The sequence below is a fragment of the Lutra lutra genome, chromosome 17 (genome assembly GCF_902655055.1).
Source record: "Lutra lutra chromosome 17, mLutLut1.2, whole genome shotgun sequence".
In the NCBI taxonomy this organism is placed as follows: domain Eukaryota; kingdom Metazoa; phylum Chordata; class Mammalia; order Carnivora; family Mustelidae; genus Lutra; species Lutra lutra.
In genome coordinates, this window is record NC_062294.1 from 17,318,634 (window position 1) to 18,237,303 (window position 918,670).

Consider the following 918,670-nt stretch of genomic DNA (forward strand, 5'->3'; position numbering starts at 1 on the left):
CTCACACAGGAGAATTTCTAGTCTGGCGTGTAGATCTAGAAGTGGAATTGCTGGGCCATGATATGTGCTTAGCTTCACTCTAACTGCATATCGCCAAATTACTCCTCAAAATGATTATACCAATTTATCCTCTCACCAGCAGTGTACCCAAGTTCTCATTTCCCCCCTGCCAGACCGACTTCTAAATTTTTGCCACCCTAATGGGTAGGAAATAGCACCTTATTGCCTTCATTGGCAAAATTCTGGTTTCAGGGTCGAGCACCTTTTCATTTATAAGCCAGTCTTCTTTGTCCAACAGATCTCTACTCCGTCACTCACTTAGCGAGATCACCTTAAGTACCTACCATGTGACTGGCATTGTGATAAGCACGGGAACAAAGAAATTATCAAGAGACAGAGACCCTGCTTTCCTGGAAATCACGATCTGGTTTCAGGTGAGAGTGGGGACAAAACCAAATAATCACAAATACAGACCGTGGTAACCTAAAGCACATTAACAGTAAACTATGAGAAATTCAAAGAGGGTGAGCAATTCGGTGAAGGGAGGGCAGCAGAACCTGACGGGACATTTTCATTTCAACAGCTGAGTAAGAAAAACAACCAGGCCCACTGTCAGGCATACATTTTCCTGTCTTCCCAGGTCACAGAGGTAAAGTATTTCTTATTTCCCATTAGAAAATGAGGAGATGTGTATTAGGTTTCTCTAATATATACAACAGAAATCTAATATAAACAACAGAAATAATCAAAAAGGAGTCAACTGGACCACAGTGGGGAGTCCGCTGAACCCCAGGAAGAGTTTCAGAAATTGAGCCAGGTCCAAGGACCTCAGGATTAGCAATGAGAACACCAACGTGTTGGTTGCATCTCCTCCTCCAACGCACCTTTCCTCTCTGGTAAGGAACTGGACTCTAGGCAATTTTAGGCCTTCACCTTTCCAGTCTAGCAACACAGAATTAAAGTGTCCCTGCCAAATCTATTTTGAACATTTTCTGGCAAAGGACTCTGGCTCAGTTAGGTCACATGCTTGCCCCTAGAACTATCATTAAGCCCCAGGGATGTTGACTTATGTTCCTGGGGTCAGTACAGCAGACATGATACAAGAAAAAGAGGGAGAAAAAAGCTGGGCAGAGACAAGAGCCACCATAAGACCTAGAACAAGGAGTTGTAAGGATTAAATGAAATGACGGCTATGAAATATTTCAGATGATTTCTTTCTAGTAGTAAGCATGAATAAGTGGTAGCTATTATTAACTCACCTGACCGTGATGAGTTTAGCAGTTAATCCCTCCTCCTGGATGCACCATACTTTAATCTTAGCCAAGTTCTGAAAACTGAAAGAGACAAACTGACATCCGTTCAACTTAGAAGGCTATTTATTGAAATAATACAATGATGTTACAAGGATCCATTTCATGTTGCTTAGGAAGCTGGGTGTTCCTAAGTGCATGGTGCCTGGTTGCTGGAACTAGAAAATCCTCTGTTCAATCAACCACACATACCACGGACACTCTGGGCTCCTTCTCTGTCAATGCCGATGTGCGGAGATTCAGAGACTGGTTGGATCTAGGCCAAGTTCCACACAAAAACCAGTGGTTTTCTTTGAGTCTTCTGGACCTAAGTCTTTACAAACTTCCAAAGAAGTAGGATAGCACTCAACTGGTTACAATTTGTGTCATTCTTGCAAATAGTCCACTAGGGGGATCCCCAAATACTCAGCAGCAAATTATTCTTGATAAGCATGATAGCCATGGGGTGGGGGTGGGGGGACGGCGGGAGTCTGTATAGAATTACCCATTGTCAAACAATGTATCAGACAACACATGGTCTTGGCACTGTGTGTGTGAGGATGTGTGTGTGTTAAGCATGGAACATCACAAACAAGGTATTTTTGAATGGTTTAAGTCTTGGAAGGGCAGATTCCCATCTTGTTCCACTTGTGATGGACTCATTGGGCTAGACATCACACATTTCAGCCCCCATGCACATTTTTCCTGCAAAGAATTATGAAGAATATTTGGGAGCTACCTCCTGTTGTCCAGGATGAGACAAGGATAATGGATCCTGCTACTTGGCATGCAAAGAAGGCAATAGGAAACGTTTACCATCAACATCACCCATATCATTCCTCTCCAGGATTCATCAGGGTGGGAAAATTTACTTGGGAAAGGCTGTTGTGTCAAAGGGGTCAAGGTCCACAGTTGCTTCCAAACTTATCTCCACTGTTGGCACCTTTAGGATAATTCATGGGAGGCATGAGAGAACATTGGGATTGGGTTGGGCTACTGATGCTGATCTCATGCCTTACTGATGGAAGAGCAGCATAGAACTAAAGAAGTTGAATTTTTCTTTTTTTCTTTTTTTTTTTTTTAAAGATTTTATTTATTTATTTGACAGAGAGAGATCACAAGTAGGCAGAGAGGCAGGCAGAGAGAGAGAGGGGGAAGCAGGCTCCCTGCTGAGCAGAAAGCCTGACATGGGGCTCGATCCCAGGACCCTGGGATCATGACCTAAGCCGAAAGCAGAGGCTTTAACCCACTGAGCCACCCAGGCGCCCCAGAAGTTGAATTTTTCATAATGAACTATTTCCTTGGCACACAAAATGGGTCATCACATTGGTTCTCAAAACTGATTTAAAGACAAGATTTTATGACAATGGGTAATTATATTTATACTTCTCCACAGTAAAATTAACTTGGGGAAATTTTTTCCTCTTTAGTTTTGTGCTGTTTTCCCATTGGTTTAATAATAGGAAGCTTGGGCAGCGCTTTCTCATGGGAGTGTGATTAAAAAAAAAACAACAGTAAGAGGACTTAACAGGTCTATGAAACTGACATATGATAGTTGAGAGTATAAATATTACACTTGGGCAAAGGAAAAAAAGTCACCAGCAGTTGAACTATTCACAGTTTTTGTTAACATTTTGGTATGTAAGCTTCCAACAAGCTGTTCTGAATATGTCTGTGACAAATCTGCCCCTGTATTTTGCTGCCTCTTATGCTTTTATGAATTCCTAGAGTATTTGAGTGCTCATTAGTTTGTGCATCTGATTTATTTTAAAATTTACACTAAAGCCCTCTGAATTCCCAAATACCTTTTCAGTGGCTAGACCACAGGGCCACAGATCCAGGAGACCTGCTTTCTCCACCCAGCTCTGCCATTATAAGCTGTATCACACTGTGCAAACCACTTCACATCTTTGGCTTTTGGTTTCTTCATCTGTACAATGAAGTGGTTGGACCAGCTGATCTCATTCTTTGAATGCTGGATTCCGGGAGGTGGAATTGGTTTCCATGGCGAATTTAATGTAAGAGCTGCAGTTGAATGCAGTTGTCAAGCAATTTTAAAAGTAAGTTTTGGTCATTACTGCAGGAGCTTTATTAAAAAAGATTGTAAACACAGAGTTACAAGTCAAACTGTTCAAAGCTGATGATCTCCTGCATACATATATTCAAAAGCTTTATAAAGTCCCATACATAGGCATATCCTTTCCAATTGGTTATATATGATGTTTGTAGTTGTTTTTACAAAAGTCTATAATCAGATTTGAGAATGTGGTTTCTATTTATTTAAAAAAAAACATTGTCACTAGCACAGAGCTCTCTTCGCGCGCACACACACACACACACACACACAGTGGTTTCTATTTATTAAAAACATTGTCACTAGCACAGAGCTCTCTTCACAGACGTGCACGTGCGCGCGCGCGCGCACACACACACACACACACACACACACAGAGCCATTACATTCTCAAGCTTCCTCTCTAGTAAGAATCCTCAGATACTAAATAAGAACAATATTTTAGCTAAAATTTTCTGCACATTCCTTAATTTCAGGGCTTCTACAGTTTATTTCGTGCATGAATTCTCTGGTGTTTAGTTAGTGCTGAACTTCTACTGAAGTTTTTCCCACATTCCTTACAAGCATAGGGTTTTTCTCCGGTATGAATTCTCTGATGATCGTGAAGATTGGTTTTCTTTCGAAAGGCTCGCCCACATTCATGACATTCATAGGGTTTTTCTCCAGTATGAGTTCTCTCATGCTGAATGAGGGATGAACTTTGACTGAAGGCTTTCCCACAGTCAATACATTCATAGGGTTTCTCTCCAGTGTGGGTTCTCTCATGCTGAGTAAGCGACGAGCGCCGACTAAAGGCTTCTCCACATTCGTTACATTCGTAGGGTTTTTCTCCAGTATGAATTCTGTGATGTTCTATGAAGCTTGTACTCCTTTTGAAAGCTTTTCCACATACATTACACTGATAGGGTTTCTCTCCGGGATGAGAAATAGGTTGTTGACTAAAGTTCTGCTCACATTCATAGGGGTTCTGTCCGGAATGGATCCTCTGATGATCAGTAAAGTCAGTAATGAGACTGAAGTCTTCCCCACAGTCATTACAATGATAGGATTTCATTTCAGTGACGGTGCTTTCATCTTGAGTAAGAGATGAGCTGTGCTTGAAATCTATGCTATAGTTATTGCTTTGGTAAGGTTTGCCTCTCTTATGAATCCTCATATGTTTATAAAGGGATGGACTCTGACCAAAAGCCCTCCCACATATGCTACATTCAAAAGGTTTCTCTCCCGTATGAGTCCTTTCATGCTGGACGAGGGAAGAACATCGACTAAAGGCTTTCCCACATTCCTTACACTGGAAGGGTTTCTCTCCACTGTGTGTGACCTCATGCTGAGTGAGGGACGTGCCATGCCTAAAAGATCTCCCACATAAATTGCATCGATAGGGTTTCTCTCCAGTGTGAATTCTCTGGTGTTGAACAAGGGAGGAGCTGCGCTGGAAGGCTTTCCCACAGAGACTGCACTGGTAAGGCTTCTCTCCCGTGTGAGCATTCTCATGCTGACCAAGGGATGAGCTATGCCTGAAGGCCTTCCCACACACATTACATTCAAAGGGCTTCTCCCCAGTGTGAATTCTCTGATGCTCAGTAAGTTGTGTCTTCCAGAGGAAGGTTTTCCCACAGTCAGTACATTCATGGTGTTTCTTTCCAGGATAAATACCCTGATCTGTACCATTGGGGAAAGCTCCCTCTCCTTTATGAGTTTTCTCATGTTTAGTAAGCGATGATCTATGAATAAAGGCTTTTCTACATTTGTCACATTTATAAGGTTTCTTTTTCGCAAGGATGTTATTCTGATTAATTATATCTGAAGTATGTCCCAAACTGCTTCCGAGTGTATCACATTCATTAGGCCTTGAAGGACCATTCAGTTGTGTAACCAGGACTGTGTTCAATCTAGAGTTTTCACCAAATTTATTTTGCTGGAAGTTTTCTTCTGGCGTGATTATTTTCTTCTGGTTGGATGCATCTGGCCCCAAGTACCTTTTCCAGTTTTCCTGGTGCCTCTCAAACTGGCTACCAACACCCCAAGTGCTTTGGAAGGTGGCATGCGAAAGGCCATCTGTGCTACGGGATCCTGCAGAGACGCTCTCTTGCAGATGTGATGATTTGGCTTCGGGCCTGGTCTTCCAGTCTGAAAAAAAATCCGAAGTGCAAAAGTCCTCTATTCCCTCCTGCTGAAACAAACTGCTACAGCAGGGATGGAGAAATGAAAGAAATATAAACTATACATGATTCTGTTTTGCAATTAGTCCTATAGTTTGGAGAGAAGACCCACAATGAAGGAAAGGAAGAGTACGGAGAAGTGACAGCGCAGACCGCCGAGCCAGAGGGTATGGTAAGTCTAGAATGAGGAAGCCCCTCTAGGAGGACTGGTTAGGAAGTAAGGGAATAAGTGAGCATGAGAATGTTAAGCACAGACACAAATGGAATAAAACCATGGTCTGTCTTGCAAGATCCTGTATGTTTTTCATGCTTCCTGCCCATTTTACAAATCATCCCCAAATCTGTCTTCCTAATATAGCCAATTCACAATTTCTTTAAAGTCTCCTCTGAGGCTCCAAATCTTCAAATCCTATAGAGAAAATCCACAGCAATTGATGTAATGGAAATCATCCTTTGACTTACTTGGAGACCAACTGCTATACTTTTAAAAGCTGAGATAAAGTCATATTTTAGGAGGCAAATTATCATTGCTTTTATAATTAGGGCTAAGGTTTTAGCCTATTGGAGTTCTGGTTCTACACTAATCATCTCTCTTGAGCAAAAAGGATTTTACTTAGTCTAATAAATTGATCTCTAAACCCCTGTTTCAGGGTGCCCGGTGGCTCAGTTATTAAGCATCTGCCTTTGACTCAGGTCATGATCCCAGGGTCCTGGGATCAAGTCCCACATCGGGCTCCTTGCTCAGTGGGGAGTCTGCTTTTTCCTCTACCTCTGCCCCTCCCCCTGCTTATGCTCGCTGGTGCTGTCAAATAAATAAACAAAATCTCAAAACAAAACAAAACAAAACCCCTGTTTAACCTCAAAATATTAATACCAGACAATTAGTTTCTAGGTTTCTTATTTTTTTTTTTAAGATTTTATTTATTTGACAGAGAGAGACACAGCGAGAGAGGGAACACAATTAGAGGTAGTGGGAGAGGGAGAAGCAGACTTCCTATCGATCAGGGAGCCTGATGTGGGGCTTGATCCCAGGACCCTGGGATCATGATCTGAGCCGAAGGCAGCCGCCTAACGACTGAGCCACCCAGGAGCCTCTAAAAACGGTAATTTTTAAAAAACTAAGGAGAAGGAGGGCTCTGAGGTGATGGACATGTTCTATATTGAAATGAATTTGGATTAGGTGGGTAAGTGCATTTGTCAAAATCAACTGGATGGTACTTAGAAGAGCTGTATATCTTACTGTATGCATGTCTTTCTTGAAAAAAAAAAACCATAAATATTGAACTCTGGTTAATGATACACAGGAATATAGGAGTGAAATGTACTTGTGTTGGCAACTTAGTTGGAAATGCATCAAAAAGTATGACAGATTTTTAAAAAAGATTGATAGAAGGGATAGATGAATATGTGATAAAGGAAATGTAATATTTTAACAACTATAGCATCTTGGTGGTAGATATATGGTGTTCACTGTATAATTTTTTCAACTTCCTATACATTTGAAAATATTCATAAAATGTCAGGAGGGAAAAAAACAACAATCAAGGGACCCTAAGCCTCAAAATTCCTTACCCTGGAACAAGACTCAATTCTAATTTTCCAAATGACAGAAAATGCTTTGTATTTCTTCTAGAATACTTCTCAGAGGGATATTCAAGAAATGTTGACATGAATGAATGAGAAAGTTCTCTCCCCAATCACATGAAAAAACAATCAAGTAATTCCTGACTGCTTTCTATGTGCTCTGTAATACCGAATACATAGATATACAATAGACTCTTTCTCCAAGAGCCTGAAGTCTTAGAAATAAGAATCAATCTTTTGATAAAAATGGAAAACCATCAGATGGTATATTTTTAAAATCTGAGCTTGGGCAGTAAAGATGATATAAATGGTATTTGTGATCAGGGAAGGAAGAAATAAATACATAAATACATAGTAAGTTCATGGATCGAATAGACACCTTGAACTTAAGGAATAGACAGCTTTGGATAGGTAGAGAGTATCACCTGACTAGGGAAACTGCACACTACTTACAGAAAACATTAGAAAGTTCAACCCAAGTGGAGCTTGTTTTAGTGGGAACAGAAAGAGAATACTGGAAGATATGATAGGGGACCTGTAAGTCGAGGGGGAATTTTTATTTCCTATAACGGGGTATAGGGAGTAACAGCAAGGTTTTGTCAGAGGTTAAGTGGTTTATGAAGATAGAGCATTAAAATCCAATATGGTCCACCAAGTGATGAGTAGATAAACAAAAGGTGGTTTGTCCATACAATGGAATATTACTCAGCAATACAAAATATGAAGGTACTAATACATGCTACAACATGAATGAACCCTGAAAATATTATGCTAAGTGAAAGAAGCCAGTCACAAAAGGCTACATATTATATGACTCCATTTACATAAAATATCCAGAAATGGTAATCCATTGATAGATAAAGATTAATGGGTGCAGGAGTTGGGGGGAATGGAGAGTGATGCTAATGGGTATGGGGTTTCTTTTTGGGTGTTGAAATGTTCTGCAGTTAGATAATGGTGATGGTTGCACAACTCAGTAAAGATCTTAAACACCACAAAACTGTACACTTTAAAAAGGTGAATTTTATGGCATTTAAATCATATCTCAAAAAAGCTATGATTTTAAAAATCCAATATTGCTTATAAAAGAAAAGACTGATCAATTTCAACTGGGAATTGTAGTAATCTCCAAGTGGGGCCTAGTTTGAGAGGAAACTAAACTGAACTGCAAGAAAAGTCTAAACTGAGTGGGCTGTTTGTACTGAGGGATTAGAGATTCAGTGGTTTCTAATGGGCAAAGGGAGAAACGAGTAATGGGCAAGGTAGCAAAATGTGCTGGCTGGGGATGAAAGATGATTAATTTAGATTTTAGGTATTTAATTGCATGGGACTTCCACAAGGAATGGTCTTATGGGAAGGGAAAAAAATGACCAGGGTACAAGTAAGGATTATTTCTAGGTCCAAAGTATAGAATAAAGCTCTGTAACTACCACCCTTGTTTGGTGCTAATACAGAAAGAAAAGGGGAGGAGGAGCATCTCCCTCTCGCTTAGGGAGAATACGAAGCAAAGTCAAAGACCTAAAGCTACAAAGTACTTAGTAAGCCCAGAGACCAGGAAAGGATGATGCTGCAGGAACCATGGAGGCAATGAAGCAAACTGGCATGAAAACAGGATGGAAGGAAGATGGCACTCCTCCCCAGAGAGGTGTTGTCAGAGTGTGGTGAGGAGAAGTCTGAAGGCAAGTTATGAAAAGATGGAGAATCAAAGCCATGGGTACTGCCTATAAGTCTGGGGCCACCGACTGTAAAAGCAGAAAGACAAAACAAGAGGACATGAGAGTTCAATTAATGTCTCAATGAATAAGAAAATGGATTGCTAATCATGATGGGAGACAGAGGACACCAGAGGCGAAAATCCAGCAATCGGGTCACAGTATAGGGAGAAATGGTATTCTGTGTAGGACAAAGGGGTACATTTTCCTCTGAGACCTGCCAGCAGCAGGAACACCCTATTGGAGAAGGGAGACAGAGGTGTCATCCGGGAGATGGCTCCATCTCCTCTGCAGGTCTAGGAGTTCCCAAGGCGCCAACATGAAGGTGCCCCCTCCTCTGCGCCGCCCCAGCTGTGCCACTGTGTGCGCGGATTCCAGCATGCCTCACTCCCCTCATTTACCTGGACAGAAAGGTCTTTGGATTTCTCCCTCTGATATCCATGGCTCTTCTCCTTGTTCCAATTTGAAGATCACCTCTGGCTTGGAAACTTGATACCCTGCTCATGGGTAAATACACAAGATTTGGTTGTTTGTGCAAGTGGACAAAGACCCCTCCTACAAGTCAGTACTAGTCCTTGATCTTCAGGAACTCTGAAGGGAAAAAAAAGGTGCAACTTGAGGAGTCATGCAATCAAATGACCTACTTCCGGTTCTGCAAAAGAAAGAACTTTACCTAAAGAGCAGGCTCAGGGAACTATAGAGCTGAGTCCAAAAGAGAAGAAGAAGCTCTAATTGTGAGGCAACCCTGCTCACGGCCACCTGATCTACGAGCCCCACAATCTTAGCACCTGAGAAAGAAAAAACCTGCCAGTAGGCAAGATACTGACTCAGTCCTTACCAAGAGAAACCAGGTGGCTATAGTTCTCCAGCATCACATCCCTGTACAAGCGCCTCTGAGCAGGGTCCACGTGGTGCCATTCTTCCTGGGTGAAGTCCACAGCCACATCTTTGAATGTCACTGATTCCTGTAGGATCACATTCCTGTTCAACTAGGGATCCACACCACAAATGTTCCCATGGCAACATTGGGAACATACTTCAGGGCTATCAGAAACAGTGATCACACATTTGATATCCTGAGGGGGCAATGTTGGATTAAATACACTAGCTGCTCACATAATTTTGTAAAGAATCCAGTATGGCAGGCAGGAATGTCATGAGGGGCAACATGTTCTGCAATCCCATATCCTTACTTAGCTATCATGTTTTCTTGGAAAGCTAAGCCTTGTCACACAATCATCAATTCCTCACTGCCCATGCACTTCCTTTGTTACCAAATCCAAATATAATGGGGGGGGGAACAATGGCCCCCCTTCACCCCTTTCACCAATTTCACTGTGCTCCCTAGAAATAAGCACTGTGAACAGTTTGGTACATCCATTCAAGAGTCCCTACTCCGTGTTTCATTCACACATACAGAGAGTCTTTTTTTGTGAAATACCTTACATATGGCTCTACAACTTGCTTTTTGCATTTAACTATGTATCTTAGAGATCCTCCCATAGGGGTACAAATAATTTCACCTTATCCCTTTGAACTGCCTCATAGTACTCCACAGACAACAGTACCATAACATAATCATTGCCTAAAACCAAGAGCACCCCATTGTCCTACGGAGGAGATCCAGACATGCCCACCACTTACTGGACTCTGGCCAGGCTGCCCTTGCTGATCCCTGAATACATCCAGCTTGTTCCTACCCTGGGGCTTTTATACTTGTCACGCCCTCTTCCCTAGGATCTCCACATGGTGGAAAACTAGTTTCTAGTTACTCAGTTCTCATCTTGAGCACACCCCTCAGGAAAGTTGGCTTAGCACGTCCCTCCAATTTACTTCCCATCGCACTACCATGTTAATATTCCTCCAAACACAGGATTCTGCCCGAATCCCTGCCACTTGAACTCAGGAACCAAACACATTCAGGTAAAAAGGACACCTGTACTTTCAACAATAATCTGAGATTAACTTGTTAACCTCTCTGCCCCCCCATTCCCAGCCACCATGAGCTCCACAAGAAGAGGGACTTTATCTATCTTAATCATTTATATGTCAGCACAGAGTGGATGTTTAAGAAATACTTGGTGAGGGGGCTGCGCTGAGCCTAGCTGGTTCAGTCGGTTTAGTGTCTGCCTTCAGCTCATGTCATGATCCTGGGGTCGTGGGATCCAGCCTGATGTCAGGCTCCCTGATCAGCGGGGAGTCTGCTTCTCCCTCTCTAACCCACTCATGCTCTATCACTCTCTCTCTCTTAAATAATAAAATCTTAAAAAAAAAAAATAGTTGGTGAGTGAATAAACCAGTCCCTGTTAGTGGACAATTAGTAAGTATTTTGCTCCTACAAACATTACTATAATAACTCCTTTTTGTAGATATAGCTAGTTAGAATTGGAATTGCTAGGTCAAGGTCTTTTCCCGATTCTTACCCCCTGCAATCACTTCTTCCTCACTACCCACTGAACCTAGGCTGGCTAAGATCCCCATGCCTCTCCATCAGTTCCAATACTTAAGGACTGAGTTTTGTCTTGTCTTACTAGGCCTTGTTAAGGCTATGAGATACCTGTAACAGGCCCTACCTGAAATATTTCCTTTGGTCCTGGTTGGATTTCGATCTCAAAATGTATACAGTAGGGGCGCCTGGGTGGCTCAGTGGATTAAGCCGCTGCCTTCGGCTCAGGTCATGATCTCAGGGTCCTGGGATCGAGTCCCGCATCAGGCTCTCTGCTCAGCAGGGTGCCTGCTTCCCTCTCTCTCTCTCTGCCTGCCTCTCCATCTACTTGTGATCTCTCTCTGTCAAATAAATAAATAAAATCTTAAAAAAAAATGTATACAGTAAAATATGGTAAAGATAATTAGTGTGAAAAGGCACTGAGAGCAGAGCTGGGTTAACTGGAGCAGTAAGGGAAGGTTACATGGAAGTTTCAGCCTTATTTTGTGTCCCTCTCTCTGTGGGCTCCGCTATAGCTCATGTGGAGCCACTTCAATTTCCTGCGGGTGTCATTCTCTCCCCACCTTCCCAGTTTCTTTCCTGTGCTAATTCCATTTCATACTTCAGGTCTTGGTTAACAGATCCTCAGTGAAGTCTTCGGATCCCCCACTGGAGGGTCAATCCCTGTATTGTGTGTTTTGGGTTTGTTTGTTTTTTGTTGTTGTTGTTTTGTTTGTTTGGTATTATGTGTTTTAAGCCATTTTGTACACCTATGACTATTCGAATAAACCTAATAATCTATTTAATACTTGTTTTCCTAGTTAGATGCTGAGCATTTTATGAGGGCAGAGACTGTACCTTTTTTTCTTTAACTTGAAAACACAGTGTCCAGTAAGTATCTGATTCACACTGAACTCTGGTTTCCTGACAGAGATGTGAATTCTAGAGAGACAGGAGAGGGCCCTCCTCCTGTTGAGAGAGGATCATGACCACATCATGACCACATCCACACCCAACACTGGCTCCTCCATACCGTATTCTTGCTCAGCACTGTGGCTGTGTCCCTGCAGGAACAAGGAAGTGCTGGAATGTGGGAGATTTTTCTGACAGAAATCAGGGATCTGGACTGTGCCAGGGAAGATGGCAGGAGACATTCACTAGGTGCCTGGCTTTACCAGATGCACTGTGGCAGAAAGAAATACAAACTGAAAAACACTGCAGTCCTTGAGTAGGTTCCAGTCTATTTTAAGATGTTTTATTCATTACAGCACAGTATGAGACAATTCATAGTAAAGCGAGGTGCCACAGGCCTGCAGAGGACAGAAAATGAGGGAAGAGAGAGATTAAGGCTGGCTATGCGCTAGGCCTGAAGATGTAAGTACCATTTGAATCGGAGAAGAAAGTGGGAATCCAATCTGGATTTTCAATCTAAGCTTGAAAAGAGAGGCTGGGCTTGGGATGGGCATGGCCAGCAGGGTAAAAGGGGTTGGATCAAGGTAGGCATTTTAAATCAGGTTGTAAGAAATAACACTTTCTCCCCATTGCCTACTCTGTCCTGTAAACATACAGCCCCTCTGGGTGTCAGCTAACCTGGATTCCTTTGCCTAACTGGTCCCTCCTATCAATTTATTATTATTATTTAAAAATGTTTATTTATTTAAATAATCTCTACACCCAATGTAGGGCTTGAACTCACAACTCTGAGATCAAGAGTCACATGTTCCTCCAACAGAGCCAGCCAGGCACCTCTATTATTTTTAATTAATTATCTCTACATCTAATGTGGGGCTCGAACTCATAACCCCGAGATCGAGTCCTATTCTCTTCTCAGTGAGCCAGCAGAGGTGCCCCCAGTTTCCCCATATTTAATACATGGGCTCCTGATTTTCTTCTGCCTCCCCAAACAGACTGCACTCATGGCAGGGAATGCTAACCAGTAAACAAATGTCTAGTTCAACAAATGTCATTTCTTGCCTCAACAGGGCAACTACTGGCTTCTGTTCTACTCTTAATCCCACAACTCTCTTTCCTACCCACTATGGGAGTCAGTTTTCTAAAATGCAAACCTTTGATCATGTTACAAACCAGGCCACCATCACCTCTTACCCAGACTACTGCTACAACCTCCTAACTTCTCTCCTTTTCCACTTATGCCCTGCTCCGAGGTCTGTCTTCCATACATCAAACAGATTGATCGTGTTAAAATCTGTCAGATCAATTCACTCCTTTGCTTAAAAATTGCCAACAGGATCTCAGTTCACTCCAAGTAAAAGCCAAAGTCTTCACAGTGGCCTACACATCCCCCTGCCACTCTGTCCCCTACTATCTCCCTGACTTCATCTTGAACCTCATCCCTGACCCACTGCTCTTCCTCCTTCAGATTCCTGGAACACACCAAGCATGTTTCTGCTCTGGAGCCTTTGTTTGACCATTCCCTTGATCTGGAAGCTTCTTCCTGAAGATTTGCACGTGGCTCCCTACTCATTTGCTCCAGCTCTTTGTTCAAATATCACCTCATCAGAGCAAACCTCTCTGACCACCCTGCATAAAACAGCATTGCACCCTGCATTGTCACTCTGGTTTCCTCTCCTTTTCATAGTCCTTCCCACCTGACAAATATTTTCATTTGCTTATAGTATGTATTGCAGAGCACAATGTAAACTCCGGGAGAGCCTGACTATCACCTATTTTCTTCATGTCTGACTCTTCAGTGCCTAGAACAGACCTTGTGCATAGTAGGTGTTCCAGAAATATTTAATAAATGCTTTTCTTTTTTTTTTTTTTTTTAAGATTTTCTATTTATCTATTTTTGCATGTGTGCACGACAGAGAAAGCATGTGTGCGAAAGCAAGCATGAGAAGCAGAGGGAGATGCAAACCTTACTCTAAGCAGGGAGCCCGATTCAGGACTCGATCCCAGGACCGTGGGATCATGACCTGATCTGAATACAGATGCTTAACCGACTGAGCTACCCAAGCACTCAAAAAATGTTTCTCTTTAGATTAAAAATTAGATTCCTTCATGTGACCTTCAGAGTCCTTCATAACCTGGTCCACACCTTACTTCCACAGCCTCACCTCTGGCTTTTCCTAACCGTGGACACCATAATTCAGCCTGCAGAAGAGTTACAAATTGAAACTAAACACACTCTTTTGCCTCTGTAAAAATGCTTGGCCTACCCTCTTCTGCCTAGGTAACATTAATTCTCTCAGCAAGACTCTGTAAAGTTTTCTCCTCTGGGGTTCCTCTCCTACCCCCATGTCTGGGCCAAGTGCCTCACACCTTCCACAACCCTCCTCCCAGGGCACCCTCCAGCACGCTCATAAGACACTACGTTATATTGTCTGTTACCTATTATTCATTGTGCTTCCAAAGGGTCAAGACCTTGTCTCAGGCACCTTTCAATCTCCAGAGGTCAGAATCAGTTTGGTACATAAAAGACAATCAAGAGCTTGTAATATTAAACAGGTAAAATGTACTGAGACCTCGGGTGTGAGCGAGCCACTCTGAGAGCTCAACTCAACAGCATTCACCCTCCTTCCAGATATAAATGGACCTCATTATCAGCCCCTTTTAAAAATTAAGAAGGTTATCACAAAGTATCAAGTATTTTGCCTTTGTCATGTTAACATAAAAGGTCCAAAGAACTAGAAACAGCATATACAACGTTGAGAAGACTCGATTTCCTGGGCCCATAAAAAGTGGCCCACTGATAACGTGCAGTCCCTTGGGTGAATCACGGACCTCCTGGTCCAATCTTCTCATCTGTAACATCTCTAGCTGGGTTCCCAGAACTGGAAACCTAAGAGTTAAGAGCAGAAGGGTGAAAGGACACTTCGAGCTCTGCAGAACAACACTTGCAGATATAGAGATACCACCTCCCACTCCAACATGTGCCAACTGCGGAGCAGACATCTGCTCAAATTCTAACTCAGGAAACTTTGTAACTTAGAAACTTCCCAAAGCTGAAAACCAGAGAACGGTAGCTAGTAAGTAAAAACAATCACATTTATACAAACCACTCCAAGACCAAAGTTAGTTTCCCCAATTAGAACGCATTACACTTGCTAAGACACAGTGTGGGGTTTTCACTCAAGTACTCCGTGCTTTCTGATACCAGACCAGTAACAGCCTGGCAAACTGGGCTAAGGGCATATCTAACTGTTGAGCATTGAGCATGGACAGAAACCACTATTACTCCTTTACATGCACACACACACACACACACACACACACACACACACACACACACATGCCCCACTTAGGCTAAGGGCATGATCGTCCAGAGCATCTCACCTGGAAACCTGTCTCATTTTTCCTTTATGCCCTGGAATCACCAAGAGCCTCAAAAAACATCTCCTACATATAGACCCTCCCTTTCATGTCTCAAATCCTGCTCAAAAACCTCCCCTGCCAATGATACCATTAAGCCAGGCAGTAACTTTCTAGATGCATGCTGATGTGGTAGCCACCAGAAACATGTCACAACTGAGCACCTGTGATGTGGCTAATTCAAACCTGGCTGTGTGGCAAGTATGTTACACACTGGGTTTCAAAATAGCACCAAAGTAAAGAAATAAATAAACTATCTTGTTAGTAACTTTAAAATACTGATTCATTTAGAAATATTTCAGTTATATTGGGTTAAATAATATGTATTACCAAAATTAATTTCACCCATCTCTTTCTACATTGTACTACTAGAAAATTTAAAATTATGTATGTAGTTTCCATTGTTTTGGACCATCCTAGATGTCCACCTCACCCTGTGGATATACTTAGCACCCGCCTCAGTGCAAGGAACCCAGGAAATGACTTAAAGGCTGGCCGAACAGACTCTCCACAGAGAAGTGTAGAGAAGAGGCCACAACGAAGAGAGTAGGAAGGGTGAAGCCTGGTGAGGAGCCAAACTGATCTGTGGGACTGTTTGCAGGAGGGCGGAACAATGTGGGCACAGAGAAAGAAAAGAAGCAGATCCCCACCCCAGGCACCCCAGGCACATGGGACTGCACTGGCAAGATGAATCCCTATAACATTCAGCTTTGAAAATCAGAGGGGCCTAACTTTGAACATTCTTATAATAAGTGGGGCTTAAGACATGGGAATTTAATAAAGTTTTTTTTTATGATTTTATTTATTTCAGAGAAAGAGCACGTGAGTAGAGCAAAAGACAGCACGAGCTGGGGGAGGGGCGGGGGAGATGGAGAAACAGACTCCCTGCTGAGCAGGGAGCCAGCGGCTCAGCTCAATCTCAGGACCCTGAGACCATCACCTAATCAGGAGGCAGACACCCAACTGACTGAGCCACCTGGTACCCCATGCAACTTAAAAAAAAAAAAAATCACTGGGTTCAGCTCTCCAAGAGCCAGACAGGGTGATAGGAAACTGAGTCCCGGCCTTTAAAGAAACAGCACAAGGTGCCTGGGTGGTTCAGTGGGTTAAGCCTCTGCCTTCAACTCACGTCATGATCTCAGGGTCCTGGGATCGAGTCCCGCATCGCATCGGGCTCTCTGCTTGGCAGGGAGTCTGCTTCCTCCTCTCTCCCCCTGCCTGCCTCTCTGCCTACTTGTGATCTCTGTCAAATAAATAGATAAAATCTTAAAAAAAAAGAGCACAACAAACAGCCCCAGAAAAATAATACCACAGAAGGTGCGATTTAAAAAATGCCTGGGGTATAGCAGTAAGAGATTTATTTACTAATCTCAGACCATATGCTGGAGGGGCAGGAATCTTTGGGAGACTTCTCTAAGAACAAAAGAGCTGGCAGGTGCCATTTCCCTCCCCCACTCCCCACCCTGAATACATGGGCACCTTTGGGAACCCCTGCAGTGTGAACACTCTCCACCCAGCTTGCTGACAGTACACCGAGCCCCAGTGCTCTTCTGTGGACTCACCCTACATCCCAACCTAAGCAGGAGATTTCCCAGGAGGCTGCAGGCCCTGCCCCACACCAGACCATTAAGGGCCTTACAGGCACCGTGTGCCCCAACCCTCGAGTTCTCTTGCAGACCTTCCCCCTCCAATATACCCTTGACCAGAGTTCATCCAAAGCAGTGCCATAAGCCTGGCAGTGTGCAAAAAAAAAAAAAAATTAGTATATGTACAAAAAAAAAAAACCAGTCAAGGCAGTCACAAAATGAAAGGATATAAACTGTGACACCATATACCTAAAATGTTGGGGGGGAGAAGAGTAAAGAATGGGTTCAAACTCTGGAGACCATCAACTTAATATGGACTGCTATATGCGTAAGATTCTATATACAAACCTAACGGTAACCACAAACCAAAAACCAGTAACAGACATGCCAAAAAAAAAAAAAAAAGAAGAAGAAGAAAAGAGAGAGAAAGAGTGGAATCCAAGTATATCACGAAAGAAAGCCAGGAGAGAGAGAAAAGAGCAAAAGGAGGAAAAGAACTACAAAAGCAACCATAAAACAAGTAACAAAATGGCAGTAAGTACATACCTATCAATAATTACTTTGAACATAAATGGACAAAACACTCCAATCAAAAGACACAGGGTGACAGAATGGAGGAAAAAAATAAGACCCATCTATATCTTGCCTAAGAGAGACTCATGCCAGACCTAAAGACATGCAGATTTAAAGTGGAAAGATAGGCAAGCATTTATTATGCAAATGGAAGTGAAAAGAAAGCTGGAGTAGCATTACTTATATTGAACAAAATAGACTTTAAAACAAAGACTTTAGGGATGCTTGGGTGGCTCAGTCGGTTGAGAGTCTGCCTTTGGCTCAAGTCATGATCCTGGGCTCTTGGAATGGAGTCTGGCATCTGGTTCCCTGCTCAGCCGGGAGTCTGCTTTTCCCTCTCCCTCTGTCATTCCCCTTGCTTGTGCTCACTTTCTCTCTGTCAAATAAGTAAATAAAAATCTTTTAAAAACATGAAAAACAGGAGCGCCTGGGTGGCTCAGTGGGTTAAAGCTCTGCCTTCGGCTCAGTTCATGGTCTCAAGGTCCTGGGATCAAGCCCGGCTATCGGGCTCTCTGCTCAGTGGGGAGCCTGCTTCCCCCTTTCTCTCTGCCTGCCTCTCTGCCTACTTGTGATCTCTCTCTCTGTGTCAAATAAATAAATAAAATCTGAAAAAAAAAATAAAAAAAACATGAAAAACAAAACAAAAGCTGTAACAAGATCAAAGAAGGGCACTATATAATCATAAAGGAGATAATGCAACAAGATATAACAATCGTAAATATTCATGCACCCAACATGGGAGCCACGAAAATACAAAAAGCAGCTCATAAAAAACATAAAGGAAGTCTTCAAGAGTAATACAGTAATAGCAGAGGACTTTAACACTCCATTTAAATCAATGGATAGATCGTCCAAACAGAAAATTGAGTAGGAAACAGTGGCTTCAAATGACACATTGGACCAGATGGAGCCAACAGATACATTCAGAACATTCCACCCTAAAACAGCAGAATACAATTTCTTTTCAAGTGCACATGGAACATTCTCCAGAACAGTTCATATGATAGGCCACAAAACAAGTCTGAAGAAATTCAAAAAGACTGAAGGCATACCATGCATCTTTTTCAACCACAATGCTATGAAACCACAAGAAAAAATCTGGAAGAAACACAAACATGTGGAGGTTAAATAACATGCTACTAAACGGTGAATGGGTCAACCAAGAAATCAAAGAGGAAATAAAAAAATACATGAAGACAAATGAAAACACAGCAGTCCAAAATCTTTGGGATACAGCAAAAGTGGTTCTAAAGGGACTTTATAGTGATACAGCCTTAGAGCTTTCTCTCCAATTTTGCCCCTTTTCTCACCAATTTTGGACTCCTTGCCCTTACTACAGCATTCTCTTTTGAGGCTCTTTGTCTTTGCAAATCTTATCTGACCACCATGTACTTTCTTCTCTCAGCATTATAGGAAAAATTCCTACTCCCCTTTCTAGAACCAGTCCAATGGTCTCTTCCCTTCTGAAGCTTTTCCAGATCCCTTATCTCCCTGCCTCCCCCTTCACCATTTGGTCCATATCTCCATTTCAGAATAGTACGTCCATATCTCCACTTCAGAATAGTAGCTGTTCGGTGTTTTTTTTGTTTGTTTTTTAAGTATATATGCTTTTTTTTTTTAAGATTTTATTTATTTTTTTTTTTTAAGTAATCTTTATCCCTAACTTGGGCTTGAACTCACAACCCTAAAATCATGACATGAATGTTCTACCGACTGAGCCAGCCAGGTGCCCCTAGAACTGTAGCTTTTTGGTCATGTTTTTCTCCTTCAACATTTTCTCAAACTCTTTTTCCAAAAATCAAGCACGGTGGAACTGTCCAGAATCAGCAGAGCAACTTAGAAAACTTGCCATGCATGGAGGGCCCTGACAAACAACTTTTAAAAACTCCTCAGGTGATTCATTATAAAAGAGCAACAGGTAACTTCAGTGAACACTCACCACAGGCCAGGCGAGCTCAGTCATTTATGTACACCCTCTCACTAAATTTCCTCAATGAAGCCCTACTGATGTCACAAAGGAAGCAGGCACCTTCGCCCGACTACTTATGAAATGTGACCCTAGTTAAGAACCACTGCCTGGCATAGGGAAGGTATTCCAAAAATGTCTGCTGAATGAATGAATGAATATAGAGTCTGGATCACTCTTTTTGTTTTTTTAAGATTTTTTTTTCTCTTTATTTATTTTATTTTTTTTTTACTTATTTTTTTAAATTTTTTTTTTTCAGCATAACAGTATTCCTTGTTTTTGCACCACACCCAGTGCTCCATGCAATCCGTGCCCTCACCAATACCCACCACCTGGTTCCCCCAACCTCCCACCCCCGCCCCTTCAAAACCCTCAGATTGTTTTTCAGAGTCCATAGTCTCTCATGGTTCATCTCCCCTTCCAATTTCCCCCAACTCCCTTCTCCTCTCTAACTCCCCTTGTCCTCCATGCTATTTGTTTGACAGAGGCAAAGAGCACAAGCAGGGGGAATGGCAGGCAGAGGGAGAGGGAGAAGCAGGCTCCCCAAAGAGAGGGGAGCCCAATGAGGGCTCCATCCCAGGACTCTAGGATCCTGACCTGAGCCAAAGGCAGATGCCCAACCAACTGAGCCACCTAGGCGCCCATTCTGGGTCATTCCTACTGAAGGAAAATGAGGAATCGTTTTCAGAATCATAAACAATAAATAAATAATATTTTTGTTAAATAAAAAGCAGGGGCAAACACAAAAATGATGATGTTGAGAGCCAAATTCAAAAGCTGGTTCCTCTTAAGTACCAGATAAACAGAAAAACCTCTGGCGTATCTAGTATATAAAAGAAACAACTGGGGGCTCCTGGGTGGCTCAGTGGATTAAGCCTCTGTCTTCCAATCCGGTCATGATCTCAGGGGCCTGGGATTGAGACCTGCATCAGGCTCTCTGCTAGGCGGGGAGCCTGCTTCACCCTCCCGCCCCCGCCTGCCTCTCTGCCTAGTTGTGGTCTTTGTCAAATAAATAAATAAAACCTTAGAAAGAAAGAAAGAAAGAAAGAACGAACGAACGAACGAAAGAAAGGAAAAGAAAAGAAAAGAAAAGAAAAGAAAAGAAAAGAAAAGAAAAGAAATAACTCAGGTCCCTGGCTGGCCCAGTGAGTGTAGTGTGTGGCTCTTGATCTCGGGGTTCTGAGTTGGAGCCCCACAATGGGTGTAGAGATTACTTAAAAATAAAAATCTTAAAAAAAAAAAGAAACAATAAAACAAATCACTTTAAAGGGAATAAACCAGTAAAATACACACCAGATGTTAAGAAATGTGAAAAATCTTAAAGAAATGAGTAATTTTAAAATCTTAAATCACTAATGTTGATGCAAAAAAGTAAAAACCTTCATAACTGAGAATGAAATCAACTGTTCCCAAATCATCCCAGCACAGCAGGGAATCTGCTTCTCCTTCTCCCTCTGCTACACAACCCCCTTCATGCTCTGTCTCAAACGAATGAATAAAATCTGAAAAACAAAAGTGTTTAAAAAAAAAAAAACAGAAGTTGGGGCTCAGTCAGTTAAGTGTCTGCCTTCAGCTCAGGTCATGATCCCAGGGTCTTGGGATAGAGCCCCACATTGGGCTCTCTGCTCAGCAGGAAGCCTGCTTCTCCCTCTTCCTCTCCCCCTGCTTGTGTTCCCTCTCTTGCTCTCTCTCTCTCTCTCTCTGTCAAATAAATAAATAAATAATCTTAAAAAAAAAAGAAGAAAACTCCACATAAAAATTATATGAAATTTAAAATGTTAAGGGAAAAACATGTACAGAGAGAAATGAAGGAAATTCATCACAACAAATAAAGAGGTACTAAACAAAGATCACAAATGACTTTTTTATACTAAAAAAATCTGTATTATATATATGCTGACATACTTTGATTAGATAGATAGATAAATATTTAAAGATTTTATTCATTTGTTTGAGAGAGAGCAGAGGGAGGGGCAGCGGGGGAGAGAGAGAGAATCTTGACTGGACTCTAAGCTCCATGGAGCCCAACACATGAGGCTCGATCTCATGACCCCGAGATCATGACCTGAGTCAAAATCAAGAGTCAGATGCTTAAACAACTGAGCCACCAAGGTGCCCCTAATAAGATATACAAGACATAGAAAAGAGAGGGAAAAAAAAATATTTTTTGAAATAGGTCTTAGAAGATCAGGTTTTGACATCCTAACATTGTCTTAACCACAAAATTTCTTGGGGAGCCTTGGTGGCTCAACTGGTTAAGTGTCTGACTGTTGATTTCAACTCAGGCCCCAATCTCAGGGTTATGAGAGTCAGCCCTACGTCAGGCTCTATGCTCAGCGTGGAGTCTGCTTGAGATTCTCTCTCTCTCTCTGCCCCTCTCCTGCTCGCAATCTTTTTCTAAATAAATAAAATCTTAAAAAAAAAAAAAAAAAGGACAGAGAGTGGCTGCATGGCTCAGTCAGTTAAGCATCTGTCTTTGGCTCAAGTCATGATCTCAGGATGCTGGTATCAAGTCCCCACGTGGGGCTCCCTGTTCAGTAGTAGGCCTGTTTCTCCCGCTCCCTCAGCTGTCCCCCTTGCTTGTGCTCTCTCACTCTCTCTTGCTCTCTCAAATAAAATCTTTTAAAAAACTAAAAATAAAAATTTTAAAAAGGACCAAATTCCTTAAAAGGGTTCAGTGAAAGTTATACTGTTTCACACAATTATCTTATCAGAAAATTAGGGACACTGTTACCGGAAAAACATAGTTTTTGCTAGTTTAGTAGAAAATACACAAAGTACAGAATTACTGCTGGGGTTAAGTGGTTAGGAATGTTTGCTACTTTGACACCCGCTTACAGAGCGTGTACTTTGGAGAAAGAGATGAAAGCAGACAAACGGCCCTGCCCTAAAGGAGCTAGCTGAAAGCTTAGTACAGACACGGATGGGTAAACACACAACTCCTTAGGACATAAAAACAGCACTATGACTGCTGTGCACAAGTGTTGTGTGAACTCACAAAAGGGGAAAGTGTGTCTGGGCTGAGGCCGGAAGCCCGGCTCCAGGCAGCTCAGGAGGAGGCTAAGAAAGGGGGCCTCTGGCCACAGGGAGCTTGAACATTCCCTGACCTGGTTCAGCAAGTGGCTTGGCGGCCCCTGGGGGTCCAGGAGCATCCTGTCTGAGTCTGGGTGACCTGAGACAGCTTTGGCTGAGCCTGTTCATCCTGATGAGCCTAACCATGGAGCTCTTGGGATCTGGAGTCCATGGAGACCAGGTCCTGGTCCCTCTCTACTTCCTCCCCTTCAAGGTAAACCTGAAATCCATATGCAACTTTTTTCTTCTAAAACTTTCCCCATTTCTTACTGTTCTGGTGGTTTCACTTTTTATTCCTAACTAAAAACATAGTGCATATAATGAAGAGAAAGATACCTAATGTTTACACACAGCTACTAATGATCCTATATAGATCCTAAGGATTTTCGGGATATCCCCCACTCTGCTGCTGTTCCCCTCCATCTTGGAGTCCCTTCAGATGTTTGCTCGCCAAATGCCAGAGGAAGGTCCCACCCCTCAAACACCTCTTCGTGAGAGCTCTGACTTTGAAATTCTTGCTCCTATATTTCGTCATTCACGGCAATCTTTAAAACGAAGAAAAAGTCATCTTAGTTTCCTGCTCAACAACAGTGACTCAAGCTACACCAAGCACCCGCAGCTCCCTGAACACATGACGCACAAATCCTGCTTCTTGGGACACTCTTCGCCAGCCCTGTGCCCTACAGACTCCCTTGCCTCCTGCCAGTCCACCCAGAGGCCCCCATCTCAGTAAGAATAAGGCTTACCTTTACCTCGTTATTTAAGCTGTACCCTTATCACAAGCCACCCTCCCCCCATCTCCCTTACTTTTCTCTACCTTCTTCTCCCCTCTGGTACTGTCAGCTTCTAGGATATTATAAAAGTTACTTACTGCATTTTTCTGTCTCCTCCCTCTAGGACGTAAGCCCCACAAAAGCAGAGATTATAAACGTTGTTCACTAATATATCCCAACCACTTAGAAAAGTGTCTTAGCACATCACAGGGGTTCAATGGCTATCAGCCGAATGAGTAGATAAACGAATGAATGAATGGGTTATCCCAGCCGCAAAGAAAAACGTCCAAACTCCCTTCTATTCTCGTCTCCCCACTGCCTGTGGCCCATACCCACTGTCACACATGACAGTTTCACGATCATGCCCTTCATCTTCTTGCCTCCCAACGTCCCTGACGCACCAACTCCATCAGCTCTATCTCCACCCCCTTCACTTTCACTTGCTGGACTCTGCTTCTATGCAGAAATGGCATCTCCGCTGACTGTTTCCCACAGGCAGAATTTCCACTCTCCTCTCTGTACGCACAGCAGCCTCTGGACCTCAGAAACATCACCTGTCCTGTGCTATATACTTCTGCAGGAAGCTACCCCCCTCTCAGCTTACCTCCAGGAGAAGCAGTCACATGACTCGATTACTCATCTCTTGCATTCCCTGGAGGGCCAAGCTCAGAGAAAAAGAACCTCGACAAAGGGAAATTTCTGACCAAAAAACCCCCTTTGTGGATTCAGTTGTTGTCTTTCCACCAGGGTCATTACCTGCAGCCTGGATTAGGTAATCCAAGGGAACTGTCAGGCCATCCCAAGAGAATATAACTGAACTAGAGTACTTGGGCAACAAAGTTTTGAAAGTGTAGTTAAAGCTGTCCCTAACAGTCACTGCTCAGAACACAAATCTACTTACACCATTAAAAAGGCAACCCTGGGGTGCCTGGGTGGCTCAGTCATTAAGCGTCTGCCCTCAGCACAGGTCATGATCCCAGGGTCCTGGGATGGAGACCCGCATCCAGCTCCCTGCTCAGCGGGAAGCCTGCTTCTCTCTCACCCACTCCCCTTGCTTGTGTTCCCTCTCTATGTCTGTCAAATAAATAAATGAAATCTTAAAAAAAAAAAAAAAAAAAAAGGCAACCCCTGGGGCACCTGAGTGGCTCAGTCAGTTAAGCATCTGCCTGCAGCTCACAGCTTGATCCCAGGGTCCTCAGATGGAGCTCCGCCCAAAATCAGGCTCCCTGCTCAGCCACTCCCTCTACTTGTACGCATTCTATCAAATAAATAAAATCTTAAAAAAAAAATAAAAGAAGAAGAAAAACAAAGGCAACCCTTAATGAAAGGATCAACACGCCCATGAGATGTTAAGTGTGTTAAGCAGTCCTAATTCTCACAGCCTGCTGAGGAAGCACTTTATATGGAACTGCACTGATGACCAGTGATTTATTTGCTCTGGCTCATGTCAAACCAAACAACTATCTTGTTCTAGTATTGTTACTTGTTTTACTCCTTAAGGCTCACCTTTATAAAACAAAAACACACAACAAGAAGTAAAACATATAAAGGCATTATATGTTTAATTTACTATAAACTTTTATTTTTTTTTAAAGATTTATTTATTTTAGAGAAAGAGCGCACATGCATGCGAACAGGAAGGGGGCAGAGAGAAAGGAAAAGACAGAATCTCAGTCTTTCCGCTGATCATAGAATCTGACCTCATGACGCTGACTGAGATCATGACCTGAGCTGAAATCAAAAGTCCCATGCTTAAACACCTAAGCCACCCAGTTGCTGCTAATTTACCATAAACTGCTTTTTATATGATATTACTAATCAGTATTTTTATCTGGATTAAGTAATCTCTATACCGAACATGGGGCTCAAACTCACAATCCGGAGTTCAAGAGTCACATTCTCAATCAACTGTGCCAGGCAGGCGCCCCTGGATTGATTCTGATAGTCTCACACACTTAGCAACTGGAGTTTGTGATTTTTCCTTAATTCTAAAGAGTGTGTGGATTAAAATACCATCTGAACCTTGTTATATCTTCACACATACTCTAGGTAAATCAGTGCATAACCTCAGAGTTGTGATGCTTCTAGAAAATGCCTCCTCTCTCACAATACATGAGTTAAAAAAAAACAGCTTCATATTAACGAAGCTGCAGGCTGGACATGTGGGGGTATACACTATTATATCTTTGTTAAGGTAAAAAACAAGAAAAGCTATGGGACAGGTCCTTCCAGTTCCGTGTGTTTTCTTTTTCCCTCCTGGCCCGTCTCCAGCCTCTTTCAAGGCAAATCCTGGCCAAGCTTCTTCGGCTCCTACCGTCTTTTTATGGCCCCTGGGTCAGAGGCTGGGGCTGCTCTCTCCTTCCCTAACAGTTAACTTCCTCCTCTATAGTTTTCTATCCTGTCACCCTACCCTCTCCATTCCCTGACATAGTTCAAGGAATTGGACTGGCACTCAGGCCTCTCAACAGTGACACATTCACTCTTAACTCTTCCCGCAGAACCGCACCGCCCGGGTTGCCCCTCCCCAGAGTGCGGCCCCTGTTTCGGGACGCCCACTCTCCTCAGCTCTGGATATCCTGGGTTTCGCAGGGCTGGGAGGCTCTGCGGGAATGACCAAGCTAGGAAAGGCTGTCTCACAGGCGGAAAACAATGACTGCTCTAAACACGCCCCGGGGGGCCTGGCTGGTAGGGACGCCCTGGGGAAGTGAGGAACGCGCTGCTCACCTGGGGCGCGGCCGTCGGAGGCCTCGGGGCCATTCCTGCCTCGCTGGGGCCGGCTCCCAGACTGGGGCTGGGAAGAGAGGACAGGGCCCACTCACCCGGCTGCAACCGCCGACCCCTCCCCGCCGCGCCGGGCCCGCCTCCGTCCCTCAGCCACTTCTCCCGGAGAGGCTTGGGAAGCTACGCGGACTGCGCCTAGGCCTGTCGTTTCCCGGATACCAAATTAAAGGCTCTCCGCATCCTGGACACCGTCCTCTGGCCACGCCCAGTCCCACCCGCAGGATGGTGGGCGCGGCCGGGCGGATACAAGCCAAACCCGTGGGAGGTGCCGCCTTGACCCGCGCACTCGGAATTACCGCCTCCTGCGGACTCCGGATTTCGCGACGTCGGGCCCACCCGGGGCTGGGGCCAGCTCCTCCCGCACGCGCTGCAGGTTCAGTCCTCTCCAATTCTGATGTGCGGAGGGACGGCCCAAAGCGGCCTTAGCCACACTGGGGCCGGACAATGGCCGCAGCGGCGGGGCAGAGCCGGAAGTGCGCCTGCGCACGCGGAGCCTCGGTCCCGCAACTCCCGGGCCGTGGCGAACTACACTTCCCAGAGGACCGCGCGCGTGGGTCCCGCTTGGGAGGTCGCTGCGCCACACCGGGGGAGCTGCGGTGGAGTGCGCGGTGTGGCTTGGAGACTCGTACGTTCATTTATTCCAGTTTAACAGTCACTGAACACCTCTTCTGTGCTACGGGCATGTTGCTAGGGGCCGGATTCAGCGGCAGATGGGAAAGTAAAGACCCTACTTTCGGGGAGCTAGTGTGCACTGCTTTGGACGAGGCCAGCAATAAAAACGTAAACCTATCAGTAAGATATGTTTCACGTACTGACTTCAGCTATAGGAATAGGACAGTGAAGGGTGATGAAGTGATCATCACAAGATGCTATTTCCGTTGCCTCTCCTATGCCATGTTCACCCGTGGGTCACTACTGAGTGTTTGGACACTGATTCCCCAGACCACGCCTACTACGACTAAGAAACTCGAGTCACTTATTACTCCAAGGGAATAAGAGAATCTTTTCCTGCTGTCCCAGAATTGGTAATCGGGACTCAGCTGAGGATTTAGATCTTTCACATTCTAAAGAAAGACAAAGCATTTGGGGCTAGACACTCTCAGGTATTACAAAATGCGAGCCGAGCGCTGAATTTGCCCTGTTGCTACTAACCATTGCCCCGACACCACCCCTCTTTCGCAGGCTCTATAAGGAAACTAGAATGGTAAATGAAAAGATTACCTCAGAATGGCAAGTCCTCCACCTGGGGGGGAGTTGCAGGGTTCTACCCCCACTCCCAAAGATGAATGTGAGAAAGAAAACTCTCAAACACTGAGAACACTCAGGGAAAATGGGGGGGGGGGGCGATTACATAATTATCCCCAATGCCTTCCAGAGAAAGGGAAAGGGAATTAGAGAACAGGCTGTGTGTAAGGAGAGCAACCTGAATTCTCATTGTGTAGTAAGTGGAAACGCAGGAAAACAGCTGCGCTTTAGCTCCCGGTGGGTGAAGGGTGCAGCTCACATTATGAGACTGTGGAACTAACGGGGTGTGAGAATGAACTGAGAAAGTTGGAAGAGGTTGAAGCGAAGCCTTATCTCCCAAGTCAGGTATCAGTGGGTTTCCTCTAAGGAACTCACAAATGCACTTACGTTTCTGCTGGTGCGGCTAAGCAACTTTAATGCCCGATGGAATAGTTTTTAAAACCTTTTAAAATACACTGATGCACTGGAAAATTGGTAAGGAATATACAGAGGGCAAAAACGAGGCAAAAATGACAACCTAAGAGTGGTATGTGGAGCCCGGAAAGCCACCTCTCACCTGGAAGACTTTTGCCAAATGAGGCAAAGTTGAGTTTTGTTTTTCATGGCCCCCTTCTTTCCGTTTAGGGAACGTATTCTGGCCCCCCCGAGGGCACCCGCAGAGGGTCGGCAGTCTCCCCTCCGGAGAAGTAGTGCCCTACCTGGCTGTCTCTGCTGCTGAAGGTCAGGTATCCTGGTCGGCCAATGTCGTCTGGCCACAGGGTGAAGACAGGTGAGAGGCCAGTCCACATCTGGGGGTTGATGGCTACGCCGCGGGCGTGGGGTAACCAGCCTCGCAGCCAATCAAGAGCCACATTCTTCTCCGTGACCTCCTGTCTCCATATCAAGTACCTCCGCCTCTGCTCTGGACTTGGGAATACTGCTGCTGAAAAGACCATCTCACACGTCCAGTTGAGGTCCTGGCCCAGGAGGATCGGCGGGGACCATCAGGTGCTCCAAAGCCTCTTCACACCCTGCCGCACTCTGAGAAGCGCCTCTGCTGAGAAACGGATAATGCACTATTTAGCGGGATTTTGTCCTAGCTAGGGCAGAGGCGAAAAGACCTGTCGTTAATGCCAAATGCCTTCCATTTATCTGCTCGATCTTTTTTTAAAAAAAAGATTTTATTTATTTGAGAGAGAGAATGAGAGAAAGAGGGAGGAAAAGAGGGGTGAGGGTCAGAGGGAGAAGCAGACTCCCTGCTAAGCAGGGAGCCTGATATGGAACTCGATCCTAAGACTCCAGGATCATGACACGAGCTGAAGGCAGTCGCTTAACCAACTGAGCCACCCAGGTGCCCTATCTGCTCGATCTTTAATATCCACCTGGATTTGACCAATTCCTCACTTGCCCTGCCATTGGTCCAAGCCTTCTGGCTAGGGCCTTCCCCAACAGCACAGGAATATCCAAGTTCCAGTCCCTTAAAAACGTTCATAAAAATGTTCAATCCCCTGGTTCCCACGAGAACCAGTGAGAAAAAGTGGGACCTGATGCAGGTAGCTCTGACTCTGTTCAGCCAGAGAACCAGCGATTACTGGACCAACAGGGAACTCAGGTCCCCGTCTTCCATGCACTCTCAGGCGGGGAGGATAGGACAGAGGCGCTGAGTGGAGGCTGCGTAGCTTCAGTCATCTATTGCTACATCTGAGGCTGAGCTTTGAGTGGGACAGGAAGGAAAGCGAGATCTCAGCGCCTGGGCCCTCTCCCTCACATCAGACCAACACCTGCTACAGTTTCAAATTCCAGGCGTTAATCTGCGCAGCGCTGGGCTCTAGTGCCACCTGCTGGCCACTAGGACCCCCTACTCCTGCAAAGTCATCTGCATAACAATAACGCGAACATTAATTTGGCAGTTTCTGGACCATTACTAACCTTGCCAACTACCCTCAAGTCAAGTTTGAAGCCTCTACAAGCCCCAGAAAATGTTTTTCAGTTCAACAAAATTTCACCTAACACCTATGTTTTCTGAGCCCACGTTTTCTGAGCTTGCGCTGCCCTGGATTTCCTCACAAATCCTCCCTAGTGCTATTCTGCTCCTCTGGGCTGAGCTGAAGGGACCCACAGACTCTTGCTCCAACCTAGCTGTGGCGACTCAGGCTGGCCCCAAGTGGTGTCACCTCAAGGGCAATGTAGTCCCTGCAAGGGTCTCAAGGGCCAGGCATTGGAAGACCTCACTTCGGCTTCTGGCTCAGCCACCTTGCTCAGCCAGTCACTTGCCCCCTTGTTTTTCAAGTCTCCTCATTTGTCAGTGGAGCCCCAGATGCATCCTAGCATTCCATCTTTGTCCTGGTGGCCTGGCCCCACTCTCTCCTCATGGGCTTGGACTTATGAAAAATGTCTATTCAAGGAAGGTTTTCCCCAGATACCTCTGTTATCTGAGACAAGGGTGTTCAGTGACTGGTATGTGATTAACTATGTGGGAAGATTGACCCTACCAGGCACTTCAAGGCGCTAATGGCATCTGAGGGCTTTTCCAGCCAAACCCAGGGGACTCTGCTTAGAAACCAGGAAGTGGACAAAATGAGCCAAAGGTAGGATATAGAAGGAGGGCAAGAAACGATGAGGGACTAGAAACTAAAATAAGATTATTCTCACATCATAATTTTTTATTAACTGTGTCTCTGAGTTTGTTTGTTTAAGAGGTGAGGGGGGGTAGGGGGAGGAACAGAAAGAGAGGGAGAGAGAGAATCTTAAGCAGGCCCCATGCCTAGCATGGAGCCGGTTGCTGGGCTCAGTCTCACGACCCTGAGATCATGACCTGAGCTGAAATCAAGAGTCGACATTTAACCAACTGAGCCACCCAAGCGTCCCTCTGTGTGTGTTTTTTTTTAAGATTTTATTCATTTATTTGACAGTGAGAGATCACAATAGGCAGAGAGGCAGGCAGAGAGAGAGGAAGGGAAGCAGGCTCCCTGCCGAGCAGAGAGCCGGACGTGGGGCTCGATTGAGGACCCCGGGATCACGACCCGAGCCAAAGACAGAGGCTCTAACCCACTGAGCCACCCAGGCATCCCTGAGTTTTTGTTTTTAAAATTAACTTGCAAAGTTATTTAATTTGCAGTTATTCTCAACAAGGTAATTTTTGTTCATGGCTAATGTTCTCCAGCATTACAACCAGATACGTGAATCCAAGGGACCTAGGCTAGGCTGCCCTTAGACTGAGCCTGCCAGGGGTCCAGTTAAAGAGACATCTGACTGCAGTCAGTTGTCTGACCTGGACTGTAGCCCCAAGAGGATCTTTTTTTTTTTTTTTAAGATTTTATTTATTTATTTGACAGACGGAGATCACAAGTAGGCAGAGAGGCAGGCAGAGAGAGGAGGAAGCAGGCTCCCCGCTGAGCAGAGAACCCGATGCAGGGCTCGATCCCAGGACCCTGGGATCATGACCTGAGCCAAAGGCAGAGGCTTTAACCCACTGAGCCACCCAGGCGCCCCAACCCCAAGAGGATCTTACCCACTTGTATGCCCAGTAAATATGTACCCAGTCAACCTGGCTGAGTTTATGAAATGAAGGTTTTACTTTATCATAAAGAGTAATAATGGGCTTTGAGATCAGCTAGGCCAGCTCCTTCCTTTTAAGGATGAAATAGAAACCCAGGGAGGGAAAGATGCTAGTTTGGAGTAGAAAGAAAATGGTACAGGAAGAAAAAGGTGCATATGATCAGCTGAAGGAGATTCGTAAGTTCCATGTGGCATTGTGGTGTTTTTTAACTCATGAGGTGAATGCTGGGGTTTAAAACAATTTAAATTTTAAAATGATAAGTTAAACAACAGAATACATTCTAGATGAGGTCTTTGGTCATTTGCATCATTTTCTTCTTCTCCATTTTCTCTTCAGCTTTATTTATAGGACTGCAGTTGTGCGGTCTCCAGTAAGTGTCTTTCCCTCTGCGGGTTCTATTTCATCTGTAAAATGAAAGATCTGGCTTGGCGGATCCAAAGCCCCATTTTATTTTTCTCCTACAACTGTTATGCCTGGCTCAAACTGCGCAGGTGTGACCTGAGGGGAGGTGAGAAAACATGGAAGCGAAAGTGAGCTGGGTCTTTCATCCCAGCCTGCGCCTTTGCCTGGAGCTGACTGCCACCCATCCACTACCTTTCAGGGTGCCACACCTTGGGCCTTACTTGCACAACCCACCCCCACACGGGGGTCTGGGCATAACAGTGCTTTGGGCTCTGCGGTTACCATGGCGACCCTCTGGCTGGCATAGCCTCCGTTGCCGCCTAGCAACCAGGACATCCAGGGCACCTACAGCTCTGTCATTTCCCTCTGGCAAGGAACTGGGGGCAGCTCTGTTTAGGGAGGTGGCTTGTTATGGGTCCCTCTACTGCTAGGCCCTCACCTGACCTCTTCAGCCATTCCAGCTTCTCTGCCCTGGAGCCAGGCTTCTATGACTTTGTCTCCTAGACCCAGGAGTCCTAACCACCCACCCTTTCCAGCTACGGTCCTGGGGGCTTAAAGAGGGTTCTTACCCCCGACACTCCATAGTCTCTAGAAGAGCAGAAAAGTCCAACGTGATATAAATTGAAACACCCGTCTTAGCCACACCTCCCAGGACCCCTCAGCTCCTGGGGCCAATTCTCTGGACGGGCAATCCTTGGGAAGGGATGGATGGGACAGCCTGGCTAGAAGCTAGGGAGGCACCAGTGTTGGGAAGAGCATCACCAGTACTGGGCATCACAGCCTCTGTTGGGAGATGGGCAGGCATGCAGACAAGCTAACCCAATATGGGGGTGGGATCGGCAGTGACAGGCCTGGTGGCACAGAGTGTACTGGGAAAGAAGAGAGGAAGGGAAGCAGGCTCTCCGCCGAGCAGAGAGCCCGACGCAGGGCTCGATTGAGGACCCCGGGATCACGATCTGAGCCAAAGGCAGAGGCTCTAACCCACTGAGCCACCCAGGCACCCCTGAGTTTTTGTTTTTAAAATAAACTTGCAAGTTATTTAATTTGCAATTATTCTCAACAAGGTAATTTTTGTTCATGGCTAATGTACTCTAACATTACAACCAGATACATGAATCCAAGGGACCTAGGCTAGGCTGCCCTTAGACTGAGCCTGCCAGGGGCCCATGGGGAAGGGGTACTCACCCCAACCTGAATTGGAAAGAAATGTTTCTTGGGGGACATAATGCTTGGGTTGAGGCTTGAAGAGTGAATAGGCATCCAGGCTGGAGTAGAGATTTCGGTGAGGGTAGGCTTTAGGTCTTCAGAGCCTGCCTTTCTGAGAGTGTTATTCCCCATCCGAAATCCAGTGATTCTCTGTCTCCTCCTTGTCCTTTTCCTCTTCTTATCCTGTCCACTTTCCCTGGGCAGTCTCCTCCAGCTGCATGATCGTAAGCCGCACTCCTTTGCTACATGTGGTCCCTTCCTCCTGGGCTGCTCACAACTTACTTGTCTACCTGATGAACTCACTCATTCTTCAAGACCCAGCTTGATGTTTACTCCTTTCTGGTGCCTTCCCAGAACCACCCTTTTAAGCATGCATTCAATTCACAAACTTTTTTTTTTTTTTTTTTTTAAGATTTTATTCATTTAGGGTCACCTGGATGGCTCAGTCGGTTAAGTGGCTGCCTTAGGCTCAGGTCATGATCCCAAGGTCCTGGAATCGAGCACCGCTTCGGGTGCCCTGCTCAGTGGAGAGCCTGCTTCTCCCTTTCCCTCTGCCTGCCACTTTGCCTACTTGTGCTCTATCTCTCTGTCAAATAAATAAATAAAATCGTTTTTAAAAAGGTTTTATTCATTTATTTGAGAGTGACAGAAAGCATGAGCAGGGAGGGCAGGGAGAAACAGGTTCCTTGCTAAGCAGGGAGCCCAGACCCTGGGATCATGACCTGAGCTGAAGACAGACACCCAACCTTACTGAGCCACCCAGGTGCCCCCTCAATTCACAAACTTCTAATGAACACTGGGTGTTAGACCCACAATGTGGTCCTATACTATAACTCTCTGTTCACTTGTCTGTTTCCTCAAATGACCAGGATATCCTGGAGGTGGGAGCTGGCAAGGCTGTCTTTTGTTTTCCTAAGCCCCAGGTTTTAACATAGACTCTCTGAATGGATGGGTGGATGGAGGGATAGGAAGATAGATGCATACACACAGAGCTCCTTGTGAAACAACAAACATAAACACCCCAGGTAACTCTCTAACTCCCGTTTCTATCCTCTGACACTGCCACAAAGGAATTTGGCCATATGTTATTAAATTAAAGTGAATTAAAATTTGCTTGAAATAACCACAGACTCCCCCACTCCCCTGAGCCTGCAGTGACCAGATTACATCTCCTCCAGGCACAGAAGTTTGACATTTCATTGCGAAGTCATTTTCTTCTCATTTCCTTATGTTGCTAAAATATTCTATTTCTCTTCACTTCCCCTTTGTGTCCCCATTACTCATGTTTAGTTAAATTTATCTGCTGCCATTTTTAATCATCTGAGATAGGCTTGCTGGGGTGGATGTTCCTGGGGCCCTGCCTGGCCTTCCAGACCATCTGTCTCCTCCTGGGCCACTCTGAGAACAGAGCATGGACCCCTCTGTCAGGGCTTCTGGGCTGATCCTCAAACCCAAGGTTTCTCCCCAAGGCATCTCTGACTTCAGGGTCCTCCCTTTCTCCCCATCCTCATTATCTTCTTCTCTCCAGCCTCCTCCTCTTCTATTTCCTGGGGCATGGTTTTCATCTTGCCTCCAGGCCTGGTATTTCCTGAGGTGCCTTTGGTCACACTGAGCAAGGGGCTTTGCGATTCTCTCATGAGTTCCCTGAATTAGGTCCTTAATGCGACAAAATATCCAGCAGCCGATGTGGGGGTTGTTTGGTGCTTGCTTGGGACACTGCCATACCCATCACATTTCTGTGACTGGCTGGACACCTTCGTCTTTCTCACCTGCCCATCCACCCTCATACTGTAGGCATGGAGAGATTGTTCTCTCTGGAGGCAGTTGGCAAAGACTAGAAAGGAATATTTTGGCTTAGAGTGGAATCCCAGTTTGACCTCTCAATAACTGTCACTTAAGGACTGGGATTTGGGGTGCCTGGGTGGCTAAGCGTCTGCCTTCGGCTCAGGTCATGATCCCGGGCTCCTGGGATGAAGCCCCCCATCGGGCTCCCTGCTCAGCGGGAAGCCTGCTTCTCCCTCTCCCTCTGCTGCTCCCCTGCTTGTGTCCCCTCTCTTGCTGTGTCTCTGTCAAATAAATAAAATTTTAAAAAAAAAAAAAGAAAGAAAAAGACTGGGATTGCCCTTGGGACTTACGGTTTAGAACTGCTCAGGAAAGGGCAGTCAAGTCCAGGTGGTCACTGAGAGGCAGGGGCGTGGGAGGCAGGATCAGAAGGCTGGAAAGGCCATCACTATCTGAGCATTTGCAGTGTGCTGGGCTCTGTGGACATATTTGGGGAGTTGGGGCTGTGAATCCAGGGTGACAGTGAAGGATGCTTGTTCCTCAGCTCAAGCTTTGGGAAAGGGGTTTCTGTGGGATCACCCGGAAGGCTCAATGAATGACCTTTGGAGCTTCAGGGATACGGGGAGCTACGGCAATTTATGTCAGAGAAATCTTAATGGCAGGAGACAGGCTGGCCAGATGTTTTCACAGGGCAGCTAGGAGAGTGGTCACATTGGGGTCTGCCTGCAAGCCCAGCGATCATGAGGGAAAAAAAGGTAAGTGAATGTTTCTAGCAGATCAGAGGTGGCTGCTGACATGAGTGAACCAGCACGGGGTCATTTTAGAGCTTGATCAAGAAAGCCTCTGGGAGAAAGAAAGAGACAAAAATTACTGGCAGGCCAGGGGTGAGAAAAGGGGTCATACAGGGATTTAGCTTAAATTTCATCCCAGGGAAAGACAAACTATTTTATAGTTATGTTTTATGAGTCATGTGTATAGGGCTAAACATAAATTACTTTAATTTTTTTCAATGAAATTTCACTCGTGTCAATTCAAAACATGTTCTTCTTCCTAGACTAAGATCATATCTTCAGTCTACACTCATCTACATTTTCTATATTGCATCCAGTTTTTCCAGTTGCATCTAGGGTGAAACGATCTATTATCTTTATTATTTCCCAAATAGTTTATGCTTCTGAACTCTTATCTCATTTAATTTTCACATCAATCCTGGAAGGAAAGTGCTCTTGTTATCCCTGTTCCACTTTCAAGCATCAGAAATTAAGAAAGGGGCTCCAGGTTACACGAGGGTGAATGGCAGACTCAAGGGTTAACTAGGTAAGTCAGGCCCAGGGTTGCGGTGGGGGTTCAGGCAGTGGTGGTGACAATGTGAGGGATTAGGAGCTTCAGTAGCCCCAGAAGCTCCATCTTTGCCCCCATTCTTAACTACGGGCAGCTGCTGTTTAGGTAAGTTTCAAGAGGGGTCTCCTGACAAACACCTGTACAGCGCAGTGGCCCTACAGCTGCCCAGGGCTTTGACAAGAGTGCATGGGGCACTCTGGTCCTGGAGACACCCCCCTCAACACACACAGGGGCCAGAAGGGGGTTTTCTTGGTAGATAGTGGCTCTCCAAGTACTGGGTCAAGTGTCATGACCAGATGAACCCAGAGCCATGCTCAAGTTTTGAGGGGAGGGAGCAGGAACCAATAGCTCATCTGCAGAGAGGGGTGCCCAGAGCCAGGAGATGGGTGAGGAGCCCAGGTCTGCACCGGGAAGATGCTGCCTGTGGTTATGCAGTTCCCAGGAGGCCTGGAGGGCTCTCACGTTTGGCTCCATCCCAGAGTTCCCAGGTCTCCGCAGGTACATGCTTCCCCTTGTAACCTTGGCTGCTGATGGTTCTGCTTTCACATCAACACATCCTGGACTAAGATAGAAACTCTAAAAAACTGTATTTCATGAAAATTTACAATTCCCCGGAAGCCTAGGTGGCTCAGTGGGTTAAGCATCTGCCTTCAGCTCAGGTCATGACCCCAAGCAGAGAGCCTCCTTTTCCCTCTCCTTCTGCTGCTCCCCTTGCTTGTGCTCACTCTCTCTGTCAAATAAATAAATAAAGTATTAAGAAAATAATTAGAAAATAAATAAAATAGGGGCACCTGGGTGGCTCAGTGGGTTAAAGCCTCTGCCTTTGGCAGAGCCCGCATCAGGCTCTCTGCTCAGTGGGGAGCCTGCTTCCTTCTCTCTCCCTCTCTCTCTCTCTGCCTGCTTCTCTGCCTATTTGTGATCTCTCTCTCCGTGTCAAACAAATAAATAAAATCTTTAAAAATAAATAAATAAAATTAAAAAAAATAAAGAAAATAAATAAAAATTACAATTCCCTGCATGTACTGGCCCACACAAGATTCTTCCTCTCTTAATGCCACTTATTTATGAGTACTGTAGCTCTAGGAATGCAAGATGCCCACAAGAATGCCACGCATCCTGCTTTGTCCCCCCGGCCTCCTTCTTACCACTTTGTCTCCTTGGAATCAATGGAGAAAAGTGAGCAACATAAGCAGAGGGGCCTAAAAGCAAGCCCTTCATACAGACACACGGCTGTGGCTTGCAGTACAGACAGAATGAAGTCCCACGGGTTTTCCTCAGCCCAGCTCTGTCTGCCCAGTGGCCAGGGGAGGCATCTGCCAGGGGCTCAGACACACTGACATTTAGAATAGTTCTGAAGGAGAAATCTTGCACTTTGCCCTTCGCTGGGACTTCACAGGTGATTTAACACGGCTCTGGAAGAAGCCATATTTGGCATGTCCCACTGGTGTTGTTTGAAATCAGAAGCTCCTCTTTGATTTTTTTTCCAGTGAAGGGGTTTCGGCAGGTGTTGAAAAGTCTGAGGCAGCAGAGGGGGAGCCACAACAGGCAGCCTGTGTCTGGCATCTAATTTGATTAGGCTTGTCGTCTAAGCCATGGGAACTTGGAGCCAGGAACAAAGAGCACAGGCTGCAGAGGTGACAGCTCCGGGCCTCACATCCTGGGCTCTCTCAGCTGGAGGCTTCACTCTACAGCCACAAAGCCATGCAAAGGGAGCCTGGCCAAGGACTCATGTCAGGCACACACAGCGCCGGGGATTGTTGATGATTATTCTTGAAAAGCCCCAGAAAAATCTCACAATTTGCACACAAATTTCACCCCAAATTTCACACGTTCAGGCAAGGGAGTGATTTATTAAGCATGAAGCGGACTAGCCCAGCTCTCCTGGTCAGCTAAAATTGGCCTGGAAAATAAAGTAATTTGTGGTTGTCAGATCCTAAATTAAATGATTCAAATACTACTGCGGCTGATTAAAGGACTTTATTCAATTTCCTCTTGACCACATGCTCTACTGTGAGGACAAGAGATACTGTTTCTAGAAGAAATGGGGTATTTAGAGACCGTCGATCTAATCTAATGGAGGGTATTTATTAAACATGGCCTCCCCTCCCTTTTTGGATGAAAGGTGAGACTAAAGTGGGAGGAAGAAGGGACTTCCTGTTTAACTATGAATGACCCTCCCCCTGCCAGGCTGCTGTGTGTCTGGGTAGGAGCCTCTGCAGTGAAGCAGGCTGGGTGCCTGAGGAATTTTTAAGGACCCTTAAAAGACCTCTAGACAACAATAACAAAGGTCAAAATTGAAACACAAGCATGGGTAAGCAGAATAAAAAAGTCAATGTGGGACCAGAGCAGACAGTCTCATAGCGGTGCCTGCATCAGCGCGGATACTGGCAGAAGGGACAGCCTCGTGCTGGCTACCTTGACGCCCTCCCTTTTTGGCCCCAGTGATTGAAGCCAGACGGGACTGTCCAGAGATAGATCATGTGCCTTGGCATAAAACAGGTGAACTGGCTTGGGAACATGAATGAAGAACTCCAGGCTGGAGGTGGTTGGTAGCTGGTGCAGACGCAGAGAGGAGGAGACAGAGAGGTCAGGAGATGTTCAGTCCAGTGCCATGTTCAGATATAAGAAAGCAGAGACTCAGCAAGCAAATTAGGAGACGGGGAAAGGAAACTCAGAGTGAAGGTGGGGGACAGAGGTGCTGCTGGTTGAGCAGAGAGGAGAGCAAGCTCAGAGACTACGAGACCCTGGGAGAGAGATGGAGATACCAGCTGGTCCCCACAGCAGCCCTTCCTCCCAGTCGTTTGTGTTCCAGGTTCTGCCCCAGTTTGTGCTCATTTTCAAAACCAGCTCACACCTTCTTCAGGTCGTCCAAGCAGGACTCAAAAGAGCCCAGGGGGACATAAGAATCAACAGAAGTTTTTCAACACTGAGCCACAGGGCAGTTCACCATATAAAACATATAATCATATAAAACAATTTTTATAATTTTTAAAAAAGATTTATTTATTTTTAGAAACAGAGAGTGTGTGTGCATGCAGCAGGCAGTGCAGAGGGAAAGGGAAAGAGAGACTCTCAAGCAGACTCTGTGCTAAGCACAAAGTCTAGCGCCGGGCTGGATCTCCCAACCCTGAGTTCATGACCTGAGCTGAAGTCAAGAGTCAGGTGCTTGACCTACTGTGCCACCTGGGCACCCCTATAAGGAATTTTTAAAGAGTGACTCATCTAATCTCAAACGGGTGAAATCAGACCAAACAAGTAGGGAAAATCATGAACTTTTGGCCACAGCAAGGAGGAGGTGGCAGGCACTGGGCTTCTGTCTCTGGAGGAAAGGAGGCCATGCAGACTAGAGTCAAGGCTTGGACTCCTACCCTGGCCAATAGACCGGCAGCTCACTGAAGGGACATTCACTGAAAATTCCAGGTGCCTCCAAGATCTCGTCAGGAAGAAAGACCACAGAGACCTGGGAAGGGAACACAGAAGCAAGAGCATCTGGATCCTGCTGGGGCCACTGGAAGGTGCAGATGTACTCACCCAGATTCCCTCCGGCTTCTGTGCAAGCTGCCCTCTCAGAGTCTGGGGTAAGGGTTAGATGTCCCCCTCAGTAATGAAACCTCTCCACACACGTTTATTTATTTATTAATATTTTTAAAGATTTTATTTATTTATTTATTTATTTGAGAGACAGAGAGAGAGAGAAAGAGAGAGAGCCCAAGCAGGCAGAGCAGTAGGCAGAGGGAGAGGGAGGAGCAGGCTCCCCCCTGAGCAGAGAGCCCAACTTGGGGTTTGATCCCAGGACCCTGAGATCGTGACCTGAGCTAAAGGCAGAAGCTTAACCCACTGAACTCTCTCAACATATTTAAAGGGCTAAATTTTGATGCTGTCCCAGACTAGAGACCTAGAATCTGGGTCAGTTATCCCCACCCAAATATTAATGGGAGCTTTCCCTTCCACTTCTCCAGATCATCCTACCTTCTGCTGAGACTCATGAGGGACAACTGTCACATGGGGCCAGTTGCAGGGAGGGGAGTGAATGCCCAGAGCAAAGATGAGCATCATCCCCACTGAACAGTTAGGAAGCAAGGCTTTTCCCAAATGCCTAGCATGGCCTGGGCACAGGCATTGGCCCACAGTAGTTAGACAGGCGCCCGCCACCTCCTGCTGACTATGCAGACAGTGCCTTCAGCACTGACCTGAGGGACCTCCCTCGCCCTGGAATGCTCTCCCCCAGATAACCACAGGCTCTCGTACACTTTCTGTAGGTCTCTCCTCAAGTGTCACCTTTTCAAAAAGAAGGATCTGATCATCTGATTTAAATAGCCCTCCCCTTCCTCCTTACCCTGCTATTTTTCCCCAAGTACTTACCCTACTTGCCATAGACTACAGTTTCATGTTTATTTATTGTCTGTCTCCCCACTGAAATGTGAGTTTAATGTTTTGTATGTCTTGGTGTCCATTCCCCTGCACCCAGTATTGGGCCTGGCTCACTGTAGTCATCCAGTAAATACTTGTAGAATAAATTTATTGAATGAATAGTTTTAATTTACACTTTGTTTTTTAGCCAGAGTGTATATTTTTCATATGTTGAGAGTCAGTCTAATGTAGTGAGTAAGGCCACAGACTCAGGTGTCAGGCTGCTGGGTCAGATCCTAGCCCTGTCACTTTATGTGTGGGCCTGAGCAAGCCCTTGCCTCAGTTTACTCATTCACAGAATGGGAGTACTGTCTCTCTCTAGCAGAGTTGCTGAGAGGTTTAAAGGAGTGGAAGCATGGGGCGCCTGGGTGGCTCAGTGGGTTAAAGCCTCTGCCTTCTGCTGGGGTCATGATCCCAGGGTCCTGGGGCTGCACATCGGGCTCTCTGCTCAGCAGGGAGCCTGCTTCCTCCTCTCTCTCTGCCTGCTTCTCTGCCTACTTGTGATCTCTGCCTACTTGTGATCTCTGTCAAATAAATAAATTCTTAAAAAAAAAAACCACTTAAAAAAAAGGAGTGGAAGCATGTAATGGCTTGCAACAGATTCTGCCTATGTAAACGTCAGATTAACGTTTTACTGGGCATTTGTATTTCATTTCAAATGTTTCTTTTCCTGTCCTTTGCCCAGTTTTATGCCGTTATTTTTCTAGTTGACGGGCAGGAAGTTCTTCGTGGGCGCAACCCTCCCGGGTCTGGGCGGAGCGCACAGCCTCCAGGGGGCGCTCGGGGCCCGCGCTGCCGGACCAGGCAGCCCGCCAGTGTGTGGGCAGAGAACTCTGGCCGGAGCCGCGAGCTGGGTCCACCTGGATTTGCCCCCCGCGTCCCGAATCCTCTTCTCGCTCCCTCATCTAAGGAGGGTGAACTGGAAAGGGGCCCGACGTGGGGAGCTGGAGCGTCGTCAGGGGAGCGCAGCCTCCGGGATCGGTCCCGCTTAATCCAATCCCACCTTTGTGTGAGGACCTCGAGCTTTCAAACCGATATTGGGCTGTTTCTCCTCCCGCCGTGCCCACCACGCTCCTGGGGAGCAAGCGGGGATGCTGCCCTAGTGTCTCGGAAGACGCTCCCTGTCGGCCGGCCGCATCTACGGGGGGCAGGGGGATGGGGGAGGAGAGTCCTGGTTATTTAATTCTAGAGCACTTTTAACAACACGTCCTTAGGGGCGTTTCCCGTGACCTTAGGAACTGAGGACGGAAGCCAGGTAGGGTAGGGGCAAGGGAGGTCGCGGGGTCAGGATTCTCTCCCGGGCTGCTTAAGGGGTCTTAGATGTCAGCACCAGGGCTGAGGGATGGAGATGATGGGGTTCAGGGGCCTGAGAGGGAGGCAGAGGGATAGCGACAGGGTCCCAGCCAGAAATCCTCAGGGCTGGATCAGAGGCCTCTGCAGGAGCGGAGAGTGAGAAAGTCAGAGGGTGTTCCGTGTGGCCGAGGTGTCACCTAGTGGCCAAGACTTTCAAGTCTGGAAGTGGAAGGGCATCAGGAAAGTTTGTGACCTGGCCCCTGTGATGGGCCATTCACACCCTTTAAATTTACCCAAGAAGGAGGCATTCTTTGATGTGAGAAAGGATGGGCCAGGGCCTCGAGCAAGGGCTGAGAAGAGAGGGGACAGCATGTAGGAGCCTCAAAGGCTGGGGTGGGGGGGATGCTCAAGGGCACAGGAGCCATGGTCTCCTGGAATACTGGGGGTCTGGAGAATGAGTGGCAAACCCCAGGGCCTTTGGGGAAGCTGTGGCAGGAGGGGATAGGTTCAAAGAAGTTGGAAGGACAGGTTGTGCATGTGTCTATGGGAGATGGCCCGTTTTCCAGGGTGGGAGGAACACAGAGAGTAGGTGAGGAGATATGAGACTTCAGGGGATGGACGGACAGGATAGGGTGATCAAGGGTATGAGGGTAGGAGGCTGGACAGGTCCCAAGGCTTCCGGGGACCACTCCACAGATCCAGGGCAGCGGAGACCTTGCTGGTGCCCCAGACCTCAGCTGCTGCTTCAAAGGATTTTCTTCTATTCAGAACCCCCTGCACCACGACATGTCCTTAAAGGGAGCCAGGCATGGACTCTCAGTGCACACCAAGGAGCCCCACAGGTGTGAACACTTCCAGAAACATTAAGTGCTTTAAAAGGCCCTCTGCTTGGCGTGTCAGCCCCATTAGAGGGAACATTTTATCACAATGGAGTCACAAGTAGGTTGTTTGATGGTAATTGCTTTCCTAACCCATAGAGAAAATGCATCACAAACCCACCACAATTAAGTAAAGTGGTCACATTCCTCTTTTTTGATTTAGAGCTATTCAGAAATATTAGCAACTGACTTTGCTTCTAGGGTTTTTTTTTTCTTTTTTTCTCAACTGAAACTTTTTTTCTCTTGAATCCCATAAAATATTCTAAGTGCTCCAGGAGGGAGGAATGAAAGGATGTTTGCATTTTCAGCTCCACAGCCAGCCATTGCTCAAATAATACCCTCAATGTGTAACCTGGGAGTTTAATATCCTCAAATATTTATAATTACACAGAAATAGCCCTAAGAAATGTTCAGCTTACTCACAGCTGGATAATTATTGGCATCCAACGTTCACAGACTCAGAGCTGCTTCTCAAAGTTTGGTGGTGTCCCTCTGCTGCTCAAAGCATGCAGGGTACATGGAATCCGAGGGCAGACCCCTGAGGGGGCAAAAAGATGGCATATAGAGCTCCTAGCTCTCCCGGGTATACTACTGCTTCCTCTCTTGTTAGGCACAAGTTCCCTTCTCCTTCTCCAGGGCATGAAAAGTCCAGGTGTGAAACGCAAATGGCACCCCGCCCCACTGGTCACGAGGAAGAGTCAGTGTGTTGTACAAACATACACACACACAAAAGGAGGACTCAGTCCTTCCCAACAAATCCTTTAGTCACTCGTGGATGAAGTGCCGTATGTGGCGGTTTCCCATGTAGTCTCAGATGCTCCCCAGAGAAGGGTGCTGTGGTCAGATGAGCAGGCGGCGTGCGGCGCGCTCCATCCTATGCCCCTTTGGAGGGCACAGTGCACATTCTCTACGAATACATTTTCCCTTTGCTGTCATCTCTCCTACTGCTCCCTGCGTTCCATGTACATTTCCAGAAGAATATCAAGAAAACTATTTTCCCTGCATAATTATCCGCCTCCTCCCCACCCACCTACACACATCTTTCCTGCTTTGAAGTGGCAGCTGCTCTGATTTTTTTAAGTGGACTGCACTCTGCATTTACTAGTCAGGTGGAGTTAAATTAAGGGAGCTGCCAGCCAAGGCTGGGGCAAGGGACCCCACCCCACCTGCCTAGGCTCCTCAGTCCATATTCAGGTCTCCTTCCTACTTCTTCTGAGCTGGGGGTGCAAGGCTGTTGGTCTTTGAATGGGTCATTTACCAGTGCCTGGCCCTCTTTCCCCTAAACTCAGACTGCCTCAGTCTTGACCTTGCAAACCAGATTTGAAATTCCTCTTTAATAAGATCAGCTAGTATGCTCTCAGCCGCAGGACAGAGAAAACCCAAACCAAACTAATGCAAACAATAAAGAGAGTGGGTTGGCTCACACAACCTCAGAGTCCAGAGGTGGCTGGGGCTCCAGCTGAGGTTCCAGCTAGTCTGACTTCACTGTTCTGGATTCTCTCAGGCCTGACTGCCTCTGGCCATGGGCTTCATCCCCAGACTAGCCACACCTAATGCCATAAAGAGGTCAAAGCTGTCCCAAACCCATGTCTACACTGACCATCCAGAAGAGTCAGTGGATCTTTCTCCATATGATCAAGAAAACATCTTCCCAGGGACCCCTAAAAGTCCCTCTGGTCTGGGTGATCCAGATCGGGTCTGGTGTCCAACCATTAGCCAATTGCTAGAGCCAGGTGGGTGGGACTGCTTCGCTCTATCTAGGCCTGCTTGTGCAGCTGGGGAGGGTAGGAAGTGCAGGGGCTGTATAGAGGAAGGATGGACATTCAAATAAAATGTGGAGCGTATCACCAAAGGGAAGAGGAAATGGATACCAGAATCCCCACAAAGGTGAACATCCACTCCTCTGGGCAATTTGTAATAAAATCCTCTCAGCTTAACTCTTTGAGAAGCAAAGATCAACCTCTTTCTCTGTGCATATCCACAAAGAGGTTTCCAAGCAAGGTCCTTGCCTGTCTAGTATCCCCAGCACCTAGAACACTGAATGGTCAACCCTGTGCTCCACCACTACGAGTGGAAGGAAGGGGTCAAAGAGATGAAGAAACAGGAAAGCCAACTTCCCATTTGCTTGGTGCAGGTGACTCTGGGGCTCTGGGTGAGTCCATGTACTGAACAGCCTTGGAGTCAATGGTGTTGGCTGGTTGGGGCCCAGGGCCCAGAGTGACACATGCTCTCCTCCACAGACCTCACTTCTGAGAAGGCCAGGAGAAGGAAGAGCTTTTGCCAACAGAACTAGGTGGCCTGTCATGTAAGTATCTTCTACCCAAGCTGCAGGGATAATTCAATGAAATTCTGGAAGCATTTATGGAACATCTACTTATGCCAAGTCCAGGAATGAGCACTGCAGAGCTCACAAGTGGACAAGTCACAGCTTCTCTGTATCCTGTGGGTGTCCAGCCTGGTGGATATGGGTCATGACCAAGCCAGGACAAAAACAGTGGGAACTCCATCACTAGCGGTCAGAGGAGCCCCCTCACTGCCCCCTTTGCATCACCTCAGACCTCTCTCTCTCAACAACCGGAATGAGCCCCTAGGTGCCTTCACATAGCTGCTGGGTATTCTAGACACTCCTCTTATAGATTTGTGATGCATCAATCCAAATCTGCATGTTTCCACCTTAGTTGCTAAGACTTAGAGGAAAGAGTGCCTCCTCAATTTTCCTTATGAAGAAGTTGGTACCTGGGACATAATGTTGTTTCCCTGAAAAATCTTCTTAGTAAGAGGAATAATTTTTTTTCTTTGACAAAATAATCTGTTCCTCTAAGTTTTTAAAAACTATTTTAATCTCTACACTCAATTCCAGAGTAGATGTGTTTTCAATGTCAAGAGCCAGCAGATGCCCCAGGTCAGGTGTCTAGGCAGCAAGAAGGGAAAGGATCCTGTGGCTTCCTAAAGCCAGTTCCCACTTCCCGGAAACAGGGGTGCTTGGCTGGCTCAGTCAAGTATGCAACTCTTGACCTTAGTGTCATGAGTTTGAGCCTGATATTGGGTTAAGATTACTACAAAAATAAATAAACTTCAATGAATAAAAGTCACATGGCACCATGTAAAATATGAGACACAATGGGGACTTTTAATAATTTTCTCATGTTGTATAGTGTGTCATTGCTGAGACATTTTTAAATGTGTTCAAAGTTTTGGTTAAACGACTTGGCAGTCCTTCACCAGCTTACTCATATAGTGAGACCCCCTTAAGCCCTTGGGTCTGAAGAAGGGCATTCTTGGGGTTGGGACCCAGGGTTTTCAATGAGAGTCCATGTTAGTCATGCCTGTAGGGCATTTCTGCTCCTTTTAGGAGCTATTCCCCTTCAATCACTGGACTGAAAGTATTCATTCACTTTGCAAATTTTGTTTGGGCAGCTACCATGTTTTAAGTTCTGTTCTAGGTGCTGGTCTAAAACTCTGGGCAGCCTACTTCTCAGGAAAGTTACACTGAGAAGGGTCTCCATGTTCTCTCCCACTTTTCTCAGCCCTGTGAGATGTGCTGTGAAGACAAATGTGAGAAGTACGACATGGCCGAGCTCTGACTCCCAACTCGTCCCCATGTTAGCTTCACATTGCCACTGTAACAAATGGACACAAACTTCACAGTGAAAACAAATATATTCTCTTATGGGTCTGGAGGTCATAAGTCCAGTATCAGTTTCGCTGGGTTCAAGCCAAGGTGTGAGCAGGGCTAGTTACTTCTAGAGGCCCTGAGAAAAGAATCGTTGCCTTCTCAGCTTCCAGTGGCCACCTCTATTCCTTGGCTTGTGGCCCCTTCCTCAGCTTCAAAGCACATCACCCCACCTCCACTTCTGTCATCGCATCACCTTTCTAGCTCCCTTCTGGGACCTTCCCTCCCTCTTCTAATGACACTGGTGATTACTTTAAGGGCCCACCCAGATAACCCAGGATAATCTCCCCATCTCAAGATTCTTAACTTAATCACATTTTCAGAATCCCCTTTGCCATCCATATGAGCTAACATTCTCAGGTTCTGGGGATTAAGATGGGGATGTCTTTGGGGAGAAGGGGGAAAGCCATTATTCAGCCTACTGTAGCAGCCCAGAACAAAGTTAGGGTGAACCAGCTCTCATGCCTCATGTCAGAGCATGAGCTCCTGCCAGCATGTGGCTGGGTTTAGCATCCTATCCGAGTGAACCCCCCTGAAAACCTGAGATTTTCCTGAGGACATACTTGTGCTCCAGACACACGGGCCAGCTTTTTGGCTATGAGGCTGCCTCTTGCCAGTGACCCTGAAATGGCCACTGCTGGCCTCCCTGGCCACCCTAAGTCTCCACTCAGGCTTTTGGAGCCAAAAGATCAGTCCTGACAAGCCTCTTTGCCAGATGTCAGGTCTCCTAAAAGTCATTTGCCTCAGAAACAGCTTATCTTTGGCCACTGCTATGGCCTCCACTGTGATCACCTGTTAGTCGTCCACCGACCCCTCCCAGCCAACAAGTAGTTGACCGGTAGGGCCTCTACTCTGCTCCCTCGCTCTTTCCTGCCTCAACGTGGGCACTTGGTCCTCATGCTGAAACCACCCAGGCATCTCTGTGTAGGGTGACCAACTGTCCCACTTGACCTGGGAAACCAAGGAGTTTCCTGGGATGCAGGACTTCCCGTGTTAAAACTTGGGACAGTCCCAGACAAACCAGGATGTTAACCCCCCATCTCTGTATCTCAGAATCTGGAGGCATCTCAAGCAGCCCCAGAGAAAAAATAAGTCTCTCCCTCCTCCAGTACTAAGACTAGCTACATTTCTGGCCTCAGAATTAATCATTTCCAGGAGAGTTAACCAAGTCAATTATTCTCTTCAGGGGCAGCTGCCTCTCATCCCCCAGGACCCAACTAGACAATCATCAAATCATCTGAGAGGGGTATACATCCCGAAGTCTGGGGAGCTCTGTCCAACCTAGGCATCATCCTCCTCATGAGAGCTAAAATAAAACAGCCCTTCCTAACAACTGAGCATGCTGCAGGCAGTTCGGCAGGATGTGTGCGGAGGCCCCAAACAGTGAGGGGCCTGGGAATGACAAAGTACTGCAGATTAGTGAGTGTCTTCTGTGACTCCAGTACTATACTAGGTCACACAGGGGAGGCTGATAACCCAGGACTCACAAACCCCAGATCTTGGTGGGCCCCAGTTATTTCCTACTAGGACATTTGGCTTGACTTGAAATCTGGATATTGGGGTGGGTCTCACAAAGAGGGGTTAAAACCTAGATTCCACCTGCTCCAGGAGAAGAAGCCACCTTTTGCATGCCCTCAAGGTAAAAGGCTTTCCTGGGGAAAATCTCCATTTCTTGATGGTACACTCATTCCTGGGGCTGACTGCTAACCTCGTGAAAGTACAAGAACATCAATTATCTTGTCATTTCCCCCCAACACGTAGGTCAAGATTTCCAAGAGCCAAATCAGCCCTAGCTGTAGGCAAAACGTCACCATCAAGGTGCAAATGAAACTTCCAATTCAGACTTCTCCTGAGGCAGACTGTGTTGCTAGAACGTGCGTGGGCTTTGCTCAATGACATGTCAAGCAAACGAATGCAGTACCTGGTACCATCTGTATTCAAGGCTGCCTTACCAGGCATTGGGAGGGCGTCTCTGAATAAATCTCATAGGCCTTAGTGGGAAGAATCCCCAGCGACTCTCAAGTTCATCTCCTTTATTGAATGGGTGAATAAACTGAGGCCCCAGGGAGGGTGGAGGAGTGCCCAGGATGCCTTTAGAGCAGGAAAGGGAAAAAACAGTGAACAGAATCCTGGACTCCGGGTCCCCCAGGCAACATTCTTATCAGATCCATTAATTAGGGAAAAGGCCAATAGTATCAGCTGACAGGAACCTGGATGAACCGCTTACACTGAACTAATTGCTTGCGGGGCATTATGTCATTTCCTGGGGTGCCCAATTGTCTTATTTTGTCAACCACTGAGGGGTTTCCCTGGAAGCAGCACTTCGGTGTGAAAATGGGAGAGTTCCAAACAGGGACCAGTTGGTTACCCTACATTTAATCCTCTTAAAACCTTATGAAAGAGCCACCATTGCTGCTTCCATTTTAAAGGTAAGAAAACTGAGGTTTAGAGACTCTATGTAACTTAAGGCCTCACAGTCAGTAAGTAGTAGCAGCAGCACTGAGACAGGAAATTCAACTCCAGAAGCACCAGCTTAACCACTGAATTATAACAGGGATCTTTCCTTTTTTTTTTTTTTCTTAGATTTTATTTATTTGAGAGAGAGAGAGAGAGAGAGTGCGCGCACAATCAGGGTGAAGGGCAGAGGGAGAAGCAGACTCCCCTGCTGACCTGCTGAGCAGGGAGCCCCGATGTGAACTGGATCCCAGGACCCCAGGATCATGACCTGAGCAGAAGGCAAACGCTTAACCGACTGAGCTACCCAGGCGCCAACAGGGATCTTTCCTAGCAGATGAGGAATCTGGCACATTCTGGCTTTTTTATTTGGGAGTCATTTTCTCTGGAAAGAGAGTCTAAGGCACTCCTCAGGACTCCGTACAGGCTGAAGAGAAGGTGTAGGGCGGTGCAACAAAAGGTCCCACACTGAGTTGACTTCTCTCTTACTCTGAAGATTAAAAAGTGCTCAACCATGAGATCAGGACTCCGGCACAACCCCAGGAAAAGAGGGTGGGAGCTCAGCAGCACTGGACCAGGTCCTGAGGAGTTGTGAAATCACACTCCCTGAAAGTGTTTACAAAGGTGAGGGTCCTTGTTCAGTTGCCCTGACTCAAGCCTGACCTCCACGAGGCTCTGGGGATTTGACCCCTTGAGGACCGCAATTTGAGGAGGCAGAAAGCAGCTCCAAGCTTTACCAGCTCAGCAAGGCCACTTCCTCTGCTGCCTGCTTTGGTCAGCAACTAGCAGGGGGGTTGGGACTCCACCAGCAAGGGCTTTCCACATGCACACCATATAAGCTCACACTCACTGGGTGCTTACAATTTGAAGTATTGTGCTAAGTGCTTTATGTGAGAGAACACATCCATTTCTCACCATAGCCCTGTGAGGTAAATGCTTTATTATAACTGAGGTCACCCAGGTGACAAGAATTGGCCCTGGGTTTTGACCCCAAGCAGACTGAGCCAGTCACCCCTCTATTGAACAGTTGGCTGCTTGCCATGACAGTCCCTGTGGCCTGGGTGACTACTGCTTCTCTCCTGTGGGATTCCAAGGGGCACTCTGGATGTTCCTGTTCCCGCTCGGTGCGGCGCACCCTGTCTTTGGAGCCCATCTGGGGGCACTACAACCATCAGCGTGGTATCAGAGGTGAACATACCTGCATTAAGGATGGAAAGTGAGAGGAAAGAGAGAATGGAGCCTCCTCATGCCCCACCTTTGTGTCCCTCTTCAGGATGACCCTGGAGAAGGCAAAACTGAGGGGCTCACAGTTACTCAGCCCTGTAGGGAAGCAGGGGGTTTTCATCTGCAGGAAGTGAAGGAAAATTATTGCCCTGGAAAGGAAGGGCTCTTAGCCTGCCTGGCCACATCCCTGGTCCTTCCTCCCTACTTGGCCACTAACCCACACAGCATCCAAATAAGCATTCTACAAGCTAATGGCTCTTCCTCAGTCCTAGATACCTCCCTGTGTTTCCAGACTATACAACCAGGCAGAGTTGTATCATTTGTTTGGGGCACGAGGGTGCATGGCCAAGGGGACTCACTGGTCCCCTGAGCCTGCTCCACCCCCAACTTCCTCCTCTCAATGACTGGCGCCTCTGTTTACCCAGTTACTCGATCCAAAAACATCATACTCTTCTTTCACTGCTCCTCACATCCAAACCGGCAGCCAGTCCATCAGCTCTGCCACCATTCCAGCCAGCTCTCCCGGCTTCTGCAGCTCCCATCCCCAGGAAAACACCATAGTCTTCTGCCTGGATTGTCACAGTAGACACCAATCATGTCACTCCCCTGCTTCACAATCCCTCTGGGGGATCCTCCACATTTTTAGAATGTTAACATCCAGACTTCTCATAGCAGCTTAACAGATGCCTGGGATCCACACTTACCCCGTAACCACCAGCAGCCTGGACCTGGCCTGGGGTCATCATAAAGGATTCCTGCCCAAGTGAAGAGGCAGTGAAAGAGGGTTGGGTGGGCCATTAATAGCCACTTGGGGGTGGGGGGAGGAACCCCATGCCAAAGAACTGTGTTTGGGGCTTGCTAGTGGGAAGGGGGAGAAAGATCTCTGAGGATCCCATGAAAGTGCCCAGTTGGGAAAGATCCAAAAGTTATCTACATGCCACAGGGAAAACCAGAATGTTAGATTCTAGATCCGGTTTTTCCAATAGAGAGAGTTGAAGGAGAGGGGATTTACAGAAGCCAAATCCAGCTCATTCCATAAATTGCCGACATGAAAGTTGGAGATGTAAAGTGCAAGGCATGTCCAGGGGACAAGTCACTCCATGCAACTTGTGGAATATGAAATATGCTGGGGAGAGTTTCAGGAGTAGTGATGAGTAGCTGGCAGGGACAGATCACATTCGTCTCATGGGTCTGGTCAAGTAACCTGAACCTTACCCTGACAGCAGTGGAAAGCCATAGATGGTTGTAGACAGGGAGTACCACAATCTGATTCATGTGTTCTAAAGTTCATTCTGAGTGTGGAGAATGGACTGAGAGGTCAGAACAGAGGCCTGAAGAGGCCTGAACAAGGACAAAGGTCGTGGGGCTGGCAGATGGGAGGGAGACTGGTGAGAAACGAAGGAAATGAAACTGGCAGAGCAAGCTCTATTGGTCCTAGGGTCTCCTGCTTCCCCAGTGAGTCACTGAGGTCTGTGGGAGTTGCTGAGCAGCTCCTGAATGCAGGTCCCAGGCTGGGTGTTTCCATTTGTTCTCTCACCCAATCCTCAAATGACCCCTGAGGTAGAAATCATCATCCCTCCATGGTCAGTGAGAAAACCGGCTCAGAGAAGCCCAGTCAGTTGTTGGAGGCCACACATCCGGCTAGTGCAGCAGCCCGGACTGGAATCCAAGTCTGTTCTGGGGGAGGGGCACTAGGCCATGCAGTCCCGAGTCTGTGGACAGACACACCTGCCGACACCTGGGGTAGTCGCTCACACGAGGGACCCTGGGTGTGTTAACATGGGCAGCCAGGTGTTCCCTCACTGGGACCATTGAGAGGAAAAGCCAAAGTGCCAGAGAGTCACTGAGGGTCCTGACTGACATGGCAGGGAACCAGACGGGGTACACACTGACAAAAACAACAAGGACAAGAGGTGTGGAGGAAAGCTGAGGTGGCCAAGGTCCCCAGCAGAATGTGGGCTGAGAAGTTACAGGGAGAGCCTGCCCTGACCTCACTGGCAGCCCAAAGGCCAGGGTCCTTCCTTTCCTGCCCATTATGAGAGAGGAGGGTCACAGGTGAGTGACTTTCTGGTCATCTACTCACAAGGGGACAGAGCAGGGCCAGGGCAGGGCTAGGCGCATAGGACTGCCGAAGTCCCAGACCTATTTCTAAGTGATTTACACTGAACTCATTTAACCCTCTCAGTGGCCCTTGGTGAAAGTTACTGTCATTATCCCTATTTTCTAAAAGGAACAAAGAGGTTCAGTAACTTCCCAAGGTCATATGTAACTGGCCGAGCTGGGGCTTCAACCCAGGTGGTCTGGCTCAAGTACCATAGCTGTGTGCTACACTCACCCCTCCCCTCCTCCAACCTGTAGTCCTCCGGCTGCCTGCTCCCTGTCCCAGCTTTCCCACCTCACAAATGGCCCTATTCCCTCCTCCTAAAGACCTTTACAGGCTGTGGCTGAGTGACCTTCATCCAGCCACGGCCTCTGGACACAACCTTGGCTATCCAGCCAACCCCTAAAATCTGCCCTGACCTGCTCAGGTGCCTCAGGCAGGAGCCTACAGATGGACCGTCCCCATCCACTCAGCCTGAGGGGAGTCAAGCTGGGCTTTTGGGGTGGAGAATGGGCATCCCTGCAGGCAGACTAGGCCACAGTAGGTCAGATGAGGGCTGAGAGCTGGGCCTCCTGGTGTCCCTCCCACCACAGCCTTGCCATGTGCACAGACCACAAACCACAGAGACACCGAGCCCTTTGTTCCACCCGGTTTAAAATAAGTCAGGCCTTGCTCCACAGTAAGAAGTGCCAGGCCACCCTCCTAAAATGGACTCATGTGCCAGGGAGATCTGTGAATGCAACCTGGTGACCCGCTATGACCATATTAACTCCTGCCTCTCCATGACGGGCTGCAGAACAGTCCTTAATCCAGACAGGACTGCTCTTCTCATCCTGTCCTGGTCACTCCGGGCTCCCCTGCCTCCCAAGGAAACAGTCACAGCAGAAAACTGGGAAGCAGTAGCAGTTTTGTGGGTCCCAAAAGGCATGGGGGCAGGGGTGTTGGGCACGTAGGGCAGGCCAGAATCGGGCCTCAGCCTTTCCTGCTCTTTCTGCTAAGCTGCTTTTTGTCATCTCCAATGTCATCTCTGTATTCCAGCCAACCAGGAAGTTGAGCCAGCCTATTAGCCCATTTTAAAGGTAAGGCAGGTGAGGCCTGGAGAGGTAAGACCTACCCAAGGGCAGCCAGCGAGCAAATGGCAAAGCCAGGATTCAAACTCCAGTCTTTTCCTATAGCCAAGGGCACCCTGCCTCATGGCCGCCCTATCAACACACCCAGGAAAAGTCGTGTCTTGTTCTGACGCCCCAGGACACCCTAGACATGCCACCAAGGCTGTGAACATAAAGCCTGCCATCCCCCCTGGCAGTTTTTCCTAACCACAAACCTGTGATTTTCCCTTTCATTTATTTTTCCACTCACCCACATGAAGAAGGCATAAAGAAAACATAATAAGAGAGCTCCCAAACTAGAGATGCACCATAATGGCAGAGAAGTTTAACTATAAATAGAAGAAAACTGGCCTCTCCAAGCTGTCCGGGATGGTCTGATTAGGCAGAGGTCTGCACCCTCTCATTAAGCAGCCTCACTGTCCTACCTTGGACCCTCAGAGGCAGTTGCATGGGGTGTGAGGTGGTCAGCGGGGCTGGGGGGACACTCACTGGGCGTGCTGCACAGATAAGCTTTTGGGGAGAGAGCTTGTGTCTCCATCTACTACCACCTCTCTGGCCAGAGTATGAACCATCCCAGTGGTTATAAATTAGTTCACAGAGTCCAAGGGCAACAAAGCTCTGCCAGATGCAGATGGTTCGCATGGCATCAACATGTCTAGCATAAATAGGGGTCCCTGCGTCTGGTGTGAGGTGCTCTTGAGTGGGTAGCCTAAAGGATGATGTGGTCTAAGGATCTATCCTGGAGGACAGTGCCAGAACAAAGGAGGAAAAAGACTGTGCCCCAGAGTCCTGCTGGGGGAGGGGGTTTGAGGGGACAGGGAGGAGCCTTCAGGCAGAAAAGACCCAAGCTAAGGCAAAAAGGGATGGTGACATGCCCCAGACTGCTGTGGGTAGAGGGTAGAGCTCGTCCTCCCCTCAGGGACCCACAGAGCCTGGTAATGCTCAATCTTAGCAGGCACCTCAAATACAGAAAGGATGGCCGCCTGGGAAGCTGTCAGGCACTCTTAGAGGAGTCCTGAGATTTGTAGAAAAGGAAATGTTCTACCTTGGGCCTGGAGTGAAAATCACTGAGACTGCTGTGGTTTCCCTCCTCAAACCTCCAAGTAGAGGTCTTTGTCCATTAGAAGCCTGGCCACAGTGCTCGGGACAGGGTTGGGGGGTGTGTGTGTGCCCTGAAGCCCCAGACTGCTTCAGACCACTCGGACTCCAGGAGTGGCCTAGAAAGCAGGACAAGGGGGCCAGGAGAGACAGCTTCAGCTTGGCCTGGACACTCCAGGCCCGGCCTTTCCAGGAGCTAAGTCAGTGATACAAAGGCTGGCTTCTTTCTCTTGAGTAATGTGCTGGTACTAATAAGGCCACTGCCGCACAGATTTATAGAACCTCTGATTTCACAATCACTGAGGGCCTCACAAGTATTAATTAAGGCTCAAAACCCCTGGAGTCTGGAGCGGATTCTCATTAACCTCATTCTACAGAGGCTATGACTCTGTTTCCTTCTTAGAACTCTGTGGATGTGGCAGTGGCTCCAGCCCTGGGAACCAGGCTGACAGGGTTCCCTCCCTATGTCACAGGGGGTGAGGGAGGCTTGGAGGCTCACGATGACACCAAGAAGCTCATGACAGAGCCAGGTTCAGACCAGACAGTCCTCAGCTTCTACTAGAGTAGCCGACACAGAAAGGATTTCCCTTCTTTTGGCTTTTTTTTTTTTTTTAAAGACGTATGTATGTATGTATGTATGTATGTATGTATTTAGTGGGGGGGAGAGAAAGAGAGAGAGAGTACACAGTGGGGAGAGGGAGAGAGAATCCTAAGCAAACTCCCTGCTGAGCACAGAATGTGACGCAGGGCTTGATCCCACAGCCCTGAGATCATGACCTGAGCTGAAATCAAGAGTCAGACACTCACTGAGCCACCTAGGTGTCCCTTGCCTTTTTTTTCCTTTTAAAGCAGAGAGTTGAGGTACCAGCCCCTGGTAACCACTATTGTACTTTCTCTCTGTGAATTTCTAGTCTAGACACCTCATGTAAGTGCAACCATACAATATATGTTCTTTTGTGTCTGACTTATTTCACTTAGTGTAATGTTTTCAAGGTTCATCCTGACTTGTTTTTAAATTATGAAACATTTCAACTGAAAGTACAGAAAACAATATGCAACATGTCTCCTTGGCTTGAGCCATACATCCCGGATTTATTAAATCTGTTAGCCATTTGCCATCTTTTTTTTTTTGGTAATGTCTTCTCCAGAGCTAATCCACTTCTGAAGTTAATATGCTCTTTCTTGTTCATGTTTTTTACATTTTAAAGTTTATAATCATAATAATATATGGTACTATTTTGTGTCTTTAAAACATATTTAACCTACATGATGACTTAGTTAACACGGGCACATTGTATATTTGAAAGTTTCTTTTTTTTTTAAGATTTTTTAATATATTTGACAGACAGAGATGACAAGTAGGCAGAGAGGCAGGCAGAGAGAGAGGAGGAAGCAGGCTCCCTGCTGAGCGGAGAGCCCGAAGCAGGGCTTGATCCCAGGACCCTGGGATCATGACCTGAGCTAAAGACAGAGGCTTTAACCCACTGAGCCACCCAGGCACCCCTATTTGGAAGTTTCTAAGAGAGTTGGTCATAAAAGTTCTCATCACAAGGAAACCCCCCGTTTTTTTATTATCTATATGAGATGATGGTTGTTAAATAAACCACTGTTGTAATCATTTCACAATATATATGTCATGTCATTATGCTCTACACTTTAAACTTACATAGTGCTGTATGTCAATTATCTCAATAAAACTGAAAAAAATTTAAAAACATTTTTAAATGTAATTTGATCTCTTTGAAGAATCTACATATATAAATACAAGGTGTTCAGCTCTTAAGCAATTTTTAAATGGTGTCATATATTGTCTACCTTGTCATTTGTTCTCCAGACCACACTACGTTTTTGAGATTAATCCTTCCTGATATATGCAACTCTGGTTTGTTCATTTTTACTGCTGTACAGTGTTCCTGTGACTGTGTACCTCACATGCTGGGTTTATCCAAGGGGGTTCCCACATCTGGATTCTTACTGGAGAAGCCAGGATTACTCTTATCTGAGCTGGGCAGACACAGACAGCTCCTAACCAGAGAACCAGCCACCCCGCAGAAAAAACTGTGTACCTAAATGGGCCTGGAGCCCCAGTGCTCCAACCCACTTCGGGCTCCGTGTTCAGAGTTGTGAGGGGCCTGGCCTGGCCAGCTGGTGCAAGACCAGCACCTCAGAGAGGGAGTTAACCCTTCTCAGGTCCTTATGATTCCCTCCCCACCTTAGTCTCTCTTTCTGAGTTGCAGAATCCCTTGAGAGGGTGACAAAGCTTGGAATTCCTCTCCCCATGGAATTTTACACACAGAGTCTTCAAGCTCACCTGTATGGCCCCAGGGTTGGGGTCTGGCCACATCTTCCTGCCAGTTTCTCTATACAACTTAGGGAGCTCTGTGGCTTGAAGGTATTAGGGAGGAGTAACTAGCATCATGGACCTGGTGGAGGCAACAATAAATGCTTGCTGAGTGAGTGAGCAAATGCGTGGATGGATGAGAAAACACTCAGCCCCTGGCACTGCGCCTAGTAGGTGCTCAGAAAGAGTGGCTGGGATTAATGTGTGCATGTATGTTTTAAGTCAGGTTGAATGTAGTAAAATCCACCCTTTGTAGTATACAGTTCTGTGAGTTTTGATAAATGCACAGCTGTGAATCATCACCACAATGATGGAAACATATAAAATATTTCCATCACTCAAAAGTTTCCCTTGTGCTCCTTTGTAGTCGATCCCCTCCACCTTCACCCGCAGCCCAGATCCTGGCAACCCCTGATCTCTCTTCTGACCCAAAAGGTTTGCTTTTCCCAAAATGTAACTGGAACAACATCATGGAGCCTTTTGAGTCTGGCTTCTTTCACTTAGCATAACACATTTTGGGATTGATCCCTATTTTTGCTCATATCATGCCATAAGTTTGATTTCCTTTTCATTGCCAAGGAATATTCCACTGTCTGAATGGATCACAGTTTGTTTATCCATTTGCCAGCTGAAGGACATTTGGGTTATCTCCAGTTTGGGGCAATTATGGATAAGGCCACTATAAGTGGTTTCATACAGGTTTTTGTATAAAGGTAAGTTCATTTCTCTTGGGTAAATATGTACGATTGGGATTTCTGGGTCATATGGTGAGTGAATGCTTAACTTTACAAGAAGATGCCAAAGTGTTTTCCAAAGTGGGTGCACCAGTTGCATCCCCTCCAACCATGTCTAAGAGCTCCAGTTGCTTTTCATCCTGACCAGGACTTGATACTCTTTCCTTTTGACCATTCTAATAGGTGTGTGGTGGTATCTCCCTGTGGCCTTAGTCTGCAATTCCCTTATGATTTCTTTTTATTTTTTATTTTATTTATTTATTTATTTATTTATTTATTTATTTTTAAAGATTTTATTTTATTTGAGATAGAGAGAGAGCACGAAAAGAGAGAGGTCAGTGGGAGAAGCAGATTCCTTGCTGAGCAGGGAGCCCAATGTGGGACTCGATCCCGGGACTCCAGGATCATGACCTGAGCTGAAGGCAGTTGTCCAACCAACTGAGCCACCCAGGCACCCCTATTTTTTTATTTTTTAAAAAAGATTTTATTTATTTATTTGAGAGAGAGAGAGAGAGAGAGAAAACGAGTGAGGGGAGGGGCAGAGGGAGAAGCAGACTCCCTGTGGAGCAGGGAGCCAGATGCAGGGCTTGATCCTGGGACCCTGGGATCACGACCTGAGCTGAAGGCAGATGTTTAACCAACTGAGCCAGTCTGGCAATCCCCTTATGATTTTAAATTGACGTATTTTATTGCTAGTCAATCCTATGACATGTGGTCTGTGGCTGGCCAGGGCTTCAGGTCCAGACACTGCTCCCCTGAAGTGCTAGGAGAACCCAGGATACCATGAGGCCTTTTTGGGGGCAGAAAGCAGGCTCAGAACTGTGCTGGGAACCCCCATTTTGCTCAAAATGAGTGGGTGCCTTCTGTCCCACCATGCCGAGTTCCTCATCTGGGATGGACTGGTTGCTGGGTAATGACACGGGCCAGGCTACGACAACTGGTGCTGAGAATACCTCCAGCCACCCACAGTGGCCCTTCTCAGGCATAGATGCACTTGTGGTACCAGGAGTGGGAGTAAAGGATAGGGAGGACCTGCCTATGCTCAAGGCCCTGTGGTGGCTTCCAGTGAGCACCACTCCAAAACTACCAGAAAGATGTAATGCCCCATTTAATAAGTAAAGCTCTACAGAGTGGGGTGGGGTGGGGTGGAGTGTCTGCTTCTGCACCCAAAATGGGCTCTTCAGTGACTCATGACCAGATCTTGTCACCCTGCCTACTGCCTGGCTCCTGCTACGAAGAGTCCCAAGGGAGGCTGCATGGGGTAGGGCCTCAGCCTTTGCTTCGCCATCCAGAGAGGCCCAGACCCAGGTCCCTGGCCTTTCCTCTATTTTGTTATCTCTTCCAATGATCACAGCCCAACTAGTACCCCCAGTGAAACACTGCCTGGCCCTCTGACCAGGGCTCCCATTGTTTGTCTGTCCCCGTTCCCAGTCCCTGCTGGTATAGATTCCAGAGAGATGACTGCCTCCTCAGGCCTTCTTTCTTGGGGGTTCTCTACTCCAAAGCCCCTGCTCAGTTGTAGATAAGTGGACTGGGTCTTGCTCCCTTCTACCTTCCTTCTCTGGATCCTCCTACATCAGCTCCCTGCCCTCCCGAGACTGGTATGGGAAGGGGAACAGATAAAGGCAGGATGTATGCAAGGCCTGGTACAGCAGGGAAGGCTTTTGGCAGGAGGCAGAGGACTAAGCTGGGCCAGGGAGCAGGGAAGGTTTGGAAGAGGGAGGGAAAGAAGGTCAAAGAGCCAGGTGTAAGAGCACTGCTGGGGATATGAGGGTATGAGGGGAGAGGGAGGGGATAGTGTCTGCCCACATCTGAAGGATCTGAGGTTTAACTCTGGAAGGGCTCAGTGACCATTAGGAAGCCAGAGTCAGAGGTTCATCCAGCCTGCTCATTTCCCCCACCATCCCCAACCCAGACAAGCAAGAGCTCCAGGTCACCCTCTTTCTCTTCCTTGTGGGTGGAAGGCCTGGGAGCTCAGGGTCCCGCTGTGTGGGCACTGGCTCCTGCCTTTCCATCACTCATGCAGCAAGGAGCCAGGGGCATCTCTTCTCCCTTGAGAAGGCAGGTATGGGAGATATAGAGAAAATCCCAGAAGCTTTATGCAGGTGACTCACACCACTCTGGACTGTATGCCCCACATCTGCAGCTTGCAGGTGGCATAGGAGGCCTGGGGGAGGGTTTGCTGCCCCAATACAGCACAAAGATCACAGCCTCCCTCCTCAGGCCATGCCCTACCCAGCTCTTCCGCATTCTTCCTCACTCACCTGAGGCCATCACCCCAGGCAGGACTCCTGGCAGAGCTGTGGAGATCTAAAGGGTGTCCTCTGCTCTAAAGTTACTGAGTCATTGGCAGGAATTCATGCCCTGGGTCTAGGGATGCCCAGCCTGTACCATCTGGCCGGGGGCCAAATACCTCATTGCCGGGCCTCCTTCCTGGGATTTCTCAGGCTGGCACCACCATTGGGGCCTGGCTCTGGCTTTTATCATCAAATCTAGGTGAGTGCCCTGGACCCAGAATAATAACAACCAGGCTATCTCTTCTGTGTGCCACGCACCACCCAGCTCATCACACAGCTTATCTTCTAGCACCGGCCCTCTGCCGGACTCTCCCTACCCTTGGGCTCCTCACCTCCACTGTCTATGCCCGAACCACTTTCCCCACTCCTGCTGCCACTGTTATTGTGATAGCCTGGTGGGCAGGAAGGCCATTCATCAACTAGGCATGACCAGGCAGGCTCTCTTCTCTAAAAGGTTCAATGGACAAGGGCAGGAGGGCCCTGCTGGTGGCGCCACAAGGCAGGGAACAGGGCCAAGTCTGTTCCAAGTCAGTGACCACTGGGTGCCTCCTGTACAGCAGCCTAGAACACCAAGCACTCCCCCAGGAGCCCTCAGAGCCCATGTACACGAGCTTGGTCATTTCTGGCCAGGGCCCCAGCTGCTCCTCTGCCCTCTCTGGGCCTCTGGTTCGTCTCACATCAAACAAAGGCTTGAGAGGAAGTCACTCAGTGCTCTTCTAGCTCTTAAACACTAACACTGAAACTCTAGGTGATTCAAAAGACTTGTGAGCAGCCCCAGGCCAGAAGCAGATGACCATGCACAATCATGTTCCTCATGACCAAATCAAACTTCTGTAATTGTCAAATTCTGGGAAATTTGGGCTGGGAGCTAAGGACTGGGCCCCAGATTTAGAACTTTAGCTCCTCACTCACTTCCAACACTAGGCATCAACTGCCAACAAGTCGTAGCCTGAACTGTTCGAAGTGAACATCTTTGATCTATCTTTTCAAACCCAGTTCAGAGGTTCTGTGCCCAGGGCTTTGACCCTCCTGGGGGCCCAGACTGAAAACGAGGGAACACATAGGTGCTGACGCGCAGCCTGTGTGAGCAGAGTCCACATCAGCTCGGACAGGTGAAGGGAGTCTCTCTTGAGGTCACCAGGGGAGGTGGCACAGGGGACTGGAACCCAGGACTTTAGGCTTTTCCCACATGTCACCAGCACACTTTCCTCCACATCGCACAAATCCAGTAGCCCCTGCCCAGAACCCCTCCATCCCTCCTCCTCTGTCCCTCCGCACTATGTTGAGGGTGAACCCTGGTTATGGTGAGCACCATTCTGAGGTCTCTTGTGGATGGAGCTTTGAGCAGGTCAGTAAAAACCACAGAAACGTACCTGAACAGTGCTAAACTCACCATGCTTAACCAGACAAAGGTCACATGATATCAACACTCAGTGATCACAACTGGAACCCAAATCCTTAACAGGCATCAAACTGAGAACTTTGACCTCCCTGCCAGGCTCTGGCTTCTCTTCCCCTCCCTTCCTGCCCTGAGGAGGAGGTCCTCATGAGAAATTGAGGACTTTCCTTCCTAAAGGCTTAAAGTTTTGGGAGTCTTTCACTGCTTTAGGAATCTGGGGCCAGAAGGGACCACAGTGCCCTTGTTTCCCAGGTGACTGACTGAGCCTCCCCGAGTCAGTCCATGCTCGGAGCTGTCAGACATGAGTCAGTCATGTCAGTGACATCCTGTTGAACCAGGAGGACACCTGCAGTCCCCATCTTCACCTCAGTGAAGGATGCCTGCTCAGGCAGGTGATGGAAGCATGGGTGGAGCCACAAAGCCAACCTTCTATCCCTCCAAACAGCCCTCCCTGTATTTGCTATTTATGTAATCAGTGGTTGGTGGGAACTGGGAGACAGCAATGTCACTAAAGCCATGAGAGAAGAGAGCTAGCAGCTGTGAGGCAGTGCTGACTCTTCTCTTCGTTAACCATACATCTGTCCCAAGTCCCTCGTCCTCCCACTGCTGCTGCCTGCTCAGATCTTCCCTCGCCTCCTCCTAATGACTTCCCTGCCCACGGACTATCCACACTCGAGTCTATCCTCCACACTGGCTACCAGGGTCCCTTTATCAAGCATGAGCCTGATCTAATCACCATTTTGTGCTGCTTCCGTAAAATCCATCCAAAAACCTGGCAGAGACTGGGGGGTTTCATAACCTGACCCGAATCTGCCTGAGTCGCCTCTGGTTCCAAAGAGGCACTAATGAATGTGAATGAATGAACAGCACACTCAAAACTCTGGTGGGCTCACACCCTATAGATAGTAGCATCCAGAAAGGACACGCCCCCGCAGTGGGCAGAAGGACATGGATTTTGGTCTTGCCCTCTAGTCCTGGATGCTTCTCCGGAGCTCCCACCTTGGGGAATGTATCTAGATTAGCAACCTTCACCTGGTGGCGGTGAGGGGGGAGGGTGTCCCCGGTGCTCTGGAGACCTCCGTTCTACAGCTCCTCCTGACCATCTGGTTGGGATGCCACTTCTCTGGAACAGGGCTATGAATCAGAGATCACAGTCATTCCTACAAATGGCTGGGGCCCCCACATAAGCTGAAATAATTTATTTACACAAAAATTCATTTCTGTGGAATTTGAGCTTTAATCTGTGACCTGTGGCCTCATTAGGTCCAAAGGGATTTTCTCAAGTTCTGAGCTAGAAGTGCTCTTAGTTCATTATCCTTCAGTGCTACTCAATTCTCCCAGCTTCTGAGGCAGTATCGATGACAAACAAGCCTCTCGAAATGATGCCAAGTCTCTGACATCATCTTTGGGAAAGAATTCCTGGATACCCTCCTTCCCTTTCCTGGTCCCAAGGAGTACATGTCTCAGGGCTTCAGTTGTAGTCATTAGCTGGGCAAACCCATGGAGACTCTGTTCTGAAAGTTCATCCTGCAGGCTGTAGCCAGTCAGAAGAAGGCATGTCTGGGATAGGACTGCAAAATGAAACAGCCACTTTGGAAACAGTATGGCAACCTCTTTAAAAATTAAACATACCTCTGTCATATGACATGACCATTTCATTCCAGATACTTAGCAGAGAGAAACAAAAGCACATATCCACACAGACACCCCCACACAAATATCCACCAGCTTAGTGTGTAGTAGGCTGAAACGGGAAACAACAGAAATGTCCACCAGTAGCTAAAGATGGACAAATTGTCTATCCATACGGCAGAATCATACTTAGCAATGAAAAGGATTTACCTGTTAATATATACAACAACATGGACGACTCTCAAAAGAAATTATCCCGAGTGATAAGAACAAACAAAAATATTACATACTGAATGAGTTCATTTATGTAAAATTCCAACAGCAAAGTAATCTGTAGTGACAGAGCAGATGGGTGGTTGCCTAGAGATAGTGGGGACGGAAGAGAGAGAGATGAAAAAGGGACACGAGGAAACTTTTGGGATTGATGGATATATTCATTATCTGGATTGTGGTGATGGTATCACAGGTGTTTACATATGTTAAAACTCACCACATTGTAGGCTTTAAGCACATTCAGTTTATATATATAGTATATAGAACTTAAGAAATATCATACAACGTAGGAAGTTTATATATATTAATTGTAACTTAATAAAGCTATTCTTAAAAAAAGAAGAAGAAAGGGCAGAGTCTCCTTGCACCCTCACTGCATCCTCCTGTTGACCTCAGGATACAATGAGCACCCAGCTCAGTCTGCAAGCCTTTCTAGCAGGCTGTTCACCCTCTCTAGCCTCATTTCTTGTATGTTTCTTGTGTGGCAACCCATCAGTTGTGGCTTCCTGAATGTGCCACGCTTTTTACACTTGTGCATGCCATCCCCTCAACCAACAGGGCTGTCTCCTGCCTCAACTACCCGGAGAACTCCTACTCCATTGTCAAGGCCATGCGTATTAATTCCTCTCCACAGCAGCCTTTCCAACCCTAGCAGGTCCCTGTAAACAGCTCCTTCCTCTGTGCTCCACAGCCAAGTGCCCAGTTTGCTGTTAGCATCTATTTGTCCCAGCAGACTGTGGGCTCCTTGAGGCTAGGAACAGTGTCACATCCAACCCCATCTTGTCTGTGTCAGGCCCATGGGCATCCATGAAGCTTTCATCAGTGAACTAAATATGCCCAAGAGGGTGGACTGGGTCAGCATGTGGTGGGGTATGAGAGGTTCAGAAGAACAGGAGATAAGAGGTGGGAAGAGCCGGGAAGGCAGAAGGCATAACCTTCAATGAGAGGCAGGCTGCTTCCCTGAGAAGGGAAGAGACTGCACTTACCAGAATTCAGCTACATCCTCAGGTGGGTGGGGTTTGGTAAGCTGGAACCCCTGCTTCGCCACATAAGGAGCTTTGGCATAGGGGTCCTGAGGTCTCTCCTCCAACACTCATCAGGAAATCCCATCTAGTTGTTTGTCTGCATTCAACATGTCTGGTGAAAAATGGCCTCAGAAACTATACCTGCAGTTAGCAGCTCAGTTAGATGGAATGGATAGCAGACCCGGTCATGATTCCTGGACACAGTGAGAGAGAACCACTGCAAAGGGAACCCCATGAGGTCCTAAAGCCTTGGGTAACTGCCCAGCAGTCCTGGTCTCTTTCTCCTCCATGGATTCAGGGGTCCTAAGCAGGCCCCTGGCTGGATGACTGTGTAGGGGTGGCATTTTCTCCACCTAGACCTAAGTCTTGGCATTGCCATTCAGCTGTAGCCCAAGATGAACTGGTGTTTATGTAGGGGGGTGGGCCACGCAGGCAGAAGAGAGCCCCCACTCTGCCTGATCAATCAGGGAACAGTGCCAAGGTCAAGAACAGGACACCCAGGGGAAATCATTCTTCAAGGATCAAATCTGGAGGATAAATAACCAGAAATTATGCCCCACAAGCTTCTAGGGTGGTAACTAAAGACACATGTGTGTGCCAGGGGCTGAAAATCCCTGCACTATGGAGCATACTGGCAAGGAAGGACAGCCAAGAGCCAGATGCAATGCGCAGGGATAACAAGCCTAAGTCCAGTGAAGAAATGCACCATTTGTTCAATGACCATCAAACTATTTTCTTACGTCACAGGCAGATGATCATAAATGAAACAATTCTTGCTAGCCACAAGTGACACCACAGTGGCTGATCACATTATTTACTCTGGGGCAGAACCAGCTATGAGCCGGTTACTCTCAGGTCCCCTCCAAGCTGGTTTAATAACTGATTTTCCACCAAAGGACTTGTTTAAGGTTAGCGTCTCCTAGAAGGTATCTCCTGGCACCTCTCTTGGAGATAGGCCTTCTAATGTCATATCGCTCAAAAATTTATCAAGCTGGCATCCCAAAGTGAGATCCTACAAACTCATTCTTAGGCCCCCACATTCTAGGGGTGGCACCAAGTTCAGGCCTGCAGCTCAGGGTCGCTTGGCACCTGGGCACGGTATAGCCTGGCAGTGCCCGTGGGAGGATCCCTGGTTGTGCTTTGTCTGGTGGGGCTGACTGGGCCACTGGAGGCCCGAGGGAGGTGGAACTGGGTGCGGACCAGAGTGTGTGGGCAGTTCTTGAAATTGTGAATCCTGTTTATAGCCCTGGTTTTTCTGGGGTTTCCTATGCAAATGCCAAAGGAAGTGCTTATCCAACTGGTTTCCCCATAGGCTATGCAGCTGCAGCTCCCAAATAGCTATACTTCCAGCACACCTTACGAGTGTCCTGTTCCCCCACCAGTGGGGCAGTGCCACCGTACTCTTCCTCCCCTGACCCTTACCAGACTGCTGTGGACCCCAAGCAAAGTGCCTACCCCCAGCAAAGCCCCAACGCACAGTAAGGCATGTGCTATACACAGCGCCCATGTGTCCCACCTGCTCGTGTCATGCACCACACCAAGGGGCTGCAGCCCAAGTGCACGCAGGGGACAGTGTACGCTGCTCCCATCCCTCCACCTAGAAGCATGGGCATGGTGGCTGGGGCCACTATGGCTGTGTCGACAGGTACCCTGCTGACCACCCACTCCCCAATTTCTGCTACCCCCCATGCAGTCACTGTGCCCATGTACTGGGGCCTGGGGAAACGCCCATTTACACTGGTACACTGTCCATGGTGATCACCCTGCCAGTGTTGGAGGATGGAGATGTGCAGTCACATCATGGAGGCTCCACAGCTGGTCCTGCACGCCTCACACCTCCAGCCCTGACTTTATCTTAATGCTCTCAACACCTAGCCAAACACTGCTGTGGTCCAGCCCAGCAGGTCGTGGCACCATTAGCCTCCAGCTAACTCTATGTGTTGGTCCTAGAGCAAATCTTGTTTTGTGGGCTGTCTGGCAATTTTTTAGCTAACTGTAATGATAAAAAGGGTATTAATCTTAAAACAAAACAAAACGAAAACAAGCAATCCCACACACTCTAGCTTTAAAAAGTTGCTAAGACTCTTGGCACCTCAGTATCTCCCATTGCAAAGGGTCTGTAATTCACTTCCTTTCATTCATTTCACAAATATTTTTAGGGTACCTGCTGCATGTGGGGCCCTGTACTAGATATCTCAAGGAAGAGAGATGAATACCGAACCAGACTGAGGCTTGCAGCCAGCTCTCAGACACTCACTGACCCTCACAGCCTGAGAGCCAGGTCCAGTGAGGGTACTTGGGGATGTGGAAAGTGAGGGTGAGGGTAAAGGTCTCACAGCACAGATACCCTGAAACACAATTCAGAGTGCTCTATGAACTGATCAAAGAATGTTCCAGAACAGGTGTACTGGGAGCAAAGTGGGAATAGCACCTGGCTAATGTCATTCTCAATCATATCTCACTCTCCAGCAGAATTAGATGAGCTGGTCTTTCTACTGGGAGTGTCAAGGGTCAGGGAAGTCTTTGTGGGGAGGGGCTGCTTGAAGAGTCTCTCAGTAATAAAGAGGTTTGCCAGGCAGATAAAGGGAGAAAGGGCAGCTCAGGCCAAGAAAACAACACGAGCAAATCTCAGAGAAATACTTTATGATTTAAGAAGTGCCTTAAAAGAAGTACAAACTTTGCTATTCAAAGAATTCCAGAGAAATTCTCAGATTAAAAAAACAAAACAAAACAAAACAAAAATGATGCAGTGATATTTGCCTCTTGATACAAGAATGTGTGCCTGAGTTTGGCACTGGCCTAATTCTCCTCCCTCTGCCTCTGCAGGGAATTTCTTGGAGATAGCTCATGCTAAAAGCCCTTAGTAATGTTTTCCTCCAAAGACACACCAATCCCCCACTGGATAATTAGGATGTAACCAAACCTTTGGAGAATGGTTGTTTTCTCTAAAGGTATAAACTGTGGTAGCCCAGGGACTGACTAGGGCTCCTTAATTGATACATGTTACCTGCATTTGAATCTCCTTTTCCATTTTGTAAGAGCATGCACCTTTTTTTTTTTTCCCACCTGTTTGAGCTTATTTAAAAGAACTATCTATTGCATACAAGTATGTGGGCAAAATGGCAAAAAGTGCTACCTTTGATAAGAAAGTGGCTGCATCCTAATGTAGTCTGTAATGATTTAGCATCATAGAACTTTTCCTTCTTCCAGACCAGGACTGCTCCAGAGCCAGTGCAATGATTCCCACCTTGTTGCCCACCCCACCTGACTGAAATGTAGAAAGGTCTCTCTGGACAGGAACCATGTAATGCGTACTGTCAGACTGGACATGTCCAGCGTACCGGGCCAGACCTCACCTTCCAGGGAATTGCTATAAGGGCCATAAGGATAGGAATGACTGAGGTTAAGCTCAGGAAAGAACAGGAGGCCCCCTAACCAACACCAAAAGGGCTGAGGGGACAGGATACTGCAGTATCATTTGAGTTTTGGAAGTTCTTATTAGGGAGAAAATGTAATCCACAGAAAACAGTATCTATGACCTTGGAAACACATTCAAACCCTCTGGTGTCTGGGCTGGCAGGGGTGGCCAAGTCGGGGGACTTGAAATGGAGCCGGGAAGAAAGGTCAGAATTGACTTCAGGAAGAGCCTGCATAGCCCCCAGGGGAATCCCTTATTCCAGCTTCCCAGGATAGAGACGGATACTCCTGGCCTCCTGGTCCCAGGAAGCCATTTCCTCTGGGAATGGACACTCACCAGTGGCCTTCTAGACCCAAGGGAAATGTTTATCTCAGAGGTTCGGCTTGTAAGCCAAGTCAGCCCAAACAATCTGCTGTCTAACACTCTCATAGGCCTGATGGTGGCACTTCAGAGAAACTAGTGAGGACATAGTCCAGACTCCCCACAATGCCCTTCATGCTCCCCAGCACTGGAGCTGGCTGGTGGTCAGGCGCCTCTCCTGAGAAGGGAAATGACCCATTCAAGGTCAAAATAGCATGAGAAGATCTGCCAACTTCTGTTTTAGGGAATACAGTTGTTGAAAACAACCAAAAATGTTGTATAAGACAAGAAAAATGCCTTCTTGAGAACATTGAAGAACTGAGAAGGGAGAAGGGAATCAAGTCAAAAGGGAAGGAGAGGCAAAAACTTAGAAAAGTAAAGAATGCTGAAGTCCTTCTGGTTCTCTAAGTGTTTGCTAATGCAGGCACATCTGAATCTCAGTTTCAATGGCCTTGAGGGGCAATGTGGACAAATGTCACATCTCAGGGCCTGTTCCCAGTCAGGAATCTACCAGAAGACCCTCCCAAATTAAGCTTTCACCCTAAAAGGTCTCATAGCCAGAGAATGCAAAAGAAGGGAAGGAGGGGCTCTCCCTGAGAAGTCAGGCCACAAGCTGGCCTTCACACAGAGTATCAGCCCAAATTCACATCATTGGGGTGGTTCAACTAAGTCATGAACTTAGTTCAAAGTACTTCTGTACTGCTTACACTCTGAGGCACTGCTGCCACTGTGAGGGTGTATAAATCCTCTCTGGGGGAAGGCATCTTCATGCCAGGCCTCAACGAATACCCACTAATAAATTTTCCAGTATACTGAGTGGTACACAACCCAGAAATAACCAACCACACGAGGAAATAACGAACAAGAGCCAGAAAAGACAAAAAACAGCAGGCACAAAACTATACCTTCAGATAATGGGATTGCCGAGCACAGATTATAAAACAACTATACTTAATATAAACATATTAAATATGAAATAGAAGACAAGCTTGGAAATATCTGCAAAAAAATAGGAAACTATAAAGAATGACCCAACAGATCTGAGAAAGATGCAAACAGAACTCCCAGAAATGAAAAATACCATAACTAGAATTTTAAAACACAGTGGAAGATTAAACTTAGCTAAAGGGACCATTTGTGAACTGGCAGATGGATTAAAAGAAAGCAAAAGGGAAAAAAAAAGGCAAAAGGAATAAGCAGAGAGAGATCAGAAGATGGAAAATATGGAAGCCACATACTACAAAATTCATTCTTTTAAAGTGTACAATTTAGTGTGTTTTTAGTGTATTAACAGAGTTGTGCAACAATCACCACTACCTAATTTTAGAACATTTTCATTACCTCAAAAAGAAACTCCGTATCTATTAGTAGTCACTCCCCATTCTCTCCTACCCCCAGATCCCAGCAACCACTGATCTACTTTCTCTGTGGATTTGCCCATTCTGGATGTTTCACATAAATGGAGCCATGTAATCTGGGGTCTTTTGTGTCTGGTTTCTTTCACTTGGCATAAAAGTTTTCAGAGTTGATCCATGTTGGAACATGTGTCAGTTCTTCACTCCCCCAATGGCTAGGTAATGTTGCATGGTGCAGATATGCTACTTTTATTTGTCCATTTGCCTGTTGATGGACATCGGGATTGTTTCCAGTTTTCGGACTATTAGGAAACATGCTGCAGGGGTGCCCGGGTGGCTCAGTCTGTTAAGCTTCTGCCTTTGGCTCAGGTCATGATCTCAGGGTCCCGGGATCAAGCTCCATGTCCCGTTCCCCACTGAGCAGCAAATCTGCTTCTGTCTCTCCCTCTGTCCCTCCCCCTACTTGTGCACGTGCATGTGTGGTTTCTCTCTCTCTCTCTCAAATACATAAATAAAACTAAAAAAAAAGAAAGATGCTGCTATAAACATTTGTATTTTTAAAAAGATAGAAAATATGGAGTAAGGGTTCAGAGATATAGAAAAGAGTGACTTATGATTAGAAGGAGTTCTGGGAAGAAAAGAGAGAGAATGGAGAGAGGGAATTCTTGAAGAGATACTGGCTGGGAATTTTCTAGAATTGATAAGAGATGCCATTCACAGATGTTAAGAATACCAAGGAATTTCAAGGAGGATTTTTAAAAGGAAGAGGAAAATAAAGAAACACACATTTAAACACATAGAGTAAATGGCAGAACACACATGTAAGAAGAGACAGGGACAGAGACATGGAGAGAGAGAGAGGAAAAAGCAAAGAAAAGTAGCATACCTTACTCTAACAGCTGATTTATTAATGGCAACAGTAGAAGCAGGGGGTGAAAGGGACCTGACAACTCAGAATTCTTCATCCAGTGAAAACATCTTCCATGAATGAGCACAAAGCAAACACATTTTCAGACAAACAAAAACTGAGAGAATGTGTAACCAGGGAATTCTCATTAAAGGATATTGTAAAGAATATATGTTGGGCAGAAAGAAAATGATCCCAGATGGAAGATCTGAGATATAAGAACATATGAAGAACAAAAAAAAAAAAAAAAAAAGTGGTAAATAAGTGCCTTAAAGCTAAAAAAAAATGTTGGCTTAACTATAATAGTGATTACAAGGTCTTGTGAGGTTATAGCAAAACAAGACAGAATTAAAGTACAAAACAATAATGAGGGGGGAAACAGTTAAGATGTTTCAAGATTCTGCACTAGGAAAGACAAAAGTAAAGCAGCTAAATTTAGACCTTGATAACTATGCATATGGTAATTTCTAGGTAACCACTAAAGGGAAAAAGAAAAAGGAACACAGCATATAACTTCTAATTAGTGGAGGAGAAAAAAAGACAATAGTTAAAAAAAAAAAATAGGGGCGCCTGGGTGGCTCAGTGGGTTAAGCCGCTGCCTTCGGCTCAGGTCATGATCCCAGGTCCTGGGTTCGAGCCCCACATCGGGCTTTCTGCTCAGCAGGGAGCCTGCTTCCTCCTCTCTCTCTGCCTGCCTCTCTGCTTACTTGTGATTTCTCTCTGTCAAATAAATAAATAAAATCTTTAAAAAAATAAATAAATAAATAAATAAATAAATAAAAAATAGTCCAAAAGAGAAACATGAAGAAGATGAGAAGAGAAAGCACAAAATAGGATTCAGCATCATATTGGGCACACACGTGCAAGCGCACGTGCGTGTGTGTGTGTGTGTGTGTGTGTGATGGAGCTGGGTCTTGTTCGCTCCACATGTCTATGGAAAGTCACCATCCATCCCTCCCAACACAGCCCCCATATTACTTTTCCACTTTAGATGTCTGGACACTAGCAGGCCTCACTGCCTGTCCCTTCCAGAGGCCTCCCCTGCAACCACAGCCTACAGTGCTGGGCTTCCTGAGGCAAGAGACTCAGATACTGTATTAACAACTACATGGCACAGTGAGTGATACCTCCAGCTACTCCACAAGCTGGTCTTAACGTCATCCCAGTTTTACTGACGAGGAAACAGGCTTTGACAAATGAACTAACTTGCCTAAGATTGCTCAACTATAAAGCAACAAACCTAGGTTTGCTTGTCTGACTCAGAGGTCCCATGCCCTTAAGCATTAAACTGGCTTTCAAGGTTTTGTTTTATTTTGTTTCAATTGTGGTAAAATACACATAACATAAAATTTACCATTGTAGCCATTTTTTCTAAGACTTTTTTTTTTTTTTTTTAATTTGACAGAGAAAGACAGAAACCACAAGCAGGCGGAGCAGCAGGCAGAGGGAGAGGGAGAAGCAGGCTCCCGGCAGAGCAGGGAGCCCAATGCAGCCTCAATCCCAGGACGCTTAGATCATGATGTGAGCTGAAGGCAGACGCGTAACCGACTGAGCCACGCAAGCAGCCCTGTCTTAGCCATTTTTAAGTGTCCTCTTACATGGCATTAAAGTACATTCCCAATGTTGTGTAACTGTCACCACCATTCATCTCCAAAATCCTTTTCATCTTACAAAGCTGAAATTCTGTACTCATGAAATGACAACTGCTACTCCCCCAAGTCCCCTGCAACCACCATTCTACTTTCTGTTTCTTGGTTTTCAAGGATTTATACAGTCTGGTTCCAAGCTCCCATCTCAAGCTCTACTCGGGCAGTGCTCACTACTCTGGCCTCGACCACGCTCTGCATGACCCTAGCTCAGCTTTTGCTTACTCCAACCCCTCGTCCTGAAATTTCCTGCTCCAACCCTAGCCTTTGGAAATTTCATCCTAAATGTCTCCTTCTCAGGAAAGAACTTTAGAGACTGACAGGGACTTGCGTCATGCTCAGTGTGTTCTGTGTCACCTGCCTGCTAGGCAGTGAGGTTACTGGGAGCCAGGACATGCCTATCCATCCCCAGAAGTACGGCGCATGACATGCATGTTTTCTGAATTTTTAAAATTCAGCTCAAGTATGGGGCACCTGGGCGGCTCAGTTGGTTGAGCCGCTGCCTTTGGCTCAGGTCATGATCCCAGGGTCCTGGAATCAAGCCCCGCATCGGGCTCCCTGCTCACCGGAGAGCCTGTTTCTCCCTCTCCCTCTGCCTGCCACTCTGCCTGCTTGTGCTCTCTCTTTCCGTCAAATAAATTAATTAAATCTTAAATAAATAAATTCAGCTCAAGTGGACAGGTAGAAGTTGCACACAAGCAGATCCTTTCCCAAGCAGCAGCACTTGGAGGATAGGACACATTCTCCTGGAGCTTGTCATGTACAGCATTCATACCTGTGCTATGTAATTATCCCTGCCACGTGCCTTCTCTGTGTGGGAAGCACACAGAAGTTTCTGTGGGCAGGGGCACTCCTGGGTGGTGTAAGGGCTGGTTCTGAGTTTAGGACTGCCCTTCTGTGGACCCTCTCATTCCTCTCACCTTTGGAGGTGAGTACCAGCTTCTATTAAGCCCAAGCCTCCGGCCTTGACAGTGATCTGCATCTCTGTGCCACCATTCCTTTTCAGAATTCACAAGAAAACTATAAACTGCAGCTGACACACCTCCCACCTTCCTGCCAAGACTCAGACCCAGGAAAATCAAATTAAAGCAATGCGTATAGATTTGGTGCCGGTGGATGATGCCAGTGCAGAGGAGATACAATGGAATGAGGAAGGTTCAGACCTGCCTGTCCATGTCCAGAAGGAGCTTACAACCTAGGCAGAGAGATAAATCACATAGGAAAGCTATGCAGAGGGAAGTGGGATGAGGCCTAATCACCAATTTCAGGCCATAGGGGAAGAGGTTCTGCAAGACTGAGCTCCGGAGACAGGCTTAGTACATGGTGTCAGGGCAAGAGCAGGCCCATCCAGCTGACAGGAACTGAAATGCAAGCTGGTTCTTGGGGGAACAAGTGCGGGGGTATTTGTGTACACAAAACTGAGGGACAAGGAGAAGAGTGTATACCAGATAAAGGGTGTGGATGTCCCTGAGGCCACCAGCTTGGCTGAGTGGACAGAGGCCAGATGAAAGGAGCAGGTAAAAGAAGCCGAGGTTGGAAGTGGGCCAGGCTGAGGACACCAGGCTGAGAAACTTGAGGCTTGATGAGGCTGCTCTGCAGAGGGCCCGCCCCGCGCAGGACTGATGGGAATGTACATCAGGCAGCACCTCCCTTCTTTCCTCCACAGTCTCAGTGCTGTGAACTGAGCCCTGAACCCCAAAGGAGCACTTCCTTTCTGGACCCAACAAAAGGCAGAAAAAAAATAAAGCCCAGATCCATTTGACAAAGGGGAAACCGCTTCTCCCACACCTAGTTCTTTGACTTGTACCCAAGACCTTAAATATGCCCTTTGAAACCTTTCATTCATTGAAGTTGCTTTTCTTTGAAACCATAAAAGAACACAGGGCTGCGGTTTGTCTTCCTGGCAGGAAAATTCCACATGCAACTCGCAGCATTTTATAGAGTGGAAACTGCTGGCCTGAGAGTTTGGGTCCTTTCTGGACCCAGGAGTTAAGGCACTCTGCGGTGAGCCAGCTGGGTGACCTTGGCCAGGTCACTGAATCTTAGGAGACCTCCCTTTGCTCACTCGTGGTACGAAGCTAACAGCCACAGCTGACTCGACTCAGGAAGGCGGCCTCCCTTCCACACACAAGGGCTGCTGCAAGTGCCAACAAGGACATCAGGCTAGTTGAGATTCCACTTGGTTTCTAGATTCCTAAGAGTGTTTGGCTCTCCCACTGGAGAGTTCCAGACCCTTGGGCTGTCATTGCAGAGAGCGATGTCAAGGAAGGCAAACTGTCACCAGAATTAAACAATCATCAAGAGTGGAATGGCCTCGAAAGGATGCTGTCTGGACTTTGCCTCCATGATCAATGCCAGATGGAAACTGCAGGGCATCCAGAGCACTGTCCGCACCAAATGCTTGCGCGTACAGCAGGAAGTCAGAGGCTGATTAGCTTAAGAGACATCAGAGACCAGAATAGGATGGTGACTTCGTGAAGACATGGAGATGGAGGTGTGGTGGGGAGAAGACAGAATACTGGCCCAGAGCACCAGGAATCTTGAAAGAAAATGAACCTAGACTATTACCTTACATCAGATACAAAAATTAAAATGGAACACTGACTTACAAGAAAGAACTAAAACTACAAAATGACTAGAAGAGGGGCACCTGGGTGGCTCAGTTGGTTAAGCGTCTGCCTTCAGCTCAGGTCATGATCCTGGAGTCCGGGACTGAGCCCTGAATCAAGCTCCCTGCTCAGTGGAGAGCCTGCTTCTTCCTCTCCCTCTGTCTGCCTACTTGTGCTCTCTCCCTATCTCTCTGTCAAATAAATAAATAAAATCCTTAAAAAAAAATGACTAGAAGAAAATATAAGAGAAATCCTTTGTGGCCTCAGATTCAGCAAACACTTCCTACATTAGTACACAAAAGCATAGGCTCTAAAGGATAAAAATCAATACAGTGTAAAAATCTTCATCAAGATTTTAAACTTTTGTACTTTAAAATATACTGCTACAAAAATGAAAAGGTAAGCCACACACTAGAAGAAAATATTTGCAAACTATATATCCACCAATAAGCAAACTTTATAAACTTTAGCCTCTCTTGATATTTCAGCATAGCTATTATCCTCTGCCAATTCATCACCGAACTTGTCAATAAATTCCAAGGGAGAATATAACATATTTGAATATATATTTGAAATATAAGCCTATTGGTGGATAGTTTATAAGTATTTATATATAACATATAATTTTTATATTATATGTAATGTATTATAATATATAACATATACTATTTCAATGTGTCATAACATGAATTACAACTCTTTTATATATTACATTAGTATGAACAACCCAACTTTAGATGTGGGCAAAACATTTGAAGAAACATTTTACCCGGGGCACCTGGGTGGCTCAGTGGGTTAAGCCTTTGCCTTCAGCTCAGGTTATGGTCTCAGGGTCTTGGGATCGAGCCCCACATCGGGCTCTCTGCTCGATGGGGAGCCTGCTTCCCCCTCTCTCTGCCTACTTCTCTGCCTACTTGTGATCTCTCTTCTAACAAATAAATAAATAAAATCTTAAAAAAAAAAAAGGAACACTTAACCCAAGAAAATATATAAATGACAAGTAAACACATGGAAAGATACTCAACATCATTAGTTACTAGGAATATGTAAATTAATACCATAATGAGATACTACTACACACACTAGAATGGTTAAAATTAGAAAGAATGAGGGGCACCTCGGTGGCTCAATGGGTTAAGCCTCTGCCTTCAGCTCAGGTCATGGTCCCGGGGTCCTAGGATCGAGCCCCGTCTCAGGCTCCCTGCTCAATGGGGAGCCTGCTTTCCCCTCTCTCTGCCTGCCTCTCTGCCTACTTATGATCTTTCTGTCAAATAAATAAATAAAATATTAAAAAAAAAAAAGAAAGAATGATCATACCAAATGTTGTCAAGGATGTGGAGCAACTAACTCTTAGAAAGTTCTGATAGGAATGTAAAATGATTCAACCTCTTTGGAAAATAATTTAGCAATTCTCTCAAGTTAAAACCTACATCTACCATATGAGCCAGCAATTCCACTCCTAGGTAATTACCCAAGAGAAATAAAAAACATATATTCATTCAAATACTTGTATATGAATATTCATAGAAGCTGTATGTATAGCAGCCCCAAGCTAGAAACAGCTCAATTGTCCATCAACAGATGAATGGATATGGATAAACAAACTGTGGTATATCCATACAATGGAATACTACCCAGCAATAAATAGGAACAAACTATTTATACATGCAATGACATGGATGAACCCTAAAATGATGAGGTTATGAAAGAGGGCAGACAAAAAAAGTGCACGTTTGGTATAATTCCACATATATACAATTCTAGAAGATGTAAACTGATCTACAGCAGCTGATGGCAGATCAGTAGTTGGTTAAGTGGGGCAGGAAGGGCGGGGAGGAAGGATTCCAAAGAGGCACAGGGAAATGAGTGATAAATACATTCCTTGTCTTGGCTGTGGTGATGGTTTCGCATATGTCAAACTCATCAAATTGTATGTTTTCAACATATACAGTTTACGTCAGTTATATGGGAGAAGGTGTCAGCCCTTGGTCCCTTGGCAGAGACCAGTCACTCCTCCACTCTCCTGGTGGGGTGTGGGTGTGGAGTTTGTCTATGAAATCTGTGTCTCCTCCACCATCCAGGTCCCTCACTTGTTCTAGGTTTCTCAGGGGACAGAGCTGCATCTTCTGTGTCAAGTCTCCTACTGAGGAAGAGGATGACAATGATGGAGCAGCCTCCTTAGGCAGCAGCAGATGGCCAGTGGCGATCACACTGGGCTCCTGGAGGAATCCACCCAACCATGGAGCATGTGGGCCGCTGTCATTCCTACCTCGTTTGTGGAACGTGCCACAACTCACTCCAGGAATACTCCCCACATTGCTGCAGAACTGGATAAGGCAGAGATGAGATGCTGAGCCCCACGTGGCTCTTGAAGGAAGTGAACTCTTAGGGCTCACCGTTCAGGTCAGAGCTGTCAGACAAGATGGTCATTACATAACCTACAGTGACTCGTGAAATTCTGGAGCCAGGAAGCCAACACTACATGCAAGGTGCTCCTCCATCAATTGGCTAACCCCAGATTCCAATCTTTACCATGCTAGCCTGATGGAAGTCTCTTGAGGTCCTGACTCAAGGAGTTAAGTTCTGTGGCATTCGGCTAGGCTAAGAATGCAATCCTCCACCCTGCTCTCAGACCTGCCAACATGTGTGATCTGCCCTCACCCCCTGTGGGTTTTCCTTGATAGCATTAGCCTCACTAAAGGAAAGCTGGGTTCAAAAAAATCCAGCCATAAAACGGACATATGTGTTGGGGTTACTATTCATATGACTAAAGGAAAAACTTCCCTGTACTCACAACACTTCTGACACCAAAGTGTGGGCTCTCCCTTCACATTAGGCAATTCCAACACTAACTACCCAGAGTTAGTGCAGATACCAGAGGTTAAGGGCTCAGGCCCATGACAGTGTCCCCACTTCAGACACCAACTGAAAGTAGTGGGTGCCCAGATAACCCACACTTCTGTCCAACTTGGCTCCAAATCGAGGTTTCCCATGAGCCCCTTTTCAGGTTCAGTAATTTGCTATATGGCTCTCAGAACTCAGGGAAACACTTTATACTGTTTCCAGTATATTACGAAGGTTACAGTTTGGGAATAACCAAATGGAAGAGATACACAGAGCAAGACATGGGGAAGGGGTGCGGAGCTCTGGTGCCCTCTTTGGGTGCGCCACTCTCCTAGTGCCTCAGTGTGCTCACCAACCCAGTAGCTCTCTGAATCCTTCCATTTACAGATTTTATGGGGGCTCCTTTACACAGGCACAATTGATTAAATCATTGGTCATTGGTGTTTAAGTCAATCCCCAACGCCTTTCCCCTCCCAAGAGGTTGGGGGTGACTGAAAGTTCCAAGGCTCTAATCACATGCCAGTTCCTCTGGAAACCAACCTCCATCCCCCCTACCCCAAGCCACCTCATCAGCATAAATTCAGATTTGGTTGCAAGGGGCTTAAATGAATAACAAAAAATACCCCTCTCAGTTCTATCACTCAGGAAACTACAAGGATTTCAGGAGCTCTGTGCCAGAAACCAGTGACAAAGACCAAATATGTACTTTTTTTCTTTCGTTCTTTTCTTTCTTTCTTTCTCCCCCCGCCCCGCTTTTTTTTTTTTTTTTTGCATTTATTAAACCACAGCATTACAATGATAAAGGAATTACATACCTGATGGACAGGTATTCCAGGTGTTCCTCTAAGTCACACAGTCTCTCACAGGCATCCAAAAAATGATATGGTTTGCAGAAAATGTCTGCAGATGGATTTTCAGGCATGTCTGAGAAGCAGGGCGACTCTTTTACTAGAGTCATCCTCTCCTCTCGGTTCTTCTGGGGCTCCATTTCCTCAAGAAGTTCACCTTAATTCTGAGAAGGGCAAGGCTGCAGGGCCAAGGGACTGTGCACGGCAGGCAGTCTGAGCTTTCTTTCTAGGTCACTATCAATGCCCCACTGACCTTCATGGATGCCACAGGCCTTGCTCTGTTCTCCGGCTCTGGCCCAAATCCACGTTCTCACCTCAGCCCAGCATCTCTACAGGCTCAGAACTGCGGGGGGGGGGGGGGACTCCTCATCCTCCCAGACATTCCTGACTGACTCAGCTGCCCAAATGTTAGGAAAAGCTTGCTTTCTAGATCTCTCACCAGATAACAACTCGCCACTGGGCCAGGTAACCAAGCAAATTCTCCTGATGAATTTAAGTTGAAATCAAGGGCCCAGAATAGCTACCCCAGTAGGCAAGGCAAGGCCACACCTGGAAGACCCCTTCTCTTACCAAGCACTTGCACAGGGCTCACACTGGCACAGCACGTTTCCCACTTGAGTTATAACAGAATATGGTCTCCCCAGGAGAACTTTTGTCCCTACTGGTTATAGGAAAATAAGGGTGTGAATGAGAAGGCACTAAAGCCAACTGCAGAGTCCTGTGGAGAAGGACACGGGGTTTTGCTACTGAGTTCCCTAATACCTGGTGTTAACATGTAGCACACACAGATGTACGCCTATGTAGCACAGAGTGGAGGGGGCATCCAGGCCTTGACCCTGAGGCCACCTACTTTCCTATTAGGAACTCAGTTCCCTGTTTAAATATTTATTGGGCACTTACTATATGTTGGCCCTGTGCATTCAGCCTCATTCAGATGGATGAGGCCCCTGCCCTCAAGGTTCTCACAGCGTCAGCCCTGTGGCATTAGCCCTGAGAGGCCATGAAGCAAGAACAGAGCTGACCAGGTTGGATGCCAGAAGCAACTCAGGTAGAACTCCAGAACTCCATCCCTGAGTGAAGGGAGAAAGAACTCAGGACAGGATAGGGTAGGGCCAGAAACAGGAAGAAGCCAACACCTCAGCCCAAAGCAAACATATATATATAGTGGAGGTATACGTGTGTGTGATTATGTGGTGTGTGTGTGTGTGTGTTTGTGTGAATCCTGGCCAGGTTCAGTGAGTGGCCAAGGCTGGCTGAGTGCCAAGAAGGTCTAAAGAAAGTCATGGGCCCCACCAGGGCCTCTCCTGAAGGCTTCATGCACTGCTCCTGGTCTTAGCAGGAAAGGTCCTGCACCAGTCTTAGGCCTGAGGTCCAGCAGCATGGCTGGAAGCAAAGGCTAGGCTTTCAGGGAAATAGTGAGGAGTACACGAGCAAGCAGAGACATTCAGAAGGTGAGCCTATGGAGCGCCTGGGTGGCTCAGTCATTGAGCATCTGCCTTCAGCTCGGGTCAAGATCCCAGGGTCCTGGAATCGAGCCCTGCATCAGGCTCCCTCTCTCTCTCCCCCTACTTGTGTTCTCTTTTTCCCTATCTCTCTCTCTGTCAAATAAATAAATAAGGGGCGCCTGGGTGGCTCAGTGGGTTAAGCCGCTGCCTTCGGCTCAGGTCATGATCCCAGGTCCTGGGTTCAAGCCCCACATCGGGCTTTCCGCTCGGCGTGGAGCCTGCTTCCTCCTCTCTCTCTGCTTGCCTCTCTGCCTACTTGTGATTTCTCTCTGTCAAATAAATAAATAAAATCTTAAAAATAAATAAATAAATAAATAAATAAATAAATAAATAAATAAAATCTTAAAAAAAAAAAAAAAGAAGGAGGTGACCTCTCTGGGCTCAGACCTAGTTTGCAGTGATATGGCTAAATGCACCAAGACGCTTGGAAACGTGGGTAAATATGGGACTCATTATAGTGCCTCCCTCAGGAAAATGGTGAAGAAGATTGAAATAAGCCAGCATGCCAAGTACACTGCTCCTTCTGTGGCAAAACTAAGATGAAAAGATGAGCTGTGGGGATCTGGCATTGTGGCTCCTGCACAGAAACCGCCGCTGGTAGGGCCTGGGCCTACAACATCACTTCTGCCATCACAGTAAAGTCCGGCATCAGAAACTGAAGGACTTGAAAGACCAGGAGAAGCTCCACCATCTGAAACATTGCTAGCCTATAATAAATGGGTTAATTTATGTAACAAAATTAAAAAGAAGAAGAAGAAGGTGAACCTAAGAGGTGGAAGGAGAAGAGCAGCTCAAGTTAGCAGAGTGACAGTAGGGACACCTCCATGGCTCAGTCCGTTAAAGGCTGGCTTCGGCTCAGGTCATGATCTCCAGATTCTGGGACTGAGTCCACATCAGGCTCACACTGCATCAACAATGCCGGCAGCAAACTCTCCCCAGGAATGTAGACCGTGGCTGCAGCTCCCACGCGTTTTCAGCTGAGATGCATGTGAGCCTGAAACCCTTAGTTCTTGCAGTTGGCCTCCAGGCTCTGCTTCTCACTCACCACTTGTCCCCTAGCCACCTTCCCTAGGCTTTGGCCTTCTTGGCTGTGTCGCCTGTGTCCATTTTGAGCTTGCCTTGTGAACTCTGCATCTGACTTGGACTTCCCTGACTCCTGGGTAGCCCCACATTCAGATGTCCTCCTCATCCTCCGGCTCTCATGGTTCCTATCTAATGCTACTCTGACCCCCACCCCACACCCACTTGCCAAATGATCAGATTAGCTGGTCGTACCCCACAGGATTGTCCCTGACCTAACTGATGGAGGCTGGTCCAGAGAGATCAAGGAGGGTGTGGCTCTAGGGAAGAGAGCAAAGTACAGGGATTTTGGTAAGAAATTAGGGTTACTAAGGAGCTGGATGGGGAGGGGACCAAGGACACTTGGCCAGGCGTGAGCTGGAGGCAGGCCCAGCTCAACATTCAAGAGACGAGATTGAGGGGGTAGTCATGACTGAATCTGGGAAGTCTCCTGGAGACCCCAGGAAGTGATCTGAGAGGCATCCAGAGTCACGAAGAGAAGCTTAAGGACAGATATCTGAGATATTGCCAAGAACTCAGCTGTGGACAACTATCAAATTAGGCATCTTTCTCATCTGTGCTTACTGTGCTCTCATCCCAAGGCATCTCAGAGATACTGATGGGTCAGGCAAAGCAAGAAACATAGATGAGACAGGCCAGCAGAAAGAAGAGCCACAGTGACCAAGATAGCTCCACGCTTGGAGTAAAGCAGCTTGCTGGGTGCTTTGAAGAGAGTGCTAGCTCGCTCACCTTGCAGCCCGAGCTAAATTCTCCCCAGGGCACGCCATGCCAAGCGTATAGCACTTCAGAGGGTTTTCCTACTTTCTGCAGACCATAAAGGTACAGTTAGTCAATCTTGCCCTGGGGAATTTCAGCTTAACCGCTCCCATCTGTCCATCATCCAAATCTGGAGCAGAGTTGGGATAAGACATGAGACACATATATCAGTTCTGGATCCCAGGATCTCAAACATCGAAGAATTAATTCGGTTTCAGAAACATGTCATCAACTCCCAAGAAGAATGTGGCTCCAAGGCTCCTAATGAATGAGAATGGCGCCACAGTGCCAATGCCCGCCAGTCCCACAAGTGCCGTGTCCGGCCATCTGCAGCTGCATGGCACACGCTAACCAGGGCGAAGGCAGTGGGCGGCCGGGCACTGAGCCAGCTTCTGCCAGTCTGCTGCAGGATCCTAGGCAGACCACTGCTCTCCTGGCCTCAGTTCTGGATCTGTAAAACCCTTCTGCCCTGTGTCAGGCTAGCTGGGGGAGACCTGCCCACGGAGCATTGCTCTTTCTGCATGGGCTGAGCTCTGGACCATTCATCTTCCCCCATCAGAGAAAATGAACTTCCTCTAACCTCTGTGGCTCGTGGAAGACTCAGTCAACACAGAGTACTCAGAGGCCTTCCTCTGAAAGCAGCCAGTTCTATCCATGTGGCCCTGAGCGACCAAGGACAGCTAGCTGAGAGGAAAACAGAGAAAGGAGAACCAGACCAGAGGCATGTGTGCCCTCAGAGGATCCTCAGTTTCTTCTCCCAGACCACAGGGCTCAGCACCACCAGACTCCCTGCATGTCCTGGAGAGGGAGAGAGGAGTTCGAGCTGGACAGCCTCTCCACTCTGTGGCCTTGGCCAAGTGACTGCACTGCTCTGTGCCTCAGTTTCCCCACATGCAAGTGGCTCTGTTGTGAGGATTAAATAAGAATATGTGTCGAACAAGCGTTACATAACAAACACCCCAGAAATGTAACTTGCTTTCCTTGTAACCACACTGTCACCTTCCCTAGGGAGGGCAAGCAAGCTGCTCTGTTGCTCTTTATCATAAGACACATTCAGAATCAGCCCTCCAGGCTCTGGAGGAATCAGTTAACCAGTGACTGCAAAAATGTGTAGCTACATTATGATAAACAAAAATGTGGGTGTTCCCTGTTGCTTCCTTTACTTTTTTTTTTTAAGCAAACTTTACTAGCAGATGTACAGATCCCAGTATTTTAGAAAATTTCAGTGGATAAGAACAGCAAAAAACTATGTTACCCCAAATAACTTTTAAAAAGAAGAACAGGGGCTCCTGTGTGGTTCAGTCAGTTAAGTGTCAGACTCTTGATTTTGGCTCAGATTGTGATCTCAGGGTCTTGAAATCAAGCCCTGCACTGGGCTGCTCTGTGCTCAACAGAGGCTGCTTGAGACTCTCTCTCCCTCTCTTACTCCCCTCCCCCTGTTCATGTGTTGCATGCCCACACTCTCTCTCGCTCTCAAATAAATAAATAAATAAAATTTAAAAGAGGAAGAGGAGGAGGAGGGAGGGAGAAGAGGAGGAGGAGAGAAAGGAGGAGAAGAAAAAGAAGAAACAAAACTGACACCAAATTTATTTTTAGAAATGCCTCTTTTGGGGGCCAATATTTTAAAACAGCAAAAATAGTCTCTCTCTCTCTCTCTCTCTCTCTCTCACACACACACACACACACAGGATCTTTCCTACAAAGTGTTTAGCTACGTAATTTCAGGAAATCCTAGAACTCTTCAAATTTTCCATTCTGACCCAAATCCAATTTTAGTTCACTTTGAGAATGCCTTCTACTCATACTGAACAGAATATGAGATTTTCTATTCTCAATATTTGTTGAGAAAATAGTCTTATAATTTTAAAATCAAATTTGTTCAGAAATATTTCAAAACTAGCTTTTACACTATTTCTTATCACACCTTATTGTTTTTGGTTGTTTTTTTTTTTTTTTTTTTGGCTGGAGTATAGTTCTGTTAGTTCTGTAAGTCAAAATTGCCTTACTTTCACTGGTGATTATCACGGTGATTTTGCATCTCACAAGATTAAACAAACAGCCACACTCTGGATTAACCAAGTACAGCTGTAGCTGGCTTAGTCTCTAGAGGGAGTTTCCATCCTTTTCCATCGAATAGTTTTAAATAATATTTTGGTATCTGGAGGTTTAACCGTAGTGAACAAAAATACCCTTACGTTATTAAAAAAAAAAAAGAGAACCAAGAGAAAAATTGGGTTACGTGGCTGAAGCCACTGGAGACAAAAGAAAGAATGCAAGCTCCAAACAGGCACAAACTTAACAATTTGGGGATCTCTTTGCAAAAACATGACACCTGTGTCAGTAAAACTCAACACACTCACAGTGGGTTCTCTCCAGAGAATCCAGAATATGGCAAGCAAGGGGATCTTGGCACCTGGCTGGAGGGGTGTGGCCTGTGCGGCTGGCTTCGTGGACAAGCAACCAGTGCCGCTGTACTGGGCCCTGAACTCAGGATTTAATGCTCTATCGTGGCCACCTCAAAGTCCTGAATGATTTTATCTTTGCGTTGATGTTTTGTAAATGAAGTCTGATGGGACTACAGAGCATGCACCAAGGGCTGGGTACCTCAATTCCCTGGGGCAGGTTCTCTGCTATCTGCCCACCACAGTTATGCAGTGGCCCCACCAGCCCTGAACAGAGGCTCCGGGTTGGGTGTGTGTGGCGTGAACCGCACCGCAGGGCCCCAGGCACTGTGAAGGTCTGCACGAGGAACTGTGAGCAACCCTTGTGCCTGAGGACATACAACACTAAAAAACGGATTAAAAAAAAAACACAAATACAGGGCAAGAGAGAGAAACTGCAGAAGAAAAAAAAAAAGCTTTTTCCTGCTTTTTGAACAAGGGGCCTCACTTCCCACAAATTATGTAACTAGCTCTGGCAACAGGCACTTATAGGAAAAAGTTCCAATTCTGGAAAAGGTGGAAATAGCTTCAGTGTAGAGCATGGGGACTTATCCCAGCAGGGCTTAAGCAAGAAGACTGCCAAACAGCACCGAGGGCCCAGGCAAGGCTAGAAAGCACATACTGGGGTAAGGTACAGCATCTGCATAGCCATGTGGGGTGTTTCAGCAGCAAGTAGCTTCCTGGGAGCAAAAAAAAAAAAAAAAGAATGGCTAGATTGGGGCAGGTGGGGCTTTCATCTTTACCTTTGGTTTAAAATGTTGGGAACTATTACACAAGCCAGTGGGAGCGCACATTGGTAGAACTTTTGGGAAGCAGCTTCGCATCCACTAGTAAAGTCCAAGACGCACACACTCTTTAGAGAAATTCCGTACGCGTGCACAGGGACTAGTATGAGAGTATTACACAGCACTGCGGGAAATATGAAGAAAAAAACTAGGAATAAGCTTAATGTCAATCAGGAGAATAGATATGGTAGTGTATCCACATGGTGGAATACTATGGAGCAATGAAGACAAATGAATTAGAGCTACATGTGTCAACATGGAAGACTCTGGACTATAACATGAAGCAGCCCTGTGGGCCTGAAGCCTTCATGTGTGTCAGCTCTATTTCCCTATGGTGGCTAAATCCTGGAACAGGGAAGTGAATGGCCTCCCATGGTTGCATATCAGTTAACCTCTAAGACTTAGCTCATCCAGTCGACCAAGGGTCCAACGGAGAATTTCCATTATTAGAAATTTACTCCTTGGTGTCAAGGCTATGTGCTGTGTTAGAGATCAAAGAGGCCTGATGGTTTCCGGCTCTACAGAACTCTGCTGGGCAGCTACTGGCCACAGCCCAAATCTGTTGTCACCAAAAAGCTCATGGGAGGAAGCCGAGGTAGAAAGGCTGAGAAGCTGGGTCAAGGACAGAATTTCAGGGCACACCAGTGTTAAAGGATTGATTAGATGAAGAGAAGGTCAGAGGGAGTAGGCAGAAAGCATCAGGGGCAAGAAATACTAAAGAAACAAGAGTTTTAAGGGGGAGTTACAGATATTGATCACATATCACAGAGGTAGGTCAGTTCTAGTGAAAAGATATCATTTAATAATTCAACAATTAAGAAGCTGCTAGTGACCTTAGTGAGGGCAATTTTGGTAAAATTATGGGCATAGAACCGACTTGGTGGGTAATGAAAGAAGCTGAGGAAATGGAGGCACAAAAAAAAATTGTTTATAAAGGGCAAGGTGGAAACTGCCAGGGAAGAGAAAGCAAAGGTAAGGGCCCGTGTCTAGAATGGGAGAGAATTCTGCTTGCAGGGTGAAGGAGAGGAAGCCGACACAGAGCAAGCAAGGATTAGAGAATCAGAGAAAGAGGGTAATTCATTGTACTGGATCCTGGAAGAGGCAAGAGAGGGTGGGAGGGGGGCACCTGGGAGGATTGCCTTGGAAATGTTATGTGGATCCTTTTAGAACCAAGGAAGAGTGGAACTGAGAACCTGAGCAGCTACACTGTCCTGGAGCAGTAGAAGCTAAGGCCATGGGTGATAAAGACAGTGGTGGGGTGGACAATCTGAGGAGAGCTGGACAAGCAGGAAACAGCCACCATGGGGAACAGGATTAGTGTCTGGCCAGGTGTGAATAAAAGGAGTGGCAAAGAGCTAGCTAAGTTGGAAACCACATCTCTTGGTGGTGCTAATTTTCTTTTGTTCCAGTAGAGCTTAACAGCTCTGAAGTCCTGCAGACAAAATGGGAGACGTGATTATTCCAGGCTGGAGTAGGCAGAGAGGGTACAGCTGAACATGGGGCTCAAGGACACGGAGAGTGCTAAGCAGATGACAGCCGCTCTGGGAACAGCTGGGGTTGCAGACAAAAGAGATTTTTCCAGGTTTTTTTTTTTCCTTTCTTTTCTTTTTTTAAGACTTTTATTCTTTTTTCTTTTCTTTCTTTCTTTCTTTTTTTTTTTTTTTAAGATCTTATTCTTAAGTAGTGTCTATGCCTAATGTGGGCCTTGAACTCACATCCCAAAGATCAAGAGTTGCATGCTTTACTGACTGAGCCAGCCAGGCAGTCCTTCAATTTTCCTTTATAGAGGAAGAGGAAATAGTCTGTTGTAACTTAAAAGATAGTAAATAGAAAAGCCATTCAAACGACTGGAGCTGATGTTTTCAACATTGAAGTAGCAACCCACACCTCACCTTGCTTCTTTGCCAGCGACCAGAGTCAAATGCCTCTATGAGCACATGACCTTGCCAGCCCACATCTTTTGGCCTTACGACCACCCCAGAAAATCAGAGGTCAGGATGAGATTCTTATCTTTACTTCCCACCCCTGTGCAGGTGACTGGTGTCGAAGGTGCTTAGAAAGATAAGTTTACAAGTTTCTAAAATGCAGTAATTTGGTCAACTTGATAAACTGTTATTGCATAAGTGGGATGGATACTATTAGGTATAGTCATTGCTTTTTGAAAAGAAGTCATGCTGCTGAACACAGCAGCAGTTTTATCACCCTGGAACACCTTTAAGCAATTTTATCCATTTTTCAGAATTGAGAGATAGGGTCTATATTTTATGCTTTATAAATCTGAACTCATTTTCAGCTTGTTATTCCTGCTCTGCACTGTTTATACTAATAAAAAGTCAGAATTACTTAAATATCCAACAATAGGATTTGTTTCTAGTTCCTTTTCTCCTTATAAGAAAAACCATGTGAGGGGTGCCTGAGTGGTTCATTGGGTTAAGCCTCTGTCTTCGGCTCAGGTCATGATCTCAGGGTCCTGGGATTGAGCCCCGAATCGGGCTCTCTGCTCGGCGGGGAGCCTGCTTCTCTCTCTGCCTACTATAAATAAATAAAAAGATTTTATTTATTTATTTGACAGACAGAGATCACAAGTAGGCAGAGAGACAGGCAGAGAGAGAAGCAGGCTCCCTGCCGAGCAGAGAGCCCGATTCGGGGCTCGATCCCAGGACCCTGAGCCGAAGGCAGAGGCTTAACCCACTGAGCCACTCAGGCGCCCCTAAATAAATAAAATCTTCAAAAAAAGAAAAAAACAATGTGCATTCATGCCAGGAAAATTTAAAACTACAGATAGTTAAAAGGAGACCCTGAGGCTAGTTAATATGCAAGAGCTTGTCTTCCAGCTCCTTCTCTAATCTGCATACAGTGGGTTCACACTATATTTACTTTCTTTCAACCACCTATAATTGTCTTAAGGAATCCAGCTCTCAGGGCTCGAGTGCCCCAACCACCTGACACATACCTGCCTGCCCTGTGCCTTAGGGAAGGAGTTTTGGGAGAAAGAGTAGAAGTTGCCATGAACTTAACCTAAGGAGAAGAAAGACACTATGGGCTCTCCCTGGAAGGTGAAATGGCCACATCTGCTTCTGGGACCACAATGCCCTCACTGAATAATCATGTTAACAACCACCCCTGGACATCTGTGAATAATCTGGAACCTTGTAATTTGTGCTTTTGGAGAGTTCCACAAAGCCATGGTGGGTCCCTCAAACAGGGATACTCAACTCATGGCTGAGTGAAGACAGGGAAACTTGAACCTGAGCCATAACAAAGTAGGAACAAAGTTCAAAAGATTAAATGAGCTAAAAATGCCAACACCACCCTGAATCGTTGTTATCCTGAAATAACAGAGCAACTGAACCCTTCTTCTCATGGGGCATCGCAGTATCCCCACAGGGAATGCGGAGATGTGCTTCAGACTCCCAGAGGTGCTGCTGCCTTCTGCCCACAGTCAAGTCCTGTAACCCCTGCTCTTTCAGCCTTCAGTACAGGAAGACAGAACATGGGGAGTTTCTTCCATGTCCCCAGGACAGAGCAGTGGGCCACATTCCCCACAAAATCTCTAAGAGATTGATGGGTAAACTGGCTCAGAGGGTTGCATGGTGTATGGAGAGAGCAGAGGCCCAGATACTTCAAGATTTTCATCTTGGTTCTGCCCCATTCCAGGCCTTGTGAAAGTTATCTAATTTCTCTGATTCTTCAATTACTTGACTATAATATAGGAATTCTTGTAAGGTCATGAGGATTAAACTGAGACGATGTAGGTAAAACACCTGGCACTTTACCTGGCATATAGGTGGTGCCCAGTAGAGTATTAATTTCTTTATCTCTCAGCCTAGTAGTCCCATCTTGCCTTTTCAGACTTGCCACAACCTGAGCAAGAGCATTCTGGATATCAGGTGAACAACAGTCATTCATTCAACCAACATTTACACAAAGTGTCTGTATACCTAACACGCTGGAACATCAACTTCATTTAAAGATTTTTAAAATATTATTTTAATACTGAGACAAATATTATGGAAGATAATGCAAAATTTCTATATAAAATTTTTAAAGAAAAACCTAAGTCATCAGACCTATGCCCCAGAACTTCCAGGGATCCCAAGGACAGCTTGAAGATGTTAAGATGCCCAAGGACATGACCTCAGGTCTGATTCACACACATCTCCACTTTCTCCTGCTGTGAGTCATAAACCAGAAGGGACATGGCCCCTTCCTAGGAAATCAGTGTAGAAGAAAACTGGTCCAGAAGACAAACCAGAAAATTACACAGTGAGTCCTCATGTTCACCACCCTCACTGTCCCCAGAGCCTTGCTTGCACAGTCTGTGTTTCTCACTTTCAAGTCATCCCAGGGCAGACTCTCACAAGGTTATCTTCAACTCTCAGGAAAAGACACTCCTGTTTTTAGGAAAATTTTGTGAAATTTGTCACATCTGGGATGTTCAGCTGGGTCAAAGATTTTTCCTTACTCCCTCCTATTCTAGCCTTCTGCTACTTCTCGGGTCACATTCTAAGGTCAGATTGTAGGATGTGAATTGGGAGTGACCCCCTCCATTTGTTAACTCTGTCTTGCTGGTTTCACATCTGTTGCTGCTCTTAGCACAGGTTAACCAGGGCTAAGAAGCAGATCTCCTGTACAGAAAAATGTAGCTCCTCCCCTGAACCAATAACCATGTTAACTAATTTCAGTATTTGATATAAACAGAGAAATGGTAACGGTGATCACCTCTGAGTGATAGAACTATAAGTGCTTTCTACATTCATCATTTTGCTTACCCATATGTTTTATTTTTAACAATAAGCATGTATTATCTGTAGGTGAACAATGAGGAACAATATAAGGACTGACAATCCTCATGTTTAGCCCTTTCCTAATGATTTCTCATTCTGAATTTAAGCTCAGCATTCAAGACAGAAAGCCACTGGATGTTTTTCCAAAAGACAGAGGAGACTAGAAATCCAATAACTCCTGCATATTACCCTTTACCAAGCTGAACCAATTTCCAGTTTATACTTAGGTTTACAAGAACAAATGAAATTGTTTTTTGAAGCAGGATTATTTTTCCAATGTACTTTACATATGGCTAAAGTTATCTTCTTATGAATCAAAATCACAACACCACTAGAAAATTTGCTGGTGATGTAATGGAAAAAGAAATTCAAATCCATGGGCTTAGGAGAGCACATTATTCTCCAAAACAACTTAGTAACTTGAGGAAGTGACACCAAAGGTAGAACTGTACTAGTAATTCATTTAACAAATATTTGAATATTTGCTATGCTCCAGGCACAGTTCTAGGCTCTGGGGATACTACAGGAAACAAAACTAGCAAAAACTCTTACCCTCGTGAAACCTGCCTTCCAGTCAGGGGGACAGAAGACTCCCATGCAGCAATACAATCCTTGGCATAGTACGGATAGTTTCTACTGTTTTAATGGTTTTCCTGCCATTTTTCTTAGAGAAGAACTTTCTACCAAGTCCTTTCTAAGGCTTGTGGCTAGGTTCATTATTCCTTGCCACAACCTTGCCAGGAGTGGGAAAGACTGCAAGCCAGTATCTTTGGAGTCAAAGTAACCAGAAAATTGGAAAGCTTCCCAGCCATAACCTTCCTACAGTGACTGTCTTAAGGAGTTAGCTGATACAAAATGGTTCAGATGTTCCCTGAAGAAGAAGCTGAAGTGCCCTCAGGAATGACTAGAGTAGAGATCTGAGCTAAAAGATTGGAAGACCAGGGGCTGCCATGGTGGGCTACTGGCATGAGCAGAAACAGAAATGGTACTAGCTTAGGGAGAAGCAGATTTTTAGTTCCATCTGAGGGAAAACATTTCAATAGCCAGAGATGTTCCACAGTGGAATCAACTGAGGGAAGGGCAGTTCACAGGTTCTGACAGTAGATAGCCAGCCCAGCTCTCCCACTCCCTGGCTGTGCGACCTTGGGCTAGTCCTATAACTATGGGTCTTAGTTTCCTTGTTTGTAAAATAGGAATTAAAATGGTACCCAGCTCATTGGGATTGTGGTGAAGATTGGTAAGAGAAAGCATGGAAAGTGCCTGGGTACTACCTGACACAGAGTAATCCAGGGACTGAAAGCCTATCTAGATCAGATGATAAGTTTAAGAACTTATATTCTAGGGGCACCTGGGTGGCTCAGCCATTAAGCATCTGCCTTCGGCTCAGGTCATGATCCCAGGGTTCTGAGATCGAGCCCCACGTCGGGCTCTGTGCTCAGCTTCTCAGGAAGCCTGCTTCTCCCTCTCCCACTCCCCTGCTTGTGTTCCCTCTCTTGCTCTGTCTCTCTGTCAAATAAATAAATAAAATCTAAAAAAAAAAAAAAAGAACTTATATTCTATTCTGTATTATAGTGGATTTTATTTTATTTGTTTTGATACCAAAACAATATATATAGTCATATTTGGTAAGAAGATTAAAATTGCTAACATCACAAAATCATTAGCTATAGCAGGGACAGAACCCACTGCTCCCTATGAAGATTCCTCTGAACAATGTTCAGTGCTACCACATTTTGGATATGACCATATCCGGGGCCCAATACACGACCCCTGACTGATTTTAACGCATCATGATCTTAATCCTCCCTGGAGGCACATCAGAGTACTGGGCAAAGGCAGAGATCAGGCCAGCACCAGTACTCACTGTACACTCGGATCTGGGAATGCCCTAAGGTAGGAGCACCACTCCCCATGCGTGCACCCAACAGGGCTGATTTGGGGGTCATCTAGAACTCCGGAGAGAAAGTCCCCAGGGTGCCTAATCTCAATGTCACAAAGCCCCAAGGGTCTGTTACTGACCACAGCAGCTGTACCAGCTTCAGCCCCACTCTGGGACAACAGGACTGATAAACTCAGATGGCAGCATGCAGGGCAGGACTCTGGGGGCACAGCCGGGCTGGGTTGGAAAGCCAAGCTATACTCAGTGGGCTGAAGGGCAGCCGAAAGGTAGCACGGGATGGAATACCAACCCACTCGAATCCCTCTTGTGATTCCAGGGATGGGGAGCATATCCAGACAGGTTTCTTCTCCCACCCCAATGAGGACACCCCAAGGGCAGCTGCACAACCCCAAGAGACCTGCTCTACAGCCTAGCCCCACCTCTTGGCCCTGGCTGTTGGTAACTGTCCAAGGAGAAGAGAGAGCAAGAAGTCCATCTACTTGTGTGTGTCCAGCAGGCAGGCCCTCTGGCAGCTTCCATCCCCATAACAACTGCCTTAAGGTCAGGGTCAGCCTTTAACTGTGGAGCCAGGGTCTAGCCCACAAGTTCCTGCCATCAAATCCTCCCACTGGCCAAATTTCTAGGCATGCCTAGACCTGTTTGAACTCTCAGCAGGTACAGAGTTCAGGCCTACCTCCCCCACTCCCCTCACACCCACTACTTATGAATTAGAATCCCAAATAATAATATCTTCTATGTGTGAGGTGCTTAGCACTCCCCAACACACTTTTCATATCCTGAATGTATTGGTTAGGATTTTTAGTTATAAGCAAAAGTTACTAATTTTAACTGATGTGCACAGTAAAGAACATAAATTAAAAGATAGTGAGTAGTTCACAAAATCTCCAAGACAGTAGAACATCAGGCTTAGAAGCACACAGTCAGAAACAATGCCCTAAACCCCAATTCAGCAGTAGTCTTAGAAGACATCATTGTGACCCCTGAGTCTGGAATCCACCCCTGCCACCTACACCACAGATATCCACAACCTGCGAGTTGCGGAAAACTGCTGTCACTGGAAACTCAGATTGTACCCATCAAATTGCTGGAAAGTTTGCAGAGCAGACCCTACTCCTTTGCCATCACTGGCTTCCAATTCAAAATCAGTGAGGTGTGGCATAAAGAGGGGGCCTGTCTGACAGGAGAAGCCTGAGCCTCAAGCAGATGTCCATGCCTTAGCTGTAAAGGAAGATGCCTCCACCTTATGAGGCATAAGATTCCTCAAGCATAGGGAGGAGGCTCAGATGTCAGGCAGCCAAAGTGAGTGACAAATGTCCAACTTTGCATTATACTCAATCATCACACCGACACATGAAGTTGTCAGAATGACTCTTATTATCCCAATTTTAGACAGCAGGAGTGTGACCCAGGCAGCTTCCCTACCAATACACAGATATAAAACAGGGAGAAAATTATCAAAGCCTTGTTTTCAGGTTTAAAAGATCAACTGCAGAAGTGGGAGGTAAGGAACTAGGTTGGGCTACAGGTCACTTAAAGAAGGTCTTACAATCTCAGCCAATTTTAAACTTCATATGAACCAGCTGCTGAGGCTGATGACATACCACTGTAGACACTTATGGGTGGGACAGTGCCTTGGCCTCTGGGCCTGCCAGACTTACCTGGGATTGAACATTCTAGTCTGGCCACATATTTGCAGAGATGGGCAGCCAAGGAAGAGAGTTTCTGTACCATCTGGTGGGTGGGCTCTGCTGCTTCACGAACAGAACTGGGGTCATGTGGGAGACATTGGGACCCATTGCCACCTCAACACCTGTAGAGCCTGGCAAAAACAAGACAGATGTCCCCATGAGACTGTAAAGTCACCATTGCCAGGGATATGCAAACAGGCTGGAGAGTTGAGCGAGATGATGACTGAAATCTCTTGCAACTCTAAGATGTTATAAGCCTCCAATGTGTGCTTAATATCAGGCATGATCCCCAAGATAGGACAATGGCCCTCCAAGAACCTCCTAGGGACCTAGCAAATTAGCCAATGATAGAAGGAAGGAAGGAAGGAAGGAAGGAAGGAAGGAAGGAAGGAAGGAAGGGAGGGAGGGAGGGAAGAAGGGAGGAGGGAAAGAAGGGAGAAAGGGAGGCAGGGAAGAAGAGACAAAGAAAGAAAAAATGGGCACTTTTACTAATATCAATTACATGCAAAAATAAAAAGAATCATTTTATACATTAGGCAAAACAGAAATGTCTAATGGGGAGAGCCTGTGATAAAGCTGGAACATTCATACTGGTGACGGGGTAAAATAGGTACCACTTTTTTGGAAATCAATGTGGCAAAGAGTATCAAAACACCAAAATTAGTTTTAACCCTTCAATTCAGTAACTGTTCACTTAGGAATTTACCTTAAGGAACAATTTGAAGGTAACTGCTATAAACTTGGAAATACTCATTATATCATTTTAATAATAAACAGTAAGCTTTAAACAGGGAGGAGATTAAGTACAGTATGGTTTTGAGGGACTATTAGGCAATCATTACAGATGGTGTTTATAAAGAATCTGCTCCTTGAGGGCAAGTCCTGCATCCTGTTTACCACTATAGATCCAGCTCTGTCTGGAACACAAAAACAGCTCATTAGATATTTGTTGAAAGAATAAATGAATGAACAATTGAAAAATGAGTTCAATCTTAACAAGAGAAAATGCTTATTATATTTTATGTTAAAAAAAGATCTCAAACATCTAAAACTATGATTTCCAGAATATGAAAGATATGCAAGGCTATATATATACACGTGTCCTACATGTAGACTGTAATGTGGAAAAACAAAAAGATGTTAGGATTATACTATATACTAGGGATGATGTGTTATTCTTTTATTTTTTTAATGATTTATTTATTTATTTACTTACTTACTTACTTATTTATCAGAGAGAGAAAGAGCGAGAGCGCAAACAGGGGGAGCAGCAGGCGGAGGGAGAAGCAGGTTCCCTGCCAAGCAAGGAGCCCAGTGTAGGCCTCGATCCCAGGATCCTGAGATCATGACCTGAGTGAAAGGCAGACACTTAACCAACTAATCCACCCAGATGTCCCAACATTGTTTTTTTTTTTTTAAGACAAAGATTGCTCAATGCAATTAACTGATTTTGTCATTTTTTTTCTTCAAAAGTCATGAAGATCGTTTTTCTCAATTAACATTAGGCACATTTCATATTCTATATTATCTCCCATAATTGTAAACTGAGCTGCTGTTTGGAAAATCTTAAAGCTGGCTGCTTATTTGACTTGTCTTACATAGCTCACATACAACACTCCTAAAGCATCACTCACAACCCAACAATACTGACAGGAGACCCTTGTGGAAAGTCTGCGTGTGCTGGCAAGATTATCCGAAAAACTAATAAAATCTTTGTAATCCTTTTCAAGGATGCAGAAAGGAAAATGGCTGCATTTCAAATTCATGGCATTTCAAAGGCATGAATTAAGCTCTAAGCTCTACATTTGAAAAAAAAAATCAACACAAGTTCTCTAATTTATGTTCTAAACTGAGAAAACAAATCGTTGCTAAGAAATGAAATTTGCAAAATTCTTAAACACATTTTCTAGTTGGTATGCACATACTCAAATCTACACACTATACCAAAATGTAAATTGCAGGAACTTGGTTGTTACAACTTCACCATGAAATCTAGAACTGTTTTATGATTTCGTTTATTCCTAGACATTCTGAGTTTTACGTATGTATAAAACTGATCACGTGTAGATGATGTTGAGATATTTCCATGAATATGTATAAGAAAGCTCATGACTCTTATGAGGGTAAGAGGGTTTTTTCTTGGCTCCACAACATCTTGATTTCTGTGACACTCATGTCAGAGGTCTCTGCACCCTCTCCCTCTTCCTTACCTGTTACCTTCCCACTCACTATACAGTTTGACACAGGGCTACTGGGGTTCCTCTCTCCTTCAAAGCATCCATCTTTCTGGGAGACCTGCTGATGACCTACAAAATTGCCTTTCAATGCTTTCCCCTGACAATTCTTTGTCCATTCCAACCACCCTGCTGGTGCCCTTGACCAGAGTTCCTTTCCTTCTACTCAGCACTGCCTGCCCTCCCTGCTCATCCTTCCCACCCATCACATCTATCTTCTCACTACACTGAGAACCCCACCCCTCTCATCTGCCCACTCTATCCTTGCTTAACCCCCTTCCTCTTGGCAGACCAGCACTTCTACCTCTCTTGTCAATATCTCCAACTTTCTTGCTTTTTGGCTTTCCAGCAAAGCCAAGACCTGGGTCAGCCTCACCAATAGCCTTCTCCATACCTATCTCAGGGCTGAGAGGAAGCTGAAGAAAGCCTACAACCCTACAAATTAGTTACCTACCACAAACCCATTGTCTTCAACCTCAGCAGGCCCTCACCACTGCTCTGTGGGGCCTGAGGGTTGCTATTGCTTTCCCTTCTGTTTTCCACAGCAGCTATATTGAACATTTTCACTCTTTTTTCCAAGCTTTCCATTCCATCCCATTTCGTTATGCTGAGCAGATATCCTTGTCTCTGACATCACATGAGAAATAATGGCCACTGGGCATGAAATGCCTCCCTTTCCTGAACCCACCTCCCAACTATCTACCTAGTGACCTACAACCTACCTGCATCTCCAACTCCCCTTCCCATATTAAAGGAAAAGTGGCCTGAGACTGCCTGAGACTGCCTCTGAACCCCACCACCTCCCACCCCCTTGCTGACCTCACTCTATCCTTCAACCCTTCCCTTCCTTTATCCTCAACTGCCCCTCTACTGGCTTTTCCCCCATCAGCATTTTTGAATGTCCTTAATCTCTCCCAATTTAAAACAAAATTGTCTCTCGACTCGACATCCTTTCTGGTTTTCTCCCTCCTCCCCTTCAAAACCATTCCCAAGGGGCACCTGGGTGGCTCAGTCATTAAGTGTTTGCCTTCAGCTCAGCTCATGATCCCAGGGTCCTAGGATCAAGCCCCATATCGGGCTCCCTCCTCAGTGGGAAGCCTGCTTCTCCCTCTCCCACATCCTCTGCTTGTGTTCCCTTTGTCTTCCCTCTCGCTGTGTCTCTCTCTGTCAAATAAATAAATAAAATCTTTTTTTTTTTTTTATTCCCCAAGAGTTAGCTACACTGGTATTTCCCAAGGGATTCTGGTTTTCTCACTGACCCTCTCTAGTGAAGAATTTCATCCATTCCCATGACTTCAATTATGATGTATATGCTCATAAGTTGATAACTTAAGATTCTTTTTCTGGATCACATCTCTCAAGGATGACAGGCTCTCAGGATCTTTTTGGTCTTAGTAATAGTCCTTCTGGTTATCTCTTCTCTGGCCATGAATTTCCAAATATTAAGGCATTCTCCCAAGCCAAGCTCCAAATCACCTACTGGACATCTCACCTGGATGTCTCCTGCTCACCTGAAACCCACCCGCTCTTTAACTATTCTTCACCTCAGGGGAAAATACCACCATCCATCCACCCAGTTTCCCAAGACAGACATCTGGGAATCATCCTTGACTCACCACTCTCCTCTGTGCCCTCAGCTTATCACTCACAAAGTTCTCTGACTATTTACCTCCTTAATACATCTCAGATCTGCCCTCTCTTTTCTACCTTCATAGATTCTGTGCTGGGTCACCACAGCAGCTTCTAAACTACATCCTAGCCTCATCTTCTGTCCATTCTCCACATGGGCCCTAGACCTTTTCAAAATGCATCTCTCCTTAAAAACTTTCATTATTTTTAGAATAAAGCTATAGGATACTAGCCTAGTATACTACAACAATACTAGGCTCTTCAACACTCAGCCCTGGCTAATCACTCAAACCCCACATCTGAGATTCAACATTCCAGTTAATCCCCTCATTACTTAATTAAAAGACTTATGGAACTTCACTTTCTTTCCCCCTTTAACAAGGTAGGAGACTAACTTAATGTTCCCCTGGAATCCTGTATAACTCTAACTTCCAAGCAGCTAGAATTCCATTCTCTTAGAATTCCATTCTTCTCTCTGCTCTAAAGCCACCCTTCAAAAAACGATGAAACAAATATATTGAGCATATGCCTGACCAAAATGATACAACGAATATGAGAATGGAAATTTGAACCCAGATTACCCAGGACATTACCTCATGCTTGTTTATTCACAGTAAAACCAATTTCTTTTTTTTTTTTAAGATTTTATTTATTTATTTGACGAGAGAGATCACAAGTAGGCAGAGAAGCAGGCAGAGAGAGAGGAGGAAGCAAGCTCCCTGCTGAGCAGAGAGCCCGATGCGGGGCTCGATCCCAGGACCCTGGGATCATGACCCGAGCCGAAAGCAGAGGCCCCAACCCACTGAGCCACCCAGGCACCCCAGTAAAACCAATTTCTGATAATCCAAGATGAAGCACATTTGTTAAAATGCCTAATTTTGTGAAGTGCTTTACATAAGGCATTTCACTTACCTATTACAACATAGTCAAATAAAGCAAATTACACATCTGAAAATGTAGTTTGTGCAAGGTCACATAGCTAGTAAATGGGTTTGGATTCCCCCACCTCTATCTTATTAGCGGCTCCCTAACACCAATAAGTAGCATTTTACAACTGAAGAATCAGGTCCAGCCCAGGGTCACACATCTAATCATAGCCAAAGTCAGAATTAGAACCCAGCTTTCCTTACTCTTTCCTTACTCTACTTGGCTGGACCAATGTTACTTTAGTTCCTGCTTTCTGGAAGAATCATGGTACCCTGGCTTTCTCACTATTTGCAACAGTAAGTGCTAAGGTGACCTTCAGAGTTTCAAGTGTAGCTCCAGGCAGTCTTCTCAGCTAGCCTTCGGTTGATACTCTGCCGAAGTTCTGTTGATGCCCACCCTGTGGTCTAGTCTTCTCCCACCTGTTTTCCAACAACCTCTACTCTCACTGCATCCACAGAATTATACACTCTTTGTCAGCACAAATTCCATTTCCCCCTGCCTCCTTATAGTTTTCTCATCTTCAGTAATGAGGCCTCATCTGTTTACCCAGCTTTGGTGGCCTTCCCTCATGGTTTAGCCTGGATCAAAGCCTCTTTGCCATGCCTCTTAGACTTTCTGTTAGTTCTTCCCCAAATATAATCCCTTTGACTCATTCCCCCATCCTAGTCTTCCCTCTGTGGATGTCATCAACTCAAGGATGACAGGGTTTATTTTCTTCAGGATCTGTCTCTTTGGTTTGAATCAGGTTCTGGGTAAGAGTCGCCCTGGTCATTTCTTTGGCCATGAATTAATTATACCCATATATTAAGGAATTCTCCCAAGAATGCTTTAGCTGAAATCCACCCAAAAGTCTGGATGGGGTGACATATGAAGCATGTGTGGGATTAATTGGACCATCTGGCCAACACCAGAGCCCTGAGTGGGAAAAGATCCAGAAAAATAACAATAACAACAAAACAACAACAAAACATTAACTAGCAAGGGGGGACATCACCACCAGGGCCCTATGATGCTGAGCAGAGAACTGAAAGAAGGGCAGGGATCTCAGACTGTCATTACTACATAACTGACAGGGGCAGAAGATCCTTCTCAGAAAGGGAGTGGGAGGTAGGGAATTTAGGCACAGAAAGGAGAAGGGCAAACAGCTAGAAATAGAGGAACATGAAGAACTGATGACATTTAGGGAGAATTGACAAGACTTCCAAGTAATGATTGGCACGAATCTATCAATCCCTAGCGTCACAGGATTGTTAAGGGCTCCCAAAGCATTCAAGCAAAATTCCAATCCACTGTATGAATGGCATAAACATTTCCTCACTGGGGTGTCATCCCTCCAGTTGGACGCTTTCAGCAATGGGAAATGTGCAACCTTAGGAGTAAAATTCAATTACCGTTCAATTGACCTCTGTCCTGCAGATCTTACAATCTAATGTGGAAGATGGATACATAAACACGCAAGTAGAATAGAGGAAGTAGAGGACGCGGCTCACACAAAAGATGGGGTACCTAATATGGAGTGGGCATCTAGGAAGGCTTCAGGGACAAGGCAACGTTTAAGCTGGGGCTTGAAAAGTGTGAAGGGTGAGTCGAGTACAAGGATGGAAGGAACTACCACAGCTAGAGAAAATGGGTGGTTAAAGCCTCTCAGCTACCAAAGAAGTTCAGAATGTTGCAAGAACAAGGGGGTCACCAGATTTAGAAGGGCTTTTAGAGCAATGTTGAGAGGCGTGTGGGCTCAGTTCCACAGGCAATGGGAAGCCTGAGTAGCGCCCTCTGGCTACCATGCGGGAAATGCTGCCGTATCAGGGCTGGTGTACTGAGGCGAAGAATCCGGGAGGGGAAGACTGGGTAAGAAGGCCTCCTTGACGGCTCAAGGGATATGACCTAAAGTAAAGCGCTCCTCTATGATAAATCGAGACAAATATAAAGCGATAAAGTCCGAAGGTCACACTCTGAAGCCACAGGTCTCCTCCGTCCTCTCTCACCTTTGCTGGGCAAACCAAAGCGGCTCGACCTCGGTTTGCCCCATCACTGCGGACTGTGGGCAGGGGTACGGATCCACGCCCTTCTTCTCAGATAGGAAAACTGAGGCCCAGAGTCCTGTGGTGGGTATCGAGGAGAAAAAAAAAATCGAAACGCCCTCCCAAGAGGTTGTCCGAAGTCACGCACAATCCGAGGGTACCGCGGCCTGCCCCATTTCTCTGTCAGCCATCCCCAACCAGCCGCCTTTGCTATGGAAACAGTTCTCCCGCCCTCCTCAGCGCCTCGGTTTCTTCATGCATCCTGGGAAATGCAGTCCACCTTCGGTTACCCACCGCGGTAAGCCCCCTCCGCGTTCTTAAAGGACTACGAGTTCCAGAGGGCTGTGGGAAAACTCCGGCAGTCTCAGCGGGACGCGGTCACGACCAAGAGTCGGAGAACCCAGCTGGCTGGGGGGAAGAGAGAGGAGAAGGCACCCCCACCCTAGTGGGCGGCCTCCTGGGCGGGGCTAGTATCGCCATTGGCTACGGCGGGGCAGGGGAGGCGGAGTCAGCGGAATGAGGCGCGGAGCTGTTCGCCGCTCCAGGTGCTGAGTCCGAGGGAGCCTCCGGACACGAGAGCCGCGGTCTCTGTTGCCGCCGCTGCCGCCGCCGCCAGCACCGCGAGAGCCACCGCGGGAGCCACCGCGGGAAAGCCGGGGCAGTGAGGAGCCCGGAGGAGCTGGTTGCGCTACCGAGCGCTGACAGCCCTCCCTCCTCTTTGAGGTCGGTGCTGCTGGGTTCGCTTTTGTTTTATGGAGGAGGGGAGTGAATTGAGATATGAGGGGGCCTGGGGAGTTAATGGGACCTCTCCTCACCACCTACAAGACCATCTGTCCCGCAGAGCTGCTGACTCTTCGAGGGCCTCCCTGTAGCCCAGCGCCTGAAGTCAAAGCAGCTTGGGTTAGTTTTTGTTTTATGGTGGAGAGGCAGTGCGAGAGAGTGTGTGAGGGGCAAAGGCTGGGGGGAACCCCCCCCTCCCCGCTACTGAGAGAGCGTTGAGGAGCCAGGAGCCTTCCCCCACCCCCGTGCCTGAAAACGAGGCTGCTTGGATTATTGAGAATGGGAGGGAGTGTTACGGGATGAAAGGTTCAGAGGCAGGGAGACCCTTCCCCATAACACCTGTACTGCTTGAGGTTACAAAGGGAGTCTGGGTGTGATGGATGAGACCGGGGGACTCCTCCTCCTCTGCCCAGACCTCCTGAGCTTATTGAGGAGGGGCTGTTTGGGATGTCAGAAAGATCCTTTCCGTGCCCACCCCTTTCCTGAAACCTAGGTTTTTGTGAAGAGGAGAAACGGGATGGTGATGGAGACAGGGGACTCTTCCCCCTCCCACTTGGACCCGCCTAGGTTATTGGGGGGAGGGGTTGGGATGTGAGGAGCTAAAAACGGGAGACCCCTCCCCACCGTGCTTGAAGTCGCCGGCACAGGACGGTACTGACGGATTCTTGGGGCTTCTCCATGCTCAGGGCCCCTCGCCTGCGGTCCGAGTGGCTTGGGTGTGGATGTGCGGTGGGGGAAAGTAAGAGGGGTGGAGGGAATCCTCCCGACCTCTCCCTACCTGAGCCTTACCTCCTAGGCCCTCTCTACCTGGATCCAGGCCAGGGGCCAAAAGTGGAGACGACCCTCCCTGCCCCGCCCCGTCCCGCCCCGCCCGGCGACCCGGCTCCTGCACCGCGGCCGCCAGACGCGGATGGGCATGTGCGGGCGGGACGGGGTGGGTCCCTTCTCTAGCAGTCCGAAGCTCGGGGCAGATGCCCCATGAGCCTCTAGACCTTTGGGGCTGCTAGGTCTCACGCTGGGAGCGCCCCAGATCTGGCTACCGAAACCTGCTTCCAGGGCGCGCGGCGGCCGCTTAGGGAACCGTGCTTTTGCGCTCTGCCCAAGCATCCTCCGTAGGACAAAGCGGCGGTCGCAGCACTGGCGGGCCTGCGCCACCCGCTGGGCGGGGGGCGCGGCCAGGGAAGGGGGGGCTCCGGGCGCGGCGCGGAGAGCTTCCGCGGAAACATGCCAGGAGCCGGGAGGGAGACAAAGCGCGCTCGCTCGCTCCTCTCGGGCCTGCGCGAGCCGGGATGGAAAATCCCGAGGGAGGAGGCGGCTGCGCCCTGGCTGGGTACTATGCCCCGCACCCTTCTTTCCGGCACACCACCCCCTACGCCGGCCCGGCACCCCAGGATGCCGGGTGTGCGGTGGTAATCAGGGTCCCTTCTGAGGGACATTCAAGACCTGTGACCACGAGGACACGGACAGGCCGGGGGCTCCACCTGGAGGGGAGGGTCCCAGGATTCAGGAGACCTAAGTGGACACGGTCTGGAGGGGCATCCTGACTGGATGATGCCCCCACGCCCCATCAACCATGTTAGGTCAAGTTTGATTCCGAGGTTTGAGTGTGTTTGTGTCACCATGTGTTTGCATGGGTGATGATGTGGGTCAGAGTGTGTGAATGTGTATGACTGGGTGAATGTGCCCGTGTGTGCTCCAGTGTTCATGTGTGTGTCATGGTGAGCTTGTGAATCTAGATGTGTGTGCCTGTGAGAAGAGGAACCACTTACTGCTGACCTTAGATGTTGGGGGTGGGGCAGGGTGGTAGCCCCTTCCACTCTAAAGCCACAGTAATAGTCTAGGGCCCCAGTGGGTGCCCTAGGGATGAGGGTAGCTTCAGGCTGCCTTGGGCCTAGCCTGCATACTTGGGTGTGGCCTAGAAGATAGGACCTCACAAGTATGTGGAGCCCTCCTCAGCCTTTCTGGGGTCTCAGGTCTGACCCTAACATCTAGTACCACTGCCCGGCCCTTCCCATCCCTCAGAAACCTTAACCTGCTGTAATGGGCTGCCCTGGGGCCCAGAATTCCACCCCACCCCTCCACATGGGCTTCTAGGTGGGGCTTGGGGTGCTCATCATCACAGTCCCTTATGATGTGGGTGACAGATTTTGTGGCAAGGCAAATTTTGTCAATTTGGCCTTCATGTCTGGAAGGGACATATACCTGGGGCTGCTGGTCAGTGGCAAGTGACCTCTCAGTAATACAAGGTATACTCACAGAACACAGGTGAGACACAGAGATACCACTATGAGGCAACACCCCTAGAGGATAAGGACAGCCCTCCCAGACAAACCCATTCCCAGCAAGTGACCTCAATTTCATACTACTTTTATAGCAAAGGTGTTGTGTGGCTTTGAGACAATCCCCACCAGAGAACCCCTTCCCATAGGATGAGGGGCTAGACCATTGTCAGTGGAACCATAGGAAGAGCAGTTACCAGACTGTAGAGCCACCATCCAGCCCAGCCCTGCCTGGTCCAGTCTCTGCAAGTATCCACTGCCAGTACCCACAGCGACCTCTACTGGGAAAAGTAGTAATTTTACAACTAACGCTCCTCCATAGTGTGGAGGTTCAGGGTGGGTATGGGCAATGTCAGGTAAAAACCACAAACCCTTTTATTTTGGGGCTCCTTGTCTGCCCTTGGAATCCTAGGTTGATGTTCTTGATGGCAGTTCCTTCAAACTAGTTCAAGCAGTAGAACTCCACTGCCCTTGCCCATATAGAAATATTTAAGGGGATACCTGGGTGTCTCAGTGCATTAAGCATCTGCTTTTGGCTCAGGTCACCATCCCAGGGTCCTGGAATTGAACCCCACGCAGGGAGCCTGCTTCTCCCTCTCCCTCTCCCCTTGCTTGTGCTCTCTCATTTTCATGTTTGCTCTCTCTCTGTCAAATAAATCAATAAAATATATTTTTTTTAAGAAGGGGAAAGAAGTATTTAAAGAAAGCCAAAATGTCTTTGTCCAAGTTTCTGTCCAGGGGTGGACCTCAAATCTGTTTATGAGGAAAATGTGTAGAAAATACTTACCAAGCTCAGGGTGTTTTAGGCATCTCTCATCTCTTCCTCTCTCACTATGATTCCCACCCCCTTTTCTTATTGTAGTTTATCCTCCTCTCTTCCTCATTATCAGTCAATAACATATTTTCAAAGATAAGCCTTCTTTTACTGGTTGACAGTATGGCCCAGAAAATGCAGAACTCAGGAGGCTATTACTAAGTGCACAGGACTGGCAAACACTGGCTCTTCTAGACCTAGCGACGGGAGTAGGAAAGATGGATGAAACATGCTCTGTCTTAAATCCTCATCTGGTGATGTGTGTCTCTTCTCCCAGAATTGCTCTGAAGGGATTTCACACAGCCGCAAAATCTTTAGAGCTCCTCAAAGGAAAGGCGGTATTTAAATACCTGGTATTGTTCCTACTTTGGCATCCATGTGATATGCATTGAACTATGTGACTCAGTATCATAAAGTAAAAATAGGACTTAATCTCTTCCTTGCCTGTTCAGAAGGTGACTGCATATATGTGTTGTGTTCTGCATTAGAGAGTGAAAAGCTAAATTATCTCATAAATTGAACCACCTGCTTATTCTGATTAGAGAATGGTGCTTAACATCACCTACAGGCAATAACATTATTTTATGTTTCTTTTAATTCATACCTGAATCTCTTTGTCTTGTAAAACCTTTCTTCATGCTCATACATTATTACTTTCACTTGAAGTTAATCAAGACTGTTTAATCCTTGTACAGAAGCCAAACAAATTAAATATCAGCAGATACAGGAAGATGTGGGTGGTGTTTCTGTTCTTGGGCTCAAAAAAATCCTTGGAGTTCACAGGAGAGACGGAAAGGGGGTGAAGATTTAGTAAATCTTATGGGTGTAGTTAACAGGTTTCTGAGGAGATGCTCCTCAGAATTTCTCCAGGAGAGCTGGTTGTGTTGAAGAATCTGAGGATGCAAGAAAATAGCATGCATGCTGGGAGTGAGAATGAAGCCCTTGGGATTCCTAAATCCAAGCACTAATGCAGTCTTTCTGAGGAAATCCCCCAAATCCCTGCCATTGCTTTAAGCTGCCTGCAGGCACAAAGGAGAGGAGCTGTCCAAGGTTCTGGAGCACTAGTCAACCCCTCCACTGGGAAGGCAGGATTTAGGGCATGGAGTAGAAGAAAGCTCAGAGGACCATGGCCTCTGTGAGGATTTCCCCAAAGCTCATCCCAGAAAGAAAGAGGAAGAAACAGAGCTGTAGAGGCCTTTATTGCATCGCTTCAAATGAACCCACCAGCAAACCCTATTTAAAGAATTACAAGCTAATAATAAGAGGAAACATTTCTGAGTCAGGCTTTTCACATGTGAGAATGGATTTAATCCTCACAGTCCTATGAGGTAGGTGGTGGTGGTGTTTCCACTTTCAAGATGAGGAAATAAAGCTTGGAGAGGAAAAAGGCTTGCCCATGCTTACAGAGATCAGAAGGAACAGAGTTTAGATTCCAACCCGGATCTCTGAAACTCCAGAGCCTCCTCTTACCACTATTTTTTCCTATTGCTATTGTTGAAGCCAAGTTGAAGTTTTAAACTGTCCTATATGAGATTCTAACGAAGTTTTAGAGGAATGGATTGGGGACCAACAAAGATTCAGAATAAGCCATAAAGAGTCCTTTCGAATGCATCAAGGATATTATCACAATACTTTACGTATTATCCTGACACAAGGATACCTGCACTTGATCACCAAGGAGGAGAAAGGGGAGTATAATGACCCTCATGGCCAGCATCCCAGGGTTTTCTTTCCAGAGTGGAAGAATTTCACAAGAAGCCAATCAAGGATGGCAGCAAAATGTATTTTTAATAATCTGCAAGAATGGGGGAACAGTGAGGAGGCTGATACTATTTCACAGAGTACATGTAGAGCCAAAGAAATAGGGCTTATCTTTATTTGCTACAGTCCTGTTCCAGTGCTGAGGGACACTTGGATATAAAAGACTCCTTCTCCCTATTGCCAGTCTCACGTTTTTAACAGCAAAGTCTCTAACACCAGAAGAAAAGTTTGCATTGTTGTGAGCTGCAGCTAATCTCAGGGATTCATCACATTCCTGCCCTCATGTCATCATAACCATTGTTCTGCCTTCATATGTTGCTTCAGGACTCCTGCAGGTAGGCAGGTTTGAGGCTTGGTATGCTTTAGGCCACATGTCCTATGGTCCTGCCAGGGTGGTAATGCCAACTTTCCCAGTCTTGCCACACACACAAGAGTCCTGTGCCTGAGAACTCCCCATTTAGTAGCTCTTGTTTAGGTGTCTAAAGAGATGAGAGGAGGAATAGACTTGCTTTTTCTCTTCTCTCGATCTCAGTCTGCACAATGCACAGGTAGGGGGCCTCACCTTTTAAGAAAATGCCTCGTATCAGGCTGGGCCTCCAATCCATTTTGAGTAATTCCTTCCCCCTTCTAGGTTGGGGCTTTGCAAGACATCAGATGCATGGAACAAGGCTGCTATTGCTTTTCCTGAGGGCACTTGGAGGCCAAGGACCTGGGTCCCCATCTGGGTCTGCTCTGACTCATATGACTGCAGACAGATTTGATTGTTTTCTTATTTAGAGTCATTAATTAACTCTCTTCAACATCAGAACAGCATGTATTAAGAGGAAAGCTATTTGCAGGGGTCTCTAGGAAGCCATGCCTACAGCTGAGCACCATCTCCTTTGCTAACAGGATCAGGAAGTGGCTTTAATTCTGGCTTTGGCCCTTCAGAAAACTTTGATCATCAAGACTTTATGCCAATATGAGAAAGGAAATAAAAGTGTAATTAATTATTAAGGCTGCTATAGGCATTCTGGCAAAAACTGGGAAACTCACAGCTCCCTCAAAGAACAGGATTTTTATTCATTCAACAAACATTCCTGTGTCTGCAATGTGCCAGGCACAGAGCTGGGCATAGCGAATGTAGTCCCCAACTTGGGATAAGCTCTTTCATACATGAATCTTGAATGGAAAGTGGAAACAGATGCAGAACCCCTGACAAGCAGAAAGACTTTTTAGAAATGGGAAGAACCTTAATAATCATAAACCATCATCTCTTCTTTAACGTGAGGAAAGAGGCTGAAGGAAATTGAGGTTTGCCACTGGTCCCACACAGCCCAGTAGTGGCAAAGATGAGGATTAGAACCCAGGTTTTAGTAATTTAAATTTAGTAATCCCAGGTTTGGTAATTTAGTAATTCCTAAATTCTCTCCACTGTACTCAACTGATGCTCTGCCCACCAAATTATCCAAAGGGTATGTTTTCATTAACATAGGCTTCTTGGGTCTTTTTTTTTTTAAGATTTTATTTATTTATTTGACAGAGATCACAAGTAGACAGGCAGGCAGAGAGAGAGGAAGGGAAGCAGGCTCCCTGCTGAGCAGAGAGCCTGATGCAGGGCTCCATCCCAGGACCCTGGGATCATGACCTGAGCCGAAAGCAGAGGCTTTAACCCACTGAGCCACCCAGGCCCCCCTTGGGTCTAATCTTAATGCAAAACTTAAAGTGGAAACAGAAACAAATCATAGATGAAATATGGAAAGAAGAATGCCCATTTATATCCATGTTATTCAAGCCACAAGTAGCTATTGAGCACTTGAAATGTGGCTAATCTAAACTGAAATGAACTGTAAGTATAAAATATACACCCAATTTTGAAAAATTAGTATGAAAAAGAATATAAAATAGCCCATTAATAATGAGAACATTATAAGTTGAAATAATATTTTGGATATATTGGGTTAAATAAAATATATTAAAATTAGTTTCACTTGTTTTTACCTTTTTAATGTGTCTACTAGAAAATATAATTATATATGTGGCTTGCCTTTATAGCTTATATTTCTACTGAATGACACTGTTCTAGAGTGCTTCCACTTCTGAGGAAATATTCTTTACAAACTAAGTCATTTAGCAAAGTAGGTTCTATATCAGTCAGCCTGAGATAAATACTAGCTCTTCCCCTTGGGCTGTGTGACCTTGGACAAATTGATCAGTCTTTCTGTGCTTCCATTTCCTCACCAGTAAAATGAGGATGGTAACAGAGCCTACCTCCTTGATTGAGTAAAATCACTTAGAACAGTGGCTGATACGTAGTGAGTGCTCAGTTAATATTAGCTATTGTTACTATCAGAAGGGGCGTATAGAATCTTATAAGACAGGGACAACAGGAAGGAGAACAAGCAAACAATTTTCAGATAAATGAAGGAAAAGATTTACTACTAGTTAAAACATGATTGAAAATACTTGCACAAAAAAAAGAAAAGAAAATACTTGCTCAGGATAAGCTCATGAATTATCTTGATGTGGCCCCAATTTTCTGGCAGATGATGAAACTGAGGAAAGATTTCAAGCCATTTAAATAAGCATACAATGGATAAACAAATAAGCTAACTGCATTATGCACAGGTCTTGACCCCTGCTAAATGAGCTGAGGAAGAAGATGATCAAAGTACACTTATAACAGATGACCCAAGAGCTCTAATTCTCTTTGACTCCAAGATTCCTCAGGGAAATATAAGCCTTAAGCTCTACGAGAAAGAGCCTGGATGGTAATCAGGCGTATGTGAGGTCAAAGCCACTCTGCTATCCATTGGCCGTGATCAAGACGCTGTCGTGGCACCTTGTTGGCTCAGCTGGTGGAGTGTGCAGCTCTTGATCTCAGGGTTGTGATTTCAAGCCTCACTTTGGGTGTTAAAAATAAAATCTTAAAAAAATAATAAAAGACTGTCAGTTGTCTGCTCTATAAAATGGAGCTAACACCACCTCTCTTGCAGGTTGTGGTGAGGACCAAATCAGATAATGCAAATGAAATACCTCATACATAGTAGATACTCAAAAAATGGTAGCTTTCATGAAATGGAATTCAGATGTTCTTTAATAGGAAACTTTTGGTTAATTAGATAATTTTCTGTAGAGAATCTCCATGGTCTTTTCTACATTTTCACTACCCCATTCCCCATCTTTGCTTGGTCCCTGAGGAGGGTGAAAGGACAGTTTCATCTGATTGCGTCTACACCAAAATGTAGGTTCTCCATAACTTTGGGCATCCTACACAATCTTTCATATTCTTCTCTCTGTTCCATTAACACATGTGAGGTTTCTTTCCTGGGATGGTAAAGCAAGCAGCAAAATGGCCATTGTTCTCTACCATATTTATCCTGAAGTTCTGACATTCTGACCTTAGTATTTAGAGCAGTTTACATGCAGCTTTGCTTTGAAAATAAATGGGACAGGGGCGCGTGGGTGGCTCAGTGGGTTAAAGCCTCTGCCTTCGGCTCAGGTCATGATCCTAGGGTCTTGGGATCGAGCCCCACATCCGGCTCTCTACTCAGCAGGGAGCCTGCTTCCCTTCCTCTCTCTCTGTCTGCCTCTCTGCCTACTTGTGATCTCTGTCAAATAAATAAATAAAATCTTTTTAAAAAAGTAAAAATAAATGGGACATAAATCTAGAAACCATAGTCCCAGGAGAACCATGTTCTCCTGGCTCGGAGAGCAGGCTCTGGGTCCACTTGCTGTACAGTTCTGAGGGAGAACATTGTTGCTGTCCTTGAATACCTATTACTCTTCCAAAAATTTGCTTTCTGGACCAAAGAAATGTATGTTAAGCTCAGTGAAGATTTACGTCAACAGAGCATGTCAGACTCTAGAGAAAACACTCAGACTAGTTACATAGCAAACGTGGGGATCCCTAGAAGTATTTTGGGAGGAGAGCAACATAATCAGATGTCCAGGGTCAAAGTGGTGGGGTACTGAGGTGGGGAAGATCCTGGAGACAGGCTCACTCATGGTTCTGTTGAGAGACCCATGATTTTCAGGGACCTAAGTCCCCCTACTATGTTCTCTTGGGATAAGTTCTGATCTTAAAATGCATTTTCCCCATCCATTCCCTCTCGTTCACTCAACAAACACAGAATGATGCATTTCGATAAACCTTGCTCTGCAAGAGCCCAGGGTCTGGCTGAGGAGAAGAAAGAGGCCAATGTGCAGAGGAAACCAAGGAAGAAGGGCTGAAGTAAGCACAAGAGGTCTGATTAAGACACGTTGGCTATGGCAGTTGGCTAAAGCTATGGATCCCAGCCAGAAGGACCTGAATCCGAATTTCAGCTTCACCACCAGTGTGTAGCCTCAGGGAAGTGCTTTAACCTTTCTGAGCCTCATTTTTTTTTTTTTTCATCTGGGGCAATAAAACCTACTTTCCCTGGGCTGTTATGGCCATTACATGACAACTTATATGAAAGTTCTTTGAGTAATACTAACCTTCCTTTATTGAATGCTTACAGTACATCAGGCATTGTGCTCAGCACTTTATATGCACAAGAGGGATACCATTATTATCCCTATTTTATAGCTGAGGAAAGCAATGCTCAGGTACTTTAACTTGCCCAAGGTCATACAAGCAGTAAGAAGTGGGACCAGGACCCCAACCCAGGGGTTTTGACTGCAAAACTTTCTCTTAACACTGTGATCACTGCCTCCCTGGTTCAAGGTTGGCAGGAACCCAGTGACTATTATTTTGAAAGAGGGCAAGTTGATTCATTGATTAAATTGTGTAGAGGTCTTTTGCTTGGTCTTCCAGAGTGGATACAATATGGAGAGGCTCTGAGGGGTGAGTATAGTGAAGAAGGAAGGCAAGGAAAACTATGAGGCAATGAACAGGGCTGGGAATGCCCATGATGTGTTCTGGGGGCCCTGAAATGGAGAAGAGGTTTTCAGTAGGAAATAGATGTTTAGAAAGAAGGGTCTGGAAAGCCTTGGGTATCAGGCTAACAAGTGTTAGAAAACCAAAAAAGTTCATAGGCAAAAGAGGGGATGTGAAATCTGAAAGCACCGATTTGAAGCAGCTCACGGAATGTGGGCATACGGTTGCACTGTGGAGCGGGGGACCAAGCACGCCCAAAGCCAGTTTGTGGAGAGAGTGGCTGGACAGCACCACAGTCTGCACACCTAGCGTTGCTCTCTGCTTTCCAACAATGTGCACAGCCTCTTCTTTCATTTGGTCTTCACGAAAGCCCTAGGCAATAGAAGGGTGGGAGGTCTGCTACCAGCATCGCTGCCGGTGTCAAGTGGCAGACAGCATGGGCTCCCAGCAACACGGACACCAAGCACGGCTGCAGTGCTCAAACTCAGACACAAAGCTTAAGAGGACTTTTTCTGTGTGGGGGGAGGCAGAAGCCTTGCCCACTGGACTGAGTCCTTTTCTCTGTGCTCTGGGAAGCAGGCAGTGTTATCCTTTGGGCCATGGTTTCTCAGGGACACCCCTGCCTGGGTAGCTGCCTCCCAGGGTGACTGCTCTGAGGGCCTGAGTCAGGGTCATGGCAAATCCTGCAGTCCTTTTCAGATGCAGCACCTGCCAACCAGTGGCCCCCTCCCTAGCAGAGAGCTCATTTCACAAAAGGAAATTTTTCTGAATTTGCCATCGTGAATTCATGGTGCTTGTTTCTCTGTGAACTGCAGGGACTAGAAACCAGACCCCATTCTCCCGGGGGGCGGGAGTGTTAGAAGAAAAAGCTATCTTTTCTAATAGCTGCAGTCGCTGATGATCACCAGATTTCTCTCCCTGGCTACGCTTCTGAGAACAATGGAAAACAAAGGCAGGAAGGGAGAGGCCCCTGCAGTTCTGTGAAGGGTGTGAGACAATGGGGAGGGAACTACGGAGAGAGCCCCTCAGATGAGTAAAGGAGTTTTGATGTGCAAGATGATAGAAAATGAAAGAGACCATGATGCCACACTATGTTTTCTCTAGGAAGTCATGCTAGGGTTCCAGATGCCCTCCACAGTTCTGAGAGGATAAATAAAGAGGTCGGCAAGGCCACAGAGATTTTGACAAGTTATCCAGGAACAAGTGCCTAGGGATTTTAAACATATCATTAATGAGAAATGACAAACACTTGGTAATAGAATGTTAAAGGCTCCTGTGACCACCGACCCCAGTTAGGATTAATGTGTGTCAAACACCGAACACAACAGGGTAGAATGGTGACTTCTGAAGGAGAAAATCAAATTGGGAAATCAAAATGACAATAACAAAGGTATGGATGATTCCAGTGGTTGGGCATCAGAAAGTACACCTTTACCAGCCAGGTCCCTTTTATCTGATCATTCTGACCCCAGGGGTCAATTTTTAGATGTTCCTGTGATCAGCCCCCAGCTCGGGGCCTAGCACACAATAGGTGCTCAGCAAGGGTTCACAGCTTGCTCACTCCCACATTTAACACTACTGTGTGCTAAGCCTTGTGCCAGACACTGGAGAAATGGAAGTGAATGACACATGGTGCCTATCCTTAGCGGGTTAGTCAATTCTAAAACAGAACAGGTTGTGCACTGTAGGAAATGTGGAAATGAACGTGATCACCTCATGATGTTCCCTTCTAGGTGCTCCCTCAAACCTCTGGAATAAGGTACCCCAGTAGGTGTGAGCCAAACTGAGATCCTATATTGCCAACCTTATCTCCCATCAAGTCTGAGCAGGTCCCCCTGTAGCATCTGAGGTGGCAGCATGAAGGTGAAGGAGGCAGGGGCTGGTATATTCCAGAAATGTGTTGAATATACACAAAGTGAAAATATTTCTCCTTTATACGCTTCATTTGCAAGACCCACTCTTGAGACCTTTGCCTGCAATTAGAGCATGTGGCCACAAGGAGCGTCCATGAAGCTGTGTGGGCCAAGCAGCCAGGCTCCCCATGGGCATGGAATGCTGAACAAAATAGTTTTTCAGTTGCTAACCTTCAGAAGAACATAATTTTACATTAGTGGCTCATAAAAGGATTGCACATTTAATTGGACCAAACCACTGTAACCTATGTATAGTGAGTGGAATTAGGAATTCATCTGTATTCATTTAACAAAATTCATGTGTTTCCACTGTATACAAAGAGCAGCATGAAGTTTCCCGCCCTTCTGTACTGCCTCCTGCAAGGAGGACAAACACAGACAGGTAACTGCAGTGCAGCGAAGGAAGTGGTATAATGAGGGGATGAACAGAGAGTGCTAGCGGCACAGAGGAAGAGGGACTAACTGACAGGGAAGGGGGGGTGGTAACACACACTGACATGCATGCACACACGCACATGTCTGACCCAGATGTTAACACCTGAGCCAGAGTGTTTACACCAACACACATGGAAGTGTGGATATTTTGGGACACTGAAGAGAATTGGGATTGGCCTGTAGAGTGACCTTGGATATGTCATCTACACCGCTGGAGCTCAGTTTACCCATCTGGTCCTCCAAGGGCTTGGTAGTGGCCATTCTGACCAAGTAGGCCTGGAGTGGTGTAGAGATTACAGGGATGACCTTAATCTCAGTGGCCAAGGCCTGGACTTGTCCTAGCCCCAAGGCCTCCTGGGAACCTCCTTGTCTGACCCTCTTGATTCTGGCTGAAATACTCCAAGGGATTCCAGAGGATCAGCTGAGATGCTGGAACTTGCCATTAGTGATGGGTCAGCCTTTAGTGTCGGGCAGAAATGGTCTAGCTCTCCTAAGTCACAATTTGGCTTCTCCTCCATCCCCAGGAGCCAGGCGGGTCCCCTCACTCTACCCCTGTATGCGCTGCCCTGCCCCCTTCTCACCAGCAGGTGTGAGGCCACTGTTGGGAAAGCTTTGGCCTGGTTACACGCAGGATGGGAGCTGGCTGGCCAGCACGACCCGCCATCTCCAGGCCCTTCAAAAGATAAAGCCCTGCAGTAATTGTTTCACAATATACTCCCATGTCAAATCACCACGCTGTACACCTTATACTTGCATGTTATTTGTCAGTAATATCTAAATCAAGCTGGAAAAAAGAAAGAAAGAAAAGAAAAGCTTTGCTTGGCCTGTGTCTCCTCCCTCTGGAGACCTTCTTCAGCCCCGGCCCAGCCAGGGGCAGGCCGTTCTCCCCAGCCAGCCCCGCCCTGCCCTTCCCAGGCCCCACCCCTCCCCTGTCGGGGAATGTGGCTGTGAAAATGTCCTCCCCAGAACTGGCCCCTCTGTGTTGGGGATACAAAGGAGCAACTATCTTGCATAAATGAAAAAAAAGCCAGAGTGTTTAATTTAAGCAAGTTGTTAAAAGATTTTAATTGCCCCATAGAGAGAGTTTTAATATCAATACATTAAAGCAATACCTGGTTAAGAGAGTAGACAACACTGAAAAATCCCTCACTGAAATCCCTTTTACAAGTCTTTTTTTTTTTTTTTAAGATTTTATTTATTTGACACAGAGAGAGATCAGAAGTAGGCAGAGAGGCAGGCAGAGAGAGAGGAGGAAGCAGGCTCCCCTCCGAGCAGAGAGCCCGATGCGGGGCTCGATCCCAGGACCCTGGGATCATGACCTGAGCCAAAGGCAGAGGCTTTAACCCACTGAGCCACCCAGGCACCCCCCCTTTTACAAGTCTTAAAAAGCCTATTTTCAAATACTTCATGTGCCCAGGAAATCTCATGCTTAAGACTGGTAGGCTCTGAACCACCCCTGTAGGGCAGAGGCAAGACCCAGCCAGCTCCGGTCCCCCATCCACTCTCACTCCGGTCCTTCAGCCCTGGGACCCTCTCTCTGCAGAGAGCTCATCCCTGCCAGCTGGGACATCTGCTCAGGCTGCTTTGCTCAACTAAAGGCCAGCAGGCACCTCTTCCTGGGGCTCCTGCAGGCGGCAATGAGGACAGTCCTGGCCTTGCCCCCTCACCATCCCCAAACACACCTGCCCCCTGGCTGGGGCCTGGATGGTCCCTTCATCTTGCAGGATGGTCTCCCAGGCAGGACTGGGCACCCAGGCAGGACCCCCTTTCTGGAGTGAGCAAAAAAGGAAAAAACTACAGAGGGCCTTTAAAACCATTCTGCGGCGGATGTCGCCTCCACCGGAGGAGAGAAGGGTCCAGGCTGAGATAAGCAGAGCTGCTTAGAAACAGAACACAGAGACAAATGAGAACATTCATTGGAGGCAATAGAATGCAGATCAGTGGAGTGAGAAACAAGATGTCTCCCGTCCAAATCACCGCAGAAGAGAAAAGAAATTCTCTGCCATGACGCAAAAGTCAGAAAAGAAAAGAAATGCAGAAAACATAAAATGAGATGACAGGAGGTACCCAAAACGGTTCTGATAATAAATATAAGTATTTAACATTCCCTTGTTATGAGACAAAACCTCCCAGATTAAATAAATACAAGAGACTCGTGTCAAATAAAACAGCGCCAGGGTAGGCAAAGCTATACCAGGTAAATGCAAACAAAAGCAAAAGTGTGAGTGGCTGTATCAGACAAAGCACAATTCTAAGGCAGCAAGTAGCGTCAACCAGGATAAAAAGGGCAATTTTATATTCAAAGGAGCAATTGTGGAAGCATAACTGTTCTGAACATTTGTACACTTGGGATTTTAGCATCAGGACACTTGAGGCAAAACCCACTGCTGTTAGAGATATGAGATGAAGACACTGGGGGCATAAATTTACGTACTACTCTCAGTACCTGACATCTAGTAGCCGGAACACGTATAACAGCAGATCGGAGTAATATTCTGAAGAAGACAGAAGGCAAGTGCTGAACTTTGTACCAGGGTGAATGAGGTTTGCTGTGTTTTAAAAGACCATCATAGACTGATACTTGGGATATAAATGTAAATTGAGCACAGATTTATATATACAGTATAATTACAATCACAACTTTAAAAACCCTAAGCCACTGAAAAGCCACTGAAAGAAAATATACCGAAAGGTTGACATTTGGTGTGTTTAGAAAGGTTCGAATTTAGGTATTTAAAATTTCTTTCCACTTTTTCTTCCAGATGTTCTTTAATGATCATATAATAGTTTAAGAGTTTAAAGAAAGTCAGCTGGGAAAAACAGTTTTAGACTCATTCCCATCACTCAGGATTTATGATTGTTAAGATTTGGATAAAATCAACAAGAGCAGCAGACAGGAATCCCGGCAGGCCCCACACTGCCTGGGGCTCTTGGCCTCTCTACACCCACCCAGTCACTCCCTCCTCAAAACCCTGGGGCACCTTTGTTTTCCCAATTCTGCTCCCATCTCTTCTACTGTGCCTTTATGACCCTTCCAACTTCCACTGACAGCTCGACTGTGATTTTCCCCCAGACTGACCCTGGTCTCCTTTCTTTTCCCCTCCACCCATACCCCTGCTGACCTCATCTACTCTGGGAGAGGGATGCAGCTCCCCTCTGTACGCCAAAGACTCATGGATGCATCTCTAGCCCCAAATTCAGCACAGAGTCTCAAGGGTGTACGTCAGCCTGCAGACTGGATGTCAACCCAGATGCAGGGCAGGCGTGGTGAACATGCCTCTAGAGGAAATGGTCAGTGAAATCCCTCTGAGCACAGGGCACAGGGATTGAATGGAAGGAAGCATTCCCCAAGGGGAAGTCAGTGATGAGAGCATGGAGGGCATCCACACTCAGAGGGAAAAGATGGTTTCCATGAAAGAAGGTAAATCAGCACCTTGAACATAGTTCTCCATATACCATTAGAAAGCAGAGCCCACAGCTCTGATGTATGGGACAATGAATTAGGATCGTGGCAGTAATCGAGAAAAACAACAAAGTGAAATTTAAAAATCAGGCCCAGACTGCCTTGGCCCTGGGAACATTCATGCAGGATCCCTTGAATTCTCTTCTGCCCACAGTACACATCCAGCTACTGGCTCGGCGGATAGACCCGGCCCCGCCACTGAAATTCGCTGGGCAGTAGCTTCTGGTCTGGCCTCCTGACTTTTCAGGGCAGAACAGAGAGTCTGTAAATACCCTAAAGTCTTTAATCTACTAGCAGAAAGAGTGAGGATGAGATCAGTTTCTTAGCCCACTGATGTGGTATGTTAATTTTAAGGTACAATTTCTTTTGAAAATGACCAAAATAAACTTAACTACTAACCGTAAACGTATATTCTTATCAATCTCAGCTCTAAGTACATACTCTCGATGGGAAGTAAATTACTTTAAGAGAGCTTTCTAAAATTAGTACATATAATTTCTCTTGCATTCCTAGGTCTGGGTTACTCTCCAGTTACCATTTTGTTTTGCAGGGCAAACACCCAAGAGACCACTCTTTGGAGACAGGGTTCCATGAGCTACTATGCAGCCACCTGGCTCTAGAAAGAGGTAGGGCTAAGTCGCCTCTAGCAGGTCACTTAACTTCTAATTTGCAAACTCCATAAATAAAGTGAAGAGAATCATTCCTACCTTAAAATACTGTTGTAAAGAAAATCACGCTTTCTGGGGCACCTGGGTGGCTCAGTCGATAAAAGTCTGCCTTTGGCTCAGGTCATGATCCCAGGGTCCTGGGATAGGAGCCTGCTTCTCCCTCTCCCACTTTCCCTGCTTCTCTTCCCTCTCTCGCTGTGTCTCTCTGTGTCAAATAAATAAATAAATAAAACCTTTAAAAAAAGAAAGAAAGAAAGAGAAAGAAAGAAAGAAAGAAAAAGAAAATCACGCTTCCCTACGCAAAGTGCCTAATCCAGTGTGTCTTGCAGCAGGAGCTCAGTAAACCTATCAGTTATTCTAGTAACAAGTAGTGGTTTTCAGCCTCTGTGAACCGCTGTTGTGCCTGATGGACACAAGTCGTTTGGGGAAAACTCCTGCGTTTCCCACGGTTCCCAGCCATACAGCTCCACTTGTGTATCCTTTCTCCTCCCACTCAAGAATCATCTCAAGGCACATGGCTAAAATTAAAGTGATAATAGGAAAAGCCCCTAGAATCTTTGCTTATTTGTTTAAGGTAAATTACTCCTGAGCTTGACTACTTTATCATCAGTGACAAATAAATGGGAATGTACCAATGTCTAAAAGACAAGTCCCAATCATTTGAGAACCCAGTTTCTCAGAACCAGACATATTTTAACTTTCCTGGGACTCACAAACCCTAACATCCCCCTTCAACCTGTGAGATGTGGAGGCCCATCTCCTAGCCCCAGTCAGATTCTCAAGCAGTTGGGTATCATAAGGGCCACATTTTCTTACTTCCCCCACCAAACCTCACCCTCTCTCTGGTACAGTTCCTTGTCTTAAGCGGACAGTGAATAAATGTTTCATGAATAAATTTGCCTGAATTCTGGCCCTACTTTTGTGCCTCCCTGCAGTGGGACTAGCAAATGTGCATGATGAGCCAAAATCAGGTCAGGTGACCTGGCTTCCAGCAATAATGTGCCAGAAGGCAAATGATTAAATAATGCATGTCTATCCACTTGACACATTTTGCAGCCACTGTAAATGATGCGCTCAAAGACTCAAAGGCCACACAGAGACACAGCTAACATTAACTGAATAAATAGACCATAAAGCAAGTGTCCTTGTCCAGCCCTCACACACATGGACCCAGATCGAAGGGGAAGGCTGAAGAGAATTTACTGCTAAGAGAGGCGGGATTCTGCCTGATGGGTTTCTAAATTCTCTTCTGTGTGGCTTGGTATTTACAACGAACAGCAGGAGATGGCGGGGAAAGGCCCCCACGATTGGAAATCAGTCCAGGACTTCCTTACAGGCACATGGCCAAACTCAGTGCACTGAACTCAAAATGAAGGCTGACTAGCTGAACTGGGGAAAGGATGCAGAAGCCAGAGTCCATTCAGGAATAAAATGTGGACTTGACCCAAAATAGCTGTCGTGCTCAGCCTCCAAGCCTGAATTAATCCTCTTCTTAGTTTACTGACATCTATGAAATTGATTCTCACTACAGAATCACAACCCGTGACCCTGGCATTGCAGTTGATAAAAAGCATGACTGGGAGTCAGTAGAAAGCATCTGTACCAAATATTCACAGAGGGCCCCGTGGTGGACTCTGTTGAGACTTAGGTGTTCTCTCTGGAAAACGTTCTCAGGCATCTCTGGGAAGAATGAGGAAGGGGAAAGGGAGAGGGGCAAGTGGGAGAGGAGGAGCTCGGCACCTTCTGCTGCTCTCAAGTCAAAGTTGACCTCGAGGGTCCCCTCCTCTACACTCAAACTAGAAGCATGGCCCCACTTTAGCTTCCTTTCCTCATTGCAGACCAGGACATCACTCCCCTCTCCTAAGACAGGGCCCACTGCTTGGTCGAGAGAACAGTTTCCCTATGTTGGTCCTCAAGTCCTTCATTTGGAAAAGAACAGGGGACAGCATATTCCAGAAGGCTCAAAGAGACTCACTGCCAAGAAGAGTAACAAGGCCAGGCCAGTATCAGTCCTGGGCTCCTCCCCAAATGGGCTAACCTGATTGTGCTATACTGCAGGCCAGGGAAGAAGGGCCTGTGGTGCCCATCACATGTACCCCCCAGCTCCTTTTTCCTGCCCCAAGCTCTTGTGGAGAGCGGAAACCTCTGTTCTAGAATCAATGTAGTAGCCTTGAGGCCCAGTGTCCTGCAACCTACCCAGGTCCTTCTCAGGAAATCCAGCCCTACACCAACGTTGCCAGAGCAGTCAAAGATCCCTGGTCACCACCATAGAGGCCTCCTTGTTTTCAGAGCAACACTGCTTGAGCACAGAGCACTAACCAGCCCTCACACAGCTCTGACTGGCGTTGGAAGCCCTGGTTACACTGAGCCTTACTTTGAGTACAGGAGCTGGCAGGCAGATTGTGTGGGCTGAGCCCACTGTGTCTGGCAGGAAAGCAGACAGGCCTTGACTTTGTCCACATCTGAATCTAGGTCATCAGTAATCCAGCCTCAGGGTTTCCAGGCACCCTACCTCAGAGTACCTGGTAGGCCAGGACCTCCCAGATTCATGACACAGCAGTGACCTAGACCTTCACCCATGTCTGCCTCACCTAATGTGCAGCTTTCAGAGAGGGGTCATCTCCCACAGGGCAGCCAGGTTTGGTTGGACCCCTGAGACTCCTCCCTAGCTCAGCCAGGTTGGCCTGCTCCAGCCCCAGCCACCGTTGTGTGCTGGCACTTGTTATAGACAATAGTTCCCAGAATCAAGAACCGGATGGATCGTGGCCTCTTCTGGGCTCTCTGCACATACCACGTCATGGGCATCCGTGGCCATATATGCCTTTCTCTTCCAGGCTGGGAAAAAGTCTGACCCCTTCTTTCCCCAAGTCCAGGCTCAGGTGCAGAGGGAGGGCTCTGTGATGTGGGGACCACAGGAACAGCCTCTTGCAAATCTCCCAAGCTTATGCTTTCTCCTCCTTCCATAATCAGAATGGAAAAGAAGGGATTAGATACCCCACTTCGCAGCATGACTTCCTGGGAAGACCCTTTTCTCCCTGTGACCAGTTCTGTTATCCTCCTCCTGCCCTTAGAAGTCTAGACTCAAGACAGTAGGAGGACAAGAGGGTAAAACCACCATCTCCTTTGAAAGCCCAAGGCAAGAAGGCTCCTCTGGACCAAGTTGTCAGGTCCTTCTGCTGCTGCATCTGCTCCCCAAATCTGCAGGCCGGGGCAGGAATGGGCTGAAGCCTGCTCACAATTTGCAAACAGAGGGAGAGTAGCTGTTTGAGGTGCATCTGTGGCTGTCCTATTCGAACTATGGCCTCCAATGCCCCCGTCAGGGACCTGTCCTAGTCTTTCTTTCTTTCTTTTTTTTTTTTTTTAAAGATTTTATTTATTTATTTGAGGGAGAATGAGTGAGAGAGAGCATGAGAGAGGAGAAGGTCAGAGGGAGAAGCAGGCTCCCCAAGGAGCTGGGAGCCCGATGCGGGACTCGATCCTGGAAGTCCGGGATCATGACCTGAGCCAAAGGCAGTTGGTCAACCAACTGAGCCACCCAGGCACCCTATCCTAGTCTTTCTGATCATAGTTTATCACCTTCAGCTTCCGAATGTCTTTTTCCATGGCCAGATCTTCTCAGGAAATGCTCACAGAAGCAAAAGGGCCTTCAGGCTGGAAAATCATGGGCCATTTGCCACTGTAAGTGGAGTCAAGTGATTTTGTCTCCACGGTGATGTTTGTTTCCCTGCTCCCAGGATGAGGCATAGGCTGCTTGGATGCTCCAAGGCAAACAAGAAGTTAGAAGCAGACGAAAGCAGTCACAAGGTCACAAAAAGTCAAGGACATCCAACAGAGGGACAGGAAGGTGCTTCCCTTTGGGGCAGACCCATTAACTGGCATTGAAGTCTTTCTCTGAAGTCCTCTTTCCTTTGCATTTCTGGGGCTGTAGCACAGGGAACTAGGGATGGGTCCTCAGGTGAACCCCTCCTATACCTGCCCCAACTCTCCAAGCTCTATCTCTCCCCTCTGCCCTACCGACTTCTTCTCTCCTTCCTTTGTCTGATTTTATGTCTCATCTTCCACATTTAGAGGGGGCTGCAGAGAGTTCATGCCCTGAGGCCTAAGTGCACAGTGTGTCAGGGTCCCCCAGTAATCTTGGGCTCCTTGGCCTGTTCCTATGACTCAAAGCAAGAGTTGCACATATCCTGACCCAGAGTCATCTTGTTGGTTTCTACCCATAGCACTAGGTCTGATATGGCCCAGTATAGTAGCCACTAGCCACATGTGGCTAAGTAATTTAAGTTCAATAAAATTCAAAATCTAGTTTCTCAGTCATAGTAGCCACATTTCAAGTTCTCTATAGGCTTGTGTGGCAGTGGCTACCATATTGGACAACAGATACAGAACATGTCCATCACTGTAGAGACTTCTAGGGAACAGTGCTGCCCAGGGCCTCAAGGTACTTCAGGGTCCTGATTCCTTCACTGAATGCATTTACTGTTTTTCCAGGCTCTTCTCTGTCACCTACAAGTTGGATGACCACAGAGAAGTAGGAAGACCATCTTTGTTTAGATCCAACAGACCCGAGCTTAAATATCTGAAAACATAGGAGCTGAGTGTCCCTAGGATGCTTCGGCTTCCTCATCTGTGAAATGGGAATAATCCGAGCAACCTATGTAAATGGAAGGCAGGATTCAGTGGGCAAATGGGAAGTGTCTGGCAGAGCAGCAGCCCATAAATGTAGTTATTGGTCTTGTTATTGATAAACTGTCAAACAGCACAGGCTTGAGGCCTGGGTCTGTGTGAGAGATTAAATGCACACACATGGTCAGGATTGGAAAATGAGTACAGTGACAGAAATAGCAATGAGGAGTGGAGATCGGCCCCTTGGCCTCTTGGGGATATTTCTATTTTTGGTGCTAGGGCCTTGCCAAATGGATTTTAAATCAATTGTTAAGGGCTTTTCATTGCTTCACAGTTTTATGAAACATGTCTTTCTCTCAGATATTTAGTAGCTACCACTGGAAACCCCTGTCCATGAGTCACTTCTATAAGAACCAAACACAGTAGTGGGGAGCTGCTAGGCCAGCTGGGTTCAACTTCAGGTCATCATCAGGAGACCCAGAGGAAGTGCTTTGTATGGTCACGAACTGGTTATTAGCATGACCTTGGCCAGCCGGCTTACCACCCTTTGTTTCCTCTTCTTCCAGAGCCCCATCCCCATAATGATGTAATGAATGGGGTTGTCAAAGATCAAATGAGGTTATTGAATCAACATTCATTTCCTTGTGGGTGCACCTGTGTCTGGCACTCTGGGGCCTGGTTCTGCATGAAACCTTAGTAGACGCTCAGCAAACATGTTGACTGGATGGCTGATCATATAAAGATCCTATTGAGAACTATGCTACACAGTTTGCAAAACTGGGGCAGGATTATTAATAGTGCAAGCGATAAGACCGTCTAGAATAGAACCTCTACTCTATTTTCACCTTTGTTCTACTCTCTGATGTTTATTTTTCTTGAGGAAAACCTGCCCCACGGTCAAGACCAGGGAGGAGTCCCTGTTCTCTTTTTGGTACAACTCACTCACTCAGCACCCCTCTGAGCACCCTTTACCTGACAGGCCCTGTGCTAAGCATATGCCATCGTCCTCAGGGAGACGTGTGTGGCTGGCTTCCATGTCTCCCTCCTGGGCGGTGTAGAGCTCCCTCTCTCAGCGTGGTTGCTTGTTCTGCAGATCCCTATGGCTCAGCATGAGCCTGGGCTGGGCCTTGGCCAGACACTGAGTATCCATCAGCCTCCCAGTCTCTAGGTTCACCCATCCTTGCGGCTAGGTTCGCTCTTCTTGCGGCTCTAAGAACAATCCGAGGGCTTAGAATTGGATGCTTCCCATGGGGCCTCCACCTTTCTGCCTCTGTCCTCCTTTCTTCCCATCCCAGATCTGTTCCAGCGGCCAGCAGAGCCACTCTGGATCCTCCTTGAGGGCCTCCTGTTCCCCATGGCATCTGGTGGAGTTTGCCCCTGATTCATGCCATATACTTCAGGTGCCAAAGTCACTCTTGGAGATGAGAAAGCTGAGGCCCCTTCCCTTTCCCCTGGGATAAACTCAGCCACTGACTCTTCATACGGAATCTTCTAACCTTCTGGCTGGAGGAGACCTCCTTGACATACAGGGCTCTACCTCTACCCCCAAGCAACCTGCTTCTTTGAATAGGAGAGGTCCTCTCTCATCAGTTCCAGCCTTGGTCCTCAGTCACCTTGACCTCTGACTGGCTCATTTTGGGCCATGTCCATCCTCAGCATGGGCTTCCCACTCCCTACAGAGGCTTCTAGATGCTCCCTCTCCCAATACAGCTCTGCTGGATGGCATTACCCCAGTGGCTCCCACAGCACCCCCAGAGGCACTGCTGGGCCCCAGAGCCACCCACATCAGCCCCCATGATGTGCTCTTCCTAGGTCATCCATTCTTGAGTACTCAGAGCTGCCCACAGAGCCTGGAAGTGCACCAAGCTTAGGAAATACTAGCTAGTGGGAGAACAATGGGGTGGGCCAAGGCCCCATGTCCAGGCCTGAAGAAGTCTGGGGTCCAGGAAAAAGACCCCTGAAAAGAAAGACCCAACTGAGTTTGCTGGTGGACTCCCTGTGATAGGCCAGGAAAAGCCCTCGGCCTCACAGAGCAAGGTCACAGAACAGGAGTGAAAGGGTAATCTTTGAGCTCCCTTCTGGGTTGTAACGAAGGCCAGGAGGAGGCAGGAGTAGCTGGGTCAAATCCCGACTAACAACTAACTCGACATATCATTTCTCTGAGCCTCAGTTTCCTCAAATGCAAAATGGGGTGCTACCGGTATCCATCTGAGGTTGTTGTAAAGATCTATGAATCAGGGTGAAAATGACCCTGAAGCCCCCTGAGGACTGTGTGACTGTTAACAATCTTAACTAAAATCCTATAAACCAGGGCAGGACTGTGTATATGGACAATGGTTAAAGAAATGTTTCCTTTTCAAGGATAATTCGACATTTTAACCTAAAAATGGTCTCCTGAGGGGCCCATACAGCCCTGCCCCTCTTGGCTTCCCTCCCCCCTTTCTAGGGCAGATCTGCCCAGAGGTGGCAGACCTTCCCCTCTCTGTTCCCTGGAGGTTAAACTGAGACCACACAGGAGTAATTTGCAGTCACCTCAGCTCTGTGGCTAAGGAGAAAGTTCCCTCTCCTATCTCCCAGCAACAGCTAAACTACAACGGAAACCCTCAGTAGGAGGTGGAAAGCCTCGCCTCTTGTTGGCCCCTCACCACAGACCCCAGTAGCCAGGGCTCACACTTGAGTGACAACAGCAAAATGCTGCTTTTCCTCCTCAGAGCACTTGCCTGTCCTCTGCCTCCCTTCCAGCCCCTTTCAGGGGAGCTCTCCCTCGGTCTGACCCAAGCAACTAACCCTGGGCACAGCTCTGACGACCACCAGGCCCAGAGTCTATGGCTTCCCCAGTCTGGGGCAAGGAAAGAGATTGATGCTGAAACCCTGAGGGTCTTTGTAGAATCAAAATAAACATTTACTTCTGCCCAGAGTAAACTATACCTCCTACTGAGGATTTCTGTTGTAGTTGTAAGATGCCTCGGATTATCTTACAGTTACTCATCTCTAGTACCTTACAGTTTTGGATGTCAGAAATCCAAGATCAAATTCACTTAGCTAAAATCGAAGTGTCGCCAGGTTGGTGTTCCTCTAGAAGCTCCAGGGGAGAATCCGTTCCCTTGCTTTTTCTAACTTCCAAGGGTTGCCTGAATTCCTTGGCTTGTGGGGCCTTCCTCCATCTTCAGAGTGTATGACTTCTGCTTTTACTGCTATCCCCTTCATCCACCCTTGGCATTCTTGCCTCCCTCTTATAAGGACTGCAGGGATTACACAGGGCCCACCTGCATAACCCAAGATAATCTCCCAGTTCAGAACCCTTAACTTAATCACATCTGCAGAGTTCCTTTTCCCCCCAGGTTAAAGGGATTAGGGTTCAGACCTTTGGTCAGGGGCCACTATTCAGCCTTTCACCGGCAGGTCACTTAACCCCAACGCCTTGGTGTCATCAGCCAAGCGGGGAATAAATGCCCACCGCCCCCCCCCCCCAGACTCTTGTGTGGGTCAAACCCAGTGACACCTTGGAATGTCCATGGCCCAGGAATGGAGGCTGAGCTCTGAGTGTGAGGCTTCACTGCCTGGCCAAGCTCTAAAGGATGGTGCCTGGGAAATGATAGTGAGGGAGGTAGTGTTGGGGCTCAGCTGTTCTACCTGACGTGGTGTCTCTGGGGCAGCTGGCTTGCACTAACATTGCCAAGTAGGTCACAAGTTTACTAAGCCCAGTGCCAGACACAGAGGGCACAAATGCCCCGTGGAGTGGATCTGATGGCCAGGAGCTTCATCTAGGTCTCCTCCTTCTCCCTCACCTTTACCTCCAGATTGTCACCCAGCCCTGTCAATCTCCTTTCTAAATGCTCCTCAAGCCCTTTCTCTCCACCCCACTGCCTTGGCCAGGTGGAGCTCCATCCATACTTCCCTGGCTCATTGCCAGAGTCAATGGCCCTATAGCCTCCTGCCTCCCCATCCCTCACCTCACTTACATATCTCCCTGAATTTTCATCACAGAACACAAATCTAACCATGTCTTTCCTTGTGTGGCTTGCTCTCATCCCTGGTAGGGGGGAAGGCCAAGCTCTTTACCCCCAGTTAGGAGGCCTCTTCCTAACTCTGGATGAGCTGCAGACCGTTGGAACTGTAGGAAGGGGGGCGGGCAGGTGTGTGTGCAGGCGGAGCTGGGATGGGAGGGAAGCAAAGTGATAGGGGCCGGGGGGTACTGTGCAGATGGGATGGGAGTAACAGGCCTGATCCCAAAGGCCCCGTGTACAGTGCAGTAGGCTCCGATATGCTGATGGGTGCAGGCCTGAGCTGCATTAGCTTCTAGCTAGCTTGGCCACTGGGCAGAGCCCACCCACAGAGCTGTTGTCCTGGGCCTACCTTGAATGGGAAATGGCTTCTGAGGGCCGGTTATTATTTTAAGGTCTGGAAAGACAAGTGAGGAAATCTTTCCTCTGCAAATGATTTTGGCCAAACTCTCAGGATGAGGAATGCCCACGGGGGCCTGGCAGAGCCAGGGGCCACAGCTTGCTGGGGGAGTGATCTGGTCTCTGTCTGCATCAGCTAAAGACATGGAAAATGGATTCAGGCCCCCCTCACCCACCTGAGCCACCACCACGAAGCTTCATTAATGCTTGCAAAGTGCTCTGAGGCCTCAGCTGAGAGGCCTCACAAGCATGCAGACTACCCCGATTCATCAAGGCCACCTCGCCAAGTGGGGTGGCCTGTGGGCAGCTGCCTCCACGCATAGAACAATGGACGCAGCCGAGCAGTTAAATTGTGATTTTGAAGAGCGGTCCTGATCGGCTGGTTCCAAAGCAGCTCAGCTGGAGGAGGCAGGTCTTTGCAGGGGCCACTTAACCCGCCTGGCTGTTATCTCCGTGCATTAAGGAGAGGCAGTGAAACTCCCACACCGCCAAGCAGGGCGAATGGGAGAACTGTCAGGTAATGCGGCAGGGTGTTTTTGAATCCTGGGCACCTAGGCTGATCGGCCTGGCCAGGGTGAGCCGGGGGAGGAGCGAACAGGCTCTCTATCACGCAGAGTGTCTTTGGGCAAGTCCCTCAACTCTCTGAGCCTCAGTTTCCCCATCTGCACAGCAGGATAATCATCATCCCACCCTCTGCCTGACAGGATTGTCAGATTCAAATAACTCTGTAGCCCGTGAAAAGGCCTTGTGCTACGGTAATGAGATCAAGAGGAAGAACGGTAATAATAGTAGCAGTAGCTGTAAGGACACTACCACGTGGCGGCATTCTCCTAATTAGCTACTCGGAGCCCCATATTGTAGACAAGGGAGAAGAAGCAGCACAGACGAGTCCAGTGACCTCCAGTTTCCCAAGCTAGTGAAAAATGGAGCCAGGATGTAGGCCTAAGGCAGTCTGGCTCCAAAGTCTGTTCTGTCCTCCCCTCTCAGATGCTGTCTTTATCAGGATAGCCATTATGCTCATTCTAGGAACAAGACTCTGTGCTTCATTATGATCTCCATCATCATTATTGGGGTACATGGACCAGCCTGTGCTTGGAAACTGAGCCCTGAGGCTTCTGGGCTCTGTTGGGCAAGGGGTGTGCGAGTCTCTGGTGTTCTTTGATCCTCTGTCTTCCATAGGAAGTGAAGAAAATGTTATGGAGATAGAGATGCAGTACGTGGGTTTTCTCACTCAAAAAAAAACCTCTGGGGCGCCTGGGTGGCTCAGTGGGTTAAAGCCTCTGCCTTCGGCTCAGGTCGTGATCTCAGGGTCCTGGGATCGAGCCCCGCATCGGGCTCTCTGCTCTGCCGGGAGCCTGCTTCCCTCTCTTTCTCTGCCTGCCTCTCTGCCTACTTGTGATCTCTCTCTCTCTCTCTCTCTCTGTCAATGAATAAAATCTTTAAAAAAAAAAAAAAAAAAAACTCTGGAGATGCAAGGAAGTATGTAGGCCATAGGTTTGTAGGGAGAATGGTCAATAGATGCTGAGGAAGAGTGAAAAAGGCAGGCTCGCACCCACTGCCTTAGGTTATGCACTGAGGGAGCCATTGTCCCCACATGTGACAGACAGTGGGGTGCCTGTGGGTGAAAGAGCAGGTGGTCTCTGGTCCCCCAGGCACTGACTGTTCCTCTTACACTGGCTGATTCCCCCAGAGGAAGGCTCTTGAGACTGACTAATGGGCTCAGGAAATCCCTGCCAGGGGCGTGAGAACCACCACCTGTGAGCCTCTCCCTGTCTCGCTGGTGGCCGCAGCAGCTCTGAGGGAGCTCCTCCCCAGGGGTGCAGCCCAAGGTCCCTCAGCCCTCCAGGACGGGACAGCCCAGCCAGACACTTGCTGTGGCCCCAAACCTCCCTTCACTTCTTTGCTTCTCTCCCCCTTTGCTGAGGCCCACCCCTACCGACCCTTACCAGGGCCTGCTCTGTGCCCAGCTTTGCCCTCATGCCACCCTCCCTCCATCCTGCCTCCATGCCACCCCACAACCGCCCCCCCCCCCAAGAAAGGATGCACTCTGGAGGCCAGTTCTAGAGTGGACCAGGGACGGCTCCCTGCTCCAGACTCTTCATCCCCAAGGAAGACAAGGAATTGCAGTTGTACACCCATCTTTGGATGAGCTCAAACCTGAAGTTCAAACCCAGGTGGCATTTATGACAGGACAGAGCCAGGGGTAGGTTGACTATAGAAACGGACAAACGGAACGCTTTTCTAAACCACCTGTCCTTTGAAATGCGCTTTTCTGTCCCAATATGGGTTCTAAACTGGTTTGCAAGGTAGTGGGTGGTAGATGAGGCCATAGTGTACACTGAAACGCCCGGAAACCTCCTCAGCTGTCTGGGGTGGGGGTGCTGAGAAGCTAACAGGGATGCTAGTCCACGCCTTCCCCGCCTGCCTATGGGGGACGTGGCCCCATCGGGAAAGTGAGTCTCTCACCCTAGGCTAGATCTCAGCTTTTAAAAATTTAGTGCAACTCTTTTTATATCAGATGGTTATATTTAACGTAGCCAAAGGCCTAGATTTACATCGTCTTGGTTAAATTACTCATCACTGATCTCTCGTCTACAACCATTTTTTCATTTTCAGAAGGCTCGGTTTGCATAAAGAGCTTGAGTTTTCGTTTTCCTCCAGCCAAGTATGTGCTCAGTTATGTCACGGGCATCTTAATTGTGTCTCCACCTGCCTGGGTGAACCACCCACAAGCATCTCCACTGGCCCCTCCGGGTGGCTGCGAGGTGCAGGGGCCCAGGGTGGGACCCTTTCTCCCATAAGAAAGTAAAACCCGACAGGCCAGAAATGCACATCGGCTGCCGGCCAGTACGTGCCAGGAAGGACTAAGTTCCGCCCCACCTCATGGTAGGGCAGATTCATGAGAGCGACGGGGTTTTATAAAAACACTGTGATTAACGTCTACCATTTATTGAGCACCTGCTATGCCCCAGCCACGTGCTTACTGTGTGTATCTTCAAAATAACTCTGTGACGCAGGCATCAGGCCCACTCCCTGGCTGAAAAAACTACGGTTTAGAGAAGTTGTGACTTGGCAAATGTCCCAGAGCTGGTAACTGGCAGCCGGGTCTCTCTGACAACACACCCCTACGGCTGGCTGCCTGTGTTTACTCATTTGTAGCCCACCTCAGCCCAAACACTGAGGCAGCTCAGAGGGAGCTGCGTGAAGCAACACAAATCACAATGGTGAGAAAGGTACTCTAAGGGGACTCAGAAGGCAACAGGGTGTCATGTAACACATGAACCTTACACCAGGCTCTGAGCTTCCTAGCAGCCAAAGCAAAGAAGGGCCACTCTCTTCCCAAGTTACCGGTGTTGGTAGCACAAACACAAAACAAACACAACTTTTCCTAAGTTCACATCCAAAAACAAACAAATGCCTCCCAAGTGACCTCTTAGGGAGGTTTGAGTGTACCAAAGGAGTGTGACAATAGAACAAACAAGTCCTCTCAACAGCCCAGGTGCCCAGGGTGGCGCTGGCGGCATGGGGAGGGGAGTTAGGAGGGAGGGGTCATGGGCCAGCCCAGCCTCTCTCTCTGCTAGGTCATGGCAGCGGTCTTAGACTAAGGAACCCAAGTTCTGTGCAGGTTTGATAGTTCAAATGAAAGGAAGAGGGAAGAATCGAGCAGAGAGATAAAGTGAGCCAGACTGTGAGTGTATGGGGCCTTCATATTTCTGCAAGGAACTCAGGAGCTGAGATGCCTCCTTAAGGATGTCCCAGATGGAGGCCCAGGGGCCCAGCCTCAGTGCCTCCTCTCCATCAACCAATCACTGACCACAGGCCAGCCTCCAGGAGGGACCTTAAACCTGAGTGCGGCAGAGGGCGATTCCCAGGGAGGGACAAATCTGTGAGAGAATGTGGGGGATGGACACATCAGTCCTGAAGGTGGGGTCTAGTCAGAAACCACAGCAGCCACTACAAAAAGCCTTGGGTGCAATGTTTGTGACCAAGAGCCCTAGCAGTCCGTGGGGAGCCTTCCAGCCACAGAGCTTTTTTATTTTTCTTTTCTTTTCTTTTTTTTTTTTTTTGGAGAGTGAAAAAGTGTGTACGCACACAAGCAAGTGGGAGAAGGACAGAAGGAGAGAATCTCAGGCACACTCCCCACTGGGCATGGAGCCCAACCCTGGGCTCGATCTCACAACCCATGAGATCGTGACCTGAGCCAAAAACCTTGAGTCAGACGCTCAAGTAACTGAGCCACACAGGTGCCCCTCCAGCCCTGAGCTCTTGTGGGGGCTGAGGCCTCCTCCAAGGATACAGGCCTCTCACCTGGGTTTGGACAAGGCAAGCACTAAGACCTGCCAAGATGGCCTTGGAATAGAGCGTTGGCTGTGACACAGGCTGGAGCCTTGGAGGCTGCCGTAACTTAGCATGGGCAGCAGTAACCTGGGCCTGGAAACTTCAACAACCGTCTAAGGCGCACCTACCTACACACACACACACACACACACACACACACACACACACAGCTTCAGAAACACGAGGTCCATCAGGCGCCTGGCCTTAGCAGTACTATTGCTTCCTGGTGAACCTGCCAAGGTAAACTGTTTGCTAAGCATACAAGGAGGAGGCAGAATGAGGGGACAAGTTGGGTGGCGCCTTGTAAGAGGAAACCTGCCAGGGTTATAGGAGAAAATGGCCGTGGCCTTAGACCCAGACTTTGTGGTTTGCCAGCGACATGCTACAGGAGAGGGCTGCGGGGGGACCAGGAGCACACCAGGGAAGGCTGCAAGGCCTCATGGAAGGAAGCGTGGGACCGGGAGTGTAGGCCCGGGACAGCTGGGGCTCTGAGGCCCAGAAAGCCTCAGAGATGGGGAGCGTGGCCCCATCGGGAGATGGGGAGATGGAGAGAGGCTGGCAGGGGACGGCAGGGAGAATCGGGAAGGATGCAGCAGCCCCATGAGAATTTTCATTCCCTGACTTGGGCCCAGCAGGAAGCAGCTGGCAGGGGCCTGCTGACCAGGCACGGTGGTGACAGCAACCTGTCACTATTCTTAATGGAGACCTGGTCTCGGAGCCTCATGGAAGGCAGGAACCCCGGGCTCCATTCAGACTCCGTTTGATTCTGCCTGGCCTTGCCCAGCGCCCTGGCGGTGCAGACATTGTCGGTTTGAATCTGATGGAACGGACTCTTTAAAAAGCTACCCTAATGGATAATCAATTATTTCGAGCTTTCTTACTAAATCAGGCCATTGGACACATTTGGGGGCACACCTGCTGTATCTGAGCCAAAAACTGCGCATTCTCTTTCACTTTGCAAAGCAGAACATGTCACGTTAAATCCCTAATGGTCTAAGACAGGTCTCTTGTGACCTAAAAAAGAAAAAAGCTGAAGAGGGAGGCTCTCCAAGATTTGTATAGGTAATTTGTAGTTATCTTCCAAGGAGGCTCTTCATTTGAAGGGTATAAAGGACCATAAAATAGAACCTCTTCTGGCCCTTTAAAACAAGTGTCAGCTATAAATATTTCTTCAAGTCAGGACTGAAATAATAGATACACAGTAGCCGTGGTCACACTTTTCAGACTACCTGGTTAAAAGGTCCTAGCAGGGAGAAAAATTAAGATGTGGGATGAAGTTTCCACTGACGGATCTCTTGGAAACCCCCAGGAAGCCCGCTCTGAACCTTCCATCCAGGAAAACAAACCATCTGCAAGCCTGCCGAGCTGGCGGGAATCCCAGCCGAACCTCGGCGTTGCCCATCAGGCTGGCTCACTCTCTGGCCTGCTCAGGTTAACACGACCGTGAGCCCAGGCTCGAAAGCAACCCTCCCTGCCGTCCCCCAACCCCCAACTATAGACTCCAGGGAGGGGTCCCCCTGAGTCCATTCTCCCACACACACCTCTCTGACCACTCCCAACGCTTCTCCATGGAGTCTCTTTCCTTGGACTCAAATGCCAGTGATTCCTAGAACTTCTCTTCCTGGCCCTCTTTGGGTCTCACCCTGTGTTTGCCCCATGGGATCTCATCCACTCTTCGGCTTCAGCTACCAGAGTGCTGGTCTCATCTCTGGCTCCCAACCTGCACTTTTGTGTCCCATGCTCCAGTGGACAGGGCCAGCTGGACATCCCTCCATCAGCCTAGTGACTACCTGGCCAACTCCGACTCCTCACAGATGCCCAAATCCATGCCACCCCCGCCCCATCTCTCTTCCTGAGGCATCACCGTCCACCCAAGTACCCAGGCCACACCCTGGAAAGACCTCCTCCCAGGATCCCCTCTCCCCCAGCCCTCGGTGGCACAGCAGTCCATCCTCCAGATACAGCATGTCCTATATCCCACCACCATGTCCCTGGGCGGCCAAGGCCACCCACCCCCTGCCCGGCCGTGCTGCCTCGGAGCCCTTCTGCGCCCACAGCCGGGGTGACCTTTGTAGAACAGAAATGAGACTGGTCACTCACTGGACCTGATGTCTGCGGGATCCAGCCGCTGCCAGCCTCCTTCCCCTCCTGCCACACCCCTGCCGGCCAGACCCAAGAGCGGGTGCCTCCCCCCGCAGGTCTTTGCCTGTGCCGTGCCTTCTGTTCTACTTGGACACAAATCAAGAAACAAAAGCCAGCTCCCATTTGTGAGGCTTGGAGTCCTCCCGGGCCCAGGGACTGCCACCAGGAAACCTGACTCCATCTTCCAAATCCTATCCGCTCTCCGGTGGGTGGGCTGCTGTGGGAGAGACGAGGCTGGGCCTACCCCCCAGGCAAGGCTGCACACCATTAAGCGTAGATGGAGTCGATGGAGTGGAGTAGACGGAGCGTGGTTTTGATAAAGAGGAGACACAGCTGCTCCTTATCTTCCCAGAGGCACTCGTCTCAAAGTTCTGAATTAGCAAAGAGGAAAGTGAGGATTTTACTGTCCACGTTGTGTTTTCAACTACCATTCTCGATCATTCTCTGTTGTTTGCTTAGCTTCACAAAAGCAGTTGAATTACCAAGCACTCCTTTAAAAATGTCTTCATGTTGGGGATCTCGCAGATACTTGTTTACCTTTCAGCTGTAAAGACTTCCTTGGTCACCCAAGTCCATATGCCACAGAGCCCCATCAGAGTCTGGGGACCGTCCAGTGGCCAGGGGAGTGGAAAGGAGGCCAGCTCAGGGGTTCTGGCCCCAGGCCATGGTCCAGCAGCACCTTCTTCAAGGTCCCCATTGCCAGCAGGCCACACCAGGCCTCATCTGTCCGCTCAGGTGAAAGTCATGGACAGGTGGCAGAAGGTTCTCAATGTCCACCATCCTGGGCCTTCCCAGGCAGCACACTAGACTTCTAGGGGAGCGTGGAAATGGGGGATCTTCCCAGTTTTACAGGTGAGGGAACAGAGGTCCAGCTTTCACACTTGCCACATAGCAGACCCCATTGTGCACTGTCCACGTTCTACCCATTAAAAGTCACTTACTTCACATCCTTGAATATGAAAATGGGAATTTAACACACATAGGGAAGAGTCAGGGGAGATTATTATGAGCTGTTTCCAAAGGAGGATTAAATCCTTTTCTGGATCCATTTTAATACACTGCCATGTTTTCATGACTAGCCTGGATTTCTCTGAGTCCACTTATCTTTTTATAGTTTGACCTTTACACAGGAAAAACCTCAATGATTTTCCACTGTTTTGAATAAACTGAAATGGATGTGTTTTTCTGAATGATTACAGAATGAAAAACAGGGCCTGTCACCATCTAAGTCCTTCAGGAGTCATTTCCCCTGGAGGACAGGGCTCATAAAACTACCTCCTCCTGTTTATCTTCCAACTGCAAGGACCTCACCACTCATGGTCTATGCTCAAGGAGAGGGGGGCTTTGTTCTGGATTCAGGGACAGGAGAAGGGCTGGGTCCCCATCTGCGGCCCCGAGAGTAGCCAGAAGTATGGAGGCCTGTGCAGGAACACTGGGCCCCAAGCTGGGCTAACCAGACAGAGAGCATCACCAGCTCCCCAGAGGGCTTTGCCTGAGCTCAGGCCCAATAGGCCACCTACTGCCAGAGAGCAGGGGGTCCCCACAGACATTCTGCCCGAGCTTGTGGAAAGTAGACGGTGGTGAGAAAAGCATTCAAAGGGACGCCTGGGTGGCTCAGCCCGTTAAGTGGCTGCCTTCATCTCAGGTCATGATCCTAGGGTCCTGAGATCGAGTCCCACATTGGGCTCCCTGCTCAGAGGGGAGCTTGCTAATCCTTCTGCCTGCCGCCTCCTTCTCCATCTGCCTGCCACTCTCTCTGATTTAAAAAAAATAATAATAAGGCGCCTGGGTGGCTCAGTCATTAAGTGTCTGCCTTCGGCTCAAGTCATGATCCCAGCGTCCTGGGTTGGAGCCCTGCATGAGGCTCCCTGCTCAGCGGGAATCCTGCTTCTCCCTCTCCCACTCCCCCTGCTTGTGTTCCCTCTCTCTCTGCTCCTCTGTCAAGTAAATTTTTAAATATCTAATAAATAAATAAATAAATAACTTAAAAAGAAAAACATTCACAGCATGAGCTGGGACAAATCGCTTCAGCCTTCTAAGTCTACTTTCTTTTCCATAGAATGGTAAAAATTATAGTTACTTGTGGGATTGTAGGATTGTTAGGACGTTAACAGAGTTAAGCCTGTGAGTACACAGTAGATGCTCAATAAATGTGGCCGCCCTGCCTTCTCAAGCAATGGAGATGGAACGTGATTTCACAGTGTCTTCATAACTTGGGGATCCTCTTCACAAAAATAGGAGAATCACAGAATATCAGCTGTGAGTGGGAACTGGGAGCCCCTCCAGGCTGATTCCTCACGGTGATGTCTCACACAGTTGAGATTTTCTGAGACACTTACGTTGTACCTTTTCTCTTGATTTTGATTTTTCTCTTCTCCAGTTGAAACCAGGTAACAGTGTTTATCAGAACTGTGTGTCAAATAAAAGCAGGTTGGCTCTGAGGGAGGGCTTCAGGGTGTCTCCTACAAAGCAGAACTCATTGGTTATCGGAGGCGCTGTGGTGGCTGTTTTGACTGCGCAGAAATGTTTTCTGTTTCCTTCTGGATTCACAGCTATGTTTTGGGAGGTAGATGTAGCTGGAAGTCTGCTGAATTTCTTCATCTTGACCTTATATATACATATGGTGTTAAGTGGTTTGATCTCTTGTGGGACAAGGGGGCTGTCATGCTAGCTGTGGGCTCCCCTCTCTCACCCCTGCTCTGGCTCTCTGTGTGGCCGCCTATCTTGGCACCGGGCATTGGGCCAGCAGGTGCTCATGGTTCTTAGCAGGCTGCTGGGAGATAACCTGACAGTCAGTAAAACCTGCCACATCCTCACCGTCCACTAATTGCTCATAATCTGTACTTTGTATCCTCCCTTCCTACTGCTTTCCCAGGAAGGTGTGCAGCTCTCCCCAGAGTCTCGCTTTGGGGCACAGCTCTGCCCAGTGGCAAATGCCTCTGCCTCCTGAGCCTCCACGCACTGCGTTTCCCCAGCATCTTCCTACCTCCTTTCTGCCTTCTTGTCTCCTTGCTGGTTGTAGGGGCCAGCCCTCCCCCAAGCCTATCTTTGGCTTATCTTCTCAGCAAATGCCCCTTGGCTGCTCACAAACTTCTTGTGCCCTTACCCACCTTTTGCTTCTGTGGCTCCCCCTGATCCAGGTCCCCATTCCCAGCTGCCTGTCACCTTCTCAAACTCATCATGTTCCCAAAGATCCTCATTTCCATGCAAGGCACCCTGGTCCCACAGCCACCCATCTCCAAACCTGAATTTCCATTCCCTGCCCCCAGCTCCCACCCTCAGCACTTCCTGATGCTGCCCCACAGCCTGGGATCCCAGGGGCTCACAGCCAGTTCCCCTGGGAGGGCGTTAGAAATTCCATTTCTTGGGGGCACGTGGGTGGCTCAGTAGGTTAAGCGGCTGCCTTCGGCTCAGGTCATGATCTCAGGGTCCTGGGATCGAGCCCCACATCGGGCTCCCTGCTCAGCAGAGAGCCTGCGTCTTCCTCTCCCTCTGCCTGCTGCTCTGCCTACTTGTGCTCTCTCTCTAATAAATAAATAAAACCTCAAAAAAAAAAAAAAAAGAAATTCCATTTCACAGATTCAAAAACCGCGATAAAGCATGGGGCTTGCTTTAGTGGCCCAGTTTTCAGAAGATGTGGCACGTGTTTGCTGTGTGTTCCTCCATTGCTGGGCATGGGCCCCATTTTCTTTATTCATTACACATCGTCATTTCCGCCTGCCCAACCTCAGTTCTGGGGGCAGCCCAGCCTCGGTGCAGCCCCCATCCCTTCTCTACTCCCCATTCCCCCCATTTCCACCCCTTATTCCTCACCCTTCTGCTCATGCCTGCTGGCGAGTGAGGAGGGACCCCAAGCAGAAAATCAAGACAAGTGTTGGTCTGGGCCCCACAAACCCAGGCTTCCAGCCTGAGCTATAGTGGTCAGTTTGGCAGGGGATGGTGGAGGGTGTCAGCCCCAGCTCAGAGGCCCTGTCTGGCCAGGCAGTGTGATCCCCATAACTGGAGATCCCCACTCCAACCCTGCAGCAGGGCCAGAATACCAGGTACCCAAGGACTTTGTACCTGTCCCTGATCACTGGACTGAAGTGGTGCTGGCAGGAGGACAGTCCTGGGCCCGGGAATAGGGGGACCAGACTGACCTTCTCTGTGGGTCTGACACCCAAGGAACCACACGCAGGCCCACTCTGTCTGGATGCTGCCCTCCTCCATGGCCACAGAGGCCTTCTGGCCTCTAAGTGGTTCAGCCACATGGCCCAGTCCTGCTGGCTTCTCAAACATCACACCTTTGGGCCCAAAAGCAGCCCCCTCCCATTCTGTCATAGGGGCAGTCAGGGATGGCAGCTGATGTCCCACTGAGACAGAGCGGGCTGGCCTTTGCTGCAGAGCCCCAAGCAGCTCCTGACATGACATTTTGGGAGCCGCGATCCTGCCCTCAGCAGTCTTCCCTTTGCCTCGATTCTGCAGAGACAACAGGGCCAGGCCCATCATGCTGCCGCACCCCTGTGGCTCTGTGTTACCTACCCTGCTTGTCACAGGACTGTTGCTGCCTTCCCCTGACTTACATTGTAAGTCCGTCTCCATGCCTGCCAAACTTCTGAATTAAAAAACAAAAAACAGGGGCGCCTTGGTGGCTCAGTGGGTTAAAGCCTCTGCCTTCGGCCCAGGTCATGATCCCAGGGTCCTGGGATCAAGCCCCGCATCGGGCTGTCTGCTCCGCGGGGAGCCTGCTTCATCTTCTCTCTCTCTCTCTGCCTGCCTCTTTGCCTACTTGTGATCTCTGTCAAGTAAATAAATAAAATCTTTAAAAAAACAAAACAAAACAAAACAAAACAAAAAAAACAAAAAACAAAAAACAGGGACGCCTGGGTGGCTCTGTTGGTTAAGTGGCTGCCTTCGGCTCAGGTCATGATCCCAGCGTCCTGAGATCGAGTCCCACATCGGGCTCCTTGCTCGGCGGGGAACCTGCTTCTCCCTCTGCCTCTGCCTGCCTCTTGGCCTACTTGTGATCTCTCTCTCTCTCTGACAAATAAATAAACAAAATCTTAAAAAAAAAAAAAAAAAAAGCAAAAAACCCTAGCATCTACTCCAGTATAGCCATAGAGGGTGGCAGAGAAACCGGTAAAATGACTCTGTGGAACACTGCGGCGAGGTGAGGCTCTGTCACAGGGAATGCTCGGGCCCTCACAGCTTTCTGTGTCTCAGGTGTCCAAGGCCAGCCTGATTCACATCCAGGAGCTTCTCCGCTGTTTACTCTTAACCCCTTCACTTAGAGTGCCAGATCTAGTATATAAAAATATGGGACAATCTTACCCCTGAGGCTGGGGGTGGCAGGGGGGAGGCGGGGAGGGGAATTCTCGAGTCCTTTGTGCCGGAACCTCAGAGTGGCATCTGGAGTGACAACACCAACCATGTTCAGGTTGGTGGGGTGGTCCCAGATCTACCAATAACAGGGCCCACCCCCCAGCTCTCCCCGTCCCCCTCTCACCTGAGCCCTTGCTTTCAGCGGTTTGTAAGACCCCCACCAGCACTCCCAGACATCTGCGTGTGCCAGGCACCGAGCTGGAGATCTTCCAACTGCGGTCGGTTGTCAGTCCTCATGAGCGGGAGGTGGGGGGCGAGGGGCTGCCTCTCCAGGGTCTTCACGGTGCTTGATTCCCACGTGCTCAGGGAACAGGCAGGACTCATCCAGATGCCCCACTGTGCACACAGGGTCAGGAAGGCCATGAGGCGAGCCTGAGTAGGGACTGAGCTCAGCCCCCTCTCCCGTGGGTGTAAAACCTATGTCAAGGACATGAGACTTGGGGGAGAGAGTTGGTAGGTCCTTTGGGGGCCAGGACAGGATAAGCAGCACAGAACCACAGCCACCACCAGCACAGGCTCTGCCCCAGACCTGGTGACAGCACTCTGTTGCATTTTATCAGGACACCTTGATCTGGTGTGACTGACAGACTATTCAAATCCCCACTTCAGAGAGGAAGAAAAGCAAGGCCCAGAGGAGAAAGCTGCCTTCCCCGCAGCCTCCCAGGCGGGAGACTGCTGCTGTGCCTGGAGGCGGCACTGCTGCTCAGAGCTCCGCACTTCAGATGCTCGGGCCCCAGCACAGACCCAGCGTGGGTGGGACAGGAGGGACCAAAACACCCTGCCTTTGCCACGAGCCTGTCTTGCTTGCAGACGCATTCCTCCTCCTGAGGCCTTGACGTGCAGGCCAGGGCCTCAGCACTCCCTGCACTGCGCCCTTCCCATCTGCCCGCATCTCAGACCTCAGGAGTCTCCAGAGACCCTGCCTGCCTGAGCCCGGACTTCATTTCTCAGGAAAGGCATTCCCTGCTGGGACCAGAATGAGCCCTCCAGGGATTTTTTCAAACAAATTGATGAAACGCAAAGGATCTTTAGAGCAGCACAGGAATCGGTACTGAGTAATTGCGGATGAAAGGTGACTGCAAACCCACTGGAAAATGTAGGGCCTGCTGGAATCCCACCCTAAAGCCTGCCGGGAGGAGGAACAGGAGGAGGACCACTGGAGACGGTCAGCATTGTTACTGCGGCCCTCCACACCCCCCAGGCCCTGTCCCACCACCAACCTACTATAGGGGGAGCCTTGTGAGACCCCACAAGTCTGCCAAGGCAGAGCCCTTTGGTGAGCACCCCTTCCCAGGGGCCACAGCAGATCCTTCTAAAATGAAGTCCAGTAACACAACTGTACCAACTCCTCTGGTGCTTCATAACTGGCCCCTGCCTCTGGGCGGGCCCAGTGGAAGTTCTCCACTGCAAAGGCAGAAAACAGAAAGATTCGATTGTTGTCCCTGAGAGTGGCAAAAATGCTCCCACTAGGTTCCAAAAGGTGTTTGTCATTTTACGAATATGTTTCCCATTTTTAGTTTGTGAGCTGTTACCATCCAACGCTGAGTGGCCTACTAGTAGCCGGCAGATACCCAGGGGGCTGCTGGCAATGGGTCCTTGCTCGCCCGGCGTTCTCAACCCAGGGGAGACGAAGCCACGTTCGAGCTCTTTATGTACAAAATGTCCCAGGCGCTGTCTAGGCAGATGGGAGAAATCAAACATAGCCTCTTCCTGAGGACAGGCCAGACATGCTAAATGCCTGCGTCCTGGTCCGAAGTGATTTGTTCAGCAACGAACTGAATGAATCATAGCTTATTCCAGGTTCACCCAGACCTTAGTGGGCATGTCTGTCATTATTGCCAAGCTTTGCCTCACAAGAAAAATGTCAAAATCCATCTTTCCCCTTGTAAATATCTTAAAAATATCCCCCATTTCCCCCAAAGTTTCCCCTGTTTCTCTGGCTTTTTTATAAATTCACGAGCAATCAGTCAAAAATTGACAGTCGGGGGGCGCCTGGGTGGCTCAGTGGGTTAAAGCCTCTGCCTTCTGCTCGAGTCATGATCCCAGGGTCCTGGAATCAAGCCCCTGCACGGCACGGCACGGGCTGTCTGCTCAGCGGGGAGCCTGCTTCCCCTCCTCTCTCTCTGCCTGCCTCTCTGCCTACTTGTGATCTCTGTCTGTCAAATAAATAAATAAACATCTTAAAAAAAAAAAAGAATTGACAGTCGGTCCATTTCAGTAGTTGAACTTATGTCATTGATTATGTTGCCCTTCTCACCTTGGATTCCAGGAAGCTCAGAGCTAAATGTAGACCTTGCTCACAAGTAAGGTTAGCCACTACAGTTAGAAAACTTGTATTCTCTTTTCTGACTGGGTTCTGATTACCCATTTCAATTTTAATAACCCCACTGCCGTATCTTTTGTGATATACCTCTACAAATCCTTTTTTGATAAGAGAAAAGAATAAATGAAGTCAATTTTTAAAAAGGAATACTCTCAAAGTATTCCTGCAGGAGAGGTTATTGATCATTTAAATTATCCTTTCCCAAGGAAGAGAGCCTTAATTTGCACCTATAAGCAAGGTTCTCCACACTTCCATGATGCTCAGACATGAATTTGGTAAATTGATGGGGGCAATTCTCATTGCCTATGATCTGTTTTCCCTTAAATGCCCTTAGCAACCTATGTGCAAATCAATGTATCTTGCCAAGATACGTTTACGGTTAAGCAATAATTACCATGTGCCTGGACCAGCGCCTCAAACCTTTCCCCTCAAACAGGATATGTGTCCCTTTTGATCTCCTGTCGGAGCTTCTGCCCCAGGTCAGGGGGGCCCCCACACTCCAATTTCGCTGCGAAGTCATTTGAAGACCACATTCATGAGCAAACAGCCTGGAACACCCGTCTGATTTTAGAAGATTCCCTCAGGCGAGCTTTAAACCCCAGTCTCCCCACCCCACCCCACCCCCGCCCCAACATGCTGCTGCGAGAGACTTTCATTCCCACCAGCTGATTGTGTTCAGCAAATGTTTGTAAATTTCAGTGGCCGCGTCTCCTCTCCGCTAGGGTGAGCTTGCACCCCCTCCGAAACTGTGTTTTCTGAGTCTTTTGTGTCTCCTAATGGTGCCTGGAACATTTTGCACATGATAAGGAACTCAAATAAAATGAACAATAAGCGTCCCCATCCAGCTAGAGCTTTTTATGAGGCTCTCAATGAAAACACTGAACCGCATCGACGTCTGATCACGGCAAACATCTGGAGATACCAGTGGCAGATGCCCAATTATGCTGAGGCTGATGAATGGGCACGGAGTTATTTGGGGCTCGGCAGCCTCACTCAGCTGGGCCTGCTGCTGCTTAGGCGACAGGCTTCCCCTCCCTGCACACCACACCAGTCTGGAGGGGGCTGGGAGTGCTTTGTGCAGCCATCAGCGGCAGCACGCAGCCCCGCCCACCACCTCGGGTTTGTTGCCCTGTCCCCAAGAAAGATGAGGGCCAGGCTAAATGCACTTTCTCATTCACTTTTCCATTTCGCAGAAAATATCTTATTTTCTGTACAAAAGTATTAATTATACCATAGTTACCATCAAATAGCATTAAGTGATAACTAGATGTTTAGGGGATCAACATGTGTATGTTAAGTAGCTCCGAGATTTATTATCCAATTTAGGTAAACGGCAAATAGTGCTATCATAATAGCCCCCTTTTCTTCTGGGTTCCACCTCATTGTCTCTGGGTATAGAATAAGAAATGAATCATCAAACAAGCGCCATGGGAAGAATGACAGGGTAGCTAAGAGCATTGGTTCTCGTGACACAACCTTGGGGCTGCAGATCCCAGCCTTGCCACTAGCAAACTGAAGGCAAAAAAGCTGTGACCTCTGAGGGCTTCTCAGACTCGACTGGGTTGAGGATTGAGTGACATAAGCCTCGTGACACTGCCCCAAGCTGTTGTACCCCAAGGTGCCATTTCATCTGAATGTAGCTGGGCTCATAATGGGAACAGACCATACAACCTCCCAGACAGAATGATCCTGTGCGTCTCCTTTAATGAAGACTGGCCAGGCAGCCCGTGCCAGCCAGGCCCGCAGGACAGAAGACGCAGGGCAGCTGTGAGTCCTGAGGCTGTAACCCTAAGTCCCCATCAAAGCATCTGTCTTGGGGAAAGAAACCCTGCTATCTGCACCCAAAAGCTAGAGATTAAACAAATGATAAATCCCCAAAGTTAAAAATCAAATCAGCAGAAGAGGAAAATCCCTTTTTCTGAAAGTTACCAAATATTGGCTAAAAGCCAGCTTCTACCCCAGCGTGACACTGGGCCCAGCAAGTCTGCACAGGTGTGACTGGGGTTACAGAGAAGAAGCTCACAGCTTCCCCGCTTCCAGTGTTGCCAAGAACAGGGTCTCCCACAACGCTCCGGGTACAAGAGTGGTCCCATCAAGTATCAGTGCCTTTTTGTTTCTAGATTGGGTGGACAGCTTTCTTTTCTACCTTATCTTCTTGGAAACATTGTTTCTTGCTGCCATGATACCCCCAGATTCTGTACTGGGCTGAGCTGCGAACACACCAGCTCCCAGGACCTTGGACCTCAGTGGTAGGTGGGCCAGGGACACAGGGGGCGCCCCTCCTCCTCCTCCTTGAGGGACCCCAACTCGACCCTGCAGTCCTATTATCAAAAGTCCTTTGCCAGACCCTCCTCATGCACCACTCCCTGCATACCTGTCCTTGTAGTTCCCAAGCTGTGGTCAGGAGGATTCCAAGAGAAAACAGAGAAACCAGGGGAGGGCTTGGAGCACTGCCAGCCATCCCCGTCAGGCTGCAGACCCACCAGCCAGGACTGGTGCTCCCTACAAAATCAAGGGCATGGGCTTTCCAAAAGCTCTGCTCCTCAAAGGCCATGGCCCCTCTGACTCCCCATGCAACTCTTCTAGTCTAAGGACAGAAGTCTCCTCTCCTCCCTTACAGGAAGAGCCAGGGGAATGTTCTTCATGGCGGGATGCCCAGTCCCTGCTTTGAAATGAGCTGGGGTGAATGATCGCACAAGTGATCAGACATCAGCAAATCCATTCTAATTCACTCCATTTAAAACTCTTGTTTTCCATTCAGGATTAGGTTAGAAAAGAACTTAATCACCCCAAATCCACTTCCAAAATGGTTACAGATCCTAAGATCAAGCGTAATGATCAGAAGAAAAGACTGGACCCCTGGTGTTGAGAACTCATGTTTGGTACTTAACTGATCAAACCAGCCTTCCTGACCCCAAGAAGCAGCCTTCCTCCAGGCTGGGGTTGCTGTCTTCGGTGTTCTCAAGCACGAATGAAGACAGAGGTAGGGGTGAGATCAGGACACTTCTCTTGTTGCAGCAAATTTGCATGAGCCACGTGCCATTCCGGGTGTTGCAGATCTACTAGTGAACAAAACAGACCTGAGGCACTGCCTTCAAGGAGCTTTACCTGCTAGTGGAGGAAGAAAGACAACATGGAAATGCATCATGGGTTAGGTGGTGATATTTTGGAAAAAAACGTGGACCAGGGTAGGGCCATAGAGGGTGATGGAAGGGGACATTAGTTCACACGGGTGGCATGGGCTCTTCCGAGAGGGTGGCATCTGAGCAGGGACCTGAAGTCAGGGAAGAAGGGGGACATCTGCAGGCAGAGTATGACAGTGGGAGCCCTGACCTGGGGCCAGAGGTAAGCAGGCACTGTGTGTGCAGTGCCCAGACCCAGCCTCCACACATCTACTCTCCAGCCCATCGGCGTTGCGGGAGCCAGCCTCCACATGAGCAAGTCAGCAGAGCGCATCTCTGCCCCAGGAGCCATTCTCGCCCTTCTCAGCAGCTTCTTGGAAGCCTCCTAACTCAGCACTCACTGGCTTCCCAGGAGAATGATGTTCCAAATTAGGCTTGCATTCCCGACTGAGACACCAGCATCCAATCAGGAAAGGCTCTAACTAGCAGTCATTGCCTTAACCCCTCCATCGCGGCACCAATCTTCTGCCATGAGCAGGAACCCGTCCACTGACCTCACAAGCGCCCTGCTCTGCAGGGCTGCTACAGCTGGTGCCAAGCTGAAAAGCCCAACTAGGTCAGGATTCTGACCTAAAGCTTATCCGCAGATTATGACCTGTGTACGAGCCAGAGTCAATCCTGAGCTCAGGCCTAGCATCTGGATTCAGCCCCCTTCCTGGAACTGGTATGTCTCACACCGTCTCCATTTTCCAGAAGAGAGAAATGAGGTCTACCTGAAGAGGTGGGGTGCCTTATCACTCAGGGTTCCATCAGGGAGGCAGAATCATTGTAAGTGTGATGGAATAAGGAACTTATTATAAGAGTTCTTAACGGTTGTGAGATGAGCTAGGGGACCAAGAGCCCAAGAGGAGATGTGGTGGCTCAGAGGAAGGTCACTAGCCAGCCCCAGCGTGGGTGAAGGGGTTTGGAGGCTTCCACAGAGGTCTGGAAGGCAGGCCCATATAGCTAAGGGAGGCTGGGGGAGCAGTCAATGGAACGTCGTTGGCTCTTAGTGACCATTGCCTCTGTAAATTTGCGAAGGGTCTGGTGTGGGCCCGGAATTGCTGTCAGTCAATTTGGCCGGCATTTGGGAAGGAGGCGGGGACGGAACATTCCATCGAATGCAAAAGTAACAGATGCCATCACAATCACCCAGAAATCTGACTATTATTTTAGCCTATGTAACTCCCAAACCACCAGTCAGAAGAGAGATTCTATCCCACTCAGAGCTGGCCAGAAGCTGGCCATGTACTTGAGCTCTGTAGCTGAGCATTTTCTGATTCTCAGGCACAGAATGGGCAGGAATGGCCAGCCCCGCCCTCTGGCTCATCACCCAGGCTCAGTTTTGGACAGGAAGGTGTTCTAGGTGTCTAGGCACTTTTGTCAGAACTTGAAGGATGAAGTGTGGCCAGGTGAGGCTGAGGTGTGCACGTCTGGAAGATGCCCTCGTGTGTGTCTAGAACATGTGAGTGTATGTGCCTAATAATGGACCATGCTGGAAAAGTTTGTCTCTCCCACTTAATCTTTTTAAAACTATCAGCAAATGGGTTCCTCTTGTCTGAGTCTAATCCAACCACCACTGTTGTCTTACTCACTGGACCTGCTTCTGTACTTGATAAATGTTACTTTAGAGCCACCATATTGAATTAGGCGCTGATTATATCTGATTTACCCTGTAACAGGGTTATGTCCATTTCCTAGCATGTAGCAGAAGGGCCTGATGGTCACCAAGCTGATCCATAATTACCTCTTAAAATTGTAGTCCAAATGGGTCATGTCAACAAGTTCCCCCAACTAAGGGGGCACCCCAGCCGAGCGGGGCAGGATCTGACAAGCAGCACCACAGCAGAGCTCACGACACTCTCCCCCCGGGCCAAGTCGCATGTATTTGTATTTGAGGATGCCCCTTCCAGAGGCCACTTGCCAGAGGCTGGAAGTGGGACCAGGAGGTTCGTTCTGTGGCAGGATGGACTGAGAAGAGCTGTGGTTTCAGAGTCAGATGGAGCTGGGTTCAAATCCTACCCCCTCCACGGTGATCTTGGGAAGCAAGCTTCACCCCTCTGAGCCTTGGTCACCTTATCTGTAAAATAGTGACAACAGTAGCTACTCTGCTAAGCTGTAGTGTGGGGAAGGTGATGGCATCAGGAACCTGGCCTCAGCCCCACAGAGTCAGGAGCTCTGGGGTATCATGGGCACTGATGACATATCCCATTTGTAATGAGGTGCTTTTCTCTAGACAAGGTTCTTACAGAAACCATGTCAATGCCTGGCTGCCAGCCAAGTCCTCAGCCCGTGGGGACAGGCGATGAAAAGCTGGTAGTACAGGCAAGAAGCAGCTGACTGGGCACCAAGTCCTCCAGGAAAATAGGGATCACCCCCCATACCCACATCGTAGTCAGTTGCCTCTGGGGGAGCCTGGGCCTGCAAGGTCCTTCTGTGTGGGTGTCCCCAGGATGGGACAGGTGGCACATGGTTCTTCTGGACCCATAGGACTAAAAGTGATCCCCTCCAGTCCTACTCGCCTCCATCCCAGGTAGCAGACATGTCAGGGACAGGGTAACCAGATGTGCAGTGGGGTCTCAGGCCAGAGGGTGGTGGGAGTAGGATGGCAGCCCCTCCTGCCTAAGCCTGCACCCCAACCTTGAAGCCTGAGTAGGAGCAGCAGAGGCCCAAAGTCCCTGTCTGGGGAAAGCAAGGCCTCCCCCTGCAGCCCAGCCAGGCCTGAGTTTGAATCCTGAAGTGACCTCCCCCCTGCCCCCCTGCCCCCCCACCCACCCATCGGGGCAGTTTTCTTCCTTCAGTGTTTGAAAGAGAGTCCCAGCACTTCGAGGTGCAGGGAGAGGCTCTGTGGCCTGAGGAGGCCTGGAGAGTCTGCTCGCTACAGCCGCCCTGTTTAAAAACAAGTGAATCAACAGAGGGACTATTCATCAATATTTTAAAAAAGAACTGTAATTAGAGGTTGGTGAACCCCCCACAGCTCCTGGCCACGATGTCAAAGGCTTCCTTGACCTGGAACCGGGAACAGAATGAAAAGCAACCGCAGACACGGTCGGCCCTGGCATGTTCTGCCACAGATCCCACAGGCCAGGCGCTCCCCACTGAGGCTCATAAAAGATTCTGTGGCTAGTAGAAGTAGCATTTCACATGCGTCCACATTCTTTCATTCCTAGGTGGTTTTTCTTTCTAAACTTGGGAATAGGGGCATTCTATTTTAAGAATATTAATTACCGTCCAACTTTCATGTACTAATGTGAACAACACCACCAACCAAAAACCCAACTCTGAACTGAAGAGAGAAAACAAAAGTAATTTATGGGATAATTTTGTGTCCACATCCCTCAAGGTAGCCTGAGAACATTTATCTAATGCATTTATTTCTGGTCAAGAAAAGTGAATGGCTAGCTTTTTGGTGGTTTCTGAAGAACGAAGGGAGGGCTGGCCACCTCGGCCTCGGAGGTGCCGACTCGGGCCACCTCAGGCCAGGAGTCCTGCTCAGGGCTCAAAGAGGTAGTGTCAGGAAGGTAAAAATAGAGTGAGGGACCCGGCACAAGCTTTGACACATGGTTTTCTCATCCAGGGACTGCCACATAGGGCCCTCCTTTTCCAGCTATTCTAAGTGAAAAAGAAAAAAAGTAAGATTATCTGAGAACTAAATAAAAAAACAGTGCTATATTTTAGCTACCTTTTCTGCGTTCTTCCGCCTTCTCCCAAGTGTTCATTTTGGCTCCTCTTTCCTCACTAAGCCAAAAATGGGATGAGTCCCGTGGTTCTGTCCTTGACCCCCTTTTGTCCTCCACCTGCCCTCATCCACAGCTGGGGCTTCGGCATGGTGCCCACGTGGCCAAAGCTCAGGCACGTGCCAAGCAACTGCCTGCCTCTTAGATGGTCCCCGTCCTCCTATAAGGCCCCCAACGTCCCAGAACCAGATCTGACATCTCCCTCTGTAGGGGCACATTTGGGGCATATTCCCCCCCCCTCCCAGTTGTCATTCCCCATAATCTTGTCTGTATGCTGGTAGCCAGGACTGTCTGACACGTGACCCTGGTCCCAGCCCCTTCAGAGGCAGGAAGGGGAGCAATGGGCGCTCCCTATGGGATTCCCTAATAGTAAACGTGAAGGGAGACTGGGAAGGCTTCCCTTAGGCCTGACAGGGAGGAACAGCCGGCCAGGCAAGCGGGCAAGGGGGTTCCAGGGTGAGGGTACAGAGCGAGGAAAGGCCAGCTTTGAAAGAGACCAGGAACTGTAGACGGAGCAAGGAGAGCTCTGGAGGCGCGAGCAGGGAGAGACACTGGAGAGGATGGTGGACTCAGGGCACGGGTTTTATCCTGGGGGTGTTTTCAGCTGGGAGGGTGCTTGGGTTTGTGTATAGAAAGAGGACCCTGGTTTCTGTGTGGAGAATGGTGGAGGAAGGTCCGAAGGACACAATGAGAGATGAGGGGGCTTGGTCAGGGTGTCCCCCTGACACCCGGTGACCCCCAATAATAGCTCTGCCTGGCTCCTGCTGGCTTATCCCTTCCCAGCACCCCCAGCTCTCTGCCCAGACAGACATCCAAGAGAACAGCCCACACACTGATTCACACTTGGGTGTTAAGGACAAATAGTGGCACCATCCACCTCAAATCCCTCTGGGACACAGGAGGGTGGCAGCAGGGGGGAGGGCGGTGGCTGCCAGCCTTCCCAGACCTCTGGGGGGATTCCTCCCCTGCCTGTGGGTCCTTCTGAGCATTAGGGAGCCCTGTGAGGTCAAAACTCAAGCTAGGATGGGGCCATGGATGAGTCTTACTCCAAGCCTAGGCTCTGCCACTCTAGCTACGTATTCCCAAATCTCCCTTTATACAAGGCAGCCTAACTGATGCACTAGCTCAAACGACCAGGAAGTTTTCTCAGAGCTCCTGCTGTACCACTTGGTATGTACAGAGGGAATTGAACATTTTGGTGACTGACATTCTGGCCTGGTTAGAAGCCACTATATAATCCAATCTGGGTTCCCTTAGTGCCTTTCAGGGACTGGACTCTATGCTCAATGCTCAGGGGGCTCTAGGCTACAGTCTGATACTCGGTGGGTGTGAGATTGAAGGATGGGAGCTGGCAGCTGCAGAGTTGAGCCACAGAGGATGGGTGCCAGGTGGACCAACGGGGGGTATCTCGGACACTGGGGACAGCATGTACAAAGGCACGCAGGCGTGAAAGAGCACGCAGTGTTCCAGGAAAGATAAAAGCTAGAGCCGGGGCCATCAGAACCAATCAGTAGGAGGGAAGGAGAGGCAGAATGAGGCAGAGGAAGGCTGCGCCCCATCACCAAAGGTCCCCAGACCAGGCTGGGTAGATGGATTTGTTCTTTGTACAGAGGGAGATCTGGAGGAGCTGGACAGAGGACGGGGCAGCATGAACTCAGAGGGGCTTGGGCTGGGAACCTGGGCTGGGACTTGAGCATGGTGGATGGCCCACAGCAGGCAAAAAGTGAGGAGGACCAAGAAGGGAGAGAAGAGAAGGAGCAGGGACCGGAAATGGACTGCGGAGCTGGAAGTGACTGGCCTTGACTCTGAATGGGACGAGTTGAGGGTGGAGGGAAGGGCCAAGAACAGAGCCTCTGCTCACTGGCCTACTGATGGGGGCTGCGCCCACTGAGGCTTCTGGGGGACTTAACTCCACCCTCTGGCTTCCCTCCACTGCTTTCAGTCCCCTCTATCTTTCTCTCTTCTTTAACTGCCACCAATAGAAAACCAAATACTTTTTAAAGATTTTATATCCTTGGTTTTCATTTCTAAAAAATGAGTAAGTGGACTGTTTCCTATTGCTTTCTCAAATAGAAAAGCAAAGTTACCTGTACGTGGTCTCTCATGTGTATGAATGTCTAGATTCTCATTATTTCCCTTGGTATATTAAAAAAGAGAGAGAGAGAGTGAGCCATTTCAGGCATCAGGATGAGATTTGGCAACACCCTTTTGGTGCCCAGCTGCGCCTCATGCCCTCAACCCCCACAACCCCTGCCCCCTGAGAGAGCCTCCGGCTGGGCCACACATCCCAAGCTCATCACCTGAGGAGGGCTCGAGGAAGACCCAAACATGGTAGCGGGGTCCTGTGGGGTCTGCGGATCGTCTCTCCAAGCCAGGGGCACAACCCCAGGACGATGACATTTTGATAAAGTTTTAAAAAACGATTTCACTTTGCAAGACAAATAGCTAATAAAATAGATTTTTTTTGGTAACCACCCATACACCAATCAATCTGTCACTCGGAAAACTGTTTCCTGAGAGGTGTGAAATGAGGCCACTCTGGAGTTCTGTGGGAACAGAGAGACCCCGAGAAGCTTTCCACTCCCAGATTACACTTGCTACCCCAAAACAGGGAAGCTCTCTGATTCAGAGCACAGGAAATACACAGCTAATTAGTTGCTCAATCAATACCAACTTTTTGAAAGACGAACAGGAGGAGTCTGTCCCACTGTTTACATGCAGCCCGCCCACACCGTCACGTGTGCCTCTTGCCTCTGTCTCTTTCCAATTCCATCCCTATTGGGAAAAAAATTTTAAGTAAGTGTTCCCCATCTAGGGCACTTGCAGAGTGGGTCACACCAAGGGCGCCTCTTCTGCGCTACAGACTTTCAAGTAACAAATTGAAACAAAAGGTCATGTCAACACCACCAGCAGAAATAAAAAGGAGAAGCCTTAGTCATAAGACACAACCCCTCTGTGCCCACTGAGGCCACTAACAGAATATAGAGACCCTCACCCCCTGCACACTCTCTTGGTAGCTCTGCATGGCTGCTACTTGCTTTTCCTACCTTTATTTTCCCTTAACTCTAATTCCCTCACTGCTTTAAAAAAATCTATTCTATTGTACGTAGAACACAGTGTAAGTCTTTTTTGGAACAAGATGGAATAAATCTGAGTTAACCAGAACCTCCCTCAAACCAGCTCTAGCTGCAGAATTCTGCTGTACCAAACCTACAGCAGCAGCGGCCTCCGACAAGCGCTAAGTACAGAACAGCGGTTGCACACAGTGGGCCCTCAATTATGTGTCAGTTCATTTGTCTTTTAAATGATGGAATCTGAAATGCCTGAGGAACAAATAAGATGAACGGGGTAATAACTACTGTGAGAAAAATGTGACAAAAAACAATACTAACAAGAACAGATCAGAACTCCCCGACCCAGCCCCCTCCCCCCAAAAAAGCTGTAATTGCATGGTGGAAACGATAGAATAACTGAAACACGTCCGAAAGTAGAAGTTGAGATGACTGGAACAATAGAGCAAAGAAAGCAGGGATGTTGAGGCTAAAGTAAGACACCAAACCAAAAATGCAAACAAAGAAGACAATCAGAGAGGTACAAACAACCCACTTGGAAATGAGAGATGGTGTCACAGCCCTACAGCAGGTGAGAGAAAGAGAAACAGGGCGAGACACACGATGAGGGAAACAGATAAGAAACAATACAAGAAAAGTTCCGAGGGAGATGAAAAAAAAACAGCTCTGCCTAGAAATAAAGAACGCACACTGTGCCTTTCAACTTTAACTCCAAGAGAAAGAAATCGGCATTTGCTAGTTGCAGTATGGAATGATCTGGCAAGCTGAAGGGAGATACGTTCTTTTGAACTTGGATAAGAATGACAAGAGGACTGACATCACAAATAGTGAAGACAAGATGAATCTCAGATAGAAATGTGTCATTCGAACCACATAGGAGTGTCCTAACCACATGGCAATTATGCTCCTAAGACTTGCTATGTGTAAGTAGAAGAAAACAGACTCATTAAAAAGTGGGGGGTAGAGGAGGCGGAATTTGTGCACAATTATACTTAAAAAGAGAGAGGGAGTTTCTGGCTTTTTACAAAAATATGAAAGACAAAATCTGATATAATAAGACACTGGGATTAAAATGGACCAGTTGAAAAAGAAAGAGGAAGTGATTTGATGAAATTCAGCCTCCTAAGATTTAACGTACACTAATAATTCCCAAATCCTGCTCTAGCCAAGACTTCTCTGTGGAGTTGTGGGTCTGAATATTCTACTGCCACCTGGACAGATCCGTGCAAAAGTCCCCCAACACCACAACCCTCCCTTGACTCACTGCACCCCTGGCCAATGAGCGACTTCATCCTCCATTCAGCTGTGTAAACTGGAAGTCCTTTTCCATGCTCCCCAGGCTCAATCCTAGCCACTTGTGTTAGTCTGCTGGGCCTGCTAGAACCAAAGATCAGACAGGGTGGCTTAAACAACAGAAATGTATTTTCTCCCAATTCTGGAGGCTAAAAGCCCAAGATCAAGATTCTGGCTGATCAGGTCTCTGGTGAGAGCTCTCTTCCTGGCTTTGCAGTCCTCACATGGCCTTTCCTCCATACAGGTATAAGGCGTGGGAGGCTCAGATGTCTTTTTTTCTCTTTTTCTTTTTTATAAGATGAAGTAGTTTTCTGTGTTGCATTTTGTTTTATTTATTTTTTTAAGACTTTATTTATTTATTTGACAGAGAGAGATAGCAAGAGCTGGAACACAAGCAGGTGGAGTGGGAGAGGGAGAAGCAGGGCTCCCACGGAGCAGGGAGCCCAATGCGGGGCTTGATCCCAGGACCCTGGGATCATTACCTGAGCCAAAGGCAAATGCTTAACAACTGAGCTACCCAGGTGCACCTCAGATGTTTTTTTTTTTTCCTTTGGTTTTTTGGTTTTTTTTTAAAGATTTTTATTTATTTATTTGACAGAGAGAGAGAGAGACAGCGAGAAAGGGAACACAAGCAGGGGAAGTAGGAGAGGGAGAAGCAGGCTTTCCACTGAGCAGGGAGCCTGATGTGGGGCTCGATCCCAGGACCATGGGATCATGACCTCAGATTTTTTTTTTATAAGGACACTGATCTGATTGGGTCTCACCCTTATGACATCATTTAACCTTAATTACTTCCCTAGAGGCCCCATCTCAAAGGCAGCCACATTGGGGGTTAGGGCTGTAATATATGCATTTGGTGGGGGGAAGGTCCTCTCACCAGCCTCGGCTAGCAATAAATCTAGGGTACTTCTGCACGCCACCAATAAGGTCTCAACCAAATGCACAGACCGGCCTCTGAGTATGCCTGTCCAGCCATGCCTCTCCTCTTGCCTTGGTATTGGACGTTTAAGGGTAAACCCCTTCACCAGAACTCAGTCAACACCTTTCCTCAAGGCCAGCAACTGCTTCTCACCCTCACCCCAAGGGGCTTCCAGCAACCCAACCTAGTCTCAGGTCTGCAAGACGTCTGACCCTGACACTCATCTAGAGGGCTTGAACCTTACATCTCTGGGCTTGAACCTTAATGAAGGTACCTGGCCCCAGCATTAACATGTGGGTAAATAAATCAACCTCCTAGGTGCCAGGCCCTGTGCACACATTATTTCTGGACCTATGAAATTAGAAAGAAAGTAGAAACTGTAGAAAGGAAGTAGAAACTAAGGCTTGGAGAGATGCCCTGCTTGAGGCCACTACTTACTGTTCTAGTGAGCAGATCCATCCAGCTCCACTGCTGATTCTGCTGACTGGGCTATGTCTCAGAGGATGTAGAGGCATCCAGGAACCTGGCCCAAGCATCCAGGGACATGGGCTCACTTGGAGCTGCACGTCCATCAGAGGTCACCCCAGGTGCTGGTCTGCGGTCTTGGGGCCTGCGGGCTTGAGGCTCCTGGTGGACAAGCAGGCGCGTGCTCAGGACCACTGCTGGATCCGTAGACACTGCCTTGCTGTGCTGGATCAACAGCCCACTTTCCATGCCCGCCCCCCAGGCCCGCCCTCCCCTACTGCCTATTTAAGCAAGGGGCCCTGACTCCGCTCGGCCCAGGCACTGCGGCTTCCGGAGCTAGGAGAGCAGCCCTGCAGTCCTCACTCACTCGGGGATGAAAGGTCCTTCTGTTTCACCATTTCCTACTGGTGCGTTTTGAATGATGATGCTGGGCTGGGTTGTAGCGGGAGCCGATACTGTTGGCCTAGGAGTGAACTGAGATGTGTAGCAGGCCTGAGGGCAGCTCTGATTGAATTTTTCCCATTTCTAATCCCTAATTTGATGTGCTCTTATTTTCAAAGAGGGAGAAAGCCTGTAGTTTATGAAAGGACAGAGGGGAGCATATTTCCAAATAGGGTCTGACTGAGAATATCAATGATTGGATGAGTTTTTCTTTTGAGGAAAAAAAAAGAAGTCCTGTAATTTCAAGGTTGTCATGATCCCATTTCCTCTCGGGAAACCCCTCCCTAAATAGTTCCTGTCATTTAATTCTATTTTGAAAAAATGTGCAGAGAATTTTTTTTAAAAGAGTTTGGTGGGGGAGAGAGGTTGTGCAGCTGGAGGGGGACAGTTTGGGGAAGGTCTGAGGACAAAGGGCTTCCTTGAGAAACTTCTTGTTGAGAGACGTGGAGTGAGCTCCTCCCCACTCCAGAGTGGTGGGGCCTGAGAGTCATGTGGGCTGGGATGGCTCAGTAGAGGCTTGCCTCCTTCATATGCACTTCTAATTTTTTTTTTTTTTAATTTTGACAGAGAGAGATCACAAGTAGACGGAGAGGCAGGCAGAGAGAGAGAGAGAGGGAAGCAGGCTCCCTGCTGAGCAGAGAGCCCGATGCGGGACTCGATCCCAGGACCCTGAGATCATGACCTGAGCCGAAGGCAGCGGCTTAACCCACTGAGCCACCCAGGCGCCCATCCACTTCTAGATGCTTGCCAGCCTTTGGCCTAGGGTCAGGTCAGCCCATGAAGAGGGTGAAGGACAGAGGTGCATGCAAGTCATCAGCCTGTGGAGGGTAGAGGCAGGCATCCCAGGTACAGGGGACAGGACCTCCCCTGGAGGCCAGAAGAGCAGGCCCCCTCTGACCTCCTGGCTATGGGTTGGAGGTTGGACTCCCCAGACTATGGGTGGGGAGGGATGCCTCCAGGTGGTTAACTCAGGGGAAACAAGTTAGGGTGTCCACATGGGAAAAAGGGTTCCTGGGGGAACACAGGTCCTAGGGGCCATGGCTTCCCTCTTCCCACCCTAATGTGGCAACATCAAGTACCCATGCTCATTTGGTCCTGGTCGCGGCTGCCCAAGACACTGGAGTGACCCCTTCTCTGACTGGGAAGGGGGCACCTAAGGCTCAGATGGAGAGCTGACCCAGGCCTGGAACCCGGGTCTCCCTGGAGCTTCTCCATGGGGATTCCTAAGCAAGAGAGAGCCAGTTGTTTTCCGAGAAAAGAAACACTCCTGCCAGCCCTCTGCAACACCTTCTGCTTGTGGGGCAAGGGACCGGGACTTAAATTCCGGATTTCTCGGAAACACAGTTTGAGTGATTTGCAAAATAAGTGTCTATAAATGACGGGAGCTGGTCCAGAGGAGAGCGTTGGGGAGTAATGGTTGCTGGATGTGACGGTAGTGAAGAGGGTCCTGGCAGCAGGCCTGGCCTGAAAAGGTGGAGGGCCGACCAGTGCCGCACGGAGCCCGGCGGGGTGGGAGTTGAACTTCCCAGGGCCTCAAGTCAAGGGTAAGGCTGGAAAGCTGACAGCGGGACTTGGGACTAGGGGCGGGACTAAAGAGCCGGAGCGCCTGAAACCAGGGAACTTGGTCAGAAGAGAGGCGCGGGCCCCGGGCCAGGGGGCGGAGCCAGAGTGTCCCGGGAGAGGTCAATACCCGAGGCCAGGGGCGAGGTTAGAAGGGGAGGGCGGAGCCACAGAGAGAGACCCAGCCCACCAATCCCACTGGGGGACGTGTCTGGAGCTGCTGCTGAGGGGACTAAGCCAGCAAGGGATGCGGAGAGCCGGTGACATCGTGAACAAGGCCTCCGCTCACAGAGTGTCCTCCCTACCGTCCCCTAAGTAGACCCCACTGAGGTCCTGAAGTGTCTCTGCTGAGCGTCCCCTAGACAAACTATCTTTACCCTTATCTGCTGTGAAAGCGCCCTATTTCTTTCTCTCCGTGCGGCTTCCTCCTCCCTGCCCCACCCCTGGTCCGGGTGGCCCCCGTCCGTCTTTTACCTCCTGGGTTCAGTTCTCTCCCATCCCCACGTATCTTGCCGAGGCTGAGATTACACAAAGGTCCTGGGGGAAAGCTCCCATTGTTCTAGCTTCGTCTATCAGATCTAACCCAGGCCCCGAGGCTGGAGCTCTGAATTCGCCTCTCTCCGCCCCCCACCTCACACATCCGCAGCCTGGCCCGGGTCCAGCTGTTCCTGTAGAGCTCTCATCCCTCCCACCCGTCAGGCAGAGCCCTCTCCACCTGTCAGCCCTCCTACCTCCCCCACGCCTGTGCCGGTTTGTGGCACAAACCTCCGTACCCCTCCACCCCTTCCGGCTGCACTTCGTCCGCGTCCGCGGGGACAGCCGGGTCCACACCCTCTCCTTGGCGGTGTGGAGGGTGTGGCGCTGCCTCTGGCGCAGGTGGGGCCCCTTGGTCTTTGTACCTGGCTCACCTGTTCTGGGTTGCTGGGTGGCTGTAGGTTGAGTCCCCGAAACCCCTGTGAACCGCTCATCTCCTTTCAGGTCCCGACTGCGGTGGCGTCCCCTCTTCAGACGATCAAGAGGGTCCCAGCGGCCCCTCCTCAGGTAAGACAGGAGCGTCTGGAGCGGGAGTGACGCTCCGGGTCTCCCCACATAGTCGAATTATTCATGTTTTATATAAAGAGGTGCTGTGTGAAATTAAGAAAAGGTTCTGTTGTTTGGTTAAAAAGTTTAGAAACAGAGCTCTGGGTAAGCCATCAGGGGGCTGGCACTCTGGGCCTACCCCTCTCCCTCCCTCTGAGGCGAGTAAGGCCAGGAGAAGGGGTGTGTCTCACCCACCCAAATCTTTGGAGAAAATACAAACTGCTTTAATACACAGGGAAGACTTGAGGCATTCCTTCACAAAAGTGGAGGAATAGAATATAATTTAAATGTCGGGAAATGTAACCAGATAGCATTACCCACTAAACTATTAAAAAAATTTTTTTCTTTTAATTGCTTAAACCCCAGAGCTGGTAAGGATGCTATGAAACAAGCACTGTCAAACAACTGGTGGAAAGCAACTTGGGCCGGGGAGGGGTGAGAGGGGAATTGCTGAGGCTTGTTGATCATCAGGACTCCTATTATCCGCCTGCTATGCGCCGGACACAACTGGAGTCAGGTGATAAAACCGAAGTGCTTGCAGAGAGACACAGGCCTAGGAGTTAGAACACAAAACCTGCATTCCTGGGACTAGAGGCGGGGACGGCGAGCGGCGGGGGGCTGTTGAACAGCTCAGAGGCTGCTGGTGTCAACCACAAGAGCACAGTCCCTGATCTGCAGAGACAATCCATAAGGCCACCTATGACACTTTCTCACTTCCTCCCTTTGCTCTGAGAAATGGAATTTGTCACCATTGCTCAGCTTCCTCTCTCGGTTCTGCTTCTAGCTTAGTAAGTCTGAAGATGTGGGGGGGCTGGTCCCCCTTCTGCAAAGTCCCCCTTTGCAGACTGCAAATATGGGCAATAAATGCACAGAAACCACCAGCCAGGTTAAAGGTCCTCTCGTTATCTCTGGGGCCAGAGAGCAGAGAACTGGCTGGGGATTGGAGAAGAGACTGAGAGACTGTCACTGTGACTTCTGAACCCTGAGCCCCCTACTGAAGCCTCATCCCAGCCCACAGATGAGGCCTGTGAGGGAATGGCCCCAGCAAAGGCAGGGAGGCCTAGAAGTGTGTGGTAGGGAACCACACAGGGGCCTTTGGACTTCACATGTAGGAGGGGATGCAGAGCGATCCTGGAGACCAGAATGCTGAGCCTAGTGTGACCTTCCCTGCCAGGTGCTTGGGCATCTTCCTGGGGTCAGCAGGGGTCACTGAAGAGTTTAAAAGGGGAGCAGTGTGGTCTACTGTATAGTTTAAAAAGATCCCTGTTGGGCGCCTGGGTGGCTCAGTGGGTTAAGCCTCTGCCTTCGGCTCAGGTCATGATCCCAAAGTTCTGGGATGGAGTCCCGCATCGGGCTCTCTGCTCAGCGGGGAGCCTGCTTCCTCCTCTCTCTCTCTCTCTCTCTCTCACTCTGTCTACTTGTGATCTCTCTCTCTGTCAAATAAATAAATAAAATCTTAAAAAAAAAAATTAAAAAAAAAAAAAAAGATCCCTGTAGCTGCCATGTGGTCCAGAGGAAGGGAGGCCAGCTGCGGGGAGACAGGTAGTAGCTGGGCAATGTCTAGCTGGGACAGAGCGGGGCCTGAGCTGGCTGTGACCCTGGGAGTTGACAAGAGGCATTAGGGAGGCAGAACAGAAGCTGGTGGGAAGAAGCAGGGTACGGAGGATGTCCAGAGCCTCAGGGACTATTCAGGAGACAGAACTGGGCGGGGGGGGGGGGGGGGGGGGGGGGGGCGGGGGGAAGTGGGGGAATGCAGTGGACAAAGAAGTCAGCTATCCCGAGAGACACCTGGAAACAGGTGATACTGAACGTTCAATGAAGGGAGGGGAGAAGAGGCAGAAAAAGGTCTAGCTCTTCAGGGTGGGCAGGGGAAGAGGGAACAACCAAGGGCTCAGAGAAGCCACAGCCCCAGGGGCAGAAAGGGCATGAGAAGGATGGTGGCCCCAGGACCCAGGGCAGAGGGCCGCAGGATAGATGAGGATCACGCAGCTGAAGTCTCATGTTGGGCCTATTTTTAAAAGCAAAATCAGGTTGAAACTGTATAGACCGTTTTCTTTTCGGTGCTGACCTCTGTTCTGGCAATTTTCTCTCCAAAACTTTACCAAAGCCTGGCGGAACCCCCCTGTCTACCTTCTGTCTAGTGGTGGGGGGGGTGCAGGAAGCCTCAAGCTGGGGGTGCTGCTTGGACCCTTAGCCAGCCAGAGGGTCACTCAGCCATCCCAGCGGGCAGGACACGGGCCGGGCCAGTGAGACTCGGCTCGCCCTGCTCGGAGCCGAACTGGAGGCTAGGCTGATCGTGTGGTGTAGGTGGGAAGCTACTCACTCAGACATTCTAAGCATTTAAGTTAAACAAGCCCAGCTTAAGACAAACTGTCAGTGAATGTGTTGGATCCTCCTTTCAGGCCCATTTTCCACAGCTGCTCCTCCCTGCCGGCCACCTGGGACCGGGTGGGTCATTGTGGTCAGAGCGTGGCCTGCCGGGCAGGACTTCCAGAGCGCCTCTGCTTCCCACATGCCTGCTCTTGGCTCTCCCAGACTCTCCTCTATCTCCCTCCCTTGCTCACTGCTCGTTCCACCCACCACGTACCCCCTTCCTGTCTCCATGCCCTCCAGGAGGACACCCCACACTAAAATACACACACCTAGAAAGCAGGCTCTGCCCCCAGAAATTCCTGGGGCCTTGCTGCAGAATACCCCGCAGTCACAGTGCTGCGTCTGACGCAGAAGAGCTGGATGCCAGGTGCCCCCCACCTCCCAGCCCTCCCCCTCGCCAGCCCGGACTCGCACCCCTCGGCCAGCACAACCCGGCAGCGTCGGACCCCAACCCTTAAGCACAGGCTGTTGCATCATCTTGATCTGCGCCACCCCAGTGTACTCTCCACACTCCTGCCTGGTCCCCTGTGGGCCTGGCTGGGTCCCTGGAACCCGTGTGCGTGGATTTACTTTAATACTTCTATCGCTAGCAGTGGCCCCTTCTCTGAGCAGGAGTGATTTCCACTAAAAATGAAGATTCACGCTCAGCTCTCCGGATGCCTCGTGGTCCTGAGCAGGGAATCAACTGTTCAGTACATACACGGGGGGATGGAAAGCACTGAGCCCCCGATCTGGTCTGGGTTTAGGGCAGAGGAACATCACTATTGCCATTAAAATCTTTCTTACAGAGAGTTGGGTGTGGGGCGTCGATCTGGCTATATACTGGGGAAACTGAGGGCTGTTGATCAGTTAGTCTTGTTTTTGGTAAATGGATTAAAGAAATCAGAAGCCTGGGGTCCTTGGGTGACAGAGTCGGTTAAGCATCCTACTCTTGGTCTGGATCTCATGGTGAGATGAGCCCTGCTTCGGGCTCTGTGCTCAGCTTGGAGTAGGCTGGGGATTCCCTCTCCCTCTGCCCCTCCCACTCGTGCTCTCTCTCTCAAATAAATACATAGAAAGAAAGAAAGAAAGAAAGGAAGGAAAGGAAAGAAAGAGGGAGGGAGGAGAAGCCTTCCTCTATTGGTCAGGCTGGGAGGGGTTATGCTGTGGCTTATAATCAGTTTTCTGTCTTTGCTCTTATGACATGTGGGGAGCAGGGTTAGCTGGGGCCCTGCTCCATGCTTCCACACCCTGGGACCCAGGCTGATGGGAGCAGCCACCATCAAGAACACTACAGGTAGGGGTGCCTGGGTGGCTCAGTGGGTTAAGCCTCTGCCTTCAGCTCAGGTCATGATCCCAGGGTCCTGGGATCGAGACCCGCATCGGGCTCTCTGCTCAGCGGGGAGCCTGCTTCCCCCTCTCTCTGCCTGTCTCTCTGCCTACTTGTGATCTTTGTCTGTCACGTAAATAAATAAAAAATCTTAAAAAAAAAAAAAAACACTACAGGTAGATGTGGCAAAGGAAGAGAACTCTGGAAGGTCTCACACCTATGCTAAGTACTCTAGCCCAGCAGTGACACAGACCACTTGCACTCACAGCTAGTGGGTAGAGCTGGTCACATGATTCCACCCAACCACAAGAGGACCTGGAAGTGCAGTCCTGCCTCATGCCTGGGGAGCAGGCTCCAGCCGCTGGCGGGGGCAGGGGAGGGCAGAGGAAGTGAGGCAAGAGTCCTATCCTAGGCTTGGAGGCAGAGGTAGAGACAAAAAGAAAAACGTCTATCCAGATGTTCACAAAGATAAAGCGTGCTTATCTTTTAAGTAGTTATTCCTGGATGGAGACATGTTCCTGTCTGCACCAGCACGTCTATACCAGCAATCTGGGGACACACAGCCTCCATGACCCAGCGCCAGTGGTTCTTGTTTCCCTTTTCAGAAGTGCAGGATTCAAGAGCCAAGAACACATAGAGACAGCTACCACTACCAGAAGGGCAGGGGTGAGTGGGAACCCAGAGCTGCAGGAGACTCTTGGAAGGCAAGTTTGGTGGCAGCAATGAGAGGGAACTTGGGGAACTACAGATCCCCGTGATCTCTTCCCCACTGGCCTTTGCTGTGGACAAATGACTAATTCACAGTTTTATGCAAATGAGGTTTGACGTCTCACTCCCATAGGAAGCCCTCCAGCAGACCCCAGTCCCCTCCCAGTTATACACTCTGGAGCAGGCTCTGAAATCCCACAGGCAGGTCAGAGACCTTCGGGAGCAAGCAGCCCCAGGTTTAGCCCAAGTGGGGTTTCCTCTCTCGGGGAGGGAGTTCATGCTGGTTCTCTTAGTGCCCAGGGCTCCTGTGATACTGTGTGCAAGGAGGACCCGAGGACAGCCTCTGAGAAGGCCCCGGACAAGGGGCTGAGCGCTCCTGGTGAATGAGACCTTGCCCACGTCCAGAAAGCCCCGGCCTCGGGTCCAGCTGCGGAGGGCTGCCGGGAGGCTTAGGGAGATGTTGATGCCTGATCTTATTTACTCATTCACACCGATTTGCTTTTTAATCTCTGCATAAATTCTCCTCTAGGACTCGGTTTGTTAAATGTTCTTTGCACAGAAAACTTTAGGCTGAATGTGAAATGATTCCCTTTAGAAGAATTTTAGCAAGTCTGTTCCGTTTTAGGAAGGTTTGTTGTCTTCATCTGTGTTCTCTGGTGCCTTGAAATGCCTACACACCGCTCAGCCGGCCAATCCATTCCAGGAGGAAATGCTGTACTTGAAATGCAGCTGAACACTGGGCCTGCAGAAATCCTGCCATTTGTGTGGACTTGTATTTAAAGTTCTACTCCCACAGAAAGTATGTTGTCATTTCTTCTTAAGCAAAGGATGTTCCAAGCCTTGTTCAGCTCATGAACCATTAACATCAGCAGGGAAGTAGGGACTTTGCAGGGACAGCAGCCTCTGTACCAGAGCCCGAGAAAAGTGAGATTCATCCTGGTCTCCATGCCTGGGGAGGGCCTCTCCTTCCGAGGGAGGGAGGGCAGACCAGCTGGAAGCATGTCACATGCTGGCCCTCAGCCAGGCATGCAGCAGACACTATAGAGTCGCCTAAAGCAGGGGACGTGACCTGCAGGGGAGTGCCAGGACCCCCTGCTCACGCACATGTGTGAGCACTAGCTCGGGCAGAGAACTCAGGATGTGGGCAGGCTCAGACCACTTGGGGAGGGAGGTCCGTGCCAGTCTAGGTGCTCAGTGGTGTGCCCGTAGTAGCCTCCTGATCTGGACCTGGCTTAATTAAGGACGTCGAAGGCTCCTCTTTGGTAGTTACGACTGCCTCCAGTCCTGCCTTGGAGATGCCCTGTCAGTGCCCAAAAGGAGGAGAATCGGGAATAGAGTGATCTCAGACCCGATTTGCATCATGGAGGAAGCTCCCCAACCTCCCTCCTCACCACCCAAATCCTGGGCTCAGCCTCTGTGAGGGCACAGGATGGGGAGGAGCCCTGCAGGCTTCAGCTTCCAGGCTGCTGGCGGGTTCTTGAATGTAATACAGAGGGTATGTGGGAATGAGACACGATGCCGCTCGGGATGGCTTAGGTGGGGATGTGGGTGCCAGCCACCATCCAGCCTTCTCCTCAGTGGCCCCCTTTCTGGTCACCGGTGGAATGGCAGACGGGAGAGGGGAGGGTGGCCAGATCTTCGAATTCAGCCCCATCCTGTGATGGAACCCACGGTCTCAGGGCGACCGCCCCATGTCGCCATAGCACAAGGTCTTACACCCAGGAGGACTGTCGTTTTAACTATTCAATCGATTCGCGCCCTCCTGGCACATGCACCTCCAAGGTGGCTTGAGATTTGCTTTCCAGTCAGGCAGGAATCCGCTGCAGCTGGGCTTTCTGAGTTCTGGCCCGGAAGTGCCGGGGCTGGCGGGCTGAAGGAGTGCCACAGGGCCGCCTGCAGCCTGTTCCTATTCTCAGAAACCACATGACACATTAATAGCTCCCCTGGAAAGTGTCTTTTTGAAAATTTTATGGCCCCTTTGCCTGCATCTGGTTCTGCAGAAGCCTGTGACTTGGGCTCGCATGAGCAGCCCCCAGCACCAGTCCTGCCCGGAGACAGAGGCCCCAGCCTCGGCCCCCGTCTGGGAGAGCAGGGCACCTTCCCTGTCAAGCAACCAGCCGCACGAGGAGGAAACTCTGTGGGCTCCAGCTGTATCCTGAGGGTCCTCTGCAGCAATGGAATGAACAGTCATAATAGTAACGAAGGTATTACTAGAGACGTGGCAGGCGCTGCGCTAAGTGTGGTGCATACGCTGAGACTGTGTGTGTGTGAGACGAGGTATGTTTGCCTGACAGATGAGCAGACGACACGCAGGGCATCAGTGAAGCCACTTATCCAATATCTAGCACGAGGACCTAGACCGAGCACGTGTGACACCGAGCCTGCGCTTATAACATCTGCACGGCCTTCCCCTGAGGGATGCTCAAATCACATGGGCACAGTTCCCACCACCACCGGCTCTCACAGGGCCTTCAGGGACTCAGGAGAAAGGCCCCCTTTGCCCCCTGGGCAGCCGAGGGGCGGAAGTTCACCCAGGAGACAAACTGTGAAGAATGATGTTTTAGAAAGCTCGGTCAAGGATACATATTAGATAGGATCCCTTTGGTGGGAAGTGACAGAAATACAACTTAGACTAGAGCAAAGGAAAGGTAATTTGCTAACTCACGAATTACAAAGTCTGGGGGTTGTGTTGTCTTCAGGCACAGAGGAAGTGGAGCTCAAAGTGCCACGAGGACTTGCTCCTTCCAGCCCTGAGGTCTGTTTTCCTCTGAATTAGATTCATTCTTGAGGAAGGCTCCAGAAGCTTCAGACTCTTAACGCTTCCAGCTCAGGGAAAATGCAGGCCTCTTTCCTGAGGGGTCTGGTAAGGGCACCAGTGAGAGAGAGCTAGCTTGGGTCTTAGGACCATTCACCTTGGGGTCAGGGAGCTGTGGTGTCAACTGACCTAGTGTGTCTTGCTGCCCTCCTCTTGGATTGGGGTGGGGCAGACAAAAGTGGGTCTGCCACAGCCAGAGGACAGCAGCAGGCTGGGACCTGGGCCTGGGCTGGTGCCAGAGACTCCCTCAGGTGCTCCCAGGCTGCTGATGTACAGATAGACAGACGCCTGATTAGAGGGACAGCTGGGGGGCGTGCAGGGCAGGGAGGATACGGGCAGGATAGGGAAGTTGGGGAGGGTTTCAAGAGAAGGGGGCAGGTGCTTTGGATCTGGAAGGGTCAGTGGGCATTTACCTGGCACGCCTAGGTCACTGGGAGCTGCTACTGCAGCACACATGTTCATGCCAGCCCCCAACCCCCATTTCTGTGGCTTTCAGGGATTAGCCTGGGTTTGTCTGACCCGCATCTCTTAGAAAGGCATCCTCTTCAGTCTTTCTTTCTGTCCTCCTGGTGATGAGCTGACTCCAAGTTTCAGCAGCTCCCGTTGCTATGCCAACCCCTGGGGCGGCAGGCATCCAGGCAGAAATGGGCCGGCCCAATCTCGGCACCGCCAGCGGATGCGAGCACATTCCAGTAATTGGATTGGAGTGATCCTCTCAGTCTTTCCTGCAGAAACCTGGGGCTTGGACCAGTGCCTGTTTAGACATGAGCCTGTGGACGCAAAAAGGATGGGAGGAGGTCCCTCCCCTCCAGGATTCCCAGCCCCGCTGCTGCTGCTGCTGGGAAGAGAGGGCTCAGCAGGCATGAGAACCAGAGGGAAGACTAGGAAGGAGGGACAGGTCCCATCCTGCCCCCAACCTGGGGCAACTCCCAACCCTCCTCAACTTCCCCTAAGTTCTCCAAAGCTCGGAGATCCCTCCAGATGGTTCAGGCTTCTTAGAGGGGCCAGCACTTGCCTTGGCCAGCAGAACTGGGCTGGCCTGCTCACTCTCACACTGGAGGAGAAATTCACATGCAAAGTCAGCACTCACCCAGAACCCTTTCTTTGATCCTCTGTGTAGCAGGTCTCATGTACCAGCGTGTCTGCCAGGTCCATTTCGCAGGGAGGTGGGACATGGGATGGACGTCCTGGGGCCAGTATCACTTGGTATACAGTAGCAGAGGGCCTGTCCATTGCAGCTTACCCAAGGAGGCTGTCGGGGACCTCCCTACCATTTTCAACACCAAATAGGACAGCCCTGGCCAGGCCCTACTCCTGCGATTCCCTCCCCAACGGATAGAAGATCTGCTGGTCCCCCAGCCCTCAGAGAGGTGTTTATTGGGAGGAGTACTGGCTTAGCTCAGGCCTCTGAGCAGTCCAAGTCTCCCCTTCCGGTGCCGTGGTGGCTACAGGTCAGGTCCCCACAGATACCAGGAACTCACAGGAACAACTATGGTGTGAAGTTTCTGTCAGTGCCCCACACCCACCCAGGCATCACCATCCTGTGATCTCTCTGGCCAGTCTGTGACCACCTCTTCCTCTCCCATCTGGATTTACGGTTGTCTGGCCCCCAGACCTTGCCAGGCGATTTTCCCTCCCAGCTGGATCAGCCTGTGAACTGATCTGCTCCCTCTGTCATGGCTCTGCAGCCCAGGCTCCTTGTCCCAGTTGGGCCCAGTCCAGTCCTAGCTGTAGGGGAAGGAACATGTTAGTGAAGGCTGGCAGCTCCAGCCTGAATGGCGTGGATGGGTCTCTGAGGATCTGAAGGTACGGCAGAGCAGTCAGGAGCCTAGAGGCTTGTGGAGTGGGCTCCAGGTGCACCCAGCACAGTGCACAGAACCAGCTTGTCCCCTCTCCACAACGCATGGAGTCCACAGAAGCCAACCTCAGCTGAGGCATGGTCAGGGAGGTCCTACGAGGAATAGAGGGGAGCTAGGGAAGGATAAAGCCTCACGATGAGCCCAGGTATTGCTACCCTCATGTCAGAGAGTGCAAGATCCGAACCCAAACTGAGCAGTGAGCAGTGCCGTTGGGAGTGAGGAGCAAGCCTGAGGTTGACTCCCAGGAGCCCTCCCTTGGGGTACTAGGTAGCCCCCCCATACTGATCCTAGGGCTCAGGAGTGACCATGAGGACCTGAGGGTGTCTGGGACCCAAGCTCAGCTCTGGAGACCATGGCATTGGGGCAGGGAGGAGGCTCGGACATTCTGAGCAACCAGGAAGCCCCACGCCAGGATTTATAATGGGGAGAAACCCAGGAGTAATTACTACTTTAAAAAGAGGAAACTGAAAGCACAATCCAGCATATGGGCTTGAGTGGCTACCGCTCGGCACATGTGGCCTTTGTCGGACCTGTCACCCTCATCAGAGATGCCGGTGGTGGACTTTGCTTGGTAAAGATGGCGGCTCTGGGACAGGGAGCGAAGAGCTGGGGTATGGGGGGCGGGGGCAGGCAGTCCTCCCCTGGAGGCCGAGCCTGGGCCAGGCCACCCACCATGTTCTGCCCTGCTAAGGGGGTGCAGGCGAGACAAAGGCCCAGGGGTGCAGACCACCCCCCCAGCCCTGGGACTCTAAGGCTTAGTGAGAAGTTCCTAGCCTCTGGTGTTTAGCTCCCACTCCTCTCTTTACTGGGGAAAGTGTAGATCAGACTAATTAATGTGTTGTTGTTTGTTTATCCTCCTTTCATCTCACTGAGACAAAATAATTAACCACAGAGCTTTAGAAACTGCCTCCATTGGTAGCAATCCCTTTTGTGTCAACTGCATCAGCAGCCCCCGGGCACAGATGCAGGGCTTGTGTGCTGAGCAGGGCGGGGCAGGTGGCGCCCGCCCGGAGGCTCGTTCTGTCCAGGGTGCTGAGAGCTGGGGGGCAGGGGGCAGGCTGGAGCAGGGACCCAGGTAGCCATGAAGAGATGGGCGGCTCAGATCTGCCACATGGAGAACAGAATGCTTGTGGTGGCCCCCTGGGCTGCCAGCCACCTCAAACCCACTGATGCCTGAATGGAGACCAAACGCATTCCTGTGACCAGCCCAGGAGAGGCACAAAGAACAGGCCTGGCGGCTCACTGCTGCTGCAGGCAGGGCTGGGGGGGATCTTGCCCAGAAGGGTTTCTGGGGCCACAACAGAATTGAGGTCAACACAGGGCAGCTCAGGACGGGGCCAGGCCTCACTAAGAGCATGGTCCCAGCTGGCGGCAGGTCTCCACCCTGCCCGGTCAGTAGCCAGCATTAGGGATGAGCCACAGGGGGGAACAGAGGGTTTGAGAATTTCTCTCAGGAGCCCCTGGATGAAGCAAGGCTGCTAGGGGGCCCTTCGGGGTGGGGCTGGGGAAGGAAAGAGGGGCAGAACCACCGAGGGCCCTTAGACAGAGACCGGGAGAATGGACTTTCTCCTCCAAGACCATGGGACCTCCAGAGGGAGGATGTAATCAGATTGTTCAGGGAGCTTTTCTGACTTCTGTGCACATTGTGGCTGGAGCCTGAGACAGAAGACAGGGGTGGGCACTCAGAAGATGAGAGGTGGGCACTCAGAAGACAGAAGATGGTGTGGGCTGGGCTGGGTGGGTCACCTCCAGCCACAGAGAACAGGAGGAAAGAGCTAAGAAGACCTGGGAGTGGGCCCCCTCCATGCACTTGGGGGTGGCATCTGGGTGTCCCCAGAAGTCTGGCCTAGACCCCCACCCCTAGCACCTTGGTGCCCACTGCAGTGGCTGCTGGAGGCTTGGGAGACGCCATCCCACCCTCCGTACCTGCAGGGACAGGACCTGCCGCCTCCTCCAGGTTCAGTTGGTGGAGGTGGACCTGCTCCCTCTCCCCCGGCTCTCAGCCTGGCCAGTCTCAAGCTGCCCGCTCTGAACACAAACATGGTGCGTGCAAGCTGGGCCGACGGTAGCCAAACCCACCAGCTCCAAGGGAGCTAGCGGGCTGCTGCCCCAGCTTCGCGTTACACTCAAATGACATGGCTGAGATTTTAAAGAAAGAATAAGTAAGTCTGTTAGGTGGCAGGCACGGGAGAGCTCTGGACAGCCACAGCCCCTCTAAGTACTGAGCCACGAGCTCTGGGCCACAGAGTTGCTACAACTCTCCTGGGGGGTTAGAAGTCATGCGCATAGAGGGTCAGCAGGCCTAGAACAAACCCTCCAGTGTCAGCCACTGTCATCATAACATTAGTCTCAGGGCCTCAGTTCACAGGACCTCTGAATCGGCAGACCCCACAGTAAAGGCCGTCAAGGTTAGGGCACCCGCCTCCCCTCATGGAGCCTGGCCTTTGAAGATCAGGACTCGGGCCCAGTTTGGAGAGGGTGGTGAAGGCCACTGTCTGGTCTGGGACTCCAGGGCAGGATGTCAGGGGTTTCCTCCCAACCTCTGAAAGAGCTTCCCTAACCCCTGCCCCAGGGGGACGGGGAGAGGGATGGAGGGCTGGCCCTCTGGCCTCACCACCATCCTTGAACGTGAGCCTCATTGCCCACACCTGAATGAGAGGCCTTGTGACTACAGCACCAGACGAACGTGGTCCCACTGCCCACAGGCGGACGACACGCTTTTCCCAGATTCAACCGAGGCGCAGCATGAGCTCTCTACAAAGCAACAGTTTCCCATGGCTCCTGGCCAGAGAGCTGTGGTCTGACTAGACACACCTGCTTCCCCAAACTAAACTTACAGGGTTTCCTTCAAAGCAATTTCCCCTAAAGAAAGTAAAATTCTTGTGAAATGTATTCTCTAGAATCAGACACAGACACCAGCTAAAGTTCATCTTTAGATGTTAAGCTCTGGTCTGGAACAAGTACCTTGTCCCCACTAAATCAGCCCTGGAGATGTGGCCATGGGAGCGCACTGAAGTGACAGGTGCATCCCGGTGACCCCACCCCACCCCACCCCCTCCTTGCACCTCAGGCCTGGAGGCAGTGCAGATTGACCTCCAGTCACCCACCCACTTCCTGAGCTCCTGCTGATGCGGCCCCAGGACCCGCCAGGCCCCTCAATGCAGCCCCTTCTTCCAGGAAGCTCCCAGTCTGCTGGGGAGGTGGCTGTGACCCATGAGCTTTATGACCTGGAACTGCAGAGACCAGGCCATGCACAATGCAGACAGGAGCCCCCCAGGGAGCTACCTAAGCCAGCTGGCAAGGAGAGGCAAAGGGGGCAAAAGGGTCTCTCTGAGGAGGTGATTTCTGAGCTGAGTCTAGAAGAAAAGGGGTGAGCTAAGTGAGGGGCAGGGCAGGGACAGGAAACCACATTCCACCAAGTGGGATCCGGGCACAAGGGAGACATGGCAGGCCTGGTTAGGACACAAGACAGCCAAAAAGGCCCACAGAGGGTTCTGCAGGTTTGGGGTATCTGAGGGATGGTCAGACTAGACAGAATCCCCCCAGCCACTGTGTGGAACTTGGCCTGAGAGAGACGCAGCCAAGATAGTATTTGAAGCGGTCCATCATGCACTCATGGACCCTCTCCAGGAGAGGGACAGATGCCATGTGGGGACTGGGGGGGGGGGGGCACAAAACCCAAATGCACCCAGGTCCTAGCTGCAGTGCCCAGGGAGGCAGGAGGAAGACAAGCGGTGGGCTAGGATGGATGGAACGTGGGCACAGACCCCCACCCTCCATGGCACCAGGGCAGAGGCTGGACTGGGTCGGGGAGACAGTGAATAGGAAGTGAACCCCCCAACAGACTGGGTAATGAAGACTCAAGATGTTGGTTATACCAGCTTCACCACACAATGATCTCCCATGGGTCCCTGGAGGCTGGGCCAACACTCCAGACTCTTGGCCTTTCTTAATTCTACATTCAGCACAGTAATCTGCTGGCAGCCTCTGCTAGGCAGGGCCCTAAGGCCTGGTCTGAGGCTCATGCCCTGGCTGGGACAGGAACCCAGGGTGGACTCATTCCTCCAGCCACTGGCCTCAGCTGGGCCCCAGGCTGCATCTCAGGCTTAGGGGAGAAGCTTGGGCCAGATCCTCACAGCTCCAGGATGCTTCTCCAAAAGTCAGAGGGACCATCATTCTGGACGTGGGTTAAGGCCCAGGCAGTGCCAGGATCCTGGCTGGTCAGAGATTTCCGGTGGGGGTCAGCAGGGGCGGGAGGGCACGAGTGGGCTGATGCTGCAGGATGGGCACTGTGAGAGCCCGGTTGTGGGTGGAGCCCTCCTCTCAGGGGTCCTCCTGCCAGCGACCCTGCCCTGCACCCCAGGACTCTCTGACCCCATGTCTCTGCTGTTTGCTCCCCCTCTGTTCTGACCTGAAGGACACTCAGTGACAAGCAGGTGTATTTGAGGCTCCTCTGAATCAGGGTCACCCCTTACCCATTCACCAGCTCCTGGTGGGCTTCTGGCTGCTCCAGGCCAGCGTCAGGCCCAGCCACTCTCCAGGATCCCCAGGCTGCCTCCCAAATGCCCACAAAGCTAGGCCCCTCCAAAATCTGGGGTCCATTTCTGAGCAGTTAGGCTACAAGATCAAGACGGATGCGGTCATGTCACGTCACCAAGCTGTTTAAGGAAACCAAACACACACAGGCAAACAGAAGACTCCTGCTTCTGATGGAGGAAGCGGGAACAGGGTGAGGGAGTGAGTGACCCCAGCATCTGACCTGCTCCCCTAAGGATGAGTAAAGCCCCTTATTTTCTGTCTTACAGGCTCCCCGGCGGGCCTTGGTGGCCCAGTATGGCGCACTGAGGTGAATCATGCCTGGCTGGCCAACACTCACCACTGACCACCCAGAGACGCATCTCACCAGGAGGTGACCCCTCCTCCACCTGCTCCCCCACCCCACCCCTCGCAAGAAAGTGCCCGCGCTGCCACGGACACCATGTAGTAGGGCTGGCCGCGGCGCCCAGTGAGCTGCGATGGTTTTGTACACGGCCCCCTTTCCCAATAGCTGTCTGTCCGCCCTGCATGCCGTGTCCTGGGCGCTCATCTTCCCATGCTACTGGCTGGCAGACCGGCTCGTGGCCTCCTTCATCCCCACCACCTACGAGAAGCGCCAGCGGGCGGACGACCCGTGCTACCTCCAGCTGCTCTGCACTGTGCTCTTCACGCCCATCTACCTGGCCCTCCTGGTTGCCTCGCTGCCCTTCGCCTTCGTCGGGTTCCTCCTCTGGTCCCCACTGCAGTCCGCCCGCCGACCCTACATCTACTCCCGGCTAGAGGACAAGGGCCTGGCTGGTGGGGCGGCCCTGCTCAGTGAATGGAAGGGTACAGGTCCCGGCAAAAGCTTCTGCTTTGCCACTGCCAACCTCTGCCTCCTCCCTGACTCGCTGGCCAGGCTCAACAATGTTTTTAACACCCAAGCGCGGGCCAAAGAGATCGGGCAGAGAATCCGCAACGGGGCCAGTCGGCCCCAGATCAAAATCTACATCGATTCGCCCACCAACACCTCCATCAGTGCGGCCAGCTTCAGCAGCCTGGTGTCACCGCAGGGCAGCGATGGTGTGGCCAAGGCCGTCCCCGGAAGCATTAAGAGGACGGCCTCTGTGGAATACAAGGGTAACGGCAGCGGGCGTCATCCCAGTGACGAGGCTGCCAATGGCCCGGCCTCCGGGGAGCCTGCAGAGGGTAGCCTGGAGGACGCCTGCATCGTGCGCATCGGAGGCGAGGAGGGGGGCCGGCCCCCTGAAGCCGACAACAGCGCTGCTGGGGGCCAAGCCAGGAATGGGGCTGGTGGGGCCCCCCAGAGCCAGACACCCAACCACAGTCAGCAGGACGGGGACTCGGGGAGCCTGGGCAGCCCATCGGCCTCCAGGGAGTCCCTGGTGAAGGTGCGGGCCACGGCGGACGGCGGCGGCAGTGGGGAGCCGGGCGCCACCAACAGCAAGCTCCCCTACAAGGCCTCCGGGGTGAAGAAGGCAGCTGCGCGCAAGAGGCGGCACCCGGACGAGGCCTTTGACCACGAGGTGTCCGCTTTCTTCCCTGCCAACCTGGACTTCCTGTGTCTGCAGGAGGTGTTTGACAAGCGGGCAGCCGCCAAGTTGAAAGACCAGCTGCACGGCTACTTCGAGTACATTCTGTACGACGTCGGGGTCTATGGCTGCCAAGGCTGCTGCAGCTTCAAGTGTCTCAACAGCGGCCTCTTCTTTGCCAGCCGCTACCCTATCATGGACGTGGCCTATCACTGTTACCCCAACGGGCGGCGCTCCGATGGCCTGGCCTCGAAAGGGGCGCTGTTTCTCAAGGTAGGAGGCTGTGGCCATGCCCCGGGGAACACAATAGCCTGTAGCAGAGCCTTGGTCGGCGGCGGGGGTGGGGTGGGGGAAACAGTGGGCTGCAGTCAGGGGGGTCCTTCCACTCTGGGAGGGCTGGGGGCAGGCCAGGCTTCTCCTGGAGCTGAGCCAGTGGGCGCCCAGCTTGGTGACAAGGGCCGAGGGTTCAGGCTAAGAGAGGCCTGGGCAGGTGCTCTTGGGCAAGTTCCTCAGGTCTCTGAGCCATTATCTCCTCATTTGTAAGAAACCTAGTGCCAATCCATGGGGCAGGGAGTGAGCTTGAGGCCTGGGAGGTCCTTGTGGTGCCAGCAGTGAAGATGGCAGTGATCAAGGGAGGAGGTGGCGGAAGGGGGCCCCTATCCACAAAGGGGCAAACGCCCGCTCACTTAGGCCCGCAGCCTCACTGGATGGGTGCCCCCTCCCTCCCAGCTCTCGCGCAGCTGCCATGCCAGGCCCTCTGCCCACCAGCCCAAGGCTTCGCTTCCATAGTCACTAATTAAAGTGAATCATAATTATTTCTGCTAATTTGGATGCAATTGCAGGAGTTTTTAGACCATGGTAATTTGGTCATTACCCGTTATCTTCTACTGAGCCTGACACGCTCCAAGTGTTGACTTTTTGTTCCCTACACAAAAGCCATTCTCGGCGTTTCCAGAGTTTTGGGAAGCAACATTTGGCCAGATGCTACAGGACCCAGACCCCACACCGGAGTACTCAGTGGTTCTTATGCGGCTCTGTAGGCCCACAGTTCGGGGTCCTTGACTCTTCTCTCACAGCCTGAGATGCTGAAATTGAATGAACTCCTCTTACCTCCCCATTTTGGCATATGGTTCATCAATGTTCTGTTCCTCGGATATATTTTTGTCTCAGCAGCTGGAGTGACTTTCTGGGGGAAGGAGGGGACATGTTGTCAAGCTCAAGAGAAGAGTGTACCCTCTTCCTCCCACCTGCTCTGCCACAGATGGTTCAGAAGCTGGGGACCCCCTTGGCCCTGCCCCCAGCCCACACCCACCTCTCCCTCCTTAGTCTGGCTCCCCCGACCACCATGCCCACCAGGGTCATGACAGTCTTCTTGGGATGGCCTCTCTGCTGCTGACATTCTTCTCACCTCTCTGGCCATTCCTTCTAGGCTCCTGGTCCTCTGCCCCGCCTTGAACTGCTGATGCTTCCTCTGCTCCTTCGCTTAAAACTGGTCTGCAGCTATGTTTGATTTGGTCCACAGCATTAACAAGTTTCCTTTGTTGGCCAACATTTAAAAATCAAGATATTCCACCTAAAATCTAGTTTGCAATTTCTGTCCCACCTCGCAGATCTGACAGCACCTGGCAGGCCTCCTCCCACCTGTCCAGCTCTCAGCCTGAGCTGAGGGTTGGCAGCCCCCACAGCAGGGCGACCCGACCTCACTTGGTTAGGCCTCTTCATTTCCAAGTGGTCACCATGCCAGCACCCCCCGCACCTGCCTGGGGAAGTCACTCCACAGACTCCATTTCCACACCTGCTTGAGGGCTCTTGCGTTTGTCCCAGCCCACACCTCTCCCCTGAGCCCCCAACCCTGTGTCCAGCTGCCTCCTGGACACCGTCCTCTTTCACTTATTATCTGCCCATCTCCATCAGCCAGGTTCCACCATGCCCACTTTGACTCCTCCCTGTGCCCTAAAGCCCCTCTCCTCCATCCAGGCTCCTAATTTCACTTTTCAAATACGTCTAGGTCCACCCCTCACCCCCGGCTGCACTGTCATGGCCCAGGCCACCATTCCTCTGCATCTGCCTTTGTTTGGGGCTGTCCTTCCCCTCCCAACTCCATTCTCCTCCAATGCTGTCCTGGGTCTGACTCCTGCTGCCCACTTCCTGCTGTGTCAGGGAGAAGCCCAGCCTTCAGTGCTGGGAGGGCTCTGCTCCTGCATCCCACTCCCCGAGGGGCCTCTGTGCCTGGCTCCCTGTGGCCCGGTCCCACCCTGGCTTGGCCACGCCACCTCTGTGAAGCTGTCCACAGCACGGCCAGCAAGAGCCAGCTTTCCCTCTGTGGGACCCTCAGTCCTCCTCCCCAACCCTCCTGCTGCCTGCTTCTCCATCAGACAGAAAGGAGAATGTGCCATTTGAGCCCTGTACACAGCAGACCCAGCCCATCTGCTGGGGAAAGCGTGCCTGTTTCTCCTGCCTGGAGGAGTGAAATAAATGAGAATTCAGGAGATAGGCAGGGGCTGGGGGCTGGAAGGCTGCAGGTGGAGACTTGTGCTCCCTTCATCTGCATCCCTTCTCCCCCCCGCCCACCCACTCTGCGGAAGGTCTGTGCCTGAGGACAACGTGCTTTCCTAATACTGTCGCACCCTGAGAAGGGACTGGAACCCCTGGCTGTTCCTCACGTGTAGGAAAGCCTCATTCTGGGCCCCTTCTCTGTTGATGTCTTTGCCCACCACGACTAAAAGGCACAGCCTCTCAGTGTGATTGTTTTTCCAAGAGAAACACAAACCTCTGCAATTCCCAAGGACTCGAGCCAGAGCAGAATCAATCAGTTCAAGCACGTAGGGAAGTAGGTCCTGGCAGCTCACAGGGCTAATGGGGATGACGGAGAGCAGGGAAGTCACCAGAGGGTCTGAGACATGGGCTGGATGCGGCTGGGTAGCTGGGTCCTTGTGGCTGTGTCTTCCCTCCCTCCCGCTGTACTCTTGAAGGCGGTGTGTGTGTGTGTGGGGGGGTGTTGAGTGGTGCACCTCACCTATCCTTGTGCAGGTCTCAGCACAGGCAGGTGACACCAAGTGCTGAGTGAGTGAGGGGCTGACGCACTAAGACCCTAGAATGGGTGAAAAGCCTGCCAAGTCACCAAGAGTTGAAGCAGCAGAGAGTAGGGTGGGGAGCTGGGCTGAGGGCAGCAAACATCTGATGGGAACCGGCCTCAGCCAAAAGAGCCTCGTAACCCCGAGCCAATTCTAGTATAACTGTAGCATAACCCTCCGACCTGTTGTAAGGCTCTAGCAAGGCAGGGTCCATGAAGCTCCATGCCCTAGTGCTCACAGCATATTATTTCGGGGGAACAGATGCATTGCCCCCAGGAATACAAGGGGCAAGAGCGCCATCGTGTGGCCATTGGGGGCACAGTGTTTTTTTGTTTGTTTGTTTGTTTGTTTTTAAAAGACCGTGTTGTGTTTTTGCAACAGTGCGCATGAATGGTATGTGATTTCCCAAGAAATTGCGGGGCTGGGGGTGGTGGTGGTACTGAAAGGCCGAGGTTTGGGTCTAGACTGTGGGCCAGAAGTGAATGGTAAACATTGGACTTTATAAACAGCCCCCAATTCAGGCTGTACTGCCCATTTTCAAGTAACCAGATGTTCATCCTGCTGGGTGTTGGGGAAGGAGAGATGTGCATCCATCCAGGCTGGGAAAGGAGCTGAAGAGCTAAAGAAGGCTAAGAATGCCTAATGATGTGAAAACCCATATGGAGGAGAATAATGCCTACCTGACTTTGGCAGCAAAAACAAAGATGGAAGCCTCCCCAGGCTCTCAGATTGGAGGGCCCGTGATGTGGCAGGGTTGGCAAGTCCAGACCACTTTTAGCTGGGGGATGAGCAGAGTCATGTTCAGCAGATAGATATCCCTTAGCTACGAACTGGCCTCTACAGTCACCTTCCCTGGACAGTTCCCAGGGTCCAGGATCTCATTATCATAGAAAACCCATTCTGGAATGGATTAAAGAAGTTTGGGGAAGACTGCTGAGGTTCAGAGGGGAGGAAAGCCCAGAGAGAGAGAGAGAGAGAGACCTCTGGGGAATGGCAGCCACAGGATCTAAGGGACACCGCTGGTGGGAAGCAGGGTGGGAATCTCCTATCACAGCTTCCAGCAGCTGTGCCGGGATCAGAGACCTGGAGAGCAGCCGCATCACCTAACTCCACAACCACAGCCGCATTGGCTCAGGCTTGAAGTGGGGTCACCACTGGGGGGTGTTTTGGGTGGTCTGTGATGTCGTTACACCAGCCTGTGGAGACACCCCACCAGGATCATCAGCACTTGGGCACAGAGTCTCAGAGGACCCCCCCCACACACACACACTGCCCACCCATGAGGTCACCACATGACAGGTGCCAAGGAGATGGAGGCCATAGCTGTCATCTCAGATCAGGAAACCAACAGGAACCACTGCCCAGAAGCAGATGAAGTGGCTTCTCGTGGAGCCACAGGGGCAGAGGCTGGGGAGAGAGCGAAGGGCAGGGCCCTCTCAGTGTCAGGAAGGGTGTCAGGCTCTGTAGCTGGGCTGCTCCCAAAGGGGAGTCTGACTTAGACTTTGGAGGAATGGGCTCCAGGGTGGGATGAGGTCTAGGCTGTGGCTAAGGGAAGGGAGAACAGCCATCAGACAGGAGTGGGCAAGGAACTGAGGGGCTGGCATGTGAGGGTCATCCACATGGACACTCTGGTCACCAGCAGACGGCCAGGTTATAAGGAGGAAATCAGCGGGGATTTCTGCATTTTTCCTCCTATAATGCTTGCATGATTTACTAGTGGTACTTACCATGCCAGAAGCTAATATTTCTTGATACATCTGCCTTCCACACGAGACCAGAAGCTCCTGGATGCATGACCTTGCCGTTCCTACCTGGGCCCAAGCGTAGCCAGGAGCGGACAGAAATGGGCTTGTACTTAGGATAATGTCGATTTCATCATCAACACCTCCCTCCCTCCCCAACAGGTGCAGGTGGGAAGCACACCTCAGGACCAAAGAATTGTCGGGTACATTTCCTGCACACACCTGCACGCCCTGCCAGGTAGGATCTGGCGGCCCGGGCTTTCCAGGGGGGAGGGCCATCAGCCCCCCACAGGCTGGGGTCGGCACCCCGGCCTGGCGGGGGTCTCACTGCAGCTCCGCCATCTCATCTCTCCGGTTCTGCCCCACAGAGGACAGTGCCATCCGGTGTGAGCAGCTGGACCTGCTTCAGGACTGGCTGGCTGATTTCCGAAAATCTACCTCCTCGTCCAGCACAGCCAACCCCGAGGAGCTGGTGGCGTTTGATGTCATCTGTGGAGATTTTAATTTTGACAACTGCTCCTCAGGTGAGGTGGTGGTCCTCCCCAGTCGGGTCAGCTCCTGGGGAGGGGATGGGCTCCAGGCACAGTGGGAAAGGCTTGGGTTTTGCAGCTTGAAGAACTTCCTGCTCCTCGGGAGCATGTGGGTGAGATATTAGCAAGACTGTGATTTCTCTGCCCCCTAGAAATCCTAAAATGAGAAGAGCCCACGCTCTGCCTAGAAAGCGCAGAGGCCTCCTTACAGGAGACAAAGAGATGCCCTAAAAATGAACTCTGACAAAGAAGCCTTGGGGCCTCTGAAATTCAGACTATGGGCGAGTCAGCTAACACTAACCACCAGGTCCTCAGTCATCTCTTGCTTTGCACCAGGCACTATTCTAACCTCTAACGGCTGTTTCATTTAAATCTCAGAACTACCCTGACGGTGAGCACGGTGTTGATCTACAAGGGTGGGAGAGGAAGCAGAGACCCAGACAGGCCCAGTAACTAGTCCAAGGTCACAGATCCAGGAAGTGGTTGAACTGGGATTTGAACCCTGGTCATTATGCCTTTAACCATTAGGTTAAAAAACTAAAAACTAATCATGGGCAATCTTTTAAATAATTGACTTAAATAACTAATCTGGCGATCACGTGGATCTCAGGGGCCTCCTGGGAGTTTGTGCAGCTCTGAGCTTCTCCCTGCCAGAGGAGCTGATGGGAGCAACACCAACTCCCACCCCACCCCCCACCCACCCACTGGCTCCTGCGCGCCTTCCACACCAGCCCCAGCCCAGGAGAAACTACAGAGTTTCACCCCATGAGTGACATGGGGTCTGTGAGCTCAGGCTTAGCCCTCAGGGAAGGCAGGAGACCTGAAGGTCCCACCTGGAGCACAGTGCGGTGCCCTTACCTGGTGGCCGCTGTTTCTGTTGGTTCATGACCCAGAAATCGACCTCTGACAATGGTGAGTAGGGAGAACAGTTTTCTGCCACGGAAGGCACAGCCTCCGATCCTAGCCCAACGGTTCCCTCTAAGTCAAATGCCTGGGACCAGCTTTAAAAGCCGGTGCTCCTGGGATCTTCCTGCGTCAGGGAGGGAACGCAGCATACAAAGGAAGAGGCTGCCAGAAGGTTCCACCTGCTCGGGCCCCACCTGGTACTTGTCTTTCCTCCCAGGCACTTTCTGGCTCCATGAGTTGGCCGGACAAACTGGAATCCAGGGCAGGTCACCTATCTCTCTCTCAGCCTCGTATGGTCACTCCTCACTCAACCTGGGCACCCAGGTCCATGAGGGCAGGACCGCCGGCCAGGGCAGCATCTGCTGGCCCCCTACAGGGTTTGCTGCCACATTTGGGCACCACCAGGAGGGAGCCCAGGAGGAACAGCGACCACTGTTCTCAGAAGATAGCTCAACCCAGCGCTGGGGGTGGGGGGTGGAGGGGCATTGTCAAGGACCCAGAAAACCAGTGACAAACGGACCACAGAGCGCACCCAGTGGCAGTTAGCCAAGGGACTCAGTGCTAATCTGGTCAGGGTGACTAGAAGCAGAGACAGGCAGCCCTCGAGGACAGACACCCTGTGCCCCACAGCACTGCCTCCCTCCCTCCCTGCACAGATGACAAGCTGGAGCAGCAGCACTCCCTGTTTACACACTACAAGGACCCCTGCCGCCTGGGGCCGGGAGAGGAGAAGTCCTGGGCCATCGGTGAGCTGGGGCTGGCCCAGAAGGTTGAGGGTGGGGGCACCAAGGGAGGACAGGGGAAGGGTACTGCCAAGGCCCGACTCTACACCAAGATTGCGCTCTCCACAGGCTTCCCAGGAGGACTTCAGGCTCTGCCCCCAAGACCCCACTGCAAGGGGCAGGGCCAGTCAACTGCCCAGGCCCAAAGCCTTCACTCAGGCCTCCTGCCCCAGGGAGGCAGCCCTCCTAGAGGCTGGCTGGGCCCTGCCCGCAGTGACCACTCTTGCCTCCTTGTTCCCAGGTACCATGCTGGACACAGACAACCTCTACGACGAGGAAGTCTGCACCCCTGACAATCTGCAGAAGTAAGAAGCAGTGGCAGCCTTACTGCCACGGTCATGGAGGGGAGGGTGGTTCCTGGGGCCGGGAAAAGCACTGAGCCCCAACTCTGGTGTGGGGACCCACGTTGTGCCGGGCAGAGCGGAGCACACAGTTCCGTGGGAAGGAAGCCTGTGAGGGCCTCAGGGACTGAAGGTGGGGTAGGTGGAGACTTGCGCCCTGGGGTGGGGGGGGGAGCTTGTGTGCCCACAAAGAAGCCTCCCACCAGGATGAGGGTCTCGAGGTGGCATTTCCTACATCAGCACCAGAGTCCAGGCTCACTTTGGAAGAGCTCAGCCTGCCATCCTGTTGAGGCCCTTCCGGGAAGGGATCTCCCCAGGCAAGGGCAAGGAATGCCGAGACCCTTGTGGAAGGCCTAGGGAGATGGCCTGTGTTGCAGGATCCTGGCAGCTGGTAGCCACCAATTAGGCAAATTAAAATATGAGGGGAGCTAACACAAACCGGTGTTCTCAAAGTAGAGACAGTTCCATCCCAGCTGAACTTCATACTTGAACCTGATGAGGCTTCCATAAAGGGACATTTGAGAGGCCAGCGGCAGAACCAATTTATAACTCACAGCCTCAGACTGCACAGTCAGGGCGGTGGCTCCTCACAGCTAATTTGAGCCAATTAATTAGATTATAGACTAAATTTGAAACATCATCCTATGCTGAGAAAATTATCTTTTTATGAGTTGATTAAAAAAATGACTATCAGTAACTCTTAAATCACTGATGCTAGAATTAATTATCAAAGGCAAAGGACAGTAATAGATTATATTTCTGAGATGTAGTGATGTTCTGCATGTCATTAGTGTATTTATCTCAGGGCTGATAAAAACCTTGTAGAAACCCATGTTTGCTGGCTGTGCACGTCCAGGCGACCCTTCCATGTGTCCAGGCATCAGCCGGCCCAGCAGGCCTGTGCAGTGTCCGTCGGCGCCTGCCCTCTGCCAGTGTCCCGTGAAGGCTCTCCACAGCAGGGGCTCAGGCTCCAGAGAAAACCTGGCCGGAAGGGAACAGTAGACAGGAAGTCAGAAGGCCTGGATTCAGGGTGTTTACACCCTACCCGAGCACTTTATACACCCTGTAGAACCTTGACCCCCACTTACGCACCAGCATCAGTTTCTTTCCTCCAAGAAATGGGATGGCAGACACACCTCATGTTGTTGTTTTTTTCCCTAGTTTTATTGATCTAAGTCATCTCTACACCCTATGTGGGGCCCAAACTCACAATCTTAGTATCAAGAGTCACAAGCTCTTCTATAGATGCCCCCCTACACAGTTCCTTTCTCAGCATGCCTGGTCCCCAAAATATCCTGGGGCCCACAGTGATCATCCCTGTGTCGGAGGAGAGCTCATGTGGCACAGCCGCTCAGAGATAGACTGACCCAGGAGTCCAGTCCCAGAATAGGGCCTCGGTGATCTCCTGGCTCCCCCAGCCCCCTGCTGATCTGAAACAACCGTCCCAGGAGGTCTGGGGACTTCCAGGAGAGAAGAGTCCCTGAGGTTCCCTGCAAAGACTCTGCCGAAACAGGCCCCCCCACTGGCTCCAAGCAAAGCCCTGTTCTGCTCCTGTTTCCGTCTTAGCCCCAGGTTCTGGGTATGCTGTGTCCAAACTTTAGCCACAGCCATGCCCAAAGTGGACATAGGACATTCCCGGACGGACTCTGGAGCAGCATGGCTCAGCCAGGAATTCATAGGCTCACACGGAGTATCCCTCCACCCAGGAGGGATACTCACATGAAGATAGATCTTAAACATAGGGTTTGGTCTGACCTGCTTCTCTCTCACTTGGGGATGAGAACGTGGCTCTATACTCAGGATCTGGGGCCTGGGGAAGCGGGCAAAGGGGCTCACCTCACGTCCTGTGCCTTCCTGTGTGTTGAGCAGGGTCTTGGAGAGCGAGGAAGGCCGCAGGGAATACCTGGCCTTCCCCACCAGCAAGAGCCCCGGGGCAGGCCAGAAGGGACGCAAGGACCTGCTGAAGGGCAATGGCAGGCGCATCGACTACATGCTGTATGCGGAAGAGGGGCTGTGCCCGGACTGGAAGGCCGTGAGTCTGGGGCAGCTGGGCAGCCAGGCCACGCCTGTAGATAGGGGACCCTTGCCCTGCACCCCTCAACAGCACAGACCTCTCCTCTGAAAACCAGACTGGTCAGTCCCAAAGACCCTGAGGCTCCATGTAAGGCTCCCACCCCTCAGTCTCCAGGAAGATCCTGGCCAGTTCCAGCCCTTACCCCACAGCCCCACTCCTGCCCTCTGGGCCCCTCCTTTGTAGAATATCCTCTGGATCTAAAAGGAATGCTTTTCCCCAACAGGAGGTGGAAGAATTCAGTTTTATCACCCAGCTGTCCGGCCTGACTGACCACCTTCCAGTGGCCATGCGGCTGATGGTGTCTGCAGGGGAGGAGGAAGCATAGACCAGCCACGTCATTCCGAGCAGCCGGGCCTCTGCCAGCCCTTTGAGCCGCAGCACCTCTCTGGCCGTGTCCCCTCCAGCCAGCACCCCTGGTGCTGGGGGAGGAGGGCAGGGACCCGGGGGTAGCCTCAGTCTGTCCCAGGTGAGCTGGAACCAGCGCCGCCCTGCACCTCTGGGCACTGACTGTGGACAGAGTCAGGCCGGCCTTGGGAGCCGCAGCTGCCCAACAGTGCCATTCTTTCAAAACGTGATTTTCTACAAATCTACAGCACAACCTAGTTTGTAACCCGGGGGTTAGTATGAGAACCGGGTTTCTGTACTCTTTGTATCTCTTCTCAAGCTTCGTCCAGGGTTCATTATTTTTGTCCGCTGCCATATCGTCTCGCATGCCTGCACCCTCGCATGCACACTGCCCGCATGTCACGTGCCACACCGTAGCCACACAGACCCCTAACTCGGGCCTCACCCAAGGCCGAACTCCAAACACAATCAGAACCAGCCAAAGAAGCATTCCTGGGCACAGGGCCGCCAGCGCCCACCTCCAGCCTGGACGGCCAGCAAGCCGGGACCATGAGGATGTGTCCAGTTACCAGCAAGCCCCAGCTCTTCCCAGGGTCTTGCATTCAAGGGCGATTACATTTTAAAAAGAAAAATAGAAAAAGTTAAGAAAACCACCCTTCACTTTAGAGGGTCTGCAAACCATGAGGGAGAACCCTGCTTGGGCTCCCCCTCCCAGCCAGCCAGGGCCCCAGAGGCTCCCCCAAGAGACTTCAAAGTGGGCAAAGGGAATCTGAGACAGTATCACTTTTTCACAGGGAGAAGGGGAACTCATGCTATAAAAGGGTGGGTGGGGCTTCAGGTATTCCAAATGATCAATTTATGGCTTCTCTTCTGTCAAAACCAATACAACCTTTTTCTTCCTGATCCCATTTCCCTTCTGGACACCTCTCTGGTTTGGGACCAAGCTTTCCCTGGCTGAGCTCAGGAACTGTCTGCCTGCCTCTGGGGTGAGGCTGCAGCTCTGTCCTTCCAGGCCCAGCCTGAAAGGTAACCCAGGGGCCCTGGAAGAAGAGGCAGAAAGCCCAGGTGCAGACTGGACTGTCCCCTCCCCCTCACCAGTGTGGAGGCTGGGGGTGAAGGCCAAGAGCCACTGGTACTGGTTGGCATCTAGGCCCACAGATGCTCCCTCTGCCACCACGGGACCAGGGCCAGCCCTGGGTACCCGGGCAGGACATGGCAGAGCACGCAGGGGAGGTCCGCAGCTCCCCACTCCACAGCAGCCCTGCCTCTGCCCACCTGCCTTTTAAAACACACCCGGGATTGTTCCCCACAGTCAAGCAAGGGAGGGAGGAGTCTGATTCCCAGTGCAAGGACCCTCCAACTCGGAAGACTGTTCTTGTCAACCCCCACTGGTCTCCCCTCCTTGAAGCGCCCTGACCTTGTGCCCACTTGGCTCAGAGCCAGATCTGCCCAGCGAGGCTGGGGAGTGCACCAGGACCCTTCAAATACTAGAAGCCTCCTGGTGCCAGTGTGCGGACGCTGTGCCTTGTCACCCACTTGAGCTGCAAGAGGGACCCAGATGGGGGTTGGGGGGTGTGGTGAGCAGACCACCACCCAGAGGCAGGCCCTGTGCTGGAGGAAGACACTCCAGAGAACCACACACATGGGGGCACTGGTTTGTCCCGGGCAGTGTCTGGGCTGAGGGCCTCGCTGCAAGGAGCGTTCATTCCCTAAGCCCCCAGCCCCACCCCGAGTGCACAGCCAGGAGGGCCTGCTCACCGCTGAGCGCAGTCCCACCAGGGTTCTCTCCCTCCGAGAGCCTGGCCACCAAGGTCCTGGGCGAGGCTCCGTGGGGTCAGAGGGGACCCCACTCCCAGAAGCAGCCAAGAAGCTCTGCTCACAAAGGCAGGGCCCAACTGAACACGCTCAACGCCTGGCTGGCTGGGACTGAGCCATGGCCTCCAGGCCTCGAGTCAGCTATGTCCAGGAGAACAGGAGAGACAGAGGCCAGGATTCCTGCAGCAGAGAAATGCCAGCCCCGCCTCCAACCCTCCGAGGAGCCACCTCCCACCCAGGGCAGCTCTACGAGAGCCGCGGCACAGGGGCACCTGCTTCTCTTCCTCCTCACAGGGCGGCCTTAGGCAAGTCATACCTCCCTGTGCCTCAGTCATTTCCTATCCTAATGAGGTCGCCTCTGCCCACCCTGGCCCTGGCATCTGGAGCCAGGCCAGCCTGCATCCCATGCCCCCTCGCGCTTCCCTCTGGCACAGCCTCATTGCTGAGGCCACCACTGCCGACCACACGTTTCATCACGGCTGTGGGATCCTAGGACCATGCACAAGCCAGACTTTTCCAGTGTGATTTAAAAAAAAAAAAAAGAAAGAAAGAAAACACTATCAGGATCTCAGATTCTGTGGCATCTAGGCCTAGGAGGGGTGGACACAGGGGTCATCCAAATCCCCACCCCCGGCCCCACGCCTGCCCCAGGCCCGGCCTCCTCCACAGAAGCCAGGAGGCAGGGGTCAGCTTCGAAAGGAAACGGTCATTTCCATTTGTCCAAACCACCTTGAGTTTTAAGTATGAATATTAACCTTGATGCTTTTTAACTATTGTACTAACTTGCTGAGATTTAGAAATACTGTTTTAAAAAAAGAAAAAAAAAACAATTTTTTAATTTCTGTATTTTTTTCTGTATTGTATCCTCATGGGACATTAGGGGTTTTATATGGTAAGCACACCTAAGGTTTTGGTAAAAATATTATCAAATATATATCCAGACGATTCTTCCCTAGAAGAAAAACAATCTTTACACCTGATAAAATATTTTGAAAAGAGAGGTGTTTTTTCCCTTTATTGGTGCTGAACGGAAGGATAGATAATAAGAAAATAAAACTGTGAGGCTCAAGGCTGGTGTTCTCTTATTTGAGCGACAAGCTGGGGCCAGGCTCTGGGCGGCCCACCTTTCCTGCCTTCGCCCCCTCCCCCAGCAGCACGGGAACAGGCTAAGTCTGCCCCGAACTACCAGAAAACCAGGCCACCTGGGTTCCTACTATCTCCTGTTCCATCTGGAGTGGGAATAAAGAACGAAAGGCACCTCGAGTTGGGGAGAAGCAAGGCTGGAACTGCCTCAGGACACTCTGGTCTTCCGCTGCAAAGCAAGGGGGCCAGGCTGGGGTGGGGTGGCTACACGGTACCTATCAGCCCAGGCCTCGTAGTTGGCAGGAGGTCCTTCTGCCAGAATGGGGGCACACAGGAAAAGGCTTTACCTCCTGGCTCTTCCTCCTGATGGCTGGTTTCCCAGGTCTGCATCTCAGGAAATGCTTTGAGACCACCTCTTCCCTATCCTCTGAGCAGCAGTCGCATGTCCAGGTGTCAAGTCCCAGTCACCTGCTGATGCTGTGTATTGAGGCCAGACGCTTACGGGTGTATCCAGGTAACGTCACCCAACACACAAGGACGGCCCTGCCATGGTCTTTCAGGCCCAGGGCCCAGCCACAAGTCAGCAGCTCTGCCTCTAGGAGCCACTCCCAGCTGGAGCCAGGCGGGAGGGACCAGAGTTCCTGAGTATAGGCAAGGCCTCTCCCACAGGGGCAGCCCAACCACCCACGCTCTTCACAGCTGAGAGCACACAGGCCACCCAGCCCACTCCCAGCACAGCACAGGGACACTGCCACATGAGAGCTTCTGGAGTGCTTCAGACCCACAGCAGGGAAGGCTCCCTGGCCCCTCCTCAGCTCCAAATTCAGTCAGCAGATGTGCTGCCTGTCACACCCAAAGCAAGGAACCAGAGGTGCAAAAATGCAAAAAGGGAAGAGGGCTCCTCAGAGCCCAGAGATTTAACTGGGCCCTGAAAAGAGAGGGGCCTTCACACCATTCAGAGCCCAGAGCCCTCGGGCCACTTTATTTCTCAACAAGTGAGGGTCAGCACCCGTCCTCCAGGGTGTCTGAGAGTGTGAAATCCATGCTGATGTCTCCAGTGTGGGGGTGGAACTCCACGGTGTAGCTGACGGTCCACGGGCCGCCCCGCGGGACCCCGTAGTCCGGGCTGGTGAAGAAGTACACAGCCTGCTTGCAGTGCGGGTTCCAGCAACAGTCCCCCTGTAGAAGCAACCAGAAGATAGTGAGGGCTCCTGGCACCGGAACCCCCTCCTGGTCAGCCTCCAGCCCGGGGCCACTTGCCACGAGAGGCTGCTGCTCGGGCCCAGGTGACCTGGGCCACGGAGGAGTCGCGATCTGGCTGCCTATGCCAGGGATACCCAGAGGAGTGCCAGCTCGCGGGCTTGGCCTGCTCTGGGACTCAGGTACACAGCACTACCTTGTCGTCTGGAGGCTTCAGGAGGCCGGTGCTGACAGTGCTGTCCGGGGTCAGGTGGTATTCCATCCACAGGACGGCCCCGTGGCTCCTCCCAGGCCTGGGGGTGGGGGGATGTTGGGCCACAGAGAAACAGCCATGCAAAAGACGGGCAAGCATAGCTACAGCTTCCCTCTGCCTTCCAGAAACCACTGGTCTTTCCTTCCTGCCCAATCAGGAGGCTAATACCACCTGGCTAAAGGCTACTTGGTGAAATACTGAGCAAAAAGAACCACAACCAAAGCCCCACTTGCTCCCTGTACCCTGGCCAAGCACTTAGAGGAACCATGGGGCCAGAGGGTTTCCTCAGGGAAGCAGCAGCTCCTCCCTGTGAAGGGCGCTGGAGCTGGATGGCCCAACCGTGCCTCACAATGAGCAGCCCTTACCAATTCCTAAGCCGCTTTAGTTCCCAGCAGAGTTCCAGAAAAATGGCCCAATGAGTAACCATAGCAACCAAAAAAATCACATTTCTCTACAGCTCTGATTCTCATGCCGCTGAGCTCAACAGGCACTGCTGATGTGGGGGGGGGGGTGTGCAAAGCCCACTCTGGCTCTCCCTCTCCACCTGCACACACCCAGGGGCTGTGGGGACCCGCCACAGACCCAGGCCCACTTCGGACCAGGAAGGGCAAGGCCCAGATAAGGAAGCCAACCCACCCACATGAAAGCCATGGAAGTAAATGCTTAGCCACCAGAGCAGTAACTAGACTGAAAGCAGGCCCCACCCTCTCTTCCCCACCTGCTGCACCCTGGAACCTGTTCTCACCTCCTCAGCTCGATGGAGCCCTCAGCACGGACCGGGTGTGGGGGGACTGGGTGCCGAAAATCAAAGGTCAGGATCTGCTGGGGCTCGGACAAGCAGCGGCATGGGTACTCCCACAGCGGATGGGGCTCGGCCTCCTTGCTCTCCCTGAAGTCCAGGGCACGCTGAGAAGGTAAAGGGGAGGTGAGGGTGTGCAGAAACAAAGACAGAGCCGACAGCCTAGGGATGAGGGGCTCATGTCCAGTCTCCAAGGTCTAGGTCCGTGGTCCTTCACCCCCTTGGCCCAGGTCCCTCAGAATAACTGCCGCAGTCGCCTGGGACAGTGGGTCCTCACAGAAAGACCACAGGCAACTGGAGCAGACCAGCTGCCTTCTCCCTCCCCACGACGGCACTCGAGTGTCTCTGCAGCGAGCCGCTTCGCCTAAGCCTCATCATCTCCCTTTTAAGATGGGATGACTCGGCCAGTCTCCTTAGCTACTCTGAGAGCTAAATGTCTGCAGTGGTCAAAACAAAACAACATCTGGCACTTGGACGCGTGCCCATTCGGTGACCCTTCCTGAGCACTACAGCTGCCAGGCCATCCCTACATGAGGCTCCCAGTGCAGAGGCTCGAGACAGGAGTCATAGCGCCCGGGGACACTAGCCTTCAGCTGAGAATGGGGCCAGGCAGGAACGCTGCCCGCAGGTGATCTCTGGGCTGCCACCTGAAGGTCACATACGAGCTGGTAGCAAGGAGAGTGTGTAAAGCTGAGCAGGGTGCAGCCCAAGGGGCAGGGGTAATGGGTGGGATATGAAACGGGGCCAGACTCAGGATCCACAGGCCCACTTGCACTGTGTAAAGGAAGGCCAAGTGCAAAGGACAGGATGCCGTGCCCACATGGAGCGGGTGGATAGAACACTGCAGGGAGGAAGTGGGGCCCCACCGACCTTAATCATATCATCCATGATGTGCACATCAAAGCCTTCACAGTTACCACAGGGACTCCGGATCCGCCACAGGTCCTGTAAGGAAGGCACAGCCCTTGTTGACACTCAGCTGGAGATGGACATCACAGGTTCCGTAGGACAGCACACCAGCTCCCACACCCACCCACAGGCATGCAAACGTAATGACAAGAGCAGGAAGTGTCAGTGAAGGGCTGGGGGTGGCCTGGCCCCAACCCTGAGGCACACCATGTTCCTCCACACTTGGAAGAGAGCCCCAGGTTGACAGGGATGAGAGATGATCAAGGATCCAGGATGGTCGCTCAAATCTGCCAAGTCTCATGTGACCCCCAAGTCCTCTCCCAAAGGTGGACAATCGGTCAGAGCCACTGGGATGGGGTTTCTTTGGGTAGAAGTCTGTAAACTAGTTCCTGAGACTTTGCACCTATCAGGGCACAAGGACAATGGGAGGGAGGGGACCAGAAGTGTACAAAGGCCCACCAATTCTTCGTCCCATTCCCATATTCCCTCCTAGGCCTTAAAAGCCAGAACTCCCATGGAAATCTCAACAGGTAAATAAACAACACGGAAGAAAAGCCCAGAAAATAAGCCACAGAGCCACTGAGCTGCCAATGGATGAAGCTGCTCTTATGAAAGAAATATCAAAGGAGGTTCACTCTACTTCTAAGGTTGAAAGCATTTCAAAATCCTTTTAAGAAGAAATGCCTTTCCCAAAACGACTTTGTGACTGGTTCTGCTTTGATGAGAAAATTAAAATGAAGCTTTTCAATTTTTTCTTGCATAAAGAAGCTGACTTTACATCTCAAAATGCTTTTAACAACTGGAGCGTCAGCTCTTAGTAAGAGCAGAGCCAGCCGAACAGCATGTCTTCTGAAACTCTTCACTTATGCTTTTTAATTATTCTGATAAGGGATAATTGTAAAATGACAACACACAGCCATTTCCATTTCATATGCCAAATTACTGCATTTGTACAAAGGCAAGCCTTTCCCATACAACCCTGCAGTGTGCTGGCACAGAAAAGCAGAGCCTCCTATCATTAGGATTCACACTGTTCCATCTGCACCCAAGGTCTCTGCAAGAAAACCAGTACCCCCACCTCCCACCCCTTCTGCAACAACTTCTGGGTGGCCTACCCTGAACTCCACAACCACAGCGTGCAGCGAGGCGGCCTGGGGCAGCACCACAGCACCAGGTCCCAGATGCTGGTCCACGGCGGTCCGCACATACCAGAAATAGAGGTTGTGCCACGGCAGCAGGCTGGTGGTGAAGAACGGCTCCCCCACGAGGACAGAGACCTGGCAACCAGAGCAAGAAGCAGGACCGAGGCGTCAGAATGATCTAGCTAAAGAGTGAAGGCAGGTTACAAGTGTCATGGGAAACATGGAAATAAAAAGGCACTCATTCACTCACTCGGGCAACCAGTGAGCACGCTGGGTCTGTGCCTGCCCTGAAGGACACACAGATGAGAAGCACACCTGAGCCCCGCCCTCGGGAGCACAGAGGGGTAAAGGGAACAGACAGAGCTGGGGCCATCCTTTTACAGCGTGGTAAGCTGTTGACAGTCAGAGGCGAGGAAGGGACATGTGGAGGGACCCCAGAAGGAACAGCATCAGAAGGGCTGAATGGCATCCTGTTAGTAGGTCCCCACTCACAGCTCATCATGACAGACGGTTATCAGTGCTCCTCTATCAGGCTTCCTTGCTAGGTTCTGAGCAGGGGACATCAGCAGCACAGTACCCCAGCACCCTACAAAGTACCTGGCCCTGAGCAAATGGTCAGTAAATGTTTGCCAAGTTAATGAACAAACATATGACTAGGAGTCAGAAAAGCACAAGACCGGGGACGCTAGCAGAAGGATGCAGGGGCAAGGCCCTTCAGGAGCTTGTTACTCAAGCAAACACAGTAGGATCAGCAAAGGGTGAGGCCAGAGAAATGGAGAGGAGCCCGGTAGCCCAAAGGCAGCTGATGACAGGTCAAGGGCACTGGACTCTTTCCTGGAGATAAGAGATCTCTAAATGCCTTCCTCAGGGGTTCAAAATGAGAAGAGATGTATTTTATTCTAAGATTTTATTTATTTGAAAGAGTGAGTGAAATAGAGAGCATGGGACAGGGATGGGTCAGAGGGAGAAGCAGACTCCCCATCGAGTTGCTCAACCAACTGAGCCACCCAGGTGCCCAAGAGGAAATGTGTTTTAGAAAGAGCCCTCTGGGGGCACCTGTGTGGCTCGGTGGGTTAAAGCCTCTGCCTTCAGCTCGGGTCATGGTCCCAGGGTCCTGGGATCGAGCCCCACATCGGGCTCTCTGCTCAGCGGGGAGCCTGCTTCCCTCTCTCTGCCTGCCTCTCTGCCTACTTGTGATCTCTCTCTGTCAAACAAATAAATAAAATCTTTAAAAAAAAAAAAAGTTCACAGCAGCATTATTTTAAAGGCCAAAAGTCGTTTTTGAAACAATCCAAACACCCACCAAGAAGTGAGCGGAGAAACAACATGCGCACGGCATACTATTCAGCACTGAGAAGGAACAAAATGCCAGCATGTTCTACAAATGGACGAACCTCAAAGGCATGACCAGTGAAAGAAGCCCAACACTAAAGTTCACACATTGTTTTATTCCACTTATATGAAATGCCCAGAAAACACTAATTTATAGACAGAAATCAGATCAGTGCTTTCCTGGGTCTAGGGGCTAGGTGACAGAAATGCTCTAAAACTGAAATATGTTAAAGTTGTATAATTATACAAATTTACAAAAAATCACTGAATTGCACACTTGAAATGGGTTAATTTTATGGCATGTCAATTCTCAGCAAAGCTGTCAAAAAAAAAAAAGAAGTTGGCAAAGAAAGATGATTGATTCCAGCTTGAAGGGCCTGTGGATTTGTAAGGAAAGCTATCCAGTTGGTGCTTGGACATAAGAGATCTGCAGTCCCAGCTTTGGCGGCCAAAGATTCCCTTATGGGAAAGGACATGATCACCCAGAGAAGAGACACAGAGGGACAGAAAAGACAAGGAGAAACTACCAAGAAACACTGCTACAGGAAGGATCGAGTAAAGGAACAGAAACCCATGAGAAGCTGAGAAAGAGCAGCTAGAAAGCTACAAACCTGGAAAAAGCAGTCTCTCTCTCCTTCTTTAAAGATTTTATTTATTTGAGAGAGAGAAAGATAGAGCTCATGCAAGCAGGGGGAGGGGCAGAGGGAGAGAAAGAACCTTAAGGACTCTCCACGAGGGCCACTCGACCCCAGGACCCTGAGATCATGACCTGAGCCAAAATCAACAGTCAGATGCTCAACCGACTGAGCCACCCAGGTGCCCCTAAAAAAAGCAGTCTCTTATGGACCTAAAAAGAAATGTGTTAAGAAGGCCTCTGGGTCATGAGGGTCCAGGAGGCTGGTGAGAGGAAATGTGCGGGAAGACTGTGTTTGATTTCTCAGGTCACTAAGGGGTGGGAGTAGTTTCAGAGGCACACTGCGTGGAGTGGGGTGGTCATAAGACCAACTACCATGGGGGACAGACGATCAGAAGATCAACCACAGCTGTGGCAGGAAGTAGGCAGAAAGGCGAACCAAAACATGGGAGCAAGTGGAGCTGGAGCGCTGGGAAGGGGGATGGCAGAGAGGCCACAACACGCAGCTGTTCATCCCAAGACAGCCACTGTGCCCTCCCTCAGAAGCAGCAGAGATCAGCTAGAGTTGAGAGCAGCCAAGTCAGGGGTTGGAGCCCCCCTGCAGCCGCGAGAAGGGGGCGCTCAGAGACCGGCGCAGGGCTGTGCCCTCCATGCAAAGACAGAGCCATCGCCACTCACCTTTTCACCCTCCAAGTCTGCAGACGTTAACAACTCAGGCCGTTTCTCTATTATATGAACTTTATCTTCCACATGGTTAGCCTTGAAAATCTTAACAAGAAAAAAAATGAAAGTACTCTTTTTGTCCAGGAAAAACCGACCCCTCAGAGTTGCCTTGTCTGTTCGCAGTTTTCTGGCCAAACAGTTCTAGAGGACCACTTCCATCTGCTTTGTGGAAATTCTCTCCTCCAGGGGCATCCAATGCCCCAAGGATGAGATCACTAGCAAAATGTTTTAATAGCAAAACAAATTTCTCTTGCAGGCATGTAAGCAAGACTCAGCAACAGGTTTATGGTTCTGGGAGTTTCCTTCAGAGAAGAAGAAATCAAAGCCAATCACCTGGGGGAGAAATAACGGTCACAGGACCAACTAGTCAGGTCAACTTGTGAGCAGTGATTCTCTGGGCACCAGGTGGCAAAATGAATCATAAGCTCAGCTGTATCACTGCAAAGATTTTAGTTTTGTTAGTTTTATGTGAAGTGAGGAGAAAAACACAAAGCAGAGTCAGAGGTTTGCTACTATCCAGCGATAGCCCAGATTTCTGAGCCAGCTCTCAAGATGGAGGGGGTTCTCACTAGCTCCCTTAGTGCCAACACAGCATCAAAGCCATCAATCCCAGACATAGGAAGGCAGGCCCCCACCCGGTCCCCTCATTATTTCAGCAGCGACCATTATCACTTACTTTTTTCATCAGTCTGTGTGAAGCTGCTGAGCTCTCTACTGTAAATACCTAAAGAGAATACCATGCCCTTAGTTGTAGGAGATTCACTTGAGAGAAAAAGAAATTAAAGATCAAACATCAACAAGATCATTCCAAGGCAGAAGGTGCCACCTGACAAAGTCTACCTGTGCTCATTACCCATGGGGACAGCATCCCCTTTTCTCCCTACAAAGACTTCATTTGAGAGAGAGAGAGAGTGTGTGTGTGCGAGAGCAGGGGAGGGGGGCGAGACAGAGGGAGAGGGAGAAGCAGACACCCCACTGAGCAGGGAGGCTTGATCCCAGGACCCTGGGATCATGACCTGAGCGGAAGGCAGACACTTCACGGACTGAGCCACCCAGCCGCCCCTGCACCACTCCCGCTTGCCGCACTGACCCTTACAAGGTGCAGACTCTGACACAGGAACTGCAGCTCTACGGGAACAGCTACAGCCTCACTCCTGCCTGCACACCGAGGCGATCAACCCCAAAGTCCCCGCGTCCACGGCAGCTGTGCTCTGCAAAGAGCCTGAGTCACAGAACTATGTACCCAGACCACGTGACATTCAAATTCAAGAGCCGCCTTCGGAAAGCCGGCAGAACGGCGCCTGTCCGGTACCTGCTCTGCCCCAAGGTGATGGGCCAGCAAGGACAGCAGACTGCCATCACTGACACAAAGGCACACGCTGTCCGGCTTCAGCACCTGCGGGAGAAGAACCACCTCAACACGGGTTCTCTTATGGTAGGTCAAGAAATTCTTGTTGAATTTCTCAACACCCAGCTGGATCTTCTTGGGTCCCCACAGTCAGGCTTGCCAAGCAGTAGCAGCCCCCGCCTTCCAATGTACTCACCTCACCTACCTCTCCCCACCCAGACCTGTTAGGAAAGACTCTCCTCAAGCTGTCCTACAAGGCCCAGCTGAAGACCTGCTCCACTTGCTGGGGGCCACCTCCCAGTCTCTTCCCTTTCTGGTCACAGCACAGACAGCTGTGGGTCCCTCAAGTGACTCGCCAAAGGCAGTGATTCCTTTACAGTATTCCTTTACAAGGGTCACAGAACCCTTGGAGAGAAACTTAAGACAGTCTGGATCCCCCTCCTGCAAAAATGCATCCATTTGCATATGTGCACACATATTTTTGCATACAACTCCAAGAGGCCCAAGAGACTCCCCTCCAAAGCCTGTGTGTAGTCCTGGCCTAAGAGACCACAGCTACAGGCAGCAGGGAACAAATGTTTTTAGGCAGGAGAGTTATATAACCAGATTCATTCATTCATTCATTCATATATATATGCGTATATATGAATATACGTTCATATATATATACACACACATATGTGTGTGTGTGTGTGTGTGTGTGTGTATATATATATATATATATATATATATATATATTTAAAGATTGTATTTATTTGAGAGAGAGAGGATGAGTGGAAGAATGAGAGAGCGAGCCAGGGAGGGGGAGCCCTCAGAGGGAGAAGTAGACTCCCTGCTCTGCAGGGAGCCCAATGCGGGATTCAGTCCTGGGACTCCAGGAACATGACCTGAGCTGAAGGTAGTCGCTTAACCCACTGAGCCACCCAGGCGCCCCTAACCAGATATATATGTCAGAAAATTTTATTGTGATCTCTCTCTGTCAAATAAATAAATAAAATCTTTAAAAAAAATTTTATTTTTATTTTTTAAAGATTTTATTTATTTGACAGAGATCACAAGTAGGCAGAGAGGCAGGCAGAGAGAGAGGAGGAAGCAGGCTCCCTGCTGAGCAGAGAGCCCGATGTGGGGCTTGATCCCAGGACCCTGGGATCATGACCTGAGCCGAAGGCAGAGGCTTTAACCCACTGAGCCACCCAGGCGCCCTTATTTTTATTTTTTATTATTATTATTTTCTGAAGATTTTATTTATTTATTTGACAGAGAGAGAGAGTAAAAGAGGGAACACAAGCAGGGGAGAGGGAGAAACAGGCTTCCCATAGAACAGGGAGCCCAACGTGGGGCTTGATTCCAGGACCCCGAGATCATGACCTGAACCAAAGGCAGACGCTTAATAACTGAGCCACCCAGATGTCCCTAGAAAATTTTAGAAAGGAGGCAGATGAAAGGAAGGATGGGGTTGCTGAATCCACTGGGATCACCTGCAGCAACTGCTAGTGACCACAAAGGCAACATGTTTAGAGGGACAAAGGCAGAGACTGGGTAAGGGTCCCAGGCAGAGGCTCTCACAGGAGAGTAGAGAACAAGCCTGGTAACATGCTCCCTGACTCACCACCTGAGGGCCCACCCAGAAGCCACCGGAAGACCAGGAAGCACAGAAATCAAAACCAACCAACTATAAGTAAACAATGAGCTGGGCCTATGGGACCAGCTCCCTCTTGCCTATAACCACCCAAGGGGCTGCACACTGACCGTTCTCAGGGCCTGGACATATCGTTCAGTTCTGTCCTGATCATTGATCTCTCCAAACCGAGGCCGGGTCCAGAGCAGATGAGCTTGGCAGTCGCACACGGGGCGTGGTGGGGAGACTCTCCCGTTTTTTTCGGGGCTAAGCCAGGAAATTAACAGACAGACACACATGATGAACATGACCTGCTAGGCACTGGCAGGCATAAAGGCATGGCTCAGGGATCTGCCCAGTAAAGGTGGTGGGCACACCCCCAACCTCTAGAGGGCATGAGTCTAGGAACGGGCTTGCAAAGGGGCATTAGCGGTTAGAGGACCCTCCAATTCAAGTCTTCTCATCTAGGTCTCTTCCAAATGGGGCCCTGCAACCGGGGCAGCCTCTTCTAAGTACATGACAATAGGCACTAACAGAGCCAGTCACAAAACTTTCACTCTTATTTCTTACTCTCACTCTGTTCAGACACAAACTTGCCCACTCATGCCTCTACAGGGTTTCTAAGGCGAACTTCCAGAAGTGCACAGTCGCTGGCCCAGAGCACACACCCCCGCCCCGCCCACAAGACACAGGGCATACCTGGTCTTCTGGAGGCTGTACCATACACAGTAGTCGTCGTGGTGGGCTAGCAGGAAGAGGCCTGAGCCTTGGACAACGGGCTCTTCTTGTGGCAGGAAGTACACACACTGCATCCAGTGGTCCCGCCACTGAAACAGGGAATGGAGAATCAACCGTCCCCAAGCTGCAGAAAGGGCGATGTTTCTAATCCAGGAGTCAAAATCCAAGCCCAAATCCGCTTGCAAGGAGACCATGCTGTGGACTACAGATGCCTACTCTTGCCAAAGAGATTGAGAGGAAAATTCTCAAGTGAGTGGCTCATGGCCAGAAAGCTTGCTAGAGTGCTGCTGGCTTTAGAAGGAAGCAAGAGGGGTTCAGGACAGGGGACTCCAGCCTCCACCCCATGTGTGTGCCTGTGTACATATGCATGCCTCCACCTTGTGTGTGTGTGTGTGTGTGTGTGTGTAGGCAATGAAGAAGGGAAGCAGAGAGGGAAGATGGGGAAGAGAGAAACAAACGTATCAAATGTGAACTGGGAAATTTAAGTAAAGGGCGTATCAGTATTTATTTTCATTTATTCTGTCGATTTAGAATTTTTCCAAATAAAAAGTTGGGAAAATAGTACAGAAAGGTCTTGTTCTGTTTATTTTTTTGAATTAAAATTTTTAGGGGAGCCTGGGTGGCTCACTTGGTAAGACTCCAACTCGCGATCTCAGGGTCATGAGTTCAAGCCCTGTGTTGAGCTCCACACCTAGTACAGTGCATTTATTTAATAAATAAATAAATAAATAAAAATAAAATAATATGAAATAGTTTTTAAAGACCTGGAATACTCTAAATTTAGTATTACTCTAAATTACTTTAAAGTCTAAACATTGTTTACGATGATCCAGAGTCAACTTTTATTTTATTTTATTTTATTTTTTTTAAGATTTTATTTATTTATTTGACAGAGAGAGATCACAAGCAGGCAGAGAGGCAGGCAGAGAGAGAGGAGGAAGCAGGCTCCCCGCCGAGCAGAGTGCCCGATGTGGGGCTCAATCCCAGGACACCGAGATCATGACCTGAGCCGAAGGCAGCGGCCCAACCCACTGAGCCACCCAGGCGCCCCCAGAGTCAACTTTTAATAAGCTGCGTTCATCCTTTTTGACACTACAAACCCTGTATACAGAATTCTTTGATAAGAAAAACCAAAGGAGACTGGAGGAGATTATGCTGAGTGCAGTAAGTCAAGCAGAGAGTCAACAGCCATGTGGTTTCACTTACTTGTGAAGCATAAGGAGTAACACAGAGGACATTGGGTGAAGGAAAGGAGAAGGGAGCTGGGGGAAATCGGAGGGAGAGACAAACCACGAGAGACTGTGGACTCTGAGAAACTGAGGGTTCTGGGGGTGGAGGTGGTTGGGAGGGCCTGGTGGTAGGTATTAAGGAGGACATGTATTACATGGAGCACTGGGTGTGGTGCATAAACAATCAATCTTGGAACACTGAAAAAGAAAAGTTTAAAAAAAAAGGTAAAGAAAAACTAAAGGAAAAAAGCTATATTCACATGAACGCTCTTATTACAGATCCAGACTAGCAAAAACTGGCACCGACCCAAAGGTACAGCGGCTCAGAAATGGATCTACAAGTCCTTATACAGAATATGAGAAGGCACTGAAGATGGTAACTGCAGACTCCGTGTAGCATGAAAACAGAAACTAGCACCACAATCTCATGCATGTGGAAAGAGATCAAAAGGGAGTTCTCTGCAGTGACAGGACCCCGAGTGATTTTGGTCTCCTTTTTATTTTACACAAGGAGGGTTATTACTCTCATAATCTTTAAGCCTCTTTTTATTTTTTTTAAAGACTCTTTTTAAAAAACAAAGAACCATCCTAAAAAGTGGATGCCTGGCTCAATATTGATGAGACGAGTGTGTGTTCATTCTCTGTTATCAGCCGGAACTAAGAAAAACTTGGTCCCTGGGAGATTCCCAAAGCACTGTGGGCAGATGCAAAGAGAGCTGACACCAGCCCTACTTTTCAGGAACTTGCATTCTGCCTACCCAGATCTGAATTTAACCAAAAGGCAGGTGAATGACATTTCTAGGTGTCTAAAATGTCTATTTGAACATAACAGTTAAAAAATGACAATGTAACTAGACACGATATAGAATAAGTAAATGCTAACAAGGAAAAAAAATTGATTCTCTAAAACCTGTTCTTTTCCTTACTATGCAAACTGACCCAAAGACAAGAGAAGCCTTCCCCAACTCCTCCTGGATTATGGTTCCCTGAGTTCCCTGACCATCCCGTCCTCACACGCCAGCCTCCCAGGTCCTAACGCTAAACTGAGGGCTGCTAACTGAACCCACTGGCCCTTGGCGTAGAATATATTTCAGACCAAGAACAGCTCAGTGAAGTTATGAGGGAGATCCACTGCGGCTCTTCAAATTTCTAACAGTCCATTAAATTACTGCTGGTAAAGCAAGGATGCAAACCCCAGTCAGGAGACAAGCACCAACCACTGTGGCCTAGACCCGAGGCCCTGCTCCAAAGGCTGAGTCATGCCTCGGTCTCAGTTTGGGCACTCTGTGGTCGCCCAGCACGTCTCGTATGAGGACTGAAGGAATAAGAAGATACACAGTAGTGATGAGGGAGAAGGCCAACTGGAGACAAAACATAAGCTCAGCCCGCAGCTGCCAGGAGTCTCCCTACTGTCCTAGCCCTAACACTTTGCTAGAGAGAACACCACTTTGCTAAAAGGGGAAACCTTAACATGGCGACCACAGAGCCTCTGGTATCTCGTAGGTGGGTCCTTTTTAGCATGTTAAAGTTCTTTTGAACCTCCTTTTCCTTAACTTCCCCCAACTCCCAAGTACTTCATCACCGCTCCTCAAGACCCTGAGGCAGCAGCTCTTTCTTCCCACCCATCTTGTCACCTTGCCTTAATAAAACTACCTTTTTGCACCAAAGACGTCTCAAGAATTATTTCTTGGTCAGGGGTTCTGGACCTCACCCCACTGAATCTCACCCTGTATTCCAAAACCACACAGGCAGCACTGTGAAAATATGCAAATGAAAGTATTAGCATTTAACATTTTTTTTTTTTTAAGATTTTATTTAGTTATTTGACAGACAGAGATCACAAGTAGGCAGAGAGGCAGGCAGAGAGAGAGAGGAAGGGAAGCAGGCTTTCTGCTGAGCAGAGAGCCCAATGCGGGGCTCGATCCCAGGACCCTGAGACCATGAGGCTTAACCCACTGAGCCACCCAGGCGCCCCAGCATTTAACATTCTTATGCTAATTTTACATCCATCACATTCCTGGAGAGGAAGCCAGCAGCCCAGTGTCTATCTCAATTCCGTGGGTGAGTTCTAACCAGCCCCCTCCCGCCTCCAAACTCACGCTCAGCCTACAAACCAGGCTGTGCACAGAGAAGTTCATGTGCACTGCTTGGAGGCATGCCCACCCAGGGCCAGGCAGCTGAAGGGTAGAGGGGAGATGGGGGACCTCACAGGCCCAGGGGTGGGGGTGGGGGGTCATCTGCAATCCTGCAGCAGTCATGACCCTTTGGCCTAAGCGCTAGCTCTGGGAGCAGGGGAGCAGCACAGGCCGTCCCCCAGTGTCACCCTATGTACACCCAGAACAGGCCAGCAATCGAGATAAACCCAGTGCCCAGCAAACGATAACAACAGAACACAGAACGGTGCGCAGAGCCTACGAGGTAGAGAAGGGATGGTTTTCAAGGAAATGCTGGTGAAGTTGTAGGGTATGGAGCCAACGGCCAAGAAAGAATTCTTGAGCCGTCTTTGGTGCAAAATGGTGTTTTTATGAAAGCAAGCCGAAAGAAGCCATGGGCAGAAAGAGCGGCACCAGGATGGTGAGGGGTAGCTGATTATATACCTGGGAGTTGGGGGAGGTAAGGAAAAGGGAAGTTTCAAAAGGATTTTCATATCCTAAGAGGACCCTCCAAGATACTGGAGACATCGGCATTGTCAAGTTAAGGTTGTTGTTCCTCTAGTAAAGCATTAAGACAGCTGGGAGTCTCCTGCTGGAATTCAGGTTATTGATAAGAATGCTTTATTGATAAGAATGCTTTTTTCTTGTAAATCACTAAGACATTTTGTAAACCGAGGGAGACTCAGGTCCTCGATCTCTATCAGTTAATCATTTATTTTTCCTTCCGTTGGCTTTAGGACAGCAGGAGTGCCTGAAGAATGGCACACAGAGCCCACCTGGGGGTGGGAGTGGGGGTTGTGTGGAGTCAGCTTGTGCCTCATCCTGAGTTTGGCTTCCGCCCCCTCAAGGAAGGTTTGGCTTCTCAGCACTGAAGTGGCTTTCCCACTTTTCCCCCCACTTTGAGTGTGTGTATAGAGGGTAGATAATACATGCACGTCAGAGAAAATTCAAAATATATAAAACTGTCATGGAGTGAAAAGTTAAGTTTCCTTTCCACCCCTAACCTCCAGCCCCCTTCCCAGAAGCAACCACTTTTACCAACTTCTATAAATGCTTCCAAATATACTCTTGTACACACCCACCACACACGTAGTCATAAACACATATATTCTCATCTTAAATAACACGAATGCTGGCACGCCACACACTGTTCTGTACCTCTATTTGTGTTTATTTAATGACTGTCCTGGAGACTGTTCTCCAGCAGTGCTCAGGGACCTGCCTCACACTCTAAATGGATATAGGACAACAAACTTAGCCAGTCCCTACTGCTGGCTTCTAGGGTGTTCTGGTCCTTTTTCATTAAGTCAGGGCTGTGTGTGAGTATCCTGGCACACACGTCATTATACGCCTATGCAACTTTACCCAGAGCCTAAACGTCTAGAAGTGGTGTCCCTTCCCACAGGGACAGACAGGGTCTCCCCACACTCCACAGAAGCTCTGACGTTCATGGGCCTGCCTTTCCCCACAGCACCTACCCAGAGCACGTCACCAACCTTTCTGAACTTTAACACTAACAGGTGGAAAATAAAGGTCTAACTGCAGTTTACATCTGCACTGCTCTTACAAGTGAGGCTTAAGAGCTTTTCATTTCATGTTAAAACCATGCACTTCCTTTTCTGTAGTTTACATCCTCTGCCCACTTTCTATTAAGCTACACAAGATTTTGAGGGCACAGAAAACGAGGGTGCAGACAGACCACAGTCCTCCATTCCGAGCTGAGCTGAGGCCCTGGGGTTCCATGGGGGCTGGGGGTGGGGGCTCTGAGCCAGCACCCCACTGCAGCCCCGTGTCTGCTGGTGCCACCAATGAACTCAGCAGACTCAGAGGTCTGTTTTCTAGCTTACCACGGGTTCCCTTGCCTTTTTGCTGCTGTTGTTGTTTAACTCTTCTCTGACTGGTACCTGGGTGGCTCAGTCAAGGGGCCAACTCTCGGCTTCGGCTCAGGCCATGATCTCAGGGCCATGGTGGGGGCAGGTGTGTGTGCGTGTGTGTGTCTGTCTGTCTGTCTCTCTCCCTCTCTCCACCCTCAGCGGGGAGCCTACCTCTCCCACTCCCTCTGCCTGCCACAGGGCTGGGGAGGTGGCGGCGGGGTGTGTATGTGTGTGTGTCCCCACACTCAGCAGGGAGCCTGCTTCTCCCCCTCCGTCTGCCTGCCACTCACCTGCTCGTGCTCTCATGTGCACGCGTGCGCACACACACTCTCGCGCGCTCTCTCTCTCGTTCTGTCATATAAATAAATAAAATCTTTAAAAAAAAATCCTGACACACTCCTCCTGTCTCTAAATTCCTGTGAATCTAAGGTTCAACATGCTACTTTCCCACAACCAAAAGCGGACAAGTTTCCTAATTTACATGAAAACGTGCTCAACTCCTGCCTCTTCTTACCTGGAGCTCCTCTGGGTCTGAGTGTGCCCAGAAGGGGGCCATGGTGCACTTGATCTTCCCCTCAGGGTCCATTTCAATGTCCCACCAGGAGAGAACCACCTGAGCTCGGCCCGATGCCAGAGGTTCAAACTGTCGGCTGTGGCAGGCCGCTGAGCTACTGACTTGCTTGCTAAAGTCCACACTGTGGAAGAATATGCAGGAACTTAAGCATATTTAAAGCTCACATCCTCCATTTTTAAGCTTTTACAGTGACATTGCCAGCAATGAGACTTGCTTGCAACGGACTCCTGCCTTCAGATGGTGACCTCAGCTAGATTTCCTTCTCATTCATGAAGAACTTCTAAAGCCCCCAATTCCACCAAATTATCTCAAAGCACCACTGGCTGGGCCGGCTCCTTGGTACCTGAACATGGGCATCACATCACTGAGGGCAGTGAAGTCAGTGGGCGACACCTGGTTCAGCTGAATGTCATAGACAGACGGGGCACCGGGGCACCTCTCCAGTTCCAAGGGGGGAACAATGACCCGCTCTCCGTGGCCGGTCTGAACGCGGACAGGAAAGAGCTTATTCCACGACCACATCCTCCTGGACTCCACCAGCTGTGCATAGACAGTCGCCCTGTGAGGCACGGCTTCACAGTTTTCCTAAGTGTATGTTAAAAAAACAAAAGAAGAGAACAATAAACCGGTAGATGTATTATAAAACAAACCCACAGCAATTCTCACTGATCAAGAGGCTTGTTCCTTAATATCAGGTCGACTGAGTAGCATCCAACGCCTTCCCGCTCACTATGAGGACGGTGAACTGTTCTTAGCCTAATGTCCTTGGGGAAGCAAAAAAAAGGAACCAGATTTCGAAAAGAATACACATTATGCCTAAAATGATTTATGTCAGGTAAGTTCCCAACTACATGACACTCTCAAATACTTCAAAAATAATCCTTAATTGTCATCATGCTCATTAACTCCCACACCAACTCTGCACAAAGAGTCCAAGTCTGCTAAGCAGTGATGCTGGCACTGAGCTCCGAGTTCTCTTCAGCACAGCTCTCACCCAGACCCAGAACCTTTTTACCTCACAGCACAATGGGTAAGTGTCCACCCTCGGATGACCTGACCTCCTGGCCTCACCAAGCACCGCCAACCACTCCCCTCGTTTGGTTTTGGCTGCAGTTGCTCACCTGGTTTCCCTCCTACCTCTATGCTTCACCTGATAGCCTCTATGCACTAGGCGGCAGGGGCCCAGCCATGAAGAGGACACTCACAGCGGCCACTGCAGGGAAATGACAGGCACGGGGTTTCCCTGACTCCATACTAGAGTCCTCTTAGGTCAGATGACCCTTTGCTGTGGGGCTGTTCCGTGCATCATATGGTGTTCATGAACATCCCTGGCCTCTAGCCACAAGATGCCAACAACATCCCCCTCTCAGTTGTGACACCAGAAACGTCTCCATGCATGGCTCTGGAGAAACACTGTTCTCCCCCTCTGGCTGCTTCACAAGGCTGCGCTTCCCCTACCCATCCTCCAAAGAGAGAGAACTCCCCACAGACCTGGTCTGGCCCATCTCTCTCGCTCCACACACTCTCCTGTGAGGGATGTCAGCCAGCCTGTTTTCATTTACCAAATACCGCACAGCCAAAAGCCTCTTGGTCCTCTCTTATTTGTCTGACCCTCAGGTAGCTCAAACTCTGCCTAAACCAAACAAATCACGTTCACCTCTTCCCCTCCTGCCCGAGCCCGGTCCTCGTCCCATCTTCCCATTCAATAAGGAGCACCGCCATCCAATCCAGTCTCCCAAGCCCCAAACCCTGGCATCATCCTCAATGCCTCCACATCTAAGTAATTACCAAGTCCTTGACCACCTCCCTCCTCCCCAAGGCTACCTGTCCAGGCCCATTTCTCTGGTTTCAGCCGAGGCCCACCTCAGCCCCAGAGCCTGAATGACTCCAACCACCTTCTAACCAGTCTTCCCACCCCTGATCTAGCATCCCAAATGCTCTCCATGTGCCCGCCTGCCTGCCTGAACCTGGTATCAACCCCTGCTTACAACCCTCCTGTGGCACCACACTGCACAGTGGCCCATCTCAGTCTAGTCCTGCCCAGCCCTCCATCCTCAGCTCTAAGCCCACCTCCCACACTACCCATAACGCCAACAACTCCCACCGCACCAGCTCACCTTCCCATCTTTGCGCATGCTGACCTCCTCCACTGAGAACGCTCCCGTATGACCCACCAACACTTGATTACTCTTCAAGACTGACTCTGCTGGAGCTTTATTTTCCTTGATGCTCCCCATCTTCCCCTACCACAGAGGGCAGGATCTCACCCCACTGACCACCATTGGAGCGTACCCTCCAACTGTACTGTGACAGCCTGCTCACCAACCAACCTGCCTGCCTGGGAGCACACCTTCATATCCCTGGCTGGCAAAATGAAGGCACCCAATAAATTTACCTCCTAGATCCATCACTGGGTCACTCACCACCGCATGGACTGTCAGACATACAGCATCCTGGCTGCATGACCTCCAACAGGGCAGGAAAAGAGACAGGCAATGGAAGCCTTTGTGAAAATCTATAACTCTTTCCAGCTCAGACACAAGGTGGGCAGATGAGGACAGTGATTAGAACAGACAAGGGACACCTGGCTATGCAGACCAGCTGAGAAAGGAAACTGCAGACAGCTGCCTGCACACCTTCTTAATTATTAGATGAATTTGAGAAAGGCCAATTGGGCAACACTAGTGTAATTTTAAATATCCTTGTGTTCTCTGTTCTAGGGATTCATCTAGTTCATGGCTTTAAGGTGGAGAAATAGAAATAATTACTACCAAAGTTACGGGAAAAACATCTTCCATCTTGGAGAAAAGGAGACATCTCACAGTGTGATCACCATCACACACTGACTGGGTAAATAATGTGGCCCGTGGCCCCAACTGCCCTGGAAGGAGCCACATTCTTCACTCTGGCCACACCAAGAACCCCCACACAGGGCCCCAGACTGAGGCAGCTGCAGGCTCGCCCAGATGGTGCCCACAATACAGGTGGCAGCACAAGTGGCCAACACTCACACCTTCCCAGCTGGCCTTTGCCTCTGGAGACATTTAGGTCCATAAAAAAGGAAGATCAATGTCTCCGATAACATGTCAGCAAGCCTCTCCCTTCTCCAAAAAACTGCCAAAGACTATCACTATCTAAATTCTTCTGCCTGGAATGGTGAGAGGGCTTGGCATTCAAGGCCTTCCACCCTCTCTCTGACTTTCCACCATCAGCTCATAAGCCTGCCTGAGAGGTCTTCCCACTGATGCAGAGAACAGGTCTACTACCTGGGATACCTCTCCCTCTCCTCAGGGCCTTTCCATGTTTCACCCTCTCTCTATATACCCGTATCTCCTCATCCTGGCCCTCATCTGCCAGTCTTAGAACAAATGTTACTGGTGCTTCTGTCGGCCTTTCCATCCGGCCCATCCAGTCTGCACCATCCCTGACCAGTGTGGGTCTTAGAAACAGGAAGAATGTCTTGTTTTTCTCCCAGGATGCTAGAATGCTTTATACACAGTTAAAGACAGTTAAAGAACCTTGGCTGAATTGAAGTCGAAGACAGTTTCTTGCCTTTCAGCTCTAGCCTACAAAGACTTGGTAAGAGACCCAAAAGTCCTAATTAAGGAGAAGTAGAGTCTCCTAGGAATCAAGGGTATCCTAGGGGGTACAGTGAAGTACAGAGGGCTCAGGCTGTGCAGAGCGTGGGGCATCAAGGAGACCTGTGCGAGCCAGCTGAGAGCACAGCAATGTACCCGAGGGAGGCCCCCGGTCCCTACCTGCACAAGATGTCTGTGCGCATGCTCATAGGAGGGCAGCGCTCCTTCTCCGATCAATTCTGTGTCAAACAGCTCTGTGATCAGGATATTGGCACGGCATGGCATGTCACCATCTGAGAAACACAAGGAATCAGAGCCGGAAGCAAATGATCAATGAGAAAAAATGCTGACGCAAATACATGAAAGATAAAAGGTGAACAGATCATTACACTGAAAGCACATCCATACATTCAAGTTATCTAGAAGTGTCATGAAACTTTCTAATGGCTCACCAAAAAACCCATTTTGGTAGACATACACACATCAAAATACTACCACTGGTAAACACACATCAAAATACTACCAATTGGTAAATCTTGGTTAAGAGAATGCAGTGTTTGCTATACCACTCTTTTAATTTTTCTGTATGTTTAATATTGTATGGGACTCCCAGAAGTAGTAAGAAAACTATAAACACCCAAAAAGAAAACCAGGCAAAAATACAAGTAGACAATTCATCACAGAAAAACTAATCAATCAAATATGTGGAAAATATTTCATTATTATTAGCAACTGGAGAGATACAAATTAACAATTAAACTATTAATATATTAGCAAAAATGATTTGAAAAGCAAAACTGAACATTGGTCCTTCAAATATTTCTAGGCTTCATGGAGGGAGAGGAAACCAAAGCTTAGAGAGGCTGCGTAATTCCAGTGATACTTCAAGATCCAGGATTCCCCAGTTCCTTACACCAAAGCCCCCTAAATTAAGTTTCTTGCTACCAAACGATGAGCCCCTAAGTAATAGTTGTTTAGGATAGTAGGAGTAGGGGAGATCTTTTGGCTGACTCTATTTCCTGAACCTCTGTAATGTAATGCAATGTTACTTCTACAATTTTATTTTTTTTTTTTAAGATTTTATTTATTTATTTGACATGGAGACAGAGATCACAAGTAGGCAGAGAGGCAGGCAGAGAGAGAGAGAGGAAGGGAAGCAGGCTCCCTGCTGAGCAGAGAGCCCCATGTGCGGGGCTCGATCCCAGGACCCTGAGACTATGACCTGAGCCGAAGGCAGAGGCTTAACCACTGAGCCACCCAGGCGCCCCTACAATTTTAATTTTTAATGAGCCAAGAGACAAAATTAACTTTGAAAGGGGCTATTCATCACAGAGAATTAGCTGTGAACACTCCTAAGGCTGCACGAATTCTAACCTGACAAAGCCCACTCATCTTCCCTACAGAGAAGATGAGTTTCAAGGACAACTTAAGGAAAGAGAAGCATTAAGGAGGCTCAAAGGAGCGTGCGGTACAGAGAGCCTGAACCTTTAGTCATGGAGACCCGAGCCTGGATCCCACCTTCTGGCCCGGAACCCTCAGTGCTGTCAGTCACCTCATCTGTACAACAAGGGTAATGAGACCTGCTCCAAGTGGTGGTGGTTAGGACAGCAAAGGTAAGAGCTGACTGTTGGGTCCCCCAAAAATTGGGTACCCCAATAATGGGTCCGTGATTAAAGGAGCGAGACTGATACAAAGCAAAGGTCAAGCAAAGCTTTATTTCGTGCCAAGCATCAGGAATCAGACCGACAAACTGACCGGACGGGGCCACCCCTACAGAGAGGACGACCCCTTCCTGCTTTCCAGACTCACTTTTATAGAGCAAAGACCATGTGGTTGGGCCTGGCCACACACAGGTGGCCAATGAGACTGTAACACACACAGGAAACTCCACAGTGATGCTAGGCGACCAACTGAATTACAATTTACCCTAGTAGACATTTGATTTAGCCTATCATACCTTGGTTAGGATTGGTGCCAAAAGGCTCCCAAAGGGCGGGGGCCCATACTCCTTGGTAGCTAGGAGACAGTATGCGCCCCCACTGATTGAATACCTCCACCTGGCCTGACCCACCCTTGTATTTGCACTTTGTTACATGGGACTGGTTTCCCTGACTTGCTTTTAAATAAGTTCCCCTGGGGGGGCAAGGTCAATTTAAGTTTTACAACAAAATAGCAGTTCAACCGGGGTGAGGCCGCTCTGGCTGAATAGGCCCTTACACTGCCCACTTTCTACAAAGCAGCCCTGTGCTCCATGTCATGAAAGGAAGCTGACAAGAAACATCTGTCTCCTGGCACAGAGACCACCCTCTCTGCTATCATGCCAAACTCAAACATAAATACACTGTCCCAAACTGCACCCCACACCCATATGTCTGCTTCTCCCTCTCATGCCTCTGCCTCAGTGGACAGCACCACCAGTCACAGGGTCCTGAAACCTGGCCATCATTCACCAGCTCCGGGAGAGCAGCAGCCCTGTCTGCCCTGCTGGGCATTTTACCCCATCCAATGCCTAGAACTACACCCAGCAACCCAGAACAGGCAGCAAACCTTAGCTGAATCCGTGATTCTTCCCTGTCACCCTACGTCCAATCAGTCATCAAGCCCTGCCACTTCTACCTCCTGAATAATTTTTAAGCCAATTAAGTAACTTAAAATGATGTATTGTCCAATTTGCTTCAAATAAACAATGTTTTACGGTCCACTGAATCTTCACAAACACTCTTGAAGAGCCTGGTAGCTAGCATGCTGAGTGCTAATGCAGGAGCTACGGGGGGGAGCCTGAGGAGGGCAGGGAGCCCCAGGAGGATGGGGAGCCCGAGAAGGGTGGGTCTAGGTCTCTGCCACATGACCAGATGGCACAAATGCTTAAGCCTCTGCCTTCGGCTCAGGTCATGATCTCAGGGTCCTGGGATCGAGCCCCTCGGCAGGGAGTCTGCTCCCTGCCCGCCCTCCCACTCCCCTGCCTACTTGTGATCTCTGTCAAACAAATAAATAAAAACCTTTAAAAAAAAAAGGGGGGGGCGCCTGAGTGGCTCAGAGGGTTAAAGCCTCTGCCTTCGGCTCAGGTCATGATCTCAGGGTCCTGGGATGGAGCCCTGCATTGGGCTCTCTGCGCAGCGGGGAGCCTGCTTCCTCCTCTCTCTCTGCCTGCCTCTTTGCCTACCTGTGATCTCTGTCTGTCAAATAAATAAATAAAATCTTTAAAAATAAAAAAAAATAAAAGAGGAAACAGTTTGTTCCGCAAGAAGACAAACAAAGTGACCCCTACCACTGCTCTGGCTTTCTGCCAGTAGGTGCTCTCCAGACTGCTATGGGAAGCAGGAAGTCTAGCAGAATGTGGCAGTCTTGCTGAGGTAAGGAGACAGCAAGTGGAGTTAAGGGCACAGGTGACTGGGACTCACAGGGGAGGGAACCAGAGAGGATGTTACATAGAAAAGGGGCTTCAGGGGGCGCCTGGGCGTTAAATGTCTGCCTTCGGCTCAGGTCATGATCCCAGGGCCCTGGGATCGAGCCCTGCGTCAGGCTCTCTGCTCTATAAGGAGCCTGCTTCTCCCTCTTCCACTCCCTCACTTGTGTTCCCTCTCTCGCTGTTTCTGTCAAATACATAAATAAAATCTAAAAAAAGGAAAGAAAAGGAGCTTCAGGAATCTGACCAGGGCTCCCCTGAAGCCTCTTGCTGAATATACTCACACACACAGAAGACTAGACTGTAGAAAGCCAGGCAAACGTTGACCATACCATCTAGGTAGAAACTGAACAATTTCCAGAGCTCACAGAGGGCTGGGAACCATTCTAGTTCCTATCAGCCAGCAACCCAGAGAGACTCTATGAAAGCCATGTTGGTACTAGTAAGACCAACACCGTCTTGGGACAGTGGTTTTCAATGGAGGGTGATTTTGCCCCCACCCCCAGGCCATTACAACAAAATAGCAGTCTGGAGACCTTTTTGGTTGGCTCAAACTACCGACCGGGGCCTGGCTGGAGGGGAGGGAAGGTGTGGTGAAGGGTACTCAGTGCTACTGGCTTCTACTGGTAAGAAGCCAGGGATAAACATCCTGTAGTACGCAGATAGCTCCTCCCAGCAAGGAATTATCAGGCCCAAAATGTCAAGAATGTCACCGTTGAGAAACACTGACAGGGGCACATGGCTCACAGTATGCAGAGCCTGCGACTTTTTTTTTTTTTTTTTTTAAGATTTTATTCATTTGACAGAGATCACAAGCAGGCAGAGAGGCAGGCGGAGAGAGAGGAGGAAGCAGGCTCCCCGCTGCGCAGAGAGCCCAATGCAGGGCTCCATCCCAGGACCCTGGGATCATGACCTGAGCCGAAGGCAGAGGCTTTAACCCACTGAGCCACCCAGGCGCCCCCAAAATTCTTTTTTTTTTAAAAGATTTTATTTATTTATTTGACAGAGATGACAAGTAGGCAGAGAGGCAGGCAGAGAGAGGCAGAAGCAGGCTCCCCGCTGAGCAGAGAGCCCGAAGCGGGGCTTGATCCCAGGACCCGGGGATCATGACCCGAGCTGAAGGCAGAGGCTTAACTCACTGAGCCACCCAGGCGCCCAGAGCCTGCGACTCTTGATCCTGGGGTTGTCAGTTCGAGCCCCATGTTGGCTGTAGAGAATAAAATAAAAATCTTTAAGAATAAAATATTTTTTAAAAAGAAAAGAAACCCTGACTTTTTTTTTTTTTTTTGGAGAGTGGGGACAGGGGGTAGTGGAAAAGAGGGAGAGCAAGAGCATCTGTAGCGGGCTCCACACCCAGGATAGAGCCGGACTCAGGCTACCTCAACTTAAAGCTATTCTAACTCCGCTTTAACAAAGCTTAGAAACAAGCCCTGAAAGGGACACCTGGGTGGCTCAGTCGGTTAACCCGCCTGATTTCGGCTCAGGTCATGAGATCAAGCCCCATGTTAGGATCCATGCTGGGTATGAAGCCTGCTTGTGATTTTCTTTCTCTTCCTCTGCTTCATCTCCCTCTCACTCGTAAAACAAATTAAAACAAACAAAAAAACCACGAGCCCTGAAATGATCAAACTTATCTGTCAGTACCCCAACTGCAAGGCAGACAAAGCTTTTAAAGGAAGACAATAAACTGATACTCGGCAATGCAAAACTGCCAACATACACAGCATCCGAATACAAATCACTAGACATGTGAAAAAGAAAAATGTCATCCAGAACCAGGATAAGAATTAGTCATAAGAACAAACCCAGAAAAGACAGAAGAGTGGAAGCAAAAGATAAAAAATATTGAAGGGGCGCCTGGGTGGCTCAGTGGGTTAAAGCCTCTGCCTTCGGCTCAGGTCATGATCTCAGGGTCCTGGGATCAAGCCCTGCATCGCGCCCTCTGCTCAGCGGGGAGCCTGCTTCCTCCTCTCTCTCTCTGCCTGCCTCTCTGCCTACTTGTGATCTCTCTCTCTGTCAAATAAATAAATAAAACCTTAAAAAAATATATATTGAAGCAGCTAATACAGATAACGGTAACTATTTAAAATAACACACAGGGCGCCTGGGTGGTTTAGTGGGTTAAGTGTCTGCCGTTGGCTCAGGTCATGATCCTGGGGTTCTGGGATAAAGCCCCACATTGGACTCCCTGCTCAGTGAGGAGACTGCTTCTCCCTATCCCTCTGCTGCTGCTTCCCTGCTGCTTGTGCTCTCACTCTCTCTCAAATTAATAAATAAAATCTTAAAAAACCCACAAAAACATGTAAGAATAATGGGAATTATAAAAAAGAATCAAAGGAAACATTCAGAGATGAGAAATACAGTATCAGAAATAAAAAGTTCACTAGACGTATGTACCTTGCAGAGTAGACACCACAAAAGAGAAGATCAGTAAATCTAAAGACCTAACCAGGAAACTACCCCTGTATATCAGGTGAACGAAGGCGTCCACACGAGTGCTACTCAGCAACGAAAAGAATGAACTCTTGATCCACAGAATGTGAATGAAAGCCAAAGGCATCATGCTACAGAAAAGAAAGCAGGAACAAAAGAGTACACATGGATAATTTCACTTACTCAAAATTCTAGAAAAGGGAGCTCTAACCTGTATTGAAGAAAGCATATCAGTGGGCACCTAGGGTCAGTAATATGGAAGCGACTGGCTGCAAAGCGTCACAAGGACTCTCTATGGGCATGATAAAGACATTCTACTGTCCTGATTGCAAAAGAGATTACAAATGTGTTTACATGTGTCCAAACTCATCACACTATATACTTAAGACGGATGCACTCACTTTATGAAAATTTGCCTCAATAATAAGGATTAAAAAAAGAGGATAACATGTATGTTTCAAAAATAAAGGGGCTGGGGTGCCTGGGTCGCTCAGTGCGTTGGGCCTCTGCCTTCAGCTCAGGTCATGATCTCAGGGTCCTGGGATCGAGCCCTGCATCGGGCTCTCTGCTCAGTGGGGAGTCTGCTTCCCTCTCTCTCTGCCTACTTATGATCTATCAAATAAATGAATAAAATCTTTAATAAAAAAAAAATAAATGGGCTACTAATCCATTCTTTTGTGCATGTTTCAGGGTCTCTGTTAAAACCTTTTTTTAATTAAATGGAACAGATATGTTGACCTTATATAGAGGCTTCCTTCTCAATTACTGTGTTTTAAAAAACTGCAGGGATATCCAGACCCTCACCCAAGAAGCTTCTTTTTCAAAGCTCTCCACCGTGCTCCCCAGGAATCAGTAGCACGTGAAATTTGAAAATTCTGATTCAAATGCCTAGCCTATAAAAATGACTCTGAGAGCCTGGGGAGACTGTGCTACCCAGGCACATTGCACACCTCAGACACTGAAGCAGGACTTCCGCACAAAGCAAACCTCTCTGCCATCTACTTAGTTTCACTAAGTAGAAACTACTTAGTTTTTGAGAAAACTCAAAATGCAGAGGGCTGAGTCACATAAGAATTCCAACTTGCTTAAAGCAAAAGGAAGTTTCATTTATATCACCACAGTTGCATGTGATGAGCTCTGGTTTACTCACTGCTGATTTAACTAGCAGAAAAGCAAAGTACTTACCTTCAGACCACATGGAGAGACCCCATTTCTCCTGTGATTACCTGAATACACTTATTCCAGGTAACCAGAATAAACCTTTTCTCTCCTTCGAGTAAAACTTTCAAAACATTATGCATTAATCTTACCTGGCCCTATGGTCACCTCAGTGGAATGCTTGTTGATAATCTTAATTTTATCACTAAAGCCATTTTTCTCTACAATCTTCACAGCAGCATCAGCCATAGGCTTGAAAACCTAGAAATGAGAACCAAAACCCAACAAGAAATGAGCAATAAATTGAGCAGTAACATCCTAAGATCCAAGATCAGTAAGACATGCCATGATGCAGGTTCTAAGATTTGAAGAGGTCTCCCTCACAGTATTTCCTCTTGAATATATAATATGTACTTCTGTTATCGTATGATAGAGGCAAATATTCCTTTGCCCTGATTTAATCTAAATAAAAGAGACCTCATCTTTGGAACTTAAATACTTTATTCTCCAAATGTGTGTCATGAAATTGAATACAAAGGGAACACATTCGGCTGGGTTTAACTTGCACGAGTTAAACCTTACCGGCCAAGCACACGGCGGAGGCAGGGCTTCCTAAGGAAGTTGCACTACCTAGCAGAGACGGCAGGTGTCAGTGCTGAGCTAGGGGGAAGGCAGATGGGAGACTTGGCCTCACAAAACCAGGACCTGGAGCCGGAGGCAGGACACGTGCTGTCCTCTCCAGAGAAAAGTGAGACTGTTACGTCTTAGTCATTAAGTGTGAACAGGCACCAGTTCAAAACTGTACCAAAGCTCCAGTGGGGCAGAACACAGCCTATATTTTACAGTATTCAAGGCCCTCTGTAATATGAACCACCTTACTTCCCTGATCCTTATTCTCCTCCCACTCTACCCTACCCATGTCTGATACTCCAGCCACACGGATCTCATTGTGTACTATGTACCAGGCAAGCCTGAGCCTTCTCGGCCCTACACCCACCTGCCAAAGCAAACCCAACTTTCCAGAGCAGCACATACCTCCTCTTTTCCAGGAGTCTTCCTTAACCTTTCACATGTCCCTAAACATAAGCCCCTCCAACTCTTACTTTCTAGCCTGCCCAATTTCGACTGTAAAGATCCAACCACAATAATGCATAAAACATACAGACGTGTGGGGCGCCTGGGTGGCTCAGTGAGTTAAAGCCTCTGCCCTCGGCTCAGGTCATGATCTCAGGGTCCTGGGATCGAGCCCCATATCGGGCTCTCTGCTCAGTGGGGAGCCTGCTTCCCCCCACTCTCTCTCTCTGCCTGCCTCTCTGCCTACTTGTGACCTCTGTCTGTAAATAAACAAATAAAATCTTTAAAAAAAAAAATCATACAGGGGCGCCTGGGTGGCTCAGTGGGTTAAAGCCTCTGCCTTCGGCTCAGGTCATGATCCCAGGGTCCTGGGATCAAGCCCCGCATCAGGCTCTCTGTTCAGCAGGGAGCCTGCTTCCTCCTCTCTCTCTCTGCCTGCCTCTCTGTCTACTTGTGATCTCTGTCTGCCAAATAAATAAATAAAATCTTTAAAAAAAAAAATCATACAGATGTGCACGTGGCCACACCCACCAGAGGTAGAAATAGAAAATGATAAAGTAACTGGTCACAATGACAAGGTTTCCATTTTTTCTAAGTCCTTTTCTATATTTTCTACCATGAACACATGATTCTTTTATTATAATCAAGCAGGAAATGCTATATCCTTCCACAAAGAATACATATGTGCTTAGCCAGGAAAAGAAATCTTCACAATCTGTTCCAAATTATTTCTAGGATCTGGCTTGATGTTTTTAGATGTAGTCTGAGGGCCTCATGCCCTCAGTTCTCACTCATCACTTTGCCCCCACCCCAAAGTACCACAAGTTCACCCCTCACCCCTCCTGCCTCTTGATGTTATCATTCATCTCCTCCGCTGACCCTTCCGGCTCTGACATTCATAATCTCCTCCTGAGCCATCAAGAACTCAAGATCTCACCCAGAACAATTCTTTCTGGAATGGCCCCTGAAGTCTTCCCAACATCATCTGGCCCTTCATTCAGTTTGGGGGACCGACCTTCTTCCCAGCAGTGCACATGTCTGGTCTATGGGTAAGCAAATCTCTCAGGCCAGGTCAATGAGGTAAGTTAAATTGGATTTAACTTTATTCTGGCCAATGATACCCAAGGAGAGGTATTGCTAGAGATTCCAGGGAAAGCTCTTCTTACTCTTAAAAAAAAGAAGTGAGGAAAGCAGGACTAGGCTTCATTTTCAAAGACTTTGCCACAGAAATCACTGTAACTAATACACCTTCCCAAAATATGCCTCACTTTTCAAATGTATTAAAAGAGAAATTTATAGTCATTGCCTATGATTTCTTGTATTCCATCCACTCCTCAACTCTACTCCCCTGAAAATACCACCTAAAGGAGGTCACTTCTTAGCTACACTCAACAGCCTCTCTCAGTCGTCATCCTGCTTAACTTCTATACCTGTGCTGTCTAATACAGGGACCACATGCATTTAAATATAAGTTGGTTAAAACTGCATGAAATTTAAAAATTCAGTTCCCTAGTCATACAAGTCACACTGCAAGTGCTGAGCAGCCCTATGTGGCTAGGCACCACTATCCTGGTCAGCACAGCGATGGAAGATATTCGGCCTCTCAGAAAGTTCTTCCGGGCAATGGTGCTCTTTAACATCTGCACCGGCTGACCAGTCCTTCTTTCCCATGATTCTCATGCACTCTGCCCCCTCTTGGCTTCCACCTCTGCCCTCTAGGGTCTTTTTGTGTCTATTGGAGCTTGACTTTACTGGTCACTCTTCTTCCCTCACAGGCAGGTTTGCTCTTTTCCTTCTACTCTCTCTTCCTGGACAATCCTACACCACCAGCTTCACCTGTCACATCTTTAGCAAATGAGCTGCAAATCCATTTGTACCAGCCACTCTCTAAAGGGTCAGATGGGGAAGCCTCGGTGGTTCAGTCGTTAAGCATCTGCCTTAACCTCAAGTCATAATCCCCGGGTCCTAGGATCAAGCCCTGCATCAGGCTGCCCGCTCAGCAGGAAGCCTGCTTCTCCCTCTCCCACTCCCCTGCCTGTTTTACCTCTCTCGCTCTGTCTCTTCCAATAAATAAATAAAATCTTTAAAGAAAAACAAAAGGGGGTCAAACGTCCAGCTCTAGGGACTAGCGGGTTCTCAGTCACTGTTCTGGACCTGTCTTTCCTGCTGGCATGCAGCTCAAGTTGAGCTGAAAACCACAGGGTAGGCCAGACAGAATGACCACAGGTTCAAAAGTGGTCACTAAAGTAAGAGCTGGGAGGCCACTGTAAGATGTCAAGAGCCAAACAGAAGAGATCTGAGAGTCACAAATCAGAGAAGCATGAGAGAAATTAAGAAATCCAGGTAACTGAGACGGGAATATATGAAAAACTCATAAGCACAGTCCTCCCAATTCTGTCAAAAAAACATGTTCTCACCCTCTATCTTTTTAATTAGCAATTGACACATATACTGGCTCCTGACCTGGGACTTGCCCCTCTCCTACTTAGTATATCCAACATGAAATGCATTATCTTTCCCACAAAGCAAGTTATCTTCCTCTGAACTCTTCTTACCAATCAGTGGCATCACTGCACCCCCAGATACCGATGCTAGAAATCTCACACACTCTCCCATTATAGCTACCACTGTGGAGTGAGCACCATAAGTAGGAACCAAAAAATCAAGTCTCCAGGTCTAGCTCTCCTATTTATTAAGTGTGACATTAAGTCTTTAATCTCTCTGGGTCTTAGGGTCTTCATGTGTAAAGGGTAATAAAATCTAGTTAAGGGTAACTAAGGCAACCATCCTAAAACACAGATTTCTTTTTATTTAATTCAAAAATTTTGATGATATTCAAAAAGGCCAGAAGTGACTCTTACTGTTTTTACGAAGTCCTCAAACAAGCGCACAGAGTCATATACACACATCGCTCTCAGGACTTCCATTAAACCTGAAGCCCATGATTCATACTTCGGTTAAGAACTAACTCAGGGGGCGCCTGGGTGGCTCAGTGGGTTGGAGCCTCTCCCTTCAGCTCAGGTCATGATCCCAGGGTCCTGGGATTGAGCCCCGCATCGGGCTCTCTGCTCAGCGGGGAGCCTGCTTCCCTTCCTCTCTCTGCCTGCCTCTCTGACTACTTGTGATCTCTCTCTGTCAAATAAATAAATAAAATCTTTAAAAAAAAAAAAAAAAGAACTAACTCAGGATATGGGAGTTTAAAGTCTTTCCTGCAGCACTCAGGTCCTCCACAGTCTGGCTGCAATCTACTACCTTTCTCGATTTCTACCATGACACTGTTTGCCATGACTCTAAATGACACAACATGGTATTCCCTCAGCCTAAGATGCCGCCTTTCTAGACCTTAAGCATGAGAGCCATCCTGAAGGGATCGTGGGTGGGGAGCTGGGAAGAGTCTCAGTAGAATACCCCAGGGTGCTACCTTCAGACTTTAAACGAAAATATGAAACACTTCTCGTTTTTCTTGTTTTTCATTTTCTTTTTAAGATTTTATTTATTTAGGGATGCCTGGGTGGCTCAGATGGTTATTAAGCGTCTGCCTTAGGCTCAGGTCATGATCCCACGGTCCTGGGACTGGGCCCCGCATGGGGCTCCCTGTCTGCTTGGGAAGCCTGCTTCTCCCTCTCCTTCTACTGCTTCCCCTGCTGTGCTCTTTCACTCTGTCAAATAAATTAATAAAATCTTAAAAAAAAAAAAAAAAAGACTCTATTTGACAGAGAGAGAGTACAAGCAGGGGAAGCAGGAGAGGGAGAAGCAGGCTCTCCATTGAGCAAAGAACCAGGTGTGGGACTTGATCCCAGGACCCAGGGATCATGACCTCAGCCAAAGGCAGACAATTAACCAACTGAGCCACCCTGGTGCCCGTTCTCTCTTGTTTAAGTCACTGTTATTTTAGGACTTTGTTATTTGCAATTCATTCCATTATCACAGAAATTTCATAGAAAGAAGTGTTTATTTATTTATTTATTTTTAAAGATTTTATTTATTTATTTGACAGAGAGAGAGATCACAAGTAGGCAGAGAGGCAGGCAGAGAGAGAGGAGGAAGCAGGCTCCCTGCCGAGCAAAGATTCCCGATGTGGGGCTCGATCCCAGGACCCTGAGATCATGACCTGAGCCCAAGGCAGAGGCTTAACCCAGTGAGCCACCCAGGTGCCCCAGAGGAAGTGTTTAAATACATGTCACCCCTTACCAAAAGCTGGGAAGAAAATATACCAAAATTTTAACAATGGTTAACTGTGAGCTAACATGCTATTTTTACTCTACATTTACCATATTTCTTATAATGGAATGCATTACTGACATTATCAGAAAAACAATACGTGTTTAACTGTATATTAAACACCCAATTCTTTTTTTTTTTTTTTTTTTTGAAAATTTTATTTATTTGAGAGCGAGCAAGTGAGCAAGCACACACAAGCAGGAGGTGTAATGCCAGAGAGAGGGAGAAGCAGACTCCCTGCTGGCCAGGGAGCCCAACGCAGTGTTCGATCCCAGGACCCGGAGTTCATGACCCAAGCCAAAGGCACACACGTAACTGACTAAGCCATCCAGATGTCCCTAAACACCCAATTCTTGACAAACATGATCAGATAGCTCGCTCTGTGGGGACACTTAAGCTAGCAGGTCTCAACCTTGGGGCAGAGTCAAAACTCCCAATGCCCAGGCCCCATCCAGAATTAAATTAAAACTGGAGGGAAGGAGGCAGTTAAGAGTCAGTATTTTTTGAAACTATTCAGTGATTCAGACATGCAGCCAAGGCTAAGAACAGCTATTTCCAAGGAGAAAATGAGCCCCTGGAGAAAGGAATTATGTCTGATTCATCTCCATATCCTCAGAACCTGGCCCTATGCTTGGCACAGAGTGAACACTCCGTGAATGTGTGTGAACAAACGGACAAGCACGGTGCATGAGGGACTTCCCACACAAGACACAGGACACACACCTGAAGAGCGTGACTCACCTCAATGGCATAGCAGAAGTCAGCCCCTGCCGTGACGGCCATCATTGACAAGAGTCCTGTGCCAGTGCCAATGTCAAGAACCAAGGCCTTCTGTCCTCTGTCCTTCACCCTGCTCACAGCAGCCCGGATACCTTGGTAATATTTTATATTCTAAGAGAAAGGGAGAAAACAGCTGTCACTTCGTACCAGTTACTATAAATAAATGGAAAGGTACTATGTGAAGTCTGGGACTCACGGCTGGTAGAAACAGTGGAAGTCATGATCCCACGGCTTTCTGGCCTCTCAAGGAACAGCACTAGCTAGCTGGGTCGGGCAGACCTTGCAAGACTCCAAGAGCATGGGCTCAGCTCTTGCCATTTATTTGGCGACTGTCCCTCCTCTCCACCCCCACCTCTTCTCTATACTCTGCTTCGAGGGGCTGGGGTTCTGCCAATCACATTTTCCTTTGCCAGCTACTCTGTATGGACTACAGGGAAACTAGAGGGCGACCAGAAGGGGGAGAAAACTTATTCCTTCTCAAATGGCTGCTGCTTTCATCAGCATCCTCGGAGGAGTGGCATCTGGCTCCAGGGGCAGCTCCTCTCCGTCCTCTCATCACCAGCTGCCTCTGCCCCTCAGGCGGCAGCAACACTCCAGCAGGGGTTCCTCTCAGAGAGCTGAGCACCAGTTCCATAGGGGCTCGCCTTCACGTTTCTGGGCTAAAGAATCCCACTTTTCTCTGCGTTTCAACCCCAGGCAATGGAGCTGCTTCCTGCAATTACTACCACTAGGGAACCTCCGTGCTCCCATTTGCTTCCCAGGGCTCCCACATCTGTGTTACCCCGTCCCTGTGCTGACAGAGTAACCTGGCTTTGGACTTCCTCACTGGACTCTAATTCACACAGGCTCCTGGCCTACAAAGTAACCACCCCCCGCCAAGGAAATCATCTCTTTTTGGTCAGGTATTTGGTAGCTTAAACAGATATATGTTCTACCTATCACAGTTTGGCTCAATAGGTAGCCTGACCCTTCTGTTGAAAATAACTAATAATGATGAGGAAAATACTTGCAAATCTTTTTTTTTTTTTAATTTTTTAAAAAGATTTATTCATTTGACAGACAGAGATCACAAGTAGGCAGAGAGGCAGGCAGAGAGAGAGGGGGAAGCAGGCTCCCCGAGGAGCAGAGAGCCCAATGCGGGGCTCAATCACAGGACCCGGAGACCATGACCTGAGCCGAAAGCAGAGGCTTAACCCACTGAGCCACCCAGATGCCCCACTTGCAAGTCTTTTTAAATGCACTAATGAGCTGGCAAGTTAGTACGAAACATTAAGAGGCCAAACACCTAGAAGTGGATTCCTCCCAACTGAGACTTAAGATGACTGCCCGCCCAGGGGACACCTTGATCACAGCCTGCCAGGGACCCAGAGCCAGGGGTCACAGCAAAGCTGAGCCCAGATTCCAAACCCACAGAAATAGTGAGATAATAACTCTCTTCAGCCACTACATTTTGGGATAATTTGTTGTGCGACAGTACACAACTAACAGAAGACTAGTATCAAAAGGACAGTATTCTCTGACCTAAGTGCAATCAAATTAGAAATCTCAGTAACAAAAATATAACTAAAGAAAAAGAGATTTTTGAACACTGAGAAATTCTAAAATCACAGGTAAAACACTAAATCTAAAGAGAATTAGAAAATATCTAGAACTGAATTTTTAAAAATTACATATCAAAACTCACGCGATAGCTAAAAGCAGTATTTGGAGAGAAGTGTATTAGAAAAGACAAATGGTGGGGCGCCTGGGTGGCTCAGTGGGTTAAAGCCTCTGCCTTCGGCTCAGGTCATGATCTCAGGGTCCTGGGATCGAGCCCCGCATCGGGCTCTCTGCTCAGCCAGGAGCCTGCTTCCCTCTCTCTCTCTGCCTGCCTCTCTGCCTACTTGTGATCTCTCTCTCTCTCTCTGTCAAATAAATAAAATCTTAAAAAAAAAAAAGAAAAGACAAACGGTAAGGTAAGCACCTCAAAAAATTAGAACAAGGACTGCAACATAATTGCCAAATAAGCAGATGAATAAAAATAATAAAACACAAAAATTAATGAACTAGGGAAACAGACATTTTATAGGATTTTTAATAAAAGTTATTTCAAAAATCTACTAAAACTGATGAACCTCTGGTAAGTCCAAAAAAAGGGGGAGGGGGAAGTAACCAAAAGCTGGGAATAAGGCAGGGAGTGGCAAGGTAGAATATGGTATAGGTATAGATGTTGCAGATATTAGAGAAACTAAAGATTATGAACAACGTTTAAAAATGAATTTTTAGGGGCACCTGGGTGGCTCAGTGGGTTAAAACCTCTGCCTTCAGCTCAGGTCATGATCCCAGGGTCCTGGGATCAAGCCCCACATCAGGCTCTCTCCTGATGTGGCTCTCATCCTCAGCGGGGAGCCTGCTTCCCCCAACCCCTCTCTGCCTGCCTCTCTGCCTACTTGTGATCTCTGTCTGTCAAATAAATAAATAAATCTTTAAAAAAAAATGAATTTTTAGGGGCACCTGGGTGGCTCAGTGGTTGGGTCTCTGCCTTCGGCTCAGGTCATGATCTCAGGGTCCTGGGATCGAGCCCTACATCGGGCTCTCTGCTCGGCAGGGAGCCTGCTTCCCCCTCTTTCTCTGCCTGCCTCTCTGCCTACTTGTGATCTCTCTCTCTCTGTCAAATAAATAAATAAATAAATAAAAATAAATAAAAATAAAAATGAATTTTTAGGGGCACCTGGGTGGCTCAGTGAGTTAAAGCCTCTGCGTTTGGCTCAGGTCATGATCCCAGGATCCTGAGATTAAGCCCCGAGTCAGGCTCTCTGCTCTGCGGGGAGCCTGCTTCTGCCTCTCTCTGCCTGCCTCTCTGCCTACTTGTCATCTCTGTCAAATAAATAAATAAAATATTTTTTAAAAAAAGAATTTTGGGGGCGCCTGTGTGGCTCAGTGGGTTAAAGCCTCTGCCTTTGGCTCAGGTCATGATCCCAGGGTCCTGGGATTGAGCCCCGCATCGGGCTCTCTGCTCAGCAGGGAGCCTGTTTCCTCCCTTCTCTCTCTCTGCCTGCCTCTCTGCCTACTTGTGATCTCTGTCTGTCAAATGAATAAATAAAATCTTTTTAAAAAAATAAAAAATAAATTAAAAAAATAAAAAAATTTTAAAAAAGAATTTTTAAAAAATCAGACAAAGTGGACTTTATACTAGAAATTTGATACACACAAGAGCAAGAGAAAAATGAAATAAGGTCTAGAAAGAAAATTGTTATTCACACATGAATGCCTGTGGAAAGCCAAATTACCTACAGATAATTACTATGAGGAACATTAAAGAATTTCAAATCAATAAATAAAATTCAACTGAGGGCCGCCTGGGTGGCTTAGTCGATAAGCATCTGCCTTCAGCTCAGGTCATGATCCCAGAGTCCTGAGATCGAGCCCCACATTGGACTCGCTGCTTGGCGGGGAGCCTGCTTCTCCCTCTCCCACTCCCCCTGCTTGTGTTCCCTCTCTTGCTGTGTGTCTCTCTCTCTGTCAAATAAATAAATAAAATCTTTTAAAAAATAAATAAATAAAAATAAAAATCAACTGAAATTTTATATATCAGCAACAGCCTTTAAAACCTTGGAAAAGGGAAGGATTTCTTAAACAAGAAACCAAAAGTACCAGCCAATAAAGGACATATAAAATAAATTTGACATTAAATTTAAGTACTCCCACTTACCAGATGAAAAAACCACCCCACAAAGACACCTACTACACATGTAACGGACAAGTGATTAGCACCCAAAATATACAAAGAACTCCTATAAATTACCAAGTCACGAAAGAGGAAACATGAAAAGCCAAATGAACAAATAAAAAAACCTCAAACTCAGTAGTAACCAGAGGAATGCAAATTAAAATTACACTGACAGACTAGTTCATACCTACCAGAGTGACAAGAATATAAAAACTGGTTAATACCAAATACTGGCAAGATTGTGAAACAACAAGAAATATCATTCATGGGTATGAGAATGTAGAGTGGCATAACCGCTCTGGGAGAGAATCGGACACCACCTACTCAAGCTGAACAAACTCAACAGGCAGCAGCTCCAGTCCTAGGTGTACACAATCTAGAGAACAGTGTGCATATACACTAGAGTACAGGTCCTGGAATGGTCTAGCAGCACTACTTACAACAGCAAAAAGCTAGAAACAACCCCAAAGTCTACCAACAGAACAGTAAGTAATGATATCTTTATACAACAGAATCTACAGCAGTGAAAATGAATGAACTATAGCTACATGCAAAATGGATGAATCTCAAAAATAATGATGAGCAGGGGCATCTGGGTGGCTCAGATGGCTAAGCGTCTATCTTTGGCTCAGGTTAATGATCCTAGGGTCCTAGGATGGAGCCCCGCATTGGGTTCCCTGCTTGACAGGGAGCCTGCTTCTTCCTCTCCCTTTACTGCTCCCCCTGCTTGTGCTCTCTCGCTCTCTCTGTCAAATAAATAAATAAAATATTTAAAAAGAATTTTTAAAAAAATCTTTTTAAATGGTAAGCGAGGCACCTGGGTGGCTCAGTGGATTAAGCCCCTGCCTTCAGCTCAGGTCATGATCTCAGGGTCCTGGGATTGAGTCCCTCCTGGGCTCTCTGCTCAGCAGGGAGCCTGCTTTCCCTTCTCTCTCTGCCTGCCTCTCTGTCTACTTGTGATCTCTCTCTCTGTCAAATAAATAAATAAAAAATCTTTAAAAAAAAAATCTATAAAAAAAGTCTATAAAAATGGTGAGCAAAGGGATGCCTGGGTGGGCCTCTGCCTTTGGCTAAGGCCATGATCCTGGGATCCTGGGACTGAGCCCTGCATCAGGCTCTCTGCTCAGTGGAGAGTCTACTTTTCCCTCTCTCCCTGCCCCTCCCCCTGGCTTGTGCACTGACACACATGCTCTCTCTCAAATAAATAAAATCTAAAAAAAAAAAAGGAAAAGAAACATACCTGTGTTCACAACCCTAGACTACACCAAAGAAGATATTCTGATGACAAGTAACCACATAAAAAGATGTTTGACATCATTAATTATTAGAAAAAATGGAAATTAAAACCCATTTAACATATTTAACATATGGGACCCAGCAATTCCACATACACATATATAGCCCAAAGAAAAGACAATGTGTCCACACAAAGACCTGCATGTGAATGTTTACAAATAGGACTACTACTATTAGCCAAAACTGAAAACAATCCAAATATTCATCAACTGGTAAATGATAAACAAGATAGGGTAAATCTATATAATGGAGTATCACTTAGCAATAAAAAGGAATGAATACTAATATATAGTCAACATGAATGAACCTCAAAAACATGATGAAGGAAAATAGACACGTAAGACTATCATATCATTTCATTTATATGAAATTTCTAGGAAAGGCAAAGGCAAAACTGCAGTGACAGAAAGCAGATCAGTGGTTGCCTAGGGCTGAGAGAGGGACCAGGAGAGAGTGCAAACAGGCAAGAGATAATTTTATGGGATAATGGAAGTGTTCTAAAATAATAACAAAATGTAAGGCACCAAGCAAAAGTACAGAAAAATTAGTTTACCTTGGCTCTGCCACTACCCAGAAAATTCTGACTCTATTTCCTGATTAGGAGAAGTTGGGGGGAGGGCCAGGTAGCAGAAGTTAAAGGGGTAAGTAATAGTCAGGAACATTCCTCCAAGGGGTTTGGATTTTACCTTGACAGCAATGAGAGGCCACTAGGGATGGTGCTAAACAGGGCTCTCAGGGTTTCAAGCAGAGGAGTAAAATAGATTGGCATTTCAGGAAGACCCCTCGGGCTGCTAGGTAGAGAAAGAAAAAAAAAAATCTTTCCAGCCTGCCTGACTGAATGGATGGTAATGCCATTTGTCCAAATCCCCTGGAAGTTGAGGCAAAAAAGGTCCACTGCGCAGATGACATAAAATCAGGCTCACAGACCCAAGAATCCATTAAGAAACCAAGACCATGGGGCACCTGAGTGGCTCAGTGGGTTAAGCCTCTGCTTTCAGCTCAGGTCATGATCTCAGGGTCCTGGGATCGAGCCCCGCATCAGGCTTTCTGCTCGGCGGGGAGCCTGCTTCCTCCTCTCTCTCTGCCTGCTTCTCTGCCTACTCATAATCTCTGTCTGTCAAATAAATAAAATCTTTAAAAAAAAAAAAAAAAAAAAAAAGAAACCAAGACCATGAAGCTAGAGCAAATTAGTCAAAACCAGGAACGATGTTTGCTCCACATTCTGTAATTCCGCAATAGCTCAGCAAAGGCATGCAGATATTTGATGAAGATCAGGGAAGCACCTAGCCCTCTCTGGTGTAGCCTACAAACTTAATGATGCTTACGGAGATTGCGCTGTCATGATGTTGCCAGAATTCCTCGAGCTGAGCAACTAACCAGGGCTGGATGAAGCACACACCACCACCAACACAGCCTCACGACCAGGTTGCCATGGGCCCTGAACCCTCGCCTGCACTGCACTGCTCAGTCCCTAAGCATGGCCCTGCACCCTTTGCCTTCAAGGTTCCCCATTTCTTTTTTTTTTTTAATTAATTTATTTATTTGACAGAAATTACAAGCAGACAGAGAGGCAGGCAGAGAGAGAGGAAGGGAAGCAGGCTCCCTGCTGAGCAGAGAGCCTGATGCGGGGCTCGATCCCAGGACCCTGGAATCATGACCTGAGCCTAAGGCAGAGGCTTTAACCCACTGAGCCACCCAGGCACCCCAAGGCTCCCCATTTCTGAGCCATCCAGATGAGAATGACTTGTCCAGCCCTCTTTCCTACAGACCAGAAAAGCCTGTGTTGCTAGCCATCCTAAGTCCAGAACTATAACATAATTCAAACAAGAAAACTCAGATAAAACAAAAATGAAAAAAGAAAAAAAAAAGCTGAAATGTCACCAAGCAATGGAAGCCAAATGTGCTCTACAAAACAGTCTGCAGTGGCCTCTAGAGATGTGATTTTAAAATTACAGACTATCCAAGGTAAACCTGTGTAATTAGAGAATTTTTAGCTAGAAAAGATCAGCTAGTATATCCCACTCCTTTTAAATCCTAATAAGATATCAGAGGTCTCATGTCTTCTCCAAGGTCCCACGCCAGTAAACAGTAGAGCTGGAAGCAGACCCAGTCTCCGGACTGATCTCCTGACAACTGCGCCCTAACACCTCTCTACATTATTCTACCATTAGGCCCCTGAAGGGAATTTGGCGGGCGGGCGGGCGGGCGGGCGTGTGTGCGTGCGTGCGTGTGTGTGTGTGTGTGTGTGTGTGTGTAGGATTTTAACCTCGTGACACCACAGCAAGATAACGGTTCCCTTTTATACTTACTCTGTCTTTGTCATGCAGCATATCAGCATAGGATGATCTAAAAAACAAACAAAACAAGTCAGAAACCTCTCTACCAATAATGATATCCAGCAACCTATGAGAGCATTCACATACATAACACATTCCTAAATCAGACGGATTTTATTTTTATTACTGAACAATAAGTGACACCCAATGTTACACCAATTTCAGGTATACAACAGAGGGATTTGACAATTCTACATTCCATGCTCACTAGAGTAAGTGTAGTCGCCATGTAACATTAGTACAATATTATTAACTATTTTACTTTACTTTACTGTACTTTACATCCCTAATCCAGGCCCATTTTAAACTATTTTATGTTTTTAAGATAGGGAGTGAGTGAGAGAGAGCATGAGCACAGGGGAGGGAAGAGGCAGACTCCCCAGCTGAGCAGGGAGCCCAACATGGGACCCTGGGATCCTGACCTGAGCTGAAGCCAGACACTTAACCGGCTGAGCCATCCAGGTGCCCCTCAAACTATTTTAATAGCGTTACAAACTATCATTCTCCAGTGCGGCAGGAAAAAAAAATCTTAGAGAAAGATGTTTATTTTCACCAAAGAACCCCAGACCTACAAATGCTCTGGTAGTCAGCCCCGTCACAGTAACAGCATAGCCACCAGCACACGGATCATGTTATGCAGCACACATCTGTCTTCCTCCTGAACTCAGACTCGATCTAATACTTCAGTTAATCTTGCATACATCTGCACACTGGGATAATCACAGATGCAACACTGCAGAGAGGAGACAGAAGTATACACCTGCCATGGAAGTGAGGGGTATCATGCCCAGCACTCTCCCTCACATCATCAGGGAGAACGAAGAGTGCACCAAACTATAGGCTGTTAAAGGGAGGAGAGTTGCTCTTCCGTATTCTGCCACAATAATTCACAAACTTGGAAAATCTCTGGCAGGATCAGGATAAACCTCCAGAACTCAGCAGTCCCAGCCCCAAAATGCCTTCTGAGTTCCAGGTAAGAGCTCAGGTGCTCACTGAACAGAGGACCTCCCACTTCAGGTCAACATCAGGATCACTGGAGCATTTTTTGGTTTTGTTTTTGTTTTAAAGTAGGTTCCATGCCCAACCAACATGGGGCTTGAACTCATGACCCTGAGATCAAGAGTCACATGTCCTACTGACTGAGCCAATCAAGCAATCTGGAGAGCTTATTTTAAATGCAGGTTCACAGGATACATGCAAATAGATCCTGATCCAGAAACTGGGCTGGAGTTTGGAAACATGCACTTTAACTGGTGCCCCAGGCATGGTGTGACAGAGGCAGTTCATACTCTACACTTTGAAGAGCACTGTACTGAAAAAATAGTGTTGGTTTTGTTTTTTAAGGGCACACCAAGACTTTTACACATGAACCCACTCACAAATGCATAGCTGAAATCTGATTCTGCCTTTCTCTGCCTTTCAAGAGGCATTTTTGGTCCTCATCTTCCCAGCCTCACCACCCACTCTCCCCACCACTCCCCAGACATCACTCTTCCAAAGCACTATCAGCCCATTCCACCGCGAACATCCAGGATTTCTCTCTCCAGCTGGACACTCCCTCTTGCTCTTGCTCTTTCCCACTTTCTGTCCATTCCCTCCTCATTCTTCTGCTTCCTCTATTCCAGGATTCCTTCTTCAGCCCTCTACCTTTCTCACTCCATACCCCCTCTGAAAGCCTGCGATTTTTTCCAGTTTCGATTCTAACGGCAAACTCTCCCCAGACCCATGTTTATCCACCCACTGGCATCTCTACCTGAATGTCCAAACCCAGATACCTAATCTCCCTCACCTTCCTCTTCCCAGCAACACCCATTACTCCTGTGTTCTCTCTCGGAACAACAGCTCCACCCACCCAGAAATCTCGAATGCTTCTTGAATTTTCTCTCTCATTCCTTCACTGCATCCAATGAGTTACCAAACCCAAGTTCCCTCAAAGCTGTCTCCTCCTCTCCCACCTCTACTGCCTCACCTGTGGGGTTTGTGATGGCACCCAAATCGTTTTCCGCTCCCTCCAACCCAATTTCCACACTGCTCTCAGTTAATAATCTGTTTGCTCCCTGTTTAACATCTCAATTACTCAGGAAATAATGTTCTTTATCTTAGAAAGAAGGTAATGATTTTGATCCCCTATTCTGCACCACATACTGTATTTCATTCATCCATCAAACCCTAAAATAAAGATATTATATGAGGACATGTACATTATAACATACATTGAGCCATATATTACCATACTGAGGCTCAAGGAAGTTAAGCAGCTTGACCAAAGTCAGATCTGAGATGCAGCAGGGCGCAGACTTACTCTCATTCTCCTCTTTCTGCATTTTGCCACCACCCTTCACAACACGACCCTGCCTACCTTCTTCAGTACCCTCTCTCACCATAGCCCTGCTTTTGTACCCCATTCCAGCCCCTTTGAACTGCTTCCAAACCTCCTAAACCAGTTCATCTGGAAAGTTACACATAATCCCTGCTGCTCAGAAAGCAATTTCTCTCCTATATTCGGGAAATCACCCAAATATCGCTCCCAGCCCAGCTGTTCTTGCTGCTTCCAGGCACTCTTGTGCCTGTATCCACTAGTCTTTCTCTCACTGTCATATTTTTTTTCTATGCCTGTCTCTTGCACAAATTGCATGTCCCCTGAGGATGGGAACCCTATCTTTTTCATTTTGGTATTCACAGTCCTAGCATGGTGCTAGCATGCTGTATGCCCTTCATAACTGCTAAAGAACAGTAACTCACTTACATAGTTTTAAAGATCCCATCTAAGAAAAAAAAAAAAAAAAACACACATTTTCCTGCTTTTTCCATTCAAGAGGATTTAACCATATTAACATATGTTAACATGTATCACCATTTCGGTAGCACAAGTAAATGATTACATTTCATGAACTCTTCAACTACTACTACTCCTTCCACAACTGAACCTTGGGTCCTCTTTGCTCCACCAGAGAGACCCCCTCTGAGACGCTAGTAAGGCTGTTACATGATATCTCACTCTCCAAACAGAAAGGACTTTGCCTAACCCCCACACAAAGCTTCTGGCTAAGCAAACCTGCTCGTGACCAACATCTGCCCTGATCAGAAGCACTGAGTAATGCCTAGTCCACATGCAGACTGCATTCCAGAGCTCCCACTTGGCGATCAAGTGCCCCAACAAGCCGCGAACAATCGTGAACACAACCTTGTTACCTTGCAATCTCCTGGTGGTAATCGTAGTGCTCATCCTCCTCCAGCCACTCCACAGATCCTGTGGTTGGATTGGCCCGCCCGCAGAAGACTTTCATGGTGCCAATCAGCTCCTCAGTTTTAGCACAGAAAAGCAGTCTTACTTGTGGGCACTTCTTGTGGACAGGTCTAATCGTCAGAATTCTATTCACATCATAATGCCCAAAATGTAGAGAAAAAAATTTTAAAGTCAAATAAAAAGGGAAAAATTCAAGAAATACACAAAAGTGTCAAAGCCACTGAAAATATTTGTTATTCAGCATGTGACATCAAAAACTACAACACATAAATTCATAAAGCTATCTGGAAAACTTTAGCAGTCCTCAATGATTCCAATAGGGGTCAGATGAGCCTAACAGGTGCATCTGGGTGCAGCCTCAAAATAAAGGCAGGTGAGAAGAGAAATAAAGCAGGGGGAACAGGAAGCTAACAGGAAAGGACGAACAAAGGGACTGGGGTGGTGGTAAAAGAGTGCCCCCAATCCTGCCTCAGTATATCAAACACTTAGTTTAAGGAAAAATATAAGGAGCAATTCAAACAAACTAGGAAAACCTTCATCTAACCAAATAAATCATAGCAAGCAAGCATAGATAATCCCAGCAATACGCTAAGTCAAAAAATAAGCAAATCATGGGGCGCCTGGGTGGCTCAGTGGGTTAAGCCACTGCCTTCGGCTCAGGTCATGATCTCAGGGTCCTGGGATCGAGTCCCACATCGGGCTCTCTGCTCACCAAGAAGCCTGCTTCCCTCTCTCTCTCTCTCTGCCTTCCTCTCCATCTACTTGTGATCTCTCTCTGTCAAATAAATAAATAAAATCTTTAAAAAAAAAAATAAGCAAATCACAGAAGACATACTGTGTGATTACATTTATGTAATTTTATAATTATGCAAAACAAGAACAATATATTCTTCAGGGATAGCACTAAAAAGAATAGCAAGGAACGAGGACACTGATTATCCTTAAAAGGGAAGGGAAGGGAAGGGATGCCTGGGTGGCTCAGTAGGTTAAACCTCTGCCTTCGGCTTAGGTCATGATCTCAGGGTCCTGGGATCAAGCCCCGCATGGGCTCTCTGCTCAGCGGGAAGCCTGCTCCCCCCCCCCACCGCCTACTTTTGCTCTCTGCCAAATAAATAAATAATCTTGGGGCGCCTGGGTAGCTCAGCAGGTTAAAGCCTCTGCCTTCGGCTCGGGTCATGATCCCAGGGTCCTGGGATCGAGCCCCACGTCGGGCTCTCTGCTCGGCAGGGAGCCTGCTTCCCCCTCTCTCTCTCTCTGCCTGTCTCTCTGCCTACTTGTGATCTCTGTCAAATAAATAAATAAAATCTTTAAAAAAATTTTTAAATAGGGACGCCTGGGTGGCTCAGTTGGTTAAGCAGCTGCCTTCGGCTCAGGTCATGATCCCAGCGTACTGGGATCGAGTCCCACATCGGGCTCCTCGCTCATCAGGGAACCTGCTTCTCCCTCTGCCTCTGCCTGCCATTCTGTCTGCCTGTGCTCGCTCTCTCTCCCTCGCTCTCTCTGACAAATAAATAAATAAAATCTTTAAAAAAAAATTTTTTTTTTAAATTTTTTAAATAAATAAATAAATAAATAATCTTTAAAATAAATAAATAAATAAGTAAATAATAAAAAGGAAGGGAAAAGGCTGGGATCGAGGAGGGCCACACAGAGGAGTTCAAAATAGCATTGTTTCTTCTATAAATGGGTGGTAGGATTAAAGAGGTTCATGATACTGTCATTCTTTATGCCTTACCGTTTTTTAATAATGATTACTTCTTAACTACTCAATATTTAATTTGAAAAGCAATTTAAAAAAATTCTTCATCTGGGGTGCCTGCCTGGCTGTCTTTACACTGTGCAACTCTGGATCTCAGGGTCTTGAGCTGAAGCTCCACGATGGGTATAGAGATTAAAGAAATTTTTTTAAAAATTTAAGATTTTATTTATTTATTAGAGAGAGATAGACAAACAAGCAGAAAGGCAGAAGGAGAAGGAAAAACAAACTCCCTACTGAGCTGGGAGTTTGATGCGGGGCTTGATGCCAGGATCCTGGGATCATGCCCTGAGCTGAAGATAGCTGCTTAACCAACTGAGCCACCCAGGTGTCCCTAAAGAAATAAAAATTAAAAAAAATTTTTTCATCTAAAAAATATCCTTCAAATAAATGTTGGCAGATTCACGTCTTAAACCCTTTTTCCGCAGAGATCTATTTCTGACAGAGAAACACCACCACTCAAAGTCTGAAGGCACCTCTCAGTCAGTATGGGCTCTTCCAGCACCCTGCCTCTTACCTTCAGAAACATCAAGTGTTCCACACTTCCCTCCATTTCCCGTTAAACACTGATCTATCTTTAGGAAACCTTAGAAAGAATGACTACTTTGTAGATCACTAAAATGTCCCTAAGGTGCTTTACTGCCAGAATTATGGCATTTCTTTTGATGTTATCTAGACTAACTTAACACTGAATTCTTTTTATTATTATTATTTTTATTTATTTATTTGACAGAGACACAGCGAGAGAATCAACACAAGCAGGGGATATGGGGGAGGGAGAAGCAGGCTTCCTACTGAGCAGGGAGCCCAATGTGGGGCCCGATCACAGCACCCTGGGATCATGACCTGAGCAGAAGGCAGATGCCCAACAACTGAGCCACCCAGGTGCCCCTCTTTTTTTTTTCTTTTTAAATATATTATTTACTTAGAAAGAGAGCCCTGCACTGGGGGACGGGTAAGGGGAGAGGGAGAGAGAATCTCAAACAGACCCAACACTGAGCTCGGAGTCTGACACAGGGGTTCAATCTCACGAGCCTGAGATCATGACCCGAGCTGAAATCAAGAGTCTGACACTTAAATCAACTGAGCCACTCAGACACCCGAAACACTGAATTCTTAACAAAAGAGGATGAGGAAAAATCTTTTCTGAAAAGACTCAGGCAGTCAGCGGTCTGATTCAAGTAGTCAATTTATCCTTTGGTGAAACCCTACTTCTAAAATCTCAGGATATCCATCCTCTCATCTAGTGGCTCTCAAACTTTGTGGCAAGCTCAGTAAGAAATGGCTTACATCAAGATACAATACACACACATAAACATAAGCTTTCAATAAACAGTATTTAGTCTTCGTGTCAGCAAGGCCCTCTGATATATTCTACTCTACTTCATTTTTCTTTTAAACATTTTCTTTTTTTTTAATAAGTTTTTTTTTAAGATTTTATTTATTTATTTATTTGACAGACAGAAATCACAAATAGGTAGAGAGGCAGGCAGAGAGAGAGGAGGAAGCAAGCTCCCTGCTGAGCAGAGAGCCTGATGCAGGACTCGATCCCAGGACCCTGACTGAGATCATGACCTGAGCCAAAGGCAGAGGCTTTAACTCACTGAGCCACCCAGGCACCCCTAAACATTTTCTTTTTTAAAACTGATCATGATCTGGGGTGCCTGGGTCACTTGGTTAAGTGTCAACCTTCAGGTCAGGTCACGATCCCAGGGTCCTGGGATCAAGCCCCGTATCAGGCTCCCTGCTCAACAGAGAGCCTGTTTCTCCCTCCGCCCTGCTTGTGCTCTGTTGCTATCTCTGTTGCCAGTTCTGTCTTTCACTCAAATAAATAAATAAATAAAACCTTTAGGGGTGCCTGGGTGGCTCCATGGGTTAAGTCTCTGCCTTCGGCTCAGGTCATGATCTCAGGGTCATGGGATCGAGAGCCCCACATCGGGCTTGCTGCTCAGCAAGGAGCCTGCCTCCCCAACCCCATCTCTGCCTGCTGCTCCGCCTACTTATGATCTCTCTCTCTCTGTTAAATAAATAAAATCTTTTTAAAAATAAATAAATAAATAAAACCTTTTTAAAAAATTGAACATGATCCACTAAACTGATTTCGTAATTGGTGGGTTGCAACCTATAGGTTAAAAAGCTTTGCTGGGGCACCTGGGTGGCTCAATCAATTGAGCGGCTGCCTTCAGCTCAGGTCATGATCCCAGGATTCTGAGATGGGGCCCTGTGTCGGGCTCCCTGCTCAGCAGAGAGCCTGGATCTCACTGTCCCTCTGCCTGCTGCTCTGCCTACTTGTGCTCTCTATCTCTCTGTTGAATGGATGAATAAAATCTTTTCAAAAAATTTTAAAAAAATAAATAAAAAGCTTTGCTAGAATCAGCTATGAATATCTTCTATGCTAATTAAAAAAAAAAAAGAATACAACTATCAGAATCCATAATGTGCTTTAGAAACTGTCCAAAAAATGCTGCAGTAGAGAGAAATGGTCACATCTGGCTGAATGCTCAGGGAAGACTGAAAAGATGGCTAGGATTTAGGCAGGCATGGGAGGGAGAGGGCACTTAATAGATTAGAAAGACTCAGACAGTCAGGCACAGTGAATAAACCAGTTTAGCTGAAATAAAACTGAACAAGGAGTCAAACATGTCAGTGGGGTACGTGCTGTAGAGAGTCCTGAAACCCTTATCCTGTGGGCCACATGGGATCAATTCTGAAGCCATTTAAAGGTTAACAGTGTAGTATTCCTTGGAATACTGTAAAGCCTGAAGGACTACAGTTTTTTTTCAATACCATAGAGAAGTTACTGGTTTTATATAAATGTAAATAAATGCTTGCAGATGGGAAGCATGTCCTGTAACCTCTCTGGATGAGAACCACACATCTTCTACAGAGAAATCCCCTCATTTATTATCACAACTGTCTTTCTCCCAAAAGGAGCCACACTCCAGATTCAAGAGATATTTTGACAGAGCCCCCGCCTTCTCCAAAACCTGTGAACTCATATGATGGTTTATAAGGAGGGAATGAAAACCACCCTGCCAAGCCCTGAGTGAGTTACCAGTCAGATTTCAGAACAGGTATTTGGTTCATTCATTCAAATTTTAGTAAAATTTACATAATGCCAAACACCGCATTAGGGACTGGAGGACTCCCATAACCAAAAAAACGAGACCTTTGTCCTCCAAGAGATTCAATTTTAATGAGGGAGAGACAGTATAAACAACCACAGACTGTGTGGGTGCAAGAAAGGAAATCTGAAGGATGCTATTAAAAGAGAATAACAAGGCTATGGAAAGACTGAGGAAGGTGACATTTAAGTTGAGACATGCAAGATAAGTTAACAGTGATGGAAGAGTTGTGCTTCTGCCTCTGGAAACTTTACCCCTACTTCTCCCCTAACGCTATTTCCCTATGGGAATAAAGAACTAAGAACATAAGCAAAAACTGACAAAAGCTTGGGTGACTGAAACACTTTGAGCTTAAGTAAAATAGAGTACCTGTGGGCTTCTGCAAATCACACTGGGCCAACTGGCTTCGGAAAGGTGTCTGGATTTTGTTCGACATGCACCACGCGCCACTCCAAAGTTTTAAGCACAAAAATATCCACGTCAGATGTACGTTTTTACAGGGCCGCTCTGGCCAGCATGTGGTGAATGGACCGGTAAATGGACAACTCGATAAAGTGACAGAGAAAATTGAGCCCATTAGCAGCTCCCTGAATGAGAGAAACGTGGCCCAGCTACGGGTGCGACAGCTGGAGGTCCGTATGATTGTGGTTCGAGTCTCTGTCGCTGAGAGGTGGCACCAAGAACTATAATCTAGGTCTCCGTGGAAGTCACCTGACAAAACCGTATCCCCGTTCTCTCGCCCGGGCTCCAAGCCGTCCCATACGTACTATAGAAAGGTCCTCGAGAATTCGGAAGACACATACTCTGGCGGCCCAATACGCCCACGCCAGGACCGTCAGCCCGAACCTTCGGGCTGACAACAGATGACGGCTGCACCCAGGACTCTATTGCTACCCCACCTTCCCAACCCGCCCAGGGCCTCACCCGCCGCGGGAACCTTTTCGTCCACTTCTTCCGCCACCTCCACCTACCCGCGGCTGGCGGAAGAGGGCGGGACCTCCCAGTGCCCGCTGGGCGTGCCGGGAGCGAGGCCCGGAAGCGGAACTTGAAGGCTCTCCCATCTCACCCCACGCGTTCCCACAGTGCTCCGCGACAGCCGCTATGGAGGCCGGCAGGGCTGCAGTACTTCGCGTGAAGCGGAAGCGCAGCGCAGAGCCTGCTGAAGCCCTAGTCCTCTCTTGTAAACGTCTCCGGAGCGGCGCCGTTGAGTCGGAGACCCAAAAGACACCCCCGGGGGATCTGGAGAGAGAGCCCGAGAATAATGTCTTCCAATTGGTAGCCACCGTGCGCTCCCAGGTATTGGGCGGGATGGAGCCGGTGTTTGAAGGGGATTGTAGGGCGCTGCTGGGACGAAATTGTATCCCTGACTCCTTGACGAACCTCCTGCTTACGCCGGCTTCCCTCCCCTACCACCTTCCAGGAGGAGCCAGTCCAGGCGCTCGTTCGAGCCGCACTGCGCCCTTCCCGGGGCAGCCAGCAGCGTATCCGCCGCGACCTCCGCGCTTCGGCTCAGGAGGTGCGGCAGGAGGGCCGCTACAGGGTGATCTCTAGCCGCCGATCCTCCGGGATTCCCTCGGGTGGCCTAGAGTCCGAAGACGCACCGGAAAACGCAGAAGCCTCGGACGACGCAGGTTTCCAGCTGGTCGACCTGGTCCACGAGGAAGGAGACCCCGAGGCGGTCGCAACCTCAGGCTCTCCCAAAGTGAGTACCCCCGCCCAGAGGACAACGCTGGGCTTCTCCGGACAGATAGTGCCAAGAGTCTGGGTGTTAAGTCAGCCCACAGTTAAGAGGAGGCAGACGGCTTCGCCTTGTTGGATGATATGTCAGCCGTGGTAACCTCGTTTTGCAGGTTAGGTTATTCGTTCATCAAATATTTACTGAATAGCCACTATGTTCCAGGCATTGTTCTTAGGTTCTGTGGATATAGCTTTGAGGACTTAACATTCAGGTAGAGGAGACGGTAAAAAAGTTAAATTCAATGTCAGATGGTGATATGGGCTTTACAGAGGTGGGGAGTGGCAGGGAAAGAGTGGTTCCATTTCAGAGAGGGTCTCAGAAAATGACATTAGAGTGAGAACTTGGAGGAGGCGAATGGCAAAGCACTGTGGATATCTGAAAGAAAGGCAGTTTGGTGTTTTCAAGATCACTGTGCCTGGAGCCCAGTGAACCAAAAGAATAATAAGGAATTTGGGAGACGATTCCTGTTAGACCTTGAAAGTACTTTTAAGGACATACTGCCTTACACCCTGAGTTGGGGGAATTACTGGAGGTTTTTGAGGAAGGTACAGATAGAACAGATGGAAAAATTCATCAAAGGGAGGTTAAAGGACTAGTCTTGGGTAGCGAATCGAGTTTGAGGCTGATTGAAGTATAGAATGCAAGTCTTCTCATATTTAATCCAGTGTTCTTTCCATTTTACACTTACCAAATTTGTTTTGTACCTCAGTTCCAAGAAACAAACTCTAGTACATGTATTAGGACTGTAGAGATAGAAAATTCTCAACCTAAGGTTTGCCTCCTCTTGGTAAGCATAAAAAAAAAGAAAAAAAAAGCACTTCACTCTTCTTTCCTTTTAATAGTTTTTGAAGTTTAAGAACTGAAATTTTAATTCAAAATTTATCAAGCAAAAAATATTTAATCATGGTGATAGTATACATGGATAACAATTTGGGCATGATGACTATAGCCACATCTTTTACCAAAACTAACTGAAGACTGCTTCATGAGTTACAAGTCAAATACTTTTTAAAAGTAACCAGTGTTGGGCGCCTAGGTAGCTCAGTTGGTTAACCGACTGCCTTCAGCTCAGGCCAAGATCCTGGAGTCCCAGGATCAAGTGCCACATCAGGCCCCCAGCTCCACAGAGTGTCTGCTTCTCCCTCTAACCTTCTCCCCTCTCATGCGCTCTCTCACTCTCTCTCTCACAAATGGATAAATAAAATCTTAAAAATTAATTAATTAATTAATTAAAAATTTTTTTAAAAGTATGGGCACCTGGGTGGCTCAGTGGGTTAAGCCTCTGCCTTCGGCTCAGGTCATGATCTCAGGGTCCTGGGATCAAGGCCCGCATTGGGCTCTCTGCTCAGTGGGGAGCCTGCTTCCGCCTCTCTCTCTCTCTCTGCCTGCCTCTCTGCCTACTTCTGATCTCTGTCAAATAAATAAATAAAGTCTTTAAAAAAAAAAATTTTTTTTTTTTTAAAGTAAACCAGTGTTGAGTGGAATCGAATCAAATAGCTCTTTCAGTTTTATAACAAAAACTAATATATAAACTGATGAAGGATGTGAACACAGATTTTTCTCAACAATGCAGTACAGGGGCACCAGGGTGGCTCAGTCGTTATGCGTCTGCCTTAGGCTCAGATCATGATCCCAGGGTCCTGGGATCAAACCCCACTTCCGGCTCCAGGCTCACCGGGGAGCCTGCTTCTCCCTCTCCCTTTGCCCCTTGTCCCTGCTTGTCCTCTTTCTCTTTCAAATAAATAAAATCTTTAAAAAGAAAAAAAAAGTGTTTGCACTTCAAAGAGTGGGACATCTGGCTTACCACCAGTCACCTTCATTTTTCATGCAATGGAAGGGCAATTTAAAAATGGGCAGTGGGGGCGCCTGGGTGTCTCAGTGGGTTAAAGTCTCTGCTTTTGGCTTGGGTCATGATCTCAGGGTCCTGGGATCGAGCCCCGCATTGGGCTCTCTGCTCAGCAGGGAGCCTGCTTCCTCCTCTCTCTCTGCCTGCCTCTCTGCCTCCTTGTGATTTCTGTCTGTCAAATAAATAAATCTTTAAAAAAAAATGGGCAGTGTTGGGGCACCTGGGTGGTTCAGTGGGTTAAAGCCTCTGCCTTTGGCTCGGGTCATGATCCCAGGGTCCTGAGATAGAGCCCTGCATCAGGCTCTCTGCTCGGCGGGGAGCCTGCTTACCCCTCTCTCTCTCTGCCTGTGTCTTTGCCTACTTGTGATCTTTGTCTGTCAAATAAATAAAATCTTTTTTTAAAAAAATTAAAAATTAAAAATGGGCAGTGTTGAAAAGGGCAAGATTTTTGTTCAGAAGTGTGCCCAGTGCCATACTGCCAAAAAGGGGCACAAGGCAAAAATAAGAGTAGGCCAAATCTCCATGGTCTATTTGAGCGAAAGGCAGGTCAGGTCCCTGGATTTTCTTACAATTATGCTAACAAGAACAGAGGTATCAGGGCACCTGGGTGGCTCAATCAGTTGAGTGTCTGACTTTGGCTCAGGTCATGATATTGGGGTCAGGGGATCCAGCTCTGTGAGCTCAGCAGGGAATCTGCTTGTCCCTCTCTCTCTGCACGCCCTCTTTGTGAGAGAGCTCTCTCCCTCTCAGATAAGTAAAATAATAAATAAATAGAACAAAGGCATCACCTGGGGAGAGGGGACACTGATGGGAGTATTTGTATAATCCCAAGAATTACATCCCTGTGACAAAATTTATCTTCGTGCGGTCAAGACAGGAGAAAGGGTAGACTTACCTCAAAAAGCTACTAAGGAGTAATGATTGGCCACCACTTTATTATGAAATAAAAATGTCTCATGTCTTTTTATGTGTACTATATTTAAGTTGATATCATATACCAGAATGCAGATTATGAATGGCTGATAGAATATTTCTTTTGGACAGTCTTGATTTAAATAAGATTAGGTTGTGGTTAAATGAATAGGATCAGCTTTTTGAACTTTGATAGTAATACTTGTTCAGCAAGTGCTGTCACTATTTTCCCCTTCCAGAGATTTGAGTACAATTGATTAGTAATGTTCAGCTTTTTTTTTAAGATTTTATTTTTACGTAATCTATACACCGAACATGGGGCTCAATCCCACAACCCAGAGATCAAGAGTCCTATGTTCCACTAACTGAGCCAGCCAAGTGTCCCAGTAATGTTCAGCTTTGCAGAGTTGGTAAATGCCATTTCTGAACCTGTAGATCAGTTTTATATTTAGACTTATGTAACTGAAAATATTAATACATATATAAATACTGGGGAAATCCCTTCACCATCTCATAGAACAGCAAGACTCAGCTGTTTCAAGTTGTGTTTGTTGACTGTTAAAAGTCATGGGTTGAAGATAAACTGGCAGTGTCCACTTTATATTTTTGGTCTTAACAATGCCAATTTAGTTAAAATTCCCTGCATCTCAAATGTTGTCTTGGGACTTTCGGGTGTCTCAGTCAGTTAAGCGATTGCCTTCAGCTCAGGTCATGACCTCAGGATCCCGGGATCGAGCCCCGCATTGGGCTCTCTGCTTAGCGGAGAGACTGCTTCCCCCACCTCTGCCTACCTCTCTGCCTACTTGTGATCTCTCTCTCTTTCTCTGTCAAAATAAATCTTTAAAATAAAATAAAATGTTGCCTTTTGCCTAATGAAAGGTATTTTAGTGTGGTTTATGTATAATATTAAATAAAGAATACTTAACACTTCTTACATTGTATAGATGATCTATAAGGTCAGATGCTTTTAAAATTCAGTGTGATAGGACATAGTAGCCAACTTTGCTTGTGAATTCTTTATGAAGCCAGACTAAGTTCTTGTCTTTTTTTTTTTTTTCAGGATTGTCTTTTAAACAGCTATTCAGAAATACAACTGTAGACTTAATTGCAGATTTTTAAAAAAATGTTTGCTCTCAATAATTATTTTTTAAAAATGGATTTAAGCTGAAAGCAAATTTGGGGTTTTATGCCTACTAGACTATCAAGGGAAAGGTTGTTGATAGCACTCTGGCAAGGCCATGATTAAAATGGTAACACAACTATAGTGCTTAAAATTGATGTGAGGCTTCTGGAAAACATGAAGCATGGCTTTACATATCAGAAATCCTAAAAATAGCTTGGGGCCTATCTTAAAACTACTTAAATTTATTTTTATTGTTTGGATTCCAAAGGCATCCAAACATCTAAAGAAATTTTAAAATAGTGACAGCATTTTTAAGATTTTACCCATTTATTTGACAGAGACACAGCGGGCTAGAGGGAACACAAGCAGGGGAGTGGGAGAGGGAGAAGCAGATTCCCTGCTGAGCAGGGAACCTGATGCAGGGCTCAATCCCAGGACCCTGGGATCATGACCTGAGCCACAGGCAGACGCCCAATGACTGAGTCACCCAGGCGCCCCAGTGACAGCATTTATTTACCATGTTATAGTTCTCGTTAATTTTTTTTAAAGATTTTATTTATTTGACAGAGAGAGAGAGCACGCATAAGCAGTGGAAACCACAGACAGAGAGGGGGAAGCGGGCTCCCCACTGAGCAGGAAGCCCAATGCGGGATTCAATCCCAGGACCCCTGGGATCATGACCTGAGCCAAAAGCAGATGCTTAACCGACTGAGCCACCCAGGTGCCCCAGTGACAGCATTTATTTACCACGTTACAGCTCTCGTTAATTTTTTTTATTTTTTAAATTTAAATTTAATTAACATAGAATGTTTGTTTCAGGGATACAAGTCTGTGATTCATCAGTCTTATATAATAACCAGCGCTCATTACAACACATACCCTCCCCAATGTCCATGACCTAGTACATTTCTCATTAATTTGATGCCATTTAAATTTTAAGCAAATAAAGTACTATTTTATTTTTTTTAAAAAGTGAAAAAAGTTCATTTTACTTTATCTAGTCATCTTTCCCCCAGGTATAGACATCATCGTGGGCAACCCAGGTGGTAGTGTCATCAGAGCTCAGGAATCGCCTTTAGGACCCCTATGGGAGGTCACACAAAATGCAGAGGCATTTGCAGAACAACCATAGAGGTGCTCCTGTGGGCCTGCACATCCGTTAGGGGAAATCGTCTCAGCCCAGTCTTTCTGTGTGCTCTCTTATGTGTGTCAAGCACAAAAGAGCAGAAAACTATCTTTTAAGTCTCCCAAAGAAAAACTAAACAATTATTTTAGAAATAGCTAATTTTTAAATTTCATAGCTAATAGACTAATAGGACATAGGGATAAGAGTCTTGAATCTAACATAGACAACTGTAGAGAGACTTCCTTCACTTAAATCTTAGATTCCTCCTTTTGGAACATCCATGTTTTAGATCATCTATGTATCATATCTTGATTTCTTTACAGACGTCTGACCCAGATGTGATCCTCTGCAATTCTGTACAGTTGATCCGTGAACGGTTGACTCTGTCTGAGGATGGACCAAGAATCGGGCACCAGGAGGAACAGAAAGATGACTATGTGTATGATATTTACTACTTGGAGACGGCCACTCCAGGATGGATTGAGAACATCCTCTCTGTGCAGCCCTATTGCCAGGAGTGGGAGCTGGTAAGAGGGCCCATATCAGGATGAGGGGCATGAAGTAGCCTAAGCAGTTCTCTGGTCTGGGTGCTTTGCTTGTGTTCCACATTACCTGTATTCCTGTGTTCCACGTTGTCTCTTAACTCTTGTCCTTGTTTAAATGGAAAAATTTATTCTGAATGCCTTTAGGAACCTGGGTTTAGTGCCGGGAATTTTGAGAATGACAGTCTACACTGATAATTTTTGCTCTTAGTAGATCTTTTACAAGGTTTGCAACATCACTTTTATCATTTATAACATCCACTTCAGGGGAAAATATATTTCCCATATAGGGGCTTATAATAAAGACAAAATAAACCAGAAATTCTTAACATGAATGGGAATAAAAACTTTTTTTTTTTTTTAAACTGGATCTTAAAAGGGAAGAAACCTTGGATTAAGAAAACTAACATCCTGACCTTTTTTTTTTTTTTTTTTTTTTTTTTTAAGCAATCTCTATACCCAATATGGGACTTGAACTCACAACCCTGAGATCAAGAGTTGCAGCTTTATTGACTGAGCCAGCCAAGCACCCCTTGACATCATTATTAAAACAAATTCTAGGGGCACCTGGGTGGCTCAGTGGATTAAGCCGCCGCCTTCGGCTCAGGTCATGATCTCAGTGTCCTGGGATCGAGCCCTGCATCGGGCTCTCTGCTCAGCAGGGAGTCTGCTTCCCCTTCTCTCTCTGCCTGACTCTCTGCCTACCTGTGATCTCTGTCTCTGTCAAATAAATAAATAAAATCTTTAAAAAAAAATTAAATTGAAAAAAAAAAAAGTAAATTCTAAAATGAGGCAAGGCACCTTATCCCATACCTGCATTGCAACCATAGCCTCTCAGTTAGGCACCCACCTTGGACCATTGCATAGCCTCTCTTCCTGCACACCTCACACTTGAGTTTTGGTTCTGATTTTGGGCATCACCCATAATCCATATGATATCTCTCCCACCTGACTGTCCACTTAAAGATCACTGCCAACACCTACTCAGAGCTGTCTCTCCTCCCCACCATGGTGTGTACGCCTCTGGATGTCATCCTATCCTGCTAGGAGTGTGATGGCTGGAGCTAGACTCTGAGGGGGGAGTAGGCCTGCCATCTCTACCTTGTAGCCCAAGGTTACTACAGCCTCTTGTATAGCAGACTCAGACCAGCTCCTAGGCTGCCTCTTTCCCAGATGGTGCTCTTAAGTGATTTTTCCAAGTTGGTCTGCTAATAGCTTCCCCCACAGCACAACCTTAGAAGTTTTGACTTATACTCAGGTTTGTGTTGAGATGTGCAGGTGAATGATGACCAGGAACCAGAAGATATTTATGAAGATGACGATGATGAGAACAGTGAGAATAACTGGCGCAATGAGTATCCAGAGGAGGAGAACACGGACGGAGATGAGTCCAGAGGTACGGGGGTGGCAGCCTTGGATGGGAAGGGACTGGTGGGATCCAAGACTGAGGTGTGAGCATGGTTACCATCTTAACTGTACAACTTACCCGGCTTTCCTTCTCTGTTGTTGAACTCCCAACAGCTCAACCACAAGCTGTTGGAGCTATAATAGGAGCCCCAAGAACTGGTGTTTCCAAAGGACCTGCTGGGGTTTTAATGTCAGTCAGGCCCAGGTTCAAATCCTTAGTCTGTCATTGCATGTCTGTACATCTTGGGGAAGTTACTTCACCTCATCCTCTCTCAGGAAAACAAGAGTATTGCACTAACTTCAGTGATTGGGATTAAGGGAAACAGCTCAGTGTCTCTACTCCTGCTTCAGTCAGGAAGGTATTGGAGAGGTTTGCCAGTCAGATTGGGCTAGGATTTTAACAAATCAGTTATCTAACTTCTCAAGAAGTTGCTGTGTTTACGTTTTGAGAAAGATGCCACAGAGATACGGTACCTGGGGGAAAGAGGAAGGAAAGATATTCTGATGATACAGTTCCTTCAGGGATTATGTTCTTTGTGCCAACAAGAAGATTCTTTGGTGTCTGTTAATGGAGGGACAATTAATTAAACTATGAATATTCTACTGGGGAAGTACCTGTGATATATTAAAAAGATAGGGACAAACATGAAATTATGTTTACAATATGACTACAACTATAATAACAAAAAGAAATCCTATACCTAGGGGAGAAATGAAAAACTACTCCAGTGTTAAGGGATTTGGTTTAGGTGGTAGAAACAGGATTGCCTTTTTTTACCGCCCTAAATTCTCTTTACTGAGCAAGTATTTTAGAAGGAAGAACAACAACAAAATATGACCCAAAAAACAGACCTTCTTGAGATGGGAAAGAGTTACAGTGGTCACCTAGAAACTCAAACAGAGGCCATTCCTTTTACCATTCTAGGCTCAGATGATTATGACAGCCTCAGTGAAGAGGAAAGAGGCAACAGCAGACCACAGATGTGGAGCAAATACCCTTTGGATGTGCAGAAGGAGTTTGGCTATGACAGCCCCCATGACCTGGATTCAGACTGATGTTCCTGTGATACATGTGAAGTTCAGTCATGTGCCCTGAGGTCTCTGCCTGCAGCTTCAGCCACCCTGGTAACATCCCTGGGTTTTTTAGCTTAACACAAAAGGAAAAAGCATGTCCAGCAGCGCCATCCTGTCAGTGGAAACTTGAGCTAAAGGAATTTGTCTTTTTTAATAACAGTAGGGCTCCTTTACCTCAATCAAAAATGACTCTACAGTCTAGGGGGAATAAATGCCATAAAAGTGAAGCTTCCTGGCCTGAGGATTTTCCCGTTCTCCTCCTATGCTAAAGCCAATAAGTGGAAGAGAAACTCCTGTTTCCTCAGCACTAAGCTTTAGCTTTCCCATACCACCAGGCCACTGCCTCTACTAAAAGCCGGTTCTTTTGATAGAATCTAGAAGGGCTACTTTGGGTCCCTAATAGCAGCACCAACAGGATAGTGGTGGCTGTTAGAGAGGGAAGTAGACTCTGCCTGAGCTCTGAGAAGTTTTAAGTTATTAGCTGTCTCCACCGCCCTGCTTCCTGACTCAGATAATGGTTGTAGAGACTGCTATCTTCCTTTGGCAATGGTGCCAGGGAGAACAGGATGTATGAATATGATACTCTGTGTTTAGTAAAAATTAAAGGGAGCAAGAAAATTCCTTGAAAACCTTTTTTTTTCCTTTTTTAAAGATTTATTTATCTGAGAGAGAACACAAGCTGGAGGAAGGGGCAGAGGGAGAGATGGATCCTCAAGAGACCCCCCGCCAAAGCACAGAGCCCAACCTCGGGGGCGGGGAGAGGGAGGATGCAGGGGAGTGATTCCGGGACCTCGAAACTATGACCTGAGCGGAAATCAAGAGTTGGCCACCTACCCCACTGAGCCACCCAGGTGCCCCTACTTAAAAACCCTTTAAATCTGAGTCTTTTTTAAAATTAACATATAGTGTATTATTTGCCCCAGGGTTTTGTTTTGTTTTTTAAGATTTTATTTATTTGAGAGAGAGCATGGGGGGTGGGGTGGAGCAGAGGGAGAGGGAGAAGCTGGCTTTCCCCTGAGCAGGGAGCCTGACGCAGGGCTCGATCCCAGGACCCTAAGCCGAAAGCAGACACTTAACTGACTGAGCCACCCAGGTGCCCCAGATCTCAATGTTTTTACATGTTTTCCCACTGTACTCACTCTCTCCCATCCCCACCCTCCACCAAAAATGGGGTGGGGGGGGTTAGTGAGACAGGTTTCAGGATTGACCTTACACACTTAGGACTTCAGGCAAGTGAGGAAAAGGTAAACATATCCTAACCTTAGCTTTCCAATGAGAAAGGTCAGCTATTCACAGCACTCACCAAAAACAGTGACCAATTCTGTTACCAAAACTTAGGTTCCCTATAAGGAAAACCTGACCCTACTTCTTTGCATACCACAAACCTCTTAACTCTGAGTTGGCATTTATTCTTCTAATGTAACATTGTCCCATAGAACCTTGCGCAAAGATGGATATGTTCTAGATCTATGCTGTGTAGTAGTAGCCACTAGCCACATGTGGCTCAGCTCTTGAGAAGTTCACCTGAGGAATCAGATTTTTTATTTAAACTAGCTACATGTGGCTAGTAGTTACTATACTGGACAGCACAGGTCTGGGAAAACAATACACAGAACCTTTGATTCAAAATGTGCTTTCTTGCCACGTGCCACAGACTCACTATCATGTACACGGGGGTATGTCTTCTTCCCACACCTTTTAAGATTTCATATTCTTCCATCCTGCCTCCACCCATTCTTCACTATGTATTCATTTTGAGGGTCTTCACCTACATTAGTTCCTATTCACGTTAAACCATTTTAAGGGGTTAAATTCTGTGTGTTCACATATTCAGGCTCTACTCTTGTGGCTAGAAAACCAACAAACTATTGATTTACCATCCTAACTCTCCACAAAGGTACAATTCAGTGTTGCAAGCAACAGGCAGCAAGTTATATGTATAACACTAGTCATCTCAGTCTCCTGTAGGCATAGAAACAAAGGATTAAAAACCACTCCGTGCCATTATAATGTGCTCACTGCTGTTTATGTACTCATTAAGGTTTGCCAACATCAAATGGCTGACAATCTCATACTGTACCTACTGCAAAAGAGATTAGCACACCAGGAGAAGGATTGAAGGAGACGAACAACAAAGACCTTGCAGAAATTTAATTCCACCATGAAGCTTGACTGCTGTAGGGAGTCTCTGGCTTCCCTCCCACAGAAGGGTTCCTGGGTGAAGTCTGTATCCAGCACAGAGGGGAAGAATGCAGTTGCCATCCAGTAATGAGAGGGGGATGACATGGCTCACTAAGCTTGTGCTGGGGCACTTAGGGTGTGAGGCCCATGCTTCCCCCAGGAGCCACTGGAGGCAGCAAGTTCCTGGGATTAGCTGGTCATTTACTTCAGGGGAGAAAGCTAAAACCTGGGTCAGGGATCCTTAAGCACACTCAGCTTAAAGGATTAGCTCCAGAGGATCCCTGGGATGGGTGCCATCTTGGCTCAGACAGGAGTCATGTTTACGTACTCTAGGCAAGTCAGCCTTTGCATAAGACTCCCTGTTGCCAGAAAGGAATTTGCTGTGCAAATCCCCAACCCATGACAGTAGGAATGTCCCCTCATTTTCTCATCCATGCATGCCCTAAACCGAAGGCAGCTGTGCCCATGGCTCCCCTAAATTGTCTTTATTAAACAAGTATGGCCAGGGTTACTCCCCTGGCTGCAACTGAGGCCACTTGATAGAAAAGAATGGTCAGAAAGAGAGATTGCCTCATAGTTCTTGTCTTTACCAGTGACCAGTTCTAAAATGAAAGGATAAGATGTCCAGGCATGGAGTTAGCCAAGTCAGCAGGTTCCTCTGGACCCAGGATGACAGTGTCTGGAAGCATCACAGGACAGCTGTACAGTCCACTGCAACCATGGCTGCCCATGAGGGAACATCCATGAGGCCAAGCCTACTCTGGCCTGACCTGGATGCTAAAAGCACACCCTGAGCACCAGAATTAGTTGCTTCCAATCATGCAGTCTGCTGAGGAGCCAGATTGAGGTTGAAGCAGCTTTGTCCCCCAAAGTCTTCTCTGATCTCCACAAGGAGAAAATAGAAGTCCACACAAGTACCAAGCTCTTCCTGAGACTGCAGGCCCACCAGACCTCCAGCAAGGGGAGGCAGACAGGACAGGAATGCACTATCCTGATGATCCACACCAAGACAGTTCGGAGTGTAAACAAAGCTCAGTGCCGGGGACAGAAGAGGACGATGCAGTCTGGTGTGAGGTTTTCGGAAAAGGGCAATGACCACTTCTAGCACCAAGGTGGGCTTGCGTGGGTCTGCACAGCAGTCCCTCACACCAGCCCTTATAGACAGAAACAAGCTATTTGGTGGCTTGAGTCCATGAGATGTTCTCTAAGCCATTGATGGCTGAGAGAATTCAGGTAATCCCCTTGTATTCTAAAACAGTTTATGTCCTCCTAAAGGTCATACCAAGAACCGGAGGTTTACCTTCTATCACCTAGAATAAAGACCTGAGGTCTCAAGTAAAATAAGGGATTATCCTTCAAAATAGCAGTATTTCAGACTTCTGACTCATGAATTTTTTCATTTGTCCTTGCTGATTTGAGCCAGGTGCTTATATAATCTGTGACCTACTGACTAAAATGTAACCAATACACGAGTAAAAAAAAAAATCTTTAAAGTTCATTTTTGCAGCTAAGACTCAACAGAAGACTGTGCTAAAACCAAGCAAAAAAATCTGTGGTCAGAGGCTGACCCACACCAGCACACAGAGACACCTCTAAGGGCAGAGGGACTCGGTTGGGAGTATTGTGAGCTTTAGACACAGTCAGCATATTGCATCCTGAAGATGAATGAACACCAGTGCTCTGTCAGAACTGCTGTCCTGGGCGAAATAATGTCAATAAATAAGGAAATACAGCTGTCTTCCTAGGGAAAGATCTTGAGTCAGAGGAAGAAATGTAGCATTTTAGGCCTCTAGAGCCAGGCATTTGGACCTGATCAGAGGAAACCTTCCCATAAAGCAGCCCCTTTGTAGAGGCTCCTGATTCAAACCTCAAATAACAAATTCCGAACTACCAGCCACATCTATTAACCTAGCACTCCCTCTTCCCTCAGTGCAGTTGCCCAAGTGTTTGGTAAGCTATACCGACTCAACCAGGAATAAAACTGAACTATTCCCCTGACCAAGCCCTCCCCACCACCACCCTCTATGTAAAGTTCCCACCTTCAGGCTGGCCTTGGACCCTGAGTCTCCTCCCACAGCTTACCAATGAGAGTGACCGCCAGAGCAGGCCATCAGCCCTGAGTCCCCCTTATATAATGTGGGCCACCAGACTCCTTTAGGACAAGAGGGTTAGGCCTGCAGTCTTGTCATCTGGACTTTGGTGGCTGGCCTTCCAGGCCTCAAGGGACATCACATCTGGCCTCTAGTCCGTTTTCCTTTCAACCTTTTTCTCTTCTGCTACATCAAGCTCAGTCAGGACACAAAAGCAAAGCTGCTGGGTGACTCTGGTGACAGCAGCTAAATGAAAATAGAGAACAGAATTCAGCAAGCTGACAACTACAACTTCAATATGAACACCCCAAAGTTGATTAAAGCATATCTGTGGTTCCCTCCCACCTGTCGCCTGGGTATACTGCACCAGGCTTTGCCTGTTACCACCAGCAAGCATCACTGTCCTTCATTCCGTGCCCAACCAGAAAGTGATGCACAACTCCTCATCTTCCCACATGGATTGCACTTTAAAAAGGGAGTGTTCTAAGCCAAAAATAGGACTCTAAGGTTAGAACTAAAGTGCTCATGTCAAGATCAAAAGGGAAGAAGTCATGTGGTGCAACCAGGTCTCATGGTCTCCAGCATATCACTAGTATAAGGGAAGCTGTTAGCCACCAATCCCACCTCTGCATGCATCTGTGGGCACGCATGTACACACACACACACACGCCCTGAGTAATGGGCAAAGACGCTCACCCAGGACATTCCGAATAAGGACTGGCCTCTGGGACTCGGGCAAGTAAACACCCACGAAGTAGACAGGAATCCCAGAGAGGGCAATCCCGATGCCAATGAGGGAATTGATGGTGTCACTGTACAGCGGCACAATCACCAGAAACAAGGAGCATATGCAGAACACGATGGGAAAAAACAGGCTCAGCTGAAATGGAGGGAGGTGAGATATTAGGTAAAGTGCTATGGGGAACAGGGTACAGAGAAGTCACTTTGGGGAGATGGCCCACCCCCCCAGCCTGTCCAGAGTCACTGACCTTGAGAGGCCGGGGTCGCTCGGGCTCCTTCCAACGAAGATAGAGCTGTCCAGCAACAGACAGGCCCACAAAGAACCAATAGCTAAAGCTGAAGTAGTTGATGAGCAGGAAAACATCTTCCACGGTGAGGTAGATGAGTGTCATGGTACACTGGAGGGGGAGGGGATGGAAGGAGGAGTGGGCATTGTCACCACCAGGCCATCCCAGGATACTCCAACCACCCAGCAATCAGTACCAGGTCTGCTGCTCACTGCTGATTTCGCTTACCAGGTTACCTCCAGTTATTTTCAGTGACCCCTTGGCATCAGATAGGTCTAACTTCTGTATTAACCTTCAAAGTGGCATCTCTCCCTCTCCTATTGAGGGCTCTTCCTATACACAATGCCTCCCTTCTTTTTGCAAGCACTTTTTTTTTTTTTAAGATTTTATTTATTTATTTGTCAGAGAGAGAGAGGGAGAGAGAGCAAGCACAGGCAGACAGAATGGCAGGCAGAGGCAGAGGGAGAAGCAGGCTCCCTGATGAGCAAGGAGCCTGATGTGGGACTCGATCCCAGGACGCTGGGATCATGACCTGAGCCGAAGGCAGCTGCTTAACCAACTGAGCCACCCAGGCGTCCCTGCAAGCACTTTAATAAGCCAGACTCCTAATCCCCTTCTGATGGCAGAGTGAGGTCCTCCTCACTTTGATGCACCAACCTCAATATGAACCACATTGCCATCTGGATACCATTACTCCCGAGCCTAAACTACCTGGCATACAAACAGAATAAATGCCCCCAGAACCATCTCACTGTCCTGGGGTCTTTGAAATGCAGATTGACAAAATGGATCTATACCCCTGATAAGAGAGGTATGACAGAATTTGCCCTCTGGAACAAGAGTCCTAGAAGACAGAAATCGGGGACTGCAGTCCTGTGACATGGTCAGATTTACTTAATCTTCAAGAATATGGAGTTCTCCCCACCTAGCCTTTTCACCCAGATTGCCAACAAAGGATTTAAAACAAAAAGGACCCATTCTGGGGAAAGAAGAGGGACTGTATTGGAAAAACAGGGGCAGAAGACGATTAAAAGACAAGATGTCAGATCTCCCCTAAATTTATAAATTCAATGTGATTCCAATCAATATACTGAGGGGATTTTTGTTCTTTTGACAAAATAACAAAGTTCATAAGGACAAACACAAACATGGGATAATTGCCAGGAAAATTCCAGGGGCAAGAAGAAACTAATGAAGTATCATCAGTCCCTCTTTAAATTTCAGAAATTCAGTACAAAGCTAAATAATGAAACTTGACACTGATAGGAAGGGTTGAGCTGATGATAACTATGTAAGGGGTATATAATTATACTTGGCATATATGAAGCACTATCTACTATATATAAATCTATGATATGTAGGGGCACCTGGCTGTCTCCTCAGTGGAGCATGTGACTCTTGATCTCAGGGTTGTGAGTTCAAGCCCCATTTTGTGTGTAGAGATTACTTAAAAATAAAATCTTTTTATTTATTTTTTTTTAATATTTTATTTATTTATTTGAGAGAGAGGCAGTGAGAGAGAGCATGAACGAGGAGAAGGTCAGAGGGAGAAGCAGACTCCCCGTGGAGCTGGGAGCCCGATGCGGGACTCGATCCCGTGACTCCGGGATCATGACCCGAGCCGAAAGCAGTCGTCCAACCAACTGAGCCACCCAGGCGTCCCAAAAATAAAATCTTTTTAAAAAGAAATCTATATAAAGTCTATTAATATGAAAAGAAGTCCCTGGGTAGTTGGTATACAACTGGCTTGGCTTTTTAAAAATGATTTAATTAAAGGGGCACCTGGGTGGCTCAGTGGGTTAAACCTCTGCCTTTGACTCAGGTCATGATCTCAGGGATGCTGGGATCGAGCCCTGCGTCAGGCTCTCTGCTAGCAGGGAGCCTGCTTCCCCCCTCTCTGCCTGCCTCTCTGCCTACTTGGATCTCTCTCTCTGTCAAATAAAATCTCTCCCTCTGTTAAGTAAAATCTTTAATTTAATAAAAATGATTTAATTAAAATTAACAAAAAAAAAAAAAAAGAGGGACACCTAGCTGGCTCAGTCAGGGGAACACAGGACTCTTAATATCAGGGTCATGAGTTCAAGCCCCATGTAGGGCATGGAGCCTAGTTAAGAAAAATTCAGGGATGCCTGGTGGCTCCATCAGTTAAGCATTCAACTCTTGATTTGGGCTCAGTCATGATCTTAGGGACGAGATCAAGCTCTATATCGGGCTCTGTACTCAGTATAGGGTCTGCTTGGGATTCTCTCTCTCACTGCCCCTCCCCCTGTTCACACTCTCTAAATAAACAAATAGGGGCGCCTGGGTGGCTCAGTGGGTTGAGCTGCTGCCTTCGGTTCAGGTCATGATCCCAGGTCCTGGGTTCGAGCCCCGCATCGGGCTTTCTGCTCAGCGGGAAGCCTGCTTCCTCCTCTCTCTCTGCCTGCCTCTCTGCCTACTTGTGATTTCTCTCTGTCAAATAAATAAATAAAATCTTTAAAAAAAAAAAAATAAATAAATAAATAAACAAATAAAATCTTTCAAAAATAAAAAAATTTTAAATTTTACAAATTTATTTTTATATTCTTTTGTACCGTTTGCCTTCTCTCATATGTTTTATATTTTTAGAAACACCGAGTGTCTTGGGAAATACCTTAAGAAGCTAGTATACCTGCTACTCACAGTCATCTCATAAAGTTAGCAAGAGTACCACAGTTCTCCACACTCCCCCAGCAGAGCTTACATTGAACAGTAAAGCAGGGATGGGTGTAAAACGCTCAATGTGGATCATGGACAGAACATCTGGGAGGTGGCCCTCACGGGAGCCCACGAAGAACAACCTAGAAGGATAAGAAGTGTGTCAGGATGATCCTTTCACTAAGCCATGTAGCCACACTCCTCACTTGACAAACTAGGCTCAGAACTCCACAAAAACACAGGAGGCAGTCCTCTCAGAGGAGTATCCCATGTACTGTATGCATGCCCAACCCCCACCCTCACCCCTCAACTTTTACCCATAGATGTCTCCAACCTCCCACCATGGGTACTTCCAGTGTTAACTAAGAATGTCCTACCTCTCTCTTGGCCATGGACACCCCTGAGCCCCTCAGCCATGAAACCCACCATCACCAGTGGATGCCTCACCTTGCCATCACTCACTGCTACCCCAATACATTCCATCAGGGGTACCCACACTCTACCACCTCACAGATTTCATACTTTACACAATGGCTTTTTAAAGAAGGGCAGCAAGCCTTCTGTGCTCTCTGTATATCTTCCCTGAGCTCCTGATACAGGATAGGCCAGGACAAGCCTGGGCCTCAGAGACAACCCAGGCTTCCTCTCTGTCCCCAAAGAGCCCTACTGTTTGAGAAATAGAGCAAGAGAGAAAGGAACTACCATCCAGTGTAGACAGCATCATCATGGAGCATAAAGCACTCACCAGCCTGGGGGTGAGCTGGGGGAACAAAAAACTTCACAAGAGATGACCACATCTGGGCTGGGAAGAACTGGAGTTTGCCAGAAGGTGAGAAGATGGGTGGAAAACAGCATAGGCAAGAGCAAAAGAGGCATGAAGGAGTGAAAGAGGGTGACCTCCTTGAGGTTGGTACTAGAATGCCTGCAGTCCCAGGTTAAGGTGTGTGAGGAAACAGCTGAGAAGACCCTGCAGCTGAGGCCACGCTGTGGAGTCTGAACAAACAATGAGAGTCTGCTATGGCTCTGAAGTAAAGGCTTGACAGCATTTGGCAGAGACTCTGGTGGCATCATGGAGGCCAACTAAAGCAGGGAGAGACTAGCGGACAGGGAGGAGGCCAGATAAGAAAGTAATCTGTGGGGTGCCTGGGTGGCATAGTCATTTAAGCCTCCCAACTCCTGATCTGGGCTCAGGTCATGATCTCAGGGTCAGGGGCTCCAGCCCCGTGTCATACTTCGTGCTCAGCACAGAGTCTCCTTGGGACTCTAGCCTTCTGCCCCTCCCCCTACCTCTCAAATAAATAAATCTAAAAAAAAAGTTTATCTGTGATAACTGTCCCATAAGAGAGGAGGCCTGAATGAGGGTAGACACCCTGGCTAAAGAGAAAACAAGACAGATGTGACCACCTCAATCAAATCTGGTGATCCTCTGCGTGTACATGTGTATATATGTTTGTGTGGGCATGCATGTATATGTTGGAGCTGGAAGAGGGTGAACACCAAGGGAAAAATAAAGAGGCCAAGCAAGGAGAACTGATAGCACACAGCATCACAGCTAAAGACAAAGCACAAGTGGAGGGCACTGAGATACTTGTGAGCCACCCAGATGGAGCCACAGGAGTTGATGAGACCATCTGGAAAGGTCACAGGGCAAGATAGTAGGAGTTGGCCCACACAGGTTAATAACCTGTACTGGGCAGAGAAGAAATACGGTAGAGGGGATGCTGGAAGGGGACTGTGTGCGGGCGCAGCAAAAGTGTCTAGTATAAAGCCAGAGATAACTACATAGGTAATAAAAAGTGAGAAGTTAACAAACGATTGTGCATTACCTCTACATCACCGTAGTCCCCTTACTTGCTGGTCCAGACTCTTACTCTCAGAATCCCCTATTCCCACTGCCACCCTGTCAATGCCACAATAGAGCTGAGTGAGGTTAAAAAGCACCTATAGTGCAAGTATTTTAAAAAGACTGACAGAGCCAGCCGGAATGTCTTGGGAATCAATAGGGTCAGTCTATGGGAAACACCATCTTTGTGTGCAGTAACTTATGAAGAGTCACATCCGGGGCACCTGGGTGGCTCAGTGGGTTGAGCCTCTGCCTTCTGCTCGGGTCATGATCTCAGGGTCCTGGGATCGAGCCCCACATCAGGCTCTCTGTTCAACGGGGAGCCGGCTTCCCTATCTCTATCTCTGCCTGCCTCTCTGCCTACTTGTGGTCTCTCTCCCTGTCAAGTAAGTAAATACAATCTTTAAAAAAAAAAAAAAGAGTCACATCAAGTGCAACCTTAGCCATACCAGGTTGAAGTAAGGGAAGATGACACCACACTGTGTTCCAAGACTTTGATCTATTACTCTGGTTACCCTAGGGAGGCCCCAAGTACATGAACTGTGGTGTCAAAACCAGTAAGAAGAATAAATAGGACAAAAATTATTTCTTTTATTAATTCATCCTCTTACCTGTTCATGTAGAAAATATTTATTGAATGCCTACTATGTCCCAGCCCTAGGGACAGCAACATTTATACGGTGAGTGAAAGAGAAATCAGGAAAGAAGCCTTCCTCTCAAATATCAGAGTGTCACAAAGTCACAGGAATAGTTTCAGAAGTAGAGTGCCATAAGCATCACTTGCTTCAGGGATCCAATAGGATAAGAACTAAAAGCAGGCTAAGAAGGAGGTCATAGGTCCACTTAATATTATTTTTTAGGTAGTAGAAGTCAAAGTATAATGGCTAGAAAAATGAGTGACAGTCAAAATGCAGACCATTCCCTCCAGACGTGTGTCCAATAAGGAAGGAGATGAGAAAAGCTGTTTTGTGACTTCACTAAGCAGAGATGAGAGAAGCTTGTGCAGAGCGGGCTCCTACTGAACATCTGCCAAAGAGAAGAGCCAAGTGATGAAGCAAAGTGCTAAGAGGGGGTAGTGCTGGGGCCCCGAAACCAGGTAGCACAGTCAGCCTGGAAAAGCAGAACTGTTCCTTTCTCTGAAACAACAGGAAGGACAAATGCTCTTATAGATAAGTCTCTACACAGAGAGGAGAACAGAGCCTACCTGTCAGCTTCAGTGACTTCTGTGAAGTGAGGGGCAGAGTCACCCTGTAGCAATACCTGGCCCACAACAAGTGATCACTAATATTCTTATCTACACCAAGCTATAACCTTGCTCCCCTCTACCTCTAACCAATCTGTCATCACCTCAGATGGAACTGTGAGCTTCAAGCATACAGATGTCTGCACAAAGGCCAGCATATGCGCGCACACAAGTGTACACACACACACACACACACACACCCTATACATCCAAGAGAAAGAAGGGAAAGAAGGGCTCTTACGGGCTCACCTAGAGCCTCAGAAGATTAACTACTGCAGTCTGTTATTGGTAAAGCAGGAACACATTACCTTGATGAAGCAAAGATAGATGCATTGAGGCCCCCAAAGCAGGATAGGGCAACAGCAATGGGAATGGTCCAGCTGAACAAGCCAAATGTCTGGTCAGCAAATGTCTGGGGACAGAGCACAGAAGTCACTCAGCACAGGACAGGGTTTCATAAGCCTCCTGTACCTATGTTATGTCAGGACAAACACCGTCACTGCCGAGCAGCCCACCCTCTGTCCTAGATCCATCATCTCACCCTGCAGAGCTGGAGGGGCTTCAGAAAGAGATTGAACCATTCAGTATCATAAGATGACAAGCAAATGGAGACTCACCACAGCCACAGCATCACTGTCAAGGACATCTGAAATGCTCAGCACTGTGTAATAGGCCACGTTGGTTAGGATATAGATGAGCGTCACAATTGGCATAGAAATCCCAATGGCCAGGGGCAAATTTCTGTCAGGAGAAGTGAGATAGGACTACCTAGAATCAACTCTCCTTGGAGTCAAGGTTCACCCAGGGATTTTTAATAGTTCCCTGGCTCTAAGTCTTTGAGGCAGGCTCCTCTTTCCCACATGGTCAGGGTGGGTATGAATCCCATGCTCCTTTCTGCTGAGAAACAGAGAGAGAGAGAGAGAGACCAACCCTTCTCTGTGAAGATAGCTGGGGCTCAATATTTGATCCTTGCCACAACAGGACCAATTGGTCCCACGGAAAGAGGAGCAGTGTCCTCCAGGGACTGGAGGCCAGGCTGGGAGGCTGACGGCCCAGAATAAGCTTCCAGCTCCCCAGGCTTCAGTGTCAGCACCAGAGTATGAGGTTCTAACACCTTAGCCCCAGCTGGGTGAGCTACTGCCCACTGGAGGATCTCTCCTGGAGCAAAACCTTGTGGATCCTCCAGTGTAAACCCAAGGGTGAAGAGGCTTTCCCACCTTCTCTCATCCTCAACCTAGCCCCTAATCTCTCTGAGCTAGAGAAGGAGGAGTAGGGAGAAGAAGGGATGAGAGAAAGAGAAAGGGGAGGGAAGAGAGCAAGTGTGCCCACTCTATCGGCAGGAGTTCCAGCCAAGTTGGGGAGTGAGAGTGTGATCCCACCGTTACCTTTCTGGGTTTTTGATTTCTTCGGTTACAAAATTAAGGGTGTCCCAACCTGAGTAAGAGAAGAGGGCAGAGTAGAGGGCGAGAGAGAGGTCTCCCATGCCCCAGGAGGAACCCTCAAAGGCGTCCTGAAAGTGCTCAGAGTGTCCTGTGGGGGCAAAGGCAGGGGAAGGGGTTCAGTGGGAAGGAAGAGGAAGAAGGAGAGGAGAGTTAGAACGTATGAGCAGAAGAGAAAGAACGGGGAGAAGCAGTAAGAAAGAGGAAGCGAAGATGGGGAAAAAGAGAAAAGGGTCAAGAAAAGAAGGGAAAAGCAAGCAGGCAGAGGGAAGAAAAAAAAAACATAATTTAATATTCAAAGAACAACCACCAGCTCTCCCTATACTTTATCACCCCACCCATTCCCTTAAGAAACTGCATATTCCTCTAGCACAACTACGCAATCTCAGAAAAACAAAGACATTCCTGGCTGCCTTCTGAAATGATAACGCCTTTTCCAGAAAAGCTCTAATGTAGTTCCAAGTGACCTCACAGTAGGCCAGAGCTCTTCTTCCTATTTTTAGAAAGAACCCTGTTTCACATAAAGAAGGCACTTTTAATTAATAATTAGGCCTTCCTGTGGAATTGTCTGTTGTGGCCAAAACCACTACACAATTTGGTCACATAGTTTTCTTGTTCTCAGAAGAGAACTCTGTTGCTCTACTTGTTGCCTGTGGCAGGAAATCACAGGCTATGTAAGAACTGGGGTCCTCACTATGCTTGGGGTAGGCCTGAGCCACTTCCACTCTTGGAGAGCCAGCCTAGGCACCTGTCATTCTCCTTAGAGGCCTCTGGAGACCACACATTTGAAAGCCAAGGGAGTAGCAGGCAGGTGCTACCTTCTGGACACCCTGGAGGTTTTTAACAAGATCCAGACTTATAAGGAAGCCTGCCATTACCCCCTGCAAAAAGTAGAACTGTTCCTTCAATGTGTCCAAAAGGGCTGGGTAGGCAGCAGGAGAAGGGAAAATAGAGGTTTTCGTGCCCCAGGTGTGCCAGTCATCATACACAGCAATGGTTTTCTAAGGCACAGATCTTGATAGGAGGATAACTCAGCTACCCTCTTTGACCCCAAGATGATCTTGAGACTCAAGAACACTGAGGTGGCTGGCTGTACTAACTTGGCACATGTGCACAAAGGTACTGGACCAGCTGTCAAGGCACTTAAAAACAAAGCTTTCTGAACTCCAAAACCATTGTGTGTTTAATCCAATGGATCTGAGTTGGGGGGTGGGCGGTGAGGTGTCTCAGCTCTCCCTGGTAAATGTAAACAAAGTTGAGTTTAGAGACAATCTAGAGAGCAACTGAGATCTGCCTGGCCAAAGATACCTCAAGACTTCCCTAAGAGCTCAGGAGACTTGTCTACCCTCACTGTCAGTCTACTCTGATTCAGGAATGAAAAGCTTTCTAAAGCCAACATGCAGGAAAGCCAGTGCCAACTTCATACTATTTTAATATTTTGCTGAGAGCTGACTTTAAGACTGAATGTTAAATAAAAGCAAATCCAGATGAAGAGTAAAGGCTACAAAATAACCACTCATTCCTATACTCCATCTAACCTCCCCACACACACCTTCCCACTCCTCTCAAGGACGGCCAGGTCTTTCTACTCACTGCCTGGCAGTCACAATCCAAAAACAGGGCCAAGCAGGGCTCACTCTATCCCCATCAGTTACATTTATGACCCAATTACACAAGATCCAGGTTTCAAAAACTCCTGGGCTCCCAGCTGCCTTCTTGCAATGTTCCTAGCCTCCACAAAGGGAAAGCAGCCCTGAGGGAGAGACTGACTCATGTTCAGTTGGCCAAGCCAGCCTGGCCTAGAAGCCCAGGAACAGATGTCTTGCTCTCCCTGACAGTCTACTATATACACAGAAAGAGCCAAGATTCCCCATGTCCTCCTTACGAAATCTAGGCAAACTCCCAGAGTCATCCACCCTCCTTCCCAGCCCAGGCCCATCTTACCCTGGCACATTTTAACGAGGCCCATGATAATGATGGCAATGAGTGCTAGGACCTTGGCATAAGTGAACGTGTCCTGAACACGTGTGCCCCACTTGACATAAGCACAGTTCACAAATGTCAGCAGGCCTAGAAGAAAAAAATCTAACATCACTGGCAGGCTGGAGCTGAGGCCACAGTGATCCAATCTCTTCTTATAGAGAGCATGGCTTCTGTCCCTGCCTAAAGCAAAGGGGCCAATGGATCAATCAGAACCAGAAGAACAGGCAATGGAGAGGCAGCCACGATCTGCCCATCACTGGTGACAAAATACAAAAGCATGTATTAACACATACACATAAATTCTGACATCCAGAATCATTTTTGGGGAAAAGCCCCCAGGCCCAGGAACGATGGACTTCACCCATTTTTTTCCCACTCAAACTCCCAAGGTTCCAAACCATCCAAGGCACAAAATATTTCCATGGCCACAAGAGAGGCCTATCAATTAAATGCAGGTGGCAAGTCACCTAGGAATTACAGAGATAATGTTTTGTATATAAATACATGATGGTTTCACATACATCCTCTCAATTAATTCCCATAATCCAAAAATACAGACATTCTTACTCTTGTTTTATAGATGAGGAAACTGTGGCTGAGGGAGGCCAACCATCATTCCTTAGCTTATAAGGTCCTCCCCCAAATCCCCCTCCATTTCTATCCAAACCTCCCAATTCTCAGTGAGGTCCATGGAGAAGCGAGCTTACTTGAGCATTCCCCAGACTCCTGCCTATACTACTGGCTTTACTTCCAGTTCCTTGTGGACCACAGTGATATCTGGGCCCTGTGCTGAGGGTCCCAGCGCCTTACCCCTGCTAAACAGGGACCGCTTTGACCCGCTAGGAGGACACAAGAACAGAATACAAGGGCCTCCACAATGACACTGCCAAGTACTGCCCTAAGCCTCCAAAAAAACAGAACTTTTTTTTTTTAAGATTGATTTATTTATTTATTTATTTATTTATTTGACAGACAGAGATCACAAGTAGGCAGAGAGGTAGGCAGAGAGAGAGGGGAAGGGAAGCAGGCTCCCCGCCAAGCAGAGATCCCAACGTGGGACTCGATCTCAGGACCCTGAGATCATGACCCGAGCCGAAGGCAGAGGCTTTAACCCACTGAGCCACCCAGGCGCCCCAAAACAGAACTTTTATAAGAACCTCAAACATTATTACAAAATCTTTTGGGCTCATCCTTCAAGCCACCTCTGTCTACTCCTACCCATTTTGCACTCTCTTCAGCCAGAGACTCTCTCCTTACTGATGCCATATATACACTTAAAAGAAATGTCCTTTACTCCTCATGCTGCCACAGCCAACAGTGACTCCCACTTTCAAGGTCTGGTTCAGTCACTACTTCCCCTGTAAAACCTTCCCCAAATATACCAGCCAGCCCCTCACTGAGCTCTCTCCCCGTGAACCCTACAGACTCCCACTTCACAGCACAGGTTAGTATCTATGCTATACTTATGTGGACACCTATCTCAAGAAGGTCCTCCCTTGGGCATTTGTGTGGTGCTTCCCTAAGAAGACCACAGTTATGGAGCGGAGGGAGACAGACAAAAGCATATTGTCTTACTAAGCTTACTGCCAAGCAAAGAGGCGAAATGATGAATCCTGGTTGGAATCAAGAGTGTGATGACTTTCACTTAACCACCAATTCCGTAAAGCAGGGCAACTGTCAGAAAGTTGACATTCCTCCACTCAAATGGGAGGAGAGCCTAGAGCCTGTGGAAATAAACACGGTGCCTGAACAGGCTCCATGGTACTTTAAGAGCTTTCACTCACTGGAAAGCCTAGGTGGCTCACTTGGTTAAGCTTCTGCCTTCGGCTCAGGTCATGATCCCAGAGTCCTGGGATCGAGCCCCGAGTCAGGCTTCTTGCTCCAGTGGGGAGCCTGCTTCTCCCTGTGCCTGCTGCTCCCCCTGCTTGTGTTCCCTCTCTCTCTCTTTCTCTCTCTCTCTCTCTCTGTCAAATAAATAAATAAAAGTTTGAAAAGAAGAGATTTCACTCAGTAGTACTCTGGCAAATGACACAGGTGCTCACTAGTCAGTCAGGAGTGGGAGCACAGTCAAATGGGAGGGAAGGCCAAAGGAATGCACGCTGCTGCCCTGCTAATCAGAGCTCACTGTGTGGAGCTAAGCCTACATCAGCTAGCATAAGGATTACCTAGTTAACAGCCACAGTAATCCACAGACTCCTGTGCAATACAGTAAGCATATTCTGAGGTAACCTCCAGGCCCCTGCTCCTGCTCACCTGTCATGGCTGATCACCCAAACTAAGCCCATTCAATTGCCTTTCCCAGGAACAAAGACTGGGGTCCAAGAGACTGAATCTATCAAACAGGAGGGAGATACAGCAAGTCAAAGTCACATTCAGGCCCTTATAATAGAGGAACAAAAACCACAAGAAAACAGAGGAAGGAAGCAGGACTATGAAAAGCAGCAGAAGTGAGAGGGCGTACAGCTTGTGAGAAAAAGACCAACAGAGAAAGACAGAGAAATTCATCGAAGACAGAGGTGGAGAGACAAGAGACAGAGATAAAGATAGAGAAGGGACAAAAAGAAAGGGAGACAAAAAGATGGACACACACATGAAGAGATTATTTCACAATGCCCTGGCTAGACTCACTGTGCTTCTGCCTTGTAGCAACAAGATGGGGGAGAGAAGCAGACATAATCCTCAGCTCCGATGGCGGCACTCCCTCTCACTTCTATTCTTTCTCCTTCCCTCCACCCTGCTACAGATTTCCCCCTGGCTTGCTCCTCTTGGCACAGGAGTAAATACTGCACACAGCAATTCCATGACTCTGCCAATAAGTAAAAGAAGGCAGCACCTCATGGAAGTCTCTGCAGAGGCCATTCTGAATGACAGTTGGAAAAATACAAAAGAGCCTGTCACAGTAGTTGCCTCTGGGGAAGAAGACCAAAGCTCTGGAGAGGGAGAGAGACTTCTTCCACTGTATACTATTTTATACTCTGAATTATTTACCATGCACATATGCTTCTTCCTCAGTAAAAATTAAACTGCTTAATCTAAAGCAATGCGCAGCCAGGGAGCAAGGCCAGGAGTAGGGTGAGGTGAGGAGGGCGCCTGGTGCACAAAATTTAAGGAAACACTCACTTTCAGGACCACTTGGAGAACCTGAGAGTGAGTGTATCCTTAAGTGCTGCCCCAGGAGTCTTGCTTGCTTCATTTACTCTCAGCTCTGCCAGAGAACAGAGCTCCAAAAACAGTCTACCAGCAGAAGCCAAGTCCCCTGAGTGTTTTCCTGATTCTAATCAAGAAACATTTCACCATCTGATCCCCACCCCTCCAAACCTCCTCAAATTCCATTGCCATCCAGGACCACAGATTCTATCAGAGCTCAAGCACAAGGCTGGGCCTGAAAGGCCACGTGCTCAGATAAAACTACCATAACTACAACATCCAAGCCTTCCCTCCCCCTTGATCTCATTTCCTTGCTGGGAAGTCTGCACCACTGAGTGGGGGATGGGGGGAGGGGGGTCCCCTGTGAGGGTCTTCAAGTTCTGGGGGCATGATGCTAGGAAAGGAGTACTCACATAGCAAATCCACACCCAATCCCAAAGCAGAAACAAATCTGCAAAGTCTCTCTGTGGCAAAAACTGCTAGTTATCTTTTAATATCTGTTCCTCCATTTTTCCTTAGTAATACAAATTTTAGCTAGAGTGTGGGGCTACCTAAATTAAAACTGACATTTACCAGCCTCTCTTGCAGGCAGGTACGACCAAGTGACTAAGTTCTTGCTCCAGGGAGGTAAGCAAAGTTTCATACAAATAAGACCTCAGGAAGTCTCTTTGAAGGGCAGAGCATGCCTTTCTTTGTCCTTCCTGTCAGCCACAGTGCAGACTTGACAGCTAGAGCTTGAGTAGCCACCTTGGACCACCAGCTAGAAGTCAAGTGCTGAGGATGGCAGAGCAGTAAGGCAAAAGGAAGAAACCAGGCTCCCTGAAAAATTATGAAGTCACCCTACCAGCCCCACACTGTCTACCTTTAATATGTGAAAGAAACAAACTTCAACATATTTGAGCCATGCTGCTTTCAGTTTTCAGGTGTTTGAAACCCAAATTAATCCTGGATAATATACGCACCCTAAGACCAAACTGTGCCTCTCATATTCTCTTTCTGATGAGGAGATCACTTGGCAATCCACAGCTATAGTGACAGTTATCCTGACAGTCAAGGCTCCCTTTTCCCACAGCAACAGGGAGGAAGAAACCCTTCCAATTCCTCCCACAAACAAGCTGGGTATTACTAAGGGGAACTTAAAGACAGAGGAATGCAACCCTTAACAACAACAGCAACAAGGTGGGAGAAGAAAAAAAGCTGGGGAGAGACCATCTACAAGTATATTCGGAGAAAAATTCTACAACCATCCAGGAGAGGTAAATCCTTCCGAATGGAAATCCTGGAATCTGGAGCTCCCTCTTGGGATACACATGAGTATGTCAGGTATATGCCTCTTTAAGAATCCTCCTTGTTTTTAATTACACAAATATACACATTTAGTCTTATTATCAAACCATCCGAGCTCTGTACAAGGGTAGACTCCAGGGTCTTTGAGATTATGGTGAAAAAGACCCAGTCCTTCTGAGTCATGTCACCTTCAGAACATGAGAGCTGTCTATCCAGAGCAACAACTGACCAAAGTAGGGAAGCATACCCTTCCTTCTCAGAAACCTGCCCAGGCCTGAGTCCAAGACAGCAAGAGACAACAGAAAGCTATTCAGGCATTACACAGTGTTTCTTCACTCCAGTCTCCCCTTTAGAAGTCTCCCTCCCCTGTCTCCTCCTGTTCCTGCTCCTCTCCACTGCCAGCCTTCCCAAACAAACCCTGGGGGTTGAGGGAAGTGGCATCTCAGCAGTGAGCAAGGCTCTGCTTTGATGCCAGTGTCAGTGCTGAGTGACTTCTATGTTGAAATCTTCATAGCAAATATTCTCGAATGATGTGTGTGAGCCTACACAACAGGCAGAGAACCCCACAAAGATAAACGGACTAAGAAAAATTGTCCTTCCACAATCAAATCAAGTGCTGTTGGGTACCTGAGTTACCAATAACACTGCTGGTCACCTGGTCAGAGAAGGGACCTATGGACCTCAAGAACTGCCATTTTCCCCTACCGCTCCGTAAGTAAGAACCTCTAAGCACACTCAGCCCAGTGGGCAGCCTGAGGACCCACCCACCACAGAAGATTCCAAGATCCCAGAACACATATGAATGGAACGCACTGTTAGGATAGAGTTTCTCAACTTCAGCACTGTTGACATTTGCGGAGAGTAAGTCTTAGTTGTGAGAGGCTGTCCTGTACTTTATAAGATGCTCAATAGTACCCCTGGCTTCTACCCACTAGATGCTAATAGCACCCCTTCCAAGGAGGTGTGACAACCAAAAATGTCTCCAGACCTTGCCAAATGTTTCTGGGGGAGGGGGGCAAACTCACCTCTGGTTGAAAACCACTGTTCTAGGATAATGAAGAGCTAAGATACCCTGAAATTCAAAAAAGTTGCTAAGATCTATCTGCCAGTATAACCTGGGAATAGGGTTGGGGGGGCTGCTGGAAAGCCAGGATGTGAGAGAGAGATGCCTTCAAGGGCCAAGAAGGTAATGCAACTGAGCAAAGGCAAGAATGTCTGGGTATAGGAGTGCCTGGGTGGCTCAGTCAGTTAAGCATCTGCCTTCAGCTCATGTCACTGGGGTCCTAGATCAAGGCCCGCACTGGGCTCCTTGCTCAACGGGGAACATGCTTCTCCCTCTGTCCGCCACTCCCCCTGCTTGTGTACTCTCTCTCTATGACAAATAAATAAATAAAATCTTAAAAAAAATAATGTCTGGGTATAAAACAAGAGGGAGTGGAGGGCTATAGTAGACTGAAGAGTGTGTGCTCCTTTGAAGGGACCAACCAGGAGCACCTGGGTAGCTCAGCTGGTTCAGCATCTGCCTTTGGCTCTGCTTGGGTCATGATCTTGGTGTTCTGGGATCAGGCCCAGTCAGGCTCCCTGCTTCTTCTTCTCCCTCTTCCCCTCCCCCTCACCATGCTCTCTTTCTCTGTCAAATAAATAAAATCTTTAAAACTTTAAAAAAAATAAATAAAGGGAGGAACCATGACACAAAGGCAGCTAATTTTGTCAGGAAGGAATCTGGGCCCAAGGTTGCCAGAACTTTTTTTTTTTTTTTTAAAGATTTTATTTATTTATTTGACAGAGAGAGATCACAAGTAGACAGAGAGGCAGGCAGAGAGAGAGAGAGGGAAGCAGGCTCCCCGCCGAGCAGAGAGCCCGATGCGGGACTCGATCCCAGGACCCTGAGATCATGACCTGAGCCGAAGGCAGTGGCTTAACCCACTGAGCCACCCAGGCGCCCCGGTTGCCAGAACTTTTGATTTTTCAGCAGAAAAGTCCTGGTTTTCAAACGTTGGCAAGTAATTCAAAATTGCTTACAACACTAGGACAAACAAATATATCTGTGGGTCAGGTTTGGCCCGTAGGCCATCAGCTTGCAGCTCTGACCTGCAGTTGTTATATGAAGAATGTCTGGGCCCTTCCTTCTAGAATTAAACTTTGATTATCTAGCTTGCATGGCTATAATTTCTGTAGACAGTCTTCCAAAAAAACAACCTGGACTCTTCTTAATTTCAAGACTAACTCAATTCTCCTATCTTACCTAAATTTCTCAGTGGATTCAGCACAGATTTTGTGGTTTTTACCCCTAATTATGACCTAATTGGTTTCTTCCAATTTTGTCTCTTAAGACCACTGCTATCGGGACGCCTGGGTGGCTCAGTTGGTTAAGCAGCTGCCTTCGGCTCGGGTCATGGTCCCAGCGTCCTGGGATCGAGTCCCACATCGGGCTCTCTGCTCGGCGGGGAGCCTGCTTCTCCCTCTGCCTCTGCCTGCCATTCTGTCTGCCTGTGCTTGCTCTCTCTCCCTCTCTCTCTCTGACAAATAAATAAATAAAATCTTAAAAAAAAAAAAAAAGACCACTGCTATCCCTGCCCAAAGAGACTCCCTTCAGCACATGATGCATCAGCCCAATTCTTCACCCTAACTTACAAGAAGAAAAACAAGCTGAACCCTAAAGTCTTGTCAGTTAGGACAAGACATGTTTTTTGTTGTTGCTGTTTTGCATTTAACGATTTTATTTGTTTCTTTGACAGAGAGATCACAAGTAGGCAGAGAGAGGTGGGGAAGCAGCCTCTCTGCTGAGCAGAGAGCTCGATGCGGGCCTCGATCCCAGGACCCTGAGATCAGGACCTGAGCCGAAGGCAGAGGCTTAACCCACTGAGCCACCCAGGTGCCCCAGGACAGGACATGGTTTTATGATTTAAGCCCATATCTGACAAGTTCCTACCTGCAGGCATGCATTATGGAAAAGCCTGGGCTTCTGGGATAGGGGCTTGAAGGAATTCTGATGGTGAGTAATCTGGGTAAAAGTACACTTGAATGAAAGAAGTTACAGATACACCATGACTGCACTTCTAAGAGGTGAGGTCTCCCCTCCAATCGAAAGAACAGTTCTGGGCGCCTGGGTGGCTCAGTGGGTTAAGCAGCTGCCTTCGGCTCGGGTCATGATCCCAGCGTCCTGGGATCGAGTCCCACATCGGGCTCCTTGTTCTGTGGGGAGCCTGCTTCTCCCTCTGCCTCTGCCTGCCACTCTGTCTGCCTGTGCTCGCTCTCTCTCTCTCTCTCTCTCTCTGACAAATAAATAAATAAAATCTTTAAAAAAAAAAAAAAGAAAGAAAGAAAGAACAGTTCTAGCCAAAAAAAAAAAAAAAGCAGTTCTTGGTATGGGAATGGGCTTTGTAAGGACAAAAGAACAAACGCAATAGAGAAAATCATAAAGGAAAAAAGATTTCCCAAATAAAAATCTTCTGTACATGAAAATTATATATAGAGATGTCCTTTGACTTCGTTATCTTTGGAATTCACCCTAAGGCCATCACGAGACCAACTGCACAGGCACTCTTAAGTGCTTAGGTAAAAGCACACCCTCACAAAACCTTCTAGAAGAAAACTGGGTAGCACATGAAGAATCTTAAAACAATTTACTTCTTCAGACACAGGTATTTCTCCTGTATGACTAATTCTATCCTACAGAAAAAAGGTACAGAAACTCTGAATCTTTATATACAAAGACTCCCACAGTAATATTGTTTATAATAATAATACAGAGCATTTATTCTATGCCAGACACAGAGAAGTACTGTATGTGTACTGATTCATTTATTCATGACAATCCTTTTAGTAAGTACAAGTGATATTCTCACTTTCAAGTGAGAAGACCAAGGCAACAGTTTAATTCCTTCAAGGTAAACAGCTGGAAAAACAGCTGGTAAAGCTAGAATCAGTCCTGGTCTGGCATGGGAGTCCATGATCTTAACCACTATACCACACTGCCAGGAAACTACTTCTGTGTCCCTAAACCATGTTTTCTAAGAATATTTGATGAAAGCGATTAAATATTAAAATTTTTAAAGTATTATACAAACCAGAGAGAGTATAATCTCAAGAGTACTTTTTTTAAAAAATGAGATAAGGGGCACTGGGTGGCTCAGTTGTTAAGCATTTGCCTTAGACTTGGGTCATGATCCTAGGGTCCTGGAATTGAGTTCTGCAGCTTAAAAAAAATGTATAAAACAAAAAAGCACAGAAAAAAAACATTAGAAGGTATTTCACACAAGTAGTAGCAATAGTTCTCTGGGAGTTAAAATTATGGGTGGAGATGCCTGGGTGGCTCAGTTGGTTAAGCATCTGCCTTCAGCTCAGGTCATGATCCCAGCATCTTGGGACTGAGTCCCACATGGGACTCCTTGCTCAGTGGGGAGCCTGCTTCTCCCTCTGCCTGCTGTTCCCGCTGCTTGTGCTCTCTCTCTGACAAATAAATAAATAAAAATCTTTTAAAAATAAAAAATAATGGGGCGCCTGGGTGGCTCAGTTGGTTGAGCAACTGCCTTCGGCTCAGGTCATGATCCCGGACTTCCAGGATCGAGTCCCGCATCGGGCTCCCAGCTCCTTGGGGAGTCTGCTTCTCCCTCTGACCTTCTCCTCTCTCATGCTCTCTCTCACTCATTCTCCCTCAAATAAATAAATAAAATCTTTTAAAAAAAAAATAAAAATAAAAAATAAAATAATAAAAAAATTAAGTATGGGTGATTTTTCTTTTCTCCATTTTTTTGCGCTTTCAAAGTGCCTATAATGTCTATGTATTACCTTTTTTTTTTTTTTAAAGATTTTATTTATTTATTTGACAGAGAGAAATCACAAGTAAGCAGAGAGGCAGGCAGAAAGAGAGGAGGAAGCAGGCTCCCCGCTGAGCAGAAAGCCCGATGTGGGGCTCGAACCCAGGACCTGGGATCATGACCTGAGCCGAAGGCAGCGGCTTAACCCACTGAGCCACCCAGGCGCCCCTAAGTATTACCTTTAAATAATAGTAATAATAATAAAAAGACACTACTTTAAAAAATGTTTCTTTGAAGAACATTCCAAAAAACATGATGTACTAAACTTAAAAAGCAGAATATAAAGTTATATGCAAAGTATGATGCCAGTTCTATAAAAGAATGAAATGAAGACATGATTTAATTATTAAGGGTGTTCATCTTTTGGTGGTACATTATGGGTGATTTGAGGATAAGTTCATCTCCCTAATGAACACATTTCATAATCAGAAAATTCTTTTTTTAGAAAACTCAGGCCAGAGTTCCCCTGGCCAGACCCTAACACACATACAGCTGAGTACCCACTTTCCCCCCTCCTGGGGCTACATGTTGAGGGGTTCCCTTTAACATTTGTCTTTAACAAATTCCTTAAAGTCAGGAACCACAGTGTACCGTACAATCCTTTTTTGCTAACTCCAAGGTATTCTCAGTCTATTTTTAACACTGTGGATAAACTACATATACTGCCAAAGCTTTTGCAAGCAGAGATATGGAAAGAACAGAGTATAATTAAGTGCTCCTGGCAGCACAGAGCTAAGGAACACAGGGAATTCTGCGCCACTTCTCAGCTAAAACACTGGCCCTACAAGACTGGGTAAATTCATAGCAATCTTCTCTTCTTTTCAGCGATTTCACACAGAATCCCTCCTGACCACTGCATGAGAGAAAAAAGAAAATAAAGAGGGATCAACTGGGATCTCCTGGGTTCTGACCTCAGAAACCCAAATATAGGGCACCTGGGTAGCTCAGCTGGTTAAGTGTCTGTCTTTGGTTCAGGTCACGATCCTGGGGTTACTGGATCGAGTCCCACATCAGGCTTCCTGCTCAGCGGAGAGTTGGTTTCTCTCTCTAGGCTTCCCCCTGTTCATGATCTCCCTCCTTCTCTCTCTCCCTGTTCTCTTGCACTCTCTTCCAAATAAATAAATAAAATCTTTTTAAAAAAAGAAAACTCAAACGTCAGTGAGAAAAAGCCATTTTGGTGTGGTGCCTGCTGCTTAGAATGGGCTGCAAAGAGTGGCAGTGGCAGGAAACAGTGGTCCTGTAGGCTGAGGGTAACACCTTGGGACCCCAAGAGTCTAGAGAAGTCTCTTTCCTCAGACTCTAAACTGGTTTAAACTGGGAAATAAAGTAACTTGTTTTTGAGAAGCAGGATAAAGTCCTCAGCACTGATAGATTTTTCTGGGTTAAGTTACAACTAGTGATGTTGACTCCAATCAAAACATCTGATAAGATAAAAGTAAGACATGCACCAACCTGTCGCATAGACTGGGGAACAGAACTCTGGAAGAGTCAAGATAGAAGGAATGTGAGGCACCAAGAGTCACAAAAAGACTCAAACTTCTCTCATCTCTAACCTTTACCCTTACTTATCTCTCAGGGTTAAATGACTTTGGTGAGATTACTTCTTCAAAAGGTAAAATGCAGGACACCTGGGTGGCTCAGTCAGTTAAGCATCTGGGTCAAGATCCCAGGGTCCTGGGATTGAGTCCCACATTGGCCCCCTGCTCAGCAGGGAATCTGCCTCTCCCTCTCCCTGTCCCTCTACCACCATGCTCCTGCCCAGTTTCTCTCACTTAAATAAATAAAATCTTTAAAAAGAAAAAAAGAGAGCAAAAGGTAAGATGCCTCTCTTCCCCCTCCTCCCAAAAGCAAAATACGATGTTCAAGTATCACGTACCACTACCATTATCAAAGGAACCCACACCCTCAAACATACTCCCCCACTAAACCCCAGACTTACATATGCAAGCAGCAGCAAGGAGACGACAGGCCAGGTACGGGGGATCACAGGTAGGGAACGAGGGCTGGATGATGTAGTTGGCGAAGGTGATGGCAATGATGGCCTGACTGGTGGGCTCAACAATTAGCAAGGAGGACCACAAGCGGATGAAGGCAATGAAGCCCCCAAAGGCCTCTAGAATATAAGCATAGCTGGCCCCAGACTTCGTGATGGTGGTCCCCAGCTCTGCATAGCAAAGGGCACCAACAACAGAGAAAAGCCCACCAATGGCCCATACGACCAATGACAACCCATAGGAGGCAGTGTATACCAGCACGCCCTTGGGTGAGACAAAGATTCCTGAGCCGATCATGTTGCCCACCACCAAGCTGACCCCATTCAACAGCGAGATCTCCTTCTTTAGCTGCATAGTCTCTGCAGTCTGTTGAGGCTTCATGCTGACATCTTCCCTGGGCTGGCTGGCCTCTGGAATAAGATGGTAGGCTGGTGGGGGGCTCTCCAGTTCCCTGGCTTCCATGGCAAATGTTTCCTTCACACTTGTGTTTACTGTGGCCTGGCAAAGAATATCAAAGAATATAAGTATGTTAGTTTAGGGCAGAAGCTGGTGAGTCTCTGGTTTAGACTGGCAAAGCCAACCTTTTATATACAAACAGCATGCCTTACACACAGACTTAAATATAATGAGGTTGTATCCGTTTCCAGCACAGGACACAGAGAAATAAATGGAGGTAGACAGATAACTAGTGCTCCCAAGAGATAACTGTGAGAGCTCAGCTGATGGCAACTTCCAACAACAGAGACTTGGAAGTTGGAAGTTGGCTTAACACAGAGGGTAGGCTGGCATTAGGTTTATCCATAGCATGGATTCTCCCTGAGGTGTACTGTTGGTCTGGCTGTCCCATTTTATTTATTTATAGATTTTATTTATTTATTTGACAGAGATCACAAGTAGGCAGAGAGACAGGTAGAGGCGGGGGCGGGGGGAAGCAGGCCCCCCGCCGAGCAGAGAGCCCGATGCGGCACTTGATCACAGGACCCTGAGATCATGACCTGAGCCAAAGGCAGAGGCTTAACCCTCTGAGCCACCCAGGCGGCCAATGGGCTTACCATTTTAAAACCTACAAACCAGGGCGCCTGGGTGGCTCAGTGGGTTAAGCCGCTGCCTTCGGCTCAGGTCATGATCCCAGGTCCTGGGTTCGAGCCCCACGTCGGGCTTTTTGCTCAGCAGGGAGCCTGCTTCCTCCTCTCTCTCTGCCTGCCTCTCTGCCTACTTGTGATTTCTCTCTGTCAAATAAATAAATAAAATCTTTAAAAAAAAATAAAATAAAAAATAAAACCTACAAACCTGTCCTGCAAAGACCAGACTCTCACTACCAGGTTTACAGCCCTAGTCAGCCTGATAGATCTCTCACTGCCCATACCCACTCACCTCCCCCAAACATAAACAGGAACTTCTGCAGTATCCAGCAACATGTGGACAAGTCTGTAACTACTCTCAGGCCGGCAAAGAACATGAGCAGGTGGCAAGAAAGGCTAGGAAGATGCGAAGACCAGAGCTGATGCAAAGACTAGAACAAACAAAGGACCTTCATGAAAATACACACCTGTGTGTTGCTGTGTCTACAACACCAATCATATTTCCTACATTGCTGCTTGTCCATTCAATACATCTCTTTTTCCAAAGTGCCCAGAAAAGAGAGAGAATATAATTAAGACCCGATGGAGAAAGAACATCCAGAGGGCAACCCTAACATGGGGCTTGACTGCTATAAGTTTATTTGTTTTCCTCCTTAGTATGCCCCTCACTACCATCTGGGGTTGCAAAGAGATTCTCCCAGAACAGGACCCAGAAACTGTGACACCCAGTCAGAGCTATGTGGCTTCTCTTATCCACAGAGAGATGGCACATACCCCTACTTTTGGTTTAGAGTTGAGCCAGTCCAGAAACCTCAAAGAAGTTAGATTCCACAACAACTTATATATGAAGAACCCAGAATCTGTCAGAGGAAGACACACACCTTCCTGAATCTGCACTCAGCATGAACTTCTCCTGCTCCCAATCCCTGTGCCCCAGTAATCAGGAAGTCAGATCACCTACTTACTCCCACCTCATCTTCTGGATAAAGGATTCCTGTAAGCCATACGATTCCCACCCAAGAATCAGTCTTTTAAGGTTACAGAGATAACTTCAGAGATAAGAATGAGATCAGTACATCATCTTCCCAGAAGCCTCTCATCTGCTCAATAAACATAGAAGTGCCAGAAACTTACTGCATGGAGCTCAGAGTGAGGGAATAGCCACTCAAGAGTAAGCAGTTCTCAGGGAAAAGTTCAGTCACCACAGCTCTATCCAAAATTCCTGCCTTACCTGTCCCGGTCCCCTGCCAGGGTCTGCACTGGAGATAAGTGAAAACACTCCTCTGGGGGCACTAGCAAGCCTTCCCTCACTCCCAGCCTACCTCTGCTTAGATAAGACCTGGCTTTAAGGCACACCACTCTTCCTTTCACTCTTGGCACCAAGCCATGCAGGTTTTCCTATGCAGGCACAGGCATGTGGGTACATACTTGTTTTCTCGTGTCCGTAAGGTGAGCCAAAGCAACCATGAAAACAAACTTGGAAATAGCAGAGGAGCCTATATTCTCACATGAGTCAGTTACAGACCTAGATTGCCTTTTTCCACCCAACTCAACAGAGAGGCGAGCAGAGAAACCTGGTCCCAGAGACTACTTCAGGTTCCCCTCTATTCAGTCAGACCCTAGCTAAATGGGGAGGGGAGGCTGGGGCTCCCACATATTCTTTTTGGATCTCTGATACCAGAGTATGGGTTTTCTACACATCAAACAATCTGGAAACACCAATTTAACTCAATCCTGATGATGAGGGAGCAGAAGGCAAGCAGAGGACAAAGCACAGGCTGAGGACAAAGCACAAGCTGACACCCCACAACCCCCACCCCTAAGATGGGATATATGTGACATTCCTCAGTACTCCTGACTGCCCTGAAGCTAAGGGAAGGAAAAACAAATGGTTAATTTATAGAGATATAGTTCTGTAGGACAGGAGTTTACAAATGTCTTAGTGATTTACAAGAAAAAAGCATTCTTATCAATAACCTAACTTCCAGAAGGAAATGTAGATAAAATTAAGTATCCTTATGACTTGAGGCAGGCAGAGTATAATGTTCACCCAGGGCAGCTCTTTCTGCCCAAGGACCCTGTCCCCATGCATTAATAAAACCAGCATTTTGCACCAAAGATGTCTCAAGAATTCTTTCTTGGCTGCTGGCTCCAGACCTCACCCCACCAAACCTCACCTATATTCCAAAACTGCATCACTGACACTGGACAAGTTACTCACCCAGCACCTCCACCTGTTCACCAACCTGAAAGCTCTCCAAACTCTGTCCTTTTTGGGTTTTTATGGATGCTTCATTACAAAGGCATGACTGATTAAAATCCTTGGCCATTAGTGATTGATTCAATTTCTAGCCCCTCTCTCCCTTCCCCAAAGGTCGGACTGCACTGAAAGTTCCAACCACTTAATCACACAGTTGGTTCCTCTAGCAACTAGCCCCCATCCTCAGAAGATCTGGATGCTTTCCAAAAATCACCTCATTAATAAAAACTGAGAGGCAGGTTGAAAGGGGCTTGTTATAGAAATAACAAAAGACATCCATTTCACTTTCATTGCCCTGGAGCTATTTCAGGAATTGAGAGCAAAAGCAAATATTATAACAGAAAATGCCCCTCTGGCTCTTATATAGGAAATTATAGGAACTGTGTCTAGAAACAGTGGATGAAGACCAAATACTTATTTATTCATAATATCACAGGGAAGGAGAGAAATTAATCTCACAGGAAAACAAAATTAGTATAAAATGGAATTGCCGTGGCTTCTAACTATCCATGTAGGATACAGAAAGCTGGGAAAAGCATCACTCCAACTCCAACGACAAGAAAAAAACAAATAATCTACAAAACCGTAACTTTTCTTGAAGCCATCAGAGAGCTGAGGTTACAGGACAACCTACTGGACTGAAATTTAAGGAAAAACAGGCACCTCCCTGTAGAGATGCAAGCTCTGGTTCACCTGTGGCACACGGAGAATGATGCGACCAACATGTAGGCAAGTAAGAAGACCTCAGGTACAATTTAATGAATTACTAAAGGTCTTGTGTGGGTTAGCAAGAGCATAGACAGTCAGAGGTTTTTCTCCACAGACCTCAGTGGATTGGATGTTCATAAAAAATACTAGGCAGTTCAGCTTCGGTCATGATCTCAGGGGTCCTGGGATCGAGCCCTGAATGGAGCTCTCTGATCTGCTTCTGCCTGCCTCTCTGCTTACTTGTGATCTCTCTCTCTGTGTCAAATAAATAAATAAAATCTTAAAAAAAAAATACTAGGTAGAAGACCAGAGACCACTTCTCAGTAGTGCTAGCCTAGAGAAGAAAAGCAATCAGTACTCTGGGAAAAATGCAAAGGTCTTTTCTAAAGAATAAAAATTTACACCCTTGGAGAAAGGGTGGCAAACTGTCCTTTCCAAGGCAGCTGGGGCAGAGTAAAAGAAAAATAAAACAACCCTTATGCCTGGAGGAAAGAGGAAATTCTGACCCGGACCATCAGAAGTGTTCTACCTCTGAGGTAAGAGGAAGATCACCAGAAAGATCTTCATCCCTCTTCCCCCCAGACCCAGAAAAACAGGGCCTGCCTAACACTGAGGCTGAACCAAGACAACAAGAGAATCCCTGCTCCCCACCACCAGGTAAGCAAGCACCCAGCAACAAAAGAAAGACCTAAAGTTGAGGGTAAAGCATAAACATTGAGGAAAAGCCCTCCCTCCAGCAAATCCATCCTAAACCTAGGAATCTGAAGCTCCCATGTGCACCTAAGATAACCATAACAACAAAACCCAAACCCAACTCATCTCCTAACCGACTGTAACTCCCACTCTAAGAGCCTACAAAAGAAGATATGTACCCAGAATAAAGACTTGCCTCACTCTCTACTGTTTTAAGTCCTATATCTAGCAATCAGTAACAAATTACAAGCAACACAACAAAAGGCAAGAGAAACAGCCTACTATCAAGAAGCAAAGTAATCAGGGGCACCTGGGTGGCTCAGTCGGTTAAGCATCCAACTCGTGATTTTGACTCAGGTCATGATCTCAGGGTTGTGAGATGAAGCCTGTGTCAGGCTCTGCACTCAGCAAGGAGTCTGAGTGGGATTCTCTCCCTCTGATCCCTCAGTCCCTCCTCCTGCCCACAGGCATCTTCATTCTTTCTCTCTCTCTCTCTCTACCAAATAAATAAATAAATAAATAAAATCCTAAAAAAAGAAAATTAAGGAAGCAAAGTAATCAACAGGACAAGACTTACAGATGACCCAGATACTGGAACCACAAGGAATTTAAAATAACTATGATTAGAGGCGCCTGGGTGGCTCAGTGGGTTAACCCGCTGCCTTCGGCTCAGGTCATGATCTCAGGGTCCTGAGGTCGAGTCCCGCATCGGGCTCTCTGCTGGGCAGGAAGCCTGCTTCCTCCTCTCTCTCTCTCGCTCTCTCTCTCTCTCTCTCTCTCTGCCTGCCTCTCTACTTGTGATCTCTCTCTGTCAAATAAATAAATAAAAAGAAAAAAATCTTTAAAAAAAATAAATAAAATAAAATAACTATGATTAATACATTAAACACTCTAATGTAAAAGTTAGACAGCATGCAGAAACAGATATGAAATTTCAGCAGAGAGATGAAAACCATAAGAGCCAAAGTGGAAAAAAATGAAAAAAAAAAAATAGAATGGCCCTCGAGAATTATAGGATGATGTCAAATGATCTGAGGTAAATATAAAAAAATACTTTTTGGAAAAAAAAAAAAACTTTGGGGGTGGCTATTTTTATTTGCTTTAGAATATAATCACCTGCCTCAGGTAAAAATAGTAGCAATGAATTGTGGATTTATAGCATATATAAAAGTAAAATATAGGTGGGGAGCCTGGGTGGCTCAGTTGGTTGAGTATCTGCCTTCTGTTTTGGGTTGGGGTCATCATCCCAGGGTTCTGGGATTGACCTGCATCTGGGTCCCTGCTCAGTGGGGAAGCTACTTCTCCCTCTTCCTCTGCTCCTCTGCCGCTCACACTCTCCTCTCTCTCTGTCTTGTTTCCTCTCTCAGATAAATAAATAAAATCACTTTTTAAAAATTACAGCATAGGGGCGCCTGGGTGGCTCAGTGGATTAAGCCGCTGCCTTCGGCTCAGGTCATGATCTCAGGGTCCTGGGATCGAGTCCCGCATCGGGCCCTCTGCTTGGCGGGGAGCCTGCTTCCCTCTCTCTCTCTCTGCCTGCCTCTCTGTCTACTTGTGATCTCTCTCTGTCAAATAAATAAATAAAATCTTAAAAAAAAATAAAAATAAAAAATAAAAATTACAGCATAGAAAATATAGTCAATAATATTGTAATAGCAGTGTATGGTGACAGATGGTAATTAGACTTCTCATGGTGAGCATGTATGGAATTGTGGAATCACTATGTTGTACATCTGAAACTAATATAACATTGTGCATCAAATATACTCAAATAAAAAAAAATTTTAACAAGTCAGAAAAAAAAACACAAGCAACAAATAGAAAACAGAAAACAACTAGCAAGATGGAAGTTGTTTTTTTTTTTAAGATTTTTATTTATTTGACAGACAGAGATCACAAGTAGGCAGAGATGTAGGCAGAGAGAGGGGAGGGGGAAGCAGGCTCCCCGCTGAGCAGAGAGCCCGATGCGGGGCTTGATCCCAGGACCCTGAGATCATGACCTGAGCCGAAGGCAGAGGTTCAACCCATTGAGCCACCCAGGCGCCCCAAGATGGAAGATTTTAATCCAACCATCCCAATAATAACATGAAATGGAAATGATCTAAACATTCCAATTAAGAGTCAGTCGCTGACAGATTACATTAAAATGCAAAACCCAACATGTAGTCTACGAGAAACCAGCTTTAAATATAAAGACATTGGAGGGCGGCTGGGTGGCTCAGTAGGTTATAGGTATAAAAAGATAGGTTAGGGGCGCCTGGGTGGCTCAGCGGGTTAAAGCCTCTGCCTTCGGCTCAGGTCATGATCCCAGGGTCCTGGGATCGAACCCTACATCGGGCTCTCTGCTCAGCAGGGAGCCTGCTTTCTCCCTCTCTCTCTCTCTCTCTCTCTCTCTCTGCCTGCCTCTCTGCCTACTTGTAATCTCTGTCAAATAAATAAATAAAATCTTTAAAAAAAAAAAAAGATAGGTTAAAAGGTTATAGGTAAAAAGATAGGAAAAGATAGGAAAAAATAAACCATGCAAACACTGATTGAAAGTTGGAGTAGCTATTATTAACATGAGACTAAAAATAAACTTGAGAATTAGAAATATTGCTGGGGCGATTCACAGACCTGTATCCCTGGGGCTAATAATACATTGTATGTTAATAAAAAAATAAATTTAAAAAAAGTAATATTGCTAGGGATAAAAAAGGAATTACATAATGATGAAGAGGTTAATTCACCAAGAAGACAATTCCAAATGTGTATTCCTCCAACAACATAGCTTCAAAATACATAAAATACATAAAGCAATATCATAGATCTGAAAAGAGAAATACACAAATCCACAATTACATTTAGACTTCAAAGCACCTCTCTCAGCCAAAATAGAATACGTAGACATAAAATCAGCAAGATCTAGGGCCACCTGGCTGGCTCAGTCAGTAGAACATGAGACTCTTAATCTCAGACTCATGAGTTCAAGCTCCATGTAGAGTGTGGGAAAAAAAAAAAAAATCAGCGAGATCTAAAAGACCTGAAAATGGAATGTCCCAACATAGCTCTTGTCTAAGTAATTATGTGAATTCTGAGTGGGAAAGAAAGAAAAGAAAAAAAAAAAAAACCTGGCATCTGCAATAGGTTTACCTCCACGCAGGAGAGCAGCACAGGATGGGGTGGGAGACAACCTTCTAAGCAGAAAAAACACCGCTTTGGGTCCCCAAGTTTCACAACAAAATAACAGCCCTATCTCTCAGTTGGTAGCAGAGCACTATTAGGAACCCTCCCCCAGGTGCTGCATGAGGCCTTTAAGACCAATTCTAAGCTTCTTAGCAGGGTCTTATCACTATGTCCCCCCACCCCCACCCCGACCCCAAAGTCCCACCCAAGGTCCTGTCCCAAGGAATTACTTGCAGTTTCCAGAACCTGGAGTAGTCCAGAGTTTCCAAAGTCCATCAGACAAACACATCTTTGTTCATACTGAGCTCTCTGCTTCTAACACTCTTCTTCTCCCACCTTTCCCCCAACAGCCTAGCTGCCATCTTTCTCCATGTATCTCCTTGTCCCCATAAAAATTTTAGTACATACTTCTGCTTAGCAGCCCCTTCATTTTGTCGCATTTACGTAGCTTCAGTCTCCCAACTAGTTTGTGAGTTCCTGATCTACTTTAACAGCACCCAGTACAAGGCCTAGCACAGGCTCAGTACTCAGTCCATGATCACTAAATAAAATATACCAAGGACAGAATAGCTGAAAGAAAAAATACACAACAAACCCTCCTGAAAGTCTAACACCTTGAGCCACCTGCTTGCCAGAACAATAAGCAAAAAAAGCCTTAAGTAAAGAGAAGTGATCAAACTTCAGTCTGAGACAGTGGTTCCCATCATTTTGTCAAAGTAGTTGTTCTTTAAATAACAGATGATGGGGAAAAAATTATAACAAGCAACTATGACCACAATAATGGTTTTGAATTCATTTGCATTTAATTAGTCACCACTCTATCTACAGCAGTCCATACCTGTGTGAGATGCATTGTTTATCCGATCCCCACAGAACAGATTTGCAGACCTTCTGCAACAATGGGCTGAAAATCAAGGAGCTCCTAACTAAGCCACTATCTCCAGCTCAGTAGCCTGGTATTTGGGGGAAAGAGTATGCAACAAAATCTTACCAGATCATCTTCTCTGAACTGGCTATCTTCCTGCCTTCCATTTTTATCCAACTGATAAGAGAAATTGGTATGTGAAGATCACACACATTATGAGATTTTCAGTCTCTCTTTCTCTAAAATTACTATTGAAGACAATTTCCATTAAATCATTCAGTGTAACCGCTAAGTTTCTGTCTTGAAAAACTAGCATTAAACCAGCCTGTAAGGACACAATGCAGCTTTCTAGTAGGTTTTCATCCTGTTTTACAGGCTCCTGCACCAGATAACAAAGGAACTCATAAGACTACTAATATTTCCTCATGAAAATTTAACCATGAAACTACCACATGCAATTTTCAGGGGGGAAAAGAAAGAAGAATTTTTCGAAGTTCAGTTACAAAGAATACTTTAAAAGCTGGATTTAGGGGCGCCTGGGTGGCTCAGTGGGTTAAGCCGCTGCCTTCGGCTCAGGTCATGATCTCAGGGTCCTGGGATCGAGTCCCGCATCGGGCTCTCTGCTCAGCAGGGAGCCTGCTTCCCTCTCTCTCTCTCTGCCTGCCTCTCTGTCTACTTGTGATCTCTGTCTGTCAAATAAATAAATAAAATCTTTAAAAGCTGGATTTAAAAACTCTTTTATAGGGGCACTCGGGTGGCACAGTTGGTTAAACGTCTGACTCCTGGTTTTGGCTCAGGTTATGATCTCAGGGTGGTGGGACCAAGCCTCACATTGGGCTCTGTGCTCAACACAGAGTCTGCTTAAGACTTTCTCTCCCTCTGCCCCTCCTTCCATGCCCATGCTCTCTTTCTCTCTCAAAATAAATAAATAAATCTTTATTTATTTAAAGATTTCATTTATTTATTTGTCAGAGAGAGTGCCTGAGCACAAGCAGAGGGAGCAGCAGGGGAGCAGCAGGCAGAGGAAGAAGCAGGCTTCCCACCTAGCAGGGAGCCTCACATGGGACTCAACTCAGAACCCTGGAATCATGACCCAAGCCAAAGGCGGAGACCTAACTGAGCCACCCAGGCATCCCAAATAAATAAATCTTCAGAAAAAAAACAAAACAAAACAAAACTCTTTTATAATTGATGACTATGGGGGAAAATACTGTTGAGAAAAATACTAAAATCTCTACTGTGAAAACGTAGACTATTTTCTAAGCTTTTCTGAGATTTATATATTTCCTCAATTAACAGGCGTTAATTTTTTAATGCTTAACTCTCCTTCTCTCTCTTTCTATATATATATATGTATACATATACATATATATATAGTACCCTTATCAAATGAAAAAGTTATGTAACTCTACATGTATCTTTTTACCTAAGATACCAGGAAACTCAATATCAAATTCAGCAACCAATCACAGTGAATAAATACCCTCACTTTCAACAATACGTGATATCTAGTCTTTTCCACTGACTTTGGTTTTCAATTTCTTTTGAACGACCTCACTGAAGTATCTTTAATTATAAACCACCACAATTGCTCTTTAGAAAATGATAAAATTTAATATACAATTTTATAGAATATAGTGTTACATAACTGTTAATTATACGTGAGCCACTCTCATTAATAGCATCCTATTCATATGCTGCACAAGTAACTGAAACTTCACAAATCGCAAAGATCCAAGATCTAATAGAGAACAGAGCAATAATATTCACCTGTGAGGAAATAAGCAAACATCACACTTTCATAAGCTGCCTCATCATAAATGGTCAGGTACTGAGAAGAAAATGGAAGTCTCCACAGCAAGGCCTAATTCCATTTGTCTGTCTTGGCCATTTAACCTCTGCAACAAAGAGTAAGAGGCAGCTTATCAAAAAAATGAATCTAGTAAGCAGCAGGATGATTTTTCCTTTTGTAAAATTAAAGTTTTACATGCCTGGCAAGGGCAGCACTCAATTATTGAGAAGTTCCATCACACCCACAGTGGACTGTAACTGAAGCAACCAGCCCACACGTGTCAGAGAACTAGCCCGGTCATCTCAAAGCATTCATGTCTAGACGGCTGCTGCTCCCCAAGTCCCAGGTCCTGTAAGCCCTGCTTCGGTCACTTTTGTAGAAATGTATCCACGTCCTGGAGACTATAGCAGGAAATACACAGGACAGAGGTCAGGAAATTTCCTGTACCAAGAAGGGCCAAGGAGGTCAGTCACATAACTGGTATTTACTTTTAGTCTGCAATAAAAATACACCCATCGCCAGACAGGGAAGAAGGAAGAAAGGGGAAAAAAAATCGTGTTTGTGGCTTTCTGCTTATTTGTTAGGGCAGGGAAATCAAATATAAGAACTTGAATGGCAAGCTGAGAACAAAGTTGGGAAGCAAAAGCCATTAGCCCACAAGGGCACCTTCGTAATGTAGGCAGCCTGGGCAGTTTCCACCTAAAGGGCTTCACAGCAAGCAAAGAGAGACAAAAAATGAGCTCAGGAAGCACTCACAGATTTTCAAAAAGTCTGCTCCTCCCAGATCTTCAAATCAGAGAGCAGCTCTCAGAGAAGCACCAGATGGTGGAGCATTCTGCTACCACGATGCTAGATTTGCTGGCAGTGCTTTTTTCCCCCTATCAAGGGCAGAGACCGAATTCTTTTGACCTGTGTCACCAAGCACACAGCCCAGGGCACACAAGGGGCACTCAAAAACATCTGTTAAATATTGATTCCCATTTATACTGACCATTACACAATGTGGTACCCAGACTGTTTGCTTAGTGCTTAGTGAAGAATTCTCAGAATGTTTTACAAATATCTCCTTCCATTTATAACATGAGATGACCAAACAAGGTGACAGGACATGAAGACACAAGAGAGAGCCATCAAAGCAGGAGCACACAATCCCTTGGTGCCAACAGGCCAGGGGTGCGACCCCCGGCCCTAGACCATCTCGAAGCATCCCAGGAAGCCCTGATCCTGCCCGAGGGGAGCCTTGCACGCTGTCCTTCTCACTTGCAGTTTCTCACAGCCCAGGTTCTCTTTCTCATCACACTCACCCTCCAGGATTTCCCAGTCTCTCACACAGCATCGCACTCGGGGACTCTTACCACAACAGTGTCCCTCACACTCTCAGCCTCTCCCGCACTTCTGGAGTCACCCTCACACTCAGACTCTCCCACCCTCAGGGTTTCTCTCTCTCTCTCTTTCTGTCTCTCTCTCTCTCACACACACACACACACAGACACACTCTCCCTCCCTCTCCCCCCACCCCCTTCTGGTCTAGGGCGCCTGTTCCTCTCTCATCACACCCAGAGCCTCCTTCACACCAAGGTGTCTCCCACATTGTCATTTGCTCACTCAGGGTGTTTCTTGCACACTCACACAGTCACTCTCAGACTCGGGGGGGGGGTCTCTCTCTCTCTCTCACACACACACACACACACACACACCCGTAGTTTTTCTCACACGCTCAGTCTTACACTCAGGGTTCCCCACACTCCTGAGGCCACCCTCACGCTCGCGGTCCCTCTCACACGCACAGCGTCACCCTCCCGCACGCTCTCGCCGCGGCGTGTCTCACGTGCCGCCGGCCCGCCCCGCGCCGGGCTTGGCGGGCCCGCACGCTGCGGCGCAGCAAGCACGCTGCGGCGGCGGCGGCGGCGGCGGTGGCGGCGGCCGCGCGGGGCGTTCGGTCTCCAGGACGCGACCCCGGCTCCGGCCCCGACCCCGGCCCCGCTTCCCCCGCTCGCCCGCCCGCGGCCCGTTACCTCGCAGTAGCCAGGCGCCAACAGGATGCTCGCTCGCTCGACTGCCGCGGCCGCCGCGGCCGCCCAGACCCCGCCCCCGCCACGTCACGCGCCGCCGGATCGCGACAGCGCGCCCCGCGTCGGGACAGGACGCCTAGCTCCGCGTGGGGTTGGCTGGCGGCGGCGCTTCTGGGCCTCTGGGGCCGCCGTGGCCCGAGGGATCGGCCGGCCTGGCTCGGGAGTGCAGTCCCAGCGTCTGCGTGCTCTTGGCTGCCGGTGACCGGGACCCGGCCACCCTCGCTCTAAATGGCCCGCACAGCCCGTTCCTTTGTGGTTCTTAGCCAAACAGCTTACACAAGGAGCTCTAAACAGCCTCCATGCCCCGTTCACCACCAGCGCCTCCGCTGCTACGCACCTTAGGAAGACACAGACCCGGGACCTGTCCTCCCACATTCACAACTCAGACCCGGCTCAAGTCCACGGAGGCCTCCACAGACACAGGGACACGGTTGTGATTCTGTAGCGAACACCGCCCCCCTCCCCGCCCCGCCTTCCCGGGGCTCAGGTTTGAGGACATTTTTAGGTCCTCAACTTGTGTGACCCTACTGACACCCTCTGGGGGGAGGTGCACCCTCCTGTCTTCCTCTACCCCTGGCCGCTCCTCCTCCTCTCCTTCTAGGGGCTCTTTTCATCTGGTAGCTCTGGGGCTCTTCTAGGGTCTTCTGACCTCATGGGTAGCTGAGCCCTGCCCCTTAGCTTCCTGTCCACAACCTAAAGCCATGACTCTCCTGGGACATGGAGTCATTTCCCCCAGACACGTGTTTACAACTGCACACCCTCTAATTCCAGACGGACCATACCCAAACCCCTGCTCCCCATCACCCAGTGACAGGGCCAGAAATGGTCAGCACCGTGGACCCTTCCTCCTCCTGCTCCACCCTCCCAAGGACCTGCAACGGGTTCCAAGGTTTTCTTCACTCCCGCTCTAGTAGCCTCCCAATCCCCACCGTTTCTTCTAACCCCAGAGGGGAATGACTTTGAATCTCCTATGCCTAAAAACCCTTCCATTCTCCTACCTAAAGACCTGAGACAATGATCTTTGAACCCTCACTGGTATGGCCCCCTTGTGCTCTCTGCTTAGAATACCTTCCCTAAGTGTGAATGAGAGTATGTGTATATTTGGAGTCTTTAGAATCTGACCCTTTGACCCCTGGATCATTCCTTCTGTCTCCCTGGCCAGGCGGAGGAAGGACTCTCTGCTCACTTGTGTCACTCAACGGCAGCTGGTCCACTTATCCCTGCAACAAACGCATACATGACCTGCCAGCATCCAGCTATCTGGCTTTGCTGTCTCACACCCGGTTACAACCCACCATGAAAGCCCACTATGCAGCAAGCACTGATCGGATGTTCCCCAATACCATCCGTGTTCCTCAAGACCACCCGCAGGGTACATTTATTCAGCTCCATTCTTCAGATGAGTAAGCTGAGGCTCAGGGAGGTAAGGAGACTCCCCAGGCTACTTGCCTGGAGCTGGTAAAGGTCATATTTGAACCCCAGTTGGCTGGTGTTAAAGCCTACTGTGGCTCCATGCCCTGTCTCTGCAGCTGTGAAACCAACGATGGCAGTGGGGCTGAACAGGTCAGGGTGAGTAGGTGGCTGTAAGGCCACCACAAGGAGTGGCATGGGAGGGTGGGTATCAGCACAGAGCTAGGACTCAGACTGGGCAGGACCTGGAGGTAAGGGTTTGCACCCTTTTGTGTTGTTATCCTTTCACCAAGGCCAGCAATTGCAGCTGGACCCATGTATCGCTGGGCATCCTCACCCTCTCTGGGCCACCCTTCTTCCAGGTTTGGCCAATAACTAGCGCAGTGAGGGTTCAGAGCGCCCTCTAGTGGTCCAGAGTGTATTAAAGCATAAAGCCCAGGCTCGGTGGAGGAGGCAGGAACTGGGGCTCTCACCACCTCGCACTGCCCTAAAACTCCTCTCTGAGCTCCGTACCACAGATAGTCCAGGACCCCATCTCTATACATGTTTCCCTGTATCAGTCTCTCTGTTTCTCTGTCTTTATCCATCTCCACTGACTCCCAGTCTTGGTCTCTGCCCATCTTGGTCTCTGTCCTAGTCTCAGCCTAGTTTCTCCTCCCTCAGTCTCTGTAGGGAGAGAGACAGATGGTGGGCAGATAATCTGAAGAAACGAAGTAGATGGGTTGTGTCTTAAAAAGAACTCTAAGATCGAAAGATGCTGAGACCTGAAAGTTGAGAGAGGACAAAAAGGCTGGGAAGGAGAGTCCAGCCAGGTGACCTGCAGGACTGCCCCCGGCTCTACGGCAGCACGTGGGGCCTGCCGGCCAAGCAGGAGCAGAGGGAAGGCAGGAGTCACATTCCAATGGGAATGTTTCAGGTCCTGGTTCTTAATCCCAGCAGAGGAAGCAGACTCCAGGAGATGGGGCAGGAGGATAAAGCCCGAATAGGTGCACAGAACCCATGCTTTCCTTGGCACTGAGAGAACCCATCAAGGCTTCAGGAAAGGTCTAGCCCCTGATTACCTGCCTCTTTATCCCCTTCACCACTCCACTACCTCCCTCCTCTCATGCTCAGAACAGAGCTTCAGCCACGGTACTTTACAGCATCCAGAGTATTTTTATTGCCAGAATCAAGGTACAGCCTGCTTAGAGCTCCATGAGGAGCCCACCACCCAGGAATAAAAGGAGAGAGAGATGCTGGGTATGTTCCCAACAGAGAAAATGCAGCTCCACAGAAACCCAGTGGGAGAGCAGCATGGTCCAGCCTGACTGGCTCTGGGGTCACAGCCTAGAGGCCAGACTCCAGTCTTGGCCTATAGCCACTGCCCACTTGGAGATGACTGTCCCCAAGGCAGATTCAGACTCTCCATCCATCCCTGCTATTATAGGAAGATCCGTGAAGCACCTCTGGAACAGACAGAAAACTCCCAGGGGAGCCCCAAGCCACCTGGCTCTCTCAGGGGCCCACTCGAGTTTCTGGGCTAGTCTCTGCAGACTAAACACCACTGAGCTGTCTGGTGGGAGTAGGTGCTAGGTAAGATGGGCAAGAGCCCTACCTCTTCTCAGCCCTGTGCCAGCCCACCTGGGTGCTAGAAAAACCCTATGGCAGGGTGCTAATGTGGTGGTGGGGTTAACAAGAGGGCAGCTCAGGGTAGCTCTGAATGGCCTCAGCTGCTTCCTTGAGTTTTCTTCATGAGTACCTAAAAGGCCATGGGACTGAGCCCTGCTCTCATCCCTGAACCACAGTCCCAGGGCAAAGGGAACCATCATCAATACTGTGGGTAACAGCCCAACCAAGGGGATCAAGGCTCCAGGGACAGACCCCCAAGAAATGGAGGGCCCCCTGCTGCCCAGTCCTGAGCTAGGCTGCTCTTGGAGGTAAGGGAGGTAGGAGTGAATGTCCCAGGACCTGGGAACCACGGAGAACAGAACCCGCCCCTGCCTGCAGGAGGAACTAGGCTGCTCCAGAAAGCCACAGTCAGGCTGTTGAGCAACGAGGCCATAGGGAAGCCAGCAGCTCTGGCCACTCACAGCCAGTAGCAAGCCTACCTGTGGCCAGTTTGTGGGAAGATCACCGTAGGGACCAGAAGCCCATCCCTGGGACCTTTAGGGACAGGGACCACAGCTCAGTAATATCCCTCACAGGAAGGCTGAGGACCAGGGCCTGGTGGGTGAATGTGAAAAGGCCACAGGGGTATGAGGAACAAATGGCCCCTGAGTTCAGGATTGGGGCCAGGTGCCAGCCGATCTGCCTGCGGAGCCAGTCCTGAGGTCACAGCAATCCCATCAGCAGCAGCATTCTTTCCAGCAAGGATCCCTCAAGTGAGGCCAGACTATTTCTTCCTTCTTCCCTCCCACAGAGGAAGGATAAGAAACAGCACTTCCCAGTGGCAGACATGTCACAACCCAAGACTGAGGACCTTAGGCAGTCAGTCACAGACCACTCCACTCATGGGCCGCGAGAGCCCCGGAGGACAAGAGAAGCAGCTATGGCCACACCATCCCACAGCCCTGCCTGGCATGGGGATCAGGGCCCAAGGAGCACACGTTTCAGGTAGGCCAAGGTGGTGGCATTGGCCAACATCTCTATGTGCTCACTGCCCGGCAGCGCCTGCAACAACACTTGCTGCTCCTGGCGTCCGTGCCAGGCCTGGCACTGCAGGGCACTCTGCAAGTTCACGGTGCCATCGCCGTCACCAAAGCAGATTTTGGGATCGCGGTCCGGGAAGCTCTCGTAGTAGAAGGAGTCTGGCGTGGGGACACCGGTGCCGTAGAGGCAGTGCAGCGGCACGCCGGGAGGCACTGTGGCTTCAACCAGCCCCTCCGTGTCCTGCCGCATGAGCCACCCATCTTTGAAGCTGATGTCCTGGAAGAAGCGGCGATAGTCCCGCAGCGTGTAGTTGGTTGTGGGGGTGTGCACGAAGATCTTCCCAGATGACCAGGTGTAGTTGTAGGGCAGCAGCCAGCTGGTGGAGACGGCAGATCGCTGCTGCTCCCGGATCTTCAGGGGCCCGATGACTGGGATCCGATTGTTGTCTCCTGCAGGGAAAGGGCTCGCTCAGTCTGTGCTCAGGCATGCACACTGGCTGGGGAGCACGGTGCAGCCAGGGCCTCTACGGGGCGGGGAGGCAGGAGGGGCGCAGTCAGCAATCCCGCACCTCCATACTGTCATCTGCATTGTAACTCCCATGTTCCCCTTATTTCTGCTCTATCTGGGAAGCACGTGAGCGTGATTTCTTTCTTTACTTCTGCACTTCGTCACCAGGGATTTAGGCAGTGCATACCCACGAGGTGATTCATTGTGTAAAGGGTACCCTCCACTGAGCACTTGTCACCACTTGTGGGCACTGACCTTGCTGAAGGTCAGTCAGCACATTGGCAGCCCAGAGACACATTCCTCTTTTTCTTTTCTTACACTGAGTTATGAACATGTTTCCCTTCCCAGGCTCAGTCTCAGGCCTGCCGCCAGCCACCCCGGTCGTATTCCACTCATCTGCCTGTCACTGGCCCAGGCAACCAGGCCAGCAGGAGTCGAGGCAGGAGGGGAGGCTGCAGGCAGAACGAGAAGCTTCCTCACACAGGAATGCCAACAACACAGCCGATGAGGCCTCTGGGGAGTGAGCTGGAACTTGTTAACGGGGGTCATGTGATCTATTCAGGGCCCACAGCCACCCATCCCTGCACCTCTCTGACTGACCAGAGGCCTTCCGCTCTTGTGGGGTTCTGGCTGTAGGACCCCTGAGGAAAAGGAAGCCCCTAGCTAGTCCATGACTACCACGCCCCTGTCAAGGCCTGACAGAACAGTTTCCCAGAACCTGAGGCACAGCTCTAAAGGGATTCACAGGGTGGCTCGGAAAGGCCGGAACCCGAGCCCCACCACAGCTCCTGTCTCAGACTCAGGCATGCCTCCATCTGTCCTTTCAGGTCCAGTCTGGACAGAGTAGGTGGCTATAATGAGTCCTCTCTATATCTGGATTCATCATCCAGCCAATCCAGCGTCACTACCGGGAGAGGCACTGGGTCTCACGTGATGGCAACTATCAGTTGACCAACAAGTAGGTCAGGAAGTGCTGATGATATGAGGAAGAAAGCTCCTTACATGCTGAGCACAGCTGCGGCTTGTGGCTCCTAAAGTAAGGGGCCATGGGTTCACCCCCAGTCCTAGCAGAGGGAGGGAGGAAAGCCCCACGGCTACAGCTAGCACACTGACAGTCATAAACAGGCAGGTGAACTGGGGAGGACTGGGGAAGGAGGTGGCAGCTTTCCCCACTGCCAGGCAAAGAAGCCCAAAGAAATCTGCACCTGCTTCCTCCCTGCGTTACCCACAAAGGCTCCCCACTGCCACAGATGGAGGTCTAACTCATAAACAGGAAACTGTAGCCCAACCTTCCTTCTGTGGGGCAAAGGTGGAAAGGAAGAAAGGGAGAAGGCTCCCCCAAAGAACTTGGGGTCAGACCGAGTTAGGCCAGCCAGGCCAGAGCACAGTGTATGTGTGAAGACATAGGCACAAGCAAGTGCCTGTGTGACCAACAGTTGTGCCACTGCCTGGACACACTGGAAAAAAAAATGTACACGGATAACCAAGGCTATCACCTAGTGGGATGAAATTGTTAGGTTCCCTTTTGGAAAGTGTTAGTTTCTCTTCTGGAAAAAAAGATGGTTGGAAAAGCATATGACTCTGGAGAAAGAAGGATCCTCACCCAAGAGAAGAGACACAAGGTGGCCTGGGAAGACACTGCTGAAGGAAAGAGAGAACACCATCCCTGACATCAGCCCCCCCCCCGCCCCGCCCCCGTCATACTTGCTAGGTCAGGCAGGGTCTTACCTGAGGCCAGGACACGCCAAGTCTTGGCCACGCCCCCCCAGGGCGCACCCAGTGCCACAAACGCCCGGATATACTTGTTCTTCCAGGCCTGTGGCTGTCGCTGCAGAAAGTAGAGTGTGTACATGTTGCCCATGCTGTGGGCAACCAGCACCACAGGGCCCCCATACAGCTGGTGCATCTCCTCGATCATCTCCCGGAGGGCCAGGAAGTAGGGCCCATTTTCATCTGTAGGCCAGAGCCAGGCAGTAGTCAGGAAGGAAGGGTCCTGGGGCCTGAACCACTAAATGTTCTTTAGGCCAGATCCAAGACTAGGTGGGTGGTGAAAATGCTAAAATCCAAGGGGAAATGGTCTTCTTTCCCAAGATGGGAGGAAACCTAGGAGCTCCTTTTCTCCTCCTCAGCTTCATTATCTCTCCCCAGGGCTCAGAGGCCCAGAAATCCTGAGGGGAGGAATGGGGAAGGACAGGACAGACTGACTAGGGGTGACAGCTGTGATTGCTAGGCTAGACACAAGAGGGCCCGGGGTTAGGGGAGAGCCCAGGGCCTATGGTAACTGTGACCTCCTCATCCCCACCCCCTTAAGACGTCAGGGAGGAAGCAAAAGTAACCACTTACTTGGGGCTCGGCGCCAGTCGTAGGGGGCCCCCCGGACATCCTCACCCCGTGTGTAGCCCCAGTCTACAAGGCTCTCTACCATGGTATGGAAATAGGAACCTGTAGACAGTAATGTATGGGAATTAGAGAGAGGACAGGCAGTGCTAACCCCCCACGCCATGCCCAACAAGGAGACTGGGACATCTACTGTAGAAAGATCCCCAAGGGAACACTGTAAGACTCAGCGGCTACACTAATTAGAGACAGTTTACAGGCTACCCTTTCAAATGAAGAGCACTTCTCCCACTCCGGGAATATAGCAGAACTTCCAGCCCTGTTTCCTGGAGGCCATGAGCAAGGGCTACATACCCACACTGCTTTTGCTGGGGTCCAGGAACTCTAGTGAGAAAGTCTTCCCAAAGCCAGGGACGCGCACATCCACACCATCTGGGAACTGGGTGGCCCGGGACGTACTGTTGTAGACCAGCCTGTCAGGGGAGGACATTGAGCTAGTGATCCAGAGGTGACACTGAACCTGGTGTGTCCTAATACTGCCCTGGATCCTGAGCCATATCCCTTACTATCCTCACGTTTGGTAGGAAGTATAGGGGAGACCAAAAAGTAACAAAGCAAGTTTATGAAGCACAGGTCAGAGGAACCGCATCCATCTGAGGACCCCAACCAAGACCCATTCCGAAGATTAATCCAAGGACACTCATCAAAGCGATAGTTCCTTCTCCGTGTCATCCACCTCAGAATGCAGCTCTTAGATTTGGCTAGGAAAGGAAAGCGCGAGGCCTGGCTCTGCCATCCCACATCACACTTGACCCAAAAGGCAGGCAGCCTAACCTTGCATGCACCCACTGCCCCATCTCTGCGGATTTAGCTCCTCCCACCCACCACACAACATCACAGGGCAAAGGAGAGGGTAAGTGTAGCACACAACAGAGCCAAACAGAGAAAGCCCCACCTCAGGGCCTAAACACCTGTGACTGCTATGTGGATGGACAAACAAGGCCTAGAAGAACGACAGGACAGGGTGGTGGGAGACAGGAGGAAAGCTTTGTGCTAGACCAGGAACTCTGTTCTGACCTCCCTGCTATCAAACAGAAAAATGTGCCCAAGAAAACACAGGCTAGGGGGGCGCCTGGGTGGCTCAGTGGGTTAAGCCTCCGCCTTCGGCTCGGGTCATGATCCCGAGGTCCTGGGATCGAGCCCCGCGTCGGGCTCTCTGCTTGGCGGGGAGCCTGCTTCCCTTCCTCTCTCTCTGCCTGCCTCTCTGCCTGCCTCTCTGCCTACTTGTGATCTCTCTGTCAAATAAATAAATTAAAAGAAAAAAAATCTTAAAAAAAAGAAAACACAGGCTAGGGGTGTCTGGGCAGCTCAGTCTTTAAGCAACTGCCTTTGGCTCAGGTCATGATTCCGGGGTCCTGGGATCGAGTCCCGCATCAGGCACCCTGCTCTGCAAGAGGCCTGCTTCTCCCTTTCCCATTCCCCCTGCTTGTGTTCCCTCTCTCACTGTGTCTCCCTCTGTCAAATAAATAATAAAATCTTAAAAAAAAAGAGAGAAAAGAAAACACAGACTAGACCTGCAATCCTTGATGGCCCTGAGTTCTAATCCCGTGAGATCAGCCACAGAAAGCTGACAAGATACCAACTTTGACCCAAATAATAGGTCCTTGGAGCCCATTTTCTCTAGGGCAACTTGTCAATGAACCCAGTAGCCACTCAGCAAAGCGGAGAAAACTTTCTACAAAGCCAAAGCAGCTCTAAACAGGTCAGATGTCCATGAAGGTTGACAAGCCCCTCTCAGTATCAGCCCGAAACGCCCATTGGCAGTACCAGAGACCATGTCTCTGGTATAAAAATAGATTTGCAGATCAACAGCCTAGAAATAACCTGATCATGTACAGAAGAGGAAAAAGTCAACAAAGCACGTGTCATAAACAAACAACTGGGAAAGGCAAAACACCTGGAGAATGAGCCAGTATGTCCCCAGGAAAAAAATTTAGTTTGTGAAACTCCATTCAGTTCCAACATTTACTGAGCACCAATTGTGTTCCAGGTTCTATGTTTATAAAGATAAACAAGATACAAGTTCTGCCTTCAGGGAGCTGGGTCTTAGCTCAGGGTCACACAATCTGGGTTTTGATCTTGCTTCTGCCACTTATTAGTTGAGTGACCTGAGGCAACCCTGTAACGCTTTTTGAGTTTCCAGATTTCCTCATCTGAAAACAGTACCTGTCTCAGAGGGTTGCTGTAAGACTAAATGAAAGAATGTATGTAATATGGACAGTGCCTGTATTTGATAAGCAGTAATTCCCAAAACATTATCATCTTATTAGCGGGGAAACATCCTTGGAAACAAAGTTATGGCACCTGATAAGGATGAAAGGAAACAGGCATGTGGCCTGGAGGAAGGAAAGGTTAAGAGCTCTGGGGAGTGGCAAGGGAAACTTTTCAGAAGGACCAGGCTCGGGTTTTAAAGAGTGAATGGGAAGGAATTTATAAGGCAAAGGGTGTAGAGGTAGATTCCGGGCTCAAAGAACCATATGTACAAAGACATAGAGACCTGGTATATCCCAGGAGGAACAAGAAGCTGAAGGGCCAGGCCAGTGGCCAACTCAGAGGCAAGGGAAGGGGTACAGCCATGTTGAGACTATGAAGAGGGGCTGGAGCATAGAATCTACATGTAAGGGCGCCTGGGTGGCTCAGTGGGTTAAGCCGCTGCCTTCGGCTCAGGTCATGATCTCAGGGTCCTGGGATCGAGTCCCACATCGGGCTCTCTGCTCAGCAGGAAGCCTGCTTCCCTCTCTCTCTCTGCCTGCCTCTCCATCTACTTGTGATCTCTCTCTGTCAAATAAATAAATAAAATCTTTGAAAAAAAAAAAAAAAAAAAGAATCTACATGTAAGGGGGTGCCTGGCCGGCTCAGTCGGTGAAGCATGGGACATGTATCTCGAGACTGTGAGTCAGGTGTAGAGATTTTTTGTATGTGTGGATTTTACTTATTTGATAGAGCCAGTGAGTGAGTAAGAGAGAGAAGGAGCAAGGGGAGGGTCAGAGGGAGAGAGAGAAGCAGACTTCCTAAGCAGGGAGCCTGATGTGGGGCTCGATCCCAGGACCCTGAGATCATGACCTGAGCCAAAGGCAGACTCTTAACCAACTGAGCCACCCAGGCGCCCAAATAAAATCTTAAAAAAAACCCTCAAAAACAGGAATTCACGCACAAGGTGTGAATCACAAGGCATAAACTGGAGAGGTAGGGACAAGAGCTGCAGGAAACGGAAGAAAGTTCTGTCTGGGAGGGTGCAGAGTTGATGCCAATCAGCCTGAGGAAATGAGAAGGGCAAGAGGTCAGTGACCTCAGGGTCTGCTGAGTGGGGATGAGACAAAAATGGGTTCTAGAGATTTCTCTAGGCTGGGTCGGTGAGCAGCACCTCATCTGTGCCCCAGCCCCCACCTGATATTGTCAATCCAGCAGTCAATGATGACAGGCAGCAGCAGTTCGAGGTTGAGCCAGAGTGTGAAGTAGCTGTCCGTCCTCTTGGAGCAGAGGTAGTGCACAACCGTTGGCTTGTCTAGCTTTGCCTCCAGCTGGTTGCCCAAATCGCCGGGCACTGCAGAGAGAGACAGAGCATGCATGAGGCCCTGGACCTAGCAGGCTGGGGACCCCTGAGGCTTGAACCCAAAGGCCTTCTACCCACAGCTGTTCCAGGCTACAGAGGAGGGCCTTGTTCACTCAAAGAAGGAGAAGGAAAGAAGACAAAACCCTCGGCCACTTAACCAACCAAAACTAAATCCAGGGAAGGCATTCCAGGACAAGCTTGTGGAGGGGGGCAATGAACACAGGCAGCTGCCAGCCTACTGGGAGCCCAGTAAGGTTTCAGGGAGCAGACCATCTGGAGGGCCCTAGCCTCTCAGCACACCTGGACCCCGTGGCAGAGATGGCTACCCTGAAACATTACACCATTCCAGCCATGGCTCCGTAGGGGTGGGTGTGCCCAGGCCCAAGGATAACTTCTCTCTGCCCAAGCTGGTCAACAGACCAACTGCACAGAGCCTAGTCTACACAGAGCCCTGGGGCCCTCGTGACACTCAAACCCATCCCCGCAGCTTCACTGCCCAATATTAAGGCCCTACTCAGAATATTTGTTCCCACTGACCTTTCAGGCCTCACCTGTTTCTACATGCCATGCCCTTGACACCTTCCAAGCACATCCTCATTTAGAATCCATGATCACCAAGTGAACAACCAGCTCTTGGCTCTCCTGAGCATTCTCTGGGCTCTACGAACCTAGCCCTGAAGAGGGCATGCCTTCCCTGTACATCATCTCACAGTGCACTCAGCGAAACCATGGGAGGCAGGGGAGGCACCTGCCTTCACCGCCCTTAATAATATAGATGCAGAAGTGGGGAGTCTTCAGCATGACAGTGCAGAGATCTTGGTCATTATCTCCATCAAAAAGGAATTGGCTAAAAGAGGAAGCCACCCGATTTGCTGTGCCTGAATGCCCCTTGTCCTAGACAGGCTGCATGGCCTCTAAAAATAGCAGTGGTCATTTCTTAAGCCCCTTTTTGCTTAAAACTAGGACAAGAGATATCTATGTACCCTTCACCTCAAATAACACTGGGAAAGAATGTCCTTACTATGCCCACTTTACAGAGGAGGAGACTGAGGCTGAGGGGGTTAGAAATGGCTTGCTAAAGTCTCCTCCTGCCCAATTCTTTTGTATCACTTCTCTGGTCTCTGCTTCCTCTACCACCAATTTAGGTCTCACCTGGATAGTCACCCCTGGATGCTGATCCTCTGATAGCCAAGGTCAGGTCCCTGCTCTATGCACAGGAACAGCTCTTCTGCTGCCCATGGGGTTTCCCAGGATTTATGCCAACACCTTCACTCTCTGAGAAGCTAGGCAGATTAGGATTCTGTGACTCTGGGGGCATCTGGGTGGCACAATCATTAAGCTCTGCTTTCGGCTCAGGTCATGATCCCAGGGTCCTGGGACCCAGCCCCACATCCGGCTATCTGCGCGGCAGGGAGCCTACTTCCTCCTCTCTCTCTGCCTGCTTCTCTGCCTACTTGTGATCTCTGTCTGTCAAATAAATAAATAAAACCTTAAAAAAAGAAGAAAAAGAAAAGAGTATGGGGGTCATGCTGCAGCAGATTAGGTATTTAACATATACCTTAGAATGTCTCTGCCTTTAGGAGTCCTGGCTGGCCACCAACTCAATACTTGAAAGAAGCATCCAAGGCCCCCAAGACAGAAGTCTTATCCATGTCCACCACCACAAGGAAACACTGTGGCTCCTGCGTAGTTGCAGGGCCCAGGACCAAGGAAGGAATAGGCAGGGGAGATCATCTAATCCCAATATAGCCCACTCTAAACTGGTCTGGCAGGATTAAGAGTACAAGCATGTTTCCTCACATCTGTTCACAGCCATTGTCACAACCCTTACTTCTGTCTTTAGCCATCCTCAGATTCCCTTAGGCCTCCCTCAGGCCCAAGGCCACCCATTTCATAAGTTTGGGGGTGGGGGAGGAGTCTTGGTGGCAGGCTAGGAGAGTCATTCTTTCCCCCAAAAGCTTCCTTTTAATAATGCCTCCTGAAACATATGGGGTTGGGGGGTCCAGAAAGACAGCCTCCTAGCCATGCCCAGACCAACAATGAGGACCCTGGGACCAAGAAAACACCCAAGCTCCCACCAAGGCTCAGGAGTGGGGCCAAAGGACCTCGGTCTCTCCAGCTAAAAAAATAGGCATAAAGCAAGGCAACGCTTGGGACTGATGTAGACAGGGGTACTGAAGGACAATTGTACCGTAGCCTTCTCACTTATCCCATATTCTACAGGGGAAGGTGAGCAGAGGTTGACCACACCCGCGCCCAGCATGGTGGGAGGTGGAGGAACAGATCCAGGTGACAAGACAGACAGTCGTATGCTTCCCGACCTCGTGCTAGGAGCAGATGCAGACCGAGAAGATAGCTCCTCTCCCCACCCCGGCACCCCGTCCTGCAAGACACACAAACACACGGACCCACGCCTGGACCCTAAGCCTCACCCAGCACCACCGGAGGGGGACGTCCGACCGGGAGCGCCGGGTCTGCCAGGAGCAGGAGGAACAGAAAGCCACCCGGGAGCAGCGTCGCACGGTAGAAGCAGACGCGAAGACCCATTGCGTGAGAAAGCCGCTACAAGGTCCGAGGTGCGGATTCAGCGTTCCGTGCTCGCGCCTAGGCCCGGGCGGCGGCGACGCGCTTAACCCCGCCGCCCGCACTCGGCCACAGGGGCCCGGCCAATCAGAATCCGCCTCCCCCAAAAGACCTGCCAATAGGGACTCGCCGCCAGGCACGTCCCTCCCAGTCGGAGCTCGCCGCCCCGCCCCTGCGGATCCCAAGCCAGCTCCTTAGACTGCGCCGCACGCCGAGCGCATCGATTGATTGGGGTTCAGCCTGGCTTCTCCGTTCAGTCCGGGGCCAGTGGGACCCAGCTCGCCGCTGCTGGATACCCAACCCATCCTTGGGTACTCAAAGTCCTCGCTGCGCGCACTCATTCCCGATTCCTGGCTCGTCCCTGACCTGGGATCTGGAACGGGTTGGCCAGAGCGTGGGTTCAGGGTCCAGTGCTCGCGGCTGCCGAGACACTCTGGTCAGAGCAAGGGGAAGAAGGGGAGAAGTGAGTCCCGGAAAGTTATTGGGCCTTAGGGGACCGGGAGTTGACCAGGACCTTTGTGCAGTCCCCACACCAATTCTTCACACCCTGCACACGTTGGGTTCAAGCAAGGGGTCCAGGGGCCCCCCTGCGTCTATCCAGGGATTAAGAATGTGGGTGGGAGGGACAGATAAAGGCCGAGTCAATATGTGAGGGCTGCCTGGCCTAAAGTTTTAGTTGCGGGCATTATGGAGTCACCCTTCGAGACTGAGCAGTTCTGGTGCCCCGGAGAAAGTAGGTTTGAGCCTCAGCCCTGTGGCCATGGCCCATTTGGCAGATTCCCTAGCAGAGCAGGACAAGTGTTCTGACCTTGTAGTCCACCTACCATTCTCAGTCCACGCAAACTGAGGATCCAGAGAGGACACAGATTCCCTGCTCAAGGAATCAGAGGCAAACAGAATGGGCAGATTTGACAGCTGGCAATATGACCAGCACCATGGGTCACTCCAGGATAAGGAGACCAGTATGTTTGGAGACTGAAAGTCTTGATCCTCCACACACTTCCTCCTGAGGGCCAGACAGCACCCTGATCATCCTGTAGCTGGTCTGAAGACTTCTGGCACGCCCCTTCCTTCCTTCCTCTTGGCCAATCGCTGACCCTTTCTAGCCTTTCAGAGTAAGCCTGGATGAATCAACTCACCATCTTGACCCACCCCTCCTGTGTTCTTACAGGGAAATACATTGATGGTTGGGGTACACTACTCTCTGAAGGTCCAACTATCTCTCTTAGGCCCCAGCAAGGACCCCAAACCCCTGCCTCCCTCACCTCCATCCTAAGCCCCAGAAGAGGGGTTGCTGAAGACCAATCTAGTACAGGTCCACAGTGGGAGATCAGAGATCCTTTTGCCAGTACTAGGGACAGGCAGGAGTCCACATTAAAGGAGTGGAGGGGGGCTAGGCATCAGGATGGCCTGGGCTGCCCTGGACTGTGGCCAGTCTGAATGTCTTGTCAACCTAGCGGCCTCAGGTGACCATGGGCCCTTCACAGGGTGTCCCAGTCCCGCAGGCCCAGAAGATGATAGGAACCATGGGCATTGCAGGGAGAGGATGTCAAGGGCTAGTCAGCAATGATCTGTGCCAACACAGTGGAGAGGAGAGGAGAGGGAATCAGAATATAAGGATCTCCCCCTTCTCATAATGACTTTGCCATCCACATGATCCCTCCCTGGCTGCAGACCTGGGCACATCCTGGATTCTAGATACTATTCTAATTCTCAACCCCACAACCAGGTTGAGAGTTCCTCCAAGTCTTGCCTGTCTACCTTTCCAAAGCCAAACTACTTTCATCCCCACAGTAGCCTCCCTGCTCATGTCCCAGTTTATGCCCTTATTCCTATGGACTGTTCTCTATGGGTCAGGTTGACACCATTAAACATTAAATGAAGACTCTCGCTGTCCGCCTAACCCTAACTCACAATGCTTCTACTGCAAGCATCATACCCATCTCACTCACAGTGAATGAGGACCCTGCAGGGGACTCTGGCCTTTTCCCACAACTTTCACTTCCTCTCTTCCTCAGTTGCTCATCTCCACCTTCAACAGCTTCCTTGCTCCCTAGAACAGGACAACCTCATTCTCACTCTGGACCTGTGCACTTGTTGCATGGGATCACTCTGCAGCCCCCATTTTTGGGGATTCAGCTGTGTTCTGCCTTTAGGCCTCAGCCCAGATACCACTGACTCTGAAGCAGCCCCTACCTGACTCCCAGTGGAATATAATCCATGCAAGAGGAAGCCCTTCACCTGCCTGCTACTGGTGCACCTGCCTTTTGGGTTACTAAGTACCATTGGCACAGTCCCAGGCACACAGCAGGTGCTGAACATATATCGAATGACTGAGTGATATGCCCCCTTCTCTAACATTCCCCCCTTCCAGGATGCGGTACTGGTTGGTGCCTGTCAGACCTGAAGAAGGAGATCAGGGACTGAGAGGTCCACAGGCTGGTTGGGCTACCTTCCTCAGATGAGAATCCAGCCAACAGCTTTTGCCCTTTTTCTGTGACACTGGGCCCTTTGCATTCCCTCTTGCTCGCACAAGTTCCGAGCTCCCCTGTCTGGACCAGGTGGGTGCCTGGGCTTAGGGCAACGCAATCAAGACCACAGCTTCTGAGCTGGTTTGGTAGCCAGAGCTGAGCCCATCTGGAGGCCAACTGATTTTCCCTAAAGCCCCGGTTCATCAGGATCCTATTCCTCTGATGCCAGAGCCTCCCTGGAATCACGAAAGGCCAAACTGACCAAATCATGACCGAACAGGTTATCTCTTATTTTTTTTTTTAATTTTATTTATTTATTTGATAGCGCTCAAGCACAAGTAGGCACAGTGGAGGTAGACTGAGAGGGAGAAGCAGCCTCCCGCTGAGCAGGGTGGCCACTGTGGGGCTCAATCCCACGATCCCCCAGATCGACCCTGGGATCTCAACCTGAGCCAAACGCAGACACTCAATCAACTGAGCCACCCAGGTGCCCCCAGAACAGGTTATCTAACCTGGCTTAGGCATCAAAGAATGTTACATGGAGTAAGAATTATTCGAGATGGGTCTTGAAGAGTAAGTAGGAATTCGCCAGGAAAACAAAGGGATGAGTAGGTGGGTGGGGCCTCCAGGTAGGGAGCTTAGTATGTGCAGCAGCCTGGAGACCTGAACAATCACAGTGTGTCCGGGGCACATGGTGGGTGGGAGTGGAACAGAGAGGCTGGAGGTCTTGAAAACCAAGCTTAAAAACTTGGCCTATGGGGGCCCCTGGGTGGCTGGTCGTTGAGTGTCTGCCTTCCGCTCAGGTCATGGTCCCAGTGTCCTGGGATCAAGCTGGCATCATCCGGCTCCCTGCTCAGGGGGAAGCCTGCTTCTCCCTCTCCCACTACCCTTGTTTGTGTCCCCTCCCTCTCTGTCAAACAAATAAATAAATCTTAAAAAAAAAAAAAAAAAAAAAAAGACAAACCAACTTGGCCTGTGCCCAGGAAGCCAGGAGCGGTAAAGATGCTCTAACCAGAGAGAGGCGGTCTCAAGGCCCTTCCCTTTTCACTTCTGTCCTGGAGCATTGCCCCAGGTTGGGCTCTCCGGTGCAAGTTCCTCCTGCCAGCCCCCAGCCCCTGGTTCAGGCGACAGGGTCAGTGCGCCCTCTGGTGGGTACTCAGCGGAGATTCGGCAAAGGCGCTTAGCGGGAAACCTGGGTGGAGCCCAGAGCGCTGGCTACGCCCGACGCTCAGGAGATAAGGAAGGGTAGCGGCAGAAGGTCGAGTTGTGGGCCACGGGGCCACCGAGGGTGTGGATGGCCCTGAGCCGGCGAGTGTGGATCTCCGCAGTGGATCCAACAAGGCATCCAGCGGAGAATCCTCTTCCACAGTAGGATATTTTCTGGCCTGGGAGGGAGAGAGGAGGGCGCTTTTACTGACCCGCCACACTCCCAGGCTCACATGAGGATTCCTAACCTATATCTGCCCCAACCTTCATGTACCCGCCGCTGGAGCGCCAGATTTGGCGAATGTGTGGCCTGGCTCACAGGACCAAGTTCCTTTCCCCGTGAGTACCTGAATTACACTTGGGGAAACGCTACGAGCTGGACCTTTGGAGCCTTGTTCACCCCTTTCACGTATGTTATTTCCAATTCATTCATTAACGATTTGTGAACCCTAGTAACTGGGTTAGGAAGGGGGACACTGCTCAATGAAATAAAAAAATCTCAAACTACAGTGGCGACCCCTACTACAGGGGGAGATGCCTTGAGAGAAAATGCAGGACAAGGGATGGGTTGGGAGATTAGGAAAGAGCGTAGATGAGACTCCTAGAGGAAAAAGACCCGTAGCCCCAGGGAAGGGTACTGAAATACCCAAAGGCTCATGATGCAAAGCAAAGCACTTTGACAACCAATCATTCATTCATTCATTGTCTTGAGCAAGTACTACAAGCCAGGCGGTGTGGTAAGCACTGGGGATGAGCCTGTCCTCCGGGGCCTGAGTTCCCAGTGGGTGTGGTGTAGGGAGACAATAAAGGGTTTACTGTGTTAGAAGTTACTTGAGTGTTGGGGGAAAGGAGTGAGCGTTGTTTAGTATTAATATGTGTGATCTGGGAGGATCCATCTGAAGAGTAAAGGAGCTCAGCAAAGCAGGGGCCCTACCGTTATTTTAAAGAATTTAGCTTTTCAAGAAGAGTCCAATCATCGGGAACTGTCATGCGGTTGGAGGCGGGCGGAGTTGCCCCACGCTGCCAGGATGGCTAGGGGTGCCACACTGGAGAGGTCACCTCAAAAAGTTGGCTTCCCTGAACACCTGACCTCGAGACCAACGCTGAAGGAAGAACAGGGAAGGGCCTAGTGTGAAGGTCTAGAGGTTCAATGGATGAGGGCTCCCGGAATGCTGAGACCGAGATCGAGTTAGCGCTCAGATGGCAAGGTGGTGACGCCGGACTGTCTTGTAGAAGCTGGAGCCCAGACAGGAGCCCTACAAAGAGGGACGCCGCCAAAGGAGTTTTAGGAGAGGCCCTCAGGGTGAACACGGGTTTGAGGCAAAGGCTTGGACGGAGGAAAGCCTAACTCCGCCAAGCGCACGCGCGCTCCAGGGCGGATAGGGGAGGAGCCTTACTTCACTATTGGGCCCCGCCCCCAAACAAATATTTGACATTCCAGGCTTATCTAGAGGCTAACTGGACCCGAAGAGCGAGGTTTCCCCCTCCCGCAGGGCCTGATTGGCCTAGCGCTTCTGTCGTCGGAACCAGCCGGCAGGCGCCGGAGTGGGCTGTCCGGAAAGGGGCGGATACCCGCCTATACCAGAGGAAGCGCTCGTCACCCGAAGCCGCTGGAAAACCTGTTTCCCACTCCCGGCGCAAGCCACTTCCGTACTGGGCACGTCGGTCTCTTTATCCGTTAAGTAGGGATGCGCGGAAGTGTGGGTTTAATGGGCAAGGCCTCGGAAGCGCCTGTCCACCCCGGGCTCTTTCTCCATCGTCCGAACATCCGGACGCTGCGCCCAGCTTTTCCGAAAGCGCGAGGTGCGGCTCCCGCCTCAGTTTCCGCGCGGCCTTGGCGCAAGCCCACGTCCTTTCCTCCCGCCATACTCTTCAGGTTCTCAATCATACAAACGGGGAGCACTTAGCGAAGTCCAGGGCGGCCTGGAAATGCGCCGTAAAGGAGCGCCACCAAGCACGACGGGGCGAAAGGGTGTTGGGGGTCCTCCACGCGGGACTGCCCTTACTGGGTTGCTGGTCTCCGATGGAGAAGAGATGGAGAATCTGCAGCCCGCACGCGCACAGTACACCTTCTCCACTAGCCCCCACCCGCCGGCGCGCTCACATCTCCAGAGGTCAGGAGGGGAGGGCGACGAAAACAGGCGGCAGTCTCCACGTGGGGTAACCCCGAACATTAGGCTCACCCCCGTCTGGAGAGGCGCTCTCTGGAGTCGGAGTGGGCGCGCTTCCTGCTTCCCCAGCACCGAGGCCTGCGCACCTAGTGTTCGGCACCGCGGGCTAAGGGCAGGTCTTCCCACGTGGGTGGACGAGCCCTGCCCCGTGACCTCTACTCCCCTGTTCCCATGGCTCCAAGAACCTCGGCTGATCCCCTACCCTCCCCCCAATCCACTTGGCCTCTGGTGACCACCCCCGCACAGGCCTCTGGGTGATATCCCGTAATTCACCTCCCTCTTAGGTGACTTCTGTCACCCCCCGACCGGCCGTCATGGACCCCGCCCCCCCAGACTCTGTACTGCCTCCTGGTGATTTTCACAAATCCCATGTGACCCCTACGGACCGCAGACGGCCCCTGTTTTTGCACCGTTCTTGGCGCAGGCCTCATGGTGGGGAGGGACAGAGTAGAACGAGACCCAGTCAGGCGAAGAAACCCTTTGACGGCATGGGAGGCCGGGCCGTGAGCGCATACCCAGGCCCGGCGTCTGAGTGCGCGCGCGCTGGGTTAGGTTCTAGCCGCCTTCCCCCTCTGTTCCCCCGGCTGCCCTCGGTCACGTGGCCCGCGGGGCCGACAGGTAACTCGCCGGGAGAGGGCGGGGGCCAGTAGCCGCCCCGCCCCACGGGGCGCCGCGGGCGGGTCTCAGCAGCGCCCACTGCGCCAGCCGGGCCGCAGGTGCCGCCCCCGAGACACGGTGTCCCGCCCAAGCTGATCGTGTCTGCCGTCGGCGGGTGCGTGCGTGCGCCTCGTCGGTCCGCGTGTGTCTGGCCGAGCGCCCCCTTCCTCTGCGGCCATGACTCCGCCGCCTCCCCAGCCACCGCCCCCGGGCCCGAACCCCACCTCAGACTCTGCCGCCGACCCCCGCCCCGGGCCCGGACCCCTGGTCGTAGTGTTCGGAGCCACGGCCGGTGCGCTGGGGCCGGACCTGGGTTCCGATGAGACCGACTTGATCCTCTTAGTCTGGCAAGTGGTGGAGCCGCGGAGCCGTCAGGTACAGTGAGAAGGGGTTGGTGGGGTCCCCAGGATCCGAGGGGAACAGTGGCTGATAGGTTCCCCCCGCCGCTCGTAGGTGGGGACGTTGCACAAGTCATTGGTTCGCGCCGAGGCGGCCGCACTGAGCCCGCAGTGCCGCGAGGCGAGCGGCCTGAGCGCAGACAGCTTGGCGCGGGCGGAGCCGCTGGACAAGGTGCTTCAGCAGGTGAGTGCTGGGGCCCGGGTGAGTGGAGTCATGGCGGGGCCGCGGGGACTTTTCTCAGCGGGAGAGGCGGCAGGAGGCAAGGCCTGGCGTGCTGCGACCAACTGGCCTGGGCGGTAGGACGAGTTCCTGTTGTTTAAAAGTTTCAGAGATTCCCGCGTGTGCCGGCCGTTCCTGGGGGCACCTTCCTTTTCAGCCTTTCCAGGGATTCACTCCTACTGACGCGGTGGGCTGGAAACTGCGAGACCCCTCCCAGGGCCGGCAGGGCTGTGGGGTGAGACGCTTCTGGGAACCTGCCTGGCCAGATCTCCTGGAACGGCAGTCGGAAGGCAAAAGGGCCGAGGGGCCTGGTGTCGGCCATAGGTCACGGTCCCCGCCGCCGGCGACGTCGGCCCACCCACCCAACTAGTAGACGCTGGAGCGGGGGCGTAGGGCGGGGTCTGCCTCCGAGGCAGACGCCGCCAGGTGTAAGCTGCTCGTCTAGGCCTGTCCCGGCCGGCTGGCCAGGCGTAGGCGCTGTCCGGACCCCGCCTGAAGGCTACCTGTCTCCTGAGTGCAAAGGCCCAGGGTGCCTCCCAGTCCTGGCTGAAGTGGGAGGCGGCTCCCGTTGCTGTTTTCTTCTTCTTCCGTGTTGCACTCACCCTGAGCCTGATTCTTGAGTGTAATGAGTTTAAGTGCTTTACACGCACAAATTCTTTCATTTTCCAACAACGCCTGTGGTTCTTGATGAGGTACAAACAGAGGGGCTCCCAGGCTAGACCCTACTTGGGGAGCACGCTGAAGGCGAACTGGGTTGGCTCGCTCTGGGCCTGTGCCTAGTACTTCTACTGTTCTCTAGCAGGGAGGAAGGCTGGGGGGCCGGCAGGGGGGGGGGCTGGGCAGCTTGAGAAGTGCCACCCCCTCTGTGAGCAAACAACTCGGTGCCAGCTGGTCGATAGTGTGGGTCAAAGCTCACGCTGCCCAGGGCGTCCAGGTGTGGAGCTCTGTCCTTGGATTTTCTCTGGCCCTGGGTTGGTCAGACCTAGAGGCGGGGCTGCCATTGACCAAGAGCCAGCTAGGCCTCAGGCAGGAGGATTGGGCCTCCCCCACCTGTCTGAGGGTGGTGCCTGGTCCCGGACAGGTTTAACCTGCTTTGCCCCGCCCCTTCCCACCTGTTTGTCCCACTCCACCAGGTGTTTGCTCTGGCCCTACTCCAGACTCTCAGGAGTGTGTGTGATGGGGGCTTGGGTGATCCGTGTCTGCCCCCATTTGGCTTGGAGAAGGTGACAGTGGACTGGGGGAGAAGAGGGACACAGAACCAGGCCTCACACCTGTGGCCAACTCCTCCCCAGGCAGGGTAGGGCTGAATATCTAGCTGAACCTGCTTTGCAGCCTGTGCCCTCCCTCCTGCCCGCCTAGCTATGAGCATGTGTCTGTCTCTCTCCCCACTCCCTCTCCCCAGTTCTCACAGCTGGTGAGCGGGGATGTGGCTCTGCTAGGTGGGGGCCCCTACATGCTATGCACTGATGGGCAGCAGCTGCTGAGACAGGTCCTGCACCCCGAGGCCTCCAGGAAGGTATGCCACTGAGGGCACAGCAGGGGTAGGGTTCCTAGGACCCCTGTCATGGGGGTGGGCAGGGCCACTCAGTTCCCCCCACTCATGCCCCCTCCCATGTGCCTCCAGAACCTGGTGCTCCCCGACACCTTCTTCTCCTTCTACGACCTCCGCAGAGAGTTCCATGTGCAGCACCCAAGCGCCTGTCCTGCCAGGGAGCTCACCGTGGCCACCATGGCACAGGGTACCTGCGACCCGGAAGGGTTAGGTCGGGGGGAAGCTGTGTTTGAGTGTGTGCATCCTGAAGGGTTACACACACGAGTTTACATTATCTGTCAAGTCCTTGACGAGACATGCTTCCGTGTGGGTGCTGGAGTGCGTCTGAAATAGGGACATATGTCTGCATATGTCTGGGATGGAGACTTGTGAGGGCACATATGAGCCGGATCAGAACAAACATTTGCCCCTCTGTTGGGATTTCCTTATTGTTATTTCTCTGCTCATAGACTTGGGGCTGGAGACAGATGCCACAGAGGATGACTTTGGGGTCTGGGAAGTGAAGACAATGGTAGCTGTCATCCTCCACCTGCTCGAAGAGCCCAGTGGTAAGGTTTCCCTCACCACCTGTCACCTGCTCTCAGGACGAGGCGGATGTCTGCGTCTTACTTCCTCAAAGTCCCCATCCCCACTTGTTAGCTTCTTTGAGAGACCATAGGTGGAAAGCTCCTTTGTCACCTGCTTATCCCCCTCAACTGTCCTCTTTTTGCAGAGCTTGGTGGGGAGACCCCCCTCCACCAGACCCTGCTGACCCCCATGCCATCTCCTCTCAGGTCAATTGTTTTCGAAGGCAGAGGTGGTAAAGCAGAAATATGAGACAGGCCCTTGGTGAGTGTGAGGGCGGGGCTGGGGTGGGGGTGCCAAGAGCTACGGGGCTCTGACTCTGCCCTGCCTCCGCAGCAGCAAGGCCGATGTGGTGGACAGTGAGACCGTGGTTCGGGCCCGTGGGTTGCCCTGGCAGTCGTCAGACCAGGATGTGGCTCGGTTCTTCAAAGGACTCAACATTGCCAGGTGGGTCTGGCAGGGTGGGCGGGCTCAGGAGGGCGGGCCTGCCCCTGAGGCACTAACATAGCACTGCGCTGGCTCTGCAGGGGTGGTGTCGCACTCTGCCTCAACGCCCAGGGCCGCAGAAATGGCGAGGCCCTCATCCGCTTTGTGGACAGCGAGCAGCGGGACCTAGCGCTGCAGAGACACAAGCACCACATGGGCGTCCGCTATATTGAGGTGGGGCTTTGGGCTGGGAGTAAAGCAGGGCAGAGCTGAGGCCCACCAGGCTGTAGACCCACGGGCTGTCCCCACCGTCCCCACAGGTATACAAAGCAACAGGAGAGGAGTTTGTGAAGATTGCGGGGGGTGAGTATGCTCCCAGCAGCACCTCGCTCTGCTGGTTCTCCGTCCGTGTCCCACTTGCCCACCACTGCCCCCCTCCCCACCTTCCTGCCCCCTTCCCAGCATGCCACGTGAAGGTGGGTATCTGGAAGGGCACAGATGAAGTCAGTGGGTGACTCCCCTGCCTCTCACCAAGGCACATCACTAGAGGTGGCTCGTTTCCTGTCACGGGAAGACCAGGTGATACTGCGGCTGCGGGGACTGCCCTTCTCGGCTGGGCCGGAGGACGTGCTGGGCTTTCTGGGGCCCGAGTGCCCGGTGACGGGGGGTGCTGACGGGCTGCTGTTTGTGCGCCACCCTGACGGCCGGCCCACCGGTGATGCCTTTGCCCTCTTCGCCTGTGAGGAGCTGGCGCAGGCTGCACTGCGCAGGCACAAGGGCATACTGGGTAAGCGATACATCGAACTCTTCCGGAGCACGGCGGCTGAGGTGCAGCAGGTGAGCGCCCAGGGCTCCCCCTCCTCCCGTGTGCGTCTCCTCCAGCCCCCCCCCCCCCCCCCCCCAGTCCCACCTGGCTTGACAGCCCGTGGCTGCCTTCCTTGCCAGGTCCTGAACCGCTATGCATCCAGCCCACTCCTTCCCACACTCACCGCTCCTCTGCTCCCCATCCCCTTCCCACTGGCAGCGGGGACTGGGAGAGATTGTGTACGCCTTCGAGGCCTGCCCTATACAGCTACCATCGAAGACATCCTGAGCTTTCTGGGGGAGGCAGCTGCTGACATCCGGCCCCACGGGGTGCACATGGTGCTCAACCAGCAGGTGAGGCTTCTGCCGGTAGGGCGACCGACACGGTCAGAGAGGGCTGTGTGGTTGGGAGCGAGGCACTCTTGCCGGGACAGGTTGTTTATGAGACGACCCTGTGCACAGGGTCGGCCCTCAGGCGACGCTTTCATCCAGATGACATCAGCAGAGCGGGCCCTGGCAGCTGCCCAGCGTTGCCATAAGAAAGTGATGAAGGAACGCTATGTGGAAGTGGTCCCCTGCTCCACGGAGGAGATGAGCCGTGTGTTAATGGGGGGCACCTTGAACCGCAGTGGCATGTCCCCTCCACCCTGCAAGCTGCCCTGTGAGTGTTGCAGGGGCTGGGAAAGGAGGCATGTGGGGGCCAAGCTGTTGTAAGCCTCACTTTCTGCAGTGGGGACTCTGTTCTGGCTGCCTCACCCAGGGCAGTGCTGGGCGCCCTGCAGATGCACTCTCTGCTTCTGCCTCCAGGCCTCTCACCACCTACCTACGCCACCTTCCAGGCCACCCCAACACTCATCCCCGCTGAGACGGCAGCCTTGTATCCCTCTTCAGCACTGCTCCCGGCTGCCAGGGTGCCTGCTGCCCCTACCCCTGTTGCCTACTACCCAGGGCCAGCCACTCAACTCTACATGAACTACACAGCTTACTACCCCAGGTACCAGCTGCTGAGAAAATTCCACAGTCTTGCCCCCTTTCTGGTGTGCGGGAGGGTCATGATCCCCTTCCTGGGCCACATAATCCAATGTCTGTCAGAGCTGGGACTTCATCTAAGATGGACAAGGAAGTGACAGGTACGGTCTGGAGAATACCGTCTACAAATGAGAATGGAAAAGACTCTGGAGACAGAAGTTTTAGGGAGGAGGAACTGAACTAAACACAGGCAGAGACAAGGGAAGAGGGAGGGAGGCAGGTCTGAGCCATAGATGGGACTGCACTCCTAAATCCTGCCTCTTCCGTCTTAGCCCCCCAGTGTCCCCTACCACTGTGGGCTACCTCGCCACACCCTCTGCTGCCCTGGCCTCTGCTTCCACCTCAGTGTTGTCCCAGCCAGGAGCCCTGGTCCGTATGCAGGGTGTCCCATATACAGCTGGTATGAAGGATTTACTCAGCGTCTTCCAGGCCTATCAGGTGAGGTGTGGCTGGAGGGCTTGGGAACTGGCTGAGCCTAGAGCTCCCTCCTAAATCTCTTTCTCCTCCGCAGTTAGCCCCTGATGACCACACCAGTTTGATGCCTGTTGGTGACCCGCCCCGAACTGTGCTACAGGCCCCCAAAGAGTGGGTGTGTTTGTAGGTGAGGGAGCCAGGAGGTAAGAGCTGGCTAACGTCTATCATGTCTCTCTTGGCATCCGGAGAACCAGTACCCTCAACCAGGTGACTTCTTCCTGGGCTTGTCAAAGCTCTCAGCACCCAGAATGAGCTCAAGCCCCAGCTCCATCTCCCAGTTGTTGCTCTGCCTGTTCACCCCAAAGATGACGGCTGGACCCTATATGCAGGGCTGGGGGTGGAATGGTGTTACCCTGCTCCCAGTGGCCTGATCTGGGCCTCCTCTAAGTAGCACCACGAGATCCTTCGGTCTGTTGGGCCATGGTCCGTACCCAGATTCTGTGAGGCTGATGTCCACAGCAGGCATGCTTGCTTTTTATAAATGTAAGCCCTGGTGCCTTCAATGTATGACTCCTGGGAGCTTCTGAGTAAAGATCCCAATATTCTGCTTTCCCTTTCCCTTTTGGTAGGGGGCAGGGAGGCAGAGAATGCTGGCCCCAGCCCCTGGAATACTTGACCCTTAGTGGCCACATTGTGCCATGGGTCCAAGGACGCTAGCTCTCCTCCAACTTGGCATAAGGACTATCAGGTGGTAAAATCACAGACTTGTTTTGACCGACTGTACTGCAGTATCCCCAGAGGACGCTAGGGGGCAGGAGGCCTTCACACAAAAACTCAGGCCTGAATTTTAAAGGGGACTCTGCCTACTTTTCATGCACACCTTGGGCAGGCCAGTTGTCCTGAACTCAGCAGACATCGTGGAATGTCCTTTGCACCCATTAGAGGGTACAGAACTGAAGCTTCGGAAGGAATTTGGAACTCTACTCAGTCCTCCGTAAGATAAACAAAGGTTCCTAACCAAGTGGACTTTCTAAAAGCCAAAGTGCCTTTAGCTGCTTTGGACTCCCAAGTGTGGGGCTCCACACCTGCCCCAGGGAGAGGAAAACTCAGGTAGATTTCAAGGACAATGTTAACCTGTCCCCGTTTATTATTTCAGCCCTGTAACTGGGGAACCTGAATTGCTGGCTCTTCCCTTTGTTATTTGTGTAAGGAGCACTATACTCCTATAAACGGTTTTAAAGTACAAAATGTGTAAGAAAACACAATCCCAAGTGCTGTAAACATAACAGAACCAATTGCTTAACTGTACGTCACCCATTTTATAAAAATACAAGGTTTCAATTGAACTCTTCTGAGCCTTGAAGGTAACCATCTGTTCTGAATATTACAAACAGGGCTTCAAGGCCGGGGGTGCCTGGGTGGCACAAAACTCGGTTTTGGCTCAGGCTGTGATCTCGGGGGTCTCCCTCCCCCGCCAAAATAAATAAATCTTTAGGAAAACAGGCCCACCACTCAAGGGCTTCATGGCCAGAACCTAGCAGAGCTCCAGTGGTAGTAGTTCGCCCTGGGCAACACCACCACACGGGAACCCAAAGACAGGACATCTGGTCCCTTTCAAGGTGTTCTCAGCCATGTTTCTTAGTATCTAGCAAGGAGAAAGCTGCTTATCCCCTTCCTCAACCCAAGAGGTAGCACAGGTTGGAAGGGGCAGGGGCAGATGCTAAGACATGCCCAGTTGCTCAGTGTTGCTACTAGAAGTCCAGTTTGCAACGACTGCGCCTTAGCACTACTACGTTGCACAGAAGTTTAGTCGTTACCTACAAAGCCAAAAAATACTGATTCTTAAGCCAAAGACTTAACAAAATGATACAAGACTGCTTACATAGTATACAAAGCTCTTTTAAAATTCAACTTTTATTTTAAATAAGAAAGCATTTCTAGTGCTACAGGCATCAAGGTATTTAAAAGGCATCAGAATTTGGTGCATAGCAACTCTGGATCATAGAGGCTTTTACTCCTGAGGGCAGCAGAGCAACCCCCAGAGGGTCCTGCAAGGGAAACTTGCAGTAACCCCATGTGAGACGGCTACCCTAGGGGCAAGAGGGTGGAGGCAAGTCCGGCCAGCTGTCTGGAACTTCCTATCAGGGGCTGCCTCTTAAAACCCCTCCAAAGGAAGCTGTGGGCTGCCAACTACAGGCCCTGAAGCAAATCTCACTATCCACATTGTGACATAAAACTTTTAAAGAAAAATGTGAAAACACCCAGCTCCAGGAGGGACCAGAGTGATTTGCTGAAGGATAGACATTTTTCTCTAACTAGGTTTAGGGGAAAACTAAATCATGGTTTGAAGGGGAAAAAAACAAAAAAAAACATACTTCTTTATCCTGCAGAAGGCCAACGGCTCCTACCTGGCTGACTAGAGGAGGTGGGCAATGAGCCGGCTCCCCCTGCGGAGGCCTTACTTGGCCTCAATGGAGAGTCCTGGCATCTAGGACTCCTGATCCCCTGGAGTAAAAACATCAAGCCCTTGACCAGCTCAGCCACTGTCACACATATAGGCACTCAAAAAAAAAAAAAATTCCTTCCTGAATAAATGAAATTACATGATTTTGTTGGAAAACATACTGCAAACTTCAGGTGCTTTGAAATGGGCCCAGCCTTGGAATAGGTACTAATCCCATTAAAGGGAGGAGGAAGGGCAGGGTTTGGAAAAAGCACCCAACTCGGGCACCTCCTTTGGTAGACAGCAGGCTGGAGGTTCTTGCTGGCCCCTGCCCTGGGCACCAGCCTCACCAGCAGCAGCACCGGGGCATCTTTGGTGTGGAGGGTCAGGTCTATGATGCTACCTCATGTCTGGGTTTGCGTCAAAGCCTTTTGGGGAAAAGGCTGGTTTTTTTAGGCCATGTAGATGGGAGGAGGGTAGGCCAGAATCATTTTAGGCTGTAAACAGAACGAGGGATAAGCATTCCATTCCACTGCGAATCTTAGAAGCTTCCCTTCTGGAGTCCTGCATTTTCTCTGCTCTTCTTCTGACACATAGCTCATTTATGCTTAGCTTCTGACACAGCCTGGCCTCTGGAGAGGAGTTAGGACCGGCAAATTTGCCTAAACCATCATGAGGCTGTGGCTTCAAAGGTTATAGAGCAGCCAAATGCAGATACTCCCAGTTAGAAAAGGTCTGGGACAGAGGACACAAAAGGGAAAAGCACTCCACAGCCTACTTGTTTGCAGGATGGCAGGATATTAAAGCTAAGAAGCTAAAAAGCCCACCTTTCAAAGTCACCTTACATGGAGCTATCTTATCCAAGGCCCTGGGGGAAAAAAGCAATTTCAACATGGCGTCAGTATGGAGAGATTGCAGGAAGATTACCTAGAACGTTACAAAAAGGCTATGCTCTGGAATGTCGTTTTATATTCCAACACGTCAATGATTGGAATGGTCTCTTCTCTAACAGTGTATTTTTATAAAGAGGTATGAGCTACATTTGGCTTTATTTCCTATAAATCTATGAAAGGCTTTAGGACATGCTGAGTTTCTGAGGCATAGGTGTGGGCTTAGGAGAATTTTTTTTTTTTTTTGTCTGCCTCTGGAAGGTTTTATCAAAAGTTCCTACTTTAAAAATATCATCAAAGCTAAAGAGTCCTTCAAATGACCATAAAGGAGTAAAATCACCAATCATAGCTAAGCAACCAGGTCACTTGCAAAAGCAGCAGCTCTGAAATGGAGAGCCTGCTGCATTCACACTCAAAGCACCCATCATATAAAAGTATCCTATTTAAATATAAAAAGCAAAGCTTATTTCCCCAAAGCTCAGTCTAAGCTGCTCCTGTTCTTTTACAAAATCTACCCAAGGCCTGAGGTGGAGGAATGCTGCTTTCCCCACATACAGTGACCCCAACTCCCGGTGCCAGTCCTAAAGGCCACAGAGTTGGAAACCCAAGGTCCAAGGAGAGAAACATGCTGAGAAGTACGTGGTGGTGGACACATGGCTGCAGTGAACTCTGTCAGAGGCCATCGGATCTTCCTATATCCAGGGAATCAGGGCCTAGAAGGGGAGGCTGCCTGCTCACCCCTGTTCCTTGGGAAACAGAAATCTGAGACATGTCTCTCCCAATTATCTCGTTCACTGAAAAACAAGAAAAAGAATGATTAGTGACCTTTGTGTGACTGACCATATGATGCTCAATGGCGAGTTCCATTTCAAAGATATTTTTCCCTTTCCAGTTTTCTGTAAAGGTAAATGCAGTGCTTAAAGCCTGGTCCTAAACTGAATGGAGACCTTATTCCAGACCTCTCTTTTCCCTTTCAGTTCAGTTTGGGATGGGAAGGGAGATAGCTCTGAGAACAGGAAACATTCCTACCCTGTATAAGCTTATGCTCTAGAGCAGAAGACAGGATACATCTGGAAATGAGTTCATATTAATCTCACTTTTCCTGAATTTGCATGCCTTTACAGGGGGTTTTCCCCTTCTGATTCCTGTGGTGTACTTTGTATGTAAAGTGAATGCAAATAAATGTTTTGGTGAGAATAAAGGAAGATTTACTAAATAAAGTAGTTACTTTGTTACCTTATGCTAATACAAAGTATTCTTCATTATGTTGGGGGCAAACTTTTGGAAAAGACTCTTGATTTTTTGATGGTTTCTATGACAAGTCAAGCACTTCAAGGAACATAGTGCTCTGTGAAGCACAATATAAAAAACTTCAATCTTAAGGAGCCAATATAGAAAATAATATCCTGGGGGCACCTGGGTGGCTCAGCTGGTTAAGTGTCTGACTTCAGCTCAGGTTATGATCTCTGGGGTCAGGGAGGAGCCTGCTTCTCCCTCTCCTCCCTGCTTGTGCTCTCTGTCCCTATCTTTGTCTCTCTCTCAAATACATACATAAAATCTTAAAAAAAAAAAAAAAAAAAAAAAACAAAACCAATACTCCAAATTCCCCCAATAAGAACCCTAAGTTCTCTCATCATGAGAATTCTTTGCTTTGAAATGAAAATTCTTTGCTTTATCTACCAAAGATTAAACTCCTAGGTGTATACTTAAAAGAACGGAAAACATATATCCATATAAAAACTTGTACTCAAATACAAGTTCACAGAAGCATTTTTCATAATAGCCCCAAAGTGGAAACAACCCAGATGTCTACCAACTGATGAATGGATAAACAAAATGTGGGCCATCCATACCATGGAACATTATTCAGCCACAAGAAGCAATGAAGTTCTAATACATGCTACAACATGGATGAACCCTGAAAACATGCTAAGTGAAAGAAATCAGACACAAAAGATCATATATTGTTTGATTCCATTTGTATAAAATGGCCAGAACAGACAGAAAATAGGGGGTTACCAGGAGTTATAGTGAGGGAGAAATAGGGAATGACTACTAATGGTATGGGATTTTTTTTTTTTTCTTTTTGGAGTAATGAAGGTTTTCTAAAATTAGATAGTTGTGATAGCTGCACAATTCTGTGAATATACTAAAACCACTGAATGGTGTATTTTCAAGAGTGAATTTTATAGTAATGAATTATATCTCACTACAGCTGCTATAAATGAAAATAGGCCAAGACCAAAAAAATTTTATACTTCGAATGTGATGTGATCATAGCAAAGGAGACACAATCACTTAAAAAAATCTTCAAGTATTAACATCTACTCTTTTTATAGTTTAGGTAATTTAAAAAATTCTTCAAATTCATACACTGATGGCTGTAAGAAGGGAACGAACATTCACTTCATAAATATTTACTGAGCATCTGTGACAGTTTACAACTGAAATTTTGTATCTTATTTCAATCTTCACAACATTTGAAGGTAACTACTAACCCAATATTTTATAAATCAGTTAACTGAGGCTTTGGCAGTTCACTCATTTGCTTAGTAAACGGTGGAGTGAGTTTCCAAACCCCTGTCAGTTCTTGGAGGCCAAGAGTAGAGAAACAGGGAAATCATTTAGACAAAGTGCGAAAACCTGGACAAATGTGATGCTTGGGGAGGGAGAGGGAGTATGGTAAGAGTGAGGGGAGAGAGACAGGAAAGAGACTTTAAAAGGGACAAAAATAGAAAAGGCAGCCGTTGGCACCTGTTATTCCAAGCCACATTAACAAGCAAGGAACAGTGTCTGCAGTGTGGACTCCACGTGTAGGTCTATGGCCTAGTCTCATGCTAAGACGGAGCACAGGGATGGCCCATGATCTCTGCATGTGGCCTCTCACATAACTCACCACACTGAATTACTGGTAGGGGGTCATTCTCTATCTCTCAATAGCTTGTGATTTCCTTAAGGGCAAGGACCTTACTAATAAACAGCAATTTCTGATGACAACAAATGGATCCTAATTCAATATAATTACTTGAAAACTACTGGGAAATAATATGCTGAAAGTTCACTAGGTGATGGGGTAGGAAAGGGACCAGACAATGTTACTAAGACTAATGCAGGACCATCTGATTTTTATTTTGACAGCGTCTATTTTAGACAGGTCTCCCAGCAGTGGCAACAAGCCAAATACAGAAGCGAGTACCAGCTGACAATCATCTTGTCCCAACACTTATCCCTTCCAAGGATGGTAACTTCAGAGATGTTCCAAGCTGCCATGCAACACACCTTCTTAAATTATCTCACTGTCCAAGTTTTAAATCTACAAGGTGATTAAAATGGTGTTTTGTCATTATAAAAAAAAGCCCACACATGACGTATTGTTTTCCTGTGTCTATGAGGAAGTCAATGCTTACATTTTCTTGAGGATGAGGGTATATATCCAGCCCTATCCACCCACTTACCAAATACACTGTTTTGTTTTTTTTTTAAAGATTTTACTTATTTGAGAGAGAGAGGAGAGTAAGCACAAGCAGTGGGAGTGGCAGGCAGAGGGAGAAGCAGGCTCCCCAGTGAGCAGGGAGCCTGATGTGGAACTCTATCCCAGGACCCTGAATCATGACCTGAGTGGAAGCCAGACACTTAACTGACTGAACCACCCAGGCGTCCCTACCAAGTACTTTGATAAGAATAAATACATCATTTTCTGAGGTAATCAGGTGATGCTGTATATAGCAAAAGCCTGATCAAAGCTGTTTTCTTTCTGCTCCCTCTTATCAAAGTTCTGTTGTTCTTTTGCTTGTGATACCTAACCTCACTTGGCTGAAGCAACCTGGTAGGTTCTTGACTGTTTGGGATTTTAAGACTATGATAAAGCCAAGATGATTTTCCACAAAGAAGCACTCAAGCTGACAGTACTCAAATATACTTTAATACAGAATATTAATACATAATAATTAGTAGATTTAAGTTCCAGTAGGGCAGGGACCTTATCCATCTTGTTCTCCACTGAACCCTTAGTGCTCGGTACATACTATGTGCTGAATACAATCACTGAGCAAGTGAATATTTTAATATAATTTGGGGACTTGGAAAAACAAAAATTATGCTCAAATAATTGCTACAGGTGAATACTGAATATGAGTTTTAGGACAAGGAGTCAGAACTACAACAAAGTGGTCCTTTTGCTGCCCTTCAGCAATGACTTGAGCACAGTATGGCAGGGTCTGCAGCTCTTCTCTGCCTCTCACTTCTCCCTGAGGCTGGGAGCTTTGGGTTCAGGGTCCAACCTCTGGATTCCTGAAATAGCTTTCTGCTGCAACCAGCGAAAATTCTGAATGTCAACTTAAGCAAGTCAAAATTATTACTGGTAAACAATCTATAATGTAAATTATTAGCAATATTGATAGACACAATATTTAAGTTACTTTTTTTTTTTTGGATTTTATTTATTTGACAGAGAGAGAGCGCACAAGCAGAGGGAGCGGCAGTAAGAGGGAGAAGCAGGCTCCCTGCTGAGCAGAGACCCTGATGCAGGACTTGATCCCAGGATCCTGGGATCATGACCTGAGTCAAAGGCAGATGCTTAACCGACAGCCACCAGGTGCCCCAGGTTTTTTGTTTGTGTGTGTGTGTGTGTGTTTTTTTTTTTTTTAAAGATTCCATCTATTTATTTGACAGAGATCACAAGCAGGCAGAGAAGCAGGCAGAGAGAGACAGGAGGAAGCAGGCTCTCCGCCGAGCAGAGAGCCCGACGTGGGGCTCGATCCCAGGACCCTGGGATCACGACCTGAGCCGAAGGCAGAGGCTTTAACCCACTGAGCCACCCAGGCGCCCCTGTGTGTGTGTTTTTTTAGTATAGTTGACACATATTTACATTAGTTTCAAGTGTACAACTTAGTGATGAAAAAAACTTAATGATTTGACATTAGGTTATTTCTTAAAATTACTGCTTGCAATTTCATTTTCTACTTTCTTTTGAATATATATGCATGAATGTATTCATTTATTTAAACGCTAGTCCAGAAGGTTGTGAGGTGGTTTTTTTTTTTCATCAATTTAAGTGCAGGAGTTTATAACCCTATTATATAATTTTATCATTTCCCTCCTTTAAAGAATAAAGTGAATCAAAAGCCTAGAACAAGAATCAACAGCCCTCAACACCCATACTAACAGGTTATATAGGTCATGGAATTTGGCCCACTTGTGACAGCTGCTATCAACTCCTGCTACCCCTACACCTGGATCACCTGTGCCACCACAACAGAAGTAGTCAGAGCTGTCAGCAGTATTTGTGTAAGAACAAGTTTTGTGGGGTTTTTTTGTTTGTTTTGTTTTTAATCTAAAAATTGCTATCTGGGGTGCCTGGGTGGCTCAGTTGGTTAAGTGGCTGCCTTCAGCTCAGGTCATGATCCCAGGGTCCTGGAATCGAGCCCCTCATCGGGCTCCCTGCTTGGCGGGGAGTCTGCTTCCTCTCCCTCTGCCTCTGCCCCTTCTCATGCTTTCTCTCAAATAAATAAATAAATATTAAGTATTTAAATAAAATAAATAAATAAATATTAAAAAAATAAATACAAAAATAAAAATTGCTATCCAAATTAAGAGTCCACAGGAATGCTTTCTATACAAAAAAGGTGTTTGCATAACATCAGGTCTCCTATGTAGAGCTATTTCCAATGCTTAAGGTTTCAGAGCTAGAGCTGACAAGCGTGATACAGTATGAAATCTCACCACCAGGTGGACAGGGGCGGAGTAACCCAGGACACTGCCCCTGGAGTAGACAGATATATCGTTATATACACAAAAACCCAAAGGGCCTTTCTAACTAGCACCTGAGCATCTTGAGCATTTTGTAAAGGATTTCTTGGTATAATTAGACTCTATTTATATATGTTACTTCATTTTGAAGCTGCAATGAACATTCACCCAGGTTTGGAAAATTCACCTTTTCTTCCCTTCCCTATACCCCAAGTTTAAAGGTATATAATCCATTTTCTGGTAAAAATTTTATGGAGATGTTATTTTTTATAAAATGAAGGCTACAATTATTTTCTGAATTATACCTGAAATGAAAAAAAAAAACAAACAAAAAACAAGAGAAATTTGGAAGTAAAGGAATGAGTTTAATTGGATGAGAAATCTAGTATTTATGGTTTATTATTCTCTCACAGTTTTGCTAAGATATACTTTGGGTTTTTGGTAAGTTGGAAGAACACCATCTAAACTACATACATTAAATAATTGAATTCACCTATTTGTGGCATGAGATGAAGAATTCAATTGCATTTACCAAAATTCTCAAACTAAAGACAAAAAAAAAGTTCCTGAAAACTTACAAAGCATTTATGGTAGATTGCTAACTGTCCTAATTTTTTTTTTTTAAGATTTTATTTATTTATTTGACAGAGAGAGAGAGAGACAGCGAGAAAAGTAACACAAGCAGGGGGAGAGGGAGAAGCAGGCCTCCTGCCAAGCAGGGAGCCCAATGCGGAAAGGGCTTGATCCCAGGACCCTGGGATCATGACCTGAGCCGAAGGCAGATGCCCAAGGACTGAGCTACCGAGGCACCCCAATTCATTCTTTTTTTTTTTTTAAGATTTTATTTATTTATTTGATAGAGAGAGATCACAAGCAGACAGAGAGGCAGGCAGAGAGAGAGAGAGAGAGAGAGGGAAGCAGGCTCCCTGCTGAGCAGAGAGCCCCATGTGGGACTCGATCCCAGGACCCTGAGATTATGACCTGAGCCGAAGGCAGCGGCTTAACCCACTGAGCCACCCAGGCGCCCCACCCCCAATTCATTCTTAAGTAATTGAATTTAACTACACACACGGCCACTTAGCTGTAAACTACATTTCCCAGCTTCCCCTTTGTACATAGATATGGCCATATAATTTGCTTTCTTCCAATGAAATGTGAACAGAAGTGATGTGTGCATCTTCCTCATCCCAGGCTCAGTAACTTCTTCCCTTCCTTCCCCCATACCTCTTGCTTTGGGCTAAGACTCAAGTCAAAGTGGTAACTCTGCTTTGATCATACCTAAGGAAACAGAGGAACAATGAAATAAAAGGCATCCTGATCTCTGAATTACCATGAAGTGTGGGAGAAACTTCCAATGTGGTTAAGCCATTGCATTTTGGAATCTCCATTAGAGAGATTACTATTTATTAACAAAAATAAAACTCATCACCATAAAGGTAACAAAGAATATTTAAGTATTTTAAGCAAGAACCAAGATAACCAGCTTAAGTTCTATCATGCCAAGTTTTTAACTAAGTCATTTTAAACTTCACCCTAACGTTAGACAGCTTTCAACCACAGGACAAAGTGAAAATATATGCACAAAGATTAGAAGATATCTTTCACTTTTTAACAGGAGCTTTACTACTAGTAAAGGGAAATTATGATACCTTTTTTTTTTTTTTTTTTAAACCACACCTGACAGGGCAATCAATCCCCTTATTCCCCAGACAGGAAAATAAGAAAAAAGAAAGAGACCTTTCTTTTTAAGAAATCTCTTATGTGTGTGATACTATACTCAGTATCATACAGATCTTTCCTCTAGAAAAGGTTGTAAGTCAAAACATTCTTCAAAGACAAACATTAAATCTCCAGCTGAGTAAATAGTACACAGGTACCTAAAAGTGTATTCAAATATCAGCATGTATCCTTTTATATCAGCAAAACTGAAATGTGAAAAAATAAAAACCAAAACCCACTTGTTTTTACTTTGTATGAAGATGTCGGATTCAGAAGAATTTTAAGACTGTAAGATTCCTTCCCTCTCCCTATTTTTTTTTTTGCATATTGTACATTTTCTCTGGATAATCTTATCCATTTCTATATACTGTTGACTCCCAAATCTATAGCCTCCAGGGACCCAATCTGAGCTCCAGAACCATAAACCCACATGACTCATTCCAGCACTTGTGCTATAGATCCTATGTATTTGCTTCTTCAAGACTTACTCCAAAAATTTTTTTCACACTTCCACCTCTTCAATCAATCTACCCACCTTCCCTCCTGGATCTTTCTCATCGTTGTTACAAAGTATGGTAAGGCTCTCTCCACCTTAAACAAGCAAGTAAACAAAAATCCTAGAACCCACATAGTCCTCTATATCTAATTTTTTCTTTCATTGTTTAACATTTTTTTTTTTAGATTTTTAGATTTTTAAAAATTTATTCATTTGACAGAGATCACAAGTAGGCAGAGAGGCAGGCAGAGAGGTGGGGGGGAGCAGGCTTCCTGCCAAGCAGAGAGCCCGATGCGGGGCTCGATCCCAGGAGCCTGAGACCATGACCTGAACCGAAGGCAGAGACTTAAACACAGGCGCCCCTCATTGTTTAACATCTTAAAGGAGTTATATACACTGCCTGCTATTTCATGTTTCTGTTCTTACCTCCTGTTCACTCCTTAGTCATACACTGATCCCTTCATTGCAAAGAAACATTTCTTACCAAGATCACTAGGGACCAACTTACTTGTTGCTTCGCACACGGGAAGAGCAATGGGGTAAACTCTAGAAGAGATAAAACTTTAATTTTGGTTCAGCTGTGATATAACTAGAGTGATTTACTTAATCTTTCTTCAACTGATCTTCTCAACCATAATATGAGGAAATTCATTTAAATCTTTCTGGTTATAGGGAAGAAGGTGGGGAGGGGGATTAAGAGATACAAATTTCCAGCTATAAAAATAGGTAAGTCATGGGGTTATATTGTAAGCAGAGGAAATAAAGTCAGTGATACCGTAATAACTTTATATGGTGACATATGGTAACGAGTCTTAACATGGGGATCACTTTATAATGTATAAAAATATCATATTACTGTGATGTATATCTGAAACTCAATAGGATATGTATGTCAATTATACTTCAATTAAACAAAAAACCCTTAAGGTTATAACTCTCCTTAAAGAGATGCAAGAATTTAGTTGCCATTTTTATTCCTCTCATGGCTAGAGACAAGGATGATGTGAGACCAGGGTAGGCTCAGCTTCTGGGAGAAGCCAGTGTTTGGGTGCCTTATCTGATGAGGCTTTAGCATCCTGAATATAAGGATTTGGGTAGTCCCCTTCCAAACCTAAATTCATTAAAATTAAATTCAAACGGCATTTTGAGAATTAAAATTTGTGTATTTATAATTTACATATATATAATATACAATATAACTTGTATATCTACAATATATGATTTGTATATTTATAATCACGTATGTTCTCGAGTGGCTTTCAGAGTCTTTGAAGAAAGGAGCTGTGTGACAGCAGGGAGAGCTATGTTCCTGGTGAGCTGCTGAGGAAGAGAGGCCTGAGGTCCAGCCCTTCCCTCACACAGACTTCATTTCTATGGATTCTTTCCAAATGGAATCCCAGAAGCACTATCAGGAGTGTAAACATAGTGTAAACAAGTCAGGCTCAAGGGTAAAAGATCCAAGTTGCCTGTGGCAAACAGATAAAATTTCCTGCTTTATTTCCGTTTCATATTGCCTCACAACAAAACATGACCAGAAGTCAGTAGGCTTATACACCTGATTTGGTAACCAGGTTTACTCAGCACCCAACCCACAGAATCCTTTTTTTCGCCCCCGCCCCCCAAGCCATAGAATTCTTATAGATGGGCTTCTCTGCTTTGATTTAATAAATTTAAATACTTGCTTTCTATTCAAACTCAGATTAAATTTCTAAACACTAATGTAAGAACCTTAGTGTGGTTAGATTTAAAAAGCAGAGACTTGTAGTCAAAGTGTAGCTCCAAAGATAATGAGTGAACCTATCAAGAAGATTGCCCGTGTATACCCCATCCTCTGTAGCACATGCAAATCCAGCCACTGCATGCAAATACCAGATTTGGGTATAAAAACAATGACACATTTCAATCAACACTCACCCTCTAGATTCTCCAGAAAGGAGCTGGACATGAGAGCTCACTGTGGTTAGGCCATTTCTCTGCTGAACCTGATGGCTGGTGTTCCAAGTCAGACATAAACTGGTCTGTGTCAAAGAAGACAACATCACTACTAAATGGAACAAACCAGAGAGTAACTTAATCTACTACATGCCCAGCCTGTTTTTTCTATAATCAAGAGGAATTTAACCATCCTTTATCTGTAAATCACTACATAAAATGGCTCCCCACATTTTATTAAATAATATGAATACTGGAGTCCAGAGAGTTTAGGTAATGGCTAACTTATTTCCTAAAATTAAAAGGGCAAAAAACTTCAAAAGTGACAATGATGGTTTCAGCAATTTTATTTTTATTTACTTATCTTTTTAAAGTAAACTCTACCCCCAACATGGGGCTTGAACTCATGACCCCAAAATCCAGAGTCACATGCTCTACCAACTGAGCCAGCCAGGCACCCTGATGTCAGCAATTTTATATGACAGATTTAGTTTTAAGCAAAATAGTTTTTAGCTTGGGTCTATTAGTAGTTCCCAAATATTTGTCTATGGCAGTATCAGAATTATTTGGGCACTTGATAAAAATAGAAACTCCTGGGTTCTACTTCAAACCATAGAATCAAAATGCCTAAAGGGTAGGAGGAGCTCAGAAAACTATATGAAGAGGTAAATTTGAGGGTTATGAAGGAGTATTTTTTAAATTAAGGGCCACATTTATTAGCAGGTTATAAAGTCAATTCAGCAAATTGAAAACAGCATGTTTTTAAACATAAATAGAACAAGATAGAAGATAGGCTGCATTTTCTTTAAAAAATGGTTAAGAATTGGCCTCTGAGACTTTCATGTTAGTTGTATATATATTTTTGTTATGTACTAGGTCATGCTATAAAACTTACTTCTTATTGTATGAAGCTATCAAAAATGTTTGAAAGTCACTGTATTCAAGAGTTACTACTGGTTAGTTTTGTGATAATAACTGACATGTTCAGAGTTCTAGTTAGAGAGCCCAAACACAACGATGCAAAGCCTCCTCCTTTGGCCTATAAGGAACTACTTTTAGCCATTGCTTATTCAACCTCAAACAAAAGCACCTAACCTTTAGATTCCAGAAAAATGCTTATTTTTATCTTAGCACAGAAGAATCTGTATATAGTCTCTGTGAACTATAATTAATGCCCTTGTCTTAGGCTGTTAAAGGAGGTAAAACAAAGGAGGAGCCAATCTGTGCAAAATGCAGCCTCAATTAAGGGGTCAAAACAAAACAAAACACTAAAGCCAGATATCCTTTGTGCTTACAGGCAAAAATTTTCTTAAGCTTCTTTATTACTAAATTTGAGATCACTCACCAAGTTCTCAAAGAGGATTTAAGGACTACAGTGTATGAAGTATTTTAGAGACTGCACATACATAGTCAAAAGCCTCCTTTCTGAGGATGCCCAATCTGCGTAACAGAATCTTCTAAAACAATGAGGGTATAGACCTATGTGATTCCAGATACATCAGCACATAAATAAGAAGAAAGAAGTAAAGGAACAAAGCTAAGAGGCCAGCAGACCCTAGTGACTTTTTTTTTTTTTAAGATTTATTTATTTATTTGACAGACCGAGATTACAAGTAGGTGGACAGGCAGGCGCAGAGAGAGAGGAGGAAGCAGGCTCCCTGCTGAGCAGAGAGCCCCATGCAATGCAAGGGCTCCATCCGGGGACCCTGGGACCATGACTTGAGCCGAAGGCAGAGGCTTTAACCCACTGAGCCACCCAGGCGCCCCAACCCTAGTGATTTAATGAGTTGATTTATGCAATGATAATTCTATATTGTGCTTATGAAAATGTGCAGTCCTCAAGACATCTTTCTAGTTCCTTGAAACTGTTGACAGCTTCACAAAATACCTGATTCATTTCTTCCTATCAAAAACACTGTGACAAAACACTTGAAGAAGAATTAACACCAATCCTTCCTTTAAGATTTATTTATATGAGAGAGAAAAATCATATACATGTGGGGTTGGGGAGGAGCAGAGGGAGAGAGAGAATTTGAAGCTGATTCCCCTCGCAGCCCCATACAGGGCCTATCACAACCCTGAGATCAAGATCAAGAGGTGAGATTAAGAGTCAGAAACTTAACTGACTGAACTACCTAAGCACCCCAATACCAATCCTTTTTTTTTTTTAAAGATTTTATTTATTTATTTTACAGACAGAGATCACAAGTAGGCAGAGAGGCAGGCAGAGAGAGGGAGCTGGGGAAGGAGGCTCCCCGCCGAGCAAAGAGCCAGATGGAGGGCTTGATCCCAAGACCCTGAGATCATGACCTGAGCCGAAGGCAGAGCCTTAACCCACTGAGCCACGCAGGCGCCCCATTCCTTTCTTAAACTCTTCCAAAACATTAAAGAGGGAATGTTTCTTAACTCATTCTAAGGCCAGCATTATTGATACCAAAGCCAGGGCCAGCATTATTGATACCAAAGCCAGACAAAGACACTACAAGAAAACTATACAGGGGCGCCTGGGTGGCTCAGTGGGTTAAGCCGCTGCCTTCGGCTCAGGTCATGATCTCGGAGTCCTGGGATCGAGTCCCGCATCGGGCTCTCTGCTCAGCGGGGAGCCTGCTTCCTCCTGTCTCTCTGCCTGCCTCTCTGCCTGCTTGTGATCTCTCTCTGTCAAATAAATGAATAAAATCTTTAAAAAAAAAAAAAAAAGAAAAGAAAACTATACAATATCCCCTGTGAATACAGATGCAAACATCTTTAACAAACACTAGCAAATTGAATTCTGCAGTATACTAAAAGTATGTATCATGGCCAAGTGAGATTTATTTCCAGAATGCAAAGATGGCTCAGCATATGAAAAGCAATGAATGTAATTTACTACACATTATTAGATGAAGGATAAAACACTACACAATCATCTTAATTGATGCAGAAGAAGCATGTGACAAAATTCAATTCACTTTCATAAACACCCAATAAACTATGAATAGAAGGAAATTTCCTTAACATGATAAAGACCATATATGAAAAACTCACATCATACTCAATGGTGAAAGACTGAAAGCTTTCCCTCAGGAATATGACCAGGATGTCCACTCTTGCCACTTTAATTCAACATGGTCCTAGAATTATTTTTTTTTAAGATTTTATTTATTTAATAGATACACTGTGAGAGAAGGAACAAGCAGGGGGAGTAGAAGAGGAAGAAGCAGGCTTCCTGCCGAGCAGGGTTCGATCCCAGGACCCTGGCATTACAACCTGAGCCGAAGGCAGACGGCTAACGACTGAGCCACCGAGGTGCCCCTGGTCCTAGAATTCTCATCCAGAGCAATTGGGCTAAAGAGATAAAAGCCATCCAAATTGTAATGGAAGAGGTAAAATTACCTCTTTTCATAAATGATCTTATACATAAAAAGCTTGAAAGAACTGATATACAAAAAGTATTAGCACTAATAAGTTATTGTTATAAGATATCAACACACAGGGATGCCTAGGTGGCTGGGTCGGTTAAGGGTCTGTCTCTTGGTTTCTGGTCGTGTTGTGATCTCGGGGTTGTTGGATCAAGCCTGACATCAAGTTCTGTGCTCAGTGTGGAGTGTGCTTCTCCCTGGCTTATGTTCCCTCTCTCTCCAATAAATAAAATCTTAAAAAAAAAAAAATCAACACCCAGAATTAGTTGTACTCTTTTTTAGAAAAGGATTTATATATTTGAGAGAGAGAGTGAGAGAATAAGGGGGAGGGACAAAGGGAGAGGGAGAGACAATCCCACACAGACTCTGTGATAAGCACAGAACAGATGTGGGGCTCGATCTCATGACCGTGAGATAACCAACTGAGCTGAAACCAAGAGTCCCATGCCTAATTATGCACTATCAAGGTGCCCCCAGTTGTATTTTATATACTTTCAGTGAACAACCCAAGAAGGAAATTTAAAAATCAACGCCATTTACAATAATATAAAAAAGAATAAGATATTTAGGAAAGAGCCAAGGAAGCATAAGATCTGTACACTGAAAACTAAACACCGTTTAAAGAAATTAAGGTTTCTAAATAAATGGAAAACATCCCATGTTCATGGATTGGGAGACAATATTGTTAAGATGATAACACTATCCAAAGCAACACAGAGATTCAATGCAATTCCTAACAAAATACCAACGGCATTTTAACTGAAATAGAAAAACCAATGGAATCTCAAAGGGCCATCAAAAGCCAAAACAGTTTTGAAAACAAGAACAAAGATAGAAGAGTCACATTTCCTGACTTCAAAACTTACTATAAAGCCACAGTAATCAAAACAGTGTGATACTGGCATAAGGACAGATACAAAGACTACGGGAACAGAACAGAGCCCAGAAACAAATCCTCGCAATATATGGTCAATTCACTTTCAAACAACGGTTCTAAGACCATTAAATGGGGGGAAAGGCAGTCTTTTCAACAAACACTACAGGGAAAAGTGGATATCCACATGAAAAAGAACGGAAGCCGGACTCCTATTTCACACCATATACAAAGTTAACTCAAAATGGATCAGACATTTAAACAAAAGAAGTAAAACTTTTAAAAAAGATTTTATTTATTTGATAGAGAGCAAGTGAGCACAAGTAGGCAGAGCGGGAGGCAGAGGGAGAGGAGAAGCAGGCTCCCTAATGAGTGGAGAGGCCAATGTGGGGCTCGATCCCAGGACCCTGGGATTATAACCTGAGCCAAAGGCAGACCCTTAACTGAGTGAGCCACCCAGGTGGCCCCAAAAGAGCTAAAATTATAAAACTTTTTTTTAAAATATTTTATTTGTCAGAGATAGAGAGCGAGAGTGAGTACACACAAGCAGGGAGATGGGCAGAGGGAAAAGCAGGCTCCCTGCCAAGCAAGAAGCTCGATGTGGCACTGAATCCCAGAACCCTGGGATCACGACCTGAACTGAAGGCAGAAGCTTAACTGATTGAGCCATCCAGGTATCCTTATAATTCTTTTTTTTTTTTTTAAGATTTTATTTATGTATTTGACAGAGAGCTCACAAGTAGGCAGAGGCAGGCAGAGAGAGGAGAGGGAAGCAGGCTTCCCGCTGAGCAGAGAGCCTGATGTGGGGCTCAATCCCAGGACCCTGAGATCATGATCTGAGCTGAAGGCAGAGGCTTAACCCACTGAGCCACCCAGGCGCCCCATCCCTATAATTCCAAGAAGAAGAAAACACAGGGCAAATCTTCATGACCTTGGATTAGGCAACGATTTAAATATAACACTAAAAGCACAGTCAATAAAAGAAAACACAGATAAATAGGACCTTATCAAAGTTAAAACCATCAAAGGACACTATCAAGAGAGTGAAGAGAGAACACAAAGAATGGAAGAAAATATTTATAAATAATATATCTGATAAGAGCTTAATATTCAAAATATATAAAGAACTCCTATAACTCAACAACAAAAACAATGAAAAAAAAATGGCTAAAGACTTGACTAGACATTTTTCTTTTTTTATAAAGATTTTATTTATTCATTTGACAGAGATCACAAGTAGGCAGAGAGGCAGGCAGAGAGAGATGAGGAAGCAGGCTCCCTGCCGAGCAGAGAGCCCGATGTGGAACTTGATCCCAGGACCCTGGGACCATGACCTGAGCCGAAGGCAGAGGCTTTAACCCACTGAGCCACCCAAGCGCCCCTTGACTAGACATTTTTCAAGAGAAGAAACAGAAATGACCAATAAGCTCAGGAAAAGGTGCCCAACATGATTAGTTATTAGGGAAATGCAAATCAAAGCCACAATGAGATACCACCTCATATCCTTTTGGTATGGCCTTTATTACTTTAAAATGGAAAATAACAAGTGTTGACACGGAAGTAGAGAAATTAGAACCCTCGTGCATTGGGGTTTTTTTGTTTTATGGGTCTTTTAAGATTTTATTTTATTTATTTTTTAAAAGATTTTATTTATTTATTTGACAGACAGAGATCACAAGTAGGCAGAAAGGCAGGTAGAGAGGGGGAAGCAGGTTCCATGCTGAGCAGAGAGCCCAATGCGGGGCTCGATCCCAGGACCCTGAGATTATGACCTGAGTGGAAGGGAGAGGCTTTAACCCACTGACCCACCCAGGTGCCCCTTAAGATTTTATTTATTGGGGCACCTGGTTGGCTCAGTTGGTTGAGCATCTGACTCTCTTAATTTCACCTCAGGTCATGATCTTATGGGTTATGGGATCGAGCCCCATGTTGGGTTCCTTGTTCAATGAGGAATATGCCTGAAAGAGTTTCTCCCTCTACCCCCTCTCCCCACCACTCACACACACTCTCTCTCAAAATAAATAAAACTCAAAATAAATAAATCTTTAAAAAAAAAAAGGATTTTATTTTAACAGAGCAGGATGGAGGGACTGAGGCAGAAGAAGCAGGCTCCCTGCTGAGTGGGAAGTCCCATGTAGGGCTCCATCCCAGGACTCAGGGATCATGACCTGAGTCAAAGGCAGACGCTTAACCGAATGAACCACCAAGGTGCCTCAGAACCTTCATACATTGTAAATGTAAAATGGTACAGGCACTGTGAGAAAAATACCAATTTGGCAGTTACTCAAAAAGTTGAACAATGTCCATATTACCCAACAATTTCACTCTAGGATACTCAACAGAAGTGAAAATTCAGATTCCTATACACCAATGTTCATAGCATTACTGACAACAGCCAAAAGGTAGAAACAAGTAAGTGTCTTTCACCAGATGAAGGGAAAGACAAAATGTGACTATATATACAATGTAATATTATTTATCCATAAAAAGGAAAGAAATTGGGTACTCCATTACACAACATGACTGAATCTCTAATATATTAAGTGAAATAAGCCAGACATAAAAGGACACAAAATATGAGACAACTATTATATGATTTCATTATATGAAATATCTTGAGGAAAGCAAGTCATGGAGACACAAAGTAGAATAGAGATTACCACTGGCTGGAGGGAGAGAGAATGGGGAATTATTGCTTAATGGATAAAGAATTATTTGGGTTGAAGCAACAGTTCTCAAAATAGTGGTGACAGTTACATAATGTTGTAAATGTGTTTAATGCCACTGACCTGTACACTTAAAATGGTTAAAATGCTACATTTTATGTAGGTACGTTTTGCCACATTAAACAAATTTCAAAAACAAACTTTGCGTTTTCTCGCAGGATAACACTGTATGAAATGACTGAATTAGGTTTTCATAGCTCTAACAATTAACTCAAAACAAGACCTGATAGACACTTGTAAATCCCTCTTGAAATTTTTAAAATCTGTAATACAAAATGTGTTTCTTGTATCTCAAAGTTTTAGCAAATTAAATATTTACAGATCTGAAATATGTTTGTGAAAAGGAAAGCAAAATTTCCCTACCTGTCCAAGCTGCCTCTCCACTAGACCAAGCTGTTTTCTTTAGCCACCTAATCAATATACATAGACATTTCTGGTTTATACAAAAAAGGCAATGACCTGGTGGGTAGATGAAAATAAAGGCTTTTCATCTATGGATGAACCCTACTTTCATCACTAACAGTTCTGGTGACCCAAGGGAAGTCATTTAATCTGTGTGAATCTGTTTATGTATTTACTTAGAGAAGGTAAGTGTCCTGAAATGTATGTGCAGGCACTCTGCAACATTGCATAAAAATGCAAATTATTATTATTTAAACTGATAAAGGCAGGACAATTAATTGATCACTTAGTGCCCTCATGTGATGTCATGGCTTTATTTATTATTATTATTATTTTTTAAGATTTTATTTATTTATTTGAGACACTGCGAGAAAGGGATCACAGGCAGGGAGAGTGGGAGAGGGAGAAGCAGGCCCAGGGGCCTGATGCAGGGCTTGATCCCATGACCCCGGAATCACGACCTGAGCTGAAGGAAGATGCTTAACAACTGAGCCACCCAGGTGTCGCTATTTATTATTTTTTAAAGATTTTATTTATTTATTTAAGAGACAGTGACAGAGCACAAGGTGGGAGGAGAGGGAGAAGCCGTCAGGCTCCCTACTCAGGGAGCCTGACGTGGGTCTCCATCCCAGGACCCCGGGATCATAACCTGAGCCCAAGAGCAGATGCTTCAACAACTGAGCCACCCAGGTGCCCCTGTCATGGCTTTAAATAGCATATGCACGCTAACAACTCTCAAATTTATATCATCAGCGTATAACTCACTTCCAAACTCTAGACTCGTTGACCCACATGACTACTTGATATCTCTACATGAACGTTCAACAAATTTCTTCAATGCAACACATCTAAAACCAAACACCTATCTTTCCCCAAAACCTACTCCATCTATAGCCTTCCCCATCTTAGCTGATGGCAACTCCAACTTTCTAGTTTCTCAGGAAAAAAAGAAAGAAACAAACAAAAACATTGATGATGATTTTAACTTCCTTCTCTCACACCTTATATAGAAATCTGTCAGAAATGCTCTACCTTTAAAATACATTCAAAATCACACCATTTCAAAGCTCCTACATTGCTACTACCTAGTCTAAACAATTTCTGGCCTGGACTACTATAATAGCATCTTATCTGGTCTCCCTGTTTCTGCCCTTGCTTCCCTGCAGTCCTTTTTCTAACCAGGAGCCAGAGCAGCCCAGCAAAAACCTAAATCAGATCACAACTCATCTGATCAAAACCTTACAAGGGCTCTAAGACTCTCCATAGCAGTTCTTTTTTTCTGGAGAACTTTTAAGGGTGTATGCAATTGTCAAAACAACAATAATCCTAAGATGTTTTTTGCCTTTGTCACTGTCATTCTCTCATGAATCTATAGTGGAGACTTCCAGTGGAGCTACACAGTCTGTGACAGCTTCACAGCTGGAATGGAATGTGCGCTTGTTTTTAAAAGCTCTCAGTTTTAGCTTTTAATACAACAAATACTGATAGATAGAAGCCACATAAATAAAAGTTCTTGGTAGTCCTCAGTAGCTCATCAGATTATAAAGGAGTCTTGAAACCGAAAAGATTGAGCCCTACATGCTATGGTTCCGGGTTACTTCCTTGAGGCCATATCCCACTACTTTCCCCCAGATCCCTCTTGTTCCAGCCACTCTGGCCTCACTGCTGCTCCTCTTTACTAAAACCTGGCATGCTTCCACCTCAGGGTCTTTCCTCTGGCTGTCACTTTTGCCTGGAATACTCTTCCCACAGGTATTCGCACAGCTTTTTTCCTCATCTTCAAGTGTTTGATCAAATGTCTCCTCATCAATAAGACGTACTTTCAGATTGCTCTACTCAAAACTGCAACGTGCTCTCCACTTTACCCTTCCCAACACTCCAAACATCCTTTACCTTGCTTGCTCTTTTTCTGTTTTCACAGCACTCCCAACACATTTTATAACTTAATTATGGTGTCTTACTTAATTATTGTGTCTATTGTTTATTGTCTGTCTCCTCCCACTAGAATGCAAGCTCTGTGAGGGTAAGGATCTGTTTTATCCACTGAGGGCCTCTAACAGTAGTACTTAGCATATAATAGGCACTTGATAAATGCGGTTTGAATAAACAAATGAATACGGTTTAATGCATAAGTAGGCAAACAATAGTTAAATTAATGTAATCAGCTTACAAACTTTACGTATGCAACAATTCATATTACATGAATTGGTGTGACCCTGTAAAAATCACTGATCAGATCACATTATAAAGAAATTGCCAACAAGATTATGTGTTCTTTCACTCACACTACTGAATTTCTTTTATTTATTTATTTATTTATTTGACAGAGACAGCGAGAGAAGGAATACAAGTAGGGAAGTGGGAGAGGGAGAAGCAGGCTTCCCGCTGAGCAGTGAGCCTGATGTAGGGCTCGATCCCAGAACCCTGGGATCATGACCTGAGCCGAAGGCAGATGCTTAACAACTGAACCACCCAGGCGCCCTAACACACTACTGAATTTCTAATGCAAGGTTGAAGATTTAAAATTTAAAATTTTCTATTGTGACAAAGTCCAGAGAGAGATACAAATATACAGGGAAGTTAAGTATTAAATAAAGTTGGCAGTTTAAATCAAATGGAGGGGTGCCTGGGTGGCTCAGTCAATTAAGCAGCTGCCTTCAGCTCAGGTTATGATCCTGGGGTCCGGGGATTGAGCCCTGCATCGGGCTTCCCACTCAGTGGGGAGCCTGCTTCTCCCTCTCCCTCTGCCTGTCCCTCCCCCTGCTTGTGCTTTCTGTCAAATAAATGAAATCTTTAAAAAAGAAATAAAAAAAATAAATCAAATGGAAAAACAATTATTTAATAAAATAATGTTTGGACAACTAGGTAGCCATCTGAAAAAAGTAATATTGGATCAATTCCTCATACATTCCACCAAAATAAATTCCTGATCATTAAAGATTTAAAAAATCATGGAAGCTATGGGAAACAAAACAAATGATTCAGAAGTTACATAAATGTAGCGGTGCCTGGGTAGCTCGGTTAGTTAGGCATCCAACTCTTGGTTTTGGCTCAGGTCAGTGATCTTGGGATCAGACTGAGCCTCCTGTCAGGATCTGTGCTCAGTGGGGAGTCTGCTTGGGATTCTCTCCCTCTCCCTGCCCTGCTCATGTGCGTGCTCTCTCTCTCTCTAATAAATTAATAAATCTTAAAAAAAGTTATATAAATGTAAACAAAAATTCTTCATGGGAAGAATTCATGTTACATTGGGAAAAATTTTGTTAACTCATAGCTCAATGAGCTTAGGAACTTAACACATAAAGGGCTTCTACATTTCTATATAATAGAAAAGTAAGTACCAACAGAGAGGTAAATACCAACAGAGATGACAAATTTGTGACAAAGATTTTCTCTTTAGGATGTAAAAAGGTACACTAGCTTAATCCTAAGTGAAATGTAAACTAAAATTATACTTAGAAGCTGTTTTCCATTTAACCCACTGGCAAATAAGATGTCTGACAGCAGAATGTGTTGGTGAAGGTCTAAGAGAAACAGATACCTTCTCACAATGCCAGTGGCAATGTAAATTGGTACAATTTTTATGAAAGACATCTGACAATCTTTCCCAAATTGTCTAGCAATCTCACGTCTAGGCATTTATCATACACACATACACAGGTATCTATAAAAAGATAGGAAATTACATTTGTAAAAAGTTTTTTATTGTACGTATTAAAGAAAGGTACAGCTATATTATGGAATATTCTATTAAAAATATCTCCCAATTAAGTTTTTGTTACAGTACTGAAAATTTCCAAGACTGAATATATGTGAAAAGCAAAATGCATAACATTAGTAAAAATAAGGAAAAAATGTATACAATTGCTTATAGATGCATAAAATACCCTTGAAGTGACAGCCAAGAACCTGGTAATTCCAACTGTCCATACAGAGGATAATTGTGTACATAGGAGAGAAAAATTTCTGTGAATATACTGTGTTGTAACCTTTGGCATTTTTAACATATGAATGTATGACTTTTTCAAAAACCAACGTTCATTTTTAATTTTTTTTTTTTTAAGAATTTATTTATCTGACACAGAGAGACAGCTAGAGAGGGAACACAAGTAGGGGAAGCAAGAGAAGGAGAAGCCCGCTGAACAGAGAGCCCAACGTAGGGCTCCATCCCAGGACCCTGGGATCATACCTGAGCTGAAAGCAGATGCTTAACAACTGAACCACCCAGGCACCCCAAAAACCAATGTTTATATCTTCAGAAACACAAATACAGTCAAATTTTAAAATTCTCATTCTACACAAAACCACTTACAGATGCTTAAATATACAATATGATAATAAGGGACTTCATTTGCTCTAATTCTTGCATATGTAAAGCTAGAATGTCTGTCCCATCACTCTCAACCATACCCAATCTTCCACCAGAACTTAAGAGTTTGATACTTTTTCTCCTGCACAGATAAGATAGGCTAATGGTAGGTAATAGTAAAAAAAAAAAAAAAAAAAAAAAGTCAGACATCTTCAAACACAAAAGAATTACTTGAGTATATTCAACCTACGTTTTATCAAAAGCTAAGGTCCACGGCTAGAGGTAACCTTGTCACACAAAGCCAGACAATTACCAATTACCACTAAACCATAAAAACTGAACTGGTGAGCTGAAAATTTATTTCTCACTTACAATATTTTTGACTTTGTGAATGATCCTTTTCCAAAGCAACTCAAAAACAAGATACAAATTTTTAAAATTGAGTACAGCTTTAGACACTGGCTTTGTACCTTAAGCATGACAGACACAAGGAAGTTACTATGTTTATTGTTTATAAAGGTGAGATTACATAAAGTAATCAATTATAGCTATTTCAGAAACCACTAAACATTTGAGACAATCTAAATTTCAGGCAGACTTGGATTCAAATGCCAGTCCCAGTGTTCATGGCCATGTAAAACTGGGAAAGTAGTTAAGCTTTCTGAGCCACTTCTCTAAAAAATAAAACTAGTAATTCATTTTTCACAGATTGTTGGGAAGAACTAATGAGCTACTGTTACACTCTGCCTTTGCAAATGGCTAGCACCGAGCACAAAACATGTTTTATTATCAAGAATAATAACCACAATTCGTTAATTATTTTTTTAAAAGATTTTATTTAGGGGCACCTGCGTGGCTCAGTGGGTTAAGCCTCTGCCTTTGGCTCAGGTCATGATCTCAGGGTCCTGGGATCGGGATCTCTGCTCAGCAGGGAGCCTGCTTCCTCCTCTCTCTCCTCCTGACTCTCTGCCTGTCTCTCTGTCAAATAAATAAAATCTTTTTAAAAATAAATAAATAAATAAAAGATCTTATTTATTTGAGAGAGAGAGTGATGACAGCATGAGAGGGGAGAAGGTCAGGGGGAGAACCAGACTCCCCACAGAGCTGGGAGCTGGATGTGGGATTCTATTCCGGGACTCCTGGGATCATGACCTGAGCCAAAGGCAACTAACCAACTGAGGCACACAGGTGCCCTTCATTAATTAATTAAAATATTTTATTTAGTTATTTGACAGAGAGAGATAGCAAGAGCAGGAACACAAGCAGGGGGAGTGGGAGAGGGAGAAGCAGGCATCCTGCTAAGGCGGGAGCCCGATGTGGGACTCAATGTGGGACATGATCCCAGTGGGATCATGACCTGAGCCAAAGGCAGATGCTTAACCACTGAGCCACCCAGGCACCATCTTTTGAAGACTTTTGATATGCTGATATATATGTTAGTTAGTGGTAGCCTCTCTTGGATTTTTCTTAGTTTAGGTATAAATTTCAGTGTCAAGTTCATTCAAAGAAAAATTTTTGTTCAAATGGAGTACAATTAATTTGTGTCTGTGGAGGTACATAGATACATCTAAATAAGAAATTAAAAATTCTTTCAAATGCTTACAGTTGCTTCACTGGATCTGAAAATTAAATGTTCTTATCATATACCCAAGAATCCCTATGTCTAAGATCCTGAATCCCCATCATGGTCCATTCCGCATAAGCCACTATCCAAAGCTTACATGGGCATTATTTACGGGAATTTCCTGCCTCTGGAGTTATTCTCATAAATATGCTGATGCTGGACACTACATGCATGCTTCCCAGAAGAGGATTCATGAGCTACCCAAAGCCCCAGTTAAAGGACAAAGTTCAATACCATCTGCCTCCCTCCACCTCATTGCCCCAAAGTCATTAAATATTTTATTTGTGACCCCTCTCACCACTGACTATATATATGGCTTTATTGTTTTGTTTAAATATAATAAACACCGGGCGCCTGGGTGGCTCAGTGGGTTGGGCCGCTGCCTTTGGCTCAGGTCATGATCTCAGGGTCCTGGGATCGAGTCCCGCGTCGGGCTCTCTGCTCAGCAGGGAGCCTGCTTCCCTCTCTCTCTCTCTCTGCCTGCCTCTCCGTCTACTTGTGATCTCTCTCTGTCAAATAAATAAATAAAATCTTTAAAAAATACATATATAATAAACACCAATGAAACTAATATCCAACAGGTAGAATACAACACTGACAATATTTACCTTTGCTCTTCCACACCAGCCTCCTACTTTCCCCATCCTAAATCTTTTGTTTATCCCTCCCTTGCTACTTCAAAGCTTGTTACTTATATGCAGAACTGCAGCATCTGCGGTCATGTCTAAAGTCCCTGTTTACAGTCGTATTAGCAACTGCCCTACATTCAGGATCAGCATGTCACTGCACAGAGCCTGCAAGCGGCCGTGTCAGTTTTCACCAGAGCAGCAGGTCAGGCTATATTTAACATGTACCCTTTTCTCGAGACGCTGAAAGGCTGCAGCTGCAGCTCTGTTAGTTTGGGAACAAAAGAGGACAAGTGGGAATTGAGGGATTCTAATGGAAAGCTGTAACTGGATTCAGTTCAGTCACAAATTAAATGGGCTTGGATTTAAAGGTCAAAGGCAATCTAGTTTAACAATACTATAATCTTAATTAAAATCCTTAAAACACAGCTGTGACAAGTCTATTATTTCTGTACTGGTTAAACGTGTATCGTTTGGCCCAAAGACTGAGACATACACACGATAATACACTGCAATGTTTAGGAAAGTTACAGCTCCAGGAATACAAATTGTAAACACAAGTAAAAACTCACTGATAATTTTATAGATGCAGAGAGCATACTTTTCAAGCAAGGACAGTGGTACAAAGAAAAAAAGAAGTAGCGAAAGATTTTTGAAAAATGCCCTAAATTGGATAAATAAGTAATATCACAGCCTTCCAAGAGGACTTCCCTTTTTTTTTTTTTTTTTAAATAGAGAGCAAAAGAGAGACCATGAGCATGAGTGGCGTGGAGGGGCGGAGGGAGAAGCAGACTCCCCACTGAGTGGGGAGCCAGATGCAGGGCTCAATCCCAGGATTCTGAACTGAAGGCAGATCCTTAATCAACTGAGCCACCCAGACACCCCCCTAAGAGGACTTCTTGAAAGAAAACATCACTTGGTAAAAATCAGTATGCTGTTGTTACTTTTTTTCAAGATTTTATTTATTTATTTGACACAGAGATCACAAGTAGGCAGAGAAAGGGGGAAGCAGGCTCCCTGCTGAACAGAGAGCCCCATGTGGGGCTCGACCCCAGGACCCTGGGATCATGACCTAAGCCGACTGCAGAGGCTTAACCCACTGAGCCACCCAGGCGCCCTTGCTGTTGTTATTTCCCTAAAGAATACGCCTTGGGTAGGGAGCCATATGACGCTGAAATAGACTCTACTGAGCTTGCAAGGTTAATATGAGGAGCCAAAATCACCTCAATGAAACTGAACAAGGATACTTATAAAGTTTAGTGTTGGGTTCCAAAAACAACATACGCAAAACCCAAGGGGTAGGGAGTGGTGAGAGAAAGGATGTGATATAGCAGTACTTATGACTCACTAAATCAACAGTAAGATGGAGCTAAGAAAATCCCCTGACTTCAGACTGTATTGATAAATAAAGCCTTGTGAACAAGGAAGATAACAGTTCTAAATCCCTCGGAGCTGGCTACAGGTGCTCCTTTCTATATACTGCACTACAAAAAGGAGCTACAACACTAGGGTCAAGCAGAGGTTGGTAAGGGTGAGGGACAGGTGAGGTTGCTGGAGTGTTTTTAAGACCGGGAAAGAGATCAAGATTTCACAAATGTGAAGGGCTATTACAAGAAGGATTAGATTTGTTCTGCATGATTCCAGAGGCATCAGAGCCCACATAAAATAAGGGCAGCTAGAACTCAAAAGGCCCTGAGATGTTCCAAAGAAGGTGAAGAGAAAGGTACAGAGGAATACAGTATCATTAAGAATACCAGAGTATGAACTCCAGTGTGAAAGAGGATGGACTAGAGAGCCTTTAAAATTTCTTTATACTGAGAATCTGGAAGTAAGGCCTGGGTGCCTCAGTCAGTTAACCATTTGCCTTCGGCTCAGGTCCTGATCCCAGGGTCCTGGGCTCAAGTCCCACATTGGGCTGCTTGCTCATCAAGGAGCCTGCTTCTCCCTCTGCCTGCTAGTCCCCCTGTTTGTGCTCTCTCTGACAAATAAATAAAATTGAAAACAAAACAAAACAAACTTCTTTATAGTGAGTTTTTGTTTTTTGGGTTTTTTTTTTTTAAGATTTTATCTATTTATTTGACAGAGATCACAAGTAGGCAGAGAGGCAGGCAGATAAAGAGGAGGAAGCAGGCTCCCTGCTGAGCAGAGAGCCGGATGCAGGGCTAGGGCTCGATCCCAGGACTCTGGGATCATGACCTGAGCTGAAGGCAGAGGCTTTAACCCACTGAGCGACTCAGGTGCCCTTGTGGGTTGTTGGTTTTTTTTGTTTTTTTTTTTTTTTGGTGAGAGAGTGACAACAGGGGACGTGGGGATGAAGGGAAGCAGACTCCTCACTGAGCGGGAAGCCCAACATGGGGTCTCACCTCACAACCCTGAGATCAGGACCCGAGTGAAATCAACAGTCAGACACTTAAACCGACTGAGCCACTGAGGAGCCCCTGGGAATCTATAATCTTAAATTTGCCCCCGCCCCTCTCACAAACTAAAGCTCGACAGAGAAAATGGCAGTTTCTTTCAATATTCCAACTGTTGTACATCTGCAGTCTCATTCACAGACCAATGAGAAACACTGGAAAAATACCTGAGGTACTGAATTAGGAGCCAGGAGACTTGGTTTCAGTCTTTTTATGCTATTTAACTGTGTGTTACCCTGGACCAAAATCATAGGCTCTGTAAAACCCAGATTCTTCATCTATAAAATGAGGGAGCTGTATTAGAGGTGTTTGTATGTCTGTAAGTTTTCAATTTCTGAGCCGAGGCACACTAATATCATCTCTATTAAATGTCACTAAATTTATAATAAAAAATTAAGGTGTTAATGTCCACATTTCTAAAAATAACAGTCAAGTAATAAGTGAATGATTCCTGACTCCATTTAAAAATTACAAAATAAAAAGGATATTTTACCTTTAATCTTTTAAAATCTTTAATGTGATTTTCATTTATTTTTATTTTTAAATTTACTTTTATTTTATTATTATTTTTTTAAGAGGGAAGAGAGTGAGAGAGGAAAAAACTCAACTGTAGGAAAGGGAGAGAGACAGAGACCCTTAAGCAGGCGCTATGCCCAGTATGACGCCTGATACAGGCTTGATCTTAAAACCCTGAGATTATGACTTAAGCCGAAATCAAGAGTTGGACACTTAACTGACTGAGCCTCTCAGGCACTCTAAAACAGAAATATGATTAACAGAAGTTCCTAGGATTAGGTGGTAAGTATATTTAACTAGTATAACACAAATTAAAAAAAAATTATTTGTGTCTTCTAATTGTGGAATAGAAATTACTTTGAACTTAATATTTAACATTATAATATAGGGGTGCCTGGGTGGCTCAGTCTTAAAGCATCTGCCTTGGGCTCAGGTCGTGATCCCAAGGTCCTGGGATGGAGCCCAGCATCAGGCTCCCTGCTCAGCAGGAAGCCTGCTTCTCCCTCTCCCCCTCCCCCTGCTTGTGTTCCCCCTCTCGCTATGTCTCTCTCTGTCAAATAAATAAATAAAATCTTAAAAAAAAAAAACCACAATATAGAAAAGTTAATATAAAACCTGAGGTTAAACTAACTGCAAAGTTCGCCTTAAGTACTTCTAATCCTTTTTGGCATGTCTTATGGCTTCCTTTTATTTTTATTTTTAAAGATTTAATTAATTTATTTATTTGAGAGAAAGAAACCATGAGGGGTGCGGAGGAGCATAAGAGGGAGAAGCAGATTCCCTGCTGAGCTGGGAGCCCAACACAGGGCTGGATCCCAGGACCCTGATCATAACCTGAACTGAAGGCAAATACTTAACCAACTGAGCCACACAGGTGACCTTATGGCTTTCTTTTAAGGCTAACCAGAAAGGGGACATTCAAGTGCTATGGAGTTCCAGGCCTATGAGAGATGTTATTGTTTTTTAATAAATTTGTATAAAAACTTTGCAAAATTGTAGGACTAAGTACCTAGAATTTTACCTTCAAAGGCAAATCAAAATAACATTATCAATCAGTCAGCTGGCAAATATCAAACTTCTAATGATCCAAGGTGCCCAGGACTGCATTTTAGTCCCTCCCCCTTTAAATACTGCTAGCAGCACCGACCTTCTATCAAGTCTCATAACAGGTAGCAAAGAGACTTTGCTACAGGTATGCAACAGGTAGCAACAGAGACTTCATCTTTTGTAGGGCTACAATCTGGGAACTTTTCTTACTTGTGTGGCCTATATAATGAATGGAGCAAAAATGAAAATTTTTTTATACCTCCCCTCATAGGCCTCATCTTTCCAGATTCTTGTTTTGGCAATGTATTTTAACATATTCAAAGGGTAAAATAAACTTTTCACAAAACCCTTCTAGAAGTTCCAATTTGTTGCCCCCAAAATATCACTCTAACACTGATAAACTAGAAAAAGCAAGTTCCATTACCTTTGGTCCCTTTTTAGAAGAAAAAAGTCTTCATATGGAAAAAAAAATGAGCTGGAATACACTGAGATGTGCCCAATAAATCTCATGTCTTCAGTTCTATCACAAACGCATGGCAGGTTATCACTCAAGGTCTTACCGCTTGTCTCAGGATTAAAATTCTAAATATAAGTCTTAAAAGCACTATGAATAGTCTAAAACTGCCAAAAGAATGAATAGGTAACATTTTAAAATTTATGTCTATTTGAAAAAGCCTTAACTTATTTCAAATGTGTTTTGCATCAAAGCAGAAGTCTCCTCTCTAGCTGGTGTTCATCATTATTGAGTAGGCAGTGGCACTTAATGCCAGCTGTGCATAAAGAGAAGCATAAGACTCTTAATATGAGAGCCCTCAAGGTACTCCCAACACAACTGTGACAGATTAGATACAGCTGTGAACATGTGTTCATGCAATGAAGTACAGCACACATGTTCCTTTAGGAATTAAAAAAACAAAAAACAAAAAAACAAAACCCTGAGGGATGCCCTTTAGCACAGAGTCCTAACCACTATGGCCTGCTGCTCCTAGGAGGCAACTACAATGCAGCAAGATAATAGACTGAAAAAACGTAATTCCAGTCTCAGCCCTGCTACTTACCAGTTGCGTCACCTTCAGAAAGTCCAATTTGCTACATGATCACTGTCTCAGAGACAGAGGATTAATAAGGATTAAAAGAAATAATGAATAGGAAAATACTATGCAAACTGTAGGTGTTGCTTCAGTTTACACATATACAGTTGAATCTTGAATAACATGGATTTTGGAGCACCTGGCTGGCTCAGTTCGTTGAGCATCTGACTCTTGGTTTTGGTTTAGGTCATGATCTCATGGGTCATGGGATCGAGCCCTGAATCGGGCTCCACATTCAGTGGGGAGTCTGCCTGAAAGATTCTCTCTCTCTGCCAGAGGCACACTCTCTAATAAATAAATCTTAAAATAACAACAATAACAACAACTTGGGTTTCAGTAGCAAGAATCCATTTATATGGGGATTTTTTTTTAAATTTTCTCTTCTTTATGATTTTATTTTTATTATTTTTTAAAGATTTTAAAGATTTTTAAAGATTTTAAAGATCTTATAAAATCTTTAAGAGAGAGAGAAAGAGAGAACAAGGAGGGGGAGTGGCAGGCAGAGGGAGAAGCAGGCTCCTAGCTGAGTAAGGAGCTGATGTGGGACCCGATCCCAGGGTCCTGAGCTGAAGGCAGACACTTAATCAACTGGGCCACCCAAGTGTCCCGATTTTATTTTTTTTAAAGATTTTTATTTATTTGAGAGAGAGAGAACGAGCAGGGGGAGGGGCAGAGGAAGAGGAAGAAGCAGACTCCCCGCTGAGTGGGAAGCCCAACTCAAGGCTCCATCCCAGGACCCTGAGATCATGACCTGAGCCAAAGGCAGACGCTTAACCGACTAAGCCACCCAGGCGCCCCTTCCTTATGATCTTCTTAATATCGTTTTCTTTGCTTTAGTTTACTTTATTCTAAGAATATAGTACAAAATACATATAATATACAAAATAGTATGTTAACTGATTGTTTATGTTATCAGTGAGGCTTCCAATCAACAGCAGACTATCAGTAGTTAAGTTGCTGGGGAGTTGACAGTTATAAATGGATTCTTTGACTGAGAGAGGATGGGTGTCCCTAGTCCCCAAGGTGTTCAAGGGCCAACTGTATCTTCTGTTTACACACAAATGACTTGGCACATCCCCTTATGGCTTTGAAAGCCATCTTTTACTATGCCATTTGCCCTCCATCCAGTGATGCTTTCCCAGACACAGCTCCATTTCTGCTTATGTTGTCTGATTTGCCCTCTGATACTCATTTACTGAAAACATATACTCATCCTCTAAGACTTGGCTCTCAAATATCATCTCCTCAAGGATGCTTTGGTGAATTCTTTTTTTTTTTTTTTTTTTCTTGTAAGTAAGCTCCAGGTCCAACATGAAGCTCAAACACATGACCCTGAGATCAGGAATCCCATGTTCTACTGACTAAGCCAGCCAGTTGCCCTACTGCTGAATTCTTCTTATGAAATCTAGCACAGCTCTCTGATTCAATATCCTAATGTGCTTCTTTTAGACCTTGATTGTAAGTAACTCAGACCCACTGCAGATCAGTCAGTCATGTACCGATCTGGTGAAAGCCCTGGGACTGGGGATGCCACATTTTATTTACCTTCCTTTTTCTTTATGCTTGGCATTTGGGATTTAATACCAGCTTTGCAACTAAGTAGTAAATTCACCTTCTCCAGATGTGTAAGATGGCTAACTTAAAATTACTTTTCTATACAGAAAATACAGAATCAGAGAGAGAACTGAAATTCTTTATCTGTGTTTTCAGAATCTTTAGAATTTTCATATTGAACTGTTACCAGCAGCTTTCACTAAATTCCTATTTTGAAAAAATTTCACTACCATATAAATGATGGAGCCAAGAATAAAGTCTAAAATTATTTCCTAAAAATGCTATGTTGGGGAATTTTCAACTATTGAAATAACTAATATTCCAAAGTTTGTTCTCTAATTTAAAAACAGAGGTCTATTTGCCAACTTGCTACATTCATATAAACAGCTCTTTATCCTGGTGCCAACAGGTCTTGTACCATCACCACTATCTGACTCAGCAAGCTGGGTGGAGAGGGGGCACCACCGCTCTTTACTTGTGTGAGTCTCCTCGAGGACAGGAACTCCATTCAGACACATTCCTAGTATTTCCAGCATCTAACTGTGTGCCTTCCAAATAGATAGCACTCAGCAATATTTACTGAATTCCATTCTCCAGACACTGAGACCTCAGTATACTTTCAGAAAGAAGAGATGCCCAATAAATCTCATCTCCATAGTTCCATCACAAATGGGTAATGGGCTATCATTCAAGTCTCACCCTCTGCAACAGATATTAGTGGTAAAATAGATTTTAAAGCATAGATTTTCACATCTATTCTCAAAGTCATAGATTAACATGTTTCTAGTGACAACAAATATTACTAAAAATGAAAAAACCCAACCACATGCCATATGCCAATAAGCAATCCATGATGACTTTTTTATGACTATCAGAGAAGGAAGTTCCCAGATCTTCACTGCTTCAAGAATATAAGGATGAACTTACCATCATCTAAAGTGATGTCCTGCAGACCAATTGTTGAAAAGTTAGGTTCTTGCTCTTCAGGTTCAGGCTTAATGTTCACAGTTGCTTCATCAGGTGGAAATGAAGCTGGATCACACAAATTGTGACAGATTAAGGATGAAGGTGCAGAAAGACCTCCCTGGCCTGTACTTTGTGCTTGAGTTGAGTGCTGTCCAGAATGCATTCTGGTGGCTAGAGACGGTGATGAGGCAGTTCCTGAGCTAGGAGATTGGTAAGGCATAGGCTGTAGCTGAGGAGATGGTGGCCCAGAAAGTGGTGAACTAGCCAGGGGATGCGAGGCTCCTGGGGAAGCAGTTGTAGCAGACCCTGAATGTGAAGGACCATATGTAATGGGTTGTAACTGAGGGGAAGGCTGGCCTGTGACCTGGTCAGCCCCTGGAGAAGAAAGAGATCTTTGTCCTGTGTTTGAACAATGGAATCCCACTGACTGCAGGTGAGGCAGGGTCTGCACCGAATGAGGTGTGTGGGCTAAGAGATGTCCTGCTGGGCCTGAATTTGAAGAATGAAAAGGTATGGATGACGGCGGCTGACAGCCAAGATTTATTAAACTAGGAAGAGGTGTATCCTGTGGAAACAAAACCGGATCATATTCTTGACTAGAGGCAGCATTAACTGGAAGACAAGTTGGTCCGTTGTACACAACATTAGTTTGCATAGGCTGATAGGAAGACCCCACAGGAGGTGTTGATGTTACTTGAAAAGGCTGGTGCATAACTGAAGAAGGTATCATATGCTGTTCTTTACCAGAACTTTCATCCCTACACTGCAACTGTGGCAGATGAGATGAAGTTACCATGGATGCATATGTTTGTTGAATGGGACAAACCAAGCTTCTCTGTGTTGACAGTACACTGTCACGTGGGTGTCCTGTGTCTGAGGAAGGCCTCTGGGTTTGGGCAGGATGAGGCACAGACAATGCTGGAACTGAAGACAAGTCAACCTCTTCTTTGTGTTCTTGCTTCATCAAAACTAAAAAGAAAATGGTAAGAGCAAATATTATTACATAATATATACAGTGATCATAAAGGGCCCTCATTCCAGGCTACATAACTTAGTATGCACCCAAGCCAGGGGTTAAAAATACAAATGCCTTCAGAGAAGGCAAATAATATAAAATATGTGAAGTCAGCAAGCATAAGACAACAGGGAGTGGTTCTTGCTCTAAAAGTTTCAAGTTAAAAAAAACAACAACACTGCACAGAACTCTATGAAGTGCTGTGGAAAGATCTCAAATACATTCCTATGTACCAAAAACTTGAGTCGCAGAACAATGTGTACATATCACAATTCTTGTAAAATATAGAATATGTGTATGTTTTTGCTTATATAGGTATGGATATCTCCAGAAAGATGTCATGAAAATGGTACTACTGTGTTGACTGCTGGGAATGGAAACTAGGTGACTAGGGGTAAGAGCAAGAACCAGATTTACTTTTTATTATGTAAGCTTTTGTGTCTCTTGAGTGTTTTCAACCAGGTATATACATTATCCACTCAAAAATAAATGATTTTTTAAAACCCCCCAACAAAGCTCTAAGGCCTAATAAAAAAACCTTAAATTTGACAGGTGCCTGGGTGGCTCAGTCTGTTAAGCAGCTGCCCTCTGCTTGGGTCATGATCTCAGGGTCCTGAGATTGAGCCCTGCATGGGGCTTCCTGCCAGTGGGGAGCCTGCTTTGCCTTCTCCCTGTGCTGCTCCCTTGATTGTGCTCACTTGCTTACGCTCTGTCTCAAATAAATAAATAAAATCTTAAAAAAAAAAAAAAGCCTTGAATTTGAGATCTCTGATCTGAAATCTACTGGTCACCTGGTTTTGCATTTTGCATCAAACACCACGGATCTAATCTAATATTCATAGAGCTTCTAGTTTACAATGGTCTAATTTACAATGATCCTCAACCATCATCAGATACATATTACAAGAGGAATAATGAGGGATCAAAAAAGTATTGGAATACACAAAAAACCTGTTGGAGATAATAAACAAATTCAACATGTAGAAATCAATTACATTTCTATAAACTAGCAATAAATAATCTGAAAAGGAAATTAAGAAAATGATTTCATAAGTCAATCAGAGAAAGACAATTATCATATGATCTCACTCATATGTGAAATTTAAGAAACAAAACAGACATCCTATAAACAGAGGATTATAGGGGAAGAGAGGAAAAAATAAAACAAGATGAAATCAGAGAGGGAAACAAATCATAAGAGGCTCTTTTTTTTTTTTTAAGATTTTATTTATTTGACAGAGAGAGATCACAAGTAGATGGAGAGGCAGGCAGAGAGAGAGAGAGAGAGAGGAGGAAGCAGGCTCCCTGCTGAGCAGAGAGCCCGACTCGGGACTCGATCCCAGGACCCTGAGATCATGACCCGAGCCGAAGGCAGCAGCTTAATCCACTGAGCCACCCAGGCACCCCATAAGAGGCTCTTAATCATAGGAAACAAACTGAGGGTTGCTGGAGAGGAGGTGGGTGTGGGTATGGGGTAACTGGGTGATGGACATTAAGGAAGGCACGTGACATAATAAGCACTGGTATTATATAAGACTGATGAATCGCGGACCTCTTCCTCAGAAACCAATACTACATTATGTTAATTAGTTGAATTTTTTTCAAAGATTTTATTTATTTATTTGTCAGAGAGAGAGAGAGCACAAGCAGGAAGAGCTGCAGGCAGAGGGAGACGCAGGCTCCCCACTGAGCAAGGAGCCCGATGAGGGACTCAATCCCAGGACCTTGGGATCATGACCCAAGCAGAAGGCAGATGCTTAACTGACTAAGCCACCCAAGAGTCCCAAATTAATTGAATTTAAATAAAAAATAAACAAGTCTGCCAAAAAAAGAAAAAAGAAAACAATTTCATTTACAATAGCATCAAAAAATAAATTTGTTCTCTAAAGAACAAATTTGGCCAAGGTAAGTGAGACTTACACAGTGAAATCCACAAAACACTGCTAAGGAAATGAAAGAAGACCTAAATACATGGAACAATATTCCAGGTTCATGGACTGGATGACTTAATTAACTGTTAAGAACACAACACTCCCCCACACAATTTTCATATTTAATCCCCAAATCCCAGCAATATTTTTTTTTGCAGAAATAGACCCGTCCTAAAATTTATATGGAATCCCAAGGGACCCCAAATAGTCAAAACAATCTTGAAAAAGTGCAAAGACAGAGGAATCGCACTTTGTAATTTCAAAACTTACCACAAAGCTACAGCAATCGTAACCACATGATACTGACCTAAGGACAGACATATAGACCAATGGAATAGAGACCAAAAACAAACCCTTTAACATATAGTCAACTGAACAGTCTCTTCAACAAATGGTACTGAGACAACTGGGTATCCCGTTCAAAATAATGAAGATGGAAACTTATCTGAAAATCACACACGAAAATTAACTCAAGTGGATCAAAGACCTAAACATAAGAGCAAAACTACAAAACTCTTGCAAGAAAACAAAAGGCAACAGCTTCATGACACTGTATTTGGCAATGGTTTGTTTAGCACTATGTATACTGAAAGTATAGACAACAAAAGAAAAACAAACTGGATTTCTTCAAAACGAAAAACTTCTGACTATTGAAAGACACCATCGAGAGACTGAAAAGATAACCCACAGAATAGAAAAAGTATTTGCAAATAATATTTCTGAAAAGGGTTTAATATCCAGAATACATAAGAACTCCTACGAATGCAACAGGACCGAACCAAAGATGTGAGCGTGATCCCAGGATCGATCTAGATGGATGTGTGTGTTAGAAGAAGGGAGGTACCAGCTCTTCTCTCTAGGATCACTAATTATGAAGATGAAACAAACCTAGAGATGCCATGTGGTGAAAGCATGCTCAAGATCTAAAGCCAACAGAAAGAAAAACAGTGTTAAGATGAAGAGAAACCTTAAGCCCTAAGATCACACTGCTTGAGCTGAAGCATGCCTAAAGCCAGCATTGCACTTAATCTTCCAGTTACATGAGCCAATGATTTTTTTTGTTAAGCTAGTTTGAATTGAGTTTTTGTCATTTGCACCCAAAAGTTCTAATTTACTGAAAACAACCTTTCCGAGATAGGGATTATTATTATTACTCCTGCCTTATAGATGAGTATACTGAAGAGAATAAAGGCACTAAGACCTCACAGTAGTTAAGCGGCATCATAAGGACCTGAATCCAGGTTTTTCTGCCTCCAAAGCCCATGCTTTTTCTTTTTTTTGAGAGAGAGAGAGAATGCGTACAAGCTGAGAGGAGGGGGTGGTGGGGCAGAGGGAGAAGGAGAAGCAGACTCCCTGCTAACCAGGGAGCTCACTGCGGGGCTCGATCCCAGAGCCCTGAGATCATGACCTGACCCAAAGCCAGGCACTTAACCGACAGCCACCCAGGTGCCCCCAAAGTCCATGCTTTTGATCACTATACTGTATGATCAAGAAAGATTCAACTTCACCATTCCATCATACAAGTAGAGGTTATGAATAACAAACACTATCCTTTATCACATCAAAAAAGTAGCAAGTCCATGATTTTAGATGAATCTACCAGTTGAAAGGACTGCTTCATGTAGAAAATAAATGCATTTTGCTTATTTTAATGTTTATCAAAACAGAAAACCATCAGTTAATTTTCTGTGTGTCAAAACAAATGATTTCATTGTTTCCCTTGGGAAATACTTCAGTCCGCTTTTCTAAAAATTATCTGTTTTATCTTCCTATGAAAGTGCTATAACTCCTTTAAAAATAATTTTACTAGGGTGGCTGGGTGGCTCAGTTTGTTGACCAACACAACTCTTGATTTCTGATTTGTGGCTGCTAGGATTGAGCCAGCACTCAAGTCTGGTTGTCCCTTTCCCTCTCCCATCGCTCCTGCTTGCTCTCTCTAAAAATAAATTTTGGGGGGCGCCTGGGTGGCTCAGTGGGTTAAGCCGCTGCCTTTGGCTCAGGTCATGATCTCAGGGTCCTGGGATCGAGTCCCACATCGGGCTCTCTGCTCAGCAGGGAGCCTGCTTCCCTCTCTCTCTCTGCCTGCCTCTCTGTCTGCTTGTGATCTCTGTCTGTCAGATAAATAAATAAAATCTTTAAAAATAAATAAATAAATAAATTTTGGGGATGCATGGATGGCTGCCTTCAGCTGTCTGCCTTCAGCTCAGGTCATGATCCCAGAGACCTGGGATCAAGTCCCACATCAGGCTCCCAGCAGGAAGCCTACTTCTCCCTCTGCCCACCCCCCTGCTTTCTCTCTCTGACAAATAAATAAATAAAATCTTTAAAAAAAAATAAAAAGAAAATAGAAAAATTTATAATCTTAAAAAAATAAAATTTTCCAGAATTCACATCTCATTGTCCCTTCTACATTTATACTACTTTAACATAACTAAAATTTTCATCATCCTCACTAAAATGTGAGAACTTCATTTTATGTAAAAGAAAATAACAATGAGAACCAAAGCACAGTCAAACCTCATCTGACCATTTACCGAACCCCTGTCAATCACAAGTCTCTTCATATAAGCATGGACTCAATCTGAGGAAATTAAGTAAGAATTAGAACAGCTCTGAGACTATATGCATTGTATAGTAGGTAATTAATGGAGCACTTGTTTTGGGGGGTGCATTTGAGCTTGACACTTTTCTCTGGTGTCCTACCAAGAATGGAATGGGCTCATCACTCATCACTGTGTTAGTCTCTAAATCTGGCAAGCTGTAAGTGAGCCCACCCTTAACAGGACAACCCTTAAAACAAAGAAAGCATATTACCAGTCTTCTTATTGCTTCTGTCCCAATGTTAACATTCCCAAACCAGGCCTGCATCCAGTTTCTTATTCTCGCTCAGGTATTTCAAGTATGTGTCTAACAACTCTGACCTCTCTTATGTCTTCATGTACTTTCTTTTCTTCTGACTTTGGCACAACTATAACTTTCTCCCTGTACAACTGGATTCTTTTTCCCTTTTCTACTTCAGCTCCTACTCTGATCCCAGGAAAGCCACAGTAAATGCCATACCCAGGATGACCTTTCCATATAAAGGAGGGAGAATATTCAAGAAAGCCTCTCACCGTTTAATTAATCCTGAATGGGGGAGGTTAAGGTCCTTGGTTACATAAGTGGTTGGTTATCATGCACTAAAAAGGACACAGAGGGACTGAGAACTACAGCTTAAATTCACCTTTTTATTGGATAATCCAATCCTTCTTTTTATGTACACTCAGATTGAGAGTTCTGCTTTCCTAAATTGAGTATATTTCCACTTTGCCAAATCAACTATCACTTTTTGTCTATAAGGGATTAAGACTCCAACCGTACCAAATCTAAGAAGTCCTCTTTACTGGTCTAGGATATCTATTCTTATTTAGAGAGAAATACAGTTAAAAAGAACTTAAAATATCTAGAATGACTTGAATTTTAGAAACAGACTAACTCTACCTTCTGTGTTAAATATGCTCATTCTCAACTTTAGAATGTAAACTGACTATGGGACACATTATGCTAAATACAATTTCCAATTTAAAAAAAGTTATTATACCTGAAACTAACATGCCATTGTACATCAACTATACTTCAATAATAAAAACTAAAACAAAACAACAAACTCAAAACAGCCATTTGCAACTGATTATTCTTTCACTGGATATTGATATTGGTCAGATTCCTATTGCTAGGAATACCTTATTGTCAAAAAGGTAACAAAATGTCGTATCCTTTAATAAAAAACAAATAACTTCTGAATATATAAAATTATTTTTTTAATTTTTTAATAAAGATTTTATTGGGGCGCCTGGGTGGCTCAGTGGGTTAGGCCTCTGCCTTCAGCTCAGGTCATGATCTCAGGGTCCTGGGATTAAGCCCCACATCCGGCTCTCTGCTCAGCGGGGAGCCTGCTCCCCCCCCCCCCGACCACCTGCCTCTCTGCCTACTTGTGACCTCTGTCAAATAAATAAATAAAATCTTTAAAAAATAATAAAAAAGGTTTTATTTACTTGCAATAGAGAGAGAGTCCAAGGTGGTGGAAAGGGGCAGAGGGAGAGAAAGGAGGCTCCAGGGAGCCCAAGACAGGGTTCAATCCTGCTTTATGCCAGGACCCTGGGATAGGCAGACACTTAACTAACTGAGCCACACAGGCACTGCTGAATATCTAAAATTTTTATAAGCAAAATTTAAAAAAGAATTGTCACAACAAATAAGATACAAATATTTAATATAAATAATCATACAAATTAATAAGACAAAGTAACTCTAATGTAAGTATCACACACTAGAATTCTTTCTTTTGAAATTCTGTAAAGCTTTATCTGCTCATGAAGAAAAATAAAAATGTTGAGGTCATAAAATTAGTATACCATATATATTTTGGTCCCATTTTTATTTTAAAATGTTGTGCTATAAATGGATCAAAAGGAACCAAAAAGACAGAATGACAGTTTCAGAGCAGAAGACAATTAGGATGCTTGAAAATATTTTTTCAACTTATCTATTTTTTTCCTTTTCTTCTCCCAAAGATTCTATTTATTTGAGAGAAAGAAAACATGTTTGTGAGCAGGGGAGGTGCAGAGGGAGACAGACAAGCAGATTCTGTGCCAAATGCAGAATTGACACAGGTCTTGATTCCAGGACCCTGAGATCACCCTGAGCCAAAATCAAGAGTTAGAGACCTAACTGACTGAGCCACCTAGACACCCCTTAACTTGTCTTTTATAAAAAATAAATTCACACCCACACACACAAAATAAATACATTCACAGTAACATATTTGCTTTTATAAAATTTTTATTCAAAACTCCATTTTAGAAAAAAATGACAAAAGCCAAATACTACAGAGAAAAGACAATCATCAGCCAGAACAAGGACTGCACAATTTAAAAAAAATAAGAAGAAAAAAGAAAGATTATTTATTTATTTATTTGAGAGAGAGACAGAGGAACAGAGGCAGAGGTGGGGAGGGATAAAGGGGAAGAGGTGGAGGGAGGAAGGATAGAGCAGGAGACAGAGAGAATCTAGAGCTGACTCCACACTGAGCACAGAGTCTGACGCAGGGCTCAATCCCACAACCCTGAGATCATGACCTAAGCCAAAACCTTGAGAGGGACACTTAAGCAACTGAGCCACCCAGGCGCCCCCAAACACTTCTTCAGTCTTTGTTTTGTGTGTGCCACCTGATTTGTATATTGTCAATCATAAGGCCAGTGATGACAGCTGGTAGTCCAATCCAATATTCCTTCTGTACTCTGGGGCCCCAATGATTGCCATTCTCATATAATGCCCTCTAGGGTTCTGCTTTTATATTGTCCTCCCAACTCATGAGCTGATAATGTAAAGGCATTATAAACCTGTTCAGTTACTACTCTTTGCCTGTTCAGTTACTACTACTAAGATAGTAAAAATGAAAACCTCTAATCGGCTGATCCTCTTCTACTGCTTTTTAATTTTATTTATTTATTTTTTAGAAGCCTTTTTTTTTTTTTTTTTAATTTGACAGAGAGCGAGATCACAAGTAGGCAGAGAGGCAGGCAGGGACAGGGGGAAGCAGAGAGCCCGATGCAGGGCTTGATCCCAGGACCCTGGGATCATGACCTGAGCCGAAGGCAGAGGGTTTAACCCACTAAGCCACCCAGGCACCCCTGCTTTTTTTATTTTTAAACAATTCCAGAAGCTCTCTCCCTTCTTAGTGAGGTTAGATTCTACAGTCTCCCATCTCTACAGCATTTGTTAACATTCTTAGACTGCATGTCTGAATCTGAGTGCTATTTAAGAAAGTTACACAACAGGGCAAATTAATTATTTATAAATTCATGAATATCAGCATCAAAGGTGTTTTCTGATCATGCCTAGAATCCTATTATGTTTCTGTGGTAACTTACTCTCCCCTTTCTTTACAACAAGTATTTCAAACTTGTCTACATTCTTCAAACTGCCAAATCACCTACACTCCCCTCTGCTCACAACAGAAGATTCCATGTTATTCTTTAAAGAAAAAAAAGTTGACGCTATCATATGGAAACTCCCTAAACTCTCCACTACTAAATGTATAAACCAGCCGAATATACAACCATCTTGTTCATCCTTACCTATCCCCTCCTGTTCCTTCTCCCAACTAAGGCCCATTCCAACTTTTATATTTTAAATTTTATTCCTTCCCTAATATTCTTTATTATCATTAATGCTGTCTCCCCTATATAATCAAAACACTAACTATCTGAATAACCTTTTTAACCTTTTTGGGCCTCTGTTATATAAATCTCACTTTCCATAGTTAGTAATTTGAGGAAAAGACTAAACTGGTCATTGATACCTTAGAATAAGACAGGAGAAATACGGGGGAAATGATTTTTAGTTTAAACTTTCTTTTAACTGAATATATTTGATACATAACATTGTGTAAAATTTAAGGTGTACCACAAATTAATTTGATACATGCACATATTGCAGGGAAAAGGATTTTTTTTTTTTTTTGAAAAGGATTTTTAAAGTAGGCTCCATGCCCAACATGAGAATAGAACTCACAACCCCAGGGGCGCCTGGGTGGCTCAGTAAGTTAAAGCCTCTGCCTTTGGCTCAGGTCATGCTCCCAGGGTCCTGGGATTGATCCCCGCATCGGGCTCTCTGTCCGTCAAATAAATAAAATCTTAAAAAAAAAAAAAAAAAAAAAAAGAACTCAACACCCCCAAGATCAGGAGTCACAAGCTCTACTGACTGAGCTAGTTAGGCGCTCTGAAAGTGGTTTTTGCAATACAAATTTGATCACGTTACCTCTCTGTTAAAGCTCATTTCTTGGAACTTTTTTTTTTTTTAATTAATTTATTTGACAGAAAGAGAGATCACAAGTAGGCAGAGAGGCAGGCAGACAGAGAGGGAGAAGCAGGCTCTCTGCTGAGCAGAAAGCCTGACATAGGGCTCGATCCCAGGACCCTGAAATCATGACCTGAGCCAAAGGCAGAGGCTTATACCACTGAGCCACCCAGGTGCCCCACAACTTCTTTTTTTATTAGAGGATAGAGAGAGGGGAGAGGGAGAGAGAATGTTAAGCAGGCTCCATGCCCAACATGGAGCCTGAAGCAGGGAATCATTTCAAAACCCCAAGATCATGAACTCAGCCAAAATCCAAGAGTCAGACGCTTAACTGAGGCACCCCTCCTTTTTTTTTTTTTTTTTAAAGATTTTATTAATGTATTTATTTGAGAGAGAGTAAGAGAACAGGGAAGGCGCAGAAGGAAAGGGACAAGGTGACTCCACGGTGAGCACAGAGCCCAATGCAGGGCTGGATCCCATGACCCTGAGATCATGATTTGAGCCAAAATCAAGAGTTGGACACTTAACCAACTGAAGTTCTTTTAATACTCCATTATCCAACCAACAACAATACCTTTGCACATGCTGTTGACTTTATCTGAAATGTTCTCCCTCACTTTCTCTAAGAGTTATTAACAGTATAGATTCTATAGCCAGATTGCCTGGATTCAAATCTCACCTCCACCACTTATTAGCTGTGTGAACTTGGTTCACTCATTTGCAAAATGAAAAGGGCAATTATTACCTACCTTACAGGATTATAAGAGAATAAATTAATTAGGTATAAACTGCTTAGAATAGCACCTGGCACACACTAAATGTTCAGTATGTCTGCTAAATCAATGAACAAACCTGAGATGTACTCTAGCGTAAGAGTTAGGTGCCCAGACTCTGGAACCAGATTGCCTATGCATGACATCTGGCTGTAAGATTTAAATGTTCTAAGACTGTGGGCATAATACTTAGCTACTCAGTTTCTTCATCTATAAAACAAGATAATAACCTATCTCATACATCTATTATGAGTTCAAAAGAATAAATAGAAAAAGGGCTTAGAACAGTACCATATGTATGGATATATATACACACACACATACACAACATGTCTATAAACTATTACTATTTTCCAGTTATCAACTCAAGTATTACTTTCACATAAAAGCCTTTTCTCAACCTGTCAGCCTAGGCAAGGGTCCCTCTGTTATTTTCACCTATAGCATCATATCCCTTTCCTACAGAGTCCTTACTGCAGTTTCTAATTACAAATTTGTTAGTAACTAATTTTTTAGTGATTCATTAACTTCTGTTTGTCCCCCTGGATTATAAGTTCCATGATAAAGGAAATGAGATAAGTTTCACCCAACTGGTGAAATACTTACTTACACAAATACTTACTGAATTAATACTGAAAAGGCTAACCAAAATCTTTCAGAATGTTTGTATTCTATTTGAAAACTATCTGAAATATTTTATTACCAAGTAATATATTAACATGATCAAGTAATAATAATTTTCAGATTTGGGAATATAAACACCTTTTTTTTCTTTTAAAGATTTTATTCATTTATTTGACAGATCACAAGTAGGCAGAGAGGCAAGGAGAGAGAGAAGGAGAAGCAGGTTCGCTGCTGAACCGAAAGCCTGATACAGGGCTCGATCCCAGGACCCTGAGATCATGACCTGAGCCAAAGGCAGAGGCTTTAACCCACTGAACCATCCAGGTGCCCTTATAAATGCTTTTAGAGGCTAAAAGTGAAATATAGTCAGGCTTTAAAGAATATGAATGACAAATGATCATTCATAACCAGTACCCTTTCAAATTTAAGTGTTCATTATTTCCATTAACTAGAAACCATTAAAAGTTTTTGCAAGAGGGGGTGTCTGGGTGGCTTAGTTAGTTGGGTGTTCAACTCTTGATTTGAGCTCAAGTCATGATCTCAGGGTTCTGGGATCGAGCCCTGTGTCAAGCTTGGAGTTCAGTGGGGGGCATATACTTGAGATTCTCTCTCTCTCTTTCTCTCTAAAATAAACGAATAAATCTTAAGGGAAAAAGAAGTTTTTACAAGAATAAGTTTTTTTTTTTTTTTTTAAAGATTTTATTCATTCATTCGACAGAGAGAGATCACAAGCAGGCAGAGAGGCAGGCAGAGAGAGAGGAGGAAGCAGGCTCCCCGCTAAGGGAGAGCCCGATGTGGGTCTCGATCCCAGGACCCTGGGACCATGACCTGAGCTAAAGGCAGAGGCCTTAACCCTCTGAGCCACCCAGGCGCCCCAAGAATAAGTTTTTAAGAGTAAAGTTCACTATGATTTTTTTATTATCATATGCTCTGGTGACTAATACAGTGCCTAAAACAGAGAGGGCCTCTATAAAGATTTGTTCTCTATGTAACCATCAGCGTGATTACTGCAAATACTATTTATGTGTCACAACCAAGATCTGGAAAGTTACACCATTTGAACTACTGCAGAAAGCGGTACAGAAGCTTTATTAGAGTGCATCTATACAACCAGAAACTCTGGCAACAACTTTATACTCCCCATGGCCCATAATATGCTATAGTCACTACTGGCCAAATGAAAATCTAATGGGAGATTTTTTTCATCTGAATGGAAATGGTTAAGATGAACACACTACCTTCCTGCAGTGCTAAGGACACAAGAGGACTTCACACATATTCACAAACACCTGCCCTTACTGTAGTGCTGGTGATTTCTGGTAGCTACTGAAAAACAGATTTAAAAACCTATATTCAATCTTCTGATTTTCTTATAATAAATAACTACAAAATAACAACTAATACCACATCTAAATTTAAAAGTCAACACAAACTTGACAGAATGGCGTATGTTGGGATTTTTATTGATTATAAGCACTCTACCTTAAACATTGCCATATAGGTTTCATCGAACAACTTTTTATTCATTATGAAAGCAAGTTCTATAGTAAACCATCACAACTTCCCATACCTGGTGTGTAAGTAAAACGTTGAGACTGGCTTTTTTTCCTCTTGCCATTGCAAAGATAAAAGTGCACCTGCACTGCAGCTGTAACTGCTGGGTTGTGATATGGAGGAACTTCAAGGACAATGTGAGCCTAAGGAGCATGGAAAGCAAGATTGTGTTACACTCAGAACTAAAAATGAAATGCACCTGCTAAACTCACCATGACTCTTGAGCCTTAACTACACAGTCTCTTCCATCATAGATAATTATGCACATCAACTGGTCATGTAAGTCATCTGGAGATTTACTCTATGAAACTCTAGTCTCAACAGAGATAAATTCTTTAAAGTAAACCACTAAAGGAGAAATTACCTTTTAGTCATCCAATTGGGTTCTAGTTGTAGCAGAAATAAAAAACAGTCTTATATACTACGTAGTGAGATACTCTGCACAATGAATATTACATGTTGCTATTGATCTTAAGTGGAAGTCTACTCTGATTTTCAGTCAGGTTTAATATTTCTTGAGCTGTGTTATAGTTTAGATTTCTTAAATTTCACATTCAAAATATTCTAAACTGGCAATATACAAAATCCGTTCCTACATAAAAAATAATTTTACACAAGCAAAGTGAAAACTGTTGGCCCAAACCAATTGCAATCCTTAACCTAATTTCTCCAGGTCTCTGGAGAGCACTGTGCAGTGTTATCCTCTACCCCCAGAAGATTCTGTCACCAGTCCAACCAGGATGAAGGGACCACAGCATTCAGTGGTGAATCCTGGAAGGCTTAATGTTGAAAAGATGCAAATATAATCCTAAATACACAAACCCATGAGGGTTTGTTCTCCCCCCCTACTTTTTGCCCATTATATATGTTCTTTACTGAATTTATTTGATTTCTTCACTGCATTCAGAGAAAAAATTTAGTGATAACATCAGTAAGAACCTTCTAATAAAAGGGAAAGACACCAATTGTTTATCTATCCTAAATTTAATTTTAGTGTCAGGAAAGTACCTATCTCATGTCCAAACTTCTAAAAATTCGAATTTACTTTTCTTTCATACAACAGATAAAAGAGTCTTCATCTATAACATAAAGTGGCATTTTCCAATTTTCTCATCATGCTTAAGTATTTAAAAAGGAATAAAGTAAATTTCTTACCCCTTGACATTTTTCCCTGATTATTTTCCCTTCTACCTCCCACTGAGGTCGTCCATCTATTGAAAAAAACAATTTACAGTTAAAAGTAATTCAAGTCAGAAAGTGTATAAACAATATTTAATGTATCTAGTATCACAAGCTTATTGGCAAAGGGAATCTTTTTCTGACTTCCATTATGAAAATAAAATATGTACCCATGACAAAAAAATGAGAAGAAAGATCTTGGGCTACCTGAGATAGCAGGCCCCCCAGTTTATTCTGTCGAGTGATGTTTGAAAATCATCTGAGAGCACCTCCTCCAAATGGTAGCCAATTTCTGCTTATATACCTTAGGTAATGGGAAACTCACTCCCTCACGAAGTAACCCATTTAATCTCTAGAAAGTCACTGCTGCTGGATAAGCTCTTCATGACAGATGAAATCTGCCTCCTTATAATATCCCATCAGTGGCTTAAGAACTACCCCTTGCAGCCCACCAATCCAAAAAATCTTGAGTGGTCCTCTGCTCGAGTAGCTTTCCAGATGCTTAAAAACAGCTATGTTTGCAGGTGTCTCCTCTTCTGTTGGCTAGCTTCCCCAGTTTGGCATCTACCTCTTACACAGATTTACACAGATTTTATTAGCCTTCCTGCCCACTCTTCTTCGAACATTTCTCCAAAAAGACCATCTCCCTCCAAATGTACCAAGCCCAGAACTGAACAGCCCAGGTGGGAAATGACCCAGCATGGTAGAGAGTGACTAAGGCTCTTGCCACCTTATGTGAAGACACTGCGTCTGTTAAGTTCAAACTCCTACACTGCACTTACGTATTTTTTCTCCCAGCACTTATTAATTTATCCCTACTAGACTTGGATTTCTTGGCTTGCCAAGATCTTTTTAGACACTGATGGTCTTTGAATGTACTTGCTAGGCTTTCCATGTTTGTGTCACCCAAAGATCCGGCCGGCACATTTTCTGTCTCTTCCTTTCAAGTGAATTGTTCACCTGGGGGAGAACCCCAACTGCTACTAAAGCTCTCACTCCAGTCTGATGTGCAGTATTCTAAAGCATTCTTTTTTTTTTTTTTTTTAAGATTTTATTTATTCATTTGACACAGAGAGAGAGAGATCACAAGTAGGCAGAGCAGCAGGCAGAGAGAGGCAGGGAAGCAGGTTCCCCACTGAGCAGAGAGCCCAACTTGGGGCTCCATCTCAGGACCTGAGATCATGACCTGAGCCGAAGGAGTTGTGCAACAACTGAGCCACCCAGGCGCCCCCAAAGCCTTCTTTCTTAAGTGATGGGCATTTGCCCATTGACTAACTCTCACAAGTATCTTCACAGTTAGCATGACTTCATCTAGTCTGTAAGGATATCTGAAAAGGCTCAATCAAACACCTTCTTAATTGTGACTATTATTTTCCAGTCTGGTAACTAGATAATGGCTACCCTTTGTGCACAAGAGATACTACAGACAAATGCTATGCCTACACAAAAATACAGCTCAGTTCAACAATCATTTCCTGGGTCCTGATGTGCCATGCACTTTGGGTTACTGAGTTAATGATGAAAGGATACTCTTACCCTCAGTCTGCAGAAGAAAGGCAAATACAAACAGTTCATTATAATAAAGTGTGGCGGTTACAGTAATAAAGGTGCACTCTGAATGTGCCAAGAGAATTCAGGATTCTTACCCTAGTCTTGGTGAAGGGGTGAGTAAAGGAAGGTTTTCTGAGCTCTTGAACTGAGGCTTAAAAATAAGGTAGAATTCAAGTGACAGGGCGGGGCCGGGGGGGTGGTCTAGGCAGAAGAGCAGGCACGAGCAAAGCCAAGATGGCAAGAAACTACACAATACAAGGAACCATAAGCAGCTGTGTTGGTGGGATATAAAGTATGACTCAGGGAGGAGTAAGAAATAAGGCTGGAAAGAAAGGCAGTGACCTAAATGCCATTATCAAGGAGCCTAAAATATGAAGGGATTACTGATGGTGCTTTCAGAATGGGAGTTACATATTCACAGCCACATCTTATCTGAAACCAGTAATTGCTACCATTTAACATGATTCAATTTAAACTAAAAGCACTAAAAAATAAAGGAATTCTACAATGAAACTGCCGTACATATATACATTTATTATATTGAGGCACAAATGAATTTTTATAACAGAAAGGGGCAGCTCTGAGATACTATCTCTTCCTTACACCACTTCTTTTGTTTAAAATATTAATGCTGCAGAAGGACTTTTCTTGACCACCTGATATAAATCAATATTCAGTTACTATCACTTTACCCTCTTAATTCATAGTACCTTTATCTAGAATTATCTTGTTCACTTATATCTTTACGTTTATTGTCTGCTTCCCCACTAGAATGTAGGCCATCAAAGCAAGCAACTGTAAGATTTTATTCACCATTATATTCCCAATGCCTAGACTAGTGTCCGTCACGTAACAGATGCTTCATAAATAATTGATGAATTAATAAACTGTGATACAGAACTGATACTTCTTTTTTTTTTTTTAAAGACTTTATCCATTTGTCAGAGAGAGAGGAGAGCGAGCGAGCACAGGCAGACAGAATGGCAGGCAGAGGCAGAAGCAGGCTCCCCGCCAAGCAAGGAGCCCGATGCGGGACTCGATCCCAGGACGCTGGGATCATGACCTGAGCCGAAGGCAGCTGCTTAACCAACTGAGCCACCCAGGCGTCCCGAGAACTGATACTTCTTTAAGACAGGCAGGTATGGGTCAGGATCAAAGGAGTTGGAAGGAAGTGAATTTTATTTATTTATTTATTTATTTTTAAAAAGATTTTATTTATTTATTTGACAGAGAGACAGTGAGAGAGGGAACACAAGCAGGGGAAGTGTGATAGGGAGAAGCAGGCTTCCTGCCAAGCAGGGAGCCTGATGTGGGGCTCGATCCTAGGACCATGGGACCATGACCCGAGCTGAAGGCAGATGTTTAATGAGTGAGCCATGCAGGGGCCCTGGGAAGTGAATTTTAAAGGAGAAAAACACATGGAAAAATATGGTTTCCCACCTAAGAACAGGAAGATGTAACATTTTTAATCAAGTTGGGGGACCCAGTGAAACAAACTGGTCTGTTACGTCTGATGTGATTTTTTTATTTTAAGTATCAGTGGGCCATCGATGCAGGATTTGGTGGGTAAAAAGTACATAAGAGAAGTTTAAAACAAATAATGTGGTTATAGATGGAGATAAGATGACTGATGAAATTTCCTAGAATGAAGGAACATAATGAAAAGAAAGCTGAACCAGAGAACCTTGGGAAACATCTATATTTAAGGGCCAGAAAAACTGATTAAAAAAAGATGAGTGGGAACAGTTAAAAATGTGCCAGGAACCAGGTAAATACAATCACACAAAGGCCAAGGAAGAAAAGACTGTCAAGGAGAAGTGTGGGTAGCTGTCAAAAGTTTAGGTTATGTTTCAATATAGAAAATGAAAGAGTAAGTAGCAGGTAAGGAAATAAAGGTGATAACATTACCTTTTTGAGAGGCTGGATGATAAATGAAAGAAATAAAATGATAGCTTATGAGGATGTAAGAGTCAACAGAATGGGAAAGGTTTAGTATGAAAAGATTTAAACTTACTTAAACCCTAAGAAAAAGTATTCAGGGAAAAAATAGGTGTTGAAATTATAAGGGGCAACGAAGGTAATGTATAGCCTTAAATACTTAAGTTTTAAAAAGAGGAAAGGATGAAAAACAAATGAGATTACCATTTAAATTAAGAAAAACAAACATATTAAGCCCCAAAAAAGTGAAAAGAAAAGAAAACACAGAAACTAGGGAAACAGAAAACAAATACCAACTGAAAGGATCAATAAAGTCAAAGTACTCTGGAAACCCTGGCTAAAAAACCAGAGATGGCACAAATAAATAATAGCAGAATACATTTTTTAAAAGGGATAAAATTCCAGATGCAGAAATACAGTATTATAACCAAATTAATGTCAAACAAATTTGAAAACTGAGTGAAATAAATAAAATCTTTGTGTGAAATAATAGCGAAAATATGTATTGGTCTCTGCCTCTGGTTCCTGGGATAAAACTCCTGAAGTTCCTTAAAACATTCTTTTAAAGACTCTATTTGTTAGAGAGAGAGAGAGAGAGCGCTCACACTCCAAAGCAGAGGGTGTGACAGGCAGAGGGGGAAGCGGGCTTCCTGCTGAGCAAGAAGCCTGACAGGGGACTAGATCCCAGAACCCTGAGATCATGACCTAAGCCGAAGGCAGATGTTTAACCAACTAAGCCACGCAGGCATCCCAATTCTCCTAAAATTCTTATGATTTTCTAAGTGATACGAACAGCACAAGGAATACCTTTTGTTCTTGTATTTGGTCTTTTTTTTTTTTTTAATTTTTAATTATTTATTTGAGAAAGATCATGCACAGAATCCCTGCTGAGCAAGAAGCCCGATGTGGGACTGGATCCTAGGACTCTGGGATCATGACCTAAGCCAAAAGCAGATGCTTGACCAACTGAGCCACCCAGGAGCCCTGTATTTGGTCTTTGACCCCAGTTCCTGACACAGAGGTCTTAAATCCCTTGGAACTTCCTGAGTGACAGAACTATCTCTTGTTCTTTTTTTTTAAAGATTTTATTTATTTATTGGGCAGACAAAGATCACAAGTAGGCAAAGAGGCAGGCAGAGAGAGGAGGAAGCAGGCTCCCTGCAGAGCAGAGAGCCCGATGCGGGGCTCGATCCCAGGACCCTGGGATCATGACCTGAGCTGAAAGCAGAGGCTTTAACCCACTGAGCCACCCAGGCACCCACTATCTCTTGTTCTAAGGAGGTGACTTCTGGTGGGCCCCTGGATGGTGGCTGGTCACCAAAAGACCAAGCCATGATTAGAACCTTGGAACATTCAGTCCCACCTCCATTCTCCAGAGAGGGGAGAGGGGCTGGAAATGGAATAATCAGTCAAGCCTGTGTGGTGAAGCCTCCATAAAAATATTAAATTACTCCAGAGACTGGGGGAACTTCTGGGTTGTAAAACACATGGGGGTAGCTGGGATAGTGGCATGTCCATAAGAAAGAGAAGCTCTGCATCCATTCCCATATACCTTACTCCACAGATTTCTTCCACCTGGTTGTTTACCTCTATGATATTCTCTAATACATAGTAAACTGGTAAATATAAGTATGTATTGCTCTGAGTTCTGCTTTACCAAATGATCAAATCCAAGATGGGGGTAATGGGAACCTCCGATTTGTAGCCAAGTCAGAAAGATGTTGTGGGCAACTGGGTACCTACTACTTTCGACTGGCATTTGAAGTAGGAGCCCTTAAGCTGTGGTCTGAGCTAACTCCAGATACTGTCAGAATTGAATTTAATTAAGAATATCCAGTTCAGGGCACCTGGGTGGCTCAGCTGTTAAGCGTCTGCCTTCAGCTCAGATCATGATCCAGGAGTCCTGGGATGGAGCCCCGCATTGGGCTCCCTCCTTGGCAGGGAGCCTGTTTCTCCCTCTCACACTCCCCCTCTCTTGTGTGTCTCTCTGTGTCAAGTAAATAAATAAACAAAGTCTTAAAAAAAAAAAAAAGAATATCCAGTTCATTTCAAAGAATTGGTTGATATATGGGAAACCCACACATCTGGAGTCAGAAGTATTGTGAATGTAGTAACAATGTGAGAGTAAAGGAGAAACAAACTAAAGGTTTGCCTTTTTTTTTTTTTTTTTTTTAACCTGGAAAAGTAAAAATCACAAAAAATAACTCAAGAAGAAATAAACTTAAATGGTCCCTATACCCATGAATAGAATTATAGCAGAAACCAATAGTCCCACAAAGCCCCCATCCCTGAAGGTTTCAGAAATGAGCTCAGTTACACGTTCAAAGGAAGGTAAAATTGTATGACACACACTTAAGGAGTGGGAAAAAGTGAGGCACTTCACCAACTCACTTTGATATCCAGAATGCATAAACAATCTCATAAGGCAGTAAGAAAATGAAAACTGGGGGCGCCTGGGTGGCTCAGTGGGTTAAGCCGCTGCCTTCGGCTCAGGTCATGATCCCAGGTCCTGGGTTTGAGCCCCACATCGGGCTTTCTGCTCAGCAGGAAGCCTGCTTCCTCCTCTCTCTCTCTGCCTGCCTCTCTGCCTACTTGTGATTTCTCTCTGTCAAATAAATAAATAAAATCTTTAAAAAAAAAAAAAAAGAAAATGAAAACTGTATCAATGGAAAAAAAATGAGCAAAAAACACCAACAGATATTACACAAAAAAGGATACATGAATGACCCATAACACCCTCAATAAATGTCAGGGAAATTCAAAATCAAAGTTCAAGATATCATTTTACACCTACCAGATAAACAAAATATAAGAATTATGATATTCCTGGGGCGCCTGGGTGGCTCAGGGGGTTAAAGCCTCTGCCTTCGGCTCGGGTCATGATCCCAGGGTCCTAGGATGGAGCCCCACATTGGGCTCTCTCTGCTCAGCGGGGAGCCTGCTTCCCTTCCTCTTTCTTTGCCTGCCTCTCTGCCTACTTGTGATCTCTGTCTGTCAAATAAATAAATAAATAAATCTTTAAAAAAAAAAAAGAATTATGACATTCTTATTTATGTCCACCAGGTGGTAAGCACTAAAATGTTCATAGCAGCACTGCTGGTTATTGTTTGGTAATGTCAAAAACTGGATACAGCCCAAATATCCAGTGAGGAAACATAATAAACTGTGGCAATTCATACAGTAAAACTATAAAGAAGTGAAAATGAAAGATCTTCTATTACATGGAACAATCTTAAAACATTAATGTTGACCTCTGAAAAAAGCAATTTTCAGAAGAATACATGCGATGTTATGCATAGTCTAAAACCAGAGAAAATACATAAAACTATAAAGAAAAACATGGATTGATTTAGGAGTAGAATCCATTTGGGAAGGGGTTTCAAGAGACCTTCAGAGATAAATGTCTTACTTCTTTAAACTTGGTAGGAGGTATGAGTATCTGTTATATTCTTCTTATAAAAAGGTATTTCACGACTTTAAAAATGCTTTAAAAAATCAGAAGGAGGGGCGCCTGGGTGGCTCAGTGGGTTAAAGCCTCTGCCTTCGGCTCAGGTCATGATCCCAGTGTCCTGGGATCGAGCCCCGCATCGGGCTCTCTGTTCAGTGGGGAGCCTGCTTCCTCCTCTCTATCTCTGCCTGCCTCTCTGCCTACTTGTGATCTCTGTCAAATAAATAAATAAAATCTTAAAAAAAAAAAATCAGAAGGAATAATTGATGGAAAGTGTTTTGTTTTTTTCGTGCACCTCCACCACCCCGCAGGTTCCTGGGACACTGTGTGAGATGGGGGAGGTACTGGTTTTTTGTTTCTTTGTAGAGGTAGTCCCTATCCTCCAGGAGCTTAATGGAAAACTGTTTTAAATATGCTCAAGAAGGGCTAAATCAAACATCCCGATAGTCACAGAATCCTTCTACATTTCTGAAAATGACATAATTTATATATTCCTATATAAAATACATAAAATTCACCCTTTTAAAGTATAACATTGAGAGGTTTTTAGTATGTTCGCAGGGCTCTACAACCACCATCACTACCTAATTCCAGAAACCCCATGCCCATTAACAGTCATTCCCCTCCCTCCAGTGGCAACCACTAATCTACTTTCTGTCTTTATGGATTGCTGACTTGGGACATTGTGTGCTGACTCCTTTCACTTAGCATGTTTTTAAGGTTCATTTGTGGTGTGTTATGAATCAGTACTTTATTCTTTTTTATGGCTGATTAATATCCCATTATATGGATAGGCCCCAGTTTGTTTATCCACGTAACAGTTATGATCATTTGGGTTGTTCCCATTTTGGCTATTATGAATAATGTGGCTGTAAATATTCATTTCTGTGCAACATACTGTCAATTCTCTTGAGTAGTATATGTATACAAAGGAGCAGAAATACTGCTTTTGGAACATCCTTAATGAGAATTCAACATTTATGTGAAAATTTAAGAAATGTATGGCTTACAAAAAAAAAAAATCTGTGTAAATGATGTCTGTAGCTTTAGGAAAACTATTTGGTGATTAATGTTAGTGAAACATCTGAATAATTTATTTTATCCCTTCTACCCCTTATTTTGAGGTCAATCAACTAAATTTTACTTACCTTGTCCTTTTTCAAGAAAAATGATTTTGGATTCTGGAAGAAAATTAGATCCAGTCACAATCATTTCATGACCTCCATTTACAGAACAACTGTTGATACTGTACTTCTCAATATGAGGAAGTTCTTGAGCAGACCGCTGAGCTGTTTTTTTTTTACGAGTTAAGAAGAAACAAAATATTAGTTTAAAATATTCCATACGTAAATGATAAATTCAAGCTATACAATAAAAATAAAGAGAAGCAAACTCTGGGCTTTTAAAGTCTGAGACAATGGTAGCAATATCCACTATTATTTAGAAAACAAAATAGATTTATTAGATTTGTGTTCTTTCTAAAGAATTTTCTTAGAACTATAAAGAAACCAACCAAAGAAAAATTAGTCAATGTCTACAACTTCATATTGACTTCAAAACATTAATTTCATCCACTTTTCTCCTTTTAGCTTATCTTCAATACATTTTTTCCATACAACTATTAAAACTGATGAATCTTAGTATATGTGCTGGTGAAGCGAGCACTAAAACTGATAAATCTAATGTAACTATATAAAGCAAATCAATGCAAACATATGTAATTATATTGCATACAATTAAAAGAAGACAAGTTTCTAAAGGAAAAAAATTAGCTCTTTCCTCAAGAAAATATACAGGTCATCACTGTGACAACAGGATTCCATTCTGGGCTATTTTCTAAATAACTGAAGCATACATGAAGTACACACTGAATTTTAAAAAATGGAAGTAAATGTTTCTACAGTGCACTGCATTCTTTCTTGCCAGGGTATGTGAAACATAGTTTTTCTTAATGCCAGTCTTTAAGAAAAGCCTTTAAGGAAAGACTGGCCTTTTCTTAAGGCCAGTCTTTAAATTACCAACTTTTATAAACAGTGACCTTGGTCACCTTTCTCTGATATTGACTGATTTCAAATTGTTATATTTTGTGAGATTCTATTTTGAGTTTTCTTTTCTTTCTTTGTTTTTTTTAACTGTCTGAGCTTTAAGCTACAGATTATACTTCTTCTGACTGCTTAGGTTCTGTAAGGTTTCTTCTTGCCAAATGCCTAATTAGGTTTCTCTGGATTAAAACAAATAAAAAGTATGAATTATGTGCTCTTCTTCACAGCTGGAAAACTGGTCTACTTTTAGTTCTATTTCGTGGGCGGAAAATTGGTGGCTTTGAGGGTCAGCTATGTTTTGTTTGGCTAGAACATTTTAAAGAAATTTAAACTTGAATACCTTTAGGAAGCACACATAGCCAGTTCACTATGGCTCTTGGCTCTCCCAAGTATTTAATACCAAGCCACAAAATGTATGTGAATTGGGATCACTGCCCCACTCAAAGAGAATGTTAAAACAGACCCTTTTCATAGGAGATGGGTCTGGGATTTAGGATCAACTACAACTTGGAAAGTACTGAGCACTAACTTAGACCTCAGAAAATACTTATGTTCCAAATGGCTCAAAGAGAAGGGAAATGAAAACAAGCACTGGCTGGCCTAAGATGCAGACTATTTCAAGTTTTAGATATTTATGGTGGAAACTAGCCACCGCAGGTACATTCAAAGAAACAGCAAAATTGTGTTCAACAAATGGCAAAGGCATAATAAGCGAGTACATTCAACTAAAAGATATATGTATCTTTTTCATATATATATGAAAAAAAAGAAAATTTTAAAAAACGGGTTAATAGTGACTACTTCAGGGCAGTGGTATTACAAAAGATTTCCATACTACTCTGCACCATTCTGCATTTCTATATTCGCAACAATAATCACATATTAATTTAATAAACTTAAAGAAAAAATAGAAAATCATTTTATAATAACTTCATCTCAAAAATTCGAATTACTCTATCAACTTAAATAATTGAACTTTGCTAAAAAATAGAGGCACATGCGCTTATATTGGCACAGACTAGTCTGGGATGACAATAAGAACAATGGCAATGACAGCTGCTTCTAAGAAGCGGAAATAGTTGACCTGGAAATTTGTTTTCACTCTGTATTTTTTGAATTTTATAGCATATACCTGTATTGTCTATTAAAATTAATACAAAACTACTTCTACAGTGAATTCTATTACCATGGATTTGCTCAGTGATTCCCAAAGCCAACCGGGAAATAATAAAGTAGTAGTGCAATTCAACAAACAGCAAAAAGGAGCACAGAAAGGTAATAGGTTTGATAGGTTTGATAGGTAATAGGCAGTAAGTTTGATCCCAAATCAGGAATGCATGTGTTTGACAGAAATAAAATGGTAAAACTGAAAGAGCACTAGGAAAACCTGTGTTCTAGGCACAGCTCTCACCAGCAAGCAAATAAGCTTGAAGGAGTACTTCAGATACTTGTGCCTGTTTCCTCCTACACAAAATTAAGACATGGAATTAGAACACTTCTAAGTCTATGCCATAAACATCTAAATAGCAGTCTCAAAACTCCAGTCCTACCAGCTAACCTGCCAGAGGTTCACAGTTCTCCAGAGCTTGAGTAGGCACCAAGTTCCAGGGCCTATTCTCATTTCTTGCCTTTGTAAATTGGGGGGCGGGGGGGAAGAATTCATTTTCTCAATCGGATATAGATAGATTAATGATAAAGCAAAAGAACCAAAAAATAAACTCCTAAAAGTCTTTATTTAGCTGAGACGACAGCTTGCAGAGATAGGCATCTTCCAACAAGAAGCCTCACATTTTTTTTTTTTTTAAAGAAGGCTCACATTTTAATTAAACAAGGGTGACCAAGGGATACTTAGTATCAGAACCATAGCTTCAACTGGTTCTCAATGTCATCAAGCCCATCTTCTTTTCTTATAGATAAGAAAACTGTGGTCAAGAGAATTTGTTTATAGGCACAATTATAGGCACAGTTACCTATGGTCAAATTATCATGAGAACCCATTTCCTAACTCCAAAATCAGCACTCCTCCCACCTAAACAAGCAGCTTGTTTCCATACAAAAAAATCACATTAGATATCTAATCTCTGTGCCTCAATTTATACTTTTTTATAATATTACATTATAAACAAAACAGAAAATGGCTTATTATAAACAAAATCTGAAAACATCACAAGCTCACTTACAGCACTCAACAGGTATGGAAGCTGTCTGCAGAGAAAGGACTTTTCCATTGGGCTGTGGGATGTGCACACGGAACACAAGTCGTACTCTAGTATTTTTTCTGCCAATATCAGTTTCTCCTTTTCGAAGTTCTATATCTGAATTGCGGAGTTTCAAAATACCTGCACAGTCAATACTAGGGAGAAAAACAGACAAATTTTACTTGCTTACTGATATTTAGTGGTCCTCAACAACTGAGCTCAACCTAACGGGGAAGAACTATCACTACCTAAAATCAGGTCAAAAAAGAAAAATGCATGGAGTGCCGCAGTGGCTCAGTTGGTTAAGTGTCTGACTCTTGATCTCAGCTCAGGTCTTGAACTCAGGGTCATGAGCTCAAGCCCACCTTGACATGGAGTCCACTTAAAAAAAAAAAATGTATGACTGCTATATTCTCCTATGTCAATTTTGAGATTAAAAATATTATCAATGACAAACATATAATGGTAAGCGTGGTAGATTGTCTAAAAAGATTGCTGTTAATAATTCTTGCCCATTCTTGTACCTGCATGCCACTTCTCCCATCAAGAGGTGGAATACCTAGGTACTCCCTTTGAAAGCTGGTCTTATGATTTGCTTCGACAAACAGAATGTAACCAATTGATACAGTGGAAGTTATGAGGGTTAAGTCCTGGGCCCACCATTTAAGCCTCATAACTTCCACTTTTGCTCTCTTAGAGCCCTGAGCCACCATGAAGTCCAGTTGGCAAACTGGAAAGAAAGGCCAAGACAATCTTCAACTATTCCAGCCACATCCAACCATCTTGGATGTTCGAAACACAGATGAGCTTCCAGCTGAATTCAGGGGCATAAGTGATCCCAGCTGCCACCACATGAATGGACCAGCTGAGTCCAGCCAACCTTAAGAATCATGAAAATAATGAACAGTTATTACTTTGAGCCACGAAATTATTAGAGTGGTTTGTTTTACAAAACTAGGTAAGTGAAATACAAAGTAAAAAGATGGTTAAATTCTATAAAAGTAACCAGGCGAGAAAAGATTCACTTGTAGGACTAAAAATCAGTCATTAATAGCATATTTAGACTTTTCTAGTGCTATGTTAATTAGTAAAGACAAACCATCAGACCTAAGATTCTAAGATTCATTTCTAAAGTATGCACATATAAAATTAACGTTTTGGTATTTAAGGTCTAACATTTCATTATCTTCAAAATTTATTACTTGTACGGCTGCTTAACTCACAATCACCGTAGGAAACAATAGTACCTACAAGATATGTTTGTATTCACATTTTTTTTTAAGATTTTATTTATTTGCATGACAGACACAGCAAGACAGGGAACACAAGCAGGGGGAGTGGGAGAGGGAGAAGCAGGCTTCCCACTGAGCAGGAAGCCAGATGCAGGGCTCGATCTCAGGACCCTGGGATCATGACCCAAGCCAAATGGAAATGATTAACGACTGAGCCACCCAGGCGTCCCTGCTCCTTACTTTTTTTTTACTAGGACCTTTTCCCATGTTGGTACCTACATGTAACTATATCAGAATTGATTTCATCAGTGCTTTAACGGGGTTTCCAGTATTTTGCTGTTATAAATAAAGCTGTAGCATAAACACACTAAGTTTTTGTGGTTCTTCTCTCAGCAAATGCTTACGACTGAGCCACCCAGGTGCCCCTTAATCACATATTTAAAGAAGAAAGCAAACAGGTAACTTAAATAATCAACATTCTAGTTAAAGTTTATTCTCTCTTGTGGTATTCCTTGTCATCTTCCTTTTGTTTTATCTACCAACTGGTGCTCATTGCCCTGAGCCTGCAGCAGTTGCTGTGAGGACAAGAAGTATTAAAGAACTAGGTTCTCAAGATAAGAAGGAATAAAGCACGAGAAAAAATCTCAAAAGGATGAATATTTTCATGAACAGAAAGACACAGAAGAAATTTCAAAAAAAGGAAACACTTTTGAAAATAAGTATTTGCCATTTAAGGATAATGAATTATATTTAACTAATATTGAACACCTGCACTTTAGCTCAACCAGTATTGATCAAATTGTATGAGGTAGTTAATATTCATCTTTTTTTGTTTTGTTCAAGATTTTATTTATTTATGACAAATAGAGATAGTGAGAGGGAACACAAGCACGGGGGAGCTGGAAAGGGAGAAGCCCCAGTGTGGGGCCTGATCCCAGAACGTTAGGATCATGACCCAAGCCAAAGGCATATGCTTAACAACTGAGCCACCCAGGCACCCTGTGATTATTCATCTTAACATGCCAATGTAAGTCATTAAGAGGAGAGAAATACCAGAGATTATCCATTTTACTGAGTTTTGAGGAAAGGTATTTTATATAAATATATGTATGTACTGTTTTATTTTAAACTCTACCCCCATCATAGGGCTCAAACTCAGAACACTGAAATCAAGAGTCACATGCTCTACTGACCTGAGACACTTAGATGAACCAAGGGAAGGTATTTTAGCAGAGAGCTGTTTCTAAGAGAAGATATAGAATGAGCATCAGAAATGACAATCTTAAAACTCTGGCTACATGGGGCACCTGGTGGCTCAGTCGGATAAGCATCTGCCTTCAGCTCAAGTCATGATCCCAGGGTCGTGGGATGGACCCCCACGTCGGGCTCTCTGCTCAGTGCGGAGACAGCTTTTCTCTCTACTGATTCCCCTACCTGTGCTTGCTCTCTCTGTCAAATAAATAAATAAAATCTTAAAAAAAAAAAAAAAAAAAAACAACCCCACAATATACCTCTGACTACAAAATGCAGGAAAAGACTGGACCAACAAGAAAACCACACAGAGGAATAAAAATAACTATTAATTTTGTTTACAAGTATGACTATATTTTATTTTTTATCTTTTTTTTTTAAAGATTTTATTTATTAAATAAAAATTTGACAGAGAGAAAGAGATCACAAGTAGGCAGAGAGGCAGGCAGAGAAAGAGGGGGAAGCAGGCTCCCTGCTGAGCAGAGAGCCTGATGCGGGGCTCAATCTCAGGACCCTGAGACCATGACCTGAGCCGAAGACAGGCTTAACCCACTGAACCACCCAGGCGCCCTTAAGATTTTTTTAAAGATTTTCTTTACCCACTTGACACAGAGAGAGAAAGTACAAGCAGTTGAGCTGCAGTGAGAGGGAGAAGCAGGCTTCTTGCTGAGCAGAGAGTCCAACGGGGGGGGGGGGGGTCCAACGTGGACCCTGGGACCACGACCCTTTTGGAAGGCAGACACTTAACTGACTGAACCACCCAGGAGCTCCTTATTTTTTATCTTAAAAAAAAAAAAATGTATTTACTTTTCAATTTTTTAAAAGATTTTATTTATTTACCTGAGAGAGAGCATGCAAGATAGCACAAGGGGTGGGGGGTAAGGAAGGGGGAAAAAGGGGCAGAGGCAGAGAGAGAAGCAGACTCCCTGCTGAGCAGGGAACCGGATGTTGGGACTCCAACCCAGAACCCTGGGATCATGACCTGAGCTAAAGGCAGATAGATGCCTAACTGACTGATCACCCAGGTCCCCCTCCTTTTTAAGATTTATTCATTTATTTGAGAGAGAGAGAGAAACAAGCCAGGGGAGGGGGCAGAGGGAGAAGGAGGAGAGAAGCAGAATACCTCCTAGGGTGGAGACGAACACGGGGTTTGATCTCACCACCCTGAGATCATGACCTGAGCAGAAATCAAGAGTCGGAGGCTTAACCAATTGAGCTACCCAGGTACCCCCAATATATAACTATATTTTAGGTCAGAGTATAATACCGCCATATCCATATTCATCTAGTTTTAAAAACAGGGAGGAGTTCTGAGTAGGATAAGGCAATGAATACTGGCATCTCATATTTAAAGTATCTTGTAGGGTGCTTACAGAAATGAGTTAGTATAATGGTCTTAAATAAAGAGTCTTACACATTCAAAATAAATTGACTGAAATGACCACGCCTGTGGGACAGTAGGCAAAACAAGGGGAGTATCTGCCAAGCTTGCCCCACCTAAGTGTTTTTAGAGAATAAGAGTCATTTAACACATACCTACAACTTACTTACACATAAATTATTTTGAACAATGATGGTCTTGTCATGCACAAATTATTTATCTACCATTATCTGACACTATACTACATTCAATAACTGTAGCTTATCCTTATAATTAGTTGCTAGGTAAAACAGGCTCATTCATCAGCTGCTCTATTAGCTAAGATACAGGGAAGAAGTTTCCTTAGGTTTGTGTAACTTCTTAGTTGCTTTTTGTTGTTTTTTAAGATTTATTTATTTGAGAGAGCGAGTGAGCACAAGCAGAGAAAGCAGGGGGAGAGGAAGAGGGAGAGAGAGAATCTCAAGTAGACACCCTGCTGAGTGTGAAGCCTGAATCCGGGCTCAATTTCACAACCCTGAGATCACAATCTGCGCTGAAATCAAAATTTCAGATGCTTCACCAATTAAGCCACCCAGGTACCCCTCCTAGTTGCTTCTTATTCAACCCTTTTCTGGACACACACAATGTTGCCACAAGCCTTCTTACAGAATTCCTGTCCCTAATCTAACAGGCCAGGGTGGATAGAATGGCTAGAGAAAGTACAGGGGTGTACCTGACAGGGTGCGATGAGGGCACTAGCTGTAACTAGTAACAATAGTATTTCTGCAGCTTTTGCTTTCTGGTCTGATCCAAGCAGGCAACATATGCCATATCCTCTTGGGGAAGGGACAGGAGTCATGACTACAGCCTGTTTCATATACTAGTAGATGGGAAAAGGATAAGATGAGGTATGTTTAGCTGATTTTCTCACATTAATTGATATGTGAAGCTTTCCCAATTTCTTGAAAATTTTAGAAACTTGTGTACTCTTTTTTGTTTATTGATTTATACATTATTTTTAGAAAGGATGAGGGATTTTACAACATAAATACAAATTAGGTCAAGGAAAACAAAAAAAAAGCTTTCAACAGAAGGAACAGGAAATAAATATATTTCAAATTTAGGGTTATACAAATTACTATAATTACTATAACTGAACTTGACTGTGAACTTCCGGAGAACAAGGCAAAAAATAAATGTGGTAAGTTTTTGTATGTCTCTCCTTGTCTGGTAAAGCAAAATCTACCATGCCATCAGGAAATACCAGCTTTCTCCCTTTAACTTGAAAAGATTCTGTGTATATGTATATATGTAATAATGACCAACTTAAAAGCTAATATCTTTAACAGTGGTTTTTCAGATTATGAAATTATTCATATGGATATTTCTTATTATATCCTTCAGACAAAGTTAAGAAGTATGGGGTGCTTGGGTGGCTCAGACGGTTAAGCGTCCGACTTCAGGTCAGGTCATGATCCCAGGGTCCTGGGATCGAGCCCCACATTGGGCTCTTTGCTCAGCAGGGAGCCTGTTTCTCCTCTCCCTCTGCTCCTCCTGCTAGTGCTCCCTCTCTATCAAATAAAAAAATAAAATCTTAAAAAAAAAATACAAAACAAAACAAAGTTAAGAAGTTTAAGAAGCTTCTGGTGACTTTCTATTGAATTTGATTTAAGTCCAGTGCTTTTAATATCCAGAAGAACGAATGGAAACATGGCCAGCAAACTATCTTCTAGGGATCAATTTTTTGAGTTCTTAGAAAAAAGATGGTTCAACTGAGTTTTAAATTCATCTCTGCAGCTATTACAACTGTATATTCATATGCTTTTGATGCTAAATGAAAAAGTAAGATCCTAGAGTAAAAGGGAAGAAGCTCACATGCACGCATTCTCATTCAGTGGTTAGCCACTTCACTTTATTTGAAAATGGGTCAAATAGGATGCTTGGAGGCAGAGAACTGGGTTGGGTTATTGAGTACCATCCATGTAAACAAAGTAGGTTTTATTTCAATTTATATTAACTTGTCTTTTCTAGTAATAGGTAACAAGGGGAAAAAGCTAACAAGGTAAGTTCTTTCTTTTTTCCTCTTTTTTCCTTTTTTTTAAAAATAAAGATTTTATTTATTTATTTTAGACAGAAAGAATGTGTGTACAGGGAGGGGCAAAGGAGGAGGGAGAGGGATAAGCAGACTCCTTACTAAACCCAATGTGCCGAAAATCAAGAGTTGGATGCTTCACCAACTGAGCCATAATAACTGATTATTTCTTTTTCTTTTTTTTTTTTTTAATTTATTTGGCAGACAGAGATCACAAGTAGGCAGAGAGGCAGGCAGAGGAAGAGGGGGAAGCAGACTCCCCGCCAAGCAGAGAGCCCAATGCGGGGCTCAATCCCAGGACCCTGGGATCATGACCTGAACTGAAGGCAGAGGCTTAACCCACTGAGCCACCCAGGCGCCCCTAACTGATTATTTCTTAAGACAGTTTTTTTTTTTTTTTTTAAGATTTTCTTTATTGATTCATGAGAGGAGAGAGAGGGGAGGTAGAGGCAGAGGGAGAAGCAGGTTCCCCAAGGAGCAGTCCCAATGCAGGACTCGATCCCAGGACCCAGGGATCATGACATGAGCTGAAGGCAGATGTTTAACCAACTCAGCCACACAGTGCCCAGCAATTCTTATTTTCTAATAATAGAACTATATCACAAATTGGTATGCCTTCAGGGGTATATGCAGCTTACCCAAAAAGTTATTTAAGTATAAATTTAAAGGAAGAGAGCAAGAGACCAAAATCTTATTCTATGTATGTGTTTTCGCAATAACCTGGAATGGATGTTACTGTCATTTTAAGAAAGGTCTATACCGTAGTTTGAAACAATCTATGTAACAAACCTCACTGTAACTTTAAAATGCCTAGTTGTGACCAATTAAAAGTTGCGTACTAAATTTCCTTTCCCCCCTTTTCTCTCATTGTTAGAGACAGCAATGTACTCAAGTAGAAAGAAAACAAAACAAAAAATCCCAGATGTTCCTTATATACAAGGATGAACGATGAAATGTGTTGGGTAGGTTTCTGCGACAAGTCTTTATTATTTTTTATTTATTTTAAAAATAACATTTATTTATTGGTTTGACACAGAGAGAGAGCATGAGAGACAGCACAAGCAGGTGGAGCAGTAGGAGAGGAGAAGCAGGCCCCCAGCCAACCAGGGAGACTGATGTGGGGCTCAATCCCAGGAACCCAGGTTCATGACCTGAGCCAATGGCAGACACTTAACCATCCGAGCCACCCAGGCTCCCCGTGACAAGCTCTTCAAAGAGGCAAATTCAGGGGGCGCCTGGCTGGCTCAGTAAAGCACGTGATTCTTGGTCTCAGGGTTGTGATTTCACGCCCCACATAGGGCAAAGAGCTTACTTAATATATATATATAAATAATATAACATAACATAACACAACATAACATAAAAAAGAGGCTAACTCAGATGGAAGTTTTCATTTACCCTTCCTCCTTATTCCTTCTGGGACTACAGTTGTGATGGCTAGAGCTCTAGTAGCCATTCTGTATCTTGGGGATAGAAGCCACATGTTAAAATAGCAGAGAAGAAAAAATACAAAGAGTTTGGAGCACCAATGACTTATAGAGACATTGTGCTATTCCTAAAATGCCTGTGTATTTCTGTTGTGGCATAACAAACTAAATGTCTAGTGTTTAAGCCACTCATTTTCTAACATACAATCTAACATATAATAAACTGCATATAATCCTAACTTGAACAAAACTCTAAAGCATTCTCATTCAGAAGCTAGCTACCTCATTTTGTTTGGAAATGAGTCAAACAGGACACCTGGAGATAGGGTCAAAGTTTTCCTTAAGGAAATTTAACAATTAATAACTGTATTGCAATTATTACTGTCTATCCTATTAGACTGTGAGCAACTTGAAAAAAGTCCATATATATTTTTCTCTATCGTTTAATATAATGCTTGGCTGGTCCTAGATGGTTCATAAACTTATGGTGAACTGAATTTCTTTTCTGGAAATTTGCTACCAATCTTAGAAAATATACTACGATTATTTATATAATGTTATTCAGTTAATTTAGAACAATAAGTACTTTATTTCTGTACTATAAAAAGAAATACGTTTTTTTCTGAAAGTTGTTTTAGGGAAAAAAGGAAAAAAAAAAAAGAACTGTCCATTTTGAGGTATGTTTCAAGATACCTGGCTGACATATTGTTTTCAGGAAGAAGGGGAATTTCCAGAACCTTTGTGCTGGCAATTATTATCTCTTGACTTGCAGTAGCAACAGTCTTCCCAGTGATTCGATGCACCTGGTAAAATGCATGAGGTCGTAAATATCGGTCATCTGCTGTTCCAATAAACATCTGTAGATTTATCGGCTTTTCATTATAGCCCAGGAGCTAATTAGGAAGAACAAATGGAAAAATACAATTCATTATCCATGTATTTACAATAAGCTTAGAAGAGTAAGTCTGTTATATTTGTAACATATTATTGATACAGAAAATGTTATTTCAAAAAGATAACAGTAAGAAAAATAAGTGAACAATCTTCCACATTTCAGAAGTTTATGAGTTATAAAATGTTAGAATATGTTACAAAGGGATGAGGGCTTTCTCCTGTATAAATATCTAGAACAATAAAAATTTTACAAAGTTTTCTTACAGAATGCTATGAAGAACCAAAAGGAATGATGATTCTCTTTGTCAGGCAACATGAACCGTCTAGATCAGACTTAAAAGACTTTGGTGTGTAGGAAGCTCCTCTAAGAGGCTATTAAAATCAGAGACAGTTTGTTTTAGCAGAATCTCAAAAAGCCTATTAGATACGTTACTAAACTTAAAACTTCAACTGACTTAATAGGCTGGGCAACCTGACATTCTCTATTGTTGAGGTAAAGATAAGTGTACAGAGGGAGGACCAGGAGGTGCTGGAGGTTTAAAAAAAAAAAAAAAAAGTGGCCACAAAGAAGGAGGGAAATAAAGGAAACAGAGCCTAAAGAAGTATACATTTGGCACTTAGGGAGACTCCCCTATCCAATCTGATGGCTGAATAGCATTACTATGACTCATCATCATGCAGATAACAATTAAAAACTGGAACATAAAGAATGACTTGAAAGCATGGAGGGTAACCAACATAAGCATATTCTGGAAGCAAACTGACACATGTAAGAAGAGAGTAAGGAAAAGTGTGTTTCCTGTTTTAAAGGCTTTTAACCTGAGAGAAGGCTAGAGTCCATGCCTTACAAAGTGGCTGAAACTCCTACAGAAAATCTAGTCTGGGGCGCCTGGGTGGCTCAGTCCATTAAGTGTCTGTCTTCAGCTCAGGTCCTGGGATAGAGCCGCACGTCGGGGTCCCTGCTCTGTGGGGAAACCTGCCTTTCCCTCTGCTCTTCCCCCCACTCGTGTTCTCCTTCTCTCTCAAATAAAATTAATAAAATCTTTAAAAAAAAAAAAAAAGAAAAAAGAAAAGAAAATCTAAAGTCTGAAGGGCCTGAAGAACAGGACAACCACAGCTCCTGGAGAGTAAGAGGGAAATCCCAGAAAGGAGACAGCCTGGAGAAGGGAAGCTCCAAATTATATATATAAACTTTGCCCAATCGTTTGGTTGACCTGGGAACTACCTATGAACATGTCAGATCCCAAGGAATGTAAGGCTAACATAACTGAAATGAGATAATGAGCTGCCACCAACCACAGAGAGACACGTTTTACAGGTTGACTCCAACCAAGTTAAGTGACCGCTTAAACAAAAAACCAAAAATTCAACATTCTTTGGGGGTACATTTGGGTGTATATCTGTTTTTGTTTTGATGTTTTTGAGTTGGGGGTTCTTTATATAATCTGAATTAATCCCTTGCAGATACATGATTTACAAATATCCTCTCTCATTCTGTAGTTTTTTTCACTTTCTTAGTAGTGTGTCCTTTGATACGTGAAGTTTTTAAATTTGATGGAGTCCAATTTATCTGTTTTGTCTTTTGCTGCTTATACTTTTGGTGGCATACTTGAGAAACCATTTCCAAATCCAACGTCAAGAAGGCTTCCCCCAATGGTTCCTTCTAAGAGTTTTATAGCTTTAGGTCTCACATTTAGGTCCTTGATCTATTTTGAGTTTATTTTTGTATATGATGTAAGGTAAGGGATCAACTACATTATTTTGCATGCAGATATCCAGTTTTCCCAGCACCATTTGTTGAAAAGATTGTCCCTTCCCCCACTGAATAGTCCTGGCATCCTACAGAAAATGAACTGACCAAATATGTTAAGGGCTTATTTTGGGGCTTTGTCTTCTATTTCATTGGTCTGTTTTTATGCCAGTACCACAGTGTTTGAAATACTATAGTTTCGTAGTAAGTTACAAGTCAGGAAAGTCCTCCAACTCTTTTTCAGGACTGTTTTGCCTATTTGAGACCTTTCGCAGTTCCATATGAATCTAAAAATATGCTTTTCCATTCAGCAAAAAAGGCAGTTGGAATTTTGGTCTAAGTATAGCACTGAATCTATAGAGTGCTTTGGGCAGTACTGATGGCTTAATAATGTTAAGGCTTCCTGTCTACAAACACGGATATCTATTTTTATTTTACATATGCTTAAATTTTATTTTTATATTTCCATCTACATTTTTCTTTCAGCAATATTTTATAGTTTTCAGTGTACATATTTTGACACCTCCTTGGTTCAGTTCATTCCTAAGTATTTAATTCCTTTAAATGTTACTGTAAATGGAATCGCTTTTTAAATTTCCTCTTCAGGTTGCTCATCAGTGGTACAGAGAGACACAAATGCTGAGCGTATGCTGATCTTCCACCCGGAAGTGGCTCTGTAGTCTTCTTGTGGATGATTTTAGATTTTCTATGTACAGGAACATATCATCTATGAATAGAGACAGTCTTACCTCTTCCTTTCCAATTCAAATGCCTTCTATTTCTTATATTGTCTAATAGTTCTGGCTAGAATTCCCAACACAAATGCTGAATAGTGGTGAAAGTAAGCATCCTTCTTCCTAATCTTAAGGAGAAAGCTTTCAGGCTTTTACCATTAATTAAGTATGATTTTAGCTGTGGGTTTTTCATAAATGACCTTTCATGGTAAGGAATTTTCCCCCTTTCCCAGTTTGTGTGTGTGTGTAGGGGGGGGTTAAATGAAAGGCTATTAAATTTTGTCAGATGCCTTTTCTGTGTCAACTGAAATGATCATGTATTTTTTATCCCTTCTGTTAAATGTGGTGTATCATATCAACTGATTGTCCTGTGTTGGGCCACCTTTTGCATTTTTGGGATAAATTCCACTTGGCAATGATGTATGATCCCTTTACTGTGCTGTTGGTTATGGTTTGTTAGTTTTTAGTTAAGAATTTTTGTTTATATTAGAAATAGAAATATAAATACTGTATCTTTGTCCTTATCCATTCAATTAAATTTTTTTTTCATATCTCTACTGAAATACCTCCATCTCTTTACATATGTAGCTTACGTTTTCTACTAGATGGTTCAGCATTTTATCATGGCTATTATTAAAGACTTTTTCTGATAACTCCAACACAGATGGAGAGAAATCTAGACCATGTCTGGGCCTGCTCTTACCAACTGCTTTTCTTTTTATTGTGGGTCACACTTTCTTTTTTGTGTGTGTATTGCTGAACATATCCTGAACATTTTGTATTCAAGAGACTTCTAGAGACTCAAGTAGGGAAGTATTTACCTCTAGAAAAAAGCATGCTATTTCTTTTGTCAGGTAACAAATTCTTAAGCTGTGTCTGGGCTTTGTTGCAGCCTTAGTCTGATTCCCCTGCTTTGAGATAGTGGTTTCCTCATACTTGGTGGTCTTACAAGTTTCAGAAAGATGTGTCTCAGTAATCTCCACTCCTACTTTTAGCTACCAATTGGGAGAAAGATTTGTTCCATGGCTGCTTTAATCCATTAAACCAGCAAGGGAAAGACATAATAATGTAGGTTACATAAAGTCTATTTTTCAATACACATACTGGAGGAGGTGTCCAGCTCTTCAAGGCAGCAGTGGAGTTTCCAGCACTCAGTCCCTACCACTGCCACAACAAGTTATGGTCATGAGTCACAGTGTCAGTGATGTCTTCACTATAGCAGTACTGGGTTGGATGGCTGGACAGTGTTCCAGACCACGTAGCTTGAAGCCAGAGATTTTATAATACCTTTTAAGAAAAATTCTCCTCTCTTTCTGTACTATGGTTTATAAATTATCCTGATACATCATATCAAATATAAAATGCCTAATACATGGGACGCCTGGGTGGCTCAGTTGGTTGGGCAGCTGCCTTAGGCTCAGGTCATGATCCCAGCGTCCTGGGATCGAGTCCCGCATCGGGCTCCTTACTCATTGGGGAGCCTGCTTCTCCCTCTGCCTCTGCCTGCCATTCTGTCTGCCTGTGCTTGCTCTCTCTCCCTCTCTCTCTCTCTGACAAATAAATAAATAAAATCTTTAAAAAAAAAATAAATAAAATGCCTAATACAGTATTGTCTTGTAGGCAGTGATAAATACTAGCTACCAGTCTACATCCGTGTTTCTAGGTATGTAATGTAGTCAGAATTCGAGTATGTAGGAGTTCTAGTCTAATATGAGGTCTTTCAGGTGAACACTTCACTCCCCCTCCTTGTCCATTCATGAATCTATAGTGGAATTTGTAACTAAGCCACATCATAATTGATTATCCTCTAGCCCAGGAAAGGACATGAAGATTTCTGCCTATTCTGGGGTAATATAATTGACCTAGGATGGTTTTCAGGACTGTAACATTTATAGAGAAGTAATTAAAGCCTGGACCATTGCAATAGCCTTATAACTATTCTCCTTGTTCTTGCTCTTGCTCCCATACAGGCTATTTGCTGTCAGGAGACAGAACAAACTTTAACTAGATAATTTCATGCCCTGCTCAGAACTCTCTAATGGCTTCCTTCCAACACTCAACTAAATCCAAATGCCCTGTGGTGACTTATAAGGCCTATGTGATTTGAGCCCTGGCTAACTTGTTGCTTTACCTTCTCTTACTCTTTTCCCTTCCACAGTCTGCTCTAACCATCCTGGTCTTATTGCTTGACGAAACCCATGCTTATTCCTAACCTCAAGGCTTTCATATTTCATACTTTATCACTCTGGAACATTCTTTCCTCTGATCTTCATATTACCTCACTCCTTCAGTTCCATACTCAAAGGTCAGCTCCTCAGAGAAGACCACCCTACCTAAAATACAATATCACTGTCCCCTTCCCTTTTTTAAATTTTTCATAGTATGGATCACTACAAAAAGTATGTTATAGGAGCACCTGGGTGGCTCAGTTGGTTAAGTATGTGACTCTTAATTTCTGCTCAGGTCATGATCTCAGGGTTTTGAGATCAAGCCCCAGGTCAAACTCCCAGCTCTACAGGGAGTCTGCTTGAGATTCTCTCCCTTCCTCTCCCTCAGCTCCACCCCTCACTAGGCATGTGTGTGTGCTTGCTCTCTCTCTTCCTCTCTCTTGCAAATAAATCTTTTTTTTACAAAGTGTGTTATAGATTTATTATCTGTTTTCCTCAGTATCTTTTAAGTTCCAAAAAGGCAGAAACTTTGTCTTCTACCTCTACCCCTTCCTCTTTTAACTGAAGATCCATTATGGAAATATCCGTATTGAATATCATTGCTTCAGCCAATACTATATAGATGACAACAAAATAAAGAACAAAGCGGCATGTATTAAACTTTAAGAAATTAGTGAAGACTTTTTAATTTAATTTTAAAGATTTTATTTAATTATTTGACACAGAGAGAGAAATCGCAAGTAGGCAGAGAGGCAGGCAGAGAGATGGGGAAGCAGGCTCCCTGCTGAGCAGAGAGCCCGATGCGGGGCTCAATCCCAGGACCCTGAGATCATGACCTGAGCCGAAGGCAGAGGCTTAACCCACTGAACCACCCAGGAGCCCCTGAATTTTATTATTTTAAGATTTTATTTAGGGGCGCCTGGGTGGCTCAGTGGGTTGGGCCGCTGCCTTCGGCTCAGGTCATGATCCCAGGTCCTGGGTTCGAGCCCTGCATCGGGCTTTCTGCTCAGTGGGAAGCCTGCTTCCTCCTCTCTCTCTCTGCCTGCCTCTCTGCCTACTTGTGATTTCTCTCTGTCAAATAAATAAATAAGATTTTATTTAAAGAAATTAGTGAAGACTTTAAAAGGCAGAAATTTATTTATAATAAAAAGGATATTGGGAAGAATATGATAAAAATCAATAAAGGCTCTCTGAAGGAAGGAAAAGACAGAATCATGGAAATCAGCTAAGAGGCCAACACACTAAGTACTAACATCATGTGTACTAAAAATTTAAATTAGAATGGAAGTAAAAACATAAACAGAAAATAGAAACAGGGATGAATGCAATAAATCCTTCCCTATAGAGATTTTTCTAACTGACTATATATAGAATGAAAGAAAGGAAAAAAGAAGTTAGAAGTTCTGAGATTTAGGGGCGCCTGGGTGGCTCAGTCAGTGAAGTAAGTATCTGCCTTCAGCTCAAGTCATGATTCCAGGGTCCTGGGATCAAGCCACATGTTGGGCTCCCTGCTCAGTGAGAAGTCTGTTTCTCCCTTGTCCTCTCCCTCTGCCCCTCCCTCCTCCTCGTGCACACACTCACTCTCATAAATAAAATCTTTTAAAAAAAGTTCTGAGATTCAGAATCCAATAGAATGGTGGTATCACTAGCAAGTAAAGTGAAGAAGTCACTTTATTTAGATTTAGAACAGTTTTGGAGACAAAGGAGGTAATGTTTTCACTGTTTGTCATGGTGTATTCAAAGTAACAGTGACACAGATAGATGGAAATGTGAGACTATATAAGATGTACATCCTTTTATTTATTATTTTTTTAAAATATTTTTATGTATTTATTTATTTGACAGAGAGATCACAAGTAGGCAGAGAGGCAGGCAGAGAGAGAGGGAGAAGCAGGCTCCCTGCTGAGCAGAGAGCCCGATGTGGGGCTCGATCCCAGACCCTGAGATCATGACCTGAGCTGAAGGCAGAGGCTTAACCCGCTGAGCCACCCAGGCGCCCCTATTTATTATTATTTTTAAAATTTTATTTATTTGACAGAGAGAGAGATCACAAGTAGACAGAGAGGCAGGCAGAGAGAGAGGAAGAAGCAGGCTCCCCGCTGAGCAGAGAGTCCGATGTGGGGCTCAATCCCAGGACCCTGAGAACACGACCTGAGCTGAGGGCAGAGGCTCAACCCACCAAGCCACCCGGGCGACCCTATACAACCTTTTAGACCAACCTTAACATTGATTGAATGATAAACACAACGCTTTGCTATCTATTTTGACAATAAAATAATACAGTCCACTGTGCCTTAAAAGGATGACCTTTGAAATCCATTTTTCTTTTGTTTTGACAGAAGTATGCATTGTAAAAGTTCCAGTACAGCCATACTCTGAGGACTTGAGACACTATTGAGTTTTAAGATTTGCAACATCCTGAGCAAACTGTGAGGTGATGAGAGTACCACCTATGTTCTCTATCTTAACTGCTCTGCCATCATTGCATAAAAACAGTCACAGACAATATATAAATGAATGAGCATCACAACAAGCAGAGTGAGGTACACTATGGGCATTTTATGACAAGGGGGGAAATTCCTATCAATGCATGGGATAATCAGTTCTTTCAAGCACAGAACCCGTCGATATTGTACAGAACTTCAGAATCTCCTGCAAACATTTACGTGTATAGAAAAGTTTATGAACTTAGAATCCAACTCCCTAGTATATATAAATACCAAAAAACTGCATTTTTTAAAAGGTTTTATTTCTTTGTCTCAGAGTGAGAGAGGGAAAGCACAAGCATGGGGAGTGGCAGAGTGAGAGGGAGAAGCAGGCTCTCAGCCGAGCAAGGAGCCTAACGCGGAGCTCGATCCTGAGCCGAAGGTAGATGCTTAACTGACTGAGCCACCCAGGCGCCCCAAAACTGCAGTTTTAACACATGAATGTTTAATGAATGTGACTACCATATAAACTGAAGAAAACTTTAGTAAGAGTTCATCATTTCAGAAAATCACGTTATTGCCAGTAATGCCACTTGTTAATGAAATTTAGGTTGATAATCAATATCCCTGCTTTTGTATCTAGAACACTTGCAGTGATACTGCAGGTAAAAATACCTAACTACTTCATTGTCTTCTACGGTCAATACCAAGCTTTTTCATTTTGAAACACAACTATTTTGTTATAATTTAGTTTTGTACATTTATTTCCTCGTAATATTATAGCATTATTTTTATATTCTTAAATTTGTACAAGCAAGTTGATTAAATAATCTTTGCATTTCCATTTCAGGTTAATAAACTTATATTACAAAATATCTGCTTAAAATAAAGTGGAGTTGGGTATGATCATTAGTCTAGAATATCTGTAAGTCAAGAGGCACATAGGTATTTTTTTTTTGACATATCTGTCTAAAAGCAAATCTTCCAATTTTCTGTCTAGGGAACATAAACTTATTCTAAGCATTTTGGGAGTTAAGAAAGGGGTCAGCAGTCTCCCTATTTAGTATGCAGACTTTCATTATGCCTCCACTCCATTTTCTGTACAGATCCTCAAGCTCTGCCTTCAGTAATTCTAGAACCTAGAATCTTTATTTTATTCCCTCTGAAGAGTAAATCTGCAATATTCTCACAGGGTAAGACAGTGGTTATTTCATGGCTATGCCACATAAGAGAAAAATCCAGGAACTCTAACTACTTCTGCAGACTTTCAAACAATCCTTTTGCTGTCAGCTCCACCGTGCATCCCACTTTCAGAGACACTCACTGCCTCAAATTCCTGAGTCTTTCCAGGGTTCTTTGGTGTAAAAAGAGTTGTTTGTTATTGATTCGTTCTCTCTGTCCAACAGGCTTAAGTTGCAGCTGCCTAAGTTCTAATGAAAGTAAAACACGTGTGCTATTTACTATATTTAACTGGAAGTTGCAGTTTTCTGTATTTATATAGTCAAGAAATCTATCAATATTCTAAGATTTTATTTTAAAGTAATCTCTACACCCAATGTAGGACTCAAACCTACAACCCCAAGATTAAGAGTTGCACACTCTGGGGCACCTGTGGGGCTCAGTCAGTTAAGTGTCAGACTCTTGATTTTGGCTCAGATCACTATCTCAGGGTAGTGGGACTGAGCCCTGTGCCAGGCTCTGGGCTCAGTGGGGTTTCTGCTTGAGATTCTCAAAATCCCTCTCGGTCTTCCCCTCCCCCGCATGTGCACGTGCATGTGTACTCTCTCACCCCCTCTCTAAAAAAAAGGGGGGTGGGGAGTTGCAAACTACACTGACTGAGCAGCCAGGCACCCCTCAGTATTTTCAGTTGTGATTTCTTTTCATATATTTTTGTAGAATAAGTTAATAAATTTTATATAGCTTTAACTGAAAATAATCCATAACAAATAAAATGCCAACATGATCACAATAAAAAAAACCCTAAGTAAATTAATAACTAAAGAAGAAATTGGAAATCCATAGCTAATAAGTGATTATTCCTTTCTGCTATACCTGTTGCTCTTTCATGTTTAATCCAAACTGAACAAATTATTCTATGGAACCAACTATTCATCTAGTAGAGGAAGAAATACCAACTTTACCACTTCGCCTCCAAGTACTGTGCAAGGGACAGGGTCCATCCTGTTATCTCCAGAGAACAGTACAGTACCTAGCACGTTACAGATGTTCAACCATTGCTAAATGAATGAACTTTGGAGTAAGACAGTACAATTTGGTGAAGCAAAATAACACATGGGGTTAGTCAACAGAATTATTTAAATAATAATAATAGTCACTGAAGCAGGTTGTTCTAAACAGAGTAGTTGGGAGTCTAAAATAGAAAATACAAATAAAAATTTTATTGCTATCTATTAAGCTACCCAAATATCACATAACGTACCAGTAAGTACTATATACCAAAGTATCCTAGTCATATTAGATGACTCACATTAATACCAGCTTGGCAAAGACATAAGCCACCTGTCCTTTATACTTCGATAGTAAAATAAACCAGTGATGCGGGAAGGTAATCATGCATATAAGATTTCAAAGGGAATATATTTCATAACACATACTTCAGCCAGCATCTGCTCCAAGCATATGTATTATATAGCATATGAAAAACAGGGTTTCTTCTATGTACCTTAGGGATTTTAAAGGACCATCAAATAAATTAGGCTGCCTTCCCATTTCATTTTCAGAGGAGCATTATGTTATAGGCCATAAACAAATTATTGCTGCTAACATTACTCTCTAAAAACTTTCATCTAGAATAAGTATACCTCTCTTCAGGCCACCCTCTGCTTTGGAGAAAAAAACTAAGCCAAGCTGTTTGTTATGTTTCTGTATCGTTTCCATAGCAAAGGTTTGTGCCTGCTTAATTTAACTAAAGCTGGAGTGTTAAAGCCTGAAGGTCACTATAGAACAAACAAGAGCAGCTTCAATAAGAGCAATTCTATTATCAGTTCTGCTAAATTACTTGGGGGGGAGGGAATCTGAACATATCAGAAACATGAGAACACATCGTAGAGATACGAAAAATACAAAATTAAATTTCCATAATATAAATTGCCTCAAAGTGAAAATGTACATATAACATCATATAAAAAAATCATCACCAGGGAAAGGATCTCAGTGTATGATGAAATAGAAAGTCTAAAAATGAAAAAGTCTATATTTTTATTTTAATTTTTTAAGATTTATTTATTTACTTCAGAAAGAGAGAGAAAGCAAGCAAGAGGGGGGAGGGGCAGAAGGAGAGTGAGAACCTCAGGAAGACTCTGTGCAGAGTGTGGACCCCAAAGTGGGGCTCGATACCATGACTGTAAGATCATGACCCAAGGCAAAACCAAGAGTCGGATGCCACCCACCTGAGTCACCCAAGTGCCCTAACAATCCCCATTTTTTAAATTTCAATAATTTTTGAGAAAAGATTCAAAATATCTATGCCTTGGGGTGTCTGGGTGGCTCAACTGGTTAAGCGTCTGTCTTTGGCTCAGGTCATGATCTTCAGGTCCTGGGACTGGCCTGCATCAGGCGTCATGCCCGGTGGGGAGTCTCTCCCTCTGCCCTCCCCCCGACTTGTGCATGCACTCTCAAATTTTTTTTTTTTTAAGATTTTATTTATTTATTTGTCAGAGAGAGAGAGAGCACGAGCACAGGCAGAGACAGAGAGAGAAGCAGGCTCCCTGCTGAGCAAGGAGCCCGATGCAGGACTTGATCCCCAGACGCCGGGATCATGACCTGAGCCGAAGGCAGCCGCCCAACCAACTGAGCCACCCAGGCATCCCTGCACTCTCAAATTTTAAAAATACAAAATATCTGTGCCTTAATACAACTGTCACTATATAATAAAATCTATGTGTAGCTTTATGCAATTTTATCCCATGTGTAGATTCACATGACCAACATCACAGTCAAGATAAGGAACTCTTCCATCACCAAAAAGGAACTCTCTTTTGCTACCCCTTTACATTTGCAATCTTCAACCTCTTCCTGTTCACTGGCTATCAAACCACCATTGCTCAAAACTTTCTGCAATGATAAACATCTTCTACATCTGCATTTTTAAAAAATTCCTGATTTATGTGGAATCAATTCTTGTGTAAATGTGATGTTTAGGTTCAGATTTATTTTCTGAATGAAAAATAAATGGATGGCCTATGGATGTCCAATTCTCCAACATCATTTGTTAAAAGACAATGTAGAGGCTCCTGGGTGTTTCGGTTGGTTAAGCATCTGACTCTTGATTTTGTCTTAGGTCATTATCTCAGGGTTGTGAAAGCAAGCCGTGTGTCAGGCTTCTGCACTGGTCGTGAAGCCTGCTTAAGATTCTCTCTCTCCTTCTCCCTCTGCCCCTTTTCTCTCTCCTCCCCCTCCTTCCCTCCTTCCCTAAAAAAAAAAGACAATGTAGTCATTAAGTCATTAGCCACATGCCTACCAAGTCTTGAAATGCTGTTAATGCAACAAAAGAACTCAATTTCTAATTTTGGTTAATTTTGGATGGAGTTTCACATTAGGGTCCTTGCTCAGTGGGGAGCCTGCTTCTCCCTCTCCCTGCCAGTTGCCCTGCTTATGCAGGCATCCTCTCTTTCTGACAAATAAATAAAATCTTGGGGTGCCTGTGGCTCAGTCATTAAGTGTCTGGGTCCTGAGATCGAGCCCTGCATCAGGCTCCCTGCTTAGTGCGGAAACTGCTTCTCCCTCTCTCACTCCCTCTGCTTGTGCTCCCTCTTTCACTATCTCTCCCTCTATCAATAAGTAAATAAGATCTTTGAAAAATAAAATAAAATCTTAAAAAAAATTAAAAGTAGAATTATTGCATGATCCAGCAATTCCACTTCTTGGTATATACCCAAAAGAATTGAAAGCAGGGTCTCAAAAAGATGTGCACATCCATGTTCACACCTATGTTATTCACAATGACTAAAATGTGGAAGAAATGGACAAGGGACATTGTATATACAATGATATCTTATGCAGCCCTAAAATGAAGGAAATTCTGATATATGTTACAGCATGGATCAACCTTGAGGACATTATGCTAACTGAAGTAAGCCTATCAGAAAAAGATGAATATTGTATGATTCTACTTATATGAGGTATTTAGAGTTGTCAACATCATAGAGACAAAAGGTAGAATGCTGGTTTCCAGTGCCTGGAGGGAGAATGGGGTATAGAATTTCAGTTTAAAGATAAAAAGAGCTCTGGATGGGGTGCCTGGGTGGCTCAGTGGGTTAAGCGTCTGCCTTCGGCTCAGGTCATGATCTCAGGGTCTTGGGATCCAGCCCCACTTCGGGCTCCCTGCTCGGCAGGGAGCCTGCTTCTCCCTCTCTCTCTGCCTGCCTCTCTGCCTACTTCTGCCTACTTGTGATTCTCTCTCTCTCTCTGTGTCAAATAAATAAATAAATAATCTTTAAAAAAAAAAAAGAGCTCTGGAAATGGACAGTAGTCAAAGTTGTACAACGTTATGAATGTAATACACTAAACTGTATGTGTAAAAATAATTAAGATGGTAAATTTTACGTGTATTTTGCCACAATAAAAATTTGGGGGGAAAAGGGTATAAAAATTAGAAAGAAAGAAGTAAAACTCATTACTCAAAGATGACTTGACTGCTTAGAAAATCCAAAAGAAGCTAAAATAAACTATTAGGTCAAGAAATATTAAGTCAACATGAAAAAATTAATTACATTTCTGTATTCTAGAAACAGAAAAACACTCAACACTGGAAATAACAAAAGATGTAGAAGATTTCTACTTTGAAAACTACAAAACACTGCAAGAAGGAATTAAATAATACCTAAATAAATGGAAGGATAGACCATATTCATGGACTAGAGGCATCAATATTATCAAGAGGGTAATCATAAATAAATAAATAAATAAATGCCCTATCCATGAAAAAAGAAGATTAGCAGTTTGGACTTGACTAAAAAACTTTCATTCATCAAAACACACATCTAAGAAAGTGAAAATGCAACCAAAACACGAGAAAAAATTTTATTTGCAACACATATCTGACAAAAAACTTCTATTCAAAATATTAACTCCTATAAATCAATAAGAAAAAGAGTTAATTTAAAAACTGGTCAAGAGATGTGAACAGGCACCTAACAAAAGAGGACAGCCAAATAACTGACAAATACATGAAAAGATGTTCTACATCATTGGTCATTAGGAACCACAAATTAAAACCACTATGATTCCCCTAGAACTCTACTGGAATGGTTAAAAATTACCAGCAAACAAGAACTGGTATGGGTGAGGATGTACAGTAACTGAAACCTTCATATGTGGCTAGTTAGGAGTAGAAATTGGTACAGGTACTTTGAAACACCAGCAATTCCACTCTTGGACATATACCAAAAAAAGTGAAGGCTTTGTCTATTAGAAGATAGGTGTAGTGGGCCACCTGGGTACCTCAGTCAGTTAAAGCATCCAACTTCAGCTCAGGACGTGATCTCTAGGTGCTGGGATCAAGCCCTATGTTGGGCTCCCTGTTCAATGGGGAAGTATGCTTTTCCCTCTCCCTCCCCTTGCTTGTGCTTTCTCTCTCTCTCTCGCTCACTCTTTCTGTCAAATAAATAAATAAAATCTTTAAAAAAGAAAAAAAATGTATAGTATACCTGAAACTAATATAATACTGCATGTTAACTACACTGGAATTAAAATTAAAAAGATATGCAAAAAAAAGGAAGAGAAAAAAGAACATAGCAGCTTTATTCATAATACTCCAAAACTGAACACAAACCAAATGTCTATGACTAGGATGACAGATAAAGAAATCACAGCAAATTCATGCAATGGAATACTACACAGCAAAGAAAAAGAACACCCCTCCCCCCAATGGATGATTCTCACAGTCATAATGTTGAATAAAAGAAGCCAGACTCACAAAAACAGACACATAGATCAATGGAACAGAACAGAGAGCCCAGAAATAGACCCTCAACTCTATGGTCAACTAATCTTCGACAAAGCAGGAAAGAATGTCCAATGGAAAAGAGACAGTCTCTTCAACAAATAGTGTTGGGAAAATTGGACAGCCACATGCAGAAAAATGAAACTGGACCATTTCCTTACACCACACATGAAAATAAGACTCAAAATGGATAAAGGACCTCAATGTGAGAAAGGAATCCATCAAAATCCTTGAGGAGAACACAGGCAGCAATCTCTTCAACCTCAGTCGCAGCAACTTCTTCCTAGAAACATCGCCAAAGGCAAGGGAAGCAAGGGCAAAAACGAACTATTGGGACTTCATCAAGATCAAAAGCTTTTGCACAGCAAAGGAAACAGTTAATAAAACCAAAAGAAAACTGAGAGAATGGGAGAAGGTATTTGCAAATGACATATCAGATAAAGGGCTAGTATCCAAAAATCTATAAAGAACTTATCAAACTCAACACCCAAAGAACAAATAATCCAATCAAGAAATGGGCAGAGGACATGAACAGACTTTTCTGCAAAGAAGACATCCAGATGGTCAACAGACACATGAAAAAGTGCTCCGTATCACTCAACATCAGGGAAATAAAAATCAAAACCACAATGAGATACCATCTCACACCAGTCAGAATGGCTAAAATTAACAAGTCAGGGAATGACAGATGCTGGCGAGGATGCAGAGTAAGGGGAACCTTCCTACACTGTTGGTGGGAATGCAAGCTGGTACAGCCACTCTGGAAAACAGTATGGAGGTTCCTCAAAAAGTTGAAAATAGAGCTACCCTACGACCCAGCAATCGCACCACTGGGTATTTACCCTAAAGATACAAACGTAGTGATCCAAAGGGGCACGTGCACCTGAACGTTTATAGCAGCAATGTCCACCATAGCCAAACTATGGAAAGAACTTAGATGTCCATCAACAGATGAATGGATAAAGAAGATGTGGTGTATACACACACACACACACACACACACACACACACACACACACACACACAGGAATACTATGCAGCCATCAAAAGAAATGAAATCTTGCCATTTGTGGCGATGTGGATGGAACTAGAAGGTATTATGCTTAGCGAAATAAGTCAGTCAGAGAAAGACATTTTCATATGATCTCCCTGATGTGAGGAAACTGAGAGGCAACATGGGGGTTTGGGGGGTAGGAAAAGAATAAATGAAACAAGATGGGATCGGGAGGGAGACAAACCATAAGAGACTCTTAATCTCACAAAACAAACTGAGGGTTGCTGGGGATGGGTGGGTAGGGAGAGGGTGGTTGGGTTATGGACATTAGGGAGGGTATGTGCTATGGTTAGTGCTGTGAAGTGTATAAACCTGGCAATTCAGACCTGTACCCCTGGGGCTAATAATACATTATATGTTAATTAAAAAATTAAAAAAAAAAAGCCAGACTGAAAATAAGACATATTGTATGATACAATTTATATGAAATTCAAGAATAAAAAGACAAATCTATGATGATAAGACGTCAGAAGCAAGATCACCTTTGGTTGGGGGATACAAATTAGGAATGACACAAGGGAATCTTCTGGGTGCTTAAAATATTCCATAAACTGGGGCACCTGGGTGGGCAGTCAGTTGGGTGTCCTACTCTTGGTTTTGGTTTTGGATCAGGTTGTAATCTCAGGGTGGTGGGACTAAGCCCCGAGTTAGGCTCCACACTCAGCATAAGTCTGCTTAAGACTCTCTTTATGTCTCCCTCTGCCCCTCCCCCCTCAAATAAACAGATAAATAAATCTTTTAAAAAATAACATATTCTATATCTTAACCTTTGTGGTATTTTATGGGTGTGTGCATGTGTTAAAAATTCACTGAGCTGTATATGTTAAGACTTATACTTTAGTGACAATCTTACACAGCAATAAAATGTCCAAAAAAAGCCAATACACAGCAAAATCAGGGCCTTTTTGGGGGGAGGGTCCTTGAGAACCAAGCACACAACTCTTACTTGTGATGGGTCAGACCAATAAGGAATGACAAATGATGCCTTCCTTTCCTGAGTATTACAAAATTCTCAGAACAGCAGAGATATCTATAAAATGTCTTTCTAGTTGCCAGAAAAGGGCCTCCTCTGTTAGACAGAAAAACGAGGTCTCGGAAGTAGGCATAAACAAATTAAGAGTGTCCATACAAAGCACACAACCCTGCAAGTGTGGTATAGTATACAGAATCAGGCATCAGTTTTATTTCCAATTTGCAATGACTGGCTCTGATCATGCAATGCTTGTTTTCCTCTGATTATTAGAAAAAGAGAGAACTTCTGGATAAAGACAATGGAATGTAGTAGTATCACAATCTTCTTCCCCAAATACCTAACAAAATAAACAAAATATATATGTCTGCGGTGGTAGCAGGGACAGTACGAGAAATGAAAAACAGAAGATTAAGATTCTGATTTGTAAAAAAAAAAAAAAAAAAAAAAAAAAGATTCTGATTTCTGTGGCAGAACTGCTAACTAATCCATACCTTTACCCACCAGGAAGAGTAGTAAGAATAAATAAAATTAATAAGTAAATTAATGGAATAAAAGTCATAAAGTGAGAAAATAAAACAGAAAATGCTAACTAATTTACAGCCTTTTATCCCCCATGTTGTTTGAGAACTTTGGTCTATAGCCTGAGGAGATTAGGGTAAACAGGGACAGAATTAGTTAAAGGTTGGCCTTGTTGAGTTTGGCTCAAGAGAGTGAACAGTATCATGTATGTATTATGGCCCACTCCCATTACTCCAGTATGTATCATATTTTCAGGAGCTGTGCTTTTTCCCCTAGTACAGCTGAGACCTGGAAGATCGTAAGCACTCCTGACCTTTTCTGTCTCTGCCAAAGGGCCTGGAGCAGAAGGTAGTATCTTTCATTCTTTTTTTTTTTTTTTTTTTTAATTTATTTATTTGTCAGAGAGAGAGAGGGAGAGAAGAGCGAGCACAGGCAGACAGAATGGCAGGCAGAGGCAGAGGGAGAAGCAGGCTCCCTGCCGAGCAAGGAGCCCCATGTGAGACTCGATTCCAGGACGCTGGGATCATGACCTGAGCCAAAGGCAGCTGCTTAACCAACTGAGTCACCCAGGCGTCCCAGTATCTTTCATTCTTTTTTTTTTTTTTTTAAGATTTTATTTATTTATTTGTCAGAGAGAGCGAGGGAGAGAGAGCGAGCACAGGCAGACAGAATGGCAGGGAGAGGCAGAGGGAGAAGCAGGTTCCCTGACGAGCAAGGAGCCCGATGCGGGACTCGATCCCAGGACGCTGGGATCATGACCTGAGCCGAAGGCAGCTGCTCAACCAACTGAGCCACCCAGGCATCCCCCCAGTATCTTTCATTCTTAAGGAAAAATTTTTTCTTGACTTTTTGCAGAGATGGTTACTTACAATTATGATTTACTTTGCTGCAAATTAGTTAAAAATAGAGGGCGGGAAAGAGAAAGTGAGATTTAAGCCAGACGTAGGGGTTGATCCCACCACCATGAGATCATGACTTGAGTCGAAATCAAGAGTTGGAAACTTAGCCCACTGAGCCACCCAGGTGCCCCAAAGAGAAAACCAGTTTTTAATTAAAGGAATACTGTGGAAACAAATCACTTGGACTTTAAAAAAAATTTTGTTCATTTAAGCTCTTGAGAATAATTTCTTTCGGGGCGCCTGGGTGGCTCAGTGGGTTAAGCCTCTGCCTTTGGCTCAGGTCATGATCCCAGGGTCCTGGGATTGAGCCCTACATCAGGCTCTCTGCTCAGCAGGGAGCCTGCTTCCCCACCCCCTTTCTCTCTGCCTGCCTCTCTACTTGTGATCTCTCTGTCAAATAAATAAATAAAACCTTTTAAAAAATAATTTCTTTCTTGGTAAGAAAAATCAAAGATATAGGAAATGAGGCAAAGAATCATCTTCCTTAATCTAAGTGACATAAGCTCTCTTTTAAGAGTGAAATATGACTAACAAATGGCAGAATTCCTAAGACAACTGACATAAAGCACTGAATAAATTTAAGATATGTAACATAATGACTTGACTTACATAAATTATGAATTGATTACCACGATAAATTTAGCTACATTCATCACCTGATATAGTTACCAAAACTAAGAGAGAGAACCAAAAGGTTGTTTTCCTTGTGATAAAAGCTTTAGGATCTACTCATAGCAACTTTCAAATATATCATATAGCAGTGTTAACTATAGTCATCATGTTGTATGCTACATCCTCAGTACTCATTTATACTATAACTGGAAGTCTGTACCTCCTGACCACCTTCAACCAGTTCCATCACTGGTAACCACAAATCTGATTTCTTTATTTTTTGAAAAGATTTACTTATTGGGCGCCTGGGTAGCTCAGTGGGTTAAAGCCTCTGCTTTCAGCTCAGGTTATGATCTCAGGGTCCTGGGATCGAGGCCCATGTTGGGCTGTCTGCTCAGCAGGGAGCCTGCTCCCCAACCCCTCTCTGCCTGTCTCTCTGCCTACTTGTGACTTTTCTGTCAAATAAATAAATAAAATCTTTTAAAAAATAAATAAAAATAAAAAGATTTATTTGTTTATTTGAGAGAGAAAGAAAGAGCATGCACATGCACATGGGAGGAGAGGGAGAGGGAAAGAATCCCAAGCAGACTCCCTGCCAAGCATGGAGCCCAGCACAAGGCTTGATATCACGACCCCAAGATTGTGAGTCAAGCCAAAACCAAGAGTCAGATGCTCAATCAACTGAGGCACCCAGGATCCCCCGATTTCTTTCTATAACTGACATTTCCTGCTACAAGTCATTTTAACAACTCCCCCAAAATGTAAAGTTTGTCAAGAACTATGAAATACTGTTTATATACAGGAAATGACAGTTCATAAACTGTATTTGTTCTAATTCACCTCAGATATAATTAATTTCTCCACAATACACAATGCCATTAAGACAAGTTCTGACAAAGAAAATGGGTGACTCAATGTTATTATACACAGCCATTCTGATGTTTGAGTATTTAAGGCAACAAACATTCTCAAATATGAAAGAACCCAAGAAACATAGAACCCAAAGCCCTCCTTAAACAAAAACACCTAACAGTGAAATAAGTAGAAATTAGTAGTAATTATTGTATCCAACTAAATATAGGACTAAAGCTAAACAATGGGGAATGACAGGGTATAAGGGTGGGAAGATGGCTCTGCATCAGCGGGAAAAATAATATAAGCAACAAAATTCAGGAGGTAGTGAGTAGAGGAGAAGTTTAAGACAATCACCTAATCTTTCAAGCAGGGAGTCAATTCAAACCATTAAACAACGATTCAGTTTCTCAATAATTTCTTTATTATCTTTGACCTTAGATCTTTTTAGGGCCTCTGACCATGAAGAACAGTATCTAAGATTCAGTAGTTCTCAGTTTTACTTCTGTTTCATTTTTAAAATGTTTCAAATAAAATTAAAGGTAATAGTCAACTATTATGACTCAAAACTTACATATTAGATATATTTCACACACTCAACTATTATATAATTTTTATGATTTCATGTTAGTTTTATTTTCTTCTAATAAATTCAGATAAAAATTAGTTAAATATTTTAATCACAAAGATGTTCAGTATAATCTTGTCCTTAAAAAATTCACTCTATTTTCTAGCCATCCATTCAGTCTTTCACTAACTATACAGAGAAAATTATCTACAATGTTAATGAAATATTAACAACTACTTATTTCTGGGTTTGTTTTTTTTTAAGATTTTATTTATTTGATAGAAAGAGAGCACAAGCGGGGGGAGCAGCAGGCAGATAGAGAAGCAGGGAACTTCTCAGCAGGGAGCCAGTGGGGGGCTCCATCCCAGGATCCCAGGATCATGACCTGAACCAAAGACAGACACTTAACCAAGTGAGCCACCCAGGTGCCCCGTTCTGAGGGGCTTAGATTTGGGGTAATTTATTGCTTTATTCTACTTTTCTGATATTACTTGGATTTTAAATGGGCATGTATTACACTTAAAAGCCTAATACAGCTTGATTTTGTTCTTTGTTTTTTTTTTTTTTTTATACAGAAGAGTGACAGACCCTCTTTTTTTTTTTTTTTTTTTTTAAAGATTTTATTTATTTATTTGACAGAGAGAAATCACAAGTAAGCAGAGAGGCAGGCAGAGAGAGAGGAGGAAGCAGGCTCCCTGCCGAGCAGAAAGCCCGATGTGGGGCTCAAACCCAGGACCTGGGATCATGACCTGAGCCGAAGGCAGCGGCTCAACCCACTGAGCCACCCAGGCGCCCCTGTTCTTTGTTTTAATGAGAAAAACAACTATTTGACCACTATAATCTTTCCCCAGAGTTCCCCAGCTAAAGTCAGTCTGCAATCAAAAGACTGTTTTTCAGTACAGAAAACAAAACAAAACACCTCAATGCAGAAGTGCTGCCATTATCCACAAGAACACAAAACCTCAATGGAGGTTTTCAAGCTTTGAGTTTTCTGTCTCTGGGCTCAGTAGTACCTAAATGAGTAGACTTTATCATCAAGAGATGTATGATATCTCCAAAAGAAGCCCCAACTCATACCTTTACAACAGGATGTCCCCCAGTAGAGGCTTTTACTGCTCCTCGACTACCTTCAGTTTCATAATGGGCTCGATGGTGAGTTTTAGGTTGCACTTCTATTTTCAGTTCACACTGTCCAAAATGAGTTGGTAAAGGCCAGTCTAGTGGAGGTAATGAAGATGTGCTATAAACAAAAAACACACAAAAAATGCATTTCACCACACTATTCTTGCCAAGCAATTATTCAAATCACTTCTTTGCTAGCAACCAACAATTTATTTCTTCCTATGATCTCTGAAGTAGAGTAAAGCAAAAGAAAACTTCACTTAATAAGTTATAACATTAGATATGATGGATACTTAAGAAATAATTCTTGAACTAAAGAATAAAATCAATTTCACTTACTTTTTGGCTTCCTGCATTCTTTTTAAAAGGACAAATTCTAACATTCTATAAAACTATAACTGATTTTTCAACTATGTGTACATAATTACAAAAACAAAATAATTTATGATGTCCATCTATGTGTATATATATCAGTGTCTAAGGATCCAAAGATCCTTTTATCTCAGTACATAGGTCTCCCTCCCTGATGTGTACCTACAGAAGTTAGTCTGTTCTACATGTTGTTTCCCCACTTTTTCCCTATTGCTCTTTCCCGGGTCTCACTGAAATACTGCTAACAGTCAGCAGTATACTGCAATGTGAGGTACAAATTTAAGTTCACTACACACCTGGCTGAAAAAATATAAGGCCTATCACTGCAGTACTCTAAATGTCAATTTTAGAGAAAATGTCAGTAGATCAATAAGATAATTTAAACAGCTTAAAGGGATACAGATTCATTCAGACATATTAACACTGAAAATTGGGATTTAAAAAAGAAATAACTTACATGTCTATTGGTCAAATATTAAAGGACCCAAAGCTACAATGATTTATGTTAAAAATATCTTTTTAGTGACTGGTGAATTTGGACTGTTAAGGTCTCTTCTACCTCTGAAATGCTATCATTCCCAACATTCATTTCTTTGAATGTCCCCAGCCCAGCTTTACTAACTACTGTGAAATACAAACGTATGAACTTTTATTAGGCTGAAACAACTCAATTTCAACTCTTGGCTAGTTTCCACACTGTTTCACAGACTTAGCCAAACCCCTACAAAGATCAAGATAATTTTCAAAAGCAGCATGTGTAATAGGCTCAAAGGTGTCTTCAATACCGTAATTCCACATTTTATTTTTTAAAAGATTTGGATCCAGAAATAAACATCCATACCAATGAAAAAGCATTAAAAAAAAAAAGGTAAACAAACCTAACTCCACTATGTGCATGATAAAAGTTCTTTTCTAATCAATTATAGACTAGATTGATTCTATAAAATAAAATAGGATTATGGTAACTGATCAGTTATTTGGAAAATAAAGTTGTTACACTGTTCTCTACTCCAGGCCTTAGCTAGACTTAAGATTCAAAAATACATATATGTAAATACAATTACTATATATTATGTTATATACACATATTGTAAAATTAATATGTAATTAATATGTAAATAAATGTCTAGAAATGTGCAAGTTAGATTTTTGTTTATTTTTAATTATTTTAGCCTAGGTAGGGTTTTCAAATATAACACAAAATCCAAAAGCCATATGGCAGATGACAAATTTGAAATCATGAAATACTAAAATTCCTCTACACTAATAAAAAATTCAAACTTATAAAATTAAAAGACAAAAACAATTCTGAAAAAAGCTTGCCATTATACAAATTTCACTGGTACATTAAGCTCTTAAAAATATAAAAAGCCTATTCACAATTAGTTTTACTAGTAATTTAACTCATACTATAATCAACTTTTTACAAGAAGCCTTTTTAGATAAGAAAATTCTTTCTAGGGATTCTTAAATGTAATCTACTATTATTTACAATTCATTATCTACACGCTTTTAAAATGCTAAGTCCAGCCTATCTAAAGGCCCTTTGAAGAATCAATGGAAAATACATGCAGACTTTAATCGATTTGTCCAAAAGACACTGAAAACAAAACAAAACAAAACAAAACAAAAACAAAAACTGGGATGAGGGGGGGAATGGTCAAACCATTCCATACAGATAATGTAATCACATGTCACCAATAACCCATAAGCAAGAAAAATGACCAGCAGCCATTTCCATCAACTCACCGAAATATTGGGGTATGGCCAGGCTTTGGTTTGTTCCAGGTAAAGGGTGAAGGAACTGAAAGAAATTGGTCACCAGATGAATCTTTCTTTAAAGAATACTGAGATCCAAGGCCATCATCTATTGAAGTCTCCCGGGATGGTGATAAATTCCCTTGGTCATCTGAACAGAGCTCTAATTTTCCTGGTAGTACAGTGGCTTGATCTTCAGAAGTCTTCCTTGTTTTCAGAGGGATATCAGTCTCTACACAGTACTGAAATGGAAAAAGTGCAGGGCCAAGGCCTGATCCACCCTGGACAGAAGCATTAAGCCAGGTATCTTCTGTTACACTTCCCCTGGGGGAGTGACCAGGAGAAGGAACAGGTGAGTGATGGGGTGAAAGGGAACCAGCATAACAAACCTCAGCACTCGAGTGCCGTCGTTTCCCACAGGGGGAAGTAGGCCTTGATGAGGGCCCTGAAGCTGGCCTGGGGCTCAGCCAATTCTCATCAGTGACACTCGATCTAGGAGAGTGGCAAGGAGATTGCCTGGGTGACAAGGAGTGTCCAAGTCCATATTGTTGATGCCAGGACTCTTCTCCAGGGCAACCTCCGGGCGAGCCACCAGGAGAAGTCAGAGGGGATCCGAGAGTAAATCGGGCAGCAGCTTCATTCAACTCCGAATCCACATCATCATAAATGTGTGAAAGAGATTCACAAGAAGATGCATCTGAGAACCAGCTCCTAGAAGATATACTGCTGGCAGGACTAGGACTAAGGGAAGACTCCCGGTAGGATGGCTCAAGAGGAAGATAGAGATGATCTCTAGAAGGCCTTTCCAAATACTCCCTTTCTGGGTCATTTATATGTAGGTCATCTTCATGAGCATCTACTTCTTGATGACAATTAGGAGAGATGGATGTAATCTGAATGCTTGGGCACTCAAAAGGTTTGGGACCACCTAATGGGCTGTATTTAGATTCAGGAATCTCACAAGTTCCTTCATAGCTTTTGTGACTTTGGAGCTGAAACGATGGTGACAAAACAGAAGAGTGAGACGGTAATCCATGATGTGGTAAGCAAAGTGGTGAGTTTAAAGTAGATGGAGGTGGATCTACATTAAAGATGTAAATGGATGCACAATCATCTGGCTCAAGATCTACGGGGGGAAAGAAAAAAAAAAAGAAAAGAAAAAAGAAAAAGAAATCAACAAAACAAGAAATTAGAAAATTTAGATGTATAAATTACTAGATGAGAAAGTAAATAATAATCTTGAGAGAAAAAAGTGGACATAAAATGTACATCATTAGCTCTACTAAAGAGTGATGTGTGTGTTTTGTTTATATTCAAATCCCTACTCTGTCAACACCAATGATGTGTGCTTTTAAAAAAAAATTTTTTTTAACATAATCTCTACACCCAACATGGGACTTCAACTTACAACCTTGAGATCAAGAGTTGCATGCTCTACTGAATGAGTCAGTCAGGCGCCCCAATGTGGTTTTTTAAAAAATGTATTTGGTTATTTCTGCAGATATTATTTATATCACATATTTATTTATGTAACTATATGTGTAATTTCCCCCTTATTTCCACATTTTCTAAAATGAAAATCGAAAAACATCTGAAAATAAATGCTTCTATAAAAGAAATAATCATATACGTAATTCTAAAAAACATTCATGAAATTATAAAATGATACAATCCTATCAATTCAGCCTTATCTGGGGTCTGCAAGTTAAAATGGACTAAGAGATAGAACATTTGAATAGTCTTTGGAATGTTTTTAGTTAATAAGTATACACATTAAGTTTATTAACAAGAAGGATTGCAGACTCAACTCAGGAGACCCAGATTCTAGTCTACCTTTGCCATTAACTGTGAGCTCTTAGTCATATCATTTGACCTCTCCAAGGCCTCAGTTTCCATGTAGTAGTACCAGAACTTTATACATTAAAGAATTTTTTTTTAATTTGAGAGAGAATGCACACACATGCGTGCATGAATAAGGGGAGAGGTAGAGGAATAGGGAGAATCTCAAGCAGATTTCCCACTGAGCACTGAGCCTGCAGGACTCAAGCCCAGGATCCTTCGATCATGACCTAAGCTGAAGTCAAATGCTTACCCAACTGAGCCATCCAGGCTCCCCAAGAAATTTTTATGATTAACAACAGCAGCTTTCTCCTTCAACATCATACCATCAAGAATTCATATCTTTGGACATAGCAGACCAGGTTTATAAGAGCCAAATGATCCCACTGGATCCAATTTACCTCAACTAGAAATTAACTCATTATAGCTTTTAACCTATGATTGATTATTAAAGTAAACCTTTTAAGGGCAGAGCTTTTAAAATGCAACCCTTCCTGGATGGAATATTTACCACTAAACAGGTCCTGCCAAATTACCTATTGAAAGTATTTGCAGCAAAAAGGGTATTTTGCAACTTTACTTTTAGAATGGAGTGATTATTATTCTTTTCACAGAGACAGAAGTTTGAAGCACTAGCACAAGGTGCTGGTTAACACCTTCACTTTCTCCAAAGAGATGGGAAACCGAAGACAAAACTGTTCATAGATAGTAGACAGAAGCACAAACCTTTAGCCTCTTCTCAAAATACTCAAGGATATCACATTATTTCAGTACATTAGTACCCCTGGAAAATAACATATCTTTAGACTCCTAGTGCTGCTGCCATTAACCGGCATCCCATAATTTAACTATCTCCCTAAGTCCTAGATTTTTGAACTTTAAAGATGATCTATGGTTGGTGACCACATTCAGTAAAGAGTTTTTACATGTATCAAAACAAAAGAAAACAAAAAACCCTATGTTTAATTAAACCCTGGCTCTGCCATTCCATAGCTGTACAAACTTGGACAAGTTATTTAACCAGCTTGAACCTTAGTTTTCTAAGGCAGTTTTTTTCTTTAAAACCGTGAAGAGGTGATCAGGGTATCAATTGATATACCCGTGACAATTTTAGAACAAGCAACCTAATATAACAATTAATATTTAGCAAGAACTCACTACATGTTAATTACCTTGTCTTTCCCTTTTTAAAATTTAAGGTGGATATGTTATATTATACTTTTTCTAAATTCTGAAGTATTTCTTAATAAATTATAACACCTTTTTAAGTACACCACTCACTCTACTCTCAGCTCCACTTACTGACTCAAGATAAGTAGGAAGATCAGAGCTCCAAAGAAGAAAACCCATATTTGACAGTGACAAAAGCTTTTAAAAATAAACTTTTGGTAAGCATAGAGTAAGGTACTACTGGTTGTATACCCGAAACTAATGTAACATTGTGTGTCAACCATACTCAAAAATTAATTAACTGAACAACAATAATAAGAGGTTTGGGGAAGGGATGCCTGGGTGGCTCAGTTGGTTAAGCCGCTGCCTTTGGCTCGCTCAGTCCATGATCCCGGAGTCCTGGGATTGAGTCCTGCATCGGGCTCCTTGCTCAGCAGGGAGCCTGCTTCTCTCCTGCATCAGCCTGCCTCTCTGCATGCTTGTGTGTACTCTCTCTCTCTGGCAAATAAATTAAAAAAAAAATCTTTAAAAAAATAAAAGAGGTTTGGGGAAAATGGTGAATCACTTGGAATGGGTATTGGGTTTCTTTTTGAAGTGACGAAAAAAATTTTTTTAAAGATTTTATTTATTTACTCAACAGAGAGAGTGAGAGAGAGCAGAGAGCACAAGCAGGGGGAGCAGCAGAGGCAGAGGGAGAAACAGGCTCTCCACTGAGCAGACAGCCCAACAAGGCACTCTGGGATCATGATGAGCCAAAGGCAGACATTTAACCAACTGAATCACTGATGTGCCCTGGAGTGATGAAAATGTTCTAATACTGCCTGTGGTGATGGTTATCCTACTCTGTAAATACACTAAAATCAATGAATGGTACACTTTAAATGTGTGAATTGTATGGTATGTGAATTATATCCCAATAAAGCAATTATGAAAATATAAATCAAAAACATGTTATCTATATTTTATCACAATTTAAAAATTTTTTAAATTTAAAAAGTTGTTTCTTATCTAAGAAAATCATAAACAAATGCTATCACCTAACACTTAACTAATATTTAACATTTTCATGTATGTCTTTGTCTACTTGGGTATATTTTTTTTTTACATAGCTGTGGATTATAATGTTTTGGAGATTTTTTCCTAACCTTTCATTGAAGTACAAGATATATCACGGAAGTGCAGACATCATATAGAGCTTGCAAATTGTCACAAAGAGACATACCTTGTAATGGTATCTTTAAAAAAAAAAAAGATTTTATTTATTTATTTATTTGAGAGAGAGACAGCATGAACAGGGGCTGGAGGGAGGGGCAGAGGGGGAGGGAGAAGCAGACTCCCCACTGAGCAGGGAGCCCAACATGGCAGGACACTGAGATCATGACCTGAGCTGAAGACAGACACTTAATTGACGGAGCCACTCAGGTGCCCCTGTAAAAGCATCCTTTAAAAAAAAAAAAAACAAAACAAAACAGGGGCTCCTGGGTGGCTCAGTGGATTAAGGCCTCTGCCTTCAGCTCAGGTCATGATCCCGGGGTCCTGGGATCGAGCCCCGCATCGGGCTCTCTGCTCGGCAGGGAGCCTGCTTCCTCCTCTCTCTCTCTCTCTGCCTGCCTCTCTGCCTACTTGTGATCTCTATCTGTCAAATAAAATAAATAAAATCTTTAAAAAAAAAAAAAAACCTCAAAAGCCCCCACTTTGGCTTGCTTCCAAGTCACTACCCACCTCTTAAGAAAGAGTAATCATTATACTGACTTCTAATAGCCTGGATTTGTATAACATACAACTTGACTTTCGGTGGGTTTTTTTTTTTTTTTTTTTTTAGATTTTATTTATTTATTTGACAGAGATCACAAGTAGGCAGAGAGGCAGGCAGAGAGAGAGAGGAGGTAGCAGGCTCCCTGACGAACAGAGAGCCCGATGCGGGGCTTGATCCCAGGACCCTAGGATCATGACCTGAGCAAAAGGCAGAGGCTCAACCCACTGCGCCACCCAGGCGCCCCTTGACTTTCAATGTTTTCATATTTTATTGAGGCTTATAAAAAGTTGCTAAGTAGTTTTCAAGGCCATGTGTTAAAAGGTCAAGAGTCAATGATCATCGCTATTTCCTATCTGTTATTTTGATAAATAATATAGCACTGAAAATCTCTATACACTCAGCTTTTTCTCTTCTTTTGAATCCCTTTCCAAGAATAAATAAATACCTAAAGGTGGGGTTTCTAGATCACAGGGTACCCATTTTTAGCACATCTACTATGTACAGACATTTGTTTCAAAAGACTTGTTTTAATATGCAGCATGGGAAGGGCATGAGTATGTTTTACTTTAGTTTCTCCAACCAGGATGTTACTTTAATTTTAATGTAATTTAGGAGTAAAAATGGTTCTGTATGAAATATAATGTTTCTAGACTGCAAAAAGCAAAATCCAATTAAAAGTAGCTGAAAGGGGCGCCTGGGTGGCTCAGTGGGTTAAAGCCTCTGCCTTCAGCTCGGGTCATGATCCCAGGGTCCTGGGATCGAGGCCCGCATAGGGCTCTCTGCTCGGCAGGGAGCCTGCTTCCCTTCCTCTCTCTCTCTGCCTGCCTCTCTGCCTACTTGTGATCTCTGTCTGTCAAATAAATAAATAAAATCTTTAAAAAAAAAAATTAAAAATTAAAAAAAAAAAAGTAGCTGAAAGGAGGGAAGGTATTGTCCAACGTAACAAGAGGCCCAAAAGTAGGGCAATTCTAGAACTGGTTATTTCACCAGTTCAACAAGGTCATTGAGACATCAATATATTTCTATATTACCATTCCACTTTTGGGGTGCTAACTTTGTGCTGTTCACTTTCAACCACATATGTGTATTTTGTCCTAAACCAGAAGCAAAACACGATCATTCATTAAAAAAAAAAACTTTTTTGAAGATTTTAATTTGTCAAACAGGGAGAGATAAAACCCAAGCACAAACAGGGGATGTGCTGAGCAAGGAGCCAGATGTGGACTCAATCCCTGGATCCTGGGATCATGACCTGAGCCAAAGACAGAAACTTAACCAACTGAGCCACCCAGGTATCCCTAAAAAAACATTTTTTGAGTAGCTGTTATGGAACGGACATGTTCTAGACACTGAAAACACAAGAGTAAATAAAGTCCCCATCCTCATAGAGCTTCCATGCCACCATGAAATAAAACGTCATTTAAAAATGGAGTCCAGGGGAGCCTGGGTGGCTCAGTGGTTAAAGCCTCTGCCTTCGGCTCAAGTCATGATCCCAGGGTCCTCGGATGGAGCCCCGCATCGGGCTCTGCTCTGCGGGAAGCCTGCTTCCTCCTCTCTCTCGCTCTGCCTACTTGTGATCTCTGTCTGTCCAATAAATAAATTTTAAAAAATAATAAAAATATAAATAAATAAATAAATAAATAAATAAATAAATAAAAATGGAGTCAAGCAGCCAGCAGGGGGAGCTCTCAGACCCTCCAAGTCTTCCTCAATTCCAGCCCAAACAGGAAGAGATGAACAAAGCAAGTGAACACCAGTTTACCACCCCAAGGAAGGGGAAGATAAGTTTTTCTCCTATCCCAGGCAACAGCTCAGCCAATGACAGTCTGTCACAACAGCCAAAGAAAAACCTCTATACTCTGAGCTCCAGTTAACGCCCATGGGCTTTTTGATTAAAACAGCCCAACTCCCCCCACCTTCCTCCATAAAAATCCTTTCCATTCCTTTTTCTCAGATTTGCCTATGGTTTTGCCATAGCTTGCTTGTCTCAAATCACAATTTTCTGCTACTCCAAATAAACCCATTTTAGCTGGTAAAATAACTGGCAGCTTTATTTTTAAGGTTAATACCAGTAACATGTCAAGTAGTAATACTTATTGTAAGGAAAAATAAAATAGGGGAAGGGGAATAGAAGTGAGAAAAGGACCAAAGTTAATTTAGATAAGGGGTTAAGTAAGAAAAGGATTTTCTCCAGTATGTGAGGAGATACCAAAAGGATAAGAGGAACAGAGCTATACAGAAATCTATGGGGGAAACACTACAGGTTGAGGAAATAGTTGAGTGCAAAGTCCTAAAGACATAGAATTTTTGGATTTTATGAGAAAAAGCAAGAAGGCCAATGGGGAAAGAACTGAGAGGGTAGAGTCAGGCCTGGGGATGGAGGGACACTGGCTAGTAAAGTAAGGCTTCACAGACCATTAGAACAACTGATTTTTATTATGAGATGAGAAACCACTGGAGGGTTGTAAGCAAAGGACTGTCATAATCTGATATATAACAATGTGACCTATATTTAAGGGACTATTGAAATAATCTAGGTATAAAGTAATGGAGCACAGAACCTGGGTGATGGTAGGCTGTAAAAGTAGAAAAAGCAGTAAGAAGAGAGGTGGAGTGTTTTGTTTTCTTTTGTTTTGTTTCGTTTCGTTTTGTTTGTGAGGTAAAGCTGACAGAACTTGGACTGGATGTGAGAAACACAGGTGAATCAAGGATGACACCAAGGTTTGGGGCCTGAAAGAGTATAAGAACAGTGGTTATAATTACTGAAATAAAGGAGAAATTTGGGAGACAGAACATCAAAAATTCTCCTATCGACATACAAAACGTGAGATGCCAACAAGCTTTCCAACTGGAGATATCAAGTGGATAGTTTTATATAAAGTCTCAGGTTTACCACATAAGTTTGGGAGTCATTAATGTACAGATAACATTTACTCCTACTAAGACCAGAACAGAGGGGTCACCTGGGTGGCTCAGTCAGTTAGGAGTCTGCTTTTGGCACAGGTCATGATCCTGGGTCCTGAGATCAAGCCCCACACCGTCAGCCTCCCTGCTCTGTGGGAAGACTGCTTCTCCCTGTGACCCTAAACCCCTCATGCTCTCTCTCTTTCTCTGAAATAAATAAAATCTTAAAAAAAAAAAAAATGACCAGAACAGAGGACAAGGGAGTAAGTGCAGATGGAGAAGAAAGCATGCAACTGAGGCATAGGAGAGCCCAAAGTTTAGGAATCAGGGAGAAAGAAAAATGAGGAAAGAAAAGGGACAATCACAGAAATAGAAGAAAACCCAAAAAGTGTGACATCCCAGAAACCCAAGTGCTCATTTATTCAACAATTATTTATAATATCATTACTATTTTCTAGGAACTGTCCCAGATGCTAGGTATATAAATAGTAAATAAGTAAATATATAAATAGTAAATAAGATATGAATGGTCCCTGGCTTCATGAAGTGTACAGTCTCAGGGGACACTGACAAAAACAAAAATTAAACATTGTAACTACTACTAAATGGCAGAAATTTCAGATACTAAAGAAGCAATCTTCTTTACAGAGAGTAGAGGGACAGCCTTTTTGAGAAGGTGGCATATAAGCTAAAACCTGAAAGATGAATAGGAATCAGCAAGCAATGAAAAGGAGGTAAGTGTGGGCAGGCTTAGGTAGAGAAAACAATAGTCCAACACAAGGGTTATAAGCAAACAGTCAGGTAAGACTTTGGCTTCTTTGAGGAAGTGAAAGGCCCAGTATGTGCCTAGAGCCAACAACAGAAGGGCGAGAACAGAAAAGAAGCAAAAGCTGGAAGGATCATGGTAAGAAGTGTGAATTTTATTCTAAAGATAATGGAAACCATAATAGAGTTTCAAAAGGAGAGTGACATAATCTCTGTATTATTTGAAAATAACTTTACCTACTACATATCTAGTACCTAGAAAATCCCTGATGCTTAAGTCTGTAGTAATGTATTTGTTAAAGTAATTGTCCTAAATGTCTTACAGCACTGCAGAGATATGAATACAAAATTTGGGAGAGTGCTGCTTCATCTTCTTCCCAAGTGTCACCAAAGCCCAAGCGCTGGGAATGATACGAGCAGCTACTACAATCTCTCTATAATAGTTCTAGCTCCAGATTTCCAACTCTACAATTCTCAAATTCATGGTGCTTCAGAAACTTGACCACCTCAAGACTTATTTGCTCTGTGTCCCTTGAGCCACTAGGAGGTCACACACAGGCATGCAGTAATCTGTAAATGTCTTAAACACCACATAGCAAGTGTTGGCAAAATATAGCCCGTGGCCAAACCTGGCATCCACCTGTTTCCATACAGCCTACAAGTTAAAAAGAGTTTCAAATGATTGAAAAAAAAAAAAAATCAAGTAATACTGTTACATGGCACAAAATGATGTGAAATTCATATTCTGGTGTCCACAAATAAAGTTTTAATGGAACACATCCATGCTCATTTGTTTGGGTATCATCTATGGTTACTCTCACACAACAAGGGTAGAGCTGAACAGCTGTGAGAGGTAACTGCTTCCCATTGCTACCTGCTCCACTAACAAATTGCAGTGACACAGTTTTAACTGGACAGCATTCTGAATGCAATGCATATCGACATACTGCGATGTCGTTTTAAACTTACCAGTAAACACCTATCAAATCAAAACAGGACAGAGAAAAGCAGACTTCAAATCTAAGTCACACTTCCAGGGCACACCGGAATGTGCGTTATTTTGCTATCAAATTAAATGACAAGGTATCCTGTTTATCATCCAATGACATTATGGCTGTGCTATAAGAATACCCTATACATCAGCAATACCACAGTAAATTCATCACAACAGCTCAACTCACAGGAAAATAAAATTTAGGGGAAAAAAAAACCAACAACAACAGAATACCTTATCATAGCAGCATTTCTTTACAAAAGGGAAGAATAAAAATGAGGCTGCAACTGAAGAAAGTTTCTGAATGGCTCATTTGTTAGCCAACCACAGAAAACCATCTTCTAATGGTAATTTATTTAAATTGTTTGACTGCAGCAAGTGAAGAAACTTGCTCAGAGAAAATAAACTTGTATTAGCCTTTCAGCAAGCATGGTTGATTGAAAAATTGAGGACACTGGTAATAATATCAGTAGGCAATTGCGTAACCAGGCAAATGGTTTCAAGTCGTTCTCCTTGGCTCCTGATGTATAAAAAGATGTTACAGGTACAGGTTATGTTCAATTACTATTTAAGGGTAAAAGTGAAATTTAAAGTGACTGAAGAATTAGCTTGTATGAATAGTCTGCATGGAACAACTTTAGGCAATAATATTTTTTAAAAGTTGAGAAAAACAAAACAAAAAAACTAAAAAAAAAGTAAAACAAAAAACAACAACAACAAAAAAAAAAAGTTGAGAAAACAAGGGCGCCTGGGTGGCTCAGTGGCTAAGCGACTGCCTTCAGCTCAGGTCATGATCCCAGAGTCCTGGGATCGAGTCCTGCATCAGGCTCCCAACTCCACGGGGAATCTGCTTCTCCCTCTCACCTTCTCCTCACTCATGCTCTCTCTCACTGTCTCTCTCTCAAATAAATAAATAAATAAATAAAATCTTAAAAGTTGAGAAAACAAGAGTTTAGTACAATCTTCATGGACGCTACTAAGATGCATTATAACTGGTACTGGTAAAAATATGAGAATATTATGATAGTAATAATATGAACAATTGTACACCACCAAATTAGACAATCTACAAGAAATGAGCAAATTCTTACAAACATATAAATTACCAAAACTGACTCGGAAGAAATAGGAAAATCTCAACAGACATATATCAAGTAAAGAGATTCAATCAGTAGCCAAAAAATCTCCCAACAAAGAAAGTCCAAAACTTTCTTCACTGGTGAATAGCTTCACTGGTGAATTCTATCAAACACTGAGAGAACATTCCATGAGGCCTGTATTACCCTGATACCAAGCAAGACAAAGATACAAGAATACTACAGATTGGGGCTCCTGGGTGGCTCAGCGGGTTAAGCCTCTGCCTTGGGCTCAGGTCATGATCTCAGGGTCCTGGGATGGGAGTCCTGCATCAGACTCTCCGCTAAGCGGGGAGCCTGCTTCCCACCCCTCTCTCTGCCTACTTGTGATCTGTCAAGTAAATAAATAAAATCTTAAAAAAAAAAAAAAACACTACAGACTAATATACCTTATGAATATAGACATAAAAATCCTCAACAAAATACTAGCAAACCAAAAACATTTTTTAAAGATTTTATTTACTGAGAGAGACAGAGAGCGTGACAGCATGAGTGGGGAGGAGGAGGAGAAGCAGCTCCGACTCCTAGATAAATTCTAATATTCTTTTCCATTTCCTACTTTTCTCTTTGCTTAACTCTCTGGAGAATTTCTTCAGCTTGATCTTTCAGTTTTTTCTTTGAGTCTGCCATTCATTATTTTAATTTCTAGGAGCTCTTATTTCATCTTAATTTTTTTTTTTTTTTTTAAGAGAGAGTGAGCATGGATGCATGCAGAGGGAGAGAAAGAATCCATGCAGGGCTCAATCTTGATCTCATGACCTTGAGATCGTGACCTGAGCTGAAATCAAGAGCCTAACACTCATCCAAATGAACTACTCAGACACCCTTCATCTTTTTATAAAAGCCCATGTTCTTATTTCAAGGTTACAATATCTTGTTTTTTTTCTCCGAGGTTACTGAGGTTAGGTTTTGTTTTTATTTTTGAGGTTTCCACCTTGCTGCATAGTCTTTCCCCTTCACTTCTCTTTTTGTCTTTTGGGTTGAAGCTTTTCTCAGATGTTCAATGATCTGTGGCTATCTGATTATTTTAAAAAATGAGGCACCAAAGCCTTAATGGCAGTTATGTGATCACAATTGGCACTTGCTAACTTGTAGGCCTAATTGTAGGAGTTTTACTAGGTTACTTTGTTATGTCATAAGCTGTAGGTATTTTCTCTTAGGCTAATCAGGCTCACAAGAGAAGAATCTTTTTTTTTTTTAAGATTTTATTTTTTATTTGACAGACAGAGATCACAAGTAGGCAGAGAGGCAAGCAGAGAGAGAGGGGGGAAGGATGCGGGGCTCAATCCCAGGACCCTGGGATCATGACCTGAGCAGAAGTAGAGGCTTTAACCCACTGAGCCACCCAGGTGCCCCGAGAAGAATCTCACTGTACTGAGCCAAGGGAAAGAAGAATATTGGGGGTTTTAATATGCAAGTTTTAAACTTCAATTTCATCAACTCTGTTTTCAGTATGGTTAGCCTGTTTTTTTGTTGTTCGTTGTTTTTTTTTTTTAAATTTTATTTATTTGACAGAGATCACAAGTAGGCAGAGAAGCAGGCAGCCTGGGGCGGGGGCGGCCTCCTCGCTGAGCAGAGAGCCCGATGCGGGGCTCGATCCCAGGACCCTGAGATCATGACCTGAGCTGAAGGCAGAGGCTTAATCCACTGAGCCACCCAGGCATCCCGGTTAGCCTGGTTCTTAATCGTCCTGTTTTACCTCTTGAGAAAATCTCCAGTGTTCTGCCTAGAGAGGTGGTCATCCAGTAGTGTGAAGTGAGGCAGTGAGGGAAACTGGGAAGGTTAGTGACTCTTAAACAAACATTGTGTCAATCTTCTTTCCATTTTTACCTTCACCAAAAGTACCTGGTAGTTGATTTCCTAAGTGTCTGGAGTTCTTTGTTGGAAATCAGTTTTCACACTTTTCAGTTGCTATATCAGTTACCATGTGTTCTGCATTGCACCTTCTAAAAGTTTTGTTGTCATGGCTTCATCTTCTGTTCTTTTTGTTCTTGTGAATTTACACCCTTAAAAAATATCCTTGGGGTACCTGGGTGGCTCAGTCGGTTAAAAATCTGCCTTTAGCTCAAGTCATGATCAAGTCCCACATTGGGCTCCTTGCTCACCAGGGAGCCTGCTTCTCCCTCTCCCTCTGCTGCTCCCCCTGCTCGCTCTCTGAAAATAAATAATTTTTTTTTTTTAATCCTTTTACAGGGGCACCTGGATGGCTCAGTCGGTTAAGTGACTGCCTTTGGCTCAGGTCATGATCCTGGAGTCCCGAGATCGAGTCCCACATCGGGCTCCCTGCTTGACAGAGAATCTGCCTCTCCCGCTGACCTTTCTCCACTTAATTCTCTCTCTCTCTCTCATTCTCTCTCTCAAATAAATAAATAAAATCTTGAAAAAAAAATCCTTTTACAATCATTTAGTGGAGATTCAGTAGGGAATGGGCAAATGTATGTCTTCAGTCCTCTTCCTAGAAGTTCTTTCAATTTATTTCTGTTTTTACTGAGATAAAATTTACACAACATGCAATTAACCATTTTAAAGTATATAATTAACTATTTTCAAGTATACAATTAAGGGGTATTTGGTGTATTTACAATGTTGTGCAATCGCCAGCTCTCTTTAGTTTCAAAACTTTTTCACCAGCCCTTAAAAAAACCATACCCATTAAGAAATCATTCCCCATTTCCTTCTCCCTGCATCCCTGGTTACCTCTAATCTGCTTTCTATCTCTATGATTTGCCTATTCTAGACACATCATCTAAAAGGTATCATAGAGTATGTGATCTTTTTTTAATCTGGCCTCTTTCCCTTACTGTACTGTTTCCCACGTTAATCAAGGTTGCAACATCTTTGACTACTTTGCTCCTTTTTATGGCTTCCATTGTTTGTATGCACCATAATTTGCTTCCCCATTCATTCACTGATGGACACCTGGATTGTTTCTACCTTTTGGCTATTAATAAATAATGTTGCTATAAACATTTGTATACAAGCTTCTATGAAGACAGTATATTTTCATTCTCTTGGGTATGTACCTAGAGGTGGATTTGCGGGATCTTATGCTAATTCTGTATTTCACTTTTCTGAGGGACTGTCAAACTGTTTTTCCACAATAACTATACCATTTTACATTGCTACCACTAATATATAAGGGTTCCCATTTCTGCACATCCTTGACACTTACTATTATTTATTTTCTAATCAAAGTCACCCTAGGGTGCCTGAGTGGCTGAGATTGTTAAGCATCCGACTCTTGATTTCAGATCAGGTCATGATCTCAGGGTGATGAGACAGAATTCCATGTCTGGCTCTACTCTTTGCAGGGAGTCTGCTTGAGAGTCTCTCTCCCTCTCCCTCTGCTCCCTCCCCCAAATAAATAAAATCCTGGGGTAAAAATTAAAACCATCGAAGTGGGTATGAAGTGGTATTTCATTGTGGTTCTTATTTACATTTCTTTAATGACCAATGTTGAAGGGCTTTCTTTTTTATTTAAACTTATTTATTTATTTATTTATAAAGTAGGCTCCATGCCCAGAATGGAGTCTGACCTGGGCTTGAAGCCACAATCCTGAGATTAACTCAACCAACTGAGCTACCAAAGTGCCCCTCAAACATCTTTTCTTGTGCTTGTTGGCAATTTATCTATCTTCTTTGGAGAAATGTCTTTTCAGTTCCTTCGCCCATTTTTAAAATTGGGTCTTTTTGTTTTTGAACTCTAAGAGTTCCTTATATATTTACATATATTTACATATATTTATATATTCTGGATACTCAAACTCATCAGATATATTATTTGCAAATACTTTCTTCCATTTTCTGGGTTGTCCTTTTTCTCTCATTTTCAGATTTTTTTTTTTAAGAGAGGAAATCAACTTTCTGAAGGGAAAATGTCATCATAACACAGAATCATCTGCAGAGGGGTTTGCTGAATGGCATTTTTCAAGAACTATTTTTCAAATTTTTATTCTTGAAGTATAATTGATAAAATGTATTAATTTCAGGTACATAACATAGTGATTCCACAATTCTTTACATTATGTAATGCCTACCACATAAGTGTAGTTACCATCTGTCACTAAACAATGTTATTATTATTTGTTAACTGTATTCCTCATGCTGTACTCTTCATCCCTGTGACCTATTTTATAACTGGAAGACTGTACCTCCTTAAACCCCTGCATCTACTTTGCCCATCCCCCCACTGTCTCTCTTCTGGCAACCACCAGTTTGTTTTCTGTATTTATGAGTCTGTTTGTTCGTTTGTTTGTTTAGGTTTCACGAGTGAAATTATTTCACATATGAGTGAAATCATATGTTGTCTTTCTCTGTCTTTTTTTCACTGAGCATACTACCTTCTAGGTCCATGCATGTTGTTATAGGTGGCAAGATTTTGTTCTTTTTGTTTTATTTTTTTTTTAAGATTTTATTTATTTGAGAGAGAGCGAGAGAGAAAGCACGAAAGGAGGGTCAGGGAGAAGCAGACTCCCCACTGAGCAGGAAGCTGATGCGGGACTCAATCCCAGGACTCTGGGATCAGGACTGGAGCCAAAGACAGATGCTTAACCAACTGAGCCACCCAGGTGTCCCAAGATTTCATTCTTTTTTATGGCTGAATAAGGACTGTCCTTATTTTCTTTATAGTATCTTTTGATGCACAAAAGTTAATTTTTAGGAAGTCCATTTCATCCAGTTTTTCTTTTGTTGCTCCTGCTTTTAATATCAATTCTAAGAATCTTTTGCCAAATCCACCAAAATACACCTATGTGTTCTTCTAATAGTTTTATGTTTCAGCTCTTAAATTTAGGTCACTGATCTAGTTCGAGTTAATTTATGTATATGGTGTGAGGTGGGGTTCAACTTCATTCTTTTGTATGTAGTTATCCAGTTGTCCCGGTGACATTTGTTGATTTATTCTTTTTCCATGTAATCATTTTAGCACCCTTGTCAAAAATTAATTGGCCGTAGGGGTGCCAGGGTGGTTCAGTTGGTTAAGTGTCTGCCTTCAGGTCAGGTCATGATCCCAGAGTCCTGGGATCAAGACCAGCATCAGGCTCCCTGCTCAGTGGGAACCCTGCTTCTCCCTCTGCCTACTACTCCCCCTGCCTGGGCACACATACTCTCTCTCTGTCAAATAAATAAAATCTTTTTTAAAATTAAAAAAAAATTTTTTTAATTAAAACAATTAAATGATCATAGATATTTTAGGTTTATTTCTGTACGCATTTATGTTTTATTGTCTATATGTTTATCCTTACACCAATACCACACTTTTTTTTTTCTTAAAGACTCCCTTTATTTATTCGACAGGCGGGGATCACACATAGGCAGAGAGGCAGGCAGAGAGGCAAGCAGAGAGAGAGGGGGAAGCAGGCTCCCCGCCGAGCAGAAAGCCTGAAGCAGGGCTCAATCCCAGAAACCTGAGGGCTCAATCCCATCCCTGAGACCATGACCTGAGCAGAAGACAGAGGCCTAACCCACTGAGCCACCCAAGCCGCCCCAATACCACACTTTTTGATTACTGCTTTGAATTAAGTTTTTGAATTATGAAGTGGGAGTCTTCATACTTTTCCCTTTTCAATATTGTTCTGGCTGTTCTGGGCCCCTTTCAGTTCCATATAAATTTGAGGACTGGTCTCATTTCTGCAGAAAAAGCCACTGAAATTTTGGTACAGACCACACTGACTAAACTGCTTTGTGGAATATTTCAGTGTTAAAATTAAATCTTCCAATCCATGAACAAGGGAATTCTTACCACTTATTTAGCCTTTAATTTCTTTCAGCAATATTTTGCAGTTATCAGTGTGCAGGTTTTCTACCTCTTTGGTTAAATTTATTTCTCGGTATTGTATTCTTTTGGAGGCTGATGTAAACAGAATTATTTTCTTAATTTACTTTTTGTACTGTTCCTTGTTGGTATATGGAAGCACAACTGAATTTTATGTGTTGATATTATTCTACCTTCCAACTTTCCTTAATTTGTTTATTAGTTCTAATTGTGTTTTGTGGATTCTATGGGATTTTCTATATATAGACTCATGCCATCTGCAAAGAGATAGTTTTACTTCTTCCTTTCCAATTTGGATGCCTTTTATTTCTTTTTATTGCCTAACTGCTCTGGCTAGGACTCCCAGTACAATGTCGAATAGCAGTGGTTAAAGTGGCATCTTTGTTTCGTTCTTGGTCTTAGGGAGAAAGCTTTCAATTTTTCACCATTAAGTATGATGTTAGTTATGGGGTTTTCATAAATCCCTTGATCATTTTAAGGACGTTCCCTTCTATTCCTAGTTTGTTGGAGTTTTTTTTCTTTTATCATGAAAAAGTATTGAATTCTATTAAACGTTTTTTTGTATTAATTCAGATGATCCTCCAATTCTAGTACTGTAATGATTAATTTTCTTATGTTGAATCACCCCTGCATTCCTGCCCTAAATTTCGTTTGTTTTTTTAATATGCTGTTAAATTTGGTTTGCTAGGGCACATGGGTGGCTCAGTCGGTTAAGCATCTGCTTTCGGCTCAGGTCTATCCTGGGGTCTTGGGAATCAAGCCCCACATCAGGCTCCTTTCTTGGCAGGGGGTCTGCTTCCTCTCCCTCTGCCTGCTGCTTCCTCGGCTTGTGCTCTCTGTCAAAATAAATAAATAAAATATTTAAAAAAAAAAAAAAAAAAGCAGGGGTGCCTGGGTGGCTCAGTGGGTTAAAGCCTCCACCTTCGGCTCAGGTCATGATCCCAGCATCCTGGGATCGAGCCCCGCATCGGGTTCTCTGCTCGGCAGGGAGCCTGCTTCCTTTCCTTTCTCTGCCTGCCTCTCTCCCTACTTGTGGTCTCTGTCTGTCAAATAAATAAAATCTTAAAAAAAAAAAAAAGCAGTATGTTAGAATCAACGTGGAATTTCACACAGGTACTCATAATATACCCCACCAAAGCAGAAAGAAAATACTTCCTAAAAAGAGATTTATTTATTTATTTAAAGATTTTTATTTATTTATTTATTTGACAGAGAGAGAGAGAGAGAGAGCGAGAGAGCGAGCGAGCACAAGTAGGCAGAGAGGAAGGTGGGGCGGGGGGCACGTGAAGCAGGCTACCCGCCGAGCAGACAGCCCAATTCGGGGCTTGATCCCAGGACCCTGAAATCATGACATGAGCCGAAGGCAGAGACCCAACCCACTGAGCCACCCAAGCACCCCAAGAGTTTTATTTATTCTAAAAGATTTTATTTATTTGAGAAAGAGAGTGAGAGAAAGCAAGAGTGAGGGGATAGACAGGCAGAGGGAGAGGGAGAAGCAGGCTGTCCACTGAGCAGGGAGCCTGACCTGGGGCTGGATCCCAGGACTCACAAGCAGTGGGACTGGGAGAGGGAGAAGCAGGCCTCCCGCTGAGCAGGGAACCCAACGCAGGGCTCCATCCCAGGGCCCTGGGATGGTGACCTGAGCTAAAGGCAGACACTTAACAATTGAGCCACCCAGGCGCCCCCAAGAAGAGTTTTAAAAAGTAAAGGAATCCTTTAGGTCCTATCGCTGCTGAAAAACAGTAGTAATGAACAATTGTTCAAAGGAATTCTCACCCAAAAAGAAAAAAACAGGAGAATCATTTGGTAACCATCTACTTAATATTACGCTTGATTACAGGGACAAAGTCAATAGTGAAGAAAGGTTCTGCCACCACAGCTTAACATCCACATGTAGGAAAAAATAAGTACAGTCAATTCACAGTCATCTAAGAAAATACAGAATATATACTAGTATGATTTTGTTTAAAAAAATGCCAGGACAATTTAATTTTTTCCTACAATAGCCATTATAGTGGCCTACAAAGAGAGAACAATTAGAAAATCAAATCTACCTAGATTATAAATAATAAGCCTTTGTTTGAATCCATCACATGTGACATTCTCAACAACGGGGAAAGAAATCATGGTGGCAATTAGGTATACAAATTGTTGTTTTGGAAATAGTGACCCACAGATATCAACATTTAGATAGCTTGTCCTTTAGTACAACATCAACATTAGTAGCTTGTCCTTTTTAAGTTACTTATGAATAACCAATATAACAATATTAAATACATATTCATGTTTCCAAATGTTACACTGGATTAGTATTATTAGTATTTGTATAATACTTGTATTAACTATAATGGCAATGGCAACCGCTATAAAAGACAAAATTCTAAATTACCATGAGAAGCTGTGGGGAAATCTCTTAAAAGCAGAGAAAAAACAGGTGCCTGGGTGGCTCAGTCAGCTAAGCATCGAGTCTTGGATTTGGCTCAAGTCATGATCTCGGGGTTGTGAGATGGAGCCCACATGTTGGGTGCTGGGCTCTGAGCTCATGAGCATGGAATCTGCATGGGATTCATTTTTTTAAATTAATTATTTATTTACTTTTGTAATAGAGAAAGAGCATGCATGCGAGCATGAGTGGGGGAGGGGCAGAGGGAGAAGCAGACTCCCTCCTGGGCAGGGAGTCTGATTCCAGTCTTAATCCCAGGACTCTGGGATTATTACCTGAACCTAAGGTAGATGCTTAACCAACTGAACCACCCTACCTGGGATTCTCTCTCTCCCTGTCCTCCTGCCCCTCCTCCACTCTCTAAGAATCTTGGGGCATCTGGGTGGCTCATTTGGTTAAGCAGCTGCCTTTGGCTCAGATCATGATCCCAGAGTCCTGAGATCGAGCCCCGAGTCAGGCTCCTTGCTCAGCAGAGAGCCTGCTTCTCCCTCTCCCTCTGCCTGGCATTCTGCCTACTTGTGCTCACTAACTGTCTGTCAAATAAAAAAAACTTTATAAAAAAAAATAAGTAAATAAATAAAATAATCTTTTTTTTTTAAAGGCTGAGAGAAAACAAAGTGGTCAAATTATGATTCCAACATTAATACAGACTACAATAAGACCACACTAGACAAATAATGGATTGTGTATTATATTTAGAAAGTAGTGTAGCCCAAGGCGGGGTAGGGATCAAAAGAAAAACATGATGAACACTAACTTTGGAGTCAAATACACCATTTAATAGATGCCTTACCTTCAAGTTAATTAATTTATCTGAGTTTCAATTACCTTATCAGTAAATTGAGGATAATATCTATACTGAAAGGCTGCTGTGAGTATTCTAGATAATCTGTATCAATATCCAGCATCGGGGCGCCTGGGTGGCTCAGTGGGTTAAGCCTCTGCCTTCGGCTCAGGTCATGATCTCAGGGTCCTGAAATCGAGCCCCGCATCAGGCTCTCTGCTCAGCAAGGAGCTTGCTACCCCTCTCTCTCTCTGCCTACCTCTCTGCCTACTTGTGCTCTCTCTCTCTGTCAAATAAATAAATAAAATCTTTAAAAAAAATATCTAGCCTCATATCTGGAACATCACTAAATAGATGTTTATGTATCTAACATATGCATACATATATAACATTTAAAAGAACGGAAGCAAATCTGGTTCTCAATAATCTGTGTATTACTACTGAGTATAATTTTTAAGTCAACAATAGAGTTCTACTGCTTAAAACAGCATATTATTAGAGTTAATAAAAGCTAAATATAAGAACTTTAAAAGTAGTCATCTAATAAACCACATCGGTAAGTCCTTTACTACAGTGATATGAATGCTAACCCTTATGCTTCCAATGAGTGTACAAGATCCATTATTTCAGAAACCAATGTCATGTACTATAGTCCCTCCATTTCTCCCCAAACCAGGATTCTCTTTTAGATACCATTTCTTCTCTTAATCCCTTACTACTCTACACTTTCCCCCTACATATCAGGCTACTAACAAGGATGACACCAGACTCCTCTCTGTTCTCAATCTCTTACAGAAAAGATCCTCCATCCTCATCTCTCAAACTTAAGGCTGGTTCCCCTGAGAACACTGCTTCTCAGGAAGTCAGTGTAGTATACAGCTGCTTATTCACCAATTCTCAAATGTGTGCTCTGGGACCAAAAGACAAGAGAGCCAGCAGCACTCTCTCATCTATTTCCACACACCTCTCCCAGCTTTTGCAACATTTACCAGTCTTTACCACACACCATCCAGCTAAATCACCTTCCATCTGTTATTACCATTATCCAATGTCCTCTAGGTCACTGGCATCTGTAACAGGTTTCCTCTACAACCCAAGTCTACTTGACCCTAGGCATCTTCAACATCCAAGTCCTCCATCACCACCTCACTTCAGCATCTAAATCCCACGAACTTAACTTGGGGACTTTGACATTGCCTGGGCCCATTTTGCTACATATAATCTTAAAACTCTAAAATTCCAATCTCTTACCACTATCCCTAACTATTCATCACTCTTTCTCTTACTCTATTATACCAACTGTGTTACCTCATCTAGATGCACAGTCTTTTAACCCTTCCCCTTTCTCTCAGTCCTTCACCTCCTGGTTTTACTTACTATCTTATCTAAACTATATCTCAGATTCTAGCACTTCAAATGCCTTCTTCCAGACAGCTCATTTTCGTCTACTCTTTGACCTTCCACCCAGCAGATTTCAATCCAGAATCAATCCAATCATTTGTTTTTCTGTTATTAAACATAAAAAGTTAATTATCGCTGGGGGAATGGATGGGGCAGGAGTGGGAGGCAGGCAGGAAAAGACAACACCAATCCAGACTGGAAGAAACACAAATAACAGAGAACCACTATCTCCTACACCACCCTCAAAAATATGATCTCTACAAATGCCTATATTTATCCTTTTCATTTCTTCCTTTCTCAGTAAAAAAGTGACCCATCTCCCATATAAAGCTATTCTTCTCCATCCATGCTCTAAATTCCATTCCCCAGTCCCGTCAGTTACCTTCTCTTTCATTGCTTCAACCTTCCCCTTCTCACCACCCACTACTTCCTTCAATCTCTCACTTCCTTTAAGAAGTTTCCCTGAGATCTGAGTTCTTCTCTAGGGTCTTCACTCTTCTTCATCTAAAATACTGTTTTAAGATGGGGGCAATTTTGATCCCCAGATTGCCAATGTCCGGAGGCAGTTTTGGTTGTGATAGCTGAAGGGGTACTACTGGCACACAGCAAGTAGGGGTCAGAGATGCTGCAATGTACAACTCAGCTCCCAAAACAAAGAATTACCCAGTCTAAAATGTCAATAGTACCAAAGGTGAGACACCATGCTCTAAAAACTAAATTTTCAGGAGAGCCTAGGTGGCTCAGTCCATTAAGCATCCAACTTCTTAATTCTGGCTTAGATCATGATCTCAGAGTCCATGAGATTAAGCCCAATGACCCTGGGATCATGACCTGAGCCAAAGGCAGATGATGCTTAAACAACTGAGCCACCCAGGTACCCCAATAAATAAATCTTAAAAAAAAAAAAAAAAAACTCTCTCCCACTCCCTCTGCCCCTCCCCCTCTAAAAAATACAAATAAATTTTCAGAAAAAGTCATGTACTGTTATTGTCTTCACTTCCTCATTTTCAATGTTATCTGGCTTCAGGTCTCATCCATACACTGAAACAGCTCTTAATAGAGAATGAACTTTTATCCACCTCCTTGAAGAAGTAGATGTTAATTACTCCTCCTTAAAGTCCTCTACTTGAAAAGCAACAATGAAGACATGAAAGCTGAAAATAAATGAAACAGAAAGTAGAGAAAAATCAATAAAACCAAAATAAGATGCTTTAAGAAGACCAAGTAAACTAAAAACTTAGGTTCACAAAAAAACCTGTGTGTATATTCATAATTGCCTAAATCAGGAAGAACCAAGATGTCTTTCAATAAATGAATGTATAAACTAACTCTGATACATCCGTAGTGGAATTCTTCACAGTGATTAAAAGGAACTAGCTATTAATTCATACAATGACATGGATGCCACTTAAATATATTTTGCATCGTGAAAGAAACTAGACATAAAAGGAAGAGGGAGTGACTGTAAAGGTAACTCATGGGAGGATTTTTAAGATAAGGAACTTTCTATATGGCAATAGGGTAAGGAACACATAACACTACACATTTGTCAAAATCCACAGAACTGTACACCACAAAGAATGAACTTTAATGTATGCAGATTAAAAAAAAAAATCGGGGCTCCTGGGTGGCTCAGTGGGTTAAGCCTCTGCCTTCGGCTCAGGTCATGGTCTCAGGGTCCTGGGATCGAGCCCCACATCGGGCTCCCTGCTTAGCGGAGAGCCTGCTTCCTCCCCTCTCTCTGCCTGTCTCTCTGCCTACTTGTGATCTCTCTCTCTCTCAAATAAATAAAATCTTTAAAAAAAAAAAAAAATCAACCAGGAGTTTCGGGGGTGGGGCAGTTCCAGGATGGAATGCACACAATGTAAAAAGAATGTACTGTATATAGTATATGTTATAACCTAAAAAAAGTATCTGGAATATATAAAGAACTCTTCCAACTGAACAACAAAAAGCCAACTCAATTTTAAAATAGGACTATTTTTAGGACTTGGATACACATTTCTCCAAAGAAGTTATACAAATAGCCGGTGAACACATGAAGAGATGCTCAGCATCACAAGTCATTAGGGAACTGGTAATTAAAACCACAGTGAGGGACCAAAAACAAAAAATAACAAGTATTAGTGAGAATGTGGAAAAACAGGAACTCCTGTGCACTGCTAATGGGAATGTAAAATAGTGTGGCTATTGTGGAAAACAGTTTGGCAGTTCCTCAAAAAGTTAAACACAGGGGCGCCTGGGTGGCTCAGTGGGTTAACCCTCTGCCTTCGGCTCAAGTCATGATCTCAGGGTCCTGGGATCGAGCTCCACATCGGGCTCTCTGCTCAGCAGGGAGCCTGCTTTCTCCTCTCTCTCTGCTTGCCTCTCTGCCTACTTGTGATCTCTCTGTCAAATAAATAAATAAAATCTTAAAAAAAAAAAAAAAGTTAAACACAGAATTAATATATGACCCAGCAATTGCATTCTTAGGCACAAACTCAAGAGAAAGGAAAACATGTCCGCAAACTTAGTATATCAATGTTCACAGAAGCACTTAAAACTGAAAGACCTACACATTGAAAACCATAAAATATTGCTGAGAGAAATTATATAACAGCAATATAATAAAATAACAATGATATATAACAAATTAACAAAATACTTGTTAAATAAATATTTTTATTTTGTAAAATAAAAAAATTTTATCTATAGGTTGGAAGATTCAATACCAACATCAGTTCTCCCAAAACTGGTCTATAGATTCATCATAGTTTGGAGCACCTGGCGGGATGAGCTAGTAGAGTATATGACTCTTGATCTTGGGGTCATGAGTTTGAGCCCCATGTTGGGAAAAGAAGTAGAGATTATTAAAAAAAAAAAAAAAAATAGATTCAGAGGCGTCTGGGTGGCTCAGTGGGTTAAAGCCTCTGCCTTTGGCTCAGGTCATGATCTCAGGGTCTGGGGATCAAGACCCATGTTGGGCTCTCTGCTCAGCAGGGAGCCTGCTTCCTCCTATCTCTCTGCCTGCCTCTCTGCCTACTTGTGATCTCTGTCAGCTAAATAAATAAAATCTTTAAAAAAAAATAGATTCAACATAATCGTAATCAAAATTCCAATAGATTTTGGGGCACCTGGGTGGCTTAGTCGGAGGAGTGTCCAACTCTTGATTTTTGGCTCAGGCTGTGATTTCAGGGTCGTGGGATCTAGCTGCATCCAACCCCATGCTCAGCAGAGAGTCAGGCTGAGGTTCTCTCCATCCCTCTGCCCCTCCCCCATTGTGTGTGCACAAGTGCACACACAAACACGCGCCTGCTCTTCCTCTCAATCTTAAAAAAAAAAAAAATCCAGTAGGTTTTTTTTTTTCCAATAGAAATTGACAAGCTGATCCCAAAATTTACATGGGAAGGCAAAAAGGATTTAGGATAGCCAAAACAGTCTGAAAAAGAACAAAGCTGGAAAAGTGATACCAATTTCGAGTGATTCTAAAGGTACAGTTATCATGAGCATAGTATCAATAAAGGACAGACACAGTTTAACATAAAACAGAGTTCAAAAATAAATTCATACATATGGTGAACTTATTTCTGACAAAGGTGCAAAGGCAATGCTGGGAGAGAGAACAGCCTTTTCAACAAATGGGGCCTGGAAAAACCGGATATCCATATGGAAACAAACAACAAACTTGGGTCCAAATGTCACACCATACACACAAAAAAAATTAACTCAAAATAGATTGTAGACCTAAATGTAAAACCCAAAACTCTAAAACCCCCAAAAGAAAACCAAGGAGGAAATCATCGTGAACTTAGGTTAGGCAAAGACTTCTTAGATGTCACATCAAAAGCACAATCAATAAAAGAATTGATAAATCAAACCTTATCAAAACTAAAAGCTTCAATCATACATATGGAAAAAAAAACTAAAAGCTTCTATAAAACACACTGTTCATGAAAAGACAAGACATCTATTAAGAGGAACTCTTTAGAAAGCATATAAGTGATAAAGGACTTGTGACAAAAAACGTAGCAAACTCTCAAAACTGAATAATAAGAAAACAATCCTACTTTAAAAGAGGCAAAGGGGGAGGGTACCTGGGTGGCCCAGTGGGTTAAAGCCTCTGCTTTGGGCTCAGGTCATGATCCTAGGGTCCTGGGATCAAGCCCCGAATTTGGGTCTCTGCTTGGCAGGGAGCCTGCTTCCTTGTCTCTCTCTGCCTGCCTCTCTGCCTACTTGTGATCTCTATCTGTCAAATAAATAAATAAAATCTTTAATAAATAAATAAATAAATAAATAAGGCAAAGAGGGCACCTGGGTGGCTTAGTGGGTAAGGCCTCTGCCTTCAGCTTGGGTCATGATCCCAGAATCCTGGGGCCAGCTTCCGGCTCTCTGCTCAGCAGGGAGCCTGCTTCCCCCTCTCTCTCTGCCTGCCTCTCTGCCTACTTGTGATCTCTCTTTCTCTCTGTCAAATAAATAAAAATATAAAAGCTAAAAAAAAAATAAAAGAGGCAGACTTGGACACTTGACCAAAGATGATATAGAGAGGATAAAAAAAAAATGCTTAATAGTATTAGTCATTAGGGAAATATAAATTAAAAACCCAATGAAATATCATCATACACCCACCAAAATGGCTGAAATAAGAAATAGTGGTGATACCAAATACCAACTAAGATGCTAAGAAACTGGGTAATCTGTGCACTGCTGGTGGGCATGTATAAATCTGGCAGTTTCTTATAAAACTAAATTCACATGTTGGAGTTTGGGAGGCAACTGTACTTTTAGGCATTTAAACGAGAAATGAAAACTTACAAACAAAAACCTGTATATAAATGTTCATAGTTACTTTATTAACAAAAGCCTATTAAGTGGAAATAACCAAGTGTTCTTCAATAGGTAAAAGGTTAAATAAGTTGTAATACAATTCCTATCATGGAATTCTTTTCAGTAATTAAAAGGAACAAACTTGGGGCACCTGGGTGGCTCAGTCGGTTAAGCATCTGCCTTCAGCTCAGGCCATGATCTCAGGGTCCTGGGACTGAGCCCCGCTTCTGGCGCCCAGTTCAGTGGAAGGCCTACTTCTTCCTCTCCCTCTCCCACTCCCCCTGCTTGTGTTCCCTCTCTAGTGGTCTCTCTTTCTCTCTCTCTGGCAAATAAATAAATAAAATCTTAAAAAGAAAAAAAAAAAACTTAATACAGACAACTTGGAAGGATCATTCAAGAATTATACTGAGTGATAAAAGCCCAACTCAAAAGGCTAACTACTGTAAGACTTAATTTATATAACATTTTCTTGAAATAAAATTATGGAGATGGAGAATAGATTAGTGGTTGCCAGGAATTAGATAATGGGGTGGGGAGGAAGGAGGGAAGTGGGTGTGGTTATAAAGGGGTTAGTGAGATGGAACTTTGTGGTAATGGAACAGTTCTGTATCTTGATTATGATGGTGGTTACACAAATCTACACAGGATAAACTGCACAGAACCACACACACACACACACACACACTCTCTCTCTCTCTTTCTCTCACACGACTGCATGTAAAATTGGTGACATGTGAGTAAGTTCAGCGGGCTGTAACAAAATCATTTTCCTGGCCTTGATATTATACTACAGTTATGCAAGATGCTATCATTGGTGGAAACTTAAGTGAACTTTCAGAACCTCCCTCTGTACATATATTTTTGCAACTTTCTGTGAATCTATAATTATTTCAAAATTTGAGGGTTTTTTTAAAACAGGCAAAAAACCCTCAACAGATGGGGCGCCTGGGTGGCTCAGTGGGTTAAGCCGGTGCCTTCGGCTCAGGTCATGATCTCAGGGTCCTGGGATCGAGCCCCGCGTCGGGCTCTCTGCTCAGCAGGGAGCCTGCTTCCTCCTCTCTCTCTGCCTGCCTCTCTGCCTACTTGTGACCTCTCTCTGTCAAATAAATAAATAAATAATCTTAAAAAAAAAAAAAAAACAAAAACCTCAACAGACACTTCACCAAAAGATATACAGATGGTAAAAAAGCACACAGAAAGAATTATAAATACACACACACATTATATGTATATATACATACACACTGAGGAAATATAAAATCAAACCACAAGGAGATAACTACTACCCACTTATTAAAATGCCTGAATTAAAAAAAAAAAGCTGACCATACCAGATGTTAGTGACAATATGCAGATGTACATTTCCACTAAGAGGAATGTAAAAGGATATATCCACTTTGGAAAACAGTTTGGCAGTTTCTCATCAAGTTAAACTTATACCTATCATATAATCTAACCATTCTGTTCCTAGGTATTTATCCAAGAGTACAGGAAATATGTGTCTACATAAATACTTACACATGAATGTTTACAGCAACTTTGTTTATAATAGCCAAAATCTGGAAACAATCCAAAAGTCCATCAACAGGTGAATGGATAAACAAATTATGGCATATGCATACAATGGAAACTATTTTCCAATAAAAATGAATAACTTACTGATAAACTAACATAGAAGAATCTCAAAAATAACAATGCCCCTTAAAAGAAGTCAGACCCAGGGGCACCCGGGTGGCTCGGTTGGTTAAGCATTGGATTTCAGCTCAGGTCAGGATCTCAGGATTGGGGAGATCAAGCTTCTCACTCAGTAGGGAGTCTGCTTGAGATTCTCTCCCTCCCCTTCCCTCTGCCTCTTCCTGCCCCCCCTTACTTGCTCTCTCTCAAAATAAAAATTAAAGAAAATAAAAGAAGTCAGAAGCTGCAAACCCCGCTCCCCCGACAAAGTGATGGAAATTATGGAATATAGGTGAGGTTGGTGGGGTGAGGTCTGGAGCCAATGACCAAGAAAGAATTCTTGAGACATCTTTAGTGCAAAATGGTGGTTTTATTACAGCACAGGGACAGGACCCACTGGCAGAAAGAACTGCACTGGGGTCATGAGAAGTGACCAATTATATACTTTCAAAATGGGAGGGGTTTAGGAAGGGAGTAAGTCTCTAAGAAATTTTGGAAGCAAGGTTTCCAGAACCTTGAGGGGGCTAACTATTGTTAGGAAAAGGTCATTTACTACTGTCCAATAAAACCTTAGTCATGAGACCCTTCAGATGTATATTGGTGGGTCATATGCTTAGAGGATGATTGCCAACACGGATATTGGGAGGGTTTAAAGATAAAGGAAATTTCTAAAGGAATTTTTATATGTTAAAGTAGACTTACAGGATCCTGGGGGTTGGGCTAAGATTCTTTTGCCCTTAGCAAAGTATTAATATAAGGCAGTTGAGTGCCTAGAGGAATGTCACTCTGCCTATTTAAAGGACTTGTCAATAGGCTATAGGTAATAAGGAAATTTAATAATTTCTCTTCTGCCTTTGTTTCCCACATCCAAAGTACATACTCCAGGGACAGCTGGGTGGCTCAGTCAGGTAAGCATCTGCCTTCCGCTCAGATCGTGATCCCAGGGTCCTGGGATAGAGCCCCCAATAGGTCTCCTCACTCAGTGGGGAGCCTGCTTCTCCCTCTGCCTGCTGCTCCCCCTGCTCATGTTCTCTCTCTCTCTCTCAAACAAATAAAATCTTTAAAAAAAAAAAGTGCATATTACCTAATTTCATTTACATGATTTCTATAGTGACTTCAGTGCTTGTCTGGGAGAGGGGAAAGAAAGGTGAGTGAGAGGGAATGATCATTAAAGGGGCATAAGGAAACTTCTGGGGGTGATGGATATGTTCACTATCTTAAACACAGTAAAAGTTTCATAAATATACATGCGTCAAAATTGGGCGCCTGGGTGGCTCAGTTGGTTAAGTGACTGCCTTGGGCTCAGGTCATGATCCTGGAGTCCCGGGATCGAGTCCCGCATCAGGCTCCCAGCTCCACGGGGAGTCTGCTTCTCCCTCTGACCTTCTCCTCGCTCATGCTCTCTCTCACTGTCTCTCTCTCTCAAATAAATAAATAAAATGTTTAAAAAAAAAAAAAAACTTAATGAGACCAGGGGCACCTTGGTGGCTCAGTTAGTTGAGCATCTGACTCTTAGTTTCAGCTTCGGTCAGGGAAATAAATAAATAAATAAATAAATAAATAAATAAAATTTTAAAGATCTTAGGGTCGTGGGATCAAGCCTGGCATCCTGGCATCGAGCTCCACGCTCAGCACAGAGTCTGTTCATTCCCCTCCCTCTGCTCCTCCCCGCCCCCACAGCTCACACTCTCTCTAAAAAAATAAATAATAAAACCTTAAAAAAAAAAGTATCCGACTATACACTTTTAAAAAAGATTTTATTTATTTGTCAGAGATAAGAGAGAGCATAAGTAGGGGGAACAGGAGGCAGAGGGAGAAGCTGGCTCCCTGCTGAGCAGGGAGCTTGCTGCAGGACTCATCCAACCTGACCTGAGCAAAGGCAGGCAGACGTTTATATCCGGCTGAGCCACCCAGCCGTCCCAGACTGTACACTTTAAATAAGCACTGTTTATTACTGAAGGAGATCAGAAAATACCACCCCAAAATATGCCACTTTGGCATAAGGATTATTTGAGCTAAAGGCAATTAAAACACAGCAGACACAGGAAGAACCCTGCTCTCTCCTTTACAGCCTAAAAGCAGGGCATAAATTTTTCTTTCATAAAGGGGACATAAATTTCCATTGTAAAGTGTTCTCCCTCTTCAGTTCCCAGAGGAGAAGTACTCTTATCTGCACAACAAATCTTACTAAACAGCCCTTATTTGCCATACATTTCCTAGTCACCTTCCTACAACTAACACCCTCCTTCCCAGAAGTCCAAACTCTCCTTTTACTTTGTTTAGTCTCGTCTCCACACCTTATCACTCTGGTAAATTGGTATATAAGTCTCCCAAATTTTTAATAATGTTTGAAACATTTTATTAAACAATTAATATCTGAGTCAACTTTCCCTCTCCCTACCTCCAAATATGCTGCTTCTCCTATCACAACTGACCTGAACTAGAAAAGAAATAATTCTAGCCTCCTTCCTCTCTTTACTCAACTGATAACAGGTCCTATTGATTTCTTTCCCCTAAATCTATCTCAGCTTTATTCCCACCTTGCCATCTCTACTCCTCTGCTCTTATCATTTCTCAGATACATTGGCTGCCCCTACCCACCCAGCCCCACTCCCCCAATTCCTGTCTTAATCCATGATCCAACTTAGCCTAGTGATCTAAGCCACAGATTTGGTGTCCTTCCTCAGCTTCAAATCCTTCAATGGCTCCCTACAATCTTCATTCTAAAATTCAAATTCCTCACTATGACCAAATAGATTCTCCTTCTCTGTCCAAATCTGGATACTAGAGCCTGATCTGCAACCTTTCCAAATTAAAGAACTCTCTAACTTGGGTCTTTGGATGTAATCATCAATGAATCTAAAATATACTTCTTCCTTTGTCTATCTAGGAAACTCATTCTACTGGATTCAGCTCCAGTAACCTCTTCTCTGTAACCTCTTCTCTGACCTCTCAAAGTTGTCATTTATGCATTCAGAGGGCCTTCTCTGTACCTGTATTACATAGATATTGCTTCATTTATTTACATGTCCACTCCAATAAACTGAACTGTATTCACATATAATATTGATATAATAAATTTTATTAAAAGATTGAATGGTTTTGGGGGCACCTGAGTGGCTCAGTTGGTTAAGCAACTGCCTCGGCTCAGGTCATGATCCTGGAGTCCCGGGACGGAGTCCCATGTTGGGCTCCCTGCTCGGTGGGGAGTCTGCTTCTCCCTCTGACCTTTCCCCTCTCATGCTCTTTCTCTCAAATATATAAACCTTAAAAAAAAAATTGAATGATTTTGTTCATTTATTCAGCTAATGATTTTGAGTTCCCCTCCCTCTCATTTACTCTAAGATTTCATACAAAGTCCTATCTAGTTTTTAACCTACTCTTCCCAGTGCATACATATCCTTCTATTTTACCATTTAACAAATTCTAGGTTCCTTTCAGGCTAGCCTTAAAGACAAAGAATAAAATAAAACACATAATGCTATTTTGAAAAATCAGGATTGGCTTAACTAGATGACTGTCTTTATGCTTCCCTATGCATGCATGGCCCTCTGATTCCACTTGAACCATGGAAGGAACATGAATTCACTGTCCCAAATAGCCCACACACCATTCACAGAAACCTATTAGCCATACTTGATTCAGTCTTTCTCTGTATTTACATAAGCTCCCATATCCCAAGAACTTTGATGTAACAAGAAAAAGCAAAAAAAAGTAACTGCATAATAAAAGTTGCATTTACATTTTTTTTTTTAATTTGACAGAGAGAGATCACAAGTAGGCAGAGAGGCAGGCAGAGAGAGAGGAAGGGAAGCAGGCTCCCTGCTAAGCAGAGAGCCCAATGCGGGGCTCGATCCCAGGACCCCGGGATCATGACCCAAGCCGAAGGCAGAGGCTTAACCCACTGAGCCACCCAGGCGCCGCTGCATTTACATTTTAAAGTTCCTCAACTGCTAACAAACTGTGGATAGTAAGCACAGAGGATTCTTTTGGTCGATACTCTCCTCCCCACTCCTCAATCCTCTCCTTCCTCCCTGATACATTTTTTCCACACACCTATCTATCTATTCTTCTCTCATGCACCCATACGCTTCAGGGGAAGTAACCCACATCCTCAGGCCAAGGGATGGGCCTGGCTGGCTAAGAATAATTCCCTCAGTCTTTTCCAGTGGCTAATTTAGGAAAGGGAATGTAACCCAATTTTGGTCAATAAAATGAAAGGGTAAGTTTGCTGTAGGCTTCTGGAACAGTTCTTCCTCGCTCTTAAAAAGAAAATAGCCAAGGGTAGCCGTGTTTGTATCTCTTTCCCTCCCCCTACCAAATATACCAACCCCAAATATAACTATTTTGTATATGTTTAAACTAGAAAATTTAAAGTATTACTATTTCTTTCAAATAGCGATCAGATGATAAAAAGTCAATGAAGTTTCAAAAAATAGCAATGAGCCAACATTTATTAGATAATCTAACAAAAGAGTTTTCTTGCCTTTGCTCTGAAAAGGAGAGTTCTGGTAAAACTCAAAGACAACTGGGTATGTGTAAAAGAAGTAGGTAGCACACAAAGAGAAGCCCAAATGGCAGTATTGATCTTGAGAGATAAGAGTAGGTAACAGATAGCAAACTGACCAAAATATCCAAGAAAAAAACTGCATCAGTGTCAGTCAGCTATAGACATAAATCAATTTTACTTGAGATCTAAATTCAACCAAAGAGGGGCACCCGGGTGGCTCAGTCAGTTAAGCACCCGCCTTTGGTTCAGGTCATGATCCCAGGGTCCTTGGATCAAGCCCCGCATCGGGCTCCTTGCTTAGTGCTGTCTGCCGTTCTTTCTGCTTGTGCTTGCTCTCTCTGTGTGTGTCAAGTAAATAAAATCTTTAAACAAATAAAAATTTTAAAAATTCAACCAAAGAAATAAATAGTACATACATTTCTTTTGGAACATATGAAAGCAAATGTTAACTTAAACAAACAACAAAAAACTCCCCTATCTAGTAATTTCACATTTTTTAAATTCTTAACTTTTCCCTCATTTAGGTTTAGAGCAATTTTGACAAGTCAAAAAATGCTTTAAATTTTAAATCATAAGTGCAAAATAGCCTGCAAAGGTCACACACCAGACCCTAACCAGGACAACATGGGAGTGACTTGTCAAAGAGAAAGGCCAAGTCCTCATTACTGAAAACCTAGAACAGCATGACCTCTTGAACTCCAGATCCACAAGGAAGCAAAGAGGCCTAACATCTAAATTCGGGCCTAGCACAGTTAGCTGTGCAGTACCTTCTATTGGCCCGGCTATAATACTACTACCATTTAAAAATTTCTAGAACAGGCAGAAGCAGAAGCATCACCCCTCAAGCAGCCATTCTGAGCCAAAAACAGAAAATCTAGTCACAGGAACACACAAGAAACTCGTAAGCCCTAGCCCACATATATTTTGATTCCATGTGCTCATCATGAGTCTTGGTTTCACAAAAGGAAAACCTGAATATATCTGTACTTAAACTCTTTCTGAGAGGCAAGAGACATAGTAGAAAGAACCTAAAAAACAAAAAACAAAACAAAACAAACAAACACACAAACAAAAAAACAGGGCCTGGGCGCCTGGCTGGCTCAGTCGGTAGAATATATGACATTTGATCTCAGGTTGTAAGTCCGGGCCCAAGTTGGGTGTAGAGATTACTATAAAACAAAACAAAAACAACATAAACAAAATCAGGGTTCAAATGCCCTATCTTCCACTTTATAGATGGTCAAAACCCGACATTTGTTTCTTCAGGTATAAAACAGAACTAATAAAACAAGGGCACCTGGGTGGCTCAGTCAGTTAAGCATCTGGCTCTTGGTTTAGGCTGGGGTCAGGATCTCAGGGTTGTGGGATCCTGCTCAGCAGGGAGTCTGCTTGAGGTTCTCTCTCTCCCTCTTCTTCTGCCCACCTACCCCCCCCTTGCTAGCTCGCTTTCTGTCCCTCTAAAACAAATAAATCTTAAAAAAAAAAAGGAAGTAATCATTATCATAAAACTTAAGGATAATATACATAAAAATACCTTACACATAACAGGTATTCAATTAAATTATTTATTTAATAGAACAGAAACAGTTCTATAAACCTAATAGAACACAAATACAAAAAGGAACAGTTACAAGATCAAAATTATAAGCTGTGCAAAAACAACTCTACAATTTTCAAGAAATCAAGCTACTTTTTAGAGAACAAAGGAATAGGAGTCAGAGGTCCTGGGTCTTTGTTTTGCAACTAACTGGTTAAATGACCAGTGGCAAATAAACTTGAACCTCAATATCCTCTATTATAAAATGAAAGGATTATTAGCCAAAAACTATTCTGTGCTTTTTAGCAATGTCACACAACCATAACAAACCTAAACCTAGTTCGGCAGTACCTCAAAATAGTGTTTATAAACTGACTCACAGAAGAGAAAAACTATGAAAGGCCATGTGATAGGCAGAGGCAGTTCAGGTAGAGCAAAAGGTTTCAAACTGACACTGAAAAAAGATGAATAAAATTAAAGACGATAAACTTGTTATTAACATAGTGAGGATTATTAAATAGGTAGAGCATAATGAGAAAGACCAGTGAGGAGGCAGGGTATAGATTCAAGGAGCAGGAATCAAAAGATCCACTTGGCTGTGACTTTCAAAACTGATTTGGGGGGAATAAAATTTGAAGAGAAAATTTCATAAATCTAAACAGGAGGTGACCAAGATTTGAGTTGGGTCACAGAGCAGAGAAAAAGAGGAGATAAACTCATTTTCATGAACCGACAAAATTTAGCAACCAAGTAACCCAATAAAAGATAGCAATAAAGTAATCCAATAAAAAATAATTTTAAAAAATGTATTAAAGACTAAAGACATAAGGAAATATGGCCTGAATAACAAGAACATCTCTATGACCTAACAGTTTTTAATATAATCAGTATTATGAAACCATTTCCTAAAACTCTGTTTTTCAAACTGAAGGTCTGAACAATTTTTTAATATAATGAAAAAAAATGTCAAGGTTATGTCACAGAATAGATGTAAATACTGCTTTATCTGAAACTTCTATCTCAGTTTTCTGTGTATAAACACATATGCCTGTGCTAGGTTGAAACATAAAATGCATTTCTTACTTTTTTTGCATTATGGTCAAAAAAGTTTCAAAACTTTGTATTATGAAGTTTTCAAACATAGAGGATAGAATAATACGAAGTCCTCATATATCATTTAGCTTCAACAATTTCTGAATGTCATTTTTTTCTGAATGTCATTTTTTTTTAATTTTTTATTTTTTCAGCATGACAGTATTCATTATTTTTGCACCACACCCAGTGCTCCATGCAATCCGTGCCCTCTACAATACCCACCACCTGGTGCCCCCAACCTCCCACCCCCCACCCCTTCAAAATTCTCAGATCGTTTTTCAGAGTCCATAGTCTCTCATGGTTCACCTCCCCTTCCAATTTCCCTCAACTCCCTTCTCCTCTCCATCTCCCCTTGTCCTCCATCCTATTTGTTATGCTCCACAAATAAGTGAAACCATATGATACTTGACTCTCTCTGCTTGACTTATTTCACTCAGCATAATCTCTTCCAGTCCAGTCCATGTTGCTACAAAACTTGGGTATTCATCCTTTCTTTTTTCTTTTTTTTCTTTTTTTTTTTTTACAGCTTTATAAACATATATTTTTATCCCCAGGGGTACAGGTCTGCGAATCGCCAGGTTTACACACTTCACAGCACTCACCATAGCACATACCCTCCCCAATATCCATAACCCCACCCCCCTCTCCCAACCCCCTCCCCCCATCAACCCTCAGTTTGTTTTGTGAGATTAAGAGTCACTTATGGTTTGTCTCCCTCCCAATCCCATCTTGTTTCATTTACTCTTCTCCTACCCCCTCAACCCCCCATGTTGCATCTCCTCTCCCTCATATCAGGGAGATCATATGATAGTTGTCTTTCTCCGATTGACTTATTTCGCTAAGCATGATACCCTCCTGAATGTCATTTTTATTGAAATCCTTTACTGAAAGGAGGTGAAAACCATGAAGTAGTATTAATAGCAGAGGAAATACAAGGTTTCCTTAAAACTTGTATATTGCAATAAAAAATGAGGAAATAACATTTAGATGAAACTTCCTGTATTTTCCCCAAAGGCTTTCCATTTATAAAGGACAAGTTTAATACTTATATTCCTTTAGTATTCAATATGATCTCACAAATGTCAAGGCATAGACCTTGTTTGCTCTGAAATGTTCACAAATACATATCAATTATTTTTGTGAGTTAATCACTATAAATTACATACCAAGATTAAAAACCTAGTCTTGGGGTACCTGGGTGGCTCAGTTGGTTAAATCTGTGACTCTTGATCTCAGTTCAGAATCCTAATTTAAGACACAGGTGGGTTCCACACTGGGTACGGAGCCTACTTTAAAAAACAAACAGGGTATCTGGGTGGCTCAGTCAGTTAAGCGACTGCTTTCGGCTCAGGTCATGATCCTAGGGTCCTGGGATCAAGTCCCACATCGGGCTCCCTGCTCCACTGGGAGTCTGCTTCTCCCTCTGCCCCTCCTCCTCCCACTGGCTCTCTCAATCTCTCTCTCTCTCTCTCAAATAAGTAAATAAAATCTTAAAAAAAAAAAAAAAAAAGAACCTAGTCTTAAAATTAAGAACAAATTTTGGGGCACCTGGGTTGCTCAGTTGGTAAGCATCTGCCTTCGGCTCAGGTCATGATCCCAGGGTCCTGGGACTGAGCCCCACATCGGGCTTCCTGCTCACTGGGAAGCCTGCTTCTCCCTCTCCTACTCATCCTGCTTGTGTTCCCTCTCTTGCAAGTCTGTCAAATAAATAAATAAATCTTTAGGGGGGGGGGGGAGACTAACTTCTCTAGTTTCATTTCATCATAAATCTAAAAAGTTCAAGAGAATTGATAATATTTAATAAATATTAGACTGATAGATATAAGCAATATAGAACATTAATATTTGCAAAAATAATTTCAAGCCCAGGGAGCCTGGGTGGCTCAGTCAGTTAAGTGACTAATGAATGATCTCAGCTCAGGTCTCAATCTCAGAATCATGAGTTCAAGCTCTGTCTTGGATGCTGAGCCTCCATTAAAAAAATAATAATAATAATACCATCAAGTCCCTAAATTACTAAGCAAGAAGTGAATTTTTCTAACCCCTAAAATGTTAGAAAACTTTTTAAAAATTAAGAAATACCAGGACACCTGTATGGCTTGTTGGTTGGGCCTCCAACTCTTCATTTCCACTGGGGTCATGGGTCTTGGAATCACGGGACCAAGCCCCACCTCAGGCTCCACCCTCTGTGCACTTTCTAAATAAACAGATAAAATCTTTAAAAAAATTTTTAAATACCTAGTTTTTAAAAAATATTTATTTATTTATTTATTTGAGAGAGTGTGAGTGGGGAGATGGGTAGAGGGAAAGAATCTTCCAGCAGACTCCCCCTGAGCAGAGTCTGGTGCACACCTCCAGATCTCCAGCGTTTGATCACAGCCATGAGATCATGACCTGAGCTGGAACCAAGAATCCAATGCTTATTCCTAAAAAATATCTACTTGAAAGCACACCAAAAGATCAGTTCACTGTTTATTTCTATACACTAACTCACCTCACCATACCACTACTAATACTAATTAAAGAGAGAAATGGGTTTTGTAAATCAGACATATCACAGCTGATTTTTATTTATTTTTTTTAAAGATTTTATTTATTTATTTGACAGAGAGATCACAAGCAGAGGCAGGCAGAGAGAGAGGAGGAAGCAGGCTCCCTGCTGAGCAGAGAGCCCGATGCAGGGTTCGATCCCAGGACTCTGAGATCATGACCTGAGCAGAAGGCAGCGGCTTAACCCACTGAGCCACGCAGGCGCCCCCACAGCTGATTTTTATATTGTTTATTTGCTGAACCAGTTTTTGTTTATTTTTTTAAAGATTTTTATTTACTTATTTGAGAGAGAGAGTGCCTGAGCATGCAGGGCAGAGGGGCAGAAGGAGAGAAGCAGACTCCCTGCTGAGCTCTGAGCCTGATCCCAGAAGGGAGATCACTAATTGAACCTACCAGGTGCCCAGCTAAACCAGTTTTTTTTTTTAATTACATGCAACAGCAAATCCTATTAACTTCATAATGCTATTTTATTTTGTTGTTGTTCTAAGTAGGTTCCACACCTTATAAGGAGCCTAATTGCAGGGCTTGAACTCAGGACCCCAGACCCAGACCTGAGCTCTGGACACTTAACTAAACCACCCAGGCACTCCTCAGAGTGCTATTTTAAAACATTTTTCTGGGACACCTGGGTGACTCTGTTAGTTAAGCATCTGCCTTTGGCTCAGGTCATGATCGTAGGGTCCTGGAATTGAGTCCCACGTCGGGCTCCCTGCTCAGCCAGGAGTCTGCTTCTCCCACCCCCCTGCTTGTGTGCTCGCATGCATACTCTCTCTAGCTCTCTAATTAAAACAAAAACAAAAACAAAAACAAAACCATTTTTCCTATCCTAATCTAACACCTTAAGGAACTTGAAGAGTTTCTCAATGTTATTTTTTTAAACTTTCTATTATGGAAATTTTAAAACATACACAAAAACACAGAAAATATTACAGTAAATTCCCATATAGCTAATATCTAGCATCAACAATTTTTTAAAAGATTTTATGTATTTATTAGAGAGAGAGAGAGCATGTAGGCGCACGAGCAGAGTAGGGAAAGGGACAGAGGGAAGACTCCCTCCTGGGGAGGGGAGTTGGGTTCTGCTCAATCCCAAGACCCTGAGACCATTACAGGAGCTATTACATGACTGTCATATAATGTACATGAGCCAAAGGCAGACGCTTAACCAGTGAGCCACCCAAGCACCCCAAACAATTTTTTTTTTAAGTTTGTTTATTTATTTCAGTAATCTCTACACCCAAGGTAGGGCTCGAACTCACAGCCCCAAGATCAAGAGTCACATGCTCTTTGAGGGAGCCAGCCAGATCCACTTAGCTTCACCAACTTTTGAATATCATTTTTTCCCGGTCATTTTTAATTTAACAACTTTTTAAAAACAATACTAAAAAATATTTACATTTAAGTACAACTCACAAACTGCCCATTAACGTGTTCTGGCCAATGATTAATTACCTTCATGGAAAAAATGTTTTTAGAAATATTTTTTCATATGATACAATACTGAAAAGTTATTACTCAATATTAATTTCAAAGCTCATTTAATCCTTTTTTCTAATTAAAATAAACAGCAAAGCTGATAAAAATTTACCACAGAGGGTATGTCTCAGTCAGTTAAGCGGCTATGTTCCGCTCAGGTCATGATCTCAGATCCTGGGATCAAGTCCTGCATCACATACATGGAGCCTCCTGCTCTGCAGGGAGTCTGCTTCTCTCTCTCTCTGTCTCTCTTTGCCCCTCCCCATCACTGGTTTTCTCTCTCCCAAAAAATAAAAAAAATTTTTTTTTTAATTTTTACCACAGAATTTAGAAATATAAAAATTATTTTAAGACATTGAAAATTTTAAAAAATTAAAACTATCACCTGGTTCTGTAACATAAAACATATTCAAACTTTACATTTTGTAGGAAAACAGAGCCTTCAAAATTACTTCTCCTGTCTACCAGAGATTTTCTGGCTTTCAAAGACATGTAGTTCCTTTACACAAAGGATAGCTGTCCCAATTATTATATTTCAGGTAGTAATTTAAAGAAAGAAAGTTCAGAGACCATACTACTTAAATCTTATAGGCCCAATTGTTCCTCTGTTCTAAAGTTTACTGAATTCAGGCAAGCAGGTGAGAGCTCTATTATTATAATTACATAAACATTACCAGAAATGCTAAAATATATGCAGATCCATACTATGTTTGAGTTAAAATTATAGCTGTTAAAATGCTTACTCTTGCTTGTGACTCTCCTAAAGCTTCCATGAACAAACTCACTCCTCTTAAATTCCACTGTTACTTGAACCTCATATGGCATGCCTGGGCAAATTTGATGACTTGGATTTTGTTTTAGAAGCCAGGCTTACTGCCAAGTCTGCTGTGTCTACTTCCCTGACCCACCAGGACAGCTTTAGACAACACCTCTCGTATTTATGTTACTGCTGTGAGCAGTCAAACTGCAGCTTACTATCAAATGAGGCTCAACCTACTCGGGTTTCCTAACTCTTAAGAATAATGCGACTGACTTCACCTTCTTATGGCTTCCTCAACCCCACCTCTTATTTAAAATAAAACATCACCATACTGAATCACGAACTACTCAATACTAATAAGGAAAGTAAAGGACGCATTAAGTTCACGATCAGTAACAACTGCTTATAGTAGGCTTCCATTTTATGTACCAGTACTTCATTACATTCTTTAAAGAAAAACACATTTCACATTTTCTTACCAAAAATGTCTTTATGATCACACTTTACTGAAAAAAATAAATAAAGAGCAAAACTCAAAAGCAGAGCTTGGGATATACCCTCACTAAAAATACATACGATTATTGGCAAAGTTTACTGGTTGTCACAGAAAGGCAAGTCATAACGATAAACTGATCCTACAATTAAATTAAATTAATACCTTAAATGCCCTTAAATGCTGAAGATACAGATCTTACAATACCCACAATTGCTTGGCCATGTACATAACACCCAAGTTTTAATTTTTATATCACGTAATATAAATACTACAGTATTACTTCTACTAAATTTAAAAAATATGCCAAAATGTCCCTTTTGTATTGGCAAACAGGAAAACCTAAGAAAGTGCAGGTGTGGCAATGCTATTACATATGATAGCTCCATCACAAAATTCTGCTAATATCCCCAGGAGCACCTACCCCTATCAGGAAGTGTCAAAGAGACAGAATATTAAATTATTCTTCCAAGTGAAATACTGAAATATTTGTCAGTGACTCGATCACCAAATACATATTCTCACTGCATTCAAATCTAAAAAAGTTGACCTATGGTATGAAAGTAAGGCTCAGCAGTAATCCTCTCCTCGTATACACTACCTAATGCACTATACAAACACACTATTAAATTTCTACAGGAAACCATAGAAGCAACTTCCCCTTTTTCATACTGATTTAAATATCCAATTATACTTAGTATAGTTAGCAAATCAACCAACTTCACACCATACTGAGTAACAGTTTAATTCCAGAAAGTAGAAAAACATAAAAGCAAGTGACCTTCAGTATTTTTATTTAGAAAAATATGAGAAAGGAGGTTAACACTGAAAATAATAGAAGATAAAATAAAAATGTCTAAGACAAATATTCCAATTTCTCTAAGCAAGGTTTAAATAGCTGGATCTCCTACCTGTCCCTACTCACTTTCAGTGTCTAAGTTTAGCACAGGGAAAAGGGTCTAGGAAAAAAGAGGAAATAAAAAATAACCTATCAGTGTGTGTGTGCGTGCACACGCGTGTGTGTTAAGAAATGTTAACTATCAGCACTTAATGAACACTACTGGACCAAAAACTGTGCTAAGAGTTTAAATATATTATCTCACTTAACATCAGATAAAACAAAAACTTTGAGTAAAAATTATCAATAAAAACTGTAAAGTGAGTGGGGCGCCTGGGTGGCTCAGTGGGCTGGGCCGCTGCCTTCGGCTCGGGTCATGGTCTCAGGGTCCTGGGATCGAGCCCCGCATCGGGCTCTCTGCTCAGCAGGGAGCCTGCTTCCTCCTCTCTCTCTGCCTGCCTCTCTGACTGACTACTTGTAGTCTCTGTTTATCAAATAAATAAACAAAATCTAAAAAAAAAACTCAGTCATAGGGTCATCTGGGTGGCTTAGTCATTAAGCATCTGCCTTTGGCTCAGGTCATGATCCCAGGATCCTTGGGATCGAGCCACATTGACAGGCACCTTGCTCAGCAGGAAGCCTGCTTCTCCCTCTCCCACTTTTATGTTCCCACTCTAGCTGTCTCTCGGTCAAATAAATAAATAAAATCTTAAAAAAAAACCCGCCATAAATGTATCCAACATTATCAAGTATCAAAACATCTAATTTGTACTTTAACAAGCTTCCTCTTAGAACATTCTCTAAATTCAGCTCCTCCACTTATCCTCAGTTCCTATCCATTATCCCTTCCTCCAAATATTTTTCAAAAATTTTCCATATGGAAATTTACACGTAATACAAACCAAACCCTCAAAGAGATGGAAAACCTTCAGTCCCAAATTACCAAGATCTGCTGTCTGATGGGATTGACCACTAAAAGCCAAAGAACTGAAAAAAGTCTCATTAACTTCCTCTACCACAAAAAAAAGTTAGCACTGACTGAAAACTTAAGCAGTATTTATTCATTAATCCAACACATACTGGGTGCCCACTTATGTTAAAGGCACTATGCTAGGCACCAATCATACAACTATGAACACGATACAGACACTATCCCCGCCTTCATGAAACCTTCCATCCAGTAAGGAAGTGAATCCATAAGCATGTAAACACACTGATATAACCCCATACCGACCTTAATTTTGCCAAGCAATTTATTTTATTTTATTTTATTTTATTTTATTTTATTTTATTTATTTGAGAGAGAGCGAGCATGAGAAGAGGGAGGGTCAGAGGGAGAAGCAGACTCCCTGCCAAGCAGGGAGCCTGATGCGGGACTTGATCCCAGGACTCCAGGATCATGACCTGAGCTGAAGGCAGTCACTTAACCAACTGAGCCACCTGGGTGCCCTCTGCCAAGCAATTTTATTCTCATGTCTCATTTTACTGCATTTTACCATCCTAAGAGCATGTCAGTTAATCTACTTGTTCCCTCAAACTACACACACATAGCAGCACCTGAGTGGCTTAGTTGGTTAAGTGACAGCCTTCAGTTCAGGTCATGATCTCTAATTCCTGGGATCAAGCCCCCTATCTGGCTCCCAGAGAGCCTGCTTCTCCTCTCCCTCACCCTCTCACACTGCTTTGGCATTCTCTCTCTGTCAAGTAAATAAATAAAATCTTCAAACTACACACTCATCATTATGCTTACTAAAATGAAAACTAATTTTGTGAACATATGACATATAACATATAAAGTAATTTTGAACATATGACACATCCTTCTCAGGAGAATTTTTAAATTAGCTGCTACGTATTCACAGCAGCACTATTCACAATAACCAAAGGTCCAAATGTCCATCAATGGAGGAATGGATAAACTGGGGTATGTATACAACAGAATATTATTCAGCCATAAAAACGAATGAAGTAATGATATATTCTACAACATGGATGAACCGTGAACTACTATGCTAAGTGAAAGAAGTCAAAAACTTTTGTATGAGTCCATTTACATGAAATACCCAGAATTGGTAAATCCACACAAACAAATCCCAGATTAGGGACTGGGAGGCCAGGGAGTGGGAGGGAACAAGGGAGAATGAGGAACAACTACTTAAAATAGGTTTGGGGTTTCCTTCTGCAGTGTTGAAAATGTTTTGGAACTAGATAGAAGAGGATGCATAACACTGTCAATGCACTAAATATCACTGAATTGCTCACTTTAAAATGGGTATGTCATGTGTATTTCACCTTAACTGGGGGGGCAGGACTTTAAAAAAAACAGCTACCACAATATTTTAAAGTGAACTTTTTATCAAATAAAACTGCTCAAGTTTAAATTTGGGAATTTCAGGTATAGGTCAAGTTTCAAACCTTAACTTCTCCCAGATCCATTTTAATACCAAAATGGTTTTGGGGGTTTTATGGCAAAAATTATTTCTTAAAAAGCTGTTTTCATAGCTCTTAAATGTTATCCAATATTTTGGATGTACATACAATTCCTACCTACATGAGGATACTCCTTTGTTGATCATGAATTTGGTATATAACATGCCCTAATCAAGTCTGTGCTCAACAAAAGTCTGCGGAGATCATCAACTGTTTATCTTCTTTATAATAAAAATACTCTTTAAAATGGTTTTTTACCTTATTAAATCCCAATAATCTAAACACAAAATTCAGTGCTATTCTCTCCACAAATTCTCCTTTTTCCATTGCTACCTATGTGGTAACACATACCACCACTCAGTCTGCGCAGGGGCATTATTATTTGGGTTATGTGTCCCCCCCTCCCATTTCCCAAGCTCCTTGAGGGGCCTCAGTCCTCTTTTGCGTCCAACACAACACTACAAAGTACCTAACAGTATCTTCAAGGTAACAGGTGCTCAGTCAGTGGAACTGAAATAAACTCAGGCAACAAATAACTACTGTAATTTACTATGTTGAAAGAAACAACCTATAAAGACTAAAAGGGCTGATAAGACAAATACTGTCCAAAAAATCCTTTGGCTTTCACGTTCAGATATGTATTTCAATGCAATGCTACAGAAAAGTCTGTGGAACATCAATATCATCATGAAGTAATTCAACTAATACCCAGAAAGAATAAATAGAGATTAGTCTTATCCATCTCTCTTTTGAAGTTCGCCTGCATATGCAATAGAGAAACTGAACTTAATGAACCACACTATTCCAAACCAGGTCACTTGAGAGCTCTAAGTCCCCAGCCATCCTGTTTCTATTTCCTGATTGGTCTGACCTCCAAGCATTATGGTGCCCAACCTTCCCAATTCACCATCTCCTCTAAAACATCTTCTGAGGTGAGGTTTTGATTGAAACAAAATTGACTTCCAGAACTTTCTAGAATTATGAAGAAGGCACCCCACTTTTTTTAATATTCCGAAACATTTTGCTCAAGAAAATAAATCCAGTTTTCAGAAAAGTCCCGTTATAATTCCTCTTCGAATTACATGTGGGCCATAAACTTGCACAAGTGTTGTTAACGCGATGGCATTACTCTCCCAACAAAGTCGATTTAAACAGACATATGCACGAATTTTTGAGAACTCCTACACCTCAAGAATGTGCACCTAACAACAACAACAACAAAAACAACAAATGTTAAAAACCTGGGATAGATGAAAAGCCAAGAGCGCTTACACTTCACGGGGACAGCTTTTTCTCTGCACCACGCTGGCAAAGCAGCGACAACCAGACGCCACTTGGGCAACGGCCCCGACCCTCGGCCTCCAAACCGCAGGCGTCCACTGGCCACAGGCGTCCCGGAGTCGAGTTCCCCACTAGTTCGCCTCCAGCCAAGCCCGAGGCCACTTCCACGTCGCTGCGACCCATATGCCTCTTCAGCAACTTAAATCCGCTCTTCACTCACCGCACGCACAAACACACAAACATACACACACGGTGTTACCAATCCCAGGACAACCAAGGTACAGGGAACGGGCGAGCTCGTGCGAACCAAGAGAGGAAGGGACGCTCTCCAGTCCCGCCGGGCCCGGCACCCACCTGCAGGCCGCGAGCCCGAGGGCGGCGGCGCCGGCGCCCCGTCCTCGCCGAAGACGAGTTTGAAGTCGAGCTCGTCGTGGGCGCCACAGTTTGCAGTAGTCATCGGCGTGGCCCAGGGTGCTTGCGGCTCCTCCTCTGGCGGCGGCGGCGACGGAGGCGGCGGAGGCGGCAGCTCTTCAGCGCCGCTTCATGCCGGGCCGCGCGGGCCAGGAGGTCGCGGCTCCGCGGCAAAGTTTCCGGGCGGAGACCGTGACACCGAGCGTTCCGTTCCAAACTCGAAAGCTGGCCGCGCGCCGAGCCGCACCAGGAGCCGCCGCCACAGTCTGTCGCTGGTGCCTAAGCCGCCACGGCCACCTTAGCAGATATTCTCCGCCCCACAACAGCCGCCTCCGCCAGCGCGCTGCCGCTCAGTGTAGCACGCCTAACCCCGCCCCCTACTGCGCGCCCAGACACCGTGCGGCCCATAGGTCACTGGCGCCACGGCTGCCCAAAGGCTCCGCCCCCTCACCGGCCTACCGCGTGATTCCCTCTCCGGGAGAAGGAAGTCACGTGCACAAAGAGAGTTGGATAGCCCCACTACCTCCTGGGAGTTGTAGTTCAGCCGCTATTCTCTCCTCAACTTCTAAACCAGGGCCCTCTAATTTGGATTTGAGTGCAATCCAATCCACCCGCCAATCGAAGATCCCTTTCCTTATTGGGCAGGGCTCACGTCGAGTGGGGTTATGGGTTTGGTGATCGGCGGCCGAAATGTTGCTCTGATGGCTAGGTTTGGGGAAGGTGTCAGGGCCGGAGAGGGTTATGTGAACGCCACTCACGCACTCCTCCTGCCACCCCAACCCTAATGGTGGAGTCTGGGGATGGCAGGGCTGGGCCGAGCCTTCAGCTAGAATGAGGCGGAGTCGGAGGAAACCAGCGCAGCAGCCGGAGGAGTCCCGAGTCTCCGCTCCTCAACAATGCAGACCCACCCCTTCGGGGCGGGGCCCACGGCGGGTGGCAGTGCCTTTGTCTGTCCCTACCAGCTGGCAGCTGCTCTCTGGAGGACAGCCGGCGCTTTCGAGGCCTCGGCAAAGCCCCACGGGCAAGGTCGGTCCATGGCTGGAAGTCGAAGCCGATTGATCCAAAAAACCGGTGGTGAACTCGCACCACTCACGGGCTCGGTGACTCAGCATCCCGGTGCACATCCGTGAAAGTTAGAGGACCCACTACCCAAACTGGGTGGTTGTTAGTGGAGAGGAAGTGACACCATGTCTGAAGAACTGTTTTTCGCTCTCGGTCCCTCCCCAGTGGGCTTGTCTTCCCGTGAGACCAAGGATGCCTCCTCCTGGGCCTGGGGTGGAGGCCGTGCCAAGGGACGCCGAGCCTCGCTTGTTTACTTAGGGCTCCTTCAAGACCGTGTGGACTGGGAGCTGGGAGAAGTGGCAGTGACCTACTTCCCTAGCTCCAGGCCCCATAGGGCATAGTATCTCTAGAAGCAAGTTGCTGTAGGAACCCAGGGCACTAGGTCTCAGAGGCTTGGGTGCAGGTGCAAGGGCCCAGGCACTCACCCACAAAAAGGTGAAGAGGACAAAGTGGAATGCTTTATAGAAAGGTCTCAAAAGGGGCGCCTGGGTGGCTCAGTGGGTTAAGCCGCTGCCTTCGGCTCAGGTCATGATCCCAGGTCCTGGGTTCGAGCCCCACATCGGGCTTTCTGCTCAGAGGGGAGCCTGCTTCCTCCTCTCTCTCTGCCTGCCTCTCTGCTTACTTGTGATTTCTCTCTGTCAAATAAATTTAAAAAAAAAAAAACTTAAAAAAAAAAAAAAAAAAGGTCTCAAAATATGGGGCACCTGGGTGGCTCAGTGGGTTAAAGCTTCTGCCTTCAGCTCCAGTCATGATCTCAGGGTCCTGGGATCCGGCCCGGCATTGGGCTCTCTGCTCGGTGGAGAGCCTGCTTCCCCCTCTTTCTGCCTGCCTCTCTGCCTGCTTGTGATCTCTCTCTCTGTCAAACAAATAAATAAAATCTTAAAAAAAAAAAGAAAGGTCTCAAAATATGAACTAAAGCCCAAGCTACCAGGGAGCCCTAGGGTAGGCCTAACTAGGCCTTGGGTCAGGACAGGTAATGTCCAGAGTAGATGAGATGCTCATCTTGGATAGGTTCATCCTTGAGGTCAGAAAATCTTTCCTGCCCCGAGCTCTGTACACATACCTGAGCTGGACCTAGGGAAGCAGAGATAAATTGGTCTCCCTTCAGGGGTTGGGGGAAAGGAGGCCAGCAATTCTATAATCACTGTGCAAAGAAATTAGGAATGTACCAGGATCTCCAGGAAGGTTCATAATCCCCTGGGGTTGCAGGGCCTCCAAAGGACTAAGTAGGAACTGGAAAGATGATTGAGAGGTGAGGAAGATAATCCAGGCAGATAACAGATTTAAAAAACTTAGAAATCAGAAAGCACTGGCACTCAGCAGAAGCCGAAGGTAAGGCCAGATGAATGGGCAGAGAGCAACAGTCCACTGCAAAGTATCTAGACTTTATTTTGAGACCAGTAGGGAGCCATGAAAGGATTGAAAGCAACTTACATATTCAGAATTCTGGCAAAGGGGGAGGTTAGGGACACAAGAAAATAACAGGGGTCAAAGAGAGGGAGTAGGGACGCCTGGGTGGCTCAGTTGGTTGGGCAACTGCCTTCGGCTCGGGTCATGATCCTGGAGTCCTGGGATTAGGTCCCACATCGGGCTCCCTGCTCGGCAGGGAGTCTGCTTCTCCCTCTGACCCTCCCACTTCTCATGCTCATTCTCTCTCTCACACTCTCTCTCTCAAATAAATAAATAAAATCTTAAAAAAAAAGAGAGAGAGAGAGAGGGAGTAATCAGCACTGTGTGGTTGAAATATCCTAATGAGCAATTTCAGGATGTGTTGTGGTCCCCCTGCCTAGACCGCTCCCCAAAATACTTCCCTAGGTTGTCATCTGGATTGAGGAAACAGACCTTTATCTATCCCCTCTGCCCTCCAAACCAGGGACTCAACTAGCCAGGCCAGGGGGAATGCAAGAGATAGATTCTGGACCTATCAGTCCCACCACTGGGAAGGGACCACACACAGAAGCTAGAGATGGCTTAAAAAATTCACCCATTCTCCAAATGCATACATCTGTGCATCTGTGCAATCCATCTGTGTACCCCAACCACTGTGCAGCTGGAGAACACTCAGAAGGGATTACGTTTTAGGAAGGTTTCTGGTCTGGAGGAAACTGAGAACTCTAAGCTGGATAAGGGCTGGAGCCACGGTGGGCACTGACTGCAGGAAAAGTGTTATCATCTTTGTCAGAAAGGTAGCAATGGCTAAGAGCCCTGCAGGCTGGAACACAGGCCCACCCCATTCACATGGTCTCTCTACCCCTTTTCCTCAGCCAGGACCTCCCCCATCCACTCAAAAGCTCTTGTAAATGGCAGGAACCCATCTGACCTGCCTCCAGCCTTCTGAGAGCCCTGTGAAACCAGGTAGCCAGGGGACTACCGCAGTAAATAGGACCCCAGACTGATGGACAAGGACTATGTGGGTTTCTGTATACTCCTCTCCCTCCTATGTGAATGTGAGTCAAGCCTGAGATTTAGGGGAAGCCATTACTTTCATAGGCCTGGTCCTGAGCCCCCAGTGTTGAAGGCTCTCCTGTGGCCTCTGAGCCATGGGATGGTACAGCTTAGCTTAGCCCAGCCTAGCACCTTTTGTTCCACATTAGGGGAAATAGGAGCCTTGGAGGAAAGTCAGGGTTTAGAAAACTTCTTTCTTTCCATGCCACATATCCCATTCAACAAGCTTGTCTGACTGTTCTTTTGTGCCTGCTCCCCACACCCACACCAAGGCTGGCCATAGCGGCCACAAGAACTGCCCTTGAGCAGCTCCCAAGCTGGGCAGAGGCAATACTGGCCAACTACAACTGAAGAACGTTGGTTGCTGAGGTCAGCACAGAGTGCTGAGAAGACAGGGTCAGCACTTTGTCCTCAGATACTAGCCTGAGGAGTTTGGACTTGATCCAGAGGGCAGTGGAGAGCCACCAAAGGGTTCTGAGCAGGACTGACACCTGGAAAGAACTAAGTGTGCAGGGTTAAAAGATTCCCCACTCATCTGTGCACGAAGTCCAGTCTTGCTGTGGCCTTCGGAAGATGTGCCACCCCCTCCAGCTTTAGTCATCCCTCCTTCTCATGCCCAAAACCATATGTCCCTGAAATGTGATGAGCTATGAGTAAGTCTTCAGTCTAGGTGGCTGGAATGGATGAATACGTATTATAGACACTGGCCCATAGAGGGCTTTGGGCATCTAAGTGTCCTAAATTTAAGGTGGGCATGGTGAGAACAATGAGAAGAGCTTTCAGACCTGACTGGGCCCTCCCAGTCGGTCCCAGACTTGTGCAGGTCACTCTGAGACCAGGGTAGGCCTCACTCAGGTATGCTAACGTGAGACCATTTGAAAGGCAACATATACCTGGGATATACTTGGGATCTTGGCCAGATATCCTTAGTTATGAAATGCACATGAGCCCCTTTCCACCTGCTCCCCTGTGAATGACCCTCTCTCCAGTGCTTTTCCTTGGCCCTCTAACTTCCCATATTCTAGCCTCTCTTTTTATTTTTCTAGCCTCTATCTTAACAGCTGAGTTTCACCCTGCCTCTCCTTCCCCAAAACCCAGAAATAAACCTAACCCCACCAGAGAAGGGGCTTCCCCAGGGAAAGTACACTGGTGGGAGAAAAGGCGGTACAGCCCAACCCCACAAGAGACTTGGTATTTGGCTACCACAGGGTCCTTCCACAAGCTCTGACTAGCTCAGGATGCCCAGGGGTCCACTATGGCCACCCTGTCTGCCCTGTTCCAGTTGGGATCTAAGGAAAGGAGGAATTTTAACGGAGACAGTTTTTTTGTGAGAAAAATCAGACAGAAATTGTACCTAAAGCTTGATGGCTGAGACTGGACCAAGCCTCAACTGTCTCCTGGGTGGGGTCCCTTCTCTTGGAGCGCTAATCTAGGAAGCTAGGGCAGCCCCAGCATGAAGTGACCCCATTAGCCACACAGTGCCCCAATCACAGGCCTATTTATCCTCCAGCCAGCCTCCTGCAAGCAGAGAGCAGCTGATCTCCCTCTCCTCTGAGGGCCCTCAGGCCCAAAGAGAGCTAGAAGTTACTTTCCCAAGGTCAGACGGCAATGGGCTCTGGGAGGCAGCTGGTAGTGCGGTATCCTTATCTGCATATAGAAGAACAAGTGTGAGGGGAAGGGCGGTTCAGGGACTGAGACGGAGGCCTCACATGCCTGATCTTTCATTCGGGCCACCAGGGCCAGCAGCCTAGCACAGGGGCCTGACCCCAGGGACAGGAGAGAAACATAGCCTTGGCCTAGAGGGGAATGCCCCTCCCCAAAGAACTTGGAAAAGGGGAGGAGAAGTAGTGTGTTTACAGTGGAGGAAGCGGGGGTGGTGCAGGGCAGGGACCTTTGGTCAGAACGCCCCTCCCAGTAAGAGGGGGAGGCCCCATGAGATGTGGTAGCCGTTTGTTTGCTTCTCACTGCCAAGAGGAAATTAAAGAGAATCTGCCACTTCCTTCCGGCCCAAGTGGGATAGTGGGGGCTGGTGGCAGGCAGTGGCGTGGGTGGGCAATTGTGAGGGCCCTAAACTGCTGGCATCAGCAACGTGTATCCTCAGTGTCCCCTGTCTGGAGCCGAGACCTCATCAGGTCTGGGCTCCAGCTAGCTAGGGGTCAAACCCAGGGCCCCCCACACTCACCTGAGCTGGTCCCTTCCGGGAGCACCAGATACCCTAATTGTTCCCCAGATTCTGTAGCACATCTCATCATGAAAATTCATTGATGGGCAGTACCTCAGGTTTGCCATCAGCAGAATGGGCTTCTTGGGCCTTCCTGGCTCATCCCAAGTCCTGTGTGCATTCAAGATGATACCCATCCCCCACTTCCACGCAGACCCAGAAGGATATGCTTTAGGGAACTCCAACTCCGCACAGAGGATGGAAGTAGAATAATTACGCCAGGCCCTGTGTCTGTGTGTGAAGATGCCCAAGGCTAAAGCAGCCAGCTGCAGGGAAGGGTGGGCGATCTTTATTGCACTGTATCAATGTCAGGTTGAGGAGGCGCCACCTGAAAAGCTCCTGTTTTCAAAGAAAATACTGAGGTCACTGGGAACTCAGCCTTGCTACTCAGACCCACCAAGGGAGATGTGCACCCTAGGCACCCTTTAGCCTGTACTCCAGGCTGACAGCCCAGGTCAAGACCTCGTAACTCCTGCCAGGAACAGTCAGAGAATTGTCCGATGGCATCTGGTTCATGGTCCGCACCCACAGACATCTTACGGCCAGGCTCCTGAAGCAGGTGACCAAGGTAGGGACAATGCTCACCAGCCTCCCAGGGGGCTCTCTTCACCACTTCCCAAGGCCACAAAGAGCTTCTTGCACAGCTCCCCAGGCACCGCGTGCTCCTGATTTCTGGAACCCTCAGGGCCTTGGTCAATGGCCTCCCGCTTGCGCTTGTGCCAGGAGGGGCTCTCCTCGCCCAGGCGACCCTCAGGGAGGCCCCGGCTCCGCAGACAGACGATGGCCGCAGCCTGCTCCGCCAATTTCTTAGACTTGTCCCTGGGCAAATGAGGCATGGGACAATAAGGCACATAGGTAGGTAGGCTGGTTGCAGGGCAAGAGGCTGGACAGGCCTGACTCTATAAACCCTTGGCAAAGATTCTAACAAGACCAAGGAAGGGGGTATTCGCCCGGGGATATCCACTGCCCAGGTACACCATCCTCCCCAAACCCTCTTCGGCCAAGGCTCAGTTCAGGCCCTTCATCCCAAGCCCCAAGTCCACTGATAAGGAAACTCACCACAAGGTAGACTGGTACTTTTGCTCAGCAACAGTCACGACAGAGCAGAAAAGGCGATCCAGGGGGCGCTGAACCTGGTGCAAAGAGAGGAAAGGAAATAGGGATGGCTGCATGGGGGCAAGAGGAATGAGTCCTGGGGCTCACCTGCTAGGATCACGTGGAAGACAGAAAAAGGGAAATACCTCCCACCTAAGTTAAATGAAGTCCACCGGTATCACATGGTCCTCCCCAGGAGAAGTGCCTGGTGCGTCTGCCGAGGAAGAAAGGCAGACACATAACCAGACAATGACACTCCAGTGTGTCAGGAGGTCAATCACGTACCTAAGCCAAGGGCCATCAGAGCCCTTAGCAGCACGTGACTCTGGATCCTGCTCCTACTGACATCTGGATGGGCCAGGTCACACAAAATGAGGAGAAATTCAGCAGATGGCAAAGGGGTGAGAGGGGTCAAGGATGGGGCAGAGAAGGTACACTTGGCAGAACAACCAGGTGATATGGCTGGACAAAGAGCTGAGTGGATGAGACAGGAAGCAGAAAGACATGTGGGGAGCCTTGCGCTCTGTGCTGAGGTGCTAGGGCTTGACCCCAAAGGCACTGAGGAGAGGAGACTTGAGCAGGAAGGCAGAGGACAGATTTATTCTGGAAAAGTCACTCTGGGAGAGGGGGACACAAGTCCTGGAAGGAGATCAGAGGTAAGAAGGCTAGTCCAAAGAGACAGAGCAACCTAAATAAGGCATGGCCATGGGGACCAAAGGAGGTGAAGCAAGACTGTCTTAAAGTTTCCACCATGGGGCCTCAAGTCTGGGGCCCAATTCTGAGCCCTACTGGCTGAGTCCTGGTCCAGACACATGTCTGTCTAACTTAGGTTTGAGCATCCTTCCTAAATAAGCCACCTGGTCCTTTCCAGAGAAGTCTCCCTGGTCTGCCACCGGCAGAGACTGGCCCAAGCAGCCCCCTTACATAGGTCTCAAGTTCAATTTTATGAAAGTGGTCAGAATTTGACAATAAGCCCACAAATGTCACAGGGAAGGGACTATCACATCAGCAACAGTCGGGCCGCCAGCAACCACTGCCGTGTCCACGGAGGGCAAAGCCAGGCTCCAGTCAAGCAGTCTGGAATTCAGGGTACGAGGTATGGGTATGCTGGGAGCGATGGCACCGGCTGTGGGAGGCACTGTAGAGCAGGATGCAGGGCAGGCCACAGCCAAGAACTCACCGTGTCATACACAGGCTGCGCCAGCTTCTCCTTCCGGCACCATTCCAGCAGGCACATCTTGGGGGTGATCTGGGGTGAGTATGCTCTCCTAGGACAAGGAGGGGAAGGAGTCAGGCCTTGCCCACAATCACCACCAGGTTGCTGCCTTAGGACTCCTGTACTTATTCCCCTGAGCTCCCATTTCTGTCTTCCCACCAGTGGTGTGGGGTCTGGATTCTACCTAAAGGGAAGATGGGCTTCAGCATGCTTGGGGAACTAGGATACAAAGTGAACTCCCAGCACTCTGAACTCTAGCCTGGAAAACAACTTTCAATAGTCAAAAATGAAAGTCCAAGGGAGCCTGGGTGGCTCAGTTGATTGTCCTGTTGATCTCAGCTCAGGTCTTGATCTCAGGGTTATGAGTTCAGGAACCCCGCTGGGCTCCATGCCCAGTGTGGAGCTTACTTAAAAAAAAGAAGAAGAAGATCCAGTTTACCTCTCAAGACAAGCCAGAGGGATCAGGTGGGGGTTGGGAACATAGGTGGCCAAGCAGTGGTCTGGGATCTAGCTCAGTACCCACCCTTATTATGTCCCCTGAGTTGTGGGACAAGGCGAATCAAGAAAAGAAGTTTGGTCACCCCAGGACAACACCCCTGACAGTGCTGCCTGCCCTTTAGGAACCATCTTCCCCAAACTGCCTTCTTTGAGATGCTAAAAAATGAGAACAAGGATCCAAACGAAGAAGACCTGTGATCCCTGAACTTGACATTAACCATGTATAGCAATCAGCCAGCTGAGGCCATGGGCCCTGGCCAAGCAGAGGCCAACCTGGAGACCTACCGGTCAAACTTCACAGCCATCTTAATGACACCAGAGGTGTCTTCAGCTGGCTCTGCCGCAGCCTCTGGGGTCCTGGCCAAGAGTTCAGCCCGCCGGGCATTTAGCTCTCGTGTCATCTCCTCGTAGAAGGCACCAAGGCCAAAGGCCTCACTGTGGAAAGACAAGCAGAGCACAGCAAACCCCTTAGTAGACCCAGCATCCAGGAAACTACTGCAAAAGCCCAGGGTCTCACCGCTGAGAAATGACCACCCCACCCTCCTGCCCCCTCCCCCCCACACGAAAACACCACTGAGACCTAGCCATCAGGAGGTTCCCTTACCTACCCCTGGGATCAGCCTTGACTGGCAGAGAGTGAGTGTGAGCCTCTGAGGCTGGACACTGGAGGGCAGGCTGGGCTGGGTGGAAAAGGCTATAAAGGTCACCTCTACCACCTGAGCCCAGCCTCTCTTCCAAAGAAGAAAACACAGGCAAGTGTCCCCAGCCAGCAGTGAGCGAACTGAACAAGTGCCTGGGTTATATACAACCCCATCCTCATGTGGGCCCAAGGGAGGAAGAGACAGAGGCCACGACCACTAAGTGGTTCCCCACTTCCTGCCCGAGCCACAAGTAGTTAGGCCTAGCCTAAACTGAGGTACCACCCAGAACTACAGTTATACTCTTTCTCTCAGACTCACAAGATACCCGAGTCAAGCTGGTTAAGCTATGTGGGGTAGGGACAGAACCAACACCGCAAGCCCAGGTTTGGGAAGAGAGTTCTGACAACTCTTTTCCCTTCTAGCAAGCATCTTGAAGGCTAAAGCATATTCATGAGGATGGGTACCTGGGCACAAGTGTGGTTTAGGAAAGTTTCTCTAAGGAGGGAGGAGGAAAGAGCATTCAGGCAGAAGACCCAGCATGAGCACAGATGTGGAGCTGGGAAAACAGACAAGCAGACAGGGAGCCAGAGGAATAGGTACCAGGCCAGGTTGTGAGGATCTACACCAAATGCAGGGGACCAAGAGGGAGCTTCCCAGACTGCAGTTATGGGTTGAGGGCACAGGCTCAGGCCAGGGGCTCAATTCTACAACCTCCACCTCCTGACCACTGGGTCTAGTATGTGACAGATCTTTTACCATGAAAGCCCCTTCCTCCAGAATTCCCAAGCCCAGCCCCCATAGTCCTCCATCCTACCAGCATTCTACTTCCCCAAATTCTACTGTGAGGTCAGTCCAGGGATGGAAAGTTCCAAAGCTTCATTAAGTTTCCTCTTCTGTGAGGTGAAACTGTACCACAACCCCACTCCTATACATCCACCTCCAGAAGCTGCATCCTTGGTCCCCGACAATCAGTTTAGGGCTCATAGTCAAGCCTGGCAATGTCTGCAAGGAATGACGGACAGCCATTGCCCCTCTCACCAAATTTCCTGGGAAGACTGGGCAGCATGGAGCAACCTTCCCTGGGGCGACTCCAACTGTTCTCGTAGCATCTGGCACAAGCAGTACTTGGTGTTGGTGTAGTGGTTCTCATACTGTATGGCCTGAGGGAAGAAGCAGCATGAGCCCACTTGCTGCCCAGGCAGGCTCTGAGGCCTGAGCTATCCCCTGATGGCAGAGAAAGGGGCTCCAAGGGGACAGCAGAGGTGTGCCTGCAGTTGGGGCACTGTGAGGCCATATGGAAAACCACCTCCATCCTGGCCATCTACTCCTCCAGCGAGCAGTACAAAGCTCAAGAGTCACAGCTGAGATCCAGGGTTAGGAGCATGCTCAACCAGACAGGCCAAAGGACGTCCAGATGTGTAGGAAGCACCTCCTGCTTCAGCCACCACAGGCTACCACGGAGGACTTGCTGCTCTTCCAGGGCAAGGACAGGGAGCAAGTCAGATTCTGGTGTGGCAGGAGCCACATCAGGATAGGGGCAAGATTCTTCTGTTTCAATACACAGTGGATACCTTCCTTGCCCACATCTTAAATAACCTGTCTCCAACATCCCACCTGCATGGGAAAGCACAGCACCATCTACCAATCATGATCACATGTGACTTGTCCCCTCATTGAGTTTCACAAGTCTCACAAGCGTGAGGTGCAGTTGTTACCACTACAACTGACAAATGCAGGCTCAGGGAGGCAAGCTGACTGCACAGAGAAGCACACTAGAAGCCTGCCTGGCTGGGGCAGATAGAAAAGCACTGGGTGAGAGATGCCCTGGCCCTCTAGAATACCCTCCCAGCCCTCACCCTCTATACCCTTCTAATATCCCCACCTAGGCCTATGTCTTCAGCACCTGGGAAGGCGGTATGACATGAAGAAAACAAAGCAGCAATCTGCTGGCAAGCCCCAGCTAGTGGCAAGGCCTTGATTCAGCTTGTCGGGGACAGAAGGCACCTGGCTGGACCAGAAGCAGCCCTGCCTTTGCTTGCAAGCCACTCCTTTCCTCCAGGACAACAGCTCTTGAGGAGCTGCCAAAGGACACACTAAGTAGGAATGATAACATCACCTTTCACAGGGAGCAGTGCTGAGTGTATCTTCCCTGCTACAGATGTGCCAGCCAGCTGCAAGAGCCAGACAGGTGGCCTGGGCTAAGGCAACCCCCGCTTTGTCTCTGGCTGGCCCAGAGTATGGGAGAGCCCAGTAGTCACCAACCTGCCCAACAGGACATGTGAAACCCAGGGAATGAGGGCTGTAGCATCAAGCAGGGGAGGCTCTAAACAGAAACTGCCTATCTCTGGACAGAAGCCTCAGGGCCTCCTACCATTATCAGCTTGCACAGTCCTGGGGATACCCATAGGCCATGGTGGCCACAGCAACCACAGGCATGGCCAGGGCCTCAAGAGGGAATGGGCAGTCTGAGGATCTGAGAAGCTCTTGACCCTCCCAGAAGGGTGTGAGCCCCAGTATTGAAGAGGATGAGGGCTGGACTCTCTGCTCAGGCCCAACACACCGAAGAATTAGAAGTCCACTGACTAGGGGCACTTGGGTGGCTCAGTGGGTTAAGCCTCTGCCTTCAGCTCAGGTCATGATCTCAGGGTCCTGGGATCGAGCCCCGCATCAGGCTCTCTGCTCAGCAGGGAGCCTGCTTCCCTTCCTCTCTCTCTGCTTGCCTCTCTGCCTACTTGTGATCTCTGTCAAATAAATAAATAAAATCTTTAAAAAAAAAAAAAAAAGAAGTCCACTGACTATCTCTGCCTCCAGACATGTTCAGAGTCTCACAGAATTCTAGGATTGTGCCAAAGGGACAGGGCAGGTGAACTGGTTAAAAAGTTCCTTCGGAGGTAAATGCCTCTGCCACTACCATCAAGATCTCAGTAAGAGGAAAAGGTTAGTCCCTAAGGAGAGGGTTAAAGTTAGGCTTGTCCCTAAGTCAGAGGGTAAAGGGTTCTGGGAATTAGCAAAAAAAAAAAGTGTTTTAGAAGTGATTCTGACTTATGACCAATGAAAAGTCTCTATAGAGATAATCTGTCCTCAAAAACAGCTACCATGGCTCCTCCAGGCTGTGGCTGCTTAGGCGCCAACCCTTTGGCACGGGTGTCTTCAGTGATACAGACACCACTGTCACTGTGCGTGCATGTATGGCGGGGGGGTTATGAGAGAGAAAGGGAAAGACATCACATGTTTGGACCCTGGCAGCATCCAGAATCCAGGGGTCCTTACTATGACCCCCATGCCTGGAAGCTTCAGAAGGAGGTGATGGTAGGGGCAGGACTCCCCAGCACGCTGTCTTTACACTGCAGCCAGGGAGACCCAATGCCACATTACAAGAGCTAAAAAGAAAAGGAGAGGCACAAAAAGGCTGCTGGTGGCTGGGGGCTCACCCAAGGCGCTTTTTGCAGGAATGTGGCAGACAGTGAGAAATGTTTCTTTTGAAAAAGCGCATAGACGTACATATTGGATGTACTTCTGCATGACCTCCTCCAGGGGTCGCAGACCCTCCTTGAGAAAGATGGACGGGTTCCACATGGCAGCTCGGGCCACCATTACGGAAGAGGCTGCTGTGGCTTGTCGAAAGTCCTCTATGTCCAAATACTTTTGGATGTGGTCGTGAGATCCTCCACTGAAAGGCAATAGGAGAGTGAGGGCTGTCCCCATCCTTATACCAGCATTTTCAGAAAAAGGCAATTCTCAGAGCTGCTGAGATTAACTGTTTGGATTTGGCAAAATCCTTCAGCTACGAGCACTTCGAAGGGGAGACCAGAGGTCATAATACACACCCTACTTTGGGGTCAGGAACTCTACGTCAAATAATGCAGCGAAACAGCCTGAACCAGGCCTCGTACATAACAGGTCTCCCAAAGATTTTACCTTCCTTCCTCCTCATCCTAAAGCCATCCCAAATCTGAAGACTCGGGTCTGTCAATAGATGCTGGGATCACAGGAGAACCCCCAGTCTGGGGCACCTATGTATCTACTAATGGCTGGGTCAAAAACCACAGACGCAGTGGTGATTATGAGAGGAAGGAAGGAGGCCCAGTTTGGTTGCAATTTCCCTTCCTGCCACCCTGAGGCCCCAAGGGCCCCCTTGGAAACCGCTGTTTGCATCCGTTCCACTAGAAGTCAAGTGACAGCCTCAACCCAGAGACAGCGTTTTATGTATTGTGGGGAAGACCCTTGGGTGGCAGCAGCAGCACCAGGATCCAGGCTCTTGAGTAGCCCTACCCTCTCCAAGCCACTCCTACAAGTCCTTGGCCTAGCGACAACCAGGCCTGGCTAAGACCCCCAACCTTAGCTCCCTCCCTCCTTCCCACCAGTCAGGTGTGCCTTTTGTCAGGGCTTCAGGGCTTTGGAACTTCTCTGTTCCCATCCTGTCCTCAGGCTCTGTGCCCTCCCAAGGTGCAAGGCTCCACTGGATCCCAACTGACCCACACAGCCAGCTCCCCAGTGACAACTGGACACTGTCTTACTATTAAGTCTCCAGGCTGATCATTTGTGCCTCACAAATGTCTCCGCTCCTGGTCCTGTAGATGCCCAGAATGCTTTGGACTGTGACCTGCCTTATGCCCCCTAACCATACCTCTGTACACTCTGGCTTGGAACTACTCACCCTACACCCTGCATACCTAACTCTGGGTGTGACATCACTTTGCCCGGGGCCTGCTTCAGGGGCCGCCTTCTCGCTCTCCTGGTCCCCCGAACACTCCCTTATCTCAACCCCTCTATCAGAACGCCCTGCCTGCTGCACACCTACATCAGCCACTCACCAGAGGCCAGGGGACATGATACAGACTTTTCAACCTCATGCCCAACCTCATTTTTTGCCCCTTCTTTCTTTTTCCCTCAGATCATTTTTTAATACTATCTCCATCCACTTTTTGTATGTCAGCTCAAATCCCCCAGAGTGAGGTGGAGCATAAAATAGTAAATGATGAAGAAGAGAGGCTTACTTGGCTATGACAGGAATGGAGAGGGCTTCAGCAATGGCTCTGATGGCTTCACAGCTGACAGGGTGCTGAGGTCGTTCCTCTCGCTTCCTTGGAAATAAAGAAAAAAGATGGGGTCGAGGGCTCAGGCTGTGTCATAGTTCAAACAGTTTACCTTAGTCAAACCCTACTGTCCTCCCTGCTGAACCTCAGGAAGGACACGTGACCATGAAGAACAGGGTTCTGGACTGCAGAGGATGTCTCTCCATGACCTCTGTTGTAAGGGGCAGGAGCAGCATTAGCCCCTGCTGGGAAGGCAAGTCCAGTCTTACAGGCCTGCAGGTGAGGCATGGCTGCAGAGGTGGCCTGGCTCCCAAGGTCACGCCGCCTTTCCCTGGCTTCCCCTCACCTCTGCCAGAGATGAGGAACAGTGCTATAAGAATGCTGCCTCTACTGTCCCGGCCCTGCCCTCCCTACGAGACTGGGAACAGCTGCTGCCCTCAGACTGGCCACTCCCACACAGCTGTCTATGTTGAAGCCAAGTTGGGCAGCTGATCCTGGGGAAAGGTACCTGGCACAGGGTAGACCCAGAAACCAGGACAGGCCACAGATCATGGCTGTCACAACGAGCCCCAGCAAGGAAGGACCACAGCCTGTGGCCCCTCTTTCCAAGGTTAACTGCAAGAAGTTCTTGTGTATAAGTCAGTCTTAGGGATACTGAAGTGAGCTCTGATCTAAGTTGTGCTCAGGAACAAGCAAAAGAGATGGGTGACCAGACAGCTCTTGCTCAGGTCTTGCCTGGGCCCATCCCTTTTGGTATACTCCTCAATAGAAGGGTCAAGGGCCACAGGACCTCAGAAGGCCTGTCAACCCATCTTCCACCTCCACCTCCCCACAAGCCCAGCAGCCAGTCTAGTCCATCCTCAACAGCTTTGATGGCCTGAAGGCCCTTCTTGAAATGCACCCAAATCGGTCTTCCTGGTGTTTCCAACTACTGGCAAAAAGGAATAGCTATATTTATTCAGAGAATACCATACGCCAGGCACCATGCCAAGGCTATATATTCACGATCTCATAAAAGCCTCAAGACAACCCTATAAAACAGAAATTATTTTAATTTCCAAATGAGGAATGTGGTACTCAGAGAGGTTAAGTGATTTGTACAAGGATACACAGCCAACAAGCAGCAGAGGAGCCCAAACCAGGCAGCCTGAGCCTAGAGCCTGCTGTGGCAGGTAGGGGCATGTGTGTACGTATGTATGGCCTTTCACTGCCCCCTACTGGCTTCAACCCACACAGCTCTGCTTTTCTCTTTTCCCTGTTGGGAGTTAGGGGTTCACTTGTCTGAAATGCTGGAATAAAAACAACCAGCAAGCAGTGGGCTGTTCCAACAAAACCACTGAACCCCAAAGGAGAAACACTCAGAGAAGGCGGGTCACTCTGGCCAAAGTCTGTTTACCTGGGATGTACAAAAGCACATCGTAGACACAGGGAGCAAAACTGCCTGGGAAACCAAAAGCAGCTGTCAGCAACACGTCAGCTCCCAGAAGATAGCACATTAGCTACAGATACAGGGCTGTTTCAAGTAGTCATTGTGACAGCTGGCAGTCCAACGAGGGCAGACAAAAGAGACAGTGCCTTTAAAAGAACAGCCATCTGCCTGGGATCATTCAAGGGAGAAGCCATGGCCCAACGTAGTGGAAAGAAAATGAGATTCAGAGTCAAGAGTTCTAATTCTACCACTTCCTGGCTGCATGGTACAATTCTGAACCTATCACTCAATCTCTACCATGTACACATCCTGAGGGTATGGGCATTTCTTCTTCCCCTTGAGTCTCTAAACTCAGTCTTCCTCTTCTTCTGTCTTTAAACTCAGTGCAGTGTCTACCACCAGTAGGTGTTCAGTGAATGAAACAAAGAAGAATGCCAGCCATAAAGGGTTTGACTGCCCTCAGGACCTATAGGATGTCAAAGAGCTAGGCAGAGGTAGGCTACATGTGTAGAAGAAAAGTTCACTGTCCCCTGGGGTCTGGAGAAGCATTGTTAAGATGGTTGAGGACCAGGGTGCCTAGGTGGCTCAGTCCTTTAAACATCTGCCTTCAGGTTGTGATCCCAGGGCCCTGGGACAGAGCCGTGAGTTGGGCTCTCTGCTCAGCAGGAAGTCTTGCTTCTTCCTCTCCCACTCCCTCTGCCCTCCACCCCCCACTCATGCTCTCTCTTGCTATCTCTCTGTGTCTCTCAAATAAATAATCTTAAAAAAAAAAAAAAAGACGGCTGAGAACCTCCCTCCAAGTCAGTCACTAGATACACAACCACTCACCTTCCGTGAACTGTGACAGCAGCGATGCCAGTCCTCTCTATCCGCTTTACAAGGCTCAAGGTATCTTCCAGCTGAGAAAGAGGACAGCCCAGGGTGGTTACTAAAGCTACAGAGGGAACAGCTAGCTGCCAGCTCCCAAAGTGGGTTCACCAACCCCTCCTCCAAACCTAATTCAGCTCCTCGAGAATCATTCACCACCCCCCAAATCAACACACCCAGAGAAAATGGACCTTGAAATGTAAAACACCATCCTTACCGATGGCAGGATGCGAATCTTGCAGGTCACAGGTCTGCGTGTCCCTTTGACAAGAGTGCTGAGGATCTGCAGAGAGGAAAACACAAACTATTCTGGAAAAACAACTACAATGCTCATATTAATTAACTGTGCTACAGACCTGTGCATCACCATGGCATGGACAAGTCTATGTACATGTATGTGTCCTTCCTTTCCTACACTAGCACCCCTGCACCAGAAGCCCCTTCTCTGGTACACCGTGGTGTGCATATGTTTGGTAAGTGGATGAATGAGTGGATCTTCATGCATGCCTACGTAGAACACAGTAATCCTTTGCCAGGCAAACATCAGAATCTTCTGGACAGCCTAAGAAATACAGAACCTTAGATTCCATCCTGTACTTCCTAAATGGGTCCCTAAGTGGGCAGGGCTTAGGAATATGTGTTTTCAAAAGACTCTATATCATTCAGCAACAAGAAATGAGGAAATCCTACCATTTGCAAGAAACATGGATGGACCTTGAAGTGTTATGCTAAATAAAATAAGCCAGAGAGTTGCGGCACCTGGGTGGCTCAGTGGGTTAAAGTCTCTGCCTTCAGCTCAGGTTGATCCCAGGGTCCTGAGATCAAGCCCCGAATCGGACTCTCTGCTCAGCAGGGAGCCTGCTTCCCCCTCTCTCTCTGCCTGCCTCTCTGCCTACTTGTGATCTCTGTCAAATAAATAAATAAAATCTTTTTTAAAAAAATAAGCCAGAGAAAAACAAATACGGTATGATCTCACTTATATGAGGAATCTAATAAAAAGGAAAGAAACTGGAAAAAGAAATCAGATTTATGGTTACCAGAGGTGTTGGGAGCGGGAGCTGGAGAAAGTGGTCAAAAGGTACGAACATACAATGTACGACATAATGCCTGCAGCTAACACTGCTGTATGATACCCGGGAAAGCTGTTAAGAGAGTAGATCTTGGGGCACTTCAGTGGCTCAGATGCTTAAGCGTCTGCCTTCAGCTCAGCTCATGATCTCAGAGTCCTGGGATTGAGCTCCACATTGGGCTCCTGGCTCAGCGAGGTGTCTGCTTCTCCCTCTCCCCCTGCTTCTCTCCCCTGCTTATTCTCTTTCTCCATGTCTCAAATGAATAAACAAACAAACAAAAAAAATCTTAAAAAAAAAGTGTAGATCGTAAGAGTTCTCATCACATTTAATTTTGTTTTTATCCTTAAAGTACAGTTGACCCACAATGTGACATTAGTTTCAGAAGAGTTTTTTAAATTTTCATTTTATTGTATCCATATGAGATGAGGGATACAGAATACAGGTAAGCCTACTGTGGTAACCGCTTCACAATATATGTAAATCAAATCATCATGCTTGTATGCCTTAAACTTATAGAGTGATGTACATCAATTTCTCAGTAAAACCACAAAATCTTTTCAATTTTTAAAAAAGTTTCAGTCTGGGGTGCCTGGGTGGCTCAGTCGGTTAAGTGTCTGCCTTTGGCTCAGGTCATGACCCCGGGGTCCTGTGATTGAGTCCAGCATTGGGCTCCCTGATCAGCAGGGAGTCTGCTTCTCCCTCTACCCCTCCCCACTGTTTGTTTGCGCTCTCATATAAATAAAATCTTTTTTAAATTTTTTTAAAGGTTCAGCTTAACACCCTCCCTCCACAACATGATTCTGAGGCCTCATTTTGACTGAAAAGACATGGCCGAAAGCTTCTTTCCTGCTTGAAACCAATGTTCTCCATGTGCTGTTCCAAGATCTGGCGAATGAGGGAGCCAGGAAGGGAGCCAGGAAGGCCTGAGCCCTGGCCTCATGAGTCTCTATTTCTTTCTCTCTTTTTTTTTTTTCCTCATGTGCCTCTCTTTAGGTGAGCTGGATACACAGAAGTGAAATTGGCAAAAGAAAAGACAACATATTCAACACATTAAAAAGTATAATTTGCACAGTAATTGCAAAGGACTTCAAAGAAAGATCAAGAAGTCACACAGGAAAGAGTCAGATCACATATGAATCAGAGATCGAGGGACATGCAGATGACAATGAACGTCTGCCGCACTGCTATATTCTTCCCTCGTCAAAAATTTCAGGCTTAGGGCACATGGCTAGCTTAGTTGTAGAGAATCCAAATCTTGATCTTGAGGTCACGAGTTCAAGCCCCACATTGGGTATATAGAGATTACTTTAAAATAATAATGTTTAAAAAAAATTTTTTTAAATTCAGGCTAGGCAAGTTGGAGGGAAGGTGATCAAGAGCCCTCTTCCAAGAACTGGATTGCCGGCAGAGTACAGGGGACACCCAGACCACTGCTGTCAGTCTTGGTTCTCGACAAGTGGGGGCAGCAGAGAGCCAGATTGCAAGAACCAGTCAAGGAAGGCTTTCTCTCCAGCCCAAGCAGAGATTGACCTCTCCAGAAGACACTAGACTAACAGGCTGGGCTGACAAGGCAGGTAGACAGATCACGGACAAGAGAGGGCCTACTGGCCTAATAAGCACAAATGCCAGGGACTGGCAGGAAGGAAAATCCCCAGATGCCACCCCAGGAGGTGGACTGGGCCTGTGGTCCTGTGGCAGCCCTGAACGGGGCAACTATCCTTTGGCGAGGTGGGGGTGGGGTGGGGTGGACGACTGCCAGATCCACTGAGATACACAATAAAAATTCTTCTAGTCCTGTCCTTCAGGCTGACAGTACCATCTCTGGAAGGTTCCTTTGCTAGTGCTGACTTAGAATGTGCTAATGTTTGGTGACTAAAACAACATCAGCTGGTTTGATCCAGTTCTGTTCTACAGAACTTCCTTTGCCATATTTCATCCAAGTAGCTCTAAGCACTTTCTTTTTCTTGTGCGTGTTCAGAATCAGGAAGGAAATTAGTAATCAAAATCCCCAGCCACCTGCAAAGGGTCACATTAAGGGGACCGGGTGAATAGAGACTGTTTCTGGCTAGGCTCTAGCTTGAAACCCTGCTGGACTCAACTCTCCCAGATCAAAGTCAGACCACCTGTCTTGTGGTGGGAAAGTTTGTGGGGGAGAAGGACCTGAGGTAAGCTCATAACACAGATAACACTGTATACCTACCCACAGGCAGGCTTGTCTCACTAGATCTCCTAGCTGACTCAGGAAAAGCAGACTCTTAGCTCTCCTGGTTGTTGTAGAATGGGTAGAAAGGAAGATGGGAGAGCACAGGCTTGGGAATCACTGGGAACTGAGTTCAAGTCCTGGCCCTACCAACTGTTAGTCATAGCCCCAGTGTACCATGCACAGGGGAATGCCCTGGGCAGCCAGGGGGGCCCAGGAAATCTTGGGCAGGGGTGAAGAGGGATATTACTAACCTAGAGTCTAAAAATGAGGTTCTTGGGGCGCCTGGGTGGCTCAGTGGGTTAAGCCGCTGCCTTCGGCTCAGGTCATGATCCCAGGGTCTTGGGATCGAGTCCCGCATTGGGCTCTCTGCTCAGCAGGGTGCCTGCTTCCCTTCCTCTCTCTCTGCCTGCCTCTCTGCCTACTTGTGATCTCTGTCTGTCAAATAAATAAATAAATAAATCTTTAAAAAAAATAAAAATAAAAATGAGGTTCTTAATCTAGGGAGGGTACATCAGAGTTACCTAGCAAGCCTTTTCAAAAGACTAATACTCCTTCCCAGCCACTATCCACCCCAAGGATATTATAGAATTTCAACTGATAGAATCCTTATCATTATTATTATTGTAATAAGATATATATAACATAAAATTTTCCATTTTAAACATTTCTAAGTGTATAACTCAGTAGTATTAATTACATTTGCAATGTTATACAACCACCACCAGCACCTATTTCTAAAATTTTTCATCACCCCAAACAAGTATCTTTATTTTGAAAAAATTCTTCAGGCAGTCCTGAAATGTTCCCACAGACAAGAACCATGGACCTAAAACACCAGCCTGGAAAAACTCACAAAGTTCTCAGCCAGGTCACCCAGTCTGCCAGCCAAGTTTGAACATGTATCTAATCCAGTTCACTACTCTTGGGTCCCATCTGGCTTTGTCGTGGAAGCCTGCAGCCTCCATGAGGCAAACCCCATTCACAAGTCCAACCGGGCCCATCCAGCCACTCTCCACCAAATGGAAAAGGAAGGGAATGAACTGAGCAGTGTAACTCTGCTGCCTCATGTACAAAATGTGCCTTATCCAAAGAGGGGCCGTGAAGAAGACCGAGCCAACAGTATGGGAGGGAGAAGCCAGGAGGCTGGAGGACTGGGTTAACAAAAATGTCTGTGGGCACATGTTGTAAAGCCAAACCATCTCACACTGGGGCCCTCTCCCCAAGTGTGGTGATGAATTTAACATCCACAGTTGTCCAAATCCACTCCATCCCACACAGAGGTGTCTGACTGGAGGTTCCTAAGCCCAGACATCTACTGATGAGACACTTATAAATGACACCCAGGCACCCTAAAACTGAGATACCATCAAGAGGGGACAACTGATAACTGGGGTAGGGGCCACAAAACCATGGCTCCAGCCTTAGCTCCGCCTGCTACTTATTTGCTACATACTCTTGAGCAAATTGCTTGTATCTCTCTGTGCTTTAGTTTTATTATTCTTGATCAAACAGACATTAACAAATGTCTCCCCTGTCTATGTCAAGGGGTTGGAGGAACAAATTGAATATACATAGATATATCTACTTGTACCTATCTGCACATGGGAAAAATGGAAAGGCAGCAAGGCCGTCAACAAACTGGTCTTCCTAGATCCCAAAGACAGCTGGAGGAGTACACACGGTCGAGCTGCTGCAGGGCAGCCAGCACAGATACGGGCAGCTTCTGTTTACTGGCGCGTTAGTCCACGCTGCTCTAGCCTGTGGGAGCCACTAGGAGGCTTAAAGCCCAGAGAGGGGGGTGGGAATGGAGAATGAAAACAAAGGAGCTAAGAGGAGCAACAAACAGAAAGCTGATGGACTGAGAAAGAAGTAAAAGGTATGTATGGTGTAGCAGAAAATGTCACACAGGCCCTGGCAGCTCCCAACACGGGTGGCAAAGGCCAACCTGTCTGCAGGGCCTCATAAACCTGGCCTTTGGAATCGCCAAGGGAAGGGGACCAGAGGTGACCAAGTACAGCTTGCCTCACATGACACTGGCCTGATGGCTCTCAAAGGCTGCTGGCCGACTCTACCAGAAGGGAGGAAACCCACTATTGCAAGCTCCCTGAGAGGCCATCCCCACCCCCAACGCCACTGAGTCCGCCCACAGTCCACACGTAGCCTGGAGTATGCTCTCATGATCTTCTCAGAAGGGACACAGGCTACACGGAGGAGGTTCTAAATGCTCAAGGCCCCGGCTCTCAGTCCACATGTTCCTAAGCCCTGGAATTTTGAGTAACTCCAAGGCTGCTGTATGCTCGCTCAGGGGTTCCCAAAGCTGGCTGTATGTCACAGTGACTGGGAAGCCTTTCGAAAATTTCCCAGACTCTGGGGGCACCTGGCTGACTCAGTCAGTAGAGCATGCAACTCTGAATCTCAGGGTCATGAGTTCAAGCCTCGCGGTGGGCACAGAGCATACTTTAAAATAAAAGGTGGGGGTGGTGCCTGGGTGGTGCAGTTAGTTAAGCAACCAACTCTTGGTTTCAGTTCAGGTCATGATCTTGGGGTTGTTAGATCAAGCCCTGTATTGCTCCGCACTCAGCAGAGTGTGTCTGCTTCAGATTCTCTCTCTCTCCCTCTGCCCCTCCCGCCCATGCCCTCTCTCACAAATAAATAAATCTTTTTTTTTTTAAAGATTTTATTTATTTATTTGACAGAGATCACAAAGAGGCAGAGAGGCAGGCAGAGAGAGAGAGAGAGAGGGAAGCAGGCCCCCTGCTGAGCAGAGAGCCCGATGTGGGGCTCGATCCCAGAACCCTGGGATCATGACCTGAGCTGAAGGCAGAGGCTTTAACCCACTGAGCCACCCAGGTGCCCCAGTAAATCTTTTTTTTAAAGATTTTTTTCTTTTTATTTGACACAGAGAGAGTGAGTGACGGGGAGAGAACACAGGCAGAAGGAGAGGGAGAAACAGACTCTCCACTGAACAAGGAGCCTAATGCGGGGCTTGATCCGTGCCTCTCAAATAAATACATCTTAAAAAATTTAAAAAAAAAAAAAATTTCCAGGTGGATTAACTGATTCACTAAATCTTGGGGGGAGGGGCGGCAGCAGGAGGGTGGATGTGTTCCAGACGACTCTAATTCCCAGGCATGTTTAAGGACCTCTGCTTTCACTTCTGCAGGACTTACCTTCTCAATCTTGTCAGGGTCTGATAGCAGAGCAGCTCCCATTCCTCCCTAAGGAAAAGCACACAGAGGGTCTTCTTATAGCTGGAGGAGGGTGCTCCCTTCCCCATGGTATGGCAATGTGGTATGGCAAGCGGGCACCACCCCAGCACTCACAACCAAGTTTCACCGGCAATCAGCACTTCCAGTCAAGCAGGAGGAAGCAGCATCCAGGCCCATAATGTCAGAGATCAGAGTTGGATGAATTCTAAAAGTCATCACTCTGATCCTCTTTGCAAAACCCACAGATCCATCTACAAGTGGGTGCTACAAAAATTGTTTCTCAGGAGTGCCCATTCTCTCCCCAGGGTCTTAGAGTCTTAATAAACTAAACCCCACAACATGGCAAGCCCTTACGAAGGCAATGAATCCTTTTCCCTTTGGAACGAGATTGAATACACCTTTGTCCTATCCTCCCAACACTTGTTTTGGTACCATCACTGCCAGCAAAGGCACTTAGAGGAACATAACTGGCAAATCTTGGCCAGGCTCTTCTTCCCTGCCAGCAACAATGCTCCAGACCAATGTCAAGCTCTAGCAAAAGCGCCAGCTAGTGGAAACCAACAACCGAAGGAGCCACTTAAATCTTGACCTTAACAACAGTAGCTGCCTCTTGATGGTGGGATTATTGATGACTAGTCCTTTTTTTTATGCTTCCACCAAGTTCTGGACAATGGTATGAACTACTTTAATAGTCAGGAAAAGGGAGGACCTTTCCAAAGATGAACCCATTAAAAAATGAGGTAAAGGGAGAAAAACAAATCCAATAAATAAATCCTTTGTCAGTACATAGACTGCATACTAATGAAAGCTCACAGGATGTGCTCAGAAGTTTGACGTTCACTTATTACAGCTTAATTTCATTTTTAAGGATGACAGATTAGAATCAGAGAACCCAGAACCACCGCAGACTCGGCCAGCCGGAGCCTGCACGTCAGAGGAAACTGGGAAGGCAGAGCCCTGGCCCACCTTGGCTACAGATGCAAACCTCAGAAGCCTTAAGGAGGCCCCAGCCACTCACCCTGGCTCCATCTGTCCACCTCACACATAGTCACAGCCTTTCCTTCTGGAATCACAGGATCTAAAATCCAGGCCTTCCACAACAATGGCTTTGTCAATTTGTATTTCCTCCCTTCCTTCCTTCCTTCCTATTTAACTTATTTGCTTTTTTGAATACGTAACACATTAAAAATGTTAAAGGCTCAAAAGGGTAAAAAGTTAGAACTCTCCTTCCCTGAGAAATAGAAAACTTTTCAATTTATACCTTTTATAAGGCTTCAGTTTTTGAACCATGAGAAGAGAAGAAAGTGGCTCTTCACGGGCTATGTACTGGTATAGCATACTGGTAAGTATCTGTTCTGACTGGTCGGGGCCAGTGCCGTGCCAGATGTTAGCTATTTTGAGGAGCACCCCTACAGTGGGAATTTATTCCTTATGCCAAACCAAATAAAAACTTGGTTTCCTTCCCCAGGGAAAACCAGTGTCACTAGCTTCTTGTGTATCTTTCCAAATATATTCTATGAAGAGAAATATAAACATATGGAAACATCCATCCCTCATCCTTCATATATAAATGGCGGTATATGGTATCTAATTTGGCTCCTTGCTTTTCCATTCCACAATGTATCAGGGAGATTAATTAAGCCAATAATTTAAACTCTGTTCCTTACATATCTCAGAAGTACAAAGGAGTAATTAGAAGATGGCAAAACAAGGTCCCAAGTTTTCCACTCCTCATCGACAATTTCAAACCTCCGTAATTCCTTGAAATGACTGTCTACAAGGCCCTGTGGTTTTCAAGTATCCAAAAAGCCTTCGCTTCAAGTAATCTTTTGCCTCCTGGCCTAAAGCCAAAGTCCCCAAACCGCGTAACTCCAGGGAGCAGAGGGGCTGACTCTGGGCAGTGGACCCAAGGGGACACCTGCTATGTCTACACTGCAGACTCTGACCGCACATCCTGTGATAAACTCAGCGGCAGCACCACAGGACTCCTTCTGGTGCCTCACATGCAGCCAACCCGAAGCTGTCCTTGTTATCTGCCCCAAACACATTCTTCCTCCAGCAGTCCCAATCACGTTGAAGACAAACTGTCCTCCTGGCTGCTGTGCTGGTCTTTCCTCCCTCTACTCAAACACTCACCCCACCTCCCCACACCCAGTCTAGTCAGCTGCCACCCAAGTCCCCATCAAATGCTGCTCCAGCTTCACTTCTCCTCTCAGTATCCTCGGTCTCCGCTACGGACCCAGGATACTTATCTCCTAAATACATGTCCCTACCCCTAGCCCATTTCCACTCGAATCTACCAGACCTGGCTTTCAAATTGGTATTTCTATCACAGAATATATTTGGAAAGACTAGTCTAGTTTCCCCTGGGGAAGGAAACTAAGTTTCTGATCACATGGCTTCTCTGTTCCAAAAGGCTAGAAATATCAGAATTCCAAGTTCAGGGGCGCCTGGGTGGCTCAGTGGGTTAAAGCCTCTGCCTTTGGCTCAGGTCATGATCTCAGGGTCCTGGGATCAAGCCCCGCATCGGGAATCTCTGCTCAGCAGGGAGCCTGCTTCCCCCTCTCTCTCTGCCTGCCTCTCTGCCTACTTGTGATCTCTGTCAAATAAATAAATAAAATCTTAAAAAAAAAAAAGAAAAGAAAAGAAAAAGAAGTCCAAGTTCAGCTAATCTGGCCCTAACCAAGATTTTCAATCCCGTGCTCCTCTGCTTCCTCTTTGTCTTCTACTCCCCAACTCTCGAGTCAAATCAAAGTTCTCTGCCTGTACCACATCCTGGCCTTGCCGGGCCCCTGCTCATCCACTCCCTCTGCCGGCAGGGTCCCAGATCATACCAAGGACCACATTTCCCTAGAAGATATTCCATTTAAGGGCTGCCTTTCCACTCCTTTTTCCGAGCTGCCCCAGCACTCTGCTCTGATCTTCTGATAATGACAAAGGGAACACAAGCATTGCATTCTCTATTTTTTTAAAATTACATCTTGGTTTTATTCAAGAAAAAAACAAAGCCCTGTTCATAATTTTTTCTTTTAACATTTACATCATTAATTACTCAGGCATGAGTGCTTTGTGTTTATTTAGGTATGTATGTGTATGCAAATAAAATTTTTCCTGAACCATTTACAGGTAAGTCACATTGCATCATAGCCCTTTACAAGTACTTGTGTGTATTTTCTAAAAATACAGATATTCTTGAGCACCTGGCTGGCTTAGTCAGTAGAGCATGTGATTCCAATCTCAGGGTTATGAGTTTGAGCCCCACATTGGGTATAGAGATTACTTAAAAATAAAATCTTTAGGGACAGGGTGCCTGGGTAGCTTAGTCGGTTAAGTGTCTGACTCTTGATTTCAGTTTGGGTTATGATCTCAGGGTCATGGGATCAAGCCCCACATTGGCTCCATGCGTAGCAGGGTCTGCTTAATATTCTCCTCTCCCTCTCCTCTTCCCCTTCCCCCTATACATTTTTCTCACTCTCTTCCTCTAAAATAAATAGATAAATTCTAAAAAAAAAATCTTTAGGAGCACCTGGGTGGCTCAGTTGGTTGAACATCCGACTCTTGATTTGGACTAAGGTCATAATCTCAGGGTTGTGAGATCGAGCCCACGTTAGGCTCTCCACTGGGCGTGGAAACTGCTTAGGATTCTCTCTCCCCCTCTGCTACACCTCCCCCTCCCCCGCGCTCTCTCTCTTTCTCTAAAAAAATACTAAAAATAAAATCTTTATTTTAGTTTATTTATTTATTTATTTAAGTGTGCCCATGGAAGCAGGGGTGGGGGATGGGGGTAGTGAGCAGAGAAAAAAGCACACTCCCTGCTGAGCAGGAAGCCGATATGGGACTTGATCCCAGGACCCTGGGATCATGACCTGAGCTGAAGGCAGATGTTTAAATGACTGAGCCACCCAGGTGCCCCTAAAAAAAAAAAGTCTTAAAAAAAAAAAAAAAGAATAGAGATAGTCTAACAAAACCATAGAAGAATTATCAACTTCAAAAGTTATACTGATACAATATTTTTAGCTAATCTGCTATGGTCCATAATCCAATTTTGGCAGTGGACCTAAGAATATCCTTTTGAGCATTTTCTCCATCTAGTATAGGATTTAGTCCAGAGTCAGGCAACGTCTTGTTAGTTGCCTTTACTCTGTACCCTACGTTTGTAAGGCATATAAGGAAATCAGTTTACCTTGGTGGAATACTCTTTTGGACAGCCCATGTTTACATCAATACCAGCCACATCATTTTCCCTGGGAAAACATGAAGTAGGAAAGATAATAAAGATCCAACTTTAGGAAAGAATTTAGAGTCAAAGGCATGGATCTGTGCTCATTAACCTCTTACATTGCCCTGGCCCTATTAAATATACCAACCCTCAGTGACAGAAGGTGAAAAAACTGATCTCTGAAAGGTACAATTGCCTTCCCCAAGAAGAGTTGAAGAGGAAGGGCATATTGTGTGCAAATATCTACAAAGGATTAGTTGTAGAGGACTTTACTACTTGGGAATTATATCAGATAATCCAAATACTGAGGGACAGCCCCACTGAACTTGATCGCAGAGTTCCAGTTCTGACTGGGGTATTAAAAGCCATTTGTCAACACACAGAAGTGACAGGAGTACAAGAGCACCTTCCCAGACCACTGGCTCTAGTAGAAGCTACAGGAGTGCCTTTGCTTGCTGGGCTGCACAGCTGGCTTACTCGAAACAATTTTCAGATATGGAAAGGACCGTTAGCTCATCTTCTGGTGTGTATACAGTTAACAGTCTGTAGCTAATGCCTGAATTCCTTTCCAGCACTAATGTAATTAATAGCTAACATTAATCACTCACTACATGCCACATACTGTGAAGACATTTACGTGCATTATCTCACTTACCGTCACCTATAATGCCAGAGGTAGGTAGTACTACTAGTCTCATTTCCTAGATAAGAAAACTAAGTTCTCCTAGTTGAAGTATGGTTAGTAACTTATGTAAGGTCACTCAGCAAGCAGCAACCCAGAAATCCAACCCAGGTCTGTCTAACTCCAAAGCCCATCTCCCTAACCGTAGTACTCTCCTGCCTTCGTTAATTTAGGGAGCAATAACCCTTATCTACACTTCATGAATAAACACTAAAAAAGAGTGGCCTGAACAGAGATTATCTGGGATGTGGGTACAATGGGTACATGAGTCCCAGGCCAGCCCTCAGATGCCAAAACAGAGGAAAAAAAAAAAACAGACACTCTTAACCTAGAAAGAGAAGGTAGAGCACTAAGAAACATAAGGCGCTCGCCTCCAAGGTCACCAGAAATAGCAAAGCTCCACAACCCACAGGAGAGGCAAAGGCAGTCCCAACAACGGAAGAACTTACACAAGTCTGGCCACAGCAAGGGCTCGCTCTGCATCTGAAGTCCCCTGGGAACAAAAGAGGCTCCATCAGGCACCATCCCTGACACAGGTATAGAGCACAGATGCACAAACACCTCTATGCACACCATGTACGTGTGAGCACATGCACACGGACTTCAGCAAGTACAGTCTGGCTGGCATTCTTCTATTCAACAGCCAGCCCACTGAACTAGCTCACTGTCAGAGATGAAAATTGAACCTGGAAGGCCTAAAAAACATCCTCGGTGCTGTGATTACTTCCTAACATACAAAAAGAGCTGACAAAATTTTAGAGTGAACATTCATTCCTAAACTCACCACTTATATGCTAAAATCAACATTTTGTTATATTCGCTTTATCATATGTCTACCCATTGTTATTACCATTTTTTAAAAAACGTAAATATCATGCAGAACCTATTTCTGAAAAAGTACTAAGAAATGCCCAAAGTGAGAGAAGAGCACTATAGAGTCATTACAAGCCTAATGTAAATTAACTGCTCTTGAGGAAACCTAGTTTTCTATGGGAAATATACAGACTATACAAAAACAAAGAACATGAACTGAATAACCACTTTTATTGGGTTAAAAATATAGAAGTCATGCCAAACAGACAATTCCTACAACAAAGGGAGTTATATTTTACCCCAGAGGCATGTCACAGGGTGCCGGAGCTTGATTTCCTTTAACGGTCTCCGACAGTGTGAACACTCATGAATGACTCTTTGGAAAACATTAAAGAAGAGTCTCAGGGAATTGGGGCGCCTGGGTGGCTCAGTGGGTTAAGCCTCTGCCTTCGGCTCGGGTCATGGTCCCAGGGTTCTGGGATCGAGCCCCACGTCGGGCTCCCTGCTCAGCGGGGAGCCTGCTTCCTCCTCTCTCTCTCTGCCTGCCTCTCTGCCTACTGTGATCTCTCTCTGTCAAATAAATAAATAAAATCTTTAAAAAAAAAAAAAAAAGAAGAAGAGTCTCAGGGAACCACCACTATGCAACGGAGCCCAGGCACTGAAGGATGAGTAACCCTTGAGAGGACACTCAGCCCCCAGGGATCTCATACCATCTGGAAGACAACCCGGCTCTGTTCTCTTTCGCAGGTGCGGAAGACTACCCGGTCATCAGGGGCGACAAAGTCCACTGTGCTGAGCACCTCTGCAAGAAAACACAGACACACCGGGCCACCCCATGAAGAAGCGAGTTCAACCTAGCCCTAATCCCTGCAAGAAAACACAGCAAAAATCACTTTGAAGGGGAAAAAGGGATGCTGGAAGTAACAATTCTTAAAAGAAGCCAGTGTGCACGTGGAGGTCTCCGAGGTGTGGGGGATGTCCTAGTCCCTGACTGAGGTGACAGGAGTTACAGGCTGGTTGCTTTACAGTTATCTGTCACACTGCATGCTTGTGTTTTATGCATTTCCCTGGAGCAGTGTTTATATTGCATAATTTTTAAAACGCTGTAAAAAAAATGTCCATATGTGGAACCTTGTCTGTGTTTCAGATTCGGCCCAAATTTTCCCACAGGTCACTCTGAAGTTGAGGAAAGTTGCTGTTTCTTAATTAATTACCATGTGCTGGGGACTGCAAGTGCAGATTCCTCCATCACAGTCAACCCTCACTATGTGCACTTACGTACTTGCAAATTTGCCTGCTTGCCAAAACGTATCTGTAACCCCAAAATCAACATCATGGCATTTTCGTGGTCATTCACAGACATACGCAGAACTACAAAAAAAGTCAGTCACCTGATGCATGCCTTCCCAGCTGAAGTCAAACAAGGCCAGGCTCTACCTTCTTGTTTCAGCTCTCACACTGTAAATAAGTGTCCATATGATAGTCTATTTAATGTCTTTTTTTTTTTTTTTTTTTTTGCATTTGCTTTTGTTGCTCTCACTGTTGAAAATGGCTGCAAGCACAAAGCCAAAGTGCTACCTAGGGCTCCTAAGCGCAAGAAGGGTGTGAGGTGCCTTAGGGAGAAAATTCACGTTAAAGAACCTTTGTTCAAACATGAAATTAGAGTACTGCTGGCTGTGAGTTCAAAGTTTAAATAGAAACATACACAAAACGGAACATACACAAAACAAGGCTATGTACTGATCTGTTAGTGACAATGTTATGACCCGAGGCTCACTCGTATTTCCCCTGAGGGCAACGGTTCAGTATTCGCTAATTTGGTGTTTGAAGCAACTTTATAGAACATAACTACTGCAAATAACAAGAATTTCATATGTTCTTCATAATAAAGCTCCACAGTACATGCTACCATTATTAGTTTTCAAAGATGACTCCACATGAAAGAGATCCAACATGGCAGATGGGAGACGATGCCTACCCTGTGTATTTATTCTGAGAAATAAATGAAATTTTAATATACATAAAGCACTTCCATAAATGGAAGCTGTTATTATCAACCCAGCACTAAACAGATCAGAAGATTAAAAAGGGAGGGGCCAAGTGGTGACAGGTTGTTAGAGGCAATGGAAGTGAATTCCAGCAGCACAGGCTCATGACTGGCAGGAGGAAGTCTGAGAGAAGAACCACAAAAACTTAGTGTGTTTATACTACAGCTTTATTTCTAACAGCAAAATACTGGAAACCCTGTTAAAAGCACTGATGAAATCAATTCCGACATAGTTACCTGTAGTTACCAACATGGGAAAAGGTCCTAGTAAAAAAAGGTAAGGGGCAAGGGCACCTGGGTGGCTCAGTTGTTAAGCATCTACCTTCGGCTCAGGTCATGATCCCAGGGTCCTGGGATTGAGCCCTGCAGCGGGGTCCCTGCTCGGTGCAAAGCCTGCTTCCCCTCTCCCCCCGCTCTTGCTTGTGCTCCCTCTCTTGCTGTCTCTCTCTCTCTCTCTGTAAATTAAATAAATAAAATCTTTAAGGGCACCTAGGTGGCTCAGTGGGTTAAAACCTCGGCCTTCGGCTCAGGTCATGATCCCAGGGTCCCTGCTCAGCAGGGAGCCTGCTTCCTCCTCTCTCTCTCTGCCTGCCTCTCTGCCTACTTGTGATCGCTGTCTGTCAAATAAATAAATAAAATCTTTAAAAAAAAAGTAAGGGGCAAAATATGCAGAGCATGATCCCAAGGAAGGGCATATACAGAAACATGCTCTTTTTTTATATACGTGCTTTACTAAACATGTAAAAATCATGTATTATTCCTCTTAGTGATTACCTCTTCAAATATGAGATTGGGGGGATTTGTATCTTCTAGGTTCTATGGGTCTGTAAAAATGATCTTCTCTTAACAAAAAATATAAATCTAAAACAATTAAAGACAAAATTGAGTCATAACTTCTGGTGAACTGATATTAAGATTTCACAAATGTGTATACATTTCAAAAACCTCAAACAACACCACAACTCTAAGCAAAACAGAATCAGCCTCATCAATAAAGCAGAAGCAAAACCACAATTTAGCGCAACCATTTCTATTGCAAAGTACTTACATGCACCTTATCTTACTGATTCTCACTCCAATTCTATGATTTAAGTAAAGCAGGGGTTTTGATTTTCATTTTACAGCTGAAGAAATGGAGGCAGAGAAGTCATATGATTGCCCAAAGTCTAGCCCAAAGCTAGAGAGTGGCAGAACCAAGAACAATGCTGAAGCCACCCTGACCCCAAGGCTTTTAAGGCCACTTCTCTACTATGAAACCCGTTAATTTCTAAGCCTGCAAGCCTGTGGGTGGAAGGTATTTTCAGCCTATTTCACATCTGGCTTTTTGTCAGAGTCTCTGGACAGTAGTGACTGTTGTCAAGGGAGCACATGATCCACGAAATCATGCAGCCAGACAAGGAGCACACTGAATGGACACAGTCACCCTAGGCAAGGGCAGGGTTGGTTAGTGCTGCTTGGGCCTGACCAGGCGCACACACAATCCTGAGACCAGAACCACACTCACCATTGACAACTCTCTTGCACTGAAGCATCTTGAGGTCAATCAGCTCCTATGGAGGAATCAGAGGGCACTTGTCAGTGCTGGTCATGTAGGTCCTGGGTATGGGGGAGGGACCAATACTGGGGGTCACTAATGGGGGTGTTGCTTGGCCTATCACCCTACTACCAAAAACAAATCATGGCTTTGGGGCAATGTAGTGCTGACCTCTCTGCCTAAGCATGGCAAGCGGGAGCCTAAATGAGCTACCCTTGATCAGCTGCTCTTCCCAGGGACCTTGGAGATGTTGGGGGCCTAGAAAGGATGAGCCACTCAGGGACAGACAATAGACCAGATTATGAATATCTGGACACTTTCCTCCCCTACTAGTCTCAGTTCCGGTCTATTCGCCCAAGAACCTCCCACCTCATCCCTACGCAAAGAGCAGACAGTGATGGGTGCCCAGGAAATGTCCAAGAACAAGAGTGGGACCAGAGAATAAAAGCAGAGGGAGGCAGATTTGAGATCAATTCTATAAAGATTTTTATTTATTTATTTATATTAGAGAGAGAGAGAGATAAGGAGAGAAAGCACAGCAAGGTAGGGAGGAGGGGAAGGGGGAGAAGGAAAAGCAGGCTCTATGGGGTTAGATCCTGGGACCTCGGGATCATGACCCAAGCCAAAGGCAGATGCTCAACCTACTTGAGCCTCCCAGGCCCCGAGATCAAGTCTAAAACTCCTGACCTACATGGGTCACATTGTGGAAACAAAAGGGCTGAGCTCTTTTGCTCTGGACATTTTCAAACAGACTTAGGAAAGAAAGGAGAAAGAGGTTTCTTCAAAATCGGGATCACGAAAATGAAGGGAACGCTCTCCTGAAGGACTGAGATCCCCTGCCTCTTGGGAGGAGACAACTCTACTGCTTTGTTCAGTGACGCCTTCAATAGATGTGTAAGATAAATCACAAGAGCCAGATACCTGCCACACTCCCCAGAAGCTCATGCCCAGGGGTTCTGAGGGTCCAGAATAGAGGAAGAAACTCTGCCCCCTGGCACGCATGTCCATACTGACTACCTATGAGCCTCAGCAAGTCCCAACTCCAGCCAGGTGGGTACAATAGCCTTTGCTCCCTCACGGAGCATGTAGGGTGAAAGTGGCCAAAGGGCACCTACTGCATCCACGGGGCTCCCCCTAGCAGACTCATCACCCAGGTTAGTACATACCGTAGGTGTTTCTGTGGCTATTCCATGTTGTGTTCAGGTCATAAGTACCTGATATCCACCAGGTCTGGCCAAACAAATCACCACCACCAAACAGTTATGGATACATGGTTGGCATCTAAACCCCAAGAACTGTGTGATGTCCCAAGGGATGGACACAGCCCAACACAGAGCCCCTGTAGCCAGTGATCATAGTTGCAGGGGCAGGCAAAAAGGCAAGTGGAGAAGTGGGCAGCACTGAGTGCCCTGTGTTCATAAAAAGCAGCTCTGTAGCCAGCCTGAAGTTAGGCTGGAAATGAGCAGGGTAAAGCAAGGCAAGCCCTTGCTGGGGCCCCCAGCCATGCCAGAAGTAGCTTGCCCTCTTTGGGATTCCCAAACCCCCCTCCGCCAAATCATTTACTACTTCTTCAAATGCCAGTTATAGATATCCCTATAATATATTTGCCTTTACACTATGAACCCCTAAGGAGGATCCTGTGTCCACACAAAAAGGCAGGCTTTGAGGCTTTTGAGGCCAGGTAGCCTGGGCCCCAACAGGAGTTGTTAAGGCAAAATAGCCCTTGAAATGTCTTATTCTCTTTTCAGTTTCCCCACCACATCAAAAAAGCCTTTGCGGCCTGGATAACGTCTCACTCATCTTCCAATCATTAGCATCTGGCATGTTGCAAGGGCTGACTCAACTTCTGCCAGAGCCTCTTCAAGACCTTGCCCGCAGCAGATGTTCAACTGCTTAAGTGGAGAAATTAAATTGTCACCAATAAAACCACAAATGTGTCTCCTCACCCACGTACCCTCAACACCACTATAAAATTCATCAATTTTATTCATTTCAGCTAGTTCTACAGGGATAAAATGGAACCTCATGGTTTTTTTCACTGTATTTCCTTGATTAGTGAAAACAAACATTGTTTTTCCAAGTGCTAGAATTTATGATCCGTGCATCTTCATAGCAAACTCCCTTTTACACCTACAGAAGTTGTAGGAAAAAGTCTACTCTTTGTCAAATTAGGTATTGAGTTCTTCCATCTTAGTCATCACAAGGATTTTTCTTCTACCACTACTACTTCCTCAGGTTTTTTGTTTTTTTTTGTTTTACCTACACCCTGGTTTTTTCTTTCTTTTTTTTTTTAACTTCTTTAAAAGATTTTATTTATTTATTTGAGAGAGAGCGTGCACACCGCGCATGAGAGGGGGAAGGGCAGGGGAGAAGTAGACCCCTTGCTGAGCAGGGAGCCTGATGTGGGACTCGATCCTGGAACTCCAGGATCATGATCTGAGTTGAAGGCAGTCACTCAACCAACTCAACAAACTTATTTTTCTATTTTTAATTGAAGTATAGTTGACATATAATATGTTACCTTCAAGGGGCACCTGTGTGGCTCAGTGGGTTAAGCCTCTGCCTTCGGCTCAGGTCATGATCTCAGGGTCCTGGGATCGGGCATTGGGCTCTCTGCTCAGAGGGGAGCCTGCTTCCCCCTCTCTCTCTGCCTGCCTCTCTGCCTACTTGTGATCTCTGTCTGTCAAATAAATAAACAAAATCTTTAAAAAAAAATATGTTACCTTCAGGTATACAACACAGTGATTCAACAATTCTACATATTATGCAAAGCTCACCACAAGTTTAGTTACCAGGTGTTACTACACAAAGTTATTACATTATTATTGACTATATTCCCTAAGCTGTACTTTTAAACCCCAAGACTTACTTATAACTAGAAGTGTGCACCTCTTAACCTCCTTCACCTACTTCACCCATCCCCCAACCTCCTCCCCCGGCAACCACCAGCTTGTTCTCTGTATTTATGAGGATGTTTCTTTTTGTTGTTGTTTTTGTTTATTTGCTTTGTTTTTTAGATTCCACATGTAGTAATATCATACAGTATTTGTCTTTCTCTGTTGAGTTATTTCACTTAGCTTAATACCCTCTAGGTCTATCCATATTGTCACGACCCTCAATTTCTATTATACATAATGTTCTATTTTTATAGAAGAGACCACCTTAACTTTGCCATGAACAGTGCTTTCTACTTTCTAAATAAATCTCCATTATGTATTTAAGGATATAATCTAAATTATTTTTTTCTTCTTTTTAAAATTAATTTAGATTTTAACTTACCTGAAAAGTAGGGCCATTTGTAAGTCATTTTTTTTCTTCAAATAACTACCCAATTTTCTGAATAACATTTTATTTTATTTTATTTTAAAGTAGGCTTCATGCCCAGTGTGGGGCTTGAACTCAAAACCCTAAGATCAAGAGTCACACGCTCTCCCAACTAAGCCTGCCAGGCACCCCACAACATTTAATTTTAAAATGACTTACGGATACCTGGGTGGCTCAGTTAGGCATCCAACTCTTTTTTTTTTTTTTTAAGATTTTTTATTTACTTATTTGACAGAGAGAGAGAGAGAAAGATCACAAGTAGGCAGAGCAGCAGGCAGAGAGAGAGGGGGAAGCAGGCTCCCCACCCAGCAGAGAGACTAACCCAGGGCTCGATCCCAGGACCCTGAGATCATGACCTGAGCCAAAGGCAGAGGTTTAACCCACTGAGCCACCCAGGCGCCCCAAGCATCCAACTCTTGATCTCAGCTCCAGTCTTGATCTCAGCTTAGGTATTAATCTCAGGGTCATGAGTTCAGCCCTGAGTTGAGCCCTGCCCAGCATGGAGCCTACTTAAAATAAATAAATAATAAAATGACTTATCATGTACGGGCTTATTCTTTCTTGACTGTCATGTGTTATGTTCCTATATCTGAAATATACTCTGCCACCTTCATCTTCTCCATTCCTCTTGGCTTGTTTTCTCTCCCTGCGCTGATCATAACATTTATCCCCAGTTTATCACCAGTGTCTCTCCAGGCCACCTTTCTACCCCCACCTCTGGTATGTACAGGTACTTGTAGTTCTCTAGTTTGGTTGAAGGATCTTTGTATATCCTTTATTTTCAGAAATACCAATATACTGAGATTGAAAAACTAACCAATTCCCCCCTCAAAAAAAAAAAAAATTAATGCCAAAATGAATAATGGGAGCCCCTGAAGGATAAGAAGGATAGAAAGAATATTTGAAGAAACAGTGGCAGAAAATTTCCCAAATTTGATGAAAAACATTAATCCAAACACCTAAGAAGCTCAACAATCCTAGTAAAATAAACTCAAAGACAGTCACACCTAGAAATAAACAATCAAACTGCTGAAAACCAAAGGCAAAGAGAAAACCTTGAAAACAGCCTGAGAGAAGTGACCCACCACATACAAGGGATCCTCAGTAAGATTAACAACTAATTTCTCAGTTGGTTAAGTGTCTGCCTTCAGCTCAGGTCATGATCCCAGATTCCTGGGATTGAGCCCCATGTCAGGCTCCCTGTTCTGCAGGGAATCTGCTCCTCCCTCTTCCTCTGCCTCCCACTCCCTGTGCTTGTGTTCTCTCTCTCAATCAAATAAATAAATAAAATCTTTTAAAAAAATAAGAACTGATCTCTCATGAGAAATGATGAAGGCCAGGGCGCCTGGGTGGCTCAGTGGGTTAAGCCTCTGCCTTCAGCTCACTCAGGTCATGATCTCAGGGTCCTAGGATCGAGTCCCGCATCAGGCTCTCTGCTCCAGAGAGAGCCTGCTTCCTCCTCTCTCTCTGCCTGCCACTCTGCCTACTTGTGATCTGTCAAATAAATAAATAAAAATCTGTTTAAAAAAAAAAATGATGAAGGCCAGAAGAAAACAAGGCGGCAAAGACTGCATACCGAAAACAACAAAATACTGTTGAAAGAAATTAAAGGGGATCTAAATAAATTAAAGACATGACCATGGATTGGAAAACTTAATACTGTTAAGACGGAAATATTCTCCAAACTGAGCTACAGATTCAACACAAACCTTACCAAAACCCTAGTTCCCCTTTTTTGCAGAATTTGATAAGCTGATCCTAAAATTCATATGGAAATGCAAGCAACACAGATTAGACAAAACAATCTTGAAAGAGGAAAACAAAGTTGGAACATTCATGCTTCCTAATCTCAAAAACTGCTACCAAGCTACAATAATCAAGACTGTGTTGGGGGGCCTGGGTGGCTCAGTGGGTTAAGCGTCCAACTCTTGATTTTGGCTCAGGTCATGATCTCATGGTCATGAGGTCAGGCCCAATGTCGGGCTCCATGGTAGGTGTGGAGTCTGCTTAAGATTCTCTCTCTCTGCCCCTCCCCTCCCACTCGTTCTCTCTCTCTCTAAGAAAAAAAAAAACAGACTGTGGTACTGGCATAAGGATAAACAAATAAGTCAGTGGAATAGAACTGAGAGTCTAGATACAAACCAAAACATCTATAATTGACTGATTTTTGACAAGGGTACCAAGACAATTTATTGGGGGAAAATTGTTTTTTCAATAAATAGCACAAGAAAATAAATTTTGATGTGAGGTAGGGACTCCTCACATCACATACAAGAATTAACTCATCAAAGAACTAAATATAAGAGCCAAAACTATAAAATTCATAGAGGAAAACACAGATATAAGTCTTTGTGACCTTAGATCAAGCAATAATTTCTTAGAGATGATACCAAAAGTACAAAAGAAAAAAATAAATTGGACTTAATCAAAATTAAAAACTTCTATGTATCAAAGGATACTATCAATAAAGTGAAAAGAAAACTCACAGAATGGGAGAAAATATTTGCAAATCATATATGTGATAAAGGTCTATCATACAGATTATATAAAGAACTCTTACAATTCTTAGAATAAAAAGACAAATAACCCAATTAAAAAAATGGGCATAGATTTTATTAGACATTTCTCCAAAGAAGATATACAAATGGCCAATAAACCCAGGAAAAGATTCTCAACTTCATTAATCATTAGGGAAATGCAAATCAAAACCACAATGAGATACTGCTTCATAGCCACTAGGATGGGTATAATCAAAAAAACAAATAATCAGTGCTGGCAAAGATGTGGAGAAACTGGAAACATCATACTGGTGAGAATGTAAAATGGTACACCTGCTTCAGAAAACAGTCTGGCATTTTCTCAAAGGGTTAAACACAGAGTTATGATATGATCCAGCAATTCTGCTCCCAGGTCTATATACCCAAATGTACACAAATGTTCATAGCAGCATGGTTCAAAATAGCCAAAAGGTAGAAATAATCCAAACGTCCATCGACTGAACGGATAACCAAACTGTGGTATACACATACAATTAATTATTAGTCAACCACTAAAAGGAACGAAGTAGTGCTACATGCAATGACATGGGTGAACCTTAGGAACATTACACTAAGTGAAAGAAACCGGCATGAAAGACTATATATGGCACGATCCTGTTTATATGAGATGTTGAAAACAGGCAGATCTATAGAAATAGAAAGTAGAACAGTGGTTTCCAGGGACTCAGGGAGGGAGAAACTGGGGAGGGACTGCTAACAGATGTGAGGTTTCTTTTTGGTTCAACAGTTGATTGTGGTGATGGAGGCACAATTCTGTAAATATACCGAGAGCCAGTGAATTGCACAATTTGAATTGGTGAATTATATGATATGTGTGAACCTTATCTCAGTAAAGGTGTTAAAACGGGAGCCTGGCTGGTTCAGTCGGTAGAGCATGCGACTCTTGATCTTGGGGTTCTAAGTTTGAGCTCCAAGTTGGATGTAGAGATAACGTAAAAATAAAATCTTTTCTTAAAAGATTTTACTTATTTATTTGAGAGAGAAAGCATGAGTAGAGGGGGAGGGGCATAGTGAAAGGAAGAAGCAGACTCTTGGCTAAGCAGGGAGCTAGCCACAGGGCTGGATCCTAAGCTGAAGGTAGACACTTGACGGACTAAGCCACCCAGGAGACCCTAAAAATAAAATCTTAAAAAAAAATGTTAGGGGGCGCCTGGGTGGCTCAGTGGGTTAAGCCGCTGCCTTCGGCTCAGATCATGATCTCGGGGTCCTGGGATCGAGCCCCGCATTGGGCTCTCTGCTCAGCAGGGAGCCTGCTTCCTCCTCTCTCTCTGCCTGCCTCTCTGCCTGCTTGTGATCTCTCTCTGTCAAATAAATAAATTAAAAATCTTAAAAAAAAAAAAAATGTTAGGGTGCCTGGGTGGCTCAGGTCATGACCCCAGGGTCCTGGAATAGAGCCCCACATCATGCTTCCTCCTCAGCTTCTCCCTCTGCCCCTCTCTTTGCTCATACCTGCCCTCTCTCTCTCTTTTGCAAAACTTTTTTTTTTAAGATTATTTACTTATTTGGGGCGCCTGGGTGGCTCAGTGGGTTAAGCCGCTGCCTTCGGCTCAGGTCATGATCTCAGGGTCCTGGGATCAAGTCCCGCATCGGGCTCTCTGCTCAGCAGGGAGCCTGCTTCCCTCTCTCTCTCTCTGCCTGCCTTTCTGTCTACTTGTGATCTCTCTCTGTCAAATAAATAAATAAAATCTTTAAAAAAAAAAAAAGATTATTTACTTATTTAATTGACAGAGAGAGAGAGATCACAAGCAGCAGAGAGGCAGGCAGAGAGAGAGGGGGAAGCAGGCTCCCCGCTGAGCAGAGAACCCGATGCAGGGCTCGATCCCAGGACCCTGAGATCATGACCTGAGCCATGAGGCAGAGGCTTAACCCACTAAGCCACCCAGGTGCCCCAGCAAAATCCTTTTAAACATGAAAAAAAAATTTTTTTTTTTTTTAAAGATTTTATTTATTTATTTGACAGAGAGAAATCACAAGTAAGCAGAGAGGCAGGCAGAGAGAGAGGAGGAAGCAGGCTCCCTGCTGAGCAGAAAGCCCGACGTGGGGCTCGAACCCAGGACCTGGGATCATGACCTGAGCCGAAGGCAGCGGCTTAACCCACTGAGCCACCCAGGCGCCCCGAAAAAAATTTTTTAATGTTAAAAAAAATGCTTAGAGGAACAATTCTGGGTCAATTGACAAAATTAGAAGATAGAAGATAGATTAAAAAAAGGATTATATCAATGTTAGTTTTACTGAAGATGATGCCTATATCATCATTGTATAGAAGACAGACTTGATTCTGGTAAAATATCAATGAAGTACTTGAGAAGTAAGAAATTATAGTGAATGAAACTTACTCCAATAGTTAAGGAGAATGCATGAAACTAACGTAACATTGTATGTCAACTGCATTTCAGCGTAAAAAATTAGTTAAGGGGGACCCTGGGTGGCTCAGTTGCTTAAGCATCTGCCTTCAGCTCAGGTGGTCCTGGGATCAAGTCCTGCATCAGGCTCCCTGCTCAGTGGGAAGTCTTGCTTCTCCCTCTTCCTCTGATGCTCCCCCCTGCTCGTGCTTGCTCTCTCCAGCTCTCTCTCTCAAAACAAATAAATTTTAAAATCTTTAAAAAAAAGTTTAAGTGGCACCTGGGTGGCTCAGTTGGTTAAGCCACTGCCTTCGGCTCAGGTCATGATCCCGGAGTGCTGGGATTAAGTCCCACATCCGGCTCCCAGCTCTGCCAGGAGTCTGCTTCTCCCTCTGACCTTCTTCCCTCTCATGTTCTCTTTCTCTCTCAAATAAATAAATAAAATCTTAAAAAAAAGAAAGAAAAAATGTTTAAAAAAATTAGTTTAAGGAGAAAAAATATATTCATTAGCTAGAACACAAATGATAAATCAAGCAAAAATGTTGACCATAGGTTAATCTGGGTATGGATGCAACTTTTTTTTTTTAAAGATTTTATTTATTCATTTGACAGAGAGAGATCACAAGTAGACAGAAAGGCAGGCAGAGAGAGAGAGAGAGAGGGAAGCAGGCTCCCCGGATGCAACTTTTTAATAATTTTTAATAATTTTTTCCCTTTATAAAATTTTTAATTTTTTTTTTTTAAGATTTTATTTATTTGACAGAGAGAGAGAGATCACAAGTAGGCAGAGAGGCAGGCAGAGAGAGAGGGGAGGAAGCAGGCTCCCTGCGGAGCAGAGAGCCCGATGCGGGGCTCGATCCCAGGACCCTGAGATCATGACCTGAGCCGAAGGCAGAGGCTTTAACCCACTGAGCCACCCAGGCGCCCCATTTTTTTTAATTTTTTATTGAAGTATAAACATACAATAACTTTTCTAAAAATCTGATTTCTTTTTTAAGTTTTAAGAAATTGCCCATTCTGGGGCGCCTGGGTGGCTCAGTGGGTTAAGCCGCTGCCTTCAGCTCAGGTCATGATCTCAGGGTCCTGGGATCGAGTCCCACATCGGGCTCTCTGCTCGGCAAGAAGCCTGCTTCCCTCTCTCTCTCTCTCTCTGCCTTCCTCTCCGTCTACTTGTGATCTCTCTCTGTCAAATAAATAAATAAAATCTAAAAAAAAAAAAAAAAAAAAGAAATTGCCCATTCTGGGCAAAGAACCTGAATAAAAATTTCTGCAAAGATTATACAGCCATGGCCAGCAAGCATATGAACATACTCAATATCACTAATCATCGGAGACATGCAAATTAAAACCACAATGAGCTATCACCTCTCACCCATTAGGATGGCTATTATTTAAAAAAGAAAGAGGGGCGCCTGGGTGGCTCAGTGGGTTAAAGCCTCTGCCTTCAGCTCAGGTCATGATCTCAGGGTCCTGGGATCGAGCCCCGCATCGGGCTCTCTGCTCAGCGGGGAGTCTGCTTCCTCCTCTCTCTCTCTGCCTGCCTCTCTGCCTGCTTGTGATCTCTGTCTGTCGAATAAATAAATAAAATCTTAAAAAAAAAAAATTTAAAAAAAATTAAAAAGAAAGAAAAGGAAAACAACAACAGAACAAGCGTTAGCAAGGACATGGAGAAATTGTTCACTGTTGGTAGGACTGTAAAATGGTGCAATTTCTAGGGCAAATAGTATAGAGTTTCTTCTAAAAATTAAAAACAGAACTACCACCTGATCTAGCAATCCCCCTTGTAGATATATATATCCAAAAGAATTGAAAGCAAGCTCTCAAAGAGATATTTGCAACCTATGTTCATAGCAGCACTATTCAAAATAACCAAGAGGTGGAAGGACTCAAATGTTCATCAACCAATGAATGTATAAACAGAATGGGGCATATACATACAATGGACTATTATTCAGCCTAAAAATGGAAGGAAATCCTGCCACATACTACAACATGGATGAACCCTGGAAATATTATGCTAAGTGATACAAGCCAGTCACAAAAAGACAAGTATCGCATATGCTTCCACTTCTATGAAGTACCTAAAGTAGTCAAATTCATAAAAACAGAAAATAGGAGAGTGGTTACCAGGGCCTGGAGAGATGGGGTAAGGGGGGAATTGTTTTATGCGCACAGAGTTTTAGTAGTGCAAGATGAAAAGATTCTAGAGATCTGTTTCACAACTCAACACTACCAAAGTGCACATTCAAAAATGGTTAAGATGGTAATTTTTTTTAAAGATTTTATTTATTTATTTGACAGAGATGACAAGTAGGCAGAGAGGCAGGCAGAGAGAGAGGAGGAAGCAGGCTCCCCGCCGAGCAGAGAGCCCGATTCAGGGCTCGATCCCAGGACCCTGGTATCATGACCTGAGCCAAAGGCAGAGGCTTAACCCACTGAACCACCCAGGCACCCCTAAGATAGTAAATTTTATATGTTTTCTTACCACATGCCCAAAAAACTTTTAAGTACCCATTCTGGCAACCCAGGCCTCTTCATAACACTGCCTCCTCCCTTAGTCTTGTTCAATAAAAGGTTTAAGTCTAACAGGTAGGTGTGTTCTTACATTCTGGGCAACTGGAGTCCCCTTGTTTTGTTTTGTTGTTTTTAAAGATTTTATTTATTTATTTGAGAGAGAGAGAGAGAACACAAAAGCAGGGTTGTGGCAGGCAGAAGGAAACAGAGAAGCAGACTCCCTGCAGAGCGGGGAGCCCCATGTGGGACTCGACCCCAGGACCCAGGGATCATGACCTGAGCCAAAGGCAGTTGCTTAACCAACTGAGCCACCCCAGCACCCAGTCCCTTGTTTTTATAAAAAGGAATAGCTTCATAACATTTGAGGGACTCCTGGAAAACCCCTATCAATAAGGCAGAACTTAGTGGGGAATCAGACTACTGCTCCCTTGACTTCTGCTGAGCTAGTTCATCCTTTCTTCACCTCGAGCTGCTGAGGGCTTTGCAGAGCTTTTAAGGAGGTGCGTGCATGCCTGGTATTTCCTAAAGCCTATACTCTGGTCCTGTGAGGTGGGTGGGATGCTTTAACTAAAACCACAGCTGGACCACCTCATGTGAACCCAGATCATCCAGGCAGCGGGCCTGCACAGCAACACTGGGCCCACCAGGGGGCAGCAGGCACCATACTGTGCCAAGTCCAGTACTAGGCCATCCTGGCCACCTACCAATGCTAAGCAAGGGTCCACTGGCCAACCTGCCTCTGCTCTCTGCAGGTGTTATGCCTGAGGGGAAGGCCTAGGTGTCCTCTGGCAGAGGCTGGTTTGTTTATAAGCCATCTTGACTTTGGCAGAGGCCAGTCCGTTTATAAGCCGTCCTGACTCTACAGAGTAAACACCCACCAAGCATGCTGAAGGGGGCATCACAGGCAACAAAACAACCGCTGAGCTCTCTGGGACTTATATTTTTGGTCCCCGTTCCTCAGGCTCTAGGTCCATGAGTCCTTGCAGTCCCTCACAGTCCATGAGTCCTCACAGTCCATCCTCCCAATCCTCTTCGAAATCCAAGACGTTTGGAGGGCCAGGAGGGAGCTGGCTAAGAAAGGCCACACTTAACCCACAGCTGACCAATTGAGGGCCTGAGTAGAGGCTTGAAGAATGAGGGACCAGATAAACACTGCTCAGTGTACTAACACATTCCCCTGCGACTAGCCTCTGGACACAGGTTCCTCCCTGCCCTGGGCAAATTCTGGCAGGATGGAAGGCTTACAGATGCCTAGCTCTCATTTCTTGGACTTCCTTGCCTCTATTTCAACCCCTTAGAAGTCAGGTCCTACACCCATGACCCGAAACTCGGGAACCTCGCTTTCTGACTCCCACATTTGGACAACACATGCTCCCTCTCTCCCATTTCATTTTGCTAGCACCCTAGATGGTTCTGGCCCTACCCGGCTACAGACAGCAGCATGCCAATCCTCAGCCATGGGCATCCCCTCAGGCTCTGCAGCTCTCCTTCCCATAAAGCTGAAAAACAGCATGACTATGCAGACCTAGCTGCCAGGCAAATCTCCCAGTGTCCATAATCCACAGCAAAGGGACCAAACTGCCCTCACTTTCTTTTCTCAGGTCTCCACCCCACTCCTGCCACCCTCATCGCCAACAGAGGACTGGCTTCCCACATCTTGTAAAACATATCTCAGACAAAACCCCTTGGCTTCCCTGCCTTCCATGGTTCCCCCACTCTCCTCCCTGCCCTATCTTGGAGGCAGGCCCCATCTAGAATCCTGCCCCTCCAACTCCAGGCCCTACCCACCCCACACCAATTTGCTGAATCTTCAGCCTTCATCTCAAGGCAAAGTGCTTTCTCTTATGTTGCAAATATACACGTCACTCCCTTCACCCAGCTTCCTTCATCTCCCCTACCTGCATGTACTCTTTTCTTCCATTCACCTCTTGAATTCCTGAGGGGTAGTGGGCACCTCTGTTTCTACTTCCTCATTTGCTGCTTACTCCTCAATCCATTGCCCCCACAAGTGTTTGCATCTCTGTGCCACAGCAGTCCTCCAATCGTCTGGTTTCCAAATCACCTTTTTGGTCCTTTTGCAATCGGACTTCTCTATATCATCTATCCACACTTGACAGACTTGACTTTTGCCTTCCCTGACACACCTTCTTAATTTGCCTATTTCCTTCACTCTTTTACTTTTTTTAAGATTTTACTTTAAGTAGGTTACAAGCCCAAGGTGGGGCTTGAATTCACAACCCCAAGGTCAAGAGTTATATGCCCTACTGACTGAGCCAGCCAAGCGCCCCACTCTTACTTTTCTATCATAAATTACTTACCTGTCCCCCCACATACAAACACCCAGTACATTAGGGTATATTCTTCCCAAGTTCCCTCTTAAGCCCTCCCTTCTCTCTATACCAGTGGCTTTTTAATTAAAATTTTTATTTTGAGATAATTGGAGGTTCACATGCAATTGTAAGAATGTGGGCTCCCAGGGGCGCCTGGCTGGCTCAGTTGGTTAAGCATCCAACTCTTGGGGCGCCTGGGTGGCTCAGTGGGTTAAAGCCTCTGCCTTCGGCTCAGGTCATGATCCCAGGGTCCTGGGATCGAGCCCCGCATCGGGCTCTCTCCTCAGCGGGAAGCCTGCTTCTCCCTCTCTCTCTCTGCCTGCCTTTCTGCCTACTTGTGATTTCTGTCAAATAAATAAATAAAATCTTTAAAAAAAAAAAAAAAAAGCATCCAACTCTTGATCTCAGCTCAGGTCTTGATCTCAGGGTCATGAGTTCAAGCCCTGCATCAGGCTCCGTGCTAGGCGTGGAGCCTACTTAAAAAAAAAAAAAAAAAAAAGTGAACTCGTATGTACTGTTTGCCCAACTTCCCCAATGGTAACATCTTACAAAACTATTGTGTAATACAAGCAGGATACTGACACTGAGAGTTCAGTCACAGAACAGTTCCATGAACAGTTCCAACAGTCCTATCACCACTAGGATTCCTTGTTCTGCCCTTTTATAGCCACAGTCACCATCCCACCAGCAATGCTTTTCAAAGATAGAAGTATCTGAAGCACTTGAATACCTTCTTCTTCAACTTCTCACCCACACTAGGGAGACATATCAGGACTAGGGATGGTGAGTGGGAGAGAATTCTCCAGATAATTCTGTTATATGCCCACCAGAGAAACACTGCTCATACCCCAACACTATCCAATATCAACTACTTCTGTAATGCTGTTTTTCCTAGAAAATACTTTTTAAGCCTGGGTGTAAAGGCCTACTACTCTCCAGAACAGCCAGGATGTAGGCAACCCAGTAGGTACTACTACCAGAAAATCCTGTGGCTCTCAAAACCAACCCCATCCCGCCTCCCTGCTCCTTTTCCTCCTCTTCCTAACCTTGAGTTCATTCACAGATGCATGAATGTCTATTCACTTGTGTGGAGGCCAGGGCAGTGACCTGATACAACACTCATCTAATCACCCAGCCCAGGGATCCCACAAGGCCTCCATGCGGCCCAGGCTCCTGACCCTGAACAGGGCCCAGAGAACTCACAAGTGTCATGTTTGTCTCCCGCTGCCTTCAGGGAGTGCCTGTGAAGTGAGTGCCCATTCTGCCCCCAACTAACTCCTGACCACTCCCACCCACAGACAAGGAGGCCACACTGGTGGCAAAGCCCTCCGAGAAAATCAGGAGCCTCTTACCTCACAGTACACAATGTCCGCTCCATAGTCCAGGGCCAGCAGCCGCATTGGAAGAGTGCCTACCCGAACCATAGGGGCTAAGATGAGTTTGTTGCGGTAGCACAGTGAGAGGCTATGCTCAATCATTCTTCCTCTGCTAAAGCCTGCAGAAAGGGAAAACAAGAGTCTGAAATCCACGAAAAGAAAATCTTCTCTGTTATCCAGGGCAGACTTTTCTTCTATCCAACACATAGGACTTTGTTTCCCTTTTCTCTGATCATAAAAATCAGGCATGTTTATTCATTCATCTAAAGAATAATAATTATATGCCTAGTTTGGGACAGTCACTGTCCTAGTCTTTTGGGATAATCAGAGAACAAAACAGAAAAATTTCTGCTCTAACAGAGCTTTTATTCTAGCAGGGGAACAAAGGCAAAAAAAATAACATATAACAAATCACATAGCATGTTGAAAAATTGGTAATGCTATGGAGTTAAAAAACAGGGAGATGGGACGCCTGGGTGGCTCAGTTGGTTAAGCAGCTGCCTTCGGCTCAGGTCATGATCCCAGCATCCTGGGATCGAGTCCCACATTGGGCTCCTTGCTTGGCAGGGAGCCTGCTTCTCCCTCTGCTTCTGCCTGCCACTCTGTCTGCCTGTGCTCACTCTCGCTTCTCTCTCTATGACAAATAAATAAATAAAATCTTTAAAAAAAAAAAAAACAGGGAGAAAGAAAATTGAAAACACTGGGGCTGGGTTAAAAGTTTTTTCCATTTTACTGAGATGTGATTGACATATAATGTATTCATTTAAGGTGTACAACATAGTGATTTGATATATGTATATACCAGAAAATGATTACCACAGTAAGTTAATATCTATCACCTCATATATTAATAATTCTTTTTATTGTGATGAGAACTTTTAAGATCGACTCTTAGTGAGGTCTCTGGGTGGCTCAGTAGCTTGGGCATCCGACTCTTGGTTGCAGCTCAGGTCATGAACTCAGGGTTGTGGGATAGAGCCCCATAATGGGCTCTGCACTCAGCTCACTGAGTCAGCTTAGGATTCCTTCCCCTCTGCTCCTCCCCCTGCTCCCTCTCCCTCTCTCTCTCTTTCTCAAATAAATAAATAAATAAATAAAATCTCTCTTTTTTTTTTTAAAGATTTTATTTATTTATTTGTCAGAGAGAGTGAGCACAGGCAGACAGTGGCAGGCAGAGGCAGAGGGAGAAGCAGGTTCCCCGCTGAGCAAGGAGCCCAATGTGGGACTTGATCCCTGGATGCTGGGATCATGACCTGAGCCGAAGGCAGCCGCTTAACCAACTGAGCCACCCAGGCATCCTGAATAAATAAATAAAATCTTTTTTTTTTTTTAAGATTTTATTTATTTATTTGACAGAGAGAAATCACAAATAGGCAGAGAGGCAGGCAGAGAGAGAGGAGGAAGCAGGCTCCCTGCTGAGCAGAAAGCCCGATGTGGGGCTCGAACCCAGGACCTGGGATCATGACCTGAGCCGAAGGCAGCGGCTTAACCCACTGAGCCACCCAGGCGCCCCAATAAAATCTTTTTTAAAAGATCCACTGTCAGCAACCTTCAAATACGTGATATTGTCAACTATAGCTGCTATGTTGTAGATTACATCCTCAGAACATATTTATCTTCTAACTGGAAGTCGTATCTTTTTTTTTCTTTTTTTAGAGAGAGAGAAAGAGAAGGGGGAGGGGAGGAGAAGAGGGAGAGGAACAAGCAGATTCTGTGCTAAGCACAGAGCCAACACAGGGCTCGATCCCACAACCCTGAAATCATGACCTGAGCCGCAATCAAGACTCAGACATTTAACCAACTGCACCACTCAGACGCCCCAGGAGTTCCTATCTTTTTACCACCTTCACCCATTTACCCCACACCCCCAGCAGGAAAAATACAAATACATGGTATATTAATTGTATATTTTACATTAAAATATAAAAACATTTACATGAAAATATTTATGTTAAAATATAAAATTTTAAATAGGGAAACCAAGATAGGCTTCAATGGAAAGATAACATTTGAGCTAAGACTTGAGTTAGCCAAGTTGGTATCTAGTGGAAGAATACACAGCAGAAGAGGGCACCTGGGTAGCTCAGTGGTTAAGCATCTGCCTTTGGCTCGGGTCATGGTCTCAGGGTCCTGGGATCAAGCCCCACATGGGGCTCTCTGCTCAGCAGGGAGCTTGCCTCCACCCTCTCTCTGCCTGCCTCTCTGCCTACTTGTGATCTCTCTGTCAAATAAATAAATAAAATATTTAAAAAAAAAAAAAGAATACACAGCAGAAGAGACAGCCAGTGCAAAGGCCCTAGGGCAGGAGCTTGCCTGGTGTGTTAGAGGAACAGCAAGAAGACCAATATGGTTGGAACACAAAGAGAAGAGAAAGTAATGAAAGTCAGATACAAAATGTCTCAGCAGTAAGCACACAGTAGTCAGATCCCATATGGCCTTGAAGGACACTCTACGGACTGTTAGCTCTTCACAAAATAGAAGCCAGTAAAGGGTTTTAAATAGAGGAGTAGCATGACTGAACATGTTTTCTCAGGATCATGGTGACTGCTAAAAAAAGAGCAGAGCAGTCCTTTGGGGGCCAGAGTAAACATAGGCAGACCAAGTACAAGGCTCTTTGGTAACCAACATAAAAACTGATGGTGGCTCAGGCCAGGGAGCTCGTATTAGAGGTGGTGAGAAGTGATCACATCCTAAATATACTTTGAAAGTAGAGCCAACAGGAGTAAAAAGAAAAAAAAATCGACATCCCATATCCCAGAGAGAACTGTTAACATTTATTTATTCTTAGCAAATATGGACCCCTCTAAAAAGTCATGAAGCTAGCTAGCCACAGCTATGCTCTGCTCAGTTACTGTTTCCATTTGCTTTTTTACTATTCAGACCGTTCTGCCGGGCCCTCACCTCACTGCTCCACTAAAACTGCTCAAAGTCACCAATGACCTGGAAGTTGTGCGATCAACCAGACACTCACCTGTCCACAATCTTGTTTCACTAACAGTGCAGTGACATGGTTGAGCCTCCCCTCTTCCTTGACCCCCCTGGCCCCATACTTTCCTGGTTTTTCTCCCAACTCTCTGCCCTGCTTTTCAGGGTCTTTCCTGGTTTCACCTCCTCTACTCACTTGTTTCCTCCTTAGTCTTGGGCCCTCTTCCCTTCTAATTCCACACATTCTCCCTTGCAAATTTGCTTATTCCCATGGCTTAAAATATTGGCATCTTTGGAGATCACCAGCATATTACATCAACTGTTCAACACACATCCCCCCCCGGGTATCTTAAGGACATCTTATACTAAGCATGCAAAAACAAGATCTTGATCTGCCCTCCTAAGCTGCCTCCGCTATCTTCATTAATTCATTCAACAGACATCTATTGAGCCCCTATGATATGCTAAGCACTGACTGGCACTATGAGGAGGAGGAGGTACAGAAGAAGAGAGGGTTATAGAAAGGGAACTTACAAATACGTGTGAAATTACGACCATGTACAGTGCTATGAAGGACATGAGGTTTTGGGAAGCTGTGCCGCAGGAAATGGATGAATAGCGGGGTTGAGAAAGGCTTCCCTTAAGAAATAATTTCTTCTTCTTCTTTTTATTTTTTGTTTTTGATTTTATTTATTTTAGAAAAAGAGAGCAAATTCAAGAGTGCAGGGAGGGGATACAGCACAGGGGGTGGGAGGGAGGGAAATAATCTCAAGCAAACTCTGCATTGAGCGTGGGTCCTGACACAGGGCTCTATCTCACAAACCTGAGATCAAGATCTGAGCCGAAATCGAGAGTCAGATGCTTAACCGACTGAGCCACCCAGGTGCCCCAAGAAATAATTTCTGATTCAAGATTTCAAGGGAGAGAAGGTGTTAATCAGGCCAATACATGGAGAGAAAATGTTTCCCATTTCAGCAACTAGCATTTCCATTCACCCAATTACTCATCCTTAATTCATATTCCCCACATTTAATCTATCACTAACTACTGTGGAAACAACCTTCAAAATATAACTCTAATCCATCTGCTCTGCTCCATCTCCAGTGCCACCATTGTGCAGGAAGCCAGCCTCCTAATTGGTCTCCCCAAATCTAATCCTACCCCCTCCTATTCTTTCTCTTGATACTGTGTGGCATTTGAAAAAGGCAACTCTGATAATACCCCTCCCTTGTTTATATCCTTCAATGGCTTCCCTCTGAGTTTAGGAGAACTCCCAAACCCTTCTGATGGCCCACCAAGCCCTGCCCACATCTCCAGCTTCCCTCGAGCCTCTCTCCCCCTCACTTTCCTTGTCCTGGTCACCCTGGACTTCTTTGAAAGTCTCCCACACTAATCTCTGGGGTCTGTGCACTTGGAATCCATCCTCTCTGTCTGGAAGACTCTCACGACTCAATCATACACACCCACACTGAGGTCCTCTTGACCTTGAATGTCCCCTTTTTGGAGACAATTCCCTACCAGACCATCTAACTTCAGGTCCCTGGTCACATGCTCTCGCAACACTTTGTGCTTCCCTATAGCTCAGTTACAATCCCCATGTGTCCACACTGATTTGTGTGGTTTCTTGTTTAACCCCCAGCTCCTGCTCTAAGCCACCAGGACAAGTTCCACAAGGACAGGAATATGACTACCTAGTTTACTGCCAGATTTCTAGCCCTGAGCCCAGTACTTGACCCTTAGCAGCTGCTTAGAAAGCAAGGTATGACTGAATTCTTACTCTGTGGCAGCTAAGAACACCCTCCTAGAGGGTGGTTGGTCTGGGAACTCCCTCTGGCACCTGCCAGCAGTGCCTGACGGGGCTTGCCTCCAAAAAGACTCCTTTCAAAGAAATGAGGCAGTCCCCACCCTTTCCCAGTTACCGTCACAACCATTCACTGGGCCCCAAGATCACACCCAGATCACCAATTCAGTCACACAAACTGAGACGATCTATCATTCTTTTTTTTATTTCTCTCTCCACCATTCTTTTAAGGGCTGGTCTTCTGACAGTTTTGGTTACCTTCTCAGACAGTAACCTTAACTTCAATTGCATAGATACAAAATCCCACTAATTATAACACTTTCAGACTGAAGATAACACTACTCAGGGAAAGCAATGAATGGAAACAAAACTTTACCATTTACCCTTCCATGTAAATTTTCCTAGAGGCTACGACCTTGCTTAAAAAGCAATTTCTTTAAAATACAAATTTAGAGTTAAAGCGGAAGTCAAGGGGCGCCTGGATGGCTCAGTGGGTTAAAGACTCTGCCTTCAGCTCAGGTCAGGATTCCGGGGTCCTGGGATCAAGCCTCGCATCAGGTTCTCTGCTCAGCGGGGAGCCTGCTTCCCTTCCTCTCTCTCTCTCTCTGCCTCTCTGCCTACTTGTGATCTCTGTCTGTCAAATAAATAAATAAAATCTTAAAAAAAAAAAAGTCAATTAGGATTAAATATTCAGAGAATTATCCTATTTCCCACTCAAAACATGTGTAGATAAGAAAAAATTAAAGTGACCTATTATACTTACAAGAGAAAGAGGTGATACAGCATCTCTCTATTAAGATTCCAAACTCTGGAATCAGACAGACGTGCACTGGAACCCCAACTCTGCCCCAGGCAGATGAATTAACCTAATGGAGGCTCAGCCTCTCTCTGGCATATGAGGCTCCCACAGAATCTACATCAGGTGGGATGCTGTGAAAAGTCAATTCTATGATGCACAACAGCTCCCGGCACACAGTAAGGATTTCTTTGTTTGTTTTTAAGATTTTATTTATTCATTTGTCAGAGAGAGAACGCACAAGCAGGCAGAGTGGCACGCAGAGGAAGAGAGAGAAGCAGGCTCCCCGCTGAGCAAGGAGCCCGATGTGGGACTCGATCCCAGGACCCTGGGATCATGACCTGAGCCAAACACAGGGGCTTAACCAACTGAGCCACCCAGGCGTCCCAACAGTAAGGGTTTTTTTGGTTTTTTGTTTTTTTTTTAAGATTTTATTTATTTGTTAGAAAGAGAGAGAGAGAGAGGGAGCGAGCATGAGCACAGGCAGACAGAGTGGTAGGTAGAGGCAGAGGGAGAAGCAGGCTCCCCGCCGAGCAAGGAGCCCGATGTGGGAATCGATCCCAGGACGCTGGGATCATGACCCGAGCCGAAGGCAGCTGCTTAACCAACTGAGCCACCCAGGCGTCCCCCAACAGTAAGGGTTTAATAAATGTTAACTGCTCTCACTATCTGGCTTTTACACTATCAACACATTCGAAGTCTATTGTTAGATCAACAGACATCTACTAGTTCTTTTAGGATGAAGGCACCGTGTGAAGTGCAGAAGGTAAAGAAATGGAAAGAACTGAGCTCTTGAGCCCAAGGAACGTCTCGGCTCTGCCACTGCCATCAGGTGACTGACGACAACAGCCTGCAAACCAGTCTCTCTGCTTCCAGTCTCATTGTGTTCAATCTAAGTTCCTTCCAGCAGCCGGCAGGGTCTTTTAAAACACAAATTGGGACAGGATATTCCTATTCTCCACAGCCTTCCCTTCTGCCCTTACAATTAAGTCCCAGCTCCTTCACATTGCAAACAAGTCTGCTCCCTGCCTTCCTCAGAAGCCCTATCTTTCATCTCTTGCCCCCTGCCCTCTTAACTCCCCCATGCTAAGCTTCACCTCTTCTGAACTATTTCTAGCTCCCCAAACTGGCCTGCTGTCTCTCAACAAACTGGCCTGTAGTCTCTGAACAAGTTGCCCCTGCCTAGAACCCAGATTCCTATCCCTCTACCTGGCTGACTTCAGCAGCCTTTCAGAACATCACATAGATGCACTTCCTCCAGAAAGCCTTCCCTGACATTTATCTCCCAAACACAGAGTAAGGGCACCTCCTCTTAGCTCATTCCTGTCCTGGGATGGAATATACTCTTATAATTATAAGAGCAACTAACTGTCAACCTACCTCCCTCATCACAAGGGGAAGGCAAGCCCTGCATCTTGCTTATCACCAGATCTTTGTCACAGAGCACAGAAAACACAATCTGGCATAAATGTTAGGGTTTGTTGTGGAAAGAAGTTAACAGGTCAAGTGGCAATGAGAACCACAATATGACCCATGCTTCAGCTACAAAAGGGCTCTATCGCAGACAAATGTGCTCTATCACAGAGCACTTCAAGTGCCTTGCCATACCTCATTTGGTTACAGAGCAGACAAATGACTACCCCACTCCCTTGCTTACCCAGTGAAGGACTGTGAGCCCTTTATGCAACTTGCATAAGAGCCATCACTTGAGTGAACAAGACTCAGGTAAGAAAGCAGCAGGAGACGAAGTGGGGAACAGACTCTGGAGATGATGAGGAGATGAGCTGTAGGCCACACACATCCTCTAACAGCTTTTGCGTCAAGGGGTGACAAGGCCATGGCTGGGCTTTAGCAAGATCATTCAGAAAATAGATGATGGGCTGGAGAGTGAAAGATCGGAAGGAGACAAGGAAATGGGTTAGAAAGACGGTGAAATGATGTAGGCGCATAATGACATGGGCTGAAAAGAGAATGGCCAGCACTTGCACAACAGTCCTGATGCAGGCAGGATAATGAAGGAACAGGGAAAGAATACTAATAGCCACTTTTTATTTTTGCAGTGCCTTGCAATTCCCAAAGTGGTTTGTTTATAACTGTGATTCTCAAACAGGGTGGCACATTAGAATCATCTGGAAAGGCTTTAAAAAAACACCAATGTCAGGGCACCTGGGTGGCTCAGTGGGTTAAAGCTTCTGCCTTCGGCTCAGGTCAAGATACCAGGGTCCTGGGATTGAGCCCCACATCAGGCTCTCTGCTCAGCAGGGAGCCTGCATCCCACGGGCTCTCTCTGCCTACTTGTGATCTCTGTCTGTCAAATAAATAAATAAAATATTTAAAAAAACAACAACAACAACAAAAAACAAAGTCCAGGTATTACCCCTCCCCCCGCCAAACCAGTTAAATCAGAATGTAAATTCCACTAGGGTAGGAATTTTACCTGTTTTTCTCACTGTCTGTTTGAACAGTACCCAGCATATGCATGGTGCTCAGGAAACATTTACTCAATGAATAAATGAATGCATGAATGACTGTACCATTATCACCTGAGATCTAAGGGACAATTCTGTTTAAAACTCATGGAGTCAGTTAAGCAGCTACCTTTGGCTGGGGTCATGATCCCACAGTCCTGGGAGGGAGCCCCATGTTAGGCTCCCTGCTCAGCAGAGAGCCCGCTTCTCTCCCTCTGCCTGCAGCTCTACCTACTTGTGCTCTCTCTCTGTCAAATAAATAAACAAAAATCTTAAAAAAAAAAAAAACTTAGAGTAACCAGACAATGTGAGTTACCATGGCAGCCCTGGGAAAAAATACTATCAGTTAGATCTCTGCTCTCAGGAGCCTACATTCTTTCTACAATAAGTAAAACTTTCTTATTTCTAAAGCACTGTAATATACAACATGTATCTCAATAACAACTAGAGGTTACTCAAGGTGAGCAGAAGGAAAAGAGCGGAGCCTTATTTAGTGGCCGATGAACTGACAAAAAGAAATTAAGGGCCATGAGCAGAGAATGGCTAAGACAGATTCCAACCCTTATGAGATTTTGAATTAATCATATTGTCAGGGCTTGAGCATGGTAAGAAAGCAGCCATATATTAACCAGCTTCCCTGCCCCCAAACATTTGGGCAGAACCCAAATGCAAGTATATACCAATGTATTATTCTTTTCTGATTAATTCCTTCAGTAAATCTGTTCTGGCTTGGTGCAAAGTAAGAGTTTGTTTTTATCTGAAAAAACAGTGGCACATGTAAATGGATAAAATTTGTTGAGTCAGATGTTCAGGAAGCTACATAGATAAGGAACAAGGAGCCCCGAGTTCTTGAAAAGAATCATAGAAGTAGTATAGAATCATTGTATCTTAGAGTGTCCTTTGTATCGACTCCCCTCTACCATATTGCCAACCAGCAGTCATCTGGCCTGGATATGAACTTTTCAGTGATAGAAAACTCAGTACCCTCAAGACAGATCTGGGCAATTTTAGTTGTTACAGCAGTTCTTTATATCAAATTTAGCATCTGCCTATTACTTATGAGTCCTTGTTCTGCCTTCTGGAGTAGTACACCCCACAGCACACCTCATCTCTTTTCCATTTGGCACATTCCCCAGATCCACAAGGACGGTCTTGTTCTCTCTAAACTTCTCTTCTCCAGCTTCACTCCCTTGAATCACTTTTTCTTGTGTTTATGACCTACGGGGCCCCCAACATTCCTAGTCCCAAGGTCAAAGCAAGCAATGGCATCAATGTACTTGCTAGAGATTCTGAGGGTGAGGAAGAGCCAGTGAAAGAGCTTGTCAAACGCACCTACCTGTAGTAAAAGCACATGTAACCTCAGCCACTCTTCAGTCCTCATACTCTATGCAGGGCTTCTCAACAACACACTGTTCACCTATTGGGCCAGATAATCCTTTTTTGTTGAGGGCTTTCTTGCACATTGTACAATGCTGCACATTGTACAACATCCCTGGCATCTGCACACTAGATGCCGGTAGCACACTTCCCAAATGTGACAACTAAAAATGGCTCCATGCTCAGGATGCCTGGGTGGCTCAGTCAGTTAAGCGGCTGCCTTCAGCTCAGGTCATGATCCCAGGATCCTGGGACTGAGTCCCACACTGGGCTCCTCGCTCAGCTGGGAGTCTGCGTCTCCCTCTGCCTGCTTTGCATGCCACTCCAGCTGTTTGTACTCTCTCTGACAAAAAAATAAATGAAATCTTTAAAAAAATAAAAAATGAAAATGTCTCCAAACTCTGTCAAATGTCCCGGGGTGGGGCAGGGGCAAAGTCACCCTCACTTGAGAGCCACTGCTCTATCCAATGACCCTGTTCATCTGTCACTACTCAAAACTCTCCTCTGATGGTTTAATGGTAACTTTCCAGAAAGTCTACTTATGTATCAAAATGGCATTTGAAACTTTAGAAGTATTTATCTTTTTGGGAACAACATGCATTGGTGAGGATGTGGAGGAAAAAAGAACCCTCCTGCACTGTTGGTAGAAATTAAAACTGGAGCAGCCACTTTGGAAACAGTGTGGAAGTTTCTCAAAAAATTAAAACTAGAATTGCCATATGATCCAACAATTCCAGTACTAGATATTCATGCAAAGAATATGAAAACATTAAGTCAAAAAAATATATGCATCCCGGGCACCTGGGTAGCTCAGTGGGTTAAAGCCTCTGCCTGCAGCTCGGGTCATGATCCCAGGGTCCAGGATCGAGCTCCGCATCAGGCTCTCTGCTCAACGGGGAGCCTGCTTCCTCCTCTCTCTCTGCCTGCCTCTCTGCCTACTTGTGGTCTCTCTTTCTGTCAAATAAATAAATAAAATATTTTAAAAATATATATATGCATCCCTATGTTTACTGCAGCATTGTTTACAACAGTTAAATTATAGAAGGAACCCAAGTGTCCCTTGATAGATGAATGGATAAAGGAGATGTGGTATACACACACACACTGGAATATTAACTATTAAAAAAAGAATGAAATCTTGCCATTTCCAACAACATGGATGGATTTAGAGGGTATAATGCTAAGAGAAGTAAGTCAGTCAGGAAAAGATAAGGGTTTTTTTTTTTTGCAACCTGAACATCTGAATTCAAGTAAAATATTCTGTCTGACCAGGGCTATGTGAGGCAAGCCTCACATATCTGATCACTCAGTAGATTAGAAGGGCCTTCCTCACCACTATTTAAACAATTTAGGTATCTGAGAAGCCAGTGGAGGTGAGTGTACTACAAGAATGGTAGCTTCAGGATGAAAAGTTGGCAGGGGAGGCAAGAGAATGGAGAGTGAATCTCAGCTGAAAAGGGAGGGAAAGGGGCGCCTGGGTGGCTCAGTGGGTTAAAGCCTCTGCCTCCGGCTCAGGTCATGATCCCAGGATCCTGGGATCAAGCCCTGCATCCGGTTCTCTGCTCAGCAGGGAGCCTGCTTCCCTTCCCCTCTCTCAGCCTGCCTCTCTGCCTACTTGTGATCTCTGTCTGTAAAATAAATAAATAAAAATCTTAAAAAAAAAAAAAAACCTTTAAAATTTAAAAAAAAGGGGGGGGGGGAGTACAAAGAGAAAGGTCTGCTTGATATAAAGCCTGAAGATCTTACCTTCCACTTCACAGGCCATCAGCTTGCCCTGGGGGCTCTCAGCTCTTGGTCGAGGGAAGGGGGGGACCTAGAGCTAAGACACCTGGCCCTTGTCTTCTCCCCCAGGCCTGACCATACATTGAGACTCTCAATAAACATTTACCACCAGACCTTGCACAGGGACCACATCTGGGAAAACACCACCGCACCCTCGGAATTTACGGGAGGAGACCAGCACTGACAAGCCACCAAGGAAGCGGTGGGAGCGATAAAGGAGTATAGCAAGGCTCGGACACCCAATCGCCAGAAGCCCTCCGCCCCCAGTCCATAAGACCAGGCCCCCCACCGCCGCGTAGCGCCGGATCCCAGAGCCTGCCTTCATCGAGCCCGTTTCCCCAAGGTTGGTCCGGGTCTGGATGTCGCCAACCCCTGTTCGGACCTACAGACCTCGCTGCAGTTGAACTTTGCAGACTCTCCCTCCTTCCTCAGGGTTCGCCTACTCCACGAGCCTTGCTGAGCCGTGCCAGACACCGTCCTCGAGGCCTTGCGCGCCCGTGACGTCATTGCCATGCGCCTGTCGCACACCAAGGCACTATGGCTCTGGCGCGGCCGCTGCGAGTGCTGCGGCTCGCGGTTCGGTTGCTTTTGGCACCTCGACGGGACCTAGCGGTCCGCGGTCCGGAGGAGCCCCTGCCAGTAGTTCGCATCCCGCGGGCTCTACAGCGGCGGCAGGAAGAGCGGCAAGGCAGACGGAGTTCCCCGCGGCTGGTGCTGGCGCGACCTGGCCCGCTGCTCATCTCGGCGCGGCGGCCAGAATTGAACCAGCCGGCGCGCCTCACGCTGGGCCGTTGGGAGCGCGCGCCACTAGCTTCGCGTGGTTGGAAGAATCGGCGCTCCCGCAGGGACTACTTCTCTATCGAGCGAGCGCAACGTGAGGTACCAGCGCTGCAGAACCCCCAGTTCGAGGGCAGCTTCGCGGCTCTTGGTCTGGAACCCCGCGTGCTGCATGCACTACAGGAGGCAGCTCCTGAAGTCGTTCGGCCTACAACCGTGCAGTCGCGCACCATACCCCCTCTACTTCGCGGCCGTCACATCCTTTGCGCTGCGGAAACCGGCAGTGGCAAGACTCTTGGATACCTACTACCTCTGCTTCAGCGGCTCTTGGGCCGGCCAAGCTTGGATTCGCACAGTATACCAGCTCCTCGAGGCCTGGTCCTTGTGCCTTCGCGAGAATTAGCCGAACAGGTGCGGGCGGTGGCCCAGCCCTTGGGCGTCTTCTTGGGCCTCCACGTGCGGGAGCTAGAGGGAGGCCGTGGCATGAGTAGGATCCGGCTGCAACTGTCCAAACAACCCTCAGTAGATGTACTAGTGGCCACTCCAGGAGCTCTGTGGAAGGCCCTGAAAGGTCAACTAATCACCCTGAGGCAGCTCTCCTACTTGGTGTTGGATGAGGCAGACACACTATTGGATGAAAGCTTCCTGGAACTAGTGGACTATATCTTGGAGAAGAGCCATATAGCAGAAGATCCCGCTGACTTAAAAGACCCTTTCAATCCCAAAGCTCAGTTAGTGCTGGTGGGGGCCACATTTCCTGAGGGTGTAGGCCAACTGCTAAGTAAAGTTGCCAGCCCAGACTCTCTGACCACCATCACCAGCTCCAAGCTCCACTGCATCATGCCTCATGTTAGACAGACATTTATGAGGCTGAAGGGAGCAGAGAAGGTGACTGAGTTGGTGCAGATTCTCAAGCAGCATGACAGAGCATACAGGTCTAGCCCCTCGGGAACTGTTCTGGTGTTTTGTAATAGCTCCAGCACTGTGAATTGGCTGGGATATATTCTGGATGACCACAAAATCCAACACCTAAGACTTCAGGGACAAATGCCAGCCTCAATGAGGGCAGGCATCTTCCAGTGCTTCCAGGAGGGCTCCCAAGACATACTCCTCTGCACAGACATAGCCTCTCGGGGCCTGGACAGCACCCATGTAGAGCTAGTTGTCAATTATGATTTCCCTCTCACCCTGCAAGACTACATCCACAGAGCCGGTAGGGTGGGCCGTGTAGGAAGCGAGGTGCCTGGCACCGTCATCAGCTTTGTGACCCATCCCTGGGATGTAAACCTGGTTCAGAAGATTGAGCTGGCAGCACGCCGGAGGAGAAGTCTTCCAGGACTTGGGTCCTCAGTAAGAGAGCCTTTGCCCCAGCAAATCTGATGGCAGCCAGCTTAAATGTGATGCCATTAATAGGAATCTTTCCCTTTGTCCTGGGTGGGTGAGCACACTTGTCAGTAGGATGCACTGGGCAGCCAGTCACCTCTCTGAAGGCCTGGTGAGCTGTTTCTGGCTTCCAAAGGTAGATGGGCCAGCACTGCAGAGTGAGCATGGTTCTTTGTAGTCTTTCACATGAGTTCTGAAAAATAAAGTAGATTTTTGGCATTGTATTATGTCATAATTCCTAACAGTAAATGATGTATTTATGGGGCTCCTCTAACAATAGTTACCACTGGGGTAGAATTCATTGGATTGTGAGAAGATTCACACTCCGAACAACACATCTGGGACTGAGGCACTTCCATTGCTGTTTTATTATTTTTTTTATTATTTTTTATTTTTATTTTTTTTAGAAGAATATCTTTTTTTTTTCTTTTTTAAGATTTTTTATTTATTTATTTGACAGAGATCACAAGTAGGCAGAGAAGTAGGCAGAGAGAGAGGGGGAAGCAGGCTCCCCACTGAGCAGAGACCCCGATTCGGGGCTCAATCCCAGGACCCTGGGACCGTGACCTGAGCCGAAGGCAGAGGCTTTAGCCCGCTGAGCCACCCAGCTGCCCCTATTTTTATTATTTTTTAAAGTTTTTATTCATTTGAGAGAGCAAGCACGAGCAGAGAGGGACAAAGGGAGAGGGAGAAGCAGACTCCCCACTGAGCAGGGAGCCTGATGTGGGGCTCGATCCCAGGACCCTGAGATCATGACTGGAGCCAAAGGCAGACGCCCAACCAACTGAGCCACCAAGGTGCCCCATTCCATTGCTGTCCAATTAGTAAACAGATTTTATTTCTTGCCCCCAAAAACATCCATTAAGCATCCCAGAGAAAGGAAAGGGGATGTGACTAGCAGAGAGATTTTCTTCAACAGTGCCCATGGCAAGCTTGGGCATTCTTGGTGAAATCTCTCTGGGACGTACTGGAAGAAGAATAGAAGACAGACAGACGGACACAGAAATATTGGTGTGCATTTTCCAGGCTCTACCTTCTTTCTCCTCTCTTGTGGCAGGGAAAGAGAAAAGAGGATTAAACTTTTTACAAAACTGGCAAAATAAGCATATAGCATTCTCTGCTTCTAGGTTCCCGTTTCTGCATCATTCTATAAGCCTAAAGTAATGCACAGTTGAGACTCAAATACTCCACAAAACAAAATACTTGCACACTGAAAATGATGAGGTTGCAGAGAAAAGAAATGGGCGCAGGGCAATCCGCCAGGAGAGAATATTGTACTAAATGCACAATCATAGCTCTCTTTTTCATATGAAGAAGTTTGAGGCTCAGGGGGTTAAAAGAACTTAGTCAAAATCATACACACAAGTATAGCAGAATCTAGTCTACCTGCACTAAGGGTTGAGTTTTATACCAACTTTCAATATTGCTCACTTTGACTCTCAAAAGCAACCCAGTTTGGACAATAATTTGGTAACTCTATCCATGGATCACTCTGGCAGTACTGTTAAAAATACAGATTCCAGGGACGCCTGGGTGGCTCGGTTGGTTAAGCAGCTGCCTTTGGCTCAGGTCATGATCCCAGCGTCCTGGGATCGAGTCCCACATCAGGCTCCTTGCTCGTCAGGGAGCCTGCTTCTCCCTCTGCCTCTGCCTGCCATTCTGTCTGCCTGTGCTCGCTCTCCCTCTCTCTCTCTGACAAATAAATAAAATCTTTTTTAAAAAAATACAGATTCCAGGGCCACCTGGCTGGCTCAGTCTGTAGAGCGTGTGACTCAGTCTCTGGATTGTGAGTTCAAGCCCCATGAGGGATATGGAGATTATTTAAAAATAAAATCCTAAAAAAAGAAAATTACAGGGGTGCCTGGGTGGCTCAGTGGGTTAAAGCCTCTGCCTTCAGCTCAGGTCATGATCTCAGGGTCCTAGGATCGAGTCCTGTATCAGGCTCTGCTTGGCAGGGAGCCTATTTCCCCCCCCCCTCTCTGCCTGCCTCTTTACCTACTTGTGATCTCTGTCTGTCAAATAAATAAAATCTTTTAAAAATTACAGATTCCTGAACTCAACCATTTGTCTATTCTCTTCTGCCTTCCCCAGAGGTGCAACCTCCTGATAAGCCTTCAGTAACCTTTCCAGGTCAGAATGATGTTCTCAGACAAATAATCTCTCTGGAGCCTTGGGAGAATCTAAGTGTTCTTCTGCTGGCCCACCTGCCAGAAACAACCTCCTCCATGGCTCTCCCCTTCACACTTTTCCTCCTAGCTCTCCCCAAGGGCAGTCCACTCTAATCAGGCCTGACTTCATGTGTCCTCTAACACACACCACATTAATTCAAGCAACCCTGGAATAGAAAGAAGATGATGGTCTCAACCAGGGTTGCCCAACCTCTCAAATAGTGGTCCTGTCATTTTCTACCTCCAGGACACATCCCCTTTGCAACTGCCCTGGGAAACAAGCATCCCATCTTTACATATTCAAGGTCAGCAAGAGGGGGTCCCCTCCTAAGGAAGTTCATCTCTCATTGCTAGGAGTTTCTTGGCTGCACTATATCCAAGGCTGCCCAAAATATGGTTCTTTCCTCTGGGCCTGATCAGGCTAAGGGCAGAGCTGTCTATTTCCTCCACCTCTGAGAAGGACCCAATCAGCTTTTGTAACGTCTCTTCACAATTTGACCATGTTTTTCACCCACACTTCTGCTGAGCCCACACTTGCTCCTGTCAGTGGTAGTATTATTACAGTATTTGCTTTTTGTGAGAGATGAATGTAATAATTAGTCATTTTGTATTGTCATTTTGCCACGAATTTGTTTTGAATTTTATACTAACGTGGGCCCGTCATCCCCACTTTATGAAGCCATTCAGGACCCTCATTTTGCCTTGGAGCACCTTTAACATCTCTCCCAGTGTCACTTTGAAATGTGATGAGATTGTCCTCACATTCTTATCAGGTACAAATTCAGACTCCGACTTGAAGCCCTACCATAGAGCAGAGAACTTCGCTACTTATACAACCTTGCGTAGGCCCCCTTAACCTCTTGGTTTTTCCAGTCCTCAGTTGTAAAAATGTGAGGGTTCTATGAATTTACATTTGGAGCAGGACAAGTTCAAGAAGAGCTTGTCTTTGCTTTTATTCTTCCCAGCTGGAATGTCTTCATCTCCGCTCCATGGGTCCAAATCTAACTTATCCTTCAGACCCACTGCCAAAGAGCCTTCTACACAAATCTCTGCCTCTCCAGCTGTTGAATACTTAGGGTCAGTGCCGTACAACCTAGCTGTCTCTCAGGTTAACTTTGCCGCTCAAGCCAATCGCAGAATGTGGGTTTCCCTTGCCCTTTTCGGTCCCCGGGACTGTGCCAGCTCACAGGTATGCTCCACAGGGAGTGTTTACTTCACTAGGGCTGGCTGGGGAGAGAAGTGTGAGGGCCCCAGCAAGGTGCCTCTCTGCCTCCACCCTGCTCTCCTCCACAAAACCCTGAGAGCCTGAAACCTGTCCCTCAAGTCACAGATTCCTTATGTGACCTCACTGGGTAGTGATGACCTCACAGGCCTTCTCACAGTTTCCATGGCAGGGTAACTACGCAAATGTGGTGCTCTCGGGGAAACTTTCCTACCAGTTCTCTACTGGATACCAATCTGTTTGGTTGCCTGAGAATGTCTGACCGGATCTTCTATATTCATTCTAACTTGTCCTCTGTCCCCTGGGAGGGCAGCACAGCAGGTAGGCTTAGCCCAGGCATCTGTCCAAGAGTCCCTGGTGTACACACAACTCCACCTGGCTGCCACATGTTCCTTTTGGGCTTGCCCACCACACCTCAGAACTTAACCAGCTGTAAGTAATACAAGTGGCCTGGGGCCCCCTGAGGGACTTACAGTGTTCCTGCTCACTGCCCAGAAGTGAAACGTCATCCCTTGGGCAACTATTCAGAAAGCTTCTAATGTTTATAAATGCAGCCTTTCCTTTTAGGCTACAAGCTTCTTCCATTCTGACCCTTTCCAATTGGCCTCTTAGCAAAAGTCAAGTGAATTTTTGTCGGCAAGGGATAAATGGGGCAGGTTGAGGAAGAACCGTTGAGGCCTCCTCGTGAATCTCCGCTTCAAAGCCAGGCAGCTTCGCCGTGCTGTCGCATAGACGTGCACAAGGGTTCCCTGAGACACACCCCAGACTGAGCGGCTGAGTACTGGGGAAAGGTGGTGGCATATCGGTGAGAAGAACAAAAGAGTCAAGGAGAGAGATGAGTGATACAAGACGGGAGGGCTGACGAAATAGTGTCCTAAGAGATAAGGTTGACGTGAGCCTAGACTTCCTATCTAAAATCTGGCTCTGAAGCTCCCGGTCACTTGGCCTGCACATTTGGCCTTTTTCTAATCTAGGTAAAAGTATCAGAGGGCTAGAGGTCAGTGTGGTTGGAAAAGGCAACAGAATGGGGCCCAAGAGGAGTTGCCAAGGTGGGAGGGGTTTTAGCCCATTTATATTACTTTTCCAATACCTGAAAGGTTTTTCCATTAAAGCCTCAGAAGTGACAGATGTTAAGAAATGCTTTTTCTGCTGTGGAAGGGAGCGATGGAAAGGATCCTGGTGATAACTGTCTTCAGGTTCTATGGTTTCCTCTGAGAACAGGGAACAGATTTCCTGGTCTGCTGCTGCTGCCCTAAGCTCCACAGAATCACTTCTGCAGCCATATTCCTTCTCTAGGGAACTCACAGAGGTGACAGGCCAAGGCTGTGTCTTGGATACAGAGCAGATTAAAGGGCTTCAGCCAGAAACTGGGAGAGACATGAGAGGGGAAGTCCTGGCAGGTCACTGTATGTAGCAGAAATGGCTGATGAGATCTGATTTTCCTTCCAGCAGCTGTGGCTCCCACTTCTCCTCCTACACCTGGTCACTACCATGTCCTCTACCGAGGGTGTGGAGAAACCCAAGTGGGCTGGCATGGGGAGACATACTGCCTGGTTGGTGGCTACCGGACCTATGGGGATGCTCCTGTGGCCACCCCAGCAAAGGTGGAAGCAGAGAAACCAATTCCCAGCCGGGCTCCCAAGAGACGTCGAGCTCTCACAGAGTCGGATAAAGACCTAGGTTGCTCCAGCCCCAAAATTCGGCGATTGCAGCATGGTGGCCGAAGGATGACCCCACAGAAGCTTGCTGGCTGAGCCACTCTTCAGGGAGGGCAAATGTTTAACCACCCAAGACAGCTAATGCCTCTTCCTGCAGTGAACCCCACTGCCCATCATTGGAGATTAGAACCTGAGCCATTCTGTCTGAGCTCAGCCAGGAGTCTCCTTCCATACTAACTGGCTATACACAAGGAGCCTTAGGAACTGAGGCTTGAAATTAGAGGCTGCTCTGAACATCCCAGGGCTGAAACTGGCCTGGAAGAAAACCTGGTGTTTCTCTGCTCAATATTCCAGAGTCCCTTCTTGGGAAGAAGAAAGAAAAGTCTGTATTCTTTGAGTCAACAAGAATGGTATCAGCAGGGGCCCATCTATCAGATGGACTCCTGCCCTGAGTCATTGCCAGCAGCCATCAACACAAACCAAGAGGAGCCGGGCTTTTTGAAACTGAAAAAAGCAATTTGTGTCTACCCAGGGAGCCCCCTGTCTGGAGTTCCAGGAAGCAGAATAAAGAGACCCAGGAAGACCCACTCGCCAGTGCAGGAAGAAAATGGAGAGAGTTGGGTGTCACCACCACTGAGGCTCATGTGCTCCTTCATTCCCAGCCCTTTCTGGCCCCAGGGGGATTTCTGACCAATAAAACGATTTTGTCTAACATATTTGACTTGAAATCCAGCTTGTCCAAGGCCAGGCCCCAAACCCCTCTCTTCCCTTGAAGTACATTCCCACATGCAGAACCTATAGTCAGACCTTCTGCCTTGAAAAAGGACCCAAGTGCAGCTTCTAATGGTACGGCTCTCTACACCTGTGCAGATAGGGCAGGACCTGGACAGGTTCTTTAAGAAATGAAGAGCCTGATGAGAACTTCCTTCTCCATGTGCACGTGTGCGTGCATGCGTGTGCATGTGCGCGCGCGCGCGCGCGCGCGCGCGTGTGTGTGTGAAGATGAGAGGCAGGTCTGAAAAGACTTTGTCAATCCACCCATCTATCCATTTACTCCACAAATATTTATTGAGCACCTACTAGTTGCTCAGTCTGTATTAGTGAAAAAGATGACTGAAGCCCCTCTCCTCAAGGCATCCACAAACTAAAGGAAGACACAAAGGATATAATTTCAAATGTAAGTGCAATAAAAGTAAAATGGGATAAAAGGGTAGAGTGATGAGGGGCATGCTAGGTTCCACAAAGTAGTCAGGGGAGGCTTCTTCGAGGAGGGGACAGCTCAGTGAAGATGTGAAGAACTGGAGGAGGAAATGGCAGGTGCAAAGATCCTGAGGCAGAAGTGAGGCTGGCCTGTTCTAGGACCAACTGAAAGGCCAGTGTGGCCAGAGGGAAAAGACAAGAATAAAAGATGTGGTTGGAGAAGCAGGCATGGGCCAGACCACAGCAGGCCTCATCAGCCACGGTGAGGAATGTGGATCTTAGTGTGATGGGAAGTCACGGGAAGAAGTTGAGCAGGGTAGTGAAATGCTTAGATATAGATGCTAAAAATATCATTCCGACTACTGTGTGCCATGGCAGTGGGGAGCTGGCTGTTACCAGCGGAATGTCTCTCTCAGCAGTTAAGGGGACCGTTGGTCCTAGGGAGTGGGGGTGGGGGAAGATCAGCAGAGAAGGAAGAGGACAGGGTGTGTGCAGGTCTGTGTGCCAGGTCTACCAGCCTTAACATCCCAGATCCAAAGTGGGCACTGTCAGCAGCTTATAGCCCTCAGGCCCAGGTGAAGCCCCTCACCTTTCGAACAGCACACTCACCCTCGAGGGCCATACCAGCAAGAGTGTTGCTCCTCTTCCAGACCCTCAAGGCCGGGAAAGGTCCTGATAACTTAAGAAGTTTCCCTAACCTACATTAGAGGAAAGAGGCACAGGCCCTGGGGAGTTCCCACTGTAAGTCTCCATTAACCCCCAAAAGATAGCGAATGCCTCTTCCTGCAGACAATCCCACTACCCACTGCTGGAGATTAGACCCTCATGCTGCTCTCTGATACTTGGTGTGACTGAGGAAGATCTGAGATCCTGGAGGAGTCGTGTAGGTTGGCAATTCCCAAACATGAGGCAAACAGACTTAACCTGGGCTCTCAGGAAAACTAGAGATCCCCAGTACTTACACCAGTCCTACTGAATACATTTTTAGGGTGGGATGTGGAAACCTGTGGTTTTAAATTTTTCCCATAACTCTGATTTTATAGGAAATACAAGTGACAGAGGGACCTGTGAAATGACACCCTGGATGCAGTCAGCAAATTCCAAGACACAAAACGCTAAAGGACAAAGGACCTGATTTTTTCAACAAATAAATTGCAAGGAAGGGAGAAGGAAGAGGAACCAATGGATTAAGAGACGTAACCACCAAATGCAATGTGGGTGGCCTTATCTACATTGTAATTAAAACAACTATTTAAAAATAAGGCCATCAGGGAAATTTGAACATGATAGATAATTTATGATATTAAGTATTGTGACTCTTGGGACACCTGGGTGGCTCAGTTGGTTAAGCGGCTGCCTTCGGCTCAGGTCATGATCCCAGCATCCTGGGATCAAGTCCCGCATCGGGCTCCTTGCTCTGCAGGGAGCCCGCTTCTCCCTCTGCCACTCTGTCTGCCTGTGCTCACTCACTCTCTCTCTCTGACAAATAAATAAAATCTTAAAAAAAAAAAAAAAGAAACAAGATGGGCCATCCATAATTGTTGAAGTTGCACAACTGGTACAAAAGGGTTCAATATACTCTTCTACTTTTTTGTTTGAAATTACCCTAATAAGTTAAAGGAAATTTTTTAAAAAGATTTTATTTATTTGAGAGAGAGACAGTGAGAGCATGAGAGGGGAGAAGGTCAGAGGGAGAAGCAGACTCCCCATGGAGCCGGGAGCCTGATGCGGGACTCGATCCCAGGACTCTAGGATCATGACCTGAGCTGAAGGCAGTCGCTTAACCAACTGAGCCAACCAGGCACCCTAGGAAATTTTTTTTAAAGGCCTTTCAGGTGGGGCACCTGGGTGGCTTAGTCGCTTAAGCGTGTGCCTTCCGCTCAGGTCATGATTCCAGGGCCCTGGGATTGAGCCCCACATCAAGCTCCTTGCTAAGCAGGGAGCCTGCTTCTCCCTCTCCCTCTGACTGCCTGCCACTCCCCCTGCTTGTGGTCTGTCTCGTGCTATCGCTGTGTGTCAAATAAAATCTTTTTTAAAAAATAAATTAAAAAAATAAAAGCCTCTCAGGTGCATTCAGTCAGATTTGGAATCAGTGAGGACTCGGGGTGCAGGGGGGTCAGCTTCAAAGCATAAATTAGCAGGTGGGAGCCATGGCAGCCAGAAAGGGGAGGGCAGCCATGCTGCATGAACATGAGCACAGGGGGGCTCTGAGGCCGGGTGTGCCGTGTACAGCCCGTTGTTGCCAATCTGATAGGCCTCAGAGATAAGCAGGCTAGGTCGAGCAAAGGGACAGCAAGTCTGAACTTGAGGCTAACTGAAAAAAATCACATATGCCACATCATAAATATTTGGTCAGAGCTAGTTCCCAGCACCTGGGGTGCACACAGCCCATTCTGCCAGATGCCTCTGTTAGAAGATGAGGTAGATAACTGGAAACTTGTCCAGCCCCTTCATGGCATACCCCAGCACAGGGCCGGCTCCAGGGCATGATCAGTAGGGAATGTCTAGACAAAGACATGATGGGAAGGACTTGAACCCTCTCCTGGTGAAAGAGGTAGCAGCTGGAAGTCGAGAAGTCCTCGGAACCTCAGCTGGACTTGGCCATGAGAGCACGAGCAGCTGCTAGCCTCCCTACCTTTCCTCCCCTTTAGCCATGTTCAAGGCGGGTTCCATCCTCGGGCCAGGAGGCTACTCTCTCTGCCACCGCTGGCTTCCCCAGATGGCTGCCTTATGTCCCATGAAGCCACACTGAAGACAAGGCCAGTCCAGTGCAACTTTGGTGAGCCTGGCAGTAGGGAACAGGAGATGAGTGGAATGTGCAGAAGCAGACAGGACAGAACTTACCAAATGGCTGGTAGTCATTATACAAAGTTCTCTCCCCTCAGGGCCTGGAGTACCCACAGAGAGGACGCCCAAAGAGATTAAAAAACAAAACAAAACAAAAAAACTCCGAGTAGCTCTGGCCTGGGGTCCCAGAGAGCCCTGGACATCAGGAAGCTAAGTACATTCCTCCACCTTGTGAGAAGTTGCCCCCCAAAATATGAATTCCCCTGCCCAGTGTTCTGGATGTGGATTCAAGGAGGTCTCCAGACAGAGGGGCACAGAGGTCAAGAAAGGGCATCCGTTAGTTGGGGCAACTGCCTCGGACCCAGAGTGGTCCGAGATGGAGAACTGAATCAGAGGGCTCAAAGCCGAAAAACTCTAAGAGTAAGGGAATTCTGGTTCCGGATCCCAGCTCCATCAGCCGGCTTCATTGAGCTGAATCTCAATTTTCTCACCTAGAAAATGAGGCTGGTTAAAAACCTACCTTGTGGGGGCGCCTGGGTGGCTCAGTGGGTTGGGCCGCTGCCTTCGGCTCAGGTTGTGATCTCAGGGTCCTGGGATCGAGTCCCGCATCGGGCTCTCTGCTCAGCAAGAAGCCTGCTTCCCTCTCTCTCTCTCTCTGCCTGCCTCTCCGTCTGCTTGTGATCTCTCTCTGTCAAATAAATTAAAATCTTTAAAAAAACAAAACAAACAAAAAAAAACCTACCTTGTGGGGGCGCCTGGGTGGCTCAGTGGGTTAAGCCACTGCCTTCCGCTCGGGTCATGATCTCGGGGTCCTGGGATCGAGTCCCACATCGGGCTCTCTGCTCAGCGGGAAGCCTGCTTCCCTCTCTCTCTCTCTCTCCCTGCCTCTCCGTATACTTGTGATCTCTTCAAATAAATAAAATCTTTAAAAAAAAAAAAAAAACCTACCTTGTGGAGGCGCCTGGGTGGCTCAGTCGTTAAGCATCTGCCTTTGGCTCAGGTCATGAACCCAGGTCCTGGGATTGAGCCCCGCACTGGGCTCCCTGCTCAGCAGGAAGCCTCCTTCGTCCTCTCCCACTCCCCCTGCTTGTGTTCCCTCTCTCGCAGTCTCTCTGTCAAATAAATAAAAAATTTTTTAAAAATTTTATTTATTTATTTAACAGAGATCACAAGTAGGCAGAGAGGCAGGCAGAGAGTCAGAGAGGGAAGCAGGCTCCCTGCTGAGCAGAGAGCCCCATGCGGGACTCAATCCCAGGACCCTGAGATCATGACCTGAGCCGAAGGCAGCAGCTTAACCCACTGAGCCACCCAGGCGCCCCTAAATAAAAATCTTTGAAAACAGGGGCACCTGGGTGGCTCAGTGGGTTAAAGCCTCTGCCTTCGGCTCAGGTCATGATCTCAGGGTCCTGGGATCGAGCCCCGCATGGGGCTCTCTGCTCAGTGGGGAGCCTGCTTCCTCCTCCTCTCTCTCTCTGCCTGCCTCTCTGCCTAATTGTGATCTGTCAAATAAATAAATAAATAAAATCTTTAAAATAAAAAAAATAATTAAAAAAAATCTTTGAAAACAACAACAACAAAAAACCTACCTTGTGGACTGTTGTTAAAATGGAATGGACTAGGGGCACCTGGGTGGCTCAGTGGGTTGAGCCTCTGCCATCGGCTCAGGGTGATCTCAGGGTCCTTGATCTGAGCCCCAAATCGGGCTCTGCTCAGCCAGGAGCCCGCTTCCCCCTTTCTCCCCCTGCCTGCATCTCTGCCTACCTGTGATCTCTGTCAAAATAAATAAATAAAATCTTCAAAAAAAAAAAAAGAGGGGCGCCTGGGTGGCTCAGTGGGTTAAGCCGCTGCCTTCGGCTCAGGTCATGATCTCAGAGTCCTGGGATCGAGCCCCGCATCGGGCTCTCTGCTCAGCGGGGAGCCTGCTTCCTCCTCTCTCTCTGCCTGCCTCTCTGCCTGCTTGTGATCTCTCTGTCGAATAAATAAATAAAATCTTAAAAAAAAAAAAAAGAGATGGAATGGACTACAGCACATGGGACTGGTAGCACAGCCTGGAACACATAGTAGCTTTGACTGCTCTGACAACATTGTCACTGTTGTCACATGCCCTTGCTCTATGAAAGAAGGAAAGGCAGGTGTTGGCTGAGTTCTGAGTCGACTTGCTCTTCGAGGAATGTTGGTTCAGCCTTTGCTGTGCTCAGGTGTGGGGCCGGAATAGGGTGGTCATGGCCTCACTGAGTTCACTGACCGGCTTCAGCAGGGCTAGCCCCTGCAGAAGGCGGTGAAGAGGATACGGACCCAGGCAAGGAGGAGGAGGAGGGGGGAAAGGTTCCAGCAAGCCTGAACCCAAGCAATAGGAGAGGCTCATCCACGTTTCCGTTTTTAAAGAAATTACGTTACCAAAGAGGGTATGAATCTGTCCAAGTTCTCCATGATATGCCCCCCTCTCTAGGCGACCAAATGTCACAGTTCAGAAGGTGTCATATGAATCCAAGGGACTTCCCTGTAGGACCTTTCTCAGTCGAACTCCTGTAGTCCCTGCCTCTCCAGCCTCCCCCAGCTGATGGCACTACCTCAAGAATATGGGACAGTAGGCAAACCAACCTCAGGGCCAGAGTCCCAAGCCCTGTGAGCTTTACACTCAAATGACGGAAATATCTGGTCCTGGGAAGCAGCCCCATCAGACACTTCAAGCCTGCAGAACACCACTGTGATTTGCTCTGGGAACCCTGCGTACTGGATCCTCCATACTGCCTGAGATCAGGCGGAGTCTGGCTGCAGGAGACCCAAGATGGACAGGAAGGCTGGCAAGGATGTGGAAGACAAAGGTGGGGATTAGAAAGGAGGCCGGGTGGAACAGGAGACAGAGACACACTGGTACTTACTGCACTTCTCCCAGCAAGGTGGACAGTGGCTGGCTTTTGAAGAAGGGAAATGTGCTACCTGTTGTCCACTTCGAGAAGGGTAGCCTCAGCTTTGTGATTGGACAATGCGTGTCCCTGGTGGCCAGGCTGTCTTCTGGCCACAGAGACTGTTGCATCTTGGGAAACTGGCTCTGTCCATTCTCGTGGCAGCTGAACCAGAGTGACAGCCAGAAAGGAGGGGCAGCAAGGAGCCCTGAACGAGGATGAACATCACCTGGGCAGTGCTGGAGACTGAGGAAGCCCCTGGCTCTGCCTCCCACTCCTGCACTCTGAGTGTGTGAGGGGGGCCTGTCACTCTGACAGTTTTCTTCCCTGAATATTCTTGTGATACACTGGAGAGCAGTGGCCTTGGGTCAGCTCTGCCACAAAAGTAAGCTGGTCCCAGGAGAAGCCTACTTCTACCACTGCGTCCTTGGCAGGTCTTGATTTATGTAAACACTACACTGGTGAGGAATCAGAAGAGAAGGCGCTTACACACCCCTCCCTGGTGTCAAGATTTCCTGCACTGGCCCTGCCTCAGCAGCCCCACCAGTGGGAGGCTAAGGGAACAACACGTAACAAGGCTCTGTGGCTGTAGGCAGCAAAGCAAGAGGGCAAGGGGGTTTATGCCATTTGCTGAGACTGGAGAGACAAGCCAAAGAAAGGAATTTGGTAGACAGACCTATGTGAGTATGGTAATGGCTTTCTTCCTAAAAGCAAAAATCCTCTCCAGATTTCTTCTTTTTTTTTTTTTAAGATTTTATTTATTTATTTGACAGACAGAGATGACAAGTAGGCAGAAAGGGTGGCAGAGAGAGAGGAAGGGAAGCAGGCTCCCTGCTGAGCAGAGAGCCCAGAGATTTCTTTTGGTTAGTAAAAACAGGTACTAATGTAGGTCTTCCATAAAAGCAAGGTGGCATGACACAAACTTTCTGAAAGCTGGGGTACTCATGGTTTTACTCCATTCTGACTTACAAAAGTTCTGACTTCAACTAGTGGAAAACCTGTATCCTAAGAGCAATGGGAAGGGGTGCCTGGGTGGCTCAGTGGGTTAAGCCTCTGCCTTCAGCTCAGGTCGTGATCTCAGGGTCCTGGGATTGAGCCCCGCATCAGGCTCTCTACTCAGCAGGGAGCCTGCTTCCCCCTCTCTCTCTGCCTACTTGTGATCTCTCTCTGTCAAATAAATAAATAAAATCTTTAAGAAAAAAAAAAAGAGCAATGCGAAGCCACAAAAGAACTTTAGGCAAGAAGATGACAGATTTTTCTCAAAGAGAGATAGGTCTGGCTGCTCAGTTGGGGAAAGGACTAAAAGTGGGGAGACCAGGAGGAGGTGAGAGATGAAGGTGACTGGAACTGGGGAAGAGGTAGTGGGAATGGAGAAACTACCCCTGGGAGATGTTTGGAGGTTGAACCAGAATGATTTGGAGATGCTGTTAAAGGGGAAGTGGACAGAGGGTAGGAGGTGTCACAGATGACATTCAGGTCAGCTCTGGAGGCAGGCCCTGGGCTTCCCCCCTTGTTTCCTCTTGTGTACACTGCCAGAACCTGGATAACTTCTCATAGTCCCTCCCCCAAAATTGTCCAGGTCTATCCACAGATGCTAGAGTCTTCTAAAAGGCAAGCAAGCGAGAGAGCGAGAGCGAGAGAGAGAGAGAAAGAGGAAGGAAGGGAGGGAGGGACAGAGAGAGGGAGGGAGGCGGGGGAGGGAGAAAAAAATGGGACAAGTCTTCATTAGTATGTGTTTATTTCCCTCTGCACAGGACAGGATAGAGAGATGGCCTCGGGTGAGGTAAAAAGAAGAGCAGGCCACCCGGCTAAAACCCCCTTGCTCCTTGAGTATGAGCATTCACATGTCCCTAACCATATAAGGGTCTGGGTATGTCTGTGTTTCTGTGGTTGACTTTGTATGGTCACCTCAAGGCCATGACTAGCAGTGTTAGTTAGCTTAAGGACTGAAGTGGAACGTTACTGAAAATTATTCCCCCTGGCTGATGGTCTACAGAGATGGTGCCCACTTTCTCGGGTTCAGCACTGCCTGTCTCTGCTGGGCAACAGTTTCCTTCAAGTCTTGGGGTGTAAGACATATGGTCCCTGGAGAAAAGCTAACCTCAAAAATTAAATTCTCCCTTCATGGGGCGCCTGGGTGGCTCAGTGGGTTAAAGCCTCTCTCTGCCTTTGGCTCAGGTCATGTTCCCAGGGTCCTGGGATTGAGCCCCGCATCGGGCTTTCTGCTCAGCAGGGAGCCTGCTTCCTCCTCTCTCTCTGCCTGCCTCTCTGCCTACTTGTGATCTCTATCTGTCAAATAAATAAATAAATCTTAAAAAAAATTTAAATTCTCCCTTCTTATTTCTCTGTCGCAGCTGTTATTTATTCTGGATTTCCTCCCTACATCTCCCCATTGTTTATACTCCCACTTCCTGGGGGGCAATTAAGAGTGGAACAGACAAATTGTTTATTCCTCAAACTAACATTTTTGCCTTGGAGACCAGCTGGTCCAAGAGTTTCTCCTCCCTTTCCACACTCACTGGCTTCATAAGTGGGCGTGGGGTGGCTGGCCAGCCATAGGGGGAGAAAGGAGGGAGCCAGGTCTGAGCTTGGGCTCACCAGCCACCCAGGGCAAGGAATACCCCAGGGGACACTCTGCAGTGGGGCTGCCCAGAGAACCCTCCAGCTGCAGCAGTCAGCAGACCCACCCCCAGCACAGTGCCACCGGTTTGCCCTTCACCCCTGCCTGACTACATCAGGCACCATCATCTGCACAATCACTCAGATATACCCAAGCTGGAAGGGTTTTCCTCACTTCCTTTCTAGGGTGGTTTCCAAGGTCTCCAGATTTAGGTCACTACCCCCGCACAGGTCACTCCTGCCACCTGGAGAAGGTTCCAAAGGTGAAACAGCTCCAGAGGGTGCCAAGGTTCACAGTGGAACCTTGAGAGACTAGGGAAGAAGGAGTTTGGGCAGAGACCTTGAGGCCTCTCCATGGTGGAGCTTCTGGGAGAGGATGAATTCCACTGTTTGTATGTGGGATGGATGTGTGTGTGTGTGTGTGTGTGTGTGTGTGTGTGTGTATAGGGAGGTGGTTCCTGGAGAAGGCAACTAGGGCGAAGGCCTGAGGCTGGGAATGAGGGTGGGGCCTACAGAGGAAGAACGCAACTCAGCCTAGTTTTCTGGAAGAGCTAGAGCCACAGGAGCAAGAAGATAAGACGAATGTAGCCTCAGAACCCAGATGCCAGGCCTTTCCTTGGGAGCCATATATCTGACTTCAGTGAAGACCAGGCTTCCACACTGAGGTAGGTGGGACCCTGACCAACAGCCCAGCCTGAAGCTCTGGGAGGAATGTTGCTGGGATGGGGGGAGGGGTGCTCTGCTGCCCTATAAATGACTTTATTTCCTCCCACTCAAAGAGCTTGCTGAATTCCTACTCTGTTCAGTAAGCCACCCCCCACCCCTCCACCCCCACCCCCCCACCCGCCAAGGTTGCCCAGTTCACATCCCAAAAATCTCTTCATTCAGAGGTGTAGCATCTCCTGAGGAGGGAGCTCTTGCCTGAGACTGACTGGGGAAGACAGGGGGAGGGGCGCCCCTGACAGTTCCCGGTTCAGGCTTGAGTCCCCCAGGGGATGGACAAGTAGGCCAGGAAGTAATGTAGGGGAGAGAGAGGTGGGGGGCAGAGGGCCTCTTCCTGAATGCTAAGTCCTCAAGGTTAACCCCTCATTTCCAGGAACTGTCTCCTCCCAACCCCACCCTCACTGTGGCTCAGCAGCAGGAATCCGAGAAAGCTCAGAGTACTGTGGCCACAGACATTTGCATGTAGCCCTCAGGGTGGCTGGTGCAGGATGTAGGCAGATTGGGGACCAGATGTGGTTGAGAGACGCTGCTCTCTGGGAGGAGCACCCCAAGCCTTCTCCCCTGGATAGTAAGGTTAGAGACAGTAGCGGAGCAACCTGGGTTAGTCCCTCGGAGCACTGGAGATGAGGAGAGAAGGATGAGAGGAGAGGAGTTGCCCAGAGGGTGGTGGTGTCCGGTTGGCTGGGGGCGGACGGAGCGCATGCTCTGCGCGCCCGGGTCGAGATCCTGCGAGTCTGTTCTCCCCTTGCCAGACAGCGCTGCCGTGGTCCGAGTCGACGTTACGGACTCTATCGCCACTCTCTGTCCTTCGCCACCCCTCAGGCTCTCGACACTGGCCCCCGCCTGTCTGTGCCGCCCTGAGCAGCATGCAGCCCCTGGGCCTCGAGGGTACCCCCGCGATCCTCCGGCGACCTCTGCTACGTCTCCTGCTCCTAGTGCTGCTGCTGCCGCCGCGGCCTATAACCCGTGCCCAGAACACACCGGGAACCTCCAGCTCTCCGACCCCGCCAGCCACCCCCAGCTCCCGCGCCAAGCCGGCTGCTTCCAGCGCCCCAAGTCTGCGGGAGCGCGCGCGAGCCCTGATGCGGGACTTCCCTCTCGTGGACGGGTGCGTAGGTGCGGCGTGAGGGCGGGTGGAAACTGAGCCCACCCCAAAGCGGGGGAAGGAGTTCTCAGCATGCAGGGCTAGTGAGGAAACTCCCTCGCACCACCCCTGGACGCACTCTCCCATCATCCTTGGGTGCCTTTTCCCTTCCTCTTTCATTCCGTCCCTGTCGAGAACCCCCAGCCTAGTCCTCAAGGGATTCTAGTATAGCCTGGTGACAGTGTGGTCTGGAGGGGGCATTCCCCGCACCAACCTTGGCCCAGGTCCTGCTTGATCCCAAAGCCTAAGGAACCCACCCATTTCACCCTAACCGGACCTTGCCTTGCCCTCCCTCTAGCCACAACGACATGCCCCTTGTTCTGAGGCAGTTTTACGGCAACAGACTACAGGATGTCAATCTGCGCAATTTCACCCATGGCCACACCAGCCTGGACAGGCTTAGAGATGGTCTCGTGGGCGCCCAGGTACCACAAGGACAGACGGAAAGGCTGAGAGGGAGTGTGGGGACCCCAGAGACCACAGGTTAGTCACATGGGAACTCAGTTATAGTAGGGCCTCCCAAAATACCACAACTTGGATGCTGGGGCCTGCAGGGGTCACAGTGAACTTGTTTGGTGAGCATCCACAGACCACAGAACAAGCAATGCATTATAAGTGACCACTTCTGCTGTGTGGGCTGTGAAGGAGAGAAGCCCAGGGAGCTTGAAAGCAACCCCTGCCCAAGCCAACCCATGGCCTTCCCCCAGTTCTGGTCAGCCTACGTCCCCTGCCAGACCCAGGAACGGGATGCCTTGCGCCTCACCCTGGAGCAGATCGACCTCATCCACCGCATGTGTGCCTCCTATTCTGAGTTGGAGCTTGTGACCTCAGTTCAAGGTAGGCAGATGGGTGGAGAGTGTTAGGGACTTGTCCGAATACCCCAGCCTCTGAAAGTGATCCCTCTGACCTACCTGTCCCCAGCTCTGAACAACACCCGGAAGTTGGCTTGCCTCATTGGTGTGGAGGGTGGCCACTCGCTGGACAGTAGCCTTTCCGTCTTGCGTTCCTTCTATGTGCTGGGTGTGCGCTACCTGACATTCACTCACACCTGCAACACACCGTGGTGAGCACAGTGTAAATGGTATGCGTCCACTGATGCAGGCATCTGCCTGAGATCACAGTGGGGCTCAGACCAAGCTTTACCCCTGGGATCTGGCACTGACCCTGGAGTGGGGAGGGGAGCAGGGGTTCCCAGAGCAAGACTGGCTTCCCAGTAGGGACTTCCTTGTGCCAGGCACAGCCCAGCTTGTGCTGCAGGGGGATGCAGGTCTAGAGGATTCAGTGGGCTCTTGTGGCCAAGTCAGGGCCACCATTCAGACTGCCTCCTGGTCATCCTGCAGGGCAGAGAGCTCAGCTAAGGGCATCCATTCCTTCTACAAAAACGTCACTGGGCTGACCAAGTTCGGTGAGGTGAGGATCCTAGCTCCATACCCTGCCCCCTGTGAATGTGCATGCCCCACCAGTTCCCTACAGAAAAATTCATGGGCATGTGCACCCCTGATGCCCTTTCCCCAACCTGTCACTGCAGAAAGTGGTGCTGGAAATGAACCGCTTGGGCATGATGGTCGATTTGTCCCATGTCTCAGACACTGTGGCTCGGAGAGCCTTGGAAGTGTCACGGGCACCTGTGATCTTCTCCCACTCGGCTGCCCAAGGTGTGTGCAAGAATGCCAGGAACGTTCCTGATGATATCCTACAGCTTCTGGTGAGAGACTGCCCGGGCCCTCAAACCAAGAGCCCTTGAACCTGAGCCCCTGTTCCCTCAACTTTCTCAAACCCTAGGCTGAACCTCTGCCCCATAAACCCACAGTCCGTAGCCCCTGAATTCTTGAGCTCAGGTGTGGGGGTTCTACGCGGTAAATACTGCAAGACATTTCCATCCCAACCAGAGTGGAGACTCCTCCATTTACACAAACCTTGAGGTGAAGTCTCCTTTGACGTCAAACCCAGAGCTGAACACCTTCTTCACGGGAGCCTAGAGGCAGGTGGGTGATTCGGGGGCAAAGCTGAGTGTCCATTTGTCCACCCCTGCAGAAGAAGAATGGTGGCATCGTGATGGTGACTTTGTCAGTGGGGGTGCTGCAATGCAACCCATTAGCCAACGTGTCCACGGTGGCAGGTAAGCCCTGCCTGGGCTCTCTGAAGAGCTCTGATTTGCACCTGAAGCCTTGGGGCAGGGAGGCTCAGTATAGCCCCAGTGGTCTCACTCATTCTTGGCTGCAGGCACAGCTCCTAAAAACTCAGTGATAAATGGTATAAAACACCTTGGTGCCATGTGGAACTGAAGACACAGAGTTGGTAACTATGATACTCACGGGTATAAGGGAGGCATTCAGACATAGAGCCCAGGTGCCAACCATCTGTGCCTCTGTAGGGGCTCCCAAATCTTCCTGCCCCTGCCTCTGACCAAGGGACTGGGCAGCCTCGTAAGTCTCTGTGGTCTTTGTCAGTTGTATTCTTTGTCCCCCCTCATCCTCCACACCCATGGGAAGGAGCCCCCATGGTTCTTAGGGAGACTGGAGGCAGGGTGATTCTGGATCAGAAAAAGCCCAAATGGGATCTACTCCAAATCTAAATTCCAGTCTAGAGTCAACTGGCATCAGCCTCCTCAAATTGGCACACTGGGTGCCAGGCCACGAAGGAACTGGCCTGTGCGGCCTATAGGCTACAAGAAGGGGAATTGGTAGAGTGCAGTCCCCATCCCACCCCTGCCCTGGAAGCCCCACGCTGCTGACTCTCCATCCCCCAGATCACTTTGACTACATCAGGGCAATCATTGGATCCAAGTTCATTGGGATTGGCGGAGATTATGATGGGGTCAGACGGTAAGTGCTTCCCTATGGCTTGTCTAAGACTCGCTGTGCCACAGTAGGGCCTTGATAGTCACTGTGCCCACCACACTGTGGTCCTCACAACTTTAGGCCCACCTTGCCTCTCCCCACACCCAGAGTCTATTTCCTGGGCCTTACTGTTTGTTTGCAACCCTTGGCCCCACTCTAGGTCATCATCTGCCCACCCTTAGTGCCAGCAGACCCATTACTTCTATTTTTAAGTTTTATTTAAGTAATCTTTACAACGCAATGTGGGGCTTCAACCCATGACCCCAAGATCAAGAGTCACATGCTCTTCCCACCAAGCCAGCCAGGGTGCCCTGACCCACTGCTTCTGAGCAGACTCTTAGCAAGGTCTGGTGTGAACTGAGCATTTCCTCTGCCTGCAGCTGGGTCTGTGCCTGCAGGAGGTCAACCCAGTTCTTTTTTATTTTTTTTTTAAGATTTTATTTATTCATTTGACAGAGATCACAAGTAGGCAGAGAGGCAGGCAGAGAGAGAGGGGGGAAGCAGGCTCCCTGCTGAGCAGAGAGCCCAATGCGGGGCTCGATCCCAGGACCCTGGGATCACAACCTGAGCGGAAGGCAGAGGCTTTAACCCACTGAGCCACCCAGGTGCCCCTCAACCCAGTTCTTAAAAAGCTTTTCTTCTTTTTATAAACGGAGGGAAATTTTATATTCAGTGAAAGACACAGATCATTGTGGTTTTTTGTTTATGTTTTTTAAATAGCTCCATGCCCAGCATGGAGCCCAAAATGGGGCTTGAACTCATGACTCTGAGATCAAGATCTGAGCTGAGATCAAGAGTGGGATGCTTAACTGACTGAGCCACCCAGGTGCCCCAACATAGATCTTAACAGTACAATTCAGTGAGTTTTTATGATGACTCAAAGTGGTTAGGAGCTTCCTTCTGCAGTATAACGAGCAGGTGTGAATCACTTACCCTCTTCAGGTCTCCCCTTCCCATATCTGACCAAAGCTAGGGTTCAGTAGACCTGGACACAGAGGGCTGTGGTTCTGAGTCATGAACAGGGAACAGGGCCGAGGTTCCACAGCTGGCTGGCTCGCGGCCACTCAGGTTCCCTCAGGGGCTGGAGGACGTGTCCATGTACCCGGTTCTGATAGAGGAGTTGCTGAGTCGCGGCTGGAGTGAGGAAGAACTCCAGGGTGTCCTTCGCGGAAATCTGCTGCGGGTCTTCGGACAGGTGGAGCAGGTATGCTGGGCTGGGCAAAAGAGTAGCACAGGGGTCTGAGCAAGTGTGTTGGAGGTGCTGTGGGAGCTGCTGACCACGGACTCGTACCTTCAGGTACGGGAGGCAAGCAAGGGGCAAAGCCCGCTGGAGGATGAGATCCCAGATGAGCAGCTGGGCAGCTCTTGCCGCTCTGTTCTCTCACGTCTGCACCAGACACGGTACCTGGCTCCAGACCAGAAACTAACTGAGCCTTCAGAGCACTGGACACCTAAATGGTTACCTAGACAATCATTGTCAAAATCTCCCCCCAGAATGGCTCCAGGCCTCACAGTTATTGCTGCCTGTTTAGTCCTTATTCTGTGGTTCTGGTAACCCAGTTAATCCTACCAGATGTTACTATGGCAGCTACAGACACCACACAATGTTCCCCCCATCATGCAGGCACAAACATTTCCTGAAAATAAATGTTTTACACATGGAACCAGGCATGAGTATCCTTCTCTGGGCGGGGGGGTTGGATGGTGGCACAGGATCCCAGTTCTGGTGGTTGGTGGGGACCCTGCAGTCAACCACCAGTTACTCAAGTAAGACCTGAGTCTCACTAGCATGAGCCAAGAAGACCCCAATGGTTGGGCTCAGCACTGGAAGAAGACAGTGGATGACACATGCTCCAGCTTTGGGAGAATGGATCTTCCTCTGGGTTGCCTCTCAATAGCTCACTCAGTCCACATCCTGACCCACTGACCACAACCTGGGGATTTTTTTTTTAAGATTTTTTTTATTTATTTGAAAGAGATAGAAAGCACACAAGCAGGAGGAGTGGCAGGCAGGGAGAGGGAGAAGGAGAAGCAGACTTCCCAGTGAGCAGGGAGTCTGATGTGGGGCTCCATCCCAGGACCCTGGGATTGTGACCTGAACTGAAGGCAGACGCTTAACGACTGAGCCACTCAGGCGCCCCACAACCTGGGGATCTTGAAGGGAACTCCGGTTCGGATTCCCAAGAAGGGAACCTGCCTGGATCACAAATAATCTTTGTTCCTATTTGGACAGAGCCCAAAACACCAGGCTACATGATGGGCCATGGACCTCCAATGACTGAACTTCCCTCGATGTGGATCCACCCCCTCCCATGTCCCTCCGGGACTTCCTCTCTGAGAAGCACAAGCTACTTAGAAAACCACACTATCTTATCCCCAGGCCATTAATGATAATAGCAACTGCATTAATAATAGTCAAAATTAATAGTTAATGCTAATAATGACAGCTAATAATAATAAATATGATAATAGATAATGACTAATAAAAATAATAGTTAATACTAATAGTCTATGCATACCCCATGACTGAGTAATTTCACCCCAGGTATATATCCAACAGGAATGCATACATAGGTTTTCCAAAAGGCATATGAAATAATTTTTTTTTAAGATTTTATTTATTTATTTGTCGGAGAGAGAGGAGCGAGAGTGAGCACAGGCAGATAGAGTGGCAGGCAGAGGCAGAGGGAGAAGCAGGCTCCCTGCCAAACAAGGAGCCCGATGTGGGACTCGATCCCAGGATACCAGGATCATGACCCGAGCTGAAGGCAGCTGCTTAACCAACTGAGCCACCCAGGCGTCCCTGAAATAATATTTAAAGCAGCACTTTCCATAATAACCCCAAATGATATAGTTCAAAGCCTGGGTAGTTCAGTCAGTTGAACATCAAACTCTTGGTTTTGCTTAGTGCAATTTTATGCAAATTGAGACATGGCCTTAAAAAAATTTTTTTTAACTATACCAGTCACAGTGACATCCTATAAAAGAAGTTTCATAGGCTACAGTTATTTAGAAATTATTTAAGATCCTCACTTGGTCAAGAGAAATTGCCAAACATTCAATCTCTCAATAGAAAATGAGCTAAACAAAGAGGGAGATTTTGAAAATATTATTTATGAGATGTTGTCACTTACTATCAGGGAAATGCAAATGAAAACCACAATTAGGTATCCCCTCACAGCTGTCAGAATGGCTAAAACCAACAACACAAGAAACAACACATGTTGGCAAGACTGGAAAAAAAGGAACACTTGTACGCTGTTGGTAGGAATGTAAGAATGTAAACTGGTACAGCCACTGTGGAAAATAAGATGGTCGTTCCTCAAAAAGTTAAAAATAGAACTACCCTACAGAGCCAGCAATGGCACTACTGGGTATTTACCCAAAGAATACAAATGCACTAATTCAAAGGGATAAATGCACCCCTGTGGTTATAGCAGCATTATTTACAATAGCCAAATTATGGAAGCAATGGGGCGCCTGGGTGGCTCAGTGGGTTAAGCCTCTGCCTTTGGCTCAGGTCATGATCTCAGGGTCCTGGGATCAAGCCCCACATTGGGCTCTCTGCTCAGCAGAGAGCCTGCTTCCACCTCTCTGCCTGCTGCTCTGTCTACTTCTGATCTCTCTCTCTCTGTCAAATAAGTAAAATCTTTAAAAAACCATGGAAGCAGGCCAAGTGTCCAATGAATGATGAATGGGTAAAGAAGATGAGGCATATATACATGCATACAAACACACATGTGCACGCGCAGGCGTGCACATGTATACACACAATGGAGTATTATTCAGCTATAAAGAAAAACGTATGGTGCCTGGGTGGCTCAGTGGGTTAAGCCTCTGCCTTCGGCTCAGGTCATGGTCTCAGGGTCCTGGGATCTAGCCCCTCTTTGGGTTCTCTGCTCAGCAGGGAGCCTGCTTCCCTCTCTCTCTGCCTGCCTCTCTGCCTACTTGTGATCTCTCTCTCTCTCTCTCTATCAAATAAATACATAAATAGATCTTTTTTTAAAAAATGTAATTTTGCCATTTGCAATGACATGGATGGAGCTAGAGAGTATAAAGCCAATCAGTCAGAGAAAGACAAATACCGTATGATTTCAGTCGTGTGGAATTTAAGAAATAAAACAAAGGGAAAAAAGAGAAAAAAAGAGAGACAAATCAAGAAACAGACTCTTAACTGTAGAAAACAAACTGATGGTTATCAGAGACGAGTGGGTGGGGGGGATGGGTGAGATAGGTGATGGGGTTTAAGGAGCGCACTTGTTGAACCCCGGGTGATGTATGGAATTGCTGAAACCAATATAATATTGTGCACCTGAAACTAATAAAATGCTGTATGTTAACAAACAAGAATTAAAATAGAAACTTACAAAGCCAAAAAAAAAAAAAAAAGAGGAAACTTTTATTCATGAGCTTGCCTCCATTAAAGCCAGTTTAGTAAAATTATAATAAATTCTGGTTTGGGTATGAATAAAATAATGTGTGAGTTAATACACCTACTTTCAGTTCTTTAATATTTTTCAACTATTTTAGTGTTCTAGAAAAGTTCATCATTGAAAATGTATATCAGAACACATGTTTTCCTTTTCCCTCAGGCTCCAAATGGGCTGCAGTCTGCAATATTGCTCTGAAAGTTTTAATAGTGCTTTCTCTTCATTTTGCCTGTTCTCTCCCTTCTTGACTCCTTTGGGTACACTGAGTAGCCCTCTGAGATGACCTTAATCCTTTTACAGATCCTTCCAAGCAAAGCTGATCCAGCTCAGGCCCATTTAGGAAAAAAATGGGAAGAGGTGGTAGGAGACAGAAGCTTATGGGAGGGCCCTGTGCTGCTGGGGAGCAGACCTCTTGAGGACAGGACCTTGCTCAGCGGTGCAGGTGTTCTAAACATGAGGTGCTCTGTGACAGCCTGCAGCTAACTGTCACTGCTGGAACAGAAAAAACTGCCTTTCAGTTTCCTCTGTAGCCCCTCTTGGCAGAATGCCAGGAAGCCAGCAAGGGGGCTGGAAAATATGGTTTTAGGAGTTTGAGCCCCAGCCTCACAGAGCAGAGCACAGAAGACTGCATCTGGGCTTGAGACAATTGCTTAATAACCAGAGGTGCTGCAGGCCTGCGGTGGGTTCCCTCATTTATTCTCCCGGCGCGTTCTTTTGTGTTCTAACTCAAAACTAAATGTTCATCAGGGTCCCCCTTACTTTGGTGGCTCTTCAGACCACAACACCCCTTATGGAAGAGAAGCCCAAAAGTCAAGCTCATCTCCAGGTTTCCACCCTCGCTGGATCCTCATCAATTAATTTTTAAAGTATCTTATTTAACTCTCTGTTGTCTTCAGGAAGATCCTTTTTATATTTTGCCCAACTTTTCCAGTCGTTATCAGGAAGAGTATAACTCTGATTTACTTAGTAAACCAAAACCAGACATTTGAAATGGTGTTTACGTATTAATTTGATAACATTAAAAATTAATTATAAACATTATGCCCTCTCTTTTCACCTAAGACTATCATAGGAAATAGCTGTATATGCAATACTTCTGAACTTTTAAAAATATATTCATTTGTTTTTGAGAGAGACAGAGAGAGCAGAGCGGGAGGGACAGAGGGAGAAGGAGAAAGAATCTCAAGCAGACTCCTTACTGAGTGTGGAGCCCGATGCAGGGCTCCGTTTCATGAACCTGAGATCATAACATGAGCTGAAACCAAGAGTCAGATGCTTAACTGACTGAGCCACCCAAGCATCCCAGTACTTCTGAACTTTCAATAAACTATTAGCAAATTCATCATTCATTATGTTGTTTATATCACTTAAATGAAAACCTCCTGTAGCAAGACAGCTTGGTATATGAGAGACCAGAATGAACATTCTCCCTCCCTTCTGTCTCTCTCACTCCTGAGAGAGCCAAAGCTGGAGGCAGCAGGGTCAGATTTAGTCCTTAACCCCCAGGCATGAGTAGGGAATAGGACAGGAGGTAGTGGTGACCAGAGGTCAAGGCCCTTCTCCTGGTGCCCAGAAGGGGAGGTCCAATTATCAGGGAGCTCAGATGGGAGAATAGGTGACAGGTCCAGATACAGAAGGGAAATGAATCAGATTTTAATCTGCGCTATAGGCCCCTCTCAGACTGTAGGACCTGGTACAGACCCAGGAGGCCCAGATGCCACCCAAATGCAGTTCTGAGATCAGTTCCCAGTGCATCTGCGCTTTTTCTGCAGAAAACAATGAATTACACTGACCAGGCCCCTGGTCATCCTGGAAACAACCTTGTCTTGAAGGAGGATTTCTTCCCACATGAAATCATGTGTCAGACCAAGCCCCCTCATACCCTTACCAGCAAGAATTCTTGTCCCACTATTCTATGCCTTTGAGGACCTCCCAGCTCCTCCCTTACAGACAGCTATCCTGTCCAAACCAAACCTTTGCCTGGGCTATTGTCCAACCTGGGATGCCCTCTCCAACCCCTGCCAATCCAGACCCCATCCTTCCAAGGCTCAGCTGCTGTGGTGCCTCCACTAATCTCTTATTAAACTGGCCAGCCTTTACCAGCACCACCCATGGCATCCCTCAGCCAGGAGGACCATATTACCAAAAAGAAAAAAATGTGACATAAATTGACCAGGGAGTAGCTTTTCCAAGATGGCTACTAACTAATGTTTAGTATCCACAGTCTTTCCTTGTGCATATATTAGCACATAACAGAAGCAAATTTCAATACTAGATACTAAAACAAAATGGTTCCATTATATTATTGTTATATTTCATTTTTATTAAAAATACGTAAAATATTTTTTCTCTCAGTCAAGAAGTACAGATCCAATTTACTCTTTTTCATGGAATGTTTGACCTATTGCAGGGTGGGGCACACTCCTGAAACTAAAACCCCACATGGACCTGCGACCTGTCTGGCTAGGGGTGAGATTGGGAAGACCGCTGGCCTTCCCCGCACCCCCCCCCCCCGCCCCCGCCTCGGAGCTGTCGGTCCCTGGGTCCCGGGAGCTAGGAAAACAGTAGGTGCAGGAGTCAGATCCAGGAGCAGGGGGCGCCCTCCGAGCTGGGTGTGGAAGTCTGTGTCGCCCCCTGCGGCCACTATGCGAGGCGGCGTCGTCGTCCCCTGTCGGTGGAAGCGTTCTGACGCCCGCCCGCTTCCTTACTAGGCCGCGCCGCTGGATCACCTTAATCGACGGTCGGTAGGGACCCCATCGCCGCGCTCTACCCCTCGCCGCCCCTCCTCTCGACACCGACCCCTGCCCACCCGTCCCACCCTGCGCAGCATGCAGCCCCTGGGCCTCGAGGGTACCCCCGCGCTCGGCGAGCGACTTCTGCTGGGTCTCCTGCTCCTGCTATCTCTGCTGCAGTGGCGGGTAACCCACGCCCAGACCACACCGGGAACCCCCGGAGCTCCAACCACACCAGAAGCCCCCAGCTCCTGGGCCATGCCGGCCACCGCCAGCTCCCCGACCCCGGCGGTCACCCCCAGCTCCCGGACCACGCCGGCCACCTCCAGCACTCCAAGAATGCGGGAACGCGCCCGGGCCCTGATGCGGGTCTTCCCTCTGGTGGACGGGTGCGTGTAGGTGCGGTGGTGGGGGGCGGATGGAGACAGAGCCCAAAACTGAGGAAGAGGTTCTCAGCATGCAGGGCTAGTGAGGAAGCTCCCTCATAGCATCCCCTGGACGCACTCTCTCCTCCATCACCCAGGCCCTCTCCCTCCAATACCTCCCCCGCCCCGTCCTGGTGTACCCCCCTGTACTCCCTCCAAAGCTGCACCTCAGGAATCCTTCCATATTGCCAGTGTGACACGGAGAAGTGGGCCGGGACAGAACAGGCCCAGGTGTGTCAACATGTCCCTCCTGACCTGGAGGTCATGTCTCCAACCCTAACCTTGTCTTGATGTCCCCAGCCACAACCATTTGCCCCAGCTCCTGAGACAGCTTTTCCAGAATAGACTACAAGATGTTAACCTGCGAAATTTCAGTCGTGGCCAGACCAGCTTGGACAAGCTTAAGGAAGGCCTCGTGGGTGCCCAGGTACCACAGGGATACACAGGGTGCTACAGCATGGCTGCTGGGGAGTGCTGGGACCACAGAAACCTGGATAGGCAGGCCTCTGGGTGATTAGAATCATAGGACACACAGTGTGTCATCATGTGGGTGCCGGGAACATGGGAGCACTGGAGGCCAAGGCAGGCCAGCCCAGGCTCTGTGGAGATACACAGAAAGATCTCTGGTGAGTGTGGGGGCTGCTAGAGCCAAAAAGATATAGTGGATTGGCCTCAGGGCATTCACACAGCACACGGACAAACAGCAGACCATGGTGTTCCACAGTCCACAGTCTGACTGCTGGCAACAAGCTTCACAGTCATCAGGATACCACAGGGTCATGCAGTATTTCATTCTGGGCCACTGACCCAAAAGAGTAGCTTGGGGGCTGAGGAAGAGTGGCAGGCCAAGGACTTCGGAGGCCACCCTAATCTCACTACGGAACCCCGGGGCCTACCTCTAGTTCTGGTCAGCCTACGCCCCCTGCCAGACCCAGGACCAGGATGCCCTGCGCCTCACCCTGGAGCAGATTGACCTCATTCGTCGCCTGTGCGCCTCCTACTCTGAACTGGAACTAGTGACGTCAGCCGAAGGTGGGCTGGCAAATGGGGTGCAGTTGGGAGCTCCCTCTGGTGGTTCTGGTGCTAACCACTTGATTATCCATCCTCTCCCAGGTCTGAACAGCCCTGGAAAGCTGGCCTGCCTCATTGGTGTGGAGGGCGGTCACTCACTGGACAGCAGCCTGTCGGTGTTGCGTGCTTTCTACCTGTTGGGAGTGCGCTACCTGGCACTCACCTTCACCTGCAGCACGCCCTGGTAAGCGCAGCGCCAGCCAGGGTGCAATGGCAGGCGGCATGGTGGGGAAATGGCCAAAGAGGCGAGGACACAGGAGTCCACACTCCCAGAAAGCAGCTAGCCCAGGTCCTTACCTTGTTCTGGGTGGATGGACAAACAGAGGGACCGCAGAGCCCCCAGGCGCTGTTGCCCATGATGTGTGGCCTTTGACAAACTGCCCTCTTCTGGCTCTCCTGCAGGGCAGAAAGTTCCACCAAGTTTAAACACCACTTCTACACCAACGTCAGTGGGTTGACAAGCTTTGGTGAGGTGAGGACTCCTGTTCTATACCCTACCCCACCTGTTCCCTACAAACAGAATATGCACATATGTGCGTCCTTGACATCTCCCCACCTCAAAAATAAAATTAAAAAAAAAAAAACTGTCTCTGCAGAAGGTGATAGGGGAAATGAACCGCCTGGGCATGATGGTGGACTTGTCCTATGCATCAGACACTTTGGTACGACAAGCCCTGAAGGTGTCGAAGGCTCCCGTGATCTTCTCCCACTCAGCTGCCAAGGCCGTGTGCAACAGTGTGCTGAATGTTCCCGATGACATCCTGCAACTTCTGGTGAGTAGCTACCTCAGCTCAAACCCAGAGCTAGTCCTGCTTCATACAAACATTCTTGACCTTGAGCAGAGCTACTAGCACAGGTCTCATCCTTGGATCCAAGGCTGGTTAACCATCCCCCATCTCTGAAAGTCAAAGCCAAATCAGCTTCACTCAGGGACCCAGAGGTGAAGCCTCTTCCAGCCCCTGAAGCTAGGACTGAGCACTGTCCTACCAGGGTCCCCAGGGCCCAGGGCAGGCCATCAGGTCAGAAGAGCCAAACTGACTGTCCGTTTGTTTATCCCTATAGAAGAAGAATGGTGGCATTGTGATGGTGACGCTGTCCATGGGGGTGCTTCAGTGTAACCCGTTTGCTAATGTGTCCACTGTGGCAGGTGAGCCTCACGTCCACTTATGCCCTTCTAGCTTGAGCCTATGATCATGGGGGGCCCTTGGGACAGCTCCAGGAGGGCAACAGGCAGACCTCTGACAACCCAGGGGAGCAGACACAACTCTTCACTGCCACCCAGATCTGGGGCCACAATCAGTGCTGGTGTGTTTGGGAGAAGCAACTGCCTCTGTCTCTGAATCTCTTTGCTCTTCCCTCTCTGGATAGGACAGGCAGGCTCTCAAGGAGCCCAGAGGCAGGGTGGCTGCCAGGCAGAAAAAATTCTAAAGGTGCAGCTCTGAAGTCCACTGTTCAGCCTCGAGCCACTTCAGAACTCACAACTGGCCAGGGGCTGCATGAAGTCAGCTGCCATGGTGGGGAGTGCTGTGGGCAGGAGAACTGACCAGGGCTGAGCTTCCCCAGACCAGGGCTAGCTCCAGCCTATGCTGCCCACCACTATCCCCTACCCCATAGATCACTTTGACCACATCAGAGCAGTCATTGGATCAGAGTTCATCGGGATTGGTGGAAATTATGATGGGTCTGGTCGGTGAGTGTTTCCCTGGGGTTTGTCCTGGGCAAGACAACAGGGAGTCCTTTAGTCTCTGTTCCCATGCCATGGTCCTCCCATCCTTCAGACCTTGTCTATAGGCTCTGGTTTTCTAGCTCCCCTGGTATCTCTACACTCCCAGGGCCTGTTTCCTGGGCTGTCTCTGCCCCTCCTATGACCTGGTGGACCCACTCCCACTCCAGATCATCACATTCATTAATTACCCTCCTTTGCCCAGCACATGCTCCACTCCCAGCCCAGCAGATCTGTTTTGGGCCAGTCATCTGCTCAGGGCACAAGCCACAGTCAGTCTCCAGGGAGCTCCCAAAGTGACATTCAATAGCCTGGAGGACATGGTCTTCAATTTTGCATCTGTGATTGGGGATGGTGGGCCCTAGACCAGGATCAGGGCTGAGGTTCCAGAGCTGGCTGACTCACGGCCACACAGGTTCCCTCGGGGGCTGGAGGACGTGTCTACATACCCAGTATTAATAGAGGAGTTGCTGATTCGCGGCTGGAGTGAGGAAGAGCTTCAGGGTGTCCTTCGTGGAAACCTGCTGCGGGTCTTCAGACAGGTAGAAAAGGTATGCTGGGCTGGGCAAAAGGAAGTTGCAGTGGTTTGAGTAGATGAAGAGTGCTATGGAAGCCACTAACTGCTGACTCCCACCCCCAGGTCAGAGAAGAGAACAGTGGGCAGAACCCTGTGGACGATGAGTTTCCAGATAGGCAAGTGGTCAGGTCTTGCCACTCCCACCTCCTGTCTCAGCCTCAGAGTGAACACGTGGCCACACGCCTGGAGGTGACCAAGTGGCCAACCAGTCAGGTCCTCCAGAGGCCCTCAAAAGCCTCCCCATACTTTGTTCTAGGTCCCGTGGCTGCTGCCACATTCTCAGCCCTCACCCTGTATCTCTGGTGACCTGGCCATTCCCCCCTGAGGCCACTGTGGCAAAGTCTCACAAAGTGCCCCTCCTGCTATCCAGACACAAGTATATGCTGAGAATAAACATTTTTGAGTATGGATCCTGGTGTGAAAGTCCTTTCTTCTCCCCAGGGGGTAGGGGAGTGGGGTCTGGTGGGCTCCTGGTTAGTAAGGGCTCTTGTAGGTCTACCTTCAGCGGCTCAAAGTGAATGGACTCCAGCTTTGCCTCTTTTGGGAAACACAAAGGGATCTTACCATATTCCTATGCCAAAAGCCTGAACCCACAGAAGAGCACAAAGGAATCCATTTCTGTGCAGTGTCCATGCCATCATGGAATGTGACAATAGGTAGGTTCCCAGTCTCTGAAAGATTCGTGTGTGTGTGTGTGTGTGTGTGTGTTTAAGAAGCTGAAACTGAGGGGCTCCTGGGTGGCTCAGAGGGTTGGGCCTCTGCCTTTGGCTCAGGTCATGATCTCAGGGTCCTGGGATCGAGCCCCGAATCAGGCTCTCTGCTCAGCAGGGAACCTGCTCCACCCTCTCTTTGCCTGCCTCTCTGTCTACTTGTGATCTCTGTCAAATAAATAAAATCTTAAAAAACAAAAAAGAAGCGGGACACCTGGGTGACTCAGTTGGTCGGGCCGCTGCCTTCGGCTCGGGTCATGATCCCAGCATCCTGGGATCGAGTCCCACATCGGGCTCTTTGTTCGGCAGGGAGCCAGCTTCTCCCTCTGCCTCTGCCTGCTACTCTGTCTGCCTATGTTCGCTCTCTCTCTCTCTCTCTCTCACACACACACAAATAAATAAAATCTTTAAAAAAATAAAAATTAAAAAAGAAATAAGCTGAAACTGATACCATTTATAATAAATAGTAACTTGTTGGGGCGCCTGGGTGGCTCAGTGGATTAAGCCGCTGCCTTCAGCTCAGGTCATGATCTCAGGGTCCTGGGATCGAGTCCCGCATCGGACTCTCTGCTCAGCAGGGTGCCTGCTTCCCTCTCTCTCTCTCTCTCTCTGCCTGCCTCTCCATCTACTTGTGACCTCTCTCTGTCAAATAAATAAATAAAATCTTTTAAAAATAAATAAATAAATAAATAAATAAATAAATAAATAGTAACTTGTTTGGAAATATCAAGAGAAAAAATTTATATAATGTTAGATTTTTAAAAATAAAGTCCTGATTTATTGTTAAACTGACTTTTTAGTAGGAAGGGAAAAATCAAACTTAAAAAGAAAAAGAAGGGGCGTCTGGGTGGCTCAATGGGTTAAAGCCTCTGTCTTTGGCTCAGGTCATGATCCCAGGGTGGGATCGAGCCCCACATTGGGCTTTCTGCTCAACAGGGAGCTTGCTTTCCCCTCTCTCTCTCTCTCTGCCTGCTTGTGATCTCTCTGTGAAATACATAAATAAATAAAATCTTTAAAAAAAGAAAAAGAAAAGGAAACTAGCACCATTTGCTTGGCTTACTACAGACCCTCCATCTTTAGCCACCTTTCCTCTCTTAATCCACTCAGGCCAGAGCCTGATCTAAGTTCCTTGCAAGGGAACTTAAAATTGGGAGAAAGAGAAATTATACTCTCTGCGTATGTATATGTTATACACAGTGACTATGTTGTAAATCATGTCCATATAATGTATAGGTCTGTTTTCTAATTCTGTTCCATTTATTTATTTATCACAGTATCAATACCACACTGTTTTAATTTCAGTAACTTTCAAACAAGTCTTGCTATCTGGTAGAATGAGTTCTGTCACTTTAAGCGTATCCTTTCAGTCGGTGTTTGATCAGATAAGTAGATCCACTAGGAATGATATAAAATAAGAGACTTATTATAGGGATTGGACTTCTTGCATAGGTAGGAACCAATGGAAAAATCTATGTAAGGCTGTTTGTTAACTGTGCATCTGGTGTTGGGTCTTACTCTATAGAGATAAGCCAGCCAGAAGTTAGGAGGGAGAGCTAGATGTGAGATGAAGGAGAACAAGGACAAACCGGGACAATTAGGGTAGGGGAGAATATTGGTCCTTTAGCTCACACCATACAGAATGCAAGTTACAATATAAAATTAATTTGAAGATGTTACTGATCCAAATGCAAAAAGCAAAAGAGTAAAACTCCTAGAAGATAATGTAGAAACATACTTTGGTGACTTCAGCATAAAAAGCCTTAACAACAGAAGGAAAATATTGATAAATTGGATGATATTAAAATTAATAACTTATGTTTGCCATAAGGTACCATTAAAAAGAGTGAAAAAGCAAGCTAGAGAGTAAGAGAAATTTTCAACATATATAACTGACAGAAGATTTATATCCAGAGACAGACAGTCCAATATAAAAATGGACAAGATATAGGAACTTTATAAGAAAGGATATTCAAATGGCCAAGGAGAATATGAAAAGGTACTAAACATTGTTAGCCACTAAGGAAATGCAAAATAAAACTCATAGTGAAGACAACTAAAAATTTCAACAGATGAACAGTACCAAGTGTTAGCAAGAATGTGGAGAAAAAAGCATACTTACACCCACTGCTTTGGAAGACACTTTGACATTTTTTACTAAAGTTGAAGACACATATGTCCAAGGACAGTTACACACAACTTGGAAGAATCTCTCAAAGTAATGCTGAGTCAAAGTCAGCACAAAATAATACATCTCATATTATTTCATTATTTTATATGAAGTACAAAGACAGGCAAAAGTGATCTATACTGTAACAGCCTGGGGGACGTAATTTCTGGAAGTGGGCATGAGGAAGGGCTTTTGGGTTTCTGGTAAAGTTCTATACCTTGATCTGAGTGCTGGTTGCATAGGTGTGTTTATTTTGTGAACATTCAGCATGCTATATACACATATGGTGTGTGAATTTTTCTTTCTCCTTTTTTTCTAAATTTATTTTATTATTTTTAAAAGATTTTATTTATTCATTTGCCAGAGAGAGGGAGAGAGAGAGAACAAGCAGGACGAGGAGAAGGCAGAAGGAGAAGCAGGCTCCCCACTGAGCAAGGAGCCAGATGTGGGACTCGATCCCAGGATCCTGGGATCATGACCTGAGCCAAAGGCAGACACTTAACCAACTGAGCCACCCTGAGGTGTCTGGTATGTGACACCCAGGTGTCCCGGTATGTGAATTTTTCTGTATGGATATATTTTTAAGATTTTTATTTATTTATTTGACAGACAGATCACAAGTAGGCAGAGAGGCAGGCAGAGAGAGGAGGAAGCAGGCTCCATGCTGAGCAGAGAGCCCGACGTGAGGCTCAATCCCAGGACCCTGGGAATATGACCTGAGCTGAAGGCAGAGGCTTTAACCCACTGAGCCACCCAGGCGCCCCTGTATGGATATTTTTTGTCAACAAAAAGATTTTGGAGATTCCTGGCTGGCTCAGTCGGAAGAGCACACAACCTTGATCTCCAGTTCTTCAGTTCAATTCCCACGTTCAGCATAGAGCCTACTTAAAAAGCAAAATAAAAACCAGAAAAGGCTAAACTTAATTTTCAAAGATGCATCCTCAGCTTGACCCTTTAAATAGGCAAACAAGAAAGTGTTATCATCAAACTCAGATACTTAGAAAATACCTGAGTTACACCACTTTATGTGTCAATTATATCACAATTTAAAAAACAAAACAAAACCAAACAAAGACTACGGTTACCTGGTAGCTCAGTCTATTAAGCATCCAACTCACATTTTCGGCTCAGATCATGATCTCAGGATCGTGTGATCAAGTTCCCAGTAGGGGCTCCACAATCAGCAGGAGTCTGCCTAGGATTTTGTCTCCCTCTCCCTCTGCCCCTCCCCCTTGCTCTTTTTTCCTCTCTCAAATAAATAAAATCTTTTTTAAAAAAATTCTCTAGGGATGCCTGGGTGACTCGGTTGGTTAAGAGTCTGCCTTCGGCTCAGGTCATGATCCTAGGGCTCTAGGATCATAGCCCCATATCGGTTCCTCCCTCAGCAGGGAATCTGCTTCTCCCTCTGCCTGCCCCTCCCCTGCTGTCCTCTCTTTCTTTTTCTCTCTGACAAATAAACAAAATCTTTAAAAAAGAAAGAAAAAGGTCTCTCCTTTTCACGCCCCTGCTCACGCATGTACATGTACTCATTCTCTCTTTCCCTAAAATAAATAAATAACATCTTTAAAAATAATAAAATAAAGGTCTTATTTTTAAGTAATTTCTACACCTAACACGGGGGTCGAACTCTTGACCCTGAGATCAAGAGTCACATGCTCCACCGACTGAGCCAGCCAAGTGCCCCTCATTTTAACCATTTGTAAGTGTATAAATCAGTGGCATTAATTACACTCACAAATGTACAAACATCATTGGTATTTCCAAAACTTTCTCATTATCCCAAACAAAAACTCTAATCATTAAGCAATAACCTCTATTCTTTTTCCAGTCTCTATGAGTTTATCTATTCTAGCTAACTTCTGTAAGTGGAATCATACAACATTTGTCCTTTTGCATCCAGCTTATTTCACTGAACCAAGTGTCTTCAAGGTTCATCTACATTGTAGCATATATCAGACTTCATTCCTTTTTTATGGCTGAATAATATTCCCTTAGGTGGGCAGATCATTTTGTTTTCCATACATCTGTCGAAGAAAACTAGGGTTGCCTCCATCTTTCACCTGTGCAGTGAACAGTGTCATACAGGCATCTGTTCAAGTCCTTGTTTCCAATTTTTTCATCTAGGGCTAAACTAGCCTCATTACTAAGGTGATGTCCTTCTGAAGATTCTAGCTAATGTCCCATATGTTAAAAGGTCTTTCACTGTAGATGGTGGGAACATGAACCATGTGAGCTACAGGAATTGTGGAACCTACTTCTTTCCAGTGGTTCTTTCTCTGGCCTTGACAGCTTCCTCTTACATGTGTGCAGATCAATCCTCTGGTAGACTGAAGGGGATCTGCTACAGATCTCTAGGCCTCTCTCTTTTCATGTAGCTTCCTCCTCTGGTATTCTATCCTGTGAATCTAGCTGCTTTGGCCTTCCAAAAAGCTGACTTTTTTTTTCTCCTCAATGCAGCAAGATCACTGGGTTCCGTTTAGGTTTCCACCCTTCCTTCCACTCCCATGTTACAGCATGGAAATTATCTCTTAGGCAATAAGCTAGTGCTCTCATAGGGCTCCCATCATTTTTATTTTCCTTTCATCTGGGATCACAATCCTGCACTAGCTATTGTCCAATGTCTGAAATCATTGTTTTATACATTTTGTCAGGATTTCTATTTATGTTACACAGAGCAGTAAATTGGGCCCCTGTTATGCCATCATGGTTGGAAACAGAAGTTATGTTGAGGTATTCCTCACCACCAATAATCAGTGTTTGTAAATATTCCAAGTATACTTAATAAAAATATGGAATTTTCCAATTATTGGATGTCAAACTATATATACATGTCCAATTGTTCAAGTTCATTAATTGAATTATTAGAATCTTTTATACCCTTGTTGTTTTTTCCTTGACCTCTTAGTGACCATGATAGTTGTGTTGAAATCTTCCACTGTGGTAGTGTATTTGTCAGTTTCTCCCTATAGTTCTAGCAATCTTTTTATTGATGTGAAATTCACATACCATAAAACTAACCATTTTAAAGTGTATAATTCAGTGGCATTTAGAACAGTCACAATGTTGTGCAACCACCACCTATCTTGTTCTAAAACATTTTAGTCCCCCTAAAAGGAAACCCTGTACACATTAAGCAGTTACTTCCCAGCTCCTTGTTCCCCCAAGCACCAATCTGCTTTCTATCTCTATGGATTTACCTATTCTGGATATTTCTTACAAATGGAATCATACAAGATTTGACCTCCTGTGTCCGGCTTCTTACATTTAGCATGTTTTCAAGGCCCATTTAGGTTGTACTTTTCCTCCATTTTTACTCTTTTTGGGGGGATTCCTATGGTGCAGATATTAGGATTTCTGTTTCCATCCTCCCATCTCTTTTTTGTTTTTCCCTTTCATTCTCTTTTCTTTCTTCTTTTGGGAGGACTGTTTCATTTGGTCTTTCCAGTTTACTAATTCATTCTCAGCTATAACTTTCTGCTATCAGATCACCTATTGTGTTCTTCATTCCAAATATTATTGTGGTAACTTTAACACATGGTCCCTTATTCCTTTGATACTTCTCTTATCCAGAGATAGATTCAGTGTCTCCCAAATCCCTCTGGAATCTGGGCTTGGTTATTGCTTGAGCAGTAAAATACAGCAGATGGGGGGCCTGGGTGGCTCAGTCAGTTAATCGTCTGTCTTCGGCTCAGGTTATGATACCAGGTCCTGGGAAAGAGCCCCGCACTGGGGGTCTCTGCTCAGCAGGGAGCTTGCTTCCCCCTCTCCCTCTGTACCCCCCCTGCTTGTGCTCTCTTGCTTTCTCTCTGTCAAGGAAATAAATGAAATCTTTTAAAAAAATTATTCAAAAAATAAATAAAGTAAAATACAGCCGAAATGATGCTGTGTGTATTTCTAGACCTAGGCCTAGAGAAACTGTCAGCTTCTACTCCCTGCTTCTTGGGACCCTCACTCATGGACTGCAGCCGCTGTGCCATAAGGAAGCCAAGCAGCCCACGGAGAAGTACTCATGCAAAGGACCCTGATCCACAGCCCCACTCAGCTCTCAGCCTACAGCCAGTACTAACTTGCTAGCCATGCGAGTGAGTCATCTTGGAAAGGGATCCTCTGGCCCCAGCTGATGTCACATGGAGTAGAGATGAGCTTTACTCAGCTAGCAGAGATATGAGCGAATATTTTTGTTGATTGTTGTTTTAAGTCCTTGTTGTTTTGGGGTAATTTGTTACGTAGCAATAGACCACAGAACAATTATATTTTTCATATCTTTCTACCTGTGCTTTTTTATATTTTCTTGTTTCATGTTGTTAATATTCTCCCTTATTTTTATAATGTTTATTAGACTAATTTGGAGTTTTTGTTTCACGTGTTTGAAAACTTTTCCTGATAGATATTTTCTTTTGAAAGGTCTGTGTTCCCCAATGTCTTTTTCTTTTTGCCTGCAAGTACCCTGATGGTACAGGCGACTTGGACAGTTGATGGAATGGGGGAAGTTGTAGCCGCAGAGTCCCTCAGAATCCCTCAGAGTCCAAGGTTGTCAGTTGGGCTACAGTGGCCTATCTCCTCACACAGTACCTGACCTCACCCCTGAGGAGAGGCTGCTTGTTAGGGTGTATAGAAACCTTTGCAGAGCATTAGGGAAGACAGGAAGAGTGGGGACCTGTTCATTTTTTATTCAAAAGATATGCTGGGGAAAGGGACTGAGAATACCAAGGTGACAAGACCAAAAGGGTCCTGAAGGCCACAGCCTAGTGGGCACGAAAAATGTTAATCAAAGATCCCCAGTAACATTTGTCTCTTTGCAGAGGGTACTGGGAAGGGCAAGTGCCTAAGAAGAACCCAATCCAGAGGAGGGTGAGGTGGGGTGGACGCATGTGAGTCAGAGACGTCTTCTGAGAAGGTGGTACTCCAGGGTGAGACCTCCCTTAATACCAGGGAGTTTGGCTAGCAAGAGTGGGGGCAGGGGGTAGAAAGGCATTCTGGCAGAGCGAAGAGCAGGTAATGTGCAGTCAGGCTCTGAGTTTAGGGAAGTGAAAGAGGTCAGAAGATTGAGGCTGGGGAGGTTGGAGGGGCCAGATGAAACAGGGCCCCGTGGGCTAAGGGAAGAGAGAAGAGCACATGCTTTCTCTTCAGAAGAGATGGCTCTACCGTGAGCACTGGGAGAGAACAGGGAGTCCATTCAGAAGGCTGCCACTGTGGACAGCTGAAGGTGGCATGAAGGACAGGAGGTCAAGTTGACAGGCTCTAGATGGATGACTGTAGGGTAAGGGCCAAAGTGGTGGTCAGCTTGGAGCACTTCCTGAAGGACCCAGGGACACTGATTCCTCATTCCACCCCAGAGTTGAAGCCCAGAGGAGGCAGCAGTCAGAGAGACACCACTGATTCTTCTCTGATGTTCTAAAGCTCTCTGAGCCACAATGAGAGGGGGAGGAAAAAGGAGACAAGTCAGTCTCTGGGCTCTGGGGTTTTCTTCTGTTCAAGAAATAACCGAAAGGATAGCCTAGAAAGATAAAGATGTTAAAGGAAAGTCAACATGGATAAGTTATCTGAAGCAGTGGAGTAGAAAGTGAAAGAAAAAAGTTAAGAGCAAATAAGTAAACAATTTGGTAAAAGAACCCCCAGGAGGTAAAACAGTAAAAGAGAAAATTAAGATAAGAGAACTTGACTAAAGAACCCAATGTAGGGGCACCTGGGTGGCTCAGTGGGTTAAAGCCTCTGCCTTCGGCTCAGGTCATGATCCCAGGGTCCTGGGATCGAGCCCCACATTGGGCTCTCTGCTCAGCGGGGAGCCTTCTTCCTCCTCTCTCTCTCTGCCTGCCTCTAGGCCTACTTGTGATCTCTGTCAAATAAATAAAATCTTAAAAAAAAAAAAAAAAAGAACCCAATGTAGTGTCCCAAAGGGGTCAATGGGGCAGCGGAGGGGCATGGGTATCCTTCCCGCCAAGGAGGCAGCAACCTTTGGGGAAGGGGCATGAAATCTTCAGCCTCCTCCAACAGGAAGAAACTGCCATGAGGGGCACAGTGTAGGGACGGCATCTTCTCGGGTTCGGTTTACAGAGACATGGAAGAGAAGGGGGAGACGAAGATGATGGGAATGGGGTGGGGATACCCAGGAATGTTGGGAGGCCCAGGATAGGGCTGGGATGGCCTGTGCGGTCCTGTTCCGAACCTGCCTACTCTTTCCTGAGAAACAGAACTGTCCTCTACGCAGAAGTCCGTGCACCCCGAGCCCCATCTCATGGAGCGCATTTCCCCATTTTACAAGAATCACATCTAAGGCTCAGAGAGGGCGGTCCCTCAACCAAGGTCACACAGGAATTGGGCTCTCTGCAGGGCGGGGAGCTGCTAGTGGCACTGCTGGGGGTGGGGGGTGGGTGGGTGTCGCTTCGCCTAGGCCCCCCTCGGGGAGGAGCTGGCCCGAGCCCCTCCTGCTCCCCCGCCCCTGAGGGGCGGCCCGGGGGGCGGGCGGAGGAAGTGAGCGCAGCGGGGAGGAATGCGAGCGGGCGGGGCGCGGCGGCCCGGGGCAGCGGGGCAGCCCGGCAGGCAGCCGGGGCGGCGGGGCCGAGCGCGCGCCATGCCTCACTTCACCGTGGTGCCGGTGGATGGGCCGAGGCGCGGCGACTATGACAACCTCGAGGGTCTCAGTTGGGTGGACTACGGGGAGCGCGCGGAGCGGGAGGACTCGGACGGTGAGGGCGCTCCCGGTGGGGGCTTTGGTGGGGGGGCAGGGGAGCGGACCACGCGTGGCTGGCGCTCGCAGAGACCCCCGAACCGTGCGAGCACACGTCGATGGGGGCTCAACTTTTCTTAGTCTGCCCTTCGGCCACCTCTCTCGCTCCGCGCACGCAGACACTACTTTTCTGGGGCCCCCGGAGCCCGCGGCTGGGCCGCCCTCCCCACCCCAGCTCCTCCCTTGAGGGCCGCGGGCGGGAGCTGCAGACGTGGCCAACGAAGGAGGCCAGGCCGGCGGGGCCGCCCGGATCGAGAATAGCGGGGAGCACCCATCTCTGGCCTTTCCGGACTGGGAGCACAGCCGCAACCCGGACCCCACTCCCAAGACCTTCTGTGAACCTCTTCCAGCCTCCTCTCGCCTCGCCTGCCCATTTGCGCTTCAGGGACTCAGCCCCTTAGACTACCCTCTCTTTTCTCTCCTCCCGGAGCCAGGAAAGAAGGTTGTGCCTGCCTGGGGGGGTCTAGGGGTAACTGCCTGTGAGTGCACTCCAGCTGATTTTACCTCAGAGCTGGAGGTCCCCTGGGCATCTGTGAAGCACGATGCAGAACCAGGCTTGTCTCGCGGCTTCACATGAATTAACTCGTTTAATCCTCCCAATTTTGCCCAGGGGATAGGTCCTGCTACTCACGCTTAGGAAGGAGTGAACTGAGGAGTGGAGCAGTTATTAAATCTGCCCCAGGGCATTCAAACCCAGGCTTAGAAACTCCAGCACCCTAACCTTTAACCTAGGTGTTAGAATTGGGCCTGAAGGTGGTCCTGCTTCTGTTCTTCCAGGTTCCTGCCTCTCCCAAGCCCCTTTCTCCATCTCCCACCCTAGGAATCCCTGGGGGTGAAGGGCTCTCCTTGCTAGGACTCTCTTAGAAAGCATGTCTGTGCAAATAGCAGCATATATATGTTCTTGCACAAGTGTGACGTTGTATCACACCTGACCACTGTATGTGGAGATGGCACAGGACAGTGGAGTGGGCTTCTAGACATTATGAAGGTTTACAGCTGTGTGAATGCACACACTCCACCTCCACCCCTGCCCCAGCCTTATTCCAGTGGTCAGCAAGAGCCAGTGTCCCTTGATTCCCTATTAGCCCTGGGAGGCTCTTTTCCCACAGAGGCTGGGCGGGGCTGCATCCCCAGATCAGCCTGGACCAGTGGGCAAGCAGAGCTGAGCCAAGCCTCTGGCCCCGCCCTGGAGTCCCAGGGTGACTGGGGGGACCTGGAGCCACATTGGCTGATTCCTGCCAGGTCCCTCCAAGCTGAGCCAGCTCCTCCCACTAGTCCCCCTCCTTCTCCTTTTGCTCCTTTTCAGCCAGAACTTGGCTGTGTCTGCAGTATGGGGGACGCTCTGCGCCCTGGTGAGTGATTATGAACCTTCTTGGTAGGGACCGCAAAAGGACAGGGAGCACAAAAACAGCCTCAGGTCCATCTCGTGGGGCCACTCCAACCTGGTACCTGACTCTCTCAAGGCCTATACTTAAGCTCCAAGGGGTGTAAATGGGCCTCTCATCCACCCCACTATGGCTTGTGGGCAGGGGGTAGGAAGGTTCTAGAGGGGTACCCCTAGCAAATCCCTGTGAGCACAGGGATGAGGACTCTCACCTGGATCCCCACTTGTAGCTGGTGTGTTCATAGCTGTTGGCAAGAACACACAATTATGTGGACCTCACAGGAAGTCCCCAGGACTACGCCATGCCCTGGTTCATTGGGGGTCTCAGGTTGGTATCTGAGTAGCTTTGGCCTGGCAGGCATGTCCAGACCTGCCCTGGAATTTCTGGAATAGCTGAGGGCAGTACAGACATTCAGGCACTGCTTAGGTCTCCCCACCTTTCCACAGTTCCCTGGGAGCTGTCCTTAAACAAATCTTTGGGGAAATCCAAGGAATGACTGCTGGGTGTCTGGCGCCAGATTGTTCCTTTTCTGATGCATCTGGGTCGTTGCAAGAGTGGGTGTTACTATCTCTACTTCAGAGAAGAGGAAACTAAAGCAGGATAGAAAGGGTAAGGAGGTTGCCCTGGGTCACACAGAGGGAGGGTCTGGAATCCAAGCTAGGCTGCCAGCCATGTGAGCGCCAAGAACCTTGGGTGTATGCACCCTGGGCTAACTGCAAACCCCAGCCACTCTTCTCTGGTTAAAGGCTACCTGTACCCTGAGGTGCATCCTGGGATGAACCAGGGCCCAGAAGAATACGAGTAGGAAACTTGCAGCTTAGCTCCCACATGATTCTGGTGGATCTTGGGACCCAAATTTGGCTCCTCTCACCGGGTGACCTTGTCTCTGAATCTCTCTGAGCCTTATTTTCCTTGTTAGTAAAAGGAAATAAATAATATCTATTGGAGTGCTGCTATGAGTACTAAAGGCAACCCTTGGATAGGCTCTCAGCCACTCTGGGTCATGGCTGGAGAGACAAGGACCAGGTGGGTTTGGGAGGACTATTCACAAGCATTTGGCAGAGGGGACTGCTATGTGCTCAACTCTACATTTTCTGGATACCAGTGCTGTCTCTTCAGAGAGATAGGCAACAATGGTGGGACAGGCTGCAGTGCACAAGCTTAGCATAATTTATAATTTATTTCCAGCCTACTTTCACAAAAGGGTCAGAAGAGATCAATGCAACAAAAGTGTCTCCCCAAAGCACTGTCACAGTCAGAAAGATCATAACCATGAAGAGGAAGAGGGAAAGGACTCTGAGATGAGACAGATGGTGACTGTACCTAAGGAGTAACTGTAGCTTGGAGATTCCCGGCAGCCAAGGCAGGAAGGGAAATAAGATGCAGTCTACAGCTGCCATTTTCTGACAAAATGAAGCATCTGACTTACTTAGGAGAGACACTTTTTTTGGTCACACTTTTCACTTTTCAGAGGCTTCTCACTGAAGGGCTATTAATGTAATGAGCAGTGTTACTAGGTTTTCTGATTTTTCTTGTAGCTCCTTATCCTGATCCTGAACAAGTGTCAAGGGTACAGCAAATTTCATAGAGTGTCTGAGGAGCTAAATGACCCCATGAGGCTTTAACATGACCCAATGGACTGGCTTGAACTCTTGCTTGCTGTCTTTGTCCACCGTGCTGTTGGCCCTGACCTACATACAATTGTGTAGCTCATAGGACTGAGCTTCTTGTCTCACTTAGATAGTTCAGGTTCCTACATGAGGTGATACATCCCTTTCACATGCTATGGGAACAAAGAGCTGACTTTGCCCCAAAATTTTCATCAGCACACTTTACCCGTCAGTCTCTGGGCAATAAAGAATCCACAGTGCAGCACCTACTACTGAATGTTCTCGGCTCAGAGAAGGCAAGTTAAATCTTATGCCCATGGCAAGAGAATGTATCAGATGGAGGAAGCATCATTCAGCATTCTTAGCTGCAGATAAGATAAATGAATTGGAGTTACTGAACCAGGGAGGGTTGGCACATAACTCACAAAACCAGGCCTGGCCAATGCACGGCTGGGACACCACTAGTCGGTCGGTGATGACAATTCTGTTGCCACCTACATCAATGGATACTAGGCCAACCCCGCTGCCACGGTTATTGCCATCCAACACTAACATGGCTTTTGTGGCCCAAGATGACAGCTTTCCGTTTGCTATGAGGCCTCCAGCCACCGCCGCAGCTGCCACACTGTCTAGAGGGGGACAAGGCACCTACTGACTAGAAAAAGCATACTTGGTGTCCTCTGCCTACTCGATGGAAAACTGGGAATGTAACCCACAGAGACAGAAAAAGGATAAAGTCTGGGAAACGGGAGAATTCGAATGCTGAGCAACCAGAAAAAGCAGCTGAGCTTCGGGTTGAGGCGGGCTTATTTTAAAAAGGGTCTTCCCACTTCCTTTCCGCGAGGTTTACTTTGAGCTTGGAAGCGGAGATGCTCACCAGCTGGGATGCTGGGTGAAGGCTGGTATCAGCCCGCTCCTAATCTGGGGCAAGTTGCTGGGACCTAGAAGGGAGATCAACAGCACCCACCTGGCCCGGCTTTCTCCTAGGGTTTTCTTAGGCGACCCTACGTGGCTCCTTGCACCACTTCCGCCGTCTGGACAGTCCTTTTGCCTCCTCCCAGCATGCCCTGCGCTGCCCTCCAGGACGCCCCCCGCCCAGTGCACGATGGGATAGCGAGCAGGCTGCCTGATGGCCATGGCCGCTGAAGGCACCCTGTGTGGCTTCATTTATCTGGAGGGCAGCTTCCCGTCGGGCCCTGAGGACGCTGAGCCCTCGGCACCCAGCATGCTGGGTATTCCAGATGGACCTGGAAAATGGGAGTCGGGGGTGGGGGTGGGGTACGGGTCTGGGACGGTCGGAGGGCTGGCCAGGACTTGGCCACGCCCCTCCTATCAGGCTCCGCCCCTTGGCCTTAACACGTGGTTGAAGTAGTGTGTCTGGGCCCTTCACAAAGCTGCCTTGGAGGAAGTGTTGCGCTGGCTTTTAGTCGTTGGTCACTCTGCTAATTATGGCTCTTCACAGCAGAGTATGATGGGGAAACAGGCCCAGCCTGCCCCTAAAATGCTCCACAGAGATATGTTTTGTGGGCTGGCTTGTAGGCTGGGGTGCAGGCAAGCTGGGGACTCAGGAGGCAGACCTTGACTGAGATTTTTGTCCCTCTCTCTCCATAGGGCATGGCAACCACAGAGAGAGCAGCCCTTTTCTTTGTCCCTTGGAGGCTTCCAGAGGAAGTGACTACTACGACAGGAACCTGGCACTGTTTGAGGTAGCTGAGCAGCCATTCTGGGCCACAGGTGTGGCAGGCAGGTGGCCGGGGGGGCAGGGACACTTCAGGACTCAAGCCTATGCTAAGCAGGCAGTCTGGACAGTTGTGTCACCTAATATCTCAGCTCCTCCTAAAGTCTCCCCTTGTCTGCCTATTTCCCTTGGCCCTTTGAACTGAAACTGCTTTCCCAGATGCCACTCACAACCCTATACCATTATCACCTCCAGGGATATGTACTTTTAATTTCTGTGTAGCCCCTTGGCCAGGTGACCACCTGTCAGGATTTCTCATCTTGGGATTTCCCTTCTTCCCTTTACTTACAGGACTTCTCATTTTTCCCTCTCCTGTGAACTCTTCCTTGTTCTCCCTGGTTGGCTCTTCTAACTCTTTCTTCATGTTTATAGAGTACTGGTCCTTCTTACTGGATCTCCTTTCCGTCTCCACATCTGCAGGCTTAGTGGACACCTCTCTGCAAACGTTCCCAATATTATGCCTCTGAACTTGAACTTTATCCTCTTCAGACTCAAGCTCAGAAGTTGGATCTGGATTTAAGGCATGGTTTAGGCCTCTAAATCCTGACCCATACATTCAGCTGCCCCTTGGAATCTCATGGGCTCCTTGTCAGCCTCCATATGCCCCAAAAGACCTGCATCTTCACTTCTCACTTCAAACCTGTTTCTCCTTGTGTGTAGAGCTGGAAGGGAGATGACATTCAGGGAGAGACTAAATGGGCAAGAGGCAGACAGAGGCACGGTGCTGAGAAGGGTGCAGGAATAGGGAAGGCCTAGACGCAAGTGGGGATTGGGGAGCCTGAGCCCCGGAGGCCTCCTGACCTGGAAAAATGGCAAGTTTCTGCAGCAAAGGCTTTGATCTGGCTCCACCTGAAGATGGGCTAGGGGGCCAGGATCCTACCTTAGGGATTGAGGTATGTTACAAAGCCTGGGACCTGAGGAGAAGACCATCTGAGAGGCTCAGGGTCTGGGCAAATAAGAGAGACTTAACTTGTTCCAGACATCCTCTTTTGACTTCCTTGGTTCGCTGAGATGGCTTTTTTTTGTGGGAGAGTTGTGGGCAGATGTGAGTACCAGAGGGCCACTCGTGGCTGGGAAGTAGCCAGGCAGAACATTCAGGATGAAGTGTGTCATTCGCCTTTCTGCCAGCTGTGCCCTGCCCTGCCCTTACCCGAGGCAGGTAGTTTTCACAAATGGGCTGGTAGTGATTGTAGCCAAGATAGATAAGGCAGAGAGAAGCAGTCACTGGGCTGGGCCTTTGAGTGGCGCGTGCTAGGGTGTGGTGCCCACACCAGTCCAGTAGGCTGGCTTGGGCTTCCCTGGGCAAAGAGTGGGATCAGGCCCAGGCCTGCTTGAGGGCTTGGCAAGGGGCCAGAAGCCAGGCTGCTGGCTACACACAAGTAGCCTGGCACCTTCAGGGCCCATTGCCAGATTGCCCTGTGTCTCTGTTTACAGGAGGAGCTGGACATCCGCCCAAAGGTATCATCTCTTCTGGGCAAGCTCGTCAGCTACACCAACCTCACACAGGGTGCCAAGGAGCATGAGGAAGCTGAGAGTGGGGAGGGCGCCCGCCGGAGAGCTGCCAAGGTGAGCTGGTTGGGGCAGTAGTGGGGGCCAGTCCTAGGAGGACAGACTCAACACCATGGAATTGGCAACTGTGAGCATCCCAGGGGATGTGGGTAGCAGGTACAGTGAGCATGGATGAAGGGCACTGAGGGTCTTGGGCTCAAGAAAGCTTTAAGTGGTGGCCTGAGGAGGAGCCTCTGATGGGGGCAGAGGGCCAACAAGACCCCCAGGAACAATAGTGAGAGTAATGGCTGCCTTTTCTCTGCCTTCCTTCTCTGTGCACCAGGCGTCGTGCTAAGCAGTGGGCCTGGGTGCTTGCCTGCCATCTTCACAACAAAGGTGTAAAACAGGTGCTACTTTCATCCTCATTTTACGGACAAGGAAACTAAGTGTCAGAGGCATGAAGTAACTCGCCTGAGGTCACTCAGCTAGACAAGATGAATGCATACACTAGAAGACAGATTTGTGGGTTTACTGTGAGATAGAGGACTATAGAAGGCCAGAGCCCTGGCATTCCGTCAGGATGGATAAGCGTGGGAATCAGGAACCTGGTTGTCCACTGGGGTGATGTAATCAAGTGACCAAAACTTGCCCCTCACTGTGTTGCTTCCATCGGCAGACCTCTCCAACAGCCCCTTTGTTCCTCAAGTGCCAAAGTTCGGGGCATGTTTGGAATATAACACTGCCTCTTGGAGCTTCCCTCTCCCTCTCCTGCCCCCATCCCTGGTCACTATCCAGGTCTCTGGCCCTCCAGCCGTCCTCTCTGCTTCGGATGAGTTTACACATCCTTGCTCAGCTGCCCTGTAGGATGGGGCTCAGTTTAAGTGAAGGTTGGGTTTTTATTCCATATTTTCAGTTTGAAGGCAAGGAGCCCTCCCTCTCCACCTGCCGACTCCCTGAGGTTTAGGAAACAGCTGTGATTTAAAAGAAGCTTGAGGGCTGTCTGGGTGGCTCAGCTGGTTAAGTGTCTGACTCTTGATTTCAGCTCAGGTCATGATCTCTGGCCTTTGGGATTGAGCCCTGTGTCATGCTCCGGGCTCCGCATGGAGTCCTTTTCTCCCTCTGCTCCAACCCTTACTCTCATGCACAGGAAAGCACATGTACTCTGCCTCCTATTTCTCAAATAAATAAAATATTTTTAAAATAAATAAATAAATAAAGCTTATGTTTGGCACTAACTGTAGTATTCTTGCTGGAGGTCAGCACTGATAGAAGTTGTTCCTGGTTATGATAAACTGGGGACCCAGCCTCAGACCTGCTTGTGAAATTTGGGCCTTGCTGAGGTGGCCCAAGGAGGGGGTACACTGGACTGTTGTGCACCCCTCACCTTGCTCCTCCAGGAGGCAAACCAGCCCCCACTTCAGAGAGGGCAGCTAAGGTCTTGAGGTCACGCAGACCTGACCCCCCTCTCTATCCTGCTGGTTGTGATTTAGATTTTGCTGGCACTTTCCGGACCACCCATGGCAGAGAAGCCTGAGTGTCTGTAGCTCTCCCTATTCAGTCCTGCAGGGGTGTGTCAGCCTTTGAGAGTGTTGCTTGCAGTGGGTGGTAGGATCCTTGGTAAGAGCTTCCTCCCTGTTCCTTCTGGCTGAATCCAGGGAACTGATGGTTGGAAGTAAAAAGGTCCCTGAGAAAGACTAGCACACATCTCAACAAGAGTGTCAGACGGAAGTCTGTGTTGGTGAAGGGTCAGGGTCCCTTAGCCTATGAGGAGCCTTGTCAGGATGCTGGGATCCAGCCTCAGCTTACCTGTCCAGCTCACTCGGCTCTAGGGTTGGGATGTGAGAGGATGGCAGAGTGTCTCAGTTTCAGTGGCTTTTCCATGGAGGAAGGAGAAGGCTGGTCCAGTCTGCAGTGGGTCAGCAGGAATCTAGGGAGTTGTAACCACTGAGCTGTGATCCTTACCCAGGACGGTCTGAGCAGGGCCCTCAGGAAAGGAGGCTTAAAGCAGGAAGGGTGGGCCTCCAATCAGACCCAAGACAGCCTCTCTGTGGCAGCTGCTCTGCCTCTGGCCAGATGACCTTCGGAGGCTGCCAGAGGTTATTTGGGGATGCAGAAAGCATTTCCGGCCCTGCCCTTTCCCACACTGCCCTTTCCCCAGAGTGACTCAGCTTAGAATGGAGGTGGGGCTGGGAGCTGCCACCATCCAGTGAGTGGTCCAGGCCCTCTATGAAGGGTTCAGAGCCCAGATGAGAGGTGTTTGTCACCTACAGTTTGAGGGACCATTTGTTCATACTCTGGCCTTTCCAGGCCCTTCTGAGGTCCTTTTAGGCTACACATAGATCTTGCCCCAGACCTGGACCCTTCAGTAGAGTTCCTGTGGCCACAGGCCACTCTGACACCCCAGCTCCAGGGCAGCAGGCTTTGCTGGGGCTCTTGTGGAAGCTCTTAGGGCCCTACTGCCCTAGGCTCCACTCAAAAGGAACCTTTCAGGAAGGTGCTAGCCTTGCCTCTTGTTTCAGCCTCTGCCCTGGCCTCCTGGATGACCCCTACTCTGCCCTTAGAGAGTTGAGAAATTCTGTCTGGATTTGCCCACTGGACCTTCCTCACCTGTCCTTCAGCTTGAGTTTCTATTGTTTCTGCAGGATTTTCCCAGCAGTTATCCCAGGGTCCTTTCAAGGCACTACTCACTGGGCTCAGGGTCACCTTTTGGGTACCTGCAGGGTCTACTGGTGATAGAAACGTGAGCAAACCGACTATAACCCAGTATAGCCATGAGACATTCGAGTGAACAGTTACCATGTATATCAGATGTGTTGAGGGGATGCAACTCAACCTAAGGCAACCCAGGAGAACTTCCTGGAAGAGGCAACCATTAAGCACCTGAAGGTTCAACTGAAGAGGAGTTAGCCAGGCAGTGAGACAGGACTGACCCTTCCAGGCAGAGCCCAGCACATGTCCTGGGTCAGAGGCTGTGCGGGACCAGTGTCATCAGGGGCTGAAGCTGTCAGAGAAGGTGATGGGGCTCATGTTATGGCCCAAACCAGGGAGTCTGGCCCACACTGGATTACAGGATGGACAATGCAGAGAGTTTTCAGCATGGACTATGAGTTTGGGCTTGGTTTTCAGAGACCTGCTCTGGTAGCCGAGTGGGCTGGAATGTGGAGAGGTTGACAGGCATAGGTGAGTGCCACCCAGGTGCCACAGATGTGGTGCCACAGGTGTGGTACCCCAGGTTCAGGGGACTAGGCTAAGGGAAGGTAGCCTAATCTCAGGGCAGCTTGAGAGATAGACGAGGCAGGACTTGGTATCCACCAGGACTGGAGTTGGGGGTTGGAGAGAGGAAGTCCCAGGGACAACTTCTTGGACTCTAACATGGATGACATGGGGTCTGCCGGGTGAGAAGTTGGGCGTCCAAGACAGATCTTTCTTTCTAGAAGTTTAACAGAAGAGAGGAAGGGAAGGGGGCCACACCTTGAGAGGGAAGTGAGGCTCAAAAGCTCACATGTGGGGTTTTGAAAAAAAATCGGGCTTTATACTTTTCCAGTCCCAAACTGTCTTCATATGTGGAAGTCAGCATAAATATCCTAGGTGTCACCCCAACCCCCCGTGCTTCCCAGGACTGCACTCGGAATTCCAACCTACCCCTCTGATGGAACACCCCGGGGATAAGGAGTCTTCCGAGTGACCGGGGGCTGGCCTTCCATGCTGCCTCTGGGCCCCTTTGATGTTCTGTGTTCCCCTCCTCCCCTCCTGCTCCACAGGCACCCAGCATGGGCACCCTTATGGGGGTGTACCTGCCCTGTCTGCAAAATATCTTCGGGGTTATCCTGTTCTTGCGGCTGACCTGGATGGTGGGCACAGCCGGTGTGTTGCAAGCCCTCCTCATAGTGCTCATCTGCTGCTGCTGTGTGAGTATCCTCTCGGGGGTGGGGGCCGCAGGCACCGCACGGAGCCCACCCCGCCGAGCTGCTCACCTAGGCCTCCTTCCCACAGACCCTGCTGACGGCCATCTCCATGAGCGCCATCGCCACCAATGGTGTGGTTCCAGGTGTGTACGCACCACCCCAGGCCTGGTAGGAGGAAGGGGTCCAGAAGCCCGTGCCCATGCCCTCCTTCCCCCCCAGGCCATTGTCTGGTGAGATCTTAATCTCTGGGAGCACCCTTGCTTGAGGGAATTTAAGATTGCTGTTATGTTTTATGTTCTGTTTGTTTAGTCTAAAAGTAGTTTTAAAAAAAGGGTACTCAGGCTGACAAGGTGATGGGTGGCCCACACCAAGGAGTCTAGACACATGGATTATAAGATAAACAAGGTAGAGGGTTTTCATTTTCACGACAGATGATGAAATTGGACTTCGCTCTCAGAGACCCTATTTATTTATTCAACCATTTTTTATACTGATGTAGATTTCTGGATATTTATTTTATTCTTTGGATCATAAGCCAGTGCTATCACTATTTCTCTTATTCAAACTGTTCCACTTTGGCTGTTTAGCTATTCAAGTTGGGTTTTGTCTCTGGACTTTTTTTTCTCCCCCCCCCGCACCCCCTGTGTGGATTTTTGTTTTTAAATAACAGCTTTATTAGTATTAGTACAAAAGTAAGGTGGGGGGGGAGGCAATATATGATGATTACCATAAGAAGGTTTGGAAGTGAAGAAAAATACAGAAAGGAAAATTGAAAGTATCCCAAGTTAGAAACAGTTTATTTGGTTATTTAAACAGGATCAATAAGATATTACCTAATTTATGTGATTATTCTGCTCTCGGGTTCTGGTTCTTCACCATTGTAAACGTTGTCATGAGCAGCGTTGCATACAGATCTCTGTTCAGGCCCTTGATAGCTCCCTTAGGAGAGGATCCTAGAGGTAGGATTAGAGCCCTGGAAAGGATTTACTTTTTAAAAGTCTTTGGAGCCCTATTCCCACATTTTTCACCAGAGGCATTTTATTAGGAGCAGACTGAACAAGAAACATGGGGTCACTCTTGTCCCCTGCACCCTCACTAGCCCCAGGGGCCCAGTTTTGACTCTGTCAGTGTTGCCAGGGGTATTAGGCTCTGACAGAAGCACAGTCTCAGGGCAGGAGGGTTAGCCTGGTGGCCAGCCCTGTGCCAGAACCTGGGGACAAAAAAAACTGGACCAAGCCCTTGCCTTGGTCTGGAGGGGTCTGACTAACAGACACAGCCCTTGTGAGGGGTGAGGCATGCTGAGATAGGACAGCCCTGGCTAGAGGAGGCTGTGAGGACTGGCCTGAGTGCAGAGGGTTGGGGGACAGGGGGCCACATGGCCGCATGCTGTGGATCAGAGCTGCTGTAGCAAAGCAGTCATTTCACTGGCCCATGCTGGGTGTTGGAGTCCCTTGGGAAGGGGTTCAGCCCCAGCCCAGCCACTTACGAATGTACAGCCTTGGGCAAGCCTCCTGACCCTCTGCTTATCTGTAAATGGGAAAAACATTCCCTGTCACCCTGGGTGGTTGTGAGGGGTTGTCCTGGGGGGGGAACCCCTTGAAGAAGAACCAGACTTGTCTCTCTCTTTTGTAGCTGGGGGCTCCTATTTCATGATTTCCCGCTCGCTGGGGCCAGAATTTGGAGGCGCTGTGGGCCTGTGCTTCTACCTGGGAACAACATTTGCAGCAGCCATGTACATCCTAGGTGCCATTGAGATCTTGCTGGTGAGTTAGGCTAAGCCCTGGCCAATTCTGCTCTTGTCCAACTAGTCCCTTTTCCCTAGGCCAGGTTGCTCATGCTCCCATCACCTCTGGCCAGGGGCTGGGGCTTACTATGTGGAGGGCCTTCTCAAGGGAGAAAGATCCTTGCTCACCCAGTCTCCCCTTCCAGCCCTTGCCAGTTTGGGCCAGGCAGGGGAGGGGTCTGGCTGCCTTCACCTTGACCCTGAGTGTTCCTGGGCACCATTTCAGCCATAGCAGGTGGTCTGTAAACTGTTGCATTTAACTCTGTGATCTCGGTGATCATGCAGGGCCTACCTCCTGGGCTTGTGTAGGCTCTGTGCCTGTCTCTCCCCAGGGCTCTGTGCCAAGGCCCTTCAGATCCATGTTATCCTTGTCCCTAAAAGGGTGAACAGCCACCGGACCTGTGCCCCCTCCATGAGCCCCAGGTGTGCTCTGACTCAGCCACCTCCCCAACTGAACTGCCCCAGCTGGTGGATCAGAGATGGAGGGGTCGTGGGAAGCACAGAGTAACAAGTACACGTCCCTGGGGATCCAGACAATAGGAGATGTTTAAGAGGAACTGCCTCGCTATCCCCACCTCCAGTAGCTATCCCCACCTCCAGGTCCTTTGCCTGTAATAGGGCTCTGCTCCTGCATCTTCTGGGGTTGGGGAGAGGGGTTGTTTTTTGTTTTCAATTTCCCACATTCCTGCATTTATTATTTGGATTTCTTCTGTAAGCGGAATGTGTCCTCTTCCCTGTTTATTTATTTATTTAACCGTGTATTTGTATCACTACAGACTCCTGGATATTTATTCTTTGGCTCGTAATCCAGTACTATCATAATTTTATTTGTTGGCTCTTTAGCTATTCAGGTTGACTCCTGTGTCTGAATAAATCTTAAAAAAACAACAGCTTTATTAAGATATCATTCACATACAGTGCAGTTCTCTACCCATTTTAAGTATACAAGTTAATGGTTTTTAGTATATTCAGAGTTGTGCAACCATCAACCACAGTCAATTTTAGAACATTTTCATCCCCCCAAGAAGAAATCCCATTCTTGTTAGTAGTCTTGTTCCCCATTCCCCCCAGCCCTAAGCAACCATTAATTTGTTTTCTGTCTTTAATCATATTTACCCATTCTGGATATTTCATGTAATGGGATCATAAAATATATGGTTTCTTATGACTTTGTCTAAATATTCTTTTAAAAAGAAAACCAAAGTGACAGAATTCACTTTCCAAAAAGGAAGATCGAACTTTTTTTTTTTTTTTTAAAGATTTTATTTATTCATTTTACAGACAGAGATCACAAGTAGGCAGAGAGGCAGGCAGAGAGAGAGGAGGAAGCAGGCTCCCTGGTGAGCAGAGAGCCCGACGTGGGGCTCGATCCCAGGACCCTGGGACCATGACCTGAGCCGAAGGCAGCGGCTTTAACCCACTGAGCCACCCAGGCGCCCCAAGATCGAACTTTCTTTATCTGTCTTGTTTCAGACGTACATTGCCCCGCCGGCTGCCATTTTTTACCCAACAGGCACCCACGATACATCAAGTGCTACCTTGAACAATATGCGGGTGTATGGGACCATTTTTCTGACCTTCATGACCCTGGTGGTGTTTGTTGGTGTCAAGTATGTGAACAAATTTGCTTCACTCTTCCTGGCCTGTGTGATCATCTCCATCCTGTCCATCTATGCCGGGGGCATCAAGTCAATTTTTGACCCTCCTGTGTTTCCGTAAGTAACCTGGGAATACCTCCACGCATCGCCCTGACATCCCTCCCAAGGACATGGCCTTTAAGTCCCAGAGACTGGAGGATGGGAACACACTGGGCCTCCGGCTGAGCAGGTGCTGATGCTCCTGCCCCTCCTACCCTTCCCCACAGAGTATGCATGCTGGGCAACAGGACCCTGTCCCGGGACCAGTTTGATGTGTGTGCCAAGACAACCACAATGAACAATGAGACAGTGGCCACTCAGCTATGGAACCTCTTCTGCCACAGCCCCAACCTTACCACTGACTCCTGTGACCCTTACTTCCTGATCAACAATGTGACCGAGATCCCTGGCATCCCCGGTGCAGCTGCCGGTGTGCTCCAGGGTGCGTCGTCCCTCCCATCCTCCTGCTTCTGACACACGGGCTGAGCAGGAGGCAGGGAGCGAGTGCGGAAGGGGACTGGAGCAGAGAGCTGTCCTTGTGTGGCCAGCTCAGGAATGGGGGGCATGTCTGGCTGCCTTCCCGGCCCAGCAGTGTTCTCTCAGCCTTGTTCCTGGCAGCTAGGTTTTGGGTGAAAAGAGCCTGTTTGGCCAGTATCCCAGGCATGCAGCAGCCCCCAAAAAGTTCTGGCAGCCCTCCTCTCCCCAGCCATCCGCCTCTGATGCTGCCTGGGATTCTCACAGGAGCTATAAAGGGCCTCTGTGTAGGAGGCAGGCAGTGGCGAGGCTCTGGTCAATGGTGGTTCAGCCACCTTTGCCTGTCAGACTTCTGTCAAGACAGCTCCTTCCCTGTGGCGAATGCTGCCGCCCCCCCCCCCAACATCCCGAAACCCGAGACCCTTACATCTGCAGCTTCTGGCTGGGCTGCCCCAAACTGCCCCTGGGAAGTAAGCAGGGCCACAGTCCTGATGCCGCTGCCCCCACAGAAAACTTGTGGAGCGCCTACCTGGAGAAGGGCGAGGTTGTGGAGAAGCATGGGCTGCCTTCCACAGATGCCCTCAGCTTCAAGGAGAGCCTGCCCCTGTACGTGGTGGCTGACATCGCCACATCCTTCACCGTGCTGGTTGGCATCTTCTTTCCCTCCGTCACAGGTGAGTACCTCTAGCCCATCCACCCGGCCCTGCCCTCACTCCTTGGGAGCCCCTGAGGGTGTCCTGTTGTTTTTGGAGGCATTATGGCTGGCTCAAACCGTTCCGGGGACCTCCGTGATGCCCAGAAGTCCATCCCTGTGGGGACCATTCTAGCCATTGTTACAACCTCCCTTGTGTGTATCCTTTCCCAGGCCACGGGTGGGTGGGGAGAGGGGCAGGAGGCCCTCATCTGCACATAAGTCACCAGCTGGCAGGCACACACACACCACACACGCGTGGACACATACACACCTCATTCTTCACATGCGCGCGTGCGAGAGGTGTGTGGCGACATGAGACCCTCAGCTGGGGTTGTCCCAGCTGCCTGCTGCCTCAGGCTGGGGTGAGGGGAGTATGGGTTCTGTGTGGGGACCGAGCGGGGGCGGCAGAGCCAGCAGAGGCCTCGCTTTCCTTGACACGGCTGCAGACTTCAGCAGTGTGGTTCTCTTTGGCGCCTGCATCGAGGGTGTGGTACTCCGGGACAAGTGAGTGAGCCGGGCCCCTCCCTGTGGCAGGGGGCTCAGCTTTTGCCTGCCCTGACACCAGCTCCCCTCGTACTCGTGGTCCCACACATGTCCTCAGGCTGCTGGTTGCCAGTGGTGGTCTGTGCCACCAGGTGAGTCCGGCCCCACCAGGACTTTTTCTTCTGAGAAGATGGTGGTTTCAGGACCAGGGCTGGGCTGAGGGAAAGGATAGGGCCTAAGGAACTAGTCTTCTCTGCTGAGGGGCCGGAACTCTGCCCACCGTAGCCATCCTTCCTGACTGCTGACATCTTTCACTCCGGGCAGCACCCCCGGCAGGGTTTGGGGGCTCCTTGCATGGAGCATGGCCTGAGCCTGGCCCCTGTAGGTACGGCGATGGCGTCAGCAGGAACCTGGTGGTGGGCACACTGGCCTGGCCTTCGCCCTGGGTCATCGTCATTGGCTCCTTCTTCTCAACGTGTGGTGCCGGCCTGCAAAGCCTCACAGGGGCACCGCGCCTATTGCAGGCCATCGCCAAGGACAACATCATTCCCTTCCTCAGGGTGAGCCCATCTGTACCACCCCCCACAGCCTGGGCGCCCCTGGCCACTCACACTGGCGTGGGAGAGAGGTAGGGGTATGGATGCCCTGCATCATGCTGGGGCCTCTCATGGCCCTGGGGCTGTGTGGCCATCTGTGAGAAGTTGCTGAGAGCTGCCCTGGCCCCGCCCTGCCCTGCTGCTGGCAGAGCTACTTGGGCCCAGAATCCTCATGGCCTTTCTATGGCTCATCTACAGCAGAGAGTCCTGGAGAGATGGGAGGGCGGAGAAGCTTGTGGTACCTGTCAGGGCAGGTGTGGGTGTGACCCAAGCCCCCAGAAGAGGGCGTTAGGAATGATGGAGGCCGGGCTGTGGCTTGTGGCCCAGGGTGTGGCATGGGGGTGAGGAACCAGCTTCTTCCCTTGCTGACCCCATTGACCCTGGTGCCTGCAGGTATTTGGCCATGGAAAGGCAAATGGTGAACCAACGTGGGCACTCCTCCTGACAGCACTCATTGCCGAGCTGGGCATCCTCATCGCCTCTCTTGACATGGTGGCCCCCATTCTATCCATGTGAGCTGGGGGCCAGGGGAGGGCAGGGGAATGGTCTTGGGAAAGGTGTGTGTACCCTCAGCACCCATCATCTAGGGGGCCCCAGCACCTTCCTGTGTAACCCTGTCCGGTGTTGAGGGTCCAGCTGGGAGTGGGGTCAGGCTGTGTGGGGAGAAGTGTGCATGGCAGAGCTCAGCCTGCCTCTGCATGGAGATGGTTCCAGAGTGAGCCCACCACTTACACGGGATCTTACAGAGACCAGCAGGTCCCACACTCCTCTGTGGGAGACTCCCAGAGCAGGCAGCCAGAGCCCTCCGCACCCAATGGGGCATGCACTGAGTGCTGAGTGCCTTGATGAAGTCACCACTACCCCACCCATCTGTTTTCAAAGTTGTTTGCTTTTAAAGTTCTGGAGTCAGCTGGGCATTTGAGGCCCCCGGTGCCGTGTAGGAGTTGGTCAGCATGTGGCATTTTCCGGGGGTCCCTGAGCCAGAGCTCCTGTGGTCACCATGTTCCCCTCTGCCAGTGGCTACTCTGCTTCTCCTCACACATCTCGTTCCACCGCCCGAGCTTGTTTGGTTATCACAGACCTACCCCTCACTGCCCCACTCAGCCTTTGGCCTGACAGGTCCTCCTTTCCCCCTGAAACTGCCCCCTAGCCAAAGCCAGGCTTGCCAGAATCGCTCTCTCTCACTCTGCCCAGCTCACCTCCACCCTCTGCTGCCCAGCTCCGCGTGTGCCTGCGTGTGCACCTACAACGTTCTTGCCATCTTCATCAGGTGGTGACCCCCCACTGCCCAGGCCAAAGGGTGTATCAGCCTTTATCAGGTGGTTCTTCCCTGCAGCCCCAAAGGGACTGACCACTTCTCCGTTCTAGGGGTTTCTACCCACTGGCATGCCTTTTCTAGTAAGTTGTCCTGGCTTCTTGTTTGCTCTTCCTTTTTCTTCCAGCTGAAGGTGGAAGTGGGTGCCCCCTTCCCTCAGCCCTGTGCTCTTCAGCTGGAGGGCTCACGCAGCAGGCTCCCACATCCCAGCCTCCCATACCCACCAGAGTCCCCACATGTCCCTAATTCATTGTATGCAAAATGGCCCTTTCATATTCCTTGGAGGTTCTCCTCTCCACATTCACAATAGCCCTTCATCCAACTGGTCACCTGGCCAGCAGCCTGAGTACCTGAGTATTGTCTATCCATCTCCTGACACTGAGCGCTCCTTAGCACCATCCTTTTCCACTGTTCCCCTCCCTGGAGCCCCCTTCCCACCTCATCTGCCTATAGACACTTGCTGGTCCTCTGAGAACTGGCTCTGTGGACACCCCTACAGTGGGCCCGCCTCAGGCCCTGCAGCTGAGGAGACCTGACCACACAGGGCGGGGCCACCACACACTCCTGGTTCCTTGTCCAGGCCCAGCCTGAGGAAAGGCAGGTACGTCAGGCCGCTGGCTGCCAAGGCTGCTCTGCACCAACCATTCCCTGTGCTGCAGGTTCTTTCTGATGTGTTACCTGTTTGTGAACCTGGCCTGTGCTGTGCAGACGCTCTTAAGGACACCCAACTGGCGGCCCCGGTTCAAGTACTATCACTGGTAAGTGCCAGCCGGACCTATCAGCCGAATCCTCAGACACCAGAATTGTGGGGGAAGAGGGGAGCCCCATCCGGGATGGGGTTTGAGTTTCCTGGGTAGCGTTGCTCTGGTAAGAGATTGGGGTGTTGGAGGGTTGGCTGGGGACCCTACTGATCTCCCTGATTCTGATCCTTCCCCACTCTGGCCCAGGGCACTGTCCTTCCTGGGCATGAGCCTCTGCCTGGCCCTTATGTTTGTCTCCTCCTGGTACTATGCCCTGGTGGCCATGCTCATTGCGGGCATGATCTACAAGTACATCGAATACCAAGGGTGAGTGCGGGGCTGCCACCTGGTTGGGGCAGGTGGGGTGGTCTGTCTGCCGGGTTTGGGGGAGCTGAGCCATCTATTATTAGCCACCGTAGGTGTGGGGCTGGGGTTCTGTGACTCGGACTGGCTGCCCGCCATCTCACATACACATGGACGGAATCCTGCGGGTGGGCCCAGGGACTCACCAGCTCATGGTGGCCTCCACAGGGCTGAAAAGGAGTGGGGTGACGGGATCCGAGGCCTCTCCCTGAGTGCTGCCCGCTATGCACTGTTGCGGCTAGAGGAGGGGCCTCCCCACACCAAGAACTGGCGGTGAGTTCACACCCAGGCTGGCAAGAGCCACTCTAGATCCTCAGGGGCTGTTGGGAGGCTGGGAGGTCAAGAGGTGCTGGCTCTCCCTCCCAAGTCCATGTTCCCTGTTCCAAGGTTGTCAGGTGCCCCTGGATTCCTGCTTCTCAAACCTGTGGGGGCCTGTGAGCTGAGAAAGGAGGAAGAGGGGCTCCCTGGAAACCTGTGGCCCAGGTCTCAGGCTGTCCACTTGGGCCCTGCAGGCCTCAGCTGCTGGTGCTGCTGAAGCTGGACGAGGACCTTCACGTGAAGTACCCGCGGCTCCTCACTTTCGCCTCCCAGCTGAAGGCCGGCAAGGGCCTGACCATCGTTGGTTCTGTCATCCAGGGCAGCTTCTTGGAGAGCTATGGCGAGGCTCAGGCAGCCGAGCAGGTGCCTGCTGTAGGGGGCAGGGTGCTGCACCAGATTGGAGGTGTCTGGGCTCCTGCTAACTCCTAGGAGAAGGGGACTAATCCTGGCCAGCGGGGTGGCCAGCACTGCTGCCCCGAGAGCTGAGGCAAGGGGGAATCGCTGTCCCGCCTTGAAAACATGGCCTCTGGGTGGACGGCTTACCCCCTTCTCCTCCCTGACCCTCACCCCCCAGTCATTCTGTGGAGAGGGAGCCCAGCAGAGGGAACGCTGACAGCCTTGTCTTCTGACCCTGGTGTCTTCCCTACAGACAATCAAGAACATGATGGAGATTGAGAAGGTGAAGGGCTTCTGCCAGGTGGTCGTAGCCAGCAAGGTGCGAGAGGGGCTGGCCCACCTCATCCAGTCTTGCGGCCTGGGTGGCATGAGGCACAACTCCGTGGTGCTAGGCTGGCCCTACGGCTGGCGACAGAGTGAGGACCCGCGTGCCTGGAAGACCTTTATCGGTGCGTGACAGGGCAGGTCCTGGGCTGGACCATGTGGGAGAGGAGCTGGGGATCAAGTAAGGGTGGAGGCCTGAGGGCCACAGGCTGGCCTTCAGCAGTGGCCTTCTTTCCCAGACACCGTGCGTTGCACCACGGCGGCCCATCTGGCCCTACTCGTCCCCAAGAACATCGCCTTCTACCCCAGCAACCATGAGCGCTACCTGGAGGGCCACATTGACATTTGGTGGATTGTGCACGACGGGGGCATGCTCATGCTCTTGCCTTTCCTGCTACGCCAGCACAAGGTGGGCCAGCTGGGCGGACGCAGGCGGGCAGGGCTGGGCCCTTGGTGGGGTGGCTTGTGGCTAAAGCGCCTACCTGCTCCTGGGGCCCAGGTGTGGAGGAAGTGCCGAATGCGCATCTTCACCGTGGCCCAGATGGACGACAACAGCATCCAGATGAAGAAGGATCTGGCCATCTTCCTGTACCATCTGCGCCTTGAGGCAGAGGTGGAGGTGGTAGAGATGGTGAGTCACCTGCCCCTGTGGCCCCGTGGCTGCCCCACCGCATGCAGCCCATTCCTCGTGGCCCATTCTCTCTCTCCAGCACAACAGCGATATCTCCGCATACACCTACGAGCGGACACTGATGATGGAACAGCGCTCCCAGATGCTGCGGCAGATGCGGCTGACGAAGACGGAGCGGGAGCGAGAGGTTGGTGGCTCTCTTGTTTGGGGCAGGGGCGTGTGGCAGGTCAGGCTTCAGAGACACCATCGGTTTGGGGAATTGGATTGACTCACCCCACCTACCCTCACCTGAGTCAGTACCCATTTCCCGGAGGCCCAGTGCTCATGTTGGGCCAGCCAGGCCGCCCTTTTCCTGTGGCACCAAGGCCACCTCTGACTTTTCTCAGGCCCAGCTGGTCAAGGACCGACACTCAGCCCTGCGGCTGGAAAGCCCGTACTCGGACGAGGAGGAGGAGTCTGGCACTGGCACAGACAAAATCCAGATGACATGGACGCGGGACAAGTACATGGCGGCTGAGTCCTGGGACCCTGGCCACGCCCCTGACAATTTCCGGGAGCTGGTGCATATTAAGCCGTGAGTGTAGCAAAAACGGACGCCACCATAGAGGAGTCTGGGAGTGGAGGTGCGCTTGGGTCGGACAAGGTTTTTGGTGGACCGGGGGTGGGGCCTGTGATCAGCTGCATCTCCTGCAGGGACCAGTCCAACGTGCGTCGCATGCACACTGCCGTGAAGCTCAACGAAGTCATTGTCACGCGCTCCCACGATGCCCGCCTGGTTCTACTGAACATGCCCGGCCCACCCAAGAACAGCGAAGGTGATGAGAACTGTATCCTCTTGTGGAGAGGGAAGCAGCAGGGAGATGGACAACACATGAGGTCAGGCCAGGAGCTCTTCTCCTTAGATGCCCGTGGGGAGTGCGAGGTTACCCCAGCTCTGATTAATAGGCCAAACTTCCCTGGGTGCCTCTTGGTGCCGGTGCTGCCTCCTTGACCTGATGCCCTACAGACATGGAGTTCCTGGAGGTGCTGACGGAGGGCCTCGAGCGTGTGCTGCTGGTGCGTGGCGGTGGCCGTGAAGTGATCACCATCTACTCCTGAGCCGGCTAGACACTTGTGGCTTGGAGTGGAGGTGTCCAGGGTAACAGCCTCCTAGCACCTACCCAGCAGCCCTGCTTTGCCTGGCCCTGTCCTGGACCCAGCTCTGCTAGGTCTCCGTGGAAGCCCAGGCATGGGCTGGTAATGCCAATGGATCCGAGGTTCTGCAGGACCCTGAGAGGTCTGGGGACTTCCCCATCCAGCACCCCAGGAGGGCTGTCCTGGCTGGAGAAGACTCAGGGGGAGGGGGGCTCACATGAGATTTGAAGGCAGCCTGCCCAGGAACGCTATTTATTGCATATTTATTGTTTGGATGTCACCATCAGAGAGGAGAGGAAGGGCAACAGGGGAGGGGGGTCTGGCCCCACCCACCTACAGGAAAACCTGGCTCAGGCTACTGTGGGCAGGGACCCCCACCAAGCCAAGCCGAATGGAACTGGCCAGCTGGAGCCTGACTTTTTTCAATAAAACATTGTGTACTTCTGGGCCTCCTGCTGCCCCGGCTCTGTTTCCCCTGGCACCAAGGGAAGAAGGCGGAACTGAAACCAGGCCCAGAGCTGGCTCCCTGAGGCTATGCCCCTTTCCGGCAATCTCTGGCCACCCCCATTGGCCAGGCTGTCCCTCCCACTGGCCTTAGGGCCCCTCCCACCCCCACTCCAGATAAGGCCGGCCCAGGACTGCTTCACTGGGCAATAGGCACTAGGGCTGGAATGGGGCCGCCGGGCTCCCCATGGCAGTGGGGGCTGCTGCTGCTGGGGCTGCTGCTCCCCCCTGCCACCCCTTTCTGGCTTTTCAATGTGCTCTTCCCCCCGCACACCACGCCCAAGGCTGAGCTCAATAACCACACACGGCCCGTCATCCTCGGTAAGCCCCCGCCAGGCCCCTGATGCACCAGGCCAGACCTCAGGGAGTCTGGGCCCCAGCCCCCTGGTAGCAGACCCTGCCAAGGCCCTTCTGCCCCTGCATTTGCCTGATACCTGCCTCTGTGTTGGAGGGTCCAAAGGCTTCTGCAAAGAAATGAACCCCTTCCCCCACCACACTGTTCTGCGTCTCTCAGCTATCTACCCGAGGCGGGTGGAGTTGGGGGCGGGTGAGCCTGAGGGCTTGGCCTGGGCATTACAAGCTGTGGTCAGCTGTAGCCACTCAGCCCCCATCCCAGCAAAGACAAGATGCCCAACCCAGGAAAACAGAAGAGGCCCATCAAGGCCTGCCTCCTACTCCTAGGCCCAGCCCCCACTCCCCCATACCTATTTGTTCTCACCTTGGACTTCGGCATTAATGGAGAGGCCAGGGTAGGTGTTTGCCTTTTGTAGACTGGGGCCAGTGGCCTTGGCCCCTGGACCTTCCATGCCTGAGGAGAACCTGGGCTCTAGGCTGCTGGGGGGATGGGGTGGGGGTGTTAAAGGAAAGGATCAAATCCTTAGTTCCTGGAGGTTGAGGTTGTGGGAGACGGAGGGGCGGGGCGGAGCTGGTCACACAGCCTGATTGGGGGGGGAGGGGAGGGGGGAGAGGAGCACAGGGGAGAAATCTGAAGAATTCAGAATGAAGGCTAGTACCCACAGTGCCTGGCTGCCTGGGGAATCAGCTGGAAGCCAAGCTGGATAAACCAGATGTGGTGAACTGGATGTGCTACCGCAAGACAGAGGACTTCTTCACCATCTGGCTGGATCTTAATATGTTCCTACCCCTTGGGGTGGACTGCTGGATTGATAACACAAGGTACGTGCCCTCCCCTCTGCCCGGCCCCCACGCTCAGCCCCTTGGCTGCTGGCGGGCTGAATGTCCCACCGTCCCCAGGGTTGTCTACAACCGCAGCTCTGGGCGGGTGTCCAATGCCCCTGGTGTACAGATCCGTGTCCCCGGCTTCGGGAAGACCTACTCTGTTGAGTACCTGGACAACAACAAGCTGGCAGGTGTGTTTACTGGGGAAAGGGTGGGCTGCGGCCGTGGTTAGCCCACAGGAGCCGTGACCAGAGCCTCCAATGCCACTGCCTTCCCCACAGGTTACATGCACACGCTGGTGCAGAATCTGGTCAACAATGGGTATGTGCGGGATGAGACGGTGCGCGCCGCCCCCTACGACTGGCGGCTGGAGCCCAGTGAGTGTCTCTGTAGACAGTGGGCTTGGGGCAGGTGGGCCCTGACCCCTCACTGCCCTGATCCCCCACCCCACTCCGCTGCAGGCCAGCAGGAGGAATACTACCGGAAGCTTGCCGGGCTGGTGGAGGAGATGCACGCTGCCTATGGGAAGCCTGTCTTCCTCATTGGTCACAGCCTTGGTTGCCTGCACTTGCTCTACTTCTTGCTGCGCCAGCCCCAGGCCTGGAAGGACCGCTTCATCGATGGATTCATCTCTCTTGGGGCTCCCTGGGGGGGCTCCATCAAGCCCATGCTGGTCTTGGCCTCAGGTGAGAGGGCCTCTGACCACCCGTGTTAATGAGGGGCCTGCGGTGGAGGGGGATGAAGCTGACCAACGGGCCTGCCCTCACTCCTGCTTCCGCTCACACGGCCAGGCTTGGGGGCGGGGGTGTTATTTACCACTCTAGAGGCCTGGCCCCTGTCACTGGCCCCTTGAGAGCAGTAAGCCTGGCCTGGCCTGGTCGCTCCTGCCAGAAGTCTGTTTTGGTGATTTGGTGTTTCAGTGACAAAAGTAAAGTAAATGGAGAGGAAGAGAGGAAGTGAACCCCATCAATCTGACCCATGGACCTAGGTCTGTTCCTTGTAGTCTCAGGGCCTGCCCACTCGAATTTCAGCAGGCTTCTGGTTCCAGGAGCCCATTTTCCAGAGATCTGCCTACTGAGAACAGATCTGCCAAAGGCAGGGCCAATCCCTAGAAGCCCCTCTGCCCTTCCCTGAGAACTGACACAGCTGCCACCTGTTGAGCACTGACTATATGCTGGGCACAGCCAGACTTGACCTTCCCTCCAGTAGCTCATTGATATGCTGAGGAAAACACTCATCAGACTCCATCAATAAGGGCCAAACAGAGACCCAGTCTGATTTGATTCTTCAAGAACATAGCTCTGACCCCGAGTAGCCTCAGTCCACAGTGGCCACCAGACACTTGGCTGAGGGAGAACCACCAGCACCATCCTCCCATCTACACACATGTATACCCATATTCCAGAAACCAAGTTCTCCCTCCTTTTGGGGCTCTACAGCTCTGCCCCACGTGCCATCAGGGCTTCTCACTTAATAAGCACACATTGAACACCTACTGAATGCTGGCATGCTCAGAGTTTGTGGCTTGGAGGCAGTGTTGGAATTGGGCAGGGACAAGACTGAGCATCCAACTGAAATGGGCTGAGAGGCAAGCTGTGGGTCGGAGGTGGCCAGGCTCCCTGACCCACCTGGCTTTGTGTTCACAGGTGACAACCAGGGCATCCCAATCATGTCCAGCATCAAGCTAAGAGAGGAACAGCGTATAACAACGACTTCCCCCTGGATGTTTCCCTCTAGCGAGGCATGGCCTGAAGACCATGTGTTCATTTCCACACCCAGAGTCAACTACACAGGCCATGACTTCCAGCGCTTCTTTGCAGACGTGCACTTTGAGGAAGGCTGGTACATGTGGCTCCAGTCACGTGACCTACTGGCAGGCCTCCCAGCACCTGGCGTGGAAGTATACTGTCTGTATGGCGTGGGCCTGCCCACACCCCGCACCTACATCTTTGACCACGGCTTTCCCTACACAGACCCTGTAGGGATACTCTATGAAGATGGTGATGACACTGTGGCCACACGCAGCACTGAGCTCTGTGCCCGCTGGCAGAGCCGCCAGCCCCAGCCTGTGCACCTGCTGCCTCTGCACGGGACACAGCACCTCAACATGGTCTTCAGTAACCAGACTTTGGAGCACATCAATGCCATCCTACTGGGTACCTACCGACGTAGCACCCCTGTGCCCCCAGCTGCCAGCCCAGGGCCTCTGCCCTCCAAATAAAGACCTTCTTTTGCTCTCTGAGCTTTGACCTGTAACTTGTGGGCTCAGGAAGAGGCACTAGTGTCCACACACCAGGCTTCGCTGAGCAATAGCCCTAGGCCTGGTGCTTTGTGGAAGGTAAGGGCAAGATGGACTTTGGAGAAGCCTGAAATTGAATTGGGAACCCTGAGATGTATAGCTTCCCACTTTCCTGGTTGAGCTGTTTATATAGACTGCCTCTGCTCTGGAATCAGGGGACTGGAGGAAGCTGCACACACAGCTGTGCGATGGGGGCACCTAGAGGCAACGGTGCAGGGAGAGAAGAAGTGAGCTGTCCCACCCACTCCCCAAAGGGCAGGTGGATCCCACCTCTAGACAGGGCCTTTTTTTTTTTTTTTTTTTTAAGATTTGTTTATGAGAGGGGCGCCAGTGTGGCTCAGTGGGTTAAGCCTCTGCCTTTGGCTCAGGTCATGATCTCAGGGTCCTGGGATCAAGTCCCAAATTGGGCTCTCTGCTCGGCAGGGAGCCTGCTTCCTCCTCTCTCTCTCTGCCTGCCTTTCTGCCTACTTGTGATCTCTCTCTGTCAAATAAATAAAATCTTAAAAAAAAAAAAAAGATTTATGAGAGAGAGAGAGAGAGAGATAGGCAAAGGAGCGGGAGAGAATCTCAGACTCCCCGCTGAGCATGGAGCCCCCCGCAGGGTTCGACCCTACAAACCATGAAATCATGACCTGAACCAAAATCATGAGTCAGACACTCAACCGACTGAGCCACCCAGGTGCCTCCCTAGACAGGGCCTTTTGAATGCTAAGTGGGTGACAGAAGTATATGAGTTTAGAATCTGGGGGAGAGGGGCACCTGGGTGGCTCAGTGGGTTAAAGCCTCTGCCTTCGGCTCAGGTCATGATCCCAGGGTCCTGGGATCGAGCCCCGCATCGGGCTCTCTGCTCAGTGGGGAGCCTGCTTTCTCCTCTCTCTCTCTGCCTGCCTCTGCCTACTTGTAATCTCTGTCAAATAAATAAATAAATAATCTAAAAAAAAAAAAATCTGGGGGAGAGACAGTGACTAATCAGATCATTTCTCTAATGAAGGTTTAATTAATGGAGCTAAGTGGTCTGTGAGAACAGTTTAGGGAGCACCAAGGGCCTGAGTCTTGTGGGTCAGGGAAGGCTTCCTAGAGGAGCTGGTGCCTATTCTGAGATCATATAGGATGAGAAGGGTAATGTGGGCCACTATAAAGACTTGGCTTTGGGGCGCCTGGGTGGCTCAGTGGGTTAAAGCCTCTGCCTTCGGCTCAGGTCGTGATCCCGGGGTCCTGGGATTGAGCCCCACTTCGGGCTCTCTGCTCAGCGGGGAGCCTGCTTCCTCCTCTCTCTCTGCCTCTCTGCTTACTTGTGATCTCTCTCTGTCAAAAAAATAAATAAAATCTTTAAAAAAAAAAAAAAAAGACTTGGCTTTGAGCCTAGGAGCAATATGCACTTGCTGAAGGGTTAACCAGGGGAAAATTGTAACCAGATTTGCAATCCAGGAAGAGTCCCTTCTCTGCAAGGTAAAGGGTAGCCTGGGGTGGGGGCTAAGGGGCAGGAAGCTTGGGGAAGCCAGAGAGGTGTCCAGGGGAGAGAGGATGCTAGCTGAGACTAAAGCGGTAGTTAGGAGAAAAATGTGGACAGATGAAGGGTCATTTGGGAGGTCAAATAAGGCTTGTCCATGGGCAGAGCCCGGCATGCCTCCAGGCCACTAGATGGACGGCCCCACAGGACCCCTCTTGTGAGAGGGAAGACAGCACCTGAGATAGGGAAGCTGGAAACTTCAGTGGAGGACTGAGCTTTGGTGTTTCAGGTTCCAGGTTTCAGGAAGGAGGCAAAGGCAACAAAAGAACTGAGAGAAAGAGGATGCCAAAGAACAAAAGGCGGCCATGCTTGATGCTGCTGGGAGGCCAGTAACAGAAACCTGGCCAGTATGACACCCTTAGTGCCGAAGGACTTGAGGTTAGAGTTGGGATATGGGGCAGGCACTAGGGGCTCAGGGTGGAAGGGTGAGGAGCTGCTGAACAAGGGCCAGAGGCATTTGTCCCTCCGTTCAGAGGACTAGGAAGCAGGATGGAAAGCCAGGCAAGGACCTCTCCCCTTTGCCAAGCTGCCCAGGAGCAGTGGTGAAGGTGAAAGTGAAAGAGAAGATGAGGAAGGCACCAGCCAGGCTCTGAGGAAAAGGTGAAAGCGAAAGCGAGAAGGTCAGACCGGCTAGGAGGGTGGCTGACAGAGAACCTGGCTTTGGCCTTTTGTGCTTGTCGCCCATAGCCCTCCAACCCCCAGACCACCCTGCCCACCTCGAGATGCTGAAGCCAGAGTTAGAGCCCCGAAGGGGCTTCTCATTCGAGAACTGCCAGAGGTGATGGGGGTGGTGGATGGGGCGAGAGGAGGGACTTCTGGGAGTGGAAGCCCTAAGGCCTTTATTCGGGTGGGGGTGGAGAGGCGGCAGAGTGTGTTGGGCGAATTGGGTTTCCAGGCTCCCACCTCTAGAGATGAGGGAGTCTAGGACAGAGTTGAAGGATGTGATGAAGAGGCACCTCAACCTGGGCCACTCCACTCCGTTTCCAGAAATGCATCCTTAGAACGAGTCCTCCCGGGCCTCCGGATCCCTCATCCACACAAGACCGGAACCACCATCGCGGGCCTTGTGTTCCAAGTGAGCAGGAGCGTGGGACTGGGGGGATCAGAAGGGTCTCCTGAGGGATCGGACAGGCACTGAGCCAGCAGACCCTCTCCCTCCCCAGGACGGGGTCATCCTGGGCGCGGACACGCGGGCCACTAGCGATTCGGTTGTGATGGACAAGAACTGCGAGAAGATCCACTTCATCGCCCCCAAAATCTAGTGAGAAATCCCCAACCCATTCCCCCAAAGAACCGCCCCCTCGTTCCCAACCCGGGTCCCCACAGGTCCTAGCCCCGCCCACACCGATCCTCCCTTCCTTCTCAGCTGCTGTGGGGCTGGAGTAGCCGCGGACGCCGAAATGACGACGCGGCTGGCGGCGTCCAACATGGAGCTACACGCCCTGTCCACGGGCCGCGAGCCTCGCGTGGCCACAGTCACGCGCGTTCTGCGCCAGACGCTCTTCCGGTGCTGGGGGGGGTGCTAAGATGATGACCCTGAGGAGTGGCCGTGGTAGGAAGGGTGGGACAGAGAGGGGTTGGGACAGGACGAAGGGCGGGGTTGCGAGAGCCCCGGAGACCGGAAAAGGCTGACCTAAGAGGAGCCCGGCAACCGGAAGGGGATCTGGTAGGACCCGGGAGCTAGAGGGCAGGAACGGGCGGGGCTCGGGTCCCGGGTCGGTGTCACGGAGGGGCGGGACCAGAAGCCCAAGTGCTTGGAGCTGACCACGCCCACCCCTTGAAAAGGTACCGGGGCCACGTGGGCGCGTCGCTGATAGTGGGAGGAGTAGACTTCACCGGACCGCAGCTCTACAGCGTGCACCCCCACGGCTCTTACAGCCGTCTGCCCTTCGCAGCCCTGGGTGAGCTCTTCCTCCCCCTCCCCAGGAATCCCAGCCCTGCGAACCTGGCCTCCTGTTCATCCCGCGACGCGCTGGCCACGACTGACCTCCGATGCCCCTCCTACTTGCAGGTTCCGGCCAGGATGCTGCTCTGGCGGTACTGGAGGATCGGTTCCAGGCGAACATGAAGGTGAGCAACACCTGTCCCCCACTACGCGTTCACTGATGGGAAGGGCACATGGGAGCTAGGGTAACACAGAGGTATCCTGGCCTAGTCTAGAGGTCAGGGAAGGCTTCTTGGAGGAGGTGACGACTGAGGGGACAGTGGAGTCAGACTGAAGTGCTATTCCAACAGACGACCATCAGTGCCAAAGTTTGGACCGCTTGAAGTCAAAGCTCAGGACCCTTTGAAGCTGAGGGAGGAGGGAATGGCAAGTGGGGTCTGGAGTCTGGATTTTGTTTGGGTTGGGATGAAAGTGGATGCCATGTGTTGCTTCAGAGGTGCCTAAGGCCCAGAACGGAAAAAGCAATGAGCTGGTAGATTGGGGACCAAGACCACATTGGTTGGGTAGACAGCACTGGAAGCAGAACCACAAGTGTAAGTGACTCAGAGAAGTTTGTGAAGTGGTGCACTGGGAACACGGCGTCTCTGAAGAAAGGGAGGCAGAGACGAGGGGAAGGGAGCTTGGGGTGGATGGGAACATAGGGAAACAGAGGAGTCTGGATATGAGCAAATGCTAAATACTCTGGCTCCGAGATGAACAAAACCTCTTGGCTATAGCCTGAAAGAGTCCATCAGGCCTCATGCACACATTATCATCACAGCTGGAGGCCGCCCAGGAGCTGCTAGTGGAAGCCATCACTGCAGGGATCCTGGGTGACCTGGGCTCTGGAGGCAGTGTGGATGCGTGTGTGATAACGGAGACCGGCACCAAGCTTCTGAGAACATTAAGCTCACCCACAAAGCCCATAGAGAGGTGGGAGCATGGGAGATGGGGGACCACTAGGGAGGAGGGGCAGTAGCAAGGGAGATGGGGGCTGCAAGAAGAGGACAGGCCACATGATGGGCCCAAGTCGAGAGCCCATCCCTTCCCTCTCGCAGGCCCAGCCAGTACCGCTTTGCCCCTGGGACCACAGCTGTCCTGTCCAGGACAGTGAAGCCACTGACCCTGGAACTGCTTGAGGAAACCGTGCAGGCCATGGAGGTAGAATGAAGTGGAATGATGCTTAGGGCTTGGAACGAAGAGAAATAAACCCAAGAAATACAAAAACACCTAAACGGATGGCTGTGTTGTTCCTGGATGGAGGGGGACAAGCAGCCATCCGGACACTGTGGCTCATGTACACCTGCAGGGACCACTCTCTGCATTGTTCCAGGGCCTGGCCTTACAGGTGCCCTTTACCCATAGCCATAGGCATCTATTCCTCCAGAACTCCAGCCCTGGCGAGCACTGCAGCTCAAGGTGGAAGGCCCCTTCCTGACTCTCCAAACTATAGAGGTCCCCCTACCACTCCGGTGCCTTGCTCTTGCCCTCTAGTCTACTGAGGACTGTTGTAAAACCCAGAAGGCCCCCCACACTGCCCCCTTTCCCTGGCTCATCAGTGTCCCACAGCAAAGCCCGCACTTCTCAGTCAAGGAGACTGCATGGACTCCACTGAGTTAGCCCTTAAAGCTGATAGAGGAGCTGCTCCCTGACTCCAAGGGCAAGTTCTTACAGAACACTCCTCACCCCTGCAACACCTTTACCTGTGCAACTGCTCCCATGACCAGGCCCACCCTAAGGGCTTCTATTTGGACGTGCTGATCTGTGAAAGGGGCGGCGGGGGGCAGGGATCTCCCGAGTTTGCTAGGCTGATGGATCATAGGGCTTATGTAGAGAGAGATGATATGACACATTTATCCAGCAAACCTTTGCTGAGTGCCCCCTGAGGGCCAGCCCAAGGGCCATGTGCTGGCAGGAGATCGTGCCCTCAGAGAGAACAGCTGACTCCACTGGAGCTTTGGAACTGTTAGAGTCTGCCCAACCGTTGGGGAGGGTCTACTCTGAGCTGGACATCCCTGGGCCCCTGATTGTGCTCCCCCCTCCCCAATATTTTATTATGAAGATTTTTAAACATAGCAGCTGAATTGCACTGAACACCTATATACCCACAATCGACTTTACAATTATTATTGTTATATTTGTTTGATCACACTTCCATCCCTCCATTCCTCTGTTCAACCATTAGCGCGTCTTTTTTTTTTTGCGCATCTTATTTTTTTGACTGAAGTGTAGAGTCAGTTGCTGCCCCCCACACCTCTAGGAGCCCAGCCAACTTACCTACTGCAGCTTTGCACACGGGGCTGTCTTCTCTTCCTCAGTGCAGGCTCAGCCTGGAACTCCACAACAGCTGGGCTGTGGACACCAAGAACTTGCCCACAGGAACCCCAAGGCCTGGAGGCTGTCACCCTGGGACCCATAACCCCCATCCAGGGTCAGCCAGTCACCAAGTGCTCACTCCTTACCCTCCTGTGTGCCAGGCCCCTACCAGGTGTCGTCTCCTCAATAAGAGTGTGGGCTTTGGAGCCAGGTGAAGGTTTGGGTCCAAAAGTACTATGTGCTGGTAGAAGAGTCACCATCTCTTTGGACAAACTGACTCCTGTTCCAAGTTGGTGAGAAATCACTGAGATGCTATTAGATTTGTGACCTGCCAGAAACCCTGTTCTGGCCGCATGGCCCTGGCCCTCCACAGCACAGCTGGCACAGCTGGAATTCCCTCCACCCATCAGGAACACCCCTGGGTGCTGAGCAGACTTCTCTGAGTCTAGTGCCCTGACAGCCCTAAGAAACTTCGCTGATCCCAGCCACCATGTAGTCCACACAGACCTAATTTAACCGTAAGTCCTTGCTACTTAACACTCAGTGCTTGGGATGTGAGGTGGTTCAGGGAACCAGTCAGAGACCAGGCTTTGTGGGGTGGACATGAGAGCCTCACACCTGGTCTCTGTCTGATAAAGTCCAGGCCTGAATCCAAGACCTTGACCTAAAGACCCTCCTCCTGACCAGAGCATGGGAGGGGGCTGAGCCCACACAGCTGGCTTGGCCTCAGGCCTGGGACTTTTGCCCAAGGACGAGGAGAACCATAAAAGTAGGCCCAGCTTTCAACCTCACGCCTGCCACAATGCTGCTGCTCAGTCTGACCCTTAGCCTGGTCCTCCTCGGCTCCTCCTGGGGTGAGTGGGCCTGGACTAGCCCTGATGACCAGCCCTAAAGCAACCAAGCTTCCAAAACCAGCCCCAGGCTTCCTGCCCAGGGGCTCGGGGAAGGGGCTGGGCTGGCTGGAAGGGAATTAGGTGTACAGAGTGGGTAAAGGAAAAAGGAAGTGCCAGGGTTGGGGTGGTGGGGGCAAGAGGTGGCCAGGGGCTGGTTTCACAAATGGGACAATATTAGGCCAGAGCTAGGAGCCAGGGAGGGTTTAGGAAGCTGAGAAGTGAAGGTTGGACATGTAGTTTAGGGAGAAGCCTCTGGCTGTTGAGTCCTGGAGAAGGTGGCAAAGCCAGGGAGGAAACTATCCCAGGGGTCAGGGAGAAAAATGCCCTGAGTTGGAGGGTGAGAGTGAATCTGGGGAATAATGGGAAGTAAGAGTGGAGAGAGGTTAGAGAACGGACAGAATCTGGAGGTGAATTGGACAGAGGTAAGGACATAGGTAACCAAGATACCTAGAGGTGCTCAGGGTGAGAAGGGGTAATGATGAGCCCTCTTGATTTGGACCTCTGAGGGCCAGAGCCTGGGGGCACCCAGGAGGAGGTGGGGATAGCTGGGTGGGAGTATGGGGGTATGGGAAGCAGGTCCTCACCAGCCCAATGGCCAGGCTGCGGAGTTCCTGCCATCAAGCCACTACTGAGCTCCAGCCAGAGGATTGTCAACGGGGAGAACGCAGTGCCAGGCTCCTGGCCTTGGCAGGTGTCTCTGCAGGTACATGGACCCCGGGGGTGGGGCAGGGTACCAGGTTCTTCATGCCTAGATGCAGCCTGAGCCCACCCCCACTTCTGACCCCTGATCCCAGGACAGAAGTGGCTTCCACTTCTGCGGAGGTTCCCTCATCAGCCAGTCCTGGGTGGTCACTGCTGCCCACTGCAATGTCAGGTGAGTACTCCCACTCTACCTGCCCCGGAGCCCACCTCTCCCCACCTCCTTCCCCTGCATGCCCCTCTCTTGTCACTCTGCCCTCCCTGCGGCTGCCCAACCCCCTTCTCACTGCAGCCCTGGCCGCCACGTTGTTGTCCTGGGTGAGTACGACCGATCATCCAATGCAGAGCCTTTGCAGGTTCTGTCCATCTCAAAGGTGAGTATCTAGGCTAAAGACATGGAAAGAAAGTGTGCCTGGGGCAGATGGGGGGCTCTGGGGATGAGGAATTCAGGGCAGGCCCTAGGCTACCCTCCTCAGCAATCAGCAACCATGGGGGGCCTATGCCCATGACCATCCTCCCTGGCTCCTTCCTGGTTCCACAGGCCATCACGCACCCTTCCTGGAACCCCAACACCCTCAACAATGACCTGACTCTACTGAAGCTCGCCTCCCCAGCCCAGTACACAAAACGCATCTCACCAGTCTGTGTGGCCTCCTCCAATGAGGCACTGCCTGCGGGCCTCAAGTGTGCCACCACTGGCTGGGGACGTCTCAGCAGCGTGGGTAGGAACTTGGGCCAAAGATCTGGGTGACAGGGCCAGGGTGGGAAGCAGTCATCCAGGGCCTCACCATCCCCTCTGGCCCCTAGGCAATACGACCCCAGCACGCCTGCAGCAGGTGGCCCTGCCCCTGGTCACCGTGAATCAATGCCGGCAGTACTGGGGCTCACGCATCACTGACTCCATGATCTGCGCGGGCGGCGCAGGGGCCTCCTCGTGCCAGGTGAGCATCGGCACCCTGGCCTGCCCTCTGCACTGCCCTGGGGCACCCCCTGACCCCCATGCTGATGGCTCTCCTCTCCCTCCTCAGGGAGACTCCGGAGGCCCTCTGGTCTGCCAGAAGGGGAACACATGGGTGCTTGTTGGCGTCGTCTCCTGGGGCACCAGCAACTGCAATGTGCGCCAGCCTGCCATATACACTCGGGTTAGTAAGTTCAGCAACTGGATCAACCAGGTCGTAGCCTCCAACTGAGCCGGCCACATGTCCTCTCCCCATCTCAATCCAATAAAGACCCCGTGCTCTGTCCTCTTGTGCATTCCTGTCCTTTCAAGGGAAAGGAGGGGCTTTCGGGAGTCCCTCTCCCCACCTGGGACTTTGACTTCTGGCATGGCAGGCGTTGAGTCGGATCGTCCTAGAGCAGCCATGCCCAGGCCACGCCCCCCATCTTTCCTCCTAGGTAACCCCTGATCCACAGCAAGGAGCCTGGACTGTCAGAATGGATGGGCAGCCTTCCCTGGGGAGGGCAGCCTGTTTATTGAGTACAGAGGATACATTTACAACCGGAGTACACAAAATAAATAACGGCACATTCTCCAGCCACGGTCCATGGCATAAAGGCCCAGGTGGGCCTATCAAAGGCCCAAGTCTCCCAATGCCCTCTATCTTACCCTTAGGACCAGGCCTACCTTGGACAAGAGAGGAAATAAATCCCTAGGGCTTCAGGCCCCCGAGACACTTGGGAAAATGGGGGAAATTCTGAGGCCACAGAACCTTGGCTCTCTGCTGCCTTGTGCCATGAGCACTGGGTACAAGAGAAGATGTATAAGGCACAATTTGCTTGGCCCAGAATGGTCTCTTTGGTTTTCTTTCTGACTGGAGGTGGTACATGCATAAAGAGGAGGGCCTGGCCCAAGGCTACCCACTGGGAGAAAGAGTGAGGGCCAATCCCTCCCTGTTGGCAGAAGCCCTGCAGTCTAGCTAAGGCTAAAGCTGGACCCCAGCTCCTTCCTACCCACTGAACACAGCTGTGGAGGAAGGGGCCTTGGGTTCCAGCCTGGTTTGGGGTGGGGTGGTGCAGAGGAGGCACTATGAGAGGCACCATGAGTGACATGGGGATGGTCTGGCTCACGCCTCTGGGAAAACAGCCACCCAATTCCACCCACCTCCTGCAGGGGCTCCCTCCAGCCTGAGATTCGGCAGAGCCCAAGCTGGAAGGGTAATGCTGTGAAAGGAAGGAGGAACAGGCTGGACCAGCCAAGGCCAGCTGTGAGAAGGCCAGGGCCCCAGACACTCAGGGTTCAGAGACAGGTCACACAGTTTGGCTAAGTTCCAACTGGAGCTGCACAGCAGCTCAGCAGAAGGGGAGGGCTGAGCAGCCTGGGACCTCTCCTCAATACAGCAGCTCCTTTCCACTTTCTCTAAAGGATGAAGGATAAGCACATGGTCAGTCCTAGGCTGCCCATACTCATGTCAGACACTAGATGGCGCCTTCACGCAGCTGTGAAGCGGGAACAGCAGAGCCTGAAGGGAAGGGGGGCAATGGGCAGTACCAAGGGTGGAACCAGGCTGACACCGGAATCTTAATGGGGCCGTTCCTGGGAAGCCTCTGGTATCTGCCTTGGCCCTGGTGCCCCCATTCCCCAGGTAGCAGCAGTGGGGCTCCCTTTAATCCCCCACAGTTGGGAAGGAGGCACCTAGGGAATAGAAAGGGCATCCAAGGGGGAGAGAAGTGTAGAGTGGGCTCTGCAAAGAAGGCACTGAGAGCAGTGGGCTGGTGGGCAGGAGGTCTCTCATTGGCAGAGAGAGGCTGGAGCCTGGAGAAGCCTGCTACCAACATGGCCACATAGTCCAGAAGACCCAAGGACCCTGCCATGGCCCCACCACCAGAGTTTCTAGCCAGTCCTGGGGCCAGGAGGGGTCCCTGGAGGCACCACGAAGGAAGGCAGACCTTGGGTGGGAGGTGGGAGACTGTTTGGACTTCACCAGGGGCTGAGAGTCCAGCTAAGGCACAAGCTTTGTGCCTCCCTAGGCCCCTCACTGGGGCACAGATGGATGCAATGGAATGTGGGGGGCCAGAAAAGGTTCAGTGAAGAGGATTTCAGAAGTAACTGTCTCAAAGAGTCCTGGGACCTCAGGATACCCTCTGCCTGGCACTTCACACGTTTTCGTCTTGGGGAAGAGCCAAGGGAAGGCCAGGTCCAGCCACTTCCCCAACCTCTAGCAGAGCAGTTGCCCACCAAAAAGAGCACTGGTGCCAGGCCAGGCTCCTCATTCACAGGGCTCAAAGCCCCCTAGGCTCCCTCCACTCTGTCACACCAGGCTCAGGCCCAGGATGAGGATGGGGGCTGCTGAAGGGACACGGAAGGGGCTGGGGCCGTGGCACCTGCACCGCAGCCGGGTGGCTCAGCCATTGTACTGCTGCTGGTAGCGCAGGTTGAGCTCCCGCAGTTCCCGCTCCCGGACTCGGCGCGACTTGTTGGAACGTGTAGAGCGGCTAGAACGCGTGGACTGGGCCGATTTGGTGCTCTGGCAGCGTGAGGAAGCACGTTTGAGGAGGTTCTGGGAGATGGAGCGGTGCAGATTCTTCATGGATGAAGAGGCTGCCATGCTCACCACCCATGGGTGCCTCAGGGCCTGCAGTGCAGTCATGCGGGCGCCGGGGTCCACTGTCAGCAGGCGGTCAATGAAGTCCTTGGCCAGATTGGACACACTGGGCCAGGGCTAGAGGCCAAGGACAAACATTAGAGTGAGAGCATTCAACATTGCTCTCCGCATCCTGACGAGGCTACCACCATGGCACTGAGAACCGCCCAGCATTCCTGCACTCTCCCCCTGGAGAAAAGCCCTGCCCGGCTCCTCCCACGTCTCCCCCTCCCACCCAACATTGGCCTAGGCCACCAAGCAGAGGCTGTTCTGAGTAAGGAGTCCACACGACAAATAGGAGAAGGAAATGCTCCTCTCCCCAAGCAGCCAACTTCTAAGTGCCCTGGATTCAAAGCCTGGCTCAGGAAGGTGGCCCCCGTCAAGATGTCCCACCTACCCCAGAATTACTGTAACTCAGGGGGATTTAAAAAGAATGACCCAAACTTTCCACCATACCCTAGGCCAGACTTAAGCTCCCAACCCAGGATGTCACATATCAGGCCACTTAGCAGGCAACTTCCTAGTCTTGAAAAAGAGGACCACCCTCCATCCAATTGACCAAGAGGGGATGGATGACTACTGCATTCCCCTCATCAGCCTCTGCCTCTCATCCATGAGGAGAAAAGGAAATAATTCAAGGCAACTAGATTTCTCTATCTGCTGAGAGGGTAGGGGGCTCTTGAGGGACAGGCGGGACCAGGTGACCTTTCCAGTCTTTGTGACCTCTTGGAGCCACACAGGGGGGCCTGGCGGTGCTCTACACAGCCTCATTTTGGTACCTTGTGTCCTCAGGGAGACACTGCACAAAGCCTGCTCTGCTACATGCCCCTGTGACTGCCTTATCTCAGCCACACACCAAGCAGCCACACAGCAAGGGCCTCAATCTGGACAGCTTGTACGGACATTCACCTGTCTGAATCCTTAGGTTCTCAGGGTTAAAGGACACTTACTCAGACTTCTCTTAGCGCCCAGAGCTAAGCAATGATTCCAGTGATTGCAAGTTGATTGTTCGTTCCCATTAGACCATACAAAGCTGGATGAGCCCCCATGCCTGGCACCAGGAATAGAGAGGCCCTCGAGCCCCTCTGCTGGAGAAGGGCAGACACAGTACTACTCTGTGTCCCCATCTTCTGGGGACACTGTGCCATGGGCTCTGATTCCCAAAGGGTGGGTGGCTAGGACCTTTGTTGAGCCTGCTGTAGAAGGTTTGGCTGGGACGTCAAGGACACCATCACCCTCCTTCCTGCCGAATGAGGCCTGCCTGTTCCACCCAAAGGTACCCTTCACCTTGGGGGATGCCTGAACTCACTCTCTGGGGGATTCAGGAGTATCCCAGAGCCCGCATTCAGGGCAGCTGCACACCCATTCAGCAGTCACACTTAACACTGACTACTGCTACCCCCAATTCAGCTTCTTTTTTTTTTTTTTTAAAGATTGTATACATTTTTTTGACAGGAAGAGAGAGAGAGACTGAGCACAAGCAGGGGGAGCAGCAGAGGAAGAGAGAGGAACCTGATGTCAGACTCGATCCCAGGACCCTGGGATCATGACCTGAGCTGAAGGCAGACACTCAACTGACTGAGCCATCCAGACACGCCAGTTCAGCTTCCCTGACCTCCAATTCTTCCCCAGTGCCCTTCCCCACTTATATACAGGGGAGAGAGGGGGGCACCAAGGAGAACACTCTTCTGGAGTCCTGAGGAAGGGGTGGGGCTAGTTGCAGATGTAGCTTTTTGGAAGGCAAATCTCAACTTTCACTAAACTGAACTGGTAGAAAATGACAGACCACATTCCTAGACAGCCACCAAACAGGGTCCTCGTCACCAACGGGTCTGCTCCCAGTGACTCCTGGGGAGATAATGATCTTCAAGAGGAGTGCACTCAGGGCCTCGGGACATGCAGCCAGGGAAACCCACGAGTACCTTGCTGAGAGCAGTGAGGGGGCACAGAGGGGCAGACAGCGCTCCCCCATACACCCAGAGCCCAGGGCTCCAGTACCGAGGCTAACGTACAGCGAGACTGTGGGCTTCAGCTCACAGCTCACAAAAGCCTTGTGGCTTGCTGCAGCCCCCTGGACACAAGAAGCCGCTGTGAGGGGCCAACAATCTCAACCACAGACACTCACCGTAACCCGTCACTCACTTAGAAGAGATGGAAAGACGCAGGCATAATGGGGCCACCGATGGACAGAGCAAAACCTAGAAGGTGAGCAGGCTGGGTCATGAGAATACCTGTGGGGCCCTACCAGCTCTTCTGGTGAGAAAGAAGAAAAAGGGCAATCACTGGGAAACACAGCGCAGCTCAGTCCGGCCACTTGGTAGGCCAGCCCGAAGACAGGGCGGACAGTGCAGGAGAGCCAAACAGAACTGGCACACGGGTTCTGCCCCTGCCCTTGGTCCAGCCAAGACAGAAGAGAGGCAACTCCTCTGCAGACGGCAGCATAAACAATGGCGAAGCTGGACTCACAAGCCAGGAACACGGATGGAGCAGAGGCACCTCCGCTTCACATCCACACCCAGTCAATCTGCAGACTCGATCCCTTGTCCAGGGAGGTCTTCGATGGGCCTCTCACCAGCCCTCTCCTGGCGGCATAAGCACATCCATTCCCAGAGTGGCAGAGGCTCACACCAGGCATCGAACCCTTGCTGCTCACCGAGCGGCCAGCTAGTTAGCGACAAAGTGAGCCAGACTGATCTGTGCCTTCTGCTCCCCCAGATGCCTGCCTCACCAATTACGGGGTACACGCAGCTGTGTGTAGAATGCTGATGAACTTATTTATCTGAGGGCCAGCCCCGCCCACTACGGCAGGCCCTAGCTCTCCTCATCTCTGAAGAGCTGTGAGCAGCTGGGCCAGGTGGGACCCCCAAGCCAACATGACTTGAGCCATCCTGACGTGAGAAGCAGGCTGTGCCGACGGCACCCCGCCTAACCCTCACACACTGAGGAACTAGCAGCAGGAAGGCAGGCGGGCCAAACACAGGAAAGTGGTCCTCCACCCAGCCCACCGACAGTGAGACAGGGGCTCAGAACGCTCATCAGAATGCCCTTGGGAGCCCTGCCAAGTCCTCCAACAGCACTCAGCATGGAAATGCAAGGCTTTCCACACTCACCCACACTCAGGGCCATGCTTCTGGCCAAGTCCAATTTCATACCTCCTAAGAAAGTATTCAACACCCACAGACCAACCCATCAGCATCCCCAACATGCGTGGGCCTCTGGAGCCCCATGAGTATGTCTGTCAGCCTATGACTGACTGGCTGGGTAGCATTCTAGGCATGAGAAAAAGAATAATGATAAACAGTTAAGCCTTTCAGCTTCCACAGCTCTAGCTTCTGGCTCTGGATAAAGAACAGAACTCTCACCTCAGAAAACTTGGAGCCAAGTCAGGGACACATGGGAGGCTCAAGTGGCTGACAGAAGGGAGAGGCTCCAGGTACCACCTGACCAGTCTTCCAGAGGCTTCTGCCTGTTTCTGGGCTGACACAGAGCACAGGGCATGGAAGGGAACATTAAATGCCTGTCTGCCTTGCCTCGACTCAGTTTTCCCTCTGCTGTGGGATCAGAGGACAACTTCAATACCCAGGGTGAAAGCCGACACCCTCCTTTCCACGAGCCTCTTCTGAGCTGTGTGGGTGAATGGCTGGGCCCCATCCTGAAAGGACAAGGAGAGGCTGTGCGAGGAGAGACATCATTTCCACCCTCTTTCTGACCATTAAGCTGGCTCTCATTTTCCCTAGTCTGTAGCCCCCAGAATCCTTATCTTCTTTTTTTTTTTTTTAAAGATTTTATTTATTTGACAGAGAGATCACAAGCAGGCAGAGAGGCAGGCAGAGAGAGAGGAGGAAGCAGGCTCCCCGCTGAGCAGAGAGCCCGATGCGGGGCTCGATCCCAGGACTCTGAGATCATGACCCGAGCCGAAGGCAGTGGCTTAACCCACTGAGCCACCCAGGCACCCCCAGAATCCTTATCTTCTTGTAGTTAGGGTACCTACTTTTCTTTTTTTAACTAAGCCGTAGGCCCAGTGTGGGGCCCAGTGTGGGTCCCAACGTGGGGCTGGAACTCATGAACTCTTGAAACTCAAGAGTTTCGGGTTCTACTGACTGAACCAGCCAGGCGCCCGTAGAGTACCTATTCTGGATGTTAGAACAGCAGAGAAGCCAAAAGTGGGTTCGGAACTCTCCCAGAGCACTTCCTAGCAATGTCACCCTCCTCATCCCCTGCTTCTGAGCAACCAGTCATTCCTCAGCAGCAGAATCCAACCTTCTCTTCAAAGGGAGGCACCAAATCACCAAGGGCTTTCCACTCCAGCTGAGAGGATGAATTTCCCTATTCCCTGGCCCCCTTTACTTGCTCTAGCTCTAATGTCACAAGGGCCTGGAAAGAATACTTCCCAAGTCGCTACCAGAAGTCTTGCCTAGAGCCCAGGGTCTAAGGGAACAAAGGATGGAGCCAGCTCTTTGGCCTAGGCTACCAAGAGAGGAGCAGCTGCTTCCTTCCAGCAGCAAACCCAGCTCACAGGACTTGCCCTAGACTCCCTCTGGCAGGCAGGTCTGACCACTCTCAAGTGAGGAGAGAGAAAGTCCCAGTTGCTCCTTTGGATGATATTTGAGTGACAAATTAAAGCATCAGGCTGCAAGCCTAGAGAACTGCTTCTAGGTCTACCATTCCCTTAGACCTTGGAGGAGACAAGCCTCCTCACTTTTAATATGAAGGAGCCAAATACAATGGATCCTAAGTGTCTGTCAGTTGCTACAGTCTTTAATTCTAAGAAGATGGTTCCCCAGCTTTCTTCCTCACTTGGCCACACATGGGGAACAAAAGCACAGCATCTAACATTTAAGTGGCCTGGACCTCTTGACCTCTGTGGGTTCTTTTCTAGCCCATGAAGACTCTGGGGAAGGTTCTCTGGCAAAGAAGTCAGCCCCACCAAAGAGCTGCTAGGGGAAGGAAGAGAGGAAAGCAGCCTGGGCTTTGCTCCCATGACTCAGTCTTCCCTCAGCTTTGTCTCAGGATGTATTTTCAGACCCAGCATTCCCACCCTCAAGGGCCTCCTTCCTGTACTTACGTGGGCCTGAACGAGAGCAGAGCAAAGAGCATGTTTCTGGGAAATGGAGCTTAGGGTTTACTCAGGAGAGCAGAACTATCAATATGACAGGAACAGCACACTCTGACATGGCCCACGAGGCAAAGGGTTTTAAAAAATTCAGCAGAGCTGGACACCGTGTGGCAGTGGAGCCAGCAATCCCTTCCTCTGGTCAAGACACTCACCATCCTGGTGCCTGAGCTTCCAGACCAGAAAGAATCCACCACCCTGTACCTGGTGGGGATGGATGGGGGCCGAGCAGTAGGAAAGAGGACCTAAGGGGAGAGAGCCTGAGGAGAGAAAAAGAAGGAAGATAATAGAGTATTTTTTTTTAAGATTTTATTTATTCATTTGACAGACAGAGATCACAAGTAGGCAAAGAGGCAGGCAGAGAGAGAGGAAGGGAAGCAGGCTCCCTGCTGAGCAGAGAGCCCGATGCGGAGCTCGATCCCAGGACCCTGAGATCATGACCTGAGCCAAAGGCAGAGGCTTTAACCCACTGAGCCACCCAGGCACCCCAGATAATAGAGTTTTAAAAAGAGGCAGAGAAGGAAGATAAAAATAAAACAAGAAAAGGCATGACAACTTAAAGGTTAGTAAAGCTGCATTCTGAAACTTGAGATGGGAAATAAAATGAACTCCTGTGCCACCTGTCCCTGCCCAGAGTCCACAAAGTGAAGGACGAGGACAGGAGGGAGACAGGGTACAACTCAAGAGTCAGGAAGGATGCTGTGTGCTCGCTCTGGAATCAGGGGCATGTTGGCAACCAGTGTCAGCAACTCAGTAATGTCTACTTTTAACGCTGTCTTGGAGCAGCCCTGGGTGGTTCTGGATTTCAGAGCCTGCTGCAGAGTGGTCTCTTTTACCTCCACTCACAGATTCTGCTGAGGCCAAGCTAGTTCTTTAAAAAAAAAAAAAAAAAAACCCAAAACCAAAAACCTTTCTCCCATTCTAATTTCTGAGACAGTCTGGAGCCCTGGTGGCTCTTACCTACATGTCATCCCCACAGAAGCCTGTGTCCCTGAACCCTGGCTACACAGGACTGGGCTCAGGGCACCTGTTTGGTCAACATGGGATGGCAGGATGAGTGAAGAGATGAGCCTGCCAGGCCACACCGGAGCAAAGCTCGGGTCTGGGCTCCACACTTTCACTGGGAGACAGACAAACTGAGGCCAGGCAGGCATGCACAAGAAAGGGGACCTTGGGGTGCCTGGGTGGCTCAGCTGTTAAGCGTCTGCCTTCGGCTCAGATCATGATCCTAGGGTTCTGGGATCATACCCCGCACTGGGCTCCCTGCTCAGTGGAAAGTCTCCTTTTCCCTCTCCCACTCCCCCTGCCTGTGTTCCTCCCTGTCTCTCTCTCTCTGTCAAATAAATAAATAAAATCTTTAATAAAAAGAAAGAAAGAAAAAAAAGAAGAAAAGAAAGAAAGAAAGAAAGAAAAGAAAGAAAGAAAGAAAGGAAGGAAGGAAGGAAGGAAGGAAGGAAGGAAGGAAGGAAGGAAGGGGGACCTTGTGTGATGGGAGAAACTGACCAAGGAAGGGGAGTTTGGAGAGGCAGGGCCGGTGCAGACCAGTCGGATCAGGTCCCCTTTAACCATCCCATCCACCTGCGAGTCTGTTTCCACCTCAGTGGGGGCAGGAGGGGATGGGCGTGGGAGGCCATCAGCGGATTTAACGAGGTCAGACCGTGGGAGAGACAAGAGCTGTGGCAGCTCCCGTAGGAACTCGAGAGCCTCGAAGTGACAGGGCGTGCGTGTGGGCAGAGCTACCCAGGTGGAGACACACAATGAGAAGAGCAGGAGGGGAGGGGCTGGCATGCACACCAGGCACTGCTCTGAACACAACCCATGGTGCAGCCCTTTGCTGGAGAAGCCTGGGGGTAGGGGGGACAGCAGTGATGCGAGAAGCTCCGACCCTGGGTTAATAAGAAGCTGGAGGTGGTCAGGGCAAGGCATTTTGTTAGGAACAGCTGAGTGTGGCAATGTGGAGACACGGGCGTCTGTTTCTGCCACCATAACAGAGTACTGCGCTCTGGGGACTGTGTAACCAGGGCAGCAGTGGCAGAGGGAAGCCTAAAGGACAGGGCTCCAGGGAGCAGAGTGGCAGACTACAGGTGGCACAGGAAGAGGACGCTGTCCTTCTCCACAAAGAGCCTGCCATCAGGAGGAAGCCACCCCTGCCTTCATTCAAGAGGTGTCCAAGCACGGTGACCAGTGAGGGTCCAGTGGCCATGCCCGCTGGACCAAATCATGCTACCTCCCAGTGACCAGTCAGCATCTGCTCCTACAATGAAGGACGGAGACTTCTCTGTTGAATTCCTACTGAATACCAGGAGCTTTGGTGAAGTAGGGACAGCCCTTCCAGAGGGATCCCTCCTGGACAAGTATGGGGGCATCTGCTTGTCCTTGTGGGATCCTGGCACCGCACAGCACCATCACCCAGCACCTGACACCCAACAGCCACCAGCAGAGATGCAAGGAGGAAGGGCTTAGGGAGACCTCACAGGAAAGAAATCTTTTTTTTTTTTTTCTAGATTTTATTTATTTATTTGACAGAGAGAGAGAGAGAGATCACAAGCAGGCAGAGAGGCAGGCAGAGAGAGAGGAAGGGAGGTAGGCTTCCTGCTGAGCAGAGAGCCCGATGCGGGCCTCGATCCCAGGACCCTGAGATCATGACCTGAGCTGAAGGCAGAGGCTTTAACCCACTGAGCCACCAGGTGCCCACAGGAAAGAATTCTAAATCAATTCAGAATCAATCAGCTTTTGAGACAGACATGGGAATCCACCCACTTACTCTGGGAGCAGGAGGCAGCAAGAGAAGACTGAGGAGCTAATGGTCCGTCACAGCCCCCATCCACTGGCAGTGGGAACGTGAGGCTATTAAAGGCGCCCAGTGGGATCCAAGCATGAGCCTGGAAACATGCCACCTGCCTCCCCTGAATTCCATCTGCTGCCTGCACACCATGTCCAGTCTCCAGCTCCACCACATCCCTGGGGAAGTCCTCCCGATGGCTCTGAGTCAAGGTCCTCTCCCTACTCAGCTGGCCGCTCCCAACCAGGGCAGATGAACCGGGCTGCCTGACCACCCCCTCACAGGTGCTTGACCCCCTTCACCTAAAGAGCAACAGGACACAGAACATCCTCTGCACCTTCCTTTATCTTCAACATCCCAAGGCAGAATGACAAGTGTTAGGATCACTTTAAGCGAGGAAGTAAATGTGATCTCTGACTCTGAGCGCTCACCCTGTGGCAGGGCTATCAGAACTACAAGACGGTCCAATTCCCTGCCCCTGAGCTCTTGCCCCGTGGCACCCTGTGGACAGCTGGTCAGGCTGCAGCCCAGAGCCCCAAACCTGGAAAGCCACCTCTCACCAATACAATCCCTCAGGCGGTGGCAGATTGTCCCTGCAGGTGGCCTTCCTCTTCCACCAAGATTCTGTCCCTTGCCTGGCAGCACTCGCTCTCCTGAACAAGGCACCATGAGAATCTGTGCCCAAACCCATCCGTTCCCGGTGCAGTGGCCCGGGCTTGCCCACAACTCAGAGACAGCCCCAGCAGACAGCGACAATTAAAGGCTGCTAAACCCCCCGGCCGCAAAGCTGCTGATGGCTCCACTCTGCCATCAATCCCACAAGAGCCTCTTCGTCTGTCCTGCTTCTGGGAATAGAACTCTTGACAAAAGCAATGGCATTAGGCCGGCAACATCACATTTCATGGGCAGTTAATTTCAGACTCTCCAAGTCAGTGAGACCGTAACAGGCCTCCGGGTATGGGTCTTACAGAAATGACTCACCTTCGGTGTCACTCCTTCAGAAATAACTGCTCCAGCCCTCCTGGAATCTCTCATGACAAGAAGCTCCCTCTCTCAGTGTGGCTCTTTATGTCTTTAGACTGCTCTCCCACTCACAGAGGCCTTCCTCACCTCTGGCCAACAAGGGTCTCCCTACCACTTCCAACACAACCCTGGCTTGGCCCTCTCCACTCCGGCCACCAGGGAAAATGCAGATTTCCCTTTGCAATATCATCTGTCACAGCCTTTTCCTTCCCAGCACTCCCTCCTCTTCCAAGATTCCAAAGCTGCTCCTAAGCAGGTCTGACGAGCAGACCACTAACCACCTCTCTAGCAGGCTCTCCACTTCCTCCTGGAGCCCAGCCCCCAGCAGAGAACACTCCCAGCCAGCAGGGCCACGCCTGTCTGCCTACCAGCCGCTCGCTTTTGCATCCTTTCCTGAGGCCTCACCAACAACTCGGGTGCTTCCCTCAGGAGAAGCCAGGAGAAAGTATCAGGAACATACGTATTGATACACAAGCTGTCCTCAAGGACCTTACAGGCCTGAGAGGAGAGATGTCCACAGACAGCAGCCCAAGAAAGTGCTGCCGCAAGGACTCCAGCAACAGGCTAAGGCATCTATGTCAGGGAACACAGACTGCGGCGATGGAGAGGCCAAGAATTCTGACACCAAGATGGCCTAGATTCAAATCCCAGGCCTGCCAGGCTCTTAGCTGTGAAACCACAGACAGGTTACTTAACCTCACGAGCCTCAGTTTCCTCATCTGTAAAATGGGGGCATGACACCCACCTGGCAGCACTGTTGTAGAGAGTAAACATGCTGGATACAGAACCCTTAGCCCTGTGTCTGGTACTACACAGTGGTCACCAGTATTCTAAATGGAAGCCATCTTTGAACTGAACCTTTCACGGCTGGTCAAATTTGTAAGGCCGACGATGGGAGCAAGTGAAAAGCCTGAGCAATAGCTCAGTATGGGGAGTGAACAGAGCAAACATCTCGGGCCTGTGGTGTGTAGAAAACGGGGCAGAGAGAGGGGCCAGGGCTAGGGGCTGGAGCATCTACAGTGTCAGGACTATGGGGCAGGAGCCAGGTACTTGGTGTACTTCCCTCCACCACTGGGCCCCACCTCGGGATGTGAAGGCAGGAGCCTACACGCTGTCTGGACCCTAGGGCGGCCGCTCCAGTGAGTCCTCTCTCACTCTGCCCTCGGAAGCGGATGCTTCTGCAGAGCTGCAGGATGATTCGGTCCCCAGACCTCTTCCAAACAGCACGTGGAGCCCACTCTTGGGAATCTCCGGTCTGCCTCAAACAGCCCCAGGACGCCCGGTTCCTCCATCCCCAACTCATACTACTCCAACAGACCCCCATCAGTCTTCTTCCTGTGAGTCTTCCACAACACGTTCTGCTGCATTCCTGCTTCACTATCAAGAACCCACAGGGCTCGAACCCACCTGAGGCTTCCAATCCCCAAGGAGCCTCTGGCACTACAGAGCAAACAACAAACACCGACAACAAACACCAGGCCTGGCCCAGCCGCAGCAACCTGGGCTCCATCACTACCAGTCTCCTGTTCATTCTGAGCACAGTCAGCAGCGTCCCTTTCTCTGAGCCTTCTCATTCTCAAGGCCCACCTCCTGTAGAAAGCCCTCTATTCAAGTCCACAGAAACCACTGAGCCTGACAGGGAACTGCACAGACATAGGCCTCAGGAAACAAGTCCATTGTATGGGGCCTAGTATACACGAGACACCACTCTGGGAGTGTCAGCAGCAGGAAAAAAGTGCCCCTAGAAAGGCACTAACTGCCATGGGACTTCCTGTCAGGTGAGGAATACACACTTCCAACCTTGCTGAGCTCAAAGTGGGTGGTCCTTGATTTGCAGAAGTCAGATCAAAACACCTCCCTTTAACATGACATGCTCTCATATAGGTTTCCTGAAAGGGCCCTGGTCACTTGGATGGCCTTGAGAAGAACAAATGACCATCACCCAGTAGAAGATATATGGCTGGATTGAGGGTGGGGAGAGGGCACAGCCCTAAGAAAGGGGACCAGCCCAGGGACACATGGGTGGCTCAGTTGGTTAACCTTCTGCCTTCAGCTCAGGTCATGATCCCAGGGCCTGGGATTGAGTCCCGCATCGGGCTCCTTGCTCAGCAGGAAGCCTGCTTCTCCCTCTGCTTCTCCCCCCATGCCTGCTTGTTCTCTCTCTGACAAGTAAATAATAAAATCTTTAAAAAAAAAAAGAAGGCGGACCAGCCCAGCCACCTGACCTGAGCCCCACAGCTCATGTTCCAGACTGCCTAGGCCTAATGGCTAGAGGTGAGGCCTACACCGGCAGGTGCCTGCCAACAAGCCTTTGTTCTATGGCCATTTCCTACTCCTAGCCCTTTCTCCCCAGCCAATCTCAAGCTTCACGGGGGATGGAGAACAGGACTTTATGTCTCTCTGCATCTTTCCCAGGTGCATTTATGGGCAGGCAATGGTCGGTGGAACAGAAAGAAAGATGCTTGGTCTCTACCTCAGAAAGCATGATCTAATGATGAGGCCTCCTCACCCGGGAAATACCCAGACACATCCCATCCAAACCACAGCTCTCTGCAGATGCTGGCAGAACCTGTTGCTGGAGTCAGCCAAGCTCTTGGTAAGGGACAGATGCCCTCAGGGCTGGCCAGGAATTTGACTCTGGAATTGGGAACTCATGCTTTCAACTTCAGATAAATGGGGCAGGGGGCAAGGCTGGGCAGTGGTCCCCCATAACACTGGGAGCCCCAGACTGTGTTTCCAGCGGAGCAAGAAGCAGAGTCTCAGGATCCAGTCTTGTGGTTATGGTAGGAGTGGGAAGCCTGAGTCCATTCCTTACCCTATTCATTTGCAGTTCTCCCAGCCACACATAATCAATAGCCAGTTAGCAAGACCACAGGCTCCAATTAGATAAACTGCTTGATCAACAATTACCAGAATTAGGAACTTTTGGGCAAACCGACAGACTTTCAGAAAGAGTCTTCCCTTTGTCAGCATCTCTTGGGAAACCTCCCTTGATACTCCCTCTGCCAGCCAGACCCCCAACAGCCTGGCACCACACAGAGCTCCTAGAACACAGCAGGCCAGGCAAGGCCTTGGCACAACACTGCCTCTGGGAGGTGGATGCTTCTGATCTGTGATGAAACCTGGCCCAGAGGGTGAGGGACGTACCCTCTGTGACCATGCTATCATAGCCCAGGCTTCCCAGCCAGTCAGTGTTTGTTCTGTTGAATCCATTTGGAGCAAAGAATACATGAGAAACTTTAGGGGAGAGCTAGAGAAAGTCTCAGTTTCTCCTTCCCCTATGGACAGCACAGAGCTGGCCTAATGATGAAGACTTCCCTCCCTCCCTCACATTACTCTGACATGTGACCTAGAGATCGCCCCCACAAGGAATGTCAGCCCCCATCCTCACAGGAAGACCTTGATTGACCCCATGACAAAGTCTGGAAGCTAGTAAGGAGTTTGACGGAGCACAGGACCTCAAGCACCGAAGACAAAGTGGCAAGAGGCTTTGGGGTGATTCCTGCAGGAAAGCTGCTCTGGGCCAGTCGGCTGGAGCCAGAGAGGGCCCAGTCCAAAATCCTTGGAAGAAAAGCAGAGTTTCGGAAGGGAGCTCGTTCCTCCCCTCCATGTGGGATGTTCAGGCTTGGGCCACCAAGCCTGAGGGGAACACTGTGGGGGGCACTTGGGGAGGGGCCCTCGCTGCCTTGGCAGAAACCTACTGGCCTGAAAAGTTTACTTCACTTCCCATTTAAGCCGCCACACATTCTGTGACTCACCAGCCTCCCGAGCCCACCACTATGCTCACAGCACCTGCTGTTGCCTACGGTCAGCCTCATCACCCCCAGTGAGCGTCCTGCCTAAGAACCAACCAGCTCTTCCTTCTTGCGTGCCTTCTTTCAGCTCCCAGCAGTGCTGAAACCTGACCGATTTTCTCAGGTATCAGGACAATCCGTGAATCCAAAACACAAACTGATGGCCTGCTGGTTGAATGTGGCCTGCAGGGAACTATTCGTGGGCACACAAGGTACTACTTAAATATGTAAATGGAATTCCAACATTTTAAGATCAAACTTTCTGGCTTTTCTTTAAAAGAACTGGAATGTCTGGGTGCAGAGGATCCTCTGGGTTGTGTGGCAAAACTGGGTAGAGATGAGCAGCAATGGTGCCTTTCAACGGAGCATGGTCATTCTAGCTTGTCCCAGGCCTTGCAGAGCAGCTACTGCAGTGCCCCTGGCCCACGTGCTCTATCCCACCTCTGAGCCCACCTGCAGTTGTGGGGGCCCCCGTGCACGCAGACAGCTCCCCAGTGCCCGCGTCTCCCTGCTTCCTTGTCTGAAGACTTTCTTCAGCACTGGCTGGCATTCAGGACAGCCCAGAAGGGCCAGGGATTTAGTGCCCTTCCCCCGAAAGAAATTCGCAACTCTTACAGGAGTCAGTGGATTAAAACCCACCCACCTTCAGGGCGCCTGGGTGGCTCAGTGGGTTAAAGCCTCTGCTTTCGGGTCAGGTCATGATCCCAGCGTCCTGGGATCGAGCCCAGGACGCTGGGTCAGGCTCTCTGCTCAGCAGGGAGCCTGCTCCCCTTCCTCTCTCTGCCTGCCTCTCTGCCTATTTGTAATCTCTGTCTGTCAAATAAATAAATAAAATCTTAAAAAAAAATAAAAATAAAACCCACCCACCTTCTTGTCCCTCAGTGGTACACTTCTGAGGCATGTGCCACGTGATTATTCACAGGGTCCCCAGTGGGACTTCCAGCGGCCCACAGTGGCAGTCCACTCCTCCAGAGGCCCTTGATTGGCTTCCTCCCTTCCTGCCTCACTTTCCTACCCTTTGCCTGTGCTTACTGGACTCCTATCCCAATTACACTATCTGCTCCCAGGTCACAGGGCTCACTTTTGGGGACACCCAAACCAAGAGACCCTACTAGTCTCACGTTATCATTTTTTACATGACCCGCCTGACCCCACGAACATGGCTCTCAAAGCACATCCCCCTGTCAAGCACTACTGGGGACCCCCCCATCCCTGCAGCAAGGCAGACTCACCTCCCCCAAGTAGCTGTACTTGCCCCTGAGGATCTGCCGGTACAGCCTGGTGCGGTTGTCATCCTCAAAGGGCATGGTGCCACTGAGCAGGATGTAGGCAATGACCCCCAGTGCCCACATGTCCACGGAATTGGTGTAGGGCTTGCGGACCAGGACCTCAGGAGCAATGTACTCGGGTGTGCCGCACGTGGTCTTCATCAGGCAGTCATCGCCCTTCTTGCGGGCACTGGCCAGGCCGAAGTCAGTGATAATGATCTTGGAGTCAGTGCCTGGGTGGTAGTAGAGCAGATTCTCCGGCTTGAGGTCTCGGTGTGTGATGCCCAGCGCGTGTAGATACCGGACACCGTCCAGCACCATCTGCAGCACCCGCGTGGCATCGCGCTCAGTGAAAGAGCCCTTGGCGATGATGCGGTCAAAGAGCTCCCCGCCAGTGGCCAGCTCCATCACCATGTACACACGCTCCTGTGTCTCGAACACCTCCACCAGCTGGATGATGTTGGCATGACGCACCCGGCGCAGCACGCGCAATTCTGACTCACATACCTCCCGCCCTTCCCGGTACTTGGTCTCGATCATCTTGATGGCGTAGGGCTGCCGGGTCGCCCGGTGCTCTACACGGACCACTCGGCTGAAGCTGCCTCGGCCGATGAGGGCTTTGATGTCATACTTGGCTGTCACACGTGGGTCAAACTTAGCCCTGTACTTAGCCACCCTGGCCCTGCGTGGTGGTTCTGAGGGAGGCTCTGTGTGGCTGCTAATGGGGGCCCCAGTGCAGGGGTTTGCACACTGACTGGCTGCTGGGAAGCCAGCTTTGAGAGCACCAATGCTGTCCACCTCTGTGATGAAATGCTTGTGCACATCCTTCTTAGTACCACTGAAGGGCTCCACCTTCTTGACGAGGTCCAGCTGGACATCCTTTGGCGGCTCAGGAAGGACCTTGCTTGTCCCACAGCCCATCACGGACACGGGGGCATCCTCTCCAGTGAGGCTGGCAGGACCTGCTCTGCAGGCAGTGCCCCGTCTACACCTATGCACACGGAAGAAAGGGCAAGTCAGCATAGCCAGGGATACCTCAGAAAGGATACCAGCCATCCTCCTCATCCCCTCTCCCTTGCCCCTCAATAAATGCAGCTGAAGACCTGACCCTAATATGATTCCCTAGAAGGGAGGATGGTGTTGGCCCCTGAGGCTTGCTGAACAGTCCAGATGAAAGGCTGGATCTGAGCTCCATGGTGGTTTTTTTGTTTTTTGTTTGTTTTTTTAAGATTTTATTCATATATTTGGAATGAGAGAGCAAGGGTACAAGCAGGGGGAGCTACTGGCAGAGGGAGAAGCAGGCACTCCACTGAGCAAGGAGCCTGATGGGGGACTTGATCCCAGGACTCTAGGATCATGACCTGAGACATGAGACCTGAGACCAACTGAGCCACTCAGGCGTCCCTGAGTTCCACGGTCTTGACTTACATCTCCCTGGATCTGATTCCTGTGCTGCCTTCCAACCCCAAGCGAGGGGCAGGAACATGCACCAGGCTCAGCTGTCACTGCCCCCACCTTCCTCCCTACTCTGCCTAGGTCCCTTATCCTAGTTGAATTTCAATGTTTTAAATGTTAAAATCATTCCTCTTATTATTCTGACTCATCTTTTCTGAAACGGGGGTGTAGAATGTTGGAGGCCTGATCTCCAACACTATCACCCACCAGGGCTCAGAAAGCCATTTCTCCAAGATGCCCCTCATGGATCTTTCCCAGCCCTCTAGGGCTCCTGCAGGGGTTGACTGCCTCCTACAACTACTGCCAATACTACCATCCCTGCCATGGTTCTCTGCCTTAACTCTACTCTTTCCTAGACAGTTCCCGTTACTTTGCTGATGCACCATCTTCATCTGGCAGTTTAACACCCTGTTCCAGGGTCTTCTACTTCCCGGTTCACCACACAGATGCCAAAATTGTGTGCCAAAATGCCACACAATTCCCGAGCAGGCGGAAATCAACCCCAGTGAACTTAGGACCACAAACCTTGGCACACTGCCACCAGGTAGCCACCAAACTAGTCAGGGCTTCATTCAAGAGACAAAGGGGACCCTGAGCTCAGAAAGGACGCTAACAGTTTTATCTCGATGTGACTCAGCCTGTGGATTAGGGTCCTCTGCTTCCTTGGGGCGATGATCCAAGAGCTCCTCCATTTGCTTCCCAGAGAAGTTCCAACCATGAAAACTCTATGGCTGGTGGGGCCTTCATAAGGTGAAGTGCCGAGGTCCTTCTTTCCAGAAGTCACTTCTACCCTGGCCATCCTTCTCTAAATCTTTCTGAGAGGCCCATGGGTGAAAGGAGAGAGCTGAGAATTTCCTACTGATTATGACATATAGAATTAGGGGTAAAATTATCAATTCAGATCAAACATTTACTAAACACTGTAAAGAGAAAAAAACCCAGCTTTTTTCCTTCCTGTGTAAGGAAATAAAGTTCTTCCATACTGTGTATTTCTTCACTCTATGTCTCTCCTTTACCTTCACAGAGAACACTTCTTCTTCTTCTTTTTTTTTTTTTTTTTTTTTTAGATTTTTATTTGACACAGAGAAAGAGATCACAAGTAGGCGGAGAGGCAGGCAGAGAGAGAGAGAGGAGGAAGCAGGCTCCCCACTGAGTAGAGAGCCCAATGCGGGGCTCGATCCCAGGACCCTGGGACCATGACCTGAGCCGAAGGCAGAGGCTTTAACCCACTGAGCCACCCAGGCGCCCCAAGATTTTGTTGTTTTTTTTTTAAAGTAATCTCTATACCCAACACAGGGCTCAAACTCACAACCCCAAGATCAAGAGTCACACACTCCACCGACTGGAGCCAGCCAGGCGTCCCTAGAACATTTCACTTCTGACACCTCTAGTCACATGTATGGTGAGTCCCCATACTAAGCATTCTGTAATGGCAGGCAGATGTCCTACATGTAATTCGGTTCTGACACTGTCTACCCCAAAATATCATCAGACACCACAGATTAAGGGCTCAGTCCCCTAAGACTGCTCCCTCCCTCAAGCACACTTCAGTGGTCACAAGCCTGGTTATCACCTGTGCTTCTGACCAACCAGCCATAGATTGGGGTCCCAACAATCCCCTCCTTGAGTTTCTTAACTCCCAGAGCTCAGGGAAACACTTACACTCAACAGTTTATAAAAAGAGACATGTGAACATCCAGATGGAAGAGATGCACAGGGCAGGCCAGGCATGTAGGAAGGGGCACCGAGCTCCCTTGCTTTCTCTGTGTGCCCCACTCTCCCAGCACTCCCATGTATTCACTGACCCAGAAGCTCCCCAAACACCCTATTGTTGGGATTTTATGGAGACTTCATCATATGGTCACGATCGATCATTAACTCCATTTTTGGCCCTACTCCCTTCTCAAGAGAAGAGAAGGCAGGGCTGAAAATTCCAAGCTTCTAATCAGGGCTTGAGTCTTTCTGGTGATCAGCTCCCATCTAGGAGTCACCAGGGAGCCCACTCAGAGTCACCTCATTAGAACAAAAGACACTCCTGGGGCACCTGGGTGGCTCAGGGGGTTAAGCCTCTGCCTTCAGCTCAGGGTCATGATCTTAGGGTCCTGGGATCGAGTCCCACATCGGGCTCTCTGCTCCGCGGGGAGCCTGCTTCCTCCTCTCTCTCTCTGCTTGCCTCTCTGCCCACTTGTGATCTCTCTCTGTCAAATAAATAAAATCTTAAAAATAAAAAAATAATAAATAAATAAATAAAAAGAGTCAATGACAGAGATTCCATGGCTGACCAAGGGTGATGCCTGGGGCCAACAGGGTAACATCTGAAACCCCCAACTTCAGCAAATGATCCCATCAAAGGCAGCAGCAGAAGACCCAGGCAGGTTTTGCTATGGCAGCTTGGAGGTCACAGAGAACCCACAGAGGCCACCAGATTCCAGAGAGTCAAGACCCAGATTCTAACGTGGTGATACTGACCAATGTGGCTAACTCTTTCAAGGAACAAGCTCATCACTGAAACATACCCAAGACCTCAATTAGATAAAAAGGAGGAGTCGGGAGACCACAGATTAAGGGCTCAGATTTTAATCAGTATGTCAACATGACTCTCGGCAGAATGAGCTATCTTCCCTCGCGTGAGGGGGGAAAGATTGCTCCACCAGCATAAGGCTCTTCCCTATTTGCTGCAGTTCACACCCAAATGCCCAGCAGATCCCACATAGTAGCTTGGGAAATCGGGTTTAAACAAAGGCATTTGGAAACAAGGTTCCTTTCCACAGAGGCTAAAGATCAGAACTGGGAACTAGAATTCTGCAGACTCATCTCTTCTTTTGAGGAAAACACAAGACTCTCAAGGCTGTGCAGGGCTGCAGCTCAGGAAAAGGACAGTTCCTGGGATAGGGTTCCCAAGGCAGAACACAGGCTCCTGATCCCCAAGCAATGTCTACCACCATCCAGAGAGAAGACAAACTGCCAGGTGACCCCGCACAGCCACACAGAGGTCTTCTTCCTGGTGAGGAGACCACACCCTAGATCCGCAAAATAAATGTTTCCAGGCATATACACTGGGTCTTTTTGTTTAAATGTGCACATCTAGTCCGGCCCTGATGAGAAACACTAAGGTTTACAAAAGAAAAGGCCTGACTTCTCACTTTAAACAAACAAAGCCTGCACAGGGATCTCGAGTCAGCAGTGAGAGAGCCAAGGATTATCCTCTCTGACCTTCCTACTTCCTTCCTGGGACATAGTTTCTTCCACATTTGTTCCAATTAGAAACTCTTCCAAGACAAGCTGATGCTGGTACTCTACCTTCCCAACTGCGGAGGAGGAGTGCAGGAGAGAAGCTGCTAGCTCTGGGAAGGGGTAACAGGCGACAGCCTCCAGGCTGCTCCAGCCCCACAGCTGCTCCACACGCCAATCACATCAGTTAAATTCCTGCCACTCACAGGTCAGGTGAAAAGGCAGACATGGGGACAGGGAAGGAATCTGACAAAACTTCTGGGAATGAGGGCAGAGTATTTTCCTGTCCCTGTTCCTCTCTGTATGTCCCTAGCACAGTGACTAGGGTGTGAGAAAAGACTCAAGAGGTCATACTATGCCAGCTATCACAAGGCACTATTCCCTTCCACAACACCAATCCTAACACATCTTGCAGAAAGAACTGCAGAACTCTCTAGAGTCAGTCTCCACTCCCTCAACTCCCAGCCTGATCCCAAGCACTCCTCGAGGAGCGCAAGCATGTTAGAGTGTGGCGGTGGGCACGAGCATTCAGTACTACTGTTCACACTACCAAATGACAGGCCAAGAAAAGTAGAAACTTGACCACGGCCATTTTTGACAGTGATGGCCAAGCATGGACCCCAACCTCCCAGATCTCCAGTCAGAGTTCCTTCCATCACAAAAGAGACTCTGGAAGTGCCAGGGGCTCAGCAGAGCTCTGCCTCACCTGGTCAAGGTCTCTATCCTTCCTAACACTCAGCTGATGAATCAACAAGCCTTTACTGAGGACCTTTTCTGAAGGGCTGTATTATGAAACCTCCATTCCAAGTACAGTCTGGGTCATGCTGCTCACTGCTGTACTCCAGACTGCCTCAGAACACTAGAGTTGTCAGCCCCTTGAAGAAAGAGGCCACTTCTCAGGTTTCTAGAGCTCCCTGGCACCCAGCAAAGTGCTGGGCTCAGAGCAGGCGTTCATGTTCATTACAACAAATGAAAGGTGGTCTGGCTCTTGGCTTTCTATTAGCTGCAAGTCAACAGTCCCAGAACCTCAGAAATTTTCAAGTGGCAGGAAGAGGCCATTTGGGTGATTAAACCAGAGCTGTGCTCCCGTGGTGCCTGTGTAAACGTTCTCGGTAACAAAGGAAGCTAGAGCTCTCAGGTCTGTTTGCCTTACAGATTGTTAACCGAACTCCAAGCCAAATTAGTCCACAGGCTGCCAACTTGACCCCATGCGAGAAAGAGGACAGAGGCCTAGGATGGATCCTGAAATAATTTCCTGGCCACAGAAGTCGAGTGTGTGGCTGTGTCCCAGGCAGGGGCCCATAAGCACCCTGCCCTCTCCAGCAGTGAACCCTAAGATTATTCTCCACAGAGAAGCTTTGCAACCTTTCACCTGCAAAGATCTCTGTATCATGCTCTCCTGTTTTGAAAGTACCTATCAAAATGAAATAGGCAGTAATCTCCCAGTAATCCCAGAAATAAGTACTGCTAAACAGCACTTCTAACCAGCATGAGGCAAGCAGAGACACCAGGCAAAAGAGCTTGTCACTTTACATGAAAACTCCCAAACAAGGACCTCAGCGACCTTAGAGGGAGCTATGTGAGTCCGCTTTCTGAAGCAGAGAAACAGACCCTGCATCTAGCAATTCCATTTTCAGAAATAATTCTATAAAACCATTTCCATGAGTATGCAAAGATATATTTGTACAAGCAAGTTCATGGCAATGTTCTTTATAATAATGAAAAAATGGAAATTACCCAAATATCCATTAGTAAGGGAATAATTACATAAATTAAGATCCATTCATATAATGGAACACTCTGAAGCTATTGAAATGAATGAAGTAAATCCATATATACTGACAAAGAAAGATACCAGTCAATTTTATTGAATGGCTTCGTGCCAGGACCCAATCCACGATGTAATAAGTAGTTGAAATAGTAGCCGAACCATACGTCCAATGAAGGGTTTAAAAAAAGATAGACATATATGTGGAAAAATATCCTGGAAAGGGAAAAGACATACTATTGACAGTGACTGCCTCTAGGGTGTGTAAATGTGAAGGGAACAGGAGGAAGGAAGGAAGGAAAGAAAGAAAAAGGAAGGAAGGAAGACTGAAGACTGATTTTCACTTTTCATTTTATATATTCCTGTGCTGTTGCTATTTTTTTAAATCATTACCATGCCATATATTACATTTTTAAACTTAACAAAAATATATATTGTAGAAACATAGAGACTATTTTAAATATTTTATTTTTATTTTATTTTATTATTATTTTTAAATTTATTTGACAGAGAGAGGGAGATCACAAGTAGGCAGAGAGGCAGGCAGAGAGAGGGGAGGAAGCAGGCTCCCTGCTGAGCAGAGAGCCCGTCGAGGGATTTGATCCCGCGGGACTCGATCCGAGGACCCTGAGATCATGACTTGAGCCAAAGGCAGAGGCTTAACCCACTGAGCCACTCAGGTGCCCCGAAACATAGAGACTATTATATGAATTTTTAAAAGGGTCAGAATACATACCAAATTATTAGTGTTTGTGTCTAAAGACACTGTGCATCATTCACTCCTATGTTTTAACGCTAAGTATTTTTTTTTAAAGATTTTATTTATTTATCTGACAGAGAGAGATCACAAGTAGGCAGAGAGGCAGGCAGAGAGAGGGGGGAAGCAGGCTCCCTGCTGAGCTGAGAGCCCGATGTGGGGCTTGATCCCAGGACCCTGGGATCATGACCTGAGCCGAAGGCAGAGGCTTTAACCCACTGAGCCACCCAGGTGCCCCAATGCTAAGTATTTTTTTTTAAAGATTTTATTTATTATTTTACAGAGAGAGAGAGACAGCGAGAGAGGGAACACAAGCAGGGGGGGAAGTGGGAGAGGGAGAAGCAGGCTTCTCGCCCAAATAGGGAGCCTGATGCGGGGCTGGATTGCAGGACCCTGGGGTTATAATCTGAGTTGAAGGCAGTCGCTTAATGACTGAGCCACCCAGGCACCTCCTAACTTTAAATATTACTTTGTAATAAAAATTGTTAATGACTTCTTATCATAAAGTAACTCAGGACACTACTTCTCAAGGACTCCAGCTAGGTACCAAGCTTTACATGGTAATAACTGGTGGGCAGAGACTCCAGCCTTAGGGCTGAGAGAAGCAAAAAAGTTCAAAAGTTTGCTTTGTCCTCATTTCATCATGGCCCCAGCTCCATCTAAGACATCCCACCCACTGACCATCCCATCATCAGAAATACAGACTCTGGCAATGTACCTGGGTTCTCCTTCCAAAATCCCAAGGTTCAACCCACAAATATTTACTGAGCTCCTGCTGTGGGCCAGGAACTCAGCCAGGAGCTGTGACAGACAAAAAGAAGCCTGCCGCAATCTCCGCTCTCAAGGAACTTATGCACAAATGGTTCCACACCAAGAGTCTCTCTTATGATGCCCCGTGAGGCCACTTCAAGACTGGCAGTCTGAGATAATTCCACCCTCCCCTGCCCCGCCAAAATGAAAACACATTTTTCTACTTTAGCATCATATCGGACACCATGGCAACAGAAGGCTGTCCCAAGAATTAGCTCAGGGATGACCTAGCCAACACAAATCCACTTAATAGTCACTGAGTAAGATTCTTGGAAGGAAAAGGAGTTCAAATAAATAAGTCTCTCTCTAGTTCTTGATAAGCAGAATTGCTTCCGTTTCTCCAGAGCTGTACTTCTCAAATTTTTCTTTGTGTACCCTGGGGTTGAAAGGGACAGCTGTTCTGGGCTATCTGGAAGCTTAAGGCTTCAGTACTTTGGCACCCAGTGCCCGTTCATATCACACAGTCGGGAAGCTCTCAAGAGGATAAAGCTGCCCACATAACACACTAACACCTATAACGTAAGACAGAAGGCCAAACCAAAGTCTCATTCATTTAACTACAAATTGTGACTGACAGAGATCCCCAGTATCTATTACAGATTCCTTGGAAAGTAGGATCAGCAGGGGTACTCCATTCCAGGTTCTAGATCCAACTCTAGCTCAGTGTCAGAGGCCGAGAGGTTTCCTGAGAGCTGCACTTTCTCTAGCTCATTTATACAACTTAACAAGCACAGGAATTTCAATTAAACGGGGACAAAGTGTTTATGTGGCAAACCCACCCTCTAGTGAGTCAGCATTCCAAACATCTTCTAGGGGAATGACCAAGTGCAACTACCCTGAGGAGAAGCACAGTTTTGTCAGAGCTTTCCTTGATATGCAGAAATCACTTTGAGGAAGTCATATAAGGCAGCTTTCTACATGAGGTTCAGTCTGGAGAGGAAACAGGCTTCCTCAGATCTCCTTTTCACAAGGGACACACTCTGGGAAAAACAGTCATTAGTAATAACAGCGGCTTCCACTTCCTGAGTTCCAACTGCATTAAGCATCTTTTTTTTTTTTTTTAAAGATTTTATTTATTTATTTGAGAGAGAGACAGTGAGAGAGAGCATGAGCTAGGAGAAGGTCAGAGGGAGAAGCAGACTCCCCATGGAGCCGGGAGCCTGATGTGGGACTCGATCCCGGGATTCCGGGATCATGACCTGAGCCGAAGGCAGTCGTCCAACCAACTGAGCCACCCAGGCGTCCCTGCATTAAGCATCTTGTATTTACTGTCACTCCTCTGTACAACCACACACAGTAGGCCTGATTACTGCTATTCTGGAATGAGCAAAATAGGACTCAAATGACCTAAAAATCTCACAAACAAGAACTGAATCCAAGTCTTTCTGACTCCAAAGCCCATACTACTAACCAGCAAATCATACTGCCTTCCCAAGTATGGGCAATGAGACTACATGGCACAGCCAGCCCTTCCCACTGGACATAGAAGACACAACAGATGTCTAGTGCAATCACCAAGATGTTCAACCAGGGAGCAGAGTAAAAGTCAACTGAGGTGTTTTTTTCAAAATACAGATTCCTAGCAGATTCCAGAACTTCTGAACCCAAATATCAGAGAGTGAGATTCTTGAATCTGTATCTTGAAATACGACCCCAAGAGATTTTAGACCATCAAAGTTGACAAGACTGCCCCACCTACCACATGAATATGTATGCATGTGCCAACAGGAGATACACATTTGCTGTCCTCATGTCAGATCCTGGCCCCTGATAGGGGCTCAATAATACAGTGAATCTGTTCCTAGTCTTACACCAGCAAACCATCCCAGTCCATTCAGCTCCTACGCCGGGCACAAAGCCAGACACTCAGATGCAAACAGGAGACCCAGACCCACAATCGCATGACACAACAGGACATACTCAACAGGAATCACATGAATAAAAGTACAGAGGAGCCATGGTTACATGTGAAGCAAGGGAGGGTTTTCCCTGGAAAAGAAAATGAAATCTAAGGTGGATTTTAAAGGACACATGTAAATTTTCCATTCTGGTGACTGGGGTGGGGGTAAAGAAGACTATTACAAAATGCATATCTAAAGTACAAGGGTATCAAAACACTGAGCACAGCGGGCTCACATGCCCTAACAACAAACTGTAAACAGAAGGCAGAAGTGCCCTGGTGTTGACTTCCAGGTTAGGCCTCTACCAAATTATGAGAAGCCCCCAACGCCTTGCTATGAAGCTTGGACTTCATCCTGTAGGCACCAGGGATCCAGTTTCAGGTAGTGAAGGACTTAATTCAAATTTTCAGGTGGGAATTTTAACTTCAGCAGCTTCGTGGAGAGGGAGAGAGCGTGGGGAACTGGCTTCCCCTTACAAGCTGAAGGCCGATGGCTTGCGGAGCAGGCAACCCGGCTAGGCTCAAGCCCTTTTCCCAGCCTGAAAAGGAAAGCAACCAGCTGCCCCGACAACTGCTAGCATTCAGTCGCAAAGGAGGGGTGTGAAGTAGGTGCCGGACACGAGAAGGCAGTGAGGACAACCTGCTTAGTTCACTCTGACCAACGCAAGCCAGCTGAACAGCAGGCAGGTAAGCCCACCACGTCCACGAGGCCCACGCGGCCCAGAGACAGGCTACCCAGCACAGCAGAATGTTTCGAGGCCCGTCCAGCCTCGAATACCAGGGATCCCGAGCAGCCATCGCCTGGCCTGCTCCCCAGTCTCATAGGCCCCGGCACACCGGACTCCGGCCGAGGGCTCCAGATGGGCCAGGAATAGGCCCAGGGCGCCAGGAAGCGACCGTGGCCGCAGGTCGTCAGCCCCTCCCGCCCGTCGGGCCGTCGCCCTGGGCCGGGCCGCCTCACCTCGCGCGGACGGCGGGGTCTTCGGCGTCTCGGCGGCTCTGCTGACCCTCTCCAGACCTCGGATAGGGTCGCCGCCGCCGTTACCGCCGCCGCCGCCATCCTCAGGCGTCAGCGTCCTGACGTCATCAGTGCGCGCGTTTTACGCCAAAACAAACCCAGGCCACCCTTGGGGCGGGGAGGGGACGGACCTGGGCAGAGACTGGCTAAGAATTTAATCGCCGCTCCCGAGCGTGGCCTGCCAATCAACGTCTTCGGGCGGGGACTTACTCTCTCCTCCCGGTGAGTTTAAGTAACCGTCAAAGCAGTTGCACCTTGGGCGCTGGGTAGGACCTCTCTACCCCGGAGGTAGGGAGAAAGTGTCAAGTTTCTAGTTAGAGCAGAAGGACGCTCTATAGTGCAAAGTTGGGCACGTAGAACGTTTCAACAGAAGTTTTTGGAAGTGCCTCTGGAACTCCGCAAAGGATCGATTTAAATTTCATTAGCAAATCGGTTTTTTTAACTGCAGTTAAAATAATTGAGGCTCTCGGACGTGTTAAATTTGGCCTCCATCACAGAGGAGTTGCAAATGGCTAACTAGAGGATCAGTGAAGGTGACGTTAGTCCTGGGCTAACTTCGGAGTAACGGTTTTTTGTTTTAATTTTTTTTTGTTGTTATTAAATGTAAGTGTATTCTGAGACTACAAATCAAGTAGATTTTTAAAAATGTTACCATTAAGATTTCTCTAGACGATCAGAATTATCTCACTACTTTACAATAATCCCAGATTGCGGGGGAGGGGGCGGAGTAGATGCCGGAGGTAATAAGGGCGTTGTAACCTCCTTCCATCTACTTCATTTCTGTTTGTTCATTTGTTAAAATATTTATTATTGGGGCACCTGGGTGGCTCAGTGGGTTAAAGCCTCTGCCTTCAGCTCGGGTCGTGATCCCAGAGTCCTGGGATCGAGCCCCGCATCGGGCTTTCTGCTCAGCAGGGGGGTCTGCTTCTCCCTCTCTCTCTGCCTTTCTGCCTACTTGTGATCTCTATCAAATAAATATATATATAAATAAATCTTTTAAAATATATTTATTATTTACTTTATACATGAAATTATCTTTAATTTACTGTATAATGCTATACTTTAAATCTAAAAATAAATTAACCAATAAAACATCACGATGTTTTGGGGCGCCTGGGTGGCTCGGTGGGTTAAGCCTCTGCCTTTGGCCCAGGTCATGATCCCGGGGTCCTGGGATCGAGCCCCGCGTCTGGCTCTCTGTTCAGCAGGGAGCCTGCTTCCCTTCCTCTCTCTCTGCCTGCCTCTCTGCCTACTTGTGATCTCTGTCTGTCAGATAAATGAATAAAATCTTTAAAAAAAAAAAAACAAAAAAAACACATCACGATGTTTTATATAGCAGAGTTTCATAAAAAGTTTTATTTAAAAAAACACCTTTGGGAGATGGGAGGCATGAGGAGGGGATGGAGTAACCTGGTGATGGGCATTAAGGAGGGCACGTGATATGATGAGTACTGGGTGTTATATGTAACTGATGAATTGTTGAACACTACATCTGAAACTAATGAGGTACTGTGTGTTGGTTAACTGAATTTAAGAAAATTAAAAATTACAAAACACCTTTAAAAATCATTGTTCCCCCCCAACTCCAAAAGAAAAAAAAAATCTCTCTCAAAAGTCTATTGATTAAGGGCATTACTTTGGGGTCAAACAAACCTGGGATCATAGCCCAAGCTCTGACACTTTCACAGCTGTGTTACCTTAGTTAGGCAAGACATCTCTCCTCCTTAAGCCTCATTTTTCTTCTGTTTTATGGGGATCATAATCCTGACCCCACAGAGTTGTTGTGAAGGTTAAAAGTAATATGGAATTCTAGGGTTGGTGGGGCTTAGAAATTCACACACAATAGGGCGCCTGGGTGGCTCAGTTGGTTGAGCTTGAGCGTCTGCCTTCAGCTCAGTTCATGATCCTGGAGTCCCAGCATGGAGCCCCACATTGGGCTCCCTGCTCAGCAGGGAGTCTGCTTCTCCTTCTCCCCCTCCCCCTGCTCATGCTCTCTCTCTAATAAATAAAATCATTTTAAAAAATTCACACACATCAGGCTCTCTGCTCAGCAGGCAGCCTGCTTCCTCCTCTCTCTCTCTGCCTGCCTCTGTGCCTGCTTGTGATCTCTGTCTGTCAAATAAATAAATAAAATCTTTAAAAAAAAATTCACACACAACACCTCAATTTTACAGACACTCAGCAAATTAATCCAACAAGTATTTATTGGGCCCTTGCTACTGGTAGATGCTTGTCTGGACTCTGGCAAAGAACACAGAGTCATGTTGATGCAGAGGGACTAGGTTCAGGACATTCAGCCCCAGTCTCTCCCCTGAACAATAAGGTATTCCATGTCCATAGAGCTGTAAATGTGAGACACACATAACGGTAAGATCCATCACCGTTATGCTCTGGCCTGTGCAGATGTGTCCAGGGCCCTGTCTGGCCATCAGCTCACCCCTCTCCTCCAGCTCTGGGATAAACAAAGCTCTTAAGCCCCTGGCCAGAAAGCAGATTCCGTCCCCACCCCCATGCACACACTCCAGGTCACTCATTCCAGGGAAGAGCGGGGACTTAGGGAGCAAAAACCAGGGTAAAGTAGGTCACAGCAGGAGGATGGTAATCCCCTGGATGGCTGGCCAAAGGAGTTGGGCCCCAGCTCCTAGAAGCAGGCTGCTCCTGCCCACCCACCAAGAGGGGCTGTGAGAAGACTTTCCAGGTCTGGATTCTCAGCATCATCCTTCCCAAAGTATGCCCAAACTAGGTTAGGGGGCTTCCCCAAATGACGCATTCTCAGTGCTGAGGTCATTCTCAGTCCAAGCTCTTACTGACTATAACACTTTCTGTGCTGGGCTTAGAGATTCTGTCTTTGATTCCACATACTTCTACAAGTGTACTCTTTATACCCAGCCCTAAGTGGGGTGCTAGAGACATAGAACCCCTGGGGAGTCCAGAGTGGGGAATTTTGACCTGGACCGAGATAGTAGCAAGCCAGTGTTATTAGTACTGAGACAGAAGACAACTGGGGAGCTGTGTGGACCTGTAGGAGGCTTCTGATTCAGGTGTGGAGTCAGGATTAGGAAGGAAGTGATACTGAGCAAGAAAAGGAGTTCACCAGGAGGGTATGGGGAAAGGTATTCTGAGTACAGAGAATGAATGTACAAAGACCCAAAAGGGTGTGGTGGGGGTGTGCACCTGGGTGGCTCAGTTGGTTAAGCACATGCCTTCTGCTCAGGTCTGGGATTGAGCCCCACATCATGCTGCCTGTTCAGCAGAGCCTGCTTCTCCTTCTCCCCTCTGCTGTTCCCCACTTTTGCACCCGCGCTCTCTCTCTCTGCCGAACAAATAAATAAAACCTTGAAGAAAAAAAAAAAGACCCAAAGGGATAATAGCCTGGCCTTTCCTTCTGGAAAATTCTGGTGGTCAGAGTGGGGCAGATGTGGAAGGAATTTTCTCCTTTGGGTCATGTGAGAAGATGGGTAATGACTGGTTGGGAGATAAAAGTGGAGATAAAAGTGAATGGAGCAGAGGAGCAAACGTTGGGCAGACAGAGTTAACAGAGGTATCTGAGCTAACTGGAATCGGATGATGTTTGGCAAGAACGGATGAAGTAGGGCTGCTATACACAAGGATGGAGGTCTCTGGAGGCTCCTGTCACCCTGGAGCCAAACAAGGAAGGGTTCAATTAGGCTTATTCAGTCCTGGAGGCAGCAGTCCCCCAGCATGGGCTTTAGTGTAAACCTAGTCTACCAAGCTCTAGGTTCCTACCCTGATTCCTTTGGGCTCCTCTTGTAAAGTCCTCTCCAACTCAGCCCATCTCTCCTCCACCACCTGTTAAGTCCCACATCCTCACCTCCCTTATCACTCCCTATAACATGTCTTCCCTGAAGTCTCCCCTGATGCCAAGGACTAAGTAGGTAGATCCCTGCTCCAGGCTTAGACAGAGGGGAGTTGCAGGAGTGGACTGAACTGTGGGCAGAGCTGGCTTAGGTAGGGCTGCATAGACAATGCAAAGGAGCTTTAACTTGGGAATTGGTTCTAAATTAAAAAAAAAAAAAAAGGAGAATAAAGCAGAGGGGATGAGAGCAGAAGTCAGTGAGGCCATGGCACTGCCCACCCAAGTCATGGAGTGGTGGGTTGGAGTAAGGTCCTAGAGGTGGTGGTAGAGGATTGATTGAGAGAGCTTTTCACCCTCTCTGAGGACTCCTCCTTCCCTCAGGATTCTGCCCATGTGGATTCTTGCCTCTCTCCACCAGGATGAAGAGGGTTTCCTCACACATCACACACTCGTTCCATGCTTCCAGAAAGTCTTCTGGGATTATTGACGTCACACTGCATACCTCTTCTCAAAGAAGAAGCTTGGGTACATGAGAGGCCAGAGGAACCCTCATCATAACCCCAGTTTCTGCAGCATCAGGTCACCTTAGGGACTTGAATATAGACCCAAACAAGGACTCCCCATCTCCTGGAACAGCTTCCCCTCAGGTAGACCAGGACACCAGAGAGGGAGAGGACAGAGCACTTAATCTGTCTTGAAGGCTAAGACATAGTTAGCAGAGATGGAAGGAACATGGAGGCTGGAACAAACGTGGGGATGGGGTGGGCTGGTACAATTCACCCCCTCACATGCCCATGGGGGCCAGAATAGGAGGGGCAGACTTGGGGAGAAATGCCAGCCCAAGAGAAGAGAGGAAGGCTATGCATTCCAGAAGATTTCGGGTCACCACCATAGCTCCTAGAACCTGCACACGATGGAAAACTCTGCACAGCCAGCCCTGGGAAATGAGTATCTTTAAGTAGAAAGATTGAGTCCCCTGTGGTGGCCATGGGCCCTGCCCATCCATCCCCGGAGATCAGCTTCTGGAGGCTCCGCCCCAACAAAGCGGGGCTGGCAATGGCCAGAAGAAAGAAAGGAGCTTAGTACAAATATAAATACCTTTAATGAAAGCCAAGGGCACTGTGTAGAGCCCTGAGAGCAGCTACCAGAGCAGGGTAGGAGGCAGGGGTGCTGCTACTCCACCAGACTGGCTAGGCCAGAGGCCCTAGAAGGCAGGCGAGCGCCAGAGCAGCCGCCAGCAGTGGGGGCGTCGGGGCTGGGGTGGGTGCAGATGCTCTTGCCTGCAGCGTCTCCTGGTTGGTCTCAGGGCCTATGCCATGCTCCCTGATACGCACAGGGGTGCCGCAGAGAACATGCAAGTTATCTGGGTGCGGGGCCTGGCGAGCTTCTTGCTGTAGTGACTCCCACACAGCAGCAGCCTCCTCTGGGCAGCGCAACAGGACTTGGGAGGCACAGACGTGGAAGTCATTCCAAGACCTGTTAAAGGCTTGGGGTTAGGGTAATTAGGTGGGGCAAAGAGGCTTTTGTAATGGGAAGAATAAAGGTTCAGGCCCCAGGGTGGCGGGGGGTTCCCACAGTTAGGCAGGCATCTTCACACCTGATCTTACCTGCAGACAGTGTCCAGCTCGCCTCCAAGGCCCATGCCGTCCCCCAAGCGGATGAGACACTCAGCAAACCCCTGGTATATGGTGTCACAGCCCCCTGGGCCCGTTGCAGCTGCTGCCAGGGGAGATACAAGGACTAGGGGTGGGGGTGGAGAGTGGTTGATAGGATGAGCAGCCCCGCCCCCCTTCACCGTCAAGCCCCCAGGGGCTTGTTTACCTGCGTGTGCTTGGGGGACGTGACTCAGCGTCAAACAGAGGCACCCAAGGGAACCAACGGGCACATCTGGTGATCCACCTGCATTGGCTCCCCCCAGGCACAATCTGTACAGGGTATGTGGAGAGGGGGTAAGGTGTCCTGTCCCAAGGGGTTGACTCTTCCTCTGAACTTCTAGGGTCACAGGTGAGGTGAGGATGGTCCAAGTGAAAGAGTCAGAGCATGGAGATGAGGGCTACAGGCTCCCTTAACTGTCCTGCAGGCTGGACAAACTTCACTTGACGATCCCACCCCCATACCCAAACTGGTGTTCTCTGCCAGGGACAGCAGGAGAGGCAGGGTCGGGATCCAGATCAGACCCTAAGAGAGGGCCTCAGGGGCCCCACGGTTGGACTAGGGGTGCCACGAGAGCCTAGGTCTCCCTTTACTGGAATGGGCGATGTGGAACTTTGGGGTCCTTTCCCCATGACTAGATGTCAGGTCATGCCCATTTTGCATCCTGAAGCCACTGGCACGTATTACCCCTCCCTGAAGCCGTCGCACCTCCACTCCAGCCTGGTTCCCAGGGCCCAGGAAGGCTGGGCCTCAGCTCTCACAGGCCCTATACCTAGACTGGGGAGAGGGTGTGCCACACAGCGCTAAGCCCGATCCAGCACTCCCGCACTCACCGAGCGGTAGCAACAGCCGCAACAGCCCCAGCACACCGGAAGCTCGGGGCAGTCGCTGGCGGTGGTGACAGGAGCAGTAGCCGTGCATCATCCCCGCATCATCCCCGGCTGGGAGCCTAGTGCTGGAGCTAGCAGCTTGGAAGCAGAGCCCTTCGGCCCAGCCCCCGAAAGAAGGGACTGTGATTGGATGGGAGCTGGGGGCGGGGCCCAAAGTCAGCTGGGCAGCCCCGCCCTAGTACTCAGATCAGCAAGGGGGGGAGGGACCCCAGAGAGAAGAGCTGGCAACAAGGCAATTGCAGAGCTGACCTCAGGGCCCTTGTCTCAGAAATGGAGAGGGGATCTGGGAGGGCAGCTATGTAGATGAGAGTGGGTGTCCGGGCACCGGGCTTAGTCTAGACAGAGCTCCAACACAGGGAAGAGAGAGGGGAGAGAACAGAGGCTCCTATCAAAGTTACACCAAAAGCACACACATACTCCATTTTATTCCAAAAGCATTTAATTGAATTTCTCAATATTTTTCAAAAACAAAAAGATCCAAATCGGAGGTAAAAAGGAACATGGAAAATGCAACTCAAGTGGTGTCACGATCTCGAGGGTCATGCTCCAGGCACGGCAGAACCCAAGAAGGCACAGTACCCACCCTGGGCCCAGCCTAAACCCGCTGGCTACCACAACCTGTAGACCACAGCCAGTGCTCTCCCTTCAAACACCCCCAAGGGGGGAGCCTGAGCAGGAAAAAGGGTAGACATGACCCTGCTTTGGCCTAGGCCTGTCTGCTGGCCTTCAGTGCCTCTCCAACTCTGAGCAAGGCAGGCTTAGCTAAGGGAGGCTAGGGGTTACAAGGCCGTGCAGCATGAGGCTGAGACGCCGGGCCACTTTACCAAGTGAGTTGTGTGGCTCAGCCTGAAGGAACTGGAAGAGCTTCTGGCGCACCTGGGCCATGACAGAGCCCATGTGGTCCCGAGTAATGGGGTCACTGTGGTCCAGGTGCATCACAGCCTCTTCCAGGTAGCTGTGGTGGAAGAAAGACAAGAAACAGGTGGGCTCCAGCAGATGCAAGCGCCCCCTGGTGGCACCGAGGCCCAGAGGGACTGCTGACAAAGGGGGGGCCTCAAAGCCAGAGATGGGTGGGCACAGAAGGGACTGGGGGAGAAAAATTAGGAAGCAGAGTCAGGCAAGAGTCTCTGTTTGAACCGCTTCTCCATCTCCACCCCAACCTGTCTCCTGATCCCTGAGTCCACTCACCTGAGCTTGAGATCAGTTCGAGTACCAAGGTCAGAGGCCAGCTGCTGGATGAGGGAAAGGAGCACAGGCTGGGAGAGTGGGCAGGGTGGCTGCCCAAAAACCTGCCCTGGGTCCACAGTTTCACACACATACAGCACCAGGTTCAGGTCAGCAGCTGTCAGGGCCTAGGAAGAGAACAGTGTTTACAGCCAAGGTCAGAAGGGAATACCTGCTTGGCTGGCCGTGGATGACCAGAGTAGGGTACTGAGGGCTCCAGGGGGGCGGCGGGGGTGTGCTCAGGGGCCCAGAGACAGTCATAGAGAGCTGTGTTGTTACTCTGGGGGATCAGGAAAGGTTTCCTAAAAAGGATGGTCATGAAGCAAGGAAGGTGTTAGGTAGAAAGAAAGGGTCCAGGCAGAGGGGAAAGTAGGGGAAACGGTCTGAAGCCAAAGGCAACCAAGAACAGTGTACTGGGGCTGGAGCACCCAGAGCCTGGCGGGTAGAGTATGGTGTGTGTGCCCTGTCAGAAGACACCTGACCCTTACCTCGACCCACTGGGCGGCATACCTGCTGGAAGGCCTGATTGAGGTGGCCCTGCTGCAGCAGCTGCAGGATATGGGCTTGCTGGGCCTGGCAATCGAGGTGGGCGGCGGGGACGGGTGTGCCAGCAGCGGAACGCATGGCCTGCATGATGCTAGACGTGACGGCAGCCTGTTGCTCCTTGAGTGCTACACTCACCTCACCCTTAACAATGCGCTGTACCTGTGCTAAAATGGACTCCTGTAGGCTGCAAAGGGAAGTGAGGGAGATGAGACAGACAGGAAGTCTGGTCTGGCGCTTTTCAAACCCAGCACCTCGCCCAATACCCTGCCCACACACCTGCCCACAGCCACGTGCAGCTGGTGCTGCACCTCAGCCCGAACGCTGCTAGACACGGTGGCCGCCATCTGCTCGGTGGCACCCTGCAGTGTGCTGACTAGGCCCCGCAGCTGGGCCAACACAGGCTCCCGTGCCTCCTGTTCTCGTGCCTTCCGGCTCTTCATGTGGCTCTCCAGCTGCTGCAAGTCTGAGAGGTGACCACAGGAGCATGAGAGGGCTGGCTGGGGAGAGAGGGACAGCCCCTCCCACCTTGAGGCATATGACCCCACTCACACTCTTGCGTGCCCAGTCGGAAGCTATCATTGATCTGCTGGAACATGGCCTGGCAGCTCTTCTCAAACGCCGGCAGCACCACACTCTGAAAGGCTTCACGGTAGGCAGCCTGCATTGGCCCCTGTAATGTGTCTGCAGCTGCTCGGGCAATGGCATCTGTCAAGTTCTGGGGGTAGAGGGAGAGCTGAGTTAAAGGCTAAGCCCAAGCTGATACGACCAGGCCCACCAACTACCAGCCCCCCTCATCTTGGGCCCTACAGCACCTTGGACTTCAGCAGCTTGGAGATATTCTCTTTCATGCTACCCTCCACGGCAGTGAGCTTGGTGGCCACTGAGTTGCTCAGCTGGCCTGCCACTGGCTCCAGACTCCTGGAGACACCTGGGGCAGGATGAAGAGGAACAGGTGGAGCCACGAAAGGCAGCCTGACAGACAGGAAGCCCCACTCCCACCTGGCCCACCCAGAAGTCTCCATGCCAAACTCACACGGGGGCACTGTCTTCTTGATCTCATCCCGTATGCTGCGCTCCAGCCGCCCAGCTACGGCTGAAGACAGCGCCTGGGACAGCTGCTGTGTCAGCTGCTCCTGCAGCTGCCCACCCCGCTGCTGCCCCTCAGCCAGCGCCCGCTCCAGCCGCCGCTCTGCACTGCAGCTAAGGAACAGGCCTGGGGCAGGTCCCGCATCCATTCCTGGGCCAAGAATGCTGCTGCTGTCCCCACCCCTCTGCCACACTGAGCCATGACCCATAAGGATACGCTCCTGCTCATGCCGCGACTCCAGGGCGCGTTCTACGTGGCCCGTGACAGCGCTCTGCAGGCCTTCCAGCTGGGTGCAAAGACGCTGCAGCAACTCTTCTTGGCTGTGTCGCAGCTCCGCCAACTCTCTCTGCTGTTGCCAAATTAGTGCTGGCCAGTCCTCAGGAGGGTCTGCCACCTGCCAAGAGCACCGAGTCAGATGATGCCTGACCCACACATTCCCACACACCAGACCAGGGAAGGGCCCAGAGCTCTTCCCCATCCTCACAGGAGTTGTCCCAGAAATAGAAAGGCTGTTACTTCACTGACCTGGTGCTCCATGAGCCGGGATCCCACAGCTGAATCCCTGCCATGGACAAGAAGCACCTCAGGCTGCGTCAGGCAGGGCAGCCGGAGAACCACCCCTCTCCCTGGCCACAGGACCCCACCCCGTACCCGTCATCTTTCTTGCCCTTTCTCTTAAGCTTAGGTGAGGCTCGAGGAGAACCCTTGGTCTTCCAGTCCTTGGCCGGTAGCCGTGGAGTGGGAACTTTGGTGCCAAAGCCCCCTGCAGCAGAGGCAAGGCTAGCAACCTCATCATCATGGTCACTGGAGAAAGGGGAGGGAGAAAAATCAGCACCGACCCACTTACCAGCCCTCCCTCACGAGAGGAACAACGTAGGGTGGCACCTACCTTTGCTCAGCACTGGCGTCCTGGCTGTCATGTTGCTGCAGCAGGTGATAAGGTGGTCGGTGGAAGGCCAGGCTCTTGTGCTTCTCCTGGAGGCCGTTCCTGGGACTGAAGGAACAGGCCAACTCAACAGCGGATGATGCTATCTGAAACACCTCCCACCAGCGCCCACTCCCCTCCCAGGTTCCTCACCTCTCTGCCAGGCTGCTGCAGGTCTCACGAGTTATGTCTGGTGCCGTAGGCCAAACCTGATTGTCAGGGGCTGTGGCCTCCTGGGTCAATGCTGCCTCCAAAAGGGAAGGGGTACTATGCCGATCCCCATCCCCAGGGCCTCCATCCAGGCCAAGCTGGGAGCCAAGCTCAGGCCCTGGCCGGGGCCGTGGGGACAGCAGGTGGAGTGCTGAGGCAGCTGAGGCCATACTGTCTGGTTCAAGACCCTCAGGAGCAGAAGAGACAAAACCACGGGACAGGGCCTCGGATGCGATCTCAGGGATATCCTGGGACAGGGCAGTGGAAGCTGAGGAAATAACATCAGGGGAGCGGGTGCGGCTGGGAGAAGCCTGGGGTAGCCCCAGGGGTTCCACTTCCTGCAGCTCCAGTGACAGTGCAGAAGCAGCAGCAGGCACCTGAGGTAGAGCAAAGATGGGACTTAGACAGTGGGACGTGGGGAAGCGGGAGCACAGATGAGGCCTGCCATCTGCAGGGATGGGACGGTGGAGAAGGGAGATGCACGTCAAAAATCCCACAGCCCAAGAGAAGAGGAGGTGGGGATGGACACAGGCTGAGAAGCCGCCCTCCAGGGACCAGGGGAGGCTGGGATGACCTCAGGGAAAGCCCTCAGGCACTGTGGGAGGAAAGGGCCCCCAAGCTTCCTGCTACCACATACCTGCCACCCTGCACTTCATACACACCCACACACACACCTGCCCAGGTGCTTTGGGAGTCAGTTTGTCAGCTGGACCTGGGAGCAGGCTGGGCAAGAGGCTGCGTGGGCTTGCCTGCAGGCTGCTGCTGCTGCTCATGGTCAGACTGCCGTCCAGCTGCAACTTGGGGCTCAAGGTCAGCTCCTCAGGTGGCCTGGTGGCAGGAAGGCTGAGGTATAGCAGCCAGAACCTGGCACCAGCCCCTGCCCTCCCCCAACTCTGACCCTCGCTTCACCTGGGCAAGGAGGGATCCACAGCTGATGTACTGCTCATGGCAGACACAGCTGTAAGAGAGGAGGAGCTGGAGCTGGAGCTGGAGCTGCTGCTGCTGCTGCTGGGGGACACAGTGATCTGGGGAGAGGCAGGGGACTGAGGCCATGGCCCACAGGTGGGGGATTCCTTGGTCGCCCTGCCCTGAGCCCCACACCCCTCCCCCAGCACACCTGCTGCAGGGAGGTGCTAGGTGTCATGAAGGCGTCAGGTGTCATCAGCTTGGGCTTGGTCTCACTGCTCAGACTGAGGAAGTCGGCTGGCGCAGGCAGCTCCACTATGCGTCGGGGGTCAGGCTGGGATCCTTGGGTAGATGACCCCAGGCCCTCAGAGCCCAGTTCAGGCCGAGACTCTCCAAATGCTGTGAAGAAAGCTGCCACTTGAGTCAGATCTCAGACCCTGGTCAGTCTAAGCTGCCTCCCTCTTACACCTCACTCACCGAAGTCCTCATGGGCAGTGTGGGTGGGGAGTGGGGCCACCACATCAGGGTTCAACTGCGGCTGGAAACGGATCTGCACATCCTGCAGTGCCCTGTAGGCGGAGAAGAGTAAGAATAGGAGAGCTCAAAGAGGCCAGCATCAGTAGGGTGTGGAGGGGTACAAACAGGGCAGAGACAGGATTCCCCAACACACTCACTTAGTATGCACACAGAAGAGTTTGATGAGCACACCGGCTGCAGACTCCATGGCACCAGCTCCGTGGGTCCCATCTACAAAGACAGTGTGGACAACTAAGCCCTGGCCCTCTATGCCTCCATACTTCCCTACAGACAAACATGTTTCCTAAACCCTGAGCAGCTCACCAGCCCCTAGGCTGTCGTTCTCCTCCTCGGCAGGCAGCACCTCAGTGTGCCGCAGTCGGCAGCGACTCACAACCTGGATACCGAAGCTCAGCACGGGGTGGGTGAGCAGGAACTCAGAGATGGAGCTGAAGCAGGCACGGCCCTCCTCCTGGTTCTGTAGCAGCTCCATCACGTACAGGACCTGTACACACAGGGCACTCACGGCGGGGCTAGAGGCCCGACACCCTTGCCTCCCTGACGATGCCAGCTTTGCCTGGGTTGCCCCACCACAGCCTACCTTCCGTTGCACATCGCTGAGAATAAGGTATTCGGCTGACAGGTCCAGACAAACCTTGAGGCTGGGGGGCACACTCACTGAGCTGAAGATATCTGGGGAGAAGCTGTGGGGCCCAGGAGGCAGGATTAATGAGACAGAGAGTGAAAAGAACCCCCATCTGTCACCCTACTGCCCCTGCCCAGCCTCTGCTTACCGAATGGTCTGCAGGCAGGTCCAGGACACCGTGCACCACATCTTTAGCTCCCGATTCTGGTCAGCACCAGTGATGAGGAACCTCCAGAAAGGGACTCTGCAAAGCAGCAAGGTATCGAATCACTGGCTGGGCCCCCTACTGGAGAACCAAGGTCCAGTCCACCACCCACCTGCCTGCCCACTCACGCACTCAGGGTCCTGTTTCTTGTGGTTGTCACAGAACAGGAGGCAGGAAAGGGACCGCCCATCATGAGGCTTCCACTCATGCAGACACCTGGAAGAAGGCCGATGAGGGACCTGAGTGAATGATCTCGCCCTCACCTGGGTGGGGGGTCTTGGTCCCTCAGTCCCTGCATACCTTGGCTCATCCTGCCCCTCGATGTAGATCTGCCAGAACTTGACAAAGCCATCATGGCTTGCAGTAGCCAGGACAGTCCCATCAGGTGAGAGGGCCCCTTCACTCAGGCACTGGGAAGAAACCAAACAGCCTTGCTTTGTCACCTGACTTGGGGTCGGAGCAAGTCCTTCTCCAGTGAGGATGGTAGTGAGCTGAGCTGGCCCAGAGCGGATGTGTACATGTATACGAAAGCCTCCCTAAATGGGGGGCTGCACAGAACACCAGCCCCCCAGGGCGCAGCAGGTTAGATGTACACTCTATAACTGAGGCTCACTTTGTGTTCAGAGTTCCCGGGGCAGTGCCGGCAAAGCCACCTGAGCAAGTGGGGGCTCGGGAATGAGATGAGGGGCATGAGGAAAGGGGGGAGGGTAGCAGGGGCGGGGAGCAGTCAGGGGCAGGCTTACAGTGCTGTGGCCTTTTACCACGATGAAGCCTTGCTTGATCTGGCTGACACGCACGGGCCAAGTGCTGTGGTTGGAGCGGAGCATGTCCAGATCCCACACCTCAGCCTGGAGGGTACAAGGTGAGCGTTCAGCCTCTGCCCACACCATGGCTGCTCTGAGCCCTTCTCTCTTCCTATGCCTGGCTCCCTTACCCGGTCCTCATGCAACAGAGCCACCGTAGGGCTGCCCTCCTCACAGCAGTCCTCACTCTCCTCTGGGATGAAGGGGCACCAGATGATCCTGCGGAAGTGGTTCAGTGGTGTGCCCTCTGGCTGCTGGATGTGGACCAAGATCTCTTCTCTGAGCACGGTGTTAAGGGCTAAACAGGTGGATGACAACGTCTGGCAGCCCCTGCCCCACCCACCTTTCTACAGTCCCCCACCCCACCCCAGGGAAAGGATACTGAATTTTGCCATTAACCAGAGCCAAGCGCCACACGAACAGGTTGCCTGCCTCATCCAGGCAGGCCAGCTGGGAGGAATTGAGGTGTGCAAAGGCCAAATCAGCCACACTGCCTGTGAAGCCCTTGAGCAGGGTCCGCTCTGAAGTGCTGACACTGATCACCCGCACCATCGCCGAGCCATTGTTGGCAGCTGGAATCAGAAGAGAAGGAGGCCCTGAGGAACTATCCAGGCCCAGGCAGCAGCAGAGACGCCCTGCCCTTGCCTGCCTCAGTGCCACTACCAGTCTCAAACTCGGTTTTCCCCCTCGGATCCCCAAGGCCTGTCAGAGGTGGGGCGGAACAGACAAGCCTTCTGTCACACCCTAAGGGCTGAGTGGTCCAACACTGGATCTGCATCTCTGGGGCTTTGAGCAAAACACCTCCCTCCTCAATCCTGCCCCTACTCACCCCGAATGGCATAGGCCAAGAAGGAGTTGGACACAGCAATAAGGTTGCCATAGTAGTATTTCTGTTCCCAGTCATACTTGGCCACAGGCTGGATTTTCACCTGAGAATAAAGGGTGAAGAAGGTCATAGAGGCTGAGGGCTAAGGTAGATCTGCCAGGGCCCAGTTGGTTCCCGGCATCCCGGGAAAGGATAGGCCACAAGTGTCAGCCTAGTCATAACTCTTAGGGCCAGATTCCCACAGAGATCTGGCAGTTAACCCTGGCTTCCTGAGACTGAGGCACACTACCTGTCAAGGTGATCCTCACAGTAACTGGCCGCATGGGAGAAGGGAGGGAGAGGCTGACTGTGCCCGCATCCACCATACATGCCACAATGTCGTGGTGCCCACCTTGTTGCTACCCCGTGCTTTGCTTGAGATGCTAGAGTCACTGCTGGCCACAATCTCCACCTCCTTGGCCAAAATCCCGATGCATGTAGAGCTGTCATCTCCTGTGAGGCAGCTAGGGGGAGGAGTGCACAAGCTTGACTCCTGTTCCCGTAAAGTCTCAATGGGCAGGGTTGGGAGGGGAAGAGAATACAAACACTCTGGTGAAGGTGTCAAGTCCCAGATTCTCAACTCTGCCTGATCCACTGGTCCCCAAGCCACAGCTCCCTTTGCTCTCACCTCCCTCCTCAGTAATGGGCCTACTTCCATGCTAAAATGGAAGCCCAAACTTCAGATCCAGCCCACGCTCTTGAGTTTGTCCTTGCCCCTCATCCTAGTACAAATATGCCGTGGTTAAGTGCACCACCCCCAAGACCCCAACACCACCACTGCCATTTCCCAGACACTCACATGACCTGCTTTTCCTGAAGGTTAATAGGTGGCATGGCACGGAGACCAGGCTTGTTTGCTGAAGTACTATCACCTGAGCAGAGGGGGTCTGGGACAAGAAGCCCGTTGAGATCCCCATTGTAGGCATTAGATGGGCGCTGACTCTCTGCACTGGGACCTGGGGACAGAAAGGTCCACCCTGATGAGGTTGTTCCACCTGCCCACTGGCCTCTCCTCCTGCAGAACTTCATTTAAGAACCATGAGGTACTCTGGGAACATTCAACTGAGGGAGCCATGTCTGTGGGGAGGAGGACGCTTGGTTCATCTTTTGTTCCATAAGCACTGACAGTTAACACAATCTCTGCCAGGACCAAAGACATGCATGTGGCTCTTCTACCTAAGGGAAGAGTAAAGCCATCAAGAATCCTGTGAAGCCAATTAATATTTACGTCCAAATTAGCACAGAGGGACTCTGTACTGAGGGAAGGCATGGATAGGGTCAGTAGAGACTTCATTAAGGAGGTCAATCAGAGCCAGTGTGGCTGGAACACACAAATGTAAGAAAGAGGGAGGGAAAACAAGTCACAGAGATCTCAGATATGAAGCTTGGGTGCTTAAATTCTCCCTGTGGCACTAAGAGCCACACAGTTTTAAACAGGAAGGTGACATAGTCTGCTATTGCGAAAAGAATGACTGCTCTGGCGCCTGGGTGGCTCAGTGGGTTAAAGTCTCTGCCTTCAGCTCAGGTCATGATCCTAGGGTCTTGGGATCGAGCCTTGAATCGGGCTCTCTGCTCAGCAGGGAGCCTGTTTCCTCCTCTCTCTCTCTGTCTGCCTCTCTGCCTGCTTGTGATCTCTACTTGTCAAATAAATCAAGTCTTTAAAAAAAAAAAAAAAAGAATGACTGCTGTAAGGCAGCATGTAGAATAATTAAGAATTTAATTAAGATATACCAGGTCCTAAACCAAGATAATGATAGATGGTAGAGAAGGGAAGATGGGCTCTTAAGGTATGAAAGGACACTGATAAGATGTGGAAGTAAGAAAGAAAGCAACTTGCCTCTCAAAGAAGTGGTTCAGAAGAAGTCACCTTGGGCAGGTAACTTCAAAAGAAAATGAAGGAGTTGGACAAAGTGGAGAGAAACTCTAGGACAGGATGGGTAGTCAGGAAAAGCAGCATTTCATTTGTTTGCCATTAGCTATTTCAAACACCCTCACAGGCTCAGGCACCACCCTAAAGCTCCCAGGTGACACGGAGACTAGGGCCCCACATTGAAAAACATGGCAAGGGACGCCTGGGTGGCTCAGTCGCTATGTGTCTGCCTTCGGCTCAGGTCATGATTCCAGGGTCCTGGGATGGAGCTCTCAATCGGGTTCTCTGCTCAGCGGGGAGCCTGCCTCCCCCCTCCTCTCCGCCTGCCTCTCTGCTTGTGATCTCTGTCAAATAAACAAATAAATCTTAAAAAAAAAAAAAAAAAAGAAAAGAAAAAAGAAAAACATGGCAAGGTTCTGGTCACAAAACAGTCTGGCATCTGACATGGTCCTCCAGTGCCTCCAGAGGAGACAAGCAAGAACTATTTGGCAAATGGGACAATTAAGTACCAATCAATATATAAGAAATTAAGTGGAAAACCTCCAGGCCACTTCATTTGGATCAAAGCCATTTTAGCTGCTCAGGGGTAAGCTGGCCACTCTCCTTCCCAGGCAGGCTACCATGAGGACAGACAAACAAGCTGCAAAATACCGGCCATGCCAGACTCTACCAAACCTTTGAGTAGTCTAGTCTGCACAGGGCTGATGAGCATGAGAGGTCCAAGCCAAGCTTACAAGTAAAGGGACCACAGACTCCAGGTCTGGGGCGAACTGCTCAGTGGTTTCAGGCAGAAGATGGATTTTCCTCAGGTGGCAAGGGGTAGTTAAACCCACCCAGTGTGAGCACTAGTGTCTGCTTCAAAAGCAGCTAGTATAGTATGGGTCTCCCAGCAAGTTTAAGTACAGGGTTTGAAGAACACCAATTCTTAGCTGTGGCCACTGCAGACCCCACACCACCATCACCAGTCTTTCAACCACTACCACTTTTCACAGGTCCCTAAACCTGTCAGGAAACTTTGGTACCTTCACACATGCTATGTCTTCTTTGCAGAATGCCATTCCTGACACTGAATCACCTGTTTGTATTATTAACACCTAGCTTAAACACTGTCTTCTCTCTCAAATGTGTTCTCAAGCACTTTCCAGCCCTAACCTCACATACCTGGTCTCCATCACAGTACCAAAATATTCTTTTTCTCAATGACAACAACATTATATTACAACCTCATTAGTTCTCTATGTTCTGGGGGATCTTTGGAGGCAGGAGCAGCTCTGAGGTATCACTGCAAGCCCAAGTAAAGTTTAAGTGAATGAAAATAAACCAGGGCTTACAGATGTTTGTAGCCTAATCCAATCAGGGCCGTGCAGTCTGTGATTTGGTTTAATCCCAGAAAGGACACAAAAATGGGGTGGGTCACCCACCTCCTGAAAATCAGTTTTAGAACAGCAGGCCTGTTGTCTATATTCTAGAGTGAAGGGCAAGTTGCAGAGAGTGACAGTGCTCCTCAGCACAGTGCTTAGGTCTAGACCCAAAACTCAGCATACAGAGCCCAGACCAGGCCTCTGAACTATATGGTATAAGGATGAGGAACCTGAGCTAGTCCCAGGTACACTTCAGACCTTGGGGCCAGGACACGAAGGAGCCCCTGCGGATTCAGAGAAGGAACCTCACCTTCAGCAGAGACGCTGAAGGACGGGGAAGAACGGCCCGGCCCCAGGATGAGAACAGATCTGCAACCTTGGCGGGCAAGCTCAGGAATTTACCGCTCCAACCCTCGTCTTACCTCACCAGCCAGGAAGATGCAGTATGGATCCTGAGGGACCTGAGGGACCTGAGGACTCAGAGGGCGGCCGAGGCCCGCGCCGCCCTTCTGCCCGCCAGCCAAAGGCCCACCCCCGCTGTCCCGGCTCACCCCCCGCGGGCCGGTCCAGCTTGAGGATGTCCCGCAGGTGCTGCGTGGCGTCCTCGATGTCGATGCTCGCGCAGGAGGAGGCCATGGGCCCCGCCTCGGGCGCCTCGTCCGCCCTGCGTTCGTTTCTCTGCCGCCGTGCACTGTGCAGCCGCGCACAGCCCTGCCGGGGCCAGACAGCAGGACACCGGTCACTCGATTCGGTCCACCCGCAGCCCGCAAACCGCCGCCCGCGCCGCGTCCCTGTACCCCACCAGCCCCACCAACCGCCTCCACTTCCGGCCCTCCGGAGCGCCGGCCCCCGGAACCTGCGCAGGGTGGAGAAGAAAGGTTCCGGGCTGGGGGCGGAAGCTTCGCCCCCACCAGACCCCTTGGTCAACAGGCGTTCCTCAGGGCTGAGGCAGAGCAAATATCGAGGTACTGAACCGCCCAAATCCCTACTCGCCTCAGGACATCCTTTGTCCATTCCCCAAACATGGACTCCTGATGGGCCTGGAACTGGATCAACTCAGCCGCCCAGGTTACAGTCCCTAAGACCCTCCCAAAGAACCTGAATCAGTATGAGCCTAGGTTTCTCCTTGGGGAAATGGGGCAGGGCAACCCAAGGTCTCAGGGGAATCACAGGTCCAGGAATTACAAGGGCAGATGATCAAACCACAAACATCACATTGTTCATGTCCCCCAGCATCCCTACCCACCCAGGCCTGACACCCCCAGACAGAAAAAGAAACCAGAGTTTACAAACACCTCTTTATTGCAGAAATTTCAGGCACAGGTACATGGAAGAAGCTGTATTGCAGAATACAGGGTGGTTTAAGAGGCACCAGGCATCTACCTCTCTCACAAACCCCACTCCCCAAACACACAGCATCCTAAATCAGTCCCACTGAAATCTCAATTTGTGGTCTGCCTAACTGTGGCACCCTCACCAATCCTGAACCCCCTAAGAGGGCACCAGCCCAAGACCTGGGTTGGTTCTAGCTTCTGATTGCTATCTTGCCACCAGGCTTATACCACCAGAGGTCTCAGGGCTCAAGGGCTAGTTCTGCAATGGGCAAGGCCTCTGTTCCCCGAATTGAGAAGCAGAAACTGCCCCAATAGTTAAGATTTCCTGGGACTTGAAGACAATGTGAAGGTGTGTGTATGGTGAGGGAGGAAGCAGGAGGCCTAGAGATGCCTTGGAGAGGTCTGAGGGGTGAGAAATCCCAGAGCACAAATCCCTCAAACTCAGACTTTCACTAACTCTTAAGTCGATACTCCAACCCAACTGGGCCTTGCTCTGTGGGCAATGGAGGCTGGGTGTTCTGGGCACTCACCTCTGGGCAATGACATCCAAAGTAGGTGGTACAAAATCTGAGCTGCCCTCTGCTTGGCTTAGGGTTTATGGGGCACCCTAGATGTGATCCTGACCATTCCGGGGGGTCAAACAGGACCCTCTCCCTCAAAACCATAGGGTAGTTTTGCTGAGGCCTCAGTCCAGAGCACCTGAACCTGATGAGTCACTTTCAGGGGGATTCTAGATCATTTCTATTACCAGAGGCCCGATCCTACACAATGTAGGAGTTGTCAGAACTGACTGCAAAGGCTCCGGGGCAGAGGAAGCTTTGGGCTGGACCTGAGCTGTCTGCAGCTCGGTCTTCCAAGCCCAGTGGGGCTGACGTGGGGAATATTATGCCCTACAGGGCTTCTGAGAGAAGCTAGCTGGGAATGCCGCTTCAGCAGTTTTCTCTTTGCCACAGGTATTGCTGAGTTGGAGGGAAGGTGGGAAGGTGAGACATGAGAGAGCCAAAGGGGCAAGGTGATTACTGATGCCCAGCCAACTATTAAACTAATTAAAACAATTTAAACTGTTAAGAAAATTTTGTGGTTTTATTGTATCATGAGGCATTGAAACATCCGAACAAATCAATATCGGGCGGTGAGGCAGCTGCTTTCTCCTTCACTTCTTTGGGTTACTAGAGCAACTTGTCAGTAGATTAAAAAAAAAAAAAAAAAAAAAAAGACAACCTTTTGCATTACTTAAGTCTTTCCAAGGCATGCGCTGGTACAACACAAACTTCTCCTGTCAGATGCAACTAGTCTAGCATCCAAACATCATGCACAATACCTCGGTAGCAGCAGCGCACTGCACCCGCTCCCACCGTGGCCCTGCTCGTTTGTGTATGATATTTGGAGCATCTGGAGGAGTGTGAATAGTATCAGGAAGAGGAGGGAGGAGGAAACAGCATGAGTGCCTGACTGGGAGGAGGTCAGCCGAAGTTGTGCAGGGCAAGCCTGAACATGTCATTGGTGCAAACCCAAGCATCGTTGATGTTCTTTAAGAGGAACATCTGGTGGAACCCCATGATGGGGTCTTCATCAGCCTGTGAGGAGAAAGAAAATGCTTCAGTTAGTGAGCCTAACAGAAAGGTGGTTCAGGGGTAGGGGAACAGGACAAACAATGCCGACTTTGGGATCAGACCCTAGTGTCTTGGACTTAACTTCCAATATAGCCATGGGATACTTGTGAACATGAACTGATATAATATACTGGGCACACAGGGGGCACAGATGGCAGTTCACGCGGCTGCACGCACCTGAACCACCCAGTAAGTCACCAGTGAGCTACTGCAACAGAGCTCGGAGCTCCTATCTCTAGGCACAGTGATCAACTTGAGAGACTCCTGCACTGCTCACCACGGACCTTACAGTACCTAAAAACCAAGCAATCTTAGTGTCTGTCTGATTACCATGCCAGGTAGTCCAATTAGGAGAAACTACGCCCACTACTGACTGTGACCAGGTGACTGAGAAAAGGTTCAAAAGTGAGTTCACACTATAATCACACCTCTACAGGGCAAAAATGAAGCAATGCCACCAGGCAATGTTTCCTGTCACGTCATATATAACATTTGCAACGAGAAAAGAAAGGCAAAACACCTTCAGCCAAATTGCAGATGACCGGGATGAAGCCTAGTTAGGGTAGGAGCCCACTTACCCAGCTCAGTATCTAACATTGGTGGGTTTTCTGAGAGTTATCATGAGCAAGAAGGCAAATCAGTCTTTTGGGGATTCTGAGTTGGACAAAAACACCAGAATTAACCTGAAGCCAGGTAGGAATGGGCAACAATTACTGAGCCTAGCTTAGAAAGTGGGCACTGAGCCCCCCCGGAGAGACTATTTCACTCAAAAGGGCCTATTTGAGCACAAACTCTGGACAGGGCACGTTGGGCAGGCAGTAAAAACTGACAGGAAAGTCCAGGCCAGAAGGCAGGTCCCACTGGGTCCATGGCAGAGGCCTAGAGGCCTCCTCTCTCTGTCCTTGTATTCAACTCAGAAGGCCCCACCTAGCATAGGGAGAAGGCATACAGGCCTTCAGAGCCCCATGGTGACACAGGTCCAGGAGAGTGAGACCTGGTCAAGGGGGAACCAATTTGTCCTGCTTTGGGAAGGAGGAGAGGCTTTTTTGGAAACTCAGAATCTGGCTTCAGTCTGCTGGAGCATAATAGTAGGAGTTCCTGGGAGAGTTCTCGGGGGACAGAGGAGCTTAAGGCTTTGAGGAGGACAGGTCTTGAGAAGAAGGGAAGAAGAGTGCAAAGAGGAGCAGGAGTTCTGGGAATCTGCCTTGCTCAGCAGGTGGAGGAGCCAGCGGCCAGCTCAGGAAGTGGGAGCATGGACTCAAGACAGTGACTGCGACTCACCACCCAGCTGGCCCCTGAAGGGCCAGCTGCCAGCAGAAAGCCTACCTATATTTCAGGGCAGTACAGAAGCCCAAGAGCTTGACAACATAGCTCCACCCTGCTCCTATATCTCTTGTCCCTTTTCCAAAAAGGCTCTAGACCAATACTCTCCAACAGTACTTTCTGTAACAAAACAAACAGTCTGGGAACCTAGGTGGCTCAGTTGGTTAAGCACCTGACTCATGATTTCTGCTCAGGTTGTGATCTCATGGGTTGTGAGAGTCGTAAGATCAAGCTCCATGTCAGGTTTTGCATTCAGTGGGGAGTGTTCTCAGTATCTTCCCTCTTTCTCTCTCTCTCTCCCTTCCTCTGCCCCTCCCCCCACTCGAGCACATTCTCTCAAATAAGTAAATCTTAAAAAAACAAACAAACTGGGGGCACCTGGGTGGCTCAGTTGGTTAAGTGACTGCCTTCGGCTCAAGTCACGATCCCGGAGTTCCAGGATCGAGTCCCACATCGGGCTCCCAGCTCCGTGGGGAGTCTGCTTCTCCCTCTGACCTTCTCCCCTCTCATACTCTCACTCTCTCTCTCAAATAAATAAATAAAATCTTAAAAAAATTTATGTCTGCACTGTCCAATAGGCCGCCATAAGGGCTATGAGCACTTAAAACATGGCTGGTTCAACTGAAAAACTCCATTGTAACTTTATTTCATTTTAATTAATATAATTTTAAAACTAACATATAGGGGCACCTGGATGGCTCAGTGGGTTAAAGCCTCTGCCTTCGACTCAGGTCATGATCCCAGGGTTCTGGGATCGAGCCCCACATTGGGCTCTCTGCTCAGCGGGGAGCCTGCTTCCCCACCCCCCCCTGCTTATCTGCTAACTTGTGATCTCTGTCAAATAAATAAATAAAATCTTTAAAAAAATAAATAAAACTAACATTAAGGGGCACCTGGGTGGCTCAGATGATTATGCTCGGTGGGGAGTTTGCTTCTCCCTCTCCCTCTGCCTCTCTCCCTGCGTATGCTCTCCTCTCTCTCTGTCTCTGTATCTCTCTCAAATGAATAAATAAAAATCTTAAAAAGAAAAACAACTATCATTAAAATTAAAATGTAATTTAATAATGTGACTAGAGGTTGTTATTGTACTGAATTATACAGCTCTAGATGCTTTGGGTGTCCCTTGAGAAGCAGGTCACACCACAGAGAAGGCTGGGGTGCAGGGCTCTTCTCTGCCGCCCACTCCTCCCTACCACCAGTATTATGAGGCAGCACTACTTGCCTTGAGCTGGCCCACAACCATGCTGATGATGCAGCTATCTGGCGTGGGCTGATGGTCCTGTGCCGTGATGCTGTGCTGGATTTTCTGGAACGGAAGGCTCTGCAAAAGAAAGAGTGCGCAGCGCGCTGCAGCCAGCAGGGCAGGGAAGTAGCCGCTTATAGCACGGCGCTGGCCCTTACTTACAGACAGCTTCTCCACAATAGCAGCTTTCCCCTGGAACTGCTGTCCTTCCCACGTAAGGCATGATGCGTCAATCTGAAACCCAGAAAACATAGGGTTAGGGCCTTGTTTGGGAAAAAATGAGTCCAAGCTTCAGTTTCCTTATTGGTGAAGAAAAGAACTGAAAGTAGCTTCCATACTTTACGCTATTAACAATCTCTTTAATTATTCCCTATCTTCCCAGAGCCCAGGCTCTGAAACACTAAGAAAATATAAATGTATTTAAAAGCTCATTACCAGTTTTTTTTTTTTTTTTAAGATTTTATTTATTTATCAGAGAGAGAGAGAGGGAGAGAGAGCGAGCACAGGCAAACAGAATAGCAGGCAGAGGGAGAAGCAGGCTCCCTGCAGAGCAAGGAGCCCAATGTGGGACTTGATCCCAGGACACCGGGATCATGACCTGAGCTGAAGGCAGCTGCTTAACCAACTGAGCCACCCAGGCGTCCCTCATTACCAGTTTTTATTCAAGAAGTTATATGGCCTCTGATATGCCTGAGCCCCAGGCTGGCTATACAGAGCCAAGGCTCAGCCCAAAGTCATCCTGCTGTGTGGTCAGTCAGCACCAGTCCTAGTAAAGCCCACAAGAAATAAGGAAACAACCTATATTCATCACCATCTCTAGAGCTTAGGCTAAGTTCTACTGAGGCCATGCCCATGGGGACATCCATAGGATCAGGGAAGGACGGAAGCTGACAAGGCCTCCCAAGGCCTAGCCTGGGACCCTCCCTCCCATCAACATGCAATCCATTAGCTTTCTCCCTTCCCTCCAGATCTCCCCTGCCACAGCTTTCAGGGGCAGAACTCAAAAGTGCCTCTGTCACCTACCAGCTATAACATTTGGCAAGCCACTTATTTTTCTGAGTCTGTTTCCTGATTTTATATAAATTTTTTTTTAAAGATTTTATTTTTTTGTCAGAGAGACACAGCAAGAGAGGAACACAAGCAGGGGGAGTGGGAGAAGGAGAAGCAGGCTTCCCGCTGAGGAGGGAGCCCAATGTGGGGCTCGAATCCAGGACCCTGGGTCATGACCTAAGTCAAAGACAGACTCTTAAAAACCGAGCCACCTAGGCACTCCTATTTATATATTTTTAAAGATTTTATTTATTTGAAAGAGAGACAGAGCACACAAGTGGGACTGCGGGGAGGGGTATAGGGAGGGGGAGAAGCAGACTCCCCATTGAACAGGGAGACCAATGCGGGGCTCAATCCCAGGACGCCAAGATCAGGACCCAAGCCAAAGGAAGACGCTTAACTGAATGAGTTACCCAGGCACCCATTTCCTGATCTTTAAAGGGGACATGTGCTGAGGATTATATGAAATGACACAGATAAGGGCACCTAGGTGTCTCACTCAGTTAAGCATGTGCCTTCAGTTCAGGTCATAACCTCAGAGTCCTGGGATCAAGCCCAGCATCGGGCTCCCTCCTCAGCAGGGAGCCTGCTTCTCCCTGTCCCTCTGCCTGCTACTTCCCCGGCTTGTACTCTATCTCTCTGTCAAATAAATAAAATCTTTAAAAAAAAAAAAAAAAAAAGGAAAGAACAAAGATAAAGCACTCCTTTAGGACCTTGCTGACTCTCTTCCTGGGTCAGGACTGCTTTAATTGATTTTGAGAAGCATTGAGGCAGAAATGTCAGGATCCCAGGGTCAGGTCAGTTCAAATTTTAAAAAATTCTCTATCTACGATGACAACCAAATAATACATGTGTTGAATTTGACCTTCCACTGGTAAAATCCTTTTTTTTCTTCACAGTTGACCCTCACTTTCTAGAGAGAGATACGGAGTGCTTTACCCACAGTCAGACTCTGAGGCTATGCTAGATGACTCCTCTCACTTCCATTCTGCGCAGATCTGCTAGGCATGGCCCGATCCATCACACTTCTGTGACTGAGTCTTGGCAGGTCAGATACAAGTAGTGCTTGGTGTATACGAACATCATTAAAATAGCACCAAACAATGCCTGCCTAGAAGGGTTTCTTGAAAGACACATGAGCCTCCCTCAGCCCCCTAGGTAGCTCAGTCAGTTAAGTGTCTGCCTTCAGTTCAGGTCACAATCTTGGGGTCCTGGGATCGAGCTCTGAGTCAGGCTCCCTGATCAGTGAGAAGTCTGCTTCTTCCTCTCCCTCTGCTGCTTCCCACCCCAACTCGTGACGTCTCTCTGAAATAAATAAAATCTTAAAAAAAAAAAAAAAGACACACCAGCCTCCCCAGGATAACCTCATTTGTTTACCATGAGCATAGGAAACTAGACTTAGGGCCTCCAGGAGACAGCTCTGCACTTATGACGCTCATAGCTGCCGCCTCCAGAGAGCACCATGAGCCCTCGCATCTGCCTGCTGCTGTCCAATCTGGAACCAGAGGCATTCCCGGGACCATGGAATGGCAAGCCCTGAACACCCTGCCAACGATACTTGGACCCTTACTCTTACGGAAGATGACAGAAAGGAAATGTGCAGACCGGGTAGTTGGGCTAGGCCTCAGGCCCCCTATCCCATGGACAGAAACTCAAATAGAAAGGTATAGCCGAATCCAGTGAGGGCTGCTAGAATGTGTGAACTGGACAGGCTAGCCCAATATCTGAATTGATCCCGTGGAGTCCCATTCAGGCCCTAGAGCTGAAGACTTACATAAATTGCGCCTAGTTGGGTTCTGTCGTTATCAAATAACTGGTAGTAATGTTGAATGAAGCTGGATCCAATCTGCTCCCAAATTGGCTTGTCTCCCATTCTGGAGTGTCACCCGGCCTCGTTGAGACCTGCAAGACCAGCGAGACAGAGAGGGAAGTGTTGGTACCAAGGGAGCGGGAGCTGGCCAGTTGCTATTTCCTCACTGACCCCCACCCCTCCTGCCCTCCTTGAGCAGAAAGTCCTTTGCTGAGGTCTGTATTCCCAAGAAACAGAGAAGCCCTGGCGAACTGGTAGGAGACCCCTCCCAACACAGACCAGCGCAGGGAGCCCAGAGGTGGACCACACTCAGCCCCTCCTCTGAGGAGCTCTGGATGATGAAACAAAGAGGTGATGGGGATATGAAGCATATAGGATGGGAGCTGAGGGTGGAGCCAAGACAAAGAAAAGTCAGAGCAAGCCCTTCAATGCCTAATGGCAGGGGTGGGGGGATTGGGACCGGGAGGCACCTGGCTTTTAAGGAGGAGCTAACCACATCGCTCTCCCACATCTTTTCATTTGATCTTCTCAACAACCTTCAAGGCCAGAGTTACTGTCATTCTTCCCACTTTGCAGGTCAGAAACTAGATGTCTCTGTGTGGAGTGTCTTCTGTTGCAGTCCTCAGTCCCATCAGCACCACCCCAAGGCTGTACTGGCAGGTGGAAGAAGACCCAGTGAAAGAGGCGGAGATGGCTCCTCAACGCCCCACTTGCAACAAAACAGCAAGTGACCCTCCATTTTAGTCTTGGGAGCAGTCTGCTTCTTTGAACATGGGTAAATCTCTTCCTATCTTCATGGACAGAGAGTTATCCCTACCCACTTCAGAGCTGTGGCTCTGAGTTCAAAAGATCAGAGAGTAATACTGAGGGGTGTTGGGAGCGGAAATGGAGGCTGTGGGAGGAAACATGTCATCTCTTCATACTCCTCATCCCAGCACTGTCTCTGCTAGAAGGGGCTGCCCCTCTCTGGTCTCTAAAGGAGGAAGGGAGACCTCCTCATAGCTACAAACATCACAGCTCTGAGGGTGCTAGATGGCAAACTCAAGCCCCAGATGAGAGGCACTCTGGCTTTGTTAGCCTGGCATAGGAAGGCCACATCTCACTGAAGGATCCCATGATATCAGACTTGTCCGTTGTTCTATAGTTGGGACTATCTCCCCATCTTCTGGTAACAGGACTCTAAACCAAGAGGTGAGGAGCTGGGTTCGACCCTGCCAGATGACGATTAACTGTGATGGAATCTGATCGAAGTAACTGCCGTAAGAAGGGCCTCACCTTCCTCCACTCCAAGGGGATGGAGCCCTGATGTTGCCAGTGGTTGCAAAGCCTCACCAAGGGAACCTGCTAGTTCGCTCCAGTCCCTATGACCTCACCCAACGCCAGAGGAGCCAGCTGGGATGGATAGTGTACCGGGGCAGTGGCTTATTCCCAATCTAGCCAATTTCCTAGCCTATGACCAAAACTCCATCCAATGAGGGGCCAGGAAGATGAGCCAACTTTATTTTAGGTCCCATAGGAGGTGGTGGCACTAAAAATAGGAGCTCAGTGCTGGGATGACTAAGAAATGTCCAGGAAAGTCTAAAACAAGTAGAAGAGAAAGCCTGGACCCGGCCACGCCTGCTACACAGGAACACAAGGTGTGTCCCAGTTTATCCTCTGCCAAGAAACAAATCAACAAGTGGGAAAAGCATAGGATCAACAGCTAGTCTCAGCTGCTGTCTTGGTCACATTTCCAAGGGGTCAGACTGTGGCTATACCCACCCCCCAATCTCTCTGCCGTATCTCAAACCTCTAGCCCTTCTACCCTAGTATTCACTATGTTTGGCTCACTCACTGTGGCCCAGCACTACAGTATCTTACCCCAAGATGTCTTACTCAGTCCCGAAGAGCTCTGGGGCAAAAGAAAGCTGGAGGAATGGATGAAGGCCATTGCTCACTCACCAAGATGGGGCAGCCCTCAAGAGAGGTCTTGGAGAAAGAGTACATGGCTGATTGAAAGAAAAAGCATAAGCAAGTGTCTGGGCATATGAAAAGAGGCAAGGGCAGGAAACCAGGAAGCTGGAGATGAAGTGTGGCAGGAAAAAAGGCTAAATAAAAGCAGATCCAAAGACAAGAAAAGTGGTGCCATGTGGTAGGAGAGTGATGCAGAGGAAATGTGGGGGTGTTTCTTTCTTTTTCAATATTGTTCTTAAGGTGTGATAACTTGTCAATACGAAAACTACCTGGCAGAAGTAGTGGTGGAGTGAAGAGGGTGGAGGACTAAAGGGACAGGAGGGCACTCTGGTCTGATGGGGCAGAAGAGGGCAAAGTGAGCTCTTCTAAGGAATGAGACCGCTCAGGCTCCCAGAAAGTGTGAAAAGGAACCTTCAAAACCATATGGTTTGAGGACTTTTCCAAGTAGGGTCCCTGAAGTCAATACCAACCTGTTGGCCTGTCTGACGCTGTTGTGTTTATTTCCATGTAGTAATCATGACAGCCACGTGGTCAGATCCCACTTTACAGATAGGAAAACTGAGGTTCAGCAATCTGTCTTGCCCCAAGCCCAACTGACACTGGGTTCCCTGGTTGAAGCCAGGGCATTTTTCCTGCTAACTTTGTCCCCAAGCTCTAAACAACAAAGCTGGCCATATCCCTTTTCTACAACAGCCTCACTTCTGGATTAAACCCTGAAGCTCCTCCACAGGTGGCCTTCCACACCGGTCCTTGTGTCCCTACCATTCTCTCCTCCCTTCATCCAGCTCCACACACATGACCAGACCTCGCCGCGCGCATGCTTGCTGGTTTTCGCCCCACCCCCACCCCGTGCACCCCCCGCTGGGGTGTCCTCCCACCCCACATCGGCCTGATTAGTTCCTGCACTTCCTTCAGTTCACTGTTCAGACTCCATCTGTTTGGGTGCTCCCTCCCAGACTAAAGGTTGACCCCCAACCCCATGTGCAACACTGTTATCAACACAGCCCGGGGCCCATTCCTCTGCCGAAACACTGTAGCTCTGGGCTAAGAGGGTTCCAGTGTGGTTGCCGCCACACCAGCACAGAAAGTGGCTCAGCAAACCATAGGATTTCGCTTCTGACTCCAAATTTCCCACAAGCTTTCAACTCATGGCTAGGAGGCAGCATTCCTGCATCCAGAAAAAGAAGTAGGGAGCAATGTGCCCCCTATCCATTCCCCATGCAACACAGGAAGGGGTCTGGGTCAGGCTGGGAGGATGCTCCCCAGGATGGCCAGCAAGCCCTGACCTTGCTTCTAACACATATACCGCAGAAAGAACAGTCTGAAAAGAAAAATGCCAAGGCTTAGAGCAGCCTCACATCAGATCGGGGACTGACCTTCATGACGGCTTCTCCTACAGTTCTTCCAAGAGGGCCGCTGACCACGCCATCTCCTGCTTCACCCCAACAGTCCGCAGGCTGACTGAGGCCAGGCTCCTCGAGGAGCAGAAATGACCTTGATGACCTCTCGCCCACTGAGCATCAGCCTTCACTGACCTTTAGGTCTCTGTGGGTGCAAAGACCCTCTAAGAATGTCTCAAAAACTGTGGCCCTCTCCCAATAAATTTGCACAATGGTAGAGATGACCCAGCCTTGTGAATAATTTCAAGTTGTTCACACTCCCTGAGGTTCAGCCATAGACCCCAGGTTAAAACCTCTTGCCCAGAAGAGCCCATTAGACAACAGAAAATTTTAATTTTTATCCTCAAATTTTGGGTGTTTCCCAGTGACAAAACTTAAATAGCAGTGTCCAGCTGATAACATGTCATTTTCCCTAATGTGTACCAGACACAGAAATGCGCTAAGAGCTTTATGAGCATTTGCTCCTAATACCCTGTGACTCAACTCCCACATTACACTTAAACAAAATGAAGCTTAGAAAAGGTTAGCTAACTCACTCAAGGCCTTGAGCCTAATGGATGGTGGAACTAGATGGAACCAGGTCTGGCTGACTCCGGGGCCAAGCCCCCCCAGAGACAATAGGGCAGAGATAAAAAACGAGCAAACACAATCAAACACGCAGGTGAGAGTTGAGAGAAGTGCTCCTGGGCAAATAAGGCTGAAGCCCTGACCTCTAACCTTGACTTTTCTCAGAGAGGGGCAAGATAGGACTGAACCAGGGCTTCTGCCTCCAAACAAAGGCACGGGGCAGATTTCCACACCAAACTCAACAATGGGCGTTTCATGGGGGATGATCTCACAGTTTTCCCAAACCCGCAAAGTCACAGCTCAGTTCTACCATCTCAGCAAATCAGAGATAGATCCTAGCCTAGCTAGGCCTGGGGCAGGGACAGGGGCAGGAAATGATAGGGTAGAAGATGCCACAAACTCCAAACAGATACACAGGAAGACCCATGCTTGTCTTTTTTCGAGTACCCATCACCAAGGCCTGCAGGGAATGCCAGCAGACATGCTGAACTTCTAGTGGGATCCCTGAAATCGGCATCAACCATGGCTGTTAGTTATCCTCATGCGTCCTATGGCCCTCAAATGTTCACAGTGACTTCCCTTTCTATTCTCCCTCACAAGTCTAAACCACTTAGCCTGCCTTCAAGGCTCCCAGGGTGACCTGCCCTCCTGGCTGTCCAACCTCATCTCCTGCCACCTGCTCTCTCCCCTCCTCTACAGTCAGGTATTTCCCTGTTTCTGGAACACGCTGAGCCTGTTCTCACCCAAGAGCTTTGCAACTATCTATCCTTCTACCTGGATTACTATTCTCCTTGGATCTTCAAGAATCTGGCTCCTTGTCACATAGTGTCAGCTCAAATGTCACTTCCTCACAGACACCTTCTCTGACCACTCAGACTCAGTCTAGAGTAATTGCCCAGCTACTCATTTCACCATCTTGTTTTGTTTTCTTACCACTTATCATTGCATGAAATAGTCACACTTAATGTATCTGTTTATGATCTCTCTCCCTGACCTAGGCAGCCCTGTTCCCACGGTACCTGGCCCAGCCCTGCTTCTCTGGAGGAGTGATTTCTGGACAAACCCTGCTGAATTTAAGTGGCCAAGTGACCCACTTCCCCTCCAACTAGACCTTCTGTCCCAAGTTATCAGGAAACAACCCTTTGTCACCAATCATCTGTCTGTCTGAGGGTGTGGCAAGTGGGGCTTGCCCCCCCCCCCCCCATTTGCAAAGCTCTGGTCACCTGAGACAGCTGACTCAACAGCAAGCACACAACCACAGCCTCAAGGTCAGGCGTCTAGCCTACTCCTCCTCTCCCTCACTGTATGACCCACTGACCCTATCTCCCCACCAGTAATTGTGGGGATACTGGGAGTAATCAACTGAGAGTACAGAGCAAGACCCAGCTACAAGGAGTCAGTCAAGTCCTAAGTGAAGCCCCAGGTCAAGAACTAGAAAAAAGGTGGTTACCTCAGCTTCCTGCAAGGATACCACATCATAGAGTGGCCCTGACAGAAGACTGGTAACTGCCTAGTCCATCACTCTCCCGCCTGAAGTCTGGAGAGCAATCAGCCAAGGTCTGGTGCCTGAATGGCTGGCCGTGACAGAACCCTTCCCTGGGGCAGAACCAAGGCCTAGGTGCCCCCAGCACCCTGAGAGGCTTTATCCTTCTCTTCTGCCTAGAGGAGGAATCCAGAGCTTTAGGGCTGCCCTAGTGAAACCTGAGACCTGCATTCTGGTCTTTCTGCTCTGTACTTAGTCCCTGAGTAGCCTCCCTTTCCCCCACGTCACTCAGAGATCTCTGGGGCCCCATCCTAGACAGCTCCCATCCATGAACTAAACCCCAGGGTATGAAATTGCAGATCAGGTATATATGGACTTGGCTCTCCAGTTGGGCCTGAAGCTCCTATGTGACCATCCTCGTGGTCTGCTGAGACCATGCCTGGCGAACACTGTCCTGACACTCCCAGACTGAGGTGAGCAGAGGAATAAAGGGATGCACATGGAGTCCCGAGGGTGCTAAATGGAACGCCTTCCCTGTAAGCCAAACAGTCACAAGTGTGCTCTCATTTGAGCCTCACAGCTGTAAAGCTAGTATGAGTCTCATCATGTTCTAGACAAGGAAACCAAAATTCCAAGAGGTTAAGAATTCAAGACAATGCAAGGTCACTAGCATAGCCAGCATTAAAACGTCCACTAAAATGGCCTGCATTAGAACAGCTGAGAGCCAATGTCAAGTAGTAGAAAGTACAGAGGTAACAAAGGAGACGGTGAGGAATGGAGCCTTGGCCTTTTTCTTGCCCTCTGAAATCAGCAAGTTCTATACCTCTCAGGAGAGAAAGCCTGAGTGCATGCTCAGCAGATCAAAGTAGGACTACACCAAGTGAGAACTTGCATTCACCTAGGACTGAAACCACCTCTGCCAATGGAACCAATGTCTCTACACACAGACATCACTCCCAGGGGGCAGCAGTCTCTGCCTTGGTAAGACCCAGGGGCTCTGATGAAGTATGCGAGGCTTTAAGAAAAAATCATTCCATAATTTCCCCAGTCTACTGAAGTTCCCAAGCACATCAAATACACCTGCCTCATGAGGGGGAGGTTCTCCTCCTCTGGGATAGTCCCCTCTCTAGTCTCAGGGCTTAGGGAGCTGGCACATAGTAGATACCAGCAACATATAAGGACTTAATATTAATACTCTGCTGAGCACAAAAAGCAATCTTAGCCCGACCCCCAGGATCCTGTAAGTCTACTTTAACATATAAAAATTCCTTTAGGGGCATGTGAGTGGTTCAGTTGGTTAAGCATCTGCCTTTGGCTCAGGTCATGACCTCAGGGTTCTGGAATCAAGTCCTGAATGGGGCTCCCTACTCAGCAGGGAGCCTGCTTTTATCTTTCCCTCCGAGGCTCCCCATGCTTCTTCTCTCTTTCTCTGTCAAATAAATAAATAAATAAAATCTTTAAAACAAAATAAAATCTTAAAAAAAAAAAAAAAAAAAGAAAAAATTAAAAAAACCCTGCAAAACCAAAAATCTCCACGAGGAGGTTCAACTCAACCCAAGTCCATTAGAAATCCTGCTCAACTTTTTTCTTTTTTTAAAGATTTTTAAAGGATCGCTAACAACCTTTCTTCTTCAGTGCTCTAATCAATGCACAGCCCCCTCTTCTGCACAGGACCAAGAGCCCCTGTAGGTCCCTTCAACTCAGCCCTAAGCACGTAACAACATTACTCCTTTCCCCAGCACCAGGACTGGGTAGGATTCATTTTTCTACCTTCAGCCTCAGCCCAGAGCCTAACACACAAAAGGCCCAAAGAATGGTTGCTGAATAATACTAATCATCGATGAGAAAGGAAAAGAAAAAAAAATTCCTATTAAGATACTAATGCCCCAGTAAGGGAATCCCAGAATTGCAAGTCCCAGAAGTGCTTTGCAAGTCTATAATTTGAGAATTCTGGTCATTCTTAAATCACTCATGCCACCCCAACCCACCAACTGCAAAGACAGCAGAATAAAGTGAGATGTGGCTTGAAGAGGAGAATTACACTCCATGTCACTAAAGATCCTAGTTTTGAGCAGAGAACGCAGGCACCCTCACACCCTGCCATGTTTATACAGCCACATTTTGACTCCCCCATGCCAGGCCCCACTTCTAAGTCAGCCTACCCGAATAGAAGATGCAGATGGATTCTGAAGAACCTCAGGACTCTCCTCTTATCTCTGAGATACAGATGGCCTGCCAAGTTCCAGAAAGGTCAAGGACTTCTGGGGGTCAGGATGCCAACCAATGGCTAGCTAAGCCCAGACACAGAAGTTATAGAAAACTTCTAGGGTTGGAATGAGAGGGAGAGACCAGAATTCCTCCTACTCTTGATGCTGCTGCCAGTGGTGAAGGAACAGTATCAAGAAGGAAAAGTATCTTTTTGACCTTGAAGGAAACCATTGTCATCAAGTCACCTAAGGCCATAGAATATGCAAACTAATCCACAGAAATAAGTCTACCTCACCTGAAACCTGTGTCCTAGACAGAACCAATCCTGACAATCTAGAGAGGATCCTTAAACAACTGCTTCTAGTACTAAGAGATTCTATCACAGGGATCCTATGTATGTTCTGCGGGCAGTCCTTCCTTGTTGCCTATCGGCACTAGCAAACCAGACCCTTCCAAGCCTGCTGAATGAACCTGACTTCCATGTGCTTACTGGCCAGGAGGTGGACAAGGAGGTTTTGAGGTCAGAGAGAAGGGAAGTGCTGGTTAGGAGGTCTGGACAGATCTTTGCCTGTCCTCCTTAACCAGAGAGAATGACCAAAGCAGGAAAAAGAAAACTTCCAAAGGCTAGAGCCCAAAGACCAGAAAAACATCACCTGGGGAAATACTCAAGGAAAAAAAAGTCCAGGGGTGGCGGCTTTCTACCTCATGGGCCTAACCCAACTTTCCTAGGAGACCTGCTTGGTGCTGAGGCCAGGCCTGCAGAGTTTTAGCTGCTGTGTTAATCTTTGCAAGAATTATGGCTCAGAAGCTATACTGGGTCAGAGAAATCAAGGCTCCACAAGCTGTTTCTTCCCCAAATCCCAAGGTTCTCTCTGGACTGGTCCCTTAATACATCATCGGTCAATCAGAAATCCCTTTATAAAGCCCATCAGAAGACTATTTTAAGGCTAGATACTTCTCTCAGGACTCACAGGGGTAGCTGGAATAATCACTGAAGGCAACTTCCCAAGGCTCAAGCAGCCTCCTGCCTGTACACAGGTTACTCCAGCTAGCAAGAAGTGAGCAAGTGAGGGGAGTCTGACTTTCTACAGCTTTCAGCTCTAGTTCTCCCACCCAAGCTTCAGGAGGGCCCCACAGAGTCTGAATCTGAGCCCCACAGCCCAAATGTGCACACCATCGATGTAGCTTCCAATCCAGTCTCTCGTTTGGCACTGGGCTCATGGTCTTCAGGACTGGATTCTACTTTCTCCTCTACTTTTCCTTCCACTAAAACCCACCTTGTCACCACCATTCTCCTGGAATCATTCTCCTCTGTGGGAGGAGGGCAGATGACTCTGGGAAGGACAGATGTGAGGATTAAGCTACCCCTGGGGTCTAATAACATGTTGGGGGCTCACACATCCAACCTCACCTCCGTGGCTTCTTTTCTCCCCTCCTCCACTAAATGGGCCGGCCAACCTACCCACAGCTGGGGCCTGGTCCCCAGTAGAAGGGCGGGGTCTGAGCCTACCAGGCCAGAGCAGCTCATCGCATCAGGCCAGATCCTCCAAGGCTGATGGGGGGGGGGGGTGAAGTCCCATGTGGAACCCCCCTCCCGCCCCAGATTCCCTGACCTGCCCTCCACGCAGGAACCCACGCATCAATTCCAGAGTGGGAGTTAGGTTTTGTGCACTCCCAACGGGCAGACAAGCAGGGGAGAGTTCACCTACATCCTAGCCCGTCTATGCTCGGGAACCGGGTGAGAGTCCTAATCCCGGGCTGCGGCAGGAAAGCGCCCTTACCCAATGCTGACTCCGGAGCGGGCCGGGTGGCGCTTGCCCATCCCCGGATCCTTCGCTGGCGGGTGGCAGGACGTGGGGCTGGGGTCGTCCCGCTAGCCTGCCTGCAGAGCTTGTGGGACTCGGGCAGGCCGGGCTAGGCCAGACGGGGCGGGGCCCGGAGAGCCCCATCTGGGTTGGTCTGGACCAGAGAAAAAAAAGCCCGGCCGCCGCGCAGTCCGCTGCACCCGCCATGGACACGATACGGCCGGATAGGCGCCTGGCTGTCTCTCTCTGTTCCCCCCGGCCGCCGCCTCAGAGCACCGGCGGGAGGCGGAGCCGCGCGCGACACATGGCCCCGTCCCCGCGCGGCTTCGGGCCGCCGGTGGGGGGGGGAGCGCCCGGAGACTGGCAGCGGAGGTTCCGAGCGGCCCAGAGCGCGGCTCCAGCGGCCCAGCCCCCGCCCCGGCGCGCTAGCCCCGACACTCACCCGAGGGGCTGGCACGATGGCGGCAGCGGCGGCGGCGGCAACCCAGCGCGGTCTGCGACCGACTGTCCCTTCCCCCCTGCCTTCCCTCGCCACCCCGCTGCACTCTGGGAAACGCAGTCTCCCAGAGCTCCTTTCTGGCATAAGTGTGCCAGGAGAAAACTACAGTTCCCGGTGTGCTATGCGCCGAGGACCAGCCACGGCCCGCAGAGCGGGAGGTGAGGCTAAGCCGGGGAGGGAGGCTGCCAGGGCGAGCCCCTGAGAATTGTGGTCTAGCGGAAGCCTCTGGAACACCCGAGGTTGGCGCCAGGCAAGGGTCAGGGCTTGGTTGTCTCCAGGTCCCAGCTGGTCCGGCCCCGCCCAGGTTGCGCTGTGGTTTGAAGCAGGCCCCGCCTCCGTGGGAGTCCCGCCTGGCCCCAAGCAGGCCCAGCCGCCCCTCCCCGGGCCCCTGGGCTGTTTCCGCTCCGGAACTCTCCTCCCATTTGGTCCTCTAGCCACCCCTCCCACCTCTGGCCCTTCGACTCTTCCGAGCGGTGCTCTAAAGTCAGCCAGGGCGGAACCCGTAGTGTCGCTGTCCCAGCATTCAGGCGCCCTACCAGGCCCAAACCTGATTTCGAGCAGTCGAGGCTTTCCTTTGGGCTGGAGACTCAAATGCTCAAGTCGGACTCAGCTGGAGACATGATTACTCTTACACTTGTACCAGTTGGGGTCTCCAAAACATTCCAAGTTGGGTTTTTGTTTGTTTGTTTGTTGTTTGTTTTTACAGCAGGAAAGGCAGCTAAGAGTTTCATTTTTATTAACAAGAAAAGCGAACTGGCTCACCCAAACTTTCCCCATGATTTAAGCGACTAGATTGTCAATAATCCCATTTCCATCGTTTCCTGGGCATTACAAACATTCGAAGTAAGGCCTGTGTTTAAGTCAGGCCTGTTGGGGAAATGCTCTGTAGCTAACCCAGGTGGACCACAGGTAAGGGAAATATCCTGGCAGCTCCATGCTTTCCCTTCTGGCCAGAAATCTCAGTATTCCTGTTCTTCCCTAAGTTTTGCACCTTCACCAATATACACACACATACAACGTTCACTTGCTGGGGACTGGTAAGACCAGGTCTGCACTACTTTGCCTGATTCGATGCTTATTACTTAGCCAGTGAGAACTCTTGGTGGTACATCTGGGACCTCCCTTGTTCTGTCATTCCCCCACACCCTAGAAGCAAAAACTCTGGATAGACTGTATGCAAATAACCTCCAGACACCAAGAGTCTTGGCCAGAGCCTGGCCTTCACCTGTCCTAGGAGTGCTGCTGAGAGGTCCAAGTGAGACAACGCAGAAACAGTGTGCCTTCAACAAACAGGAGCTAGGATACGCTTAACGGCATAGACTGAACCTGAGAAAGCCCTCACTCCTAGTGGAGAGTGGGGACGTGGGAGAGTGGTTCAATGGCTGCTCACAAAGGGCTTCAGTCCTAGCTGGCCTGGAAGGGCAATGCTGTGCTTCCACCACATTACTATGATAAGCCAGAACTAATGCTAGGAAGGCAGAGATCCAATTCCTTCCCCAGTCAGGCACCTGTACAACCTATACTCCACCCCATTTCCCCACCAGAGACTTCTCAAGTCAGTGCCAAGGGGCCAAGAGAAGAGCAGAGACTAGAGAAACATTTGTTATTTCCGTTCACAGATACAGGGAAAGCCCCCTGGGAAGTGGCTTTTTCTAAAGTAAGAGAGAAGGGAGTCATGTTTTATGGAGCCCAGGAAGTGTCCATTTGTGCCCGAACACCCATAGTAAATAGGGCTAGACTTACAGGCTTGCCTTTCCCCCATTGACTTTGAGCTAAATTATTAGTCTAATAAATCTAAATTTATTAGAGATAAAAATGTCACCTCACCCCTACCTTATCTAAAAGCATAGAAACAGACAAGAAATGAATCAATGGATCACAAATCCCAACTTCTCCACAACGAAAACGTACCAAGGCCAAGGTATCTATACAAGAGTTCTTATGTGTGCAGGAAGCATGGCTACTTTCAGCTGTGATCCTAAGTAACTGCCAGCCCATGTGTGCCACTGTACCAGGACTAAAATGGTGAGTGAAATTCAACCACAGCTGAAAATTCATGAGGAATTCAAAACCCTCAAGAGAAGTGAGCAGTCACAATTTGGTTTAGTTCTCAGTTGCTCCTTCTCCTAACCCACAGCAAACTGGGACTGTTCAGTGCAGTTTCCGAGTAAGCTGGGCCAGGAACTCTGTGAGTTATGAGCCAGGGTCCATGTGCTCAGGGTCCCTTTATGGACAAACATGGTCACTAAAGCATTTCTAGTCTTAGGATCAGTCTGGTCCTTGAGACCTAAGGTAGAGGCTTGTTTAGAGGGTCTATTTCCCCACCTTTCAAGGATACTGAAATGAGCCTTTATAAAAATAAAATGGCGAAACTCAAATTAAAACCTTACTTTCTGTTTAATTCGTTTTGCCAAACAAACACAGTGAAAACTTTAGTCTGACTAATTGTACAGAAAATAGAATTTGTAACCAGTAGCAAACATAACAGGATAAACCTAAGTCCCTGGCAAGCTGGATCATCAGCAGGTCACCTAGATCCCCTTGTAGATGGCCTCCTGGGGAGGGAGGGAGGTCCTTATAGGCAGAGGCACAGATGTGCCAGTCCCCGCCAGAATCACAGGCTGCACCTGGGAAGGAAAAGCACTAAAAGGAGAACTGATGTTACTTGGATCTCTTATCACTACACACGGAAGAGTCGTCTCAATGCTGGCCAACCTCAAGCAGTTGTCTTCCCAAACCCATAGTCTTGGGCATCCGACCTGCATCCCGAGTGGGTAATTTTCAAGGTCAGTGGTTCTGAAGCCTCTGCTTAAGCAGAACCTGCAACATAAACTGGAGGTGAGGTGGGGAATGGGGAACAAAGTCATAATTGCTGGTGTCACCTGTGCAGAGTCTGAGGTCCCAGACTTCAGGACCTTGCTTCAGGAGAAAACAAGAGAGGGTGCCAGGTCACCAGCAAGAGAGTCCAGCTGCCCTAAGCTTCAGTACTGTCAACCAGTGCCCCAGGAGTATAGGGGAGTTCAACAGCAGCGGCCTAAGGTCCCTGTAGGCTGAGAGGGGTCCAGGAGTCCAGCAAGCCGAAGGGGGACGGACCCATTCACATTCCGTGCTTCTTTCGGATGACAGCCATGGCAAGCAGCCGATCCTTCTCACGGAGTTCTTCTCGTAGCTTGGCCTCGGTGAGACGCAGGTGGCGGATGCTGCCTTTCATCTCCTTCATCTTCACCTCCATCAGCGCCAGGATGTCCCGCTGCTCATTAAGCTTGCGCAGGAGCTCCTCCTCCGTGGTGCCTGACGACAAGGAGTAAGAGTGGTCGGAGCCAGTATCAGGGAAGCCCTCTTCCCCCACCACCACCAGCTGGGGGCCCATAGGGCACTCTGCGGCCTCCAGCCCTGCCGTAGCTGCCTCTAGCTCCGACGCGGCGGCTGCGGCAGCTGCGCCCTCTGCAGCGGCGAACTCCACTTGCACGGTCAGGTCGATGGGTTTTACGTCTTCGCCGGTGGGAGTGGTGGGCGCTGGGGGAACGGACCCCGGAGCCTGGCTGCTGTCTACAGAGGCCTGAAGGGTGAGAAGCACAGCAGCAGAGGCAGACACCAGGTTCGGCTGCAGCTGGGAGGCCTGGGCACTGGAGGCTGAGGGCGACGCCTGCTGCTGCTGCTGTTGTTGCTGCTGCTGTTGCTGCTGCTGCTGTTGCTGCTGCTGCTGCTGTTGTTGTTGCTGCTGTTGCTGCCTGCGGCGGGCAGCTGCAGCCCCAGCGGGTCTGCGCGCTACTTTGCGCTCGTTGACGCCGCGCAGCGGGAAGATGGTGGGGACGCGCACAGTGTAGGTCTTGCGGCCGCCCTGGAAGTGGACGCTGCAGAGTCGGTGGCCCGTGGTGGGCTGGAAGGTGGAGAAGCACCCACTGACGCCAGCGCGGGACACGTTCTTGAGCCACAGGCGCCGCAGTTCAGCGTCCTTGGGAAACGTGTAGAAGTGCAGCGCCTTGTCCCGGTGCGAGTTGTTGTAGCAGCCCGGCACGCAGCACGTAAAGCCTGGCATGGCTGCGCCGCGCGGCCCGGCCCACCGGCCTCCTGAGCCCTTCGACGGCCCGGTCGGTCTGCCGCCGCCCGCCACTCGACGGGCGGCGCCGTGCGGGGCCTTAGGCGGCCTCCCACTACTGCCGCTCGGCGCGGCCGGCCTGGCCCGGCGCCCCGTGCCCAGAATACGCTTCCCGCCGGCCCGCGCTGCGCCGCCCGCCCGGCCGCCCGCCTGCGCTCCGGAGTCGGCCCCGGGGACGCCGCGAAGGACCGCCTGGGAAGGAGGACTACGCCCCCCACAATGCACCGCGCCAGAAGCTGCTCACTTCCGGAGCGGGGGCGTGATTATTCCGGCCGCTTTCCAGGGCACCGTGACGGCCCACGCAGAACAGATTCTTACCACCCGGCTTATCCCCGGCCAACTATAGAGGCGTATTCAGTTGGAACGCTGTCGCCTGGACCGCCCTTCACAAGGACCCAGAATCCTGATGGGGGGGAGGGAGGTCGGGCGGTGCGCGCCTCTGTAGTGCGCAAGCGCCTTGGGCGTTTGCTTACGGAAACTACAACTTCCGCAATGCCGTGCGCTGAGCTCGGCGACTGCGGCCTGGAGCGCCGCCTAAGGGAGAGGTTGGGTTACGGGGGACTAGGGTTTGGGTGAGGTTATGTGACCGCCGGAAGCGCTTCCCCAATCCTCGGGGCTGCGACTTGATGGCATTCCTGCGGAGATTGGGTGGGGGACTTGAGCTTCAGTACCCAGGAAGACCTCAGGAGCCCCTTTCTCTGCGTTGAGGACTCGTCTAATTCAGCTGCTGCTTGAGTTGACTCATATACTCGCCTAAACACAGTCACCAGAAGGTGCCTACTGTGTGGAGGGTACAGTGCACTGAGTTGGGAACCTTGCTGAAGGAAGACGCTCAACCGACCAGGCCTGACTACATGGAAGGATGAGGGTCGGACTTGTGGATAATAGATGCACCCGAATGGATGTCTAATCACAGAAATAAGTGCTACAAACTAATGAATAGGACAGAGAAGAAAATGGGAAGCGGAAGCCAAGGAAGAAAAAATGGTGAAAAGCTTGAGTGAGGGAGGAATAGCTGGCCCTGAGGAAATAACGAGGCTAGGCCCCCAAAAAAAGCCTGGAAGAGGACTGGCGGGGTAGCTGAAGCGCTGAAAGATACCAAACTGGGCTAAGTTAAAAGATTTGGGATTTAATTCTGCAGATGACTGGGAGCTGTTGAAGAACCAGAGGATGGACAGAATTTATACTGTAATAAGATACCTCTCCAGGGACGCCTGGGTGGCTCAGTGGGTTAAGCCGCTGCCTTCGGCTCAGGTCATGATCCCAGGGTCCTGGGATCGTGTCCCTCATCGGGGTCCTTGCTCAGCAGGGAGCCTGCCTCTCTGCCTGCTTGTGTGCTTTCTCTCTCTCTCTTTCTGACAAATAAATAAATAAAATCTTTAAAAAAAAAAAATACCTCTCCAGCCCCACCACTTGTATGGAGAAGATGTTCTTTTTTTTTTTTTTTTAAAGATTTTATTTATTTGTTTGACAGACAGAGATCATAAGCAGGCAGAGAGGCAGTCAGAGAGAGGAGGAAGCAGGCTCCCTGCTGAGCAGAGAGCCCGATGCGGGGCTCGATCCCAGGACTCTGAGATCATGACCTGAGCCGAAGGCAGCGGCTTAACCCACTGAGCCACCCAGGCGCCCCTGGAGAAGATGTTCTAAAGGGCAAGAGAGGCTGTGGAAAATGAAGCGGAAAGGCCAGGCAGTTGTTTTAGGGATTTACCTGCAAGCTAGTCCTCCTTTGCTGAGTTCCCCCTTTCTCCTACTTCTTGCCTTTCTACACCCTTTCTCCAGACTCTCCCTTCTCATTTTTTTTCCTCCTGATTACAGACCATGGGAATGAAATTGAAGCCTAGTGTATACTATTTCTACTTTTTCGACTAAAAACAAAAAAGGCAATTTATTTTATATTTTAAGATTTTATTTATTTGACAGAGATCACAAGTAGGCAGAGAGGCAGGCAGAGGGAGAGGGAGAAGCAGGCTTCCCGCTGAGCAGAGCCTGGCTCGGGGCTCGATCCCAAGACCCTGGAATTGATGAAGTTCTAGAATATAGGTGAGGTTCGGTGGGGTGAGATCTGGAGTCGATGACCAAGAAAGAATTTTTGATACATCTTTGGTGCAAAATGGTGGTTTATTAAAGCACGGGGACAGGACCCGTGGGCAGGAAGAGCTGCCAAAGACCGGCAACTTAAAAGCTGGTGAAAGAAAAAAATACAACACCCCGTTAACTTATTTTTTTTAAGTGCTTTATTATAAAAGGATCCCAAACTTAAAATGTTTTGGAAAAGTACAGGACAATGGGAAGTGAATTATTTGGTCCCTACATCCAAACATCACCATTGCGTTTTCTGTTTACAGTCAGTGTGCTCTGTGGTTATTGGCATGGGCTTCACAGACCCGTAAGAAGAAAACATCCCACTGCTCTTGGCCTATGCAGCTGAGGTCCACAGCTTGAACCCCTTCAAACTTAGGAATGCAGTCCATGGTGAAAGATGTGCATTCATTTGGGTGAATATACAACAATAAAAACATGAATACACACTTTGTTATATGATTAAATGTTTATAAAATGTGTGCAGTAGAGACAAAATTAAGCAAAAGATCATTGTTATCTGTTATTTTGTATTTTCATCGTCCTACTATTACCAGTAGAGTTCTGTTCCTGTCTCAAAACCTACCTTACTCAAAAAATATTAATGAGAGATCAAATTTATATCATTTCTTCTTGTACACACAGTGAAGATTATCTCAGTAAAATTCTACCTCCAGGGTACCTAGGTGGCTCAGTTTGTTAAGCATTTGCCTTTGCCTCAGGTCACCATCCCCGAGTCCCTGGATTGAGTGCCCTATCAGGGTCTCTGCTCAGTGTGGAGTCTGCTTCTCCCTCTACCCTTCACCTAGCTCATGCTTTCTTTCTCTCAAGTAAATAAAATCTTTTTAAAAAATTCTACCTTCCAGTAAATAAAATCACCTCTAATCTACACTTAATCCTTTACACTTATAACATCTAAAATGCATAGCTTTCTCCCCATCCTGAAGGCCCTACCCACCCTCAATCTTGTCACCTCAGGAGAATGGGTAGAACCTTGTCACATGCCTCCCTGTTTCCAATCTTGTCTTCCCTACAAAATCTGTTGTTCATATGGATAGACATATATATACACACACATATATATGATAAGCCATATACACACACACACACACATATATATGTATATATATATGATATGCCATATATATGATTCCTCTGCTTAAATCCCTCCAATGGCTTATTGCATTTTGAATAATGTCTAAACTTTCCAGAGCCTGTGAGACACCACATGGTCTGGTTCTTGCTAGTCTCTCATTCCTCCCTCCCTCACTTCATGCACCCAGTATTTTTTTTTTTAACAAGTAGCAAATATAAAATGTAATCAGTTATGTAAAACACATAGGCACCTGATCTAGGAGGAAAAGGATAACTCCATGGGAGACTCAGAACTCAAGTTCTAATTAAGTTTCCATGAAAATTTAAAAAAGATGGGGAGGCTGTCTTGGTGAAAATATGGTAAGAGTTTTTAGCGTTACCAGAACTTTTGAAAGCCAAAATTCATCTCCAAATTGCTCATGTTTGGAGATCATAACATTTCTGCTGTATGACAAGTAGCACACTAGTCTTTGGCCCACAGACTGATCTCTTCCAAGGCAGAGATGCAAATGCAAATTTGCAAATCTGACCAGGTCACATTGAGGGTAAAATTATTTTTTTCCTGGGCTAGGTGTCCCGCCTCAACTCCAGAGGGAGCTAGGAATAAGACATTCTAATACTAATGACTGCTACTTACTGAGGATGGAGCTTACTATATTTCATACATTGGGTTAAACATCATATTACTGAAGGGCTCCTGGCTGGCGCAGTCTGTAGTGCAAAGGACTCTTGATCTCGGGGTGGTGAGTTCCAGTCCCACCTTGGGTGTAGAGATTACTTAAGTAAGTAAACACTTAAAAATATATATTTCACTTAAGTACTACAATCCCCTTATAAGGTGCGTATCATACTTAACTTACAAATGAAGAAACCAAGGCTTCGACGGGTTGACACGTTTGTCCAGGTGCACTCCCAAGTAAAAGTGCCTCCAAAACCAGGTTACAACCATCGCAACACGTTCCTCGCGCCTCTGAACAGTAGGGTTAGAACTGCAACTCCCGTGAGGCCATGCGGCAGCCTCGCGAGAGTTGGCTTAAATGCTGCGGCGGGAAGGCGGCGGCCTCGGCTACCTCAGCGGTTGGGAGGCGGATGGCTGAGGCGATGGCGGAGAGCTACAACCGCGACAGCGAGCCTACGACGCGCACGCTCTTGCGGCGCGTGCTGGATACTGCGGATACGCGCACCCCGCGGCGACGCCGGAGTGCTAGAGTTGGGTACGACGGGGAGCTGTCCGAGCGTGTGAGCAGCCATAGGGATTAGGGGGTCAGACCTCAGCAGGATCCAGGGCAGACCCTGTTTGGAGAGGGAAACTGAGCCTCGGAGAGACTTACCGGGTTCGGGTCAGCTGTTTGTGTCCCCACCCGCGAGACTCGAGGCTGCCAGTTCTCAGGACTACAGAGCTCAACACTGCTCGCGTCTTTGGGTATTTGCTTCTAGGCGCTCAGAATCTGGCCTTTTGTCCTGTTCTCTGGACAACACCTTCCCAGGCGTCTTCCCTGAACTGCTTCCTCTATGTTCCCCACTGTTCCCTGCACATTCAGTTCCCTTTCCCTGTAGCTCCCAGCTGGAAGATGGGAAAGGAGGTAGAGAGCACAGCCTGGGCAGAATTCTGGAGGCAGGAGATAGATGCTTTGCTAGAGAGCAGGGAATTTGGCCTGACCTCCTGGTAGTATCTATCAGTGGATGAGGGCTATAGTGAGCTCTTGGTGCAGAGGGTGTGGAAATTGGCATCTGCCAGACTGGGGCAGTGCAGTTCTTTTTTTTTTTTTTTTTAAGATTTTATTTATTTATTTGACAGATCACAGGTAGGCAGAGAGGCAGGCAGGAGCGGGGAGGGGAGAAGCAGTCTCCCCGCTGAGCAGAGAGCCCGATGCAGGGCTCGATCCCAGGAACCTGAGATCATGACCAGAGCCGAAGGTAGAGGCTTAACCCACTGAGCCACCCAGGCGCCCCAGTGCAGTTCTTTTATAGGCCCCTGGAACGCTATTCACTGTAGGTTTTTTTTTTTTTTTAAGATTTTTTTTTTTTAAATTTATTTCACAGACATAGGCAGAGAGGCAGGTGGAGAGAGAGGGGGAAGCAGGCTCCCTGCGGAGCCAAAGAGCCTGATGCGGGGCTCGATCCCAGGACCCTGGGATCGTGACCTGAGCCGAAGGCAGAGGCTTTAACCCACTGAGCCACCCAGGCGCCCCTCAGTGTAGGTTTTAGACCTATAAGTGATAAGGTGGGAGTTGTGCCTTGGGAATCTGAGAGGGACTGGAATGAAGACTAGGGCTGGAGTGACCAATGTAGAAGTTGCTGTGAAACCCTGGCAAGTACTTAAAAGGTTTCCAAATATTTAAATATCCTTCTTGCCTTGTTATTTTAATGCCAGGAATGAATACTCTTCTAACTGCTCTTGTTACTTCTAACAGAGCCAGTTCTGTAAAGCTTTCCTCAGCCCCTCCCTCTGGCTGCATCATTATAGTCCTTCTTTCTTCCCATATTCCTTAGGTTCCCTTCATCCACAGAACTGTTGACACAGAGCTTGGAACAAAGGCTGTGAGAGGGGCAAGTGGTTTCTGGGTCCCTGGCCTTGAGGGAAAAGGGCTTCAGGCCAAAATCCCTGATAAAAGTACATCTCTGCATCCCCTAGTTCCCTCTCCCTACTTAATTCTTAGAGCTATTGGTCTTTACACAGTGCCCAGAAAGCTCTACTTGAAATACCTTCCTCCAGGAGGCTGAGCACCCCAACAAAGATGAATGTGAGGCGAGGTTCCCACAGAGCTAGGGTAAGTGCCCAGCCCACTGACCACTACAGGGCTCTTGCTGTCTTCAGGGGGCTTGAGGGAATCTCAAGGCAAAGGAACGGACTGACTCCTTTGGGGCTTTTACCCAGTCTATTGGCAGATTGGCCCATGTTCATACCAGTGGGAACCTGGAGGAACAGACACCCCGGACTCTGCTGAAAAACATCATTCTAACTGGTGAGTAACTTGCTGATCAGGGTTAGACACCAGTCCCTTGGTATCCCTCATTCAGTGCAGTCTGCCCTGCCAACTCTGCCCTTTGCTTGCTGTCTCTGCAGCTCCAGAATCTTCCATCATGACGCCAAAGTCTGTGCTGAAGCCAGTGCCGACACCGCAAGTGGTCCGGTCCTCTAGACAGGAAAGCAGTCGGGGCAGGTGCACAGTGAATTCTTCCCTTGCACTGGGCTGTTGGGCAGCTCTGATAAGGGAGTCTCTTGAGGGCCCCAGAAGCCAGTATTGGGCTTCCTGGCCTGTCTGAGATAAGTTCCATCCTTGTAGCCTGGAGCTGCAACTTCCTGAGCTTGAGCCCCCCACAACCCTGGCTCTAGGTCTTCTGGCTCCTGGCAGGAGGAAGCAGAGGCTGAGATTGTCAGTGTTTCAGCAAGAAATGGACCAGGGACTGCCTCTCTCCCAAGGTAAGATCCTGAACACCACCTTTGGCCACCCTCTCTTGCCCTCTAGAGAGGCTGATGAGGTCTGAGAGAGGGCTTTTGTGAGCCTGGTAACTTACCATGGTTTCTTTTTAAATTCTCTAGCAGAGCCTCGTGGGAATGCCAGTGCCTCCTCCCTCACCAGGTGCTGTTGCCTATCCTGGGGTTGGTGGAAAGGCCAGGAGAGGGAGGTATTGATTGGGATGGAATCTGGCCATACTGATCTCTGCAAGTTTTAGCTTTCTGGCATCATGGCTCTGTTGTAAGAGATGAGAGCCCCAGGGCAGATGGGGGAATTCCCTTGAAAATTGGGCCTTAGATACCTAACTTTCTTCTGTGCCTCCTCCCTCCCACCAGCTCCCTCAGTTTGAACTTTGCCACACCTCTCCAGCCACAGTCAGTACAGAGGCCTGGCTTGGCTCGCAGACCTCCTACCCGCCGAGCTGTAGATGTGGGTGCATTTTTGCAGGATCTGCGAGATACTTCTTTGGCCTTGGCTTCTCCAGGTAAGGCTGAGATTTCCCTCTCCCACCCCCCGCCCCCCCGAAGGAGGTGCTGCTGAGTCCAGGATTACTCCTCTCTCTGTCAGGTCAAGGACAGTGAGCAAGCTTGCTAGTAGATCTATGAGGAGTTCCTGCTTTCTTTCTCCAACGCCCATGTTTTAGTGGGGTCCCAATCTTGGGCCCAGTATCTTCTAAAATCCCATATTCCTGAGAAGCTACAGGGCTGAGGGTAGGAAAGGTGTGGTGTGGTGGCTGGAGCTTCTTGGGAGATAGATAAAGGTCAGGTTTCAGGAGCAGCTGGCCAGTCAGGACTGACCAGGCAGCCTGATTCCAGGAAACAAGTCAAGTTCACTAGATAGATTAAGAGGAGGGTTCTTAGTAGAGTGAGAAGTGTAGAGGCATAGGTGAGCAGTTTTGGTGAGACAAGCTGTGGAGGGTGGGAATGCCAGGCTAAGAAGCAGGAAGGTAAGCAAAGAGAGCTGTGGAAGGAGGATAAGTCTTAGAGTACTAGGTAATTTTTTCTGAAGGCCACCTGGGGCAGACTCATGGGGTCCGCTGCCCAGGCCCTGGTGACTGGTTAGCAGCAGATGGGCCTGGAAAACAGAGTGTCAACTGGCCTTTCATTTCCAGGTGACAGCCTCAGAACCCCTGTTGCCACCCTGCCAACGGATACCGTGTTGGAGGACACTCAGCCTTTCTCCCAGCCCTTGGTTGGCCATTCCTCCAGTGTGTACCACTCCCTGCCCTTTCTCTCTCACACTGAGGCTGAAAATGCTGAGAGGGCTGTCAGTCATAGGACACAGAGCAGTGGGTCTAGGCTGCAGAACCACAGTGAGTATGTGGGGCACGTGGCCCAGAGCTAAGCCTTGGATGAAAACTGGCACTGGTGCTTTTCCCTCCTCAGGCCTATATGTGTGCCCTACAGAGTCCCCTGGGTATTGGTTCCTCTTACATGTCAGAGCAGAGTTGATTTTGTACCAAGATACTCCAAACAAGTACCCCGGGTCTGCTTCTGGACATTTCTCCTCAGTGAGCTAGATTGGGTTTATTACACTACCCTTATTCTTCTCAGAGCTATAGCCTTGGGCTACTGCTTCTCAAACCTATATTCTCTCCCTTGATTCAGATCCTGGAAAACCAGCCCAACTTCTGTCAGGAAAGGCAAAGAAAGTTGATGTCCTTGCTGTGAGCTTCCCAAACAATAGTAGTGCTATCTCTGGAGAAGATGGAGTAGAGCCCTTACAGGATGGAGTTGGCGAGGAGGCAGAGGAAAGGATGGAGGAAAGTTTGAGTGTGAGTGAAGTGATGGGCTCAACAGGAACACAAGGTTCTGTCAGGACAGAAAAGTCTAAGGGACATGGAGAAATGACAGAAGCTCTTGAGGCCAAGGAGCCAGAAGGATCTTCAGAAGATGAAGACATCTCTGGCAGGACAGGTAAAGAGCCCAATGCAGGCACAAGGGAGTAAATGGTTGACTGTGTTCAGGTTAGCTGTGTTCAGTCTCTGAGGAGTTGTACCCTTAGGTTTTGTTTTTGGGCACAAGTGGTGTTGGGTCAGGGTCACTCTGATGGGCCCATTGTTTGACTGACCAGAGCTAGATGGGGCTCTTGAGGAACAGGACAAGGAACCTGTGGGCCTTAACAGTGGGTTGAGATAGTCAAGCCTGAGCCCCCTCTAATCCTGCACTTTCTCTACAGCAAGTCCAGAGTTGGCCTCCAGCACCACTGAGTCTCTTCAGGCCAGGCGACCTCAGTTTCTTGAGCCATCCCCACCGCCTAGCACTACAGTGTAAGATCCCATGACCCTGTAGTGCATGGACCTCTTGGGAAGGGGGCAGGCTTCTGAGCTAGGCACTGAGCACCAAAGAGTTATCCCCCTTCCTGTTGATATGCAGATGATCACTCAAGAGAGCACCCTGAGGTGGGCTGGGTGGGGCTCACTGAGTACACGTGTCATCCTAGTGCATGCTTCCAGGTTCTTAGAGGAACCTGGGTAGGGGAAGTGTCTAAGTCAGTATATAGTCAGAGAAGGCTTCCTGGGGGATGATTAGCAGAATGGGATAGGCCGCAACAGGCTGAGGGGAAAGAATGTCCATGCAAAGGCCTGAGGGTCAAGGGCCTGAGCAAGTACTAGCTTATACAATGAGTCTAGACTGGGACTCTGGGTCCAGACTGGAGGATCAGGGCCACAGGGAAAGACCAGGCCTCTGTGTGGCCCTCGGTCCCCACTGCCCCCCAGCAGATAGTTAGAGCTATTTGTCCAGGTTAGCCAAGTAGCACATGGGCCCTAGTCTTCACAGGAGCCAATAAGACTTGTTTTTGAGGCACACCTGGGTGGCTCAGTGGATTAAGCTTCTGCCTTCAGCTCAGGTCATGATCTGAGGGTCCTGGGATCAAGCTTTGCATTGGGCTCTCTGCTCAGCGGGGAGCCTGCTTCCCCCCACCTCTCTCCACCTGCCTCTCTGCCTACTTGTGATCTCTCTCTCTCAAATAAATTACATCTTAAAGAAAAAAAAAAGACTTGTTTTTGATTAGGAGCCTCTTTGGGCAGCATTTTAGCTAACTGTCCACTCCTGCCCCCAGCTTATCTTCAGAGCCTCTGGAGCCTCTATCGACCAGGCATCCCCCCAGGGCCCGAACCCATGGCCCCAGGCCCCGTCAAGATCCCCACAAGACTGGATTGAGCCACTATGTGAAACTCTTTAGCTTCTATGCTAAGATGCCCATGGAGAAGAAGGCTCTTGAGATGGTGGAGAAATGGTGAGTCCTGGACATGCAGGGTGGGAGAGGAGCCCCTCAGATCATCAATAGACTGTTGAGTCTTTTACCCCAACCCTTTTGGCAGCCTGGACAAGTATTTCCAGCATCTTTGTGATGACCTGGAGGTATTTTCTGCTCATGCTGGCCGCAAGACTGTGAGGCCAGAGGACCTGGAACTGCTGATGCGACGGTAAGTGGGCAGAAGCAGGGAGGTGCTGGGTGTGGGAGTGCTGGCCCTGATTCTGTCTCTATCCCCCTCTGCTACAGGCAGGGCCTGGTCAACGACCAAGTCTCCCTGCATGTGCTTGTGGAGCGGCATCTGCCCCTGGAGTACCGGCAGCTCCTCATCCCTTGTGCATTCAGTGGCAACTCTGTCTTCCCTGCCCAGTAGTGGCCAGGCCTCAACACCTGCCCAGTCCCTGCCTAGGGGACTGGTCCGCCTATTCCTCCCCACCTCCCCAGCATCAATAAAGTGTCACAAACAGAATGTGCTGTGTCTTGGTATATATCCTGGGGCCAGCCAGGCCAGGATCAATTCCCCGCCTTCCCTCCCCTCAACTCCCCAACATAACCTGGAGAACAGGTTCAGATAAATAATTTTATACTAAAAATCAGACTAAAAGTTTCAGCACTAAGGCTGCCCACAGTGGCCCTAGCTTGGGGGTTCCTGCTCTCGAGACCCCATGCGCCTGATGTCAGTCATCTGAAGCCGTTCCAAGGCAATCTTGAGCCATACCACAATGCCTTCTTCCTTCTCTTCACCCTCCTCAGGCAGTTCTGTCACGGGGAGCTGGAAGGCCCGGCTCAAGTAGCCATGTAGGGTCTGCTTATCTAGCCCGGGATCGATGTTCATCAGGGCTTCACGTAGCCTGGGTAGGGTTACTTCATCATAGCTACCACCACAAAGAAAGAGAGGTAGGCCTTGACCTCTCCTTTCTGCACCCCAGACCCCAAGGTTTCCTCTGCTGAACTTGAGTAGTATATAGTGCCCAGCAGCAAGCTCAGCAGTGCACAGGAAGACCCAAGGCCTTGAGATGCCACCCTGTGGCATAGGGACTTGCCTATAGCTAAGTGGGCCTAAGGGCTCAGGAGTTACTCACAGGTCTAGGCCCAGTTCCTGTTTTAGCTCCTGTAGGTATTCATCCTTTTCATCCATGTACTGTTCCCACAGCTTTTGTACAAAGGGCATACTCTGGCCCTCTTCATCCTGGGAGGGGCCACAAGGCAGGGTGAGAACACATTGGTTGGGGTCCAGCAGAGGCTAGGGCAGGGCTCGGCAAGTTCCTGGACAACCCCTGCCCAACACATACAGATGTAGAGGTGGGTACCTCTATAAATAGTGAGTGGTAGTTCAGCAAGTCTGCACTGCTGCTGTTGGGATGCCAGCCTCCTGCCTCCATCAACTCCTGAATTTTCTCTTCCTTCTTGAAGGGGAAGTTACTCTTGAGGACAGTGCTATTGGGAGACACAAGGGCCAAGAGACCTGGCTGAGGCCTGCTCACCCATCTTCCTGTACCCCTCTGCCAGCCCCACCAGTGCTCAAAAAGGACAAGTGTTGAGGCTGTGAGCCCTTCCTGCCAGGCTCCCCTTTCCCCTGCATATCTGGGAGCCTGGCCAGATGAAATGTTGGACAGGAGTTTGGATAGCTGGACCAGACTCTCACCTTAAGTTCTCCATGGTTATCACCCCCTCATTCTGATTGTCAGCATTTGTCATCTCCTTCAGCAGCTGTGCCACTGTCTCCTTTTGCTTGATGTATACACTCTCACTCCTCTATAGGGAAGGAAGCATTGACTAATTTGCTGCTTCCTGGAGTGGTAGCAATAGAGCTGGCCTATGACTGGGACAAAGGGAGGGCCAGCCCCAACCTCACCTTTCCCATCAAGACTGCATAGAACTGACTCATGACCTCATTAGAGCGGAAGAGCTTGATATTTTCAAAAATGGTGTAAGCCCAAGCCATGGCTTCACTAGGTCCAAAGCGATGCTCCAGGAAACTGAAGAAGAAATCTGGGAATTTCTCTTTCTGTAGGGTGGGAGATGACTGTTTGGTAAGACTGTTTGGTACCCCATGGTGGGTTGGCCCTTCTCTCTAATACCCCAGTGGAACCCCCTGGAAGACTCTAAAGGCCACACCAAGCCAAAATGGCCCATGACATCTGACCTCCTCAACAAGACGTTGTTTCCAGGCATCCTTAAGGAGGTTTATCACATCCTTCTTGCTTGGCTTCTTGTTCTCCACAAAGCCATCATATCGAAGGAAAGGAGGGATGGCTTCCCCATAGCCCTGGAAAGGAGAGTGTCAGTTCATCTCTGGGCCCAGGGAGAGCCCCAGATGGTTCCCCCAGAACCTCAAGTCTTAGCGGCAAGGCCTGGCTGTTCTGACTCTGGCCCCAAACCTCCTGAGCCCAGGGACCCCTACCAGACCAGGAAAGAAGTCTTTCTCCCGGAGCAGCCCCTCGCCAATCTCCTCCAGGAGTACATCCACCAGCTGGTCACTGTTCTTGCCCTCAGCCAGCTTTTGCCAGCGATCTGGGCCCCCAGCCACCACATCTGCATGTGGAAAGAGGGAGCTGGAGTTCAAATCACATCCTTGAGCTGTCCCTGGGAGTACAATGGCCATCATTACCTTCGCACTTGCTCCAATCAGGCCGTGGCGTAGAGGTACGCTGGATCTCCTGGAGCTCAGAATGAAACTGGTCCCGCTCTTTCAGTGTGGTCATGTGCAACTGCAGCAGTATTTCGTGCTCCTTGCAGACCTCTTCATAGTCACTTCTCAGGCTGTCCAGCTGTGGAACAGCTTGTTACCTACCTACATGACCCTACCTTGCCCTACCCGCCCACCAGTACCTATACCTGCTCCTGCAGATCCTTGTTGGTCTTCTCCTGCATTTCAAAGTCCCTCCTGGGCACCACATCTCCAAAGTTGGCCTTCATGGTGTTGAGTTCCATCTGCGTGCGGGTCAGGTCTTGCCGGGCCATCTTCAGAGCCAGTGTTAACTTCACGGGGTCCTCCCCCCAGATGCCTGCCAGAGTACCCGCCAGTTTGTGTTACCCTGGCTCTTGAGCCTGTAGCCCAGGGAAGGTTTAGAGTGTCCCTCAGGGCCTGGTCCCAGATCCTTTTCTCCCTGATTGGGAAGCCCTGGGTCTTTCCCAGAGCGCTAACAGCTTAGAACTTCAGGCTTAAATAGAGAAGCCCAGGACAATGGGTACCAGGCCTGTCCTGCTCTCAGGGAGTCCAGGCTGTCCCAGCAGGCCACAATTGCTTCCTACTTAAACAATGAGTCTATGATTCTCAGTCCAGCTCAAAAGATCCATAGACCCGGGCAGCAGCAGGAACATCCCCACCTTGTGAATGGGCATGGATGAACAGACATTAAGAGAGTTGAATGAATAGGGATGAGTGGCGAGACTCCTCTCTAGTACCTCCTCAGTGGAGAGAAACCACCTCAGGCTTACCTGGGGACTGGGCTAGTGACATGTCCTCCCTCTGGTACCGCAGCTCATTCAGGTCTGCAATGAGGATCTTGCGGGCATCTCGCTCACTGAGGTAGCGCAGGTACTCCTCAGCTAAATTCTTTCTCAGTTTGGATACCTGTTGGGAAGGTGGCTGTGAGGTCAGGGGCTATACATAGCTAGCCATCAAAGGGCATGGGATGGGTGCTGAGTGGCCCCATCAGGGCCTGGAAACAAGAAAGGTGGAGGGAGAAGGAGACAAGGTGGTTGCTCAGTATATCAATCCAGGCAGAAGGGTAGAGAGTTAGGGAGTCACCTTAGTGCCCAGGGCCTCAGATCACCCCTGGAGTGGGGGCAGCAGGAATTCAGGGAGTTGGTCACCACACTACTCCCGTTCACCTCGCTCTGCAATGAGATCTTCTCCTCGTTCTTTTTGTCAATGAGTTTTAGCAAATTCATCTTCTCTCTCTTCAGCATGGAGATTTCATATCTCTCCTCAGCCCTCATGGCCAGGATTCTCTCATTGCAGTCCTCATTCACAGTGACAAGCTTGGCCTTCAGGGGCTCCAGAGCCCGAATCTTCTCCCTCTGGTGGGCTAGGCAGGGACAGGTGGGAGAGTCCCTTTGGGACCATAGAAAACAGTCAGGAGACACTGATCCTAAGGTCACAGTGAATGGCTATGTCTTGCAAACTCCAGGAGTCTACGCATATGCCTTGTTCAAAGCATGGACCCTGTTTAATGCCTTCCTGCATCTGCCTTCCCCCACCCCCGGGTTTTCGTTTTTTTTTTTTCTGCATTTGCTTTTAAACCAAAAACAGAGTCTGTCTGAGGAATGGGGTTTCATCTATGCCCTTTCTCCCTATAGCCTTTAGTCCAGCAGCTGTACCATGCCCAGAACCTCCCGTGTCTGACTGGGGAGGCTCATCACTTCCCAGAGATACTCACTCCCTCCTGGGCTTTACTCTCAATAGTAAAGTTGATTTCTTTCCATCAGATACTGCCTTACCATGTTTCCCAAGGACAGGAGGTAGTCAGGTGCTCTTATCACACAGGACAGTATAAGCAAAAAAGCTGAGCAACACCTGGTGACCTCAAGACCCAATTAGTAGCTGCCCCAATACTTCTGCACAGCCCCAGTAAGGTCAGAGTGGGATCTTCTCCATGCCCTCCAGACTGGATCCGGGCACAGAGACTGCAGTCTTACCCAGCATCACCTCATACGCATTCTTGATGGAGGACAGCAATGGCTTGTATGTTTTAAAGTCCTCTATGAAGAACTCAAAGATTTCTCTGTAAGGCTGGCAAGAAAAGGGGACCTGTCACCTCCTGGCCTATAGCTGCCACGCTTTTTTTTTTTTTTAAGATTTTATTTATTTATTTGACAGATCACAAGTAGGCAGAGAGGCAGGCAGAGAGAGAGGAAGGGAAGCAGGCTCCCTGCTGAGCAGAGAGCCCAATGCAGGGCTCGATCCCAGGACTCTGGGATCATGACCTGAGCCGAAGGCAGAGGCTTTAACCCACTGAGCCACCCAGGCGCCCCTAGCTGCCACTCTCTTAAGCTTAGAAGTATTGTAGTATGAAGCTGCAAGGTCACCCATATTCAAACAAATCCCCCAGGGCACCACCTGGGTCTCTCAGTGCCAGGAAGCTGAGGGGCAACTCTTTCCCTCTCAACTGTTCTCTGGAGGTCTCTCCTGGTACTATCTCTGAAGTCTGGCAAATGACCTGGGTCAGGGTCACCCCACTCTGGCTCTCCAGGCAGCCAGCCTTCTCCAAGCCCTGTGCCTTAGTTGGCCTCTTGCCTCTTGCTATCTTATAGACCTGTGGAGGCAGGAGGAGATCAAATGCCCCAGCCTTGTATTCTGACCAAACAGAGGTGTGATTTCCTGTTCCATTTGGACACAGAAGTTTTTGGAGACAGCATTATGTACTGGAATTAGCACAGGTTCTGGAATCAGCCATGAGCTTGTATCCCAGCCCCACCACTTCAAAGCTATATGTCTTCTCTGAAGTTCTGCTTCCTTGATGAAGTGCCCTCAGACTTGAGGTTGCATTCAAGGTCCCATTCAGGGCCTGGCACACAGATGACACTCAGCAAATGCTTCTGTCAGTAACTAAGTCAGAAGTGAGGGATTCCCTGTCATCATCCTTGTTTGAGCACGAATTTGGTGATTTTCTCCTTAATATGTATTAGAATCTACTCTGCATCTAGGTTTTTCTAGGTGTCTGGGCTAAGCTCCTCAAGCTTGGTTCTGTCATCCCTAGGCTGTTGAACACTGTGTGACCCCTTCTTGTCCAACTGCCAGGATTCAGGCTCCATTGATTGATGTCCAACAACCCATGCTAGTCACTGAAGATCACAGAGCTGAAAGGACCGGAAACAGCATTCAGTCTAGTACCTGACTCAGCTGTGGAAAATCAAACCTCAGGAGAATTTTGATTTTATACTGGCAGCTTTGCCTGCTCACTAACTTTGTCATAGATCACGTTCCCCTTACCAGGAATGGGGAACCCAAAGAGCTGGGAGAGGCTGGTCTCTCCTTTTTTTTTTTTTAAGATTTTATTTATTTCTGGGGCACCTGGGTGGCTCAGTGGGTTAAAGCCTCTGCCTTCGGCTCAGGTCATGATCCCAGGGTCCTGGGATCGAGCCCCACATCAGGCTCTGTGCTCAGCAGAGAGCCTGCTTTCTCCTCTCTCTTTCTGCCTGCCTCTCTGCCTACCTGTGATCTCTGTCTGTCAAAGAAATAAATAAAATCTTTTTTTTTAAAGATTTTATTTATTTCTTTGACAGAGGGAGACACAGCAAGAGAGGGAACACAAGCAGGTGGAGGGGGAGAGGGAGAAGCAGGCTTCCTGCTGAACAGGGAGCCCAATGGGCTCGATCCCAGAACCCTGGGAACATGAACTGAGGCCAAAGGCAGACGCTTAAGGACTGAGCCACCCAGGTGTCCCGAGGCTGGTCTCTCCTGAAGTCTGAATTGCTCAGTCCTAGTGAGTAAGATTTCCTCCCACCTGTTCTCCCACCCTCCCAAAGTTATTCCGTGACTCTAACCTGCAGCCTCAGCTCCTGGGTAGAATCTGCGCTCAGGTCCAGCAGGAGGAGCTCCTTGCGCAGGTAGTTCTCTAGCTGCTCCAGGTACCTCGGCTTAGTAATGCCCAGGGGCTGCTTCTGCCAGCTACTGCAGGGGATGGTGGGATGAGATGTGATGGGCACCCCACAGGGCTCTTGCATCATTATTCTGGGGCAGCACACACTCCCACTCTATCTCTGGATCCAATGTTGGGTCCATCCATCCATACCAGCCCATCCACCACGGGGCTGACCCCAGCTTACCCTGCTCGTTTCCGATAATCATATGAACAGGGCTTTCGATTATGCAGAATGGTCTGACTAGTGGTGTATGTGGGCCATGGGGACAGTTGGTCACCAATGGAGAACTGACAGGACTGCAGGAAGAGACAGGTGGGGTTACCATGACAACACTTCTTCCTTTCCTAATGCTCCTCTCCATCCTCCTCCCTCTACTTTTTTTTTTTTTAGATTGATTTATTTGAGAGAGAGAGAGAGTGAGCACGCATGCATGTGCATGCATGGGGGAAGGCACAGGGAAAGAATCTCTAGCAGACCCTTGCTGAGCACAGAGCCCATGTGGGGCTCGATCCCACCACCCCGAGATCATGAAACCAAGAGTTGGAAACTCAAACAACTGAGCCACCCAGGAGCCCTTACTCTATTTTTTTAAAAAGATTTTATTTATTTATTTGACAGACAGAGATCACAAGTAGACAGAGAGGCAGGCACAGAGAGAGAGGGAAGCAGGCTCCCTGCTGAGCAGAGAGTCCGATGCGGGACTCGATCCCAGGACCCTCAGATTATGACCTGAGCCGAAGGCAGCGGCTTAACCCAATGAGCCACCCAGGCACCCACTCTATTTTTTTTTTTTAAAGATTTTATTTACTTATTTGAGAGAGAGAGCACGTACACGCATGGGAAAGTCAGATGGGGAAGGAAAGGGAGAGAGAAAATCTCAAGCAGACTCCACGCCAAGTATGGAACTGGATGCAGGGCTCAATCCCATGATACTGAGACCATGACCTGAGCCAAAACCAAGGCTCACTTAACTTAACAAGTCAGACAATTAATTGGGCCACCCATGAACCCCACCTCCCTCTATTCTTGATTTCCCCCCCCAACATCTCTCTCTTTTTTAAGTAGGCTCCACACCCAACATGGGGTTTGAACTCATGGCCCTGAGATCAAGAGTTACATGTCCCACCAACTGAGTGAGCCAGGTACCCCTCCCCAACATCTCTTAATATAGTTCATAGTGAAGACCATGGGCCCTAGAGGTAGAGTTTAGGTTAAAAAGCCAGATATCCCTTATTGGCTGTGTGACCACAGGTTTAACTGCTCTGAACCTCAGTCTCTGCATTTGTAAAATGGGGATGGTTTTAGTTCCCATTGCATTATATTAACGTGAGGATGCAGTAAGAAAACATGAAGTTGGTTTATGCTGACTCAGACACCTCCTTGGAACTCAGTAAAGGTGAGCTATCCTTCTCTTCTGTAGCTATGTCAGTGGGTATTGGATATCTGTACCATGAAAACAGATGTGAGTACCAATCCGTGCCAGCCCTTGCCCCACAGCACAGTCCAGTGGAAGACAGAGGAGGGCAGGTCCAGCCCTGTGCCTGGACTGACACTCAGATAGGACTGCAGAGATGCAGCAGGGGTAGCTATGGACCCTAGGAAGAGACTAAGCTGTACCCCCTGAGGGGGGAAGGTGGGTGGGAGTGTCCTGAAGCAGTGGGATCTGATTTTGAACCTTGAGAAGGGGTAGGGAGTGGAAGCAGTTAATATGTATAGGCTGTTTTATTTTTTTTTAAAGATTTTATTTATGTATTTGAGAGAGAGAGAGAAAGAAACGGAGATAGCAACAGAGATAGTGAGAGGGAACACAAGTGGGGAGGAGAGGGAGAAGTAGGCTCCCTGCTGAGTAGGGAGCCCAATGCAGGGCTCAATCCCAGGACCCTGGGATCATGACCTGAGCCGAAGGCAGACGCTTAACGGAGGGTGCCACTCAGGTGCCCAATGGGCTGGTTTTTTTTTTTTTTTTTAAATCTTTTAGTGAAATACTCAAAACTTAGGGGGAAAAAATGAGCCTCTGACCCAGCGAATCTCACCTCTATAGTTCATCCATTCAGTCATCCATTTGTTTGTCAGACATTCCTGGAGCCATAGTACCTTCTCAACCTGCTGGGTTCTAGGGACATGAAGGAAGCCGGGGGTATGATGGAGGTGGGATGACAAATGAACTGATGATCGCAAGTCAGTGGGTAGTGACTAAAGCCAATGCAGATTACCAGGAGGGGACAAGACTTGATTGGAAGGGACCAGGGGAAGCTAATCATTTTGTAGGAGGTGGTGATGTCTGTGATGTTCATTCAGTACATAAGAGTACTATATGAGAGGAGCTGAGGTCATTTGGGAGAGGATATGTGTGTCAGGGTTAGAGGTGGGGTGCAAAGGCATCCTGGGTAGCACCAACACCTCAGGGAAAGGGCAGGTGGTTTAAAGAGCTAGGAATAGGGATGAATGCCCAAGGACAGCAGGCTGCCTGAGGCTGGGACCTGGGGTGGCCAGTGTGGATGGAGACAGGGATGGAGCAGCAGCTTTATGCAGAGGGGCAGTCCTCAAAGCCTTATGACTGTGAAAAAATTGGAAAATTCCTAAATGTCTAGAAATTAGAAAACTCCTAAGTGTCTAAAAATAGAAGCAGTCATGAAACGATTACATAAAGGCCTAACACAGAAATATGCTAATGCCATATTTCTAAGGGTTAAGTAAAGCCTGGAATTAGGGAATAAGCACAACTAGGTAAAAATGGATGTCCAGAAGAGACAGAAGAAATAACCTAAAAGGTTACCAGCAATTATTATCCTCTAATGATAGGCCATTAGGTAGTTATTTTTCTGTAATTGAACATTTTTCAAATTTTCTACAATGCACAAAAATTACTTTCCAATTTAAAAGAAAATTGGGGGTGCCTGGCTGGCTCAATTGGTAGCCCGTGAGACTCTTGATTTTAGCATTGTGAGTTCAAGCCCCATGTTGGGGTGTAGAGATTATTTAAAAACAAAATCTTTAATAAAGAAAGAAAGAAAATAAAAGAAAATTGAATTAGAATTCAATGTTGCATTCAATATAAAAGCCCTCTTTGTACCTCTTAAGTATTTGGAAATTTAATAAGAAATTCCTATTTTTCTTGACCCGTTAACTTCTTAGAATACAACATATTATAGAAATAATGTTGGGGTGTCTGGTTGGCTCAGTTGGGGGAGCATGGGATTCTTGATATCAGGGTCGTAAGTTCAAGTCCTGCATTGGGTGTAGAGATTACTAAAAATAAATAAAAAAAAAAAGGATGTTAAAATTTCATGTTCAAAATGTTTGGGACATGGTCAGAGCAGCACTCACAAGGTATTTATTTTATTTTTTTAATTTTAAAAAAATTTGAAGTTATTTATTTATTTAATTTTAAGTAGGTTCCACACAATGCTAAGATCAAGACCTGAGCTCTGACAAGAGTAAGATGCGTAATAGACTGAGCTTCCCAGGCACCCCTTTATATAGGTAACCTCTACCCCCAATGTGGGGGGTCGAACCCATGACCTTGAGATGAAGAGTAGTCTGTTCTACCGACTGAGCCCGCCAAGTACCCTGGTATGAATGTATTTATTTATTTATTAAAAAATTTTAAAAATTTTTATTTATTTGACAGAGAGAGAGAGAAAACACAAGCAGGAGCAGCAGGCACAGGGAGAGGGAGAAGCAGGCTCCCCACTGAGCTGGGAGCCTGATTGCAGGGGCAGGAGGGGTGGGGGGAGCTCCATCCCAGGATCCTAGGATCATGATCTGAGCCCAAGGCAGATGTTTAACTGACTGAGTACCTGGGGTGCCGACCCTGGTATTTATTTTAATTGCTTAAAATACTTCTGCTATTAGAAAAGAAAGCTTTAAGTTTTCTTCCTGTTTGTAAAGAGATATGGGGTCACCCGGATGGCTCAGTCAGTTAAGTGCCTGACTCTTGATTTCAGCTCAGGTCATGATCTCAGCGTGGTGGGATTGAGCCTCCACAGCCCCTTGCCTTGTCCCAGGCTCTGCACTAAGTGCAGAGTCTGCTTGTCCCTCTCTCTCTGTTCCTCTCCCCATTTGTCCATTCTCTAATTAAAAACAGAAAACAAAAAACAAAGATGGGTGGCTCTGGCAGTTAAGGATGTGCCTTCGGCTCAGGTCATGATCCCAGGGTCCTGGGATCAAGTCCTATGTCGGGCTCCCTGCTTAGTGGGAGCCTGCTTCTCCCTCTCCTCCCTGAATCTGCTCTCTCTTGCTATCTCCATCACTATCTGTCTTTCTCTCAAATAAATAAATAAAATCTTTTAAAAGATAAATAAAAGTATAAAAAATAAATAAAAAATAAATAAAAGTATAAATAGACAAATTAGAAAAAAGAGAAAAGTCAAACTTAAAAATCAAACCAGAAATTTATAGCAGCAATGTCCACAGTAGCCAAACTAGGAAAGAACCTAGATGTCCATCAACAGATGAATGGATAAAGAAGATGTGGTATATATATACAATGGAATACTCTGCAGCCATCAAAAGAAACGAAATCTTGCCATTTGCAACACATGGATGGAACTAGAGGGTATTATCCTGAGCGAAATAAGTCATTCGGAGAAAGACAATTATCTCTCTGTTATGAGGAATTTGAGAGGCAGCGTGGGGGTATATGGAAGGAAAAAATGAAACAAGATGGGTTCGGGAGGGAGACAAACCATAAGAGACTCTTAATCTCAGGAAACAAACTGAGGGTTGCTGGGGGGTGTGGGGATAGGGATAGGGTAGCTGGATTATGGACATGGGTGGGGGAATTGTGCTATGGTGAGTGCTGTGAAATGTGTAAGCCTGATGATTCACAGACCTGTAGCCCTGGAGTAAATAATACATTATATGTTTAAAAAAATTAAAAATTTAAAAAAAAATTTTTAAATCAAACCAGAAAAAAAAGTTTTTGAAATTTGTCAAAATTGATGTGACTTTTTTTTTTTTTGGATGTGATTTTTTTTTAAAAGATTTTACATATTTATCTGACAGAGTTCACAAGTAGGCAGAGAGGCAGGCAGAGAGAGAGAGAGAAGGAAGCAGGCTCCCCACTAAGCAGAGAGCCCGAAGGAGGGGCTCTATCACCAGGACCCTGGGATCATGACCTGAGGTGAATGAAGGCAGAGGCTTTAACCCACTGAGCCACCCACGCGCCCCTGGATGTGATTTTTATAAAAGTGCCAAGTAACTCTGAAAGACAGCTGGGAATTTGTCAAATAAGCACCTGACCCTAGCGAATTAATATGTTTTTCAGACTTTCAAACGCCAGTCCTTGTGTTCGGTCTGCCCTTTCTGTGGAAAGAAAACGTGGTCACCCTACATGAACTCCTGGGCAAATGCGGCTTCCAGGCCTTGGTTATCATTATGAGCTGGCCTCCACCAGTCGGTGGGCGTGAAGAGGTGTTCCCGGACGCCCCATGATCTCTGCTTCTCCTTGCAGGTGGAAACGGGAAGGGAGGCCACGGGAGCGAAAAGGGGTTGCAGGGCGGCTTCAGGGAACAATGCCCCCTGGTGGTTAAAAATGGCGGTATTGCGGTTGCACGAAAGGGCTGGGACCCAGCTACACTGCGTGGGTGGCAGATGAGTGGAGTGGGGAACATGTGCCCCAAGTCCTCCGGTGTTCTGGAGCCCTGGCCCCGCGCTTGGTCTCCACGAAGAGTTGCACTGACCCCCTTTCCCTCTCTGGAGTCGGGATCCCCATATTGGGAGTCTCCAGTCTAACAATGTGTGGGGCTCATGTGTCCCCAAATTACCCATACAGGACACACACAAAGAAAACCACCACACAGCCCATAAAGCTCCACTGTGAGCTGGAGTTATAAGTTTGCTAAACTGTTTTTTCAAAAAAGTAAAAAAAAAAAAAATAGGGGCGCCTAGGTGGCTCTGGGTTAAAGCCTCTGACTTCCTCTCAGGTCATGATCCCAGGGTCCTGGGATTGAGCCCATCATCTGACTCTCCGCTCAGTGGGGAGCCTGCTTCCCCCCTCCCACCCCCACCCCGGCCCGCCCCGCCTGCCTCTCTGCTTACTTGTGATCTCTGTCTGTCAAATAAATAAAATCTTTAAAAAATTTTAAAAAATGTGTTTCTTGGGGCGCCTGGGTGGCTCAGTGGGTTAAAGCCTCTGCCTTTGGCTCAGGTCATGATCCCAGGATCCTGGGATAGAGTCCCGCATTGGGCTCTCTGCTTTGCAGGGAGCCTGCTTCCTCCTCCCTCTCTGCCTGCCTCTCTGCCTACTTGTGATCTCTGTCTGTCAAATAAATAAATAAAATCTTTTAAAAAATGTGTTTCTTCATTTGATTCCAATAATGGCTGTTTGCTAATTAAATAATTACAATCCTATGATCATATCAACAAAAACCCAAAAGTACTTAATGAGACAGCATTCATTTTTTAAAAAAGTAAGCTCTTCATCCAGTCTGGGGCTTGAACTCACCACCCAGAGATCAAGAGTCACATGCTCTACCGACTAAGCCAGCCAGGTGCCCAAGATAGAGACAGCATTCATTTTTATATAAAAACTTAAAAGAACAGGAATGGAGGAAGGACATTTCCTGAGGCTAGGAGAGTCTTTGCTTCCAACCCAGAGCCAGCAACACGAAGTGGGAACATCCCTTCACTCCTGCCTTCACTTATCCACTCACAGCATTATGGAGCTCTCAACATATGCCTACCACTCAAGAATCCTATGAGGAACCAGGGCCATACATAAAAAAAGATACAGTCACAGCCCTGAAGGACCTTGGCAGATCTGTGACCATCCCAGCACCTAGCATAATGCCTGGCACATGTCAGGCTGAATGGAAAAATGAGATCCATTCCAGAATGCTGAGCTGCAGGGAAAGCATATCCATGGACATCAGTTGCATCTCTCTCTGCTAGAAGAGGTCTGGACAGGCTTTTCAGGTGAGCTGCAGCCAGTGTGCACACACCTACCTCAGAGCCTGATGGGTTTGGCCTCCATGAGCTGCACTCCCTTAACTGGGGAGAAGCCATTCTGGGAGACGTGTTTCAGATGCATGGTGCTTTTGGGTTGCAGAGAGGGAGACAGATAGGGTCTGAGAATTGACATTAGGGTTTCTGACAAGACATTGGCACTAACCAGCGTCTTCTGTTTCTGAGAAAGCTTGCAATTCTGAGCGTTCTTGATTTCTGTGAGGAAGGAGTCATCTATGGTCCCTCCTGAAGTCCGCATGTGTGTTCTGCACAGAAAAGGGGAAGACAGTGGTAGGTGACAGAGCCCTGAGCCCTGAGTGGGAATAGTACCTCCACCCTTCCTAGATCTACAAGAGAGATGGCCTCTTCTCTCTGTTGCAGATCTAGGTTCTGGGTCTTCCCAGTACTGCCTACAGATTCCCAGAGATGCTGCCAACAAGCTCCTGACCCTGGGCCCAAAACATTTCCCTATATTCCCGGAAACCTTCTCATGCTGAGAATCTCACCAATTCCCCAATTCCTGCAGTGACAGGAAAGCCTCACCATGAGCCCACAAAACTCTGTGGGCTTACACTTTCATTCAGTATTCAGATGAGTTTCATGTTTGTGACATTCTGGGGGTGTCATACCAAAGGCAGGTGCTATAGGACAAGAAGCACAGGGCCAGGAGCTGTTGTGCCAGTCCCTATCTTGCACATACTTACTGGCTGAAGGGCATGGAGCCGACATCTGGGGTTCCAATAGGAACCCCGGGGCAAGTCATTTAACCTCTCTCAGCCTAGTTTGCTCATAAGGAAACGGAGACAAGTTTCTTTCTTTCTTTCTTTCTTTCTTTCTTTCTTTCTTTCTTTCTTTCTTTTTTTAAGATTTTCTTTATTTGAGGGAGAGAGAGAGAGCACATATGAGCAAGCATGAGCAAGGGGGAGAGGCAGAGGGAGAAGCACACTCCCCACTGAGCAAGGAGCCCGTATACGGGATTGATCCTGGGACTCGATCCTGGGACTCTGGGATCATTACCCGAGCCAAAGGCATATGCTCATCTGACTGAGCCACCCAGGCACCCTGGGAAATACAGAATTTGAAAGTCCCTTTTAAGAGGATCTGCTGAAATATTTATAGTACTAAGGTCTGGCCTATCCTTCATCATCCTGGCCCTGCTCTAAGGGGAGCTGGAGGAGGACACCCATACTGTGCCTCTAAGGGAAAGAGCTTGGCCCAGTATACATTACTAAATACTGGTGAAGAATATGGACAGGAATCAATGATATTATGTATTGCTACCAAATTCAGCCTCAGCAATTACATTCTTCTTCTTCTTCTTTCTTAAGATTTTATTTTTAAGTAATCCCTACAGCTAATGTGGGGCCCAAACTCACAAGTTGGAGATCAAAAATCACATACTCCACCAACCAAGCCAACCTGGTACCCCCATTATGCTTCCTTCTTAAAATAGATGCACATTTATTCTCCTGAATCGGTTTCATATCCCTCTCAAACATGACTGTATTTTCCTATCATTCCTGTGCTGGGTAATTATACTCTTTCTCAAGGCTGTTGTATGGTTCTTGTAGATTCATTTTAGCTCTGGCAAATAATTTACTTTTTTTTTTTTTAAGAGAGGGAGGAGAGGAGGGACAGAGAGAGAATCTTAAGCAGTCTACATGCCCAGCACAGAACTGATACGGGGTGGATCCCACAACCCCAAAAATCATGATCTGCGCCGAAATCAAGAGTCAGACACTCAACCAATTGAGCCACCCAGGCGCCCCTCCTGACTTTTGTAGGCTTTCTTTATTGGGGCAGCAAACCTTGAAGGATTAAAGTTTAGGTGAGATCAGGTTTTTACATTGGTACTGATTAGAAGGGAGAAACTATATTCATTGAACACTTGCTGAATACTTAGTATATGCAAGAGCTGCAATGACAGCTTTACTTATTCTGCCTAAGTTTTCCCAACAATGTGAAATGGGTTGGATCCATCCCCATGTCTGAGATACAGAAGCAGAAGCCTAAGACTTTTTTTTTTTAAGGTTTTATTTATTTATTTTTTGACAGACAGAGATCACAAGCAGGCAGAGAGGCAGGCAGAGAGAAAGGGAGAAGCAGGCTCCCTGCTGAGCAGAGAGTGGGATGCGGGGCTCGATCCCAGGACTCTGAGATCATGACCTGAGCTGAAGGCAGAGGCTTAACCCACTGAGCCACTCAGGTGACCCGAGGCCTGGGACTTAGACTTCTCTGGGTTCCCAAAGCTAGAAAGATATTTAGCCAAATTAAAAAAATTTTTTTAATTAAAAAAAAGATTTTATTTATTCATTTGAAACAGAGAGATAGAGATAAAGATAGAGAGACCATGAGCAGGGGGAGGGGTAGAGGGAGAAGGAGAAGCCAACTCCCCACGGAGCAGGTAGCCCCACCTGGGGCTGATCGCAGGACCGGGAGATCATGATCTCAGCCGAAGACAGATGCTCAACCACCTGAGCCACTCAGGCGCCCCAAATTTCTGTTTTAATATGTACACTTTGTGGCTTTCCTGGCTAATAGAGCTTGTTGTTATATTTTGCAGTGCCCAGAGGCTGCAATCCCTGAATAGACAGCGATTCGACAAGCCATAAACCAATGGGTGAAGAGGCAGTTTATCCCTGTGGCTAAGAGCTCAGGTTCAGAGGTCTTACACGGCTGGGTTCAAATCCCAGCTCCACCACTTATAAACGTAAAACACATGATCTCTCCAGGCTTCTACTCACTTGTAAAACGGAGATATTACTACCTCATAGAGTTGTGAGGTTAAATGTGCCATATATAAAGCACTTGGCACATAATATATGCTTAACACATGCTGGCTCTTACTAATGATAAAGGGCGCCGGCCCTTTTGCTAGCGTGTAATGTCCTCAGAGGGCTAAGTTAGCCCGGATTCAGTTTCTGCACCACAGATCCTGTGGGGCCTGAAGCCTTGGACAAATGGACAGAGGCATTTCTCTTTCTGGAAGCTCTCAAACCCTCCTCTCTATCCTCAGTCCGGCCAGTGCCTACCTCGATGTGGTCGCGAAGCTGGAGGACCGCGGCTTCGGGAAGGCCATGACCCTCAGGCAGCCGGGCAGCCCGCATCCGCGGCGGGAGAGGCTGTGGTAGTGTACAGCCCGTCGCTATGGCGACCAGGCCCCAGCATCCCAGCGGCTGGGGCGGGGTCACGGTTGTGCCACACCCCCGCTCCCCGAGCCGGCAGGCTGGGAGGGAAGCCAATTAGCAAAGGTGGCCTCAGACCCGGGAGTAGGGTCCCCTCGGTCAATCACTACAGTGGATTTGACTCTAGCTATCAGAACTGAGGCGGGGTGATAAACAGAGGTTATGAGGGTGGACGGCGAACTGAGGGCCTGGATCCGCCTTGCCAGCGGGAATTGTAGTTTTTGGTTTCCCGAAGTCTCGCCGAACAGGCCTATGACTGAGCAGATATGTACTACATCTCCCAAAGTTCCCTACGAGCCCGGGTTGTCCCGCCTCTGGAAAGCTCTGCATTGTGGGATATGGAGTCCTCAATGTGGCGAAGGCTGGCAATGTCCAAAGAGAGGTGTCGGACTCGGACTCGGTTTCCCTGCGGCCTCTGTAGGCTCGTCGGCCATTGGCTGAGCGGGGAGGATCTGGTCCCGCTCCTCCCCGCCCCCAGTGACACAATAGCAGCTCCCTCCAAGATGGCGGCGGCGACGGTGGACCCGGGAGCTGGGAGCCCGCAGGCTGGAGATTCCTCTGGTGGGGGCGCTGGGGGCGGGCTGCCGTCCCCGGGGGAGCAGGAGCTGAGCCGGCGCCTTCAGCGCCTGTACCCAGCGGTCAACCAGCATGAGACGCCACTGCCGCGCTCTTGGAGCCCCAAGGACAAGTACAACTACATCGGCCTCTCCCAGGGCAACCTCCGCGTCCACTACAAAGGTATCGGCCTCTTCTACCCAGGGAGGTTGGGGGATGACCGGAGCATTTGCCGGGCACCTGTGCTGCCCGACCCCTGCCATATCACGTCCCTTCCCTGGCCTGGGTGCTCCAGGTTAGGCCTTGGCCCCTGCGGGGTGTCCACGGTGTTGAGGCTGACCAGGCCGAGGGTCGACTCTCTAGACTGCTGTGCCCCTGAGACACCCGATGGCAAGAGAACTGCAACAGGTGTCCAAACCCAGTGCAGGGCTGGACCTTCCACCCGAGGGCCTTTTTGCTTATCCTGGGTAGCTCCAATTCCAGCTGGGCCTTTCATCACTGCTTAGTTTTGGGAGTGTCAGAAGAAGGGGGTGGTCACATCCCCTCCATTAGCCAGAGGCCTTTGGGCTTGCTCACCTGCCAGACATCACAGACAGAGATTGGAGTTCTTTATTAAAGTTAATGGGGATGGACTTCCAGAGCTGCCTCCTCCTCCCCTGATCTCCCAGGTGGGCTCTCTATATTCTGGAGAGACTGCCAGGAGCACTTGGGAATCTCTCACATGCATCCACATTGCCTGTACCCTCCTTTGGTTTGTATGGGAGAAAGTGTCTCTGGCAGGGCTGCTATTCACAGAAGGAAGTGAGCCAAAAGTGGGAGGCTTATGTGTTTGCTCAGTTGTTCTCTAGTTATTTCTTGAACTATGTAAGGGCTTCCTCTGGCCATGAAGGGGTGAAGTTGCCATGGAGCAGAAAAGAACAAGGCTTCTATCTGCATTTCTGCTGAAATTTCTTCCTTGCTCTCTCCTATTAGGTCATGGTAAAAATCACAAAGATGCTGCCTCAGTGCGTGCCACTCACCCCATACCTGCTGCCTGTGGCATTTATTACTTTGAGGTGAAGATTGTCAGCAAAGGAAGAGATGGGTAAGCCCCTTCTTACCATCTTCTTTTCCCCAGCACTGAACTGTTCCTTGTGGTCAGAGTTCGAGGTCTCCTGGTTGACACTTGTGACTGATGTGAGCTCCTGAGCTATGTGGGTCTGGGCTACAGAGGGTTGAATAGTGGGGCTGCCTCTGTTACCTGACTGTTGGTATGGCCTGGTTTAAGCGGCAGCTGTTGATGGCAAGTAGGTGCATTGCCATCAACAGGTAGAGGAGGGGACTTCTAAAGAGATTTAGTGATTACACTTCTAAAGTGATTATGTAATGAGATACCTCACAAGTCGGGGAAACCAGTAACAAGTTTACATTAACAATTCAGTATCCAGAATGGGATTTTCCCCACTGTCCTTTGGCATTTGTGACTTCCCTCCTTTCACACTCTTGCTGCATTCAGGGTTCTTTTTTATGGCATTTAGTCACATAGAGGCCTCTGTAGGCTTCAAAGGGATAGTAGAGTCTTCACAGCATTCATCATAGCTGTGGCAGCCACTGGCCTGTCATCTCAGGGTAAACAGTATGCACATGGTCAGAATCAGGTGACCTTGCTGCTCATAAACTTGTTTTTCAGTCCAGGGACTTGAACACCAGTTGGACCAGCTTTAAGAAGGTCCTCATTAAAGTCAGCATTAAGGAGGCTCCTTATTTTAGGGTGATCTAAGCACACACCTGGAAGTCAGAGGGGAGATTTCTCATTTTTCTTTTTTTCCCTTTTTCTCCTACTCTCTTTTTTCCCATTGATTGTGACATAGCAGTTGTTTAACTTATGAAATAACATGATTTCAGCTGTCTTGGAAAAGCTTTCCTCATTAGACCCTAGGTCTGATGTGGGAAGTTTGCCAACTACACCAGTGACCTTCGTGCCAACCCTGAATATGTATTCTTGAGCATTCAAAATACTTCCTCTCTCTTAGGGACTGCCCCTCTTGTGGTGCATGCAGAATGCCCAGCCAAGGGGCTGTGCTGGGGGAGGACTGCTGTAGTCAAGAGCTTTGCCTGCTTCTTCAGTGAAATTGTGTCATCCTTGCCTGGGATGGTTGTGTGGCCATGGGTAGAAGGCGCAGATTCAGTCTCTTTGTGCTATGGAGAGCTAGGCCAGCACCTAAGCTGCCTTTAACCCCGGGGTTCCATGATTCTGAAATTCTGATCATGGCATGCTATTACATCTTTCAACTTTTATCCTGTCTAGTTAATTTAAAGATAGGAAACATACTATTGGAGGGCTTTAAAGTTTCTATTTTCCCTTCCCATCATCTGATCAAAGCACAAAGTGCTTGAACTAGGGTGAATGAGAACGGCCTCTTTTTTTTTTTTTTTTTTTTTTTTTAAAGATTTTATTTATTTATTTGACAGAGAGAGAGAGAACACAAGTAGGCAGAGAGGCAGGCAGAGAGACAGGCAGGCAGGAGGAAGCAGGCTCCCTGCTGAGCAGAGAGCCCGATGCGGGACTCGATCCCAGGACTCCGAGATCATGACCCGAGCCGAAGGCAGCGGCTTAACCCACTGAGCCACCCAGGCGCCCGAGAACGGCCTCTTAAACAGTGCAGAAATAGTTTTGGTAGAGACTGAAATGGCAGTGGCTGGAGTCTCATATTGCCAAAGAGACCGAGGGGCATTACTTGGACTTTAGGGAGGAAAATCAATTGTTTTCTCTGTATTCCCAATCATAGATAACCGCTGAGCTAGTGAGAAAAGAGAATACTTTTTCAGAAGGGGAGTGTTTAAAGATTTTATTTATTTATTTGACAGAGAACGCAAGTAGGCAGAGAGGCAGGCAGAGAGAGAGAGAGAGAGAAGCAGGCTCTGCACTGAGCAGAAAACCCAATGCGGGGCTCGATCCCAGGACCCTGGGATCATGACCTGAGCCGAAGGCAGAGGCTTTAACCCACTGAGCCACCCAGGCGCCCCCAGAAGGGGAGTGTTTAAATGTAGAGACCTGAATTCCTTCAACTGGCTTTTCACATTTCAGTTGTAAGTGGATCTTGCTGGAAGAGGCCCTGTGTCTTGTTAGTTGTCCTTACTATAGTTTTTGCCTGCAGATTTAAAGAAAGTTGGGCATCTTCTATCAGTTTCTGTAGCCAGCATTTTTATATGTGTTAATATAACCAATAGGCTGACCTGGAAACCTCAGTTTTAACAAAGGCCTCACATCCTCTGTGTTTGTAGTGGCCTGCTTCACTTGACCACTGTCAGATAGCAAGTATATGAATGTCTTCTCGTGGCCTCTTTTTTTTTTTTTTTTTTAATATTTTATTTATTTATTTGACAGAGAGAGATCACAAGTAGACAGAGAGGCAGGCAGAGAGAGGGAGGGAAGTAGGCTCCCTGCTGAGCAGAGAGCCCGATGCGGGACTCGATTCCAGGACCCTGAGATCATGACCTGAGCCGAAGGCAGCGGCTTAACCCACTGAGCCACCCAGGCGCCCCGCCTCGTGGCCTCTTTATGGAATCCCTGAAAGCTGTCTCATGGCTAGAATGTAGCCAGATAGTGGGTTCGAGGAGGCAAATGGCAGAAAATGATCAGATCATTATTTGTTTCCCGTCAGTAGTGGAGGCGAGTTTCTAACCTAGGTTTGGTCTGTGACCCAGGTGTTAACCAGTTGTGTTGTATAGCTTTCCTGTATGCTTGAGTTCCAGCCTCACGGTGTCTCTGAAAAGTGGCTGGAGCAGATGATAATGTGTCTTTTTTTTTTTTTTTTTAAGATTTTATTTATTTATTTGAGAGAGAGAATGAGAGAGAGAGAGCATGAGAGGAGAGAGGTCAGCGGGAGAAGCAGACTCCCTGCTGAGCAGGGAGCCCGATGTGGGACTCAATCCTGGGACTCCAGGATCATGACCTGAGCCCAAGGCAGTTGCTTACCCAACTGAGCCACCCAGGCACCCCAACAATATGTCTTTAAATTTGTTTGTTTTTAGATTTTATTTTATTTTTTTTTTTTTAAAGATTTTATTTATTTATTTGACAGAGAGATCACAAGCAGGCAGAGAGGCAGGCAGAGAGAGAGGAGGAAGCAGGCTCCCTGCTGAGCAGAGAGCCCGATGCGGGGCTCGATCCCAGGACTCTGAGATCACGACCTGAGCTGAAGGCAGCGGCTCAACCCACTGAGCCACCCAGGCGCCCCAGATTTTATTTTTTTAAAAGATATCTTTTTTTTTTTTTTAAAGATTTTTATTTATTTATTTGACAGAGAGAGATCACAAGTAGACGGAGAGGCAGGCAGAGAGAGAGAGAGAGAGAGAGGGAAGCAGGCTCCCCGCTAAGCAGAGAGCCCGATGTGGGCCTCGATCCCAGGACCCTGAGATCATGACCTGAGCTGAAGGCAGCGGCTTAACCCACTGAGCCACCCAGGCGCCCTAAAAGATATCTTTTTTTAAAGGGAGGGAGAGAGAGAGAGAAAGAGAGAAGTGCACATAAGGGTGGGGAGGGGCAGAGGGAGAGACAGAAATCCTTTTGTTTTTTTTTAAAGATTTTATTTTTATTTAATTGAGAGAGAGTGCGTGCATGTGCGCACACAAGTGGGGGAGAGGGATAGAGAGAAGCAGACTCTGTGCTGAACATGGAGCTGAATGTGGGACCTGATCCCAGAACCCTGAGATCATGATGTGAGTTGAAGGCAGACACTTAACCGACTGAGCCACCTAGATGTCCCAGAAAATCCTTTTTTTTTTTTTAAAGATTTTATTTATTTATTTGACAGTGATCACAAGTAGGCAGAGAGGCAGGGAGAGAGAGAGAGGAGGAAGCAGGCTTTCTGCCCAGCAGAGGGCCTGATGTGGGACTCGATCCCAGGACCCTGAGATCATGACCTGAGCCGAAGGCAGAGGCTTAACCCAGGCGCCCCCAAATCCTTTTTTTTTAATAAAAAGATCTTCTTTGGACACCTGGGTGGCTCAGTGGGTGTGCTCTCTCTGTCAAATAAATAAATAAAGTCTTTAAAAAAATATTTTATTTATTTAGTTGAACGAGAATATGACCTCATTGGGGAGGGGGAGAGGGAGAAGCAGAAGCAGAAGCCGAGTCTTCACTGAGCAGGGAACCCAAAGCAGGGCTCTATCCCAGGACCCCAAGTTCATAACCCGAGTCTAAATCAAGAGTCAGCCACTCAACTAACTGAGCCACCCAGGCACCCTGATAATGTGTTTATTTTGTGAGTTAGTCCTGAACCCCTAGAATGTTTGGTGACCTGTCCTGGCACCATGGTTTGAGTGGCCCAACTTGTTAGATGTCCTTGCCTGATCCCAGACATACGTGTCTCTGCTGGTGCCTTTCCCCATTGAGTTCACTCCCTGGATAGAGTGAAGGAATGTCCAGTTGGATTCTTAGGGGATCACAGTGTCCTTAAGAGACAGAGCTACAAGGTGTTAAGTGCTGAATGGGGCCAGAGAAATGTGGCATACTCTGTACTGGGCTTGATTTACTGAATCTGTAAATTTGTTTTTCTGTAGTTTTGAGTACATTTGTAAAAGGTGTTTATGAACCCATTTATCAATGTCATTTTCTAGAAAGGCCTTTGTTCCGATGATTTTTGTAGAAGAACATACTAATCTAGTCTAGTTAGAAAGTTTCATTTTAGGGGTTCATGGAGTATTTAGTCATACCTACTATGTGCTAGGCTAGGTACGGGGAGAATAAAGGTAAAGCCAGCACAGGACAGCTTTGTCCTCAGAAAGCCTTTGGCCACTCAGCAGAGAGTAGACGGAAATATTCTCTGCAAGAGGAGGCAGAGTGTGGGTTTGGTTTTGAGGGATGAGTAGGAGTTTCTCAGCAGGTGAGACCTGCTGGACCTAAAATGAACCTGCTTAGTACCTGGCTTGAAGTCAGGGTGCTGGGCTTTCTGGGCACTCCTTAAATGTAAGAGACAGCTAAAGAAGGAGGGGCTACATTTGAGCTAAGAGCTTGGTACAAACTGATGGGCTTCAGCTGCATTTTGCCGAGTCACCAGTGCTGGGAATGGCAGAAGTTGGGTCTGGTGGGTGAGGAGACATCAGAGCCCTGCCAGTGGTGCCAGGAGATAAGGGCATTCAGGTTGATCTTGTTAGAAAGCCACTGAGGCCCTGCAGCTGAGGGTTCCTAGGGGAAATGACTTGCTCAGGCAGAGTTTGTGGACTTGTGGGTGTCTCCAGCTCTTAGTGATGACACATGGAGGGTGTGGCTGGCCAGGCTGACAGATGCTCCAGTGTGACCCTCAAAATAGACTGTAACATCATCCCAGCAGCAGCAGCCTCCTGACATGTGATGGGTGGCTCTACCCAAGAACAGCAAGCCTGGGCTGGAGCACAGGATGGAGTTAAGGTGGGAGGGGGGGTGCTCTTCTCTGCAGCTGGTGCCCAGGCCCAGGCGCTGGCCACAGCCAGCCTGCCTTTGCTTGAACTTGCAGCTGACTTCCTTTGGCCAGGCAGCAAAGCACTCATCATTAATTCTGTATACCACAGTGAGGCACCCATTGTTTAGTCTCGGTGCCAGGCCGGGCCTTCAGGAGCACAGGCCTGAGGCTCATCTAGGGAGGAGGCAGATATGCCTATACATACAACCTTACAGGGTGGTATAGAAAAGGCCATTCCATAGTGTGTGCAATACCCAGGGGTGGCCCAGAGGTTGGGCTTTCTCTGTACCTGAAAGTTTGGGGAAACCTTCATAGAAGGGGTGATGATGCTAAATCTGGAAGGATGAATTAGAGGGTTCCAGGTTTTCACTTTGTTGAGAAGCAGGTGATCCAGGCATAAGTAGTGGTGTATAAAAAGATGAGGAGCACAGAGCATGAGGTAGGCAAGGGCCAGGTCAGAAATACCTTGTATGCTCTGGCTGAGGAGCATGGGCTTTATCCTGAGGGTGGTAGCAGTGTTTGAGGACTTTGGATCTGCCCACACCTTGGAGAGTGGATGGGGCAGAAGAGATTGCTGCTCTGGTTCAGGCAGCCTCTCAGGCTGAGAGCCCTGTCCAGCATGTGCCCGTAGCTTTAGGTCCCACACTCCAGGCATGGTTTTCCCAAAGCCTATGTCTTCTCTCTCTTGGCTGGTCTTTTTCCTGTATGGTAAGATACAGAGGAGGGATGTTGAAGACTGGTGGCCAGAGAGGCTTCCTGGGGGTGAAAGCACTCCGCCTTTGCTTGGTCTTTGGTATTTGGTTTTTGCCAAGTCCCACCTGAAAGACGACACTGTCCATAATTTTCCATGGAGACCCAGAGAGCCGCTTGCTCATTCACGATCTCACCTGCCATGTTTGTGATCTGTAGAGCAACTTGAGCTCAGGCCCTCCAGCCTAGAGACAGCCTGTGGCTGGCCCCTGGGTTCCCTCGCTCCATGCACAGTGGCATTGTGCAGTGCCATTGAGAAGTAGGTGGTCATCTGTGGACCTGGGGGAGGAGGCTTTGTCCTGCCTGTCCTGAGAAGTAGGTTCTGTCTTTGCCCAAGGCAGATACAGATGGTGGTTGTGCCCTGTTCTTCCCGACTGCCCTCCAGTTCTGATGGCATCATGGGCACAGGCTGAGCTGTGGGCTGCATCTCTCCCTGGTCACACATTGCACCATTTCTGGAGACATGGAGTATGTAGAGTCTGGAACATCTTCGAGTGTTCGTATTGCCTACCTGTGTTGGGGATTAAAGCCCAGGTCTAGCTGGGCTTACTGAGGTGTAGCTCTGATACAGGGTGAGAATACTGGAGTCCACACGATGTCCACTTTTCTGGAAGGACTTTTTCCTGTGCGGAGCACATCTGGACTTCCCTGGGACCTCCCTGCTCACTGTGTGTTGCACCCCTAGGCTCCAAGCTGGAAGCTGAGGGTAGGGAGTATGGCTTCCTTCTTTGTAACTGGGGGCTTCCTTAGTCGAGCATTCCTGAAATCGAGAGATTCCTGAATCGAGAGATTCCTGAAATTCACTGCACATCCCTTCTACCCAGTTCCTGCCCTCATTGTTGTTTTTTTTGTTTTGTTTTGTTTTCTGGAATGTTTGTTCTTTTCCCTAAATGGGTCACTATGTAAGAGAGATTCTCTGTTAGAAGGGAAGCAGGAGCCCATTGGGGTGGAACACAGGAGGATGGACTTAGTAGCATGGGAAGCATGGGGTGTCATCCTATTCTGAGGCTGTTAGGAAAGAATAAAGGTTCCCAATGTGGGTCTCTGTGGGCAGGGGTCAAATTGCAAAGAACGGACGGATCACTAGAGAGGGGTGGATAATGTCACCCCTGTTCAGGTTGTCACTCTTCCTCTCCAGAAATTCTGCTCAAAATCCATATGAAATGTCTTTGTAGCTCCAGGATCCTGGCATTTTGTTGAAATATGAGGTCATGACTCTGTTGCTGGAAATGAGGCTGGAAAGCTTGGTGATGGAACAGAACCCAGCCCCTCTCATGAGGCTGCCAGAAAGAATAGCTCTGGACTGTGTAGAGAAGTGGGGGAGGGGCTGGGTAAGTCTTTTGCACCCCTGTTGTGCTCTCTTCCCCTCCTATCTCTTGAACCTTAGGAATGGCCTGGGATTCCAGGGAAGTTTATTTAAGGTTATGGGGAGGGCAGGTGTCAAGGCTCAGATACCTCATCTGCCCACTCAGCTTCTGTGGCACATGTTACTGATCGATAACAGTGCTCATCCTTATCTAGACAGAGCCCCAGGAGTTTTCTTAATGTGCAGTGCACCAGGCAGCTGCTGTTTTTTTGGTCAAAGGGACGGAGGCTGTTGGAAGATGAGAGAGCAGAAAGGCAGTTTTGCCCAGGTGCTGTCAGGGCTCAGCTTGTCTCTTCTGGAGGACATTGCTGAGGTGCAGCTGAACCAAAGGGAGGCAGAGGGGATGGTTTGCTGGGTAGAACTGGTTATCACCCAGTATATAAAGCCATGTATCTGAACTTGACATTGGCTATTTTACAGAATGCTCTCTTTTAATAATAGCTGTTGTGCTAGGAGTTTATTAGTAGTTATATTTGCTTTTACTTATGTGCCAAAATGTAAATAATACATAAGATTTTTCAACACCTGACACAGTGTACATTTAAAAAATAGCAGAGAGACAGGGTACCTGGGTGGCTTAGTTAGTTGGTTGAGCGGTCTACTCTGGGTTTTGGCTCGGGTCGTGATCCTGGGGTCATGGGATCGAGCCCTGGGACAGGCTCTGCACAGAGTCTGCTTGAGTTTCTCTCTCCTTCTCCCTCTCCCCCCCCTAACTTGTGCATGCGCTCTCTCTCAATTAATCTCAATCATATTTTTTTATATTAAAAAAATAGATGCAGGTTTAAACAAATGTAGTTTATTGCTATTATGTGTATCAGTTGAGGTGAGTGCAGAAAACAGAAACCATTCCAGATATTTTAAGCAGAAAGGGGTTTAATACATGGAATTCGATGTTTTCAAACTCATTGGGACTTAGAGTTTCCAGGTAATGGTGGGCTAGTTACTTGAATAAGATCCCCTGCTGAAAATAATGAAAGATGCTAAGTTACAAACCAGTAAACTCCAGGCCCGTTTCTGGATGAATACCTGTAACTAGAAGATTAAGGGTAATGTCTGAGTAAGAGCATTTACTGTGTCCAGACTCATATTAGGCTGGGGAACCAATAGGTATACCCTCTGGTAAGGGCAGTATGTTTGGTTTCTGAATGTGACAGGCTCTGGAAAGTCTTGGTGCTTGAGACTCTTAGGGAAGAAGCCAGAACCTAGAGTGTGTGTGACCACTCATGGGGACTGTTCTGCCCCTCCCTGTCTTGTGGGGTCTCTGGGTGTTTTGATGGTGTTCTTGACAGTGGATGTATGAGGATCTCCAGACTCACATTCAGAACCACCTTCCTGCCTACAAACACATTCTGACTCTAGGCCCCTTTTCCTTCAGGCCTGTTTTTTCTTGGGTGGTGCTGAGCTGGGTTCATTCATCTCTGTTATGGTCCATCTCTCAGTAGGGGGCCTGCACAGATATGGGCTCAGTGGGTAACTACATCCTCTGCCACGTGGGGTTGTGGTTGCTGGAGGAGCAGCGTGTACACACAGCAGCCAGTGTCCTGATGGACTGTGGTTTTAAGCAGGCCCATCAGAGTATGAAATAAAATTTCTAGCACCAAATATTAGCCCTTATTTCAGACCTAAACATCAGTTGGTGCTTTTCCTGAAATGTCTCCCAGGGACCATTTTGTAACCATAGTCCCCAAGATCTCTGTTACGGAGGCTGATGATTTCTTTATCTAGGGCAGATTCTGATAGGAACAAGATTGTCAGCCTGCTGAGCTGTGGCTAAGGTGTTAGATGTCAAGATGAAGCTATCAGGTAAGATTTTAGTAGCTCCACGGGGGTCTGGGGCAAGGGACAGAGACATTGGTGACTGAGAGGATTGGCAGCAGAGCTGGTACCTTCCCTCAGCCCCCAAGAGCCATCTCAGCTCTGAGACCGAGGAGCTTGTCTTTTTTCTCTCCTCTTCGTCACTTCCTACCAGAGCTCTGTGGGCCTGGAGATATTCAGCCTGTCGCTCCCCCTGCTTGTGCTCTCATTCTCTCTGATAAATAAATAAATAAATGGAATCTTAAAAAAATATGTTCAGGTGCAATGGTCATTGGCTCATATCTTTTTTTTTTTTTTTAAGATTTTTATTTATTTATTTGAGAGACAGAGAGAGCAAGCAAGCATGAACAGGAGAGAAGGGCAGAGGGAGAGGGAGAGGGAGAAGCAGGCTCCCTGCTGAGCGGGGAGCCCGCTGTGGGCCTGGATCCCAGACCTGAGCTGAAGTCAGACGCTTAACCAGTTGAGCCACCTAGGCTCCCATTGGTTCATATATCTTTTTTTTTTTTTTTAAAGATTTTATTTATTTATTTATTTGACACAGAGAGAGAGAGAGAGAGAGAGAGAGAGAGAGATCACAAGTAGGCAGAGGGGGAGGGGGAAGCAGGCTCCCCTCCGAGCAGACAGCCCGATGCGGGGCTTGATCCCAGGACCCCAAGATCATGACCTGAGCCGAAGGCAGAGGCTCAACCCACTGAGCCACCCAGGCACCCTGGTTCATATATCTTAAGCAGTATTTATTAAAAGTGCGTAGGGCACCCTTGTGACTCAGTCGGTTAAGTGTCTCCCTTAGGCACAGGTCATGATCCTGGGGTCCTAGGATCAAGCCCCATGTCAGGCTTCCTGCTCTGTGGGGAGTCTGCTTCTTCCTCCCCCCACTCTTGTGCTCTTGCTTGCTCTCTCTCTCCCTCTCAAAAAAAAAAAAAAAAAAAAAAAAAAAGTCCCTGTGGGCTTGCCAGCCCATGAAATCCACTTTCTCTCTAAGAAGAAATTGATAGAAAATAAGAAGAGCTAGGTGGGTGTTCTTCACCCTTGTCATCTGCTGTTTGCTTATGGTGAAGGACTTCTTTCTTCTGGCCCTGACAGGAGGCCAGAATACTCTGATGCTTTCCACTGCACCTTGTGCCAGGGCTTCCTTGTTTCATTTGGAAAAGTCAGATGAGGCTAATGCTGGCATGCAGGGCCGTGGGGGGTGTTATTGGTGACTGTGTGCACACGTGTGTGTGTGTGTGTGTGTTGTGCGGTGTATGATGCATACATGACATGTATCATTTTAACCATTTTTATTTTATTTTTTAAGATTTTATTTATTTATTTGAGAGAGATTACAAGTAGACAGAGAGGCAGGCAGAGAGAGAGGAAGGGAAGCAGGCTCCCTGCTGAGCAGAGAGCCCGATGCGGAGCTCGATCCCAGGACCCTGGGATCATGACCCAAGCTGAAGGCAGAGGCTTTAACCCACTGAGCCACTCAGGCGCCCCTTAACCATTTTTAAATGTGCAATTCGGTGGTATTAATTACATTCACAGTCTTGGGCAATCATTACCACTGTCTATTTTCCAAAACTTTTTCATCACCCCAAACAGAAACTCTGTACCCATTAAGCAATAATTCCCTATTTCCCCCTCCTCCTAGCCCTTGGCAACTTTCTGTTTCTATGAATTTGCCTATTCTAAGTATTTCAAATTACTGGAATCCTACAATATTGTCCTTTTGTGTTTATTTCACTTAGCATAATGTTTTCAAGGTTTATGTTGTGATCTATATCAGAAATATTCCTTTTTGTGGTTGTATATATAAACCACATTTTGTTTCTTTTATCTGTTGATGGACACTTGGGGTTTTTTTCCCCCATCTGTTGGCTATTGTGAATAATGGTACATAGAAGTGAACATTGACGGAGAAGTATTTGTTTGAGTCCCTCTTTTTAAAAAAGATTTGTTTCTTCTTTTGTTTTTAAATATTTTATTTATTTATTTGACAGAGACATAGCAAGAGAGGGAACACAGGCAGGAGGAGTGGGAGAGGGAGAAGCTGGCTTCCTGCCAAACAGGGCGCCCAATGCCGGGCTTGATCCCAGGAGCTTGGGATCTTGACCTGAGCTGAAGGCAGACACTTAATGACTGAGCCCCCCAGGTGCCCCTAGATTTGTTTATTTTATTTTATTTATTTATTTTTAAAAAAGATTTTATTTATTTATTTGACAGAGATCACAAGTAGGCAGAGAGGCAAGCAGAGGGGCGGGGGGGAAGGATGTGGGGCTCAATCCCAGGACCCTGGGATCACGACCTGAGCTGAAGGCAGAGGCTTTAACCCACTGAGCCACCCAAGTGCCCCTAGATTTGTTTATTCTAGAGAGTGCATGAGGGTGTGAGGCGGGGTAGGGGCAGAGGGAGAGAGAAAAGCAGAGTCCATGATACAAGGCTCTATCTCATGACCCTGAGATCATGACTTGAGCTGAAATCAAGAGTCAGTCGCTTAACCAACTGAGCCACTTGGGTGCCCCTTGGGTCCCTCTTTACATATTTTGGATATTAAACCCTTATCAGATATATCGATTTGCAAATATTTTCTCCCATGCTCTAGTTATCTTTTCACTTTCTTGATAATGTGTTTTTTTGTTTTGTTTTAGATTTTATTTATTTATTCATTTGACAGACAGATTATAAGTAGGTAGAGAGGCAGGCAGATAGAGAAAGGAAGAAGCAGGCTCCCCACTGAGCAGAGAGCCCGATGTGGGGCTCGATCCCAGGACCCTGGGATCATGACCTGAGCCGAAGGCAGAAGCTTTAACCCACTGAGCCACCCCAGGCACCCCTTGATAATGTTTTTTGATGCACAAAAGTTTTAATATTTTTTTTAATGAAAACAATTTTTTTGAAGTAGGCTCCATGCCTAATGTAGGGCTTGAACTCACAACCCTGAGATCAAGAGTTGCGTTCTGTACCAATGGAGCTAGCCAAGTGCCCTAAAAGTTTTAATTTTGATGAAATCCAGTTTATCTAATTTTTTCTTTTGTTGCTCATGCTTTTAGTGTCTCATCTAAGAATCCATTGCAAAATCCAAGGTCATGAAGCTTTTCCCTGTTTTCTTTCAAGAATTTTATAGTTTTGGCTCTCATATTTAGATTGTTGATCCATTTTTTGTTCATTTTTATATATAGTATGAAGGAGGGGTTCAACTTCATTCATCTGTATGTAGAAGTCCAGTTGTCCAGCACCAACTTTGTACCCCCCCCCCCCCAGAGAATAGGGGAGGGAGAGAGAATACCGAGCAGGCTCCCAGCCCAGTGTGGAGCCCTAGGTGGGGCTCTGTCCCGCAACCCTGAGATCATGACTTGAGCCAAAATCAAGAGTCCGTTGCTTAACCAGCTGAGCCACCCAGGTGCCCCTAGCACCAGTTGTTGAAGAGATGGTTCTTTCCCCTTTGAATGGACTCAGCGCTGTTGTTGAAAGTAATTTCGTGATAGATATGGGTTTATATCTGGACTTTAAATTCTATTCCATTTGTCTTTGAGTCTACCTTATGCCAGCACCACACTGTTTTGATTACTGCAGTATTCTAGTAAGTTCTAAAATCAGGAAGTATGAATCCTTTAACTTTGTTCTTCCTTTTTCAAGATTGTTTTAGTTACTTGGGGTCCCTTGTATATCCATATGATTTTGAGGATTGACTTTTCCATTTCTGCAAAAAACACTGTGGAATTTTGGTAGGGATTGCATTGACTTTTTGGGTCAGTTTGGAGAATATTCACAATACTTTCTATCTTAACAATATTAAGTCTTCCGATCTATGAACACAAGAGGTCTTTCCATTTATTTGTCTTCCTTAATTTAATTTCTTTAATTAAATTTAATTTAACTTAGCAGTGTTTTGTAGTTTTTAGTGTAGGAGTCTTTTGCTTTCTTGGCTAAATTTATTCCTAAGTATTTTACTTGTTTGATGCTATATTATAAATGGGATTTTTAAAAAATTTCCTTTTTAGATTGTTCAGTGTTAGTGTATAGAAACACAACTGCTTTTTGTTTGATTTTATATCCTGCAACTTTGCTGAATTCATTTTTTAGCTCTAATGAGCTTTCTGTGTACTGTTGGGGATTTTTTATAAAATCATGTCATCTCCAAATAGAGATAGTTTTACTTATCCTTTTCTTTTCTTTTCTTTTCTTTCCTTTTTTAAGATTTTATTTACTTATTTGACAGAGAGAGGTCAGTCACAAGTAGGCAGAGAGGTAGACAGAGAGAGGGGGAAGCAGGCTCCCCACTGAACAGACAGCCTGATGCAGGCCTCTATCTGAGGACCCTGGATTATGACCTGAGCTGAAGGCAGAGGCTTTATCCACCGAGCCACCCAGGTGCCCTTACCTATCCTTTTCTTATTTGAATGCCTTTTACTTCTTTTTCTTGACTGATTGTTCTGGCGAGGACTTCCATCCAGTACAGTGTTGAATAGCAATGGGTAAAAGGTGGGCATACTTGTTTTATTCTAATCTTGGGGGGAAAGCTTTCAGCCTCTCACCATAAATACCCTTTATCATTTTGAAAAAGTTCTCTTTTATTCCTACTTTTCTGAGTGCTTGTATCATGAAGGGGTGTTGGATTTTTGGTTTTTTTTTTCCTGCATAAATTGAGATGATCATGAGTGTGTTTTTCCTTAGTTCTGTTAATGTGGTTTATTATATTGGTTGATTTTCTTAATGTTGAACCACCTTGCCTTCGTAGGATAAATCCCACTTGGTCATGTTTTGTAATCCTTTTAATACATTGTTGGAATTGGTTTGCTACAATTTTGTTGAGGATTTTTGCATCTATAAAGTATATATCGGTCTGTAATTTCCTTTTCTTTTGTCGTCTTGGTGGCTTTTTGTCTGCTCTTTCAGGGTCTACCCCATCTTGGCCTTGCATCTGGGTACAGCACATTGGTAACAGTATCTGGACCTTATTCTGCCAAGAATTGAAGTCTCTAGGTCAGAGCAGGGAAGGATCTTAGGAGCCCTTGGTCCAACCTCTCCTCTTCTGATAGGGAACTTGAGATGTGGGGTGAAATCCGAGACGCACAGTCCTGAATTAGGCTGGAGTGTCTGAGACCAGGCTTCAAGAGTCTGGGATGTTGTCTCTGGACCTCTGCTGCCAGAGAGGTTCCCTGTGTAGAGTGGAGAGTGCTCCAGGCTATCTCTCAGGACTGGATGGGTGATAAGAGCAAAGTGTGGTCTCCTTGCCCCAGGCCTTGTGGTATGTCCCTGGAGGGTGTGAGTCTCCAGAGGCCCGGTTTCTAAGGTCCTGTCCTCTGTTCACCACCAGACCTGTCTGGGCCATAGAAGAATCTCTAGTCAGCTGGAGTTGTGCTGAGCCAGTGTCACTGTGCTGAGCAGGAGGGTTTCCTGGCTGTGTGCTCTGGGTTGCGCTTGGGACTCACCTGCTACTGTGTGAGCCAGAGCCCCATCTCCTCTACCGAAGCAGGGATTTTGACAATTTCCTCCTGTCTGAAGGTGTGCTTTTCCCATGCAGCCTCTGCATTCCTGTCAAAGACAAGTGGGGGTACTGTGGAGCTGACGGTGAAAACTAGGTCCCCCACTCTGCCCCTCTGGCACTGAAATGTACCCTGGGATAATCCAGGGAGAGTCTGATGGGAGAGAGCCAACAGCCTCCTAAGTATGTGGCCATCAACTGGCTCTGGAAAATGATTTTTCTGTGACTATCAAAGTAATTGTAGAACATCTGGAAAGTCAAAGAGAAAAAAGAAGAATCCAAGCTGACTGTGCCCAGCTCTCCGCGTGACTGCAGAGTTTAAGCAGACTGTTGCTTTTGTGGGAGAGTCAGCAGAGGTGGGTGGAGGGCAGCATGGGCCCCAGAAACCACTAGTCCATTTTCACTGTAGGTCATTTTCCAGGGCCCCAGTTTGCCCCTGCTGCCTGCGGTGTATGGTGACAGCTTCAGGGCGGATCTGGCCATGTGGTCAGCTGAGGGTCTTGCCGTAGCTGCTGCTCATCCTCTGTCCTGCACTCCAGCTTGGCCGGAGCTGTGCTCACGTGCTGCCCTCTTCTCCCTGGAGCCCCACAGAGAGACGGAGTTGCTCTTCTAGCTCTAGCTTGTGTTATGGTTTTGGCAGTGAAGTAGAAACCGAGAAGTTAGAGGCCAGCTTGTGGTCTCACTGCCATGAAGAACTTACCATCTATTGTCCCTCTATACCCAACTGGTTGTCTCACCGCTATGAAAAATGGTGTTCTCCATTTTGCTGCCATATGGAAGAAAGGAGTAAAGCAGATGGGTTTACCCTACTTTAAGTCATGATGTGGGCTAATAACTTTACCCCCAAGCTCCTCAGATATATCCTCCTGCTTGAAAAGAAAGCCCTAGTGGAGATGTTAAATATAGGGGAGCTAAGCTCTGTCTATTCCAGTTACCTGCTTAGGGAGTGAGAACCCCTGTTGTTTCCCTCCCAGGTGACCAAGGCAGCTTGTATCTGTTAGTTTTCTAGCATTATCTGACACATTACCAAGAAGGAAGCAGATGCTCACCTCCTTTTTCCTCAGCGATCCCCAGTAAACAGGCGCTTGTTTTTAGAAGTCCCAAGATTCAGGCCCTCAGAAATATCCTATTTTACCCAATTCCAATGGTAGAAAAGTCTCTAGTGCATGAACTAAAGTACAGTGGAGTTGTCCAAGTAGCCCCCAGCAGCCCTTCCGGCACCATGCCCAGAATCCTATTCAGTGGCTACCCTGAGGCCTCTCTGGACTGATGGTTATAGCTGAGGAACAGTCTGACAAGCTGATTTGGGCATAGGGTGAACTCAGTGGCAGGGGTGAGATTTGAATCTGGGCTTGTCTCATACTTTGGTCTGATGCATGTTTTTGTTTTTTGTTTGGCTGTTTGCACACAGTATAAATGTTAGGGTTGGAAGAGAACTGGAGAAAGGCTGCTGCTGACAGGCCAAGCACTTGGGCTCCAGAGTTTGCAAGTGGGTCTCAGAGAATTGCCCTTTCTGTGGTGACTGGTTGTGCTGGGCTGTGACCCAGGCGGCTCCTCCCCCTTGCATAAGTTCACTGTGTTCTAAAGAGCACTTGGCTTGGGGGTGCCTGGCTGACTTAGTCAGAAGAGCATGTAACTCTCGACCTCGGGGTTGTAAGTTCGAGCCCCACATTGGGAGTAGAGATTAATTAAAGATGAATGTATGTATGTATGTAAAATATATGTATATTTTAAAGAGCACTTGGCAAGCACTGTGCCTTGCCATCCCCATTGCTTCTGTCCTTGTCCAGCCCTGTCATCTCTGGCTGGGATGATTTGGGTGGCCTCTAGTTTTGCCACTTCAATCCATTTTACAAAAATTAGTGGGTTTGATCAGCTCTGCCCCTTTCTAAATCCTTTCTGCAGTTTCCTATCGACCCTCCATGAAGTTCAGACTCCTTTAGCTAGCATGCAAGCTGTGCATGGATAGCCAGTTTTCTGTGCCAGCTTTGGCTCTTTTTAGGTCTGCCCAAGCTGTAACCCAGCCACACTAATTTCTCTCTGTTCTTTGACTTTGGGGCTGCGTTCTTGCCACTGCGCCTCAGCACATTCTGCTGCTTCTGCATGGAACGTCCTCCTTTTTTGCCCCTCACTGCTTACCAGGTCTTGGCTCAGCCTTTACTTCCTCTGGAAATCCCTGAGTCAGTGCACCCTGAGTCTTTGGCTTGCTCCTGACTTGCCACTGGAAACTGTCAGAGTGCAGAGATTGAATTCCGGCTCCTATCCTTGTGTCCCCAGCACCATATTGGGCACAGAAGATCTCAAGGGCCTCTATAAAATAAAGAAACTATCACACCTGTTTTTACTGAATTACTCAACTTTAGCCAGGACTCAACAGCTCCTAACAACCCATTCCTTTTCTTTTTTTTTTTTTTAAAGATTTTATTTATTTATTTGACAGAGAGATCACAAGCAGGCAGAGAGGCAGGCAGAGAGAGAGGAGGAAGCAGGCTCCCTGCTGAGCAGAGAGCCCGATGCGGGGCTCGATCCCAGGACTCTGAGATCATGACCTGAGCCGAAGGCAGCGGCTTAACCCACTGAGCCACCCAGGCGCCCCAACCCATTCCTTTTCAAATGCCACCAGAGATCTGCAGAGGAGAGGTAGTGTTATTGCTGCTTAGATGCAAAGATACTTTGCATCTAAGTATGAGCCCAGGAGAACATATGTGGGTTTTGGATTTTCATTATGCTCTTTCCTTATTGTTTTACCTCATTCTTGTTGGCCTTTCAGAGAGCTGGGACCACATGAGTTCATGACCTGGCAAAGCACTACAGGTGTCTTTTGTTGGTGATTGACAAGGAAGGAACCTCAGGCCTCCTTAGATTTTTCATGAGTGGATGGAGAAATAGACTTCCCCTATGCCTGTAATGTCACTAGCTTCGTGAGTATGGGTCATTTAATCTCACTGCTGAAGTCTAGTGTCTGCAAGAGGGGAGAGTCGTACTGGGGGTGTTGTGGCTGAGTTCAGAGCTCACTTAACCTGTTATGTAGCTCTGTTATGTTTTCACACCAGCTAGAAGCATAGGTTCCCTTGCAGTGTGGCTGGGAAGGACCCTGTGACTTTGGTGATAAAGTTCACCAGACCACGTGTGGATGAACACTAGGGGTTTGTTGAATGTTCAGTATGTGCCCAGTACTGCTGTGGCTGTGTGCTTTTCCTCTGAGGGCTGAGGGCTCCTTCCTATAGCTCCTGTATCCTGAGGTATGCAACAGGCCTCTCATCAGTTCTGTTCATTGTGGCATAAGACATAGGGCTTGAACCTGTAAACTTAAGCTCCATCTCTTGTGTTTGGATGATCTGGGGGCTTGGGGGATATCAGAACTGAATAAACATATACCCACATGCTGCATTTTTGGCCAGAGGTGACACCTCTGAAAGAATGAACAGGTGAGGGTATTGTCTTCCTGGATCCTAAATCCCCCAGCCTGAAGAGAGGAAAAGATTTTATGTAATAACAAATATTATAGCTGATGATAGTGAACTTGAACCTTTTTTGGGGAGAAGGGGCAGTTGCATTGATACATATATTCATTTATTTATTGTAGTAAAACATACGTAACATAAAAATTTATCACTTGAATCATGAAATGCACAGTTCAGTGGCATTAAGTACATTCGCATTGTTGTTCAACCGCCACCGTCTAGCTCCAGAACTTTTCTCATCTTATGAATTTGACTATTCTAGATGCCTTGTATAAGTGGAATCAAGCCGAATTTGTCTTTTAAAAAAAGATTTGTTTGTTTGGCAGAGAGAGAGAGTGCATAAGCAGGGAGAGCAGCAGGCAGAGAGAGAGGGAGAAGCAGACACCCCGCTAAGCAGGGAGCCCAGACATGGGGCTCAATCCCAGGACTCTGGGATCATGACCTCAGCTGAAGGCAGATGCTTAATCAACAGAGCCACCCAGGCACCCCTTGTCCTTTTTTTCTTTTTTAACATTTTTTATTTGTTTTGCTCTGTTTTTAATTTGAGAGAAAGAGAGTGTGTAAGCACAAGCAAGGGGAGGGGCAAGCAGACTCCCCTGAGCAGGGAGCCCCATGTTGGGCTCCATTCCAGGACACTGAGATCATGACCTGAGCTGAAGGCAGACGCTTAACCATCTGAGCTGCCCAGGTGCCCCTGATGGTGTCCTTTGAGATAACAAAAGTTTAAGATTTTGATGTAGTTTACTTTTTTCTTTTTTCTTTTTTTTTTTTTTTTGTAAGATTTTACTTAATTTATTTGTCAGAGAGAGAGAGAGAGCATGCACAAGTGGGGAGAGTGGCAGGCAGAGGCGGAGAGAGAAGCAGGCTCCTCGCAGAGCAAGGAGCCCAATGCGGGACTCAATCCCAGGACCCTGGGATCATGGCCTGAGCCAAAGGCAGCGGCCTAACCAACTGAGCCACCCAGGCATCCCTACTTTTTTCTTTTGTTGCCTGTACGTTGGATTTAATATCCAAGAAATCATTGCCAATTTCAATGTAAACCTTTTCTCCTGTGTTTTCTTCTAACAGCTTTACAGTTTTAGATCTTTGTTTATTTGATCTGTTTTAAGTTAATTTTGCGTATGGTGTATGATAAGGGCCCAACTTCATTCTTCTTCATGTGGATATCCAGTTGTCCCAGCACCAAGTGTTATTATTTTCTGCTTGAATGGTCTTAACATCTTTGTCAAAATCAGTTGACCACGTATGGTAAGGTATATTTCTGTGCTCTCTATTGTGTTACTGTGGTCTATATGTCTGTCTCTATGCCAGTACCAATACTGTTTTGATTATCACAGCTTTATGGTAAGTTCTGAAGTCAGGAAATGTGAGTCCTCCAACTTTTTTTCATCTTTTTCAAGATTGTTTTGGCTGTTCATTGTCCCTTGAGATTCCATATGGATAGCATTAAATCTGTGTATCGCACTGGGTAGTATTGGCATCATAACAATATTAAGTTTTCCAATTGTGAACACAGATGTCTTTCCATTTATTTGTGTCTTCTTTAATTTCTTTCAGCAACATCTTATAGTTTTGTTTTTTTTTTTTTTTTAAAGATTTATTTATTTATTTGACAGACAGAGATTACAAGTAGGCAGAGAGTCAGGCAGAGAGAGAGAGAGAGGAAGGGAAGCAGGCTCCCTGCTGAGCAGAGAGCCCGATGCGGGGCTCGATCCCAGGACCCTGGGATCATGACCTGAGCCGAAGGCAGAGGCTTAACCCACTGAGCCACCCAGGTGCCCCCATCTTATAGTTTTTAGTGTAAGTCTTGTTTCCTTGGTCAAGTTTATTCTCAAATATTTTATTCTTTTTTTTTTTTTAAAGATTTATTTATTTTAGAGAGGGGAGGGGGAACAGAAGGAGAGAAAATCTCAAGCAGACTGATCACGGAACCCAATGCAGGACTAGATCTTATAATCCTAAGATCACAACCTGAGCTAAAACCAAGAGTTGGATGTCTCACTCATGGGGTGCCACCCAGGCACCCTGGTATTTTATTTTATTTATTTATTTATTTATTTAAAATATTTTATTTATTTATTTGACAGAGATCACAAGCAGGCAGAGAGACAGAGAGAGAGGGGGAAGCAGGCCCCCCGCTGAGCAGAGAGCCCGATGTGGGGCTCAATCCCAGGACACTGGTATCATGACCCGAGCTGAAGGCAGAGGCTTTAACCCACTGAGCCACCCAGGTGCCCCTATTTTATTTTATTTTATTTTTTATTTTACTTCATTTTATTTCATCTTTAAGATATTATTTATTTATTTGAGAGAAAGAGAACGTGTATTAGCGCACCAGAAAGGGGTTGGTTCAGAGGGAGAGAGAAAAGCAGACTCCTCACCAAGTAGGGAGTCCAACACAGGGCTGATCCCAGGACCTCAGGATCATGACCTCAGCCAAAGGTGGGTGCTTAATTGACTGAATCACCCAGGTGTGCCCCCCCCAGCACTTTAGTCTTTATAATGCTATTATAAATGGAATTATTTTAATTTCCTTTTTTTGTCATTCACTGTTAGTGTATAGTTAGTGTATAGAAAAACTATTACTTTTCATGTGTTGATTTTGTATCCTTCATCTTTGCTGAATTTGATTATTCTAATAGCATTTTTGTGGAATCTTTAGGGTTTGCTACATATATAGGATCATGTCATCTGTGGACAGAGATAGTTTTACCTATTCTTTTCCAATTCGGGTGCTTTTATTTTTCTTGCCTAATTGCTTTGGCTAGAACTTTTAACACTCTGTCGAATAGAGTGGCAAACACAGGCATCTTTGTCTTGTTCCTGATCTTAGGAAAAGTTTTACAGTCTTTCACCATTGGGTATGATGTTAGTTATGGGCTTATCATATATGGCTTTTATTATGTTGAGACAGTTTTTGTTTATTCCTACTTTGTTGAGTGTGACTGAGATGTAACTTAACCTACCATACAATTCCCCAATTAAAGTGTTCAGTTCAGTGTTTTTCAGTATATTCACGGTGTCCTTACAGCTTTTTTACCCCTGCTTATCTCAGACTGATTGGAGAATAGTTTTCAAGTGCATGAAGACTTGCTGGAAGGTATAAGGCTGTGTGTATTATTTTAGACATCAGACTTTAAGAAAAGACTTAATATCACCCATTGTTTGAAGAGTTGGGACTCATTTCGTTTGAACAGTGACTCAACTCCAGCATCATATGATATGCAACTTAGGTTCCTGTGGAGTTGCTCCCTGTGTCATTGACACCTGCAGGTGACATGGCACCCAAGTGTGGGTATAGGATCTCCTCTGGGAGAGGATTCACAAGTTGACCCTAGGGTTTATGTAAAGGCTTGCAGGCCTGGTAAACACTATCCCACCTATGGGGTAGAGAGTTTATAGGTAGGTGTTGAGAGCTGGCTGCTGGATGTGGAAATGGCTTCCCCAGTGCAGAAACCTAAGCAACTTGTGTTTGAGTACATGTGCCTTAGTAGTTCCTTATTCCCATGGAAATTTATGGAATTAGACCCTTGTTGCTGGTGGCCAAGCTGGTTGAACTTCCCTATTTGCGTTAACCTTAAGTGGCTAAGGGTTATCCAGGAAAAATGTGCTCTAAACACAAACCCTCATTTTTGTGTCAGGAAACCGGTATGGCAGGAATGGGATCACATGTGATATTGGGCAGGGACTCAGGCCCTTCCAAACAGGGCAGGATGAGTGGGCTGACATCCAAGTCAGGGAAACCCCTGGCTATGTTGTACATGATTATTTAGACTGATGACTGCAGAGCAGTTAAGGTTGTTTGCTGCTTGGTCAGTCAAGGCATAAGAGAATGAAGACCAGGGGTGCCTGGGTGGCTCAGTGGGTTAAAGCCTCTGCCTTCGGTTCAGGTCATGATCCCAGGGTCCTGGTATTGAACCCCGCATCAGGCTCTCTGCTCAGCAGGGAGCCTGCTTCCCTTCCTCTCTCTCTGCCTGCCTCTCTGCCTGCTTGTGATCTCTATCTGTCAAATAAATAAATAAAATCTTGGGGCACCTGGGTGGCTCAGTTGGTTAAAGCCTCTGCCTTCGGCTTAGGTCATGATCTCAGGGTCCTGGGATCGAACCCCACATCGGGCTCTCTGCTCAGTGGGGAGCCTGCTTCCTCCTCACTCTTTGACTGCCTCTCTGCCTACTTGTGATCTCTGTCTGTCGAATAGATAAATTAAAAAATCTTAAAAATAGGGGCGCCTGGGTGGCTCAGTGGGTTAAGCCGCTGCCTTCGGCTCAGGTCATGATCTCAGGGTCCTGGGATCAAGTCCCGCATCGGGCTCTCTGCTCGGCAGGGAGCCTGCTTCCCTCTCTCTCTCTCTGCCTGCCTCTCTGTCTTGCTTGTGATCTCTGTCTGTAAGATAAATAAATAAAATCTTAAAAAAAAAAAATCTTAAAAATAAATAAATAAATAAATAAATAAATAAATAAAATCTTTAAAAAAAAAGAGAGAGAGAGAGAATGACCACCAGCTTGTGGCAGCCTCTACCAAGTGAAGTAAGGAAGTTGATTATTTGGTCTGCTGTTTTTCTGGGGAAAAGTACAGGTTTTAATCTAATAAGAATCCTGCCAGCAGGCTTACACTGATTCTGCCCCTGATGCTTCTTCAAGGTCCATTTTTGGCAGGAGGTCAGGCAGTTTGATAGTCTCAGTCCTTTGAACCTTGCAAGCCCCTCTTTGAAGTGCTGTTCCTTTCCCTTCCTTCCTCTTTCCCCTAACTCCTGCAGTCCAAGTTACCAGGGTCATGTGTTGGTTGGTGTCATCCTGGTTCCTGCCAGCATAATGGGGTAGCTGGTTTCAGAGGAAGATGTGTGGGTCAGAGCCTTCCTGCTGCTGCTCCCCCAAAACACAGTGGCACAGCCAGCCAGAGAAGGGAAAGGGGTGTTTGCTGTAGATGAAGGACTTGTAGAGACAGGAGCGCCATGTTGTGGGAGCTCAGGTAGTGTTAGGAAACAGGTACGTAGGTGCATGGAGCATGTTGGGGAAAGAGTAATAATCCAAGATGGGGACATGTATGTGAAAGTGTTCCTTGCAGAATCATTTACAACAGGCAACAATTGGAATGTAAATGTGCAGCCACTTGGAAATGGTCGAAAGAAGGCAACCCTGTGTTAAAAAACATTTTTGTGTGGGGACACCTGGGTGGCTCGGTCGGTTAAATGTCTGCCTTTGGCTCAGGTCATGATTCCAGGGTCCTGGAGTCAAGTCCTATGTCAGGGGGTTGGCTTCTCTCTCTCCCTCTACCTCTTCCCCTGGTTGCGCTCTCTCTCATGCTCTTTCTTTCTCTGTTCAAATAAATAAATAAAATCTTAAAAACTTTTTTTTGTGTGTATGGTAAAATATACATCACATAAAGTTGACCATTTTCACTATCTTAAAGTATAAGTTCAGTGGCCTTAAGTACATTCGGTTTTTATGCAACCATAAAGTTATATCTCAGCCCTCTTGGTTGGTGTTTTTAGTATTCTGAGCTTCTCAACTACCTGTTGGCACTCGCAGATGGTTAATATCAGGCATCATGTGTGGGTTTCTCCTGTTGTACTGTTAGAAGGTAATGACCTATTTCTCTTAGTTCTTGGGGAAATACCTCACTATTTTCTTGCACAGTACAAACAGACTAAAAAACTCTGTTCATTTCCTTTTCTGGCCTGCCTACTCATGAATGCCACTGAGACATCTTTGACCAAGGTGCACAGCATGGGCCCTGCTTTGCTGTGGATAACTTAGGTGTTTAGGTACCTGGGTGGGAAGGGTGGGGGTAGGGGCATCCTTAGGGCTTAAGGACACCCTGCCTCAACATTGGATGATCAGGGAGGCCAGTGGTGAGTGCATGTATTAGGTTACGTTAGTGAGTTTGGAGATACCCAGAGAAGAACCCTGGGGTCTTGATAATTCTATACAGACCCAACCTGGCTATATTTTTTCCATGTCTTGGTCCTTGCTGAATAGTGGCTTATCCCTGTGGGCTTGATCTTGCATCGTTCTGCCAAGCACTACCTAGGATTCAAATACTTACTTAGGTACTTCTCGAGGATAGATTCCACTGTGTTAGCTGGAGCCAGAAACCAAGGGACTGGAAACAGTGATTTCAGGAAACTTTCATCTGAAACTGAAGTTCCTGGTTACAGACATTACCTCTTGTTTCTCCAGCTACTTAAGGCATTTAGATGATATTTTAGATTTTCATTAGAAAATCAAAATATGAAGGGTCTCCAAGAACTGTGTTAAGAGTCTTATATTCATTGCTTTTCTTGTTTTTCTTTTACCAAGAAATGTTTTAGAAGGGAGATGCGTAATCATTTGCTAACCAAATTTTTTGTGTGTGTGATTTTTTGAAGGTACATGGGAATAGGACTCTCAGCTCAAGGCGTCAACATGAACAGACTTCCTGGTGAGTCATTGGTTAAGAGAATATTTGTTCTGCAATTCTGATCCATTCTGTGGTGAGAATCATGGTGGTAGCCAAGAGGTTGGAGACTATCTTACTTAAAGCCAAGTCACTGGGTGGAAAATCCTAAAACATGGCCATGGCTGGGATGGTATGGGCTTCCATTCCAAAAATTAATTGGAATTTGAACTGTTTGCAGTCAAAACCAACCTGAGCTTACTCCTAGTGGAAATACGCCTTAGTAGCCCTCACTCCCATTGGCATTTGACCATCCTGGGACTCTGGCATATATGGAGAAGAAGGCTGCTGCCAACTCTGGCTTCTTTGTTACTTCATCATTGTTAAGAATCGGTCTTTAAGTGGCCTCCCACTTAGAACGTGGTTGAGGCAATTTTTTAATAAATATGAAGTGTGTGAGACTTGGGTTTGCAGTCAGTAACCTCAGATTTGTGGAATGCTCTGGGCCCTGCAGATGGTCCTCCGATACTACCCAGGCACCCTTTCAACCACTTGGGCTATGTACAGTTGAAGGGATAGAAACCTCCACCAAAAGATGGTCCAAAGTCCATCTGTTCCTTCAGTGGCCTAAGTGACATGGTGCAAGCTACCCTGGCATCGTCATGAAGGCAGGCAAAGTCTCTTGTGTCTCTGCCCTGGCTCTCTCTACTTTTTGTGCCCCAGACACCGAGAGAAGGCAGCTGGCTTTTTCCAAAGAGAGAGCAGCACTTAAATGTTACATCTTTTCCTATCTATGCTTAATGTAAGACACAGATATCTTTTTCTAATTGACCAATTTCAAGAACTTGAAATCTAGACTTGCTCAGGATTCAGCTACTTGTCAGGAGTCTGAAATGTTTTGGCTTTGATCTCAGGGAAAACTGGACTTTAGTTATTAATCAGGATGTGTGTGGCATATTTGACTTCTTTGTGTAGCATGTGACTGTAATCTCCGCCCCCCCCCCCCGATTTTATTTATTTATTTGAGAGAGAGAGAGAATGCCTGCAAGCAGGGAGAAGGGACAGAGGGGGAAGAAGAGGGACAAGGGGCTTGATCTCAAAACCCTGAGATCATGGAGCCGAACTCAAGAGTCAGTGGCTTACCCAACTGAACCACCCGGATGCCCCTTAATCTTTTTCTTATTCCAAGTGTGCTCTTTGAACTTTTGCACTGCTTTGGTGGCAGGGAAGAAGAGGCTTATTATGTAGAAGTAACTGTTATAATCTGTTATTAACTGTCACTTTAAGCAACCTTGAACATTGGTTAAATGAAATTTTGTTAATTCAGATTTTGTTAATCCAGAAAAGAATACTATGCAGCCATGAAAAGAATGAGGAGGTTCTTTAGGTACTGATTTAGAGTAATCTCTAGAGTGTATTGTTAAGTGGAAAATGTAAGGCATAGAACAGTGTATGATATGCTATGAAGTGTGTAAAAATTAAAAAGGCAAATTGAGCATATCTGTACCTGCTTATACATGCATTGAATATCTTTGGAAATCTATAGAAAAACTTGTAATATCAGCTATCCCTTAGGAAGTGACAGGATGACTAGGGATAGGACTGGGAAAGAAATTTTTTGTTTTCAAAATCTTCACATTTTCTTTCTTGTGAATATATTATTTGTTTAAAAAGTGTAAATAGAATTAAAATAAGCAAAAGCAGATGCCCTTGTATCAAGGAGTCCTCACATCTATCAGGTGGATTTGGAATACAGCCTTTAACCATGCACAAGGCTTGGTATTCCAAGTTTCACATGCTCATCCTTCTTTAGTAAGAACCGTTTTTTGCATTGCTCATTTGGTTTGAGATCCATGGAGTGGAGCAGATGAGGTGGGAGGGGGAGGTTCAAGATCTATCTGGGCTGACCTGAGTCTCTTTGAGATGGAGCCATGTGGAGCTGGCCATATCTGTTTGCCTCACTCATAAGATGGAGTTTTTGACCCCCTCTGCACCAGTTGGAGGCCAGCTGCTGGTCATGTGCCTTGATGTTGAGAGGGTAATACTGTGTCAAAATGCATTTGGGGCCCTTATGCCTTCAGACCCTGTCTAGGCCCAGGACGTGGGCCTATAGGAGAAGGGGCTTGGAGACAGTAGATGAGGTGTTGGTCCCTACACTAATGTATCTGGAGAGTTGGCACCTTTTTTTACATCCTGAGTGGTGTGTCTCTTGTTTGGCAGGAGAAAGGGGCCCCTTTGGGAATTACACCTATTTTCATTTCACTCTGGCTACCGGCTCTGAGGGCTTTTCTTCCTGTCATTTCTTTCTTTCTTCTTTTTTTTTTTATAAAGATTTTATTTATTTATTTATTTGACAGACAGAAATCACAAGTAGGCAGAGAGGCAAGCAGAGAGAGAGGGGGAAGCAGGCTCCCTGCTGAGCAGAGAGCCCATTGCGGGGCTTGATCCCAGGACCCTGGGACTATGACCTGAGCTGAAGGCAGAGGCTTTAACCCACTGAGCCACCCAGGCGCCCCCTCCTTCTTGTCATTTCTGATAATCTCCCTGATTATTCCTTAAGGTAGAAAGTAGGAATCAGGGGCGTCTAGGTGGCTCAATTGTTAAGTATCTGCCTTCGGCTCGGGTCGTGGTCCCGGGGTCCTGGAATTGAGCCCCACATCGGGCTCCCTGCTTGATGGGAAGCCTGCTTCTGCCCCCGCTCTGCTCCCCACTTGTGTTCCCTCTCTTACTGTGTCTCTCTGTCAAATAAATAAGTAAAATCTTTAAAAAAAAAAAAAAAAAGTAGGAATCAGTTTGCAGCTAGATAGGGATTCTCCCTAGGAAGGATGGATGCCTCTGGCTTTCCCAGGAGACAGGACTGGCTGAATGGCTGAAAAGACCTAGCACAAGACAGATGTAGGGGTAGAGGGAAGAAGTTCCTCTTAGGAATGATGGTGGGCTTGTTTATCCCAATGCTGGATTTGGAAGATCAGAATCTCCTTTGACACTTTTCATTTTCTGGGATTGCTTTCTTTGGTATGTGTACATACATATGCAGGGGGTGGGGGTAGTTAATGAGCATGCATTATCCAAAACTGAAAGTATCATCGTTCATAACAATTGGACCTGAAGCTACTAGCATGTATTCCACTGGGGACATGAGAGGGAGGATGACAGCAGCTAAAGCCTTTCTGGCTGTTGCTTCTGATTTCCAAGAGACCCTTGGTTGTGATGAAGGCTATTGGGAGTTTTAGGATATATGGTTGGTGGGAGGTGAGTGACGATGGTGGCCTAGGCTGGGTCTAGAATTTGAGACTTTGGTGTTAACTTCAGGTGAGATATTTGAGTGTTGATGTATCTTCTTCTTTTTTTTTTTTTTTTAAAGATTTTATTTATTTATTTGACAGAGAGAGATCAAAAGTAGGCAGAGAGGCAGGCAGAGAGAGAGGAATGGAAGCAGGCTTCCTGCTGAGCAGCGAGCCCGACGTGGGAATCGATCCCAGGACCCTGGGATCATGACCTGAGCCGAAGGCAGCGGCTTAACCCACTGAGCCACCCAGGCGCCCCAAATGTTGATGTATCTTCTTGATAGATACTGTTGTGTCTGAGGGAGAGTGGTGGTTACTGTGGGTTTACAGGGGTGTTTTGGCTTGGTGTTGAGAGACATACAGGAGTTTAACAGGTGGGTCTGTGTGGTGGTACAGTAAGACCTGTGAGTAGATCTGTAAGTTGTCTTGTGTGATGGGATGCTTTCCTGGGGACAGTCAGAATGACCCAGTTGAAGGAAGAGTCTTATGTTCCATTCCAAGGGGCATGGACTTCTTTATTTAAGCAGTGGGGATTGCAGGAGTATTCTGAACATAGGCAAAATGTGATTAGATTTGCTAATAAGTAACTAGTTCAAGAGTGAACTGTTGTAGAGGAGACCTTCCAGAGAGGGTGGAGGCTAAGCTGGGCAGCCTGGGCAGTAAGAATCATAAGAGCTTAGGCGTGTGATGGAACTTCAGAAGGTGGTAGGTTTTGGTTAAAAAAAGGACTCCTTTCCTTATTCTGAAATACTTAACTGGAAGCATTTCATCATAAGTGGACAGTTATATTTATATGTGCCTTATGGGTGTATATTGAGATAACTCAGTATTATCTTGTGTAGTTAAGAAGAATCCTGCTAGGTCATTGGGAGGAGTTCCTTATTTTCATGACTGTATATGTAGATTACTTTTGATTTGTAAGTTTAAAAAAACTTGTCAGCGAATCTATCAGGGCCAGCTGGTCTTTTGGGGAGGACATTTTAAAGACTTTCCCTTCCTTTCCTGTTAGCTTGTTCAAGTAAGTTCATTCTTGTGGCATCACTTTCCGTATATTCTGCTTCGGCCATCTGATTCTCTTTATGGGAAAATGGCTCTGATTAATATTGTCAAAACCTAAAAAAAAACTGGCTCAGTTAGAGCTCTTGACTCTTTTTTAAAAAATATTTATTTATTTATTTGACAGAGATTACAAGTAGGCAGAGAGGCAGGCAGAGAGAAAGAGAGAGAGAGGAGGAAGCAGGCTCCCCACTGACTAGAGATCCTGAAGCGGGGTTCGACCCCAGGACCCTGGGATCATGACCTGAGCCAAAGGCAGAGGCTTTAACCCACTGAGCCACCCAGGCGCCCCGAGGACATGACTCTTGATCTCGGGGTCATGAGTTCAAGCCTCATGTGGCATGTAGAGATTACTTAAATAAATAAACTTTTTTTTTTTAAAGATTTGCTTATTTGAGAGAGAGAAGGAGAGTGCAGGGGGGAAGGGCAGAAGGTGAGGAAATGGGAGAAAAATCTTAAACAAACTCTCTGCTGACCAGACCATAAGATTCACCCCTTTAAAGTATGCATTTCAGTGATTTTAATGTACTCACAGAGTTGTGCTACCATCACCTCTATCTAGTTCCAGAACATTTTCATCACCCCAAAGAGAAGCCCCATACCCATTAGCAGTCATTCTCTGATTCTCCTTCCCTGTAGCCCCTGGAAACCACTAATCTACTTTCTGTCTCCATGGATTTTCCTTTTTCTGGACATTTCATATCAGTGGAGTCATACAACAGGTGTTATATTTGCATACCGCTTCTTTCACTTAGCATAATGTTCTGAGCTTCATCTAAGTTGTAGTGTGTATTAGAACTTCGTTTCTTCTTATGGCCAAATAATATTCTATTATATGGGTATATCACATTTTGCTTACCCATGTGTCTGTTGGTGAGTATTTGGATTTTTTTTTTTAAAGATTTTATTTATTTGACACAGAGCGAGCGAGTGAGAGAGAGAGAGCAAGCACAGGCAGGGGGAACGGCAGGTAGAGGAGAAGCAGGCTCTCTGCTGAGCAGGGAACCCAACGGAGGGCTTGATCCCCGGACCCTGGGATCATGACCTGAGTCAAAGGCAGATGCTTAACCCACTGAGCCACCCAGGCACCCCTGTTTTCTTTTTTTTAATGAATATTTGGATTGTTTCTACTTTTTGACTGTTATGATTTATGCTGTAAACATTTGTGTACAAGTTTTTGTGTGGACATATGTCTCGTTTCATTTGGTTGTATACCTAGGAGTGGAATTGCTGGGTCATGTGGTAACAACTTTTATTTAGGGTTTTGATCTATTTAATTTTTATGGTGTGAGGTAAGGATCCAACTTCATTCATTTGCCTGTGGCTGTCCAATTGTCCTAGCATCAGTTGTTGAAAAAACTATTCTTTCCTTACTGAATGATCTTGGTACCTGTGTTGAAAATAATTTGAGCCAAAGATGTATGGATTTTTTTTTTCTAGATTCTCAATTCTATTCCATTGATCTATATATTTGTCCTTGCCTATACCATACTGTCTTATTACTGTTGCTTTGTAGAAAGTTTTGAAATCGGGAAGTGTGAGTCCTTGAACTTTTTTCTTCTTTTTCAGGATTGCTCTGACTCTTCCGGTTCCCTTGCAATTCCATATGAATTTTAGAATCAGCTTGTTAATTACTATAAAGAAATCAGGTGGGATTTTAATGGATTGCACTGAATCTGTAGATCAGTTTGGGAAGTATTGTCATCCTAATAATGTTAAATCTTCTGGTCCATGAATGTGAAATGTTTTTCCATTTGTTTAGATCTTCTTTAATTTCCTTCAGCAGGGGTGCCTGCGTGGCTCAGTCATTAAGCGTCTGTCTTTGGCTCAGGTCATGATCCTAGGGTCCTGGGATCGAACCCATGTCCAGCTTCCTGCTCGTTGGGAAGCCTGCTTCTCCCTCTCCCACTCCCCTTTCTTGTGTTCCCTCTCTCACTGTGTGTCTCTCTCTGTCAAAAATAAATAATATCTTTTAAAAAGAATAAAGATAGATGTTTATTGTTACATATTTTCTATGAGTACTACTTTATGCCTCACAATTTTTTAAAAAATATTTTATTTATTTATTTGAGAGAAAGATAGTAAGGGAGCACATGTGGTGGGAGGGGCAGAGGGAGAGGGAGAAGCAGACTCCTTGCTGAGTAGGGAGCCCTATAAAGTTTGATCTCAGGTGCCCCTCACAAAATTTTTTAATTTATTTGAGAGAGAGAAGAGAAAGAGTGCATGTGGGGGAAGGACAGAGGAAGAGAGAGTCTTAAGCAGACCTCACGGTGAGTGTGGAGCCTGACTTGGGGCTCAGTCTCGCAACCCTCAGATCATGACCTGAGCCAAAACCAAGAGACAGATGCTTAACCAACTATGCCACCCTAGCGCCCTCTCTTTTTATGAATTTGATATGCTGTTTTAGTTTGAGCTTTTCATTTTAAGGTAGTTATTACATTCTTTATTCTTGATTTTCTTCCTGACCTAGGTTGTATTCAAGACAATAGAATGCTTGAATAATTTTCACATGATCGGGCACTATTTATTTGTTTAATTGGCTGAGCCTGACCTTTTCCCATCATGATCAGTAATATGATGTGGTCTGTACTTTGAAAAAGTTTGCTTAAAAAAAAAAAAGAAAGAAAAAGTTTGCTTAATGCTCATTTATACTCTAGCACATCAGGTTTTGTGAAATATGTAGGTACAGAGTTTGTTCCCAGTCCACCATAGAGTTTTCTGTACATTTGTTTTTTCTTATTCATTTATATATCAGTCTATTTTATGAATTTGTTATTAGAGGGTAAAAGAAATTTTGAAAATAATGTCACCTGCAACCTTGTGCCTACGGGCTGAGCTCAGGCTTCAGGTTGGAGGGTTTAAGCAGCTTTGCGCCTGATGGTTGTTACTAGGTCAGGGAGACAGTGGGAGCCACTGAGGGATTTAAGCGGAGGTGTGATCTGTCCAGGTTGGAGGGGGCAGGAGCAGGTGCAAGGAGGCCAGTCTCAGTGGTCCAGAAGAGCATGGTGGTATCTGGGATTCGAGAGATGGGGAGGAGGACGGGCCCTGTGGAAGTAGGTCATCCAGCTTGGTATCTTCTGAGTAGTAGGTGAACAGACTGCAAACTACTATGTTGTGCTTGTAGGATTTTGCTGATAATTTGTTTTAAAAATTCTTTTATTAATAAAATGGCCTGGTGATAGCCATTTTAGATGCCAAGTCTCAGTGTCATTCAGAGCAAGTAGAAGAGTGCAAATCGAATCGCCCTTGTCTGAGTGACTCTAAGAAGAAGGTAACTTGGGAAGTCCAACCTTCGCCTGCGCAGGTGCTGCTGCAAGAAGTACCTGGTCTTTGGCTTAGTCCAGCCTTTCACGAGTCCCTGGAAGAGAAACTTACGAGAAAGGAGAGGCCCAAGTGTAGAACTGAAGCCCCTTTTCTTATAGTTCCTGATCTGGTTGAGTGAAACCAGTAACAACAGATGATGGACTTGACTGAGAGAGAGCCTCCACCCCTCTCTACTTCTTGACTGTAGGAGATAACCTCTGTCATGCACATGCGAGGGCATGCACACACACACACATACGCGCGCGCACACACAGAGTCCCCCACACCCCTCCCCGCCCTTCTTTTCTCCTCTGCCCTGGGCTGCTGGTTTCTCTGGTTGCTTGCATCTGGTTGCTGAGTAGAACTTACGGTAGCTGCGTGAAGTAGGTGTGGAGGCGGTAGAGGCAGTTCTCTCTTTCTTTGAGGGGCCCCAGGACTCTGTGGCCTGTGAATGGTTGACCGTACTTTGCCAAGGCCTGAAAGTGCAGTTGAAAGGCAGCTCGTGAGCCATCCAGGCAGTTATACAACTCACTTCTCTGGCTCTTCTCTGTCTTTGAGCAGGTCACATCTCCTGAAACCTCAGTGCTTTGTTTACGGTCCAGCACACAGTGAACCTGCTTGCCTCAAACTAAGTTTATCTGACTGCAAAACCCAGATCCTCCTGCTTTCCTTGTGTCCACTGGCAGTCGCTGTTCACCCAGCCCCCAGGTGGCACTCTTCAGACTTATCTCACCCTGTCCCTTTCTGCATCCATCCCATGGTTCTGCCGCTCTGCAAGTATGTCTTTAATCTGGTCCCCTTCTCTATCCTTACTGTCATTGCCTCCCCATTGGGCTCTTCCCGTGGCCTCCAAATTCATTGCTCTATCTCAGGTCTCTGCTCTCCACTTCCTGTCCCTTGCCTGTTTTGTGCTTCTGACCCCTCTGCCAGGGACACAGGCCTGTAAGCCTTGCTTGGCATCTTCTGCCCTCTCTACCCTCTACATGGGCTGCACACCAGTGTGTTTGTGAGGCCCGAGATACGCTGCAGACATCTCTGCTCTGCCTCTTGATAGGTGCCCTTCTTACTGTGGGAGTATCCTTCCTGCTTGTGTCCCCCTGTGCAATACTGCCTAACCCTTTTGGTCCTGACCACATTTGTCTCATGACATTTACCTCTCTGCCTTGTGTGACTTATTCATACTTACCCAACGATACCCTCACTGGGACTTGGACCACATCTTTTTATCACCACTCTTCCAGCGTGAGCATAATGCCCATGGGCTCTTTCTGCATCTTTCTGTGCTCTGCTTCAGTGCTGTGGCTTCAGTAAACCAAGTATGGTTCTCAGGAACCATTCCTGAGTCAGGTCCCTGCTGGCCTGCAGCCTGCTCTTGGCTGGGAGAAGCCTTTATTTGGATCGTAGCTTCCCTACTATGCCCTAACTATTGTGGCACTGATTGTGCATGGGGGCTCTGCTGCCACCTTCTACCTGTAAGAGGAGTGACCGTCCCCCCTTCTCTGTTTGTTAGGGCTCAGTGTCATTGAATCAGCTCTGGGCTCACATTTAGTCATGTGAGGAAACACATCTTTAGGGTTGCGGTCAGCTTGTGGAGCAGTATGTAGCTCAGTGCTTAAGAGCATGGACTCTGGAGTCACACGGTCTGCATTTGCATCCTGGCAGCTGTGTTACCTGAGGTAAGTTACTTAACTGCTCTGTGCCTCTCTTTTCCCCATCTGTAAAATGGAAACAATACTTGTAGGTAACTCACATATGGAATGGCTTTGAGAATTTAGTAAGGTCCTGCATAGTGATTAGAACAGTGTCTAATAAAAAAGGGGTACATACATGTTAGCTTTTGTTGTAATTGAGAAAAAGTGTTTTTTCTACCTGTGGAAGGAAGAACCTATACATTTGAAGTTTTTTTTTTTTTTTTTTAAACATTTTATTTATTTATTTGAGAGAGAGACAGTGAGAGAGAGCATGAGCGAGGAGAAGGTCAGAGGGAGAAGCAGACTCCCCATGGAGCTGGGAGCCTGATGTGGGACTCGATCCAGGGACTCCAGGATCATGACCTGAGCCGAAGGCAGTCGCTTAACCAACTGAGCCACCCAGGCGCCCACATTTGAAGTTCTTAAGTAAATAAATAAATACAGTTTTTTTTTTTTTTTTAGATTTTTTTTATTTATTTGTCAGAGAGAGAGAGGGAGAGCGAGCAAGTACAGGCAGACAGAGTGGCAGGCAGAGGGAGAAGCAGGCTCCCTGCTGAGCAAGGAGCCTGATAGGGGACTTGATCTCAGAACGCTGGGATCATGACCTGAGCCGAAAGCAGCCGCTTAATCAACTGAGCCACCCAGCGTCCCTAAATAAATACAGTTCTTTTATGAATGTGTATCAGAGTGGAGTTAGATGTAATTGAAACTACATTTTGTTTCCAGTGCTTGTGTTTTCTGTATTTGAGTAGCCATGTTAGTATGTGTTAACTGGAGTTGAGTTATGGTGGATGAGATGGCATAGCAAACAAACAGGATGTTGATGTTTCAAGTGTTTTCTTGTAGGTTTTCCTATATTAGCTCCACAAGGACGTCTTTGCTTCTGGGGCTGTCAGGAGACTCATGGGGTCTCACTTGGTCCTGGGAGCAGACAAGAACAGAGTACCTTCAGTATGAGGCTGGTGGTCAGACTTTCCAAGGAACATCCGGGCCTGTCTCAGCTTGCACGGTCAGAAGTTTCTGCATGGTCAGAAGTTTTGAGGTTTACCTTTTGTAAGGTGTTTTTGACCTCCATTAAATGTGAAACTAAGGAACACATGTGGTCCAAAATAAGAATATCAGAATTCATGGACAAACGGCTTGAAAGCAGGGCAGATAGTCTACAGGCAGGTGAGTACCCTCAGCCCGACCCTCCCATTGCTGAGCTGGCAGCAAGCAGCGTGGGCTGCGATCCCTGGATTGAGGAAGCAGGGGAAAAGTCAGAGGCGTGGACAGAGGGAGGGTTTTGGGCTTCTCCTAATCTTGAGGGCTTTGAAGGGGTTGAGGATAAGACAGATTCTCCTTTTGTGCCTTGAACCTCAGAGAGGGCCAGGAGGATTCAAGCTGTGTGGATAGGTAGCCCCGTCTGCATCAGAGCTGGGTAGCTGGTAATTTCCTCTTTGCCATTTCTGTGCAGGAGGCAGCTGTTGTCTTAGTGTGGCATGTATTACCTTAATTACTACAACCCCTCAGGAGAACCCTTGAGGCAAACTTCCTTCATACTGTTGGAAAAGAAGCAGCTCCACAGCTGGGGACTGGGGGTTGGGGGGGTGCATATCTCCTGAAGCAGATGGCACCTCACAACTAGGCTCTGGTAGGGGGTGAGAGGGTAGTAAGGGGACTGTCTGCCTTGCTCCCACAGGATGGTCCTGTTCAAGTGAACATCTTTTCCTCCCCCTAGAGCTTACTTTAATTAAGCCTACCCTGAACCGTCTGTTAGGAGCATGCCCCCAGAAGTGTTTGTGTCCTGATCTCGTGGCTGGGGCCTGCTTCCACTGGGTGGGACAGATTCTACAAATGGCCGATATTTCTCATTTGCATGTGCCATGGGAGAAGAATAGCAGATAGCAGAGATGAGGGAAATGACCTGACTGGGAGTGGAGGAGTAGATAACCCGGGTTCCACTAGGATGTCCGGAGCAGATGGTGGTTTAGCAGTTGGGGCCCAAGGGCCAGGTATCTGTTTGGAATCCCTGGTGGTTCCCCTGGTAGTTAATGGTGCCGGTGCCACAGGACCCGCCGTGGTCCCTGCCATGAAGCTTTCTTCATGTGAGAGGCCCTCTGTTCCTGGGCTACCCCTCCCTGGGCCAGCAGCACGCTGGGCCCCATAGCCAGCTGAGTTCTGGTCCTTTTCTGTGGGCCTCTTCCCTTAGCCACAGGGAGACCTGTATTACCTTAACATACCAGGACTGCTTGGCAGCCTTGTGAAGTGAGGCAACTCAGTCAGGCATGGAAATTATTATTCCTGGTCCTGGAGATTTCTTGTCTACAGTATCCTATTTTGTTCTTCCAAATACCAGCTCCCACTTCTGTAGCAGAGGTGAAAATTCTCAATTTAAGACTGTTTTGCAGGACAAGTTAAGTCTTTTGAGGTAAGAGGTTTCATCAACAGCAGAAGGGCCAGTTCTGAAACCCGAGTTTGTCAGTCTCTGAAAACAGATTCTCAAGTGTCCTCTGGTATGGTTGCAGGCTGGGGCCACCTCAGGGTGGAGCTGAGTGGGGACTAGTTACTGCTCAATCCCTTGCTTCCCTCGTGCTGGGCAGGAGTCTGTATTTAGGTGTCCTAGAAATACTGCATCACCATACCTGGGCCTCCTTTGGGGAAGGGTTTTGCGCATGCCCATCTCTCAGGATCTGGCAGCGTGTGCGAAGTCTCAGGCTCCTGCATTACCAGGGGTCACCCATCCACTGACTTTCCCAGAGGTTCAGAAGGAGCTCATTGGAGACAAGGAAAAGGCAAACCCAACTCTAGAGGAGAGATACAAAGGCCTAGGGGTTGAGGTTGCCTCTCAGTTTTGTGGGACAGTGCCACCCCTTTCCTTAGCCTGATTCAGCATGGGTGACAGACCGAGTCTGTCCTGTGGGAGCCTGAGGTAAAGGCGGGTAGCACTGTTAGATATGGCAGATGCTACTTGAGCCATGTCCTAGCCAGACCTAGCTAGACTCCCCCTGGCTTCCCTGCGCCTCCCCTGGCCATCAGGTATCGATTTCTTTGGGGGCAGGGAAAGAGTGTGACTCTTGGAAGGCCCCTTCTTTGCAGGTGCTGGCTATACATCCCCTGGCCTTGCCCATGGTTTCACGCTGACACCTGCTCCTCCTCAGTAGAGGGCCTGGATCCCCCTGTGAGGGCAGGCTCCACCCGGTATCAGCCTCCGCTGTCACCAACTACCTGCAGAGCCTTTTTCTCCTGCTCTCCTTACCTTGGCTTCCATGCAGAGCAGACTCCCAGGTTACCCTTGAGCCCTTTTGCCTGGAGGTGCCAGAGGCCTAGCCTTAGGATTGTGTAGATCCTGTTCCTTGGTCCCAGGGTTCTGAGAGTTTGGGGTAGCAGCCATGTGAGTGTTATGATGGGCCTTCTCTGTTGCCACTACACTGCCTCTGCTGAGTGAAAAGTTGTCCTTTGCTTTCCCGTTACCCGTTGTGGAGCTACTCCGGGCAATGGGTCTGTCAGATTTTTTAAGATACTTAAGGTTTGGGGAGAAACATTTGTCTGATGCATTTCCGGGGAGGGATGGCTCTGAGTAAGTGGCCATCCTTGAGTAGCAGCCCTGCCAGGAGGTCTCCCAGGACACATGTGTTCTTTCCACAGCAGCCTCAGGCTCAACAAGCACCCTGGCCAAGCCAGCCCAGCACCTTCCCTCCATAGCCAGTCTCACGAGTGACATTTTGAGAGTCACCAGGCATGGCTGCTGAGCTCTGTTAAGTGCGCTGAAGGCCAGCCGGGTGGTTCCCCCCAGGAAACCAGGGATAAGCAAGAGTGGAGCAGGCCTGGGACTGCCATTGTTGAGCTATTCGGACAGATGGGTGATCCACCCCCCTTGCTCCCTCGGGGATAAAGGAAGCAGGAAGTCTCAAGTGCCCAGGATTGACCATGAAGCTGGTGCTAGGAATGGAGAGGGAGGGAAACTCGAGGGTGAGTACCTCCTGCAGGCTGCCGTTCCATAGCTGTTCTCGTGTGACCCTCTCACCCACCCTGAGAGAATTCAGTCGAGAGAACCCAGAGGGCTGGGTGGCAGAACTGGGATTCAAACCCAAAGCCCAACTGTGACTGGGACGCATTTATTGGGGAGAGATGGCTGGCTTGGTGGCATGGGGGCCAAGGCTTAGACTAGCTTTGTGGGGTATGGGCTGGCCTCTGTATGCTGGTCAGTCATGAGCCAGGGCCAGAAGCTAATGGGCAGGCACAGCACCAGCCCCCTTCCCAGGTTCTGTGCTAATGTGGTGATGATGCAGAAATCTTTGTATTTAGCAGTGAGAGTCCTCTTCCTTCCTAGCTCCCCTGCACTGAGGCCCCTGACGTGTCTTGGTGGAGGGAAGTTGCATGGGGTGGGTGCCTGGAGCAGTCGTGCTGGAGTCCCTGGCAGCCCCATGGGAGTCTCCTTCCTCCAGGGCACTGTAACCAGGGACGGCATCTGGGAGTGCCGAGATGATGAACCATTTCCTTTCCTCAGCCACCCCCACACTTCTGTGAGGGAGACTGCTGCTCTGAGTGATAATGGAAGGGGAAGTGGGTGGTGCCAGAGCATCTGAAGTGGGCACCTCGGGCCTCCTGGCCCAGTGAGGCTTGGCTTTCCCCTTGCGTCACTGGCATCTGATAGGTGTCTGACGTGGCAGGCTTTTCTGTGTGGGTGCCAGGCTGGCTACCCATTCGTTCTCTCTGGGAGTGACCAGGCTTATTCTCTTTGGACAGGGAAGAATGGTTAGTTGTAGCATTTTGGTCAGAGTGTCATCCCCATTGTGCAGTCCCAGCCATCCTCTGCCTCACAACCACCTGGACCTGACTTCCTACAGGGCCTGACCCAGGCAGCTATGCTCCCTTGTTTCCTTCTGGACCTACATCCCAGTGTCCTCTCAGACAGCTGGCTTCTGTAGGCAGTCCTATGGTAAGGGTGACAGCTCTCATTCCTGGCCTTATCACTCCACCCTCGCCCCAGGCACACCCAGAGAAGGTGATTACTGCTCCTGCTACCAACTTAGAAGGTGCTGGCTTTGGCCGCAGGGGTTCTGTTTGGAGTTGTCTTCTGAAACAGAGGGTGGTAGGGCTAGAGGGGAGGCTTACCAAGGCAGAGGTACGACAGTCACCATAGCTGCTAGACCCTCTTAATGGGAAGGGGAGCTTAGATTCATGGATTTTTCCAGAGTGGGCAGAGATACTTGTATCAGCTGCCTTGTTTGATAGAAGAGGAAGCAGGCTCAGAGGAGCTAAATAACCGACCCAGTATAGAGCCGGGTCCACAGCCTATCTGTAGGCCTCTTTCCAGGGCCCAGAAGTAGCTTCACCATTAATCTGTATAAGTGGGGGCAGGATGCAGGCAGACAGCTCTGATTGCTTTTCTTTTCTTAAAAAAGAAAAATGCCAACAAAACTCGTCACAGTCAAGCCCAGGACTGTCCACTGGCAGTGTGTCATGAAGTGGTCTGACCATTGACAGGGCAGCTTAGCTTGGGGTCCAAAGACCTTGTAGGGGTTACTTCAAGCTTTTCTTTTCTTTTCTTTTCTTTCTTTTTTTTTTAAATGGAGCCCTGTCTTTGAGGAATTCAAGTATTCTACTTTCAGAGTATCTTGCTTTTTCCTGAGATTGGATTGGGGGCCACCTCAAGGAGGAGGTAGTAGCTTCACCCTTGTGGGCACCTGCTTGGTTCTCACCTGAGTGTCCCTCAGAGGAAAGAAGAACTGAGCTTCTGGGAGTGTTATCTACAAGACCACGAGCCCTCCTGTAGCCTCTCAGGGCCTCAGTTTCCTCAACCTTCAGATGGGGTTTATCGTACCTTCTGATTATTTTGGAGACTCAGTATTTTTTAAGGTTAACCTTAGAGCTATTTGATAACACTTTCCAACTGATCCCCCCTCACTTGGTAGAGAAGGAAACCAAGGTTCAAGGAGGCAAGTGACTGCCCACGGCCTGCCGGCTTGGAAGGACAAGGCTGTATCCAGGACCAGACTGCAGAAGCCCTTCAGGCCACACTTCTGCTCTGGTGCCCAGGGCTACGGTGTCTCTTCCTGACAGGCCACACGCCCTCTGTAGGACCCTAGCTTGAGACTGACAACAGACTCTCTGCAGAATGTGCAACTGCAATCAGGCCGTGGCCTTTTGTTTTTTCTCCTGTCTGCCTGATTCCTCAAGATCAGCAGTGATAGTACCAACTTCTCTCTGCTATACAGCCTCTCAAGGCCTGGGGAGAGGATTCATTGCAAGTGGGGTAACTTAATCCATCGAGAGTAACTTCGTGCCCTTTAACATCTCCTCATCTATTTTGGGCTTCTGGTGCCGTTCTCTGCGTTTGTTCTGCCTTTTCTAGTCTTTGACTGGCCTGAATTTTTCTCCCAAAGGGAAAACAGAAAGCCATTGTATCAGGACAACACAGTAGGAAAATCCTCCAGTGACTTCATTTTAAATTTTCTGTCTACACTACTGTTTGTTTAGTGAGTGTTCCCCATCTCAGCCTTGAGCATCTGGGATGAGCCACAGTCTTGCACTGGCCTTGTGTAGCCACCCACCTGCTCTGACTTAACTTGTCTGAAAGGCCTGCTCCTTCTCTTAGTAGGCAGTACCACCATCCACCCATTTGTCCCAGACAGAACCTGGGCGGCATCCTTGTCTGCTCTCAGACCAGCAGCACACACATCCAGTGGGTCCTGTTGACTCTGCTCTGACTCTTTGTAAGTCTCTCAGCTCCAGCCCCACTGGTCGTCTTTTCCTATTTCCCAGATATGGTGAGCTCATTCCCTTTGCCCCCAAAGTTCTTTTTCTGATTCTCTCATTAAGCACACCTCTGCATAAGGGTCAGGCTTGGCGAGGTCTAACTTGACTACACTATCGCCATCCCCACTCCTGTTTCTAGCCCATCACCTGGGTTTGTTTCAGAGTTTGTTTCAGAGCAGATTGTGTCTATCAGGTGTTTTCTTGTTTGCTTACTGGTTTACTTACATATTATGTCTTCTCGGGGTGCCTGTGGGGGAGCCTGGGTGGCTCAGTGGGTTAAAGCCTCTGCCTTCGGCTCAGATCACGATCCCAGCATCCTGGGATTGAGCCCCACATCGGGCTCGCTCTGCTCGGCGGGGAGCCTGCTTCCCTTCCTCTCTGCGTGCCTCTCTGTCTACTTGTGATCTCTTTCTGTCAAATAAATAAATAAAATCTTAAAAAATATATATATATACATATATAATGTCTTCTCTGTTGCTTTCACACCTCCCCCCACCCCTAATTTATCAGCCCCATGAAGTAGGCAGGCCTTTGTTAGTCGGCTAACTAAGTGGATTGGTTGCTTCTCCTTTCCAGAGGATGGGAAAGTAGCACAGTGGCCCTAAGTCAAGCTGCTGCCACAGCCACTGTTACTAAATGAAGTGATTAACATTCCATTTTTCACCCCAAGCTAGCTTTCACACACACATATGTACCTTCTCCTCACATACAGGCTCTTAATTGTGTTTGGAAAAAACATTGGTTATAAAATCATAGTTTTAATTGAAGATACATTATAGCCCTGTGTTTTTCTTGCAAAAGCTTTTAACTTCATAGCACTCTGATGAGCAAGAGACAAAGGGCTGAGGTGTTTATTTTCTACACTGATCATTCCTGATGTCATCAGGGTGACGTTCTTTTCGGAGGCCCTAGAGGAGAAAATCTGTTTCCTTGCCTTTTCTGGCTTCTGGTGTCCACTTGAATTTCTTAGCATGTGCTCCATCTCTCCATCTTCAAAGTCAGCAGCGTAGCATCTAATGGTCTCTGCTTTCACATCAGCTTTTCTTTTCTTTTCTTTTTTAGATTTTTATTTATTTATTTGACAGCATGAGAGGGAACACAAGCAGGGGCAGTGGGAGAGGGAGAAGCAGGCTTCCCATCGAGTAGGGAGCCCGACTTGGGGCTCAGTCCCAAGACCCTGGGATCATCACCTGAGCTGAAGGCAGATACTTAATGGCTGAGCCACCCAGGCGCCCCCACATCACCTTTTCTGAGTAGACCCTCTTGCCTCCATCTTACAGGAACCCTTGTGATGACATTGTCTCCCCATCCAGATAATACAGGACAGTCCAGTCTCCCATTTCAAGAGCCTTACCTTAATCACTTTTTTCCCCCCTTAATCTCTTCTGCAAAATCTTCAACAGCATATTCACAGGTTCTGGGATTAGGACATGACATCTTTGGGAAGCCTTATTCAGTGTACCACGGGGACTATAAATTTTCTTCCTTTGGGTAAATCTATATAATTGATAAATCATTTGGGAATTGGAAACAAAAACAGGAAAACTTACCTATTTTCCAGACAGCCTGAGGTGATTCTTGAATTGATTCTAACTAAATACTTTTTTTTTTTTTAAAGATTTTATTTATTTATTTGACAGAGAGATCACAAGCAGGCAGAGAGGCAGGCAGAGAGAGAGGAGGAAGCAGGCTCCCCGCCGAGCAGAGAGCTCGACGCGGGGCTCGATCCCAGGACTCCAAGATCATGACCCGAGCCAAAGGCAGCGGCTTAACCCACTGAGCCACCCAGGCGCCCCTAAATACTTTTTTTTTAAATTGAGCTCTTCATGTTTTTAAAATTTGAAATCCGTATTTATAGCTTGATGGTAGTTTTGTCAAAATAATTACATAGTTTATTTTTGAAGAAAAGCATTCAAAATACTTAAATTTCTATTTTAGGCCTTTGGAAATGTAAGCATCTATTGTTTTGGTGATACTTATTGAGCTCCCATACATGGAGACAAAAATATCTCCCATTTATCCTTGAGTCATTGGTTTAACCATTAAGGAAATAATTCTGGGTGATTTTACTACTTTTGATAAATCAAATTGCCACATCAAAAAAACCCCACATTTATTTATTTATTTTAGAGAGAGAGTACATGGAGGGGAGGGTCAGAGGAAGTGGGAGAGAGAGAATCCCAAGCAGACTCCCTGCTGATTGCAGAGGCCAGCTTGGGGCTTGATCTCATGACCTTGAGATCATGACCCCAGCTGAAACCAGAAATCACGAGTCAGATGCTCAGCCAGCTGAGCCACCCTGGTGCCCCCAAATGGCCACATTTTTATTAGGATTTCTGGAGTACCTACTGCTTTAATCTGAGAAAGCTAAAACAAAGAAAATCTTGTAGTTCAAGTTTTCTACCTTCTAGACAGAAAATCTGCATACAAAATCTGTCCTGCAGGGGCATCCTTGTGTGAGAGAAAAATGGACTAGAACTGGTCATTGCACATGAACACACAGATGTGTGTGTGTGTGTGTGTGTGTGTGTGTACACATACGTGTACTACATCTCAGACTCCTGATCTCCTGATGTGCTGGGTCTGGAGGAACTGGTGATGAGATCATATGGTCCATGCCCCAAGGAGCTCCTGTCTTGGCCAGAGAGGATAGTTAGGGGGCATTGTCAGGAACAGTGACTGGTGACTTGAAAGGTTCAGTAGGAATCAGAATTGATCAGGGATGTGATCAGTATGCTGGGGGAGAGGGGGCCAAATAATGTTATGGAAAACTTCAAGGGGCAAGCTTTAGAGATGGATCATGATGAACTGGTACAAAGGGAGGACCCAGTGGACATCAGCAGCTGTGGGCATAGTTCTGAGAGGACCCACAGCAGCATGCTGCTCTCGCTAAGGATTCTTGGGGAGGGCTAGAATGGGCAGTGGCTTTCCTGGACAGTGTTCCCCCACCACCACCTGGCCTCAGGAGGTGGTGAGTGGTGAGCTTGGCTTTAGGGAAAGCTTTGCTGCTCAAGCACCATTGAGAGCCACACTTCTGTCCCTGGCATCCCAGGCCCCTGGAGCGGAAGTCTGGGTTTCTTGCAGCGGTAGGGTACTTAGCAGAACAGCCTGTCCTGGGGGATTCCAGCTGAGAACTTTGGCCTGTGGCCTAAAGTGAAGGGCTCCTGTCTTTCTGTCTGGATCATATGCATGTTCTTTGTATGTGAGAAGTGTGGCTTCTTCGTTAGGAACCCTTTTCCAGTGGGCACTGGGTGGAAATGTGTGTTCTGGTCTGCTGGCCGTGGCCGCCTGGTGAGGTGGGAAGGTGGGGACACCCTGGAGAGCCAAGATGGGCAGCTGCAGCCTTCAGGCAGGAGGCACCAGTGCCTCTGTCTTCTTCTAGGGCTGAGATCTGGCCCTTCCCCCATTTCTGGCCTGGAGGCCTCCTGAGTCACTGCAAGTCAGAGATCTGTGGTCCACAGAGCCCTAAAACCAGTGCATCTAACCACTGTCTTCTGGTGAAGGGTCTGGGGCTTGGGGACGATTTTACTGCCCAGATGGTTACCACACCAAATGAGACAGGATTCATGACAGGGAAGATGGGGGTTTTGGAACCTGAAGGTTTGGGTGCAAATCCCAGCTCAGCCATTTCTCAGCGTTGTGGGCTGGTGAGCAAGGTCCCCGGTCTCGAGGTGGAAGTGGCAGTACCTGTTATGACAAATACGCAGCATTATTGCCACGTTCTCCTCACAGGTTGCCCCATTGTGGTCAGTTACTGTGTCGCATGTGGGGAGCACCCGTGCTCAATCGGAAGGATCCAGGGAGGACGGCTGTGACTGGTATGGCACGTGGATGAGGATCCTGAGGCAGGGGAAGCTGGTGAGCAGGCCTGGGGCCCTAAGCACAGTCTGAGCCAGACCTGGAGGGATAATTGTCACTTTGCTGTTCAGCTAGACCCCCTTCCTTTGTGGCCTTCTGTAGTTGCAGGTGCTGCTGCAGAGCCTTATGGCCTCCTGTATGGAGGCCTGAGAAGAGCCATTGCCTCTGGTAGCCTCATCAGCCAGCTCTTGGGCAGGAATGGGCACCGCTGTGCCCCAGAAGAGTGCTTCCCTGAAGTCAGATGATCTATGAATCCACCGGCAGTGGAAAGACTCCTTTCACTCCTGGGCCTGTTGATGCCCAGAATAGCACCTTGTCCCCTGAGCTAGGTAGTCCACTGTCTCTGGAGAATGGGAAAGGCGGGACCAGAGCCTGGCTCTAGGCATTGGGCCTTCTAAAGCCAGCCCTGGGCAGTTCTCAAGATAGTTTCCTTGTGATGTGGTAGAAAGCTATTGGGAGGGGAGCAGCAGGTCTCTGAGTCCTGTACTCAGTAGTGAGAGCCATTCAGCTTTGGTGTGTTCCCCACTGTGGGTTCTGGGGAAGCTTTGTTTAACCAGAGGGTTCCTGGCTGAAAAGAAATGAAAGCTCAGGGTCCACAAGGCTTGAGATGGATAATATGATTAGGAGAAACAACTTGTCCTTGAGCCCAGCAGTACAAATGCAGGGCAGAGTTTGGGCTCCACAGTCTGATCAGTTCCGCCTCTCCATCCATGCCCTTTGTCTCCTTTGCCAAGTACTGTCCTTGTCATCCATCTGCTTCACCCCCATACCTCTGCTTACAGTCTGGCCACATCCCGCTGCCCTTGCCCTAACCTCCCCTTCCCCACCACACACATCTGTGCACATACTGAAAATGTTTGAGCCCTACCTTCCTTTCTCAGCTACTCAGATCCTCAACTACTCTGCCTTTCTGGAGAGAGCTTCCCTCCCAGCAGAGAACTTCTACCCATGTCACTTGGGAAGGGAGGGGTGTGTTTAAGCATGTTCACATAGGCATGCTGCTCAGACCCGAAGGAGGCAGCAAAGGCTGGGAAAGCTATTTGAAGGGACTGCTTTGGGAAGTAGACCTGCTTGCCAGACTGTCAGGCTTGCCTACCCTGTGCAGGTCCTGGCTTGCCATGGCCCTGTGGGCTCTACTCCTTTTCCTTAGCCAAGCAGGCAGGCAGGCCCTCTGCAGCTCACACCCTCTGGTCCCATCTGTGCCCATGCCTTTACCTTCCCAAAGTGATCTTTTCCACTCTTTTCTTTTTTCTTTTTTTTTTTTTTTAAAGATTTTATTTATTTATTTGACAGAGAGAGATCACAAGTAGATGGAGAGGCAGGCAGAGAGAGAGAGAGAGGGAAGCAGGCTCCCCTCTGAGCAGAGAGCCCGATGCGGGACTCAATCCCAGGACCCTGAGATCATGACCTGAGCCGAAGGCAGCAGCTTAACCCACTGAGCCACCCAGGCGCCCCTCCACTCTTTTCCCTGTACAAAACTGTGGTATACTTCAGAGGTCTCACTTACTTTTGCTCTCACTAGTTCTACTCAACATGTGTGGAGGCCCTAGTCAGTGCAGTAAGCCAGGAAAAAGAAATAGAAGACATGCAGAGTAGATGGGAAGAATGCAACTGTCTTTATTCTCAGACAGTATATTTAAAAATCCCAAAGAATCTTCATAAAAGCTACCAGAACTAATTGGTGTGTTTAACAAGGTTGCAGGACACCAGGTGAATATATAAAAAGTCAAATATATGTGTGTGTGTGTTTAATAGCTTTATCGAAATAAGATTTACATGCTATAAAAACCACTCATCTAAAGTATACACATCAGTGGTTTTTAGCATGTTCACAGCTGTGCAACCATCATCTTAATCTAATTTTAGAACATTTTGTCACTCCAAAAGAAACCTTGATCCTATACTCCCATCCCAAAATCAATTATATTTTGATATAATAGCAAAAAACAATTGGGAATTGAAATTTTAAAATAACACTTAGAATAGCATGAAAAGTAGAGTAGAGAAAAATTGGTCAAAACCTTGTTGAGAGGGCGCCTGGGTGGCTCTGTTGGTTAAGCGACTGCCTTCAGCTCAGGTCATGATCCTGGAGTCCCGGGATCGAGTTCCGCATCAGGCTCCCAGCTCCACGGGGAGTCTGCTTCTCCCTCTGACCTCCTCGCTCATGCTCTCTCTCACTGTCTCTCTCTTCTCTCAAATAAATAAATAAAATGTTTACACTTGATCTTAGCCAAAAGGCCGAGAAGCGATTAAATAAATAAAATGTTTAAAAAAAAAAAAAAAAACCTTGTTGAGAGAAATTAAAGACCTAAATAAGAGGAGAGATATGCCATGTTCAGAAATTGAAATATTCAGTATTATTAAGCTATCTGTTCTCTCCAAATTGATCTGTAGATTCAACCCAATCCCAATCAAAATCCCAGCAGGCCTTTGAAAAATACTGTTAAGGGGTTCCTGAGTGGCTCAGTGGGTTAAGCCGCTGCCTTCAGCTCAGGTCATGATCTCAGGGTCCTGGGATCGAGCCCCACATCAAGCTCTCTGCTCAGCAGGGATCCTGCTTCCTCTCTCTCTGCCTGTCTCTCTGCCTACTTGTGATCTCTGTCTGTCAAATAAATAAATAAAATCTTAAAAAAGAAAAGAAAAGAAAAGAAAAGAAAAATACTGTAAAAAAAATGAAAAGACACACCACACCCTGGGAAAAAATATTTGTGAAACACATAAAAGGATTTGGGGGCGCCTGGGTGGCTCAGTGGGTTAAGCCGCTGCCTTCGGCTCAGGTCATGATCCCAGGTCCTGGGTTCGAGCCCCGCATCGGGCTTTCTGCTCGGCAGGGAGCCTGCTTCCTCCTCTCTCTCTGCCTGCCTCTCTGCTTACTTGTGATTTCTCTCTGTCAAATAAATAAATAAAATCTTAAAAAAAAAAAAAACACATAAAAGGATTTGTATTCAGACTATATCTAGAATCCTTAAATCTTCATAAGACACACAGCCCAATTTTAAAAACTGGTTAAAGGGGCGCTTGGGTGGCTCAGTCAGTTAAGTGTCTGCCTCCGGCTCAGATAGTGATCCTGGGGGTCCTGGGATTGAGCTCTTTACCTGGCTCCCTGCTCATCGGGGAGTCCGCTTCTCCTTCTGCCCTTCCCCTGTCTCTTTTTTCATAAATAAAATCTTTTTTTAAAACCTGTTTTAAAAAAAAAAAAAAAACCTGGTTAAAATTTTGCATAGTTCAATAGTTTTTCTAACAAATTGATGATTCAGTATATGAAAAGATGCTCAAAAGATCCTTGGTCGTTGGGGAAATGCACAGTAAAGCTGCAATGACATTGAAACTACTAATACCTACTACAATGGCTAAAAGATGGGGCGCCTGGGTGGCTCAGTGGGTTAAAGCCTCTGCCTTCGGCTCAGGTCATGATCTCAGAGTCCTGGGATCGAGCCCCACATCGGGCTCTCTGCTCAGCAGGGAGCCTGCTTCCTCCTCTCTCTCTGCCTGCCTCTCTGCCTACTTGTAATCTCTGTCTGTCAAATAAATAAATAAAATCCTTAAAAAAAATTTTTTTTAATAAATAAATAAAATGGCTAAAAGAGTAAGAAAAAAAAACCCAACATCTGACCATAACAGGTGTTTGTGAGAAAGTGGGCCTTATACATTGCTGTGAGAATGCAAATAGTACAACCACGTAAGAAAACAATTAGGCAGTTTGTTATCAAGTTAAACATACACTTATTTTATGAGCCAGCAATACCACCCCTAAGTATTTATTCAAGAGAAATGAAAACATATGTCCACGCAAAGGCCTGTATGTAAGTATTTATTGGCTTTATTCACAATGGCCAAAGATCGAAACAGCTCAAATGTCATCAACTAATGAATGGATAAACTGTGTCATATCCATATAATGGAGGACTACGTCAGCAATAAAAAGAAACAAAATACTGGTACACCTAAACAATGTGGGTGAATCTCAACTGTGTTGTGCTAAGTGAAAGAAGTCAGACACAGGACCCTCTGTATTCTGTGATTTCATTTCTGTGACATCCTGGAAAAGGCGAAACTTTAGGAACAAATCGGATCAGTGTTGCCAGGGACTGGGGCCGATGGAGTGGGGCTGACTGCAAAGAGGCATGAGGGAACTTTTTGGAACAGCGGTAATTTCTATGTCTTGATCATGGTGGGAACACTTGTTAAAACTTGCTGAACTGTCGGGGCGCCTGGGTGGCTCAGTGGGTTAAAGCCTTTGCCTTCGGCTCAGGTCGTGATCTCAGGGTCCTGGGATCAAGCCCCACGTCAGGCTCTCTGCTCAGCAGGGAGCCTGCTTCCCTCTCTCTGTCTGCCTGCCTCTCTGCCTACTTTGATCTGTCAAATAAATAAATAAAATCTTTAAAAAAAAAAAAACTTGCTGAACTGTCCATTAAAAAGGGAGAATCTTATTACATGTAAATTATACTTCAGTTAAAAAATATGTTTAAAAATCCCTCAAAGGTCAGTTTAAGCCCCTCTCCTTCATAACATTTTCCCTTGTCATACACATGGCCTTCTGGTAAGTCCCTTCCAGGTCACTCATGGTTTTGGTTCTCGTTAACCACAGCTTGGGCCCCTTGTGCGATCACCTGCTGGACTCCCTGCTCCTTGGGCATAGCCCTACCCTGTCCACAGCCGGTTCTGAGAGGCCAGAAGTACTAACTGAGGTGGTAGCAGGCTGGGGACAGGAGCTCAGACCCAGGTGGTGTGTCTGTCTGACTCAACTATATCCACTCACCTGTTGCTCTTCTCTTCCTCCACAGGTTGGGATAAACATTCCTATGGTTACCATGGCGATGATGGGCACTCATTCTGCTCCTCTGGCACTGGCCAGCCCTACGGTCCCACATTCACCACAGGAGATGTGATTGGCTGCTGTGTCAACCTCATCAACAGCACCTGCTTCTACACCAAGAATGGCCACAGCCTTGGTGGGTGCCTAGGGGACCTTAGAGGCTATACCCCATGGAGCCACTTTGATTGGTGAGCGGCCCACAGGCAGGCTGGAACACCAGAACAGGGTCACTGATCCTCTGCCGAGCTCTGGGGAGCTCTGGGGAACTGCAGCCGTTTCCAGGCATTGGAGCCCTGTGAAGTGAAGGGAAGGTAGCAGAGGTGCTTCCTTTGTTAATCCATCCATTTAGCAGTATTTGTCAAGCCCAGGGTTGGTGCTGAGAAAAGACCAGGGTCATGGTCATGCCCGTGGCCTGTGTGACACTTGTTGGAGTTGGATTTGGCCTTGGTGAGAAGTATATACCCGCCAGTGGTAGTGGTTTGCACGTGCGTGGCCTGGGTCCTGACTTTGGCTGGCCCTTCCAACATGCAGGTTGCTAGTTGCTGTGGAGCAACAAGAGGTCTGCTCTCGTATGGGAGGTAAACAGACAGGCTGGAGTCAGATGGGGCCAGGCCTTTTTTGGCCTTTTCACAGGTTAACAGATAGCAACCTGGACAGAGTCCTATTTAAAAGGGTCCTTCGGGGTCCTTCGGGGTTGCCTGGGTGGCTCAGTTGTTAAGTGTCTGTCTTTATCTCAGGTCATGATCCCAGGGTCCTGGGATCGGGTCCCGCATCGGGCTCCCTGCTCAGTAGGAAGCCTGCTTCTCCCTCTCCCATTCCTCCTGCTGTGTCTCTTTCTGTCAAATAAATAAATAAGATCTTAAAACAAAATAAAATAAAATAAAATAAAAGGGTCCTTCAATGTAACTGTAAAGGAGAGACTGACAGGAGTGAGGGAGGACCTGGGGAAGAGGTAGATAACCTAAGGCAAGGTCATCGCGATTGGTTCAGGCTATGGAGAACAAGCCTGACAAAGGCCAGGATGGCCCAGGAGGGTTTAGTGACAGATGGGGTGCACTAGCAAGAAGAGAGGATGGGAAAGAGGCTGGATAGTGGTGCTGTTAGCCAGGATTAGGAAGCCGGGAGGAGCAGCAGTCAGTGGGGAGTGATGGGGGCCCTAAAGGATCTCTTGGAAGAGCAATCCCGTACATGTGGAGAGATTTAGGATAAGAGCCTGGGAGATAGGGAGACATTGGTTATTGTGGTGTCTTGCCCTACTGGGGCTGACTGGTATTTGGTATTTGACTCTTGAGTAAGAGGAGCCCTTGGCCAAAATGGCCCTGAGGTAGTGCCTAACCGCTGGGCCTTCCTGTTTGGATTTGCAGAGGTCTCTGATCTGGCAGAACCCTACCAGCTAGGCTGGCCACAGGCCTTGTAAGAAAAGGGAATTGGATATTTTACTTAGAACCTAACTTGTAGGGGCGCATGGGTAGCTCAGTTGTTTAGCGTCTTCCTTCGGCTCGGGTCGTGATCCCACCGTCCTTGGGATGGAGCCCTGCATCGGGCTCCCTGCTAAGCAGGAAGCCTGCTTCTCCCTCTCCCACTTCCCCTGCTTGTGTTCCCTCTCTCAGTGTCTCTCTCTAATAAATAAATAAAATCTTAAAAAAAAAAAAAAAAGAACCTAACTTTTAGGAGGCCTACATCCCCTGGCTTGAAGGGCAGTGAGAAGGTGGCAGAGATGACTTCTGTGTGGGTTCTCCATGAGATGAACCTCAGCTGAGTTAGGCTGCATGAGTGGGAATTGGGTTTGCTGGTGGCTGGGACTGAAAGGCCAGGAGTCAGCATTTCTTTTCTTTCTTTTTTTTAAGATTTTATTTATTTATTTGACAGAGAGAAAGCGAGAAATGGAACAGAAGCATGGGGAGTGGGAGAGGGAGAAGCAGGCCCCTTGCTGAGCCTGACATGGGGCTCGATCCCAGGACCCTGGGATCATGACCCTAGCCGAAGGCAGACACCAACGACTGAGCCACCCAGGTGTTCCAGGAGTCAGAATTCCTCAACAGGACAGTCAGATGCCACTGCCCATAGTGGGCAGCCAAGAGTGTAGCATAAACCCCGCAGAGGTGACTCAGGCGCACATCCGGAGACATCCTCTGAAATCTGTAGCCACCTGGCTGTAGTTGGTGGCACCCAGCTGGTGAGCTGGCAGCTAAGGACAAGGTCTCAAGATGGCTTCTTACACCCACTTTGCTCTCTGACTCCGGCTGTTCCCTGGCTCTTGTTCTGCTGTTAGAGTCACAGGAGCTTCAGTTGTGGCCTCTTTACCCACGTCCCTCTTTACCTGTCCCAGTCCCAGTCTTTCCTCTGTGCTCTGGATACCTGCCTTCGTCACATCCCTCCAGGTTGTCCACATTTGCCTGGTACAGGGCAATGGGATGAAGTTCGGGGCATACCCTGCTGTCTTCTCTCCACCTTCATCTCTCTCATCTGAGCCCTGTGGGCATGCCAAGCCCCCAGGCTCTTTGTCAGTCAGGTACCTAGGTCTGTAAGGAGCTCTCAGACACCTTTATGCCAGCCCAAACCCTCACATTATTTTTAAACTCTTATCTCCCACTTCCACCTGTTTTATAGACCTCATGCAGGATCTCACTCATTTAGGAGGATATTGATTATTTTTCCAACCTGTCAGGATCGTCTGTGATCTTGCTTGTTCTTTCTCAAATATTTGATAGCCTTGTCAGCACTGTATTAACATAAAATTTGATAAACATGTTTATGTATGTTTTCATCAAGGTCTTGAAAAAATATTCGAAGTGAACAAGGCTGAGATCTGAGTCCTTCAGGGTATAGCTATTTAAGAATCACTTAATTATGTTCATTTGAAACTCTTGTATTTCTGTCTTGGCCACAACGATATTACTGAGACTTTACTGAAAAATGTATGTGGCCTGTCCCCTGCACTTTCTAGATCACAGAATTTAATGGAAGGGCAATGAACTTGGATTAATAGACTACTTGGTGAATCTTCTAATGACCTTGTTTCCTTTCCATAAGCCAGCTTATCAGTAATGTGCTTTAGAATCTCACCTGGGATCAGTCACTGCTTTTTAACCTTCAGAACCCGAACCCTTACCTTCTCCCCTTTAGAGAAGTAGAAGGATGTTTCCTCCCTCTGACCTCCCCATTCCTTTGCTTTCTTTGCTCCATCGTTCCTCTGCACGGCATTTGCCCTTGTGTCAGTGGTCAGTTGTCTGTGTCATTGTTAGTTGCATGGAGCCGGCAACACTTTGAGGTCCTGGCTCCTGGGAAGTCTTAGCAGATACTTGATGGAAGGATGAATGAGCAAATGAATGGAGACAGGAAATAATGTCTCACCTACAAGGGGTCCACACATTTGGAGTCATTTTTATACATCCCTGTGCTCTTAGAGGCTTTATATCCTCAGCCTCATTAACCCCTGACCTATGTCTCTTTGGCTCAGAGCACTTCTTATCAGCAAGTTTGAATGTTCTGTTTGTATCCTGGATCTTTGCCTGACTTTTTTCCCAGATCTCACCGCTACATTGGCCTTGTGGAGGCTCCCAGAGACCTGCAGGTCTGGGGGAGCTGTGTTGCCCTTGTCCGGCGCAATAGGGGGTGGAGTAACCTCTTTCCTCATCTTCCTGGAAGCACCTCAAGGCCTTGTCCTTCCTGAGTGCCATTGTGAGGTAGAGCTAGGCACGCCAGGCTGGGTCTTCCCCTGCCCAGAAGTGTGGCACTTGCCTCACCCTGTGGCACAACTGCAGCCAGCTTGTTCTAAGACCTCACAGTTTGGAAGCACTTCTTATAGAAGTATCTCAGTTTCTCCTTTCTTTCTTGAAGTGTCAGGATTAGTGTTACCCCCTTATTTCAGATGGGCTTGGAAAGATTGGGTCAATTGCCACGGTCACACCGCAGATACTGATGGAGCCTCGACCTCCTTCTGCCGGAGCCTGTGGGTCTTCTGCATGAGCGGGGAGTATAGCAGCTGCAGCCTGGCCACACTGAGCTCTGCACGGGCAGCTCTTGTGCAGACCTGGAGGGTGGACGTTGAGGTCTTCTCCTGGATGCAGAAGGGCTTCCAGCCTCCGCTCTGCCAGCTCTGTGACTGCCACTCTGCATGTGGGGCTGAGAAGTGGCTTCAGGCAGGCAGATCATGGGGTTTGCACACTTCCCTCACTCAGGAGCAAAATAGCCTGGCAAAGAATGTAAGCAGTTTCTCTGCACGTTGGTTTTTTCTTTTGTAAACTAATGTTCAAGACTGTATACGCCTTCTAAGGTTGTTCTGAGGTTGAAATGGTTCCTTGGGAGGCCCTGAGACCAGGACCCAGCACAGAGCAGGCACAGGGTACATGCCAGCTGCCTGACAGGATTCTGGCCTCGGGTTCACTGGGAGACCTACATGAAACCCTCACCTGTTCCTCTCTCTTGCTGGGTTTCGGTTTCTCTTCTGGGCAGGAGTTAGGAAAGCTGACTGGGACCTCTAAGGAGTGGCTTGGAAACTTCTCAGTCCAAAAGCTCAGGAGCTTCTAGAAGATATAAGAATTTTCAAAAAATGGAAGGGCTGTGAGTCCTTGGAAGGCTCACCTTTCTCCGTGAGCTGTTGCTCGATCTATAGAACATGAATGCTCTGGTGGATAATTTGAGGTGCTTGTTCTGAAGAACCTGGAAGCAGCCCCTTCCCTTGGCAGAAGGGTCAGAGGGTACACAGGCCCGTGTTAACATAGGATTTGTCAACTTGAAAGCTCTGGAGACTCTGGATGGGTATTGGCTGGAGATGGGCAGCTGCCACCCTCCCTGTGTCCACTTCTCTGTCAGCTTAGAGATGATGTTGGAGCCTCGGGCTAGGAAAGAGTCCAGGCGTACTGCTTCTGCTAGTTTTATGACTGTTGGCAAATCATTTCACCTCTGAGGCTTACTTTCCTCATCTGTAAAATGGGGATAAGAACGCCTGCTCCCCAGAGCTGGTATACAGATCAGATGCAGTGATGGATGGAAAAGGGCTTGGCATATTCAGTAAATCTCCGTCAATATATGTTGGATCAAAAGAAGGATCAGGCCTGCAGAGGCCTCAGGGTACATTATTTGGGTTTAGTCCTTCCTGGCAGGCTTTTTCCTTGAGAGACTGGAAGATGTGTGGGCAAATATTCAAGTATTTGACTTTACTTCCAGCAAGGCCACCCAGCAAAGGGAATGCCAGGGTCTAAACCTACCAGGCCCCAGCACCTGCTTGGCCTCTACCGTAGGAGAGATGTGTGCTGACCAGCCCCTCCCCAGACATTGTGATGGACCCTCTGTGGTCCCACAGATGCATAGGAGACCAAGTGGCCTCATTTCTGTTCTTTCCTTCTGCAGGTATAGCCTTCACAGACCTCCCGGTAAGTACTATTGGTGGGTCTCCTCCCTCTGGGCTCTTGGGGGCTGACTGGGATGGAGCATGGTGGAACCTGCAAGTGCAGGGTGTGGAGCCTGGCCCTTTCCCCAAACAGGGATGTATGCTGTGCTGTCAGCTTGAGAGTACCAGTAGGGGTATCTCCTGGCCTTCCTCTCTCTCCAGCAGCAAGGCCTGTTCTTCCTCCATGACTCTTAGCAGGTGACAGTGATTTGTGGCATTTCCAAAGGCAGCTGGGGGGATGGTTTGGGTGGAGATGAGGGTAACTCCATGGCTCAGCTGGTCTGGGCCAGTTCTGTGTGGCTTACAGCCAGTGGACTGGTGTATATAGAGCATCGTTCTCAACTGTTAGGGAGCCTGGTCCTGGTGACTGCTCATCAGAGATTCCTAAGGAAGGCTGCTATCCTAGGGAACTAGGTCTGCTACCACACAGGGTATGCCCGAGCCAAAGAGGTGAGCTTTGTGGGGTTTTCTCTTCTTAGAAAAGGGTGAGGTTTCCTGTTGGCTTAGTTCACAGATCATCCCCATCTTCTGCACCCCAATCCTTCATTATTATGAGTCATCACAGATCTCATCACATGCAAGGCCTCCACCCAGACTTCTGGGAGTCTGGCTGGGCTCTGTGCGCCTGGCTGGGTTCTGGAAAGAGAAGAGGTTTGCTGACTCTGGTGATTGCCTTAGGATCTGGAGCACCTTTGTGATGCCCTGGGAAAGGCCCTTGTGATCTGAGTGGCCTTCTGAAGCCTAGACTACAGCACCCAGGATCCTGTTAGAGACTCTTAACTTTAGATTAGAATCCTTCTGTCCCACCTGGAAGGCCCAGAGAGGGGCTTTGGTCCTAGGCAAAGAGAAAGACAGGAGAATTCTGGTCGCAGCTAGGGAATGATCTAGTTGTGGAGATGTGACATGAGATAAGCAGACATGAATATAGCCAGTTGCCAAGTGCTAGGAAGTGTACGGCTGCTGTCAGGTGAGCAGTGTCACTGAGGGCGGTGACGGTCAGGGAAAGCTTGCTTGGGGCGGGTAGGCTTTGCCTATGGCATGGAGGTCTTAGGATTCAGAGCTTGTGGCAGGCTGAACCCAGCATGCAGTAAAGACATAGGCTATTCAGGAATGACACATGGCCTGAGGATGGAAGGTGGAAGAGAGGACTGGCGCCCAGTGACAGTGGGGAGGTGGCCAGCAAGACACTGTTTGGTAGCAGCAGGGAGCCACAGGAAACAGTGAGTGAGGGAGTGATCTGGCAAAAGTTGGCCATGACAGGGGATAGAGGGAAAGCAAGGAGCCCCACCACCCATGGAGGGATGTGGCCACACCTCACTAGCCAGAAGATCCTCCTCTTAGTGTGCCTTTGACAGGAGGGACAGTGGCCTCTCTTTACCCTTTGCCAACCTCTGGGGGTCCAAACCACCTACCCCCTTTGGCCAAGCTGTCTTCCTCCCCACCTTCCTTTTCTATCACCTCATCCCTTCCTGCCCTGTCATATATCCCCTTTTTTTGGTGGCAAAGGGATCCTTGGTCCAAGATCCTTTGGAAAGGAGCCATTATCCACCCATGTAGCAGGTCTCCATGGGCATCCCTGTAGGGTTGTGGAGCTTGGTCTACCTCTGTGTGCCCTACCTGACCCCCACAGTGGGGGGACCTTGGATTTTTGGGGAGCCCATAGCCTCTGATGCAGGCACTTTGAGCCTGGCTTGCTTTTCTTTTGCTTTCTGTCCTTAAGCTTTGGGGAATGGTGTCTCTGGTAAGGAGGTGGGCAGAATGTGACTCAGCCCTGCCTCCTTCAGCCTGCAATTCTTTCAAAAGCTGGAGTAGTGGCCTGCAGGAGCCAGCACCTTCCCTCTCTGCACCAGAGGTAAGGCGAGGCCCTGCTGCCCCACTGCCCTCAGGGCCCAACTGACATTTCATTCTCCTCTTCAGGCCAACCTCTACCCCACCGTAGGCCTGCAGACACCCGGGGAGATTGTGGACGCCAACTTTGGGCAGCAGCCCTTCCTGTTTGACATTGAGGACTACATGCGGGAGTGGCGTGCCAAGGTCCAAGGCACTGTGCACTGCTTCCCCATCAGTGCTCGGCTTGGCGAGTGGCAGGCGGTGCTGCAGAGGTGAGTTCCCCACTCCTGCCCTTTCCAGCCCTGGCCCATCACAGGTGCCTCACTCTCCCATAGGCCCCTGTACTGCTTCAAGCTGCTCTTATGAACTCCAGTGGGTAGTCATTCTTTCTGGAAAGCACCCTTGGGGTAACTCTGCCTGCGGCTGTCCTCCTTCCCTCTTACCAGATGAGCAGCTTCTGCTCAGTTCTCCAGATCTGTTCCTAATTAAGCCTTTACCCCCTCACCTGGGTTGGAAGGCTCTGCATGTAGTTATCACCAGCAGAGCTGCTTTCCTTCTCCAGATCATTTTGCAGAGGATGTACTAGGATGCCTCGTGGTCTCTTCGTCTGTGGACTTTTTTTGCACCATAGGGAGTATCCATCATGCTGTGACTCTGGCCTGAGGTCATCTCTCAGGGTCATCATCCATCTAAGTCCCAGGCATCCATGGCAGTGATGGCTGGAAGAGAATCCTCCTGAGGCCAGCCTATCTGGCTCTTGGATGATTAGTTTTCAGACCATCCTGGAAGCCAGGCTTGCTGAGAATCTGAAGGGAGGCGAGGTTTGGGTCTCTCTTCTTCTCGCCAGCTGCAGTCCTGAGTGAGACGATAACCAGGACCCACTCTGCCACAGGTGGGCTAGCTTGTTAGCTTGACTCACAAGGGTGGGCAGACAAGGGCTGGGCTTCTACTAGCCCTGATTATTGGCCTGCAAAGGCACCCAGGTAGCAGGGTCCCTTGGGTGGGGTGGGGTTGCACACTGGGTTCTTCGTGCAGTCTTCCTTTCTTTAAGGATGGGTATGGAGGCAGTTATAGGCGAGGGGTGAGGCGGGGATTATGTGGCCAGATCCTTAGAGCCACACTGTTTTGGTTTTAGCCCTCAGAGCTGTTGAGAAGCTCTTCCTTGGACAGCTGGCCAGTACAATGCCAGTCCCTGAAGCAGGCTTGCTGGGACAGGCAAGGGGAGAGGTGGAGCTGCCCCAGCCGTGTTGGGGAGGGAACAATACTCACAGCTTGCAGTATGTTTGGACGTGCGCGTGCGCCGGTGTGTGTTCGTATGTGGTGTTTGCCAACACCTACCCGCCTTGGTGGGGGGTTCGGGTTATTTCCTCTCTTTTGCTTGTGTGGGCAACCCTTTTGTAAGTAAAGTGCTTTTCATATTTAAGATTATTTTCTTGGCATCCTTTCAAGAAGTGGGATTAATGGGTCAGTGGACCGTATATGTTAGTGGCGTCTGACGTGTGCGTGGACTCCTCTGAACCATGTTTTGTCCAAAATGTTTGCCCTTGTGTTCATAATAGTTATCTTTATTCATAGTATAATATAAATACGTAATTTCATTATCAGAGGTTTATTTCATCGATAGTGCTAGGCACTTTCTATGTGTCATCTCACTTAACCCTTAAAACACGAGGAGACGCACAGCTGAACTTCTGTGCCTTTCACATTGGTGTTTGGCAATTGCAGTAATGGTGTCGGATACATGTTTACACCAAGGTACTCAGGTCTGTGGACATCAGGTGTGAGGGCTCACCCTTCTGCTCTCCATGTGTGTGCATGCCACACACGTGCCACCGCTGAGCCAGCTGCCAGTGCAATTGAATGGCGACTGGGCATTGAGCTTCTCCAGGCCTTTCCCCAGAGGCTGTGCTCCTATTGGCCACTTGGTTGCCTATTTCTTGGCTTCTTGGGCCCCTGACTGGGTGTTTTGTGGAGGGACTTGGGTCATGGGCTAACTCCCCATCAGCCTCTTAAGCCAGCACTCCTGAGGGCCAGGTTCGCCTGCTGAACTGGAATGCTTATGCTGGGCATAAGCTGGCCCCATGTGCTGGGGCCGTCTACAGAGGAGCTGCTGTATCTCTGGAAGGCACGCACACGGCACACATCGCCTCAGTCTGGGCAGCTCCTAGATCACTTGGCTTTGAGAGACTGTCAGCCATCTCTGGGCTTGCCACAGTTCACAAGAGGCAGCCGCTGCTGTAAGGAGACGGTACGTGCCTGTGCGTGTATTTTTGTTATCATACTCACCTGCTTGTGGACGGCATATTCCAAAGAAACTGCAGCCCCTCCTCCAAGCTGTGAGGACAGCTGTGGTGACTAGCTCCTCCCCAGCCTGACTGCATGAGTGCTGGGGTCGGAGGGGCGGGTGTTTCATTTTGTTGCAGCCTCTTTATCCTCCTTCTGTGAAGGTTGCACCTTCTCATGTGTAAGGAAGCCCAGATAGGGAGATAGTTTGTTTCATCAGGTGATCAATGAGAAATGCAGTTCTAGAGTGTCACCGTGAGCATTTCCTTTCTTCTAGCATGGTCTCATCTTACCTGGTGCATCATGGGTATTGTGCCACAGCCACGGCTTTTGCCCGAATGACTGAAACCCCGATTCAGGAAGAACAAGCATCCATAAAGAACAGACAAAGTAAGGTTGATTTTCCTCTCCCCTCTCCCTCCTTCCCTCACCTGTCCCTAACTCTGCTCTCTGGCTCATGCCAGCCTTGGGTAACCTGTCAGGAGTCCATTCAGCTCTGGTCCTTACCACCAGGAGACCAGCCCAGCCCCAGGCTCTGCTTCTGTCCCTCCTTCACGACAACACTGCCCAGATGGACGGCCTGGCAGCATGGGAATGAATGCCTCCGTGCAGCCTCCCTACTGCACACTCTGATGGCCCGGCAGAGGCTGGGGCCTGGCATGGCTGGATCCCCCTCCTCCATGCTTGCTTCCTTCCCCTGAATCCTGGATCCTACTCAGCCTCGTGTTCATAGTCTTCTGGAAGAGTGTGTTTGCATCTTCTCAGACCAATGTCCTGCCTCTGCCATTTACTCAGCCTTAGTGGTTGTGCCGGCTCCCGGCCAGAGGAAGGACTGAGTAGTTAGACAGGGAGAAGGCTGGCCCTCTGTGGCTGCTGTGGTAGCACCTCTCTCTGCGCCCCCCTCTGGTCCTGCATTTTGCAGACAACCACGGGAAGGAGCCAAAGGAAACTTTGTTAATGTACATACCGGCCTATATACTGTGTGTTTGGGGCTCTTTTGTAGAAGGAGGGTGTTGGGAAAGAGGAAACCGAGCCCAGAAAGGAGATAGGAAGAGGAGAGGCGAGTGAAGGAGAATGGGCGTCTGTGGATGTGTGTGTCTGTGTGTGCCTGCTTGCGTCTCTCTGAGCCTGTCGTCTCTGTGTATGTGCATGTGTCTGTGTCTCCCAGAGAAGCTACGCCCAGCCAGACAGACGGAAAGGGATCCCAGACTTGGGATCTACGAATGAGAGCCTCAGACCCAGAAGTCGCTCCCAGCAAGATGCACCAGGCCCCAGAACAAGAGCAAGATGCTGATGGCCTGAAAGGTGTCAACGTCAGAGATGCCATTATGAGGAGGATGGCCTTCTCTCCCAGCAGGGAGCATGCCGCAGCCCCTGAAGACTGCCAAGACTTGGGCCCTGGCCCAGAAACCATTGTGTTCCCATTGCCACCCCACTGTGAGGCCTGAAAAGAGAGAAGTCTGTCTGAAGAGGAGCCCCTCGGGCCACCAAGCTGCCTGGGTGCCCGGCCCCAGATCATGCTCCCACGGCCAAAACCCCTCCCCGTGCCCAGGTCCCTGGCGACTGACCTCCGTAGGAGGAGGCCTCCACATCTGCTCTCCTGCCTCTGCACTGAGTCCTGCCTCTGTTTTCCCCTGTTGTTCTTTGAAGACTCCCTGACACTTGGCAGAAACCAGGGTCTATTCTGGGGCTGGGGGTCAGGTTCTTTCTTTAGCTTCTCTGAGCATCTCAACCAGACATGCCACTCTGAGCCAGCCTGTGACCGTTGGCTAGTCCATGCTTGGGGCTGGTAGCATGCAGGCATGTGGCTGTGAAGAAAGTCTGCAGCCCCTCACTCACTGCCATACTCTTGCTCTCTGCAGAGATCCAGAAGCTGGTGCTGGAGGGCCGTGTGGGTGAGGCCATTGAGACCACACAGCGCTTCTATCCAGGACTGCTGGAGCATAACCCTAACCTGCTCTTCATGCTCAAGTAAGTTTTGGGCACCACCATCTCCCCCCTAACCCAGTCCCTCTCAGCTGGTGGTGGGAACATACAGCCCAGACCAAGCCCAGAGCATTGCCGCTCTGCTCCCTCTGCAGGTGCCGACAATTTGTGGAGATGGTGAATGGGACCGACAGTGAGGTCCGCAGCTTGAGCTCCCGAAGCCCCAAGTCCCAGGACAGCTACCCTGGCTCCCCCAGCCTCAGCCCCCGACACGGCCCTAGTAGTTCCCACATGCACAACACAGGTCAGCCACTCTCCAGAGGGCTCGGGGAAGAACTGGTGTGGAGAAGAAAGGCCACCCACATGCCCTTCCCTGGGCTGGGCTCAGGGCTCGCTGCTGGATTTGGGGGAAGGGAAATGGGACCACTGTGGTCATTCCTCGGGCCCCTTTATGGCAAACCGCCCCTCCTCTTGTGACTATTTCCTGGTTTCCAGGAGCAGACAGTCCCAGCTGCAGCAATGGTGTCGCATCCATGAAAAGCAAACAGAACCACAGTAAATACCCTGCACCCAGCTCCTCCTCCTCCTCCTCGTCCTCCTCGTCCTCCTCATCCCCATCCTCCGTCAATTACTCCGAGTCCAACTCAACAGATTCCACCAAGTCCCAGCCCCACAGCAGCACCAGTAACCAGGAGACCAGGTGCCTGTCCTACTCTGCTTCTTCCTCCTCCTTTCTGCTCTGTACTAGCTGGGCTCACTGCAACCTGTTCGAGTGCCACCCCTGCCCTTAACTGCCCACCTCCATCCCAGGTCTGGGCCTGGAGTGGTTGCTGCTGATCTGCCAGGGTCATTGGCTCCAGCTTCTGGCCCTGCCTGTGATCCAGCTGTCATTTTGCTCAGCCCTGACTTTCTCAAGAAGCGCTGCTCCTTTGGGGTCTGGCAGAACCCCGACTGGGTGTGGCCCGCAGACAGACAGGTGGAGCAGCAGAGATTTTAGGCTGTAAACTACCTGTGGCTTTCGGCTGCCCCCAGGCATACCTCAGGGTTAGACCTGAGTCTGGTGCCTAGAGATACTTCTCAGGGGTCTCTGGTCCCTGGGGCTGGGAGAGGAATGGGTGGAAGGGGTGTGTCAACTCACACAAAGGCCAAGGAGGGGAGAGCCACAGAGGCAGCACTGGGACAAGAGTTAGAATCAGGTGACAGGCCTCTGTGGATAGCTGATGTCAGAGTAGGGGCCAGGTGTTGGAGCCTGGTTTACCCACAGCGACCTGTGGCAAGCCTGAATGGAGGCCCAGCCAGGCTGCTCCCAACCATATCCACCTGGCCAGCTCCTACCTGCACCCTTCTCCACAGTGACAGTGAGATGGAGATGGAAGCAGAGCATTACCCCAATGGTGTGCTGGAGAGTGTAGCCACGCGCATCGTCAACGGCGCCTACAAGCATGAGGACCTACAGACAGATGAGTCCAGCATGGGTGAGAACCATGGCCTGGTATGGTGTTGCAGGGGTGGTAGTGGCTCAGCCTGGATGACTTCTGCCCCCTGGGAGCGGGTTGGCATGGGCAGGCTCTGTCAGCCTGAGAAGCTCTGAGTGGACCTGATCCACTGGCACCGTAGTCAGGAACGCGTGCTTGGAGTGGGAGGGCCAGTGGCCTGATGCCGAGACCAGGGCTGCTGCGTCTGAGGCTGGAGCGACTTGGTGAGAGTGGGCATTCTCTTGAGCACTCTAGCGGGTGGGAAGAGGGAAAGTCGAATCCAGACTCCTAGGTCATGTGCTAGGTGGACTAAAAGCCCCTCAGCTACGGATGGTCCACCTAACTTGGCCCCAAGGTCCCTCTTGCTGTCTCCTTTTTGGGGTCCCCTCCCCAGTCCTCCCCTGTCTCCTTACCCCTCACGATTTGTTCTCTGCTGGGCTCTGGGCGCAGATGATGGGCATCCTCGGCGGCAGCTCTGTGGGGGCAACCAGGCTGCCACAGAAAGGATTATCCTGTTTGGTCGCGAGTTGCAGGGACTGAGCGAGCAGCTGGCCCGGGAGTACGGCAAGAATTTGGCCCACACGGAGATGCTGCAGGTATAGAACAAGCCAGGCGCTCATGCAGAGCGGCTTCCCACGTGGGGGTGGGGACAGGTCGACTCTGGGAGGGCCTTGGGTGTAGCAGCGACAGGACAGAGTGGGCTCTCGTCAAGTCCACGATGGGAAACAGGACTTCTGGGATATATGCAGCCCTCTCTAGGCTCTGGGGAGGGCACAGTCCTTCCTGACCCTATGCTCAGGGTGTGTGGTGCCCTCACTGGGCACCATGCAGGGCCCTGTATGCCCCCTGGAGCCATGGAGATATGTATGTGTGTGGTATGTGCCACACTCTTCTCAAGAATGCCCTATCCCTTAGGATGCCTTTAGCCTGCTGGCATACTCAGACCCCTGGAGCTGCCCAGTTGGCCAGCAGCTTGACCCCATCCAGAGGGAGCCTGTGTGTGCTGCCCTTAACAGCGCCATTTTAGGTAAGTAGGTAAAACAAAAACAGAAGCTCGTCCGTGAGTGCCTGGGCTAGCCTACCTCCCCTCTCTCCCTGGGAACTGCTGATGTTTGTCCAAATCAGGGTAGTGAGCTCTGCCTGGGCACTCTCTGGTAGCCCATAGCACTTGGGCTTCCATGGCTGAACCTAAATCCTGGCCTCCCTCTGCCCAGCTGAGTTGGCTGGCTAGATCATGATAGACCCTGGCCGATGACTGTGGGCCTGGCCAGCTCATGGCTCTGAAGAGAGCTAAAGTCCTCAGGTTCCTGGCATGGCTGCGGGGTCATAGACTAATGCTTGGGACAAACACAGAGACACATGAACACTGTTCCCAGAGATTCTGTCCACTGCCCCAACTTTCTGCTCTCAAGGGAACTTTGATCTAGGCCAACTCCTGGGCAAAGCAGTGACCAGGCCTTGTTTCTCCTCCACAGAGTCTCAGAACCTGCCAAAACAGCCCCCTCTGATGCTCGCCCTGGGTCAGGCATCTGAATGTCTACGGCTCATGGCCCGAGCGGGCCTGGGATCTTGCTCCTTTGCCAGAGTCGACGACTACTTGCACTAGCTGACCACGCTGGCTGGCCCCACCTGGCCCTTCTCAGCCCCTCTCTAGCCAGAGCTAGAGCAGCCCTGCCCTCCATAGGCATCTGGCGCAGGGACCTAGAAGCCATGGGCAGAGTCCATTCCTCCTGCCTGGCCTTCCCCATTCCCTTTCCTGTCTTCCTTTTCTTTCCCTTTCCCTTTCCTTCCTTCCCTTCCTTGCCATCCCTCCCTCTCCGCCTTCCTTCCTTCTTTCTTCCTTCCTTCCTTCTTTCCTTTTTCCTTTCCTTCCTCCCCCTACCCCTGCCCTCAGTCTTTCTCTCCCCTTCATGTGCAGAGGCCTCTGACACAGTATTGGCTGGTTACTCTCATGTAGCGCCTTCTACTTTGAAAGGGGGGTTTTGTTTTGAGGAGGGTTTGGGTTTTTTAATCTTTTTTTTTCCTCCTGACTGAGCCACCAGTATTTATCTCTGGAGAGCTTGTGCTGAGCTGGTTTCTGCTAATTTAGTGATGAAGCCTATCCGAGTTGGTGATAGCTTATTATTTTCATAAGTAAAAAAAATGAGATTATATATATAAATATATATATTAAAAAAGACACAGTATTTATCGTAGTGTTAGTGGTCCAGCACCTCTTGGGTGAGGCTGTCCAGACACCATATGTTTTTATTTGAGTCCAACTCATTAAAAAAGAATCATCTCTGTCACCTCAGCCAAGTAATAAGTTTATTTCAGGCTTCCCCTTTGTTGAGCCACAGGCCCAGCTGCAGCCCAGGGAAGCCCAGTAGGCACTGGGGGCCAGTTAGTGGGCAGGTCAGGCTAAGTTGGTTAGCAGCTAAGAGTTGTGGGTCCCTAGGCCCCTGAGAGCTGGGCTGAGCGGAGAACTACAGGGCTGAGGCTTCAGAGAGGGGATGAGTTGGCCCAGGGCTATTCAGCAAAGCAAGGGAGTAGGGAGTCCTTGGCCAGCACATTATCTACCATTCTACCCTGCCTCTCACTGCCTGCCTTGCCCCTTTCTTTCTCTCCCTTTCAGCATCCTATTTTCCCTTGTCATTAAGATGGCCAAATAATTCATTTACTCTAAATTGATTGCCTGGAAACTACCTGCCTTTGACCCAAGAGCTGCTGTGTGTCAGGCTGCGGAGAGGATGTGTGTCCATTCCAGGACAGAAGTCCTTGAGTACAGGGGCTGCCTTCTTTCTGCCTGGATCTTCACCGTCTCTGCACAGCTCTCATGGAATCAGTGCTTTCTCTTGAGAAGCTAGGACTTTGTGGAGGCAGATTCTTGGGCTGCTGGTTGCTGGAGGGGATGGAACTCTTGACCTACTAGGTCAGGCTTCACTGCAGCTGTGCCAGGCAGCTCCCTGCAGCTTGGCTCCGGCCACTCTTAGAAAAGACTATTATGAGTATTTGCTGGCCAGAGGAAGGGACCTCATGGGCTCTGCAGGTGTCCCACCAACTGTTTCAGATGGATCCTCACAGCTGGTGGGGCAAAAACAGTCCTGGTACTGCCATCAGGGAATCAGGAGAGGAAGGGCTGAGTTGACTACTAGGACTTGGGCAGGCCATCCGTGGAGAGGACTGACTGCCCAGGAGGAAGAAGGGAGGAGGCCTACTCAGAGGAGCACCAGGAGGGGTCGGGATTTCCCTACCTGCTTCAGTGAGAGGGAGCACACAGTCAGTCCTTGCAAAGAGGCAAGGCCAGAAATTGAACTTCTAGTCCATGCCTGGGCAGGGGCTGGGTAAGCTCCTGCTCTTTGGCAGTGGACACAGGGATGGTGGTATGGCCTGAGATATTCATTGCCTGACAGGCTCACAGCTGGACAGGAAAAGTGATTGAGTTGGACCAACTGCTGGTGACGGGGTTGGAGCCCTCGCCCTGTGCTCTCCCAGAGTTCTGCCTTGGGACGTGATCCTACGAGCTGCTGCTTTTTCTTGGTCCCCACCAGGGCTCCAGCTGGCACCCCAGACCGTGGCCTGTTGGGGAGGTGTTGTCATGTCTGTAAAGGAAACTCATCCTGTGCAAGGCTGAGGATGTCTAGCTCCCAAACCCAGAGGTTGGAAACATCAAGCTCCTAAAATGGCGAGAGCTGAGCAGGATTGGGAATTTAAACCAGAGGCTTTTGCAGCTGGAATGGGGTTCAGAGAACATCTACTCCACCAGTCCTCTCCTTTTACAGATATGGAAACAGGCCCAGAAGATTAAATGACTTAGCCAAAGTCACACAGCAAATTAGTGGCAGAGCTTGGACTAACTCATCCCTGGGGTTGTGCAACACTGTTTTAGTCCTGAAGCTAAATGGCAGGTGAGGGCTTAGGCTGGTGAGGCCCCCAGCAGTGTCTGAGCAGCTGGTACCTTCAGGGGTGTGTCAGGGATGGGGACGGGTGCATGGGCTTGAGTTGTGGAGTGTCTGAGAGAGGGCCCAAGAGGGCCTGGGACAGCTGTGTGCTGCTTGGGGTTGGGTGTCCTCCTGGCTCACTCTCAGTACCCATGGCCACCTCCCCATTTTCTGTGCCTTATCTCACTGTTTCAGCTGAGTCCAAGTTGTTTACTCTGTTCCTCTCCAGAGGGGCTCTCTGTCCCAGTTGGACAGCTTGCCTTTGGGACATAAGCCTTTGCCCCACAAGTCGTGGAGAGGACCAAAACCAAGCTGCTTGAGTCCACTATCTTGCTGATAGTTCAGGGCTGCCTGCCAGCCAGAGGAGCCCCTTATGCACACCCAGTCCTACCAGCCTGCTTTCGGGAGCCAACAGTGGGGAAGGCACCTGGGAGGAGCCCCAGTGAAGGGCTGGACCTGACCTAAGGGGACAGGAAGAAGACCTGGCTCTGTTGGGTTGTCCAGCCCTGGGGGAGCAGCCTTCCCTATTTACCTTTCCCCCTTGTGCCACCAAATGGTCACTCCTTCCAGAGTGGACCCTGGCAGACCCTGCAAAGAAAGCCAGAACCTCTGATCCTTACCCACATGAATCTGTGGCTGGGGGTAGGCCGCCAGAACAGGGACACCAAGAGATGGTGAAGGGGGGACTGCCCAGCCCACCCAGCGCCTTCCTACCCCTTAAGCAAGCACAAAGAAGATGAGGCAGAGAACTGTCAGAGCTGAAAGTTCCTTTGGTTGCTCACAACTCAGGTATGCATGCCATGTGGCAGCCAGGCAGCAGAGCCCTACTTGACCACCGGTCCCGTGCACCAGACCTGTGGCCAGTTCATGGACTCTGGATGTCTCAGGTGCCGCCTCTTTGCATAGGGTTTTCCTCCATTAGTAACTACAGCTGAAACAGATGTCCTCCACATTGTGCACACTGGTTCTGCCTTTGTCCTTGCAAGTTGATACTTGGCATTAGCATGAAACTTGTGGGCGTGGGAGGGTTTAGAGAGAATTCTAACACAAAACATCCTATTAAATTGTACTTGAGAGATGAAAAAACTCCTGTTGTATTTTGACAGAATTATTTTTATTAAAATACACATCCATGAGTAGTCATGAGTGTCTGGTGTCTGCTTTGAGTCTTACTGGGGTTGGCACCGCTTGTGTGGCTCACTCTGTCCTGGGGGTCTGGCCCTTACTCAGCCCACCTCTCAAGTTCCCAGGCCCCTGGTACCCGTCAGGGACCAAGACTTCAGGTGTTTGTGAGACCCGGAAGAAGACAGGCGCTTGGGCTTCAGTTCTTTCCCCGCAAACAGCTTCCTTCTGAGACAAAGGAAAAGGAGAAAATTCACTTTCAAAAAGGTAGCCACAAGTCCTTCTGTCCTCCAAATAAGATTTTTTTTAAGATTTTATTTATTTGGGGCGCCTGGGTGGCTCAGTGGGTTAAAGCCTCTGCCTTCGGCTCAGGTCATGATCCCAGGGTCCTGGGATCGAGCCCCGCATTGGGCTCTCTGCTCAGCGGGGAGCCTGCTTCCTCCTCTCTCTCTCTGCCTGCCTCTCTGCCTACTTGTGATCTCTGTCAAATAAATAAATAAAATCTTTAAAAAAAAAGATTTTATTTATTTGACAGACAACGAAAGAGGGAACACAAGCAGGGGAAGTGAGAGAGGAAGAAGACAGTCCGATGTGGGGCTTGATCCCAGGACCCTGGGATCACTCACCTGAACCGAAGGCAGATGCTTAACAACTGAGCCACCCAGGCTCCCCTCAGAATAAGATTTTAATGTAGTCCAAACACTGGACAGTTAGAGGGCTTCTGAGGCTTATTGAAGTTAGCTTCCTGTCAGTCTGAAGAGAAAGTACTCATGCTCAAAATCCTGGTTATGCTGTTTACTAACTGGGTAACTGGAAAATTAACCTTTCTCAGCTTCAGTTTCCCCACCCTTAAAACGTGATTTGGGTAAGAAAATAATAAATGAAACAAGATGGGATCGGGAGGGAGACAAACCAAACGACATTCTTAATCTCAACTCTTAATCTCACAAAACAATCCGAGGGTTGCAGGAGGGGGGGTGGGGGTGGGGAGGGAGAGGGTGGTGGGGTTATGGACATTGGGGAAGGTATGTGCTATGAAGTGTGTAAACCTGGCGATTCACAGACCTGCACCCCTGGGGCTAATAATACATATGTTAATTAAAAAATTTTTTAAAAAGTGACTAATTCTACCCCGTGGAGACAAAGAATTATAGCACATGTAGGGGAGGCTTGACATAGAGGGATATATAGGATATGTGTGCTTCACTTGGTTATTTTGTAGGACTATTACTCGACAGGACTCTCTTAGGGAACACTGAAGAGGGAAAAATGGAATGTTGGATTAAGCAAAAAGTCCTGGTTCCATAAATAAAGCCAGAGTACCTTTAATTTCTCTCTAGACTAGTGGTTTCTACAGGGAGTGATTTTGCCCCCCCACCCTGGGAACATTTGGCAGTGACTCAAGATATTTTTGGTAGGCCAGGGATGCTATAAACATCCTACAATGCATAGACAGCACCCCACAACAAAGAATTATCAGGCTCAGACTGTCAACAGTGCCCCTGTTGAAAAACCCTGTTCCAGAATGAATCTTGAGATGGTAACAAACATCAAACACAAGCGCATTTTGAGTCTGCATGGCTGTTCAGAATCCGGGGGAAAAGATTAAGGGGATTAAAACCTCATAAGAGGGAGATTAGAGGTTACCATCTCTCATCACTCTTGGAGACTTCCTTGCTCCGAAGGTGGCAGCAGTGGCAGGAAGTCCTGTCTCCTTCCAAACCAGGGATAGCATTGCTGGCCACCAGTTCTCAGCAAGAACAATTGCCTCAGCTCAACTGACATGTTGAGCTGTGACATGTCATCACAAGCTGCTCTGGAACGATGGCTGGTACACCATTCTAATACTAGCTGAGTGGGGGTCCAGACTCCCACCAGGAGTCAGAATAGCAGAGGAGAGGCTCCCCCTGACGAAATAACCCCTAATCCTACATCTCCTACATAGCCTACTTTACATAGCTAAGGATTATAGGTGACAGGTTTCATTACTCTGGCAGAGTAATGGTGAAGTAAAGAGCAGTCTTGTTACAAAATGGTATTTACTTGAGACACAGACTCCAGTAAAGAGATCTGAGAGACTGAGGTCACAATAGGTGCGCTAACATTTAAGGAACAACCAAAGAACATGCAGAGGAAGAAAAGCCCAGACAGGCACCAGAGAGCAGAAGAGTCATTACTGTAGGAGTCAGGAGGCCAAGAAGTCCGGCGAGTTCAAGAGAACTACCATTCTACAACAACAGTTCGTTGGGTCCAACACCAGACCCTCCTTAACTCCAGACCAAGGCCCACTACAGTTCCCAGAACCTCCTTATTACTGATGCAGGAGGGAAGGGCCCTAAAGAAGCAGAGGCTTTTGTACCTTCGACCAGCCGCCTCCACCGCCGGAAATAAAGGACTAACCCCTCGGTTAACCCACTTAATCCCCGCCCCCAATGTGCGAGCATGCGCAATCTCCGATCACGGCCCCTCCCAGCGCAGGTCCACCCCCGACAGGGAGCATGCGCAGACCTTCAGCCGTCCCGCCCCTCCCTTTCCAGAGCTCCCGGTTCCTTAGAAACCAGGCGGCGCGTACCCGGTGCCTGTGCGTTGGACTACGGGGCCCGCGCGTCCCCGCCAGCCTCCCTCTTGGAGGGCGGGTGGTGGCCGAGACCGGTCTAGACCCATGGTCTCCAGTGCAGCGCGGGACGGGCGATGCCAGCATGCCAGGTGAGAGGCGGGCCCGCGGCGGCGGGTGAGGATGAAGGAGGGCATGGCGCGGCAGCCAGCGGGCGTGACCGGGCCTCCTCCGCGGCCCGGCGCCCGAGGTCGGAGGCGGGGCTGCTCAGAGCCTGGGCTGGAGGGGTCCGTTCTAAATGCCAGCGCAGTCGCCGAGTTGGGGGGTCGCCCCGGAGTTCGTCCTCCCAGCCTCAGAAATAGGACCTATAGATTTGGTCGTGTAATTGTAGAATTTTGGCTCCTGGAAGGACCTCGGCCAAAACTCATCCCTTTACGGGACGCGGAAACCTAGGCTCCCCTGTCCTGCCCCGAGCAGACCCTACCTGTGTGGACTGACGCTTTGTGGACAAGGATGGGAGGTGTGGAAGCTTCAGACAAAGGGCGCTGGTCCATCGTCTTTCAGAGGGAGATGGGACTTTTAGAGGGTAAATCTTTATTTAAGGAAAGAGGGTTCAGGTGATAGATAGGAGAAGGGACACTCCAGAAAGTGCGGGTGGCTCTGCCAGTCACCGAATGCCCACAGGCCACGTCTCAATGGCCCTGGCCTAGCTTCGAACAAAAGGTGAGGTATGGTGTTCCCATCAAGACGTTATCACATGAATGGGGGAAGGAAATGGGGGCGCTGAGATCAGGACTTGTGAATGATTGTGTGAAGAGTTTACCTCCCAAACTGCAGCAGAATCTGAAGAATGGGAGAAGAATGGAAAAGTTTAAAGCTGCATTGGCTAGACAGCAAGAAAGGATATATATATATATATAAACCATCTTATAGAAGAAAGTGGGTGTCCTTTTGAGTATCCAGAACCGAGTTGGGGCACGGCCTGGAAGACCTTTGTAAACTCTGGGGCACAGTCTCAGAAGGTGTATGACCCTTCACTTGAAGAGCTGTTTAAATTAGAAAGAACACTTAAGACATGTTACTGAGATATGGAGAAGATGGTTGTCTTTAAGTGTTGGGGAAGCTAAATTGATTCTTCATAAGGAAACTCCTCTTCTTCTGAAAAGCTATGTACACCCAGGGAACAAAAGAGTTTCAATTAAGGCCATCCATTTTACAGAAAAATGTGGAGAAGTACTGGTTTTGGACTAGGAATTTAAAGACTGGACTAAGGTGAAAATTTTCAGCAAGACAGTTCTGTTGGTGGGCTCCCCATTTTACGGATAAAAATTTTGTTGTCAGGTTTTCTCTTACCACCTGGTTGCTCTACTTTTCCTGTGGAATGATCGATCTGGGTCTGATCAGTTGTTTTTATTTGCTAGGAAAATTGCTGTAGTATTACTAGGATCCGCTAGTAGCAGGATTAGGAATGACAGCCCCCCCCCCCCCCCGCCCAAAAAAAGGACAAAGATTTGTAATATGGTAAAAAGAAGTGTATAATTTTTAAAAAGATGGTCCCTGATTCTAATCAATAAAATCAATTTCTTACTAGCTTGATAAAACTAATTTCCTTCCTTCCTCTTTCCTTCTTCCTCCCTCCCTCTTTCTTCCTTCCTTCCTTCCTTCCTTCCTTCCTTTCTTTCTTTCTTTTTTTTTTTTTTTTAAAGATTTTATTTATTTATTTGACAGAGATCACAAGCAGACAGAGAGGCAGGCAGAGAGAGAGGAGGAAGCAGGCTCCCTGCTGAACAGGGCTCTGAGATCGTGACCTGAGCCAAAGGCAGCGGCTTAACCCACTGAGCCACCCAGGCGCCCCTCTTTCTTTCTGATAAAACTAATTTTCAGGGATGCCTGGGTGGCTCAGTAGGTTAAGCAGCTGCCTTTTGCTCAGGTCATGATCCCAGGGCTCTAGGATTGAGTCCTATTTCTGGCCCCTTGCTCAGCAGGGAGCCTGCTTCTCCCTCTGCCTTTGCCTGCCACTCTGCCTGCTTGTGCTCGCTCTCTCTCTCTCTGACAAATAAATAAATTTAAAAAACAACAACAACAACAACTAATTTTCAATGTATATTTGATTTTGCAGCAGGTTTTCTTTCCCCCTCAGAATGATAAGATACCTTTAAAGAATGGTGATGTTAGGGGCACATGGGTGGCCCAGTTGGTTAAGCATCTGCTGTCAGCTCAGGTCATGATTCAGAGTCCCTGCTCCCTTTGCCCCTCATCCTGCTCCAGCTCTCTCTAAGTAAATAAATAAGAAATCTTTATTTATTTTTATTTTTTTAAGAGATGTTCTTCACTTTCTTTTCTTTTTTTTTAAGATTTTATTTATTTATTTGACCGAGAGAGATCACGAGTAGGCAGAGAAGCAGGCAGGGGGGTGGGTCGCAGGCTCCCTGCTGAACAGAGAGAGCCCGATGCGGGCCTCAATCCAAGGACCCTGAGACCGTGACCTGAGCCACCCAGGCACCCAAATAAAAAATCTTTTTAAAAAAATTAAAAAGTATGGTGATAATAATAGGTCAGATTAATTTGAGTAACAGAATTTTGTCTGAGGTTCATAAATCAATGCCATACCATATCTATAATGTGGCTGTGCATTTTATTGGTTTTTCTTTAATCTGCGGAAATATTTTGTATAAATACCTTAAGAGATATAATGGAGTATTATCAGAAGGGTTTGTAATCTATGGGGGAAATTGGCACTGTTAATCAAATCCTGTCAGAAAGCTTTATGAAGATCATTGAATTATTTATAGAAACCCTCATTACCTTAGTGCTGGCCCAGATAGAAGACAGACTAGTAGGCCAAAATCAAGGTAAGATGGAAGGGAGCAATTACTGTCTTTGGACCTGGGAGGCTGCTTTGAATGTAAGTGAAAATACTTTCTTGAATGAGCAGTTGAAGGAGATACTGCATGAATGTGAAGAGTGTGCTCCATTGATGGGTGTGCAATTTTTGAGCTCCTATAATCAGAAAGACATTTGCTTTCAAAAGAGAAAGCTGGGGGCACCTGGGTGGCTCAGTGGGTTAAAGCCTCTGCCTTCAGTTCAGGTCATGATCCCAGTGTCCTGGGATCTAGCCCCACATTGGACTCTCTGCTCAGTGGGGAGCCTGCTTTCTCCTCTCTGTCTGCCTGCCTCTCTGCCTACTTGTGATCTGTCTGTCAAATAAATAAATAAAATCTTAAAAAAAAGAGAGAGAGAGAGAAAGCTGGACTCACAGACTCTAGAAGTGTTTCTTTGTCGCTATAGCAATGAAACTTTTCACCAATAATTACTTAATATCCACTCCATTTTCTAGGGCAGCTGAAGGCAGTTATCAAATCTGACCTGTAATAAAGTAATCAACCGTATTTAACAGGCCAACATACCAGATAAACCAGTAATGCTAACAGGATCTACTTTCACTGAACTGATTTTCTAGTTACATGGTAAGAGGAGAATGAGCTGGAGATGCAGTGCCAGCTGACATAAGTTGTAACACAAATGTTGGTGTTCAGAAAACTTAAGAATCAGTCAGAGCCCACTAAGAAGTAGGAGAGGAGCCTTTCTGATGTCTGACAAGTCACTCACACATATTTATTTTAGGAGGTCCAATTCCAGGATAAATTCATTGTTGGAACTGGACAGCATCTAGGAAAAAAATTCAGATTTTATTAGTTTTAGTTTTGAGAATTCATATACAGTATTGTAAGGGGACATTATTTTTCTTAAAAGGTAGCAGCGTTAGGTTCCAAGAGAGTCCAATTATCCAAATTACTTGAAAAATTTAAATGCCAGGTGTTTTAACAAGTGGGGATTGAAAGATACTTGAAATAGACTTAGGCTCCTGAAAGTAAGAATTGGAAGAGATACTGAGAAAAAAATGAAAGCAGTAAGACTTCCTCCACTAACACTTACTGTGAATTAGCCATTAGGTCAGGAATGAGCTCACTGAAGTATTATCTCTTTAAACTGAGAGAAAAGAAATGAGAAATGAAGTAAATATTTCTATCTCACAGTGATGGGAATAAACACCCAGACAATAGAGATTAACCGTTAAGAAGGAAAAGGTGAATATTCCTGCATTACTTGAATACACGCAAACTCTGTTGTTAACCACTTGTTCTTTAGGTCCTTCTCTTAGAAGGAAAGAGTTGCAAGTAGGAGAGTTACCTTTGTCTTAGATACTGGCAGTTCTCAGAGTAGCCAGTGACACAATGCCACACTTTTTGGGACCCAGGATAGACAGAAATTGCTCTCCCCCCTCCCACCACCCTCCCACTCCTGCCACCTCTCACGGTTATTTGATAAGGGTTTCTATCCTATCCACTGTCTACCAGGAAGTATCAGGAATGAAACCTGCGACGAATGGACCTGAGTATCTAAATGCCGTCCTCCTTTCTGGCAGAGGGTAATGGTGCTGCTCACAAACTGTCAACTCTTAGTTTCTCATGAGAGCAGATAACCCCAAAATAGAACCGGAAACACTTCTACTTGGCTTTGAGATTTACCATATTTCTTTACAACCTCAAAATCTTTTATTATTTACTTTCACAATTACATTTTGCTTAGAATGCTGGTGAGCCTGGCTGGCTCATTTGGTAGAGCATGTGACTCTAGATCTCAGGGTTGTGAGTTCGACCCCCACATTGGGTGTAGAGGTTACTTAAAAAATAAATATCTTGGGGCGCCTGGGTGGCTCAGTGGGTTGGGCCACTGCCTTCGGCTCAGGTCATGATCTCAGGGTCCTGGGATCAAGTCCCGCATCGGGTTCTCTGCTCAGCGGAGATCCTGCTTCCCTCTCTCTCTCTCTGCCTGCCTCTCCATCTACTTGTGATCTCTCTCTGTCAAAAAAATAAATAAAATCTTTAAAAATAAATAAATAAATAAATAAATATCTTTAAAAAGGAAACTGAATGATACTGTTAAGCAAATCATATAATTTCGGGACTATAATATCTTCATGTGTAATTTATAACAAAATAAATTGAATATAGTATAGTTGCCTAACACTAGAGAAATGAAAAGCTGGTTCAGGTAGTCCATGAAATACATAACCCTTAAAAACTGTGGTTAACAGACAAACCATAAGTGACTCTTAATCTCACAAAACAAACTGAGGGTTGTTGGGGGGAGGGGGGTTGGGGGGATGGGGTTATGGACATTGGGGAGAGTATGTGCTATGGTGAGTGCTATGAAGTGTGTAAACCTGGCGATTCACAGACCTGTACCCCTGGAGATAAAAATATATGTTTATAAAAAATAAAAAACTGTGGTTAACATGAAAAATGCTTATTTCAAAATAGGTACATGAGAAAAATCAGGATACAAAGTTATGAATACAGTTTGATCACAAGTATACTAAATATAAAAACTTTTAAAAAGAACATGAGAGAGCGCCTGGATGGCTCAGTTGTTGGGCATCTGCCTTTGGCTCAGGTCGTGGTCCCGGAGGTCCTAGGATCGAGCCCCGCATTGGGCTCCCTGCTTGGCAGGAGACCTGCTTCTCCCTCTCCCACTCCCCCCATTTGTGTTCCCTCTCTCACTGTCTCTGTCAAATGAATAAATAAATAAATCTTTTTAAAAATGAGAAAAACAGTAATTTTCTGTAATGAGTGTGTGTGTGTGTGTGTGTGTTTATGATTTATTTTTATTTATTTGAGATGGGGAAAGAGGGACCAGGGGAAGAGGGGGCAGAGGGAGAGGGAGAAGAGAATCTCAAGCAGACTCCCCATTGAGCGTGGAGCCCTACGCAGGGCTCGATCTCAGGACCCTGAGATCATGACCTGAGCCAAAAAGAAGAGTAGGACACTAAACTGAGCCACCCAGGTTCCCTATAATGAGTGTATATATCTACACACTCATTATATATATATATATATATATACATACATATATATATATATATATATATATAATTTTTAAAAAGATTTTATTTATTTATTTGACAGAGAGAGACACAGTGAGAGAGGGAACACAAACAGGGGGAGAGGGAGAAGCAGGCTTCCCACTGAGCAGGGAGCCCAATGCAGGGCTCAATCCCAGGACCCCGGAATCATGACCTGAGCCGAAGGCAGCCGCTTAACAACTGAGCCACCCAGGTGCCCCAATGAGTATATATTTTAAAAAACAAACCTTCCGGGATGCCTGGGTGGCTCAGTTGGTTAAGCAGCTGCCTTCGGCTCAGGTCATGATCCTAGCGTCCTGGGATCGAGTCCCACATCGGGCTCCTTGCTCGGCGGGGAGCCTGCTTCTCCCTCTGCCTCTGCCTGCCATTCTGTCTGCCTGTGCTTGCTCTCTCTCCCTCTCTCTCTGACAAATAAATAAAATCTAAAAAAAAAAAAAAAAAAAAAAAAAAAAAGATTAAAAAACAAACAAACAAACAAACCTTCCTAAGAGTTTCTTGCTGGTGTAAAAGATGATTCGGAACCATTTCTCTTCGCAGGCCCTCACCCCTTCTCACGCTGTGACTATATTAAAGTGCTGAGGGAGGGGGCTGACAGAAGACAACACTGTTGTTTCTTTCCTATCCCAGGTGTCGGAACCAGTCAGTAATGTGGTTACCTAGATAATGAATTTACACGTGTGTAATCGAAGGGTACACTGTACACAGCATATGTGGCTTTTGAAGACTTATTTTTTTATTAAGATTTTTTATTTTTAAGTAATCTCTACACCCAACATGGGGCTCAAACTTAAAAGCCTGAGATTAAGTTGCATGTTCTTCCATCTGAGCCAGCCAAGTACCTCTAAGACTTGGTTTCTTTGTTTGTTTGTTTGTTTGCTTTTGGGGGGGGTGTTTTTTGGGGTTTTTAAATTTTTTTTGGTGCTTGTTGACAGATAATCTTGACCCTTAGCGTATCTTTGGTGTGTTTTGATGGATGTTTTTGTAGCACAGGGTTCTAAAGCATATTAGAGAATGTTCCATGTGGTTAATGTTTTCTGCAGCCTTATGGTGGTTCCTGCTAGGAAATGGTTATCATCTCTGGGGGGCCTCTCTGGGAGTGGCTCTGGGAGCATGTGAGATAGAATGTTTGTCTTGTCAGGCATCCTCTGATTGTCAGGGAGAAGGGGAGTGGTAGAGACATCAGTCATATTTCCTGTTACTTTTCATATTTCCTGTTACTTTTCAGGCTTTTGCATTGATATTCCTGTGCAAGTGGCTTCTATTTTGGAGCAGTGGAGAAAATGAACATAGTATTCCTTTATCTGATGTTATTTTCAAAATTAAATCATTGTGTTTATTTTTTTTTTAAGATTTTTATTTATTTATTTGAGAGAGAGACAGTGAGAGAGAGCATGAGAGGGGAGAAAGTCAGAGGGAGAAGCAGACTCTCCAAGGAGCAGGGAGCCCGATGCGGGACTCGATCCCAGGACTCTGGGATCATGACCTGAGCTGAAGGCAGTTGCTTAACCAACTGAGCCACCCAGGCACCCAAATCATTGTGTTTAAATGGCCATTTTTATTCCTCCAGGCGGGGACTTGCTTCTGGTCTTGGTGGTTTTTAAAAATGTTCGTTGTTTCTCTTTTCCTTTGTTTCTCTTTCTTTTATAGCCCTGATATACTGATTGTTATTCAAAAAACATTTAAATGTCTAAGTAATTTCCAAAGTGTTCTGGGTATGTTACCAAAATACCTCGAAGTGTGAAATTTTTGAGACCTATTATCTCCTTAACACTGTATAAAACCCAGTCCTGGTCCCAAAAGAGCTTAGAGTCTCAGTGGAGGACAAGACATTGTGTATCATTTAAACAATAATCAGAAAATCCTAAAACATAAAACGAATGGCTGTTTCAGGAATGCATGTCTCATATACATTTTATTTATAACCAGCCTCCTTCATTATACATTAACCACTCCCCCATCCCCAAAAATAAAAGAAGAAAGAGGATAGTGTGGCAAAGACCTGAGATGAGATTATTTTAGATCTACATTGAGCAGCTAGAAGATCGTTAAATGAAATCACAGCTGAATGTGGTCATGGCCTAGCTGGTAAGTAGTTTGCTGCATATGCGAAGGAGATGCTTGTGAAGGGCATTGGGCATTTCCAGTCACCAATAACTACTTAATACTTAATCTTTTTGGTGACCAGAGGCCATGGAGCACAGAGTAGAGAATGTCAGTCAGAGCTGTTGTGTTGTTGTGCTCCAGGGTGCCCTATGAATGTCCTATGTCCAAGGGGTGCCTGGCTGGCTCAGTTGGTAGAGCATATGATTCCTGATCTCAGTGAGTTCAAGCCCCATGTTGGGTATGGAGATTACTCAAAAGTAAAATCTTTTAAAAGGTGGGGGGTGTCCTATACCTGAAATCCAGAAGGAAAGCAGATGGGTGACCCTCTAGACTGTCTCTTTCTGCTACAGAAATACCAGTTTTCTCAGAAGAGGAGTATTTTTATCCAAGTAGAAGATTGAAAACTTCGGTAAATTAGGTGTGCACGCTGAAAAACATTTATCATCATTAAAAACTCGCTCTCTTCTTTCTTGGGCACTAGATCAAAACGGAAGTATGTAATACTCTTCCCTCTAGGGTTGACTGTTTCACATGCATCATGGCCAAATGTGCTTTACCTCAGTGGTTTAAAAGTAAAGGCAGAGTCTTTGTTCACGTGCCTGCCACAGTGAAAGATCTCTGACCACTCAGTGTGTTCCTGTGTCAAATCAGTCCTTGGTATTCAGCTGTGGGTGTAGGAGGAAATGGAAACTAAACTCCAGGGACCTCGGCTGTCTGGATCACTGCTCTGTGCCCACCTCCTGGCACAATGTCTGACTCATTGTGGCACTTCTAAATATTAGGGAGCAAATGAGAAGAGGACTCTGGTGACTGAATACTGTGCCATTAAAAGGGGTGGGAGTGACAGAATGAGGTTCATGTTTGAGAGGAAAGACAGTTCAGGATGGGAGTAGCTGGTAGGTCACTCATTGAGGATTTCTAGTAGTTACAGATACATTTAGTAGAGCTACAGCTGGAACAAGTTGTTGAGGCTGGAAATTGGAAGTTAGGAATGTTTGCATGAAGGTTGTAGTGAAATCGAAGGATTATTTAACATTGCTCTGGTAGAGAGTACAGCTGAGGATGGAATTTTCAGAGGGATGTCAAGGTGGAACTCATTGTTAAAGCAGTCTTAGGGGAAAAAAAATTGTTATTGCCGGATTTTCAAAAGCAATAAAGAATTAATATAGTGGGTAAGTAAGTACTTTTTCCTACTGTAATCATCAGCTGAAACTAACTTTTAGACCTAAAGGCAGTCTAGATACTCCTGTGGGTGTTAAATTTTTCCTTTATGACCCAATTTAGTACAACCCTTTTGTACTTTGGGTACTTTTGCCTCATTGGACAGGTCGTTAGGTCTTTCATTAGTGCCCTCCAGTGCGGACACTGCCCCACCCCCGCTGTCCCCTTTCCTCTCCTGCCCAGGCTCTGATGGTGGGGGGTGTGGTTGTCTTTACTCTTTGGGTCTGACTCTTCTCTTCTGACATTGACAGCCTGTCTGCCACACTGGCTCAATTCCAGATGTCGGGGTGCCAAAAGGCAGGCTGGGGGACAATTAGATGTATCATCCTAATTAATTCTTGATACCTGGCTGATGTTTCAGGCCACATAGAAGCCATTCCTGCCTATTTCCGCAACAGGCCCTGAGTTTTGTGAAACAACAATTAAACTTAAAATTGGCCTTCACGGTTTTATCTCTTTTATCATGCCCAAGAATTATGGTCTCGTGTCATAGATCCCTTTGCACCTGGGTTTTCAGTCACAGGGCCCTTCTCCTAGGGTAATGGTCCACAGTATCAGTTCTGGGGCATCTTTCAAAGTAGCTTGTAATTGAGTGCCTGGACCTGCTCCGTTGGTAGAGCGTGTGACTGTTGACCTTGGGGTCGTGAGTTCAAGCCCCATGTTGGCCATAGAGGTTACTTCAAAGAAAAAAAAAAAAAAAGAGCAAAGTAGCTTATACTCTTAAGATTTTTAAATATTTTGAGTAACTTTTGAAATATTTATTTTAGGGCACCTGGGTGGTTTGGTTGGTTGGGCGACTGTCTTCGGCTCAGGTCCTGATTCTGGAGTCCCGGGGTCAAGTCCCGCATTGGGCTCCCACCTCCACGGGGACTTTACTTCTCCTTCTGACCTTCTCCCCTTTCATGCTCTCTCTCACTGTCTCTCTCTCAAATAAATAAATAAAATCTTAAAAAAAAAGAAATATTTATTTTATTTTATTTTTTTTATTTTTTTTAAAGATTTTATTTATTTATTTGACAGAGAGAGATCACAAGCAGGCAGAGAGGCAGGTAGAGAGAGAGAGGAGGAAGCAGGCTCCCTGCTGAGCAGAGAGCCCGATGCGGGGCTCGATCCCAGGACCCTGAGATCATGACCTGAGCCGAAGGCAGCGGCTTAACCCACTGAGCCACCCAGGCGCCCCAGAAATATTTATTTTAAATTAGAAACACAAATAAGGAATTAGGCAGGAAAAGTTGTTGCCTTCTTGTCAGTTCACCACCTAGATAGGCTTTAACCTGACTTCCTGATTCATTCATTCTCGAACTTACTCATTCCTAGGTTCATTCTTCAGTCATTATTGAGCACCTACTTCGTGTCAGCCACTGTGTTTTGTGCTAGTGACAGCATTGTATAACAGATAGGCGAGATCGTGCTATCATGACAGATACTACATAGGTGATCCCAGTGAAGTGTGATGGGCACTTTGAAAACCAAAGAAAGTCCAGGCTGCTGTGAACTGTAAGCTGAATCGCTTAACCCAGCCTAGGCATGGGCCTCTAAAGAAGTGGTGTTTGAGGCGAGACCTTAAAGAGTTAGCCTGAGTAAGTTAGAAAAGATTGTTTCAAGCACAGCAGACAGCTTGGACCAAAATCTCAGACCAAGACTGAAGGAGTTAGATATGGTAGCTGCTAGCATGTTAAATCCAGTGTAAGGGGAAGGTGATCAGGTAGAGAGTTGGAGAAGGGGCCCACTCATGCTGGGAGATGCTTTGTGAACCTCATCAAAGAATTTGGGCTTTATCCTAGGGGCACTTAAAGTCTAGGGAAGGAAATGGTCAGGACCAGGAGAAACATTAGGTTTGTGTTCAGAAACCAGAGCAGTGGGTGAATTTCAGGGACATTGAGTCCAGTTGGTGAAGTGTAGTGATGGACTGGCTGTGGGGGTGGGCAGGCTTCACTGCAGGCAGAGTGGTTCCTTAGGAACTGTCACCTGTTTGAGTCTCCTCTCACTTGCCTTCCCTTCACAGTTGTCTACTGGTATTTGAGCATAATCTCTTTGTGCTGGGTCATTGTGGTCACAAGGCCCTTTACATACAGTATACATCTCTGTTGGAGGAAACTTGACTGCAAGGGGATGGAGCTGACTAGTAAGCATGAGTCCATGTTATGTGGAGGAGGGATGTTAGTTGGAGGGACAGTTCAGGTGGGTGTGCCCTCTTAGCAGGTCAAGTTGTAGTTTAAGACTGAGTAGCTTCTCATTTTCCTAATCCCAAGTGACAGGCAAAGCTATTCTGTTATCATATGCTTGTTTTCTTTTCTGAACCGTTTAATAATATTTTACTCCAAACTACTTAGATTAGTGACATAAGTAATCTGTATTATATTGGTGAACATATCACAAGACACCACTGAATTGTATACAGTTTTGATGAGTTCAGCATATATATCTTGGTTTATTAACTAACCATGCAGGAACAAGATCTGAAAATTTTTAGCAATATTTATTGAGCACCCACTATATATCAGGCCTTGTTATAAGCACTGGGGATACAACAATGAATAAAACAGACAAAAAATTCCCTGTCTGAAAGAAGTACATTCTAGCAAGAGTGGTTGGGAGAGACAAACAGGAAATAACTTGTTTCTCATACAGTAACATTTAAGTACAGGCCTAAAGAAAGTGAGAGACAGAGTAAGCCAATTGGATATCTGTACAGAAAAGGGAACTGGAAGTACAAAGGCCCTGAGGTTGGAGAATACCTGGCATGTCTGAGATGCATTCAGTACTGAACCATGTGGCTGGAGCAGAGTGAGCGAGGGGAAGAAAAATAGAACGTAGGGTAAGAAAGATAAAAGAAGAAGGGGATGAGGACAGATTGTGTGGGACCTTGTAGGTCAGTGGAAGGACTTTGGCTCTTATTCCAAGAGAGATGGGAAGCCTGTGGAGAGCTTGGGCAGAGGAGTGACTTGCTCTGACTTACATTTTAATTGAGTCACTCTCCGTGCTATGTTGAGAATAGATTGGGTTACAGTGTGGGGTAGAGGGACAGGGTAGAATCTGAGAGGCCAGTTAAGCTTTTGCAATAGTGTAGGCAAGAGAGGTGGTTGTGACTTAAACTGAGGTGGTAGCAACCAGGAGTCGTGGTAGGTGCTTGGATTCAGGATATATTTTAAAGGTAGAGAGCCAGCAAGATTTGTTAATGGATCAAAAGTGAGAGGAAAAATAAGAATCAAGGATTACTCCAAGATTTTAAGTTGCGCTGTTGGAAATTTTGTTTTACCAGTTTCTGAGATGAAGCCATTGTGGGAAGAGCAAGTTTGGTGGGGGATGGGAGGATTCCAGAAGCTTAATTCTGGACATTTTAAGTTTGGGATGCCCATTAACATAAACATCTGGGGCACCTGGGTGGCTCAGTCGGTTAAGGATCTGACTCTTGATGTCAGCTCAGGTCTTGATCTCAAGGTCATGGATTCAAGCCCTGCGTTTGGGTTTGGAGCCTACTTAAAAAAAAAAAATCCAAGTAGAAGTATCTGATAGACAGTTGCTTATACAAGTCTGAAGCTTAAGAAAGAGGACTTGCTAAAACCTTTGGGAATCCTCAGAAAATAGACAGTATATATATTTAAGCCATGAGACTGACTAGGATCATCATGGTTACCACAGTCATTATCAGGAGACGCTAGCAGAGTGGATTGAGAAGTAGCCAGAGAGAATAGCAGGAGAAATTTGTGTTTTGGAAGTTAAAGAGTGTTTCAAAGAGACTCGAACATGCTGTATCAGATGCTGCTGCTGTCAGCATCAAAGTGTAAGGATGAAAATTGGCCCTTGGATGTTGCAACATTTTAATAGTATTTGACAAATACTATTTGTATTTATGACCCGTACTGTTGGGTTGTTGGCCATGATGCCTTGAATACATAGCATAAGATAGTTGCACAATTGCAGTTTGAGGTTTTGAATGTTTTACACTTCTACTTCCTTTGGACCTGTTCAATTTTATTTTTTACCTTTTGGTATACAGTTTTGTTTTTTGTTTTTTTTTTTTTTTAAGATCTTTTATTTATTGGGGCACCTGGGTGACTCAGTGGGTTAAGCCTCTGCCTTTGGCTCAGGTCATGATCTCAGGGTCCTGGGATTGAACCCCGCATCAGGCTCTCTGCTCAGCAGGTAGCCTGCTTTCCCCTCTCTCTCTGCCTGCCTCTCTGCCTAGTTGTGATATCTCTCTCTCTCTCTCTCTCTTTCAAATAAATAAATAAATAATCTTAAAAAAAAAAAGATTATTTATTTATTTATGACAGAGAGAGATAGCAAGAGAGGGAACATAAGTCATGGGGGAACTGGAGAGGGAGAAGCAGGCTCCCTGGGATCGTGACCAGAGCCAGAGGCAGACACTTAACACTGAGCTACCCAGGCACCCCTGCTTTTTTGATGTAAGCTCTGTGCCTGTCTTGGGGCTTGAATTCAAGACCCGAGGTCAAGAGTCACATGCTCTACTGCCTGAGCCAGCCAGGTACCCCTGGACCCATTTTATACTGAAGAAATATTGTTAGGTAAGGAGTGTCTGCCAATTACCACTTGGCTTTTAGGGGCACCTGGGTGGCTCAGTTGGTTAGGTGTCTGCTTTCAGCTCAGGGTCGTGATCCTGAGTTGTGGGATCAAGCCCCACCTCACAGGGAGCCTGCTTCTCCCTCTCCCTCTGCTAAAAATTTTTTTAAAAATTAGGTTGAGGGCCCTGGACTCCCTCTGGCCACAGTGCTTAAAAAAAAAAAAAAAAAGTGTGTGTGTGTGTGTGTGTGTGTGTGTGTGTGTGTGTGTTTATTTATTTATCTTTAGAGAGGGCTAGAGAGCATGCGATTGGCAGGAGGGGCGGAGGGAGAAAGAGAATCTCAAGCAGACTCTGTGAGAGCATGGAACCCTATGTGGGGCTCGATCTCACCACCCTGATATCATGACACAAGCCAGAATTGAGAGTTGGACACTTAACCCACTGAGCCACCCACGTGCCCCTTAGCATATTTTATATGAAGATACAATTACTGGAAAAATTCATCCGCAGAAAAATCTAGCCTCTTGATACTGGCCCTTTGGAATGTCTCAAGGGTCAGAGGTCTGTGGCAGTCTGTAGAGTTGTCTTAGAGGAGGGAGGGATGCCCTAAGGATGCACAGCTTGGGGCGGCTGCTTGTGCTGGGGGACTCCAGGTGTGGAGCTGGTTCTGGGGAGTGGTGGGGGTGGGCACTGAGTGAAGGCTTCTAACTCTTGTGGTGTGCCAAGTCTTGTTGCCCAACTTATACAGCTATAACCACAAACTGTTACACATCATTTCTTACTTAGAGCCATTATTAACATTACTTGCCTAAAGAAATACAGAATTCCTTTTGAGCCTTCCCTTCCCTATGGTGAGTTGTTCATGAGTGGAGAGGACTTATTTACCTAACACCTGCAGCTCTGCAGTTTTCCCAGTTTGACATTGGTTAGTGGAAAGTGCCATCTTCGGGGAGACTGGGTGGCTCAGTTGTTAAGTTGTCTGCCTCTGGCTCAGGTCATGGTATCAAGCCCCGCATCGGGCTCCCCGCTTGGCCGGGAAGCCTGCTTCTCCGAACTCTGCCACTCCCCCTGCTTGTATTCCCTCCTCGCTGGGTCTCTGTCAAGTAAATAAGTAAAATATTTTAAAAGGGGGGGGGGGCAAGGAAAGGGCTCTCTTCAGAAACCCTTAGGAAATGCTCAGACTGACTAGATCATTGACCTTAGCTTGAAGTTAATTCCTCAGAAAACTTATGCTCTTGGCTGCAGACATTGTCTCTATACTGTTGACATCTCCAAAAGTTGACAAGGTTTTTATGTTGTTCTTGAGGAAAGGGACTTTTAATTCACATAAGTCCATTTTGTTTGATTACGAGCCTGAGTCTTAAAGATGTGAAAAGCTTGTTCTATGTTTTTTTTTAAGAGTTTTTATTTAGGGGCGCCTGGGTGGCTCAGTGGGTTGGGCCGCTGCCTTCGGCTCAGGTCACGATCCCAGGTCCTGGGTTCGAGCCCCGCATCGGGCTTTCTGCTCAGCGGGGAGCCTGCTTCCTCCTCTCTCTCTGCCTGCCTCTCTGCTTACCTGTGATTTCTCTCTGTCAAATAAATAAATAAAATCTTTAAAAAAAAAAAAGAGTTTTTATTTATTTATTTGACAGACAGAGATCACAAGTAGGTAGAGAGGCAGGCAGAGGGCGGGAGGAGGCAGGCTCCCTGCTGAGCAGAGAGCCAGATGTGGGGCTCGATCCCAGGACCCTGAGATCATGACCTGACCTGAAGGCAGAGGCTTGACCCACTGAGCCACCCAGGCGCCCCTTGGTCTGTGTTCTTAAACACAACAACTTATGGTGGTTAAAAATGGAAGTATAATTTACTTACTATTAATGTACAGATCTGAAGTGTTCAGTTTGCTTAGTTGTTACAGTTGTGTCACCATGTAAGCACAAGGTAACACAGAATGCGGAATGTTTCCATCACTCTAGAATGTTTCCTTGTGCCTCTTTCCAGTCAGTCCTGTACCCCCACCACCACTTCAGTCACCACCACTAACACCTTCTGACTACTATCACTATAAATAATGTTTGCCTTTTCCTATACTTCAGATGAACGGAATCCTATAGTATGGTGGGATTCTTGGTATGTATGTATGCCTGGCATCTTTCACTCAACATGTTTTTTTTTTTAATATTTTATTTTTTTGAGAGAGAGAGCGCGCGCTCATGAGAAGGGGGAGGGTCAGTGAGAGAAGCAGACTCTCTGCCTAGCAGGAGCCTGATGTGGGACTCAATCCCCGGACTCCAGGATCATGACCTGAGCGGAAGGCAGTTGCTTAACCAACTGAGCCACCCAGGTGCCCCTTACTCAGCATATTTTTAAGATTCATAGATGTTGTTGCGTGTATTCATAGTTCATTCATTTTTATTGCTTTACTCTGTTTCATTGAATGACTATACCATAACTTGTTTATCTGTTCACCTATTGATAAACGTTTGGGTTTGTTTCCAGTTTGGGACTATGATGAATAAGGCTGCTGTGAACATTTTATATTCATTTTTATGGACATATGTTTTTGTTTTCTTGGATAAATATCAACAAGTAGAGTTGCTGTGTCACGGGTTAATATATGTTTGACTTGATATGAAACTGACAGTTTTCCAAAGTGATTGATTGTACTGTCTTACACCTCCACCTACAATGTATGACAGTTCCCTTTGTTCCATATCCTCTCCAGACTTTGATGTTATCACTCTTTTGTTTTATTTTTGCCGTTAGTGTGTTATCTCAGTGTGGCTTTGATGTGCGTGTCCCTAATGACTAATGACATGGAATGCCTTTTCATGTGCTTGTTACCCATGCCTATATCTTTGGTATTGAGACTATTTAAGTCTTTTAACATTTTTATATTATTATTATTTTTTAAAGATTTTATTTATTGGGGCACCTGGATGGCTCAGTTGGCTGAGCATCTGCCCTCGGCTTGGGTCATGTTCCCAGCATCCTGGGATTGAGCCCCACATGGGGCTCCCCGTTGAGTGGGGAGTCTGCTTCTCCCTCTCCATCTCTCCTCCACCTGTTTGTGGTCACTTTCTCAAAATAAATAAAATTAAAATCTTAAAAAAAAACCAAAAGATTCTATTTATTTTTTTGACAGAGTGTGCACACTAGAGAGCTCACAGACAGGGGAATGGCAGGGAGAGGGAGAAGCAGGTTCCCTGCTGAGCAAGGAGCCTGGGATCATGACATGAGCTGAAGGCAGACGCCCCACTGACTGAGCCACCCAGGTGCCCCAGTCTTAACATATTTAAAAGTTTGGGTTGTTCATTTTTTATTGTTGTTTTGTAGGAGTCCTTCTGCATACAAGTTCTTTTTTACATACAGTATATATTTGACAAGTATTTTTTCCTAGTCTCTGGCTTACCTGTTCATTTTGTCTAATGGTGTCTTTGAATGAACAGAATTTTTTTTTCAGTTTGAAATACAACTTATTGGTGGATTATGCTTTTTATATCCTGTTCAAGAAATCCATACCTGACTCTTGGTCTTAAAGATATGTTCTGAAGGGCACCTGGGTGGCTCAGTGGTTTAAAGCCTCTGCCTTCAGCTCAGTCATGATCCCAAGGTCTTGGGATCGAGCCCCACATCAGGCTCTCTGCTCAGCGGGGAGCCTGCTTCCTCCTCTCTCTCTGCCTACTTGTGATCCCTGTCAAATAAATAAATGATTTAAAAATATATATATATATATGTTCTGATATGTTTTTCTAGAAACTTTGTAAACACCCATTTCTTTAGGAGTTTCCTTTCCCCCATTGAACTAATGATTTAATACTTTAGCTGAGGGGTGCTTGAATGGCTTAGTTGGCTAAGTGTCTGCCTTCAGCTCAGGTCATGCTCCCAGAGTCCTGGGATGGAGCCCCACATCAGGCTCTCTGCTCCCTCTGCTTCTCTCTCCCTGTCTGCCTTTCCCCCTGCTTATGTGCTCTCTTTCTCTTTCTGTCAAATAAGTAAAGTCTTTAAAAACAAACAACCAGGGCGCCTGGGTGGCTCAGTGGGTTAAGCCGCTGCCTTCGGCTCAGGTCATGATCTCAGGGTCCTGGGATCGAGTCCCGCATCGGGCTCTCTGCTCAGCAGGGAGCCTGCTTCCCTTCCTCTCTCTCTGCCTGCCTCTCTGCCTACTTGTGATCTCTCTCTGTCAAATAAATAAATAAAATCTTTAAAAAAATAAAAAACAAACAAACAAACAAAAAAAAAACTTCAGCTGAAAATTATTTGACTGCATTTGTGTGACTTGCAGGGTAGAGATAGTATTACAAGGCAGTAACTTTGTCTATAGAAATCCCTAATGGCTCTTTTTGAAACCTGGCGCTGAAAAATAGAAAGCATAATTTGTAATTTAAAAAAGAATAGTTACAGGGCAAACTATTATAGATACATTTTTAAATAGCTTGGCTGGAACCACCCACACTCTATCCATCTGCAAGCTTCTAAAGAGCTGGATGCTTTTAATAGGATCAGGGAGACACAATCTCAGAACAAGTAATGACACTTGAAAAAACCTGCAGTTAATTAAAAAAAAATTTTTTTTTTTAAGATTTTATTTATTCATTTGACAGACACAGCGAGAGAGGGAGCACAAGCAGGGGGAGTGGGAGAGGGAGAAGGAGGCTCCCCGCTGAGGAGGGAGCCCAATTTGGGGCTCGATCCCAGGACCCAGAGATTATGACCCAAGCCAAAGGGAGACGCTCAACGACTGAGCCACCCAGGCACCCCCGAAAGAATTCTTAAAAATATACCAGGAGGTACTTAGGATAAATAGAGAATAATCTGACAGCGAAAACATTAACTACTCAATACCTCTATTATATTCCTCCTTTTATCAAAGACCTAGCTGTGGGGTTGGGAGAGGAACCTAGCTGGAAAAAGCAGGGTCAGGGAAGGTAGAATACTCAGTTCTCAGAACAGTTTTGTTCTCCTGATCCATCTGAATTATATCACTGTGGACTGAGAAAACTAGCAGGTGACCATGCTATAGCCCCATATACTCTCAGTAAAATCTTGAGGCATTATGAAGCAAAGGGAGATGCCCGAAGATGGGCGACGTGCAATATTTGTCCCAGCTGTCAAAGGTAAGCCTGATAGTGATGATTCCTCAGAGAAGTACTAGAACATTTTATTAAACAAATGGCCTCTGGACACAGGGAAAGACAACCGGTGAACACTAAAAGGTATATGGGTTATAAAGGACATTATCTAACAATTTATTGATGATTCATTGTGCTGGGTGCCTAACCTATGAACAGTTGGCTGCTGGCCTTGAGATTTGGTCAGTTCAGACTCTTTGTATGTGCATTTGGTAACAATATAATATTTTAAGTTAGTATTTTGGCTTGAAGACATAGCGTGCTGATCAAGTTTGTAACTGATAGAAAGTTGGTACAAATAGTGAATAAATATTCAAAAAGATCTCAACTGGTAAATAAGTGCCCAAGTTAAATGACATTTATTAGAGGAAAATTTTAAACTTTGATTCAAAAAAACTAATTTGTACACCCATGTGCATAACAACATCATTCACAGTGGTTAAGATGTGAAGCAACTCAAGTGTCCATGGACAGATGAATGGACAAGCAAACTATGGTGTCTATGTACAATGGAATGTTATTCAGCCTTAATAGGGAAGGAAGTTTTGAGACATGCTACAACATGGGTGACCCTTGAAGACCTGATACTAGGTAAAATAAGCCAGTCACAAAAGTATGGTATTATGTGATTCCAGTTATATAAGATAGTCTACCTAGAGAGTCAGACTCTTAGAGGCAAAGTAGACTGGTGGTTGCTGGGGGTTGAGGGGTATAGGGTGTTGTCTAATGGATCCAGAGTTTGAGTTTTACAAGGTAAAAAGAGTTGGGCAGATGGATGGTGAGGATGGTTGTGCAACAATATGAATGATCTTAGTGCCACTGAAGTGTACATTTAAAAATGGTTAAGATGGTAAATTTTTTTTAAAGATTTTATTTATTTATTTGACAGACAGAGATTACAAGTAAGCAGAGAGGCAGGCAGAGAGAGAGAGAGAAGGAAGCAGGCTCCCCGCTGAGCAGAGAGCCCGATGCGGGGCTCGATCCCAGGACCCTGGGATCATGACCTGAGCCGAAGGCAGAGGCTTTAACCCACTGAGCCACCCAGGCGCCCCAAGATGTTAAATTTTATGTTAATATGTACTTAACCACAATTAGAAATTATAAAAATCTGATGACACAAGTACAGAGTATTTATTAGGCCATGTGAAAGATCCTACTGTGTGTCAGGATGCCATGGCTGTCCAAAGTCTATAATGAAGGCAAACTGCATAATAGGAGTATAGTAACCAGAGGAAGAAGGCCAAGGCAGGGTATGCTCAGGATATGGCATTTAATTCTGGGGGGTCTTAATTCAGGGGATTGTTGATAAACCCGAGAGTGGGCAAACCAGAGCAGCCTTGATCTTGGCTACTCTTCTGATAGAGAGTATGAGGAAGACCTGAGGGAATTATGGAGTTCTGTCTGTAAAGGAGTGTATCAGTAAGCTTTGCTGTATAACAAACAGTTACAACAAACATCACAATTTTGTAGCTTAAAACAAGTATTTCAGGGCGCCTGGGTGGCTCAGCGGGTTGGGCCGCTGCCTTCGGCTCGGGTCATGATCTCAGGGTCCTGGGATCGAGCCCCGCATTGGGCTCTCTGCTCGGCGGAGAGCCTGCTTCCTCCTCTCTCTCCGCCTGCCTCTCTGCCTGCTTGTGATCTCTCTCTGTCAAATAAATAAATAAAAAATCTTAAAAAAAAAAAAAAAAACAAGTATTTCTCATGATTCTTTTCTCCCCAGGTTTATGGGGATGTAATTGACATATAACCCTGTGTAAGTTAAAGGTTTACAATGTACTGGTTTGATTTTCTCATGATTCTTTGGGGAATCTGGGTGGTAGTTCTGGTCTGGGTCTGCTCAGCTGGAACTGGATGGCCTGGGGGTGGTCTCACTCATATAACTGGCAATTGGCTTTGTGTCAGATGGGGCAGTGAGGATGACTTTGGTCACATGTCTCTTGTGATCCAGAAGGATGGCCTAGGCTTATTCACATAGTAATGGCCCAAGAGAACCCAAGAGCAGTAAGAGAGCAAGCCTTCACACACTTGTATTTTTCAAACCTCTTGGTTTTTGCTCTTAATGCCATTGGCCAGAGCGGTAAGTCCAGAGTCATTGTGAGGTGATTCACTATCTGATGGCATGAAAAAAAGGTAGTTATTGTGGCCATTATGCAAACGACCTATGACCACCTAGGAAGTGTAAAGGAAATAGAAAAGTTTCATTAGAAACATCACAGATAGGGGTGCCTGGATGGCTCTGTCGGTTGAGCGTCGGCCTTCAGCTTAGGTCTTGGTCCCAGGGTCCTGGAATCGAGCCCCGCATTGGGCTCCCTGCTCAGCGAGGAGCCTGCCTCTCCCTCTGCCAGCCGCTCCCACTGCTTGTGCGCTTGCTCTCTCGCTGTCAAATAAATAAAAATCTTTAAACAAAAACAAAAAAAAAAAACATCACAGATAGATGTGCCGGAGTCACTCAGTGGGTTAAGTGTCCTAACTGTTGATTTCGGCTCAGGTCATAATTCTCATGGTTGTGAAATTGAGCCCCAAGTCAGGCTCCATGCTAGAGTTTGGAGTGTGTTTAAGATTCTCTTCCTCTCAGTTGAGGGAAATTGGAAGGGGAGGTGAACCATGAGAGACTATGGACTCTGAAAAACGATCTGAGAATTTTGAAGGGGTGGGGGGTGGGAGGTTGGGGGCACCAGGTGGTGGGTATTTTAGAGGGCACGGATTGCATGGAGCACTGGGTGTGGTGCAAAAATAATGAATAGTTATGCTGAAAAAAATAAAAAATTAAAAAAAAAAAGATTCTCTTCCTCTCCTTCTGCCCCTCCCACTCGTGCTCACTCGCTCTTTCTCTGAAATAAATCTTATAAAAGAAAAAAAAAGAATCATCACAGGTAATTCCACAATGTAAAAAAGACCAATGACTTCAGATCCATCTACAGAGTAGTTTTCTGACTGAAATGGTCCCAGAACAGAAGCAAGCCGACAATAAAGGGAGGGTCTTGTCGTTGGATGTGTTGGAGAGGTCGAGTGACCTCTTGTCTTTCTGACCACCTTGGACCTGTTACATCCTCTCTTCCAGGAAGCCTTTTCCTGCTTGCACACTACCTGTGGACCTGTTAAGGATGGCTGTTCTCTGTGCCACACACAGATTTCTGTTGCTCTACCTATACTGAATGACACATACCTATAGTGAGTAACAAGTGATTCACCATCTCTGTGCCAATGTCTGCAGGAAATTGTGTTCCATCCTCAGGTTGCCTCCTGGTGGTCATCTGACTATGGCAACTCCAGCCACACTGTCTGCATTTCAGATAGAAAGAGAAAATACCCCCTGTCAGTGGAGATTACCTCCTTTAAAAAACATTACCAGAAGCTCTACCAGATGGTGCCTTCTTCCTATATTTATCTTTTTTTTCTTTTTTTAAGATTTGATTTGTTTATTTGACAGACAGAAATCACAAGTAGGCAGAGAGGCAGGCAGGAGTGGGGGGAAGGAGGCTCCCTGCTGAGCAGAGAGCCCTGGGATCATGACCTGAGCTGAAGGCAGAGGCTTTAACCCACTGAGCCACCCAGGCACTCCCTATATTTATCTTCTTAAAATACATCTTTTTTGCAAGAGAGGTTGAGAAATACAAGTTTTTGTTCTGTGTGTTGCATCTGGTAGGAAAGGATTCATAGATACCTTCTTCCCAGGATCTGACTCCTATTCAGGCTTCTTACGGAATAAATGACCTCTCTGACGTTGTGCACTAATTCCCAGAATCTGTGACTCCTCACACACACAATGAGGTAGGATGTTCTTTTTATCATAATCCTGGCTACCTTCATGACTATATTTTGTCACTTGGAGCTCCTAGCTTCATAACCCATGGGATATGGTAGGAATTGGCAAACGTTTTCTGTAAAGGGTCCGATGGTAAATATCTTTTATTTTTGTGGGCCGTTTGATTGATGTGTCATCTACTTTTTGCTGTTGTATTACAAAAGTAGCCATAGATAAAGGAATGGATGTGACTGTGTTATAGGAGGGTCAGATTGGATTTGCCCTCTGTGGTGGGGAGTCTCTTCTTACAGTTCTGAGTGTTTTGACAAATGCACACAGTCTGCTCCATTTCATTCCCTCCATCAAACCCTCCTTATCTTTTACTTGTACCTTAACTGACTTTTTGTCTACAGTCTGTTAAAATCTTTTCCACCTAATTCATGTTAAAAAATTTGAGTGGTTCTTAATTGCTTACTATGTTAGAGTCCAGGCAGCACACTAAAAGGGTTCACTGAAAAGCCTTTAATGAAGGGGTTTTTTACAGTGGTGTGAGCAGCGAAGGAAACAAACCTACAAGGGATGGTGGGGCACCCAGGAACTGGCTACCGCTAGTAGTCAGTGTTACCGCCTCCAGCACAGTGGGAAGAGGGTACGGATACCAGAACCAGTAAAAGCTATTGCTATAGGAGAGGGGTCCTTAGTAGGTACTGTGACCCTGTCAAGGAACACAGGCCCTGCCAGAACCACATCCTGGTAGAGAGAAGGCAGAGAATAAATAAGTTCATCCTTCCATCCATTTATCTCTCTTCCTGCTCTCTGATCTCCTCCTGGTGCTTCCCATTGGGTGAACCCATAGCGTAGAGCCTTAGAAATTGGCCTTATGACTCCTAAGAGAGCAGGGCCAAGAGGGGATCAGGTGGGGAAGGTGGGGCACACCAGCATTTAAGCATACCCACCTATGAAAGCCCAAATTCCTAAGGTTAGTGCTTGGTGCCACCAGCTCTGGCTCCTGCACACCTTTCTGACTTTTTGCCCCCCAAATCTGGGCTGTTTTTCATTCTTTTGTCTCCACAGCCTTCCCATTGGGCCCTCAATAAAGGCGTGATGTATGAACAATCAGCACTGGTTTGAGTGGTGGATCTGAGGCGAGCACTTGCCAAGCCAGACAACAGAATGAACTTTCCTAGCTCATTTTTTAGCACAAAAGAATGAAAGAAGAGTTGTTCCACACATACAAAACTTGTGTTTTTGCAGAGGGTCAGGGAAGCTAAGTAACCTGCCCAGGGTTTCACAGCTGGTTATGGCCGTTCGGTCACATACAGCCAGCTGTAGAACCCTAGAAAGGTTACCTAGCCTCTCTGAGCTTCTGTATCGTCATCTGCAGAACGGGATTGTGTGGACTTAGATGTACTGTATGTTACACTGTTGTACTTTACTGCATTTTAGCTCAGAATATTCTTTATGTTCCTACACGACTTTTGAAGTTGGAGAAATCTTTTCTAAAATGATGTATGCAGAGACTTAACTATGGGCCAGGCCCTGTTATAAAAGCTTCACAAATATTAACTCATTTAGTCTTTAACTCCCCTATCAGGTAGATTCAACTGTCCCATTTTACAGTTGAGGAAACAGAAGCGCGATGATTTAAAAACTTACCTGAGGTTACCTAGCTGATAAGTGGTAGAGCCAGGACTTGATCCAGGCAAAGTGACTGCAGATTCCATGCATCTCACCTCTGTGCTGTCTTCCCCACAGCCTTGCAAAGTCCTGTCAGGTCACTTTCCACCCTTCATTCCTGATCAGCGTGTGGTGATTAGAGTGCATGTGTTGGCAGGGCTGACTTGATGGAGATCTCTGGAGGACCCAAAAGGTATATATATAAGGATGTTAAAGGCAGGGAGTAGGGAAGTTTTAGAGGTTAGAAAGGGTAGTCACTGAAATAAGGGAAACCAGCTCTGCCTGCTTGAACAGGAAATACCTAGTGATCAAGCCTGCCTAGCTTCATGCCATCTGGCTTCCTCAGAGGCCAGCAGATGCCCGTTTATGGGTGTTGGTGAAGCTACCCTTTAAGTCACTGTCAGTAAAACAGAGGTTATTAAATTGTCTTCTAATCCATTCTGTTATTTTAAGCCACCAATGCACACATACACCCAAATATAACTAGAGCATAGAGAAATGAGATGGGAGAGAGGAGGAAGTTTGCCCTGGCCATGAATTTAGAGAGAACATGGATGTCCTTGTTTATAGTGGTTGTGTCACTCCTCTGGCCCTTAAAGCTGTTGGTAATTAATGACCCACAAAACTTATGCAGAAACTTCAAGCTCCCAGGATATTAATCATATGTAAGTAGCCAAAACAACAACAAAGCAAAAACAAAACTGCAAATGCAGAAGGTGACCACTAGCTCAAGAAGTCCAGGACATGATGATTATAAAAGATACTCTGTGACCTGTTTTTAGCCATACAGGAAGTCTGTAAGGGCAGATTTATCAGCAAAGAGGAAAAAAACAGCTGAGAGTCTATAGACATTATTCATCATTATTAGAAAGAATGATGACTGAAATGAAACCCAACAGTAGAGTGCAGGGGGCAAGCCAAGATCTACAGTCCCAGAGAGTAGAGACACAAGGCCAGGAGGCTGATAGGGATCTGGAGTTAGAGGCAGCCCAAGTCATACTTATTTCATTGGTTCACAAAAGCACAGGTTTCCTTCAGGTAGGGCCAAGCAGGCTGTACTGGCAAACCAACCCCTAGGATAGACATGTAGTTTACATAGTACATTTGTATCTACACTAGAAGCAAAAGTGATGATCAACCTGAATATGAAATTAAGAAAACAATTCCAGAGGTACCTGAGTGGCTCAGTCGGTTGAGCATCTAACTCATGATTTCAGCTCAGATCATGAACTCGGTATTGTCAGATCAAGCCTAACATCAGGCTCCTCGCTCAGTGGTCATTCTGCTTCTCTCCCCATCTCTCCCTCTGTCCCTCCTCCTGCACACACACACTCTCTCTCTCTCTAAAATAAATGAATAAATCTTAAAAAAAAAAAAAAAAAGAGGGGTGCCTGGGTGGCTCAGTGGGTTAACTCTGCCTTTAGCTCAGGTCATGATCTCAGCGTCCTGGGATCGAGCCTCACATCGGGCTCTCTGCACAGCGAGGAGCCTGCTTCCTCCCCTCTCTCTGTCTGCCTCTTGCCTACTTGTGATCTCTGTCTGTCAAATAATAATAAAATCTTAAAAAGTGGGGGGGGCCTGGGTGGCTCAGTCATTAGGGTCTGCCTTTGGCTCCAGTCATGATCCTAGGGTCCTGGGATCGAGCCCCACATCTGGCTCCCTGCTTGGTGGGAAGCTTGCTTCCCCCTCTCCCACTCCCCCTGCTTGTGTTCCCTCTGTCACTGTGTCTCTCTCTGTCAAATAAATAAAATCTTAAAAAAAAAAAAAAAAAGAAAGAGAAAGAAAACAGTTCTGTTTACAGTAGCATCAAACAGCAGGGGCACCTGGGAGACTTAGTTAAGCATTTGCCTTCAGCTCAGGTCATGATCCCAGGGTCCTGGGATCAAGCCCTTCATCGGCCTCTCTGCTCAGCAGGGAGCCTGCTCCCCACCCCCTGCCCCCACCGCACCTCCGTCTCTCTGCCTGCCTCTCTGCCTACTTGTGATCTCTGTCAAATAAATAAATAAAATCTTTAAAAAATAAAATAAAGTAAATGGTACAGACCCAGTGGAAAACAGTTTGGTGGTTCCTCAAAAAATTAAAAATCTACTATAGGGGGGTGCCTCCGTGGCTCAGTTGATTAAGCATCTGCCTTCAGCTCAGGTCATGATCCCAGGGTCCTGGGATGGAATCCCACATCAGGGTCCCTGCTCTGCAGGGAGCCTGCTTCTCCCTCTGCCTGCTGCTCCCCCTGCTTGTGCACGCTTGATCTCTCTCTGACAAATAAAATATTTTTAAAAAAATATTAAAAATCTGGCGCACCTGGGTGGCTCAGTAGGTTAAGCCTCTGCTTTCGGCTCAGGTCATGATCTCAGGGTCCTGGGATCAAGTCCCGCATCGGGCTCTCTGCTCAGCAAGGAGCCTGCTTCCCCCTCTCTCTCTGCCTGCCTCTCTGCTTACTCATGATCTCTCTCTCTGTCAAATAAACAAATAAAATCTTAAAAATATATTAAGAATCTACCATATGATCTAGCAATTATATATCCCGGTATAAACCCAGAAGAATTGAAAGCAGAGTCTTGGGCCGGGGGGTGGTCCTGAAGAGAGATTCAAACACCCATGTTCATAGTAACATTATTTCCAATAGCCAAAACATGGGAGCAGCCCAGATGTCTGTGTACAGATGAATAGATAAGCAAAATATGGTATATACATGGAATGGAATATTATTTGATCTTAAAAGGGGAGGAAATTCTGACACATGCTTCAACATGGATGAACTTGGAGGACGTTACACTAAGTGAAATAAGCCAACCACAAAAAGACAAATACTGTATGATTCCCCTTCTGCAAAGTACCTAGAGTAATATAGATATACTTTTAAAACAACAAGAACGTAGAATGGTGGTTGCCAGGGGTGACGAGAGGGATTGGGGTGAGGAGTTAGTGTTTAATGGGTACAGAGTTTCAGATTTGCAAGATGAAGAGTTTTGGAGGTAGATGGTAGTTAACGGTTGCACAATATGAGCGTACTTCATATCACTGAACCTGTACACTTACAAGTGGTTAAGATGGTAAATTTTATGTGTATTTTATCACAAAAAAAGAATTTAACTTGAAAAGAAATTGATAGTGACACAGCCTCATCCCTCTACTCTAACTCAGTGGGTCTGGAGTTACCAGTACCTAATACACAGCCAGAGTTGGGACCACTGGGTTAGTAGATGGGCTGCTGTGGGGGGAAACCAGGTACCCTGAGCACACCCAAATCTCATCTTGGTTTCCAGGATAACTTTTCTTTAGGTTTGTTGTTGTTGTTTTATTTTGTTGTTAAGTTTTAAAAACTTTTTTCGTTTAAATTCAGTTAATTAACATATACTGTATTATTGGTTTCAGAGGTACAGGCCTGAGACTCAATACCCAGTGCACATTACATCACATGCCCTCCTCGGTGTCCAGACTTTTGTTTAGTTTTTTTTCTTTCTTTCTTTCTTTCTTTTTTTTTTTTTAAGATTTTATTTATTTATTTATTAGAGAGAGCGCACGCGCACAAGCTAGGGAGAGTGGCAGAGGGGTGGGGAGAAGCAGACTCTCTGCTGAACAGGTAGCCCAACTTGGGGCTCGATCCCAGGACCCCAGGATCATGACCTGAGGGGAAGGCAGACATTTAAAAACTGAGTCACCCAGGCGCCCCAGTGGTGGAGTCTTTATAAAAAATGTCTTTATACGAAAAATAACATGTTAAACTTGTTGTTGCCAGTTTGGTAGTTGAAATCATTTGTTGTTGTTGTTGTTGTTATTTTTTGTTTATAATGAATACTTTCCTATGCTACCATAAATTTTTAAGTTATAATCTGTGTAGTGCCTAGGTAGTTCTCTTCCAGCTTGTACTGGTTTTTGTTTCCCATCTTTTCCTTTCCCAGTATAATATCATAGCTTCATGAACTTTTACAGTTATGGCCCTGATGGATAAATGATTAGACCAGAGTCACACAAAACACAAAACATAAAGAAACAGAACAGAAGAGAGATTTGAACTCAACTTTCCTCATTTTTCATTCTTCCTTCTGCCAGTAGATGGATATTGCTGATATCCTTAAGTCTCTATGGGAAAAGGTTTGCAGCTTTTCATTCTAGAGCAGTGTTTCATTTGTGCTTTTGTGGCAGAGAACTTGTTGCTTCCGAATAAGTCCAGAAGGTAGCCTCAGCTGAGGGTGCCGTCCACTAATAGCCAGTATAATGCTTGCTGTTCCAGGAGCCATGTTTGACCAGGACTGTGGGAAGTTCGTATTCATGCTGGAGGCTCTTGTGAGGAGATGAGTTGGTGAACAGAGAAACCGGCATGAAGATGCTCCCAGGAGTGGGCGTGTTTGGGACCGGCAGCTCCGCCCGGGTTCTGGTCCCACTGCTGAGGGCAGAAGGGTTCACCGTGGAGGCCCTGTGGGGGAAGACTGAGGAGGAGGCAAAGCAGCTTGCCGAGGAGATGAACATCACCTTCTACACCAGCCGGACCGATGATGTCTTGCTGCATCAAGACGTGGATCTTGTGTGCATCAATATCCCCCCTCCACTGACGCGGCAGATATCTGTGAAGGCTCTAGGTATGGACAGTCAGGCCGTAGCAAGGGCAGGTTGTGTCTCCCTCTGGGTGGTCCTCGTATGTCACTGCTCTCCTCTATGCTGGGGTGGGGGCACTGGGGGCGTGCTACAGCTGTGGGAAGAAATGCTCCAGCCTTCCTCACCTCCATAAGTAACTCCCTGAACAAAAATGAAGCAAACGCCTTAAGAGTTGGCCCCTCACAGGGGCTGGAGATTATTACATGCCGTGCAATGTGGTACTCGCTGTGGCAGCACACAGACTTTTCGTCCAATGTCAGGTTGGCCTGTTTGAAGTCAGAGTTCAAAGATTTGGGCAGTAGGAAACGGATTGTAACTGATGTGTTTGTTCTTCAATTTCCGTGGCACAGAGCACCTCAGAGAGGACAGGAAGGTGTGTAGCAAGGCTGCCATTTCCCATGTTTTGTCAGTCCTTCCCTAGATCGAGTGTACACCCTTCCTGCCACATTTTGCAATCTTGTGTGCGGGAAGGCAGGGAGGCTCTCTGACAGGGTCCACAGGACTGTCTGCTCACATTTCTGCCTCCTTGGGAAGCAGTAGACAGGGCAGGGCTTCCTGAGCTGTTCTCCTGCAGTTGCTTTTGGGCTACTCTTCCCTATCAACTGTAGGTGACTTTTTTTCTCTTTTTCTTATGTAAATCAGAATCTAATTGAATAGGAAAACAAGCCAGTAAATATTTATCCAGCAGTTACTTTTTTTTTTTTTTTTTTTTTACACTGCCTTCTCTATGCCAGGCACTGTCCTGATGTCTTTCTGTATATTCAGAGCAGTGTTGAATCAGAGCCCTGCCTGCCTTCAGATTGTACAGTTCAACTGAAGAGACTAGAGATCACATACATTACAAAGTAGATGAGAAAAGACTTGGGTCACAATTCAAGTAGCATATAATTAATTGACAGAGAAGTTGTGTTATGTAAAGTGGTAAGAACAAAATATTTCTCTGATGCAGTCAGTGATCGCGGGGCCCAGGGGCTTGTATGCCATGAGGCTTGATCCCTCCTCCTGGCCACTACCATGGTGGAGAATCCAAGCCTCTGCTACTTGTCCCCCTTGTTCTGAGGAGAAAAGAATGTCTGGCATCTCTGGCCCAGTGTGTTGGTAAAGATAAATGGTCATTGGAGTTTGCAAGAACGTGAGTCTGATGGTTAATTTGGGGGCATGTACATTTTGGCCAAATATTGTAGATGGTTTGTCTTTTTCAGAGAGTATTGTCTAAGGATGTGTGACATGAGTTAGACACTAGATTCTTAGGAGGGCAGGTAATGGCTTTCAGATTTAGTTTAGAAGTCAGCCTAAGCCAACCCTTTAACAGACGGCTAGTGCCAGGGGATCAAGCTACCGTGGCCGTTTGATTGCTTGCCATCCCCATAGCACTAATGCAGGCTGGTGAAGCCAGGTATATCCAGAGGCAGAGTAGTAGAGGCTCTCAGTCTTCTTAGAATTTAGGATCCCCCCCAGAAACTATTGCCAAGCTACATAGGAAGAAAGAGGAAACTCCAGGGTTCTTTGGCCAAAGGTCTGTGTTTTCTGGTTTGTGGTACAGGAAAACGCTGGACGTGCTTTTCATATAAACAGGAAGGACAGGGATGACCAGAGACTTCTGGGATCTTCTGTTTCAGCCCTTGGTGAACCAGCGTCAACTGTCTTCTGTCTTCTCTCTCTGCATCTCTGCCGTAGGAGATAAGGGTGTGAATGAGAGTCCTTGCTCTGTTGTAGGCACGCAGTCCCAGGGCCAGGTTGATGGGTCTCGGAGAGCTCATTCTAGCTGGACCTCCCTTCAGGTACTGCCCACTCAAACCCCAGAGGAGTTGCTGAGCATATTATAACCATGAAGTTCACTCCCTGTGTCCTTTCACCATTTTGTTTTTAAGATTTGTTCATTTATTGGGGTACCTGGGTGATTAAGTAGTGGTAAGTGGGTGATTAAGCCTCTGCCTTTGGCTCAGATCATGATCTCAGGGTCCTGGGATTGAGACCCACATGAGGAATCTGCTCAGCAGGGAGTCCGCCTCCCCTCTCTCTCTGCCTACTTGTGATCTCTCTCTCTCTCTCTCTCTCTGTCAAATAAGTAAATAAAATCTTAAAAAAAAAAATTGTTCATTTATTTGAGAGAGAGAAAGTGCATGCATGGGAGAGCATGGGGGTGGGGGAAGGGCCAGAGGGAGACAGAATCCCAAATAACTCCCTGCTGAGCACGGAGCCCTACACAGGACTCAGTCTCATGAGCCATTAGATCATGACTGGAGCTGAAATCAAGAATCCCACATTTAAGCGACTGTGCCACCCAGGTGCCCCTCGATTTTTTTTTTAAAAGATTTTATTTATTTATTTGGCAGAGAGAGAGAACAGCGAGAGGGGGAACATAAGCAGGGGGAGTGGGAGAGGGAGAAGCGGGCTTCCAGCTGAGCAGGGAGCCAGACATGGAACTCCATCCCAGGACCCCAGGACCATGACCTGAGCTGAAGACAGATGCCTAACGACTGAGCCAACCAGGTGCCCCTTTTTCCTTTTTTTTTTTTTTTTTTAAAGATTTTATTTATTTATTTGACAGAGAGAGATCACAAGTAGGCAGAGAGGTGGGGCAGGGAAGGGGGGTGAGCAGGCTCCCTGCTGAGCAGAGATCCTCTCGCAGGGCTTGATCTCAGGACCCAGAGATCATGACTTGAGCCAAAGGCAGAGGCTCAACCCACTGAGCCACCCAGGTGCCCTCCCCTTTTCCTTTTGTTTAAATTGAGAATTCTCACTTAAGCACTCTCTCTGCCTGCTTCTCTGCCTACTTACGATCTCTCTCTGTCTCAAATAAATAAAATCTTTAAAAAAAACCAGAGTTGTATGCTCTTCCAACTGAGCCAGTCAGTTGCCCCTAAGTTAAATTCATTTTATTTTTAAAATCATTTTTTAAATAAAATCTTTTTAAAAAAATCATTTTTTAATTATTTATTTTTTTCCAAGATTTTATTCATTTATTTGACAGACAGAGATCACAAGTAGGCAGAGAGGCAGGTGGGCCGGGGGAAGCAGGCTCCCCACCGAGCAGGGTACCAGGACGCTGAGATCATGACCCGAGCTGAAGGCAGCAGCTTAACCCTCTGAGCTACCCAAGCGCCCCAAATTCACTTTAAAAATAAGTAAGTAAATAAATAAATAGGGGAGCCTAGGTGGCGCCTGGGTAGATGTAGGAAAAGGAGTGTACAGAGCAGGTGAGACATAGGAGGTGGAGAAGGCTCCTCACATGGTGAAGAGGATGAGAAAAGTCACCATCGTGCAGAAGAGCCCCAAGGCCCCCCAAGAGGGCAAAACCCAGAATGGGGTAGGAGAAGAGCTGTTGCTTCAGAGAGGGGTTCCTGGCATAACCAATGATGGGGCTCCCAGGCAAAGTCCCAGTTCCATCCCCAGAGCCAGCCACCCCTACCGTGGCAGCCCCAGCCCCGATGAATTTGACTTCTATGTTGATACCCCTTGAAAGGGCGCTGGTTGGGAAGCTATGGCTAGGGATAAGTAAGGTCAGGGGATGTGGAGCTGCCAAGCTGCCGAGGCTCTCATGTGTCAGTGTCTCCAGTGGCTGGTCCAGACAGTGATTGGCTCAACACCCGAGAGGTGCTCCTGACCAAGAAGGAGTTGGAGACACCCTTGCACAGGCAGACATTTTCAGGGGTTGAGGGGCTGTGGCAGGAGAGCTGCTTCCAGGGCAGAGAAGACAGAGAACAATCCTCAGTTTTTTGCTTTTGTTTTGTTTTGTTTTAGATTTTATTCATTATTTGACAGAGACAGGAAGAGAAAGGGAACACAAGCAGGGGGAGTAGGAGAGGGAGAAGCAGGCTTCCTGCTGAGCAAAGAGTCCGATACGGGGCTTGATCCCAGGACCTTGGGATCATGACCTGAGCCGAAAGCAGACGCTTAATGACTGAGCCACCCAGGTGCCCCCTCAAGTCTTTTTTTTAAAGCTGGGGGAAAGTGATATAATTACTTAGCTATATAGCTATTGACATACTCTTAATTCTAGATCACCTTTGATCCAATCAGATCTTGAACCTGTGAGAAACTTACCACAATCATCTAAAGACTCTATTTAGGGGCGCCTGGGTGGCTCAGTGGGTTAAAGCCTCTGCCTTCAGCTCAGGTCATGATCCCAGGGTCCTGGGATCGAGCCCCGCATCAGGCTCTCTGCTCGGTGGGGAGCCTGCTTCCTCCTCTCTCTCTGCCTGCCTCCCTGCCTACTTGTGACCTCTGTCTGTCAAATAAATAAAATCTTATTAAATAAATAAATAAATAAATAATGAAGACTATTTAGTTAAGGATCCTCCTTGCATTATGCTATGCTAAGCATTATAAAAGATAAATCTTAGAGACTGAAAAATACCAATAGAGATTTGCATCTATGAAGACGTGTATGATGATGGGGGCACCTGGCTGGCTCAGTTGGTAGAGCATTCGACTCTTGATCATGGGGTCGTGAGTTGGAGCCCCACGTTGGACATAAAGATTACATTAGGAGGGGGCGCCTGGGTGGCTCAGTGGGTTAAGCCGCTGCCTTCGGCTCGGGTCGTGATCCCGGGTCCTGGGTTCGAGCCCCACATCGGGCTTTCTGCTCAGCAGGGAGCCTGCTTGCTTCCTCCTCTCTCTCTGCCTGCCTCTCTGCCTGCTTGTGATTTCTCTCTGTCAAATAAATAAATAAAATCTTTAAAAAAAAAAAAAAAAAAGATTACATTAGGGGGAGGAAAAAAAACATATGACAGACTATATATTCTTCTAAAATTTTTCATACTGGCCAGTAGGACTGTATTTTTCTCCTGGCATTCACATGCATAAAATCATAGAAATTTCAGGCCTGCGGCCTCTATGAAGAGAACTTCCAGGCCAGTGTTCTCAGAATGTGATTCTCAGACCTGCACCTTCAGCATCATGTGGAATCTTGTTATAAATCCAGATTCTCAGGGCCCATCCCAGACCTTCTGAATCTCTGTGGGTGAAGCCTAGCAGTCGTGTTTGAAGAAGCCTTCTAGGTGATTCTGACACACACTGAAGACTTGAGAACCACTGACCTAATCCAGCATCTTCCTTTTCAGTGAAAGAAACCAAAGCCCAGGAACACTAGGGTTACATCTCATTAAGTCTTACTGGTGTAGGAAAAATTACATTTTCCTCGGCTTGTTTCATCTTTAGATGTTACTTCACCTCTGAGGCCATAAAGATTCTTTTTCTTTTTCTTTTTTAAGATTTTATCTATTTATTTGAGAGAGCAAGCGAGCGAGCGAGCAAGAGAGCACAAACCACGAGGGGGAGCAGTAGAGGGAGAGGGAGAAGCCAACTTCTGCTGAGCAGGGAGCCTGAAACAGGGCACGATCCCAGGACCCTGGGAGCATGACCTGAGCCGAAGGCAGACACTTAGCCAACTGAGCCACTAGGTGCCCCCATAAAGATTGTTTCTTGCCCTCGCTCTTATTGATGGTTTTCTAAAATTCACTCTTGGACTTAGCCTCTGGAGGTATCCTTTTCATATCACAGCTCTTTTTGTGGCATTTTATTTTCTACTTTTTTTTTTTTTTTTTTTTTTTTTTTTTTTTTTTTTTGGTCATCTTCTTTCGCCTTCAGTGTTATCCTTAAAGCTTTTCCATGAATTCCTTAAAGGAGAGGGAGGGACCCTAACATGTTTTATTTCTCAGTTTAGAAGTGGTTCGGAAAAAGTGTATTCTAGTCTGCAAAATGCCCCAACATTTTTGCCACAGTTGAATGTTTTCTTAAATCTGTCACTAAAAGGGAGGTTTCTGTGCCCAGTTCTTGGCACTAGTGTGCTTCATTAGAAAAACACTGAATTTGCCAACTTTTTCCTATGGGCTTGTGAGATAAAAAGATATTGTTCTTCAAAGAACCCAAATAATTTAATCTCTGGAATCCTGGTCCCTGGGGACGTCTTCTCTGATTCCCTGCCCAGTCAAGTTCAGGTTCCTGGTATATGTTCTCATTTTACCATTTATTTCATCTTCACTGCATTTACAACAAGTACAGTTCTACATGTATTTATATGGTAATCTGATTAATAGCTACCTCTCCCACTAAACCTTAAGTCCTCTGAAAGTAAAGACCAAACCCAATGCTGTGTCCCCAGGGCATGGCACAGGGCCTGGCACACAAATTCTGCTCATGCACCCCCAGTCTGGTGTGACCCAGGGGGCTAACAGGGCCAGTGACCTGAGAAAGAGAAGACAAGAGTCATTCAGTCTTGTGGTTTTCAACTTTTTTTTTCTAGTAGCAGAAACATTTTTGTACACCCACCCCTTGCCCCCGCCACCAAAGTAGACTTCCTGGATTTAGGGAGCACGGAAAAGTGGTGCTCTTCCTGAGCTACTTCTCTGCCTAATGTTTGAAGTCTCCTTTCTCTAGTCCCATGTCTCTAGATGGGCTAACCGGGGTGTCGTGGTCCTAGAGCTCTGAACCGGTGCTGTGTTAATAGGGAACAAAGAGATATTCTGGGGCAGCCTCACTGGGCCTCTGCTGTTCACTGGCACCTCAGTCCTGGGAAATCTGGGAATATGTGCTGGAGAAAGGGTTTTAGCTTGAAATTTATTCACATTCCAAAAAATATGAGCTTATAAGCATTCATCATCTATGCTTTTCCCACTCCCTGTTAAGAAAAAGCAGTCCCTAGCTTCTCTAATCTCTCCTTTGGCTTCCTAGCAGGAATGCTAGATAACTTAAATAAATATGTCTTTCGGGGCAACCCAGGTTCTCTAAAGTTAAAGATCATGTGTAGTTGACCTGCAGGAACCTGTTTAATTCAAGATGGCCTTTAACTCCCATACCGATAATACTACGCGGTCCTACGTTCAAAAGCATTCCAGTTGTTCGGGCTCAAGATGGGAGGTCTCTCCTCCTTCCCTGACCTCTCTTGACCTGCAATGGAGATTCCTTATCCTGGTTTTATCATCACCAAACTCCCGGCAGCCACAAAAGTTCTTTTCCCCCCACCCTGTCTCCCCTCTGCTCCATGCTGTAGTGTCCACTCAATCCCTGCCATGAGTAAGTTAGAAGTAGTTTCTGGGTTGGTCAGAGCTGCAGCCCTCAGATGGGGTGTTTGTGTCTGAGAATCTAATTTCCTCATTATTTCCCTGGTCAGTCGTATATGTTCTGTAGCCACGTGGCCAAATTGTCACCCAAGATTGTGATTCTCCAGTCCCTAACCCTAAAATCCATGTATGTAGGGAAGTTTTGGAGACTTAAGAGCAGGTGATAATAGCAGTCAGGTGCTACTCTTCTTGTAGGGCGCCCTCCTGCCAGACCTGAGTGCAAGGACCTCCCCTTTGCTTTGCCCCCACCCCTGCATCTGTGGAGGTATTAACATGGGACTTCCATTTGAACCACCCCAAGCTCACAGGAGTATCCTGGTGTTGGTGTCTTTTGACTACTCATACCCTCATGAGCTTTCATCTTAAAACATGGAAGAATATTGATTCTTTCTGCTTCCTAATATGGAGGCTGCTCAGTCTTCTAGCTCTCTCTCACCAGGCCTTTTTCTAGCCTTGTTTTGCTCTCTCAGTACATCCCAGCTATAGTATAATCAGAGCAGTCATTAGGACAGAAGGAATATTTTTATTCCCTTTCTCTTGCTACTAGAGCCAACCAAACATTTTCTGACCTTTTGACTACACTAACTTGTTGGACTAGTATTTTCAGAGAACAATCTTTGGAACAATCTTTCTGCAGTTAAAACTGAGAGGTCAAAGCCTGTCCCCTAGAATAGAGATTAGATACTTTTGCCCCAAGCTGATTTAATAAATGTATGAAAGTACATAGGCATGTCCATCTCTCCAGCCCACATATATTAGGTAGTGTTCTCCAGAGAAACAGGACCAATGAAGGTATACAGAGAGAGGGAGAAATTTATTTTAAGGAATCCGGTCATGTGATTGTAGGAGCTGACAGATCTGAAATCTGCAGAGCAGGACAAGAGGATGGAAATTCCAGCAACAGCTGATGTTGCAGAATTGAGTCTGGAGGCAGAATTCCTTCCTCTCCATGGAGCCTCAGTCTTTTTGCCTAAGACCTTCAAATGATTATGAGGCCCACTCAGATTGTGGAGGGTGATCTGATATACTCAAAATCTACTGGTTTAAATGCTAATCACACCAAAACAAAACAAAACAAAACAACAAAAAAAAAAACAAAACCTTCCCAATAGTGTCCAGACTGGTTTTTGCTGGACACCACAGTCTAACCAGGTTGGCATGTAAAATTACCCACCATACCTCCTCTGTTTATTTCCGATTCCTGGTTTGCACCTTCTGCCTCTGCTTTCATTTTCCCTTAAGAATTTACTTGTCTTTCTCCAGCCTATAACTTGTTCTTCAGGCCAGTCACAGTGTACCATTTTTATCCAAGCCATCACCTTTCCTCTTGTCCCAGGCCACCATCTGATAATAGGAGGCTTTTCAGAGCTCATGTGCCTTCAGGAAAAGATTTTCCCCCCAGTGTAAATCTCTTGGAACTTTGAGATTTTCTGGTGTGTTTTGTTCTTAGGTATTGGGAAGAATGTGGTTTGTGAAAAGGCAGCAACCTCAGTGGATGCCTTCCGGATGGTGACCGCCTCACGCTACTACCCACAGCTGATGAGCCTGGTGGGGAACGTGCTGCGCTTCCTGCCCGCCTTTGTGCGCATGAAGCAGCTGATCGCGGAGCACTACGTGGGCGCAGTAATGATCTGCGATGCCCGCATCTACTCAGGCAGCCTGCTCAGCCCCAACTATGGCTGGATCTGTGACGAGCTCATGGGTGGCGGGGGCCTGCACACCATGGGCACCTACATTGTGGACCTGCTGACCCACCTTACAGGCCGGAGAGCCGAGAAGGTACACGGGCTGCTCAAGACCTTCGTGAGGCAGAACGCAGCCATCCGTGGCATCCGCCATGTCACCAGTGATGACTTCTGCTTCTTCCAGATGCTCATGGGCGGGGGGGTGTGCAGCACAGTAACACTTAACTTCAACATGCCAGGCGCCTTTGTGCACGAGGTCATGGTGGTGGGCTCTGCAGGACGCCTCGTTGCCCGAGGAGCGGACCTCTACGGGCAGAAGAACTCTGCCACGCAAGAGGAGCTGCTCTTGAGGGACTCGCTGGCCGTAGGGGCAGGGCTGCCCGAGCAGGGGCCCCAGGATGTCCCGCTGCTCTACCTGAAGGGCATGGTCTACATGGTGCAGGCCCTGCGCCAGTCCTTCCAGGGGCAGGGGGACCGCCGCACCTGGGACCACACCCCTGTCTCGATGGCTGCCTCGTTCGAGGATGGGCTGTACATGCAGAGTGTGGTGGATGCCATCAAAAGGTCAAGCAGATCCGGGGAGTGGGAGGCTGTGGAGGTGCTGACGGAAGAACCTGACGCCAACCAGAACCTCTGTGAGGCGCTCCAGCGGAATAACCTGTGAGCCTGCGCGTGGGCTCCCTGCCCCCCCGGGGCGGAGGGGCCAGGGGCAGGGGGGACCAGAAGCTGAGGCGGGAGGGCTCGGCCAGAGCACAGACAGTGTCTTTCATTTCACCAGTGAACTTGGGCAGGGCCCAGGTGAAGCCCAAGGTGGCCCTGGGAAAACACCCCCTCCACTGCTCATCTACTCCTCACACTTGCAGGGTGCTGATGTAGCTGAGGGCCAGCACAGTGAAGCGGGTTGGAGCCGCCCCCGCTCTCTGCGCAGTCACTCTGGGAAGCAGAGCCAGCCAGAGCTTGACTTGGAGGCTGCCTTCGCCGATTGGTGGTCCTAACTAGGTGAGGAAGCATGGCAAGAACCCAGCTTGGCTGGTTCCTCACCTGAGGAAACATGACAAGAAGCCTTGTTTTCATGCCCTTCCTGCGCTAGGGCATCTCAGGAATGGTGAGGGCATCCAGTCATCCCTCAGGGATCCGCACCTGTCGTCCTTCCTGTGTGACCAGGCCCTTCCAGCCTCTAGGCTGCCCCTTCCCTGGCAGGGAGGAGGGGTTGTTCATTAGGTAAGCTCTCAGGGGCTGTTGACCTGGGGCAAAAGGGCCTGTGACTTGGCAGAGAGGAGATAGGGAGGGTTCTGGAATATCTGATAAATGTTCGTAAATAAACCAGAAAGTCTGACACTATGTCATGTAGTTGCTGGTGGTTTGTTTGGTGAGTTGGATTTCTTCAATCATGAAAGGCTTGTTTACTGTTACAGATTGTTTATGTTTTTCTCTTTCCTTGTGGCTCCACAGCAGCTCTGGCCTGCTTTGGATCCATCACAGTCTAGTGAGCTTATCCCTTGCAACTGAATCCCAGGAACCCTCCAGGGAAAAGTCTTTTCTCAGACAACAGGACTCCAGACTTCCTAACCTGTGCTTGTCATGCATGCCGTCTCAGGGAGATAGGGAGAATTAGGGACCCTCCTGGGCTGGAGGTCAGGAAGAGTTCTGTTCTCGCAACCATGGATTTGGTTCTGGAGAGCCCTGGGAGAGAAGTGAGGAGTGCTCTCAGGGAACCTGGATGGAATGAACTAGAGGACGGCTCCATGTCTTGCCCCATGGAGTGGGTATAGCCAAAGGCCGCCTGACCCAGAGAGCCGGTCACCAGCTTTGCTTTTTTTCTTTTTTTAAGATTTTATTTATTTAATTGACAGAGATCACAAGTAGGCAGAGAGGCAGGTAGAGAGAGGGGGAAGCTGGCTCCCCGGTGAGAAGAGAGCCCATGCAGGGCTGGATCCCAGGACCCTGAGATCATGACCTGAGCTGAAGGCAGAGGCTTAACCCACTGAGCCACCCAGGCACCCCAGCCTTGCTTTTATTAACTGGTCTACACTGGGACCGCCTTTTAACTATGTCAGAGGTGAGGTGGGTGGGGGGAAAGGACACACACACACCCCTTTGTTTCCTCTGCCAGCCTTCCCAGATTAGGCCTAAACCCAACTCTTCCCTTCTCTAAACTTCCTCTCTCTTCCTTGCCCTGGGCTCCTTGCCAGAGAAAGAAAGGTTCAGGGAGGCCTCCCTCTTCCTCTTGGCACCCTTTCTAGAATTTGTCAGGCTGATTTTCCTATGTGTTGTCCTGGTTCTAACCTTGTCCTTGTGCAACAACACAGCAGCGGCTAGTGTCAGGGAGTGTGCTGCTTGCATGCTGCCTGCCGTCTCCCTCCCGGGGAAGACACTTCATGTGTGTTACTTCATTTAATATCCAAACCACTCTATGGGGTACCACTACAAAAATTCTCATTATTCAGATCAGAAAACTGAGGCAGAGAGGGGCAAAGTTCCTTGCTTCCTATAAGTTACAAGTGATGGAGCCAGGAAGGAGTCTGGTCAGGGTCATCTGACTACAGAGCCTGACCCTAGACTACTCTTTCCCCAGCACTTGCAGATCTCAGAGACCGAGTGCCCAGGCACTGCCCCTCCCCACTCAGGCCCCCGTCCAGGTTACTGCCTTCCCTCTGCAGCAGGAATTTCAGTGAGGCCTCAGCCAGGAGGCAGACTGCAGAGAGAGCCCACAGGCAGGATGCCGGTAGAGTTTAGAAAGGGGTGGGTGGGTGCCTGGGTGGCTCAGCCAGTTGAGTGTCAGACACTTGATCTCAGCTCAGGTCTTGGTCTATGGGTTCCAGCCCCGCATTGGGATCCATACTGGGTGAGGAGCCTACTTTAAAGAAAAAGAAAGAGGCTGCTCTCTTCCTGGGGTGATCAGCTCAGCTCCAGGTCAGTCCCTCTTTGTGTTAGTAGGATGATGGGATCCTTCCTAAATTGGGGTATTTACTAAGAAAGCACAAGTGTCCATCATACATGACTCAGGTGCTCTTACTTAAGGAAGAGCCAGGTTGCTGACCCACAGTGGCACTACTGAGGTTTCATGGGGCTCCACAGCAAACCCCTTGTTGACAAAGACAGGTTCCCAGAAGTCCTGAGGCAAGTGGCAGTGGGCTTGGTGTAGAGCTACTTTTGTGAGGACCCTGGGGTCCTCTGTTGGTACTCCCCAGAGCATAGGCCCATGGCAATCCCCCAGAGGCCTGTGGCTGAGGAAACCAGCTGGGATCTCCTCCTCAGGGGTGACTGTGTCTGCATTCAGATCCAGGCTTGTCACGCAGCGCCCCCTCCTGGAGGAAGGCAGCACCACCTCCCAGGACCAGCTCCCTAATCTCAAGGATCTTCCTGGGGGCAGAGTAGATTAAATTTTTCCAAGCCGCTGGAAATGCAGTTTGCTCTCTGTGAGAGCAACCAGAAAAGAAGTTCCAAATACCTATTGCTTATTTCTCAACTCCCAACCAAATGTAGGCCTCATACTCATCCAAACAGCAGTCAACCTAGCAGCACCCCTTACCTCCCTGTCCCTTCTCACTCCTGCCCAAGTGACCTCTCCAGAATGCCGGGCCAAGATCCTCCTTGCCTACACTCCTTCTCATCACTCCCAGAACTCCCCACCCTGGTCTGGTGGCCATGCCTCTGCTTAAGCCATGCTAAATGAGGGGGCCCTCCTGCATGGGGCTGACTTCTTCCACATAAGCAAGGTTTTTCCCTGGTGCACCTCTGCTTGGAAGGCCCCCCAACCCTCCTTCAGGAGTTTGCTGGAGGGCTGTCTCTTCACTGCTTCCCTAGGCAAAGTGGCAGCTCTTCCCACCACCGAGGTCCCACAGCGTTGGTCCTCCGCTCTTCTGTGGCACCTGTCTCCTTGCATTAACACTCAGCATTTCCCCCTTAGAGTGAGCTCTTATTTATTTTTTAAGACTTTATTTATTTGAGGGAGAGGCAGACTCCCTGCTTGTAGGGACCCTAATGCAGGGCTTGTTCCCAGAACCCTGGAATCATAACCTGAGCCAAAGGTAGACACTTAACTGACTGAGCCACCCAGGCACCCCTAAGGTGAGCTTTTAGGAACAATAGTAGTGACTTGTTCTTTCTGTGGCTACTCTAATCCACCCTGCTTAGAAAAACCTGGCAGGAAATAGACCTGCAAATGTAGATCAGTTCTGAGTATTTCCAACAAGACCTGTTGGAAGGGAGGGACAGAGCTTCCTCGTCAGTGCTGGCCTGGCTCATACCTGCAGCTCTGGACACCACACAGAATGCAAACACTCGGCCTTCTTGGGTCAGGCCTCAGCCAGAGACGTCAGGTCCAGATCTTCAGGGTTCAGGAAAGGACAGTGTCTCCCTGGTGTCCAGGGTGTGATCTCATGTGAAGCCAAGATCTCATGTGATCTCAAGGCCTCTGCTTCCTCAGCCATGAAGTGAGGCAGTCAAGCTCAGTTAACTTTTTTTTTTTTTTTTTTTTTTAGGATTTTATTTATCTGAGAGAGCAGAATGAGAAGGATCATGAGCGGGGTGAGGGGCAGAGAGAGAGGGAGAAACAGACCCCCTGCTAAGCAGGGAGCCCGATGTGGGGCTCAATCCCAAGACCCTGAGATCATGACCTGAACCAAAGGCAGATGCTTGGCTAACTGAGCCACCCAGGTGCCCCAAGCTCAATTATGTTAAAGAGCCCTTTACCTCTGAAAAATCCTGCAGAATCCATAATCATCCCTATGGACAAGACTTGGTCTGCTTGGTCCCTGTGGACAGTATCTTCTGGGGTGGTCTGGTCGCTACCCGGGGAGAAGTGTGAGCAGAAATAATTAAAAATAAATAAATAATAATAATAAAGTGTGAGCAGAAAAAGTGAATAATACAGGTCTTTCAAGTGACCTGTAAAGGTGGAAGCAACCTGGGACGATGCCGATTTTCTTCCTGCTTCCATCTGGGCCTGCCCACCCTATCTCAATGATCTTGCCAGGCCATTATTCAAGGGGTCCCCCACATGGTTCTGGACTTTGGATGGAGTGATGACCTGTTCTCTGCAGCTTCCTCAGCTCCCCACCTTGGCCTCCTTATCTTTGTGCATTTTGGGGGGCCCTCTGCTAGGTTGGCGCAATGCAATGACAAATGCTCTTGGGGAGTTCACAGCTTAGTCCCGAGAAAACAGTTATAACAAACCACAGCAGCAGTGGTATGTAAATGCTACACCCTGGGTGGTAGAAGCAAAGTTCCTCCAAGTCTTCAAGGTAAGAGCGCAATAGCCAGGTGGAGGGGTAAAGGAATAAAGGCATTTTAGGCAGGGGAAGCCCCACGTGGAGAGAGTAAAAGAAAGATGTGGCTGGTCAGGGACTTAAAGCCACTGAAAAGTTTTTTTGTTGTTGTTTTTTTTAAAGATATTTATTTATTTGGCAGATCACAGGTAGGCAGAGAGGCAGGCAGAGAGAGAGAGGAGGAAGCAGGCTTCCCACTGAGCGGACAGCTGGATGCAGGGCTCCATCCCAGGACCCTGGGATCATGACCTGAGCCGAAGGCAGAGGCTTTAACTCACTGAGCCACCCAGGTGCCCCACCACTGAAAAGTTTTAAGGCAGCTGGGGCAAGAGGTGCAAGATGCTAGAAGGGAAGTAACAGATTGGGTTCAGGTGGGTGTGCAGCGGGATCACTGGGTGGATTCATCGGGCAGGGGACCACAAGCAAGGACAGTAGGGTGCTCTCGCCTGAAGATAACCGTCCCAGGACAGGGGTGCTGACCATAGGATCTGAGAGACTCAGCCTAGAGGGTACATACACCAGATTTGCTGCCTGATTAGCTTGCAGGAGTAAAGAATAAGCGAAGAACAGGATGGGCTCTGGGGCGACACCCATGATTTTGGCTTGAACAGTTGTGCAGATGAAACATGGCAAAAAAAGCAGATTGGAGGGAAAGTTACTCATTTAATTTGGAAATCCTTACATTTAAGATATATGAAGGACATGCAGGAGGACCAGGAGGCAGCAGGATATGAGGGTTTCCAAAATGTCCAGCACTGGCTGCCGCTTAAGCTTTTGCCTATTTGTGGTTATCCAGTGGCTTGTCTGCAAGGCTCAGGGAGAACATTCATATCCTCCACTACCCCCTGGCTGCCAGGAAAAAGGCACCAATGCCTCTGTTAGCGGGGCCACCTTAAGGGCAAAGTCTGGTCCAGCCATGGCCTCCAGTAGGCAGATGAACTTGGACACCTCAATGGGGGACCTTAAGTGTTGGACCCTCCTGGTCAGACCAAATGCAGACTGCTCCCCTGGGAGACAGGGAGAAGAGCCAAGCACTTGCTTGCTGTGACCTGGCCATCCCTTTCCTTTCTCTGCCCCAAGTTTCTCCTTATCATCACCTCCCTCTACATCCCCACTGTTATCCTGTCTGACCTTCAGGTTCCTCTGAGGAGCATTTAAATGCACAAAAGTAGGCTCCACCCCTGCAGATTCTGATTTGGTTAGGTCTGGGGTCGTGCCCAAGAACCTGTACTTTTTCAAGATCCAGATGATCAGTCAGGCTTCAAACCCTGCACCCACCTTCCCCGCCTCTCTTCAGACATCTTACTTGTGAAATCACAGTCTGAGAAAAGGAAAAATGTTTATTTTCAGCAAGTCCAAGGTCCCAAGTTGGGAAAAGGGCCAACTTCTCCCCTCCACCCAGGGCCTAGGCTGCTGCTCTGGTTCAGACTTAGGAGAAGGGGAGCCACCAGTGGCGGGGGTGGGGGATGAGGCAGGAAAGTCACTTGTACTGAGGAGAGAGTGGAGGTACAAGTGGGGCAGCGCAAACACTCAGTATCTTGTCAATGTCCACCTGGGTTGACTTATCCACCTCAGCCTTGAGGTGGCTGCTGACCCCCGACCTGGACACACACCCAGGTTCCTCTCCCACCTCCTCTCCCAGGGGAACCAGAGCATGGGTGGAGGACACCAATGTACTGGGACAAGGCAAAGTGAGGCCTGAGGCCAGCTCACCTGCCACAGGCAGCAAGGCCTGCAGTTGCTCCACACCTGCTTCTGCGGGGACCAGGGCCAGCTCCAACTCAGTCTCCATCTCTGCCTCAGCCTCCCTGTCCCCCTCCCCTGCCTGATTCAGCTCCGGATTGCAATAGTTGATGTACTGGTACAGGGGCCGCAGGCGTTGGGCCTTTCCTGCAAAGACCCGGGTCAGGGCAGGGGCTGGAACACCAAGCTGTGCCATGTCAGGGTCCCATCAGGCAGGAGGAAAAGGAAAGGCCCAGGGGCTGTCACTCACGCTCCAGCCCCAAGGTCTCTGAAGGTGCAGACACCGTGCTGGCCAGAACTGGAAGCACTGGGGTCCCCAGACTCTTGCGCTTCTTGGCTTTTTTGTGCTGTTTGGCAGATGGTAAGGGCTCACTCTGGCTATTCTCCGATTCCTCCTTCTGCAGTGGCAGCCCGTGTGGCATCTCTGCTTCAGCCCTAGGATGGGCTTGGTGGCTAGGCCCTGGGAGGCTGGGGGATAGGAGGCCTAAGGAGCCAGCCTCCAGCTTTGGCTCCTGTGCCCTGACCATAGGGAATAGCCCTGCCTGTCCACTACCTGAGGCCTAGATTCTTGTCCCCTTCCTGGTCAGTGAGGCTCTGGGCTGGACAGGGGACTAGAGCTTCTGTGAGCTCAGTACCCTACAAGGCCTTGAGACTCCTCCCCTGGATGCCTCCTCCCACCCTCAATGCCAGGATTCTTCAGGAACTGGGGGATAGAGGGATGATGGTGGTGGCAGGGGATAAGGTGCACTCTGTACGAGTGTGAGCCCGCCCACCTCCCTCCTGAAGACCAGCAGCTCTGGCCCTCTGAAAACTGGCTCACTTGACCGGCTTCCTCTTCGGACCATGACTGGCCCTCACAATGGAGGCTGTAGGCCTGGGGCCTCTCTCCTCTAGTGACTCCACCTCTAGCTTAAGCCTCTCTTCCTCCAGCTTGAGTTGTTCCTCCTGGACCTCCAGCTCTGAGATGGGTCCTGTTGGGCACTTGTCTTCACCCACGGTCCGGCAGGCCTCATAGGGTGGTACCAGGCACGGGTCGGCCATCACTGGACACTAGAAGTGACACATAGGTAACTGGTCACCAAGCAAAGGATACAGGGGATCAGTCATGAGACACCTGAGAAACCAAATGCAGCTGAAGGGCACCAGCCCGTGTCCCTCCCTGCCCCATGGAGCTTGTCCTGGCAGTTAGGGGGGGCGTTGCACAGAGTTTGGCCTCCTAGAGCGCCGTGGACAAGTGTTTGAAGACTACACAGCCTGACGGTCACCTCAAAGCCCTGAGCGTGGCCACCGGACGACTCCACGAGGTGTGCCGGCCCCGCGGCTGTCTTCTCCTGGGCCCCTGGCGGTCTCTCGGCCACTGCTGAGGCCATGGCTGAGCTGGGTCCGCCTCCTCGAAGGTTGTTTGCGGGGAGGACGGCGAGGGGCCGGCCTTGGGGACCTGGCGCTGACCCCGGGGACCGGGCGCTGACCCCAGAGACCCGCCAGCAAGGACAGGCGAGTGGGAAGGGAACCTGACGGTGGCTTTGCTCCACTCTCAGCTGGAACTACAAGCCCCAGAAGGCTTTGCGCCAGGGGGCCGTGGCCCCTGACCTCAGGGACGGAAACTACTGTTGCCTGGCAACAGCAAGCCCATGGGGTTGCAGCAGTCGGCGGCAAAACTGCTCCGGTGAGCTCCTTGCCCGAGTGTTTCGAGGAAGGGGTCGCGTACCGGGCAGAGAAGTGGGTTAGGAGCGGAGGAGGCAAGGGCTGGCGGGGTCGGGCTGCGCGGCGGGGACCGGGAATGGAGGGCAACGCCAGGGTCAGGGTCTGGGTTCAGGGCTGAGGAAGGGGCCAGGGCCCGGAAATGCGCAGCCCAGCAGGCCTCGGTGCACCATTGCAGGGCAGCAACGGCGGCATGTGCGAGGGCCCGTCCCGCATCTCGGGGCCTATACCCCCAGACCCTACGGTCTGCCCTGACTACTACCGGCGGCCGGCCTCTGGTGAGTTGGGTATGGGGCGGCGCGGCGGGGCGAGGCCCAAGCGAGGTTCTGGCTCTGCTCCACTACTGAGCTCCGCACCCCACCCTGTCTGGCCTGTCAGCCCAAGGACGCCTTGAGGGAAATGCGCTGAAGCTGGACCTGCTGACTTCGGACCTCGACTTGGACGCCACCCCTTCGCGCGGCCCCCGCATAGGTCCTGGAGCCAGAGAGATCCTGGAGCGAGGCCGGCGTGGCGTCGGCGGAGTGCTGTTGCAACTCGGGGGCATCTCCCTAGGCACAGGGGCCTCTCCCAAGAGTAAGTTCGTACCGAAGGGGCATTGAAGCGAGTATGAGGTCAAACGCTGAGATCAAAAGCGTTGCTTCTCCTTCCCAGATCTGGGCTCAGGCTTTGCCTCTCCGAGTGTCATTTTCTCCAACTATAGAAGGAGGGAGAAATGCATTATTTCCTCACAGGAGAGGACTGAATGAAGTAGTTCCCAGGAACGCTAGCTCAGCTTAATGAATTCATGCATCAGCGAAACCTTGTGTGTGGAGTGCCTACTGCGGCCCGCCCTGTAGGTGCTAGAAAAACAATAAACAAGTGAAGAGATGGATATAATATACAAAGTGATTCATGGTGTACGTCACAATAAAAATGTAGAGAGTAATCAAGGACATAAGGTAATTGTCAGGAAGGGAATGTAGTGATGTGTATACTGTCTTAGATGGTGAGGTCAGGGAAATCTTTCTGTAGGAGGGAGGGTGCAGGCCGACGTCTGAACTGGTGGGACTTGGATCTCCTGGGCTGTATGTAGGGTAGAGTCTGGCAACATCTTTTTCCCAGGGAAGGACCCTAAAGACCATGAGAAGGAGAACCTGAAGCGGATCAGGGAGATCCAGAGGCGCTTCCAGGAGCAGGAGCGCAGCCGGGAGCAGGGACAGCCCAGGCCCCTGAAGGCTCTGTGGCGCTCGCCCAAATATGACAGAGTGGAGTCCCGGGTCAAGGCCCAGCTACAGGTACCTGGCTTGGAGAGCCACAAGCATTTTTCATCCTGTTGACTGACAGTTATGCTCAAATCTGAGTTAGGGGGAGGGGTGAAAATCACAGGGGACTAGGGTACCAGGGGCTAAGAAATAGCTGATTGTGCTGCAGGGTCAGGCTGGGGGTTTCCTCAGAAGTGGTGATGGCTGGAGGATCCTGAAGGGCAAGTAGGAATTAGGCAAGGAGAGAATGGAAGACAACATTCTACTGAGATGAAACCTTATAGATAGAAGTCCTAAGACTAGAGGGAGTGTGGGCAGTGGTATGCTGTGTACAGGGGAGAAGAGCATGAGGCTGGGCTGAGAAGTCAGCCAGACCCACATAAAAGATCCCTTTATTTCTACGGGTGTTGAGAAGGGCAGGGGTACAGTGGTGGGATTCTTTGGTAGACAGTAGTACCATTTCTCTATCCAGAGTCTTCAGAAGAAGGAACAGGATAGAGAGGAAAGACAGTAAGGTCATATGCAAATTTGTTGAAACTGAAGCATTTGTGGGACTCCTAGGGGGCTGGGAGTATGCCCAGGAAACAGATGGAGAGTCAGGTCTGGATCTGAAGAGAGAGACCCAGGAGTTATTGAGGATTAGGCTGACGACAGTGAGCCCAGGGAAGTGACCCTGGATTTGAGGGCTTGGAGGCCAGCTGTGAATGACCTTGGTGGGGACAGAGCCAGGAAGCTTGGCCAGGAAGGAGAGAAAAAGGGAATGGTTTAGCCAGAGTCAGGACTGAGGTTGAAGGAGGGGTGGTTTGTTGTTTTCCTAAAGATGTGAGACACCCACATACTTAAATGCTCATGGATAGAAGTGTTCCTTCAAAAGGGAAGAGGCCCATAGGGCTGGAGATAAATATCCTCACAAGCAGAAGGAACAGAAGCTCACTCATTTGGGTGGATTAAGACTGACTTCAGCCTGCCTGACTCCTCTGCTATACCCTGCCCTCCAGGAGCCCAGCACTGCCTCTGGAACAGAGCCTGCCCACTTCCTACGGGCACACTCCCGCTGCGGCCCTGGGCTCCCACCACCCCGTGTCCCCAGTCCTCAGCTAACCCCACCAGGCCCCAGTGCTAAGGTGAGAGGATGTGTGGGAGCTGGGGGAGGGGGGCAGCGATCTTGAGGGGTCCAGGAGCACATCACAGTGCTGTCTGCCCCATCCTGCTTGCCATGTCCTGCAGGGGCCAGGCCTGGGTGTGGACTTCATTAGCCACAATGCCCGCACTGCCAAGAGGGCCCCCCGGAGGCATTCCCGCTCACTGCAGGTCCTGGCACAAGTGCTAGAGCAGCAGCGGCAAGCCCAGGAGCACTACAACACCACGCAGAAGGGCCATGTGCCTCATTAGTAGGTCCCACTGCCCAACACCCAGGGTGAGGGGTGCCTGTGGAGGGTGGGAGATGACCTCTGCCCCTGGGACCATCACCTCTGAGCCTGTGCATCTGCAGCTTGTTGGAACGCAGGGATCTGTGGCGGCGGGAGGCCGAGGCCCGCCAGCAGAGCCAGCCGGACCCTGCCATGCCCCCAGGCCACACTCGCATGCCTGAGAATCAGCGGCTGGAGACCCTGAGCAATCTGCTCCAGAGTGAGTTTGTGGGCAAGGGATACGGGGCAGTGGACGGGGAACCTAGTTGGGACCATGAACCCCTGCCCAGCACTTACTGTCCCTGGGCCCCCTGTAGGCCAGAGCCAGTTGCTACGTGAGCTGGTGCTGCTGCCTGCCGGGGCAGATTCACTCAGGGCCCAGGGCCACCGTGCGGAGCTGGACCGGAAGCTGGTGCAGGTAGAGGAAGCCATCAAGATCTTTTCCCGCCCCAAGGTCTTCGTGAAGATGGATGCCTGAGCCCTTTTATGGGGGTAGTTGTGTGGGTCCTCAATGAGGATCGCCACACAGTTGCAAAGGCGGGATGAGGCCCCATCATGGCATGGAGTTCGAAGACAGGAGAGTGGGGTGGGCAGTATCCCCAGAGCACTCTTCCCAGCTACTGGTGGATGTAGAAGGACCAGCCCAGCCTCTTAATCCCTTTGTCCAAATTAAACCTTTTGTACACAGTGAGGTTTGTTTCCGTAAGAGGTTTTCTTACCCTGGAAATGCCAAGCCTGGTGTGTCCCTCCTGCTGCTCAATTGCGGGAAGGTCTCTCTGTTATCCTTATCACTCCTGCCTTGTGTCCATGGCAGAAGGCAAAACCGTGAGACCACAATGGACATTAAGGCTGGGACACAGAAAGACGATGACTGCATTTGTAGAAAACCTTTAATGTTCCCCAGACTGAGAGGATTCTGTGAGCAAGCTAGAAACCCCCACCAGGGAGGTCCCTGCCATGTCCCAGCAGCCTGGAGTGGCGAGGGGCTGCATCCTTGCCTGTCAGAGGCTAAAGCCACTACCATCTCCTCGCATGCTGCTCCCCCATCCAGAGCTGGCCTGCTCCTGATCATCCAGGGAGGGCAGAGAGCTGCGGGCACCAGGAAGTAGACGGCCCTGGCGCAGGTCCCAGCATGGAGGCCCCTGAGACAGCCCATTGGAACAGGGAGGCTGGCGGTTCTCAATGACCAGATCACTGCTGTCATCATCGCTATCAGCCTCAGTAGGCCCAAGCCCAGCAGAGCGAGGCCCTGTCAGACGTGCAGATGCCCCACGCACCACATTATTGCGCTGATTGGCTGGCTTGACCGTGACAATGAGGTTGTGGCTATTGGCGACCATCATGTCCGTCACTTGGTCCAAGGTCTTCCCAGCCACCTCAATACCATTGACCTCGAGGATCTCATCACTGACTGCCAGCAGCCCTGTACTCTCAGCCAGGCCCCCTCGTACCAGGCGGGAGATGAAGATGCCTGGAACCCGTTCCAGGCCCTGGGGAGCTACACGTACACTCATGCCATCTCGGATGTAGAAACCCAGGGGGCGGTCGGAGCCATGCTTGTGCAGGCGCACCCGTCGGTGGGTCTCAGGCAGTAGGTCCACATCTATGACTGAAGAAACCTGGCGGAAATCTTGGGGCAGGCTAATCAGCAGAGGTGGCCGGGTGCGCAGGGGTGCCACTGGCCGAAGTAGAAGTCCTTTCTTGCGCCTCTGCAGAGAGTTGGATGGGAAGGCCAGGCCACTGGAGTCAGCTTCTGCTGCGGGGGGTGGGGGGTGGGGGGGTGCTGAGATCAGAGACCCTGTTCTCCCACATGGGCCCTTTTCCCTCATGCCCAGGCCTGGGAAAGGGGGTATGGTAACTATTTCCCACTAGTTGGAGGTCAGACCAAGGGCAGGAACTGCAGAGAATGAAGCCTGGACACCCTGGGCATGGGCTAACCCTTATAGCTCTGCCCTGGTGTTCTACCCCACAGAGGCTGCCCACTGTACCCCATCCTCCTCACCCCGCTTCTGTACTAGCAGGCGCAGCGGTGGGGGGCCAGTGGCCAGGGCCCGGTGCAGGCTGTCATCGTTGGTGAGGGGTAGTAGGTCGCCGTGAGCATCTGTATAGCCAAGCAGCACGTCCAGGCCTGGGATCTGGTGCACTGCACGCAGCAACCGCGAAAACTCTTGGAAGCCACTCACCGAAGCGCGGGGCAGGGCGAAGCGTCGGAACTCAGCATCAAACTGGAGGCAGGGGGTGGGTGAAAGGAGGGGTAAGGACGGAGCCCGTGCCCTTTCCCACCATGGGTCCGAGGGTGTTAGAGGTCTGAAAAGGCTGTCGCTAAGGCTGCAGCCTTGCGCCCAGACCTCAGCTCCAGTACAAGGGACGCTGTCCAAGGTCTTCTCCCCGCCCTCCAGGTAACAAGGCCACAGAGGGACTTTAGATGCCGGCAGTGGAAAGAAGATGGATGGAGGAAGGCGAAAGGAAAGGCCGGAGAATGGGACATGAATGATGGAGGCTAGAAAAAAGGTGGTGGGGACTAAAGCTAGGAAAGGGGAGAATAAGGGAATTGGAAGCGCCTAGGGCCGAGGCCGGAGCCGGGGCCAGAGGGGCCCTTACTTTGCTCTTCACCTCGACGATGTTGTCGGGACTGCGCGCCGGAGTCCTCTGCTGCCTGGCCATGGTGGGGCCGGGCGGGCCGGGGACGGTGCCCCAGGCGGCCCGCAGAGGCGCAGGTGCACAGCCCCGGCAGGCCGGCTCGTGCCGCCCCGCCCCTGACAGTAGCGCTCGCCCCGCCCTCCCATCCGGACCATGACGTCAAGGGGGCAGCGACAGAGAGTGGAACGCGGAGTCCACGTTTCCTAGGAAACGGAGATGGGGGCGGAGGCGTATTGGCGTGCTCTTACGTCATTACGCTACGGCGCGCGAGTCTCTGGAGTCTGGGGGAGGGGTTTGGCCAATCCAAGGGGAGGGTGAGGGAACTGATATTTATTGACTGTTGTCTGTGTATTATTATTTCCATTGGCCTTATAACGTTAGATGACTGCACGTTTTTTTTTTTTTTAAGATTTTATTTATTTGTCAGAGAGAGAGGGAGAGAGAGCGAGTACAGGCGGACAGAATGGCAGGCAGAGGCAGAGGGAGAAGCAGGCTCCCCGCCAAGCAAGGAGCCCGATGTGGGACTCGATCCCAGGACGCTGGGATCATGACCTGAGCCGAAGGCAGCTGCTTAACCAACTGAGCCACCCAGGCGTCCCAACTGCACGTTTTAGAAGAGGAAAAAGTGATAAAAATTTGCTGAGCTCCGCGGGTTCACAAGATGTTGAAGTGTTTTTGAGCCAACTCGCTTGACCACTCTTGACCGCAGCCTCAAGCCCCAGATCCCTCCCTCTCCATCCTTCCCGGTAGCATGGTAATATCAACAAACAGCCCGAACGTCAGGCCGCTTCTCGGAGACACCAAGGTAAAACCAAATAGGTGGGTACCCACTCTACCCAAGAGTTTGCGCGGAACAACACTGAGTCGTGCGCACGCGCGGGCACGCTTATGGGCGGGGCCACGACCTTAGGTCCCGCCCAGCCACTGTGCGCTTCCTCTTCCGACGAGAGGCGGGGCCCCGGCGTCCGCGGGAAACACGGGATGGTGGTTTTCTGCTAGGGGCTGCTGCGGGAATGGCAGGCTTGGGGAGTTTGGTCCTGCGGCCTTGGATTCGAGACCTGGTCCTGGGGTCAGATGCACTCTCAAGTCCGCAGGCGGGGCAGCTGCTCGAGGTGAGCCCTCCCCACTTCTCAGGGCTCGGAGAAAGGCAAAGCCCGAGGGCGGTGGGCAGGGCCCGAGGGTGGTGGATTTGACGCCAGTCGACGCCGTAAGGTGTTACAGGAGGCCGACGCTCCGGGTCCGTCCCACGCCTCTGACCCCTCTGACGTCGCAGCGGCGCTCCTTGTGTCTGACGGGACCCACAGTGTCCGGTGCCTAGTGACGCGGGAGGCCCTGAACGCCTCGGACTGGTGAGAGACGCGGCGCGGGGCCTGGGGAAATCCGAGTCTAGTGAGAGAACGCGAGGCCTCAGCCGGAGGTGCGCGGGGCCGCAAGCGGGCAGGGCTGTGTTTGAGCGGGCTAAGGCGGTGATGGTCGTGCTTGTGGCAGGGAGGAGAAAGAGTTCGGCTTCCGAGGGACAGAAGGCCGGCTGCTGCTGCTGCAGGACTGTGGGGTCCGCGTCCAAGTCGCCGAAGGTGGCGAGGTGAGTGGTGAGGCTGGCTTGGGTGGGTTATTGAGCCTGACTCCGTGACAGCTCCTATCACCTGCCCCTGAATTCCTTCAGCCCGCAGAGTTCTACCTCCAGGTGGATCGCTTCAGCCTGCTGCCTGCAGAGCAGCGCCGGGAACGGGTGATTGGTTGGTAAGTGATGCCCCCCCTCAGCTGTTCTCCCTAATCAGGTCTGACTGCCTTTGGTACAGGTCTTTTGAGTGGGAGGGCTTAGGCCCCTAGTAACAACATTGCCTAAACTCTCCTCCCGCCCCCCAGCAACCAGGACCCGGATGTGCAGAAAAAGCTCTTTGACTGTCTGGAGTGAGTATGGAATTGGGCTCTTCAGCCAAGTGTGGCTGTGTCAGGGGATGGTAGATCTGTGTAGACAGGCCTCAGGATTGTTCCTCAGCCTTGTTTTCTCTCTTTCTATAGGGAGCACCTTTCAGAGTCCATCTCCCCCAGTGCAGGTACTTATAGTGTTTGGCCAATGATCCTAACGCCCATAGAATGACATCCTCGGTCACTGTCTTTTGCTTCCTTAGTAAGCTCTTCTCTCTACCCACCCTTCCCTTCTTTAAGTTTTGGCCTATCCTCTCGTCCCCTGCCTTTAGGACTTTCACTGTCCCAACTTCTGGATGAAGTGCAAGAGGACCAGGAGCATCGGGGGGCGCTAGTGCATTTGGCTGAGAGCTGTCTGATGCTGGCAGGCCCTTGCACAGCACCCCCCCTCACCCGCTGGACCTCCTCCTGCCATAGGGCCACGGTCAGTCTGGGGCTTCCCTTGGGGAATGTCAGGGTGAGGAGTTGAGCAAGGGCTGTGCTAAGAGTTTATGCCCCACAGGGAGAAGCTGTGTACACTGTCCTCAGCTCATGGCTGCACATCTCTGAGAATGACCAGCGAGTTCTGAGCTCTCTGCGCCCAGGTCAGAGAGCACCAGGTGTGGAGGACTGGAGAGGGGAAGAGGAGGGTACCTGGGGGCCCAGTACCCACACTGCTAATAAGCTCCCCCTGACCTTCAGGCCCTGAGCTGCCTCCACCAGACCCAGGTTTGCAGGACCTATCGCTGACCCTCATTTCTCCTTCCTCGCCTACTTCCTCAGGTAAGGGGTTGCTCAGGCCACAGCCATTCACTGCTATCACCCAGGTTCCCAGGCTGCTGCAAAAGGTTGCACACCCAGGTAGGGGATGAACACAGTCCCTAAAGGCCTGCCTAAACTCATGGGCTGCTGAGCTGAGCGGGCTGTGCCCACAGTCAGTCCCCTCCTTCCCAGGAACTCCAGCTTTATCCAGCCATGTGTCCTCAGAGGAAAGCGGCGCCAGCATCAGCCTTCTGCCTTCCCTGTCCTTGGCTGCTTCAGACCCAGTGCAAAAGGGCAGCGCCCAGGCTGTACCAGCCATCTGTTCAGCCCCTGGCCCCTTGCCCCCTGGCTCCCCACACCCTAGCCATGTTCCCAGTTCCCCACTCCTGAGCTGCACCCCAACTCTGTCACCCCTTGGCTATGTACCCAGTCCACATCAGGCCACTGTGACTAGGGCCCAGAAACCTAGCCTGGAATTCAAGGAGCAAGGGTTGCCCCCCAAGAACTGGCAGCACTCTCCAAGGACAAAAAGCACCCCGGGAGCCCTGGAGTCCAGCCCTGTTTGGGTGAGCATACATGGATAGTAGAGTGGGGTAGACCTTGAGTGGAGCTGGGAGTAGGGGGGGAGGGGTTGCCTTAGATGGGGTTAGGGGTCTTTATTGGCCCCTCTCCTGATATCACACCACCTTCAGGACCCTCCAAAGCGGCATCGTGATGGTTCTGCCTTCCAATATGGGTATGAGCCACCCTGCACCTCCCTCTGTGCCCAGGTCCAAGCCATCAGGTGAGTGCCTAGGGCTGCCCCTACCCTTTCAGTCACCAGTCCCTGTCCCCATTCACCTACAGCCATGGTTCTCTTCCCAGGCTCCCTCCCCAGCTCGTGGCCTGGGCCTTGCACTTTCTGATGGAACCACCGCCGGATTCTCAGCTAACCCAGGTGTGAGGGATCATGGGGGAGGATATATGCACACAGATCCAGGCCTGGGATAGACAAACGGTGCTCCACGCTCTGCTCTTTTGAGTTTTTTAATAAAATAATCTCATGCGGCAGGAAAAGGAGAGGGTCAGGGGTTGGGGCCGCCGCCTCTTTGGTCTGTGGCTGGGGAGGGTGGGTTTGGCTCAGGGCTGGAGGGCTCTGTAGACTGTGGGGGCAGAGGTTGGGCTCCAAGGCCACATCCTGCAAGGGAAGGAAAAAGGGAGGGGAGGGGGTCAAGACTGGACCAAGCTGTCCTGCCCCCACTCCCAGCTGGCCCCAGCCTTCTCTTACCTAAGCTTGGAGATGAAGGTGCCTCAAGCTTTGGTCTCCGCTTGAGGACAGGGGAGCGCTGCAGCCGCAGGGGCCGTTCTGAGAGACATAAAGACTTGGCAGCGGGGAGCCGTATTGCTAGGGACTTGCTGCCTGTTCCCATGCAGTCTCCATCACCTCCAGTGTGTGAGTTCCAGAGCTCACACTGTTGGCTTCAGTGCCTCCCTCCTCCCCTGCCACACACACACACACACACACACACACCCCCAGGGCAAAAGCTGCTCTTCTGTAGGTGGAGACAGGGCTAGGAGGCAGGGTTTGTCAGACCCTTGCTCCAGGCCTTCTGGCTCTTTGATTTCTCAAACCCTTAACATCACTGGTAACCCCCTCCATATAAAGACCAGAGCCACCAAGGGAGCCCTGGAGTCTACCCTCCCCCATCTCCTGCACTCAAGCACACAGGGAGATGTCCCCCCTCACCAGCAGGGGCCTGGAGCTGGTCCTCATGCACAGACATTGCTCGTCGCCCTGCTGAGAGAGGCCTCGGCCTCAGCTGGCCATCTAGGGGAGGCCAGGATATCAGGGTATGTTCTGGACAGCTACCCCCACCCTTGCCTCCCCCTTGTCAGGGTCCCCAGCCCCATATTGGAGTGGGGCCTAGGGTGCCCACTTACCTTCATTCCTGGGGCCCAAGCAAGGGTCCTCCGGGAGACCCAGGCTGTCTGGGGAGGGGCTGGCTCTTCGCGGGCTGGGACAAGGAGAGGGGGGCCCAGGACCGTCCTGTTGGCCCCAGCCACGGCCCCTAAGCTCTGCATTCAGCTGCTGCCCCAGTGTCTTCCAGCTAGTAGACTCAAGCCCTTGACCTCCTGGACTAGGTCTGCACGAGGGGTCTGCAGGGAGAATGGTATAAGCCTAACTGTAGTCTCACACACACACCCCACCGCCTACCCTTTCATCTACCCTTACTCACCAGCAGACACAGAGTGGGTGCGGGACTTGATCGAGATGGGAGGGGCCTCGGCGGAGCTGTCCATAATATCACCTGCAAGGTGGGGCTGGGGGTTCAGGCACCAGCCCTTGGGAATGAGGGGAAAGAAAACCTGGCCTCTTTGCCTTTTCCCCCAGGAGAGCCAGTGCCTTGAGACTATCTCTAAGGACAACTCCCTCACCAAAGCTGTACTGCCCAAGCAAAGGGTCCCACTTACCATCCGAGCCAGCCTTCTTGATCTCTCCGTCCTTGCTCTGTAGGAAACAGGGAAGTCAAACTCAGTCCAGTCCTGCCCTCATTCTAGCAACTGCCAGTACATGTCCACCAGGAGATGCCGGGATGGGTGAAGAGGAAGCCGATGTAACCCATGGGTGGTGAGGAGAGGCTGAAAGTAGCTCCCGACGGAGGACTATGTTACGAGGCACTGAGCTGCACTGGGTGCAGCACAGTGAGATGAAGGAAATGACTGGGGCTGAGGCCTTAGGGCAGGACTAGGAGGCAGGGCAGTGTCCCAAGAGGATGTTCCTGGAGGATTTGCTATTATTTATTTTTTAGATTTTATTTATCTGTTTGACAGAGATCACAAGTAGAGAGGCAGGTAGAGAGGAGGAAGCAGGCTCCCTGCCCAGCAGAGAGCCCGATGCAGGGCTTGATCCCAGGACCCTGGGATCATGACCTGAGCCAAAGGCAGAGGCTTTAACCCACTGAGCTATCCAGGCACCCAGATTTGCTGTTTTAAATGCAGGTGACAAGGTCTGGGTTCTGTTCAATCTACAGAGGAAGGACCATCCCAGCTCCAAGGAAGAGGTAGCAGTGGCCAGGGCAGAAGCCGTGAAGGAGGAAAGGCTGAAGCTGAGAACTATTTTGAGGAGGAGGGGGTGGACCTGATAGAGCTGTCATGAGTCTCCTTCTGGTCACATATGTCACCCACAGACTGCCACAAGACACATGTCACCTGCCCCCTCACTTTGCACTTGTGTCCCTCCCAACTTACTTGCTTCCTCTTGCCTTCGGCACTCCCGCTGCCTCTGCTCACGCCAATCCTCTGGAGCATCACTTGTACCCGCTGTTCAAAGGATGGGGCCAGCTCTGTCTCCCCCCGCTCCAGGGGCCGTCGCTGAGGACAGAAGCCCAAATGGGGAGAGAGCCCACCACCTCAGTCCTAGCAGAGCCCTCACCCCTTGTCACCAGGCTTACCTTGTCAGGTCTAGTACCCAGGGTTTCCTCCTCCTCCTCCTCGGCAGGTAAGAGTATCATGGAATAGGCTTTGCTTTCCCGAGTGTAGCGAGGCCGGCTCCTACGGGTAGGGTCAGGGCTGCTGGTGCCCCCCTCAGCCCCACCAGACTCCTCACCACGGCCGGGACGGGCTGGTGGCCGCAACAGGTCTCCGAGTGTAGCCTTCCGAGTGCGCGGAGCTGCCCCAGGGCTGGTCTCTAGATCAGGCCGTGGCCCCCGTGTTGAACGAGGCTTCTTGAAGGCAAAGAGGGTACCCAGCTTCTTTCGCAGTGTACGAGGAACAGGGGTGGCACCCCCCTCGTTGGCCGGGTCTTCTTCAGGGACCCAGCTGTGGGAACAGCCAGCATTGAGTAGGAAGGCCCATGGAACATCCCACCCTCTCCCACCCCCTATAACTGCCCCTCACTCACAGGCGATCCTGCTGGATCAGCCTTTTGGAGAAGAATTCCTCCACGCCCTCGTCCACGCGGGCACTGAGCCCATTCCCTTCCTGCGGCAGGGCTGGGGGCACCTGGGGGACACCATAGGGTCAGGGCTGAGCACAACCATGAATTCTTTCCACCCGTTGTCCAACAGCCTGGCCTGGGCAACTCCCGGACTGGGCAGCTGGAGTCACCCTAAAGGGCTACTGACATTCTTGCTGTCGACGTGGTGGGCAGAAATGCTGGTTTCACTTATCTCCTTACCAGTGGTTGCCCCTGGACACACACCCAGCCCACACCTTGTCCCATGGAGTATCCTACACACCCTGAACCAACAGGCGAGAACCCACTGGCCCCCTGGGTCACACATTCCCACTTGCCACCCCCTCTGCTCCAAACAGTTCCCCGCAGTACCCTCCACCCCCACCCCACCCGGCCTGCTGGCAGCTCGGCGGCGCCTGCTGCTGCGTCAGACCCTCTGGGGGGCCTCAAGCTGACTCTCTGCCTTCTGCCCCGTGCCCACTGCCCCCACCTGCACCCAGCACACACACGTCTCCCCAGGTAAATACCCACTGGACCTGCAGTTGATGGGGCCCCGCATTTGTCAGTAACCCTGGGAGGAGGAGGAGAAGATGGACACCCTCCCTCACAAATCCGTCCCTGCAGAGGGCCAACCCAAGATGCAGTCCTAAAACTGAGATGTACCCCCAGTGAAATCCACACACTCATGACCCTGCATGACAACGGCCTGAGGAAACGCCAGAAATAAACCAAGGCACGGCAGTATGACCAGGTGGTCTTGGGCCCCTAAAACCCACCTCCCTAGCTGCCATCACTCCTGAGAAGCGGAAAAGCCCCTGTGACCCCCCCCCCCAATTCCACGAGCTCTAGAGTGGGGGAAGGGTGCTCACCTGGGGGCCCCCCGGTGGTGGCCGGTGGTGGTGCTGGCGCCGTGGCCGCGGCCGGGCCCGGGTCGGATGGCGCAGGGGCTGTCCAGCGGGTGGCAGGTCCATGCGAGGCAGTAGGCCGGCCTGGGGTCCGGGAGTGGCGGGGCTCGGAGAGCCACGCGCAGAAGGCCCCGCCTGCGGCTCCGCATCTTCCCCCGGAGCCGCCAGCTCGGGCTCCGGTTCCTCAGCAGCACCTAAGGGGAAAGCACCAGGGGAGCACCGAGCAGCGAACCCGGGGAGGTGGTGGTGGCAGCGGAGCTAGGGCAGCCGGGGACCCGCCCAGGGCGCGGGGAGGGGCCCGGCTACGCCGCCCGCCCCCTGCCCCTCCCCCCCACCGCTGTCCGTGGTGCTGAGCGCGGCCCCGAGCAGCGCGGCTCTGCGCGGCCGCCAAGCATGCGCATCCTGGGGGTAGAGAAAGGGGCGGGGGAGGCGAATGGAGACAGTGTCCGGATCCTGGTCTGCTCAGGTCCTGTTTCATGCTGACCGTAGCAGACCCCAACCTGCAAATTGCATGGAGGGCCTGGGCTGGCTTAATCAAGGGTGAGGGAGTTCCTAGCACAAGACTGAACGAATGTGTCCACGTGTCCAGGTTGGTTCCCAGATCTAATGGAGAACTTTCAGCTGGGCCTGGTTAACTCCCCCTCCCCACAGACCCTGACTTACTGTGAGTGGAGGGAACCAGGGGAAGACCTTGGCTGCACTCAGGCCATTTCTGTGGGGGATTGTCATCCTAGTGGGGAGGGCAGAAACTCAGCTTGGGACACAGGGGGGGCTGTCTCCCAGCCTTCCACACTTCATAACAAGATGGGAAGATCTAAGAGTTCTAGGGCAGGGTTCCAGGACCACATACCTTCTGTTTGTCTTCATCCTCCTCCTTTTCCTTCACCTCCTCAGGGAAGAAAAGACCTTCCAGTTCCCCAGGCCCAAGGGGGCTGGGCTCACCTCCATCCAGTGCTGGTATGGCAAGAGGCATTGCCACTGTCGCCTGCTGAGCCAGACTCTCCACCTGCAATACCAAGCAGCCCAAAGATGGGCAGTTGGGCCTCAGCCACAGTCCCATGGGTCCTAAAGAAACTCTGAAATACCCCTGGTATGACCCCAAAACTCTGAAATACCCCTCTCTATGACCCCAAAAGACATTATAGAACCCCTGCAAGGCAGTGGCCAGGTCACTGTGTGTGTGTGTGTGCGCACGTGCACAATTTTCCCTCACCAGCCGATCCCGGGCTGCATTCAGCCCCTCCAGTGCCTGAGCCACAATGCTCTCTGCCAAGGTCCCCGTGACTGACAGCCGCATATCCCTAAGAGCAAGACAGAGCAAGAATTAATGGACTATCTCTGCCCAGTCCTATTCAATCCAGTCCAACTCCAGGCCCATCCAGTCTACCTGAGCCTAGTGAAGGCATCTTGTAGCAGGTGTTCTGGGAGCAGCTCTGGGAGGCCCCTTGAACCCACCAGGACCCCCTCTAGCTGCTCCCTCCACTTGGGTCCCTGCAGCATCTGTGGGCAGAGGCTCCTTGTTGTGTCCAGTGTGGCCTGAGTGAAGTCCTGGGCAAAGACCAGAGCATGGAGAGAGTGGTCTGGGGCTCCAAACCCCACAGAACATTGACACAAGGGATATCACAGCCAAACCTATGAGATAGGGGTTAAGCCTGTATATGGACCTGGGGCTGGGGCAAGGGTAATAGCTTACCTGAATATCCTTGCGGCAGACCTCACCCACTTGTCCTAGGAGGCCTTCTAGCTTCTGCCGCAGCTGCCACTGATGACTTGGGGAGCTCCCAGCCTCATACAGAATTGGGAGAATCTGGAAGCCAAGCAAGAGAAGGAGTTGCAAGGTGACACTCGATTAAGAGGGAAAGGGTCCTTGAAGCAGCGGTGGGGAAGGGGTGCTCACACTGAGAGAGAAGTTGGCATTTTGGATGGCATCCTCCGCCTGGTGCACAGCAGCTTCGCCCTGAGGCCCAGCCCCACAGCCCAGTAGCTCCACATGTTCCTGCACTGACTGACACAGTTCATTCACTTCCTGGGGGATGGGGGGAGGTGCGCATCAAGAATCAGTGCCATCCTAGCTCCCTCCAGCCTCCCAGACTCTGACTGCTTCCTGCCCAGGGTCTCCAACAGGGTGGGTGAGGTCCTGAAGCCAGTACTATCAGGCCAGCCATTCAGGAACCCTATCTGTTCAAGGAGGGCATGAAGTGTCCCCTTTGGATCATTTTAGGGACTTTATATACACTTCCTAAGTGTCCAGAATAGGGGAAAAAAGGAGCTGTTAGTCTTTTCTATGTTTTAGAAGCTCAGTCTGCTCACTAGCCACATAGAGGACAGACTGAGGGGGGCAGAAATGGGAGTGAGGAGCCATGGACTAAGGACCAGGGAAGCAACAGATATTTGGGGTGGGAGCGAGGAGCAGTGTGTTTGAGAGTTAGCCAAGATAGGACCAAGTCCGTCTGTGGGGGTTCTAGTGTGGCCAGGAAAGACCTGGCCCAAACTTCTGGCCACAACACTTGGTGTGTGTGAGCACCAGTGGTAATGGGTTCTAGGGTAGAGAGAAGAGTTTGTGGGAGGTGATGACGCCACTTGAAGGTGTACAGAATGTGGAGCCCCCGCAGGATGTCTGGGTCAAGATGCCTCAGCTTTAAAGTCTGAGAAAGAAGTGGGATTTGGGAATGGATAGGTGGGAACATCTCACAAAGGCAGGGGAGTGGAGGGAGATGAGGCCAGAAAAAGCGTTGCTGGGTTCAGCCCCAGCAGAGTGAGTGCAGGTGAGAGTCCTATGAAAGGGAAGTCACAGATGGGATACAAGCATCTGGGGGTTGGGGGAAATTGAGGGAGCATTTTTAAATACCTCCCATCTTGAACAGGACAGTCTATTTAAATGCTTTAAAAAGGTATCCAGGGGTGTTATTTGGGGGAGCTACCAAAAAGAGGGACTTGTCCTGGAGAGCAAATGCAGCACTCTAGCCCCAAGAAAGTCAGAGGCTCAAACTCATGGAGGATTCCAGGCACCACGGTTCTCCCCATCCCCTATCTTCTGTACCTATTCAAGGTTGAGGGAGGGGACACTAACCTGCTCTGAGGGGTCTGAGACCAGACCCGGTGGCTGCGGACGTGAGGTGCGGTCAGAAGAGGCATGGTCCGCACGGTTATTCCTCAAAAGACAGGCTTGGATCTGCGCATAAGCAATATAGAGAAGTGGTAGGCGGCGGGGCCAGGGCACAGAGAAGGGCCGGGGAGGAGTGAGGAACCCAACCTGATGCACTGCACGTGAGGTCAGCTCCGGGCGGCTGCGATGTGCCTGGGCCACGTCGTTCAAAGGCAGAGGCATGGCCTTTAGGCTGCGGTTCTGCTCCAGGGCCTCTGCCACGTCCATCAGGCCCAGAGCAGACGTGTGGTTTCGGTCCCAGACAACCGACCTGGGCCAGGCCGGACTTCAATCAAGGGCGGAGCTCCACAAGGCTCCACCCAACCCCGCTGGCTTGTCCATTCACCTCGCGCCCCAGTCCCCAGCATTTGCCCCTCCACATTCGGCCCGCCCCCCAGTCCAGTAAGCCCCGCCCCCCGGCAACGCCCTCCTCCCCCTCTGACCCCGCCCACCGGAGCCTTGTGTTGACCCGAAGTGCCTTGGCCAGCATTTTGGCGCCAGTGTCCCCCATGGCGTTGCCGCTGATATCCAGCGCCATCAGGTTAGGATTGGTACCCAGGGCCCGAAGCAGGACGCTGGAAGCCAGCTTCAGCCGTGACTCAGCCACGGACAGAGACTGCAGGGGCTGGGGGAGGGGGGTGGAAAGCGCGATTTGGGTTTGGAATGGGCGGTCCGCAAGGAGAGCAAGTTCCAGGGTCTGATAGAGCAGAAATCACAGGGGCCCGTCCATTGCCGAAGGCTCCCTCATGGTCCCAAGAACTCACACAGTCGTCATCCTGCACGAGCTGGACAATCCGGTGCAGGACGTCGTCCAGGGTCTCCCTGTGGGGCAGGGGCCACGGTTTGGAAGGACCTGGGTAGGTGGCGGGTGGTGGGGTGCTGTTTGAGAGGTCCGGGAGGGAGTGGGATAGGGGCTCACTTGCACCGGACGTTGAAGTTCCTTCCAAGTGCCACATGTCTTAGGGACCGACTCCTCCCGATGGCCAGCACCAGAGTCACCATGTCTGAGCCGAAACCTAGGGGTGGCTCCAGTCACGCATCAGGAGAGGCTGAAAGGGTGGGCATGGGGTGGGAGCTGGGTGGGCAGTGGGGGGAGGGTGGGTTCGGGGCGGCCTCACCATTATCCGCCAGATCCAGGGAGCTCACTGCGCCAGCATCACACACTAAGTCTTGTATCACCTGAGCGCCCGCGGAGCGCAGCTGAGAGTGGAAGGTGAGGCACGTTCAGACCAATGGGCTGCAGGTGCAGAGACTTAAGCGCCCGATGGCCGGCGCTGGCGCCTCGCAGCCCCATTCGGCGCGTGGGCCCATTGCCAGCTCACGTCTCTGGCCGGCGCTCACCTCACAAGCGCTGAGATCCAGGTGCAGGTCGCCCGTGTGCGTGTTGAGCGCGAGGCCTTCCAAAAGGGCCCTGGGAGGGGATGTCACAGGAGTGGCGGGAACTGGGAAAGGGGGCCCCAGGGCGCGAACGAATAACAAGACCGAAGGGCCAAGACGCCGGCAGGTCGTGGGGGCGTTAGGAGCGAGGTGAAGCTCTGGGGGGGCCCGGCCTGGGTGGTGGCCGCACACGTACCCGTGGGGAGCGTAGCCGTGAGCAGCGACACTGACCTGAGCGCGTCGGGCCGCAGCTTGCAGCCGGCCAGGCCCAGGTGCCGAAGCGTCCCCGCGCGGCTGAGAAACAGTTGCAGCGCGGCGGGTGCAGCGCGGGACTTCCTGGGGTGGGTGAGCGGGAGGAGTGGGCTTCCGGGCGCAGGAGGGCGGCTCCCGGCGGTCTCCCCCCCGCCCCGCCCGGACCCGCCCCCCTTACGTGCGGGAGAAGACGTTTCTCGAGGCGTCCAGGTGGCTGAGGCTGGTGCAGCAGCCGCGGGCCAGTGCTGCGAAGAGCTACGGGAGGAGGGTGTGGGCTACACCGACAGAGGACCGAGACCCGGCCCCCCCCCAAGCCCCGGTCTATCCTCAGGACTCGGGCCCGGCCACCGGCCCTACAGGTCATCCCCCCACGGACCACCCTCTCACAGTGTCCAGGGCGGTGTCCGTGCCCGCAAGATTCAGGAACGTCAGAACATTAGGACGGCTCAGGAAACTATAGAGGCCCTGATGGGAGGATGGCGGTGGGAGGAAGTCAGGGATCACATCACCAAGAGCTCCCTGACATCCCACTGCCCCCAATCATTGCCTCTAAAGACAACCACTTACCCCATTGTCCTCCGAGGCCCCCAGCGCCCCAGGGTTCCCAGAAAGGTCCAGGTGGGTCAGGGCAGTGTCAAAGGCCACATTGGAAGCCAGTGCCCGGCCCAGAGACCTCATTCCTGGTGGCGGAGGAGGGAGTGGCTCACCAATCAGGGAGATCCACCCCCACCCCACCCCCTGCCTACCCTACCTACCTCGAGGAGTTAACCCGGTCTGGGCTAGGCAGAGTCTCCTAAGGGCTCCAGGTCGATGCTCTAGGTGTCTGCTGAGAGCAATCATGCCTAGGGAATGGGGGTGGCTATGTGGCTGTCACCTCCTCCAGCACCCGCTCCCTGGGGTTCCCTAGGTTCAGCCGTACCTCGGTCATCCAGCAGGTTCCCCGTGAGGCTAAGCTCCCGGAGGGCAGAGCTTGAGTGCCCTGCCAGTGCCTGGGCCAGTCGCCGGACAAAGTCTCTGGGGACCAGACCCCAGGTGTGAAACTCTGACCCTGGATTCCCATCTCCTCCCCAGCCACAAGCCTCCCCATCCCAAGCTCCCAGACTCCTGACCCCAAGCCCTACCCTGTCCCCCTTACCCCCTCAGGCCACAGTTCTCTAGCACTAGCTCCTCCAGGTGGGATGACTGACTCATCATGTGCAGAATCTGCTCTGAGACCTCAAGGCTCTGAGAACCAGAGTGGGGGCTCAGTGAGCTGCACCCTGGGCCCCGCACCCTGGGCCCCTCCCCTCCCTTATATTCTCACCAGCTTCATGTCCACACAGGAGAGGCACTGGAACCACAGGTTGTAGGACAGGGCGGCCACACTCAAGGCCAGGTCCCTGGGTGGGAGAAGGGGCAGAGGCAGAATTCAGGACCCTCCAGCCAGATCCTCGGCCCAACATCCCCCTCCATGGAGAGGCCACAGCTCGGGAATGTGGGTCCTCCCTTCCCGTCCCTGGCAGGCCACAGACCGACTGCCCAGATGGCTGAAGTCACACAGGCTGAAGTTGCGGCAGCCCTGGCGATGGTAGATGGTGTCCACATCCTGGATGGGAAGAAGATGTCTCCCACTGGCTTGGGATCAAAGGGGAAGGGACCCTATGCACAGGGGCGATCAAATGCCTCCAGAGCCCCCCAAGGAGGGCCCTACTCTCACCCACTGAATCTCCTCTCGGAAAGGGAAGCCATTGTAGTCACACAGAGCCTCATATGTCTCCAAGAAGCCACCTGGGGGAGGTGCCAGGGGTATAATGGGGTGAGGAGAAGAGAGACAGAAGGTCAGAGGAGGAGGAAGATCAGAGCCGAGCCAGGTGGTGGCTGTACTTGGGGTGACTATTCAGTTTCAGAGACCTCCAATTCAGGGGTCTGGGGCTGCAGGCTGAGGGGTAGGCTGGAAGCCCTGGGTGGCCTTTTCTTGGCCCTTACCACAGGGGCTGCTGGCCGCCGTGTCTTCAGAGGGGCTCCTTCTCTCCAGCCGAGCCAGCATGGAGGGGGATGTGGGCCTCCGGAAGAGCTTCCTGGGTGCGGGGAGAAAGGAGAAGGGGACAAGCGACCTGTAACCCCTGGGATGGGAGGCAACGCACTTGTGTGATCCCCAGCACACCCCTGCTGCCCTCCTTTTCTGCTGGTCCCTTGTAGTCGCTGGGCCTCACCCAAGGCTGGAGCGAGGGAAGACCTTCTTGATGGCGGCGGCGATGTGCTGGGCCAGCTGTTCCAGAGCGGCCACACCCGGAAGCTCCAGGACCAGCTCAGGCAGGGACTCTAGCTCAAAAGTCACCTGAGGGGGAGGAGGGCAGCTGGGTTGCCCTCTCTGTGTGGGTGCCGGGGAGGCGAAAACCAGGCTGCAGACCATGGGGTTGGGGTACTAGCTGTCTCACCTGAGGGGGTGTCTCCTGCAGCGCCATGGCCTGGACCTCCAGGTAGCTGAATGTGCAGTCCACCTGTGGAGAGCTGGAATCAGCTGGAACCAAGGCCCTAGCTCCACGCTCCTGGGATCCCAGTCCTCTGCGCAGCTGGGAGCTCTGAGCCAGCCCCGCCCGCTGTGGAGCCTGGTGCTGTGGGAAGGGCAGAGCCCGCAGGACAACAGACAGCTTGGCCGGCACAACCCTCACCAAGGAAGCTGCTGGAGGGCAAGGTGAAGGTGGCAGTCAGCCCCTGACACTCACCCTCAGGGGGAGGCAGGTGTGGAGCAGGTAGGCTCTCCAGCGTAGCAATGCCTGTGGGGAGAGAGTGTCTGACGCCCAGGACAGGCCAAGGGGCTCTTTTAGCTTGGGCCCCAGTGGTCCTCCCACGCTCGGCCCCCTGCCATACCAGGACATGACCTTGCTCAGCACCCTCCCGCTCTGGTAGCCAGGTTTTCAGCAGCAGCTCGGCCTCCTTGGGCCACAGGAACCTGGTGATCTCGCCTGTGGAATGGCAGCCCGCTGGGTGATTGGGTCCTCCCGCGGAGGCCAACGCATGCCCATGGTCTGTACCAGGCCTGTGGCCTGGGCTCATCTATGGGCCAGCAAGGAAGGAGTGGAGTGGATGTGGGGGGCGCAAAGCTCTTCAGAGATGCAGACAACACTGCCTGCAGCTGTTCCCGGAGGCTGGGTGTGCTCTGGCTTTGGAGCCAAGTAGGCGGGAAGGGCCAGCGCTTACCTCTCAGCTCACACGATATGCCGTCGGGGGTCTGGGCCATGGGGCCAGGCCGGGCCGCCGGGTGGCCCAAGAAGCTCCGACGAGAAACAGTTGCGGGCGGGCTGGCGCGCACACAGGAAGCCTGGGGGCCCTGGCCCGCACTGCAGCCACCTGCTCCTCCTGCAGCGGAAGGTACGCGCTGCTTCCTGCCAGGCCGCCCCCAGCCCGGCTCCTCCCCGCCCCAGCCTCCGCGGGCCAGGAGACGTAGGAGGGGGGCAGAGTCCCAGCTGTCCGCCCCCCTTGCCGCGCAGGAGCTACTCTGGCAGGGCAGACACGGGGTAGGAGTTGGACGCCTGCGGCACGCGCCTCTTGCGGTTCCTAGCCCTCTACTTCCACCCCGCGCCGCAGTCCCTGCCGGGAGCACCAGGGGGCGCTGCCCGCTCGGGATCCCTGAGACCCACCCGCGTTCGTCCGCTCCAAAACCCAGCTGGGGAAGTGGACTGAAGGCCGGCAGGGGCGTCTATTCAGCAACGAGCATCGGTTATCTCCCAGAATCGCTCCCAAAACCGGGGTCACAACCTGAAGGACCTAATCTGATGCTCCTAGCCTGGAGCCTGTGACCCCCTTGGAAATCCACCAACTTTTTTTTTTTTTTTTTTTTTTTTTTTTTTTTAGTAATCTCTGCGGGGACTCGGAACTCACGCCCCAGAGATCAAGAGTCGCATGCTCTACCAACTGAGCCAGCCAGGCGTCCCGGAAGCGGCAGAAAAAAATGCCAGAAAAAATGCCAGATGGGCTCAGGCGCCCTTCTCTGCAGCACACGGTCCTCAGCTTTTATCAGGTTCAGGCTGGTTGCCGGCTGGAAGGTGGGAAGTACCCTCAGGAGGCAGCCTTGAGTTAAACGCCTAAACCCCAAGGGTTTCAGGGAGGGGTGAGCAAAGGCCAGGTACATGGGGGTTAGCTCCCCTCCAGACCTCACCTCTGCTGGCTGGGAGGGATCAGGAGGTCATGCGGTGGGGTCCTGCTAGCCAGAAGCATGCTGCCCTAGAAAAGACCAGGGACCAAGAATATGGAGGGTTCACAGGAGAAGAAATATTTCTTTTTCTTCCACTACAATCCAGTGAAACTCCACTTACTAGGAACAGCGCACTGCCCTGCCCACAGCTCAGCCGGGCAGAGGTAGAATAACCTCGAGAATAGACAAGACGGTGAGCAGGGTCCCTTGGCTTCCTTCCCATCCAGCCGCCCCTCCCCACCTCAAGAGAAGGGGGAACATCCTCCAGTCTGGTGATCTGTCAGCTGGGGACTGGCTAGGGTGGATGGGAGGCCTCAGCTAGAGAAGGTATTTTTGTAAACAGAGGCACCAGTCCTCCTCTGATGTCTCCCAGCTTGGAAGAAGAGTTTGGGTTAAGATTTAGGACTCCTAAGAGCACACAGCACCCACAGGCTGCTTTTAGGATGAGAACTCAGTAGGTCTCTTGCACTCTCAGCAGGCCAGGCGCTCGGTCAGTGGAGAAGGCTGGTTCTAAGGGCCGACTGCCCGAATGGAGGCCTGACTCCACCTCTTGCCAGGTGTTCCACACTCAAGAAATTACTTCTTTGGGCTTCCAGTTCGTAAGCTGGAGCTATTAACTTACCTCTAAGTGTTGCTGTAAGCATATGAAATGCTGTTTAAGTGCTCACAGCAGCGCCTAGCACTCTGGGAGTACTCACACCCGCCACGTCTGCCACGGCAACCCCAGGGCCCCACAGCCCACCACGAGAAAATCCACCTGGCCAGGGGTTTCCTGTTGAGAATGATTCGGAGGAGAAATACAAGAGGCAAGCAGCGCCAGAGGAGACTGTCTCGAGGTGAGCAAGACACAGGTGGCACCTGCCCTGTTTGATGAGAGCCGTGGGGGTGGGCAAGGGCTGCTGAGAGCAAACCCCAGTCGGCAGGGAAACCGGGGCAGGGCTCCCGGGCTCCCCACGGAACTGCTGCTGCCCAGGGCGGCAGTGACCAGACTACCGCGCGTCTGTCAGAGCCCAGGGGAACACATGGGACCCAGCTCCTACCATGCTGGGTGACTCAGTGCGAGGGGGAGAGGCCTTCAGCTCGTCTGTGTTCTAGATGGCATGACACTCCGTGGGCGCTCAGGAAATGCTCAAAGCGCCTCCGGAGGCCTAAGCCCCGCCTGCGGCAGCGGCGTGGGAGGAGGGGCCGAGCAGGCGCCGGACTGCGCCTCCCGGGGCCACAAGGCTCGCTCAGATGTTTTCGAAGACTAGATCCAGACCACAGGCCAGAGAAGGGCAGCGCGCAGCGGGCGGGGGCGTGGGGTGGGGTGCGAGTCCAGGTGTGTTAAGGGAGAATTTGACTCCAGTACCTGCTGTGCTGTAACAGTGGGGAAGGGCAGACAGGTCAGGCGAGCACCCCACCCGAAGTTTTCTGGTGTGGAGTGAGGAGTGGCTTCTGTACTTTAACGCTTATAAATGTATAACCTATATTTTAGATAGGTTTTATATATAATGGAGTCACACGGTGCATCATGGGCTAGGCAACGGGGGATCCCTCCTAAGTTTCTACTCCATCAGAATGGGACTTTGCTTGCCCCCTTCCATCCAAAACTGATCTACTTTTAAATTTTCAAACAAGCTGCATATATACAATGAGATAAAAAGCTATGCTTTAGATAGAGATCACACTGTTCTGCAGAGATTATAAACACCAAAAATTTTATTAAATTATATGGCCACTGGAACACTGATAGGGGTACTGTGGCCCCCACAGGGACTGGCCCATGCGTGAGACAAAGACCCCAGACAGCCTCGGGCCACGAACACTGGGTCCAAGGAGCTGACCGCCACGTTCTGAGTCTTGAGGCCTCAGACCCGTTCTCCTGGGAGAAGGGACAATGTGGAAAGTACAAACAGTCAAAGGTCACACACACCTTACCTTTTGTTACTTCTTACTGAAAACCACTAATTCAGAATTCTGGTTAAAAAGTCCTAGAATTAAGTGGCTGAAGCTTTTACCCAAAATGGGTTTGCCAAAGCTACCTGCCCAGAAATGGCCAGCAGCAAGACGCTTCACAAATGCATCAACCTCCCATTCCAATTCCCTTTCCCTCATGCCTCCCTCGGCCCTTGCTCACAAGCTATGCTATCTAGGAACCTCCCTGCAGCCTGGTGACTATCTCCCCTCCCAAACGACCTTCTCTAGGGCAAACCAGGCCCAGCTTCTCTTGTACTGCACCTGGCAGAACTCAAGGTACTAATCTCAGCCCTCACTGCACTGAGATCCAGAGGACAGAACTTCCCAGAGCCCCCTTCTTCTCTAATCTCTGCGGTCACCCCTCTGCCGCAGGGATCCACTCCTAAGGTGGATCATGGAGGCTTAGCGCCTTTCCACCCATACCTTGCTACTCACACACACCTCTGGGGAGTTAAAACCTGCGGCAGGATTCACTCACTAATACCACTTGCCAAGATCATCTTGGAAGTGCCGGAGAGGAAGTGACCGTCCTGGGAACAGAGTTCGCCTCTGAACGGCAACCAGGCGACCACCACCTGAGGCCACGCACGCGGACCTGCAGGGCCCTCAGCAGGCAGAGATCACACGTGACGAAGTGTCTGGAGCACTTGTTAATCCGTTATGATTTATTAGCTGTACAGCAGTAGATCCTCCTCCCCAGCTTTCAACCCCATTACATATTTTATTACAGGTCTCAATGTTGGCATCCTAAAATAATGAAAAATATCACACAGTACAGCTAAGTACAAAATGCATCAACCTAGAGTCTGATAGCTAACTGATGGCTCTTTTAAAAGCAATACACAGAAGAGAAAAGTGTTTGAAATCAGCAAGACTGAGGCTCTCTAAAAAACACATTTCAAACGTGTGACAGTTCATGTGCAACAATCACTTTTTAGTTGGTTTTGTTTCACATTATTATTATCTTGTTTTGCAGATCCAAAGTTTAAATTACTGACCTAGTGAACTTTTCTGGGCTGCTGTGACCCACTCATAATCACCCTTCTGCTTGAACAGAGGAGTAATAAAACACAAAATTCAGCTACAAACAGAGCAAAGAAAATGTAGATGGGAAATCATAACTGAAAGTTAATTGTACAAGGTTCAAATGCTGGCTCCACGGGCTGGCAATTGCGATCTTCCGTGTGGGCGTCCGTCACTAGCGGGCAGCAGTCTCAGTGCCGTTCTGCTACATGATTGTGATCCGATTCCTTGTCAACATTTACACACGACAGAGTCTGTGGTAACTTAATTTGCAAGTAATTAAAATGCTGGGTTTTCTTACACTGCACTTCTTTTCAATCTCTTAATTAATGGAAAAGATTAAAATGTAAAAAAAGTTATTTACAAGCTTGACCATACCAGAAACTTTGCCAAGAAAGAGGCAAAGCCTTCAGGACAGACACCGACCGCAGCATGCCGTACTACTGGTGTGCAGCTGGCTCCGAGCAAAGGGAGTCAGGGAGAAGCAGAAGCAAAAACCAGTTTAAAAGTGTAAGTCCTTCCCAAGTCTGCATTTACAATTAAAAACTCTCCTGGGAAGAAGACCTAGAACTCTGGAAAACCTGGTGGTCATTCTGGAGTGGTTTACCATAGCGAGAGAGAGGGTTCAATGTCTCTGTTTCCATCTAAGAAAACCAGTTAGGCATCAACACTGTCCTCAGCACTCCACAGTAAACCCTCGGGGACTCAGAACATTCCATGATTTGCTAACGTCAAACAGCAAGTTCTAGTAAAATCACATTTTTCTAACATCATCCTTGAAGTTTTAGTTCTCAGTATGTTTGGTAAAATGGTGTAAAATGATGCTTTTCCCAAAGCCAAAAGAAGAAAGAAGGGAAAAAAATTAAGATGCGGGCCGTTGAAACACAGCCCAGAGCAGTCCTGGTGATGAGCACGGCCCTGCCATCACCGGTCCATCATGCTGAGGATCATCTCGGGCGTGAGGTCTCCGTTGGGGGCGTCTGTGGCAGCTGGCTGGGCCTCCTCTTCCTCCCCCTCCACGGGCTCCGCGTCTGGCTCCTTTTTAACTTCAACTATAATGTTCTCAATTGCACCTGTATTCTGGTCTTCCACTTGGATGATGGCTGTTGCTGGCAAGAAAGACACGGACAAAACAAACGCTCCATTATAGCCCCTGACGCCTGCAAGGGTTCCTGTCAGACTCGACACTAAATGGATGTCAGCAATGCAGGAAAGCCTTAGCAAGGATACAGCAAAAGTCATTAAAAAAGACTCAATGACCTAAAATATGGCCATTTGTAAAGCCCCAACACTCTCTATTGAAGAACAAAATGCTGACATTAGTGTTCATATGCCTCCCAAATGCCATACTAAAAGCCTTAGTTTTCCTTCAGGTCAGAAAGCGCGTTCTGCACTGGTTATGAGACAGGCAAGAGATGCAGGCCGGACGCAACCGAGAACACCTCACAATGCCTGTGATCCAGGGCCGCTCGAGGAGCACCACCGACGGCGGGAACATCCATTTCCGATCCTCAAGTCGCCCACACCCGGGGCCTCCGCCAGTGTTTTCACTCAAGGGCGTGGAGGCAAAATGGCTCCCAGGGTCTACAGTCAACCTCCCCCACCCCAAACCGACATCTACACATGGGGCTCGGGGAGTACATTAAAAAAAATAACAAACATCAGACTAAGTCTTGCATTTGTTAAAGAAAAAACCCTGCCTGCCAGCTTTCAGGATATCCACAGCAACAGATAACAGAACAGACTCCAGTCCTCCAGAGCCTGCTGCTGTCACAAGGGCCGTGTCCAAGACAGGACCGCTGCCCGCTGCCATTTGTGGTGTGAGGTAAAGGTGAACCTCTCCGCTGTGTCTTCTCCTGAGTCAGAAGGCCAACACTTGAATCCATAGGCCTGGATTTCTCAGGAGGATCAGTCTCAGCACAGAAACTGCTCCTTCATCCTTTAAAATCTGGCTCTTTTACATTCATTACCATATCAATTCTGCCAGCTGAGTGGGACTTTGTTTTGCAAAACCTTCCTACATTAGAAGTACCCATCTTGCAGAACACGAGTACCTTTTCACTCTGGACTTCTCACTGAAGCGTAACAGGTTTCTAGGGTCTTCCTCATGTGTTTCCCGTAAAAACTAAATAATTGCTTCCTGACAGTTTGTTCCTGGTGTGACCTTAACTTGTTCTCATGGCTTAGTTCCCATCATCCCCCAAAACAAGGACCCGTCTGGCTCCTCCACATGCTGGGAACGGATGCCAGCCTCCAGCCTACTAAGTGGAGACAAGTAACTTACGCTGGGTCTGTTTGGGCTGGTTGGTTCTGCCAGGGGGGCGTCCTCTCCGCTTTTTGGCAGGTGGTGGGGCTGGGGTCACAGGCTGAGGCTCTGGCTCGGGTTCAATTTCCACAGCAGGTTCTTCCTCATCCTCATTGTCATCCAGGTCTGGCTCAGCATTTTCTTCTCATGAAATCGGAGTAATAGGTAGGGGTGGGGGGCAGGGAGAAGTATGGCGGAAGAAAAATATGACACACACACAAAATCACACATTCTATTAAGTCTAGTCACATATTTATTTTCATCAATAAAAGACCACTTAAAAATGCTTTTGCTAGAATTGTTGCTATCAACATTGACAAAGTAAACTGGTATTACGCTAGAATTAATACACAAATCAACTTGAAGACTATTATTCCTTCTTTATGTGGACTGGATATTACTTTTTTCTTTTAGCTTTAGACATCAGAATATTCAGTTTCAAATTCTTTTTTTTTTTTTTTAAGATTTTATTTATTTATTTGACAGACAGAGATCACAAGTAGACAGAGAGGCAGGCAGAGAGAGGAGGAAGCAGGCTCCCTGCTGAGTGGAGAGCCCGATGTGGGGCTCCATCCCAGGACGCTGGGATCATGACCTGAGCCGAAGGCATAGGCTTTAACTCACTGAGCCACCCAGGCGCCCCTCAGTTTCAAATTCTTCAGAGGCAATTCCATCACATGCCAGATATATAATAATACCACAGTGTTTAAGTTGAAAACATTTATTCCCTCAATCTATTATGCAACAATAAAGCAGGGTACTAAGCCTCAGATGGACCCTTGAAGATGAGCTCTTGCTGGTCTCTGAGTAGGCAGAAAATGTGTGTGTTTGTGTGTGTGTGTGCGCGTGCATGCACGCGCAACATAAAATTCCTACTGCACTGTGAAGTCCTATTACTAGGATGGGTATCAAGAGTTCTTCTAGGACTATGACTGATTTAAAAAAAAAAAGATTTATTTTGAGAGAGACAGACAGACAGACAGTGGTGGGGGGGCGAGCAGAGGGAGAGGGAGACAGAATCCTTAAGCAGACTCTGTGCTGAGCATGGAGCCATACATGGGCCCAATCCCATGACCCGAGATCATGACATGAGCTAAAATCGAGTCGGACACTCAACTGAGCCACTCAGGCACCCCTTCGTGGTTTTTTAAGTCCAAGTTCTTTAACTTAATTCTCAGCTATGCCAGATTCAATGGGTCATTCTTAACTCCCTAATTTTCTCCCTGATGCCACCATCACATAAAAGCTGAGAGGACTACTGTGTAAAGAACATTGACAAGGAGCTCTGAATCCCTTACTAGGTGTGACCTGGGACAAAGACCACAGTGAACCTCAGTTTCCTTACATAATCTCCAAAGCACTCCCAACCTGCTTACGAGTGATTTGAAGAGCAAAAGGACTGAGCTGTAGCGCAGGTCCTTCATGCTCTGGAGACTCCACTACACAGACACAATTGTTTGCACTATGTGCCACAGTTCTAACATTCTCCATTATTCCATTTTGCCTTCGTTACTTACTTTTTTTTTTTTTTTTAAAGATTTGAAGCAGGCTCCCCGCTGAGCAGAGACCCTGCCGTGGGGCTCGATCCCAGGACCCTGGTATCATGACCTGAGCCTAAGGCAGAGGCTTTAACCCACTGAGCCACCCAAGTGCCCCTCATTACTTCCTTTAATAAGAAGAGGTGCTACCCTCATTTTAACAGAAAAAGTGAGAAGCTAAGTGATTTGGAAGGCACCTAAACTACAGCAGGCAGAACTCAAGCTCCTGCCTCGGGCTGTTCTGCTACCCCAGCCCCTTGGCTCTGCACACGAATTATCCTCCCCGCCAGCCTCTGAGAAGTGCAGGTTATGCCATCTTTCTCTAGGACCAGACCATTGACATCTAGACAGCTAGGAGTAAATGCCTCATCTTCAGGACAAAATGCCTTATTTGTCAAATCCTAAGTGAAAACGTGGGGAACACACTGGCATGTGGCAGTGTGTCAAGAACAAGATGAGACGCTTCCCTGTAGATCTTATTCAAGCCCCCTATTGCCTAAGTTGGCCCAATGCCTAAAAAGAAAAAAACACAAAGAAGGTTAATAGGGTCAAAGGCTTATTGGCTTGGAGAGATGTTGGCAAAAGTCCTTGAAAATAGCAGTAGATTCTGCTGGCCAACCTCTGCAAATGGCCAATAGGCACAACTTCTGGGAGAGGACAAATGTGACTGTGTGGCCTTAATCAGCAGTGGGATGGACAGCCCAGACTTTCTGGGGGGATAAAAAGACACTAGGTACAAGGCGCAGAACCAAACCGTGCCCTGCACACAGCAACGTGGAAGACAAAAGGAGCTGCAGCATCTGTCGGCAACCACCAGTAAAGTCTTCTGCTGGAAGATGCTCTGGTGATGCATCACTGGGGAGTGAGGCTGATCTTACTGGGAAAGGAACCACAGATGTGAACAAGGTGGTACCACAAGCCAGAAGGCGAAGAGCCAACATCTGTGGCAGCAGGAAGCTCTGCAACTAGAAGCACCCAGAAATCCTCCGGCTCAAGGTTACTTGTGGATCTCTGGTGGCACTTGGGGCCTGTGATTTTTTTTTTTTTTTTTTTTAAGATTTATTTTCGAGGGTGCCTGGGTGGCTCAGTTGGTTAAGCGACTGCCTTCGGCTCAGGTCATGATCCTGGAGTCCTGGGATCGAGTCCCGCATCGGGCTCCCAGCTCCATGGGGAGTCTGCTTCTCCCTCTGACCTTCTCCTCGCTCATGCTCTCTCTCACTGTCTCTCTCTCAAATAAATAAATAAAATGTTTAAAAAAAAAAAAAAAAGATTTATTTTCGAGCAAGAGTGAGTGAGCAAGAGAGAGCGCACACAAGTGAGGTGAGGGACAGAGGGAGAGGGAGAAAATCCCAAGCAGATGCCCTGCTGAGCATGGAGCTTGATGCGCGGCTTGATCTCATGACCCCAACTGAGATCACAACCCAAGAGTTGGATGCTCAACTGACTGAGCCACCCACGTGTCCCCACTCAATAAGTTCTTAGCCAAAGGGATCCCACAAAGATTCTCAGTAGAGAATACTTTGTGTACTTTCTTGTTTTTAAAGATTATTTTTTTGAGAGAGACAGAGCACACGTGTGTGTGTACGTGAGCAAGAAGGAGAGGCAGAAGGAGCGGGAGAGGCAGGGCTCGATCCCAGGACCCTGAGATCATGACCTGAGCCGAAGGCAGACGCTTAACCGACTGAGCCACCCAGGCGCCCCAGCAGAGAACAGTGTGCTTTTAATAAGTGAAATAAACCAACACTTTAAAGGAGGCATGTTTACTGAAAACCCAGTGATGAAGAGAACGCTTAAATTAGATTTTCTAGAAAAGGCAGCAAAAAATAAATTACTCTCATACTTACTGATAGAATATTCTCCCAGAAAAAGTAAAAGTTCTGGACAGAAAGGTTTTATTAAACAAAAAACTAAAACTAAAAGGGACCTTGTTACAGACCTAAATATAACCTAGTGCTTTCATGAGCAAGTTTTAGATAACAATCGATGGACAGAATGAAGTTTTCAAACATTTTCAATCTCCAAAAATCTTAATTCCTCCCCATGATTACTAACAAGCAATACAAGACAAAATGAGGACCCTGGAAACACATAGGACACCATCTTGAATTTCTCCCATTTGATGGTGCTTCTGGGGAAGTGTATTCCCCAAAACAAAACCCCTCCACATACATCTTTTACCATAAAAAGCTTACATCTTTAGCCACAGATGTGCCTTCTCAACTACTTGGCCAGTAGCCCAAGCATCTACTTCACAGAGCCTAAAACCACGAGATGAGCGCGTACAATCAAATGTGGCTCTCTGCTATCGACACTCCTGTTCTCCCTCCCTCTTCATGAGTCCAGCGCCTAAAGCATGCCTTCTGCCTGGATTTCATGACTAGAAGCCAAAAACACCCCCCAAAGCATCAATGGTAGGAAAATAGGCAAGGTGTTACATTATTTAATGGAGAGATTAAGGTAGGAAGAGAAAGGCTGACCTTCAGGGGTTTGATCAACACCTCTCAAGGCTAGGCTGACACAGGCAGTCAAACCAGAAGTTGGTCAAGATGCTTAAGAAACCTTCTTCATGGGCGCCTGGGTGGCTCAGTGGGTTAAGCCGCTGCCTTCGGCTCAGGTCATGATCTCAGGGTCCTGGGATCGAGTCCCGCATCGGGCTCTCTGCTCGGCAGGGAGCCTGCTTCCCTCTCTCTCTCTCTCTGCCTGCCTCTCTGTCTACTTGTGATCTCTCTCTGTCAAATAAATAAATTAAAAAAAAAAAAAAAAAGAAACCTTCTTCATGTCCATTAGATTCACTGCTCAAATTTAGACCAGCTTCCTAAATGTAAAAGTTACCAACATAGAAAAGGAACTCTGCTGGCTTTAGAGTATCACTAATCTGAGGAAATGGGAGTCGAGATACTGATTTTGCTCTGGCTTTAACTGAACATGTAACATATAAGGTATTATCAAGCAATGGAATATCAAGAGGAAAAAACCCCCACAAAACTTGCCCTAGAAACAAACTAGCTGCTGCTGTAAATATGTAACACACATTAGGGAGACTAGACGTTATAAAGGAAGGAAGAGGGATTGGCCTCTCTATCCCAGCACGTCCATGTATCAACATACTGGCAACGGGGCACCAAAATCTACCACATGTGACTAAATCAAGAAATAAGTTACTCACCACTGTCAGAGGAGTCTTCTTTTTTGGAACGCATCTTTCTTTTTCTACCACGTTTACTCTTCTTTGTTTCCCCTCCATTTTCCCCTTCTACACCATCTGGACCAGCACAATTGTCAGCATGTCTTGCCATGGTATTCTAACGGAAGAAACAAAATCTTCGTTCATGTTACTAAAAAAACTGGTATCAGAAATTAGAAGTTCTCTTACTTTACTTTAATAAAATAAAAATATCGGGTATTTGTGATGAGTCTGAATGTTCTAGTATGTGCTAATAGGCACATCCTGAACATGCTCTCCTCATTCAAAGGAAATGGTCTCCATCTGGAAGAGGGAGAGAGAACGAAGGAAGGAAGGAAGGGAGACAGAAGGAGAGAGAAAGGAGGGAGAGAGAAGGACAAAGAGAGAGGGAGGAAAGAGAGTCCTTCAGAAGAGGAGGGGCTGGGTCCTCTCAGCAGCCTTCAGGCAAGAGGAGCACAGGAGGATGGGTCAGCTCCCTGTCCTGTGCAGACTTGACTAACATGGCCCCAAGGGAAGACCCAAGACGACCTACCCAGATAATGAGTCCTCCCCCACCCCCCGCTTCAGCAGAGGGTTCACACATGTATAGAAAACCCTGAGGTAGGGATGAGTGGCCCTTTCCAAATGGTAAGGCCTCTCTGTGCTTATAACCTCAGTGGAAAAAACTGCCCTGCTTTGCAGTGGAAGATTGAGAACATGACAGTAAGAACCCTGATAAGGGACGTGAAGTTCTAACTCTCACCCGGCGTGTAAAGGTCTTCCCACACTTCGAACAGACAAAGGCCGCAGGGACAAAGTTGGGGTCATGATAGCGTTTGAAGTGCATGTCGAGGAGCTGTTTCTGGCGGAAGGTCTTGTCGCAGTGGCTGCAGGCGTAAGGCTTCTCCCCGGTGTGCGTGCGCTTGTGCATGATCATGTGCCTCTCCTGAAAGACAGCAGGTGCGCGTGCGGGGGGAGGCCTCGGAGCCCATCACGGGGCTGCCACCCCAGCCGCCATCTGCACGCACACGGTAGACAGGCCTCTGTGTCTGAAGGTCTGGGCTCAAAAGTGCTTGTCCAGAGGACAAAGTTATCTTTACTGGGGTGTAGCACTGCTTCCTTAAATCCCAGTGTACAGACAGGCTCCCTCCTGCTGGGCTGCTCGTCTAGAGCTCACCCCTAAGCCCCAGGACCATATTCTTCCCTTCTCTCAGGTCCTGGACTTATTTCCTCCAGTTTTGAGAAAGCAGCCAGTAGTCTGCATGAGGGCGAGGTGAGCTGTGACTGAATAAAACATCAGCTGGAGACCGAGGTGATAGAATCGAGGAGTGAGACCTTTGGTGATATTCCTCACAAATCAGTTTGAAAACTACCATCCTTAAAAACAGTTACCATATAAGGAACCTAAAACCCTCTGATAAAACCTGACACCAATAAGGAATCGACTGCTTTCTAACTATGAAGGTCTCTACCTGTCTGCAAGCGTAATCACACTGGTCACACTTAAAGCGCTTCTCGTTCTTGTGTGACTTCTGATGCTGGATGAGGGCATAGCGCTCATGAAACACAGCATCGCAGTATCGACATTTCTTGCCTTGCTCAATGTAGGAATGCTGCTTTCGCAAGTGGACACCTGAAAGCAAAACACAAAGCCCAGTCTAACTTGTGAAAACAACAAACAAGCACTTCAATAAATTAATAATACGTCCTTCTCTGCTTCTTAAAATCATTACTCTGGCTGCTGTCCTAAAAGTGAATTAAAAGGCAAAAAGACAAGAGAGGCGGAAAGACTGGTTAAGATACGGAAACAGGACAGGTGAGAGAAGGTGGTGGCTTGGAAGGAGCAGGGCGAACTGATGAGAGACCCAAAAAGCAGCATCACCAGGATTTATTCACTGACTACAGAACAAGAAAGAAGGCGGCTGCCAGAGATGACCTCCAGGTTTCTGGCTTTGAAAACTGAGCAGGCAGCTGGGGCCCGGGGGGGTTTAGACCTTCGGTTTTGAACATGTTAAATCTGAAATACCAACAAGAGCAACTAGGGATGGCAATGGCTAGATAAGCCCAGCTCAAATGAGAGATTTAGAGTAGCAACTGGAGCTGTTGGGATTTGAATTAGACCAAAGGAGCTCACGAAATCACTACGGCAAAAAGAGAAAGAAGAGTGCAGGTCACACTTTAAGAAAGCTAACAGGTAAGGCCAGTGGAAGGAAAAACGGTTAAAACAAGAGACAGCTAGGAAAGAACAGTCAGAGAAAAAAGCCAACAGGCTATAGTGCCACGGAAACCAAGGGAAGAATGTGTTTTAAGATTTTTTATTTATTTCTTTGACAGACAGAGATCACAAGTAGGCAGAGAGGCAGGCAGAGAGAGAAGCAGGCTCCCCACTGAGCAGAGAGCCCGATGCGGGGCTCGATCCCAGGACCCTGAGATCATGACCTGAGCTGAAGGCAGAGGCTTCAACCCACTGAGCCACTCAGGCGCCCTGGAAGAATGTGTTTTAAGGAGGATGGCACAGTCCACTATGAAGAACACTCTTAAGAGAGCAAGGAGAGTGCTAAGTGGAATGTTCCCCACATTAAGCAGTGTGGTGGTTAGTGATCTTAGGAAGAGTCACTTTACAGAATGGGGTATACGCTAAGATGGGAGGGCAATCAGAAACTGAGGAAGGCAGACAGTGAGGGACAGAACTCTGTGAGGATTGGCAGGGAAGGAGATAAGAGTCAAATGTAAACACCCAAGTAACATAAAAATAAGTAAATAAAAAATAAATGAGCCAAAGATGAGTAAGTCCTAGAGATCTACTGTACAGCATAATTCCCATAGTTCATTTATTTTTTAAAGATTTTATTTATTTGACAGAGAGAGAGAGATCATAAGTAGGCAGAGAGGCTGGCAGAGAGGGGTGGGGGAAGCAGGCTCCCTGCAGAGGAGAGAGCCCGATTCGGGGCTCGACCCCGGGACCATGACCTGAGCCGAAGGCAGAGGCTTTAACCCACTGAGCCACCCAGGAGCCCCAGTTTATTTTTTAAAATTTTATTTCTAAGTAATCTCTACTGCCAACGTGGGGTTCGAACTCACAACCCTGAGATCAAGCATTGTATGCTCTATAGACTGAGCCAGTCAGGTGCCCCTAACTCCCATATTTTATAATACTGTGTTACATATTAAAAACTTGCTGAGAAGTTAGATCTTATTTTATTTTTAAATATTTTATTTATTTATTTGACAGACAGAGATCACAAGCAGGCAGAGAGGCAGGCAGAAAGAGAGGGGGGGAAGCAGGCTCCCTGCTGAGCAGAGAGCCCGATTTGGGGCTTGATCCCAGGACCCTAGGAACACGACCTGAGCTGAAGGCAGAGGCTTAACCCACTGAGCCACTCAGGCACCCCAAAAGTTAGATCTCATTTAAAAAAATTTTTTTTAAAGATTTTATGTATTTAGGGGCGCCTGGGTGGCTCAGTGGGTTAAAGCCTCTGCCTTCGGCTCAGGTCATGATCTCAGGGTCCTGGGATCGAGCCCCGCATCGGGCTCTCTGCTCCGCAGGGAGCCTGCTTCCTCCCCTCTCTCTCTGCCTGCCTCTCTGCCTACTTGTGATCTCTCTCTCTCTGTCAAATAAATAAAATCTTAAAAAAAAAAAAAAAAAAAAAGATTTTATGTATTTACTTGACAGAGAGAGAGAGATCACAAGTAGGCAGAGAGGCAGACAGAGAGAGAGGGAAGGAAGCTGCCCGCAGAGAGCCCAGTGCGGGGCTCGATCCCAGTACCCTGAGATCACGATCTGGGCTGAAGGCAGAGGCTTAACCCACTGAGCCACCCAGGCGTCCCTTAAGTGTTCTTAACACAAAAAAATAAATGAAAAACTAGGAATCGAAGTTTCCATGTAAAAAAATTTCCAACTTTCCAAATTATGTTTTAACAGGAAAAATTAAAGACTTAAAAAAAAATCAAACCTAGACAAGGAAGACTTTCTTTAAAATAGAGAAATGTAAACATGTTTAGAGTTGAGGGGAAAGATCTAGAAAACGAAGTGTGAACATCAAGGTAAAGAGACAGTCCATGACGTATGAAAGCTGGAAAGAAGACCAGAGAGTAGGATCAAGGCAAAGGCAGGTAACAGCCACAAATAAGAAGAGTGAGGTCAAGTGTCTTGTTGCAAATGGGCAAAGAAAGGATGAATGCAGATAGGTTTGTAAGTTCGATAACCAAAATTTGGGAGTTTCAGTCTGTTGCCTTAACTTTCCTTATGAAGTAAGAAACAGGCCACTTACTGAGACCAAGGAGGCGGAGGAAAAAGGGGAGGAAAGATCAGAGGTTTCAAGAAAGTACAAATGATTCACCCAACTCCGAACCGTTTCACGGTGTCTCCCACATAGCAGGGACCTATATATCTGTGGAATGAAGGAATGAATGAACTCACTAAAGAAAATGGGAGCACACCTGACAACGACAAACAGCTGGACTGCCCAGAAACAATGACAGCTCAGCTGCATTTGGGATCACGGATTTATGCTGCTACCAATCTGCTTCACTCAAAGTCGAATCACATCAGACTTAAAGGGGGCCAATTCTGGGAAACGGAAATGAGGGAAGACTTTTCTTTTTTACTCTCTACACACATGCATTATATGAAAGCCTTTTATACATGCATGTATTATTTCAAGTAACTTTTTAAAAATTTTATTTATTCATTTAACAGAGAGATAGAGAGCACAAGTAAGCAGAGCAGCAGGAAGAAGGAGAGAGAGAAGCAGGTTCTCTGCTAAGCAGGGAGCCCAATGTGGGGCTCAATCCCAGGACCCCAGAATCACGACCTGAGCCGAAGGCAGTCGCTTAACCAACTGGGCCACCCAGGTGCCCCTCAAGTAACTTTTAAAAAGCTTCAACTTCCCCTTCTGGTCCTATGATTAAGACCTAACAGTGAAAGACTTTCTTCCATGTGCTCTTACTAAATAATTGTAGCAACCATGTAAGGTAGTTACTTTTCCTAAAAAAACAGTTGAATAAAAAAAAAAGAGACTTAGAGCAGTATTTGGGGGTGAATCTTGACTCTAGTAGGTCAGTCTCCAAAGCCCATGCTTTCCTGTGTCACAAAGTGATAGATTTTAATTACAGCGTATTAGTGTGAAATCAGACTTGCTTTAAAGAGAAACACAAACTTCTTTGGGATTGGCTTTGGGAGATAACTATTATCTGACAGCTCCTAAGCAATTAAGTTCCTCATTATGTAGGGCCTAAAGGGCATCATAAAGGTACAGAATGTCCAAGATATATATTTGCATCATATAAGTGAATAATTTTAAAAATTTAAATAATCCAAACAGTGGCCTAATAGCTCAGAAACACTGCCATGCGATATTATTAATTTAGATTTTAGGTTTCTGTACCATAAGAACAGTAAAATTCATTTATCAGAGGACAGTGCCTCTTAAATCTTTCTAACAAAGTCCTCTTAATAGCAGGGTAGGATGAACAAGTGACCTACAGGTCTCACATGGAGCCTAAAGTCCTCTGCTTCAAACTCATGGTTTCATCTTAAAAATGTGTATCAAATGTTAAAATAAATAAATAAAATTACACATTAAAAAAGTGTATGCTAGGGCGCCTGGGTGGCTCAGTGGGTTAAGCCGCTGCCTTCGGCTCAGGTCATGATCTCAGGGTCCTGGGATCGAGCCCCGCATCGGGCTCGCTGCTCAGCAGGGAGCCTGCTTCCTCCTCTCTCTCTGCCTGCCTCTCTGCCTGCTTGTGATCTCTGTCTGTCAAATAAATAAAATCTTAAAAAAAAAAAAAAAAAGTGTATGCTAGCTGCATTTTGCTCAGTATGGTCACATTAATATAACAATGTTTTAAGACACCAGCTAAACTGCATAGCTTTACTCAGCTAAAATACATATGGTTTGGTCAATTCATATGGTTGCTGTGAACATCAAATGGGTTAAAAAAGTAAAACAAAGTAATAAAAGATGTTTGGTAAAGTACAACAATTTACCTAAATATAAATTTCTTTTTTAAAATTTTATTTATTTATTTGACAGAGAGAGAGAGAGCACAGGCAGGGGCAGAAGGAGAAGAAGGCTCCCTGCCGAGGGGGGAACCCAACATGGAGCTCAATCCCAGAACCCCTGGCATCATGACCTGAGCTGAACGCAGATGCCCAACCAACTGAGCCACCCAGGTGCCCCTAAAAATGTTTGTAAGAATATTCAAGAGGAAAAGAATAATATTCATGGAGCAATACATTTTGGATAGAGAACAGACTGGGGAAATATTTTTATCTCTTAAATAGGAAAAACAAAGGGAGACATCCAGGAAACCATACCTTTATGGGTCCAACTACAATTTCCACTGATAAATTCTGTCTCTGTATAAGCTGTAGTTTAATTATGCACAGAAATACAGTTATCATCCAACCAATAAAAAAGTCTAATTACTTAGGAAAATACTTATGTTCTGAGAAAAACGAAATGGACAGACCTTAGTTTGAATCATACTATGTCACTTCCCTACTGGAGATCTGAACATTACCACTGAGGGATACTAATTAAAGGTTTACTGTTTCCTCTCATTACAGCTCCTTTTAATTTATAAATGAGCTATATTCAGGAAAGAATCTTGTCGGCTGACTGCAGTGAGAGAAGGAAGATAAAAACAGATAGTAAGCAATGGCTATTAGTAAGTGGCAGGCCATGCACCTATACAAAACTTAAATAATTTAGAAAAGGAAGTTATTTATGATCTTCCTATTTTCACAAATAGTCAAAATTACTTTTTCATTTGCCACCAGCTAATTTACTTACCCAAATCACTTTTTCGGGCTATGACGGTGTCACAGTGGGGACAGTGAAATTTGGCCACATTTTCTGTGTGCTTCTGTAAAATGTGCATCTTCATGGTACCACTTTGGGTAAACCGAGCATGACAAATATAACATTCATAAGGTTTTTCCCCTTAAAAGGAAATACAGAATGAATAAATTAGATGAAATGAGCACCATCATTTTTTTTTTAAGATTTTATTTATTCATTTGACAGACAGAGATCACAAGTAGGCAGGGAGGCAGGCAGAGAGAGAGGAAGGGAAGCAGGCTCCCTGCTGAGCAGAGAGCCCAATGCAGGGCTCAATCCCAGGACCCTGGAATCATGACCGAGCGGAGCGGGAAGGCAGAGGCTTTAACCCACTGAGCCACCCAGGCGCCCAGAGCACCATCATTTAATTGGAGGGTAATTCAGGTGGTAATTCAGCTGCAATCAGGTGGGAGAAAAGCTAAGCTAGAGAGAATCCTCAGGTGTTACCCAACTAGCTCAAGCCTCAGGCCGGGTGCATGGCTCCTGGCAGTTCTTAAGAGATGACAATCAAGTCCTAAATTGCTCCTGCTAGCTCTGCTCCACCAGCTCCACCAAAGTCACTCACATGAGAGAGAGAGAGAGAGAGAGAGAGAAACTCCTGTCTTTGGGGGACAGGAGATGGTACAACAGGAGGACCTGCAAGTTTTTCTTTTCACTTATCTTTACATCCCACATGGGGCTTGGATTCATGGCCCTGAGATCAAGAGGCGCACACTCAACCAACTGAGCCAGCCAGGCACCCCTACAAATTTTTCTTTTTTTGGAAAAGACAGTATGGGGAAAGCTGAATGAGCTGGGTTAGGTAATTGACCCAGACTTCCTCTTTTTTTTTTTTTTCTTAAAAGATTTTATTTATTTATTTGTGAGAGAGAGTGAGCACAGGCAGACAGAGAGGCAGGCAGAGGCAGAGGGAGAAGCAGGCTCCCTGCCGAGCAAGGAGCCGGATGCAGGACTCGATCCCAGGACCCCAGGATCATGACCTGAGCCGAAGGCAGCCGCTCAACCAACTGAGCCACCCAGGTGCCCTCGACCCAGACTTCTTATAAGAGTGAAACTTCCCATTCTCCAGTGTATATTCAGAACAATGAATTCAGAAGATATGCCAGAGAAGCATTTGTCAATTCCATTATTTTTATGCCAGCTCCCATTCTGATGAGCAATAGGGGTGTTAGGTGGTTTACAGGGTCCCATGGGACCCAATGAAAAGCAGCTCATTAATACAAGGAGAGAAGATGTCCTACCTGAATGAGTTCTCATGTGCCTTTTCAGCTTGTATGTGTCCCTGCTGGCGTAACTGCACAAGCTGCACTGGAACGGACGCTCCCCAGTATGAGAGCGAATGTGACGTTTCAATTTGCTGACCTGAAACGCGAAAGCACATCGACTGTAATGTGAACGCTATGGGTTAGGCACAAAAGCTTCGCTTTTGGGCACTGAAGTTCAGAATACAGAAAAGGTCTAAAATAGAATATTTCTTCCTCCTTATTTGTAACCTTTATTTCTCAAATCCTTATAATCCAAAGAGGGTAAATAAATGGATGGGGCATAGATGACTCAAGATTGGTTATTAATAACTATTCAAGCTGGGTGAGAGATTCATGGGGGTGTATTATTCTATTTTGTCTATTTCTATATACGTTTTCTGCTTTTGTATAGATTTGAAATTCTGTAAGAGTTGAAGTAATCCATGCTTATCTACAGACCACTTTCCTTCCAGACACAGAGGTATCAGATATATTTTATCCCTAAATAATTTTACTGCTATTAGAATGTGAGCCAGTTTCCTGCTATGAATCATAAAGGTAAGTTACTGGCTTCTGTGTATTTGTCTTGTATCTAGCCACCCAAATGGACTCTTACTGCTCTAAGTTTTTTTTTCAGCCGATACTCTTGGATTTTTTGGCATAAACAAGTATATCTGCAATACGTTAGTTTTGTTTTACCATGTATAATTCATTTCTTATTTAGCTGGGATTTCCAATACAATGACAATGTTGAAGCAATAAAGATAAGAACAAATGTTTTGTTGCAAATTTTGATTATTTACTTATTTTTAAGTAATCTTATACCCAATGTGGGGCTCACAACCCTGAGGTCAAGAGTTGGATGCTCTTCTGAACGAGCCAGCCAGGCACCCCGTCTTGTTCCAAATTTTAATGGGTATACTCCCAATGCTTCAGTTAACTGGAAAGGATCAACTGCGGGTTTCTGGTATAGTAAAGCCATTTTCTTCTACTCTTAAATTGCTAGGACTTTAAACAGTAATGAACACTAGATTTTATAGTTTTTCAGTAATCTGTAGAAATGATCACATGGTTTCTCTTTAACCTCTCAATGTAGCACACAACAATAATTTTCTGATGTTCAACTCTCCTTGTATTTTAGATATCTTCTATTTAGTAATCATTTATTTTTTAAATATATTATTAAATTTGGTGAATAATTTGATTTAGTTTTAGTTTTCTGTGAGAATAAAATACCCTTTTCTTTTTGGTAGCATTCTTACCCAGTTTTGATAATGATGTAGCCTCAAATAGTAAAGGAGTTAACATTTTCTTTTCCTTTTTTTTTTTTTCCCCAAAGTAGGCTCCAATGCCAGGCCTCAACTTACAACTGTGAGATTGAGAACCTGAGCTGAGATCAAGGGCTGGATACCTAACCGACTGAGCCAAACAGGTGCCCCCAAATTTTCCATTTTTAAATGCGCTGGGTACAGTTATTTGTTTCTTTGATGTTTCATACACCTTACCTATGATAACATGTGGTACAAGTGTTTTTTAAAATGGGTAAATCTTTCACATTCATTACAGTTTTAGTATTTTGGGTGGCGGGGAAGGGGAGTGGGAGACTTAATAATTTCATAAGATTTTCTATGTCATCTTAAGTCAGTATGGGTAGTTTTTTTTTTTTTTTTTAAAGATTTTATTTATTTGTCAGAGAGAGAGGAGAGCGAGCGAGCACAGGCAGACAGAATGGCAGGCAGAGGGAGAAGCAGGCTCCCCGCCAAACAAGGAGCCCGATGTGGGACTCGATCCCAGGACGCTGGGATCATGACCTGAGCCGAAGGCAGCTGCTTAACCAACTGAGCCACCCAGGCGTCCCAATATGGGTAGTTTTTATCCTAATACTGGAATCATGGTCTTAAGAGAAGAACCATCAAGTTGCTCAACACTCACTTCTACACTGGCGTAATCGCACATGGAACACTTAAATGGCTTCTCATGGGTGTGTTTATAACGACGATGCCGCACCAATTCTCCACTAGTCACAAAGGCCATGTCACAGTCTGGGCACTTGTGAGGACGAGTACCTAGAGAAAGGGGATTATAATAGGAAGAAAAGATCAAGGGCACCGTTAATGACAGTTCAATGTCTGATGAGAACTGCAGCATGAGGCTGAACCCTGGTCATCTCAATAAACTTGCACTAGCCTGGAGTAACTCCAAAGCAACAAGTCAATACTTGTTGACTCAATAGAGTGTTGCTTTTGAATACAAAAATCTGCCCCCCCCCACTGCTTTTTTTAAATACTCGTGGCAAGAATTACTATTAAACTCCACTTAGTTGGCCAGAGACCACTGTAGTGATACTGAAAGACCTGTCCTTCATGGAGCATATTACATATACTTGTGAGTTCATTTGCTAGCCAAAAAACAAAATCATTTTTATCCCTAGTTTATGAATTCTGATCACTCTGGACCAAAAGTATGTTTCAACTCTCTTTTTGTTTTTTAACAAGGTTTTATTTGTTTTAGATAGAGAGAGAGAGAGAGAGAAAGCGTGTGAACGCGTGCACAAGCAGGGAAAGGGACAGAGGGAGAGAGGGAAGCAGACTCCCCTGCTGAGCAGGGTGCCGGACGGGGGAGCTCAATCCTAGGACCCTGGGATCATAACCTGAGCCCAAGGCAGATGCTTAACCAACTGAGCCACCCACGCACCCTATTTAAACTCTTTGATTTAAAAAATATTGGGGCGCCTGGGTGGCTCAGCGGTTAAAGCCTCTGCCTTTGGCTTGGGTCATGATCTCGGGGTCCTGGGATCGGGTCCCGCATCGGGCTCTCTGCTCGGCGGGGAGCCTGCCTCCTCCTCCTGTCTCTCTCTGCCTGCCTCTCTGCCTACTTATGATCTGCCTGTCAAAAAAAAAAAAATTATATATATATATATATATAGAGAGAGAGAGAGAGAGAGCGCGCGAGCGAGCGAGCGCGCACCTTGGGGCACCTGGGTGGCTAGGCAGGTTGAGCATCTCTTTTTTTTTTTTAATACACATATTTTTTTTAAATTAAGATTTTATTTATTTATTTGACAGACAGAGATCACAAGTAGGCAGAAAGGCAGGCAGAGAGAGAGGAGGAAGCAGGCTCTCCGCAGAGCAGAGAGCCCAATGCGGGGCTCAATCCCAGGACCCTGGGATCATGACCTGAGCCGAAGGCAGAGGCTTTAACCCACTGAGCCACCCAGGCGCCCCGAGCATCTGACTCTTGATTTTGGCTCTAGTCATGATCTCAGGGTCGTGAGATGGAGCCCCACATAGGGTTCCATGCTTACTAGGAAGTCTACTTGAGATTTTCTACTTCTGCTCCTACCCAGACCCCTGCTGATGTGCACACTCTCCCTCAAATAAATAAATAAATACTAAAAGAAACAGTATCTTAAACCTCAATGTTTTGTCAAGTAGAGATCACAGAATTAACAGTTATTTGACCTAAAGACATTCAGCAATATACTGCAGTAGGAATGTAATAGAAGATATAGCAGACTGGGAAATAAAAATAGTTCAGCATAGATGAAAATAAATTTCAGACAAAGAACTAAATGTTGGGGTGCCTGGGTGGCTCAGATGGTTAAGCATCTGCCTTTGGCTCAGGTCATGATCTCAGTGTCCTGGGACTGAGCCCCACACTGAGCTCCCTGCTCGGTGGGGAGCCTGCTTCCCTCTCTCCCTGCCTACCTGTGATCTCTCTGTCAAAGAAATACATAAAATCTTGGGGCGCCTGGGTGGCTCAGTGGGTTAAGCCGCTGCCTCCAGCTCGGGTCGTGGTCTCAGAGTCCTGGGATCGAGTCCCGCATCGGGCTCTCTGCTCAGCAGGGAGCCTGCTTCCTCCTGTCTCTCTGCCTGCCTCTCTGCCTGCTTGTGATCTCTGTCAAATAAATAAATAAAATCTTAAAAAAAAAAAAAAAAAAGAAAAAAGAAAAGAAAAAGAACTAAATGTTAAGAATATTTTTAGGGGCGCCTGGGTGGCTCAGTGGGTTAAGCCGCTGCCTTCGGCTCAGGTCATGATCTCAGGGTCCTGGGATCGAGTCCCACATCGGGTTCTCTGCTCAGCAAGAAGCCTGCTTCCCTCTCTCTCTCTCTCTCTGCCTTCCTTTCCGTCTACTTGTGATCTCTCTCTGTCAAATAGATAAATAAAATCTTAAAAAAAAAAAAAAAAAAAAAGAATATTTTTAAAAAGTTATTTGACCCAAGATGCTTTTGCACATCAAATCCTACTGTATTATGACCGTACATATAGGGACATTAGGCTGTCCATATTCTGATACTTTTTTTTCCAAAGAAAAAACAAAACAAAACAAAAAACCACCAAAAAACCAAAAACCAAATGTAATAGCTTGTTTTCTATATAAATTTATTTTGATAATTCCGGCAATTTATCACAGGCTTTACAAAGTAGTACTGCCTTTTATGTGATCACCCTTTTTTCAAAAAAGATTTTATTTATTTATGGGAGGGGGAGGAGCGAAAGCAGGGGAGGAGCAGGCGGAGAGGGACAGGCAGACTCCCCTGCTGAGCGCAGAGCTCAACTCTTCAGGTTTGATCCCACACCTCTGAGATCATGACCTCGGCTGAAATCAAGAGTTGGACACTTAACTGAGCAACCCAGGTGCCCCAAAAGATTACCGTTTTTATTTTATTTTTAAAGATTTTGTTTATTTATTTGACAAACAGAGATCACAAGTAGGCAGAGAGGCAGGCAGAGAGAGAGAGAGAGATAGAGAGAGAGAGGAGGAAGCAGGCTCCCTGCTGAGCAGGGAGCCCGATGCAAGGCTTGATCCCAGCACCCTGGGATCATGACCTAAGCCGAAGGCAGAGGCTTTAATCCACTGAACCACCCAGGCACCCAAGATTACCATTTTTATTTTTATTATTATTTTTTAAGATTTTATTTATTTGACACACAGAGAGATCACAAGTAGGCAGAGTGGCAGGCAGAGAGAAAGGGGGAAGCAGGCTCCCAGCTAAGAAGAGAGCCCAACTTGGGGCTTGATCCCAGGACTCCGAGATCACGACCTGAGCCAAAGGCAGAGGCTTAACCCACTGAGCCAGCCAGGTGCCCCAAGATTACCGTTTTAAAAAAAAATCTCTACACCCAATGTGGGGCTTCAATTTATAACCCTGAGATCAAGAGTTGCATGCTCTACTGACTGAGCCAGCCAGGTACCCCTTAACAGATCTCTTTCAAACATCCGTATCTAATATTCTGTGATCTGAATGTCAATTCATGGAATATTTAAACATTTTTACAAACAAATAATATACTTTTTTTTTCCTTTTCCCCTTTTACTGAAGGAATCTTACTGTTTTTAGTATGTCCTCCTCACACAGCAGCCCTACAGTATAAGTGATTGATTACGTTAGTGGATCTTCTCTAGTCACTTTACATTCTAAACACAGCATTGGAAATAGGCGCAGGTAATGACAATAAGGAGATAAGCTGACAGCAGAACACATTGATGTTTTCATACACAACTACTCAAAAACTATGGACCAGCTTTAATTGTGCACTGCAGGTAAAGGATGACAACAAAGTAACTCCGAACACCAAAATCAAAGGAAGGCTACCTCTGAGAACAGAATTAGAAAGAGTCACAATGTAATGAATGGGACCAGCCATCTGTGGAAAGGATTCTGAGATTGAGAGACCCCTCAAGTGGGAAGTGTGATTAAAGTATGATAGTAACTAAGAAATTTCAAGGAATGTTCATTTGCTCAGTTTGCTTTTTTATTATCACTGGGGATGTAGGAGTGAAAGAGTTCTTGTCTTTAAAAAAGAGTTTGGCAGTACAGAGAGTTAAATAAAACAACAATTAACGAGAAGGAAAGCAGGGTCCATTTCTGTTGGGATAAACTGAACTGAAAACCAAGAATTTCTAATGTTTACTTACCTAGTACTATCTAGGGGACAGAAAGAAGCCTGCTACTGGTAGACATAAGCATGGCAATTGGGAAAGCAGCAGACACTGCTGTACAACAGAGATTTTCATTGGGTTGCACCACATGATTGCTCATGTCCCTCTGCTCAGGGTCCAGGCTTACCAAGTCACCCTTCAATCACTACATCTTACTGATATAGTCAAGGGTGTCCCCTAACATGCAATACAACTGCATTCAGAAAATGAAAAGGTGTATTCCTCATCAGAAACTGATTTTCTTAAAAAAAAAAAAAAAAAAAAAAGAGAGAGAGAGAGAGAGAGCCTGAGCATGAGAGAGGGAAAGAGAGCATGAGAAGGGGGAGGGTCAGAGGGAGAAGACTCCCTGCCAAGCAGGGAGCCTGATGTGGGACTCAATCCTGGGACTCCAGGATCATGACCTGAGCTGAAGGTAGTCGCTTAACCAACTGAGCTACCCAGGGGCCCAGAAATTGATTTTCTGATTGCATCTGACCCTTTAGAGTTTGATTAGTATGAATTGGTTCCGCCAAAAGAGCTCTGAGCGACTAAACAGACCACATTCTTATTTTCAAACCTGAGGACTAAACCATGACACACTGTGGCCGCATCAAGCACTCCCATTTTAGGAAGTCCTATTATGTGGCCAAACGCTTTTATCTAGTTATATGCCCTTTCATAGTGTCTTCCAACTACCAAATAAAATATTTTATCAAGTGTCTTGACTAGAAGGCAGAGAAATAATGAAAAGGGACCAGATTGTATTAGCAAAGAATATACTAATGCACACATTGCTTACAGGCCAAACTTAACTTGGTCATGCTCAGTAGACTACCAGCCCATCAAATCAAAAACAAGAGCTGTGTTAAGCGGAGAATCTGGAGAGAGGAGAGCTACTCTGCATTAAGAACTGTGCGAGATAAGCTTCTATTAACACTAGTAGCAAATGCCAATACTGAAAGAGCAAAGAATCCAGAAGAGAACCTAAAGAGAGCTCCAGCAGTCCTCCACTTTAGTGACTCCTGGGATCTGACCATAGCCAACATGATACTAATATAGAAAATTAAAGCATGGGGGCGCCTGGGTGGCTCAGTCTGTTAAGCATCTGCCTTTGGCTCAAGTCATGATCCCAAGGTCCTGGGATCGAGCCCTACATCGGGCTCCCTGTGCAGCTGGGAGGCTGCTTCTCCCTCTCCCCCACTCCCTCTGCCTGCCATGCTTCCCCTGTTTGTGCGCTCTGTCAAATAAATAAATAAAACCTTAAAAAAAAAAAAGAATATTAAAGTATGTATGGAGCACAAATAAGTAGGTGTCTGAACTGCTAGAGTAACACCTTCAACTTTCCATTCTGAGGTTATGAATTACTTACTCTGTTGAAGTGAAACAACCAGAAACCATGGTTTTTACAAGAGCAGAGTTGTGTTGCTATTTCTAATGTTCATCCTTATAATGCCTGGCAACTGTTGCCCGGGAATTTTGGGGGTCATGTTTTGTCACTGACGTTAAAAAAATTTTTTTTAAGATTTTTTTTTTTTTTAATTTATTTATTTGACAGACAGAGATCACAAGTAGGCAGAGAGCCAGGCAGAGAGAGAGGAGGAAGCAGGCTCCCCGCTGAGCAGAGAGCCCGATGCGGGGCTCGATCCCAGGACCCTGAGATCATGACCCGAGCCGAAGGCAGTGGCTTTAACCCACTGAGCCACCCAGGCGCCCCATCACTGACGTTAAAACCTTAACAACACAATGGTGATGTCCTTTAGGAAATATTACAGGTTAACTGCCATAAATAATTTTTTTCTGGATCACCACCCTTTAACAGTTTGGATTATTTTCCACTAAATTTTCTTTACATTTGTCTATAAATTCATCTGCTTATAATAAATCAGGATTACAGCATAAGAAAGAACAAAAATCATTCTTAACTTCCCACCTGAACCAGCCTGGATGATACTCAAAACCCAAGTTTTAGCCTTTGCTATGCTGTAGCCCCCAACATTCATATCCAGCACCTGTGTGTGTGTTAAGGTGATTCCTCAGGAGGGTGACTGTTCTGAATGCCCTGCCACAGAGATGGCACTTGTGTGGTCTCTCATCAGTGTGACTTTTCATGTGACGATCCAAATTTGAACGCCGTGGACATGTGTAACTGCAAAGCTCACACTGGAATGTCTTCTTTACACCTATATGAAAAACAAAACACTTACTTCTTGCAAGGTTTCAAAGTGTTAAGTTTACTCCTAATGTTAAATTTCTACAAATAAATTTCATTAGTCTTTTTAAACTAAATCCAACTTAAGTCATATTTAATTGTTATTATTTCATGCCACTAATAGATTTGTCTTCAGGACTTAAAATGTACGGAATTTGGAAAAACGGTTATTCTGGCTGAAAGGACTGATACCCAGCTCCTGATCTTTAAAATAAAAAAAAAAAAGGAAAGAAAATTCCATTTACTAAAAAATAATTTACATACACCCTGTGTTATTTGCTTTATCCCAAAATGACTTTATGAGAATATAATGGATAAATTCATTTTACCTTTCTTTTTAATTTTTGTTGGTTTTGGAGGCTTCATGTTACCAACCACTTTCTCTGCATTAACCTCCGATAGCAGACCCTCCTGCTGCTCTTCCTCAAAATCGTAGACAGACACATCCACATCTTTGCCCTCCTCTGTGTAACGCAGTTTGCTCTTTTTGGTTTTCTTTGTTTTTTTGGCTGGTGGCTGATAATCTGGGTCTTTTTGCCAACTAGGATCTTCTTGAGGTGGAAGTTCTCCTTGCTCTAGTGTCTCCACCTCTCCATTGGCCCCTACTTTCACCACTTGAAACCCTTCAGGCAAAGGTAAGGTGTGACATATCATAGGTTCGCTTTCTGCAAGGCCCTCTTTAGACACTTCATTCTCATAAGCCCCCTGAAGTTCTTCTACTGAAGTGGTGGCAACAGGTACAGTCACAGGAACGGGTACTTGGACAAGCTGAAGCTCTCCTATGTTTATGGGCTGTTCCTCCATATTTACAACCTGCAAGGTTATGATCTGGGTATCGTCCACAGCAGCCTCTGCTTCCGGAGCGACTGTACCCTCCATTACTTCAGTCTTCATCTGAAGAAGGGTGGGATCCAGCTGTTCCATCATCACCATCTGTACACTGCTATTGACATCCTGGACCACCTCACCCCCATCAGTCTGGTTCTGGGGCAGGTGGCAAGTGTCCTCTTCCTGGCCCCCTTCCCGGCGTCTCTGGTAAGTCTTTCTTTCCTTTCCTTTAATGAAAGTTTCAGACTCTTCAACAATGGCTTCAACCGCCTCACCTTCCATTTCCCCTTCCTTTATTAAGGGAGAACACAGATTGTTATTTATTCTTTCATTCATTCCACAGATTGTTATTTAAAATAAAGCTTGTCTAAGTGAAAATACATACATTTTAAAACAAAAGGACCCTTGAAAAACGAATTAGGAAATCAATGGCTGTTAATATTCAAAAAGACAACAGATATTATGAACCTCCTGATGGAAAAACAAACTACCATTATGAAGCAGTCTTATTAAACAGAACAAAAAATCTGAAAATAATCAAGTCTCTAAATCCAACCACCAATTAACAGGAAATTGGTGACAGAATTTGTTTCTTTTTAAAAGATTATTTATTTGAGAGAGAGAACGTGTGTGCTTACAAGCAGAGGGGAGGGGCAGGGGAAGAAGCAGACTCCCTACTGAGCAAGGAGCCTGATGAGGGGTTTGATCCCAGGAACCCTGAGATCATGACTTGAGTCAAAGTCAGACATTTAACCAACTGAGCCACCCGGATGCCCTGGTGAGAGAGTATGTTAAATTATACTACCAGGATGAAATCAGTGTAATTGTGACTGAAGGAAACTCTGCAGGATTGACTACCCAGTTTCTTCTGCAAATAAATCACCAAGACAAAAACGAGAAGGATAGAGGGAGAACATACACATCAATGGTTCTCAACCTGGATGACTGCCTCCAGGGGGCATTTGGCAAGGCCTGTGACATTTTTGGTTGTCACTACTAGGGTGGGTGGGCCACTAGCATCTAGTGCATAGAGGCCAAAGATGTCACTAAGTACTCTGCTATGCACAGGTTCAGTCCTCCACACCAAAGAATTATTACTGGTCCACAAACATCAACAGTACTGAGGTTGAGAAACGCTGACAGACAAAAAGAGATCTAAGAAATACTGTACTCGGGGGCTCCTTGGTGGTTCAGATGGTTGGGGGCTGCCTTGGGCTCCTGTCATGATCCTGGGGTCATGGGATCAGCCCTGCACTGGCCTCCCTGCTTCTCCCTCTCCTTCCCCTGCTTGTGCCCTCACTCTGTCAAATAAATAAATAAGATCTTAAAAAATAATAATACAGTATTGGGGCACCTGGGTGGCTCAGTCAGTTCGACTCTTTTTTTTTTTTTTTAAGATTTTATTTATTTAACAGAGAGAGACACAGCAAGAAAGGGAATACAAGTATGGGGAGTGGGAGAGGGAGAAGGGGCTTCCCATGAAGCAAGGAGCCCGATGCGGAGCTCGATCCCAGGACCCTGGGATCACGACCTGAGCCTAAGGCAGCCGCTTAACGACTGAGCCACCCAGGCGCCCCAGTCAGTTCAACTCTTGGTTTCAGCTCAGGTCATGATCTCATGGCCCTGGAATCAAGCTAGGCATAGGGCTCTGCACCCAGCAGGGAGTCTGCCTGAGACTCTTCCTCTGACCCTCCCTTTGCTTACAAGTGTGTGTACACTCTCTCTCAAATAAATAAATCTTTAAAGAAATACAGCAGTTAAGCGTCTGCCTTTGGCTTGGGTCATGATCCCAAGGTCCAGGGATTGAGCCCCGTATTGGGATCCTTGGTCAGTGGGGAGCCTGCTTCTCCCTCTCCCTCTGACTGCCAATCCCCCTGCTTGTGTGCGTACTCTCTAATAAATAAAGTGTTAAAAAAAAAAAAAAAGAAAGAAAGAAAGAAATACAGCAATCAACCACAACATATGGACCTTTCTGGATTCTGATTCAAACCAACAAATTATTTAAAAAAATAGAACATGAGACAATTAGATTCATCTCTGGATTTTTTTTTCCCCCAGTTTTGGGTATTTGATGATATTAAAGAATTATTAACAAAACTAGTTCAAATCCTTTACATTTCCTGTATCTATTAATAAAAACACTGGCAGAGGGCCTTGCTATTTTTAGCTAAATTCTACCTTAGAAAATATCCTATCATAGTGTTTTCTCACCCTGTTTTCTTGGATCCAGACTCCAATGGTCCTGATTGTGGCTACCACACAACATTACCTCCTGTGTCATACCATCAACTTGACATTCATCTATCTCTCCTCTGTGAGACCATGAATTCCTTGAGGACAGGGACCATGTACAACAAGACATTTTTGCTCCAGAGCACTATGACTAGGTTGGTAGATACTGCTAACTGAAGATATTAAAGAAAAAACAGGAAAAGAAAAATGAGCCAATCCATAGTTTCTGGCTCTTGTGAGTACCAAAGTACCCAGACACCTAAGAGTAAAATGGACCTGAACAATCATCTAATTCACAAAATAACTGAAGTATATACAAGGTAAATTCAAAATTAAAGTGTTTTGTATTCTTGCCCTAGTCTTAAATGAAGATTTTGGTACTTCCATTAGAGACACATTTCTCTAATTCTCTGTTGGGGCACCTTAACACTGTACCCCCACATAGGCAGTCAGAACCACCTACAAGGCAGTACAAAGACCACAGAGGGACGGGTGAGGCCTGGTCCTGCATTCAAGGAGTTGCTATCTATTTTACTTATTTACGTATTTTTTTTATAATGTATATTTTTAAAGATTTTATTTGACAGAGAGAGACACAGTGAGAGAGGGATCACAAGCAGGGGGACTGGGAGAGGGAGAAGCAGGCTTCCCACTAAGCAAGGAGCCCGACACGGGGCTCGATCCCAGGACACTGGGAACATGACCCGAGTCGAAGGCAGCTGCTTAATGGCTAAGCCACCCAGGCACCCCATATTTATGTATTTTTAGAAGTTTATTTAATTAAGTAATCTCTATACCCAACGTGGAGCTCGAACTCACAACCTGAGATCAAGAGTCACATACTCTTCTGAGTGAGCCAGCCAGGCACCTCTAAGGAGTTACTACTACCTAACTTAAGGGACAGAACAGGTACAATGGTTTAGGTAAAGCAGGTAGATATGGAGAACTCAACATAACCAATGTGAACTAGTCATACTGTAAATTCTCAACAGTCCCATGGGGTTGGTGCTATTACTGTGTTGGACAGCACTGCTATATATCTTTGTTACTCAAAGCATGGTCCAAGGACCAGCAGCAATGGCATAACCATGGAGCTTATCAGAAGCACAAAACATGGGCACATGGGTGGCTCAGTGGGTTAAAGCCTCTGCCTTCGGTTCAGGTCATGATCCCAGTATCCTGGGATCGAGACCCGCATCGGGCTGTCTGCTTGGCGGGGAGCCTGCTTCTCCCTCTCTATCTGCCTGTCTCTCTGCCTACTTGTGATCTCTGTCTGTCAAATAAATAAATAAATAAATAAAATCTTAAAAAAAAAAAAAAAAAAAAAACAACCCACAAAACTTCAGGCTCTATTTTTTTTTCTTTTTTTTTTTTTTTTAAGATTTTTATTTACATATTTGACAGAGATTGCAAGTAGGCAGAGAGGAAGAGGGAAGCAGGCTCCCCGCCAAGCAGAGCGCCCAACGCGGGGCTCGATTCCAGGACCCTGAAATCACGACCTGAGCCGAAGTCAGAGGCTCAACCCACTGAGCCAACCAGGCGCCCCTCTATTCTTTTTTCTTAAACAATTCTTTTTTTTTTTTTAAAGATTTTATTTATTTATTTGACAGAGATCACAAGTAGGCAGAGAGGCAGGCAGAGAGAGAGGAGGAAGCAGGCTCCCTGCCGAGCAGAGAGCTTGATTTGGGGCTCAATCCCAGGACCCTGGGACCATGACTTGAGCCTAAGACAGAGGCTTTAACCCACTGAGCCACCCAGGCGCCCCTTAAACAATTCTTTTTAAGTTTTTTATTTATTTAAGTAATCGCTACACCAAACATGTAGCTCAAACTTAGAACTCTGAGATCAAGAGTCATACACTCTTCCAATTGAGCCAGGTAGGCTCCCCTTCAGGCTCTCCTCTTGACCCACAGAATCAGAACTTGCAATTTAACAGATCTCCAAGTGATTTCCTACATTCAAGTTTGAGAAGTACTACTTTATACCATCGCTCTTCACAGATTTTTTAAAAAGATAATTTTCAGGCCAGGAAGGTCCCCAAATTAGTACCCCAACAAGAATGGGTAATTCCAAATGCTAGAATTAGGGAACAGAGAAAAAGCCCATCTATCTTGGTGACATTCTTGGGAAAAATACCAAAGCAGAGAGAACAAAAAATTCATAAGCCATCAATGCTAATACTGACCCTGCCAGACAATCACTACATAATCCCAGGCTATTTAGATAACTTCTATTGTAAAACTGGTGAAGGAAAAACATTTAATCTCTGAACTCTGTCAGGTTGTGAGGCATACAATTTGAAGAACACAAAAAACCCTATCTCCCCTCTGGCTTGAATTTTAGAACTTTTAAATATAAATAACTTATAAATAACTTGCTTGTAAATAACCAAGTCTAACCTAAAAGCAATCAACTGGAATTATAAACCAGGTAGAAAAGAAATGGTACAAGGAGTACAAACTGAAACCAACTGTGTTGCCAGGGAGCTGAGCAGACAGAGTACTCTCTCACTGAAAAAACACTCCACACAGGGTTCCTGAACATCAGCCTCTATTCAGGGTCTTGATAAGCAGCAGGTTCAGTTTTTACAGAGAAAAGTCAGATACAAAGTAGCAAGGCACAGGCCTCTCCCATACACTGCTTAGAAAACTCAAAAGCAACCCCTCAAGCAGTGGATCTGTTTACCTAACTTTCCCCATGAGGATGGAGTCCCTTCTCTGAATCAATAACTAACCTAATAGCCTGGACCAGGTCTCTCCTCCCACTCCCTGAGGACTGTGCTCTGCCAGCCGTCCCACCCCTTCCACAGTCATGATCCATTTCTTCTCTTCCTCTACAGAATCAGCTCTGTTTCCACTCAGTTTCACTTAGCCACACAACATGCAGAGAATACACTTACAAAGAGACTCTTAACTACAGGAAACAAACTGAGGGTAGCTGGAGGGGATGGGGTAATTGGGTAATGGGCACTGAAGAGAGCACTTGATGTAATGAGCACTGGGTGTTATATGCAAGTGATGAATCACTAAATTATCTCTGAAACCAGTAATATACTATATGTTAAACTGAATTTAAAAAAAAATACTCTTACACTCCTCCTCCTCTCCCCCCATGCTCTTCCTCTCCCCTTCAGTCAGCCATGCTTTCTACATTTTTCAAACATTTTTGTGGACCAACACTACTAAAAAGGGGTTTACATGTACCTTCAGAACACAATATTTTTTAGATTATCGAAGTATAATCTAAAATATAAATATAAAATATATATATTTTATGTTTCACTTTTTAGAGAAATCTGAAAAGTGAAGCACATAATATATATATATATATTTTAAAGATTTTATTTATGTATTTGACAGACAGAGATCATAAGTAGGCAGAGAGGCAGGCAAAGGGAGAGGAGGAAGCAGGCTCCCCGCCTGCTATGTGTGATCTCTGTCAGATAAATTAAAAAAATCTTTAAAAAAAAGTTATATACAATCCCTATACCTAGAGATAATCACCTAGCCCTTTTGTTTTCCCCCTTATGGATATGTATTTTTATATAGATGAGATGACATCATATATTTAGTTTGCACACCCTTGTATAAGGCTTTGCTTGCCTTCAGAACATATCCATATTAAAAAGGACTCCACTCCCTCTTCAGCCTCAGTGGTCCCTCTGCTTGGTCCAAAAGCACCATATACCAGGAACCACAACAGCTAACCCAAAGGCCTTCCCCTCACCCTCCATCTCAGCTTCTCTGGCAATTGATAGCATGAAACTTGCATTCCTCCTTCATTAGCCTCTTTACTCCCTCTGTCCTTCCTAGGTCTCTTCTTTGCCTCTGAGAGCTGCTCCACCTGCCCCTTCCAACACATCAAGGCTCTATTCCTTTCTCTATTGCCACTCCAGGTGCCAGCCTTTTTAGTTCAGCTGTCTCCAGAGATCTTTCTTTTTTATTTTTATTTATTTTATTTTATTTTTTTAAAGATTTTATTTATTTATTTGACAGAGAAATCACAAGTAGGCAGAGAGGAAGGCAGAGTGAGAAAGGGGGAAGCAGGCTCCCTGCCGAGCAGAGAGCCTGATGCGGCCCGATCCCAGGACCCTGAGATCATGACCTAAGCCGAAGGCAGAGGCTTTAACCCACTGAACCACTCAGGAGCCCCATCTCAGTCTTTTCTCTGCCAGCTTCGTGGTGCTCAAATCTTTCATATCTTAAAACTTCTTTAACCCACTCGATAATTTAGCATCTGCCATTTCTGTATTCCTTCCATGGTCAACCTCACACTAGCCGTTTCCACTCCTTTATTTCTTTTCTATACCTTCAGTCTGGTTTCTGTTCCCCAAATTCTCTAATGAATTGCTCTAAGGGGTATAATGGTCCTTAACTAGTAAATCCAAAGGAGACTCTCTGTCCTGATCTGACTTGACCTCTCTGTGGAAGTCAGCATTCTAGTCTAGGCTTTATCCCAGAATTATGCCAGACCATCAGGAAAAAAAGCTGGGTATATTTGTGTCACATGGTCTTATCCCCTACAGAACTGCTTTCACCAAGTTTTGTTTTGGCCTTATGCCCTTGGCTTACACTAAAGGATATGTGGGAGAAATTTTCGAGTTACATGCTTAAAAAAGCTTTTCTTTTTTTTTTTTTTTAAAGATTTTATTTATTTATTTGACAGAGAGAAATCACAAGTAAGCAGAGAGGCAGGCAGAGAGAGAGGAGGAAGCAGGCTCCCTGCTGAGCAGAAAGCCCGATGTGGGGCTCGAACCCAGGACCTGGGATCATGACCTGAGCCGAAGGCAGCGGCCTAACCCACTGAGCCACCCAGGCGCCCCAAAAAAGCTTTTCTTTAAGGAATTTTTTCTTTCATTGTTAAGACCTGTGTAGCAGGATCTGAGTTACCATTTTTTTAGTTGGCCACACCCTGATCACTTTTTTTTTCCCTCTCAAGCTATATAATAATAGCCTTCTATTCTAATTTGTATTTTCTAGGGTTCTGATTTTCTTTCTTTCTTTTTTAGACAGAGAGGAAGAAGGTGGAACTGGGCAGAGAGACAGAATCCCAAGCAGGCTCCATGCCCAGTGCAAAGCCTGATGCAAAACTCAATCTCACGACCCTGAACCGAAACGGAGAACCAAGGGGCACCTGGGTGGCTCAGGTCATGATCCCAGAGTCCTGGGATCAAGCCCCACATCAGGCTCCCTGCTCAGCAGACAGCCTGCTTCTCCCCCTCCCTGCTACTCTGCCTGTTTGTGCTATCTCGCTGTCAAATAAATAAATAAAATCTTAAAAAAATTTTTTTTTCACATAAAAAAAAGAAACCTATCAAAATAAAAAGAACCTCAACTAAAAATTTGAAGACCAATTTCAAGACTACAAACTCTCCCAAGAACATAAAAGACCTCACTAAACAGGGAAGCTACTATGTTTATCCATGATCAGAAAGGCCACGGGGCGCCTGGGTGGCTCAGTGGGTTAAGCCACTGCCTTCGGCTCAGGTCATGATCTCAGGGTCCTGGGATCGAGTCCCACATCGGGCTCTCTGCTCAGCAAGAAGCCTGCTTCCCCCTCTCTCTCTCTCTCTCTGCCTTCCTCTCCGTCTACTTGTGATCTCTGTCAAATAAATAAATCTTTTAAAAAAAAAAAAAAAAAGAAAAAAAAAAAGGCCAAACATGGGGCACATGAGTGGCTCAGTTGGTTAGGCATCTCCCTTTCCCTCAGGTAATGATTCCAGGACCTTGGGATCAAGTCCCATGTCGGGCTCCCTGCTTAGCAGGGTGTCTACTTCTCTCTGTCTCTCCTCATCCCTGGCTTGTGCGGGCGCACGTGTTACCTCTCTCTCTCTCTCTCAAAAAAAAAAAAAAAAAAAAAAAAAAAAAAAAAAAAGGCTGGAGATCAGAAAGCTCCTCATTCTTTCTCCTTTATATAAGGTAATTCTCAAAATGTCTGAAAAATAAACAAGATGATGAGGAGAGCAATAAAATTTCCAAAAAATGAAAGCAACCTTCTATTTCCAAATATTAACATGTTATAAAGCCACAATAATTAATGTAGTGTAACTGGCACTATCACAAATAGCCTATCTGAACAGAAGAGACAATCCAGAAACAACCCCTAGAACATAAAAAGCTGTCCTTTTAAAAATTAGTTGGTAACAGAGGATTACTCCATAAAAAGTGCCAAAAAGCTATTAAGCTACTTGGAAAATATTGACACACACACACATTAAAAGCAACACAACAACAAAAAGAACCCACCTTGAAAAAAGATAATAGGTGAAGAGCCTTCCGATCTCAGAATGAGGAAGGCTTTGTGCTAAGACACAGAAATAACAGGGAGAAACCAGAGTAAATTACTTAAATTTTGACCATAAAGATTTTATTTATTTACTTGACAGAGAGAGAGACACACAGCAAAAGAGGAGACACAAACAGGGGGAATAGGAGAGGGAGAAGCAGGCTTTCTGCTGAGCAGAGAGCCTGATGCAGCGGTTGATGCCTAGGATCCTGGGATTATGATCTGAGCTGAAGGCAGACGCCCAACAAATGATCCACCCAGGCTCCCCCGCAAAAAAAAAAAAAAATTTTTAATATTTTTATTTATTTGTCAGAAAGAACACACACACGGAAGATAGAGGAAGAAGCAGGTTCCTGGTTGAGCAGGGAGACCAATGCAGGACTCGATCCCAGGACCCTGGGATCATGACCTCAGCTGAAGGCAGATGCTTAACTGACTGAGCCATCCAATGTCCCTCCCCCACCCTAAAAAATTCTTATGACAAAAACATTGAACAAAATTAAAAAGAAAATAGTCAACAAAGAAGTAAGTATTTGTAGCATATGTGACAAAGGATTAACATCCTTATCATACGACTGTAAAATTTATGAGAAAAAGATGAACACCAAAAGGGAAAAAAAAGCTGGGCAAAGCACACAAATAAATGACTCAAAAAAAAAAAAGGGGGGGGGGGCGCCTGGGTGGCTCAGTGGGTTAGGCCGCTGCCTTTGGCTCGGGTCATGATCTCAGGGTCCTGGGATCGAGTCCCGCATCGGGCTCTCTGCTCGGCGGGAAGCCTGCTTCCCTCTCTCTCTCTCTCTGCCTTCCTCTCCATCTACTTGTGATCTCTCTCTGTCAAATAAATAAATAAAATCTTTAAAAAAAAAAAAAAAAAGGAGGAAGGAAGGAAGGAAAAAGAACTTCTTTAACACTAAATCAAACAAAAAAGCAAATTAATGTAACACGACAGCATGTTACGTCTATTAAACTGCTACGGCTGTTTATTTTTTTTTTTTAAAAGATCTTATTTATTTATTTGACAGAGATCACAAGTAGGCAGAGAGGCAGGCAGAGAGAGGGGGAAGCAGGCTCCCTGCTGAGCAGAGAGCCCGATGCGGGACTTGATCCCAGGACACTGGGATCATGACCTGAGGCGAAAGCAGAGGCTTTAACCCACTGAGCCACCCAGGTGCCCGCTACAGCTGTTTTAAAGGATAGTCCCTAATATTGGTGCCATGAAATCAGCAAGGTAAATGGTGATATGAATCAAGAATTTTCAAAATATTCAAATTGGTGGCCCAGTAACTCCGCTTCACTTCATGCCCAGAAATAATCAGAGATGAACATTAAGATTATAAGGACATTATTTTTTTTTTTAAGATTTTATTTATTTATTTGACAGAGAGAGATCACAAGTAGACGGAGAGGCAGGCAGAGAGAGAGAGAGAGAGGGAAGCAGGCTCCCTGCTGAGCAGAGAGCCCGATGCGGGCCTCGATCCCAGGACCCTGAGATCATGACCTGAGCCGAAGGCAGCGGCTTAACCCACTGAGCCACCCAGGCGCCCCAAGATTATAAGGACATTATTTTAAGTTTATTTATTTAATCTCTATACCCAATGTGGGGCTTAAATTCATGACCCCGAGAGATCAAGAGTCACAAACTCTTTTAACTAAGCCTGACTCATTATAAACAACTTAGAAGTACAATCACAGGTGAATAGTTAAAACCTGGAAAACTATACACCCACAAAATGTAGTATTATGTAGACAATGACAAATCACATTTCCTTTTTTTTTTTTTTAAAGATTTTATTTATTTATTTGACAGAGAGACAGAGATCACAAGTAGGCAGAGAGGCAGAGAGAGAGAGAGAGAGAGAGAGAGAAGCAGGTGCCCCGCTGAGCAGAGAGCCTGATGCAGGGTTCAATCCCGGGACCCCAAGATCATGACCTGAGCCGAAGGCAGAGGCTTAATCCACGGAGTCACCCAGGCGCCCCCCAAAAAATCACATTTCAATATAATGCCTAATATGAGGTAAATGCTCATTCCATATTGAAAAAAGGAGGGAAGGGACAGGAGAAGCATAATGTATAGTCATTGAAAGCTTAGGTCCCCCAGCCAAAAACCTGCATCCCAATTCTGGTTCCTCTACTAATCTAGCAGTGTGACACGGAGTGAGATATGCTACCCTCTGTGCTTCTGTTTCCTTTTGTACAAAACAGGGACAATAATGGTATCCACTTCACAGGCTGTCATAAAGACTCAACAGAACAATGCACACACAAAGCCTGGCTCCAATGCTCCTCTGTAACATTACACTGTGTTCCTCTAGATCCTCCACCCCAGAGGGTAAGGAATACATGTTAACCAAACAAATATATAACCTTTCTGTTTTCTAGAATCCTTTTTTTTTTTTAAAGATTTTATTTGAGAGAGAGAGAGAGAAAGTATGTGGGCACATAAGTGGGGGAAGGGGAGGGAGGAAGGGAAAGGGAGAGGGAGAAGCAGACTCCCCACCAAGCAGGGAGCCCAATGAGGGGCTTGATCCCAAGACCCTGGGACCATGACCCGAGCCACTGAGGTGCCCCAGTGTCCTAGAATTCTAATCACAAACCTTACATAAATGTTCCCAACTTAACTGTCTTCTCTGATAAACTACTGAATTTCTATATGATGAAGGTAGGATCCAGAGGATAGAACCTGGTAACTAACCAATTCTAGGAAAGAGCCGAAAAGGAACAACAGCGTCGCAGACTGTTCTCTCTTTACTCATCTGTCAAGCATATTGCTGCCTGATGAAACCTTCTTTCTGAAATGAGGTGCAAAAACGCAAGGTGTTTGAGACCTATTTAATCAACTCCACACTCTTTCTTTTTCCTTTTTTTCTAAAGTAATCTCCATGCCCAATGCGGGCTCAAACTCATGATCCTGACATCAAGAGTCACATGCTGTCTGGACTGAGCCAGCCAGGCACCCTTCAACTCCAAACTCTTTAGCTTCACTCTCAGAACTCTGTACAGTCCATTCCCATCATTTCCACCCACCCAACCTCATGTTCTGGGCATCTTCTAAACAAGTGCCTACTGTCTTGTCCCCTCCCAGCTCAAGTGATCCCCTAATCACATCTTCCCCCCACAATGTTTTTTAAAGATTTTATTTATCTGTCAGAGAGAGAGAGAGAGCGCGCACAAGCAGGAGAGTGGCAGGCAGAGGGAGAAGCAAGCTCCCCGTTGAGCAAGGAGCCTGATGTGGGACTTGACCCCAGGACCCTGGGATCATGACATGAGCTGAAGCAGATGCATAATCAACTGAGCCACCCAGGCATCCCTAAACCACATCTTCTTAAGTGCAAACTGACTTCATGTTTGTCTGGTTTTCATTGTAGTATACTGTTCTATGATTATGTCTTTTCCCCACATAGTCTATTAGCTTGTTGAGGGGAGGAACTATGCCTTTTACTTCTGTATCCTCTACACCAATAAATACAAAACAGTGTTATGTAAACAGCAGACACTCAATATTGATTTTACTGTCACACAAAACACATATAGATGTTTTCTGCCCATGACAAGAGCAGGAAGGAATTTATGGAAAATCAAAATATTGTATGCTAAGTGGAAGTTTAACTATATGAATTTATTTCCTTTATTGTTGTTTGTGCATTTATTTTCTGTGTTGAGTATGGGTATGTGTGTCATTTCTTAAATAAAGAAAAATAAATATGTCCTAACAACACAATTATAGGTTAGATTAAAAAAATCCCGCCACATAAAAATAAAGGCTGGCTAGCTCAGTCAGTAGAGCATGCAACTCCTGATCTCAGGGTCATGAGCTGAAGCCCCACAATGCATGCAGAGCTTACTTAAAATAATTTTTTTTAAAGATTTTATTTATTTATTTGACAGAGAGAGATCACAAGCAGGCAGAGAGGCAGGCAGAGAGAGAGGAGGAAGCCAGCTCTCTGCTGAGCGGAGAGCCCGATGCAGGGCTTGATCCCAGGACCCTGGGATCATGACCCGAGCCCAAGGCAGCTTTAACCCACTGAGCCACCCAGGTGCCCGTTGAAATAAATTTTTTAAAACTAATAATAAAATCACTTGTATCATGCACTGCAGGTGCTCAATAAATATGTTCTAGATGAAAAATATTTTAAAAATAGGGGCACCTGGATGGCTCAGTGGGTTAAAGCCTCTGCCTTGGGCTCAGGTCGTGATCCCAGGGTCCTGGGATCGAGCCCCACATCGGGCTCTCTGCTCAGCTGGGAGCTTGCTTCCTTTCCTCTCTGTCTGCCTCTCTGCCTACTTGTGATCTCTGTCAAATAAATAAATAAAATCTTTAAAAAAATAAATAAAGGCGACTATGCTGATACTGACAATAAGGTTTAGTAATTTATCACCCAGATTATGGCTGTACAGCCAGTATGTCAGATATTTCCCGAAGGAAATCAACCAAAATAACCTTTTATACTCATCAATACAGAATTTAGTCCTTTGGGGAGCTCAGTTATTAAAAAACACACATATTCTAAGAATAATAGATGGGTATGAAGAATAAGATAGTAGAAAATGATGATTTCCTAGTAGTCTACAAATAAAACTACTACTTTTTAATATACAAGGGACAACTGATTGCTAAAATGCCCCAACTTATTTCCTGAAGCATATTAGAAGACTATCTATACACACTTCCCAAGAAATAGTGATCCCAAGTTCCCATGATTGTAAGAACACAGTATATAGTACATGTAACATATAAAACATGTTAATCAACTGTTTAGATCATTAGTGAGGCTTCTGGTCAACAGCTGTTAGTAGTTAATTTTGGGGGGAGTTAAAAGTAATACCCCTATTTTCTTTTTTTTTTTTTTTAATATTTTATTTATTTATTTGACAGACAGAGATCACAAGTAGGCAGAGAGGCAGGCAGAGATAGAGGAGGAAGCAGGCTCTCCACTGAGCAGAGAGCCCGATGCGGGGCTTGATCCCAGGACCCTGGGATCATGACCTGAGCCGAAGGCAGAGGCTTAACCCACTGAGCCACCCAGGCGCCCCAATACCCGTATTTTCAAGTTGGAGATGGAGTGTGGGGGGCACTGGCATCCCTAACTCCACACTGTTTAAGGGCCCACTGTAGTGTGATGAGCGCTGTAACAGGGATTACCATACTTCCCACCACCCTGGCACAAAGGATGGCTTAAGTGAGTAATAGAGGGCTTCAAGGAAAGAAAACGCTAAAGCTGGATCTTAAAGGATGAGATGGACCTTGATAGGCAAACTACAGTAGAGAGGAACATGCTAAAAGAGGAGACCGTAGGTGGGGGAAAATTTTAAATATGTATGGAATCAGACAAATTCTCTGCAAATAAATTCAACACAACTGAATGGAACCATACTAAACCATCTCAGGTTTATTAGGGTGACCTGGCTTCAGAGGCCATGTTTTGATTCCTCAGGAAAGGTAGCCTGTTTATTTCGCTTGTTGAACATTTACACATGAAACCAAATACAAAGTTTATCTGGGAGTCAACACACTAGCGCCATAGTACCAAGTGAAAGCTGGTTCCCAACCACATGCTACCCCTCTCTGCTTCTGACACTTTTGCGGGCATAGAGCAACTTAATGCCTCACTTCTTTTTGTGTTCCCAAGGGTGACAATGTCAGGAACTACCATATCTCTGCTTTGCTCTGAGCCCTGAAAGTACCGCAGAGTTACACTGTCTTTGGAGCAGTCCTACAGTCTTTTACTGTTGAGAATATGAGGAAGGCTGAGGATCCATGGCAAGTCTATTTTTTTTTTAAGATTTTATTTATTTATTTGACAGACAGAGATCACAAGTAGGCAGAGAAGCAGACAGAGAGAGGAAAGGAAGCAGGCTCCCTGCTGAGCACAGCCCGATGTGGGGCTCGATCCCAGGACCCTGGGATCATGCACCGAGCCGAAGGCAGAGGCTTTAACCCAATGAGCCACCCAGGCGCCTGGTATCCTCCACTATTATAGAATACTTACACACAAACCTCTGTGAATATAAAATATCTTATACCTGCTCTATGATATATGGTCATGACCATGCCATGCCAGAGGTGTTATACCAGAATTAATAAAGAAATAGAAAGTAGTGGGCTGAAACAATTTATAACTTTCAATGGCCCAACTGGACAATACCAAAAATAGGTGCTAACCAACAGTGACCTCCAACGATAGTTTGTTCTTATCAAAGAGAAACTACTGAAGGATTAAGAAGTCCTGAGTTACGAGGAAAGAAGTAAATAAGCTCAAATCCAAACAGTGCTGGTACTAGAGACCAAGCATTAGTATTACTGATGGTCAGAGTCTAAAGAGTCTAATAACGCAGTGTATACATGGACAACCTTTAAAGTTGGTGACAATGTTAAAAAAGAAATTGTGACACATACTAAAAACCTAACATGTGGGGCACCTGGGTGGCTCAGTGGGTTAAAGCCTCTGCCTTCGGCTCAGGTCATGATCCCAGGGTCCTGGGATCAAGCCCCGCATGGGACTCTCTGCTCAGCAGGGAGCCTGCTTCCCCCCCTTCTCTCTGCCTGCCTCTCTGCTTACTTGTGATCTGTCAAATAAATAAAATCTTAAAAAAACAAAAACAAAACAAAACAAAACAAAAAACCTAACATGTGCCAGTGCACAGGTATACTATGCTCAAGGGTAGTAACAAAGTATAGTCTTCACGCTGTTTTTCCTTTTCTTAAATATTTTATTTATTTTTTGACAGAGAGAGACATACCGAGAGAGATAGCACAAGCACGAGGAGCGGGAGAGCAAGAACAAGCTTGCAGAGGAGCAGGGAGCCTGATGCAGGGCTGAATCCCAGGACCCTGGGATCATGACCTGAGCCGAAGGCAGATGTTTAACAAAGGAGCTACCCAGGCATCCCTCACACCATTTTTTCTATAAATATACACAGATTTTTATTTCTATCAAAAGAGATCTAGGGCGCCTGGGTGGCTCAATGGGTTAAGCCTCTGCCTTTGGCTCAGGTCATGATCTCAGGGTCCTGGGATCAAGCCCCACATCGGGCTCTCTGCTCAGCAGGGAGTCTGCTCCCCCCTCCCTCTCTCTGCCTGCTTGTGATCTCTGTCAAATAAATAAATAAAATCTTTAATTAAAAAAAAGTGATCTAGGGACACCTGGGTGGCTCAGTGGGTTAATAAGCCTCTGCCTTCGGATCAGGTCATGATCCCAGGGTCCTGGGATCGAGCCCCACATCGGGCTCTCTGCTCAGCAGGAAGCCTGTTTCCTCCCTCTTTCTCTGCCTGCTTCTCTGACTACCTGTGATCTGTCAAAAAAAATAAATAAAATCTTAAAAAAAAAAGTGATCTAAAAAAATGAGTATGTATCTAATAACTAGCTATAGAACCAAATGCAGTAGAATATTCTGTGAAACCCAGAGGCTATTCGGAGCCAGTATGGGGAAAAGTAAAAAAAAAAAAAAAGGCAGAAGCACTTGTCCTATGTCTATGACCTCAGGAAAATCACTGCCTCTCAGGTTTGTTTTCTGTAAAATGAAAAGATTGCCAGATGACCTATAATTTCATCTGAGTTTATTTATTTATTTATTTATTTATTAAAAAAAAAAAAAAGATTTATTTTTATTTATTTGACAGAAATCATAAGTAGGCAGAGGCAGGCAGAGAGAGAGGGGGGAAGCAGGCTCCCCGCTGAGCAGAGAGCCTGATGTGGGGCTCGATCTCAGGACCCTGAGATCATGACCTGAGCCGAAGGCAGAGGCATTAACCAACTGAGCCACCCAGGCGCCCCTCATCTGAGTTTAATATCCTACATTTTTTTTTAGGTTATCAGTTGGAGTCATCCTTGTAGGTAAGAAGGGAACAAGTACCCCCACTTCCTAGCTAAAAAAGTCAAGAGAAGAAATTTTAACAAATGCATACAGCAAAGGTGTACAAAAGGATGGAGCAAAAGGTAGTTTCCTAGCTTTGCAGTCCACCTGTCTATAACCAAGAATCAGGAAGAAGTCTCTAAAATCTATTTAGAAAAAGATGGCTGGCTAATGTACACCACTCTACTAAGTGGCATTTACATCTGAAGTCCAGGAAATTTTTTTTAATTTAAAAATTTATTTATTTGACAGGGAGAGAGACACAAGCAAGGGGAGTTGGACAGGGAGAAGCAGGCTTCCTGCTGAGCAGAGAACCCGATGTGCGGCTAGATCCCAGGACCCTGGGATCATGACCTGAGCCGAAGGCAGACGCTTAATGGTTGAGCCACCCAGGTGCCCCTCCAGGAAATTTTTTAAGGGAGGGAAAGGCAGAGGGAAAGGGAGAAAGAGAACCTTAAGCAGGTACCACACTCACCAAGGAGCCCCATGCAGTGCTCCATCTCAGGATCCTGAGATCATGACCTGAGCCAAAACCAAGAGTCAGATGCTTAACTGACTTAGCCACCCAGGCACTTCTGAAGTACAAGAAATTTAATGAGGAATCTTTATGTCAGCCAAAAACACTGTAAACATTAGATTCCATCTACCAGACTGGCTCCTTCCTCCCTCTATTAGGATGTGTTTTAACCTAGAAAGGCTGCTCAAAGTCAAGGTATAATCATTGTATACCAACCCCGTCCCTCCCACCCCACCAACTCTCCCTGAACACAGAACATCAAGACATCTGCTCTTCAAAAGCCCTTACCAATCTAGGACATTTTAGGACTCTATTTGCTACCTTTCTTATTGGGGAGGTATCTTCCTTCAAAATAAGAAACAGAGGATTTAATTTTAGTGTGAAAAATGCTGAAAGCCATAGCTATATAGTTGATAGGATAATCAACTTAGCCATTAACTAAGATGCACCCTTACCTAAAAGTCACTAAATCAGCAAGTATCTACTACTGGGAACAGTCAAGAACAGAATCAGAAAAGGACTCTGAGTAGTTATTGGACTTCTCAAATCTATGCACTCAAATGTACAATTAATGTGGCTCTTACTCAAAGTCCATTCACTCTTTTTTTTTTTTTTTTTTAAAGATTTTATTATTTGACAGAGAGAGAGAGAGAGAGAGATAGGCACAGCGGCAGGCAGAGAGAGGAGGAAACAGGCTCCTTGCTGAGCAAAAGACCTGATGCCAGGTTCCATCCCAGGACCCTGAGATCATGACCTAAGCCGAAGGCAAAGGCTTAACCACAGTGAGCTACCCAGGTGCCCCAAAGTCTATTTAATCCTTTAGTAGAAATAATTCAAATAATGGGAAGCAGAGAGATGAAGTATGAGAGGCAAAAAAAAGAGGGCCAAAACCGAGAGACTTATCCCCAAAGGAACAGGTTAGAAAACTTAACAATCAGCAATAAGGAAGCAGATTCCTAGTAATTTGAGATAACATAGGGTATCTAATGGGGGAAATGTTCATAACATGTAACACGAAGAAAGAGTACAAAAGAGGATGCAGGCTAGGATTCCAACTTAGCTTAACAAAATGAAACAAGGGGCACCTGGGTGGCTCAGTGGGTTAGGGCCTCTGCCTTCAGCTCAAGTCGTGATCTCAGAGTCCTGGGATCAAGCCCCGCATCGGGCTCTCTGCTCAAGCAGGGAGCCTGCTTCCTCCTCTCTTTCTCTGCCTGCCTCTCTGCCTACTTGTGATCTCTGTCTGTCAAATAAATGAATAAAAATCTTTAAAAAAAATAAAAATAAAAAAACAAAACAAAAATGAAACAAATAAAACTACATAAATATTATTTCTGGTGAGATCCCTTACCTTAAGCCAAGCGGGTTTAACATCTTAACATCTTGCCTGGACAGATGTGATGGCCTCTCAACTAGTTTCCCTGCTTCCCTCTTGCTTCCTTACCACCATTTTTCACACAGTGGACAAAGATTTCTAAAGATGGAAATTTATCACCAGCAAGGAAACTTCAATTCTGAAACCTCCCCTATAAGATGAAGTCTACACTCTTTCATTTAGACTATGGGGTTCTTTAAGGACCTATCAGCAGATCTACATCCAGCCCCATACACTCTGCTCTAATCACACTAAACTGCTTTCAGTACCCAGAAGTTTCTAGGTTTTTCCCCTCCTGCCTCTGAGCCTTTGTGCATGCCATTCCCTCTTCCAGGAATATACAAGCAATTAAACTGCTATGAATTCATCCTATGAATACACTAGTACAAATGCCCAAAAAGGTGCACGCAAGGGTATCGACTAGAACATCTTTCTCTAACAGCAAGACTGAAAACAGCTCAAATGTGTATAGTATTCGACCATCTGTATTTTTTTTTAAAAAGGATACAGAAACACATATGTTTATGCATGTACAGAATTTTCTCTGGAAGGTTATATGAAAAATTAATATTAATTACCTCTGGAGAAGTAAACTGAGGATCAGAGGTGGAAAGAAGTTACTACTTTTCACTGCACATTTTGTACTGTTTGAAATATTCTGCCCATGCGTTTTTATTTAATGTAGTAGTTACAAAATACTTATATAGAACAATTACATTTTGTCTTTAAAACTGTATTATACAGGGGCGCCTGGATGGTTCAGTCTGTCAAGTAACCCACTCTTGATTTCAGCTCAGGTCATGATCTCAGAGTTGCAAGACAGAGCCCTGACTCAGGCTCTGTGCTCGGTGCCGAGCCTGCTTGAGATTCTCTCTCCCTCTTCCCTACCTTCTCTAAACAAACAAACAAACAAACACCCCAAACACCAAACTGTATTATAATATACATGCCCACTTACAAAAGTGAAGGGAAAAAAACCCAAAGGGGAACGCACCAAAGTATTAATAGTGTTTATCTCTGTGGAAAGAAAATAAGAGTTCTTTAGGTTTTACTATAGTTCTTTAATTATTAGACTCTTCTAAAGAATGAAACTAAACATTATTCAGATGATATAAAAAAAGTTTAAGACCAAATGTTAAGGGAGGAAAGTTCTAAGACTTGCCTCTGCAACCTCAATTCCTTCTGACACTTGGGCAGAGCATGGCTGCCGGTAGCCTCCTTCCTGCCTGCACTTCTGCAACAGTGTTCTGGCAAGGCTTTGAATCCACTCAAATCGAGACTTCACTGCCAGAGTAAACTAGACAAAAATGCCTTTTATTATTTCACTATATTTATCAAAAAGTTTCTTCCTACTACTTCCTACTGTACTGTATTCCTTTTCCTTTTAAAAATTATATAAAACATGTAAGTATGAGAAAACTCAGATCACCAAGAATATACATCTATAGGTTAATTTTTTTTAAAGATCTTATTTATTTAAGAAAGAGAGTGAGTTAGAGAGAGCATATGAGCAGGGGGAAGGGCAAAGGGAGAGAGAGAAGCAGACTCCCCACTGAGCAGGGAGCCCAACATGGGGCTCGATCCCAGGACTCTGGGATCATGACCTAAGCTGAAGGCAGACACTTTTTTTTTTTTTAAAGATTTATTTATTTGACAGAGAGAGATCACAAGTAGGCAGAGAGGCAAGCAGAGAGAGAGGAGGAAGCAGGTCCCTGCCGAGCAGCGAGCCCTATGCGGGGCTTGATCCCAGGACCCTGAGATCATGACCTGAGCTGAAGGCAGACACTTAACCAACTGAGCCATCCAGGCGCCCCTACAGGTTTTATATAAACGTTCTGGTTTATATCCATAGTCCCCTCCCTATATACACACACATATCTGTGCATACTATTTGATAATCTGCTTTATGAAATATGTCTCAAATCTCTCCCTTTCAATATGTTACTATACATAATACAATGGTTGCATGACACCTTATTATACAGATACTCATATTTACTCACTCTCCCATTATCAAATATGGTCATTCCCAAATTGTGGTAATTAAAAAAAAAAAAAAGGAAAATTTATTTGCACTACAAGATGTTATACAAACTATAGAAAACCAGGAAAAGTTACCCCAGACCTAGCCACCCTTGCACTACTAGTTTTTTATTTTATTTTGACCAGTGTTTCCATGTCTGTTTAGTCTTTTTCCTAGGCATTTATTCAATTACTTACTGAGTTCTTGCTTTGTGCCTAGTCCGGGTTTTTTTACTTTTATTCCATAACAATTTTTGTAAACTATATTTTAAAAAAAAAAAAGTCATGGGGCGCCAGGGTGGCTCAGTCATTAAGCGTCTGCCTTCAGCTTAGGTCATGACCCCAGGGCCCTGGGATGGAGCCCCACATAGGGCTCCCTGCTCAGCGGGAAGCCTGCTTCTTCCTCTCCCACTCCCCCTGCTTGTGCTGCCTCTCTCCCTGTGTCTCTGTCAAATAAATAAATCAATCTCAAAAAAAAAAAAAAAAAAAAAAAAAACCGCCAAAAACCAAAAAACACAACACCCAACAAACTTCATTAGCATTTTGCTGGTTAATAGCATTCCCAATGGTTTCTTTTTATGGTTGTCAAACATCACTCCCAACGGGGTGTGGCCCTATTCACTTATCGATTTCTCTACTGCTCAACAGATTTTGACTGATATCATCTTCTCATCTACAAAGTCCCAATTTACTTGGTTCACCTAATTTTTGTACAGTCTGGTGGTCATCACTGTAGCTTAATGCAAAATACATACAACGACTAACTATTCTAAAGATCCATCAAAAAAAAAATTGAATGAACACATTACAAGTGTACAATGAACAGTATAAATATTTAGAGCACGTCTAAACATCTGGTTGATCCAATTCAAATATGTTTCCGAGAAAGTCACATTCCATTGTATCTAGAACAAATTAGGTTCAAATATAAAACTTGTATTCAAAATACAGATATTATAAAGACAGAAAATATAATTATTACGCGCCACTTCTATTAAGACCAACACACTAGTAACAATACTTAGTAATTCTTTTTTTTTTTTTTTTTAAGATTTTATTTATTTATTTGACAGACAGAGATCACAAGTAGGCAGAGAGGCAGGCAGAGAGAGAGCGGAAGGGAAGCAGGCTCCCTGCTGAGCAGAGAGCCCGACGTGGGGCTCTATCCCAGGACCCTGAGACCATGACCTGAGCAGAAGGCAGAGGCTTAACCACTGAGTCACCCAGGCGCCCCAATACTTAGTAATTCTAAAAGACACAAAACGATTTAGATGCTTCTGAATAACTATCTTAGGAGTCACAAGTTCTATAAGCTTAAGACTTAGCCATTTTATTATGACTCTAAGTACTTGACAACTTGAATGGGGGGAGTAACAAAATCTGTATAAATTGTTAATTATGCTTTAGTTAATGTGACATTTGCTTTCAAAATTCTCTTTTGTAGAATTTACAATTTTATTTTTTTTTAACATTTTTTTTTAACTTTATTTATTTGACAGACAGATCACAAGTAGGCACAGAGGCAGGCAGAGAGAGAGAGGAGGAAGCAGGCTCCCTGCTGAGCAGACAGCCAGATGCGGGACTTGATCCCAGGACCCTGGGATCATGACCCGAGCCGAAGGCAGAGGCTTTAACCCACTGAGCCACCCAGGCGCCCCTAGAATTTACAATTTTAGATCTGATTTTGCTCATTGCTTTATTTAAAAATTGTAATTCTTAGGTCATTGGAATGGTCTTAATATTTCTGACTTCATCCAGCCATTGAGAACTGCCTCCCAATCTGTGCAGAGCTCTTGTGCATGTTGGACATGCGCAGGAACGTGCATGCAAGCCAACAAGCACCATTTAATACAATTTAACATCTATATGCCACAGTACAATACTACAGGGAACAAAGTAAGGAGCTGGATGGTAGAGCTGTTCTAGAGCTCAAAAGTATTGCTTCTTGAATACTAAAATAAAAGTATTTCTATTTTAGTACCTATACAAAAAGCAATTCTTATCCCCAGGTACTCATGACCCACTTTGTTGAAAAACTGTGTTATGTAAATCATACAGAGTTCCTATTCTGATCCTAAAACATGTATTTGTCTTAATGTAAAAATTTAAAAATTACTTACCAGTCAAATTACTTAACTCACCGCCCCCTCAATGAGCACAATTGAAGCTCCAAGAAGATGGGTCATGTTTATCTTGTGACTTCAAGTACCCCGGAATCATACCACTTTGTACCCTAAGGGTATTCATATCCCAGTTTGAGAAACAGGGATCTAAACAATTAAATAGCCATAACACTTAAAAGTGACCAACATGTTCCTACAACCCCATTCCCCAAACTCTTACCAATAGTTTTCTAAATAGCTTTTCAAATCAGTCATGTTTTTCTTTTAGCACTCATTAATATGTATGCTGGGTCAACACTCCTAAAAAACCCTGCAGGGTACAAATTATTTCTGGAGTGACAGAATACTAGCACATAGACCTCCTCCTTCCCATCTATCAATGTACCAAGCTGACCATGGAACACAGACATGTGAAGAATAGTAGAGCTTTCACTCCTGCTCCCTTCCTCCTATTTGCTCCAGGCACAGCTTGTAAGAAAAATCTTAGTAGCCGTCACTTAGATGATTCATTCACACAAGCTTATCTAATGTCAACATTTCCAATTCCCACCTTACTCTTTTGCTCTTACACAAGGGCAATTAAACTATTTTCACATCTTCTAGGGGATAAGAAAGATGTGCCTTCTGATAGCCTCAGAAGAGATCATTTTCCTACCCAGAACCCCACTTTTTTTATAAGATTCAAAGCCTAGCAGATCTCAACACTTATAAGGCCTGTTTCAAGTTCCCTATGATGACCATGATATTTTATAACAGAAATTATAGATTACAGTAAATTTTAAGTGATACTTTAAAATGTTTTTTAAAAGCTATTCATAAAGACTATAACTGATGCAAAAATGGGTCATGAGCTAGGCTAACTCTTAACTAAGACAACTTTTATCTAAGATCTATTTCCCCAAGGACAGGATTCCATCAAAATTTCAAATTGCCTTGGGCCATGGACTTTTGAGGTTATTTGCTAATAGTCAAAAAATACATTCCAAGGGTTTCTGCAGAAAAACAACCATTTCCTGGGGTCTTCCTATGTACACACTCTGAATAGTACTTAATGCTTTACACACATTCTCATCAACTTGGAAAACAGCCTCTGTAAATGGTATTGTTCTCTCTCAAATGGGGACCATAGGAGTAGAGAGGTTAAGTAACTTGCTCCGTGTCACCCAGCTAGTATATGGCAGTACAGTTCCAAACCAAAGATTCTGACTATAAAACCTGTATACCCTCAGTCACCCACTGTCCTCCATCTCCTATACCCAAGAACAATATAGCAAATCCTCCAACCCCAGAAAGGATTTACTACTCCCAAGACCAAGAAATGGAAAGAGCATTTACCTCTCCGTGACTGCAAAGTCAGTTTGAGGAGGGAAAACAGAACTCTCAAGCCCCTGGTTAGCAATCTGTCCACTAGTGCATCTTGTTCTTTGGCTCCAGATCTGTGATCATTCTAAACAGAAACACAAATAATTTTATCAATACCAAATATACACTAATGCACACGTAACATGAAAAGCAAACTAAGGGCAAGATGAAAATGGATAAAACTGGTTAAGAAACAATATACTTGTTAAGAGGTCACATTACTAAATGAGGCATTCCATAAATTCTATCAAGCCAATAAAACACTTATATTTTTAGACATTTGCTTAATAGATAAAGGATCTGTAATTTGTTTTTCTACATGTCCCGGTGGGGATGTCTAGCTGGTTCAGTTGGTGGAGCACATGACTTTTTTTTTTTTTTTTTTTGAAAGATTTTATTTATTTATTTAGCAGAGAGAGATCACAAGTAGGCACAGAGGCAGGCAGAGAGAGAGGGGGAAACAGGATCCCTGCTGAGCAGAGAGCCTGATGCAGAGCTGAATCCTAGGACCCTGAGATCATGACCTGAGCCGAAGGCAGAGGCTTAACCCACTGAGCCACCCAGGTGCCCCAGCACATGACTCTTAATCTCAGGGTTTTTGGTTTGAGCCCCAAGTTGGATACAGAATATACTTAAAATAAAATAAAATCTTAAAAAAAAAAAATAAGTACCCCATTATGATCTTGCAAGCAAATAATGGCATATGTATTTATATATTCAAGCTGACAAAAAATTCTTATATAGTAATAGTCCTTTAACAGTATATTTCCTTATCTTCAGCAAGTAGTGGCTTTACTGATTAAGTTAGCTTACACCACAAGACTGTATTTTTCAGTTTAATAAGGTAACAATGGAGAAAGCTTTCATTGACTTGAAATTCCGAGCAGCACAGCAATGAAATACTTTATTAGCTGATAATTCTCTCCCCAAATAACAAATAAACGAACTATCAAGCTTCAGGCAACAGTACAAAGGAACTTACTTGGAAGGAAGGAAGGAAGGAAAGAAGGAAAACAAACTCCCAAGTGAAAGTGCTAAATTTGAACTGAGAGTTTCCAAAGAATTTGGCATATAAGGTAAAACTAGGAGGGAATCCACCTCATAATTAACTAAAGCCCATAAAACCAAGCTGATAAAATACTTAAAGCTAAAGAGGTCGTCTCTGCTGAGAAGCAATTTACAACTTGAACTGAGGATTAATATATCTAGTCAAACACTTCTGTATTGGAGTCCATATATTGTTACTAGCATGCCTCAAAGGAAATGAGATTTTATTTACTCAACATTCTAAGGGTGACTAAAAATGAAGATCAAGCATGGAAAAATCACTATGCTTGGTGTATATATTAGCAGTGTATATGCAATGTCACATCTCTGCACTCAAATACTGATCTCTAAGAGAATGCACAAAGATACTACCAGGGAAGATTTGTGGATAGTGACTAAAGTGCAGGGATGTTTAGAAAAACAAATATGGTATGCCAAATCCACACATCCAACTGCAAACCTGGGTCTGCAAGGTTATACATTTGCCATTATTGTTCTTTCCAAACCTGTATGCTCTTTCTTAAAATATTAAATTATGACAAATTTTAGTTGTTTGAAGAGGACCTAATTCCTAGCAGAAAAGTCTCAAGTCATCCAGGACCAAGACAGGTAAATAAGGTAGACAGATGATCAAATAAATTTCTGGTTTAAAAAAATGAAATGGGGGCGCCTGGGTGGCTCAGAGGGTTAAAGCCTCTGCCTTCAGCTCAGGTCATGATCCCAGGGTCCTGGGATCGAGCCCCACATCGGGCTCTTTCCTTGGTGGGGAGCCTGCTTCCTCCTCTCTCTCTCTGCCTGCCTCTCTGCCTACTTGTGATCTCTCTCTGTCCAATAAACAAATAAAATCTTAAAAAAAAAAAAAAAAAAAAGAAAGAAAAGAAATGGAGGCTATAAAATGGATGCTGGGGAGTGAATTTGATGCCAGAAGCATCCCTCAAGCAAACAAACAAAACCCCCCACACACACACCAAAAAAAAAACCCCACACACAAAAAACTCCACCCTTCCCCCCCAAAAAAACAAACAGAAACAAAAAACAGTCTCTAGAGGAGACTTTTTGCCAGCAGGCACCACTGTGCAAGTCTCTGCCTCGGGACTCCTCCTTGAGGCCCTAGTCAGCCGCAGGTGGCCTCTGCACTCCAAAAGAACTCCCTCACTTTGTGTGTTGTTTAAAGCAAAACCCTAAAGCTCTTAAACTGGAGTGCATCTTAAGAATGACTTTTACAGCTTCTAAATTTTCTTATGCTGGTTGAATAGACAGACTCCTAAGGATGACTTTTACAGTTCCTCTTAAATAAGCCGTATTTTCTTAAGAGAGCAAACATTACTGCTGTAACCTTCCTCATGTTGCTGATTTAAGTAATAAGGTCCTTTGGGTAACCTTATATCCTCCCTCAATTTATTCTCTGTAGATTTCATTTTCCAAAAAAAGTATGAATCCCTGGCATACAGGAAATCTCAAAGAATAGCAACTCTGTAGACAAGGTCTATACCATTAAAACAAGGAGAATGATATGGAAGTCCAAGCAGCTGGTGACTATAAGGCAAAAGTGAATGAAGAAACAAAACATGGTCTGTGGAGCATAACACTAACCAGGGCAAACAAGCTTTACTCGTGGATCAATCACAGATCTTCTGGATTTTAATCTTTAACATGTAGAGAGCTTACTTTTTTAAGTAAAACAGACTACCTGCCATCCACATGTCAAAAAGAAAATAAAACCAAAAATCTCAAGAATGCAAAAACTTACACAAATGGACTAATTTATTAGACAATTAAGCATGGCTCTATTCCCAAACCTAACACTTCATCAATACTGGATTTGTTAGTGCAATTTTACTTTTACCAGAGAGGAGGGGGAGAAGGAACGTTTTGAAGGGTTCTCCCCCCACCCCGAAAAAAATGCTGAAAAACTCTCTTACAGAGCCAGATTCCTGCAAAATCTTACAGACTGAAATTACACACAGCAGACCAGACAACTTCACTTAGCACCAGGCTGTTTTAATTTCCTCATAAGCTTAACAGAGCTTTCCTCAAAAAAGAAAAAAAAAAAAAAAAAAAAAAAAAAAAGGGTTAATCAAGATCTTCCTCTCTCCAACACAACCCGAGCTGACACATCAACTACTGCAGGTACTACAGTAAAGTGCTCAAACATTTCAGGAAAACAGAAAAGAGAAAACTATGGCAATTCGACAGGAAGCTTTTTAATCATTCAAAAAAAACAGGTAAGGACAGTAAATTTAGTATATATGCCCTGTTTAACTTCTTTTGCCGCCTATAGGGGACGTAGATTTTTAACTTTCCTAGTTGATTTAAACTCAAAGCATGAAGACTACGTATGCGAATGTTTACTTAATGCTGAACTCTGGGCTACAGGAAGTCAGCTACTAAAGAGTAGTTACATTAGGCGTAGATATTTATAAACCAACTGCAACTAGCGACCCAGGATTCAATTACAACATCAACCCTCATATTTCAGCATATGGGCAAATTACCAGTGGAGTCAAGAATAAATTCATTCTGCCGTACTGGCGCTTTAGATCCGGTTGCACAATCCCGAGGCAGAACTGCCTTCGCCTAGCCCTAAAGCATCAGGTACTAAATACTGTACTAACTTAGCGTCAGGACATTTTAAAGCGGGAAGGAAACTAAAGGGTCGCCGGATCCAATTTAGCCACCCCATAATCCCGAATTCAGTAATTTGTCACGTCACTTGAGATCAGAATGAAATTAAGTTTTGATCCCTTTGAGATCTCTTAGCGCACAAAGTCAGGCTATCACTACAAGTGGAGTCCGATCCTGGCTGTAGAAAAACTACTTGGTGCGGAACTCGAGTGTCTTCCGCCCACCGTGGGGGACCGCACCGGTCAGGTCCAGCGAAGAGCCCGGCCGCGAGTTTGGGGGCGCAGCCGGGCCCGGCGGGGGCGGCGAGCGCGCGTCCCCCCGCCCGCTCAGGCAGCGTCGAGGCGCGAGCAGCTCAGCCAGCCTTGCAGAGGGAGCTCTCGGCAGCTCTGGGGTCCCTCTGCTCGCAGCCGCAGCAGCGCCGCCTGCGCCACTCGGCGGAGACGGAGACCAGCGGCGGCGGCGCGCGGACTGGGAGCGACCGCGGAGCAGCCAAGCGGCAGGGGTACGCTCGCAGAGCGGTCGGGTAGGTTCCGGGGACCGGGCAGGCTGGAGGAGGGGCAGCCGGAGAGGAGTCGGCCAGGGCCCGACACCCATACTACACGGAAACCGGGCTGCGCGCGTGGCGGCAGTGGGTCGGGACCCTAGAGCAAGGCGGGCGCGGGAGCCGGGAGGCAGAGATCGCTTTTCGGCTGCGGCCACCCGCCGCGGGAGGGGCGGAGGGCAGAGGGCGGGCCGCGGCCGGGCAATCAGTCGGGCCAAGAGCCGGCCTCGAGGGCAGAGACAAAGGAAGGAAAATGGAGTCGCCGGCGCGCGGGCCTCTGCTGCTGCCGCCGCCGCCGCCGCCGGAGGCCTAGCGCGCCGCCAGGAGGGAGGCCTAGAGGGCGGCTGTTGGGGGGGGTCGGCCGGGCCGCGGCGGCGACGGGCAATGGCGGCGGCCGCGCCGCAGCAGGGACGGTAGAGGGAGACAAACACCCCCCGGCGGCGGCGCTGGCGCCGGGCTGCAGCCAGCGCCGACCGGAGCGGCCCCATCGTGACACCTAGAGGCGGCCCGCGAAACCTCCTCCACCCCGGGCCCCCTTACCTCCGCGCCACACCCCCTGCAGCGCCCGCTCCGCCGCCGCTCCACCGCTCCGGCCACCCGGCGTCCCCGGCCAGCTCCGCGCACCCGCACCGGCTACCGCCACCGCCGCTGCCGCCAAAGAAGCAGCTCCGCGCACGGTTTAATCGCTCCACAGGCTCGGACACAAAATGGCGGCGGCGCGGTGCAGTGCGCCTGCGTCGGCGCTGCCGGGGCCGCGGGTGCTGATAAGGGAAGGGACGGGTGGGGGGGCCGGCCGGGCGACGAGTGGAGGGCGGGGGAGGAAAGGTGAGGGGAGGGGTTGGCGCAGGGCAGCATGGGAGGCGGCCCCGGGCGCCAACTTTCAAAAGCGGGCGCGATGGCGTCACGGGACGCGCCGCGAGTCGCGTCACGCCGCACGCGCCCTCCCGCGCCCTCGCCCGCTCGCGCGTGGGCTCTGCGGGCGCCGCTACGTCCGGGCTCCCGCTGGGTGGGGTTTCCTGGGCGGAGGCCGCCGCCTCTGGGCGGTACAGGATCCCAGGCTTGTTTGACCTGGTTCTACAGCCGCAGTCTCTGGCCCCGAATCCGTAAAGGGGGGTTGGGGGGGGGCAGGGAGGGTGTTTGGAGGAAGCGCGCGCGGGGCTAGGCAGTGTGGCTGAGGCGGTTCTTGGGCCGGGCCCCGCCCAAGTCTCCGCCCTAGCTGGACCGGACCCTCCCTCCCAACTCCCCACCTCAGCCCGCCACTGCGTTAAGGCCGGTTGGTCCCCATACACTCTCAACTCCTCAGAACTGTACAGCCCCTGTGGCGCGAGGATGAGAAGGGCTGTCCTTGCCCAGCGGCTTTTAAGGGAGCTCTCCGCCTCCTAAAACAGGGTGCAAGAGGAGAGGGCATGGGCTTCCCCTTGGTGTCACCAGTCCGCTTAAGCCAAGAAAGGCCAACAGAAGACCAGATTTGATGCTTATACACGACCACACCGGCCTTTTGTCAAAAGAACTTTATTATTTGGCGTGATATAATGCTGTATTTTAAAACCTACGCTTCTTATCTCTGTTCGAGAGCGAAGTTCTCTGTGGGCGGTGCCCTTCAGCCCCTTAAAGTGCGGTCGTCCCTCCCCTCCCCAGGATGCACCTGCGGATTCTACCCAACCAGAGACGAAATTCACCGACAGCAGACTGGAAGATTTTCTGGTGACCCAGGGAGGAGCGCCTTTGGTACTTAAGGGAATCTGACTCAAGACTGTATTCTGAACTCCCATACCTTAGATATCACGGATAACAGTCGGAGCCAGCATCAACGAGACAGTTTCTGCTCCATTCAGCTGATTGTTCCCATTATGAGGATGCCAGCCCAATATTGACAGATATTCTGGGAGTTTTGTTGAAAAAGGGAATCAGAAATCTAGATTTTTGTAATGTAAAATCTTCAGATATTTAGGTGGTAGGAACTCAATCAGGTGTTTTTAAATTGCATGAACTATGTATATGTGTGTGGGCTTTCACTTGGAGAAAAGAGTGCAGAGAAATTCCAAGGCCAGATCCTAGACATTTCAGCATTTAGAAATAGGATAATGGAGAAGAAAACTGAAAGGGGGCAGCCAGGAAGACAGAAATCCACAAGCGTGTTGAATTTGGAATCCAAGGGTAGACAACGTTTAGGTAGGGGGAAGTGGTCCGCGGTGTCTAGTACTGCTGAGAGGTCAACTTGGGCCAGAGACAGGGCTATTGGATTGGTCACCTTGGAATTCAGTGGAGACTATCATTGGCGAATTTGGCTTGATTCGTGGTGTAAATCAAGAGATTTTGACCTCACTAGGATGGGTTGAGAATGAATGGAAAAGTAAGGAAATAGAGCATATGTAGGCAACATGAGAAGTTTTGCTGTGAAGGGAGCAAACTTTAGGGATAACTGGAAAGTTAACTTTAGGGATAACTGTGGAAAGAAGTTTTGCTGTGGGGGCACCTGGGTGGCTCAGTGGTTAAAGCCTCTGCCTTCAGCTCAGGTCATGATCTCAGAGTCCTGGGATCGAGCCCCACATCGGGCTCTCTGCTCACAGCAGGGAGCCTGCCTCTCTGCCTACTCATGATCTGTCTGTCAAATAAATTTTAAAAAAAAATCTTAAAAAAAAAAAAGTTTTGCTGTGAAGGGAGCAAAACTTTAGGGATAACTGTGGAAAGATCTGGGGTCAAGGGAGGAGATGTTTTAAAACATGGCAGGGGGCACCTGGGTGGCTCAGTGGGTTAAAGCCTCTGCCTTCGGCTCGGGTCATGATCCCAGAGTCCTGGGATTGGGCCCCGCATCGGGCTCTCTGCTCAGCAGGGAGCCTGCTTCCTCCCCTCTCTCTCTCTCTCTCTGGCTGCTTCTCTGCCTACTTAAATAAATCTTAAAAAAAAAAAAAACTTTAAAAAAACATGGCAGGATTCTGGAGCATGTTTATGTGCCCTCGGGTGTGATACAGGAGAGAGAAGGCTTGCTTGACCTATATAGGAGTGAAATCAATGACAGGATAGAAGGAAACTGGGAGGACTGACCTTAGATAGGAACAGGATGCTTCCACTATGATAATTAAGGTAATAAAGGTGAAGATCAGTGCAAATGCTGAGGGTGGGAGGAGCAAGCTTACAACTTTCCTAGTAGGACTGCCTACATTGGGTATGTAGGACTGGCAATATTGGCTATCCATTTGAAGTTTGTAATCATGAATTTAAAGTTAAACCAGTTGGGCAATATGTGTTTTTTTCCAGCAATATTCAGCTGCTTGGGTACAGACATGCAGAAAAGAGATCATTTGGTTTCTCAACCCCAGGGCCCAAGTTTTCTGATTCCTGATCTCAGGTATTTGCCTTATTAATCACTTAATATTCTAGAAATGTGTGACTATTCAGAAAATTTACATGTGATCCCTTTTTCTAGAAACCAAATTATCCCATTTGTCTCTTATGTATACCAGAGGGCTCAAAAGTAAAGAAAAGGCAAACTTAGGGGAAATTACTCTGGAATATTTGCATCTTGCAATTTCTTCAGTGCTCCACCCCAGACACCTCCTGGTGTACCTAGGAACTGTGTACTAGGAACAACAAGGCTGACTTGCGCTTAAATTCTTAGCTTCTTTTTTTTCTGGCATCTTTAATAATCTGATTAATAAACTTACTATAAAACTTTACTTCAGACCATCTTCCTTATCTTTAAGAGTAAGCTATAAGAGGGGAGCCTGGGTGGCTCAGTGGGTTAAGCCGCTGCCTTTGGCTCGGGTCATGATCTCAGGGTCCTGGGATCGAGTCCCGCATCGGGCTCTCTGCTCGGCAGGGAGCCTGCTTCCCTCTCTCTCTCTCTCTCTCTGCCTGCCTCTCTGTCTACTTGTGATCTCTCTCTGTCAAATAAATAAAATCTTTAAAAAAAAAAAAAGAGTAAGCTATAAGAATGTTTTCTAAAGCTTTAATATGGGCAAATATAAGTCAGTGTATTTAGATGGAAAAAACTTAAACTATATTTACAATGATATTTACAGCTGCCATGGCCTGAATATTTGTGTCCCTCTCAAAATTCATATTTGAAATCCTAATGCTCAATGTGATGATATTAGTAGGTGGGGCCTTTAGGAGGTACCTAAGTGATGAGGGTGGAACCCTTACAAATTGGATAAGTGCCTTATAAAAGAGGCTGCATGGATATCCCTGGTCCCTTCCACCATGTTAAGGACACAGCCAGAAGGCAACGGCTATGAACCAAGAAGAGGGCCTTCATCAGAATGCAGCCATGTTGGTACCTTGATCTTGGACTACCCAACCTCCAGAACTGTGAGCAATAAATCTGTTTATAAGTCACCCAGTCAGTGGTTATTTTGTTATAGCAGCCTGAGACAACTATATTTATAATAATTATATCACGGGCACCTGGTTGGCTCAGTCAGTAGCACATGCAACTCTCAATCTCAGGGTTCTAAGCTGGAGCCCCACATTGGGTGTAGAGATTACTTGAAAATAAAATCTTTAGGGGCACCTGGATGGCTCAGTCCGTTGGGCGTCTGACTCAGTTTCTGCTTAGGTGGTGATCTCATGGGTCGTGAGATCAAGCCTGCATGGGGCTCTCTGCTCAGCACTCAGTGGAAAGTCTGGTTGAAGATTCTCTGCCACTCATGTATGCTAGCTCGCTTGCTCTCTAATGAATAAATCTTAAAAAAAAAAAAAAAAACTATCAATTCGTATGACCTCTGAGGCATCAGTTAGAAGCCAAGAGTGGAGTCCAAGTGGCCTTGGAGTCTGCTTTCTGAAGAAAAAGATCCTAGGTACTATTCTGACCCAGGGCTGAGGAAATGCTGAGGATCACTAGAAAGGGACAAGAGGAAGTGTTTTCTTCTCCTTGTAGGAAACAGGGATATGTCCTACTTCATGGAATTGACTCCAAGACCAAGAAATGGAGAGACAAGACCAAAGGATAGGATGTTTCAGCCTGGACAGAAACAAGCTGAGCATGAAAAGCATTATGATCATGAGAGCCTGTGAAACCACTGGGATGATGAAAATAAGGACAGAGTTGTTCCCTGCAGTACTACTCCAGACTACCTCACCAATGAGAACTGTGGTGATTTAAAACCACTCTGTGATTTAAGGAAGAATTCTTTTTTTTTTTTTTAAGATTTTATTTTTTTATTTGATAGAGATCACAAGCAGGCAGAGAGGCAGGCAGAGAGAGAGGAGGAAGCAGGCTCCCCACTGAGCAGAGAGCCCGATGCGGGGCTCGATCCCAGGACCCTGGGATCATGACCCGAGCCGAAGGCAGAGGTTTTAACCCACTGAGCCACCCAGGCGCCCCTAAGGAAGAATGCTTGATGTGAATTCTAAGGTTTGTAGGCCGCAGGAGTTCAGGGCATTATCAGCTGGGGCTGTAGGCTTACGACATGGCATTAGTGAAGTCACCACGTTCCAGGATCTGGTGCTCAGCCTCACAGGCAGGACAAGAAATGCAGTCTGTATCCTAAGAGTGTATTTCTTCCTTAGGGACTTGTCAGGTTCACAGGAGCTTGGTGGATAAGCAGAGTGCTGCTTTACTAACTGGCAAGTGGGCCAGTGTCCTGGGGCTGGCACAAGGCATGTTCTTTCCCTACAGAAGAGCCTCCTGGGAAGCCAAATTACTAGAAAGCTTGGTGAGCAGTTAATTAGATTAAGAAATATAAATTATAGGGGCGCCTGGGTGGCTCAGTGGGTTAAGCCGCTGCCTTCGGCTCAGGTCGTGATCTCAGGGTCCTGGGATCGAGTCCCGCGTCAGGCTCTCTGCTCAGCAGGGAGCCTGCTTCCCTCTCTCTCTCTCTGCCTGCCTCTCCGTCTACTTGTGATCTCTCTCTGTCAAATAAATAAATAAAATCTTTAAAAAAAAAGAAATATAAATTATATAACATAAATGTTTACTCTCACCCTCTCTGGATGCTAGAGTCAGACTGTCCAGGATTTGAGTCTTAATCTTGGCTCTTTATTGGTTGTGTGATCTTGGGTAAATTGTAACAACTGTAGATTTCTTCACTGTAAGATAGGATGATAATTGTACTTTGCACAGGATTAAACAAGAAAATGCAAGTAAGTTTCTTGGCATAATTCTAGACACCAGTAATCTTACAAAAAATGTAATTTACTGATTTTATAATCTTACAAAAATGTAATTATTCTTTTATTTTTATGCTTCTTGTTACCTACCTTCACTCCCAAATCATCCTTCTGGTGGACACAGTCTTTCTAGAGTCATTAACAGAATCAGTTACTGACTAGGCTTTCCTTGGCTTGAGAGCCATTCTTTCTTTCTTTCTTTTTTTTTTTTTAAGATTTTATTTATTTATTTATTTATTTATTTATTTAACAGAGAGAGAGAGAGAGAGAGAGATCACAAGTAGGCAGAAAGGCAGGCAGAGAGAGAGGGTGAAGCAGGCTTTCCTCTGAGCAGAGAGCCTGATATGGGGCTCAGTACTAGGACCCTGAGATCATGACCCCAGCTGAAGGCAGAGGCTTAACCCACTGAGCCACCCAGGTGCCCCAAGAGCCATTCTTTCTTGGAAAGGTGTACTTTGTGCTGTAATTCTCAGGAAACAATTCTATTTACAAGATCTTTCTTGGTTCCCCCATTGACCCATGTAAAGTCAGCAATTATTATGATCATTTATGTGTGTGTGTTTAAACTTTTTTTAAGCAAGAAAATCAACAATGGAGGAGAGGTGTTGATTTTCTAAGTAAAAATGGGCAGGAATCTTCTTGCTCACTTGGGGTAAGACCTAAAGTTACACCTGAATACCATGTTGTGTCTGTATCTATTATGTGAGATATAATTCCAATTTAGCAAACATTTATTGAGTACCTGCTGTTCTAGGCCCTGGAGATGTAAAAGGACTCAAAATGTGTTTCCTGTCCTTGAACTCAAAGTTTAACTTCTCAGACTGGTTAAAAACAAAACAAAAAAACACGCAACCACACCAAAACAAAATAAAACAAAAAACAATTATTGCAATAATGGTTATAACAAGAAGAAATGAATTCATAGATAAAGGAGAGTCAATCATTCTCTAGGAGTATCTCATTTCAGCTGGGTGGTAGAGGGTCAGAAGGCACTAACAAGCAAGGCAAAGGCATGTAAGGTGAAAAGCCATCATCAGGAGTGTAAAATCAGGAGTGTAAAAGGGTACAAGAATGTTGGAGGATAGCAAGTCATTCTACACCATTGGACTAGGGTGCAAAGTAGTCACACTAAACCTTTTTTTTTTTTTTTTTTTTTTTTTTTGGATACTAAACCTTACAAGATGTTTGGAAAGTTTTAGTGTCAAGGGCAACCCTTTGTCCTAACACTTTAAAGACCTGCCACTTCATATCTCCTACCCAGACCACAAGGATTTTTTTCTTTACTGATATCTACTTTCTTCAGACCCCTGTAAAAAGCCATGTTTATTTTTTAATCTCTTAGTTCAAATTACTGCTTTCTAGAATCTAAAGGACTTTACGTAGCCTACATCCCACACTGGGGATGTTTGTTTTCTGTGCTTTTACCTGCATTTTTCAGGCATGCATTGATCACCTTTTAATAATCCATCTGTAGATTTTTTTTTTTTAAGATTTATTTATATGAGAGAGAGAGAGCGTGCACGAGTACAAGCAGGGGGATGGGGCAGAGGCAGAGGGAGAAGCAGACTCCCTGCTGAGCAAGGAGCTCAATGCAGATGAGTCCCAGGACACAGGACCCTGGGATCATAACCAGAGCCAAAGGCAGATGCTCAAACCAACTGAGTAACCCAGGCATCCATCATCTGTATGTCTTTCATTTTGCAAAATATCTTCATATCTGCCCTTTCAATTGATGTTCACAGCTCTGTTTGAAGAGCCAGACACAGTTTTGTCCTAAACTCAGGAAATGATGTGACTTGCTCAGCCATCCAGTAACTTGTTGGAAAAACCAGAATGAGTGATTAGATCTTCCAGCCCCACCCACTGTCTTCCAGTTCTTTCAGTGGCTGCTCAGAGGTCCTCACAGTCAGATAACATTTCCAGTCTTATAGGGATCCTCTAGAGATGATGCTTTAGCTCAGAGTGTGCCTTGGAAGGATAAGAGGTAGGGGAAAGGAAGTCAGGCAGGCTCCGTGCCTCTCTGCTCCTCCCATGCTCTCCCACATCCCCAAATGTTATGGGATTTGTTTAGAGGAGGACATGGTTTCTGCCCCTAAAAAGTTGGACACTTACTGCCTTAACTCAAAGGAAGGGCTTTAATGGTGGAAATTTCAGGCATTTGGAAGGCAAATAGCAGAAGTGTTTAGACTGATGAATTTTTAATCTAAAGTATGTTCTGAGTAACTGCTTGAGATACAGATCAATGCCCATTCTGGGTAATACTGGAGAGAGATGCCGTCCCTACCCCTCAAGTGCTTTATATTTTGTCTTAGCCTGTAGAGGCCAGACTAAACTTCATGAGCATTAGTAGCTGGAAGTCAAGGATGGAGGGGCAAGTATAAGGTCTGACTGCAGCTGTGGGGGGAACAGATGGATCACTGAATATCACAGTAGTCACTTAAGACTTAACAGTAAAGCAAGGATGATTCTCAAGCTTCTGTCTCCAGCCCACACCCTTCTCTTCTTGCCCCAGATCTATATTTTCAGCTTCTTTCTGGTTACTTCCTCCTAGAAAACTCCCAAGTCACCTTACCTGCTTTGTTACTCGCCTCCCAACCCGCTTCCGTTATAAGGGCTCTCTCTTTTTAGTGAGCGATATCACCATCCAGCCATCACCAGACCAGAAACTTGGGCTTCACTTTCTCACCTCCCACATCCCATCATCACCAAACCGTTTTTCCATTCTGCTTTGGAACATCTCTTCACTAGCCTCTCCATCCCCGCTGCCTCTATCCGGCCCAGGCTGCTATCACTTCTCCTAACTATGCCTTCAGATGCCTCACTGCTTCCTGCCTCCTCTCTCCACACAACTGCTAGAATGACCTTTCCAAAGACTAAATGTGATCACAAAATTCTCCTTCAAGCCCACATATGGGTCTCCAGTTCCCTGGGGGTAAATTCCAAACCCTACAGCCACTCCACAAGGCGCTGTGACAAGCCCCTGCTTACCTCTTCAGCCTCATTTTTTAAGATTTTATTTTTAAGTAACCTCTACACCCAACATGGGGCTCGAACTCACAACCCCGAGATCAAGAGTTGCACGCTCCACTGACTGAGCCAGCCAGGTGCCCCTCTTCAGCCTCATTTCTAACGGCTCCCTCTGGCCCCTCGTGGAGGTGTTTTGTTTTTTTTTTTTTTTTTCTTTTTATAGATTTTACTTATTTGTGTGTGAGAGAGAACACAGTCAGGGATAGTGGCAAGTAGAGGGAGAAGCAGGCTCCTCACTGATCAAGGAGCCCGATGTGGGACTCGATCCCAGGACCCTGGAATCATGACCTGGGCTGAAGGCAGAAGCTGAACCACCCAGCACCTCTGCATTAAATGTGGTACTTTCATACTCGAAATGTTTTGGGTGGTGCCTGTTACTTAGGTAGAATAGTCAGCAAATGCTTACACTAATATATATACATAGTGGAGAATAGAAAATAAATAAGCACTTGCAATGGGGTCTGATTAGTACTAGACCAGGGGAAGTGCAGGGTGCTCTGACGGGAGTGTAGGGGAGGAGCAAGCTCCCGAAGAAGTCTGTGATGTCTAGGTTGAAGCCTATTCAGGCAAACAGGCACTGACAAGGCAAGATGAGGTGGGAAGTACCACGAGGGGCAAGCAAGCCCTGCAGGAGGTTCAGTAAGGCTCTAGGGTGGAACAAGAAATTAGGAGGCGTTGGGTGGCTCCGTGGGTTAAAGCCTCTGCCTTCAGCTCAGGTCCTGATCTCAGGGTCCTGGGCTCGAGCCCCGCATCGGGATCTCTGCTCAGCGGGGAGGGTGGTTCCCTCTCACTCTCTGCCTGCCTCTCTGCCTACTTGTGATCTCTGTCTGTCAAATGAATAAATAAATAACTCTTTAAAAAAAAAAAAAAAGTTAGGAGGCGTAAGTGAGGCTGGCTTTGTGCCCAGCTCGAGGCGCCTGGACTTTTCCCTAGGAGATAAGAAAGCCTATGTGGTGGGTTTTAGAAATCGGTCTGATGAACCATGGAGAATAGATGGAAGAAGGGTAAGACCAGAGGCAGGAAACCTGTGAGGGGACAGTTTTAATGTCTCAGTGAGAGGTCACCATGTCCCAGATCTGAATGGTGCCCATGGCGATACAAGGGAGTGGACAGAATTTAGAAATATTTAGGGCATTTACTTGAGACAATTATGGTGGCAGGGGTGAGAGGACAGAGGAAAGAGTCAAGGATGAGGACACTGTGTGGCTGGGGAGTTGATAACCTCGAGACCTGGAGCAGAAACAGGTTTTGAGACACTGAGTGTGATTTTGGGCACGCTGAGCTGGAAACATCTTGGCTGCATTCCAAAGAGGTGTCCAGTCAGCAGCTGGATACGGGAGTGAGGAGAGAGCCCTGTGAATCACCGGCGTACAGCCTCAGCCTATAGATGCATACAGATGGGGGCTGGAGAAAGAGATGAGGTGGTTCAGAGAATGTGTTTCAAGGGAGAACTGGAAAGGGCTCAGAATGGAACCCCGCAGAGTGACGTTTGTACGAGGATGCTTGAGGAAGAGTTGGCAGAGAAGGCTGTAAGGACATTCAGAGGATGTAGCGAAAACGTGCATGTTAGCCATAGCACTTCAGCTACTTACTCAGTGGCTCTAAGTCAGCATTTAAAAAAAAAAAGATTTGTATTTATTTATTTGAGAGAGAGAGAAAGAGAGGGAAAGGGAGCATGAGCAGGGGGAGGGGCAGAGGGAGAAGCAGACTCCTTGCTGAGCAGGGAGCCCCAGGCTCGATCCCAGGATCCTGGGATCATGACTTGAGCCGAAGGCAGATGCTTAACCTACTGAGCCACCCAGGTGCCCCTAAAGTCAGCATTTACTGGGAGTCCATATGCCCTGGGAATATTCACAGACAAGCGAGAACTTGACCATTGACCTCAAACTCAAATGTGGCTACTGCTACATTGCAACCTTCTGAAAACAGAGGCCCCTCTCTTGCAGGCCAATGACAGTCTTATTTTCTCAATGATAGACTGTTTTTCCATAGCTGTTTACATAGGCCCTGGAGTCCTTACCAACCTCACTCTTCCGTATTACCCAGGCCCAGAAGATGTGGGTCTGGCAGCCAAGCCATAGGATACTCCAGAGCCACCTGTGGGTGGGGTTGGGGGAGGGGGAGGGAGCATGTCATATGCCTAGGGTTCAGCAAATTGTACCCACGCACCTTGCACAGAAACACACAAGGAAGGCGCCCCCACTCTGTGGGTGAGACAAAGAAGCAGTCCTCTTCCCCCGTGCCAACCCATCTGCTTCTTTGCCTTCACAAACGTGCCTTTTTTTCTTTCTTCTGTTTTTGGTTCTCTACAACTTTGAAAACATGAGGAAGAAGAGTAGGAGACAGGAGAAAAGGTAAGATTAGACAAGGAAAGGGTAGGAGAAACGAGAGGCCCCAGTGACCACCAATACAATAAACTGCGTCCTGGACTACCGCAGCCTGGTCCCTTCGTTGCAAAGCACACTTACATTTTGTCCGGAGAGAGCCCCAATGATGATGGCGAAGGCATGGTTGTGGCCTTGATGGCCTTGATGGCCTTGATTGCCAGGGCACTCCTCAGAGTATCACACTTCCTCTGCCCCCTCACAGAGGCTGGCACAGGCCTCCCAGGACTGCTGGGCATAGGCTTTCTCTGCTCTAGTACCTTTGACTCTTGATGGTGTCACCAGTGCCCACTCCCATCACCTGGGGCAGCAGGAACGAGTGCCTCCCTAAATCTGTGTGACAGCAGGGTAGGAGGTGGGGGGAGTATCCTGTGGGAAGCACTTGTGAGGCTGTGTGTGTTTTGGGGAGGGGAGGGTACCAGAAGGGAGATGGGCTCTCCCTACCCTCCACTATCTCATAGAAATGAGCCTAGAGGTAGGAGACCATTCAGCCTGACCTCAAGGCATTGGCGAGAGGGGCTCTTCTGGGGTTGATCTGCATAATCCTAAACTAGGTAGGCTTGATGTGGCAAAGGACTTAGGCTCTTGTTGCCTTGGCCTCGACTGTACTTCACCTGTCCCTGGCTATTCACGGTGTCCTCATTCTGGGTCCTGACCCTCACACCCACTCTCAGCTAGAGCTGAGTACGAGGCTCCGGTCTTAGCACTCTCCTTATAGAGGACAGAGAGGGGCCCTATCCCTTTTCAGCACTGGAAAGCAGGCCACTCGGACTTTTGGTGGCAGCCCCATTTAACCTCAGGCTGGGGTATTTTTCCATCCTCTACTAATGGCCCAGGCCCTGTCCTCTCCTGTGGATTGAGCTGTGAGCTGGTGATGGCCCAGTCACCCCTGTCTGCACTTTCCCAGGACCTGGTCAGCCAGTGTTCACTTCCTCTTTCCCCACTGCATAGGCTATGCACGCTCTGAATCCAAGTGGACAGTCCTTCCCTACCAGTGGGCCTCTTGTGGGGCCCAATGCCTAAGGGGCTCCTTGGGGTGGTTCTGGTACTACAACCTTCCTGCAGGGGCCCCTGGGGTCAGCCCCAAGCGGTAGCCAACTTTGGGTGCTGGTTTGGTCCCCATCACTTGTTTTCTCCATCCCCTCCACCCTAGCCAACCACCCAAAAAGCCGAGCTACTCACCATCCCCCATCCCCTCCATGCCACCCTTCACAGTTACCGAGAGCACAGGGCTGTGCCAATGTGTCGAAGTCTGTCTGCCTGCCCCCACCCCCACCCCAGCCCCCAACTCTTCTGGAATGAGCCACCTGCATCCCCACACAGGTGTTTCCTGTGCGCCTTCCTGTTGGCCGTTTTTTCTGCTCAGCTTGGCTTCCCCAGCAGGTGGTTAAAGGCGCAGCCAAACCTCCTCACACACAGCTCTAAAACACTGGGGAGCAGGGCTCCCTGGGCATTGGGGTCACCCCCCCATATCCCCTCAAGGGGTTGTTGGCACCTCATTGGCTCCCCGTGAGTGCGGGCGCACACATTTTCCCCAGCGTGTCCCACTGCTGTGCTGACACCCCAGGCACTGAGACACCAGAGTGGGCCCAGGGAGTAAGGAGGGCCCGTTTTCCTTGCCCCTGGACAACAGTGAAAGCTCCAGAGGGAGAGGGGAAGGGTAGAGAGCCTGTTTGTCCAGCCTTGGGTGTGGGCCTCCCTCAGGCCCTCTTTGGAACAGGTCTGCCGCCCAGAAATCCCATCCCCGCCCTCCCACCCCCATAGAATTCTTAACCTTCTGGGGTTAACACACTCACGTGCCAGGCAGCTCTGGGAAGAGGTGAGCCTTCCCCCTGGAGCCCTGCTTCCTGAAGCAGCGGTCTGGCCATGTCAGGGGTGGGAGCTCAGGGTTCAGTCAGGTTTGTTATTATAGAGAGAGGACGCAGCTTGGGGAGAGAAAACACTCGCTGTTTAGGGTCACGGGGGCAGCTATCTGCATTTCCTGGCTCCCAGGCTCTAGCTCTTCCCCTCTGTGAGGATCTCCTTTTTCTTCCTATCCAGGCCTCAAGGAGCTCTTGGCTCTCAGCTCAGCCACCTTGGTAGGAAGCTGCTGAGGCTGACGGAGACTAGACCCAGAAGCCTGGCATTCCCTGACGGGGTTCTGCTGCCCCCTTCTGGCCAGAAGCTCCAGGTCTCGCCACGCTTTTTGCTGGGGCCTCCTCTGCCTCCAGGCCGCCTGGAGCTTGCAGCTAGGGAGTCATTCCCAGGACTAGCACCTCTGAGCTCTCCCTAGGCCAACCCCACAGTTTGGCTCCAGCCTGGGCCCATAGCTTCCAGGCACCCCCCAGTCTCCAGACTGGGGCCTCCACTGCAACACCCTACAGCCCTCTTCCTCTGCTCTCCTTTCCAACCCCAGTTCCAGCCTCTAGGCTTTCTTCTACCAGAATTTCCAGGGCCAAAGCAGAAGTCATTGCCACAGTTGCGAGCACAGACACGCTAGTGTCAGGAAGGGCCATGGCCAGAGGGTGCTGCAGCAGAGGGTCAGAAGCACACCAGGCCAGGCCATGTAGGAAAGGCATTTTGCTTTTTTATTTTCTGTAAAACTCTGTAAATAAAATATAAAACCAAGGGGTGTGGTGGGACACTGATTTTGTGGCGAGTGTGCTGAGCCAAGGCTGGGAGGCACTGGACTGCAGGCACTGACTCTACCAACCCAAGAGCGACGGAAGAATATATTAGATTTTCATGGATGGGAATCTGTGGGGGAGAGGTGTCTGGAGCCAGCCCTCACCCTCCCTGCCAGTGCCTGCTAAGCCCTGAAAGTGAGGGGAAGGGGCACAGGGAGCCAGTGGGTAAGGAATTCAGAATGCCGTGCTGGCCATGCTGCCAGGTCCAAAGATGCGGGGTAGGGCGTCCAGGGACTCCTCCAGCCGTCGATGGGCAGACTGCCCCTCTTCCCCTGAAACAGGTAAGGATGGGCTCAGGAGTGATCCTGGCCCCACCTCTGCCCTCCCATCCCTGACTCCATCTCATGCCAACTCCCAGCAGCCAAAATGTTCCCAAACTTGACTTGACCCCCGTATCTCCCATCTCCTAGCCTCACCACACTGTTGCAGGCTCTGCCGAGCAGCCTCCCTCACAGCTTCTGTGTCCGTTTGGCACAGGTACACGAGGGGCTCAATGCCCTCAGGAGCCTACCGGGGGAGAGAACATCGAGGTGGACCCAAGGGAGCAGGCAGGAAAGGCCCAGGGCCCAGGGTTGAGGGAGCTGTGAGGGGTGTGAAGCGGGGGATGGGCTGGCAGGGGTTACCTTGATGCAGCCCAGGGCCAGGCAGCCAGCCACCCTCGTCTGTACATCCTCATCCTCGAGCTGGTCCAGGAAGCACAGTAGGGCCTGGGTAAGGGTGGGAGGGCAGACTTAGCCAGACAATGGGAGCCTGGGACCCCAACCTTTGCTTCAGGGAAGGCCTGCCTGCCTCTCACCCGTTCCCGAAAGACAGGGCCCAGGGATAGGCTCCGGAGCTGGGTGCTGACAGCAGCCATGACCTTGTTGTTGCCATGGACCAGCAGCGAGCTGAGGGCCCGAAGCCCATCCCTTCGCAGCCGCCCCTCGGGCGCCAGCCTCAGGGCCTTCAAAACAACAGCTTGGTCATCCGAGTTCAAATTCTGCACCAGTAATACTGCAAGAAAGGGAGGGGTGGGACAAGGTGGAGCCTCCTGGGGTGGGGTCTCTTGTGCACTCCTGCTCCCACCCACACCTTCAGACCCACCCACAGGGTCAGGCCACTTTTGTGAGGAGAGCCTCTGCCTCACCCTCCTCAGCTGTTTCAGTCACATAGGCCTCCATGGAAGGGCTCTCCAACGCTTCAACGTAACTCCAGAACTGGAAGACGGTGAACTGCTCTCCAGGGCCTGGCTGGGGCCTCCTGGGCAGCTTCTGCCCTAGGGCATCCTCCAGGAACTTGACACACACTGTGGGAGGCAGTGCCGCAGGCCTTAGGGTTGGGATAGACCCAGGCCCTTATAGGGAAGAATGCTCCTGTCCCAGGTTCAGGTCCAGGGGTCCCCTGTCCAAACTCTACCCCTCTGGGTCCTTCTGTGCAAAGGAAACAGCCTTCGCTAGTTCTTCCCAGTGCTCAGCTCAGCAGGTCTGTGTGGGCTTGACCTGGCTTTTCCCAAGGTCCCACCACTGGGGATCCAAGAAGGGAGGGCAGAGAGAGCAGGGAGGCAGGCCACTCACCAGCCTCAGCTAGGCCCGGCTGGCGCAGGGAGAGACGGGCACTGTACTGATCGCAGAAGGTGAGAAGGACTCGCTCCACAGGGCAGATGAAGGGGCTGAGTCCCTCTGTGCACCGGTCCCAGAAGGCCAGGAAGCCGGGCCGGGAGGCTGAGAACTGCACCACTGTGAGGAGGTGCAGACGAGCATCAGCAACCGAGCAGGCGGGTGGCATGTAGAGGGGGCTGGGTAAGGGAGGAGCTTCTGGGCCGACAGGGCCTTTTTTACCTTCCTGGGCAGAGGTGGCAGGGATTTCCCATCGCCTGCTAAGCTCGCACACAGCCTCCAGCACTCTGGCCTCCCTCAGCAGCCGCTCCAGGGCCCATGCCTCCTGGCAGCGCAGGGGCCCAAAGGTGCCCAGTTTCTGGAGAATAGGGGTGCCAGGCAACTAAGACCTCAGGACAGGACTGGGGAGGGTGGAGCCCAGGGACTACAAGTCCCAGCATGCATGGAGAGGTGGGGGTAGCCAGAGTATGGGAGGCTCAACCAGAGCCTAATGCTAGGGCCCTGGGGCAGTGGGGAGTGTAAGTCAGAAGAAGCATGGCAGGCCAGGATTGAAGTGCGGGGCTCCCTGGGATAAGGGGCTACAAAAGGAGGGTATGGGGAATACCACTAGCCTCACCAGCAGGAGGCGGCTGCAGTGGTACAGGTGCTGGACCAAGGCAGCGTCCAGAGCTGGACACTCCGTGCTGAGGGGGCGGGCACTGGGTAAGTCGAGGCTGTCCTCAGCCCCAGGCTCCAGGCTGTTTGGGGGCCTGAGAGAAAAATGGGGTCAACCACCCCAGGAGCAAACGTCACCATGCGGTCACCAGTGTATTTTTATTAAGGTCAACCTATCCCCACAATGGAAGAACAGACGATGTGCACAGACAACAGAGACAATGGGTAAGTTTGTGGAGGACTTCTGGAAGGAGGAAGGGACTAGGACCAGCAGGTGATAGCGGGGATCTCCAGGGTCTGTCTGCCTTTTGCCACCTTCAGCTACAACCGCCGGGACCTCTGGGGCTGGGACAGGTAGGAGTAGGAGTGCAGGCGGGATGGTCTACACAATGTGGACTGCAAGGAGTTATGGCCCAAAGAGTGCAGGGCACGGCGTCCTAACCGGGGCAGCAGCAGAGGGAGGCGGGGCTGGGCACAACCCTCAGCCAGGATTTGGCAAAGGCCCCTCTGGGACAGGGAGCCACGGGGCTGGGTTCTCTGGGGAAGCCTGGGTTGAGACAGAGGGGGTTGATGCTGGGGGACCCAGGACACATGGGCAGGCACTGAAAGGGCTTGTTCAGAGAGTAGATCCAAGGTGATGCCAGGGGAAAGAGGTGGAGCTGGAGGATCGGGAGCTGACGGGGCCCCACGGGAGAGGCACACATTGCAGGGACCGGGAGGAGGGAGGTCAGAAGCTCTGGGGACACAGATGGGGTTAGAAACAGACATCAAGGACACATGAGGACTACACAGGGTGGGGGGTGGGATGAATACAGATGTCCCCGTTGGCAGGTGCACCCTCTCCTGCCCACCCCCCCACCCACCCCCAGTCTTGCTGCTCTCCTTGTGTGTTCCACCTGGCCCCACCTCACCTGTTCCCCTTTCTGGCCTTTCTCCCTCACCTGGCGCTCACCTTACCTCTTCCCCCTCATCTGGCCCCTCTCACCTGTCTCCAGGACCATCCATGTCTTCATCTTCATCCTCATTGAGGAAGCTAAAGCTCTCCAGGGCATGTTCCACAGTGATACTCAGGCTGGAGGCCCGGCTGCGAGTCAGGCCTTGTCTCTGCTGGGGTTGTGGAGAGAGTTAGTGCCACCGCCCACCGCCGGGCTGCCCTCCCCGGCTCGCCCGGCCCGCCTCACCATGAGCAGACTCTCCAGCCGGGTCACCTCCTGCTCCAGGCCCTGCAGCTCAGGGAACTGGCCACGGTAGTCATCCAGGGCAGCCATCAGGGCCCCCAGGGCCTCTTCCAGCCTCCTATCCCCAGCCCCTCCAGCTGCCCCTGGAACCGGGGCCTGGGTGGCCACGGCTAGGCTAAGGTCTAAATGCTGGGGCACAGGGGCTAGAGGTGAAGGAGGTGGGCTTGGGCTCTGAAGAATGGGCTCCCCTGGGGCATCTGGGGAGTGACTTGTGAGGGGTTCCCAACTGGAACAGGCAGGACTTGGGTAGGAGAGGGTGGGGTCTATGGGGTCTGCCTGAGTGCAAGGAGCAGAGGCTGGGTAGCTGCAGGTCAGGGTGTGGATGCCTGGGAGGGTAGGGTCTGTGTTTGCAGAGGGGCTGGGAAGCATGGTATCCTCTGGAGAACTGGAAGAGCTGTGGGTTGTGATAGGATGGGTGGGGCTCCTGGTGGTCTGGACTGGGCCCTTAGCTTTGGGGACAGGACTTGCAGTGGTGTGAATTGACATTCTGGTTTTGTGAGTAGGGGATGTAGCAGTATGGGGAGGGCTTGCAATGGTTTTTGATGGGCTTGTGTTAGTGTGGGCGGGACTTGCAGTAGTGTGGGCGGGACTTGTAGTGGTGTGGGTGGGGCTTGTAGTGGCATGGGTAGGGCTTGCAGTAGCATGGGTGGGGCTTGTAGTGGCATGGGTGGGGCCTGCAGTAGTGTGGGTGGGGCTTGTAGTAGTGTGGGTGGGGCTTGTAGTGGCACGGGAGGGGCCTGCAGTAGTATGGGTCGGGCTTGTGGTAGTGTGGACAGGGCTTGTGGTTGTCTGTACAGGGCCTATAGTATTGGGGGTAGGAGCTACAGTAGCGAGGGCAGAAAGCATTGCTTCCTTGGTGGGTCTTGTGGTGGTCTGGGCTGGGGTTGTGGTACTGGGGGTAGAGACTGTAGTGGAAGGGGTAGAGACCATGGGCTTGTGGGTGGAACCTGTGGTAGTGTGAGTGGCGCTTGGGGCACTGTGGCTGGGGCTAATGGCATTAGAGGTCGAGCTTGTAGTGGTATGGGTGGGGCCTGGCAGTTCAGAAGAGCTAGCATCTGTGACCTTGTGAACCAAGTCTAGATGTGCAGACAGGTCTGGGTCTGTAGATGTGTGGGCAGGGCCTGATGTACTGAGGGTAGGGCTTGTGGCAGAATGGAGAGGGTCCACAGCAGAAGGGACAGGACCAGGTTGCTCCCCATGGGTGGGATCTGGGTGTGCATGCAGGCTAGGTCCCTGAGCTAGATTTTCTAGACCCAGAGCCTCCACTGAAGCCTCAGCCAAGGCAGCGTCCACACTGGCCTCACTGATATGGCTCAGAGTCCGGCTGTAGGGGGCATGCCCATTGGCCAGGGCTGGGGCTATGGCCCCCTGTTCATCCACGGGCCTAGAGGTGGGGGTCTCAGGCCTACGGAAGGTGACCTGAATGGGCAGAGGCTCAGGCTGCTGCAACAGAGGCCTGGGGGCTGAAGAGTGGCGGGCAGTGCCTGAGAGCTGGGGGCTGGATGAGTCGTCTGAAGATTCAGATGACAGGGACCATGCTGTCCCATTCTCCAGCTCCTCCTGCCGCCTCAGCATATTCTGGGAGAGAGGAAAGGGCGTTTCAGGACCACCCCAGGGAGCCCCTGGGGGATGGTGGGGCCTAAGCCTGGGCTGTGACTCACATAAAAAGCCTGTTCCCGAAGTGAGGGTGTGTCTGGTGGGCTCTGGCTATAGGTGGAGAAGCGCTTGGTGACTGTGGAGGCCTTGTTGACAGTGGAAGCGGTTGAGGGCTGGTCATCCTTGTCAAAGGGGCTGGGGAAGAAAGAGGCTGTAAGCAGGTGCCACAGGTCCCCTGGATCTGTCCCCACGCCACTCAGCAACACCAACCTCCATATGACTTCCAAGCTGAGCTTGATGGTGCCGAGGTCATTGATGTCCACAGCCACCACTTGGGGCAGGGCAGCGAACAGGTCCTTGGTCTCACAGGAGACACTGCCTACAACCACATGGTTGGCCAGACCCTTCAGTTCTGTCACCTGTAGCCAGGAAGGCATCATGAGGTCACAAGGGTATAGAAGTCTTGAGGTTGTGGGAGATCAGAAGTCTGAACGTGCATAGGGGTTCTATGACAGTCAGAGGGTCATGGGACCATGGGAAGGTTGCAGGGATTAGAATTTTCTGAGTGATGGGGGGCCATGGAGGATTAAAGCAGCCTGGAAGCATGGGGATCACAGAAATCTGAGTTTGTGGGGTCACTGAGGTCATGGGGGTCACAGCCTCATGGAGGTCTAGGAGGTCAAATATTCACAAGATGAGAAGATTATGAGAAAATCACAGCATCACAAAGGTCATGGGGGTCACATATTCACAGGAGTCACAGGATCACGTTGCCCTTTGGGTCCTGGGAAGATACATCACCTTGATGGACAGGAATTCCGTAAGAAGAGGAAGAAAGACGGTTTCTTCACTGTCCCACACCTGTTTTCCACTACCCTCAATTCGGCCCCGTAGTTTCCAGCGCTGCCGTCCATATTTCATGCAGATCTAGGTGAAAAGGCAGGATGAGGCACCCCTTGGTGTTGCGACCCTCCCACTCCAGCCCTGCGTATTCTCATACCTCATACTGATCGCCTACACACAGCCTGGCGAAGCCCGCCAGCCCTGGGAATTGGGGGAGAAGAAGGTGAGCCATGTTGAGGGGTCTCAGGCAAACAATTCCCTTTCCCCACCAACAGTCTGCCCCCATCCACTTAGTACCTTTCATCCGGAGATGGAACTCGCCCAGCTGTGCCTCTAGCTCACTCTCCAGCAGACACATGCTCTGAGAGGGGTGGGCAGGGACAAGACAGGGTCAAGAACCAGTTTCCTCTCACCAGCTCTGCTATACCCTGTGCCTCTGCCTTAAGGACACCTATCTCTCACCTCTGTGTACTCGCGATGCCCTCGAGTGGCTTCGGCCAGGCTGTCTCGGGCCTCGCGGCTCCCCGGGGACCCAGTGCTGTAGGCACGGACCATGTTGTAGGCACCATCCCGGAGACGCCGCTGGACACAGTATGCCTCATAGAGTTCATCAATCTGGGCAGATGAGTGGGGTGGTACTGGAGGACTTGAGACTCATTACAAGGCTTGCTCAGCCAGGGCCTAGCCCTCCCCCTGCCCATCCCCGTGATATCAGTCTCCAGCCCCACTTGTGCGCACATGGGTGTGCTGCCCGTATACCTTGCTGGCGTGGAACTCCAACCGTCGCAGGAAGCGTTCGATGGACTTGACTTGCTGAGGGAGAGGTACGTCAGGAGGGGCCAGGGCCCTTTACCCTCCCCATGAGCTAACCTCTTCCGACACCATTCTCTACACACTCACCTTGTCCAAGTCATACAGGAAGCCCTGCAAGGGAGGATGAGAGGAAGCACTTAGGCAGCACGGGAAGCATTCTAGCAGGGGCACCTACCCACCCAGAGCCAGCTAACTCCCCTCCTGCACAGCCTTTCCCCGCTCTTACCACAGTCCACAGCTGCTCCACTCAAAGCATGGACTGACTCACCTTCCCACATGCCTCGCCTTTGGTGGATGTTAGTGACATAGGGTCTGGTCCTCAAGACCCCTCCTGTACCCTTCCCCTGACCTCTTCCCCTGGGGTCCCTCCCCTGGCCCACTCCCTTTCCTGCACCCACTAGGAAGAGGTTCCCTCTACCAGGGAACTCTCATTCTTCAAGACCCAGCAGAGGTGTTCTCCTCTAGGAAGCTCTGAGTTGTTCCTGGGGAAGAACCAGGACTATCAGTACTGCAGTGTAGTCTCCTGCTGTCCGTGTCTGTGGCAGTCCGACCCACCCCACCAAAAGCTCCCATGGCAGATACTGGGTCCTGGGCAGAAACTGTACACAGCCTGGGTAAGGCGGGGCTAGAAACCTGCCCAGCCCCAGCCTTTCCTGGTATCCTGTTTTCTAGTCACAGTTGGGCTAGGTCACCCTAGCAAATAGCCCTGATGTCACCTGCGGCTGGTGCTACCCAGTCCCCCATACCACAGAGGCAAAGAACAGTAGTCCAGGCATCCTTGTGAACCCTTTACTCACCAGGCGGGAATTCCTCTTGGACTCCCTAATCTGTCCCTGGAGTTTCTCCTGCTCCTGCTGGTGCACTTCCAAATAGGCCCTGGGGAAAGGGGCGACTACAAGAATTAGCTTACCTTTGCAGCCCCAGCAGCCCAGGGTATGGGCAGTGGGAAGAAGATATAAGGCTCGGGAGGGTTCCTACTAGCAGTAAGGGGATGAGGGCTTCGGGAGGGGTCCTGGGATAAGGCAATGGGAGGAGTTCCTTACGTCAGGCCCCGCTTGAGCGCAGTGTACACCAGGTCCAGCCGCTCAGGCTGCGGGACCTTAGGGGCAGGGTGCGCCACGGCAAACATCCTGGATACTCGGGAGAGCGCTGGGGGCTTCCGTGGAGGCCCGGGGGGACTGAAGGCCGGGAAGCTCCTGAAGAAGAGGCTACACTCAGAAAGGTCCAAGAACGAGCCCCAAACCCTCACTGCATACCCAGCTCCAACCCCGTCACACTCTCTTGACCCCATCAGCTCCCCTCGGCTGCGTACCTGGGCCCCCGCTCGTGGCTGCCGAGGACGCCTGCGAAGGACTGGCTCCTATTGACCCGGGCGCTGAGCAGGCGGCGCTGCGGCCGCACCGACAGGGACATCATGGAATGAGTCCGCGCGGGGCTCCCTGGGGGGTGGCGAGGGCGGGTGTCCAGCGCCATTCAGACTTTTGAAGCCCCCTCCGAGGCCCGGCCTCTGTATCTTAGTCCTGCCGGACACCGCCTGACGCCCAAAGTCCGACAACCCCGCCGGCCCCGGCGCTAATGACAGGGCGGCCGGGCGACTCGGCCTCGGACTCAGCGTGGCCTCGGCTCGGCCCCCACTTCCTGCAGAGGTGCAGGCTCCGCCTGTCGCGGGGCAGGAAGGGGGGTCGCGCGGGGACCCTCCCCCGGCTGGGAAGGGGCAGGAAAGGGGCGGGGCGCGTGAAGAATGTGCGGAAGCGCCTGTTTACCCGGGGGGCGGGGCGGGCTCCCCAGCCCTGCCCCTGAACTCACCCCCCACTGCCCGCAACAGTGACCAGGAGCTCCCGCACCCCCACCCCGCGAGCCCGCGGGAGGTCACCGGGTGGGGTGCACAGCGGAGCTGCCCGACAGGCCCGGCAGGCACGGGGTTGGCTCTCGCAATCCGCCCGCCCCGCGAAAACTGCTCCCCTCCAGCCCCCACCCGCTCGCCGGCGCCGAGACGCCAGAGACCTCTCAGCGCACAGCGGCCGGGGGATTCCCAGAGTGGGGGGCAGTGCCAAGAAATGCCCTGCCTCCGCCACCTTCCTGTGACTCCGACATAGAAACTGAGTCACAGATGGATGCCTTCGCCTGCACCCTTAGCGGGAAGGGATCCTCCGCAGACCCCCACCCTGCTCCAACGAAAACACGTGCCCCTGGACCCCAGAGTCCGGCCCACACCCCCTGTGGCCAGCCCCAGAGCTTTCGCAGCCCCAGGCTGGGTCCTACCTCTCTTCTTGGCACTCATGGTAGGTCCAGGACCGCTCCCCACCCCCTGCGCTTGCCCTCCCACCCCTGTGTCCCCACAGGCCCCCGGCCACTAGGTGCTGGCCGAACTGGGCTCCGCGCTCGCTCCCAGCGACTCCGGCTCGGGCTTCAGCTCCTCCCGGCGCCGCCCCCCGCCCAGTTCCTGCCGCCTGACTCAGCCCGCCGGGATGGGGCGGGACCGGCTGGACCAGGGGGGGCCCTGGGCCCTGCGACTGGCGGGACTCTGGGAGGGGTGCCTGGGGGTTCCCTTGGGGGAGGAGATGAAGTGGGTCCTCTCGGCGGGGGCGGGGGGGGGTAGGAGTTCGGATAAAGGGAGTTGCGCGAGGTGGCGAACAAGGGGGATAAACGGGATGAAGACCCTGAGCTGGACTGGATGTAGTGAGACTAAGGGGCTCCCACAGCGGCTGCAGAGGCGTCCTGAGAGAGGACTAAGCACAGAGAGGGCTGCGAGTTGGGGTTCTGAGTGTGTAAAGACTGGAAAGCCGTGCTGAGCTAGTGGAGGAAGGACTGTGGGTGTGGAGTGGAGGGTCTATGCCAATGGAGGGCAGAGTCAGGGACTGAGCATGAGAGGTCTGGGAGGCGGAGAAGAGAGAGGGGCTAAAAGTGAGGGGTTAAAAGTATGGGCCTGGACCGAGCCAAGTGTTGCTGCCCCAAGAAGGAAGCAGAGATGGAAGTGGGTACAGAGTGACACAGCCCCCATCCACCGAGGGGGTGCTCAATCTAGGGACACTCCCCGGCACCCCCAGGCCCTAGGGAAGAGGATCAGGTCCCACTTCCCAGCCAGGGCCTCCTCTCAAATAGAAGATGCATTCTAGAATGAAGCCCCCTCCTTCCAGCCACCAGTTCACATAGATGAATTTCCCTGGTGTTGGCCCTTTCCCGCCCCCAGTATCTTTTCCTTGAGTTTTCTTCATCCACCTTCAGCCTAAATAGAGGCTACCATGCCCAGGGACTAGTGGGCATTGGAAGGGCTGGATGTTCCCCCATCCTGTAAATACTCCTACTTCTTGATGCTCCGTTCTGCTTACTTTCTCCCTGAGAGGCTGGGGTGGGCCCAGGGCTCTGCATTTCCAACAAGCCCACCACTCCCCTATAGACTCAGATGCAAGGTGCCCAAGGACTCCAGTTTGAGAAGTGCTATCCTCCTCTCTCTCCTTGAAGACCAGGTGCTGTGCGCCCTATACTAGCAACTGCGTATTCCTGTGGATTGCCTGCCCAACACTGGCCCTTCTGCTCCCTTCAGCCACCTTCCATGGGAACACGCCTGGCTCTGGAATGCCTCTTTCCTAAATCGCAGCCACAGTGACTCGATCCTTGAGTTTCTCTCCATCACCTCCACCTTCCCCGTCTTCTGCCTAAGACCTCTTGAGCCCTCTGCTCATTTCTTCAACTATTCACTGAGTGACAACTCTTTGCCAAGCGTGTGTCACCGGAGATACAGCCCAGAATTGCAGAGACACCATCCTGCACAGACCTCACCATTGGCCTCTGCTTCCCTTCTCTCTGCCAGCTCCCTCCTACCTTCTCTTCCCTGCACACCCTTCTCCCCAGCCTAGAGCCACAGCCCCCACTCCATCGCTCGCCTGCTAATATACCAGCACTCTGTGCTTCTCTCCTACCTGACAGAAGCCAACGGTGGGCGACCCACCTCCCTGCCTTCTCTGCGCCCCCACATGGGGCGGGAGCTAGCTGGTAGGGGGCCTCACACAGCGGCTGGGCTGGAACCACAGAGCCATTCTCTCAACCTCGGCCAGGCTCTCGTCTCCCACCTGGAAAATTCTCATGTGTAGCCCTACTCATCTTTCTTCCTTCTCATAGACGAGTATTTCGGACTTTCTCCACAAGCCTCCAATAAGCTCGAGTCACTCCCACATGAAAAATGAAAACAACCCTGGCAACTACCCAGATTCCCATCCACAGATAATGGAACCCCATACGGCAAAAAGAATAGACAACGTATAACCGCACATAACACTGTGGGTGAATCCTACATAAAGAAGCAAGACCGCAACAGAGGACGTGTGTAGGGTTCCCTTGATATGAAGTTCAAAAACAGACAGAACTCATCTATGGTAACATTAGTCCGAATACTAGTTACCCTTTGGGAGTCGTAGCCAGAAGGGGACACAAGGGGGCTTCCAGGGTGCTGGCAGTGTTCTCTATTTTCTAATCTGGGTTCTATGTCCTGATCCTATGTGGGTGTGTTCCCTTGTAAAACATGGACACTTAGGACACTTAGGACATGCCCCCCCTCTTTAGCTGTATTTTAATATAAAGTTGACTGTAATAACTCCACACTAAAATGACCCCTCTGTGGACCCCACGTCTCTTTCCAGCGACCCCACCCATCGCTCCATTTCACCTTTTCAGAGTCCAATTTCTTGAAGAGATGTTTACCTCAATTTCCTTTCTGCCACCAGCCAGTTCTCTTCCCACCCTCGTCCACCTTCCACACCCACCACTCCCCTGACTGGTCAGTGACCTCCCTGTTGCTGAATCCAGTGTCCAAGGCTTAGTCCTTATCATGCTTGATCTCAGTAAAGCTTTCCACTCTGGAGCTCTCTTCCTCTCCTTTGAGCCCTTCCTTCCCTTGAATTTCAAGAGGCAACAACATGCTTCTGGTTTTCCACCCCCACCCCCCCGGCTCTGCATCTTATTTTCCCACAGGAGATCCGTCTTTCTCATCATCCCGGAAGGGCCTCGTCCTCCTCACTCTTGGGCTGTGTACATCTCCCACACCTCAATGCCGTCTAAATGTTGCCAGCTTCCTTATCTCTTCCTTGCCCCAACGGCTCTTCCGAGCACCAGGCCTCTATATCCAACTGCCAGCTTGTAGCCTCCCTGGAAGCTGTGGGCATGCGCTGAGTTTAAGTCCCCTTCTAAACCTGACTCTCAGTCAACCTCCCTGTGACAGCCCCACCACCTCTTAACCCAGTTGTTCAACACAGAAACTAGGAGTCATCTGGGACGACTCTGTCTCCGCTATCCCCACATCCACTCAGCCGCCCACTTCTGCCATCTCTGGAATCTGCCCCCTCATCTCTACCCCCATGGTTAGAATTCGGGTCCAAGCTGTCACCACCTCTCACCTAGAACCCTACTGCAACTTCCTAATGGGTTCCCTGTCTCCATAGTAATCCATAATGACTCATTCTTTTTTTTTTTTTTTCCTTAAGGGTATCCAGCTTTATTTTACATGGTTGCCTACATTTGTTTTTAATACGCTCCGTGCCCAATGTGGGGCTTGAACTCAAGACCCCAAGATCAAGAGTTGCATGCTCTACTGAGCCAAAGGCACCCCCTGCATTATTTATTCAATAACAACATTGCTCTTCTTACAATTCCAATCATCTGACAACGCCAAAAACCGTGCTTTGTCAAGTGCTTCCTATAGGCCAGGCCCTGCACTTAATTAACAAACATCATCTTATTTAATTCTAGTAACAGTCCTAATAGGGGTAATTCCTTTTAGTCCCATCTTGCAGATGAGAAACCTAACTGGCTGTGTGACCTTGAGCATGACATTTCTTAACCTTTTTGGGCTTCAGATACACCTCTGTTAAATGAGCATAATGACAATGACTGCCTCCCGGGGCTGTTAGGAGACTGAAATGAGCTACTTCTCTCTCTAGGGAGTGTTTGGGGAAGAGAAAATTGAACGTGGGGTCGGGAAGTTGGGGTGGACACACTGCCACATTTTAAGCACATGACAAATATTAACTACTGTTATTAATAATTGTTAATCTGCCCAAGATTACACAGCTGGTAAGTGGTAGGGCCAGGATTCAAATCCAGCCAGTCGGACCCCAGGCCTCTAAGTCTTTAACATCCCTCTCTCTTTTGTGAAACATCCTCTTGTGAAACTCTTGTGAAACATCCATGGATGACCCCCTACCCCAGGGATAAAGTCTAGATTCTCTGACATGACCCCCACCACCCTTCAGGCTCTGTGCCTCCCCTCATATACCTTCAACCTGTCCTCCACTCAGTCCCCTGTTCCTCTCACAGTCTCTGTTCCAGCTACCGTGGCCCTCCCAATACCGCAAGGTTCTTCAGCCTTTGAGCAGTGGCTGCCTTTGCTCCTGTACCCTCCTCCCATACTCTCTGCCTGAACAACTCCCTCTTTTTTTTCAAGTCTTACCCTATGACTTCTTCCTCCAGGAAGCCTGCCCTGGGTTGGTTCCCCCTTTCAGGCGCCTCATAGCTTCCTTCCTCGGATCCCTGAGACCACATACTTTAGTTGTCAGTTTTCCTTTAGCATCTATCTTCCAACCAGACTGTGAACTCTGGGGGCAGGTGCCTGCTTGTGGGGTTCACCGCTATGCCCTCTGGGCCGCACACCAGGGAGATGAGGGAGGGGGCTCAGTGAGCTGCGCTGCCCCGACACAGGAGGAGAAGATCCTGGGCTGCTTAAGGGGCAGATTTCAAGCTCGTGCCCACCCCAACTCCCCTATCCTGAATACAGTTTTCCTCGTCCCTTCCCCGCTTTCTGATTCTATCAGCAAGTAGCGTCCTGCTCCCTGGGGCATAGGGCAGGGTGGGGACGCCTGGGATTCTGGAACTGGGTAGGCAGGCTAGAATCAGGGTAGGCTAACTGTCCCAACACTTTTCTTTCTCTGACCGGGACTCTGCTGCCTCCAACTCCCTACCTAGTCCCTGACAGGGACCAAGACTTGTAACTGTTGGTCTGCACTCTCACCAAAGGATCATCCGAATAGCCACCTGAGTGACCATTTCAGTGGGTGGAAAGGCAGGGGAGAGAAAGAGCCGAACCCCTTTGTGCTGAGGGAGAGGGCCCACCTTAACTGACAGGGGCTGAATGATGGGAGCCAGGGGACTCTCTGGACTCATGCTACTCCCGAAGTCTTTTCTGGACAGGGGAAAGATCCCAGGTCTTAAAGATTATGGGCCTTGTAGCACAGCCAGCTCCAGGCAGAAGGGAATGGAACCCCCAGCCCCAGATTCCTCCACTCCCAATACCCTCTATGCCAAAGTGGTGCATTTGTGTGGGATGTGGGACGGGAGGTCTCACCACCTGCACTGCACGGCTCAGCGGTGTGCCCGGCCAGGCCAGCAGCCTCGCCAGGACTCCCCTGTTCAGCCCCGCCCAGGCACGGGGCTGCCCCGGACTGAGGTAAACAGACGCTAAAAATAACCGGGGCAAGGGGCGGCTGCAAGGAGAATGGGGTCCCTAACCGAACCTGTTCCTGTGTCCATGGCGACTGACCCCCAACCTCGGCTGCTGACGTCATGCCACAGCTGCTTGAGCAGGAGGGGAGGGGGGCACGCAATGCCTGGGACCCCCCACCCCGGAACCAGGCGGAGGCGGCCCTGTGGCTTCACTTCCTGCCGGCCCCCTCCCTGGTCAGCTGGTCACATTCCCGGGCTGGCGGCGCCCTGGGAGCCTGGTGGCCTCCCCTGGGCCGGGCCTGGCAGTCAGGAGTCCCCAGCCACAGTGGAGGGCCAGGGCTGACTGAGCCTTGCCCTCCTCACCTGCCTTTCCACTAAGGGTGGACCCAGCCTGGCTCCCTCCATGCTCTCCTCATCCCGACCCACATCAGGCCTCTATCTCTAGCTGCTTGCCCCACAGAACTCAGGAGGGGGAGGGTGGGTGGAAGTGGAAGCTAAGCCAGGCCTGATTGTCTCACTGGAGTATTTTGTACCTCACTCTTCTTCAGTCCTCATCCCCCACACCCCCTCCTTGCCGCAAATGTGGTAGTGCAATGGCAAAAATTCAGACCTGGCTCTAGTTCCCACTTCTCCCTAAGCCAGATGTGTGACCTTGAGACCATTACTTAACCTCTCTGGGCCTGCTTCTGCATCTGTCAGATTGCTACAATCCTCCTTGTTAGCCTGTTCTCGGGTGAATGCTGCAGGCCCAGGGTGAGGTCCCACAGATGGTGGCCGGGGCACATTCACTGTTATATCTGTTATATGAGACTGCACACAGTAGGTACTCCGCCAGCTAGTCTGGACCCGAATTAGGATCAGTCCAGTAGAACTGGCTGGGAAGGGTCAGTTCTGGAGACTGGACTCAGACCTCAACAGGGAGAGGCGGACAGAGGGTGCCCAGGGCAGACTGAGCCAGATCCCCAGCCTTGGTGAGCAGCTCCTTCCCCAAAACAGTTCTGCAGGGTGCCCAAGCCTGGCTGCTTGCAGAGAGACCCCTCATCTGCCTCTCATTCCCATTCCCCGGGATAGGGTCTGTTACCCCGCCGGGCCGGGGAGATCATCACCAGATTCAGCCACCTGGGTGAAAAGCCCGGCCACAGGCCAGGATCGGCCACCTCCGGCCGAGCTCCAAAGCCGCTTAGGCCGGCCGGTAGGACCAGGAAGATTAGCTCATCTCCCTTATCGCCCCCTCCCCACTCCCAGCTCAGCCTCCCCTCCTCGACGAGGGTAGTGGGGGCTCCCGGAGAGCGCCCCTGCCAGCGCCCAGGCTGGCGCCTTGGGCCCGCCGTCAGGCCCGGCCCACCCCAGATTCCGGGGCAAGGGCCGCCTGGGCCTTGCCTTGGGAGGGAAGAAGGCCCAGAGGCGGCGGCTTTTGTGGGCGTCCTCCGCGCCCGGGGGGAGGGGAGGAAACACACCGCGCGGATCTGGTCCCGGGGATGGGTCGATGTGGGACAGGGCCGCAGCGGGGGCAGCAGGGGATGGGGAAGCACCGGGAGCGCCGCGCCCATCCTCGGCACGGCCGGCGGGGCCGGGAAACGGCGGTGACACTCACATGGCTGCGCTGGGTTGCGCGGACCTCGCGCTCTCCGTGCGGTCGTCCCTGCCTGGCCTGGTCGCGCCGCAGCTGCCGCTGTCGCCGCCGTCCGCCCCTCCGGCCGCCCGCCGCCCGCCGCCCGCCGCCCGCCGCCCGCCGCCCAGCCACCCCGCTCCTCCCCGGCCCGCCGGGCCCCACCCACTGCGCTCCCGCGGCTCTCGCACCCGAGGAGGCGGCCACGGCTCGCTCCGCCCTCTCGGGTAACGGGGCAGGCCAGTGGCCCGCGGGGTCCGCCAGCCTGCGGGGAGGCGGGGCCCTGGAGGACGCTAGGGCGGTGGGAGTTCTCGGCGGTCGATGGTCGGGATCCGCGGGAACTGGGCCGCTACTAGCAAAGCCAGTCCCATTCCTTCCCACACAGAGCCCAAAACAGTGTGCGCCGGGGAACCCCGCTTGCCTGACCCCTTCTCAGAATCTGTGGTTTCTAGAGCTCTTTCAGGCCCTCCTATCTGTGACCACCTGAAACAGGTTTGGAGCGGCCACTACTGGGTTGGGTTGGTTGGAGGAAAGGATCGGGGCAGTTTCTGGGAGGGGAACAAGGGGGCCTGAAGCCTAAGCATTCGACACCTGGCCGTGCATTCACCACTCATTGGTTACTGGCTTCTGGGGAGCCTCAAGCCTTGCTCACAAAGCATGGCAGCGTCTGAGTCCCTGGGCTTGGGTATGTTGGTCAAGGGGACCAGAGCCCAGTCCTTCCCAATAAGGGGACCGGAATACTGCGTCTCCCCTTGAGTGAGTCAAGGTGGAGCTAAGAGCTCTGGGCCTTACCTTTCAGGTTTCACTCCGTAGTCCTTCACCTTTAGAGGTAGCACAGACATACCAGGAGCAGGCTGAAGGACCTTCAGAGGATCTTGGATATCTGCACCCCCAGGTTGGTCTTCACAGTCCGGAAGTTGTGATGGGTGGCAGAGGCCCTCAGGGGCACGGACATCCTCTCCATTGCCAACTCTTCCAAGAGACACACCTCACCCTCTCCAGTTCTCAGGGCTCCCAGCCCCTCCTCTTTGCCTTCCTTTGCAGCACACCTCTCTCTTTAGACTCTGAACCTGGGGATTGCTTTCAGGGACAGGGTTCTCTTTATTTCCCCACCCTACGGCATTACCCAGTCCCAAGGCTTCCATCCATCCACTGCTCAGCATCCCAAGCAGTCCTCCATGCTCGGAGCCCTCTCCTGTTCGAGCCTTTCGATGACCCACCAGATCTCATGACAGGGCCCTGAAGGACTCTTCTTCCTTTTTGCCTCATCTCCGCAAAGCACCCACCTCCACTCAGGTTCCCACCTGAGCCAGAGGCCTGGCCTCTCTGGAGCTCTCAAAACCGGCACAAGTTGGTCCCTGTCCACCTCTAAAGTCACCTCCTCTGCAAGGCATCCTGCGACCACCACCTCCGAAGACAGCCTCTCCTTGTTACTCTCTCTCCCCATGTCCTGCGGACTACTGTCATGTCACTTACCAGCACCAGGGAGCATGTATTCCCATGTGCACTCATGTGCCTAAAGCTTCACTCTGGGTCTCTAAGTTCTCTGGGGGCAGGGAGCATGGAAGTCCTTGTCACCACCATCCCTGGCTCGTAGTAGGAGTTGGAGAAATATATGTTAGATGGTTGTGCACCTGGGTGACTCAGGCGGTTGTGTGTCCAACTCTAGATTTCAGCTCAGGTCTTGATTTCAGGGTCGTGAGTTCAAGCCCTGCATTGGGCTCCACACTGGATGTGGAGCCTACTTAAAAAACAAAAAACAGGGGCGCCTGGGTGGCTCAGTGGGTTGGGCCGCTGCCTTCGGCTCAGGTCATGATCCCAGGTCCTGGGTTCGAGCCCCGCGTCGGGCTTTCTGCTCAGCGGGGAGCCTGCTTCCTCCTCTCTCTCTGCCTGCCTCTCTGCCTACTTGTGATTTCTCTCTGTCAAATGAATAAATAAAATCTTTAAAAAAAAAATAAAAATAAAAAAAGAAAAAAAGAAAAAAAAAGAAAAAAAAACAAAAAACATATATATATATAATTTTTTTTTTCAGATGAGCCAGTGAATGAATGAAGTGAATGAATGAGAAAATGCATGAACGGGGCATCTGGGTGGCTCAGTCGGTTGAGCGCCTGCCTTTTGCTCAGGTCATAATCCAGGGGTCCTGGGATCGAGCCCCACGTTGGGGCTTCTCCCTCTCCCACTCTCCCTGCTCGTGTTCCCTCTCTCGCTGTGTTTCTCTCTGTCAAATAAATAAAAAAACCAAAATCTTAAAAAAAAAAGAAAAAGAAAAGAAAACGTATGAACCATGACATCACCTCTCCCACCCCCACCTTCATTCAGCCTTCTAGTCCTGTTGATCCACCTCCAAGACGTGTTTCAAATTCATTTCCTCCCTGCACCTCACCTCCCACATCAAGTACTCTGACGATTAATTAATTCTACAAATGCCCACTGAGAACTCAGAGCTGGACAGCTTGCTGGCTCCTGGGGCGGCAGGGGCACAGGGCCATTGCTCGGAGCTTTGATGAGGCAGCACTGACTGCAGGAGCTCACCAGAGCACTGTTAGAGGAATTCTTTCTTATTCTGGAATCCTGAAATTCCACTTCCAGAAAATTTTTCTTTCTTTTTTTTTTTTTTTAAGTAAACTACCCCCAAGGTGACACTTGAACTTATAACCCCAAGATCAAGAGTTACATGCTCTACTGATTGAGCCAGCCAGGTGCCCTGAAAATCTCCACTTCTTTTTTTTTAAGATTTTCCAAAAAAATTTATTTATTTGACAGACAGAGATCACAAGGAGGCAGAGAGGCAGGCAGAGAGGGAAGGGGAAGCAGGCTCCCTGCTGAGCAGAGAGCCCAATGTGGGGCTCGATCCCAGGACCCTGGGATCATGACCTGAGCCGAAAGCAGAGGCTTTAACCCACTGAGCCACCCAGGCGCCCCAAATCTCCACTTTTAATGGATGATTCCCTCGTCCTTCCTAGCCACTCTGTTCTGCATGTGGTCGTGTCTCTGCGTGGTCACAACTGGTACCTAAGCCTGGCCCACCATCTTTCCCGGCCTCCCTGCCTCCACCTTTATTCCCTACAGTTGTTCTCTGCCTAATAGCTCAGATGATCTTCTAAATCGTAAATCAGGTTGTGCTGCTTCATCATTGCCCTCAGGGTAAGTCCAGACCCCACAGTGGAGCCTCTAAGACCTGGGAGGTCTGGGCTCTGAAGGCCTCACCTCTCATCTCCTAGGCACCCTGCGGCTCCTCGCTGCTCTGGTTCCACTGTGCCATTCTACCTGTGGCTCCCTGAGCGTGGTCCCCACACTCTGTCCTGTCTCTTCTCCCAGCTTCCCTTCTACTTGGGTTGCTCCTCCCTCTTATCTACTCGGAAAAGGATTCAATGGTCACCTCCTCCAAGAAACCTGCATCCTCCGGCTTCCCATTCAACCCTTCTGAGCACCCATTATTTCCAACAGTCCTTGTCTGTGACCAGGCTTGGCTCCCCGCCGTGACTCCCGGGGCCAAGCATGGATGGGGCGGCAGTGACCAGATGGGACACCTGAGGCTTCGGCTGGCCCCCTCCCCTTGCCCAGGCACCTTGAAGGAGGGATGGTAGCAGAGGCCTGTGGGGTATTGGGAGGCCTCTCCAGCTTCTCCCCAACAACCGTGAACCAGGTGAGGAAGGACAGAGCTGAAACCCATTTCACAGAGGAGCAACCTGAGGCTCAGGGAAGGCAGAGCTTTTCCATGGTCCTGTGCTTAGGAAGGGGCAGAGTCTGAGCTCTGGCTCAGCTCACTGAGTCCTCATCAGTTGCGCTCTGAGTCCGCCACACTTCCCTGAACACGTGCCCAGCCTGGGGCTGGGCTGGGAGCTGGGGTGGAGCACGGAACCATTGCCATTTCTAACTATGAGCACCATGAGTCCGCATTCCTGAAGGGACAGGCTCTGGCCTGAGAAAAGTCCCTCTACTAAACGGCAGAGGGTGGTGACAACCACAGCGAACCCCAGGTCCTCGCGTAGGGTATAGCTCGTTCCACTTTGGGAAGTAAAGCAGTTCAAATCCCCAAACCCAGAAAAATGGAGGCTTCCCTCAGCCCGCCCCACAGCCTCCACGGCTATAGCTCTCTGGTACGCAACTTCACTCCCCAGAAAGGGGGAGAGAGTCTGTGAGTGGTGGGGGCAGGTGATGGCTCAAGAGGGAGGACGTAGGGGCTTGTGGGTCTGTGTGTATCTGCTACTAGCCTCCACTCCCCTCCAGCCCCAGGCTGGGCTCTACTTCCCATTGTGTCGGTCAAAAGGCAGGGGCCAGGGTTGCTGCTCCACGTTCAAGTCTCGGCTTTACCACCCTCACCTCCTGGTTCCCAGAGCCACTTCTCTCTTCCTATGCTTGTTTTAACTGAACCCATCCATTCAGCCAGCAAAATTGCAAGTTGAAGATGGGCTCCGTCTCATTCATAATCAATACAATGCACATATAAACAGCAACAACAGCCCCACCCCTTTTTTGCCTCTGAGATGATGTGTGAGTGGACACTCTCGAGAGAGTGGGAATTGGTTTGAGAGTTTAAGAGTAGTTTTTTCAGTATGTTTCAGGATGTCAGATCCACTTCAAGAAATTCATCCCTAAGAAAGAGTTGTAAAGGCAAGAAAAGATCTGTGCCTGAGGACGCTGATGACTGGCTTGCTTGCCAGGGGTAAAGGGACAGTGCAGTCCTCGTGACCTTCAGTGGGCAACAGAATGCTGGAGGTGCACATAAGCCCGGACAAGCTCTGTGGCCACTGAAGATGGAAGTCAGGCACGGATCAAACACCTCTTAGGTACCTGGCGATGTTCTGGGTGCTGGGGACACAGTGGCAGACCAGACAGGCAAGGTCTCTGCTCTCAAGTTTACATTCCAGCCAAAGAAGACCAATCATCATCAAGTTAGCGCCTAAGTACGATGACTTCAGAGAGAGGGGAAGGAACTGGAGAAAACAACCAGGGTTGATGTGACGTTGAGGGATGGGGCTGAGGGTCACCTTTAGTCAAGGTGCTCAGGGAAGGCCTCTTTGAGCCAAGAACTGAATGACAAGAAGGAAACAGTCATGGAATGATCCAGAGAAAGGATATTCCAGGCCAAGGGAACAGCAGGGCAATGGCTCGGAGGTGGCAGTGAGCTTGCTGTGTGTAAGTCACGTGGGCTGCATCAGAGGGAGAGGAGGTCTGACAGGTGGCAGGCTCCAGTCAGGGTAGGGTAGGGAGTGAGGGCTTTCTGTCTCTCCACAGGGAAAGGTGCTCCACACAATAGACACGGCGGAGTGAGGAGAGCACCAGAACAGCTGCCTGCTCTCCAGTCGAAAAAGTCTCCTCAGGACAAACCTGCCTCCACTGGCCCTGAGAGCTGTCAGTGGCCATCACCTCTGGGCATTGTAAATTCACCTGGTCTTTTTTTTTTTTTTTTTCTTCTTTTGGTTGGCAGTGAACGTGTCACGGTTCTCAAAGACAGCATGGCCCCCACTTCTTGAGGGAATTCCAGGCCAGCCGCTGCACCTAGTAGGCATCTTTCTAGCCCAGGGTTGCCAGGCTCCACAGGTGACTTCCCTGGGGACTCTGCCCCAGGCAGGCTGGGGTTTCTGCTATTGCCCCCAGTGATCCAGCTTCAGCCTCCAGGGGGGCCTGTAAGCCGAGCCGTGCTGGGGTGTGGGGTGATTGTGTCCCACAGGCTGGGCCAGGCGTCCTTCCTTCCTTCCTGACTCTGTTCTCCCAAAGGACAAGTAGGGAGGGACGTCCACGCCTCTCCCAGGTCATGGGATGAGCTGTTCCCTTGGGACCCTTTCAGGCCAGGCCCCTTGCCAAAGGCTACATCGAGTGATGTGTAGTCTATTTTGAGTACCTACCACTAGCAGAACTGTTCTGACAGATCTGGAGGGCAGATGTAGTGGGGAAAGTTCTAGTCACCCTGTATGTGGTCACATCCCTCCACCCATCAGAAGAGGATCCTGGGGCAGAGGATGGGGAACTGACCCCACCTTGCCCCATTTGAGCCTAGGAAGTGCAGTATTGGTCTTTGGCGCCACCGTGTGGGAACCATCCACACTGCAGCCGCGCATTCCACAAAATACTGCCCAGCTCTGGGAGGCAACCCCCCTTGCCCCAAGTTTCTGCGGATGGGTAGCCCCTGGAGTGTGCAGTGCACGACCTGTTCAGCCTTATGCAGCCGCAGCTCTCCTCACACTCAGACCTAGTGGCATATCACAGTCACTGGGAACCCCACCACCACCATTAAAACATCCTCCACTCTCTGAAGCCTCTGCAAATGCTCCCTGACCCTCCACTTTCCAGTTCCTCTCCTTGGACGTGTTCCAAGTGTGCTGAATATACACAATCCTCCCTCTCTTCTGAAACTCCCTCTGACTTGTGTGACTGCTCTTCTTGATTTTCTAGCTGCATCTCTGGCTGTTTCTCTTCATGTCGCTTGGTGGGGTGTTGGGCTCCCTTCTCTCACCCTTAGTATTTTTCTCCAAGCCATCCTGACAACTTCCAGGGCCTTCTTCCCATCCCCACAGTGATGACTTGGGCCTCAGCAACCCCCCAATCTCTCATTCCATTTACCCCCGAAGCTGACCCTTGGGCAACCCAAACTCACTGTGTCAAGTCCATTCCATGTCCTCTCCTCAGAACTGTCCCCCCTCTAGGGTTCTCAGGTTAGTCTGGGTAGCCTTTTCCCTGACCATCCCCATCAACCACGAGGTCTGTCCTGTCCCCCCAACCCCCTCAGCCAGAGCACCACCCGCACCTCCTTCCTGGCCTCTTTAGTGTCCTTGGTTTCACCCAGCCTGGTCCATTCTCCACACTGCAGCTGATGGCCTCTCCATACTGGACCCTGTTCCTTCCCACTTCCCCACTGGTCCTTCTTCTCTGGCCAGTTCCTTCCCAGGAGGTCCTGGCTCCAGTTATCCTGAACTTTGCTCCCTGAAAACAGCCTGCTTCCCATGCCTCCACAGCTGTCCTGTGCATCTTTTTCCTCTTTCCTTCATTGGGCTGACTCCTGCCTACCCTTGAAGCCTCAGCTCAGACATCAACTTCCTCTGGAACGCCTTCCCTGGACTCCAGGTGAGTTCAGGAGCCTCTTGGTCATGCTTACAATGGCCATGCTGCTCCCTCCACAGCCTTGTCTGCCTCCCCTTCTGAAAGGCACAACTGCTCCTGCATGGGCTACACACACCAAGGCCAGACCCAGGTCCAGTCACTCTGCCTGATTCTCAGACTCAGAGGTCCTAGATCTCAAAAGTTATCAAGTACACCACAGTGAACCAGCTGCCAGGCTCGGAGGGGACCCGAGGCTCTTACCTTCCCCTCTGGAGCTCCCGTGTTCCCCCAGATGCCATTGTGAGCCGAGTCAGGATCCTTGAGAGCCCATGGAGCTGGATAGGCAGAGAATTGGCAGGTTCGTGGCGTGGGGGGAAGCAGCCATCAACCTGGGCCCTTGAGAGCCCAGGGTGCTGGTAGGGACTGTCACAGCAAGGGGACTGGCGCGCAGGTGACTCCAGGCCAGCACATCTGCTGAAAGGCATTAATGAGATTCCTTTCTCCCCCGGAGCTGTGCAGCGGGAGTGTGGCTTGGACGTCAAGCAGGGAGGGCCCGAATTCCAGAAGGGTGGTGGTGGCAGCTGTTAGGTTCCTGGGGTTAATTATCTCCAACGTCACATAGAAGAGAATGTGCTGAGGTGGGACCTCCTACGCCCAGTCTTGGCTTCTCAGGGCATGGGTCTCTCCAGAACTCATGGTGCTCCCCATTCGACGAAGTCTGAAGACCAGCTCTGTCTGCCTGTGGACCTCAGCTACCTTACCGTACCCCAGACCCAAGGGACTGACTTTTCCCGGAGATGCTTTGCGGGGGGCAGGGGGGGTCCCAGCTCTGGGCCTCTGCCTTTGCTGTGTCCTCTGCCTACTCCATGCCTGGGCCCAGCTATTTGGTCAGGGAGCTCAGTAAACACTGGTGAATTGAATTACCCTGTAAATAAACAGAAAGTGCCAAATAGGTTGCCTGGCTCTTAGGAGATGCAAGCCCCCCACCCCCAAACTTTGTAAGCAAACAGATTACCCAAAATGGACAAAGAGAAGGGATCTGTCCAGTCTTTTCTCGTGGTTCTGCTCCCAAAACCAATCTTTCACTTCTTCCAAACAGCCCTGCTCTCTCTATCCCAGGCCCCCCATGGCAATTCAGCCTGTCCTTTTTGGTGTCTGGACAATCCTACCCGAGGTGTCAAGAACCCTTCTAGGAGGGGCGCCTGGGTGGCTCAGTCGGTTAAGCGTCTGCCTTTGGCTCAGGTCATGATCCCAGGGATCCTGGGATTGAGCCTCCCATCGGGCTCCCTGCTTGGTGGAGAGCTTGCTTTTCCCTTTCCTTCTGTCTGCCGCTCTGCCTACTTGTGCTTGCTGTCTCTCTGTCAAATAAATAAATAAAATCTAAAAAAAAAAAAAAAAAAGCAGCAGCAGCAGCAGCAGCCTTTTAGGATCTCCACAGTGGCCTCGGGCCCCTGAGGCTTCTTAGTTGTGACTTGGCGTAAGTGCGTGCGATTACTTGCTAAGGGGCCGAAAGCGCTCACTTGTCCATGCCCAGCGCCCAGCGCCCAGCACAGGAACTGGATGGATGCTCTGTCAATATCTGTTGCGTTAGGAAAGACCGCAGGCCCCGGGACACTGGGGTGTCTTCTCCCTCTCTGAAGCCACCTGCATCATTTGCTCATCCGTGGTTATTCCAAGTGCCCAGAGGCACAGGCTCTCACACCCGAGCTCTGTCTGGTTCCTTGCTGTTTCTGTCATCACTCTCGCTCTTGTTTTTCCCTCCAGTTCCCCAGGAGCAGAGAGGCTTGACAGTTTCACACTAAAGCTGAAAACTTCCCCAGGATCCCTCTTGCTTATATCCTGGAATCTGCCTTCCACCTCTCTTGGCTTAATACAGCCAGTGACTCACTGAGCCAGAAGTCTCTTCTCTGCAGGGATTTCTTGCAGGAAACGTGAGAGGAGCTGGTGACACCGTCTTTCACCCCACCCCCGCTCAGTCCTGGCTTTTCCTATCTAGAAGGCCAGATTTGTTGTACCACGTGAGGCGGCAGAATTGCTATTTTTTCCCCCTGACACTGGCAGCCCTTATTAAATCAGGGCCCTGAATTTCAGGGGCTCACACCAGAGTGTTTGCAGAGCTTCCCACACCCCCCAAATCACCTCTGTTTCCTTGCTAAGCTTCCGCATAATGACAACCTCTGGCTTTCCCTGGAAATCTAGAATACAGTTAACGTGCTTTCGAGATGCCAAGCCTTCTCACCCTTCTTGGTCCCCAGAAATCACACACGCACATACTTTCTGATTTGCAATACTTTTAAAAAATCTCAAATGCAAATTATAGAGGCTGCTGCCCACATGAAAGCAGCCTTCACATCGGCTGTCCCCGGCAGGAGGTTTTGCACACGGAGCAGGAGGGGAACCGTGCCGATGGCACCCACGCGGTCAGATGAGCTGAGGGTGTGAGCGTGCATGTTCGTGTCAACTCTGAGAGAATCTGGGGCAGCTGGGCTTGGAGAAGTGGGATTTTAGGGACTGTTGATGCAACTGGATGAATGGGGGTAGCATCTGGATATAGGCGTGCAATAGCAGCGGGTGTTTGAAAGGTAAGGTGTGTATTTGTGTGTGACAACCTGAGGGTTGTCAAAGCCGCTTGCTTAAATTAAAAAACACTTTGCAGATGAGTCCGTGAAACAAAGCAGAAGGATGGCTTGTAGGTAGTGAATTAACCAGACTTCCCTGAAGTTTGAAGAACAATTCTGGAGGAGCCCAGTAACACCACCACCAGCATCAATAACACATGGGAACAACAGCCATCACTTTTGAATACTTAGCATGTACCACACACATGCACACGTGTCACACACGCACACACACACACAGGTAGCATAGCATACCCAAGTCAAGGCAGTCTGATGTTCTGTGGGTTCTCTGTTCTGTAATGGCCTTGGAACCTTTTGCTCAGGACCTATTCTGTGGGTTTCAGGGTAAAATAAAAATGCATCTTGTTCAAAACTATGACAGCGGGGCACCTGGGTGGTTCAGTGGGTTAAAGCCTCTGCCTTCAACTCGGGTCATGATCTCAGGGTCCTGGGATCGAGCCCCACATTGGGCTCTCTGCTCAGCAGGGAGCCTGCTTCCTCCTCTCTCTCTGCCTGCCTCTCTGCCTACTTGTGGTCTCTGTCTGTCAAATAAATAAAGAAGAAAAATCTTTTTATTTATTTTTAAATTTTTTTAAAGATTTTATTTATTTGACAGAGGGAGAGAGATCACAACTAGGCAGAGCAGCAGGCAGAGAGAGAGGGAAGCAGGCTCCCTGCTTAGCAGAGAGCCCGATGCGGGGCTCGATCCCAGGACCCTGAGATCATGGCCTGAGCCAAAGAGCAGAGGCTTAGCCCACTGAGCCACCCAGGCGCCCCAAGAAGAAAAATCTTAAAAAAAAACAAAAACAGGGCGCCTGGGTGGCTCAGTGGGTTAAGCCGCTGCCTTCGGCTCGGGTCATGATCTCAGGGTCCTGGGATCGAGTCCCGCATCGGGCTCTCTGCTCAGCAGGGAGCCTGCTTCCCTCTCTCTCTCTCTCTGCCTGCCTCTCTGTCTACTTGTGATCTCTCTCTGTCAAATAAATAAATAAAATCTTTAAAAAAAAAAAAAAAAAAAAAAAAAAAAAAAAAAAACGATGACAGCAAGACACACATGTTGGGCCCCGTTGAGCACAGGGCTCCATGTGAGGACACAGCTCTCAGGCCTGTGAAGCAGAGCCCCCTGCTCTCACCTCCGAATGACCACACGCACTGCTCAAACTTCTGTCCAGTGGGAAGACGTCCGCCCAAGGCTGGGACTGTAGTGTGAGAGCAGTTCAATTTCAGTGTGTCTCTTTCACACCAACACAAAGCATCCTTCAGCAGAGACTGAGCTTTGTCCCTCCCCGTTAGCCACTTACTGGGGACTGCACGTAATGCATGGGTGGGAGCTGAGTGACCGCCATCAGAATGACAGCATTAGGGGATGCTGAGGCTTGAGCCCGTTTATGCAGACGACTTGTACTATTTGGGCCTGGCCAGGCTTGGTCTGGGATAAAAAAGAGAGCAAACGGCTGGATAAAGATATAGCAAGCTACCAGTGAGGGCTGGAAAGCTGCACACGCCAGAGCAATCACAGAAAACTGAACTTCCAGCGAATGGCTGTGACCCAAGCTAAGGAGGGAAATCCATCTGGATAAAAGGACCGTGCCCTGGGAAGTCATAATCATAATCATAGATGTATGCAGATCTAGCAAGAGACCTTCAAAAGAGTTGAGGAAAAAACTGACAGGAAAGGGAAAAACTTGACTCATCTATAATAATTGCCAAATATTTTCCCACCCCACTTCCATCGACGGAGAGAATAGCCAGACTGCGTAATGAGAAAACGCACAGAGGAAAATGCAAGAAGAGTGCTGTCGATGACCCTGCCCGTGGCTGACATTGACAGAACACGTAATCCAACAGCAGGGGCACCCCACATTCTTTTCTAGCAGGTGTGGCACCTTCACCACGAGAGACTATGTGCCTGCTCACCAAACGATAGTAATAAAATTTAAAGAATGTACAGAGTATGTTCTCTATCACAGAAGGCAATTAAAAGAAATAGCAAAGAGATACACAGAAAAATCTCAGATATTTGGAAATTATACAACACACAGCTAAAGAATTGAGAGGTTAGAAAACATCCTGAATGGAATGATAAAACTAAATATATCAAAAGCTGGTGGGATACACTGAAGCAGTAGTTAAAGGGAAACTTCGAGTTTAAAACACTTACGTTATAGAAAAGAAAAGTGTGAAGTGGGAGGTTAGTTCGACCTTCTCAAGCCTTTGTGGTTACCAGAGTATGAACCTTGCAGGGTAAAGGCCTCCCCCTCCTGATCTCCCTGCCTACAGACTCTCCCATCCCTTCCAGACGGTAGCCCAGAACACTGTTGCAACACACACATCTGACTGTGTCACTCCCTGGGTCTGAACCCTCTTGTGGCCCCTCATTGCTTCAGGACAAAATTCAAAATGGACCTGGCCAGCTGGCCTTTTGTGACCTTTACTTCTGATGTCACACCCTGTTTGCCACTGTTCTACCACCAGCTTTCCGAATTGTCTCTTGAAACATGAGTTTTTCTCTCTTTTCTGCCTTAGAACTAGGGGTCAGATAAAATGCAGGACTCCCAGTTAACTTGAATTTCAGATAAGTAATGAATAACTTTTTTAGAAAAGATTTTATTTGCCAGAGAGAGAGGGAGCAAGCTCAAGCAGGGGAGCAGCAGGAAGAGGGTGAAGCAGGCTGTCCGCTGAGCAGGGAGCCTGATGTGGGACTCGATCCCAGGAGCCCAGGATCATGACCGGAGCCAAAGGCAGACGCTTAACTGACTGAGCCACCCAGGTGTCTCATGAATGACTTTTTTTTTTTTTTTAAAGATTTATTTATTTATTTGACAGAGAGAAATCACAAGTAGGCAGAGAGGCAGGCAGAGAGAGAGGAGGAAGCAGGCTCCCTGCCGAGCAGAAAGCCCGATGTGGGGCTGGAACCCAGGACCTGGGATCATGACCTGAGCCGAAGGCAGCGGCTTAACCCACTGAGCCACCCAGGCGCCCCAAGAACTCATGAATGACTTTTTAATATGAGCATGTCTCCAAAGCTGCATGGGGCATATGTATACATACAAAAAAAATATTCATTACTCATCTAAAATTCAAGTTTTACTGGGTGTCAATTTTTTTTTTTTTGCCAAATCTGTTAACCTCATCCAGAACTAGTACACGGTGGTGCATCTGGCCTTTCTCTGCTTCTGTGCGTGGCTAACTCCTCTTCCTTAGACGGGTCTCAGCTTAGAAATAACCTCCCACAGGAAGACGGTTCTCCCCACCACCCTTTCTTGGGGTCCGTCTCATTCGGTAAAACTCCTCGGCCCTTGGAACAGTGTCTAGCACTTGGTGGTCACGCAACAAATACTTGTTGAAGGAACAATGCTGACCTAGGTTCCAGCTCCAGGGACAAAGAGCTGGCCCGTTTCCCGCCTCCTAAGCCGGTGGCTCCCAGTTTGGTGGGGGGACAGGGGATGCCTCCATTATCTATCTCTTCAAACAAACCACTCCAAAAATTAGTGACTTAAGACAGCAGCAATCAGGGACAGCTCACCTCTGCCTCACGTGGCGTCAGCTGGCGCTGGAAGAGCCACTTCCAAGATGACTCACTCACCGGCTTCGAGTCACTGTATGCTGCTTCTCTCCATACCCGCCTCTCCACAGGGTGGCTTGGACTTCCTCACAGTGTGGTGGCTCGGTTCCAAGAGCAGGTATCTCAGAAGAGACAGGAAACAGCAGATGCTAGGCTTTTAAGGTCTGGGCCTGGAGACTAGTACTATATCATTTCCATTCTACCCTATTGCTTAAGCAGCTACAGTTCCTATTTAAGGAGATGGGACAGAGATCCTGCCTCTGCATGGAACCAGTGCTAGAGTTTTGTGATCATGTTTTAAAGTCACCACAGGGGAGAATACTCACCACAAAAGGCTCAACAGAGCCCATCTGCACTCTGTCTGGGTGGGTGGTGGTCCGTAGGATGGGATGCTTTTCTCTCCACAGGTCAGTGGGTGCCACAGGGCCAGCATGTTCAAGGCAGCCTTGGAGTGGGATAGGGCAGGAGAGAAGAGAGAGACAAGACATAGAGACAGAGAGGAAGGGGGAGGAGAGATACGGAAGGAGTCTTCCCTTGAAGGAATGAGGACTGAGCCACTCAACCCATGCAGACAGCTCTCAGTCCGTCTGAAAGGAGGCCGCACAGTTGGCACCTAGCTGGGCCCCAGGGGATGTTGTAAACAGAAATTTTGAAACTGTATTTTCTTTTGGTTTTGAACAATTTTAAATTTATAGAAAGTCGATAGAATAGTAAAATGAACAACCCAGACACCTGTCACCAAGTTTCACCCATGGTTAACATTTTGACACATTTGCTCTTTGAAAATGACAAAAAAGACATTTCCCTCTTAAAACCTTCAGCCTGCATTCCGCATCCCCCCACACACCCCAAGCGATGTGCTCTCCACACCAATGGTTCTCAGCAAGGGGGGCGATTTTTGTCCCTCAGGGGATAATGTGACAATGCCAAATGGAGGCATTTTTAATTAGTCTTTATTGAAAAAAAATTCACATCACATAAAATTCACCATTTTAACCATTTTCAAACGGACAGTCCAGTGTGTTTTCACATATTCATGACGTGATGCAACTGTCAATACTACCAAAATCCAAAACAGTTTCTCAGACATTTTGGCTTGTTGCCAACGGACAGGGTGCTGTGCTCCGGCCACCTAGTGGTCAGGGACCAGAAGTGCTACTGATCTCTCCAGAGTATTAACTGGCCCTAAATGTCAGGGCTCCTCCACACAATTACAGTGCCATTATCACATCTGAGCATATCAACAGTAATTGAGTGCTGTCATTCCCACTGGTCTGAAGGATGCCTTTTTTTTTTTTTAAGATTTTATTTATTTATTTGAGAGAAAGAGCATGAGCAGGGGGAGAGGCAGAGGGTAAGGGAGAAGCAGATTCCCCCGCTGAGCTGGGAGCCCAACATAGGGCTCGATCCCAAGACTCTGGGATAATGACCCGAGCTGAGGGCAGATGCTTAACCGACTGAGCCACCAGGAGCCCCAAGGATGCCTTTTTTTTTTTTTTTTTTAATTTACCTTAGATGTAGATGGAGAGGGAGACAGAGAGAGTGAGGGGAAGAGCAGAGGGACAGAGACAGCGTCGGTGCCCAGCAAGGAGCCTGAAGCGGGGCTCAATCCCATGACCCTGAGATCACGACCTGAGCTGAAACCAGGAGTCAGACACTTAACCAACTGAGCCACCCAGGCACTCCTCAAGGACGTCTTTTTAGCATGTTTATTTTAGTTCAGAAGGCAAGATTCACATACTGCCTTTGGTTGTTAGGTCTTTTGGTCTCTATTAATATAGAAGAATATTATCTACCCCACACTCAGCCTTCTTATTTTTTTTAAGAGTTCAGGCTGGTTTTATAGCATCATATTCTGGATTTATCAGATTGTTTCCTCAAGATTAGATTCACCACAAACATTTTTGGCAAGAATGCGACATTGATGATCACTGCGTCACATCAGGAGGTCCAAAATATGGGGTTGCTACCCTATTTGTGATGTTGAAATTGGACGATAACACAATTGAGAAGATAGAAGGTGCTGTTTCCCATGCCCCATCCACTCAAGTGTGGCACCCAGACAGCCACTCTGCTTGGCTGACCCTTTCTGAAAAGTAGAGAGAGCCTGGGGAGGATTCTCTCACCCCTAGGGAGTACTCAGGCCCTTCTCTCTTCTCTTTGCTGTCCCACCTTTAAGGGTCAAGGGGAAGGCCTCAAGAGCTGGGGTTCCCTCTACCAACCCCAGGGAGCTAGCCCTAGCCTAGGTTGGCTGGGAGGACTCAGAAGGACTCCAGGTACTCCTTGAGCTGTTCCTTAGTTCTCAGGAAGAAACTGGATAGCGGAAGTGGGTTGAGTACCCCGAGCCTGGAACCAGGAAGCTAAGGGTATGGGTCAGGTGGAGGTCAAGGGCTCATAAGGCTGGAAACTGCAGACCTGTTAGCATTCCTGCAGTGAACAACTATGCAAAGCTGCATGGAAATCACTTCCAATCCTCGTCCTTTTGGGAAGCTTCTTCCACCCTTAGGAGCTCCACTAAATACAACCTTTTTCAAGAAACCAATCAGGACTATGGGAAGAAGAAAATTGCCCCTGTTCTCAAAGCACTTCAGGCTAGAACCACAACAAGGGCAGAAGTTCTATCCCATTACAGTGGCAGTGGGAACATGACAACCTGTATAAAGCTTTTTGAGCCCAGCAATGAAACAGCTTATTAAAAAAATTCAGGGCACACCTGGGTGGCTCAGTCGGTTAAGTGTCTGCCTTCGGTTCAGGTCATGATCTCAGGGTCCAGGGATCACGTCCCTCGTTGGGCTCTTTGCTTGGTGGGGATCCTGCTTCTCCTTCTGGCTCAGTGGGTGAAGCATGCAACTCTTGATCTCAGGGTTCTTAAGTTTGAGGCCCATGTTGGGTGTCAAGGATACTTAAAAGTAAAATCTTTTAAAAATTTTCAGTTTTCTGGCTTTTCTTGGAAAATCTGATGCTCTGGCAAGATTGGGCTCGCATCTGTGCCTAGGGTAAATGACTTCCCCTTCCTGAGCACGCACTCCACACTTACCTAAACCTGAGTCCGAGTGTGACTTTCAGTGTTGCTCCTTCACCTTGCCAATGCTGTTTTTTTTCTCTACCTGTGTCTTTGAAAAAAAAGATGACAATAAAAGAGAGGTCTAAGGCCCTGTGCTTCAGGGAAAATGGGAGAAGGGATAAATTTCTCTGTGGAACTGAAGAACATTCTATTGCCCTTGTAATGTGATTAAAGTGAATCTGTGTTAAAAACAATATTGACCCCCAAGTGCCATAGTGTCTTAGCATCATGGCTGGGGGTCACTGGAATGTCAGACTCCTCTCGGCTCCACCACTTACAAGCTATGTGACCTCAGACAAGATTACAACAAAACTCAGACACCTCTGCAGTTTAAACCTCTCTCAACCCCTTGAATACTGCCCAGCTGCGATCCTACAAACAAAACACCCGAGCACGTGACTTTCAAGGGTGTGTTGAGGAAGAACAAGGTTCCACATCAAAAGTCATTTTTTCTGGGGCGCCTGGGTGGCTCAGATGCTTAAGCATCTGCCTTCGGCTCAGGTCATGATCCCAGGGTCCTGGGATCGAGTCCCACATTGGGCTCCCTGTTCAGCAGGGAGTCTGCTTCTCACTCCCTCTCTGTTCCCCCTGCTTGTGCGCTCTCTCTCTCTGTCAAATAAATAAATAAAAATAAAATCTTTTAAAAAAAAAGTCATTTTTTTCTAAGTTAGGAATTTGCCCAAAGTCAACACATGACCTAACCAAAAGCCAGACTTGGCTCCTGAGGGGAGATTTTTGACCCTGACTTTGACAGAAGGTGCTGGCCCATGTGACCCACTCCACTCCATAGGCAAGGCCACTGGAGGTCAGAACTGCTGTGGGAGTTGCAAGCTGACCTTAAGGATAGCTCAGGGCTTGTAAGGATTCAGCTAAAGTCCAAGGAGGATCATCAGGGCTCACACAGATCAGAGGAACCCACCATGAGTGCTTCAGCCATAACCCTCAGGTGTGGATGCGAGCAGGATTTCCAGAACCAGGACCAGGAAATTGTGGGACAAAGCTGACTCTCTCCTGTAGGATATGAGTGAGGAAGTAAGAGGCCTCAGAGACTCCTGGAAGTCAATCTGGGTCCACAAGGGAAACAAACCTTAGAAGGAAGCATTTACTACAAAAGACACGGACAAGAGTTATGGGGCATCTGGGTGGTTTAGTCAGTTAAGCATCTGCCTTTGGCTCAGGTCATGATCCAGCTTAGGTCCTCTCCCTCTGCCCACCCCCTGCCCTGCTCATGCTCTCTCTCTCTCTCAAATGAATAAATAAAATCTTAAAAAAAAAAAGAGAGAAAGAAATTGAAGATTTTCTCAGTTGAGCATGTGTTTGGCTGCAAGTAAGAGAAAACTTAAGAGTAGCTTGAATAAATATTTATTTCCTGCTTGTCTCATACGATAAAATATTAGGAGATGGGCAGGCCGACCACGGTTGGTGCAGCTGGTTTACACAGCCAGGAAGTCTTTTCTTGCCTGCCACCCTTGGTAGCTTCATCCATTCTCATAATCGTTGCCTCCATGGTCATGAGTTGGTCAAGCTGAAAGGAAAAGAAGCTGCAAAGGGAGACACTTGTGCCAGGAAAGCAAAACTTTCCCAGAAGTCCTTACCGTAAGTCTCATGGGTAACAATGTGTCCCTGGGACACCAGGAACTCTCAAGGGAACTGAGGAAGTCAGTCTGTTTAACTAGGCACTGCCCCAAACAAAACTGGGCTTCTTTTGGGAGGAAAGGGGAATAGGTATTAGGAAGGCAACCAGCTGTATCCATCACACCAAGTCCTTACACAACCACAAAGCCTGGGACCCAACCCCACAGGAAACCAGCCTTCTGGATTTTCCAACTATATGAGAAAATAAATTATTTTTATAGTTTAAGACAATTTGTGTGTGTGTGTTTAGTTCTTTAAAAGATTTTATTTATTTATTTGCCAGAGAGAGAGAGAGCACAATGCAGGGGGAATGGCAGGCAGAGGAAGAAGCAGGCTTCCCATTGACAAGGAGCGGATGTGGGACTCCATCCTAGGACCCTGGGATTATGACCCAAGCTAAAGGCAGATGCTTAACCCACGGGGCCACCCAGGCATCCCTGTGTGTATTTTTTTTTTTTTAAGATTTTATTTATTTAGGGACGCCTGGGTGGCTCAGTTGATTAGGCAGCTGCCTTCGGCTCAGGTCATGATCCCAGCGTCCTGGGATCGAGTCCCACATCGGGCTCCTTGCTAGGCGGGGAGCCTGCTTCTCCCTCTGCCTCTGCCTTCCATTCTGTCTGCCTATGCTTGCTCTCTCTCCCTCTCTCTCTCTGACAAATAAATAAATAAAATCTTTAAAAAAAAAGATTTTATTTATTTATTTGACAGAGAGAGATCACAAGTAGGCAGAGAAGCAGGCAGAGAGAGAGGAAGGGAAGCAGGCTCCCTGCTGAGCAGAGAGCCCGATGCGGGACTCAATCCCAGGACCCTGAGATCATGACCTGAGCCGAAGGCAGTGGCTTAACCCACTGAGCCACCAGGCGCCCCTCCCTGTGTGTATTTTTTTTTTTTTTAAAGAATTTATTTATGTGACAGAGAGAGCACAAGCAGGCAGAGAGGCAGGCAGAGAGAGAGGAGGAAGCAGGCTCCCTGCTGAGCAGAGAGCCCGATGTGGGGCTCGATCCCAGGACTCTGAGATCATGACCTGAGCTGAAGGCAGCGGCTTAACCCACTGAGCCACCCAGGCGCCCCCGCTGTGTGTATTTTTAAAGAGATTTTATTTGTTTGTTTGACAGGGAGAGTGAGTGAGGTGGGGGCACAAGGAGGGGGAGCAACAGAGAGACAGGGAGGAGCAGATCCCTGACTGAGCAAGAAGCTTGATGCGGGCCTCGATCCCAGGGTCCCGGGATCATGACCTGAGCCGAAGGCAGACACCCAACCGACTGAGCCACCCAGGCGCCCCTGTGGCTGGCATTGCTCATCCAACATTATGTCTGGGAGACTCATCTCTGTGGTGTACGGAAGTTCATTCTGTTTTTGCTACCTGGTTTCCCAATGTATGCATATACTACGGTTTATCCAGCTTCCTGGTGTTGGGAGATTTGGATGGTTTCCAGTTTTTAGCTATTATGAATAAAGTTGCCAAGAACATTCTATACTTGCACTTTGGTAGAAATTACACTCAGTTCTCCTGGGTTTGTACCAAAGAGGGGACTGGCTGGGTCATAGGTCAGGTGAAGCAGTTATAGTGAATACTGAGGTTTTCCAGTTTACCTCCTACCAGTTCTAGTTATGTCGTATCCTCGCCAACACTGGGTTTTGTCAATCTCTTTAATTGTAGCCCATGTAATTATGTATAATAGTATCTCGTGGTGGTTTTATTTTTAAAATTTACTTATTTATTTTTGAATTTTATTTATGTATTGCACGTGTGTGTGCGTGTGCGCGAGGGGGGGAGAGAGAGAGAGAGAGATTGCGCGAGCGCACACATGAGTGGACGGAGGGATAGAGGGAGAAGGAGAATCTCAAGCAGACTCCGTGCTGAGCGTGGAGTCCAACCTGTGGCTTGATGTCACCACCCTGAGATCAAGACCTGAGCCGAAATCAAGAGTCAAATGCTTAGAGTCTCCTGGGTGGCTCAGTTGTTAAGCATCTGCCTCTGGCTGAGGTCATGATTCCAGGGTCCTGGGATCGAGCCCCACATCAGGGTCCCTGCTCAGTGGGAAGCCTGCTTCTCCCTCTTCCCCTCCCCCTGCTTACGTTCTCCCTCTTACTGTGTCTCTCTGTCAAATAAATAAATGGAGATGTTTAACCAACTGAGCCACCCAATTAAGGCGCCTCTTTATTTACTTTTATTTTTATTTTTATTTTTATTTTTTTGTTGTTAGAGAGAGGACAGAGAGAGCACAGGCAGACAGAGTGGTAGGCAGAGGCAGAGGGAGAAGCAGACTCCCTGCTAAGCAAGGAGCCCGATGTGGGACTCGATCCGAGGACGCTGGATCATGACCTGAGCTGAAGGCAGCCGCTCAACCAACTGAGCCACCCAGGCGTCCCTTATGTATTTATTTTTAAAGTAATCTGTACACCCAAAGGGGGGCTCAAACTCACAACCTCAAGATCAAGAGTTGGATGTTCTACCAACTGAGCCAACCAGGCACGGCACCCCTTGTTGTTTTAATTCACATTTCTGTATGAATTAAACTTCTTTAGTGATATTGAGCATCTTTTCACATGCTTGTTGGCCATTTGGAAATCCTTTCTTATGAAGAAACTGTTGTAGTCCTTTTTCTGTAATAACTACAGAATTCTTTATATACTCTGCAGGAGTCTTTTTTAAAATAACTGTATTGAAACATCTTTTTTCTAGTTTGTACCTTATCTTTTCATTTTCTTAAATATCTTTAATTATTGACCAGAAGTTCTTAATTTTCATGAAGTCTAAGTTATCAACCACTGATGCTTGGAGCTTTCTGAGTCAAGTTTTTTGGTTTTGTTTTTAAATATTTTATTTTATTTTTTCTGAAGTAGGGTCCACACCCACTGCGGGGCTTAAACTCATGACCCTGAGAGCAAGAGTTGCACATTTCACTGACTGAGCCAGCCAGAGGCCCCCTTTCTGTCTTTTGCTTAAGAAATCTTTGCCTAGGGGTGCCTGGGTGGCTCAGTCATTAAGCGTCTGCCTTCGGCTCAACGATCCCAGGTCCCAGGGTCCTGGGAACGAGCCCCACAGAGGGCAGCCTGCTTCTCCCTCTCCCTCTGCTGCTCCCCCTGCTTGTGCTGTCAGACAAATAAATAAAATCATTAAAAAATAGAAATCTTGGGGCGCCTGGGTGGCTCAGGGGGTTAAGCCGCTGCCTTCGGCTCAGGTCATGATCTCAGGGTCCTGGGATCGAGCCCCGCATCGGGCTCTCTGCTCGGCAGGGAGCCTGCTTCCTCCTCTCTCTCTGCCTGCCTCTCTGCCTGCTTGTGATCTCTCTCTGTCAAATAAATAAATAAAATCTTGAAAAAAAAATAGAAATCTTTGGGGCGCCTTTGTGGCTCAGTGGGTTAAAGCCTCTGCCTTCGGCTCAGGTCGTGGTCCCAGGGTCCTGGGATCGAGCCCCGCATCGGGCTCTCTGCTCAGCGGGGAGCCTGCTTCCTCCTCTCTCTGTCTCTGCCTGCCTCTCTGTCTACTTGTCTGTCAAATAAGTAAATAAAATCTTAAAAAAAAAAAAAAAGAAATCTTTGCCCAGTCCAAGGCTATAAAGATATTCCATGTTTCTCTAGAAGTTTCACTGTTTTGCCTTCACAGTTCTGCTGATGCTCCATTTCAAATTAATTCTTGTGAAGGCTTCAAGGTACAGGTAAAACAGACAGTCACTTACTTACTCCAGCACCGTTCCACCACTTACATAAGTTTGCATAATTCATTTTCAGCCCTTCTTCTTTCCTAACATGGGCACTTACATATATCCATTACTTTAGCCGCATCCCATTAGTTTTAATATAGTGTATTTCATTATCATTCAATTTGAAACATTTTCTAGTTTTCCCTTGTGACTTCTTTGATTCATAGATTATTTAGAAACGTGTCCAAGAGCATAAGGACACTCAGCACAGCTCTGGTGCTCGACTGATCCCACAGCCTCGTGGGGGCCGAGTGGAACGCGGGTGGAGTGGCTGCTTGCTTTGGTGTGGGCGCCTCTGGGGAGCTCTGCAGGTGGAAGAATGGTTTCTGCCGCCAAGACATGTGTGTGTGGGGAGACACCGTAGGGAAGCATGTTTGACTCCCCCTGCCCTGCGCCCCAGCATGTGCATGCATGGGTGTGTGCACACCGCTACCACATGCACATGAGTGTGCACACACACCATCCCTCTCCAGCTCTAAAATATGCCCTGAACCATGCAAGGAAGAAAGGAAAGCAGGCCGGCGGCTTCTTAGGTGAGTGATCAAAACTAAGTCACTTAAACTATAAGCCTGTTTCCTGATCTACAAAATGGGGATGGTTTATTTCGATATTCGGCTGAGAATTAAATGTATAGGATGGGAGTCTTGCTATGGGTAAGGGCTCAGATAGGGAGGAAAACTTGCTTCTATGCCAGATCCTAACACAAAGTCTGGCTTTGGCCAGAGATGGGGAGGAGGACCCTTATCTAGGGCTTAATGCAGACAGTTTACACAGGGCCTACAGGGGCAAAACTGGGAAGTGGCCAGCAGGGTTGCTGGCAGAGTTCACCTGAAAGCTCTTCTTCCCATGCTAGACTGGGCCTTGGTGCCCGGGTGAGAGTGGTGTTCCAGAGGTTGAAGCTAGAACATTATCCTTTTCAACCAAGATCCCCAGATGACCACTTCCCGTGGAACTCAATCCCCTCCCAGCTCTTACACGTCTACCTCCCTGGCTTTCTTCGCAGCTGGAGACAAAAGGGATGGGAAGGGGTAACAGCAGAAAGGAGGAGGTCCAGAGAACCCCGGGAGCTGCCGTAGCTCTCGCTGCTTTCTCTAGCTGACCCAGACTCATCTTGAGTCTGTCAAGTCAGGTGCATTAGGCACACCCCTGTGCCCAGTGCATTAGGCAGTGTCTCCATACCTAAATCCAGAGTTCTGCAGCCTCTGTTCTTACCTGCACAGAACCCCAGTGGCAGGGATGAGCAAGCTGGAGAGCTCCTGGGGCTTTAGCAGAAATAGTAATTCATGGCGTGCCTGGGTGGCTTAGTCAGTTAAGTATCTGAATCTTGATCTCAGCATAGGTCTTGATCTCAGGGTTGTGAGTTGGAGCCCCAGTGTTGGGCTCCATGCTTGGTTGGAGCCTACAGAAAGAGGAAGAGAAAGAAAGTGAAAGAAGGAGAAAGAAAGAGAAAGAGGAAGAAAAGAGAAAGAGATGGAAGAAAAGAAAGAAAAGGAAGAAAGAAGAAGAGAGAGAGAGAGAGAGAGAAAAGAAAAGAAAGAAGAAAGGAAGGAAGAAGAAAGGTTACTTCCTAGCATAAGAATCATTCCTAGGTAGCCTGATGATTCCTATTGTGAAAACACCTTTGTTCCCAGGCTTCAGCTGAGCCACTGAACATCCCCAGGGGGTTAGGTTGCTCCCTTCTATGGGGATGGTTAGAAACAATGAAGGGGACATCCTGGGTACCCCCTTCCCAGCCCAACAGTGCCATGCCTCTGAGGGTTGCTGGAGACTCACAGTGCACTTACCTGGAAGATCCTGTGTAAATTCAGGGGTCCTGGGGTGCCTGGGTGGCTCAGTCGGTTGGGCAGCTGCTTTTGGCTCGGTTTGAGTCGTGGTCGCTGGGTCCTGGGATCCAGCCCTGCCCCACATCGGGCTCCCCGCATTGGGCTTTCTGCTCAGTGGGGAGCATGTTTCTTCTCCCTCTGCCACTTCCCCTGCTTGTGCTCTCTCTCTCTCTGTCAAATAAACAAATAAATAAACTCTTTTTAAAAAATAAATTCAGGGGTCCTCTTGGGGTGCCTTGGGGTGGCTCAGTAGGGTAAGCATCTGCTTTTGGCTTGGGCTGTGATCCCAGGGTTCTGGGATCTAGCCCCGCATCCCCCTGCTTGTGCACGCGTGTACTCTCTCTGCCAAATAAATAAATAAATGTTAAATTCCAGGGTCCTCTCATCACCTGGAATGGAACAAGCCCCTCACCACTTTGTGTGGGCTTCATGTGAGTGTGGAGGCAGATGTCTGCCTGTTTGGACATGCTGACAGTGAGAAATTTCCCTGAGACACAAGTGGGGATGCAGCAGCCCCCCTGGAAACAGACTATTTCGCACTGAAAGGTAGGGCCTGGCACGTGGGAGGAAGAACCGGCTACTTCTGCGGGCATCTGGGAGTGGACACGGGGTTGTAGATGTCTTCAGAGGGGGCTGGGGTCGGCGTTTAGGATGGCCTCTGCCATACCAGCGGGGCCAAGCATCTAGATGGCAAGCCACATCCTCTGAACCAGACCAGCTGGCCTATTTGTCTCTGGCACCCCTGGGCCTATGTGAATTTTCCTCTAAACACTCCAACCACAGCTCAGCTGTTCTGGGGACCCCTAATAAAGGGCCAACTTCCAGCACTGAAAGGGAGGACTGTAGGGGGAGGGGAACTGGGAGTTGGAGCAAGGCCTGAAGATAAAGGGTGTCTCCGGGCCTGAGCCCCTTGTAGTCTGTTCATCAGCAGTCTCTGTACCCTGTTCCACTCTCCCTTGGCTTGGCTCCAGCCTACACTTTCACTGCAACAGGAAAGCCCACAAACCCTGTCTGACCTCAGAATCAGGAGTTTTGGGTCACCACGGGCTCTGACCTACCCTCCAAGTCTGGAAGCCTTGGCGTAATGCTTTTTAGGTAGCATGCAGTCAATAAACCGCTCTTGCATGAATGGGAGAACGGCGAGCGCTGGCATTCGGCATTCATGCGGCAAACACGACTCTTCTAGGAGCACCTGATCATGGCGGGATCCCTCCCAGCTGAGGGCTCAAGATGCCAGCCTGAAATAAACCCCCATCTATCCTGATTCCTCTCCCTGAATAATTGAGGGGACCACACCTCTCCAGGTAACCTCTGCCTTTTGGAAGTCCTACAGATGAGCCACAGGGGCAGGGGCAGTGTGCAGGGAGGGGGTCTGGTTTTCAGAACAAAGTTGGTTTGGGAGAGCCAGTGGGTGCTCTGCTGCCCCCTGCTGGACAAAGTAGGAACAGTACCTTGGTAGGTGAGGGTTACCTTGAGGAGGGAAAAGAGGAGAGGTAGGGGTCAAACCCCCCTCCTCCTCCTCATACTTGGATCTCCGGCACAAGACAACCACATTCTCCTCTTCCTCTCTCCAAAATCAGGATCCCTCCCCAGCCTCACCAAGTAGGCTCTGGCTCCCCCCCAGTTCTCCCAAATCCGCCACCCAGAACATTTCTGAAGGTCTTTTTGTCAACAAGCGTGATCCTGGGAACATCAGTTTCTGACCAATAAAATCACCCCCACAGTATTTAAACTCATTAACAGACAAAACGGGCTCCCAGCGGGCCTTCTATAGACTACTAGATGTAGGCAACTGTGTTCATCAGGAGGAAAGATCAATGTAAGGATCAACAAACCCAAGGGAAATAGAAAAGAGGAGGAAAGCAGAAACTTAATTGTAACAAAATCTGATAAATCAAGCCAAAGATTGGTTATTTGCAAAAACAAATAAAATTTGATAAGCCAACGGAAATTTCACTTTAGACAGAGGTACAAATATAGATATGGATATAGATATAGATATGACCAGAAACCCATGGGCAATGTTTTGGGCTAATTTGGTGGTGGTAGGAGGGGTCCTAGTCAACATCGTGCTGAAGGGCAGAAGGAAGGTGGGTGGGAAAGGACATAAACAAATGTTGATTTCCTCCTCCGGACTGCTGGGTGGCATGAGAGCTACTGGGCTCCTGTGGCTATGGTCTGGGCCGGTGCACTCTCACTGCAGTGATACAGTGTGGAGGTGGCGATGATGTTTGCTGATTGACTCACTGACTGAATCAACTCTGGAGGTAGCCAACTCTCTGACCACGGGCGGGGAGGGGAGCGGGGAGAAAAGCGTCTATTGACTGCTCACCAGGCTGGGGCTCGTTGGGCAGGAACCAGGCTTGGAGCAGAGCCTGTACTAGTGTTAAGCTGTAGAATTAGGCAGCTTGGTAAGCCATGTGCCAACTATGAGTCCAGGAAACTTACATTGTCCCTTGTCTGGAGCCACCCTTGACTCTTACTCAAGCTTCATGAATGAGTAAAAGCTTCCTCTCCCAGAAAGCCTTCTCAGCCAACTTCCGGCTCCTCCCTTAGCTGGGGTAGGTGCCTCTCCTAGTCTTAAACGCTACTGGGGCACTCTTCTATCAAAGCATTTATCCCATTGCATTTTATTTTTATTTATTTATTTTTTAAGATCTTATTTATTTATTTATTTGATAGACAGAGATCACAAGTAGGCAGAGAGGCAGGCAGAGAGAGAGA

At 47.7% G+C, this 918,670-nt stretch overlaps 34 protein-coding genes, 4 long non-coding RNA genes and 2 pseudogenes across 134 annotated transcripts; 19 read left to right on the forward strand and 21 right to left on the reverse strand.

Annotated features, from left to right (window-relative positions):
• Positions 1-3,231: 3,231 nt before the first annotated feature.
• ZFP90 (ZFP90 zinc finger protein) lies at positions 3,232-99,603 on the reverse strand. 7 transcript variants are annotated; one of them, XM_047711445.1, is made up of 6 exons: positions 26,626-26,782; positions 26,273-26,339; positions 12,105-12,310; positions 9,660-9,786; positions 9,223-9,318; positions 3,232-5,493 (listed from the first exon to the last, which is right to left on the reverse strand). In XM_047711445.1, the coding sequence occupies exons 4-6, from the start codon at positions 9,691-9,693 to the stop codon at positions 3,845-3,847; spliced, it is 1,779 nt and encodes a 592-aa protein (XP_047567401.1). In that variant the 5' UTR covers positions 9,694-9,786; positions 12,105-12,310; positions 26,273-26,339; positions 26,626-26,782; the 3' UTR covers positions 3,232-3,844. The 7 variants fall into 7 exon arrangements, with proteins under 7 accessions (XP_047567401.1, XP_047567400.1, XP_047567398.1 ...); XM_047711444.1 differs by lacking the exons at positions 12,105-12,310; positions 26,273-26,339; positions 26,626-26,782 and adding exons at positions 92,684-92,844; positions 99,489-99,603; XM_047711442.1 differs by lacking the exon at positions 12,105-12,310 and having other exon boundaries at positions 26,626-26,936.
• Positions 79,679-79,982, forward strand: LOC125089572 (60S ribosomal protein L37a-like; annotated as a pseudogene).
• A 467-nt stretch (positions 99,604-100,070) lies between the features above and the next one.
• SMPD3 (sphingomyelin phosphodiesterase 3) lies at positions 100,071-183,204 on the forward strand. Of its 2 annotated transcripts, XM_047711439.1 has the most exons (9): positions 100,071-100,247; positions 155,293-155,355; positions 169,264-170,799; positions 175,505-175,580; positions 175,711-175,866; positions 177,435-177,524; positions 177,802-177,865; positions 179,771-179,933; positions 180,199-183,204. In XM_047711439.1, exons 3-9 carry the CDS (start codon positions 169,474-169,476, stop codon positions 180,298-180,300), a joined length of 1,977 nt encoding a protein of 658 aa, XP_047567395.1. In that variant the 5' UTR covers positions 100,071-100,247; positions 155,293-155,355; positions 169,264-169,473; the 3' UTR covers positions 180,301-183,204. The 2 variants fall into 2 exon arrangements, with proteins under 2 accessions (XP_047567395.1, XP_047567396.1); XM_047711440.1 differs by lacking the exon at positions 155,293-155,355.
• Positions 182,675-232,909, reverse strand: PRMT7 (protein arginine methyltransferase 7). 6 transcript variants are annotated; one of them, XR_007123915.1, is made up of 19 exons: positions 232,788-232,909; positions 226,928-227,107; positions 223,709-223,745; positions 216,356-216,505; positions 210,472-210,580; positions 203,503-203,615; positions 200,088-200,329; positions 199,685-199,865; positions 193,876-194,003; positions 193,308-193,443; positions 191,523-191,606; positions 190,887-190,934; positions 190,166-190,255; positions 187,495-187,656; positions 186,341-186,415; positions 185,417-185,577; positions 184,615-184,711; positions 183,566-184,397; positions 182,675-183,447 (listed from the first exon to the last, which is right to left on the reverse strand). XR_007123915.1 is itself a non-coding variant. In XM_047711434.1 (18 exons), the coding sequence occupies exons 2-18, from the start codon at positions 227,020-227,022 to the stop codon at positions 184,221-184,223; spliced, it is 2,085 nt and encodes a 694-aa protein (XP_047567390.1). In that variant the 5' UTR covers positions 227,023-227,107; positions 232,788-232,909; the 3' UTR covers positions 182,675-184,220. The 6 variants fall into 6 exon arrangements, 5 of the variants coding, with proteins under 5 accessions (XP_047567390.1, XP_047567393.1, XP_047567394.1 ...); XM_047711434.1 differs by having other exon boundaries at positions 182,675-184,397; XM_047711437.1 differs by lacking the exon at positions 232,788-232,909 and adding an exon at positions 232,631-232,781 and having other exon boundaries at positions 182,675-184,397.
• Positions 232,910-232,936: 27 nt separating this feature from the next.
• On the forward strand, positions 232,937-242,255 carry SLC7A6OS (solute carrier family 7 member 6 opposite strand). The gene is made up of 5 exons (XM_047711448.1): positions 232,937-233,159; positions 233,284-233,565; positions 238,932-239,135; positions 240,429-240,546; positions 241,483-242,255. The coding sequence occupies exons 1-5, from the start codon at positions 232,965-232,967 to the stop codon at positions 241,611-241,613; spliced, it is 930 nt and encodes a 309-aa protein (XP_047567404.1). The 5' UTR covers positions 232,937-232,964; the 3' UTR covers positions 241,614-242,255.
• Positions 242,256-243,767: 1,512 nt separating this feature from the next.
• Positions 243,768-280,405, reverse strand: SLC7A6 (solute carrier family 7 member 6). 5 transcript variants are annotated; one of them, XM_047710563.1, is made up of 12 exons: positions 279,940-280,200; positions 277,903-278,030; positions 276,259-276,309; positions 267,308-267,860; positions 256,076-256,201; positions 254,078-254,222; positions 253,310-253,433; positions 253,001-253,104; positions 249,653-249,749; positions 246,892-247,041; positions 246,599-246,782; positions 243,768-246,148 (listed from the first exon to the last, which is right to left on the reverse strand). In XM_047710563.1, the coding sequence occupies exons 4-12, from the start codon at positions 267,822-267,824 to the stop codon at positions 246,054-246,056; spliced, it is 1,542 nt and encodes a 513-aa protein (XP_047566519.1). In that variant the 5' UTR covers positions 267,825-267,860; positions 276,259-276,309; positions 277,903-278,030; positions 279,940-280,200; the 3' UTR covers positions 243,768-246,053. The 5 variants fall into 5 exon arrangements, with proteins under 5 accessions (XP_047566519.1, XP_047566518.1, XP_047566517.1 ...); XM_047710562.1 differs by lacking the exons at positions 276,259-276,309; positions 279,940-280,200 and adding an exon at positions 280,334-280,405; XM_047710561.1 differs by lacking the exon at positions 276,259-276,309 and having other exon boundaries at positions 279,940-280,198.
• A 2,133-nt stretch (positions 280,406-282,538) lies between these two features.
• PLA2G15 (phospholipase A2 group XV) lies at positions 282,539-296,755 on the reverse strand. 3 transcript variants are annotated; one of them, XM_047710984.1, is made up of 6 exons: positions 296,661-296,755; positions 290,326-290,482; positions 287,233-287,351; positions 286,885-286,983; positions 286,270-286,494; positions 282,539-284,483 (listed from the first exon to the last, which is right to left on the reverse strand). In XM_047710984.1, the coding sequence occupies exons 4-6, from the start codon at positions 286,964-286,966 to the stop codon at positions 283,972-283,974; spliced, it is 819 nt and encodes a 272-aa protein (XP_047566940.1). In that variant the 5' UTR covers positions 286,967-286,983; positions 287,233-287,351; positions 290,326-290,482; positions 296,661-296,755; the 3' UTR covers positions 282,539-283,971. The 3 variants fall into 3 exon arrangements, with proteins under 3 accessions (XP_047566940.1, XP_047566939.1, XP_047566941.1); XM_047710983.1 differs by lacking the exon at positions 296,661-296,755 and adding an exon at positions 292,924-293,153; XM_047710985.1 differs by lacking the exon at positions 296,661-296,755 and adding an exon at positions 292,924-293,157 and having other exon boundaries at positions 284,121-284,483; positions 286,270-286,369.
• On the forward strand, positions 294,480-299,329 carry LOC125089573 (uncharacterized). The gene is made up of 3 exons (XM_047711857.1): positions 294,480-294,540; positions 296,786-296,931; positions 298,262-299,329. The coding sequence occupies exons 1-3, from the start codon at positions 294,480-294,482 to the stop codon at positions 298,913-298,915; spliced, it is 861 nt and encodes a 286-aa protein (XP_047567813.1). The 3' UTR covers positions 298,916-299,329.
• ESRP2 (epithelial splicing regulatory protein 2) lies at positions 296,984-311,733 on the forward strand. Of its 7 annotated transcripts, none has more exons than XR_007123858.1 (17): positions 298,745-298,865; positions 299,347-299,954; positions 300,033-300,161; positions 301,600-301,713; positions 301,822-301,936; positions 302,199-302,297; positions 302,523-302,577; positions 302,650-302,760; positions 302,841-302,973; positions 303,060-303,102; positions 303,275-303,576; positions 303,685-303,897; positions 304,006-304,204; positions 304,351-304,537; positions 304,845-305,010; positions 305,088-305,189; positions 311,458-311,733. XR_007123858.1 is itself a non-coding variant. In XM_047710968.1 (17 exons), exons 2-16 carry the CDS (start codon positions 299,757-299,759, stop codon positions 305,171-305,173), a joined length of 2,154 nt encoding a protein of 717 aa, XP_047566924.1. In that variant the 5' UTR covers positions 298,745-298,865; positions 299,347-299,756; the 3' UTR covers positions 305,174-305,189; positions 311,458-311,728. The 7 variants fall into 7 exon arrangements, 6 of the variants coding, with proteins under 6 accessions (XP_047566923.1, XP_047566924.1, XP_047566922.1 ...); XM_047710968.1 differs by having other exon boundaries at positions 305,084-305,189; positions 311,458-311,728; XM_047710967.1 differs by lacking the exons at positions 298,745-298,865; positions 311,458-311,733 and adding an exon at positions 296,984-297,090 and having other exon boundaries at positions 305,084-306,290.
• On the reverse strand, positions 306,869-441,085 carry NFATC3 (nuclear factor of activated T cells 3). 5 transcript variants are annotated; one of them, XM_047710961.1, is made up of 11 exons: positions 440,645-441,084; positions 395,870-397,004; positions 393,704-393,866; positions 372,907-373,106; positions 364,834-365,006; positions 361,760-361,900; positions 353,651-353,706; positions 352,512-352,638; positions 339,720-340,727; positions 318,197-318,326; positions 306,869-309,113 (listed from the first exon to the last, which is right to left on the reverse strand). In XM_047710961.1, exons 1-11 carry the CDS (start codon positions 440,745-440,747, stop codon positions 309,026-309,028), a joined length of 3,324 nt encoding a protein of 1,107 aa, XP_047566917.1. In that variant the 5' UTR covers positions 440,748-441,084; the 3' UTR covers positions 306,869-309,025. The 5 variants fall into 5 exon arrangements, with proteins under 5 accessions (XP_047566917.1, XP_047566919.1, XP_047566920.1 ...); XM_047710964.1 differs by having other exon boundaries at positions 308,976-309,113; positions 318,197-318,300; positions 440,645-441,083; XM_047710960.1 differs by lacking the exon at positions 306,869-309,113 and adding an exon at positions 316,096-316,828 and having other exon boundaries at positions 440,645-441,085.
• Positions 441,086-443,375: 2,290 nt separating this feature from the next.
• DUS2 (dihydrouridine synthase 2) lies at positions 443,376-499,158 on the reverse strand. 8 transcript variants are annotated; one of them, XM_047710977.1, is made up of 17 exons: positions 498,972-499,158; positions 496,103-496,179; positions 487,409-487,551; positions 472,959-473,004; positions 470,118-470,209; positions 469,044-469,087; positions 467,877-467,937; positions 463,655-463,702; positions 457,429-457,494; positions 457,173-457,243; positions 454,877-454,963; positions 453,381-453,549; positions 450,918-451,039; positions 449,524-449,673; positions 448,705-448,792; positions 447,489-447,562; positions 443,383-447,248 (listed from the first exon to the last, which is right to left on the reverse strand). In XM_047710977.1, the coding sequence occupies exons 3-17, from the start codon at positions 487,532-487,534 to the stop codon at positions 447,011-447,013; spliced, it is 1,482 nt and encodes a 493-aa protein (XP_047566933.1). In that variant the 5' UTR covers positions 487,535-487,551; positions 496,103-496,179; positions 498,972-499,158; the 3' UTR covers positions 443,383-447,010. The 8 variants fall into 8 exon arrangements, with proteins under 8 accessions (XP_047566930.1, XP_047566929.1, XP_047566933.1 ...); XM_047710980.1 differs by lacking the exon at positions 496,103-496,179 and adding an exon at positions 496,759-496,839; XM_047710975.1 differs by lacking the exons at positions 496,103-496,179; positions 498,972-499,158 and adding an exon at positions 498,546-498,689.
• DDX28 (DEAD-box helicase 28) lies at positions 499,100-500,965 on the forward strand. Its single transcript, XM_047710981.1, has one exon. The coding sequence runs from the start codon at positions 499,119-499,121 to the stop codon at positions 500,736-500,738; it is 1,620 nt and encodes a 539-aa protein (XP_047566937.1). The 5' UTR covers positions 499,100-499,118; the 3' UTR covers positions 500,739-500,965.
• A 3,214-nt stretch (positions 500,966-504,179) lies between these two features.
• Positions 504,180-506,192, forward strand: DPEP2NB (DPEP2 neighbor). Its single transcript, XM_047711753.1, has 2 exons — positions 504,180-504,452; positions 505,581-506,192. The coding sequence occupies exons 1-2, from the start codon at positions 504,317-504,319 to the stop codon at positions 505,883-505,885; spliced, it is 441 nt and encodes a 146-aa protein (XP_047567709.1). The 5' UTR covers positions 504,180-504,316; the 3' UTR covers positions 505,886-506,192.
• Positions 506,193-513,252: 7,060 nt separating this feature from the next.
• On the forward strand, positions 513,253-521,660 carry LOC125089930 (dipeptidase 2-like). Of its 6 annotated transcripts, none has more exons than XM_047712425.1 (12): positions 513,272-513,371; positions 515,488-515,966; positions 516,847-517,132; positions 517,467-517,593; positions 517,876-518,005; positions 518,090-518,231; positions 518,509-518,578; positions 518,697-518,873; positions 519,203-519,287; positions 519,918-519,993; positions 521,077-521,212; positions 521,306-521,660. In XM_047712425.1, the coding sequence occupies exons 3-12, from the start codon at positions 516,891-516,893 to the stop codon at positions 521,561-521,563; spliced, it is 1,443 nt and encodes a 480-aa protein (XP_047568381.1). In that variant the 5' UTR covers positions 513,272-513,371; positions 515,488-515,966; positions 516,847-516,890; the 3' UTR covers positions 521,564-521,660. The 6 variants fall into 6 exon arrangements, with proteins under 6 accessions (XP_047568384.1, XP_047568381.1, XP_047568382.1 ...); XM_047712426.1 differs by having other exon boundaries at positions 513,279-513,362; XM_047712428.1 differs by lacking the exon at positions 515,488-515,966 and having other exon boundaries at positions 513,253-513,362.
• A 5,407-nt stretch (positions 521,661-527,067) lies between these two features.
• LOC125088969 (dipeptidase 3-like) lies at positions 527,068-531,376 on the forward strand. The gene is made up of 10 exons (XM_047710649.1): positions 527,068-527,559; positions 527,896-528,022; positions 528,498-528,627; positions 528,709-528,850; positions 529,069-529,138; positions 529,263-529,439; positions 529,729-529,813; positions 530,281-530,356; positions 530,805-530,940; positions 531,030-531,376. Exons 1-10 carry the CDS (start codon positions 527,267-527,269, stop codon positions 531,270-531,272), a joined length of 1,479 nt encoding a protein of 492 aa, XP_047566605.1. The 5' UTR covers positions 527,068-527,266; the 3' UTR covers positions 531,273-531,376.
• Positions 531,377-540,333: 8,957 nt separating this feature from the next.
• SLC12A4 (solute carrier family 12 member 4) lies at positions 540,334-562,032 on the forward strand. 3 transcript variants are annotated; one of them, XM_047710648.1, is made up of 24 exons: positions 540,334-540,529; positions 545,177-545,271; positions 546,738-546,869; positions 550,553-550,699; positions 550,785-550,839; positions 552,329-552,459; positions 553,953-554,194; positions 554,344-554,558; positions 555,100-555,264; positions 555,343-555,441; positions 555,731-555,788; positions 556,153-556,327; positions 556,757-556,875; positions 558,338-558,436; positions 558,626-558,745; positions 558,950-559,054; positions 559,294-559,462; positions 559,749-559,944; positions 560,059-560,228; positions 560,319-560,450; positions 560,530-560,637; positions 560,837-561,024; positions 561,144-561,277; positions 561,457-562,032. In XM_047710648.1, exons 1-24 carry the CDS (start codon positions 540,334-540,336, stop codon positions 561,546-561,548), a joined length of 3,342 nt encoding a protein of 1,113 aa, XP_047566604.1. In that variant the 3' UTR covers positions 561,549-562,032. The 3 variants fall into 3 exon arrangements, with proteins under 3 accessions (XP_047566604.1, XP_047566602.1, XP_047566603.1); XM_047710646.1 differs by lacking the exon at positions 540,334-540,529 and adding an exon at positions 541,886-541,922; XM_047710647.1 differs by lacking the exons at positions 540,334-540,529; positions 555,343-555,441; positions 555,731-555,788 and adding an exon at positions 541,886-541,922 and having other exon boundaries at positions 556,092-556,327.
• LOC125088971 (uncharacterized) lies at positions 543,384-544,620 on the reverse strand. Its single transcript, XR_007123822.1, has 3 exons — positions 544,533-544,620; positions 543,792-543,930; positions 543,384-543,444 (listed from the first exon to the last, which is right to left on the reverse strand). It is a non-coding gene; the product is annotated as an uncharacterized LOC125088971 (long non-coding RNA).
• A 139-nt stretch (positions 562,033-562,171) lies between the features above and the next one.
• On the forward strand, positions 562,172-565,509 carry LCAT (lecithin-cholesterol acyltransferase). Its single transcript, XM_047710650.1, has 6 exons — positions 562,172-562,409; positions 563,108-563,264; positions 563,343-563,458; positions 563,549-563,644; positions 563,729-563,953; positions 564,914-565,509. The coding sequence occupies exons 1-6, from the start codon at positions 562,256-562,258 to the stop codon at positions 565,486-565,488; spliced, it is 1,323 nt and encodes a 440-aa protein (XP_047566606.1). The 5' UTR covers positions 562,172-562,255; the 3' UTR covers positions 565,489-565,509.
• A 2,054-nt stretch (positions 565,510-567,563) lies between these two features.
• On the forward strand, positions 567,564-570,229 carry PSMB10 (proteasome 20S subunit beta 10). Of its 2 annotated transcripts, XM_047710955.1 has the most exons (8): positions 567,656-567,854; positions 568,064-568,151; positions 568,240-568,337; positions 568,443-568,583; positions 568,862-568,977; positions 569,088-569,146; positions 569,782-569,933; positions 570,059-570,229. In XM_047710955.1, exons 1-8 carry the CDS (start codon positions 567,799-567,801, stop codon positions 570,168-570,170), a joined length of 822 nt encoding a protein of 273 aa, XP_047566911.1. In that variant the 5' UTR covers positions 567,656-567,798; the 3' UTR covers positions 570,171-570,229. The 2 variants fall into 2 exon arrangements, with proteins under 2 accessions (XP_047566912.1, XP_047566911.1); XM_047710956.1 differs by lacking the exon at positions 569,782-569,933 and having other exon boundaries at positions 567,564-567,854.
• On the forward strand, positions 570,228-574,166 carry CTRL (chymotrypsin like). The gene is made up of 7 exons (XM_047710957.1): positions 570,228-572,170; positions 572,809-572,912; positions 573,004-573,083; positions 573,201-573,282; positions 573,450-573,630; positions 573,716-573,849; positions 573,937-574,166. Exons 1-7 carry the CDS (start codon positions 572,119-572,121, stop codon positions 574,096-574,098), a joined length of 795 nt encoding a protein of 264 aa, XP_047566913.1. The 5' UTR covers positions 570,228-572,118; the 3' UTR covers positions 574,099-574,166.
• A 169-nt stretch (positions 574,167-574,335) lies between these two features.
• On the reverse strand, positions 574,336-601,474 carry PSKH1 (protein serine kinase H1). 2 transcript variants are annotated; one of them, XM_047710954.1, is made up of 4 exons: positions 601,352-601,474; positions 590,434-591,460; positions 579,852-579,966; positions 576,449-576,567 (listed from the first exon to the last, which is right to left on the reverse strand). In XM_047710954.1, exons 2-3 carry the CDS (start codon positions 591,388-591,390, stop codon positions 579,892-579,894), a joined length of 1,032 nt encoding a protein of 343 aa, XP_047566910.1. In that variant the 5' UTR covers positions 591,391-591,460; positions 601,352-601,474; the 3' UTR covers positions 576,449-576,567; positions 579,852-579,891. The 2 variants fall into 2 exon arrangements, with proteins under 2 accessions (XP_047566909.1, XP_047566910.1); XM_047710953.1 differs by lacking the exon at positions 579,852-579,966 and having other exon boundaries at positions 574,336-576,567.
• A 4,808-nt stretch (positions 601,475-606,282) lies between these two features.
• Positions 606,283-608,053, reverse strand: NRN1L (neuritin 1 like). Of its 2 annotated transcripts, none has more exons than XM_047710655.1 (3): positions 607,712-608,053; positions 606,833-606,944; positions 606,283-606,701 (listed from the first exon to the last, which is right to left on the reverse strand). In XM_047710655.1, the coding sequence occupies exons 1-3, from the start codon at positions 607,800-607,802 to the stop codon at positions 606,416-606,418; spliced, it is 489 nt and encodes a 162-aa protein (XP_047566611.1). In that variant the 5' UTR covers positions 607,803-608,053; the 3' UTR covers positions 606,283-606,415. The 2 variants fall into 2 exon arrangements, with proteins under 2 accessions (XP_047566611.1, XP_047566610.1); XM_047710654.1 differs by having other exon boundaries at positions 606,285-606,701; positions 606,833-606,965.
• A 136-nt stretch (positions 608,054-608,189) lies between these two features.
• On the reverse strand, positions 608,190-619,761 carry EDC4 (enhancer of mRNA decapping 4). Of its 3 annotated transcripts, none has more exons than XM_047710652.1 (29): positions 619,484-619,760; positions 616,501-616,657; positions 616,054-616,165; positions 615,666-615,765; positions 615,219-615,408; positions 614,968-615,115; positions 614,777-614,881; positions 614,334-614,443; positions 614,166-614,249; positions 613,977-614,072; positions 613,784-613,886; positions 613,507-613,687; positions 613,341-613,413; positions 613,144-613,235; positions 612,878-613,065; positions 612,670-612,785; positions 612,435-612,588; positions 611,704-612,137; positions 611,515-611,619; positions 611,277-611,429; positions 611,151-611,187; positions 610,842-611,019; positions 610,572-610,727; positions 610,351-610,466; positions 610,088-610,253; positions 609,815-610,001; positions 609,503-609,722; positions 608,957-609,120; positions 608,190-608,723 (listed from the first exon to the last, which is right to left on the reverse strand). In XM_047710652.1, the coding sequence occupies exons 1-29, from the start codon at positions 619,566-619,568 to the stop codon at positions 608,531-608,533; spliced, it is 4,203 nt and encodes a 1,400-aa protein (XP_047566608.1). In that variant the 5' UTR covers positions 619,569-619,760; the 3' UTR covers positions 608,190-608,530. The 3 variants fall into 3 exon arrangements, with proteins under 3 accessions (XP_047566608.1, XP_047566609.1, XP_047566607.1); XM_047710653.1 differs by lacking the exon at positions 619,484-619,760 and adding an exon at positions 619,243-619,420 and having other exon boundaries at positions 612,878-613,077; XM_047710651.1 differs by having other exon boundaries at positions 610,572-611,019; positions 619,484-619,761.
• Positions 619,762-619,904: 143 nt separating this feature from the next.
• LOC125088976 (uncharacterized) lies at positions 619,905-621,481 on the forward strand. The gene is made up of 2 exons (XR_007123823.1): positions 619,905-620,038; positions 621,220-621,481. It is a non-coding gene; the product is annotated as an uncharacterized LOC125088976 (long non-coding RNA).
• Positions 621,329-637,317, reverse strand: NUTF2 (nuclear transport factor 2). 3 transcript variants are annotated; one of them, XM_047710658.1, is made up of 6 exons: positions 637,164-637,270; positions 630,635-630,803; positions 627,270-627,397; positions 624,608-624,679; positions 624,425-624,523; positions 621,329-621,843 (listed from the first exon to the last, which is right to left on the reverse strand). In XM_047710658.1, the coding sequence occupies exons 3-6, from the start codon at positions 627,366-627,368 to the stop codon at positions 621,730-621,732; spliced, it is 384 nt and encodes a 127-aa protein (XP_047566614.1). In that variant the 5' UTR covers positions 627,369-627,397; positions 630,635-630,803; positions 637,164-637,270; the 3' UTR covers positions 621,329-621,729. The 3 variants fall into 3 exon arrangements, with proteins under 3 accessions (XP_047566614.1, XP_047566613.1, XP_047566615.1); XM_047710657.1 differs by lacking the exon at positions 630,635-630,803 and having other exon boundaries at positions 637,164-637,317; XM_047710659.1 differs by lacking the exons at positions 630,635-630,803; positions 637,164-637,270 and adding an exon at positions 636,698-637,058.
• A 2,281-nt stretch (positions 637,318-639,598) lies between these two features.
• THAP11 (THAP domain containing 11) lies at positions 639,599-641,657 on the reverse strand. The gene has a single exon (XM_047711625.1). It carries the CDS (start codon positions 641,257-641,259, stop codon positions 640,318-640,320), a length of 942 nt encoding a protein of 313 aa, XP_047567581.1. The 5' UTR covers positions 641,260-641,657; the 3' UTR covers positions 639,599-640,317.
• Positions 641,658-643,362: 1,705 nt separating this feature from the next.
• Positions 643,363-645,529, reverse strand: LOC125089418 (uncharacterized). Its single transcript, XR_007123943.1, has 3 exons — positions 645,354-645,529; positions 645,131-645,253; positions 643,363-643,501 (listed from the first exon to the last, which is right to left on the reverse strand). It is a non-coding gene; the product is annotated as an uncharacterized LOC125089418 (long non-coding RNA).
• CENPT (centromere protein T) lies at positions 645,356-652,758 on the forward strand. Of its 5 annotated transcripts, none has more exons than XM_047711620.1 (13): positions 645,356-645,732; positions 647,174-647,264; positions 647,372-647,459; positions 647,561-647,657; positions 647,781-647,917; positions 648,038-648,077; positions 648,290-648,438; positions 649,066-649,266; positions 649,562-649,870; positions 650,133-650,223; positions 651,018-651,194; positions 651,280-651,384; positions 651,462-651,681. In XM_047711620.1, the coding sequence occupies exons 1-13, from the start codon at positions 645,356-645,358 to the stop codon at positions 651,583-651,585; spliced, it is 1,986 nt and encodes a 661-aa protein (XP_047567576.1). In that variant the 3' UTR covers positions 651,586-651,681. The 5 variants fall into 5 exon arrangements, with proteins under 5 accessions (XP_047567576.1, XP_047567580.1, XP_047567577.1 ...); XM_047711624.1 differs by lacking the exon at positions 651,462-651,681 and adding an exon at positions 652,626-652,758 and having other exon boundaries at positions 645,574-645,707; XM_047711621.1 differs by having other exon boundaries at positions 645,574-645,707.
• TSNAXIP1 (translin associated factor X interacting protein 1) lies at positions 651,743-668,071 on the reverse strand. Of its 7 annotated transcripts, none has more exons than XM_047711614.1 (16): positions 667,784-668,071; positions 664,918-665,017; positions 657,987-658,099; positions 657,705-657,828; positions 655,857-655,950; positions 655,050-655,246; positions 654,654-654,789; positions 654,051-654,220; positions 653,824-653,983; positions 653,617-653,747; positions 653,359-653,481; positions 653,068-653,220; positions 652,858-652,967; positions 652,523-652,649; positions 652,295-652,401; positions 651,743-652,087 (listed from the first exon to the last, which is right to left on the reverse strand). In XM_047711614.1, exons 1-16 carry the CDS (start codon positions 667,828-667,830, stop codon positions 651,847-651,849), a joined length of 2,133 nt encoding a protein of 710 aa, XP_047567570.1. In that variant the 5' UTR covers positions 667,831-668,071; the 3' UTR covers positions 651,743-651,846. The 7 variants fall into 7 exon arrangements, with proteins under 7 accessions (XP_047567570.1, XP_047567569.1, XP_047567571.1 ...); XM_047711613.1 differs by having other exon boundaries at positions 657,705-657,831; XM_047711615.1 differs by lacking the exons at positions 664,918-665,017; positions 667,784-668,071 and adding an exon at positions 664,752-664,909 and having other exon boundaries at positions 657,705-657,831.
• Positions 668,072-668,401: 330 nt separating this feature from the next.
• On the forward strand, positions 668,402-736,864 carry RANBP10 (RAN binding protein 10). Of its 2 annotated transcripts, none has more exons than XM_047711065.1 (14): positions 668,402-668,674; positions 669,464-669,575; positions 694,140-694,192; positions 718,868-719,035; positions 724,252-724,274; positions 726,209-726,393; positions 728,682-728,794; positions 730,267-730,375; positions 730,486-730,634; positions 730,826-731,030; positions 731,684-731,805; positions 732,256-732,401; positions 732,721-732,832; positions 733,281-736,864. In XM_047711065.1, the coding sequence occupies exons 1-14, from the start codon at positions 668,440-668,442 to the stop codon at positions 733,409-733,411; spliced, it is 1,863 nt and encodes a 620-aa protein (XP_047567021.1). In that variant the 5' UTR covers positions 668,402-668,439; the 3' UTR covers positions 733,412-736,864. The 2 variants fall into 2 exon arrangements, with proteins under 2 accessions (XP_047567021.1, XP_047567022.1); XM_047711066.1 differs by lacking the exon at positions 668,402-668,674 and adding an exon at positions 700,060-700,139 and having other exon boundaries at positions 669,501-669,575.
• A 2,475-nt stretch (positions 736,865-739,339) lies between these two features.
• Positions 739,340-778,414, forward strand: GFOD2 (glucose-fructose oxidoreductase domain containing 2). 6 transcript variants are annotated; one of them, XM_047711980.1, is made up of 5 exons: positions 739,422-739,553; positions 761,349-761,458; positions 767,944-768,289; positions 776,820-777,714; positions 777,918-778,414. In XM_047711980.1, the coding sequence occupies exons 3-5, from the start codon at positions 768,031-768,033 to the stop codon at positions 777,928-777,930; spliced, it is 1,167 nt and encodes a 388-aa protein (XP_047567936.1). In that variant the 5' UTR covers positions 739,422-739,553; positions 761,349-761,458; positions 767,944-768,030; the 3' UTR covers positions 777,931-778,414. The 6 variants fall into 6 exon arrangements, with proteins under 6 accessions (XP_047567941.1, XP_047567937.1, XP_047567936.1 ...); XM_047711982.1 differs by lacking the exon at positions 739,422-739,553 and adding an exon at positions 758,860-758,878; XM_047711981.1 differs by lacking the exon at positions 761,349-761,458 and having other exon boundaries at positions 739,418-739,553.
• On the reverse strand, positions 771,534-773,209 carry LOC125089461 (ATP synthase F(0) complex subunit C2, mitochondrial-like; annotated as a pseudogene).
• Positions 778,415-782,553: 4,139 nt separating the features above from the next.
• Positions 782,554-785,628, reverse strand: C17H16orf86 (chromosome 17 C16orf86 homolog). 4 transcript variants are annotated; one of them, XM_047712249.1, is made up of 5 exons: positions 785,333-785,628; positions 784,888-785,117; positions 784,318-784,535; positions 784,038-784,241; positions 782,554-783,331 (listed from the first exon to the last, which is right to left on the reverse strand). In XM_047712249.1, the coding sequence occupies exons 1-5, from the start codon at positions 785,435-785,437 to the stop codon at positions 783,138-783,140; spliced, it is 951 nt and encodes a 316-aa protein (XP_047568205.1). In that variant the 5' UTR covers positions 785,438-785,628; the 3' UTR covers positions 782,554-783,137. The 4 variants fall into 4 exon arrangements, with proteins under 4 accessions (XP_047568205.1, XP_047568206.1, XP_047568203.1 ...); XM_047712250.1 differs by lacking the exon at positions 782,554-783,331 and adding an exon at positions 783,498-783,813 and having other exon boundaries at positions 785,333-785,627; XM_047712247.1 differs by lacking the exon at positions 782,554-783,331 and having other exon boundaries at positions 783,677-784,241; positions 785,333-785,625.
• On the forward strand, positions 785,292-789,172 carry ENKD1 (enkurin domain containing 1). The gene is made up of 8 exons (XM_047712243.1): positions 785,292-785,733; positions 785,947-786,046; positions 786,147-786,341; positions 786,870-787,042; positions 788,008-788,133; positions 788,237-788,400; positions 788,502-788,638; positions 788,736-789,172. Exons 2-8 carry the CDS (start codon positions 785,962-785,964, stop codon positions 788,894-788,896), a joined length of 1,041 nt encoding a protein of 346 aa, XP_047568199.1. The 5' UTR covers positions 785,292-785,733; positions 785,947-785,961; the 3' UTR covers positions 788,897-789,172.
• A 109-nt stretch (positions 789,173-789,281) lies between these two features.
• Positions 789,282-791,192, reverse strand: PARD6A (par-6 family cell polarity regulator alpha). Of its 3 annotated transcripts, none has more exons than XM_047712246.1 (3): positions 791,032-791,192; positions 790,421-790,643; positions 789,282-790,174 (listed from the first exon to the last, which is right to left on the reverse strand). In XM_047712246.1, the coding sequence occupies exons 1-3, from the start codon at positions 791,080-791,082 to the stop codon at positions 789,420-789,422; spliced, it is 1,029 nt and encodes a 342-aa protein (XP_047568202.1). In that variant the 5' UTR covers positions 791,083-791,192; the 3' UTR covers positions 789,282-789,419. The 3 variants fall into 3 exon arrangements, with proteins under 3 accessions (XP_047568202.1, XP_047568201.1, XP_047568200.1); XM_047712245.1 differs by having other exon boundaries at positions 789,282-790,171; positions 791,020-791,192; XM_047712244.1 differs by having other exon boundaries at positions 791,020-791,192.
• Positions 791,193-791,684: 492 nt separating this feature from the next.
• ACD (ACD shelterin complex subunit and telomerase recruitment factor) lies at positions 791,685-794,784 on the forward strand. Of its 13 annotated transcripts, XM_047711777.1 has the most exons (13): positions 791,685-791,877; positions 792,058-792,170; positions 792,271-792,407; positions 792,547-792,640; positions 792,722-792,798; positions 792,925-792,969; positions 793,081-793,115; positions 793,260-793,411; positions 793,490-793,586; positions 793,669-793,827; positions 793,921-794,294; positions 794,421-794,512; positions 794,593-794,784. In XM_047711777.1, exons 2-13 carry the CDS (start codon positions 792,072-792,074, stop codon positions 794,669-794,671), a joined length of 1,440 nt encoding a protein of 479 aa, XP_047567733.1. In that variant the 5' UTR covers positions 791,685-791,877; positions 792,058-792,071; the 3' UTR covers positions 794,672-794,784. The 13 variants fall into 13 exon arrangements, with proteins under 13 accessions (XP_047567733.1, XP_047567734.1, XP_047567732.1 ...); XM_047711778.1 differs by lacking the exon at positions 791,685-791,877 and having other exon boundaries at positions 791,946-792,170; positions 793,930-794,294; XM_047711776.1 differs by lacking the exon at positions 791,685-791,877 and having other exon boundaries at positions 791,947-792,170.
• Positions 794,745-808,527, reverse strand: CARMIL2 (capping protein regulator and myosin 1 linker 2). Of its 8 annotated transcripts, none has more exons than XM_047711769.1 (39): positions 806,522-808,519; positions 806,192-806,286; positions 806,047-806,097; positions 805,759-805,821; positions 805,534-805,658; positions 805,307-805,398; positions 805,038-805,108; positions 804,853-804,926; positions 804,645-804,720; positions 804,477-804,565; positions 804,261-804,355; positions 804,097-804,183; positions 803,909-804,021; positions 803,729-803,806; positions 803,520-803,596; positions 803,321-803,425; positions 803,054-803,123; positions 802,831-802,912; positions 802,632-802,728; positions 802,477-802,534; positions 802,165-802,337; positions 801,821-801,983; positions 801,638-801,739; positions 800,465-800,593; positions 800,261-800,374; positions 799,955-800,115; positions 799,781-799,868; positions 799,418-799,573; positions 799,231-799,297; positions 798,532-798,761; positions 797,609-797,709; positions 797,160-797,526; positions 796,957-797,079; positions 796,180-796,216; positions 795,945-796,016; positions 795,649-795,864; positions 795,455-795,535; positions 794,996-795,073; positions 794,745-794,905 (listed from the first exon to the last, which is right to left on the reverse strand). In XM_047711769.1, the coding sequence occupies exons 1-39, from the start codon at positions 806,559-806,561 to the stop codon at positions 794,793-794,795; spliced, it is 4,209 nt and encodes a 1,402-aa protein (XP_047567725.1). In that variant the 5' UTR covers positions 806,562-808,519; the 3' UTR covers positions 794,745-794,792. The 8 variants fall into 8 exon arrangements, 7 of the variants coding, with proteins under 7 accessions (XP_047567725.1, XP_047567728.1, XP_047567727.1 ...); XM_047711772.1 differs by having other exon boundaries at positions 806,203-806,286; positions 806,522-806,537; XM_047711771.1 differs by lacking the exon at positions 800,465-800,593 and having other exon boundaries at positions 806,522-808,523.
• Positions 808,528-810,110: 1,583 nt separating this feature from the next.
• Positions 810,111-863,300, reverse strand: CTCF (CCCTC-binding factor). Of its 3 annotated transcripts, none has more exons than XM_047710417.1 (13): positions 863,067-863,299; positions 858,287-858,398; positions 856,949-857,061; positions 834,051-834,840; positions 833,522-833,692; positions 827,522-827,655; positions 825,587-825,707; positions 824,298-824,447; positions 818,973-819,133; positions 818,264-818,446; positions 817,504-817,639; positions 812,779-812,940; positions 810,111-811,603 (listed from the first exon to the last, which is right to left on the reverse strand). In XM_047710417.1, exons 4-13 carry the CDS (start codon positions 834,829-834,831, stop codon positions 811,419-811,421), a joined length of 2,184 nt encoding a protein of 727 aa, XP_047566373.1. In that variant the 5' UTR covers positions 834,832-834,840; positions 856,949-857,061; positions 858,287-858,398; positions 863,067-863,299; the 3' UTR covers positions 810,111-811,418. The 3 variants fall into 3 exon arrangements, with proteins under 3 accessions (XP_047566373.1, XP_047566375.1, XP_047566374.1); XM_047710419.1 differs by having other exon boundaries at positions 810,111-811,597; positions 863,067-863,298; XM_047710418.1 differs by lacking the exon at positions 856,949-857,061 and having other exon boundaries at positions 863,067-863,300.
• Positions 863,301-876,594: 13,294 nt separating this feature from the next.
• Positions 876,595-900,438, reverse strand: RIPOR1 (RHO family interacting cell polarization regulator 1). 5 transcript variants are annotated; one of them, XM_047711927.1, is made up of 22 exons: positions 899,799-900,438; positions 884,766-884,892; positions 884,497-884,649; positions 884,251-884,329; positions 883,541-883,564; positions 883,400-883,453; positions 883,103-883,255; positions 882,938-883,001; positions 882,798-882,841; positions 882,599-882,724; positions 882,068-882,216; positions 881,863-881,992; positions 880,145-881,779; positions 879,949-880,070; positions 878,926-879,058; positions 878,532-878,667; positions 878,268-878,429; positions 877,841-877,999; positions 877,511-877,707; positions 877,338-877,421; positions 877,131-877,221; positions 876,595-876,986 (listed from the first exon to the last, which is right to left on the reverse strand). In XM_047711927.1, exons 2-22 carry the CDS (start codon positions 884,867-884,869, stop codon positions 876,889-876,891), a joined length of 3,897 nt encoding a protein of 1,298 aa, XP_047567883.1. In that variant the 5' UTR covers positions 884,870-884,892; positions 899,799-900,438; the 3' UTR covers positions 876,595-876,888. The 5 variants fall into 5 exon arrangements, with proteins under 5 accessions (XP_047567883.1, XP_047567885.1, XP_047567882.1 ...); XM_047711929.1 differs by lacking the exon at positions 899,799-900,438 and adding an exon at positions 892,479-892,641; XM_047711926.1 differs by lacking the exon at positions 899,799-900,438 and adding an exon at positions 885,716-888,358 and having other exon boundaries at positions 879,949-880,067.
• A 1,379-nt stretch (positions 900,439-901,817) lies between these two features.
• On the reverse strand, positions 901,818-915,515 carry LOC125089630 (uncharacterized). 2 transcript variants are annotated; one of them, XR_007124000.1, is made up of 5 exons: positions 915,336-915,515; positions 908,755-908,830; positions 906,044-906,162; positions 905,679-905,839; positions 901,818-902,486 (listed from the first exon to the last, which is right to left on the reverse strand). It is a non-coding gene; the product is annotated as an uncharacterized LOC125089630 (long non-coding RNA). The 2 variants fall into 2 exon arrangements; XR_007123999.1 differs by lacking the exon at positions 901,818-902,486 and having other exon boundaries at positions 905,035-905,839.
• Positions 915,516-918,670: the final 3,155 nt, after the last annotated feature.

Excerpts from the sequence above, each read along its gene's own strand:
- ZFP90 (XM_047711441.1), bottom strand. The coding sequence starts at position 28,362 with ATGTGGACTGGCCTCTCACCTGTCTTCACCCTGTGGCCAGACGACATT. Across the intron at positions 9,787-28,272 it reads TCAGCAGCAGAGACAGCCAG|GAATCAGTGACATTCAAAGA; the intron begins GTAGGGCACTAC and ends GTGATCCTACAG. Across the intron at positions 9,319-9,659 it reads TAGCCACCTGGTTTCTCTTG|GGTATCAAGTTTCCAAGCCA; the intron begins GTAAGGACTGAG and ends ACCCATGAGCAG.
- SMPD3 (XM_047711439.1), top strand. The coding sequence starts at position 169,474 with ATGGTTTTGTACACGGCCCCCTTTCCCAATAGCTGTCTGTCCGCCCTG. Across the intron at positions 170,800-175,504 it reads AAGGGGCGCTGTTTCTCAAG|GTGCAGGTGGGAAGCACACC; the intron begins GTAGGAGGCTGT and ends CCTCCCCAACAG. Across the intron at positions 175,581-175,710 it reads ACACCTGCACGCCCTGCCAG|AGGACAGTGCCATCCGGTGT; the intron begins GTAGGATCTGGC and ends TCTGCCCCACAG.
- PRMT7 (XM_047711434.1), bottom strand. The coding sequence starts at position 227,022 with ATGAAAGTCTTCTGCGGGCGGGCCAATCCAACCACAGGATCTGTGGAG. Across the intron at positions 185,578-186,340 it reads TCATGGATGATATGATTAAG|CGTGCCCTGGACTTCAGGGA; the intron begins GTCGGTGGGGCC and ends TTACCTTCTCAG. Across the intron at positions 184,398-184,614 it reads TGAAGCCTCCAGACGACAAG|GGGGACTGTTGCTGGAACCC; the intron begins GTAGTGCTGTGT and ends TTGCTTCTACAG.
- SLC7A6OS (XM_047711448.1), top strand. The coding sequence starts at position 232,965 with ATGGAGGCCGGCAGGGCTGCAGTACTTCGCGTGAAGCGGAAGCGCAGC. Across the intron at positions 233,160-233,283 it reads TAGCCACCGTGCGCTCCCAG|GAGGAGCCAGTCCAGGCGCT; the intron begins GTATTGGGCGGG and ends ACCACCTTCCAG. Across the intron at positions 239,136-240,428 it reads ATTGCCAGGAGTGGGAGCTG|GTGAATGATGACCAGGAACC; the intron begins GTAAGAGGGCCC and ends TGAGATGTGCAG.
- SLC7A6 (XM_047710562.1), bottom strand. The coding sequence starts at position 267,824 with ATGGAAGCCAGGGAACTGGAGAGCCCCCCACCAGCCTACCATCTTATT. Across the intron at positions 253,105-253,309 it reads ACAGTGATGCTGTGGCTGTG|ACATTTGCTGACCAGACATT; the intron begins GTGAGTCTCCAT and ends CTCTGTCCCCAG. Across the intron at positions 246,783-246,891 it reads AGCGACCCCGGCCTCTCAAG|CTGAGCCTGTTTTTTCCCAT; the intron begins GTCAGTGACTCT and ends CCTCCATTTCAG.
- PLA2G15 (XM_047710983.1), bottom strand. The coding sequence starts at position 293,038 with ATGGGTCTTCGCGTCTGCTTCTACCGTGCGACGCTGCTCCCGGGTGGC. Across the intron at positions 290,483-292,923 it reads TCCCCCTCCGGTGGTGCTGG|TGCCCGGCGATTTGGGCAAC; the intron begins GTGAGGCTTAGG and ends CTCTCTCTGCAG. Across the intron at positions 287,352-290,325 it reads TGCTGGATTGACAATATCAG|GCTGGTCTACAACAGTACGT; the intron begins GTGGGGGCTGGG and ends CTCCCCTGACAG.
- LOC125089573 (XM_047711857.1), top strand. The coding sequence starts at position 294,480 with ATGGCCTGGGCTGCCCTGGACTGTGGCCAGTCTGAATGTCTTGTCAAC. Across the intron at positions 294,541-296,785 it reads TGTCAACCTAGCGGCCTCAG|GAAGGGTAGCGGCAGAAGGT; the intron begins GTGACCATGGGC and ends TCAGGAGATAAG. Across the intron at positions 296,932-298,261 it reads CAGTAGGATATTTTCTGGCC|GCTTCTGTCGTCGGAACCAG; the intron begins TGGGAGGGAGAG and ends GATTGGCCTAGC.
- ESRP2 (XM_047710967.1), top strand. The coding sequence starts at position 299,757 with ATGACTCCGCCGCCTCCCCAGCCACCGCCCCCGGGCCCGAACCCCACC. Across the intron at positions 302,298-302,522 it reads CCTGCTCGAAGAGCCCAGTG|GTCAATTGTTTTCGAAGGCA; the intron begins GTAAGGTTTCCC and ends ATCTCCTCTCAG. Across the intron at positions 302,761-302,840 it reads AAAGGACTCAACATTGCCAG|GGGTGGTGTCGCACTCTGCC; the intron begins GTGGGTCTGGCA and ends CTGGCTCTGCAG.
- NFATC3 (XM_047710960.1), bottom strand. The coding sequence starts at position 440,747 with ATGACTACTGCAAACTGTGGCGCCCACGACGAGCTCGACTTCAAACTC. Across the intron at positions 397,005-440,644 it reads CTCGGGCTCGCGGCCTGCAG|ATCTTGAGCCAGATGATTGT; the intron begins GTGGGTGCCGGG and ends TTCCCCCCGTAG. Across the intron at positions 340,728-352,511 it reads ACGTTTTACTTACACACCAG|TTTTGATGAAGCAAGAACAC; the intron begins GTATGGGAAGTT and ends TTTTCTTTTTAG.
- DUS2 (XM_047710975.1), bottom strand. Across the intron at positions 463,703-467,876 it reads CAAAAGAGTATTCCACCAAG|GGAGGAATGGGAGCTGCTCT; the intron begins GTAAACTGATTT and ends GCTTTTCCTTAG. Across the intron at positions 457,495-463,654 it reads ACCCTGACAAGATTGAGAAG|ATCCTCAGCACTCTTGTCAA; the intron begins GTAAGTCCTGCA and ends TCCTCTCTGCAG.
- DDX28 (XM_047710981.1), top strand. The coding sequence starts at position 499,119 with ATGGCTCTGGCGCGGCCGCTGCGAGTGCTGCGGCTCGCGGTTCGGTTG.
- DPEP2NB (XM_047711753.1), top strand. The coding sequence starts at position 504,317 with ATGTGGTGCTCTCGGGGAAACTTTCCTACCAGTTCTCTACTGGATACC. Across the intron at positions 504,453-505,580 it reads CTGGGAGGGCAGCACAGCAG|CAGCTGTGGCTCCCACTTCT; the intron begins GTAGGCTTAGCC and ends TTTTCCTTCCAG.
- LOC125089930 (XM_047712428.1), top strand. The coding sequence starts at position 516,891 with ATGCAGCCCCTGGGCCTCGAGGGTACCCCCGCGATCCTCCGGCGACCT. Across the intron at positions 518,232-518,508 it reads CACACCTGCAACACACCGTG|GGCAGAGAGCTCAGCTAAGG; the intron begins GTGAGCACAGTG and ends GTCATCCTGCAG. Across the intron at positions 518,874-519,202 it reads ATGATATCCTACAGCTTCTG|AAGAAGAATGGTGGCATCGT; the intron begins GTGAGAGACTGC and ends CCACCCCTGCAG.
- LOC125088969 (XM_047710649.1), top strand. The coding sequence starts at position 527,267 with ATGCAGCCCCTGGGCCTCGAGGGTACCCCCGCGCTCGGCGAGCGACTT. Across the intron at positions 528,628-528,708 it reads ACTAGTGACGTCAGCCGAAG|GTCTGAACAGCCCTGGAAAG; the intron begins GTGGGCTGGCAA and ends ATCCTCTCCCAG. Across the intron at positions 529,814-530,280 it reads TAATGTGTCCACTGTGGCAG|ATCACTTTGACCACATCAGA; the intron begins GTGAGCCTCACG and ends CCTACCCCATAG.
- SLC12A4 (XM_047710648.1), top strand. The coding sequence starts at position 540,334 with ATGCGAGCGGGCGGGGCGCGGCGGCCCGGGGCAGCGGGGCAGCCCGGC. Across the intron at positions 555,265-555,342 it reads CTTCTTTCCCTCCGTCACAG|GCATTATGGCTGGCTCAAAC; the intron begins GTGAGTACCTCT and ends TTGTTTTTGGAG. Across the intron at positions 558,746-558,949 it reads AAGTACATCGAATACCAAGG|GGCTGAAAAGGAGTGGGGTG; the intron begins GTGAGTGCGGGG and ends TGGCCTCCACAG.
- LCAT (XM_047710650.1), top strand. The coding sequence starts at position 562,256 with ATGGGGCCGCCGGGCTCCCCATGGCAGTGGGGGCTGCTGCTGCTGGGG. Across the intron at positions 563,265-563,342 it reads TGCTGGATTGATAACACAAG|GGTTGTCTACAACCGCAGCT; the intron begins GTACGTGCCCTC and ends CACCGTCCCCAG. Across the intron at positions 563,954-564,913 it reads CATGCTGGTCTTGGCCTCAG|GTGACAACCAGGGCATCCCA; the intron begins GTGAGAGGGCCT and ends TTGTGTTCACAG.
- PSMB10 (XM_047710955.1), top strand. The coding sequence starts at position 567,799 with ATGCTGAAGCCAGAGTTAGAGCCCCGAAGGGGCTTCTCATTCGAGAAC. Across the intron at positions 568,338-568,442 it reads TTCATCGCCCCCAAAATCTA|CTGCTGTGGGGCTGGAGTAG; the intron begins GTGAGAAATCCC and ends CTTCCTTCTCAG. Across the intron at positions 568,584-568,861 it reads CTGCGCCAGACGCTCTTCCG|GTACCGGGGCCACGTGGGCG; the intron begins GTGCTGGGGGGG and ends CCCCTTGAAAAG.
- CTRL (XM_047710957.1), top strand. The coding sequence starts at position 572,119 with ATGCTGCTGCTCAGTCTGACCCTTAGCCTGGTCCTCCTCGGCTCCTCC. Across the intron at positions 572,913-573,003 it reads CTTGGCAGGTGTCTCTGCAG|GACAGAAGTGGCTTCCACTT; the intron begins GTACATGGACCC and ends CCCTGATCCCAG. Across the intron at positions 573,283-573,449 it reads AGGTTCTGTCCATCTCAAAG|GCCATCACGCACCCTTCCTG; the intron begins GTGAGTATCTAG and ends CTGGTTCCACAG.
- PSKH1 (XM_047710953.1), bottom strand. The coding sequence starts at position 591,390 with ATGGGCTGTGGGACAAGCAAGGTCCTTCCTGAGCCGCCAAAGGATGTC. Across the intron at positions 576,568-590,433 it reads AGTACAGCTACTTGGGGGAG|CCCTGGCCCAGTGTGTCCAA; the intron begins GTGAGTCTGCCT and ends CTTGGCCTCTAG.
- NRN1L (XM_047710654.1), bottom strand. The coding sequence starts at position 607,802 with ATGATGCACGGCTACTGCTCCTGTCACCACCGCCAGCGACTGCCCCGA. Across the intron at positions 606,966-607,711 it reads GCGGCTGTTGCTACCGCTCG|TCCTTGTATCTCCCCTGGCA; the intron begins GTGAGTGCGGGA and ends CCCCACCCCTAG. Across the intron at positions 606,702-606,832 it reads GAGCTGGACACTGTCTGCAG|GTCTTGGAATGACTTCCACG; the intron begins GTAAGATCAGGT and ends AGCCTTTAACAG.
- EDC4 (XM_047710651.1), bottom strand. The coding sequence starts at position 619,568 with ATGGCCTCCTCCTGCGCGAGCATCGACATCGAGGACGCCACGCAGCAC. Across the intron at positions 613,887-613,976 it reads ACCTGCCTGCAGACCATTCG|CTTCTCCCCAGATATCTTCA; the intron begins GTAAGCAGAGGC and ends TGGGCCCCACAG. Across the intron at positions 612,786-612,877 it reads CTAGCACCTCCCTGCAGCAG|ATCACTGTGTCCCCCAGCAG; the intron begins GTGTGCTGGGGG and ends GCCTCTCCCCAG.
- NUTF2 (XM_047710657.1), bottom strand. The coding sequence starts at position 627,368 with ATGGGAGACAAGCCAATTTGGGAGCAGATTGGATCCAGCTTCATTCAA. Across the intron at positions 624,680-627,269 it reads CCCAACTAGGCGCAATTTAT|ATTGACGCATCATGCCTTAC; the intron begins GTAAGTCTTCAG and ends TCTGGGTTTCAG. Across the intron at positions 624,524-624,607 it reads CTATTGTGGAGAAGCTGTCT|AGCCTTCCGTTCCAGAAAAT; the intron begins GTAAGTAAGGGC and ends TTTCTTTTGCAG.
- THAP11 (XM_047711625.1), bottom strand. The coding sequence starts at position 641,259 with ATGCCAGGCTTTACGTGCTGCGTGCCGGGCTGCTACAACAACTCGCAC.
- CENPT (XM_047711620.1), top strand. The coding sequence starts at position 645,356 with ATGAAGAAACCAAGGCTTCGACGGGTTGACACGTTTGTCCAGGTGCAC. Across the intron at positions 647,265-647,371 it reads GAGGTTCCCACAGAGCTAGG|TCTATTGGCAGATTGGCCCA; the intron begins GTAAGTGCCCAG and ends GCTTTTACCCAG. Across the intron at positions 648,078-648,289 it reads AGTGCCTCCTCCCTCACCAG|CTCCCTCAGTTTGAACTTTG; the intron begins GTGCTGTTGCCT and ends CCCTCCCACCAG.
- TSNAXIP1 (XM_047711613.1), bottom strand. The coding sequence starts at position 667,830 with ATGGCCTTCCCGAAGCCGCGGTCCTCCAGCTTCGCGACCACATCGAG. Across the intron at positions 658,100-664,917 it reads CTCAGAAACAGAAGACGCTG|TCCTGTCAGTTCTCCATTGG; the intron begins GTTAGTGCCAAT and ends CTCTTCCTGCAG. Across the intron at positions 654,221-654,653 it reads GTCACTAGCCCAGTCCCCAG|GCATCTGGGGGGAGGACCCC; the intron begins GTAAGCCTGAGG and ends GTACTCTGGCAG.
- RANBP10 (XM_047711065.1), top strand. The coding sequence starts at position 668,440 with ATGGCGGCGGCGACGGTGGACCCGGGAGCTGGGAGCCCGCAGGCTGGA. Across the intron at positions 668,675-669,463 it reads CCTCCGCGTCCACTACAAAG|GTCATGGTAAAAATCACAAA; the intron begins GTATCGGCCTCT and ends CTCTCCTATTAG. Across the intron at positions 730,635-730,825 it reads TTCCCACATGCACAACACAG|GAGCAGACAGTCCCAGCTGC; the intron begins GTCAGCCACTCT and ends CCTGGTTTCCAG.
- GFOD2 (XM_047711981.1), top strand. The coding sequence starts at position 768,031 with ATGAAGATGCTCCCAGGAGTGGGCGTGTTTGGGACCGGCAGCTCCGCC. Across the intron at positions 768,290-776,819 it reads GATATCTGTGAAGGCTCTAG|GTATTGGGAAGAATGTGGTT; the intron begins GTATGGACAGTC and ends TTTTGTTCTTAG.
- C17H16orf86 (XM_047712247.1), bottom strand. The coding sequence starts at position 785,437 with ATGGCCTCAGCAGTGGCCGAGAGACCGCCAGGGGCCCAGGAGAAGACA. Across the intron at positions 785,118-785,332 it reads GCCACGCTCAGGGCTTTGAG|TGTCCAGTGATGGCCGACCC; the intron begins GTGACCGTCAGG and ends TGTCACTTCTAG. Across the intron at positions 784,242-784,317 it reads AGAGACCTTGGGGCTGGAGC|CCCCTGCCCTGACCCGGGTC; the intron begins GTGAGTGACAGC and ends TTGGTGTTCCAG.
- ENKD1 (XM_047712243.1), top strand. The coding sequence starts at position 785,962 with ATGTGCGAGGGCCCGTCCCGCATCTCGGGGCCTATACCCCCAGACCCT. Across the intron at positions 786,047-786,146 it reads CTACCGGCGGCCGGCCTCTG|CCCAAGGACGCCTTGAGGGA; the intron begins GTGAGTTGGGTA and ends CTGGCCTGTCAG. Across the intron at positions 786,342-786,869 it reads CACAGGGGCCTCTCCCAAGA|GGAAGGACCCTAAAGACCAT; the intron begins GTAAGTTCGTAC and ends TCTTTTTCCCAG.
- PARD6A (XM_047712244.1), bottom strand. The coding sequence starts at position 791,082 with ATGGCCAGGCAGCAGAGGACTCCGGCGCGCAGTCCCGACAACATCGTC. Across the intron at positions 790,644-791,019 it reads TCGTCGAGGTGAAGAGCAAA|TTTGATGCTGAGTTCCGACG; the intron begins GTAAGGGCCCCT and ends CCCTGCCTCCAG. Across the intron at positions 790,175-790,420 it reads CCTGCTAGTACAGAAGCGGG|CAGAAGCTGACTCCAGTGGC; the intron begins GTGAGGAGGATG and ends CACCCCCCGCAG.
- ACD (XM_047711777.1), top strand. The coding sequence starts at position 792,072 with ATGGCAGGCTTGGGGAGTTTGGTCCTGCGGCCTTGGATTCGAGACCTG. Across the intron at positions 792,408-792,546 it reads GCCCTGAACGCCTCGGACTG|GGAGGAGAAAGAGTTCGGCT; the intron begins GTGAGAGACGCG and ends TGCTTGTGGCAG. Across the intron at positions 794,513-794,592 it reads GCCCAGGTCCAAGCCATCAG|GCTCCCTCCCCAGCTCGTGG; the intron begins GTGAGTGCCTAG and ends TTCTCTTCCCAG.
- CARMIL2 (XM_047711769.1), bottom strand. The coding sequence starts at position 806,561 with ATGGCCCAGACCCCCGACGGCATATCGTGTGAGCTGAGAG. Across the intron at positions 804,566-804,644 it reads CCTGTGTGGACATGAAGCTG|AGCCTTGAGGTCTCAGAGCA; the intron begins GTGAGAATATAA and ends TCTGGTTCTCAG. Across the intron at positions 803,807-803,908 it reads GGGCCTCGGAGGACAATGGG|GGCCTCTATAGTTTCCTGAG; the intron begins GTAAGTGGTTGT and ends TCCTCCCATCAG.
- CTCF (XM_047710418.1), bottom strand. The coding sequence starts at position 834,831 with ATGGAAGGTGAGGCGGTTGAAGCCATTGTTGAAGAGTCTGAAACTTTC. Across the intron at positions 833,693-834,050 it reads AACAAAAATTAAAAAGAAAG|GTGTAAAGAAGACATTCCAG; the intron begins GTAAAATGAATT and ends TTTTTCATATAG. Across the intron at positions 819,134-824,297 it reads AGCCCGAAAAAGTGATTTGG|GTGTCCACTTGCGAAAGCAG; the intron begins GTAAGTAAATTA and ends TTTTGCTTTCAG.
- RIPOR1 (XM_047711925.1), bottom strand. Across the intron at positions 884,330-884,496 it reads GCGCTCAAGCGGGGCCTGAC|GGCCTATTTGGAAGTGCACC; the intron begins GTAAGGAACTCC and ends CCCTTTCCCCAG. Across the intron at positions 882,725-882,797 it reads GTGTAGGCGATCAGTATGAG|ATCTGCATGAAATATGGACG; the intron begins GTATGAGAATAC and ends CTTTTCACCTAG.